Source organism: Penicillium taxi (assembly GCF_028828555.1).
Source record: "Penicillium taxi strain IBT 34144 chromosome Unknown utg000006l_segment0_segment0, whole genome shotgun sequence".
Lineage (NCBI taxonomy): Eukaryota > Fungi > Ascomycota > Eurotiomycetes > Eurotiales > Aspergillaceae > Penicillium > Penicillium taxi.
This window is the reverse complement of record NW_026643208.1, coordinates 138,423-1,133,648: the sequence shown is the minus strand read 5'-3', so window position 1 is coordinate 1,133,648 and position 995,226 is coordinate 138,423. Positions and strand designations below refer to the sequence as shown.

General features: G+C 46.4%; 352 protein-coding genes across 352 annotated transcripts; 177 read left to right on the top strand and 175 right to left on the bottom strand.

The window, feature by feature from the left end:
- Window positions 1-2,015: 2,015 nt before the first annotated feature.
- On the top strand, window positions 2,016-4,307 carry N7495_009539 (ankyrin repeat domain-containing protein; the record flags this gene model as incomplete). The annotated part of the gene is made up of 1 exon (XM_057212190.1): window positions 2,016-4,307. One exon carries the CDS (start codon window positions 2,016-2,018, stop codon window positions 4,305-4,307), a length of 2,292 nt encoding a protein of 763 aa, XP_057059053.1.
- A 4,289-nt stretch (window positions 4,308-8,596) lies between these two features.
- Window positions 8,597-9,106, top strand: N7495_009538 (Nonribosomal peptide synthetases (NRPS); the record flags this gene model as incomplete). Its single annotated transcript, XM_057212189.1, has 1 exon — window positions 8,597-9,106. The coding sequence occupies one exon, from the start codon at window positions 8,597-8,599 to the stop codon at window positions 9,104-9,106; it is 510 nt and encodes a 169-aa protein (XP_057059052.1).
- A 4,688-nt stretch (window positions 9,107-13,794) lies between these two features.
- Window positions 13,795-14,400, top strand: N7495_009537 (uncharacterized protein; the record flags this gene model as incomplete). Its single annotated transcript, XM_057212188.1, has 1 exon — window positions 13,795-14,400. One exon carries the CDS (start codon window positions 13,795-13,797, stop codon window positions 14,398-14,400), a length of 606 nt encoding a protein of 201 aa, XP_057059051.1.
- Window positions 14,401-15,163: 763 nt separating this feature from the next.
- On the bottom strand, window positions 15,164-16,030 carry N7495_009536 (uncharacterized protein; the record flags this gene model as incomplete). The annotated part of the gene is made up of 2 exons (XM_057212187.1): window positions 15,164-15,840; window positions 15,979-16,030. The coding sequence occupies 2 exons, from the start codon at window positions 16,028-16,030 to the stop codon at window positions 15,164-15,166; spliced, it is 729 nt and encodes a 242-aa protein (XP_057059050.1).
- A 2,587-nt stretch (window positions 16,031-18,617) lies between these two features.
- N7495_009535 (uncharacterized protein) lies at window positions 18,618-19,702 on the top strand (the record flags this gene model as incomplete). Its single annotated transcript, XM_057212186.1, has 3 exons — window positions 18,618-18,922; window positions 18,977-19,140; window positions 19,191-19,702. The coding sequence occupies 3 exons, from the start codon at window positions 18,618-18,620 to the stop codon at window positions 19,700-19,702; spliced, it is 981 nt and encodes a 326-aa protein (XP_057059049.1).
- An 819-nt stretch (window positions 19,703-20,521) lies between these two features.
- On the bottom strand, window positions 20,522-22,166 carry N7495_009534 (RTA1 domain-containing protein; the record flags this gene model as incomplete). Its single annotated transcript, XM_057212185.1, has 6 exons — window positions 20,522-20,650; window positions 20,718-21,002; window positions 21,186-21,550; window positions 21,616-21,784; window positions 21,813-21,841; window positions 22,007-22,166. 6 exons carry the CDS (start codon window positions 22,164-22,166, stop codon window positions 20,522-20,524), a joined length of 1,137 nt encoding a protein of 378 aa, XP_057059048.1.
- Window positions 22,167-23,638: 1,472 nt separating this feature from the next.
- On the top strand, window positions 23,639-26,495 carry dapB (dipeptidyl aminopeptidase dapB; the record flags this gene model as incomplete). Its single annotated transcript, XM_057212184.1, has 3 exons — window positions 23,639-25,997; window positions 26,057-26,326; window positions 26,386-26,495. The coding sequence occupies 3 exons, from the start codon at window positions 23,639-23,641 to the stop codon at window positions 26,493-26,495; spliced, it is 2,739 nt and encodes a 912-aa protein (XP_057059047.1).
- A 462-nt stretch (window positions 26,496-26,957) lies between these two features.
- Window positions 26,958-35,736, bottom strand: gtb3 (glycosyltransferase family 4 protein; the record flags this gene model as incomplete). Its single annotated transcript, XM_057212183.1, has 3 exons — window positions 26,958-35,441; window positions 35,497-35,586; window positions 35,668-35,736. The coding sequence occupies 3 exons, from the start codon at window positions 35,734-35,736 to the stop codon at window positions 26,958-26,960; spliced, it is 8,643 nt and encodes a 2,880-aa protein (XP_057059046.1).
- A 1,677-nt stretch (window positions 35,737-37,413) lies between these two features.
- On the top strand, window positions 37,414-39,825 carry agd3 (putative extracellular serine-rich protein; the record flags this gene model as incomplete). The annotated part of the gene is made up of 1 exon (XM_057212182.1): window positions 37,414-39,825. The coding sequence occupies one exon, from the start codon at window positions 37,414-37,416 to the stop codon at window positions 39,823-39,825; it is 2,412 nt and encodes an 803-aa protein (XP_057059045.1).
- A 2,300-nt stretch (window positions 39,826-42,125) lies between these two features.
- N7495_009530 (endo alpha-1,4 polygalactosaminidase) lies at window positions 42,126-43,079 on the top strand (the record flags this gene model as incomplete). Its single annotated transcript, XM_057212181.1, has 1 exon — window positions 42,126-43,079. One exon carries the CDS (start codon window positions 42,126-42,128, stop codon window positions 43,077-43,079), a length of 954 nt encoding a protein of 317 aa, XP_057059044.1.
- A 2,579-nt stretch (window positions 43,080-45,658) lies between these two features.
- N7495_009529 (spherulation-specific family 4 protein) lies at window positions 45,659-46,960 on the bottom strand (the record flags this gene model as incomplete). The annotated part of the gene is made up of 3 exons (XM_057212180.1): window positions 45,659-45,979; window positions 46,209-46,566; window positions 46,746-46,960. The coding sequence occupies 3 exons, from the start codon at window positions 46,958-46,960 to the stop codon at window positions 45,659-45,661; spliced, it is 894 nt and encodes a 297-aa protein (XP_057059043.1).
- Window positions 46,961-47,737: 777 nt separating this feature from the next.
- On the top strand, window positions 47,738-49,018 carry N7495_009528 (NAD-dependent epimerase/dehydratase family protein; the record flags this gene model as incomplete). The annotated part of the gene is made up of 1 exon (XM_057212179.1): window positions 47,738-49,018. The coding sequence occupies one exon, from the start codon at window positions 47,738-47,740 to the stop codon at window positions 49,016-49,018; it is 1,281 nt and encodes a 426-aa protein (XP_057059042.1).
- A 3,152-nt stretch (window positions 49,019-52,170) lies between these two features.
- N7495_009527 (transposase) lies at window positions 52,171-52,610 on the bottom strand (the record flags this gene model as incomplete). Its single annotated transcript, XM_057212178.1, has 2 exons — window positions 52,171-52,184; window positions 52,235-52,610. The coding sequence occupies 2 exons, from the start codon at window positions 52,608-52,610 to the stop codon at window positions 52,171-52,173; spliced, it is 390 nt and encodes a 129-aa protein (XP_057059041.1).
- A 401-nt stretch (window positions 52,611-53,011) lies between these two features.
- On the top strand, window positions 53,012-53,785 carry N7495_009526 (mitochondrial 54S ribosomal protein mL54; the record flags this gene model as incomplete). The annotated part of the gene is made up of 2 exons (XM_057212177.1): window positions 53,012-53,474; window positions 53,535-53,785. The coding sequence occupies 2 exons, from the start codon at window positions 53,012-53,014 to the stop codon at window positions 53,783-53,785; spliced, it is 714 nt and encodes a 237-aa protein (XP_057059040.1).
- Window positions 53,786-54,002: 217 nt separating this feature from the next.
- N7495_009525 (glutathione S-transferase family protein) lies at window positions 54,003-54,862 on the bottom strand (the record flags this gene model as incomplete). Its single annotated transcript, XM_057212176.1, has 2 exons — window positions 54,003-54,760; window positions 54,811-54,862. 2 exons carry the CDS (start codon window positions 54,860-54,862, stop codon window positions 54,003-54,005), a joined length of 810 nt encoding a protein of 269 aa, XP_057059039.1.
- A 1,597-nt stretch (window positions 54,863-56,459) lies between these two features.
- On the top strand, window positions 56,460-58,660 carry N7495_009524 (putative phosphoinositide-specific phospholipase C; the record flags this gene model as incomplete). The annotated part of the gene is made up of 4 exons (XM_057212175.1): window positions 56,460-56,816; window positions 56,871-57,630; window positions 57,683-58,280; window positions 58,495-58,660. 4 exons carry the CDS (start codon window positions 56,460-56,462, stop codon window positions 58,658-58,660), a joined length of 1,881 nt encoding a protein of 626 aa, XP_057059038.1.
- Window positions 58,661-62,088: 3,428 nt separating this feature from the next.
- N7495_009523 (putative transporter) lies at window positions 62,089-64,071 on the bottom strand (the record flags this gene model as incomplete). The annotated part of the gene is made up of 6 exons (XM_057212174.1): window positions 62,089-62,113; window positions 62,178-62,261; window positions 62,320-62,438; window positions 62,504-63,344; window positions 63,402-63,730; window positions 63,811-64,071. The coding sequence occupies 6 exons, from the start codon at window positions 64,069-64,071 to the stop codon at window positions 62,089-62,091; spliced, it is 1,659 nt and encodes a 552-aa protein (XP_057059037.1).
- A 1,212-nt stretch (window positions 64,072-65,283) lies between these two features.
- Window positions 65,284-66,526, top strand: N7495_009522 (TauD/TfdA dioxygenase family protein; the record flags this gene model as incomplete). The annotated part of the gene is made up of 3 exons (XM_057212173.1): window positions 65,284-65,483; window positions 65,534-66,228; window positions 66,279-66,526. The coding sequence occupies 3 exons, from the start codon at window positions 65,284-65,286 to the stop codon at window positions 66,524-66,526; spliced, it is 1,143 nt and encodes a 380-aa protein (XP_057059036.1).
- A 2,232-nt stretch (window positions 66,527-68,758) lies between these two features.
- N7495_009521 (GABA permease GabA) lies at window positions 68,759-70,481 on the top strand (the record flags this gene model as incomplete). Its single annotated transcript, XM_057212172.1, has 4 exons — window positions 68,759-68,850; window positions 68,898-68,931; window positions 68,984-69,053; window positions 69,130-70,481. 4 exons carry the CDS (start codon window positions 68,759-68,761, stop codon window positions 70,479-70,481), a joined length of 1,548 nt encoding a protein of 515 aa, XP_057059035.1.
- Window positions 70,482-70,870: 389 nt separating this feature from the next.
- N7495_009520 (Glycosyl transferase family 25) lies at window positions 70,871-72,322 on the top strand (the record flags this gene model as incomplete). Its single annotated transcript, XM_057212171.1, has 6 exons — window positions 70,871-71,041; window positions 71,105-71,248; window positions 71,298-71,365; window positions 71,418-71,994; window positions 72,057-72,166; window positions 72,283-72,322. The coding sequence occupies 6 exons, from the start codon at window positions 70,871-70,873 to the stop codon at window positions 72,320-72,322; spliced, it is 1,110 nt and encodes a 369-aa protein (XP_057059034.1).
- A 94-nt stretch (window positions 72,323-72,416) lies between these two features.
- On the bottom strand, window positions 72,417-75,791 carry N7495_009519 (putative ubiquitin conjugating enzyme; the record flags this gene model as incomplete). The annotated part of the gene is made up of 2 exons (XM_057212170.1): window positions 72,417-75,577; window positions 75,632-75,791. 2 exons carry the CDS (start codon window positions 75,789-75,791, stop codon window positions 72,417-72,419), a joined length of 3,321 nt encoding a protein of 1,106 aa, XP_057059033.1.
- Window positions 75,792-76,393: 602 nt separating this feature from the next.
- Window positions 76,394-78,552, bottom strand: sC (sulfate adenylyltransferase; the record flags this gene model as incomplete). The annotated part of the gene is made up of 4 exons (XM_057212169.1): window positions 76,394-77,738; window positions 77,937-78,119; window positions 78,199-78,226; window positions 78,384-78,552. The coding sequence occupies 4 exons, from the start codon at window positions 78,550-78,552 to the stop codon at window positions 76,394-76,396; spliced, it is 1,725 nt and encodes a 574-aa protein (XP_057059032.1).
- Window positions 78,553-79,265: 713 nt separating this feature from the next.
- N7495_009517 (uncharacterized protein) lies at window positions 79,266-81,646 on the bottom strand (the record flags this gene model as incomplete). The annotated part of the gene is made up of 2 exons (XM_057212168.1): window positions 79,266-80,296; window positions 80,362-81,646. 2 exons carry the CDS (start codon window positions 81,644-81,646, stop codon window positions 79,266-79,268), a joined length of 2,316 nt encoding a protein of 771 aa, XP_057059031.1.
- Window positions 81,647-83,486: 1,840 nt separating this feature from the next.
- N7495_009516 (uncharacterized protein) lies at window positions 83,487-84,385 on the bottom strand (the record flags this gene model as incomplete). Its single annotated transcript, XM_057212167.1, has 2 exons — window positions 83,487-84,122; window positions 84,197-84,385. 2 exons carry the CDS (start codon window positions 84,383-84,385, stop codon window positions 83,487-83,489), a joined length of 825 nt encoding a protein of 274 aa, XP_057059030.1.
- Window positions 84,386-84,943: 558 nt separating this feature from the next.
- On the top strand, window positions 84,944-87,945 carry N7495_009515 (uncharacterized protein; the record flags this gene model as incomplete). The annotated part of the gene is made up of 4 exons (XM_057212166.1): window positions 84,944-84,994; window positions 85,098-85,262; window positions 85,403-85,515; window positions 86,127-87,945. 4 exons carry the CDS (start codon window positions 84,944-84,946, stop codon window positions 87,943-87,945), a joined length of 2,148 nt encoding a protein of 715 aa, XP_057059029.1.
- Window positions 87,946-89,444: 1,499 nt separating this feature from the next.
- N7495_009514 (putative histone-lysine N-methyltransferase (Ash1)) lies at window positions 89,445-91,947 on the bottom strand (the record flags this gene model as incomplete). Its single annotated transcript, XM_057212165.1, has 4 exons — window positions 89,445-90,132; window positions 90,184-90,383; window positions 90,434-90,807; window positions 90,879-91,947. The coding sequence occupies 4 exons, from the start codon at window positions 91,945-91,947 to the stop codon at window positions 89,445-89,447; spliced, it is 2,331 nt and encodes a 776-aa protein (XP_057059028.1).
- A 704-nt stretch (window positions 91,948-92,651) lies between these two features.
- On the bottom strand, window positions 92,652-94,445 carry erf2 (palmitoyltransferase ERF2; the record flags this gene model as incomplete). Its single annotated transcript, XM_057212164.1, has 1 exon — window positions 92,652-94,445. One exon carries the CDS (start codon window positions 94,443-94,445, stop codon window positions 92,652-92,654), a length of 1,794 nt encoding a protein of 597 aa, XP_057059027.1.
- A 599-nt stretch (window positions 94,446-95,044) lies between these two features.
- Window positions 95,045-95,752, top strand: N7495_009512 (uncharacterized protein; the record flags this gene model as incomplete). The annotated part of the gene is made up of 4 exons (XM_057212163.1): window positions 95,045-95,185; window positions 95,250-95,293; window positions 95,411-95,612; window positions 95,702-95,752. The coding sequence occupies 4 exons, from the start codon at window positions 95,045-95,047 to the stop codon at window positions 95,750-95,752; spliced, it is 438 nt and encodes a 145-aa protein (XP_057059026.1).
- Window positions 95,753-96,139: 387 nt separating this feature from the next.
- pmt1 (protein mannosyltransferase 1) lies at window positions 96,140-99,080 on the bottom strand (the record flags this gene model as incomplete). The annotated part of the gene is made up of 3 exons (XM_057212162.1): window positions 96,140-96,655; window positions 96,738-98,488; window positions 98,540-99,080. 3 exons carry the CDS (start codon window positions 99,078-99,080, stop codon window positions 96,140-96,142), a joined length of 2,808 nt encoding a protein of 935 aa, XP_057059025.1.
- Window positions 99,081-99,856: 776 nt separating this feature from the next.
- N7495_009510 (SURP domain-containing protein) lies at window positions 99,857-101,392 on the top strand (the record flags this gene model as incomplete). Its single annotated transcript, XM_057212161.1, has 3 exons — window positions 99,857-99,929; window positions 99,978-100,031; window positions 100,092-101,392. 3 exons carry the CDS (start codon window positions 99,857-99,859, stop codon window positions 101,390-101,392), a joined length of 1,428 nt encoding a protein of 475 aa, XP_057059024.1.
- A 1,619-nt stretch (window positions 101,393-103,011) lies between these two features.
- N7495_009509 (guanine nucleotide exchange factor SEC2) lies at window positions 103,012-105,166 on the bottom strand (the record flags this gene model as incomplete). The annotated part of the gene is made up of 3 exons (XM_057212160.1): window positions 103,012-104,433; window positions 104,486-105,095; window positions 105,156-105,166. The coding sequence occupies 3 exons, from the start codon at window positions 105,164-105,166 to the stop codon at window positions 103,012-103,014; spliced, it is 2,043 nt and encodes a 680-aa protein (XP_057059023.1).
- On the top strand, window positions 105,165-105,389 carry N7495_009508 (uncharacterized protein; the record flags this gene model as incomplete). The annotated part of the gene is made up of 1 exon (XM_057212159.1): window positions 105,165-105,389. One exon carries the CDS (start codon window positions 105,165-105,167, stop codon window positions 105,387-105,389), a length of 225 nt encoding a protein of 74 aa, XP_057059022.1.
- Window positions 105,390-108,091: 2,702 nt separating this feature from the next.
- On the top strand, window positions 108,092-108,679 carry N7495_009507 (DNA-binding protein; the record flags this gene model as incomplete). Its single annotated transcript, XM_057212158.1, has 4 exons — window positions 108,092-108,115; window positions 108,168-108,247; window positions 108,306-108,316; window positions 108,393-108,679. 4 exons carry the CDS (start codon window positions 108,092-108,094, stop codon window positions 108,677-108,679), a joined length of 402 nt encoding a protein of 133 aa, XP_057059021.1.
- Window positions 108,680-108,829: 150 nt separating this feature from the next.
- Window positions 108,830-109,743, bottom strand: coq4 (ubiquinone biosynthesis protein COQ4; the record flags this gene model as incomplete). Its single annotated transcript, XM_057212157.1, has 2 exons — window positions 108,830-109,476; window positions 109,536-109,743. The coding sequence occupies 2 exons, from the start codon at window positions 109,741-109,743 to the stop codon at window positions 108,830-108,832; spliced, it is 855 nt and encodes a 284-aa protein (XP_057059020.1).
- A 366-nt stretch (window positions 109,744-110,109) lies between these two features.
- On the top strand, window positions 110,110-111,616 carry N7495_009505 (uncharacterized protein; the record flags this gene model as incomplete). Its single annotated transcript, XM_057212156.1, has 5 exons — window positions 110,110-110,259; window positions 110,310-110,894; window positions 110,944-111,061; window positions 111,116-111,230; window positions 111,295-111,616. 5 exons carry the CDS (start codon window positions 110,110-110,112, stop codon window positions 111,614-111,616), a joined length of 1,290 nt encoding a protein of 429 aa, XP_057059019.1.
- A 64-nt stretch (window positions 111,617-111,680) lies between these two features.
- On the bottom strand, window positions 111,681-112,895 carry N7495_009504 (ketopantoate reductase family protein; the record flags this gene model as incomplete). The annotated part of the gene is made up of 1 exon (XM_057212155.1): window positions 111,681-112,895. One exon carries the CDS (start codon window positions 112,893-112,895, stop codon window positions 111,681-111,683), a length of 1,215 nt encoding a protein of 404 aa, XP_057059018.1.
- A 398-nt stretch (window positions 112,896-113,293) lies between these two features.
- On the top strand, window positions 113,294-114,069 carry N7495_009503 (Sas10/Utp3/C1D family protein; the record flags this gene model as incomplete). The annotated part of the gene is made up of 3 exons (XM_057212154.1): window positions 113,294-113,474; window positions 113,526-113,689; window positions 113,743-114,069. 3 exons carry the CDS (start codon window positions 113,294-113,296, stop codon window positions 114,067-114,069), a joined length of 672 nt encoding a protein of 223 aa, XP_057059017.1.
- Window positions 114,070-114,373: 304 nt separating this feature from the next.
- On the top strand, window positions 114,374-115,029 carry N7495_009502 (uncharacterized protein; the record flags this gene model as incomplete). The annotated part of the gene is made up of 3 exons (XM_057212153.1): window positions 114,374-114,588; window positions 114,686-114,938; window positions 114,997-115,029. 3 exons carry the CDS (start codon window positions 114,374-114,376, stop codon window positions 115,027-115,029), a joined length of 501 nt encoding a protein of 166 aa, XP_057059016.1.
- A 329-nt stretch (window positions 115,030-115,358) lies between these two features.
- On the bottom strand, window positions 115,359-116,899 carry N7495_009501 (UBX domain-containing protein; the record flags this gene model as incomplete). The annotated part of the gene is made up of 5 exons (XM_057212152.1): window positions 115,359-115,400; window positions 115,454-116,471; window positions 116,532-116,650; window positions 116,708-116,760; window positions 116,815-116,899. The coding sequence occupies 5 exons, from the start codon at window positions 116,897-116,899 to the stop codon at window positions 115,359-115,361; spliced, it is 1,317 nt and encodes a 438-aa protein (XP_057059015.1).
- Window positions 116,900-117,118: 219 nt separating this feature from the next.
- Window positions 117,119-118,249, top strand: N7495_009500 (cytochrome oxidase assembly protein SHY1; the record flags this gene model as incomplete). The annotated part of the gene is made up of 4 exons (XM_057212151.1): window positions 117,119-117,350; window positions 117,410-117,922; window positions 117,979-118,084; window positions 118,150-118,249. The coding sequence occupies 4 exons, from the start codon at window positions 117,119-117,121 to the stop codon at window positions 118,247-118,249; spliced, it is 951 nt and encodes a 316-aa protein (XP_057059014.1).
- A 75-nt stretch (window positions 118,250-118,324) lies between these two features.
- N7495_009499 (uncharacterized protein) lies at window positions 118,325-119,910 on the bottom strand (the record flags this gene model as incomplete). Its single annotated transcript, XM_057212150.1, has 5 exons — window positions 118,325-118,424; window positions 118,472-119,002; window positions 119,066-119,480; window positions 119,538-119,778; window positions 119,836-119,910. 5 exons carry the CDS (start codon window positions 119,908-119,910, stop codon window positions 118,325-118,327), a joined length of 1,362 nt encoding a protein of 453 aa, XP_057059013.1.
- Window positions 119,911-120,209: 299 nt separating this feature from the next.
- N7495_009498 (uncharacterized protein) lies at window positions 120,210-121,274 on the top strand (the record flags this gene model as incomplete). The annotated part of the gene is made up of 5 exons (XM_057212149.1): window positions 120,210-120,537; window positions 120,589-120,766; window positions 120,822-120,920; window positions 120,979-121,031; window positions 121,096-121,274. 5 exons carry the CDS (start codon window positions 120,210-120,212, stop codon window positions 121,272-121,274), a joined length of 837 nt encoding a protein of 278 aa, XP_057059012.1.
- A 333-nt stretch (window positions 121,275-121,607) lies between these two features.
- Window positions 121,608-122,652, top strand: N7495_009497 (RNA-binding protein; the record flags this gene model as incomplete). The annotated part of the gene is made up of 3 exons (XM_057212148.1): window positions 121,608-122,100; window positions 122,161-122,392; window positions 122,448-122,652. 3 exons carry the CDS (start codon window positions 121,608-121,610, stop codon window positions 122,650-122,652), a joined length of 930 nt encoding a protein of 309 aa, XP_057059011.1.
- A 609-nt stretch (window positions 122,653-123,261) lies between these two features.
- On the bottom strand, window positions 123,262-124,095 carry racA (putative Rho GTPase Rac; the record flags this gene model as incomplete). The annotated part of the gene is made up of 5 exons (XM_057212147.1): window positions 123,262-123,531; window positions 123,615-123,795; window positions 123,849-123,907; window positions 123,974-124,006; window positions 124,063-124,095. The coding sequence occupies 5 exons, from the start codon at window positions 124,093-124,095 to the stop codon at window positions 123,262-123,264; spliced, it is 576 nt and encodes a 191-aa protein (XP_057059010.1).
- A 453-nt stretch (window positions 124,096-124,548) lies between these two features.
- On the bottom strand, window positions 124,549-125,014 carry N7495_009495 (putative quinol monooxygenase; the record flags this gene model as incomplete). The annotated part of the gene is made up of 3 exons (XM_057212146.1): window positions 124,549-124,693; window positions 124,797-124,909; window positions 124,958-125,014. The coding sequence occupies 3 exons, from the start codon at window positions 125,012-125,014 to the stop codon at window positions 124,549-124,551; spliced, it is 315 nt and encodes a 104-aa protein (XP_057059009.1).
- Window positions 125,015-126,028: 1,014 nt separating this feature from the next.
- On the top strand, window positions 126,029-128,423 carry rgd1 (putative Rho GTPase activator (Rgd1); the record flags this gene model as incomplete). The annotated part of the gene is made up of 9 exons (XM_057212145.1): window positions 126,029-126,166; window positions 126,229-126,282; window positions 126,340-126,946; window positions 126,997-127,202; window positions 127,259-127,784; window positions 127,842-127,985; window positions 128,041-128,135; window positions 128,190-128,260; window positions 128,312-128,423. The coding sequence occupies 9 exons, from the start codon at window positions 126,029-126,031 to the stop codon at window positions 128,421-128,423; spliced, it is 1,953 nt and encodes a 650-aa protein (XP_057059008.1).
- Window positions 128,424-129,085: 662 nt separating this feature from the next.
- Window positions 129,086-130,241, bottom strand: N7495_009493 (uncharacterized protein; the record flags this gene model as incomplete). The annotated part of the gene is made up of 3 exons (XM_057212144.1): window positions 129,086-129,575; window positions 129,635-129,739; window positions 129,877-130,241. 3 exons carry the CDS (start codon window positions 130,239-130,241, stop codon window positions 129,086-129,088), a joined length of 960 nt encoding a protein of 319 aa, XP_057059007.1.
- A 443-nt stretch (window positions 130,242-130,684) lies between these two features.
- N7495_009492 (uncharacterized protein) lies at window positions 130,685-131,809 on the top strand (the record flags this gene model as incomplete). Its single annotated transcript, XM_057212143.1, has 5 exons — window positions 130,685-130,756; window positions 130,795-131,163; window positions 131,231-131,286; window positions 131,343-131,490; window positions 131,558-131,809. The coding sequence occupies 5 exons, from the start codon at window positions 130,685-130,687 to the stop codon at window positions 131,807-131,809; spliced, it is 897 nt and encodes a 298-aa protein (XP_057059006.1).
- A 795-nt stretch (window positions 131,810-132,604) lies between these two features.
- N7495_009491 (translation initiation factor eIF1) lies at window positions 132,605-133,388 on the bottom strand (the record flags this gene model as incomplete). Its single annotated transcript, XM_057212142.1, has 5 exons — window positions 132,605-132,619; window positions 132,672-132,811; window positions 132,867-132,959; window positions 133,063-133,140; window positions 133,361-133,388. 5 exons carry the CDS (start codon window positions 133,386-133,388, stop codon window positions 132,605-132,607), a joined length of 354 nt encoding a protein of 117 aa, XP_057059005.1.
- Window positions 133,389-133,906: 518 nt separating this feature from the next.
- Window positions 133,907-134,656, bottom strand: N7495_009490 (uncharacterized protein; the record flags this gene model as incomplete). Its single annotated transcript, XM_057212141.1, has 7 exons — window positions 133,907-133,987; window positions 134,038-134,054; window positions 134,114-134,211; window positions 134,342-134,358; window positions 134,414-134,445; window positions 134,513-134,563; window positions 134,620-134,656. The coding sequence occupies 7 exons, from the start codon at window positions 134,654-134,656 to the stop codon at window positions 133,907-133,909; spliced, it is 333 nt and encodes a 110-aa protein (XP_057059004.1).
- A 2,464-nt stretch (window positions 134,657-137,120) lies between these two features.
- N7495_009489 (mediator of RNA polymerase II transcription subunit 12) lies at window positions 137,121-142,023 on the top strand (the record flags this gene model as incomplete). The annotated part of the gene is made up of 4 exons (XM_057212140.1): window positions 137,121-138,301; window positions 138,366-138,570; window positions 138,629-139,264; window positions 139,318-142,023. 4 exons carry the CDS (start codon window positions 137,121-137,123, stop codon window positions 142,021-142,023), a joined length of 4,728 nt encoding a protein of 1,575 aa, XP_057059003.1.
- Window positions 142,024-142,552: 529 nt separating this feature from the next.
- N7495_009488 (putative anaphase-promoting complex subunit Apc5) lies at window positions 142,553-145,606 on the bottom strand (the record flags this gene model as incomplete). The annotated part of the gene is made up of 9 exons (XM_057212139.1): window positions 142,553-142,712; window positions 142,780-142,808; window positions 143,024-143,741; window positions 143,799-143,935; window positions 143,996-144,102; window positions 144,152-144,275; window positions 144,338-144,752; window positions 144,803-144,896; window positions 144,946-145,606. 9 exons carry the CDS (start codon window positions 145,604-145,606, stop codon window positions 142,553-142,555), a joined length of 2,445 nt encoding a protein of 814 aa, XP_057059002.1.
- Window positions 145,607-145,850: 244 nt separating this feature from the next.
- Window positions 145,851-146,874, top strand: N7495_009487 (phosphoribosylaminoimidazolesuccinocarboxamide synthase; the record flags this gene model as incomplete). The annotated part of the gene is made up of 3 exons (XM_057212138.1): window positions 145,851-146,000; window positions 146,063-146,438; window positions 146,501-146,874. The coding sequence occupies 3 exons, from the start codon at window positions 145,851-145,853 to the stop codon at window positions 146,872-146,874; spliced, it is 900 nt and encodes a 299-aa protein (XP_057059001.1).
- Window positions 146,875-147,043: 169 nt separating this feature from the next.
- N7495_009486 (CIA30 family protein) lies at window positions 147,044-148,196 on the bottom strand (the record flags this gene model as incomplete). The annotated part of the gene is made up of 3 exons (XM_057212137.1): window positions 147,044-147,759; window positions 147,825-148,058; window positions 148,115-148,196. The coding sequence occupies 3 exons, from the start codon at window positions 148,194-148,196 to the stop codon at window positions 147,044-147,046; spliced, it is 1,032 nt and encodes a 343-aa protein (XP_057059000.1).
- A 331-nt stretch (window positions 148,197-148,527) lies between these two features.
- N7495_009485 (uncharacterized protein) lies at window positions 148,528-148,991 on the top strand (the record flags this gene model as incomplete). The annotated part of the gene is made up of 2 exons (XM_057212136.1): window positions 148,528-148,594; window positions 148,669-148,991. 2 exons carry the CDS (start codon window positions 148,528-148,530, stop codon window positions 148,989-148,991), a joined length of 390 nt encoding a protein of 129 aa, XP_057058999.1.
- Window positions 148,992-151,741: 2,750 nt separating this feature from the next.
- On the top strand, window positions 151,742-153,763 carry N7495_009484 (uncharacterized protein; the record flags this gene model as incomplete). The annotated part of the gene is made up of 5 exons (XM_057212135.1): window positions 151,742-151,872; window positions 151,933-152,065; window positions 152,121-152,208; window positions 152,466-152,656; window positions 152,711-153,763. 5 exons carry the CDS (start codon window positions 151,742-151,744, stop codon window positions 153,761-153,763), a joined length of 1,596 nt encoding a protein of 531 aa, XP_057058998.1.
- A 2,101-nt stretch (window positions 153,764-155,864) lies between these two features.
- Window positions 155,865-156,677, bottom strand: N7495_009483 (cytochrome c oxidase subunit VIa; the record flags this gene model as incomplete). The annotated part of the gene is made up of 5 exons (XM_057212134.1): window positions 155,865-155,910; window positions 156,078-156,085; window positions 156,149-156,308; window positions 156,387-156,408; window positions 156,515-156,677. The coding sequence occupies 5 exons, from the start codon at window positions 156,675-156,677 to the stop codon at window positions 155,865-155,867; spliced, it is 399 nt and encodes a 132-aa protein (XP_057058997.1).
- Window positions 156,678-156,965: 288 nt separating this feature from the next.
- Window positions 156,966-159,192, top strand: N7495_009482 (DNA-(apurinic or apyrimidinic site) lyase APN2; the record flags this gene model as incomplete). The annotated part of the gene is made up of 5 exons (XM_057212133.1): window positions 156,966-156,993; window positions 157,107-157,171; window positions 157,227-157,359; window positions 157,410-158,179; window positions 158,233-159,192. 5 exons carry the CDS (start codon window positions 156,966-156,968, stop codon window positions 159,190-159,192), a joined length of 1,956 nt encoding a protein of 651 aa, XP_057058996.1.
- Window positions 159,193-160,409: 1,217 nt separating this feature from the next.
- On the top strand, window positions 160,410-161,530 carry N7495_009481 (uncharacterized protein; the record flags this gene model as incomplete). Its single annotated transcript, XM_057212132.1, has 2 exons — window positions 160,410-160,791; window positions 160,845-161,530. The coding sequence occupies 2 exons, from the start codon at window positions 160,410-160,412 to the stop codon at window positions 161,528-161,530; spliced, it is 1,068 nt and encodes a 355-aa protein (XP_057058995.1).
- An 835-nt stretch (window positions 161,531-162,365) lies between these two features.
- N7495_009480 (putative cytoskeleton assembly control protein Sla2) lies at window positions 162,366-166,229 on the bottom strand (the record flags this gene model as incomplete). Its single annotated transcript, XM_057212131.1, has 12 exons — window positions 162,366-162,452; window positions 162,511-163,725; window positions 163,789-163,938; window positions 163,993-165,038; window positions 165,097-165,281; window positions 165,335-165,392; window positions 165,445-165,525; window positions 165,618-165,778; window positions 165,848-165,923; window positions 166,009-166,026; window positions 166,118-166,164; window positions 166,222-166,229. 12 exons carry the CDS (start codon window positions 166,227-166,229, stop codon window positions 162,366-162,368), a joined length of 3,132 nt encoding a protein of 1,043 aa, XP_057058994.1.
- Window positions 166,230-166,803: 574 nt separating this feature from the next.
- On the bottom strand, window positions 166,804-169,673 carry N7495_009479 (SMP domain-containing protein; the record flags this gene model as incomplete). The annotated part of the gene is made up of 2 exons (XM_057212130.1): window positions 166,804-169,126; window positions 169,207-169,673. The coding sequence occupies 2 exons, from the start codon at window positions 169,671-169,673 to the stop codon at window positions 166,804-166,806; spliced, it is 2,790 nt and encodes a 929-aa protein (XP_057058993.1).
- A 609-nt stretch (window positions 169,674-170,282) lies between these two features.
- Window positions 170,283-171,680, bottom strand: N7495_009478 (trans-hexaprenyltranstransferase; the record flags this gene model as incomplete). Its single annotated transcript, XM_057212129.1, has 2 exons — window positions 170,283-170,444; window positions 170,496-171,680. The coding sequence occupies 2 exons, from the start codon at window positions 171,678-171,680 to the stop codon at window positions 170,283-170,285; spliced, it is 1,347 nt and encodes a 448-aa protein (XP_057058992.1).
- Window positions 171,681-172,271: 591 nt separating this feature from the next.
- N7495_009477 (proteasome regulatory particle lid subunit RPN3) lies at window positions 172,272-174,332 on the bottom strand (the record flags this gene model as incomplete). The annotated part of the gene is made up of 3 exons (XM_057212128.1): window positions 172,272-172,415; window positions 172,469-173,763; window positions 173,843-174,332. 3 exons carry the CDS (start codon window positions 174,330-174,332, stop codon window positions 172,272-172,274), a joined length of 1,929 nt encoding a protein of 642 aa, XP_057058991.1.
- A 489-nt stretch (window positions 174,333-174,821) lies between these two features.
- N7495_009476 (uncharacterized protein) lies at window positions 174,822-175,659 on the top strand (the record flags this gene model as incomplete). Its single annotated transcript, XM_057212127.1, has 3 exons — window positions 174,822-174,886; window positions 174,938-175,303; window positions 175,353-175,659. 3 exons carry the CDS (start codon window positions 174,822-174,824, stop codon window positions 175,657-175,659), a joined length of 738 nt encoding a protein of 245 aa, XP_057058990.1.
- Window positions 175,660-176,660: 1,001 nt separating this feature from the next.
- On the top strand, window positions 176,661-178,509 carry N7495_009475 (putative transcription initiation factor TFIID subunit 12; the record flags this gene model as incomplete). The annotated part of the gene is made up of 2 exons (XM_057212126.1): window positions 176,661-178,196; window positions 178,255-178,509. 2 exons carry the CDS (start codon window positions 176,661-176,663, stop codon window positions 178,507-178,509), a joined length of 1,791 nt encoding a protein of 596 aa, XP_057058989.1.
- Window positions 178,510-179,992: 1,483 nt separating this feature from the next.
- Window positions 179,993-182,595, bottom strand: N7495_009474 (1-phosphatidylinositol-4-phosphate 5-kinase; the record flags this gene model as incomplete). Its single annotated transcript, XM_057212125.1, has 3 exons — window positions 179,993-181,406; window positions 181,461-182,044; window positions 182,107-182,595. The coding sequence occupies 3 exons, from the start codon at window positions 182,593-182,595 to the stop codon at window positions 179,993-179,995; spliced, it is 2,487 nt and encodes an 828-aa protein (XP_057058988.1).
- A 1,556-nt stretch (window positions 182,596-184,151) lies between these two features.
- On the bottom strand, window positions 184,152-185,298 carry N7495_009473 (histone H1/H5 family protein; the record flags this gene model as incomplete). The annotated part of the gene is made up of 7 exons (XM_057212124.1): window positions 184,152-184,274; window positions 184,323-184,490; window positions 184,548-184,648; window positions 184,707-184,837; window positions 184,941-184,963; window positions 185,111-185,136; window positions 185,232-185,298. 7 exons carry the CDS (start codon window positions 185,296-185,298, stop codon window positions 184,152-184,154), a joined length of 639 nt encoding a protein of 212 aa, XP_057058987.1.
- Window positions 185,299-187,594: 2,296 nt separating this feature from the next.
- Window positions 187,595-189,010, bottom strand: fen1 (multifunctional nuclease RAD27; the record flags this gene model as incomplete). The annotated part of the gene is made up of 5 exons (XM_057212123.1): window positions 187,595-188,116; window positions 188,178-188,739; window positions 188,791-188,795; window positions 188,858-188,943; window positions 188,998-189,010. 5 exons carry the CDS (start codon window positions 189,008-189,010, stop codon window positions 187,595-187,597), a joined length of 1,188 nt encoding a protein of 395 aa, XP_057058986.1.
- Window positions 189,011-189,253: 243 nt separating this feature from the next.
- N7495_009471 (uncharacterized protein) lies at window positions 189,254-191,617 on the top strand (the record flags this gene model as incomplete). The annotated part of the gene is made up of 4 exons (XM_057212122.1): window positions 189,254-189,528; window positions 189,583-190,414; window positions 190,470-190,746; window positions 190,800-191,617. The coding sequence occupies 4 exons, from the start codon at window positions 189,254-189,256 to the stop codon at window positions 191,615-191,617; spliced, it is 2,202 nt and encodes a 733-aa protein (XP_057058985.1).
- A 401-nt stretch (window positions 191,618-192,018) lies between these two features.
- Window positions 192,019-193,475, top strand: N7495_009470 (acyl-CoA dehydrogenase; the record flags this gene model as incomplete). The annotated part of the gene is made up of 4 exons (XM_057212121.1): window positions 192,019-192,217; window positions 192,288-193,203; window positions 193,253-193,362; window positions 193,429-193,475. 4 exons carry the CDS (start codon window positions 192,019-192,021, stop codon window positions 193,473-193,475), a joined length of 1,272 nt encoding a protein of 423 aa, XP_057058984.1.
- A 546-nt stretch (window positions 193,476-194,021) lies between these two features.
- Window positions 194,022-194,825, top strand: N7495_009469 (putative ubiquitin conjugating enzyme (UbcD); the record flags this gene model as incomplete). Its single annotated transcript, XM_057212120.1, has 5 exons — window positions 194,022-194,065; window positions 194,123-194,168; window positions 194,312-194,341; window positions 194,449-194,632; window positions 194,686-194,825. The coding sequence occupies 5 exons, from the start codon at window positions 194,022-194,024 to the stop codon at window positions 194,823-194,825; spliced, it is 444 nt and encodes a 147-aa protein (XP_057058983.1).
- Window positions 194,826-197,730: 2,905 nt separating this feature from the next.
- N7495_009468 (S1/P1 nuclease) lies at window positions 197,731-198,819 on the top strand (the record flags this gene model as incomplete). The annotated part of the gene is made up of 2 exons (XM_057212119.1): window positions 197,731-197,858; window positions 197,922-198,819. The coding sequence occupies 2 exons, from the start codon at window positions 197,731-197,733 to the stop codon at window positions 198,817-198,819; spliced, it is 1,026 nt and encodes a 341-aa protein (XP_057058982.1).
- A 318-nt stretch (window positions 198,820-199,137) lies between these two features.
- Window positions 199,138-200,787, bottom strand: N7495_009467 (VOC family protein; the record flags this gene model as incomplete). Its single annotated transcript, XM_057212118.1, has 2 exons — window positions 199,138-200,560; window positions 200,612-200,787. The coding sequence occupies 2 exons, from the start codon at window positions 200,785-200,787 to the stop codon at window positions 199,138-199,140; spliced, it is 1,599 nt and encodes a 532-aa protein (XP_057058981.1).
- A 1,563-nt stretch (window positions 200,788-202,350) lies between these two features.
- On the bottom strand, window positions 202,351-203,416 carry N7495_009466 (18S rRNA pseudouridine methyltransferase; the record flags this gene model as incomplete). Its single annotated transcript, XM_057212117.1, has 3 exons — window positions 202,351-202,827; window positions 202,893-203,149; window positions 203,374-203,416. The coding sequence occupies 3 exons, from the start codon at window positions 203,414-203,416 to the stop codon at window positions 202,351-202,353; spliced, it is 777 nt and encodes a 258-aa protein (XP_057058980.1).
- Window positions 203,417-205,343: 1,927 nt separating this feature from the next.
- N7495_009465 (ESCO family N-acetyltransferase) lies at window positions 205,344-206,525 on the top strand (the record flags this gene model as incomplete). Its single annotated transcript, XM_057212116.1, has 1 exon — window positions 205,344-206,525. One exon carries the CDS (start codon window positions 205,344-205,346, stop codon window positions 206,523-206,525), a length of 1,182 nt encoding a protein of 393 aa, XP_057058979.1.
- Window positions 206,526-206,866: 341 nt separating this feature from the next.
- On the top strand, window positions 206,867-208,303 carry N7495_009464 (uncharacterized protein; the record flags this gene model as incomplete). The annotated part of the gene is made up of 2 exons (XM_057212115.1): window positions 206,867-206,906; window positions 207,042-208,303. 2 exons carry the CDS (start codon window positions 206,867-206,869, stop codon window positions 208,301-208,303), a joined length of 1,302 nt encoding a protein of 433 aa, XP_057058978.1.
- A 998-nt stretch (window positions 208,304-209,301) lies between these two features.
- N7495_009463 (LysM peptidoglycan-binding domain-containing protein) lies at window positions 209,302-210,257 on the top strand (the record flags this gene model as incomplete). The annotated part of the gene is made up of 2 exons (XM_057212114.1): window positions 209,302-209,685; window positions 209,739-210,257. 2 exons carry the CDS (start codon window positions 209,302-209,304, stop codon window positions 210,255-210,257), a joined length of 903 nt encoding a protein of 300 aa, XP_057058977.1.
- A 490-nt stretch (window positions 210,258-210,747) lies between these two features.
- N7495_009462 (uncharacterized protein) lies at window positions 210,748-211,685 on the top strand (the record flags this gene model as incomplete). The annotated part of the gene is made up of 2 exons (XM_057212113.1): window positions 210,748-210,824; window positions 210,902-211,685. The coding sequence occupies 2 exons, from the start codon at window positions 210,748-210,750 to the stop codon at window positions 211,683-211,685; spliced, it is 861 nt and encodes a 286-aa protein (XP_057058976.1).
- Window positions 211,686-212,700: 1,015 nt separating this feature from the next.
- N7495_009461 (translation initiation factor 2A) lies at window positions 212,701-215,006 on the top strand (the record flags this gene model as incomplete). The annotated part of the gene is made up of 7 exons (XM_057212112.1): window positions 212,701-212,725; window positions 212,820-212,889; window positions 212,953-213,024; window positions 213,089-213,497; window positions 213,554-213,782; window positions 213,836-214,572; window positions 214,638-215,006. The coding sequence occupies 7 exons, from the start codon at window positions 212,701-212,703 to the stop codon at window positions 215,004-215,006; spliced, it is 1,911 nt and encodes a 636-aa protein (XP_057058975.1).
- Window positions 215,007-216,197: 1,191 nt separating this feature from the next.
- Window positions 216,198-216,449, bottom strand: N7495_009460 (uncharacterized protein; the record flags this gene model as incomplete). The annotated part of the gene is made up of 1 exon (XM_057212111.1): window positions 216,198-216,449. One exon carries the CDS (start codon window positions 216,447-216,449, stop codon window positions 216,198-216,200), a length of 252 nt encoding a protein of 83 aa, XP_057058974.1.
- Window positions 216,450-216,618: 169 nt separating this feature from the next.
- N7495_009459 (karyopherin MSN5) lies at window positions 216,619-220,414 on the top strand (the record flags this gene model as incomplete). The annotated part of the gene is made up of 3 exons (XM_057212110.1): window positions 216,619-217,437; window positions 217,505-217,693; window positions 217,742-220,414. The coding sequence occupies 3 exons, from the start codon at window positions 216,619-216,621 to the stop codon at window positions 220,412-220,414; spliced, it is 3,681 nt and encodes a 1,226-aa protein (XP_057058973.1).
- A 776-nt stretch (window positions 220,415-221,190) lies between these two features.
- Window positions 221,191-221,839, bottom strand: N7495_009458 (putative NADH-ubiquinone oxidoreductase subunit GRIM-19; the record flags this gene model as incomplete). Its single annotated transcript, XM_057212109.1, has 4 exons — window positions 221,191-221,239; window positions 221,308-221,460; window positions 221,588-221,694; window positions 221,789-221,839. 4 exons carry the CDS (start codon window positions 221,837-221,839, stop codon window positions 221,191-221,193), a joined length of 360 nt encoding a protein of 119 aa, XP_057058972.1.
- Window positions 221,840-222,060: 221 nt separating this feature from the next.
- On the top strand, window positions 222,061-223,278 carry trm10 (tRNA (guanine(9)-N(1))-methyltransferase; the record flags this gene model as incomplete). Its single annotated transcript, XM_057212108.1, has 1 exon — window positions 222,061-223,278. The coding sequence occupies one exon, from the start codon at window positions 222,061-222,063 to the stop codon at window positions 223,276-223,278; it is 1,218 nt and encodes a 405-aa protein (XP_057058971.1).
- A 346-nt stretch (window positions 223,279-223,624) lies between these two features.
- N7495_009456 (uncharacterized protein) lies at window positions 223,625-226,164 on the top strand (the record flags this gene model as incomplete). Its single annotated transcript, XM_057212107.1, has 3 exons — window positions 223,625-223,643; window positions 223,729-225,281; window positions 225,343-226,164. The coding sequence occupies 3 exons, from the start codon at window positions 223,625-223,627 to the stop codon at window positions 226,162-226,164; spliced, it is 2,394 nt and encodes a 797-aa protein (XP_057058970.1).
- Window positions 226,165-227,610: 1,446 nt separating this feature from the next.
- N7495_009455 (acetylornithine aminotransferase) lies at window positions 227,611-228,945 on the bottom strand (the record flags this gene model as incomplete). The annotated part of the gene is made up of 2 exons (XM_057212106.1): window positions 227,611-228,426; window positions 228,490-228,945. 2 exons carry the CDS (start codon window positions 228,943-228,945, stop codon window positions 227,611-227,613), a joined length of 1,272 nt encoding a protein of 423 aa, XP_057058969.1.
- A 329-nt stretch (window positions 228,946-229,274) lies between these two features.
- N7495_009454 (putative endosome-associated ubiquitin isopeptidase (AmsH)) lies at window positions 229,275-230,921 on the bottom strand (the record flags this gene model as incomplete). Its single annotated transcript, XM_057212105.1, has 2 exons — window positions 229,275-230,705; window positions 230,775-230,921. 2 exons carry the CDS (start codon window positions 230,919-230,921, stop codon window positions 229,275-229,277), a joined length of 1,578 nt encoding a protein of 525 aa, XP_057058968.1.
- Window positions 230,922-231,288: 367 nt separating this feature from the next.
- On the top strand, window positions 231,289-233,227 carry N7495_009453 (uncharacterized protein; the record flags this gene model as incomplete). The annotated part of the gene is made up of 2 exons (XM_057212104.1): window positions 231,289-231,439; window positions 231,489-233,227. The coding sequence occupies 2 exons, from the start codon at window positions 231,289-231,291 to the stop codon at window positions 233,225-233,227; spliced, it is 1,890 nt and encodes a 629-aa protein (XP_057058967.1).
- A 721-nt stretch (window positions 233,228-233,948) lies between these two features.
- N7495_009452 (protein kinase domain-containing protein) lies at window positions 233,949-235,085 on the top strand (the record flags this gene model as incomplete). The annotated part of the gene is made up of 1 exon (XM_057212103.1): window positions 233,949-235,085. One exon carries the CDS (start codon window positions 233,949-233,951, stop codon window positions 235,083-235,085), a length of 1,137 nt encoding a protein of 378 aa, XP_057058966.1.
- A 702-nt stretch (window positions 235,086-235,787) lies between these two features.
- N7495_009451 (SRPBCC domain-containing protein) lies at window positions 235,788-236,402 on the bottom strand (the record flags this gene model as incomplete). The annotated part of the gene is made up of 1 exon (XM_057212102.1): window positions 235,788-236,402. The coding sequence occupies one exon, from the start codon at window positions 236,400-236,402 to the stop codon at window positions 235,788-235,790; it is 615 nt and encodes a 204-aa protein (XP_057058965.1).
- Window positions 236,403-236,729: 327 nt separating this feature from the next.
- On the bottom strand, window positions 236,730-238,214 carry N7495_009450 (uncharacterized protein; the record flags this gene model as incomplete). Its single annotated transcript, XM_057212101.1, has 1 exon — window positions 236,730-238,214. One exon carries the CDS (start codon window positions 238,212-238,214, stop codon window positions 236,730-236,732), a length of 1,485 nt encoding a protein of 494 aa, XP_057058964.1.
- A 524-nt stretch (window positions 238,215-238,738) lies between these two features.
- N7495_009449 (Zn(II)2Cys6 transcription factor) lies at window positions 238,739-239,974 on the bottom strand (the record flags this gene model as incomplete). Its single annotated transcript, XM_057212100.1, has 1 exon — window positions 238,739-239,974. One exon carries the CDS (start codon window positions 239,972-239,974, stop codon window positions 238,739-238,741), a length of 1,236 nt encoding a protein of 411 aa, XP_057058963.1.
- Window positions 239,975-240,550: 576 nt separating this feature from the next.
- N7495_009448 (uncharacterized protein) lies at window positions 240,551-242,435 on the top strand (the record flags this gene model as incomplete). The annotated part of the gene is made up of 6 exons (XM_057212099.1): window positions 240,551-240,983; window positions 241,039-241,375; window positions 241,434-241,705; window positions 241,755-241,930; window positions 241,989-242,271; window positions 242,323-242,435. 6 exons carry the CDS (start codon window positions 240,551-240,553, stop codon window positions 242,433-242,435), a joined length of 1,614 nt encoding a protein of 537 aa, XP_057058962.1.
- A 648-nt stretch (window positions 242,436-243,083) lies between these two features.
- N7495_009447 (uncharacterized protein) lies at window positions 243,084-243,523 on the bottom strand (the record flags this gene model as incomplete). The annotated part of the gene is made up of 4 exons (XM_057212098.1): window positions 243,084-243,153; window positions 243,239-243,309; window positions 243,371-243,442; window positions 243,515-243,523. The coding sequence occupies 4 exons, from the start codon at window positions 243,521-243,523 to the stop codon at window positions 243,084-243,086; spliced, it is 222 nt and encodes a 73-aa protein (XP_057058961.1).
- A 296-nt stretch (window positions 243,524-243,819) lies between these two features.
- Window positions 243,820-245,885, bottom strand: N7495_009446 (putative MFS multidrug transporter; the record flags this gene model as incomplete). The annotated part of the gene is made up of 7 exons (XM_057212097.1): window positions 243,820-244,157; window positions 244,218-244,585; window positions 244,645-245,001; window positions 245,055-245,261; window positions 245,322-245,445; window positions 245,532-245,665; window positions 245,728-245,885. The coding sequence occupies 7 exons, from the start codon at window positions 245,883-245,885 to the stop codon at window positions 243,820-243,822; spliced, it is 1,686 nt and encodes a 561-aa protein (XP_057058960.1).
- Window positions 245,886-246,624: 739 nt separating this feature from the next.
- N7495_009445 (uncharacterized protein) lies at window positions 246,625-248,171 on the bottom strand (the record flags this gene model as incomplete). The annotated part of the gene is made up of 6 exons (XM_057212096.1): window positions 246,625-247,166; window positions 247,224-247,291; window positions 247,349-247,737; window positions 247,803-247,870; window positions 247,925-247,961; window positions 248,043-248,171. 6 exons carry the CDS (start codon window positions 248,169-248,171, stop codon window positions 246,625-246,627), a joined length of 1,233 nt encoding a protein of 410 aa, XP_057058959.1.
- A 1,203-nt stretch (window positions 248,172-249,374) lies between these two features.
- On the bottom strand, window positions 249,375-251,305 carry N7495_009444 (NADP-dependent isocitrate dehydrogenase; the record flags this gene model as incomplete). The annotated part of the gene is made up of 4 exons (XM_057212095.1): window positions 249,375-249,802; window positions 249,860-250,356; window positions 250,420-250,642; window positions 250,831-251,305. 4 exons carry the CDS (start codon window positions 251,303-251,305, stop codon window positions 249,375-249,377), a joined length of 1,623 nt encoding a protein of 540 aa, XP_057058958.1.
- Window positions 251,306-252,162: 857 nt separating this feature from the next.
- On the bottom strand, window positions 252,163-255,222 carry N7495_009443 (C-1-tetrahydrofolate synthase; the record flags this gene model as incomplete). Its single annotated transcript, XM_057212094.1, has 5 exons — window positions 252,163-252,271; window positions 252,330-254,857; window positions 254,917-254,954; window positions 255,006-255,026; window positions 255,102-255,222. 5 exons carry the CDS (start codon window positions 255,220-255,222, stop codon window positions 252,163-252,165), a joined length of 2,817 nt encoding a protein of 938 aa, XP_057058957.1.
- A 747-nt stretch (window positions 255,223-255,969) lies between these two features.
- Window positions 255,970-257,189, top strand: tif34 (translation initiation factor eIF3 subunit i; the record flags this gene model as incomplete). Its single annotated transcript, XM_057212093.1, has 4 exons — window positions 255,970-255,996; window positions 256,068-256,586; window positions 256,646-256,762; window positions 256,821-257,189. 4 exons carry the CDS (start codon window positions 255,970-255,972, stop codon window positions 257,187-257,189), a joined length of 1,032 nt encoding a protein of 343 aa, XP_057058956.1.
- A 1,069-nt stretch (window positions 257,190-258,258) lies between these two features.
- mbf1 (multiprotein-bridging factor 1) lies at window positions 258,259-258,800 on the bottom strand (the record flags this gene model as incomplete). Its single annotated transcript, XM_057212092.1, has 2 exons — window positions 258,259-258,567; window positions 258,642-258,800. The coding sequence occupies 2 exons, from the start codon at window positions 258,798-258,800 to the stop codon at window positions 258,259-258,261; spliced, it is 468 nt and encodes a 155-aa protein (XP_057058955.1).
- Window positions 258,801-260,798: 1,998 nt separating this feature from the next.
- Window positions 260,799-262,322, bottom strand: N7495_009440 (alpha/beta fold hydrolase; the record flags this gene model as incomplete). The annotated part of the gene is made up of 2 exons (XM_057212091.1): window positions 260,799-261,999; window positions 262,063-262,322. The coding sequence occupies 2 exons, from the start codon at window positions 262,320-262,322 to the stop codon at window positions 260,799-260,801; spliced, it is 1,461 nt and encodes a 486-aa protein (XP_057058954.1).
- A 229-nt stretch (window positions 262,323-262,551) lies between these two features.
- Window positions 262,552-265,371, top strand: N7495_009439 (putative sterol glucosyltransferase; the record flags this gene model as incomplete). Its single annotated transcript, XM_057212090.1, has 7 exons — window positions 262,552-262,657; window positions 262,711-263,395; window positions 263,448-263,605; window positions 263,653-264,016; window positions 264,082-264,432; window positions 264,489-265,111; window positions 265,169-265,371. The coding sequence occupies 7 exons, from the start codon at window positions 262,552-262,554 to the stop codon at window positions 265,369-265,371; spliced, it is 2,490 nt and encodes an 829-aa protein (XP_057058953.1).
- A 1,324-nt stretch (window positions 265,372-266,695) lies between these two features.
- On the top strand, window positions 266,696-270,252 carry N7495_009438 (ankyrin repeat domain-containing protein; the record flags this gene model as incomplete). Its single annotated transcript, XM_057212089.1, has 3 exons — window positions 266,696-266,758; window positions 266,826-267,363; window positions 267,431-270,252. 3 exons carry the CDS (start codon window positions 266,696-266,698, stop codon window positions 270,250-270,252), a joined length of 3,423 nt encoding a protein of 1,140 aa, XP_057058952.1.
- Window positions 270,253-270,975: 723 nt separating this feature from the next.
- On the top strand, window positions 270,976-272,351 carry N7495_009437 (AIM24 family protein; the record flags this gene model as incomplete). Its single annotated transcript, XM_057212088.1, has 4 exons — window positions 270,976-271,012; window positions 271,148-271,639; window positions 271,716-272,068; window positions 272,130-272,351. 4 exons carry the CDS (start codon window positions 270,976-270,978, stop codon window positions 272,349-272,351), a joined length of 1,104 nt encoding a protein of 367 aa, XP_057058951.1.
- Window positions 272,352-272,963: 612 nt separating this feature from the next.
- Window positions 272,964-280,323, bottom strand: N7495_009436 (uncharacterized protein; the record flags this gene model as incomplete). Its single annotated transcript, XM_057212087.1, has 7 exons — window positions 272,964-273,880; window positions 273,938-274,672; window positions 274,756-279,325; window positions 279,387-279,624; window positions 279,686-279,801; window positions 279,852-279,911; window positions 279,979-280,323. 7 exons carry the CDS (start codon window positions 280,321-280,323, stop codon window positions 272,964-272,966), a joined length of 6,981 nt encoding a protein of 2,326 aa, XP_057058950.1.
- A 3,414-nt stretch (window positions 280,324-283,737) lies between these two features.
- Window positions 283,738-284,972, bottom strand: N7495_009435 (translation initiation factor eIF2 subunit beta; the record flags this gene model as incomplete). The annotated part of the gene is made up of 4 exons (XM_057212086.1): window positions 283,738-283,904; window positions 283,981-284,574; window positions 284,658-284,757; window positions 284,961-284,972. The coding sequence occupies 4 exons, from the start codon at window positions 284,970-284,972 to the stop codon at window positions 283,738-283,740; spliced, it is 873 nt and encodes a 290-aa protein (XP_057058949.1).
- A 373-nt stretch (window positions 284,973-285,345) lies between these two features.
- N7495_009434 (uncharacterized protein) lies at window positions 285,346-285,788 on the top strand (the record flags this gene model as incomplete). Its single annotated transcript, XM_057212085.1, has 2 exons — window positions 285,346-285,625; window positions 285,685-285,788. The coding sequence occupies 2 exons, from the start codon at window positions 285,346-285,348 to the stop codon at window positions 285,786-285,788; spliced, it is 384 nt and encodes a 127-aa protein (XP_057058948.1).
- A 738-nt stretch (window positions 285,789-286,526) lies between these two features.
- N7495_009433 (alpha/beta hydrolase) lies at window positions 286,527-287,520 on the bottom strand (the record flags this gene model as incomplete). Its single annotated transcript, XM_057212084.1, has 2 exons — window positions 286,527-287,018; window positions 287,101-287,520. The coding sequence occupies 2 exons, from the start codon at window positions 287,518-287,520 to the stop codon at window positions 286,527-286,529; spliced, it is 912 nt and encodes a 303-aa protein (XP_057058947.1).
- A 456-nt stretch (window positions 287,521-287,976) lies between these two features.
- Window positions 287,977-289,832, bottom strand: N7495_009432 (uncharacterized protein; the record flags this gene model as incomplete). The annotated part of the gene is made up of 2 exons (XM_057212083.1): window positions 287,977-289,314; window positions 289,371-289,832. 2 exons carry the CDS (start codon window positions 289,830-289,832, stop codon window positions 287,977-287,979), a joined length of 1,800 nt encoding a protein of 599 aa, XP_057058946.1.
- A 1,096-nt stretch (window positions 289,833-290,928) lies between these two features.
- On the top strand, window positions 290,929-291,789 carry N7495_009431 (RNA recognition motif domain-containing protein; the record flags this gene model as incomplete). Its single annotated transcript, XM_057212082.1, has 5 exons — window positions 290,929-290,948; window positions 291,050-291,122; window positions 291,183-291,289; window positions 291,360-291,610; window positions 291,668-291,789. 5 exons carry the CDS (start codon window positions 290,929-290,931, stop codon window positions 291,787-291,789), a joined length of 573 nt encoding a protein of 190 aa, XP_057058945.1.
- A 413-nt stretch (window positions 291,790-292,202) lies between these two features.
- Window positions 292,203-293,560, bottom strand: N7495_009430 (gamma-glutamylcyclotransferase; the record flags this gene model as incomplete). The annotated part of the gene is made up of 4 exons (XM_057212081.1): window positions 292,203-292,736; window positions 292,904-292,988; window positions 293,217-293,320; window positions 293,480-293,560. The coding sequence occupies 4 exons, from the start codon at window positions 293,558-293,560 to the stop codon at window positions 292,203-292,205; spliced, it is 804 nt and encodes a 267-aa protein (XP_057058944.1).
- Window positions 293,561-294,293: 733 nt separating this feature from the next.
- N7495_009429 (putative short-chain dehydrogenase/reductase family protein) lies at window positions 294,294-295,344 on the top strand (the record flags this gene model as incomplete). Its single annotated transcript, XM_057212080.1, has 2 exons — window positions 294,294-295,174; window positions 295,224-295,344. Coding segments are annotated over 2 exons (1,002 nt in total), but the record flags the coding sequence as incomplete, so codon positions are not given.
- Window positions 295,345-295,799: 455 nt separating this feature from the next.
- Window positions 295,800-296,936, top strand: N7495_009428 (EF-hand domain-containing protein; the record flags this gene model as incomplete). Its single annotated transcript, XM_057212079.1, has 4 exons — window positions 295,800-295,840; window positions 295,896-295,914; window positions 295,978-296,860; window positions 296,914-296,936. 4 exons carry the CDS (start codon window positions 295,800-295,802, stop codon window positions 296,934-296,936), a joined length of 966 nt encoding a protein of 321 aa, XP_057058942.1.
- Window positions 296,937-297,798: 862 nt separating this feature from the next.
- On the top strand, window positions 297,799-299,747 carry N7495_009427 (MDR family MFS transporter; the record flags this gene model as incomplete). The annotated part of the gene is made up of 3 exons (XM_057212078.1): window positions 297,799-298,071; window positions 298,127-298,589; window positions 298,642-299,747. 3 exons carry the CDS (start codon window positions 297,799-297,801, stop codon window positions 299,745-299,747), a joined length of 1,842 nt encoding a protein of 613 aa, XP_057058941.1.
- Window positions 299,748-301,422: 1,675 nt separating this feature from the next.
- Window positions 301,423-303,202, top strand: N7495_009426 (MFS transporter; the record flags this gene model as incomplete). Its single annotated transcript, XM_057212077.1, has 2 exons — window positions 301,423-301,885; window positions 301,938-303,202. 2 exons carry the CDS (start codon window positions 301,423-301,425, stop codon window positions 303,200-303,202), a joined length of 1,728 nt encoding a protein of 575 aa, XP_057058940.1.
- Window positions 303,203-305,078: 1,876 nt separating this feature from the next.
- On the bottom strand, window positions 305,079-306,977 carry rlmA (SRF-type transcription factor RlmA; the record flags this gene model as incomplete). The annotated part of the gene is made up of 2 exons (XM_057212076.1): window positions 305,079-306,864; window positions 306,922-306,977. 2 exons carry the CDS (start codon window positions 306,975-306,977, stop codon window positions 305,079-305,081), a joined length of 1,842 nt encoding a protein of 613 aa, XP_057058939.1.
- A 1,730-nt stretch (window positions 306,978-308,707) lies between these two features.
- N7495_009424 (DUF1708 domain-containing protein) lies at window positions 308,708-312,029 on the top strand (the record flags this gene model as incomplete). The annotated part of the gene is made up of 6 exons (XM_057212075.1): window positions 308,708-308,894; window positions 308,978-309,135; window positions 309,188-309,281; window positions 309,342-309,570; window positions 309,627-311,884; window positions 311,956-312,029. The coding sequence occupies 6 exons, from the start codon at window positions 308,708-308,710 to the stop codon at window positions 312,027-312,029; spliced, it is 3,000 nt and encodes a 999-aa protein (XP_057058938.1).
- A 610-nt stretch (window positions 312,030-312,639) lies between these two features.
- On the bottom strand, window positions 312,640-313,503 carry N7495_009423 (ThiJ/PfpI family protein; the record flags this gene model as incomplete). The annotated part of the gene is made up of 3 exons (XM_057212074.1): window positions 312,640-313,031; window positions 313,096-313,333; window positions 313,429-313,503. 3 exons carry the CDS (start codon window positions 313,501-313,503, stop codon window positions 312,640-312,642), a joined length of 705 nt encoding a protein of 234 aa, XP_057058937.1.
- Window positions 313,504-316,171: 2,668 nt separating this feature from the next.
- N7495_009422 (putative sucrose transporter) lies at window positions 316,172-318,339 on the bottom strand (the record flags this gene model as incomplete). The annotated part of the gene is made up of 8 exons (XM_057212073.1): window positions 316,172-317,097; window positions 317,146-317,261; window positions 317,315-317,504; window positions 317,563-317,634; window positions 317,689-317,755; window positions 317,813-318,057; window positions 318,124-318,149; window positions 318,242-318,339. The coding sequence occupies 8 exons, from the start codon at window positions 318,337-318,339 to the stop codon at window positions 316,172-316,174; spliced, it is 1,740 nt and encodes a 579-aa protein (XP_057058936.1).
- A 1,116-nt stretch (window positions 318,340-319,455) lies between these two features.
- N7495_009421 (glucose-6-phosphate dehydrogenase) lies at window positions 319,456-321,372 on the bottom strand (the record flags this gene model as incomplete). The annotated part of the gene is made up of 8 exons (XM_057212072.1): window positions 319,456-319,568; window positions 319,622-319,993; window positions 320,052-320,336; window positions 320,389-320,473; window positions 320,527-320,724; window positions 320,800-321,144; window positions 321,201-321,221; window positions 321,283-321,372. 8 exons carry the CDS (start codon window positions 321,370-321,372, stop codon window positions 319,456-319,458), a joined length of 1,509 nt encoding a protein of 502 aa, XP_057058935.1.
- Window positions 321,373-323,629: 2,257 nt separating this feature from the next.
- On the top strand, window positions 323,630-324,573 carry N7495_009420 (60S ribosomal eL33 domain-containing protein; the record flags this gene model as incomplete). The annotated part of the gene is made up of 6 exons (XM_057212071.1): window positions 323,630-323,654; window positions 323,787-323,796; window positions 323,979-324,032; window positions 324,094-324,236; window positions 324,290-324,345; window positions 324,406-324,573. 6 exons carry the CDS (start codon window positions 323,630-323,632, stop codon window positions 324,571-324,573), a joined length of 456 nt encoding a protein of 151 aa, XP_057058934.1.
- A 5,809-nt stretch (window positions 324,574-330,382) lies between these two features.
- On the top strand, window positions 330,383-331,539 carry N7495_009419 (DUF2406 domain-containing protein; the record flags this gene model as incomplete). The annotated part of the gene is made up of 5 exons (XM_057212070.1): window positions 330,383-330,569; window positions 330,634-330,711; window positions 330,762-330,887; window positions 330,948-330,998; window positions 331,058-331,539. The coding sequence occupies 5 exons, from the start codon at window positions 330,383-330,385 to the stop codon at window positions 331,537-331,539; spliced, it is 924 nt and encodes a 307-aa protein (XP_057058933.1).
- An 808-nt stretch (window positions 331,540-332,347) lies between these two features.
- N7495_009418 (DUF3602 domain-containing protein) lies at window positions 332,348-332,987 on the bottom strand (the record flags this gene model as incomplete). The annotated part of the gene is made up of 5 exons (XM_057212069.1): window positions 332,348-332,494; window positions 332,560-332,682; window positions 332,739-332,808; window positions 332,865-332,895; window positions 332,948-332,987. 5 exons carry the CDS (start codon window positions 332,985-332,987, stop codon window positions 332,348-332,350), a joined length of 411 nt encoding a protein of 136 aa, XP_057058932.1.
- A 625-nt stretch (window positions 332,988-333,612) lies between these two features.
- N7495_009417 (putative mitochondrial phosphate carrier protein) lies at window positions 333,613-335,047 on the bottom strand (the record flags this gene model as incomplete). The annotated part of the gene is made up of 6 exons (XM_057212068.1): window positions 333,613-333,676; window positions 333,723-333,742; window positions 333,804-334,149; window positions 334,234-334,487; window positions 334,541-334,705; window positions 334,772-335,047. 6 exons carry the CDS (start codon window positions 335,045-335,047, stop codon window positions 333,613-333,615), a joined length of 1,125 nt encoding a protein of 374 aa, XP_057058931.1.
- Window positions 335,048-335,843: 796 nt separating this feature from the next.
- Window positions 335,844-336,462, top strand: N7495_009416 (putative cystathionine beta-synthase (beta-thionase); the record flags this gene model as incomplete). Its single annotated transcript, XM_057212067.1, has 2 exons — window positions 335,844-335,948; window positions 336,028-336,462. 2 exons carry the CDS (start codon window positions 335,844-335,846, stop codon window positions 336,460-336,462), a joined length of 540 nt encoding a protein of 179 aa, XP_057058930.1.
- A 1,047-nt stretch (window positions 336,463-337,509) lies between these two features.
- On the bottom strand, window positions 337,510-337,952 carry N7495_009415 (vacuolar ATPase assembly integral membrane protein VMA21; the record flags this gene model as incomplete). The annotated part of the gene is made up of 3 exons (XM_057212066.1): window positions 337,510-337,646; window positions 337,710-337,801; window positions 337,858-337,952. The coding sequence occupies 3 exons, from the start codon at window positions 337,950-337,952 to the stop codon at window positions 337,510-337,512; spliced, it is 324 nt and encodes a 107-aa protein (XP_057058929.1).
- A 609-nt stretch (window positions 337,953-338,561) lies between these two features.
- Window positions 338,562-341,852, top strand: N7495_009414 (DEAD/DEAH box helicase; the record flags this gene model as incomplete). Its single annotated transcript, XM_057212065.1, has 1 exon — window positions 338,562-341,852. One exon carries the CDS (start codon window positions 338,562-338,564, stop codon window positions 341,850-341,852), a length of 3,291 nt encoding a protein of 1,096 aa, XP_057058928.1.
- A 1,217-nt stretch (window positions 341,853-343,069) lies between these two features.
- N7495_009413 (tRNA-dihydrouridine(20) synthase (NAD(+))) lies at window positions 343,070-344,425 on the bottom strand (the record flags this gene model as incomplete). The annotated part of the gene is made up of 1 exon (XM_057212064.1): window positions 343,070-344,425. One exon carries the CDS (start codon window positions 344,423-344,425, stop codon window positions 343,070-343,072), a length of 1,356 nt encoding a protein of 451 aa, XP_057058927.1.
- Window positions 344,426-345,052: 627 nt separating this feature from the next.
- On the top strand, window positions 345,053-346,256 carry ipp1 (inorganic diphosphatase IPP1; the record flags this gene model as incomplete). Its single annotated transcript, XM_057212063.1, has 3 exons — window positions 345,053-345,424; window positions 345,501-345,620; window positions 345,687-346,256. The coding sequence occupies 3 exons, from the start codon at window positions 345,053-345,055 to the stop codon at window positions 346,254-346,256; spliced, it is 1,062 nt and encodes a 353-aa protein (XP_057058926.1).
- Window positions 346,257-346,672: 416 nt separating this feature from the next.
- N7495_009411 (mitochondrial 54S ribosomal mL53 protein) lies at window positions 346,673-346,984 on the bottom strand (the record flags this gene model as incomplete). Its single annotated transcript, XM_057212062.1, has 1 exon — window positions 346,673-346,984. One exon carries the CDS (start codon window positions 346,982-346,984, stop codon window positions 346,673-346,675), a length of 312 nt encoding a protein of 103 aa, XP_057058925.1.
- Window positions 346,985-347,529: 545 nt separating this feature from the next.
- Window positions 347,530-348,786, top strand: N7495_009410 (putative protein transport membrane glycoprotein Sec20; the record flags this gene model as incomplete). Its single annotated transcript, XM_057212061.1, has 3 exons — window positions 347,530-347,849; window positions 347,900-348,150; window positions 348,212-348,786. The coding sequence occupies 3 exons, from the start codon at window positions 347,530-347,532 to the stop codon at window positions 348,784-348,786; spliced, it is 1,146 nt and encodes a 381-aa protein (XP_057058924.1).
- A 303-nt stretch (window positions 348,787-349,089) lies between these two features.
- Window positions 349,090-350,440, top strand: N7495_009409 (replication factor C subunit 2; the record flags this gene model as incomplete). Its single annotated transcript, XM_057212060.1, has 4 exons — window positions 349,090-349,214; window positions 349,265-349,343; window positions 349,401-350,219; window positions 350,279-350,440. The coding sequence occupies 4 exons, from the start codon at window positions 349,090-349,092 to the stop codon at window positions 350,438-350,440; spliced, it is 1,185 nt and encodes a 394-aa protein (XP_057058923.1).
- Window positions 350,441-351,122: 682 nt separating this feature from the next.
- On the top strand, window positions 351,123-351,963 carry N7495_009408 (uncharacterized protein; the record flags this gene model as incomplete). Its single annotated transcript, XM_057212059.1, has 4 exons — window positions 351,123-351,408; window positions 351,466-351,534; window positions 351,594-351,746; window positions 351,809-351,963. 4 exons carry the CDS (start codon window positions 351,123-351,125, stop codon window positions 351,961-351,963), a joined length of 663 nt encoding a protein of 220 aa, XP_057058922.1.
- A 239-nt stretch (window positions 351,964-352,202) lies between these two features.
- N7495_009407 (uncharacterized protein) lies at window positions 352,203-353,374 on the top strand (the record flags this gene model as incomplete). The annotated part of the gene is made up of 5 exons (XM_057212058.1): window positions 352,203-352,274; window positions 352,340-352,361; window positions 352,432-352,500; window positions 352,554-352,645; window positions 352,703-353,374. 5 exons carry the CDS (start codon window positions 352,203-352,205, stop codon window positions 353,372-353,374), a joined length of 927 nt encoding a protein of 308 aa, XP_057058921.1.
- Window positions 353,375-354,111: 737 nt separating this feature from the next.
- On the top strand, window positions 354,112-355,056 carry N7495_009406 (ATP-dependent Clp protease proteolytic subunit; the record flags this gene model as incomplete). Its single annotated transcript, XM_057212057.1, has 4 exons — window positions 354,112-354,279; window positions 354,346-354,364; window positions 354,434-354,601; window positions 354,671-355,056. The coding sequence occupies 4 exons, from the start codon at window positions 354,112-354,114 to the stop codon at window positions 355,054-355,056; spliced, it is 741 nt and encodes a 246-aa protein (XP_057058920.1).
- Window positions 355,057-355,540: 484 nt separating this feature from the next.
- On the bottom strand, window positions 355,541-356,643 carry N7495_009405 (DSC4 family protein; the record flags this gene model as incomplete). Its single annotated transcript, XM_057212056.1, has 2 exons — window positions 355,541-356,321; window positions 356,423-356,643. 2 exons carry the CDS (start codon window positions 356,641-356,643, stop codon window positions 355,541-355,543), a joined length of 1,002 nt encoding a protein of 333 aa, XP_057058919.1.
- A 452-nt stretch (window positions 356,644-357,095) lies between these two features.
- Window positions 357,096-358,840, bottom strand: N7495_009404 (M18 family aminopeptidase; the record flags this gene model as incomplete). The annotated part of the gene is made up of 6 exons (XM_057212055.1): window positions 357,096-358,087; window positions 358,151-358,243; window positions 358,297-358,432; window positions 358,489-358,590; window positions 358,665-358,726; window positions 358,777-358,840. The coding sequence occupies 6 exons, from the start codon at window positions 358,838-358,840 to the stop codon at window positions 357,096-357,098; spliced, it is 1,449 nt and encodes a 482-aa protein (XP_057058918.1).
- A 935-nt stretch (window positions 358,841-359,775) lies between these two features.
- On the top strand, window positions 359,776-361,714 carry N7495_009403 (WD40 repeat domain-containing protein; the record flags this gene model as incomplete). The annotated part of the gene is made up of 3 exons (XM_057212054.1): window positions 359,776-360,116; window positions 360,225-360,355; window positions 360,411-361,714. The coding sequence occupies 3 exons, from the start codon at window positions 359,776-359,778 to the stop codon at window positions 361,712-361,714; spliced, it is 1,776 nt and encodes a 591-aa protein (XP_057058917.1).
- A 4,273-nt stretch (window positions 361,715-365,987) lies between these two features.
- Window positions 365,988-367,134, top strand: N7495_009402 (uncharacterized protein; the record flags this gene model as incomplete). The annotated part of the gene is made up of 3 exons (XM_057212053.1): window positions 365,988-366,280; window positions 366,339-367,051; window positions 367,106-367,134. The coding sequence occupies 3 exons, from the start codon at window positions 365,988-365,990 to the stop codon at window positions 367,132-367,134; spliced, it is 1,035 nt and encodes a 344-aa protein (XP_057058916.1).
- A 729-nt stretch (window positions 367,135-367,863) lies between these two features.
- Window positions 367,864-384,867, top strand: N7495_009401 (uncharacterized protein; the record flags this gene model as incomplete). The annotated part of the gene is made up of 1 exon (XM_057212052.1): window positions 367,864-384,867. One exon carries the CDS (start codon window positions 367,864-367,866, stop codon window positions 384,865-384,867), a length of 17,004 nt encoding a protein of 5,667 aa, XP_057058915.1.
- A 621-nt stretch (window positions 384,868-385,488) lies between these two features.
- Window positions 385,489-386,340, bottom strand: N7495_009400 (Short-chain dehydrogenase/reductase SDR; the record flags this gene model as incomplete). The annotated part of the gene is made up of 1 exon (XM_057212051.1): window positions 385,489-386,340. One exon carries the CDS (start codon window positions 386,338-386,340, stop codon window positions 385,489-385,491), a length of 852 nt encoding a protein of 283 aa, XP_057058914.1.
- Window positions 386,341-389,415: 3,075 nt separating this feature from the next.
- On the top strand, window positions 389,416-390,456 carry N7495_009399 (uncharacterized protein; the record flags this gene model as incomplete). The annotated part of the gene is given in 3 exon segments (XM_057212050.1): window positions 389,416-389,428; window positions 389,491-389,767; window positions 389,784-390,456. The coding sequence occupies 3 exon segments, from the start codon at window positions 389,416-389,418 to the stop codon at window positions 390,454-390,456; spliced, it is 963 nt and encodes a 320-aa protein (XP_057058913.1).
- An 800-nt stretch (window positions 390,457-391,256) lies between these two features.
- On the bottom strand, window positions 391,257-391,889 carry N7495_009398 (uncharacterized protein; the record flags this gene model as incomplete). Its single annotated transcript, XM_057212049.1, has 2 exons — window positions 391,257-391,436; window positions 391,497-391,889. 2 exons carry the CDS (start codon window positions 391,887-391,889, stop codon window positions 391,257-391,259), a joined length of 573 nt encoding a protein of 190 aa, XP_057058912.1.
- A 1,481-nt stretch (window positions 391,890-393,370) lies between these two features.
- On the bottom strand, window positions 393,371-394,228 carry N7495_009397 (uncharacterized protein; the record flags this gene model as incomplete). Its single annotated transcript, XM_057212048.1, has 1 exon — window positions 393,371-394,228. One exon carries the CDS (start codon window positions 394,226-394,228, stop codon window positions 393,371-393,373), a length of 858 nt encoding a protein of 285 aa, XP_057058911.1.
- Window positions 394,229-394,431: 203 nt separating this feature from the next.
- Window positions 394,432-395,671, top strand: pdx1 (uncharacterized protein; the record flags this gene model as incomplete). Its single annotated transcript, XM_057212047.1, has 2 exons — window positions 394,432-394,753; window positions 394,875-395,671. The coding sequence occupies 2 exons, from the start codon at window positions 394,432-394,434 to the stop codon at window positions 395,669-395,671; spliced, it is 1,119 nt and encodes a 372-aa protein (XP_057058910.1).
- A 1,662-nt stretch (window positions 395,672-397,333) lies between these two features.
- On the bottom strand, window positions 397,334-397,905 carry N7495_009395 (uncharacterized protein; the record flags this gene model as incomplete). The annotated part of the gene is made up of 2 exons (XM_057212046.1): window positions 397,334-397,436; window positions 397,553-397,905. 2 exons carry the CDS (start codon window positions 397,903-397,905, stop codon window positions 397,334-397,336), a joined length of 456 nt encoding a protein of 151 aa, XP_057058909.1.
- Window positions 397,906-400,239: 2,334 nt separating this feature from the next.
- Window positions 400,240-404,422, top strand: N7495_009394 (tetratricopeptide repeat protein; the record flags this gene model as incomplete). The annotated part of the gene is made up of 7 exons (XM_057212045.1): window positions 400,240-400,595; window positions 400,656-400,881; window positions 400,949-401,008; window positions 401,066-401,359; window positions 401,416-401,644; window positions 401,701-401,860; window positions 401,917-404,422. The coding sequence occupies 7 exons, from the start codon at window positions 400,240-400,242 to the stop codon at window positions 404,420-404,422; spliced, it is 3,831 nt and encodes a 1,276-aa protein (XP_057058908.1).
- Window positions 404,423-405,404: 982 nt separating this feature from the next.
- Window positions 405,405-406,529, bottom strand: N7495_009393 (uncharacterized protein; the record flags this gene model as incomplete). Its single annotated transcript, XM_057212044.1, has 3 exons — window positions 405,405-405,526; window positions 405,577-406,078; window positions 406,266-406,529. 3 exons carry the CDS (start codon window positions 406,527-406,529, stop codon window positions 405,405-405,407), a joined length of 888 nt encoding a protein of 295 aa, XP_057058907.1.
- A 1,139-nt stretch (window positions 406,530-407,668) lies between these two features.
- On the bottom strand, window positions 407,669-409,143 carry tif1 (putative eukaryotic translation initiation factor 4; the record flags this gene model as incomplete). Its single annotated transcript, XM_057212043.1, has 4 exons — window positions 407,669-408,681; window positions 408,742-408,810; window positions 408,887-408,961; window positions 409,107-409,143. The coding sequence occupies 4 exons, from the start codon at window positions 409,141-409,143 to the stop codon at window positions 407,669-407,671; spliced, it is 1,194 nt and encodes a 397-aa protein (XP_057058906.1).
- Window positions 409,144-409,669: 526 nt separating this feature from the next.
- N7495_009391 (putative F-box and JmjC domain protein) lies at window positions 409,670-411,276 on the top strand (the record flags this gene model as incomplete). Its single annotated transcript, XM_057212042.1, has 3 exons — window positions 409,670-409,953; window positions 410,052-410,630; window positions 410,685-411,276. The coding sequence occupies 3 exons, from the start codon at window positions 409,670-409,672 to the stop codon at window positions 411,274-411,276; spliced, it is 1,455 nt and encodes a 484-aa protein (XP_057058905.1).
- Window positions 411,277-411,442: 166 nt separating this feature from the next.
- N7495_009390 (low-affinity Cu transporter) lies at window positions 411,443-412,283 on the bottom strand (the record flags this gene model as incomplete). Its single annotated transcript, XM_057212041.1, has 4 exons — window positions 411,443-411,560; window positions 411,620-411,791; window positions 411,928-412,129; window positions 412,182-412,283. The coding sequence occupies 4 exons, from the start codon at window positions 412,281-412,283 to the stop codon at window positions 411,443-411,445; spliced, it is 594 nt and encodes a 197-aa protein (XP_057058904.1).
- Window positions 412,284-412,573: 290 nt separating this feature from the next.
- Window positions 412,574-413,465, top strand: N7495_009389 (chromatin modification-related protein EAF6/MEAF6; the record flags this gene model as incomplete). Its single annotated transcript, XM_057212040.1, has 3 exons — window positions 412,574-412,765; window positions 412,917-413,141; window positions 413,226-413,465. The coding sequence occupies 3 exons, from the start codon at window positions 412,574-412,576 to the stop codon at window positions 413,463-413,465; spliced, it is 657 nt and encodes a 218-aa protein (XP_057058903.1).
- A 207-nt stretch (window positions 413,466-413,672) lies between these two features.
- On the bottom strand, window positions 413,673-417,028 carry ams1 (alpha-mannosidase; the record flags this gene model as incomplete). Its single annotated transcript, XM_057212039.1, has 2 exons — window positions 413,673-414,297; window positions 414,354-417,028. The coding sequence occupies 2 exons, from the start codon at window positions 417,026-417,028 to the stop codon at window positions 413,673-413,675; spliced, it is 3,300 nt and encodes a 1,099-aa protein (XP_057058902.1).
- A 1,182-nt stretch (window positions 417,029-418,210) lies between these two features.
- Window positions 418,211-420,257, bottom strand: N7495_009387 (FAD-binding oxidoreductase; the record flags this gene model as incomplete). Its single annotated transcript, XM_057212038.1, has 8 exons — window positions 418,211-418,497; window positions 418,563-418,884; window positions 418,942-419,060; window positions 419,108-419,159; window positions 419,213-419,311; window positions 419,365-419,594; window positions 419,645-419,717; window positions 419,772-420,257. The coding sequence occupies 8 exons, from the start codon at window positions 420,255-420,257 to the stop codon at window positions 418,211-418,213; spliced, it is 1,668 nt and encodes a 555-aa protein (XP_057058901.1).
- Window positions 420,258-421,072: 815 nt separating this feature from the next.
- N7495_009386 (Zinc finger C2H2 type domain containing protein) lies at window positions 421,073-422,928 on the top strand (the record flags this gene model as incomplete). Its single annotated transcript, XM_057212037.1, has 2 exons — window positions 421,073-422,008; window positions 422,560-422,928. The coding sequence occupies 2 exons, from the start codon at window positions 421,073-421,075 to the stop codon at window positions 422,926-422,928; spliced, it is 1,305 nt and encodes a 434-aa protein (XP_057058900.1).
- A 971-nt stretch (window positions 422,929-423,899) lies between these two features.
- On the top strand, window positions 423,900-425,616 carry N7495_009385 (MRS7 family protein; the record flags this gene model as incomplete). The annotated part of the gene is made up of 3 exons (XM_057212036.1): window positions 423,900-423,966; window positions 424,043-424,539; window positions 424,600-425,616. 3 exons carry the CDS (start codon window positions 423,900-423,902, stop codon window positions 425,614-425,616), a joined length of 1,581 nt encoding a protein of 526 aa, XP_057058899.1.
- Window positions 425,617-427,895: 2,279 nt separating this feature from the next.
- Window positions 427,896-429,047, top strand: N7495_009384 (uncharacterized protein; the record flags this gene model as incomplete). Its single annotated transcript, XM_057212035.1, has 1 exon — window positions 427,896-429,047. The coding sequence occupies one exon, from the start codon at window positions 427,896-427,898 to the stop codon at window positions 429,045-429,047; it is 1,152 nt and encodes a 383-aa protein (XP_057058898.1).
- A 2,614-nt stretch (window positions 429,048-431,661) lies between these two features.
- N7495_009383 (uncharacterized protein) lies at window positions 431,662-432,082 on the bottom strand (the record flags this gene model as incomplete). Its single annotated transcript, XM_057212034.1, has 2 exons — window positions 431,662-431,859; window positions 431,942-432,082. The coding sequence occupies 2 exons, from the start codon at window positions 432,080-432,082 to the stop codon at window positions 431,662-431,664; spliced, it is 339 nt and encodes a 112-aa protein (XP_057058897.1).
- A 1,742-nt stretch (window positions 432,083-433,824) lies between these two features.
- N7495_009382 (DUF2841 domain-containing protein) lies at window positions 433,825-435,438 on the bottom strand (the record flags this gene model as incomplete). Its single annotated transcript, XM_057212033.1, has 5 exons — window positions 433,825-434,252; window positions 434,307-434,492; window positions 434,546-435,040; window positions 435,103-435,283; window positions 435,343-435,438. The coding sequence occupies 5 exons, from the start codon at window positions 435,436-435,438 to the stop codon at window positions 433,825-433,827; spliced, it is 1,386 nt and encodes a 461-aa protein (XP_057058896.1).
- A 3,915-nt stretch (window positions 435,439-439,353) lies between these two features.
- On the bottom strand, window positions 439,354-443,382 carry N7495_009381 (cohesin subunit SMC1; the record flags this gene model as incomplete). Its single annotated transcript, XM_057212032.1, has 6 exons — window positions 439,354-439,371; window positions 439,425-439,791; window positions 439,844-440,151; window positions 440,205-443,154; window positions 443,206-443,299; window positions 443,352-443,382. 6 exons carry the CDS (start codon window positions 443,380-443,382, stop codon window positions 439,354-439,356), a joined length of 3,768 nt encoding a protein of 1,255 aa, XP_057058895.1.
- A 525-nt stretch (window positions 443,383-443,907) lies between these two features.
- On the bottom strand, window positions 443,908-445,257 carry N7495_009380 (uncharacterized protein; the record flags this gene model as incomplete). Its single annotated transcript, XM_057212031.1, has 2 exons — window positions 443,908-444,787; window positions 444,842-445,257. 2 exons carry the CDS (start codon window positions 445,255-445,257, stop codon window positions 443,908-443,910), a joined length of 1,296 nt encoding a protein of 431 aa, XP_057058894.1.
- Window positions 445,258-446,180: 923 nt separating this feature from the next.
- Window positions 446,181-446,454, top strand: N7495_009379 (uncharacterized protein; the record flags this gene model as incomplete). Its single annotated transcript, XM_057212030.1, has 2 exons — window positions 446,181-446,396; window positions 446,422-446,454. The coding sequence occupies 2 exons, from the start codon at window positions 446,181-446,183 to the stop codon at window positions 446,452-446,454; spliced, it is 249 nt and encodes an 82-aa protein (XP_057058893.1).
- Window positions 446,455-446,877: 423 nt separating this feature from the next.
- On the top strand, window positions 446,878-448,032 carry N7495_009378 (aromatic alcohol reductase; the record flags this gene model as incomplete). The annotated part of the gene is made up of 4 exons (XM_057212029.1): window positions 446,878-446,919; window positions 446,989-447,325; window positions 447,389-447,567; window positions 447,631-448,032. 4 exons carry the CDS (start codon window positions 446,878-446,880, stop codon window positions 448,030-448,032), a joined length of 960 nt encoding a protein of 319 aa, XP_057058892.1.
- Window positions 448,033-448,513: 481 nt separating this feature from the next.
- N7495_009377 (PWI domain-containing protein) lies at window positions 448,514-449,317 on the top strand (the record flags this gene model as incomplete). Its single annotated transcript, XM_057212028.1, has 4 exons — window positions 448,514-448,614; window positions 448,671-448,761; window positions 448,819-448,983; window positions 449,045-449,317. The coding sequence occupies 4 exons, from the start codon at window positions 448,514-448,516 to the stop codon at window positions 449,315-449,317; spliced, it is 630 nt and encodes a 209-aa protein (XP_057058891.1).
- Window positions 449,318-451,132: 1,815 nt separating this feature from the next.
- On the top strand, window positions 451,133-452,719 carry N7495_009376 (CRAL-TRIO domain-containing protein; the record flags this gene model as incomplete). Its single annotated transcript, XM_057212027.1, has 4 exons — window positions 451,133-451,903; window positions 451,955-451,996; window positions 452,053-452,152; window positions 452,220-452,719. 4 exons carry the CDS (start codon window positions 451,133-451,135, stop codon window positions 452,717-452,719), a joined length of 1,413 nt encoding a protein of 470 aa, XP_057058890.1.
- A 216-nt stretch (window positions 452,720-452,935) lies between these two features.
- N7495_009375 (LURP-one-related/scramblase family protein) lies at window positions 452,936-453,629 on the bottom strand (the record flags this gene model as incomplete). The annotated part of the gene is made up of 2 exons (XM_057212026.1): window positions 452,936-453,213; window positions 453,299-453,629. 2 exons carry the CDS (start codon window positions 453,627-453,629, stop codon window positions 452,936-452,938), a joined length of 609 nt encoding a protein of 202 aa, XP_057058889.1.
- A 1,091-nt stretch (window positions 453,630-454,720) lies between these two features.
- Window positions 454,721-456,877, bottom strand: N7495_009374 (putative cell wall protein; the record flags this gene model as incomplete). The annotated part of the gene is made up of 1 exon (XM_057212025.1): window positions 454,721-456,877. One exon carries the CDS (start codon window positions 456,875-456,877, stop codon window positions 454,721-454,723), a length of 2,157 nt encoding a protein of 718 aa, XP_057058888.1.
- A 5,181-nt stretch (window positions 456,878-462,058) lies between these two features.
- On the top strand, window positions 462,059-464,482 carry N7495_009373 (serine/threonine/tyrosine protein kinase MPS1; the record flags this gene model as incomplete). The annotated part of the gene is made up of 1 exon (XM_057212024.1): window positions 462,059-464,482. The coding sequence occupies one exon, from the start codon at window positions 462,059-462,061 to the stop codon at window positions 464,480-464,482; it is 2,424 nt and encodes an 807-aa protein (XP_057058887.1).
- Window positions 464,483-465,205: 723 nt separating this feature from the next.
- On the bottom strand, window positions 465,206-466,263 carry N7495_009372 (rRNA-processing protein NSA2; the record flags this gene model as incomplete). Its single annotated transcript, XM_057212023.1, has 5 exons — window positions 465,206-465,248; window positions 465,306-465,491; window positions 465,558-466,100; window positions 466,172-466,182; window positions 466,261-466,263. The coding sequence occupies 5 exons, from the start codon at window positions 466,261-466,263 to the stop codon at window positions 465,206-465,208; spliced, it is 786 nt and encodes a 261-aa protein (XP_057058886.1).
- A 447-nt stretch (window positions 466,264-466,710) lies between these two features.
- On the top strand, window positions 466,711-467,484 carry N7495_009371 (mitochondrial 54S ribosomal protein bL21m; the record flags this gene model as incomplete). Its single annotated transcript, XM_057212022.1, has 1 exon — window positions 466,711-467,484. The coding sequence occupies one exon, from the start codon at window positions 466,711-466,713 to the stop codon at window positions 467,482-467,484; it is 774 nt and encodes a 257-aa protein (XP_057058885.1).
- A 1,062-nt stretch (window positions 467,485-468,546) lies between these two features.
- Window positions 468,547-468,947, bottom strand: N7495_009370 (uncharacterized protein; the record flags this gene model as incomplete). Its single annotated transcript, XM_057212021.1, has 2 exons — window positions 468,547-468,594; window positions 468,651-468,947. The coding sequence occupies 2 exons, from the start codon at window positions 468,945-468,947 to the stop codon at window positions 468,547-468,549; spliced, it is 345 nt and encodes a 114-aa protein (XP_057058884.1).
- Window positions 468,948-470,252: 1,305 nt separating this feature from the next.
- Window positions 470,253-470,756, bottom strand: N7495_009369 (uncharacterized protein; the record flags this gene model as incomplete). Its single annotated transcript, XM_057212020.1, has 1 exon — window positions 470,253-470,756. The coding sequence occupies one exon, from the start codon at window positions 470,754-470,756 to the stop codon at window positions 470,253-470,255; it is 504 nt and encodes a 167-aa protein (XP_057058883.1).
- A 1,022-nt stretch (window positions 470,757-471,778) lies between these two features.
- On the top strand, window positions 471,779-472,755 carry N7495_009368 (oxidoreductase, short-chain dehydrogenase/reductase family; the record flags this gene model as incomplete). The annotated part of the gene is made up of 2 exons (XM_057212019.1): window positions 471,779-471,848; window positions 471,908-472,755. The coding sequence occupies 2 exons, from the start codon at window positions 471,779-471,781 to the stop codon at window positions 472,753-472,755; spliced, it is 918 nt and encodes a 305-aa protein (XP_057058882.1).
- A 763-nt stretch (window positions 472,756-473,518) lies between these two features.
- N7495_009367 (peptidase family M28) lies at window positions 473,519-475,128 on the bottom strand (the record flags this gene model as incomplete). Its single annotated transcript, XM_057212018.1, has 6 exons — window positions 473,519-473,593; window positions 473,648-473,819; window positions 473,876-474,018; window positions 474,093-474,470; window positions 474,530-474,696; window positions 474,759-475,128. 6 exons carry the CDS (start codon window positions 475,126-475,128, stop codon window positions 473,519-473,521), a joined length of 1,305 nt encoding a protein of 434 aa, XP_057058881.1.
- A 1,187-nt stretch (window positions 475,129-476,315) lies between these two features.
- Window positions 476,316-478,455, bottom strand: N7495_009366 (putative C6 transcription factor (OTam); the record flags this gene model as incomplete). The annotated part of the gene is made up of 2 exons (XM_057212017.1): window positions 476,316-478,062; window positions 478,115-478,455. 2 exons carry the CDS (start codon window positions 478,453-478,455, stop codon window positions 476,316-476,318), a joined length of 2,088 nt encoding a protein of 695 aa, XP_057058880.1.
- Window positions 478,456-482,589: 4,134 nt separating this feature from the next.
- On the bottom strand, window positions 482,590-485,588 carry N7495_009365 (uncharacterized protein; the record flags this gene model as incomplete). The annotated part of the gene is made up of 8 exons (XM_057212016.1): window positions 482,590-482,817; window positions 482,873-484,016; window positions 484,065-484,161; window positions 484,217-484,708; window positions 484,801-484,819; window positions 484,874-485,182; window positions 485,237-485,466; window positions 485,528-485,588. The coding sequence occupies 8 exons, from the start codon at window positions 485,586-485,588 to the stop codon at window positions 482,590-482,592; spliced, it is 2,580 nt and encodes an 859-aa protein (XP_057058879.1).
- Window positions 485,589-486,788: 1,200 nt separating this feature from the next.
- Window positions 486,789-489,520, bottom strand: ace1 (putative C2H2 transcription factor (Ace1); the record flags this gene model as incomplete). The annotated part of the gene is made up of 4 exons (XM_057212015.1): window positions 486,789-488,052; window positions 488,127-488,401; window positions 488,565-488,815; window positions 489,076-489,520. 4 exons carry the CDS (start codon window positions 489,518-489,520, stop codon window positions 486,789-486,791), a joined length of 2,235 nt encoding a protein of 744 aa, XP_057058878.1.
- A 1,807-nt stretch (window positions 489,521-491,327) lies between these two features.
- On the top strand, window positions 491,328-495,774 carry pex6 (AAA family ATPase peroxin 6; the record flags this gene model as incomplete). Its single annotated transcript, XM_057212014.1, has 3 exons — window positions 491,328-491,529; window positions 491,589-495,327; window positions 495,381-495,774. 3 exons carry the CDS (start codon window positions 491,328-491,330, stop codon window positions 495,772-495,774), a joined length of 4,335 nt encoding a protein of 1,444 aa, XP_057058877.1.
- Window positions 495,775-496,174: 400 nt separating this feature from the next.
- Window positions 496,175-497,467, top strand: N7495_009362 (F-box protein; the record flags this gene model as incomplete). Its single annotated transcript, XM_057212013.1, has 1 exon — window positions 496,175-497,467. One exon carries the CDS (start codon window positions 496,175-496,177, stop codon window positions 497,465-497,467), a length of 1,293 nt encoding a protein of 430 aa, XP_057058876.1.
- Window positions 497,468-498,425: 958 nt separating this feature from the next.
- On the bottom strand, window positions 498,426-499,413 carry N7495_009361 (uncharacterized protein; the record flags this gene model as incomplete). The annotated part of the gene is made up of 2 exons (XM_057212012.1): window positions 498,426-498,714; window positions 498,770-499,413. The coding sequence occupies 2 exons, from the start codon at window positions 499,411-499,413 to the stop codon at window positions 498,426-498,428; spliced, it is 933 nt and encodes a 310-aa protein (XP_057058875.1).
- A 2,433-nt stretch (window positions 499,414-501,846) lies between these two features.
- N7495_009360 (sugar porter family MFS transporter) lies at window positions 501,847-503,668 on the top strand (the record flags this gene model as incomplete). Its single annotated transcript, XM_057212011.1, has 3 exons — window positions 501,847-502,320; window positions 502,379-502,912; window positions 503,057-503,668. The coding sequence occupies 3 exons, from the start codon at window positions 501,847-501,849 to the stop codon at window positions 503,666-503,668; spliced, it is 1,620 nt and encodes a 539-aa protein (XP_057058874.1).
- A 436-nt stretch (window positions 503,669-504,104) lies between these two features.
- On the top strand, window positions 504,105-505,798 carry N7495_009359 (uncharacterized protein; the record flags this gene model as incomplete). The annotated part of the gene is made up of 2 exons (XM_057212010.1): window positions 504,105-504,325; window positions 504,379-505,798. 2 exons carry the CDS (start codon window positions 504,105-504,107, stop codon window positions 505,796-505,798), a joined length of 1,641 nt encoding a protein of 546 aa, XP_057058873.1.
- An 859-nt stretch (window positions 505,799-506,657) lies between these two features.
- On the top strand, window positions 506,658-507,688 carry N7495_009358 (putative short-chain dehydrogenase/reductase; the record flags this gene model as incomplete). The annotated part of the gene is made up of 3 exons (XM_057212009.1): window positions 506,658-506,775; window positions 506,848-507,569; window positions 507,626-507,688. Coding segments are annotated over 3 exons (903 nt in total), but the record flags the coding sequence as incomplete, so codon positions are not given.
- A 1,390-nt stretch (window positions 507,689-509,078) lies between these two features.
- Window positions 509,079-509,357, bottom strand: N7495_009357 (uncharacterized protein; the record flags this gene model as incomplete). Its single annotated transcript, XM_057212008.1, has 1 exon — window positions 509,079-509,357. The coding sequence occupies one exon, from the start codon at window positions 509,355-509,357 to the stop codon at window positions 509,079-509,081; it is 279 nt and encodes a 92-aa protein (XP_057058871.1).
- Window positions 509,358-509,912: 555 nt separating this feature from the next.
- On the top strand, window positions 509,913-511,447 carry N7495_009356 (arylsulfotransferase family protein; the record flags this gene model as incomplete). Its single annotated transcript, XM_057212007.1, has 2 exons — window positions 509,913-510,782; window positions 510,839-511,447. Coding segments are annotated over 2 exons (1,479 nt in total), but the record flags the coding sequence as incomplete, so codon positions are not given.
- A 902-nt stretch (window positions 511,448-512,349) lies between these two features.
- Window positions 512,350-513,858, top strand: N7495_009355 (glycoside hydrolase family 30 protein; the record flags this gene model as incomplete). The annotated part of the gene is made up of 2 exons (XM_057212006.1): window positions 512,350-513,187; window positions 513,251-513,858. The coding sequence occupies 2 exons, from the start codon at window positions 512,350-512,352 to the stop codon at window positions 513,856-513,858; spliced, it is 1,446 nt and encodes a 481-aa protein (XP_057058869.1).
- A 4,073-nt stretch (window positions 513,859-517,931) lies between these two features.
- met16 (phosphoadenylyl-sulfate reductase (thioredoxin)) lies at window positions 517,932-518,912 on the bottom strand (the record flags this gene model as incomplete). The annotated part of the gene is made up of 2 exons (XM_057212005.1): window positions 517,932-518,680; window positions 518,744-518,912. 2 exons carry the CDS (start codon window positions 518,910-518,912, stop codon window positions 517,932-517,934), a joined length of 918 nt encoding a protein of 305 aa, XP_057058868.1.
- A 1,394-nt stretch (window positions 518,913-520,306) lies between these two features.
- N7495_009353 (uncharacterized protein) lies at window positions 520,307-521,011 on the top strand (the record flags this gene model as incomplete). The annotated part of the gene is given in 3 exon segments (XM_057212004.1): window positions 520,307-520,456; window positions 520,485-520,677; window positions 520,695-521,011. The coding sequence occupies 3 exon segments, from the start codon at window positions 520,307-520,309 to the stop codon at window positions 521,009-521,011; spliced, it is 660 nt and encodes a 219-aa protein (XP_057058867.1).
- A 1,924-nt stretch (window positions 521,012-522,935) lies between these two features.
- On the top strand, window positions 522,936-526,406 carry N7495_009352 (Tetratricopeptide-like helical; the record flags this gene model as incomplete). The annotated part of the gene is made up of 4 exons (XM_057212003.1): window positions 522,936-523,029; window positions 523,084-523,234; window positions 523,283-524,239; window positions 524,474-526,406. The coding sequence occupies 4 exons, from the start codon at window positions 522,936-522,938 to the stop codon at window positions 526,404-526,406; spliced, it is 3,135 nt and encodes a 1,044-aa protein (XP_057058866.1).
- A 416-nt stretch (window positions 526,407-526,822) lies between these two features.
- On the top strand, window positions 526,823-528,338 carry N7495_009351 (phosphoserine phosphatase SerB; the record flags this gene model as incomplete). Its single annotated transcript, XM_057212002.1, has 3 exons — window positions 526,823-527,626; window positions 527,680-527,937; window positions 528,015-528,338. 3 exons carry the CDS (start codon window positions 526,823-526,825, stop codon window positions 528,336-528,338), a joined length of 1,386 nt encoding a protein of 461 aa, XP_057058865.1.
- Window positions 528,339-529,074: 736 nt separating this feature from the next.
- On the bottom strand, window positions 529,075-530,331 carry N7495_009350 (lipoate synthase; the record flags this gene model as incomplete). The annotated part of the gene is made up of 1 exon (XM_057212001.1): window positions 529,075-530,331. The coding sequence occupies one exon, from the start codon at window positions 530,329-530,331 to the stop codon at window positions 529,075-529,077; it is 1,257 nt and encodes a 418-aa protein (XP_057058864.1).
- An 802-nt stretch (window positions 530,332-531,133) lies between these two features.
- Window positions 531,134-533,220, bottom strand: N7495_009349 (uncharacterized protein; the record flags this gene model as incomplete). The annotated part of the gene is made up of 2 exons (XM_057212000.1): window positions 531,134-532,087; window positions 532,150-533,220. The coding sequence occupies 2 exons, from the start codon at window positions 533,218-533,220 to the stop codon at window positions 531,134-531,136; spliced, it is 2,025 nt and encodes a 674-aa protein (XP_057058863.1).
- Window positions 533,221-534,450: 1,230 nt separating this feature from the next.
- N7495_009348 (putative ribosomal assembly complex component Ipi3) lies at window positions 534,451-536,229 on the top strand (the record flags this gene model as incomplete). The annotated part of the gene is given in 3 exon segments (XM_057211999.1): window positions 534,451-534,795; window positions 534,869-535,294; window positions 535,312-536,229. The coding sequence occupies 3 exon segments, from the start codon at window positions 534,451-534,453 to the stop codon at window positions 536,227-536,229; spliced, it is 1,689 nt and encodes a 562-aa protein (XP_057058862.1).
- A 931-nt stretch (window positions 536,230-537,160) lies between these two features.
- On the bottom strand, window positions 537,161-538,540 carry N7495_009347 (putative sulfate/molybdate transporter; the record flags this gene model as incomplete). Its single annotated transcript, XM_057211998.1, has 1 exon — window positions 537,161-538,540. One exon carries the CDS (start codon window positions 538,538-538,540, stop codon window positions 537,161-537,163), a length of 1,380 nt encoding a protein of 459 aa, XP_057058861.1.
- A 135-nt stretch (window positions 538,541-538,675) lies between these two features.
- On the bottom strand, window positions 538,676-539,605 carry N7495_009346 (phytanoyl-CoA dioxygenase family protein; the record flags this gene model as incomplete). Its single annotated transcript, XM_057211997.1, has 1 exon — window positions 538,676-539,605. The coding sequence occupies one exon, from the start codon at window positions 539,603-539,605 to the stop codon at window positions 538,676-538,678; it is 930 nt and encodes a 309-aa protein (XP_057058860.1).
- Window positions 539,606-541,645: 2,040 nt separating this feature from the next.
- N7495_009345 (uncharacterized protein) lies at window positions 541,646-543,067 on the bottom strand (the record flags this gene model as incomplete). The annotated part of the gene is made up of 1 exon (XM_057211996.1): window positions 541,646-543,067. One exon carries the CDS (start codon window positions 543,065-543,067, stop codon window positions 541,646-541,648), a length of 1,422 nt encoding a protein of 473 aa, XP_057058859.1.
- Window positions 543,068-543,107: 40 nt separating this feature from the next.
- On the bottom strand, window positions 543,108-543,782 carry N7495_009344 (uncharacterized protein; the record flags this gene model as incomplete). Its single annotated transcript, XM_057211995.1, has 1 exon — window positions 543,108-543,782. One exon carries the CDS (start codon window positions 543,780-543,782, stop codon window positions 543,108-543,110), a length of 675 nt encoding a protein of 224 aa, XP_057058858.1.
- A 20-nt stretch (window positions 543,783-543,802) lies between these two features.
- N7495_009343 (uncharacterized protein) lies at window positions 543,803-544,030 on the bottom strand (the record flags this gene model as incomplete). The annotated part of the gene is made up of 1 exon (XM_057211994.1): window positions 543,803-544,030. The coding sequence occupies one exon, from the start codon at window positions 544,028-544,030 to the stop codon at window positions 543,803-543,805; it is 228 nt and encodes a 75-aa protein (XP_057058857.1).
- Window positions 544,031-545,762: 1,732 nt separating this feature from the next.
- Window positions 545,763-547,385, top strand: N7495_009342 (snoRNA-binding rRNA-processing protein UTP15; the record flags this gene model as incomplete). Its single annotated transcript, XM_057211993.1, has 1 exon — window positions 545,763-547,385. One exon carries the CDS (start codon window positions 545,763-545,765, stop codon window positions 547,383-547,385), a length of 1,623 nt encoding a protein of 540 aa, XP_057058856.1.
- Window positions 547,386-548,014: 629 nt separating this feature from the next.
- Window positions 548,015-550,517, top strand: N7495_009341 (SNF1 family serine/threonine-protein kinase; the record flags this gene model as incomplete). Its single annotated transcript, XM_057211992.1, has 4 exons — window positions 548,015-548,397; window positions 548,468-549,303; window positions 549,359-549,919; window positions 549,973-550,517. The coding sequence occupies 4 exons, from the start codon at window positions 548,015-548,017 to the stop codon at window positions 550,515-550,517; spliced, it is 2,325 nt and encodes a 774-aa protein (XP_057058855.1).
- Window positions 550,518-552,034: 1,517 nt separating this feature from the next.
- On the bottom strand, window positions 552,035-553,297 carry N7495_009340 (putative pathogenicity factor; the record flags this gene model as incomplete). Its single annotated transcript, XM_057211991.1, has 2 exons — window positions 552,035-553,014; window positions 553,072-553,297. 2 exons carry the CDS (start codon window positions 553,295-553,297, stop codon window positions 552,035-552,037), a joined length of 1,206 nt encoding a protein of 401 aa, XP_057058854.1.
- Window positions 553,298-554,440: 1,143 nt separating this feature from the next.
- On the top strand, window positions 554,441-555,425 carry N7495_009339 (DUF218 domain protein; the record flags this gene model as incomplete). The annotated part of the gene is made up of 3 exons (XM_057211990.1): window positions 554,441-554,535; window positions 554,586-554,694; window positions 554,871-555,425. 3 exons carry the CDS (start codon window positions 554,441-554,443, stop codon window positions 555,423-555,425), a joined length of 759 nt encoding a protein of 252 aa, XP_057058853.1.
- A 229-nt stretch (window positions 555,426-555,654) lies between these two features.
- N7495_009338 (spindle checkpoint protein MAD2) lies at window positions 555,655-556,752 on the bottom strand (the record flags this gene model as incomplete). The annotated part of the gene is made up of 8 exons (XM_057211989.1): window positions 555,655-555,940; window positions 556,007-556,083; window positions 556,142-556,287; window positions 556,359-556,387; window positions 556,437-556,475; window positions 556,528-556,553; window positions 556,604-556,629; window positions 556,704-556,752. The coding sequence occupies 8 exons, from the start codon at window positions 556,750-556,752 to the stop codon at window positions 555,655-555,657; spliced, it is 678 nt and encodes a 225-aa protein (XP_057058852.1).
- Window positions 556,753-556,989: 237 nt separating this feature from the next.
- N7495_009337 (GTPase GUF1) lies at window positions 556,990-559,052 on the top strand (the record flags this gene model as incomplete). Its single annotated transcript, XM_057211988.1, has 2 exons — window positions 556,990-557,738; window positions 557,801-559,052. 2 exons carry the CDS (start codon window positions 556,990-556,992, stop codon window positions 559,050-559,052), a joined length of 2,001 nt encoding a protein of 666 aa, XP_057058851.1.
- Window positions 559,053-559,571: 519 nt separating this feature from the next.
- N7495_009336 (DNA-directed RNA polymerase III core subunit RPO31) lies at window positions 559,572-563,988 on the top strand (the record flags this gene model as incomplete). The annotated part of the gene is made up of 3 exons (XM_057211987.1): window positions 559,572-559,666; window positions 559,740-559,852; window positions 559,904-563,988. 3 exons carry the CDS (start codon window positions 559,572-559,574, stop codon window positions 563,986-563,988), a joined length of 4,293 nt encoding a protein of 1,430 aa, XP_057058850.1.
- Window positions 563,989-564,966: 978 nt separating this feature from the next.
- On the top strand, window positions 564,967-567,265 carry N7495_009335 (uncharacterized protein; the record flags this gene model as incomplete). Its single annotated transcript, XM_057211986.1, has 5 exons — window positions 564,967-565,247; window positions 565,331-565,871; window positions 565,932-566,299; window positions 566,351-566,665; window positions 566,749-567,265. The coding sequence occupies 5 exons, from the start codon at window positions 564,967-564,969 to the stop codon at window positions 567,263-567,265; spliced, it is 2,022 nt and encodes a 673-aa protein (XP_057058849.1).
- A 622-nt stretch (window positions 567,266-567,887) lies between these two features.
- Window positions 567,888-571,753, bottom strand: N7495_009334 (uncharacterized protein; the record flags this gene model as incomplete). The annotated part of the gene is made up of 7 exons (XM_057211985.1): window positions 567,888-567,974; window positions 568,030-568,578; window positions 568,648-568,877; window positions 568,925-569,309; window positions 569,378-569,923; window positions 569,979-570,081; window positions 570,456-571,753. 7 exons carry the CDS (start codon window positions 571,751-571,753, stop codon window positions 567,888-567,890), a joined length of 3,198 nt encoding a protein of 1,065 aa, XP_057058848.1.
- A 1,125-nt stretch (window positions 571,754-572,878) lies between these two features.
- sly1 (syntaxin-binding protein) lies at window positions 572,879-575,156 on the top strand (the record flags this gene model as incomplete). Its single annotated transcript, XM_057211984.1, has 4 exons — window positions 572,879-572,915; window positions 572,978-573,203; window positions 573,275-573,657; window positions 573,706-575,156. The coding sequence occupies 4 exons, from the start codon at window positions 572,879-572,881 to the stop codon at window positions 575,154-575,156; spliced, it is 2,097 nt and encodes a 698-aa protein (XP_057058847.1).
- A 2,712-nt stretch (window positions 575,157-577,868) lies between these two features.
- N7495_009332 (uncharacterized protein) lies at window positions 577,869-578,171 on the top strand (the record flags this gene model as incomplete). The annotated part of the gene is made up of 1 exon (XM_057211983.1): window positions 577,869-578,171. The coding sequence occupies one exon, from the start codon at window positions 577,869-577,871 to the stop codon at window positions 578,169-578,171; it is 303 nt and encodes a 100-aa protein (XP_057058846.1).
- A 1,012-nt stretch (window positions 578,172-579,183) lies between these two features.
- N7495_009331 (uncharacterized protein) lies at window positions 579,184-581,461 on the bottom strand (the record flags this gene model as incomplete). Its single annotated transcript, XM_057211982.1, has 6 exons — window positions 579,184-579,826; window positions 579,880-580,093; window positions 580,149-580,523; window positions 580,573-581,051; window positions 581,118-581,140; window positions 581,195-581,461. The coding sequence occupies 6 exons, from the start codon at window positions 581,459-581,461 to the stop codon at window positions 579,184-579,186; spliced, it is 2,001 nt and encodes a 666-aa protein (XP_057058845.1).
- A 1,413-nt stretch (window positions 581,462-582,874) lies between these two features.
- On the bottom strand, window positions 582,875-584,381 carry N7495_009330 (uncharacterized protein; the record flags this gene model as incomplete). Its single annotated transcript, XM_057211981.1, has 4 exons — window positions 582,875-582,974; window positions 583,021-583,426; window positions 583,616-584,012; window positions 584,229-584,381. 4 exons carry the CDS (start codon window positions 584,379-584,381, stop codon window positions 582,875-582,877), a joined length of 1,056 nt encoding a protein of 351 aa, XP_057058844.1.
- A 2,663-nt stretch (window positions 584,382-587,044) lies between these two features.
- Window positions 587,045-587,856, bottom strand: N7495_009329 (GLTP domain-containing protein; the record flags this gene model as incomplete). Its single annotated transcript, XM_057211980.1, has 4 exons — window positions 587,045-587,342; window positions 587,418-587,536; window positions 587,595-587,653; window positions 587,712-587,856. The coding sequence occupies 4 exons, from the start codon at window positions 587,854-587,856 to the stop codon at window positions 587,045-587,047; spliced, it is 621 nt and encodes a 206-aa protein (XP_057058843.1).
- A 348-nt stretch (window positions 587,857-588,204) lies between these two features.
- On the top strand, window positions 588,205-591,661 carry N7495_009328 (sporulation-specific 71 family protein; the record flags this gene model as incomplete). The annotated part of the gene is made up of 3 exons (XM_057211979.1): window positions 588,205-588,315; window positions 588,395-591,055; window positions 591,107-591,661. 3 exons carry the CDS (start codon window positions 588,205-588,207, stop codon window positions 591,659-591,661), a joined length of 3,327 nt encoding a protein of 1,108 aa, XP_057058842.1.
- A 199-nt stretch (window positions 591,662-591,860) lies between these two features.
- N7495_009327 (putative mitochondrial inner membrane protease subunit Imp2) lies at window positions 591,861-592,818 on the bottom strand (the record flags this gene model as incomplete). Its single annotated transcript, XM_057211978.1, has 2 exons — window positions 591,861-592,218; window positions 592,325-592,818. The coding sequence occupies 2 exons, from the start codon at window positions 592,816-592,818 to the stop codon at window positions 591,861-591,863; spliced, it is 852 nt and encodes a 283-aa protein (XP_057058841.1).
- A 1,681-nt stretch (window positions 592,819-594,499) lies between these two features.
- On the bottom strand, window positions 594,500-595,132 carry N7495_009326 (macro domain-containing protein; the record flags this gene model as incomplete). The annotated part of the gene is made up of 1 exon (XM_057211977.1): window positions 594,500-595,132. The coding sequence occupies one exon, from the start codon at window positions 595,130-595,132 to the stop codon at window positions 594,500-594,502; it is 633 nt and encodes a 210-aa protein (XP_057058840.1).
- Window positions 595,133-595,927: 795 nt separating this feature from the next.
- N7495_009325 (uncharacterized protein) lies at window positions 595,928-596,233 on the top strand (the record flags this gene model as incomplete). Its single annotated transcript, XM_057211976.1, has 1 exon — window positions 595,928-596,233. The coding sequence occupies one exon, from the start codon at window positions 595,928-595,930 to the stop codon at window positions 596,231-596,233; it is 306 nt and encodes a 101-aa protein (XP_057058839.1).
- An 8,291-nt stretch (window positions 596,234-604,524) lies between these two features.
- Window positions 604,525-606,258, top strand: nsdD (GATA-type sexual development transcription factor NsdD; the record flags this gene model as incomplete). The annotated part of the gene is made up of 4 exons (XM_057211975.1): window positions 604,525-604,556; window positions 604,617-605,457; window positions 605,651-605,908; window positions 606,046-606,258. The coding sequence occupies 4 exons, from the start codon at window positions 604,525-604,527 to the stop codon at window positions 606,256-606,258; spliced, it is 1,344 nt and encodes a 447-aa protein (XP_057058838.1).
- A 7,709-nt stretch (window positions 606,259-613,967) lies between these two features.
- On the bottom strand, window positions 613,968-616,258 carry N7495_009323 (glutamate--cysteine ligase; the record flags this gene model as incomplete). The annotated part of the gene is made up of 7 exons (XM_057211974.1): window positions 613,968-614,948; window positions 615,000-615,582; window positions 615,633-615,758; window positions 615,805-615,944; window positions 616,002-616,067; window positions 616,118-616,190; window positions 616,248-616,258. 7 exons carry the CDS (start codon window positions 616,256-616,258, stop codon window positions 613,968-613,970), a joined length of 1,980 nt encoding a protein of 659 aa, XP_057058837.1.
- A 928-nt stretch (window positions 616,259-617,186) lies between these two features.
- On the bottom strand, window positions 617,187-617,604 carry N7495_009322 (NADH dehydrogenase [ubiquinone] 1 beta subcomplex subunit 7; the record flags this gene model as incomplete). The annotated part of the gene is made up of 3 exons (XM_057211973.1): window positions 617,187-617,291; window positions 617,368-617,489; window positions 617,553-617,604. 3 exons carry the CDS (start codon window positions 617,602-617,604, stop codon window positions 617,187-617,189), a joined length of 279 nt encoding a protein of 92 aa, XP_057058836.1.
- Window positions 617,605-618,035: 431 nt separating this feature from the next.
- Window positions 618,036-620,220, top strand: N7495_009321 (putative APSES transcription factor; the record flags this gene model as incomplete). Its single annotated transcript, XM_057211972.1, has 3 exons — window positions 618,036-618,068; window positions 618,153-618,339; window positions 618,395-620,220. The coding sequence occupies 3 exons, from the start codon at window positions 618,036-618,038 to the stop codon at window positions 620,218-620,220; spliced, it is 2,046 nt and encodes a 681-aa protein (XP_057058835.1).
- Window positions 620,221-622,292: 2,072 nt separating this feature from the next.
- On the top strand, window positions 622,293-624,011 carry N7495_009320 (uncharacterized protein; the record flags this gene model as incomplete). Its single annotated transcript, XM_057211971.1, has 1 exon — window positions 622,293-624,011. The coding sequence occupies one exon, from the start codon at window positions 622,293-622,295 to the stop codon at window positions 624,009-624,011; it is 1,719 nt and encodes a 572-aa protein (XP_057058834.1).
- A 4,100-nt stretch (window positions 624,012-628,111) lies between these two features.
- N7495_009319 (threonine/serine exporter family protein) lies at window positions 628,112-630,730 on the top strand (the record flags this gene model as incomplete). The annotated part of the gene is made up of 1 exon (XM_057211970.1): window positions 628,112-630,730. One exon carries the CDS (start codon window positions 628,112-628,114, stop codon window positions 630,728-630,730), a length of 2,619 nt encoding a protein of 872 aa, XP_057058833.1.
- Window positions 630,731-631,949: 1,219 nt separating this feature from the next.
- Window positions 631,950-632,332, top strand: N7495_009318 (uncharacterized protein; the record flags this gene model as incomplete). Its single annotated transcript, XM_057211969.1, has 2 exons — window positions 631,950-632,120; window positions 632,165-632,332. The coding sequence occupies 2 exons, from the start codon at window positions 631,950-631,952 to the stop codon at window positions 632,330-632,332; spliced, it is 339 nt and encodes a 112-aa protein (XP_057058832.1).
- Window positions 632,333-633,620: 1,288 nt separating this feature from the next.
- N7495_009317 (putative MFS glucose transporter) lies at window positions 633,621-635,123 on the top strand (the record flags this gene model as incomplete). Its single annotated transcript, XM_057211968.1, has 2 exons — window positions 633,621-633,716; window positions 633,765-635,123. 2 exons carry the CDS (start codon window positions 633,621-633,623, stop codon window positions 635,121-635,123), a joined length of 1,455 nt encoding a protein of 484 aa, XP_057058831.1.
- A 629-nt stretch (window positions 635,124-635,752) lies between these two features.
- On the top strand, window positions 635,753-639,505 carry N7495_009316 (putative phosphatidylserine decarboxylase Psd2; the record flags this gene model as incomplete). Its single annotated transcript, XM_057211967.1, has 7 exons — window positions 635,753-635,902; window positions 636,009-636,053; window positions 636,122-636,337; window positions 636,403-636,820; window positions 636,894-638,474; window positions 638,528-639,279; window positions 639,335-639,505. The coding sequence occupies 7 exons, from the start codon at window positions 635,753-635,755 to the stop codon at window positions 639,503-639,505; spliced, it is 3,333 nt and encodes a 1,110-aa protein (XP_057058830.1).
- A 756-nt stretch (window positions 639,506-640,261) lies between these two features.
- Window positions 640,262-642,109, top strand: N7495_009315 (Mis12-Mtw1 family protein; the record flags this gene model as incomplete). The annotated part of the gene is made up of 5 exons (XM_057211966.1): window positions 640,262-640,457; window positions 640,536-641,075; window positions 641,136-641,303; window positions 641,356-641,524; window positions 641,581-642,109. 5 exons carry the CDS (start codon window positions 640,262-640,264, stop codon window positions 642,107-642,109), a joined length of 1,602 nt encoding a protein of 533 aa, XP_057058829.1.
- Window positions 642,110-642,663: 554 nt separating this feature from the next.
- N7495_009314 (uncharacterized protein) lies at window positions 642,664-643,510 on the bottom strand (the record flags this gene model as incomplete). The annotated part of the gene is made up of 2 exons (XM_057211965.1): window positions 642,664-642,950; window positions 643,036-643,510. The coding sequence occupies 2 exons, from the start codon at window positions 643,508-643,510 to the stop codon at window positions 642,664-642,666; spliced, it is 762 nt and encodes a 253-aa protein (XP_057058828.1).
- Window positions 643,511-643,836: 326 nt separating this feature from the next.
- Window positions 643,837-645,965, bottom strand: N7495_009313 (uncharacterized protein; the record flags this gene model as incomplete). Its single annotated transcript, XM_057211964.1, has 4 exons — window positions 643,837-644,717; window positions 644,780-645,224; window positions 645,482-645,714; window positions 645,833-645,965. The coding sequence occupies 4 exons, from the start codon at window positions 645,963-645,965 to the stop codon at window positions 643,837-643,839; spliced, it is 1,692 nt and encodes a 563-aa protein (XP_057058827.1).
- A 1,298-nt stretch (window positions 645,966-647,263) lies between these two features.
- N7495_009312 (ATP-binding protein) lies at window positions 647,264-650,480 on the top strand (the record flags this gene model as incomplete). Its single annotated transcript, XM_057211963.1, has 8 exons — window positions 647,264-647,324; window positions 647,379-647,662; window positions 647,713-648,945; window positions 649,015-649,315; window positions 649,376-649,600; window positions 649,657-649,860; window positions 649,924-650,208; window positions 650,263-650,480. 8 exons carry the CDS (start codon window positions 647,264-647,266, stop codon window positions 650,478-650,480), a joined length of 2,811 nt encoding a protein of 936 aa, XP_057058826.1.
- Window positions 650,481-651,828: 1,348 nt separating this feature from the next.
- N7495_009311 (uncharacterized protein) lies at window positions 651,829-654,565 on the bottom strand (the record flags this gene model as incomplete). Its single annotated transcript, XM_057211962.1, has 2 exons — window positions 651,829-651,836; window positions 651,883-654,565. The coding sequence occupies 2 exons, from the start codon at window positions 654,563-654,565 to the stop codon at window positions 651,829-651,831; spliced, it is 2,691 nt and encodes an 896-aa protein (XP_057058825.1).
- Window positions 654,566-655,690: 1,125 nt separating this feature from the next.
- Window positions 655,691-657,034, bottom strand: N7495_009310 (uncharacterized protein; the record flags this gene model as incomplete). The annotated part of the gene is made up of 4 exons (XM_057211961.1): window positions 655,691-656,235; window positions 656,310-656,408; window positions 656,528-656,927; window positions 656,987-657,034. The coding sequence occupies 4 exons, from the start codon at window positions 657,032-657,034 to the stop codon at window positions 655,691-655,693; spliced, it is 1,092 nt and encodes a 363-aa protein (XP_057058824.1).
- A 3,004-nt stretch (window positions 657,035-660,038) lies between these two features.
- N7495_009309 (MCM DNA helicase complex subunit MCM2) lies at window positions 660,039-662,898 on the bottom strand (the record flags this gene model as incomplete). Its single annotated transcript, XM_057211960.1, has 4 exons — window positions 660,039-660,305; window positions 660,360-662,662; window positions 662,722-662,834; window positions 662,894-662,898. 4 exons carry the CDS (start codon window positions 662,896-662,898, stop codon window positions 660,039-660,041), a joined length of 2,688 nt encoding a protein of 895 aa, XP_057058823.1.
- Window positions 662,899-663,779: 881 nt separating this feature from the next.
- On the top strand, window positions 663,780-665,474 carry N7495_009308 (putative metaphase-anaphase transition protein (Mlo2); the record flags this gene model as incomplete). The annotated part of the gene is made up of 4 exons (XM_057211959.1): window positions 663,780-663,862; window positions 663,923-663,977; window positions 664,027-664,631; window positions 664,652-665,474. The coding sequence occupies 4 exons, from the start codon at window positions 663,780-663,782 to the stop codon at window positions 665,472-665,474; spliced, it is 1,566 nt and encodes a 521-aa protein (XP_057058822.1).
- An 830-nt stretch (window positions 665,475-666,304) lies between these two features.
- On the bottom strand, window positions 666,305-668,106 carry N7495_009307 (Pal1 family protein; the record flags this gene model as incomplete). Its single annotated transcript, XM_057211958.1, has 4 exons — window positions 666,305-667,080; window positions 667,132-667,639; window positions 667,695-667,924; window positions 668,052-668,106. 4 exons carry the CDS (start codon window positions 668,104-668,106, stop codon window positions 666,305-666,307), a joined length of 1,569 nt encoding a protein of 522 aa, XP_057058821.1.
- A 1,744-nt stretch (window positions 668,107-669,850) lies between these two features.
- On the top strand, window positions 669,851-670,288 carry N7495_009306 (mediator of RNA polymerase II transcription subunit 31; the record flags this gene model as incomplete). Its single annotated transcript, XM_057211957.1, has 1 exon — window positions 669,851-670,288. The coding sequence occupies one exon, from the start codon at window positions 669,851-669,853 to the stop codon at window positions 670,286-670,288; it is 438 nt and encodes a 145-aa protein (XP_057058820.1).
- An 868-nt stretch (window positions 670,289-671,156) lies between these two features.
- N7495_009305 (uncharacterized protein) lies at window positions 671,157-674,605 on the top strand (the record flags this gene model as incomplete). Its single annotated transcript, XM_057211956.1, has 2 exons — window positions 671,157-671,371; window positions 671,461-674,605. 2 exons carry the CDS (start codon window positions 671,157-671,159, stop codon window positions 674,603-674,605), a joined length of 3,360 nt encoding a protein of 1,119 aa, XP_057058819.1.
- A 2,076-nt stretch (window positions 674,606-676,681) lies between these two features.
- On the bottom strand, window positions 676,682-677,656 carry N7495_009304 (palmitoyl-protein thioesterase family protein; the record flags this gene model as incomplete). Its single annotated transcript, XM_057211955.1, has 1 exon — window positions 676,682-677,656. One exon carries the CDS (start codon window positions 677,654-677,656, stop codon window positions 676,682-676,684), a length of 975 nt encoding a protein of 324 aa, XP_057058818.1.
- A 1,130-nt stretch (window positions 677,657-678,786) lies between these two features.
- On the bottom strand, window positions 678,787-679,968 carry N7495_009303 (uncharacterized protein; the record flags this gene model as incomplete). Its single annotated transcript, XM_057211954.1, has 1 exon — window positions 678,787-679,968. One exon carries the CDS (start codon window positions 679,966-679,968, stop codon window positions 678,787-678,789), a length of 1,182 nt encoding a protein of 393 aa, XP_057058817.1.
- Window positions 679,969-682,381: 2,413 nt separating this feature from the next.
- Window positions 682,382-684,099, top strand: N7495_009302 (putative C2H2 finger domain protein; the record flags this gene model as incomplete). Its single annotated transcript, XM_057211953.1, has 3 exons — window positions 682,382-683,206; window positions 683,260-683,408; window positions 683,469-684,099. 3 exons carry the CDS (start codon window positions 682,382-682,384, stop codon window positions 684,097-684,099), a joined length of 1,605 nt encoding a protein of 534 aa, XP_057058816.1.
- An 87-nt stretch (window positions 684,100-684,186) lies between these two features.
- N7495_009301 (uncharacterized protein) lies at window positions 684,187-684,489 on the top strand (the record flags this gene model as incomplete). The annotated part of the gene is made up of 1 exon (XM_057211952.1): window positions 684,187-684,489. The coding sequence occupies one exon, from the start codon at window positions 684,187-684,189 to the stop codon at window positions 684,487-684,489; it is 303 nt and encodes a 100-aa protein (XP_057058815.1).
- A 740-nt stretch (window positions 684,490-685,229) lies between these two features.
- On the top strand, window positions 685,230-686,318 carry N7495_009300 (uncharacterized protein; the record flags this gene model as incomplete). Its single annotated transcript, XM_057211951.1, has 1 exon — window positions 685,230-686,318. One exon carries the CDS (start codon window positions 685,230-685,232, stop codon window positions 686,316-686,318), a length of 1,089 nt encoding a protein of 362 aa, XP_057058814.1.
- Window positions 686,319-686,360: 42 nt separating this feature from the next.
- Window positions 686,361-686,930, top strand: N7495_009299 (DDE-domain-containing protein; the record flags this gene model as incomplete). Its single annotated transcript, XM_057211950.1, has 1 exon — window positions 686,361-686,930. One exon carries the CDS (start codon window positions 686,361-686,363, stop codon window positions 686,928-686,930), a length of 570 nt encoding a protein of 189 aa, XP_057058813.1.
- Window positions 686,931-687,355: 425 nt separating this feature from the next.
- On the bottom strand, window positions 687,356-689,171 carry N7495_009298 (uncharacterized protein; the record flags this gene model as incomplete). The annotated part of the gene is made up of 4 exons (XM_057211949.1): window positions 687,356-687,945; window positions 687,994-688,614; window positions 688,670-688,856; window positions 688,908-689,171. The coding sequence occupies 4 exons, from the start codon at window positions 689,169-689,171 to the stop codon at window positions 687,356-687,358; spliced, it is 1,662 nt and encodes a 553-aa protein (XP_057058812.1).
- Window positions 689,172-690,999: 1,828 nt separating this feature from the next.
- N7495_009297 (aldo/keto reductase) lies at window positions 691,000-692,120 on the bottom strand (the record flags this gene model as incomplete). Its single annotated transcript, XM_057211948.1, has 4 exons — window positions 691,000-691,202; window positions 691,256-691,583; window positions 691,646-691,910; window positions 691,969-692,120. 4 exons carry the CDS (start codon window positions 692,118-692,120, stop codon window positions 691,000-691,002), a joined length of 948 nt encoding a protein of 315 aa, XP_057058811.1.
- Window positions 692,121-694,183: 2,063 nt separating this feature from the next.
- N7495_009296 (transaldolase) lies at window positions 694,184-695,349 on the top strand (the record flags this gene model as incomplete). The annotated part of the gene is made up of 4 exons (XM_057211947.1): window positions 694,184-694,241; window positions 694,307-694,318; window positions 694,389-694,672; window positions 694,729-695,349. The coding sequence occupies 4 exons, from the start codon at window positions 694,184-694,186 to the stop codon at window positions 695,347-695,349; spliced, it is 975 nt and encodes a 324-aa protein (XP_057058810.1).
- Window positions 695,350-695,883: 534 nt separating this feature from the next.
- N7495_009295 (SDR family NAD(P)-dependent oxidoreductase) lies at window positions 695,884-696,828 on the top strand (the record flags this gene model as incomplete). The annotated part of the gene is made up of 3 exons (XM_057211946.1): window positions 695,884-695,947; window positions 696,003-696,595; window positions 696,646-696,828. 3 exons carry the CDS (start codon window positions 695,884-695,886, stop codon window positions 696,826-696,828), a joined length of 840 nt encoding a protein of 279 aa, XP_057058809.1.
- An 870-nt stretch (window positions 696,829-697,698) lies between these two features.
- N7495_009294 (ABC transporter ATP-binding protein) lies at window positions 697,699-701,749 on the bottom strand (the record flags this gene model as incomplete). Its single annotated transcript, XM_057211945.1, has 6 exons — window positions 697,699-697,942; window positions 698,006-698,121; window positions 698,199-700,124; window positions 700,195-700,749; window positions 700,807-701,381; window positions 701,422-701,749. The coding sequence occupies 6 exons, from the start codon at window positions 701,747-701,749 to the stop codon at window positions 697,699-697,701; spliced, it is 3,744 nt and encodes a 1,247-aa protein (XP_057058808.1).
- A 1,838-nt stretch (window positions 701,750-703,587) lies between these two features.
- On the bottom strand, window positions 703,588-705,588 carry N7495_009293 (terpene cyclase/mutase family protein; the record flags this gene model as incomplete). The annotated part of the gene is made up of 1 exon (XM_057211944.1): window positions 703,588-705,588. The coding sequence occupies one exon, from the start codon at window positions 705,586-705,588 to the stop codon at window positions 703,588-703,590; it is 2,001 nt and encodes a 666-aa protein (XP_057058807.1).
- Window positions 705,589-706,011: 423 nt separating this feature from the next.
- N7495_009292 (cytochrome P450) lies at window positions 706,012-707,022 on the top strand (the record flags this gene model as incomplete). Its single annotated transcript, XM_057211943.1, has 1 exon — window positions 706,012-707,022. The coding sequence occupies one exon, from the start codon at window positions 706,012-706,014 to the stop codon at window positions 707,020-707,022; it is 1,011 nt and encodes a 336-aa protein (XP_057058806.1).
- Window positions 707,023-707,027: 5 nt separating this feature from the next.
- Window positions 707,028-707,354, top strand: N7495_009291 (Cytochrome P450; the record flags this gene model as incomplete). Its single annotated transcript, XM_057211942.1, has 1 exon — window positions 707,028-707,354. One exon carries the CDS (start codon window positions 707,028-707,030, stop codon window positions 707,352-707,354), a length of 327 nt encoding a protein of 108 aa, XP_057058805.1.
- Window positions 707,355-708,362: 1,008 nt separating this feature from the next.
- Window positions 708,363-710,903, bottom strand: N7495_009290 (RNA polymerase II Elongator complex associated protein Kti12; the record flags this gene model as incomplete). Its single annotated transcript, XM_057211941.1, has 6 exons — window positions 708,363-709,247; window positions 709,303-709,656; window positions 709,707-709,780; window positions 710,012-710,072; window positions 710,123-710,704; window positions 710,757-710,903. 6 exons carry the CDS (start codon window positions 710,901-710,903, stop codon window positions 708,363-708,365), a joined length of 2,103 nt encoding a protein of 700 aa, XP_057058804.1.
- A 1,126-nt stretch (window positions 710,904-712,029) lies between these two features.
- Window positions 712,030-712,530, top strand: N7495_009289 (uncharacterized protein; the record flags this gene model as incomplete). The annotated part of the gene is made up of 1 exon (XM_057211940.1): window positions 712,030-712,530. The coding sequence occupies one exon, from the start codon at window positions 712,030-712,032 to the stop codon at window positions 712,528-712,530; it is 501 nt and encodes a 166-aa protein (XP_057058803.1).
- Window positions 712,531-713,085: 555 nt separating this feature from the next.
- N7495_009288 (uncharacterized protein) lies at window positions 713,086-714,815 on the bottom strand (the record flags this gene model as incomplete). The annotated part of the gene is made up of 2 exons (XM_057211939.1): window positions 713,086-713,448; window positions 713,535-714,815. 2 exons carry the CDS (start codon window positions 714,813-714,815, stop codon window positions 713,086-713,088), a joined length of 1,644 nt encoding a protein of 547 aa, XP_057058802.1.
- Window positions 714,816-715,886: 1,071 nt separating this feature from the next.
- Window positions 715,887-717,672, bottom strand: fbx15 (F-box domain protein; the record flags this gene model as incomplete). Its single annotated transcript, XM_057211938.1, has 2 exons — window positions 715,887-717,473; window positions 717,520-717,672. 2 exons carry the CDS (start codon window positions 717,670-717,672, stop codon window positions 715,887-715,889), a joined length of 1,740 nt encoding a protein of 579 aa, XP_057058801.1.
- A 1,127-nt stretch (window positions 717,673-718,799) lies between these two features.
- On the top strand, window positions 718,800-720,002 carry N7495_009286 (caspase family protein; the record flags this gene model as incomplete). The annotated part of the gene is made up of 2 exons (XM_057211937.1): window positions 718,800-719,142; window positions 719,194-720,002. 2 exons carry the CDS (start codon window positions 718,800-718,802, stop codon window positions 720,000-720,002), a joined length of 1,152 nt encoding a protein of 383 aa, XP_057058800.1.
- Window positions 720,003-721,723: 1,721 nt separating this feature from the next.
- On the top strand, window positions 721,724-722,179 carry N7495_009285 (uncharacterized protein; the record flags this gene model as incomplete). Its single annotated transcript, XM_057211936.1, has 1 exon — window positions 721,724-722,179. The coding sequence occupies one exon, from the start codon at window positions 721,724-721,726 to the stop codon at window positions 722,177-722,179; it is 456 nt and encodes a 151-aa protein (XP_057058799.1).
- A 3,849-nt stretch (window positions 722,180-726,028) lies between these two features.
- On the top strand, window positions 726,029-727,524 carry N7495_009284 (indoleamine 2,3-dioxygenase; the record flags this gene model as incomplete). Its single annotated transcript, XM_057211935.1, has 2 exons — window positions 726,029-726,319; window positions 726,373-727,524. 2 exons carry the CDS (start codon window positions 726,029-726,031, stop codon window positions 727,522-727,524), a joined length of 1,443 nt encoding a protein of 480 aa, XP_057058798.1.
- A 563-nt stretch (window positions 727,525-728,087) lies between these two features.
- N7495_009283 (mismatched base pair and cruciform DNA recognition protein) lies at window positions 728,088-728,664 on the top strand (the record flags this gene model as incomplete). The annotated part of the gene is made up of 2 exons (XM_057211934.1): window positions 728,088-728,186; window positions 728,242-728,664. 2 exons carry the CDS (start codon window positions 728,088-728,090, stop codon window positions 728,662-728,664), a joined length of 522 nt encoding a protein of 173 aa, XP_057058797.1.
- A 1,913-nt stretch (window positions 728,665-730,577) lies between these two features.
- N7495_009282 (ankyrin repeat domain-containing protein) lies at window positions 730,578-732,713 on the bottom strand (the record flags this gene model as incomplete). Its single annotated transcript, XM_057211933.1, has 4 exons — window positions 730,578-730,934; window positions 730,987-732,317; window positions 732,502-732,576; window positions 732,662-732,713. 4 exons carry the CDS (start codon window positions 732,711-732,713, stop codon window positions 730,578-730,580), a joined length of 1,815 nt encoding a protein of 604 aa, XP_057058796.1.
- Window positions 732,714-733,301: 588 nt separating this feature from the next.
- N7495_009281 (uncharacterized protein) lies at window positions 733,302-733,865 on the bottom strand (the record flags this gene model as incomplete). The annotated part of the gene is made up of 2 exons (XM_057211932.1): window positions 733,302-733,406; window positions 733,458-733,865. The coding sequence occupies 2 exons, from the start codon at window positions 733,863-733,865 to the stop codon at window positions 733,302-733,304; spliced, it is 513 nt and encodes a 170-aa protein (XP_057058795.1).
- Window positions 733,866-734,644: 779 nt separating this feature from the next.
- On the bottom strand, window positions 734,645-736,555 carry N7495_009280 (uncharacterized protein; the record flags this gene model as incomplete). Its single annotated transcript, XM_057211931.1, has 1 exon — window positions 734,645-736,555. One exon carries the CDS (start codon window positions 736,553-736,555, stop codon window positions 734,645-734,647), a length of 1,911 nt encoding a protein of 636 aa, XP_057058794.1.
- A 2,791-nt stretch (window positions 736,556-739,346) lies between these two features.
- Window positions 739,347-741,129, bottom strand: N7495_009279 (uncharacterized protein; the record flags this gene model as incomplete). The annotated part of the gene is made up of 5 exons (XM_057211930.1): window positions 739,347-739,799; window positions 739,859-740,501; window positions 740,557-740,651; window positions 740,706-740,900; window positions 740,965-741,129. 5 exons carry the CDS (start codon window positions 741,127-741,129, stop codon window positions 739,347-739,349), a joined length of 1,551 nt encoding a protein of 516 aa, XP_057058793.1.
- A 2,021-nt stretch (window positions 741,130-743,150) lies between these two features.
- N7495_009278 (IscS subfamily cysteine desulfurase) lies at window positions 743,151-744,728 on the bottom strand (the record flags this gene model as incomplete). The annotated part of the gene is made up of 2 exons (XM_057211929.1): window positions 743,151-743,573; window positions 743,631-744,728. 2 exons carry the CDS (start codon window positions 744,726-744,728, stop codon window positions 743,151-743,153), a joined length of 1,521 nt encoding a protein of 506 aa, XP_057058792.1.
- A 1,134-nt stretch (window positions 744,729-745,862) lies between these two features.
- N7495_009277 (amphiphysin) lies at window positions 745,863-747,193 on the top strand (the record flags this gene model as incomplete). Its single annotated transcript, XM_057211928.1, has 3 exons — window positions 745,863-746,046; window positions 746,103-747,116; window positions 747,171-747,193. 3 exons carry the CDS (start codon window positions 745,863-745,865, stop codon window positions 747,191-747,193), a joined length of 1,221 nt encoding a protein of 406 aa, XP_057058791.1.
- Window positions 747,194-747,746: 553 nt separating this feature from the next.
- Window positions 747,747-748,871, bottom strand: preB (alpha-factor pheromone receptor STE2; the record flags this gene model as incomplete). The annotated part of the gene is made up of 1 exon (XM_057211927.1): window positions 747,747-748,871. The coding sequence occupies one exon, from the start codon at window positions 748,869-748,871 to the stop codon at window positions 747,747-747,749; it is 1,125 nt and encodes a 374-aa protein (XP_057058790.1).
- Window positions 748,872-749,921: 1,050 nt separating this feature from the next.
- On the top strand, window positions 749,922-751,245 carry N7495_009275 (NADH:flavin oxidoreductase/NADH oxidase; the record flags this gene model as incomplete). The annotated part of the gene is made up of 2 exons (XM_057211926.1): window positions 749,922-750,092; window positions 750,148-751,245. The coding sequence occupies 2 exons, from the start codon at window positions 749,922-749,924 to the stop codon at window positions 751,243-751,245; spliced, it is 1,269 nt and encodes a 422-aa protein (XP_057058789.1).
- Window positions 751,246-751,945: 700 nt separating this feature from the next.
- Window positions 751,946-753,570, bottom strand: N7495_009274 (uncharacterized protein; the record flags this gene model as incomplete). Its single annotated transcript, XM_057211925.1, has 6 exons — window positions 751,946-752,327; window positions 752,387-752,769; window positions 752,820-752,890; window positions 753,036-753,224; window positions 753,283-753,415; window positions 753,469-753,570. The coding sequence occupies 6 exons, from the start codon at window positions 753,568-753,570 to the stop codon at window positions 751,946-751,948; spliced, it is 1,260 nt and encodes a 419-aa protein (XP_057058788.1).
- A 1,483-nt stretch (window positions 753,571-755,053) lies between these two features.
- Window positions 755,054-756,948, top strand: N7495_009273 (uncharacterized protein; the record flags this gene model as incomplete). Its single annotated transcript, XM_057211924.1, has 4 exons — window positions 755,054-755,104; window positions 755,152-755,260; window positions 755,318-755,556; window positions 755,620-756,948. 4 exons carry the CDS (start codon window positions 755,054-755,056, stop codon window positions 756,946-756,948), a joined length of 1,728 nt encoding a protein of 575 aa, XP_057058787.1.
- Window positions 756,949-757,756: 808 nt separating this feature from the next.
- On the bottom strand, window positions 757,757-758,884 carry N7495_009272 (uncharacterized protein; the record flags this gene model as incomplete). Its single annotated transcript, XM_057211923.1, has 1 exon — window positions 757,757-758,884. One exon carries the CDS (start codon window positions 758,882-758,884, stop codon window positions 757,757-757,759), a length of 1,128 nt encoding a protein of 375 aa, XP_057058786.1.
- A 2,107-nt stretch (window positions 758,885-760,991) lies between these two features.
- chsG (chitin synthase class III) lies at window positions 760,992-763,983 on the top strand (the record flags this gene model as incomplete). The annotated part of the gene is made up of 5 exons (XM_057211922.1): window positions 760,992-761,057; window positions 761,137-761,617; window positions 761,695-762,056; window positions 762,110-763,789; window positions 763,846-763,983. The coding sequence occupies 5 exons, from the start codon at window positions 760,992-760,994 to the stop codon at window positions 763,981-763,983; spliced, it is 2,727 nt and encodes a 908-aa protein (XP_057058785.1).
- A 538-nt stretch (window positions 763,984-764,521) lies between these two features.
- On the top strand, window positions 764,522-765,303 carry N7495_009270 (NEDD8-conjugating protein UBC12; the record flags this gene model as incomplete). Its single annotated transcript, XM_057211921.1, has 4 exons — window positions 764,522-764,542; window positions 764,594-764,642; window positions 764,785-765,074; window positions 765,151-765,303. The coding sequence occupies 4 exons, from the start codon at window positions 764,522-764,524 to the stop codon at window positions 765,301-765,303; spliced, it is 513 nt and encodes a 170-aa protein (XP_057058784.1).
- Window positions 765,304-765,853: 550 nt separating this feature from the next.
- On the bottom strand, window positions 765,854-766,337 carry N7495_009269 (cytochrome c oxidase subunit VIIa; the record flags this gene model as incomplete). Its single annotated transcript, XM_057211920.1, has 4 exons — window positions 765,854-765,933; window positions 765,991-766,026; window positions 766,171-766,213; window positions 766,308-766,337. 4 exons carry the CDS (start codon window positions 766,335-766,337, stop codon window positions 765,854-765,856), a joined length of 189 nt encoding a protein of 62 aa, XP_057058783.1.
- Window positions 766,338-766,796: 459 nt separating this feature from the next.
- Window positions 766,797-767,849, top strand: N7495_009268 (TBP-associated factor 8 family protein; the record flags this gene model as incomplete). The annotated part of the gene is made up of 2 exons (XM_057211919.1): window positions 766,797-767,073; window positions 767,128-767,849. The coding sequence occupies 2 exons, from the start codon at window positions 766,797-766,799 to the stop codon at window positions 767,847-767,849; spliced, it is 999 nt and encodes a 332-aa protein (XP_057058782.1).
- Window positions 767,850-768,088: 239 nt separating this feature from the next.
- Window positions 768,089-768,441, bottom strand: N7495_009267 (uncharacterized protein; the record flags this gene model as incomplete). Its single annotated transcript, XM_057211918.1, has 2 exons — window positions 768,089-768,170; window positions 768,224-768,441. 2 exons carry the CDS (start codon window positions 768,439-768,441, stop codon window positions 768,089-768,091), a joined length of 300 nt encoding a protein of 99 aa, XP_057058781.1.
- A 275-nt stretch (window positions 768,442-768,716) lies between these two features.
- Window positions 768,717-770,117, top strand: N7495_009266 (putative Rad51 family DNA repair protein; the record flags this gene model as incomplete). The annotated part of the gene is made up of 2 exons (XM_057211917.1): window positions 768,717-768,776; window positions 768,834-770,117. The coding sequence occupies 2 exons, from the start codon at window positions 768,717-768,719 to the stop codon at window positions 770,115-770,117; spliced, it is 1,344 nt and encodes a 447-aa protein (XP_057058780.1).
- A 70-nt stretch (window positions 770,118-770,187) lies between these two features.
- N7495_009265 (threonine/serine dehydratase) lies at window positions 770,188-771,370 on the bottom strand (the record flags this gene model as incomplete). The annotated part of the gene is made up of 2 exons (XM_057211916.1): window positions 770,188-770,957; window positions 771,034-771,370. 2 exons carry the CDS (start codon window positions 771,368-771,370, stop codon window positions 770,188-770,190), a joined length of 1,107 nt encoding a protein of 368 aa, XP_057058779.1.
- A 754-nt stretch (window positions 771,371-772,124) lies between these two features.
- On the bottom strand, window positions 772,125-773,312 carry N7495_009264 (Ketol-acid reductoisomerase; the record flags this gene model as incomplete). The annotated part of the gene is made up of 1 exon (XM_057211915.1): window positions 772,125-773,312. The coding sequence occupies one exon, from the start codon at window positions 773,310-773,312 to the stop codon at window positions 772,125-772,127; it is 1,188 nt and encodes a 395-aa protein (XP_057058778.1).
- A 607-nt stretch (window positions 773,313-773,919) lies between these two features.
- Window positions 773,920-776,304, top strand: N7495_009263 (isochorismatase family protein family; the record flags this gene model as incomplete). Its single annotated transcript, XM_057211914.1, has 1 exon — window positions 773,920-776,304. The coding sequence occupies one exon, from the start codon at window positions 773,920-773,922 to the stop codon at window positions 776,302-776,304; it is 2,385 nt and encodes a 794-aa protein (XP_057058777.1).
- A 2,720-nt stretch (window positions 776,305-779,024) lies between these two features.
- Window positions 779,025-779,722, top strand: N7495_009262 (Oxidoreductase short-chain dehydrogenase/reductase family; the record flags this gene model as incomplete). Its single annotated transcript, XM_057211913.1, has 2 exons — window positions 779,025-779,091; window positions 779,151-779,722. The coding sequence occupies 2 exons, from the start codon at window positions 779,025-779,027 to the stop codon at window positions 779,720-779,722; spliced, it is 639 nt and encodes a 212-aa protein (XP_057058776.1).
- An 826-nt stretch (window positions 779,723-780,548) lies between these two features.
- On the top strand, window positions 780,549-780,881 carry N7495_009261 (uncharacterized protein; the record flags this gene model as incomplete). The annotated part of the gene is made up of 1 exon (XM_057211912.1): window positions 780,549-780,881. One exon carries the CDS (start codon window positions 780,549-780,551, stop codon window positions 780,879-780,881), a length of 333 nt encoding a protein of 110 aa, XP_057058775.1.
- A 1,186-nt stretch (window positions 780,882-782,067) lies between these two features.
- N7495_009260 (uncharacterized protein) lies at window positions 782,068-782,633 on the bottom strand (the record flags this gene model as incomplete). Its single annotated transcript, XM_057211911.1, has 2 exons — window positions 782,068-782,426; window positions 782,546-782,633. The coding sequence occupies 2 exons, from the start codon at window positions 782,631-782,633 to the stop codon at window positions 782,068-782,070; spliced, it is 447 nt and encodes a 148-aa protein (XP_057058774.1).
- A 4,443-nt stretch (window positions 782,634-787,076) lies between these two features.
- On the top strand, window positions 787,077-789,164 carry N7495_009259 (uncharacterized protein; the record flags this gene model as incomplete). The annotated part of the gene is made up of 3 exons (XM_057211910.1): window positions 787,077-787,940; window positions 788,153-788,440; window positions 788,970-789,164. The coding sequence occupies 3 exons, from the start codon at window positions 787,077-787,079 to the stop codon at window positions 789,162-789,164; spliced, it is 1,347 nt and encodes a 448-aa protein (XP_057058773.1).
- An 823-nt stretch (window positions 789,165-789,987) lies between these two features.
- On the bottom strand, window positions 789,988-790,318 carry tfb5 (TFIIH complex subunit TFB5; the record flags this gene model as incomplete). Its single annotated transcript, XM_057211909.1, has 3 exons — window positions 789,988-790,035; window positions 790,087-790,238; window positions 790,300-790,318. The coding sequence occupies 3 exons, from the start codon at window positions 790,316-790,318 to the stop codon at window positions 789,988-789,990; spliced, it is 219 nt and encodes a 72-aa protein (XP_057058772.1).
- A 1,035-nt stretch (window positions 790,319-791,353) lies between these two features.
- Window positions 791,354-793,210, bottom strand: N7495_009257 (putative MFS multidrug transporter; the record flags this gene model as incomplete). Its single annotated transcript, XM_057211908.1, has 5 exons — window positions 791,354-791,897; window positions 791,950-792,317; window positions 792,372-792,527; window positions 792,585-792,908; window positions 792,974-793,210. 5 exons carry the CDS (start codon window positions 793,208-793,210, stop codon window positions 791,354-791,356), a joined length of 1,629 nt encoding a protein of 542 aa, XP_057058771.1.
- Window positions 793,211-793,577: 367 nt separating this feature from the next.
- N7495_009256 (alpha-N-acetylglucosaminidase) lies at window positions 793,578-796,129 on the bottom strand (the record flags this gene model as incomplete). Its single annotated transcript, XM_057211907.1, has 6 exons — window positions 793,578-793,797; window positions 793,849-794,662; window positions 794,720-794,905; window positions 794,966-795,616; window positions 795,666-795,814; window positions 795,891-796,129. 6 exons carry the CDS (start codon window positions 796,127-796,129, stop codon window positions 793,578-793,580), a joined length of 2,259 nt encoding a protein of 752 aa, XP_057058770.1.
- A 2,255-nt stretch (window positions 796,130-798,384) lies between these two features.
- N7495_009255 (isopenicillin N synthase family dioxygenase) lies at window positions 798,385-799,667 on the bottom strand (the record flags this gene model as incomplete). Its single annotated transcript, XM_057211906.1, has 4 exons — window positions 798,385-799,122; window positions 799,179-799,247; window positions 799,296-799,604; window positions 799,665-799,667. 4 exons carry the CDS (start codon window positions 799,665-799,667, stop codon window positions 798,385-798,387), a joined length of 1,119 nt encoding a protein of 372 aa, XP_057058769.1.
- Window positions 799,668-800,736: 1,069 nt separating this feature from the next.
- N7495_009254 (enoyl-CoA hydratase/isomerase family protein) lies at window positions 800,737-801,639 on the top strand (the record flags this gene model as incomplete). The annotated part of the gene is made up of 2 exons (XM_057211905.1): window positions 800,737-800,849; window positions 800,907-801,639. The coding sequence occupies 2 exons, from the start codon at window positions 800,737-800,739 to the stop codon at window positions 801,637-801,639; spliced, it is 846 nt and encodes a 281-aa protein (XP_057058768.1).
- A 684-nt stretch (window positions 801,640-802,323) lies between these two features.
- On the bottom strand, window positions 802,324-808,160 carry sidD (nonribosomal peptide synthase SidD; the record flags this gene model as incomplete). The annotated part of the gene is made up of 3 exons (XM_057211904.1): window positions 802,324-805,563; window positions 805,610-807,194; window positions 807,352-808,160. The coding sequence occupies 3 exons, from the start codon at window positions 808,158-808,160 to the stop codon at window positions 802,324-802,326; spliced, it is 5,634 nt and encodes a 1,877-aa protein (XP_057058767.1).
- A 1,417-nt stretch (window positions 808,161-809,577) lies between these two features.
- sidJ (putative siderophore biosynthesis lipase/esterase) lies at window positions 809,578-810,690 on the top strand (the record flags this gene model as incomplete). The annotated part of the gene is made up of 1 exon (XM_057211903.1): window positions 809,578-810,690. The coding sequence occupies one exon, from the start codon at window positions 809,578-809,580 to the stop codon at window positions 810,688-810,690; it is 1,113 nt and encodes a 370-aa protein (XP_057058766.1).
- A 242-nt stretch (window positions 810,691-810,932) lies between these two features.
- On the bottom strand, window positions 810,933-812,390 carry N7495_009251 (histidine phosphatase family protein; the record flags this gene model as incomplete). The annotated part of the gene is made up of 3 exons (XM_057211902.1): window positions 810,933-811,089; window positions 811,138-812,039; window positions 812,088-812,390. 3 exons carry the CDS (start codon window positions 812,388-812,390, stop codon window positions 810,933-810,935), a joined length of 1,362 nt encoding a protein of 453 aa, XP_057058765.1.
- Window positions 812,391-813,674: 1,284 nt separating this feature from the next.
- abnA (putative extracellular endo-1,5-alpha-L-arabinase) lies at window positions 813,675-814,816 on the top strand (the record flags this gene model as incomplete). The annotated part of the gene is made up of 4 exons (XM_057211901.1): window positions 813,675-813,938; window positions 814,002-814,478; window positions 814,531-814,616; window positions 814,672-814,816. The coding sequence occupies 4 exons, from the start codon at window positions 813,675-813,677 to the stop codon at window positions 814,814-814,816; spliced, it is 972 nt and encodes a 323-aa protein (XP_057058764.1).
- A 759-nt stretch (window positions 814,817-815,575) lies between these two features.
- Window positions 815,576-815,961, bottom strand: N7495_009249 (uncharacterized protein; the record flags this gene model as incomplete). Its single annotated transcript, XM_057211900.1, has 3 exons — window positions 815,576-815,606; window positions 815,680-815,779; window positions 815,841-815,961. The coding sequence occupies 3 exons, from the start codon at window positions 815,959-815,961 to the stop codon at window positions 815,576-815,578; spliced, it is 252 nt and encodes an 83-aa protein (XP_057058763.1).
- Window positions 815,962-816,794: 833 nt separating this feature from the next.
- N7495_009248 (ABC transporter ATP-binding protein) lies at window positions 816,795-820,785 on the bottom strand (the record flags this gene model as incomplete). Its single annotated transcript, XM_057211899.1, has 2 exons — window positions 816,795-819,793; window positions 819,843-820,785. The coding sequence occupies 2 exons, from the start codon at window positions 820,783-820,785 to the stop codon at window positions 816,795-816,797; spliced, it is 3,942 nt and encodes a 1,313-aa protein (XP_057058762.1).
- Window positions 820,786-821,512: 727 nt separating this feature from the next.
- On the top strand, window positions 821,513-823,444 carry mirD (putative MFS siderophore iron transporter; the record flags this gene model as incomplete). Its single annotated transcript, XM_057211898.1, has 4 exons — window positions 821,513-821,724; window positions 821,783-822,053; window positions 822,108-822,456; window positions 822,513-823,444. The coding sequence occupies 4 exons, from the start codon at window positions 821,513-821,515 to the stop codon at window positions 823,442-823,444; spliced, it is 1,764 nt and encodes a 587-aa protein (XP_057058761.1).
- Window positions 823,445-823,712: 268 nt separating this feature from the next.
- N7495_009246 (GNAT family N-acetyltransferase) lies at window positions 823,713-825,075 on the bottom strand (the record flags this gene model as incomplete). Its single annotated transcript, XM_057211897.1, has 2 exons — window positions 823,713-824,084; window positions 824,137-825,075. 2 exons carry the CDS (start codon window positions 825,073-825,075, stop codon window positions 823,713-823,715), a joined length of 1,311 nt encoding a protein of 436 aa, XP_057058760.1.
- Window positions 825,076-825,312: 237 nt separating this feature from the next.
- Window positions 825,313-826,192, top strand: sidH (enoyl-CoA hydratase/isomerase family protein; the record flags this gene model as incomplete). The annotated part of the gene is made up of 2 exons (XM_057211896.1): window positions 825,313-825,541; window positions 825,603-826,192. The coding sequence occupies 2 exons, from the start codon at window positions 825,313-825,315 to the stop codon at window positions 826,190-826,192; spliced, it is 819 nt and encodes a 272-aa protein (XP_057058759.1).
- Window positions 826,193-829,456: 3,264 nt separating this feature from the next.
- On the top strand, window positions 829,457-830,868 carry N7495_009244 (carbon-nitrogen hydrolase family protein; the record flags this gene model as incomplete). Its single annotated transcript, XM_057211895.1, has 2 exons — window positions 829,457-829,466; window positions 830,015-830,868. The coding sequence occupies 2 exons, from the start codon at window positions 829,457-829,459 to the stop codon at window positions 830,866-830,868; spliced, it is 864 nt and encodes a 287-aa protein (XP_057058758.1).
- Window positions 830,869-831,232: 364 nt separating this feature from the next.
- N7495_009243 (60S ribosomal protein eL31) lies at window positions 831,233-832,093 on the top strand (the record flags this gene model as incomplete). The annotated part of the gene is made up of 3 exons (XM_057211894.1): window positions 831,233-831,322; window positions 831,752-831,826; window positions 831,887-832,093. 3 exons carry the CDS (start codon window positions 831,233-831,235, stop codon window positions 832,091-832,093), a joined length of 372 nt encoding a protein of 123 aa, XP_057058757.1.
- Window positions 832,094-832,765: 672 nt separating this feature from the next.
- Window positions 832,766-837,345, bottom strand: N7495_009242 (uncharacterized protein; the record flags this gene model as incomplete). Its single annotated transcript, XM_057211893.1, has 3 exons — window positions 832,766-834,871; window positions 834,913-836,926; window positions 837,224-837,345. 3 exons carry the CDS (start codon window positions 837,343-837,345, stop codon window positions 832,766-832,768), a joined length of 4,242 nt encoding a protein of 1,413 aa, XP_057058756.1.
- A 1,482-nt stretch (window positions 837,346-838,827) lies between these two features.
- Window positions 838,828-841,478, top strand: N7495_009241 (glycoside hydrolase family 55 protein; the record flags this gene model as incomplete). Its single annotated transcript, XM_057211892.1, has 5 exons — window positions 838,828-839,143; window positions 839,209-839,667; window positions 839,720-840,899; window positions 840,953-841,045; window positions 841,103-841,478. Coding segments are annotated over 5 exons (2,424 nt in total), but the record flags the coding sequence as incomplete, so codon positions are not given.
- Window positions 841,479-841,855: 377 nt separating this feature from the next.
- Window positions 841,856-842,602, top strand: N7495_009240 (uncharacterized protein; the record flags this gene model as incomplete). Its single annotated transcript, XM_057211891.1, has 1 exon — window positions 841,856-842,602. One exon carries the CDS (start codon window positions 841,856-841,858, stop codon window positions 842,600-842,602), a length of 747 nt encoding a protein of 248 aa, XP_057058754.1.
- Window positions 842,603-843,056: 454 nt separating this feature from the next.
- N7495_009239 (uncharacterized protein) lies at window positions 843,057-844,191 on the top strand (the record flags this gene model as incomplete). Its single annotated transcript, XM_057211890.1, has 4 exons — window positions 843,057-843,390; window positions 843,454-843,531; window positions 843,581-844,095; window positions 844,144-844,191. 4 exons carry the CDS (start codon window positions 843,057-843,059, stop codon window positions 844,189-844,191), a joined length of 975 nt encoding a protein of 324 aa, XP_057058753.1.
- Window positions 844,192-844,463: 272 nt separating this feature from the next.
- N7495_009238 (uncharacterized protein) lies at window positions 844,464-849,037 on the top strand (the record flags this gene model as incomplete). Its single annotated transcript, XM_057211889.1, has 4 exons — window positions 844,464-844,517; window positions 844,566-844,874; window positions 844,925-845,438; window positions 845,487-849,037. The coding sequence occupies 4 exons, from the start codon at window positions 844,464-844,466 to the stop codon at window positions 849,035-849,037; spliced, it is 4,428 nt and encodes a 1,475-aa protein (XP_057058752.1).
- Window positions 849,038-850,122: 1,085 nt separating this feature from the next.
- On the top strand, window positions 850,123-853,446 carry N7495_009237 (DEAD/DEAH box helicase; the record flags this gene model as incomplete). Its single annotated transcript, XM_057211888.1, has 4 exons — window positions 850,123-851,216; window positions 851,281-852,040; window positions 852,093-853,358; window positions 853,423-853,446. 4 exons carry the CDS (start codon window positions 850,123-850,125, stop codon window positions 853,444-853,446), a joined length of 3,144 nt encoding a protein of 1,047 aa, XP_057058751.1.
- Window positions 853,447-854,173: 727 nt separating this feature from the next.
- Window positions 854,174-855,246, bottom strand: N7495_009236 (Ran family GTP-binding nuclear protein; the record flags this gene model as incomplete). Its single annotated transcript, XM_057211887.1, has 5 exons — window positions 854,174-854,305; window positions 854,360-854,565; window positions 854,640-854,793; window positions 854,870-854,962; window positions 855,193-855,246. The coding sequence occupies 5 exons, from the start codon at window positions 855,244-855,246 to the stop codon at window positions 854,174-854,176; spliced, it is 639 nt and encodes a 212-aa protein (XP_057058750.1).
- Window positions 855,247-855,706: 460 nt separating this feature from the next.
- On the bottom strand, window positions 855,707-856,613 carry N7495_009235 (putative 26S proteasome non-ATPase regulatory subunit Nas2; the record flags this gene model as incomplete). Its single annotated transcript, XM_057211886.1, has 4 exons — window positions 855,707-855,838; window positions 855,902-856,272; window positions 856,330-856,402; window positions 856,461-856,613. 4 exons carry the CDS (start codon window positions 856,611-856,613, stop codon window positions 855,707-855,709), a joined length of 729 nt encoding a protein of 242 aa, XP_057058749.1.
- A 637-nt stretch (window positions 856,614-857,250) lies between these two features.
- Window positions 857,251-859,989, top strand: N7495_009234 (putative Rho guanyl nucleotide exchange factor; the record flags this gene model as incomplete). The annotated part of the gene is made up of 6 exons (XM_057211885.1): window positions 857,251-857,778; window positions 857,844-858,143; window positions 858,196-858,396; window positions 858,441-858,665; window positions 858,732-858,957; window positions 859,007-859,989. The coding sequence occupies 6 exons, from the start codon at window positions 857,251-857,253 to the stop codon at window positions 859,987-859,989; spliced, it is 2,463 nt and encodes an 820-aa protein (XP_057058748.1).
- A 330-nt stretch (window positions 859,990-860,319) lies between these two features.
- N7495_009233 (SBDS family protein) lies at window positions 860,320-860,777 on the top strand (the record flags this gene model as incomplete). Its single annotated transcript, XM_057211884.1, has 3 exons — window positions 860,320-860,487; window positions 860,550-860,672; window positions 860,718-860,777. 3 exons carry the CDS (start codon window positions 860,320-860,322, stop codon window positions 860,775-860,777), a joined length of 351 nt encoding a protein of 116 aa, XP_057058747.1.
- A 354-nt stretch (window positions 860,778-861,131) lies between these two features.
- On the bottom strand, window positions 861,132-862,014 carry N7495_009232 (mismatch-specific DNA-glycosylase; the record flags this gene model as incomplete). Its single annotated transcript, XM_057211883.1, has 2 exons — window positions 861,132-861,754; window positions 861,837-862,014. The coding sequence occupies 2 exons, from the start codon at window positions 862,012-862,014 to the stop codon at window positions 861,132-861,134; spliced, it is 801 nt and encodes a 266-aa protein (XP_057058746.1).
- Window positions 862,015-862,446: 432 nt separating this feature from the next.
- Window positions 862,447-862,981, bottom strand: N7495_009231 (uncharacterized protein; the record flags this gene model as incomplete). Its single annotated transcript, XM_057211882.1, has 3 exons — window positions 862,447-862,503; window positions 862,553-862,872; window positions 862,924-862,981. The coding sequence occupies 3 exons, from the start codon at window positions 862,979-862,981 to the stop codon at window positions 862,447-862,449; spliced, it is 435 nt and encodes a 144-aa protein (XP_057058745.1).
- Window positions 862,982-865,052: 2,071 nt separating this feature from the next.
- Window positions 865,053-866,870, top strand: N7495_009230 (putative NADPH oxidase (NoxA); the record flags this gene model as incomplete). Its single annotated transcript, XM_057211881.1, has 4 exons — window positions 865,053-865,168; window positions 865,218-865,472; window positions 865,521-865,930; window positions 865,981-866,870. 4 exons carry the CDS (start codon window positions 865,053-865,055, stop codon window positions 866,868-866,870), a joined length of 1,671 nt encoding a protein of 556 aa, XP_057058744.1.
- Window positions 866,871-867,439: 569 nt separating this feature from the next.
- N7495_009229 (uncharacterized protein) lies at window positions 867,440-870,641 on the bottom strand (the record flags this gene model as incomplete). Its single annotated transcript, XM_057211880.1, has 3 exons — window positions 867,440-868,354; window positions 868,408-870,567; window positions 870,633-870,641. The coding sequence occupies 3 exons, from the start codon at window positions 870,639-870,641 to the stop codon at window positions 867,440-867,442; spliced, it is 3,084 nt and encodes a 1,027-aa protein (XP_057058743.1).
- A 250-nt stretch (window positions 870,642-870,891) lies between these two features.
- On the top strand, window positions 870,892-876,425 carry utp10 (snoRNA-binding rRNA-processing protein UTP10; the record flags this gene model as incomplete). Its single annotated transcript, XM_057211879.1, has 3 exons — window positions 870,892-871,268; window positions 871,321-875,782; window positions 875,841-876,425. The coding sequence occupies 3 exons, from the start codon at window positions 870,892-870,894 to the stop codon at window positions 876,423-876,425; spliced, it is 5,424 nt and encodes a 1,807-aa protein (XP_057058742.1).
- Window positions 876,426-876,561: 136 nt separating this feature from the next.
- Window positions 876,562-878,425, bottom strand: N7495_009227 (LLM class flavin-dependent oxidoreductase; the record flags this gene model as incomplete). Its single annotated transcript, XM_057211878.1, has 8 exons — window positions 876,562-876,789; window positions 876,844-877,021; window positions 877,089-877,645; window positions 877,695-877,754; window positions 877,806-877,818; window positions 877,879-878,089; window positions 878,161-878,301; window positions 878,350-878,425. The coding sequence occupies 8 exons, from the start codon at window positions 878,423-878,425 to the stop codon at window positions 876,562-876,564; spliced, it is 1,464 nt and encodes a 487-aa protein (XP_057058741.1).
- A 661-nt stretch (window positions 878,426-879,086) lies between these two features.
- Window positions 879,087-880,669, bottom strand: N7495_009226 (glycoside hydrolase family 18 protein; the record flags this gene model as incomplete). Its single annotated transcript, XM_057211877.1, has 5 exons — window positions 879,087-879,194; window positions 879,255-879,923; window positions 879,978-880,037; window positions 880,093-880,491; window positions 880,532-880,669. 5 exons carry the CDS (start codon window positions 880,667-880,669, stop codon window positions 879,087-879,089), a joined length of 1,374 nt encoding a protein of 457 aa, XP_057058740.1.
- Window positions 880,670-883,913: 3,244 nt separating this feature from the next.
- On the bottom strand, window positions 883,914-884,909 carry N7495_009225 (SMP-30/gluconolactonase/LRE family protein; the record flags this gene model as incomplete). The annotated part of the gene is made up of 1 exon (XM_057211876.1): window positions 883,914-884,909. The coding sequence occupies one exon, from the start codon at window positions 884,907-884,909 to the stop codon at window positions 883,914-883,916; it is 996 nt and encodes a 331-aa protein (XP_057058739.1).
- Window positions 884,910-885,519: 610 nt separating this feature from the next.
- arp1 (scytalone dehydratase arp1) lies at window positions 885,520-886,216 on the top strand (the record flags this gene model as incomplete). The annotated part of the gene is made up of 4 exons (XM_057211875.1): window positions 885,520-885,541; window positions 885,604-885,659; window positions 885,714-885,755; window positions 885,848-886,216. 4 exons carry the CDS (start codon window positions 885,520-885,522, stop codon window positions 886,214-886,216), a joined length of 489 nt encoding a protein of 162 aa, XP_057058738.1.
- A 646-nt stretch (window positions 886,217-886,862) lies between these two features.
- N7495_009223 (conidial pigment biosynthesis oxidase Abr1/brown 1) lies at window positions 886,863-888,604 on the top strand (the record flags this gene model as incomplete). Its single annotated transcript, XM_057211874.1, has 3 exons — window positions 886,863-887,198; window positions 887,256-888,303; window positions 888,399-888,604. The coding sequence occupies 3 exons, from the start codon at window positions 886,863-886,865 to the stop codon at window positions 888,602-888,604; spliced, it is 1,590 nt and encodes a 529-aa protein (XP_057058737.1).
- Window positions 888,605-889,157: 553 nt separating this feature from the next.
- Window positions 889,158-889,568, bottom strand: N7495_009222 (uncharacterized protein; the record flags this gene model as incomplete). The annotated part of the gene is made up of 1 exon (XM_057211873.1): window positions 889,158-889,568. One exon carries the CDS (start codon window positions 889,566-889,568, stop codon window positions 889,158-889,160), a length of 411 nt encoding a protein of 136 aa, XP_057058736.1.
- Window positions 889,569-889,919: 351 nt separating this feature from the next.
- Window positions 889,920-890,315, bottom strand: N7495_009221 (uncharacterized protein; the record flags this gene model as incomplete). Its single annotated transcript, XM_057211872.1, has 1 exon — window positions 889,920-890,315. The coding sequence occupies one exon, from the start codon at window positions 890,313-890,315 to the stop codon at window positions 889,920-889,922; it is 396 nt and encodes a 131-aa protein (XP_057058735.1).
- A 368-nt stretch (window positions 890,316-890,683) lies between these two features.
- N7495_009220 (uncharacterized protein) lies at window positions 890,684-891,448 on the bottom strand (the record flags this gene model as incomplete). Its single annotated transcript, XM_057211871.1, has 1 exon — window positions 890,684-891,448. One exon carries the CDS (start codon window positions 891,446-891,448, stop codon window positions 890,684-890,686), a length of 765 nt encoding a protein of 254 aa, XP_057058734.1.
- Window positions 891,449-892,571: 1,123 nt separating this feature from the next.
- N7495_009219 (uncharacterized protein) lies at window positions 892,572-892,793 on the top strand (the record flags this gene model as incomplete). Its single annotated transcript, XM_057211870.1, has 1 exon — window positions 892,572-892,793. The coding sequence occupies one exon, from the start codon at window positions 892,572-892,574 to the stop codon at window positions 892,791-892,793; it is 222 nt and encodes a 73-aa protein (XP_057058733.1).
- A 752-nt stretch (window positions 892,794-893,545) lies between these two features.
- On the top strand, window positions 893,546-899,842 carry N7495_009218 (type I polyketide synthase; the record flags this gene model as incomplete). Its single annotated transcript, XM_057211869.1, is given in 5 exon segments — window positions 893,546-893,832; window positions 893,897-894,200; window positions 894,262-897,456; window positions 897,468-899,741; window positions 899,801-899,842. The coding sequence occupies 5 exon segments, from the start codon at window positions 893,546-893,548 to the stop codon at window positions 899,840-899,842; spliced, it is 6,102 nt and encodes a 2,033-aa protein (XP_057058732.1).
- Window positions 899,843-900,408: 566 nt separating this feature from the next.
- On the bottom strand, window positions 900,409-901,935 carry N7495_009217 (arrestin (or S-antigen), N-terminal domain protein; the record flags this gene model as incomplete). Its single annotated transcript, XM_057211868.1, has 1 exon — window positions 900,409-901,935. One exon carries the CDS (start codon window positions 901,933-901,935, stop codon window positions 900,409-900,411), a length of 1,527 nt encoding a protein of 508 aa, XP_057058731.1.
- Window positions 901,936-903,542: 1,607 nt separating this feature from the next.
- N7495_009216 (uncharacterized protein) lies at window positions 903,543-904,638 on the bottom strand (the record flags this gene model as incomplete). Its single annotated transcript, XM_057211867.1, has 2 exons — window positions 903,543-904,321; window positions 904,599-904,638. The coding sequence occupies 2 exons, from the start codon at window positions 904,636-904,638 to the stop codon at window positions 903,543-903,545; spliced, it is 819 nt and encodes a 272-aa protein (XP_057058730.1).
- A 916-nt stretch (window positions 904,639-905,554) lies between these two features.
- Window positions 905,555-909,641, bottom strand: N7495_009215 (Pre-mRNA-splicing factor rse1; the record flags this gene model as incomplete). The annotated part of the gene is made up of 4 exons (XM_057211866.1): window positions 905,555-905,581; window positions 905,636-906,926; window positions 907,124-909,209; window positions 909,398-909,641. 4 exons carry the CDS (start codon window positions 909,639-909,641, stop codon window positions 905,555-905,557), a joined length of 3,648 nt encoding a protein of 1,215 aa, XP_057058729.1.
- A 493-nt stretch (window positions 909,642-910,134) lies between these two features.
- Window positions 910,135-911,530, top strand: N7495_009214 (ubiquitin domain-containing protein DSK2; the record flags this gene model as incomplete). Its single annotated transcript, XM_057211865.1, has 2 exons — window positions 910,135-910,599; window positions 910,700-911,530. 2 exons carry the CDS (start codon window positions 910,135-910,137, stop codon window positions 911,528-911,530), a joined length of 1,296 nt encoding a protein of 431 aa, XP_057058728.1.
- A 735-nt stretch (window positions 911,531-912,265) lies between these two features.
- N7495_009213 (transmembrane 9 family protein) lies at window positions 912,266-914,465 on the top strand (the record flags this gene model as incomplete). Its single annotated transcript, XM_057211864.1, has 3 exons — window positions 912,266-912,359; window positions 912,425-913,396; window positions 913,447-914,465. The coding sequence occupies 3 exons, from the start codon at window positions 912,266-912,268 to the stop codon at window positions 914,463-914,465; spliced, it is 2,085 nt and encodes a 694-aa protein (XP_057058727.1).
- A 1,097-nt stretch (window positions 914,466-915,562) lies between these two features.
- N7495_009212 (DNA topoisomerase 2) lies at window positions 915,563-920,832 on the bottom strand (the record flags this gene model as incomplete). The annotated part of the gene is made up of 3 exons (XM_057211863.1): window positions 915,563-920,299; window positions 920,358-920,681; window positions 920,743-920,832. 3 exons carry the CDS (start codon window positions 920,830-920,832, stop codon window positions 915,563-915,565), a joined length of 5,151 nt encoding a protein of 1,716 aa, XP_057058726.1.
- A 1,991-nt stretch (window positions 920,833-922,823) lies between these two features.
- N7495_009211 (putative GTPase activating protein (Evi5)) lies at window positions 922,824-925,701 on the top strand (the record flags this gene model as incomplete). The annotated part of the gene is made up of 4 exons (XM_057211862.1): window positions 922,824-923,192; window positions 923,255-923,856; window positions 923,912-924,268; window positions 924,360-925,701. The coding sequence occupies 4 exons, from the start codon at window positions 922,824-922,826 to the stop codon at window positions 925,699-925,701; spliced, it is 2,670 nt and encodes an 889-aa protein (XP_057058725.1).
- A 442-nt stretch (window positions 925,702-926,143) lies between these two features.
- N7495_009210 (serine hydrolase domain-containing protein) lies at window positions 926,144-928,009 on the bottom strand (the record flags this gene model as incomplete). The annotated part of the gene is made up of 4 exons (XM_057211861.1): window positions 926,144-926,918; window positions 926,972-927,233; window positions 927,301-927,423; window positions 927,484-928,009. The coding sequence occupies 4 exons, from the start codon at window positions 928,007-928,009 to the stop codon at window positions 926,144-926,146; spliced, it is 1,686 nt and encodes a 561-aa protein (XP_057058724.1).
- A 601-nt stretch (window positions 928,010-928,610) lies between these two features.
- N7495_009209 (glycoside hydrolase family 92 protein) lies at window positions 928,611-931,232 on the bottom strand (the record flags this gene model as incomplete). Its single annotated transcript, XM_057211860.1, has 6 exons — window positions 928,611-929,190; window positions 929,242-929,925; window positions 929,977-930,797; window positions 930,847-930,956; window positions 931,005-931,037; window positions 931,091-931,232. The coding sequence occupies 6 exons, from the start codon at window positions 931,230-931,232 to the stop codon at window positions 928,611-928,613; spliced, it is 2,370 nt and encodes a 789-aa protein (XP_057058723.1).
- An 824-nt stretch (window positions 931,233-932,056) lies between these two features.
- Window positions 932,057-932,449, bottom strand: N7495_009208 (PHD finger protein; the record flags this gene model as incomplete). Its single annotated transcript, XM_057211859.1, has 1 exon — window positions 932,057-932,449. The coding sequence occupies one exon, from the start codon at window positions 932,447-932,449 to the stop codon at window positions 932,057-932,059; it is 393 nt and encodes a 130-aa protein (XP_057058722.1).
- Window positions 932,450-933,339: 890 nt separating this feature from the next.
- On the top strand, window positions 933,340-935,753 carry N7495_009207 (Zn(II)2Cys6 transcription factor domain-containing protein; the record flags this gene model as incomplete). Its single annotated transcript, XM_057211858.1, has 5 exons — window positions 933,340-933,396; window positions 933,445-933,612; window positions 933,686-934,203; window positions 934,268-934,732; window positions 934,781-935,753. The coding sequence occupies 5 exons, from the start codon at window positions 933,340-933,342 to the stop codon at window positions 935,751-935,753; spliced, it is 2,181 nt and encodes a 726-aa protein (XP_057058721.1).
- A 1,255-nt stretch (window positions 935,754-937,008) lies between these two features.
- On the top strand, window positions 937,009-938,953 carry N7495_009206 (putative MFS transporter; the record flags this gene model as incomplete). Its single annotated transcript, XM_057211857.1, has 6 exons — window positions 937,009-937,032; window positions 937,086-937,238; window positions 937,295-937,485; window positions 937,542-937,695; window positions 937,754-938,578; window positions 938,639-938,953. The coding sequence occupies 6 exons, from the start codon at window positions 937,009-937,011 to the stop codon at window positions 938,951-938,953; spliced, it is 1,662 nt and encodes a 553-aa protein (XP_057058720.1).
- A 136-nt stretch (window positions 938,954-939,089) lies between these two features.
- N7495_009205 (uncharacterized protein) lies at window positions 939,090-940,031 on the bottom strand (the record flags this gene model as incomplete). The annotated part of the gene is made up of 1 exon (XM_057211856.1): window positions 939,090-940,031. The coding sequence occupies one exon, from the start codon at window positions 940,029-940,031 to the stop codon at window positions 939,090-939,092; it is 942 nt and encodes a 313-aa protein (XP_057058719.1).
- Window positions 940,032-940,138: 107 nt separating this feature from the next.
- On the bottom strand, window positions 940,139-940,816 carry N7495_009204 (YdeI/OmpD-associated family protein; the record flags this gene model as incomplete). Its single annotated transcript, XM_057211855.1, has 1 exon — window positions 940,139-940,816. The coding sequence occupies one exon, from the start codon at window positions 940,814-940,816 to the stop codon at window positions 940,139-940,141; it is 678 nt and encodes a 225-aa protein (XP_057058718.1).
- A 275-nt stretch (window positions 940,817-941,091) lies between these two features.
- N7495_009203 (glutamate decarboxylase) lies at window positions 941,092-942,724 on the bottom strand (the record flags this gene model as incomplete). The annotated part of the gene is made up of 3 exons (XM_057211854.1): window positions 941,092-941,203; window positions 941,260-942,453; window positions 942,504-942,724. The coding sequence occupies 3 exons, from the start codon at window positions 942,722-942,724 to the stop codon at window positions 941,092-941,094; spliced, it is 1,527 nt and encodes a 508-aa protein (XP_057058717.1).
- Window positions 942,725-944,096: 1,372 nt separating this feature from the next.
- N7495_009202 (MBL fold metallo-hydrolase) lies at window positions 944,097-947,519 on the top strand (the record flags this gene model as incomplete). The annotated part of the gene is made up of 7 exons (XM_057211853.1): window positions 944,097-944,254; window positions 944,301-944,331; window positions 944,390-944,520; window positions 944,568-944,829; window positions 944,890-945,302; window positions 945,526-946,412; window positions 946,465-947,519. 7 exons carry the CDS (start codon window positions 944,097-944,099, stop codon window positions 947,517-947,519), a joined length of 2,937 nt encoding a protein of 978 aa, XP_057058716.1.
- A 561-nt stretch (window positions 947,520-948,080) lies between these two features.
- N7495_009201 (putative choline sulfatase) lies at window positions 948,081-949,900 on the bottom strand (the record flags this gene model as incomplete). Its single annotated transcript, XM_057211852.1, has 2 exons — window positions 948,081-949,430; window positions 949,490-949,900. The coding sequence occupies 2 exons, from the start codon at window positions 949,898-949,900 to the stop codon at window positions 948,081-948,083; spliced, it is 1,761 nt and encodes a 586-aa protein (XP_057058715.1).
- A 1,570-nt stretch (window positions 949,901-951,470) lies between these two features.
- Window positions 951,471-951,807, bottom strand: N7495_009200 (uncharacterized protein; the record flags this gene model as incomplete). The annotated part of the gene is made up of 2 exons (XM_057211851.1): window positions 951,471-951,632; window positions 951,664-951,807. 2 exons carry the CDS (start codon window positions 951,805-951,807, stop codon window positions 951,471-951,473), a joined length of 306 nt encoding a protein of 101 aa, XP_057058714.1.
- A 342-nt stretch (window positions 951,808-952,149) lies between these two features.
- N7495_009199 (uncharacterized protein) lies at window positions 952,150-952,353 on the top strand (the record flags this gene model as incomplete). The annotated part of the gene is made up of 1 exon (XM_057211850.1): window positions 952,150-952,353. The coding sequence occupies one exon, from the start codon at window positions 952,150-952,152 to the stop codon at window positions 952,351-952,353; it is 204 nt and encodes a 67-aa protein (XP_057058713.1).
- Window positions 952,354-953,304: 951 nt separating this feature from the next.
- On the bottom strand, window positions 953,305-953,574 carry N7495_009198 (ankyrin; the record flags this gene model as incomplete). The annotated part of the gene is made up of 1 exon (XM_057211849.1): window positions 953,305-953,574. One exon carries the CDS (start codon window positions 953,572-953,574, stop codon window positions 953,305-953,307), a length of 270 nt encoding a protein of 89 aa, XP_057058712.1.
- Window positions 953,575-959,209: 5,635 nt separating this feature from the next.
- N7495_009197 (uncharacterized protein) lies at window positions 959,210-960,958 on the bottom strand (the record flags this gene model as incomplete). Its single annotated transcript, XM_057211848.1, has 4 exons — window positions 959,210-960,249; window positions 960,302-960,386; window positions 960,442-960,569; window positions 960,634-960,958. 4 exons carry the CDS (start codon window positions 960,956-960,958, stop codon window positions 959,210-959,212), a joined length of 1,578 nt encoding a protein of 525 aa, XP_057058711.1.
- Window positions 960,959-964,259: 3,301 nt separating this feature from the next.
- Window positions 964,260-965,727, bottom strand: N7495_009196 (uncharacterized protein; the record flags this gene model as incomplete). The annotated part of the gene is made up of 6 exons (XM_057211847.1): window positions 964,260-964,745; window positions 964,796-964,992; window positions 965,059-965,176; window positions 965,252-965,283; window positions 965,347-965,463; window positions 965,694-965,727. The coding sequence occupies 6 exons, from the start codon at window positions 965,725-965,727 to the stop codon at window positions 964,260-964,262; spliced, it is 984 nt and encodes a 327-aa protein (XP_057058710.1).
- A 1,323-nt stretch (window positions 965,728-967,050) lies between these two features.
- On the top strand, window positions 967,051-970,850 carry N7495_009195 (uncharacterized protein; the record flags this gene model as incomplete). Its single annotated transcript, XM_057211846.1, has 4 exons — window positions 967,051-967,226; window positions 967,282-967,372; window positions 967,426-970,224; window positions 970,287-970,850. The coding sequence occupies 4 exons, from the start codon at window positions 967,051-967,053 to the stop codon at window positions 970,848-970,850; spliced, it is 3,630 nt and encodes a 1,209-aa protein (XP_057058709.1).
- Window positions 970,851-972,523: 1,673 nt separating this feature from the next.
- Window positions 972,524-975,697, bottom strand: N7495_009194 (putative nuclear serine protease HtrA2/Nma111; the record flags this gene model as incomplete). The annotated part of the gene is made up of 4 exons (XM_057211845.1): window positions 972,524-972,592; window positions 972,650-972,847; window positions 972,914-975,214; window positions 975,284-975,697. The coding sequence occupies 4 exons, from the start codon at window positions 975,695-975,697 to the stop codon at window positions 972,524-972,526; spliced, it is 2,982 nt and encodes a 993-aa protein (XP_057058708.1).
- Window positions 975,698-976,459: 762 nt separating this feature from the next.
- On the bottom strand, window positions 976,460-977,639 carry N7495_009193 (uncharacterized protein; the record flags this gene model as incomplete). Its single annotated transcript, XM_057211844.1, has 2 exons — window positions 976,460-977,109; window positions 977,450-977,639. 2 exons carry the CDS (start codon window positions 977,637-977,639, stop codon window positions 976,460-976,462), a joined length of 840 nt encoding a protein of 279 aa, XP_057058707.1.
- A 4,985-nt stretch (window positions 977,640-982,624) lies between these two features.
- Window positions 982,625-984,175, top strand: N7495_009192 (DUF2841 domain-containing protein; the record flags this gene model as incomplete). Its single annotated transcript, XM_057211843.1, has 4 exons — window positions 982,625-982,814; window positions 982,877-983,362; window positions 983,424-983,609; window positions 983,667-984,175. 4 exons carry the CDS (start codon window positions 982,625-982,627, stop codon window positions 984,173-984,175), a joined length of 1,371 nt encoding a protein of 456 aa, XP_057058706.1.
- Window positions 984,176-985,578: 1,403 nt separating this feature from the next.
- Window positions 985,579-987,412, top strand: N7495_009191 (uncharacterized protein; the record flags this gene model as incomplete). The annotated part of the gene is made up of 10 exons (XM_057211842.1): window positions 985,579-985,727; window positions 985,785-985,798; window positions 985,850-985,922; window positions 985,984-986,315; window positions 986,367-986,510; window positions 986,561-986,775; window positions 986,825-987,022; window positions 987,078-987,105; window positions 987,166-987,281; window positions 987,335-987,412. 10 exons carry the CDS (start codon window positions 985,579-985,581, stop codon window positions 987,410-987,412), a joined length of 1,347 nt encoding a protein of 448 aa, XP_057058705.1.
- A 330-nt stretch (window positions 987,413-987,742) lies between these two features.
- On the top strand, window positions 987,743-988,228 carry N7495_009190 (uncharacterized protein; the record flags this gene model as incomplete). Its single annotated transcript, XM_057211841.1, has 1 exon — window positions 987,743-988,228. One exon carries the CDS (start codon window positions 987,743-987,745, stop codon window positions 988,226-988,228), a length of 486 nt encoding a protein of 161 aa, XP_057058704.1.
- A 2,480-nt stretch (window positions 988,229-990,708) lies between these two features.
- N7495_009189 (peroxidase) lies at window positions 990,709-991,786 on the top strand (the record flags this gene model as incomplete). Its single annotated transcript, XM_057211840.1, has 2 exons — window positions 990,709-990,818; window positions 990,964-991,786. 2 exons carry the CDS (start codon window positions 990,709-990,711, stop codon window positions 991,784-991,786), a joined length of 933 nt encoding a protein of 310 aa, XP_057058703.1.
- A 371-nt stretch (window positions 991,787-992,157) lies between these two features.
- Window positions 992,158-994,875, bottom strand: N7495_009188 (uncharacterized protein; the record flags this gene model as incomplete). The annotated part of the gene is made up of 1 exon (XM_057211839.1): window positions 992,158-994,875. The coding sequence occupies one exon, from the start codon at window positions 994,873-994,875 to the stop codon at window positions 992,158-992,160; it is 2,718 nt and encodes a 905-aa protein (XP_057058702.1).
- Window positions 994,876-995,226: the final 351 nt, after the last annotated feature.

Below are 995,226 nucleotides of genomic sequence, written 5' to 3'. Positions count from 1 at the left end.
TACCCATACTAATATTGAATATTTTTTTCAGCTAGAACAGTCATTGGTAGCCTTTATTTTCTTCATTCGGGTATGCTACTTGTTCATAATTTGTAAAGGCTGACTCTCTACATATATATCTTACGTACCGTACTCATGTACCGATGGAAAGGAATAGTCACTAGTTGCCAAGGTCGAGAAATAAAAAGAAGATATCATTCACTCGAGAGGATTGAATACGACATGTATTCTGACTGCTCATTTCACCCACTGAGAAGCTGGATGAATGGGTACGCATCGCCCAATTCGTTGACAACTGTCACACGGACCCCCAGCTGAACTCAGGGTTCGATGAGACGATCAGTGCGCTCCCATGCGAACGTCAAGGGTAGGCTGAGGTTATGAACTAAACCGGGCGAACTCACTGCGGTGCAGATTAGAAGTCAGATTAGAAATCAACAACAAACTTACCTCCCCACAAAACTACATAGTACATGGGGAGTATGAGGCTTTGTACTTGTCGTCTCATTGGTTGATTGATTTGTATATTCAATGAGGCGCCAATACATGTCAGTCTGCTGTGTCCAGGTGATAGCGATTTGCTCAGTGGCGCTCTCAAGCGTAACTCATAATTGGCTTGCTCTGACTACCTATGTAATCAACTAGCCATTTTTTGAACATCATTCACAAAAACCACTTACTAACATTGGGGCTGTACCTGGAACAAATATATTTAATCTACTGCTAAAGTAAGAACCCTTAGCATGTTCTCTAGCGGCAACGGACAGGAGAATGGGCAGCTAACATGTCTTTACTCATACCTATTGCTGCTATCACTGCAATACTCGTAATATCTCCCAGCGCGATCATAAGTGCTTTATCGCTTTGCTGTCTCCTTTATTTCGCATATACGTCGGGCGTGATTCGATTCAACCTTGCTTTGGGACCCTCTATATGGCGACGAGTCACCAGCAGTCCGCCCGCTGCTGGATATCCGATACAGATTCTACATGACCACGAAAATGCAGATTTAGAGTATGTTGATATTATTTGAGCAAATATCTAACTTCTGACATCATTCTAGTATCGTGGCGGTACATGGACTCGCCGCAAATCCAGATTATGCTTGGGTTTGGCAACCAATTAATAACCCTCCAGGAGCCTCTAAGTACCCGCAACAGCACTACAACTGGCTTAAAGAGCTGCTACCGATAAAGCTTTCGTCTGCTGGAATCTTTTGTCGAGTCATGACTTTCAATTACGACTCAAAATGGTTCATGAACGCCCCTCAGCAAAGACTTTCCAACATATCGGATAGTTTGTTGGATAGTTTGAGAAACAAGCGTGAGAAGGTAAGCGCATTGAGTTTGATTAATCATAAGCTATTGCATCTGAACAACTGGTTTTAATTAATAGACCCGGGAAAGACCATTGATCTTTATCGGCCATAGTTTCGGAGGCAATCTCATTGAGCAGGTTGGTAGGCCTCGGAAACCCGCAATTATCTTCTGCTAATGACTCATAGGCTATTGTCTCATCATTTCGTAGCCCATCGCATCATGAAATCGCTGAATCTTGTGCCGGTGTTGTCTTCTTGGGTACGCCTCATCGAGGTAGTGCCGCCGCCGCTTGGGGTTCAATTATTGCCAGTTTAGCACCTGCTGGATTCCACTCCGAAAAGAGAATCTTACAGAACCTAGAAGAGCACTCGGAAACTCTGATAGATCGGCTACATGAGTTCTCATCTTGGCTCTTCTCCGAGTCAGTGCCCGTTGTGTGCTGCTTCGAGCAGCTCAAGACAGACTTTTCATCGAGGATAGGATATGTTGGGAAGCTGGTATCCCACAAGGAGATGGTACGTACTTTTTACACACTCTTTGCTACCTTCTCCTTACAAACTTCAGCTTGTGCCCGAGACCAGCGCTTGCATCGATGGACATCACAAGATATCTCTCAATACAGACCATCTAAAGATAAATAAATTTTATGGCCCTGATGATCCATCGTTTAAGAGTGTCTATCCGGAAATTGAACGAATGGTCCGGAATGCTAGGGAGATGATTCGACGCCGTCGCAATCCAAAAGCTCTTCCGTTCAACCAAAACACTACATTTGGCGACCTTCAGAAGTGCTTGCAAGAAATGAGAGTTCCAAATCCGCGCGATATCCTCTTAGGTGTTCAGTCTCATAAAGGGAAAAGGGTAGGACGTACCTGCAAGTGGATATTAAGACGAGAGGAATTCTCTGATTGGTGTGTCGCTAACCAGTCGCGGCTTTTGCGCCTTACTGGGCCCCCTGGAATTGGGAAGACAATGATGTCTATATTTCTCATTGAACTTCTCAAAGGAAAAGTTGAAAAATCTGACGATCAAGTCTTGGCGTACTTTTTTTGTGATGACAAGATTCAAGATCGCAAGATGCCGACTGCAATCGTCAGGAGCCTGGTTTGGCAGCTGCTGTTACAAAAAAATGAACTGTTCGAGCACCTGCGACATGATTATGAGAAACATAAAGAAGGCCGAATTTTTATTGACCTCTTTGACAACTTCACTACCCTCTGGCGAATCTTTGAAGATATGTTGAAAGATGAGCGTGCTGGCGACGTCTTCATCGTCATTGATGCTTTTGACGAGTGTGACAAGTCCACACGCAACCATCTCCTTTCTGCTCTGAGGGAGATTTTCCAATCACCGGGGCAATACAGAAACAAAGTCAAGTTTTTGATCACTAGCCGACAGGAAATCAGTGATATCGAATATGAGCTCTATGGAGTTGGAAAGATTCTAGAATTTGATTCAGCAGAGGTCAGTGGAGATCTTTCCGAGTATGTTGATTTCAAAGTTGCAGAACTGGCGATGAGAAGAAACTACAGCTCGACGTTGAAATATGATGTTGCAAAGGCTCTCAAGAGTCGGGCTGGAGGGACTTTTTTGTGGGTCTCTCTGATGCTCAGCGAGCTGAAAAACACACCGAACTACGACGTGCCGGACAAACTCAACACTCTACCAGAAGGGCTCGAGGAGACATACATCAAAATTTTGAACGAGAATATTCCTCGTGAAAGGTGGGAGGAAGCTCGATTTCTCTTGCTCAGCATGGCTACCGCCCAGCGTCCCTTGAAAAAAAGAGAGATAGCGACGTCTTTTGCTCTTTGGAAGGACGGCCTTGTGATTACAAGAGTAGATGTTCATAAATACATGGATATTCTTTCTTTATGTAGCTCCATTATCTATCAAGATGCTGCGAGCAACCCTGAGGAAAGCACGATCACCTTCTGCCACCAATCATTAAAGGATTTTCTTCTTGGAGGCAAGAGAGGGTCTTATGATGTATGGTATCGCACATCCCCGGATACAGCAAATCTTGTCATGTTTCAGGTGTGCTGGCGCTATTTGAGTAGCAATGAGTTTCACAGCGGCCATTCAATCAACCTTTACCAGGCTCATGCATTCCAAATTGATTCCTCAGATCTAGATACTATCTTTCAGGAGCACTGCTTTCTCGAATACGCATCTAGCATGTGGGAGAGCCATGCGATCGCGAGTTATCCGGCAGTGTTAGGTGGATTAAACATCGATGTCTCGGAGGTGCCATCACTGCGTGATGCGTGGTTAGTACGAGCGGCGGGAGAAGGCCAGCTAGAAGTCTTTGAGCTTCTATATAACAAAAACGCCAATCCTAACTCAGTGGATGCACATAACCAGACGCCTCTATTGTGGGCTGCAAAATATGGGCACAAGGATGTTGTCCGTCTCATACTCGCCAAAGAGGACGTCAGTATCGATACAAAAAATGAGTGGGGTCGCACACCATTTTCATGGGCAGCTCATAACGGACACAGTGAAATAGTCGAGATGCTGCTCGCGACTGAAAAGATCGAGGTAAACTCGAGGGATAGTCTAGGTCGCACACCACTGTGTCGTGCCACCAGAAACGGACAGGAAGCTATTGTGGCTCGACTTCTTCAAATTAAGCAAATTGAGGTCGACACAATGGATAGTCTGGGCCGAACACCACTATCTTTTGCCGCCCAGTGTGGCTACGAGGGTATCGTGAGGTATTTTCTTGCAATAGACAGCGTTGAGGTAGATTCAAGAGATCAGCTCGGTCGGACACCGCTTTCTTGGGCGGCTGAGAACGGTCAATTTAGTGTCGTTGAGTTGCTGCTTTCGACAGCGAGAGCTGACCCCAACATTAAGGACAAATTTGGCCAGATGCCCTCATGGTGGGCCGCCGAGAGCGGACACATATCAGTGGTCCAGCTGCTCCAGGGCCGGTATAGAACTGGCTCTATCTCAGATCTAGTATTATCTCAATCACAATACTAGAGCCAATACTAGAGCGAAGGCGAAGCTGTAACCATATGATCTAAGTTTTCCTTTCACTCGTGGACTCACACTTTGGCATATTCAAGTATCTAGTGTGGTGACGGTCCTTTGAATGTTACGTTCCAAGGTTGGTAGTATTACTGTGACCTCAATTTCACTCAACTATATCTGGTGTTTATCTGAATCCATGGGTCCGATATTAGATTGTCAATTTGGAGTCTTGGAGCCGAGAGTGAGATGGTTTGGTTTCTTCCTGATGCGAAGTAACTGTGAGGTTTTCCTATCACCTTACTGTCGCCTCATTATCATTAACATCGAGTGGAGGATAGGCTGGCATTGAGTAATTCAGACATTTCTGTGGCTGTTGGATCACGGAATTGGTTGGTGTCTTTCTCTTTCTCCGTAGGTGGGTTTGTCAGTACTGTATTCTTGAATTTGAATTCAAATATTATTGAATGCACTCGCTGATGTCTGGAATCAAATTTTCATTGAATTTGCCCATAATTTGCATTATTGCAAAAGCATATGCACAGACCAAAGCCGTATATCTATTTGATCTCTGTAGAGTTAAATTTATAAATTCTTTATCATAGGTTGTCGACGAGGTTTGGTCAGTTCGAAGTTGGTAAGACGAGATTCTGGCTGGATTGTAAACATTCTAGGATAGCCTAATTAAAATGAAGATGAGTCAATCGTTTTGGGAGACTCGCAGCTTTCAATTTTGTTCCGATAGATCACTGCCTATTAGCTATATAACCTTTGGAAGACCGTATTCTGAAGTTGTGATTGCGGTGAAAATTCCCCAAAAATTATGGCCTTCTAAAGGGACTATTATTGATCTCAGCTTCCCCTACTTTCTCGACATGGCTATGACAAAATGTTGGAATATGGAACACAGCAGTCATGTGACCCAATCGTTACTTTATAATAGATAGCAAACTAAGAATGAAACTCAGACTTTACAACCACTTCAAGAAGACACACAGATATCATAGGGGCGTAAAGCATTACCTGTAATAGGTGTCAGAAGTGGGCGTTAACCTCTTCTTTACCATTTCGGATAGATATTCAACACTTGGTACTGATGTACCGGCACAAAACATTACAGATGCTGTTTATTGACCATATAGATAATGAATGACACCCTGTTCCAGTCGACCGAGCTTAAACTCTATGGGAACTCCATACAGCGACTGTAGCATATTCTTAGCCATAACAAGCTTATAAGCCATGAGAACTATCAAGCAGTACTGTCACATCAACTGGTAGAAGCCCTGTACACTTATTTTCAGCAGTTATAGTATAAGATTGCCGAATGCCAGCCTCCGACAATATTGCTATTTGTGCAACTTGAGAGCCATCCACTCGCAATACCAATAGATTGGTAGGTACCTGAACAGCCGGGACCGCTGAATAACGATGCCGTCGGCTTCGGATTGCTGCTGTATTGCTGCTCTAGCTCCGCACTGACCGCTGCCCCGGGCCAAATAACGCATGTGCCGCAGTAAAAGTTGCTCACATAGCATCTGACTACTCCTCCACAGTTATAATTCCCCCAAAATGCGATTTCGCGTGTGCCGCTACGCTTGCTGAGCGTATTGTTATTGAACGTGTATTTCACTCCTGGCTTCAGCTCTAATGCTTCAAATTTTTGGGTAGGATAGTAAACACCAGTGGCACCCTCAGTTGAATTGAGGAGTGTAAGATCCTCTGTAGGAATCAGGTGTTTATGGGGATCAACATGGATTGTTTTCACGGCATCTTCAAGGTGCTTGGGAGCTTAATCTATGGAGTGTATAGCTCCAAACCAAACAAAAGTGGTAAGAAGAATCAATAAGAGGCTCTGCATTTTGATTCTAGCGGCTGTAGTTAGTGTAACGTATCAGCTTTATTCATTATTTATCTACTAGGATGTACTAGTATCAACAAATCTTAATCTTCAACATACCTGGATGATTGGAAGCGTTAATAAGGTAATGTGATCTGTAGAGAGACCTTAGAACAAAACTTTCTAATATCTATAGGAAGAATAAACTCGCTCTTATATACTGAGATGATGAATCATTACTAATTCTACTCTAAAAAACTATTTTATAACTGTTGCGACAGCCGAGAAACAAGGCCATCAACAGACGGAAAGTATTTCGGCCGAAAAAGCTTCTGCCGAGACAGCGACTCCGGAACTGGATTAGTATATCACGGCATCCTTGAACGATATGCATTCATCGCAAACGACACCCTTGAGCGATGCGCATTCGCGACAGTAATGTCCCGTCTTCACCGTCTCTTCTGTCTCGGAAGAATGTTGACATTCGTCCAGAGCAGAGGGGCGCCCATGTACTATAAGTAGCTAGTTCTTTCATCAATGAAAAAGCAGACTTCACAACAACTGCAATATTCAACTAGTAGGAATCCACTACCAGATCGGTGGATTGTCTACGGTGTTGAGTAGCGGTTCGTTGGAGCTCACTGTTCTCAGTAACGAGCGATTAGCTAGCTACGCTCGCTAAGCGAGCGACAATAACACTTGTATAGGAGATACGTCATAGGTTGGTAGGAGGGTCGTATCGGAAGTCGCAGGACAGGAGACAGAATTTAACTCGATTAAGCTAACTGGTAGACAGAAGACGAATACGGAACAGAGATAGGACTAGATACAGGTGTCAATGTTCCAAGAAGGTAGTCAAAAGCATAGGAAATGAGGGAACTGATGATTGGTGAATGCGTGTAAAAAGAATATGCTAAGGATCAAATTTTAATCTAGACTAGTAGTGAGAGACCCTTGATGTCTTTACATATTGATACGAGACCCGCTCAGAGCTGGCACTGTGACAAGATCTGAAAGCGAACATACAACCCTTTCGCTGCAATTTACTTTCTATGCTATGATCATTTTATAGGCTAGATCTTGTGACAAAGTTTATACGAATATGCGGGGCATAGCATTTGTATCCTTATGTGTATGGCCAGTAGGTTTTTTGAGTCTTAAAGTATAGGATCGGAATCAAAGGAACGGATCTAGCTTTGCTGCACTTTCTTGCCACGCAGCAAGATATATGTGCGTCTACTATATGAACATGTGGGGTGACCATTAAATTCAAGCTTAATCAAACTAGGACTAGGTACTTATTTTGTTATCCAGTGCCTAACTAGTTACATGATAGTTAGAGGCATTTCGTGCGTCAAGGACCAGAATTTAGTATCCCAATGCCGTTCTAGCACAGAATAATAAAATTTGGAAGCCACTGAATCTCTCTATGATGGTACTCATTCAATGAGTTATACTTTAGAGAATAAGAAGACGTTTGAAGTCTTGAAAACGCGTACATTTTCCTTTGCACCGAGAACATATTACTGTCACGAGTCAGGCTTGTGATATTCGTAAACGCATAGGTGATGCCCTTGCTTGGCCAGAGAAACATTTTCATCAGCGGTCTTGAACGACGTTAAATAAGTTAGAACGAAGAGAGAAATTCCGTAAAGAATGAATTCTTCTTCCGTATTTTCCTCTCTATCTTGAAAGTCCAGATCTCTGTTAAAGGGAATTAGAATCTAACTCATTATTGGTTAAGAATACGAGCTTCATCCATCCACATTTAATATCAAGTTGGTCATAAGGCCCACGATATTTTTATGTAACGAATAATGCTTAGAGCGAAAGTACCTAGGTATTCGGTACTCTGAATAGTGAATCTCGATGAATCTTGTCAAGTTGAACACATGACGATTTCTATGGATGGTAGATTTCTGTTAATTCAGATCCTGTCATCCTATTCCTAGGTATTTCAAAGTAGAGATAGCCACAAGGTTTCATTGAGGCGATTTACAGATAAGCGAGATACAACTAGTATCATCATCTTGTTGGATAATCGAATGAGTTTCTGGTCGGTCTCTAGGAGAGCTAGGGAAAATCTGAATGAACCTTAGAACCTAGCACGAGAAGCTTACGAAATTTGTGCCCTAGATGTGCGGCAAGGTCGCGAATACCAAGTGGCGCTTTATGTTAAGAATCTTGCAAGAGTATATATAGCACACTAAGGAAATCGGAAAAGAATATAGCCACTAGATATGCAAAGGCACTTAATCTCCATAAATAGTTGTCTTTCTACTAGCTTCAAAAGAGAGGAGTGGAATCTGAAATCATTGTACCCTTATGCTTGGAGAAATCGGCATTGACGATCGTGGCAATATTGGCGACTATCAAATCCGGGGGCGCATTTGTGCTTCTTGGTGCAAACCAGCCCGAAACCCGTCTTCGAGACATTTTTTCTCTCAAAAACGCCAAATTTATGGTTGCCTCCCCTGGACAGCAGAATTTGGCATCCAAAATATCGCCACAGATCATGCTGGTTTCCCATGGCATCCTCATTTCCATGCCAGCTGCTCCAAGCTCTGTTTTCACATTTGACCCAGAGTTAACTCTCTTTATTGTATTTAATTCTGGAAGTACGGGGCTACCCAAGGGTGTAATGAGCTCCCACCGAAGTTTCATATCGGGGGTACACTATCGACGGTCCATTCTGGAGGAGCCATCATCTCGCGTATTTGACTTTGCTTCGTATAGCTTTGACATCAGTACGGATATCATTCTCTCCACACTGATTATTGGGGAATGTGTGTGCGTACCACGGGAGCGGGGACTTCAAAATGATATTGTTGGTGCCATCAACCATCCCGAAGTCACTTCGGCCGATCTCACCCCTTCTGTGGCGCGTTTGATGAATCCAGACTCTGTTCCCAGCCTAAAAACCCTCAAGTTTAGTGGAGAACTTAGCAGCGTCACAGATGTTGCACAATGAGCCCCGAAGTTAAAGTTGGTCAATGTTTACGGGCCATTTGAGTGTTTGCTTGTGGCTATCAATGTCTTGACCATAAACAGTGACCCCCGGAACATCGGACGAGGTCATAGCGCGGCCACTTGGGTTGTGAATCCCAACAATCACAATAAGCTGGCTCTAGTAGGAGAAGTAGGAGAGCTTAGGTCGCCCTCATGACTCCGACCGAACTGTATCTGTCTTTATTGACGCTCCTGACTGGCTTCGAGCGGGGCTCCGCCCCGACAGATCCTCCAATCAACTGTACAAGGCTGGTGACCTTGTTTATTACAATCCAGATGGTACGCTTAACTTTGTGGGTCGTAGGGACACCCAGGTCAAATTGCGTGGACAAAGAGTTGAGCTGAGTGAAGTTGAACACCACATTCAACATCTGTTATTCGCAAGCAAGGAAACGAGTTAATCCATTATGGATTTATTCATGGCTGGGGGCAATCAAAGCTTAGAGGTTGACCTACTTTTGTTTTCTTACTATGAGTCAAGTCGAGTCCGTGAAGCTCGAGGATGCATAGCAACTGCGATAAGGCATATAGAATTTAACCAAGGATCTGAACAAATCCCTCTTAAAGACCATCCCACAGTATATGGTTCCTTCAATGTACATACCTGTCTGGCAGTTCCTGTTAAATTTATCTGGAAAGACAGATTGGCGGCAGTTCTAAATTATCGGCCCAGCACTTTCACTCTAAGAGTTAGCTAGTTTGCGCACACCTCCAGCAACATTCAACGGCGGCATAATCAAGCTAGAAAACGACGGGGCATCGAATTTGCTCAAAAGGTACAATGCAGAAAGATCTCCCTGGTCAACACAAAGGCAGCACCGGCCGCCCTTAAGGGCGCATATGTAGTTGAATATGCCAGAGGTGTATACATCGCCTCCACTTTCCAACCAGGATCGCAGAAAATGAAAATGTAGCCACGGAAAACGCAGCTCTTCGTCCACATTCCAGCCATAACGCTCGGCTAAAATTTGCAGCTGAGGCTCAATTGGCAAAGAATAGAGGACACAGCCTAATTTGTATTGTTAGCCTGGTTCCTTCTAGAATTTTGATTGATAGGAAAATTGCCATGTTACTCCTCTCGATTCTTTCTCCACTGCATGATTCGCATAATTAACTCTGCTTTAGAAATCGGTCTCTTCAACAACAGGCACCTGAATCTCGTCTAAGTCCCTTTAACTACCTAAATAAGCCAACTACTTTTCCATAAATTTCTTCTTTTTTCGTCAGTTTCTTGTTCGCCTTCTCTGAATGGCCACAGCGATCATGTAGAAAAATGTGATGGTGGACCGTCCAGGTAGTGCGATCATAGAACGTCTTCCACCCCTTTTAATAGGAAATGGAATAAGAGAAGAAGAAGATTCCAGCTTAGAATCGATGCGAAATCTAGATTCTTAAGCCGTTTTAAGCTCCAAATAGCATTATCGTCGCTATTAGAGCCAGAAGACGTCGGACGATCAGAAGGTAATTCTAAATCTAGCAGACACTCAAGCTGAAGATTTAGATTGTCAAGCACTTCTGATGGGTTTAATGGCACTAAACCAGTAACTTTGAAGCTATTAATTATATTATTTACCTTAAAAGCTTTTAGATGTGCATCAGGAAAGATCCCAAGGAATTCATCTTTATTGATTGAGTTGATTCCATATCGCATTAACCCCGCAACCTCACCACCATAATATTTATCTAATAGCGCAAAACGGCTCACATCTAGAGGCTGTACAAGATTTGATGCATGCGGAGGCATACATAAAGCAATGATATCATGATTCTTAAAAATATCGTCGAAAATTAGTGTTAAATGAGACGAGTGGCCATCTAGGATTAGAAAACAATTTTCATCCCTTCTATTCAAGATATTAGGGATAAATGCTTTTCATGTCAATCGATACCAATCGGATCGCTCTTCCAGCCATTGCAGCTCTTATTTAAGCTCTAACTAGGCCCCCTTTTCTTCAAACCAATGCTCCATAAACACCTTTCCTTTAAAGATAAAGTAACGTGGATGAGACTCTCCAGTTGACCTTATAGACTCAATTACCGTCACTCATTCACGGTTTCCAGGCTATAAAACAGCTCTCCGACCATGATATTCAGCGGACGTAATGATATTCTCAGTCGTATTTACCCCCATCGCGAAACCTAACTCGTCAAAGTTGAAAATATCGGCTGAATCTGTAACAAGCTGAAGCCTGGTGATGGAAGCTCGAATTTCGTTGACGAAACTTAATTCTCTATCCAGGGGTGAAAAGCCACTACTAAATACACGCCCGTTATGGATCTTACAAGCAGTACAAACAACACCCCCTCTTTTCTAGGTTGACAACTGTAGTAAAAAGAGAGAGAGAAGGGCACTATGCTCCCATCATCGGTCTCGGTTCCTTGCAGTTCTTTTTCGGCCAAAATTTTCACGTTCGAACTTGGAGAAGGGGCACCGAGATCCTTCAACCTCGGTCTTGGGACTTTCGCAAACCTAGGCTCTAGATGCTAAATTCGGGTATATCATTAGCCGATTATCTACTGTGGTCGCGTTAGTGTGGTACTTTGCCATACAAGTGGATCATATACCGCCTACCTAATATAGATTGGTGTAATACACCACTATTTCAGTGTTATTGGCCCCGAGAGCTCGGGCTCCTGCATCACGCGATGAGCGTCTTAATGCGCGGTTATTACGTCTGCAAGGCTACAGCTATGCAGAGATCTCTGATTAGATAGGTATAACCTATCGTCAGGTGCAGCTAGCCTGCAGTGACTCCCGTCCGACGCCCCGTCGACGTCGTGGACAGCTTCCTAAGCTGTCTGAAGCGGAGTTAGATGATATTGAGTCATTCATCTGTTCTTCTGCAGTAGCAAGACGGATGATCTGGAAAGAGATTGTCCGTCATCTATCCCTTGATGTCCACTGGACTACCCTCCGGTATTCTATGAAAAAAAGAGGCTATACTAGATGTGTAGCACTCCGGAAGCCTCCTCTTTCCGAACCTACTCGCCGGGCTCGACTTAAATGGGCTCTCGAGCATCTACACTGGACCCCTGAGGAGTGGAAGGAGGTCTTATGGTCCGATGAAACCTGGGTTACAGCAGTGTTTCACAGGCGAATCTGGGTTACAAGGAGGCCTGGAGAGGAATTAGATGACTCCTGTCTCCGAGTACGACATCAACAGGCACAAGGATGGTTGTTCTGGGGATCCTTTTATGGCTCTGAAAAGGGACCTTGTGTGTTTTGGGAGAAAGAATGGGGTACAATTGATGCTGTGAGATACCGTGAGAGGATTATGCCTCTTATAGATGGGATGGTAAAGTTGGCTAGCATGGATGGTATTGATTTTTCTTTTATGCATGATAACGCTCCTGGTCATAAAGCTATAGCGACAATAAACGAACTGCTTATTGAAGCGGCCTGCATTTCCCCCTGATCTGAATCCCATCGAACAGATATGGAACTGAATGAAGGACTGGATTGGAGATCACTACCTCCAAGTTGATACAAAGATCTCATATGATAAGCTACGTGGAGTGGTAAAGGAGGCGTGGGAGGCGGCAGAGGCGTTCCTAGAGCGTCAGATTGGTCTGATGAAGGAGAGGTGTGAAGCTGTCATCGCAGCTAATAGTGGCCATACCAAGTTTTAGTTCTAGTTCTAGGGTGGTTGAGTTGAATTGAATAAATGGTGTTGAATCAAATAAATGGTGTTGGATCAAATAAGTGGTGTTGAATTGAATAGAATAGTATGTAATTTATTATATTTTGTGTGTAATATTAGTGCTTAAATACACTACACAGTATTTAAAAGTGGCAGAAAACTAGCTCTATAGTGGGGCTTGGAAGTACCACACTAACGCGACCACACTGCCATACCACAGTACACTCACTACTGAACCCCTTTCAGGGTCACCGAAGGAACGGGCACCTTGAGTGGGTCTGTCTTCTTAAACCCGAAATACGAATTTCAACGGATTGAGCACTTCACCCAGCCTCACTACCACTTCAGCACCTCTGATCGCACCTCTGATCGCACCTCTAATCACATGAATTTAGTAAAATCAATCTACGTGTTACTGAAGTCTAATGTCCAAGAGTTGGACCTAGTATTATCTGAACGAGACTTTAGAGGCTCTTTCAAAGTTGGATCCGCACTAGTTCAGCCTGGTTGCCTGGTTAAGTTTTATTAAGCGTAGTAGAGTGACATCGTTGCGTTTTTTTTGTTCTACTATTGTCCGGCATCAAAGCCTTTGGCTCCGACTCAAAGTGGTCGTTTGAGTCTTTCGAGGTTTCTTTGTAGTTTACCATCTGAGTGACTTATACCCATATCGGTAGTCTGTTGAATGGTTTAACTTAATTCATCTCAGAGCAATTAAAGACTTTGTTGCTCGGAACTATGGAGTAGATAGAGGTACTACCTCGGTATCCATCCGTCCTTACCCGTACGCTAGTGAAATCATTTATCATACTAGTATTCAGCTAAGTTTAACGAAGTGACTCAAGGAAATACACTCTGGTGGCGTGCAACTCATTTAAAAGGAGTACCCATCCGGCGTGGCCATATAAAGTGTTCTGTATCCATAGGTCTTACTTTATAGGTTTCTACCTCTCTCACGATCGTGGACCTATTAATTTCAAAAGACCGATCCTTGAACCTTTCAGTCATCAATATGCGTCTCTCCATTTTCCTCGCAGCAGCACTTGCTACGCTTGTCAAAGCCGATGATAAATCCAGCACCGAGATTGTTGGCTACTTCTCTCCTTCCTGGGATGTCGGAATGCTTGAGTATGGCGGCTGGACAAGCACTGCTGCCAGTCTCGCCAGTCTCAATACCAAGGCTGCCACGTACCATGTCGGCTGCTCAAAAGATGCCCCCAAGACAGATTGCAATATGAAGAATTCATACACGATCATACAGGGTCCTGAGACCGTGAATGTCGATATGATCTACACCGCTTCTACTTCGAACAAAGAAAGTTCATACGATCTCACTGTTACCGAGTCCTGGGACTGCTCTATGAAGCAATCCACCTTGTCACTCAAGTGTACAATGAGTATCGGCGTTACTGGCACCCAGGATGGTGCCTCTTATGTATCCTCCACATCTACCAAGAAAGATTATCCCACGGTGACAGTTGCCACTGACTATTATCAGTTGACGGTCACTGCAGGGTTGGCTTCTGCGACTCAGACTGCTGGTGCTGCTGCTGGTCCTGCGGCTGCTTTGATTACAGCTGCTCCAATTTTTGCTGCTGCAGTGGCTGCTATGCTGTGATGATTTTTTAAAAAAATTTAAGTTTTGTTGTACCTGACTATGGAAGTGATGGATTATTGAAAGTGCACGGCTAGGCCTTGGGGAGTAAAGCGGCGTCTGCTATACATCGCGATGTGTATTTCTGAATCTCGGCTTGTAGGATCGTTTGAGAACGGTTCCTAATTTTTTTGTTTAGGTATGTGAGGGCTCCGCAGTCAGTCGGAACGCCATTTGGATGTGGTGGTGCCCTCCATTTATCTATACACAATTTTTGAGCCATTCACGGGTTAATCTGGGCGGACAGTAACACTCTGAGTGTAAAAGAACTAGTTCCTTGCGGGTAGTTATTTTCATACTAAGTAATGAAGCGTTCGTATTCGCCTATTTAAGGCGAGGTTTCGGCAAGAAGGGAAGCTCTAAGTGAGTGGAGTTAATGTGGATCCCATTACCGCTTCCTTCTCCGCTCTCCATTCTGCCCGTCCTACCATTGCGGGTGCAACTCGCTAACAAGCCTACAGTATTTTCTCTTAGTTGAAGATAAACGAGGCTAAAAATAGCAAAAACAAAACATACAACAGTCAGGATTCGCATGTGGTCACCCACCATACTACTAACTAACCGGCGTGTGGCTTAAGTACGGCTGAGCGGACGGGAAGCCCTGTTCTCCACACCCTATGGTCGTATGTGCTATACAGTTCTATACTTGAGATAATATAGGTCAGTACGCAATAAACAGGGTGAGATTTGGGACAATGGATAATAAAAAAACAAAAACATACAACAGTCAGGATTCGCATGTGGTCACCCACCATACTACTAACTGACCGGCGTGTGGCTTAAACGCAGAAAATAGTCGGGTGTCGCCAGGGTGAGTAATGGGTGAGCGCTGCTTTAGCGTCGCGCGACCGGGGGTGAGCAAGGTGAGTACACAATAAACAGGGTGAGATTGGGCCCTGCCCTTACCTTGCTTCACAAATCCTCTGAGCACATTGTCAGTCATCTTGGCTACATTATTACTAAATCCATCCCATGATAGACTGCTGTAGCAGTTGATACTGCCAACAGAAAAGATTCCTCCTCCTCCCACTGTCTCGTTAAAGATGATATCACTTCTGACACGGTCACACTGTGATCCTAAAGTGTTCACTAGCGGGAACATTGAGTCTTCGTTGAAAAGTTCAAAGGTATCGTCGTGGCGCTGACTGGTAGCTAGCATGATTGTACCAGTCGGCGAGCCTAGTTTAAAGTCTACACGGTCGATTTCGTCGCCGCTGGCACCGCCACTAAAGCCATTTCCACCGATAAGCATATTAGGGCCAATGCCATCAAAAATCCAGGAGTAGAGAGGATCCACGGCGAGTTTATAATCGGGGACATATGCTTTCCCTAAGCCAGTACCGAAAGCACATGGGCCGATACCGAAGAGGTAGTTTGCAGCGCGCCCGCGGCTACGCCAGAGCCCTCTAAGGTTTCCTATTAGACCATGCGTGCGTTCACCAGCGGGGAAAGTCAAAGATCGGCAACCTTGATCGCCCTTCCGTATTTCGAGACGATGAGAGCGTGCAGGGTCAATGTCAGCAACCTAGTAGAACCCATTACCTCCTAGATACATCAAGTTACCGCCTCGCTTCGTAAAGCCACTGAAACCCATGACTCAAAGATGTGTGGACACCCAGGACGAGATAACACTAGCCAGATAATAAGCCGACAATACTTCTGGCCCGGAATGCATCAGGATATACGACGATTCGTACGAAATTGCGATGTTTGTGGGAGGAATACTACCTGGCGCGATAGGAGGCAAGGATTCCTGAAACCATTACCTATCCCTGACCAGATCTGGCAAGAAATTTCGATCGACTTTATAGTTGATCTCCCTGAGAGCCAAGGTTGTACGAATATGGTGGTGATCACAGATCGTTTAGGAAAAGGAGTTATGGTTGATGGGTTACCTGATATTACTGCGGAGACGCTCGCAAAATGGTTTATAAGAGTCTACTACCGCCAACACCACCTCCCACGTGCTATCGTCTCTGATAGAGGCCCACAATTCGTAGGGAAGCTCTGGACGAGGGTATGCCAGTTACTAGGCATCGTACGACGCCTATCCACAGCTTTCCATCCTGAAACTGATGGGTCTACGGAGCGAATGAACCAGACAATCGAGACCTACCTAAATATGTTTGTGGACTACGCACAGGACAACTGGAACGAATTACTGCCCTCGGCCGAGATTGCTATCAATGGTAGAGACGCAGCCGCGACTGGTGTGAGCCCATTCTTCCTATCCCATGGCTACCATATACGACCTCTGGACCTCCATCATAACCTAACAGAAAACACAAGCCACCACTCTCCAATCTCACAGGCAGACGCCATCGTACGACAGCTGAAACAAGCTAGAGAGTGGGCCCAAATGTCGATGGTATCAGCTCAACAGCGGATGAAAGAAACAACAAACCGCCACCGCCAACAGTCCCCAAATTTCCGTGTAGGAGACAAAGTATGGCTGAACCTCAAGAATATACGCACCGACAGGCCGACAAAGAAATTAGACGCCAGACACGCCAAGTTCACAGTGACAAAGGTAATAGGATCTCACTCGTACGATCTGAATACACCACCTGGGATCCATAATGTGTTCCATAGCCAACTATTGCGCCTAGCGTCAGACGACCCTCTACCAAGTCAACAGCAAGACGATTCTCAACCCCCGCCGAAGTTGGTCGGGAATGACAGACAGGAGGAAGAATACGAGGTCGACTACATTATGAAGGAGAAACTTGTACGAGGCAGGAGAAAAGTGCTGGTGAAGTGGACAGGGTACAAACGGCCGACATGGGAACCCGAGAACGCCTTCGCGGACACTGAAGCGCTACGCATATGGGATAGTAACGCGGAACAACGACAACCCCCGGCACGTCGTACGAGACGCCGGAGAGGAGGAGGGGAGTAATGTAACGGGTTGATACCCGATGAAATGCTCAGTCTCTGGAGAGACTGCGCTCCTGGCATCTGTGCGGAGCCGAACGAGCTATAAGAACACCCGGTCCCCAGGACCCATTTCCCCCCTAGTTAATTCTTCTTGTTTACCAATCGGATCTTTACAGCGTACAAATTCCTGCATTCATCCCGTAACAGCCATCTAGAATCAATAGCCTATATCGCCCCTTCGTACGTGTTATGGTAGAGGGGATGAATAGCTTTTGTAGCCAACGAAGGCCTATTTGGTCTGATGTCCAGCCATTAGGGCTTACTTCAAAGCGCATATTAGGTGGTAAATCGACATCGTGAAACCAACGTTGCATCATGTTTTTGCCCTTGAATATGATACATGGTGGAGGCGCCCAGCCAGTTGAATTTAGACATTCAATAGCCGTAACCCATTCGCGATTCCCGGGTTGTATCTTTTCTCGTCGGCCATAATAGCTAGCTCTAGTAACGATTTTGGCAGTAGCGGTTTGTCCCATCGCGAAACCAGTTTCATCAAAGTTGTAAATGTCGTCTTCATGAATCCCATTCTCGCGAATAGCCTTTTCAACTAAGATAAACCAATCGCGAATAATCTTAGGGTCTTCTTGTTTTGCGCGCTCAAAATTGTAACGTTTTGAATAGCGAGTTTCGATTTCAGATGTACGCTTGATGAAGTTTGAAACCCAATTTCGTCCGATTGTAAGAGGTGGGTCGATTCCGCGGTCGGCGAGTAGAATATTGGCGATTTGAGCGACATAATGAGGTCTAGGGGCAGATCCACGGTCATCTAAAGAGAAAATCCATTTGAGAAGAGTTTTCTCTTCAGATTCAGTCAATTCATGACCATTTGCGCGCTTCTCGACGCGATATTTAACACCAGATAGGCGATCGTGGAGGGTTGAGCGGGGTACATTAAAGGTAGATGCAGCTTGGGTTGTATTGGTAATTTCGCAATTATTTATAGCTTTAATAGCTAATAAGATCCTACCCTCCTGTTCAACCCGTTTCTGAGCTATTTGAGCATTCTTAGGTGGCATGGTGGGTGGTTGAAAAAGTAAGACACGTAAATGACGCGTTAAAAAAATGAAATTCACGGGTCGTATGTAATCACGGGTCGTATGTGATTTACTTTAAACTATTATTGATTGTAGGTGAAGCGCTAGTCCGTTTCAGGTCTAGTCGGTCTCCCTTTTTGATAATCAGACCCACTTTCGTAGTTACTCCAATCTAGCGACACTTTCCTCTCTTATTAACTTCAAAACGCAATGACAGATATTGAGCAACATACCATTCACTTACCCAATCGATCAGCTACTACCAAGTCTACTGCTGTGGAAGATACCGAGGCTTTATCGTCTGAGCAAAGTCCACCTGGTGCTGATGATGCGTATGAAGAATTGGCAGCAGTAGTCGTAATTTCTGCCGGCAAATTCTCTCGTCGCTTCAAGCTTGAGAAATATATCTTCTCTCAGATTGATGATTATTCTGAGAGTAAAGTTCTCATAGTAGAGGGCGTGAAGCCTTCATGGGGACGAAGAATCCTTGATACCTTGGAGGAACATCGGACACGGTAAGAACAAAACTGATCTTTGATGTCATCTCCTCTGAATACTGAAACATATAGATCGACATGGAACGCGGTTAGTAGAAAGTTGACGATCAAAATTAGGCCTCGTTGGATCCACGATTGCATCCAGCAATGGTGGGCAGAAACCGTGACTCAGATGAGCGTCAATGGACTGATGACAGATATGGAGCGAAGCCAGATTGGTTCCTTCGTCGGGACGAGTAAGCCATTCTTGGATTATCAAGATTCACCTGTCACTAACTCATTTCAGCCCTGAAGTTCGAGTCCGGCCCATACCAGAATTCCCGAAAAGAACCCGACCTCTTTGTGATTCCGAAGCTGGCCACAGACAATTTGCTGACCATAGTATTTGAAGTTGGATGGTTAGAGTCATTCAAAGACCTCAAAGAAGACATAGATTTGCTGCTTAAGGGCGGAGAAGGCTCTACTAATGCCGTCGTTGTTGTTAAGTGGACCAAGCACAGGTTCACTAAGCGAATTCGTGGGTTCGCGGACGTATATGTTAGAAACATATACGGGGACCCTGCGCTCCGACAGCACGAAGCTATATTCCCTGTTTCTCTTGTTCCCTCTGTCCCTGTCTTGCATTTCCCTGTTGCCCATGTTCCCGCCCCCCTTGTGCCCACAGGATCAACCCACCAAATGGCCACACGCCGTGGCAAGCGTCCTCCGGCACCTTTACGTACTCCTCACCAGCGACCTCCTCCGCCTCCTCCACCTCTCCCCACTGGGGGGTCCGCAACGCCTAATTTTGACTCATGAGGAGGTCTTCGGACCAATATTCCGGCAAGACCCGGCTCGTAATGGGCCTCCTGTGGCAGTGGACATCAACCTCAATCTCCTGCGTCAGAAGGCTCTACGATCTCTGAACCGAATGAAGCTCCACCCGGCGGTCTAAGTTTTTACTTTCGCTCAATATATTTCTTACTGTTATGCGGCCCTCTGTAAGGATTGAGTTTGTGTGCCTTTCTTCTTTCTTTTTTTCGACCTCTGTGAGGTTCAGTATCTCTTTTCGCTCTTCTATCTAATGAAACCCATGCTCAGGCAAATATTTTCCAACACCAATTATCTTTCCTTCTCTACCATTGAGTTCTGTTTCGAATTGCACCAATAATTTCTAGTGGCAAAACAAGATTATAGGTTCGCTAAATTGTAGGCTCGTTATAATTTGTGAGGATGGTGGGGATCTCGGGGATGAAGGGGGAGGGGGTGATGAAGTTGATGATCTTGACACGTATTGTGATGGTGGTGAGATTGGTGATCGAGGTAATAGTAAATCCACAATATTCCTTCAGCTTTGCTCATGACTTTGCAAGAATCTGAGAAGGTTACAAGATTGAAAACCATTTGCCTGACCCCTAGTCCATCGGCAGACCCTTTTCACGAAGACTATCAATAGCTTTGCCGATTTCAACTCCCGTCAGAGTAAATTCCGGCTCGACAGCCGCAAAGACATCAGCAAGCTCCTCTCACAAATCACAAACGAAATCACCACCGCCCCTCTCTGTATCGAATGAATAAATTGCAAATGTTTTTTGTGTTGTTAGTTCTGAGGCGGTTTTCACCAGACATTGTAGTAATTCACAGCAGCAAATGCTTCCGTGTTACAAACTGTTGCGGTGTTCGATTCGGCATAAGGATGGTCTTATGAATCTCTTCTCTTAATCCCTTCCACATCATAAGTAGTGCTACTTCCTGCACTGTACATAGCTGTTAAAGCTGCAGTTTTAATCATAGCATCCCGTAATGAAGTCTCATTATACTAGCTATCGAGGACCGTAACATAAAGTGAGCCATAAGACATGAGGCCAGCATCGATATAAGGGAGTTTCTCAACCATAGCAAGCTCGGCCGCACAATTTGTCCATTCTGTTGTCTGCATGACCGTAGGACAAATTGTTCCAAGGGCCTGAGAGATTCCTGTATAGAGCTCTGAGCCAGTCATAGTTCCAACATCGACTGTAGCGTTACCAGCTTTAACAGACACTGATGCTGTAGCCTGAGGGACACAATTCGTGATAGTGGTACTGTCGGAACCAAGTGAATCGTTGGTGTTGAGGATCTACTGCAGTAAACAGGTGAATGGACTGAGCACTAAAAAGAAGGGGAAAGCCAAGAATTGGGAAGGTTAATTAGAAACTTATTCAAAGCGAATGAACACTGGAACGACTCAAATCTTCGGTCAAAGTCGAGCAAATCCAATCGACCCCTCTAATTTATCTGACATATCCTTCCTCTGCTGCACCATCTGACCGATTTCATTGGGGTAAACCAAGCTGAACGTCATCATCACCAGCACCATGAGAGCAGCATCGAAGATATAGCTATAGTATTCATGTTGAAGTAGCGTACTGCCATCTCCAGCCTCGTATTCTATAAGTCGAAAAATGCAACGGACGAAGATAAGGCCACTGCCGAAGTATAGGACCAACTGATGTTTCCTCAAGGGAAAGAAGTGTTGGTATGATGCGCCATTCCTATTCATACGGACATGAAAGATGATGCTTGTGACGACGAAGAGAGCAAAGAAGACGATTTGAATGATCAAACCGATTTTGATGATGTTTCCACCATTATTTGCGGTGCTGACTTTGACGAGCATACTGGCACCTAGAGTCTGATACTCGTTAGATATCTGCTTGGAGGTGTATATCAACGGAGCTGCTACCACTTACCGGCAGCTTGGACTAAAAAAGAAAAGGCATCCCCCACGACAAATATCTTGGTGAGCCATGAGCGTCGAATAATCGAGTATCTTTCTCCGCCAGTAGCGAGCATGATGCGTCCCAGCTCCATGTAGATACTGGCGGCAAAGAGTGACGGTGCAACGAGAATGAGAACTGCCTGTACAGCTAAAGCTGGTGCCCCATACCTCGGATACTGACTTGAGGAGATTGCACGCTAAATGGGATGAGTTTCGGGTCAATATGAAAGATGGAGAAGGGGAGTTCATACAGCAATGTATCCTCCAATCTCAACTATACAAAAGACGGGTCAGCTTTGAACCATGAAGATGGATGGATCATGACTGTCTACCTAAGTAGATATTTATGTGCGAGAACGTACAAATTCCTCCAATGGCAAATGGAATAAAGAACCATGTCCGAGTTCGGGTAACTTGCCAGAAATGTGTGATAGTCGTGATTATGAAAATTGCTATAAAGACTGCTGCAGCGGGAATAGAAGGAATGTAGTTATACGTTCCCATATACAGTGCTTTCAACATGAGGAAGATGATGATCCTCTGGTGAAGCTTAAAGAGCGTTACCTTGGGATTCTCTTGAAATTGAATCGACCAGAAAAGAATAGATGAGGCCTCAATTGATAAACTATGTACTTATCGAGCCTATAAGTACCTGGTTATACACATTGACAGCAATAATATCTATTTGCTCAGCCTCCAATGACACGCGTGTATCCAACGTAGAGTTTCCAGACTATTGGACGTTTCCTAAAAGGGGTCTAAAAGGGGCAGCTCTGGAGGTATTCGTTGCACAAACGAGATGACGTGGAGCGACTTCGAAGATATTGACGAATTACAGTTATGAACGGTAAATAATCGAAATCTGATTATGAATCTGAAATGAGATCTCAGCAAGCAATGTTCTCCGATAGTCCGATCCTCCGATTCACTATTATTTCTCCGCTACTTCAATCCATCATGGTAGATGCTATTGTCAACCTTGGAAGTCTGGGGTGTTGAATCTTTGCATCTAACCTCGGGAGCTCAAAACACCATTCTAGTTATTACCTTCAGTAATAGTCACCTCTCTGTCTCGACTATATTTCAGCAATGGCTGCCTAGATGACTCGGCCTCATAAAATCTCGGTCCTCGGTCTGAACTAAATATACTCAGAATCTATGCCTTCGGGTAATGGGGGCTCGTATGTACAAAATAGCTCAAAAACAGATATAGTGGATCCCGAAGTTCTTCCGTTGCCCTTTTTAGAGGAAATTGACGTTGAACTGATGTGTTAGCCATTGTCCTCAAGAAAGCTGAAGAGTTAAAAAAAGTGAATACAGGCTAGCGAGCGTCTATTTGTGTTACAGATCATCTAGGAGAAAAAAACAAAACCAAGTGGATCCTAGGTAAGCTGTGGAGCTGACGCCTGTTTCCAAGACTCCTGTTAAGAGATCATCTGGAGATTCAAAGTAGTAACATTGAAAGAGAAAGGTATATCGTATGAACTGCCTATGACCAAAAAGGCTCTCGATAAGGCTGAAGTAGACGTTAAGAGGAGTTACAATCCTTGGGGTCTAGGAGAGCGGTTGGAGTAAGAGTGCGGTTACATTAACAATCAACCACTCAGAACTATCATCTTGACCTATGTAGCCCTACTAAGGTAGCAACCCCCTAGCATTTTCCTTTTTCAATGTTGGAATATGTGAGGAGTTATAAACCCATTCAAGCATGTATTAGATAAAGCACAGACTGTTCCACCACTATGATTGGAGAATGGCAGTCGCCACTGATCTAAAATAGGGCTCAATAACCGCCCAACTCGATACTGAATAGGAGTCAGGACAAAGCAAACATTCCCTAAGAAAAGTAAACTTCGATTTCTCTCATTTGGTTCAATTCGGACAGAATTTCTATCCTTGTCTTGAAGGTGAAGATTGCGTTATCTGAACGTGTGGAGGCTCCACGATAAGAACAAGCCGTCTCCGCAACTTCCCACTCGTCACTACCATCAATCATGGGGAAGCTGGACAAGGAAGGCAGCTCTGGCTCTGTCTCCGTGCCCCTTGCTCATCGACGGACAATATCATTGGCATCTCAAACCTCCTCGGATTCTGGTTTATCGGTAGCCTCAACAGCCTTCCTCAATGCATTCCATAAAGGAGAGATGGGAACAGACGAGACACAACCATACCGCGATATCGAAGATGGTGCCGAACCAGGCTCGGACGAATCGTTCATCGCTGCTAAGACTAAGAAGCCCGCCTCGGGGACTCGCATCCGCCGTATCCTCTGGCTATTCGGCATACTTTGCGTCGGGGGTTGGGCTCTAGCCTTCATACTCTTCCTAACATCGACACGGCCCAGCGCAGAAGCCCTTTCATCCTCAACCGTCAACATCCACGATCCGGAATCCGCGACCGGCGGCACGAGCTATGGGAAGCCAGTCACATTAGATCAAGTCCTAGGAGGGGATTGGTCACCACAATCGCATGCGATCTCCTGGATTGCGGGTCCAAGCGGTGAAGACGGACTTTTAGTCGAGCGCGGGGAGAGTGGAGAGGGATATTTACGCGTGGAAGATATCAGAAATCGCAAGAATGGCGCCAATAAGCTTGATGCTCGGGTGTTGATGAAGGATAGCCATGTCAGAGTCGAGGGTGAACTGGTCACTCCGGTAAAGACGTGGCCGAGTCCAAATCTGGAGAAGGTGCTGCTTGTATCAAACACGCATTCTAACTGGCGACATTCGTTCTATGGAAAGTATTGGATCTTTGATGTTGCGACACAGACGGCGGAGCCGCTGGATGCCAGTAACCCGAGCGATCGCGTGCAGCTTGCTGTCTGGTCCCCTCAATCTGACGCTGTTGTCTTTGTTCGGGACAACAATGTTTTCCTGAGAAAGTTGAGCTCTTCCGAGGTCATTCCCATCACCAAAGATGGCGGGGAGCAGCTTTTCTATGGCGTTCCTGACTGGGTGTATGAAGAGGAAGTGTTCGCAGGCAACAGTGGCACTTGGTGGTCTGAAGATGGCAAGTTCCTCGCCTTCCTGCGGACCGAAGAGGCGGAAGTACCCGAATATCCCGTTCAGTACTTCCTCTCCCGCCCCTCTGGCAAGAAGCCTCGCCCCGGATTGGAGAATTACCCTGAAGTCAGACAGATCAAGTACCCCAAAGCCGGAAGCCCGAACCCTGTGGTGCGCTTGCAATTCTATGATACGGTCAAGAGCGAGGTCTTTTCAATCGACATACCAGAGGACTTCAAGGACGATGATCGAATCATTATCGAGGTCGTTTGGGCATCTGGCGGAAAAGTTCTTCTTCGCGAGACCAACCGTGAGAGTGACGTTGTCAAGGTATTCTTGATGGACACTAGTGCTAGAACTGGAAAGCTCGTCCGCTCAGAGGATATCGCAGCCCTAGATGGCGGCTGGGTTGAACCCTCGCAGTCAACACGGTTTATTCCTGCCGATCCAGCAAATGGTCGTCCACAAGATGGATATATTGATACCGTGATTCACGAAGGCTATGACCACCTGGCTTACTTTAGTCCTCTCGATTCTTCGGAACCTGTAATGATCACCAAGGGAAACTGGGAAGTCGTTGCCGCACCCTCCGCCGTTGACCTGAAGAGGAATATCGTGTATTTCGTGGCCACAAAGGAAGCACCCACTCAGCGTCATGTGTATCAAGTCAAACTCGACGGCTCAGGTCTTCGTTCACTTACCGATACCTCAAAGGCCGGATATTATGGAATCTCGTTCTCACAGGGATCCGGATACGCATTGCTCAGCTCCAAGGGCCCCGCAGTCCCCTGGCAGTCTGTTATCAGCACGCAAGGTGACAAGATTGAAAACGTGGCTGTAATCGAAGAAAACTCTAAGCTCAAAGATATGGTCGAAGAGTTTGCTCTTCCGGCTGAGATCTACTCTAACGTGACCGTTGACGGCAACATCCTCCAAGTTGTCGAGCGCCGACCTCCCCACTTCAACCCAGCCAAAAAGTATCCGGTTCTTTTCTACATGTATCAGGGACCAGGCTCTCAAACTGTCGATCGCAAGTTCACAGTCGACTTCCAATCCTACATCGCCTCTAACCTGGGCTACATTGTTGTCACCGTCGATGGTCGAGGCACAGGATTTGTCGGACGTAAAGCACGGTGCATCGTTCGCGGCAATATGGGCCACTACGAAGCACGAGACCAGATTGAGTCGGCAAAGATCTGGGCATCTAAACAATACGTGGATGAAACTCGGATGGCTATCTGGGGCTGGAGCTTCGGCGGCTTCATGACACTCAAGGTTCTGGAGCAGGATGCGGGAGAGACATTCCAATACGGAATGGCTGTGGCGCCAGTAACGGACTGGAGATTCTACGGTAAGTCGCAAACTAATATCGGCGTCCAACGGTCTTTTTCACTAACGAGGATTTTGCAGACTCCATCTATACAGAACGTTACATGCACACTCCCCAGCATAATCCCTCGGGATACGACAATTCCAGTATCAGTAACGCCGAAGCCTTGGGTAAGAACGTTCGATTCATGATCATGCATGGCATTGCCGATGACAATGTTCATCTCCAAAATACTCTGGTTCTATTAGACAAGTTGGACCTGGCAAACGTGGCGAATTATGATATGCAGGTCTTCCCGGATTCCGACCACAGCATCTACTTCCACAATGGACATACCCTTGTATATGAACGTAGGCTAATCTTGCCCTCCATCTTCTCTTTTCTCAAGATACTGATATCTTACCAACAGGTCTTTCGAGCTGGCTCATCAACGCGTTCAATGGTGAGTGGCATCGCATTGCGAACCCGAAACCAGAGGAAGCGTGGACCAAGGCCAAACGCTCTTTTTCATTCTTTTAGCCTAAGTGTTGGCTTGTCAATTCCAGTATCAAATCGGCTTACAAGGCTTATATAACTCATATATGTACTTTTCTGCAAATAATATACATTTACGCGAGTAGAAGGTTGTTTCTTCAGTGATTATACACATAAATTCTATTACTATCTCTATTTGCAATTATGAAGTAAATGCTAGGCAAAAAATCTGAAGTAAAAGTTAAGAAATGTCTTTTTGGTCGGGACGCTTTGCGCTCCTCGACAGAACCAGAAAATCACGCTCCCAGGAAATGAATATCAGAATGGGAAAATATGGAAGAAAGAATGAATGATGAATGATGCAAGATAGGTAATGTGGCTGCGAGGTTGCAGAATGGGGGAATAACTTATTGGGGAAAGGAGATGAGATGAAAAGGGAAGGAAGATAAATAGAGAGAGAGAGAGAGAGAGAGAGAGAGAGAGAGAGAGGTAGCAATTGAGGGGTGTCTAGTCGCTCCAAAGAATACCCGATCGCAAGAAGTCTTCTCGCATAATAGTGCTAACGTCAGAATTCCGGTACTGCATCGTATCATCCTCCTCGTCGCGCACTAGACCGCGCAGCTGTTCGCGACCAGCAGTGGAAATTGAGCGTGCATAAGAGTACGTTCGTGAACGAGATCGCGACCGACGCTGTCCATGCAATGGCGTACCAGGTGGCGCGAGCGTGGGCCCAAGCCCCGGTGATTTGCTACCAGGACTAGCACCTCCATTTGACAGATACGAAAGCATAGAGCTGCGAGGCGCAAACACAGGGAGACGAGCAGTGGACTCGTCGAAGTCGCTGTTCAGCGTCAGGGCAGAGACGCTGGAACCAGCCCTTTGGTGGCCGTGTTTCTGGAGGGGGTGGTAGGCTGAAGTATTGCTGTACAATGTCGACATGGCAGAGGCAGCAGATGAGCGCCATGAGTGGACAGCGCTGCGGGGGATAGTGATGATCTCCTCATCGATTGTCGCGGTCATTTCGATTGCTTGTTCGATCTCCATCGGATCGAGCTCTTCGCCAGCGGCTCGGCTCGCCATCATCTTGATCGACTTGCCGATCCACAGCATTTGCTCGTGCTCCCGTAGGTAGCGATCACCGCTGAAGGACTTTTGAACAATCTGACGAGTCTTCATGCCAAGTTCGCGGCGTTGGTCACTCTTCTCATACATACGGCGAGTGATGGCGGCTACTTCGTCGGCAGTGGGCGCGGAAGTGAGGACTGGGGCTGGAGTTGTGTCGCCGCAGTACTCAGCCCATTCGCCGATCATACCGAGCATGGAGATTTGTGCCTTTGCCAGAGCGAGAGCATCGTTTGGTGCCACCACTGCGCTGAAGCGCGAGAAGTCGTCTGGGTCACTAAGCACGCGGAGGGAAGCACCGACGTCAGTACAGACGACCGGTGCGCCGGTTAGAGCTGCTTCACCTAGGGCGAGGGGCAGACCCTCCGATAGTGATGAGTTCAGGAAGAGCCAGGTGTTTTCTAGCACTTTCATGGGGTCGGCGGTTCCGCACAGAGTCACTCTGCCGCGTAGACCCTTGGATGCAATGATTTCCTGACATTCGGTGGAGTAAGTCGGGGCTTTGTCGATGGCACCATAGATGTCTAGGTGGTATTCGTCGAACTTCCATTGGTTGATGATGATATCGGCGGCGAGCAGGGCGATCTTGATGTCTTTGGCGTACCAGACGTGGGAAAGCATGGTCACAGTGGGTTTCTTTGATTTAATCTCCTTGACGGGGGAGAACTTCTGCATGTCGGTGATACCGTTGACGACGGGGTCGATCTTGCGGCGGAAAGTGTTGCGGTGCTCAATTGTGCCCTGGCAGGTACCGATTTCGACTTCCCAGCCTGGGTTGAAGAAATCGGCACAAGGAAGCAGGACATCCGCGTGGTGAAGAGTCAGAACGGAGGTAATTCGCATCAGACCCAGAAGGCAATTGCGGACGAATGGCGAGAGTTTGCAAAGGGCAGATGAGAGACACAGGTTAGTTTCTCGCCAAGCGATGGCGTGGTCCCAAATTTGCAGAGTGACATTTCTCTTCATTTTACAGACTACGCCGTATGAAGCACTGACACTGTGATGAGAAGCTTGGAAGATGCTCGGGATCTTGTCAGGCACTGGAATCGAGAAGATGAAGAGGTAGCGGTACCACAGCTCCATGGCGATGTCCATAGATTCCAGCGTGGGTAGCTCAGTGTCGAACCACTCCGATGAAGGAATAGTATTTGGCATCTCCTGGGTAAGCCACAGATCGCGCCAACTCGACTTCACTATCTCGCTGCTCCAGACTTGACCCCAGTGACGAGATTCCTGGAAGTAGGTATTCAGGTTTACCAAGGCTCGAGTAGCTTGCTGGATGTCTGCCTTTGAAAGATCAACGGTTCGTGCGCCCTTCACCAATGCCGTCAAGATAGGAATAAAGTTCATCTTGATGTCAAAATCGCTAGCTGAGGTAACGTTTTCCACCTCCGAATCTAGTTTGTTCGAGAACAGACCATGGGTGGGTGTGAGGAAATCCATACCCCAGAGCGGGATGACCTTGAGAGACTGGACGTTCTGCTCTGTCTGATGCTTAGGAACACCAAAGTCATTTGCAGACTCGCAGATCATGTGCCATTTGATACTGTTCAGAGAATTGATCATGTCTCGTCGACAGGCAGAGACACCACCACCTTCGTTGGGCCAGGTTCCATTGTCAGCGGCCATGACATGCAGAGTCTTGTCGGTATCAGAAGAAATATCCTTAGAACGGGTGGTAACGACGGCGTCACCTCCAGGACCAAAGTTGAACAGATCACTGATCTTAACAGCCAATGGTGTCCAACTAGAAATGTTATCGTCGAGGTCGGCACTGGCCATAATTGCATCGGCGCGAAGGTCCATGTACTTCTTGGCAAAGCTCAGGTTACCCCAGTCACGATGGCGCCAGTAGGGAGCCAGAACGTGATCTCTGCGTAGAATCAAATCATCCATCCAGCGAACAATAATACCGTCGAAGTCTACACGTTCTTTCCAAGCCTTCCACAAAAGGGAGCGAGCGTGAGACGTGGAGACAGGGAAGCGCTTCTTAGTCAGTCCAAGGTACCGAGAGATAGGATTCGTATCAAGACTGTCGAGGTAGAAGAATGGGTTGTCGTATACAAAGCTTGTGTTCTTTGGCTTAGAAAGAACACCCAAGTAATCGTGCTCGATCATAGGGGGTGTTTGGATTTTTCTTCCATTGACAGTGGTAAAAATGGTGGGATGGAACTTGTGATCATAAGACCAGCGACTTTCAAAGACATCAGCACCTTGTACAAAGGTAGCCTCGGTAATCTTAGAATGCGGAATCCATCGATCAACCTTCTCAGGACGCCGGCGTGGAGGCGCACACCAAGAAACAGTGCAGCTGATATGGCTCATTACGAACTCGGCTCGGAGAAGCTCATCGCCGAACCGGGGGTTCTTGCGATAGCGGTACTGGAAGCGAACGATATTGCCATCTTTCATGTAAGAACCAGCCTCGATGAGACCTTTTTGGTTATACTGTACACTCTGGAGATGATTCACACCCTGTACGCAACGTCGTCCAAGGGGAATTCGTGCAGAGGTAGCCTTGCCTAGCTTGAAACCCTTCTTTGGCGCACGGTAATCGTAGTGGTACTCGTTAAGAACCTTTCCATCCTTGTACTCCTCCTTAACGTGAAGCAGCATTTCGCGAGAGTAAGTGCTAATAGAAATGAGCTTCTTGGTCTCCTCTGGTTCGTCCTTGTGTTCACCGGTGTATTGGTAAATCTTGAAACTACCATCACTTTCAGAATGACGGAAGGCTGTGAATGTTCCCGCAAGACTTTGAATGTGAACTCTGCTCTTCTTGATGTGGATTGTCATGCCCTTGGTCTCATCCCACAGCCGCTTGACGTTCTTGCGGCCGTAAAACAGGAAAAAGGAAAGACCCCAGTCCTGCATGAATTTGCCGTAGATCCAGAGCGCATTGAGTATGTACCTGAACATCAAACGAAGTACTGTCGGCAAACGCTCAGAGACATGATTAAATTCTCTCTGGAATTCAGGATCGGCAACCAAGGCAATAACAATGAATTTGACAATTGTGCCCAGTGTGTGATAGCAGTAGCTGAGTGGATATCGGAACACAGCGAACATTTTGGGCAATTTCTGAGGATTATACGGGATGGAGTCTGCAGTCTCACGCTCCTTGGGAACGGGGCATTCACCAGTTCCGTCAAGGGAGTATTCGAGAATACTGATTGCTGTGGCAGCACCAAGATTGCATCGCGAGACATGGGTGTCGAGACTATCAGTGTCGAACTGGCACAGCTTTTTCTGTAGCCACTGACGCTGATCCTCGGGTAGACTACAAGAATGTCCGAGACAGCGGTTAATAAGCACATTTCGGACTCCATCGGGTAGCTTATCCCAATGGATATCGGCTTCAAATCCTAAGCAGAGCTGACGAAGAAGCTCTTTCTTGGCCCATCGCACCACACGAGTTGTGTTGGGCTCCTCGCGGAGTTGGCGAGCTATGGTGTAGGAAACTCCGCCAGAAACAATTGTTTCGGTCAGAGCGGCATATTCATGGGGAATACCCATCATCATCTCCGCGACAGAGTGGAGGAGGGACTCCGCGATAATCTGGCAGTTGACAGATACATCGAAATCGTAATTTTGCAGGTTTCTGATACCAATAGCCAGTCTGAGCTTGCCATCCTCGCTGCAACTCAGTGCCCGAATTCCTGGGCCCATGGATCCATGGGGCAGAAGCTCAACATAAACGTCACCCTTTTTCCAGGAAGATATTGCCAGATCAACAATGTCATTGGAGTTGGGGAATGCTTCTTGGACACGGAACTGTTGTCGGTGGTTGCGGAGAATGGCCTCAACCTGGAGTCCAGGGTGAGCAGTAGGGTCGAGCTTGAATCGAGACTCGACCGGAACTATTGCGAGATTTTCATAAAAGGATTGCAGCTCCTGTTGGGACCATTCGGGGTCTTCCCAGGGTGTAGTGAAGGCATGGAAGGTCTTGCCCAGTTCAACCGGGCTCGGTACCTTGGATGGCATGCTCATCTTCGAGTTCATGAATGAAAGAATGGCAACGATCCATGTTGCAGTTCCAAGACCAATCACAGCCGAGTAAATGAATTCCGGGAGACAGGCTTTAAGGGCAATTCCCAGAGGCAGTCCAATGCAAATACCGACAAGGAGCGGCTTTAATGCATGGGGGCCGGTGAATATTTTGGTGTATTGGTACCAAATCAGACCAGTGTAAGAGAGAATATAGGAGAAGAAGACACCCATGCCATCAATTGACCCCTGGAACATCCAGAAGAGAGCTGTAGAAAGTGCAAGACTCCAAACGTGCCATAAAAGGAATCTGCCCAGAGTCCTCCAGTAAACCTTTCGTCGAAACTGTACATGCTCTTTGAGAGAATTGCGGATTTCGCTGGCTTTCTTCACTGCAGTGGGCTCTTTTCCACCGATGGATTGGTGAAGTTCTTGAGCTTTGGTATCAATGAGCACGGATCCAATGAGGTAGTATACAAGGGCAAATCCAACAGCCATGCGGTTGGCATCAGAAGAGAAAGAGCCCAATAAATCGATCACCCTATCTCCACTGAGCATCTGGGCCCATTTATCGAGAAGTGCAAGAATGAAATAGAGAATGCCACATCCAATCTCCCTGTTGGACTCGCGCCAGTGAATGAAAGAGTTGTGCAGCTTGAGACCCTTCTGGTTATTTTTCAAAACATCAAGCCCAACCTTTGTCTGGATGTTCCAGCCAGAGCTGTAGGGGATCGGCCTTGGAACATCGGCATATCGGCAGTACCAGTCTAGCAAGAAATTTGTCGAATCCCAATCACGAGCCAGCTCCCTGACCATCTTGTCGGATGTCTCTTTGGAGAAATAACCGCGATTCTTCTCAGCCATGACATCAGCATACAAAGCCTCTCGACCCAGTTTAGCAGCAGCAGGGTCGCTCATATTAGCAAAGACCTTTTCATCATTGTTTCCATAAGTGGAGAGGTACCATTTACGGATCTCAGTGTCGTCTGTACGTCTGATCGCCTGGTACCAGGTTACCCATTTTGAGAGGACAGAGCGCAGAAAAAATAGAAGCACAGCGATGAAAATGTAGATGACAGCAAGGTAGATAGCAGAATCGTGGCCGGAGAAGGTGGTGATAATAGGCGAAATGAACAGGATCGGAATTGAGTAAATGATGGCTTTGCGACCTGACAGGAATGCTGTTCCGGGGTAACTGAAACTTGCGAGAGCAGCAAAGGCGGAGAAGTAAATGGTTAATGCGATCAGGTATAGGTAGAAAATTATACCAGCTTGAGGAGATCTGACAGCAGAGATAGCGACAAATCCAATCAAGCCTCCAGCCACAGTGAAGGCAATACCAGCAATGAGACGGATGAGAACGAACATGTTTGCTGCAGCGAAGGCCATAGAAATAAGATAATATGGACCACCAACTGCAATCCATGTGCCAATGGCACCTGAAAGCAACAGAGAAATCATCAATGCTATTGTCGCACTGTTCAATTCGTCGCTTGTCATTTGGGAAGACAGGTATAAGCCGCGGCCAATGATTGTTAAAAGAATGATATCGATCAGAGCAGGAATAGCAAAGACACTCATGAAGGTGAAACGTTGATAGCTACGCATGGGTTTGACCTTGTCATCGGGATTGACATCAATTTGAGCACCAGCATAGGAAGTCGCCATCTGACCACCATTAATCCAGTTTGGTGGCTGATGTACGTTGTAGTGCTTTCGGAATCGACCAGAGAGAATTTTGCCGAAAATACTGGGTGGCATGTCAAAGTAAGCCTCGCACCGCGATCCAAGGGCAAATGATTCAGCGAATGCGGCGGCTTGATCAGTGAAGCTGTTGAACAAAGGGTTTCGGTCGGTAACCTCTGCGTAGATCTCATCGAAAGCACCCTTTCTGGCTGCACAGAAAATAGACAGGGTAATCATATCAACATAGGCATTCATATGGCCCTCTTTAACCAGCTCACAGAGTCCTGCTGTGATATCCGCGAGATCAGACTCCCGGTGCTCTCTGCAGACTTGAGAATAGACTTCGTCAACCTGGCGGAAAAGTGTCAAAGAAGCGGCAGTTGAGGGATGCCTGCATCCTTGGCCTTCGTACCAATCAATGCGACTCTTGACCAACTCCATGAAAGAGGTAGTCTGTTCTAGGTAGCCGACAGTGTTGAGTTCCTTTAGTTGGATAAAGGATGGTGCATCAATGAGCTGCTTGCGGATGTACATGCAAATCTTCTGTGATATGTCGCTTTGGGAGTCGGTAAGTGAAAGGTGCTGGAATAGAAGAAGTCGTTCTTCTGGGCTGAGAACATCAATATCCTGGATGAATCGGCGAGGGAGGCCGGTATCTGGCGCAAGGTCTTGAGACCAGCTGGCCAACGCAAATTCTGCCTCGAAACATTCATGACGAGGGAATCCTTTTCCAGATAGGAAGGTGTGCAGCACCGTGCCGACGAGACCTTTGGCGTTCTTGGAAACGAAGATATCGGTTCCATCCTCCTCCATTTGGTAAACAGCCCAAAAGCGCATGTCTGTACTCTTGCTTAAACCAGAGTCCAGCACAAGGTGCACACGTAGCTGTTCATTTGTTGCTAGATCAGCAAGCTCCTTTATAGCAGGGGCAAGCTCATTTCCAATGAAGGAGGACATGCCCAGAGTCTCTTGGAAACTTTGGAGAAGTACACCAATATTCTTGATCTGCTCTGAAGGAACGGGGTGGAGGAGTGAAAGAGATTTGAGGCGCTGCTGACACTGTAGAAGCTCAGCGAATGCCAATAATGAAGGGTCTGATCCCAAGGGGAAACAGCCGAGATTGTTGTATTCTTGACCGGCCATAGATACAGACAACGGATTTCCCGCAGTCTTCATTTGAGGAACCCATTCTGGAGGATCGCGGAGGCGCATTTCTGGGATTTTAGAAAAATCTGTCAAGACTTCATCCGATTCGAGTAAAGCATTGATTGCCGGGAAATGTGATCGTAGTTTATCCCACCCTGACTGAGATCCAGGAGCTGGTGCAATTTTCAGGTTCGTGCGCCAGACATCGTGAGCTTTCATGACATTGGATTCCTTCAACCATCCAAAAGCGGATAGAGGCTCGATCGTTGGACCATTCAAATCGGCATTTGTTAAGGAGGATTCCGAACCAATCCAAGGAATGGCACTGTAAAAGTTGCACCACGAAAGAGCTCTTCGAATGACGGCGTTTGAGAGAGTGACATCGTCATCAACGGTTTCCCAAGCTAGGACAACAAAGTCTCTCATACAGGCTTCTGAGACGAAAGCTTTGATCGTGGAATGCATGTCGATCATCTGAAAATAGTCGCGCTTCTCGCCATTAGGCATAATACTTGCATTTCGAATCACCAAGCCAGACACAGCCTCGCTTTGCAGAGCCTTTCTATTTTTCAAGAATTTTGGTGGTGCCACTTCCAGGAAGACATCAAGACCAAGGCTTTGGATAGTTTGAAACAGCAATTCATGAGTGTTCGGAGAAAGCATATCCTCCCAACTGGCGAAGAGGATGCCAGAAAATGCGGAACCATTGAAGCTGTTGTTGATCACGTCCTCAACCGCGTCAATGACTGCGATAGGTGACTTATTTGAAGCGACCAAGTGTTCAAGATTAATTCTACCCAGGACCTGGCTGTGCTGGCAGCTGAAAAGAGCCCTAGAAACTCCAACTTGAAGTGGATCCACAACGAGAATATCCCATTGCCCGAGCAGTAGTTTTTGTGATGGAGTTGGAGGCTCAGTAAAGCTTCCTAGATATGTACCAAATGAAGTTGGCTTGACTTTGCTCAAGCGGGGGATCAATTTCAATTCTCGACCAGCCAACCTGTTGATTCTTTGAGAAACAGTCAAAGACACTACATCCGGGGCTTGCTTCATCTAACAAAGTGTTAGTATTTCCTATTTAACCATTTTAATCTTGTTCACGTTTTACCTTATAATATTTAATAATTCTTTTGCCAGATGACCAGATGATACTGACGCTGCCAATAGTTATGCAAGCCAAGAGAACTGCAATCATGAACTATTAAAAAAGTCAGTCTCGATGTTCATGCATAGAGTCAAGCCAAAATCTAGTTGCAAAGAGGACTGGGGAAATACATACAAATTGCGACCAATTCTCCTTCATGCGAGCCCACCCCAGCACAGAAACGGGGAGAATGTTAGCACCCATATTGATAAATTTGTTGCCGCGTGCGGACTTAGTTCAAATGGTTGTTGTTCTCCAGTCTTAATAAAAAATGAACGGACTGAACAAGGCTAAAACGAAAGAGCCTGCTTGAAACCACGATTGCTATTCTAAGCAACTGTCATGGCATAATTAAGTTTATGAGCGAGAGTGTTGAAAAATAAAATAGAGATGATAGGTAAAAGGGAGGAATCGGCCTCATCTGCACCTAAGAGAGAGAAAGAATAGTAAAGAGTAAAGGGGAAAGGCAGGAATTGAAATCTTGAAGGTCGACAAAACCTTGGGAAGCCAGCAGCAGTAGTGCTTGTTCGCCTCTCGCCAAGGATTAGAAGTGGCTTATACGGCTGTTCACCCTTTTAGGACTCCTTAGCTGGGTCCGTGGTCCGTTTGAATATGATTAAAGCCTCTTGAAACGAATAACAAAAATAGGACTTGAAAAAACTTTCAAACTATAGGGTAAAAAGCACTAAAGACATGGCCCAAGGTTGACCGAGACACGAAGTGGAGTACAAATGGTGGAGTTCCATACAGCTGTTAAATGTACAATAGGTGCCAGCTGGTTTACCTCTATATGTTACCGATCTAATTGGCTATGATTTAAATGCACACATTTCTTTCCATATACTAAGTAGACCGCTGATTTCCGATCCAATCAATGATATAATTTTGAGCGTCCATGGGTGAATTTCGGCTTCATCTAGATTCAATCTCGCCGGAACACTACTCCTAATGGTAAAAAACAAAGTTAATTTTCTGGCTTGGAATTGGTTTAATATTTTTTGAATAAAAACTAATTATGGGGAAAATCATGCCCTAACCTTGGATGTAAAAGTGGAACGATGTGGGGCGATCGTGGAAATGTGCTGGTCTGTATTGTCATTACGGATACGGGCAATACGATACAGAGTAAATTTAAATAACATAGCTACTTCCCAAAATGGTTAGCTCTTCCCGTAACTATATACCATACTCCATAACGTCGGATAATGAAGTACTGCCAAGATAGATGCAGGTACTAACGGTTGTCCTACTCAGGGGAAGTAATCTTAACTCTCACTACCATACTCGATGTCTCGGATATCCCGCGTTTTGGTTCTTTGCTCTTTAGTCTGTGAATTATTTTGATATGCGAAGATATTACTTGGATCTGATCGATTCATCATTCAACCATGGCTCGTAGGATCAGTCAATCTTGAAATAGATATTAGAAGAAATTTTAACCGCCGATCTTGAGCCAATCTCGATCTGCACATACTCCGGACTCAAATTCCGTCGGATCGTAACTCCACCTGCGCACAGGTAATCCATAGAGATCCATAACCTCGAACTTTCAGGAACATACCCCACTCGTACCTTTTAGATAGAACCTAATTAGGTTTTCATAGGATGGGAATTTTCAGCAGTTTTTTCCCTTTGAACTCAGTCACAGAAGCCGATAGGTTTGGTAAAAGAACTGGGCTCTAACTGTGCTCCGCTCTTACTGTATAAAGTAGTTCCGACTGCCATGCAATGTCTTTGATTTCAGACTTCTGCGTTGTCCCTTGAAAAACCTGCATTAGGGTCATTTCCTTTTTGGAATTCGTTTCACTCATTCGTTAATTCCCGCATTTTGCGTGGAGTCCTTTCGTTCTTCCCTGTTTCAGATCCCCGAGCCCTATCAAAATGGTCGCCATTCCATCCTGGGCCGTTAAGGCAGGCTGCTACTTGGGCCTTTTAACTTGTAGCACTGCCCCAGGTGTTTTCCCACAGACAGAGCCTTCTATCATTGCTTACAGTCCCCCGAGACTAGCCGTGACCAAGACTACTGCTCTTCCTACTACCATCAAGTCTACTTCTACGACTTCTACCATCAAGTCAACTTCCACCACTTCTACTTCTACCACCAAGTCTACCTCTACTTCGACTTCTACTACCAAGTCCACTACTAGTACTTCTACTTCTACTTCTACTTCTACTTCTACGTCGACTACCACCACCGTGCCTACGGTCATTACAGTGTCCACTTCTTCTTCCACCATGTCTACTTCTATTTCAACTACTGCGGCTACTGCCACGGCGTCTGCTGCGGCAACCGCACAGGCCATTGCAGCCAACATCCTGGTCATTGCTAAGGACAGCACCTCTGCTGGCACTGCCACATCTGGTCTGAATGCCTACGGTATTCCATTTACCACTCTAATAGTTCCCCAGGCTGGTGTTGCCCTCCCTGCCCTCAACAGCAGCTCCGGTGGTAACTTCGGTGGTATCGTCATTGCCTCTGAAGTCAGCTATGACTATGGTACTGCTGGATACCAGAGTGCTCTGACTACTGACCAATGGAACCAGCTGTACGCTTACCAGCTTTCTTATGGTGTCCGTATGGTCCAGTACGATGTCTACCCCGGCCCCAACTTCGGCGCTACTGTTGTCGGCACTGGCTGCTGCGCAACTGGTGTTGAACAGGATATTTACTTTACCGATGTTAGTGACTTCCCCACTGCTGGCCTGCGAACCGGTGCCAGTGCTGGTGTCAGTACTTCTGGTTTGTGGCACTACTCGGCAACTGTTGCCAACACTACCTCCACCAAGGCCATTGCTTCCTTTGCTGCCAACAGCGTTGTTGATAGCATCTCTGTTGCTGCTGTCATCAGCAACTTTGATGGTCGTCAGCAGATGGCTTTCTTCATTGGCTTTGATACCACTTGGAGTGCTACCTCCAGCTACTTGCAGCACGCATGGATCAACTGGATTACTCATGGTCTTCACGCTGGATGGCGTCGTGTCAACCTCAACACCCAGATCGATGATATGATGCTGGAGACTGATATCTACTATCCTAGTGGCAACACCTTCCGTATTACCGTCGATGATATGAGCGGAGTCCGTGATTGGATCCCTGTCATTACCAAGAAGATGAACCCCGGCAGCTTGTACTTCCCCGAGGTTGGCTTCAACGGAAACGGTAACATTGAGAACTCTTCCAACACCGATGCTGGCTACACTGCTTGCAACAACGGCGGTATTGAATACGATGGTCCTGCCGACACTGCCCTTGAGTTCCAGAAGCCCCTTGGCACCGGTTCCAACCTTTGGCCTGCCACCCCGACTGCCTTCAACTGGGCTGCTAAGTGCTTGAACCTCGACCCTCTCCTCAACTGGTGGACTACCGTTTCCAACCGCGATGTCTTCGGTCTTATCTCCCATACCTTTACCCATGAGGAGCAAGACAATGCTACTTACTTCGATATCAACCGTGAGATCAGCTTCAACCAGCAGTGGTTCAAACAAGTTGGTCTTGACCAGGCCAAGTACTGGACTTCCAATGGTATCATTCCTCCTGCCATTACTGGTCTGCACAACGGAGACGCTCTCCAGGCCTGGTGGGACAATGGTATCAAGAACTGCGTCGGTGACAACACTCGTCCCGTTCTCCTCAACACCGAGAACGCCATGTGGCCCTACTTCACCAAGAAGTCCACTGATGGATTTGACGGTATGCAAGTCAACCCTCGCTGGGCCACTCGCATTTACTACAACTGCGACACCCCTGCCTGCACTCTCACTGAGTGGATTGCTACCTCCGCTGGTACTGGTGATTTTGACAACCTGCTCGCTACTGAGAAGGCTGACACAATGCGCCACTTCTTCGGCCTCTACCACGACCCCTACATGTTTCACCAAGCCAACCTGCGCAACTTCGGTCTTCCCCTTGTCACTATCAACGGTATTTCTGGCCAGTACTCCATCTTCCAGGCTTGGGTCGAGACCCAGGTCCAGGAGTTCGTTCGTCTTGCTACCTGGCCTTTGGTTACCATAACCCAACAGCAAATGTCCGCCCAGTTCTTGGCCCGTTACACTCGTGATGCTTGTGGCTACACCCTGACCTGGCAAACAAACGGCAAGCAGATCACCGGTGTCACTGTTGGCGCTACTGGCAACACCTGCAGCACTCCCATCCCCGTTACATTCCCCGGTACTGTTACAAACACCCAGGGTTTCACCACTGAGCAGCTTGGTAGCGACCCCCTTACTATCTGGGTCACCCTCTCCGGTTCTCCCGTTTCCTTCACTCTCACTACCCCTATCACTTTGTAAACTCATCTATGATGAATTTGTTACAGCTGAAATAGCTCTACCTACATCATGACTGCTGGTCTATCTCTTACTAATTGTTTTTTTTTTGTTCAATGGGGAGATAACCATATCGTGACCAATGTATCATTACTATCTACTCTATATCATTATTACTATCTACTCTATATCATTATTACTATCTACTCTATATCATTATTACTATCTATTCTATATCATTATTACTATATACTCTATATCATTATTACTATCCACTCTATATAATTTTTACTAACTACTCTATATCATTTTTACTATCTACTCTATATCATAATTGATCCATTCGGGGCAAAACCCTCTCCATGATAATTTGATTTCCTCGCGGGACAACTCGACACACCGCACCTTTCCTATCTACTACACCCCATGTTTCACCTTTCCCTATTCTGCTTCTGAAGCGAAGAGTGAAAAGTCAGTTCTATAAACAATGTCCTTTGTAGAAGGATGTTTCATCTTAAGCGAATCTCTGACTAACGCTTCCAATAATTTTTTTCACAAAATATATCCTACCCCACGGGACACCTCAATCCATTTTCGAATGATTTTTGAGTATGCACTATTCTTATTATTTACCCAAATCTGTTATTTGAGGGACATAGAATTTATCCAACTGGCTGTACCCTGCATTGAATGACTCGTGTGTACGGCTGAGATTTTCTATACATCCATTGTCTCAATTGCCGTAACTCGTGCTCATGCAGGTCCATTGCATGACCTGTAGGAAGGTAGCATTGCACAATTAGCAGACTCCGTAATTATTACGTATTCTAAGCTTGGGTAATTGTTTCGCCTTTAGCTAGGTTCCCTAATTATGGATGAACCAATCTGAGACTCTAAGTATCTGGGTACCTACAGAGTAGCTAGTAAGTACTACTTAGATTAAAATGTACCAAATGTATGTGAGAACATGGTACATTTCGTCTCAGTCCAGAGGCCCTGGCGCAAGAGGTACTACCCAATGATATGGTGCTGACTATACGCGAGATGCAGTACGAATACGCAATATAGGTCTCCTGACCAGAAATCCTTACCAAGCTATATCTCAATTTTGAATGTTGTGTTTTTCTTAGTTTATTTTAGCCGGGGTCAATCTTCGCGAGGCTTGGCACACGCCACAGCCGCCCACTTGAAACTGCACATACGACGGTATGCTACTCCGTAATAAATCCTGAAAAATAGGAATCTTAACTTTATGCTAGGTAATTTATAGTGGGGTTGAAATACCATTGATACTGCTGGTAACTTACACAGTAAGTATTTTTCAATACTTTCGGCGCCGATTGAGATCCAGATCTTTTCAGTGCATGATTGTTACAATTTCACGAGAGCTTTGGGGTTTTGATGTTTTGTATTGATCTGTTATTTTTACCTATAGATGTTAGAAGAACTCTTCAGTTCTCAATAATATATATTTCTGACCTGCAGCTTGTAAGGTGAGGTTGCATTTTCTATTCTTACACATTAGTTCATTACAATCAGTAGTTCTATATCGCGTATCGGAATAGCCGGACAAGTGGGACAGAACCAGGGCTCGGCTAACAAGTCCCTCTTGGCGAACAGGGGTCATATGGTAGCCAAATTGAAAACTTCTCATGTTTGATCGTTCTGTTCGTCTTGATGTTTACTTTACCGAAGATATCCGATTTTCTCTCAGATCACCTGTGCATCTGATATCAATCTGACTGACTTAAATGCCAAGTTTATATTCAGAACTAAAACGAGAGGATGATCTACTACTCTGTGGTAAACTTAGTCGATCAACAACCTTAGAAATCGGTTCCACCTCTCATAACCATGGAATGTCTCTCTTTTATCCTCTCTTTCACAAGTTTCAGCCAATGATATTCCCCAACTGGGCTCTTTGTCAGCCAATTGTCTCTTTTCCCCATTTTTCTGAATGTTGCCATTTTCTCTCTTTTTATCTTTTTGCTTGTGTTCAATTATATATACCTCGAGTCTAATTGCCGGCCACATTGTCAATCCTCACAAGAACAAGCTGCAGGGTGACATCCGGCGGTAGTTATAGTGACTGCCTAAAGGGCTTAGCCACAGTTTCAGCCCACCCATTTTCCCTTCCCAAGAAACTTTCTTTAAGCTTAAAAGGGCCTAACTGCCTTTTTCTTCACTCTTTCCCCAATATTTTTCCCGAATTCTTGATATAATATGCATTACAGCTGACCCACTCTTTTCTATTTATTTTATTATATTGAATGCCTTCTCCTGGGCAAAATCGTCTCTCTTTCTCAAGTCAAAATTACACCAACATGTCTAAGCGAGGCGGTTGTTTCGCCTGGTCCACCAGTAAGAAGATACTTATCTTCGGTGGTATCACTTTTATTATTGTTGCACTCGGTGTCGGACTTGGAGCTGGTCTGGGTGTTGGCCTAAATCACGGCAACGATGACGATGACAGTGGCAGCGGCAGCAGTGGGAACGGCACCGACACTGGAAACGGAACTACCAGTACAAACACAACTGTTAAATGGCAACCGGCTGCTGGAGTGAAATGGCAGATTGAGCTGCTCTACCCTCTGAATGACACATCAGTCGATGCGCACGTCTACGACATCGACCTGTTCGATAACCCCAAGTCTATGATCTCTGAACTGCAAACACTCGGCCGCAAAGTAATCTGCTATTTCTCTGCTGGAACCTACGAACAATGGCGCGAGGATGCTGGAAATTTCAGCAAGTCCGACTTGGGCGATAACCTCGATGACTGGCCAGGCGAGAAGTGGCTCAACACCAATTCGGCAAATGTTCGCAAAATCATGCAAACACGCCTTGATCTGGCTGTCACCAAGGGTTGCGACGGCGTTGATCCTGACAATATCGATGGCTATGACAACACAAATGGCTTGAAATTGACTGAAGATGATGCTATCAACTATGTCAACTGGCTCGCTGGTCAGGCGCATAGCCGTGGTCTCTCTGTTGGACTTAAAAACGGTGGAGACATCATCGATTCTGTCATTGATAACATGCAATGGTCTGTCAACGAACAGTGCGCCGAATATAATGAGTGCGACACTTATGCTGCCTTTACTGACGCTGGAAAACCCGTGTTCCACATTGAGTACCCCAAGGGTGACAGCACCAACAACGATGATTCCGTCACGACGAGTGAAAAGAACTCCGCCTGCAATGCTGCCAGCTCAACTGATTTTTCCACTGTGATCAAGAACATGGACCTTGATGTCTGGGTGGAATACTGTTAATTTCATTTACCCACTGTTAGCCTACGTTCATTTGTACTATTATCATCACTTTCAAATTGTGTCATGATTATTTCAAAATTTAAGATTCCACAATTCCTTGCCTTTCATCCATCGTAACTATTTACGTAGTGTGTGCGTAGTTCAATAAATCTGATTGAAAGTCTACTAGCTCGCCACGGCCCAACCTTGGGAGAGTTCCAATGTTCAATCACGTGGGCTTTGCTCCAGACGTTCCTCTAGACTTTAGTCGGCTTCGTATACAGCACTGACTTTACCTCAGACAGAGCTATTACCAAAGACTTCGAGCATCCCGAAGTGATCAACAGGTGTCATACCCAGGCGAATATGTGGAGGCAAATTACCGTCAAGGGCTTCAGGGTCCAGATCCATTCTGCCTGTGTAAATATAGATGCCAAGTGTAGAAACAAACGCAAAGTCCGTGTCTAGCCCGTACACCCTTAAGTTGAGGCAATACTTGCTAGGAGTAAGATTCTGCGGGCCCGTAGACTCTATGAGAACTTACTCCGTAGCATCGCTAAAATAGTCCTTTCAAACATTGGCGTGCCAGATAACTACTTTAGTATATTTAGCCGTTATCCTTGGTCAAAGGTCCGGCCAGGCTGTGCCTAGGTATTGACACTATATAGAGTTGTAATGTCCGTAATTTTCAACTCAAAAGAACGACTAGTTGGTTTATGATATATGGTCAAATATACTATTCGATCGATCGATCATCCAGCTATTCAAAGAATCTTAGCGGAGGAATGTACCAGACTTCGGGTTTTAGTTCTGCAGCTACTGGGTATAGACTTTAATAGCGTGAAGTTGTCGTGACTGAATCCATAATATGACTTTTACCCCAGACAGGCTATCCAAACTGCATCACTATTAGGAAGGATCGGCAATAAGAAAACGCCACTTCAGGAGTAATAGCCAGATTCAGCATCGTGGATACATTCATGGATCTGGATCCTGAAGACCCACACACCCATGTAAAAAAAAAAAGCAAAAGATCAAAATTGAGATCTCAGATCGAGCGCTAGGATCTATGAGGCTCTCGGGCAGATCTCGGGTGAACCATATGGGTACTTCGCCACGATCACTAAGCAGCTCTCCTCTCAACTCTTCTCCTAATATCAGTTTACGACTATAACTATAACTTAAATTTAATCTATAATGGAGAGAATTGACTATTACACGCAAGATATATGTTTACTTTGTAGTGTACCTATGAAACAGCCCTGTTCTAGCGAACGTATTCACACATGTCCAATTTGCAATGCTTCCACGCTTTGCAACAAACCATTTGGGAAGCTAGAAGTGGAATAGACTCGAGTTTTTTTCCCTGATATCTGCACAGAACATGGTTTGCGCCATGTGGGAACTATAGTCTTTCTCAAACTTCGGACGTTGTACCTTAACCACGTCACCGGTAAATATTTGTCCACAGCTTCTCAAAAATGGCTATGGCTTCAATCCTAATCTATAAATACAGGTCGAATAGAGCTGTCCGTACCAAGGTACGGAGTAGTATGGATACTATCTATTAACTCAAAAGTTAGCTTGAGTAAGTAATAGCGACAGCCATAACTCTCCGAAGTGTGGGTCGAGAAAAAAACCATTATTTTGCAGGTAATACTGTATCATCGTATGTAATATATTCTAAGCTAGTAACGTTAGAGTTTATTTATCCAGGGACGGACCGTAACCTGAGTGTTTATTTTGAAAATAATTCCGTCTGTTTCACTTGGTACCTTATTCTCGCTATCCCCCGTACTCCAAACGCCAAGCCTACAGAAAACACTTTAATCCCTCCGCTGTTTCAACTTCAAACGCGCTTGCGCTCTTACTACAGGTTGTCTGAAAATAGAACCCACCTTTCCAGCCTATGTCTCACTGTCATATGCTGTCAGAACTGGTACCATTCGCAGAATTTGGACCATAATTGACGCAACGAGAAACACCACCTGGATAGTATTATACATCAGGTTTCCAAGGTTATGCACCTCGGTGGAAATGATATAATCGCCATTTAAACCGGTTTATTTCCGAATAACACCAAAAACTCTGTACCCAGAGAAGGAAGGTGCTCCAAGTATAGATTCGTATCCAAATCGTGGGTCGATCGATCGCTCGTGCTGGAAGGGGAATCGATGAGATGCATAGTAATGGGATTCTGGGATTCTATTGTTCCTGGAACCACTAGTGTCACAAATACTACGCTAGGAATTGAAAATTACTGGTTATTTTCCTAATTAGTAGGTTTATTTTCAGGGTTCCATGGTTCTCCACTATGTCCGAACGACTCCGTTACTGCGTGGCATCTATCACAAGCCTTTTTTAGTGTGTTTTCGATGATCATAGTTACGACGGAATCTAGCGGTGAAAAATTTTCACTGTTTTATGCCCTGGTAGATCAAGTCCAGCCAAATGGGAAAAGAAGCTTGACTGATCAATTAAACTGAGATCATTGACCAATAATATAATATCAATTCGCTGATGCTTGAAACGATATATACAATGAATATAAAATGCATACAACATTGGCATAAATTCCATAAGCCCTAGTATTCGATCCATCAAGCCGCCATCTGATCAACAAACTCAGCCCACTGTGGCCCAAAGCTAGCATAGTAATCATCACTGAGATGTGTCATGAAAATCTCATCAGATACTCCGCGGACCTGCTTTACTAAGCTGCGCAGCTGAGATCCAGTCACATCGCTAGGGATGGAATGTAGGACTGCGCATAACTCGGTGCGATTACTGTCGGGGATCGCCGTGAATATTTTTGCCCCGAGCCTTTCTTGGAAGGTGCTGTATGTACCTTCGAAGACGACTGTTGAATCTGCTGATGTGAGGTACCGGGAGTCAGGTACAGCACCAGGGTTGTGCACAATCTGTGATTTGTTAGTGGTTGGAAATAGTCGCTTGGGAATCCCATTTGGGTAACAAGTCTCCGAGGGGTTTGAATAATACTGAAGTTTAGAACCGAACCATGCAACCAGAGATATTTCCAGCCGCACATCCATGCTGGAAGGGGAATTGATAAGATGGATAGCAATGACAGGGGTATGTTGTGTCATAGCTGTGAAAATAAACCAAGAACAAGCAAGGATGATAACTTACAAATGGATCCGAACCAAGCCCGTTTAGACCCTTGGTCAGTTCAGTCAGATTTTGCAAATAATCCAACGCATGATCACTGTACGCCTGAGGTGTTTCGTCGAAGAATATACCCCGGACAGCCAGGTTGGGGTTGGAAGACTTGGTAGGCCAAGCCGCATATGTCTCAATATCTCTATGGAGCAGGGATATATTACGAGTGGCATAAGTCGTATGAACGTACCCCAAAAGCCGTACATTAGCGTACGACGCGAGAATGGGAACTTCACGGGTATAATTAGCATCAGGCAATGCGTCAGGCCCCGGCCCATTTCCTGGGTTGATTACAACCGTAAAGTTCACATGGGGGTGAGCAGAGATCCTGTTTGAGACTCAGTAATGGTCTTATCATAAATTTGCAGTAAAGGAGGGGTTAAGAAGTTTATTTTTAGGAAGACCATGGCCTTGGAAATGGTTGACATGCAACTGGCTCAAATCATTGTATGTGGAGAGCCTGCGGGAATAGCACGATCTGGGCTGGATTGAAATGGGAGAACATACACTTTTTCTAGAGGGCTCCAGGCTCCAGGATCGGGGTACACGTAGAGCGGAATGAAGACCTTTGATTTTGGGCCCATGTTGTGCTTTTTGTGTAGTGTTGTGACAACAGCAGCAGGGATCACAGCGGCGCAGACGATGATGAATGTGCCTAGAGCCAAAAGGAAGACTCGAGTCCGAGAGCGAAGGCAGCTCACGTGTTGTTTACTTTCCTCCATTGTGGGTTCACTCCGTGCCTAGAGTAAAATCTGAAATAAAAAGGCGGCTGGCGTTTTTTTCAAGTACAAAAACTAAGCTCATTCCTATTTGGGCATATAAATGGATTAATTATAGGAAAATTTGTACCATGGTACCATTTTTCCATCATGGTAAACTAGGTACCAAAGTCAAATAGGAAAAGGGTGGGTCAACCTAAGTATACAGATAGTATATCGATCTTCTTAGATGAGACTTACATATGACACAATGTTCAATGCATATTGATTTTAAAAAAATGAAATAAAAATACCTAGACATGGCCAGACCCAAAGGCACATCCAGTGGCGCCGACCCACTGCCATGAGAGTCCTACCCAACAGTTCTTTAGCCTGTGGATTCCTTGGGACCCTCGATCCTCTCTATTTTTTTTTATTTTTTTATTTGCAATTGGCATCTGCTTCCTCCCCAGAGGATCCAGTTTTTCCAGGAGTGGGCTTGTCCCCATTTTATCAAGCTAAAACCTAGAACCTTGGAACTCAAACGAGTCCTCTGTTTTGAGAGGCGACGAGGCGACCACCCATTTGCCGCAGACTACTATATAGCTTCTGCTTCGATCTTCTGTAGCCTCCAAAAGCTTTTTCAACCATCATTACAATCTATACTTCCAAAGTTCCTTTCCACTAAGGCAAGGTTGTTCATTTTACCTTTCTTCGAACTATAAAATCTTGGCTTCAGCCTTGGAAGTTCATCATCACATATCTTTATACGGACATTCATTCCGTCTAAACTTTATCAACATGCATAGCCCTCATCATTCAGATGCAAGCACACCGGCGGAGAGCGAGTCCAACTTTGTTGACACTCCAGCCACAGTCAACTCAGTCTCGCTGGAGAACCTAGACGAACTGCTGCGGTTCCCTGTCGAGAGCTCTTATATCCTTGTCACCGGTGGCCTTGGCTTCATCGGCAGTCACACAACCCTTGAATTGCTCAAGGCGAATTACAATGTCGTTGTGGTCGACAACCTCAGCAATGCTTTCGAAAACGTCTTCGACCGCATCACTACTCTGGCACATAAATACCACAATGAGAATGGCACTAAGATGCCCGATCTCAGATTACATGCACACGACTATAGAGACACAGCTGCCCTCCGGCCTCTTCTTGAAGAGTACCGAGTTCAAACACGATGGAACATTCCCAAGTCAAAGATTGCCGGTGTTATTCACTTTGCTGCATATAAGGCAGTTGAGGAGAGCATCAAGAGTCCACTCAAGTATTACTCAAACAACGTCAGCGGCTTGATCGACTTTGCCTCAATTCTTGGCGAATTTGGCATCAAGACTTTTATCTTCTCTTCCTCTGCTACCGTCTATGGCACACTTGCAAACAGTGGTCTCCCATTGAAAGAGGAGCTATGTGTGCATAGGGAAGAAAAATATACCAATGCCACCGGCGATATCCAGACATTGCAGCCCGGCTGCACTGGTATCACCAACCCCTACGGCCGCACAAAATGGATGTGTGAGACCATTCTGGCAGATCTTGCTGCCTCAGATCCAGAATGGACAGTTGTTGCTCTTCGTTATTTCAACCCTGTCGGATGTGATACCTCTGGTCTCCTCGGCGAGGACCCAAGACAAATTCCCACCAACTTGCTCCCAGTCGTCGTCAAGGTCATGACTGGCCAGTACGCCGAGCTGCAGATGTTTGGCTCAGACTGGGAAACCGAGGACGGAACCGCTGTCCGGGATTACATCCACGTCACTGATCTCGCATGTGGTCACATTGCCGCCCTGAACACTGCCGTCGAAGGAAAGCTGATCGAAAACTTCCGTACCTTCAACTTGGGCACTGGATCTGGCAATTCTGTCTTGGATGTCGTCAACACCATGGAAGCTGTGATAAATAAGTCTATTCCCCGCAAGGCCGCAGACCGCCGTGCTGGAGATGTTGGCTCATGCGTCGCTGTTGCCGATCGGTCAAGGGAAGAGCTGAACTGGAAGACTGTCAAGTCACTCAAAAATGCTTGCGAGGATATATGCAACTTTTTGGTAGTCAGTGGCCTTTCTACGTAAGACGATCTCATTTTCATTTTGTTTTCATCGTTTATTTTTGATACCTATGCCACTTGAGCGGCTTTAATTACTTCTTCTCGGGTGAAATCGAAGATTTAGATTGTATTTACTCTTTCTGTTTTGTTTTGAATCGCGTTTGGGACTGGAAATACATGGTTTGCCGGGATAAATTGCTGTTGGTTCGTCCGGTTTACTTATGATGTCTCCATTGGGATAAATGAAACAAAAGTTCACTTTTTCATCAATTCTATTAAAGCACTTACATTGTCCAGCTACTATTATTTCCAATAGTTAGTCCTTAGGTCTTCAAACTGTCCACCCCGGCAGGTGGCCATGTACGTCAATGGTGCGCTACTTGCCACTTGCCACTTGCTACCGACCCTAAGGTACCTTCAAAGCTCCCAAGATTGATAGCCAAGATACCACTGGACGTAGGTCGAGGGCCCGGCCGGCCTTTCGAAATCAAAAGAACCTTGGTATCAATGTTGGAATATAGCCTGGGCCTAACTTTGGTTTTAAGACTCCGACACGGGCATCAACCTTGGGATATATGAGTCTGAATGCAATTGAAAACTTGGAACTTCGTGACTACCTAGATACTAGTAAACTATATACGTGTAGAATTAGCTCGAATACATACTTAGGTAGGTATATAAGTAGTTCTGAAAGTGCTTGCAATGTTTGAAAGCAACCCTTGAACAATTTCATTCAAAAACGAGAAAAATAGGAACAGGGGAGAGAAAGATCATGCCGGCTGCGAGAGCGATGACTCGTACAACCAGTAGTAACAACCAATTTTCGCAAAAACAGCAACTTCCATCCTGGCCTGGCCTTTTAATGAAGAGAAAGAAAAAAGAATAGCTTCTCTTTGAATGAACGCGTCATCCTTATATGCAGGGGCCATGTTAATCTTATCTGTAGATCTTATTCGTTGTCCTAGTTATAGATTGTTGGCCCAAGCATGGGATAATATACTGTCGATACCACTAGACCAAAGTGGGGCACAGGACCAATGGTTCCGATGCTGTTGGTTCGACATGAAGTGAATCTAGCGAGTTTTGTCTATTTAGTTACAGCGAGGATAAGATTGAATAACACACATCTTACAACTTCGCATCGACGCACCTAGATCTATTCCATCAAGAATACTAGTTGCATATGCACCGTAAGAACGTCACCGTTCCGACATATACCCTAATTGAGATACTGCCCACCTTTACCAGTACCTCTTTGTAACTTTGAACTTGTAATATGATTTCTACTGCTATTATAGCTGTGTATTTATCTAGGGGAAAAGGTTCAGATAAAGGTACATGGAAAGGATTCTGATACGAGCAATGTAGAATACTCATTACAGATAATCTCAATTACTCGAACCTGGGAAGACCTGAATGCCCACATGGGCAGGTTCCAAGGTAAGAACATACCTACATACCTCTCCTTATATAGGTACGGTTTACATCGGAGTAGCCCTGTCTCGGGATGAATCTCAAATCTTAGAAGTGGTATGATATGACAGAATCATAGGTATCTTTTAATCTAGATAGTTAGGTAAGACTGGCATATAATTACCTGGGTAATTGAAGATCTGGGCAACATTGAATGATATTAAAGGTAGCTGTGCATGATTTAAGTGCAAATACGTAGTGGGTATTTCCACCCTTGTAGCCTTGGAGGGAAGCTAAGGTCCACACAAACTTCAAGGTAGGACTCATGGCTGTAGATTCAGATCGTGTCTAGTTTTTTGTTTTTATTTCCGAAATCCAAAATTAAAATAGAAAATTGATAGCAGTGCCAAAGGATCTTGGTCTATCTTCCTGCTCCTGAACCTGTTTTTTCTTCTCTTTTGTCTGCTTCTTCTGTTTTGCAGCATATTCGTCTGCTTTCCTGGCTATAATTGAGCGATTTGCATCATGTATAGTCAATATACCAGTATCCTGAAGCGGTGGAATCTGTCGTTCACTTTTTGGGCGACGGAGTGGTTCTTGCGCAGCCCTAGCCTGCTGAAATGCATCTTTATACAATTTAAGCTCTTCATAGAGTAATTTAGAATGATGGAAGATACGTATAATGTCTGTTTGATGCTTTAGCGTCTAAAGATCCTTATTAAGTAGCTTCTCTTGGTTCATCTGAAACTTCATCGCGGGTTTCGGAGTATTTTCAACACTAGACGATAATAGTGGCAGAGTTGGTGTCCGATCGTCATGGTGTTTAGCAAGGCCACCTTCAGTAACAACAAAATCAGGTAACATATCTTATGTGTTAGGAAGCTTATATAATATTTTTTTACTATCCATAGGGATAGATTCCGCGCTCTTTAAAAGTGTCAGCGGGTTGTACCCGCATCAGAAGAGAAGGGCAGAAGGAGAAGGGCAGAAGGAGAAGGCGGTGGAGGGGACCCGTATATAGGAATCCATATTCCCCACCTCACTTAGTTCCTCAAGTAATTCAATGATATTCATCGAGACCTACCTTCATCGTTAGATGCGTACAAGTCCCCTTACAAAAAGCATCTCGAATGATTCGTGGAACAAAGGTTTTCTGTCGTATAGGGTAGTGTCGGTTGACTAGGTTATTACCGAAGCAGACAGCTATTGATATCGTTTCTGTACGTATATAATAGGTGTATGCATATTGGGTAAAAGTGAAGTGTCATTCTAAAATGCTCAGATGAAAGAAGATATAGTAGCTGCCATGCCAAGATCACATGATCTTGGTATGTCAGCTGATATTCGTTCCAACAGGTAGATTACCCTTAAAAACTCAGACTCCGCCATAGCCGCGCCAGTCCAGTAAGAGATATCATTATTATGCCTTCTAAAATGTTGTTTGTAGGCTAAAAACGGCTTCTCATCAAGTGGGGTTGGCAAAGATGCGTCGAATATGGCAAGAAACCAAAAGGTATGATCTCATGATCTTCACATTTTTGTAGGAATTCAAGAGTAAAATGCGAGCTATAGTCATCAAAGATAAGGACACGCTTCTCTCCTATATGTAAAGAATAAGAGTAAGGATAAGAGTAAAATATACCTTTCTTTAGTCGATCAGGTGTATTAGTAGCCTTAATAAAGGAATCTAGCCAATCAATAGCTAATTTATCAGATATCCAGCCATTCAGGTACACCCCAACCATTATATTTGGTGGTAGATCTTCATAAAACCAAGACTCCTTAAAGTCAGTGCCTTTAAAGATAAAAAGCGGATCCATTACCCAACCATCAGCAGCAATACACTCAACAGCAGTGATATTTTCACCTCTTTCAGTCTCAGCAAGATCAGGAACATTTCCTCTACTAACCGCCTTCTGATTTCTACCTTCAACAGGTCGAAAACCACACTCATCAAAGTTATAGATCAACCGCGAAGGCACACTGCGAAGGACGCATTCAAGTAGATCATAATAATGACCTAGCTTAGCTGGATCTTCAGCCTTAATTCGCTTTAATTCCTTGATATTCTGCTTCTTAAGAGCTAGTTTTAGCTCTTCAGGAAGACGCTTCATGAAGTGATATACCCACATCGGACCAACAGGGCTAGCATCTCCAAGCAAGCGATTTGCCCATGCCTCAATTAGCTTTGGTGTTGGCGGCATGCTCCAATTATTTAACTGAATGATCCAGCGTACTAAATCTTCCTCCTGGACATCATTCAAAGACTTATTAACTGGTTTTTGTAGATTCGTCGATTCTAGGCATGGTGGATGGAGGATATTGCTTTGAATAGGGTGGTGTTCAGAATTGGCGGTTACGGTGAGGCACATCTAAACACTTTCCCGTGTTTAGGTGCGCTCTTGGCACTGCTAATGTTTTAGCATTAGTTATCTATATCACGTGATGTGGTTCTGTCTTGGCATTCCATTCCGCAGTTTTTTGTCTCGTGTCTTGCGACAGCAAATTAGCTATTATATCACCGGGTCCACCAAGACTTTAAGGCCTGTGTGGGATAAAACTCTTGATACAAATCAATTGCCAAAAATACACCACTCCGCCCATTATGATCTGCAGAAGCTGCCGAACAGGCATGCTAGCCCGGCTAAACCAACAACAGTCGATGACCTGGACTACAGCAGCTGTGCGCCAACTGCCAATTGCCCGTCCTCAATTGCGATCATACAGTGACATTATTCCTCCTCCTCCCTCTGCACCACGCCAACCGACCGCTGGTGATAAGTCAACTCCATCCGCCATCTCCTCCGCCACCCCCGGCGTTTCTCAGCCCTTGAGCACACCTGAAGGCATTCACACTGATGCAAAGCCTGCTGCTCCCTCCAAACCTGTCATTGAGCGTCCACCAAGTAGCTGTCCGGCCGGAACCAAGATGAACGGTTTGAACTATTTCAAAAACAAGCCAGACGTCTTCGCCAAGGAAGACTCGGAGTACCCAGATTGGCTATGGGATCTTTTGGCCGATCCAAGCAAGCAGTCCAAGTCTGACAATGGTGGTGTCGACGTGAGCAGTATGTTTCAACCTCGATCTCCCTTTTGCGCTATCTTCCAGGTCTAACTTTATATCACAGCACTGAACAAAAAGCAACGGAAGCGCTACGAGAAAAAGCTGGCTGCTCGTACTGGCCATGTTGCACCAACGATCCCTGCCCACCACCACGCTGACGATATTACACCTGCTTCGTATAACCGCGACGTACTCCCAGAGGACGCACTGGCCGAGGCTGCTGCGGGATTCGAAAAGCGTGAAGAGGTTATCAAGAGTGCCCGCCAAGCTCGGCGGAAATCTATCAAGGAAGCCAACTTCCTGCGCGGTCTGTAAATTCCTTGGGCTGTTATTTTTGTGGTCAATTGGCCCAGACCCCAATACTGAATATCGGATAAATGGCCTCTTCGGGCTTCCGGCATGTATTATTACGTCGATTTGTTTTTTTCTCCATTGTCCTATATATTGAAATGCTACTTGATAAGATCTACATAATCCACGGTCACTTTAACTACAGACAAATTATGACTAGCTGATAATTGGCAGATAACAATTAATTGGTCTGCCCAGGAATCGGCCACTCCTTCTCCTCACCCTGTCCCTCCAACCACGGCCGGCAGGCGTCCCAAAGCACCTGAAACTCAACAGCATACCCGATAAACTTCTTGAACAGTTCCGGATCAGCACGATCGAACCACGCAAAGTGGCACGCCAAAATCAGATCCGCATATCCTGCCTTATCACCCTCAAAGAAAGGACCCTTCTTTCCCTCGCGGCCGCGAAGTATCTCCAACACGGGCTTTAAACCAGCCTCAAAAGCCTTCCATTCCTCCGCCACAACTTTAGGATCGGTCGGCCGCATCTCAGCCAATGGCTTTCCAAAAGACTCAGTGCGTGTCCGCACGAAATATTCATGTCCGCGCGGGTCCAGTTTGTCTGCAATGTTCGGGATAATGTACTTGACATAAAACCCACGCATCTCAACACTTATAATCCTGTTGACGGCTAGCGCGAGGGCGTAGCTGGCGTCACCGGAGGGGAAGAGCGACGTGGTCGGAAACACTTTGTCTAGGTGCAGGACTATCGGGAGAGAGTCTATCATTGCGCCATGCGGGTTGGAGGATATGGAGCTCTTGTGAATAATCGCGGGGAGGGTGTACGGAGTACCGATTTTGTTGGGTTCGACGTCGAGGCTCTCGAGCAGCGGGGCGATATCGGGGTATGAAATGAAGCTTTGGGTGTAGGGGATACCCTTGAAGTTAAGTGCTGCGCGGACCTTGAGGGTATTTGGGGACCATGATTTTGAAGAGCCTAGATCTTGTAAGTATTTATGACATTCTGTTCTACTTTTGTAAACCGACCTGGCAGGATAGAGGCGATGTCGAAGAAATGGACGGGTTCTGAATTGGCCATTTTGATGCAGGAGTCAATGCAACTGTATCTAAAGTATTTTGTGAACATAAGAAGAGTGAATATTTGAAATGTTGCGGGGAAGCGGTTCTTATGAGGTGGAGTCTTGATTTCTCAGCAAAGAATGAGTCACCTTGAAGGAATCCTTCGATGATATTTACTTTGTACTGTTAGTTAAACAGAATGTTGAATTAGCAGTTAGGCTGCCTAAGTAGAGCATATAACTAACCTTGAGTACATAGCCCTAGAGTGTAGGATACTATAGGATACTCTCGCTGAGTTTATACCAATCAATCTTCCTCTCTCAGACTACTAGAGAGTGACTTAGAAGTCCCTCTACCAACTTTGGATCATTTGAAGATAACCTGCCTAGTTATATGTTGGCATTCTTCGTTCATATGGTACTCATAAACATCAGCAAAGTTGATCCAATGAGCTTGCTTTTCGCAGTCTCATCCATAAATGGGAAGTTGAAAGTGATCTGCGTGTTACCGAGGATAGGTTGACCTTCAGAAGGGGTGAGTGTGCAACCTTGGTGTGTGCATCGCCCTTGGTCTCCTTGAGGATATCCAATGTTGGCTGCAGAGCTCCATCAACAACGCAGTGTGTGCTGTGTGCGGCTAACACCATCCTTCTTCACGGCACCAAAAATCTGGTAGGTGACACCGCTTACCCTGTAGTCGAAAATAGCATAGGCTCCAAGCTTCTTGACGGCTTCAGGTTGTGCCGAAGTGTACTCTCTTCACTCTCATCTCATCTTTCACTGTCTTTCTCCTCATCCCAACGAGAATAGAACTACGCTCTTGAATACCCATACTAATACTGATTCTAGTCATTAGCTAAAGTTTCGATTCCTCTTCCTGCCTCTCTACTACACCTCTCTCTCTCTCCCTCGGCAGCCTCGGCAGCCCAGGTCCACGGGTATCTACCTTTATGGATATACGGAGATTCTTCATTTTCTCTAAAGAATTTTGAAAATGGACCAGTGCACCCTCTATGCGAAGGACTTTTGCTCTCTGGCTCCCTTTGCCACTATCTCCATCCACAGTGCAAAGTCCCCGTCCCAAAGATATTACATCCATCACCACCTCTAGTAGCTCTTGGAAAAACGTGAATATGGTAGATCCTCTGTATATTATAATTGATAGATTCTGTAATATACATAAGAAATGAATTCAAATAGCCATTGTTGTGTAGCTATTAATGCACTACATCTCCAGTGTGTTTTGATGTACGATTTAGAGGTAGATAATAATAGACCAAAACACGCAAAACTCATTGGCGCCACGCAAGCATAAAGTGGATAATATCTCACGTGTGAGCTTAATGAAACTTTGTTGCCTGCACTCCTTTAATACTTCGCTTTCAATCTTATATCTCGATTTTCTAAAACTCCGATCATCTATACATAAATCCTCATACTTCTTATCAATTTATTCGCCAATTGGACTCGTGCAGTGAGAAGCACGGTGGTACATACCTACACCGCAGAATACCCCACTGCAGCACAAACATCCGAAAATCGCCTTGTACTCGTCACTTTTTCGAGTTGACAAAATCTAATAACTTGGATAAATCGACACTGCAATAACATCCAAAAATGAATACAGTTGAAAGTCTTGTGGATCGGGCACGTCATATATCGTTGAACCCAGTGGATAAATTCCACGCAACGCTTGATTCACACCTCCAAAATATCTACGAATCTCTCACAAAGTCTCCAGACAAAAAAGCGGAGTTTTTAAAAACTGCCGATGTCCTTCCAACTACAGATCCTCTGGTTTCGCTGGATGCATTCCGTGCTTACATGAAAGATGCGGCTTCGTGTGCCCAAGCACCAGCCAAGCAGCTGGATGTCTCAGCGCCCATCTCGGATTATTACATTTCGTCCAGTCACAACACTTATTTGACGGGTAATCAACTGTATAGTGATGCTGCTGCTAGTGCATATACGTCGGTGAGTATTCTTCTAGTGATATGTCTGCTGAGCGAGCTGTTAATGATGTCCAAGGTATTACTGCGGGGCTGCCGTTCTGTCGAGATTGATGTTTGGGATGGAGAAACTGAAGACTCAGATTCTAGCGATTCAGAATCATCTAGTGATGATGCCAAAGAAAAAAGTGGAAGCTTGAAAAGCAAGGTCAAAGGAAAACTCAAGTCCAAACTCCACTCCGAAGCAAGTTCTGGTGCGGGATTGAAGCATGCTGTTTCTTCTAGGTTGGAAGAGGCGTTGCAGCGCCGCGAAGCCACCCGGAATGAGAATCGTACTGCCAATTCTGCTTCGAACCAGCAGCTCAAACTGGTGGAGCCTCGCGTTCTGCATGGATATACATTGACCAAAGGCACTACCTTCCGCGAGATTTGCCATGCTATTCGTGATAGTGCCTTTGTGGTGAGTGATCTACCCGTTATCGTCAGCCTAGAAATTCATGCTTGCTTAGAGCAGCAGCAAATGATGGTTGATATCATGAAAGATATTTGGAAGGGGCTGCTTGTTGAGGTTCCGGAGGGTCAGGTTAATGAATTGCCAACACTGGGACAGTTGAGAAGGAAAATCCTGGTCAAGACGAAATCACTGCCTCTTCCTGGAACGGTGGAAAAGCCCGAAGTTCCAAAAACCAATGCCCCTGAACTCACAGAAAATGTCGCCAGTACTCAGCTTGCTGAGGACGAAACTCAAAAACCAGCTAAGCCTTCCAAGGTTCTCGAAGCCCTGGCCCAAATGGCGGTATACACTCAAGCGTATCATTTTAGTCAGTTCGAACAACCAGGTAACGTTCCCCGAGGCCAGAGATTTGATGGCGAATACTAACAATTGCACAGAGGCAAAAATCCCAGTGCACATATTTTCACTATCTGAAAATGCAGCTCGCGAGGCCCATGAGAATCAACGCGCGGCGTTATTCGAACATAACCGTGTATCAATGATGCGGATTTTTCCCTACGCATTCCGCGTCACATCCTCTAATCTTGACCCATCTTTCTTCTGGCGCAGAGGTGCGCAGATCGTAGCGTTGAATTGGCAAAAGTTCGACAAAGGCATGATGCTGAATGAGGGCATGTTCTGCGACACACCGGGTTGGGAACTCAAGCCTCCAGGCTACCGAAGCTCCGAGTCCTCCTCAGACATCATTGCTCGTAGGTCACTTGATTTGACAATTGAGATTTTCGCTGCACAAGATTTGTCACTGCCACAAGGCGATCATGGGAAATGGTTTAATCCCTATGTCAACTGTCAGCTGCATGTCGAGGAGCCAGACAGTCCAGTTGCGACTGGACGTGACGACGCAAGTTCCGACGAGGAAAAAAGCAGTTACAGGCGTTGCACGAAAAAGTCAGCGGGCACGAACCCTGATTTCAAGGGGCAAAAGCTAGAGTTCCCGACTGTGGCTGGAGTGATAGAAGAGTTGAGTTTCGTTCGGTATGTTTTTTCCCTTTTTTTTCCATTCAAGCTCTCTGCAGGATACCTTGCATGATCTCGTCCGACGTCAATGCGGGGTGTGCACATTGCATCTAAACCTGTCGAAAGCACCAAATAACGGCACATTGAGATATACATGTTGCACCGCATGATGAGCCGTTCTGTCCCGCATTACTCGATCAGATGAATTTCATAAGCTGACGTTGGTTAACAGGCTCAAAATTAAGGATGAGGAGATAGGTCGTGATTCCTTGGCTGCGTGGGCGTGTATTCGGCTTGACCGGTTACGAGAAGGATATCGACTCCTCCATCTTCGTGATCGTACTGGAGCAAAAGCAGGGGGAGTTTTATTGGTTCATGTCACAAAGCGTATTTCCTGAGCAAGCGATAAACTGGAACAGCAAAGGATTTAATACTAAATATTATACCTCAAGGGTATCTCATGAGTCAGTCATTATAGCTTCGGAAAGATCACCGACAGAATATTGATAGTAGCAAACATCCCAAGCTCCGTCTCTTTGAAAACAGAATAGACTAGTTCCACTAGAATACAAGCAACCTTGACATCATAAATTGCGGCATCGTGCATAATTGTTTAGTCTCATCTATACATAAGCAGTATGATCACAGGAGTAGTTGCGAGAATAAATCCAGATGCATGCCATTAGAAATGGTTTTATGTACTCAGGAGTCCCGATCTAGGTGATTTCAAATCTCCCTCGATCAACCGGATACTGGCATATATTGCTGCCCAAGCCAAAGTGATCTGCGATCAAGCATCAGAAGCAAGCCTATTAGATCTCAAGACAATAGAAAGAAAAAAAAAGGAAAAAGAGGACTGTATTGCTTGTACAGTGTGCCCCGTGCGACACTCCCTGCAAAGATCCACGGCGAACTGCAGGAAAGCATGGCGAACCTTGCCTGCCACGACAAGGCAAACAAGGGCACAGCTCGCTGATCGACTTCGGACTCGCAACCCGGCGTATGCACTGGCCATCAAGCGAGTTCCGAAGTTGTCGCGGCATCCGCGGGTAATGTTTTCACATTGACAGCAAAGTGCCACAGTACGATCCACAGTGGATTCAATAATGTGCGTTAGGAGTATTCCGAGCTCCGTATCTAAGAGTCAAAACGGCTCAGTCTTGGTCGTATGGATCCTTCTGTGTCATGGACCCAGTGACTAAGTACCGTTCAAGCCCGTGTCTAAAACAAAATGAAGGAAGAAACGTGTATAGGAAGGCGTGGCTGGTGGCTTGGGGCGTTTCTCCCGAACGAGGCTCCATTTTTGACACCATTTTAAACAATCAAGTAAGTTTTCCTGCATAATGCGCGCCATCGAGCCATCTAGGGGCTCCACAGCTTATTTACTTCCATCTTGCGGTGTACTTAGTACAGTATACACAGAGACTAAAAGTCTGGACAGGTGGGATAGTGCGATTAGTGGGCGTAGATACTCTTCGGTGAACACCTTTTCCGTTGTCGCTACACAGTATACTATGCTAATTCCAGTTAGTGCCCTCCGTATTTCTATCGTACTCCCATGATCATGACTAGAAAACCAGACCCCTGTCGTCGGTAGTACACATCTTGCCAGCCACACTGGCCAATCAGGATATAGATCACCGTGCCAAGTGATATACATCAGATTTGATTCAAGGCCCCTCCGAGTGGCCAACTGTTACGAAATAGCTAAAAATTGTTCGGATAAGCGGTAGAACGAGGAAAAGACGCATCATGAGACTTCATTCCCCTCTGTTCTAGTTCTTTAAACCTTCTAGTTAATCGGGAAAGGGGGGCCAAAGGGCTGGATTTTGGATTCTGGATTCCGTCCATCTCGCCAGACCCATACCATTGGTAACTATTGTAGATCCCCAGAAAGCGATTATGGCATCCTGGAGGTACTAAGGTATCCGGAGATTCAAGAGATAGAACAATTGAATATTTCGGCCGTTTCAACAACATGGACCGAAGATGGAACAGAAGATGGACCTGACAGTTTAAGGTCGCATGCCTAGGTCCTCTCCGATATAGCTGATGGCCAGTCTCATTGGACGATCGACTACATACTGACAGGACAAACGTTTGTGAGGAGTCGAAACCAGGTCCTGTCAGAATACAGCACATTGGTCGTATCCAAATCCGAGGATGACCGAGCGGGTCCCGATCTGCGATCTGCTTCTGGGGACTCGGGGGAGCGATACATCATTTTTTCGTCTTTGTGGAAGTTTTTTGAGTCTTTGATACGGATTGTCCAAATTGATCATTCCGATGGGATGGAAGTGGAAAAGACCAGGTTCCCTTGTCCTCTATTCAGATCCGGGTCAAAGCTGAGTGATTTATATCAATATTGACTAAATAGTTGTTGATGTATTGATGTAGCAGAGACCGTAGGGCAGAAGAAACAGCCAATTAGGAAAGGGGCTCAGTGGCGCGATAAACAGTGGGGTTGCTTCACGTCACCCCTGATCCCGGTAACAACAAAGCCCATACAATAAAGTGATGCAGCAGATTTTTAGTCGATCGACAGCAGGGAGAAGCTCTCTAAGGATGGTTTGGTGGGTTCGGTCGGTGGTTCTATCCAACAACGGGAACTTCCGAGTCCATGGGCCGTGGGTGACTTAGTTCGATGAGGGTTGCGCTTTTTTTTTTTTTGCCTTGTAATTAATTTTACTTTGTTGCTGGGAGTTCGAACTATTTGATGTCTTTAAATAGGACTGATATCCAACCTCGTGTGAACCATTTCAGACAATTCAATTCGCCTTTACAATCTACATCTATCGATCAACCTTGGATATCACTTGAGCCATGTGTCACTCCATCTCTACTTCAAGAACAAATGGCGCCTCATGCTTGAGCTCCCCCACCATTAACAAGGTTTGTCCGATATCACCGAGTACTTCATACTTTAGTACTTATACGGCGAGTCTAATCTAACAACCTTGAACTAAACAGATGCCCGGTGTCCGGTGTCCCAATTGCATCAAGCAAGGCCAAGAAATCTGGGTCATTCCAGGAAAAAACTGTCACATCTGCCACACTCCCTGCTTATAATGTCCCTCAAAAATACGAATCGGAACTGGAAAACAAAAATGCGCTCCTAATACCTGGGTTTAATTGAAAGGTTGAGCGATTGTCTCTCCTGATGAAATGCATTAATATCGTGGAATCTCGTTTGCTTTGTGGAGTCTTTTCGGATCTTGGTGAATAGATCTATACCATGATTTATTCGTTATGATTTATTCGTTATGAAGGGCTTGGTCTTGGCCCAGGTCTCTCGGGCCCTATTATGACATGCTTGTTATGACCTCCTCGTTTGTGTGATATTGAGAGATGCACTTTTATTTCTCTTCGAAGATTTCTTATGTCGCCTTATCATGATAATCATCAACTTTTTCTTCTATTTTCTTCTATATGGTACCTTTGAACCTCGAAAAAAAACCCTATTTTAAGATCTACGTTCAATAAACGGTTTTAGTGGTCTACTACCTACTCTAAATCTTCTCGTTTGTACTTTGTTTGGTACTTTTTGAATTTTATACTTCGCACCCCACTTTCCATTCTGCCAGGACCCGGGTTTTATAGCTAATAAATGGACCGGTCCACTTCCAAGATTGTCGGTTATATAAGTTCAGTCACTTAAGTCAGTGGCCTTACCTATGTAATGGTCACTTCTCATGGTGATCAATGGACAGTGGTCATCTTCCAAGGTTCATGAAATGAATATCCCATTGAAAATACTATTTGATATGTCTATGTAACTTCCAGAGCCACTCTTTTTTATATCAAACGCCTGGATATCCTCCTAAGTCTAATGCAAGAACCGGAAATCAACTCTGCGGGGCAGGACAAAGTCAGAACATGATTTCCCAATTTCAAGGTTATTTGAGAGCAACTTACCTCTTGTTTCCAAGATTCGGGTTCTCAGCCACATATCTCGTTTTCTCCTCGCTGCTCATACTGTCCCAAATCGCAGCATTTTGTCTAGAGAGCAACTATCAGCACAATACTCATCAAAAAAGAGTGCTTTGGTAGAACCTACTTGTTTCGCCGGACGTAGTAAATTTTGGCCGCAATGAATAACACCAAACTGTATGCAGCAATACCGATCAGAACCTTGTTGCCGGTACGGTACAGTGGTTTATCGTTGGTGCGGTAGATCTAATAGTCAATCAGTATGAAGTTCATTTTTCCATTTCCAACCTCGGAAGATGTGGGTTACTCACGTTGGCACCAATGATATTGCTCACTTGCACAGCCATGTTGTACAGTGCTGTCGCGACAGTCCTAGTGCGGACGCTGCCAGCGTTTCGAGATGTAATTGCCACGATAATTGCGTGGATATAGGGCATGCCAATCAGCAGAGTAATCAGCACCCAGCGTACCCAGGCACTTTTATCCTCAGGTAGTGTCTCGAGAGCAATTAGGAGGACTAATGCCCATACTTCGGTGACGACGCCGAGAAGTAGACGTTGGTTAAAGCGCTCAGAGATCCAAGTCCAGAAGAGCAGGTTGAGGATAAAGATGACATAGGCAGGAATAGTAAGGAGATTTGTGTGGAAAGTGGTGAATCCAAGAGATTTCAGTTCCAGACTGATGTAGTTAGTGGCAGGAGTGTTGGGAATCATCCAGGACAGCCCAATCAGGTAGATGATCCACATATCATAATCCTTCAGCGCCTCCCAGAGGAGCTTAGGAGTGACTGGCTGGCGGTTGTGCATGCCACCCTTACTAGGGTCGTCGCGGAGGACCCGATTCACCATAATCTTTTCCTCGTGCTCGTTGAACCAGCCATCTTTGCCACGGAAAAGACCCTTGGTCTGCGTTGGAGACGCAGGCATCCAGAAGGCAGCAATGATACCAATTATACCAGTGATAAGTCCTTCAAAGGCGAACAGATAGCGCCAGCCTCCTCCACCACTCGAGTTATGGATGTGCAAGAATCCGAATGCCAGGAAGGCACTCACAATCGCAGTAGCTTCATATGCAACCCAAAACCAAGCCAGTCGGATTGGCAGTTCCTTTGATTTGTACCAGAAGGAGAGGAAGAGGATCGTATCGGGAATGCTGTTCAGGTCAGTCTATGAGAGCAGAGCAAGACAAAAGTAAATTAAGTAAACTTACAAGCCTCCCTCCAAAAGACCAAGCATAGCTCTACAAGCAAAGTATCCACTTTTACCCTTGATAAATGCTTGACAGGCCGCGATTATACTCCAGATAACCATCTGACAAGGGATCCAGCGATCCGGTCCGACCCACTTAGATAGTAGCTGTGAAGGAAGTTCTGCTGCCAGGAAAGTGCAAAGGAAAATAGTCTGACCAGTGTTGTAGTCATTGGTGGTCATACCCAGGTCTTCAAGCATGTTATCGGAGTTTGCTTGAACCACGTTTCCACGATCTAATTGAAGGGCGAAAAAGGTAAAACACGCAAACGTGCAAATTCTCCAGTCGATCTAAAGAGGCAATAAAGTGAGTATAGTATTTCATAGGGAACTGATTCCCCGGCGAATTGGCGATATCAAGTAGACCATACCTTTCGAACAATGGTCTTCTCTTCTGCCTCGGTCCAATCAAACTCGGGATCCCAGCGATGAAAACCCTCATATTCGGGGATAGGTTTATAGTAACGAGGGTCTTCAGTAGTGTCAAATGCAGAAGCATCGTTCCCGACGTATCCTCGACGATGCTCCAATGAAGAGGAGTATGAAGAGTCACTACCTGTTGCTAAGACTTTTGATTCATCTTTGGAATCATGTTCCTGACCATAGCCAGGATTGGTCTCTTCAATTGCCATATTTGATTGGCCTTGAATCGGAACCTTGGATAGGAGGTTGAAATCTCAAGTTTCACGAAGATAAAATCCAGGAAAGTACACACTATAAGGCACAACTGGGGCAAAGCCTGGTGGGTATTTACGCGTCATTGTGTAGTAGTTTTTAGGTAAAATTGAAGACCAAGTTGAGAAGATAATACTGCCTCCTATGGGGCCTGAAACTTGACAAGGGTGAAGAGGGGCGCGCATTTGTAACCTGTTTCTTAGTGTCTCTGATCTAACGGAATCGGAAGGTGTTTAGTGTTTAGTTTTAGCCTTTTTAGTTGTCTAGTCCTTTTTGCGCCTACGACGTATATAAAAACCAAGCAGTAACCTTTCTTCAGCTTCTAAATCAAGATCAAGAGGACGGCAATGCCGGTATGGCTGAATTAGTTCCCGAGTAATATGCAGATCGCAGGTCACGCAAAAGTAGATAAAGTGACGGAAGGATGGGCGAGTCGTTAGAGGCTCCGCTTGGCCCCACTGCATAACCTTGTATAGTCAGCATAATTGAACCCTTAATGATCCAACATCTACTCCGTACAGCAAGACCGTACCAACTCAACAGCATGCAAAATGAATCATTTAATTTGAATCATTGACTTGACCGGTTCTACTGATGAAAGTGAGACTTAAATAAGAGTTCGGAGTAACCCAGGCGAGAAATGTAAAAGTGTTGCGCAACATGAGTGTTCCATGGCGCAATAAACACATAAGCTGACAACAGCAGTATGAGAATTTCTCAACAATGAATCTACCAAACAATTAAGCGAGAGCCGATATCTCTTCTGCGTATTCTGGGCTCCAAAACCGGCCAAATTACTACTAAATCGCGTGTCGATCAACGCACGCAATCCCAGCACGCCATAGTAAACCAGTATTTCGCTACCGAATAGGTACTTTGGGCCCCTTCAATTTGCTTCTTGTATTCATATATTAAAAATGCGCCCACCAGTACCTCGCCTATCGTCTAACTGGATTATTAATTCATACTATATTTGACGAAAGACTTAAATCTTGGACTGAACCCCGCACTCTATTCATTGCGCAATAGTGTACCATTGTAGTAACAATTCCCAGAAACTTATATAGTTGACACAAGGCCTCATTCCAATACTCAAGTGTTTTTTAGTCGTATCAGAATTGCGCCTTTTATCCGTCTCTTCTATAAAATATAAGAAAAGCTCTTCCAAGATGACTACTATCACTGAGGCCACATTCGTTCCGCTGCGATCAGCGGCATTTACCGTTCCCCTTAAGACTGAATCTGGACACAATAAAGAGAACTTAATCGGATACGACATTGAAAAGGACGCGGAGCTCAAGGGAACATCAAAGCTTCCCCCAGCATCCTACCCCAACTATCTTCCCGTCTGGGACAATGAGACACAGAGGTTCGCACTCACTTCAGATGACAGTATAGGTCAAAACTCACGCTTCATAGACAACCCCCTCTGACCCCATTCGAGCATTATGACCACGGTAAAGATGCCGATCCAACTTTCCCCGACCTTCTCTCCAAGGGCGTGGAAACCGACGATATCACTCCCTTCATCGGCACTGAAGTCAAGGGCGTGCAACTGAGCAAGTTGTCCAATGCAGGCAAGGACCAACTAGCACTCCTTGTCGCTCAGCGCCGAGTCGTTGCCTTCCGTGACCAAGACTTCGCCTCCCTCCCCATCCAAGAGGTAGTCGACTATGCTGGCTACTTCGGCCGCCACCACTCGCACCAAACATCAGGTGCGCCAAAGGGCTTCCCAGAGATCCATCTCGTCTTCCGTGGTGCGGATGACAAGACAGGCCAAAAGTTCCTCGAGCAGCGCACCAATACTGTTACATGGCACTCAGATGTTACCTTTGAGAAGCAGCCCCCAGGAACAACATTCCTCTATCTTCTAGATGGCCCTACCACTGGCGGCGACACCATTTTCGCCGACATGGTCCAGGCTTATAAGCGACTCTCGCCCGAATTCAAAAAGCGACTGCATGGACTCAAGGCTGTCCACTCTGGTATTGAGCAGGTGAATGCCAGTTTGAACGGTGGTGGTATTGCGCGTCGCGACCCGATTACCTCAGAGCATCCTATTGTTCGGACACACCCCGTGACTGGAGAGAAGGCACTTTTCGTGAACCCTCAGTGTGAGTACTTACCAAGATTTTCCTGCTTTTCGTATACTGATGTTTTGCAGTCACTCGCCACATTGTCGGATACAAGAAGGAAGAGTCAGAGTATCTTCTCAAATTCCTGTACGATCACATCGGTCTTTCGCAGGACTTGCAAGCCCGTGTTCGCTGGAAGGCCGGTACTGTAGTGGTGTGGGATAACCGCTTGGCCTGCCACTCTGCTTTGTTTGATTGGGAAGATGGTCAAAGACGTCACCTTGCCCGTCTTACACCACAAGCTGAGGCTCCTTATGAGACACCGTTCGAAAGCTAGGGTCTTTGCCTTTGTGATGATGCCTGCATGAGATCAACTATTGAATTTATAATGAAGATGACCTAAATGGACCTGATAACGAAGAAAAGGATATTGATGAAGCCGTGAACATTAAACGAGTACCCACTACCTTGGCAACATAAGCCAAGCTTTACCAAGGCTGTTGAACGGAATACTCCGTATTTAATGATGTCTGCCTGAGGCTAGTAAACGTAATTTCTATCTATTCAATGTCGTACTTCCTAACTTGGATAATTTAACAATTAAAATTTCAAACTCGACCCATGAAATCGACAATGGACGAGGGCCTCCATTTAAAAAGAAGAGATAACTTCCTAGTAACTACTTAGAGTACGGAGTACTAATATCAGGAATCCGAGACCGCCTTACACCCCACATGTCAAGTCAGAATAACCTGTCTAAGAAAAGACATCCTTATTTGGCGAGCTTATATTGTGAATGATCGATTACTAGTGGTACCATTGACTAATATCCAGTCAGGTGTAGTGAGGTCAATCAATAGAATTACTGCTACGACTCCATGGTTAAATACTTACTACTACTATTACTACTTCAACATCTTGATGTGAAGGTGACCTCATCCACTGAAGAGCCTCGAAATCAATTAATAGTTCGTAATTAGTCGTCGGAAATTGCCAATATTAGTAAAGATTTTGAATGAAGCGAATTTTAGCGAAGTTATAACACATGTGCATGTTGGCATGAATTGAGTGTCTTCTACATCCAGACAGTTTTAATCGTGAAATCTGGATGTAATTCAGCTCTTAATATTCATAAATTAGTATCTAGGTAAGTTTTTCCAATTATAATTTCGATTTTCGTGTGATGCGCCTCAAGTCAATAACCGCAATCGATGTTCATACTTCCGCATTAGTCCAATGATCACGCTAAAGTCGGGCGCACAACAGCCAACAGCGACATAGATCGACAACGTCTTACATAAGGCAGGACTGTGGCGATGTCATGCGAGAACTTAAGTTCCAGGCAAAATCAGAGAGAGATAATACAGCGATTCACTTATGAAATTCATAATCTTGTTATCGCTATCAGTTTACCGCGTCTGCATGTTGCGCGGCTGCAGTCCTTGTGCTAGCGGTACTAATGAGACATCATGTGCCTTGCAGTAAGTGGTATGAGGAGTGGGATAGCTTCAGGGGATTGCAGGGGTAATGGTGGCGGCTTATCTGAAACTGCAGCCTTGTGATAAGAGACACAGAGCGACTGATGCTAGTAGAAAGATTAATTTTGTCGGTAAAGATGGAAAACACTTTGTATGATGGACTGCTATGGGGCAATTGCGGCGTTGGCCGTTAACAATCCTGGGATAAGTTCGTTGACCAATGAGTGTAGTACTTTGTTCGTAGATGTAGACGACTATGATTGGATAGCCTTAATCAAGTCAGCCATGATTCATGAAAGAAAAGTTCTAGAAAAGACGGTTGTTTTATCGATTCATAACTCTAGACGTGGCCTTGAACAGACAGAGGTTTAGATCTCGAATTCCCATTCCTAGCGCCGATTATCCGAAGAGGCGTTCCTGGCTCAAATGCAAATCTCGGATCTATCTCGATATCTCTTACATGGTGGTATTTGTTTGATTGTCTATCAGTGAGAATGGACCCACGTATCCACATCAAACCATGCTGATGAGATAGGAGCAGTTGCCAATTGGGACATTAGACCGATCTAGGGAGAAGTCTAGATCTAATATGCTTACAGGGGCTCAAGCAGTAGATGATACCTAGATCCATGATGGATTCAGATCAGTAGATTCTATTGTACCTCGTGTGTATTCTGTACTACTAAATGTATTGTATCATTTACTCTTCAATGCTAGAAACGGGCATAGTGTATACCTTAATTAGTAAGACCCATAACTTCCCTGGCTTTAGACCAATCAAACCACATTAGATCAGGTTAAGCTCTTGTAGATCCCGCCTCCTTAATTATTTTCATTGGCTCATATTCCCGAATCGGTGCGCCGAGCCAATCACTTCCATCTCGACCGCTATCAGTAAATGATATCTAATCGATTAGTTCATTACCCCAAATCAATTACTCAGAGCATTTGATACCTGTTCCCCGCATTAATCGGCGGAGATTTCGTCTACTCCGTAAAGCATTATTTGAAACTCTATCTCCCTCTTTCCCTTCTCTTTTCTTTTAACACAAATTACCAATTCCCCGGTGATTTGAACTACACACATCACCATGGATGACACAATAGAAAAAGCTGCCGGCGATGATGCCCATTTAGCCCAGATGGGCTACGCGCCTGAATTGAAACGGAATTTCTCTATGCTGTATGTTTTCTTCAATGTTCGTCCGACCACGAGACTAACTGCCCTAGGTCTATGCTGGGTCTTGCTTTTGCTATTTTGAACGTAATGGTTTCCCAAAAATCTTCTCTCCGATTTATACTAAACAATCTGATAGTCATGGACTGCTTTGTCGACAAGTTTATCTCTCAGTCTGCCTTCTGGAGGTAGTACAAGTGTGATCTGGGGTATGTAATTCTACTAAGTAGCCTAAATAGCTCGTGGCTTGCGTATGTTCAACGGCATATGCTAACAATGCTTCAGGTCTGGTCACTGCCGGTATCTGTAATCTCTGCATGTCCGCATCCCTCGCTGAGTTCCTTTCTGCCTATCCCACTGCAGGAGGTCAATATCACTGGGTGGCGGTCATTTCATGGACAAAGTGGATGCCAGTTCTGTCCTGGATCACTGGATGGATCAACTGTGCTGGCTGGGTCGCTCTGGTAGCTACCGGCGGTCTTCTCGGTAGCCAGCTGGTTATCGGAGTCATCTCCTTGATGCACCCCGACTACGTTTCCCAGCGCTGGCACCAATTTTTGATCTACATCGGATACAACATTGCTGCCTTCCTCATCAACGCTCTCACCAACCACATTCTCCCCTACTTCAACAAGGCTGCCTTCATCTGGTCCATCTCTGGTTTTGTCATCATCTGCATCACCGTGCTGTCATGCGCGTCGCCCAACTACAATTCCGGAAAGTTCGTCTTTACAGAGTTCCTCAATGAGACTGGATGGCCCGATGGAATTGCCTGGCTGCTTGGTCTTCTACAAGGAGGACTTGGTGTCACTGGCTTTGACGGTGTCGCCCACATGATTGAAGAAATCCCCAACCCCTCTGTAGAAGGTCCCAAGATCATGATCTATTGTGTCGCAATCGGCACAGTAACTGGTTGGATCTTCCTTGTCTGTCTACTCTTCGTCGCTGGCAGCATTGACAATATCATCAGCTCCTCAGCCGGCCCCCTTCTCGCTATCCTGAAGAACGCAACCCAGAGTAACGCCGGTGCCATCTGCCTGCTCATCTTCCCGCTCGTGTGCATGCTCTTCGCCACAACCGCTATCATGACCACGAGCAGTCGTATGTGCTACGCGTTTGCAAGAGATGGCGGCCTTCCAGCGTCGAAATTCTTCTCAAAGATCCACCCCAAGTTGAACGTTCCTCTGAACTCGCTCTACCTCAACCTTTTCCTCGTTGTCGTCTTCGGATGCATCTTCCTCGGTTCATCAAGTGCTTTCAACGCCATCATTTCCTGCTCTGTCGTGTTCCTCGACCTTGCATACGGCATGCCCATTGCCGTCAACGTCATGCGTGGACGCAAGACACTACCCGATCGAGCCTTTACTCTTCCCAACTGGTTTGGCTGGATCATTAACATCATCTCTCTGGTCTATATCGTCCTCACAACTGTTCTCTTCCTCTTTCCTCCTGACCTTCCCGTTACCGGTAGCAACATGAACTACTGTGTTGTTGTGCTGGCTATTGTCGTTATCATTTCTTCGCTCACTTGGGTCTTTGATGGTCGTAAGAATTACAGTGGACCTACGCTTGAGATTGAGGGACAGATTGGGGATATACAAATTGCTTACTCAGAAGACCCCAGCAAGAAGCAGTAAGAGCTACTGGATAGCTTCATTTACTTGCTGTATACTCTTCAAGAAAAACGTTTTCATAATCAACTCTTTTACTCCGATCTTTCAAGTTTTTCTCCCGACTTCTATAAAAACAGCATCATTGCCTAGATATGCAAAATCTGATGCTCAATCTAGCCAAGAAGTATGGGAAGTAAATGAAATGTATCCATCTAATATCTAGACCTCCTCGCCATAAGATTTCGTACAGGTCCCCACAAGTTATATTGAAAAGTGGATCCGAGTCAACCAACCAGCATCGCATAGAAACAAGACGCGCCTAAGCCAACCTAATATCATATCTGCCTTAAAAAAAGGCTTTGAGATCTGTTTTAAGAACTGACCGTAGTCATCCAAACGTCAAGTGAGGAGCCATGTTACTTTCAATATTCCAATCCCGCTTCCTACGACAAGCTATCCTCCTTATAGGAATCATTCTCATCACTTTAAAATTATGGCCTGCTTCCCGTAAAGCTGTCTTCGTGTTCGGAGGTAGCTCCGAGATCCGGGAAAGCTTCCAGAAGGCTAGGAATGAGACATTAGGGGTAAATCAACCCCTCAGATAGGTAAAAACTTGGTTGATGTCTGGCGCTAACAGTCACTTCTAGGTTGAGAAGGTCTTTGCCATCAATTTACCCGGAAGACCTGATAAACGGGATAATCTCGTGCTAGGCTCTTCGGTGACTGGGTTTCGCGTTGACTGGATCGCCGGTGTAAACTCGGATGAGATCAACCCTAAAACATTCCCTTATGTAAAAAAGATCCTCTTCTCTCATTTCAACCTAGTACTGACTAGCCTAGAATTGGAATAATGACCATTCAGCATCCGAATATGCCTGTCGACGCGCCCATGTAAACGGAATGCAACGGTATGCGCAAAATGATATCCATACCTCAACCCAAATCTAACATTCGCTACAGCATCGTCGAAGAGAGAATAAGCAGCGCAATAATAATGGAAGATGACGCAGACTGGGACGTTTCCCTAAAAGCCCAACTCGAGAGCCTAGCGCGCGCGGTCCGCGCCCTCCAAGGCACAAGCGCCACAAAAACCCACTCGCCCTACGGCGACGACTGGGATATCCTCTGGTTAGGCCACTGCGGGGTTGAATGCAAAACAGACCGCCCATACTACCTAACGCCAGCCGACCCAACCGTGCCTCTACCCCGGCACTTCCTGCCCTACTGGCGCGAATCGCCGCCAATAGAGCGGGCAGACGACACGCGGCTAATTTGTGCTGCACAAGACGTTGCCTGTTCGAGTTTCTACGCTGTCAGCTTTCGCGGCGCACAGCGGATTCTTGCCGCGCTGTCCGTGAATCCTGTTGGTATTGCAGAGGAGATTGATATCGGTGCGCAGATTGATGTTGCGTTGGGGCGGATGTGTGGGAATGGGTATTTGACGTGTTTTACGGCTTTTCCAGCTTTCACCGGCATTTATCGTCCTGCTGGATCTTCGGCTAAGGTTTCGGATATTCATGAAGAAGAAGGGCATGTGGTTGGTGTCGCTAGCTGGGGGCTTTTATATAGCACTATGCTTAATGTTAATCGGTTGTTGAGGGGGAGAAGACGGTTCATTCTACTTGGGAGGATGTCGAGGTCCCGGATATCAATCCCCTGGATGTTGTCATGGGGGAGGGGGAAGTTTATTGTCAGCGTGGGGTTCGGGGGTATGATTGTAAATATGCTTGATGTGTGCATTTACATATCCCATTTATAGATTTACAGGGGGTTTGTTCAATGTCAATATGATTTCAGGCTACATATCCGACTATCGCATAGGTAGGTCGGGGATCAACACCCTTGGGAAAGCAACTCCAAAATAAAAGATACAAGAAATAAGAACACGGTAATCCTCGGGTGCGTCCTCCAATAGCAACCTATCCCCAGCCATGTGAGTAGATAACGTCTCAGTTCCGTCTACTTCATGTTTTTGATCCAACTCATATCACCAGGAATATTCCATCCATGGGCATGGGCAACTCGCTGATAACCAGCAATTGCATTCGCAACATCATACTGATTCAAAGGATTTTTACCGAGCCGTGCCGGCTGTGGCTCTGTGTTACATAGGGCCATGCGAATCTGAATCAGGACATTCTCAATTGAAAATGTGGGCAGCCATCCCGAGCTGGTGAGCAGCTCCAAGCACATGGAGCCTCCAGTTGTGACGTGTCCGCCACCTCCATTCGCAAATTCGAGGAGCTTTGGGGTAATGACTCGCACAAAGGGCGGGTCCATAGGATATGAAGCCGGAAAGCGCATTTCAAGCACGATGCTCTTGATTTCGGCCTTCTTCATGTCTTTAGCTAGGGGCAGCTCGGGGTCAAAACTGTGCAGTTCCACAATCCATTGGTATGGAGTTATGATGAGCTCGGGGTCGATGTACCAGCCCAGATCGTGGGACTTTTCTTTCTTCTGAACCTTGAGGGTTGTCTGAAGTTGCCTTTGAAGGAGTCTGGTTGCGACGGGGTTTGCAAATTTAGGACTTTCGAGCAAAGACAACGACTTGTTTCTGAGAGTTCCTGGAACGAAATTGTTCTCGGTATCAGTCGTAATGATTCCGTTTTCAGACCTCTTCTTTCCAGCATTCAGTGACAGGTCAGAAAATCCATTGCCTTTGCTGCTCTCGTTGTCGGAAAGCAGAATCATCCGGTCTTCATCATCAGTGGCGATACTCTTGCTATCAATCATAACATCCGGACTGGGAGAACGAATCATATTTTTCGAACCGGGAGGACGGCCGCCCCAAATCTTAGACTTCTTTGGCGACTTGCTTTTCTCATGAAGATCTTTTCGGCGAGTTTGAGCAATTGCCGATATGGGTATCTGGACAGGTCCCGCTGTCCCCTGGGTCACATGGTTTGGATCTTGATTGTAGATGTGCGAGGGCTCAGGTGTGATACGCCGGTCAGTCATCACCTGGAAGAATAGATACCTCGGTTGGATCCAGTTCAGTTGATTGACAACGAGGTGCGGCCTAGTAGAGACAAAATCCTTAGTAGAGTTGACAATCTCATTCAGAGACATAACAATCCCTCCACTAGAATCGGCGGCGATCCAATCTTCCGGGTATAGAGTTGTGGGTATTATCAACGCCTTCTTTGTCACATAAGTTAGGGAAGTACGCATGTGATCCGAGAAGTAAACACCGTCGCCAAAGGAGCGACCATTCGAAATCCTTTGGAAATTAAGCCCCTCTCGCAAAATGGCATGCCAGTTATGGACCGGGCTGCCATGCCAGGCAAAGATCGTGGGAAATTGTTTATTCCCGTGGAGCTGAACGTTCTGAGCAAAGCTTAGTTCCTTCTCGGGGGTACCGATGATTCGAAACTGCCTCCAGAAGTACATGTCAGACACCAGGTTTTTCGGGTCTTCGTCTAGCATGATGCATGATCGATTTGAGGCAACGATCCATCGCAAAAGGGTAAAAGCGGATGGGCTGATGCGATTCCTCCAAGAGGACAGGGAAACAGAGAAACAGTCCTTGAGATAATTCTTCATCGAGTCGACACTTGGAAGGGTGTTGAGCAGGGTCATGACTGAAAGTAATTTTGCTTCTCTTGGCAAGTCGTCAAATAATTGACTGTAGACCTGGTAACGGACATGTGTGCCAAAGTCAGTATTAGCTGGCTTCGGCCTATCCCAGATGAAGCTCGAGAGACTGGCATGGGTGCGGGATGGGTCAATTTCTTCAACTCGACAATGTATGTTTGGGGATTTTTCATCGTGGAAGATAATGATCCAGTCACCTACGGAGAGTTTGAGATCTTCTCCGACAAGTACCCTTTCAGTTTTATCCAACTCAGCTATGCACTTGTCACTGTCCTCAGGCTTCCCATATTTAACAAGCGTCATATCTGGAACCATCAGGCCCAATCCAATTGGGAAATCGTCAAGAAGGCAGCGTCTCGCCCTGCCATATGCCAAGTATATAAGTAGATCGACTACTTTAGGCTGGGACATGACCTCGTGGTCAATGCTGAGACCCATGTTGAGCGTCATGTACTGGTAAAGACACAGCTGATTCGCGCAAACAAAGGGCTTGACGGCATCTAGTTCATTGGAAACCTTGCAGTGACAAACAGCGCAAAATCCGTTGCACTTGACAAGATGTCGCAGAGTAAACTGCATTGCCACGAGAGGAAATGAAGCCTCACCCAAGTCTTTCTCCGTCAAAGGGAAATGGTCAAACACCAGAGGGGGTGGAGCTGGGGTATCCCATGTGTCGGCCACATAGGGGGGTCTTCCGTCTTTATCAGAATCAACCGTTGCTTTGCCCATCACTGAGTGGTAATAAAGCTCAGCGGCAGTCCACGTCAAATTATATTTTACCCGATACCTAGCAATTGGCACCAGTCGATCATTCAAAAGCTTGTTCAGTGATGTCCCGATGAAAAGATGTTTCAGTGGGGTGCCCTGAACCGCGGGTGGTGGATGGCGCGTAGTCTTGAATACTTGTTCAGCGTGCTCTAGAGTTGGTTTGTAGGAGTCGCAGAGCCCGACGCGCATCTGGATAACTGAACCCTGATATCCACTAGAAGCGGGAGTATCCAAAATATACCCCATGCCTTTGTAATGTACTGGATAGAGCATGAGTAGAACCAAATACTCATCTCGGTGCACATTCCATGCCTGCATGACTTCATCGGAAATATTGAGTCGGGAAATACGACAGGAGATGCACAGAAGCGTAACTCCTTGGCTTGATCCATGTACATTCGGGTAGAATCCGGTCCTGAACCCAGCAGCCTTAGCCGCACGAAGATCACGGCGAATCAGCTTCTGCACAGCTTCATTCTCTGGTGGGCTTTCCCATGTCCATTCAAAACCATCGTTATACTCTTCACTGTCATCATCTTGCTCGTATGTATCAAATTCATTATCTCCAGATGGAGAATCACGAATGACTCTATCGTGGACGAGGGCTTCGAACAGAACTTGATCAACAGTTTTCAAAAACTGGTTGACGGTGGCACTTTTAAAGAAAGGTGTTTCCAACTTCAGCGCCTTGTTGACCATTGGATTGTCGGACGTAGTGATGACTAATAAAGTATGGGAGGCTGGGTATTGGGTAGTGTCTGAACAAGCGTGTCAATAATGGGTTTAAGCTAGGTTGATGTGATGGATCACACCAGATACTATCGCTTCAAGACTGATATTGGGTCCATTAGGGGCGTTGAAGGTAAATGCGACAGAGGCATCGTATTCACCAGCCTTGATGCCGCTCAAGTGCGGATACCGACCTGGAGTCGCGGCATCTTTCAGATCCTTCTTGAAGTCCTTGTACGGCATAATGTTCCAACAGATTGGAAAATAATGTGAGAAATCTCAGCGGGGTGAGATGGAAAGGTTAATACTGAAGGAAAGTGCGGTTTTGTTTCTGCCTAAGAACTGGCGGAGATGGAAAAGAGATTAATGAAACGAGTGAGTTAAGGTGGTTGTGTTGGAAAGGAATGAAGGGTGACGAGGGAAGATAAGAGATGGAAGAAGTGAAGAGAAGAAACTAATGAATCCCCGACTCACACTCAAACAGAGATTCTAAACGTCCAAATTCTGTTTGTTGCGCTTTGACTATGACGAGTATTCTTGACACTAGTGCCCGACTTCTTGGTTCATACACAACCGTGGTATTGCATTTGATGCCTTAATCAACAAGACATTGATGTTCCATCTTCAACCTCGAGAACCTAGGAAGAGATGTGATGGATCTTCTTCCTCCATGACTTCATCACATTCATCTACAGAGAATACATTATTAACACAAGACATTCATTGTAAGAATCTAAGGGGAATCCAATCGCGATTATAAAAAGCCGGTGCATATATCTCTATGGGACCAAGAACGACAGCCCAGAACAAAACAGAAACGGAAACATTTTTAGCATAATAGGCACTTACTGGCCCTTCTCGAAGAAGCCCTCGCTCTCAAGTACAAGGATGATCTCGTGGACAATAGAGCGGACAGACTGCTTGGAGAAGTCAACAACAAGGTCAGCCTTCTCAGGAGTCTCATAGGGGTCATCGACACCAGTGAAACCCTTGATCTCGCCACGGCGGGCACTGGCGTAGATACCACGCTTGTCAGTAGCCTCGCAGTACTCCAGAGGAGTGGCGACGTGGACCAGGAAGAAGGAGCCGGCTTGGGAGATTTGGTCGCGAGCATACTTGCGGGAGCATTCGTAGGGAGCGATGGGGGAAGCGATGACGGCGGCACCGGCGCGGGTCAGCTCGGTTGCGACAAAGGCGATGCGCTGGATGTTGGTGTGGCGGTCTTCGGCGGTGAAGCCGAGTTCGGAAGAGAGCTCGTGGCGGACAGTATCACCGAGCAGCAGTGAGACGGAGCGGCCGCTCTGCTGGTTCAGGGTCACCTGGAGAGCACGGGCAATGGCGTCCTTGCCGGAGTTTTGGTAACCGGTCAAGAAGATAGTGAAACCCTGGCTGTTACGGGGAGGGTTGGACTCGCGCAGGATCTTGACAACCTCGGGGTAGGAGAACCACTCGGGGATGTGGGCGCCGGTCTTGAGACGGCGGCGGAGCTCGGTACCGGAGATGTTCAGGGTCTTGACACCAGCGGGGACCTGGTCGACGGGGCGGTACTCGTCGGTATCGGGTAGGTAGGTGACCATCTGGAACTCGACGACCTCGATGCCGAGCTCATCCTTGTACTTCTCGACGGCGTGCTGAGCGTCGTAGGGACCGTAGAAGTCCTCGCCCTTGGAGTTGCTACCGGGACCGGCGTGGTCACGACCGACGATGAAGTGGGTGGCACCGTGGTTCTTGCGGATGATAGCGTGCCAAATGGCCTCGCGGGGACCACCCATACGCATGGCGAGACCGAGCAGACCCAGGACGGCCATGCCATTGGGGTAGCGGGGCAGGAGAGCCTCATATGCACGGACACGAGTGAAGTGGTCAATGTCACCGGGCTTAGTCAGACCGACGACGGGGTGGATCAGGACATTGGCTTGGCGAGAGCGGGCAGCGCGGACAGTCAGCTCACGGTGAGCGCGATGCATGGGGTTACGAGTCTGGAAAGCGACGACGCGGGACCAGCCCAGTTTGTCGAAGTGAATGCGCAGCTCGGCGGGTGTGTAGCGGAGAGCGACATAGTCGTAGTGGTTCAGCTTGTGGATAGCCTCGATCTTACCACCAATGTAGAATTCCTGGACGGTCTCGTTCAAGTACTTGATGGCCGGATGTTCCGGGTCGCCGCCGAACACGAGCTTGCCCTCACGGGTCCTTGAGTGAAAGCATGTTAGCCTTTACTTCAGAATTGGCCAAGAAAAGTCCAAGAAAAGTCCAAGAAAGGTCCAAGTATAAAACTTGAGGCCTGAGGCCGGAACCAAACAAACGATATCCATGTCGATTGCGCCATCGCGGGGTTTGCAGGATCCAGAGCCTCAAGCCCCACACCCAAAGAAAAAAATAGGCACTCACTTATCGGGGCGGTAGATGTCGTCAATGGTAAGAATAGCAAGGTTGCGGTCATCACGGAAATCACGCAGAGTGATACGGGAACCGGCCTTCAGCTTGTTCTTAGTAATAATCTCCTGGCTGGCATCGAGTGTAATGGGCATAGAGAAGACATTGCCATCGGTAAGGCGGTTGTTCTCGCAGACGCTAGGCACATGTCAGTATGGTATTCGTGATTAGTCGTGATTAAGAGGCCCCTTGCTGGGCACATCGTAGTAGGACATACCCATCATAGTCGGCCTGGTTCATGAATCCTATGCGAAACGAGCGTTAACAATTGATCTTGGAATCTCCGCCCCTCAGTCCAGCGTTGCCCCCACGTTAGCCCTCGTAGGACTTCCCTCTCTTTTCTCTCTTTTTTCCCTCACAGGACAAGGAATTGCATAGAATTAGGATTGGTAAATTGCTTACCCTCAAGAGGAGAGAAACCACCATTCATGATAAGTTCCAAATCACACAGCTGGCGCTCAGTGAGAACAATGGCGGGGAGGGTATCGGCCTCAGCGCTGAGTTCGATCTGGCGGGGAGCATCGCGGGCGAGCAAGTCCTTGAGGACACCACCGTGAGGAGAGTTGGCCATTGTGTATAGATATTAAGGAAGAAATAAAAAGTGAGAAATGGCCGTAAAAATAAGAAAGAAAGAAAGAAAGGGAGGAGGGTGGAAAAGAAAAGAAGAGAAGAAAAAGCATGACGAAGTACTGATCAACCAATTTCCAAGGGTTACGAGGCCTTTCAGTGTCTGGTCTTCTATCCAGTCAACTGTGGGGCTTTTAGTCTTGGCCTCATCACTTAAAAAGCCAGTGTTTCGTCTTGAATTCGTAAAAAGATACTTATACACGCTAGAAGCCCAATTGACTACATGTTCAGTTCCACCTGTGTGACATTGGACCTATATTATACCTAATAGTACCTCGTGGGACTTTGAGGCGATAGATATTCCAACCTTTTGGGGATATCCGCCAATGTACACAGTAGTTCTCCACAGGATCGTAATGGAATACGTACTACAAATATATTATATGATAGGGGCTGAATCCTCACCTAAACATAGACAGTCACTTTATTTATTAACCATCCATTCCAAAGTTCCTTCTTCTATTTTGTAACTAGATATCTCCATACTACCGTGTACTAAGTATAGAAATGTATTTGGAGTTCACGTGATCGATAACGCAACCTCCGCGATCAATGTCGTGATCACTGACTAATTAGGGCTAGACTCGGCAAGTGGATTAGTGCATTACATAACTATAACCCTTCTAAACTGAAATTATGTACAATTGCATTTCTTTCTCAAGTCTTCGTAATGCTGGTCTTCTCAAAGTCCAATTTAAAGCTCCCCACATTCAACGATGGGTGAGTCACATTGTTGTATGAATCAACCAGATATGTTTGGATCGAAGACTCGGAGGACTGCGCCGTATCAAAGGACCCCGTTTCCTGGAAGATGTACAACACCGCCACCTTGGAAAACTCCACTATATTTGATGGAACCGAGGAGCTCTTGTTGGTGCTGCTGGTGGTTGTCGTATTTGTACCTGCATCTCCATCATACAGAATCCCATCCTTAGTGGCGTAAGATCGAACCTCTCTCACCACGTTCGGATCATGTAAATCTGGAGTAGAGGAAGCTTCAATTCCAACATTGATTTCCAGTGGCAGCTCAATTGAGCGCTTGGTTCTGCTGCCAATGCTTTGAACGTCGCTAAATGCTACAAGCGCATTCTCCGTCTGGCAGGAAAGATTGTTCATGCTAAACATAGCCATGATTGTGATGGTGTCCAGGCTGATGCCAAATTCAGAGTCAGACTGTGAGAACAAGTCCGGAAGCGAGCTTCCCATTGTTGCAGATCTGCTGCTCGTGCTATTGTTCACTTGGGATGTCACACAGCTACTATCACCAGCAGTGGTGCACTGAGAGCCAGTATAGCCGTTCGAACAAACACACGCACATATAGTCCCGCTGGACACACTGAAACCCCCATTATGACAGGGATTCTTAGTAGCGCATGAGCTTTCATTTGCTTTTTGGTGCGGAACGGCAATTAAAAAGACAGGGAGCAGAACGGCAAGAACGATTATGACGAAGAGAAGGATGCTGAGGAAAATGAACCATTTTTTAGGGATTCCACAACATTTTCGCTCTTTCTTTGAATTGGGTCCATCCTCATGCGAGTACAAGGGCTCGACATTGTACTGGTTGGGACCTCGTCCAAAGAATATGGGCCAAGATCCATTTCGAGCGGGCATTGTCAGTACTGGGTTGGGGAATGAAGCAAGGATATCAGAAATAGATCCAGAGCTTCGAGCATAGCTAATTCGTGCTAATTTTCACAATTCATGGTCAGCTGCTCGTGGCCGGGCATGAAGGGTATGCGGAAACACTTACTAATTCCGTCTCTATCTGGATCAATCCGACTGGCTGTCTTCCCACGATCTAAGTTGGAGGCAAGTTTGGTGGCGCGTCGAATCAGATCAGTCAAACTAGAAAGACTGCCACGCGACTCTGCAGTGCGCACGGCATCCAAATCAAGTCGTGGGGGTCGACGACTTCCAGGTCTCATGTCACTCAGTGTAGGTGCAGCCTTGGGCAACTCTAAACTCTTCACAATATATGGGTTTTCCTCATCTTTGGCGATACGAGGCTTCTCGGGATCAATGGCGGATTCCAAGGATGTGCTCGAGCGGTGGAAACCAGGGTTGGATTGATCCAGCGAGGGTCCATTTTGGGTTCCAATGGCTAGGCCGACCAATTCTTTTTCTCGGGGGTCATATGCCTTTGCTGGTAGTGATGGCAGATCTGGTATATTCGGTATGGCTGGAAGTACTTCAGAACTGTGGTTAGACCTTGATATCGTACGCACAGTTGGTTTCCCTCTCTTTCCAACACTGGCAGATCTAACATGTGTGAATTCTTCACTGATGCTTTCTGGAGATTCGTCACTCCCCGGTAGTTTTGGTTGGTTTTGTTGTTTTTCCATGTATATCCCGACGACTTCGGAGCCTGGGGGTCCTGATCCCCAGCTTACTGGCATAGCGTGGCTGGAAGCCATTGATGCCAAGTTTTGGCGCGAGGTATTGCGTTCCTCTTGAATTGGTGACACTATGCCCGGGTGTCGTCGTGCATGGGGAGGGACAAGCCCTACCGATTGTTGACGAGGATGGGGTTCAGGTAGCTCTATCGTATAATCTGTTCGTACGGTGCTTGTAGGGCTAATGGGGACACTGTCACCTGCTTGTCGTGGTGCGCGTGCTTGTTGGTACTTTGGTTGAGAAAAAGATGGTGTTGTTCGTGCAGAATTCCTAGAGGTATTCACAAACTTCCTCTCTGATTCTTGTCTGTTTACGGAGTAAACTGAAGACGATAGTAGCTCTAAACCACTATGCTCCCCAGGTCTTGGCGGCAGAGGACCTGTAGGCGGCGGACTGCGGGTTGGCAGTAGTTTAGGATGCGGCTTCACCTGCAAGCCAGAGGCTGGAAGAGGCCATTGCATTTGAGAAGGCCCAGCTCCAGTGGTGGCAGTGGGATTGGCTGGAGCTGGTTGTGGTGACCTTTCTGGACGGACACCAGCCGCCAGCAACTCCCTCGCCCTCTTGACTGATCCGCTTCTGCTTGGCACATTGCCAGATGGATGTGAGCTTGGCTCCGGGCTGGCCGAAGACTGTGGATACATTTGATTCAGTAATTGTGATGAGTGAATCTATCAATATGGAGTGACGATCGTCGGTTGTCCAAGGCTCCAAGGTTATGATAGGGCTTTCTGTAGCATGGAGTTCCAAGGTTATCTGAAATGAATCTCAGGTTACGATGATCAATAAGGTCAATACTGTGATCGAAAAGAAAAGAATGTAGTAGTGGCGCGAGAATGAACGTCTGATGTCGATAGAGCAATGGATGTAGTATTCCGATATTCCGCCAGTATACACGTCGAATCCGGGAGGGCTGCTGGATTGATGGTTTGAAATACGGGCTCAAGCTGCGACAAAGATCAAAAAGGAATGGAAGGGCATTCAATGCCTAGTCAATGTTAGATTGGGCCCTTGTGCATATCTTTTCAAGCGGTGTTATTCCAGGTATTCCCTGGACTTGGGCCGTCAAAAGGACTTACCGATGAAAGATGACTGGGTTAAGTAAAAGAGTGGATAAGAGAACAAGAGAGAAATGAATAAAAAAAGATCACTCAGGTATCAAACCGACTATGTTTCAAAGACAAAGATATCAGATCTGTGCTTTTACTAAAGATATTGGAACGGATAACTCCCTTGATACTCACAAGTAATGCGATATAAAGAGCGAGCCTCCAGCTCACTAACGAAATAGAGAGTGGCAAGGAAATGTAGAGGAGAAAAAAATCGCCTTGCAATGAAGAAAATACAGAAAATACTACGAATAGCGTGACGCGAACACACTAATACAATTTTTAGATTAAAAACTTCGTTCCAGTCATTCCGGAAGTATTAATTAATTGTAAAATTTGCCGATGTCAGAGCGTTTGCAATCTAAACAAGTACGTACTCTGAACCGAGCATCCGATATGCCAAAGACTAGTTCAGCTTGATATGAGCCAATAGGCTATCATATCTAGTATCATAAGTGGCTGGACAATAGGCTGTCCTATAAACCCATCAGATGGATCAGGTTTCAGCTCGGATCACGAAAGGAAAACTAGTCAACAAAAGGACTGAGAACTGAAAAACAAGCAGGGGCTCAACCCGTTAGAAATGGGTCTAGACCTAATTCAGTATATTAATCGGATCTAATCAACGAATAATTCTCGATCTTTTATTATTGTGGGGTTAGATCCAGGAGTTAGTCTCTAACGCTACGTCTCAGATTGGCCGCCACTAAGGGAGAGAATACCCAACGTGAGACGGCTTTTCAACGAGTCAACTTGTCATCTGCTGTTATATGATTCTATCTTGGAATCTATCATATGTATAGAAGTAATGGAAACCTGCACCATGAAGTCATTGATCAAAGTTTATTTTTATAGTAGCATATATATACATATATATATAGTGCTGCTCCCGTCTCTGTAAGTATGAAACATGCTTACACTATTGTCCAAGTAGTTATCAATTCAGTGTTTAGTTAGGGTAGTACTCCGTGCCGCATTAGCTGATAATATGCCCTAGTAACATCACGTACCATCACTTGGTCTGTACTTTTACGGGTCTTCTCCAAGTCTCAAAAAAGAGATCAGTTTCGGTCGTTCTTCTCGGAAGAGAAAAATCCAAGATTCGATTCTGCCGTTGGAGATTCTGCCGTTGGAGATTCTGCCGTTAGAGATTCTGCTGTGGATCAGATCATCTACTAAGTATATGGGTCCCGGTACCATTCCAAACTGTCATGAAGAATCTTGGAAGTTCTAAACTATTCCAAAATAAGGGGTAAATGCAATGATGTGATGTTAATCTATTCATGACCTCCAGCAGAAGGTACTATATATAGATAGTAGTAGAGTCATAAGGCTTGCTGCTTCCAAGGTCTTGAATCTTAATAGAGGGGTCTCGTCAGAGCTTGGTCCGTATCTCTGTAATTTTCTTTTCTAATGCACGCATCTCAAGGACTGCCCCGGCTAGTTCAGACACGTGGCTTTGCACTGCATCTGTAAATGATTTTTGTGCCGTGCGGAGTGATTGTGGCACCAGAATTCCGTACCAGTGGATAGGGTCGTCAGACAGAAACTTCCGGCTTTTCTTGTTGTTTTTCTGGCTTTTCGATGAAGGATCGGGGTCAGTTCCCTGGGGAACTAAAGAATCCTTCTCAATTTCGATCTCGATTTCCGTAGTTGCGGGGTTATTCGCTTTTTGTGCATCCTCAGCCTGATTGGTGGTCTGTTCTGAGTCTTCTTGGTCTGCCTCTTCCGATCGTGGTTTCGAGATGGACTCTACTCGGAATGCGTACTCGTAGCCTTCCTCATCTTTATCAGATTTTACGGCTTCATCCTGTTTGTCGCACTCTCCATCATCCAGGTAGTGTGAGTGTTGGATTATTCTATGGAACTTGAGGTTAGTCGTTGTTGAGACGTGCCATCGAGGAGTACCATACATCTGCCTAGTGGCTTTCATCCGTTCATCGTAGTAGTCCGCTCCATACCGTCTACCGGGAGGACAGGTATAGTTTGCGTGGGCGAGGGAAAGGAACCCCTAATCCAAAATATGAGCATGAGCATGAGCAATCAAGTAAATTCGAGCCCCAGAAAATCATCAAAGAGTCATACCGAGGACAGCTGCTTTGCTAGTCCAGCCTGGAGTTGCTGCTGCCGATCAAGCAGATGTAAATACTGCTCAAGAAGCGTGTCCAAAGACTGGAGTAGCTCCGAAGCTTCGGATTCCGTGGTCTCGGTCTTCCGCTCACCCTCAGGAGGCGAGCCTGATCGCGACTCCGGTGGTGTTGGAATTTGAGGCATTTTGAAAAGACTAAAAACGCCTAAATATGGGGTAGTCGTGGATAGTGAATATTGGCAGCGCTAGCAAGAGGAAATAGAGAGGAATCGTGGAGCTCGGCCCCGGTAGCTCCGTCATTGTCTCCGAACACAAGAATTTCCCGCCCTTTGTCCGAGATCGCATCTCTTAACACTGCACAACTCCCTCATCACCCTTGGCTTCTATAGAAGTTCATCTGCACTGCGATTACAACTGTCAGATTTGATAGCACTCCTGTGGCCAGACATTGCTCATTTCGCCATATCGCGCTGTATCATCGTGATATCTTGAACCGCCACCGCTGTCAACGCCATTCCATCGGTTACCCTCAACCACTCGTGAAATAGACTTGAGTTGGAGCTTTGGGTTATCGCATATAATCAAACTTATCTTTCTCCTTTTTGAGTGACTCTGGTCTGACATCAAAGTCAAGGTAGCAGAGAAATTATCTTTTCATAAAGAGTTGCGCACTAGTTCCATTCGGTGAACTTGTTAGCTTACGACCATTCTCAAATCCCCTCTTATCTTCCTTTACATTGATCATGTCCGTGTCGGCAGTACAGCGTCCGACCAGCTTCCAGGTGCGGTCATTGGTAAGTCATATCCGATTCTGCTACTCCGAGATATATCCCCTCAATTGCTGGAAATCCCTCCCACTATGCCACATTTAACTGATATTATTTTCAAATTTTCCAGTTCCGTTCCTTGTTGCGCCAATCTTCCCAGTTCTCCAACTACAATTTCCGCGAATATGCCCGCCGGAAGACCATAGACTCGTTCCGCGAACACCAACAAAAGTCGGAGGAGCGCCAGATACAAGAGCTGATCCAGGATGGCCTGCAAAACCTTCGCTTGCTTAAGGTCAGTACATTTTCTGTCAAGAGGCCAGGTTGGGACTTCTCCAGGAATGGCTATCTCAGTCTATAACCCCACCTTTGAAAGAGACCCGTCAACCTACTCTATATTCTTCTAGGAGAGCAATTACTAACGATTATTTTCAGAGGCAAACAATCATCAGTCAGTTCTATCAGCTGGATAAGTTGGTGGTGGAGGGCCAGAAGACTGGAAAGGAAACTGGACAAGAAGGCGGGATTGTTCGCCAGAAAGATAATGGGTATGTTGATTAGTTTGGTCCCATATGACCTCGACTCAGGACTATAGCATAAGTACTAATATTTCTTTCACTCCTAGCTGGAATTGATCGGGCATCTCAAAATCAAAATGACTGCTATTCTTCATCAGGTGAACAACCACCGCAAGACTGCATTTGATTTTTATGTGTTTTCTGTAGCATAGTGAGCCCAGAATGAGAGCTGAGAGCTCTATGTGAAAATCTATATATCTGGCATTCTGATGGAATAGAAAAACTCCCTTTTTATCTGTAAATTGAATCGCATCCATAATCATTGATCTAGATTCGTGACTGATTGATTATAATATCACGTGACTCTATTCACGGTACTGCACAACGCGACCAGCGATTAAGCACCCATACAAGCTCCCCCACGATCTCCACATTCACCGCTGAGGCTAAGTAAAACATTAGTCGCAATTTACTGAGCTCTTGTGCGACTTGTTTTCTACTATGCCAGCCAGTGTAAGTCTCCATTACACACTCACAATCTCCTTACCTGTTTCCAACACGTTTGTCGCTGCGAGGAATCAATTCACCCTCAATCAAGTGAGAGTTAAGTAAAATCATTACTGATGTGACACACAGTTCAGATCCTCCCGCTCAGGGCGCCACCTTGATGGTAACCGGAGATCAGGTCATATTGACCATGATATTTTTGAAGGATTGCCTGTCCGCCGCTGGTCGCGCCAACAGCACACCTTCTCCCAAGCACCTAAAACCGAAGACTCTGGATTCTCGACACAAGGTCCCGGTGGAAGTGGAGGCCTCCCGGAGCTGGCAATGCCACGCGACAGCAACATCTTGCCACCACTCAGTCGCGCCCTGCTACGTGCAGCTCGTGCAGGTTGCATCTATGTTCGCTCGAATGGCCGGGCTGCAGAGGAGGAAGAGAAAAAGGAGACAACTACAGATGCAGATGGAGATTTGTCGGTTGACCGTAGCTTCACGAGTCGCAGGTGGACCACACTTCCCAAGCAGTTGGAGCCAGCCGATGTAGAATTCTTGGCCAAGAGACGCCCTGGTTTACAGTCGCTGTATGGCGGTAGTGCTGCGGATGGAAACTCAGCTGCTACACCTGGCCCAATGCGGAGAACTAAGTTCAAGAAGACTGACCCGGACACGGGTGTTACCTCGATTTATGAAGCTTGGGTGCCAGAGGGCCATCGCATCGAAGGGGAAATTACTGGGGATGCTCAGACTCTTGCTCAGCAAGCTGATGCAAATGCTAAGCCGGAGATGCCCGCTCCTGGAACTATTGTGGAAGGTGTTGGTCGGGTAAATTCAGAGGGCGTGGTCGTTGCAGAGGCTGGTTCAGCCTCTGTATTGACTCCACCCAAGAGACGACCGCCTCCACCCAAGCGAAAGGGTAAGGGCATTGGCAAGGGCAGAAAGAAGAAGGTCATGTTTGCTCCAGGGGAGGGTGCAGATGCTGCAACAGTACATGGCGTTCCGGGTACATTTGGAGGTGCCAAGCAGGAAGATGGCTCCCACATTTCCATCGACCAAGCAGGCCAAGATGATGATGAAGATGACGATGGTGAAGAGGATGATAGTGACGATGGAGATGACGGAGACGAGTCCGTTATGGATGCGAAGACTCCGGATCAGTCGGCTGTGGACTCCACAGACCAGGTCGACTTGACGGCTGATCAATCAAACGATGTCGAGATGACTGACGCTGGCTCTGAGGTGCAGCCCCCTGTTGATGAACACCTCACCACCCCTGGATCATATGTGCCGTCACCACAAACAGCGATTTCGCCCGAGAAAACTGAACCCCCACTGGGCGAAGTTGATATTTCAGCCTCAATCACAGCACCTGCCGCTCAGAGCGAAGAAATAAAGCCCACTGAGATACCAGGCGAACTGAATGCACCAGAAACTGAGCCCGCCGCAGATGAAGTTTTTGAAGACAAGCCTCAAGCAGAGGCCATTGCTGTTGTTGATGTAGATATTGTGATGGAGGAATCTATCCCCGCTGAAAAGTCGACTTATGAAGAGACTGATATAACAGCAAGCGAGGTCCAACCCAATGAACCCGTCGAAGAAACCCCTACAATTGAACCCACACCTGACGTCGAGCAGCCTTCTCAAGAGCCAGTCCCTGTACCAATTGAAAACGAAGAACCGGAATCCAAGTCTCCAGTTCCTGCCACTTCTGAAGAGCTAAATGAAGATACGGAAATAGGCAATACCACCTTAGCAGAGCCACAGCCCGTGTCTATCCAGGACTCTGAGCCCCCTATCAAACCAGAATCGCCCGCCCCGGAGCCGGTAGTCGCAGAGCCCACAGAAGAAGGCCTGATAACCGACACCAAACCCGAGGAGGCTTTTGAGTCGGTGCCAGTGGAGACCGCATCTGAGGATATCAAAGACGAACCGTCTGCCCCTAGCGCGGAGTCTATTTAGTTTCCTCGACTAACAGACTCGCCACGCATATTATTATTTTCTTTTCATTATCACGTTTCCCCTTTGGCCCAGGGTTTTCTTTCTTTATATTTTATATATTTTTTTTTAAAAATCTTTTGGGTTCTTACGGATTGAATGGAGTCTTATGGTAGGAGTTCAGTCTTCTATCTATACCTTTTCGAACTTTTGTATCAATAGCAAGTTGAACTTGGCCGAGACAATCTCTTCAAATAATCCACCTGGGCATCTTCTAGGGGTTCACAATAGGAAATATCGTCTAGAGCTGGGTACTGTAGGAAACACATTAAGTGAATCTATCATTGGTGAGGGAAAAAACCTCATCACTGATGATTGATCATGAAGGTTAAGGAAGCGAAAAGAATCAAAGGTCCCCAGTACGCACACTAACTAACTAACGTGAGTAATCAGTCATGTTTGGTCTGTTCATTGACTATAATCAGTGAATACCTAGACCTGGAGATGAAATTCAGGAGGATTTTTTCCACGAATGACCCTGAATCTACCCGGCTGGAACTCCACGCGCTATAAGATCTCGATCAATGATATCCACCGACGATACCTAGGTAATTGGTGTGGGGGTGCCTTTGGCAGCCACTGTTCAAGGATGGATTCAGGATAATGAATACCTAATACACACCACTTTCCAACTTACCTAGGCGACACCTTGGATCAACCTTCCAATCTTGGAAGGCAGCTCACCTATGCATGAGAAGCTCCATTTCATGGGTAGGAAGTGGTGTGATTTGATATCCAGAGATCTAGGGCTTGAAAGGGGAGGTCCTCCGGGGCTTCATTTCCATATATATCCATGGCAGATAACTCTCCCAACTGGTAAAGCTGAAGAGACAAAGAACATCAATCACATCCAAGTTTGTTGCAGACCGGAGTCCTTCTATGGTTGAAAAGGAAATAGCCAAGGCCCAGAGGCTATATATTCCTAGCTAAAGCATAGAGCTGTAATTTCATATCCCCCTACTCCATTTCACGTACCATCGAAACCACCTAGGAGCCAAAGTCAACCACACCTGGGCACACCTATTAACCATCCCAACGACCCAATTGATAGGAACTTGCGTGTTTATGAAACCAAAAGAACCCGGAAGAAGGTAAGAAAAGAAAGTATGAGTTTCGGGCATCAAAATGCGTAACTCAAATCCACGAAGTAAAGACGGATGCTGGGGATTCAGGGCAAAATGGATAACACCATTTCAGATTTCAGGTAACAAATGCACCTGCAGTATCGAGAAAAAGAGATTAAAATAATCAGCAAGAGAAGAGGAAGGGACTATAACGGTAACGATAACGGGGAATATAGGGAGGAGAAAGGAGGATGGTAAGATCGTGAGGGACTGCGATCATTCAATAAAATGTGGAGTGAGGCATAAGGTAGTAATTGAAAGAACATTGAAACAAATCTTCAGGTTGAAGCCGGCCTTAGCATTCGCTGCCGTCTTGGCTTGAAAAGGCTTCAAACATGACTATTTCTGGGTAACTCGCACCGTCCGCGCAACCTTGCCAGCCGCATTTTTCAGGCTTTTGCCCAAATCCTTAGCCTTGGAAAGGCTCTTTGAAGCAGTATTGTTCTTGACCTGAGACTTTCCAGCCTTTGCGGGGGAGTTTTTTGCGGCTGATTTCGGAGTTGAGGCCTTGCGTGTCGAGCCCTTCGCAGCAGCGAGAATTTTTCGCCTGGTCTCAGCTGATGGGCGCTTGAGCCGAGATGTTTTCTTACTCGGAGAGACTGGAACTGCCTTAGTAGCCTTGACCATGCTTGTCTTCCGCTGTACAGCAGCTTTAACTCTGCCGGCGGCCTTAACTGCTGGCAGTTTGACTGTCTTCTTGGTAACAACTTTGACTTTTGAAGTCGCGGCTACCTTTCTAGACAGTGCCTTTCCGCGTGCAGTGGTGGCCTTGACGACAGCCTTCTCAACACCAGCCTTGATAGATTTTGTTGTGAGCAACTTGCGTTTCTTATCCGGAGTCGAGGCAGTAGTTTCTCCAGCACGCTTGCGCTTCACGCCGCTAGCTTTCTTTGCGTTGTTGACAGCGTCCACCTTGATAGCTTCTGCCTTGACTCGTTGTTCCTTTTCCTTGGGCCGGGGACCAAGGAATCCGCGGCAGTTCTCCGCACCACAGCGACACTCCTGCACACTCTTGTTGGAGTAGGGGCTAAAAAACTGTCAAACAAAACACTTACAACAACGCTTTCTGGATGCTTACTTAAAGTTGTAATCATAGCTCAGCTCTTCACCAGTCATGATTCCCCTGTCTCCGGCAAAAAGAGCCATGCGCGGCTTTCCTGCAACAGTCCATTTCTCCATTCGACAATTGGGCTCACATGAATGGTTGATAAAGCGAGCAATCGATCCTCGCGTAGCATCGATAATCATGTTTTGATCAAAGTACATCAAGTAATAGCACTGAGCGAAAAGGTCAGTGACCGCAAAACAGATCAAAGATGGTTTCTTACCTCGTTGTTTTTATACGCTGTGCGCATTCGCTTCTCACACTCAAACTGCGTGAGGATCTCTCCAGTGTACTCCACAATAATCTGATTGGCATCAAAGCTGCGGTTGCTACGTACTCCATAGCCGCGATCTGAAGTTTTGATGACCTCAACACCGATATTGTACTTGCCGCCAGCCTTTGTGCGCGCTTTCAGCTCGTTAAAATTGCGATTGCCGCACTCTATACCCAGTCGGCAGTTGCTATTGTCGCACTCGTAGAACATGTAGCGATTCTGACAATTCTCATCACAGCCGGTTTCTTCCTCGCACATGCAAGTCGACAACTCTAGCTTCTTGTTTGATCTCCATTCACTGGCAGCATCTCCCACGAAGACATCTAATCCTGTTGTTAGCGATAGTAATAGGCCAGGTGGTGGGTAGGGAGGGGGATGGTCAACTATAACATACTTTTGTTTGTCTTGCGCCATTCATTTGGCTTAGGTTGTCCTGGTGGAAGTGGAGAGAAAATATCGAATGGTAGCTCATAATTTTTGCCTATGGCGATAAGACGAGATCCAGCGAATATGGGCATGGGAAGAAGACGTCGGTTCGAAGGACCTGTGTTGGTTTTTGCTGAATTTTTGCTGTTGCGTTGCTTGGGGCGCTTGTCAGTAGGCTCTTGACCGGAATATAGTCCATGAGCCAACCATATCTTCTTTGGCTTCAATTTCAGTGGAGAAGCTTGTTCCTTAGAAGATGAGGGCTCTTCAGATTGTAGTTTCGATAAGTCACTTTCAGAAAGCCGACGTTTCTTGGATGTAGGCTCCAATGACGAAATAGCTGGCTCTTCTTTCGGCGCAACATTTCTAGGTCTAAGACTGGCACGTCGACCGATCTCTTTACCTTCTCGCGATCGTTTGCCTAAAGAACTGCTGGCTCGATCTAAAATATTTGATGCCGTACCAACAATACTCAGGCGAGTTGAACGTCGGACAGATGGCTTAGAACGGCTTTTTGACGTTGCTTTGGGTTGCGGCTTTTTACCCTTCATGATAGAACTATCCTCATCCTGCTGATCAGGCAAAGTGTTCAGATCTGGTTCCTGGGAAGACTTCGAGATAGGCGTGGCGGGGGCCATTGAGAGATCACCAGCATCCGAGCCATTCAATAACGTTGATTCCATCACAGCAATACTATGCCGGAGTTTCGAGCGAGACCGCTTAGATTTAACAAGGTCGTCAACATACGCCTGACTTGAAGAGGCTGTGGTCTGATCATCATTGACTGGAGTATCCTCGAGGAACTCAGCCGATCGCAGCGATGCGCGTTTCACTCGCGTTGATCTACGTCGAGCAGCGGGCTTATCTTCGGTTGACACGTTTTCATAATTGCTTGAAGTTTCAGAGCGACTCATCTCGGGAGTCAGAAGCTGTTCAGGAACGTCTAGGCTCATAGTGTCGTCGGGGTTAACGTGTACAGGGACATCAGCGAGGACGGGAGACGCGGCCGCGGAGAGGCGGGTTGTTCGGCGCGCCATAATGGGGGAAGGAGCACAACTGGTATATAGAAAGGCAGTCCCCCAGGTTGAGCGTGGACTAGTCTCTCCAGTAGTGGGAAGTGAGTTTGTGGAAGTCGGAGAGTATCAGGAGTGGGAAAGGTTGGAGGATCAGCCGCGCGCCTCTTATCAATTATCAATTTAGGGATGTCTGACGCGTGCGACACCAACACTAACTATTAGTGCAGACTTCTGGAAGTGGAAGTATCTGATTTAATCAAGGGAGAAAGGGGGGAAGTGTATGACATGTCAATCGGAATGTCAATTAACTCTTGCCCCTCCATGATTATACGCATTAATTATTCGAGTTTGAATGTAATTGATATCTATCTAGTTTGATATGGGGTATTGGGTGTTTAATTGCCTCAAATATAGAACGAACTGAAGGGAAATTTCACAAGATTGGATGAACAAATGCGACAGAGATAGGAAAGTGGTATTATGGGCAGGATACGGATATCCGTAATTGGTCAGAGACAGTCGAGAGAAGAAAATGACTATGTCTTCAATAAGAGGCAGAAAGATATGTGTAGAGAATATTAAAAGAAGTAAATAGTGACCGTCTTGAGAATAAAGGGTAAAAAATAGTGTGGATGCCAGCACAAAATGAATACAAAGTCGTATCGTCTTCACAGGTCGTTAGGAGGGTATTGAGATGAACAGTTGCCGCTGTTTGAGGTTCGGAACTATTGATGAACATGTTGCATCTCAATCCCCGCCTGAGACTCGACGTCATGGACGAGATACTTGCGCTTCTGCATGGCGTAGCGTTGATCACCATCTTCATAAGGCTGTTTGAACTGCATATATGTGGGTGGTCGGGGCCGGCCCAAAACTGCAATCCAATTCTTCAGCATGTTACCCTGGGTGAAGGGCCGATGGCGATCTGTCTTGGCAAACTTATGAGAGTTGAGGTACTCTCGTGTAGTTTCACCTCGACCGGTCAGGAACAGATGGTAAATCCAGAGGGATAGTGGGTAAGGCGCCGCAATGACCCCATATATCGCCATGGCGAAAGGCACTCGTAATTTCGAGATAGAAGCCCCGAACGAGATATTCTCCTGGTTCATATAGACCAAGATATGGGCGAGGCTGGCGCCAATCAGGAAAAGGGCAAGGATGGTAGATGAGCTGACAAAGGCGAAGAAGTAACGATAATTGCGGCGACCAACGCAGTTATTGAGCCAGACACAGTGATGATCGAGGGTCTCAACACAATTGTCACAGACACGGCAGTGATAACAGCGAGGAGGTCGCCAAATGTTGCAAGTCTTGCAGTATTTCACAGGCACGTCCATGGCAGCAACGTCGGAAGTAGCAAGCTTAACCATGACCCAGTCATTGGTCGCAGGACCGACCGCCAGTGGATCTTCTGAAGGAATGATGGGAGGCATAGAATGGACGTTTCGAGGCATGATCCCAGGATCGACGACGGACGCATGCACAAAAGACGAAAAGCACACATAGAAGACATATGCAAACAAAATGGGAATGGCAGGAGAGATGTTGTGCCAAAGCCAGGGAGCAGAGAATCCAAAGAACAGAGCAGCTGGAACTGCTACTAAGAAACCAGTAGCAATGTTGATAGGCTTGTCTCTTGAGTTCTGAAGCCGACCACCACCGCAAAATAGCGTGTTGCCAACAAAGTACTCATAATTCTTGCCAAGGTTAACACTAGGTAGTTGTTCGCTCTTGTTATATGGGTTCGGAGAAGAACCGGCAGAAGAAGGTATCTCAAGTCCCCGGGGATCGTTGCTATTGTGCGAGCCCCTGTTTTGCAACGACAAGAATGATAGCGCAGACTTCGGTGGCGTGTCCAACGTATTGTGTGTACTATAATTCAAACTGAGATCCAGTTGACCAGGACGCTGCTTTTCACCTTGATTCCGGTCTCGGAGAATACGGACATTTTCGCCCAGACTGCGTAATGTGGTATTTCCATTGGAAACGTTTCGATCAGGAACTACAGGGTCTGTAAACTCCGTGCCTCGTGATGGTGGAGGTTCAGTATCAGCTGGCTGTGATTCCTGTTGCAAAGTGCTGTTTGATATCACACTCTTCCGATGTTGACCCGCATAATCAGACCATTCGTCGTTTGAAGAGACCGTTCCCTTCGTCACAGGCCGCCCTCCTCGATGCGCCTGCAGTCTTTGGGAACTCATTGGTCGAAAAAAGCCTTGGGCTGCCAGAGACGGAACATGCGATCTACTCAACCTACTGCCTGAGCTCTCAGGCCTACTAGATGCACCTATGGAGTTCCTGACAGGAGGAGGAGCGCGGCTGGAAACTGAGGGGCGCGGGTGAAGCGATGGTGCTGGCGATGCGAAGGCAGATGATCTTTCACCATCCTCGGAGGCCACATCAGTAACTCGGGATGAAATTCCTCCTACTGATGGAGGTCGAGGAATGCCAAGGACATATTGAGGTGCTGGGAAGTTGTTCCTCTCGCCAGAGTTAGGGCGATCCGACGGATTGCCCATGATGTGTATATGGATATAGTCTTGACTTTGCTAGTAGGTTGCGCGCGCTCTCATGGTTGTGTCCAACGGCAAAGACAGGCGTTCAAGTGAATTTAGGGACAAACTCCGGATGAGTAAGATAAGAAATACTACTCTACGGAGTAGAGTAATGGAGTAAAGGAGCGGCGGGACTGGAAGATACAAATGTAAAGAAGGACTGAGTGAAAGTTCGAGAGGCTTTGTAGATCGGTTAGCTTAAAAATCTCCGAGTGAGGCGTATTCCACGCGTGAAGAACTGATAGACCCCTGATGCAATAAAGAAATGATATGTAGAGGCTCCATAGCTTACCTTTGATATGAATGATATACGGATTTGGTAGCAAAACCAGTCAAGAATTTCAATTGATGGTGTCAAACAACAAAGGATAAATCCAGAAAAGTCGAGCCCGAAGTCGAAAGTGAAATGACCAGGAGGCCGCGCATGAAGCTTGAAGGCGGCACTGACTAATCAATAAATATCACATGACCTAGAAACATCATTCGATGCTCACGATTTCTCCCGCTCACTCCGTGAACAGTCTCTCCGCAAATTCCCCATTCACGCAAGACCCGCTTCAATCATGTCTTCAATTGCTGCTATGGCTTCTCGCCGGATTCTGGCTCGCCAGACCATCGTCCGCGCCCCTGCTCGTCGCTTCATATCCTCCAAGCTAGACGAGGCCAACCTCAAGAAGGGCCCCAAGCAGGACCCCGAGCTTTACGTACGTCTCCCCGACTTCGATTGACTCCCATATGATATGGTAAACTAATTGATTCATGATACAGGTTCTCCTCGGTGTCATGGCCGGTGCTCTTGGCCTTGCTGGCTGGTGAATATCCCCCTCTCCACTCCTATACATACTACTACCTCCAATCCCTCTGCGCCGACCAACTGACCGTCATGCAAAAACTCAAAATAACTGACTAAATGTTTTATGAACGAACAGGTACTTCGGAAGCAAGCCCACATCCGTGACCTCCGAGAGCAATGTCCGCATTGCTGAGAGTGCCATGCCCTGGAACTCTGAGTCCGAGGATGGCAAGGTCTACAAGTACCAGTACCACCCCAACGGTGATCTGAGCAAGCCCCTACAAGCCGCTCCTAGCGCTATGAACACGGTCATTGTGCCCAATGTCACCCTGCCCGCGGTACGGCCCCATAACTCGTTCGGCTTATGCCGAGCACTTCCGATCGTGATACAAGTTGCTATAGATTTACTGACTGTATTCACTATTAGGAACTCCACGAGCGCTTCAACAAGTACGGCAAGGAGGAGTGGGACTACTAAATTGCTTATATAAGCCTTTTAAGAGCTGATACAGGAGGGTTGAAAGCTGTATACTAAGACCACGATGTAGGAGAAGAGTTGTGGACTTTTCGATTAACAGGGATTTGTGCATAGTTTGAGTATTCTATTCGAGAATGTTATATTTTGAGATGTCTATGACATTGTGTGGTCTGATTTCCACTGTTAGTTTGTGGGGGTTAAAAGTGGCATGACCTCAGACCAATGAATTTGGAAGTAATTGAAATCAAGAAAACACTCATATTACAACCGAATAATCATGAACACCAGCTTTAAGAAATGATATTGAAGATGTAAAAGAAAAGTAAAAACTATCTAGCTTTCATGATACATGGATAAGTTTTCTATTAGAGGCTCAACTTAAAGCCACTATTGGGTAGCCTCATTAGCCTCACTGGCAGGTTTGGCCTCCTGTGTCTTGACTTGCTCTACAGAAGGCTCATTACCTTCGACAACAGAGGCAGGTCGCTCAGGAGGAACAGAATCCTCAGGACTGGTGCCAGTCTCGGGATTTTGACCTTCAACGTCCGGGTGAGGAGGCGCAAGTTGACCGTCGACGATAGGAATTTCATGTGCATTTTGAAGACGCGACTGAGACTCATACCGGGTTTCGAACTTGACCTTACCTTCCGCTCGAAGAGATGCGACTAAAGTCTCCGGGAGAATGTTGCCGTCCTGGTCACGGTATTCAACGCGGGCAACGGAGCCAGCCAGACTAGGTTTGGTAACATCGGGCTTTTCCGACACCTGGGGCTGTTCAGGCTCTGGCTCTTGAACCGGGACCTGAGCCTGAGGGATTGCCTGCTGAGGAGGCGGTGGAGGAGGAACGTGTGACTGAGTTGGGAGAGCCGCGGGTGTCCCAATCTGAGTGACGTATTGGCTCAGCTAATGTGCATCGTGTCAGCCATGAGTGCGTCGATTATCTTGAAGCCCCCCGGAGCGGAGGCTTCCATTTCGGAACACTTACGTCACTGTGAAAGAGGTTACAGTCGAAATCCCAGCCTGGAAGGAGTTTGGCTCGCTGGCAGGCGCCTTGTGTCCATGGGTTACCGTAGATTAAAGGAGAGTAAATAGTGAAGACCGCAATGCTGAGGCCCAAGAACACGGTTATCAGGATCTTGCCAATTGCAGGTCGCGAGGCGAGGCCAAGGCTCTGGATGCGGCTGGTGATGAAGTCGAATTGTTGGCAAAGTACCATAATGGCGAAGTACAAGGCGGGCAAATAGTGATGGAGGAAAAGCTGACGAGCCATGAGGAAGAATGGGAAGTAGTGGAAGGCCCATCCCAGAACAGTTGTGCCCACTTCATAGTCGAAGCGCTTGAAAGAAACATGTTGATAGTCATTGCAGCTCCGCTGCCATCGAAGAAGGGCAATACCCTTAAAGATGAAATAGATACCAATAGCGGCAGTGGATGACCACCAGATAAGTGGGTTACCCAGCAAATACACCTGTCGGTGGTCCTTGCCCCAGAAGTTGATACCGCGGAGAAGGGTGGGCCATGATGGAGGGCGAGAATCCCAGGCATGTGACTCGATCAGACCAGCATTTGTCGTCCACATCACCTTCTGCAATTCCCAGAACTTACCGAGGAGGCCAGGGTTGCGGTAGTTGACTTTTTCGGCATCTGCGGGCATCATAGGGTGGACATTGGACTCAATATACCAGACGCTGTTGGGCAGAGTTCCGCCTTTAGCGCAGGTAACTTCCTGTTGTTCATAGCCCCATTCCGGAAGCTTGACCTTATGAGAGAACAATACACAACCAGTCATGATATGCACCAGCCTGAACTTGGTTTGGATGGTACGAAGGCGAGACTTGGCCTCAGCACCCTCCGACAAGGACTTGACAATTTCAACCTTGAAGAAGTCATTGGCATCGCCACCGAAACCTTCATAGCCATAGGCTGAAACCTCGAATTGCCAATCAGCTTCGGTCACGGGCGGGCGCTCATCGTGAGAGTGGATTCGGCGGTGGGTGAGCTCGTGATAGAGCTTGATAACAGCTCCATCTTCAATAAAGTTGTCCGTAAATTTAAGATTATCCCAAGCAGACGGGCCCTCAATTTCTCCAAGGGGGCCCAGGGGTTGAGTCTGGTTCTCCAAGAGGAAAACGTTATTCTCATCTTTGTGAGGGTAGAGGGTGATCTGTTGCTGCTTGCTACCAGTCGGGTACATGTGAGGGTGAGAGTGCAGATATCCACCCTGAGTGTTGTGGTGACGAATGCTGACTCGCGATCCAAAAGCCACATCTGCGGGAACATCTTGCATCGACTTCGAGTTCAAGGTGGCCTGGAACTCGGACGACATGAAACCATCGCCATCGCCGGTGTTGACCAAGCAACTAAAGTGTATGGCGAACATAGCAAGATAGAAACCAAGAGGAATGACAATCAAGCAGAAGACTCGAGAAAACAGGTGCTTAAACCACAGTCGTGGGGTAACAGTCTTCGCGTCACCAAGAACAACCCACAGCTGGAGCGCAGTGAGAGATCCAACCCAGGCCATGGTGAAAAGACCGACCCATTTTACACTCAGCGTAGCTCCCAAGGAAAGACCAGTAGCAGTCAACCAAAACCACCATGGTCCCTTAAAGGCATGAGACGGACCGAGTTCTTGTTGATTAGAGAAACAGCTGAACGACAACGCAGTCAGAGCAGTGAAAAAGATCAGAGGAGAGTCCAAAAGGATCAAACGTGACTGAGTGGTAAGAGCATTATCTAGAGCGTTGTTAGCTTGGCCCATGAGATGTCAGCTGATTGAGAACCTACCGAAGATGACAGCGCCAGCACCCATAACTGCCGTTGAAGTTCGACATCCAGTGGCCTTAAGGGTAAGAAACATCAGGGAAACCGTAAAAACGCCCATAATGGCTGGTAGCAATCGCATGGCAACATAAGGAACGCCCGGTTCGGTGTAGTCCTTGCCAATGTCCTTGAAGTCAAATTGGCCATCGAAGCCGGCGAGCCAGCCTGCGAGGGTGAGTAGCATCTTGGCAAGCGGTGGGTGAACGTCCATGAAAAAGGTCCCCTTAATGTATTTGGATGCGAATCCTCCGAAGTGAACTTCGTCAAAGACAACGCTGGTGGGTTGGTAGATGCGGAACAGACGGACAGCGCCAGCAATTAGGGTCACCAACGCCAGCAGCTTGTAGTCGGACAAGGGTAGGTTAAAAATGTTGTGGTCTTTGACACCATCGGAGGCATAGCTTGCAATTTGGACGGCTTTGCGGTTCTTGGGCTTGCGACTTGGAGACCGACGCCCGCGGCTCTCAGGTCGAACCGCCAAATTGGCATTCGCCTTCTGACCCATCGTAGATGAGATTATGGCGATGAAGCGATTGTAGAAGAGGTTGGATTGTAGAGAAAATTGTGTATAGCCACAGATGAAAAAAGAAAGCTAGAATGGAACAGTGATTCAATTGCGAAACTCAGACGGGTTGCTTGTTGTTGAGCTTGAAGTTAGAGCTCTCAACAGCCGACGCAACTAAATGGTGGCCGATTAATGATCGTAGATGGTCAAAAGAAAAGACCCCATGCCAGGGCCGAAGAAGAAAAAGAAAAGGATAGGGTGAGGGAATGGACGAAAACGTGCGTTAAGGGGAGTTTAGTTTAACCTTAGACTCGGAAGGCCAGATCAGCCAAGGTCCAACGTAATACAACGTGTACTCCGCGGTAGGGGTAGGGGCCATTTTGGCCCTACGTAGTTACAGGCTTTGCTTTAAGATCAATACTTGAATATAAATATAGAATTATAACAATTTTTACACATCTTTTATGACGATTAAATAATTCAAATTGTCTTTAAATCTCTTCTAAAATAAGACAATATCGAGTATGAAAGCGTCGCTTACTTGTCAAAAGAAAAACAATTCGCCGCAATTGGAGGTACAGCCACGATTATATAACCCACTAACATGTGGCTGTGTATATGGCTGGTGCAAGTGGCAGATCTGATCATGTGATTAAGATAAGATGATAACGATCATGTGACGTTGAATCGTAGCTTCTTCACCACAAAGATAGTTTCTTCTCTGTTGCAAACCATTCTTCAACGCACATATCTGCCTCTCATCTTGTAGCTTCAATATGGAGCCAGGAGACAAAGAGGATTTGAGCAAGGCCCCCGAAGGTCTTGTTCTTCCACCTAAGGATATCCGAGGTAGGTCTGAATTCCGGCGCAAGTGACAACTGTACTAACAACGCATAGTAATCGTTGAAAAGACTGCCGGCTATGTCGCACGAAATGGAATTATCTTTGAAGGTATGGCTAATATGGTCTAAATTGAAAAATGACTACTACTCACACTCTTTCTACCTACAGAGCGCATTCGTGACAAGGAGAAGAGTAACCCAAAATTCTCTTTCCTAATCGACAACGATCCTTACGCACCCTTTTATCAATGGCGTGTAGCAGAGATCAGGGGTGGCCGTGGTACAGCGGTGTCAGCAGGTCGAGCTGGCGAAGCAGCTCCCGCCGTTGAAGCCGAAAAGCCCACCGGCCCTATTGAACCCCCGCCATTCCATTTCTCTGCACGCATGCCCAACATTAATGCGAAGGACTTCGAGGTGGTCAAACTGGTAGCTCTCTGGACTGCTCAGCGAGGCAAGTCCTGGTTGAATGCCCTCGCACTGAAAGAAAGCAGGAACTCCCAATTTGATTTCCTGCGGCCGCAGCACTCCCTATACCAATTCTTCACTCGTCTTATCGACCAATACACCATCGTGATACGTCCAGAGGGAATCGACGATGCCACTACTGAGCAGAAGCGCATTGCAGAATTGAAGGAGAATGTGAAGAACAAGTGGCATATCTTGGAACGTGCTAAGCAGCGGTCCGAATGGACAAAGCACCAGATTGCTCAAAAGGAAAAGAAGGATGAGCAGGCAGAACAGGAGCGTATCGAATACGCCCAGATCGATTGGCACGACTTCGTGTTAGTTGAGACTGTGACGTTTACCGCGGCCGATGACGCGGGAGAGCTTCCACCACCGACATCTCTCAACGATCTGCAGTGCGCTTCCCTCGAGCAGAAAGCCGCCTTGTCTCTTAACCTCTTCCGCATCGAGGAGGCTATGCCCACCGACCTCGACAATCCCACCTACTACAATGCGACCGAATCTGCTCCTGTCACGCAGCCTCCTGCCCCGGTATCCTACCCTGCGCAACCTGCCGCTATGGACTACAACGTGCCGTATCCAAATGCCCCACAAGCTGCAGTCCAAGTGCATACCGAGTCGCCAGTGGCTGCTATTCCAGGCCAGCCTGCGATACGCATTCGCACCGATTACGTTCCTCAGGGCCGCCGGCCTCAAGCCCCTCTTACAGCACCCTGTCCCAATTGTAAACAACAGATTCTCATCTCAGAGATGGAGCAACACATGCGGATCGAACTTCTTGATCCCCGCTGGCGACGAGAGCAGGACAAACTCCTTGCTGAAACCCACACTACTAACCTGTCCACCGTTGATGCCGTCAATAACCTTAAGCGTCTGGCCAGTCAGCGCACTGACCTTTTCAATGAATCTCCGCTCACTCTGCCCCCAGATACTGAGGAAGAGGCTCGTCGTAAGCGAGTGACTGGTACGAATCCTTCAGGGTGGGTTGCACCCAGTCGGAAATAATTCAACATTTCTTTCAACGTAGCCTGGGAATACCATTAGCCGTGTTTTTGAAAAGGATATCCACAATCGAATGGGTTTTGGGAGGGGCGTTTTGGTGTGTTCCGTGGCAGTTCAAGTGCTAGCTCACTGTGGTCTGCCACTATCTATCTGTATTTTTATAAATGCACTATGGCCTTTGAAAAATGATTTTCATACTTCCAAGCATAGCTTAAAGAAGCACATAGCCCGACTCTTGAGTACATAATATCTTTGCTTTTAATCCACCGGTAGTCCAATACCTACCCAAGTAGTAGATATCTCCAGCATATATCATTAGCACTTCCAGATATCGTAGAACACCAACCTACCCTTCAAATATAATACTACTACTGAGTTGCAATATGGATGCCATCAAATCGGTAATCTCGTCCAGTCTCCCAATACAACCTTGGAAGAATCGTCTATCACCGGCTTTTATCTGTCCTTTAGTCGTTCACATGTTGTTTTTCGTAGGAAGGACCATTCACCAGCTTCCGAAGCTACCATATTCTGGGTAAATCTTAGAAGCTTTCCATGGCAATTGTCGCAGTAACATGTTTTCAATGTTGAGCGAGGATACCGGCGAAGGTCGGCAGTATCTCAATTGGGGTATATCAACCCATGTTTGGGCCAACCATCCATAACTGCAAACAAGAAAAAGATCTACAGAGAAGATTAGCATGGCCCCTGCATATAAGGATGACACGCTCAATCAAAGAGAAGCAACTCTTTTTTTTTTGTTAACAGGCCAAAATGAAGAAGTTGCCGTTTTTGTAGAAATTGGAGGTTGCCATGGTTGGGCGTACGAGTCGTAGCTCTCGCATCCGACGTAATCTTCTTTTTCCCTTCATTTTTGTTTATTTTTGTGGCACCAGAACTATTACAGAGACAAATAATTATATGAATTTGAGATGAGTCTCCAGGACTCTATGGTTTCGATTTCTGATATCCTCCAAGTTTAGGTACATCAATCCCTCTGATAAAATGGATTAGAATCACTAAAATAGGAGTAGAAAGATCTCGAGGCGTTATTCTGTGAATCAAATGCATTGTATATATTTATCGAAGGAATTTACCTAGCTAATCTATTCCAATTTTCCAAACACCGCGATCCTTCTGCTCGTGCTTGTACATATATCCATGGACCAAGAATGCAAGAAAGCAAAATCGACTCGACACGAAGCCGTTCGAGTCATCAGATATGCAAAAAAGACTCCATCAAAAAAGAAGCAAAAGGGCGCCCAAATTAGTCTCAGCAAACAATGAAGTAACAAGTCCAAGGGGGAAAAAAAGGTGGAAAAAGAACAAGGGATTATGTACCCATAACCCATGAGAACGGAAAAGAAAAGAACCTTGGAAGGATTAATAATAATAATACATCAGACAGGCTGCTTGAAATCAAAGAGGGATATCAACGAAGAGGATAAATGCAAGGTAGGCCCATTGGGCAGATGAAAGTGGGTGATTAAAGATATAGGCAGCATGGACGTGGAAGGAAAAGGGGACTCGTCAAACGTCTTCTCGATACAAGGTGCTAGGGTCGAGAGAAAGCTGTGTAAGAGCAGGTCATGAAACACTGGCCGGCCATGTCATCAACATGTTTAGGAACTGGATGGGTCCTTGGCTTCAGTGTGATCGTCATTTTCGGGGGTGGGTTCTGAGTGGTCGACGACAAGTTTAGGAGTGTCAGTCTCGACATCAGTACTGGCTTCTTCGTAGACGCTGACTTCGGATTCAACAGAGTACGTAGAATCAGTGGAGTTTCGCTTTTGCGGCACGTCAGATGCATATTCCCCGTCTCCACTCTCTACGATGTCAGGAGTTACGGGCCGGGGCGCATCAGAATCGAGATTATGGGGTTCAATCTCAGCAAACTCAAGCTCGTCTGCAGTTGCCTCTTCGACTGATGGCAATTTAGATTCAATGGCAGTGCTATTCGAAGGCTGAAGATGTTTGCCATCGCAATCCTCCATTTCATTGGAGTTGGATACAGTGTTGTCTGAATCTTCTTCAAAATCAGCTGGTCGAGTAACCAGGGGAACAATGCCTCCTGCAATACGAGACCAGAACATCCGCTCTCTTAGACGAACGGTTTCCTCCCAAATTTCCTTCTCTTCTTCGGAATCCCCGGCGCGGAGATGTCCATCAAGGATGAGGCGTAAGTAGCCCGTGAATTCACAACAAGAACGGATTCGTTCCAAGCACTGAATGCACAGCGAGTACCGCTGAGCGTTTTCATTCTCAGACGTTCGGAAGCGGTGGGTTCGTTCGTTGTGAGAACCCGGTCTGCGTTCACCACACACCGAGCACGGTAGTTCATATTTCTTTACCATTGCTGGTACAGGTTCCACGACAAGGCTACCTTCACAAATGCTGCTTAGCACAGTGCGACGGGCGAGCCATGAAACACCAGGAGCCAAGTCAAGTCGCAAGGTTGGTTCGATATCTTCCAACATCACCCGCTTATAAAACCGGGTTTCTTTGAGTGGAATATGCGAGCCGGTTTGCGAGGAAAGACTGCCACTTGGAGAGTTGGCGAAGACCTTTGTAGGAGAAGATGTGGCAGATCCAGATCCAAAACCAGCTAGACTCATAACATTCAAGCCGCCATATGACCCACTTCCTGCGCGACTCGGAGGCTTGGAGTTTCGTGAAAGTGACAAAAGCTCCCGGAAGTCATCGTAGGCTTGCAAATCAGTGCGGCATATCATGCGGAGAATATTGGGGAAATTGCAAGATGGACCAGGCGTCAGCTCTTCGGGGTCGCATGGAGCAAAGTCAAGCCCTCGATTGGCAGACCCAGGTGCCTGTGGAAGTCTTGCTGGGGAAGGAGGTGCAGTAGAAGCGATTGTGCGAGTATCTGTGTCATCTTTGGAAAAGTCCATCCCTTGCATATGCGACTTAAGCTCCGCTAGCTGATCCTGATTTGAGGCGAGGAGTAACTCGGTGTCTTTTACTTGCGATCGCAATTGTTCGTTCTTTTTTTCCACCGCTTCCCGTTCAATTTTAGCGGCCGCAACCATCTAAAACATATCAGTATGAGAGCAAAATAAGAATGTTTGGAAGAAGTCTTACCTTATTGGCTTCCACGAAGAGGTCCGCGGTAAGGGTCTCCAGCTCCTGCTCCATGGTCCGCGTTCCAGTTTCGGCGGCGGTACGCTGTGCCTTCTCCTGCGCGAGCTGAGCCTTCAATTGCGCAATTTCGAGGTCGACATCGGCCTTTTTTACATAGACCTTGTTTTCAAGGTCTCTTCGGTATTTCTCATTCTGGAATTCTAGAGCTTGTATTTTGCCTTGGGCTAGCTCCAGCTCCTGACGTGTAGCGGCCAAATCGTCATCCAAGGAGGTCTGGTTGTTGATCGCCTGTATCAATTTCACACTTAGGGCTGCGACCTCGTTGCTCAAGTCAGGGTGATGAGTCGTCGAGGAGGGTGACGGTGAAATCTCCGCGCCAATAGCCAATCGTGGATCCTGCAGGGTGTTGAAATCACTCTCCTGAAACCTTGGGTGAGAGTCGGAGGGGTAAGAAAGGGTGTCGGAGAGATCGGTAGTTGACTTGGCCTTCATGACAGTCTTGTCGGCAAATAGGGTTCGATGATCGGACAACGATCGCTTGTGAGACGATCGCGGAATCATGTTGGAGGGGATGAAATTACTGTAGCGATACGTTTGGAAGGCAATTAAACTACCCAGGGCTTTAGTGGTAATTCTTCAATCTGGGAGATCTGGGAGATCTGGGACTCACTCCGCCATCATGGGTGACGTAAAGGGCGCCAAAAGAATGTCAGTTGATAAAGGGATTCTTGGATATCTCAACAAGCTCCTAGCCCAATATCATACTCTAGTACGCGCTGAACAGTTGTACTACCGAGTCCATTCACAGGTGTTGGGAGGGGAAAGAGGCAGTAGTTATTGGTGGCTGGAGATCCCCGCAAGCAATCGGAATGTCGGTCGAACCGGAACAGAGAAGGCCGGATAGGATTTGGGGAATAGGTAGAGATAGAGGCTAATGATATATATATAGAGAGAGAGATATATATATATATAGAGAGAGATAGAGAGTAAAGGATGTAGGGAGAAATTAGAGAAGAGAATTAGAATGGTTGTTTTCTAACACTAAGGAGGATAAGTTCAAGCGCTGGGCGTTTGAGAGGGCTTAGTCATTAGATCACGAGCACTGCCTCAGCCGGACAAGCTCAGATTGAATCTGATCTATATCAATAATGCTATGAGAATGGGGGGACTCATCTCTAAATGTTTTACGTGAGACAAATCACAAACAGAAAAAAAAGGAAAGAATAGGCTAATTAATTAATAACTTAGTTGTTTAAATGTAGTAAATAGCTACGTAGCAACTCGGCCCGCTAAACCCGATTTCCGTTCGATCGGCACCTGTTCCATTGACTCGGGTATATGAAAGAGATCTGGATTTCCTATTTTGGCTACTTTGGTCTCTGGATGCCATGTTTTATTATCACAAGGTTTCGGATTTCTTCAATTTCAATTTCAACTTTTGGCATTTGTATGTGATACATTTTTCGTGTTATCGCGTACTTTGACCCCACGACTAGCTTCACTCGAGTTACGCTAATTGCGCCTTGGATTACAATTTAATTTTAATCCTTTATCACTAAAGACACTAGTCAACACTATTCATAATATGACAAAAGTTAGCGTTAGATACGAAGATACGAATCTACGTAATCTAATGAGTATTGACATAGTTTGTATGACTTTGACACCGCGCACGGTTCAACTCCTAATCATCCTATCCATATCCAGGGCTTATCTCAGTTTCTGTCTATTTTCTATCTGGGAAAATTCACAGGACCATGATAGACATCACCCTGGACAGCTCCATGGCTCAAGATGTTGGGTTTGATGACGAGCTAGCATCGGCTTTAGTAGTCAGACCTAGAATGGTCTTATTGCGTGATCCTAGCAGGCCATTATACCAAGGCTGTGTACCCGGTTCAAACATCTGAATGTGGAACGGGAGCCTTTGATAAATCCTCCATATGATCATCGGCATCACACAAAAAGGAAAGATCTAACTCCTCATGAATGATCGCAACGTATATTCACATGCACAGGTTGAACAGCAAGTGTTTTGACGTGCATTTCGGGCGATTCTGCTATGTATGGCCGCAAGTGTGACTGGGACTCCATTGATAGCACGGAGTTCGGCTATGAGCGTGGCCGTGAAACAGTCGTTCAGGTCTTCTCCTGTTATTTGCCCCCAGCTGGCAGCCGCTCGAAGCTCGACACCCTTGTTGGCCCTGGTGGGAAAATACATGACATAATGTGATCAGACCAGCCAAGATGTAATAGCCATGGCCCATATATTAGCCAGCTAGTAGCATTCCTCATAATGATGAAATATGTCATGTTGACAACAAGACCATCGCGAAATTGTTCCTCGTCAGTTATATTGAGACCAAGGATGGTGATAAGCCTGGTTTTAGATGCCGTTTTGATTATTATGCTCCCAGTTTGAGACAACTTCAGTGCGATCTTCAAAATATCAGAGCTGCAGAACGCACTTCCAGCATGCCCGCAGGCAATTTATGGTTCCAACCACCTCCAGAATTGATATGTTCAAACTCACCCAGTGTGCGCTTTTGCAGAAGGGTTGAAGGCTTCCATCATATTTCAAGTTAAGCACCGAAGATCTAAAACTGCACGGTCCATATGGAAGAGTAGGTAGATGTATGAAGAATAAATGGCGGAAGAGGTTTTTGTCAATTAGTATATATACCAGTTGGGCTGGCAGTAGATGTCGTATCCAGTACCACCAGTGGAACATGATAAATCGAAAGTGAGGTCAAAGTGAGGTGAAAGTCAGGCGTACAGCGTTCTGTATCGAACGCCTGTTTTGAACTTACTATGGAGGCTTCATTCCATGTAAAAAGTAGGTAACGCACGTCCGGGAGACTGTTTTTCCAGATTGTAGCCAAGGCAGTAGGTTGAATCTATCATGTCTAGAGCCCAAAGACTTCATGGATGAAGAATCAATGATTGAGGCAAACCCCATTAAGAAGGTTAAGATGGAAGATGTAGACCTCAGGAGAATGAAATAGTAAGAAATAGGAGAAGCCCAATTCTTATTTCATAACCCCAGAAATTTCAAATGGAAAGAACCTTGGAAGTAGTTGAAGTAAATCAATTAGGCGTGCGTTTTCACTTTCAATTTCACTCTCACTTCCAAGGTTCCATATTCATTTCACTGTTATAAGGAACTTGAGCTGGAGTTGAGGTGTTTTTGCTCGAAGTTCTCAAGAGAGAAAGGTAGAATAGCTCAGGAGTCGGCCTTAAGCCTCTAGTCTTCTGTATTTCATGTTTGCTGCGCGCAAGCAATGGTAATTTGACTGTCCCCTTTCTATAGAAGAGAGAAGGTCCATAGCGACTACATAACAAACCCCAAAACGCCAAAAATACTCTGAGTAATATTGGAAAATAATAATTTAAAATGAACCTCACCATCAACAGAGAAAGACACATCAATAAAATAGTAAATTCCAATTGCCAATTCTTTCTATGTTAAAGAAGTAGATGAATAGAAGTATTTAATTAGCCCTAGTATAGAGTGCTCCCCACCAGGCAAAGGCGGAAGCAAGTGGGGTCATTTTTGACGCTTCAACACTTCAAACACCTTACAACATTTGATTCCTGCAATACATTATGGCTGATGCAGAGCTGGAGGAGGTCAGTTTGTCTCCAATACGTGGGATTGTGCCAATGCTCAAACATGAAATAGATCAGGCGAGCTCGCCTTGCCCAGCTTCAGCAGGGTGGTTCGAGAGGAGGTGGCCAGGGCCCTAGCCAAGAGGAAAAGAGGTGAGTCTCGACTAGATTATCTAGTGTAAAGACAAGACTAACGTTTTTATCTGCGCAGACAAGCTGAATGTAGGTCTTGATGACACTTCCACTGCCTCGTCTCCGACAAGACCAACCCAGACACTAACACACTTGATCTATCCAGCCGACCAACGTTCTTCTATCATGAGCCAAATCTTGGATCCCGCTGCCGCTGACCGTCTCGGACGAATTCGCCTGGTTAAAGAATCGCGCGCAGTTGACATCGAAAACCGCCTTATCATGCTCGCCCAGTCCGGACAACTGCGCCAGAAGGTGACTGAGGACCAACTTAAGGATCTTTTGAACGCTGTGGCCGAGAACACACGCAAGGAGGAAGAAGAACAAAAAATCGTGATTAGTCGGCGCAAAGGCGGCTGGGATGATGACGATGACGATCTGTTCGACCTATGATCAATGCGTGCGATGACTTGATATTTTTACCCTGGCCGCTCTGTCTTTCATGATAATCCATTCTCCTTCAAAAGGAGATTTTCTGATCTTTCTTGCGCATGTTGTGGATATTCTTTACACCAACTATCGTACAAAATCCTAAAACAACAACTATTGTTGCTGCTCTTTTCTCTCCTTCTCGCGCTTCTGTTGCTGCTTAATCATCTTCCGAATATCTCTCAGATCCGGCGGCCGTTCAAGATGTAGCTCAGCTCGCAGTTCATCCACATCCTTCTCCAATATCTCCTCCCAATAGACATTAATAAACTCCTTACTAGCTAGTCCATTTTTCACCGCCCAAGGCAAATGTAACTTAAGGAACCGCTCTTTTTCAGCAGGCTTCATGCGCACATACGCAAAGAGACTCAGTCCCGTCATGGGAATAAGTGTGTTCAGGAACTCCAGCGCTTTCAACGCCAGCTCCCCCTCTACAAAGATCGGGAGTCCGGTTATAGCATGGTAGAAGTCGTGGCACTCGCGGTACCGCTGCATAACGTATGCGCACTCCGGGTCGTCGATATATTGGACGCTGGTGCGCGTGTCTGGGGAGACACCTTCGCGATCGAGCCATTTGACGTAAGCACGACCGACGGAGTTCTCGGGTAGTGAGCGGAGGTAGGGAAGATTGAGACTTTCGGAAGTGATACGAGGTCGGTCGCGGAGGATGCGGCGACCTGTTGGGTCATGAAGCATGGCATTTCGTAGTCTGTATATGAAGTATGGGGTTGCAGTTGCCTCGCCGAGGGTTGCAATGAGATCTGGAGTTTATGTTAATGACTTAAGTGTAGTAAATGGCTGGGCAAAATATATAACACACCTCCTCTGTAAGGGTTCAGTACTGCACCTATAGCTGAGCCCACGGCGAGAACTCCGCGCTCAATGGTTGTCAATGGCACATGGCCAGGATAATTTGGTGGTGGGCGGTTGAGAACGGAGAAAGGCCGCAATGGACAGGCAGTGTATTTAGAGCTAGTTAGAGCTAGATTTCGGAGCTCTTGAGCTCTACGCCTTGCTAGAGCCGACATTTTTGAGACTCAATTCCAGTGTAGCTTGTGGTATAAACAGTCGTTAAGTCTGGAGAATCGTACGATAAGAAGGACTTTAGTGTCAGGTGATTGCATCTTGCCGTAGTTGAAGATAAGCGATAAGCGGCTTATCGATAAAAAACAATCGGAGCTCCACATGCAAGATCGGTTTGATATCAAAGAAAAAACGGCATTAATGACTGGCCGTATGATACTGCATCTATGATCTCACCGGCAATATCATCTAACCTACTCTTCTTGTACCAAATCAACCCAACTTACTTGGAAAAGGCCCATTCTACTAACCTCAATTCATCAAACCATTTGGCCTTCTAGATCTGGAGTCTACTTTGCTCGGGAAACGCCATGTCAGACGTCAAACCAGAATGGTGGCCGGGTGAGAACCATGAAGCCTTTGCTAAATGGGCCCTTACTCAAGGTGTGGTCGCCAATGGTGTCACCCCAGCACGGTTTCCAGGCCGTGGGCTCGGAATGATAGCAACTAAGAGAATCAAGGTATGCCAATCCAATCCCTGCTACAATTGCCAAACTAACGTTCCAACCAGAAAGGAGATGCAGTGGTAAAAGTTCCAACCTCTGCGATTTTGACCATCAACAATCTCCCCGAATCATTCAGGGAGCAATTCCCTGAAGGCACTGCCGTGCAAGCCATTATGGCAGCATACCTCATTCACGGAAGCGAAGAGGAGCTGGAGAAATACAAGCTATGGTTCCAAGCCTGGCCAACACGTCAGGATTTTGTAGACAGCTTGCCAATGCTATGGCCAAGAGAATTAGGCGGGCCAATATGGCTAGACAGCGAGTCTACCGGATCTGCCGAGGTGTCCAATGTTCTTACCCCGTGCATCTCCGGCATGTGGACAACGATTGAGAAGGGACCGAGAACGAAAAAATATGACAGTGACCACCAAAATATGCTCTCTGGGCAGGAGCATCGAATTCGCAAGGCATGGAATGATGTTCTATCTGTCTTTCCGGAGACAGAATGGCGGTCTTTCTCTTATAGCTGGCTCATACTTAATACGCGGTGCTTCTACTGGGTCGAACCTGGACAGGAGCCTCCAGAAGATCGGAACGATGCTATGGCTTTGTTGCCATTTGCAGACTATTTCAATCACTCGGACGTGGAGGTTTGTGTTTTCAAGGATCAAATGGCGTGAATATGACTGACCGAAACAGTGCGACGTCAAATTCAGTGACACTGAGTATACCCTGACCGTGACAGAAGACTACGAAGAAGGCGACGAGGTATACATGAGTTATGGGAATCACCCAAATGACTTCCTGTTGACTGAATGTAAGTACCCGGATAAAGTATATCTTCTGAGTTCATTGTGCTAAATGTGTTTAGATGGGTTCTTCCTCGAGAAGAACAACTCAGACTGCATTTACCTCGACGACATTGTCTTCCGTGACCTCAATAGCCCAGATAAACAGGAGGAATTGCGATTGAATCAATACTATGGGTACGTGCTAATCCCACACGATATATCAGGTATGAATTGATCTTGCTGATACATAATTATGAAGTGAATATCAAGTCACTTCGACAGGCGTCTGCTATCGTACAGAGGTGGCAGCATGTCTCAAGTACATGAAAGAGGAGGACTGGCGAAACCATATTCTCGAGGGATCAGATGATGGCGTTGATGAGACAAAATCAGAGGCCATCATCAAGAGTTGGCTCCAAACGTATGTCACGGAAGCAGATGCAACCATGGACGCAATAAGAGAGACTCTCAAGTCTGATGCGGTGGTTCAGGCAAACCGCCAAAAGCTGGAGACACTGTTACGACGGTGGTCTCAGATTAAGGAGATCTGTGAGAGTGCGTCTCAGGCGATTTCTCTTTGAGTCAATCATGAGAGGGAAGAGCTTTCGTCCAGCTTGTGTCTGCAAAAATCCAAGTCTCCGAGATTTAAACCCATTCCTTACTAAATTTCACCTGCATTTTGGAATCGTCATCCACTCCCTCAACATCCTTGCTATTGTCAATTGGGACTTCACCAGCAATATTGCGTGTATTGACGGCAAGTTTCGATTTAACCAAATGCATTAGCATATAGTTTAGGGCACATTTAATGCCCAGCTCCTCGCCGCGATCCACAATCCAACCATTTATAAAATGAACCTCAGTTTGCTTGCCGGAACGAACATCGGACAGCATTGAGCTGGTGTTGGCGGCGGTGGTGGTGGCAAGTCCTGTCACCAGCCGACGGAGACGTTCTGGGGAAAAGCGATCCTGAATGCCCGGAACGCCTTGTAATTCTGGAAGAGCGCAAATAACACTTGAGATTTCAAATAGAAGCAATCGCATGACACGAGTGCAGCTAAAGTTGTAAAGAAGCTCGCCATTCTTGCAGTCATTGATCGCAGTTAGCGGATTTATGATACAATTTATGGCAAGCTTTTCAAGTCGGATTTGTAGCATTCCAGCGGGCGTTTCAGTGGTCGCGACTAGAGATGGAGTGAGAGTGAGGAGGCGTAGCAGATATTTTGTTGACGGCGCCCAGTGGGTGTCGATATCCGCGTCGACTAAATGAGTCTTGCTGTTGACCTCTGGACTGAGAGACATTGTACCAACGGCATTGTAGTTGATACTGAAATTCTGAAGCCTGGTAAGAGCATGACTGTTGACACAGTGAATGTAATGGGGGCGGTTATTCGGGTCTGGAAACACCCTCTCGTTAAGTGTTTCGATAATTCCCATTCCGTTTTGCATCAGGACAACACTTGAATCTGAATTCAAGCGGTGGCTCACTTGTTGGATAGCCTTTGTTGCCTTTGTTGCCTTGGAACATAAAATTAAACACTCGATTGGCCCATCCGTTTGTGTGTCTTCGTCCACCCGATCTGATTGCCATACACCATTGCTGAGGAACTCGACATCAAATCCTTTCTGGGTATTCTCCAGACCGTTGTACGTTATAGATAGACTTTTCTTCTTCTTGCGGAATTCCTCATAGAACCCAGAGTGGTGAAAGAGTAATGTTATAGGCGGCGGATTCTGTCGGGAAGCTAGGGCATGCGCAACGAATGTTCCAACATTACCAACACCAAGGACGTGCACTCGCCCGGTCAACTTTGGCGTTTTGTCGGGAGTATCCCTCCAATTTTGAGTCCATGATGACATGGAGGATTTTCCACTAAGCTGACACTGAGAATAGCTTAAGATATCCACGATTCCGCTTCGCCATAGCGGGCGGCGGCTGATTAGTTGTAACACTTTGAATGGAGCTTCGGGGTTAAAAGTCCCCCGAGAGAAAGCCGGAAGGAAAGGGTGAGGTTTCGAGTCTCGACCCTGATTGATTTGAAGTTTTGAAGAGGGCTATCGATTACTCAAGCCTGTGTGACAATTAACATCAGACTCGAAATTAGGCTATGTTGTTAAAGAACTCGGACAGCTTGGCGAAATAAATCACGGCTTGGAGGAAATACATCTTCACCGCCTGTAATCACCGCCTAATTTGCACCGGTCTTATTCTTAATTTTTCTGACAACTAACTTTCACTTCCACACTCAACCCTCAATATGAACACAGACGCCTTGTTGCCGCTGCTTGAGCAGCTTGATGACCAATTGGATGACTTGGAGGAGATCCTTGAGCCCTTATTGGGCAAGTCCCTGGTCAACAACTCGCAAAATCTGCCTTTAATGGACAAAGCGAAGCTCCATGTTCTGGTCACTTACACTCTTGAGTCACTAATATTCTGTAATTCCTTTACACTCCCTTCTGTCAGAATACTTTCTTATTAATCTCTAGCTTATCTAAGACTTCATGGTGCCAATGCGCAAGAACATGCGGTATATCGGGAGTTGACCCGTGTGAAGCAATATTTCGCGAAGATTAAAGCGCTGGAAGAGCCTGAGAAGCGGACTTTGACACTCGATAAGGAAGCTGCATCGCGTTTCATTAAACACGGCCTTGTATTTACCAATGCGCTATTTCCTTGGCAGAACCATGAACTAACCTTTCCCAGGCGGGTAATAAGAAGATCGACTTCGAACGAGCGGAAAGAGAGGCAAAGGAACGGGCACAAGCCGAAATCAAGGCTGCCATTATTGCTAAGAAGATGGCATTAGAACAAAAAGAATCCTCAACATCTGACTCCTCTTCTGATTCGAGTTCGGACGAAGTTGAGGAGGTGAGGGCAGATGAAAAAATGGATACCAATCTTGAGATTTTGCCTAAGAATTCGGAGAAGAGGAAGAAGGCATCGGAAAGTCAAGCTAAGGCTTTGAGCGATGCTAGCAAGGGACAGCGAAAGAACAAAAACAAGAAGCGACGCACCAACAAATCGAAATGAATTTCCTATGAAACGACTCAACTTCACTTCCCGGTTGAGTCGGAGAAGAAGGCCTGTCGATGACTCGAATCGACCTCTTTGCCAAAAACGTACCATATCAGATACCCAAGAACTCTTCTTTAAAAATGCAATTGAATCTCCTCCAATACCCTTAAGCACGTGAAGTATATACGCCAGCCAATCAAAACGCCGATAAATCTAGAAGCTTAGTCATCCGGGACAAAGGCAAACTACGGGATTCAGCGATCTTTCTTCTCCATCTGTCTGAATTAGCCAAGTTCTATTCAATAAAATACATCACAAAATGCCTCGCCAACAACGCCGTGCCGCTCCCGCTCCTATGCGCAGTGCTCCCTCGCGCCCTACTGTCGCCCCCGCCCGGCCCGCGGCCCCTGCCCAGCACCAGGCTCCTCACTCTACTGCTGCCCACCCACAGCAGTACCAGCAGGCTCCTCCCATGCAGGCTCCCCAGCAGAGCGCTGGACCTGGTCTTTTCGGCCAAATGGCCTCGACCGCTGCGTAAGTTCGCCTGAAATACGGCTCAATTCGATCACTAGGGAAATCCGGGGTCGAGCCTTTTGTTGAGAACCTGTCACTTACATTTCTTCTCGTCTAGTGGAGTCGCTATCGGTTCCTCTGTTGGCCACGCTATCGGTGGTCTATTCAGTGGTGGTAGCTCCAGCGCCCCTGCTGAGCCCCAGGCTGCTCCCGTCCAGTCGCAGGGCGTCGACAACGGTCTCTGGCAGAGCAGCGCTACCAACCAGTCCTGGGAGACTCCTGCTTGCGAGGCAGATGTGCGCAACTTCCGCAAGTGCATGGATGAGAACGGAGGCAACATGAGCATCTGCGGTTGGTACATGGACCAGCTGGTACGTTTTTGTCTTTCCCTTTTACCTCGGTTTATATTCAATGCTAATGCCCTAATAGAAGGCTTGCCAGGCTGCTGCCAAGCCGTACTAGGTTATCTAAACGGTTGCTGCATTTTCCTTTCTACAACAGTGTATCTCTCCGCATCGCGACTCCAGAATCGCGCTCTTGTACTCTATATCATCTGTCTCTACTACTGAAAATTAAGCATCAGAATTGCACTCGATATAAATTAGGTCCCTTCCGAAAATACTGAAGTATAGCAATAGTGATAAAACTGCTTGACGCCCACTATTTGGCTCTGCAATTACCTAAAAAATTTCCAATCCACCCAGAAACACCATAGAAGTTAATTATCAAGACATATTCGTCAAGCGTGTCCGTATATCAACGCCATGTGAAAATGAAATCGGTCATCGTAATCAATCATTCTTGCTATCTTGGCTCCGAGGTTCGAAATTCAGCTATGAAATCATGTTAGTCGAAGAGGGCAATATGGTTATTATGATCGATCTACCTGGTTCCCATTGTAAAACTGTCTGTCATCCCGGTCATTCTGCTGGTCTCTGAGCGTCCGAATATTAAGCCCGCTGGGTCGAGTTCGCTGAGTAGTCGCAGGCGATGGTGCAGGCGCAGTATCAGAAGCATTCGACTCATTCGGCGCTGGATTCGAGCCATACCCCAAGAGCGAGCCCACAAGGCCGGTGGCTGCTCCCGCAGCGGAAGAGACCATATTATAGACAGCGGACACACCGCGCACAGGTAAGCTACCTGCTGAAGCATATGCACTCGTGTATGTTTGTACTGGTACCATGGCCAGGTTTGCAGTTGAACCGATACCCAGATCTCGGAGTGCCTGGGATTCTTCGCTGAATGATAGTGTTCGGCTGGGAAGAGGAGTCAAGATATGTTTTAGGTTATATGGGCGTTGCTCATCGGCCATTTGTTCATCAAGCCAACGTCGCACGTCACTCCCAATTGTTTGAGTGGGTGAGAAGTTGGATCGAACTGAGCTGCCATCGAATAGTCGCACTTGAAGTCTGTATTGCGTTGGCGGTCCTCGAGGAGCTGAAAATTGAGGCTTCTCCTTCTCGTGAGGGGGCACAATAGCTCTACTAGATTCGGCTTTTACAGGCCTTTGAGGTGCTTTGCCTTTATTTTGGTTTTTAGTGACGGGCTTCTGGGGCTGGTCTTCTTTTGGTGGCTGTTGCTTGACCGTGGGAGGTTTTTCGGATTCATCTTTCTTTGAAACGTGCTTATTTACACTGTCTCGAAGTTCGTGCGCCGTAGGGATTGACGGTCGACTATTTTGAGGCGACTGATATTGTCCTGGCGAACTGGATATCACAGGAGGAGCACTGGATATGACGGGTGGAGCACTCGAGGTAGAAGTAGGTTCGATACTTTCAGCTGCAGCGGTATCCAGCGGGTTTTCAGATAGAGGCAGATTGTTTCCACAAGTAGCCGCTAGCAGGCGTATACGAAAGAGAGGCTTGGGGGTCCCTACTGTTATGTATTCATACAAGGTGCCATGACTATGATTCAGCGAGTCAGCTCACACGACACAGCCAGACCTAGACACTGTGCAAACATACTTGATAACCACGACAGTGGGAAAAGATTCGACTGGACAGAACGACGTCAGGAACCCAGCTTCTGGGCTACCTGCTTGTAGGCGCAATACAACCGCCTGGGTGCTGAGGGCTTGCGCAAACTATACCAAGGACGTATGAGCAGACATTTGAAGTATTCTGTATGAGAGTCGTTTTACCTCATTATCGTTAAAATATTCATTCTCCCATGTCGTGCTCAGCTCTCCGTCATCTGCCCAAGACAAGGTTAGATGGCCATATCTCTAAATGCGGGGAGATTACCAACCTCGGACAAAGCAGACGACAGCTTTAGATTCTCTCATGGCGAGAGCAATTCCATCCTGTAGGGTTCCTTGATAGAAAAGATCCATTATCTTGAGGCGAAATTTTGAATAGTGTACAAGTTACAATTGGCAACTCTAGCTAGTTTGTTTGTATTGCGAAGGCAGCTCGGGGGAAGCCGCGTGACCGCCCTAAGGCGAGAACTCCCGCTCCAAAACCAGTGCGGCTCTTTTTTCCTTTAATTCCAGTCTAATTGACAACTGGGGGAATTTTTAATTATACAACCTCGTCTTGTTGTCTTCTCCACAATGCGTTCACTATTCTCCGTTCTCCAGAGGTCTTCTCCGACCTGGTCATTGCCGGGCCGCACCGTCCGAAAGCCTATCGCTGCAACGAATGTCGAGTTCATCTACGCTAGATGTCGCATACAGCAGCAGCGACCATTCAGCTACTCGCGCCAATTGAAAGACTTCAATGTGGACCACCCGGCCACACTCGTACGAGTGGGCCAGAAGCATGGACCCGGGCTGATTATTCTTGGTACGTTTTCTACAACTATGAGTACATCAAAGTGAAAACTAACACACTCATTCCCGCAGCTTCAATTCCAATAATCGCATTTGTATTGGGGTGCTGGCAAGTCCAGCGCCTGGGTTGGAAAACTAATCTCATTGCCAAATTCGAGGACCGTCTGGTCAAAGCTCCTCTTCCTCTTCCACCTCGAATTGATCCTGATGCTATTACCGAATTTGACTACCGCCGTGTCATTGCCACTGGCCATTTTGATCACGAGCATGAGATGCTTATTGGACCCCGTATGTTGGAGGGTGAGGACGGGTTCATGGTTGTGACACCTCTCAAGCGTGATGACGGCGAAAGCACTGTGCTCGTGAACCGGGGGTGGATCTCTAAGAAGTTGGCAAACCAGAAAGATCGTCCTCTGGGATTACCTCTGGAAGAAGTCACTGTTGAGGGATTGCTACGCGAGCCCTGGAAGAAGAATATGTTTACACCAGACAATAAACCTGAGGAGGGCAAGTTTTATTTTCCTGACATTAAGCAAATGGCAGAGTATAGTGGGAGTCAGCCCGTTTGGATTGAGGAGACTATGGGTAAGATATTCTACTTCGTCTGTCAACATGAAGCTGAGACTGACTGTTCCATCAAGTGCCTGATCTCCTTGTGACATACGATCGTACAGCCAAAGGCATCCCGATTGGCCGTGCTGCAGAAGTCAACTTGAAAAACAATCACGCCCAGTACATCTTCACGTGGTAAGTCTGACCACTCAATTCCAGAATAAATGATGTTCTTTCAACGTTTTTCTCACCAATCACAGGTTTAGCTTGTCTCTAGCCACGTCCATCATGATGTGGATGGTCGTACGCAAGAATCCCAACGAGGCTCTGCGCCGCGTTCGCCAGAACCGGAACTGGTAGATCCGTCACTCTTGTATAGTATATCGGCATTGGTGTTTGGAGTTTTATGCATGTGTAAATGTTTATTTGGGTCATTCACGGGGGCATTGCAACTCTCATGTCCTGTTGGAGTTCCTTGGGCAAATGCTTTTGAGCCAAGGAGAAAACAGTTGTGGATTTGTTGATATGACGTTGCCTAGAGAGGGTCAGCAATCTTTCGATTTTTAAGCGCAACAAACATACCTTCTCATAAGAGTAATAACGTCGGATTCGTCAATGGTCTTCCGACCAGCGTGCTTTGAGTATGCAGCCAAGTCCTGACTTGCCTGTTCGAAGAACCACGAAGACGCTTGCTCGATTGCGGCCATTGCAGCTTTGTTAAGCTTCGGTTTAGAACCAGCTTTGTTGCGTGCGAATCGAGTGGCTAGATTCTTGACAACGCCAACAGGCAGGTTTGGAATGGGTATTCCATACCGGGAAAGCTTCTTTAGCTTGCCCTTTACTGGATGATCCTCTTCTCGCAATCCTCCGCCAACTATGCCAGGGCTCTGGCTTGGAGAGTCTGCTTGTGGGAAATCAAATCCATAGTCGAACCCACCACCAGCGTCATCATCATCGTCTGAGGGCGATCTTGGAACCTGCTCTATATCACCCGCAGAGAGTTCAAACCCATCCATCTCGCCCTCATGCTCGTCCATTGGATCTTCAGCCACTGCAGTTGGAGAAGGGAAGTTAAGGTCGAAATGGAACCGGCCCAGGTCCTCAGTCTCTCCTCTATTTGTAACATAGTTTTAGCCCATAATGTACCACCACAAAGTGAAATATTGTTCAACTTACCCTCGATCAAAATCGCTGATCATAGTGTCCTCTCCTGCATCATCCTCGTACACTATGCCCGTTTCATCCCCAGCATCTGAATCGCTTTCGAGTTGAGCTCCAAAAGTCTCGCTCATTCTTCCCGCAAGGCGATCCATTATGGAAAGTCGATTCTGGTCTCGAGCACTCATGTCACGAGGATATTCGACGGATCTGTACGTAATATCGTCGTCGTCAAAGGCGATAGACATGCGAGGAGGCATGGGAGGACTAGTCTCATCGCTTTCGTCGTCAACTTCTTGCAATGGCAAAGACATCCGCGGCGGTTCGATTGGCGATTCATTATCCAGCTCGTCTATCTCGTATTGCAATTCTTCTATTATCTCAGGCTCCTCTTGGGGTGATGACTGAATAGGCTGAGAAATAGGGGCAAGCGCTAATATCATGTCAGTAGGGGGACTATTATCTATATATCAGATCCGCATGAGCACACCTCTACCCAGATTTCGCAGAATATCAAATGTAGTCTCCCGTTGTACTCGAACGCTGCGTCGCCTGTCGCGACCAGGCGTTTGATTTGCTGCTCGTTGCTGAAGCGCACGTAGTCCATATGGCGTAGCAGGAGGTCGAGCCCGTGGTGTGTACCGAGATGCTGAGCGTTGGGATGGAGTCGAAACGGTGACCAGGCGACTGGGTGTAAGTGGATAGCGTGTGTGACTGGGAAGACGTTGAAGCTGGAAAATATTTAGTATAAATTATCAAATCACAACCATATCAAAATATTGACTTACTCCTCGTGAAGGCGTACTGGTTCCAGCACCCGAATTACGCTGTGACTGGTGGTCACGCGGGTTTGGAGTCGACATCTCCTCAATCAGGCGGTAAGTAGTATCGCTAGTTATACCGCCAGAGCAAATCAGCGGGATTAGAATCAAAAAGTACTTGGTGACCAACGCAGACGAATGTTAAAGCGCGTTTATTCTCCAAAACAATGCGGGTCTGGATGTGAGAGTGATTGGCCAAAGTTAATTATCTTATCGATAAGTATCGATGACTAAGTGGTGGTTTTTCCATGGACTTTTTTGCGACAACTTGATTTGGATTTACTCGATCGCCAATTAAGTCTACGAATTTCAATCGTGCAAACTAGCAAGCTTCACTAAAAATGAGTGAAGCTCCAGCCCAGAAAGGGCTTGCAGGTAAGCTGGACAAGAAGCGCAAGCGCCAAACCGAGGATTCTACCAAGCAAGACAAGCCCGAAGCAGCATCCGCAGCAGCTCCTGCAGATGGTTCGAAGAAAAAGAAGCGCAAGAAGGCCCAGAAGAACAAGGGTCAAGACGACCAAGATGTGGAGGATGATGACCGCAAGGATGGCATCGACGAGTCGATTGGAAAGATGGATGGAGGGCTTCTGGCCGACTACTTGGCCAAGCGGGCCCAGAAGCTGGATAAAGAGCTTTCTGCAGTTGAATTAGACGATCTGTCGGTTCCAGGTAGGCAAATTAAACGTCCCCGTGACAAACGACGCATACTGATCAGCTCAGGCTCCGCTTTCCTTGATACAACTTCGTTCGCCGAGCCCCGATCATTAGACAAGCTTCCTGAGTTCCTCAAGGCTTTCAGCCCTAAGAATGCCGATCTCTCCAAGGCCTCAGAACATAATGGCACTCCGCATACATTAGTGATCTCTGCTGCTGCGCTTCGAGCGGCAGATGTTGTTAGGTACGAGCAACTCCTTTGGTCATTACGGTATATATTCTGACATAATATGATTCAGGGCACTCCGACCTTTCCATACCAAGACATCAATTGTTGGAAAGCTGTTTGCAAAGCACATCAAGCTAGCAGAGGCAAAGCAGTTCCTCGAACGCGCACGGTATGAAATCTTGATGTCTATTCTAGCGACTGTTCGGACAAGCTGACAACCTTCACAGTACTGGTATTAGTGCCGGAACTCCTCAACGGGTGTTTGATCTAATTGAATCTGGTAAGTAGGCTTGATATATACGATGCTTCCCACTGGACATTGCTAAGTTGTTGGTATTTTAAAGGAGCACTGAAAGTGAATGAGCTACAACGTATTGTTATTGATGGCTCGTACATCGATACAAAAAAGCGCGGAATATTCGACATGAAGGAGGTGCACTTCCCTCTTCTCAAGCTCCTCAATCGTCCCGAGCTTAGTGATCGCTACAGTGGAAAAGACAAGGTGCAAATCTTGGTGTTCTGATGCTTTTGTATCAAAAGTTTAATGCTCATCGGGCTGGCGTTGAAAATCATATAGATGAACAATTTTATTTTGATATCTTCCAGACGTGAATTGTACTTCCTCAATAGAGTAAGCAGACTTTGATAGCGAGGCTCTTATCTTCCGACCGCCCTAAAATAAAACGGCAGAAACTATTTTTCTCTTCCGTCTCCGCCCAATTTTTTCGGAGAACTCAAGCGTATTTTCATTCTGATTCTTCGAATCTTCCGACGAACTAGCTCTTCTGAGCATATTGGAGCAGCATTATTCCATTCACTTCAACCTCTCATCTGTTGATCTATTTTCAATTTCGAAATGGGTGCTGACAAGAAGCGTAAGCTCGAGGAGGATGTCCCAGTTGAGGCGATTGCGCCGGAGGGCAAGAAGCTAAAGAAGGAAAAGAAGGACAAAAAGGAGAAGAAGGAGAAGAAGGAAAAGAAGGAAAAGAAGGAGAAGAAGGAGAAGAAGGAGAAGACAGAGGAGAATACAGAGGAGGAGAAGAAGGAAAAGAAGGACAAGAAGGACAAGAAAGAGAAGAAAGACAAGAAGAAGGAAAAGAAAGAAAAGGAGACAGATGCTGAAACCACCATCGAAGCCGAAGCCGAGGCTGAAGCCGAAGTTGCACCTGTCGACGAAGACGCTGCAGCCGCCGCCAGAAAGGCAGCCAGGAAAGTAAAGAAAGACAAGCAAAAGGCCAAGAAGCTCGCAGCAAAGTCTGAAGAACAAGCCAACACTGAAGAGCAGCCAGCCGGCGAAAACGGTGATGAGACAGAAGGCAGCAAGAAGAACCGATTCATCTGCTTTGTCGGTACGTGAAGCCCTAGCTCCTACGTATGCAAAGACGCGAAATTAATCATACCCATTCTAGGAAACTTGCCGTACTCTGCAAGCCAAGAGTCCCTCGCAAAACACTTCGAGAAGAACCCGCCTGCCTCGATCCGCGTTGCTACAAAGCCAGATGACCCGAAGAACAAATGCCGCGGCTTTGCATTCATCGAGTTTGATAACTACGATCGTATGAAGACCTGTCTTAAGCTTTACCATCACTCTATGTTCGATGATGGAAAGTACCCACCTCGACGGATGAATGTTGAACTGACGTGAGTTTTCCTATCTTACACTTACATTAATGTTCATTCACTGACAAAATTACAGTGCCGGTGGTGGTGGTGGCAAGTCTGAGAACCGCAGAGCTAAGATCCAGGCTAAGAACGAGAAGCTCAATGATGAGCGTCAGCGTTCTGCCAAGGATATACAAAAGGACAAGAATAAGCTCACCAAGGCTGCACCGGCTGCTGCTGCTACTGATGATGACCCATACGCTGGCGTGCACCCCAGTCGTCGGCCGCAATTGCGGTAGACTCAAATTTGACGCACTCATAGACTTGAATTACGCTTCATTATTTTGCTAGAGCCTTGGAAGCCTTGAAAATTTCGTTTCCCTTTCTTTTGTATATCGCGGGGTCCTGGATTTGAAACAAGTGAGATGTTTTTATGGAGGGTTATTTCCCATCTTCTGTGCATATCTTGAATGAATTGAACAATCCCATCAAACTATCATCCCTCTCAACTCCGAATAGAGGGCATTGGAACACTGAAACATTGGAAAGTATTTCACATTTGAAACTTGGAAATTAAGTAACTATAGATTTGGGTCTTAAATGAATAAAGCACGGATCAAAGCTCGACACTGCCTGGGCCTTCTATCGAACAAACATATATCTTGCAGTCAGTTCCCCAGTGAAAAGAAGAGGGTCAATGGATTCATCAAGAAGAGGGCCCAAGAAGCCTCTGGCTACCCAGACGCCGTATTAACTATATATTATTCATTATAGCATACGAAAAAAAGAAAGGAAGGACAGGAACCCAACAGCTTTACAAGATCATGCATTTGTTCTTGCGCCCAGATTTAGCAGCAGGGCGAGGATTCAGAACAGCGCTGGGAAGAAAGAAAAAAAAACAAGTTAGCTTATTTCGTTGGCGGTTGTTCCGTCAGGGGGTCGTACCGAATGGCCTCGTCAAATACACTCTTCAAGTTGCGCTGCGTCAGTGCAGAGCATTCGAGGTATTTATGTGCGCGGATCTCTTTGGCTACATTCAGGGCCTGTTCGTACGAGACTGGCTCCATCTTTCGAGCTCGGAGGGCATCAGTGGTGTGGCGATCGTCTCGCAGGTCGAGTTTAGTGCCGACCAAAATGATAGGGACGCTAGGGGCGTGGTGATCGATTTCAGGATACCACTAATATGTTCACGGTCAGTGGATTCTTGGAATGGCGGACTAGCGGGACGAGACACAGGGGGGTGTGTGGCAGGTTGCCGTACCTTGGCTTTCACGTTATCGAATGATGGCGGGCTAACAATGGAGAAGCAGATCAGGAAGACGTCGGTTTGTGGGTAGGAAAGTGGTCGGAGACGGTCGTAATCTTCTTGTCCGGCTGTATCCCACAGTCCCAAGCTGATCGGCCGGCCGTCGACCATCACGCTAGCGGTGTAATTGTCGAAGCTGTAGTTGGAATCAGCATGAGCTGATCGGATAAAAGTGAGAAAATAACGTACACAGTCGGGATGTATTCTCCTGGAAAGGCATTCGTTGTGTAGGAGATGAGAAGACATGTCTAGAGGACATAGGAGATCCCAGTCAGTCTTCGGTTCATCGCCAAATATGGAGAGGGGATACTGACTTTACCCACAGCACCATCACCTGTCACCACGCACTATATATCCGAGTCTGGTTAGAGGCGCGTCATTTGAAATGAGCAGAGGATCGAACCTTTAGCGATTGGGTGGCTGGACCGCTCGCCATGATGTGAAATATGTACACGGAAAGGAAAGGGGAGTAGGATCAGAGGGTCGCGATAAGGGGGGGGGGGGGATGACGATAACGAGGGGGGAAAAGGAAGTTAATAGTGAAAGATGTGAAGGTAGGGGAAGAGGGGAAAGGAAAAGACAGGTGGAGACAGAACGTAAAGGGTTATAGGAGGGGCTCCAGTTAGTAAAAGAGATGAGCTTAGAGAAAAGTAAAAAAAAAAAAGGTTTCAAAAGGGTTTGGCTTTCGTCCCCACATTGAGTAATACATCTTTTATATAAAATCCATCCAGCCCCCTCTATCTACTAGAAAATGTGATAGGGTTGAATTTCCAGTTCAAATTAGTTCTAGTCAGTAACTGCACCGCATCTCACTTCAATCACGGGGATTTTAACCGCTCAATCAGTCGCCACGCATGAACTTCGCTATTTATAACCCTTCTTTTTCTTCCTATAGCCGTGAGACTAGTGGACCACTCAGAACACCTCCTACTCTCACCTCAGAAGGTTTAGCCAACCACCCAGACAGTTGAGCGGCAAACTCCTGGAAATAGGGGGTCTTCAGGTGAGTTTGAACTGCAGTTTGGTTTTTATATCTGAGATTGGTTTAGGATTGGTTCTTTTGTTATCTCTGAATTCTCTGGTATTTTGTATTTGGCCGCTCCAAAATACCAAAGCACGGATGTGATGGAGCCATACCTTTCCACGACTACTATCTCCTTATTTGCTTCAACATGGAATGCATAGTATAGTAGAGTGTCAGGTTCTTGGTCTTGCACTTTTCTGATAAAGCCAGTGAGAAGTGTTGCAACCTGTTGATATTAGAGACTGATATGATAAGCACACCGTGCTTAGGATACCTCTTGGAAGTGCTCTGGCTTGGGATATATGACAGCGATAACGTTGATTTCAGACATGGAGAGGTAGGTATAAGTGGACTTCTCAGAGAGTGAAGAAGGTAGTACCTAGAGGTATAAATAGAAGGCTGATATGTAGAGCAATGGAATCCTCTGCGGAGAACACAAGTCAACAAACCTCGGCATCAGGTGGCATGTGGGTCGGTAATTATCAGATCGGCGTCTCCACTGAATCCATAATTACCAAGTACAGTACACACACTACTTCCATTACTTATGTATATATGGAATGCGATGTGGTATGCCTATCTTACTCAGTTATACCTAGGTATGGTATCTCAGATCATCTGCCACAGTTCTAATGTAGCTCTAACTAATGGAGCATAATTATGAAAAACACCGGATCAATGTGAACTTTGAAGATATTGAATTGGATTTTGATAGTCAAACTATACAAGGCCGATAGACCTAGTCAGCATCCAAATATGAGTGTTCTCTGTGCCACAAACTTTGAAAGTTGGAACTGTCAAATGGTGAGAGATATTAGACTTGTCAATTTCAAAGTTCAGTTAGTACAGGTATAGTTTGATGTAGTGAGACCTGTTCCATTAGTGGAGCCGGCCAATTATATATAGGTATGAATGTCTGATATGGGAAAAAAGTACCCTATGAGAAGGTCTAAGGCATTGGGCAATCAGCCAATGTGTCAGCATATAATCAGCCAAGATGATCTGATCTATCATCTCAGTAGTTGTTCAGGCGGAATATTCTAGTTGTAGGTCGTATCTAGGTAGTAGTTATGAACAACAACCTGATTCAGAAGGATCTGACCATTGAGGTGTGCCAGTGACAAGGAAGGCATTGAGGGATTAGGTAGCTACAATAAAATGTGGCTGTACAGCGTACGTAAGCAGCGTACCTGAATGGTGACCTCATCGACCCAAACTCCCGCCTTCCCCACCGCCAAGCCCTCTCTGGTGCCATCGGTAACTACATTTGTGGCTTGTGCTTATGCTTATGCTTATGCTTATGTTCCCCCCCTCTCCTGTATTCTCTTAACACTCTGCATGCACAATGGCAGAACTTACAAACTCTGATGCCCTACCTGCATCAGATGCCCCATCCAGTACCGTTCGCTCGTTTGCAGCTCCTGTCGACCAGCCCATTTCCGATGAGCTCAAGGCTCGCTTGAATAAGGTCATCTACTCAGAGGTAAAGAATCTACAAAGTGATGCCTATGAATATGCTAATTAAATCCCTGTCAACTCACCCAGATCGGCATCACTACCCTCCTATCTCGCTTAAAACAAAGTGTGGCATCTGCCAAGGTTCGACACCATACATGACTAAAGGAGGTGTTGAGATGCGCTAATACAGCCTGTCAGGATTTCTCAACTTTTTTGAAGAAGCGAGGAGTACTGGAAGAAGAACATGCACAGGGTCTACGAAAGCTGTCCCGCGCCATTAGCGATGCCGCCCAACGGACCGAAAACAGACAGGGAACATACAGTGCTAGCTACAAAGATATCCACAATCTTCAGGAGCGCATGGCCAAACATGGCCAGCAATTCTCAGCATCCCTACAACAGATGTCCGAGGACCTGACGGAGCTCGCCTCTGAGATGGAACGGAGTCGTAAGCAATGGAAACAGACCGGATTGGCTGCTGAAAAGAAAGTTGTGGATGCTGAAGTTTTGGCCGAGAAGGCAAAGGTTAAGTATGATACCTTGGCTGAACAGTACGATCGCGCCCGTACCGGAGACAAGCAGAGCGGAAAGTTTGGTTTGAAGGGACACAAGTCCGCTGCGCAGCATGAGGAGGAACTCCTTCGCAAGGTGCAGCATGCGGATAGCGACTATTCAGCGAAGGTCACAGCTGCACAGAGTGCTCGCCGGGAATTGATCTCCACTCATCGTCCAGAGGCCGTGGATAAGCTCCAGCAATTGATTTCAGAGTGTGACTCGGGCTTGACTTTGCAACAACAGAAGTTTGGTACGTGTAATATATGAAAGATCCATGTGCTCTTGACTGACATTTCACAGCTACCTTCAGCGAGAAACTACTTGTAGGTCAAGGTCTATGTGTCAGCCCAATAACGGGTGAAAACAGTGGACAAAGCGCACCTAAGAGTCTGGCAGAAGTGGTCCGCCAAGTGGACAACCAGAAGGATCTCCACGATTTCATCCTGACCTATGAGGGAAATCCGGGTGCCATTGCAGGGAAGGAAGTCAAATACGAGCGTCATCCTGTAAGTTTTCCGCAATCCACACGTTCTTTAAAGTTCAATGCTAACACATTTAATAGACTCTCAGTGGACCACCACCTGGCCTGCAAACAAGCAATGTACAAGCCCAGCGCCAACCTTCCGTGCCCATATCTTCCCCACCACCCCAAACTTCCCTGCCAGCGTCCTCCATGGCTCCACCTCCATCCTTCTCTCATACTCCCTCTGCTCCAGTGAGCCAATCGAGCATTGAGAAGTTCCATCCACCTTACCCAACGGATCCTGTCCCACCACCGGCAGCGAGTCAAGCCCCATATCCACTTTCCGCAACACCCGTTCACGAAGCTCCTAATCACGGCCCATTATCTGGTCCACCTCCAGTGGAGAGGGGATTCCAGCCTAGCCTTACTGAGAATCTACCTCCTCTGAAACCCGTTTTCGGTGTGTCGCTAGAAGATCTCTATCACAGAGATGGAACGGCGGTACCCCTCCTTGTTTACAAATGTTTCCAAGCCATTGAGCTGTTTGGACTGGATTTGGAGGGTGTTTATCGAATTCCCGGCAGTGCTAACCACATCAACCACCTGAAAGCATTATTCGACAACGGTAAGCTTGAGCCTTACCAGAATATTAGCTGTGTACTAAATCATGTTGAATGCCTAGACCCAAATGCAGTTGATCTTGCAAACCCAGAGAACTTCTTCCATGATGTCAACAGTGTCGCAGGACTTGCGAAGCAGTTCTTCAGGGATCTGCCTGATCCCCTATTCACATCTCAGTTCTATGCACAATTTGTTGAAGCTGCCCGTAAGTGCTATCTCCGTATGTACTCATCTGGCCTCCGCGCTGACCTGAATAAAAGGCATTGATGATGATATCCAACGCCGAGACTCTCTCCACGCCCTTATCAATAATCTTCCCGATGCCCACTATGCCACCCTCAGGGCCGTCATTCTGGTATGTTCCTTTACGCTTCTGAACTCCTCCAAGCAATATACTAACCGGTAAAAGCATCTGAACAAGATTCAAGAGCATTACACCGAGAACCGTATGAACGCAGGCAACCTGGCTATCTGCTTTGGGTAAGCTCTTTCCATCTTGATAAACACCGAACATCTGCTGATGATACACAGGCCAACCTTGATGGGCGCCAACTCCGGAGGCAACATTGCCGACGCCGGCTGGCAAGTTCGTGTCATTGAAACGATCTTGAACAACACCTTCCAAATCTTTGATGACGACTAGTCTCGTGCGTCCAAGCTTATTGCTTATTTAATCTGACATCGGATTTTAGTCTAATCGTGATCTGTACTTCTTTGAGCTCTTAATAAGATTTCATACCCTTGATTCAATCCCGAGCTTGTCTTATTTCTAAACCTGATGTTATGCTCTTTATAGCTACATAGACTAGTACACATGATCTCGAGGTCGTGTCTTCCATTCGTACATGGCAGTTTCTTTGTGGTTCTTCTTTAAAGGTCAAAAGTTAATGTAACAAAACGATTTTAACATTATCATCATTGTACAGATTGAGGACTACATTCGGGTTTCAGGCCCGGGGAACAGGATCAGACCGCAAAGAGGAAACTTGACATGTGGCTATGATACATGAGGGTAGATGCTCCGGTGTCTATATATCTGGGAGAGTCAACAGATACCAGATATGGATGCCGGGGATGAACTGCTGCAGAATAAGAGCGAAGGGAGATCGGATAGATAAGAAATTGAGACTGTTAAAAAAAAGTGGGAGAAATGAAATCTGTGATAGTTCAAATGCTCCTTTTTATACATTGAAACTGGGAGGGGATGAGACGATAGGCACCAGATATGAGACCCAGGATGGAACTTTATGACCATAGCGTCTTCTTCAAGAGAATAGGCACAATGATCTGATCCTCTCACATCGTTTATTTTATATTCGCCATTTCCTTCAGTGCCTGCAGCCGCTCCGTAGCCGACAAACCAGGCGCAAATGCAGGATCTGAGTAGATCTGCTCCATGTCAGTGGGCTTGACATATCCCCAGATCTTCCAACCATCACTCTGGCCCCGAACAATGAGGTCTTGAATAACAATGTACTCCTCACAGTCTTGCTCTACCGCAGGTTCAGTGAAGACAGGCTCGGCATCTCTGGCAGATTTTTTGCCTTTTCTGATAGACTGGCGGGATGTCACGCGGAGAACAATTTGACGAACACCGCTATTTTTCCCGGATTCGTCCGTTTGGGTTGCGCGGTCCATGACGACTGAAACTCCGGTGAAATTGGTTTGCGGTGTGCGGCGCCATTTAATCAGTTTCCAGTCCAATGCTTGATCCTTGGGGCGGTTATGGATCTGCATGGCGAGTTTGGAGTACAGACCGGTGCATGTGAGTCGTTGAAGGGCAGGGATGTCACCTCTAGAAATCAAAAGATTAGCCTGGCGATTTCATAGATATGGCATGATCTGTATACTCACAGGGCAAGGGCAGTGTACATGTCCGTGTACAACAGGCGCGCAATACGCTTTCTTGAAAAAAAATTGATAGGCAGCGACATTTGATACTTGCAGTAGACAATCAAACTATGAGAAGTTAGCCCTCGCCTTCTTTTTGCCGGGTCTGCATTTCTAGGTTCATAGGCTCGCCTTCCTCTACCAAACACAGTCTATAGCGATTTGATGTAGACACAGGTACTTATGAATTGAAGGCAAGAACTTACTTCAAGGTATTTTGAACAGAAGCCTTTAGCCAATTCCATTCCAGCAGGAGCCGGTCCCTCGGCGCCTGGAAGATTGAAGGCAATTCAGCCCATTTCGGTCGCACAAAAGTTCCTGGCAATAATCCTATATCATTCATGTACTTCATCTGGCTTTGAAGCGCTTCCTTCTGTCGCAACTTCATTGAAGGCTGCGATGTGCCGCGGCCACCAGTCTTGATGTTGACATTCCGTTTAGCCCATAGTTGCGAAGACTGAGAAAAGGACCGGCATTGGGAGGGATTTTGGACGAGTAATTGGGCAATTATTGGAGTAGGACGAGCTTGGGTGGTAAGACTGCCCACAGACAGACGGAGGGAGGACGTCATGGCGAGCTTTGCAACTCGATGCGAATGTCCGGGGTTTGAATCTTGAAGGCCAACAAAGTTGAAAATCCGCAGATCACGTGTTCATCCTCCGCGGTGTCCAAGTATAAGCTCGTCCGCAACTAGATCCTCACGAATAATGATTATATATCTGCTTCCCTTTTTTTTTTAAGAGGATAATTATAGAGTCGTCCAGTCTCAGATTTTTGCACATTTTACTCCTGCAGAGCAAACAGCCACAGCAAAAAAAAAACACACCGCCCAGCCTTATTTTTTAGGGGATCGGTCCATCCCTCAAACGACCACGCGGACTCTTAGACCCACACGCTAATATTCTTTATCTTTAAAGATCTTACTTGCTATATTCCTCATCGAACCCTTTTTTATTTCTTTGCTCGACGGCGGCATACGCCGCGATTGTGGGTAAAGTCTGGCTCCTCGACGTAATGCCTCTCCTCCACCCTACTCACCTCCTACTCAATCGCCTCACGAGATCGCGCGGTCCACAATTCCTCCAGGTCTTTTACGCCATTCTGTAACTTCTTCGTCGACCCAGTACATCAAGGAGGTGGCGCCTGCTGCCTCGACCGTTGTCCCTCTCTCCCCTCCCTCTTCCGCCTCTCATACACCACTCGACAGCGATGATGGTCAGGCCGTTCCTTCAGCACTACATCCGCGAGTTGCCGTCATTTTGGGAGTCGACCGTATTTGGCATATTCCTCTGCTAGTCTGTCGGGCGTCAAGTACGCTACCAGCTGCATGGTGGGGGCTGCGATGTGCATTCACGTTCTTGGCCGAATTGCTGCACATTCGGCCAGGCATGGGAGGGGAAGGGTGGGCTGCAGCGATTATCGGGAGTGTGGGACAGGATTGGGATGTTGAGAGGAGATTCAGAGTGACTGAGGTAGCATTGGCTATCATGTGGGTATGTATAGGCCTTATGGTTTTCTGTCTGCTATATACTAGCATTTGGACTAACTAGATCTCCTAAGTGTTGCGCATCCGCATATCTTTCCTATTTCTTTGCAGACTGTATGATGTCTCGATGGTCAGTTTTCCCGTGTCCTATCAGTGTTTCATTCACTTGCTAAGTGGTCATTTTAGGCTTTTAAATTACACTCCTCCTGCTGTTCTGATCCGCCTCCTGACTACAAATGGGCTTATTGCGTACATTACTTCTTGGGTTCTACATCTATCAGGTGCATCCTCAGACCCTCGACTACTCTTACCAGCTTGGATATCCATCACTACCGTAAGTCAAGCTTCATGCTGGCAATGCTATTCTCTGAGGGTATATAATTTGCTGATCTTCAACACAGAGCTTAACTTTTGTTTATCACGCAACGCATGGACATGCAACTATCAAGCGCGAAACAGCCGCATCCCTCTTGGTTGTATCACTAGCTAGCTTCCTGAGCATGTCCTCACTGCTACTACAGCTGCATCTGACTCGCGAGAACGAACCGGAAGTTCCCGTATTCGTGATTACTCGCAAGTTATGGGACTGGGCCGTTACAATCTTTCTCCGTATGCGAATCTCTGATGACCGTCACATGAATGCAGAACTGTAGCTTGGAGTTTTTTTTTTGGAGTTCATCTTGGGCTTGATGTTACACAGATTTCTGGATTTTTACTTGTTCTTTTCCATCTTAGACTTTCTTTTCTTTTATCAGCGATATTTGATACATCTCAACCATTTCGTTTTTTCTATCTGATCCTTTCCAGTCTAGCGACTTGATATCCTCTAGTATACGAGATTAGTGTACTATCTAGTTGGTTGTTTTCGAAGTAGATGTGACGAGTTTATATTCCTTGTTTCCAAGAGATAATAATGATATAAATGCAAGAGACAGGGATGATCGGGAGTAATGATAAGTGATGCAAAGCACGCCAATCCATTTACAGTGTCCACGACCGTATCAAGAGACTGACAATACGAGAGACGAGCAATCTGTGCAACATCAACAGCTCGTGTTGCACAGCTCTTGCTCCCCTTAAAACAAATGACCAAGGAATGAAATCGAAAAGCCGAGAACAATAACATGTGTCTGTCTGTGCAGATAGGGTATCTCTACCAACGCCTCGTTCCGTCATAATCCCACTTCAAGGAAAAAAGGTCAGTCAAAAACACGCTTCCGTCAATCATACTGAAGACCGATGAAAAGACGTAAGTGATAGCGTGTAGAGTCGACCAAAGCCCATGTCCAACACACCAGATGAAATGGTGGAGACAACAAGCAATGTATCACGTTCATGAAACGGCCAGCATAACATAGGGCCGGCGAAAGAGACACATGGCGGGCTTTCTAACCCATCGTCGTAATGTGACTAATGGGAAAGGATCGGAACGAGGTACATTGATGGGATTAGAACCCGTGGACCTAGTTTTAACAAGGTTAGCAATGAGCAGTAACAAGGAGTATGGTGACAAACCTTGATCTTGGCCGCGGGAATTCCGACTCCACCCTGCTTAGGGTTCAGAGATAGGAACTCCAGAGAGTGTTTGCGCTGATCACCCTGCAGCTGAATCACCTCGCCCATTTCGGCGTCGGTAACAACAGTGCCATTGCAAGCTGTGACCTCAGGTTAGATCCACTCACATTGTATAAGGGGCGGCGATAAACATACCGAAGTTCTTGCGCATAGCCTTAAGAACCTTCTTGGGGTCAACAGAGGTGTTCAGACCCTGGATAGTAGTCAGGGTCTTGCGTCCATTGCGTTCTATGAAATACACGAGGTTAGCACGGGTGGCCGTAAACCTTAATTGGTGCCCCGATCCCGACAAAGGGAGAGCGACAACAGGGGGTGGATGAGGGAAACATACGCTGAATCCGGATATGGGTGTAGCCTTCGGATTTCGAAGTGTCGCCGCCTGTGGCTTCCTCAGCCTCGGCGAAGGGGTCTGTGGGAAATGTGCGTCAGCCTCAGTTCAGTCCCGAATCTTTACCCCGCTGTAGTGATGTGCCCGAACGATAAGCAGACTCCAAAGCACAGCCAGTATCAGACGTTATCGGAATAGGAGTGATAATGACTGCACGTGGGGGCTGGAATGTTGGGTTGACCCGATCGCAATAAGCGCTCACGGAGACGAGGGGCAGGTGGCAGGTGGCGAGATGACTTACCCTTGTCCTTGAAGTTTTCGATGGACATAAACTCGGTCGTTTAAAAGTAGGTTGGGAGGGGTTTGGTAAAGAGTCAAGAAGGTGAGATGGAATATCTCTGAAAGAACGATCGAAAGGTGTGGGGAGAAGTGAAGGTTGGATTGATGGGCCGAAGGGGAAGAGGAGGGAAGAGCCTTTTGAGAAGGTCACGTTGAGGAGTAAGGCGGTGAGTCGCACACCGCTTCACTATCTCACTTTCTACCCTAAGTACTTTCTACCTAAAGGTACACACTTGATACATAGACGAAGATTGGAATAGATTAAATGTTTTTATTATTACAAGTTTCGAACAGAAGATATATCGAGCTTCAGATCTCATAACTGCTTGCGAAAGACAATACAGTACTTATAAGTCAGTCGCGTGATTGAGCGAGAGAGAGAGAGAGAGAAAGAGCAGGGGGTTGTCCTCTAGCAGTTGGCCAAATATATCCAATTTTTCAGAATGTTCATATCTAGCTAATTGCCACTCGTCGGTTCTGGCAAAAGGTATTATGAAGGTATGGACGTTCAGGCCAAGGGCAAGGGAGAGGGAGTAGCTGCCGCTACACCTGCGGCTGTTGGAGGGGGCATGAAAAGAGGGAGGTAGGTCTGCGAAGGTTAATAGGGGGTCAGGATGCACAGTTTAGAGGATAACGTACGACACCAAGCGCCATTGCTGGAAGAGAACGATCAGGTTAGCTCGATTGTCAGAGGTAGGAGGGATAAAGCACGCACCAGCCATGCCGACAGACATGTAGCCCGGGGTAGAAGCGGAATTCTTCTGGTCGGGAGACTCAGCGAGCCAGGTCTGAAGTGAGAAGACAAATGACACCCTGCAGATGGGGGTTAGAGGGACTGAGAGAAGCTTCAAGTGTTGTTATCGATTATCACCATCCAATCATTCTGAACCACAATTGCCGTTAATAAGAGTGTCTTGTTTCTGAGAAGTGGATGGAATCTCACCTGTTGCGAGTGAACATCTAGGTAAAGTCAGAGTCCAGTGCTTGAGTGTACAGTACCACCTGTGGAACTTACCGCAGCCATTGGCATCATACTCGACATGGTGCCTATATCATAGCCCTGTCAGACTTGGTTCCTCATACTAGATGGCATGAGTATAGATGCGCAACATACTGTTCATATCAACGTCGCCACTGTTGCTGGGAGGGTCGACATAGGGGATGACTGTTGTATCAATTAGTCACAGAGATGAAGACTTTGCGATATTGAAAGAGACTCACCGAGATCTGCCCTTCGCATATCCTTGTTTGACGACATCTTGTGGTTGAGGTGATGTTGGTTGTTAAGGCCAGAAAGTCTGCGGGCGACGTCCCCGCCAAGAAGCTAGAACCGGGGATATCCAGACTAGGCCAAATAGAGTGAATTTACAGTCGAACAGCTTTTTATTCTAGATTGGAATCATATTTTCCTTTTCTATTTCAAATTTCCAATTTTGGAATTTATTATTTCAAGAAGACCAATTGGTGGGCAGTTGTATAATTCATTTGAAGGGAAGAGAAGCTATCTAGGAAAGATAAGAAAACTAATCGGTTCAGAATCTCTTTCGAAGGAGACTATTAGGAAAGCTCCGAGGTCTCAGTGATAATTGAAGAAATCCTTTCCAAAGTTGGATTTTGGGACCAGAATATAAGACGTCCAAGATGAGGCTGCGATCTCGGCTTCTAACTATCTCAGCTTCTAAATATCTCGGCCGAGGTGTTCGATAGATGATATATGATGCCTGAGAGAATAGGCAAAGTCAACACCCTCGTCATATTATAGATATCATTATCACATGCATACAAGAGATTGTTAGTTTGAGGCTCATCAGCGCCACTTTCAACTTACTTTCCTCCATAACAATCTAGCGGGGTCTTCAATCTTGGAATCATACGGTGCGGCAATTCAAAGACAGACTACTCCGTGCCATGAAATATGCCGCATCACTACACCGTCTCTTTCATCGTCTGATTCTCTTCAGAACTGGACAACAGTGGCCTGATAGTGCTTTACTGCGACGTGGACGTGTCGACCATCTGGATGACATTACTCGATGTTAACTACGGAGTACTGATTACTGCATATATGAGGTACCAAGTGAGTACAGGAGACACGAGCATCTGATCTATTATGGAAACAAATCATCACATGCAGATCACTTTGAGCTGTGACATCTATGACATCTATATACGATAGGACCGGATGAATCCCGGTCATTTGTTTGATCGGGAATGTTATTGGACATGGGAACCTTGTAGCCTTTGTTGGAGTATAGCTACAAGGATCTAGTCAATAGATACGGTATTTAGACATGTCAGAAGCCACATCGACTCGAGCATACTGCGGTGAGGTATCAGATTGTATAATTCCGAGGCTGAACGTGCTGGAAACTCTAATTGGTCCTTGAATGTTCCAAGTTTTGCAAGATATAATACTTTATATTTATATATTTATATATTTATATATTTATATATTTATATACTCACGTAGATATATCTAGGTAGGAAAGCAACTAGGGATAGATGTTAAATGTGTCTAAACCGGCAAACCTTTCTAGGTAAATGAATACGGCCCTGGAAGACCAATATGGATACTCCGTACTCCGTACTCCGTACTGAACTTTAAACTATGCCCCGGAGCGAGGAGTACGGATAATAGATAATGGATAATGGAGTATGAAGTACCCATACTGCAGGTACATACGAGGATTCCCTGTAGGTCGATCTGAAACTTGCCCGGTATGTTTCCAAATCATGCCCAGGTGAGGAGCTATGGTGCCACACCGTACGATGAACAGTCAAGAGTGCCGCTGTAACCATCCGTGGTAGTGGGCCCCGGATTTGCTCCTCGGGCGAGATAAGGCGCCATGGATCCATTTCATGAAGAGGAGTAACTTTGGAACAAATATATCCAAATATATCCAAATATATCCAGATATATCTAGATATATCGAAGAGCGCGTGAATAGTTGCCGTAAGTTCTGGATATTTTATGGGTAAATATTATCCCTGTGCATATGTGACAGATGGGCTGATCGTGATCTGATTCAGGCAATGCGATCAACGCACGATCAACGTACAAGTGGCTACCCTATGATCTCCCGTCACAGTGCATAGGGATCATAGCAACCGTGAAGCCTTTGAAATAAATTAGTGTACTCGGCCAAGACTCGGCCTGGAAGCGAAAGGGGCGAATGAACGCGCCCTAATCCCGAGGAATCATCCGACTTTGGTATTCCCCCGGATTGAATAGAGGTTTCGATTTCGATTTCGATTTCTAGTTAAAGAGAAATAGTAGACTTGGGCGTGAATATCCATACCTATGTAAGAAGTAAAGAGATCTAATAGTGAGTGCTTAGTACGTAGCATAGAAGTGTGTATCTACACAGGTAGGTGACAAAAATGTGGATCCTCTCAAGCCGGCAAGGACGGATTGCTTTTGGTCCGGCACTTACGTTATCTCGTAAGTATTCAGAAACATCTTCCGATAGACAACTTACTATTTCCCCATCTTCACACTTCACCTCCAGAGCTTTTCTCTCCTTTATTGTGGTTCGAGCATCTTTCCCCGCTTGGACCCCCTTTCCCCCGATTCCCCGTTCCACCGTTATCAAGATCGTATATATTTTATTCCATCTCGAATATATCCAATCCCTCTCCGATCCCTTGTTAAATATTGTATAATTTTACCGTTCGGATGATTTACATGATTTACGCCGTCCACGGTACACCATGAACCAAAGATGATACCTCATTCCTCTGGTGGCCAACCCTGGGGCCACCCTATGCCAGCGCACAATGGTGGCCCTACACGAGCTGATAGAGCACCGCCTGTTCAGTATGATACCTCGTCGGCATCGAAATCGAATCATTCCCTTCAGCCGCCATCACAATCACAACAGATTCGCCAACAGCCTACTGTGGTGGACTTGACCACTGGGCCCGATTCTCAAGAACCTCCCCCGAAACGACCCAGATTGGACATATCAGGTAGCTCCAAGATGAGCGAGTCTGGTCCGAACAGTGGCGAAGCGAAAAGTACTCCGAGTAGTGCGGCCGCACGGCCTCCGATGTTGTGGCGCGGCCGGCCGATGTGGTCTTTCCAAGCTGTTATGTCGGATATACCTAGTAGCGAGAATAGAGGTGATAATGCGACGGGATCAAGGTCTTTATCACCACCTCCACTCCCAGTTCAGCCTTGGAAAAGTGCCTTACCCGAGCGATTACAACCCGTGAGGACGAGAGAACCCTCTCCGGTCAAGCAGGTCCAGACCACTCCGTATCGCATCGAGGTTCCTTCAGCCGCACCAATTATCAAAGGTGAAAACGTTGCTGACTTCACACCTTGGACGGGCAGCCAACCAGAAGATGTCTTGAACGAGCAGACAGCTAAGTTGGGATATTCTGATCGCACACAGTATGCTCAGAACGAGTCGAGTACCGCCCGCCCAGCACTTTACGCTCAACTCAAGCATCGCACTGGACTGCAGATGCTTTCAACTGTCTTTGCTGCGGCGCTGGAGAAGCGACAGACTCATACTGTCATTCGCGCACCCTCGACTTTTAAGCCGCCGCCACGTGTTACCCTGACCGATAACAAACGCGAGGCCTGGCTGCGTGATCTTGCCAACCCCACTGTACCGCTACGCCGCCTCAGTCGCACCATTCCACATGGCATCAGAGGTAAAGTTCTACTAGATCAATGCCTTGGCAAATGGATTCCAGTGGCGCGTGCCGTCTGGCTAGCGAAGTGTGTCGGTGCCAATGAGATCCGCGCATTCAAGCGCAAAGGAACCAATGGAAATTTGGCTGTTGGACTGGAGGTGAAATGGGTGCGAGACTGGACAAACAATGTCCAACAGTTTGTAGAGGGTGTGCTAAGTGGCCCCAAGTCGTCAGACTGGAAAGCCAAAATGTCTTATGCGTGAGTGTATCTTTGATATTTTAACGAGATTTTTTTGTCACCCCGATAAACTAACATTTGCCAGTGTCGGATTGACTGCGCGCTTGTTCTTCGATAATCTTCTTGACCACGATCATTACCTCGAATGGTTTATGTCGTCCTTCGATTCGGCGTCCATCGCCACTGTTCCTGTTTGGTTGTTAATGCTTGGGATATACTGGAATAATATTATGCGCTATCGACGACGAGGACGTCGGCTGGCTGAGCTGCTGCTTGAAAAACTGCGCCAGGTATGTTGTGATTCTCTTTTCTTTTTGTGTCTTGTAGATGCTGATACTGTGGTTTTAGGCTACTGGGGCAAAATTAGAGGCTTTACAACCATTGATTGAACGACTGTCTCGCTTCGTGCGAAAATTAATCCAAGAAAACACCTCTTCGGTGATTTTACCTAATTCATGGGGCATATACAAATCTCAGGTATCGTCATGTCTTGATCTCACAGACAAAGCGCATCGTGCTTTGTTTCAGACCCTTGCGGAACGTAATGCGCGAGTTCAGCGTCCCCGACAATCCAAACAGATGAACCAACGTTCTCCTCATCAACGAATCATCCGTCTTCTCGACTCTATTCATTCCGCACAAGACCTTTCGTCCATTTCATCTTCTTGTTTAGAAGCCATTGAGGATCGAAATGTTTTGGTATCAAAGTTGCTGGAGTGGATTGCCACTCCCTTCCGCCACGGTATCTGCCGTGTATACGCTGGAGTTCGACTATTACGAAAGTGGAAAGCCTCCGGCATCGATACAGACGATCACCTTATGCGCTTCCTCACCCGCGCCAATCATAGCAAAAAGCTCAACATGGACAATATCTATCACGTCATCTCTGAGCTTGTCAGGTCACAGACTTTCTCGGTTGGGCGATACCTTCAGTGGTTGATGGCCAAAGGTGTTACAAGTCGTTCTCCAGAAGAACAACATACGGTGAGTTTGTAGAAATTGGACCGTCTTTCTTATAGAAATGCTAATTGCGACAGGCTCCCGATCTCGCTGGTGATGTTGGCTTGATAGCACAATTACCAACTGGTCGTCTCCCAGAACATGTACGCAACCTGCGCCGCACATTATTGACACGAACTGGACTCGCTGCTCAGGATGAGGTCGCTATTATTGCCAGCGTCAAGGAGTCGATTAGTTGCCGTCTGCCACAAATATTTGGTGTGAAATTTCATATGGAAATCTGTGATGTCTTGCCAGGGAATTTGACATGGGCTGTTAAAGCCGAGATTGGCCAATGGCTGCGGCGTGGTGTAGCTGAATATACTCGCGATATCACCAGCTCAGTTCTTCGTGCCACCATCCCTAGCGAGGTCTCTCCCTTCATCTCTGCGCTCACACCGGATGAGTTCTATTCGATCCGGGACATTCTGGAGACTTTTGGTGATATTTCTATATTGGCAGATGTGCTGATGTCTGCTGCGGGCTCTGACGACAGCATTGTCCTTGCATCTGTTGCCGATACTACCAACTGTCACTTCGATTCTCTGAGTGTGATTGGTGCCAGTACGGATCTTTTCCGGAAATTGGTGGATGCGTATGCTGGGATGAGACGGTTTGCCACGCCAAGTCTTGATTTGATCTTTTCACTGATAGAGCTTGGCTTGCGAATTCCTAGTGAACTCAACGCAGTTATTATTCTCCGTCAGGATCTTTCTCGCATGGAGAACAAGGCTGCCTTGGCTGCATCATCTCCTGTTTCTGATCACATTCCCGACTACTTTGGCGACGAAGATCCACTATTCCGTGAGAAGTTGGATCAGGTTCTTCTGTCTGGGAATGTCATGGATGAAGCTACTCTTGATACAATCTTCAACACATTGACCAAGCATCTAGAGTCTGAAGTCAGTAAGGTACATATGTCCCTCAATGACACCTGCAGGTACTTAGCACAGTTACGGTCCTTCCGGCCGAAGCATTTCGATAGAATTTTGGCTCGTTGGGTCTGTGAACACCTGCGCTCCCCAGATCGTGTAGCCTTGTTCCGTGCCCTTCCATCACTGATCGGAGTCGGGTGTGTTACAATCAAGTCTTTTTTGTCTCTTGTGAAAAGGCTTAGCTGTTCTTCGACCGCAATTTCAAACGTGACGAGCCTGCCGGAAGACCTCGTGGAGCTTCTTGTCTCCCGTCCACGAGAGACCAAGTATCTTGACCTGGTTTCTTATCGCTTCAAATTGGCGCAGCAGGAGTTTCTAGCCAAGAACTTTGACGATATCTTTGAGATAATCTGTGACGCTGCAAAATCACTCGACTCAGACGACTCAAAGACTTCAGCCAAACATCTCAAGTTGGAAAATTCAATAGTAATCTTGCTACGTGAACTTATTGTGAGAAATCCTGAATGCCCGCATAATCAATGCATGCGAAGGCTCGTCGATCAATATCCTGCTGCCATGGGTGGTCTTCAGAAAGCTCTTGACCTTTTGCTTGGTGTCGATTCTTTCAAATCTAGTAACTCCGTTATCTCAGAAGTTGAGAAACTTGCCAGCACGACTGACGACTTTTCCCTGCCATTTTGTCAATTGAAGTTGCAAGCCCTTTTCCATGGGGACTCTGTGGGCGAAGACCAGAACAGCCTCGTCGATGCAATGTTCAAAACAGTTGTCGCAGATTCTCGCGCTGGGAAGCTCCACTGGGTTGATCTTGTTGCACTCATGAGCCCGGCTGCAGTGTGCCAGATCCGTGAACGTGCCGAGAATGCATTCTTCGCCATTCCACTCCTAGAGGTGCAGACCAATACTTCTTCAAACGCTCCACAAAATATGGGGTCTCTGGAGACAGCAAAGCTGTATCTCACTATCATCGAGGAATTCGATAACACCATTCCCGACTCTGGAAGTCCAGCAGTTGCCTCAATCCTAGTGGAGAAAATGGAATCCCTCCTTCAGAAGATCATCGCTTTACCACCCGGCTTCGGTAAACGCGGTGCCAAATCCGAATCTCCTGCTAGCCAGGTGCGGCCCGACTTCGAGAGATCTCTTGCCTTCTGGTTCTCGGCACTGTTGAGGATGGTCATCATACACCGTGCTTCTTTCATGCAGCCGCCTCCTTCATCTAAGACTAACGCCTTGCATGAGCAGGCACGTCTTTTGATTTCCATATTTTGCATTGCACTCTCCCGTCTTCCTGGTGATGTCCTCCGACTCTTCCCGGGGGCTGATTATTTTCCCCATCCTTGTGCTTCCGTGGATTATCGACCTTGCCCCGGGATCTTGTTACAAACTCACGCGCTGGATGTCGCCGCTTCATTGATAGATGTGTTCCCCGATGAGATTCGCCACCAGTGTTCCAGATTCCTGAAGGAGAAATGCCCACAGTTCGCCCCTCTTCAGAATGATGCTCGGTTCCTGTATCTCCTCGGTCCACTAGGAGACTTTTCCACTAGCATACCAGCTTCAATCTCTTCTCCAGCCGGGTCAACTTCTACTCCTACTTCGATGAATGCCAATTTCCCTGGCAGTAATGTTGCTGCTCAACAGGCAACTGTATCATCGACATCAATCGTTAGTTCGATCGAAGGCTCGAACTCCTTGTCAAACCGACTCCGCATTCAACAACGCGGTCGGACTATTGGTTCATACCCACTCCGCCCTTGGGAGTTGTTAGCAGACGCTGCACCCTTTGTTGGAATAAATGACACGGCTGTTAATCTAGGTTACTTCGATGCCAGGCGCGTCCGAGTCTGAGATTTCTCATCTTATCCCCCCTTCCATCTTTGATCCTCCTGTTCATTCTCCCCCATCCTCCTTCATAATTTGCCTCGTCCCTTACATACCCACCATAGCTTTATGACATATTCACCTCCATCATTTTCACAATCATTGCATTATTTACTACCGATATCCAAGCATTCCGGGCCGTGTTAAGCATAATTCACTCGCATCCGCAACCATACCTTATACCTTATTCATCGTGGATTATTGCTGTCGATTGTTTTTTTCGAGCATTCTTTTATATATGACCCGGTGTCTCTCGTTTTCCACATCCATGCAAAACAGCCTTGTCTTCCATTGTCGTTGTCTCTCTGGTTTGGAGTTTATATATACATTTATTCGTTCATCTATATCCATATCCTGGCGTTGGAGTTGGCTGGGTTCAACTCAGGGATATCATGGGCCTTTTTGAGGGGGTTGTCAAAATATCCATTACTTAAGGTATACTTTACATGAGATAGGTTCTTACTCGGCTGAGACTTACATCTTCAGCTCAGTCATCTTAAATCTGCAATCCTCGCGTAATTATCTTCCTTTCTCCAGCATCGGAGGCCTTGCTGTCGTCGTTGGCGAATACATGTGCATGCTCCACTACTCCAAAGTTGTAGAAATTGACCTCAGCATCCGAGGTCTCGGTGCCAGCCCTGGAGATATGGTTGTACCTATATAGGTAAATAGCACGGGAAGATAGGTACTCTAGCTGGTCCCGATAGATAGTACCTATGCTACCAAAGTAGGTAGACGGCATAGCTGGGCACCTGGCATGTCTTAAAAGTACCAGAAACCCAGGATGCAAGTTTCAAGAATGGGCACTGAAAGACAGATATCATTTGAATATCCTATCTCATTTTCTCTAACCATTCTTCGTCATTGAAAGATCTAGAAGAAGAAAAAACCCCGTATGAGCAAGCTGCTCTATGCTCACAGTTCCTTAATACTAATCATACAAACATTTCGAATCTATGCATCATACCTCCATGCCTCGACGCTTCCTCAAGTCCAGGTACTTGGCTGCACAGTCATTAGCCAGCACCAGATCACCAGTGAGATGCATAACAGTAGCCTTCTTGGCCATCATCTCCGTCTGCCCAAGAAGATCCTCAATCTTCTCAAAAGCGTCGTACGCACAGTCGATGTACCCGAGCGCAAGGTTGATATACTCCTTTCGCACGGGAATGCTATCTTGACCAAGTTGTGTCCACAACTCACTTGCAATTCCCATATTCGCATCCACGAGAAGCGAGTACGCGCGCGCAATGAGTACCGATTTCTCTGACTCGAGAATCTGAGGTAGGACGCTTTCAACTAATTTGAGTGCAGGATTGAACTCGCGAAGCCCGATCAGGACTGCGGCGAGGGTACAGCTTGATTCCCAGAGGCAGGAAAGGACTTTGGTCCTGTGGGAGATGTTGGCAGCGCGCATAGCAAGTGAGAAGCCACGTTCTGGGTGGCCGGATTTCTCGAGAATGAGCGCTTTGAGACAGAGGAGTTTGATTTGCGCGTAGACATCGAAGTTTTCGGGCTGTATTGAGTGAGCGGCTTCGTCGACCAAGCGCATAGCGCGGCCGTAGTCGCCTTGACGGATTTTGAATTCGATTGTGAAGAGGGCGAGGTGGATGCGGAGGTCGGCGTCAAGGAGCTGCACTGCTTGGAGTTGGGCAAGGATGTGCTCTACCGCTACCTGATCGTGTCTGCTAGGTTGTTAGTACTTGTATTTTGGACATGTGTGGTATTGAATGAATTCTTACCTGCAGATTTGACGTTGCAGCTGTAGCAAACCTGAGTAGTAGATCCAGGCGTTGTTGTACTTGACGGCTCGAACCTTTTCTGGCTCAACCTTGTTCATGCGTGCAAAGGCTTCTTTGTAGTTGCCTTTTTGCAATAACTGTTATATATTCATTAGCATTCATGGTCAAGGGAGATGTGTTTAGTCATTCTGGCGTACAACTTGAGAATTGATGAATGTGACTTTGAGGAAATCATCATATGGCTGTGCTTCTGTGTAGCATTCGCGGAAAACCTCAGTAGTCAGCCAAGCAAGATGAGCAGCCCCTAGTTGTAGCAATCAGCACTGTAAGTTCAACGATTCGTGAAGACCTACCTATCCGGCCATACAAGGTGCTTTGAAGCAACATGTGCGAGCCTGTTGGCGCAGCTAAGTTTTTAGTGAGGTTGATATGGGCAGATCGTACAAGCGCCTCAAGGATAGAGGCTAGGCTCTCTCCCTATAGTAGTGATATTAGCATCTTTCAGCCTTTGGAATTCTAGTAAACTCTGCAATATTTACCTGGTGCATTTCCAACTTGGCTTCACTCAGCAAGGTGGTGCTCATGAGGGGCCACGAATTAGTCTCCTTAGCCTTAGCTTTGAGAAAAGCGAAGCCTTCTTTCTCATTGCCTAAATTACCGGTGCTCTGCACCTCCCGCATTTGCTCCGGGAAAGCCTTGCCGAAATGATACATCCAGCTCAGACAGAAATTGAGACAAATCGAGTCGTGAGACTCGCGGGCGATGGCCACAGCCTCTTGTATAGCTGAAATGGCCTCGTCGAAACACTCAAAGTCGGCATGGAGAATGGCCAGGTTCAGCAGAGCAAACTGGTATGAGCTTCTTTCGGGGATACTATGCATGGTGTGATCAAAGTATCTATGGAGATTGTCGAATGCTGACGTGTAGTCCCCAGCGCGCCAGGCGTCTAGAAAACTGATTTTACGTTAACAACGTATTCAACTCGGAGAAGTTTCATAGCTTACTTGAGGTAATACATCTGCACTGGAACAGAGACTTCAGCTGCAATGATGTTTTGGATCTGAGCTCTAATTGCACCTGGGATTCTACCTCCCAGTCCTGTGAACGTCAGCTTGAACGCAGGGGTACAGAAAAGTTTAAAGCATACTTTGAAGCTCTGTAACTTGAAACTCAATGAGGCGTTCGGCGTCCTTCACACTGACGCCCCGATTCTCCTCCTCGTCATCGGATTCGACGTCACCATACACTACCTGATAAAGAGCGCTACCAGAGTCTACTCCATACGTCAAGTGATTGACATCAATAGGGCCATGATCTTCTGAGGGGTTCTTGCGAGCCCACTTTGGGTACGTCGGCAGGCGGTATTTGACAAATCCGGTCCACAAAGTAATTAAATCGTCAAACTTCAACCTAGTGAACTCGAGATGAGATCTTCGGACAAACGCTCCAAGCGGCGAGGTGTGTGACAATCGCATGGCATCATTGTCAGGGGCGATGCCATTATCCCGCTCTTCGATTAATTCTTGTCGCGTTTTGACCTGCAGGGATAGAAGGCCTTTGTCTAAGAACGTCTCGAGAGCACATAGCGAATCAATGTGCCACATCTTCTTGAGAAACAAGTCCCACAGTGTGCGGCCCGGTACTGACGATTCATGACCCGACAGTAACTTCTCGAGCTCGGTGATGGTCGGTACATAATGTTGCTCCCATTGCTTATCGGCGGGATCTAGAGCGAACAAGCTTGCAGTCAAGAAAGAGAGGATGTGGAGGGCAGAGGAGTTAGGCACGGTGCCATCTGTGTATACCATTGTCAGGCACAATAAGGAGACCCTCCATGGTGTGAGGTAGCGCGCCATCTTCGTAGCCCATTCTCTGGGGGTTCAACAAAGTTGTTCCTGGACGCGTTTAATCGTCTGTTGTCTGCGATAAGGATCTCGATAAGAGTGATTGTGGCCTGAGGCATATATATCATATGCCCCGCCGCGGGAAAAAAAGACTCGAATGACGCATCTACTTATTTCCATTTTTTTTTTTCAATTGACCTCTTTCAAAATGGCTGAAGCTCTGACAACTACTGATCTGCAAGGCGCTCTACCCCTTATTGCCCGGGGTAAGGTACGAGACCTGTACGAAGTCGATGAAAAGACCCTACTTTTCGTTGCAACTGATCGCATCTCCGCGTATGATGTGATCATGGAGAATGTACATGAATTCTGTACTTATCTTTAATTATTCAAAAATTGATAGCTGACAGTTTATTATAGGGAATTCCTAATAAGGGAGTTCTTCTCACCCTTTGCACTCGCACGTGGTTTAAGATCCTGTCCGAAGCCATTCCCTCGTTGCGCACTCACTTCATCACGCTGGATCTCCCTCCCCAGATCCCTGCTTCTCTTCGTCCAGTGTTGCAGAACCGATCTATGCAGGTGCGCAAGCTCCGCATTCTCCCCATCGAGGCAATTGTTCGTGGCTATATCACTGGCTCCGCCTGGAATGAATACAAGAAGTCGGGAACCGTACACGGCATCCAGGTTGCTGCCGGTCTGCAGGAGAGCGAGGCCTTCCCTGATGGTCCTATCTATACTCCTAGCACCAAGGCCGAGCTAGGTGAGCACGATGAGAACATCCACCCTGACCAGGGTAAGTATTATAATCCATTGTAATATTGTGCAGGCCGCAAAATCTCACCAAAGGACCTATAGCTGTTGCCATTCTCGGTGAGCCTTACGCCTCGAAGGTCGCCGCACTTGCTGTGCAACTATACAAGGCGGCGCATGCGTATGCACTAGAGCGAGGTGTTATCATTGCTGACACCAAGTTTGAGTTTGGTGTTGATGAAGATGACCAGGTTGTGCTAGCCGATGAGGTTTTGACGCCCGATTCATCCAGATTCTGGCCCAAGGAATCCTATGCCATTGGTCGGGGACAGGCAAGCTTTGACAAGCAGTTCCTCCGTGACTGGTTGGTCTCGCAGGGCTACAAGGGCAAGGAAGGTGTGCGCATGACCGATGAGATTGCGCTGCAGACTGCTGCCAAGTACAAGGAGGCTTGGGAGAAGATCACTGGCGGCAACTAGATACTACTGTATACTACGAGTATATATGTCAAGATGAGTTTATATTTTTATGAGAAATAATAAAAAAACAGAGAATCATGTTTGACTTTTACTAAGCGCCGGCTTTGATAAAGGCCAAGTAGAGGAAGTAGGTATCATGAAGTCTTTTCAATATTGCGGGTAGATCAAATCACTCCTCCCATTCCGATCGAAGACCTTTCAGTCCCGTTTTCTCTGTGTTGGAAATTTTCTCACTATGAACGTCTTTTGACTGCTGCTCTTTCTCGATCCAGGCTGATCGAACTCCTTCATCAAGCGGCAAAGCATCAGCGCCACAAATTCGCCGTTCTTCTTCAATATCCGCCTCGCCCATACCATTAGTGGCCCAGATCTTATGGATGCGCAAGTCATACGGGCCTTCGATACGATCAGTGAGACCGATACCAATACTCTTCACGCGCTGACGTATAAGAGAAGTCTGCGGTTCAACTGGAAAGCCATGATTCGTACGGACAAACGAGTTAAAAGGCAAAAGAACAGTCTCCCAACCTGTTGATCCGGAAGTAGTGGTGCTAGAAGATGTAGAGATGATAGTAGATTGAGGAGGGATGTCAGAGAGGGCCGGCGGCAAACCGGACGAATATAGCTCTTCAATGTCCTCGCCTCCTTCAGACTCGGAATTCATGGCTTCCTTCAGGATCGGGGATTTGTGTACACGGTGGTGCCGGGTATATAATCTGTGCTGGTGAATATCCGTCTCGATGATAGAATCGCTCTGGATGTTTACGGTGTATCGACGGCCATCGGACTTGATGCGAAGCGCAAGGTAGGCGTAGGGGTCGACATCCCAGTAAAGTCGACCGAAAAGCCAAAGGCCGCGGTCCTTATTCCGAAATGCGGCGTATCCTGTTTCGAAGTTCCGATAAGATTAGTTTGTGTAGATTGTCAATGCAACGCAAATTGAGCCGTACCAGTTCTCTCGATACGCCAGTTCTCTGGGAGCTTGGTAGAGATATTGCCGTGGAATCGAACGTGGGAGGGTGTGTTTGTAGAGGCGTCGCCTGGTTCAAAGTCGAGGCTGGCGGTGCTGTAACCGCCTACGGCACGGTCGGCAAAGGTCTTGCAGTCTGCAGCAGTGGCCTCATCTTCGAAATCAAGTAGTACATGGGGCTTGGTGGGTGTGTGAAGAGCTTCGGAGTTCCAGGCTGCGTTGCGGTAAGTACGTACTCGGCATGGCGGGAAAACATCAGGGCAGCCATACCAATCTTGGACAAACGGCCGAATTCCTCTGCACTGCGTTTGAGGAAGCTGCCTTGAGCAGCCAAGCTCCGAGTTGGAATCATAGCTCTGAAGTAGCCGAAAGCTGAAGAGATCCAAGGTTGAGAGAAGCTTGAGAATGATGTTTGAGGTGGCGTTAAAAGTTGCCGGCTGATCGGCGATAAGGCTATTTCCACATCTGTAATTACTCTACTTGCGCATCTCATGTAATATTGGAACCTGTGAATTACTGCATGAGGTTAGTTTTACCATTTATGGTTTAGTAGTAAGCTTCTGAACTCCCTTGTGGGGGAGATTGGTCTGCACAAGAAGTCTGCCATATTCCGTTTAGCAGCAAGCTCCAGTTCTCTGGCAGGGAGCATGAGGCTGTCGACTGCAGCCCTGCTACACAGAACAATGCCAATTCCACCGCTGACGCTAGCGCAGATACTGGCCCACGCCGAGCAGATTCAAAGCTTGAGAAGTAATTAGCACGGCTACTAAATTGGGCTGATATCTCTTACCTCACCTTACTTTGGTCGCATTATTGGTATAAAGAGTGTAATCGTCGCGGTGCTCGCGATCCTAGCATACAGCTCTTCCCCACCTACCCCCATGCTAGCAATTACTATGCCCGTGTGAAGCTTATGCTAAATCGCCCCTTCCGCAGTGAGGCAGAGCTACTAGATGTGAACGGCCACCAGTTTAGCACGCACACTGATGCCTACCAGTACTGTCTTGCTAACCATCAGCATCCACGTGACGCGAATGGAGAGACCTTTCAGCCGGAGGAGCCTGATCAATCCCTTGATGATGAGCCTATAGAGTACATGCTACTATTATTTCGCCGCCTGTCGTGCCTTGCCGTTGTCCAGCTATAGCAGCAGCAGCACCACCACCACCACCACCACCAGGAGTCGGACTACATGTACCACCTGGTGCCATGGGTGCTATGCGTGCTAGGGCCTAGCAGACCCGGCAAGCCCTATAATTCCTCTCCCTTTCCATTTTCCAGAGGCTACATTATCTCTATTGGTGCTATACCCAGCGATCCTAGCATCTACCGTGCCAGCGCTAGAACGGCGCTAGGAGACCCTGCATGGTATGTACGCCAACAGGTGTATTACCGGTGTATCTATCTCAAATTTACACGCCTCTCGCATCGTTTCAATGACTTAATGCTTGCCTGGTAGAATGCCGTGTCATTGGGGAGGTTTAACGCACTGCTAGGCTGACAGGCTAGCCAGCGTACAGATTCTTACGCAGGGGAACACAGAAATTACCGCCATGGAGCTTCAGCTTGTGTTTATTGCTCGCAGTTTACGTATTTGTCTGATGAGGTTAGATTCTGTTTTAGGCTATATGGGTGCGGACTTAGGGCCTTAACAACGTATATCTTTGATAATTTTACATATTCATAATTCTATCTAGTACCTCTGCCTAGTATATCTGCCTATAATCTCTTCTTAGCATCCTCGCTGTCTAAAATTACTCCTTTATGCTATAAAATCTTACTAAATCATTCCTAGGTCCCCTAGGTAAATAATGAGTACTAGTATTTAAGGATCAGTGTAGTAGTTATGTATTAGCTTCGTCTCACCCAATCTCACTCTACCTCAGCCTAACAGAACTCCATAACAATACAACCATCGTACACACTACATTCCAGTTGATGGACCAGAGATATAGGGAAAAAGTGGTGAGTGCATTCCACGAAACTTCTCGACTGCGTTCTAAAGAAACTTTTTAAAGAAATATTTGGTGACACATGCCCTTTAAAATTTTACAAGCCCTAGGTAATAGTACAACATATCTCCAATCTTGATTTTAGATCTAGTACCATTGAGATATTATGTGGTGGCCGATTGAAACTTCCCAATATTTTTTTTTCCTAGGGCTTAGCTGAGGGTGCCTAAGGCTGCCGCATAGACTAACGTAATATAGGGCAAACATGGTGAAAAATGACACGCGAGCAAACATGTACACAACAAAGGATAATCGAACATGTCAAATATGTCAATTGGAACCGGCTATTTTTGACACAGCACTAAAAAGCTTGGTAAAAAGCACGTGAGCCCTGGCGCATGTCAAAGGCCCGATTCCTGTTTTAGTTTAGTGCATTTTAGTCAGCTTGGAATGGCCAACTTAGGCCGTTCCACCTTGTAGGTTTACACACACACATACATAATTTGACTACAATTTGCTCCATTCCTATTTGCCTATTCGTATCCACCTTAATTGGTTTGTCAGACCTCCATCCGACAGCGCACATAATAGGCCAGCTTCTTGCCGTCTAGAACTACGGAAAGGCAGCCGTTTCTCATTTTAGGCGTTATATTCTATGTGTAAATGTCGTATTTTAACCAGGGTATCTTTCTCATTCTCTCTAATGGTCATCATTCTCGTATCAGTTCATTCCTGTATTGATCAATGACTAATTAATCTTTTAACATGCAAAATCTTCGATTATACATTGTTGACTATTACTAGGTACCTAGGTATTGAGCTCTGCTCCTCCTGGGAAGATGTCTGCTGCTTTTTACCGATCGTCATTCGAAAACCGGCACTGGCTGTGCTGCTAATATTCAACCACTCTTGAGTCCTGATTCGTCCTGAAACCAGCTTCGTGATTTCAACATTGAAAGGTACGCATATTGTAACTTGTCTTTCTATTATACCTAGGTTGCCGAGTTGATTAGATAGAAGAAGCTATCCAACGCTAGCCACCCTTGATCATATAATTACTTCTTTACTCCTAGACAGCCTACAAGAAGGAAATGGTGACTGCTGACTTTCACAAAGATAAATTCATGTCAGGTGACCTAACCCTTTACCTCACCATGACTAGTGCATCTTCCACCGTAACAAAAAAACATTTTGAATGGCTATTTTTGGGAGCTGCAGCCTAGCAAGCTGTAGAAGATCTGTTCAAATACAGAGATGGAGGTTCAAATGCTCAGGTTCTAACTGCCAACCAGGGACTTCAGATATCTATCTTTTAGGGCCGAAACTTTACCATTTGATTTGCTCTGGTCAATAGATTGATGCCTCAGAATGAGCCTGGAAAAAAGATAGTGTAATCAATCCGTAATCTGTGTAGAGGGAGGCATGGCTTCGCCTTTTCTATACAGTCACTTTTAGGACTAGTTCAAACTTTTAGACGTCTAGTCTTGAAATACTCTACGCACAACATTCGTAATGGCTGAAATTGATCAAAAGCAGGCAAACTATCTCTTAGTACTAAGCCCCAGGATTCATGTTTCAAGATAAAAGTCAAGAAGGTTCCATGGTCAGAGCCTGATTGTGATAACTATAGACTGTGGCACCTGCAAAAAGGGCTACTCACATGAGACTTTGTAGTGAAAATAGCGGGAACATTCCTTTCTAGATAGAAATAGTAAACTTTTCCTAAACTTAACCATAGTAAACATCTTCTTATCTTTCCACTAGAGAGATTTGGGCCACAAACAGAGCTTAGTATGATTTTAAGCTTGGAGTCTTGAGAGAGAAAAAAATCAACTGAGCAGACATGACCTCTTTCCTCATCAACTTATACTCATCCAAAGCCCCTGTCCATACTGTGGCTTTGATCTTAACATAATTTGTCTCACTTTAACGAATATACTCCAAAATGGCCCAAATGGGTACTTCTAATGGCGGGAAGGACAAATATCCTCGACGTGAGGACCGCTTACTTGAGGTGCCGTCGGCTAAGAATGCCCAGGGTCTCTTCTCTCCCGATGCCTGTATCTTTGCTGGAAAGTAAATACTCTTTTATAGCCTCAAGTTGATGATACTTGGCAGTGACTGACCTTGATACAGTCTGTCAACCAAAATCTCTATAGATAAATTAGCCGAGGATCTCAAGTCGACTTTTGAAAAGTTTGGAGCTTGCCATGTTAAGATTAAGCAAGACAAGAAAAAAGGCTTGCCTGGAGCCTTTGTACAATTTGAGGTAAGCTATATCCCTTGATGATATCCAGAGTGAATATGCTGCTAACATGCTGTAGAGCGCGGAAGATGCCAAATCAGCGTTGGAAAGTGGTCCTACTTCTCTGCACGGTCGTTGCTTAAGAATTGAGAGGGCAAGAGGAAGAAGTAAGTTGTTCTCTTATTTCCACTTTCACTTCCACTTTTACTTCGAAATGGGACAGGGGTTATCTCACTTCGAAGTAATTCACTTCCCCATTTCTTTTCACCTTTCCTTTCCTATCTTTCTTTCTCCCTCAAATTTCTCTTTTGGTTTTACTTCACAGCCTCTTTTGTTACTTCTTGCCTTGCAACTTCTTCTGATACACTTTGCCTTATGATTTCTTTTACTTCAAGATCTTCTCTGTTCTATAATTCTTACACAGTTCTAGGAACCGCCTGCCTTGGTCTCCGTTCTTACGGAAATATCACAATTCAAGAAGTGCAATTTGCACTAAAAGAGCGAGGACCTGTTGAGGTGTACTGCATTCAGCCCTATCTTACGACTTTTAACACCCTCACCTCAATTTGCAAGGTCACCTTTGCGTACGTCGACGACTGCAGAGACGCAATCAAAGTAAACCATTGTTCATCTCATTATATCACTGATCATCACTGACGCTCTCATCAGTTCTTCCAAAAGGATACAAAATTCTTCATGTCTCTCCTCGACATGGACGGTAGTCCTCTGACTGCAACTTGGCCAACTCGTGGCAACTATGGTTTCCGCAAGCCATTCGGCCATCGCGCCAACTACAGCACCAATGCCAATATCAATGGCAACTTGACCAAGCAGAAGATCTCCCAGCAGCAGCTCATGAACCTGGACCAGCAGCGCTTGGCCTACTTGAACCAACAGCTTTCTGTCCCTCACTATGAGGCTTACGCTCCCGGTCCTGTTAATCTCATGGCCGCACACGCCCAGGATCTCTACCTTAAGCAACAGGTGGCTTACAGCCATGGCGCGGCACCTTTTTACGGTGGCCCTCTGCCCCCCATCCTCTCAAACTGGCTGCCCCAAGGCTCGATCTTCCACACCTTCGACCCCCGTTACCCTCCTGGCTGCCCTCCTGGATTCCCTCCCGGACTTGTGGAGCCTATGCACAGCAACGGTAGCCCATATATGGGCCATGACTATTATAGCCCTCCCCCTCCCCCTCCATATATCGACAACTTCTACCAGGGATACCACCAGGACCCTGCACGATTCACTCCTCCCGATAGCTGTCATAGTAGAAGTGGAGTTCCTCAGCAGCTCAGCGATGCCATGCCCGCTGCCAACACCATGGCCATGACCCCTTCATCTACTATCAGCGGCAAAAGCTATCATAGTGCTTCTGACTCCTCCTCAGATGGAGCACTTCCTAGCACCTCAGAACAAGTTGAAACTAAGGCATTTCACAAGCTTATGATGAAACTCCTTGATCTGAAGGTGCCTGAAAAGGCACCTAAGCTTGTTCCTATGGTGGTGGAATCGGACACGGCTCCTGGCCCTGTCTCAATTATGGGTAAACGTACCCCCAAGTACGTGCTGGCCAGCGGAAAGACGGTTGAGGAGTATGTTCGGGATTTAATTGGAGACTTTGAGTTGGAGGGGGAGGAGACTGTGTTGTCTCTCACTGACGAGTTGGAGGAGGAGTACCTCCATCTTATGAAGCGGACAGCTACCTCTGTCTCCATTTAGAGGGTCCATCAGCGGTGGTTTCGGCTCGTTCTGGGTTAGTTTGGGTTGTATTTGGATTTGCCTTGGAGTTGGTTCAATTTGGATCAGTTTTTATTTCTGGATCAGTTTTGTTTTAGGTTGATTTCCTTTTGAGTTGGGTTCATTTGGGTTTTTAGATATCAATATTTTTAATCTTACCTCAGAGGTTGAAATAAGTATTCTTCTCAGCGAAACTCCAGTAGCGAGTAAAGCAATGCAAGTATCTCACTTCTTTATCGGCTTAGAACTTTTAAGTTGGCAATAAAAACGTGCTTCTTCTCATAATCAGATCCCAGTTTAAATATTGAATACGTGGACTTCAATATGATTATATTTATTCTTTTTCCAGCTTACCCAGGTAGTTTGTTGCCAAATTTCACATTGGCTAGATCTCACTTCACTATTTTTAAGGGCTCACTTTTTTCTCTTTACACTTTCTTCTCCTTGCACTTCCCTCCTTAAATATCTTTGATGGATACATAGGTACCTTACGATTATATTGTACCAATAATATACTTCATGGACTTTATAGCGCGAACCAGCCCCTTATCTGCATCTATCTCTGGCAAGTTGAAACCAAATGATATGTAGTGGGCAGCCTCCGCTTCTGTCACAGCTTCCTCGTCTGAGAGCGTGGTCCAGCGCACTTCTTAAGAAAAGGCTACCGTTGAGGCCAACTGGAACAAGCTCATGACCAAGCTACTCGACTTAAGACCTTCTACTGCCACCTAGATCTCTCTTTAGAGAGTTCGTGGTTCCTGATTTCGGTTTGTTTTCGGCTCTGTTTCTTCTTGGCTCGGTGTTGGTTTGGTTTAGTTTCTTTGAATAATGTTGCGAAAATAAGCCACAATGATACGATCCATCTGGAAGGTAACAAAATCTTCGAAGACGACTCCGAAGAGAACCCTGCAGATTACTGTGGAAGCTGCTGTCAACACGGCTGGAACAACCTAATGACAAAGTAATCAAGCCTCTCGACCTGAGGGTGTCCGAAAAGGTACCCTTCTTGATCTCTGGCACATCAAACCTCAGCACGTACTCAACCCGGCTGATGTGCCCTTCGACAGGATTCTCATGCGCGTGCAATTTATTGCTCTTGACCTAGGTATGCACCAATAGCTAAAAGAAGCGCTCTTACATCGCTCCTCAAGCTGATTCCTCTGAGACTGCGTTGTTGGTGCCCAGTTATTAATCCCAAGATGACTGGTACTTAGTAGAGGTTGATGACCGTTAGGCTGGAAGGATACATTCCCGAACCGCCAACGATAAGGACTACGAAATTGATATCTAAACGTGGTACTTCATCACCCTTGCCTCTCTCACGACCTATTCCTATGCCGCAACTACTTGTCTGACTAGCTTCTTAAAATACAGACAGCTTTGCCGGCCTGACAGCGTAAGCTCGCCTGTGCAGCTATTCAGCACTCGGCATTTTAACCACAGAAATCCACAAGTCACCAATCTCATTGCCGCATGATTATTCAACTCTAGTAGTGTTTGTCTCGTGTTTAAGTTTTCTGTGGGTGTGCCTAGCTATAGGCAAGCGAGTTCTTCATCCAAACTCGAATTCTATCATGAACGAGTAGCTGACATGTATATAGACGTAAGTGTGAAAATTTGAAGCAATCGACTTATAAAGCATTATAAACTCGCCTTCGTTAACATCGACATAGATACATAGGTCGATGTTGCATGAATGACATTTCGTAGGCTTGAAACCCATCCAACTCCACATTTCTGGGAAAGAAGTATGAATCTAGATTTGCGATAGTTCAAAGATTATCAAGTAATGGCCTTTTACTGGAACTACCAAGTGATTTGGCTCTACATGTGAAATTTGAACTGACAAAATAAAATTGCGCAAAAGACAGTTGGTAATACGAAGAATTCACTTCATTCGGTCAACAAACCCCAATTCAACACGTCTTCAAAGCTTCCTAGAAAGCCATGACTCTCTGCTTCTGCGGAACAACACTGCGGTAGATATACATAACTATACAACCATATATTCTCTCCCAAGCTTGTATCTGAAGCTTTGATATTGAGCTTCTGGAGCTGGTTCTTGGTTTGGTGGGCGAGCCGCTTAGGTAGCCTTGTCCTTGTTGTGGTAGTTGACGCTGGAGTTCCAGCTATATGGACATGTTAGTATTTTTTCGGATGAGGGGATATGAGCATAGGTTCAGAAGAACGTGTGTGATTCAAGACGTGTGCGAGTTCGCTCGCAATAGAGGTGAGGGGGTTGGTGGAAATTTTCTGGCGTAAAGTTGTGCCGCAAAGGGTGCAAATCGAAACTTACAAAATGGTCTTCACGAATAGGTTAGCAGGCTGTAATCAAGAGTAAAAGGAGATATCATAGTCAGGACTGACCTTATCACCGTCACCGAAGGGGAAGTTCTTGGTGCGGCAGTTCTGGTAAGGGTACTCGGTGCGCTCCTCGAGAGGAGGCATGTGGGCCCAGTGCTCCCAGTGCTCGTTCCAGAGGGAGTAGGCGTTGATGCTACCACCGATCAGGACAGGGATAACGCAGCTTCACAGTATCACTGGTTAGCAATGTTATACAAGACTCCGTCCGCATGGAGCGGATTTTCAAACCGAGAAAACATACAGTGAGAGCTTGAACCACAAGCCTAGAGCCATTGAGTCAGTATAAAAAGCCAAAGTACCTTTAAACCCCCCTGGAATATTACAAGACTCCAAGGACTTCCGTCATAGGGGCGATTGGGGGTCACGCACCGCTAGTGGAGGAAGCATGGTGCTTGACAGCAGCACGCTCACGGTTGAATTCGTTGTCGGCGATCCAAGAGGGCTTGGCCTCGACGCTGTTAAAGCGACGCTGAGCAGCCGAGCGCAGAGGAGCGGCGCGCTGAGACAGACGAGCAATGTTGCGGGTGAACATCTTGGTGGTGGTCGATATGGAGAGGAGATGGTTCAAAAGGTCATACGGTTTGAAATCCAAGCGCTTTAATGGTGGTTAGATCCCGTGATGCCCCGGCTTATGTAACCCTATGTCACTCCATCCTCACGTGACACCATCATCAACCTCTATACTGCTTGATATCGTCCTCATTCTTCAGAATTGATTCGACTATTGCTGCGGTGCACTTGAGTGGTAAGGATCGTAAGGTGTTCGGAGTAGGACTGTGTCGCTGGGCATGAGGTTCTTGTGTGCGTAATCAAGCTGATCATGGGGTTTCGTATCACTACTTGGAATGGTAAGCTTCCTCATTCGTCTTAGTGTCCAGCCCTTTGTTGGAAGATGATAGCTAAAATTATGCCACAGTGAACGGGATCCGGTATGAAGCTTCAAGTCATTCAATGGAATGAGGGTTAATTGATTATAAAAGGAACCCATTCTCATATGAACCATGGAGGGGAACTCGGACATTCGAGGTCAGCTCTTATTTAGATCTGTTTGTAAGTAACTAATCGGCTAACTTGTCTTCAGGCCATGTTCGATATACTTGAGGCAGATATCGTGGTCTTTCAAGAAGCCAAGATCCAGCGTAAAGACCTTCGCGATGATATGGTTCTTGTTCCAGGATGGGACTGTTATTTCAGCCTGCCCAAAGCTAAGAAAGGTAATTTGAACAGCTGCACTGCTTCATCGGCCTGCTCTTACTGTGAATAGGATATTCCGGTGTGGTGGTTTATACGCGTAATTCCACTTGTGCTCCTATCCGTTTCGAAGAAGGCATAACTGGGGTACTTTCCCCGCCGAACTCATCAGTTCGCTTCCGGGACTTGCCAGAGGATCAACAGATTGGCGGGTACCCTACATTGAAGCAACTCAGAAGAACTTCCTCTAATTCTGATGGAAGTGATCAGGAGACTCCTTGTGAGAATTCATCACCTGACGATCAGGTCGATGCAGCAACTCTGGACTCCGAAGGACGATGTGTCATTCTGGAGTTTCCAGCCTTCGTTCTCATTGGAGTCTACTCTCCTGCATTTCGGGATGAAGCCCGTGATATATTTCGTATGGACTTCCTTAATGCTTTAGATGCTCGGGTCCGAAACCTTGTGGCTATGGGAAAGCGAGTGTTTTTGACTGGCGATATTAACATCGCAAAGGGGGCGTGTGACTCAGCGCATGCAATGGAAAGCATTCGAAAATGCGTAACGACTGCAGAAGAATATATATCTAGCCCGCCTAGAAAATTATTTCATTCTCTGCTGTCCGATGGAGTAGTCATTGGACAACGGGATAAGGGCAGAGAACAACCTGTCCTGCATGATATCTGTAGGTCATTTCATCCAGAGCGCTCAGGCATGTATACATGCTGGGATACAAAACTCAACACCCGACCTGGAAATTTCGGCTCTAGAATCGACTATGTCCTGTGTAGCCTGGACATGCAGGATTGGTTCTCGGACTCAAACATTCAGGAAGGATTAATGGTTTGTTTCATGTTGATTTATTGAAGGTTCACCCGCTAATAATTCCTCTACAGGGTTCAGATCACTGTCCTGTCTTTGCAGTTTTCAAGGATCAGGTTCAGCATGACCAGGCCATAATTCATATCCGCGACATCATGAACCCACCGGGGATATTCAAGTGTGGTGAGAGGCAACAGGAGTACTCTTCTCGATACATGCTTCCAACATCGGCACGTCTACTCCCAGAATTTGACGTCGACAAACGGAGAAGCATCAAGGATATGTTTGCTCGCAAGCCACCCAAAATTCTCTCCCAATCCACATCAACTACCAATACCACAGAGAAATTAGATATATCATCAAGCAGTATAACAGCAGAACCAGCAACGTTTCATCCCAATTATTCTGCCTCTACCTTGCCAACCCCCTTCGCGGGGACACCTCTCCAAGCTCTGCCTCGCAAACGACCTCAAACAACGTCTGTCGTGCCTGTCAAGCGTCAAAAGTCTGTCATGAATTCATCCAATTCCGCTGGGTCGGGCCAGAAGACTCTGAAGGGATTCTTCAAACCGAAAGCGGCTGAATGTGATGCGCCCAGTCAACCGGATACCCAAATGCCAGCCAACACAAGCTCTTTCAATCTCGACAAAGCCCCCAACAACGCCAAACTCCTTTCGAACTCCTCCCAACGTCCCTATTCCATAGCTAATGACCTCCATTCAAACGACGCAGACGCATTCATGCAATCCTCACCGCACAGATTTCAGGCCGACACAATCATCGATCCGATTGTCAGCAAGGAAGACTGGACGAAGCTATTCACAAAGAAACCAATTCCCCGTTGCGAGGAACACCAAGAGCCGTGTATCAGTATGACCACGAAGAAACCGGGCATCAATCGCGGAAGAGCATTCTGGGTATGTTCTAGACCCCTCGGCCCCAGCGGGGAGAAGGAGAAGGGAACCGAATGGCGATGTGCAACGTTTATCTGGGCCAGTGACTGGAATTCGCCAATGCAGCAGGCAGAGCCGTGATGAAGGACCTGCAAGGCTCGGGATGAGGTGTTACAACTTGTTCTTCAGATACCACACTCGAAGCCGCGCGGGCAATATATTTTATTAAATCTAGGAAGCTTTAACTTTATCATCATATTACAATTGGGAAAGCTGTATGCTTCCATGAATGCTACTGTTCCCAGTCATCCAGGGATGCTACTAAATCTCCATGCCTGTCTTCAGAGATCTCTAATTAGGAATACATGTACCAACAATTTTCAGATGTTGGAACTTGTCATCCATGCATAGCTCTCACAGTTTTTGTAGATCAACTTCGCAGCCTTGGAATGATTGTACTTGCTACTCGTAGATCTAAGTAGTGAGGTTATATATTCGTGCATTGGCTAGGTAGCTTATACACCCCGGGAAGTTATCTAGATGAGTAGACTTTAGATATAATCGAGGATACAATTTTATCTTTTCAATTTCAAAAATTACCTAAATAGGTAATTTTAATCCAACGGGGCTCACGTGTGGATCGTGCACGGATACATTTTGCGGGTGGGTCATGGAGATCTCCATCTCCACGTGTATCCGAACTATGTTTGCATGATCATTGAATCAGTATAGGATTAAAGGCTAGGATTCTATTTGGTGTAAATTGATTATGGAATTGGAGGACATGATTTTGTTGTTAATTAATCATAGAATGAAAAGAAGGCTGCGGGAATAACACACAATTTGACATAACTGGACATTTTGAATTAAAAGCATTTTAAAGGCTGGGTATAGGCAGTCAATTGGTTGAAAATCAGAATACTGGAATTCCCAACAAGTTCATGAAAGAGAATTCAGTTCACTGAAATCGAGTCACCGCGGTAACAAAGAAGTTGAGTCGAAGCCATGGGTCATATTGCCACATGTTATGGTCCAAATAGATTAGTTCTTTAAGTGGTTTAAAGAGCCACTACTCAGTTTCTTTCAATAAGACAAGAAGTAAATATTGCAGTGGATTTAAGGGATTTGAGAGACAATGACTCATTGATACGACTCAGGCAAATTGAAAGTAGAAGTCAGTAGTTGATAGACCATTGTATTGACAGTAGTTGAAGTGATGTCACTAAGTTCATCTGAGTTTGGAAGTCGAAGTAAAAAAGTGGATCTCCCCATTAAATAAATACCTCTGTTTATCCATCTTCTGTTTCCTTTCTTCCTCCTCATCCTCATCCTCCGCTTTTTCACCTGTCTTTACTATCATGGCCACAAAATTCTCAGCTGCATGGCCAGCTGAGTCGGCCTTGATGTTTGCTTACCTCACGACAATGAAATTTGAGCGAGCTTCACACATTCTCGGCCTCTGGAACAAGGAGGAGCAGACTATGAATGAATATGCTTCGAGCCTGATTGAGGGTATCCCAGCTGCATTTTTTCTTCGTCCCCTTCCTGTCCCTTCCGGACCTCACTTCGAAATCTCAGATGGAAGGTTGATTTATGACCCTTTGTGTGATAAGTCGCACGTCATCAATCATGAAGAGCTGAAGCCTTTCGTTGATTTGTGGGATCGGTCGAACAACGTCCCCCTTCGGCCTTCTGCTCTTCGCAAGACCCGACCTCTGAATAGCTTCATGGCATTTCGCAGTAAGTCAAAACTTCCACCGTTAGGCCTAAATCTTTTGCTAATAATAAGATAGCTTGGTTGGCGCCCGTGTTTGACGGCCTCACTCAGAAGCATAAATCGCAATGTATCGCCCAATTGTGGGCAGAAGACCCCCTGAAGTCTCATTGGGAGGTGCTAGCCAAGACCTACAATGAGCTCCGTGACCGTTATGATCTCGAGGACGGCTCTCTTACCGGCTTTCTTCGACGTATCAGCCGTTTCGTCAACTTTCCAATTCCTAGCAAATATGTGACGATGTGCGGATGGACTGTTGAGAAAACGAAAGCTGGCGTGGAGCTCAACCGAGCAGCATGGGTCGATGATGTCCGTATGAGCCTTATCCGTACCCCACTCGATATCTTCGAGATTATCGAGTTTGTCACCCTCCACATACGTGGCTACGCAATCCTGAAGCCTGTGCCATTGTGCTCTTCGTTGAACGACTCCGCTATTGCTATTCTCAATGGTCGAACCCTTGATCCCGTGGAGTGGGATTTTGATCTTGCAAGCGGCGAATTTCTGACCGCAGAAGACCCTTATCTGACGTTGCGCGATATGTTCTACGTCCCCGACGAGGGAATGCACCCTATCAACGACCTCATTCACTATGCTCCGAACGTGGATCCTCCAGAATTTTCTGTTGCTACAGCTCGTCTCCTAAACACGAAGGCAATGACTCAAGCAAACATCTATGCCCGCCACGCACCCAACCCCAATTAGTCTACGGGGTTCGATATCTTGTCAGCTTGTGATCTCTACGTGTGCGATCGCCACTTTCTCATATTTTTCAACTTCTTTTACAACTCTGCACATAGCAACACCACTCTTACAACTTTTACATCGAAAACCCAAAAACATCGACCTTGAATTTAAAGTCCAACAATATGATTTCGAAGGACAACAACAATGATCACGAAGCGCGATAACTACATGACAACGAAGCGTATCTGAGATTCCGAACTTTTCCCCAAAAAACATAGCCAAGAAGTGGCAGACGAACTTCCATAGTCCTTGACCGTTAAGAGGGCCCTTTTGTTTGAAAAAAAAAAAAAAAAAAAAAAGAAAAAACAATAAAGAAAATTGTACATAAAGATTTCCTTTCCTGATTAGTCTCCCTTGCAATTGTAGGAACTTTGATCTGGATCTTGAGCTGGATCTGTGTCGCGGAACATACTTTTAGTCGCTGATACCGTTTCGGTTTCTTTGTTAAGGCTGCATATTGCCAAGACTATTGACCCACTGATCTGCAACTTAAATCCCCACATGTTCAGCCTCTTTCTTTGTGACAGTTTGTGTTCTAACCTGATTAGGTAATTTTCTTTTGTACGGAGATGACCGTTTGCGGAACATGTCTCGGGTCTAGGGTATATGTACAGCGTATACTGAGTACATGGATTCATTAAGGGGAGCTGAAAATAGCCAAAGTAATATTTCGCTAAGTACTTGCAGAGCTACTACCTAGGTTCCTAGGATGAGAACAGAACTGAAATGGCACGGCTGTGGAATATACAATTGTCTCAGAGGAGCTACACACTGGTGAGATGTGATAGGGGGTTTACTCTTCCTGGTATGATATCTTGCGCATCTCTCCGAGACGTTGGCGGGCACGAGCGAGGCCGTTCTCGAGTTGGAGAATTTCGACCTGTAGCAAAAAAAAGAATTAATATAACACTTGGAACTAGAATGGACAATGGACTTACCTGTTGCTCCATCTCCCGCACTTTGAACTCGTGGCCGCTGAGTTTGCCGTAGTCTTCTGCTTCGGTGTCGTCGCGGTTCTTCTCCTTGATGATATCCTGGACCTGTCGCACAAGTGCCCGACAGGCCGCACCAACGGCCTTGCTGGCAGTTTCCAAGCGGTCTTGGGACTTGCTCATGAAAGTGGCCTTGACACGACTGGCAGCCACTAGCTGTGCTGTGCTAGCAGCAACATCGTTGGATGCAACGATGAGCTGCTCGGGAGAGTTGCGGCCTGAAATGACACCGTCGGCAGTCTCAATCAGGGTGTTAGTAGAAGAAGCCACGGCTTTGGCGGCAGAAATCAATCCTTCCGTCCAACGGTTGTTCTTCTTGTAAAAGGCTGTCCGGGATGAACTGCCACGACCCTCGCGCACAATTTCTTGCTGGGTATCAGTTGCTGCCTTGATCAGCTCAGCAATCGCGTTGGTAACGGCAATGGCTGCTGCCAGGATGATGTCGTTGATGCGCAGCTCATAGGTCGAGTAACCGTCACGAGGCTTGTTCTTCAGCTTGGCTAGGCGCTGAGCAGCAGCGTCAATGGCATCAGCTGCCTTCAGCAACTCTTGGTCCACAAGATCACCCAGGTCACCCTTGGTGTTGATGTGGCTGCTCTTCGGCGTGAAGGACTCAACCATCTTCGACAGTGCTTGCAGGTCCCGCTGGACTTCAAGGTTGTTGTTGATGACCACATCTGTCTTCTGGAGAGCCTCCAGGCCCTCGAGGCGGAAGGATTGCAGACCGCGGAAGAAACGCACGGTCGCCTGGGCTGATTTACGAGCCGCATTGAACAGTTGATCGGAGCTCTTGTCATCGTTGGCAAAACGAGAAAGACCCTTGGTGTTGCTCAAAGTATCCGCAACTGAACCTGAAAAGACAGAAACGGTGCGAATGATCTCGGCATGGGGGCTGCTGGGACCGTCGGCAATGAAGTTATTAAAGGCTGTGGAGAACTCGGTAGCTGAAGCGGATGCCTTTTCGATCTGCGACAACACGTAGGCCGGTGAGGCATTCTGGTTTCCGGCTTGCATGGATGAATCCAGCTCGTACAGGGCATCATCCACACGCTGCACACCAGTCTGCAACACAGAGTCAATGATATCGTTGATCTTGGCCACAGTTCCGTGAAGCACACTATCAATCTGGGTGTCCAACTCATTGTCGGCATCGCCTTGGTGCTAGAAAATGATGCTAAATTAGTACCACCATAACATGCATTGGGTGAATGAATTTTGACTTACCATCTTCAACTCCTCCAATTCCATCAAAGCCTGCTCCATGCCAGACTTGTAAACTTCAATCTCCTCATCTTTCTCACGAAGAGAGAGCTCATGATCGCCTTGCCATTCGGACTTGCGGCTGGAGACATCTTCAAGAGCTCTTGATTTATTCTGTATTTGTCAGCGGATACATCACTAACAGTCGACACTTCTGGCAAGACTTACTCTAAGAGCCTCTTCCAAATCAGCCATTTCGCGATTGTATTTGGAAAGCATGGAGGAAATCTCTGTGCCCTTCGACCGTTCGGCATTCTCAGCCCGGTCGATAGCCATGCGGAGCTCTCGCTTGAGCTTCTCAATATCATCCTTGTTGGTACCTGTCAAGCGATCTCTGTCATGCAGAGCACGATCTCGCTCGCGGATCATGTCGGCCAACTCTAGATTCTTGGTCTTGAGCTCACGCTCCAACTTCTCGCGCCGTTCGATGGCTTCCTGTGCCGAAGCAGCCTTAAGCTTCAAGCTCTTGGTGGTTTGCAGGAGATCCAAGTGCTCTTGTCGCAGCTGCGAGTAAAGCTTGGCGAGGGCCTCGTACTTGGTCCGCCAGGTGTTCACCTGCTCCTGCAAAGCCCTGATCTGGTCGTCCTTGGAGGCATTCTGCAAGTTAATATTCGAATTCAATTGGTTCATCTGCTCCTCCAGGTCCTTGACACGGCGGTCATACTGTTGCAGCATCAATTGATCACGCTCGTACTGGGCACGGGCATTGAGATTCTCTTGCTCCAACTCTGCAAGTCGACCATGTGTTTGTGTCTGATACTGGTCGCGGAGAAGCTGCTCTTGTGCCAATCTTTGTTGTTCAGCCTGCTGTCTCTGCTGTTCCTCGAAGTCACGCTGAGCCTGCTGCTGCGCAAGCATTTGCTGTCGCTGCTGGTCCTCCCAAAGGCCTTGCAGACGGGCTTGCTCAGCGTCATACTCTTCTTGCTGTCTCTTGGCCTCATTAGTCCAGAAATCGTTGATTGGCTCAGGTTCGGCGGCGACCTTGGGCGGAGGTGAAGGCTGACGTTCAACTTCGTTAGCCGGTCGTCGCGGTAGAGCTGGACGGTCACCATCTTCGCTGAGCAGATTTGGCGGATCCTGAGGCAGCTTGGGAATAGTGATGAGACTGGTCAGATAGCGCAAGTTGGAACATTCGTAGTAGAATCGAACGAGTCGGTGGTGCTGGGAATCGTAACGGTTACGCAGTCCCTCGAGGGCCTCGTCATCTCCGGTTGCTTGCAGAATCAAACCCGTTAGAAAAAAAATGATTTCTACAGTTCTCAGAGTACATACTTGTGTGCATTGCTCGCAACATGCTGGTGATGAACTTGTAAATTCCATAACTCTCCTGCACCAGAGGAACGAGCGCAGAGATACGGCACTCGTTGTTAGTTCCAGATTGGAAATGAGAGAAAACAAGCTTCTGGAAAGCATCGATCTGATCCTGTAGGACCATAAGATCCATGATAGTCTCATAGCTAGTAGACCCGTCAGCATTTGTAAGAAAGCCCATTGCCCGAATGAAACGTACCCTTCATTTGGATCATTGATAGTCTTCAAACTGATGTATTCCTCGTATTCAAACAATCCTAGGCATGTTAAAAATTGTCCATCGCAGGCCTCAGTCCGTCAACGACCTACCATTGAATTCAGGGTGATTGCGGTGGAAGGCCAGCTTCGCCTCAAGGAAGTAGACGTATGTGGAGATAAGGGTCGCATATCCTGTTCAACGCTGTCAATATCCATGTCTGCTCCATGCGCCACTTCTCCTTAGCGAAGAGCCAATGCACCGTTTGCAGGTCTGTTTGCCATACCTCGAACACCTTCGCCTCCACCGAATCCTCTCATCAAGCTATCGATCCAGTCGGTGTGTTGCTGGGCCTCCCGCACGACCACGGGGTGACCCTCTTGGAGAACTTTGTGGATGGTAATGAGGGCCTTGAACGTCTGGACCTCGTCTGCAAGGACGGGCTGACTGCAACGGATGAATTCAGGTCAGCCAGGTCACTAATAACTCTTCCATTATTCACGTAGTACCACGTACACTTTCATGCCCGCCCAAAAGGCCGACGACGACTTATGGTCCCACGTATAAACAATACAACTTCGAACATGTTTTCCTGCGCATAAGGGGTCAGTCGAGTCGATTTGAGGGGTGTTTCAGAAACGATCGCAAGGGATATAGTAAGGCAGTGTAGAACATACGTTTCGGCGCAGTTTCCTCTATCGTAGCAATCAACACATTAGCATCTCTCTTCTCCTTTTGCCGTCCCCGGGTATTGGGGTACATCAGCTCGTAACTAAGATCACATACCAATACTTGTGGCCTTTCGGATATTAATGGCCAAGTCGGCCTCCGTCCTGCACAATTGAAGGTATTAGCGTCTTCCTTCAATATGAGGGGGGTCCTGGTCGTACCGAGACATCTTGAGGCGCGGGCAATGCGGATTCAGGGGAAAGAAAGGATAGGAACAAGATTTCACGGCAAGTCCTGAGTCCGGACAGCGCTATTAGGGCAAAAGTGTGCGCTGACCGGCGAAGATGAAGGATAGGTTCGAGACAACTGCACGTGGAGCGCAATGACGTTGAAGAAAGCTGGCAGCCTGTCGGGTCTTGGCGACGCCTAAGCCTGGCTCCATCCCTTACTATATTGCCGCATGGGATTACGCGTAGTTCTAGGCAACACTGCAATAGTTCTTTAAATTTGTTATATAATACATCAATATTTGCTTCTGAAAAGCCTCTCTATGTTGCTACCTAGCACTGAATAGCAAAAAAAGGATATTCTGAGTTGCTTGAATTCGGCATGCCTAAAACACCAAGTACCCTTTAATTTCTATACAAACTTCTGTTGCCCCACAACTCAACTGGAATAGAAACAATTTCTACCCTACAAATGCAATCACAAACCCGCCTGAAAGAACGCCCTGGTTGAATCTCATAACCAAGCATAAGAATTAAGGAAGAGAAGTTCTAGTAAGTAGAGCCTTGAACTGGACATCAAGCTGATGGAACTTGGAGCACTTCAGGAGGCAACAAATTCTCGCTTTCAGGTGAAGAAGATATCGTACGGTCCAATGATTTAGGTGATTCCAGAGGTTTAGTGTCTTGTTCATCTCCATCATTCCATTTGGAATCTGTCCCAGTAAGATCAGTCTTGGATGAAGTCTCACTGTCAGGGAGAATCGGTACTGCGGAATTGTCTTCCAAGTCCACATCACCCACAGCTGGGCTGTTCGGTGTAGAGTCAAAAGGTGCCTCAACCACGAGGAGCTCGTCGGTGCCGATATTAGTTCGCAAGTGAGGGGGGATCGGCTTCCGGCGAGGTAATGTATGGGAAGAAGCAGGAATTTGGTCGAGTGAGTCGGCCAGCTCTGAATGTACCACGGGTTTCCGCTTGGGCAAGGTGTTCGAGGTAGCATTTCTCTTGAGGGCATATTTGTCCGGGCGTGGCAAGGGTGCCCCAGGGGGAAGATGGGGATGTCCACGACCAATCGGCTGATCGAGGTTGCCAGGAGCAGGGCTGGGGGCTTGTTGGTCTGTATTCGAGTCTCCTTTCCTAAAAACGCTCATACTCCATTTCTTCGCAGCGGCAGTTGCTGAGCCCACTGTAAGGCTACCATTCGGTTTGTCATCGGAAGATGAAGACCCGAATGACTTAGCCAAGATCTCCATGGTACTGCGCCGCCGGGGCTTGCTATCTTCGGTGAGAGATGCAGAAGAACTACCACGAGACATTCGTGGACTAGAGATAGAGTTGCCGTCAAAACGAGCAGACATAGGGCTTGTTATGATATGGTCATTGAAGGTGCTGAGCCCATCGACGGATTCCGTAAAGGAAGATTGACGGCTGTGAACTGCTGCACTTTCGGGTACCATGAGGCCACCAGTGGGCGGCGAGCTACTCGGAGTGGGTGCTGGAGAAATAGGTGGCGAACGATTTGATATTTCAATCAGACCTGAAGCTGCGCCGCTCTTCTCCTCGCCCTTTGTTTTAGCCTCTGAGAGAACCTTATCAACCTTAGCATTGTCCGGTGTTACCACTGGATCTGCTGCGCTGGAAAAAGCTTGTGACCGCATGCCACGAGGATATACAGGTCTCTCAACTCCGGTAGAGGTCGCTGTTGGCACATTTTTCTGCAATTCCCCGGATGACGACTTCAAACCCCGACGAGATGTCACTTTAGATGAAACAGAATCAGAAAGAACGGGCATGCTCTTCGTTCGATCATCCTTGGACTTCAAAGCATCAAGATTGTCCCCAGGGACACTCTGGGGTGTTGTGGGAGCGTCACCAGACTCGTCAGGTATTTCCGTCTGTTCAGAAGTTTCTGTCGTATCTTGTCGCCATAAGCCACCACGGAAGGGTTGACCCATAGTATCAAGAAATGGAATATCATCCCAGAACGGCAAAACAATACTCTCAGCCACAACCTCACGAATCTTACTCTCGATCGTGCGTAGGATGAGACTGAAAGTAATTTGTTTCGAGCTGACAATAGGTTCAATGTCCATCTCCATCTTCGGCATTGTTTCAAATGCCATCCAAATCCTATTGCTAGGTGCAGGCTTGAAGCGGACCAGCAAATGACCTTCCAGCTTCTTCAGTACTACAGCCAATACGATGTCAACCTCTCTCGCTTTGAACCGGGGACCGAGATCAATGCGCACAGTGGCCGAAACTTCAACTCGAAAGTTTCCCGTGTATTGAAGGTCTGCCTCGACACAGCAGTTGCCGTCAGCAGTCAGGTCTTTTAGTCTGGGGTTAGTAATGAAGGGAGCTCCTTCTCCCAAATCAATCTTTTGCAGTCCAATCTTGCTGATGAAGTTGGGCTTGTTCACGCGTGCGATCTTCTTGCTGATCTTATTTCGAATCTGCTGCTCCAACTCTGACGTTTTGTAAAGAGCCAGAAACAATCGTCCGAGGAAAGCATTGATCCATCTAGTCTGCAACTGCTCTTCAGATGAATGAAGGCGCTGGACTAGCGTAACGATGTTTTTGATATCAAACTCCCGTGGCTTGGGGGGACGATCGGCAAATTCCCATAATTTGGATTGGTTCTGGAGCATGGCGAAGTAGAAGTCCTCTTTCTCAGACAGATTTTCAGAAAACAGGTAAAAGGGCGGCGTTGGTCCTCCCAGGTCTCCAAGCGAATTCAATCGCCGCGACAGGCAGATGGCGTTTCTCTTGATCCACAGCTCGCCCTCTGGGATCTCCCCTTCACCATCGGCACCATGTATACTCACGTCGTGATGGGCGAGGGAGATGACATATCGCACCTCGACTTGACTTTCATCATCATAGAGCATAAGATGGCCATGTCTGGGTGGCCCCGCTTATCGTTAGCATATTTGTATACCGCCAAGGATCTGCCGATCTCCTGAGAGTGTCCCATCACATACCGAAGAACGATGTAAAAGATATTTCGCGCCCGCTTAGTATTTTTCCCATTGGACTTCGTCGGCTCAATGCTGGGCGTTTGTTTCCGATCGAATAAACTCCGGTACATAGTCTGGTAGACGCTGGGACTCTCAGCCGCAACGACCTCACCAGCCGGGGTTGTTCTCTCTGGTGGTTTCCCATTTACTCCACCGGGAACGTATTCTCGACAAACAGCAAAGTATCCTGCGGCAACATCGGAGTCATGGGTACGGTGGAACTGTTCAGCCAGCTCATCGGTGCCGGACTTCAAGCTATTCTCATCGTCGGTGGGCCGACGAACCTCAGAAGCTTGCTTGTATGTCTGCTGTGACGAGGCGACATCGGGAAGAGTAAGGTATGCGTAGAGGAGGATCAAGGATATGACCAACGGGATGAAGGTGAGGCCACCGAGAACATATATAAAGAGGAAGCTGCCGAACGAACCCATCAGGAACCAGTTCGATCAGTGCGGGAGGACCGAAAGCTCCATAGTTTGGGAAACGTGTAGACTAGAGAGTATGCGATTACTAAGATTAGATCGAGTTATTGGTTGCGATTTGAATTTCAAAACTATGAACGAATGCCTGAGAGGAGAAGTGGAGTAGTAAGCTTCAACAGTATTTATTGACTTGACGGGATAATGACGATGTCATGTCATATTCATGTATTATAATACCGTTGCTATAGTGAGAGACTCGCAGTGGCTGTATTTATTACGGTATGTAATTAACGACGTTGACAATATAACCAATCAGGACTGCAAGATTGCGACCTGTCAAGATTGAGTCTAGAGTCTTTCAAGTTTTGTGTCTGTATGTCACCAGTTTACCTGTATACCTTTGCACATCTATGGATTATTCCATTGAGCAATTTGTCCTGAGGTCGTCTTGAAGGATTCCTCACCCATCTATATTCAAAATCATTATACAACCAAGTTGATTTTTGTTGGTCTAAATTCAACGCGTCTAGTCATACACCTACTACTTTCAAAGCGAAAGAAGTCGAAAATATATATGTTCACAAATGGTACAAGGGTCTTCCATCTTTACTTTCTTTCTTACTTCCTTCGGCGCATGGTCTTCTCACACATGTCGATCAGTCCCTGCTTGGCTTCGCTGTCAGGGAATCCGCTGATAGCAGCCACAGCCTTGTCAGCGTAATCCTGGGCCAGCTGACGGGTCTGCTCAACACCATCACTGTGGTATACGATCTCACGGGCCTGGTAACAATGTTAGCGTGGACAATTATGATAAAGCAAGCATCAACTTACTCGCTGCACGTCGCCCTCCTTGCTGAACTTGCGACCAACCAAAGGCCCAAGCTCAGCGTTGCCCTTCCAAGCAAACAGTAATGGAGCGGTGGCCAGACCAAGCTCCAAATCAGCACCTGCTGGCTTACCTAGCTCAGCTTCGGTGACAGTGTAATCCAACATATCATCCACCAGCTGGAATGCCAGACCCAGGTTACGGCCATAGAGATACGAAGCCTCGATAACCTCCGGGGAACTCCGACCGAGCACAGCAGCAGACCGACAGGACTTGCTAATCAAGCTGGCGGTTTTCAAGTAGGTCTTCTGAAGATAGTATTCCAGGGTTTCGTCCGTGTAGGCGGGGTTAGGCTCGTCCCGGGCTGTGTTCTTCAACTGCATGAACTCGCCCTCGACGAGGTTTGCAATCACAGTTGCCATCAGCTCAGTAACCTCGGGGTCTCTAAGTCGGGCCAAAGCCACTGATGCTCGTCCCAACAGGAAGTCTCCTGCAAGCACGGCCATTTTGTTACCGAAAGCCATGTTAGCCGAGCTGTTAGCTCGACGGCTCACCGCGCTATCAATGACATCGTCGTGGAGGAGGGATGCGGTATGGATAAGTTCAGTAATTTCAGCCAGGCGGCGCTGCGATGGGAGAATTTTGTCGTCGCCAGTAAAGTCGTACTTGGCCTCGGCGGATTTATCAACTAGCGGGTTCATATCGGGGTTGCTATCATCAAGGATTGAAGGAGCACTGAAAGGATTATCGACAGGGCTTGGGTTGGAGGGATTGGAAGCTTCCTTGTGAGGATCTAAAGCTGTCGCTTGGGACATAAGCAGAACCAGCATTGGCCGCATGTGCTTGCCCTCGCTGTGTGTATAGTATTTAGCAACCTTGTCAAGCGCAGGATGACCAGACCCAAGCAGCTGGCGAATGTTCTTCGTCAAGAATTTCAGCTCCTTGCCGACAATTCGCAACGGGTCGACTGAAATTCCTGGAGGAGCCTTCGGCAGACCCTTGAGGATGGTCTGGGCCGCTGACACTGCGGCCCCAATCGGAGAGATATCCCGTCGGCGAGTAGGATGATATTTTCGAGATTGAGCTGTGATGTGTGTAGAAAGCAAGTCGTCAAGGAGGCATTGCGAACACACCGACGTTGAGGGTGTTCGTGTGAGAGCCAGCCCAGCTGAAACGGTTCGAGCCCGCATGGCTCAATGCAGGGCTTTTACAAAGAAAATCCGGTGATATAGTAGATTAGTAGCTGGGGCTTGAATATTCTGTTGAGCTGGCTCAATGCGAAATATGATATTGTGTTTGGGGAGGACTGGAAATAAACCTGCGGAAAGATTTCGAGCTTTCGTTTCGGGACGGCACGGACCAACGCGGTAACGCCTAGACATGCCTTCTGGGCTCCAGGCACTTCGTGATATCAACGTTGGACTAAAAAGACACAACCAATCTTGTTGAATAATAGATGCAGAAATAAAATATCTATTTCGATATGACTGGTAATCTTGACATCCCCTACTACATTACTTTTCTATGAGGCACAGGAAGAACAACTACCTCTTCAAGGCGATACCCAAGATCGTATGCAAGGAAATAATTTGTAAGAGACACGAATATTTGCGCCGGTCATCTTAATCCTGCATATTCCCCTTCATACAACCCTCCACGAAAGAAAAAGCGAAACTGAACACAATTAACACATAAGTTGAAGGTCACTACAAGAGGGACCCATGGATAGAGCCGGCGCAGAAGTGGATGTGCTGTGACAACTTCGATGAACTAACTATAAATTAGATAGCGTCGAAGTCACCGCCGGCATCCTCATCATCCAGATCCCCCTCCTGGATCTCCTTGGCGAGCTCCCTCTCACGCTCCCGTGCCTCCTGGGCGCTCTTCAGCTCTAGGCGGTGCTGGTTCATCGGGAACCGCATAGCCTGTTACATTATGTTAGAAACCGATACTATCAGAGTTCTTAGAAGTCACATACCTTAACATTCTCATCATGAAGAGCCAGACAGGCGCGGATACGCTCATGGAACGCCTCGCCAGGTTCCCGTGTAGCGTAGATGTCCCCAACCTCCTTGCTCTTCATAAATCCATGCTCATGATCCAGGGTTGCCTCAATGACACCGTCACGGATAGCCTTTGCCACAATGTACTCTGCCGACTCCTCACTGTCCAGCTTCAGGCGAAGACAAATTTCCCGAAGGGAAATGCGGGAGTAAGACAGCGACATCATGCGGATTCCGGTCTTGATGACATTTTGTCGCAGACGGAGAACCAAAGTGTATGTACCATCTTTACGGAAAGTCGAGCTGTGGGTGTTGACGATATTCAAGAAGCCATCCAAATCACCAGCGCTGACAGCCTGCGCAAGTAGCAAGTATGGGTGCATGGTCTTTTCCAAAGCGGGTTGGCGGAACACTGCACGGTCTGGGATATCACCCATCAACAGCTCCACCACAACGAGCAGCTTGTGAGAGGCTTGGTAGAATCCACGTGCACACTGGCTGGTAGGAGACTTGCGAGTGGCACCAATCAGGTGGCTATGGGCCTCGGTGTACTGCAGTTGAATGGCACGGATACGACCGAGGTAAAATAGATAGCGGGCAATCTGGTTGTTGGAGGCAGCGGCGGGAAAGCTGTTGTGCGAGATCAAAAGATCTGCCTGAGTGATATGGGAGGTGGACAGATAATTGCGGAGCAGTAGGGTCATCACGGTCGCTTGCGTATCAACATCCTTGCGGAGGACGGCAGTCCGCAACGCAGCAAGCAACGGTTGACGAATGTTGGTCACAGCAGCTGCGGGGGACGGAGCAAGAGGAGCAATTTGCTCAAAGAAGAGGGAGTAGTAAAAGTACACGCGAGCAGCGAGAGAATCCAGCGTACGGCGGTTGAGGGTTCGTAGGCGCTCAATCAGGTTAGTCGAGAACTCGGCACCCTTCTGGATTTGTTGTTGGTCGAAAAGGTAGATTTGCACCAGAACAGAAAGATATGCATCCACCTCAGGTAGGGTCTCCTTGGGAGATACCTTCTTCTCTGAATCTACCTCCATCTCCGAGCTTGCCTCAACATTCTCAAAGGCACCGGCTTGGTCGATACCCTCGAGCAAGAAAGACGCTGTCTGGCTCGACTCCGGGTAGGTTTCCACAATCACCTTGGATAGAACCTGCGGGGTAATATGTTTCCGCATCGACGAAATGGACCGTAGGACACGTAGAGTAAATCGGGGATCGAAGTGGGCGACAGCCCGCTCGAGCAGGGTAAAGTTGGTTTTGATGTCTGTAATCATTGAATAGATGGCGGTTTTTCTGTTAGAAAAAAGCGTTCTGCGGACTGGATGATATGGAGATATATATACCTTGAATGGCCTTGGTCGTAGGGTCGACCTCGGTATCGGTCTTTGCACCCTCGCCGTCCTCTGCACCTTCCATCGTCACATCCTCCTCATTATCCTGGGTGGTCTTGCCAGATGATCTGGAACCCTTAGTCGGAGGCACTACAACTGTCATCTCGTTACCATTCCGGTCCTTATCGGAGTTGAAGGAGGATGTAGGCGCACCTGTCGTGTCCTCGCCCATCTCAACGTCCTCAGAACCATTCACACCATTGTCGGTCGACTTAGATCCATTGGTCTGCGACTGGTCATTCTTCTCCATGCTGCTGTTCGATGTGCCCTTGGCACCTTTCTTTGCTGGAGCTGACTTGGCCTTAGCAGCGGCGCGAGTCGTAGGCGCGGCCTTGTCTTTGGCACCCGGGCTCTGAGAGTTTGAGCTTGCCTTTTCACCGTTAGCAGATGAAGAGGTATCGGATTTGTTGTTTGATCGTAGAGAACGCCTCTCGGCCGGCATATTTCGCAAGCTGTTGAGCTCGGCTGAGCAAGCACCCAAGCTAAGAGAGTAAGGGAAGGGAAGGGCTATAGGAATCACGGAACGTAAGCAAGAATCAGACGAGCAAATTCAATGCCAAGCTAGTAATGACCAAGAAAACGATGGGGGAAAGTTGACAGGGGATAGATGAAATGGATGAATGATGTGATGTCAAGAGACGAGGACGGGTGCAAGACGGGCCTGAGGAGTGCTTAGTCAGGGTAGAGCTTACTGGGCTAAGTCAGATAGCGCAATATTACTCCGAGTTCCTAGATATTAGAAAGTGATGTAATAAAGCGACTTATTTCAGAGATAAGAAAAACGATTTAAGAAGGAAATATTAGATTTGTTGCCTATCAAAATCATATTTACTGCTTCATAGCCGACTTTGGATTTCACGCCTGAGGCAACACAAACCACAGCTCCGAATCAACCAAAACAATCAGCGATTTGAAAGTTCAACACACCAACATGGCTCTCCTTGAATCCCATCTGGAGCAAATTTCTCTCTCCTCGAATGCTATCGCTAATCTACCGTGAGTGCTTATCGTCTTGCTCATGTGTCGCCTTTACTTACACTTCACTAGGTTCCCTCCTCCCCGAATCTTCACAAACGCGCTACTAGGCTCTCACGACATCACTTCCTTGATCCGTGATACTGAATCTCATGAACGAGCTTTGTTTCAAGTTGACCCAGCCGCCAAACCCCATGGATCGCAACGGCGTGCCACCCGACGCGGAACTATGTTTCCCACAGAGCCCGAGAACGAGACCATGGCCAGTCGAATCTACTCTGCAAGAAACAAGAGCAACCAGTCTGCAGTAGCCCGTGTGCTTGGATCAGACATGATGGAAGAAATAAAGCGGTCGACTGGCACGTCTACTCGCGGTCCCCGCGGTGAAGTCAACATCGAAGTCTTGCTCCGTGGCGCGGAAAAGCTATGCAAAGTCTAGTAGGTTGCCAGCCACTTCATTTATCTTCCATTCCTAATGAATATATAGCCCGGTTGCTGGTGCACAAGAAAAGATTGCCACATTGCGCTATCGTCACGAAATAGCTACCGAATCTATTGCTCAGCTAGAAGATCGTGTCGCGACCAACACTGCAGAGTTAGAGAACATGAGGCAATCATACGAAGACGATGATCAATATGCACCTGCTACTGTACCGCGGTCAGACATTCCCGAAGTTACTGACGAAGATATCGAGCAGGAATTGGCTGAAATCAGACATCTGGAACGGAGAAAGCGAGAATTGGAAGCTCGAGCCACTGGCATGGAGCGTGATCTTGGTGGGCTCGTCGGTTGATAACATGAAAGTTGCATACGTACAAAAAAGATGTCTATTCTTGTCATAACTGATAAAGTGCATCCCTTATCCTTGGGAACGACCACTAGTGCTGCCCCAGGTCTGAAGAACATCCCAGATGGTTGACTCGTTGAATCATTTGAATCATTTGGTCCTTTCATTGACAAAATTCCTTGCCTTGATGCAGTCTAGCGGTCCCCTCTCTGACTGTTGACTATGTTCTACTTCATTGTGGAGCACAGGATGTCTACAAAGTGATGTCAAAGTGAATTTAAAGGAATGATAAGAGGAACAGGCCCCAGAACTAGTGGAGTGATCAATAGACTCCGGAAACTCTTCTGTTTGAGCCTGTTTCTATTTGTCAAGCAAACAAGTTCACAGCTATAAGGGGACTTTGACAATATTGATAGGAAGTGTCCTGCAGCTTTACAGACGACATACACCTTGAAAGTCTTCCACCTTGTGATTGAATAAAATACCCTCAGGCCTCTTAAGAGTCTATTGACCTTTAACGTTCAGATCTATATCACTCCAAACATGATTTCTCCCATAGTAGACCTCCAAGGCTTATTACAAATGTATAGGTAGAAAGCGGTGAGCCCTGTAAACCAACCGTGGATAACCCCATTCACCCTTTAGAAGGTCCAAGAGTTGTAACGATATTATATTTCAGAGTTTCTATTGCAAAGTATCTCTACCGAAGTATCTATTCCGAAGTATCTCATCAGTCAATCTAGCCGCGTGCCAAGATTAACATCCCAGCTTCACTTCTTCGGTCTCATACCGCTTACAGTGTAGATAAATCCGGCATTTCCTCACCGAACGCGCTGAATTCACTGACCTCACGTGTGGTCTAACATCTTGAATCTTTTTCTCCCATATTTCTCTTCTCTCACTTCCTTCACTGCGCCTTCAGACCTCCTTCCACTCCAGTTTCTCTTGAACCTCTTCCGATCGCGCGATTTCCATCACCCAAGAGCACAGCCATCCAGCCATCCAAGATGGACGGAACAGGTCAATCGGGCCCAATGGTCCCTCCTCAGCAGCAAAACTCGAACCTGATTCGCACTGATCAAGTTCAGAAGCTGCCTCATCTCACAGAGCAACAGAAATTGCAGCATACCCAGCTTGTCCGGACTCTCTGGGACACACTTAACACACGCGACCCATCGACCAATGAGTACAATACTGCACACATGAAACTGTCGCAGCTATCTCAGAGTCTCATGAAGGGCATGAGGATGTATCAGCAGAACCGCACAATGCAGGCGCATCAGCAACAGGCTCAGGCACAAGCCGCTCAAGCTCAGGCTCATGCTCAGGCACAAGCCCAGAATGTTGCGCCGCAAGGACAACCTGTTCAACGAACTCAGTCAAGCAACCCACAGTCTTTGAACCAGCTGCTACCACAAATCCAAGCCAAAGTTAGCGCCCTCAACTTCTACCTCCCACCAAATGTCACCCAGGAACAACTTCAGACATGGATCCCCGAGGCCCGGTTGCGATATGGAATTGCGCTCCAGAAACAGGAGGTTGGTAGAGTTCGGATGACCGAGTTGCGTCAGCAATATGCAGCACGCACGGCGCAAGGCAATATTACTTCGGAGGAGGTGCCAGACTTCAAAAACCGCCAGCTAGCTGCTGAGAAGCTGTATCGGGAGGGTAGTGACTTCTTAGCCAAGTTCAAGGAACAGCAGGAAGGGTTCAAAATGCAGGCATCAGGATCGAATGGCCCAATAGCCATGAGTCAACCAGCAGCTGCCCAGTCGCAGCCTGTTCTCGCAGCAGCAACTCCAGTCCAAACACCGAGCAATCAAACACCCAACGCGGGACAATCCCAGGCTCCAGCTCCTCATACCATAAACTCAGCTGTGAATGCAGCACGTCAGAATTCTGTTATGTCGCCTTCTGTTTCTCAGGCAGGACAGCCACCTTCAGGCTCTCCGGTTGGCACAACTCCTGCCTCGGCCACGCAGCCACTCACACAACGCTCACAAGCTCCTTCCCAACCGGGAGCATCAGGCGCTCAAGTCACCTTCAGTCAAACTCCCAACTTGGAAGGTGCGACACCTACATCAACCGGACCTGCACAGATCCACCAAGGCCCTCCTCGTCCTTTATCTGCGTCTGCAGCTCTGCATCAATCAGCACAAAGTTATAGTAACCCAAATACTTCCCAGCAACCACAACAGCAAAACATGAATCAGGCAGTCAATAATCAACAGGCGCAGCCTCAGGGCTACCTGGGAAATCGTGCTACTGACACTTCTGCGCGCAACAATAACATGGCCATTCCTAAAACTCTCAACGTTCCAACTCCTGAACCTGTCTCCATGCCAGCTGTCCGTCCTACTCTTTCTGGTGGTCCCAATCACGCCTCGATGGGAATGTCTTCCCAACCCGCTATCCAGAAGCACCCTGGCTACGTCCTTGAGGGCGAAGGTCAGCACGTCCTCAGCAAGAAGATGCTAGATATCCTCGTCCGCCAGGTCACCGGTGGCGGCGAGAACGAAATGTTGACACCCGATGCTGAAGAGGTTAGTTAGAGCTTTCTTCCTTCCATCTCTTTAACTTTCTAATCTTTCCCGGTCGCAGTTCATGCTCCAGATGGCTGATGATTTCGTTGACGATCTCGTCGTCCAAGCCTGCCGCCTGGCCAAGCTTCGCCCATCGGCCACCCTGGAAATTCGCGACATCCAGCTTGTCCTCGAGAAGAACTACAACATGCGTATTTCCGGTTTCTCTTCCGATGACCTTCGCACCGTCAAGAAGCCCCAGCCTGCCCAGGGCTGGCTGCAGAAGATGTCTGCCGTCCAGGCTGCCAAGGTCACTCAGGGACGCACCGAGTAAATCGCTTCGTTCACTTCTGCTCGCATCTACTCATTCCAGGTGCACACTCCAATACCCCCCACCTATTTTTTAAAAAATCTTCACTTTTTTGAATTTTGGATTTTCGCGGTCTCGAACCGCTTCCAAATATGACTTTGCAAGATACCTTATTTCTTTTCTTCATGTTCCCCATTCCGACTGCCTCCCCGATGTTTTCATCTTTTGCTCGGACGTCTACCATTTCGGTGAGACTTACATATTTTATTTAAAATGAAATGAATTCTGTCTTCAAATTTCCGGTTGAAGCTTTTGAATGTTCTTCCTCTTTACCAGTCCTTAACTACTCCAATTTTCTACATTCAATTCCGTTGATTCTTTAGTGTAATTGTGTAATTGTAAACCCACTTATGATCTCTTGATTCTTGTTAAGCACGTAGAATTCAGGTTAATCATGCAACATTAGTAGAACTAAGCTACCTACCTATTACACCACTTATGGACAAGTTGTCTTTATAGAACATATACTCGCCTTCTGAGGCTAAGTAAACCAAAATACTACGAAGTCTCGAAAGAAATTATGAGCTAGAAGAAAAGCAATTCAGGAAAGAAAAGTAGTTGAGGTATAAATGGGCCAGACCCAAACAATAATCTGCTAATCTATATTGTGGAAACAGAAACGAAAGAGAAGGCAAGTGGTATAGTGATTGATACAGGGTATGAAGTAGGCGCAAAAGCAAAAGAGCAAAAGGAATAAAGTATAAGAAATCAGAGACAAGGAAACACAAAAGGAAACACGAAGGAGTAACGGTTGAAGGAGTAACGGTTGAAGAAGAAACAGAAGATATTAGGATCCGCATAACAAGGTGCGGTTTTGTTGTGATCTGGAGTTGATATCCTGTTGTGTTGTTGTCTGGGGGATCATTTGTTTTTCAGGACATGGCCAAGCTTGATATTTGGGGGTGGGTTGGAGGTTGATGTAATATGCGGACGTGGCATAAGGGTGACAAGACATGTAAGGAAATGAGAAGGGAAAGCAAAGCAGTTGTGACAATGATTGGGGTGGGAAGGGAGTGTGAAAGGTGATTGGTAGATAGGATAGACTGGTCAAGCAAAGGAGAAAATTCTTGTAGTAATGCAGCGTAGATCGCCTTTGTAGCGACGAAAGATTGCAGGAATTGGGAATTTCTTCAAGGCAGAGCCACAGAGTAATGATCGTCAGGACAATGCTGGAGATGCAAGGCAGAGGAAACGGGACACTCAAGAACCGGTAGAGAATAATGCGCACGTCAGTCATGACCATCAAACAACTTCTTGAGAGAAATGGTGAGAGGCAGCAAGAAAAGAAAGTTGAATCAGAGCATAATTCTCTCGCAGCGTATAACTAGTAAGAAACAAATGGCCTGTCAATCGACAACAGGAAATATGGCTGAACATCACAGGATCAAAGAGAAAAACGCCATGCAGAAAGCGCTGCAGGAGTCAGGGACAAGAGTAGTAGATCAACTTATCCCCGATCAGCCGCTTTGCCTTTTTCAGGAGTCTGTGGTGGCAGGGGTGGAAGGTCCTTATCAGTATCAGCTCGGCTAGCACGGCTGTGTGAGCTACGGCCTCCAATACTGCTCGCCTCGCCGGCCTCGTCGACGATTGGAAGGGTCGAGGTTGGGCCAGATCCAGCGGCGTCTGAAGGGTCCCTCACGGTAGCCAGAGTGCGAGAATGTACCTCCTTGGCTGCATCCTTCTCGGCTGCCTGTTCATCGGATGATAGTGGGGGTTCTCCGTGCTCGCCTGCTAACTCAGCCTCTGTCTTCTGGCGCTCGGCCTCTTCCCCAGACATGGTGATACTCTTGACGAAATTGATAAAGCGATCTCCGTAATTCTCCGGTGGAATGGGCGAGATCTGTGTCTTTTCATGCGACATGCCCTTGAAAAAGTTCTCGACTCGCTTGATGAATCCATAGTGAGTCAAACAATCGATAATTCCTAGATAGTAGATTTCATCTCCTGGTTGACCGTTCTCATGCGTGGCTCGGAAACCTCCATCGTCCGCATAGAATATATGGTATTGCCGTTCGTCGAGGATTTCGTCTGGCATTTTTGCAGTTGCTTTATCCAAAGGCACAGGACGCTCACGTTTGATAAGCATCCGGAGCTCCCGGGCCTTGCGATCATTTTCTAATTTAGAAGGTGTCCGCATCAGCATGTTTGGGCTGGCATCCTCCTCGCGTCCACCACCCGGTTGAAACACCTGCAACGTTTTGTCACGTAACTTCTCATCATTACCTCGCTCCGCATCGTGTATCCCCACGAGCAGAGAATAGTCCATTATCTTCAACTTTTTCAGTAATTCGACATCTCGTTTCAATTGCTCAATGAAGAATTCTCGTTTGGCAGGTCCGCAAAGGATGTGTCGATTCCGCCGAGCCCAGTTTAAATCTTTCATGGTCGCCCGTGGGTTTTTCTCAAGATCAGACTCCTGAAGATCTCGGCCAATTGTGGAGCCCTTCAAGTCGAACGTTTGATGGATATCCCGGTGCGGTGGAAACAGGTTGTTCATCACAACGAAGTGAATCTTGCGGCCATATGCCATCTTCACACGATGTAATCCGTAGAATTGAGAGATGAGGGTGTTCGGGTTCTTCTCCACATGTCGGTAGTATTCCGGCAGTATCTTTCGCAGGAGCTTGTGCTCGGCGTGGTGGATAGTTTTGATGATGTACTTATAGTCGCGGGAGAAGTAAAAGAAACTGCCGCTCTTTCCAGGGGAGCCTAGTTCGGACAGAATATATTTGCTGGTCAGGGACATGAGGTAATCGGCAGGGTCAAGGCGGAACTTTGCTCGAAGATGTCGAAACACCCAGGGTGCGTAATCTTTGAACTTGAAATCGTACTTGGCTGAGGGGATCAGTTCATTTCCAGTACTATGAGGTTGTCAGTCAGATAATCCCAATGCATTCAGAGTAAAAGCGCCATACATATCAAAGGAGAACTTGTGTTTGGCGTCGAAATCTGCCTCAGTGAGGATCCTGTCCATCTTGGCGTTGATCCTCGAGACTGTGAAACGGATACCCGTCAACATGTTATATGCTGTCACATAGTTGACGTGGTTCTGATCCACTTTTGTGCCGACGATGACACGTTCGTCATCATCGTCCTCGCGCCGTCGACGTGTTGCCCTCTTCTGTTTGATTGCTTCTGCCCACCGAGCTGCATCTTCATCCGGGGGCGTACCATCTACGGGCAAATCCGGGTTTACCTTGGACCGCCGCATCAGACTGAATGACGTTCGCCGTGGTCCGCCGGCAGTTGGTGACATACGGCCGCTGGTGTACGCAGTGTCCTCACCGAGGTCACGGCTATTTCGTCGGCCATTTGACGCTTGCGGAACCTGTGATGAGTGGCGTTGTCGCATGCTCGACTGTTGAGATTCATTAATACCGTTTGTATCGATCGCAGAGACGGGTATGGCAGGGGATGAGTGGCGGTGGCCACCCAATTTCGAGACCGATAACCGATCGCGGTCGAAGGATTGACGACTAACGTCATCTGGGTTTGGAATCTGTAATAGCGAGGTAGACGGGCTGGTTGTACGGTCGGATGATGAACGATCAACCGAGGGACGACGATGATCTCCATTAGTCGTTGGCTTCCCTGGACAGGCCGATAGTTGCTCCATGACGACGTTCCATTGACCTGATTGCCATTAGGAGTCGAGGCTACCACGGAGCCAGCTCCGGGGCCCGCGTCTGATGGTTTCCGATCGAGCATAGCCGATGGCCGGGCAGCAGCATCTCGGGGATCTCTCGCGATGCCATTGCTCATTGGGTGCATGCTGTCGTCCTTGGAGTAAGATGTTTCGCGTGTGTAGGAGCTGGCGCTAGAGCGAGGACCATTCAAGGAGTATGCACTGCCGTTCTTAATGTCTGTGAGAAATTGCCTATCATTCTGGTGGGCGTCGTGGTTCGCGTTCTCCTCGGGCCAGTTGGTCCACAGGAAGGTGTTACCAACGGAGTTCTTCTCATGAGATTTGTGGTGTGTAGAATCGAACGAGTGGGGGTGTACGGGCGTCGCCGTCGCAGTTTGGAAGCTGTCGTGGGCAAAGGACGGCATTGTTTTCTTTGGAATATCAGGAAATGAGAATGACGTGAGGTGTGCGTGGGCCGGCGATCCGACGGGCAGTCACCTCTATTGACACAGGGGTCAAAGTTGAGAATCGGGCTGTGAAGAGCGAGATATGTGTGGTTGAAGGGAGAGAAAAGCGAGGAATCTATCTTTGAAGGTCTAAATTTTCAAGATACAGAGCTGGCCAGCCAGGACAGGGCGGGATTTGGGGGGAAGGAGAAGATTTCAACCGAAAACCATCATTCGAGATCAGACCCCAAATCAGAAGTGGATAGAAGTGGGGATGGAAAGCAGAACGTAGAATCAAGAAAAGAGGAAGTCTATGTAAAGTAAGTAAACGAGGGAGAAGATGGAGGAGGGAACAGTGACAGTGCCAGTGTCGTAATTCCTGTTACTGTTTCTGCCGGGCTCCGCCAACTCCCACTGACCAATCCTAGTCACAGACGAACATGTACATAAAAACCTGGCACCAATTATCAATTCCCCTCCTATCATTGTTTTATTATTTTATTATGTTTTATGCAGCGGAATTCAATCTATCCGCTTAGTAACTTAGTCTACTGCAAGGAGATATGAACAAACTGATTTTATAATACTGTTTTGTTATAGCTGAGTATGAGTATACCTGAGACTACTCTAATATTACTTTAATTATATGCTTGTCCTGGATCCTCACCAGCCCTCTAATTAGTACTTAGTAGATTTATCGACCTGATTTCCCCCTGACTAGCGAAACTAGAATCTATACAGCCAATCCCCGTTCCAAAAATAGTCGGCTCCACCGTGAAATCTCTCCTTTTTTGTATGAAGTAATATATTAGTATTCATTAGACTGTTTTTATTCAATCTTGGCACTGTTAGGCTCTTACATTATGGCAGGTGCCTGGTACTGAAAGGGTAGTCTGTATTGATGAGTAAATAAAACATCCTGTTTACTTCTACCCATGTAGTAATATGTAATAAATAAATATTTACCAACTACCAGCCGTGGAACTACTTCTACAGAAGCCTTTGCAATTACTCCACGCAAATACGCAATATTCCCCCAAGCCAAGACACAGCTGAAAAATCAATATTACTGTATTCCAAGCATTCCCCTCGGCGAAACCCGCCCTCATTTCAGCTTTTCGCCACCGGGAGCCTTATCACTAGCCCTATACTCCACTGTGTCCGTTCCAAAATACATGATCAGCATCTACTATTACAACGACAGATATAACACTTTGGTATCAAACGGATCAGAATCTTATTCCAGAACAATTCACTTATAATCCAAAGTGTAAAGAGACAAAACAATTCCCCCAGAACCCACCATCGGACGCCATTCCTTCGACTTAGGAGTAAAAAGAGAAACCACGAAACCACGCAAGAAGCCATCGTAATGGAGATATCCAAGCAAACCCAGTACCATCACAGCCAAATCAACGTGTCGAATGAAAGAAATTACATCAGAAGGGAATACAAAACAATCAGAGCTCCTCCCGGGAAAAGCACACGTAACAATGGGAGGGTCTCATCAAGACAAATTGAAGAGGGAATATCCTCTACTTCTTCGCAGCACGCTTCTTGGGAGCGGCTTTAGTGGGCTGGGGTGCGCTGGTGCTCTTGGTGATACGACCAGACTTGGTCTTGCCGAGGACAGTGGGGTGGTTCACGATGGCGGGGGCCTGAAAAGTCAGTTTGATGTCTGAGAAGAGAGAAGAGAGGGTACTTACCGAAGCAGCAACCTTGACCTTGCGAGTCTTTCCAGTGTTAGCCTTGGCCGCAGTCTTCTTGGGAGCAGCCTTCTTAGTAACCTTGGTTACCTTGGTGGCAGTCTTCTTTGGTGCGGCCTTCTTAGCGGCAGCCTTGGGTGCAGCCTTGGTGACCTTAGTGGCAGTCTTCTATTAAGATTGTGAGCTTGGATTATTATCATTTGGATTCTTGAATTCAGAGCCTACCTTGACAACAGGCTTAGCAGCGGCCTTAGCAGTAGGCTTAGCGACGGGCTTAGCGGCGGGCTTAGCTTCCTTCTTGGCAAGCTTCAGGGGTCCCGATGGGCCTAGAAAACACATCAGCAAGATTACGACAAGATGGTGGGAGGAAAGTCATTTACTCACCTTTAGGTTGGACAAATTCCTCTTTATCAACACCGGCCTTGATAGCCTTGTTGAACTGGGAGTCAAAAGCACCCTGAGAGGCAAAGGTGATCTTGTTATTGGCAATGACATACTTCTTGATAGCCTGGCGACTATAATAGAGAAGGACTATTAGTCTCAAAGTTTAAACTCAAATGACGCGACGATGAGGACCCAACCGCCGTGCAACAACGAGTGAAGATTATCAGAACATACCTGCTGCCATTGCGCTCTTTGAGCTATAAGGTGGAAGATCAGTCAGTAATGTTGATTAAGAAAGAAAAGGAATAAGTCTTGCAGCGTGGGTGGACGTTGAGGCGCCAGACGTGTCACGGTCGGACGCGACCCGATCACAACAAGAGTAGCATCTGCGGTGATCTACTCACGTTGACAATGGCATCGCGGATCATATCTATATGACTAGAATCAGCAAGAGTTCGCGACTCTGCGAATAGTCTTTTCATCTTTATGCGATGGTGTGGTAGACCAGGATCAGGAAATACATACCACGGTAAGAGGTGTGAGGAGCGGGAACGGCCTTCTTGGTAGCGGCGGTAGCCTTCTTGGGAGGCATGGTGTAGTTGATGTAGGGGGGTTAGAAGATGAGAAGAGGTATAAGATGCTGAAGAGTGAGGAAAGTATTCCAGAGTCGAAGTTGGTGGAAATAAAAAGGTGGAAGGACGAGGAAACGGAAGGGGTGGGAAAGACTGGCGGGGCATCCGTGATTTATAGGTAGAGCGGTTGACACAAGATCACTCCGGGCTAATCCAAATAGCTTTGGGTCGTTTTTCGTTTCTTTTTTTTTTCGTCTTTTTCTCCTGATTTACTATCTGTTTTCTTTATTTCATTTTCTAAGCTTCTTGTATTAGCCTTATGTGGGGTTTTATTTAGATCTACTTCTTGCTTCTACTTCAACTCTTTCACAACTCCCTCTCTCTCCCTGAAGAATGATTAGCCACTCGCATTCCCTCGAAAGGCAGAAAGTCCATAAATCGGTTCTTGTATGCTTCTTCTACCATACTTGATTCTTCTGTAGTATCTTGTAGCTCTAACTAATTATTTGATTGAGCTATCTAGGACTGACGCGTAGTTCTAATTCCTCTAATGCCTCTGATCCCCTCCACGAGGGATTTAATTCTGACATTCCAGATGTACAGTTGATCATCCCCTTCATGTACTTCTTCTGATAGCTGAGTCCAGTCAGAGTCCTGTGCTATGGAATCCGACACCCTTTCTCTATCGCTTTCCTTTCTCCCGTCGCGTTCTGTAACCTAAATTGAAACAAGTCTGCAAACAGAACCAGATAGATCTGAGAGGGGTAATCTCCCTATTCAGGGTAAGGGTAGATCAGACTGCTTACCTTGTTACTACCTACTCTGATCTGCTATCAAAGTATCTTCAGGACCTGCAGGTCACGAGGGCCACATGTGTTGTCATGCAGTGAAAGGTCTGGCCATATCCATGGTACAAGTTTGGATCTTCCGAGGTCGATGATGTTGAGACTCTTGGCTTTGCTCGCGAGGTTTTTTCCCTTCTTCTTTTGGTTCTTTTTTGTGTTCTGTCGAATTTTATCTCTGGTCTGCCCCAGTGGTGCAGGACATCTGATTTCCACAGCCCTAACTCCAGTCCTCCCCTCCCATCCCCTCTCACCACGCACTAGACGGTTAAACTAGTAGTTCGATTTAGAATCATCTACGAAACAGTATTTTAGTTTTTATCTACTTTTATATGGATATTGTTACCTGGCATTAGGGTTACGTAGTAGCCAACCCTGGAGTAGGGCAGCTTTACTGAGGGGTTGGGTGGCAAGTCCTCATTCAACTATATATCTTATTGTACCACTTCTTGGTATATCAATCCCTGGCCCTCAACCTGGAAGTTGAAGTTGAGTCTAATTTTCTACCCTTTGATCTTCCTCCGTGAACTTAACCAATAGAATAATTATTAAATGATAGTTATACAGAGTATCCACTGTTTTAGCCTTGATGAGGTGTTCGGAGTGTTGAGTTGCGGGAGACTTGGATTTAGTACCAGGTGACCGCTAGGTAGAAAGAGTTATTTAGGGCTAAATAACTTACCTACGCAGCAGGTACCAGAATAACTAGGCAGCCAGACCGCTTTATGTAAACTCAATGACTGATAGATAATCTTACCTATCAGGTGATCATCGAATCACTCATCCAACAATATCCTGATCCCACGCTACAAAAACATCTCCAACTTATCAAAACCTGGGTGTTGACTTTTAGAAATAGCATACTATCAACTAATACTTCAGATCTAAAGGTCTACTTCGTTCTCGTGAGAGATCATCACCAAACGCGTCCTCGCTTATCCCGGGCCGATCTATAAATTTGGAAGCATCGGGAATGTGACACTGCCCAATAACTCCACTAAATGTCTTGGTTTAGAGTATTTATATGCTTTAATGGGTAAACTACGGTGAATTAAACCGATATCAGTAACTCTGGATGTGATGAAGGCCGCGTGGTTGCGAGGATCAGAGAAAAAGAGCCGGTTCTCAGGTCCCTCGCTTCGTCTGTTTTCGCTGATCCCCAGCCACCTCGACCTGATATTCACTTCCAAACAACGCAGAACAGAAAGAAAACATGGGTATTCATTATATTCCTTCAGAAATAAATAATTTTTGCATATGATATGCTGGGATTCATGCTCATGGGCCAAGGAAAAGGCGTGACCCCACTTGTAACTGGTTGACCGAAAGATACGGGAAAAAGAAAGGAAGATAAAGAAAAGAAAAGACCCAATGAAAACGCCAGGTCCAACTAAGATTGAACGTTTTGGTGCAAAAGAAAAGAAAACAAACGTGCATTGACTGATCTGTCATATGCACTCCAAGCTTTCATGTCTCAATTCGCTCCACGCGGCTTGGACTTAAGATCCTTCTTGGCCTTGGCTTCTTCCTTCTTGCGCTTCTTCTGATCTTGGATTTTAGATTCATTCTTGCGCTTGAGATTGGCCTTCTCCTCGGCCGTTTTTGCAACAGGCTTGAAGAATCCCTCAAGTCGAGATTGTTGTGCGCTCTTGAGGTTCTTCTGTAGTCGGGCCGCGCCGTTGCGAACGCGATCTTCGTTAAATCCCTTGTCGGTAACTAGGAACTCAACCAGTTTCTCGACGTCAGGAGCCTCCCACTTAAAGTCGCATTCGGGGTCATCTGCTGGTCGGACATCGGGCGACATGAATAGCTCTCGCGCGTCCTGGTACGGCCAGTTGTCGGGAATAACGTATTTCTTTTTCGGGTCCTTTTCCATAAATTCAACAACCTTTTCCAGACTTCCGTGTTCGCGAATCAGATTGAGAGCTGTCGTGGGACCGACTTTTGGGATGGGCTCAAGGTAATCACAGCCCAATAGAATGCAAAGATCAATGAACTATAAACGTAGTAAGTAAATAAATAGCTTTGGTGGATTACCAAAAGCAAAGTAGACTGACCTTGTTACGATCCATATCAAGCCCCTCCAACACCCGATTCACATGAATCTCCAGAATTGGTTCCTTTCTCTGCTCACTGAATGTCAAGTGTCGCAGCAGAATTGGTGAGTCAAAGCAGAGGGTATCCATATCCTCCGAGGCAGCAGCGTACACCTTGCCAGCACGCGCCAAAACAGCGCACTGAGCCTCAGCCTCAGTTGGCGCAGTGATGTAGGGGATACCCATCAGCTTTAGCAGCTTCTTGCACTCCTCGTTATGCTCACGAGTGACCCGGACAGTTCGTCGCGAGAACTTCTCGACATCCTCAGCGGTACCAGTTTCCTTAGCCTCCTCGATAGCTTCATATGCTTCCGCCTTGCGCGCTCCACGCTTAGCCAATTCGCCGGACTTAAGCTTGGGTGGAGCTCCGTCGAAGACGTATAGAGGTTTAATGCCATTATCGACCATTCGTAGAGTGCGGTAAAACATGCCCATCAAGTGTGATGTTGTTTCTCCCGAGTCACTCGTCAACTGCTGGCCCTCTGATCGCACGGCGATTAGAAAACTGTAAAGACTCATGGACCTATACTCTGTTAGTATGAAGCTGGCTAGGCTAGGTCATCTGTAGACATACGCATCCTATGTGTCAAGTTTCATTAGCTATGGATAAAGATTGGAGTGATGGAAGGAATGTCACGTACAATGGCGACTTTGCGACCAAAGTGATTTTTGATCTCGCCCGTCTTGACTGCATCGGGAGCATTCTCAGTGATAATCTGATATAGATCTTTTGATAAGGTTAGAGAAACATGCTCAGAAGATTGGAAGATTCATTACTCACGCTTAATACCCATCTTGATGATAAGATGCTTGTAATAAGGAAGTTGCTAATGAAAAGTTCAAGACCGCCACAATCACGAGAAAACGCGCTGACGCGCGATCAATTGACCACCAAGTCACATGACGATAAGAGCTTATCACGTGAATAATTCATTCTCCCCACTTAATGCCTCAGGCCTAAACTGATCAAGAACCGAACCATATACCGGAACCCCGCTTTGATTCCCCGGAGTTGGCCATGCGGAGGATGAGCCCAGCTGCCTAGTATGAAGCGGAATCGCATTCAATTTGAAGCCAATGGCGATCACTCGCCAACATCCTTGCAGGATGGCTTCACTCTGGAGGACAATGGGAGGTCTACCCAGCATGTTCCTAAGATCTCGCGAAAGATAAGAGCATGTACCGAGTGTAAGCGGCACAAGGTGCGCTGCGATATGAAGATTGGTGAGTCGGTATGTTCGCGATGTCGACGCATGGGGTTGGAGTGCGTTGTAAACAAGAGTCTTCAAACTTTACTCGAGGACGAGGCCGAGTAAGTACCACTCACTGGGTTACACATAGGCTGAATGCTGACGGCGCTATCAAGTTGGAAATCTATGATCGAGTTGGCAATGACGGACTTGCTTAGGAAATCTCAACTGCCGGAGTTATCTTACTATCAATCCGGCGGCGGGTCGATCGAGACATCAAAGAAACGGGGCCGACAAGAGTCAACAGCGTCAGTAGATGATGAGCATAATGGCAGGCACGAATCTATAGATAAAGCAGCTGGTCTTGGAACTGGGTCTAGGGCAAATTTCAATTTTTCTCAGCAGCCGCAACAACAGCCACAATATTCCATCGATACTGAGGAAACATCCGCAACCTCTTTGGTGACGGCTCCTATGGGCAGTCTATACGAGGTGACGCAGCTGAGTGAAAACCGCGAAAGCTCCCCGGGGCAAGCATATTCGCCAGATGTCGCATTAGTGACGGATTTCATCTCTCGGGGCGTGGTAGATCTACAAGAAGCGGAAGAATTGTTCTATCACTTTGACCAGGTGCTGAACCGCTATCTATGGGATGGAGTACTTTTAGCACACAAGGATCTGACTTCGGTTCGGCGATCATCATCTATGCTACTGGCTGCTATATTAGCTGTGACAGCGCTTCATATGCCCACAAAGGAGCGCACGTTCGACACGTGCTATACAGAGTTCGCAAAACTAGCATCCGAATCAATGCTGGGAAATCATCATAACATGGACGATATTCGCGCCCTATGTATCGGAGCGTTTTGGCTTGCAGATGTCAGTTGGAAATTGTCTGGATATGCCGTGCGCATTGCTACCGAACGTAACCTGCACCAATTCTTTCGCAAAGCCATACAGGGCTCACCTGAGCACCAGGAACAGGCAAGGCTATGGTATCTGCTATATGTATGTCTTGTTTTCGATTCGCGTTTTAGGTGTAAGTGCTACTAACTTGCGCCAGACCCTTGATCATCATTTTTCTATTGCATATGGTCGGCCACCGATCATTCACGAGGACGCCAGTATTCAACAACACAATATGTTCACGCAAACACCATCTGTATCCCAAGGAGATCTTAGACTACATAGTCAAGTGGATTTGTTTATCATTCTTACCCAAAGCTACTTCGCATTTGGTCCAGATGTCGACCTCGAGGTTCCCGAAAGCGCATTTCCAAAGATAGATGCGTTTGATGAGGACCTAAAGGATTGGAAATCAACATGGCTGCCTCGTCTTGGTGAGCCAAACCGTATATTTGGGAATGTTTTCATGCTGATTTGTGATTCTTAGCTGGGAGCCGACACGTCGGTGCGTATCCCTATAAAGCTGTCAACATGCATTATCATTTCTCTCGGTTGCAATTGCACTCAGTAGCTTTGCGTACCTACCACTCCTCGACCTCATCACGTGTAATGTCACCCGAGCGCAGGAAAAGAGCGAATATCGCCATCGAATCAGCAATCGCGACTCTCCAGGTTGTTCTAGATGAGCGAGATATTCAGCGAGCATTGGTCGGCGTCCCACTATATCTCCACAGTATGATAGCATTTGCGGCAGTATTCCTGCTGAAGATCGCAGCCAAGTCATGCTCGAACAGATCGAGCACTGGAGACCAGGGTCAAAAAACATCAATTGCCTCCGCGGGTTTAATAGTCGACATACACTACGTAAGTATTCTAGTCGGACAAATTGCCGAGATGATGGAATCATGTAGCCAGCGGGCAAGCAAGCGTCATCTCAGCCATCACATTGCCCGTGGTCTACGAAGGATGCTGACCGGGCTGGAGGAGTGGGAGAAGCGGAACTGTACACAGCACGCCATCGGCTCGAGCCCGCAAGAATATAATTCGATTTTCAAGCCTATCATCATCCCTGGAGCTCAGATCTTGGGGGAGCGTGACACTATCCTTAACCATCCGCCGCCATTACTCGGGGTAGCGCCGCTGTCTGCTGAACGCAGCAATGGCTTTGAGAATACAGCAGGCAAACATGAGCCAGGACTGCCGGAGGATTCAATAGACCCGTTGATGACAGACCTGTGGCGATTTGACGATGATTTCTTTCCCACGGGCGTGTTTGATTTCCTTCAAAGCCAGATGCCGGCATAAAATGCGCTGGTCGGCACTGCTTTTCTTTTATGGACGTTCATAATACCCATATTTTACATAGAATGACGGCAAATGAATAAAACAGAACAAATTAGTCATTTCGATTGCCCGTATACTCCATCCAGGGCTCTGAAGTCATACCACCGAAAAACACCGAGATGGAACAGACTACAGTGGACCACTTAGCATCCATGTCTCGATAATTAATTAAATCGCGTCAATCTGTTATCCTTAACAGGCGCACTCGATACGAAGATTAATTAACTATACGCGTTCGGAACTTGATAGCCAACCAAAATTGCCGAGGCTCTCCGTGATTAGCGCATACTTGAAGCTCCCCCGCAACAACTACTTCATAGGTCCCTTCACATAGATCTCTCCCATCTCCTCTCAAATCAACAATGAACCGCTCAATTCTACGTGCTGCTGCACGATCAATCCAGGCTGGTCGTTCCGTCGCTAGCCGGCGGCATGCTTCTTCGGCCGTTTTCGATTGGGAAGATCCTCTTGCCGCCGCGGAGCTATACACAGAGGAGGAGCTGGCCATTCAGGACACAGCCCGACAATACTGCCAGGAAAAGTTAATGCCAAGAGTTCTTGGTGAGTCCGTTTGTTACCTCTTTCTGTTTATTTTGGATCAAGTGGACTAACACGTACTCGGAATACCTAGAGGCCTACCGCAATGAAAATTATGATCGTCGCATCCTCGAAGAAATGGGCGAATTAGGCCTTCTAGGTGCTTCAATTGAGGGCTACGGATGCGCCGGTGTGAGTACTGTCGCCTCAGGCCTAATAACTAAGGAAGTGGAGCGTGTGGACAGTGGCTATCGATCGGGAATGTCGGTGCAGAGCTCTCTCGCTATGACAGGAATCTACGAATTTGGCACAGAAGAGCAGAAGCAGCGGTTTCTTCCAGGTCTGGCCAAGGGCCAACTAGCTGGGTGCTTTGGACTGACAGAACCGAATCACGGCTCCGATCCAGGATCTATGGAGACGGTTGCGCGCGAGCACCCGACACAGAAGGGCATGTACTTGCTGAGTGGCAGCAAGACGTGGATCACCAACTCGCCCATCTCAGACTTGGCTCTCGTGTGGGCAAAGCTCGAGTCAACGGGTAAAATCCGGGGCTTTGTGGTTGAGCGCTCGCGATGCCCACCAGGCACTTTTGAGACGCCTGCTATCAAGAACAAGTCTGCTTTGCGCGCTTCAATTACGGGTATGATTCAGATGGACGATTGCCCTGTCCCGGCAGAGAATATGTTCCCGGATGTCGAGGGCCTGAAGGGTCCATTTACTTGCTTGAATAGTGCGCGCTTAGGCATTGCATTTGGTAGTATGGGCGCATTGGAGGACTGTCTGTCTCGTGCTCGAGAATACAGTCTCCAGCGAAAACAGTTCAAGGGTAATCCATTAGCTAAGTACCAACTCATTCAAAAGAAGCTGGCTGATGCAGCGACCGATGCTGCATACGGTACATTAGCTGCAGTACAGGTGGCTCGTCTCAAGGATTCTGGGAAGGCTACCCCGGAAATGATATCTATGATCAAGCGCCAAAACTGTGATAGAGCATTGGTCAATTCACGAATGTTAGTTCCCCTGCCTTAGATGTGATATCTCATACTGACATATCAACAGTCTGCAAGAGGTATTTGGCGGCAATGCCGCGAGCGACGAGTATCATATCGCGCGCCATGTAGCCAACTTGTTTGTTGTGCAAACCTACGAAGGCCAGAGCGATATTCATGGTAAGAATGCCCAATGTCGGGCTGGATATATTAGGCCGAAATGTCCGTACTGACTTTTTGTTTTAGCATTGATTCTAGGCCGGGCTATTACCGGCGTACAGGCATTTGTTTAGCTTGCAGGTTTTTCTTATTTTTTTTAGAAACACTTTGAATAAGACAAAAAGGACATTGCTATTATCTGTATCCATTAGATGACTGTCGTCAAGGGATAAACCCGGAGGAGCGTCAATCGGGATGAACGCCTCTCCCGCACGTGACATCATGGGGCACAATTGATCAATTCCATGGTATTTCATTGTATTTCAATTCCGAATGGAAATAGAAGATATAAGAAATGGTTTTCATTGTAATCTAGTCAACAGATATCAACAATAACTAGTAACAATGATGTTTCTGCGTATTCGAAATTCGACCAAAATGACAACGTACAAGACATTACTCGTTTTTAAGGCTGAGTTGAAGATGTGTCATCTGTGGCGCGTATTGGTAATACCGTCTGCAAACCCAGCTGCCCACTTTTCTTTCCCCTCTTTCTTCTTTCACTCTTCCTTCTTTTCCACACAAAGGCAATACGTACGAGGATCACTAATACCCCCAAGCTTTTTACTTGCTAATCTTCCACCCTCCAGTCTCTCTTCCTCCTACAACCGTCACTCATCATGGCTCTCAAGCGCATTAACAAGGAACTCAGCGACCTCGGACGGTAAGCAACTCATCGACTATTTCCCCATCTCGAACATTTGACTGATTCTTATTACAGGGATCCCCCCTCATCTTGCTCCGCTGGTCCCGTTGGTGATGACTTGGTATGTTATCCCCTCTTCCTCGACGATCTCGATCGCGGAATGCACACTGTCCTTATCGTGCGGCGGGGTTGAGAAACCCCTCCATGCAGATCATCATAACCAAACAAATGATGTTCTTTACTGACAATTCATTTCTCAAATAGTTCCACTGGCAGGCAACTATTATGGGTCCCGTAAGTCGATATTCCGATTCCCCCAGAATCACCCCCTGCAATGGTCACGAGGCCCCCTCCAACCATTCAGATTTTATATCACATCATATTCTAACTTTCTTCCACAGGGTGACTCGCCTTACTCGGGAGGCGTCTTCTTCCTCACTATCCACTTCCCTACCGACTACCCCTTCAAGCCCCCCAAGGTCAACTTTACCACTCGCATTTACCATCCCAACATCAACTCCAATGGAAGTATTTGCTTGGATATCCTGCGTGACCAATGGAGCCCGGCTCTGACCATTTCCAAAGGTATGCCATTCTCTGCAAGGCTAAAATGAATGACGTTAACGGTGTTCTTCTAGTGCTGCTCTCTATCTGCTCGATGCTCACAGACCCCAACCCGGATGATCCCCTCGTGCCCGAGATCGCGCACGTCTACAAGACCGATCGCCCCCGTTACGAGGCTACTGCACGTGAGTGGACTCGCAAGTATGCCATTTAAACGGTATTTGGCTTCAATCAATCTGCAATGGTCCCCGGTGTTCTTTTCCGCCTGGCTTTCATAGCCCCGTCACCTGCATCTTTTTTCACTCCGTTAGATTCAGATCTGCGAAGTTTGGCGTACCGTGGTCGTAGAAACTCGTTTCTGTGCCGATTTCAACCTTTTTTTTTTCGTGATGTTCCCTTTTCCCCTTGCCACTTCCCTTCCCCCTTTCCCATCAATCCTTTTGCTTCACTCCATAGGTTTCATTTTCTGGGATTAGTTTCTGGGAAATTCCAACATCCGTTTTTCATGACCAAATCTGTGCATTCGGTAATTAAAGGGAACACACGAGATCAAAAAAGTACCTGCTTTTTTCTAGGTTCCCCACTCTGGGCACCTTGCTTGTCGAGTCGGTGACATGGAAGAATCGAACTGGAGGGGAAATGAAGTTGCAGAGTCGGGGTTAGGTCGTATGTGGTTGTGGATGGTCGAAGGGCTTTAATGGCTTTTATTTCATGATGTCGCATATAGCACAATCCAGGCAGGCCCGTCTCTGTGTTGAACATGATAATCGTAGTTCATTTCTACTTGGTACCTAGGTAGTTGACAAGTACTCAAGACCGTCAAGGCGAAGGTATTCGGGACTTCCCATTTGACTACGCAGATGGATGGTTGAAGCATCGTAATCCGTATGCCCAGATAACCTACTTGAATTTTATGCCTACCTATGAGTACCCGTGGAGACGCAGGTCAACATCTCATTCTTGAAGACTGTCAATTTCTCCAAAGATAACGATGCAGATTTACACGCCTTGAATCCATGGATCTCTCCTCTCATGCATACATACCCTTCAAGTTTCGATCAGGATTCGGGATATAATAGTACACGCAGCAATGCAGTGAAACAGACCATTACTGTAATAGCGAAAGAACTCTCCAAGGTTGGCATGAACTTATTCAGAGATGAAGGCTCCAGGTTTTCTGATTTACTCCTTTCAAAGCCCGATATTCCCTGGTCCATCGGCATAACTTGAAGATGCCCAGGTGAATATCCATGGGTTATTTGAATTCGAGTCTGAAGGAAAAGGTAAATCCACATAGCCCTAGAGGTATTCAGAGTCCTCTTCCGAGGTTACCTTGGCAGCCCTGCCCAGGAGGTCTGTAATTTGTCCCAACCTCATAACTTCTGACACAATATTTTGTTGCCTAGATTTGAATTATATGGATTTGAAGAGATCTGAGTTATTATCAGTACATAATGATATTTTCTGATCTGCCTAAACAGCCCTGGAGGTAAAAGAAAAATAAATCACCTGGTTATTGTGTTGACTTGTAATTGAGGATGGTAGATGTTCCCTGAGGCAAAATGGTGCAGGATATATATATGAAGCATATCATAACATTAAATCTTTTAAAACTGGTATCATAGGACAAATTAGATAACAAAAGGTGGTAAATTTATAGAATATGCTAAACAAATGAACTTTAATCACTATAAGACTTACAAAATGTGTTATTGAGCCTTGAGAATTTGATATTTATTGTTTTGAAAAGCGGCAATATCAAGTTGATCCCTGTTTATGGCGTCAACTCTCACCGCCTGAACACAGTCACAAGTCAGGTACGAGGGTTAGTCAGTTATACAGATTAAGTAACTAACTATAACATTTAGAGCAGTACAGGTTTGTCTTAGTCACTGCCATATAAAGAACCGCAGTGTCTAACTGATAAACAATAAAATGAGCAATAATTCTGACTTATAGTACCGTACATCCAAAAAGAAACGAAAGAAAGAAAAGCGCTCAGGTTCCAATACACAGTGTCGTATTTCCATGAAAACGGAAATAACCCTCACAACGTCCTAATTAAGGCCGTTGAGTGAATAAAAATAATAATTGGTGGTTTCTCTTTGATTGAGTGTGTCATCCTTAGTACAGGGGCCATGTTAATCTTCTCTGTATTTGCTCATCTGACTTTTCACATAAATTGAGTTGACATTATGGACCCTCATACGTCCTCCACGGCCTTGTCTATATTATGTCCACTAATGCCTTATGCGGTTTTCAATCTCTAACTTGCATAGGGAGTAAATAATATATACTCTCCCCTGGTCAGCGGCTCAAACTCAGCGGAAGCCCTTCTTTAAATTAATTTTCTACCCCAGATGATTATCAATTAAATTTTACATGCATTCGATTAGGGGGTGTACAAAATACAAGAAAGTGGTGATACCGGAACAACTATTTTGTCACGGAATAATATTAAGCCGGGATATACTTGATAAAATGGGTGAATTATTTCGTAACGAGTTCCTGTGGTTCAAAGCGAAAACATCCCCATGCACGAGGTTGGAAATCCATGGACATACTCATTTTTTGCCGGAACCGCAGGTTCAAATCCAGCGAGCACCGTACTTTTTTCTATATCTCTATTTAATAATCTAGATGCTGTATTCGACTGCGAGAGTCTTCAATATTCAAATATCTGGATCATATTCAGACATCGAAAGCTCAGTTTGCATTGATGGGATTTGCAGTTGTTCTGAAATGCTACCAGGTCTACGGGGACGCATCATAGGGCGTCAGGTTCTCAGTATCAAGTACAAGTGTAACTTGCTGGAAGAAGGATCTATATCTGAATACTCAATCCTACTATGGTAGACATGAGCAACCTCTTCAATGTCTCAATTGTCGCAAATGATAGGCAGGGGCTATCTTATATCACACTGCAATAGACTCAATTTGCTTTTTCTGTCTCTCCTTACATTGTACTTGACCATTGGCCTGGAGATCAAGTCGCACACCGCTTCCAAGTGATAGGGCTACTTATTGGCAGAATTACCCCAATGTTTTGATTCATATTACTCCGCAGTTACATTCCATTACCCTCACACCAATCACTAGCCAAATAATTATCATTCGATATGGTACAACTTTCCAGATTTGCCCTCATAGTCAGTGCTATCAAGGGTGCAAATGCATGGGGTCAACTAGGCCATGCAACCGTCGCTTATGTAGCCCAACACTACGTTACTCCCTCGACAGCAACATGGTAAGTCGGGAGCATGAGCTGCCAATCTCAACCTTAATTACATGTCAAAGTAACATTCGTCAGGGCCCAAGATATTCTCAATGATCCTTCAAGCTCATACCTAGCAAATATCGCCTCATGGGCTGATAGCTACCGCAAAACAAGCGCGGGCAGATGGTCAGCAAAGCTGCATTTCATCGACGTTGAGGATAACCCTCCACATAACTGCAATGTAGACTACGAGCGCGACTGCACAAGTGCAGGGTGTTCCATTTCCGCCGTTGCGAACTATACCCAGCGCGCAGGAAATCACCGCCTCTCAAAGGCGCATAAAGCCGAAGCGCTCAAGTTCCTGGTTCATATCATCGGGGACATAGTACAGCCTTTGCACGACGAAGCGTACAAAGTCGGCGGGAATGGCATTAATGTCACGTTCAACGGGCACGAAACCAACCTACATGCTGATTGGGATGACTATATTCCCGAGAAACTGATTGGCGGACATGCGCTCGAGGACGCGGCGGCTTGGGCGGAGATGTTGGTTGGAAATATTACTTCGGGGAGTTTTGAGATGCAGGCTGCGGGGTGGATTCGGGGCGACAATATTAGTGAGGCTGTTACATCTGCTACGCGGTGGGTGTCTGATTCTAATGCGCTTGTTTGCTCGGTTGTTATGCCTGATGGAGCGAATGCGTTGCAGGGTGCGGATCTTTATCCTGCTTATTATGATTCCGTTGTTGGGACTGTTGAGATGCAGATTGCTAAGGGTGGGTATCGGTTGGGTCACTGGCTTAACTTGATTCATGAGGCGGTGGTTGCTGAGGATCAGGGTTTAGCGGCGTATAGGGATACTGCCGTTGAACTAGTTCTTCAGGGTCGTGAGTTTCTTCCGAAGCCTCGTCCTATGAGTCGGGCAAAGATGGCTAGAGATGCCATGGGTGGATCGTGTTGCGGCTCAGAGAAGCGTGAGCATAGTCATTGATCAGATAATATCACTGCCCAGGTGGTACTTGGATCGAAAGGAACTAATAGTGGGAATCAACGAAAAGTTGTGTTACTGGATCATGTTATCATCAATCATCATAATTCCCGTTGTATTTTCCAATTTCCATGCTATATTAAATTTTAACTCATTTCTGTCGTATGCAAGAACCACCAAGACGAATGACCCCATTCAAGTCAAAATGCAGATAACCAAGACAAACAATGCACTGAAAGGAAAAAAAAAAAAAAAAAAAAAACAGAACAGATTCTGTTGAAAGCGTACATAAAAGTCAGTTGTACGTACTACACACCTTCGTCAACGTCGACTGCCCGACGTCGACGGAGCCTTACTACCAGCCTTAGCAGTGCGTCGCGAAACGTGGCTCGAATTATCACTCGGCTTGGCGCCGTCATCGTGCTTTGACCGGGAAGAGTGCTTCGAGGCCCGCGAGCCAGACTTCGAGTGTCTGGAATGACGTGAGTGCGAACGAGAGTGGGAGTGTGAGTGTGTAGATTTTCCAGAATGAGACTGGGCACCAACCTGGCTGATCGAGTCATCTGGCGTAACGTCCGATCTCACATCAAGGTCAGCCACGCTAGCAGGCAGGGGCACGCCCCCTGCAGAAAGATATGAATAGCCTTGATGGGTTGGGGCTGCAGAGTAATACGTGGCTTCGGACCCGGCTGGCAAGGGAACTTTGTGCGCGGTGTGAGCAGAAGAGGCGATGCTACCTGGGGCCAGGGACTTTGAGTGGTGACTGCTTGGTGTGGAGTATACACTCCGGTCGTCATGGCTGCGGCGGCGTTGGAGGCTTTTCTGCGCAGCTTTGATGGTGGAGTTTGAAAGCACGCTGCCTGCTACGAAGGCTCGCGGCTTGTCAGCAGCGTAGCTGCTAATAAATGTGCTGGGGCTGCATGGGTAGTGCCGAGGTGGATATTCAATTGTCCGAATTGGCAGGTCTTCGAGGTATGAGGCAACAGTGCCCTCTGAGGCCCGTCGGCCTTTTTGATCAAGAGCGAACTCGGTCGGTTCATAGACGGTACTGGCTCGTGGGTTCTTGGAGGCCGCACTGCGACTAACCGTCGACCGTGGGGCAGCCGAGTATGTACTCTTGGCGGGAGGAGCTTCAATAGCCCGCATGCCTGCCTCAGATCTGGATGCTTGCGATGGTGGCGGTGGGGCCATGATTTGGAGGAGATCGGGTGCATGTTTCATCATAGCAATACTTTTAGTCTCTGACGAGGACTGCTCGTCACCCTTCACCATGGCATAAGCAATAGCTGCACCGGCAGCTGCGCCGAGGAGCGTGCCGACAATAGTCTTTACTGCTTTGCTGCCATCGTCTGCCTGAACAGTTTGGACAGTGTACGACGGTTGAGAAACGACCGTTGCAGCACGCTCGATGACTGTGGGGGCTTTGGACTGGGGAGGAGCAATGCTCTCTGCCTTCACCGACTTGGCCTTGTTGCTTCTGGAAACGACGGATCCATTGTCTAGCATAGCTATTGTGGGTCCACCAGCCTCCGATGCAACAACTGATCCGCCCGGCCGGTACACCGCTTCGATGCTGTTACCGTCAAAGTCGATTACAGCCGCACTGTAATAGCCTGATTGCGAGTCCCGTGTCTTAGGCTCACCGTGGATCTGGCCACCGGCCTTCAAGGCACAGATGAAGAATTGACCCACGGCATCTCTGGACGGGGCTGGGAATGCAATATGTACTGCACTAGGACCTATACTATCCATACTGTTAGCGCCGATATACCATGATCTTCAATCAGATACATACCCTGGTCTTCGCTCCGTGACCCAGAAATCAGCAGGCTCTCCTTGCTTCTGACCGAAGCCGATGTACTCATCTTGCCGACCAATGAATTGGTAACCAAGAGGCTGGAGACATGATAGGAAGAAGGAAGTAGAGGTTGGGAGATGAGTAACTGTCAGAGTCATATGGGAGACAGGCATGTCTATAGATCAAGGGGAGTCGACGTGCAGGTTATCCAGCACGTTGACTTGGAACAAATTTAGAGAGAATTCCAAGGAAAGTAGACAGATGACGAGAAAGATTTCAAAGCAAGGATGATTGCATATATACTGGGGAGAGAGCAAGTCTATAAATCCAGGAACTATGACATAAAACGACAGCCGAACTCATCTGTCAGTATGACAAAGTACCAATACAAGGCGAAAAGAGGGGCTTCTCTGATCCACTCGCAGAAATAGACTTATGTGCCCAAGTACTCCGTAAAAAGGTCATGGTCACCACGCAGCAAGCCCACCGCAGTCGTCCGAGAAAGGCAAGCCCCAGCCTGACACGGCGCCCCCTGGACCGAAAGCTACGCACGGCACATCCCTCATACATTAGATCCGATAAGCCTATCACCAGTGCAGAAGTGTAGAAAGGCTTGGAGATTGAGAGTGAGTGGAATAGCGGGTCTATACACATCTGGGCCAGATCGTATTCCATCCTTCCCGATTGGGAGGGCGCGATCTGCGCATGATGGGAAAGGTGAAACCCTGGACCCTTTCTTTCTCAGTGATAGAAGCAAGAGTGAGGCGGGCTGCGTCAATCGATAGTCGCCTATAGGTTAAAAGAGGGCTTCGTTTGGAGATTGGCCTAGACTCGAAGCGCCCAAGAACCTCTCGAATCATGTTTGTAGCTGAACACAGCTTAGGCCAGTACTTTCCGATTGAAATGAAATAGGCTCCGTAACCCTTGAATTTTTAAGCATTCAAAGTTCGAATGGCGTTGTTCGTTGTTTGGATCCCCTGAGGGCCTGAAAAATGGCAGATGGGGCGTGCATTGATCGTGTATGGAGCCGAGTGGGTGCATTACTAGTGTTCCGCTGGTCCAATGGTTGCTTAAGGTGAGATTGTCTTGGATCTTTTTGGGCATTACTGCTGACCGCCATTATCATCGGAAATCACAGGTTTCTTTTTGGACTGAAATGTCAAGTCTGGATTCGATTCCGATTAGAGAATTGAAGCCCGCGGTTGCCCACAAAAATAATACCCTAACTGTACTAGGTATAGAAATGAGACGAAAATGTCTCTATTACGTAGTGGACTATGTTGCAGGAATTAGGAAGGAATCAGGATTCAATAGGAAAATTAAATCCAGAATATATCCTAGGTACAAATATACCTAATACATGATTGTTCACTTTTCTAATCACACCACTGTGGATGGAAGAGCTCGTTGGCTCAAGGACTGGGGCGAAAAGGAACCAAATACCAGCCAGTCCGAATGTCTCTAGTCGAAATGGGGAACCATTGTTCAGCAGGTTTCATCCCTAAAGAATGAATATGAACATGAACATGATGCAGGCTGTCCCCCAAGTAATAATAATAATAATAATAATAACGAGAAGAGTGGGCGAGGATCTGAAATGGAAATTCGAAGCAAGTCCTTTGGATCAACTCAAGCCCTAAAAGCCAATGAAAGGATTTCATGGCTTCAAATAGCGATCTGGAAACACTGCCGGAAAGCTAACGGCGGAGGCGCATGGCGCATTGTACCTGCCCCACTCAAAGAATATCCCACACCTCCTCGGCAGCGTGGCAGAACTTGCTACAGGCGACACTGGCACTAAGACTGTAGTTGCTGATACTGATAGCATCATCTTTGAACGAATCGGCAAAGTCATCAGTACCCTTGGCCATGGCACCGACAAAGATGGCCACGCTTTCCTTGGGTTTCAGAGACTCAATGTAGTCCTTAGTGCGAACAACCGGTGCCTCGAAACTAAGAGTCACCTTGCGGCAATTGGGGGGCAGATGGTCGGTGATAGGGTTCTTGATGACCTTCAACAGCTTCTCCTGCGAGTTGGTCGAGCGAATTGAAAGACGGTGGAGGAGTTGCACCATCAGACCGGCGAATCGCTTAAAGGTTCGAGGAATGCGGACTGAGGGGTTGACCTCGATAAGCACACCCTTAGCAGTGTGAATAAAAATTTGTAGCCGACCAGCCTTGTTAACAGGAGAATCCAGAAGGGTGAGAAGACACTGGAAAAAAATAAAAATAGAACGTGAGCTAGTAGTCCATCCGAGAAAAAGTATTCCTGAATTACCTGGTGAGTAATATCTGGACGAGCTTCGCTGATATCACGGTTCATTTTTCGCATGATACCGATGTGCTCATCACTGTTCAGCAACGAGTACTTCTCATCCTTTGCGCCAGGCTTGCCACTAGAAGCCCGATAAGTCTCTAGACTAGCATTGGAGAGAATTACAATCAAGCGCTGAGTGTCATTGTCATGTGTGGGGATAGCGACATGCTGCTCTGCGACGAGATTAGGCAGCTCCGGCGGAGGGCACGATTGGGTCCCTGAAAGTAGCTTAATGTCAGTCATATTGTGATGGAAAATTGAAGTGTCAACCAAAGGAGGGACGAAAAGAAGAAAGAAGATGGAGAAATCGAAGTTGTAAATTTGGCTAACAGCCAATATGGGGATTTGCGGAGTCGAAGTTCGCTCACGCCACCAACAACTACCCCAGTGCAACCAATGCAAAGTAGAAACCTGAAGAGAAAAGGAAATGGGGGAAACATACTCGCACGCTTTCTCTTGCCTGCAACTTGTGCTGCGTCAGACATGGTGAATATGAATTAAAAGGTGAAAAAATGAGGATAGACAAAAGTAAGAGATTTTTGCAGAGAGAAAAGAGGATCCACAAGACGTCCGATCCGCGGGACAAAAAGCGGGACTAAACGACTTCTACTTTATTTGACTTGGAAATATTACGACCTTATATACGTCTATTTTTTTCATTTCGGAGCGCCGGAGACTTTTTATTACTCCTCATTTCTGCAGTTTCTCAAGTGGATACTATACGGAGTTTGGGAGCTCTTGGAGTGGTGAGATCCCCTCGGTTTACGTACGTTTGAACCCTAACCTGTATGAGTATGGTCAATATCTTGATTCTTCAACGGGTAGATAATGTGCTAGTAAAGAAGTGAAAGGAGCCATCTGTGCTGTCACTGCTGTGCTTTATATCTGAATAGTATTACCGGATGAAGGGAAACAGGAATAGACTCAAGAGTCAAGAGTGCTCCGTCCAAGAGTACCGGAGCTTGTGATATGTTTGTGTGACCAAGCTGCATATAGTAGCATGTAGGACTCATAGCTTCTGCCAATTAGTACAGAGTATTCGTATCATGCATGGAGATGGAGATGGATATATCGCGGGCCGGTGCTAGAGGAGTCCGTAAGATTCAAGAGAGCAACCGAACTCCGAGGTCTGAGGTGAGATAAGATGATTGATAGTAGAACAGAACAGATTGGAAGCATTGATAGAGACACTCCACACTCCACTTCCTTTGCTGACATCTTTGTTCTTGCGACCTGTTCGGCTGTTCCTGGTATATAGAAGGTCGCTGTGTAAACCCTGGACCCCCGCCATCCTGTCAGGCTTCTGTTTCGGGTCTGGAACAGCTACAATATCACTGGTTGAATCAGAAGGACAAGCTCGCCACCGAGTCCACTTGACCAGGCCAGGTTACACAAGCCCGTAAAAGGCCATGTAAAATCCGGGGCAAGTGGACGCGATAAAGGGCTTTGTAGCCGCTCGTAATGCTTCGCCAATCAGTTAGTCAGATCTGTTGCTGCAACAAGACATTCAGTCAGCACAAAACGAAGGCGCGCCCGACTCTGTGGAAATAACTGCATTGGTAGTGGGGATCTCAGCGAAGGGAGGGCGGTCTGAGATGATGAAAAGTTTCATGCTTGCTGCCTGCTTCCTTACTCGATGCATATAGAGCTTGAACTCTGAAGGGGCTAACGGAGTAGATCCATCATAGTACAAGGCTGAGAGAGGCTGGCAGCTTAGAGCCAAGAGCTGAGAGCGAAGAGTTATAGCCCCAGAGAGTCGTCAGCCGGGGCCTAACTTGTAATTGGGGGTGAAAAGCTCAACTGGGCAACCTATTGATATGTACTGCGATTGGCCAAGAGAAGAGGTGATGAAATTAGCTGATTGACTGGTGCGTTGGAATTATCTAGAAGAGGAAATAAAAAAGAATGCAGCCTGGAACGAGTTTCTGTCCCACAAAGTCATAAAAGGCAGGGAATACCAGATAATCAGCACTCCAGGAGCTTAGGAATCTTCAATAAGGAAAGGCGACCAAACAGCGTAACCTAGAGTGCTTTTGGTGGCGACTCTTGGATTCTGTTTATTAACCCAACCTCCTGTTGATCATCATATCATCATTTCTCATCCCCTCCTCAGGCTTCCCTGCCATCTCTAACCATCTGAGTGCTACATATATTCATTTCTGAAAAAGAAACCAACCTCATCTCCAAGGGATAAAGTAAGTTTCGTTACTTCTGACTATTCGAACAATATGACCTAAACAAGTTAGCGCCACCTACGCGTGCTGTGGAACCAGTCGATCCGCCTATGTAAATTGCAATTCCCCCCGTGTTCGACACAACAAACCTCCTCCCCCGCTACCCTAAGCTTCCAGGGGATATGCCGTGGACAGTGACCAATTCATACAAGCGGTATATCAACCCCTTCTTTATCTGATGCGCGCCCTTACTGACCCCTCAAGCAGCGGCCTAGGCATGAAGACATACGGACGACCAACATGGCGCGTCTACGATGACGAGCGGGTCGCAAAGAAAAGACGCGTCCAGGACGAGTCTGATGAGGCAGAGAACAATCTACAGTATGCAATTCGCGAGTCGTCTTCCGTCGTTCTATCAAGCCCGTCGCGTCGCAACTCGGTCGTGTTGTCCGAAACTACATTGGACGATGACCTTGACAGTCTCACTACTCCACCCTCGTCACCACCTCCTCGATTAACTCCCCCACCTGTCAACGCACGAAAACCAACCTTCAGCTTCATTAAGAAGCGCAAACTCAAGGACATCTCCGCCGGGTCACCCCTAGCCGAGGTCAACTCCAATAGCTTGCGCTCCTCCGCAGATCCACCTAAGAAGTTACAAAAGCAGACTACATTGCGCCAGATGCAAATTGACTTAGGTACTGAGGTCCGCAAGACATGCGCGACCTGTGGCATGGAATATATTCCATCGAACACAGAGGATGCGGCCTTACATAAGAAGTTCCACGAAATGAACTCAACTGGGGTTGACTTGGGAAAAGCTTTTATGCGTGCTAATGCCTCACGCTGGGTTTACGAGGCGACGCGATTTGATGAAGGATACGTGGTCATTGTAGATCGCAAGGCATCTCCCAGCGCAAAGAGTCAGGCCAAGCGAGTTCTTGAAGTGGTTAATAAAGAGTTGTCGTCACCGGAAATCCCGGATGAGGTGCTATGGAGCCAGGTAGAACCACCCAAGCACCTTCAGCAGGATACCGCGGAGGAGAAAGTAGATCGATACCGGGTGTTCCTACACATGAAAGACAGTCGGTGTGTTGGGCTCTGCTTGACCGAGCGCATCTGGGAATCACGACCGGTCGCACAGGCAGAACAGAATGGCGCAACCAACAGCTCATCAGTCACCGTGAAGGACGAGATACAGCCAGCTGTGGTGGGAGTGTCGCGCATCTGGACATCCGGAACTTCTCGCCGGAAGGGAATTGCACTTGATCTCCTCGATTGTGTGGTGATCAATTTCATTTACGGCATGGAGATCCCAAAGGACCAGATCGCATTCAGCCAACCCACAGAAAGTGGAAACCGGCTGGCGAACAAGTTTTTCGCAGACGAAAAGACATGGCACGTCTATAACGAGCAGTGATACAGGATGAGATTGCGAACTACGCCTTTATATTGCATTTTATATGCAGCTGCGTTTTATTCAAATATGGGCACGATTGGGGGATCTGGTCGAACGCTGTTTACGCCTTTGCGTAGTTTATGAGCACTGTATTATATAGCCTATTTTTATTTATTAGCAATTAGCCAAAGATTGTATCTCAGATCGAAGTTTAACATCGTTGTAGAGCTCGGAGCTTCCGGACTTCATTGATCGGAAAGCGGCGCGTAGGAGAAAGTGATGGATAAGAAAGGCGGGGATCTTTCTTCCCCTCATCCATTCCTCTCTCTGAGAGAACTCCTTGATTACACAGATGTATCAAGATGTCCAGTTTCAATCCCTTCCGTGCTAAATCCCTGGATGGTGAGTCTTTCCTCCAAGTCTCGAATCTCAGAAGACATACGTTTTGAAACAATTACCGCCATCATCCGATGACACAACGGGCCATCTAGAGCTTCACTGTGGTATAGTAAATGCTAATGGATGTATATCAAACAGGCAGCTCTGCCACAGCTACTGTCTCTGCTCCCCAAACTGTAGATGTGCCGGACTTGTTCACCAAACCCATTCAGCCAATTTCCTACCCCAGAAAAGCCGCGTTATCACTGGAGATCGAGTCGGAAGACTCGACATCGTCAGATGAACAGACGACGAACCCTTTCAATCCCGATTCAGCTGGCAATGAGGACTTGGATAATATGATAAGCCCTAGGAGTTCGGATTCCCTTGATGGTCTCCCGCGACGTGCTTTGGCCGCTCCACCAGCTCCATCCATGGAGGGATCGTCCACACCGTCAACGGCTTCAACTGTACAAATCGAACAAAGGCCATCGATTGCGAGACCACCCAGCATAAGAGAAAATATCCACTCGTCGAAACCTCGACAAATATCATCAGAGTCTACAAAAGGCACCAGCCCATCAGGTCGTTCAATTAAAGACAAGAAACCACCACCACCGCCCCGGAGTCATCATGGTAAACCCATCAGTGTCGCAGGAAATATAGATCCTCCTTCCCGTCCTTCTTCTAGCCGTCTTTCATTCCATGCATCATCTCCAGAGATCCTGACTTCGCGAACACCAAACACCGCATATACAAGCTCCCAGGCAGATTATTTCTCAGTCTCTACAGAGAATCCCGCATTAGACTCGACCGAGTCTCTCTCTCGCAGTCGATCCCAACATAAGCGGCCCCCAACACCACCTCTCAGCAGAAGATATAGTCAGATGCATCGATCAAAGTCCACACAATCCAAATCGAGCGTCACTCGATTACCATATGCCTCGCAAGACTCAGAAAGCAATTATAGCTCTCAACCCCCGAGTCCAGGACTATCGACCAGGTCTGTCGGATCTACCTATTCTCAAAAGCACAAACATCTCAGTCTGCCCCCGCTCTCGCTGGGTGATACGGTCACATCGTCACCAGCAAGCTATGTAGACACAATCTCTCCTCCAATTATAAGAAAACCAGTCCACACGCGGCGGACTTCTTCTCACGGAAGTTTATTGAATGGCTCGTCTGGGGCACCGCCACCACCTCCACCACCACCCCGTCGGGCTCGGGATTCCAATTCCCGTAATGGCGGTGATGGCGATTCCGTACCCCAGAAGGGCGCAGGCGCAGGTGTAAGTGCAGAGATGCCCTCGCCCTTGTCCAAGGCGTCTAATGCAAATGATATATTGGCGGATCTTTCCAGGTTACAGAAAGAGGTGGATGATCTTCGCGGTCACTATGAGAACCGCAAGCTCAGTGAATAAGAGGCTTTTTTCTTCTGCTTCTGTGGGCCAGTTCTTTCAATGTTTGAGATGACTTGTATGAATGAACGCAAATTGTTTCCGTATGTAGCCAAGTGCAACCCATTTTCACCACTTTACTCTCTGGGTTTACACAAATTGAAAGGGAGTTTTATGGAGCCTCTAGCCTGGATTATGATTTTCTGATTTTTACTTGCTTTCGACACACTTGAGGCCCCATATGATGTGACTGAGCAAACCTCCAGCTGCACCCCATGCTCTATTAACAATCTACTCGTCTCCTTAGAGAGACCAGCAGGAAGAGTTTTAAGGCAGTATACCTAGGTGACATTGGCAAAGGTTAGTAAAAATAGAGATCCAGCTACAAAACCACCCGAGGAAATTCTAAGGGTTGACTGCTCAGGTCTATACCAAATGCAGCAAATTGCATATCCCCTGTCATACTAGACAAAGGGAATTTCGGGGATCTGACTGTTCAGGTGCAGTATCAGCCTTTGTCCCTGGCTATTATAAGTCAATAAACCTCCCAAAACACACATTTCGAGTTTCAGATAGTCGATCTAAGGCAATGATATTGTCTCCATATTAGCTTAACATTGTTCCTCAATTTCTTGGTACAGTGAATGTGTACCTTTGACATTGTCTCGTAGTATGGAAATCTCGTCGGTAGACACCGCTGAAAATGCATAAGAAGGGCCGAGAGACACTACTTTGCGAGCCTTGGAAAACTGCCCAAGGATAAGGTAAGATGGATCTCAAAATCTACACCATTCTGACCTTGACCAGTCTGTTGGTACTCCCGGCGGCAACAGCATCATCCGGGCTTGCCACTTTAATGGTTTGTCTTCATACTCCTACCTACTTTAGATCCAAAACTCACTAACCTCTTCAAGAGCTTGATACTCCATCGTGACCCCTGCTCCACGATTCTCGTTGATTACGGCGACTCCGAGCAATCGTTAGCAGCCAGGTGTAGTCCTGGTATTACAGTAGATCAGTTCATGGAATTTAACCCAGACACTATCTTCACCCCCAGCAAACCTGTCTGCTGCTCATGGGGTCCAATGCCACATTTCCCACCTAAGGTTGAAAACAACGGCATCTGCTACAAATACACCATTGAAGGGACTGGTGATACCTGTCAGCGGATTGCCGACGTATATGGTATTACCGTGGACGAAATCCAGCAATACAATGACAAGTCCTACGGCTGGGCTGGATGTGATAATCTTGTTCAGGGTGATTTCATTTGCTTGAGCCCTGGAGAGCCCATGATGCCCGTCGCTCTTCCTCAGGCAACATGTGGTCCTCAAGTGCCACAGGCAATACGACCGAGCAATTGGGGTGATGTTAGCTCCATGTTTCCATGTGCATTAGGTAAAACGGTAAGTTGACTTCGGATACAACCCGTTGGATACCGTTCACTTGACTGACTCAGGATACAAAGTGCTCGTCAGGAAAATGCATCCAGCCAACTGCAACCACTACAGCTACGAAACGAGCGACTACCTTGACCAAGGCAACAAAGGTAGCAGCAATTACAACAGCAAGTGCTCCCAAGCCAACATTCTCTCTGTCCTCGATCTCTGACTCCTGGATGATCCGCATCTTTGACTCAACGGACTGTACTGGAGATTTCTATTTCGTCGAGGGACGTAACAATCACATTGACGAAAGCAAATGCCTCAACCTACATGGAGGTTTGAGCCCTAACGCGGGCGACGATGTTTCGTGTACATGGTGGACTAAGGATGGAACCGAGTCTACATATTGCGATGCCAGCTCGCTGAACTCTCCAGGTTCGTTTTATTTGAGCCAAGCTCACTGTAATGTATTCAAGAAAGCGGATTGCTCGGATAGAGTTCTTATAGGCTATGATTACACCATCCAGAAAGGCTGTCACAGTGCTGAGCAGGTCAATGCTTGGTCTGCATTGATGTGTGGAATCAAGGCATAAGATAAAGAGTGCTCAGAGGGCAATATTGGAGAAGATCAGACTGAAAAGGACGTCGGAGAGAAAGGCCGAATCAATTTTATAGCGTACAGTACAATATTATACAACATTATCAATGGGAATAACATAGTTCAGGCTCCTATCCCGATTCCCCATAAGGCAGGACAGGTATGACATGAAACATTAAATGCCCAATTATGGAGTACTGGCGGAGTACAGTCTTCCAATCATCAAGATTTAATAGTATATCAAAGTGAACACAGAGAGGTACCTAAGTAATATAGTCAATCAACGAGTGAATTGAAAAAGTGAAGAAATAAAGGGATTTTAGCCCGATGTATGTAGTGGGAATATGACGTCGCTTTGATACCAAAATACAAAGTAAAATGATCGCTTCGATATCCCGCGATGAACCGTTTATCCCCGCATTACTTCTCACTTCACTTCTGCTCTTTCCTTCTCCAAGTTTCTTACATTTCTTCAAATTCTGAAAATGACTACCCATACTCCCACCTTTATCAACCTGCCTCCTCCTCCCTCGGACCCTGTTACTCCATCGGAACTGGGACCGTAAGCACTCAGCCTAGACTCCATTTGTTGACTGCTGCCGGGACTAAAAGGTTGACTAACACTCTCTGCATGTGCAGGGGAACTCCCAATTCAGGCACTACTTCCCTCTCCGCCCTATCTACGACTGCCATTAAAGACGGTCATCAGGGACAGGCATGGCCTCATGGTCGCCACCACGCACACCACACCTCATCCGCTTCTATCTCTTCGACTAATACCTTGGAGGCTGAGCGCGCGGATCGCATCTCCCGCCTGGCCGGTCTCGAGCGTGTCGCTACTGCGCGATCGGGTGGCCAGACATCCTCCAACGCCGCCTACGCCGCCTCGCACGCACCAGGCTACTTCGATAGCAATGCCCAGCTAAAGGAGCGCAGCACAGTTGGCAGTGCTAGTGCTACCGGCAGCTACGGCGGCAACACAACCTGGAGCGATGCTTTTGATGCCGATAAGATGAGCGAGGACGACAGCGTCAGCAACGTTAGCGACGAGGGCAATGCTAGCTTGGTCGGCTTTGGCGAGGGTGCCAACAGTACCATCAGTGGCCCAACATCTGCCCGTCCATCCGGTATGAACTATGTTCCATCCGGTGGCTTTGGCGGTCGTCCTACCTCCATGAGCTCCAACGTCGGTCGCGCCAACCCTCTCGCTTCATACATTCAGCAGCAGCAACAGGAGCAGGCAGATGACAGCCATGTTATGGCGCATTCGCCGGCTGGCTCTGCTACCCCTGAGCCTATGACTGAGGATCCACGTTACGTCAACGGTATGACCTTCGATTCGGATACTGTGGATACGACTGTTCGTACTCCTCGACTGGTTATGTCTCCTAGCAGTGGGTCTGAGGACAAGACCCGTAAGTAGATGGGTATCCGATGGCAAGCCTAGCAAATAGGTACGATAAGACAATTGGGATGGCGTTGAATTTTGGTCTTTTAACATGGGTCTACGGGTCTAAGAATTCCCTTTCTTTTCTATGCTTTTCTTCTTATTTCCTTACTTGATGGACGCGTTCCCTGTATTTTTATGCGAGGCAGAGCCTGGAAAATTCACGATCGATGATATGAAATAACGTTCATGGGATAAAACACATTTCTTCTAACATGTTTTGTTTTCTTTTGAGTAGAATATGGTTTTGGGTGGTGTTTTGTTTTTGAGTTTTACTCGGATTAAGAATTATGTGACAGAATTTTATCCAATTGATTAGTCTATGTGAACCCTGAGATTAGAGTATAGAACATCAAATACCGTTAAACCACCGAGATGAGTGGCGTATAGTCCTTCGGGAGACTATTAGGCCCAATGACGGCATGCCGTCTCTAAGCAGAAGCCGCAGCGCAACGCGGCCGAGTTTTCTCTTTCACTCTACATCCTCCCCGCTCCCACCACCTCCCCCCCCTCCTCGTCTGCCCCTCCTGCTGGCATTGACTTGTCTAGCATTCAAGATCGAAGAACCCGACGCTATCTCACTTTTCCTCCGTGACTCAATTGAGTTTTGCCCGTTTTGATTTGCCTCGTTTCGACCCAAGCACAACAAGAACTCGGCAAACCCATCTGCCACGCCCTGAACTGATCCACACCGCGAACACTTGATCGAAGTCTTTTTAAATCTCGCCTTCCGACGAGTTATTTGATAGACCACTCGGTTTTTTTCCCGCCAGTCTCACCTTCGCCTCGACTTTCGCCTCTTTTAGACGCGCAGTCTCGTTGCGACGAATACCATTGGATACATAATCTTTTACCCCGGCTTTGTTTTGTTTTTCGTCGTCTGCAAAGCAGGACCGAAGAACAGAATATTCTGACGTATTCTGCTTCCATTGAGAAACAGATCAGACTGAAGAATACCTCTCGTGACCTTTACAAGCATTCTAAACTCAAAATGGCGGCCTCTACACAGCTCGCTTGTGAGTTCTCCTTTCCACGGTGATTCCTTGGTAGATCAGGAATCACTGGTAGATCGCGTTGACTCAAGTGGCTTTTCGCTAACCTTGTTTTCAGACCGAACTCTCAAAGGGATTGGCATCATGGATGCCGCCCCTGTTTATGAGCCTCTGTCGGGCTTTGTCAGGTAGGATTGATTGTGTAGATCCTTGTTGTTTAAATTAATCTTACCAATACATACATCTTGCAGACCTGAGGGGAATCTTCGCTGCAGCGCTTACTCTCCATGTGGCCGTTACTTCGCATGGGCATCTCCTGAAAGGTAGGTCAACTTGTGCTCCTATTCTGTCATCTCTCTTACATTGTGACTAATTGTCTCTCCATAGAGTCACGATTATTGATCCCTCAGTCGGTAATGTCATCGCTACTATCGACGCTGAGAACGTATTCGAGCTGGGCTTTTCCCCGCTTGGTACCTATGTGATCACCTGGCAACGGGCTACCAAGGACGCTAATGGCGATGCTACAAAGAACCTTAAGGTTTGGCGTGCTATTGAGAGTGGAGATGAGCACTCGATCGTGGGTCAGTTCGTCCAGAAGTCGCAGACAGGCTGGAACCTGCAATACACTCCTGACGAGAAGCTTTGCGCCCGTGTTGTGACCAATGAGGTCCAGTTCTACCAGAGCGACAACCTGTCAACTGTCTGGAACAAGCTACGTGTGGAGGGAGTGACAGACTTTGCTCTTTCGCCTGGACAGACCCATTCGATTGCGGTGTTTGTTCCGGAGCGCAAGGTGAGATCTGACGTGATATGAATTTTTGAAGACTCAACTAATTCTTATTACAACAGGGCCAACCCGCTCAAGTGAAGGTGTTCATTGTGCCACAGTTCAGTTCCCCAGTCTCTCAGAAGAACTTCTTCAAAGGCGACAAGGTCCAACTCAAGTGGAACTCCTCTGGAACCACTGTGATTGTGCTTGCGCAGACTGAGGTTGACCGCTCTGGTAAGAGTTACTACGGCGAGACCACGCTGTACTTGCTCAGTTCCAGTGGTGCTTTTGATTCCCGCATCGATCTTGGTATGTGTTCTCAATATAAGTAAATCTTTTGCTAGAGTCTAACGTCCCAGCAGATAAGGAAGGACCCATTCACGATGTGACCTGGAACCCTAACTCCAAGGAGTTCGGTGTTGTTTACGGTTACATGCCAGCCAAGACGACTATTTTTAACGCACGTGGTGTCCCTACTCACAACTTCCCTCTGAGCCCTCGGAACACTATTCTGTTCTCCCCTCACGGCCGCTTCGTTCTGGTTGCCGGTTTCGGTAACCTGGCAGGCCAGATGGATATCTACGATATGGAAAGAAACTTCCACAAGATTGCCACCGTCGAGGCATCCAACGCCAGTCTCTGCAACTGGTCGCCAGATGGACAGTACATTCTGACCGCTACCACTAGCCCACGTCTGCGTGTTGACAACGGCATCCGGATCTGGCACGTTGCCGGTGGCCTTATCTACAGCGAGGAAATGACCGAGTTGTACGATGTTACCTGGCGGCCCCAGGGCATCAACCAGCACCCCCTGGGTGATCCATTCACCAAGCTGCCCGTTCCCCACGCCTCAGCCACTGCGTACCTGAGTACAAAGAAGGCACCTGTCAAGCCTGCTGGCGCTTACCGCCCTCCTGGTGCTCGCGGGCAGTTGACTCCCCTTGCCTTCAAGCGCGAAGACCAAGGCGGTGCCGCCTATGTTCGCGATGGCGCCCCCGGCGCTGGCATGAACGGCTTCGGAAAGCCCCGCCGTCGTGAGGTTCCTGGTGCCGAACCTGTTGAGGAGTACCTGCCGCCTGGCGCAGCTCCTGGCGGAGGTGTCGCCCTGCCCCCTGGTGCTGACAACGAGAAGCTGTCAAAGTCCGCCGCTAAGAACAAAAAAAGCGCGAGGCCAAGAAGGCACGTGAAGACGGCACCGATAACCAGCCGCCCCCGAACGCTCCCACTGGTCCTAGCCCTGATCGCAACCGTTCTCGTGGCAAGAACAACGGCGGAGCCGTGAATGGAAACGGTGCTGCTCCCAAGCAGGTTGCCCCTACTTCTCCCCCATCCCCTCCCCCCGCCCCTGTCGCCCCTGTCGACCAGTCAGCCCAGGATAAGAAGGTCCGTGGTCTGCTGAAGAAGATTCGCGCCATAGACGAGCTTAAGATGCGTCTTGCTGGCGGTGAGAAGCTTGAAGATACTCAGATGAAGAAGATTCAGACTGAGGATGCAGTCCGCAAGGACCTGGAGGCCGTTGGGTACAGCGGTTAATTGCCTTTCCCTCTTGTTGTTCTCCCAATCTGCAGTCGTGTGCTTTCTACTATGTTTCACACTCTATTGTCTGGTTGGAGTTCAGCGGGTCGATGTTGTTGGTTGTGTGAGTTGTACGGATTACTTCGTGTAGACTATTCGCACCCACCCATTGCAGCCCTGTCTTGGGTGGAATACGTAGTGAAGAGAAAACTAGAAATCTCAATCCGTTGAAGTTTTTTTATAAAAAAAATATCTTTGTACAGAAAGCAGTAGGAAAATCCACAAGATTTACTCCTGGTGGGTTGCTCTATGCAGTCCTGTTTCATAGGCTTTCTTACTAGCTCTCGCTCACTTTTTGTTACTTTTCCCAGGTTACTTGCTCGCTTTCACTTGGACTCTCACTTCTAATGTTTTGCTTATCAATTTCCTACACCTTATTTCCTTAGATTTCTCTTCCTCTCTTCCTCTCTAGGCCTGTGCAAATGTCCATCACTCAACCTGTTCAGGTTTATTTTCCTACCAAACCAGGAATTCGAGGCCGACCAATGAAGACCATAAAGCTGGTGATAATATAACCCAGCCCTCATTACTAGTGCTATCAATGGCGTCAATGCATGTTGGTTTCTTCTTCCGTACGAAGAAGAGACTTGCCAAGGTTGATTGCATATGCTTAACTCCACGCATATCGTTAGGGTATAGTCCACATCACAAGAAACTTGTTCAACTCCAGAAATTCATCGCTCATGATAGGCGGTCTTAACGGGACTCGGGGGATAATGAATCCATCGGCCTGTAGATCTGATTTCGCCTAGTGATGGTTGTCAATATCAGAAACATCGTTTCCATGAAGAGAAGCCATCGATGGCTTGCGCGAAGGTAAGAGTTATGGATGAATGCCATGTGAAAATATAATATATCAGCCGACTAACGCTATCGTCGCTATGAGACTCGGTCGTGTCCACTGCTGGGCTTTCTGCAGAGACTGCGAGGATTCAGTATAAAACACTTATAGATCAAGATTGCGCTAGAAATGTACTAAGAAAGAGGGTTGAGTGAGATAAGATAAACAACCGCTGACGATTGAGGGGCAGTGAGCAAAACAATAAACAATAAACAATAAAAGATATAACAATGTTGTAAGACTAGCTATGAGATCTATCTAGATGTGAGGAGTATGTGAGTGATAAAGAAAAGGTGGCGGTGTGGCTATCAGTGATCATGTCGCGGTCCTGGAAAAACCATCTTAGTCCGACGTTTCCTAACTTTCTTTCTCCAACTTTCCCACCTCATATTCTCTTTTGCTCGTAGCTCCTCCCACACGAACAATACCTCAAATCCCTCACAATCACGCGCATAGCCTATCTGGTCCTTCTTGTCTGTTCCGCGGAAACAATTGAATTTCTTGAGAGGCCGTTGCTGCCGTGTCCGACTAATCACCCCACGGACAGCATCAACGGCCATAACAATCTTCACAGATAACCCCTACCCTTAATGTGCACGCACGTCTTCGTCTACACCAGCGGAACTAAACTTCAGTGTGCGTCCGACGCCAAAACAATACCACTCGAACTCGCTTCGCATCACAACTCCCTTCATCCTTTTTTACGGCCCTTTGAGGTGAGCCAACGAAATGGCTGCCGAGGAACTGTCGGAGAACGGCGTAGCTGATATCATTCGCGCACTTGAAGCTATCCATAGCACTACATCTTCAAATGATCTTCGGAAAGAGGCGACACAATTCGTTGAATCTTTGAAAGAGAGCGATGCAGCTGCCCGCAATGGCTTCCTGCTGGCATCCCGCGCGGATCATGCATATGTTGTACGATATTTTGGATTGAGCTTATTAGACCATGCTTTGCGTCGTCTTTCGTTTGATAACCCCGAAGAAGCTACAAATCTACGTTCGATGGTCTTGCAGCTTGCAGAGAATGCTCGAGCCGAAGACCCTGCTTATTTTCGTAATAAAATCCCTCAGCTCTGGTGTGAAGCTGCCAAGAAGACATGGGGCATGGAGTGGATGGATATGGACGAAACACTGCTGAAGTTCTGGGGTACGTCCTTCGTGCACAATGAGCTCGTTCTAGCCGTTTTGGAAACTCTCTCAGAGGACGTGTTTTGGCGGGACGATCCCATTCGTGGCCCGGAACTTAAAAAGGCACTCGTTCAAATCTTTACTCCATCCGCTGTTCTCGATCAGATCATCACCTCAAAGAGTGGAAATGTGATATATCGATATGGCCAAGAGGGATGGCTAGTTCGCATCTGTGAGTTCTTGAACAGCTGCATTCAGAACATTTCGACTTCTGAGGAAGCCCGAGATGCAGCTGTCAAAGCTCTCAAAACCCTGAGATCCGCCCTATCTTGGTGTGTTTACAACGCCGTTTCTGCTTCGCAGGTCGTCTCCAGCATTTTCAGGTCTTTAACCTGCAGGGATGAGCAGGTGCTCCTGGTAAGATCCCTCGTTTGATGTTTTCCGTATTGGTCATTCAATGCTGACTACTTTTTTCCCTTACTAGGCTGCAATCGAGGCATTGCATCAACTTTATGGAAGGAACGATATGGGCTGTCCAGATACTCATGGACTGATCTGCCTAATCTTTGAACCGGATTATCTCACCACCCTGCAGAACCTGTATGAATGGTCGATCGTGGGTCCAGAAGATGCCGATGAACCTAAGTATCTGATTTCAAAGAAACTCTCTGAGGTACATGTGATCCGAACTTCTCAAAAGAATACTAGCTTACTTGTTTAGATGATATCTTACGTTGCCGGTTGCTTGGAAATTGAACTATTCACCCGCGCTAGCTTGACCAGCTTAGACCTCCCGCCTTTCTTCAACTTTATGATTGTGATCATGCAACACCAGAGCTTGACAGTGTCCATACCTGTTTTGCACTTATGGTCTAAACTATTGACTCATAAACAGATTGGTAGCTCAGATTTTGTGGTTTCCCAGACCCCAAGGTTCTTGAACATCTGTACTCAACGGTTGATACAGTGGGAGTCACTTTCTCCCAGTTCAGATGACCCTACAGTGCAGTTTCTTCTCGAAGATATCGACACGACCCCGGAGCGTCATGCATTTGTCGGTAATTATCGCCGTTACTGTTCGTCAATCATCGAGACCATTACATTGAAGCGACCCCAAGAGGCGATTAACGAGATCCTTGCCCAAGTGGACAGCAACTTGGATAATTTATATAATGGACTCCCACCCTACAACATGCAAACTTTCAGCAAATCTTCTGTTCCTCTTTTGCGGGCAGACGCTCAGTTTGCGGTGGTCGAGGCTGTAATCAAGGGCTACTCTAAATGGGTCGACACCCATGGAAAGGCCCCGCAAGAAGTGGAACAGGAACGAGGCAGCTTGGAATTTGCTGTGGAAAGTTGGGCGACTAGTTTGATGCAAAGACCATTTGAAGATCCGGTCTTGAAACAGCGAGTCATCAAGCTGGTGGTTGATATCTCTACCCGAGCTTTAAGCAATCATTCGGCCTACGCCCTCAAGGTGCTGGAGCATATTCTCATGACCCGGCTTCCGGATCTTGAGATTTACCCGGCCTACTCCGAGGCAGTGAAAGAGTTACATGGACTGGCAAGTCATGAACTTCGGCGCCTTGCGATCCGGTATGCCGACTATTTCTCTACTTTCTATGATCTGCTTGCGCCAAAGATTCAAGAGATTTCTATGGCGAATCAGGTCGATGACAAGCTCAAAATGGAGCTTACTTCAATCCTTCTCATCATTATGCAACGAGCAAACAATGTTGACCCGACTATACGCCAAGAGCGTCTGGCTTATTTCCTTGAGCCCATTCGAGTTGCATGGGGTGACGAACAGTTCCGTAATATGTCCTCATCGCTCGAGGCATTCTGCGTGGGGCTTGGAATAGAGAACGTTGGGTCATTTATGCAAGCTAAGCAAGCACATCTGATCTCAGATTGGTCTTTGGTTGCCCTGGATGATGAGGGGAAGCTTGTCCAGGAGCAGATGACTCGGAAATTCCAAATGCTTCCTCTCCGTGGAACCAAAACCATGTTAGCGGTCTCTACGGATAAGTTGAAGCGCACATCTGAAGCGTATTCGGTTGCCTGTGATATGTGGCATGACCTGATTCCCAAGATTCTTCCGACTCTCCTCCAACTTGTGAGCCATGCACACGCCTTCCACAACCCGACTAATTGGGCTGTCAGCAATGAAGTGCGGGCCGTGGTTGAGCGCATCTTAACTGATCGGTTCTGGCAAGCTGGTATCTCCAATGGCAGCCGTGAGGATTTCTATGCCAAAATCACCGCCTCCAAGGCCACTCTGGAAGGATTTGCGTCCTCTGTCCGTGGTAAAGTTAGAGCTGTTCGCGAATCGGGCTATTCTATGCTGTTCAGCATGAGCAGACTGCGTCATCAATTCTATGGATACACAGAGCTCCCGGGGCCTCTATCTGAGGCTCTTTTCAAAGACGCTGAGCATCTTTCGTCCCACCAATATTCCGTTCTGCTTAATGTCTCCCGCTGCCTGATTGATGACTGCCCGGCGGAGTATCGTCCACAATTTCTTCCCCCCATGCTCTCCACTCTCTTCAGAAGTCTCGACCGAAAGATTACAGCTGAATGGGAGATCATCGAGCAGCGAAAGGATGGATTAGCCGATGATAACCTGGCGGATGAAATGAAGTCCGAGAGTGTCCTTCGTCAATTAACTTACTCGGCCGTAATTATGGTGGCCAGTTTGCTCGACCCCCAACGAGGAGATCCGGACAAAGCAGAACTTGGCCGGAAATTATTCACTACAGGAACTCCCGATATTGCAGATTCTCTCCGTACCTTCGTCCTCTCGTCACCGGAGATCTTCGAACCCTTGATGCTCTTTTGCACACACGCTCTTCGTATGCGCGATACCAGGTGCTGCAGTATCATTACTCGCGTTATTCGGTCGATTCTAACGGAGTTTGCACCTCCCTTGAATACTCCCACAATCTTGACCATTCGTGAGTTCATTTGTTCAGATGTGCTGAAGGCGTGCATCACCTCCGTGCATGAACCGTATTTTGTCGACATGCAGAAGGACTTGGCACAGCTTATTGCATCGATTTGGGGGTTGTACTGCACCGCCAGTCTCACGCCTCGTTCTATCTTCCTTACACTGCCAGGTATGACAGAGGAGAAAGTTATCCGAACAGAGATGCAACTTCAGGGATGTACCAGTCCCCGACAGCAGCGTGCTTTGGTACTGGAGCTCTTGGACTCTCTTCGAGGTGTAAGCATTGCCGAACAAGGAAAGATTCTTGGCTCGCTTGATCGTCGCAAAGCCCGCAGCGTTCTCCAGCAGAGATACATGGTCAACGAGATGGAGACTCAACAGGAGGTGGCTCGGGTTGATATCAATGATGGACCTGACCTTTCCGGCGTTGCGGATATGTTTGGCTAGTCTGGTCAATTGTACGCAGCCATATGCGAAGACGAAAAAGGAGAAGGATCTCATCTTACCACTCCCATTTCATTTTGAATCGTCTTTTTTCCTTCTCCTTCCCAACGAAAAAGAATTATCGGCTTTTCTTGATATCGATACCCTCATGCCCTGAATAACTCATTATAACGTTGCTAGTCCAGCATCATATGCTGTGCTGAAATTTCAATTCAATCTCGCCACAATCGGCTGAGTTGAGGCCATTTCAGTCGGCATCTTCGGATGTTGCTCTTGTTTTGATGACAGGATACCGAGGCGTTTCAGCTTGCATTCTGGGCGCACTTAATCGATACATTTTTCTACTGTTCCTCTTGTACTACTCATATATTTTAGCTGGATTACCATGGCGGTAGTATTGAGTATATGTTCTTCATAGACGGGCTTCTATACCTTTTAAAATGGCAAAATCATAAAGTATATGTAATTTTAATCTTGGAAGATCTATTTTATCATTAGACAAATAACTGTGGAGAGCAGCGGTGAACGCGAAAAAAAGACAATTTATGGAAAACTAAGCCCTTCTGAAATAATATATCTACAAGGTTTCTCCCGAAGAGATTCGGGAGAAGGCACCTCTTGTCGCCATGGTTCTTCCATCACATTCCACCTCACCCATCAAGTCGAAACTTCAATCCCTCCAAGTTGGGGATATATTGAACATCTCTACACCATACTGAGCCATGAGTAGGAAACCAAAGGCGACAGATGACGATGAAAAGCTAAACGCGACTTATGGCTTATTGGGTAACCTTGGACGGGGTATAGACGAAAGTAGGGCGGATGAAGCTATAGAGTGTAAGCAATTCCGCAACGACAAAAGTCAAGAGCAGCAGTGAAATTTAGTCGTAACATACCGGTCAGAATTGTAGACCTTGCTCTCAGTACCCAAAAGCTCCTTCTCGCGAGCCTTGTCGGCGTAGTGCCGACGGACCTGATCACGGTCCTCCTCAGCCTGGAGGAGAGGGGCCAGATACAAACGAGACCACATCTTCTCACGAGCAAGCTCACTACACAAAAAATGAAGATATTAGTCTCTGGTCGAAATTTCCAGGCTGTTGCCGCATGACCGATTTTCAATTGCGGTGTTTCGGAATGATCGGAGGAAGGGAGTTCGCAGGACTGCGCGACACGTACCGTTGCTCGCGGACACCGTGGAAGTATTTGTAGAAGCCGTATGCCATGATAGCGTGCATACCGATCATGTAAACAACGGGCTTGAAGCCACGGGCTGGGAGGTTACGCTAGAGACATAATATTTAGTGATGGGGCCCTGATTTGAGCTGTGCGATGACGGAAAGGGCCATCGAACGGCTTGGAATCGGCGCTGAGATTTACCTTGTACTGGACTTGAGCGTAGCCCCCAGCGGGGGGCATATCCTGAGGCATTGTGGCGAGTAAGGGCTGTTTGGGCTTTAATTGAACCTCGAGGATGTTTCTGGAGAAGTTGGAGACTGGTATCACGTGATTATGTACAGTAATGAGGGCTACGGCGGATGTGATTGGCTTGTGGTTTTTAAATCCGGTGCTGGATCTACACATTTGACAGCCCACTTACTCTTTTAGACAACACTTCCAATCCACCATCCCATTGTCCCTTCTCCGAAACGATGGAGGCGGAGGAAAGACCGAGGAAACTAGCCAAGATTGGGCATGATCAGGGTACCATCCAAGACGCAGCTGGCCCTGTTAATACAATGACCTCCGCTGAACCGGTGCAGACTGACACAGCTGCCCACCCCGATTTGAACCCCGAGCCATCAGAGCATCCCAGCACGGAGACAGAAATTAAAACGACTGAACCTGCATCTGCTACGAATGAGGCTACTGAAGATGGTGCACCGAAAATGTCCAAGAACCAGCTGAAGAAGCTCCGTCGGAGAGAGAAATGGGAAGAGCAACGCGGACTGCGCAAGGAAAGGCGCAAAGAACGGATAGGAGAGAAGCGTGAACGACGTGGGAAATTGATAGATGAAGCACGGGAAAAGGGCGGCGAAGAAGCTGTGGAAGCGTTGCGCAAGACTTGGGAATCGACAAGATCTAGAAAGATGCGATCGACACTGCTACCTCTTGCGATTATCATCGACTGTAGCTATGATGACTTGATGAACCCCAAAGAGCGCGTTTCACTTGCCTCGCAGATGACGCGGTCGTATTCACAGAACACTCGCGCACCCTGGCGCTCGAACTTGATGTTTAGCTCCTTTGACAAGCTACTCAAGGAACGGTTCGACACCGTGCTTGCACCACACAAGAACTGGAAGGGTATCGAGATCATTCAGGAGGACTTTGTTCATGCGGCTGAACTAGCCAAGCAACGCATGATCACCCCACGCGGAGGCCAGCTTGTTGGCCCGTTTGCTGGGATGAAAGATGCCAAACCAGAGGATGGTGAGGTAATCTACCTCAGCAGCGACAGTGACAATGTCCTGACCGAGTTGAAGCCATACGATACTTATATCATCGGTGGATTAGTGGACAAAAACCGATACAAGGCTGTCTGCTACAAAAAAGCCGTGGAAAAGGGTATCAAAACAGCTAGGCTTCCTATTGGTGATTACATCCAGATGTCGTCGCGCTCGGTGATGACTACAAACCATGTGGTTGATATCATGCTTAATTGGCTAGAGCTGGGTGATTGGGGAGAAGCCTTCATGAAAGTTATGCCCCCAAGAAAGGGTGGCAAACTGAGATCTCAGTCAACGGAAGAGGGAGAGGGAGAGGAAGAAGAAGAAGCCGATGAAGGTAATATCGAAGAGGAAGCCGATGATATTGCGGAAATTGAAAAGCTCGCGGCAGAGGAAGAAGGCAACGAGGATGAGCATTAATCCCGTCTCAATACCATAGACTATACCTCATTCAATTACTATCTCGTAGACATTCGGTGTACTTGGGCATAGTATAGTAGTTATGGGTGGCGCATGTGATTATATAATTAATTAGCCACAAAACGCCACAAATGACGGAGGCGATTGTATGCGTTATCTTTCCCTTTTGTTTTTTTTTACCCCACGGTGGCCAAACCCTTCAATCACAGGGTTCTTAAAGTTATTTTGTACTCCATAATCTCATTTGTCTTTCACTTTACTATCGCAAGGTTCTTCCTTTCTCCTCTTCCCTCCACTTCCATCATCGATTCTACTTCTCTCTCTGGTAGTTGATCCCCTTGCAACCATGTTTATGCTCCGTAACGGTACGATACCCCGCCAAACCCCCTCCATTCCATTGTCCATTTTTGCCAACAACATATGCTAATACCTAATTTGAAATTAATTTAGTGGGCAAATTCATCTTCGGTGACACCTCTAAAGAGTCTATCATTGAAATTTCCCAGGGCCAGCTGTATCTAGTCCGACCCCTATCGCCAAAGGGCTATTCAGAGCTCATCTTTAAAGACGCCGCAGCAACTATCCGTCGTACTGGTCAAGAATTCCAATACCAGCTGGTAGTTCAGAGAGCATACGAAGAAGGTGAGGAGGAGCTTGCTGACGAGGACGATCAAGGTTCTGCGGATAACCTGGACAAGGATGAGAAGGTGTTTTTACTAGACCAAAGTCTGCATTTCCGCTCCGAAGTTCGTGAAGGCGGAATCAAGATACTCGCTTGGGACGATCTGAGCGGCGACGAAGGTGATCTATTCGAGTTTGTTTGCGACGCTTCAGTTCCGTCAGAAAAACTTGCTACTTTTGAGCTCGCTGCTCTGCAGTGCCAGTACGAGCGCAAGTTCCGTAGCAGTGCCCAGAAGGCGACTGACGAGGATCTACAAGAGTTTTCATTCAAGGAGGAGAAGCCCATCCCACCTGCCAGCCCGGTTTCTTCTTCCCCTCTTAAGTCGCGTGGACCTTCTTTGACTTCGGAAGACACGGCCACTCTGATGGCGGAAGACGTGAAATATGCCCAGTCTAAGGGCCAATTGAAGCCTAATGCACCTGAAGATGAATCAACAACAGCCCCTGCCGCGGCTGCTCAACCCGAGGTGACGGAGGTTCTCGCAAAGGAGACAGCTGAGCTGCACCTGTTCGACTTTGCTACTGGAACATTCGTGATGCAGGAGTCGGTTGTGACTGCAACTGTGTCAGAAATAGGTAACTGGCAGTACTGGTTGCAACTTAGCGGCAGCGATAAGGAATGGTTGGGACAGGCCGTAGTGGCAGATATCAATCCCGTCTTCAACTTTGAATATCTTTCTTTTATCTTCAACCACTATGCTGAAGATGGCTCGGCTTACTCGTGGCTTCTTCGATTCAAAGATCAACCTTCGGAAGAGCGATTCCAGGAAGGTCTGATGCAGGCTCTATGGGAACAGCTTAATGAGATGAAATGGGCCAAGGTCAAGGAGAATGACCGAGAATATGTTCTCGATGCATTCAATGATCTTACTCTAGAAGAAAAACCTGAAGAGGAGGCTGAAGAAGAAGAGGAAGAGGAAGAAAGTGACCATGATGACGGCCAGCGAAGTGAACACTACGACAGCGATGAAGAAGAAGAAGATGTTATCACGCGCGACCAAGATGGAAACGTGAACTCTCAATTGGCAGTGGGCTACAAGCATGACCGTTCATTTGTCGTTCGCGGTTCCAAAATTGGTGTTTTCAAGCACACAAATAACAACAATCTCGAGTTTTCGACCACCATTTCAAAGGTGGAGACACCCGGTGGCAAGCTATTTAGCCCGAAGAAGGTTATGCTGCACGCCGAGGACAGCAATATGATTCTTCAGAACTCCGACGATCCCAACTCCCTCTATCGCATGGATTTGGAGTACGGTAAGGTTGTTGATGAGTGGAAAATTCACGATGATATCACTGTCGATACCTTCGCCCCTGAGAACGTGAGTTTCACCCTAACCGAAATATTCCTTAGTGTAATGGTCTGGCTAACAAATTCCCTAGAAATTCTCCCAAATGACCTCTGCTCAGTCGTTCGTGGGTGCTTCCAGGAATGCGCTGTACCGTATCGATCCCCGTCTTGCTGGCAACAAGCTAGTAGATAGCGATCTGAAGCAATACGTCAGCAAGAACGATTTTTCGGCCCTTGCTACAACTGAGAAGGGTTATATTGCCGTTGCGTCGAACAAGGGCGATATCCGCATGTTTGATCGCCTAGGAATCAACGCTAAGACCCATATCCCTGCTCTTGGTGAACCCATCATCGGTTTGGATGTTTCTGCCGATGGTCGCTGGGTGCTTGCAACCTGCCGGACTTACCTGCTCTTGATCGACAATTTGCAGAAGGATGGCAAGAATGAGGGCAAGCTCGGATTCGAGAAGTCCTTTGCTAAGGACTCGAAGCCTCAACCTCGTCGTCTCGGCTTGCAGCCCGCACACGTTGCTCAGTTCCAACACGAGACTAAACAGCCTCTCGCATTTACAACTGCCCGCTTTAACACCGGCGTTGATTCCGAAGAAACCTCGGTCGTTAGTTCAACCGGTCCCTTCATTGTCACCTGGAGCTTGAAGAAGATTCTTGCTGGTCGTAAGGATCCGTACACAATCAAGCGGTACTCTGAGAATGTCATGGCGGATGACTTCCGTTTTGGTTCGGATAAGAACGTGATTGTGGCTCTGCCTAACGAGGTCAACATGGTAGCTAAGCGCAGCTTCCAGAAGGCTACTCGTGAGAGCATCGCTGGACCTATCACCCCTATACGTGCTCGCGCTGGCAGGTTCAGCAGCCATCTTGGACGAAACGATATCGTAAACTCGCCTTACTAGTGTTTTAGTTATCGCCCATTGGTGCTGAAATACCTTGCCCAGTTTCTATCTTCTTATTTCCTGTAATATTACCCATACCCCCTTTGTTGATGACTTTTTCTCTTTCCATCCTTTTCATATTGCTTTCGTTCCTTGTTGGTAGTTCTGATTATTTTCAATGCCATGATTCTTCCAAGGTTCTCGAGTTAATCTACCATTCTATAATCCAAAATAAAGAGTACTTACGTATATTCATGACATCGTCAATACATTGATATTGATCTCTTAATCATACAACCCTAGATGGAGGCAGTTCGGGTAAATATTGCAGTTGAGACTCCTGTTCTCAGTACTCCAGTGCGGACCTTGGAAATTCAATCTCTCCAGGAATTTGTAAATGGTGCTGGAGGGCGCCAACATGAGACGATTCACCTCTTCCCAGCTGCCTTAATACGCTTTTACGAAGTTTCCTACTTGGAAACAATCTTCATGGTACGTGTCAGAGGAAGATCCCAAGAAGTTGTAGCTCCCAGTCTGTAGTGCCGACTTCTGCACCCCAACACCCCATATGCATATATTGCGGCGAGCCAAATCGAATGAGAACTTAGCTGACTTCCCAGGCTCGATCTTGACTTTCTCAATAATCCCGCTCGAGTACCGTTAAACACAGCCCGGAAATAGGAAGGCAGCTCGGTAGACCTGGCAGCAAAGACTTCGACCAGTTTATAAGCAGGCGATTCAAAGCCTAATCAGAAACGATTGCTGGACTTGTTCTAGCTACAGATACTTCAAAGGTTAAAACTTAGATATTGATAGATAAAGGGCTAGGCTGAAGCCACCCACCTCGCACCCACGTGAATACCACTTAGGTAGACATTAACGAAATCGGTGTTGCGAATACCAGTTTCAGATTCTGGAGGCATATTCCAGTAGAACTGACAAGAGGGATTGCCGGGATCAGTCCGGCACAGCAATTGACAGTTGTATCGATTCCATATGTTAGATCTTTTCCGAGAGACCTGTTAGCTTGACCGGAATGGTTGCAGTTGATCTATTCTAGCAGCGGACCCTCTCATTTAGTCATATGTCCAATCGCTGTGGCATTCTTGTAGGATTAGGCCTAATTTATATTTCTTTTTCCTTTGTGTGTCTGTCAATCCCATATCACGTATTCAGGAGAATGAAATATGATGGATGAACAGGCTCGAACTGGCCATAGAACTATGATAGAAGAACGTATCAGAAGTAATGTTGCTTTCCGTATGGCCAATTTCACATTGGATGTCAACTAAGTGGGCATACATAGATGAACAGAAACACCCAACAAGCAATGGAGCCGCGTCTTTTCTCTTGTTCTTCGCCTTCGTAATCGCTTCTGATGCTAGACCCACATCGTATGTTATCGAGGCTTGGAGATGAATTTGTGACTTTTTGGAGTGTAGGTAAAATCCATGTCTTTGCTATAATTCAAGCAGTGACCCCTGTGATATCGTCCAAAAACCCCTTCACAGCACCAAGAAGGCGATCGACAGAAGCCTCCGTATGAATAAGATTCATCGACACAAACCCACGTCTCCCGACAGAAATTCTCTTAGCAAGAAGAAAGAAATAGAAACAATCCCCCAAGACCGCAGCATCCGGCCCACTAAAGTGAATCCCAACAGCACTACCATACCCAGTCAATTCCATAGACGGGAACCCTGACGCCCGAATCAACTCAATCCCCTGTTCCCTAAACCGATCACCCATCCGATTCAACCTCTGCAGCTCAGCCTCGGTAATGAGATTTGACGCAGCAACAGCCGCAGACATGGTAAAGATATTATTATTGAACGTGCCTGAATGATGTAACGCCACAGAAGGATCTGGCGAATCAAATAGATCCATTATCTGCGATGAGCCGCCGAAGGCTCCGAATGGGAATCCGCCGCCGATGTACTTGCCTAGTGTTGTCATATCTGGTATTATGCCCCAATAGCCTTGCAAACCGTGGTAGTGGAGGCGAGAGGTGACGACCTCGTCGAATATCAGTACTGCGCCTGTGGCTGTAGCTACTTCGCGGAGGTAGGCTAGGAACTCGCGGGAGGCAGGGTGCATGCCGCCTGCTGCTTGCATTGGTTCTACTAGGATTGCGGCAAGGTCATTGCTTAGCAAGGCCTTTGTTGTAGGGATGTCATTGTATTTTGCGAATATGAAGTCGTGTGGTAGGTTCATTGGATTGGTCTCATGCTTTGAGCCGAAACTGAGTGTGCCTCCATGGTATCCGTTCTCAAAGACTAGGATCTGGGTAGAAGCTGATCAGCCATAATCGCTTTGAACAATAGCTATTAGCCATGAACTACATACCTTCTTCCGTTTCGTATATGCCATAGCAGTAGCCAGCGCAAATGTATTCGCCTCCGTACCTGAATTACAGAAACGAACCTTCTCAATAGAAGGAATGCGCTCCGTCACGATCTCTGCCAATTGCGCTTCTTTCTGGGTGATGCCACCGAGGCTAAACCCCGACGCCAAAGCATTCTGGACCGCATCCCTAATAACAGGATGAGAATGTCCGTATATAGCAGCCGAATAGTCAGAGACAAAGTCTTCAAATGTTACGCCGTCAATAGTCGTGAAGCTGGTTCCATCTGCAGACTCGACTATCAAGGGAAAGGGCCTGGAGACAAGAACTGATCGTGTACTTCCGGCTGGTAGCACTTTCTGGGCTCTTTCGAAGTGGTTCTTTGACAGAGGGTGTGTTGCTTCATATTGGTTGATGAGGGTTTGAAGTTTGAAGTTGATTGTGTTAGCCCCAGTCATTTTAATTGCTTATCTACAGGAAAGTACACGAATTTAGGGAGGGTTTGAGGATATGAGGAGATTCGGAGATTCACTGATAAGGATCGGGAAAGCGGCAGTCCGGTATCGCTCTTCATATCATGAAGTGGTATTTGATATTGACTATTTTATTTTAATCTTATCTATTCTGGACTAAGTTAGCTTCTAATGCATGAAGCTATCACACGCTAATCCAATATCAGGAAGCTGCTGGCTGATCTTTTGGCCAACCTTGGATCACTTGAATTTCGACAGAATTGGAGTTTCAAGGGTATCATATTCATTTAAATGCAAAGTTGTAATCAATTCTGTCACTTGGGACGCAAATCAACTGTCTCATATTCAAGTCCATTGACTTCGAAGACATGTCCGGGTTTAAGAGCACCCGTGTAGATATTGTCTTCGCCATGAGGATGGAACAAGCCGGGCTTGTTGCAGTTGAGTACAGTCTTCAGGCCAGGCGGGTCGGTGAGACGAAAGACGCCCCAGTCGGGGTCCTTGCTCGGTGCACACACAATGGCAATACTCTCAGAGAGCATTACCTGGTACCCGGAATGGGTGTGCAAGTCACGCGAGCTCATAAAACAGGTCTGTGAAGGGTGTGTGTGGATCCATCCGAGCATGATCAAGTCTTCAGAGTCGCAGTAGTCGAAGATAGCAGACTCGTTAGTCGTCTCACATGTATCCGATGTGGATATTTGCTCTGGAATCAAGAGTCTAGAGATAAATAGGGCGTTCGAGACCAAGGTACCGCAAAGGATTCCACATGTCTCGAGATTGCGAGACGTGTTGGAAGCTGCCAAGTCCAGAAACCGGGATCGAAGGGTCGAAGGGAGGAAGACGGATCGCAATGGTGATCCATTTTCCAAGTAGGCGGAGGGTTTGAAGGTGTAACTGGATGGGTCCAGAGAGTCAGACGGTCTTACTTTCTCTGGCAGCGCAGGCGCTGCTGGGATCTTTGATGGACGGCGAGGTGGTAGAAGCGAGTGTCCTGATCCGTCCAGGGATCTGCTGGGTGCAATTCGTTCCTTCGGTGGCAATATTGGAGGCGAGTACCGCTCTGTGTTCAAGTCACGAATGGGAACATGTTCTGGAGAGATGGAGGGGTCCAATGCTTTCTGGTGGGGCACAGACGGGTATTTATACGCGGAGGATATTGAATAAGACGTCTCGTGAGAGAAGGGTTGCCGGACATTGGAAGGATGGCTAATGGGCTGTGCGTGATCGATGTTGGCCCGGATATCTTGAATCCGTTGACTCAGATCTTGATCGCCTGGTCGATGGTCCGTCTTTGATGCTGTTTCCCAGTTGCCCCACACTCCAGCAGATCGACGACCGTCTCTAACAGTAGCTCGGCGTGTGAGCTCTGATTGCGCCAAACGAACAGCAAGATCTCGGTTCTCCGCCGCTTCCAAAGGTTCTGCAACACCTGAGAGGGCGGGATCAACAGGTCGCTCTCGGGATTCAGCGCGTACGTGGGATTCAGAGGATAGCTTCCGCGACTGGCGCTCGCGCATAAGCTGGGTGTAGCGCTCGTATCGCTTGTTTATGCGGGGTTTGAGGATCTCCAACTTGGCGAGGTTCTTCGAAACTTCTTTCTCCGCCACAACTAGTGCCTGTCGGACTTTTTCATCTTTAGTAGCGTCCGGGTGCTTTGACAGGTGTACCAGGACCAGCTGGGCATGTCGAAATAGGAGAAGATATGCTTGTTCATCGTGGCCTTCACGTTCGTAGATTTGTGCCTATCATATATATCACCATGATGTAAGTACTGGGCGAGATATTGGAGCTGAAGGGGCGATCTCGCTGACCTCTCGAATAAGCGTGGCAGCAGTCCTAAGCCAATAACGCAGGGGAACCGCTGAGTTGTACTCGTAGTCTTGAGCGATCCGGGTAATCTTTTCCACACTCTGCGGGGCACTACCCCCAGAGCTGGGTGCAGGAATGTGAGATGCCATGATAAGCTAAAGAATGGTGCTTGGGTAAACAAATCGGGAGACGAAAGGGCCTCTCACAACAGAGTCCCAAGTCGCATGGCTGAAACAAGTTGAATTACGCGATCTCCGACAAGTTGTAAGAGGTCCAGAATGCGTAAGATGGGAAGGAAAGAAAGAAGGTGCCTGAAAGATGGAGGGGCAATTTGTCTGGCGCCGGAAGCCGCAACGTCTCCGCCCAAAACTCCAAAACCCCCCAAAAAAATATTGGAGCTTCTCACTGCTTATTCCTCGACTTCTCATGTCATCTACTCACCAATCCTAGCCTCTTCGGCACGGCTTGCATGGCTCTTCAAACCTACTATACTCAGGAATTGTGAATGCCTGAAAAATGTCTTATTCGCGGAATGTCTCGACTACGCTTCGGTTCGCTCCAACCCCGAGCTACCCATTGAGCGGTCAAATCCACGACCTAGTGTTCAGGGGACACATGAAGAACAGACAGTCTCTTCAATCAGGCATTGTTAGCCCAGAACTATGTGGTATGTCATCTTGGCTTCGATTGACGCAATCCGCTGACTTGCGACACAGATGACATTCTCAATCGACTATCTCCCTTCCTTCACAGAAACAAACCTCTTGATATCCTCGATCTATGGCCAGGGTGTGGACTTCTCTCCACGAAAGTCAACGAATACCTTCAACCTCGCCGCCACGTACTCATTGAGCAGGACTACAATGAGTACAAACCCTTGCTCGGGCCCTTAGCCAAAAGCAAGCCATGCTACAAGCTCCTATCTATGAATCCATATCTCATCACAAATTGGGCCGAACTCTTCGCTGAGCATTTACCAGAACAAAAGTTGCCTGATCAAGTAGATGGTCAGCTACCGCGAAATGACACGCTTCTTGTGTTAGCCAATCCTCCCGAGCCCTACTCTGTCAAGGACCATTACACTCCGGCACGGTGGTGGAGCGTCACGATGGAAAATTGCCTGGCCCAGAAAGGGTTACACTGTTACGGCAGTGTGCGGATAATGGCTTCTATTAGCTTATCGGACTCTGAACGCATCGTCCCTCGTACTATAGTCGAGCGCAAGAGACCAGCCATCGTGACAGAAAATGTGGCAGCGCATATGTTTGAGGTTGCCAAAACTAGAGAGATTGAATCTTGGGTGGCTTATAAGTCCACTGATTTGATCAAGCGGAATTTTGAGCGGGTGACGGAGAGAGAGAAGGCGCAGGGCATAATCACTCCTCCCTCGCGAACACAACCTCCGTATCAAATGGCTATCAAAAGCCCCCGACCCGGCAGGGCGGCAATTGCCCACCAACCCCGACTTGCAACGGAATATCTTCAGAGGCTGTACAAAATCATAGCTGGACATACCAGAAACATCCTCAGACCTGTAACTGCGACTGAATTATCCGACGCGACCAAACCAACTGACAAGGCCAAATACCTCAAGTGGAATAGAGCCTTTGCTGAGCTGAACCGGGATAATTTATTTTTCTTTACCCGCGCCACCATTTCCGAGAAGCAGGCTGATCTGGAGAGAAAAGTTCGGTGTCTGTCACAGGCGGCCGCTGACCCCAGTGTCGATCTCAAGCAATTAGAAGCATATGACCAGGAAGTGGCGGCATCCCAGAATGATTTGACGGAATATATGGCCAATTTACACTATCGGCTCTATCGCTGCTACGACCACACGGTTGATGACGACCGCAATGATGTGCGGTCGAACAACTTTGACGACTCCTGCCTATTATATGACCGACGACCATTCGAACCACTACATACATCACAAGATGAAATATACCCACACTTAGATCGAGCAGTGGTATACTTTGAAGCAGGCACAACGCCTATTGCATTCCAAAAGATACAGCAGGTTCCGGCTGAAAAGCGCGAACAGCTCTTGGAACTCTTCCAAGCCTACACCATGATCCTCGGCACTCGAAGTGAGATGTCAGTGACAGACTTTCTAGTATCAATATTTCCCGAGACCAGTATCAATGATATAGTCAGTGCTATCCCGGGACTAGCTTCGTATGCAACAAAGCGACTCAAGACTGGTAGTGGACCAATACCGCTTGCAGATGGAATGGACCCGCATTCAAGCTTCCAAGAGAACCTGGATTATGACCTGAGTGGTACTCGGATAAGGCTTCTTCCAGTCGGGATACTCTGGGACATCATTATCGAGTACCAGAAAAGGGCAGTAGATGAGATTTCGGCTCGTCGCTTAACGAGGTTACTTGGTGGTACACTGACAGCTTTCCGAGCGGGAGAATCAGTAGGACAGCCCGGTAAAAAGAGTGTGAAATAGGTAAATAAGGGGGAAATAGATTAAATAGACAAAATAGTGAAAATAGTGAAAGTAGTGAAAGTAGTGAAAATGATTGGTTCTACTCAACATTCATATCTTGAACCCTGGTAGTGTAATATATGGAATGAACCAAGAAAAGAAGCTTACAGCCGTTAAGATAACCAGTGGATCCAGAGTAATCTTACTTTGTACTATCATTTGTACTATCATTTGTACTATCATTTGTACTATTTTGTAGTCAGTATAGTTAAATACCAGCTTATCTATTAAGTGAATTCCCTATAGGTTTCATGGTTGCTACCGTCGTATCTTCGTCCATCATTTCTTTCTTCCACTTAGTTCGAGACCGTCGATCGACCCCCTTTAGTGTGGAGGCTTTTTTTTTTTTTTTTTTTTGCTTTTTTCTCTTTGCTTTTTCCCTTTATTAACAAGCCTCCCATGCCCCAAGCCCTATCCGTACTTTTTCTCTCTCATAAAATGGACTATAAAATCACTACTCAAAACCGGATATTCTCTATGAAATAACCAATTACTTCCCGTTTATTTCCGGTCCCAGAACATTCGCCTGTTTTGCGCCAACACGTCATCTGTTGCCCTATAACCCTGGGATAGTATGTATTGACGCGGATTCAATTGACGTCGTTGATATAAGATCTTCTACTGCCTCTCTTTACGGAAGACTTTTCCAACATTTATATATTTCCCGTGTGGATTTACCGCAATGGCCACAATCTCTACATTGTCGATCGACACCGGTCACAAAGATAAAGCCATTTCCCCACAAACACCCACTTCGCAAACGAGTCTCACTCCACCGGTGACTCCCATTGCCGGAGAGAATTCAATACAAACCGCTCGGAAAGTCCCGCTATACTTCACCGACGACTTGCAAATATGCTACGACAATGAAAAACCTGTCGAATTTGGTCGCGGCGCATGGAGTACCGTCTACAAAGCAAAAGCCACTTTAACCGCGCCAACGCCAGTGTCAGCCCCGAGAATATTAACTCCACCAAGTTCACCACTCAGCTCGCCTGTCGCAGCCAGTAGCGTTTTCGCCGTCAAAGTTCCCACGCGCCGCGATGCGCGCGCAGTTCTCCAGGCCGAGGCAATAACCCTAACGCACCTGAACCTGACACTGGGCCACGAGCGATATGTAGTACCATTCTTCGGGTATCACTCTGACTCCGGTGCCCTCGTCATGGCTGCAGTTCCGCGGCCCCTATCAACCTACATCGAAGACGAAGCCGACCTCATACGCAAACGCCAAGTAACAACGTCGACGATGTTCGACCCAATCCTAGGCCCAGAGTCCTGGAAAGATCTAGCGCGCAAGTTGATTAGCGGCCTATCCTGGCTACATCACACAGCCGGCATCATTCACGGCGATATAAAGCCGCATAACATCCTCCTTCGCCCAATCCAGGCCACCATGGACGCAGGCGCATTTCCATTCGACCCAGTCTTTGCCGACTTTTCCTCCGCCATGGAAATTCCTTCCAAAGGAACGGATCAGGATACCAGCCGCTCAGCCATGGCTGCCTCAACTCCACCTTTCACTGCGCCTGAACTGCTTTCGCTCAGCGAGGAGCTGCCAACCCCTGCTTCGGATGTGTTTTCTCTCGCTGCTACACTGCTTGCTGCAGCTACTGGTGATCTACTTCTCTATCCCGGATCGAGTAATATGCAACGTCTTGCCATGGCGCGCGACGGACATCAGATTATTGAGTTCGTGCGTGCTGGCGCTAATGGTGTGCGTGTGCCTCGGGGTGGATTTGTAGAGAAATTAATTCGGCAGGCTGTCTGTAAAGATCCGGCGAAGAGGATTGATGCGAAGGAGTGGCTTCTTGCCGCTTGATATATTGACATTTACTCTTGACATATATTTCCTTTATTTCGGGTCTTATCTTACCTATCCATTGGTATTCTTTGCATGGTTTGCGATATTTTGCATGGATATTTGGAGTATTTTACATTTTTCCTTTTCTTTCTTTTCCCTCTTTTTTTTCCCCTATGTTTTTTACGCTGTCACTACATATATAGATGAGATACCCGGATAGAGAATTGTCTTGAATATAGCCCTAGAAATTACCTTAGAATGCATTAATTGGCCAATAAACTTTAGTCCCTTACTTGAATAGTACTTAGTTGATATTGGAACTGTTTATACTACTTTAGTCTTGCGTTAGTGTAAGCAAATCCACACCCCAGCCTCCAATACCAAAACAAAACAGCGTATTTTTCGACCTCGACGTCGCATAATATTACTTTCGAGGCCTTAACTCCAACCTACCAAATCGCCAATGCAAGGATCAAAATAGATTTGTAGTTTCGCCCTAAACAGCACTAGAATACATTTTGAAGACCCAGTCTCTTTCACCTAGGGAAAACCCCTCTCCAACTGAACAGCCTAAATATCAAATTCATCTGCGTCTTGTACGGATAATAGATAGTCACTTTTGAGGCCTTACTTCCCAGCCTCTTCAACAGCTCTTCAAATCAGCACCTCGAACTCACTCGAATAAAACCCACATAATCTCACCTTTTGCGATAACAGCACTTAATTCCCAGCCTCAACAAACCCCTTCAAATCATTGACCCAATGCTCAAAGTTCACCTGCAGCTTCGTCCCAAAAAGCGCCTTAACAATATAAACCAACCACCCGACCTGTGCCTCCCAATTCCTCACCTCAGTCCCACTAACACCCTCACTAATCGCATCGGTAAGTTCATGGACCCGTTCAGCTGTAAGCAGTGACGGGCCCATGGCGCCGGGAACCTCGAAATCAGATATCCACACGATCGTTCCGACTGTGTTGTTCACGACGGATGGCTTGACACATTCTGTCACGACGAGGTGGACGTCCCGTGCGGCTTGGGCTTTTGTAGATGTTGGATCCATGCGGACGTGGAAAGTCACTTTTGTTCCTGGTTGGAGGATGGGTGAGAGCGAGTTGCCTTCTGTTTCCTCGGTGCTGGTTTTGGGCTGGGAGCGGATTGTCACGCGCGGGACAAATGAGTTCCAGTTTGGCCAGGTTGATGTATCTGTTAATGTGGCCCAGACGCGGTGGGATGGGGCTGCGATGAATGTTGAGCTGCCGATGTGGAGGGTTGCCTTTGTGGTTGGGATGTTGGGGGTAGAGCGAGTTGAATTTTGGGAGTCGGATAAAGCCATGATGTATTTCGTATATTTGATGAATGTAGGATATGAACAGATGCGGCAAGGAAGTTGGAGATGAGATCATTGATGATGCGATAAGGATAAGGTTGTTATCAGCTGGAGTGCGGAGTGTATTTCTACAAGGAAGCATCTCGGATGGCAATAATTGCATTCATAACAGTTTAACTCGCAATCGCAATGACATCAAGGAATGTCGTACATATATAAAAGCAAACCGCGAAAACATTCAAACCAATGCCAAAGGAGTGACAACTATAAATGAAATGAAGACATGCAACCAAGCAAAACAGCAGAGCACAAAAACACAATTTCATCGGACGTTTAACGATGTGGCTTTGGTGAATGCGAGCCATGAACCATCACCATGTGGTGGTATTGGCCATGAGAATTCGTCCCCTTCTTCCCTTGGATTCTTCTCTCCCGTCGATCACGTCTCCTGGTATATGAATTCAGCTGTTCCGGCTTGGACTCTGCTTCTTCCACCGAGACCATAGTGCCGACAATGTTCGCGCGACGACGGCAACGACCGCCGTGGACATGGTGATGGGCCATCGAATGGGTCTTGTGAACCATTGACCTGATGTTGGAGCGTTTGGACTTGGATTTCATGTGAAGGTGCGCGCATGTGCTGGTTTCTTCCTCCAGTGCAAATTCTCCAAAGTCGGCCACATCTTCCAAGTCACTGAAGATCGCAGTATCCATTTTGGCGGCAAGAGAATTGTCGAAGTCCTTCAGACTTTCTAGTTCTGGCTGATATTCGTCGCTCACGATTGGCTCTCCACGGGACACGAAGCATAATGAATCCAGGTCTGCCTGAAGAATCGCAGGGAATCCATCGATTTCGTCATCAATTTGAGCTGATCGTGCTGGAGAATGGCAGCTATCTTCGGAATCATCGGAATCATAATCGTCCGTCAAGTCAACGGAGGACGGTAGAGTTGAAGTCTCTGAGTGCGATCCAAGCACAGGAGCCTCAGATGAAACAGAGGCGTTGGAACTGGAATTATCTGCAAAATACAAAGAGGATGCTGGAGTTTCTGGGAGCGGTCCAAGCAAGGGAGAGTCCCTCAACGCGACCATATAAATCTCAGCCTCAGATATAATGGAGATGTCAGAACCGGGATTATCTGCAGAGTGCACAGAGGATGCGGGTGTATCTGGGTGTGATCCAAGCACAGGAGAGTCGCTTAATGTCATCAAGAACATTTCGGCCTCAGACTGAATGGAGAGTTTCGAACTAGAATCATCTGCCGAGTGCACAGAGGATGCTGGAGTATCTGACTTGCGTTGAAGGCACTTCGCAGGAATGGGAGATCGTCTCGATCCTTCCAGTACCTCTTCATCAGTAGAGCGGGTAGAGAAGTATCTGCTGAAAGAGATGGCTTGAGTCTGCAGTACCTCTGGAGCCGACATGGGGGTGTCCGGAACTACCTCCGAATCTGTTTCGTCCGTTGCAGTGAATACATGTTCATTAGACAAGAAGGGTTTTCCCCTGGGAATAACGAGGCATTCAGCTGGTTCAGGAAACAGTCCTCGACGGCTTTTAGTCGCTGAAGAAGAACTAAATGTTTGGTCAGACAAGTATCCCACACTGTTTGCACAATTATGACAAATGACATGGTATTCGTCGTTCCGCTGGATGGAGCGATTGGAAACTGGCTCCAGACCCAGGAGTATGTCCGAGGGCCAGTTGAATATTTGCAGCCATCCAGGCAGCTCATCTATCGGGATCATAGGTGCAATCATGCCATTTGGGCGAACGACGCAGTAGCGGGGACGGGGAGTAGAAGGGAAGTTGTACGACATGGTGACGGTTGGAAAAGGATGAAAAAGGTTCAAATACCAGGTGGGTGATATCAAATTAGTGATACCTAATGAGTGATGTAGAATGAATGAATCGCTCTCTGGATGGAGGGCGAAGGAAAGAATGTGAAAATGGAAGCATATGAGGAGAAGAAAAAGAAGGAGAAAGAAAATTGGGGGGAGAATAGGATGATGGGTATATGCCCATCCCGTACCTTCCCAAAGAGGAAACGGCAGGCACGGTTGTAAGACTGGTGACTCTTCAGTGAATGAAGTAGGTACCATCCATGGATCTCAAGGGAAGTCCGAAGCATACTTGGGCCGTTAATTCTTCGACATTGATGTTTGAGATATCAGCAATTGATGACTCAGATTAAAGGCAGGATACAGAATCTTTACCCATATTATCACCAGTAAACAGTTAGTGGAACTGGTGGCCAAAATGCGCTGTTTCGATGTAATTATCTGTGGTGTCAAATTACCAGAATCTATAAGAGCTGCTGTTTACCCTTGAATGATATAGTTGGCTATATCCTCCTCCACATTTGCTCGCATTGTTCCTGGCCATCTGGGTATCTTGGAAACTCGCATTCTCGACAATTGCGCCAAAAAGTCCGTAGGACTTCGCATTGTGTAGTAGCAGTGGCATGCACTCCAGCCAGGTAAATCGGCGTGGCCAAGTGCACGTAGTAGCGTGAATAATAGGGTAGCTTAGACACGGCATCACATACTCGATCCACCAAAGACGAAATAACTTTTTCATAAGAAACCGATGTCGGCGCAGGTACTGAGGGATCCGGACTAGTATGGCTTTCTCTCGCTCGTCTAAATGCCACCATTGCCCCTGTACATCGATACACAGTAGCTGCAAGTCGGCGATCTGGTTCTGATAAGTCATCCGAGTCAAGATGTAGGACCTGACACATTGCCTGAGAACAAATATCCAAAGTATCTAGATCGGTGCGTTTTGTAACATGGACAAAAAGCTCAAATGCATCTGGTGGACAGCCAACCGAGTCAAGAAAGCTTGGACTAAGGATTCTGCGGTGCCACTCATCGAATATTAGAGAGCCTTCTCTAACAAGAGCGCCTGTCACATCAAACCAAACTAGATAAGATAGCACGTCCGCAAGACCTGGTATTTGCGCCAAGAGGTGATCAAGTTCGGTTTTGTCGCTGCAGTGGAGATCTAGTAGAGAGCGAGCACCTTGCAGATGGCGATGCCATCGTCCGAAGGACCCGCAGCAAACTTCAAAAATGGCAAATGTTGCTATTCCGAATAGGGCTACCGGGTGAGCTGACTCGATAACCTGTCTTAGATTTGTCAATGCCGATAGATGTGACTGAATCGAGTTCTTGTCATCTGTCCCAACTAGTTGTGAGCGAGCAAAGCTTAAGGTCTGAGAAATGAGCTCGATGGTTTCTTTGGGTATCTCTTTCTTGCTGAACTGAATCTCTTGGTAAAAGCGAGAAAGAAGGTCGATGAAACCGTATAGATTGATGGTGATATCTTTGGAATCTTTTCCATTAATTGGATCTGCTCCATTTCCAGCTGATGGGGGCGATGAGGACTTTGACGATGATTTTGTCTTTTGTCTCTTCTCTTCAATCCAAACAACTCTCTGTGGATAGTGACACGGTAGTCCGGTCTGCAGACAAGATTGACATTGCGGACGGTTGAGGTCACACTTGATGCTCTTGATGCGACATCGATGACAATGACGATCATGTCGGATTCCGCGTGGCTTCTTGACGCCGGCCATACCTACGGTAATCTAATTAGGTAGGTACTTTATGTCTGTTGGAGGTCTGCTCGATCAGGAGATAAGAGTGCGGGGAAAGTCGAATTCCCATTTTAGTTCATATTACCTTGCCATGTACTGAGCAGATGTACTTCCAAGATTTCCATATCCCTAGTCTTACTTCAAACAGGGCCATAAGGTTATGAGTGACCTCCAGGGCTCTTCCAAGGTTGGTTTAGGGATATCCATAACTAATCTTATATGATAAGAGCCATATACCAACAACTATTAAATTATCCTTTTTAGAAGGGCTTGTATCTAGGCAGCTGAAAGGTCTTATTTGAGGCAACTAAGGTATATGAACACGTTGTTTTTCTACCATAAGACGCTATTTAGTTCCCCTCTATGATTATTATCAAATACGCATATCTCCGATTTAGGTTCCCTTCCCGATTAGGAAATCTTTGAGTGCTATACTTTCCCCCGCATTCTTATCTATGAGCAGAACATAAATATGATCAAAATGTCTCCTAATATTCATCAAATTGATACTTCCACATGGATTTACACCATTAACATCTAATCACGATATCTATTATGACAATCACCTCATACCAAGAGCGCGCCGCTGAAAAGCGTGCTCAGCAATACGCCCTGATTCCACCTGAATGGCGCTTATCGCCAATCCCCTCGATCGATACCGAGCGAGATGCACTATCATATTTGCGACGAATTCTCAGTCCTTCAGACCTGGCCCTTACAGAAGAGACAGATATCAACATCTTACTAGACAAGCTTTCCTCCGGAGAATTGACATCGCTGGAACTGACGCAGGCATTTGCCAAGCGTACAGCACTTGCACACCAGCTTACAACATGCTGTACAGAGATATTCTTTGAGGAAGCCTTTGCCGTTGCGAAAGAAATGGATGAGCATCTTGCTAAGACGGGCAAGACTGTTGGGCCTTTACATGGACTTCCGGTTTCGATTAAGGATTTATTCTCTGTGAAAGGCGTAGATACATCTATCGGTATGAACCTTGACAAAAGGCAAATGATGCAGAGCTCCATGTTGATATATCACAGGCTGGGTCGGTCTTACAAATAGCCCTGTACCGACTGATAAGTCCGTCGCCAGAACCCTGCGCAGACTTGGTGCTGTTCTTTACGTCAAGACAAACCTGCCGCAGTCAATGATGATGTCCGACTCCTACAACCATGTCTTCGGCCAGTGCGTTCACCCGCTTAACCGACACTTGATTTCGGGTGGTAGCTCTGGGGGTGAGGGGTCTCTTGTTGCAGCTCGGGGCAGTGCTCTAGGGATTGGAACTGATCTTGGTGGATCGATTCGGATTCCAGCTAGTCTGTGTGGAATCTATGGGCTGTCGCCGAGCCCAGGAAGGCATCCTTATGAGCGGGGAAGGTAAGATTCCATCTACTTGAATCAAAATATCGATGCATTTTCTAACACTATAATTTAGTCCTGGTCAGGATATTGTTCGTTCGGTTGCTGGTCCGATGAGTGTAAGTCTGGCGAGCATTGAGAAGTATATGGAAGCTCTGCCGAGTGCATCACCTTGGGAACTTGACCAGCACTGTGCACCACTACCGTGGAGGAGCAATCTTGCATCTCTGCCAGACAGGCCCCTCCGGATTGGATTCTTGATCGATGACGGTGTCGTCAAGGTCCAGCCACCTATTGCACGAGCTGTGAAGGAAGTTGTCGCTGCATTGAGGGCTGCGGGACACAAAGGTATGTTTTATCAACTTCCATGAACGGGACATGTTCTGATCTGGATTAGTGTTTGAGTGGGATTCATCTTCGCACAAAAATGCCTACGAGATCTGGGAAAAGGCCATTCTATCAGATGGTGGTGAGGGAGTGCGGAAGAAAACCGAATTAACCGGCGAACCTTTGATTGAGGGGATGTTGGTTGGATCAAAGAAAGATATATTAACAACTTCGCAAACACATCAGGTGAGATGGAGCATCACTATCTTATCAGGTGGAAATAGCTAACTGGATCTTGCTCTAGCTTAACGCGGATAAATACATATACGAGGCGGAATATCTTGATCGTTGGGTTTCCTCTAACATCGACGCATTGATCATGCCAAACATGCCCTGGGTGGGATATAAGCCCTGGACATGGGTCAAATCAAGCGCATATGTGGGCTACACCAGTATCTGGAATCTACTCGGATATGCTGCTCTGACGGTACCTGTGACGAATGTGTCTAGAGAGCTGGATGTTCCCGACCAAGAATGGTTGGATTATGTCCCGAAGAGTACGAGTAACAAGTTTAATAAGGAGCAGTGTGAGTGTCTCAGTCAGTTTGCTACTAGTAACCCGGGACTAACTAGTGTAGATGATATCGATTTAGTGGATGGTATGCCTGTTGGTGTGCAGGTCATTGGTGGACGGTTTGGAGAGGAGAAATGTGTTGCTGTTGCTAAGGCAATTGAGCAAGCGATGCGATAGACTGTACATATAACAGGTTCTTGGGGGCCTTGTGATTATCAGATATTAGACATTATCTCAATCTTGTATACTGCAAAGCTGAATAAGTGTGGATTTTCTTGCTAAATACTCGTTGATATACACTAAAATAGTGACTTCTGTTCTATCCAACTTGAAATTAGCTCCAAGTTTGGGAAATGTCGGAGCTTAAGTCTTTTTAACAGATGGGCTCAGATGGTCGATCGTCCTTTTACTGAATGGCCCGAAAGAGTCTAAATTATGAACTAAACGACGTCATTCTTGAAAAAGAAGATAGGATCAAAACTCTACTAATAATGGATTCTAGGCAAATTGCAAATTGGTATTCCAAATATTGAAAGTGAAGAAGGAAAGAAAACTAATAAGAAGTGGGCTGAAACACCTGCCCAATCACGAGCCACTTTCGGCTGATTCTCCTTTCTACACTCTGATATCGATAAGGCTGATACTTGCGTTCAGGGTCACAATGCGCAGTAAAAGGACAAATTAGAAAAGTTAACGATTCGTATGCGATTTCGTATGCGATAGCGCATTTCAGTAAGTGCAAATACAGCTCCCCGTCAAAGGCCACTGTAATTCAACTGCATGCGCTAATTTTGATTCGTGAAGCATGATAAAAAGGCGCATTATTTATGCGGTCACACCAGGGAAGCAGTCAGCAAGAGTCTTCTTGTGCTTATTATCAGCATGCTCAAGGAGACTAAGTCCAAGCAATATTAGTAAGCAATACAGCAAAGTCTAAAAACGCATAAAAACAACACATAACCGATGGGTTGAGAACGTACGCAGGAGCTTTGGTAGTCTGCAAGAAGGTCTGCTTGCAAACAGTGCACTGGATGCTCATGGCTTTCTCATTCTAGGAGAACATCAGTAAAAATGCACAGTTAGATGGTGGATTTGACATATTTCAAACATACGGTCTTGGTTTGCGACTTTGCGGTTTTCGAGTCCTTCGCGTTGCGCTCACGCTTCATCGATGCTTTGGCTCCCTGGATTTCATCGTTAGCTTGGTGATCTGGGACCTCTTCTGCAAGGTTGGTCTTGCACGGAAATCCTCTTACGTTACCCATTTTTGCAGTATCAAATTCAGAATTTAAGGTGCGGCTTGGGGAGAAAATTTGCTCCGCTTGTAGATTTCTAGTTATCGGGGCAGATTGGTGACTAAGCAAATTCAAGGTTCGTCGATCCACGTGGATCAAATGGAACTGTTTTGATTGGTTCAGCTATCTAGTACAGGATCCTACATAGAAAAATTGTTTGTTTTGAGAAATGATCGTACAGTTGGTGGATACCTTTTGGAGGGAGGATAATCCCAGGTGGAGAACTTGAAAACAAGTGTAAAGAAATAAAGAAAAGAGAGACACTTTCAACCCGAAGAAATTGCTGAATGCTTCTTGTGGGCGGCGAGCTGACGGCCAGGTTTCAAGAGGAGCAGAGTTGCCGGTAGTTGAGCAGCTGCGAATCCAATCATGACCTTCAACTGTGTGCTAAAGCTGATTGCAAAAACATCCCTAACGACCTGTTGTAGACGAGGAGATAGAAGTGTTATCCGAGTCGCATTCTCGAGAAGGAGATGTATGTCGTGCCTCGATATAACACCATGCAGATGGTGCTTCAGGCTGCCGTTGAGAATATTTGAAGCAATAGCAAGACCAATAGCACCACCGAGGAATCGGAGCTGGACTATTGCACCAGTGGCGATAGCTGCAGTTAAAAAGGATTAGTTAGTCTCTTCACTCCACAATATAGCTTTTTCGCACATACTGATATCTCTATCCTCGACCATGTATGGTGTTACCATCAATAAGACACCCATTATCATTCCAATTCCTGCTCCGGCGATTGCTGAGTAGACGATGTCTGTTGCATGGAAGCCCTTTGATATTGCAACGGTCGACAGGAGTCCAAGACCGACAGTGTGGACTACACATCCCACAAGCAGAGAATATATGAATGGAATGCGTCCCTTGGCACTTGCAATACTGACCATTGCCGCAGTAAAAACGGCAACTGCAGAGTATCCGATTAAGTAGATACCTGCATCCAGAGGCGACTTTCCTAAGAGGAGCTGGGTTTGCTGTGGGACGTAGACCAAAACGACATTGAATGGTGCACCAGTAACGAACGAAGAGCTATAGTTTCTCTGTCAGACGTAACAGATCAATAGGTTTTACTTGTATATTGAACTCACATCAGTATGCCCATCCATGAGCGATCGAACAGCCAACGCTTGGGAAAAATTGGCTCTTTTCCTGGAATTCCTGAGATATACCACTCCCAAGCAAAGAACCCAATCCAAATGAGGGCCATAACCACAAGAAGCGCGATTGCAGCCCCTGATGACCATGAGAATGCTAGATTTGTTTCATTCAAGATGGCAACGATCAAAAACGAGCCAGCCATTAAAAGGAATGATCCCATTAGGTCAAGATTCGCAAACGAGTGATATGAAGCCCTTGTTCTAAATGAGGGAATATGTTGGTCAAGGCCAAAGTTTTGAGGCATTGCCACGATGATAATAATGATCGCAATAGCGCACAAGGGAGCACTAAAACGTTTGGTCAGTAAGGTCTTTCAAAATCGAAGCCAATGATAGCTTACTTTATCAGAAACACCCATTTCCAGGCCTGATCTTGCGCAAGAGCGCCTCCAATTATCGGGCCAAGAAGAGATGCAAGAGCCACACAAGTTGACATTATGCCACTGTAGGTCGGCAGCTTCGCTTTAGGAGCTATCTCATAGATACATAATATTGTAAGTGCATATGCGCCAGCACCGCCTACCCCTTGGAGTGCTCGAAATATGATACTAAGTTCGTAAGGTTAGTATTTGAACAGATGATGTGTATGAAGTTAGATTGAATCTCACAGTTGATTGACTGTCTTGGCGCAGCCACATCCAATAGAAAAAGCGAGCAGAATAACGAGTGCGGCAATTGTGGTTTGTTTCCTTCCGATGATATCGCTGATTTTTGTCCATAATGCCATAGAACCTAGAGGTAGTTTTGACATCAGTCACGGAACCCTTGGTGGTGGTATGTAGGAAATGATGCTCAAGGCCAATATTGGAGAAACATACCAGTATATGTAGCCAAATACCCAGTAACGATCCAGCTTCTCTTTTCGAACCCATCTAAGCTATCCGTTATACTGGTCAGAGACGAGCTCACGATGGTAACATCCAAGTTAGACAGAAAGAACGCAATCAGAAGCCTATCACCAATCCATCGGTCAATCTTTGCCATTAATAGAAAACTGCCGGTGTATAAACCCACCCTATGATAGTAAGAATCAACCTCCATCCTGTTGGGTAAACAATTTCATTACCAGGAGAAAGTGATCTTTGAGTCGACCCCTTTTCACAGTTATCCCTCCGACAGCGTTCATCCTCCTTCCTCGAGATTGGCTCAGCAAACTTGATCTGGCTAGGCATGGCGTTTAGGAATTCCCGTGACGATCGATACCGGGGTGTTTTAACAAAGGAGTGTGATTGAAACGGCCATGGCAGCAAATGGGGGAAAATTGGGAACAGGACCACTCCGTAGGACCAGGCCCCGCGTATGTTTACCCCAGGGGCTTCAGGTGGAACGCGGGAGACGCGCGATGACAGAATGTGGAATGAGGGTTAAGGAAGGGTGATCGTCGCTGATCATTGAACCTAGACCTGGATTTAGATTGCTTGGCAAACATAGGTCTGCATAGGCTATTTATTATTTATGCGCCACTAGAGACATCACGGCTGATAGATCCTTCAAGTGAGTGTTCCCAAAATACTCCCACTCTTGTAATCATTGAAGATTTGGCGAAAAGGAGTGAAATGTTGTGTCGACTTTGTATAGATTGTGCTGCTATTCTGACTCAGCCTCTCCTTGCTCTACCCCTAGAGTCGACATTCGATTAATCTGAGACTAGTTCTCTGTATGTTTAACAGATTATAACAGACTGCCGGGGTTAGTTGTTCTCCACTGCAATAATCCTATGGCTTCAAACACCCTATTTGGTCCATCTCCGCCGTCTGTATCATTACACTGCAGTCCAAATTATTTCACCTATTGTATGGCTATTTCCTTCATGAGAAAAATAAGTCTCGATTCTATTATTTACGAAGAAGAGCTAAAAAATTTTAATATACATTAGCAGGCCACTCAACTACCTGACGCTAAATAGCCGAACTAAAAAATAGAAGCATTCATACGCTCCTTATAATCCGGAAACTCAAAGTCTTCCAAATCCCACTCAATACTAGAAAGTCGTCGACTAGTATCATTTGTGCTACTACTCACACTACCCCCACTCTCCAGATCATTTTTCTGGAGCTCGTTCAGCGCGATGGGCTTCGCATCAGAAAACATTCTAAGTTCTCGCACGACCCTAATACCATTTCCCTCGTGGATATTGGACTCATCGTCCTTGGGATTGACTTTTGTAATACTGGCCGAATAGCTGGCCGGGCCGGCGAAGAAGAAGTTGTTGAAGAAGACTCCACCGTCGGGTGACTTGTTCATAGCACGGCTGTATATTGAAGGTTTGTGCATTGTGGTCAAGGGGGTTGTCGTTGTTTGGCCTGTTGAGGGCGGACTTGAGTGTATTGGTTGTGGGCGGAAACAGAAAGATAATATGCGAGAGAGAAGTGGATGTAGTGGTGGTAGACATGCGCAGATGATGGAGACATTAGTTTCTAGTGAAGACCAGAGGGCAGCAGCGGCATTTTCCTCTGCTTTGAATTAGTACCGATTCGGATTTTCTATAGGATATTCGGTATAAGACTTACTTGTAGGATCAGTTCCTGATACTCTTAGCCATATTTCGTATAGTCGAACTGAGCCGGTGACAAAGACACTTTCAAAATCATTAGTACATCTTAATGATCCACCGTAGACAAGAAAGTGGACTTACAAGATTCCGAGAGCAAACATTAATATGACTCCTGCCTTCTCTCGTCGTGGAAGATGCAGCTTCGATAATAGAGGCATGGGAAGAATGAGAATGAAAACATCTGAAAACATCTGCAGTGCAGAATCGGAATACCACATAGCCCCTAGAGGCAAGCAGTAATGATGCTTTTCGGACATTGGGATTTCCTTACTCCAAAATACGCTGATGGGGAGACAAAAGACAAAAGCAGTTGCTATCATCCATATTCCTGTAATGATGAGGTATCCCATGAGAAAGTATGCGGCAATCATGAAGGAACTTGATCGGAATATACGGGTGTATAGGAATGTAGCTGATAGTTTGGTGAGGGCAAGGGAAAGATTGTAGAAGGGAGCTGATAGCCATAGATACTAAAATCAGGGTTAAGATGTGATCAAATGTAATATTTGTTTTTGTCTTCTGGAGTAGGTCTTACGAATAGTTGTGTTTCAATTGTCTTTTTGGGTAAGTCTGTTTCAGCGATACCGAGACCATACTTGTTCTCTGATGAAGAGTTTTAGCATGAAATTGGAGTTAATCAATGGAAACTTAACATACCACATAGCACAAATGCGTAGAACAATATTGAGGATATCTGAGAGAAGTCTTAGTGTCGATTTCTGGAAAAGCGTGTGTTGTGTTCAGCCGCAATAGCCAGAAAGTCATCATGACATACCAAGGCGAGCCCAATAAGAATGTCGTCTTTCCCTGGAGTCTTTACCAAGAAGACCCGAGTCCATAGCCGAAGAGCAACAATGACTATTGACAGACAGGTAAAAACTGTCGTGATAGCCACGATTTGCATCTTCAGTCAAAATGCCTCGTTTCCCCAGTATCAAACATGAATCACTGGCAGTCTTTGAAGGGTGGATGTGCGCAATATAGACAAGTAAATTTCGGACAGCAATGTATAAAATATCGGATCAAAGCCACCATCGCATATGATTGAGAAAACCAGACTACGTTCAGAATCTTCAGAAACTAGATTTGACAGCCTGACAGCAACCTTGCAGACTGGATTTGAGTTAATATGTAAGTTCCTCAGATCTGCCATGGCTGACAAGACATGCTGTTTTATCCGATGATTGGATGAACCAGAGCTAGGTTGGCCGCGTCAGGAAGTTCTATGTTGGTCGATTGCGTCAAAGACCCTTGGCTGTCTTTGGCACCCTCGATTGCGTAGTGTGATTGGTGGAAAATAAGGTTTTGCGGGGCCAAGTGGATCTCATCGAGACTTCACTCTCTTTTTCTCCCTGACTCGTGTTCTTTACGACCTATATCTCTCTCTCTACCATAGTTGAGTACCCCAATTTGTCTTTGTGATCCTCGTTTAACCCGAACCTACTGATACTGGGCCGTTCAATCACTGGTCTTGAAATATGCCTCGTTCCAGGGCTCGACAAATCTTGGATTACTTCTTCGGAGCCGACTCTGAGTCAAATGTACTGTCCATTACAGAGTGGAATCAGTATGGAGATCGCTTAGACGTGCTTGCCGAGGTTTTCCAATGATTTCTGTTCGGAGTGTCCGATTCTGACGTGGTAAATTGCAGGCTAATTGACAGGGTAAAAATTATTTTCTTCTGAGATACCAAACTTTTCGGTCCGCGGAAGAGTATGACTTCGGAGAAAAAAGTGGTTTCCGTGAATGGCAGCTGATCGGTGTACCATGTCACACTCGATTTAGCCACCAAAGCCACCAAAGCCACCGAAGCCAAATCGAAGAAGTCTTTCAGGCTATTTTGGGTAGTGTCAAATAAATTTCCTGTTGCGGTGCGACATTTCCCAAAATCGTACAAATTGCTTTTATCTCGCGTTATCATAGCTTTTGCGAGGTGACAGCTTAAAGGTTTAATTTTAGAGCTACAGGTACAATGAAGAGTAAAGAGCAGATTTGATTCAATGTTTTGATTGATACGTTTACATTTCAAGCTTAAAGTCTCTTGAGGACTGTCTCATTCGAATGATTTCATGGCAACATTCGGCAGTAAATGGACATTATAAATGATTTACAAGTTGACGGACTTGAGGTTAGCCTTGAGTCTCCGCTCAACGGCAGCCATGTACTCGGAGGTGGTGACCCAGGCCTCACGGTCCTTGCGACCACAGGCCAGGGCAAGATCCTTGGTCATGATCTTTTCCTCGTTGACAACGTCAATGCAGGCACGCTCGAGCTGCTCAGCGAAGGTGACAACTTCAGGGGTGTTGTCGAGCTGGCCACGCTGGATCAGACCACGGGTCCAGGCGAAGATGGAGGCAATGGGGTTGGTAGAGGTCTCTTTGCCCTTCTGGTGCTCGCGGTAGTGGCGAGTGACTGTGCCGTGGGCGGCCTCGGCCTCGAAGGCCTCGCCGTCAGGGGTGACCAGGGTGGATGTCATCAGACCGAGGGAGCCGAAACCCTGGGCGACAATGTCGGACTGGACATCACCGTCGTAGTCTGGAGGAGGCATGTTAGATTTAGTAATTCTTGCGAAAAGTATCAGGAACTACTCACTCTTCAGGGCCATAACAAAGCCGCCCTCGCTCTTAATCATCTGAGCGACCATATCGTCGATCAGGCGGTGCTCGTACCAGATGTTCTTGGCATCGAACTCCTTCTTATACTCTTTGTCGAAGATCTCCTGGAAGATATCCTTGAAGCGGCCATCGTAGCGCTTAAGGATGGTGTTCTTAGTGCTCATGTACAGAGGCAGACCCTTGAGGAGAGCCATCTTGAAAGAAGCGTGAGCGAATCCACGGATTGACTCATCAGTATTGTACTGGCACTGAGTAACACCGCCACCTTCGAAGTCATAGACCTGAATACGCTCGGGCTCACCACCAACGGGGGTGTAGACGAGCTCCAGCTTACCGGGGCCAGGGATGACACGGTCTTGGGCACGGTATTGATCACCGAAGGCGTGACGACCAATAACAATGGGCTTGTTCCAGCCGGGAACAAGACGGGGAACTGTGGGAATAATGATAGGTTCACGGAAAACGGTTCCGCCACTGGAGAGAAATTATTAGGGAATCAAAGCTGCATGAAAATTCCACAAGCTCGACAACACTTACAGGATGTTACGGATAGTTCCGTTGGGAGAGAGCCACATCTTCTTCAACTTGAACTCCTTCACACGGGCCTCATCGGGAGTGATGGTGGCGCACTTGACACCGACACCGTACTTCTTAATAGCCTCGGCGGAGTCAATGGTGACCTGGTCATTGGTCTCATCACGGTACTCAAGACCCAAATCATAGTACTTGAGGTCAATATCGAGGAAGCTAATTTGGTGGTCTTAGCAGCTTTCCGAGCAAATCATTGCCAATTTTTTTTAAACTTACGGCAGGATCAACTATAAATGCACGGTTAGTCTCAAATAAGATGACAGGTCCAGCCTCATGCATGTAGCTACCTGCAAGATGTGGAGCGGGGCCGATCTTGCAGGAAGTACCCGAAGTAAGTAAAGGAATGGTCTGGCTTACCTTTTCTCTGATAACTTGCCAGATGATACGGGTCATCTAAAATTTCCAAGATCACCATATTAGCAATGTTAAATGTTACAGTGATAAGCATTGGCATGTGCATCGACCTCGGGCCGTTAAGGTCTAGGTTCACCGGCGAGTTCAATCTATATAAAGGGGAGAAAGATCGTACCTCATCACCATCCAGTTCCACAACAGGGTTTTTAACCTTGATCTTGGTGCTTTCGGAAGCCATGGTGCGAGATTTGTTAAGGTACAACGAAGTCGATCCGGACCAGCGGGAAGGTGAAGCAGAAGTGATTCTGTTAGTACGCGGGAGGATAGAGTTCGAGGAGAGGGATCTCTTGGAAGTGGAAGAGAAAGAAGTGAAGGTTTGAGAAGAGAGAAGACGAGAAGAAGAGGGAGAGAGAGGAGGGGTCACCAGGGACCGGCGAGCGAAAGCGGAACCAGACCGAAGAGCATTCATATTGAGCAGCTACTCGGGAAACGTCAGCGATCAATATCTCTATGGTTTCCGGCGACAGTATCGGCCCTTTACTGGCTGTCACGAACAACCGAGGGAACGATATTCGGCAGAAAGGAAAGGCGGCAGTGGAGATCGGGGCTTTCCCCAGTTAGACCACTGGGATGCCGAGATTGGAAATTCCTGGGGATCAAGGGCCGGGGCAAAACGGGACCACTCGGAAGGATGACCAAGCAAAGGTAAATAGCAAATTAAAACTGGGGAAATTACCGGAGAAGTGACGGATGGCCAAGGGCGAAAGGGATGGAGGAAAAAGCCTTGTCCGGATGCTACAGGACCAAAAGTGTTTTGGAGTAAAAGACAGAAGAAGAAGCGCCGAAGTCGGAAAAAGTCACGAGACAAGGATTTTTGTTTTCCCTTTGAAGTTTTATTTAGGAAATGGAATTTGAATGGGAAATTACGAAATTGGGTCTATTTATCTCTAGATTCTCTCAATGATTCACCGAAGTCACAATCTCTGCTTCTATCCACTCGTAAGAACGGGTTGATGGGGCGGGGAGTTTGGAGCAAACTCCGCGGGTTATACTCGGATTTCCACCGGGAAACCATCGGAGAACGAAAGAGATATAGTCATTGAAGTAGGAGAGAAAATATAGAAATATAGAAAAAAGTCATAGAATATTCAAATCTTAAATCAAACGACTATGTGTTGAAGTTTTCGCTCCTCCTTATATCCCCAGATGTCCATGGACGCCGGATTAAATCGTCTTAATCGTCTTAAATATGTTGAAAAAAATAGGACTGGCTTCCCATCAAAAGCTTCATGTCGGGGTATTAAATAAACGTGATCATCTCTACTCTATCGGAATCTAGAACAGACCGTCAATCTCACCAGTCTCGGGGTCTATATCCACATTGATATAACCCGGTGCAGTGGGCAGACCGGGAATTGTCTGAATGTCGGCAGCCAAAGCGTAACTACGTTTTCAAATTAGCAAATGCTTCAAAGTCATGATAGAATAGGGAAAGATCTTACAGGTATCCAGCACCCACGGCCAATCTGACATCCCGAATGGGCACAGTGAACCCGGTGGGGGCACCCTTCAGGGCTGGGTCGTGACTGAGCGAGTACTGCGTCTTGGCAATACAGATGGGCAGGTTGGAGAAACCTTGCTTGGTGTAGGTGTCAACCTTCTTTTGAGCTAGCTCGCTAAACTCAACCTTATCGGCACCGTACATAGCAGTACCGATACGCTCAATGCGTTCTTGAATGGTGCCATTCAGGTCGTACAGCAACTTGAAGTCCTTGGGCTTGGAGCTAGCCGCGAGAACACCCTTAGCCAAGTCAATGGCACCAGCTCCTCCTTCGGCCCAGTGGTTGGCCGGAATGGCATCCTCTGCACCAGCAGCAAGAGCCTCCTCCTTGATAACAGCAATCTCTGCATCGGTGTCGGTCTCAAACTTGTTGATCGCGACGACGACGGGGATACCGTACTGTTTGGCATTGGAGATGTGCTTACGCAGGTTAACACATCCCTTGCGGAGAACCTCAACGTTCTCAGTGCGGTAAACCTCAGGCAGAGCAGCGCCAGGCTTGATCTCAGGACCACCACCGTGCACCTTCAATGCACGGACCGTAGCTACGATAACAACGGTATCGGGAGACAAGCCCGATGATCGGCACTTAATGTTGAAGAATCGCTCACCGCCCATCGTAAAGTCAAACCCAGCCTCAGTGACTACAAAACCGGTCTTGTCATCGTGGTCCTCATCGGGCTCAGTACCAGCCAGCTTCAGAGCTAGCTTATCAGCAATAGCGGAGCTAGCACCGATACTAATGTTGGCGAAAGGACCAGCGTGGACCAGAACGGGAGTTCCCTCCAAGCTCTGCATCAGATTTGGCTTGATTGCATCCTTCATAAGAGCAGCGAGAGCACCACCAGCGCCAATGTCGTCGCAAGTAACAGGGTCACCGCCCTTGGAAGTAGCAACGACCATGCGGCCCAGGCGCTCACGCATATCCGCAAGATCGTTACTCAGAGCAAGAATGGCCATACATTCACTAGCAACGGAGATATCAAATCCGGTCTCGCGCGAGAGACCCTTCTCAGTAGGCGCTTGGCCAACAGTGATACCACGCAAGTGACGGTCATTAACATCAAGAACCCGACGCCATGTGATAGTTTCAGGATCGATATCAAGGCGAGCAAATCGGGTAATCTCCTCTGGGGTAAGGTCATCAGGGTGGGTCTTCTCAATGCCCAACTTCTTGAGTCTCCGGAAAAAGATAGGCTGGAACTCTCGCTTGCCCTTCTTCGAAGGAACGAGTCGCTTGTAGAGAGCACCATCACTTTGGGTGGCTTCGTGGAACATGCGGGTCTCAATCGCTGCCGCAAGCAGGTTGTTTGCGGCGGTGATAGCGTGAATGTCACCGGTCAAGTGTAGGTTGAACTCATCCATAGGGATAACTTGACTATAGCCACCACCAGCAGCACCTCCCTTGATACCAAAAGTAGGACCCTGGCTGGGCTGTCGGACGTTGGCAAACGTAATACGGTTCAGGTGGGCACCCAGTGCCTGTGTGAGGCCAAGAGTAGTGGTAGATTTGCCCTCGCCCAGAGGGGTAGGGGTGATACCGCAGACCAAAATGTATCGTCCATTGCGGCGGTGTGAGAGCCGGCTCAGAACATCAAGACTGACCTTAGCCTTGGTGTGACCATATGGCTCCAGCTCGTGAGGAGCGATGCCAATCTCGGAAGCAACCTGGGTGATGGGCTTCGGGTATTGAGCGCGAGAAATAGCGATATCAGAGGGGACGGGAGACTCCAAGCGAAGAGGCAATGGGGTAATTCGACGGTCCTTCTGCTTCTCAAAATAGGCTTTGGTAGAGTTGACTACGTTCTTCAGGAGCATAGCAACAGTCATAGGGCCAACACCACCGGGAACTGGGGTGATCTGGGAAGCCACCTCGACAGCAGACGCAAAGTCGACATCCCCAACCAGGCGCTCACCAGACTTTCTGGTCGCATCAGGCTTGTAGTTAATACCAACGTCAATGACAACAGCGCCGGGCTTCAGCCACTCTCCTTTCACGAACTCGGTCTTTCCAATAGCCGCGACAACGATGTCTGCGTTCTTCACGAGGCGGGCGATATCGGGAGTCTTGGAGTGACATACAGTAACAGTGGCGTCGGCGTTCTTGAGGAGGTAACTGACTGGGCTTCCAACGATATCGCTGCGACCCAGGACCACGGCCTCCTTGCCTGCGGGGTCAACCCCACTCGCCTTCAACAGTTCCATTACCGCAAGCGGGGTGCAGGGAGTGAATAATGGACGTCCGCCACGCTTGGCCAGCTCACCAATGTTGATAGCACCAAATCCGTCCACATCTTTCTCATCTGCAACGGCTGAGGTGACAGTGTGTTCGGACATGTGACTGGGGATGGGCAATTGGACTAGGATACCGTGGACAGCGGGGTCATTGTTGGCCTTGGTGATCTCCTGGATGAGCTCCAACTCGGTGCTCGACTCAGGGACATTAATCAGAGTACATATAATGTTGGCCTAGAGAGATCTGGGTGAGTAACAATCACATATTTAGAATTTTGAGATAAGAGTCATACTTCTTGAGCGGCCTTCAGCTTCATGCGCACATAGGTGCCTATGAGCCATTAGTATTATGCAGTCAATCATTGCCCTATGAGGAACTGACTGGAATCTGATCGATTTCCAACTGTAAACAACAAGCATTGTTAGTTCTTTGGCCTCTTTTTTTTTTTTCAATCGGTGTTTCCCGCGGGGAACTTACCTTGGAAAATAACGAGGTTTGGCTTGAACCGGGGGTTGGTGACTTGGGTCTTCTCGATTTCAGCCTTGAGACCCTCGCGAATGCTCTTAGCAATAGCAGTGCCGTCGATCTTGGAGGCCATGATTGCGGAGCTGCAGATGGTGCGAGAAGAAGTGGCGGTCGACGGGAAAGTAGATGTCGGTGGAGACTTATCGGACAAGCTTATAGTAGAGCCGCTAACCCCTCGTGCGGAGGAAGAGCGAGAAGACCACAAAGAAAAAGCACGGGGATGGAGCCTGTGCGCTTGGATGGACAAGCGACAGCGAGGGACTCTGGCGGGGAAGTGCATGAATATTATTGCTTCTTTAGGCTCGAGCACCCTCGGAGTTTCGTTATCTCCAACCAAGATCGTAAGGTGCTGCACTACAACCGCAGAAAATAATTAGGAGCAATGCTGATCAACAATTAACTTATTTTCGGCCCCAATTATGTCCCATCAGACTCTGTACTCCTGTGATCCTCGCGCAATTGCTGAATTTCCCTGTTCAGCTCTCAAGGGGAGGCAAAAATGATATCTGCTGCCTGAGGCATCAAAGTACCAAAGCCCGGACAGGGAGTAACTATTACTCCGCTCAGTAAGATAGGGCTAGGGCTAGAGGGGTAAGTCACGTGTAGATATCGGAACAATAGATCAGCCGGAAAGCGGGATTCGATACGGCCAAAGTCTTGGCATTGAGGCCGAGTGTGCGATGAAATTCACTGGTCAAAGAAAGTGACGGTTACGAGACTGACCTCCCGATATACCCGCCTTTCAGCAACTCCTCTTCTGAGCCGCTAGTCTCAGATCTCTAATCGGTCACCGTCCTTTCCTTCGGTTGAACCGTTCAATATGCGCCCTATTTTGTTGTCGGGACATGTGTGTTTAATTTCCCTGCCGAATCAGACCTACGAAGAAACTGACCGCGGCCCCGTTATGGCTTTTTTTAGGAACGTTCCCTGAACCAAATTCGATTCAACCGCGATGGCGATCTTCTTTTTTCCGTTGCGAAGGATAAAATTGTTTGCGCATGGTGGTCGGCAAATGGCGAGCGTCTTGGAACGTACTCTGGTCACCAGGGTGCCGTCTGGACTGTTGATGTGAGCCCTAACACCGTTCTTCTCGCGACTGGCTCCGCAGACAACACCGTACGGTTATGGAATATCAAGACTGGCGAGTGCGTGAAAGTATGGGACTTCCCGACAGCCGTGAAGCGGGTGGCATTCTCTCCCGATGGAAGCCAGTTGCTGGCCGTCACAGAAAAGCGTATGGGTTTCCTGGGTACAATCGCAATCCTCGACATCGCCTACGGTGATGGTGAGGGAAACAACCTAGACCAGCAGGCTGATGAGCCGACCCTGCGCATTACCTGTGATGAGAGCAAGGCTACTGTGGCAGGGTGGAGCTACTTGAGCAAGTACATCATCGCAGGACACGAGGATGGCAGCGTCAGCCAATATGACCCCAAGGTAATTTCACTTCGAATCGACTTTGCATCCAACCAAAATACTAATACTCTTCAAACTAGACTGGTGATCAGTTGGAGAACGTCCAGGTCCACGAGTTCGATATGCAGATCACCGATATCCAATTCTCCAGTGACCGCACCCACTTCATCACTGCCTCCAAGGACAAGTCCGCCAAGGTAGGCATACAAAACCCAACATCCTCCAATGTTTTAAACAAGCACTAACAGTTTCCAGCTCATGTCCTCCCGTGACCTCGCCATCTTCAAGACCTACACCTCCGACACTCCCCTCAACTCAGCCGCCATAACCCCTAAAAAGGACTACGTGATTCTGGGTGGTGGACAGGCTGCCATGGATGTCACCACCACATCTGCCCGCCAGGGTAAATTTGAGGCTCGTTTCTACCACAAGATCTTCGAAGACGAGATTGGCCGTGTCCGTGGTCACTTCGGTCCCCTTAACACTATCGACGTGCACCCCGCCGGTACCGCATATGCCTCCGGTGGTGAGGACGGTTACGTCCGTATCCACCACTTCGACAAGTCTTACTTTGACTTCATGTATGAGGTTGAGCGGGAGCAGCAGCGGAAGGGAGGAGATTAATTTTGTCGCTCGGTTTCTTAAAAAGCTTTCGTAATGCATAACGTTCTCGCATTCCAACTTTGTGTTTTGAAGTGGCCTTTGAACTATAGTCAGAAAATAGAGCCCTGGAGGGTAAGAATACAATTTTATGATATCTACTCAGGGTCAGATTCGTCAGAATTTGAGTCAACCTTCATTTTGGCTGCCAAAAGTCCATCTCGATATAAGAAGACAGTGATCCAAAACATGCCCGGCTACACTAAAAGATTTCTCTTTTTTTTTTTTTTTTTTTTTTTTTCATATCATTTCTCTCTCCCTCTCTCATCTTAATTTGCGAATCATTCAGACTCAGCTTCGCCTACCTTCACTTCTTATACATTGATGTATATTTTGACTTGAATCGTCTCTAGCCTTGGAAGGATTCAACCTGTTTCTTCGCTCACATGTATGTGCATGGATATTCATACCAGCTCTCCCTCCAGACCTCTTTCTACACTTCCCGGTCTTCGACTTGAGTCCTCTCCTGAGACCGTGTGTTTGGTTTATCATTTATACAAATCAGTGAGTATGTCTATCCAGCTTATGTAGCTCTGGAGACTCGAGATAGGATCAACTAGAGTTAAGCGTTAATCCACCCATGGACGTGGGGTTACTTAGTTATATGCGGGGTAGTAGATACACGTGTCTTAGAGGTACTGAGGTACTTACACCTACTAATGATCGAGATATCCAGGACGTACCACTCACGGGCCTATCACTCTGGAATGCATACTTTCAGTATTTACGAGACTTAAAACATTAGTACTATAGTGGCGATTTGAATGGAAATAAAAGTGTGATGTATTTGTGGTATCTTTCGTGAAGGTTTTTCTCCGTTCAAAACTTCCTTGGGCCCATCTTCATGCAAGGCCAGCGCTAATCCGACCGAGAGAGAAAGAAACCCGTGAAAAGCAGACATGTAATCGCAAAGGGGTCATGGGTGGACATGACGATCATCAGAAGCTTGTAAATCGCCAAAAAAAAGTCAGAACGTTCATTTATCCTGATGTCGTCCCATAGAAAATAAATGCCGCAGGCTCGCGGATCAAGTTTACTTCTTCTTGGGGAACTTCTCGGCACCGATATCAGAGCCACGGAGCTTGATGTTTAGCACACGCTCCATTGAGCTGAGAACCTTCTGGTCTGGTGTGGCGGATCCACGCTCGAAGTCCTGGACGATGGTAATGGTGGTGTTGCACTTGGTAGCAAGTTCCTTCTGGGTCATCTTGTAGCCCTCCTCAGTTCGGCGGCGCTTGATAGCATCACCGACGGCAGTACCGACAGTCTTAGGCTTGATAATATCGTCGCTGCGGTCGACCTTGGTGAGGTGCTGGCCTTCGGGGGCACCAGACTTGGCGGCCTAATGGGGTTATAGTTAGACAATGAAAACGGACTCGATTTGCGCTTGAGACATGGACTTGGAACTAAACTCACAAGGTTACCAGTTGTGTACTTCTTCTCAGTTGCGAGAATGCCACCTGAGCGCTGAGCGGCGTTCAAGGCGCTCTTGCCCTTAATAACGGTCTCGCGGGGAGCGGCGCCAGCTCCACGGAACTTGCCGCCGATCTTGGTAACAGAATCCCAGTCGCTCATTTTGATGGTTGATGATTTAAAGTGTTTTTGTTGGTGTAGAGTGGATGTGGGTAGTGTAGATGTGATGTTTGGGTATTGAAAATGTGAGGTCAATATCTCGTCCACAGAAGCTTCTCGATAAGTGGGATGAGGGGAGTCACGCACTAGTCCTATTTAGGATAGCGCCACTTAGCGGATTTCTTCCTTATTGCCTTAACTCCGACACTCAATATCAAAATTTGTATTCTATTTCATTCTTCATGCGGATTATTTTCATTTTCGATTAAATAGTGCAGTAATCTCTTCAATGACTCTTTCTTGATCACTTTGAGTCAACTATGCAACTCAGCAACCCAGAATCATCGCCACATCTTGAATGTGATCAGAGTATCGGACTCCCAATTAGGTCTAGTTTCGTTGATGTCATGCATGAAGCTGATATAAAATTTGACTGGAGCTATTATCGCAATTCTACCGTCTTCACTGTTCAAAACTTGAACTTGAATGATAAGGAAACCGTAAAGAAAGGGGAGTGGTTTGTGGCGATATTTAGCAATAGACAACTGAAAGGAAAGAAAGCAACTGAGTGCGGAAGAATCTGCAAAAATTTTCAAGAGGAAGGTTATGTTGATAAGAATAGGGCACTATTTCTACCTAGATATTCCATTATACTCCTACCCTCCCAACGTTCGACCTTACTTTCCAATTTGAGATTCTGAATTGGGACTGAGTTCATGTTGACGATTTCTTCGGTACCTAGCCAGAGATTGAACGCATCGCATACATCAAAAAAAATAGATAATTAGCGAGTCTAAACACCGATTATTAGATGAATCAAAGAAAAAAACATACACAATCAAGAAGAGTAGTTCACGAACTATACAAATAATCAAAGAGCAAAAAAAAAAAAGAAGACTCGAAGGTTCGTAGTAGGAATAGCCGAACGGGGGGGTCGAACCCCCAACCTTGTGATTAAGAGTCACACGCTCTACCGATTGAGCTAGCCCGGCAGGGCTTGTATAGCGGATGGTCGAGTTATGGCATTATATAGCAGCATAAGGGAAATAATTGTAGTTAGAGCTTTTTATGCATAAAATGTTAATTTATCGACATGTTTTTGTAAATGAATATTCTTTCCAAAGTTCCCCCACGAAAATACCTTTGAGCCACCAAAATGAAAAGCGAAATGGACGCAGAGTCACGCTTATCTACAGATGTCTGGTGCTCTCAGCACCTACGTATATATCAGGTAGTCACGGTATATCTTCCGCCCTAGTAACATTGAAGCCATCCATAACATCAATCCCACTTAACAGAAATTGAAAGACAAAGGGCCCCCGAGCAAAGTTGCGATTGAGAAGCAATTCTCAGAGTTTTTGGTCCGGCTGCTGCTTGAATAAACGACTCAGTTACCCAGTGTAATGCAGCCGACTTCGTAGTCATTGATTTCCCACTGAATCACTTTAGGGCTGAATGCACCAGAGCTCTTCACTGGCCCACCGGGTGACTTCCTCACTCACTACCGTGGCCCCGATTGTAACGTTCTCGGACATCTAAGTTGTAATGTTGCTAGGGTTTGTATCGAATGGAGGCGAGTAATCTTGTCTGGCCAAGAAGTGTTCCTAGTGAATTTGATGAGACTTCCTTTCGACTCGGTAGGTAGATATTTTGGAGTAACAACTTCGCGATATGCAATGGCTATGACAGAGATTGATGATATAGCGCCGAACCTTAGGCACAAGTGTTTGAAAGTGGCGAAAAGGCGGAGTTGAAAGTTCAGAATCAAGATGAGCTGTGTCTAACCTAAGTGAGTTTTTTGCAGGATGTCTCGAAGGATCTAGTAACTGATGTCTAAGATACAAGCAGGAATTGACACGCCATTTCTTAGTCTAGTGGTCTAACAATTCTATTGTTTACGTGAAAATATGGATAATGATAATTGAAATAAGATATTTACGAAGACGGGGCATTGAGGAGAGTTCTTCCATCAGACACCTCGTATAATATATCAGAATCCCTTCAATCAAGGCTTTCCTGGAGTAGCTGCCGGCTAAGGTCATCCTGGACCCATCGCTCAACCAAGGCTACAGTTTCACCAACAAGAATCTCATAATTTGCTCCAAGTGGAATGAACATAGATTGATGTGCTGTTACCTCGTCCATGTCCTCCATCAAAACTGGTATCCAGTGAGCGTTGTCATTATGTCTCCAATGATGGGAGGGCAAAAGAATAAATTTGCGAAGCTTCTTCTCTTTTGTAGTCTCTGAGATGAGGCTAGCATCGGAGTTTGCGACGCTCTCCGATAGATTTTGGCTCAGATGTTGGTCAAGTGAGGTAGACGAGGTGGTGCTTGCGATATCAATTTGTGGGAATTCTTTCGCGGAGCTGGCCTCGTCAGGTGTTATTGTGATGTCAGACCCCACAGTTTGATCTTCAAGTGATAAACTTCTCATTTTTGACAAATTTTCTGCTTCCTGGGTGGGATCCGTCTCAGAATATTCCGGCGGGGGAGTCGCTGCATCCTTGAGCTCTTCTCTTTCTGACGATGTGAGCGTGTCATTATTTGTATCAGCTGGATTCTCACTTCCTCCTTGCAAAGGGGATGTGGCGGTTTGATCTATATCTTTTGATCCTTTTTTCGACTTAACCTTTGGCTTCCGTGGTATGCGACCAGTACTGTTGGTGTAGTAATTGACGAATCGTACTCTCCAGGGACTGTATTCTGCACCCTCTAATTCTATTAAGTATCGGTATCGCTGACGAAGTTCCGAGTAATTATTGACGCAATTGGCAAATTTGAAAGACGATAGGGCACGGTCGATAATCGACCGTGAGAGATTGTCTGTGTTCTTGTTGACGAAGTGCATGATACCTTTGAAAAAGCCCCGTTCGACAGAGCGCACATCATTGATGAATGGGGGATCAAAGTTGGGACTCGGAGTGGCGGGCTTATAGGCCGGGTTCAAGCCCATTGATTCTTGTTCGCCTACTATTTTGTCTTCAGCTGCCACATCCTTCCTTGGCATGGAGCTCCCAATTCCAGTTGGGATCACACGGGGGTGCAGTCCTAGAAGGGGCACGTCGAAGTTGACGAGTCCCAGAATGCGATGCTTTGGATGCCCATTTGATCGCAGCAAAGCCACATCTGCAGCCAAGATGCCGCCAAGGCTATGTCCTAGCAGAATAATATCCAGATCATCGGCTTCATGAGGTGAGAGCCTAAGAGAAACTGTGCATCAGTGCCCAAGTCCACATCCCGACAGCATGGGTTGCTTCACATACCAGGCACTGAATTGGTCAACTGCTACTGACAGGTCCCCATGAGACTTGTAACGCGGATAAATACGGGTATAAACCGCGTGTGACTCGCTCAGTAACTCTGTCAACAGGTCGTGGACGTGAGCTGGGAGGTCATGAAAACTGGCTTCTGAGCCCATGAAACCATGGATGTAAATCAGCAGAAGCCGTCTATTCGTAGCCTGGACATTGGGCCGAGGCAATGACAGACTAGTTTGGGAGCGATTGGCATAATCGCCTTCCATCGCCACAGGTGAAGGGAAATGTGGAGGAAAGTTGAGATAAATCGAGAGACTGAGAGAGACTCCGCCCCGGGATCGACTTAAGCTTAATAACGTGGCCTGTTAAAGCGGGAAATAAACAAAATAAAAACCACCTCTTGTTACCTATTTTAGGAACGAGCTAAACGACTAGAATTTGATCAGGAGTACTTTAGTTCTTTCGACTTTACTTTTATTGCTCTTTTGTTCGGATATGGGAAACCCTCCAACCCCCGACCGTGAGGGGGCGGATGCCAGTCCCCCGCCTTATTCCCCATATGTCGATCCCCAGTTGACTGCAGAGTCGGGCAATGTTCACGGTATGTGCTTACTATGAACTGCCATGAATACTACTATTGACACTCGTATACAGCTGATGGTCGTATTGATGTGAATCTGGAATCTAAGCTCGCCAAATCACTTGCTCGTATTGCCGACCAGCTAGAAGACCTTTATTATCCATTGGATTTTACAGATGCTCAAATCACACAGCCTGCCTCCTGTGACTTGAAGCTAAATATCGTTATCCAGATCGTGGGCAGTCGTGGAGATGTTCAGCCATTCATTGCACTGGGCAACGCCCTACAAAGCCATGGCCACCGAGTCCGCATCGCAACTCACGACGTCTTCGAGAATTTTGTCAAGGAGTCATATTTGGAATTCTTTCCTATTGGCGGGGATCCAGCACAGCTCATGGCATATATGGTCAAAAACCCAGGCCTTATCCCTCAACTACAAACATTGCGGGACGGGGAAATTAAGAAGAAGCAGAACATGGTAGCAGAAATGTTGGACGGCTGCTGGAGATCATGCATTGAAGATGATCCTACCACTCAGGAGCCATTTGTTGCAGATGCGATCATTGCAAACCCTCCTAGTTTTGCACATATCCATTGTGCACAGGCATTAGGAATCCCTGTCCATCTGATGTTTACCATGCCGTGGACTAGTACCAAAGCTTTCCCTCACCCCTTGGCAGATCTTCATTCTGAATCCATGGAAGCGAGCACGGCAAATTGGGTTTCATACGGGGTGGTTGAGTGGCTAACATGGCAAGGGTAGGTGAATTCTTGGCTCCAGGTGAACAAACGACTTACACTATGCTTGTAGGCTCGGAGATGTGATAAATAAGTTCAGATCCAAGATCGATCTATCGCCTGTGCCTGCAACGGAAGGGCCCTGTCTTTCCGAGGCCTTGAAAATCCCCTTCACATACTGTTGGTCCCCGGCCTTGGTTCCAAGGCCGCGGGACTGGCCAGCTTACATCGGTAAGGATGAAAGTTAATAGATTGGGCAAGATGACTGATTTGCATAGATGTTTGTGGATTCTTCTTCCAAGACCCGCCATCGTACACACCAACGCCTGAATTGGCCGATTTCTTACAATCTGGATCACCTCCTGTCTACATTGGTTTTGGTAGTATTGTCGTTGATGACCCCCAGAAACTGATTGACGCCGTGATTATGGCAGTCGAGATCGCTGGTGTACGTGCAATAATTTCTAAAGGCTGGAGTGGTCTCGCTGGGCCTCCAAACCCAAATATCTTTTATATTGGCGATTGTCCACACGGGTGGCTCTTCCAACATGTTGCCGCTGTCGTCCACCACGGAGGCGCTGGAACTACTGCATGTGGTCTTTTGAATGCCAAACCTACTGCTGTCGTCCCATTCTTCGGCGAGTATGGCTATCCTTGCTTAAATTACACATCATTCTGTTTTATTATACTAATCAAATCCATCACAGTCAACCTTTCTGGGGCAACATGATCGCCAAGGCCGGTGCTGGTCCTTACCCAATCCCATACACTTCACTCAATCCTGAAAACTTAGCGTCTGCAATCCAATTTTGCCTCAGACCAGAGGCAGAAGTTGCCGCTCATGAGATTTCCATCAAAATGAAAACCGAGTCTGGCGTGGAGGCAGCCGTCAACTCCTTTTATCGCAACTTGCCATTGGATCGAATGCGATGCAGTGTCATGCCTGGTCACCCAGCAGTATGGGCCTATACCAAAGGAAAGATATCTCTGCCATTGTCGAAAACTGCTGTCAGTATTCTACTTCAGCACGAACGAATAAATGCACAAAATATTAAATGGTCTGTTTCATTCCGCTGCAATGCGCGAGGGATTTCAATACTAATTTCTGCGAAAGCTATGTTGTCAACCCGATACTTATTGAGAATCGTCGCTGGGATCCTTTGACCGGTGTGTTGTCTGCTGCCACGGGTACTGGAACAGGTATGTTACGATCGACTGGAGAGATGATTTACAACCCATACAAGGAATTTAAGCGTGGCCGTGCTATACAATCCCCAGAGGGTAGTTCTCGATCAGCAAGCAATGCAGGTTCGTCCTTGGGCGCAATAAATTCATTTTCCGACGGAAAAGGTTCCCGGCCCGGAGCGAAAAGAACTAGCAGTGGTCGACAGGACCCATTCGAAACGGCTGGTAACATGGCCGAGGCGGGACTACAGGGCTTTGGTAAGTTCTGTGGCACATATTTCAGAGGTGTGATAGTCGACATCCCACATGCAGCCGCAGAAGGCTTTCGAAGAGCTCCTCAGCTCTATGGAGAAAAGCCAAAGGATTATGGAACTGTGACAGATTGGAAATCTGGATTAGAAGTTGGCGGGAAGAACTTCGTCGGTGGAATGGCTAGTGGCATTGCAGGCCTCTTCACAGAGCCACTCAAAGGGGCATTGGAGAATGGAAAGGACGGCGCACTGAAGGGTCTTCAACGAGCGGCCTTAGGGATGGCTACGAAGATGCCTTCCGGTAAGTTATTCTGTTGAGGATGAATTCTCGTGAGCAAATACTGATGATTCTTTGCAGCTGGAATTGGATTGTATGCTTATCCGTTCCAAGGTATTTCAAAAAGTATAGAAGCTGCTTTTAGGACTCAAACGCCCAAGGCTATTGTAAGTGCACGACTCAGAGATGGGTATGCGCACACGAGCGGAATGCAGCTGTCTCAAGAAGAAGAGGCCGAAGTCCTCCAGATTTTCGATGTACTTCTGAATTCAATGAGGGCCTAGTTTGATATTTATCTCTATCATTTAACGAGTATCGGTTAAAACGAAACACTTAGCAGTCGAAGAGACAAGTACCTGAATCTTAACATCACTAGTCGGTATGGGCAGTTAGGCTCGATATGGTGGACATTTTCTTTGCATTCATTTGTGCCAGCGGCTTCCCGTTTAATCTTATATGTGCTGTGGTATAGGGGCTAGGAGCAGCCTCGGACACATATTTTCCTCAGAATTCAGAATAATCGCTAGAAGTATTGCGGTGAGGGTCTAAGCCTAGGCTCTACCATTAGGTATTTGAGGCCGAAACACAAGCCCTTAAAGCCTTGTAGCTCTAATTATCGAGCTGACTTAGATATTGGCAGAACTGGGCCTACTGTTACCGCTATGGGAACCCTAATTCCAAGTGTTGTGACTAGCATGTCTAACTGTTAGAGGCTGTTAGATTTGTGTTGAATAAATATTACAAGTAATTTATAGACTCTTATATCACGTGTTATCTTTCAATACAATTCAATTTTTAGAGCTGAGCTAAGTCAAGAATAGATAACTAAGCGTATTACAGAGTAGGGCTCGACAAAGATTCTATGAGAGCAAAGCGGTGAACCTGATTTCGATCCATCCTGTAACCTGGCACGACAACGCTAGCTGTTACTGTACACTGTACAGGCACGTAGTATCCATATCTCTCTATATTGTTCAACTTACGGAGAGAAAATGTAAGGAGCGCACGAGCCGATTTATCTTCCTCGAGTCATACTCCGCTGCCTTAGACAGATGAAGCAATCCCCGTATCTCCATTTTAGGATGGAGATTTTCAAGCGACCCAGATTTTGAGGCAATAGGGACAAGAGTCAGGCAGTTCTTCTCTTAGCGCTAACCAGGCCTCGGGGCTATCTGATATTGTCGTGATTCTAGAGCGCCCTCGCAGTAATAAGCCACATTCCCCCATCCAAAGCAAGGGCTCCTATTTTTTAACTATGGGAAAAGTGGTCCGATTACCTCCTGATTGGTTACTTATGCACACATCTGGGCATGTTGTAGTGACCCAACTTAGCGAAGAGCGATAATTAAAATGATCTCTCAGCTGCTACATGTGACTGTGTTATGTATACCCCATTACGCTAACTATTTTTAGCGGTTTGAAGATGATGCAGGGATAGAACACCGCCCCATCGGGCGCTTCGCCAGACAAATGTTTAGCAATGATCCACGTTCCACAAGAAATAAAATGAATTTGTGGATTTTAAAAAGAGGCAGAGAGGCTGGAGAGCCTTGATATAGAGAATAGGAAAGTTGAGCGCTTAGCTTGACTCCGGTATTATGAATGAACATGAGTTCTACTATGAGTTCTGATGACTGGGAAAACTTCTCAAACAATCTAGCCACAGACTTGGTAGGTTAAATCATACATCCGAGCCTTGGACGAAATTGAACAAGCAAATAACCATTGTGAATGAAAGGCTCCCTTGATCACTCTGTTTGGCGAGCAGATCACCAAGCAATTTCTTTCCGAGTCGATCAGCCTCCTCGACAACATCATCTTCGCACTCTCCCCACTTGGAGTCTTGACTGCTGTTGTATCTGTGATAAGGGTATGCGGTAGCTCTTCTTTACGAGCATTCATTGGCAGAGCACAGGAGGGCCCAGCAGAAGCCGAGAATGAACTTCTGCCATGCGTATCAGAGTCCACGGCTGAACTTTTCAACGATGGTGGTATCTCTCGAGTCTTTGGCCGGCCAAAGATCGTGGAGATTGTGGCTTGGGAATCTAAAGATGAGAATACTGGTCACATTTCCGTCAAAATCGGGACCTTGAGGGATGCACTGAATTGTGGCGCTTGGTCTGCGGAGGGATCAGGTCTTTCGCGCGATGCTATAAGTGATCCTACCATGCTTCCAGAACTGGATATCCCAAATCTTTCTTTGAATAAAGGTATAAAAAGAAGGAACCAAATCTGGTTCTATTGTACTGCCGTCATTGGCGCTGCTTTGCAAGTCGGTATGTTATTTTATAGAACCATGAAAGATCGAAGGCTTGGGTGATGTGAGGCTAATATCAACTGCAGGAGTTATAATTTTTGCAGCAATCACAGTCTTTGTGTTTCCTGAGTCTTTTCAGACAGATAAAAAAGCCGTACCAAGCTATGCTTTTCCACTGTATCTCATCGGAACAGTTTTCCTGTTCATGGGAATGCTTTACTGCGCAATCATCATCGAGCGCTCGTCAAAAGAATACAAGTTCAAGCCAACTTGTCCAAGCAAGCTGTTATGGCTTCAATCAGGTAACCAGGATGTGGGAGACCAGGTTTTTAATTCATTCTTGGCCGTCAAAGAAGGTCCTAAATCCTGCATGACAACAAGACTCCAGTATATCAAGTCTGTTCGAGTGCCGAAGTACAATGGAAGATACTTGGAAATTTACTCAACTTTATTTTTCACAATGGTTGGCTTCATCTTCCAATTCATCGGTGAAAGAGGACTCCATGCCTCGGTTATTCTCTCACAGTTAGGATGTACATTACTGATGTCTATCTTGAGAACATGCCTACGAACAGAGAGGATGAAGTCAGATGAAAACAAGATCAGAGGCGAGCGAGAGCTTTTGTCCCAAAGGAACCAAGAGCTGGAATCCTTTGCATTCTATCTTGAAAATGTGACTTCCTTTACACTGGTCTCGCCTATGCAATCGACTCAAAGCAGCTACATCCCTGTGCCTAGAGATGGATCAAAAGCGAAAGCATTGATCGAAACAAGAGTCCGGCTGGCCGAAATTACCTCTAATACTAAGAACAGCCCAAGCATGCCCTGGGACCACATTCCAATCCGCCGTGTCGCTCAAAACCTCGCCAGTGCGCTCCAAGAAACAATAGAACTGGTATCAAGTTGGGGAGCCAACTTTGGAGAAGCCTTCACGTTCCACTTGCAAGTAGATTGTGACTGGGAGACCGAAAACAGACCCTGTCATTCCCGAGAAAAATATCCAATAGAAATCTCTCGGGGTAGTGATACGCTACAATGGAAGATGAATGTTAACCAGTTAGAAGCCGTCCTTGGTTTGTGGATCTGGTCGCTATGCAAGTCAAGCCAGGAATGGCATCGCTCAAAGCTCAACAGACTTGTTGGGCTGACTCATGAGGAAGCAAGCAAGGAAGAAACAGATGCTTATTTCTACAAGTGGATTTTCCGTCAAACCGAGGCCAAAATGGCTGCATCGAGCAGCCTCAATTCACCATCTCAGCTTTTTGGTCCTGATTCGGACAAATTACCCTGTGACCTTCTCATGGTCCAGACAGACAACAGTCTGGAAGTCATGGCGGCCCAAGACCTCTACAGTCATTTCCTCGGGGATATTCTGAATCGACTGAAAGGGCTCAATGACGAGGTACGGGTTGTCATAGGGGCACAAAACTCATTCATGACCCAGAGCGATAGAATCGATGATCTTGTGCGTTTGTTTGAGACAAACAAACTAGGGTCTCGAGAAGATGCCCTGCTTTGCATCGTTCCAAATATGAAACTTAACGGCCACCTTCCTGAGTTAGCAGCAAACTCTACCAACGTTAAGAAGTGCATTGATGACCACATCAAGAAGAATGAGTGGAAAGAAGCTCTTCTTCTCGCACGTTGGATTAGTGAGCGCTCGGTGGGGTCGGAATTTGAACACTCTGTGTATGAGCTGGGCAATATATGCCGACGGGCTATGTTAGAAGGCAATCGCAGTGCCCAGGAAGTAGCTCTTGAACAGTGCAAAGATCTTCTCTCATCAGACGTCAGAGCAAAGTTCTTTGCCTCCCCAAGACGTCAGCGTCCCAGTGGCTGGATGCAGTCTGATGAATCCGAGAAATGGTGGCGCAATTTCTCGATGCAGCTAGGCTGGGTGCTATGGGGAATTTCCCAGAATGCACCACAAGCACGGTGGTTAGAATCATCCCTTGAGGCTCTTAGTGTGCCCAGGAAATTGGAGTCTACAAAAGACACTGAACAAGACACTGAAATTTGCGAACACATTCTACAGAGATGGTTAACCTATACCGAGGATGATATTAAGTTTGACCATGAGCCTCTAGGCGATGAAGACCAGCATATTTACAAATGGGCTTTGGAAAGCGAGAGATATGCGATACTGTACTTCTTTTTAACCAAGTGGGCACAATTAAGTTCCGGAGCATCAACAGCCGCTCAGCTTGGCTATTTGATTGCCTCTGAAAATCGTTCCGAATGGGTCATGAAGGTATTGATACGCTATCACGTGGACATCGACGCGAGGGACTTTTATGGCCTTTCGGCGCTCCTGAACCGAGCCAGGGCCAATGATACAGAAGGAGTTCGACTTCTTCTCGCAAATGGTGCCGCTATCAACGGTTTTAATCAGTCTGCAAGGCCGATTGATGTAGCAGCCTATGAAGGGCACAATGATATGATTGAGCTTCTACTTGACAAAGGGGCAGAGATCGAGAACTCAATACCAGGTACCAGTTCAGCATTGGACTGGGCTTGTGATAATGGGCAGATCCATACTGTACAGTGGCTTCTAGATCATGGAGCATATGTGAACTCACTTGGAATAGGTGGACGGGCACCACTTCACTCTGCTGTGCAAAGCCAAAGTCTGGAATTGGTCAAAGTACTTATAAAAGCAGGGGCCAAGCTCAATTTAATAGATAATAGCAGCAATACTCCATTGTCCTTGGCAGCGGCATTGACTGATATGGAGATCCTACGGTTTTTGGTTGCTTCAGGTGCTGACCTAGAGCTAGCAACTCACTTCGAGAGGAACGAGTTGGAGATGGCTCGGCAATGGGGAAGGTTAGATGCAGCTGCCATAATGGAAGAAGAGCTGCAACGCAGACAAGATGAACCAGCCTTACCGGCTCTTCATGAAGATTAGTACTAAGCTTCTTGGAATGAGACTTCCAATGAACAGAGGTCAATCAAAATGAATTCACTGTACAGCCACAGGTATTCATGAACTAGTCTATAGAAGTGATGTAGATGCCACCATAATAGCCAGAGGCAACCTTTTTTATTCCCTTTAGAAAAGTAAGTCTCTGAATGCTCAAATCCCGTTTGTCCTTTAATTTGCCCGCCTAAAGTACATTATAGCCCCACCTATCACATTTAAGCGCCCGGAAACGCACTACTGACTAGTGATACGTGATACATCTACAGGCGATAGGGCATTGTTCACTTTGATTGGATTTCGCTGAGTGTATGCGCTCACGCTGTCAGCTAATCGTAGCCCCAAGGCCATAAAGTCCTAGGTGTGGAGTTCGCTTTTACGGAGTCTGGAGGATAGAGCTGTGACTTTAAAGCAATCAACAGGCACAACTTATTCAACTGTTACATTTCAATTTAAATTCGCATTTTCCTCCAAGGTGCACGCAGATAGATGAGATAAGCATCTTTAAAGGAAATTTGAAATATACTAGTGGGATTGGACTACCTCACCAGGTGCACGTTACACTACCCCTCAGTGAGCTAGTAATTACTTCGCCGTAAGTCCTGCTCTCAACTATGAAATCAACTTTGCTCAACTTTGGAAACTCAATAACAGTGCCGAAACACTTGAGATCAATTCAAATAACGCTTTAATAATTGATCTTTTATCGTCATGTCGCAACACCAGTACCCAGCCCCCCCCATGTCCGGTACGGTGATCATTCCAAATTTCTGTTGAAATTTACCATTAAATATCTAACAAACTGAAAATTAGCCCCTGCACATATCACAAGTAACTATTGACTGGAAAACTGGAAGCTGTATGGGATTCTAACTTCTATAAGCATTTGGCCCTCCAAAATCCGCAACCCCAAACTTTAGCTATCCACCACCCCCAAGCCAGCCTCCCCCTTCAAATGGAGCTTACCCTGGGCCCCCGTCAATCTCACCAGTGCCAACTCCACCCTCTTCTATTCCTTCATTCCAACCTCAGCCTCACTCGTTGGCTCAACAGCAGATGTTTGCTCCACCTCCCACCATCCCTTTAGATAAACACTCGCAACAAGATTCACCTTACTACCAGCAGAATGCTGCTCCGTTTCAGCACAACGCCTCATTATCGACTTCATCCACTCCTCAGCCACCTTCGACGATGGCAAAAATGACCCAGGTACCTGGAGGAGCTCCACCAGTAGGGCAATTTACTGGGGCACAAGCAGTAGATGAAGATCTTGTTGGAACCTTTAATGGTGGAAGTTATCGTATAAGCCACCGGCATACAAACTCAATTTTGACTATCCAACTTGCGATGGGTGCTCCACTGGAGGCAAGACCAGGTAAGAAGTCATTACAGCAACTCCCTGTTATTGAGACTTTTGCTGCCAAGACGAATCGGTTCTCACAATGAAGCAGGCGCTATGATTGCTATGTCTACTACCATGACGCTTAAAGGACACATTTCCTTGAAAATCGTAAAGGTCATAACTGGTGGAGAAATTGCTAGGTCCGAGTACACAGGTCCCGGAGAGCTTCTTCTTGCTCCATCAGTTTTGGGTGACATCATAGTTCTCAAGCTTGAGGAGGGGATAGAGTGGAAAGTTGGACGGGATGCCTACTTGGCATCAACGGAAGGTGTCAAAAGTAAATATAAGGGGCAGGGTTCCCTATCGAAGGCCTTCTTTTCTGGCGAAGGTCTTTTCGTTTACAACGTTACTGGTAGGGGGCTTCTATGGATTCAAAGCTTCGGAGCAATCATCAAGAAAGACGTGAGTACATTTGTTTTTTTTCGAACTATACATTCAAAGACTAAATTCATTGGTATTACAGCTGAAAGACGGCGAAAAGTACTACATCGACAATGGTCATCTAGTGGCATGGAATTGCGAATACAAGATCGAGAGGGTCACCTCTGGTGGTATCATTTCTAACATTGCCTCCAAGGAAGGCCTTGCCTGCAAGTTTATAGGCCCCGGAACAGTGTATCTGCAAACCAGAAACGTGAACGCCTTCGCCCTCCAGATGAAGATCAGCACTGCTAGTGGTGCTTAAAATTCTTCGGCTATATTATTTTGGATTTAAGTTGGAGTTGATCAAGTATGGATATTCTTTTGTCAGTAAGGACCCCGGGAACTTGTTGCAGAATTGATGAATACCCGTACAGCACCTTCGCTCGTGAAATATGATTGAACTGTTGAATTCTATATCAATTTGTCTAATAAATAACGATTCCAAGGCTTTTGGATGCGCAGCTAGGCAAGCAAAAATAATAACGGCCTAACTTGTATTATTTTCTTTATTTGCTAATATTGTTGGAGAATTTGAGTGATTTCCTTTCGCTTTTTAAATGTTGTAATTTGTACGTTCACTTCTTGTTTTCGGACGTGAGCGTATATCACCTCATAAGCCTAAATTCCGCTCTGTAACGATGACACCAACTATTTGGTACCAAGTTCGTTTCTTTCTATTATTTTCAACGTACTCTTCGCGATATTCGACTATATAATACAAATATTGTTCGTACGATGTAGTCCCGTTGTTGATAGTCCTGCTTATGAAACCCTAGAGTCTGAAAAGCAAATTGATTCCCTATCTTATATACATTGACTCCAAAGAGAAAAAAAAGATCCAAACTGACCATTAAGTGAAAATATGCTGACTTGATCAAGGCTTGGTCAGCTGCTCCTTGCGGAAAAACATGAAGAATCCAACAGGGATGGCTAACTGGCAGCTCAATGCAATCCAAAACCATGGTTTTGAGATTCCTTCGATGATACCTGCCGAAAAATCAGGGAAAACATCGCCAGGTCCATCACGATTCGGCGCACTAGCGCGAGCGATCAATGTTGTCGCAGTGCCAATTAACTGCGCCCCGCACAGAGCCACCGCAATATGGATCCGTGTTAGTGTCTGCAACAGCATCATGCCAAATCCAACCCCCTGTATGGAATCCAGAACGCCCAGCCACAGCCAGAGTATTCGACCGCCGATAGCACTGCCGCGTGAACCCCCCACGACCCACGGTACCCACAGTCCGATACCAGACGTGCCCCAGAGCATCTGTGCCCATCTCGGGGCACCGAGTCCAATAGCAAATATAGGCAAGATCCAAGAATGAGTCTTTGATCTCCAAGCTAATAGTGCAAGGATTATGTACCAGACCCCGATGAAAAAGAACAAGGCCAGTAAGATGACCATCCAAGGAGGTGCGTACTTAGACCCCCAGAGGTATTGCCAGTTTCGCTCGTAGCTCATGCTAAGGAAGTAGTTCTGCAATATTACTGCCACTGAAAACCAGATGATGATTTTTCTTCGAAAGATGCTCTTGTAGAAAGCTGGGATCTTGCCTGGAGTTTGGCGATAGTAGCTTGGCAGACCAGCAAAGAGCGCTCCTGCTATGGCAAATAGCAAAACAGCAATAGGCATTGTAATGCCTGCGGCAACACTTGGAGAAGCAAAGGGGCCAGTACGGCTTCCTGTACTCATCTCAGTGCCCCAGAAAAAGAGTGCAGCAACATAGATGTTCTGCGTTCCCTGAATAAGGCATGCACGATACACCCAAGATTCCATCTTTGAGCCTCCTATAGGAAATTTAGCATCGTGTATTAGTAAAAGCATTTCAAATGTCAGATACATACCGTCGTCGCCAAAATTGAGCGAAAAGAACAGATACCCACTGGAAGAGCCGATGATATAGAGAGCAGTGGCAACATAGAACGCCCCGGTTTGGCCTGAAGTACTGGGAATAAAAGCCGCAATACCAATGATGAAGAATGCAAGGCCATAGAGAATAAATGGCAACGAAAGTAAGTAAAAAGACTGGATGCGTCGAAATGCAAGCCACCAGCCACAAGTTGTGACAATGTACAAGCTTCCCATAATGTAGAGAGCCGAGGAGCCACCCCATGATCCTGGAGTGAGGAGCGTAATTTGAGATGAATTAGCAGCCATTATCTGGCCCAAAGCGAGAAAAATCGAGTAGATTGGCCAATCAAATATGCGAGTCGATAACCAGCGCTGGAATGCAGGTGGACGTTGGATTCTGTCAGGCAGCAAAAATCCCTGCGCGGATAAGTCTTCCGAAGCAGATCCATCGCCATCGAGTTCATCGTCAAAATCATCGTTGAGGGAAGGTGAAATTCGAGATCTAACCATCGGTGAAGGGCTGCGGGATACACGACCCATCTTGACTTGTCGCATGTCGTCGGACCATTCTTTCTCGCTTGACACAATGAAATCCTCAATACAAAGATCGTTTTCAGAGTTCTTGCCATTAAGTCGCTGCAGCATGCCTTGAAAATAGCGTGAATACTTCCCAGTTTCGTCTTTGAATGTGGGGTCTGCATTTTCCAGAGAAAAACTCTTGCGTGTTCCTTTGATCTGGCTCAGACTCAAAATAGAGGATCGCCTTATCCTGCTCCTCCCCCTGGTGAGTAAGCACGGTCTATTCCTAAACCTGTGATAGAGCTCAGTGAAGCTTCTGAAACAGAACGACCTCGTTGACCCTCCTGTTGCACGTTGTCGTCGAGAGAAGGCTCTCCGTTGACAATAGCCTCGGCTTCTTCCGCCGATATAGAAATCTCATCGACATCGTGAACCTCCTCCAATCTGGGTGTGAGCGCGGTACCCTCATGCAAAATGGTTCGTCGTGGCTGGTGCCCAGGACCAGAGCGGACACCCAATGATAACGTCCGACTTGGGACCCCATCCGAAGACCTAGGGATAGGATTTATCTCATCGATGTGCAGATTTGGGGTCTGCATCATGACTAGTGATGTTTGGCTAAATTCGGGGCCACCAGATCGTGAAAAACGATGATGCTTGCGCCCAGCCGGGTCGCCTTCCTGTTCATGCATGCGGATCGACCGTAGTTGCAAGTAATCAAGATCCTCCACCCATCGAGCTACTGGGAAGCGTTGTTTTGCCGAGTTTGCCCGCATCATGGCACGATCTGCCTGCTTTGATCCGATTGCGCTCTCAATCGCCGATTTAAACTGCTTCTGGAGATGCTTCACTGTCATTGACTCGACGGGGAACCACCAGCCTGGCATTTGTCCAAGTCCACCAACCAAAGCCCCGACTCCTAAGGCTCCCTTTCGGCCAAATTCTACTGCCACGAGGCCAAATGGCTCATCACGCGATGGTATAAGAGCAAATTCAGCGCCCGTAAAGATGTAAGGTGGCAAAGCAGTGAACTCGGGCTTAGAGAATACTCGTCCTGGGTAGACCGTCATCATTTCCTGCAGCTTGAGGGCGGCAAATTTTCCGTACATATCTATGACAGGACCGACGCAAATCAGCTGCACGTTTGAATACTTCTCCAAAACTGCAGGAAAGACGTCGGCTATGAGATCGACACCTTTTTGAACTGACCACCGGCCGACGAATACGAATAACTCAGCAGTTGGGTCTACTTTTAACCCTGCCCATTTCTGCGCTTCACGGCGGTCGTTGCCTCGGGAGCTTTCATACGCAGGATCAACCTGAATAACCTGACGGGCTTCTGCTTCGGGATCCCAGGGTTCTGTGTCGGACGGGTCTGGGTTAGGAAGCTTGCCGATCTCTTTCAGGCCCCAGAAAATAGGGTACCGTGCATAAGAGCGATCTCCATATTTATTAGACACGCCCACTGCACCAAAGCCGCGCTGATGGACTCGAAGATAGCTAGCTCCGGCATGAAGAAGGTTGAAGACTTCACCAAATTGCACATATTTCCGAATAACGGGAATTTTAAGGTTGAATACCTCACTGATTTCATCGAGCTCTTTTTGATCGCGGAGAGGCCAAAGACCTTGAAACTCGGCATTGTGCAATGATAAGCAGCAGGGAACGGTGCGTGGGAGTAGGTAAAGCGGGGCAATCGCGCCATGGTAGTCGTTGATATGATAGATGTCGATAGGAAACCGCTTCACTGTCTCGGCTATACAGCTATTCCACGCGCTGTAGTATATTGCGCTGCGAAGATCATCCATCCTGGGTGGATATGGTTCTGACTTGGTTTGTTCGCGGAAAATAGGGGCATCGAGAAGGACGTATGTAATGTTCCGTAGCTTGTGGTATTGGACTTGGACATCATAGACGGTGCCGGCGATGGCGATGGACATAGGCTCAGCTGTAGTGTCAATAGGATAATCGACTCCCCCAACACAGGGAACCACCCATATAATGTCGTGGTGTGGAAGATTCTTTCCCATCAGTTGAGCCATCACACCGAGCCCACCGATTTTGATTTTTATGCTCCAATCTTCTATATCATATTCCAAGGTGGCCAACAATACTGTTCGCTTTGGCTTCAGATTTGCCGGTACGGCCAGCGGGAGAACTCCAGAGACAGCCGTACCTCCCAGTTGCACCATTTGGGTTTCTTGACCTTCTTCACCACTAAGCTTTTTAAAGCCTTTATGGGGACGGATGAAGGCCGGAAGAAAGGAGAGTGGAAGACGAATTCCAACACCAGTACGGTTGAAAGTGATATTGTAAAATGCGCCCATGTAGATCCAGACACTGAGGGCAGCAGTGACAATTGGCAGAACCCATAACAAGAGATAGATAATCTGTTGGTGAAGGCGTTGCCCGACTGGGACAAGCTCAAATTTCAAGTTGCCGTCATTTAATTCCATTCGGTAGGCCATGTATGGTGCAGGGGGAAATTGGGAAAAATTGACGATGTTGTCCATAACAGATAACGAGTCTGGTTGTAATCGGTTGAGCCGACTACTATTTAGGGTATCGCCGAGCTGAAAGGTCCTGTCGAGCTTCTTGTCTGGATTGACTCCCCAAACATTCACCTGGAATTGAGAAGGCCATTCAGCCGACAAGTGGAATTTCCATTTGCCATCATTACCATCATGAGAGAAGGTGTTTGACAGGCCGATATCCTGTCCGTGGCGATTGAAGTCTCCAAAGGCAAACAAGTGAGGGAATCTCCTCGGGGCCTTTTTTGTTCCTTCCACATCCATGTGTTGAATATGCTGGCTACTCCCAGCCGCCTTGCTCCAGTATTGAAGAATAACATGTCCTCCATCCCATTGTTGTCGTTCGGTGCCAGACCATGGTAGGTTTTTGATATTGGTTGAGACTCCATCATAGACAATCCAGGGGCTCCAAGAGCTGCCCCAATTGCTTGAATAACGCCATTTGTCTGCACCTGGAGCTTTGTGCTCCACAAGAAAACCATTCTTGTCTGAGAATTCAGTGAGTCCAGAGGTTGTATAATTTGCAGTCATTGGAAAAACTACTGGGTTGTCTTTGCGTCCGATTCGAAAAATCAACCGATCGACAGAGTTTGTGAACCTGGATTTTGTTGCTGTGGAGGCATTTTTGACCGTCAAGGTATGGATCCCATGAGTGACATCTTCTAGTGTAGCCTTCCAGGACCATGCGGAAGGAATCTGGCCAATGTATTCTGTGGGCTCTGATTGAATTGTTTCACATGATACGCTATCTTCAAGGATTTTGGGAACTCTCCCACCATCGGTGGTGGATGATATGGTGACACTATTAGTGATCGTGTCACAATCCAGCTTTTCTGAGAACTGTATCTCTATATCCACCTTCTGCTGTTCGTTGATCGTAGTGTTAGATTCAATTCGAGCGTCGTGACCAGGAGCAAACTTGGTCATCACCACGGGAGGAGCGATCCATTGCTCTGATGGAACATAGGCTCTGAAATCAAAAGCTCCGAAATTACTTGAGCCTAAACAGCCATTATATTCCTCGGAGCCATGTATCCCCAGTCTGACCTGACTTGATTGCAACGAGATCTCGTCGTAGGGTGCCAGCAGGTTCCTGACTTTGACTCCTCCACTGAAGGGCGCTAGGAAGCTCTTGAAAGGCGAGGTGCAGTCAAAGTCATATTCCACTGAGCTGTTTTCGTTATGATAGACGAGCCATACTGCAGTATTGTTGCTTGGATCGACGTCATTTACGCCGGGATATTGATCACGAACAACACCCCAAAGTCCGAGTTCTGTTGGTGTACCGTTGGATCCTGGAAGAGTTATATTGTGGGTTTTCTTAGATAAATTCTCCAGGTAGAAGCCATCCCTGAGGGAAGGGAATTTTTCTCGTAGATAGTAAAACGACTTTATGATATTGCGCACTGGATGAGAGGAATCCCGGTGATCAAGACCCACCTGAGGGTCATAACACCCGGTCAACGCAGATTCGACTGGAAATCCATTATAGAGACTCGAACCAAGCTCGTAGCATCCTTGGGTCTGCCATGATGGCGACGAACTCATTGGCTGTCGACCAAAAACGCCGAGGGGACTAGTGCTGTCAAGAAGGTAGAAATTTTGTTCTTCACCCCAGAGCAGAAGAGGAATCCCAGGCAAATGTAGTGAGGTGATGAATTGCCCTAACAGCATCTTGGCTGTGCCTTGTCTGATAGATGGCCATCGAAAAGTATCTTGGTTGGCGGTTCCCATCATATGTCTCGGGTCGAACTCCCCGGTATTAGCATTGATGAGGTCATTTGATATTAGGATGTCATTCCAGGCGTCAGCAAAGTTGACGCTTATGTCCCATGGTGCCGTGTAGTTGCCATCCATACCCAAAAACCTGGTAAGCGCTCGATATATGCTGTAGTGGAACACTGCCCCATCTGCTGCATGCTTCTCTGGTTCTCGAAGAAAGTAACGGTCATTCGAGGCATTTGTGAGAAGAATAGCCTCTGTCTGGTTTATTGGCCTCATGTCTGGCTCACGTCCACGGCCGAGATAAATCGACGCGTAAGAGTTGCCGCTTGTAAACTCGCCGCCGATGAAGAAATTATCCTTGCCTAAGAGAGACGCACATTCACGGATTGCCTGAGATGTGCTTGCAAATGCATCGACGGTAATCTGTCCGGCTTTATCAAAACGAAGAGCGTCGATATCCAATGATGTTATCAACATGCATGTGAAGTGCTCGATCTTCTCTCTTACGGATGGAACCCATTCTCGAAGTCGATCCTGAACCAAGCCAGCTTTGGCGAGAGACTTCTTCCAGTCGGGTGCTAGGTCAACTGAATCAATGGCCCCATACTGTTGATCAATTAGTGACTGTCATGGTCCATTGGTATTAAAGCGAGAGAAAGAAACTGACCTGATCAAAATCACTGTCGTAACAACCCTTCAGCTGGTCAAAGAATGAGTCGGAACCATGTTTGATTGGCTTTCCTTCCTCAGAAAAGAAAGCAGGATATTGACATTCCTCGTTGTATCTATCACTTGGCATGAAGTCGAAGTATCTCTGATCTCCCTTCCAAACTGTTTGGTATTCGAGCGGGTTTAACGGCGCAGAACTGTTGAGAAATCCTTTGAATCCGAGCAAATCTGCCATACTGATCACAATTTCATCAGTCTAGGTCTTGAGTCTCCAGGCTTTTTGTCAAGTAAACTTACGTGCCGTATGTGCTGTCTGCCATGACATACATACCTCTTCGGTGAATCTCATCGATGGTGGATCTCCATTGCTGAATAGTGCCGTAATGTTTGTCCAGAAGACTCAAGTCGAGTGGCTAGCTCTAGTCAGATAGTAACAAACGTTCATATTTCGGTCTGTACATACTGAGTAACTATCAGATTTCCAAGGGAAATTCTCGAACGGCGTCCCGGCGATATAAATTCCCTAGAGTAGCCATTCCACTGTCAGTATTTATTCCATCCTGAGAACAAAAATCTTAGACCACACTCACTTTCACCCCAATGCCTTGTATGTAATCAAGTGTCTCATTCAGACCAGCCAAGTCACCTCCAAACCGAAACTGGTTTGAAAGATTGTCGGTTTCGAACACCGTGCCGTTAATATCATTGTTTGAAGGATCGCCGTCAACGAAGCGATCGAGGAAGAGTGTGTAAAATGGAAATCGCCAGTTAGTGGGGGAGGGTTTGTACTCATGCCCTGGCCATCTGCTCCAGTAATCAAGAACAGTCCTTGCGGTTTTGTTCTCGTTGAGATTCCACTCAGAGAATTGTGGATCATAACGAAGAGCCAATGCTACCTGGCCCAGGATGAGTATGAACAGGCCAAGGGTCTTCATAGTCCAAACAATGAGGCTTCTTTCTTAGTTGAGAAAGCCTGCCAAGAAAAATCCGATACCTCTAAATTCAGATGCAAAACGAGAATTATGGCGGATTGCGGCCAGATATAACAGGGTATTATAGACAGTCAAGTAGGCACATAGACTGGGTCTGGCCGACCCCAGACCCAGCGAAAATACCCAGCCCACTTTTACTAATTATCACTATGTCCCATAAGGCCACCATTCCATAGAAGCCACAGGGCTGGAAATGCGCGGACAACCCCATATTTTTCACTTTTACTGGGATGACTTCGCCCCAGGCTGGTGCATTGGGATATGACAGGCGTCTCCGCAGCAGAGCCTCTTCAACCCACCAAAAAAACCTCATAAGGCTTTTGCTACTACCAATCACTGTCAGTGATAAGGTATATATGTAACGTGTTACGGGCATACAGCTTTTCCAGCATTAGCTAGGCATCTCAGTCTCACCCAACATTCGGTACAGACATTGATACCATAATGCACCCAACTTCCAGCCCCTCTGGTAGCGGTGAGACTCAACCGTGAAGGCAGCCACAAGGCATAGCCTTAACGTCTGCTGCAATTGCAAAATAGAGAATATCTAGGTCTTGGGTAGCCTGATATGTGTGGATCCTGTCCCGATGAATCCATTGGTCTTAAGCTCAGCTTGGTCAACATATACGAACACGAAGAGCTGCATTTACGGAGATGCCAGCGCACACCTGATCTTATTCAGCACGGACTCCATTTTTTTAGTTAGGATAATGCTGATAGAAAATATACATCCAATTTATAAGTCAATGTCTTCTCATCTGAACATCTTGACTATCGTAATGCTTGTATAATGACTTTTGACATAGATTACAAAAAGTTTAAACGTCTATAAAAATCAAAGTAATTCTAGAATAAGTCCTGTCGTAATCTGTAAGTGTACCGAGGGTCGGGCTGATAGATGACGCTAGCTAAGAAGTGTCTCCATAATACTTTAAAGTTAAAAAAAGTAATTACCTTAATGGTGACACTAACTTCCCTAAGGCCCCCTACACACCTTTTTTATCTAATAATTCCTAGAAAGCTCCGATAGACACCAGAGCTTTTGCAAACAGTTCAAATAGTTTGACCCTTACAGCAGCTATCATGTGACTTAGCCTAAAAAAATTATCAGTGACTTTGCGACCCACACACACGGGAACGAGTGTGGGTCGCCCTTTAAACTTATATCACGTGAAAAACATGCACGTCGTATAATTATCCTTATTATCAAACCAATGGTCCCGAGGTCAACATCAACATCAAACATTATCATGACTGCACGCCGTAGCTTGTAGCATCGCTATAATGGACAAGCGTTGGTGAATAAATTGGTAAAGTAGCTCACATTGATTCTAGAACCAAATATAACATTCCAACCTTGGAAGGCTCAAGCAATATGCTTTGTGGCATGAGTTATATAGTGCGACCTGGGCAATCTTGAAAGAAGCTCGTAGGTTATGAGACCTTTGTTTTTAAACAGTTTTTTGTAAAAACAGTTGTCTTCAGAGCCAATAGATAAGCACCGACTCCACATGAGCATTAGATTTGCTGTCCACAGGTGTCATTCTTTTCTTTTTTGGAAATTACCTACTGATTCCCGTAGCCTGGTCCTACTCAGTAGTGCGGTACTGAGAAGCCATGAAATAAATCTGCCACGGAAGAAATAACCGCCTCAGATGTATAAATTCGTCTTAGAGTTCTGTGACTTTCTGCAATTTTCTTTTGCTATTCTCTAATTCCACGGACCTTACAGCGTGGAGACTCAAGTCCCACTATTTGATGCTGTACCCACCGTCACACGTACTACAACATTTAGTTTCAAATGCTAATTACTTGTATCAATAAGAACGAGCCAAGTGATGAAGATCTACATCCCTGGAATAAGGTGAATAACTATAAAATAAGACTTATTCAGATCTAAAATTGTTAATTGAATCTTTGAAGCTACAACGCATTCATCCACTCTTCTTGTTTCGGCCACCTTAGCAGCTTCAAAATTGCGGATGATCCTCACAAGCTGTATACCAGAGCAGGATTCGCTCGCAAGGAGTTTCTACCAGGTAGTTGCTCGGAGCATGTTGCCATCTTCAATAAAGACGCTTGAAGTGTAATCTTTCTACTCAGCTCCAAGGAAAACACTTCTGTTTGTAATGTGGTCTAAAATGATATCTGTCTATACTCTTTGCATTAGCTGACTTTGCTCAGCTTTTCAAGGCAGAATCGTATAAAAAATGCCCGTACTATGACTATCAGAGACGTTCAAAGAACCCAACTATCTAAGTAGGTTAAAGATTACAACAAATACCAAGATTTCCCTGTCATAAGGCCAAAATCATAGTCCATATGGTATTCTATTTAAATCCAGAGGGAATACACTTATAAAAGTACTATTCCTTTTTACATTTTTGTTGACTGAATCATCATCGCTACCTCGACCCTACAGGGCCAAATTTAGATGATGGCATCCATTCGTTTCTTCACCTGCTCGAGGAGTGTATCGCGACAATTATCTGGATGACCATATCGGCATCCCGAACACCAGCAACATTAAAGGCCATAGTGGACCCAAATCAAGCTTTAGTAGTACCCACGGAGAAATCCATGATAGAAATGGACCACAGTATTCTAGAACTTGGCGAACCAGGGTCAAATTTTCCTAGATTGGATAAAGCCCACATTTGGTCCTATATGCAGAGAGGAAAGTAGAGACAAAGTCCTCATCATCCCTACCATCTTGATAGCCATACAGAATTTTACGCATGTAGATGTCTTCCTGCTAAGATTTTTGACCATGCGGGCATGTAATTCTTCTACCAGGCTCCACAGCAGACGGCCATTATCACCCAGTGACTGACCTGCTTGGTGAAATCTTGACAGCCATTCAAAGTTCGAAATTGTGGCAATTGCTTAAAGTCTTTTCTCTTTATTGTTGGGGAAGAAAACGTCAGCCATCAACGACAATTTGAGAATGACTGATTTTGGCGTTGGGGTAGCAGTCTATCGCTAGTGTCACCTGTATCAGCGTATATAGAACCCGGTCTCCATGTGTGAGATATCTGAAGCACACTTTTATATTCGAGTTTCAAGGTTTCTTTTGGGTAAAAGCAAAGGAAAGGGAGTATAAATAGCCATTTACATTCACTTCATCTACTATTTTATAAAGTGATGCTATCACCTTCAAGGATGGTTCGTAACATAGAGAAGCTCTTTCATAATTCAACCATAATCACATGATATCGGCTTCAGTCTCCTGCCTCGTGGCTATCAACTTTTAATGTCGCTAGGTTCGTGTGGCTTTTACCACATAGACCCACGCCACAAAGAAGAGATAAAAAAGAAACTCCCTCCGCAACATGCAGAGCCCATGTGGCCATCCACTTAACCAGTACGCTTTCGGCGACCAACTTGTCCACGGAAACCAGTCTTGATAGCGGCGACGGAACGACGCGATCCACAAGAGTTGCAAGTAACGAAGTACAGACGGTTCTCACCCTTGTTTAACTCGGTATCGGGGCTGCGGCAGGTCTTGCAGGTGACGTATTCAACTGTAGACGTATTAGAACATAATATCCAACAAAATATACAATCGAGCAAGTAGTGATTAGTAAAAGAGGAACGTACCGATATACCGCCGCAAAACGTTCTCGATCTGCTTCTGCTGGAAACGACCCTTGATGACGAGACGTCGGCTACCGTCCACACTACCGCTAGTACCTAATTCAGCGAACAGGAACTGCATGACGTGGTCATCAGAACGCTTCATGCGCTTGCAGATATCGGCGATGTTGGCGAAAATGGTACGACGGTTTCCTTCACGCAGACACTGGGGCGGGGGAATCTTGTAGGACTTGGTGCCGCTGGAGAGCATGTCGGGGTGGTGGCTCTGGATGAGGGAGAAGAATCGGGAGACGAGGAGAGAGTAGGGAATGGCCTGAGTAGCGTCATGTTGCCAGATACCGGTACCAGCCTCGAGGTCACCTTCGGGGATGACCTCCTCAGCAGCCTCCTCACCACCCTCTTCAACGCCAGCTTCGGCAAGCTTGGCCTCGAAGTCGTCCTTCTTGGGCTTCTTCTTCTTCTTCTTCAGAGAGGAGGGATCGAACTCGCCGTCAGCGGCGGGTGTCTCTTCATCGCCATCGGTATCCTTGGACTTCTTGGACTTCTTCTTTTTTGAAAGACCCTTGAACATCTCAGTAACCTCGTCGACATCCTTATCTATTTTTTTTAAACAAAAAACTTGTTAGCGGGTCTGGCACCCATGCGAGCTGGGGTAAAATGGCGAGGGAATCGATGCGTACCGGCTGGCTTCTCGGCAGCGGGAGCCTCTGTAACTTGGCCGTTGGTATCCATGATGACCGAACCTTCGCTGAAAGCAACTGACTTGCGATGCTTTTGTTCCTATACAGATAAAGCGAACAACGGTCAGCGGTGCAGAAATTAAAAGTGAAGATGAGATATGGTCAATCCAGGAAGTAAAGAAATTAATCAGCCCTCCAACACAGCAGAGAGGTTTTTGCGCAGAGTGGTGATTGATCGAGGGGTATTGTGGCAGACTCCAAGAAAATGTGGGATCGGTAAAAAGAAAGCAGGGTGCGACGTACCACGTCCGCCATATTCTGGGGGTTCAAGGCGCAATCAATATCACCACCGAGTGGTAATAACAACTGTTAAGGGTAACGACAAGTGTAAATAGTCGAAATAGGTCTAGATTGACGAATTTGTTTAAAATCTGATAGTCGTCTGCTGAGCAGGCGAGTGCCTGTTATCGCGGGACAATCACGTGATGCTGAGTCACAGTTCACAGTTCGTTCAAGGTCACGTGTTGATATCACGGGATGAGGAGCAATCAACACCATTGCCTTTGGTGAACTAAAAGCTCAAGAAAGAGCTAATGCTTTGATAATTTCCAAAGCAGCAGGCTGGATACTGCTTTACTGGTACTAATCTAGTGCTTCCGTTCTACTTTTCCAAAATATATCTCCCATCATGGCTACCCCTTCTCCGCCCGAGTCCAATCCCTCGTTCTCCATGTCAGCATACATGGTCCCATCAGCTCATAACTCCTATCACTCAGACTCTGAAGATGAGATCGCCTCTCTGCCTTCAGAATCTACCACAGCCTCCGACCTTGAGACCTTGTCCGATGACGAATACTCCGATGCGGAGGCGGAATGGCGGGAAAGCATCGAGCAATTGGAGCTACTTCTGACCATGGTTTTGGTACCATTCATTGGGAAATATCTAGGCCGGAAATGTGCATACTGGAGTACGTTATACAATTGAATATCTCAAATAAACCTCCAGCTAACAGCTTTATTGCTTTAGGTTGGACCAGACTTATGCAATGGAAGTATCCAGTCGAGATATCTATAAAGAACCCTGCCCTCTTCAAAGGAGCTGGTGCTGTTGAAGCTTTTGCAACTCTTTAAATCCGGCAAAACTCCCTGCGATATCTCTTTTCTCCAAGCTTTAATCCCCATTTCGCCGTCACACAACGTGCAATAACGGATTCTCAATATACCACCCTCTTCTCCTCAATCCGACACTAGATACTGCATTATCGTCGTTGGAAATGGCCCTAGGCGTTTTCCCAGTGAACAAAAAAATAATTTTAACTTGCTTTATATTGGCTGCCGTCTAACAACGCGTCAAGTAAATCAAAAAAAAAAAAAAAAAAAGCTTTACTGTGGTTATAAAATAGCTTGCCATAGTTGGAATCAATTTGGCTGCTGTTTTGTGACTCCCTACTTTCTAGATTATACTCAACAATTCATTTACTTCATGAAAAGTAACAAACATGCTTCGGCAGGATGGGGGACGTCTGGAAAACTTCGTCGATATTGTTGGTGTCAATGCATCGCACCAGGAGTTTAAAAGTGTCGAGGATCCTGAGAACAGATACAGGGATATCCAGTTGAAAATTCTACAACTCAATCTGGTTCAAAGAAACATCCAAGTCCTCGAGCGGTATTTTCGCTTCTTCCTTTCCAATGTTTTCAACTTTCACAAGGTCCAAGGAGCGATTCCCATCGTCGTTAACATTTGCTCTTTTTTCCGTACCAGTATGTCGTTGTAATGAAACTTGCGATACTCTATCCACTCATGATTATTTTGCTACGATGACAATAATCAAACCCCAACCCACGCACGCACCCTACATTGCACGCCTAGTAAAGCAGCCAGCGCAATCCCGGATCGATATGCCCAGCTCGACATCTAGCATGTTCAATGTCGAGCGGCTGTGGAATAGTCGTACCCTGTACACCATCCTCCAACTCAAGGTTTCCGAGAAAGGGATACGAAGAGGTAGCATTCGAGAACTCCATAATGTTCTTCATGATGCTGTCATGGATCACAAATGCCACTCCTTCCGGCATACTTAGCATAGGGAAATGCCCAGCCGAACATCTATACATCCGGGTAAAGCCTCTCCCAGGCAGAGCAGCCATAGCGCGTTGCGTGTCAACAGGAAGACACTCGTCATTATCGCAAAACAAGTATGTGGACGGCACATCACGATAGGCCTCGTAGGTGAGGGGCGTCTTGAGGCTAGCAATGGTATGATAAGTCAGAGCGTCAGCATACCTCCGGGAATATTCCTCGCTGATGCTATTGAAGAACTTTGCTTTCTGCTCATCCTTCAGGTGCACCACATCGCCCTGCCAAAATCATCAGGCGTTAGTCCGATCTGAAAGTCGTGTTGTTCTGAGATAATTGTTTTTCTATCTTTCAGACTCTTACATCTATCCTCATGTGGGACTCCAATCCACCCGGCAAACTTGATTCAACGGTTTCACCCGCTGCAAGAAGGTAGGCCGTGATATACACTAGACCCACAACACCACCCTTCTTGTCCTCAGATGCGAGCTCTTTACGTGAGAAGCCCTGGACACACTGTGTACCAGGGAGTCCACTATACGAGTGCATGGCTATAACAACCTCCTTGCCCTCGTCGATAAGGTCATTCAGATAGTTTTGTTGGATGTAATTCACGTCGTCAATTGCAGTGCTGGATGGAGGTCCCCCAGCAGACGGCAATGTTATAGTTCTGGCGTCATAACCTTGATTTCGTAGAATAGCCGCCACAGGCTCATAGGTTCGGGCTCTGCTCCAACCTCCGGCTATAAGAAGGATGGTCGGTTTGGGTGAAATGGGTATCATTGCAACAATAGAATAAGAAATTAATTCAAGTGATTTGGAATTTGAAAAAGCTTAGAACTCAGAAAAGATAAAAATCGTAGGGCAAGTGGCACTTAAATGGGTATTGACTATTAGATGTATCTTAGTGAATCAGGCAGGTGCCAAGTGGATCATGCCCCACTTATCGATCCATTCAAGCACTGTGGGCGCTAAGGGCGAGTATAGAAATTCAGAAAAAGAATAAAAGAAAAAACAAATAAGACAAAAGGTACGAGCTTATGCATACTACTGCGCTAATATGATCATACATGTTTTACCGCTAAAACCAATCTAGTTCTCCAAGGCTGGATCGTAATCGATGAAAATGGGTTGCATGCTGTCAAGTTCGTAATTGTCATGTTCTAACTAAAAACAAGGGCGAGTCATAAGTTTACAGAGCTCATTGGACAGAATTTTGAAGGTAATAGACAGAACATATCAATACAGCCTATTCTGTCGCCAGAAACCAGGCGGAAGGGTTGCTTCACCCACATCATTCTTCGTTGTCAGACCCCAGGATCTCCCCAATGGGTTGAAGGTAGAAGAATTACCAAATGAACCAGTTTGTTCCTCTTGCCTAATTGGGTCTTCACTCATATATCCGTATAGATCTTGTGCATCTAGACCATACCGGATGTCAATTCCTGGATGCCATGGCTTCTCATATGCATTCTGTCCATGCAAGTGTCCATCAACAGATGCATGATCAAGTGGCTCACATATCGATACAGACTTACATTGGCCTTCTGAACACAGCCAAGATGGCTGCAGACTGTGTAACTCGCAATTCTGCTGAGTAGGCTCGTATCCTTGATCTTCCGAGTTGACAATTGCCCGAAACCTTTCATCCAATGTTTCAAGGCAGCTTTCGTGTTTCAGGTTGAAATTTCTCACGCTCAACTCTTCGACTAGCTGCTGCTCCATGCACAAGTCTTGCCCAAACGTGCTATTTGTTTTAACTGACAGAGACTGTCTGAGTGTCCTATCATGTGGAGGTGCTGCTCCACGAATAGGACAGGGCACTAACTTCTCCTCCCTGGGATATTTGAAAGATCCAACTGGTATAGATACTGACTCCTGAGGACAGCTGATCTGTGAGGGAGATGTCATGTTTTGGTGGGCTTCATCGTTGCTCTTTCCCCAATATGTTCTCCGGTCTTTCAAAAGACCTTTTAAGTCTTGGAGGTTACAGTAATTCTTCAAATTTTCAATCGGACGTTGACAAGATCCTTGCCGTGATAATCCCACATGGAGAAGATTCAACAAAAGAACTTCTATTGCACAGTCCAGATCGGTCTCATCAGGCTCGGTATCAGGCCAGAAGTGAGGATTAGCAGCCAGCGAGTGATGAAAACCTAGGTCTAGATTTATGCCTGTGCTATGTTCATCTTGCTTCTTCATCTGAGTGTTCTTACTCGGAGTATGGCTTGAAGACGGTGGATGTTTGTTACTCCTCAAGATAATGACTGCAGAACTAGCTGTCTTGTGGTTTGATGTCGGAGCAGCTTCATTTGTTTCAGCAAGCTTGCTATAGATGAGCAAGTTTTGATGTCGCATATTTTTCCTCTGCTGATCTGTCATCTTTTTACCAGGAGTCGAAGCGCTGCCCGCGGACTTCAATCTCTTTCGCAACATAAATCCTTTCTCTGAGAATGCAAAATTGGGATTTTTCGAAAGACGGCTGTTCTCCAACGGGCTGATATTCTTGTCACGAGGGTTGACCGGTGAGGAGGCTTTACCCTTCTTGAAGATTCCCTGGTTTGCATTGGATAGTAGCTGCTCGTTTTATTAGTATAGGAATCAAAAATGAGGAGTTGAGTAGTGAGTATTACCGTCAGTCTGCTCCGAGGAACATTAGATGCATGAAAGCTATCATTCATAGTGTGTTTTCGCCCTTGGCGAGCTCTTTTTTTCTTGGCCTTTTGATTGTGCGAGTTCTGTTTCTCCATTTTAGGCCTCTTGTACTCATAACGATTGTCCTTTATCTTGTGTCGTGGCTTTCTCTCATACTGATTGTCGACCGTGCGCTTCAGGCTTTGCTCTGGAGATTGACCCATCACAGCCTCCTTGTGCTGGAATTTTCTGCTCTCATTGATATCTGGAAGAGTATCGGATATTTCTAATGCATCTGGGAGCTTGAACGAGTACGGCGCTCTCAGATTATCTGTATCGGGCATCAGTGACAGGCTGACAATTACAGTGGCGGACAATATACAATTTGGATTGTACAAAGAGCTAGTTTCTGGAACTCTTGCAAGCCACTGCAATATTGGACCTCGTTCTGTGGTCTCCATGGCTGAAAAGTGACATTATTACAGAAGGGAAGTTCGAGGTCACGGGGAAAAAGCGGGTACAAATGACAGCGGAAGGTACGAACAACCTTATTACCCTGAACTTTAAAGAAGTATAGGAGTATAACCTCACCACCATCCATGGATCACAATTGAGGCTCAACCACCGATATTTAACCCAAACTGATAAGGATTTGGTACTTTCTTCCGATCTCTTATCAAAGGCTATTATCTTATCCCTGATACATCTCAATGATCTAGCTCTGGACTCTGAAGTGCCGATGCACGGCCATGCGGCATGTGGGTCTTCCAAGGTATAACCCCTCTTGTATCGAGTCTATGGCTGAATGGATCAGTGCGGTCGGGATACTCCGTCTGACGGGATTGAAATATGTGAGAACCCAAAGCTTCTAGTTCTCCCTGTTCTAGGGTCTAGCCGAGGTACACAATACATCGAATATTACCGAGATACCACGGACAGCCCTAGAGGAAGCTCTAACCAACTTGCTATTTGCTGCATCATATTAGATATTAGGTTTGAAAGAATCCAGAAAAGATCTATTTCATGAACTATGATAAATATGCTCTTATTAAAGTGAGGGGCATCAGCCGATACACGGGGCCATTCTAGATTCAGCCTCGGGTGACATCTGATTGAACAGAAAATCAAATCAATTCAAGGTTTAGGCTGGTGGGACTCTCTTTTCTTGTAAACGCCTTTTGTATCTATTTTAGATTCGGATTTAGACCCCACCTTTTTATTACTCCCTCTTCTCTAATAGTGCTGGTTTGATACTATAATATCACAAGGTAATCAGCTAATCTACCTCTAAGCACTACCATTGGTGCTAGTCCGACCCCGAATCCCAAAGAATCCCAAGGACTTGGAAGCCCTAAGGCAGTGTGATTGTTACACGCGTTTGACTGCTGACTCGTTTCGCAACCACTAGGATCTCCCCTGCCACTTGTCGCGATTCTCACCATCGCTCTCCTCCACATCTCTTGCGATTTTCGTGTGTATCGCTCCCATCCAGTTTTAATCATCAGAGGACTAAATATCCTTTTATCATTGACTCTGCACTAGCTGATTCATCTCATCATGTCCAAGCTCTTTGTACAGTGCGTTCCATCTCTTTCTCATAATCTCACTCGATGGTGTTTTCATCGATCGGCATTTGCAGTCTCTGAATAGCGAAAATACTGACAGTCATCAACCCCAGCGGCCTCTCATGGCACACTACCGATGACACTTTGCGTGAAGGATTCCAGCAGTTCGGCGAAATCCAAGAGGCTGTGGGTCTTGGATTTGACCAGTTTAATCACCTCAAGTCTCTCAACTGACCTGAATTCTAGATTGTTGTCAAAGATCGCTCGACTCTGCGCAGTCGTGGATTTGGATTTGTTCGCTTCGCCACAGATGCTGAGGCTGACGCTGCCATGAGCGCGATGAATAACCAAGAGTGAGCATAAACTAGACATCCCCACCTACAATAACTACATCTTCCCCGCGCTTGATGCTGACTGTACAAGATTCGATGGCCGGGTTATTCGCGTTGACCGCGCCTATGACCGTCCTCAACGCGAGAACGGCTTCCAAGGCCGAGGCGGCTACAACCAGCAGCCTGGCTACCAGGCCCAGAGCAACGGTGGCTACCAGGGCGGATACCCCGGTGGTAATGGTGGCGGCTACAACCGCGATGCTGGCTACAATTCATACCCTAATGCTGGAACTCAAGGTGGTTATGGTTCTGGTGCTCCTCCAGCTTACGGCGGAGGTTACGGTGAGCGCTTTTTTGTCATCTTACATATGTTGAAATGACCGACTAACAAATCAATAGGTGGTGGTGCTAATGCCGGATACGGCGGTGGTGGCGGTGAGTTTCCTTCAGTTTCTCGTATCTACGTTCCCATGACTCAGTTTGATTTTTTTGGCTTACTTGGAGTTGGAAGGCTGGCGTAACAATCAGGGTCAGGGTAATTACCCTGAAGGCAATTAAGGCCCTAGTCGAATACCCTCTCCCGTCGATATCGCATTTCGAGTCAAATTACCACTCTTGATCAATCATTTTAGTAAGTATGGACGATATCGGTGTATGAGGATTGGAAGGAGCGGCTTTCTTGGTTTATTTGTCTGCTTTTCTTTCGTTATGTCGTCCCTTAAACGGACCTCTGAAGATTTTGAAGTAGATGAAATCTACTATGAGAAGACATGAAGTTTTGTGCCCAAACGGATAACACTTGGGTTTTGAAAATGTTTCCAAGTTAGAGTCTTGTGATTCCAGAGCTTGACTGGAGTTCTTCGATCTTGCTAAGATTTACTTCCATAATCTATTGTCTCTTCAGTTCAATCAAAAGTCAACGATAGCTATGGACTCATTCAATTGTGTTCCTGTTCCCATCTAACTCATCGTGAGTAGAAGCTAAAGATTTCTTGATCTCCAGCTCCGCCTTGTATTCCTCAGCCTCCACCTGGTCACCAGTCTCAATGGCTTTCACCCGACGCACCAAATCAGTGACGTGAATATCAGCCGTTCCAAGCCCAATGCCCTCAAGTGCCTGTTCCAACATGAACAAATACTCTGCATTCTTCCCGCTCAGACCATGTCCAGCACTGATTACCTGAGCCACATCCTGGGGATCCCGACGGGCTGGATCACGCAAAAATTGCGGGTTAGACGGCTGGCCAATATAAACCATACAAATGATCGGAGTCGGCCCATTCTCCCCGCGAGATGTAGGTGTAGATATCGCATTTGACACAGGATGGAAGGGAGTGTAGTGAGCGCTGTAACCGTCAATCTCACGTTCATCCAGATAATCATGGACTTCCTCGGCATGTGAGGCAGGAATGTGATACGCTGCACCCCAAACTGTAGATGCTGCCTCTGTCTCGGATCCAAGAGCAAGCTGTGTTTCAGATAGTCGTTAGTGAATGTGTTAAGGTCATTTGCTTGGGATATATCGAGGCTGAGACTGCAAGGAGTAGGAAATGTGACAAGTAAAGTTTTCTTGCTTTTTAGAATTCTTTTTTTCTTCCACTTTCAGCCCCATGCATCGGCAAATGAGACACATACCGGATCGTCTAGCGTTTCCCAGAATTTGCGTTCGATAACTGTCACTACCCGCCCTGGGCGCTCGGGTGTACCTCGGTGATCAGTACTATGGTGAGGTTAGCTGTTTCCTCTTTTTTTTTTTTTTGCGTTCACTCATTCATGCTGCAATCAGGAAAGAAATATGATGCCTCAGTCCATCCCACGACGTCCACACAAACGGACCACATACCTAGCCTAAAAGAGAAAGCGCAGCGGTTCAAATTAGTTTTTCGAACGCTCTAGAACTCGAAATATGCAAGCCAAAGAGAGACGATCAGCGTTTGCATTTGCATACCTGCCAAAATCGTCGTACGTAGCCACTAATGTATCCTGGTACCCGCTGATCTGGGGATTGGGAATGTTTGTTAGAGACCCATCATCCTGGAAGAGTGCCCAAATCTAGTCTATTGATTCAGATTTGCAGTTTTCCTTTTTCCCGACGTACCGTAGTGTGGTGGAGGTTTCCAAATCAAACTCCTTTTTGGTATAAATCAGCTTTTCCGCTGCAGAGGGATGATAGATACGAGGTGACTCGTTCACTTACCCATACCCAAATACCCAGAGATCTCCATTGGGGAAGTGACTTTTCCAAGTTCGACCCTCAGGATGCACCTGGTGGCCTTGCAGTACGGCAGCCATGCTAGCAGTCAACGTACCTAAGTACCTGGGCAGTCGTGAGCCAAGGAGTTAAATCTGGAATATTTTGGTGGGGAACCCTGCGAAATGAGATCAGTGGTTCAGAGAGATGCTCAAAAAAAGAGGACCGAATTGCACCGAGATCTAGATCTCACTTTGTTTCGATTTATACTACCCGACAGGACACGGGTTCGGATGTTCTGTTTGCAGTGTTTGTTCTGGTTCGCCATTATAACGCGAGATGAGATATTTGATCAAAATTTGTAGATTGATTTGTAAGGGAGATCGAAACTGATTATTAATTTTGATAAAAGTGCATTGATAACGGTGCATTGATGCCAGTCAGTTCACAAATCATGATAGTGTAGACTGATACAGTATGATACCTAGTGAATACCGAGTAAATACAAAGTCCATAGAAGTTTATCCGGAGTTTAGAGAGCAACATTCACCCACCAATCTAATACTTCATTGATCATTGATTACTTGATGCCTTGATAGCTATTTTACCCTTGACCTTTTCCTTCGAACATCCATGGATGTCACAGGAACTTATCATGGATGTTCGAAGGAAAATGTCAAGGTGAAGAATGTGCAGCTTACACTTTGATTGGCCAAAGAGATGGATATCTATTAGTCATCATCTCTGATCCGACATGTCAAGCTGCTGATTGAGCTATCTCCCAGGACTAGAAATTCTAATATCTAGATTCTCAGAATCTACGATACCCTCACAATGGCAGGTCTACTTCGACTTCTCAGAATGCAATACACTCCACCCACAGATCCTATTGGCACCTCATTTGTTGGTAAAACAGTCGTGTTGACAGGTGCAACTTCAGGTTTAGGTTATGAGGCTGCGATAAAATTTCTCGACCTAGGGGTTTCATCACTGGTAATTGGCAGTCGCAACCTAGAGCGGGGCCATCGGACCAAAGACAAACTTGAGAAATGCACGAATCGACCCGGTGTTGTGCAAGTATGGGAGCTGGAGATGAACAGCTTCCAAAGTGTGAAGACCTTTGCTGGTCGTGTAAATAGTGAGCTGAAGAGTTTGGACATTGCTCTGCTTAATGCCGGCCTTTGGAATCGAGAATATACCGTTTCTCCTGATGGGTGGGAGGAGGACATCCAGGTCAATGCATTGTCGACATCACTTCTCGCTCTGCTGCTTCTTCCGAAGCTGAAAGAATCTTCTTCGCCATCGGATCCAACTCACCTAAGTGTTGTGTCTAGCCAGCAGTTTGTTCGTGTCAAGGCGGAAAGTATCCAGACGGATGGTTCCTTGTTGGAACATCTAAACTCTCCAGACAGATTCAGGGGTGCGAAGCAATACGGTATCTCCAAACTGCTTCTGGAATATGTCATCAAGAATATTGCCAGTCTCATTCGCAATGACGACGGTACACTACCAGTCATTGTCAACACCATCAGCCCAGGGCTCTGCCAGTCATTCCTTGGACGTCAGTATAACAGATTCTATGAACGCTTGCTCGCATGGATAGCGTATAAACTATTTGCGCGCACGACCGAACAAGGTAGTCGGTCCTTGGTGAGCGCAACGATGCAAGGAGTTGAGTCACAGGGCAAATGCTGGCGAAGTGATGGTTACCTTGAGTATGACTCCGTAGATTCTTCTCTATACAGACTTACTGATCGTGTCTAGTGAAACCATGGCATTGACCAATGCTGACAGCAAACAGTTCCAGACCAAAGCCTTGGATGAGATATTGGCATTGCTAGAAGAACAAGCCCCAGAAATACGTCACATAATTCCCGAGGCTTTACTGTGAGAATTAGCGTTGTTGATCTTCGCGTATTTCGTATTGGTGGAGCCTCACGATAGTCAACTAGTACTAGGCAGCAAGCATTTTTTCCACTTTTATAGTAAATCAATACCCCGCCAGTTACTGTTAGTTTACCGTAGTAAAGCTAGCAAATTAGTTAATTTTAATGACTCACAAGGATCATTGAATAACTACCAAGTAGACATCACATTAGTAGGGCTGAGTTTTGTGCCAAGAAATCCATTACACGGGAGGAGACTCTAAGCCTCCTCACAAGGAGAAATTCATAAACGCCCCCCACGACTACGCTTCAATCAAACAACTCTCGCCATCCTCTCATATCTTATATAGTCTGTCCTCTCTCTTCCTACACATCTTCTTCTTCAAGAGCCCCTTAGGACGCATCCCCTACTTCAACCTACCGTCTTCACTGCCTCCGGCAGAGCTCCGTGACCATGGCTTACAACAGCGGTTATAATCCTGATGCGCTGCCAGCGTAAGTCGCAGATCTCGTCATATCTAACTACTGTCAGTTTCTAATTGAATTACAGACACGCCGAGCCAGAACAGGTAAATCAATCGCGTCGCCAATCGCGCATTCCCATTTGAACCCCGCTAAAATCGAGCCGCCAGGTCGCGCAGATGCTCGGATCGATGCAGATGTCGGGCAACCACAATCCATCCCACAAACCTCTTCCTGGACGTCCAACATCAAGCTCCCATATTTCTCCTCACCCCCATCCCCAGCGCATCTCTGTATCGGGGTCTCCGCATAACTCACACCCTTCGAATGCCCCGCACCATGCTCCGCAATCCCAGAACCATAACGCTCGCCCCTTATCAAGTCACAATCATAACCGTCCGCATCCATTGCACCCCTCTCCGCCTCCTCAGAACTATGGCTTTGGTCCCCCGCCATCTCAACCTTCCCGCAATCGGCCCCCGGCGCCTCACCCGCAGTCCCCCGTCCCGCCGCCATTGTCTGCTCCCAGTGATGACCCGCAGCAACTGTTTCCTCTCTTCCGCGCAGCCAACCTGTCTCATTCTGGCTCGCTGACTGAAATGGAACTGGGATCCGCCCTTGTGAATGGAGACTACACCTCCTTCCACCCGCGTACGGTGAAAGTGATGGTCCGCATGTTCGACCGGAATGGCAACGGCACTATCAACTTCGACGAATTCGTGTCCTTGTGGCGTTATCTGGCAGCATGGCGCGAACTGTTTGATCGGTTCGATGAAGACCGCAGTGGTCGCATTAGTCTGCATGAATTCGAAAATGCGCTGGTTGCCTTTGGGTACCGCCTCAGTCCGAAATTCATCTCGATCATTTTCAAGACATTCGAGAGCAAGACTCGTCAACGGAATTTGCCGCAGAAAAGCACTCCACAGAATGGCATGAGCTTCGATCTCTTTGTCCAGGCGTGTATCAGCCTGAAGCGCATGACGGATGTGTTCAAGCGTTACGACGATGATCGCGACGGCTACATTACCGTTAGCTTTGAAGAGTTCCTGACTGGTAGGCTTTACATGAGATTTGATTTGAACTTCGAACTGACAACTCTTCTCTAGAATTTATTCTGCTCCAGGATTGATTGATTGATACGTGCCACCGGCAATTTCCAACTTATACCCCGTCTTTCTCCTATTATTTGCTCTCATAAATTATATTAAATACATTCTTTGGCTTCACGTGGCCTATCTTTTAAGTTCCTCGGACTGATCCTTCCGCAACTAGTACACATAAGCTGTTCTAGCTCAGGTACAACATCTGGCATAATGGCGCCATGTTACCCGGAGTAGTAACTATTAAAGGACTAGTTATTTACTGTATAGTTAGTGCAGCCGAGCAGCATATCACCGTCAGGGTTCAAGGAATCTTCTAGTCTTATGTGATTAGGCTTATTAATTGTACTTCGTTCAAATAGCCAACTAGTTAGATACGGGTGTTACGTAAATATGACTGTCATTTTGAAGCCGAACAACACTGAATATAGTAAAAAAGAAGATCATCCTAGAGTTAACTAGCCACGTAGCCCTCAATTACTATCGGATTCATAAAAAAGAGTGTTTCCCGATGGATATAAATTTCGATTGGGTTAGTATCCGAAAAGGACTTACTATATCGGGCGACGCTACCGGAACTCGGTCTTTCGGTTTTCCTAATTTCCGCAGGAACTATTTAAGGGTGACGAGTTTAAGTTTTCATTTTCAAGGTACGATATAAGTATCAGTCATGTCCGAGAAATATCTCATCAATACTTGCCATTTACTGTAATAGGATATCACCTTGACGTTTTGATTCAGCTGTTACGGACCAAACAAGCTTGGCCTCGGCAATTGCTGTCGAATTTCCTGCAGACTTTTCTGCACAACTTCCCCGCTGAATACAAATTACTTCTCAGATCTCTTCCCTGGACTGCTCCAGGTGATCTGTTAGTCTTCATGGCGAACGAAATGACTAGTGATATGAAGCACCACGGTACAGCTAGTGATGCCAGCGGCGTTACTGCCGTCTCCCAGGATGGCGCATCACATAAATCTTTCGATGTTGAACATGAGAACGAGATCGAACGCCAAAAGACGCAAAAGCAGGATCTCGATGTCCCCCTTGGCGAAAAGGTTCAAACGATTGAGGAAAAATCGGCTGTTCCCGAACTAGATCGTACTCCATCCCAGGCCGCAAAGATGGGGAACAAAAAGATTGTTGTGGTCATTCTGGCTCTTTGTGTAAGTACTAACTACCTCTTGATTTCGCAAGCAGAGTGCTGATTTTCGTTTTTAGATGGCTTTGTTCTTGGCAGCTTTGGATATGACTATCGTTTCGACTGCGCTGCCCACTATCGCAACAGACTTTAATGCTTCTGAGGGTGGTTACTCATGGATCGCTTCTTCTTATCTTTTAGCAAATGCAGCTTGCATTCCTCTGTGGGGAAAAATCAGTGACATCTGGGGAAGAAAGTACATTATCCTGTTGGCTAATGTGGTCTTCCTCGTCGGTAGTCTGATTTGTGCTCTGGCCAAGAACATGGCAATGATTCTTGCTGGTCGTGCAGTTCAAGGTTCTGGTGGCGGTGGAATTGTTATTCTTGCCAATATCAGTGTATCTGACTTGTTCAGCTTGAGAGATCGTCCTATGTATTACGGCATCTTTGGAGCCGTTTGGGCCGTTGCTGGAGCTTTAGGTCCTATAATCGGTGGTGCTTTCACAACAGACGCTACCTGGAGATGGTGTTTCTGGATTAACTGTTCGTATAGCCTTCTCCTGTTTGTCATAATTCAACTAACACTTCTGTATAGTGCCTATCGGCGGTGTCTCTCTTGTCATCTTGACCTTTTTCTTGCACATTGAGTCGCCTAAGACTCCTTTTCTAGAGGGCCTGCGCAGCATAGACTGGACAGGTACCTTCCTCATCGTTGGCGGCACTCTCATGTTCCTCTTCGGACTGGAGTTCGGAGGTAGTAGCTACCCTTGGGCTTCGGCGACTGTCATCTGCCTCATCATTTTTGGCGTGGTGACCTGGGTCATAGCCATGTTGGTGGAATGGAAGTTTGCCAAGTACCCAGTTATTCCGCCGCGTCTCTTCGACTCATGGTACAACAAGTTGATCCTTTTGATCTGCTACTGCCACGGATTCGTCTTCATCTCCGGAACCTACTATCTCCCACTTTACTTCCAAACCGTCCTTCTCGCATCCCCGATCATGAGTGGTGTATATGTCTTGCCACTTGTGATAGCCCTTTCAGTCGGTTCTGCCGCTACTGGTGTCATCATCAAGAAGACTGGTCGGTACCGCGAGCTTATTATCGTCGGAATGGCCGTGTTGACTCTTGGCTGGGGGCTGTTCATCGATCTGAAGCCTTATGCCTCATGGCCCCGTATCATCATTTACCAGCTCATCGCCGGTGCCGGTATTGGCCCCAACTTCCAGTCTCCTCTGGTAGCCTTCCAAGCCAACATCCGGCCTGCCGATATGGCTACCGCGACGGCAATATTTGGATTTGTCCGCCAGCTGTCTATGTCCATGTCCGTTGTCCTCGGCACAGTCATATACCAAAACGTAATGAGCCAACAATCCGCCACTCTCACAGCTGCCATCGGCCCCAAACTTACCGCCGAGATCTCTTCATCCTTTGCTGGCTCTTCCAAGAGTCTTATCCAAGGCCTTACCCATTCTCAGCGTACGGTTGTTCTAGATGCCTTCACTAAATCCTTGGACCGCATGTGGATCTTCTACACATGCATGGCAGCTGTTGGTTTCATTTTCTCTCTATTCATTCGACCCCGCGAATTGACCACAACTCACACCGTTCAAAAGACGGGTCTTGCTGAGCAAGAACGTGCCCGCCAGGAGCGACTGGACTCTGAACGCAAGACCGAGGGAACTCCCAATCTTGACGTTTAAGGTTGATATCACTACGCTTAAAGAAACTCTTCTATTCTTTGCATATTCTTACATGTAATTTGATATCCACTATTTTTAGTATCTAATATATATATATCACCTTCACTCCTCAAAATAAATAACCTCAAGCCGAAACTATACAGAACCAGGAAGTCGACTCAGATGTTAGATAAGCTTTTCATGATGAGAAGGGGAGCACAATATAATCGACTTTCACCATACGCTTGTTCCTCCGAACTTGTTTTCCTTAGTCAACAATACCAGAAGATTATTGGTCATTTAGCCCATTACTTGCTCTCATGCTATAAGCTTGGCATCCTAGTATATCAGGACCAAAGGAGCTGAAATGCCATGAACAAAGCAATAAACGCAATATTACTGGTCCTCCATCCATAGCCCAGCACATCAGAAATCGTGTGAGCAAAGAGAGGGAATAGTAGTGCAGTCAGACTGGGTATAAACTGTAAAACAGCCGCCGCTGCTCATCCGCCCTGGTTAAGCCTCTATGGCGTACGTTTAAATCGGCATACTGGTCATTTGCATTCCGAGTAAAGCAAAAAATATACCAACATTGACTACAGCCTAATAAGCACGGTAATAAGCGGCCTAGCTGTAGGGATTAAGTCTTAGTGACGCAATAGCTACTCCGGGAAAAGATGGATACTCTCTCTGTCAGCGCGAGATTTTTGTCGCTAACATCCATTAGCAATCCAGATAGCCAAGAACCAAATATTTCGCCTCAAAACTATAACGATATGATTTAAGCCCGCTAATCTCAAGCGGCTCATGATACTACTTAGTCTATAGGTTGGAGAACTTTAAGAGAATGGGATAAAGTAAAATATTAAACTTAAGCGTAGCTTGGTCAATATTGGCTAGCTGGTAAGATCTTACACTTCTGAATAGTGGCATGGTGATAAGGAAACACGTCTATGACGTAAATACTTACGGGATTAACTAGTTAGTGAAATGGGGGCAGCACGGTCAGAACGTGCAGGTCGATTCAGCTAGGAAAAACCAACCACAACCGCAAAGAAAAGCTCAGTGAGGGTAGGGAGTCAAAAAGTGAAGAGGTGTGTAAAGGTGTTCAATCTGTAACTATCACAACTTCTAGATAAATGGTACCAGATGGTTCAGCCGTCGCAGACCGCTTTCTCCTTCATACTGTATAGGGCTCCCCACTACATTAGTTATTCAGTTGTATTTATTTCTTACATAAAAATCACGTATTCACTATCATTGGTGGTTAAATTAAGCCGGAACGAGAAATAATTTTCCATTTGGGTAATCCTTTCCATTTGGCTCTCGTCTCATCGAGGGCCTGTACGGAGTAACAAAGCGTAATTTATGTAATGTATGTAAGGACCCGGCTACACCGTACTTTTGATAGAAACAACGTAGTTTGATACAAGGGTTATGCCTAAGCGAGGGTCAATAAGTCAGCCGATAGTGAACTAGTTATTGGGTTAGTAGATGCTTGATTTCTCAGCAAAGTGGAGAAAGATCTTCAATGACTCGTAATAGACCATTATTTCTTTTTCACTTCAACCTTTAACTACCCTATGCACATACCTGTGCACATACATGCTATACACGGATTGATGGTTAAATAATGAGAAAATAAGTCAGGAAGGGTTCAAAACCGCACTTCTAATCTTAATTTCCGACATCCATCATGCAGTCTTATCTGCAATATCGTCAATTTGGAAATGTCGCTCGAAAACGGCTAGTATCAACATCAAATTCCAGGCAGTATGGCCCATCACCCACTCTAGATGGACGCCAGAGTCCAGTGGGCAGATCGGAAGAAACCGAAGTTGGATCTCCGACAACAGAACAGAAATTCGACTCGGAAGCTCTAACTACGACTAACTCTCACGACCAGCCGGGTGAGTCTGCGGCTAAAAAGGAGATTGATTTATCAGATCAGCCTGATGGCCTTATTCTCGTTGATTGGGACGACGCGTATGATCCTCAGATGCCTAAGAACTACAGCTACTCTAAAAGACTTATGGCTACCATAAACGTTTCGCTTTTGGGATGGGTTGTTGGTGCTGCTTCTTCTATCAACTCAGGCGTTTCAGCTCAGACTGTAGAGGCCTACCACGTCAGCAATGTGGTAGGAGCCTTAGTGACTGGTAATCTCACCTGAAGCCGCTTTATTTCCATGGAACTAATGACTTTCTACAGGGCTCTACCTGCTCGGCTTCGCAGCTGGCTCACTCGTCAGTGGGCCGTTGTCTGAGATCCTTGGCCGCAACTTCGTGTACGTTGGCTCCCTGTCTCTATTTATGATATTTGTCATGGCCACAGCACTGGCACCAAACATCGGTGCCCAACTAGCATTCCGCTTCTTGACTGGCGTCTTCGGCTGCCCGCCACTAACATGTGCCGGAGGCACAATAGCCGATCTATGGAATCCACTCGAGAAAACGCTCTACTTCCCAATGTATTCCGTCATCTCATTCGGTGGCCCTGTGCTAGGTCCAGTCGTCGCAAGTTACATTGGCCAAACTGGTGGTCTGTCCTGGCGCTGGACGTCCTGGCTCATCCTCATCGTATCCGGCGCAGTTCTCATCTTACTACTCCTATTCCAACCAGAGACATACTCGCCGCTCCTCCTAAAATGGAAGGGTCAACAATTTCGCAAAATTACCGGTGACTCAAGATACCGCTCGGAAATGGACACTGAGAAAATCGCCCTGTTCCACCGTATTGGCGGCGCGATGAAGCGCCAGATAATGATCACAATACACGAGCCTATCATTTTGCTCATCTCGCTGTACATGACTATCTTATACATCGTTCTATTCACTTTTTTCGACGGCTACACCTTCATCTTTAGGGACACGTATGGCATGTCTCAGGGTCTGACAAATATCATCTGGGTCGCTATGTTCGTCGGCATAGTCCTAGCCACACTAGTCATAATACCAAACTACTACATCACGAAGAAGAAATTCACTCAAGCAGCAATGGAAGCCAAAGGCGCCGACCCGGCAACTGACTCCCACGCCCTCGACGGCGTACACACAGCACCCGAGATCAGACTTTTGTTTGCCATGATCGGCGCGCCATTCATTCCAATAAGTCTCTTCTGGATGGGCTGGACAGACTACGCCTCTATATCAGTGTGGTCGCCCATCGTTGCATCGATGTGTTTTGGCTTCGGAACTATTTGCATCTTTATCAGCTCTTACATGTACGTTATTGACTCTTATGAGATCTATGCTGCTTCTGCGCTTGGTTTCATGACTGTGTCTCGGTATTGCGCTGCTGGTATCATGGCTATTGTTGGCATTCCATTTTATCAGAATGTTGGTGTTCATTACACTTTGACTATTCTGGGATGTATCAGTGCTGTTATGGTTCCTGTGCCGTATGTTTTCTATAAATATGGCCCTGTTATTCGGAGATGGAGTCGATATGCTATGACTGAGGATGTCAAGGTCTGAGGTTTTTATAGACGTTTGATGTCTTTATAAACGGGTTCCAATGTTGTTTGGATAGACTTATGGGTATAGCCAGGACTGGTGCTTGCTTGTATCTAGATACATTAGATGCCTTGGAAAAAACTGAGTACTTTCGCTTTCAAAGTTTATCTTCACTTTCAATTTTGCTTTACTTCACTTTTGGAAGTGAGAATGAGGTTAATATGACTATGGATCACGCTCAGATCATCTGGCATGTGTTCACGGAACAACCTGGATATTTAACTCATCCTTCCCTCACATAGAGCTACCTAGATATGATATCTCTTTTCTTACTTCAACACTACCTATCATCCAACAGGCGCTTCATGCTTCAGAAGCTACTTAACTCGCCAACCTTTCAGACTTGGTTGAAACTTGCTGCATGAGTTGAATATTCCACCGCGAGGATCTACTAAAATGGATCAAGTCAACTACCTGTACTGCTGTAATGTATTATATGGAGGTTTTATGAGGGTATGTCACAATAATGTGCGGTATGAATCCACAAATTTAATTTGTTCATAACAAATACTATCTTTGCCCTCCCAAAACACTAGAAGCATTCACGCTATTCTATTTCCATTTAGTTTTCTCATATAAGTCGCCAGGTAGTGACATCACATCCATCATATAATAATCTTCATATTCTATCATTATATGATCATTTTCTCGATGAGCTTCCTAATTAATGGAGTAAAGTGGATTGGCATGAAGCAGAGTCCCACTCCGCCCCGCTCCGCTCACTTTCGGCTCCACTCTGAGTACCCACCTCAATGACTTATGTAAACAAGCTGCTCGACCTTCCTTCACCTACTACTCCTTTTTCCACGGTTCATGTCAAAGCCTTGCTCTACAACCTAAACTATCTACCTTGCTAGGAAAAATTAAAGTTCACCTACTGCTAGGCCTTCTTTTAAGACGCCAGGTGAGCGGAGATCAGCAAAGCTTGCATTAACACATCGGGCTTATCTAATTTATACACACGACAGACATTTTTTCTGAACTAACACAAGACGAGCCCATTATAAAGAGCCTCGTTGGCGCGTCTAGCGTTTTATCCAGGATGTCGCATCCCACATTCCCTCGTGAAACAGAGTAGTGGACACAGCATGAAAATGAATTGGGCGATCTCGGGGAAAAGGGAATAAAAGCTGGAAAACAAGCTATCAGAAACGAGGTGGCGAAGTTGATAAAACTCTAATGTTACATCAATGCTAAGAAATAGAGCTTGTGGACAAGAGAGATGAGCTGGCAAAGGTGCGAATTGACATTCATGAATCAGACCAATACCGACTTATGATCATCATTGAGCTATACATTCATACCTATGTATGGTATTTACGATATAAGCTCCAGGGTTGTACTGCATCAATTCCGAGGTCGTCGAATTACGAATAACATCACAAAATAGGCATAAAATTTGACATTGCTGTCTGTAACCTTTAGATATGTACTAATCGTCCAAAAGACTCGTCACCATATCCAGAGACCAGAAAAACCAAGAAAAAAAATACAATCAAATCATAGACAAAAAGAAATAAGGAGAAACGGAGGGACAGATCAAGTGGAAATTCCATCATATAAAGACAATCGTCAACGAATGAGATAATAGAATCAATATAGAAATCAAAGTCAAAATCAACAGAGAAACCAAGGAAAAGGTATAGAGCTGGGTTGGGTATAGAGAGCACGAGGAATTCTGCACTGAAGCAAATCAGATAGAAGTCAAGGTTAAAAGGGCAGGATATAGAGGAAAGGATATCGGCCGGCATATCCAAAATTTAGTGTCAAGAATATAAGCCAAGTCTGGCCATTTCGTGAAAAAGATTGAAAGCGCATGGGGGGATTCAAGATTCTCCTAGGTCTTTGTTTTTTTATTTGCTCCTTCTACAGGGGCCCCGCTGTCTGGGCTTTTGCGCTTTTTATCTTCGTCATCGCGCGCAAAACTCAGTCCACTCTGTACCGCTGGTGTTGGGAAGGTGAGAGGACTAGGCAGCAAGCTGGAGTCTGGGCCGGACCGGCCAAAACCCCACTCGGGGAAGAAACTAGATGGTGATGGAAGGAGAGCATCTGATACAAATCGGCTTGGGAGCCCAGATATGGGAGTCTCGATGTTGGTAGAGTTACTGCCGCTGTTTGAAATGCCATTATTGCCATACGAATTTGTCGGTGGTTGTGGACGGGCGAAGGGATTTGGTGGTCCTTGCGCGCCAGCGCTCAAGATCGCACCGGCAGATGGTGAAGGGGGTGGCAGAACCACGCCAGTTGTAGGATTGTTACTGTCCTTAGCAGGTGTTGCGGTTTTGTTTCCAGCAGAGTCCCGAGAAGACGATTCAGCCGTCGCGCTACCATGGTCTGAGTTTTCACTAGGAATCTGGACTTTGAGTTGCGGTCGTTTTGACGGGGGTAGGCCACTGTTAGTTCGGGATAGTTTCGGGTCTGGCGTTGATTTAGAGCGGGGAGGTTCTTTCACCGCGGTGATCGCTGTTCGACTCGGTGAGTCTTCACGCACTGCTTCCTGCTTCACGACATTTTTTCCGCGAGGTGATTCGTACACTGGTGCACCTGCACCAAAATGACGGGCTAGTACAGAGCCGCGGTCATCGATCGGAGTGAAAATACTACGCGACTTTGACAGAGCCTTGGGCTGCGGAGGCGATTGGCTAGTTTCTACCTTTAAAAGACCAGAAGAGTGATCTGAATTTTGTGAAATAGGGGGTGGGCGCTCCTGCTGTTGAGGTTCTGGCACAAACGTTGGAGGCATTGAGCCCCGGCCCTGATTTGCATACGCTTGTTGGACCTGTTGTACGGTAGCATGCGATACAGGAGGCATTCCCATCTGTTGCGGATGTTGCTGCTGCTGCTGTTGCTGTTGCTGTTGCGTTTGCGCATGTTGATGAGGATGGGGTTGATTGGGATGTTGAAAGTGCGGTGGACCTGGCATTCCTGGAGGCAACCCGTGAGGATGATGCATCCCCTGAGGCGGCGGTCCTTGTCCTGGATGGGCGTAGTATGGTCCTGGGCGCGGCTGATTCATGGGATGAACATTGGGGTTGTACATTGATGGATTTGGCATGTACGCGAAACCATTCTGGGGTATATGAGGCGGCGGCGGAGTGGCATGTTGATGCGGACCAAGGTTAGAACTCGCCCGGCGGATATGATTTCTTGAGGACGGGCGCGAAAGGCTCTGCTGAGGGGTACCATGGCGCGTTATCGGTATACCATTTGAAATGGGAGGAGAAGCAGAAGGATGATTAACGTGCTGGAAACCACCAGGCTGTTGCATATGAGGCGGAACGGCGGGATGGGAATGTTGTGAATGTTGCGCTTGCAATTCCTCGGGTCCCGGGGTCATGTCATCCTCGTCGTCGTCGTCGTCGCGCTTTCCAGTGAAATCATCTGGGCCTTTATGTTCATGAGGGGGGCCAAACTGCGGGCGATCAATTAGCATCCACTTGACCAGCAGCAGAGAGGCGCAACAAACATATTGGTAGCGACCAAGAGCCTCATGCATATCACAGGAAGAATACTCATATAACTTTTTATTATGACCGAAGATAATCACCGCGACATCGACTGAACACAACACGGCCAATTCATGCGCCTTCTTAAACAAACCTCCCTTTCGTTTCAAAAATGTGCTGCGCGGTGAGACATGTTAAGTATTTGGCCAGATGATGAGGTAAGTTTCAACTTACACCGAGCGATTCCGATCATCTTTGATCGCTTTGATTTCAATCTTTCGGCGACCCATTTTGAACGGTCACGGACGTAACGAGCGACTAAACTTGGGGATTCTTTTTTTTCGTGGATCTAGCGCAATAGTCTTGAAAGACCGATTACTCGGACTCGGACTCAGACTCGAGTCCTATAAGTACGGGTAAAAACTTGACAGAACGTTTGCTCTGAATGTCGCGCGATCAGGGACGGATCAGGGTGAGAAGCCAAGAAGGGGAAGTAGAGAGAGAGAGAGAGAGAGAGAGAGAGAAGAGACAAAATGGAAGAATCAAGTCCTACAAAAAAAGGAAAGCAAAGGGTGACAAAGAATAGGGCAACATGAATCAGCGGATAAACCGATAGTGGAAGCTGATTGATGATGCAGAAAAGGTTGATTCTAAAGATAGAATCACGAGGGAGAAAAGAGGGACGGTGTTGATGAGTAAGCTGTGGCCTAAGGCGGCTACTTCTATTTATAGATCATTAAACTGCATACACTTACATAATACCATTGGCTGATCTATGCACTCTTATGTTGGCATACAAAGTAGATGCTTATTTATGCATACTCAATAATAGAGACACATCACAGTATACTCATCCATTCTGCATCCTTATCTTCCATTTCTGTAAGGAGTTATCGGTTTACACTTGCCATTTCTAATACTATTGCATATTTACCTACCTGCACTCCGCAAGTAGACCTGAAACACAACCCCTATTCATCTATACTCCGGAATCATCCATTATTTTCCATTCTCATGGGCATTTAACTATTAATATATTCATATACGTTAACATTAACAATTTTACATAGTTAAGGTTCTGACTAGTAAAGTGAAATACTCTACTAAGGTTGGCGGATAAGTCTGAACTATCATTATTATCGATCATCCACAACAGTTGTCTCCACCTTGATCAATCCAGTTCAAATGATAGGTAACCACCATACTCTATTGATATAATTCAACAAACCCCTCTATCCATGGATTATTTAAAAGACTTGAGCCTAAACCTTCGATATCGGATGAAAGTCAATTGGACGATGATAGGGTATCATTTTATTCTCCAAAGCACCCACCACATTCTGCCCATTCCTATGTATCGCTTATATGATCAGTTTCGTATACACAGGTCCAATTCCTTTCTCATTACAATCTCTTTTCTTTTGCTTTTTATTCTATTTCAGCATTTCATAGGTTCAAAGTAATTGTCCAGATCCTAGTGGGCGGTCGTGGTTTTAGTGTAAGTTACCCGGACTTTTTACCCCTGAACATCGTGACTTTAGAAAGGTTTTGCTTTTTTGTTTCTTCTCACTTCAAACGTTTTCTGTTTCTATCTCTCTCCCTCTCTCTGTTCCCTCCTTCCTTCTTCTGGTCTAATCTTCTCTTCTTTTTGTCATTTTACTCTTCAACTCTATGAATTGACCTCTCCGTCAGCACAGACTCCACAATCTAGACCAGGGGTCCCTTTCTTATCTTTTTTTTTTTTGCCCTGAGTCTGTTTCGGGCTGCAGGACACCCGGCCTGGTTCACTTTTAATCTTGATCGCCTCTCTCTCTTCTTTTTTTTCCCAGTCGTTTAATCTATCTGTTGGTCTCCTGCACTCTAGCCCAGGGCGCAATCATCGCTAATCATGGATTTGTTGACGTATAGACGGAAGCCTGATACCCAACCACCTCCCAAAACCACCCGAGTGCGCTTCAGCGCGTGTTCGGATACCCATCCCACGGTTGAATCGACGCCATCCTGCAAACTCTGCCAAAAAATGTCGTTCATTTCGCGCGTCTTTCGGGGTAAAGACGCCAGTTCCACCAAGAAGCATACAAAACCAGCCAACGCGAATCCGATACCTGCTAAGCCCAAGTGGACCGATGCCTGGCTGAGAACAGAGGTCGCACCTGAGGAGGTTCAAGATCTGATTCGTGGTTGTGCACAAGAATTGAAAGGCAGAGGTGGGTTAAGATTCCTATCTCAACCATGTGGCGGTGTTACCCACGCGCATACTTCGGATCGCTGATCATTCGTCTTAATTTAGCTCTGGACGCCCCCTTCCTGCTCCTTCCTTTCCGCCCGAGTTCCGATCCTAGTGCGGCCCGCACGTTCATCCGCAACTACTTTAATCAGTCTTTCGATAAGGGCTCCCCAGTCAATGGAGATTTCCTGATGCAGGAGCTGCGGCTCAATGAGCCTATGGTGAGTAGGGCTCCACAAACGCGACACGATATGATGCTAATATCACATTTAGGTTCTGTGCAGTGTGATGAAGTGGTGCTGGAGCAGATTACCTGGGGGTGTCGTAACCTGGGAGGCATATGAGTTGTTCAAGGTTGGCGAATCAGGTATGTGCCAGCAAGAGTTGAACTTTTGGGGAATTTAGTGAACTGAGACAATTGACATAGACTCCGATCTCGCTCGCGACGCCTTCTCCACCTTTATCCCCATCAGTGTCGACTCAGACGCTCGCAGCAAGATTATTTTTGACTTCTTCGACCTGCTCGCCGCAATCGCAGCACATGGCAAATCCAACGGGCTGGGAGGCCGTAAGCTCTCGAGATATGCGGGATGGTGGGCGTTCGAACACCATGACACTGGCAATGGCTTTGAGGCCTCATATAGAAATTGGGAAGCGTAAGGGACTCCCTGCTCTTGGTCATTAATTTAGATAACTAACTTTATGATAACAGCGCTGCCGATGCCACAAGCCACTTGTTCTTCGCTTATTTGCGATCGCTTTCGCCCGATGTCCCACGCGGTGTTACAGGCATTTCCTCGCTCCCACTCTCGCTTCAAACCCTCGTGGAGGGAACCGAGTACCCTCCGGAGACCCCGACTCTGCTTCAGGTTACAACGACTAAAGTTGTCATGATTGTTGATACAGTATCCCCTACACCTTTTGCTTTGCTACGCCGCGCAAAGAATTTCGAATATCGCGATGAACATTGGCACTTACAAGAATTTGCCGAATATGAAGACCCCATCCAGGCACTCACTGACGAATGTCAGCGAGTTTTGAAATGTATTTCGTCCGCGAATGAGTCAAGCGTGTCAACTACAAAGCACTCTGTCGGTTTGAAGGATGCATCCTGGTCTCGCTTCGAGGATATTGGATTTAGTGCTTCCATTGAGTCGGATGGAGAGGATGACAAAATCAATTCCAACACCTCTCTGAAGGCTACCTCTGCGGGTGGTTTGAGCTCTGTGCCTCTATCACGCAACGGTCACTTGGGACGTCCCACAACTCCGTCCTGGGCCGATTTTATGTCTTCTGGCTTCTCCGATGAGAGAAACCCAAAATACTCCAGTCCTATGCTACTGCCACCAGACAAGGTTTTACCTCCAATCGTTTCTTACCAGCGCGGCCAGAGTTCCCAGTCGCACAAGCGTAATATGATAGACAGCGAGACAGCGCTTGAGCCAGCTGAGCTGGCTAGCATCAACACTTTGGATCTGGATGACTCCTTCTGGTGGGTCTGGATCACCAGTCTATCTGCGGATGAGCCTGCAGCGCGCAAGGCAGTATTTGGTCGGTGCACTCTGGTGGAGACTGTGATCCGCCAAACAAAATGGTTGGTTCTTGAGGAACAGATCAAGGGTGCTGCTCCTGAGCCCGAGGCCGGAGCCCATATTGTTGAAAAGAAGCACTTCTTCAGCTTCGGTTCACGCAAGGCAAAGATTAACCGAAGCAAATCGACAGCCCGCAAGGCATCCTCCATTGGAGAGACTTATCAGCGCTCTGATAACCCGGGTCCTCAAAGCAAGGTTAGCATTGGCGCTGACCAGCACAAGCGCATTCAACAGGCTGCCGCTGCTCTCCAGCAGAAGCATCGTGAGCAGGAAGCGGAGGCTAACCAATCCAACGCCAATCTCGACGACGAGACTTTCTCCACCAAGACTAACTCGGTCATGACGCTTCAGCCGGGTATCGTGAACGAGGCCTCCTCGGCCATGAAGTGGGCCAGGAATTACGATAAAGATGCAATCCGTGCCGCTTATCTCGATAATAGCCAGCTAGGAACTCGTGGCATTACCGAGTCCATGAACAATGATTCGACCGTTACTGCCACAGCGGCACAAGGTCCCAGTTCCCCTGTTGCTCAGCCGCAATCTCCCAGCTCATCCAAGACCGGACCTCCACCAATTTTGAAGGATGCCTCTGCAGCACCATTGCCGCCCTCTCCTTCACCAGTCAATGAGCAGGCTGAAGAAACCAAGGAGAACGCTAAGACTGCCAAGACTGTTGTCATTGAGACACCCCCTTTGCTGGAGCCTCATCCATCAGAAGATTCACAAAAGAAGTTGAAAAAGAAAAATGGCAACGCCGGATTTAAGAGCATGTTCAGTAGTACAAAGAAGAAGGGTGGTGACCAGCCTCCCATGAAGAGCACTGGTGCTGGGGAAACATCGGTAGCAGCTGCCCGTGCTGCTCTCGAAGCCAAGGCCAATGCTGCCCAGGGGCCTGGCGCGCCCAAGCCCGTGTTGAGAAAGAATGTACCCATCAGTGCGACACCAGTTGCAACCGGGGCTACTTCTCCTTCCCCAGAGAAGCCTTCCACTCCCAAGGATGAGGTGATACCTGCGGCTGTACCCCGGATGCGAGTGCAGCGGGTTGGCAACGGCAGTCCTCCTCAAACCCGCCATGCCATTGATAGTGATGCGCTATCCCGTGTCGATACTGACGAGCGTGCCGCTGCCGATCACGAGTTCTCCAAGTTCGACCAGGGACCACTGGACGATCAACCTGCCTTTGTCCCTGAGGATGACGACTTGACCCCTGTTCCCGAAGACGAGTCCCCCCAACCCAGCCGAAGTAACGGCCATACTGCCACCCAGGGCCGGTGGGCACAGATTCGCAAAAATGCTGCCGAGCGAGCGGCTGACGAGTCGGCGCCAAGGTTAAGCCAGTCTGAACGCACAGACGATGGTGAAACCAGCGGCGAAGAGAGTGAGTTCATTAGTTCTCCCAACCCAGTTCATCTGACTTGAGCCTGCATTACTGACTATTTTTTTTTTTAGCAATTGAGTCACGAGTAGCCCGTATCAAGGCACGCGTTGCTGAACTCACTGGCGACATGGAGGCAGCACGCTAAAAAAATCAGTTCAATTGTGTCAAACATTCACTTACCACTTCATCTTCTATCATACCCATATCCTCAAGACGGATGCAAATCCCTTCCATATCTACTCATAATATCGATCAGACGAGCTCTATTCTTCGTGTTTGCTAGTTGAGCCCTCTTTCGAACCTTCCCAGCAACGGGGAACTGACGAATACTGCGAAACGAAATGAATTATGGACCACATTTGATTATTCTTGTTATGCGTCGCCTTAGCAACTGATATCCTGTTTATTCTTCTCTTCGAAGCCATTTTATTACCCTTATATCGTTATTATATTCTTTCCGATTTCAATTTCGTCTGCTTTTGATATTGCCCTATTCCCCTTTTGCTATTGAGTTTCAAGCCGGCACTTGCCAACCCTACAATTTGCTTTGTTCCGACTAGTTAAGTAGATTCAATCCGAAAATATTTATCGAAAAGGCCAAGCAATGATAGATTCAAAACCTATGAAGTGCTACCGAACTTAGATCTAACCACCTCGTAACCTGTAAAGTTCAAAATATTAATCATAATCTTTAATTTTAGAACGTTTCTCAAGTGAACTATTGTATATACAATCCAGTCTACCTAGGTAGACACTTAAAGACCCAAAGCCTTAAGAATAGCCTCGCCAACACCAGTAGCCGAAGCAGGGTTTTGGCCAGTAATCAAAGGCGCACCAGACCCAGCAGCCTTGGCAACAACAACCTTAGCACCCCAGGGCTCAGCAGCCTTAACATACTTGCCACCTGTAAGCTTCTGCAGCTCAGTCTCCAGCATGAAAGGCATATATTGCGAAAGGTTCATCTGGTCCTCTTCCAAGTTCGAGAATCCAGTTGCCTCGGCACCGGACAGGATTGACTCGCCGGAGGAAGCCTTGGCCTTGAGGAAGACGCAGGGCCCGTGGCAGACGGCTGCGACTGGCTTCTTTGCGTTGGCGAAGGTTTCGATTAGGGCGATGGAGGTTGTGTCATTGACGAGGTCGAACATGGCTGAAAGGGTCTAGGGTTAGCATTGTGTTGGAGTTTTTAGGTAGGTTGGAACATTGATACGTACGTCCGTGACCACCGACGTAGAAAATGGCATCGAACTCGTCGGCGCGCTTGGCGACTTCGGAGAGCTTCTCGGTCTTCTTCCACAAATCTGTTTGCTCCTTCAGGAAGGATACTGAGACTGGATCAGCCTCGGTAGCTGCTACTGAGGAAGGGTCGAGAGGAGATTCGCCACCCTTTGGCGAGGCGATGGTGAGCTCGGTCTTCTTGTGGAGGACCTCCCAGGGGTGAGCGAATTCAGGCTGTGAATTAGAGGTTAGCGTCGACTCAATTGCCATGCTATTCCCCCTGCATAGGGTAGGATCTATAGCTCCGGGTTAAATTGCGGGGTGCATACCAAGTACCATCCAGTGGGACCATGGCCAGGCATGGTGTCATGGGAAGTGAGAACGACAAGAACCTTGGGAGCCATTGTGAATGATTAATATTATTGAGTATAGGAATTTTGAGTATAGGAATTGAAATTGAAGGTGGAGGTGAGGGCAGCTTTCTACTTTGTATATTTTGGAGTTTGAGTGATTGAATCATTATTCCGTCACTCTGGGGCTGCCCCACTATCCTTCCCTTCCAATCACGGCTTTTTTCATATTTACGGGCTTGTCAGCACGGCTTTAACGGCATTAAACTACAGGGCTGACATTCCAGAAGCTTCATCTTCACTGTGGATAGAGTGGGCTGCTTGAACACTGGTGCAAACTTAGTTATGTCTCATTTTATCAATCTAAGGAGCGGCATTCTTTAGTGGAGCACTGAGGTACCTGAATCGTCACGGAGTCCCGGAGTTCATATTCTGGAATAATAAACAATATTCCTAATTTGGTACAGAATCAATTGACAATTCCATTGCATGACAAATGCCTAGGATTAAATGGTTAGATCATGTCATATGGTGGCTAGATACCTTGGACTCCATAGAATGTTCTACATACGAGCCCGGGAAGCCCGCCCAAACAGCCTTTTTGTATAATACTTGAGATGTATCTCTTTGGTCGTGATGGAGGTCAATTATTTTCTCTGTTTGAAGCTTTTGCTTTTCAAACAGGAAGAGAAATAGAGAGAACCATAATCTTGAGAGGATACAGAGGCAAGTATTCTGAAAATTTTATAACTAACAGGTTCGGAAAGCAAAGGCTCAGGCAAACTCTCAGGCAAACTCCAAGGCAATTTCGAACGTGTTGAGGCTGAAAGGCCTACAAGGCTATATTGGGTCATTTCCATGTCATACGGCAGTCTCTGGGAAAGAAGGATATAAATACTACCTTGGTAGATAACAAATACTAAGCCTGTTTTGGATTAGCTACTGTGTGGTAGGCCGCGTAACTTCTATTTTACCAAGGCGCTAATTTGCGCAGCTACTGCCAGACGAGGGGTAGGTAGGGTTGAGGCTGAGATATACAGATATCATCAGCGCCTATATTTTGTTGGGCATTCATACATTGGTGTGAGGCAAGCGGGGGACAACATTGGAAGCTTCCAAGGTTATATAAAAGGGCGAATAAATCGCGAAATGACAGCTCTTCATTCAAGACGAGCTACTCTTAAGAAAACTCAGGCATCGTCCTTGCCACTGCTCTCAGTACATTATGGAAAATTCCGATTACTTCCTCCGTTTCCCGGCTTTTAAAAGGTCCCCTACGATGTCTGTAAACTCCGAATTCGGTCTCCTCGCACGTCAAATGAATTGGAAAAGAGATTCTAAAAAATATAAGCGGGAAAGATCACTTTTCCTTGCTTCCGAATTCGACATTCATTACGGTTCCGATGCTACGAAGTTAGAAAACTGGCAGGCACTATGTATAGAGCTGGATATCTGTCATTCAATCGGAAGCATTTCCAATTGCCGGAAGGTATTGAATCTAGTGGCTCGCATCCCGTCAAATTTCTGCGCTTCACAACACTAACTACAAAAGGCACTTGCCAAAGTACACGTCAATTTAGTTGACTTAGTTGACTCCCGGCGAACTGGCAAAACAATCGAGCATTTCCCGGGTGTCGCGGCGCTTCGAAAATATACTAGGGAAACAGACAAGATATTCCCTAGATCAGCTGCAAAAGCAGATGGGTTTCTTAAGGCTTTACTACGTGTGATATACTAGGTAATCATCGGCTTTTGAACAGACCGCTAGGGCGGCGAGGTGCGAATTATATGACATACCACGGTGAATATACCCATAGTGAACCGCGGACACTGGTATGTGGTACGCCGTCAATATCAGATTTGATTTTACAATATAGTAGACTTCGAAACAAGATTACTCCATAGAAACTCACGCTTTGTTTCTCGGCCTGTACTTGTGCCATGAACCATTCTATATTTAGCTAAAGCGTGATAATAAGACAATAATTATAGATGGGCACCACTGCGTGCCCAGGTGCAGAAGCTCCGGAACGTTTGTGAACTTCTAAGGTTAGGACTAATACTGTAGATCCTCGGAGTTTTAGATGGAAATATAGCTATCACCAAATTGGATCCTCTCAAAATTTGCATCTTAGATTCCATGGGTACAGTGGTCTCTGTTTCTCTCCTGTGCCGCTTTTTTGCTTAAGTGGGTCGTCATCTCTCCAGGTTCATGCGTCCGAGTGGATGATCTGTTGTTGGACGGTCCCAAACAGGGCTTGGCACAGTATAAGGAACTACTTTGTAGGAGTAGAACTCAAACTCCAACATAAATCCCTGTTTCCCAGTTCCCAGCCAGCTCCAGTTGGGATCAGCTCTTACCTAGCTCAATATACTCTTGCTTTGCCCCACATGCCGTCTGAACTACCTTCGTCATATTTATGTTTTTGGGGAAAGATTTGCAGGCGATATGCAAGTCTAGTGATGATTGCAGCGCCACTCGGTTATTACAATGTCAATTAAAATTACTACACTTCATAAACCTAGGAATACCTAGGATTTTATATATACACATAGAAGGTAGAACCCTTGAAAATGCTGAATATAAAAGCATTTGAGAGCCTCCAGCCGAAAAAAGGAAAAGGATAAAAAGGGCACAAAACGCTCTATTTCCATGCCGATCACTTCACTTCATATACCATACGCATTTCATCTTTCACACGTGACCCCAGAACCTCCCAACTCACGGAACATACTTAAGCCGCCTCGTTGCCTCAGCCGCAACAAGTGCACTGATAGCACCGATGAACAGACAAACAGCGATAGCATTAGGCTTGTCTTTATCAAGATTCATCCACTGCGTATCCGACGGCTCTCCACCCTCTTTAGCCGGCTGAGCACCAGGCTCAAGAATGCTGAAGACAATCCAGCTAATGAACGTGCCGACAAACTGCGGAAGAGTTGTGTATACGTTCAGCACACCGAGGTAGATACCTGCTAGTTCACCCGTAGATGGGATGTTTGAGGCCTGGGCCTCTTCGTCCGTATCGCTGTCGGAGTCACGGTGGTGAAGCCGTAGAACCTCTAGTTCCGAATCAGCCGCAACGCTGCTACTATTGCGCATGCTAGCTGACGTGATCATTGTTACCCCGGACCTCGTTGATGAAGCGGGTATGCCGACGCCATTGCTGGCCGCGTTGATCATGGTTAGTTTGTTGATTTCTACGCCCATGAAAGCGAAGGGTGCCCAGCCGCTTATTGCCCATGGTATACCGCAGATAGCAACGAGGGACGTTGCGAAAGCGCGCGAGTGAGCGAGTGGTGCGAAGACCATTGTTGCTGCGAACATAATCTGCGCTATGAACCATGCTGTGTGAAGGTCTGGGCGGACGGATTCGAGTTTCTTTTGGATTCTGGCTATGCTGGCCATGCCGCGTGGTGGGCGGGGCGTGAAACGTGTTCGCTTTGTGTCGGGGGTTTGCACGCAAAAGGGGAGGAGCACGGAGCTGAAGAATGTTATGGAAGAAAATACTACTAGCGATAGACTGCCCACGCGGCCTACTTCGCCTAGCATGTCGGTTGATTTTGTTGCTTGGTCTTTTGGTACTTCGTATCTGAAGTAGGTCTCACTCACCCAGGTTGTACTGTAGAAGAGGAACGGGAACCAGCCTGGTTTGAGTTAGCAATGTTACTTCAATGAGAGATGGTGGTTCGTACCGATCCATGCCCAGAACTGCGCCCAGCAAATTGCCTGGATGCGCGGCGGTAGCTCCATGGTGGTTTTGTACAGCTGTGTGATGACTTGAATCGCACCTGCGTGGCCATCAGAGTCCCTATCGATGACGTTAATTTGTATCTAGAGTTGACTCAAGTTTCGTACACATACCTCGCCGAGATCAAAACTCGCTCTTTCACGCTGTATGAAGTGACTGATACTGCAGCAATTAGAGAAATTGCCGCGATGACTGTCATTTGCTTGAATTGCGTGTCGCCAAAAAGGCTACCAAAGATACTGACGGTGTCGATCGAGCCAACAGCATAACTAATCAACTGACCGATAGCACACATTCTACCAGCTATTGCGGTATTAGTATATGATCACAAGAAAAAAAAAAAGAAAAATAAAGAACATACCCCAAGCAGATCCAGATTGCTGCTGAGTTATTGGCAATGTGTCCACGATCAGACTGCGACAGCAGGCTTGCACTGTACATAATATGTGAGTAATCCCATATTGAAACTACACAGGCCTATACGTACCAACATTGATCGAGAAATCGACAGCATAGATACTGGAAACTGCCAGCGCAATCGTGACATTCTTAGCCTAGAATAAGAAGAAGTTAGTATCAAGTATACGAGCGAGAGTATTCTCCAGCGTTACCTTCTCAGGGTCCTTGACGAACATGCTAACAATCTCAGCCGTCCATCCCAGCACAACCAGACAAAAGCCCACAACAAAAGAACCAAAAATCATAAATGGTCTCCTTCGACCCCATTTTGACCGTGATCGATCAGCAATGACGCCAATCAAGGGCTGGATAATCAGACCAGATAAGGGCCCAGCAATCCACACGAGCGAAGTTTTCGATTTCGTTAAGCCGAGTTGGAGAAGGTAGGGTGTACAATCTGCCACGAGTTAGTTACAAGCTTATAGGTATATTTCCAATTCATCATGGCATATAGATAACTCACAAGTCATCTCAGTACCCCAAGTAAACCTATCACAAAACAAAACAAAGTCAGCCTGAACCAATGCGCCACCTCTATTCTCTTGTTCTCTTTCTTTCTCCATGCGCAGATTTTTACGCACTGTAATCCAACAAGACTAAACGTCAACAGCGCCATGCGCGTTGCCTCCGACCGTCCCTTGATAGAGGGTGTGCCCGCCCATCGTGCAGCCTGCGGCATCTTTCTTAAGCGCGTACTCGCATGCACTCCACGTCCTCCACTCAATCACCGGCTGAATCGTGTGTACAGGATTGGAGATTCGGTAGGACACGTGCGCAGTTGTAGGATGCGCGGCTAGTCAACACTGCGCCGAGGGATCCTGGGATTGCGATTCGGATCGCGGCTCGTTTTAAAGGGGATATTCGTGAGATGGTGATGAGCTGGAGTGATATTTGCAACCTTCGCGGGGTGTATCTGAGATTTCTATTAAGTATGGGGTGACTGGGAGATTGAAGGGGGGTTGAAATCGGGAAGTCGGGAAATCGGGATCGGAATTGGGGTCGTAAGTCGCGTTTGTTGTGCCGGATAGCTTCTTTTCTTTTTTTTTTTTTTTTTTTTTTTTTTGCGAAGATGAGAGCGAGGTTTGAGTATGATTCCCGTACTTGGAAGAAGGGGATAAATGCTAGGTTTCCAGCTGGGTGTATAGCTGGATCAATGGAGGAAATAAATTGATAGTCTAATAATGTTCTATATCAAGACTCGGTTTGAGCCAAGTCTGAGCTTGCGGGCCGCTAATGCTAATCAACTACAAACTACAAGATGTAAGAAGACACGCTACGAAACAACGAAGATTGTGGCAGATTAAGAGCGAGAAATAGAATTTAAGATTAAAACGAAGGGGTAATTTTGAAGTAAGGAACAGGAGGTAGTAGAGCCATCCTTTAGGTAATGTTCTACTGTAGTACGGGGAACCTGGTATTCTATATGTATCCGTACTACAGTCTATAACAATGGCGTTGCTTCTATACTCGCTAATACAGCAGTCTACAATTATCAAAGCCAATAGTAAGGTTCATTACCCCGAAAATACACGATTCCACCTGCATGCAAAAAGAAAAAAAAAAAAAAAAAAGGCAAAGAACAGTTAAAGCCAACAGGCTCTTCAAGACATGCAAGATGTTCGCGTAAAACGGTCTTTCATTTCTCAGCCACGTCTAGCATCATGAGCTGAGAGTTCCTATTGCGCCACTTCAGTCAGCCCAGCCAACAGAAGTGAAACAAAAATAATCGTAGATTTTGGTCGCCATCATATCTCGCCCATATCGTCGTAAACAACTTGAAAATACTACTAACCATCTACAGACGGTTGGGAGTGGTGTTGGTAACCGGCCACTGGTAGCCAGCGGCGTCACTGAACTTGTAACCGTAGGAGGAGGTGAAGTCGTCAAGAACAGCGGGGCCACGAGAACCTAAGGAAGGTTAGCAAGATTTTCAACGGGAAATTGTATTAAAGATAACTCACCGTAGGGGTATTCCATGGGGATAATCTCCTTGTTGTCATCCAGGTAGTGCAGGAGAGGGGTGAACATGCGCCAGCTAGCGTCCAACTCATCGTCACGCACGAAGTTGGAGTGGTCGCCCTTGAGGGAGTCCAGAATCAGGGACTCGTAAGCCTCGGGGATCTTGAGGTCAGAGAAGCGACGGCGGTAAGTCAAGTCCAGCTCGGTCACCACTGTCTGCATGGACAGACCCGGCAGCTTGGAGTTCATCTTAATGTAGACAGACTCGTTGGGCTGGACTCGGATGACAAGCTCGTTACGGGGGATGTCCTTGAAGATACCGGAGGTGACGTCCTTGAACTGGATACGGACCTCGGTCTTCTGCTCGTTCAGGGCTGTGAAAGAAGTGAGTTAGAATCATATCAATTGAAAAGAGAAAATGGCTGTAGATACCTTTACCGGCCTTCAGGATGAAGGGAACACCATCCCATCGCTCGTTCTTAATGTAGGCAACCAGGGCGCAGAAGGTAGGGCAACGCGATCCCTTGGGCACAGTGTCATCCTCGAGGTAACCGGGCTTGCTGCCGTCGAGAGAGCGTCCATACTGTCCAATGATCACGTTCTTGGGCTCAATGGGGTCCATAGCACGCAGAACACGGACCTTCTCGTCACGAATATCCTCGGCGGAGAAAGAAATGGGGCGCTCCATGGCGAGCAAGGTCAGCACCTGCAACAAGTCTGAGCCAAATGTTAGTCCAAAATAATTTCAAAAAGTAGTCAGGGTACATACGGTTCTGCATGACATCACGGATGATACCGAACTCGTCGAAGTAGCCTCCACGACCCTCGGTACCAAAGGGCTCCTTAAATGTGATCTGCAACAAGATATCAGAATCCAATCGATCAATAACATTTTTCCACGACATACCTGGACGTTATCGATGTGGTGACGGTTCCATGTGGCGTTGAAGAACTCGTTGCCGAACCGCAGGATGAGGATATTCTTGACCATCTCCTTACCGAGATAATGGTCGATACGGAAAATCTCCTCCTCCTTCCAGTTGGGCTCCAGAGCCTTCTGCAGGGCGCGCGAACTCGGGAGATCCTTACCGAAGGGCTTCTCAACCTATTTCAGTGGGGGGTGGAATATTAGTACTGATTCAACAAGCTCGTAACAAGACAAAAAAAGCTCAAAACTCACAATAATACGAGCGAGACCGTTCTTGGGGTAGCAGTTGCGCTTCAATTGCTCAGAGACAGTAGTGAAGACACTGGGGGGCAGTGCCATGTAGAACACGCGGTTCTGCTCCTTACGACCTCCCTCGACCTCCTCGATGTGCTTGTTGAGGGCAATGAACGAATCATCTTGGTCGTATTGGCCAGAGACGTAGGTGCAGTGGCTACAGAATTCATCTAATTGTTCCTCAATTTCCTTTGTCGGGAGCTTAATATGGGAGCGCACGCGCTTCAAGAACTCATCGTGGTCCATTTTCGTCCGTGCATACCCGACGATGTGAATGTCCTTGGGGAGGAACTTGTTGCGGAACTAGATCTGGCATTAGCTTGAAGTCGGTTAGTTGTTCAGGTGAGCATATCACGTACGAGGCCGAAAAGTGCGGGGAACTATTTTCGAGCATGTTAGCAGGCGTAGCACCAGAATAAGCTGGAGTCGGGGAGCACAAACAGTCTTCTTTTTTGCGAGATCCCCGGAGGCACCAAGCACCACGATGACAGTGTCATCCTTCAATTCGATGGTGCTGCGTTGAGAAGCCATTGTTAGTTGAGGAACAGAGGTTTGAGAGCGGGAAAATTGAGATGGATGGTGCCAACGGAGGGGTTGAAATAAGTGGTTCGAGGCAAAAAAACGATTCAATGCTGACAACAAGATGGAGGTGTGTAAAAGTGTGAAAAAGGGATTGGTAGGGTTCGGAAGAAGATCAAGGTATGCGCTTGGTCAAATTGGCGGATTGGGAACAGGTTGAGGTTCAATAGAGGGCTGTTCCGTTGCCGGAGGGAAGAAAGGGAGGTGATGTCAGAGATAAAACGTAGTCATTTTTACTCACCCAGCACTTTGGCGATCATCGGACTTGGAGATTATGCTGGTCATTCTTGCGAGACTATATGAATATAGAGAACTGGAGAGGAGAGTTGGGGAGAAAAAAAAATTAGAAGAGATGGGGGAACCAGATGACTATAATAGGTTCCGGAAGGCTTTTAACGGAAGTAGATTTCGCAGCTTCTGGTGGGGCTGTCCTGGAGGGGTTTAACTGGGTAATTTATGTTTTATAACTTCATGTTATTTACCTGACTTTTTTTTTAGCTCGAACTGGATTTTACCGCTTTTTAGAAGATATGATATCAAGGATCTAGGCCTGAAATTATCCGCTCCTTGAGTATATAGCATATACACCCCAAACTATAACTATCTACAATTCACTCTTTCTTCCTATTTCATCTTGAGACTGCCTTCTCTTACCTTCTATGATACCATGTGGATCTCAGCTCTTCTCTTCAACTTGACGCATGACCCCGCGTGATGTCGGCTTACTATATTGTTCTCCAATAAACATCCCGGTTCTTTTGGAATGAGAAGGATAAAACGCATCAAGTCATCAGATAATTTAAACATTACACAACATTCATTTAAATTTATGAAGAGGGTGTAATTCCCAAAGAAACATGGAGTAAAAAATATCAAGTATACGTACCTACAGGTTACAGTCAGCGGTGCTCCGGCAAGTAGAGTGCTTTGCGACTCTTAACACAATACATTACAGAGTACGAAGTACAAAGGACGAGTACAATCTTGCAGAAACGACCCTGTGGCACAGGGCAGATGTTATAAGAGTATGTCACACAGCTCCACCGACTTGAGAGCTTAAGACCTATCAAAGCTATTTTACCGAGCTTGCATGAACCTTCCCCCCGAGATATTGTCATACAAAACTATGTACTTAGCAGTTTTGAGTGCTGTCAGCTCTACTCCATTGTACAGGTGTTGATACTAGTAGTTCTTTCTATCTATAGAGGTGTTTGTATATGATCAATCGGAGTACCGGTGACCGCAATCGTGGAGATCGACACGTTTGTCATCTTCCATACAAGAACGGATTCAAGTATTTACCGGTCCGGGGCATCGTCCCGATCTAAAATGCCCCAGTCCAGGATGCCGGATTCGGAGGATATTAACCGGGGTCCCCAGAGCTATGAGTAACTTGATGTTCTATGGCTGTTGGGATATCAATGGGTTAAAAAGGTACGGGGAGCTGGAAATGGCGATATCGATGTCAATACCGATAGATCACACAAGAATACAGAAATACCACAATACTATGGACCTGACAGTAAAGTTTGGTATGTATTCAATCATGCCGAAGTTGCCAGCATTGTGGGGTGCCGTATCTGGATTTCCCAATCAGTGATTTCGGTCTGTCCACGCCGGAGGACTACAATCCGTTATCGATAGCTTAAAGCCATGCACGACAGAGTAAGCCAACTGAAGATTTGATGGATTTGGATATATGGGAATACAAAAGAACAATGGAACAGAATAACAAACCAAATGACCAAGCTACCCAATCTCAAGTCGAGGATAAACAAAGTGAGGGAGTGTACTTTTATGCTTCGTAACAATAAAAAAGCCAGTGTCGTCATTGAGGTACATCGTCCCGCTCTAGAAAATCGGATCACAGAATCCCGGACAGATTGATAATCAGGGCGGTGAGAGTTTGTTGATTATATCATCAAAAATAATTCGGAGAATGGATAATTAGATTATCCGGAGACTTCTAGATTGTCCATAACCAGACTAGCGTAATTCCACAGTGGGACTAGCTCGGTAGTCACGGGACCTCGCTTACCCTGTCGCTAAATTCCCGATTTGGTTAGGGCGAAAGCGGCCACACCTCGCAAATTGATTGTGCGCTCACTGATCACCGAAGCGACGACAACCACGACAACCGGGAACGACTTCTGATCTCTTGCGGGTCATTCCTTCGACTTTTTTCCACTCAGATAAAAAAGCCGACATAATGCCTTCGGAACAAGGTCACCGCCGTGAGTGCACCCTGGAGAGAGCCCGATACTGTTACTTGGGGAAGGGGAACGAATTCAAGATGTCCACTGGCGCATCGGGTTCTGCAACTTGAAAAATATCACAGGTTATGCTAACATTTTGCTTCACTACAGTCTACGTTAAGTAAGTTACCACACTCTGCCGTCGCGTTTCAACAAATATATGGGTTCTATGAGAGAATGGAGATGGAATCGGACAAAACACCTCGAATCACACACATCCACAAATCCACATACAAAATACACTGCAAACTTCACACAATATCGACTGTTCAGAACAGAGGATTAACATACGTTTCTTTACAGGGGTCGCCACCTTAGCTACCAGCGTGGAAAGCGCAACACCAACCCCAACACCAGGTACTTATCACCCGCCTGTGCAGATCATGATGAAGATGGGGAAATCTAACAAACCATGCAGCTTGGTCAAGATTGAGGGTGTTGATGATTCCAAGGCTGCCACCTTCTACCTCGGCAAGAAGGTCGCTTTCGTTTACCGTGCTAAGCGTGAGGTCCGCGGTTCCCACATTCGGGTGATCTGGGGCAAGGTCACCCGGCCGCACGGTATGTTATCACCTTATCACTCTTCATTATGGTCTCTCTGACTGATTGTACAGGAAACTCCGGCGTTGTTCGCGCCAAGTTCCGCAACAACCTCCCCCCAAGTCCTTCGGTGCCACCGTCCGTGTCATGCTCTACCCCTCCAACATCTAAATGGCATCTCTGTATCTAGTGGGCGGATTACCTCTTCTTCGCGCAGACGGATCTGCAGATGGAACACCCAATGGGAGGAAAACTGTTGGATTCTGGGATCAATGATTCTGACGACTTGGAGAGGAAGGGAAAGGCCTTCGGGGATGGAGTGAGAGATGTCGGGTGGTGTATCCTGTTAAATCGGTGAACCATCCACAACAAAATATTATCAAGCCGATTCTTTTTCCTTGGTGTTCTTTTCTGACATTAGTGGCACTGGCATACAGTCTAGTGCCTTGTGCTTCACTATCTCCCACTGTGTATCTGACGCTCTTGCACGACCAATTCCATGCCTTTCAACAGACGATTCCACCCCGCCATCTCTATCTGCTAGAGGAATGTGTTTTTCTACTCTACCATGAAATATTTATTTGCTGGAACCAAAAAAGTTATACCCTTTGCGACATGTCAAAATTTTGAGGTGGCTCCAAATGTCATATGTAGAGTCATCCTGCAACACGGAGTAGTCAACTGGTAAATGCTACCCACTCAGGTAGTATGTGTAGCCCGTTCTCTATTTTCTACAGGACCTCTGAACTTACCCGATGTTACTCAGGTATGGGGTGATGTTAACCTTGGTCTATCGTACAGCAGTTGACCATTTGAATGACCCTGGAAGCTTCCTTTACCTCGATTGATATAACATCTCCAATCGAATCAAATATAGCCGCAGACTGGACACCACACTTAGGTATCTTTCACAACTAAAACTTAAAACGAGATGAACAGATTTCATCGATAAGATTAACTGCTGCCTGTGTACATCCACACGAGCATTGATATCCAGCACTGCAAGCACCAAAGTTATGGATGGCCCACACTCCACTAATCTCTCTGTTTCAATGCCATTCCTCTCAGACAGGTCGCCATCCCACCGAGTGCCCAACAACATCCAATCCTTCATTCTCTTTACCATCCGTCAAAACAGGCTTCGATTCCGCTACCCGTTTGGTAATGTGAATACCAAAATTGGAATCGGCCAAGAATCCCAATTTCCCTGTTGATAACAAGCGCCAAGAATCGATCCTCCACCAGCGCGTGTAATCATATAGTAGGTTTTATCATCAGCTTTTCCTGGCATTGTTTCTCACTAGACGATTTGGGCTCGTATGGAGACTATCATCGTATCTTCTTACAGCCGCCATTTGGCAAGTCTGAAGCCATCAATACAGAATATTTCGCTCATAAGAAAACATACTTTACCATATTCGTAGAAATTAATCATCAAAACATCAACGATACCTACTTATGTACGTTCTATCAATCTTGGAATTCATTTTCCAAGGTTTGAAAACGACATCTGCTGATGCTTAGGTCTCCAGGGCTAGGTAAACAAGGACTGGCAAACGAGCCAATGAGTGTTTCAAGGAGTGTTTCAAGGAGCATTCCAAGGTTCACACCTGTCCAGGTGGGCACAATAGTGACCTCGAGAATCTCATATGGATTCGTACTTATTCACCTTATTTCACTGAATATGCAAGGGGAAAAGACCTTCCAAGGTTGCAACGAATATATTTATACTACATAAGTATGTTAGAAACGAACGCCTGCCTCTCTAGGGCTGGGGTAGCTTGAATTTTCCGAGGTTGTGTCCTACTCAGCCGCATTGGTTCCGCCAAAATGCCATCATACTCGTGGACTTCATGTTGAGTCTGCTGATCTATGTAACCTCTGTAGTTTAATTTAAATAAGCATATAGTATCCCGCCCTTAAAGTGGGTCGTCTATGAAAGCTCCGATTGGCGACATTCTCATTTCTGGTCTACATCATCTCCACACAATATCTAGTCCAGACTAGTCTAATATTCATTCCAATGTCCACTCCTCTGCCTTTCCCATCCTTATAAGGCTCTGACACGATGCCTAAGCAAAACAAGCGTTCATCCTTTACAAGATATCCTGCCACAGACAGTAAGATATCGGTTGATGCTATGACAATTCAAGCTAACTTGGAAGAAATAGGTCTGGATATCCCCATCTCACTCTTCAATTCGAAGGTGTCGACATCAATCTTAGAGCGCCTTTTTCTATCACTATCACTCACTATCAGTCGGGACACAGATGATTTCGAAAGACAATAGTGTATCATTCACTGCAGGCTCATTATACTTATATCTTTTCAAATAAATAGCGTTTCAAGGTTGATCCTTTATAGCAATATTATGGCCCTTCATCCTCAGCTCTCGAACGCTGGGCGATTGATCTAAAGCATGCTCTAAATGCTGCTCTGTCTCACTTCCAGGGCTCTATAATGGCTTCTCTCGAAGACGAGCGATACAAGGCCAACAATAATTTAATCAACTTTATGGACAATTTTTGCTTAGTTAACCTATAAGCAAGATTCATATGAAGAAAAAGTGATCTAAATCATATGCCTAGAGGTGAATTGGGTAACCTTCTGAGAAGTGAAGGTATTCGGGTCATACTGTCTGAGTACAGTATTCGTTCGAACTTCACTTTTACTTTCACTTTCACTTTAAGGTACCTTCCTAGAACCATCATCTTGGGGTATACATACCAATACCTTCACATATCTATCTCATACCGCCCTCTCTCTTTATCCATTCCGCATCGAGCAGTTTTCAAGGACAGATGAGCCATCCATGAATCCGTTCCTGAGCCATATACAAAGCTGGCTGCCAACTTGGAATCTCAGTGTGCTCAGCTTTTGACCGGCCACATCGCTGTCATCTGAAGATGTGCTCTGGTCAATGAAAGATATAAATCTTTTGCTGAATATTATGATTCCAACACCTTCCATCGAGACTAGATACTCGGAGTCAGGTCAGTGAGTAACTGAGGCACCCTCTCAACTGGGAAAAGATGGACCTACTTGGAAGTGACACCATACTTTTTATCAAATGATACAAGAATTTCCCAACTGACGTGTTTGGCTGGTTACAATATTACAATTAATACCAGGAACATAACGCCATGGCCCAAAGTAACAAGTCCTGGGCCTCATTTTGTCTCCATTCCCACTTTTGAGAGAGCCCTTCTCTGATCAGAAGATCCAACAAGAGTTTCCCACCACAAAATCCAACCTATCCTTCAGAATTCTCGCCCGGGCCATTCTTGATATTCGGCAAAGCATCCAGGCAAGGTGAAACTGGGAACGAGACATCCTCTGACAAGGTTTACCAAGACAGTTGGTAGCCTTCAATGAAATCAATTAGGTGAAGATTACGGTGGAGAGGTATATGTTGACCTCCAGTTCCACGAGGAATGTATGTTCCGATTTCGAGAGCACTATAGTGTTGCAGTGTTAATTGCCAAAACAAAGCTGGACGAGGGAAATATATACACCAAAGGCAACTGAAGAAGTTAGGGCTCATATTGTGAGAGACCCAGAATGTCATCGAAGTTGAAAAGGGTAAGGCTCCACCCAAAAAGTGACCTTCGAAATTGAAGAGTCGAAGCATGGTGATTAACCATCAGCCTCTTTCCCCAATCGTCACCAATCTGAAGCGCAGACATCATTTTGAAAATTCCAGCCAACATCGCGAAAACCGCGACGACTCATTCCCTAATGCACATCAGCCTCTTTCCCGATCATGATCACGACATTAACATTTGACATCGCGAAAATCCGGTTGATCTCGACCATTCTTAGTCAAAATGGCTGAAGTTACTCAATAGCTCATCCTTGCCAAGATGAAGTTGATAAAACTTGGGCTAAACTTCCAAAATGCGATTAACGAGATCGTAGATGTTATCGGCGACTTCATCCAAGCTTGGCAATTACATACCGAAAATGGCAAAATCAAGCAAGCCAATGGTACTTGCTTGATAAGAGCCCAGCCGATTTGTGACAAGATCAGCATCAAAAATGGACCATCGAACTTACATGGCATTGACTGCCATTGAAGATTCCAGCAAGATATGTGGGCTTCTTGAGTTGGACGGGAGTGTGGGAAACCGGCTTTAGGAGGTCTCTGCCTTGTTCAAGCTTTTGCGACACCATCTTCAACTGGCCCTCTTCTTATGGGTTTGGAGAAACCCGATTGCTGTTGACCATTTCGTTTTGTCTTTTTGCGCCAGCAGGTGATATATCGCAGAATATATCCTGCCTGATGCCGATGCTGCACTGATGATTTCAGGAGACGAACAAATGAATCGACCCTCGGCAGCCTGGACATCCACCAATTTGCTTCCATGTATGGAATGCCTACGTCTCGAGCTGCTCAATTTCCCAATCTCTGATTTTTGGCGTCATGTGTGGGTGAATATTGAGTCGACAGGCCAGGCAGTGGATGTGGTCTAAGAAACAGGAGCAGCAGAGGCGTAAGAGGGATGAAAGCCAGGCAGAATATGAGCGCGAAAAGGACGAGCGAACGTCACATTAAAATGAATTGTATGAACTCGACAAGAAAAAATGGAGTGGGAGAAGACTCGTGTTGAACTGGGAGAAACTAAGGAGGATTGGCGGGTTTTTTCATCTTCCTAATGCAACCCTCAGTTTGAGTGCTTGCCTGTCAAAGTTGTCCCTCATCCCAACACCCTGGCAAGTAGCAGTGGATGAACCATTGTCAAAGAGTTGATCGCCATGACGCTAAAGCTCAGAGATCAATTTCTGAGAGGGGAACCATGATTCAGGGAAGGCTAACAGTTGGTTACCCATCTACGATAAGGATCTCTCTCTCTCTCTCTCTCACACACACAAGTGTCAGAACGGTCCTGAGTTACCCCTGGAATATGTCCATAAAACGATTGACTATGAAGTGTATATCCATTATAAACTGGGCAGGGGAACTATGTCTTTTTCACAATCAGAACACGTCCATTTGTTACATCATTCAAAGGAGCTAATGTGGGGCTCTAGATAAGCTCGCCTTCAAATAGTCAATGACATGATATTTTCGCCATTGTGTAAGCACTGTATTTGCAATTCAAGGCTTCTTGTTATCCTTTGAGATTTAAGGGGTTCCTTCGAACTAAGACCAAGCCCTGTCTCTTTTCAAGGATTGTAAATATATCAAATTCTTTTTTCTAAGAGAGATCAAGAAGGTTGAAAATTCGAGGAAAGCTAGTGGGGTGATCAGTATAAAAACCAGCGCTATCCTTAATCCAGTTAGAGGCCAAGAACCTTGTAGCCTTGAGAGTTATAATATGATAATCCATTGTTACCGAAGTCAAGATAAAAATAGATATGCGTTTACGGTTACACGGCCCTTGATATGTCGTTTCATGTCTCAGTATTCTCGCACAACATATAAGGTAAATGAATATGAAGTTTGGCTAAAAATATCCGAGACTAAAAAGTGGGACTTTATAATCTACCAGCCCAATTGGATTATACCGGATACTTACGACGTTGTACTCTGTGCTCTGTAGCGAATACCTTAATATACGGGTCTAAACTCAAAGAGACTAAGTTGATATACCCTAAATGTACGAGGTATCAGGTATCAGGTATCAGGTATCAGGTATCAGGTATCATACTAGTAGTGAGTCATGTGGTTATAACTCCGAAAGTAGTAAGTAATGGACGTGTACCATGGAAACATCAAGGAACAAGGTCCAAAATTCAATGGGAAATCTCTGTTTAGGAATAATAATAAAATGGCTAAGCCTGGTTCGGCTCGCCTACAGCAAACGCCACCATATAGGAAGAGCCGGCATGTGGATGATTCTTCTCTTAATAACAGTCTCTGCTCATTGCGTGGCACGTCGTAAGCAGGATTTTCTATTTTCTTCTATAAATTGATCCGCCATTAGTTCTTCCGCTTCTCTCTACTCTTTTTGTTTTCCTCTCTCAATTCAACCTCCCAAAGTAGAATTACATTTTATTGTTTTTAACGAACTCACAAGCTAGTACAAGAAGGTGGTCTACGCTTCGGAAATCATCTTGGCAGAGTCCACCCTAACCTTCCTGCGCTCCACCAGCGAAAGAAGATCACCGTTTCACATAATCTCAAGTCTAATATTACGCGCTAAAAACGGCCCCCCTTCTTAAACATGGCCGACCCCCAGCAATTTCCTCACCCCGGCAGGAATCGTGGTTTCAGTATCAAATCTGAAAAATCAAGACGTTCAGACACCTCTGGTCACAAAAGTCAGCTCTCCGAGTCATCGCAGGATAAGGCAAGGCGCAATCTACACACAAAAGCAGACCCGCTCGTCGCCATGAACGAACTACAACCCAGTACGTCACTCAAGTAATCCAAAATGCACGGTCGCACTTGAACAACATTGACTCCTTTCTCCAGTGGCCGTCGCCTTGGAAAAGTCCAATCTGGGTTCCTTGAGAGAAATGCAGCATAAGGATCAATTCGGAAATATTATCAGTTCGTCACATTCCTCGGGTTCTCCACATTCCTTGCTGATAGCATGACAGCTGATCCCGACTGGTCAAACCCCACACGACCGCGCTTCGAACGTCCTCTGGATACAATTCGATCCTTTGAAAACGCCATCTACGGCACATACAGTGCGACCCGCCGGGCATCTTATGCCCGAACTGGTGCGTGCCACACCTTCCAAAGTTCGGGTTGTTAGAACTTACACTGACTATTTCGAGCAGATGACGCTGCCTCACAAATGGGCGATTATAGCAGACGAACAAGCTATTACGGTACGTTTTCCACCTGCAATATACCCCGATCACCGATCACCTTCTAACATACCCAATAGGTCCCAATAACGGACAACAGGTCAACCGAGGCCAATTCACCGACCATTACGGTCGCAGCAACCCTTCGCGACCTGACAGTTTCGTCGACGGGTATGCGGGCGGCCAAGAGAACCAGGCCCGCCGACCACGTCCCCAGCGTAGACCGGTCGAGCAGAGTCCGTACGGCCATCAACAGCGATCGCAGGATAATGTCGCCGCTTTGAACGGCGCTTCAGGCTCCAACAATCCCTATGATAGCTCTATGGACAAGTTGCAGCAACACGCCATGCAGCAGAGTCGCATGGATGAGCACAACCAGACTGAATATGGAGTCAACGATTTCAGCGCCGGCCCCAACATGAGCGAGGGAATTCGTTCACCGGCGCCAAGTGGACCGCCTAAATTCGGCGCCCCGGCTACAAACAACCTGCTCAAAAAGGGCGGGGGTAAAGAAGACAAGAAGAGCAAGAGCTGGCTGAAGCGCCGGTTCAGCAAGAACTAGAACGACAAAAAAGCGGCCTTCTTTTGATTCTTTGAATTCAACTTTGTCTTGCATCGAGCTCTTCTTTTTTTTCCTTATTCCCCACGTCTCATTTTCATTTGTTTTGGAGTTTGGGGGGACATCTATCCATCTCCCAGGCGTTTTTGGGTTCTTGCTATCTACACAGATGTACCATTGCCCCTGCTCTTTTCTCTTCTCTCTTTTCTCTTTTCTCTTTTCTCTTTTCTCTTTTCTCTTTTCTCTCTTTTCGCCTTTCAGCATTGGGTCTTTATGACATGTTTTGCTTCGCCTTCGTACGCTAACGCTGACATGATACATGGGTTTATGGGGTACGGATATTTTTAGTTTGATTTGATTTTTATGGTTCTTTCCTGTCTGAATAGGCTCTTATTCTGCACACTTGAATAGTCTTGGGCAGCCTCATTTCGAACTTTCAATGACTGATTTCATATTGATTGCTCGAGAGATACAAGTGTTCGACTTCGTAGATATCTACTGATATGACAAGACCCCGAAATCCAATCCCTATCTCATCTAAACTTCCTGAAAGATACTCGTACAAATCACGGGACGCTGGTATAAACAGTAAGCATTGGCCAAAACCACAACCATATATCCAAAAAAAAGCACAATATAACACATTCAATTAGATATCCACGTGCCAATAAATCAAAACTAGGAAAAGGGTAATCAACTGGGAATCACAATTTAACTGAAATCTCCCATTACAACGCATTCACTCTTCCCACCCAAGACATGTCTCCTTCGGTAACCTGGGAGATCAATCCAGCAAAAAGAGCGCAGTAAGTTACTTGCGTCCAAGCAGCTTGTGCTTCAACTTATCAGCCAATCCAAGCGGCTCCCCCTTCGCCTTCTTCGCCTTCTCCGCCTTCTCCGCCTTCTCCTTCTCCTTGAGGTGTTCCTCGTCTAGTTGGACATTACCCTGTCCACCACGCTGTAGAAAGTTAGTGCTGAGCTGAACTGAGAGCTAAGTGCGTATGCGTGTGGGGTGATCCTTACTCCGACGTGGAAAGCCTCATCAGTCGAGTTGCGCACTGCCAGCTCGGGAATCATCTCTACATCGCCGGGTGCCTTGGCGGTAGGGTAGACGTGAGGAGAACCGATGTTACCGGCTCCGCCGCGCTGAGATACGTTAGCTTATTGAATACGCGATGCGCCGCGAGGTGGGGGACCCTTACACCGGCCGAGTAAGCGCCATCGCCCTGGTCGCCGTAGGCACCTTCACGGACGATCTCGCCGTCAACATATCTAGACTGTGTTAGGGATGCGATTGTGGAATTGTAGCTGCGGGGACTGCGACATACTCCGTGTCATCGTGGCCGATGTTTCCCTGGCCTGATAGGACATGTTAGGTGGGTTACTAGGATATCTGATCAATTCCGCTTACCGCCGCGGCCGTGGGAGACCATGCGCTCTTCTTCGGGCATTGCTGTAGATTTCTGGGTGATGTGTGACAGAGGAGTGAGTGAGGGGTTCTCAAAGTACCGGGGGCGGTAGTCCTTATCTTGCGTTCCGAATTCGGGACTGAGATAAGGGTGGATGCAGGTACCGCGTTTACTGCTTTCTCTTACCTTTGGAATTTCTGGAATCGATACTGCAGATGGGATTTGGGAATGTAATTTCAACTTGCGATGTTCAAAATTGGAAGGTGGGGTTGGTGTAAGATGCTTTGTGCAGAGTAGATGTGGGTTCTAGAAGCACGTTCGGCTGGAGATCTTGAATGTATCTTGATCCTGCGCGATGACTTCACTTTATGTACTTAATCGATCCATTGTCTTACTTTCGATTAATCCTTGTCTATCACTGGCTTTTTACTATTTACTGTTCAATCCTTGTTCCTAGGTAATTCCCAGTCCCTATCTTATTCTTTGTTTTCTTTCCTGCCAAGTCTTCATTTCCGATCTAACGATGTTAAGATAAGCCGCGATAAGTTATATAGAATACGTAAGAGAATTGGCCCTGAGTTATACTAGTGTCGTTATATTGTGTACTATACTAAATGAGAGAATGTACAATCTCATTGAAGAGAGGACCTCCAAAGCATCCTTGACTCTATTTCTTCTCCTCGCCTCCACCGGTCGTAGGAAGGCCCATAAAGATCTTGAAAGAGTCGTAGCTGCAACAGTTAGTGCTGAAAACAAGACAAGTCAAAGACCACATACATCATCCATTGAAGGCCAGTCTGTAAGGACAGTTAAAAAAAAAAGTCCACGATTTCGAATGTTCACATATCAGTCACTTACCAAAGTACCAACCATAACAATCCTCACTGGCAATCCATTCCACAATCCCCCGAATCCAATATCCCCATAGATACGACTCATAGCCGCACCAAAGGCCTCACCAGCCAGACGATTAGCATTCAACTTACTTACCATCACATCAGCAGGATGCGATACAATGGCGCAGAGAATACCAGCAAGGTAACCACCTGTAAACGCAACAGTCGTCTGCGCACCCTTGTTATAGTCCGACTTCTGTCCAGGAAGCTTGTGGTAGATCATTTCGACGATGGTCTCAAACGACGCAAACTTCATCATCGTGTACGGGATCTGACGACCCCAGAGTGGATACAGACCCTTGTAAAGCCTAGGTGGGGAATGAATGGACACGTCAATGCTTCTCGCTCCGAAACAACTCTATTTCGACATGGTGCCTAGCAGGTCCACTTACCCGGATACTCCCTCCTTTGAAACTACGGTCGAGATGCCGTTGAATGTACTGCGGATGTCGGGTGGGATGGTCGTTTGCATTCTTACTTTTACTGATTCGAAGGGGCAGAGGGCTACGTCGGCGATGAACTCGGCCGAGGCACTGCCTGCCAGGTAGATGGATGTTTTCCATTTCTTGGCATTCTCTTGTCCGACGAGGTCACTGTAGAATTTCTTGAAGAATTCGTAGCCGCCGTATTTGAATGCTCCTTGGGCCTGTTGGTGTCAGTGTCATTGTTTGTCGGTTCGATGTTCTGTGGCTTGCTCACGCTGTATCCGAAGAATGTAGGACTCCAGCCAGTGAATACACCGCGTATACCCTCCACTGTCCGGATCTTAGTAAATGCCTGTATGTTGCTCTTGTAGAGCTTGGAGTCAACTTGGAGACGGCATTTGATCAGATCTAGTGGAGTCACTGCGGTATGAGTAAGTCCCTAGATAGATCAATAAATAATTAGACCTATATGATATACGGTGCTTAGAATCAGAGTGTCACTGACACAGGCCAGCATTCCACCAACTGTACAAGCCACATAGTACTTGGGTGTCCATGGCTCGATGTGGCCCGCCTTTGCCTGTACCTTGTGACTGGCGATGTTATACTCGTGCGCAGCTTCTTTGGCAATAGAATCAGCGGTCTTTTTGGCCTCGTCGATCGCACTCCAGGCAGGGAAGGGTTCACGGCGCTTAGCCGGCGCGGTATCCTCCTGGCGCAGTCCCAGTTCACCCAGAGGGTGTTGAGCTGCCAGCGTAGAGATGATCAAATCCGAGATCATGCTATCCCCAGATGTTAGTGTGGGCCAAAGTGGATTGGGCACTCGGTGGATGTGGTGGATTAAGTGGATCAGTGGGTTGAAGTCCGCGAACTGACGAACCTTTCTTGTTAACACCAGATCTTGATGTTTGATTTTGGTATCCTTTGAAATTCAATCTGAACAAAGTGACTTGGAGGCTCCAGTACAGTCAGGGGAAGACTTGCTGTTACTCTGCATCAGATGACGTGGCAGTCTAGCCTAACACGGTAAGGTCTACAAAGTTCCAGTATGATAACAGACTGTACAGACTGTGTTGTTGAGGTTGAATTGCAAAAGATATTTATCAGACCTAGAAGGCGCTCACTCTAATTTCAATTCAAAGTTGGTATCTACCTCATAGTATAGAAAGGAATAGTGTATAATATCGTATCCTTTGGTGTACTTCACAATACCTAGGTAGCTCTTTCAAGTCCGTTACAACGAGAGAACGGAGGTCGGGGTCCTTTCCTCCGACATCTTCAACTATTAGTCCATTAAAATTGAAGTGTGTACTTTGTAGAATCACGCCCGGCCTAGACTTTGTCATAATTTCCGAATTAGGAATAGGGTAGGTCCACTCTGACCCGATGCTAACCTGCGTCATGGAGAAGCTCACTCATCAACGTTGAACACGCTACTTGTGCTGAACAAGATAGAGATACTTTGAACCGTCAATTGGAGACTTGCACCGTCTCAAATCTCCCGCAAGACCTTCCGCATATCTTTATCCACTCTCCGCATTCAAGCCCACCTTCAATTCACCCTTCATCCAACCACGATGGCCTCATACTCAACCGGCAGCGAGGCCTTCGCCCGCGAAAACCAGCCATCAGTCACTTCAACTACACTTCCACAAAGCGCTTGGGCCGACAAATACCGCGGCGTGAGTCTAGATTGCGAAATCGAATCTGAGGCTCGGGCGAAGAACCTTGAACACTCATGACATGAATTTATTCCTACAGGCAACTATCGAAGACCTTGACCCACCACCCGCCCTATCCGTCTTCCCAAACGACCCCGTCTCATCAGCTCTCATGAGCGCCTATGAACGCGACTACACCCACCTCACCGTCATCTCCTCTACCAAGCGCTCTCTCCTCGGCTACCTCAGCATTCCTAGACTCAAGGAATTGATCCAATCCGGTGTAGTTAAGGAAAGCGACTCCGTCGACTCGGCTATGCAGCGCTTTAACCGCAAGAGAGGCATTTACCATGTTATTACTATGGAGACGCCGCTGGAGGAGCTGGAGAAGTTCTTTGAGAGCGATACCGGCGCTAATGGCGAGCAGCGCGAGAAGCACCAATTTGCAGTTGTTACAGATGCTACTCGTAAGTTTGTTCTTGGTGTTGCGACTAAGGCCGACCTTGAGGAGTTTGTCAAGCGGAGACCTACTTAGGCTCGATGAAGTTTGTGCTTTTGCAGAGCATGTTGGCATCTTGGTTTTATGACCATGGTGCTTTTTTTACTTTCTTGAAGCTTGTGTCTTGGTTTCAATTCTCGAAATGGGGATTGAATCGTGATACCATCAATATATCCTTATATTCAAGAAGGCAAGAATGATGAATGTCGACATTGCTTTCACATCATCTCCCTGAGGAGAGACTGCTCGACGACTGCTCGATGGTGTCACCAGTAATAATGATTTGATAAAATCGAAGTAATTTGTGAAGAGTCTCCGTAATACACAGTGATCATAGTAGCCAGGTCTGGTGACTGAGCGCCTGTTTCCTAAAAACAGAAAAAAAAAAAGAAAAAAAAAACAATAATGAATAGCTGAATTCTACTCGTAGATGGTAGCAATGCCTAATCCAGATAATTGAATCAAATGAGATCTAAGGAATTCAGCAAAAATTCAGTCTCTAGTCGTACATCAGATCTGGGGCTGATCTTGGGGGGCAATGCTTTTGGACTAGAGACTTATAAAACTTGTATGACAGTTTTGATTTTACCGAGCACCTGTCTCGAACCGTCACTAGTTAATGACTGGCAGATTTGCTGCCTTAACCACTAGACTATAGTGTCTTGGGATATAATAGTACCTACTTTTCGTTCTTATAAGTTTGATCAACGCACTGCCCCACTTGTTTACTTGAACAACGAATCCAGGTCTCTCAATTCTGCTACCCTACACCGCCCCATAGTGTGTGGGGGTATCTCATTGCTAATTCAGCACGAATCCATGATCTAATGATATTTTTCTCATTGTGGTTTTCATTCAAAATTTTCTAGAATATCACGGCATAAGTGTCTACTATTTTGATCCATCATTCCATAATGGGCTACGGTGTCGGTACCAAGGTTTGTATATCGAAATCAACACCACCAGTTACCGCCTTGAATTCTGCCGGCCCAACAGCATATCACACCTTAAAACGCCAGCTGAATTGATAATATAGGATACATAAACTTGGTTTTTCCAGTCGCACTTGGTGATGAGGCTCTATCATTGGGCTTTCTTGGATTTGGCCTTTTCGGCTTCTTCCCTGTCACCTTGATCTTCTTTCCAGGCCACATAGATGTAGGCGAAAAGGACCACGTTGGCTGTAATAGCCGCAGTGATTCCAGAGTATGTCGCGTTGCCTGGAGTGATAGTTAGCTTCAGTTAGGATCTTTGAGATTATGGATGTGGGGATTTTATCGTACCTGCAAATATTGAGTCCACAGTAAGGAAATACATGCCAATAGGCCCGACGACCATAGCGGCTGTGAATCCCAGTAGCTTGTAGATAACATCACTGTTTCAAATTAGATGTTAGAGTTCTCATTGTTCCCTCAGTAATAATTGACTTACGTTGGAACAGCTGGGGAGACGTCAGAATTGCTTTCTGGTGCTGGCTTTGCAGCCGCATCGGCGAAGCTCTGGCTCTGAGGGCGACGAGCAGACATTGTTGGATTTGAGATTTGGGCTCGAGAGCACTGTTGGCAGATTCCTCAAACTTTTAAAATTAGGGATTTCAGAAGTTCCACGGCGGTGGCTTTGGAGGGGAGGTGTGTAGAAATGGAGCTACATGATATTGCGGAGAACGTCACCCGGAGTCGGTGGAGATTGACAATACTTTTTCAGTCTGATGTTTTTATTAACAGCTGGACTGATTTTGACTCACTATGCGCAGCTTTCCAAAGATGTTTGAAGCTCAAAATTAAAAATTTATTATGTAGAAAGCTAGAAAGACTTCTGCGTTCAATTAATTAACTACACTGAATGCGCTTTATTTTCTACGTCTACAACAGAATGAATAGACTTAAACATATGGTTCTTTCACCTTGTTACTTACATTCTAAATTCTCCTAGTAAAGTGAAATGTACGTGAAAGTGGTAAAAATCCGATATAATACATCTATTTGACATTTATCATCTAATTTGTAGTACAGACCGCTCTGACTTCATGTCCCTTAAAAGCCATTAAGTTGGGGCACGTGATTTTCGCGCATCGCGTTTCCCTGGCAGAAAAAAATACGCCTCCTAGATTCGATAGCCCTGGTGGAACTACCACTATGGAGCATTTAACTGATACTTCTCATAAAAAGATTACGAGTCCTAAATCGGACGGGGATGTGGAAGTGGAAGTAGACGACTATGACACAATCGCCACACTTCCAACGAGAGCCCTATTGACCCCGACTCAGCCATTAACCCAACCAACCCAATTAGTTGACTTTCCACTTCCAAATCCCTCCCATATTGTTCAAGTGGCGGCATCCTCTCCTCCTGCTCCCTCCAATTCCCCACCTCGTCGCGGCGGTTTGCTTTCCTCACTTCTCGCTCCTTCTGGTACACAATTCCGTTCTCCAGCAACAACTTCTATGTTTCCCAGCGAAGGTCCCACCTACCGGGGAGGATCTTCGGACGACGAGTTTCAAAGTATTCGCAACGTTGATATCCAAAAGTCCACTTTCGAAAAGATGAAGAGCCCGGAGAAGATTGCGGAATCGCCTGTCCGCACCGAATCCAGCGCAATGGATGCCTTTAAGAAGATCACTGCGGCTGCAGTCTATGACCCTTCATTTAGTGGGTTTAAACGTTCGGCGGACCACCTGAGCCCAATCGCAGCTTCCAGTAACGCCAAAAAGGCTAAACAGGGACCTTATCGCCAATTTTCGTCTCTGGAGGCCATCGAGGACACTCGAGTTCGCATTCAAACTGAGCGCATTCAAAAGGTCATGCCAACCAAGTCTATCAGCGAAATCGCCCACGCAGTCATGATCGCAAAGGGTAACTACGATAACGCATTGGACTATCTCGCAGGTCCCGATGAACCCAATAACATTATCTCTATCAACTCGTCTGATGACGAGCTGACCATGTCAACTGCCTCTATGCCAATTGCAAAGCAGCAGAAGATCAAGGCTCTCGGTTCCATTCGCGCCAAGTGGGCAGCAAAAGCAACTGCGATTACGACTGTCTCGCAGGACCACCGCCCCTCGGAAGAAGTCAAACCTCGAGGCCGTCTCATTCGTGGCGCCAGATCGCGTGCCGCTATTGTCATCGACGACGATGAAGATGATATTCCCACTAAGTCAAAGCCCATAAACGTGCCTTCACCAAGATCAGAGAGCTCCGAAGCTCCTATGTCAGACTCCGAGGATTCGGACGTTCAGTACCAGGGATCCACCGCGGGCGGCCTGGACCAGAAAGTTTTGAAGTTCTTCAACACCTGCAATGTTCTCGATCTCGTTGACACTGCCACTATCCCCGAAGAAAGTGCGAGTGTCATCATCGCACAGCGTCCCTTTTTCTCGCTTGATGAAGTCCGTGCTGTTCGGGCCCCAGTCGATGAATCCAAAACGGCCAAGGGCAAAAAGCCACGCAAGGCTCCCAAGCCTATTGGTGACAAAATTGTCGACAAATGCATAGATATGTGGACCGGTTATCTCGCGATCGATTCTCTCGTCGCACAGTGTGAGGCCATGGGCAAGCCAGTAGCACAGGCAATGGAAAAGTGGGGAGTCAATGTTTTCGGTAAACCAGATGGTGATTTTGAGCTCGCATCATTGGGTGGTTCCGGCTCGCACGACTCCGGAATCGCAACTCCATCATCGAACCGTCAGTCTCTCGATGACAGCGACTCGGACCATGATGGCCCTGTGACCGGTTCGCGCAAGCAAAACACCCAATCTCGTTTCATCGGACAACCTGCCATTATGTCCAACGATCTTGTCATGAAAGATTACCAGATTGTCGGCCTCAATTGGCTGTCTCTCTTGTTTGAGAACGACATGAGCTGCATTCTTGCCGATGACATGGGCCTCGGCAAGACCTGCCAGGTCATTTCATTCCTCGCACACCTATATGAGAAGGATGTTAAAGGCCCGCATCTAGTTGTGGTGCCTGCCTCGACAATCGAGAATTGGCTTCGGGAATTCGAGAAATTCTGCCCGGCGTTGACCGTGATCCCATACTACGGCACGCAGAACGAACGCTTGGAGATTCAAGAAGATTTCCGTCAGAGCCGAGAGAACGTCGATGTGGTTATCACCACATATGCCACTTGCAGAGGCAAGTACGACCACAAGTTCCTCCGCAGTGTGGGCTTTTGTGCCTGTGTTTACGATGAGGGCCACGTTCTCAAGAATGCCAATTCCCAAGTCTACGAGAAGCTGATTCGGATTCCCGCAAAGTTCCGTCTCCTGCTTACTGGTACGCCCCTTCAGAACAACCTGCAGGAGCTGGCATCTCTACTGGGCTTCATTCTCCCGAAGGTTTTTAATGAGCACAAGGAGGATCTGAACGCAATCTTTGCCAATAAGGCTAAAACAACTGACGAGACCTCTACTCTTTTGTCAGCTCAGCGTGTTGACCGTGCCAAGTCTATGCTGAAACCATTCGTGCTACGCCGCAAGAAGCATCAGGTCATCGATCTTCCGGCTAAAATCTCTCGCGTCCAGTACTGCAAGATGAGCGAATCTCAGCTCAGCATCTACAACCATGCGAAGGAAGGAGTGCGCCAGCTGCTGTCAGACCGTGCTGCCGGTATCAAGACTGGTAACAAGTCCGCTAACATCATGATGAGACTGCGCCAGGCTTCGATCCACCCTCTCCTTGCTCGCAAGATCTACAATGAAGAACTCACTGCTAAGATCGCAAAGGCATGCCTCAAGATCGAAACAATGACCGACTCCATCCCAGCTATCATTGTGGAAGATATGCTTCCATACAACGACTTCGACGTCCATGCCATGTGTGTCAAGTACAAGCCTCTGAACAAGTTCGCGCTTAAGAACCAAGAGTGGATGGACTCGGGCAAGGTCGAGATGCTCGCCGAACTCCTCAAGAAATTCGTTGCGAATGGCGATCGCACCCTTATTTTCTCCCAGTTCACCATGCTTATGGACATTCTGGAGGTTGTTCTTGACACTCTTGATATGAAGTATGTCCGCCTGGACGGCAAGACCAACGTCCAAGATCGTCAGGCAATTATGGATCACTTCCACGAGCAGGTCGATATCCCCGTTTTCCTCCTGTCCACCAAGGCTGGCGGTGCCGGAATCAACCTGGCTTGCGCCAACAAGGTTATCATCTTTGATTCCTCCTTCAACCCCCAGGAGGATGTACAGGCTGAGAACCGCGCTCACCGTGTCGGCCAGACTCGTGAGGTCGAGGTTATCCGCTTCGTTTCTTCGGACACTATTGATGAGCAGATTCACAAACTCGGTCAAACTAAGTTGGCCCTTGACCAGGCTGTTGCAGGTGAAGACGAGGCTTCTTCCAAGAAGAGCGATGATGCTGGGTTCAAGGCTGTGGAGAGTATGATTTTTGCAGAGATCGAGAAGGAGGTTACCCACTAGTCAAGGAATCTAATTTATCAAGTACAAGTTAACATCTCACTTGTATGTCCACTGTAATCTTGGAGTAGATCTATAGCATCTAGGTAGTCTCTCATGGTCAGAGCAAATTAACATCAGAAGGAAATGAAGAGTAAACAATGGCCTCGGGGTTGAAATCATCCTAGAAGCACTAAAGGGAAGTGCCCAGGTGAACCTTGACCTACGGATGGTTCAAGACGAAGTGAAGAAACCGAATATCAGCAAGGCTTTCACCTTCTCAAGTTCAATCTTTTTACATTCACTTTTGACTTCTATGCAATTTATAGAAGACACCTCAGTAAAGACACATTCATGTTTTTCTTCTACCCGTGGACCTTTCTCTTCTCTTCATCCACATACCACAACTCCCAGATTTATGACACGATACGAGCTCCAAGAAATTCAGAAACAGACAAGCTTTTGGACGTGTACTCTATCGATACATATCTAGGTAAAAACCTCATCCTGAAAGGGATGTATGCCGCAACCTTGGAAGCGTCGCTGGATATTCTACCTGATTATCTTCTGCTTCTACCACGAAGGTCCCCACACTTGATATGTTCATTGCTGAGACTCCCAAGGTTCTTGGTTGACGGATAATGTTGGAATAACCAGTAAATATCTATATATGAGAAGTTCTCTCATATAATATACCAGTCTAGACTGTTGATCGATATCACAAGGGATATCTGGTGGGGAAGTATTAAAGCTTGCCCTACTCATGTCTACCTCTTAATTTCTTCACTCTGGTTTGATCATCGAAAGTAACTCAAGATCCACTTCGAACCTGTTATTCTCGTAATATTTCAATTCCAATTATTACCTTCGTCCGGGAGTAGCTTATTCCTTGAAATCTAATTACTTCGTACTCCTCCCAATGTCAGCAAGATCATAAAATTAACAGCTCTGGTGCTGTTGTTGATAAAAAAAAGTGTGGTTGATGTCGAGTAATGAGGGATGCAGGCTGTCATTAACGTAAAGGCGTTTTTACTGACACAAGTAGATGCTGAATTGAACTTGATTGTAAAACCAATGTATTAACGATGTGTATTTTTGGGGAATCTAATATATTGAGGAAATCACGCCTTCTCATGCAGAAAATACACGACCGAGTCCGGTAACCAAGCTATGCAGAATATCAAAGAGTCAGTGGCAAATCTGGGCCAATATATGGAACAGACGTAGTTGCACTATGCAAATTATGCCATCACCCCTGGCTTCTGAGTCAGATCGGCAGCAGGTATGGAGACATCGACCGATTTTTCGATCTCAACCTCGGCCTTCGCGGTCTTAACAGGCTCGGGAATAGAAGAGGTGCGGATAGGGCCACCGCTGTGAGAAGCGGAGGAAGTCGACTTGGAACGTGTACCACTGCCGCCGGCAGCACGGGCAGACTCGTTATTCTTAGCTTTCTCAACAGCAGCTGATCGAGGATGGTCACCACCAGGACCCAACTCCCACTTATTGGTCAGGTCGAGGATCTCGTCGATTCGAATGGCACCAGGGATGAGATCGTCGAATTTCATATGCCGACAAACATCAGTATAAGTCTTGGCCAGCTTTGCATCTGCAAACTCTTTGTTCTTGCCGGGAATGAGCATGTTGAGCAGGTACTTTGTGTTGCCGTAGCGGTTTTCAGACTCAATACAGTACTTCATGTACTCGTAAACTACGTCCTTCCATGGTGCAAGACCACCATTTGCTTCACTGCGGAAACACGAGGAGTTGGCCTCGGCAGATGTGGCAATCATGGCGCCGTCAACGCCAAATTCGGCCATGAGCTTCATGGCATTGTCGCGCGAGGTCACATCACCATTCATCAGACATGCTACGCCGGCGTCGTGGCAGATTTCGCGGATCATAGATAGCTGGTCACGGATTGCACGTTCACGTGGTCGCATGGGTGTTGTGCGGCAGTGGACTGTCAAACCTGTGATACCGGTTCGCACAAGGCGCGTGACCAGAGCTTTGGTAAGTTCTGGGGTCTCTAGAATACGGATCTTGACAGAGATACCGATCTTGAAGGGTTCGCCAACTTCCTTGACTAGTGCCTCCAGGATAGACACTAGTTTATCTGGGGTGCGCAGTAGCGCCGCGCCCATACCGCCGCTTGTACTAAACGGCTTGGGGCATCCGGAGTTGACATCGATACCCCAGACGTCCCCGGCCACGATACGTGCGGCTTGGACCGCCAGATTTGGATCCGCAGTACCAAGTTGGAAAATGAGGCGACCCTTCTCGCGCTCAGGATTGAGCCGGTAGATGACTGATTCTTTGGCGGCCTTATCGGTTCGACCACCGTTGGAGGGTGTACGAGTGAATTCAATAGTTCCGTTTCGAGGGTTAACCCGACGGTCGGCACCGATCAAGGAGCGATCGATCGTTTCCGGGCCCCAGACAAGGTCGGCGCCGTAGTGCAGGGCTAGCAGGCGCGAGGGCAGTTCGCCGGAGCGAACCATCGGGGCCAAAACAACCTTGCCACGGTAGTCGATACCATTGGCGGGGATGGGCACGTGCGGCACCTGCGCCGACTTAGACGCAGTGATAGAAGACATGACGGATCGGAGAATTCTTGCAATCATAGCATGTTGTGGAGGGGTAGATTAAACGCAGATCGATCATCTCACAAATCTGATATTCTATGTCACGTGAAGATAGAGGATTTTAACTTTTTAAGTGATCTTGCTGATGCCTGAATGCCTGAATCTCGATCTTCAATATTCTCCATCTTGCTTTTGCATCATAAGCTTAAACTATCCCGATGTCGGCTTAGCATTGAATTCACGGATGATCACGGGTATCGTGTACTATACATGCATCGTACTATGCATGCGTCTTGGGGTGGGCATCGGTATGGAGTACTCCGTAATCTTATACTTAGTACGCCACTTTTTGGGCCAGGAACAGCGCATAATTGAGAGATTTCATCAATAAACCGTGTTTATATTTTATAGAATCAAGTTATACATATTTAGATATAGTTTACATGAATATATCTTCATTTTTGGCATCGCAATGGATACGGTTATCCCCGTTCTTCAGTGCCGAGGCACCGGGAACCAGAAGCGAACCAAGGGGTGAAGGACCCAGATCATCCACCAAGGGTATACCCAGACACGATACATATAGGTCGACCGTGAATCTCAACGCGTCGTCAAAATAATAGGATTGCCAACACAACGATGACTCTGGTTCGTCCTCCCTTGGTCCGACTTGGATTCTGTGCCTCCACCGCCTCCCGCCGTGTCTCGCGCACATCAGCAGTGTTGGCGCCCCCCACTTCCAAAGCCAAAGCCCCTCCATCTTCTTTTTCTCCCCCCACTACTTCTTCTTCCTTCGCTCTCCTTTCCAGACAGTTCTCTACCACTTCGCCCACCATGTCTTACACTATCCGTAAGATTGCTCAGCCTTACACGCTTGAGCACCGTGTCTACATTGAGAAAGATGGCGTGCCCGTCTCTCCTTTCCACGATATTCCTCTCTACGCCAATGCTGAGAAGACCGTCCTGAACATGGTCGTTGAGATCCCTCGCTGGACCAACGCTAAGCAGGAGGTACGAAATTCGCCCCGCATCATCACACAAATATATTTATCCTATTCCATACTGATCTTTCAATCGCCATTCACAGATCTCCAAGGAGGAATTCCTCAACCCCATCAAGCAGGACACCAAGAAGGGCAAGCTGCGCTTCGTCCGCAACTGCTTCCCCCACAAGGGCTACCTGTGGAACTACGGTGCCTTCCCCCAGGTCAGATCCATCCGGCAGTATTGAAAACGTAGAAAGACGAAAATTAACTAACTGCAAATAATCCAGACCTGGGAGGACCCCAACTCCATTCACCCCGAGACCAAGGCCAAGGGTGACGACGACCCGCTCGATGTTTGCGAGATCGGTGAGCTTGTCGGTTACCCCGGACAGGTCAAGCAGGTCAAGGTCCTCGGTGTCATGGCTCTGATTGACGAGGAGGAGACTGACTGGAAGGTCATCGTCGTTGACATCAACGACCCCCTCGCTCCCAAGCTCAATGACATTGAGGATGTTGAGCGTCACCTGCCCGGTCTTCTCCGCGCCACCAACGAGTGGTTCCGCATCTACAAGATCCCCGACGGAAAGCCCGAGAACCAGTTCGCCTTCTCCGGCGAGTGCAAAAACAAGAAGTACGCTCTGGACGTCATCCACGAGTGTGCTGATGCTTGGGACAAGCTCATCAGCGGCAAGAGCGCTCCTGGTGAGATCAGCCTCGCCAACTCCCAGATCGAGGGTTCCGCTGGCTTTGCCGACCAGGCCAAGCTTGCTGCCATTCCCCGCCACGAGGAGCTCCCTGCTGCTCCTGTTGATGGAACCATTGACAAGTGGTTCTTCATCTCCGGTGCCGCTGTTTAAGTCCCTGTTTGAACTTTTATACCAACAATTCAAAACCAATATGTTTGAGTATCTGCCTAGGGTGGTGCTTATAATTTTATCAATATATTTCCATCTATATAGGTTCCTGTAGGGATTGTTCAAATATCTGTGATCGACAATGTAGGACGACGACCTGGGATCAATTCTTTACTCGGAAGAATTTCGTAATTCGTAGACTCCCAAGTTTCCATGGTTTGCTCAAGGTATTCATACAACTGGGCACTTGATCACATCTATAGATTCCATGGTCTACTGCGTATCATCTCACAGAGTTCCAGTTCGCAAGTGTTGCCAGTGATAAAACAGCTCAAATGATATAGTACAAGAAAATGGTCAAACGCTATGTCTCCCCATGGGAAGTTGAGGAGAGCCATATATAGATACAGATAGAGAACCTAACCCTTCAAGCTAGCCTCACGCTCCAGGGCTCTGCCCACACGCGAGACCTCCTCAATGCAGTCATCAATCTTCATTCCACGCTTACCAACTTCCAAGACAACCTCCTTGCCACCCTTGAAGCCGACGGTCATGATGGGCTGTTGTGTCGAGGTGCGCGGCAACTGGGTCACCTGGATGTCAATGCTGCCAGTGGATGTTGTGGTGGGAGTGCGCAACAACGAGAGGAAGAGGCGGCATGGTCGGGAAGCAGCAGAGAAAGGGTTGAAGGTTGTTCGGAAGGTGGTGATTGTGCTAATTGGGATAGGCATGATGTGCGGTTGTATTTGGAGTTAAAAATTCCTTGGTTTTGACTGATGTGGGTATAGGCTGTGATATATTTGGAGACTCCTTCAAAAGTCAATCAATTGAGCGATAGAATATGTGCGACGTCTGTTGTCTTGCGGCGTACCTGATCAGATTCGATTTACGGTTGTTCGGGAAGTTTTTTTGCGATGGTTTTGTCTGTTTGCTAGAGCGCAGGAAAGATGATTGCAGCGGATATTTGTTTGGAAGAAATTAAGAATCAAAACGAAGCAGAGTCTTGGACTGGTATATACTCTGGCAGGCTTCTTGGAATTGATCAATCGACAGTCCGAACAATGCCGTTGGCTGACTCGCGCGGGCTTGCAACCAAGTCCGATGTTTGCTGCAGATGCAAACAGATCAGATCAATACTAACAAGTGCCACCTCAGCGATCTTCAAGCCTTCCATTTACAACGATCTTACAATAACGATAAATTTTAATACTGGATACGATTCTTGTAGCCTACTTGCGCTTCTATCTACACTCATAGTCTGCACCACTATCCTAAAATGTCAAATCCGGCGGCCCTTCAAGCCCGCTTGAAGGAGCTCTCAACAACTATAAGCCATATCCACCCTCTTGTCGAACAGCTTCGAAATTTCACTTCTTCTGCAGAGCAGAGCGATGAGGTACGAGTTGAGCTTGGAGTGGAAATCCATGCCGGCTTGAAAGATGCCGAGGGAGAGCTGGAGCTCCTCCGCGGGGAAGTTGAGGCGCTGGAGTTGGCTCCGGAAAACAAGAGGAAGACTTCGGTAGCAAGCGAGGAGAAAGGGGCTGAAAAGGAGCGTGTGATTGCGGCGGCAGGGAGACTGGCGGAAGACCTTAAAAGGTGCGTTTTATCGTCTCGGTTATTTGGAGCAGCTCTAACCTATTGATCAGAACTCGGGGAGACTTTAGGAATGCCCAATTACAGGCTAAGCGCAATGCAGAACTTGCCAAACGAAAGGAGCGAGAGTTATTATTGTCAAGAGCGCAAACTTCTCCTACACGCCAGCGCCCACCCTCGGAGAAGTTTACCCAGGATGATCTTATCTTGAATGCATCGAATGACGTTACTGCTGCTCTGCGCAGAACGCATCACTTGATGCAAGCCGAGCTCTCTCGTAGCCAATTTGCGCAAGAAACTCTGGGTGAGTTCTATCTGAATGATCACATAGCCATTCTTGGGACTGTACTGACTGTATTGACTAGAACAATCCACTGTCGCCATATCCTCTTTATCCGAATCTTACGGTAGTCTCGACACCCTCCTCACCTCATCCCGCAGCCTCGCAAATTCCCTTCTTCGCTCCCAGAAATCCGATACCTGGTATCTTGAAACCGCATTCTATATCCTCATCGGAACAATTGGTTGGCTTCTGTTTCGCCGTATATTGTACGGGCCTCTCTGGTGGCTGGTTTGGCTTCCGCTCCAATTTTCCCTCAAAGCCCTTCTTGCCGTCATTGGTGTTGTCGGTATCACAGGTCAAAAATCCGTACAGGTCTCATCAAGCCCAGTCGCCGATGGTGTATATGGAACTATCCAGACCACATCCACAACTGTCACAGTGAGTAGCGTGCCCACTAACAAGGCCGTTTGGGAAGATCAGCCATCGGATCAGCCATCAGATCAGCCAGCAGATGACGAGGAAGATCGCTTGATTGACAAAATTGGGCATGCAATTGATGATATTCTCCCCGATGAGAAAGAGAGTCAGGATCAAAACCCTCGGAATCCCATGAAAAGGATGTATGAGGCCGAAGAGCCAGTAAATGATGAGCTTTAGACAGAAAAACCTGTAACGATATTCAACACCTATCGCTGATGCGACCGAAAAATCCACCATTGTACTTATATCCCCATTCATATCAAGTTCTATTAACTTGCATTGTACATTTTACGGAGGTTTCTTGTCGAGGTATAGTTGTGGGTTTTGATTGGCCAAGATTTAAGTGCTGCGCGTGTCACGTGTAGACGCGTCTCTTCACCGCGGCGAGACTTGCCTGTCAGCTCCCACTTCGAAAGTAATCGCAATTGCAGTCGAGCTCTCGAATCCCCTTGTCTTGTTTTAATAGAGCTTTAAATAACTATGGCTTCTTCATTCTTCGACAACAAGGCTCGCGCCGCCGCTGTTGCCGCATCCAGCAGCTCCAAGCCCAAGGCTAGTGATAATAAAGAAGATACAACTCGGCTACAACCCTGGGTTGAAAAATAGTATGCCACCTACAAACTGATTAATAGCTTCTTTTTCTTACATTCAATAGCCGACCCAAGACCTTGGACGACGTGGCCGCACAAGACCACACCACGAAAGTGCTCCAGCGCACCTTGCAAGCTTCCAACGTACGCAGCTCTGCCATCCCAGTCCCATTCAGACTACTGATTCTAATGCTATACTAGCTCCCTCACATGCTATTCTACGGGCCTCCCGGGACCGGCAAAACTTCTACAATCCTCGCCCTCGCGAAATCTCTTTTCGGCCCTGCGCTCTACCGCTCCCGCATTCTCGAGCTCAACGCCTCTGATGAGCGGGGTATAGGCATTGTTCGTGTCAAAGTGAAGAACTTTGCCCGGGCCCAACTATCGCAGCCTACAGGATTAGACGCCGAATACCGCGCAAAATACCCATGCCCACCATTCAAGATCATCATCCTCGATGAGGCTGACAGCATGACGCAAGATGCACAGGCCGCGCTTCGTCGTACAATGGAGCAGTACAGTCGCATTACCCGATTCTGTATGGTTTGCAATTACGTGACGCGCATTATTGAGCCTCTGGCCAGTCGATGCAGCAAGTTCCGATTCAAGTCTCTGGATAACAGTGCTGCAGGCGACCGCTTGCAAAATATTGCGCAGGCTGAGAACTTGAAGCTGGAGGATGGCGTGATTGATACTCTTCTTCGGTGTGGTGAGGGTGATTTGCGTCGTGCTATTACTTACTTACAGAGTGCGGCGCGGTTGGCGGGTGCGATGGGGGCACCTGCTGCGAAGGACGACGATGAGGACTCTGAAATGAATGATGCTGATAGTGGTGTTGGCCAGGGATTAATTACTACCAGAAGCATTGAGGAGATTGCAGGTGTGGTTCCGGACGGGGTCTTGGACGGTCTTTTGCAGGCCATGCAGCCTAAGAGCTCGGGCTCAGCGTACGAGGCTGTCTCGGCGGTCGTCACGGACCTCGTTGCTGACGGGTGGAGTGCCACTCAAGTTATTGGACAGGTCAGTACTTTTATTTCACTTTCGTCTCCCGCTGTCATTGTTAATCTAATATGTCGCAGTTATACCGATTGGTTATCTACAATGAGACAATCCCGGACTTGCAGAAGAATAAAATTGTCATGGTATTTTCCGAGGTGGACAAGCGACTTGTTGATGGCGCTGATGAGCATCTGTCTGTTCTTGACCTGGTGCTCCGCATCGCGGGCATTCTACGCGCATAGTTCGAAGAAGAAGAAGAAGAAGAAGAAGAAGTCAAAATTACTCGTCGATCTTCAAGCAGGGGTAGTGCTTGGATTGAGGGGTTGGCGTTTAGGAATCACTTTACTCGATATACGGAGGCGTTTTGTATCTACTTAGCTGATCAAGAATGATGATAGTTATGATACCCACAAATCCATCTACTCCGTTTATGGATGTATGTTTATTATACTATGGTTCATCTTCAAAGGATGGATATTTCCGATGAAAGCTCTTTAAATAACAAATTTCACGATAGAAATAGAAAAATAAGCAAAGGAAGTGGAGTAAATCCTGAGACAAGGGGATATACCTGTTTCATCTTTTCCCCATAAATCCTGTCACAGAACATAAAGACTTTTTACTCGAAACCTACTAGTAAATAGTACATAGTACTAGGTATGCCTAGTTTCGACTTTGTCAGATACATCATTTTATATAGAAATTAAAACCGTTCCTCAAACGTTCCTTCTACAAATTGACTGGTTCGCCCCCCGTCGGATTCCACAGTGTAGCGGAGTAGTGGAGTAAACAAAGTATGGAGTATCATATTGAATGCCATTAGGAAAATAATAAGAATGTTCTTTTAAGGTCTGCATATCATAATTTGATCGATCCTTCAAATAACCAATCTTTCCCTCCGTCCGTCGTCATTTCAGTCTCATAATGCATTTCTCAAGACGGATTTTTTCTGCGCTCGCTATATTGACTGTTGGCGTACATGCTAACTTTGGCCCTTATTTCAGTACTGGCCCTGTTACCTCGGAGTCTTTCGTTCTTGAATCTACTTCGACTCTGATTCTACCAAGGACTCCAACCGATTCTAATGAAGATGTTTCTATCTGGGTTGGTATGAGCACGTCTCATGGTGATTTGATCCGTGCCTCTGCGGTTAATACCCTGTCCAGAGATCACTGGAAGGTTTCTGCTTGTACTGTTCTATCAGCAAATGGTTAGTTGCTTGATGCTTTAATCTGTTGCGTGATGGAATCTGATCGAGAACTCTTAGAAACACAGCAAACACATGTCTTTGGCCGGTCCAAAAATGCCAGCCCAAGGGACGAAATGACAGTACATTGTAAATGGCACCGCATATACATGGATTTGATATTGACAGCTAACCTTTCCCTGTCATAGACAAATACAACGAGTCCACTGGCAACTACACACAGACTGTACTCCTCAACGGCCGGCGCGTCTCAGGTCTAACTACTCGTAACGGAAAGGCTAAGAGCTGGGCTAGTGCTGTGGAGTGCAATGGGTCCAATTGTGGGACTCTTCGTTCTCATGGTAAGTGCAGGTGTGGCGTTCGAATTTCACGAGCAGCAGACTAATATTGCTTCATCCTTTAGCTTGGTATAATACCACGATTGTCCTCGATACCGCCGAGCCAGGGTATATTGACACAATCAATGGCAGCCCCGGAGTCAGTGTCGATATGACGACTGGTGACGGGGGGAAGACCTGGAAGATTGGGATGATTGTTATTCCGGAGTATACCTTCTGAATCATGACTCAGATCAGTTGAAACGGTTGAATTATGTATAATATTATGAAGCATTGAGCATTGAACATAACATGGAGTTTGGGAATTTGATAAGGGAAGGGTTGGGCCCACCGGATCGTCACCGGCAACTCACTTCGGGTTGTACGGAGTCCATGGAATTACATGATCAGGCATTCTATTTAGCATCGCTGACTCTTTAAATTTGATTCCTTCATTTCACTCTTTACAGACATTCCATCATGAGCACACACACTCCCATCTATTTAACTGGCGACAAGGCTGGTCTCCAGGAATTTCTGGCCAAGTTCGATGTTGGTGCCCCGCTAAGCACGGAGATAGATCATACAAACATGACTGACAATTTCTGCTTTTATAGGTCTTTCTTTTCGACTGCGATGGTATGTAACAGTCTCCAATATTCTCCGCGTATCCCATAATCTATTTGAGCAACAATTAATCATGATCCAGGCGTCCTATGGTCCGGCGACCACACCTTCCCCGGAACTGTCGAAACCTTAGAACTACTACGAAATAATGGTGCGCAGGAACATGGCTACAATCAGACGACAGGAAATTGACTTGTCCAATAGGCAAACAAGTCGTTTTCGTGACAAACAACAGCACCAAGTCCCGCGCAGACTACCGCAAGAAACTAGAGGGCCTCGGCATTCCAAGCACAGTGGTTCGTTTGGACATAATACTGGCCATTCTGAAGTACATGAACTCACATCCATAACAGGAAGAGATCTTCTCGTCTTCGTACAGCGCCTCGATATACATCTCGCGCATTCTCCAGCTCCCAGAAAACAAGCGTAAAGTATTCGTAGTCGGCGAGACCGGCATTGAGCAGGAACTGCGCTCTGAGAACGTACCTTTCATTGGCGGCACAGACCCAGCCTACCGTCGCGACATCACACCAGAAGACTACAAGCTGCTAGCAACGGGCGATGAATCAGCCCTTGACCCCGAAGTTGGCGTCGTGCTTGTCGGCCTGGACTTCCACTTTAACTACTTGAAGATGGCAACCGCGTTCCAATACATCCGTCGCGGCGCGATCTTCCTCGCGACTAATATTGATTCGACGCTCCCGAGCGCTGGTGATTTCTTCCCCGGTGCTGGGTCCATTAGTGCGCCTTTGATTATGATGCTTGGTAAGGATCCTGTTGCGCTGGGAAAACCTAGCCAGGCTATGATGGATGCTATTGAGGGCAAGTTTCATTTCGATCGGAGTCGTGCTTGCATGGTTGGTGATCGTGCTAACACCGATATTCGTTTCGGGCTTGAGGGTAAGCTTGGTGGTACCCTTGGTGTTCTTTCCGGTATTAGTTCCAAGGAGGACTTTGTTTCTGGTGAGGTTCGTCCGCATGCGTACTTGGATACGCTTGCAGATCTGTTGGAATCGGGCCTGTAGTGCTCTAACTAGATGTGATCTATAATTGAAACCATACATTATATAGAGGATTCAATATTGGAATTGTGCCTTACTCATTCTTTTTTAAATTTTTAAATTTCAGATCGCCTGGTAAATCACTGTGACTTCCAAAGGTATAAGATATTGACTCTTCGCTCGCAAGAAGATATTGAGTCTATTTGTATAAAGAAACCCAAAAACCTCAGCCTCAGGCTTGGCAGTATCAACTTAGATAGTCCTGGCATTAGGGTAAGCAGAGCCCTTATAGACTTCTCCGACTCAGACGCCATTTCTACATCTCTGTCTAGGTGGCAGGAGATGATTCAATTGCAGCTACAGCCTTGGAAATATATGGATAGTAATATTATGGAGCTTGTCCATGGGCTTTTCATTAGCCTAATTCTTTCTTAGTAAAATGCAACTGATAGTCTCCTAATTAAATCTTGGTGATAATATCAGTGAGTGGTCAAATCAGGGTTATAGGGCCAGAAATTATAATTTTCACTCATTTTATCCTCATTCTCCAACTATTTCCAAGTTCACCGGATGAATTTTGGAATATGCTAAATCAACTTTTATGAAGTTATTCCTGTACTTCTTAGGACCCACTATACAAAGTGATGATTGGCTGGAGGGGAATAGAAGGCAGTTGGTGCGAGCGTCTGTTTAGCTCCGATAAAGTTATCGTCCCGATAGCTCAACGTCCTATTCCCCTCCATACATTACTTTTCGATAAGATGCTGCGCATAACATTAACTAAGACATTGGCGAGGGGACGTATTATCCCCCGTACCAATCCTACAATTCTTACACGCGCCTTGTCCCGGCCTTTTTCAAGCCGTTCTTGGACCCCGAATAGTGGTCCTCAGGCCTGGACACCAACACCATTTGTGACCGAGACAGTGGTATGTCTTCTTCTTGGATTCCTCACACTTATTTATTGATGATATGTCTGACTATCTGAATCTTAGGCTGGTGGTTGGCAAACCTGTAAGTTGCGCGATAGCTTCCAAGACCCATCCGGTAACAGACAAGCCTAACACAATTTCCCAACCATAGCCGATATATTCTCCCGTCTGCTCAAAGAGCGCATTGTCTGTCTAAATGGAGAAGTAAACGAAGCCATGTCCGCCACAATCGTCGCCCAGCTTCTCTTCCTCGAGTCGCAAGACCCCAAGAAAACAATTCATCTCTACATTAACTCACCCGGTGGCTCCGTCACCGCAGGTATGCCTCACCCGCGCTGCACCTCCCACATCTCTGCATTTGTTTTCTAACAATGATGACTTGATCAAGGTCTCGCGATATACGACACAATGACATACATCCGATGCCCCGTCAGCACAATCTGTATCGGCCAAGCCGCCTCAATGGGCTCCCTCCTCCTCTCCGGCGGACAAGCAGGCATGCGCTACTGTCTTCCCCATAGTTCCATAATGATCCACCAGCCCTCCGGTGGCTACATCGGCCAAGCTAGTGATATTGCGATCCATGCAAAGGAAATTCTGCGTGTGCGCAACGAGTTGAACAAGATTTATCAGTCACACCTTACTGGCAAGAATAAATTGTCGCTTGATGAGATTGAGAAGCTTATGGAGCGCGACTACTTCATGAGTGCGCAGGAAGCGTTGGAGTTGGGTATTGTGGATGAGATTCTGGATCGTCGGACGCAGGTTGATTAGGCTGAGTTGTTGGTAGAGGTTACTTTTATATATGAAGGTTGAAATTTGTATGCTCTGTATCTCTATTTATTTTGAACTCACGGCTTTGAGGGCTCAGGGGCGTCTTGGGGTTTTCTTTTGTGGTTTTTTATCATTATTTCTCGCATACCCCCAGATTATTCCTTGGTTTATTCCAGTTTACATGCTACCTGTGTAGCACCGATGAAAGAACTGAGCTTATCTCGGAGGCTATGCAGTATGCAATCAAAAGATTCAGTCGTTATCGTCGATATTTGAACTTGGTAGTACATTATTCTGGAGGATATGTCAGTCAGGTATCGGTGTATGTACTAGTATGGATGTTTGATTTTTCAAAGTCATGCCAGCAACCAGCACCAAACACGACTGCCACAAGTTTCATAACCCCAGAGGTGGATAAATCGCAGTAAATTACATGTTCTCGGCGATAGATCATATGAGCCTTCCAAGATTGGTTTTAATGTCATTATGTTTCTGTCACTCGGACAGGTTGGCCCTCAGCATCGATCTGCAGTCCCAAGCGCCGACGAAGAAAAGTCGCCATCTGGGGCGAGGGACTGTAGTTCGCCGGCCGTTGCATCGAGTACAGCCACTGGGACCGTATGATAGTAAAAAGTCCCGCATCTACAAGAACCGCCTGGCCAGAAATAAACGAGTCTAACGGGTGTCCGTCACGACCAGAGTTGTCTTCGCCCGGATCAGCCAGTAGTGTTGTCCGTTCCTCATTGACATCATAGTCGATTGCCGAGATGAGTGGTGTGGAGTCGTTAGGAGTGTTCGCGTCCGCGTCTTCATGGCCGCGAATGACGCCTCGTTCCTCCGCGTCGTGGTCTTGTGGATTAGACTGCGCGCTATTTGGATCTGAGTCTGTTTGGATATTTGAAGATGAGGTGTTTATGTTCGGAGATGTCAAGCTTCTAGGCCCGACTGTATTTACTCGCTCAACAATTAGGGCTAGCATGAGGAAGTCGATTAGGAGTATGAGTGTGTCGAAGCATAGAAGCCTCGCGATTGGAGCTGGTTTTTGTCCGATGAAGTCGATGAATAAGCCACCGTGAAGATAGCCTCGTGTCGCTTCGCCGGCTTCGGGACGGATGAGAAATATGTGAAAGATCATGCAGAATAGATTGCTGAAGAAGATTGCGCCGATGAAAGCCTGGTTACGGGTTGGTTCAAAAGGTGGTGCTTTTGGCGTAAAGAATATGAATTGCGTCACTGCTCGAAGTATGAAGAGTACTATGGAGCAGCTAGAAGAAAAGAGGGTTAGCTCTGAAGGCTTGCGGGGTGTTAATCACCGTTGTGGCTGGAACCCCCTCATGTTAGAAGGTTAAGGTCGGGGTAAACTTACTCCATGTAGTATAATGCCGAAAGTTGGCAGTAAATAAAAATATCTAGGTCCTTCATTACCTGGTCGAGGTAGGCAATCTTTGCAGCAGCCCGGACTTTCTTGATGTGGCTGCTGTCTGCGCCGACTACGGGCGTCCCTGGCTCTGCATCTTCATCTTCGAAGGCAATGCCAGACACGTCACCGATGAACTCGGCATCTCGAAAGGCATCGACGTCGCTCATAGAGGATCATGGGGGCATGGATGCCGTCGATCAGGGAGGATGGTTGAGAGAGGTAACGTATTTCGGGTAGAGCACGAGAGGCTCTAGCATAGCATCCAATGAGCTAGCATTGTGATTGATCTCTCGGTGGAGAACATACAATACTGCCATCTTAAATAGGCGGTGTATTACATAAATGATTCACCGCCTATTATTTACCATCACGTGATGATAGGGACGATAAGGTAGTATGGAGTTATTACGGTCTGAGAAACAAGGCAGCAAATAAACAAAATTTTTCGGATTTTCTATTCAAAGAAAAAAAATAAGAGTTTTTAATGCCGCTCGGAAGAGAGCAAGGGCACAAATCTTCAAATCGTCATCTAATAATTCTCTCTACTATTTGTGGATTTATAATGTCACTAATCAAGTAATACAATTTCCTGTCCCATTGGCGCACGCACAATCAAGACCTAGTCCACAAAGATTTTCGAGGACAAGTCTGAGTAATGCTGGAAGAATCCAGTAAAGAGACGGATAGCATGGGCGACATCATAAGTACCACCAGTCTCACGAATACTGTGCATGCTGAGCTGGGGGTTACCCAAATCCAATGTCCGAGTGCCCAGTGCGGCAGAGAGCATCGGGCCAATAGTGCTACCACAGCTTGAATCATTGCGAACAACAAACAGCTGCAGAGGAACGTGCACAGACAATGATTCAGCAGTCTTGCGTGCCACTTCCTGAAGCAAAACAATTCCTGGAGAGTTGGTGGCATAACGGGCATTAGCATTGATTTTGATGACGGGGCCCTTGTTCATTTCGGGCTTGTGGTCTGACTCGTATTTGCCGGCGTAGTTGGGGTTGACGGAGTGGGCCATATCGGCAGAGACAAGGAAGGAGGTGGCAAGGGTTTGCTCATAGGCAGTAGAAATATCCTCTGAAGTAGCAGAAGATGAGGGGAGCACTGATAGACGTCGGAGGATCGATGGAAGGATATTGGAGTCAGCACCCTGAGCAGTACGGCTGCCAATCTCTTCGTGATCGAACAGGGCAATGAGACGGATGGCGCCTTCATTAGCAAGGTCTGCATCGTTTACAGACGAGTCAATCAGACTCTTCACGGCACAGTAGGTGCTATTCAAGTTGTCCAGACGAGGTGAGAAAATGAACTCCTCATGCAAGCCACCAAGACAAGATTTTTGAGTGTCAAAGAGGGTCAATTCAAAGTCCAGGATCTCCTCTGGCTTGACTCCGGCCTCGGAAGCAACGAGGGCGACAAAGTCGGAGTGGTGACGCTCAGTGATGGCCTTCAAGGGAGAAAACTGGTCGTTGACATTAGGCTCGCTGACTTTGTTGAGCTCACTGGCAATAAGACCAGCAATGGGGAATAGCTGAGTCTCCTTGTTGAAGGAGAAGGTCTCTTGGCGATCTAGATGGATAGCCAGAGTGGGAACGCGAAGAACTAGGCTCGGATATTAGTACCCAAACGACCTTGGGAGCCTTGATAATTTGAGATGGCACATACTGGGACGATCAACCTTGACCAGCTTCTGTATGATAGATCCATCGCTTGAACGAACCATCACCCGGCCAGCAATACCCAGATCACGGTCAAACCCTGAAGATATTTATATTAGCTAACGATCGATGACAATGGAGATTGATACATACAGGTGTGCCAGAGACCACCACCATACATCTCCACACCGACCTGAATGAAGCCTTCACCCTGCTTCTTGCTCACGGGCTTAACCCGAAGCACGGGAGAATCTGTGTGAGCACCAATCATGGCAATGGAGTTTCCAGGCTATATACGTTAGGTGCTGACCTGACTTTGGTAACTTGATTCCGAGGGTTACTTACATTCCATTTAGACCCAATAGCAAAAGCAATGAGGGTGGTCGTGTTGCGGGTCAAATAGTATCGACCGCCAGGCTTACAGATGGTGGCCCATGAATCTTTTTCCTAACAAAATGGATGATTAAGTGAGTATGCCATTCAAATGCAATGAGTTCTAGTTAGTTTTCTGAGATGTTTACCTTGATTTCCCGGTATCCAGCCTTGTGTAACAGATCCTTGGCAGACTGGACAGCATGGAAAGCTAGAATCAGTTAGCAACATAATTGCGGGGATAAATAAGAGTAGACATACGAGTGGGGGAAGCATTGACAAAGTCAAGGAAGTCCCGGGCAGGCTGCTTAGAAAGTTGATCCATGGCTAAGGATGAATAAGTGCGAAATGAATTACGACTCAATAAGACCAGAGGAGTTTCAGACAAGGTCGTGAAGCGCATAGTAGATTGATGAGGTCAAAGCGGAGAAGAGCTGCTCAAAGTGGCAATATTGTCCATTTGGCGGTGACGAGAAATATACTAATTACGATACATTCTCAGACACACTTGTTGATGCTCGTATAGAATAGAGAGTCAAGAGTCATGATTTAATACTGTAATACATTCCAAGGTTCTAAGGTCAACCTTGTTCAGATCTGAAACTGGAATTTTTTTTCTAGTTAGCAACTAGTTAACTAAGGACTGAAATCATTGGTAATGTGATGCTGACTACTAAATGGTCCAAGCTCTACGCGTCCAAGGCGCGTAAGTTAGATAGTGAACGCGTCGATTACCCCCAATCCCAATCCCTCCAGTCTCCGGCCCCAGTCCCTCACAACACCATTGTGGATAGTAAACAATAGATAGCAACATTGAAAATATAGATGAGGTCTTCACACCATGTTTCAAAGTACAATATGAAGTATTATATTGTGATTATGATTTAGTTCTGATTTGGCTCTAAGCTTAGGTCTAATTGCACTTATATCTTTACTGAAACAAGAAGTACTATTTAACTCCTGCATAGTTCAAAATACAATACTCCGTGGTGGAGCAATCCATGTTATGAAAATCAAAAGTTGTTCGATGAATCTTAGAGCCCGTCCTAATTGGGACTAGCGCTCCCGCGTGACTTCAGCGTGAGAGGGATGAGGGTGTACTCTCTCCCTTGTCATCCATCCTACCCATTCCATTCTTTGAATGACATTCTCTTCCTTTTCTACTTTTTTTCCCTTGTTGTGTTTTTGGCCTTGCCTAAGCACTGCTATACCTCGTCGATCCCACGACCAAGGTGGTCACCCGCTGGTGGCTCCAGTCACATGGGACATCAACATGTGGATGCACGTCTAAATGGCGGCGCAACCACTCGCCAGACTCGGTCGCAGTCGAAACTCCCCACGCCTAAACCCTCAACTACTCCCCCTTCAATGCGCCCCATGCCCGCCAAAAAAACAGTTGTTTACCATGAATTGGATTTCAGCCAGGCTCGCCAGAGTGATGCCACCGTGCGCAATGACAATCCTCCTCGAGAAGACACACATCAAACCAACAAATCAGAGCCAGTTGATTCCAGAAAGCTGGCTAAGGCTCTTGGTGATTTTGAGCAATCGCAGGCTGTGACATCATCGCTCCGAAAGAGGCAGCGTGTTTATGCTGATCGGTAGGTCGTAGACACAACAAAACCCCCTCGACGTGGCAATCGACATGGCAATAAACATGGTGATCCACATAGAAATCACCATTGATTCCGAACTGACCGCAAATCCAGTTTTATTCCAAACCGTGGCGACGGACAGGATATGACGGCCACATTTAACATGCTCCCGGAAGATGCATCTCCGTCGACTCCTACCCGTAGTAAGAAACGGCCGACTCACGGAGAGTTGAACTTTCAGAAGAGTGAGTCTTGTCACTTCACAGTAGGGGGAAAACTGTTATTGATGTGAATTAACAGCCGAGCGAGCCAATCGGGACTTCTCACAACTTTTGCGCATGGAAATGTTCGATACACAAATTCCTCAACCTGAGATGAATTCTACCTCCCCGGATACAGTCCTTCATATCGACGAAGGTCGATCGCACACGCCGCCTGCGCACCTCCAAACGTCTAATCTCACACCCTCTACTCCCAGCAAGAACCTTTTCAATTACAGCACACCTCCCACCTTGACTCCTTTTCGCACTCCTCGGAGCCAGCACACGGTCAATTTCAATGCCCGCTCTGACGTTTACAGCATCTCACCTATTCGATATGACAGTCAGAGATTGCTTGAAATGGGTCAAAAAAAGCCTCGCAGCATTCCGAGGACCCCCTCCAAGGTTCTTGACGCTCCCGAGCTTCAGGATGACTTTTATCTGAATCTAGTTGATTGGAGTAGCACTAACGTGCTTGGTGTAGGACTAGCAAACTCGGTTTACATGTGGAACGCTGATCAAGGACGTGTGACGAAGCTTTGCGAGCTCAAAGATGATACCGTGACCAGCGTTAACTGGATCCAGAGGGGTACACATCTTGCAATTGGCACACACAAAGGCCTAGTCCAGATTTGGGATGTAGAAAGCTGTCGTCGACTCCGAACCATGCTTGGGCACACAAACCGTGTTGGGGCTCTGGCTTGGAATGATCATATTCTAACATCGGGTTCTCGGGATCGAATCATATTTCACCGGGATGTTCGCTCGCCGGACCAGTATGTGCGCAGACTGTCGGGTCACAAGCAGGAAATCTGTGGCTTGAAGTGGAATTCAAAGGATGGACAACTTGCGTCCGGTGGAAATGACAACATGCTCATGGTGTGGGATAAACTTAATGAAACCCCCGTTCATCGTTTTTCTGAACATACGGCGGCCGTGAAGGCTATTGCCTGGTCCCCCCACGCTAGCCATTTGCTTGCTTCGGGTGGAGGTACGGCGGATCGGACTATCAAGTTTTGGAACACTTCCACAGGCGCCTTCATCAAAGAAGTGGATACAGGAAGCCAGGTTTGCAACCTGAGCTGGTCAACAGTTCAGGATGAGCTCGTCAGCACACACGGGTATTCCCAAAACCAGATCATGATCTGGAAATACCCCAAGTTGGAGCAAATCGCCTGTTTGACTGGGCACACATTTAGGGTCCTCTATCTGGCCATGAGCCCTGACGGTCAGACTGTTGTGACAGGTGCAGGCGATGAGACCCTCAGATTTTGGAAAATCTTCGAGCGCCCACCCCCCGCCCAGGGCCACGATGACAGCAAGCTCGTCGAATTCCTTCGCTAAGGGAAAATCCTGTGCGTAAATCTTTTTGGCATTTGAAACGGAGTTTTGTTTTTAGGTTGCAGGGAATGAGGGAAAGGGAACATCTTTTATTTGGTAGCGTCCTAGCGTGGCGTTTGTAACATCATGTTCTCCAGGGATGGAGTCAATCTGGAGTCAATTTGTCTGTCATTGGATGGAGTTTGGTCTGATTCTTTTGCATATACGTGAACATGTCCAGATTTTTATTTTGAGTGGACTATCAAATCACGTCAACAGACTTAGCATATCAAATACTACAATTTGGAGTGAGGGTAATATGAGAGTTTAAGTAAGAGCGAAATGACAGTGAGAATAAGAAATGCCTATAAGCATTTGAAGAAAGAGCCTTGGAGGCCTCAATGGCTAATATTTGAAGTCTTCATTTCTTCGGTTGCCATGAAAACACCTACCTAGGTACTTACGTAGTCAGTTGGTTTCCTCTCCCATTTCTTCACTTACCATTTTCTGTTTTTGGTGCTCATCTGGGCAGTCCTTGCAGATTTTTGCTCACTGGTCTCACTGAGTGTCGCAGCCCTAGGTATTTGGATGTAACTTTGATGATGATCTCCCGAGGTCGGGAATATCTCAACAGTCAGAGTTCTGGATGTACTCGAGGCCTGAAGGAATAAATGTCCTTATGTAATAAAAGTAGCTAAGTAGGCAGGTGTTACTTTAAGTCTATATCTCCAAGTATCAAAGTAGTCATACTTTCAAGGCTGCATAATAATAGGTCTTGTGAGGGTTTGAAATCAACGCTTTTACATACGATGGGAGTCAATCAATAATGCAAATGATCTCCATGGCTTTAAAACAACCTTGGAATGCTTGATTGATCTTTGCAACTTGCCCCAAGGTAATTATCTCAAAGTGTAAATGGACCAGTACCTTTGTGGGATATAGGTTCAACCTTTTTTTTTTGCTACCATTGAACCTGGTTATACTTCAAGTATCAGATATACAGAGCATCAATAATTATATGTAGAGATCCAGTAAGAAGCTATGTTCCAGAAAATTCATGGCCTCTTGCCCGAACATAACTAGCCACTTTGTTGAGAACGCCTCCGCTATCAGCGTATTAGTGTGTTGCGTCGTAAAATCTACCCTCAGCCTGGACATGAAGAAGGTGAGCTCACCAGCGAGAGGAGATGCAGCTAAGATATCCATAAAGCCATAGATAAAAGAGAGCCTATTCGAAAAATGCATGTAATACCAGAGTCATCGAGATAAACAGATAAACAGTAGCCTGAAGACCTCTCTTAATGTCGGTACACAAGTACCAAGTGTAGAATAGCTATTCGAAATGGTAGACAAGAGGCTTACGCCCACTTCTGACGCCTACCACAGGTAACTTTTTACGCCCCTATGATATCTGTGTGTTCTTTGTCAAGTCTGGTTTTCATTCTTGTTCTTGGTTTGCTAGCTATTATAAAGTAACGATTTGATCACATGACTGCTTTGTTCCATATTCCAACATTAGTATATATGTTGTGTAAGGTGGTGTGAAATGTGTTCGATTCATCTAGCTACTTAAATTGCTAATATAGTGATTCCCCTATGACTTAGGGGTCTACTTCTTCCGTTCTGGGCTATGGTATTGTGGGATTATAATATCTTTATTTTGATACTAGAGTAACTTTATAATCTCAAGTCACTATATATACTTATATATGAATTAATAAATAAGTAAATGAAGGCGGGTAGCTGCATAATGTGAAGGGCTAAAGCTAATCTTATTCAGAACTGGCTAGGCACGAACTGTGTACAAAATGCTTAAAGGGACGTAAAGGAATCGTCGTAGAGTTGAGGATGAGAAGTTCTCGTGATATTTTAACCCAAAAGGATATTGGTCCTATGTTCACGCTTAGACTTGAATAATGGGCATCATGATCCATCACTGGACTTCAGCCCCTTACAATACACCATCCTCTTCTCCTCTCTTCCGCTTTCGTGATCCATTCGATGTCGTAATTGGTCCGTAATGTAGCTCAAAAGTGTCAAGGGCAGTGCGGTTTTCCACAGAATCGACTGGTTCCCATGTTAATTCTGCGTATCCGCGCCATTTTACTAAAGCTTTACGTTGTCGGCCACGTCCAATTCTGTGTGTCCGGGCTTGTAGAGCCTCCTCGATATCGTGTCCCAGTTCTCCTCAAATACCAGTGGTGGCGGTTGCGAATCGTCCACGATTTGCGATGGTAATGGGTTCGTTGCTGCAGGTCGTATCAGGTCGACATGAAAGGCTGGGTGTATGCCGCTTAGCACATCTACTCTCATAGTATACGACGAGGGCACTTCTAAAACAGTGTATTTAGTATGGAGCCAATCTAGCTTCTTTGAAGGTCTTGTATTCTGTACGTTTCGTAAATCTAACCATACTTTGTCGTTGACATAGTAGGTAGGCGCTAGCTCATCTGCCTCCCCGTCCGATATAAGCTGCACAAACATCGACCTAACACTCCCGACGATTACAGCTCTCCACGACAAATTGCTGAGCTAAAATAAATCTTCCATTAGTTACATTCTTTTCGGTTGAGATGATCAATCATTCATGCGGGCTAATCTTTCTTACCCACTTCTACCCACCTTTCAACCTTAAGCCAACTACAACACACCGCTGTCTAAGAGGCTTGCAAGTTCATCAACCTCAAAACGCAGAATATGAATATGATAGCAGTCATACACAAATACGTACAAGCGGTGTATGCCCGTCGCTTGGCCTTAGGTTACAGTATGTGTGTGTGTAATTTACCCTGACCCCTCGCAATAAAGATTGATATGCAGGCTACATCATGGACTATAGCCCGCGACACGCTGCCTGGTTTACCTCTCTACCCTGTTTTTGAGCCTCCTAGAAGACTCAAAATGCTGGTAAATGCATCGCCAACCTCTTTCCTTCACTCTATTCGAAGCTCCCTTGAGTTCGCACAGTGCACTAGCAAGTGGGTGGCTGTTTCTTGCGTGCCACACGCGCATTGATCGCCGTCGCTCGTACAAAGATACATCATGAAACCTTGAAAAGTTCAGTTTTTATCTACTCGTTTGCACACCAAATACTGTTGAATATCATATTTTACTGGATAAATAAGATTGTCAGGCCAGACTGGTTGAATTACTGGAAAGTGATCCTTTGCCTAGAAGTTGATTGACCTGTCGAATCGCCACCTCTGTCTCTCTCCCGTGCGATCTTGCTTATTCAATACGTCGTTTTTCTTCAAGGGATGGGCTGAAATGATTCTTTCTGCAAAGTTGGACATGTCCAGGTATAGGATGATACACGTGAATCAAAGTGAACACAAATTGGAGAACAAGGCCTACTTTGTTTGACCAATCGTATCTAAAAAGTAGATATATCACTCGGATTACTACTTGGTCTTTTTGACAGACCGTCAGACATGATGTCGTCTGATCCTTATCCATCGGTCTACCTCGCTGCGATGGCTTTCCAAGGTCAGATCGACCCGGGAGTAAGCAGCCACTTAATTATGTACCACCTTGCAGATCAGCGCGGTTTGTATTGATGACATTTTTGTCTCATCAATTCCGCGAATCCCCTACTTCCTTCTGACAACACTCGGTCAAGGATTCTACTTGTTGGAAATCAGATGACTAAAAGGTTGTCTGATTGATCAAATAGGACCAAAGTGGGGACTCGAGTTTACTGAGTTGTAGTTCACTTCAAGAATGATACACACACCTCTTAAAACCTTGCAACCACGTATTTATCACAGAATAGATGCATATGCATTCGTAGGAAACGTCAGTTTTCCGACACTACTTCAAGTAATATTCTCAATTGCTTGTCCAGTATGTCGATATGTATCTAATGGGTGCTATATAATTTGTTCCTAGTCATGTGATGATTAGTGCTTTTGTGGCAATTGAGACATAATTACTATTGATCGAGCTTTTTTATTGCAAAATAAAAGATAGTAGGGGTCTGTAGATAGCCAGTTCATCCTAAGACCATAGCAGCAGTGCAGGAGATGTCATTTTTGCGCTAAGACGTTCAGCTTTCCGGGGGTTTTTGCATGGAACTTATTGTAGAAGAGTCAGAATCATGTCTTGCCTTCAACACTAGCCCACCTCCCAGCTGTACTAGTCTTGGCTAGACATACTCCTCGTAAGTACAACAATCAGAGATTTGAAATAATAAAAGTTCACGGTTTCCCAATGTAAGAAACCAAGTTACACCAAGAGCATCAGTGTAAAATAGTCGATTGTCCCAATACTAAAATCAAGGTGCAATTATTTCTGCAAAATGCGTTACCTAACTCAACCCCAACATTCGGAGACCCTAGAAGTGTCGAACATACAAAAGCAAGAAGATCTGGCCGATCTCCAGCAGCAGATTTCGGATGGGATTCTATCGAGCTCTCCGCAGCTGCCCTCGCTCCTGTTATGGAACGATGAAGGCATTGCACTCTTCGATCAATTTGCTCAATCCCCGCCATACTATTTGAACAAGAAAGAGCTAGAGATCCTTGCTCATCAAGGCGATGATATTGTTAGCCGGATCCCTCCTGATGGCGTACTGATTGAACTTGGGTGTGGGTAAGTCATCTTACAGCATTATTATCGGGTTCAAAAGGTGATTGTTCAACCGGATTAGAAATCTGCATAAAACAAGCCTCATCCTCTCCGCCTGCGAGCGACAACAGCGGTCAGTGCTGTACTACGCACTCGATGTCTCGATCGGAGAGCTCACTGAAAATATTAAAGATCTAATCAAGAGAATGGGACCGACCCAATATGTGAAGGTCAGGGGGCTACTAGGGACATATGACGACTGTGTGGCCTGGCTGGCCAGTGATCCTAAGATGGTAGTCCAAAGTTCCGTCACCTTTCTTTGGATGGGCAACAGCATAGCCAATCTTCGGCCTGATGATGCTAGTTTGCTCTTATCTCAATTTTCTCATATTTGTGCAAAGCAGGGCGTCCGCTGTCAATTCATAGTCGCGGCTGACGCTTGCACCCACAAGCCTACGATCATGGCCGCCTACGATACAACGAAAAGGCCTCTACATGATTTTGTGCTGAATGGTCTTCGAAACGCGAATACGGTTATGGGACAGGATGTCTTCCATGTCAGCGATTGGACGTGCGCGGTGGAATTTAACGATCGCGAGAACGTACTCAATACATACTACATTCCGCGTCGCGATTTGCAGCTTGACATTGATGGAATCGCTGCAGAGTTTCGCAAAGGAGACAAGGTCTTGGCCATCACCAGCGGCAAATGGATCGAGAAAGATGTTCATGCAGTCAGCGTAAAAGCTGGTCTCCATGTCGTTGATACCTGGAGAGACACGAGCAGTATCTATTGTAATAATGTGTCAAATCACGCTCCGCGCTGCCTGCTAACCGTGATATATGCAGGTTTTTACCGACTCCAATCTCTCATATAGAGCCCGATCTCACTGTTGGGTGCTATTGAGGGGAAGTAGCTCAATGAATGTATTGAGGGAGGATTGGTCGGGGTTTGAACCATTTTGCCCCATTTCGGGTGGTGAATTTGGCGTAGCCACCCCAGAAGGGTTGACGGGCATCCGAGAGGCCATGTTTATCAATAAGCTAGCTTTATTTTTAAGTGCAGAAAGAATTCGATAAATTACTGAAGAACTAAAGTATACCAGTAAGTCCCATGGCGGAAGCGTTGAACCCCTCATTTTCATTGAGGCAGACAGGCTACAGGGTTGCACATCATCTAGAATGCTAAAATTCTGCTTCTAGGCTTATGAGTGGAAGCCGAAATACTGTGAAGGTGACACTCCGGACAGTCAGTGAAGCCTCAGATGAGAAACATACTTCTCTTTCCTTCAGTGCTGCGTGCTTTACAGTTGTACTGCCCAGAGTTGACAAGGATCAGGGTTTTCTCGATTGCTCAACTCAGTACGAATATGCAGTCAGAAAAGTAAGCTGTAGTGTAAGCAGCAATATGGGCCTCTATTGGGAGAGTTGGGGAGACTGGGAATGACCAGTGGCATGTATGTAGTAACGTGTTTATAATCAGTGTATTCCATGGCAAGAAGACAGGGTAAGCCAGTTAAAGCCATTTTGATCAAATTGCAAGTGCAAATTTAATTTTATTTAAGTTCTTTTGCATCGATTGGGGCTGTCACCGTCCATAAGTGAATATGGATCAGACCAAGGTCCAACGACACAGCACTATCATGCAATACATTTCTTCCGAGACGTGGTCGGAGATTCTCGCATTTTGTGGAGATCAACATTCATTGTCCACGTTTTTCAAGGCCGTGTGGTCCATTAGTCTTCATAGATACTTGGAAAAAGAAGAGCTGCACTTTGCCGTGAAGAGTGATTGGGAACAACCTTCTGGGTTGAATGGCGACGATCAAGTAAAGATGTGGCGCGTGAGAATCACCCCACATATGGCGATACGAGACATCTTTGAGAATCCAGCAGTGATGGAACTCATCACTGGAGAGTCGGAGATCGAATCGGAAACGACGAACGCTTTATGGTTGACAGTGAGGCAGAGTCACGCGGGAGAGAATTTGTCCCAGCTGATCGCCAGTGGCAATGGGTTCTCTAACTATGACTTTTTACTGTGTATTTCAGTCGCAGGTGAGGCTCCAACATTCGTGATTCATCACCCAGAATCGCCTCGATTGGAACACCAAGCGCAACATCTCGCATCCACCGTCCGGCAAGTCTCACAAAGCCTGATCAGAACTCTGAGCGCTAGCGTGAAAGATGTGGTTATAGTAGACCAGGATGACATTTTCACCATCTCGCAGGGCAATGGAAGAAGCGACTTTGAGCCCGGAAATGTGACGATCGCAGATGTCATCCACCAGCAAGCCCTGAACCGTCCAGATGATTTGGCGGTTGGTGCCTGGGACGGGAAGCTGACATACCGTCAGCTTGACAACCTTACTAACTGCATTGCGGTATATCTGCGACAGAAGGGGGTCAGAGCTGAGGTCATGGTGCCTGCATGCTTTGAGAAGTCCGTTTGGGCGATTGTCGGGGAACTTGCCATTGCGAAGGCGGGCGGTGCTTTTGTGCCAATGGACCCGGCGCAGCCCCGACACCGCTTACAAGACACTGTTGAACAGACTAACGCCGTTCTGATTGTGACCTCTGCGTGGCACACTACACGTATGTCTGATTATGGATTACCAGTTGTTACAATTTCCTCACAGCTTTGGCCAATTGATGACTCTATTCAGACCAGCCCGCCTCCACGGACAGGCGGAGCCCACAGCGCTGCATATGTCTTCTTCACCTCTGGGAGCACGGGAGCTTCCAAAGGGTGTGTCGTCAGCCAATATGCGCTGGGGGACATTGCAAGTCATTGTGAAGCACTACATCTCTTACCGCAGAGTCGAGTGCTTCAATTCGCCTCATACACTTTTGGCGTATCTTTGATTGAGATTTTCTGTGCCCTCTCCAGCGGAGCCTCAATTTTTATCCCATCTGAACAGGATCGCCTGAGCAATCTCATGGGCTATATGCGCGAGATGAAAATCAATTGGGCGTTTCTGACACCGTCGACGGTGAATGCCATCGATGATCCAACTCTAGTGCCGCAGTTGGAAACACTGATCCTCGCCGGGGAACCCATGGGCCAACACCATATTGATAAATGGGCATCTCAAGTCCACCTGTATCAAGCCTATGGACTCACAGAATGGGCAGGTATCTGCGCTGTCTCAGCGCGCATCAAAGATGGATCCAATGTAGAGCACATCGGATTATCGTCCCCGACAGCCGATCTGTGGTTAGCAGATCCGCTGGACCACAACAAATTGATGCCTGTCGGTGCTGTTGCTGAGTTGCTGATTGCAGGACCTAGTTTAGCACGGGGGTATCTCAACAACTCAAGCAAGACCGCAGAGACCTTCATCGACAATCCGAGTTGGTTGCACCAGATCCAATCCAGCCGAGATCGCCTTGCATACAAAACTGGAGACCTAGTGCAGTACCAGCCTGATGGGACCTTTCGCTATATTGCGAGAAAGGATACACAGGTTAAAATCCGAGGAAAGAGGCTGGAGCTCAGTGAGGTCGAGTACTGCGTCGCGCGGCTGTGTCCAACGGTTACTCGAGCCATAGCTGAAGCTGTTGTTCCTGATCGTAGTGGAGATATGCCCATTCTAGTCGTCTTTCTCTTCTATCCGAGCCTTTTGAACACCCAAGAAGATGGCGTTGGTCGGCTATTGGCTCAAGACAACAGCACATCCTACCCTCAGTTCCGAAAGGATGTCGCTCACCTGAAGGCGAAGACTCCACAGTTCTTGCAAGAGTACATGGTCCCAGCTCTCTATCTCCCACTGGGTTATCTGCCCCTCACGATCACAGGAAAAATTGATCGACGCCACCTGCGTGAGACGATGCGCCAGTATACTCGAGAAAGTCTGGAATCTTATAGCTCCGAAAGATTGGAGATTATACTACCCAGTACGGATACTGAGATAATTCTTCATCGACTTTTTGCCAAGACACTGAATGTTTCATTGCATACATTTGGTATACACGACAGCTTCCTACAATTAGGAGGGGACTCGATCAAAGCAATGCGTCTGGCCAGTTTCTGCCGCAACCATAGCCTGTCTCTAACAGTGACCGATATTATGTCAGATCAGACAATCCACAATATCCTGACCGAGTCCAAAAACCGAGCACCGCCGCGGCTTAACGAGGTCATTGTAAAATCAGACACGGTACCAGACCCGGCTACTGATAAGAATGAATTAAAACTGCCTGACAGCGAAACGAATCACGTTCTACCCACATCGTCTACTTACTTTTCACTTATAAACATTGGATCACAAAACCTAGAGCTGTTGAAAAAGTCCCTCTCTCTGCTAGGAATCCCCGGCGAAGATGTTGAAGAAGCCTTTCCCTGCTCCTTTGTTCAAGAGGGCATCTTGCTAAGCCAGGCTCGGCGGCCAGCACATTACGAGATGCGATTCATATGGGAAATTACGTCTACCACCCCCGAGTCCGTCGATGTGGACCAGCTGCAGTGGGCATGGTCGAAGCTGATAAAACTTCATCCCATGCTACGAAGCATCTTTGTTGAAGGGATGACCACCAGTGGTCTTGCGACTCAGGTCACTTTGATTGAGGGATCATCTGAGGTGATTGTGGCTCCATGCAAAGCTGTTACGCCAACAGAGTTGTCTTGTCCAAATCGACCGCTGGGCCAACGGGGCCGACAATCATTACCACAACTAACTCTTTACCCGTCAACAACTGGTCAGGTCTTTGCTCTTCTCGATATAAATCATGCAGTGACCGACGCAACTTCCATGTCAATCATGATGCGTGATCTAGCGAGGTTATACAGTAGTCCCAAAGACACGCCAGTCCCGAGGCTGAGGTACTCCGACTACATTTCCTATCTGCGCAATGCATCAACATGCTCCACCTTGGACTTCTGGAAACTATATTTAGCAGATGCTAGTCCCTGTATATTCCCCAGGCGCAACCTCGAAGGAACGAAGGGAGGTGACTCATCCTGGAGATCTGTATCTGTCGAGCTCGGCGACATCGCTCGATATCGACGGTTCTGTGCGGCCACCGGGATCACCATCGCCAATTTATTCAAGATAGCCTGGAGTCTTGTACTATCTGCTTTCACGGCTTCTGGAAAAGTGTGTTTTGGTTATATGACTTCCGGACGGGATTTATCTCTGATGGGAATCGAAGATGCCGTGGGCCCGTTCATCAACATGCTAGTTTGTTATCTGGAGATCCACCCGGAGAGGACCTTGCTGGAGACACTGCAGATATTGCAATCGGAGTTTATCAAGGCGCTGCCACACCAAAGAGTATCACTTGCAGAGATTCGCCATGCCCTCAACCTAGCCAACGATGATCCTCTGTTCAACACTACCATGACTTTCCCGCCGCAGGCGGAAGAAGAAGAGGAAAGGATGATTAACATTACAGAAGTAGATCGACAGGACCCTGGAGAATTCGCTGTTGTTGTTGAGGTGATGGTAACAGATAGTGAGATCCATGCCACTATAAAGTACTGGAGCGAATTTCTTTCGGTGTCACAGTCTCGTTCATTAGCCAGCACGTTCAACCACCTTGTTTTCCAAATAATCGAACGTCCAGAGCAGAAAGTCCGAGAAATCCTGTTTCTGAGTGCAAATGACGAAGAATGGATCCTACAACGGAACCAAGATGTACCGAAAGTCAGCTCTGTATGTGTGAATGAGCTCATAGACAAACAGAGTAACACGCAACCGATGTCTACAGCCATTCACGCTTGGGATGGAAGCCTTACCTACCAAAAGCTACAAGAGCTGTCGAATAATCTCGCCTTACACTTGGTGAGTATTGGGGTGACAACTGGTTCATATGTACCGCTGTGCCTGTCCAGAAGCTATTGGACTCCGGTCGCAATGCTCGCTGTGATTAAGGCAGGGGCTGCATTCTGCCTTTTTGATCCATCTTACCCACTCCAGCGGCTACAAGAGATCTGTAATGTTTTGAGACAGCCTCAGACTATCATCACATCAACTGAACACCGCGAACTAGCGGCAGAGCTGGCCGCCAATCTCGTGGTAATTGAAAAGCCTCTACCTCCTTCAAAGTGCCACGAACTCCCAGAAATTACCCCAACGGATCCTTTGTATATCGTTTTTACTTCTGGGTCGACTGGCCAGCCCAAGGGGGTTGTTGTTGAGCACCAGTCTTATTCAACCAATGCACAGGCACATGTTCAATCATTTCATATATCTCGCCATTCACGAGTGCTGCAATTTTCTGGCTATTCATTTGACGTTAGCATATTCGAACAGTTGACAGTGCTCATTGCTGGAGGCTGTATTTGTATCCCCTCCGAGGCAGATCGCTTTAACAACCTTGCTGATATAACAATTCAGATGGCGGTGGATTGCATGTTCCTTACACCCTCTGTCGCGAGGCTGCTGCGCCCTGAACAGGTGCCCAGTCTGAAGACGCTGGTCTTGCTTGGTGAACCGATGAGCAGCGCAGACGTTGACCAATGGGCATCATCAGTGCATCTTATAAACGGTTACGGGCCGGCAGAAGCCACTGTCCTCTGTAGTACTCAGCCGAGCATGCATGGCTCTGATCCGCAAAATATCGGATGGCCCATTTCTTGTGTCTTTTGGGTCACTAGCCCTGAAAATCCGCATCAGCTACTCCCGGTGGGTGCAGTGGGTGAGCTTCTTGTGGAGGGACCGATCCTTGCGAGATGCTATTTCAATGATCCAGCAAAAACTGCATCTTCGTTTATTCAAGCCCCTATGTGGCTCCAGAAGTTTCGGGGCACCAGGGTTGACGCAAGTGCACAACGGGTCTATCGCACAGGTGATTTGGTGCAATATAGCCCCGATGGATCAATCCGATATGTTGGTCGCATGGATACGCAAGCAAAGCTGCGAGGACAACTCCTCGACCTGATTGATATCGAACATCATGTGAAGCTGCTGTACCCGGATGCTCATGAGGTTATTGCCGATGTTTTACGTTCAGGGCCAAATGATAATTCTCAAATGCTCATCGCCTTCGTTGCCCATTCACCTTTACCTCACAAGCTAAATTCTCCAGATGGTCAGATACTAGGTTCCCCAGACGATACTGGGTTCCGGAGAGCGATAGTCTCTATCCGCCCACGTCTCCAGGATGTGCTACCCAATTACATGGTGCCCACCGTGCTCTTCCCTCTGAAAGATGTGCCCTTGACAAAAACTGGGAAAACTGATCGAAAGCGCCTCCGGCAATTGGTGACAGCTTTATCGAGCAGCGACATAGATCAGTTTACAAGAGACCAGACAACTAAACGACCTCCAGTGACTGCCATGGAGCGAAGGTTGCAGGTACTATTTGCCGACGCACTGGCCCTAGAACCAATCCAAATATGTGCCAACGACCATTTCTTTCAGCTCCGTGGTGACTCCATCTCGGCCATGATATTGGCTTCCAAGGGGCGGCAATCGGGCCTTGCTTTCGTGGTAGCGGATGTCTTCGCCTATCCGATATTGTCTGACCTAGCACGGGTTGTCCAGGAGGTAGATCAAACGTCAGAATCAGATTTTGTACCTCCATTTGCTCTACTTCCAGAGCCCTGGGAGCGAGCGAACGCAATATTGCAAGAGGCAATTCAACAATGTCATCTTACTTCAGATCAGGTGGAGGATATGTACCCCTGCACAGCCCTGCAAGCTGGCATGATAATCCTCAGCTCACGGAAAACTGGGATGTATATCGGGCAGTTCGTTTTTGATCTCATTTCCAATGCGGATCTAAATTGCGTACAGACAGCCTGGCAGGCAATTTTTGATGCCAATCCAATCCTGCGTACCCGGATCATTCAATCTGAGTCAGAAGGTCTCTGGCAAGTGGTTGAGAGGGGGCATCAAATAGCCTGGCACCAAGCATCGTCTATTGATAAGTGGCTGGCAGAGGATCTCATGCAGCCAATGAAACTCGGACAACCACTCGTCCGGTTTTCTTTAATCGGCGACCCTGAACCAGGATACACCGTATCCAACATGGTCCTCACCATGCACCACGCCATCTATGATCATTGGAGCTTGGCCCTTCTACTACATCAGCTCGACGCTGCCCTCCAGGGAAATTGTCTTCCCACCCAACACTTTAGCCCATTCATCAAACACTTGACTACGCAGGACCCCACGTCTGCTAAGGAGTTCTGGTCCTCTGAATTCGCGGGTGTAGAGTCCTGTCCATTTCCTACGCCATGCGCCACAACCGTCGAAGATGTGGAGGTCAGAAGCACCCTCGATCGCTCCATATCTGTGTCTATGCCAGACAATTCGAGAGTTACGCTATCTAATATTATCCTGTTGGCATGGGCCGTAGTTGTCTCTGCGCATACTGACTGCGAAGATGTCACCTTCGGCCTCACCGTGGCCGGCCGGAGTGCTCCCGTTCCCGGGCTGGACAAGATGACCGGCCCTACTATCGCCGTGATCCCTTTTCGAATCCGCGTCGAACCAGCCCAGATGATTGAGGCAGCTATAGCTGCAATCCAGCTGCATCTTTCTCGCAACATTGAATTTGAACAGACCGGGCTACAGAATATCCGAAAAATAAGCCCGGAAGCAGCCACGGCATGCGAATTTAAAACTCACATTGGCATTCAACCTGCCTTGGAGATAAATGCTGCTACCCCAAACATGCGCCTACGTCCTTTTCAGACGGACTATTCTGCATTTGCTAGCTACCCATTGGTGCTCGTCTGTGGATTAAATGCTGACAATTCTACTATCGATATCCATGCCAATTTTTGCCCCTCAGTTATCTCACGCCATGAGATGGCCACCGTGCTCGATCAGTTTATCAGCTTGTTGCATCAGATAGCAAACCAACCAAGCCATAACATTGGTGGCCTTGACCTGGTTACTCAAAATGACATGAAGACATTGCGGTGCTGGAATGATGTCATACCTGCTCCATCCACGTCGAATGTTCATGATATGGTCTTAAATCAAGTTAAAGAGTGGCCCGATAAACCGGCCATCATTACAACTCAGACCACGGTCACATTTCAAAAACTAGACCTGCTGTCCGAGGAGCTCGCACGGCAACTACAAGGCTTGGGGCTCCAACCCAACTCGATGGTGCCATTGTACTTTGAAAAGTCAACATGGCCAATTATTGCCATGATTGCTGTTCTCAGAACTGGGGCCACCTGTGTGAATATTGACACCGCGTTGCCTGCTAGTCGTGTCCGCGATATCTTGCAAGAGACTAATCCATCCATCGCCTTAGTTTCGCCATCCCAAAAGGACTTTCTTACAGCTCATACACCCCGCTCATTGAAAATCATTGCAGTTCCATTGGAGAATAAAGATGCTTTGAAGAGGGACACAGCCTGGATCCCGCCCGTTGTGAGTCCCTCAGCAGCGGCATTTATCATATTTACCTCCGGCAGTACTGGCAAACCGAAAGGCATTGTCATGGAGCATGGAAATTTGACAACCAGCATTCGCCACCATAGCACTGCTATGGAGATCAGCTCCACTACCCGATCATTGCATTTTGCCGGATATGCCTTTGATGCTAGTATCTACGAAATATTTACCACTCTAGCAAATGGCGGTACGGTATACGTAGCGTCGGAGCACGAACGCATCAACGAGTTAGCGGGTTTCATCCATCGTCATCAGATATCCTGGGTAGCAGTGACACCTTCTGTAATCAATCTTCTTCGACCTGAGGACGTGCCTAGTCTCCGTACAGTTGTACTGGGTGGCGAAGCAGTTACGCATCATCATGTCAATGTCTGGGCTGGCCGAGAGAACCTACGGCTCATCAATGGCTATGGGCCGGCCGAAGCTACAATCTGCGCCGCAGGTGTTATTCCCGCAGTTGGCTGGCGAATGGGAACTATAGGGCCTATCCTTGGTGCTGTTGGGTGGGTAACGGTTCCCTCAGACCCTGAGAGGTTGTCGCCACTAGGAGCTGTGGGCGAGCTTCTCATTGAAGGCCCAGTAGTCACGAGGGGGTATCTGTACCATCCGGAGCATGCCCCTACGGGATTTATATCGCCACCACCATGGCTTCAACGGTTTCGATTCCCTAATCAACCAGGACGGTTGTACCGATCCGGAGATCTGGTCCAGTACACAGCAGATGGATGGATCCGGTTTGCGGGCCGCAGAGACACGCAAGTTAAGCTCCGTGGTCAGAGAATTGAGCTAGGCGAGGTTGAACATCATGTTAGGTCGTGCATTTCCGATGCTTTCCAGGTTGTTGCCGAGGTAATACCCCGCGGGTATGACGGGCAGTCGGCATTACTGTTTGCGTTTCTCTTGCATGAAGATATCCGCAACCAAGATGATCCTAATAGTGAGAATGTATTCGCAATACCTGGAAAAAGGCTGCGGTCACAGATTTCACAAGCTCGCCGCCAGCTGCTTGAAGTCTTGCCGTCGTTTATGGTGCCTGCGGCCATGGTCCCTGTCTCGGAAATGCCCTACACCAAAACCGGCAAGCTCGACCGGAAAAGATTGCGAGGAGAGGCTGCTCGTTTGTCAAGTAGTCAATTGCAGCAACTAGAAGGAACTCAAAGCCCGAAAGAGACTCCATCAACGGATCTGGAACTCCGCATCCGCCAGGTCTGGGCGCACGTCCTGGTAATTAACCCTGAGGAAATTGGCATCCATGACAATTTTTTCTCCATTGGAGGAGAGTCCATTTCTGCCATGCAAGTCGTGACCCAGAGCTGGTCTACTGGATTACTTCTGACCGTCGCGGACCTTTTTCAGTTTCAAACTATCGCGGCATTGGCAACTCACATCCACATCCAAGACCAGAGTCGGGAAGTTTTTGCCACCGTTCCGTTTTCTCTCATAAATAGTTCTGATAGACTTGAAGATATCTTGGCTCTTCTTCAATCGACACGTGGTGTTGAGAACGACGTGGTAGAAGATATATATCCTTGCACAGCTCTACAGGAAGGCTTGATAGCACTCACAGCCAAAAATGGGAGTGCTTATGTCAACGAGCTCAAGTATCAATTACCAGGCGATGTTGATCTGACTCGTCTGGAAGCAGCATGGCATGCTACGATGGCAGCAAATCCAGTTTTGCGCACGCGGATTATCCAGCTAGACGCGCGACGGTGTTATCAAGTCGTTCTATCAGAAGACTCCCACTGGCAGCTTTACCCGGATATGCAAACCTACCGTCAGGAGTCAAGGGCTTATTTCGGATTAGGTAGACCTTTGGTTGACTTGGTGGCAGTGAAGCAATCCCTACCGGTCAAAGGATACATTTTGATGCTTCGGATTCATCATGCCATCTATGATGGCTGGTCTCTGCCGATTATCTTGAACCAGATTCAAAGGGCCTATGATGGCCACAAATTGAGCGTCAAACCCTATGCCCCGTTCATCAATTATTTAGAAGCACAGAAAACAGCAGGAGCTGAGTTCTGGCAAGGAGAGCTTGCGTCTGCCGACACAGCTACGTTCCCAGAGATGCCTTCCCCGTGTTACCAGCCCACCTCACAGGCCACCATTACGCAGACTGTCCCTATACAGCAACAACCCAATGATGGAATCACTCTAGCTGTCAGGTTACATCTAGCATGGGCACTTGTTGAATCTCAATACACTGGTTGTAGCGACGTCGTATTTGGCGTCACAACTACCGGTCGAGCTGCCCCAGTACCGGGAATTGAGCAGATGACGGGCCCAACTCAGGCGACAATACCCATGCGAGTACAGATTGATTCCAACCAGACGATAATTGGGGCATTAAATCAATGCCAAAGCAAGATCATGAGCGTCATTCCGTATGAACAATTCGGACTGCAGAACATCATGCAGTTGGGGGACTCCCATGCAGCGGCCTGTCAGTTCCAGACGCTACTGATCATTCAACCTGCAGGGAAGCCGCGAACGGAAATTTTATTCTGTGAGGAGGAGATACTATCGGAACTGTACGGATTCAACCCGTACGCTTTGATGCTGATATGTCAGTTGACGACCGATGCGGTCGAGGTGCGGGCTATATTTGACGCCAATGTCATACCTAAGGCGCAAATTGATCGGATCCTTAGACACTTCGGCCACATACTCCAGAAACTGGGCGTACTGGAGTCGGACGTTCCGATTTCCCATTTAGAACAACTTAGTGCGGAGGATTTGGCAGACCTGGCATCCTGGAATCATCTAGAATCAGCTCCTCTGGAGCTCTGCATTCATGATGCTATCCAGGAGCGTTGCGATTCCCAGCCCGGTTACCCTGCAGTTTGTGCTTGGGATGGTGATCTTTCTTATCGAGAACTTGACACCTTGTCATCCACATTGGCCCTGCATCTCCGAAGCCTAGGGGTTGGGTACGAAATCATTATTCCTATATATCTTGAAAGGTCGTGTTGGGTCCCCGTGGCTATGCTTGGGGTTATCAAGGCAGGAGGCGCCTTTGTCCTGCTCGAACCGGCCCATCCTGTTGAACGGCTGCAGCAAATATGCCGGAGCATCAAGGCCGAAGTAATTGTCACATCAAGCCAATATAAATTGGCTACTGCCGCACTTGGGGTGCATAAGGTTGTGACTCTGAGTGATGACGAAACTGAATGGCGAGCGAATGACGCTGGAGATCGACGCTTTTTGGCGACTTCTTTTAGTCCTCGTAACACCCTCTACATTGTCTTCACTTCAGGCTCGACTGGACAACCCAAGGGAGTTGTCGTTGAGCACCGATCTTTTTATCTAAACGCCATAAGCTACATCCCCTTGATCAAGCTGAATCGTGATTCTCGTGTCTTTCAATTCTCTGGCTTCGCATTTGATCTCATTGTTATGGAGGTTTTCAGTACACTTATAGCCGGTGGATGCATCTGCATACCCTCGGAGTATGATAGGAGCAGTCGAATTACGCAGGTTTTGTCCGCTATGAAAGTCAACTGGATGCTTCTGACGCCATCGGTGGCTCGCACAATGTTCACTCCAAGTGATATTCCAACCCTTCAGACTCTTGTTCTCGGTGGCGAAGCCATGAGAAAAAAGGATATCGCCACTTGGTCTCCCACAAAGCACTTAATGAATGCCTACGGTCCTGCTGAATGTAGTGTGATCACCACTGTGCATACATCTGTCACTGAACAGTCGCACGCACAAAATATTGGCCGACCATCGAGTTCAGCCATCTGGATTACTCACCCCCAAAATAGTGATCAACTGCTGCCGGTAGGTGCTGTCGGCGAAATTTTGATTGAAGGTCCCATCGTTGCCCGAGGTTACTTGAATGATTCAGCCAGGACGGACGCTTCATTTATACCAGCACCGCATTGGCTGCATCATTTCCGTAATATATCGGCACCACAAAGTCGGCTTTACCGAACGGGAGACATGGGTCAGTACCAAGCTGATGGTTCGATCCTGTTTCTCGGACGCCGAGACGGCCAAGTCAAACTGCGTGGGCAACGCATCGAATTGGCGGAGGTGGAACACCATGTCCAGCACCTTTTCCCCAAAAGTCGTGAAGTGATTGCTGATATCATTCAACGTGATCTGTCCAGTGGGCCTGTACTAGTTGCATTAGTTGCCTGTGGCTCTCGTGTCGAGGAGGTCTCGCAGAGAACTGACAGCCTGTTGAGCGAGCCTGGAGAGGAACTTTTCTTAAAGTTGGTCGATTCTGCACGCTCGAAGCTGGCACGTACACTACCTCACCACATGGTGCCAACTTTCTTTCTGCCACTGAATCGGGTGCCGCTATCAAGCACGGGAAAAGCTGATCGGCGCCTGCTACACCATCATCTATTAAGCCTCTCCTCGGAGGCGTTCGTTGCCTTTAATGGAGGCAAATCTCGCAAGGCCACAACATGTGCAGAGGAAAGGACGCTACAAACGCTTTTCTATCGAGTATTGAGCTTAGCTCCCACCGACATCAGCCCTGACGCCAACTTCTTCCAGATAGGAGGCGACTCCATTGTCGCCATGAAACTTGTGAGCGAAGCGAGACTGGCCAATGTGGAGTTCACTGTAGCAGACGTTTTCACCTACCCCGTGCTTTCAGATTTGGCCAAAGTCATGCGCCATATCACACTCCAGCCTGTTGCTCTCGTTCCCTTTGCCCTTCTCCCTGAGGAGAACCAGCGAACTCGCATACTGCAAATGGCGGCAGAGTCGTGCGGGATGGAGGTGGACAAAGTGGCAGATATATATGCGTGTACACCACTGCAGGAAGGACTAATGGCGCTCACTGCACAAAATTCAAGCATGTATATCGGCCAGCTCGCATTTATGCTGGCTGAAGGTATTGATATCCTTCGGTTACAAGCTGCTTGGCAGAACATCGTCGATGTGAATCCCATCCTACGAACTCGCATAGTTCAAAGCGAGGCCGATGGGTTCCTTCAAGTGGTTGCCAAACCAAGCCAAATTAACTGGCGAACACACCACTCTATCAAGGCATATCTCAATGAGGACTTGATTCAACCTATGATGATTGGACAGACACTGGCACGGTTTGCCATCATTCAACCGCAACTATACCATGATCAGGATTCCGTGTACATGGTGTTGACACTACACCATGCACTCTACGATGGATGGTCACTGCCCTTATTGTTACGCCAGGTTGACATGGCCTACCATAACGAGTCGCCCCAAGCATACCCCTTTACCCCATTCATCCAATATGTGATCACTAATGGAAGGGGTCCGGCAGCCCAAGCTTTTTGGAATGCCGAATTCGCTGCCCTTGAGGCACCTCCATTCCCAGCATTGCGTCAGTCAGCCTTTGCACCCCAGATACCTTCCAGACGGGGGAGTGTTGAAACCACCGTTCCCATTGATTTCCAAGCCAATGCAACCGTCACTCTCTCCAATATCATCCGCCTAGCCTGGGCTATAGTAGTATCCGCATACACTGATAGTGAAGATGTTTTGTATGGGGTGACCGTGACTGGTCGCAATGCGCCAGTTCCCCATATTGAAGACATGGCAAGCCCGACCTTTGCAACTGTCCCATTTCGGGTTCGACTGCTGGCTGGTACCACTGTTTATACTGCGCTCGATGAAATCCAGAAGCATGCTACTAACATGATTCCCTTTGAGCAAAATGGATTACAATATATTCGTAAGATGGGCCCAGAGGCTGCGGCAGCTTGCAATTTTCGGAGCCAATTGGGTGTTCAGCTTGCTACAGAAATAATCGACGACTCAAGCTCGCTGATGAAGATACAAAATCCTTTAGGCACGGGATTCGACCGCTTTGCCAGCTATCCTCTAGTGTTGATTTGTAACCTGAGCGCGCAGAACGACATTGTTCGCATTCAAGCGAATTTCGACCTGGACGTAACTTCTGCCGAAGATGCCGAAATAATGCTGGCTCAATTAGCCCACGTCTTGCAGCAGTTGTGCAAGGTAGACAATTCCACCCAGCTTCTGGCCGACATCGAACTTGTCAGTCCGGATGATTGCATAAAGCTTCAGCGCTGGAATGGTCATCTTCCTGATCCTAACCAATCTACGCTTCATGACCTTGTGCTAAAACAGGCTCGAGAAAGACCGACAGCAGTAGCGGTCTCCACAACTTCCCAAAAAATGACGTTTGAGGAGCTAGATACTCTTTCCAGTCATTTGGCTCACCATTTGGTCTCTCATGGTGTTAAGCCAGGCGACTTTGTTCCAATCTGCTTTGAAAAGTCAATATGGCCAGTTGTTGGAATGCTGGCCGTTCTCCGCGCGGGGGCAGCGTGTTTTAACGTGGATCCGGCCCTACCACCTGGTAGAGTACGTAAGATGCTTCGGAGCATCGGCCCTCACGTCGCCTTGAGCTCTCATTCAAAGAAAACGCACCTGGAGGGGTGCGCTCAAAGTCCTCTTCTGGTATTCACAGTACCATGGGGTTCTCTGCCTATCTCAGAAACACCTTGGATACCGCCGATAGTCGAATCGAATGATGCTGCATTTCTAATTTTCACATCAGGCAGTACAGGCACTCCAAAGGGGATCATACTAGAGCACATGAACCTCTCAACCAGCATCTACCATCACAGCAGTGCACTTCAGGTGGATCAGAACAGTCGATCTCTACACTTTGCAGGTTACGCGTGGGATGCTAGTGTCTACGAAATTTTTACCACTCTTGTTAATGGCGGATGTGTTTGTATTCCCTCCGAAAAGGAAAGAATAAACGACCTGGCAGGCTTCATTCGTCGAAGTGAGATCACATGGGCCACACTAACTCCATCTGTTATGGCTCTCCTTGATCCCGACGAAGTGCCAAACTTGCGTGCAGTCTCTTTAGGTGGCGAGGCGATCAGCTATGAAATTGTCAGTATCTGGGCCGACCGTATTTACCTGATCAACGGATATGGTCCTGCAGAAGCAACAATTTGCGCTGCGGGACGTATTCCCGCCCAAGACTGGGAGATAGGCACCATTGGCCCGATGTTGGGCTCTGTGGGATGGGTGACCATGCCATCCGATCCCAGCCGGTTAGCCCCATTGGGGGCCGTGGGAGAGCTCCTGATCGAAGGCCCTGTGGTGGCCCGTGGCTACTTGAACCAAGAACAGAAAACGAGAGCGGGTTTCATTGAGCCGCCGGCTTGGATTTCTCGCTTCCGTCCCCAAGCCACCGGGCGGATCTATCGATCTGGTGACCTAGTCCAGCTTACCAAGAATGGTTGGATCCGCTATGTCGGTAGAAAGGATACACAAGTCAAGTTACGCGGCCAACGTATTGAGCTCGGCGAAGTAGAACACCATATCCGTTCTCATACTGACACTCGCGAGGTCGTAGCTGAGGTCATCATTCGAGGGGCGGGACCGCCGGTGCTGGTCGCCTTTGTCCTGTATGATTTCCACGGAAAGAAGGATGACAATGTGTTTGCGTTGCCAAGTGATGCTTTTTGCAGGCAAGCTAAGATGATTCGTGCGCGGATACAAGACCATCTACCCTCTTATATGGTGCCCACCGCAATCATACCGCTCCAATTTTTACCCTCAACGCCAACTGGGAAGACAGATCGCAAACGCCTATGTGAAGCGGCATCTCAGCTGTCAAACAGTGATTTTGCGCGCTATGTAGATGGGTTGGAGAGTTCTAAACGATCTCCATCCACGGATATGGAGGTTCTGCTGCAAAGCCTCTGGGCGCGAATCCTCAGGCTACCGGTAGTAGATATCGGAGCAGACGACAGCTTCTTCCGTCTCGGGGGAAATTCGATTGACGTGATGATGTTGGTCACCATGGTAAGAAAAGTGGGAATCGACTTGTCTGTGACCAGTGTCTTTAAACATCCAAAACTTTGTGATCTCGCCATCGCCGCCAAACTCGGCTCTCCTCGGCGGACCGGTTCTATCGAATCTTATCAGCCCTTCTCATTGCTCAATCTGACTGACTCCGAAACATTCATTCTGGATCAAGTAGCTAACGGTCGGCCTTTCGAACAAATCGATGTTATCGACGCTCTTCCCACAACACAGTTCCAAAGAGAGCAGATACATCGCGACCTGCGTCACTACTTCATGGTCCACATCCCTGGACCAGTGGATGTACCACATCTGGAGACTGCGATTCAAAGGGTTATCGAAAAGTATGAGATACTACGCACCGTTTTTGTACCGCTCCATAATACTCTGACCCAAGTTACCCTGCGCCGCATTGTCAGTTCCTTAAACATTATCAAAATCAAGAGCGATGTGAAGGTCGCGGCCAAGGCTCTCAGTCAGGAAGATTGTCTCGCCTCTCTTACGATTGGGACTCCATACTTTAAGCCAACATTAGTCACTGGACCCGAACAGTCCGTATTAGTCATTCGGATATCTCACGCGCAATACGACGGAGTCTCATTTCCCTTTCTATACTCGGATTTGACCCGTGCCTACCAAGGCCATAGTTTGGCTCCCGCGAGACAGTTTTCTGACTACATGCGATATCGGGTAAAGTGCCGTTCGCCACAAGCATGGAATTTTTGGAGAGAGCTTTTGCAAGGTTCCTCGATGACCCAGCTAGATCCATATTCCCTTGGGGGTCATGCTTCGCCAGGTTTGAAAATTCTCATCCATCGACGCACCAAAATCAGTTCGCCTACCTTGCCTGAAGATATCACAATCGCAACGGTCTTCAAAGCCGCATGGGGCCTAACTCTTGCACGGCTTACAGGCCTAAACGATATCGTATTTGGCCAAGTCGTCCACGGTCGCAGTGTACCTTTAGACGGAGTTGAAAACATCCTCGGGCCCTGCGTCAACATTATCCCCGTTCGGGTGCCCCTGCAGCGGAAATGGCGCTCAATAGACCTCTTGTATTACCTCCAGGATCAGCATGCATGTACTCAAGCCTTTGATACAGTCGATTTTGAAGATATTGTTAGCCAAAGTACCTCATGGTCAACCCAGACACGATTTGGAAGTATCGCCCAACATCAAAATATGTCGGTCACTTCTCAAGTGACTTTTGATAGTCTCGAATGTACGACCGAAACGCACTCATCAACTGACATCCCAGATACATGCTATGCCATCTCTACTCCTCAGGGATCTGGTTTGATGATTGAGATTGTTGCTTCTAGTCACATGCTCAGCACAGAGACTGCTGATCGTCTCCTTGCTGGGCTGTCCCAGATGGTCTTAGATCTTTCCTTGCATTCGATATCACTGGTTGCCAACCTTCTAGGTGATCAGGACCTAGCTGCCAGCTGAGGATGAGACAAGGCAAGTCCCATTTTGCTTCTCAGGTATCATACATAATAATTCTTATTTTTAATTCTCATCATATCTCTAGCATATCATGAATTAGTACCCTCTCGGAAGAATTCCCGATGGACGTTTACGTCACGAAGGAAATTTTTCACTTGTTACATTGAAGGCTGTAAAATGTTTTTAATATCTTAAGCTTAAAATCAGAAGCATAATAGAGTGAAAAGAAAGAGCCGATTTGTTTTAATTGTAATTTTCCTGTGGAGTTTTTGGGGATTCACCCAGTTCTCATATTCAAAAATCGTCCTGTAATCCGCCACTCTTAACACTTTGTAAACGAAGCGGCGGCAGCCAAGATAGGAACGCCTCGGTAGAGAAGATACACTACGTAGAAGCACCTATTTATCGACTCTTCTAGCTATATTATTTTTTTTATTCGGGCACAAGAATTTGAAAAACTCGACACGGTCATTTATAGATACCACACTATTAAAACCAATCAGAGACAGTCAGTATTCAGTCAGTCAGGCTCAAAGACTGCCCAGGTGTCCGCTGTCAGTGTATGTTCCCCAATGGTCAAATCAGGTTTGCTCCTGATATCGATAGCTCTTTTCTGACAAATCCTCATGCTCCAAGCTTCATGATCTTCTCCACGATATCCAACCCACCCATCTTCTTCAGCATTCCATCAAATATTCCGAGAGGTAGAAGACAAATCAGCCTCGCAAGCCAAGCCTGCTCTCCCCTCCAGATCAAGGGGGGTGGCTTCTTCTTGAGCAAATCACCCACCACCGCTGTCGCCCATTGCATATTTGGCATCCCATATTCGGCAGGGCCATCCTGATTCATGGTCTTTTCCACTATCTCGCGTGCTGGATAATATATCGACGTTGCTGGAAGAATTGCTGGCTTTGCCTCCACTTGATTCTTAATTAGATTGGAGCACACCATTCCAGTCTTTAGGTCGACAACAGTGATTCCCATGACGCTTAACTCGAGCCGTAGAGTGTCGGACAACATAGCAATAGCCGCCTTAGAGGCAGTGTACACGCCTTGGAAAGGTAGTACGGTTACAGAGGCCGCAGATGACTGATTAACGATTAAAGCGCCATGGGGGCTTTTGAGAAGCAGAGGTAAGAACGCCTGTGTAACCTCGATATAACTCCAGACATTCAGGTCGAACAGGCGTTTAGCTTCAGCAATGTCCACGTCAGTTACAGGCATGAGATATTCGGCGCCGGCATTGTTGACCAATATATCGAGATTTGGAATCTTCATCACGGCGTTCTTGATCGACTCGCTGGATAGCACATCGAGAACGAGGGTCTCGATCCCGGCGGCTGATACCTGGCCTAATTTGGAAGAATTACGCGCTGTAGCATAGACCTTTAGGCCTACAGCATGGAAGGCGAGAGCGAGGGAGGCTCCGAGGCCGCCGTCGGAACAGCCCGTGATAAGAACAGTTCGTGGTGTCATTTTTGGGTTTAAAGGCCTCAATGTTGAGTGATGGAGCTTTTATAAGCTAAAGCAGAAGTTCAAGACAACCTGGAAGATAATCTTACGATTTATATGTGAATCTTGGAATCTATATGTACAGATCTCACGAGATATCTAAAAATAGGGTACATACTTCGTAATGTACATATATGTGCTTCCAAGGTTCAAAACTTGGAAGGGTTTATTATGTGTCTGTATCTTATTGACTAATTCTTGCAGGTTCACCTTGGTCCTAAAAATAGTAATTATTTACTACTTAACTTCCCCGCCTCCGATCCAGAAGCAAAGGCTATCGAGTCGGGACTTGAATATCCAATAGATCTCTCCAATCAAATGTATAACTAGCACAGACGCAGGCGGCCTGAACGCACTCCGCCATTCCGGCAACCCTGGTGGCCGCGGAAAAGTACGAATCCGAAATCATTGCAGCTTGCTCCGCTGTATTTGGCCACTGTGGGATTTCATATACAGGGCCGGGTCTATTATTAAATATTGAAAAATTCGAGTGCTAACTAAGTAATTGGGGAGCTATGTCATATTGTCAACGGGTTTTACCCGTAATTACGGCAGAACAAAGGCGGAAGAAAACACGGTAAAGGGACCCACTTTAAGCATCTTAGCTCTTCAAGTAATTCAATGATTTGCATCCGTACCTGTTCCCTAACACCTATTACAGGTTGCGCTTTACGCCTCTATAATATCTTTGTGTTCTCTTGAAGTGGTTGTAAAATCTGAGTTTCATTCTTAGTTTGCTATCTATCATAAAGTAACGATTTGATCACAAGACTGTTTTGTTCCATATTCCAACAATAACAAAGACGATGTAAAGGAGGGTAGTTGTCGATCAACTACATTGAAAGGACAGGGTTCACACGTTGCACTATATATACTGGAATAGGGAATGGGTCGTCCTAGATTCTTAGTATATACGTTGTGCAAGGTGTGAAATGTATTCGATTCATCTAGCTACTCGAGTTGCTAATATAGTGTCAAATGGAGGTCTGACTATGGTAGGAATCCCATGGTGGGATTCCATGCTGACTAAAAATAGACTAACTGTAAATGGAATCGGGCCTTTGACATAGTGGTTTACCCGTGACTCGGGGGTCTGCTTGTTCCGCTCCGGGCTGTGGTATTGCAATCCACGTTCCGACAACTTCATTTCGTCTGATCACCGGAGATCTTTCGAAATGATATTACCCAGAGTTGTGTTATTTGAAGCATTATCAGTAGATATTGTGAAAAGCCTATCATTTATCCCGTATTCTTCAAGAGTCTGCATCGATCTATACTTGTTGTCTGATTCGACAAACATATACTATAAGTAGCTAGTTCTTTCATCAATGAAAAAAGCAAACTTCACAACAACCGCGATATTCAGTACTGTAGAGACCACTACACTCGGTGGTTTGTCTACGGTGTTGAGTAGTGGTTCGTTGAAGCTCACCAACTCCTCGCTTACTGCAGTAGGCTTCAATTCCCTTTTACTGCAGTAAGAACTCGAACGCTATTCTCAGTTAGATATTCGAATATCGCCCTTTCGAGCGACAAAGAACCAACATCTTTCAATTGAATATTGGGAATCATATTGATTACGAGAGCATCTCAATGATCTCAGGTTAAAAAATGGTTCGCTTTGGAAAGCCACCGACACCGTGCCGCTTCTGTGCCTTCGCAGCGAATCTTTGGTGACAAGGTGGATCCTGATATATTCGCTTTGACTGATCTGGCTTGTGTCATTAATTGCTACCATTGGATCGAAATTGGGGAACTTGCAATAAATTCTCATCTCTTAGGTAGTGAGTGGATCTCACTCAACCCCACAACCTCGGGTATTTGACCCAAAATTGAGCGAGAACTTCAAAGTCCAGTCTTACATAGTGGAGTTACAAGCCGCAGATAGTGAGTACTATTCACATCTTATTCAGGACTCCGTACGATTTTCTGAGTGTTCAGCTCGGAGTAAAAGCCGGATCGTAGAGGAGATAGTGCATAGAACAGCTGGCGGAGCCAGTCAGTGAATATGAGCGAATGAAAAGAGAGGAATAGGAGGACAGTGCATGATCTCAAAGATGATGTTTTTATTTGAAAGGAATTGTGGGTCCGTACCTAGCAAAAACGGCTACTAATGTCTTAGGTGGAATTGACCTCGGAGATATCCGCACGGTATGTAGTTGGGCATGACACGGGTGTAGATTCGAATTGGGTAGCTTAAGTCATAGTACCTAGATATCATTCCACAATATCTCATAGTCGATACGTAGTCTTGACCTTGGGAGGAAACAACCTTAGAACCTTGGTCGCTTTAGTGCTCAACACTTGCAAATGTTCAGGGTAGTAATTCGATTTTTGTATTTATCATCTTGAGATTATAGCAGTAACTTCTAGGCTTCGGCTCCATAAGGATTTCGAATTGAGTCTCGATGAACAACAAAGAGGCGACTATCCGATTTGTGCTATTGAGGAGCCAGCCACAGCAAGTATACTAGTGACAATTACCATTCAAGCAAGAATATTAAAATGGACACCGACCATCTGCATAGACTGCGTATCGTGAGTTATCTAGTTGATGTTGACGCTCGAACGTGGCGATATGGACTGCGCCACTCCGGACCCGCGGTTTGATGAATTATATCTTGAAAAAAAATAATAATCGAGGAAATACAGATAGGAATACTGTAGTACGAAAAGAAGAGGCCCAAACTTACCGGGCTGGAAAAATGGTTCGTGGCTAGCTGGATTAGATCCACATCTACGTGGCATCCAAAGGCCTTATTTAGATCCAGTTAAGCAAAGATATCCACTACTCGGTATGGCCCATATGGAGTATACTGTGTATCGCTTGATTTATCCCAAATTGAAACCTAGTCTCCGGATGTTTTCGGCTACCTAGGAGAACTAGCTGAGTATGCTTCTAGATAATTCTGTGTTTCTGTTATAAAAGCTTGAACCTGGCGAGGAAATTCCTCTTCATTCCATCTGTGTTAATCTTTCAAGTCTTTGAAGCATTCTTTTTAACTTTCAGGTTTTTTCAAAGCCATCTAAGCAGCAACAATGAGTGCTAAAGGTTAGCAAGTGCACAGCATCACTTCTTTGATGAAACTTAAAGCATTAACGTGAAACAAATAGGTTCAATCTCGAAATCGGAGCACGGCCATCTTGTAGCCATTGAGGCTGGTTCAGGAAGCATCACCCGCTACCAGGATGGGAGATCAACGAGGTTCACTTTCAAAAGACCCTTCAAGCATGTGCCACATGTTCAGCTTACTCAAGACCACGGCAACGATCCTGATACCCCGTTTCACCAATCCTCGATCTACCTCTTGGGCCAGAAGGCCCAAGCTGTTGACCTTACAGGATTCAATGTGGGAACCTTTGCCGATGTTGGCATAACGACTCATTTCCGGTATATGGCTATTGAGATCTCGGAGGCCGCTATCAAACCTATCCGAGGCCACAGCCGTGACAGAAGAGATAGCCTTGACCGACGAGGACATAGTCGGACCCGAGGAGAAAGCCGAACCCGTGGATGGGGCCACACCCGTGGAGAAAGAAGCCGCAGCCGAGACCGAAGAGAAACCTACGACGTCAGAGAGACTTACGGAAGCCACACCCGAAAAGAAAGCCCAAGACGAAGCCGCAGCCGAGATCGTAGAGAAACCTACGACGTTAGAGAAATCTACGACACCAGAGAGAGCCACGGCGGCAGACCCCGGAAAGAAAGCCCAAGACGAAGCCACAGCCGAGACCGCAGAGAAACGTACGATGTCAGAGAAATCCACGACACCAGAGAGAGTCACGGAGCCAGAACCCGGAAAGAAAGCCCAAGACGAAGCCACAGCCGAGACCGAAGAGAAACCTACGATATCAGAGAGACCTACGGCACCAGAGAAACCAACGGACGAAGCCTTAGCAAGGACCGAGAGGGATGCACAAAAGACTGCAGATGTCGATGCGGAAGTCCAAGCCGAGACCGAAGAGGCTACAGAAAATGAAGCCGGAGCTAATGGTGAAGTATATAACCTTCAAAAGCAAAGTTTTCATGAGGAGGTTTCCTGGCAGTGGGTATGGGGCTTCTTCGGGAAAGGAAGATGAAGAAGATGTCATCCAGAGAGTTGAAGAGGAAGATTGATATGTATATTTTAAGTTGCAGATAAATTTCTTATGGATCTTTGGTTGATGGATATTCTATTAGGTTAGCAGTATTCGTACAGATTGAATAGCCGAAATAGCCGAAAGACTAGAAAATTTGAGATGAGTTCATGCGTGCAAAGCCTACCTAACGTATAGAATTACACCCAGCAAGCTGTTCAGTGATACTTTCAGCCACTCATGAATTTCCTAAACCAACCTCCAGGTCTCTCGCAAGAAACTACCTCAATGTCTTCTAGTATTCCTGGGCTGGTAGACATGTAAATAAGATGAGATGGTTGTGAGTTCCCAGGGCATAAGTTCCTTCAGGTGAGCCACAAAATCAGCGTCGTAGTCATGTCTGCTTACCGACAGTATTTGCTTACAATATTCTTTCGAAAAGTCAAGATTCATCTCACGTTGTATCAATTCGGTTTCTTTAGGTTCTCAAGTGCTTAGCACCTCGAGAGTCATCTCAAATTTCTCGTGGTAGAACCACACCATGCCTGGCTTCCATGCATCTGATTATTATTTTGCGGCGTGCAAAACGTCTTTTCAGCCTTCAATTGGGACACCTATATGACTATTCTGGATCCTCTATGATATTTTTACAAGCATCGGGTCTCAATCCTATGCAATATTGGAAATATTTTGAGTGAGAAAGTCAGCTGGTTCTTCGAGTATCAATCTTGATCCACGATGGGATCATCTGCTCCAGCCATCGACCCTGTAAATCATACAACAGAAAACGAATGGGAGACTGCTTAGGTATGTGTCAATCCCATGATATCCAGCCTATCCGCAGCAAAACTTCGCAAGTCATCCAATTGTAGGGGAAGAATATCGCTGGGATTGCGTCCAGGCAAGATAGACCAGCAAAAAACTTCACCGCGAGTTAGATCGATGACGTCTAGATGGCCATTCGCAGGCCGAGGAAAGATAATCTGTATAATTTGAGATCATTAGTATCTTGCTTCAATGGAATTTTGTAGACTTTCACATACCATCTCGAGCGAGTTAGCTTGCCCCCATCGCCATACCTTCAGACTTCCCGAAACCTGGTTGCGGGTATTCTTTCTCCATTTAATCGTGATAACCACCTGGGTGTCTCCCTGAGCACCATTCAAGAGGAGATCTTTATCGTGAATAAGGCGAGAGGCAGACTCCGACCAGCCTGCTTCGATAGCAAATGTCGGATACATTTGTCGATCTACGACAAAAAGCAAATCAGGTTCCTTTTTTGATCCCATCAACGGCCCCGATGAATACTCAATGGTTGTACCAACATTAGGAGAACAGAGGCGGTTTTCCGCTAGCGTGAAAAAATTCAGTGCCGTCCAATTTTGCATTGAACAAGCAATCCACCCATGATGGGCGTCATGCACCTGAACAGGCATCGTCTTGATTCTCAGGGTAAGATTAACACTATCCCACGTTTTCCTTTACTTCATTAGATCAAAGATACATAATTCAAAGGTCGTGTTCGACTTACCGGCAGGAGTACAGCTCATCTATCTCTTCAAAGCACTTGAGTCCCCACTGAGGAGGCACATGGGTATATAGATGATCGCCTGGAGTGTTGCTTGTGACTACCCGAACCACATCTGCTTTAAATTGTTCGATTGTATCAAACGTGTTAACGGAGGTAGTAGTGAGGTAGCTTGATGGGATGTCAGAGGGAGTACAATCGATAGTACGATGAGGCTTAATATTATGTTGAGACATCATACTGAAATTTGAGAGAAAAATTGTTAGAGTCAAAAGTAAGTAAGCACTTATGGAAGGTGCGAAGCTGTGTAAGTGAAAGTGGAAGTGGAGGTGGAAGTAGAAGTGAAAGTGTGGGTGAAAAATGTTGAAGAGGAACGAAAAGGAATAGATGATGCTCATGACGGTAATCATTCTGTCATAAACGCTCTCATCGAAATTAGTGTGATTGATAGCAACGAGTTTGGGTAGATTAGTGGGGCTTATATATTATGGTTATAATTGCAAGATTAGAGTGATATTGTATTCCCAAGGTCCTTTAGTGCAGTATTATAGCAGTCACAACAAACCTAGTTAAAGCTATACTTATTGATCTCAAAGGTTGGAAGTTTGAGACTCAGTCAAATGACTTTTAGAATCTATTGAATAGCTTTACAATAACAGCGACGTTTCACCAGATAGCACGAAGATCACATTATGCTCTGCCAGCTGGGATAAAGAATAAGTCTTGAGATCGATTAAGAGACTTAAAGGCCGACTCTTGGTATTGGAATTGGACCGAGCCAACCTTCTCTCGGTAGAGTTTTTATCATACCAAGTGCGTTTGCTATACCTTCGAAGGGCTTCAGTTCTTCAACTTCCACGGTCCATTGGTAAATAATAGGCCTCCTAACCGAACAAAACTTCGTCGTAATTCTAGCTAAATACCTAGACTCTCACAGCCAGAGTGAGTGGTTATGGCGAACTCCAATGACTCCGATGTTAGAAACCATTCTAAATCACCATGTTTTGTCAGATTCTAGGCTCTCCAGCTGCTTCTCTACAGATTTCATATATTCTATAGTCGTTTTGTGGCCCATAGTCAGGAAAAATCATCACAGTAGAAGAAGATCCATGGATGACGATTCCTTTATCTGAATACTCAGTAAGCATTCATTAGGTCTCGAATAATCACGTGATGAGATTGAGCCCGGACTGAAATTTACTCAGTGAGATCATCTATGCATGTACAGTCCACTGATGAGAAATTATGATCAACACAGAAAAGGTAATGGGATTTGAGACAATTGGTGTTACATAGACTATATTTACACTTATGCTAATAAGTTTCCCTTAAAGAGAAACATGGGAACTACTAGACACATCATGATCTCCCCGCATACACGGAGTATGCTCAAACCTTGCGCTTGAATTGTACAGGGCTCCCTAAGGCCCAGAAATCATCAGAAACAAAGCCATTAGCGTCCATGCGAAAAGAGTTTTTGTGACCGGCAATATGCAGAAGAATAAAATCCTCGCCGGTGAAGAGCTGGCGCGATGAGAGGAAAGATCTCCAAAGACCATAGCTCAGCGCCTTGACAGGAGCCTTCAGGAAACTGGTCGCAGTTTTCTCGGTCGAACCAGTCCTCCTAGCCTCAAGATCAAACTTCTTCGCCCCTTCCTTCGAGACAGCCAGCCGGCGAGTGAAAGTTATACTCGTAGGCGGCACATCAAATTGCAAGGGCTTCATGAATGGGATCGCACGACGAACCTTGAAACGGATGTTGAGCTGGCCTTGAGACTTGACAGCCGACATACTACGAATCAAATTCGTCGTCCGTGACAGGAACAGAGTGCCCATGAGACTCATAACCACGCAGATACCACCGAATAGGGTTTTTTGCCATATCGGGCGTGGAGCGATTGGGTCGTTGAACACTTCATTAGAGTTGTAGACTGCATAGGCGAAGCAGAAGCCCGAAATACCGTACGCGCTAATAATATACGCCCTATGCGAAGGGCCCTTGAAGAGCAAAATTTCTCCTTGCCGTGCCACCTTCAGCGCTAATCGTCCAACGGCTCCAATGGCTCCGGGCTTCGGCCTCAAGTGTGCGGGCGAAGCGGGTTTGGATTGAGGATTTTTAGTTGCTCGAGCGATGCTCGATGAGAAAGACCTCCATGATGAGGGGGATTGAATCTGAAGTCCAGACCGTAATGAAGGGCTGTTGCAATAGGACCAGAATACTCGGAAGGTAGGTGGTCTGACGGACATTATTGCGCGCCTGACATCAAGGTTAGTATGGTCACAGAAGATGATATATTGCTGCAATCTGGATATAAATCATTCCAAATTGGAAGCAACATGCCCCATTAGCTATAAAATAAAACAGGTGACCTACTGAGTTCAATGATCAATCCACTTGTCGTCTTCTCGGAAAGATTTCCGTCGCGGAGAAAGCACGTCGCGGCAGAAAAATGTTCCCGTCCCGGCCGCCGGTGAAGCTCTCCGATGCCCTCAACATTAGCTTCTCCCCAGTTTCGCAATTACGCCAATCTTTCGGATCAAAATTTATACAACGCAGCGCGGTTAGACGCGGTGGTGGGCACTTTGTCGATTCCTTCGCCTTCGCCAATTCAGCCCGCAAGCCGCCTTGCACTATTGAGCATCTCTGGCAGTATCTCAGCATTTCACGTACTCCGTCGCATCGCATATTCAAAATGGCAGCCCGCATCCCCATGAGCCAGGTCCCGGCCATGTTCGCTCGCCGACAGCCCCGAGTGCACCAAATCGCCAGGCGTGAGTCTCCCATGAGTCTCCAATACGTGCAAGCGCAGCGAATAAACGCCATCGATTCCAGCGGACCATCCAACATCAAATGAACCTCTCTCCTCTCATACTAACTTTTAAACTCTTATAGGTCTCCAATCCTCCTCCGCTCCTCAATTCCAGAACCCCGCCTATCCGCTCTACCCTTCGGTTCAACAGCTCCTGCACGAGAAGCATGTCCCTGAATCAGAAGTGTCCAAGATCCCTGCCTCCGGCCCCAAGGGCCGTTTACTGAAGGGAGATGTGCTCGCATATCTGGGCCAAATTAGCTCAGATTACCCGGCCACCCAGGCCGCAACCCTCGCCAAGCTCGCACACCTAGACTTGAGCAACATCAAGATCGCAGCTCCCCCTGCACCCAAGCCCGCTGCGCCGGTCGTAGAGGAGGTCATCGCTAAGCCGACTCCTCTAGTATCCGTTGCTATCTCAGTCTCATTGGCTGCCGTATTGTCTGCACAGAAGAAGCTCCAGGATAGCCTGAACGTGACAGTGCCATTGTCCCGCTTCCTTGCTGTGGCAACGGACCTGGCTAATGACGACCTCCCGCGTTCCAAGAATGATAAGCCATCTGCTGACGAGCTCTTCGATGAGCTACTCGGCGCAGAGCCCATCCAATCTTCCCGTGGCGACTTTATCCCCGAATTGAATGTTTTCGATACTGTCCAGAGTGCCCGCCAGCCGGCCCCTGTGAAGGAAGATCTCATTGACTTCCTTAGCGCCAAGCCTGGCAAGCGCGCTACTGCCCCGGCACCTGTTGCCGAGGATGTCGGTGTTGCCTTGAACACCTTTAGTCTGACTGTCCCCGTTGGCGAGGAAGTGCGCGCGCAGGAGTTTCTGGAGCGCATTAAGACTCTCCTCCAAGTTGAGCCTGCGCGATTGGTGCTGTGAAATTATCATACGGTCATATAATTTTTTGTCTTTGGAGCTATTTTTTTATATCTTGTTCCATGTCAATCTCCATCTCGCGTTCTTGGAGAATTCATGGCTGTTTTTCGTACTGAATTGTAGCATAAACAATTGAATTTCACATTGAGCAACGATCACTTATCACAGTGCGTTCCAAGCTGTCACCCAGGTTGTCTAGGCTTATAGCTGAAAAGAAGTTTCTATCTCTACTTCTGAAAATAGCTAGAAATGACCCAGCATCAACGAGCTCTGCGGCGCTCATGGCTGGGGCGGAGAGGAAGAGGTCAAAGTTTTCCCAAGAGTAGACATGGAAGAATTCCAAGTCTAAGTTCGAGACTGATGACCGAGTCAAAGTCTCAACCGATTTGATCAGCCGGAAAAGCGCGATAATCCAATGTTTGAGCGAAGTTGCGGCCAGAAATACCTGCCTCTGTTTATTTCGGTCAGTTTTTTATTCTTATATTTTTTTTGATCATCTTTTACTAACTATATCAGGGCGATTGTTCACGCCAGAAGCAAGTACTTCGGCATGATTGCATGGAACTTTTCGAAAAAGCGCTTGGAGTTTAACGCCCGACATCACGGAATTAAAGCAACAAAAGGCTTTGATTACATGGTCTCAAAAGAAACCAGGAAACAAATAAATTGAAAATGAATTTATTGATTACCTCCAATCATTCATTGCAACTTTTAGTGGGCCTCATGGAAGTCGTCAATTTATCGACAGTGGGGTTGAAAATATTAACTTGTATGGTCTGCTACACAGCTTTATGGAATGCCTCAACTCTCATATCCTGAGGACGAACCCTCGCGAGCGTGAGAAGATACACCACACATGATGCCTAGGTTTAAGCCTAGCTAAGACAAGTCATTCTTTTATCTTTTTAGCTTCTTGTGATTTTTGGTATACCTATCCGAATCGGCTTTTATTCCGTGCTCGTTACGGACTGATTCCCTCACCGATACTTCCGCCGATATCATTTCACACATTGGCAATTGACTTCGTCTCAGGCCTACCCCTTTCTAAGAAGACAAAGATGAATGCCTTTGCACTGTTCACAGGCAAGTTCACCAAGCGCATCTATGTCTTAAGTCGGGACGATTATTCATCCTGGGATTGGGCGCTGTCCGTCTGAAGTATTGTTTTCTATTAATTATTGACTATACGAAAACACCACCATTTTAGAGATTCCGTTGTCTTCCCCCGAGTTAAACCATGTGTACCCACTATCCGATCAAATAGGTCTTTATCATTCTTATCGATCCCGTGCTCATTACGACTTTATTCTCTTATGCCTACTTGTCGGTTTCTAAGGCCAGTGACTTTTCTGGAGGCCGAGAACACTTCTTAATGTTCAGGGTGTTTTCAGGGTATTTCCATCAGTCTAGGTCCATCAATTAAGTACATTCTCTTCAATTAAAAGGATAGGCATCTAAGTTTACCAGCGAAGAACTGGACTCTAACTATAAAAGAAGATGGAATACTTCAGCCTAGCGTGGATCTGGAATTCTCCAGTTGTATATTATGTAAAGCCAACCGAATAGCATAGGAATAAAATGAATTTGTAGTTGACAAAAGATATCAATCACTGGTTCGAATCAGAGAAGCATTTCATATTGCTTATCTAAAAAGCAAATTCTAAACTATTCATCATCTTCATCATCATCATCTTCATCATCTTCATCATCTTCATCATCTTCATCATCATCATCTTCATCATCTTCATCATCTTCATCATCTTCAGGGCTAAACATAATCTCATCGGTAGTTCGTTGAGCCTCTACAGGAGAACAGCCGACGGAGCGTTCTATGAGAAAATTTAGTTGATTGGTTTAGATGAGAGGCTCCTTGAGTAGACATACGTGGGTATTTTTTTCCTGTACTCCTCAGGTGGCATCTTATTCAGAAGGGCGAGCCGGGCGTCAAAAAGGCTTTGATAATAATCAACGTCCTTAACGACGCTGCTGTCATTGTCGCTGCTGTTATTATCGCTGCTGTTATTATCGCTGCTGTTATTATCGCTGCTGTTATTATCGCTGCTGTTATTATCGCTGCTGTTATTATCGCTGCTGTTATTATCGCTGCTGTTATTATCGCTGCTGTTATTATCGCTGCTGTTATTATCGCTGCTGTTATTATCGCTGCTGTTATTATCGTTTCTGCTCTTATCGCTGCTAGTACAGCCCTGAGTCTTGGTAGGAGAGGCGTGAGACATTCTCGTGAATGTGTATGAGAGATTGTTTTTGTATTTCTGAATAGGAAGGCTGAACGAAATTGATAAAGCCTAGAGTTGTAGTGGAGAGAGTTAGCGGAGCAGAAAAACTAAGACTGGGGGGAACTACAGACTTATGACGCTAAACTCTAATTAGGTATAGTGGCATCGCTATCATGGCGCTAAACCGGAACTGATAACCCTAAACTAATTTCGTTTTTCATAATATCTATTCTATATGGTGTAACTCAGAGACACTGTGGAATCGCTATGATTATGTGTGGCATTTTTGTAGAGTATCGTGGTATTTGTTGCGACAGCCGAGAAACAAGGCCATCAACAGACGGAAAGTATTTCGGCCGAAAAAGCTTCTGCCGAGACAGCGACTCCGGAACTGGATTAGTATATCACGGCATCCTTGAACGATATGCATTCATCGCAAACGACACCCTTGAGCGATGCGCATTCGCGACAGTAATGTCCCGTCTTCACCGTCTCTTCTGTCTCGGACGAATGTTGACATTCGTCCAGAGCAGAGGGGCGCCCATGTACTATAAGTAGCTAGTTCTTTCATCAATGAAAAAGCAGACTTCACAACAACCACAATATTCAGTACTGTAGAGACCACTACACTTGGTGGTTTGTCTACGGTGTTGAGTAGTGGTTCGTTGGAGCTCACCGTTCTCAGTAACGAGCGATTAGCTAGCTACGCTCGCTAAGCGAGCGACAGTATTTTCACGCAGTCAAGATGATACTCTGTATAGATCGCAGAATGATTAATCTTTCCTAATTGGGAATAGCGTATAATTATCTACTTCCATCGGTGGGGCTCTCATAGAACATATCTTTTCGAATGATATCCATAAATATTGACCTTATTTACCATTTTAGCATCGATATCATCTATTAACATTAGTTCTTCATAGGTATGGTAACGGATCTCAAATCCGTCAATTCGTTACCCTCACCACCCTTTATAACCAAGGTTTTTGAAAGCCGCACAACTATCATCCTAGCAACCTTATAGCGAATAGGAGCAGATTTCAGAAGAGTTACCAGGACCTCACCTGTGAATAAATCAAGATCCTTTCCATCCAGTGGGAAAGATCCATCGGGCTTACGACTATAGGGCTAGGCGTAAAGACGTCAGCAAAGGTGAATTAATGTGATTTATCAGATTGGGAATAAACATACATGAGTAGGAATTTATTATTATCTCCAAGAACGTCATTATAGTGTGTACCAATGTGGAATTTAATATATACTATGATTGTTTAATAATCGTTGAAACCCAGACTGGGTCTCCTCAGGCCTTAGTGTTCTTTCCAGACCTAGTCTCTCTAGGCCTAGTGGTCTCTCCAGACCTCAGCTCTCGAATCTTGTAATTTATGATCTTAACTAGCTTCAGATTCTCTTAATATGTCATAGTGGAAAGAAATGTTCAAGGGTATTACTCACTCTTCTTTCTCCACCTTTGAATTCTATCAATTTCCGCCAAGGTTCCTTTCCATCTCTAGGCTACTTCTGCGCGCCGTGCGAGCGGCGTAACTACCACTGGAGGAGCTGGGGTAGAGTCCTGTACCATGACCATGGCCACTTGTGCCGGTGATTCATCCTTGTTGTAGTCAGAATCATCTTCCTGGATCTCTTCCATAGTGGTTCGTGGTCGCTCCAGAATCAGCTGTAACACTCCCGACGATTACATCTCTCCAACAAGCTGCTTAGCTAACAAGAAGTTTTCTATTAGTTAGTAGTTCAGTTTCTGTCTTTTACCTTACATTATTTTCGGCTGAAGTGATCAATTATTCATTCACGTTTCTAATTAGTCACCTTAACCTATAAAATTCATCAGGCAAGGCTGGTATAAGGAGGTTATAATAGTTAGTTGAGTTAACCTAGTGGATCTTGTGGAACCTCCCCGCGGAATAATAAATTAGGCCATGATTAATCCCCACTTAAAGCCCTGGGTTTCCTAGAAAGGTTGCCAAAGACATCACCAGGATACTGTGGAATTAGAATGTTTTTATTAAGGGTGCTAGATAACAGTGATAATCAGAGTTTGTAAGAAACTAGCCTTTACTGTAGAAGGTAACGAAACATTGATATAGTATATGTCGCTGAAGCATTTTCTCCATAAATAAATGATTTAGGAGTGACTTACATTTATTGTAGTGTATAGTCGTATATACGAAGTGATAATAGTAATGACTGGAGGTGCATGCTCGATACCCCGCACCTGTCAATGGATTCAGCTTCACTGGAAGGCTGAGGTATCCATCAGTAAACGACATAAAGTCCACCCTCATCTGATATACCACTGTAACGAAGACAGTCCCGATGACTAGCCAGAAAAAGTCGCACGTCTTCCGGGTGACAGGCCTGTCGAGGGCACTGCCCGATGGGGATCTTAAAACCGTATTACAAGAGACACTTAACGACAACTTCACCGACGACGAGAGATCACATATCAAGGCTGAGATCATAATAGTCCCTTCATGCTACGAAAATGACACACAGAGGGTGGCGCTGGTGCAGTTCCGCGGCGGGGTGCCTCAGTTCCTTCATGAGCTGAGAGTTGATCCACTCGGAGACTGGCAGATCGAGATGGAAGATGATGATATCAACTTTGACTGCAACTTCTTTGGATTTACCCAGCTCTACGCGTCGGACGAAAATAAGCCAGTGGCTATAGAGTAAGAACTACGCCTTTATCTATGTCTAGCAGATTTTAATTAACTAATACCGCAATATAGCATCATCGCCATCACCGGACTAGATGGACATGCGTATGGGTCGTGGCAGGGCAGAGGAAATCTCGGTCGGATGTGGCTCCGTGACTTCCTGTCGAAGGATCTTCCGCAGTGCCGCACCATGATCTACGGATATAACTCTAAGCTGTCGAGCCCCGGTATCGATACGATTCTTGACTACGGGCGGGGGCTGATGGAGGAAATCAAGAAAATTCGGAACACGACAGAGGTATGAGACGCGATCTGACTTGGTTATTGATCGCAACTTCGCAAGTGTGGGCTGATTCTTTGACTAGCTCTATCAGAGACCTTTGATTTTCATCGCGCATAGCTTTGGAGGCATTATCGTGGCTCACGTAAGACCGCCACCCAATTTAAGATATAATATATAATATACTAATATTAACTTATAGTGTCTAGTAAGGGCTATTCAGACAATGGAGGATGACCATCCGGCGATCAAGTCGCTACATCGAGCCACATACGGCATGATCCTCTTTGCCATCCCACATAAAGGATTAGTGATGGATGATATCCAGCAGATGCTAGTAGGGGATCGGAGCAACTATCCGCGAGAGCAATTACTACAACAGATCTCCAGAAACTCGGATGTCCTGATCCATCAACTAGCCGATTTCAAAAATCTGATCCGGGACCGGAAGGTGGTCAGCTTCTATGAGATGGAGCAGACTAGGCGGCTGGTACTGGTCTGTGTTGGTCTTTATCTAAAACAGGCTATAACATATGTTGACGATTGTAATAGGACTCGGAAAGTGGACGATGGAAACGCACCGGGGAGTTTATGACGACGGTTGGCGCAGACTCGGCTCTTCTCCAACTTCCCGACCATATAGAAGATAAGGTGCCGCTATATGCAGACCACTCAATGACGGTTAAATTCGACACGCGCAACGCGACCGGGTATCGAACGGCGCTCGATAAACTGCGGCAGTTCGCCAAAGACGCGCCATCAGTAGTTGCGGGTCGGTTTGGTAGGTGACTTACTTTAGTGTCTTTCTATAAGATAAGCTAACGACGACTGTTTTAGCGCAGACGCGCCCGAAGCCCCAGCCGTGCTCCACAGTGCCTTTTAAGAAGGACCCGATGTTTATAGGCCGTGAGAGTGTGATCAGTATGATTAAGGGAAAACATGGGGTGATCGGTCAGCGTCACGCGCGGGTTGTATTAGTAGGGTTAGCCGGCGTTGGGTGAGCTATCCTATAAGAAAACTTATTAGATTATAACTAACAAAACTACTATTCAGAAAAACTCAGACAGCTATTGAGTACTCTTATCGCGTGCGAGAATTCACACCGTACATATGGGTTTTTTGGATCCACGCTAGTAATACGGCGCGGTTAGAACAGAGCTACCAGCAGATTGCTATAGTAGCGGAGATTCCGGGACGGGACAATCCAAAGACGAACATCCTCCAGCTCGTGTATCAGTGGTTATGTGATCCGCAAAATGGGCGCTGGCTGATGGTGCTAGATAACGCAGATGACGATGGTATCTTTTTTAGGGGTGATCTATCTAATGAACAAGTGCCATTGGTGAACTTCCTGCCCCAGGCTGCCCATGGATCAATGCTGATCACATCGCGAAATCGTCTCGCAGCACAGAATCTGGTAGGGAGCGACGGCCATGTGATTGATGTTCAGCCAATGAATGAGGAAGATTCCCTCGTCCTATTAAGAGGAAGGGCTCTGGCCCCTTACTCTAGAGAGTCTGAAGATGACGAGAAGGCATTGGTCCAGGCACTAGAGTATATCCCACTCGCTATCACGCAGGCTGCGGCGTATATTGCCAATCGGTTGCCCTTTATTACTGTCTCTATATATCTTCAACTTTTCAATGAAAGCGAGTCGAAGCAGATGCGGCTTCTCCAGAATGAGGATTCTGCGGATCTCCGGCGCGATCCCACCATTCGATATGCGGTGATCACAACGTGGCAGCTATCGTTCGAGCAGATCCGCCAGGAGCGGCCCGCAGCGATAAATCTCCTGGCGTTGATGAGTATGTTCGATCGGCAGGGGATCCCGGAAGATCTGGTGCGCGACTACGAGCAAGATATCCTAGAATTCCACGATGCATTAGCGCCGCTACTCAGTTATTCTCTGGTCCGACTAGAAATTAACGAAAAGTTGTTTAACATGCACCGCCTAGTACAACTATCAGTCCGGGCGTGGCTCAACATGCACCAGCAGCTCTATAGATGGCAGGCCAAATCCCGAGGGATTATGGCAAGGGTGTTTCCGGATGGCCAATTCGAAAGCTGGACAAAATGTCGATCGCTCCTTGCGCACGCCAAAAGTGTGCTGAAGTCTATATATGACGAAGATGATGAAGATAGAGTAAATGTCGCCACTCTCTTATCTAAATGTGGTTGGTTTCTATATCTTCAAGGAGCTTATAAAGAAGCAGAAGCGATGCATCGACGGGCGTTAGAAGCAAGAGAGAAGGTGCTTGGACGCGAGCATCCTCACACGCTCACCAGTGTCAATAACCTTGGTTTAGTGCTTGATAGTCAAGGAAAATATGAAGAGGCGGAAGCGATGTATCGACGAGACCTGGAAGGAAGTGAGAAGGTGCTTGGACGCGAGCATCCTAACACACTCACCAGTATTAACAACCTTGGCTCAGTGCTTGATAGCCAAGGGAAATATGAAGAGGCAGAAGTGATGCATCGACGGGCGTTAGAAGCAAGAGAGAAGGTGCTTGGACGCGACCATCCTGACACGCCCACCAGTGTCAATAATCTTAGCTTAGTGCTTAATAGTCAAGGGAAATATGAAGAGGCGGAATTGATGCATCGACGGGCATTAGAAGCAAGAGAGAAGTTGCTTGGACGCGAGCATCCTGACACGCTTACCAGTATTAATAACCTTGGCTCAGTGCTTGATAACCAAGGGAAATATGAAGAGGCGGAAGTGATGCATCGACGGGCGTTAGAAGCAAGAGAGAAGGTGCTTGGACGCGAGCATCCTCACACGCTCACCAGTGTCAATAACCTTGGCTTAGTGCTTGATAGCCAAGGGAAATATGAAGAGGCGGAATTGATGCATCGACGGGCATTAGAAGCAAGAGAGAAGGTGCTTGGACGCGACCATCCTGACACGCTCACCAGTGTCAATAATCTTGGCTTAGTGCTTAATAGTCAAGGAAAATATGAAGAGGCAGAAGCGATGTATCGACGAGACCTGGAAGGAAGTGAGAAGGTGCTTGGACGCGAGCATCCTAACACACTCACCAGTATTAACAACCTTGGCTTAGTGCTTAATAGCCAAGGGAAATATGAAGAGGCAGAAGTGATGCATCGACGGGCATTAGAAGCAAGAGAGAAGTTGCTTGGACGCGAGCATCCTCACACGCTTACTAGTGTCAATAACCTTGGCTCAGTGTTTTATAGCCAAGGGAAATATGAAGAGGCGGAAGCGATGTATCGACGAGATCTGGAAGGAAGTGAGAAAGTGCTTGGACGCGAGCATCCTGACACGCTTACCAGTATTAATAACCTTGGCTCAGTGCTTGATAGCCAAGGGAAATATGAAGAGGCAGAAGTGATGCATCGACAGGTGTTGGAAACACTAGAGAAGGTGCTTGGACGCGAGCATCCTGACACGCTCACCAGTGTCAATAACCTTGGCTCAGTGCTTGATAGCCAAGGAAAATATGAAGAGGCGGAAGCGATGTATCGACGGACGTTAGAAGCACGAGAGAAGGTGCTTAGACGCGACCATCCTGAAAGCAGGCCATCTCCTACTTGCTGACAGGGTTGTGAGGCAGCAGGTCCGTTTAGTTATTGTGCAGGTAGTCGGGTCTGAACAGAGTTACTTTGTGTGTATTGGTCAAGCCGATTTCGAGAATGACTGTATATTTAAATAGCAAACCAGGCTACGGGCCCTTATATTTGTCCTTATTTCTCTTCAACCTTGTAGTGAACAGCGATATCTAGCTGAACTCGCCAGCGATTAATTTCAGCCTTCTTGGCCAATTTATGAAGTAGATCTGACTTGTTCCGTTGATACTTCTCGCCGGACGATTATTCTAACTGACCGGCGTGTGGCTTAAACGCGGCCAGCAGTTGGGTGAGCATCAGGGTGAGACTAAGCTAATGCATGAATACCGTACTGATCCTTGAATATTTAAAAACTAATATTGGATAGGGTAATCCCTCCTGAAACAGTGCTGCCTTCGCATTTGCACAAAGCCATATAGTAAATCTAGCTAATGCATTATTACTGCATCAACCCATTACACTGGAGACGTAAGTGTTCGTGCCAAGGGTATTCTTGCTCTCTATAGCAAATATGGACCGGCTAGGCGTCTATTTAGATAACCTCAAATACGCTCTTATTCATATAGAAACCGAAAGAAAGATCTCAATTAATCGTCGATAGCTTTAGAGTACACTTAACAAGGTTCTGCCATTATTGCTAGATCCACAAATACCTTGGCCGATTCTAATTCAAAATCCAAGACGACGCAGAGTTTAACTACTGCATTATTGTGGACGTCGTCTATTTGGACGGAAAATCTGTCTTGCACACGGTAGACGAAGAAAAAGGAAATCATATATTCATATGGATTTAAACTAGTCAAGGGATGTCTGTATCCACCATAGCTATTACCACCCTACCCCTGTCTCCCTCTATATAGAGGCTTCAACAGCGGCTTCAGTAGCCTGAATAGAGAGAAGATATTTTGCTGCAATATCCTCCGCCCCATCGTAGTTATTAGCCCAAAGGCACGTCACGTCACAAGGGCATCTCGCTTTTCATGAGGGCCCGCGGAAAGTTGCTGGGAGTTTTTGTTTAGAAGAGCGGACGCCATTCGATCAAGCGCTTTAGTTGACTCCACACATTTCTTGGGATCTAAGAGTTATAAGCAATAAGAAGACAATTTAGGAAATCATAGGAAATACAAAATTCTTGAGTCTCCGTTGCTGACAGGCCGTATAGCAGAGGAAAGTGCTTTGTTTCGAGCTGCTTGGAGAAAACCTCTAGCACCATCCGGGAGTCGATCGTAATATCGCCCCCATGCATAAGCTTATTGGTTTCGCGGATTGCTGCGATGTGAGCAGCGCTGTCTTTGGAAAAGGCGTACTGGATCCAAGATGAGATCGTGCGCTGTCTAACATTGTAGTAGCTGTGTTGCATAGCCAAAAGACCTTTCTGCGAGACCAAAAAACCTTCCTGCGAGGTCAACATGTCTTGCATCTGCTGCTCTATAAGATCTATTCGTGCATGGAGGTTGCTGTTTTTGCCACCCTTGCTGGTGACCTGCTCCTCAAGCTGCTTGATCTCTTCATCCCGGTCTGTTAATTGACGCGTAATGTCGAGGCCGTCTTTGTTTGCGATGATATTTTGCATCATTCTCTGTTCGAAGAGACACATCCACTCCCCATCCTTACCCCTCCAGCGCACCTGGCAGCGTTCATTCGGTAGAATGAGGCCCCCAGGAAAGCCCGAAAGAACGCGGCCTCATCGAATCTACGGCGGTACTGCTGCCAGAAGAGAATCACCCTGGCGGTTTGGAAGTGTCTGTTGATGTGGGTAGTCTTCCTCTGCTTCAGAAGACTCCACAGTTCCACTTCGCCAAGGGCAGCCTCACGCCGGTGAAGATGTTAGACCGGAGAACAAAGGCCGGCATCTTGGCATTTTGGGAGTCGTCGTCAGACTCCGAACTTTCTTCATCGGTCTCCTCATCCTCCGAATCCACGATCAGGATCGGGTTTGTGGACGTGCTACCGACTTCCATAGGTCCGTCGTAGTTGTATAGGTTCATGATACGACCCAGGTCCCAGTGGAGGATTCTGACCTTCCCCAGAAAGTTGTAGTGCTGGACGCTAACGTAAACGAGCTTTACAGCACTCATGGCCAGGGTGGGGAGGGTAGAATAGGCCAGAATTTCCCCCAGCTGGTTGTGGAGAAGGTCGGTATTAAGATGTCTTGGTGGAACGGGTTGGCATGTTGGACCAGAGCATTGCCAACAATGATAGTTGTGGTGAAGAGCTTGCCCAGTCGCTGGACAAGCCCTGCGGCGTTGCACTTGCAACTCTCGCAGGGTGTTACCCCAGGTGTATGGGGCGTACCGCATTTCCTATGCGGGACAAGACAGGAAAAAGGCGCAGGCGCGAAAGGACTGGTTTCCGGGAAATCAGTGGCGGGGAAGAATATCCAAGGAAGAAGAAATGAAAGAGCGTGAAAAGGGCATTATAAATGCCGATTTCCAACAGAAAACTCGAATAATAATTAGAAGTCGAAGTCGAAGTGGCAGGATATTTGAGTCGGAGTGGTGGACGTGGCTGTAAGTAGCTGAATCGAAGTCAAAGTGAGCCCTAAAAAGTCGAAGTCACTTCGAACTAAAAACAAAAGCAAGGTAATTTTAGAACGATTATTTACGTATTATTTTCACCTTTAGCATCAATGAGTCTCTTGTAAGTCGAAGTGAAACCGAGAAAGATCACTTCGATAAAGTAAGGTAAGATGAGAGCGCTGCTTCAAGAAGTTGAAGTCATTTCGAATATCAGAACCAATGAAAAGTAATGTTAGAACATGCTGGTTGTCTTACCTTCCTTTACCTTTAGCATTAATTTGACATGGATTAATGAAATACAATGGAAATAGAGAAATCCTGTAAGGACGAAGTCACATTTTGGCCCGATCTATTTGATTAAGTACGACGACAGCGTGATGAAATCCTTAACCAAACCGGAGCGAGCTAGATACGGAGGGAAAATAAACGGTAAATGCGGGGAAAAGGAAAGACATGACAGCAACAAAACGCAAGGAAACGTGTCACATCTCCGTAAGTGCAGAACATAGGAAACCATAGCCGTTGCTCCAAAGATCTGGGGGCTCAGCCCTCAACTAAACTCGTAAAGAATGGGCTCAGACCAGAATCAAAGGAGCCAACTGCGTAGCGGATATGGGTTGAAAACACAGAAAGCCACTTTTGACGCAGGTTCTGCGATCATAATCCGCCATCAAGACATAAAAAGAGGAGTAAGGAGTTTAGATGAGGTCGGCAACGTTCATGGGCATCTCCTCAATCTGGGTGCTGTAGAACTGCTCGATCTCGCGGAGCATGCGAACATCGTCGGCGGTGACGAAGTTGATGGCAACACCCTTACGACCGAAACGACCACCACGACCGATACGGTGGATGTAGTTCTCACGGTTGGCGGGGAGATCGTAGTTGATGACCAGGGAGACCTGCTGAACATCGATACCACGGGCCAAAAGGTCAGTGGCGATCAGAACACGGGAAGATCCGGAACGGAACTCCTTCATGATAACATCACGCTGGCCCTGCTCCATGTCACCGTGCATGGCGGAGACAGTGAAGTCACGAGCAGTCAGCTTGTCGGTGAGCCAGTCGACCTTTCGGCGGGTGTTGCAGAAGATGACAGCCTGGGTAATAGTGACGGTCTCGTAGAGATCGGACAGGGTGTCAAGCTTCCAGTCCTCCTTCTCAACGGCGATGTAGAACTGCTTGATACCCTCAAGGGTGAGTTCCTGCTTCTTGACCAGGATACGGACGGGGTCGCGCATGAACTTGGTGGTCACCTCGAGGACATCCTGGGGCATGGTGGCGGACAGGAGAGTAACCTGGGTGGACTGGGGCAAAAGCTGGAAGATGTCGTAGATCTGCTCGGTGAAACCACGGGACAGCATCTCATCGGCCTCGTCGAGGATGAACAGCTTCATGTGGTCGGTACGGAGGACACGACGCTGGATCATGTCGTGGACACGACCGGGGGTACCGACAACGACCTGGGGGCCGTCACGGAGGGCGTTCATGTCCTCACGAACGTTGGTACCACCGATACAGGCGTGGCACTCAATGCTCATGAAGTCACCGATGGCAACAACGACCTTCTGGATCTGCTGAGCCAACTCACGGGTGGGAGCGAGGATCAAGGCCTGGCAGGACTTGAGGTTGGAGTCGATCTTCTGGAGAGCGGAAATGGAGAAAGTGGCAGTCTTTCCAGTACCGGACTGGGCCTGGGCGATAACATCGCTACCTTAATCCCAACAGTTCAGCATATGATTTAAAAAGGAGATTTGATTTCGAAGGAACTTACCCTTGATGATGGGCATGATAGCGCGCTGCTGGATAGCAGAGGGGCGCTCGAAACCGTAGGCGTAGACACCTATTTACCAAGTTAGGAAATGAATTTTCTGCATACCCCACCACAAAGGGGGAGGGGTGGGTTCTGAATAACATACCGCGGAGAAGCTCAGGCTTCAGATCCATGGAGTCGAAAGAATCGGTGATCTCGTCATAGTTAGACTCGATAGCTCCTGAAAAGTGCGCAGAAGATGTCAGTTCCAATAAGTTTGTTTTTTTTTCCCTGCCGTTTTATCCGGCGACCGCCAGTCGCATTCCAAAAACTCATCGAGCAATAAGAATGAAATGCGACCAGGAATAAAAGGAGATATCACATACCCTCGGGAAGATCCTCGAGGCCCTTGTCGTTCGACATATTGGCGGTCGTAAAGTGGTGATCACAGGCGACGGTCGCTGTGATCGGGTGGGGTGAAATGAAACGAACTTGCCCTGTGGAGGTAGTTCGTAAAGAAGTTGAAGGTAGTATCAAGGCTCTTCAATAGAAGAGCGTATTGATACTGATGGAGTTGAAGAAAGTGGGTTGATGTGAGGTCACAAAAGTGGTGGGAAGAGAGAAAAGAGAGAAAAAATCAACGACGGACGCCATTTGCTGCACACGCTTTTTTTTTTTTCCAGGGTGGGTTAGGTTCTTACCGCTTACCTAAATGGGAAGGTCCCGTGACCCCGCCCGGCCCAAGCGAGTATGCGATGAAAAGTAATCAGTCTTGTTTTTTTTTAATCTTAGGATTGTTCCCATTTGATTGTGGAATTGGGCCTGTGCCTTTTTTTCTTTCTTCAAACTTAGTTCGATTGATTTTCCATTCAGTCTCGCTGGTTGTTAGAAGTTGATCGGACCGGCAGAAAAAAAATAGTGAAGCCCTAAGCCTACTTATCACGGAACAATGCCTGACATTACAACGCTACCCGGTTATACACCAACACAAGATGGAGAAGAAGTTGAAGCCATTCCCAGCCATCCACTGGGAGTGAAACCTAGTGGAAATTCTCTTCTAGCCGCATGGAGTCTGCGGGATGCAATCGGTCTTTTCCAACGACTACCGGATGAATTAATTCTACTTGTCTTGGAACAACTAGATGGGTCTAGCCTCCTTCAGATTGGGCGCACATCTAAGGCATTCTATGCATTCACAAAAGCAGAAGAATTATGGAAGACTCTCTTCGTTCGGTAAGTTTAAAGGTTTTTACGGGGGTTGGAACATGGAACATGGCGAACATGGCTCGAGAAGCGGGAAGGGAAGTCTTTGACTAATCAACTTCTTATAGATCTCCCTTGGATGGTTTTACATGGCGTGGTACTTGGCGATCAACATATCTGAATCTGCCAGCTTCCAAAGTCCCGTCAATAGACTGCTCACATCTCTACTCAGATGTTCTATACCGACCTTTCAACTGTGCTCATATCAAGCTAGACCCATACGTCGCCAAGATCCCTCCTCGAAACCAGATTCCTCGCTTCCCAGACCTCACATTAGATGAATTCCACTCAAAATGGGCTGACCAACCATTCATATTGACCGAACCAGTCAAGACATGGCCAGTCTACAAGAAGTGGTCGTTTGGAACCTTGCTATCCCAGTATGGACAAGGTAAATTCCGCGCCGAAGCAGTGGATTGGCCTCTACGAACTTACGGTGAGTATATGGCCGATAATTCAGATGAAAGTCCGTTGTACCTGTTCGATCGTTCCTTTGTCTCCAAGATGGGCTTGACAGTGGGTCCACCCAATGAGACCCCAGACGCATCTTACTGGCCACCAGAATGTTTTTCGGAAGATCTATTCTCGGTGTTGGGTAATGATCGGCCGGATCATCAGTGGTTGATTGTTGGACCGAAGAATTCTGGGTAAGATATTTGCTCAAAATTGTGTCTCATTATATATTAACAACTGTTGTGCAGAAGCCGACCTCATACTGACCCTAATGCGACTAGCGCTTGGAACGCAGTCGTTCGTGGTGCTAAGTACTGGATCATGTCTCCAGGTGAAAACCCTCCACCTGGTGTCTTTGTTTCTGAAGACCAGAGCGAGGTGACATCACCTCTCAGTATAGCCGAATGGCTCCTCACCTTCCATGCTGAGGCTCGACGGGCGCCTGGCTGTTTAGAAGGCATCTGTAGTGAGGGAGAAATCTTGCATGTTCCATCAGGGTGGTGGCATGTTGTCGTTAACCTGGAGCCGTCTATTGCCATTACTCAGAACTTTGTTCCTCGTGCTCAACTGGGAGCTGCCCTGGACTTCCTCTCCAATAAAGCTGACCAGGTCTCTGGTTTCAGGAAAGAAATCGCGAATCCATATGAGAAATTTATCAACGGGATGCACAAAGCCTACCCGGAGCTTTTAGCCGAAGCACAGCTAGAGTTGCAGAAGAAAGCAGAGGGAAAGAAACGAAAATGGGATGATATTGTTCATGGCAAGTCAGAGGGAGACTCAGAAGCTGCAGGTGGATTCAGCTTTGGATTCGGAGACGACAGTGATGCTGAAGTCCCGTAAAAATATGCATACATATATCTGAAAGTATATGGAAATCCGCAAATTGGATTTATTCACAGCTCAGCATGATACGCGAAATGAAATCTACGAAGTTCCTATGCACTATGGCTTGATATCGCATAAAATGTGAACGCTAGAGTAAGGCGTCGCTCAGACAGGACGACTGTTAATGGCAAGCGATCGTCTTCGAAGCAGGCGCGTCATCGGCGAACGCAATATAGCCAACGAAAGCGCCCACTGCCACTGCGATCATGACCGCACCATTGTAGGTCATGAACAGAAGCCTGTATATTGAAGTCAGGAATCCATTCAAGTGGGTAGAGATATGCCCAAGAAAACTCACATGATGAAGAAGCTATAGAAGACTTGAATCGCATACAACGCTGCAAGAGTGAATTTGCCCTTGCGAGCAACAGCGGCCCTGTTATCCCTTCCTACAACCAGTGGTGAGCGCTCGCTACTTCCAGGAAGAAGTCCATCTTCGGCGGCGTTGGTCAGAATTAGGTTTGGGTTATCTGCAGAGCAAGACATCAATGAGAGCTCGCTCAAGCAGTGGGAAAACAAGGGCCTTCCCGTTACACCAATAGATCCAGTTCCTTCATGCCAACGCCATCCCAGTAGTCAAAGGTGACAAGAAAAAAAGTGACCTACCTCCTGTAGATGAAGTTGTTGCGAACGCACTCAGACGTTGGGCATGGGCTGCCTCGTACTTTCGAGTTACTTGTCTGACACCTTCGTAGCCTGCAGTGAGGAGGACGATGAGGATGAGTGAGAGGATGAAAGAGAGGGGGCCAGTGATGTGCCACTGGCGGAAGATAATGCAGAGGTTATCGGAAGACCATGTAAATATCATCTAAATATAGTTAGAACATGGATACCGAAAAACATTCGTATAATGGCCATACGTTCATACTGCACTTGGCTCCCATATCCATATCGCCATGTCCCATATCGCCATGGCCCATATGCTCATGATCCGTATGTTGCATGTGCATCGAGTGGTCCATGTTGACGAGTAGGAAGCACTAGATATCAAGAAAGATAATATTGAATCAAACGGAGGAAATCAGCAATAATGGACAGTTGGGGAAGTAAACATGAGTCGAGGTGACATGACCAATTGCAAACTGCGCAAACTCGCGCAAACACCCGCATTGATATCGCTCGATAAGGAATTACACTCAGAACAGCCTCACATTGGCACATACTCGCCACACAAAATCTACAATCAACTCTATTGCGCTTCGGAATAACACACTTTTGATACCCAAATATTCATCCGCTATTTTCATCCGTGATGGCCGAAACAGCTCCCGCGCCCGCGGCAACACCCGCTACTGTGCCTGCTGCGCCAGCCAACGCAGCCGCAGGGGCACCGAATGCGCCGACTGAGCAGAATGCTGCGAACAGAGGACTACCATACTATGAGAGGTTGCGGAGAGAATTGAGGGATACGATCACGCGAAAGCGATTGATGGATAAGAGCATGGTGAGTTGCACCTTCTCATCTCTCGGTCAAAAACGCCTCAAAACGCAGATCACGAGAATACATTTTCTGCTCCATCTTCTGCTGCTTAGATCTCTATACAATATCCGTATTATAATGGCTGTTGGCTAACTCATTGAACCTCTCTCCACAGGCCCAACTCGAAGACCAAATTTCCCGTTTTGAACAATCCTACCTCGAAGAGACAACGGCTGGAAACATCATAAGAGGCTTCGACAACTACATCAAAGGCTCAGCAAATGGCTCAAGTCTCGGCGCTTCCGGTCTGAGTCTTGGTTCAGGAGTTGGCGGGCGTCGCAAGGCTCAGGTCACAGATTCAGATCGAGTTTTCTCGCACAGCTCAGCAAGTTACATGATGGTATGCGTGAGCAGAAGTGCATGAAGAAAGCCGAGTAGGATAGTATTTATCAGTTGATACTGACTTTTTCACTTGTTTCTTTAGGATTCACCAGCTCCTTCGTCTGCGATGACAACTCCCTCTCACGCTGCGACTCCTACGTCTGTTTCCGGTGGCAATATCTCCTCGATGAAAAGTGCTGCTGATATTGCAGCAGCAGCTAAGGCTACGGCTGCATTGAAGAATAAAAAGAAGTCTGGTGGTTCGAAGAATACCAAGGTTGAAGATCTTTCCGATGAGGATAAACCTGCGAAGCGCTTGAAAATTAGCTATGGGAGGGACTGAGTTGGTCCTACGGAAGTTTCATTGCATTTTCGTTTGGCTGGAGTTTCAAGGGCTACTGAATATTTTATTGGAGTTGGTGAAGACGAAATCATAGGCGCATAGGGAATACTGCGCATTTTATCTACAGAATTCAGGACAGTAAAATGAATGTTCATTCTCTTGAGATACATATTGAATTTAATCATATACCGAAAGACCATACCAATCTCACAGCTGTAGTCTGAAAGTAACAACCTCAAATGCCCGAAGTTCAATACTGACGGACGAAGTCCCATTAGTCTTGACAATCTCCAACTCATTTTCATCATCCTCAAGAACGTTACACTTCCAAACCCGCTTGACAGGCAAGGTACTTTCGATATATCCTCGAGCCTTACCGCCGAGGGACTCATAAGCACGCAAAATTACGCTCTTACCCTTACGAACGGCAATTCCATCAACGGAGACATCTTCGTCATCCTCGCCGCGTTTGATAGTGTCGAGGATAACAGATGGCGCACCCTTGATCGACACTGCCTTGAACGCGGCATTGCAGTCTGTAGTAGTTGGACTGGCATTCTCTATGACCAGTGGGTGGTTGAAATTGTACCCAGCACGAATTGTTCGGTCATTGAGCGCACCGGAGTGAGGAAGGATGGCGTACCGAATGCGATGACGGCCCATGTCGGCGTGGGCATCTGGGGCCTTAGGGGCCCGCAGAAGGGACAAGCGCATCAGGTTTCCGCAGGTGGCAAAGCCGTACTTTGAGTCATTGAGGATGGAGACTCCGTATCCGTTCTCTGACAGGTCAGCCCACTTGTGGCAGCAGACTTCGAATTTAGCCATGTCCCAGCTAAGAAGAGGTTAGTTTGAAAGATCAGGTCCATATGGAAGAGCTCTTTAACTTACCTTGTGTTGTAGTGAGTTGGGCGTCGGACAATGCCATACTGAGTCTCGTAGGATGCCTCGGTATTGCTGACATCTACAGGGAACTCAACCTTCAGGAACTTCATTGTCTCCTTCCATTCGACCTCGCTTTCAAACTCCACGTAGGAAGGCTCAGAGGAGACAGATGCAGAGAGACTAATGGTAGTCTTGATCCAACTCTTGTCACTAATCTGGGTCTTAGTCACAAGACTGGCTCGGTGCGGATCCCTTTCTGCGATGATGGTCTTGCCACTCTGAAGCTCTTTTCGAGATTCTAAGTGGAAGACTTCTACATCCCACGCCTGCCAGTATAGAGGCTTATCATCAAAGATGACTAGCTGTCCAGCCTTTCCGCCCTTTGCAATGACTTCTCTCCGCGCCTCGAGATCGAACAAGGAGGTTATAGTGCCATCTTTGACATCTACCCGGAGCTTGCCATTCTGAAGACGGAAAACACCCGGTGCAGTTTCAGCCACGGTAACTGCAGCCGTAGTTTTGAAGTCCACCTCCTGGCACGAGATTACTCCAGTAGGCCCATTGATAAGGGCGTACTTACTCTGCCTGTTTGACGTAAAGGGAAGAGTTTCTGGAACTCTTGCAACTTCCGAACGAGGCCAAGGCAAGGTATTGAGAGCCACGAGTTCCGTGAAGGCAGTCTTTCTAGTGATTCCTAGAGCGACAAGGGCGTCTTTGCGCAGTTTGGCGCCAATTTCAAACACTTTAGCATAAAGTTTGTCAGAGTCGTCATAGCACATTTCGATGGAGCTGCCGGGCAAGCAGTCGTGGAATTGGCAAAGAAGTACGCTCTCCCACATCTGATCAATCTCAGCCTTTGGGTACTTGTACTCTTTCTCCGAACCACGGATAGTAGCCAATGTAGCAAGGAATTCAATTTCCCGTAGAAGGACCTCAGACTTGCGGTTGTTACGTTTATTATTTGCTTGAGTGGTATAAGTACCCCGGTGTAGTTCGAAATAGAGCTCACCATACCATGTCGCAAAGTCAGTGCCACTGGTAGCATTCGCCTCGAGCTTGTCAAAGAAGTCCTCGACTGAGTCGCCCATCTTGACACGCGGAAGTGTTCCAATCTTATCACTAAGACCGCGGCAGCGACGTAGCTTCTCCAAGTGTCCGAAGGTCGGGCCACCACCACCGTCTCCTTTACCGAAGACTAGCAGGGACGACTTGTCCTTATCCATTGATTTGTGCTGTGTTACGCTGCGCTTGACGTCGCCAAAATGGGCTTCAGCTGTATAGGTCTCCGCAGGAGCCATATGGCACAAGACTTGGCTGCCATCGAGCGCAACCCACTGGAATGTTGTATGAGGAAAATTGTTGATGTTGTTCCAGCTCAACTTCTGGGTGAAGAATCTACTCATGCCTGCAAGGCGGCAGATCTGTGGGATTTGAGTAGAATAGCCGAATGTATCTGGTAGCCAGAAAGTGGTGCATCGCTTTCCAAAGTGACTCTCGAAAAATCTCTGGCCATAAAGGAATTGTCTCACAAGAGATTCTCCGCTAGGCATGTTTGTATCGTGCTCGACCCAGCTGCCACCTATCGGTTGGAAGGTGCCTTTCTTCACCCAGCGCTTGACGCGATCAAAAACGTCAGGGTAATATTGTTGGAGCCACTTGAACTGCTGTGCCTGAGAGCAGGCAAATCGATGTTCAGGATACCGCTCCATCAAGTCGCACTGGTTTGACCAGGAGCGAGCTACCTTACGCTTCGTCTCTGCCCAGGGCCAGAGCCAGCAGGTGTCAATGTGACAATGGCCAATGGCGTAAACGAACGGGTTTGTATCAGAAGCATAGACATCCGACGAGTCTACCTTGTCTCCTAAATACTTCCGTGCAATGTCACGTCCTTTTCGTATAGCATCGTTGCTCCCATTGCCAGCAATGAAGGCATCAATTATGGCATTTCCTGTCACATTTGCTTCATGGGCCTCCCATGAGTCTCCAGGGAACTCCCGAGCAGCGTCTCCAATGATCCAGAAATCATAGAAGAGAGCACGTGCTTCTAAGTTCACCGCAGTAATCTGTGCCTTGCTTAGTGTATAGAATTTGTCCGGGCGAGGGGGTTGAATCGAGTCGCCTCCAGGAGCGTTTCCAAACATCCCATTGCATGCCATCTCAATGTAGAATAGATGTTCCTTTCCATCGCGCCACTTATCAGGGATAATCCATTCTATTCGTTCACCACCACCAGTCAATCCCTGTAGAGGCCGACCGTCTTCTGACCAAATCAGACCCTCATTGTTGGCGTCCCAGTGGAATTCCAGTCGTTCCTTGTGAAGCATGTGCTTTGGGATGGTAAGAAGGATTCGGAACCAGTGGGTCGACCAGCTTGGGCCAAACGATTCGCCGATATGGGTAGTTTTGAATTCGTGTGATGTCGCTTCCTGGAAGGTGGGCCGCTGCAGATCGGGAACCGAGTATACTGACAGCTTCACATGGTCTTCATCGGAATTGACTGCTTCTTGCAACTTTGAGATCAGGTTTTGCTCCTTATATTGACCGGCATCTGTGAACTGCTTCAATCGATCGGTGTAGATCTTGGTGATTCGTTGACCGACTGGGCGCTCAGCAAGGACAGGCAACGTCTTCGAAGCTGGGATAGGTGTGAGCCGTGTGACAGCCGGAGAATCTCCACCCATTGTGAATCGGTAATTTGACTTCAGGCTTGATTTTGAAGCAATAGAGGTAATGAATTGAAATGGTATGAGGTGTTTGTGTCAACCTCGAAAGCGGGGGAAAGTATGAGACGATGACACAGCTGAAAGCGGAGGCTGCGGAGTGACGGAATGCGGAGCACTTGGCGATCAGTGGGGACAGCTTAGGGTACCGAGTACAGCAAGATAACTAGCACACCTTTGAAGACTTAAAAAACCAGAAAAATCCTGATACGGCTGGTATATACAGGGCTTCAAAAGAGCTTGTGAGAGGCCAATGAAATGTAATCGAGTAAATAAAGGCTTGAAATTACCTTTTATCAGCTGTCTTGGTACTTAGTAATGAAGCATAGGATATTTATCGATGTTCCAAGGTTACTGAGTAGCCCATATATAAGTTATCTTCTAACTAGGCATTTAAGTACCTAGAAATATCCCGAAAACATTTTATCCTTTAACGATTGATGCCCTGCTTCGGCCTATACCTAGTACCTTGGCTAACCGTACCTAGGCATATGATTGTTCCTTCTTGATGCCTTAGTATATGTTGAAGGTCCAAGGAAATGTGGCTAAGTAATAGACTTTAGGAACTATAGAGCGATTATATTAGCCATAAGAGTGTAGATTGCACTCAAAGGGCTGCAGCAAATTACTGCTGGAACACATCTAGGCCCGTGTTCCCAGACGAGAAGAAATCCTTGGTATGGTTTTTCAGACTTTCCAAAAACTCACTCCATAATTCGGTATGCCTTTGGCAAATGGGACAATTTGAAGGGTTTTGAGGTTGATGAAATTGGGAATTCCCACGGGCTGAGGTCCCATCCGTTCTCTGTAAGCAATGAGCTTTTGCCCAGTCAAGTCTGTAGAACTGGCTCGTACAAGATGGTTCGGCGCAATAATAACTGAAGGGATAGTGCTGATGCTTTACATGCCTTCTGAATGTTTCATACCAGCCAAGGATGTGGTTCAGAGCTATCAACGAAGCCGGCGGCAGTTCTCCCATGATGTTGTGATACACTAGGGAGGTTCTGATGAACAATGAAAATGGAGTTAAATAGATCTTTGATAGTGAGTATTTGAATGGTTGCAGAAGAAAGCTTGAAAATTTTCCAATTTAGAAGACCTCCTGATGTTCCAATACAGGCTATTCCCTTTCTTCTCCGACACTTATAATTTGTACAAACTTCTCTTAAAGTTCTTAGGCCAGATACCATTCTTTCCGGGTGCCATGATTCCATTAGGATCAAGGGCATTTTTCACAGTCTCATTGAACCTCATCAGGATATTATCATTCCAATTATAAGTTCCCGCAATCTGATCCATGATAGCCAAATGAGTCCGGTATTCACCCCAACCATGGGCCGCGCAGTCATCAATGAGGGTTTTGATAAGCTGATGGAGTCGCTTTTTCTCCTCGGCGTTCGTGCGGTCAAAGACGAGGCACACAATGTGATCTGGATCGAAGAAAAAATATCAGCTGGAAGAGCGAAGTGTATGCAGGGATGAGCTCAATACGTACGCATTTCTCTCATGCCAATACAGAAGTCACCAATGTAGTCAAATCCTGCCTCGATCACTCTCTTCTTGGTGATGTTAGTCTGAAGCATGGCATCATCGCCTGAGACTTTGCTGATGGGTGAGAAGAACAGGTGTGCACCATTTGGAACCCAGTCAATCCATTTCAGCTCATCGAAAGTTGGGATTCCGCGTAGAGTCTTGTCTCTGGTGTGTAGCACGCAGTTTTCTTTGATGTCCTCCGGGAAGAAGAAATTTGCCCCTTCAATCGCGGAGAATTCCTTCTTGATGATACCCCACAGAGCGTCACGAGTGGCCTTGGGGCCCTGTAAATAATTCTTAGAGCAAGTCTAATAAACCTCGGGAGGTATATTTAAACTTACGTAGAGTGCACCGTAGAAGTTCCATCTTCCAAGGTTGAGCTTCTTGGCAATTTGATCCAGCTCTACATCTCCAAGAGGGCCGGTGGTTTTTGTATATGAAGCCTTCGTCCCCATAACACCTATAGCTATTAGAAATTGACACTTGAAATAAACCTTTACAACCTACCTGCATCCATCAGAATGTGGCGGATTGTTGGGACATTCTGAAGAACCATTTGCTGCAATCAGTGTTATTACAGAGCTCAAGATCTATAAATGATATCAGACTTACCAATCTGAGGGGCCGAATAATATCAACAGCCTTGTGAAGGTCCTCATCTTTTGGGAAGGTAATGAGATAAGACTGATACCCTCCAGGGTTTGGCATGAGCTGCGAGGTGTCAGTCAAGGTCATTACCTTTTTGTGATATACCCAGATCTTACCCAGACTCCCATTTTGGTGACTATCCCTAGGTTGCTTTGAGAGAAGAGACCATCATTGTATGGTCCAAATCCATACTGGAACAGTTGCCAGCACTTGTTACCAGGTTCTTCGTGTAGAGGAACTTCTGGTGCACCTGGCTTCTTTGGCTCCGGTAAAGCTCCCATACCAGTACGCATTATCTCTCCAGTGGGAAGTATCACCTCCATACCGCAATGCATCATCCAATGATCTAAGAAGTGATCAACATCTGAAATCCCAAGAATAGTGGACTTAACTCACCGCCATAAGGAGTATAACCGACCCCCCGCTCGACAGTATTACCAATCACAGAGCCACCTCCTAGATCAGGAACCTGCAACTGTTAGTACTCATTCAATTCTATCAATTGCTTCAGACGCAAAATTACATCGATCCAAAGCTTGTCATCCAACTTATTATCAACCAAGTATTGATAAAGGTCAGAGAATGTCACTCCGGGCTCCACAACGGCATAAGCACCGTTGATATTGACCTCCAAGACTCGGTTCATATGCTTTCCCAGATCCAACACAATACTTCCACGAAGACGAGGAGCGGCTCCTCCATATCCAGAGTTACGACCGATGGAAGTTGGCCAGAGGGGAATTTGATAATCGTTGGCTGCTCTCACCAAAGACTGGATCTCTGGTACATTACGTGGACAGACAACAGCAGATGCTACAAAGTAGTCTTGGTCCAGGATATGATGGGGATCGTGGGTTCGTGGTTGTTCGAGGTAGGATCCATCCTGTAGCTCGTCGGCCGATTGAACTACTTTGATATTCTCAGGACCAACGGTCGTTGATACTTCGGTCAAGAAACGAGAGAATGCATCCTGAGTAGTATTTGGAGGGAGGGCTAGAGGGACAACCATACTTGAAGATTGAATGAGGCTAGTATTTGATAGATTTAAATTGGTATCAGAATAGAATGGTACTTTTGGTCTGTCTAATACCCTTGTATTTATACATAGAGCTGTGAAAAGCAGGTATGTGCTGTACACGATCTACAAAGAAAGAGGAAAAGAGGAGGCGGTGGAAATCCCGCTGATATTGACCTCTCAAAGCGGTATGAATCTCGCTTACATACTTTCTTAAGACTGGCGTAGTCTCCATCCTGTGGAGTTTCCCCGCATTTCCATCCTTCAGGTTACAATAATAATTCAGAACTCGGTCCGAGGAACCCTGATCAATTGGAATGAATGACTCGAAATACCGTTTACAGTGCTCGCTATGTTCTGCGAGGTTCCGACGTGCTGAGCATCTGGACAGACATCTGTCATCTCGTAAGTCTGAAAATTACATGGGAGGTCTGCGAGCTAGTCTGAGATGCGATTTTTTAGATGAAGGCGGGCGCCCATATTTTTGTCTTTTCTGTAGCGCGGCATTTACTCGGAGGTATATTTTAGCTTATTATGCAAGATACGTAAGCTGACTATGACGCAGGGATAGCCTGAGCCGTCATTGGAGGACATGCAATATAAGAATCTCCAATGGAGCAAGTATTCCTTCTCTCCCAGTTCGAGCTAGGGGAAAGAAGAAGAAAGCTTGTGACCGATGCTCTAGATTGAAGCGGGCATGTAATGCTCAGCATCCATGTGGTACCTGTGTTTCAAAGGAGCAGGACTGTTCATATGTGGAATTCCAAAACAGCAAGTCTATCTCAAATACTGTCATGGGAGATAGAGCAATGCCAACTGCCGGGTCTCAAGGCCCAGCTGAATTTGACATGTTACCTGATGTTCGAATTGAGGGAAACTGTCATCCTCCTGTCTTGCTTGATGGGGAGATTATCGAAGATTGGGCGGAATTCTCTTTATACCATTCTCTTCTCGATCTGCCACCGGAGAACTTCTCAGGGCCACTGTATCAGGATATGAAAGTCTCATGCAGCAGGTTTGATTTCTTGACGAGATTCACAAGTGCATCCGGGCTGGACAAATCATTCAACTCTGGAACGGTGGTGAAGCTTCCTAGAAGATTTGATTCACATTCACAGTCTAGAAGCTCTCTTAACGAAGAAATTTCCTGGTTTGATGTTTTTGGAGATATTAATCTGGCTCCGACATGTCAGAGTGAATTTATTTCACCTTTAGGACATCAATGGGAAACTCACCCTTTGGTATTGAAGACGCTCGAGATAGTGACTAGATTGAAAGAGACAGTTGACAACAAGCCAAGGCGGAGTCTGATTGCTTTCACCTGGTCACCACGAATTGAAACAATGTGCTTCGATTTTTTCTCTCCAGAGAATCTTTCCAGATATCTGGGTGATTTCTGGACCTATTGGTATCCGAACTGCCCTATCATTCACAGGCCCTCGTTTGATGCCATAAATGCGTCACCTGTTTTGCTGGCCTCAATGGCAATCCTCGGTTCATGCTTTTCTTCCTCCACGGACAGCCAGAGCGCGAAGCTGTGGTTTGATTGTGTTGAAGAAATGGTCTTTGACGATGAATCAATGCAAGAGGAGCACTTGAATATAATAGCAGGTGGGGATACATGTGATCAAATGAGCTTTGAAATGTTAAAAGCAGCATACTTCGTCTGTCTATTCCAAAATTGGGAGGGCTCAGGCAATGCTAAACGACGGATCAGACGCCATAGATTCAGCACGGTCGTTGCAGTGAGTTTGAGCTCCATATGACGAGGCATCATCCGTTGACACCGAAAAAATTCCAGGTATCAAGAGATCTAGCGATAGCTCAATCAGTACACCAAGACTTCCAAATTAAGGAATCTCAATTCGACTGGAAGCACTATATCAAGATTGAGGAAAGGATTCGGTGAGTCTGACAAGAGTTTATAGTGACTAGAAAACATACTGAGAGCATGCCAGAACATTGAGCTACGTTTTCTTGCTGGATACAGCATTTGTGATTTTTAACAATGCACCCCCTCGAATGTTTGTCGCAGAACTGGATATGGGTGTCAACTGTCCTGAAGTATGTTTTCAGGTAGAGTCGGCAAGTGGCTGTTTCAGCGAGTTGAAGAGATGGACAACGGCCAATCATGACCACCCTCGCACACTAAAATTGTCCATCGAGGGAATCTGTCAAACAGATATGACCCTTAGGATGCAAGAGGCATACCCTCACCTAGGAATGCTGAACTTATTCGTGATAGTTTCCGGTAAGGCGAAGCCACTTAAATCCCAGATTGATTCCCAGCTTATAGTATTTAGCAATGTGCATGTCAATATACCAACTTCAAAACTCCCTGGTTCCTCCCGCCGCGTTTCTAAATATTGAACGTGGGATGGATCGTTGGAAAGTGGCATGGGACACAATGCAAGCCCTCCGTGGTCCCGTTGAGCAACCGGGCGAGAAATCGATCCTTGATGGAATGTGGAGACGGGATGGATTCATGAAATGTGCACCTGAATATTGGTTGCTGGGTCGTGTCATCTTGGAGAAGATACGATCAAGTCCTTCTACGGAAGGTAGCGGGGCTATGCGTATGCTGGACAAGTATGATCAGACTGATATGGGACAAGTGCATCACTTGATTGCGCAGTTTAACGGGATGTTAATACAATTCAAATGAAGGGGAGCTATGTAATTAAATCATTCTCTTGTTTCTTGCTGGCGACTTTGGCCGATAGGCTAACGTGAGGCTCTTCAAACCTGATTCTAAGCTGAAAAGAAATTAGGCACTAGACCTCTTCCGAAGGCTCGATTCTCCCTAAGATCCTTAGAAGTTTAATGATTGTCGAAATACCTAGCTACTATCTACCCATTGGACTGATATTTTTGAAGTCATTTATCATCGATGCATTAATAGTACGAAACAAGATTTCATCAAATCCACATGATTAGTAACCTTTGAAAGGGTCGAAACTAGACGCCTAAATATAGGCCGAGATGTTCCGGGGTTGTCTTCGGCCTGAAGCATTAGCAGGTCGATCAAGTCAATATTCGAATACGGAGTTCTCCGTACAGAATTTAGAAATAATAAATGTTTCGACAACACGTCACGAAATTATGACACGTCACAAACAATTCTGAGTTGTCACTGTATGAATTCTTTTCAGTTCTATAGATTACGCAAAGTGGGGAAACATTAGATTACTTAAATTCTAGAACGTTTAGATCCTAATCATTCCCTATTCAGACTCAGAAATATGAAGTCCAGAACCACTGTACTTCACCGGCTCATTATGTGTAATGGATAATATTAGATCTATTCAACGACAAATAGTAATTGTAGGTTTCAAACAATCAAAGCATGGAAATTGCCTAGTGGGAATTCTGCCGTTCCGCCCCGACCGCCTTAACTCCGCGGCCGCGGACCGAATTCCCAACGCCGGATACGGTCACGTGGTGTAACGTGATGAGCATTGTAACAACAACTTTTCAGGCTCATCAAACTTGCATTAACACCATTCATTAATACCGCTGAATAAGTTAATTCATCTCGATATTTATATTGTCAACAATTTACCATAGATTGTTGTACTTCCCATTCCCTGCTCGACCTATCGGGCTTACTCCCTTTTTCTCCTAAGCTTTTCGCAAATGTCCACCACAATGAGATCGGCTCAACTAGTGCGCAACACATCTGCTTTGCGACCTTCTCTGGCCGGTAAGATCGCTCTCAATAAAGGAGCAGCTTGCGACAAGATTCTCTGACTTTTTCCTCTCATCTTCCGGATAAACAGCTCGCACTCGTGTCGGTACATCCCCATTGTCTGTGGCCAACATTCTCCGAAATGGACGCGGTCTTCCATCACAAGTATCGGCTCTCGCAATCCTCAACCCTTCTTACCGGAGCTATGCCACTGAACAATCCACATCCAACACTTCCTCTCATCAGTCATACCCTCCTCCCGGTTTCAACGCCGAGCAAGCAAAGAAGCCACTCCCCGTAGAGCAAGAAGCGCCATCGTCACAAGACGTTGCTCAGTCCGCAAAGGCTGAGTCTGCCAGTACCAATGTCACCAAGGCAACAGCTACAAAGGATCTGTCTACCGAGGTGCAAAAGCCCACCTCTGAGGAGAAGGATGCTAAAAAATTGACGATCGGCCAGAAGATCAAGAAGGAGGTCCAGCATTATTGGGATGGTACTAAGCTGCTGGCGACAGAGGTCAAGATCAGTACCCGACTAGCAGTGAAGATGGCAGCTGGATATGAGCTCACTCGGAGAGAGTACCGCCAGGTTTGTCTTTGAAGACTCTCTTTTTAGGGGTCTAGGCTAACTCGAAATTCGTAATCGCAGCTTCAACGTACCGTCAAGGATCTGGGCCGCTTGGTTCCCTTCTCGATGTTCGTCATCGTTCCATTTGCCGAACTGCTGCTTCCCATCGCCCTGAAGCTTTTCCCCAATCTTTTGCCCAGCACCTACGAAGGCAAGAGCTCCCGCGAGAAGAAGGCTTCGAATCTGAGCTCTACCCGCAAGGAGGTCTCCGGCTTTTTGCGCAACACTTTGCGTGAGACTGGTCTGCGATTCAATGCGGCCACAGTCAAGAACGAGGAGTTTGCTGAATTCTTCCGCAAGATCCGGACCACCGGTGAATCGCCCTCCACCGACGACATTATCAAGGTCTGCAAGATATTCAAGGATGACTTGACCCTGGACAATCTGTCACGGCCCCAGCTTGTGGCCATCTGCCGCTACATGAATCTCAACTCGTTCGGTACCGATGCCATGCTCCGTTACAACATTCGCCATCGCATGCGCCAGATCAAGCGTGACGACCGGGCTATTTTCTACGAAGGTGTTGACTCACTGTCCGTGCCCGAGTTGCAGATGGCTAGTGCATCTCGCGGTATTCGTACCCACGGTGTGTCCCCCGCTCGTCTGCGCGAGGACCTCACCATGTGGCTTGACCTCCGTCTCCAGAAGGGTGTGCCTTCCACCCTGCTGGTCCTGAGCAATGCCTACAGCTATACTCAGGGTGGCAAGGAGTCTGAGATGGAGTCGCAGATTGATGCCCTCAAGTCTGTGCTGTCCAGCATCCCCGAGGAGCTGTTCCATGAGATCGAGCTCGAGGTCCACAATGCCGAGGGCGCAGCTACTAACAAGCAGCGTCTCGAGGTGATCAAGGAGCAGGAAGATCTCATTCATGAGGAGACCAAGCAGAACAGCGATACTCCTGCACCCAAAGACATCGATGACATTGATGAGAAAGAGGAAGCCAAGGCTGAGGCCGCCTCTAGCGACAAGCAGTCTTCGGAAGCCGCCGAGGCTGTGGAGGATTCAGCCCAGGCTGACAAGAAGAACAACAGCTCGTAGATCGTCCACTAAATGGCATTCTTACTATTTCCCCCTTCACCCTTTCCCTTTGTGCTTTTATGGTGTCCCTGGTCGGTTGATAGATTCCTTCTCTCCCCTTTCCTTTCTTACCCTGTGTTACTTTCCACTTTTCACTATGGAGTTCTATGTTGATAGAATCCTGAACATCCCTTCCATTTTACTTTACTCGTCCCTGGCTTGCAATTTCCGTGCACACGGGCAAGACCGAAACAAGGGGGACATGTGGGACCAGTGATTGGATTTTTAACGGCAAAAAACGCCATGTACTGATAGATCAAATCGATGAGATAATTGTTGGATTTTCTTTTTCCGCATAATACTGCATAGTATTAAGTACTCCGTGATCCGTACTCCGTATATCGTGGGGGTATTCTCGCATTAGTCACCAAATCGAATATTAAACTTCAATAGCCGACCCGATAGAACGACGACTAATCATCACTACTCATATACTCCGTATCTACGTATCATCAATTCTCCTCGCGGAATTTGGACCGAGCCCATTCCAGCAAAAACCACACCCCCTGTCTCCAATGTGCTCCTATGTCTGTACCCGTTCGCGTGTGCAGGCCCAAACCAGTCCACTCCACTTTGTAGTCAGCCACATTATCTGTACTTTCGTGGGGGAAACAAAAAGTGCTCCATATGGGGTACTATGCAGCAAAGTATAATTATTCAAAATTGCTTTTGCGTGATAATGCATACAAAATGTAAAATGCAGAATGCTCTACAGAGTATACGGATATTGAGAGATTGGGACTACTTGAGACTTGATTATTATCCCGTGGGTGTTTCCATCCCTGGCCATGGATGGCACTGAGACTAGACTGAGACTAAGACCCATCATGCCCTCACGTGGCATGAGGAACTAAGGAACAGCTTGGAACATTGATGGAATGTGGAGTATCTACTCCGTACCTACTCCGAATCTCCGTACTTACGCCGTATCTCCGTATTCGAGATGTACTTCGACATAGTACCTATTAATGCGTTGCCTTCTTACTAGATGAATGTCTCGCTTATCATCGGACCTAACCTTAGAACGTCGATCAAAACACCTGGAGATTAGAGAGTAGAGCTACTATTACGATCCGGCCCAAGGCAGTATTGCTTTTTCCTTCCATTTTTCTCTTTTCCCTCACATTTATATCTAAACCAGCCCTGTTTTTAGCTACTGCATGACATGCGCTGACTCCCCTTGTAACCAGTTCGGGCGAGATGCATTTCAGATGCAGGTGCCTTCATGTGTGTGGTAATTGCGCAATGGAGGGGCAGATTAGAGAAGGGATACGAAATAATGAAATGACTATCTAGAGCTGTTCCGAGCCTGAGAATCCCAAGATTTGGAGGCAACTCCGACATTCCAGAGTATCGAACGAATATCTGCGAGTTACCGGCAAATGTTGTCAACAGTTGTCTAGTCCGACCCTGCGTGGTTCTCCTTTATTCGTCCAATTCGGAAGGTACAGTTGGTCAGTATTTCTTCTCTAATATTCTCTAAAATTTAGGATTTACTTTTACGCCGTTTCCCACTGCATAACCCTTCAGCTGCAGTAGGTCCGTGTTTAAATTGAGCGAGACAAGCCCCCCTATTTTGGCAATAAACTACTATTCTTATTCACTAAACGAACTAAAATATACTAAAATATACTAAAATATACAGGCATCCACATGGAAGGTTTGACAGCCCCATTTCCACTTTAATATTTGCTCCACTGTGGATATAGGTATGTTTGATATCTTGCCTTATGGGCGAACTAGTAGGAACTGTCAGACTTACTATGTACATAAGTACCTACGTCGTACTGTCTCTAGCTTATGACAGCATGCAGTTCAACGTGCATATGATGCGGAATATGAGATACCTAGATAGACCAAGTACCAGGTACGGATGAGCTGAGCCGAATACATACTAGTACAAATGAGCCGATTCTGCTTGGGGGCAGGATTCGGCTGTGTTTTGAATCTTGATATTTTACGTGCTATTTTATTTTAATCTTAATTTTAATTTTTAGTTTCTATTTACATCGCGTTTTCCTATTTCGTTTCTAGACACTTCACATCCTCCCCTTGCAGCCCCTCGCGTTTGGTCTGTGCGTTACAATGCAGATCGCCTCTGATTACTCGGAGTAGATAATCAACACTGAATCCTCTCTTTGTTCTTTCGATCCCAACCTTCCCTTTGAACTCGCTTATATATTGAATGCTTCCCTTTGTTTCATCTTTCATCTTTTTTTATCCTGGGGATAATTCCGAAGATGTTTTCCCACACTTCTTATTCAAGGGCTCCCCCAGTCCGACCTTCTCGTTCTCTTGAAGGACTGGAGCAAGTCGTCCCTCCAAAAGCTCTCTACTCACCTCGATCAATGCTTTTCTTGAATAAGCCACTACCAGCCAAACCAATACCCGACAACTCGACCGAATACTCGGTAATGTGGAGTGATTCCGACAGTGACAGCGAAAGCGAAAGCCATAGCACCGTCGACAGCTTTGCCAGCCCAAGTGAACCCCGGGACTCAACCGAGAGCTATCCTATCTTCGTAAGCTCCGACTCCGACGACTTCATGGATCATTCAGCCCCCGATCTCAGTTTGGGTCCGATCCATACTTCTCCACAACATTTTTCAAATGTGGATGCGCTCGAGTGCACGGACTTGATAGATCCTCCCAAGTCAGCCGCTTCAACGCTCAGTGCGCAATCAGACCCCATACACGGCCGTCCTCCCCACTGGAACCGCTCCGCCACAAACCACTACTTCCGGGAGAAGAAGTGGGATTTCTTCCCTGAGCTCGCCACTCCCTCCGCCCTGCAGGCCAGTGGCCGGGATAGCGCCAGTCTACAGAAGAAACAAAAAGATGGTAGACTGAATGTGCCACGGACCCGCTACAAATGGCACTCGCTCGATCGGAGCTTGGGCCTTGGTTTGGCCTCCAATGTACGCGACTCCATCAAGACATATGTTCATCGCACACTATCCCGAGATTCAAACGATACGAGCACTCCACTACAACGACCCTCAACAGCCCCAGGGGATGCAGATACACTCACTTTACAACAAACCACATTCCAACACTCGTCGACCGACATCAGTCAACTACGAAGAGACTCCGTCATCTCTGTCGTAAGTGAAGTCAACGTTTGCCCATCACCAACAACCCGACCAAAACAACTAGCAGTCCCCATGTCCCCATATCAAAAATACGGTCCTTCAATCTGGGAAACCCCTAAACCCAAAAAGCGCAGCATCCGTTTCCCCAGTTACCGCAAAGACTCCCTGGTAACCAGCTCCTCGGCTCCAGAGTTCACAGTAAACCCAACAGCCCCCATCTCCTCCCCACCGCTGAAGTTTCAATTCCAGCAAAACACTCGGGAGGCAGTTCGTGCTTTCCAGGGGGCAAAAAAAAGATGACTGAATCGAAACAAGATCGCCGGCGTGAACATTTGAAATCTCAAATCAAACTTGTTGGCCCTGTCAACCCACACACCTATACTCAATCAGACCCATGGCTTTAAATGAGATCAATCTTTACTATTTTCCTTACTATTTGTCGATGACTTCATGACCGCATGTGTTTTTTTTTTTTTTTCTCCCTCATGTTCAGAATTGGAAACACTCCCTACTTTTCCTTAGCGAATCCTTTTAGCATTGCGCCCCCACTTTTGGATCGGACTCTTTGATTACTTGCATAGGGACCCGCAGGCGTTATTATATTTATAGGTCCTTATTTTAGAGTACTATTTGTTATTTAATCCAGTCTTGACTTTTACGTACCACACTTCCTCTGAGTACTGCTTCTAATGCTGATAGAATAAGGTAGGTATCTACTTATTTGACTGCAACTAGACCATTATACTAATCTACAAAACACCTTAATTACACGCTCGGACAGTCTTCCAAGGTTGTCTACCAGCCTCATGCATCAAAACTCCGACTTTACCTCCGAACCAATAATCACTAATAAACCCAGCCACCAAAAACCCTTCCTGCGAGTAGGCCTAAGTGGCAAAAACAAGTCAACGGCGGACGTGGCCCATTGTCTATAAATGGAAAGTAGCGGTGTCTATTTCATGCATACGACGTATGTATGTTTGGTTTTGACCTTGCTCTTTACCTTGGCTTTGACCTGGACCTTGATCTTCTACGGACTAGAACCCCGACCTGCAGTAGCCAGTCCTAATATAAATGTAGCTCCTTTACACGTGCTCCTGTCCTATCGAATAGCTGTACCTTTCTCATCCTGGTCTGTTTCGAGCTGTTTAGCGCCACGAGGGCCCGGTTGGCGAGCCGGTCCAATAGAAGGTCTTTTATGTGTGAAGGATTCTTACGCGCGTGGCAATCAAACCAACGCTGCAATTGACGTGTCTGTTCGGAGATTAAGTATGAGGATGTTTGTTTGATTGCAAGTGTGCTTGATGATATGTTTCTGATGGATGAATTGCCTGGAATAGTGAGTGATGTCAGAAGAAGAGTTAGGCCTGTGTTCATGATCTATCTCATATAATCACCAGATCACTGGCGCTAATGATTGTGATATTGAAATAGGTTCTCTCATCCAAAACTTGCAACTACTTCTCGCTACTCTCCACCTTGAAACTAGCAAAGGTCTCGATGTCATATCTTCATCCTTCGTTCACGTTAAGCGGTCTAGATATTTGAAGCGATGGAGATCTTAGCTTCTCTCCTTTTCTCTTTCGGCATAATTTTTACCTCCGTAATCCAATCGCCTCCATACTGAACAAATCTCAAAGTGAGAGGGGTTTTTGTATTGAACATTACCACTATATGACCATGTCATACCTAAGCAAGTATTCAATATCCAAATAAGTATAGTAGCCACTCAATATCTCCGTAAATCCCAAGTATAGTAGTCAATTAAGTGTAGGTTAGCGTCAAAAGGAAACTGCCATCTGTATGAGCACACAATATATCAATTTCGCTATCTTGCCTTCGGCTACCAAAACTCCACCTGGGCAGCTTCTTTCCAGTGACAGCTAACAATGGATATCTTCAATTACCATATCTTCAAGCCTCCCGTCATATCATATTTGTTTTTCAGATATAGTATATTCTCCAAAAAACTCATTTGGAAGGTCTCCTGTCATGTAGAAGAGAAGGGGTTCTTTGGCTTTAGATAGCTTAAAACCTAGTCCAGAAGACGATCGATAAACCATACTCCTTGCTAGAATCTCTAGCATCAGAGCTTTCATCACTAGTACCATCACGGCTAGACTCTGAAATATCGCCCGAGTGATGCAAAATATCAATTGATTATGGCATACCATTTACCAGTTCATGCCGCCAATAATCCTAGAGACGAAAATCACCTGGGGATATAATACTGCAATGGGAGCGGGATACGGCTGATAAAGCTCATCCCTGAGACGCATGCGATCATTAAACGAACTATAGCCAAATTGACTATAAAATCCCTGACCGGCGTCCCAGGCCAAGAAAGAAAAAACTAACTGCCCACAAAACACAAGCTAAGTGCAAGTAACTAGATGAAGCATTCAAGCCTCTAGCCCGTCACATGCAGTAGTAAATCGGGAGCCAGCAATGGCCAAGCCTTGCTATCAAAACCGAAGGTTCGGACTCTCTGGAGAACTTTCGCCATCATAAGGACTAGTGGGTTAAAAATAGTCTTGGCGATAGAAAGACCGCGCTTGTGATCTATACGAAGGCGGAAGAAGTCTATTTTGAGAACTGGGAGCTTGTTCCGGACAAAACTACGCATGAACAAAATTTGATCAGTTACCAGTCTTACTGCTCTCAGCATGTCTTTGTTAGCCGATCTGGATGTGTGGGGAATTCGCTTGTCATTTCGTTCTTTGCTCTTATGAATCGGGCTCCTCAAGATGGAGATGGCAATGTCGTAAACGCTGCAAAAGATCTTGTGAATCCTTGCAAAGAGTATACCTGGGTACCAAGTATGTACATTAGTAGATCTTCTGGGCTATCTTCCAGTTGCTCTTGGTTAAACTCCAATTCAAACCCACTAGAAACTGCATAGGTATCAAGATGATCAGAACCCTTTACTCTGAATGAACTTGAGTAGCGTTATAGCAATGAGAGCGGGTAAGGTGTCTGGTCGCTCAACAGCTATGTGCTGAAGCCACGTATTACTGTCACCTGCAAGACCATAGTGCTCCTGGAATTGAAACATACACCCGTCGCGGAACTCGACTTCCAGTTCCCCATACTTGAGGAACTGGAGGTCAACCTATATCTCTCCATCGTGTGCCACGTCGCTTCGGAATTTATTGAGTGAGGGCTCCAAATCCACCCCCATCCATGTGTGGAACACTATCGCGAATGGCAAAATTAGCAGTTCGCATATGCTTCCTTTCAAGCCCTAAAGCCGATGTGCGGGTGTCTTGTGCGGCTGGGCTTTTAGCGCGGCTAAGCGCCAAAATAGTGAAATCCACGCGGGTTGCCGATGTCATTCATTGCCATTGGTCACAATTTTAACGCGCTCAAATATGCTTTCCGTCACGTCTGCCATTAAGCTGTGCTCGATCTGATTGCTGATTAATGTACTTTTGACCTTATGGAGGACATCTCGGAGTGGAGAGAGCTAAACCTAAACTGTAAATAAAATACGTCATACCCATTATTAGGCTGTCGAATTTGACCAAATTAGCGCCTTGGTAGGATATAAGTTTATGATTGGTTATAACAGATGACTACGCTCTCCATAATAAAGAACACGCATATGACGATTATTTACACTCTCTTCTCTACTTTCACTCTATTTACGTGTTTTTTTGGCACATTTTTCATCTTTAGCTCCTTTATAGCTGAATTGCCTATTCAATCACCGAAAGCAGAACCAGAGCTAGAGCTAACTAAATCACTGGCTAATTTGCTTCCTGAAAACGTGTTTGAGGTTCTTGAAATGCCTTCAGAACCCTCTTCACCTGGTATTCATATAAATGGTTACCAAATTACTACCCCTTTTTTTCCTTTTTGTCTTTTACCGATGCTTTATTTAACTTATTATCTCTAAATACTAATAAATATATGAATCTAAAGGGTGCTGAGTATTTTGACAGGCTTTGGTCTGACACTACACCTTGAGTTTAAGCTATTTATTGCGATTTGGATATATGATCATCTATCAAGGTTCACAAGAAGAGATGTTATTGGTCAACTACCTCATCGCCATTCTGATCACCTCAAAAATATATCAGCTTAGGTCGTTTTCAACAAACTATTTTCCATGTTTCTGACCCTAATCCTGAGGCTACTACTCAAAAGGCTTTACGGCTATATTTAACGCCAAATAAGACATAGTAATATACTTTGCTTAGGATTTGAGAGGCACGTTTGTAAAATATTGGGAGCCATCAAATACATTTGCCGTCGACGAATCTATGATTCTTGGTTTTGGGCGTTCTCAACATATATTTAAGATTCCTAATAAACCAATTCTCCAGGGTCATCATCTATTTAATATAGCTGATCAGGGATACACATTATATTGGGCTTGGGCAAGCCGGCAGATGTCTTTAGTGGAGATTAAAAAAAAAACTTGGAAACCTGTCTATGACAGGCTCTGTGGTAAGGTATCTCTCTCTCTCTCTCTCTCTCTCTCTCTCTCTCTCTCTCTCTCTAGTCAGAAAAGGTGAGCGCTACTTTAGTGAGTCGGCTCTTTTTATTCCTTAAGTATTATTTTTTATCTCGGAGTTCTTCTTCAATGTTCAAATGGAAGAGGTTTTGTACCTTCATGCCCAGCGTATATCAATAGATGAGCGAGAATCCATGTTTATGCACATCTGCCTGCACATATGGGCAAGAACGATACTATTCCGGGGTTCCAAGGTTCTCATAAAGAGACCTCAGGAGTTTCATAAACAGCCACATGGGCATGCTTCACATTCGAGATTCTAGTTCGAGAAAAATCTTCAAGTATTTAGAGAATACTATTAGTCATAATGATCTGAACTTGTCGTACATGTAATATAGCTCAGGAAAAGAAAAAGCAACCCTCAACATACCCAGCCAGGGTGATGAAACTGAGTGCTTGATATGTAATTAGATACCTAGGTATGTGCCTGAAATCCAAAATGTGTCAATGTGTCCTTGAATCCTTATTTTCAATACATGTTTTCCCGTCGCAATGCCCCAATAAAGATATGTTCAGCCCAAAGAAAATGAAAAGCCCAGAAATAGATAAACAAAATTTTCAGTATCCGTAGTGATGGGCCTGCGGCATATAGGCCATGCCAGGCCAGTATCCCATATCTCTTGCAGCAGGGGGATATGGCTGAGGGAAATAGCTAGGCAGGAGGCTCGGGTCCGTGAGCACTGGTTTTGGTGACCCATTTGGAACAAAGGACTGTGTCATACCAGATGGATGCGTTCCAAACCCGATCGTCGGAGTATGTGGTTCACTCGAGTCACTGGTGGGAGAAGGAGGCAAAGCATTGTGGTGGAAATGCGGTGCACGATCTCCATCTTCTGAGCGAGGGCTTTGGTAACCATGATCGTAATTGTCAAATTCCATATCCGAGATGGTGAGGGGAGCCTCAGGGAACCTCGATGATATCTCATCTTCCATGAAGATGGCTTCGGGGAGGTGTGTTTTGGACACCTGCAGTCTCGTGTTTCCATCTAGGCCATGTTAACGAACTATCCTCATCCTCTGCTTGACAGTTACGTTCTTACCAAGTTCTCCGTTTAGGTATCTCTCCTCCATGTGTCGCACAAAATAAATTTCATCCAGCACTTGAAGTCTGTGCTGTGGGTTGATCTGGCGTCGTACATCCTGACTCGCCTCGCGAAGTCTTTCTGAAGTAATTCCATGGCTATCCTTCAGCTCGCAAAGGATATGAACTAGGAGCCGGAGGCGATCTAACCCCTCATTAGTATCATATCCGAGGTCACTTCACGAAAATATCTCTTACCACGCATGAGGAGGTGGTCAGGTTCCTTGTGCAAGACACCAGCTGGCCACCATGCAGGCTTAGTCAATTCAGGGTCAACGCGTTTCGATTCACCGGAGACGACCTTGCGTCCGTTATAAGGGAAATGAACCTGCTTTCTCGGTTCCACTAGTTTGATGTATGACTTGGCAATCACGCGACAGTTCAATTGCTGGAAATCTTCGAATGCTTTCTCATAGTACCTTCGTAGAAGGTCGCGGTCTCCAACACGAAGGATGGTGTGCCCGATGCTTGGGCTAGGTGCTGGTGATTTAGAGTTGGATCTTGACTTAGGGTTTAATTTGCGCTTAGTATCGCGAGTGGAGGTCTTTCTTCGCTTTCCGTCACGTCTTTTCCGTCGGCCTTGAAGTGACTGCCACTCGCAGGGTATCATATCAGCTGGTGCTGTGGAAATCCATTCAGCTTGTGGTGGTTGTGGTTGCATGTCCCATGGTGAAGGGGGTGCCTGGATCGAGTCTACAAGTAGGGGACGTCAGGCTCGAACTTTGTCGTATTTTCGGAAATATTTCCCCACTTACTGTTGAACCTCATAGCTTCGTTATCGGTAATAGCCACTTCCATGAACCGGTCTGTCACGTCCGGTGTGAATATGGCACCGCCACATCCAGCAATTGATGGCGAGGACTCCACCTTAATGCGGCCATCATGATCAAGAAAGATGATAGCAAAATGTGGATGTTGATAACCAGGATGAGGGATCTAGCTCGACATTTACCGGTTAATGAAATGGTCGTCTCGAGATCTTGGAGCCAAGTTACCATATGATGTTGAGGCTGGAGCATTGAGGTATCCGAATGCCTTCTTTCCAAGACATCTCCTGTCTCAACATCTAGATGAGATCGACTTATATCCATGAGATTTAATGGATGATGGTTTTATAGGTTGCGTATGGGGGTAATGGGGCTTGTAACGCAATTGATAATGAGCACCGAAGGGCTAAAAGGCCGAAAGAGTAGAAAACAAGAGTTTGTCACGCTGAAGATACGAATGTTTCTCGTAGAATAAAAATTCCCCGGATATGAAATTCGAGACTAACGAGACAAGATTGGAAACTCGAAGTAATTATACATGAAGATCAGGGCTTCAAACCGAGGTCAAACCACCTGATTCTCATGCAAGGAAAAAAGGAAATCTGGCTGAGCTGAAGTGGCAATAGGAAGACTTTCCGATCTTGTGCATTCACATTTAGGATCGGATGCATATTTCATTCCTTTTTTTCCCTTTTTCTTTTTTTTTTCCCTTTTTTCACTTGGGATGAGTCGAGTGGGATCCAGGCCAAACGCACTGACCCGAGTAGAGCTTATTAACCCGGATTGATTTGTGCAAACATCTCAAGGGCTCGAGGTCTAAGTCTACTACTACCTAGGTCTAGGTCAGGGGAAACACATTCTAACACCTGGACAGAACAAACAAACTCTCCCACCAAGTAGCGTCAGTGACATACTAGTCACGCTCCATATACCTAATACGCCTCTTATATCATAGTCCTGCAGTAGTTACAAGTCTTAAGTAAGAAGATGTAGGACAAAGGTTCTACCAGGATCGAAGGAGTACCCTTTTTAGCGGGGTGCAGAATGCCGTGTTCCCTCCGGATGGAAGTCTAGCACAGATCTAATCTCAAACGGGCGTTCGGTTAACTGAACTATTGAGGGTCCAAGCTTGGTTCCACAACCTTGGAAGGATCAACAACCTTGAGGCTTGGACGATCGAATGCTGTAACTGCTGCCTTCATGTTTCTCCTTTTTTCTTTTCTTTTTTTATTATCGAACTATTGACTCTAGTTAATAAAGTTTCTCATTCCAAATCCCGGTTATCCATCTTCCTGCATACGTGGACAGCGGGAGTTAAAAGCTACGGAGTAGTCCGTATAGTTCGTATAGCTAACTATAGTAGTTAATAGGGGCTAAGCTGACATCCACTAGGATCGACTCCTTCTTTCCGGATCGACTTAAGCGGGGACCTGCGGATCCCAGGATTACCTATAACGTCCAGGCTTCAAGAGAGTGCTTAACCTGAAACTATTCCCAGTCGGACTGGCTCCACGCACCGGAAAATATAACCAGAAGAGCCTGGTTGGGCAATATAATCTATAGAGAAGCTCCGATTATAATAATAATCAAAAACAGAAATGCAAAAGAGGACAAGAACCTTGGAAGAAAATAAGTAGTTGAGAAGAGCCACCCTATTTCCTAATCAAGATAGTGCAGCCCTTTCTACCAAAGTCTATACTAATTACCCTCTCTACTTACGAACTTGGCGAAAGGCTAAAGTGTTATTCTTACTCTTCAGCCGCATTGACCATGACTCGGAAGCTCCCCAGAGTTCGATTTCCAAAGTGGCGTGGAGGCGTAACACCCCGCCCCTTGCGTGGTTTCTAGCCTAGTTTGTTCTCACGCACTTCTACTTTCCACTTTCTTCTCTTCGGCTACCTACTTCCATTTGGTCAAGTTGGAAATACAAGATCCACACCATTACAGTTGTGCAGATTGTAGTCCTAGGGCAATCAATGCATAAGCCTCAGTAGTTCAACTCGAGTCAGGTCTGTACAAGTTGCACACTATGTACGGCTCTAGATACAGGCTTCCGATGATGCATACAGCAGAGAACTGAATTTGAAATTAGGAGTAGATGCTTTCGATGCATCCTCTTTACTAAAGACACAAGAGGGGTAGTTTTCTTGCATGTTTGCTTGGTTGAAGTGCGGAGATAAGTAGTAAGAACTCCGTGCTCGGATTGGGATATAACTCCGTTTCCGGCTCTGAAGACAGATCTGGACATACTTTATGACTGGTAACCAGTTCTCAACCCTCGATGAAACCATCTCTTAACCTGAGCAAACACTGAGTTGCCTCGCAGAGCCGACCCATCCAAAATTCGTTGCAAAATACAACAGAGAATGACTCCCCACCATGGCAATCTCATCCCACAAACCGACACCCCATTCAGCACAAATCAAACACAACCCATGGGTAACCAGTATATTATCCCCTCCTATTGGCCGGAAGGAGGTGAGCTGCATAGATAGGGGCTTTTTCCGTCACCAAGAGATAAATAAGTGGAAGAATTACTTCACCGTCAAGCAGCAGGACCAAGGCGCCTGGATAACCAAACTCCTGCATATTCCCAAGTCTATTACGGCTCTAAGGCTATCCGAACTCCGTACCAAGTGACCTGTCCAGGCTTTGGAGTCACTCCGTATACCAACGCAAATAGATGCCGGTCTTGCCCGGCGTCAAAAGTCAGGCTTAATCATTGGTATCCTCGCTTTCACTCTCGCCATCTCACACTTCTCAGCTTGATCTGGACTTTCTAGTCTCCACTACGCAGCATCACCGCCACAATCACACCCTAGGACCTCAAAATCCTGGCTTGTTGTCTAAACCAGTTATCCTAAGCGCTTCTGGAATATAAATGCATACGCCTCGGCGTAAAAAGGTATCAAATTCATTCGATAGACCCGATTTTTCTGGAACAGAGCCTGTTTCCTAAGGATGTAAGGGATGGGAGATGCGCATAGCGACTCCTCGAGCCGGAGCCCAAACCCACGAGTGGATTCACACGCTGTACACAGATGACGGAGTACTACGTACATAGTATGCCGCAGTACAAATTTCATGTCCTGAGCGTGAGATTTTCGTCAGGTTCCCGACTTCTACCCAGGTACTTCTCTACCCCTGGTTAATCTGCACGTACGGAGTCCTGCTAGAATTGGCCTGCTCCAGACCTCGTACGATCGCCGTTTTTTTTGCATGACTTTAAGTCTTGATATCCGATATTTGCCGACTCGATATTCTCCGTACTTATAGCCCTTCCCGGGATCGTCTTTAATTCGGATTCCGCCCATCAGGCATCGTGATTTTAAACAGAGCTCAATCACATAGAACTTTCATATAGTTGCGGGGTAAATGGATAGAGGACGGAAGAAACCTCGGAACTTGATTGGATTCACAGCAGGTAGCTCAGATCTTGAAAAAACTCGAAGATTACCCTGTATCTTGAAATAGCAAAGAATGAGTCAAGAAAAGGAACAGGCGTGGTATTATGCCGCCTCGCTAAATCCATTCTGATCCACCACTGCCGCTACTATAAACGACCTGGAGGTTCATTGAACGGCTGGCAAATTTGCAGCTACCATAGCATCAAAAACCAACTTGAAATGAGCAACTGCAGCCCTGAATTTGAACTTGGTATGCTCCTTTTGAAAAGAAGGTCTATATATTTTACCGCCTTCATTTGTGCGACCCATGAATGCTTACTTTATATGCAAGTGACGACATCATTTCGAGATTACCTTTCCAAGGTTCAATGTTGATTGAGCTTTGGGCCGCATATCTCATCGGAACCTGCCTGCAACGTCCTACCGAGAAGCTGCAAATGTCTTGGAAAGTGGCATCTGGGCTTTTCATAGGAACGAAATTTCCCGAAATTTATATTTAGTATAGCTCATCTCGTTGTCGATATGAGAGTTCGGTTCACCTCCATGCTAGTTCTTTAGATTCGGCGATGTATGCACTGACGAATCTGAGAACGTTGAAATAGGTTAATGAAAGTTCTGACAGCTACAGTGGAAGGCATGAAAGTGTGTGACTCGCGCTAAAGGTATCGATTAACAAAATTGGTAATAGACATACGTTGATAACAGGTCAACGGCATTCAACCGGCAACATCTCTGAAGCGAATGATACTACAAAAGTAAGCCGCCAAACGAATAATTTACACAATTGAAAGGAGTAAGAAAAGTGTCATCATGACTTCCATTTCAGAGGGCATCAGGTGTATTTGCGGAGCTAGGAGAAAAAGTCAGCAGGGTTCGTAGAAGATGTCTGTTGGAAATACTCACATCAAGCGTCAAAGATTTGCTGCTGTTCTCCACCTGGTCTCGGTAGATTCCAACCAATGCCTCACTGTTCTGGAAGAGTCCGGCCTTCAAACTGATGACAATGAACTGCATTCCAGGTGCGGCGTGGTCCTGGATGTAGTTTGCAATTCGGGCCACATTGGTGTTATCAAGAGCAGCATCGACCTCATCTAGCACGAAGAAGGGAGACGGCTGGTATGAGTGGATTGCAAACAGCAGAGCGAGGGCTGCCATGGTCTTTTCACCACCTGACAAGTGCTCCATGTCACGGAATCGTTTCAGCGGCGGCATAGCGTGATACTTAATGCCGTCAAGGTAGGGCTCATCTGAATCTTCAATATCCAGATATCTTCATACTTTTTTTAGTTCATGTAGTCTTCAGGGGGCAGGTAGAAACTTACGCTTGTCCACCCAGGGGATAATTGGCACTACGTGTGAGTTCACGGTAGATCGGGCCAATTTGCTCGGAAATGTGCGAGAAAGCCTTATTGAAAATATCGGAGCGCCGTTTCATCACAGCCTCAAAGCCTTCCTTGGCCTTCCGAGAATGCTTACGTGCATCTTCGAAGTCCTTTTCAGTACTGCGAAGCTTGTTCTCGACAGTTTCCAGACGCTCCAGTGCCCGAGTATTTGGTGCCATCTTGTCAAGCTCGTTGTTAAGAATACGAACCTTCTCCAACAATTCTTCTTCGAGCTTGTCATCAGCCTCCTGTAGGTAAGTGGTTAGATATGAATTCTCGAAAAAAGTTGCATTCAACATACCTCTTTAAGAGTTTCACCGAGAGAATCGAAATCGACCTCAATTCCATAGTCCTGCACCATAGGACTTTGATCCATTTCATCAGCTTCATCTACATCCATCGCATCCGGATCGGCCTGCATCAAATCATCGATCGGAAGTTTATCGAGGGAGTTAGAAGCTTCAGTCAACGGAAGATCAACGTCCTCAAGCTTGCAACGCCGCAGGAGCGCATACCGACTTGACGAATTCCGCTGAATTTCGGCTTCAAGAGCATTAATATTTTTCAAGTCGGTTTCAACCTGTCTGCTGCGCTTCTGAAGCTCTCTTCGTTGCTCAGCCAAATTATCAGCAGACTGTGCATAGAGTTCCTTCTGTTCCGCAAGCTTTTCGTGCAAAAGTTCAAGCTTGGCACTGCAGTGGTCCAACTTCTCCCTGATCTCCTGCTGTTCGCCCTTCAGCTCTTCGACCAAGCTCATGTCACGCTCGTATTGAGCCTTGAGACTTTGGATTCGGTCATCCGTTGCCTGGATTCGCTGCTTTTCAAAGCTCAGCTGGTTCTCGATACGACTCTTCTGGGTTGTGAACTCGAGTTTCTTCTGCGCAGCTTCTTCCTGCAATGAACCTTGCTGGGCTTCGTATTCACGAATGTTTTCATATCCGAGTCGCTCGCAGAACTTGCGATAAATATCATCTTCTACGGTACTGACTGAGATCTGAGTATTTTCGATGGTCTCGTCTAGCTCATCGAGGTTCTCTTTCCGCTCAGTGTATTTGGGGCGCAGGTCTTCCATCTGGTTCTTGACAAAGTCCAGCTCGCTACGCTTGCTCTGGAGGTTTCTTTCAAGCGCCTTCAGCTCCTCTCGAGAGTAGTTGAGTCTTTGCTCGAGACCGACCAACTCGCCCTGTAGAGTCTCCTCCTCGGAGCCCCGATGATGACTCTTCGGGAGTTTGGACAAATCGGACATCAGCTTATCCTTAAGCTTATAAAGATTCTCGACTTCGGAGTCTTCCCAGCGCTTGGAGTTGTTCTGAGCGCCTCGTCCACCAGTCATCAGACCACCCTTATGAATAACAGTACCGTCCAATGTGACTGCCTTTGCATCCACATTTCTCTCGTAGCAGAGATACCTGGCTGTGGCTAAATCGTCACAGACAATGGAGTTTCCACAGGCATAACTGATGGCTCGTGCAACAGAGTCATCGTAGTCTATTGTCTCGATCGCAGGACGCATACCGCGGTGCATACCCTTCAGGTTTGAGTTGAAGGCTTTGACCTGAATTGTTTCGAGGGGAATGAAAGTGGCTTGGCCTGCACGCTGGTCACGAAGATGCTGAATGCATTCCTTGGCGGTTTTTTCATTGTCGACGACGATTGCATCAAAGTGGCGGCCCAAAACGGTGCTAACTGCCTCGGCGTATTTGCGCTGTTTAGGCTTGCAGAGATCACTGACACGGCCTTTAACACCAGGGAAGATCCGCTTCAGGGTAGAGATCAGCTCCTTGGCGCGAATTTGCCGCTCGTTTTGCTTCTTGCCGTCATCTGCTTCGAGTAGTTTCCGTAACACAACCTGGAGCTTCTCTTCGAACTCCGTTCTCATCTGCGAGACCTTCAAACGCTCCGAAGTCAGAGCATTCAGTTCCTTCTTCTTGCTATCAATTTCCTTCGAGGTGGTCTTGATAGTGTCGTTGAGAGATACCTTTCGCTCTTTCATGTTTTGGGCGTCAGTCTCGAGAGTTTTGAGCTGCCATTCGGTAGTTTCAAATTTGCCCTTTAGGCTATTCACAGCTTCGGCTTCAGTCTTCCTTTGTCGCCGAAGATTGTCGAGATTGAGCTGATCCGCCGATGAACGCTTGCTGACCTCTTCTCTGAGCTTGTGGTATTCCTGCTGATCAGCTTCGCCGAGCTGCCCACCCTTCTTGTTCATGGTCTTTTGCCATTCTGTTTCCCATTGAGTCTGTGCCTTCTCCACAAGTTTCAGGTTTTTCTCGAGCTGCTTGGCGTTGCTTGACTGCGAAGAACGCTCTTTGTCGATCTCAGCGATCTTCGAAGAATAGCGCTCAACTTTTTTCTGGGTGATGGCGACCTTTTCGTCGATGGGTACCAGGGAAGTTTCGAGCTCTTCGATTTCCTTCTCCATTTTCACAATGTTCTTTTCTGCCTTGCTAACATCGCGGCCAACACGGGCGTACTCCTTCTTTGCATCTTCAGTATTCTGCTCAAACTCCTCCACGCCACGGCGATACTCCTTGAGCTCATCCTGATACTTTTGGATGTCCGCACTAGATGCATCAATCAAACGCTGGAAGTGGAAAAGTTTCCATAAGATATGAGTAATAATGGCTTGGTCGCGTTCTTCGGCCTTTTTCGTGTAGTGTTCGGCTTCCCGCTTTTGCTCCTGGTATTGCTTCACCTCAGAATTTATTCCACGTCGACGATTGAGCTGGACAGTCTGCTGATCTGCAGCCTCCTCCGCCTCTGCTTTCAGCTTTTCGTAGTCTGCCTTGTATTCCAAGCTGCCCGAGATCTGTTCAATCAATCGAGTGAGATCTTTCGGGGACTGTGACGCAATCGCCTCGACGTCTCCCTGGAACACGAGGAAATTGCGTGCGCGGATCAAGATGTTCTCTTCTTCCAATGCCTCGTTATACTGCTGGGCGGTTACGATCTGGTTATTAATACGGTACTCGCTGACACCCGCGCTGGTGATGGAGCGACGCCATTGCTGCTCCTCGCCAGCATCATCTTCGTAGACAGCCATGACCCAGGCGGTCTTGGGATCGTTCTGAGTCGCATCCTGTGTATCCATATTATCATCCTCATCCTCTTCTTGGCCACTCTCTCCGTTAATAGCAGGTTCTCCATCCACCTTGGATGTTCGCAGCACACGGCCACGGTAAACAAGATCGCGGAGGTTGGTTGATCGTAGGTGTGACGATTTAATTCCTAGCACGAAGGATATAGCATCCATCCTGGGATATGTCAGAAACAGAAGGTAACAAAGCAAGCGCGACTTAACGTACGAATTGGATTTTCCAGACCCGTTGGGTCCGATTATTGACGTAAAATACGCATCTCCGAATAGGAGGACATGGTGTGCTTTGTAAGACTTGAAATCTATGGGCAGATTAGCACATTGGAGCGGCGCATTTTTAGACATTGTTCTTACTGAAAAGCTCCAGCCGAATGAGTTTCCCCATGATGCGACGAAGCTGCTTCCTGAGGAAGCCACGCTCAAAATACTCAAGTTATAGACTGTGTGTGGGCTGAGGTGAAAAGATTAATCGCGTTGACTGTCGAGAGACACAAGAGGGGCGCATGGAGTCGCGTCAACCCGACGCGCATTGGTTAGAATCACGTGGTCCGCCGATTGCCAAAACTACAAAATATTCAACCTCACTTAACAATGAGTGTTTACTTTCATATGGCCTTGGTCTTAAGACCTTTCTTCCGAATCAACGATCATTGATATAAAAATCCTAGTATTATTCTATCTCACTCACCAGGTATCAATCTAATCACGTTGCATCCAAAGTTCCAATTCCTTAAGATTTCGATCTTCCTTATCCTTCCGATGTTTTCAAGATATCATTATTTATCATCTTCAACTATTTACTTGGCGTTTAATATTAGGGAACTTTATCTTAGACACAGACCGATACGTAGACTTCACAAGGGGTATCCAGAAAGAAACCCTCAAAAATCCCTTGGAACAGCTAATGTTCTCACTTAAGAGGAGTCGTGGGAGAGAAGCGGGACGCAGAATGTGCAGCTTTCAGCTTAAATCCTTCACCATAACGCTCTTTGAATCCCGACAAAGATTGACTTTCAATCTCCTCATCCTGTACAGGGGTGTTATTGCCGTCTGAAGGGGAAGTCCTGTAATCGAGGTCTGTGACATTCATTTGTACCATATCCTTTGACAACTGTTGAACGGAAGCATCACTCAAGTGACCACCAACCTGCCTCGTTCTCCATCCTAAACCACGATTTCTGCCATGTATGGTTTTCTCACTTGTAGAGACCAGAAACTGAACAGCGTCCCCAGTAGCGTAGTTATCGACACTACTCACATTTGCACCCAGGCGGGTTCCAGCCTTAGAGCATATATGCATAGATTGACGAGTTGTCTCCCATTCTTCTTGTAATCTGATCAGATCTGCAACGTCCTCTTGAGAGGTTATGCTGGACTTTGACTTTGCCACAATTCGATCCATCAAAGTCTTGAGATGAATCTCTAGCTTGGTGGCAGCATTGAAGAGGCTCTCTCTGCATTCCTGCAAGCCATCGTTCATGAGTTTTTCGGGCAGATTATTTGAGCTCACGGAGGCACTGGGGTCGTCACAAGATACTTGAAATTCTTGAATCTGCTCAATGTGACGGGATAATTGAGCACATATTTCTAGGCATTTGCGGGTGCTTATGCGCTCCTCCTCCATTAGCTTAATGTTATCAGCGTCTGGAGTTGAGGCATCGGTGCTTCTGGCTATGACTCGTTCAAGCTTTTCATCAATACTCTCTAAATGAGCCTGAAGATCATCAGTGGTTGTCTCAATCATTTCCTTGTAGCTCTCGATGCTATCAACTGCGATGGAAGATTGACGTCTATATAGAAATTATTAGGTCAAGTTTTAACAAGATTCATCAAGATTAACTGACAGATTCGCATCTGTAAGTGCGACCACAATTGTGGATTTGTAGCCAGCTAACATGCGCCTGAAACCATCTAGGTCTTCATCCATGTACTTCAATTTAGCCCAATCTCGAAAGCTTGATTTTCCAGCGCTGGATCGAAAGGATAGCTTTTGAATCTCATTTTCAAAGTCACGACAGGCATTTCCACACCTAAGAAGTGGATGTTCAAGACCAGCGAACGTGGCAGCGGAGCTAATTCGAATCGTCTCTCCTAGGCCGCCAAGGACCTCCTTGAGAGTCTCTAACTCTTCAACCAGGTCGCGAACACGTTTTGGAACTGATTGGTAACTTTTGATGGTTTTGTAGAGCGCAATGCTGGACTGGAACGCAAACGTTGTCAACGCCACGACGCCAGAGGCCAGACCAATAGGTTCTACCATTATAAGTTGATCAGTGCTATACTAACATTGCTAGGAACTTAGAGATCGATAAGCAAGAGAGTGTAAGGAGAAGAACGCAATCAATACCATAGATAGTGGGTATTTCCTTCTTTTAAGCAATGTGATAGAGCATGCCTTGCAAGAAACGAGGGGTTACGGTGGGGTCATTAACCGCTTGCCTCTGACCTAATCGACTCACACAAGCCAATTTAAGCCAATGGCCTTGTCAACCTTAGCGCCGAATATTAGCTGCTTCCGGGGTGATGCGTAAGTCAGTCACACCAACTCTGCTTAAAATCCGATATAAGGATGTTCTTTCGCATCTAATTGATCAGAAATACGCGCCTTGCTGTTTTGTAGAAAGCACGAATTCCAGGTGCTCTTCTTTTTTAGCCCCTCCCTTCCCACACTTCCAGCGTTTTCCATCTATAAAAAAAATTAAGGAAATTTTCACCAGTCAATTCCATTAGTTGGCCGTTTTTCTACTATCATTGGTCAGGCAGCATTCCATCCTACCTCCGCTATAATAGCGATAAGCCAGTGGATGACTTCGAACTCGCCACTCGCGGCTGGTGACACTTTTCACATGCACAATGGACAGCCGGCGATGATGAAGATCAAACAACAACAAATTTCTATTTAAAATGGGCAACTGCCAGACTTAGACGATAGCTATCAAATCCGAGGCCAGAGAATGAGCCGCGTTTCAACACTATTGTATCATATTCTCTATAAAAGATTAACTAAATATACTACCATTATTTTTATAGAGCCCTGGCGCTATGTATCCTGGCTGGATTGGCGATGTCTGCATTTATATTTCAGAATGAACTCCAATGGATGAAGCTCTCCTTGCTAAATGGCTTTGCCTATTTTGCTGGATTGATTCGCCTGAATAACTCACTGGAGCTTTATCAGTCCTCATGCTTATTGATGATAGCCCGTCCAAATCGGAACTCTTTGATAACTTCTCATTCCTCGCAAATGTTGCCCAGCCTACCTTTCTTATTATGCACATGGCACAAGATGGGACTTTGTTCTCCGAAGACTATCTTCCAGTGTTGATCATTGATGATCGTACTTTTGCGACCGGACTGGCTTTATGGGCTGGGTTTGAGAATAATAGCGTTGCAGATCAAGTTAACCGGGCGCAATTATTTATAGATAAATTTCGCGTTTTTCCGTGGATCCAATTAATGCCGTGCTGTTATATATGGAAGCGGATGAGCGGTTTAAGACTCCAAAGGACATCCTATCCATTATGGAATGGAGGGATGATTCCTTTCCTCAATATATCCATATCCCTTCAAATTTAAGCCCCTCATTTTCTCTGATAAATATTCAACAGTAATCTTATGGACCCATAGAAAACCCGGTATCTAGTCTAGGAATCGTCATTTGTCGGGTTTTATGGTGATTAACTCCGTATGCCTCCAGTGCCCTAGACCATATATCCGGTATAAAACCCGATAACTTAGGTATAAATAATGTTGGTATAATAATCATTAATACCTACGTATTGATACAGGTAGGAGAATATCTACTTTGTGACCAGCCTTGGAAGTTGCAACTCACCGGAAAACCTATAAAGTTGAGCATTAGACCATCCTCCAATTCGCAATGGGCTCAACAAACTACATTTCTTCAGTTGCAATCGTGGGAGTAAGCTATATCCACCCAAGTGCTCGCATCTAGCTTCTGTTTCTTTTCTTTATGCTGATCAGACAATAGGCTACAGGGCACAGTGGCAGTTTCATGGTCGATTTCTTGCTGAAAACTGGCAAACATACTATCACAGCATTAACAAGAGGCAATAGCTCGAACAAGCTACCCGATGGTGTCATCACAAAGAAAATTGATTACGACAGTCCAGAGACCCTGGTAGAAGCCCTCAAGGGTCAAGATGCCTTGGTAATAATACTCAGTAGCCATGCTCCCGATGGAACAGAATTAAAATTGGTCAACGCGGCCGGCGAGGCTGGAGTGAAATGGATCCTACCCAATGACTGGTCTCCTGACTCCACCAACGAAGGGTTGTTGAAGGATGTATTTGTTTTCCCTCCCAAATGTGAGCTTTATTACGTCCACAGCCACTACAAAGTTTGATAAATTCAGATCATCGGATTTCCAGCTGCTATTAGAAAGGCAATCACCGATATTGGCAAGAGTCATTACATTGGGGTATCAACTGGCTTTTGGTACGAGTGGAGTCTTGCCATTGAACCAGCATTCGGAATCGATCTTCTCAACCACAAAGCTACCTTTTTCGACGATGGTGAGATCAAGATCTCAACTTCCACATGGCCTCAGGTATGTTTCCTGTAAAAAAAACAAAGCTGCTCTCAATTTCTTTCTAGCCACTAACTATACTAGGTTGGTCGAGCTGTTGCCAGTCTTCTCAGCTTACCCATCAAGTCTGAAGATCAAGCTTGTCTTGAGAACTTTAAGGACCAGGTGATTTATATCAAGTCTTTCACTGTAAGCCAGAAGGATATGTGGGCTTCTGCTCTTCGTATGACAGACACCAACGAAGAGGACTGGACTATTACCACAGAGCCATCTCAAGAACGCTTCATGGGTGGCGTCCAGGATGCAAAGGAAGGTAATCGCTTTGGATTTGCAAAGATGCTATACACACGTGTTTTCTACCCAGACGGATGTGGTAATATTGAGAGAAAGGGGCCTCTCAACAAGTTACTCGGATTACCAGAGGAAGACATTGATGAAGCCACTAAAGTTGCCATTCATCGCGCAAAGGTATCACCTTGGAGCTGAAATGTTACCACAACAGGTTGAAAATGGAGCAACAATAGTGCAGTCACTCAGTGTGAACAATTATCAATTTGGATTAGTAAATACTACTTTCAGATTAACTATGGAATAAAAGGCTTTGTCACAGCGCTAACTCATTGTAGGACATACTAGTCCAATGGCTAAGGCTCCAAGGCGAGGTTAGCGAAACTACCTGTCCGGGTGGGCAAGGCCAATTGCCTCGGGAGTATCGAAGTTCACAAGTAAACGTAACTTTCATTTTCTACAGGTTCATGATGAGCCTGGGACAAACATGTGCCTATCCTATCAATACACTAGGCGGTATAGAGTGCCTCCCATATTGCGGCAGTAAAGAGCGGTCTCATATGGCATTATAAGGCGGTCAATCAAATGTTTCCAAGTCTTATCCCGCATTGACACCATTGAAGCTCCTCCATGCGCGTCTTTGTTTCTTCAAAACAGATCCCATTTCAAACCGCACAAAATGACTTCATATGATGCTAAAGCGAAGATGCGGACCAAGTTCCCCCCTGAATTCAATAAAAAGGTTGACATGAAGAAAGTCAGCATCGAAGTCATCAAGAAGTAGGTCCGTTCCCAATTCCAACTGTGGAGCTGGAACTAACATGATTTCCCTACAGATGGATCGCAGGTCAAATCTTTGAGATTCTTCGCTCGGAAGATGACGTCGTTACTGAATTGTGCTTTGGACTTTTGGAGGGCTCGCGTTTTGTAGGAACTCTTTGCATCCACTGCCCGCACTGTCCTAACCTCTTGACTTGCAAATAGCCCGACATCAAAGCTCTGCAAATCCAGCTCACTGGTTTCCTCGATAAAGATACTCCGAAATTTTGCCAAGAACTTTGGCAGCTTTGTCTGGATGCGCAAGAAACGCCTACCGGTGTTCCTAAAAAGCTCCTAGAGGCAAAGAAGCTTGAGCTTCTTCAAGAGAAGGTAGCTTTGACCCTACTTATATACCACAAATACAAGTATTTCTAACTATTTTTGATCACAGCTCGAAGCATCGCGAGTCGAGGCAGCAAGAATTGAAGCATCACGCATTGAAGGGGAGAAGGCAAACCGCTCAGACAGCTATCGTCGCCGATCCCGTTCCCCTCGACGAGACCGACGAGACCGACGAGACCGAAGCCGGGATCGCTACCGTTCTCGTCGCACTGAACGCGATTCCTACGTACCCAGCAACAGCGGTCGTGGGGACAATTCAAACAGAAAAGAGCCGTTCAGATCAAGTCGTACCCGCTCTCCCCAGCGCGACCAATCACCGTAAATTTCCATTGGCTCGCCAAACTTGCAAAGGTCATCCCCATAAAGCATTTGATGGCTGCCCAGTTTGGATTTACAATAGCACAGGTTCTCCTCCTCCCAACACTACTTCTTCTCCCACTACGGCTCCTCCTCCAACCTCCAAACTTCCTCTTTTATCTTCTCCCACATCAGCACCTTACTCTTTTATCTTTTATCTGATATGACTCAAATGCCCAATGCTCTCAAAATTATTGACTCAAAGTTGACCAGTCCGCACGAATAGCATCACAATTAATATTTTATGTAACGATTCTCTATCTCCCCGTGTACAGCCAATTGCTATATCCAATTTTGGTACGTAATAATCTCTGTTTAACCGTACAGTGTCTATTGAGCAGTCGCAGCGAAATACATTATCGCATACGGATTCAAGCTATGCGGTTGTCTTTTAGACTATCTTTCCAAAGTTTCCATCATGTGTCTTTTCAAAGTCAGGCAGTTTCTAGCTCCAACTGCGATTGCTGCAGCACTCGAACGCCACACGCTTTCATAGCTAAAAGGGTTCCAAGGTTACTAGCAATGAAATACATCTGACCGCTGCGGGGTGTCGTGTCCGTTGGGATGAAACTATTCTATTCCCTTGGGCAAATTGAGTGTTACTGAATGCCTTGGTTGCTCTTTAACAATGCAGCCAATTCTGCGACATCTTGTCACACTGAATTTAGTGCTTTCTCCCATCAGAAGACCTTTGACACCTCTACCAGGGTGTCATGCTGACGGGTCCTAGCCTTGATCATGAGCTTCAAAGTCTCCGGTATATTCAGTCCACGGAGAAAATAGCAATAAATAGGGATAGCCCCGCTTTATATCACCAAGAACACGAAAACTCAACAAGATATAACTCATGTCTCTTTGATAACGAAGTCACTGGTTCAATATCGCTTCAAGTAGAATGACTGTTCATGCGTATGTCGATGTTCAAGGCCAGAGAAACCGTGAAAGCGGCATCCTATGACGAATTCCACCTTTGTACCGTGGACTGACAAGACACCGATTGCTAAGGAATAGACTCACCTCTAACCCCGTCGCACTGCCACTTCATTAGTAGATGATTCACATTGAGCAAAAGCTGGAAACACTGGGAATAATATGAGATCATTGCACAAGTCTCAATATCAGGGCGGTGGTTTTCATCACGACCGGTGCGGACCGTCGTATTCTCTAATAGAGATGTCGCGATAACTGCATAATCCTCCCGAGGTGTTTCTGACTGTGTTTAATCAGTTCCGTATCATGTGATGCTCTAAAATTCTCCACAGGGTCCACTGTTGTCTCGCGGTTTGAAATTCTGATTATCCCCCTATTGTACTTCCATGTTGTTTCATCTTTCCACGTGAAATTGGAACGGCTCGCTCCGTGATATTGCCATCGATTCCGATTTAGATCCCAGCAAACTCCCGAATGTCGATCTAAATCTTGAGCTTAATGTTTATTCCGATGTCTTGTGAGATCAACTCTCCATTCAAACAGAACCGATAAACCGCTCAGCCAAGGTTCTCGAACTTTATCGAAAGTCAAAAAGCGACCTAGTGTTCCATATCGGCTTCCTATTTTCTCGTTGTGGGGCTAATGCCATTTATCCTGAAAACAGGTTCCAATTGATTGGATCTATTATGAGCTGACTTGAATCTCGAAATAAATACCCACCACGCTCGCTATTTCGACCAAAAAAGAAAAGACTTTCGGGCGAGGATTTAGTCTTCTTCTCTTCATATTCTTCCATATCTCTAGCTCGAAAACTGGAATCTGGAATATTAATGATTACTCCTACTCGATAATGGCAGCCACAACAGCCACGCCTTCGGGTCACATTGGAAACCTCAACATGAGGCAAGAACAAAGTTTACGAGAATTATGGAATGTGGTCATGCTGGCCTGGGAGCCAGATCCGGAAATTCCAAAGGCCGATAGTATCGATGATTCTTTCTTGGAGACAGATTGTTTTTCACCTACAAAGGCACGCCGAAGGTTATTTTCATTCTCTCGACCGCCATCCGAGGAACCACCCGTTAAGAAAACAAGATACAATATCTCGGACAACCTATGCCTTGCATTAAAAAACTTAGGCGCCGGTACTTATGAAATTAAAGCCGTTCGCACGCAGCTCTTCAAGATACGAGGCGATAAGCTCCGCACGGCGTTTTTGTCTCTTCTCAAACAAGATCACCCTGACGCTCTTCTTTTGCGGTTTCTCCGTTCAGAAAAATGGGATGTTCCTAAGACTCTGATCAAGCTTATCGCGGCTCTGAACTGGCGCACCTATGAATATAATGTAGATAATGAAATTCTACTCAAGGGTGAAGAATATCGCCTTGGAAAGGCTCAACAGATTGACTCCAAGGAACAGAAGCATAGCGAGGAATTTATGCATCATCTCAAAGTGAATAGAGGTTCTCTCCACGGTGTTGATAGACGCGGTCGTCCTATCTTCATAATTTGGGCCGAGAATCATAATTCAGATATGTCGAATCAAAAAGCTTTGCGTGACTATTGTATTCAGTGCATGGAGACGGTGCATATTCTTATGGTTGAACCTGTGGAGACAATGGTACGTATCATGTTTATCGGTACTTTTGTTTCCAATCTAACTTGAGTCTAGACTGTCATCTTCGACTTGACCTTATTTAGTCTTTCAAATTGGGTAAGCTAAATATTACGTCTGTCCACTGGATAACTAAGCTAAATCATACAATGAAGGATCCCAATACCGCTAAATTTCTCATCGAAACTTGCAAAAAGAATTATCCCGAAAGCTTGGGCGCAATGATCTTCTACAATGCACCCTGGTTCTTCAGTGGTAGGCTTACTCTTCTACCAATCTATCAATTTCCCAATTCAAAGATTAAACAACTCTCTCAATACAGGAATTGGCAAAATGATAAATGGTCTCCTCAACCCATCCGTCACCGAAATCCACTTCTTAAGCGGCGTCAAAGAACTCGAAACAATGATACCCCGAGAACATATTCTCCGAGAACTAGGCGGCGATGAAGACTGGGACTGGGAATACATAGACCCTCTACCGCATGAAAACGACAAACTTCATAATACAGCCGAACGAATCACCATCTTGGCCGAGAGAAAAGAGCTTGGAAATGAATTGTTCAGTTTGACAAATGAAGCCATCTTGGGCGAGGAAACTTACGCTGTGCATGAACAACGAAATAAAGTTATCAGACAACTACGTGAGAATTATTGGAGACTTGACCCTTATGTACGGTCTCGTACGATTCTGGATCGAACTGGCATTATCAAGGCTGGGGGTGAGATTGATTTCTATCCTAAATCTGAGATTCATGACGATGATTCTAAGATTTCGACTGAGCAGCTGTGTCTGCAGGAAGTACTCCGTGTTACTGTTTGATTTGGGCCGTATCGGGTTCGTGGTTTAATTCTAATCTATAGATGTTTTGATTGGCTTGGGTGAAAAGTTTTGGGATGCCATTTATGTTTTTAATATCTAATTGTGCTTGGTGCGGGGATTTCGAGAGATTATGCACTACCTTGGTATAAGACTGCTGGATCACAGCGACTTTTCTTTTGTCTTTAATATATTACCAGAATGCTAAGCGAAAGCTTTCTACTCGCCGCGTTCCTCGTTGTTCTTCTCGTCAAAACAAATACATAAGGCGGCAATCAGCGCTGCGTCCACACCAGGTGCCACAACAACAGCGTATGTCTGCTGGCCAAAAATAAGGTCACGACCACTAAGTAGCTTCCGGTCAATGCGAGCCACTGTCTGGCCGGTTTTTTGGTTGACAATATCAGCAGTATGATCGAACCAGCCTCCTTTCATATGTAAGGTGTACGCATGGTCGTTACGATCAGTGAAAGTGGCTGTGGCTTTGGAGCCGAGCACTATAAGTTCAGTGAGTAATGTGTATGATACGGAGTGTTTGCTCTGTCAGAATGGGCTGGAATGAAGACAGGAGTGATTACCTACATGAAAGATTACTCTTAACTTCACAAACCTTGTTGCGATGAGGATCTTCGATAGCATAAGTCGCATGAAGATGCAGATGCTCCTTGACAATATCAAAGAGGTGCTTGCCATTAGCATCATCGACCTTCTTGCGGCCAGAAAGTGATATCCAAGCTCCATGCACTTTCAGCACCGTTGTACCACTAGCGTTCTTGACTTCGAAGCTGTCTCCAGTGACTGAGAGCACCTTTTCTCTCAGGACTAATGTCTGTGGGTCCGTTGAGACAAATTGGTCGAATACAGCAATAGGCTGAACGACAGGCTCGAGATTGTGGGGCCCAAATAGACCCATTATGACGTTTGGATTAACTTCAAGCTTCTTGAAAGATTAAGATTGTATATCACTAGATTGTAAGTTAGCTCCTTTACAGTTTGTCAAGGAAGCGCGGGGTCAAATCGATCGGCGATCTCCTCACGTGATTCAATATCTCCTGTTGAACTAAATGCTGAATAAGCCGACGAAATAAATTGACTCAACTGATTGATTGGTGGGAATTCATAAAGGAAAGAGAAAGTTAAACTAGTTAATACAAACTAAACAAATATGAATGACCAATGAATTAGTCTGACATCTCCAAATTGAACTGCCCAGTCAGATGTTGACGTATCTAGATACACGCTCATTGCAAACAGTACACACAACGCCCCTCTTTTCCAGATTGACATTTGCTGTCAAATTTTAGATCTCATAGAAAATTAGAAATCAATGAATGAATTAACTACATGTGTGCGTGAGTACTTCTACAAAGTGGAATGCTGATTAACACCGAACCAATTGCAGTATATTGTTTGGCATTTGCTTGGGACTCATGTGTCATTGTGGTGTCCAATCAAAGATGGAAGCTCGAATCTCGATATAAAGCTTAAAAGGGATTTCTGGATTGAATGAATGTATTTGGTGGGATACTATGGGATATTGTGGAGGTCAATAGAGTAGAAATAGCCAACTATAAAATCAGCAGTCAAGATGGACTAGAACTAAGAGAACAAGTTAAAATTTTTCTGAGATAAATCAGACTGAAAAACAATTCTTATTCTTAAATTGATGACCAGCACTATGCACAAGAAGGAATGTATGCCAATAAGGGAATGAAGGGCAGCTAGTAAAATAAAAAGCATAAACTCGCCAAGAAGCCTGGAATACCAAAGGAGTCCCAGCAAGACCCGATTTCCCTGGAGCAGATTTAAATTACAATTAAAAAATATCTACAAACAGGACAAAGCCAACGAAGATACCGTTGGCTAACTTGGGAGAGGGTTTTTGAAACCCCCGCTGTGGACAACAGGTCGGGGATTCGTTCAGTATCAGATCATGAGCAAAGAAAAACAAGATGGAAGGACTTGAGAGTCGCTTCAAACGATTGCACGCGGTTCAGAATGAATCTAGAAGTCGCAGCCACAGACGGTGGTGGTGACCCAGACGATCTCGGTGGTGACGCTGCCGCTGCCGACGATGACAGTGGAGGATGAAGTGGGAGCAGGGGCACTGCCGTAGGTAATAGTGGCCGAGCCAGTGGGGGAGGCGCCGCTAGGAACGGAGCCGGAGCCACTGGGAACGGAGCCGGAGCCGGAGCCGGAGCCGGAGCCAGAGCCAGAGCCGGAGCCAGAGCCAGAGCCAGAGCCAGAGCCGGAGCCGGAGCCAGAGCCGGAGCCGGAGCCAGAGCCAGAGCCAGAGCCAGAGCCAGAGCCAGTAGGGGTGGCGCCGCTAGGAACAGAGCCAGAGCCGCTGGGAAGGGAGCCAGTAGGGGAAGCGCCGCTGGGAACAGAGCCGGAGCCGGAGCCACTAGGGGTTGAGCCAGTAGGAGAAGCGCCGCTAGGAACGGAAGCAGAGCCGCTGGGAACGGAGCCAGAGCCGGAGCCACCAGGGGTGGAGCCAGTAGGAGAAGCGCCGCTAGGAACGGAAGCAGAGCCGCTGGGAACGGAGCCAGAGCCAGAGCCACCAGGGGTGGAGCCAGTAGGAGAAGCGCCGCTAGGAACGGAAGCAGAGCCGCTGGGAACGGAGCCAGAGCCGGAGCCACCGGGGGTGGAGCCAGTAGGGGAGGAGCCGCTGGGAACAGAGCCAGAGCCGCTGGGAACGGAGCCAGAGCCAGAGCCACCGGGGGTGGAGCCAGTAGGAGAAGTGCCGCTGGGAACGGAAGCAGAGCCACTGGGAAGAGAGATTGAGCCAGTAGCGCTGGGCAGAGAGGCAGTGGCGGATGCAGAGGCAGCGGGAGCACCGGGAATGCTGCAGCCGGTGAACCACTCAAAGATGATCAGCTGAATGCTAACATCAATCTCGATACTAGTGGAGCCACCAAGGAAGGCAGCAAGCTCGCAGCGAGAACTCCAGGAGGAGACGGAAAGGGACTCGCCACCGATGATGAGGCCAAGAGCACCACGGAGGTTGATGCTAAGCTCGCCGATGATCTCCTCAGTCAACCAGCCGTGAACGTGAGAGCCGAGACCGCTGACGAGGCCGACGGAGACATCGGAGGAAACAGAGACAGACAACCAGAGGAGGACAACAGCCTTGAGCTCGACTCCCAGAGTGCAGCTGGATCCAGACAACCAAACAGCAAGGGAAGTGCGGACATCGACATCGAGGCTGGAGGCAAGAGCACCGGAACCACAAGCCTTGAGAGCAGTGCGGACGTTAACATCAATGTCAGCGGAGACATCGATATCAAGGAAAGCAGTAATAGCGGCCTGGCCGCTGGCGGTGAGGACACCGCTCTCTCCAACGGAAGCACCGACGGAAGCACCGACGGAGACACCGGCGAGAGCACTCTCACCAAGGGTGCCAACGGAAACGAGGTTAAGGCCAGCACGACCCTCAACCCAAGCAAGGACGGAGATCTTAAGGGAAGAAGAAAGGGTGCAGTGACCACCGTTCAACCAAGCCAAAAGGGAAGCTTTAACATCGGCAGACAAGCTGCCAATGACACTGCCGGCAGCACAGGCGCTAAGACCAGCCTTAACGTGGGCATTAAGACCGACGGAAGCATCGATCCAGGCACCAAGGGAAGCCTGGGCAGAGGCGCTGAGGACCAAGTCGCCGGCAATGGCACTAGCACCGAAGATACCATCAACGGTGACGTAGAGAGACTCCTTAGCAGCAATGCTGGCACAGGCGGGGATATAGACCTTGAGGGCGGCGAGAATGTCGGCCTCAAGAGTCAGAGAGCCGGAACCCTCACACCATCCGATCAAAGAGGTCTTCAGGCTTCCGGTGATGTGGGTCTGGCTAGACAACCAGGACTTCAAGACAAGACGATCGCTGATGCTGATAGTGCCAGCACTGCATCCAAGGGCACCACCGTTAAAGGCAGCAGCACCACGAGCGCTCAGACCAACGAAGATGGAAGCAGAAGCCGAGACAGAGGCAGAAGAGCCACCGCTGAGAACGCCCTTCAGGATGGTACCGACATCAACGGAAGCACCCTGGAGGACTTCAGCACCCAAGCCGAAGATGTTGGTACGGCGGTCGACAGTAACATCGGCGGCGGGATAAGCGAGAGTAGTACCCGCCAGGCCGGCGAGAATGGCGATAGTAGAACGCATATTGAATAACGTTCTTGTAACGAGAGTGTAGCGCGTTGGCTAAGAGGATAGTATACTGAAAAAGGATATAGAAGGATAATAAATGTAATAAAAAAGAAGGCAATCAACGGACCAGATGCCGCTGATGTCAAAAGATAGTGAAAATATGAAAAGAAAACGAAAGATGATAAACAGTTAGATGAGGCCATGATGTTGACGTTTATATACCCCTGATGATCGGCCACGGGAGTGCAGGCCAAAGTTACAGGCCCAGTCTGATGATTCGAATAGTTCTCCACTCTAAACTGGCACTAATTTAATCGGAGAGATGCTACCCCGGTCTCGAAGCCGAAGCCCATGTCCATAATTTCAGCCGAGTCAAAATGGATCTCTTGACCAGTGATATCTCACGATGTATTTGAGACGAAACACCCGTCATCCACATCGTGCCGTGTATCTGTGGCAAAACTGTTAGAGAAGGTTTAGGTTAAGAGATCTGGTTTGAATACTGCCCAGCGTAATAGGTACTATTGGATGGTAATCGGATACACACAGGTTCAGGGGATATAAAAAAAAAAGGGGGGAGTGAAGGCAAACCGACACAATCGATTCAACGAACTCCACGCACTGCAGGTACGCATTTACGAACATAACAAACAATCAATTCAAACATGAGATAGATAGCCAGGGGTAATGTAGGTCAAGACCCACCAACGGCTTTGACGGGCTCCCGAAATAACTTGTTTATCCCTTTTTCCGATTTACAAAGCAGTTAACTAACGTTGAAATCCTTGAAATCCTTGAAAACTAAAGAATTAGGGTCTTTAGTGGAGACCTGTTCTTCTTCTAGTTTAGATCCCAATTGGGAAAATAGACATATCAAAATATCAAAATATCAAAACACGCAAACTGTTAACTAGTTACGGTACGAATTAATATGGAGATTCAGTAAGTACTTACGGACTATAATAAGAATAGAACCCATAAATCATTACTGTAGCCTTTGATATTACCATTAATTGATGATGTTCTGATATTAGCTAAGTAACTTATGTGTTCTGTCATTCTCGATATTTCCCCTCGTGTGCAATCCCTACCATGCGATAAATCAAATGAAGAACTAATAAAACGGAAAGCTGCAGACTGCAGTTGAGAGATTCCATGGACCTTCTATTCTCCACGATGGAGATACTAAGTACTGTTTTACAGCATTTTACTTCGTAACTACATTCCACAGATAAGTCTCGAAAGACTCAGATTCGTTAGTTTTAGAATAGTCTAGATGCTACTACGTACTTGGATCAACATGGAGGCACAGACTCAGAGTTATTCAACTTTGGAACAATATTTGACGTCCCTCATGCAGCTCAGACTGCGATCTCCACTTGGGGTATTCTATCCGAACGTACGAGGTGCTTGAAATCCGTCCCTGACACTAATCATTAGCGTGTTCCAATGTCTACTTAGTATTTTCCTTGGCCTCAGGGGCAGGTTTCCCGAAATCTAACATCTATTGTTTTACAGATTCCGGCACAGTGTGACTCGGAGTAAAGGATTGAATATACCGTTCTCTTCTAACAGTTCTAGTGGCCCCCTCTTTGTTTACTGTGTGCTATTACGGACTAGTTACCTGAAACAAGTATAGTCTCTCCGCAAATTATGGAGAACCTGGAAGTAACTTTGACCCTTTTCTCAGTGGTTCGCCCTAAATCGGTGATACCTGTTTTGGGTGATCTAAGTTTCAGGGCTCGGCCATTTCAACGTGCTATTAAAGCATTTCACGTTTCAGGATCTTTGCTAAGCTTCTCAGGGTAATGAACAATCCATAACATTGTTGAATATGTCTCAGCCACTGAAGTTTCGTCAGTTCCCCTCAAAAAATATAGAAAACACCAGCCTTTTGCCGAGACTTCCGAACTTTGATCCTCTCGAGTCAAAATTGCGAGGAGTCTGATTTGCAATTCTGTACGAACCCAAGTGGATAACCCCAGCTCCTTTAGTCCATGTTTGATGTTTTTTTCTTTTTCTCTCCATATCCTTCTACAGCATCCGACGGAAGATCCCGTCTGCACTGATCATACTCCGTACTAATCTCTAACCCGTCAACAATGCATTCAAACAACTTGGCTATTTAAAGAAACGGAGCTTCTTGTCAAGTGTATGAATCTGTTTCACTTGTAGTCACGTCAGAGGATTTTAGATCTTTGGTTATACACATTAATTCTTGATTCTCAAACTTGAAAGATTCAAAGCTCAAAGCTCAAAGCTCAGTGGAACTACTTGTTTAGGTTATACATCCGAAAATTCGATCACATCGGCGATTTTCTTGTCGATCATTTGAGTTTTCAAAATACGGAGAACACTTTATCAGCTCGTCTATTATTTCCAGTCCTATCACTATACGGGTCTCATAATGTGCTCTCTCCATTACATACTGCTAGCCTGCATTGAATACAACTCAAATTTTCAGCCTTTATGTATAAACGCAGGGGGCACACCTTCCAGCCTTGTTTGTTGCCCCTGATTACACACAGGAAGACTAGAATGGAATGGGCTGATGCGGGGCCTCTTAAAGTGGGTCGCACCAATTACTACTCCCGGCCTTGTTTTTGTACCTGCAGCTTCCCATTTATTGGGATCTGGCAACGACGTAGGAGAAAATAGATTAAAAACGACCAAAGATTGGAGAGCCGGTTTTACATTTCAACCATAAATAGCTTATGGTTATTAGTAGAATAGCTTATAAGTCTATTCCAGTATTGCGAAGGAACTTGAAACGACTAATAGTAGTCAGAACCCTGGTACATCTAGATAATGCATGAATGTTAGCCCGAGCTTGACACAAAGAAGCCACATGACTGTCGACTATCTTTCCTTGACGTATTCGTACCTAGTAGAATTCGAGCTCATATCCTGCCGTCTTTTTCACCGATATCAGTATAGTTCTCCAGGCGGTCTAGAAGAAAACGTTAATACCAGTACGCTAAGCGAAAGCCATCCATGGGTATTAATTCAGCCCTGTATTTTGAGTTCACTAATGCCCAGTTACGACGTAGGTGAAGACCGAGAAAGAAACCTTGAAGGCCCTTGGAATCAGCCTCAAAACCCTAATTTACATAGTACTTGAATGTTGAAAAATCGGGTATCTGGGCGGACAAGGCTGTGGAAGAGTATGCGGCTGCCTCCATGATGGGGGGTAGCTTTTAATAGATCATTAAAGTCAATCTAGAGATCTCGTGACTTCTAAGGTTCGCTTAGAGCCGTTCAAGGTTCGAAGAATTTAACTCCGTGGGTGTACTCCGAGGTACTATTGGTACCTATACGATAAAGGTACGAAGAAGCTAACAATGAACCAGTGTGGACAGTTTAAAAGTTTGAATATTTAGGTCTAGAACCTTTGAAGGCCGTCATAGCACTCGGAAATTCTCTCAGGTACCCAAATGATTATAAATAAAAGTGGTCAGATGTGCTGGAATCAGACCATCTGTCCAGATCTTCAGCACCAGTGAGCCTAATGTCAGGGCTACTTCATACATATTTGTAATAAGCCCTAGAGTCACCTTGAAATGTTTCTTTCCAGGTCGAGGTTCCATAGGTAAGGACTTAGTTAGCTCCGGGGTTCTCCGAATGTTTTTCTGTTTAACTTCCGGAAACTTGTATACTACACGGCTTGGATAACCTTAGACCCCGAGGTCGGTAGAAAGTTTTCGTACCTAGCCCTGGCGGTATGCTCTATCTAGTCTTAATCAACTTTGACAGCTCATATTAAACTAATCCATTAATCGATTGGTTCCCATATAATTTCAAACATCATTTGGTTTAAAAAGTTGAATTGAATAGAAGTCCAAGATGTAGTCTGCCGTAAATGTGAAGGGCAGCTACCTCGAAGGCGGTAGCGGTCCGGCTACGTAGTGTCAGGCACTAGCATTTAAACGAACCCATGTACCACTTCCAAGGTTCCAAATTATCGAAGTTGATTAGTTTCAAGACTGTGCATGCATCTCTTACGTAGTATCTCCCGATGCCGTCCTATCCGTAGACTCTATGGATAAAGCCCGGCCAATGCCCATTCAAAATACTTACAAATGAACCCTAAGAGGTTCCAAGTTTCAAATGACTACTAAATAAGTATTTATTCATTTACCTATGTAGTGAAATGGGGAACGGGGCCACCGTATTGCATTGGTCTGCGAAACCAGATACTCCCCAGATGGGCGCAGGGATCGGAGGGGTAGTGGGAGACGAAGAAGGAGACTTGGGAGCTCAGAGGAGAAGAAGTCTGATGGTCTGATCTCTAAAACATAACTATTACTTATATACACATCCTGCTTAGTCAGGCCACACTGCCACTTGTCTGCCTCCCCACTACAGTAGGTAGATAGGTACTACTCGGGTGATGTAATAAATTTCTATGGCTGCAGTTGGGATGAATGCCGGGCACCTGGGTATATAATACCTAAGTAAGGGCAACCCTTCCCGAGTAAACCATGTGCACTACCAGAGTACTAGAGCTCATACGCCTGGGCATGTGGGTTTTTTACTGTTCATGATGCCCAGGTGGATGGATTGTGGGTTTCGAAGGTTGTTCGTTCCACCTGGGCAGATACCAAACATTATATATAGCCGGAGCGATCAAAAATTACCATCTGTTGAATATTCCAACCCTGCCTAGGTGGCACCTCCAGGGCTGCACTACCTAGGTATTGTCGAGTCTCTTAACGGCCGCTCATTTTGGTTCTAATAATTCAATGAAATCGCTACTTAGATACTTAGGTATGCGGAGCTATGGAGGCAGGGATATGTGAAGGGTATTGCTAAGATCTAACCCTAGAGGCAATGATGAAGGTAGTCAGCTCTCTCAAGAAGGTAACTATCTGCCAAGATTGATACATGTTTATTATTGATTGCAAATATGAGCCATCAATAATATCTTGGAATGACTGAAATGTTAATGAAGGGGTCAGGTATTCTTTGTTGTGGCCATTGCTGTGGCAACCGACAAAAACACGTGATCAATATAGCGCGCTCTGGAACTTCCAGATCAATGGACCTTCCCACATTAAAAACAACAAAGTTCGACAACATCGAGTTGCCAAGGGCCTCATTGATCCTCAGCTTCAATGTAGTGCACCAATCGACATGGCATCCCCGAATACGATTTATCCAGCCTACCACAGTCATCTTAACCAGCATTCGCGACCAATGTCCCGATCTGCGGTTTCACGTTCGGGTTCCAGACGGGCTTCCCCAATCTTCCAACAAGCAGATTCCAAAATATCAACCTCCCGACACTATTCTCCTGGTGACAGCTCTGATGATGAAGTACCAGAGCCCAAGTTTAGTGCATCAGTAAAAGCGCTTTTGGATGGCGACGGTCTGGGTTCTTCGTCTCATCTTCAGAGGGGACATGCCGCATATGAGAGACGAGCTGCGGCCGGATTCAGAAGACAGAGCCAATCGCCGCGCAATTCGTCGCCACATGACAGCTCTAGTGGCAGCCCTGCGCCACGAGTCGTCCGAATTGGAGCGCTATCATCCAACTCAAGGTCCTCGCGCGAGTCTTCCCCACTCTCCAACAGCCAGAGTGCCGAATACGAGCCCCAGGATCGCCCTAATGACTTTATTACCCCTGCCCCCCGGCCCCGAAGTGTTCGGATCAGCACGTCGCATAGCCATTCACGATCGCCACCAGCTTCAGTCTCGCCCTCTGCAAAGCGGTCGTCTGAGCGGAACTCTGGAGATGAGTACGGGAGCGGCGACCGATCTGGTAGTGATCACAAATTGCATTACGAAGACGACCCAGCGTCTCGAATTGGCACATCCTCCGTTTTACGAGGTCGAAACGGGGATGACTTTGGCCCCCAAAGCTCGCTGCGAATCAAGCGCGTTGGACGACTCACTGGCACATTTTTGAATGGACCTGCTCGGAGGGGGGTCCTGCGCAGACAGAGTGAGGAAAATAACGAAGAGGACTTTCTCCACGAGGGTAGAGACAACGTGGATGGGGAAGGTGAAGATGGAAACATTGACTATCAACCTCATGGATTGTCAAAACCTTCTACATATAAGGTATCGTGGGCAGACCCCAGTCCGGTGCAGGAGAAAGAATCCCGCCGGTACGATCAAGCCGCAAGAAGTTCTAGGGGCGAAGGTCTGTTTTCACGCTCTTCATCTCCAAAATCATACGGATCCCAATCCAAATCAACACCCGCCTCCTCAGAACATTCTCCACGGCCATCAAGTGCAAGAGAACAACCGCTATTCAAGGTGCCATCTATACCATCGCTACCGTCAGCCAAAGACCAAGAAAATGACCTGCCATCAACATCCAGGCGAACTAAGCCACAAGCGTTGAATTTCTTGGATAAGCCCGAGAAGATGTCATCCATGTACGATACTCACAAAAATGAACCCGTAGAGACTCCGTCAGGGACTTCACGAAAGGCTCTTGCGGCTCGAAGTAATAACACGCCTCATAGGCCAGCTCCTCCACCACCGAAAATGTCCGTTCTTGAAACTGCCACTGCAACTGCTGGCGCATCAACCTCGCAGTCCCGCAAGAAGCGAACACAAGTCACCATCAATCACAAACATTTTACCCGCCTTGATTGCATCGGCCGTGGTGGCAGCTCCCGTGTTTATCGCGTCATGGCAGAAAACTACAAGATCTTTGCCCTCAAGCGAGTGAATTTGGAAGACGTGGACCCAGTAACATTGGCTGGCTATAAAGGTGAAATTGATCTTTTGAAAAAGCTTGAAAATGTCGACCGCGTGGTGCGACTGTTTGATTGGGAGCTCAACATGGAAAAACACTGCCTGAGTGTTCTCATGGAGATTGGCGAGTCTGATCTGGAGAAAATACTCACATACCGTCTCAACGCCGAAGACGCTATCTTTGATATCAACTTCACTCGCTTTTATTGGAAGGAGATGCTTGAGTGTGTTCAAGCTGTACACAACTTCAATATTGTACACTCTGATTTGAAACCTGCCAACTTCCTCATGGTTCAAGGGCGGCTGAAGCTGATCGACTTTGGAATCGCGAATGCGATCCAAGATAATACTGTCAATGTTCATCGAGAACAACAAGTTGGAACCCCCAACTACATGTCTCCTGAAGCTCTGGTCGACTCGAATGCCTCACTTGGCCTGCCGTCCAGTGTTGGTAAAGTTATGAAGCTGGGTAAGCCCAGCGATGTGTGGAGTTTGGGCTGCATATTGTATAAAATGGTGTATGGCCAACCTCCATTTGCAAAAATCGCCAAATATTACGAACGAATTATGGCAATCCCCAACCCCCGCGTGCAGATCGACTTCCCAGCCTTTGGTGTCGGCGGATTCCCTGTCCCTCCTGGGTTGATCCGGACCTTGAAACGTTGCCTTCAGCGTGACCAGACTCTTCGTCCAACCATTGAAGAAATGCTCGGCCCAAGAGATCCCTTCCTGCACCCTGATGCCCAGCTCGAGGGCGCCGTTCCTGTCACACAAGATATGCTCGGTCGCATCCTTGCCAACGTTATCCACCACTGCAAGGTCCGCGGTATTCCAAAGGAAGAAGAGCTGACGGCTTGGCCTGCTGGATTCTTTGCCAAAATCAAAGCCGCATTGGAAGAAGAAAATTCCTAACATTCCTGTCCGGTCTTTACTACTTTAGTTTCCATTTTGTTTGAACCCTTTATTTCCTGTAAGAATGAATTGATGACTGGTTGGTTGGTGTTGGATGGACTTTCTTTCTTTTTATATCTTTTCTTTATTCTTTTTTGGACGCACTGGTGGTTGATCTGTCTGATCTAATCACTTTTCTTTACTCTTTCATTCTTATCCTTGCTCCAAATGGGCAATTGGCCACTTCTGCTTACCAGGAGGTGGATTTTTATTCTGTATATGACTTGAACATGATGATATTGATATTTCATCGCAATGAATTAAAAGAGGACTCTTAAAGCTTCTTGGACTTGGCTTTAGGTTTAGTTTGGTTAAATATCAATTTTTGAATGATCAATTCGTCTCATAACACACAAGGACTCCTTGTTATATCTCAGATTTTACAGCCTTGTACATTTTCAAAAACAAGAAGATCTTTTTCTTTGAGTCATGGTTGATATGCATTTATGTAATATCTTTTAACTATGCCCTTCAAGGGGCCTAAACTTGGGATACTTTTTCACCTGAAAACCAAACACTTGAACATGAAAATGCGCCAGGAACACCGAAGGAATAACTAGGTCTAAATTGACCAAAAGAACCCCGAGAAAGACATTCACAGTTGTGTCCGGGACACGGTGGTATCGAAGACAGACATGTTGTCTGACAGAGGGGCGATGAACAGAGGAATGGCGTGTAATGATTCTAAACGAGCAGAACGGCATTGACACATCCGTCATTCTCGGGACTTTGAAAGTTGTCAGAACCTCGAATGGTTTATTGAAGAATTTGAGGGACAACTTACACATTTGTAATCTGGGCCCATTTACCCCAAACAACCTTACCGGTTGTGGTGACAAGACCCAACTCGGATACGTTCACTTCCATGATGGTACCCTTGGTCAAAACACCCAGCTGAGTATATAGGGGGTTCTGGGGGTTCTTCTTGACGGAAAGGATGGGCAGTTGGACAGTGACACCAAGTTCAGGGCTAGAAAAGGTATGTATGTTAGTTTCCCGTTCACTTGACGCAGAAAAAAGGTAGAGGTAAGCATACTGGGTGACATTGGCCTTCTTGTAACGTAAACCCATGGGACGAATAAATCGCTCGTATTTGACGGGGCGACGAGTGAAATCACCACCGACGAAAGTAGGCTTGGTGATCATTCGCTTCCAGGACTTCTGGTGAGTCTTCTTTCCGGTGTTGACCACCTTGAACATCTCCTCTTCACTAATACCCTTAACTTTAGGCAAGGGAACGGCGAATTTGGCCGCCTTCTCTTTACGCTTATCCTTAATAGCACTTGACAAGGCCTTGGCGTTGGTGGCCTGGGATCGGTCGAGCAAGTACTGGGGCAGAGGGGTCTTGGATGGCTCGTCGGGAGCGGCAGACTTGACGTTCTTCTCTTCCTGCTCCTTGATACGCTTCTTCATCTGGATCTTCTCCTTGTGTCGCTTCTGCTGGTACAGCTTGGCCCTCAGACCGCGCAGGTTCTGAGCATCGTAGGATGCCTTGTGTCCCTCACGGGCCTGGCGCTTGCGGACTCGCTCATCGTGGTCCAGCCGCTTACCGTGCTGCTTCTGCCAGCGCTCGATGTACCTGGTTGGGGTGAATGTCAGTTTTTCGTGGATCGAAGATTTCACCAGAGTGGTTGGCGGGGAGAAGCATACTCGTTCTGAGGCTGTAGGCGGAGAAATCTGTTAGTAAGTCTGATATATTGCAGCAACTGGGATTTTCAATTTGGAATTTGAAGACTTACCATGATTATTAACTACACAAAGAGTGTAGAGGGTGAGATGATAGAGACGGGGTTTGTCTGCAGATCTAATCGCAGTGAAAAAAGTTGTTTCTGCGGCAAAGATAGCGATTCACGTGACCCTCTTATCAACTAGATCGAGTCGGGCGATTCTAGAGAAGTGATAGGTTGAAATTCCTACAGAATAGGGTGTAATTTTGATAAAGATTCTCCTCTTTGTTCAAATCTGAAAATCTCTATGCTTTGAATGATTCTTTTTTTCCTAATGCCCAAATTCTTGGCTTGCAATCCTCGAACGCTCTAATGCGTTTTTGGTCACGTGAACCTACGGGTGACAAAGCGGCCACAAGCGGATTTTCTCGAAGAAACATAGAACCGCTTCTGCATCTCAAGCATCAAGGCACCCTTTCATTCCTCCAATTGCTCTCGGTCAACAAGGAGGATTAATCCACCATGTTCTCACGCTCCGTATTGCGGAGTCTCGTCTCCGACCTCCGATGGACTGCTCCGTCAATTTCGTCTGCAGCTCCCCTTCCGCAACGAGCCTGCCTGCACCAAACTGCTTTCCTTCGGACACCGCTCCAAGAATCTCAGACTCAATCACCTTTACCAATCTCAGAGACACCATTGAATGCTACATCGCAAGCACAAACCTCTGACGCGGCCAAGGCGCTCTCATACGACTCAACCATCTTTAACAACATTACTCAAACAGACGACATCCCAATTTCCAAGCAACCCGTTGCGCCTACATTTGACTCTCCCATTCAAGTGACTAAGTCTCTCATGTCGCAACTTCCCCACCTCGTCGGCCAGACACCACATTATGTTGTCGCTGAGCTGCACGCCCGGCCTTACCTTTTGACGGAAGGTGATCATCTTCGCTTGCCATTCCTTATGCCCAAGGTTAAGACCGGAGATATCTTGCGGCTCAATCGGGCTACCGCTCTCGGATCCCGTGATTTTACTCTCAAGGGCGCATCTCACATTGATGAGCGCCTATTCGAGTGCCGGGTCCGAGTGATCGGTACCGAATCAGAGCCCCTGCGCATCAAGGAGAAGACCAAGCGGAGACAGAGACACACAAAACAGGCCCGGAGCAAACACCGTTATACAATCATGCGGGTAATGGAAGTGCGGGTGAAGTCTCCCGAGGAGTTGTTGGAGGAGGGCGCGGTAGTGACTGAGGATGCAGAGGACACCCCTCAAGTTGAGGCTCGGTCATAATGAGAGTGACGAATAGTCAAAAAGCGCCTCCCATATATCAAGCCGAGGGCTGTGAACTGTCTTGCCGAGGCAGCATATCATGTACAGATACTAAATGGACTTTCGATAATCCTTTGTGTGCATTGTATTCTATATTTACTTTTCAAAATCATTTATGGAAAATGGAATTTTACGCCGGAGTTGTATCATGATATTAATGGACAGTTGATCCAGTCATTAATATGTTATTTGGAAGTCAGAAGCTGGGATATCAAATTTTCGCCAATCGCCAGTATTAGGACTTTTGTTTAAGCAAGTGACTTAGGTCGTGGAGTATATCTCTCGGAGTCACTTTTTTGAAATATTTCAGGAATGGAAGTCCTCGTCTCCTGTTCTATTGATAAATTGCTATTTTGAAGTTGAAAGTCTCCTCGCGCCTCGGAAAAAGGTCCTTTCATCTGATCTTGAACAAAACCATCTTCGGGTCCAATTGTCTTCTCATCTCCATTCAATATTTGAATATATGAGAAAACGACTCATTATAGGAATAATCGAGGAAACACTGGCTCTTGAGTTATTCCTCTATTTGTAGTGTAGCCACCAAAAGAGAGATCGCAAAGTAGGTAGACAAGCACAACTAATTCCAACTGACTGATCATCAGAAGATCAGGCCGATGGCTCAATACAGCCATAAGTGAAGTCATCAAGGCTATTAAAGTCGAAGCTTTTAACCCAGAGAATGGAAATCATGCAAACGCTGTACAAGTCCATGGTTCATGGCAAGGATATTCAGAGTATACTCACAGGCTTCCCAAAAGATATAGACCAGACATCACGCCTTTTCTTCAGAGCTACCTGCAATTGCCAGGCCATATATATCGGAAGACTCAAGTCTATTCGGTTGAAAGACGTGGTGTACATGAGTACCACGAAAGGTCATATTCTGCTATTCTATGACATTGAATATTGAATGTCAACCCATCTGGCGATAACTGTAAGGGAACAATGAAGAAACAGCTCTTCTGGCCACCCTCACAACTTGGCATCTGATAAAAATACACAAATGGCTCTTGCCACCCTAATTCAGGTTCGCCTCGTTATGGGGGGTTGCGGCCGCTGGGGAAGAGGGTCCTATTTATATATTACATTAGTACTATTTTGGCAAAAGAATAATCAGGATAGCTCACCACTCTGGCCAGCGCCAGCACCAGTGCCAGCGACTGGAGCACCGCTGCGATCACCAAGGCCTCCACGGCCACTGTAGGGAGCTCCAAGGCCTCCACGACGTCCAAGGTCACGACGATAATCAAGGCGTCCACGGAGTTCACGATCACTACGGCGACGACGACGGTGAGTAGGACGGCGGGGACGGTAGGGAGCTTCCCGGCTTCTACGTCCAACTGAACCGCCAGCTTGGATAGCTCCAAAGCTTCCACCACCACCAAGAGCAGCAGAAGTCCGGGAGAAACTGGCAGGAGTAGCATCGATTGAGATGTTATAAGAACCTGGAGAATTCTGAGAAACAGGAGCAGGAGTAACAGTGGTGGTACCAAATTCTGTAGCTGCGGTCTGTCGAGCACGATCAACGCGACGTCGTCTGGGGCGCGGAGGGTGTCGCCCACCGGGCTGGATCATCACATTTCGGATATAGAAAGCAGTCAGCTGTCCAAGAGAAGAGTCCTGGGTACCAGGTTGAATCAAGACGTTCCTAAGATAGAACAGATTGAGATTGGCCTGGGGGCACTGCTCCACAGCGTGCCCATGGAGGCGGCATTGTAAACAGAATACCTATTTCTTCAGTCAGTCGAAATTGACAAGTCTTGTGGCAGTCAATCAAATTTGACAGGAAGATTGGTAGATTATATTAGAAGGCAACACCTGGACTTACCATTCGATAGCCTTGTAGAGATGAAAAGTTCAAGAGTAGAAAATGGGGGATGGAATAGATGGTTGAAGAGGAGAGGGAGGTAGAAGGGAATAAACAGACTTAAGTAGATAAGGCAGGCACTACTAGCATGCAACTGGCTCAAATCACACCAAAGAAATCTACCATGTGAAAATATACGTGAATATTTACATTTTCCAGGCACTCCTCAAATCTTACTACCTCGAATCCATCCATTCCCATTGGGTTTCTCAAATCAGATACACTACTAAGAAGACTCGACAGGGCAAAAAGGGCATTTTCCGCGTTATTTGAATGTGACAGAATGATTGCATTCAGACTCTCGGTATGGAACTGTTAAGCTGAATATACAATCTCCGTCTCAGAGTCCTCGATATTTGGCAAGAAATATGCATGGAACTGATGAATATGTTATTGGGCATGGTGTTATTATACCTTTTGCAATAGTGATTTAAACAAAGAGTGGGCTTTTCCAGCTGTCTCATTGACATTATTTCGTTACATGTTTAATAGGAAGTGGAATATAATAGCCATAATGTCAATTGCGTAGCCTTCGCCACTGGAGTTTATATTAGAAAGAACAAATCAGGTACATAGAGGAGCTATAGTTAGCTCAAAAAGCATTCTGAACTACTCCATTGGCTTGCGTTCAAAGACCTGCAAGATATGCTCCTTGCAACAAGCAGCTGCAGCATCCAAAATTATGTGCAGCTGCGCATCCTCAGCCATTGGATTGAGACCCAGCTACACCAAGAATATAAAACAATCTGTCAAAGCCCTCTAGCCCCCTCACCACCAATCAACAGATTCACATTGATGCCAGCCAGTGAATGAAGATTTGTGTCCCCGTTTGAATCCCGCTTGAGAAAATTAGACCCATTTACTAGAAGAATTTCGACGTATGCGAACAAACCACGTAGTGTAGGGGTGCTTCAACAGCTTTCTCACTGAGGAGCAATGTCAGGGTTCTTACAAAGATATCTTGAATAGCTTCAGTGTATGGGCTTTTGAGATGATGAGGAATTGTTCTTCCTTTTGCCGTCACATTGGTCCCACTATCGATAAGGTCATGTAATGCATTCTTTATAGCTTTTTGATATTGCCGGCTTTCAACTGTGGTCTGATTGATCGAGTAGCTTTTAGATGCAGCTAAAAGTAAGGTGCAATAATCTGCGTCACGGGCCTCCAAATCCAACGATGGAAGGCCGAATATCGGTTTGGCACAGAGCGACCTAGACATAATCTCATGGGAACCAGTGGTGCTTCGTGTTATCCATCTTTCCTCCGCTTCTTCATCATTTAGCATGTCTCCTGAAACTTGAATGTGCTTGGAAAAAGTGGAATACAGGTTTGCACCATGGCTAAGAAGTCGCTCCATCACGCGCATTTCATGGCCTTGAAATTCAGGCTTGTATTAGGGTCACTATCCTGACATATAGCAATGTAGACATCTCGGAGTCCTCGATTGGCTGCCTTTTCAACTTGTTGGAGGCCTTGGTTTGCGCATATTAGAAGTATCATCATGAGACAGAAGAACTTCTAAGGTTTCAGGTTGCATCGGCGCAATAACACGAAAGACAGCCGCTGCGCTGACAGCGCTATAAGCTATGAGTTGTTTGATTGACAACCTCGATAAACAAGTCTTACCCCCATCATCCGCAGAATTCACATCAGCTCCTCTGTCAATCAAGAGGTCGACAACTTCTCTCCAGAATTCTCTAAAACCTGACGAGTCTAATGCAACTTGCAACGGGGTCTTCCATGGTTCTCCCGAAGCTCGAGGTTGGCGCCTTTTCCTATCAGATACGGCAGGGCTTCTACCGCATACCACCAGTAGAAGGAAGCTTAATCTGACTGGATTCTGGCAAAAATAAAATATCCACTACAAAAGCAACATTCGCCGAGCTATCGAGTGAAACGGGGAACGCTCTAGGCAGCAAGGGACGTGCAGGTCGATTCAGCCAAGAAAACCAACCAAAACCACAAAAGAAAGCTCAATGAAAGTAGGGAGTCAAAAAGTGAAGAGGTGTGTAAAGGTGTCCATTCTGTAAGTATCACAACTTCTAGATAAATGGTATAACTCGCCTTTGCAACGCAGAACGCTTTCCTGAATACTACGTATTGCTGCATAGGGCTCCCTACTACACGAGGTAACAAACTTTTGCAATTCATTAGCATGTTTGATTTGGATGAAAAGGTTCCTCTCCGCTGGTAATAAGCCGTCGGCCCGTCCCGCCGTCGCAACACCTCCACCGCAGGGAACGTTGAAGTTCATCCGAAATACAGCGAGTATTATCATATGATAATATTCGCTCATAGCATAAATAATCCTATTCCCATATTTGGAATTCTTGGAATCATTCTTTTATGCAGATGAAAACTCAGTCATTGATTCAGTGCACCGGCATGATGTGTAATCGTAACTTCAGCCCTAACCAGATCCCAAATCTTGCTGGAAAGGTTATCTTTATCACCGGAGGTAATTTAAACTAATCATCCATGAATACCGCCAACATAGAGAACTAACAGCATGAATAGGAACAAATGGCCTGGGAGCACAATCAGCTTTACAGCTGGCAAGACACGATGCCGCCCATATCTACATCAGTGGACGTAATGAGAAAGGCGCAGAGAAAGTCATCGAACAGATCAAGGAAACCGGGACCAAAACAGAGGTTTCATTCATTAAATGTGATCTGGCATCCCTTTCATCCGTCAAAGAAGCAGCCGAGCGATTCATTTCTCAAGTCCCACGACTCGACATTCTCATGTGTAATGCCGGCATCATGGCCACGCCACCCGGTCTTACATCCGACGGTTACGAAGTGCAGTTTGGCACAAACTACGTGGGCCACGCACTCCTGATCAAAAAGTTCCTTCCATTGCTACAGAAAACAGCAAAGGAAGTTGGCGATGTTCGCATTTTGCTCCTTACCTCCGAAGCGCTGAAGATGCACCCACGGGGTGGTATCATCTTTAGCGACCTTAAAACAGTCCAATCTTTTGCTGTTGGAGGTTCTTGGCAGAGGTATGGACAGAGTAAGCTGGCTGTTGCTCTCTATGCACGCGAGCTAGCCCGTCGATACCCTAGCATTCTGTCGGTGTCTATCCACCCCGGCATCGTGGGTACAGATCTAGTTGGCAATTGTGGCGTTTTCAACAGGGTCTTTCTCTATATGCTGGCGGGTGGGAAGCTTCTTGCGCCAGAGCATGGTGCATATACCCAAATTTGGGCAGCTACGGTTCCTCGGGAAGATATAGAGAATGGCCACTGGTATGAACCTGTGGGTAAGTTGGCTGATCATAAGCTAGGTGGCAACAAGAAGAATGATGTACTTTCTGAGAGGCTGTGGAATTGGACTAAGGAGGAATTGGAGAGATATTAGTTTCATGTGCGCACGGTCGTGATCAATGTTGTGCCTGCATCATACGACAGTTCTTCTAGTGTGTTGTTAGTACCAGCTTTAGTCTAATATTAAGATGATTTAACGTTTTCTAATATCTTAGGTATGTATATATTTAACTAGCAGTAGTAATAATTAGTATACCTGCCCACATTTTGATCTATACAATTTCTCTCCTGAAGTATCCCAATACATTCGAACAAAGGGTGTGGCAACAGGGTTTCTCGTCCGTTCAGTCGTACTTAAGCCCACTTGGTATATAACGCGGCCAAAACCAGGGAAGTTCTTAGCACTCACTTCGCCCAAAAGCAGCAACAAAACCTTATGGTAAGGATTCAGGTGAGCAGTATTGAGAATATGGTGAAACAGATGGGGTTGAATAAGGACGGGTGAGCCCGCTGAGATTTTTAGTACTCATTGCTTTATACACCGAAATGCAGATCCCAAGAAAAGCCAGTCTCCTCCAGTATAGAGGCAAAACTTATAGTCTTCAGTTTTTTACAGTTATAAGCTTCTTAGGGGCCAGTCGCCTAAGATTGAATCTCTGTCAAAACACAAATACTGAAATTTCTTGATATTCAACACTTCCCTTCCAAGTAGAATACACTATTCACACTATCCATAGCGGGACCCCCATATAGCAGAATCTATGGTCTTTAGATAGTGGGGGCTCCAAATTTATTCCAAGCGACAACCCATTGGGGCTTGACCTCTATGCTGTACATATCTTGGGCCCTGATTTGATTTACCGCCATCCATTGTTCCAACCAGCCTGTTCCACCACAAATGCAATCGCTAGTTCGGTGAATCGTGCCATGTGCTGTCGCTGAACGTCAATAGTTTATTCCCAATCCACAAGTGGAAGATGACTTACATCAATAGAGAAATAGCCCGTTTCATCATTCACCCACATGGTGTCGCGACTCCCGTGAATATAGGGATCATACTCACCAGGGAAATTGCCCCCCGCTAAGGGATTTCCTTCCGAGGCAATAGCAGCCGGGTAGTTGAGTAGGGTATATGACATGTAATCGGAGCCAGCGGACCTTATTCTGTCAATATTCGGAACCCCCAAGCCAAAAAAGAAGAAAGGTCAACCTACGGTCCGAGATCATATATCTCCGCGGGAATTGAGATGTACTTCTCGCTCAAACTCACGGTCCAGTTGGTAAGAGCCGCGTCAGCCTGGGTCGATATAAATCCGATAGTCTCGGTCGCGTTGCGGGCAACAAAGGCTGTCATGTCCTGTACGTGAAGAAATATTCGCATTAACAAATACTACTTGCAGGCTGGTGAGCGAGTTCCACAGCACAACTTACAAATTCCATCATCGCACCGATTCGCGTGCCTTGCTCCTTCTTGTAGCGGGCAATACGCTGGCTGCCCAATAAACCACCCTCTTCGGCTGCATACCAGTGGAACTCGACAGGGCCATTCTTAGGCGTGTATCCACTCTCGGCCAAAAGATGGAAGGCCTCCAGGATACTCACCGTACCCGAGCAGTCGTCATCCGCACCAGGGGCTGGCAGGAGGGGGAAGAGATAGTTGGCTGAGTCCTGGTGTGCACCGATGATGGTCAATGGGGCAGAAGCATTGCGGACCTTGGGTTCGAACCGAGCAATGATCGATGACTGAGGGAAGGGATGGGTGAAATACTCGAGCGAGATATGGGTACGGAATGGAGATTTGGCGATAATCTTGGTTTTCAATCCGCGTCAGTTCATCCTGTATTCAGGCAGGTGTTGAGGTGAGATACCTCAGCAATGTGCTCATGAAGCCATTCGGAGCTCAATTCGCCATGGATATCTCCATAGTACCGGTTGTAGTACCCAGTCATGTGGTAGAGAACATCAGCCATACGCTGTTGGTCAATCTTTGGGAAGAGAGGCCGGATAAGGCTTTCATGGACCAGGTCGGGGAGGTCTAGTACTCATGGTCAGTCAAACATAAGTTGATCGAGGATCACACAGATAGAGGAAACCCACGAGGCTTGCCAGCCGTCAAGTCATGTACCTGCTCAGCATAGAACTCTTCATGATCGGTAATGTCTAAGAACTTCTTTCCGTGTCTACGGAGGCGCAGCTTGTCTCCTTCTGTCATCCATTGTGCCTTGGAGTCATCGCCCAGGACATGCAAGAGACGCGGTTGAGTAAGGAGCAATTCGGTTTCAGGTTTCAAAGAGACAAGTGCCGCGACTGGATCCGAATGCGCTTTCAAAGCTGCAGTAATGGCCTCGTCAACTTTGTGCTCGTGCGCACTCGGAGTCTTGGACGCAGGAGCGAAAACCACTTGCGCGTCAGCCGCTCTGGCAACATGGGTTGTACCCACGAGAAGGATTAGAATAAATTTCAGCATTGGGGTGGGTGATGGTGGCCGCAGCGACTTTTTCTAGATCTTTACAAAAAAGAGCGAAGCGATCATGAAATTCAATCGGCTTAACTCGATTTCGCCAGTACAATTCCGTTGGCAACCACTTCGAGGCTCTCGAATCGATTACAGGCTCAATATTAGTAACAAAAATAGTTCTTGGGGTAATTGAATTCGTGATAGCGGTGGAATCAAAAGGAGATCAGCAACATTCGAATGTTACAGTTATCGTGAGGGGAAATCATCAGCACGCGATACGGAGATAAGTTGTGTAGGTAAGAAACCAATCAAATGGCGACTTTATGTTGCCAGGGCAAAGCATATCTATTTTTTTTGAAAGAGCTGAATGAGAGAAACACCATTACTCCAAATTCACGAGCCTATGAAGAATAGTGGGCAACGTGTACTGGGAAACGCCAGCATCATAGAGGTCATTGTGCAGTCGTGTTAAGGAATCATCATCTTCTCCAATGATGGGCTTCCTCTACTTCAATGGCATAGACCTTGAAGCCCGCCCACTGAATCACTGCAGGAGTTAGTTTTAGAGCTTTTCACTTATTGAATCCGATTACAGATGATTTAACTTGTAATCCATGCCTACCTAGATACTGCTGAATAGGAATACTTTAAGATATCATCTCCCAATATCCACCTAGATCATGAGATTTACAAAGCCCACGCTAACCGTATTCAGGTTAGCATTCTCATGATTGTCCTTATTGATAACCTGACCGCACCCTATTACACTGTTAAATACCTTTGAATGGTACCAGTTGTTTTCAGTCGTCCATCTCAATCCCTATCAAGAGCCAGGTACACGTGCCATTATAGACCAACGGCAGGATACGTAAAAGAAAGATTCAGAGAATGATCATTGAAACGAACGAACGACATTCGAAGGTTCAAGATGTGCTTGATTGAAAAAGGTAACTTAGATATTCATCATTCATACGCGGTCTCCAGACCGGTCCTGTACATAAAAATAATAAAATAGAAAAAAACACCAACAGAATCATGCGCTTCAAACAAATTTTGGGAGCTATTCCACTCCATGAAAACGCCATGCAGAAGTGTCATGCAGCACATCAGAAGATAAAAATGAGGAAGAATAAGGGGGGAATCAAAGGGGCTGAAGGGAGGATAGATATGATGGGAGGAATGGGGAAAGAGATGTATTAGATAAGGGCTGGTGTATCATTCTCGTCCATTTCACTCATCGACGTGGCTGGAGAAGCTAGGCCAGAGATGACAGAAGACGAAGCGGATATTCCGGCAATGACGCCAACTACATCACCCATGACCTCCTCGTAGGAGGCTGCAGTTGTGGTTGGGAGACGGGAGACGGGCTGTTTGGCTGCTGTTGCCATTAACTCCTCGATACCTGGTTTCTGGGGAACGTGTTGGTTGAGGGTTGTGGCGTTGTCCAGACTTTCCAAGGCAAAGCCCATGAACTCAGCATTCTTGTGGCTAACACCTAGAGTCCAGCGGTATTCGCAGAGTCGGATACGGTAGAACTCAGCTTCTTCGTTTGTTGGTGCAGAGATGCGCAGCAGCATGCCAAATGAGCCGATCAGTGAGAAGTTGGTGCGGGCGGACGCGGGCCAAAAGGATCGTAAATGTACAGGTCGGAGTCTGTTGACAAAATCCATAGCGGAGATTAGGCGGGTCTTCGCTGCTGATCGACAGATGTGACCGAGGTACGAGTCTGTTCCGTCTGTAGCGAGAGAGCGGACGATGCATCGGTGCAGGGTGATCTCGGTGGCGAAATAAGCGAGGTGGAGGGCACCGTTGCGGGCATTTTCGTCGGTGATGGTCTCGATCAGATCGTCGTTTGAGGACTCCATTTTGAGCGATGCTGGCAGGGATGAGAACCACTCCTTCAGGCAGATCTGTGCTGGTTTGGCCTTTTCCAGTATCAAGCGTGTTCGCTGGTTTCCAGCAGCGGCAAAGTCTTCAATGGCTCGTAATGTGTAAAAGCGGTCCAGAATATCCGACAGAATGGTCGTTAGAGCCACCATGTGGCAGAAGAGAAGGGGGCCATGACCAACAGTTTCATCGTCATGAGAAGAGTCGGTGCCAGACGCGAAGGCGTTCGAGAAGTCCTGTTCCACGAGGTCCTTTACGGTCCAATTAAATGCAAATATATGTGAAGGGCGACCATGAACAAGCGAAGACCACTTGTCCTGTAGATACAAAGCCCAGGCCAGACGTTTCCGCAGACCCTTTTCCCAAGTCTTCATCCGCCAGTTGGTACAATCCTGATGTAGACCAAGTTCAAAGCCAGCCGTGACTAATTGACCATTCAGCGATGCGGTTGCCAGTGTCGACTTTTGCGTCAACAACAAACCGGCTTGAATGGTGGAGATGCTGGGGAAGGGAAGAGATTCAATGAGCAATTTCAGCGCCAAACTCTCCAAGCGGGCAGCATCTGGTCGTCTAGCGGTCTGCGAAGTGGTGCTAAAATCCACAAACTTCAAGGTCAACAGATACACAGCAGCCAAAAGCATAGGTAATAGTTGACGACGTTCGCGATATGACTGACGGAAAGCATCTTCCATCAATATAGGAAAGGAAGGGTGCACGTGCTCAAAGAACTTCTCGATCAAAGTGGAGCCATATGGAGCAACCAGGCTCTCGATAGCATCCAGTGACATTGCGTGCGAGTCTCCGATCGATACGGTATCCATAACACGCATAAAACTGAAATCGTCGTCTGCGCACTTTCGGATGCGGGAGTTCGATACTGTACATTCGTCGTATTCGTCCAATGGCAGATATTCTAGTAGTTTTGGTTCCAGTTCGGTGGTCAGACCAATATTCTGGGTGGTTTGATTAAAGAAACCTGGACGGATCATAGCACTGGTCTGTTTTGGTCGAGTGATATGGTTTTCAGGAATGGGATAGGAGGGTGCAATGTAGGGACTAGGGCAAGGGTCAGTATGCCAACGTACCAATGCTAAAAGTCTAAACTAACCGTTTTACAGAATCCACATCCTGTGAATCTTCCAGTTTCCTCTTCTTTTCCGCTACCTCGTAGCCTGTAAATGTGCAATCCTGGCGGTGGAAGTCACACGAGTAACATTTATTGACAGATTCCTTCATAGCGCAACGGCTCTTTCTACGTAGACAGGCGTCGCAGCTGGGTTCATTCCGATGCAAAACGTGGGGAAGAGTGGAATTGACGGAGATAGGGGATGGAGAGAGATTAGGAGTGGATGTCGACTGGGCCAGGAGTTGGTCTGATGGGGAATGGGATTGAGTATAGGCCGGTGAGGTAACGGGACCGGAGGGCTGGATCGTGATAACGGTAGCCATGACAGAGATAGGCAATCGAGAGAGAGGGAGATAGTGTAAAAATAATAATGGATTGCAATTCGTAAATATCGCCGACTAGTTGGGTCAAGGGGCGTCTACGATTTGACACCTCCACGCTCCTACTGTAAGTGGCAGCCATAGTTAGCGGTCATTCGTTCAAAGGGCGGATCTGGCAAGGAATAGATAGGAAGAGGAACGCACGAGATATGCTTATCAGGGTATCTGAGGATTATCTCCGAGACTAGCAAGTATGAAGTATAAGATATAAGAAAAGTAAACGGAACGGAATGAAAAATGAAAAATGAAATGAGAAATGAAGATAAATTAGGCTCCTGCTAAAGACTGAAGCAAGATGAGATACCGAATAGATCTCTCCGTCATTGAGTAAGTGAAGAATTAAAGAAGGGTAATGACATCGAGTATAAAGACATAGTTCCAAGACGATCAATGGTTTTCGTCTCGTAACAGAATTCCTCAAAGGAAGCACAATTATGATTTGCAAATTGTCAAACTTGATAAGCCACGTTACCCTGATTGGAGGAACCAGTGAGCCTCCATTATATTACGTACTGTAATTGATTCTTCCCGCGTTATTCCTGCCTCTTATTAATGGAAACTGTTAGCTAAAATAGAGTCTCATTGTGATTGTCTGATTTACCTCCTACTACAGAGCACATTTAAATAAATGGAATACATGGAATACTTGAATACTTGAATATAAAACATTCACTAGTGAGGTTGATGTTAAAGAATACTCTAAGTTGGAACCAATCAAATGACATAGATAAGGGTGGTGAGAGTTCAGCAAATCAAGATAGCCTGAATTCAGGATCTCGGGGGAATTTGTGGGGTTGATCAACCTCATTACTCATCACTTCTTAATTAGGTCTAGTGATGTTATTACACTCCACACTCGGAGAATGAATCATTATTCCCGATTCAAGGACTACAACATACTTCGGAACTTTCGGTAGCGTCACTCAAATCTTCACGGAGGATTGTTGGCCGGTTAGTCATTGAAACTTGATGGTTCACCACGTGCGCCAACCCGTCTCTTCTGCGGCTCTCCCGATAAACAATATAGCAATAGCTTCTCCATAATGATATGGCGAGCGCGTTGAAAATCAATTTGGTTTTTCGCTAGTCGATATGATCCATACTACTGCTAGCTATTCCTCAATTGGCGGCATTGATGTTGGCAATCGGGAGGGACTTTTTCCCCACTGGTATAAAACATGAGGTATGAAACTCCCCATTCTCAAGACTCAAGAAGCAAACTCCGAGTATGGGCCGCAGACTTCGGTCGTCCAGTTTGTGTGCGGCAGTTTCGCTTCAAAGTTTGCCAAGATGTTTTGTCAACAGGTCGTCCTAAATAAACACTAGGGACCTTAATCAAGTGCATTACTTTTTAGCTTCCTCGGAATTGAAGTTGGACTTTTACCCTGCTGTGGAGGCTCCTTCTGAGTAAACATGTTCATGGGTTGGGTTTTGTGATGCCTTGGTGCCTGATTTTTGCCTCATGCTAAACTTCACTAGGTAATATACGGAGTACATTACGATAAAAAATGGGTTTTTGGGTTGGGTTTGGGTTTACTCCGTACCCTCCGAACCGATGCCCAACCCATATGGTTTTGGGTTGAGAAGCTTGACCCAAACCCAAACCATTTCAAATGAGTTGGGTTGAGTTGGGTTGGGTAAACCCAACCCAGATGAACACGTCTACTTCTGAGCCTCTTCTCGTGGATGACGGTGGGTCGGTTCTACACACTCATCTCATCAGCACCATATCTCACTTGGAAGTATCGTGATTGACTTACCGTGCATAGACATACAAGTGACCTCGGAGTGGTAAATATTCTCTACGTCGTAAAGCTGAACATTGACCGATCGAATTATAACAATATACTACTAGCTTTCTATATCATACTACAGAACATTCAGAGAATCTTTACAAGCTCCGATTGGTCTAGAGATGAGGTTTTACGCCTTTGAATAGGCAATTTCATGTTTTCGTATCATACATATGCAGTGACTTGTCTACATTATTCGCGCGTAAATCGACCTTGTTTTTCCATTTATCAAGTACCACGGACCAAATCCATAGTGGTTATAATTTGTGAATTCATCGGTCTAATGTTCCATTCGGCCAATAATATATTGGAGCTTTGCTCTCGTACTGATTGATAATATTGATCCAAAAAAAACGAAATGAATGATGATGGTTGGTTGAGATAAATTATGTATATATAAAAAATTTCAGAAGGCCCGAGCCGCGGATCGAACGCGGGACCTCGCGCAGGAGTGCTTAGGAGTTGCTGCCCTAAGCGCGAATCATACCACTAGACCACCCGGGCTTCTTGATAAAGTTGATGCTGAATACAACCGTTATAAAGCACTTCACAGTCCTTGAGAGACCAAGGGGATGTCAATAAACCCTCCGAGCTCTTGATCAGGGAATATTCTTTTCAGAAGAAGGAAGACACTGCTCATTATTTAGGTTGGGTTCTCGGTTTCTTGATCTTGCCTTGCCACATGGAGTTATTCTCTACGGCACTTTTCCACGTCGACTATGTATACCGTATGATATAATCCTTTTGAGCCTAGCTCATCAGTTAGGTATATGGTCCGTGCGTATCATAAGATCGATATCATGAACTATTAACACAGGAGATGTTAGACAGGTTTTATTAAGGAGACTAGACTTTTGAACCACTATCTAATAGTATCTGTCGGTACACCTGTACCAAGTGTGGAATAGCTATTCGATAAAGGTGATGAGGCTAACGCCCACTTCTGACACCTATCACAGGTAACGCTTTACGCCCCTATGATATCTTTGTGTCCTCTTGAAGTGGTTGTAAAGTCTGGTTTTCATTCTTAGTTTGCTATCTATTATAAAGTAACAATTTGATCACATGACTACTTTGTTCCATATTCCAACAGTATCTATGTACCTTTGAACAAAATTTAATGGCAGCTTATCTACTCAATACTTATCAACTCAAGTAGGGAGTTCATCGTAAGTTGTTCGCTAATATACATATTTGCGAATAGATCGTAATTCGTAGTGTCAGGGCGTCCCGACTCCCCCAGTGGCTTGAGACTCGAGATATGAATAATTATTGAGGGAAGGTCACCACTATCATTGCTAGCATCGTTATTTAGTCCCAGACGCTCTATATTGATTAATCAATGATACATAAATCGCTAACTTCCAAAACAATTTCATCCATTGTGAGCCATAATACACAGAGGAAAATAGGAGAAGGTAAGGTATGTGAAATGTTTTTCGTACAGCTAAACTTAAACGGATTTGAACCCTTAGCTCTTCACACTAGCCGTATTAAGACTGAGGGCGATCCTTTAACTCAAATTTAGTCACGTGTTATTACAAAAAAGGTAGGCGGTGACTTGTACAAGCGCTAAGTCCGCGAAAGTTCATTCTGATCCACATACTAAAAATAAGAAACCAAAAAATATTGCAAGGAGGGGGATTCGAACCCCCGCACCTTTCGATACTTGAATACTCTTCGGGTTATCCAGAAGAAGTATGATTACTTGAGTCAAGCGCCTTAACCACTCGGCCATCCTTGCTATTTGATGTTTGATCCACCCGTTTTCAAACTTATAGCCTTAACGTGACGACTGAATTATCTTCAACCTCTTTCCACGCCATACTTCCAAGAATGTGTCGGTGGTCCAGCCGCTGAACTTCAGTATCATTACTTCCAAGGTTCTTCTTGTTAACCAAAAGAATATCCAAGTAACTAGGTAGGTATTTCAGATGTCATGTGAACATCCATCCATGGATGAATATATATATGACAATGTAGCTGGGTAACCCTTGATCTACACTACCAAATACAAGTGCAGGCGACTCTAGGTAATTACCTAGGTATTGTTTTTCTATCTGGGCACTCATCTGGGAAATTTGATGTAATGGGCAGTCCTGCCAGGTGGAAATTTCAAGGTATAATTTTTTTTTTTTCAAATGACATCCCAGGTGCCCGAGTGTTTTCATTACCCCAATTTCCCATTAATCTTGAACAGTAAGCAATTAAGACATATAGAGGGAATTTTATTCTCAAAACAATGACGTGAAGTGAATGTGGCTAAGTTAGCATCCATAAATCTTCAGTCAGCCAAAACATGGCGTAACATAATCACGAATGGCTCGCCAAGTTTAAGGATCTCAACAACCTCGGGCTTAACAGGTTCTCCAGATGTACGGCGCAGCTGATCTTGCTTCTTAATCCGACGACGTCGCTCAGACTCGGTCGGATCATCTAGTGCGTCAACCTCTTCGGCTTCATCTTCTGAGTCGGATGCTTCGTCGGATATGGTAAGGTCTTCCAGATCGGCCTGGAAAGAGAAAATGTTAGTCAATTGTATTAGGAAAGGGGTACTGAACATATACCTCATCGAGACCGAAGTCGCTACTCCGGAAGTTGGCAGTTCCCGGCATAACTTCATTTGTTGTGCCTTCGGCAGCCATCTTTTGACGGGTCTTGTTCAAGTGCCAGCGCTTACGGTCCTCATGCCACTTGATCAACCCGTTGATTTCGGCCAGAGCTACTTCTCTGTTTATTTGATTGACTCCCACGGCACCCTGGAATAACGCGTTAATGTCTAGCTTCCCGCCCTTAGGGCCCTTGCGCAGGAATTCGAGGATCTCTTCAATCCATGTCATGAGAGACTGGAACAGGCCATTATCGTGCAGGTGCACCTCGTGAATAAACTTGTAGAAATTATGTTGATGGCGAGCGCACAGATCTATGAAGGATTGTACTGTTTGGTTTGGGTCTGCAGATGCGTCTTGACGCTGGGCACTTTCAATCACGGCAATTGCATCGTCGGCGAATTGCGCGAAATCTGTGATACTGCTGTACACGTTGGCGGACTTGTATACTCGAACTAACGGTTCGTAGAAGATCGTGAAGAGGTCACGGAACAGTTGTAGGGTGACTGGTTCTTCGACAATGCTGAGCATCATTGCCTTGTCGCGCTGTCGAGTGTAGAGCTTGAGGAGCTGCTTCATATTCGCAAACCATTTTGCTCCTTGCTGCATCTCTAGATCCACATTATCTACAGCATGGTTCCAAGCTACCCAGGCGTTAAATACCTTGCCGATCTGCTCGGGCGTAAGCTCTGGTGACAAGAGTTCTGAGCGGAGGATGGCCACGATAATGTCAATGTCTTCATTCTCGGCCTCTAACCGAATCTCATTTTTGATTGATTCATCGGCCTCCACAAAGTACTTGAGTTTCTGCGCGAGTATCGGGTCTTCAATCTTGGCGCTGAGCGCAGTGATCGACTTCTGGTAATTTTTAATTCCATCATTGAGGGTCATGGAGAAAATGCGCTGAAGGAGAGATCGGGATCCAAATGGCTGGGCTAGGAACAAGTCTAGAACACCGGTCATAACTGCAGCGGGATTGGCAATGCGAATGACGTTCTTGAGTAGTGTGTAAGGAACAAGGGAATGTATACGCTTGGCTTGGGCAAACATCTCAGGTGAGTTGTCCTCGGCCAGGAAAATATGGTATATCGTTGCAGCAACCCTGGAAATGGTTAGTTGGTATCAACAATGGATATCCGATCTGACATACTCAATACGGAGCCATTCGGCAAACTTCTGGTATTGCGGACTGAGCTCTTCAATGGTTGGTTTCTCGCGGATCTCAGAGAAAAGCTTGGTCAATCCATCTAAAAGAGTCAGCATCATAAATAACGAAGAATTCCACTATGTTGCAAGACTTACTGCTTTCAACGATATCCTTTCGGAAATTCTCCATGTAAACATCCAGCTCTGCAGCGCGCTCTCTTGCAATCTCATAGAATCGTTGTTGCTCCTCAATTCGGATCGCGTCCATGTCCTTCCGCCTCTCCACATCCAGCAACTCCTCCTCGTTCAAGGTTATCGGTTGTGCGGTCAGAAATTCATCTACCGACTTGGATTCAGCGATGCGTGGGTTTTGCAAAATAGTGCGGAGGAATGCCCGCAATGAGACTCGCTGCTCCTCACGATAAAGTACAGCTTCTCGGGTATTGTCAGATGATGCGCGCGGTGACCTGGAATCGCGCGAGATGGTGCGCTGATGGCTCCCTGGGGCCAATGTTCGACCAGTGAATGCTTCATCACGAGAGATAGGATCTTGTGTTGAATTTGAAGAGATGGAGGAATTGTCGTCGTCTGCAGAGCCAAACCAGCTCGACATGGACGACTTGTTCTTGCGCGGAAGGGGGGAAGATGCTTGCCCGGAAACTCAGTACGTAGTCTCCGATGAAGCTTGGCGAACTCTCCATATCTCCTGCCAACATAAATGTCCTTATTGCCATCTTTACTGACCCGGATGAGGAATTCCTATACAGGATATTGTCAGTAGCTGTTCAATCAAGCAGGAGGGAAGTGACATACCGCATGGGGATGGTATCGAACAGTCCGCTTTATAGAGGTCACTCGAACCGCCGCAACGTTCACATCCCAGCTGTTGATAGCGTGGCCTTCTGGCATATTGACCAAAAGTCCATTATCGTTGGCCCCACGATCAACAACCTCCATTTCCGAGAATTGAATACGTTCCTCATATCCAGACGCTGTCGGTACGCCGGAAACCATCATAAGCTCCACGAGCTTTTCACTTTTTCGGGCCAATTTCCGTCGCTTTGTCTCCTCCAGGCGATCTTCCGAGGACGAAACATGTTTATTGGCGAATGACTCTAGAAACTATCTCGACTTATCAGTATCTAATGCCTCCGAAGCGTAAACGCGCCAACATACCACTTGTAGCTTATCCTGCCAGAACTCCTTCTCCCGAGCCTTGTCTAGAAAGGGGAAGTTGCGAACATGATGCACGAAAATGTAACGAAGAATCGGAAGATCTGAATCGACCGGGGCGACTTCTCCAAACTCGGATCGGAAGGGGGCGCCAAATCGCTTCAGCGCGGTGGGGGAATTCAACTCGGAGATTTCATGGCGAACCTGGCGGGCAACGAGCTCGCGCTTGAGATCTAGACGGAAGACCGTTAGAAGGTGGCCCAGTAGTCCCAATTGTAGGCCTAGGTGACGTACAATGTTCCTGCTTTCCCGTCAAGATTTCGCCTGTCGGCGGGGTCGCAGACGGGTCAGGCATGTCTCCGCCTTGACCGCCGTTAAAAAAGTGGTGTGTATGGTCGCAAGAGGCTTGTTGCTTTTTCCGTCAAGCAGCTAGCAGTCGATGAAGCGGAATCTCACACCCTGACCCTTCTTAAGTATGTTGTGGGGCGAAATCTGTCTGCCTTGGCCTCTGATCGCCGAGGTTCAAGCCGTGGAACTGTGATCGGACTGACTAAGGGTGATACAGCGGGTGTATCCTCAAATGAGATAAATCATGAGAGTACCTTGCGTAGAATCTGCGATCAAATTGAAATCAAATCCCAAAAAAGGAAGGGACGAGATAAAAATAGGAGCTGGCGAGAGCAAGAGTGATGTCGTCACCCGTTTAAGCTAAAGTCAAAAAAAGTTGTCAAGGTTTGTTCAGCCCGCAAACACGTGTCTAAATTTATATTGATTACAGATCTAGGCTACAGATGATGTCTACTTATTTGGGACTATAGGAGCTGAATTGAATTGGCTGCTACAGAACGCAGATTGTAGATCCTTCAAGGATTGCTCTCTCTGGCCCCTATAGGAATCTATAATGCATGTCGCCTGTCAAATATTGTCGCCACAAATTACGAACATTTGAAACGAAATACAAGAACCTTGAAAACTGGTGCCCAGTGGATCAGACGCGGCCTGTACGGCTGCAGTCCCGTGGACCAGTCATCCTCGTGGGGCATCAAGAAGGTTAATAGGTCGTTATAAGGCATCCATGTCAAATCAGAGGTAATTGGTATGTCAGGTGTGATTTACTACGTCCATGTAGAAGTGAGAAACCACGGGGTCCGAGAGAGATATTATAGCCACATTACGTACCAATGTGTAGATAATGAATGATATGACGTCTTGGAGGCGGAAACTACAAGTCACTATTTATACTTTGGGGGCATTTAACCCTTTGTACTTACAAAGTAGGTATTTAATATTGTAAAGAGGTGCAGATCTGGAGCTAACTAGTTTTGGAGTCTCGATAGTCTCTATATGCAAAGATGGAAGGCGGCTGACTTTAGCGCAGTGCCAAGGTATTCTGGTTTTCTACATTATGTAAAGACGAAAGGAAAATAGAGAATGAAAAACCTGGAACGTGAATTTAATATCCTAAAGTAAAGCCGACTAAGTAATACCACAAAAAGATTATTCCGTTGCAAGAAAGTCGAAAAATTCATCATGCCACATGGGAGTAAACAGAAATCTACTCGTCCTGGTCGAAAAAGCGGGCAAGGACGTCGGGTGCGAGGAAGGGATTAGCAGAGTTCAACTGAGGAAACATGGCCTGACCGGACTGAGCAAACTGAGGACCAGCAGGTTGCTGCATGGCATAGTCCATGCCAGTTGCCATACCGAGCTGAGGGCCGCCACCATATAGAGTGAAATCACGGCACTGCATCTCATACTCATAGTTCTCCAACAGTTGCTGCTCACTCATTAGATTGGGAGTGAATAGGGTGGCATCGCCCTGAGCGCCGGGCGAGAGGCCTGTGGAGAGTTTTGACGGGGCGTCGAAAAATTCTGCGCCGGTCATTTGGGTGTCCATTGGGGGCATAGCAGGCATAGCTGGCATGGCGTAACCGTCCATGTAGGGTGCACCTGTGCTGCTGTAAGTGCTAGAATCCACAGGTGGCTCGAGGTTCTGGTCCAGGTGGCTCCAGTCAAAGTCAAAGCTGACGCCAGTGCCGTGGGCCATGACAGGAGCATTGAAGTTGAATCCATAGTCCGACATGGGAAGCTCTCCGAGGGGGCTTGTATCTGAATCTCCACTAAGAGGCGAGAACTCCAAGGGCTTGGAAGCCATGGTCGACACGCTGCCGGGAGTAGCGAAGTCCACGGGCTTGGAAGACGGCGTCGACATACTATCAACGACGCTGGGAGTAGCAGGGGTGCCCGGGGTGCGTGGGAGAGAACCGGCCTTGCTACCAGTGCGAGCATTGCTCTTCGAGCGAACGTAGCACCAGCCATGGGCCTTCTCCATGTGCTGCTTGCAGTTGCTTTGGCGTTTCGAGGCGTAGGGGCAAGGGGGAAACTCGCACTTGAACAAGGGCGGAGCATTGGAGTGCTTGTCGTTCAAGTGGCGGTCACATTCCTTTTCAGTGGGCCAGCCAATCTCAAAATACTTGCAAGTAGAGACCGGGCACTTCCAGGGGCGGGAATGAGTCTTCTCATGCTTGGTGAGATCGCAAGGACGCTTGAACACCTTGTCGCAGTGGTCACATTTTTGATTGATGTCCATAGGCGGCGCATTCTTCTTACGACGGGCCATGGAACGTTCGACACCCTCTTCCTCCACAAAGTCGACGCTGGAAAAGCTGACACCGCGCTTGAAAGCCAGCGGGGGAGAAATCGGATCATACAAATCTCCAGTGGCCATCGAGATAGACTTGCCCTCGTGAACCACCACAAGCTCAGCAGGGCGGCCATCCTTGGACAGGCCACCTTCGAGGGTGGCAATGGGAGGAGCCCTTTTTATTATTAGTATGTTTGCAATGGATGCGGGTGCATGACCAAGTTTTGATCTACACCTATAATAGCTTACATTGTGGTAGTCATCTCGACGTCTTTGACTTCAATCTCTCGACCCTTGACTTGGTCTTTTACCTCGGGAGTCTCCACAACTCGTTCACGAACGGAACGAATCATGGATGCGTATCGTCGAACTTGAGAAACAAGATCGAGGAAATAGCCGTTGGTGTAGGGACGATCAGCTGGTAGTCGCTGATCACGATCATTGAGGTGGGATGTTGCCGTATGAATTGTCTGAATGGTAAATTCACAGAAGTTGAGATATGAAGAAGGAGAGGGAGCATATTTCTGAAGATATTCATTAGTGATAATTCTCAAAATTTCTCAAAATTGGAAGTGGAAGTAACTCTGATGCCTGGATGCATCGTCGAAAATAGAAATAAAATGAATGGGGGACGCTTAACCAAAAATGGGCGAAACTTGGAAGGAGGGGGATAGATAGTTAACGTACCGGTGATAGCCCTAATAAGATCTTCTCCAGATCTCGAAGGCAGACAATCTGCTTTTTGACAATACGAGATGGAATACCTTGCACCAGAGTATGATAAGGTTGCAGCTTGGTTTCCTTAAGCAGTGGTACAAGGACATATCGTTCAATTTGTTTGCATGTAGGCAGTCCTAGCTGGCGTCTTGGAGTAGATCCAGTCTCAAAGGCTGAGATATAACCAGTGATGGCAGATTGATGATCTACATTGTCCTTATCTGCTTTATTGTTAGTGATTGTAAAATCAAAATTTGACAATATGAATGGAAAAGAGATGGAACTTGGAAGTCAATAGACTCAGATATCAAGCAGCATTGTTGATTAGTGAGCAACTCCGAGTGGTTTTATGACTTCCACTTTTATAAGAACGATAAATAGAATGCTGGTAACCCGAAATGATGGAAAAAAAAGGTACTTGGACGACAAGAGAAGACTTGACTGTGGAATATTTTCAAAAATGCAAGTAGTACAAACTTACCGGGGCTTTCATTAATTATTGAAGTGGCATCTCCACTACTGACTGATGATCCCAAGCCACTATCAGACTCATGGCTATGGTCAATTTGGGGTTTATCAAGATTACCATAGGATGAACTTCGTGAGCGTGTAGAGCATTCTGGCTCAGTACCAGCTGAGGGAATGTTGCATTTGGGAGGCTCCTTCTCAGATGTTGATGGTTCCTGTTCCTCTGAAGGATCCAAAGTCAATCGCTCAAAGATAGAATCTAGAGTTGTGGGGCATCGTTGTGGTAGAGAGCGTATGTTTAGGACGGGGTGATCATTTGTAGGCGCGGAGGTGGGTGTATGAAATGTTTCGCCTTTTTTCAGCTGCATTATGGATTCATCTGAGTCTACCGAAGCGGACTTTACTGCGGGTCGTCGTCGCAGATTTATCCGACTAGGCTGAACCGGAGAAGCAGTCATCAGGAATCTGCTCGGGGAAAGGCTTAGTATTAGTATATTCCAGGCAGCAAGTGTTGCCTTGGACAAGTCTGACTCACTTTGGGGTCGTATAACAGTCAGTGATTTGAAAATAAATATAAGTACTAGTGTCTTTCAACACCAGTGGAGACCAAAATTCTTGCACCCAAAAGGCAGGTGCCCCAGAGGAGAGTAAATGGAAGTTCCGATGAGTTGTTTATAATGTCGGGATTCTCTAAGTAGACTCGCAGATGAATAAAAGATTTCAGAGCAAACTGGGTTGTAGTGGATTTGGCGCAGAAAAAATCTGGAAATCAGAAATCAAAAATTAACAAAGGAGACAAGGCAGCAATGAGAGGATAATGGATAAGGGGGAGAATAATAATCAATGCCGGATGACGGAGAGAAGTTGCGTTGCGACGTCTGCCTGATTTAACGAAGCCACTATACCCGAACAGGTATGAGGCACAGTGGCTGAGCATTTTGTCACCTTTTGATTGGTTGAATTTTACTACTATGGACCTCATCTTACTTTTGTACTTGACCTCTTTGTATTGTAATTACAGGGATGGAAATTTAAAGGGGGGCATTGTTATCATGTTTAAATGGGAGACTTAAATTAATGACAGACCCTTCTGTATTGACAGGAAACTTTGACATTGGATTTAATACAGTAGACCTTCCCCTAACTACTGAGTACATTGGGAAGGAACGTACGATCTACCTAAATCCTTTCATATCAGTGGGGCTTGGAATTTGAGCCTCCGGATGGCTCGGCGTTTTTGACGGCGTTTTTCAATGTCTGCCTGATTTCCCACTTTCCACTGTGGCGCAGTACATGCCAGGGTCCAAGTCTTGAGTCCTTGAGTCTTTGAGTTCTTTGCCTTACATCTCACCAGGGCAGACACTGGATGACTTTAATGAATTCTATTTGACACTGAGACTAGTGACAGACACTGAAAATATGGAAGTTTACACTTCTATGCTTCTCAGAGACTGCTGTCAGCAAGGCCTATCAGTCATTAAAACTACCTGACGAATTGGAGGCTGCCTGTTGGCCAATCTATGATCTCGAGACGCATCATTGCGACACGTAGTCGATTACTGCATAATAACGCCAAACATGGGATACAGCCAAATCTCACATCCATGGATCGTTTAGGCAGCTTCAATACACTATTAGTGCTTTGAGTTTGTTGTGGTGACATCTCTAAAGCCCTAAATAGGTAAGATAAGACCATAGTCTGTCCTCAAGCTTGAGCACTTACAGTCCCAAGGCTGAAGCAATAATTTAATCCCCGGTCTAGACCTGAGGCTCCAGAATTGAGTCCTTTCACAATAGAAACATCCAGAGCTTCTAACCCCGCAAGACCCCCCCCACACATACGGGAGTCTTTAGGTACCCCGTAGACTAGAGCTCATATTGACATATATATGTTGGCTAAATAACACCCGGTGTTACCTCCAAACTCCAAACCTGGATATCTGCACCAGTAATTATCTGATCCCGCCAATTTGAACATGTGCTTCGGGCTTCATTTCAGCCTCCATGCCCTTGCTCCGGAGATTTATAGCTGTTGAACCTCGGCTTTCATTGTGGCAGAATAAGGCGGTGAAATGTTGCCCGCATGTTGACTGTTCTTGTGGCTTCTCCGCTTCCAGTTGAATCTTTATTAAGAAAGATTCTGGGTCTGTCTGGTGTGTGGAATTTAGACCGCCGGAATATTTGGAAAATTGCCCTTATCACCTAATATCCCACCTCTTTAGCTAATCCCAAACCCGCTCTATTTTCGGCAATTGACCGTCCGCAATGGATCTCGAGCCTTATGGCCAAAGCTCCGGGCAAAGCTCCCAGCAGCCCAAACAACGACAGAAACGAGTAGGCAAACGTCGACCACGTTATAAACCTCCAGTCACAGCATTGTTGTCCTCAGACCCTCAATTGCGTGGAAACGTCGGAGTGATATCGGAGGATCTAGCACATCGCCTTTTTGCTCCGCAGACACTACAGAGTAAATTTGCCTTGTGCTTGAGTAATTGATTGATATGGGCTAAATTGGATTGAAATCAGATGCTGTAGCTGGTGACGGCGCTCTTTACGTTGCAGTCTCGCCGCATACGCCTTCTTTATCGTTAATAGAAGACCGGGCTTGGACAATTCTCCCAGTTCGGATTCAACCCACAGTACGGTCTCAGGCCCCGATACCTCATTCGACTGTTCGCTTCCCTGAGTCTGCCGACTCTTTCCAAACCCTTTTTCAAACTCTCGGAAAACTTGACTCCTCACGTCAATCGCTGCAAAATATCCGGAGTATAGAAATTCATATCCTTGATGTTGCTCCACTCCATCTGGATACCATATTTGTTACAGTAGAGCGGCATCTACTCCGTAACCATGATGATGTACAGAACAAGTTTGGTGGTGGCTTCACATCGAACAACACCAATGGAACATGGCCAAAGAACGGAAAGGCGCCGGAAAGCAAACGCTACTCAAAGAAAGATGCGGCTGAATTTGAGCAGCGCCTAACAGCCGCAGTTCGTGAGGCTTTGACCACTCAGCGTATTATTCACGCCGGCGATGTGTTACCTCTTCCACTTCCCCCTCATCCCATAACGTATGCACCACCTTCACCAGCACATATCTCCTTCTGCGAACCAGTATCTCAGGGTCTTTTGATGCCCACAACCAAGATTGTTCTTGTTCAAGCTCGTTCTCAGGCCCACCGGCCACAACAGTCAATTTCTACCCGAGCTGCACTTCTCCATCAAGTCGCCGAAGATGAGGCTGATGATACCTCAAATGAACAGTTCTTTTCTGCTGCCGAGGACAAACCCAGTGAAGTTGGCACAGATATGGAATCAACCTCAGCTGCTGATGAATCAGGAACTGAAGGTTCAGTTGGTTCTGCTAGTGACTCATCTGATGACTCTCTAGAAGATATGATCTCTCTCTCAGCCCCTGAACTGCCACAAACTCCTTCTGGAATCATGTCTTCCATCACTTCTGCAACCCCTCGTGCTGGTGGACGCCGAGCGGATGGTATTCACACCCCTGGCTCTGTTGCTTCGAACTTCACAGCAGCAACATTGCGTCCTGGTCGCGGCGGAGGCAAGGTCTTCAAAGTGGAAGGACTTTTGCAGAAAGTCCCCAATGAAGTGTTACATCCCCAGCCACGAGATGATGAGGATGTCGATTCCTTTGTTTTTGTCGATATCAGTACCCTTGCCAAGATTGGTTGCTTCTCGGGCGACTGGGTGCGTATCGAAGCAGCCGAGGAACCTCAGTTGAATATGTTCGCCTCCCTCAAGCTTGGAAGTTTCACCGACTCTCCAGAAGATGCTGGAGACTGGAGACCTGTGAAAATTTTCGGTCTGCCAGGACTTCCATCACCAAAGCCCCGATATGCCATCAACTCATCTGGAGACCGTCGCTTAAGCTTCTCGCAGCGGGCACCCACACGCCTGACACCTTCAATATTCGTCCCGCCCCTACTATTGAACAATATTGAAAATCCAAAGTACTTGCGCATCTCACCTTTAACATTTGCCAGTCCTAACGGGGTATCGAAGCCTGGTCTTTTGCACCACATGAAAAACGCTGCTGGAAGAAACCCACCTTTGGCGAAGGAGGTCACCCTTCTCAAGGTCTCTACTCCTCTTTCAATGGAAAGAGTACTTCAGCCTGCACTCTTTGCTGGTCTCAAGCAGTATTTTGAGTCTCATCGGCGTATCTTGAAAAGTGGTGATCTGGTTGGTATCAGCGTGGACGAAGGACTTGGCCGAGCTATTTTCTCAGGAACCGCCAGTGCCGAAGGTGCCAACCTAGAGGACGATCTTACTGCCAAGCTCGGACACGCTCCGAAACATTCAAGTTCTCAGGCTCGCAAGGTCGTCGTGGCATGGTTCAGAGTTGGTCATGTGGTTCCGATAAAGGTCGAAGAGCTGGAGGAGACGGGCGACGATCAATGGGGTGGTGTTGCAGTCATTGACCCGACAAGTACCCGTATGGTACAGGCTGGCAGCGACGTCAGCCGAGTTCCTGGTGTCATTGGAAACGGTTGGGAGTATTGGCTAGGTATAAAGGCCGTTCCCAAGGCCGTTGGCGATGTATCGACACCCCATGGCATCGGTGCAGACCCTCAGCAGCCCTTTATAGCGCCCTTGCAACATAGGCTACGCGATTTGATATCTGCGGCAACGAGTCCGCGCGCAATCCAGTTGGGCATGAAGCCCGTTGTGATCCTCCTGCAATCCCAGCAACGACATATCGGCAAAGCAACTCTTGCGACTCGGGCATGCGCAGATATCGGCCTCCACACGTTCCCAATTGATGCTTACGATATTCTGACAGAAGGTGGCGCCAATGGTGGCGATGTCAAAACCGAAGCGTATCTCAAAGCGAGGGCTGATCGGGCCTTCCAATGCGGACCTAATTGCACAGCTTTGCTTATTCGACATATTGAGGTCTTGACGGCAGACCGTATGGTCACCGCGATGGCCGATGTTGTGAGTGAGGCCCGGGTCATCATCGCGACTACCAGCGACGTAGAGCAGATCCCTGAGGGTATCCGCAGCATGTTCACACACGAATTCGAGATGGGTACACCCGAAGAAAAGGAGCGTGAAGGCATTTTGCGCAATGCCGTGGTAGATCGTGGTATCAAGCTTTCTTCCGACGTCGATCTTGGTACTGTTGCGCTAAAGACAGCAGCGCTGGTTGCTGGCGATTTGGTTGACGTTGTGGAGCGAGCTGCCAGCGCCAGAACTTCTCGCCTCGAGGACCTGGCGGAGGTCGCAAGCAAGCGACTCATTGACTCGGAAGTGTGTGTGAGGGATGTTCTACTCGCTGGGGGAGAGAGCGCACGAGGCGTCACGAAGGCTGATTTCGATGCTGCGGTTGAGGCTGCCCGTAAGAACTTTGCCGACTCTATCGGCGCACCTAAGATTCCTAATGTCAGCTGGGATGACGTTGGTGGTCTGAGTAATGTCAAGGATGCATTGGTTGAGACTATTCAGCTGCCACTCGAACGGCCTGAATTGTTCGCAAAGGGAATGAAGAAACGTAGCGGTATCCTGTTCTATGGACCACCAGGTACTGGTAAAACTCTGCTTGCCAAGGCTATTGCTACCGAGTTCTCCCTAAATTTCTTCTCCGTCAAAGGTCCCGAGCTGCTGAATATGTACATTGGTGAATCTGAAGCAAACGTGCGGCGTGTGTTCCAGCGTGCACGGGATGCTCGTCCGTGTGTTGTGTTCTTCGACGAGCTAGACTCGGTAGCACCCAAGCGAGGTAATCAAGGAGACAGTGGCGGTGTTATGGATCGTATCGTGAGTCAGTTGCTTGCGGAGCTGGATGGTATGAATGGCGGAGAGGAGAACAGTGGTGGCGTCTTCGTGATTGGAGCTACCAATCGTCCAGACTTGCTGGACACTGCTCTTCTCCGGCCTGGACGATTTGACAAGATGCTTTACCTAGGCGTGTCAGATACGCATAGAAAGCAGGCGACTATTCTGGAGGCTCTTACCAGGAAATTCGCCCTAAGCCCGGATGTGTCGCTTGATCAGGTGGCGGAACAGCTTCCGCTGACCTATACCGGTGCCGATTTGTATGCCCTTTGCTCTGATGCCATGCTCAAAGCTATCACGCGCAAGTCCACGGCCGTGGACGAGAAGATCAAACAGCTTCCGGGTGCTCCGGTTACTACGGCGTACTTCTTCGATCACCTTGCGACACCAGAGGATGTGAATGTCATGGTCACGGAAGATGACTTCGTTTCGGCTCAAAAGGAACTTGTTCCTAGCGTCAGGTAAGTTGCCTCCTAACTCCAAAGAACAGGTTTAGATACTCACAATTACGCAGTGCAAAGGAACTGGAACACTTTGAGAGGATCCGGCAGACGTTTGAATCTGTTGACAAGCAAAAGCAGGATCCTGCCGCTGCTCCACAGACTATCGCAGAGGCCATGGAGGCTTTCAACCTGGGAGGCGCCCAAACCCCGGAGATAACCAGCAATGGCGACTATTCCATCGGTGGGAGTATCCATGGCCGTCTCAAAGGCTTGAAGAAATGGTCTGGAGGTGCTCGCAGCGCAAGTGGTCAATCAGCCTCAAGTGGTAAGGGAAAAGGTAGGATTGATGCAGACGATTCGCTCGAAGGTGGCAGTGATGAGGGTAATGTGAATGGTGCAGTGGATGAAGGTGACAACATTGCACATATTGATCATCTCATGAATCCCATGGAAGAGGTGGAATAACTCACGGAATAATAGGGCGCAACACCTTTCAAGGGATCGATATGCAATGTACACAACCATATGCTTATGATATTATGCTAGCATGAATCTTTACTTGTTCGTTGACTAAGATTCCTGTTTACGCTGAAAGCCCAGGTAGCAACAACGGTTTGGGCGTGTTTCACTTACCTAGTGTTGTGATATTGTTGCTTATTGATCGACGTCCAAACGCCCACGCAAAATCTTCTAACGCGTTACTTTGGATCACCTTTTAAATTCACCCCTCTTGGTCCCAGTACTCTTCTCTTCTCCGTCCCTCTCATCACTCACAAAATCTCACCGACAACACCACTTTGACATCTCATCTTGATAATCTTATCAGTTCCTACAAGTTCTATTTCAAACACGTCAATCTGCGACTATGGCCCGTCCCAATACGCCCCCCGAAATGCTGGAGTTGGAAACAGCTGAAATAAACGAATTTATGACATCTGACAACTGGAGTTACCTCACGGATCCATACATCTGGCATCAAGATCTGCTCCAATTTCTTGTAGGAATGGATTCTGCTCCCCATTTTGATTGCATTACCCTGCCAATCAATCGGGGTCGAGGCTTTGAGACCCCTGGTGAGTACGTTCCGCCTGAGAATGATGGAATGCTATTTGGCAATCTCTCGCCTTTGTGCAACGATGTGCTATTCCGGATTTTCGACGAGCTTGATCCCGTTTCTTACCATGAGATCCGCCGGACCTGCCGCCGGGCTCGCTCGGTTGGTGAACAAAACCCGACTTATCAAGTCATCAAGCGCCTGGTTCCAGGCTACGCTCGTGAGATCAACAAGATGAAACTCACCAACGTTTACCCCATCATCCGGATTAGAGAGGAGATGGCTTTTCCAAACTGCCGCGAATGTGGGGAGTTGGGTCCCCTCATTCATCTGCCTACCTGCGATCGTCTTTGCTGGAGGTGCTATTACCTCGACCGCTCCCACTGGGCTATCGATCTCCAGCTGGCGTTGGACGCCTTTTACCTGACTCAAAAGGACATTGAAAAGTTTAGTAACTTTGTTAAGCCGCAGGGTATCGTGTTGTGTGCCGAAGACGAGAAACCTATTAAGGCCATGATCACCGTTAAGTGCGCAAGACAGGCAGGTCTTGAAAAGCACGGCTCAATGCTTGAGTGTGAGATGTTGGCGTTGGATGCACTAGTTCACCACAATTACAATGACAACGACCAAGTCCATAGACAATACGACAGGATGTGCATGGCACTCTATGAGACTGACACGGCCTCAGATGATTTCCTCGCCGATCCAGAAAACCTGGATAAGACACTAATCAATAACCCGAACAAAGGCATCGGCATCGCAAACTTCCCATACTTGCCGTGGAAGGTAAAGACTCCATCGAAGGACTGTTGGTACTGCAGAGGCTGCCACTATATGAGTGTGTTCCCGTTTCGAATGCAGACCATGCACCTAGAGCACTTGAGACTTGAAGATTTGCACCCACGCGCCTACCGTCCAATTATCACGGCCCGTTCATACATGGCCTACACCTGGGATGAGTTTATTGAGCACCTTGACAACTGCCTTGGATCAGCCCTGATTATGTACGATCACGCTGCCCTTTGTCCTGATAAAAGCTGGTCTGTATTCGGCGATGCGGACTCCAATGAGCGATTTCGCCGATGGAACGATCCGGACTATTGAATCTCTCTCCCTTCGCTCGGCTGTCCCTGGTTCGGGTTTCGATTTTCTTCCTTTGATTCATGGCAAGCTCATTATTACTCTAAAATCAAAAACTCAAAAAAAAATTGCTCTTTTAAACATGTTTGGTCACGTTCCTGCGTCATATGTTTTTTGCCATTCGACTGATCAGTTTTACACCCTTTGAAGAAAACCCAGAAACCCTGTTGTTTGCTCATTTAACGTGGTTGGCCATTGATGGATTGCGAGCTCATCATTACTCATGTTCGACAAAAATCAAAAATATTGCCTTTTTGAACGCGCTCGGCCATGGTTTAGCATCGCCTATTTGTGATTTTGAAGAATCACAGCATATGAATCAAAAACAATCTTTACTTTTCGATCTTAACTCTTCGCCTGGCTCTTCACTCGCTTTCTGTTGATGACGCGATCAGACCTTCATGGCCTGACATCACCTTTCTTTTAACAATTCCTATGCACTGAGCATTGCGTGACATCTTGAATCTTTCATTTCAAAAAAATCCCAAAATTATCTCGTGGTTGATTGATCAGGGTTGAAGATGCAAATCCATCGTCACCCCTATTCTTTTTGACGGTTGGGCTTCAAGACTTGACAGGCTGTTGGTTGAACGTTGTTACATTGGGATCTCTGATTCAACATGGCTTTTTGAACACAGTTGAAGTCTCATGATTTCAGAACTTACTATTTCTTCGGATTTAGTTCACAATTCGTGGTTAACTGCAAGGATTTTCTAAAATCTCTTTTTTCGCCCTTCAGGACAGGCAAAGTTCTTTGCTGATTTGTATCTTATCTTGTTCTTTCGAACAACTTTTCATCAAACTCTTCAAATTTGTAGAAACTTCCCAATTTAAACACCTGGATGTATCAACAGCTAAGCAGCATGGGTGGCACCTTCTCATCAAATATGATAGAAGAAACATCCCGTAGCATGGTGCAGCATCATGTAACAAAGGCCTTAGAATCAACAGACCGCACCTTTGCTACTTGATATACAATACTGGAAACGAAAGACCGTACTACCTCCTGCATCCAGAGCGGCAAGGCCTTCAGCGAGCTTGACACCGATATCATTTTGGGTAAGATGATGTTACCGCTCTTCCCTGAGATAATCTGCTCAACCACCTTCTGCGAGACTAAATCTGGGCTCATGACCGGCTGACCAAACACAGATTGATAATCAGTGAAGCCTTTTATCATCGGGGTATCGACCCAAAGAGGGTGAATGATGCTGAGGACTATCAGTAAGGTATTTTGGAAAATTTCTAAATCTACAGTGTACTAACCTAGTTCGCACATTGGGAGCATTGTACCAATATTTGAGTTCTTGCTTCAGACCTTCGTGAAATGTAAGAGCACTGGCTTTGGAACAGCAATAATCCACCATCTCGCCAACAGCAACGAAGCTTGCAACGCTTGCCACTGTGACAATATGTCCCCTGTTCTTCTGAATCATAGACGGAAGGAATTCTTTCAGTAAGAGGAAGTGAGCAATGGTGTTCACTTCAAATGTTTGTCGTATCTCTTGTTCTGACTTCTCGAGAATAGTGCCATGCTGAAAGACACCGGCGTTGTTCACAAGAACAGCTGGATTTCCGTATGATTCTCGGATCAGCAATGCTACTTCGGCAATCGACTTGGCTGATGTGATATCTGCTTGGTAGAACACTGCATTTTTTGGGAGTTCAAATGTAGGACTTTTGATGTCTAGGATCAGAACTCGCGCTTTGAGGAGAGCCAGATCTTCCACTATTTGTTTTCCGATGCCTCTACTCCCACCAGTGACTATGATCACTTCATTTTCCAAGTTCCATACCTTCTGGGCCTGAAAATTGTTCATAATTCGCTCTGAGATTGTCAAGTGTAGGTAGTAGAAAAGCAAGGAGCCAGCCAACGTGCTCAAAATTGTTATGAAAATGAGGTTCGACATTGTTGGCTGATTTTGTGCTAGATTCTGTGGGTGAAAAGAAAATATCGTGGCAAAATGGGTATCTTAATAGCCGACAAAAGTTGAGTCTTCAGAACTAAAATAACAAAAATAATTGGCCATCCTCAATAAAGCTGCCCAAAACAAGCCTTTTATTCTCTCGCCGCTCCTGCCGATGATCATCTGGTGTGAAGAGTTCATGCGTATTTAGACGCCAAATTAGGACGAACTCGGGGGCTAGACTTACTTTAATTGGCGCATACTTTAACCCGGTGACTTGATATTGAATCACAATATTGTTAGCTGCATAGTTACTGCCCGAGGCTCGACGTATATTGGTTCTTCGGCTGAAAAACTCCCAAGGATATAAAAACGTCAAATACGATGTTGATCGCTACTCAAATTTCATCTCACATGCATATTCCGTGATCCAACAAGAAGGGAATCGCGTAAGCTTCCCTCTAAGGTTGCATAACGTCTATTAGTGATGATGGAAGCTTCTTTTTGTGTATAATTTAAACATTTTATCAAGTACTACGAGAAGCCTTAATTGAAACTTATTACTATCATGAAAGTAAATAAAATTGGTCGCACGAGAAAAAGCCTTGAGAATATCTAGAATATATAAGTAATTGCGCATGTGTACGCTCGGGTTCGGGTAAAAATGCCATGTAAGTAGACTAATTAGCTATCTGCATATGCAGGTATGAAGTGCAATGACGGCTCTGGAAGAGGCAACTTATCCGACAGGCAAGATAAGACCATAAAGGAAGTTGAACCTTGTACACGTTACGATTGCCATAATATTTGATCTTTTTTGTGCTTTCGATGACCTTGATAATTATTTTTGAAAAGCCACAAGAATAGATTGAAAAAGAGCTCCTTCTATGAACATGGAACCTGTGGCGCACCTGTTTTGTGGCCATTATGGGCATCACAACTTCTTCTCTGCGGTTGAAGCCTGCATTCACTTTTCCATGCCTTACCACAGTTATCAGAACTGAAACTTGAGCAGGAGTATTACTCTACCATTTCTTGCAGTCCTTTTAAAATTCAAATCTACCTTCCTTTGGTACTGATAAAATATGCATAGATATGCAAACCTGGAATTTTAAATCTTTCTCGTCTTCATTCATTGATTCTCCATGGATGCCAAACTTTTTAACGCTGTCAAAGTATGCCCCCTGTACTCACACCGGAAAAACCTTTAACCCCTATCATAGTAATCTATGTTCAATTTAGGGACCTGCAGAATACGGCATATTTTCTCGAAGTTTGCATCAATTAATCTTTGTCTGAGGCAATATATGGGTATTCCTATACCCGAGCAAGGTTCAATGCTGACAGTATATAAAGTATCTGAGCTCTCATTCGTGACTTCTCTCATGTTGAAGACTTCGGTGAAAATCGGCAAGCCAAAGATCTGGTGATAATTCCAAGGTTGAGAAGAGCTGAACATGGACGCGTGCGTGTACTCGAATGGAGAAATTGACGTGAATTTCCCTTTAATAACTCACCGCGTCATCTCAACTTACGATTCTTTCTTCCGCTTCAAGAACTTCAGCCTATGAAGATATTTGGATTTGCGGACCCTCCTGCCTTAAGGGATCAGCCCGCTCAACGTTCGCCGGACTGTTGGGATTCAGATGCGATTATTGAGCCTTTTTTCCTATCAGTATGGGATGCCATTGAAGGCGTATATACGAATATCCTGAAATATCCCGACGTCGAACTTGAAATCCAGTTCAAAGCCCAACGAGTGGTGTGACCACTGTGGCTCAGCCAGTCACTCAGTTTCAAGTTTTGGCTCAAATCTGACTAACTCGATCAACGGCTTTATTACTGTGATTCTAATGGTCATGAAATCCGATCATCCCGGTAAATGACTAAAAAATTCCATCAATGCCGGTCGAGGGAAAATTCAACAGGAAAAGAAAAGAGAGGACAGAAGTAAAGTAGGAGTTTGTCCAATCAACGCCTGCAGCTAATACCCCAGACCCCGGCCTAAAGCACGTGAGTCCTTACATTAGCAGTGACATCATTTCGTCTTTATATCAAATCTCAGCTGATCTGGCTCAAGGAGAGAGGAATGAAAAGACGAAGAAACCGAATGTCTGATGCTCCAGAAATTGATTTGAATGCAGTGATTATGAAGCTTCAGATCCAATTTTTGTTTACTGATAATGATGCTAATCTTCTTCGGGGGCAGTTGCCCCGTTTCTAAATGAGAAATATAATGCTCTATGAAGTAGGTTCCGGCGCCCCGGATTCGTATTACCCCGCAAAAGTATTGTATATCGGAGATGTGGATTCAAGCTCATGGCTTTATGTAAGAAAGACGTTGCTTAGTATACGATATACTATAAAGGCCGCCACAACAATGCGAAATTTGATATCGATCATTTCTTCTTCTATGCAGATCTTCGTCTTACCATCATGGCTGATGACAAAATTGAACCAGAGGCCAAGTTTGGCTCAACCGAACACGACGAACACATTTTTCAGCCTGCTGTTGTGGTAGAATCCTATGGCAGCAATGGAATTCAAGGTATCCTGTACTCTCCATTTGTTTTTGGTGCAGCGGTCCTCGCGTCTTTGGGTGGATTCTCTATGGGTTACGACATGGGTGTGATTTCTGTCATTAATGATATGGATCAATTCCATGCCAAATATCCTTTTGCAAAGACTTCATTCGGAACAGAGTTTATGACGGCTATGCTATTGTTGGGCGCCTTTTTTGGTTGCCTTTTCATGCCATACATGGCGGATCGATATTCACGAAAATGGGCCTTGACTGTTGTGGTTGTTATCTTTGATATTGGGGCTATAATCCAGACTGCGTCTCCAAATTACGCCGCTCTCGTCGTTGGAAGATTTATTGGTGGGATTGGTGTTGGTACTCTTGCGATGGTATGGTCAATCTTCCAAGGCTTCTTTCAATTTTCAGGACGCTCACTTACCTTCTTAGGGTGCGCCGCTTTACATTTCTGAGATATCTCCGCCAAATCTGCGTGGAACTCTGCTGGTGCTTGAATCGATTTCCATCACCAGTGGTGTTGCCATTGCCTTCTGGATCTCTTATGGCACCAGGAATTTAGCCGGCGACACATCTTTTCGGCTGCCCTTTGGCTTACAGATGGTCACTGCTACTGCTCTAGGCATCGGAATACACTTCTTCCCCTATTCACCTCGATGGTTGGCCTTGGTCCATCGCAATGAGGATTGTATGCACAGTTTGACAAAACTCCGACGTCTTCCTGCTACAGATCCGAGATTACAGGCCGAGTATCAAGGAATAATTGCTGAGGTCAAAATTCAAAAGCTTGCTCAGCAAAAAAGACACCCTAACTCAACTGCAATCAAGCTCGAAATATTACTGTGGACTGACCTCTTCCGGGCAAAGTGCTGGAGACGAACTGCTGTGGGCGTGGGGGTTGCTTTCTTTCAACAGTTTATAGGAATAAACGCCTTCATATATTATGCGCCTAAGCTATTTGCTTCGGTGAGTCCTCTTTTGAAACCGCTATGAGAAAAGAAGAATATGGAGCGGGTGTTCTGAAATGGTTGAAAATCCATTATTGCTCACATACTCCTCATTCTCTATATATACCTTCTACAGTTTACATTTTTCTCACTATCACAATAGCTCGGACAAACCTCAGAAAAATCTCTGATACTTTCGGGTGTCTTCAACGTCCTACAACTCGTCGCAGCCCTTGGATGCTTTTTTATTGTTGACAGGGTGGGTCGACGCCAGTTAGCAATCTGGGGCGGTTTTGGCACTGCTGCAACTTACGCTATCATTGCCATACTATCTGGTCTCTACTCAAAGGACTGGCAAGACCACACAGCTGCCGGTTGGGCCTGTGTAGCAATGGCGTTCCTTTTCATTCTGACCTACGGTGTCTCTTACTCTCCACTCGGATGGGCTCTCCCTTCAGAGGTCTTCTCGACAGCTGATCGATCCAAGGGTGTCGCATTATCCGCCTGTACAATTTGGCTTTGCGACTTTATTGTGGGCATTTCTGTCCCTAGTATGATGGACAATATCGGCTACGGCGCGTACATTTTCTTTGCAGTGATGTGTTTCTTCGCAGGAATATGGGCGTTCCTGTTGGTTCCAGAGACAAGTGGCAAAACCTTGGAGGAATTGGATGAAGTCTTTGGAGATAAAAGTGGACAGGAAGAAAGAGAACTTGTGATGGAAGCGATGCGCGCTGATGGACATATATATGACCATCAAGAGATTCTCTCTTGATTTGAGAACGTAAATACTAGGTAACTTTGAAATCTCATTAACCTCTCTTTAATTTCAATCAAGCCAGTGTTTATCCAGGTGGTGGTGATGTTGGAAACGGCAGAAATAAAAAAAATAGAAGCATCAAAAAACGACACCTGCAGGATTCGAACCTGCGCTCACGAATGAACACCCTTAGCAGGGGCGCGCCTTAACCACTCGGCCAAAGTGTCTTATCCATGAAATGATGTAAGAATCATCAACTAATACTTGATAAATGCAGGTCTAGGTAGTCGTACGGAGTAAGGAACTCCGTTCACCATCTGATCTACGCACGTGATCTACTCAACAAAGTTTTTGATTTTTACGAATTACCTTTTTGTACTTTTCTTATTCAAGTCCACCATTACAGTCAAAAAGAGATTCACTGAGCCTTACTGAGTCAATTCATTTCAAAATGGGGTTCGAAATATCTCCTGCCATTGAAGCAGGCAAGAATAGCCAAGACACTCTCAATGAGGACGATCGTGAGCTGCTAGAGCTGGGCTATCGTTCTGTCCTAGAGCGTGGATGGGGCATGTTTGACAATTTTGCCTGCTCTTTCTCCGCTCTATATGTGGTTGGAGGAATTCGGGTGCTGTTCTACATCGCATTGAGTGGCGGCGGCCCGGCGGCGATGTATGTATACACGATATCTATACCTCCGTTGAAGTTTGCTAACAATTCAAAAGGTGGAGCTCTTACGTCTCAGGTAGCATTCTATCGATCATAACTGCGGCTTGTCTTGCTGAAGCCTGCTCCAGCTATCCCGCAGCGGGGTCAATCTACTACTGGGCATTCCGATCATTCGGTGGTGGGCGCATAGGTCGTTTCGTCTCATTCATGGTAGCTGCATGGACCCTTGTTGCGTGGACTTCTTTTCTGGCCAGTGATGCGTTCGGAGTTGCCAACTATCTCGTGTCAGAGATTGTTCTGTTCAATCCGCAGACAAGCTTTCCCTACGAGACTTCTGAGGTGCGCGCACGCGCCATTTCCTGGGCCTTCTCATTACTTTTCTTGGCTATAGCTACCTCATTGAACTTCCTTCCCTCACGCATGTATTCGTGGGTGTTTCGTGTGGGAGTCGCCGTCATCATCCTTGATATGCTGCTCAACTTCATCTGGCTCCCCATCGGTGTATCGAAAACGTACGGATTTCAATCCGCTGAGTATGTTTTCACCTCGACGTATAATGGCGGCGATACCACCCCTAGCCTAAACTGGGTGCTGTCCTGGTTCTTGCCTGCTAGCACTCTCGTCGGTCAAGATGCGTCAGGTCATGTTGCCGAAGAGACCATATCGGCCAAAAAGGTTGCTTCAAGGGGAATATTCTGGGCAACCGTTGCCTCAGCAGTGTGTGGCTTCCCAATCATCATTCTTTTTCTGTTCTGCATGCCACCTATTGAGACATTCTACGACACCACCGTACCCCAGCCATTCGTTAACATGTACGCCATAGCGTTGGGACCACATGCTCATGTTGTCATGACAATCATCTGTATGATTGGCAGCATAGTGAATACCTCCATATCTCTGGTCGCTGTGTCGCGACTTGTCTTTGCTGTGGCACGTGACGGTGTATTCCCGTTTAGCAATTGGCTCTCTCAGGTCTCAAAATCAAAGCAGCCTCATAATGCGATCATCTTCATCTCAACGATCTCTGCGCTTCTGTTATGCACCCAGCTGCCGTCTCAGGTAGCATTTTCCAGTCTGATCTCTACCTCGGCAGCTGGTTCCATTGCTGCATATGGCCTTGTTGGTTTTGGCCGCGCATTTATCACACGCAAGACCTTCCGCCCCGGTTTCTGGGACATAGGACGGTTTGGTGTTGTGGCAGCTGTCATCACATTTGTGTGGAATGGCTTTGCGTTTTCTGTGCTCTGCGCTCCTGAGTACTCTGATAGCGAGATCGACAAAGATGCAAGTCTGTTCAATTATGCAATTGTCATTGTTGGTGGTGTCACAATAATTGCCGTTGAAGAGTATTGGCGCAAATCGAACAGCAACTGGTTCCAACACCTAGAATCCAACAAATTCGGCACTAAGTCTGTGACTGAATCTTCGACTGCACAAACCGAGAGAGAAATTTACTCTGGTCCGACAGCCTTGTAAATCCCGACACATTCTCTTGGGGAAAAAATTGGGCAAGCTTGCTAATTATAGGACGTGGATATATGACGGGGGAGATGAGATAGAACGGACGATGTGTCTGGTTCATGAGGGGGAAAAGGTACGTATGCTCTGCAGCACGCATGACGGGTGTTCGAGGCTTCACTTGAAAAAGTGAACCTCGTTCTGAGAAATTACCGTTAGAACTTGATCTGGACAATACCAGCGAAAGGACATGCTTGCTTTATTTTCCTCCTTTATGGAGTCTTACTGCCCAGTCTCGATCTGGTAGTAGACGCTACTATTAACTTTCATGTAGATGCGGTTTGCTGGCAGGAGGCTAAATCCTTTCAAGGAATGTCTCAAGTTATATATTCATGACCGTCGGGGTCTATGGGTGATAACAGGGACCGGTCACCACCATCAGAGTCAGTCGGATCAGCGCGGTCAGATCATTCTGGCATGCTCCCATTTATGTTGGCGCGTGTGAGGCCCATCGGAGAGACCGGATGTTCCGTTTTTCTTTCTGTTACTCTGTTGGCTGACTGTCCTCCAACAGTTTACAGCAAACCGCCATTGTAGTCTCGTAGTGAACCCTGTAGAACTGACGCTATAAAGTAGAATCATTAAGCTCCCCGATGGTGGAGGTAAACGATGCCCTGGCATAATTGAGCATTAGGGCATGTTGCAGTCTCAAAGTTATAAGTAATGTCTCTAGAGTTCCCTGTACGGCAATCTTCCAATAATTTACATGCAATATCTATATTCAAAGTCGGGTGTCCGTCCTTCGGAAGGATTCCGAAGTGATAACCCCCGCATTTGGGTCAAAGCGCAATGCTATGAAATTGTTATAGTCTAGTAGACCCCACTAGACTCCAAATCTTCTAAGATTACATTACAACTATTTCCAACAACAGATTATCTATTGATAGAAGCGATGGCATTCGCTCGTCGTTTAGCCATTCTTCCTGGAGGTCTAGGTAGGGATAATGTGACAATCCCATATCCTTGACGGTGAAGACAGGGTTAACTAAGATTCTGTTTTGATTCAGGCGGTCTTGGATCGAGCATAGGCCAGAAGCTGAGAGAGCAGGGAGCTCATCTTGCCATTCTTTATGCTCCATTTGAAGCTGCTCGTCGGGAGGAATTGCTTGAATTAGGGTACGGTAGTAGTCATAGTTCAGACTTGAAGAATATCCGCACCTATGAATGCGATATCACGTCTCCCCAGTCTGTGCAGTCGGCATTTGATACTCTAGGAAAGGAAATGGTATCGCCAGAATCCTCCGAGCTGGTCAAGGGGGCCTTCCCTAGCATTCTGATAAATACCGCTGGCTATGTTTCTCTTAGTGACATGGCCCTTACTCCTCCCGAAGAGACTATGAGGCATCTAACCACCAACCTCTTCGGGCCAATGCTTTGCTCACAGACCTTTGCCCGATTTTATTTTGCGTCAAAAGCGCAGACACCTACTAGTTCTCCACCCGGTAGGATTGTCAGCTTGGCATCTCAGGCGGCGCATGTAGCTTTACACCGACATGGTGCTTACTGTGCTTCCAAAGCTGGACTTTTAGGCTTGACACGTAGTATGGCTTCTGAGTGGGGATCTCAGGGTATCACCGCGAATACTGTATCCCCTACTGTGGCTTGGACGACGCTTGGACAGAAAGCGTGGGGGGAAAAATCGACCAGGGAGGAATTTTTGAAGACTATCCCCACTGGAAGATTTGCATTGCCTGAGGAGGTGGCAGAGGCTGTGCTGTTTCTTTGTCAGGTAAGCTTGATTGAAACGGGCATTGGGCAAGATTCCTTGCTGATGAGACCAAACAGGATTCCAGCGGTATGGTCAACGGTGCAGATATTCGAGTTGATGGAGGAGTTACCATTCGTTAAAAGCCAACTCCATTCATCGTATCCAAAGATTCCAAGACCCTAATGGCCAGTGGGCTTTAGAGACCACCATCATGTCAAAACAGATAGTCTTACTAAAAATGAGGAACAAAGCTGTTTCTTCATCCCTCGTCAGGAAATATCAAGAAGTTCTTCCAAAAGTTGTCGGATAGCTCCTGGAATGTTATCTATGATCGAGAACACTCCATCCTCTGTACCTTATTGAGGCATTGAAGTCTCGCGCTCTGACAGAGTCCTGACACCTAAGTGGGTCTAATTGGTACCCGTTACGGGCCGGATCCCTCCAGGCTTTATGTCTACTCCTGTACGGAGGTCGAGTTCAAAAAGTCATGCGTCGAAACTAATCCCAATTAGCTAGTAGTATTTAAAAGCTTGTATCAACTCTGTATTCGACCATTTCCCTCCTTATATTCATTACTACCTTCTAATGCAATGATTTGCTCAATATGCCTAGGGATACGTTTAATCCATGTCTGAATCTCCTCCTGGGGTAGCTCAATCTAGGCCTTATTACATGCAGAAAACGCCTCCTGTCTCGATTTAGGTGCACCTTTCTTAGTAGTCCTTCTCTTCATCCAAGGCCACACCGGCTCAATAGCATTCAAATCAGGTGAATTTCCATACTATAAAGACGTTTCACATTCGCTATATTAAGGTCTCGATCTTGGATATGATGGTTATGCGCAGGCGCTTTATCTTCTTGGACAACAGTATCTAGCCGTAAAATTGCATACTCCTAAGCGAATAAAAAGAAGCTTTGGTAAAAGAATAATCTTCTGATAACGATACTAATCAATTCTACCACGAGCACTTCGCGAGAGCTTCCCTGGTGCAGAATTCTATTTCCAAGAAGGCTTTTTACCACCAGGTTTCCTTCGAAGGTTTATATGACGAATCAAGGTTACTAGCACCCATTCTTCTTTAGCTATAGGCTCAAGCTCAGTGTTTGATTCATCAACTTTAGAAGCAAATACTCGTTTCTCGGCAATAGTATTATGACAAGACCCCTTTTTATCGTACAAAAAACAGCCCTAAAACACAAACTCGGATGATCCCTTCTATCGTTCACGTATATATGATCGGACAAAAGCCTTATCAGGCTTACGCTAAATCCGGCATCCCCCCTATGATGAAGAAGGATGACAGAAGTCTCATCCAAGAATATAAGATTTTCCCAATCCTCAAGAGTTCAGTGACGGTAAGCAAGGCACCAATTAAGGCGATCAACTCTCATCTTCTTCGTCAGTCCAGGCTTCCGAGTCAGCTTCGCCTTTCGAAAGCCCGCCTCTTTTAGCATCCACCATATTGTTGTCGCCGATATATTGATACCTAGTTCGCTTAATTTGCCCGCAAGATCAGCACATGACTTTTCTCAGTCATATCGATTAAGGCGAACCTTAGAGATAATGATATCATTATTCTCAGTAGTCTGCTTCTTTGGTCGTCCGGATCGTGGCGCGTCTTCAACGTATGCGTCTTCAATATGGAGAGGGCGTTGATTTTCATTAAATCCGCGTTTGATTGCACTCGCGTAGATACGATTTACCTGCGATTGAGATATACCGAGAATAGCAGATATCTCAGCAGATGTCAGTTTAGAAACAGCACGTAAAATTAGGACTGAGGCCCGTGTAGCAATATCGTAAGGCATATATGCGTAGGTAATAAGAGAGAGAGAGAGGGGTAAAGGGCTACTGTGTGTAATCCTAGTGGTATTAGAATACTCGCTAGTAAAATAAATTAAGTGGGTCAACGCATGACTTTTGAAATCGACCTCCGTACAGCTTATCTTGTACCAATAATAGCGATAACGATCTCCCTTCCAAAATAGGAAGTCTGAATCTGATCTCAGCCGCTTTTTAAATTAGTCGACATGTCTTGTAGTTAAGGCGCCCAGGTGAATACTTTAAGCATTTCATACAAAATCTAGGCTTTTCCAGGAAAAGGAATCATCATGTACTTGGCTCGTGCGTTTGACTGAACCTCTCTCAAAACACACTGATACCGTTGGGAAGGAAATTGAGGTCCTCCAGCTCAGATGTTTTATTGGTTACACGAATGGCTTTCTTCATGAAGTATAGTGCGACTTGTGGAAGGCCAAACCTATTTCAAGATGTTTTTCCCATTCCGAAGGTTTTCTTTTCCAACTCGACAGTATAGATTCACAGAACCAGTGTTCCCGATATTCTTCATTTGATTTTTCCACATGATTGGTCTTGCTTTGTTGGCTTTGGCCCCAGCTAATACTCTTGCTGAATATTGGCCATATCAAACCTTCGTGACGGAGCCGACTTTCCACCCTCCAGTGCTAGACATCCAGAAGTCTGGACAGCCACTTGCCGATGGACTGATCTTCTTCACTCCTGCAAATGAGGACACCTCCAACCTCAACGCAAAGGAGCTTGCTAGTGGTATGATTATGACTGATGAAGGCGAGTTGGTGTGGAACGGTCCAGTCGCTGAGCCCCAAACAAACTTGTTCGTTCAGGAGCTTGATGGTCGATCTGTCTTGTCTCATTGGAACGGTGTCGGCTCCAACACTGGACATGGCTACGGAAAAGTGACAATCGTTGATGAGAGCTACAGCACAATCTACGAAGTTTGCCCCGAACTTGGTTTCACTACTCCCAATGGAATCAAGTTCCCCTGCTATGCTGACCTTCACGAGTCCCTCATCACGGAGGAAGGCACCATCATAGTCTCTGCAGTGAATACTACCCAGGTTGACCTCTCTTCTGTCGGAGGACCGGTCGATGGATGGATCTATGATGACTGGTTCTATGAGATTGATATCAAGACAAATGAGGTTCTGTTTCGCTGGAGTGCTCTAGAGGCAGGTGTCTCTCTGGGTCTGTCAAAGGTCGACCTCGCCTCTGACAATGCTGGAAATGGAACTTTTCAAACAAACCCATGGGATTGGTTCCATTTGAACGCCGTCCAGCGGATTGGCGATAAATATCTCGTCAACAGTAGACACTGCTGGACTACATTTTTGATTGATAATAATGGGAAAGTTAAGTGGCAGCTCGATGGAAGCAACGGAGGAGATTTCAAATTGCCTTACTCGGATCTTTTTGTAACTCTTCTTATTCTGCAATTGAAGCAGTATATACTGACTCGGAAAAACCATAGAAATGGCAACACCATGCGCGCGTCCATCATGTCACCGAGAGCTCCCTCCAGATCAGCTACTTCAACAATGATAACTGTGGCTGGGACAATGACACAAACCAGCCATCAGCGGGTCTTAATCTACAAATTGATCTCCACTCCAAGATCGTCACTATTCTTCAAAATCTCGAAGATCCGAATGACAAGCTCTATACTGATTCCCAGGGCACATTCTGGTCTCTGGACAATGGTAACACTCTTCTCGGATATGGTTCCAATCCGGTGATCAAGGAATTTGGAATAGATGGGAACACCAGAATGAGAATTCAATTTGGAGAGCTGGGTCTCGTACAGTCTTATAGATCCTACCGCCAAGAGTGGCATGCAATTCCCCGTCACAAGCCCAAGGCCACTGTCAAGGATAATGTTGTCTATATGAGCTGGAATGGTGCGACAGAAGTTTCCCACTGGGAAGTCTTCGCTGGTAAATCGCGCCAGAGCCTTCAGAGCGTGGGAAGAATTCCGAAGCAGGGATTTGAGACTTCTTTCAACTTGACTCAGTCAGCCTCAGTCATCCAAGTGACAGCTTTTCAGGGAGCCAAATTCCTGGACAGGTCCGTGATTGTCAACGGTTTGTAAAGTCCGGGAACCTAACTTGGAATCAATTGATTGACGGAATGGAAGTTCCAGCGGAAGTATGTACTCTGACTATGTGGATGAAATGTGGCCCATTATAATTACTCGGAAATGCGGAATGCAGAAGTAAATCTGCAAGCTATTTTAATAAATTTTCACGCTCTGGAAGATAATGCGTCAGCAAATGTAGAGCAGGTCGGCTTTCGGATGAGGGGAAGACAGGGATTAGGATCCATCTCGTTTCAAAAGGACGTAGTCGGAATAGCGTGAAAGCCTTGCCGTATTTCACCCATTTCTATCTTGCATAAAGCGTTATAGTTTTCTTCAGGGCCCAAATGATATGAGCCCATCACTAGTTAGTTTAGGTCTAGCTCAGCTCGGGATTAAATTGACCCTTAACTACTAATCTAGATCTTTAAATCCTGCAGCTGGCAATTTCAAAGCATTTTTTCATGTCCCACTCTTGTTATCCCTCGAAAATTTAGTACTTACCTCTCATATCATGGATGTACGGAGAAAGCTCATCCTTGATTTGACTTTGAAACTTGGCAATGCAACCTTCTACGGAGTAGGTACAATATCCGATCTAGGAAAAGATCTTCAGTATTTATGTGGGCGTTAAATTGTGATGAGACTCGGTCCATTGGCCTTCCCCCGGCCTTATACCGGACGTGCCGGTTGATATGCAATGGACAGTCGTAAGATTATAGGTGGAAATTATGCCAGGCACAAGGCGTTTTTTGTCAGATGAGACCTCATATTGTATCCATCACTTTGACAAATGTCTCATGTCCGGATAAGCCCGTACTGGTCAGATATAAGAAGAAACATCGCACCATGTTTACTTATTCCAATCTTTGAAGTATTGAATCCTTCGCTCACTTTATAGCGACGTGATGCGATCTCTTTTCGTTCTCGTGGGCTTAGCTGCTCTAAGCTCTGCAACACCGTCAGCATACTGCTCTAACTCAGATGGCACATACAAGCTCTCGTCAATTGATGCCCCTGTTCAAGGTACAGGCTCTCCGGGCTCCGAGTCGACCTGGCAGTTGACTGTCGACGATACAAGCTCTGGATATAAACAGACTATTGTTGGTTTCGGTGCCGCCGTGACAGATGCCACCGTCACATCTTTCAACACTTTGTCCAGTTCGAACCTCGAAACACTGTTGGAAACTCTCATGACCAGCTCTGGGGCGGATTTTTCTTTGATGCGACACACTATTGGTGCCTCAGATCTCTCCGGCGATCCCGCATATACCTACGATGACAATTCAAACAATGTTGACTCTACACTGTCAGCTTTTAACCTCGGTGATCGTGGAACTGCTATGGCCGAGCTGCTGGCATCGATGACGTCTCTAAAGTCTAGCCTGAAGATCTTCGGTTCTCCTTGGAGTGCTCCCGGATGGATGAAGCTGAATGGTGTCATCGATGGAAACACAGACGACAACAATCTCAATGATGGATATTTGACTAGCGGGGGCACTGGGAGTACCGGCTATGCTAGTGCATTTGCTCAGTACTTTGTGAGTTATATTGAAGCATTCAAGAACCTTGGTGCTACAATCCACGCCATCACTATTCAAAATGAGCCTTTGTACAGTGCTTCTGGCTATCCGACGATGTACGTTTATGACTATGAATCGGCGCAGTTGATTCAGGACTACGTTGGTCCTGCTCTTGCAGCTGCTGGCCTTGATACTGCCATTTGGGCATATGACCACAACACCGGTATGTCTCTCAATCTTTTTTACTTCTTGGCTTTTCCAACTAGAAGCTAACTTCGGCTTTCAGATAACGTCGACTACCCGCAGGTTGTTGTTGATAATGCTGGTTCATATGTGGACTCGGTAGCCTGGCACTGTTACGCAAGCTCAGTCGATTGGACTGTTCTAACAACATTCCATGAATCCAACCCATCAATAGCACAATACATGACTGAATGCTGGACACCATCAACAGGAGATTGGAACCAGGCAGTAGACTTTACAATGGGTCCCCTTCAAAACTGGGCCGCCGGAGTTACTGCATGGACCTTGGGCACCAATTCTGACGACGGTCCGTATCTTAGCAGTGGTGGATGTGAAACTTGTACCGGCCTGGTCACTATCGGCGATGATAGCTATACTCTGAACACTGCCTATTACATGATAGCGCAGTTCAGCAAGTTCATTCCTACTGGCGCTATCATTCTGGATGGCTCTGGTAGCTACACTTACACTGACTCTGGCGGTATTCAGTCTGTGGCCTCGTTGAACCCGGATGGAACGCGCTCTGTCGTTATTGAGAACACTTTCAGCAACGACGTCTATGTGACCGTTTCCACTCAGAGCGGAGAGGAGTGGAGTGGAAATATTCCCACCAAGTCAGTTGTTACCTGGGTGCTCCCTGCATCGTCTTAAGGGACATTATGCAGGGCGGTAGAGTCGAAGTACTTCAATTTGTATACATTACCTACCCTTTTCTCAACTCTTATATGAGACACTAATCTATGGGCAAACCTTTTATTTATCCAGATAGTCAGAATCAAGCAGTGAGCAGAATCTAATAGTAGCTATGTATCATCGGATTAAGCCATACCTTGAGATATCTAGGTATTTTGTTCATACGGTCGGCTACTTTAACCTTCATATGTTAAGTGAAAACTTCATTCGAATTTTTAGATACGCCGTAGCTAGGTATTTAGCTGTCTAAAGCAAATAATATACTAGCATAAATTACACAAATTTAACAACTAAAGGAACCTACCTCATTCACTGGGGCTTTCGCCTCCTGGACTTTAGCACCTTGGATCTGCGTAGGCGCGATTCGATACCCGAAAAAATCAGATTGTACGAAGGTGTTGTGTACGACTGGATGGTATAAGAAGAAAAAATCAACAGTCCTATCATGCTGCTTTATATCCTAAGGTTCCATAGGTAGTAGTGGTCCAGTGACCCGGGCCTTCTATTCCCGATGTTACTTTTAGTTCTACTCTCACTTTCACGTCCAAGGCTTCAACCTTATTCTATGTTTCACTTTCGATCTTTTATCTAATTGCTGCTCGTTATTGTAAAGGGTTAAGCCCTGCTCAATAGCTCCATCCCATATCGAATTAATCGTTCAGGTACGTATATCAGTCGTCGCAGAGATTATAAGCGGCTTCATCCAAGCAATTTCGAATGAATAACAGCTGCACACATACTGATATCGTATTGAACCATTTTGATAAAGGTTAAAGGCTGATGCATAGATGTAGAGTAAACTGAGGGGTGGAAGAGTGTGTATACTAAAACAGCACTAGTAATGTTCAATAATACCAAAAAGCAAAACTGCAAAGACTTTTGAAACCGTTTATGGTCGAGAGAGAAATTCAAGTTAAATTGTAAAACTAGTAGTCATAATTCTCTTGATATGAATTTCCCCTTTGACTTGAATTAGGGGTTGTTAACCAAAAAAGAAAAAAACGACACCTGCAGGATTCGAACCTGCGCTCACGAATGAACACCCTTAGCAGGGGCGCGCCTTAACCACTCGGCCAAAGTGTCTTATCGATACAAATACTGTATATCAACAGCTTCAAATAGATGGTATTCTGTTTCTACACAGGGTGAAGATGGCCGCTGGAAAATGAAAATCCTTGAAATTCAACATTTGAAATTGATCAAACTTTAATGCTGAATCCATATCATGTGTGTACTAGTTACGTACACCTGGTTTAAGATAGGGACACCTAGGTACTACCTATGGCAAGCCAGTTATCGATAAATATACCAGCCAAAATACATGAACGGTCGGCTACTTTAACTCTCATCTGTTGAGTGAAAACTTCAATTTCGAATTTTCAGATACTCTGTAGCTAGGTATCTACCTAGGTAGTAAATCCTCCCATGAATGCTGAACGATCCTAAGATCAATTCCTTCACAGATCTGGGGCGATCCTTTTCATTCAATAAGCTTTCCGGTGGTCAAAGTAAGTAGTTGAAGGGAAAATATCAAATTTCTACAGAACCGATGATAGTGAAGCCGAGAGAGCCTATAAAAGTCAATAGCCGTATGTTGGAATCTTCCCAGATAGTTTGAAATTGTGAGTTTCTAGGCAGAATCTTTCCTCTGATTGCCATCGGAAACAGCACTACTAGCACCCCCCCCCCCCCCCCCCCCCCCCCCAGTACCTGATCCCTCCTTATGTGCATTTTGAACAGAGGCAGTATGGAAAATACAGCAAGGATATCATTCTTCGTGATTTTTCTCATCTCCATTCAATGGTTTCGGATCCTTCAAGTGCCTTACCTACTTTTCCACTGGATCTATTTAAGCCATTAAAGCATGATAAACACAGCAAAACTAGTTTTCCTTCTGGTAACCTTCCCTGGCATTCTTTAAAGCCCAATTCTCTGATGGCTCTGAAAGATGCTGGGGATCAAGCTTCAATTATCTATTTTCCTCGCCCTCCATCCTCAAGAAGCAACAAAAATAGGAAAGACCGTGTGCTTCCTTCAACACCTTGATATTATTCTACTGATTTTCGGGGCATTGACTCGGGCTCCAGGTATATCTCTTCCTACCTATCAAGTTTATCCTATCTGACTGGTATTTCATAGTGAAGCGTTCTGGATTGGGAATGAAATATCTAGGTACTACTTAAGGGTTTCCGAGGCAATCAGCGGATAGAGCTACCGTTAGGACATTTGAGCTTTCTGCATTTCCGTAACTGTAGATTCTGCATTTTTCCCATTTTAGCTGTCCGCAACATTCACTTACTGCCTTTTCTGCCTTCTCAGCCGCCGAATTCACTACCAGGCTCAAACAAGCCATTCAACTTGATGCTTTTCTGATATTAGAAATTGAAGATCACCAAACAAACTCTCCCATCCAAGCCACTGATGGCACATGCGATGAATACTCCGCCCGCCCTCTGGAAAGAAAGCTGCTCTTTCCCAATCAACCACCCCTGAAACTGCATCCATATTTGGATGCAATACAATATTTGAAAGATCCCAATCCATGTGCGAAAGTACTGGTAGACTGGAAGGATCGATTTGTTGGATAAGAGGTACGTCATCATGTTCGTATGATTGGAGAAAATCCCTTGTGGACGCGAAAGGTCCACGATGAGGAAGTTGATCGTGAAACAATTCTCCGGAAGCAAGTAAAGATCGAACACCCCCAGTGTCATTAGGAACTCTCGCAAGCTCATTAATGTATTTCTGGACTTGGAGCTTGATTCCTTCCTGTTGGCGCGGGGAGACTTTATCCCATAGCCAAGCTCACCAGGATTGAGAGTTTTCTTCATAACAAAGCCTTCGAGCATATAGATATATCGGTCAAATGGTGGAATAGACAGAGCCTCGGGTTTACATTCCTCTAGCCACTCTTTATCAGTGGAAGATACCATTGCGGTCGGGATGGGTGGCGGGAAATTGATATTCGATCTAGAATGACCGGTGGAGAGAAAATGGTCTGTGACTCTATACGAATGAAAGTAAGCCTCGGCGCTAGACTTGCTATGATTCGTTAGTGGTATGCGCAAGTCTTGATGTAAACTACTAGTAAGGCCAATATTTGGCCAAGGTTTACTATAAAACAGCAGAAGCTGCTAGAGTTAGTATGCCATGTTTGGTGCTATCAGTGTCTTAGCGCGGGATAACGGGTATTGAAAATGCAGATAGCCAAAATGGAAAGCTTAGGGAGCAGATGCAGTACTAATAATGGGCCTGATGCCAGGGAGTCCTGTGCGAAAAAGGCACCAAGTTAGGCCTGTGCGCTCAAAATTCAGCCTCAGATCTAGACTTTTCAAGAAATTCGTTAACTAATTGGCTAGATTTAAGTCTCGAAAGCGTGACATTCAGCAGAAAAGGCGAATATAATATTTACTGCTCGTACTACCGGCATCACCTCACTTGGGAGATCAACTCGATTCTAATCTCTACACATATCGTCTAGGTACAGTAAGATTCAAACATGGCTGCCTTTTTTTACGCAGACAATTTTTTTTTTAACCCTCATGCCAAGCCTATACTGGTGAATGCTAATACACCCGGAACGAAAGCCTTCAGTTAGGGTTTATTGATCACGTGATGGTATTCAACAAAATGGTCGAAGTAGGCTCCGCAACCTCATGAGTTTACATCGAGATATAGGTAGGTTCTTATTTAAAGGGGTGAAGAATTATGTATATAGTAAATTGTATTTTATGCCTTTGACTCTAATATCATAAGGCTATCATTATCGTATCTTCGCCGACTCCACTTGAGGGTCCACAGAAAGAATAAATCCATCTCCATAAGTACAGAAAAGGGTAGATTTGACAGTGGTACGGGATAAACTTTGTACCACAAGTTGTCTTTTTGGGAAATTATCCCGAGAAAATCAAAGATATGCGCCGTCTAAACAGAGGAACTGGATCGCTGAAGGAACATAGCCCAGAAGGTATCATCAAAGAACGCCAGGAGTGATGCAATAGAGTAGGAAAGGAAAGCACATGACATAAGTATTACTGCGCAGCGGTAGACAGTTGCGAGTTCAATACCTGTGTAACGGCTTCTTCCTGACGCTTGCGTTCCATCTCCATCAGGTACTGGGCGTACTTGGATCGGGGGTTGTGGATTCCACACTCAGTCTTTTGTTGTCCCTTCCAGCGGCCAGATCGCTCATCTTCGTTTTCAGCAACGGGCTGAGTGGAGTGCCAGTCACCAACGCTCTTGTAGCCACGGTCGAGAAGCTCGTTGTAGGGGACGTTGTGTTCCTTGGTGTATTGCTTGACCTGATCGAAAGACCAGTTGGCCAGGGGGTTGATCTTGATTAGACCCGCCTCATCGACTTCGATGATGTCGAGGTCACCACGCTTGTTGCCCTGGCTACGGCGGCGACCAGTAAGCACGGCGTGGACATTGAGTTCACGGTAAGCACGCTGGGCGGGCTCAACCTTGGCAACCCAGTCGTAGAGTTGGTCATCAGTTTCCCAAAGTTTAGCACCATACTTGGATTCGAATTCAGCGGCAGTCTCGGCGCCAGCAGGCTTATATACGTTAATATTGTTGTGAGGGTAGCGTTCCCGGATACGGTCAACCAGAGCCAGGGTCTCGTCGAAATGGTACAATGTGTCGAGGAAGATGAGATCGACCATCTGGGGTCGGGGCACTTCCAACTTAGAGAGCATGTCCAGAGTCACCAGGCCAGTCAGGCCGAAGGCAGTTGTCTGGAAGAGATTGGGAAGAGATGTGATGCACCATCTCAAGATATCTAATATTGAAGTCAGTCCTGGGACTTTTGGCACAAGCGGGGTATATAGGGAATGCAACATACCCTGAGGCTCAAGGAATTGCAACTGGCGGTTAAGGAACTTAAGATGGGGCTTGGTGAAGACAATCTCAGGAGTATAGTCGACACTGGAGCCACTGCTGGCGTAGCCAGATTCAGTCATAGAGTCAATACCCTCGTTCTCAGAGGGGTACTGAGATGTTTTGGCAGGCATTGTGAATTTTGTGTGGTGAAGTATTGTTCAAAAAGGCAGATATAAGAAAGGATGAATGCCTGGTAAGCTAAAGTAGATATAACACTTCAAAGGATAATATGGGGAAGCCTGTAAGGGTTTGAAGATGGACTTTTAGGTGTCAATGGTAGGAATATAAGGAAGAACAGGAAATCACGACATCTATTCGGGGTTCGGTGCCCTGGCAGCGCTTCCGGTCTTCCATGAGGGTCCATTTTGCCGTATTTGCAATCACATCATTGCAAGTTACCGCCTTCCATATTTGGACGGTTGCTGAAAAATTTGATGGCTTCATGATCCGGGGGAATCACGCAATACCTGCGTCAATGGTCCGTATGGGTAACCGGATAAAGGCATTTTGGCGTGGATTCACCAGGCATCAACGGATTTATTGGCCTGAGCACGCTGATAAATCATCTTTTGACTCTGGTTCCCACCTGGAAAATGGTGGAACGAGCTCATTCCCAACTTGATTTGACGCTGCGTGCTGACCAATTCACGAGTGACGACAAGTGATCAAGAGTCCTGGTCATGTCTAATCATGATGTTAGAGTTATATCATAATTTAGATGGGAATCTGGATTTGACCTTATCTCTTAATGATCTGCATCTAGTGAAGCAGACCATACCAACATTAAAACTCTCTGTTGCCGTTGTTAGTATGATGCTACTGGGATCACGACATTATGAAATTTGCCGGGCGGCGAGTCAGTATGTCACGTGATCAGACATAACGACGAGCTCCCGGACCTCAGAATAGAGAGATTCAACACTAAAAAGAATCAATACAGATATCGACCTTAGAGAGAGATAACATCAGAAGCCAGCATTTCAATGAACTCAGAGTGCTCATCACTGTCCCTCGTGATGGATATATCCCAAGGTTACTCGTATTCTGACCAAGAAAATGTTTCCAATGTTCAATCAAGTTCAATTGGAAGGGAAATCTGAAAACATGGAAATCACAGAGGACTTGAATTCAAGAAGCCCGAGACTCTTTCCCGAACCCTCTTTTGAAACACTATCCCTATTACAGCTACTCTGCCCTGGTCCCTGTTCGTGGATGTATTCCAGTACGATTGTAAATTACACAATAAAAATCTCTTTTATATTGGACTTGTATTGTTTTGAAGCCATTTTGAATGCTGATTCTGCAAACAAGGCAAATAGAAGTGAGCTGGCCGTCCTTCTTTACGCTAGTCAAAATATGGTATTTCTGTCGATCTCCAGGTTTTTAGAATAGAACCTATTTTACATGACCCTTTGTAAATTACAGGAGATTGCTTTACATACGATACCACTACCCTTTCTCTCTCTCCCTTACGCAACAGACTTGTCAATAAACTTTAAGCCATATCCTCTACTAGGCTTGCACTATGGGCCCAAGACTTTCCCTCAAAAAGCTGTATTTCATCCGAGACATGATAGAGAGCCGATCACTAACGACAACTCAAATAGCTGAAGAAGCCGAATGCAGCAAGGTTACAATCACTAATATTCGCAGGAACTTGCGGCAGTTCGGAAGCGTATATGCACTATGATTACAACTTCCAGCATCAGAAGAGCCCTTTCGCCAAATGTTGGTCTAAGAAGACGGCCCGTCAACATGCTAAGGAGCAAAATGCCCATTTGCGAGAGCTTTATCTCCATAATTTGTCGGATTTTCAATCGTATCATTTAATTTACGTTGATGAATCTGGATGTGACAAGAGGGCTGGATTCAGGCGCACAGGCTGGTCACCACTCGGTGTGGCCCCCTTGCAGATATCACAGTTCCATCGGGAGCAGCGATATCAGATACTACCTATGCCCAGGACGGGATCATCCTTTCGCGTGTATTCTGTGGCGTGACCGATAACACTGCTTTTGAAGACTTTTTATCTCAGCTTCTTCATCACTGTGGACGATGGCCCGAGCTTAAGTCCGTAGTGGTCATGGATAATGCATCGTTTCATCATTCAGAACGGATCTTGCAGATGTGTGCGGACACGGGGGTGAAAGTTGACGAATGTGATTATCCGATGTGTGACCTGAGCTTTGAGCTCAAATATCGCGTCCGGAATATAAGGGCGGTGTACTAATCGTCTTGTCGTGACTTCATTCAACGTAGGACAATTCGAGCAGACTTTTGACAGGCAGAGATAGCTGTGCCACTGTCAAAGTAGCGTCAAACGTTATATGCGTGGTTCTTCCTTTTATGAATGAAGAAGAGAGGAGCAGTGTATCTACTTAGAATATCACAATACATCACCTGAGGCTGGACCGCCAAACTGATTACCACTAGTGATCGTGGATGCTCGAACATAAATTGTCGTGCTAGAGGCGCTCTTAGGATAATGATGATTGGGGCTATTTCGTCGTAGTTGTCCCTCACCCATGAGACAAAAATATATCCCGTGATGAGATTACTCGGCGATTCGCTAAGTATTACCTTGATTTCTGGACTTTTCATCTATGTCTAGTAGGATTTTTCAGAACGAAATTTCTCGAGTTCAGCTGGGCGGCGCCATCATAGGCGTACCGGGGGATCGTCGCTGTTGGATATGTCTCAGGTTCGGATTTTTCTTGAAGGAGTCTTTTTCGTAGTAATCTATCCGTGAAATATGATTAGGGCACAACTGGAATTAGAATTCTACTAACTCGCCCGAGACTACTGCGTATGGTTAAGTACTGGACCACTTGTCCAGTGCATTTCACTGATGAGGAGTCGTATGAGTTTTCTGAACAAGAGCAATTATGGATTAGCTTGAATAAAATGGTGAATCACTGGCGAGAGCAGATTGGAGTAAGTGAGGACGCTTGGGTCAGCAAGGAGCTTTTCGAAGAGGCTGTTCGGAAATCTTCCGAGCTTAAGGTCTCTCTTATAGCTATTGCACAGGGCGACCAAGAGGACATTAATTTTTTGTAGAAAGGATGGCTATTCAGAGATCGTGAAGAGACTTCTTGATTTTTTGCTCTCAATATCCCGCTCAACCCATAAACGATCAGCTCTATAGATACAGTCTAGGCAATTTACAAGAATGACGAGGGGAGGTATAGTTCCATGAGCTCTGACATAAATATACTACCGTATATAGAGCGGCGCACCATCCTATGCATCAGAGCTCCTACTAGTCCACAGGTATTTCCACTTCTATTTTCACCACTACTACTCTCTTACCGTAATTTTCTCTTTTCTCTTTTCCTCATCACTATGCAGGGAGACCAGAAAGACCACTTGGATTTTCTTACGGCGTGAATCCAATGTCTATATTTTTAACGAAATCTTGTGGACTCTCTTCGCAAGTCTGCTTTTATCGGCGTGGCTTTTTACAGGGGAGATTGAGGCAATGACTCCTATCCATGGTCTGATAACCGGCGTATGACATAGGATGAGAACGAGAATCGAAGTTTTGAAAGAGAATCGAGCTTCAAGGCGTCAGACAGGTCTCCCTTAATAATTGGCAGCAATCCACCAAAGGTTTCTAGGCATATCCACTGAATTCTTGTTCAAATCGTGTTAAATTACGTAGTAAGATCGGCTCAACTATTGATCGGCGCTAAGGACTTGGCGGGGGCTAAAGAGAGTCACTCTGTGTGGATTAGTTGAGCCGATTCCGAGAATGATAGTGGGCTTTAAGATATCTATGGCAGGTTTGAATGGTCTAACATTACTTGGCTTTGCTACGATATGGCTTGGATTTTGGAAGGATGGAGGGCAGAAGATTCTGCAACTTTGGGTCTATAGTGGCAGCTATCATCGATACTCGGAGATTGAAGCTCTAAGGCCTGGCTGAAAGTCAGAGTTTAATGCTGAGTAGATCTGATGGGTATCATGATCATTCAGAAATTTTGCTTAGAACGTCCGCGCAAACAAGACCATTTGCTAAGAGAGATAGTCTAAGACAGTAGAGGTAAATGCTATGGATTAGTGCCAGTCACCTGATGGTCAGCCTGACCCCTCTTTCAGCTGACAGACAATAGGCCTTCTCATGAGAGCTACAAGCGACACACGTTAATTTGATAATGGCATCAATATCGTTCCAGGGTAATGATAATCATGGGCTCCAGATTGGAGTAAGCCATGGCCCGATCAACGCCGAAATCCATATGCTTCCAGGTAAATTAGAGGGAATCGAACAAGGTTAAGGTGACTTGACTAATGACTGTCTAGAGCGACCGGAAACTCCACCAAGCCCGTTATCGACAGTCCCATTCCCACGCGATCCAGATTTTGTTGGTCGTGATGCTCTCCTTGATCAGATTCGTGAGAAAAACTCAGTTCCGGGGTCGAGAATAGCGCTGGTTGGGCTCGGCGGTGCTGGGTAAGTGCTGATCAGCTCTTCTGTGATCTCTTACTCATAAATCAAAAGAAAATCGAAACTCGCAATCGAATACTCCCATCAAGTCCGATCTGATTCGCCGGCAACATGGGTCTTCTGGGTGCATGCGAGCAACGAAGCCCGGTTCGAGCAAAGTTTCCGCGATATTGCGGACCAGGTCAAAATCCCAGGTCGCCAGGATCCCAAAAATAACATCTTCAAACTGGTTGAGAACTGGCTCCGAGATGAGAAGAGAGGGAAATGGGTTTGCATCCTTGATAACGTCGACGATGACAAGTTCCTTTGCTCGATTCCACTTACGAAGTCCTCGACAAAGCCACTACTGGAATATGTTCCAAGAACTCGAAATGGGTCTATTCTCATCACAAGCCGGGCGAAAGAAATAGCGTTGAAGATGGTCGATCACAAAGACCTAATAAAGGTTGAGCCCATGGAAAGGTCTGAAGCGCTAGATCTTCTCCAGAGAAAGCTTGATGACCCAGGAGAAAGCCAAAACAGCCAAACCTTAGAGAATCAACAGCTAGTGGATACACTAGAGCATATGCCTCTAGCGATCGTCCAGGCAGCTTGCCTGATTCGGAATCGAGGGTCTCGCTATTCAGTGTCACAATACCTAAGAGATTTCCAAGAGAGCGACCATAAAGCAATCAAACTTCTCGAGAAAGAAGCCGGTTACCTCCACCGGGACTGGACGGCAAAGAATTCAATTCTGGTGACATGGCAACTATCTTTCGATTATATCCGCCAAACAAAGCCATCTGCAGCAGAGCTACTTTCTCTTATGAGTTTTTTCGATCGGCAAGGGATACCAGAAGATCTTATTCGGCATCAATCTCAGGCCGACTATATATCAAGCTCAGGCTACTCAGACCTTTCAGATAACTCTAGTAATGGAGAGACTTCTGATTCTGATATAGAGCCTGACTTTGAGGACGATATCACGACACTACAGGATTATTCATTTATATCCTCTAGCAAAAATAATAGGTTCTTTACAATGCATCGGATAGTGCAACTAACTACACACGAGTGGCTAAAATCTCATAGACAAAGAGACCAGTGGAGAGACAAATTTATTACTATCCTTTATAAAGAGTGTCCGACTGGTGAATACAAGAACTGGGATAGATGTAGGGAATTTTTCCCTCATATCAGATACGCAATATCGCAACAGCCAGAATCAACCAAGTATCCACAAAGATGGGCTACATTACTTTATAGAGGTGCATGGTATGCATCTGAAATCGGTAATATCATAGATGCAAGAGAAATGGCATTGAAATCAAGAGATCAAAGAGTGAGGTTATTCGATGATGAAAATGAAGATGTCCTTGATAGTATAAGTATGCTGGCAACAGTATTTTGTCTTGAAGGCCGGTGGGAGGAGGCTGAGCGGCTCGAGGTGCAGGTGATGGAGACTCGCAAGACGAAGCTCGGCGAGGACCATCCCGACACGCTGACCAGTATGGCCAACCTGGCGTCAACATACAGGAATCAGGGCCGATGGGAGGAGGCCGAGCGGCTCTTTGTGCAGGTGATGGAGACTCGCAAGACGAAGCTCGGCGAGGACCATCCCTCCACGCTGACCAGTATGGCCAACCTGGCGTCAACATACAGGAATCAGGGCCGATGGGAGGAGGCCGAGCGGCTCGAGGTGCAGGTGATGGAGACTCGCAAGACGAAGCTCGGCGAGGACCATCCCGACACGCTGACCAGTATGGCCAACCTGGCGTCAACATTTTGGAATCAGGGCCGATGGGAGGAGGCCGAGCGGCTCGAGGTGCAGGTGATGGAGACAAGCAAGACGAAGCTCGGCGAGGACCATCCCTCCACGCTGACCAGTATGGCCAACCTGGCGTCAACATTTTGGAATCAGGGCCGATGGGAGGAGGCCGAGCGGCTCGATGTGCAGGTGATGGAGACAAGCAAGACGAAGCTCGGCGAGGACCATCCCGACACGCTGACCAGTATGGCCAACCTGGCGTCAACATACAGGAATCAGGGCCGATGGGAGGAGGCCGAGCGGCTCTTTGTGCAGGTGATGGAGACGAGCAAGACGAAGCTCGGCGAGGACCATCCCGACACGCTGACCAGTATGGCCAACCTGGCGTCAACATACAGGAATCAGGGCCGATGGGAGGAGGCCGAGCGGCTCTTTGTGCAGGTGATGGAGACAAGCAAGACGAAGCTCGGCGAGGACCATCCCGACACGCTGACCAGTATGGCCAACCTGGCGTCAACATACAGGAATCAGGGCCGATGGGAGGAGGCCGAGCGGCTCGAGGTGCAGGTGATGGAGACAAGCAAGACGAAGCTCGGCGAGGACCATCCCGACACGCTGACCAGTATGGCCAACCTGGCGTCAACATTTTGGAATCAGGGCCGATGGGAGGAGGCCGAGCGGCTCGAGGTGCAGGTGATGGAGACAAGCAAGACGAAGCTCGGCGAGGACCATCCCGACACGCTGACCAGTATGGCCAACCTGGCGTCAACATACAGGAATCAGGGCCGATGGGAGGAGGCCGAGCGGCTCGAGGTGCAGGTGATGGAGACAAGCAAGACGAAGCTCGGCGAGGACCATCCCGACACGCTGACCAGTATGGCCAACCTGGCGTCAACATTTTGGAATCAGGGCCGATGGGAGGAGGCCGAGCGGCTCGAGGTGCAGGTGATGGAGACAAGCAAGACGAAGCTCGGCGAGGACCATCCCGACACGCTGACCAGTATGGCCAACCTGGCGTCAACATACAGGAATCAGGGCCGATGGGAGGAGGCCGAGCGGCTCTTTGTGCAGGTGATGGAGACTCGCAAGACGAAGCTCGGCGAGGACCATCCCGACACGCTGACCAGTATGGCCAACCTGGCGTCAACATACAGGAATCAGGGCCGATGGGAGGAGGCCGAGCGGCTCGATGTGCAGGTGATGGACACGAGCAAGACGAAGCTCGGCGAGGACCATCCCTCCACGCTGACCAGTATGGCCAATCTCGCTTTTACCTGGGAAACTTCAGGTCATGATGCCAAAGCCATTAATTTGCTAAAAAACTGCTTAGTCAAGCAGAAACAAGTACTCGGACTGAGCCATCCAGAGACTCTGTCTAATTCTCAAACACTGCTTGAGTGGGAAACGAAAGACTCACATCTGGATGCCTAAATAAGCTAGATACCTGAATATCAATTTTTCGTTATTTCCTGCTTCAAATGTTTACTTTTTTCAAGATCTTCCAATCATGATTTGACGTAGTACTCGCGAAAAAAGGTTCACATTAAACAGCTTAAGTAAAATTGTTGCCAAGAGGTAGATGCATATAGGAAAGGAAGTCCTCTAGCTAAGAGGTTGTTGGATTTCTGTTATTACGCTCTAGCTATCTAACCAGACTATACCCAATAGAGCTACCTCTAACAGCCACATCTACAAGTACAATTAAGTCCTAGTTAGGTCATCCCGTTGTACCAGGAAAGTGGGGCCCAATCGACGGCTTTTTTTCCTAGTGAGACTTCAACAACTGCCACTTCTGCTTGATACCCTTAGAGAACATCAGAGAATATCAACCCTTTTTTTGAGTCACAATGGCCGATGCCAACGCCTCTCGCCAGCGTCCCTCGCTTGGCCAAATGCGCAGCAGTTCCTTCCTGCAAGATCACCAACAATATAAGCCCCCAGTTCCCATCAGTCAGACCATCGGTGAGGTCCTGGATGCCCATGATGAAAGGTCCTCATTAGTCAACCCGATCAGTCCAGACCCAGAGAGAGTCACAGACAGCGGTGTCATCCACAGCATCTTCAATCACCACCATAACCCCCTTCCCACCGGCACCCCCCGCATCGTCGCGACCATATTCTACAAATCATCCAACCCTGTTCACCCCAACTTCCACCCCGATGTCGCCCAGTCCACTGGCAGCAAGCTGCCTTCCCCCCATGTACCCGAGGGGTCTGCTCCGACCGACGACATGGAAAAGATCCCTCGCGAACCGCCGGCCCCAGAGCCTGAACCTCTGGACCACCTGTACGGCCCATTTGTGTCGCAGCTGTGCTTAACAAACTTCCTCCAGACACTTGAATCTCTTCCAACTCCGTATCAGCGCATGATTACCTCGCACCGCTGTCTGGACCGCGACTCTCAGCCCCGCATTGTAGAGGTCACTTTCTCCCCACCCCCAGACCCGGAGTATCTCCCCTTCGCGGATCTGCGCAAGCACGAGAGTATCTGGCGGTTTGAGCGCGAGTGGAACGTCGAGGTCGTTCTTCAAGAGGAGACCGTGTTCCGCCGGCATAAGCGATTGGCCGTGTTCGACATGGATAGCACCCTTATCGAAAATGAAGTGATCGACGAGATTGCCAAGTTCATCGGGGTGGAGAAGCAGGTTTCTGTAGGTTTTTTTATTCCCTCACTATTTAGCTGCTAGGTTCTGACCTTATGTAGGAAATAACCGAGCGCGCGATGAACGGCGAGCTGGACTTCTCCGCATCCCTGAAAGAGCGCGTCGCTCTTCTCAAGGGCGTCCCCGCAGACGTTTTCGACAAGCTCAAGTCCGTCATTACCATTGCACAGGGCGCTCGGGAGCTTTGCCGTGCGCTGAAGGCGCTAGGATATAAGATGGCCGTTCTGAGCGGTGGATTCCAGCCTCTTGCAGAGTGGCTTGCAGGTCAACTTGGACTGGACTACGCGTTCGCGAACCACGTAAGAACACCCGTATCCCACGAGTAGTATCAGTCAACGAAGCACAGGAATCGTAGCATACTAAAAATCATTCTTAGCTCGCAATCGACCCTGAAACTCAAACGCTGACTGGTGAGCTGGTTCCAACATTCCCCATCATCGACGCCGCCCAGAAACGCACGCTATTGAAAAAAATTGCTGCAGACAACGGTATCCCTATCGCTCAGACACTGGCTGTCGGCGACGGGGCCAATGACCTCCTTATGCTTCACGCGGCTGGCCTCGGCGTCGCCTGGCGCGCTAAGTCTAAGGTCCAGCTTGAGGCACCGACTCGAATTAACGGTCAGAGTTTGACCGATATCCTCCACCTGCTCAGTCTAGACAAGGAAGATATTGCCGAGTTGACGAGCGAGAATAATTAAATATACATTTGACCCAGACTCGCGGGAAAGAGTCAATATAGCTGTACCTCACCAGTGTATATGCATTATAATACCCATTTTGCCGGAGTCCTGAGACAGTATTAAACCACTTGCAATTTCAGGCTTTTTTCGGTTCTTTCCTTACGATATATGCCGACTACTTTCTTTTCAACGACAGGGTACACTAAATACGGTATAATACCTGTGGTGCGACACAGCATCCATGGAGATTGGAAGTGTCTTGCTCTTTCCCCCCCTTTTGGCGTCAATTTATTCCTTCAAGGTTCTTTTAAAGCTTGCTGCTTAGAATAGAACATTCCTATCAACGTGTAACCACACAAATAACCCAGATAACCTTGGAAATAATAGCGTAAATTCAGGTTGAATGGTATGGCGAAATAGCCAAGGCTCCACGTTTATCTAGCAAGAGTATCTGGGTTAACAGGGTATAGGTACTCTTCGGTTTCGGGCAATGTGGGCGAAATTGCGCGAGTTTAAACACGATTTGGTATACCAGAAGGGTACATACCTGTGTGTGAATGTAGATCAATTCGAAAATAATAATGTACAGCATGAAAAAAGGATGATACAAAACGACTAGAATTGAAAGACCCTAACTCCCATTAAGCCCAGAAACAATGCGAACTCTCAGCGCCAAGGGTGCATAAAACCCCCATTTTGTACCAAGATCAGTCCATTTGCCATGCATATACTTTCTAAATAGAGACAGGAAACATTAGCGGGTTGCCTCGGCCGAAGTAACAGTCTGTGCGACTGTGCTTTCGGCGGATCCAGAACCAGCACGGCGCTTCTTCAAAACATTCTCGATGAACGCCTCTCCAGCCTTGTAACTGCTGCGCACCAAAGGACCCGAGGCACAGTACAAGAAGCCCATATCAAGGGCGCGCTGACGCCACGCCTCGAACCGATCTGGAGTCACGTATTCGTGAACAGCCATGTGGCGCTTGGTAGGACGCATGTACTGACCAAATGTCACGACGTCAACGTTGACGGCACGGAGTTGGCGGAGGGCATCCCAGAGTTGCTCATCTGTTTCGCCCAGACCGAGCATGAGAGATGTCTTGGTGATAAGGTCGGGCACAGCAGCCTTAGCAGCCTCAAGGACTCGGATTGACTGCTGGAAAGTGGCGCGGCGGTCACGAACAAATGGCGTCAGAGCCTCGACTGTCTCGACGTTGTGCGCGTAGACGTCCAGCCCGGATCGCGCGACCAAAGCCGCCATCTCCAGGTCGCCACGGAAGTCACCCGTCAAGCACTCGACCAATATACTCGGTGCTTTCTGTTTGATTTTAATCACCGTCTCGGCAAAGTGTCGTGCTCCTCCGTCTGCGAGGTCATCCCGATCCACGGAAGTCATTACTACATATCCAAGTCCCCAGCGGGAGATAGCCTCCGCGGTATTCTCCGGCTCGTGGGGATCGAGTGGACCCGGGTTGCGAGATGTCTTTACACTGCAGAAACGGCATCCGCGCGTGCAGGTGTCGCCCATGAGCATGATAGTTGCGGTGGCGGCGGATTTGTCGCTACCACCCCAGCAGTCGGAGATGTTGGGACAGCGAGCCTCTTCGCAGACAGTATTGAGCTTCAATCCGCGCAAATCTTTTTTCAAACGCTGGTAGTTCTTGGAGTCTGGGATTGGCGTCTTGAGCCATGAGGGCAATCGAGTCATTTCCTTCTTGCGGCCGGCGGGGCCGACAAGAGCTGTTTTGAGGGCGTAGGCTTCTGCGGGGTCGACAATGGCATCTTCATTGCCCCCTGATACAAAGTCCGAGAACGAAGGGCCGGCGTTTAGCTTATCTTGGAAAACTGTTTTGCGCCGCCGGGTAACGCCCGTTGTATTGTTAGAGGTGGCTGAGGAAGCATCAGTTGTGGCGTAGGTGCGGTAGCCGAGGGGTGTGAGGGCTGATGCTGCTGGAGAGATAGTCGCTCTTAGAGACGACAGGTGTCGTAGACTTCGTGTAGGTGCTGCCATTGTGTATGTGTATGGATGAAAGTCAACGTTCCATGTCCGCAGGGAAAGATATCGCCCGGCGCGAATCCCGCGGGAAAGAATATGACTAAGCCGATGATACACCTACTTTTGTAGTCATGTGATACTGAGATTTAAGGTTAACCCTGGGGCGGATTAATAGCGGATCAGTAATGATCCGACTCCACTTAGCTTAACCCCCACATTATGTATAGAGTAGAACTACTACTGCGACCATGTCTCAATGTTCATTTCCTTTCCTCCTTACCTATCAATCTTCCGTAGATCTAAGGTTCTCAAAGACCCAATTGACTGATATGCGGAATAAAGTTTCTTTGTTGATTCATCCCGGCTATTGAAGATTCCCAAGTTCGACTTGTAAATGAATTAAAATAGTAAACTTCCTATAATGGACAGCCAGAGTTCCCAGGTGACAAAACAATATTACGATGACAGTCCTATAAAATTAACTTGCTATGGACTGCCATGGACTTCAATTGAGATAACAATAATTATGATTAAGTTTTCTTGTGGTACGGGCACACTATCTAATCTAATTATACATGACCAATAAAGGGTGGTAAAATAGAGACATGTTCAAGGAGTGAATACGGTGGAAGGGTATGAATAGGAAAAATCAAGAGAATGGGGACATGATTAAATAGAATTAATCGAGTCAAAGAAATCGTTGCATAGGGTGAAGAGGAGGAAATGGTGGTGAGTTCGAATACAGGTAAAGAAATGATCCAGGAGTGGAGGGTGGTAATGAAAGATGCGGAAGACATAGATGAGTAGAACGAGTGTATCAAGACTTCACTGCATTGGTTTCTAGCACTTGAACTAGAACCTCAACGGCGGCTTTGATAGTGTCGTCAGATCGACCGCAGATGGCAAACATCAGGTTGTCGACAATTCTTTCAATATCTCGACGAAGATCTGTGCTACGTGAGGTGAAAAGGCGGTCTTTAATGCGCCCCGGGGCACCTGTAGGAAGTTGGATGCCCAGGGTGCTGTAGGCTTTTGTTGGAACGGAATCAACAGCGTAAATATCGCTGCGAGGTGGTAAAGAAGGTTTGTGGCGATGAAGATTGGATAAGGAAATAAGGTAGTTGCGGGCCACTAAAGCCGCACAAAGGCAGTCAAGGAGGTTGTCGGCAACTTCAGGGAAGATGGTCCTAAAATGGCGGAGAAGAACTTGTTCATCGCTGCCGCGAATAAATACAATAACTGGTGATGTGAGGCGAAGCATGTGACGAGGGAAATCATTGACAGAGTGGGCGAGCTCGTCCAAAGTCCACTCCCTGTCCCACGTTCGCTGTTTGTCTTCTTCATGCTTTTGAGGTGAGTTTGATCTATGCCCCGAAGAGAGTGTTTTGGGGGATGACGCTTTCGGACTGACACTGCCAGATCGAATTTCGGGCTGTGGTGAGGTGGCGCGCTTTCCCTGCGCAGACTCCGGCCTTTCATATACCACTGTTGAAGTGACGCTGTCCGAAGTCAATGACCCAGGGTCAGTGTATGTATCATCATCCTTGCTATCTTCGTAGCTGCTGAAAGAGAACGCAGATTGCAAAGGTTCATAGTCGTTGTTTGGGATTTCCATTGGTGTATCCGGGCTGAAAGCGGATACTTCTTCTTGCCGCTGGGCTGGTGTCATAGGAAGTGAAGGTTGTAGCCTAGGAGGTACTGGATGCGGCAAATTAGGGGAAGATTGTTTAGCAATATTGACCAGTTTTGGCCTGCTTGCAACAGCAAACCTCTGTAATACCTAAGAAGAGTGAGTGAAGTTGTACTAGTCGACTAATGTGATGTTAAACTTACCACAGGTGCCTCAAGAGCCTTCGGGGTGGGTAGATCGCTCAGCACTGGCATTGGGGGACCTTGTTCGACAATCTGAACTTTTCGACGGTTTGTGAATTCTTTGGGCTGTTGTTCTTTATCATCCAGTGGATCATAGGGAACGTTCTGCAGCCATGTTTCACAGTACGCTAGGTTGCTGGGTATCCAGCTGGCTTCGCTTGAGACAGTAGCTGTTCTCGGCCGTTGAATTGTCGGGGAGTTGGCTGATAACCTAGGCTTGGTATTGGAAGCAGAGACGGGAGATGACATGGAAGCTGGTTGCCTGGCATGAGTGGTGTGCGGAGAAGAGGGCATTTTGCCTTCGTAATGCCGGAACAGATTTGAGTGAGGTTCCGGCATATTGATAAAATCTGCTTTTGGAGATTGATGTTCCCACTCTGTCTGACAATGGCCTCCATAGTGAATCATCACGTTTGCAACATGTTCAGCATGTTCCTTTGTTGGTGAGAGTGTGGCGGCCTGCTTTTCCTTTCTCAAGTCATTTCTATGCTCAAAATATGATCCGCCTACACTCGCAGGTCTTGATTCTGAGATGGGTGGACTGGGCATAAGACCACCACACTTTAAGTTCTGATCTGAGCGCCAAGTCCGTAGGGTATGACCACCCGGTGGCTTTGAGAGCCGCATTGGCTTGGTTGAAGGGAATACCTGGCCACCGTCGCATGATACTGGCGAAGATGGTAGGACTAGTTGGAATGGTTCTTTCATTCTTCTGACTGATCGAAAGGGCGAAATTGGGACTTGTGCTCGATCAGCGGGCCGTCTAGGTAGTGATGATGTCGAGTCATGGCCGTCAGGACTGGTTATTACTGTAGACGGAACGAATGACAAAGACGTCGGAAATTGCCTGCTCCTTCGCCGGGGTTGATATGTAGGCGACCATCGGCGTGGCGATGGGAGCGGTTCGCTATTTGGCATAACATCGTGGCTCAGCGACGAATTGGATCCTTGGTTCTTAAAATGTGTTTGAATCCGGGCTGGAAAACATGCATTGTGAGGCATTTTGGCAACACCGCAGTCCATGGCGGACATGGTGTGTCCTTTTCGCGAAGCCGCCCTAGTTCCAATTTGATGGAAGAAGAAGCAATATAGTTGCACAAGAGTTACCCAGATGAGAATGCAATACAATAAGAGGGAAAATAGAACAGAATAGGGAATTTGCCAGCTATGCAGGGGCTCAAAACGTCCTTATACATTCATAATGGCGCTAGTCGGGTAATTCAAGGTGGATATAGGGTCACCAGGGACACGAGAACTGAGTATCCCTTGACGGAATTTAGAATGACTCTATGACGAAAGTCCAGGAATGTTCAACTGAATTCCCCTTTCAAGGTTTTGGGGTTTCTGGCACGAACTCATCTCAGCTATCAACCGGCACGGGCCAACAATATAATATTTCAGAATTAGTTTGTGCTGTCCTTACATTCCCGAGGAAAGTAGAATCTAAGTAGATAGCGGGCCATGATTGGTGATTTGTTATTGATCAGTCGCACTGAATGACTGCCTAAACGTGGATAGGCCTTCTTTTGTCGCCTTGAAGCGTCATACTTCGACGGCAAGGTGGGTACAAGGAATGAAACAAATTGAATGATACAGGGGGAGGACGAATCATAGCCCTTGGGAAGGGCAACATGATCATCCACAGCTGCATAGAAGCGGGCCGCCATTGGATGTAATGTCTCGTTGCAATAGCAATGAGATGCCCCTTCTTGGACTTGTTAGCATCCCTTGCGTCGGGGTGGCTCCTGCCTGGCCGTGTCTAAAACTTGAACATAAAATGCTTCGCCACGGCTGACAATTCTTCCCATTGCCTGGTATCTGGTGTATCGTGCATTAGAGATGATGCTCAAAAGGTAAGTTGGATTGAATCATTATGATCTATCGTATGGATATTGATATCCGTTCTCATTTTGCTGGTTCACGCCGCTGTTTCGGTATAAATTGATAGATCAATTCCGAGCATATGGTCCACTTGGTTCAAACACGAACTGCGTAAGATCTTATGCGACGTCCACTAGCCTGTAGAGATAACGAAATCTAAAAATTAAAGTAGATGCAGCAGAAGCGTGTTAGATTGGAGCTGAAGTAGAGTTTGGGATTAATCACTTAACTCGTGGGAAGGGAAATCGGACATTTCTTAGTCAAACAGTGCAAACACCCCTTATCAATCAGTCTTATCGCAAAGAGAAAAAAAATGCGGCGACGCGAATGCAGTTTCTTGAGTTGCTCCCCCATATTTCATGCAAGATTGCACCATTCTCCATGCTCTCCGAATCATTTGTCGTTTCGACGCTGTCATCCGCTAAGACTCCGAACTCCACACTTCGGGATGTCGGTATTAGCGTGCATGAATTCCAGCCATCGCCTCAGCTGCGATCTACCTTCAAGAAGAGCTCAACTACACCCAATTGCTTGGCTGTGAGCCCGTCACATATTTTCTCCGCCCAGGCTGACAAGGCTGTGGTTCATGTTTACAGTCGAGAAAAAGGGAACCAAGAGGCTTTGGTGCCTTTTCCGGAACGCATCCGTAGCATCGCAGTCGCTGGAGCCAAGTACGGCGATGTACTAATTTTGGGAACCGAGGGCGGTCGTTTAATTTTGTGGGAGGTATGATCTATCAATTCTGCCTACTTGGATATGTTCTAGTGCGACAAACTAACTTCCGCGTCTTATATTCCAGACATGTACGGGACGTCAAGTAGCTACCACAGCTTCTCACCTTCAGCCGGTCACATCCCTCGTCGTCGACCCCACTTCCAACTTTATTCTATCGGGCTCCTCTGATGCTAGTATACACGTCTGGTCCTTACCCGGAATTCTATCTTTTTCAAAACCTGCACTCAGCCGTGATAGACAACCACCAAATTCACCTATCCGAACCTTCTCCAACCACCGTGCTGCCATCACATCCTTGGCTCTGGGGCATAGCCATGGTCGCCACAACATCGTTGTATCCACTGCGAAAGATAACACTGCAATTGCATGGGATTATCACACTGGAAATATTTTGCGAACCTTCTTGCTTCCTTCCTCTGCGACCTGTGTCGCCTTGGATCCAGTCGACCGGGCTTGCTACGTTGGTTATGAAGACGGTAGCGTGCAATCGGTAGAGTTTTACCGTAGCCAATCCCCTCAACATCCTCTCCACAACTCCTCCTTGCAATCAACGCCAGCTCAGGTATCTGCCGAAGATCGATGGCTCCCCCCTCTGCCGACTCGGGTGCTGCCAATGCCCTTGCTCTGTCGTATGACGGCACAATATTATTTTCCGCACACGAAGGCGGCAAGGTCCTATCATGGAACATTGCACGCCGAAAGTTTGCGTCTTCAATCGCGGACACTACTCATCCGGCGACCAACCTGGTGGTGCTGCCTCCCAATGGTCTACCCCACCGCTCTCAGGAACTGAAACGTACTAGCCATGCTATCGTGAAACCACGTCATGATAACTCATTTGCGGATCCTTTGCATGCGCCTGGTGCTGTTCCAGCAGCGTATTCATTCCACGCGCACATCATTGCCCCTTTAGATGTCAGCTCTCGCCAACCAACTCAGTTCTCTCAAGCCCTCACCCATGCATACTTTCCCGATTCTATGATTGAAGAAGGTCTTGCTGAACTCGCCACCTTTGGCCAGACTGGGGTGGCTGATATCTCTCGAGTCGCTCACACTACCGACATCTCAATGGACACAACTACTCACGACAGTCAGGTTGCCGACTTGGAGGCAGAGATTGACCTGCTGAAGAAGAAATCGGCATTAAACGATACAGCTCGGCATGTCACTACTGATGAGGTGGTGCAGCTTCGTTCAGATGTTGCTCGTCTACAGGATTACATCAACGAGCTACATGAGAAACAGGAGGCAGCTCAGCGTGACAAGGTCTTGCGGCAGGCGAGGAAAGAAGAACGTGAAACCAAGAAACGAGAAGCCTGGTTTGCTGCAGAGAAGAAGGGGCGCAATGGCGATAAATTGGTGCAAAAGATGGATGTTGATGACGGTGCACTGACTAGCGACTCGGACGATCAGGACTCAGAGTGATGAATGAAGTCTTTGATCAAGATCGAGGATAATTCTATAATTAGTTTTTGGCTGATCGATACATTCGAGATTTGTTAAGGTTTTGAAGCAAAAAATAGATATGGATACCCAGTCAACTGGATCAAACTCACTCCTGGTATAACTTCATCGGCGCCGAAGAGACAAAATACAGACAACCTTGGATAATGTCAATGTAATCACACAAGGATAATATCTATAAAAAAAATTAAAAAATTAAAACTTGATAGTCGAAGACTTAGGTAACAGGTAATTGACAATAGTTAATCATCAGATACTTCAGAATGAACCATCCCAAGGTCATCATCAAAAAATACCAAAATTCTCGACTCATACAACAGCTCTTCATACTATTTCAACTCTTCCAAATCACCCAACGGCAAAACCTGCAGCGGGTACCGCTACTCAGCAACCTCACACACCGACACGGAGGGTAATAGCATCGTGCGCACAGCCAGTCAAGGCCTCGGCCAGCCCCCAGTCATCGAACAGCATCGCTACGACAGCTCAGGCCATCAACGGCTAGGTATACTAGGTCCACCGGGCCATTCTGCCAGCGAGATTTGTCGAATCGTCGACCTTGATAGCCCTTATAGAACACCGACTCCGGCGCCGATTCGTACTGGCGCCACTTTTGAGCTGAACAGGAAGGCTTTTCAGCCTAACTCATATGACCCTTCTATTGGGATTTTTGGTGAGAATATCGGTGGAGTAGCCTCTCGAAGGGCAAAATATGAGTAAACACAGCGGGCATTGCGATCCCGTCAAAAATTGTGTCGTAGCGTATATAGTAATCTAATAAAGCTGTTTATATCAAAGTTCCCATCTGGTAAACCAGAATGGATAAATCTGTATGGATTAAGAGCTAAATAACAGACTGATATTTCAAGTTATCGCATTCAAGGGAGATTGATCAAGGCAAACGAAGGCGACTAGGGAACCACCGCCTATGTGCCTTATCCAACCACCCGGGAAGCTCGTAGGCATAGTGACATAGCATACCAGCAATGAAGCCAACTGCGTCATTTTTGAACCCAACCAATAGGCCAACGGTAACCATCATAACTGTCCAGCGACGCTTCCGTTCTTCTTCCGTGAGCAGAAGACCGATACGCTCTTCCGCACGCCCCAAGATACCTTCTCCAGAATGAGCTAGATCACGAGCACCAGAAGTGTTAAGACTTTCTCCCACGCTAACTAGTTCAAGTCCAGCCGCGATGACCAGGACACCCAAGAATGCGGCAGGGAAGCGTTTCAGCAGATCAACCAGAGTCTCCCCAAACAAGAAGCCGATGATGAGCTTCAACACTCCTAAAAATATGACACTAGCACCTGATCGTGCACCGAAACGGTACTGCGCTGCCAGACCGCCAGAGCCATGGCATACAGGCATGGCACCAAACCAGCAGCCCAGAATGTTCATACCAGCAACACTGAGACCGATGTGCGTGATAGACGGGGTATGCACGCTCGGCAGTAGGTCCTGGGACAAGTGAACAACAGCAACAATAGAGTTAAGTGTCGTGAGAGGGATCTGACCGATACCAGCATCAACAGCACCAACACGCCATTGATGCGGCGTCGGGAGAACAATGTATGGATGCCAAACCGCAAAACGTGGCAGATGGCCCGCCAGCGCGGTACAGATGATGGCGAATACAAGGCCTAGTGCAAATAGTGCCAATGCATAGGGAACTCGGCGGTAAACATTGTTTATTACCAGAGCAATAAAGGCTGCCAGTGCCCAGATCCGATTGTCTGCCCAGGACGGGCTGATCCAGCCTAAGGAGCCGAGCACGCTGCCGCCGGCTGAAATGACTAGTGACAGACCTGCGCCGACTTGGATGCCCTTGATGACAGGGACTGGGATGACTTTTGTAAACCAGTTCAGTAGTCCCGTTATGCTGAAAACGAGGACGCAGGCACCTACGAAGATGCCTGCTGCGGCGATTGAACCGTTGGAAAAGTTCCGGGCGATAGCAACGGCGGCGATAGCTTTCATGGGCTGTACTGGGAGTGGAATACCGAAATATAGACCGGTTAGGATATTGTATACTCCTGAGAAAATCAGAGTGCTTGCCAGCGACACAGTTCCATTTACGGCCAGTGCAATGGCGATGGGCAAGAATGTGCCGAGGTCGCCCAGCGACCCTGATATCTCGGATACATAGTGGTTTTTGAAGGTGTTTAGGTTATGAGCGTTGATCTCTCGCAGGGACTGAGCCGTCATCGTCAATATGAGAAGAGCTTGGGTTTCCAAGGTTGGTTCAACGTTGGTTGCGGGGAAGATCATCGGACCCGCAACGGTCGGACTACGACTAATAAACAAATATTTAGTAGCCTCACTTTCAAGCCCTGATAAGAGCGGTAATTCTTATCATGCGGTGCACTATATTGACATCTAAATCCCCGAGTATATCCATGAATATCATTGTAACTTCGAGAATCCACCTTCAGGCGGCTGCAACCAATTCCGCTCATCATATTCCCACCCCTCACCTCCTTCAATAACATGGAAGGTATACGCATACCGACTTCTCGAGCTAGTATTCTTCTCGCTCTTGTGCAGCACATTGCCATGAATAAGCACCAATGAGCCAGCCTTAACCTGCAAGATCTCCAAATCCTCATCACTCGGCTCACTCACCTTCTCCTCATCCATACCCTTAGGCAATCGAGGCCCAGGATTCTCAATAAACTCCGTGCCAGACCCAACGCTCTTCCTCACAAAACGACGAGCAATATGGCCTCCCTTCTTTCCGCGATGCGATCCCTTCCACATTCCCAAGGTCCCGTTTCCAGGTCCTGCATCCTGGAGCGCATACCACCATCCAACCGCTGATGGAGGGTCTGTATACAAGAACTCCGAGTCGCGATGCGAGGGGACCGCGCCGCCGATAGAGGGCTGTTTGCATATAACCATGCTCTGTAAGACGCGAGGGTCAACAAAGCCAATAGAGCGCGCGATAGCTGCATTGCGTGCAGTCAGAGAAATGGCTTTGAAGGGTGAAGAGAGAGTGTGTAGCGAGTGGCCGATCTTATTCACGGCCAGATTCTTGGGTTTGATCAATGCGGGGCCGCCAGTCAGTGGGTCGGGCTCGGAGCTGAAAGCATCGGGCTCGAAGAAGAAGCGAATTTTGTCGCCGGAATTGAGGAAGTATTCGTCTCCTACGTGTTCGGCTTTCTTGTCATCGCCGGTCGTGAATTGAGTCAGTGGGTGGGTTTCGAGCGGGAAGTCGTTCAGGAGGGTGTTGGTTTCGGTGAGGACGGAGGTTATTTCTTCTGGAGTAAGGTAGTCGGGGATCACAAGGTATCCATTTTCCTGGAAAGATGCTAGTTGAGCATCTGTGAGGGACATCTTGGTTGAATGTTTGAGGTGTTGAAAGTGTTTTGCGCGCTGATTTTGAAGGCGGGGAAATAAGATAAGAGATACGAGATAAGCTGTTATCAAGTCAGACCATGGCCCCATGCTCCTCTACCTACTCTACTCTGTATACGGATAAGAAATAGTACATTTCTAGACTATAAGTCTAAACAGTGAAGCAGTTTGAAAGGTGTCGAATTTCCTTTCTGAATGGATTTCATCACAGTACGTCCCGAACTGGTGCTACACTTTTTAAATTGATATATTTACCTCAATGCCAAAATTAGTTTATCGGGATTGCCAGGCTTAGTTCTGGAGTATCAGTACTCCTGTATCGGTCTCAATATATTGGCTTAAGTCAAATAAGATACACTGCTCTGTCTCGGAATTGTATTGGCGATCTAAGGAAACTGGAATTTTCAATGCAAGCAAGACAGATACCAGAACTGGAGCTAGGGTGCCTCGAGAATCTGGTGAGGTGTCATCTCCCTCTGCCATTCCCATATACAAGTGACAGGGTGTTTGCTCGGTATTGAATATTGCAAAAAGTGTTTATATTATGTTACTTACCTGCGGATCACATGAACCTGCTTAACACCATAACTCAGCCGGTCAGCCATAGGTCTCTCCACTTGACTCTCTATAGAACCTTTTAGACTAGTGTTGATTGCATCGCGGTCGAGAATTATCTACTAGATTGTTCCAATTTGCTCTTCTGTGAAAAGAAGATCTGTCATACTTTAAGAGCTACTTAAACCGAGTTGATGGTGGAAGTCGCCCGTGGAGATTACCATGTTGGAATTGGATATTCTGATTTTCATTTGAAGGATTTCAATATCCAGATTATTGATTTGTTACACCAATTCTGTATGTTGCAAATAAGGTAGCTGGAACCATGATATCTCAAAGTGGGATAAGCAGGATGTTGGCTACGTTACGGACCTAAGCTGTGAATTGGTTCTATGACAAACTATGACCAGGAAGTCATCCTTCGCCAGCGCAAATATGTTAATAGTTCTCTCACACATATGTGTTCAAATGAGCCCAGGGGCTATAATTACCGCTCCACTACTCGAGACAGTCGGAATATAATCTCTTAAGTTAGTTCGATTGCGCCAATCTAAGACAGCCTTCGAAATTTCCATCTAGAGCTAGCTCTATTGTGTACAGACAGGAGCTGGACGATTGTCCTGAGAAAGGGGTGTTCAGGTTCCTGCATACTGACGATATGCCTTTCAGCCTTTAATTCTCGACTTGTTAATGAGACCAAAACAAAGGCACTGAGAAGGCCTTTGAAAAGTAGAGACTGGTAATTTCGGCTTATAATGACCAGGGAAAGGAGCTCGCCCTAACTCGATCACCAACCCTCCCAAGAGTCAGGAGTCAGCCATTTTCTGTGTTGTCGCTAGTATACAACTGGTCCATTCCCATTATCGAGCGTTGAAGGGGAAGCTTGTTTAGTCAAATTACCTGAAGACTGGTGGAGAGTAGTCATTGCCGCTACTCTCAGACATCGAGGAATCTCAAGTGCGAGATCTTCCACTAGATAATACTCTTCAACTTGATTTTGAGTGACGCCAACTCCGAGAGTTCAAACCTAGGGGAGCCATTGGGCGAGAGGAGGCGCCCAGCCAAGCGCACCTTGACATTGAACCGATCGATCTCATAATATCTCCTCCTCGCTAAGTGAATACCAGGTCCATTATATAAGATACCACTCCGGTCTGGATGAAAATAGATGGAAAACAGCCACACTCTCGTTACGCCTAGATGTGACGTGTTTGGGAGATGTGATAGGTTTAAGCAGAGATTTAGTAGTCAAGATATATATTCATATCGATGGATGTAATGCCGTATTCATTCAATATCAATTTAAATCATTCTTCGTCTATGCGTACACCCATGCGACACATCCCAAAAGCAAATAACGCCACTAGTGCTGGATATTCTTAAGACCATGAAATATGAGAAGTATGAAACCAAATTATGTACGCCACTGATTATATGCGAATGCATCTCTTTTTTTTTTTTTTTTTAGCTGGCGTATCCCATTGTTGCCGAAGCTCTGGCTGGTGCAAATTTCCGAACTGCCCGGCTTGGGCTGCAACCTACAGAACCAAGGTCGATGGTCTTGAGTTCTCGGCTTAATGCGTCCATGCCTGGATTCTCCGCGTGTGCGACGGGGTAGCTTGGTCCTTGGTTGATTGGGACTTTGGAAGGGACTGGTGGGCCATTGCTGTATTCATACAGAGGTGAGCGAGCGCTTGGAGAGGGAGATACTGAGCCGCGGGATGAGCGTGGTCGGTCGGTTGAAATTGGAGTGCCGTAGCCCCGCGTATAGATGTCTTGTCCACGTGGTGTTCGCTCTACGGGGTCTCCAGCATAACTGGCAGCGTATCGCACGCGATCCGAACCGTAAGGGACTGTTTCCGATCGAAATCCAACGCGAGGCAGGTTGCGGGGCGTTGCATCATTGCCCCGAGAAGTAGGTCTGCTATCACTACCGCGTGAAGTAGGCCTGGTTGAGTGCTTGAAGCGAATGATCACCTCTGGCTTACGGTTTTTTCTCTCCGGCTCTGGTGCCCATGTATCTGTAGGGAGATGATCTGAAGGATCAATTTCGCGGCCATCATCGCCAATGATGGGTTGGTCTAGGTTTCGAACTGGCTCGATTTCTGCACGTATCGCTGCATCCCTCGCCTGGCCTGGTGAATCGTACATTGGTGTAGGGTCCCTGTTTATGGCCGATCGCGAGGCGTTAGGATTCAGTGAGTTATAAGAGTCAGGAGAAAACGGAGTCGCAGAGCTTCCATGTTCACTCGAAATTGAGGGTCGTGGACTGACCGACTTGCGGGTCACGACCCGGTTATCGAAACTGACTGATCCTCCGCGCGGTCGATCATCCATTGACTGTGGGGATATTCTTAATGGATAGATCGCAGACTCATAGGGCGAAGGGGCCGATGACTCTTGGGGATAAGATGGTGCTATACGGGGCGATGGAGGAATCATCATTTCATCCTCGTAATGACTGCTGGCACTGCGTGGTCGCCGACTCTCAAGCACAGAACGGTCGTTCATATCTTGATCGTTTTCGTAGCCCGCAACAAGACTTGCAGGCACAGAAGGCTTGTTGTTGTGATATCCAGGAATATATGGTTGGTATGGGGAGGGTGGCTGTGCCACCGGTGATTGAGCGGCCTGAACCGGCTGTGTCCAAGATCGATGAACCGGCGGCGGAGGAGGAGGCCCATCTTCATCTTCATCCTCGACACGTGCCTGCATTGATGCATATTCCGGATGATAGTTGTCACGTCGGGAAGTTTGCAGTGGTCTTACATGGTGAGGCTCGTACCGATCATCATCACCATGTCCAGATGGAGGGTATTCCAAGGATAGGGGTTCCTCTGGGTGGTGAGATCGTGGTGTGAACGCAGAGACATGCCCAAATGTCATAGGATTTGTATTATACTGCGGTGACAGTGGGCTATAAATGTCATGTGGCTGAGGGAGCGCGTCGTATTGGGCTCTCCCTTTGTCCGTCAGTCTGATACTGAGATGCAGGATGGTAGTCACGCTGTGGAGGGCGGTCAGAGTCAGAGTGGGCGCGTGGTTGTAGCGGACGCGAGTCAAAGTCTTGCCCAGTGGTTGACACTTGAACAGGAGGCACGGTGTTGGCATGATCACGCGTCGGTGGTCGCGCAGACATGGGGTGATGCAATGGAGAAGGTTGTGGAGGGGTAGCCCCTGAAGGGTCAGTGGGTAGTGGTCGTCTCTTGACTGCATTTAATTGCCTCGGACCAGAAAGACTAGACAATACTGACGGGCTCGAGTTGGACGATGCATGAGTCTTTCCTTGAACCCTCTCTGCAGCTTCCTTTCGTCGACCGATCAACGCTTCATCCTGTTCTCGGGTATCATAATAAGTCATTTCGAGTCGAATATCGCCAGCGTACTTTCCTCGCGACTGCAGCGGGTGCCAATGATCATTTTGACTTCCGCCAGGGATAATCAGGTTCTGTAGATCAATCCAGGTCTCTCCAATCAAATCGGTCTTTTTGTCGTCGTTGAACACCGACACTTTCAGCTTGAAGTAATCTGGAGATTCATGGACTGTAAATCGAAGTTCGTGATCCCTAAGACAATTTGCATCAGTTTCGGTCACCGGCATCAACACAGTATATCGTAAGCTTACCATCGGGGGGTTTGACCGCCTCGCATATCAGTTTGGGTCTTCTTAGCTTCCTTTCCTAATCTGGCAGCACAATAGGGATTCTGCTTGCTCATAGTCTTGCGATTGGGGAGGTTCTTCGCCCTGTCAACAATGATGACGAGAGTTCCGATAGCAGGGCCATCGACCGACATATCGGCGTAAATGCCGGCAGCATGGTTGATGTTCATCTTAGAGAGTTTTGACATGACAGCAGTTCAATCTAGAATGTCTAGAATCTGCTTTCCCTCCAGAAAGGCGATGAATCATCAGTTGGGAGAAAATTAAAAGGTTAGCCCGAATGAGGGGAGTGCAAGAATAAAAGCACCTACTATGGAATGTTAGATGCGGTATTGAAGGTGGCTGGGGAAAGTTAATCATACGTATTGATTGGCTAGAACCCCTGATTCAGCAGTTTCTACTGGCGTCGATCCCACCGATGTGACAATACGTGACGGTAATAATACGTTATCCAGATAAAAAACGACCTTCTTTCTAACAACAGACAACATCCATCTTTTGTACTTTGCTACTTTTCTGCCTTTCTCCTTTATCATATGTCATTTCCAGACTTATTCTTCCAGCCCGAAACAAATTTTGATACCCAAGTGGATCAGGAGCGCCAACTTGATCTTGACACACTCAGGATGGACTAGGAATTACTGGGACGATCTCCCCAGCCACCGCTACACCCGATTAATCGATACATTCCGGACATTACTAGCGAACAAGGCTGCCGATTGGACTAATGAAAAAACAATGATTGGCGATTGGTCTAGATGATCATCTTACTAGCTTGGGTTTCCGAATCCTGTTTCAACCTAGCACTTCTTTCTACTTCTAGTATCCAGAGCTTTTGCAGGAGGCCCCCACTTTGTAGGGTTGGCCAAATGCTATAGACGGCCAAAATATCAGCTAACGGTGTTTCAGTGCAAAAGATAGACTTGAAATATGGTTATTATGCCCACGATATATTACATCTCGTATAACCTTAATCCTTGCTGCAATTATTAGACAATCATGTTGCCTAGGCACTGCCTGAATAATTAGCCTTGGTATAGTCCCACTTGAAGTTCTATTATTATGAGTGAGCCTACTTGGAGAATAAATACGCATCGCTCTCGTGTATCCATGTAACTAGCATCTGTAGCTAGTGGCTAGTAGGCTGTACCTAGGTAATCTACATGACACGTATATTCTTCATGAACTTGCAACGTATTCGATGTCTCGGTTGCTACTCCGTATTTAGATCACTTATCCCAACATAGAAGTTTGCCTAGTTCCAAGTTCTCAGATTCGGATGGCTCAACAGGCGACAAGGATTTTCAATTGAAATTGCCCACGTCAATGGTGAAAAAAATCGCATACGTAGATACCCACCATGTCATAGCCTCGTAGGTGACGTCTCTTCAATGATCCACAGCTAGTCAATAGTCGCCCCGAGGCCGCTTCTTGATCCACTATCGCGATGTCATCTCACCCACTTAAACGGCCTTAAGCTGCTACCTAGGTATCGGTCGTAGCGGTTTGTTAACTCTGGCGCCTCAGCAGTAATTGAGCGTACATATGCTCCGTAGTTCATGTACTTTAAAACTTTCAAAGGTTGATGACGATAGCGAAAACCCGAGAACCCATGACTTGCCGCTTATGGCAGAACTTCCTCTAAATTGGTGAGGTAATCATCTTGTGCTTATTCTGCCCCCTGATACCGCTTTTCAACCGATAAGCGATAAGAAACTTGATTATGTTGTTGCCTCAGGTGTAAAGCCCTTCGCCGCCATTCCTATTCAGGCAGCGCGAACTTTTTTGATCGGCAGAAAAAAAGATCCTCAACTTTCAAGATCAAACGCTACACACTAAATTCTAGCAAAGTTCTCGAAGCCTTCAATCTTCAATCCTGCACTTTCAATCCGGCAACTGATATCCTTTTAATTCCTCACCATGGCGGCTCCCGTCCTGCCTATGCAGCAGGTGAAGCTTGCCTCGCTTCCTTCAACCCGCCTCACACCAGAGCAGCAATACTGGCGCACCTTCAAGAATCCCCTCCTGATTCCCTCCCCGGCCAATGGTCCTGTCAACCTCATCACACAGCCCGCTGTTCCATCTTCTGCCGCGGCCTTTCCTTCCTTGACACAGCCACCGGATATCTTCACTGTGACAACTGGCGCCAGAATCCAGATCTACTCAATTCGCACACGGAAGCTCCTGCGCACCATCACCCGCTTCGATGATACAGTGCGCGGCACAGACGTCCGACCGGATGGACGTGTGGTAGTAACGGGTGATGATACGGGTGCCGTGCAAGTATTCGACGTCAAGTCGCGCGCCATTCTCAAGACATGGAAGGACCATAAGCAGCCCGTATGGGTCAGCAAGTTCTCTCCCAGCGATCCCACTTCAGTCTTCACGGCCAGTGATGACCGGACCGTTCGTCTGTGGGATCTGCCTGCGGAGACTAGCTTGCGCACATTTGTCGGCCATACTGACTACGCTCGTAGTGGTTCGTTCATGCCCGGATCCATGGCCTCATCTGGCTTGTTAGTTTCCGGTTCCTACGATCGCACTGTTCGCATTTGGGACCCCCGAGTGGAAGGTCGTGCCGCTATGACTTTCAAGATGGCTGCCCCGATTGAATGCGTTCTGCCCATGCCCGCAGGAACTACAGTTCTGGCTGCCGCCGACAACAAGATCGCAGTTCTGGATATTGTGGCTGGCAAACCTCTACACATTATTCAAAACCACCAGAAGACTGTGACATCGCTTGCATTGGCATCTAACGGAGAGCGATTACTCAGTGGTGCGTTGGATGGACACATGAAGGTCTTTGAGACTACAGGGTGGAACGCGGTCTCTGGGTCCAAGTACCCGTCACCAATTCTGTCACTCAATGTCATCACTTCTGGTATTGCCTACGAGGACAAGCACATCGCTGTTGGTATGCAGTCGGGTCTTTTGTCAGTGAAGACCCGTCTGTCTGGACAACAAAAAGTCAAGGAGCGTGAGCGCCGGAAGGAGATGGAGGCTCTCCTCGAGGGAAAACTCGAGGAGTACGACAAAAAGGTGGCGAAGCAAAAGCGAGGAGCTGGATGGGAGAAGCGATTCCGTGGACGTGACTTCATCGGTGAAGATGTGGACATAGTGATTGAAGGCCAAGACCCCAAGCGAAGAAAGAAGCAAGCACCATGGGAGAATGATCTTCATAAAGGCCGATACTCAGTTGCTTTGGACCAGGTCCTCGCAACAAGCGATAAAACCGCCCAACTCACTCTCCTGACAGCCCTCCGCCACCGCTCGGCTCTGCGCGATTCGCTCAAAGATCGCGACGAGCTCACTCTTCAACCGATCTTGACCTGGATTGACAAGCATATTCGTGAACCCCGTCTGGTTGATCTCAGCGTGGAGGTTGCCATGAACTTACTTGATGTATACTCTAGCAATATGGGTCAGTCTGCCCAGATTGATAAGATGGTGGAGCGACTGCACCGTCGGGTGCGCGACGAAGTTGAGATGGCCCAGCATGCCTACCAGACCAAGGGAATGTTGGATATGTTGAAGGTGAACTAACATCCTGCTTCAAATATCATCTGGCTGGCGTTTGGAAAGGTGTCTGGGATTTATTTATGGAGGGGGATTCATTTGTACAGAGTTGCATAGAAAATAAAAATCGAAGCATTTCCCTATTAATTGGTTGATCAGATAAATGGTGAACGAAGTGAAGTATAGCAGACTGAGTATTTAAGGTAAAGAGTAGAGAGAGTGAGAGAGCTAAGAAAAATAAAATAAAAATAAATAAATAAATTGGAAATTGGACTCTTCGAGGCTCTTGAACCCCCCCTTTTTGTTTCTAGGCCAAGATTGATTTTCCCCTCTCCACAGGATCTGATTCCTTCGACATCATCACTGTGTCTTCATTCATTCATTCTTGGAAATCAACACTAGGACGTGTTATCCCTTAACCCTGCTCAGTATAACAATTCCCCACTACCCCTGGAGCCTCCCGATCCATCTCACCCCGCCCCTCCTTACTCGAAGTTGAGCTCCACCTCCCCGAGGTCGGCTCTGTGGGGAGATCAATAACGCATGATTGGCGATGCTCTGACCAGGGAAAAAAATAGAAGAAACCCCGGCTCAGTCAGCAAGCTGAACCACTGGGCCGACCCAGAAAATCAATCACGTCACGTTTCCTTCCCATCATGGCCGCCGCCTTTGACGAGGAAGAGCTTTCAATTCCCCTACCCCATTCCGACCGTCCCCGTGAACGAGCTAGCCATCCCGTCATCTCCAGTTCATCCGCCATGGCTGTGCCATCAGCACGCACGACCGGGAAGACAGAGAGTTCCACTCAGTCCCCCGCGACCACGCGAGATATGCAACGCCTGGACCAGTACAAGACAATCAAGATTCTTGGTGAGGGGTCTTTTGGAAAGGTGAAGCTTGCTATCCACCAGCCGAGTGGTCGTCAGGTCGCTCTCAAGATCATTTCTCGCCGCAAGTTACTCTCCCGTGACATGGTTGGTCGTGTTGAGCGAGAGATTCAGTACCTTCAATTGCTGCGACATCCTCATATTATCAAGCTGTAGGTCGTAGAAATTGTGTGTGTATGCGCAGATGAATGATTGATTGACCTAGTGCCCCTGTTCTGATAGGTACACCGTTATTGCCACTAAGTCCGACATTGTGATGGTCCTCGAATACGCCGAGCGAGAATTGTTCGATTACCTCGTTCGAAAGGGAAAGTGCCAAGATGACGAGGCCCGCAAGTTCTTCCAGCAGATCATCTGCGCTGTTGAATATTGCCATCGACACAAGATTGTCCACCGTGACTTGAAACCGGAGAACCTGCTCATCGACAGCAACAAGAACGTCAAGATCGCTGATTTCGGACTGAGCAACATCATGACAGATGGCAACTTCTTGAAGACCAGCTGTGGTAGTCCGAATTACGCTGCCCCGGAGGTTATTTCTGGAAAGCTTTACGCTGGTCCGGAGGTCGATGTTTGGAGTTGCGGTGTGATTCTTTACGTCCTGCTTGTGGGCAGACTGCCCTTTGACGATGACTACATTCCTGCTCTCTTCAAGAAGATCGCTGCAGGCAATTTCCACATGCCCTCATACATCTCCTCCGGCGCTGCACGATTGATTCGCGCCATGCTCCAGGTTCATCCAGTTCACAGAATCACAATCCCCGAGATTCGACAGGACCCATGGTTCAACAAGAATACTCCCGAGTATCTACTTCCTCCAGCAGAGGAAGTCTACGCTCCTGGTATCGACCCAAACAAGGCGATTGATCCTGATAAGATTGCCCCAGGCAAGCCGCTTCCTGTTCAGCACAAGATCCACGAGATTGCCGTATCGAAGCTCGAACGAAGCATGGGATATGATCGCGATGATATTGAAGATGCCTTGCGACAAAAAGAGCCTAGCGCAATTAAGGATGCATTTTCCATTGTCGTTGAGAACGAGATGATGCAGACCAACTGTGAGTCTTAGATCTCTTTACTGGTATTTTCCGAGCTCTACTAATTTGACAAAAGCCCCCACGGAAGACAATTTGTTGGCTCAAACTGTTCCCTCTCAGACAAAGGGACCTTCTTCTCCATCGACTGACCGAGCTCCCACTCTGCCCAAGTCGCGTAGCCAGGCCCCTCCTACTCAGACCCCTGTTCGTTATGACACCGTGGATGAGGATTTGGAGCAGGACCGCGTCAGTCAGGTCCGAATCTTACCGACTAGTCTTCCCTACGTCCATGACCAGCTCATGGAGCAACGTGAGCGAGAGCACAAAGCTCGAGTTGAGGCGCGCCGGCAGAAAGAAGCTGCTCAGGCAGGACAAGGAGATGAATCCAGTGGATTGGACCCTGAAGAACAGGCTCTCACGGCTCAGGCTCTCAAACCTCATTCGCGAAGTATTGTGGATCTCCATAGCCTGCGATTTGAACCACCAACCGGTCAACCCCTGACACAACAGCCCAAAAGATCTCGAAAGTGGCAATTCGGTATCCGCTCCAGGAACCAGCCTTACGAAGCTATGCTGTACCTGTATCGGGCAATTGCGGCTCTAGACGGAGAATGGGATATCCAACCCATTGAATCAGGTATTTATTCTTTAATTCCATCGATCTGAGTAATACATACTGATGTTTACTAGGAACAAACATTGGCCCACAACCGACACAGTCGCCTGACAAACCCAAGCCTCTACAGAATAAGTACCCGGATCTCCCGTCGGACTACTACATTCCCAAGGAGCCGTGGTTCATCCGTGCGCGAATCTTGAAAGAAGGTGTCAAAGCACCGGGGACCTCGACCAGCGGTTACAACAGCCGAAGCGATCTCGAGGAGCTGCGTCGTCGCTTCCACATTTCGGGTATCAATACCCCAGTCGAAGATAAGGAGAAAGACGGAGATCAGTCTACTCCTGCATCGGCAACAAAGGACAGCGGCACCCTTAAGATCTTGCACGGCGTGTGGGTATTTATCGACATTCAGCTCTACCAACTCGATGAGAGCAGCTACATGGTCGACTTCAAATGCGACGGCTACCAGAACGTCATCCGCGCCGGAGGCGACGGAAGCAATGAATGGCACCCCATAAGCAAACGCTTCAAGAACAAGGAGAAAGAAGTAAACAGCCCGTACCCGTTCCTCGACGTGGCATCCGACCTTGTTGCTCAGTTGGCTGTTGCCAGCTAGGTGCGAATTTCATTATCTTGCCCGGGTGTCTCGTATGCACCATTCTTTCGATCTTATCTTTCTAATTCATGATTATTTCCTTGAACTGTTCTCCCCGCTTGTTGTGGGTCGTCGTTGTACGGAGACTTTTATTTGAGAGCATTGGTATGGCGGTTTACCGAGCGTGTTTGTCTGTACGGAGTTAGATTTTTGTTTCTTTTACTGCATGAATAAAATATATTATTAGAATCCATACTGTACTGACTCCTTTAAAATGTTACCTAGGTATCTAGATATCTAGGTACCAGGGGAATTTCGTAAATGCATGAAGATTATCGATTACTATACAGGTTAGAAACTTGAAAATAACGAAAAGAAATGCCAGTCACCAGAAGACAAGAGAGAAAAAAACCCATACAAAACGACAAAACCTTAGAATTAAAGGAGAATGTAGGCTTTCCTGAAAAGTAAAGACTATGTCACGAAGCCGTGGAGATCAACTAAGCCAAATTGATAGGTGCTACACCACCATTCCTTTCTGCCCCCGCGCGAAGAGGTGACGAAAATATACAAGTATCATGTCCACAATCGCATACAAGCCTGACTTGAGATGGAGAAGAACTAGTTCACTATCCCTAACTAGGAAGCTCAATTGGAGTCATCAATTGGATTAGTGGGACACTCAGTGGCATTTCAATCTCTTCGACACTTGTAGAACATTCCATGTCCGCTGGAGATTCGGGCCTACTCTCGATGTGCTATGCATTTTTGGAGTAGCCATTCGTACCAACTACTAAGTAATTGTTCCTCGGTGGACTTTTTGCGATAGAGGGTGGCCCTGATTTTGTATAGACTTCGTTCGATTTTGATGGATTGGCTTGATTTCAATTGATATCACTTTCGGTTTCAATCAACTTCCAATTGATCTAGCAATGGTGAGCCATTAGCCTTGAGCCTTTCTGGCTGGGAAATAGAAAGGAAGAAGGGTATCAGGAGTAGATTAAAGATCTCTGAGCTAGTCAGCATCAATGCTATTTGATATTGGAATCTTGAACCTCATAATCACACCTCTGTGACGGACCCTCCATGATGAAATAATATTTATCGCCATTAGTAAGTTGAACAAAGTTCACCTGTCAGTGATGTGTTGCGCTGGAGTATTGTTGCGAGCGAAGTGGTCTGCACTTGTTCTATGCGCAGTAACGGAACGGGTATCACTTTCAACCTTCTCACAATTTAAAGCATGAGTGAATATTTGGAAACTATGATTGAGTAAAGTCAGATACCTGGATACTTGAAGACGACCGTTCGCAATTTGAACTTTTCTCATTCTCTGAGCTCTTGTCGCACCATTCTTGCTCAGCCTTCACCCTGACAGCAACTTCCAAGCAACTGAATAATCTCGCAACAGAACAACAGAACAGAACCTTGCAAAAATGTCTACATTTTATGATTCTTAGTTTTCTCAGCGACTCTTCATATCTAGTCTTTCAGCCCTCTCATACAGCCACCAGGGATCTGACTCGATCTTTCGACAACTAATTCTTCTTCGCCTTTGGCTTTTGAACTGCGCCACGGGAGGAGACTCGTGGAATCGACTTCTTCTTCTGTCGACCCAAAGGTGAGCATCGCTTCGTCTCGGTTCCCCGAGCACCTCTAACATTGTTGTCCGATTCGTAGTCTTCGTCGTAACCGAAATAGTTGGAGCTATGGTGGAAACGTCCACGTGAGCTATTGCAAGCACTGACAGGTGTGATCTTTCCCTTATCCTTTCCCTTATCCTTTTGCTGCGTCGCATCCTCCTTCACCCACGACTTGAAAATGGGCAAGATCTCAATATCCGGGAACCTAATCAGGCTAACTTCTTGTCGAAACTGCTTTGCATCGCGTTTCTGGTTTGCTCGGCAGGGGGTGAATGACATCTGAGCAGTTTCTTTGGCAGCCTTATGACCCTCCTTCTCAGCCTCAAGTAGGTTGGTCATATGAGAGTTGATTCTGCGAATGATGCTACGGATCTGATCAAAGGTTTTGTCGCATCCAACCTCCTGCTTCAGCCACTCGGGAACAGGGGCGTTGACAGGCTTGGGGTTCTTGCGTCCCCGGTTCCTCTTCTGCGAAGAAGCAGCAGTGTTGTTACCATCGAGACAATCCTTGTCACCCTGGCGAAGTCTCTCACGGCGGCGAAGACTAAGCTCAAAGCCTTCAACACCTCCCCAATCTTCAATACGTTGCAGAGATTCGAGAAGAAGCTCACACTGGGTGAATGGCCATTTGTCGGCACGGTATCGGGCTCGCTGGTAGTGCTTTCGGCAGTAGTGAACCCAGATATGCATGGGAAACAGCTTTGTAGAGGACTTGTTGCGTCCAAAGACATGGGATACAACCTTCCGGAAGTGCATGCCGTCTGGGGAAGGTCCCATTGCACAGGGATTCGAAAACTCGCATTTAATCATGCTGTCGTCTTCTTCGTGAAGCTCGCCGGAGTAGACTCGAGGATCTTCCTCGGCATGAAAGTCATCTATAGATATCACTATTAGATAGATCGATCTCGGTATTAGCCACCCTGTAAGTTCACCTTGGCTGGCTTCATGATTGTAAGAGTAGGAAAGATCAAGGTCTGGAATATCCCCATGATAAACATGGTCATAGTTCCTCTCGCGATACTCCTTTCTCAATCGACATTTGTGTATACTATCCAGTCGCTCCAGTTCATCCCGTGTGTCTTCAGCTCGCGGACAGTTGTTAAGTGTTTCACGTAGTGCAGAGAGGGGATAGTCAGAAGAGTTGAATGTTTCCTCCATTCTGATGATGATGTCTGAGGTTGCCAAACTTGACAAAGCGGAAATGGGAAATGGGGAATGGGGAGTGAGAAAAGTGGAAAGGTAATGGGATGCGAGGGACGTGTAGGATGATTCAAACTAAGAGGACAAGATGGTTATGATTAATTTTGAACGAAAAGTAGGATTGGGGTGGTGGGAAAGTGTGCACATGAAATTTGCTACTCAACTTATAGGATGTCCGGAGAAAGCCCGTCAAATTAACTAATCACTCTCAGCTCCTTCTCACAAACAAACAAAGCTCGATATTTTTACTATCTCGAGGAATTGGAGCTCTTGAAATAACTTTTGAACCCGTTTATCCTTCAATCCCGAATCCCAGAGTCTTTCCTTTCAACTATTCTGTCACGACAGTGTAGCTGTACTCCCATGTTCGATGCTGACTTTACTTGAATCATTGCTTAGCTTACTCAGGGAAATCTGATTGAATGAACGTTGATCTGAACCGTGTTTTCTTGTCAAGCTCTCGTGCTTCATTCACTTTCTCCTTCGCTTTCTTCTCTCGGCTATAATGAGTGAACGTCCGAAGCAGGGTGAATCGGAATAATGGAAATCTCCGGTCAAATTGAGCTGCTGAGCTTCTGAAAATCTGAGAATTTGGTGCCCAAGTGAGTTGGTATGTGTGTAAAGGTGCAAAGAAGAATATTTCATCAAGTATTTTGGCGTTTACACTGAACTATGTTTTTTTATTTCATTTGTCTACCTAAGATACTCAAATCATTCTATATCTTCTCTTGCGATCACTAGACTACAGTGTGGAGATGACTGGAATTCTTGGTCTACTTTGCGCCGAGATTGAGGACTCATGTCAACAAATCTATCTATTTCCAATGCAATGCATGTAGCTTTTTATTCTTTATATATCTCATTCAGAAGCATCATGTTCCTTGGCCATGAACTTCAGTTTCATTATTTAATCATTTCCAAGGCTTATCTGTCAATATAAGACTTTATAAGGTCGAAAAGGTCGAGAAATAGCTGAGATCCTCCATGTCACTCACTATACTAATGCACGGACCAGTCTGCATATCTGGTCTTTGCTTACATCCATGGATCCAATCACTGACCGTCATCCATTCGATACATCCATTCAACTACTCATCAGAAATGGCAGTAAATGACCCAATGTATCATCTTATTATTGTCTGTTGTCATGCAATTTATCTTGGAGGACCACAGAATGGTGATGATGAGGGGGAATGGTCAGACATCCTCAACTGATGACTTCTAGCTACTAACAACTGTTGTATAGGATGATTGAATCTTTTCAAAAGGGGGGAGACATCAACCTTCGTGAAGCACGTCAAGGCTGGATTGAAAGTGCTAGCTGCAGATCCTCACGCACTGCTCATATTCTCTGGGTAGGCCACTACCTAACAAGCCCCATGCACTCCAAGTCTTACTATCTATGAACTTCGCTAATCTTCATCCAAGAGCACCAACAAAAAGACCAAGAACAGAACTTAGTGAAGGACAATCATATTTGGTATAAGCCTGTTATACCCAGCATACATACATAGAAACCAACATTCTACAGAATCTCTGCAAAGACAATGGTTATTTCCAGAATTCGCTAGACTTGAAGATTGACTCGTCAAAAGTCCTCACAGAGGAACATGCAACAGATTCTTATCAGAATGTCCTATTTTCATTACTTTGCTTCCGACTCCATACAGGTGTCTACCCTCGAAGTGTCACTGTAGTGACACATGAGTTCAAGAGGGCTCGATTTATGGAATGTCATTTCCCCGCTGTAGGACTTCTCCCTCATGATGAACAGTCTACAGATAATCGGAATATTTCTGTGATCGGTATCAACCCTCCTGAGGAGGTAACTCCTCAGGAGACGTTGATCCAAGGTGAGACATCAAAAGGTATTGGACTCTGGAGACATGATTTATATGGAGTTGGTCGGAAACTGGCTGCAAAAAGGTCCCAACGGGGCTGGAAGTCAGGGATGGAGCTTGGTATCTTTGTCAACAATGGACTTGAAGAGGTTGTGGAGCAGTTAGTGTGCTGGCATAGTGATAAAGGCGATGAATGGTTCCCGAGGATGAAGGAATTGCCCTGGTTCTGTGAAGACACAGCATAGAATTAATTTCAAGGTTGTCTATTTCAAGGGATCATGCACGCGATCAAATTGCACATTTATCAAACAAGACACGTCTTGAATTAAAACAAACACCATTAACGCGATTAAACCATTTTCAAACGCCAAGGAACTCCTCATATTCAGTCGTAAAATACAGCGTTGTGCTTAGTTGGCCATGCGCTTAGTCGCCCATTCGCTTAATCGTTCATTTGCTTAATCGTCCATTTTCTTAATCGTCCATTCGGTAGCTGACAACAGTGCCCACACGGTGATTGTTCGTGCTGAAGCTTCGGAGCTGGACCTTCTCGGCGTTCTTGATCTCCTTGGCATCACTGTCACCCCATTCCACAGGGACATCAGAGTCAGCATCGGCATAGACGAGTACATTGAATGTACAATCACCATCCAAGACAGGAAGGAATGTGACCGAGGCAGTAATTTGCCGGAAGATAGCCTGAATCTCGTCTTGGATTTCCTTTTGCGTTCTTTCGGCGGGCTGAGCAGAGTTGGCTTCCCTACGTTGCAAGATAGTCAGTAAATTGAACATGATATATGTTTGCTGAAAGAACAGGGTAGCTCACTCTGCGGCTGCATTCTCTTTGTCGCCTGATTTTTCAGATGAACTCTTGCTCTTCGAGGTTTTTGAGAAGATATCAACCTGTAGTAGTCATATGATTAGACGGGGACTAAGGGAATGAACAGTCCAGTAAACATACGTCAAACTGCCATCTTTCCACATGTTCACCTGTCTCTCTGTCGGTAATAACGACCACCAGCTTCGAGATCTTTCCACCCAACATCCACTTGTTCAATTGCGACATGATCTTTTTGATATAGGCTTTGACCTGGTCGTCGGCGGACACTATCCAAGACATTAGATTGGAACGACACCAGCGATATGTAGGTAAGTGATCACGGCGTAGATAAACGAACCTAGCATGTTAAGGCCATATTTCTTGACACTGCTTCAAGTCAGCGACTGTTTCCATTGATCTTAAATACTGCACTCACGTTATGAAATCTTCGGGAGGGTAGACACCACGTTGAAAGCTGTAAATGAGAATTAGACTCTGGCATCAATTGACGGCTACTCAGAACTCACAGCACAGTGTTGATCGAGTATTCAAACTAGACCTGAGTTAGTATTGACTGACATTGCAAGCTGAGCACCTACTCACAAATTCAGCCACAAGCTTAGCCGACCCTGTTGTCTTGTAAGCTTCATGCGCAATGATACATAATGAGGAAGGACTTAGTGCCAGTCACGATTTAATGTACCTTTCAGGGACAGCTTGTGCACCTTGGATTTATCCTTCGTTTCAGACATGGTGTGTGCTGTAGACTCGTGTGGAAAATAATTGTAGAAGATGGCGCATGCCTTGTTTATATGGCGATAGTTGGCGCAGTGATCAATCGTTGTCACCGCCTGCCGAGTCCATTTTTTCTCCACAAATTATGCCGGTCCGAGTGAGCTTCAAGTCTCGAGACTATATTCCCATTGGGTTCAATTGACTGCAATCAGAGAAAAGCATTTGTGCTCTTCCATGTCATTGCAGAAACCCTGATGCGAGGATGTCTGCAGTTCGTCGGAAGGCTGAGCGCAGCGCCGAAACCTCCGGCGAGCCTCAAGTCGCTTGCGGGCTTTCTATACAGCCGTAGCTCCCTAAGACCATTTACAACATCCGCAGTATGGAATGCGGCCCGATCACGATCACCTCCTGGCTCGCCTGATACGGAACTTGAACGGAGAATCGCCGCGATTCCAATCGACCGATACCGCAATTTCTGCATAGTCGCACACGTCGATCATGGCAAGAGTACGCTCTCTGATCGGTTACTTGAGCTTACGGGCACGATTAAGGCCGGATCTAATAAACAGGTGCTGGACAAGCTTGATGTTGAGCGAGAACGTGGAATCACAGTCAAGGCACAAACATGTACAATGCTATACAACCACCAAGGCGAAGACTATCTACTGCATTTGGTGGATACACCCGGACATGTGGATTTTCGCGCAGAGGTATCACGCAGTTATGCCAGCTGTGGAGGTGCTTTACTTCTGGTTGATGCCAGCCAGGGAGTTCAAGCACAAACTGTGGCCAACTTTTACTTGGCTTTTGCTCAAAACCTTGAATTGATTCCTATCCTCAACAAGGTAGATTTGCCATCGGCAGATCCAGAGCGGGCTCTGGAGCAACTGAGAAATACATTCGAGTTAGACACTGAAAATACAGTAATGGTTTCGGCCAAGACTGGTTTGAATGTGGAGGCCATTCTTCCGGCAGTTGTTGAGAAGATCCCTGCGTATGTAATGTGCTGCTCCTATATATTTTGAAGCAATCTGGACTAATAATTGCAAACAGACCTGTCGGTAGTACCCAAAACCCACTTCGCATACTGCTGGTCGACTCTTGGTACGACTCCTACAAAGGTGTCATTCTTCTGGTGCGCGTTTTCGACGGCGAAGTACGTGCAGGTCAACAACTTGTGTCGTTTGCAACAGGTCTCAAATACTATGTTGGCGAAGTGGGCATCATGTATCCCCTTGAAACCCCACAAACAGTTCTTCGCGCCGGCCAAGTCGGATACATTTACTTTAACCCAGGCATGAAGCGAAGTAAAGAAGCCAAAATTGGCGACACATTCACCAGAGTAGGCTTCGAAAAACTTGTCGAACCCTTGCCAGGATTTGAAGAACCCAAGTCAATGGTCTTTGTGGCTGTTTATCCCGTGAACCAGGACCTTTTCGAGCATCTAGAGGACAGCATCAATCAACTTGTCTTAAACGATCGAAGTATCACTCTTCAAAAAGAGTCCTCTGAGGCTCTTGGAGCAGGTTTCCGGATGGGTTTCTTGGGTACACTTCACTGCTCGGTGTTTGAAGATCGTCTGCGGCAGGAGCACGGTGCAAGCATTATTATTACCCCGCCCTCCGTTCCGGTGAAGGTCATATGGAAAGACGGAACTGAAGATATAATCACAAATCCAGCCAAGTTTCCCGAGGACGACACCCTGCGCCTGAAGGTTGCTGAGGTCCAGGAGCCGTATGTATTGGCCACCTTGACCTTCCCGGATGAGTATCTAGGAAAGGTTATTGAGCTCTGCGAAGCCAACCGAGGTGAACAGGAGAGTATCGAGTATTTTACAACGAGCCAGGTCATCATGAAGTACCAGCTGCCACTGGCACATCTGGTTGACGACTTCTTTGGCAAATTGAAAGGTGGCACCAAGGGCTACGCCAGTCTTGACTACGAAGAATCTGCCTGGCGAGCAGGCAACATTGTCAAGCTTCAGCTTCTTGTCAACAAGGTTCCTGTAGATGCCGTGTCGCGACTCATGCACATGAGTCAAGTGAGCCGACAGGGCAGAATATGGGTGACTAAGTTTAAAGAGCATGTTGATCGACAGCTCTTCGAGATCATTATCCAGGCTGCAGTGGGCAAGAAGATTATTGCTCGTGAAACCATCAAACCCTATCGGAAAGATGTGTTGGCCAAGTTGCATGCTAGTGATGTGAGTCGACGACGAAAGCTGCTGGAGAAGCAGAAAGAAGGTCGCAAGAGGCTCCGGGCTGTTGGAAATGTGATTATCGAACATAAGGCATTCCAAGCATTCTTAGCCAAATAAATGTACTATAAAACAATTGTATAATAGAATTCCAAAACATCAAAAAGAACAGCAAATATGATGCTCTGTACTCCGTACTCCGTACAGCTTTAGAAAATATAGATAGTATCATTATATAAGCGATTTTATCTAGTCCCAAGGTTATTAAACCAACTATCTAGTTAGTCCAATATTTTGTATTTATCTAGCTATTTAAAATAAATAAATATTTATTTAGAGCTTTATTTAGTTAACTGGTATATACTCTGAGCGGTGAAAGCTTCACCGGCAGAAAAAAAAAAAATTATGACCGACCCCGCCGTCCATTTCCCTTCACTCTGACTCCCAATCACAATCTTTCTTACTCTTCTCTTTTTTTTCTTCCAATTCTCTTTTATTCTTGATCTTTCTGGTTCTGCTAGGCACTTAGGGCTGAAATACGTTCACCTTGCCACCTCAACTTCGATACCCCCTTCTACTTCACTTCAACAAAGTTAATTGGTATTGAGTCATCTGCCATGGGTCTTTGACTCCTGCGTCATGCAGCCTCCAGAGGGTATTCAGATCGACCTGGGCAAGGCCCAGGTCATTGACCGCCGCCCAAAAGTCATTAAGGAATTGAAATTCGGTGTTCTGTACGTAACAAATTTAATGACTTGAAAGTCATCTCTTCCAAGTGTATCCACTAACAGATACTTTTCTTCTCAGAACAAATGATGACATTGTTGGCCAAGCTGTAGTGGAAGTTTCTGACCGAAAGTTTTTTGATCTTGAGCATGGCCGTACAGTTGTTCCCCATGGTCCCCTCGATTCGCGCATGGGTATTTCAAACAAATCATCAACTTGCGGGACTTGTGGACTTCGTTTGCTAGAATGTAACGGTCACTTTGGTTATGTGCGATTGGTTCTACCTGCCTTCCATGTCGGTTATTTCAAGCGAGTCATCGGTATTCTCCAGGAAATTTGCAAAGAGTGCTCTCGGATCCTCCTCCCCGAAGCAGAACGTCGTTCCTTTTTGCGCGAGATGCGCCGCCCTGGTCTCGACAATCTGCGCCGACTGCAAATCGGGAAGCGCGTCAATCAGCGTTGCCGGAAGACTCGAGTATGCGATCACTGCCAAGCTGTCAACGGAGTGGTGAAAAAGGCCGGTACCAGTGCTCTGAAGATCACCCATGACAAGTTCCGTGCGTTCAACATTTCGACTTCTGCTAAGAAGCAGCCCCCGATCAGCAAGGCCGTCTTTGACGACTCTTTTACCGAATCACGAAAATCGAATGCCGATGTCGAAAAACATTTCAAGAAGGCGCAGGACGATATGAATCCCCTACGTGTGCTCAAGCTGTTTAAGAAAATCTCCGATACTGACTGTGAGCTCCTGGGCTTGGACCCTCTGGAGGCACGCCCCGAGATGTTTCTCTGGCAATTCATCCCGGCCCCTCCCGTCTGTATCCGACCTTCTGTTGGACAGGATGGCGCATCGACAGAAGATGATTTGACTGCAAAACTGGGTGATATTGTTCAAAGCAACATCAACCTCAAGAATGCATTACTGAAGGGTGCTCCAGTGATGACTATCATGGAATGCTGGGACTACATGCAACTTCAAATTGCTGTCTATATCAATAGCGATGTACCGGGTCTGAACAAAGCGGATTTGGGAAAACCTATCCGAGGTTTTGTTCAGCGACTCAAGGGAAAGCAAGGTCGATTCCGTGGTAACCTTTCGGGAAAACGTGTTGATTTCTCCGGTCGAACAGTTATTTCCCCAGATCCTAATCTTCGCGTGGATGAGGTTGCAGTCCCCGAACTGGTGGCTATGAACATGACCTATCCAGAGGTTGTAACCCGATACAACAAAGAGAAACTACAGGGTCGAATTTTGAACAGCACGAAGAAATGGCCAGGAGCGAATTTCTTGCTAAAGAAAGGCTCTACTATGAAAATGTCTCTGAAATTCGGTAACCCAAGGCAGATGGCCAACAATCTTCAAGAGGGTGATATGGTTGAACGTCACATTGAAGACGGCGACATCGTTTTGTTCAACCGACAGCCGTCCCTTCACAAACTCAGTATTCTTTCTCATTTTGCCAAAGTCCGACCGCATCGAACCTTCCGTCTGAACGAGTGTGTCTGCAATCCCTACAACGCAGATTTCGATGGCGATGAGATGAACTTGCATGTCCCACAAACAGAAGAGGCAAGAGCAGAAGCTATGGAATTGATGGGTGTGAAGAACAACTTGGTTACTCCCAAGAACGGTGAACCCATTATTTCAGCCATTCAGGATTTCATCAGTGCCGCCTACGTGCTGAGCAGCAAAGACAATTTCTTTGATCGCGCCAGCTTCTGTCAAATCTGTCTGTATATGCTTGGCCCAGAGACCCGTTTCGATCTCCCACCGCCCTCAATTGTCAAGCCGCAGATGTTGTGGACTGGTAAACAAGTATTCAATATTATGATGCACCCTAACAAGGACGACCCTGTCCTGGTTAATATCGACGCTGCATGCCGTGAGTTCAAAGCCCCCAAGGATGGCCGAGCCAAAGACTTGGATCCAAATGATGGCTGGCTTATAATCCGTAACTCGGAAATCATGTGTGGTGTGATGGACAAGTCAACAATTGGTTCTGGAAAAAAGGAGAATGTGTTTTACGTTATGCTACGTGATTTTGGACCTCCTGCAGCCGCCGAGGGCATGAACCGTCTATCAAAACTGTCAGCACGGTGGTTCACCAACATGGGTTTCTCCATTGGTATCGGTGACGTTTACCCCAGTGAAGGGCTTGTCCAGTCGAAGAACTACTTGGTCGAAACAGCCTACGCAAAGTGTGACGAGGTCATTGCTCAATTCAAAGCTGGAACACTTGAGAAATACCCTGGATGTGACGAGCTGCAGACAATGGAGAACCAAATCTCCGGTATTCTCAGTAAGGTTCGTCAGCAAGCTGGTGACGAGTGTATTCAGCAGCTCAGCAAATACAACTCGCCCCTGATCATGGCCACATCTGGATCCAAGGGTTCCAGCATCAACGTGTCTCAGATGGTTGCACTTGTCGGACAGCAGATTATTGGTGGTGAGCGTGTTCTGAATGGCTTCCAAGATCGTACTCTGCCTCATTTTCCGAAGAACGCACGACAGCCTCCATCAAAGGGTTTCGTGCGGAACAGTTTCTTCTCGGGTCTTCTTCCTACCGAGTTCATTTTCCACGCCATGTCTGGTCGTGAAGGTCTAGTTGATACTGCTGTTAAAACTGCAGAAACCGGTTACATGTCTCGCCGTCTGATGAAATCGCTTGAAGATCTATCAACAATGTATGACGACACCGTACGTAACTCTTCCGCTGCTATTGTGCAATTCCAGTATGGTGACGACAAGCTGGATCCCGTGGATATGGAGGGCAAAGCGAAGCCTGTTCATTTCGACCGAACCTTCAACCACTGCGAGGCTACTACCTACAATAATAATGAAAAGAGCTTGTCGTCGACAGAGCTTATGCGGGTTTGCAATGATATGCTGGACAAAGAACGTGCGAAACTCAGTCGGGAGGATCTTCTGGGCAATAGGATGGGCTACATGGATCGCTCTGACACCGGCATTGATCAGTTTGAGAGTGCCCGTGATTTCCTCGACTCCATTGAGAGTTATATCCAAGTCCGAGCTGATAAGTTGACCCCGCGCAGAGGTGACTCTGAGGAAAGCAACCGACAAGCCTTGGAGCATACCGGAAAGTTGACAGAGACAACACTGCGTGTCTTCATTACCACCTGTCTGTTGAAATACAAGAGAGCACAAGTTGAACCTGGTCACGCAGTGGGAGCAGTCGGTGCTCAGTCTATCGGTGAGCCAGGTACTCAGATGACACTGAAGACTTTCCATTTCGCTGGTGTCGCCGGTATGAGTATCACGCAGGGTGTCCCTCGTATTAAGGAAATTATCAATGCATCGAAGAATATCAGTACACCAGTTATCACCTGCGAGTTGGTCAACAAGGAAAGCATTTATTCGGCTCGCATCGTCAAAGGTCGTATCGAGAAGACCTTCCTTCGGGATGTTCTTCGCTCCCTTACTGAAAACTGGACCCAACATGAGGCTTATGTGACAATTAAGATCAATCTCCAGACGATATCCCAGTTGCAACTTGAACTTACCATCCCCAATATCATGGAAGCAATCAAGACCAACAAACGTTTCAAGGGTGGTGATCTCAGGTGGCGCGCTGGCCGTAGCTCCATTCGACTCTACATGGATATGGACCCAGCCACCAAGTCGGGTCTGTCGAAGACTGAGATCACCCACACGAGTATTGATCCATTCTTGCGTATCAAGCATTTGAAACGCATGCTACCCGACATCCAAATCACCGGCCACGCTGGTGCTGCCCGTGCCATCCTCCGAACTGACGAGACTTCGACTTTCAATACCTTGCTGGTAGAAGGCTACGGCCTGCGAGATTGTATGACCACCGCCGGTGTGGACGGTCTGCGCACCAAGAGCAACAATATCATGGAAGCTCGCGAAGTTCTTGGAATCGAAGCTGCTCGCAGCACGATTGTCACTGAAATCAGTGAAGTCATGAAGGACATGGACATTGATCCTCGTCACATGCAGCTTCTCGCAGATGTGATGACCTACAAGGGAGAGGTGCTAGGTATCACTCGATTTGGTCTGGCCAAAATGCGTGACTCGGTTCTTCAGCTTGCTTCCTTCGAAAAGACTGCGGACCATCTGTTCGATGCCGGTGGTGCTGGACGCACAGATCTGATCGAGGGTGTTTCTGAGTGCATTATCATGGGCAAAACGATGGGGTTGGGTACCGGTGCCATGGAAATGGTGCGCAAGCTCGACTTCTACGACAAAGAGCTTGACACCCTTGAGAATGACTTTGAAGACAATTGGGATGAGACTGAACCCAAAGTGGTGAAGAAGGTTAAGAAGGTTAAGAAAACAGTCCGTTAGTGGCAAGGTTTGTCCCAGGAAGGGCTCATAACTCTTAGAACCTCTTAGCAACTAAAGAATTGGGACAAACTATTACCTTTGTCTCTGCTTCTTCCACTGTATACAGATTGACTGCATTGTAGATGCATTTCTTTCTCTTTTAGTCGCATTTTTCTCGGCATCGGACGTCATTTCCTGGTTTTCTGTTTCTTGGGCACAATCCTGTACATATATCTATTTATCCCCCTAGAAGCCGATTGGTAACTGTCTATACAAGTGATGATATGAGGTGGACGAATACATCCAGTTACCTTAAAAGGGAACACTGTGCTCGAATGCCTAGAGGTGGGTGGCATCTTTTTAGGGCTGGCTTATCACCTGGGCACCGGCACAAACTAGGCAACTTGCAATCTCTCTAAGGATTACTTGTCTAGGACTCCTTTTACCTCGGTATTCCGATCTAGTCAGATTCCCACCTATTACAGCCTCTTCCCCGGGATACCCCTGACCGCTGATTACTTCGGATTCTCAACTTATCCCTGGACATACATCATATTGTGGCTCTCATTCGCTCGCGGTGCCACTCAAGGTGCTGCAAGAAGCCTAAAAGTGGGGTGATGGAGGTCCCCGATTCATTGGTTATGTCTCTGTTAATCAAGAGTGACAAACTTGGAGTCCCCATCCATCCCCGCGGTTCGAAGTGGATGTCAAAGCTCTTTACCAGAACTATCAAGTTGACGATCTACTCCAATCAGGAAGCTAAATATCCCCACTTTAGTCATGGAGGCATTTCAGAAGTGGGATCAGAGCCTTGGACTTTGACTTTCAAGTTCTTTGTTCAGAAGAACCATTCTTGCTTAATCCGGCGATTCTCCACTCGGCTTGACTCGATGAACCAGAATCATCAACCAACTTTCTTTGTTTCCGATATTAGACTAGTCTGTGCCTATTACATGGGTACTGATTTCATTTCGCCTCTAAGTACGTGCCTTACCGTCCATGGGCCGCCGCACTTTACTCTTCAAACTTCCAGGAATTCTCCCCGATGCTCCCCGAATCAAGACCTTGTCTCCTCAGGGTAATTGCTGTACACCAAGAACCATGGACTTTGCCGAACAGAGACTATCTAGGAAGCGTGATAGTCGGACGCGAGCACCTACAGCTTGTCAAACGTGCCGTCTGCGAAAAACCCGGTGTGATAATGTCAGGCCCATATGTAGCTACTGTGCGCATCAAGGGGTCGATTGCTCCTATCCTGAATCATCACCTCGATCTAGTCAGTAAGTTGTGGCTTGTCTTGTTTCGGCAAAATCTTTAAGCTTTCTGTCTCAGTTTGGAAGGTGGACTAAAATAGACCGTGTAGGCCTAGCTATGACTTTGCTAATCAGGAGATTATACAACGTCTGGGTCATATCGCTTCTCTGTTGGAAGACATCAAACAAGACAATGGGGCATCAACTGTTTCTTCCACCCGCTCTCTCAAAACCTCTTTCTTTGAGCTTGCTGTGAACTCCACCAGCCCACAGGGAGATACGCTTTCCGGGAGCACTCTCCCCGGCAGTAATATCAGTATTGAAAACGGTCCTTCGGAGCATGACCCCCTAACTTTATACACAGCCAATTCTCCGGAGTGCATGCTCCGCTGGCCAATTTATAATCAGGTTATTACGAATGCGGAGAGAATAGCCCGTTCCTACCTCCTTGACTCTCTGGATGCCCAAGATGAACAGTACATGCCATCTCCCCGACAAACCCCACTTCTCGATAATATACAGGATTTGTGTCAGAAGTATTTCCTATTGGTACATATGAGAAACCCTATAGTTGATACGGAGAAATTGACGCGGTACGCCCGCGAAGTGACGATACGGGGACTGGGGTGGGACGGACCATCGTGCCAAGTGGTGCGTCGTGAACTATTATTCCAGAAAAAGCTCTATAGATATCACTAACTCCGTGTGTAGCTTCTTGCATGTGCCCTGGCCGCTTGCGCGTCATCATTCCCTCCACATGAAGTTCCAGAAGATCTGGATCGCATGAATCCGCCTCCAATATTTGACGCTAGTCTCGAGAGGGCCGAGGCTTACTTTCATGCTGCTAAACAACGCTTCGGGTTCTTGCATACCTCCCCGACGGATATCCAATGCTTTCTCCTTGCTGGCGCCTACCATAGACACGCCCTTCGACCCTTACAGGCTTGGTTCTGTTTCCAACAAGCCTCCTGTAGACTAGAGGTTCGTCTGCGGTCATCATGCAGAGATCAATGGACTGCAGATGTGAACTATCACAATCTTGAGTCGAGATTATACTGGTCATGTATTCAAGCAGAGCAGTAAGTCACATGATGCTTGAGGTATAGACCTTGTTATTGACTTAGCAAAAGCGAAATGCAAAGCGAGCTTCCTCTGTGGAGCAGCGGTCTCGAGAGCCTAGGGTATTCAGATCCATTTCCAACCTTTTCAAAGAGTTCACCTACTACTCCAGATAATATGGATGGGTTCAATGAATCTTTCCTTAATCAAATTACTGGCTCCAATGAAGAAAAAAGCTGGAGATTCTACATAGGCTCTATCTGCAATCGTCGAACAGTGAACGAGATGCTCATTGATATATGGCGAGAAGGCGAACGAGGCTGGGTATCCAACATCGGCGGTACCTTGGAAAGAACCTCTGGCGCAGTGAAAGTCGTAGCCTCATGGTACGTACCCATTTCTTTGCCCCATATATATATATGCAGTTTTGCATTATATATGTAATATAATCTAACCAGAACGAAACTAGGCTACAAACTTGCCTTGCTGGAGTGTCCTCCGCAGGCACAGTTGATCCAGACATTGAACACTTCCTCCGAGGTCGATACCACATCTCTCTAGAAAAGATTTACCGCCCCGCTCTCTATCTTGCCCTGCACTATACCTCACTACCAAGCTATGTGCATAACAACATGGAACTCTCCCGCGAAATATTCGATCAAGGCCAGAAAGCCATCAATAACTGTGCCCAACTTATCCCGAGGCTATTCTACCAATTTCGGCACGAGTGGATCTGGAACGTTCTGCGGTGCACCTTCGCTGCAGCTATTCAAATATTGGGTGCTGTTTTGAGCAACGTGCATTGTGTCCGGGGACATAGTGGACTGATGCTTTATCCGCCGTTGAACTGGCCAGCACTCGTACGAGTTTCTATTCGGACACTGAAGCTCTGGTCGACTAATACGGCTGATGTCACAATTATGGCATCGACTCTGGAGAGACTGTATAATGGCACTTGTCAATTAGCTGGTATTAGGACAACTTAGTCTTAGAATGGAGGCTTGGCAATAATAGACGCAATTCATCTAATAAATGCTTGAGTGTTCTTTCGAATATGATTTTAATCATGCTTCCACCTATCCAGGCCACTTCTAGAAAGTGAAAATGAAAATGAAAATGAAAGTGAACAGATTATTGGAGAAATTAATTTATTGTTAATTTTGCTCCTGCAGCATTGCTATGGATACGTCAATCAATAATGTACATTTATGCGAACAGATATGCGCCGTAAGATGATGCTCCCAGCACAAGAGAGTAAAACCGGGTAGCACGAAAAGTAGAAAGGACGTGAACGCCTTCTGCCGCTGGGGCTTCAATGCAGGAAATCGAGAAATAATGAAAGAAGAAAACTAGCTCACTGAGCTTGCAGGGACCGATGCGAATGGAACTCAAACTGCCATCACTTTTAACGCCTTGGAAATCCTCGACTGAAGCTCTAGTGCAAAGGCATCACGGGGTAATTGGAAAAAAGCATACAAGAACAAATGAGGGGGATAAGAATGAAAAGAGTCAGCTGGCTGTCGATGGCAACGCAAGATTGCCAGGGGTATCAATCCGAATGAACAGCTGGCGAAGTGGAGGTTTTTGAAAAGTGAAGGGGTAGAGATTTTACACGTCGTGGCGGTAAGTACAGTTCTCTCCCTTTTTGCACCTGCCCTCGTTGTAGAACATGCAAGGAAGACGCTTAGTTCGGTACTAAACTCGAAGTCAGTATTGATTTTCAACAAAACAGTATTGATATAAGTCTTACAGGTTGAGGAGCCGATGGGTCATTTAATCTGGTGCGTGTCTGGCGGGACCAGTGGCTCTCCTTTTCGTATTCGTTATCGTAATAGGTATTCTCGCGCACCCGCTTGCGAGACGTGTCATCATAGGATGAATTATGATGCATTGACTGAGAAGCCCCGTTTTGCTGAGGCTGGCCAGCAAACTGAGAAAATATAGCCCCAAGATTTGGTGTCACGCCAGACTGGATCGGTTGCTGGGGGAATGCAGCACCTGGCTGTTGAAATTGTTTCATAATATTCAAAATTCCCTGGAAGTCCATAGCAGGCGCGGCTGCAGGCTGAGCTGGAATCTGCGGAGCCTGGGTGAATTGATTTTGTCGGAGCATGTTGACTGTCTGTTCTAGTGTTGATACGGGTTGTGGAGGGGGTGCCGATTGCTGTCCAGTTTGCATGATTTTTAGGAAATTTGAGAGATCGAAGCCACCTGCCGCTGGAGTAGCTTGGGATTGGGCTGGAGGTTGAACTATCGTGGTCTTTGAGCTCATGTAAGCAAAGTAGCGTTCCTGTCGAGCCTGTAGTATTTCCAGTTAATGCCTGTACTCTCATTTGAAGTTGCTTAAGTTCCAGACTGTGGCACATACCTTGATGGTATCTGGTAATTCTCCGAATGGAAGCTCGTCCAAAACAATTTCCTCAATAGCAGGAGCAGTAGGTTCCTTGGGTGTTGAGGGAACATCCGCTGGAGAAGCGTAAAAGACCATGAGGCTATTCAACTCTCGATGCTCCTGGGCTTCTTTCTCTGGGCTTGTGGGCATATGAGTGCCACCACGCTTAATGAAGTTGCCTTCCATAACTTCGTCTAAGATTATGTCTATCACGGGGTTAGCTAATGTTTGGTGCTTAGAATGTCTGGCTTACCTGAAAGCGGGCGATAATCTTCAAAGATTGTCTCTCTGTCATCTTCTTCCAGCTCTTCCATATCTTTATGAAGCTTAAGAACACTGCCTTCTCCCTTGACATCTCCTGCGCCGCGCCCATCTGTGGGGCCCAGTTCTTCATCAGGGTCATGGGTGAAAAGTCTAACTTCCTCAAGGCAGTCATCTGGTCTCCAAGTGACACGTAGTTTCCGCCGCTCCTCCTTACGTAGCCGCTTCTTTCGCTCTTCTTCGGTTTCTGGCGGCTTATCCTCGGCTACCTTGGCGATGACTTTTTCTTTGGGCTTGTCAAGATCTGCTAGGAGATCCCCGAACGAAAACGAAGACTGTGTTTGAGGCTGAGGCTGAGGCACCGCGGATTTCTCTTTCTTTACGGCTGCGGGTCTGGTCAAGAGTTAGTCTTTATTATTTGCGTAGAGAAAATATTATGGATGACATACGCAGATTTTGAAGTTGCTGCAACTGCAGCGGCAGCTGCTGCGGCCGCTGCCCGCTCAGCATTACTTGTACCCGGTTTCTTGTTAACAGCCAAAACACCGAAAGCACTCAAAGGCTTGGGAGCAACAATCTGGGGTCTAGGGCGAGGGATGGCTGCGGCGGCAGGCTTGCCGTTCTGGGTGCCATGAATGGTGCGCTTGGCCAAGCCATTCACTAAAGATGTCTTGCTTGCATCTTTCGGGTTTGAATTAAGAACAGCTCGCTTCGTGGCAGGTTGAGTAATGCTCTCTCCATCGCGTGGACGCTTAAGACCAACAGTGTCGGCCTTGACTGAGTCTCCCGATGATCCAACTGTCGGCGAATCATCATTACCAGATTTGACGCCAGATAGCTTACGCTTAGTTGATGCCTCAGCATTGTCAATGATTTTCTGGGCGAGATCCTTGCTGACCAATCCGCCTTTCTTAGCAAAACGAGGTAATAACTTGGAAAGGTTGGTTTTCTGAAGTAGTTCCTGATCCACAGAGACGAATCGCGCGAGAAGCTGGCTAGAGGTCAGCGCCTTCATAATTGAAATTAGAATAAAACATTAATCGTACCTTGAGAATGTTCAATGACAAAGAACCGTCGTAATCGGCAGCCTGGAATCGATCTGCCAGAAACGAATAGACTGCTGCAAGGGCCATAGGATGTTCGCCCAGCCTACATAGGAATTGAAAATCAGTAATCTGATACAAGCAGCAACATGGAATGTCAAAATGATCTGGGTTGGAATATTTGGAAAAGGGACCACCGAAGGGTATCCCAAATTTGGGTATCACGTATTGCTTCTGGGCACTTCAATTTGGAAAATGACATGTTTCTAATGTCATCGCACCAATATTTGAAAGGAAGCTTCTTCCCTCTATAGTGGACTTAATGGCAACTCAATTCATGTCCAAAGTAATGGGTTTACACGGTGTAATGCTCTCAATTCGCTTTGGAATTCTATAGCCATGACCGCCGTCATGCAAAGAGGAAAATGGAGGCAGATAAAGGGGAAGGGGGAAAAGAAATTGAGACTGGGAAGGACTTACTTCTCAACAATGATAGGGTGGCCCATTTCCAAAGTGGTGGTCATGATTTTATTCATGATGGAGCGCTGAAGAGATACAGTTTGCTTAAGTGTAGCTGCCTTATCATTATCTCCTTGGTTCTCTGCTGTCTTCATCAATTGAACTTGATCCTTCCAGTTATCACGTAGAGTTTTGATGATATCCTTGAAGGCAACAAGTGCACTTTTGAATTTATCTGCCGGAACGCGTTTATTTCGTGGAGACCATACGATGTGAAATGTGTCGTTTTCGGCTGCTGCCACAGGCTCGGTTGGACGAGGAGTGCCTACTGGGATAGGAGGTAGTTCATCGGGGGCTTCGATATCCGAGTCGGAGTAATCAGAATCGTCACTCTCAACTTCTATTTTGGGGTTCATTGCCTTCTTGGGGTCAATCTTTTTTGCTGCGGGCTTCTTCTTGGTAGCTGGAGTTGATCTGATAACCACATGGGGTACTGGAAGTGGCTTTCTAATCATGAGGTCCTGCGCACCGTCTAGCCGAGGCTGAAGAGAGATATTATTTTGAAAATAGTCAAACATCCTTCCGTTTGGCTGCCTTTCGTATTCCGTCGATCCATACAATGGGTTGGGATTGATGAAGTGGGGATCGATGGTATGACTTGATCCAGGCGCTGGGAAATCCTCGGTGAGGTCAATTGTAGTACTCAACATTCCGGGAGGAAATCCAGAAGAGCTGTCAAAACGAGCAGTCTGTAACTGGATTGCCTGTTGTGGTGTCAATTGACCTGTGAATGAACTCTGTGGCGCGAGTTGCTGCGGGAAGTATTGCTGTTGTTGGAAGGGGTATTGTGGGAACGCAGAGCTCTCTGAAGGTGCTAGCACGCGTGAATCGAAAGGCATTTGTTCCTGTTCGTATTGTTGATGGGGTGGATATGATGGGGTCACGGCATAGTTACGACCAGCAACATGGTGAGCTGGCTGGTGGGCTGGCTGAGGCTGGTGCAGCGGGTTTGCATGCCAGGAATCATTCATAGAAGAATAAATTATATGGGGTTGTTCCGTTGCAATTCCCTGTTGTTGTTGTTGTTGCTGCTGGGTCTGTTGCTGTTGGAAAATGGGGTGGTTCCAGGTAATTCCTTGCGGTGCCTGCTGTGAGGACTGGCCTTGTTGTTGTTGCTGGAGTTGAGTTTGGGATTGGACGAGGGACTGCTGGGGTTGTTGAAGCTGAGCATAGTCTAGGTTACCCCAATACTCAGGGGTTTGAGGACCATGAGTAGAATGAGGTAGACCAGCCATGGAGTTTGGCGTGGACTGCTCCATGATTTCTCCAACTCGAAAAGAGAAGAAGTTAAGCTACTGTCCGTCACGTGACGTGTGACCAAGCTTATATCACACCGCCTTCCTAATTGGTATTTTGTAAGGTTGAAATTGGGGATCAGTGGGGAATGCGCGTTATTGGATCTTCTGATTGGTTGGAAGAGCTTCGAAACTGCAGAAGACCTGATAAGAATGAGTTTCAAAAATTCAGGGTTTCAAATGGTACATCTAGGCTTTGGAACTGAAGCTGAGGTACTGAGTACGAGCCGTACCTTTTGGTTTAAAGTTGTAAGTGAAAGAGAAAGAAAGTTGAGAGAAAGTTGAAAGTGAAGAAAAGGTAAATAGGAAAGACCGTTTTTCCGTTTAGAAATTTGGATCCTCAGGCGCCCGTTTCTTCACTTGGAAACTCAACGTTGATTCAACGCTGTTGTAAACCTCTTTCTTAGCACTTTTAAAATGGGCGATCACGCGACGAATTGTTGATGAATACACTGGTCCAGATCCTTTCCAGTATCCAGTTTTCTCTCTTCCTGAAGCTTGTATCTTGAATGAACCCTGCAGCTTCCTAGAGAGCTTTGCGCCTCTCTGCTAAAAAAAAAAAAAGCTTGCCTCCAAACACAAGGACAAGAGAAGAGAATGGGTTCTTATACAAGGAGCCACTCTAAGATGCCATTCACTTTACAAAAAAGGGAGGGAAGGGGGAATGAGGAAAGGGGAAGGGGAAATTGTGGGCGATAGGATAGTTGATGGAGAAGAAGGTGAGGTGGGAAGGGGAACGGAACAACTTACGCGGTTTGATTGGTATTGTCATTTACCAATGTTTCGGGTACATTAACCTTCCATTGGCTCAATTTGTGGTAAATTACAGTATTTATATTTCTAATTGATCATCTCCATCATTCATGTGATGACGCCCGGCGTTGTTTGTTTGGTTTGTAGCTGTTTGTATGGCTTACCTCAGCCCCGCAGTTCGGCCACCTCCGTTGTAATACAACAAACATAATAGCGATCGAAGACTTCGTTTCGCCTTCTCTTGTTAGAATCGCCTTATCTGCTCAATTTTCAGACAGTGGAGCTGCTCCTATCTCTGACTTTGTCCTTGACTAAGCCCGTGGTGCCTATTTTGTCATGGCGCATCCACTGTCCCTCCGAGACCGACAGGTCGGTAGGTCAATGCAAGAAATCATTAAGATCAACAATTACAGGGCCATTGACCACTTAATCTAGCATCGATACAAAAGCTTCTCAACTTGAACCATGACACACAACCTACAGATGATAACACTCTTGATCAAGCTGGTCATGGAGGCCTCGTCTCCCACTCTACCCCGATATTAAATGAAGATGGCGACCCAATCTGGAAAGTCCTGGTCTTTGACACCATGGGACGTGATGTCATTAGCAGTGTTCTGAGGGTGAACGATCTTCGAGCTTGGGGTGTCACCATCCATCTGTATGACTCTCTAACCCTGGAGCCCCTTGGCACTCAAGAAACGCTGATAGCTAATAATGATCAACTTCTAGAGGTATCAATTCCCAGAGATATCCTATTCCCGACGTCCCTGTCGTCTATCTAGTGGAACCAAATGCTGCAAACATCGAGGCGATCACCCATGATCTCTCCCATGGGCTCTACTCCCCCGCCTACGTTAACTTCCTATCCTCTGTCCCTCGGCCACTACTTGAGGATTTCGCCTCCCAAATAGTCTCATCTGGTGCCTCGGAGAATATCGCACAGGTCTTCGATCAGTACTTGAACTTCATTGTCGCCGAGCCAGACCTCTTCAGTTTGGGTCTGGGAAACGATGCATACTACAAAATCAACAGCGCCAAAACTAGTGATGAAGATCTCGATGCCATTGTCGATAAGGTGGTCAGCGGTCTCTTCAGTGTGAGTGTGACAATGGGTAAGTTCCTGTTGTGACTTGTCAATTTGGTTTTGACTGACGGATTAGGCTCAATCCCTATCATTAGATGCCCCAAGGGCGGCGCTGCCGAATTGATCGCAACAAAGCTGGACCGCAAACTTCGAGATCACATCCTCAACTCTAAGGATAACCTGTTTTCAGGTGGCCAGCGAGCTCTTCCCGGCGTACCCTCCAGTCGACCCGTATTAATTATCATGGACCGTAATGTCGACTTGGTGCCTATGCTTTCACACTCCTGGACATATCAATCCCTAGTGCAAGATGTGCTGCAAATGCGCTTGAATCGGATTACTCTCGATGTAGAGGGGGGCGGTAAAAAGGCCTACGATCTGAACAGCACCGACTTTTTCTGGCAACGAAACGCCGGAGCACCATTTCCCCAGGTTGCCGAGGATATCGATGCCGAGTTAACACGATACAAGGAGGATGCCAATGATATCACCAAAAAGACCGGAGCTTCTTCAATCGAGGATCTTCAGAACGATACTAGCGCATCGGCGCAACACCTCAAGGCTGCCATCACCCTACTCCCTGAGTTGCGGGAGCGCAAAGCTGTTCTTGATATGCACATGAACATTGCTACTGCCCTGCTCAAGGGTATTAAAGATCGTCAACTGGACAACTTCTTTGAAATGGAGGAGAATGTTACCAAACAGTCGAAGACACAAATCTTGGAGCTGATTAATGATCCGGTGAAAGGTAGCAACCCGCAGGACAAGCTTCGTATTTTCATCATCTGGTTCCTTAGCACCGAGACGGAACTCAACCGCTCGGAAATGACGCAGTTTGAAGAGGCTCTCACAAATTCCGGCGTGTCAGATGTTACATCTCTCTCTTATGTCCGCCAAGTTCGTGAAATTACCCGGATGACTATGATGGCCACGGCGGCCCCAGAGCAGCAATCCTCCGACTTGTTCCGTGGATTCTCCTCACTCTCCAACCGTCTCACAGATCGTATCACCTCTGGTGCCCTGGGTGCGAACTTCGATTCACTAATCTCCGGTGTCAAGAATTTCCTTCCCGCCAACAAGGATCTTACCGTGACCAAGATCACTGAGTCGATCATGGACCCGGCCTCTGCTTCCAGCTCAGCAATCGCCAAGACAGAAAACTATCTTTACTTTGACCCCCGTAGTGCTAATGCACGAGGTGCTATGCCTCCAGCCTCCGCGTCGCGAAACCAACAGGTGCCTGGCGCAATGGGTGTTGTGGGTCCTGGCACACAAGCAACCTTTGGCCAACGCCGCCAGGCCTTCAATGAGGCCATTGTCTTCACAGTCGGTGGTGGCAGTATGGACGAGTATGGTAACTTGCAGGATTGGGTCAACCGAACCAGTGGCCAACCCGGCGCTGATGGTTCACAGTCAGCCAATCGTTCACCTGGACTTCGACGCAGAGTGGTTTATGGAAGTACGGACTTAATGAATGCCAGTGAATTCTTGTCGGATTCGTTGAACCCGTTGGGTCGTGAAGGCTAAATAACAGCTTTCTTGGCGAGAAGACAAATGAGAGCGGTGATGACGCAAAGCTTGATACATGACTGTAAAACATAATAATTCAAATCTTGCATACTTCAAGCGTATTATTATAACTATTATAGAAGCCGAAAAGAACCCTTGAACGCCGAAGAAATTTATTTTTCTATGTAGCATGGTAGCACGCCCAGCCAGTATTTGACCCAATTCACCATCGCTCCTTTGCGGTATTTATAGAATGTGTCGTCATTTTCAAAGCCAGCTAAACCGCTCGCGGATTTCTCTAGCTTTTCCGCCTGTTTGTACTTCATAGATAGCACGGGATCCATAACAATTCCGTGTTCATTGTCTCGTATTGTTCGTCTCAGGATACAGACTTCCCCGAGGCTTTTTTTTTAAAATGGATCGGAGTGCTAAGGCGATGCTCTGGAACATCCGTGAAACGCCAGAGATCCCTAGGAGATTTGATATATGGACTGTCAAAGGTGTCATCGTAGAATGCAAAGGTAAGTATGTCCTGGATGGCACAAAAACCAAGAATGATCAAGATTAAAAACTAGACCAGATATACTTGGCCTTTTGTATTATATTTCTTTGTATAATATAAGCGCTGCCACGACTCTACAGGTAATATATCGAGATGCCACGACCAATCGCATTTTCCTGACGTTCGCGCTGGTGTTACTGAATTAGTCTGGTGTCGACGCTAGTGACACGCTAAGTTGACCATAGTGGTATTTATGTTTGATTCAGTAAATTATAGGCAGTATTTAGAGCTCAAAATTGGAAATTTGAGATCAAATAAGCTACCGGAGTCATTTTTTGACATAAAAATGATTGATCCGGTAGACAGCTGTCTATCAATCACCAACCCGTACAAAAAGGTGAATGGGATAATACCTCAAGACCTTGGCTCCATAAGGCTTGCTTGTCAGAGTCATCAAGCATGTATAAGTGCCAAACACTTGGGAGCTCCTAAAATCTCAATGTTACCTCTCAAGGTTTTGTATCCTTCCAGAGGAAATCAAAATTTCAGATACTCATATTAGTAATTAGATAGAATTCGGGCAGAATGCTTTAACACTTTTTTCGAAACTCAAATAATCCGAATTTTAACCATTTTTATCCCTATATCTAGTTCTATTTTCACTAATTAGATTATTCATATTAAACTCTTAGCTGTACTACGTACTTTCAAGCCGACTGGGCGAGACCAGATCAGCTTATAGAGTATGAAGTACGGAGTATGATTATCAACAACTCGCATAGAAGATATCACGTGTGAGTTAGTAGTATGGTGGGTGACCACATGCGAATCCTGACTGATGTATGTTTTCTTCTTTTGGGTGTTTTTTGTATTTCGGATAGCAGGGATGGAGTATGAGCTTAGGTGAGAAATAAGGAGTTCCATTGATGGTATGAAGAACAGGGTGAAAATACGTACTTCGATGGCAACCCAGCAGGGGATTCTATTCTAAGGGAGCCTGGTACGTTTATCTGAATAAATAACTTTCAAAGGTGATCTCAAGTTACGATTAGTTATGATCATAAGTGATTCGTTAACCCGTAAATTTCCAGGTGGAATTCGAGTCTCCACAAACCTTCCAAGGTTGAATCTGCCTTTTCAAGCAAATTTACGGATTGGGTTCTGATATGCAAAAAAGTTCAACAAGAATACCACCGAAGAGATCATGGCAGACACTGATAGAGCCGTCAAAGTATGTAGTATCTGTGATCGGCACCTCGACCTGCCAGGTGGCTGCAAGGCCATTGGCTGTGCCTGTGTTCACTAACCTCCTGCTCAGTATAAAATACTCGACTAAAAATAATAATACTTGTAACTTCCAAGGCTGTACATACTATTGGACCTCGAGAGTGACAAACTGCTGACAAGTATGATACGATAACTTAGAGCTTTTGGTGTACTCTGGAATACCCCTGACGCCAGACTAATGCAAGACTGATGCAAGTTAGTAAGTAACCTTGAATTGCATGAAGCAGATTCATGCAGTGCAGTGTAACCTGTACCTCATGATACACCAGGACTCAAGGCAAACGCGGCTATTCCTGCAGATATTTGTCTAAATAGTATACATTACGGTAATATTACAGAATTGTACAATAAAATACAGGTCTCGGTTTTATTAGACTTTTATGCAGCCAAAAAGGATGATTTTTCAGCTTAAAAATAAAGGCATTGTTTTTAAATCCGACCAAACAGATCTGAAGCAAAAATTAAAAAAGAAGGACTCGAAGGTTCGTAGTAGGAATAGCCGAACGGGGGGTCGAACCCCCAACCTTGTGATTAAGAGTCACACGCTCTACCGATTGAGCTAGCCCGGCAGGGCTTGTATGATAGCCGGTCCGTATATGATCATATAAGCCAGAAAAAGGTAATCATGGAATTCAATATCATGTCCAATTTATAAGCTTTCGATGGAATAGTTATCGACGATATCTACTACTTTGCAGTTACTGAAGTGTCCAATTTTCACATCATATTCAAGGACTGATGCATGAAATTAAATGTTTTTCTATCTGTTTTCCCCTCCTTTCTCCCCCTCTCGATAATCTAGATCTGGGCTTAGCCTTCCAATGCTGGGACTACTGGAATGATCTCCGTCATGCAGAACGTTGAACATCCGAAAGCTCTATGCCAATCCAGCCTCCGTGTGCTTCATCTATGGATATCCATGGATATGCATACTCTTTCTTATGCCAACGGAATCACTGGATTCTCAGTCATTGAGCATCTTGTCCGCCAGCCAAAAAATAATAGTATCTCCCGATGCCTCTTCAGGTTCGCGTAAACGACTGGTCAAGAACGGGACCGAGATTGTTGTGATTTCTAGAAACCCTTTTCCCAATGCCTGGATTAAACCAAGAGTCAAGGTTTTAGCCATTGGCTTCCTGGACCCAGTCGAGAGCATCACTGCCATGCCGAAGGAGTACTGTTCCGATGTAACATATGCGTTTTCTTCACATGTTACATCCACAACGACAACTTCAAGGTCCTGAAAGAAAAGACCTTTCCTTTGTTTAGGAACTTCCTAGATGCTTTCAATGCAGCGTGTCCCAAGTTGCAGTGCGTGTTTCTCCAGACAGGCGGCAAGGTGAGTCAGATTCCAACCAGTCAAGATTAACCAGACTGAATCATGAGATCAACGAGCCAGCACAGTTCCTGGAAATGAATATCTATAGAACAGCATAGACGACAACTCGTATGCACAAAGTCTTACACACTTCACATTGTGGGCTATGTCTAACAACAACTGCAAAAAATGAAGATCTCCTCCACTTGAACGGAGATGTGTTTGCGTGGAAGCACATTTGGCAGAATTTCGCCGCGTACTTCGGTCTGGAGGTGCGAAGCCATTCCTAATAGTGGTTATTCATGATGCTATATGCAAGCTTTAGGTTCCATAAACTACTTCCTATAAGCCTGCTGGACAGTCAAACATGTCAGATAACGAGATTGACATGGTGAAATGGGCTAATGATAAGGGTGAGGCTTGGGAAAAGCTTGTGAGAAAGTATGGTGGTGGTGGTAAGGCAGAGTTCTTCGATTTTGCCACCTGGGCTTTTTCAATTGGGTCGCTGGCAAATATTGGATGAGTATCTGGTCTTTTATAAGACGAGGAAATTTGGCTGGACCCGGAACGATTCCACTTGGAATACTTGGGTTGAAATTTATCGTTCATACGAGAATAGTTACCGGGGTTCTTCACTTGATGACTAAGCTCAAGCTTCATAGCTTTGTACAAGCATAGGCACAGCTCTTTCTTTGAGAGCTGCACCTTATATCCTCAATTACGAAATGAAGACAATGGATAGCAACAAGGAAATCAATTACTTAAGGGACAATAACCACTCACTAAATAGTTACTTAACACCCGGTGCTATGCACGTACTATCATAAGATGCCCAAAAACGCCTCTCAGCCCACAAAACGACAAAAGAAATAAACAAGGGCGCCATGCATTTGTGCACAATGTATTTCAATCAATATAAACTCGCTCATCTGAAAAATTTAACTGTTAATATGCAAATTGCCGGTATAGACGCCCTCAAAGTCCAAATTAGACAGCATGCCGTTGACTCGGTCGATCTCGCGACTTAAATCTTCAACGTTCATTGCAAGACTGCTCACTTCGTCAAACTTGCGTCGGCGGTTGGCATCCGCGATCATCTCGGATACAAAAAATTTCTGCTCTTCTAACACCATCAGTCGCTCACGGAGTGACTTTTCTTCGGCTTCTAGCGCCGAAACGGCACTACTCGCGTCGCTGACCAGACTGCTGGTACTGTCATAAGTAGAAATGCGGTTATTAGATTTTATGGTGGTGAGTGCAGAATTTTGTGGCCGGTCGCCAGGTATAGACCCGCTAAGGGATGTGATTGGAGTAGAGGTGCGACTGGGTTGAAGACCTCCTGTGGGAGATGTATGTTTGAGAATTTGAGGGAGAGATTTCAGGGGCAGCATGTGGAGATGGAGGAAATTGCTGGCTTGTTGATATATAGCTTTTTGCAATCGCTTTTGAGTGGGAGAGTCGGTGGGGAAGTCACGGACTCGTCGAGCTGCAACATCATACTTGGCAAAAGAATCAATGAGTCGTTTGCGGACCTTGGATGCATCTGAAATTTGCGCCGAAGTTGGAGGTCGCCTTGGATCTCTGCGATGTCATTAGATGGATTTCAATTAAACAAGAAAAATCAATATGCATACTGTAATGCGGCAAGAAGCTTCTGAAACTTCGGTAGATGTAGACGAATGCCTTTCTCGAATTGGACTAGATTTTCGTAAGCCCTGACATCGGCCGGCTTTCGTGTGATGTCTGCTTCGAAGTCTCGTCGGTCAAACAAGGTATGCTTGCATTCCTTGCATAGTCTCACGTCTATATTGATCATCTGACGGGTCATGGCTTTCTCAGTCTTCGACACTGTTGACTGAAATTAGAGATGGGGCGATTCAACATGAAATGCAGTGATACTCACGAGGAGCAATACTAAGTCCTACTTCACTGGAACATCCCGTGTTAGGATCACCACATACGACCCGCCCGCAAGTCCTGCAATGATGTCTTCGAAAAGAATACCCAGAGAAATCCTGTTGACAAAAAGGACACCGCGAGACGCTAGCATCATCCTGCCAAGTAACAATAGTTTGCTCCAAGGCCTTTCGCTGATCATTTTGCCATGTAAGAGAAAATAGCTTAGTAGCACTGGGCTGAATCTGGTCAGGCGGTAGATTGGCCAAAAGCTGTGTGAGACGTGTTAATCGTTTTTCAAGTCGAGAAATTTCAAGAACGTCCTTATCAACAGTCGGTTTCCGGATACTTTTGAATACACTCAATTGGTCTCTCGTTACCCCTATTCTTTATAAGCATGGGCATAACCCAAGGGTATTTGATATGCGTACCATTGTGATCGTTGTAGCCATCTCTTGATTTGTAGCAAGTCTCACATACTCGGGCCCAAATTCCTCTCACTGGTTCATGCTGCGCTGATCGAGATAACTTCATCTGATACATTGTATGTTCTTCGCAAAAGAGGTTCCCGCATTTTCGGCAGTTCACGCATCCGTTGGTAGAATTTAGTCGTTTCCCGCAAGAAGGTTCCAGACAGTTATCGTAGAGAGATGTGGTTTGCCAGTGTTCTTTGGTAATGAGGTCCTCGGGATCTACTAGCCTAGGTGGGTCGGGTGTTCCGGTATGGGTTGCAGGGCGGACAGGGATGGACGTGGTTTCATTTGATTCAAATACATCCAGTCCCTTTAGCTTTTGATTCAGCACGGCGAGTGGTTGGAATCGCTTTGCTTTTTCCATTTGCAACTTGAACCAGTCCTTAACCTCATCCTGCCGGTCGTCTTCTAAGTTCTGGTGAATGTCGTCAAGGTGTCTGTCGGGAAATGTTAACCACTGTTGTATTCAAGGTTCCGGCGTTGATTCAAAGGGACATTAGTACCTATTAAGTTGTAAAAGAGTTAACTAGTAAGATTTATAGATCAGCTTTTGCCCTTCACGCATTGGGGCCAAACATACCATCTCCTCACTGCATATTGGACATGACAGCTGAGCTCCCGGGGCAGCTGGAGCTGCAGATATAGAAGTGTCCCCATTTTCCAGGGATATCCGTGAGGTGAGGTCTTGAGTTGTTGATGAAAACTGAGAAGCTGAAGTCTGTGAACTGAGGGACAAGCTGCTCGCGGTCGGTGAGAGCACTCTCCTTTGCGGGGAGGGAGACGGGATAGATGAAAGTGCAGTTGGAGTGCCTAGAACACGACCTCCACCCAGTGTCCTCCTGGACATGATTACAGGGACATGAGAAGAGGTATCTTCTTTAACCCAACATCGAGTTGTTAAAAGATTAGCCCGTGCGTAGCAGCAGTTGGTGTGAGGATGGGGGCTAGTGACGATGAGGTGGAGCCTTGCATGAACCGCCTAAGGCAGCAACCACCCGATAACATTCAACCCAATCCAATCAAACTTTCTATAATAATCCCGTATATATTGCAGTATCATTTATTTGTAACATTTTATAAAGTAGAGTATACATAGGTAAGCAGTATTGATAATTGTTCAGGCAGTTCAGCTAGTCTCTTTTTCCACTTGTCAATACTTTACAAGACGTGGCTTATTATGAGATATTTTAGTGAAGATGTGAATCGTCACAGTTCCAAAGTTGAAGTTAATGATCCAAAAAGAAAAAAAAAATTGGAAAGAAATCATATTAATTATGGGATTTAGCAAAATTAGACAAATTTGGATGACCTTTACTTTCACCATGAATGTCCCCTTCACCGATTATACTCCTGGAGATAGATGATGCCGTTATTAGGATTTTCATATTCTTTACGAGTATGAGTAGTTCCATCATCACTATAGTCCACATCCTGGTGCTTATGGACACCATTTGGACCAGTATTCTCATGGTGATACCGACGAGAATTCAGGGTCATATAGTCGAAATGTTGATCGTAGGTATCAAGCCAGAGATGTTGGCCAGGTGGCCAGTGCGTGAGGGGCGAGGAGCTTTATTGCACGGAGGGCTTCCATATGAAGAGTTCATCGTGAGGTTCAAGCATGTGCCATCGTGACGTATAGCTCTGCCGATCTTCAGTTGTGATTGATAAACAGCAAGATATTTCAAGGTAATCTACAAACGATTGGGCCAATTAAATGACAAAATAGTAATTCGACAATATAATTTTTAGAATATTATCTTTTTTTCGAAGTGGGATGGAAGAGGGAGAAAATAGAGCTGAAAATACCTTCTTGTATCTTAGAGAAACTAACGCGAGTTGCTAGAAACAATACTGGATTCAAGGAAGTGAGTGATGACGCTTTTAGGCGACTCCGTATGTGACTCCGTAAGCCCGCCCATACACTGTTACAAATTCCGAAAATCTCTCAATCGTCCATGAAATCCTTTCCTCCAAACCTATATCCATTACGAACCTTCGATTCTCTCCCAACAATGATTCCATCATACTGATGAGAAGCTCCTCTCAACAAATCTACCTTCCAATCGCTTCCGACATAATTGCCGTTTTCACCTTTGCTTTTATCTCCAATGTTAATCTTTTCATATCGGTGGCCCTGTAGGCTTTACAGGTTTTCTTTTGCAACGGCATGAAGCATAGGATCCACGTCTTCGGAGGCATTTGAATTGATAAAAGCTCTTGTTCATCGCGGACTTGCGCAAGCTCCTCCTTTCTGCATCTAGCACCGGATCGTTATCACCGTGCCTTGCTCCCCCGGGCGAGGATCCTCTAAGCGACAACCAATCCCGCATCTCATGACCTTTTCACGGACCTTGGAACTTTATCGAGATAGATCAAAATATAAATTCATTTAATTAGGTATACCTAGATGCCTCAGCCCGGGAAGGTAGCTCCGAAATAGAGAAGTTCCTCTGAATGCTGACATCTCTATTGATCTGAAGGGAGCCACATCTTGACTCCATATTACCCTGGCTATTAACACGACTGCCGTGATTCACAGTATGGATGGTCGTAATAATGGCGTGTGTTTCCTCAGGTCCAATATCCGGCCGCCAGTATTGTGGGTGTTGCTGTCCCTTTGTATTGCATTCAACAACATTCAAGTGAGATAGCGGTAAGCTGCCGCCCATCAAGGAGGATCTGCTTTCCGGTCCCGAGTAGTTAGGGTCGAACATCCAGCGGAAGAGAGGGCGAAGGGTGACTAGGCTGCCGGCAGCGATTCCTAGGCTTGCTTCGACGTTGGACCAGATGGAGATTTGGGTTGTTGCATCTATAAATTTCAGAATTTGTATAACTTTCGTATGAAAATAACCTGTACTCACATAGGAAATCTGTGCTCTTATAGTAATGCAAGAATGGAATACGAACGATAACTGCTGCGCTGGCTCTGAATTGGAAGAAGATGTTAGCTCAAGGCACCATGTCCAGAGAATGTGTTTTACTTACATGCCTCCCATACCTAAGATAGCGGCTAAGGATGCTTTGGTTGTGAACCCCATCTTCAGCTTCCACACAAGGAAAAAGGGTAAGATTCCTAGAGTCATATCGCAGCACGTAGCGGCTCCACTATAAACATAGGCAATGATGATAAGACGATCGAGGTTCATGCAGGTTCCATGAATATCAGCGGTAGGATGTGAAATGAGGAGAGCTCGCTGCCAAAAATAAAAAACCGGTTGACATTGGAAGGTTATCATAGCCCAGAACACCAGACCGACAGCAGAATTCACCGCAATGACGCTGTATAAAATGACTTTATGAGTCTGAAAGACGGTCAGACGTAATAAGGTGAGTGCAATCGAGATCTTTGCTAATGCACAGGCCCAGACATAAGCAGCCTGGCCCAGCCACCACCACTAAGAAATGTTAGCTACAGTTATAATTCAAAGGATCGGGTGAAAACGAACAAACATGGCAGTTTCCATCGTGCCTCGCTCTATGAGTACTTCGGTTTTCTGGCCCATTCCATATAGAGGGCCAATTATACCGCATATACCAAATAATATATTCACGAGCTAGAGGTTGGTATATGAGTTGAGTTCTTAGTTATATGGAGATGTAAAGATACTGACCATTGCAAATATCATAAACAAATCATCCCATCCGAACGCCCTAACAATTCGGATTCTGACCAAACATCGCAGACAGACGACAACGAAGGATATACCCAGGAAAACAGCTGTCACGATGAAGATTATCAAACTACGGCCTTCCAACTCAAGCATTATGACAGATCACAAAAGAATAGAATTTTGTCATGTATGGAGCATGATTATTGGGGAAAAGAAAGAATAGTAAAAAGTCGCGGACTGTACTTCCTCGGGACTTCCTAACCAGAGGCTTGTCCACAGGAACTTCTAGAGAAAGAAAAGAAAGAGCCTTGAGAGCAATTGAGAAACAAACAGTTTTCACGGCCTAGGCGTGATCCCAGGTATATGTAAATAGCGTAACGGTAATAGGAAAGTGCCCCGAGCGTTACTCCGTGTTTAAACTCGAAACAACCAGACCAAAAACGCCTCAGGGTTCCAAAGCTCTAAATAATGGAGAAGACACGCTAGAGCTGATCATGAATATAGGAAAATTCAAGACCCGCTTTCACGAGGTAGTCTGATTGATTTGAAACATTGAAAATAGAGATTAGTAGGGAGAACAAAGTATGGGGAGACGAGTTTTGCAGAACCTTGAAAGTCTATAATCTGTTTCGCAGCAAATGCAGACAAAAGTCCGGACCACGAGAATCTCCACAAATCAATTTACTTCAAGCTTTCCTAAGGAATAAGAAAGACAGTTTTAATTTTCAATTTAGGAGTGTTAAGGCGCGGAAATAATTTAACTTTACGTTTCACGTTTTTACCTTATACCAAAACAATCCTCAAACTAGATAACATTAAGCTTGCCACTCCAAACTGGTCCAAAAATAAAGGGATCCAAAGATCTTTGGCGGAGTCTGTCGGAATGCATATCAGCCAACGATGTTTTGAGTGGACAAGTTCCTTTATCCGCTGCAGAAACCAATGCCGCTATGTCTCAATTAAGCTATTTTGGAGAAATAAAAAGGGAAACAATGTAAAACTAACTTGCTCTGACTCCATGATATTTCGGAAGAATTCGCCATAACTGTCATAGTCATATCGGATCAAAGATCTCGATTTGAGACATTCTATACTTGAATTCTCGATTCTAGTCGGACTAAAGAACTACTAGGTTTCCTAATAGTTCGGCACGTGGTCTACGTTTCCCCTATATTTCAATAATTAATTTACACTTCAAAGAGTACATCTGATATCTAGGCGCGTATTGTGCTAAAATGAGCGTCGAGAGAAATGCTTCACTATGAGGAATAGGTAAGATAATAGTCAGCTTAGCGAGAGTTGGGGAAATTAGCATCTACAAATCGGCTCCACAGTGGATCATAAAAACGGCTGAGATCGTGGACTATCAAACCATGCAGAAAAAAGAGTCTACTAGTATCTTTGCATTTTATGACTTGCATACCTATTAATTAATAGGTCTATCTTTGTCTGGTACATTACCCGTGGACGGCTATCTATCTGATAGCGAAATAATAATACATTGTTGTTGAATCAATCGATTGACTCGAATTTGGGGAAAATGAAGCTAGATCTATTATTAACCTGAGACTGGAAAACTTCCAAGGTTCCAAGGTTATATGGCTTGTGGATCTCCAGCCTTGCTCATATTAAATTGCTATCAGTACTGAGGTAGCTGGTATAGTCAGTTAACTACACTCGCACTGGTTTCTTAACTAGCTATCTATTCTAACCACAATGAGGACCCTACAAAAATATTTATTTGGTAAACTTCTTTTTTGGGGTGGATGTGAGGGTGTGCATTGGACAACATCCTTCTTACATCTTGAATTCTGTCTCTAATTTACGGGCAAGACCATCCGCCATGGATTGCATGGCTCTTCATTTTAGAACCCAGTGTACTGCTGTGCAGCTAGCCGATGCAACGAACTGATCTGTTGATGACGGGGAGAACTTAAGTATTATCTTTGTTGGCTCTGTTGAATTAAGGCTATTTTGTCGTAGTTTATCATAGCCCCCAATTCGCAGCCTTGGTTCACCTTGTAGTCGATAGCCTGTTTGCTCTAACTTAACATGTCAGGCTGAGGGCTCTTAGCCAGATCAGCTTCAGAATACGGATGATTCCAGCTTCATTTGTCACCTAATACCAATTTGTTTGGGTGGAATTATAGGCCCCTAATTTAAATAGTCTAGGGTTTTAAAGGTGGATCTTGGAAAATCATGGCTTGACATACATTGCTGGCTTCATTAAGTCGGGATAGAAGAGTCATCTGTCGGAACCCATTATGTTTTTTTCTTTCTTTCATACTTATCATCGAGGTTGTTCCATAGCCGTGGTCCAGGCAGCAGCTCCTCATGGCACTGTTTCATCGACTCTGCAATATTCGACGGAGATATATATGCAGGTGTGATAATGCAAATAGTTTGTATTCGGAGGATTCTTGAGATTATGAGCCATTACAAAAGATATCCCGAAATTTATTGAAGGATTCCTAAACTATATCGTTCAAGCCGCATTAGAATAGTTCACTGCTATGGCTGGGCATCATATTTTGAACTGTACGCAGTAGGTAGTAAATAGCTATACGAGTTGTTCAGGTTAACAGCTACCTAGATAGGTGCATATTCCTACTTGTATGTTCGCTAAAATAGTGTAATTTAACAACACAGCGTACTCATGTACTTAATTTATAAACAGTATATTCAATGCCAATCGCAGATTCGCTATATGAATGAAGCTAACGTGCTCGCAGAGCCACGGAATCCAACATGTACATATTAAATTCACACCAAGAGTATAGCTGACATTTAGCCAGGTGTTCCATGAGGGGAAAAGATTACTTCCACTGAGCTTCCTTGCGGGCCTGGAATTTCTTCAGAATATCCAACAACTTCTCCAAGGCCGCAACCTCCTTCGACATGGCAGTGTCGACGTTAACCTGGCTGTCACCTAATTTGGCAATAAAATCCTTCCGGTATGGGGTTGCGGACATGGCAGCGCTGAAGAGGGGCTTAACGATGAAGCTGTGGTGAGGCTTGAGGGTGCCACCGTAGGCATTGCGGAAGGAGTCTGAAAGCTCACTGGAGGGGTTGTCAAGGTTGTGGCGGAGAGCCTGGGCAGTGAAATCAAGACCACTAATGAGACAAAAGTCAGTACATTCCACTAAAGGCAGAGTGATCGTCACAAAGCTACTTGGTATTAGTACTCACCGGACCAGCCAGAGCAAACCCTCGGTAGCGGTGTGCTTCTTAGTCTTCAATTCATTCAGAACAAGTGCCTGTAGAGTCTCAGACTCGGCAGGGGCTTCGAGTCTGCGGTCCCGAATTTTCTATACAGTATATTAGTATAGGGTCTATAGCTTATGCAGGGAGAGGGAGTAAACGGACCTTGATGTTGCCCAGCAAATCACTCTTGACGGGATTGAAAGCGACAGAGCCGAGGACATCTAGACAAATTATTCTTATGAGTTTGAGATCTGATAGCAGTGAGACTGGCGTATCTACCGAAGAGAGAGACTAGAGCTTCGGCAGCTTGGAGGAAATCGTCTGTGGAGATAGCATCGTCGTTGGCAGCGTCAATGGGAACATCGGCGAAGGACTTGGTCAAGGTATCGAACCAAGTACCACCAGGAGGGAAAGTAGCAGCCATAACTGTGATTTAGTAAAGTAGATTAATCAATTGAAGGAAGAGATGAAAGAGCTGGGGAGAAGCAATATCCAGACACCTGTCTACTCCCTACACCGCCACTGTGTAAACATTGCAAACACGGAAGGCATACTGCTTATATAATGAACTTTGTATCCCTATTACATAATTTCGCTGTACGGAGTACCGACGTCATCACTGGTAGTGCATCGAGATTCAATCGATCCATCTTGTAATTGGCTCCTCGCGTTCCTGGTCGATCGCTTCCTGATTTCATGGGTCTCATTTTCTTGACATGCAGCTCATTCTTCTCCATCTCACCCCCTTAAGGGTAAATGCATCATCGGTATCATGAGTGATCCGAATCAGGCCAGCACCTCAGCACAGTCTGAAACTACTAACCCGGCACACCATGAGCATTATCATGGTTTACCCGTCGGCTCTTTCACCGATCAAAAACTAGTATGTTAACCCCAGATCTCTGATCCATTATCCCCACACGTTCGTACCCGCCCCTAGCTCACATATTCCCAATTAATAGCGACATGCCTCCGCCCATCACTTGCATATGACAAATCGTCGCTTCTTCATAGGGCCAATTCCAGAGGGTTGGCTTCATGACCATCGAAAGTCGTGGTACAAATCAAGGCTTCGGTTCAAGAATTATACCTCGAAGAAGGTTTCGTTCTCAGTTGACCCCGTGACTCGTCACTACACCCAACTAGATATTAGCCAGAGCCAGGGCAACAGCGAACCAACGGCTCAACCCTTGAATGAGAATATCACTCTCACATTCACGCGCACAAACAACGACTCTGAGTTGGAAGATGAATCTGGTTTATCTGAACAAGAAATAGTCGAAGGAAGCACCGGGGATCTCCGTACAGTCTTCTTTTCTGCACTTGGGGAGGAGGAAGAGGCAAATGGGAATGAAAATGGGCTTGGGATTGACATCGGAGCTGAAAGTGCCGCTTCAATTGACAGCTTGCCCTCAGACTCTGATAGTACACCCCGGCCGAGTCGAGCAGGCGAAAGAGAACAAAATGATGTGTACGATAACGGCGCCGCTTCGTCTTCGTTCGTTACAGCAAGGGAGAACGCATTCAGTCCACCAGATACAGATCAGATATCGGTGTCAACAATACGTGCTAACCAAACACTTTCCGTCCCCGGAGCTCAACCAAAATCGAAAGCAGAGCGGAGCATAAGAATCGCAGATCCTCGCGCCACAAGTCCGTTGAGTTCTGTTGCTTCTGCAGGAGTGAGCGAAGCCGATTCCACTACCCAATTGCTGAAAGGAAAACAAAAAGAGCAGAAGTTGAAATCTAAAACTTCGGGAATTTCTCGGATGACACTGGAGCACCAGGAACCGCAGGACGAAGGAGATAGCCAGGAAGACAAATCAGATCATGAGGGACGAATTACGAAGAAAATGGCTAGATTCAACATTGATGATAAGGTAATGCACAGGCAACAGAGGTTGCGTAACCGCATTGCTAAGACTCAGGATACAATTTCTGCGAATCGACCCCGGAGGCGAAAAGTACAAAATGGGGAGATTGTCAAGGCTGAGAAAATGCTAGTTCTCGTTGAAGAGACGATGCAAGACACTCTGCCTGACAACTACACCGAGAATGATAGCCTTCGCATGGAGACTCGGACTGCGGATAAATGGCGGGAGTTCCTGGTTGTTTGTCGGAAAAGCTCTGCAGAGCATGTGCCGTTTTCCCTGCAAATGTACCGCACGCGCGTGATACCAGACATGCAAAGTAAGAATAACAAAACCCCGCCTTATCACGAAATAGGGCTCAACCATAAGACCACTGGGGTCAACTTCTACTCGACACTTGATAAGACTCTTGTGCTTTGGCGTCCTAGCAAACACGGCACAAAGATATACATTCTCCGTCCCAAGTCGTCAGCGCATGCGGCTGAATGGTATACTTTCATCCGCCAGCTTTTAGGCTGGCGCCGCCCAAACAAACTGCCCATCAATGTGCCTGACCTTGGAGTGTCGTTGATCTTCAAGAATCCATTTCAGAAGTTGGAGGCTGAATTAGGAATCTCGCCAAATGATGCTCAGCATACCACCATTCTAAGTCGATCCGCCGCTGGTAATTTAGCTGCCGAGTCCATCATTAGAACCTGCATCAAGATGCTCGAGGGCCAGCCTGAGTGGGCTGAGGTCTTGAAGACTTGGTCCAAAACAGAGAAGATGGGTCTTGCCTGGAAACGGTATGACCGTCTCGAATGGGTGTTTGGCGTCAACGAAGAGAACATGTATGGCACGATAGCGATGCAGTCATCACATGAGCTTGAACTTCGGCCGCGGCACCACTACTCCACAACAGTCAACACTGAAGACAAGAAAGAAGAGGAGCCGCCGCCAGTCGAGGGATTCTTGATTCGGCTGACATCTCAAAAAGGTGTGCATCAGTGGAGGAACAAGATTTTTTTCAAAAGACTGTACTTTTTCACAGAAGACCACCACTTGTTATTCTGCAGGCCAGCCAAGGCATACCCTCCTGCACCACCAAAACTATCACCAACTGACGAAACGACCATACCCTCCCCTCGTGAAATCCTGAATGAGGCACCTATCTCTTGGGACATCGATCCGTACCCAGTACAAGATGGGGATGTTGCATGGCTCACCAGTGGAAACCCTGAATATGTTCAACGGCATGACGAGGAAGCCTACGCTCAGATGAAGAGGAACGCACACAACATGATCAATTCAGATGGATATATCGATCTTTGCAAGGTTCGTGAGGTGCGTCATATCCACCGTGGAAGTTCTCCAGCCGATGCGAACATACAAGATGGGCCTGCTGTGGACTTCAATCCCGAAGCCGCGGACTCTCGGCAAGAGGACGGTGCAACCAAACAATTTGAGGACGATCGAATTTTTGAAATGGTTTTGGAGAATGATCTGATTGTCCGTCTTCAGGCATATGACGTTGACACTTGTAATGAATGGGTCAATAGACTGGACGCCTTGGTGAAGTATTGGAGAGCGCGCACCGCAGATGATACCGCAGAGTTCCAGGCTGTACGCCAACGTAACCTTAAGCTTTTGGATATCGACGAGGAGACGGAATCAATCATGGGACAGTTTGCTGATAAGTGGGAGGTTAAAAAAGCTGAGGCTTCGCCTCACTTGCATAACATGTGTTCTCTCTCAGGTTGTCGGATCATCAGGGTAAGTTGTGATTTAGACTCGAAAACAGCTTTAATTACTGAAAAGGATTAGATGTCCGGTCAGCTCTACCGGAAACCCCGTCGCCGTGGCACCTTTGCCAGATGCCACGTTCTTCTTACAGATGGGAAATTACTTATCTTCCGCAGCACCCTCCGCAAGCAGAACGGTGTTCAAATCCCACACATTCACCAAGATCTCGAAACAACCATTGACCTCAGCGATTGCTACATCTACTCCGGACTTGTCACTGAGAGCGATTTGCTATATGCCAACCAGACTTTTGACAGTAATAACCCAGGTGTTCACGCCTTACCTCGAATATATTTAGCTTCCGACGGTTTCACTAGCCGTGACGAAGACGCAGCTATCACATTCGTTATTTGGCAACCTCTCAAGAAAAGCTACTTCCGTGCCCAAGAGCAGGATGCACAAGGGGAAGCTAAACGGTCCCTAAGACATGTCTCAACGTTGGGAAAATATGGCCGCACTATTGTGTTCAAGGCCCGTAGTCGTGTTGAGAAGGACAGATGGGTGTTGAGTATCTCTTCTGAGATCGATCGTCTCCAGGAGGAGAATCATGAAGACATTCGCATTGTTTCTCAGTAACTCGGGTTCCATACGAGCGCCTTGGATTTTGATTTCTTTCTCGGGGCTCGGATAATACTTAATATTGGCTCTTTTAAACAAGGGCACCTCATAGTCTTAATAATACAATGATATAATGGTACAAGGCCCCAAGGGACCCTAATCCTAGTCTTAACAAATTCCCGCCGCGGGAATCTTGACAAGATGTTCAAATCTTTAGTTAGAATTTTCTACCCAGCTCAGGTTCCCCCAGAACCACAGCATTCTTGACAACCCGATCCCGAACACTCTTCCGATAAGTATACTCAGGCTTATCTTCGTCCCAGTCCCTCCAATTCAACCACCGCCAGCGAGGCCCCAGAACCGCAAGCACTCGCCCCGAAATCAGAGAAATACTGACAGGTCCGTATGTATTGCTATCTATCGTCGTTTTCGGATCCTCGGCATCACCCTCCAGCCAAACATGATTGAATGGCACGATCTGCGAAGGCTTAAGGCACGGTTCACGAGTGTGAATGCGGTCTCCCGGAAGTCCGACAACGCGCTTCACAGCAATCTTAGTAGGGTCAGACGGTGAACTAGACAAAGAGACAGAATTAGTACAAAATGATAGAGCAGCGTAGTATTAAAGCATCTCTGTAGAAACGAGATATCAGACCGAGGATGTCTGGATTTTCTCCATACCGGAATGTTACGACCATGCCCCGTTCTAACACTCTCTGGGACCAAAGTCCCCATGACCACTGGTTGACAAGCACAAAGTCGGATTTAGTATGGTCCTGATCATAGTTTTCGTTCAGATAGGGAGTCATCGAGGGACCGCGTATCCACATTAGCTGCGCGACATTTTGAGTGAAGAAGCCAGAGATTGGTATGAGCGGAACGAGGATTTTGACAAAGCGAGGCAGGCGGGTATAGCTAAGCCGTAGCCGAGAGAAGATGGAAGAGTCGAAGAGTCTTTTAGATAGTGATTTGGGATCTAGGAGTTTGACTTTGGGTTTTTGGGCGAGGATCTTGGCTTGGTATTCCAGGGAGGCGTATTTTTGTTGTGGTTGAGCTGGAGCTTTGGGGGCGAGCTTTTGCGCGAGCTTTTTAGCTGATTTGGGATTGAGGAAGTGTGCAGTGGATTTTTCTTGCGCTGATTTCGGAGATCGTGATTCGGAAGTTTGGGGTGGCATTTTGATTGGATGTTAACTGTATCTGTACAGCGTCGTCTCTTGAACAGTTGAAGTAGGGTAATTAATTGTGCATGGTTAAAGAGTGGAGAGTGAATTTGATAGCTTCGATTGTTTAAGTTGTGGATGATAGGGACATGATCGGCCGAGTCTCAATGCAAACAGTGTAAACATTTCTCAACGGCAACAACCGATCTTCTCTATGAAAGAACAATGTTTACATCGGTAGAGAACCAGTGCTATGAGTCGTCGAGTCCCGACTTCCTGTTCCTTGACTCCATACGGTTTAGGCTTCTGAATTTCACCCTCTCACCATATAAATATTTAAAAATGGGCTCGATCTTCAGTCGTACCTAGGCATTCGATCGTGAGTTACTTCGAATCATAATCATTTTCTAAAAAGCTATCAATGGGTATTTGATTCTGATCTTTAAGACCAAAGTGAATCAGTTTCGATTTCACGACACATTTAGTTGGAGAAGAGAGTGTGTCCACGGATACTGTACACTGTAAGGGTATCAAAATCTTGATATCCAAAGACTTTGTCGAAGAGCGAAGAGCGTGCAAGTGTCCTCTTTTTAAAGATAGATGGATAAGTCTTAGACCTCTCGAGTTCAGGATAGAAGCTCAATTGGATGTGAGAATCTTGGATGCCCCGGAGTACTTGAAATCTCCTAGAATGGATCTGAATTAAATTCAGCAGCATGGTAAATATGACAATGAGGGTTTCGCCGCTCTCCTTTGAGTCCCTGGAGGCCTTGGGATTTAGACGGTCTCCATCTGCCTTATCACGCACTATATGGTTCAACAAGGAACACGTCTCACATTCATATTAGGCCTGAGGTCACTTATACCTAGGTATATCCCCACATCTCCCGGTCAAATCTTATCGAGCGGGATGAAAGACTATCTCGTTTGAAGGTTCCAATCCTGAACCCTTCCAAGGTTGATGTGGATCCCTGAAAACGCCATCCAGATATCTCGGATCCGAGATGAAGCATATCGCCCAATTTGAGTATCGAGACGGAGGTAAAAGCAGTTTGGTACTACCTGCACTCGTTTCGTCTCTCAGAATCGAAATCTACCTGTAGTAATCATCATATCATCTCTGCAGGTTGTCAGATCTCAACTTCAAGTGTGTAACATAGTGGCCTAGAACCAGAATGGAATAGGACATTTAGATACAGGCCGATGTAGATTTGTCAGAGAGGGGATCAAACGCCAAGTATCGATGAAGTGCGGGGTTACAAAATCAATTCACAATTTATGAAAGAGAAAAGAGACAGAGATGTAGAGAGAGCTGAATCATATGTTGTACCCTCTCGGGTCAGAACGCTTGGGGAAATTTTTCTTTAGAGTACATGGGTCACGTAAAGTCGTGAAAATCGTTATGCGATTAGATGGTGAAGAAAGGTCCAGTCTGGACTTTCAATTACAGCCACCGAAGGGAATCCGGCCTCATGCAGCTAGGCTACCCTTAGGATCTTTCGCCTATGCGGGAGGAAATATTTTTCTGATAGTTGTTAGCTTTCTGTAGCCGAATTGCGAAGATCAAGCAGGAACAAGAAAGATATAAAGCTGGATAAAAATGGAAAAATGAGAAAGAAAAAAGCTGAAAACAGGATAAAATGGGGGAAAATGGAAAAATGGAAAAATGAAAAAACTGGAACTGGGAAAGGATCACTTACGGGAGCGCCTCGTCGTAAGCGGCCACATCCTCTGGCTGAAATAGGCAAAAGATAACGCGGGTTATTTTGCCGATATTTTCGGGCTCCTCGAGGAATTTTCGGACTTCATCCGCAGCAATAAAGGCAGCCTTGTCGTGGGGAAATCCATAGATACCAGTGCTGATACAAGAAAAAGCAATGCTACGAATACCTTTTTCCACAGCAACTTCGAGAGAGCGACGGTAGCATGATCGCAACAGAACAAAGGGACGACTGGGATCTCGGTTGTATTCAAGTCGGAAGACAGGTCCAACAGTGTGAATCACTCGTTCGCAGGGGAGGTAATAAGCTGGAGTAATTTTCGCATCACCAGGTTCACAGCCATCCAGACGGGAACATTCTTGCAATAGCTGTGGGCCAGCTGCGCGGTGAATAGCACCATCAACACCTCCACCGCCGAGAAGGGAGCGATTAGCAGCATTCACGATGGCGTCCACTTCAAGTTGAGTAATGTCATAGCGAAATGGAGAGACGATGTCATTTAGTACTTGCGACGGCGATTCGTTGGAGGAAAAAGACTCTTGCATTATGCCATCTCGGTAGAGGTCAGATAAAGTTGGGATATCTGTGAGTCTCCTGAGGGATGCCATCTTGATAGAGAAGATGGGCAAACACGCACACACGGTGAAGTGAAAGAGATCGTTCGGGTCTAAGTCTTAACGCGGGGGAAGTTTGAAGATCCCCCGCGCTTGATGAAGAACGCGTAGTCACGTGATCAGTGGTTAAGAAAAAAGCAAACTGTGGGAAGCGGCTGAAGGCGAATGTAGTGGTGATGGGGATTTTTACATGAGTGGTCGGGTCTAGAATTAACTCGAGCCAATTTGTGGCTTTTTTTCTTCCATGATTTTTTTGGAATTCTTGGTGGTCTTGTTGGTTTTTTTGAAACCCTGAAATTAGGGCAAGAAGTATACGAGTATCTCCAACAAACTCGGAAAGTACAACTCCAGCAGCGACTATGACTGACAATATACAGTTAATTTAAGGTCATCCAAATGAGGCACTAAGAGCCAACAATTCTATTTGCGAAGTCAACTTTGGAGATAATCATTCTGTCTGCCAATAATCAAATCTAGACCAGCCTTCTCAGTATTGAATAGACTTGAATCAATTTCCTGCTTTCCTGCAAAACATCTCTCACCTACGAGTCATATCTTATGATCAAAGATTCCAGCTCTATGTACCCCTTAATAAAGGCAAGATGTCACAAGATGAAGTCAAAATAGTGGCATAGGACATGAGATCAAAGAGGGGAGGGAAAAATCATACGATGCGTACAGGGTCAAATTCAAGGATAGCCTGGTCCTTCTCCACGATAAGCATAAGGCATAGTACACAGGCAGGTTACAATAATCATACTGCGGGATCGATCGCGCACGGCACTTGATATGGAAACCCACACTACATATGAAATCTGCACAGCATCTAATGCGACACACTTTGACGAGTGGTCAGTGACTTCCTCCTACCCCCTTGGTGACCGGTCCAAGCCAAAAGTACGAGGCTTGCCCACCGTAGGAGTCCAGCCCCAATCATTTTTACAGTCAGGATCGGGATTTGCTGGATTCACTGTGTTGCCCCCCTTCCTCTCAAGGTCCAGTTGGGAATGGGTAGCGGCTTGGGCGCTGAGTAGAGTGCAAACCTTGCGTGGCGGCTGCACCAATTTTCTCGTTGGTCCTGTTGTTCTGGTCTAGATGAATAAGGGATTCGGGGGAATGAGATGCATCGCCACCATCTTCGGGGGAATGAGATGGTACTTCGAGAAAGGTACAAGTCACGAAGATGGACTTTATCGAGTAGCGCTAAAGTAGGAGTAAGCCTGAATGCAGGCAGATCCAGAATCGTATTGAGGATTCCCACTTCTCCCAATTGAGAGAAGGTTGATTTTGCCCTCTCTCTCCTTCTTTTGTACTAGATCATTCGATCAGCATCCACACAGGTTTCCGCCACTTGGAAAAACTTGAAATGGAGATGCCGTGAAAATAAAATAGGAAATAAAAATGAAAATGAAAATGTAATTTCGGACCTACTTCCCCATAAAATCCTGCAAACAAACTTGTAATACCTGAATGCTGAGTCTTTCGTCCGAGGCAACAGTAGCCAGACTCACAAACCTAGGTAGAAGCAAACATGGCAATTTCAAAGTAATCCCCTCACGGTGGAGCCAACGACAGAATCATATCTGGCTCTTTTTTCCTTTTTTTTCCCTCGGTGGAGTAAGAAAACAAAAGCAACGAGGATGGCGGCCGTTTTCCTGTCAGAGTGACACTCCCGAGGACCCATCGAAATTCAGAGTGAGACCCTCACTTCTCACTGGCTGATTTCGATTGCAGATCCTCTAAATGGCTATGCTGTCACCTTTAATCACACGGATCTATTTCACCAAGCGTAAACCTCCACTATCTCAGCCCGTCACCCTCCTGTTGGAGCAAGAGATTTCACACCGCTATGTTTATTGGTCGATGTCTGTTCCAAGATTACGCACTACGAGAAATACCAAGATTTTATTGAGTTAGCTTCGAATGGTATTTGGAATCTGGTCACTCGAACGAACATGTTCCTGTTTTCGGTCCCATTCCGAATATCTTATTTCTTGTGTGACCCTACAGGTTGGTAGGGGACTGAAAAATTCCAAGTGTCTCAATTACGGAGCACCGCTACAATCTTGGAAGTGGCACTAGTTTATCCACTGCCACAGAAAATATCTACGTCCTCCCGGATCTAGATTGGTTGCTAATGCAGACCCCATGCCGCTAGCAGCTGTCATATACCTAAATAGATTGCACCTGCAGCTTGCATATATCAAATCTTCATGATGACGGTACTTCCAACCTTGGAGCGGTTGACTGAATTTTGTCAGGTATTGGTCATATATTTGTCAGATATGCTCTACTCGACGTGTACACCTACACAGTACACAAGAAATCTCCAGATTTCAAAAAGCGTTCCTGGTGCCAAAGCGAAGGATCCGGACGGCATGTAGCTCGCTTCACCGTATCTCTTGGTAAATCCATTGGCATAGTGGTTTCATAATTCCCCGCAAGCTCATCCACTAAGTTGCAGAAAACCGTCAGTGAGCGCAAGCTTAAATCTGTCTAATGTCTATCTTGTTCGGTATGGAATACATAGCTTCCAAACCGAAACCAAAAAAACTGAGCGAGACACGGCTTTCTTCCATCAACCACAGAGCACACATTCAGGACTTTTCCAGCGATAGCGCTGTACTAATGTGCACTAACATCGACACACCGAACGACCCGATCCGCCCCCAAATTGGAGCCATCGACGCCAAAATCCATGTTTATGATGCATGAACTTGCATAAGATCCCAAGGCTAGTAACGGTATCGGAAGGCTTCCGCTGCATTAGTTTTGACTAGGTATGGAGTGGCTCGAAACTAGCACACGGAATCTGAGACGCGAGTCGATCAGATTCGGCCGAAGCATCTGGCATAGCCCGGTAAAAGCAACATCCCCGTGGGCTAGACCAAGACAAATTCTACCAAAAACTCTGTCCAATATTGATAGACATATGACTCGCTTGGGCCTGAACCTTGGTTAATCAGCTTGGATCAGCTTGGGTCAGCCTCTAAATTGATTGATTTTTTTTTAATTTGCTTTATGTTTATTATTCCCGAAGCTCTCCAGACCCCAGAATCTCATATCGAGATGCTCAAATCCCGCGGACTCGATTTCCAAATCCCGTTATGAGGCCTGTGCGGGCGATCGATTGCAACGACCTGGGGTACATTCCTCCATACTGAAAAGTACTTGCTCTCTATTTAGATGTTTGCCTTGATCTCCAGTGATTTCCGCTAGACCGAGCAAAAGGACTCCATGACACGTCCCTTGCCACTGACCGATAAACCAGTTCAAAGCAGCGGTCAAGTCTTGATTCGTGTTCAGGAGACGGTAGACGAAGCTTGGACTTGACCTGTGGAAAGGAAGATTCCATACGGGTACCTGACCCAGACTAAGGCTAGATGACGCAGCTCCAGCGTACTCCGTACTTAGATCCATGATCACCCTTGATTCAGGATGAACCCACAGCTCCATCTAGATACGGCAACAAGAATATTTGGAATAACTCACTACCATCTAGAGAGTGGGTCATCCTAAACAAAGCAAAGTACCTGATTCCGTACGGGCTCATTACTGTACGTATATTTCATATGAATAGGGTAAACTTCGGCAGTGTTCAAGTGTCCTCACTGACCGGTCGACATGATCGACAAGCTCTCCCCATTTTGTCATAGAATTCCCTCCTTTTTTCAGTTCTTGATTTTGTAATCGATTCTGATCTTGTGGAAACCCGGTCCATAGGAAAACCTGGAGCAAATAGTGCATCCACTACAGAAATCAGACTCCACTGAGGCTGATCTTAACAAGGAAGAATATTGGCCCATCGTCGTGGCTGGCTCGAAATCGAACTCGGCTGGTTCGATATACGCTGTCGTATCTCTGTCAGTCCAATTGTCTCAAAGTTCCTGTGTCGATCTAGGATCCTTGTGCCGAAGCCCTGTAGCGCTTTTAGTTTCTCCATGTTGAGATTGGGTGTGGATCTGTGTTTCGGGTACCTGAAGTCTTCGTTCAAGGGTTCACGTTTATATTGATATGCCCGTGTATCGTCAAACCATAAGGCACAAATCTATGAATCACCTCATTTCCACCTTGGAAGGTTTGTGAAGTGCTCCGTGCTTTGTATTTTGTACCATGTATGATAGTACATCTGTACGATCCATTCCAAACTAGGAAGGATGGTTAATTCCAGCGCCTTGGGTACCATGATTATTATAATCGATAGTTTGTCAGGATCGTGGCATTCTTGACTTTTGATGGTGGAGAAAGGTCACCAAAAGGGAGAATTCTCCGGGACGCCCTGTGAATTAAAGAAATAAATTACCGGAAAAAGAGCGGTTCAACTTGTAGTTGGCTCTAAGTGGATCTTCAAAGCGGGAGACTTCTTCGGATCCATTCCAGATAAGTTAGCGTTAGAACCATCAGGGTAATAACGGTCAGCCCACTTAGGTTATTTATTTTTTTTTCCATTCCAATCTTGCGGGATCTCGCTCCAGGCATGGGATCGACTGATTTCTTGTGGAGTTAGTGTCCTCTATCTCCTTTGCTGAGTTTAACCGGACAGCCCATGCCTAGTGGCCCACTGGAGTCTTCCACTCTTCAATTTTACTCCGTGCTTTCTACTCCATAAGCTATCAACAATGACCTCCACCTCTTCTGCTTTGGGCGTCAATGACTACTAACCGTTTTTCTTCGTTTCTTTTTTCGTTAGCGCCTGCCGATCAAGGCGGGTCTGAGAACGGGCTGGGCGTGGTTTAATTTTGGGACCCTAGTCTATTAGTCTACCCCCTGTCGAGAATATGTACTATGGGATTCCAGAACGGTTTCCACTGATCCATACAACTAGCTCATACTCGGAATAGATGTCGTACGTCTTTGACGATCTTCCAAGTCAGTGTCTGTATTTGGAGGCAAGAATCCAAGACGGGTGAAACTTTCTCAGCCGTGTTGATGGGACGTGCAGAAGAGCTGAAGCCTGAAAAGCCGTTGAATCACAATGCAGGCAGAACACAATGCCCACGTGTAAACTTTGATGTTTTCCTTTCTGGGTTTAGTGTCGTAGGAAGAGAAGATAGAGTTGAAAGCAAAAAAAAAAGTACGGAATTACCATAAACGGCCCTTGATACATTACGTTCTATACCCAACAAGATTGGGACTTCATGACTGCCATGACATAACTATTTCATCACATTGTAAGGAGTGCATTATACTGCCTCTTCATGACTATGGAGTAGTTTTGTCGGTAAACTCTGTGATATCATGGCCAAAGCCGAACCGTTGTCAATACTTGTCCGAACTAGTAACACCGCTCACCCCTGTCGGAGCTAGTAATAAGGAATGGCTCATTATCACAAGATCTGACACTCCGATGGAAAGTTCGAAGAAAGAGGGGCTTTTATCGAGGCGTAATTCAAGACAGTTTCACTCATTTTCATCCATATTCCATCAATTATTATTCTATACTATCTTTAGCGTGGCACTGGGCAGACACAGATACAAGGATGTGCTTGTAGGTGAACTCCGTAGCGGGGAGTACGCTGTAGATACTTGTCCGTGTTGACAGTACAAGATGAAAAACCTGATAGCGAGATCCACATGATGTACCAACTCTGTGGGAATCTGTCATCAATCCCTTTATGGCACAATGCAGATTTCCGCCCCTTGCTAGTTCAATTTCATTTGTCACTAACGCTGTCAGACCTGTCAGAGATAGCCTGCAGATTATAGTGTCCTAGGTACATATAGAAAGTTGACTACGAAGTAGTACTTTTGAGGATTAAACATAACCCCCAATTTCAAAAGGTCCAAGGCATCTAGGTAATAAAAGACAGGACCGAACTCTCCATCTGTCAATTAAACTACTTAACCTATTTGAGGCTAGAGATCGGGCTAATTACCGCTTGAAATCTCCACAGCTCGGAGAGTTTATCTTCCCCCTATTTTTCCTAGTGCCACGGTGGTCCAAGGTCTAAGGTCTAAAAGTACTGATCGGGGAATTCTAAAGCGCCAATCCTTAACCTTTGAGGGGAAGGTTAGATCACTGGCATTTGGTGGCGTCACGGAAACGATCCTCACACGGAGGTTTGACTACGTAGGGTCGTGAACCGTGCTGTCGTTTTGTTACCTTGTGGAGACCCATGCTTTCTGAATTTATTATTCCTTTTTGTTTTAAGCCGTGTAGGATTTGGGATTTAGATTAAGATTTAGATTTCCAGTCATAGCGTTACCCACTTCTATTTTATTCGATCCTAATTTAATTCTACTTAGATTAGTAGAAAGGTTGACAGGATCCGAGGATTTGGGTACTCTGGTCCTAGGGGATGAACTAGTGAAAGGACAGAAGGGGAGGATGGAGGACGGAGCAGAGAGGAGTACGGAGTACGGAGTATAGAAATAAAAAGGGAGAGAAAAAGGAAAATAGGGAAAATAGGGAAAAAGTGGGATCGGATCTTCATCTCCAACCTGTCTTTTTTTCCCTTATTCTGGTTCGGGATTATCTGATCGTCCTTAGCGTATATGCTTTTAGCTCATCATCATCAGTCTTATCTTACTATTAAGAGCGGGGACAGGAAAACAAGTCTTAACGGTTCTCCTCGGTCGATCATCGAAGATTGAGCAAATTTGCCCTGAGTCGTTTTCTGAAAGGATCTGAGTCTCCATTTTATTTGTTCTTTCTGAGTCCATTGTGGACCAGTAGACTCCGTATTACTCCTATTGGCACATCACTGTTCAATATCCTGCAATTGAGATTTGATATCCTAATATTCGATATACGGCCACACTTCCTGCTTCCTCTCCATTTTTGTTTGATGAAGTACGGAAGTACTTGGTACTTTTATACTTGAAACTGAAAATCAACTGTGACGTAAATATTGGAATCTGTATCACATTACGGAGTCTTTAGTGCACGGTCATACACAGCCGATCTGTTTTGCTTATGTACAAGCGGCTCTTTTATTTTTCATGCATTCCCGGATCGAACCTCCAGTATCAGTATCCAATGAACGTTGATTAATCTGATCTTACAGCTACTATTGAACCTTGAAATCATGATATTCTTGGAATCGATGTAATACCATACCATTCATTGATGGATTGATTGTCCCGGTCGTGTCTGAAACAATAGTCTTCTATGCTTCCAAGTTCTCTCACGAGGAGAGACAGTCAAGCCTGCATCTGAGTTCTGAGGTCTGAAAAGTGACCTACCGCACTATACTAAATCTCAAGTGCACGGGACACCCGTGTGGCTGAGATGGTGCAATCCGGGTGTGGTCCAAGAAAGGATGTTGTTAGATCGATAGATGTGTCGCATCTGATCTTGAAAAAAAAAACGACGTTTCATCCTTCAAAACTTTGACCTGAAGAAGTCATAGCGGACTATGGATTCCATTTCTATTGATCCATTTCACGTTTACATGCCGACCGCATCTATGTTTTAATAGAAGTAAAAAAAGAAAAGACGAAAAAAAAAAAAAAAAAGAAAATCGGATGTATACAACGGGAGTATATTTGGATGAGTCGACGTTTGGGCCCTTGACCGTTGCGCCATGCATTCCATCCAAAAACAAGATACATGCTTATTACCGAAGACCAGGTACCTGTACTATGTATGTTTAGGGCTCTGAGGCTGTAGAGATGCCCTTGTCATAGGATGATCTCCAGGTAAGTTCAATATGGGGCGAGAAACAGAGAGCACTGGGCAACGGCCGAAGCGGGGTCGGGGTCAAAGCAGTACATACCTAGGTAATAGAGATGGATGTGTCGTGTACGGAATACTTCTATATGGATCATGGCCCCGATGGTCAACTAAATAAGATGAGGACTGAAATAAGCATACCCCTCTACAAAGCAAACATCACATGATCAGTGGAAATGAAAAACAGTACGATAAAAAGGGAAATACGATCTCACCAATCGCGCTCCTGTGGTCCGATCTCGATCTCAAAGCTTATTGAGCAACGTTGAAAAGTGAAACGGCTCGGAGGGAATACTGAAGGAGGCAATGAGACCGAGGGATCAAACAATAGGATCTGAGTTCTATCAGCGGAAAGACCCGAGATCGAAAGAATAAGGAATAAAGAATACGGGACTTAGTATTTTTGCTAGAATTGTACTACCGGAAAGAAAAGAGTGATTGGTTGTTAGAATCGATCCAGTTGCGATTTAAAGGGATTAAGGGAACTGTGTGACGTCTTATCTGAAGTGAGTACACAGTAGAAAAGTTGAGAGGTAAATAAAAATACGAGGTAGTATACAAGAGTATATCAAAAGGTAAAAAAAGGTAAAAAAGGTGAAAAAAGGTAAAATAATAGGTAAAATTAGTAAGAAGATATGAATAAAATACCAGATCCGCAGTTCGTGTAATCTACGGTTATTTCAATGCTGCTGTATTTTATCGTTATATATTACTTTATTATTATTATTATAATAATTATTATTTTATTATTATTATTATTTGCTACTCCACATTGATTCCTCCGATGGAGAAATAACGCTTTTCTTTTATTTTCTATAATTCTATAATTCTACATTTTTATTTAATTTTATATAAATTTTATAATTATCTAATTATATAATTATTTTTGAGTACTCCTTTCCTCCCCCGTTCATACTAATCTAAGACCCGAAATGAAGTAGCCTCGATCCCCTGATTATTTTGGCTTTTTCCTCCCCTCTTCTATCGATCGGATCGAAATCTTACTTTAACTCGCTTCCATTCCACCTCGTGCAAGAATACTTGGATTGACATTCTCCCTTCCTAAACCACGCGACTTCTTGTTTTCATCCCTTGCGATCGATCTTAATTTATTACTGTACTGTTCTGGTTTACTTTACTTCACTGTTTTACTGTTTTATTGTTTTGCTTTTACTTCTTCTCCCCCCCACCCTGTTACCTCTCTACATCTATCACCATCACATATACTCAAGATCATTCCTGGCAGGCTCCAGGATTTCTTTCCCTCCTACCAAAGTTCTATTCCCCGATCTAATCGGGCTTCATTGCCTGGTACACTTTCCCATCTGGGATCTATCTGCGAATCTTGGCTATTCTTGGTTCCTTGGGAATACGTTCGATATTGCCGTCACCCGAACCCTTTCGAAATAAGTGGACACGAACCGGTGGAATTCCCTGTACTGTCACACGAGCTTCCAAAGATTCAGAACCGTTATTTGGGCCATATCAATTTCTTCTTTTCAACAAATACTTCGTGTACCCCGGATCATCTTGAAACGCGATCGGACTTCCGCGTTGAATCTACGACCAAAACACATCTCCCCCATACTCCAGTCCCATACCCCAGTCTTGTTGATGAGGTTAGGATAACAGTGAAATACTGCCCATTCTACCATCCAGACTACTGCAACTTCTTACTTTTTCCCCCTCTTTAATCTTACTATCATTCATGATGGGGTCTTTGGAAGCCGCATCTAGGCACAGGTTAGTTTGGCCTCCTTGACATTCAGGAACTCAATCGCTGACTAGATCTTCTCAATGCAGAGACCCTTTGCCTGCCATCGGTTTCTTGGGCAAGGACGGCTTAGGATATTCCTCCCACTCTGCGCATACCCCCATTCTCAGTCCTAACAACATGTACTCCGGTCAACCGTTACCCTACTCTTACGCGCCAGCTACCACCAGTGGCCCATCCCAACCAGGTTATATCTCACCACCAGATTCACGTCGCGCTCTGGATGATGATAAAGAAAAGGGTCGCCAATCATTACCTTCAATCCACGAGGCTTTGGGCAAAGACAACCACCTCCCTTACCCTGCGCCGACCTCTGCTCCTCCCACACAACCTGGATCAGCGCCTCCATCACATCTCATCGGACGCTCCAGCGCAGAAGGACCACCCGGTCCTCCAAATCCTTTCTCCAACGGCCCGGCCTCAGGGTCACTGATGCGCGAACCAGGCTTTCCCCATCAACCCCAGCTCCAGGCAGAGGCCTCGCGCACTAGTCTCGCCTCCATCAGCACACAGGAGTCGCGTTCATCACTCCATTCTCTCAGTACCGGCAAGTCGCCGACTCAAAGCGCCAAAACTGGCATCACTTCGGTTTCCGGTTCTCAAAACTCCTCCGCTTACGACTACAGCGCACCGCCCTCCGCCGGCAGTGTTGCTTCTCCCAATTATAGCCATTTCCCTCCCAATTACTCCTTTCCTCCTCAGCAGAGTGGCCCGTCATACCACCCTACTGGACCTTACGATAGCCGGTATATGAATGCGCCTCGCGTGGAAGAAGTTAAGGGCTTCGGTCGTCCAATGCCTGGCCAACTGCATAGCGATGCAGTGAAACGACATCTAGATATTTACGATGTGGAGTCATCTCTCAATGAGGTATGAGGATTTTTCCCTTTTATTCTGCTATGGTGGGCACACATGGGAGATTAAATCTCCCCGCTGATCCGCCGATTGCCCGCCTGTGACTATCAAATCAGAACTGCGCTAACATGCCCCACGGAATAGATCTCCGATATGAGCAACCGAACATTGGACTTTTCTAGGCACTATGCCGCGAGGGCCTCATCAGACTCAGCGGTCTGGGCCGATCATGGGATCTCTCCCTACACTGGGTGAAGTGGAGGAGATGCTCCATATGCAGCGTCGGAACCAAGATGCCCTGATACGCATCAGGACAGCAGTGGTGAACCAAGAAGCGGCATTAGCCGAGCAGATTGCCCAAAGAAAGGCCTACAAGCCTGGCGAAGACGAGCACATGGCCATGTACCAAGAAGAGTACAAGGGCAACGGTGGATTTGCTGGTGCTGATTCAAAGAAACGGCGTGGAGTAAGTTTTTTTTTCCCCTACTCGCTCATTGCTTTCCGCCATGCCGTCACTGGTGCGGTTGGACCCCTTTGCAATCTATTATGCTATTTCTATCTATCAATTCTGAATTATGTTTGGCTAACCACCGTTATTTGCAGAAGGCAGCCCCTCCTGGTCGTTGCCACAGTTGTAACCGAGCCGAAACACCGGAATGGCGTCGGGGTCCAGATGGAGCCCGAACGCTGTGTAACGCGTGTGGCTTGCACTACGCCAAGCTGACTCGCAAAATGGGTGCCAACAAAGCCGCAACCCTGGGATCAAATCTAAAGCCCAAAACGACGCTAGGATCTGCATCTCCTCCAAGTCATTAAGCTTGTTTTTTTATCATCATTACTATTATTCATTATACTATTTTTCTCATGTGGCGTTTCATTCAAAGGCAGGAATAGAAAGGGACGGGGCAAAAAGGAGTTGGAGTTCAATGGCCATTTTTCTGTTTCTATTTTGCCGGTCTTTTCTTTTTTATTTTTCGGGGATTTGGATCTTATGAAACATAACTTATCCCCCCCCCCTTTCCCCCAATTTTCCTTTTCTTTTTTGAGGCTGTCCTGTTCATCTACCTTCTTAATTGGTGATCTTATATAATACCCTTGGAGCGTTCAAGGTTGTGACGGTTTCAAAGCATAGAATACCCATTACCCATTCATTATACATGTCATCTCTTTCTGTTTATAATAGGATATGATTTGATCTCGGATGCAGTGCAGTGCAGCAGTACAGCAGTGGAAAGGATATCTTTTCCGTCAACACCAACTGCATTTGACCTTCAATACGTTTACTTTTGTCTTGAGTATTGTCAAATTGATGTGTATGATCGAGCCAAGCATCTATTCTTGCATGGATTATACATATTAAAATTCCTTTGGATGAGGACATTTGCTGTACCTTCCTTCCTCGTTACTGCAATCTTCATTTTTTTTTCTTACAGTAGCCCTAAACACTATTTATTGACCTACCTAGATAAATAGAGGCGTCTGGGGATTTTTCACAGTGGCAATCCAATTTCAGTCCTGTATAGTACAGTCCTGCAAGCAACTTCCTAAGTAAGTCACAGAGTAAAGTCGGAGTCCGCCGCGAGTTCTAATGTAGACGCCACAAGTGATTCTGTACTCCGTAAATAGCAAGGACATATCTCGGTTGACGGGATCCACCATTTAAAAAACGTGGTTCTATCGGCCGGATGAAGTCACAGATGGTAAAAGTAAAGCATTTGATTCTCTCGTTCCAGGGTTCAATCCAGGCGGTCAGTTAGATTCTGGCAATTCTGACAGTTTTGGAAGCTTCTAATCTATGGCTAGTTCTTTGATCCATGGATGGAGTGGGTTTAGAACGCGGAACTTGGAACTTTCTCGATGTTCGCTTAGGGCACTCTGGTGGCTTAGGTGTGGCGTTTTGAAGCTATAGTTACATTCAAGTGTGTCCAAGTGAACAGTAAACTTGATGGCGATGTTTACCACAGATTCTGGATATGATTTGTGTTCTTGGCTTCCAGAGTTTGACTTTGTTCATTCCCGATGTAGGGCTATTCCGTTATTTACCACGTATAGAACTCTGTCGTCGGTAATAAATAGTACGGGGTACGCAACTAGTTCTAACTAAATTTAATCAAAGTTCAGTAGTGCAGGAGATGCAGAACTCCGTAAAAACCCGCGTGGAAAAGGCTTTGATCTCAGGTTCAATCGTAGATGGCCCCGGGGATTGACATGGGGTTATGTTCCCCCAGCGGGCCCTCTCATCTAACATCTAAATTACCTCTTTTAAGATCCAGTCCGATCCGATTAATTCTACGTATGCATCAGAGCGGGTAATTAAACTGTTTATACATGCAATGTCAGCTGCTTGATTAAATAGTACGGCGTTGGTAAATAACAAACCATCTAGAATTTGTCAGTGGGTTTGCTGTTGATGTTGATGACTGGCTAGTTCGTTGTTGGGAGGAGCACCCCTGTTCGGAGGCGCTGTGGGCCGAACTGCTGGAAGGCAAAGTCTTAGTATTTCTTTAGAATCCTCATGCAAGATGCAAGTAAGAAGGAATTTCTAAGTTCAAGGAATGTACGTAGTATATGATATGATATGGTGCACTGCAAAAGAACGGTGTGTTTGTTGCTAAGTTAAGTGATTAGCGATGATCTATGGCTGAATCGATCGAGATCTGCGATCGTCCTATTTTAGATCCGTGGCTCGGACACTTTTTTGTGCATTAGTACGGCTATGAAACGTTTGTCTTCCTTTCTTTTTCCAGGGCTCCTCTTTTTTGTATGGAGTAAGATGTATGAAGTAAGAAGAAATGTGAAATTGAAAAAATGAAGTCTGTCGGTTTCGGAATATAGTATGATACATGGACAGATCTCTTGCCCCCTTACACATTCCGATCTTAGAACTAGATGTATTATATGCTTAGATGCATCATTTACATGTGACACTGAATTCTGATGACTTGATGATACCTAAGAGATGTGGATTTGGAAATAAAGTGACCATACATAGTGCAAACAGGCGGAATACATTAGTCTGGTAGATCTCATTTTACCAACCTAATCGATAAATATGGTCTTGGTATTAAAGGACTTCCCATGCTGCTCTTTATCCCTCAATTCATTCCAAGTACTACTAGTACTTATCGTGTCTCATCTTACTGTTTACTAAGTAGCTTGATCAAAGCCACTTTGATCGAAAATCTATTCGTCGAATCCGCCATCTCCGCCGGCCGAAACTAGAAACGTCAGCCACGCGACCCCGTGCTAAACAAAGTTTCCTTGACTCGATTCAGAAAGTGTGAAAACACAAACACGACCTTGGGTGTGGACTCTGTTAGGTCTCACCCAGGGACTCGGGTTCGCAGACATCCATGATAGGTATCACTAACTTTGGAACTGTAGTAACCAAGGCGTACTTGGGTGAAATTTGCCGAACAAATGCTACCTCGGGGAAAGCATGTGAAAAGATGCGCCAAGATTTACCTAGTAATTTCTTCAAGGATAGATCAGTTTAGGGCCTGTGCCGTGCGGCAGAGACCAAAGCACCAAAAAGAAAAAAAAAGTATATCTGAAACTATCTTAAGAAGGTATCTAAGTAAATCGTACTTGTATCAGATGATTCAAATGGGGTTGACCCCTGTTTTGTCTGACGTCCCTGATCTACAGTTATAGCTGGGGAGATCCTAAGCTAATCTTAATTTTTTTTTAAAAAAAATCAAACGCTTATTAAGGCTGTAATACTATAGTAATGTAAAATTACATGGAAAAGGGCGTTGTCTATGGCCTAGAAAACCTTACTAGGCCTTTTCTATTAGTTGCTGTAAACCTCCAGGTTAAAGTTCAGCAACTTTGATATATGCATATCTAAGTATCTTATTTTCAGTCATAGACTTCCATACCTGGACCAAAAAGAACATCCTCATTTAAACAGACAAAGGCCTTTTCGTACCATCCATAAACGACTGGATTGGTTTATGGCTGCGATTCAAACTAATGTAGATAAATAGAATTTGCCCGTCTACCTACATATGTCACTCTTGCCTATCAAAGGTATAAGTTCAGTAATAGATTAAATAGGAACCTTAGAACCTTAGAACCTTGGATACTATGATCTATCTACTCGTGAAGTGAATCAGTGCTCAGTATTTACCAGGTTCCTGGGCTTTACTATACTATTCTAGGGTAAAATGTGGAGTTCAAGGTTCTGGCTGACCTTCTAAGGGCCTTCTCTGCGTATCAGTGATGCTGTGATTCGTCAGGAATCGTATGAACTGTGGGATCGGCGAACACAATTTACCGGATCTACCCGTTTGATTTTGGACCTCGGGACTTGGCTATAGGTGATGGAGATGGAATTGACTGAACAGGCATAAATTACAAAGAACCTTCGAAAGTAGTATGGCTCAATATTGAAAATTCATCTTCCACTACATTTCCATGGAAGATAAATAATCTTCGAAGGTACTCATCATGTTCTGAGAAAATGTCCATGAAGCGGAAAGGTCGGATAAGGATCTGATACATTAGACTGCGATATTAATTGAAAATCAAATTTCTTAGGCAATGGATTACCATGGGGTTGGAACGTAGTAAAGTAGGCAACCAGTGGGAAGGTTGTCTTGCCAACCGTGTTACGGAGTTTCTTTGATCGGTACGGCTTCTGTACGGCCCCGTTGCATACCGTATCGTTTCATTCCAAGCTGAACAAAGTTTGATATATGCATATGCATACTTCAATCTCCACAAAATGAACTGGTTCAGCCCCGGAATCGAGCAACTTGCATATCGGATTGCCATGGGTTGAGTGAGGATCTGTTTACGGATCGCGATTCGTGCACTGAGATCTCCCATGGCTTGAATGAATCTTGCATGAATCCATACATGATCTTCGGATCTTCAGATCTTCGCCCAGCTTGCTTGTTTCCCGATGGAATTTACAACATGTCACTTAACTGGGTCATCTAGGTGATCTTTACTTTATCGAGGGTGATGCCTAACATGCTCACAGCTCGATCGGGTACCTGTCTGGTGGTGAGGTACGGAGTTATTGTAGTTATTTGCTATAATCCTTTGCTCTTTGTTCACATAGTGGCTTCAGGCCGCGTCACTAGCGTGGTGAATATCACATGAATTCCCTATATAGTTAGTCAATATAGTATAACCTTGGTATGCCTCATCTTGGTGACTTTTTAGCTTTGCGAATGAACCGAGCCCTAGTCTCAGAGCCTCTAGTACTAATTCAGGGCTGATTCACCTATCTTAAACCTCCATCAAAGCTAATATAGCGATACGATGCTTAGTGCTAGAATCGAGATCCATCCCGAATGATCCACTTAGTGTTTCAGATCTGCGGGTCGTAGGTTAAGCCTTCCGGAGCATTTTACTTCTTTTTTGTTCTTTACGTCGAATAGGTTCAAGTGGGTAAAAGATGTGTTAAACTCTTTCCCAAATCGAATTTGTAACGCGGCTTTATAGAGTTTCACAATGTTTTAAGGTCATTAAATACCCCACTTTCAAGATGAGATTGAGATTAAGATTGAGATGAAGATCTCGATCGATCTGCATTTTGGACTTTCAATGTTTTCCACTGAAATTTGCCCGAAATTAGACTGCCCGTGATACCTAACCGTGTCATTCTTATTTTTGCGAGCCTTGCCGCCTTTTCTTTCTTTCCCGTTGCGGACACATTATGACCGTTGTGGAGTTTGTTCGGTCGTTCGGACCCGACAAGCTTTTATGGGTATTTCGACCTGACTTCGGGCTTTTCAGATTATGCCCGATCGTATATGGAGTAAAGCTTTATAAGTAAATTAGTAATATGACAAATTCCAGCTTCCTTACTCCGCTGTAATTTCCGTAGCTAGGGATAAAGCTTACTGCGTACTGTACGTCAGAGGAAATTGCCAGATGAGAAGAAAATCCTCTTTATTCTATTAAAAGTTGCATAACAGCTTTAACTTAATCGACTTGTTGCTTCCTCCACGCATATGGCTTCATTTTTTGTACTATATAGTATAAGTATGAGGAAATGGGTCTTCCTTCTAGTGAAGCCCTACAGTATGCAGCAGAATTAGAATCCAGCCTACATACTTGTCATTGTTCTACTGATCCATGTGTAACTGTATATCGGCGATTCTCGTTGTAAGACCTAATCTCAGCCCGGCATGGAATGTTATGGAACTAAGAAACCTCTTTGGGATTAGTGGTACTAGTGCTACACATGCTAAATACTCATTGGAATGGTAGTTAATAATGCTGTGATAGTGCTGGGTCGTTAGCTTAACGAAGAACCTCGTCGATAGAGACATTGGAAACTGAATCTGCCATTCAATACCAAGTTTGTTAATCTGCACCTTGATATTCACTTTCATTACTCTGGAAGGATTGCTCTCCTGGGTTTAAGTCGGACACGGCTTACCAAAAGTGACTAGCGAACTGAAGAGAAGGACATGTCGCTTGCACAGAATAGATAAACACTCTACAAACTAAAGACATTAATTAATGGAAATAAGTTTCGCCCATGGCATTCAGCGCTCGAACATGAGCACTTCTTCCAATTCCTGCGATCGAACTGAACTTCCTGTTCGTCGCCATCTAAAATTCCTCGATTCAGCTCTGACAACTTCGCTGACTGAGCGGAAATCGCTGAATACGCCCAATTACATTCGAAAGCTCCGAAATGAAGGAGAGCGGAAGGGACCTGCTAGGACTCTACTTTCACCTAAGATGCTCAAGGACAAGCTTTCGCCGAAAAGTGGACGGACTTTGAAGATTATGAAAGTGCTATATTTCCCTACGATGTTCCGAAATCCTATAACGCATGCTGGATTGTTTCTGCCATGGAAATGAGTGTTCTACTAGACATTCTCAAAAGAAAAGCCGATTCGGTATCGTATGATTATTGATTCTAGCGGCGAAAGGCTTTTCTCCAAGATACAAAGCAGTCCTAGAGATGAAAGACCCCTACGCGGTCATATACAAAAGATTTCAAGTCTGGCCAATGCATACATCAGTGAATAGTGTGGTAGTGTGATGCCCAGATACAAACCAATGAATCAGTTTTAGAAGCATGACGCCCTTCGAACTAAGTCAAATATGAGGGGAGTTTAGAGCTGAGGTAAAAGGTTCCTTCTAATGCTAATGACAACGAATGTAGGATGTATAAAGTCTGGCTTTAAAAGTATGGTTTTCCTTAGAAATTAGAACTACGATGTACTTCGGAGTAAGACTATGGATGGGGAAAGCCTGAGCTAAATAACACGGCTTCTTTTAGGGCTAGACGTTTGGCTAGAATGCACGATGTGAAGCCAGCGATCCCCCTTCCAAAGAAAAATTCATAGACGAGCGAAAAAAAATACTTTTGATAGTATTTTTATCCGCATATCCAAAGTGATACGTTTTATCCATCCGGCCAGGGTGAGTCAAAGCAGTATTGAGCTCGTCTAGGTGATTAGTTGTCATGTAAAAAGCCGACTCTCGGTCCGACACCATCTAGACAATTCAAAAGGGCCAATAGAGAGGTATCACTATGGATGGCATGTTGATTCTCTGAGAAGCCCATCACTTCATGGCTTTTACTGACTTCACGGTGAAGAGGTTAACAATCCCTGCGTTGTCAACATCCTCCAGGAGTATTTAATTTTGATGCTTTCATTATCAGATTTGAGACCTTCCAGATGTGTTAGTTGGCCACACTTTCTTGTTAATGTTTTGTTTACTTGATCTTCGAGGGAACGACCATTATTGAGAAGGATTTGATAGTATTATCGAAATGTGGTAGTATATACGCAGGCTTTGTGAGACGTAAAGGGTGGTTGATAGGAGCAGGGAAGCAAAAAACACCCAGGCAAGCAGAAAGAACGAATTGGCGGCAAAAGCGTGAAAAGTGTGTAGCTCGAAGAAATCTTCTAGTCATTCTAGGTATGAAGGTTTCTGGTTTTTCCTTAGGAGATGACGTGGAAGAGGTAGGAGTGGGAATTAGGAAGTTGGGCATGGTTCAGGGGCAAGCAGGATACAACGTTATATGGTTTCGAAGTGGGATCTAATTCTTCTCTCAAACGCTCTAGTCCCTCGAACCTGCAGGGAAGTGGAGGAGCTAGTCACATCAATGTGCTACATACAGGTACTTAGGTATTGTTAAAAGGGTGCAGGGCATTTCAAGAAAAAGCGGATAAGGAATATTCAGCAGGCAATCAGAGAAAGGGAATCTGCCCTCGGCCAGTGTATCTAAATAATTCGTCGTGATAGTTCAAACATGATGGATCGATCATATTGCATTTATCCTGCTCTATTTCACTATATGGCTCAAGTACGTACCATCCATCATCTCGATTTGCGTGGTACAAAGACGGCATGAACATTAGCTTACAGTAAGAAATTTAAATAACGACCATTTCAACCAATAAACGAGATCTACGAAGCGCAGAAGAGAAAGAGGACCAATATAATCCCGAATTATGACCGGAGATCCAACTCTCTCGGTAGAAATTATGGGCAGATTCAAGAAATATCTATCAACAACACGTGAAATGCTTCCGAAGAGCTTAGTTCTTTTTTCCCCGGAGCATTTCCCATCCGACACTGCCATCCCGACCTTCCTTGGCTGTTATCTCCTCGACTGCCTTGACGAGGTCGTAGTTTATTTCGTCGGAGACCACGCTATCTTGCTTGTACGCTGGATGTTTTGCTACAAACTCGCGGATCCAGCGTGCGCCAGTCCAAAGGGTGCCGTCTGCTCGCTTGCGGATGAGATCGAGGTAGCTGGCTAAGGAGCAGCGCGTCTCAACGTCTACGTTGAGACTGTTGAGGTAGGATTCCACCAGTGGTATCAGACCGGGGAATGATCCGTCGGTGGAGCCATTCATGATATCTGAGATGGTCATCAACTCGTACTCCGTTTCAACTGGGTTGAGGGGAGGGGATGGAGGAGGCGTGTTGGCGCCCGATGATGCGCCATTCCCGTTGGACCTGTGGACCCGACGAGGAAAGGGGTCCTTTCGGAAGTAGAACTTGCTGTCAAGAACGGCGTTGCGCTTGTGGGCGGTCTCCATGTTTTCTGTGGTTCGCTGAATGGGGATGTAGAAATTGAGATCGAAGCTGAGGATCGCTCGGGTGATAAGAACAAGGAAAATGCAGAATGCGGCATTTTCAAAATCAGTTATTTGAATTTCCATCGGCCGGAATTCAACTCGCCAGCCAATGTCATCTTTGTCGGACGGCGGGGGCTTGAACCGCATGTGTTGCCAATTGGTCGACTGCAGATTCTCGAAGTGGTCTCCTTGGTTCAGATCGAGCTTTTCAAGATCTTCGGAGAAGATGACCAAGGGGTCGCGAATGAAGAGATGCGCAAAATGTGTGGCGAGGAGGTCATCCATACCACCATCCATTAGTCGTTTCTTGATGTCCTCGTCGATCACCAGGTCAGGATCTAGATATTCCTTCCGTAGACGAGGGTCTTGCGAGATATAAGTAGAGTTCGATGCATATCGAGACTTGGGAATACTCCACCGATCATTTGCGAGGGGCTATCTAACTATTAGTAGACTGGTAGGCTAATTATCAGTTGAAAAACTTACAGCTTCGCCAAGTTCTTCACGGGTCCTGTCGTCCACCGAATTTCCAATCTGGTTCCATCGAACATCCGTGTCGACGAGGAATCCCTTGTAGATAGGCGTTGCAGCCGTGAGAGCCAGCAATATAGGTCCGAGCGGGCTCAATTGATCGTACATCATTCGGCCCTCAGTCATATTTTTAGCCTGGAAGGTTATCTGCAAGCAACAACTGCCCATACCAAAAGCCATGGCATCCATATAGACATGGTCGTCCTTGGCGGCGCCATTACGAACGTCGTCGTCCTCTGGCCATAGATGAAGGTCGTAATTGACGGTGGGATCCTTAAATGGAACTGGTGTATTCACATCCTTGAAGATAGGCACATTCAATTCAACCTTGCGCCCTCTCCGAGATCGAATGTTGGCTGCCAGCGTAGGGAATCTAATATGAGGGTTGGCAATCTGATCGGGGACGAACTGCGAGCGAAAAGCCGTTCCCGATGGAGGATAATACGGCTGGGTGTAGTCATTTGTTCCCAGGCGTGGATAAGTCGTCATAGTGATAGGAGATTCGTTGGGCGCCATGTGTGCTTTCGCAACCTCTCGTCTAATGATATAATGAGTCAAGTTCCATGACATTCGTGAACAGGAACATACCGCCACTTCATATTAGACTCCACCTTCAATAGATCCTTAAATCCGATACCCCATGGACTTCCTGGTGTGGCCTCGAGCATAAATCGTCCGAACTCGGGGTGAAAATGAGGAGGTTGTTCGCCAGCACTAATCGGTCAGAACCTTGAATTCCAGACCTAGCGACAGAACTTACTGTTCTCCCTTATCGTTCGCACTCGAACCGGCTTGCCACAAAGCTTCATCCCGAGCAAGAGACTCGAGGATATCGGCCTGCGCCAGTGATAGCCGGGCCTTCTTAGCCGCGTCATCGAGAGCGACTACCAGATATTCGACCTAAAGATTCCACAAAAGATCAGACAATAGTCAGAAAGCTTGGATAGATGATCTGACCTCGTCTCCCCATAGAAGGGCATCTCGCTCCTTACCCTTGCATCGCTGCCAGTTTGCCAAAAGTTGCTGCATCTCTTATCAGATTTCATTCAGGCTGTCATAATTTCGTCGCATACCTCAATTCCCCATTGTCGCACCTGGTCGGCTTTCTTCTTTGCTTCGGGCCAATCGAGGGGAGTTCCGAGCGCACTATAACATCAAATTAATGTCCGTTAATCTCCGACGATTTTCAATGGGATTGCCTACAGCAGACCCATAGTAGCGATTCCTTCGGGATTCAGTATGCGCAAGAAAAACACCGGGCGGATAAAGAGACAGATAAATTAAGACACCACGCAGTTAAGAGAGAACGAATCGTACGATCGATGATCAGATCCAGAATATGCTAGAGAAGACCACGCATATCCCCTTTAAGGATCCTGCACGGTTCTTTTAAGTTGAGGGGAATTTTCGCCGCAACAATTCTCGGCGGGGCAGAATGAGCGATAACGGGCCCAGATTTCTAAGCAGCCTCAGTCATCGTTAGTATAGAGTAGTTAACTAACCTGACTAGTCAAGTTCGGTGAGGTTTGCTCTTCATATTTATGATTTTTTATATATTCTATCCCTTATTCAATGGACCTCTTGTCGACCTTTGAGATTAAGGTGTCAAAGATATTAGCAATTTATATCCTGGTCTCACGACTTACGTACTAAGTAGTATCTTTATGACAGGCTGCATGGTATGCCGATCCTGGTCTTACTGCATTTGCAGATTCATAAGGGTCAGCTTGCATTTTAAATCCCAATTGATTGGCTCATTTGATTACTAGTTCAAGAATCTCCACTGCAGAATAAGACGTTGCTGACAAATACATTATCGCAGCCGCCAAAGCCGCCAAAGCATAGGCATTCGCCCATTTGTACTTCCGAGGTCGTACTCCGAAGCCTTGGAAGCTTGGTCCCATGAATCTGGCTGCAAGATCAAGATCGACAGTCAACTTACTCAGTATTGCAGGTTCCAGGAAGTAGGACCAGATAGGACTAGGGTGGTCGAGGATGATTGAGGAAAGAAAAGATCCCAACGCCAAAAAGGCAGTCCATGAGCAGTCTCGGTATATCTTATATGTACATAACCTGCTGCTTGACAGCAGTCCTGACCGCACAAACATTCAACGCGCAAAATGCCCAATGAGCTGAACGAGCTTAGTTGCTGCGGGCTCCGTCTTTTGCGGCTCGGAGCTCGTCCATCTTGGCCACGCGCTTCTTGAATTCCACGTATTGGCACTTCTCGTAGGAGTGTCGCTCATCCTGAAACCCATTGAATTTTTTTAGTATGTGTCTGATTGTCGAGTCTTGCAATTTCGGGGCCGGGGAAGATTCATACCTCGCACTTCCAGGGAAGGTAGTACTCTTCCCGCCGACACCGGTTCAGCGGGATCAAAAGGTGTGCACACGAGTCTCTGTATTGCATGGGAAGTCGAGCTTCCGACATCTCCTGTCGGGTAGCTGGAGCAGTCTAGTTAGCTTCCTATTTGAGATGTTTGGAGGTTGCGTGTCGAGATATCGTACCGGAGGTCTCTGAGAGACCTACTGCATTCTTAACTGACTCAATGATAGTCATTTTGGCAGAAGTTGGGAGTGCAATTGCAGATTATAGAGGGGAGAAGGCGAGACACGACGACGAAATGTACGGGTTGGCCTGGTTGCGCTATGTTCATTTGCTTCCGAGGGTCATGTGATGCCACGTGACCTTTGATCTATAGATTACGTTATCTTGTTCCAAAGTAGGTTAGCGTCTAGATTGGCACTTTACGCGGTTTCGCGTCGGTCGTGTTACCGAGAGCTACAAAGACACTCTTTCTACAAATCAGATTGTCTCCCCATATTCACGGCCTGATTTTGCATATATGCAATGTATCAGATTCTGTATCATTAAACACACTCATTAACCTCACCCCTCCTTGAGGGCTTTCGAGGCCCTGCGTGTGGGTCACCATACTCGTTCTTCCTGCAGAATCGCGCACTTGTTGCTGCTGCAACACATAGGCAGATATGGATACCATCTATTCTGCCACTTATAGCAGTGTATGAAACTCTCTCATCTATTCATAGACTCCAATTCGTTGTATAGCTTTTGGAAATCCCCAATTCTGACACTATTACCACCAGGTCCCGGTTTACGAGTTTAAGATCGAGAATGAGAGTGTTATGAGGCGAAGAAATGATGACTGGGTCAATGCAACACACATACTGAAAGCTGCAGGCTTTGATAAGCCTGCCAGAACTCGAATTCTTGAGCGTGAAGTGCAGAAGGGCGTTCATGAAAAGGTTCAGGGTGGTTATGGCAAATATCAGGGTAGACATGCATCTAAAGATCTGATCATCTCTAAGTTTGCTAACTTGTTTTTCAGGAACATGGATTCCTCTGCCAGAAGGCCGCATGCTCGCAGAACGCAATAACATTCTCACTAAGCTTCTTCCAATCTTCGACTACGTCGCCGGAGATCGTAGTCCTCCACCCGCCCCAAAACACACCTCGGCGTCTTCCAAACCGAGACAGCCACGAAAGTCCACGACTAAATCAACACCCACTGCTATCAAGACAAAGCGAAGCATGGGACCTCCTATCATTCCTCAGGAGCAATATGAAATGAGTACTGGATTTGATGATAGCGAGTCAATTGAGCATGCTACCATTGAATCATCTTCGATGATTGCAGACGAAGATATGATGCAACTGTCCCAGAATTCAGGCATGAAGCGCAAGCGCGGAGCTGAAGAGTCCTCACTTATCTCCGCCTCTAACCAGGAGCACACCATGTATGGGGATCAGCTTCTCGACTACTTCATGACCGTCGGTGATGATCCACAGGCGACACGCGTGAATCCTCCTCAACCCCCGACGCGATTCCAGATCGACCGCCCTATTGATGACTCTGGGAACACTGCTTTGCATTGGGCTTGCGCAATGGGTGACCTCGAAATCGTGCAAGACATGCTTCGCCGAGGTGCCGATATGAAAACATTGTCTGTTCACGAAGAGACGCCGCTAGTCCGAGCCGTCTTGTTCACCAACAACTACGAAAAGCGAACATTCCCTGCATTATTGGAGCTGCTGTTGGATACTGTCTCGTTCCGCGACTGGTTCGGTGCCACTCTGTTTCATCATATCGCGGAAACTGCCCGAAGCAAAGGAAAATGGAATAGCTCATTGTACTACTGCGAGGTTATTCTTCAAAAGCTTTGCCAGGCCTATCAACCGGTCGAGATTGACATTCTTCTTGCATGCCAAGATGACAACGGCGACACGGCTGCTCTCGTGGCTGCGCGCAACGGAGCTTTCCGATTGGTAAACATGCTTCTCCCACACTGTCCGCGCTCTGGGGACCTCGTAAATAAACGAGGAGATACAGCCAATATGATCCTTGAACGGGCTCAGTACAACAACGACATGCAAATGTCGTCCATCACTATGACCAATGATCATGTCGACGTTGAAGCGAATGGGATTGTCCCAGCAGACTGCCAATCTGTAGTTGCTGCCGTAGACCCTACAGCCACCTCGGATCTGCTCGCCAGGGTCGGCGCCGTCATGACGGAGGCTAACAAGAAACTTGCCGTGCTGTATAGCAACAAATCGAAGCCTAGTCACCGAAAGCCCGATGACAGTGATGTTGATAACCCAGAAGCCCTGTACGAACACATCGAGGCAGATCGCGCGAAAATCCGAGCGGAGACGATCGCCTTGAAAACGAAGTTAGCGGGATGTGGACTCCTTGAGGAAAAGCAAGCAGAGTATGAGAGTCTATATGGTGATTACCAGTCACTGGTGGAACAACTGCATACCACCCGTCTTGCTACGGAAATTTCTAGCGTGGAAGAGATTCCTGAGGTCTCGGGCTTATCCAAAAATAGCCAAGATGATCTCTTGCACATTTATCAACTTGCACGCGAATTATTCGATGCCCAGTTAAGCCGTCGTGACGCCGTCAGAGAGCTCACCCAACAATCGGCAGACGCTGGTGGCAGCACCACACTCGAACACCGCAAATTAGTTGCTCTTGCTACTGGACTGAAAGAGGAGGATCTTGATCCGATGGTTGCTGAGCTGGCTGAGACTCTCGAATTCGATAGGGAGAACTCTTCGCCTGTTCCCGAACGACGTCCATCCATCTCGCGTCCTGATCAACTCACATCAATTCCGGAGTCTCGTCCTGGTGGTCCGGTCGACGTTTAACTTCTCTTATGGCTGGCAAATTTATTTTGTTGTATCTTTCTTTCTGTGGCAGGCCTTTGGCCAACAGATACCCCAACGCTTTACCCTCACATTCTTCTTTATATTCTCTCTGTGCATTCTTTACCCCTGCAAGCTTCTTGTCTATGCTTTATCTACATTTTCTCCTTCTCATATCATATTTTCTCTCGTGGCTTTTACCTCAACTATCGCCGATCGAAGTTTTCGATTTCCGAGATTTAAGTGATTGGACATCGATACATAGCTGGCAACTTACTGCCGATTTCTGGCATGGTACTTGAAGGTATTATGTATAGCTGGCAACTAAATGCTGATTTCAGAAATGAAACTCGAAAGTACTATCTATGGAGGTTTTCCTTGTAGGATTGAAACTGTAACGGAAGGATCGACTAGCTCTGTGATCAAAATCCACTAGAACTTGAAACTTCCATAGGGAGAATCCTATAGTGGGGCTCTACAGTGCAATAGTACGAGTAGGTACTAAGGCACGAGTTTTGAGTTGTCCCCGGGACCTCTAATCCCGACTTGAAAATTAGGGATAAAGGTAAATAAATTACTACTTCTTGTATAATTTAATATATGGATACATGATGTGCACAGACCAAGCTCCATGGTTGCTCAAAGCTTCAATATGATGGAGGCAAACAATCAGATACTTGGTAGTATAAATAGCCCAGATCAGCATAGACCATCGTAGATCATAATCTACAATCTATTTTTGCCACTGCTTCTAAAGTTTGTTCTCGAACGCCTGATCCGAGTTCTGGGACCCGTTTATACTGTGTTGATAATTAGTAACATATGTCGACAACATCTAACTCTGAGCATGGATCGCCACAGAGCCCAAGTCCGAGTCCAAGTTCGAGTCTAAGTAAAAAATGGTTGGATGGTAGGCTTGGCGAAGACGCCCAGCGGCTCCAGGGGCGAAGTGAGACGAGGTAATCACACTGGGGGCGCTAGTAATAATACTCAACCAATCAATAGATGGATTGATGTGATGAATACTGCACACAGCAAAGTAGAAGCACGCAAAGCATTTTGTTTAGAAGCATGGAGTAGGGTAGAAGTAGGGAATAAACGGTCAAAGACTCAAAGTATAGTGAACTAGTCTATCCTCGAATGTGGAATGAAATAAGATGGATAGGAAAAGACCAGCAATCTATACAGATGACTAATGTGTACCTTTCTGCCTAAGGCCAATAAATCAATTCCCCACATCCGCACGACTTCTTTCAATCTCCCTTTTCACCTTCCTTTCTCTCATTCTTTTCTTTCTCTCTGCACGCGTTGGTTGGAATCCCAGAAGCAAAAAAAAAAAACAACTAATAATCAACCAGAAAAAAAATAATTCCCCTTCCTGCAAATACTTTCTCCCCCTGAAGAAAAAAAAAAAAGAGAAAGACTTCGTGTTTTGACCGACTGTTCCGTTGACTACCCCATCTCCATTGGGGCTCTTTGTGTTTCGCCTTTATCAACTTGCATTTCCCGGTATTGCCGGTTCTGCGGAGTGTCGTTGCTGCCTTTTTCAACTCTATTTTCTTGGGATTTGCAGAGCATCTCCCCTGCTTCTATTGTTCTTCTTGAGAGATCTTCTTTTCGATATTCCCGATAATTTCTCACCTTACACTTCGATTACGACTTGTTTTTTCTTCCACTTCATCAGGAACAAAACCAACAGTTTCTGTTAAGCTCGATAATCTTCCTCCTATCAACATTGAGCCATTCATTAACTCCCATCCTCTTCCTTCGCTTCTGGTACGCGATCGCCAAACTTACGAATTTCCATATCTGAATCGAACTTGCGCTGATGGTTGCTCTCATTTTAGAAATCGCGCGATTACAGTCCCTCTTTCCTCGCCATTCTTCGATTATTTCACTTCGAAATCTCTCAAAGTCTGCTCATACACCTCATAATCATCTAATCTCTCGGGAAACGCTCGAAGCTTTGTGGTTGATCCCAAACGCTCGCCAACCCGTACCGGTCCGAACGCAAACGCATCCTTCCACTTCGCCTTTCTTGCACATAACTTCGCCCTTTTGACTTGATTTAGAGTATGGACGCTGGCGGTCTTACTCAAATGACTTACAACAACTCTTTCAATAATGGTTCCCTCGGTGTGGCTGGCTCCGGCTTCGCTTCTCGGGGGAAGGGTTCACACATCAAGCGCTTGAGTGTAACTCCACAGGTGGCCACCATTGATGAATCTCAGTCGTCCGCATCAATTTCCACTCCTCGCACTAGTCGCTCGCATCTCTTGGCCGGGCTCCGCACTGCTCCCAGGTCAGCTACTATCCCTTCTCAGCATCAACAGCACAATAGTATGGAAGGTGGTCGATTCCCAGGCGCATATCGAGGCTCTGATCGGGTTCCGCAAACTGCCACGGGGGCTGGATTCCCACAGCAGACGTTCTCTTCGAACCAGGGCATGGGCAACCGCCACCAGAGTCAGCAGCATAATCAGCACCAAAGTCAGAACCACAATCAGAACCGTCCGATGTACACCCTGCCGGAGCAAGTGCTTGCACCTCCGACACTTGAAATGGGCGGCCACGAGGTCATTGACGAGAATCTGTACGCAGAGCTGATGTCGACAAATCTGTTTCTGGCAGCTCAGCAGCAGCGTCTGCAACAGCAATTGATCAGCGTTACTGCTGCAGCCCAGCAGTTCCAGGGCCTCAGCTTGGGCGTTCAGCAGCAACAGCAACAACAGCACCAGCACCAGAACCAGCAGCACATGGGTTTCTACCAGCAACAACTTCAGCAGGGTGTGCAGCCAATTGTACAGCCTGTGCCTGGCCAACCGGGCTTGTTCTCCGTTTACAACCCTTTGACTGGCCAACAAAGTTACGTTATGGACAACAGCTACCAAGAGGAGCCGCCTCAGCAGTACTATGAACATTCCTCTAGCTCACAGGTGCCCCAGTTCCGTGCTGAGATCTCCCCTCCTGACTCGGTTCCATCGCCAATGCATTACTCTCATCCTGGCACCCCTTCCAATGGCACCCCTTCTCCTTCTCCACCCCTAGAGTCCTCTGCAAGCACTCTCCGTCGCAATCACCGCAAGAACCCCTCGTTCAACCCCGTTCTGCGAAACACCATTGATACAGCCAAGGCAAATGTTGGAGCTGGTCCCCGCTCAGCTGTCCTGCCTCCTACACCTTCTACTGGAACTTTTGGCCCTGGTCAAGCTCGCGCTGGCGAGCACCCGATCCGGCAGCCTCGTGGCCCGCCTTCTTTGGAGGATCTCATTGCCAGGCCCACATCAAAGCACGAAGGAAGCAAGAACTTTGCTACCCGTCAAAGGCGCCGCGCCGTTCACAATCTAGTTCGTGCTGGAATCGAGCGCCGTGGTGACTCCCGTAGCTTTGGTTACAACAGCAGTGGTGGTACCAACACTCCAGCAAGTGAACATGAGTTCGCCTTCTCCGACGGCGACGATGCGACCGTTCGTAGTGGCAGTCTTTCTAGCAAGCCTAGTTTGGGTAGTCTGCGCGCAGCTGCAAATGGTGCTATCGGATCCGAGCGCAAAGAGAAGTCTAGCCGCAAGAGCCCAGACAGTCCATTTACTAGTGTTACGCCGACAAGCGAGGATGGGTACTTTTCATCCAACTTCTCCGATGTCCGTGCTGGCCAAACCTCGAGTGAGGCCTCGTCTCCCTCGGTGGCATCAGTTGTTGCAGGCCAAGGTCAAACATCACAAGCACCAGATCGTCGCAAGATGCCGATGCTTGTGCTGTCAAGCGCCGAGAAACGCAAAACCCCTCTCATGTAATGCCGAACATCATGTGACAGCGACGTATGACTTTTATATCTTTCTTCTTTCCAGAGTCAATGGTATTTGCTGCTTGCTCTAAATATGCCCTACCTCTTCTACTCAGTGAGATCTTCAGGATTATCACTCTTGATTGCCCTTCTTTGTTGTGCGCGTGATGAAAGACCTCAAATTGGTCTGCAACGACTTTGTTATTGCCTTCATTCAAATTCCTTTTTCTCTTCTCACGTCCATCTTTTAACCTGTCGTTTTATTTTATTTTCTTTCCCTGTGCCGTTTTTTGCCCAACTCGTCGCCCTTTGCACCGGTTGCTTTTCACCTTTTACCTATCCCCGAGGCGAGGATCGTTTGCTTGAGATCGGAATAGAAACGAGGGCTTGACCATCGTCCCTTTTTTTTTCTTCTCATCTTTCGGGTTCCTGACGTACATCCGGTTATGTACATGCAGTTCTACCTAGGTACCCCATCTGGGTCCTACGGCTTTAAGCCCTTTTTAAGTACAATAGCTTTACAGCTCATTCTTTGCATGTCACTTCGTAGTGTATTTGTTTTCCAACTTGTAGGAGTCTCTACCTTGTTCATGAAATGACCTCCGGATTCAAATAGCTGCACGAGCCTATTTATACCTATCTAGTTATGTTCTTCGTTCGGTATCTGCACCAGTTGTACTTGAATAGGATGCATACATCGGTTCCTTGCATGCTCGGGGCAGAGCTCCAACAATATTTTCACTTGGGCCGGATCCACCTATGGACTGCATCAAGATAAAAAAGAATCTGAACACGAATTACAGTTATGAGAAATAAGCATCTGTAAGTGATGGATCTGAGAGTACCTGGGAATCTCTATCTCCATCAATGTTGGAATCTGATAGAAAGCGCCTCATGTCTTACAAGAACCTCGTTTCTACATATACGTTGCTCTATAGTTTTAAGGATAACTATGTAACCTTCTAAGGTTGACGGCGGGATTTGATATCTGTTGACATTTTTGGTTCTCATACTAATCCTGAGGTCTAGCCCTAGCAAGAGGTACAACTTCAGTCACCTGGGCACCTCTACTTCCATGGCGCCATATGTACCCACTATCATCCGACTTTAAATCTTTATCTATAGACATTTTACCTATGGATCAATCGGGCGAACCTTGGTATGGATACCTGTATATCGATATCTCAGATGACCCAAGAATCTACTTCAAGAAGGACCTCTAAAGGGAAGAAAATACCTAGGTATAAGACGCTCATTATTTTCGATCTAAATTGTAAAACTTTCCGAAATTTCTGTTTCAAATATCCTTAGACTTCCACTATCCATAGATCCAGGATACTCAAGGGAGGAGGACTATAGTGGTGTTATGCAAATGGTAAAAGATGTGTGTATTCCAAATTATAACTGCCCGGTGTACATTTTCTGCTCCAATGATCACTGCATAGTAGTAATAACGTTAGGTATCAAACTGAGGTCAGAAGTTTACCTTGAGACTTCAATCTTAAAGTCTGATAAGAATTCACACGATACATCACGTTTTCTGGATTCGGCAGTCAATCTAACTCTGCTGTCAGCTGAGCAGCGACTCAAATTATACAAAGCCTTTAGGGGTATATGGGCAAAAGTATATGATAGTTTTTCCAAGATTTAGCAAACTATTGTGAACAGACTAAGTACTGCTTAGGTTAGATTAGCCTCTCGGAACGGTTTGTGAACCCCTGACCCATCATTCAGAACCTATTACCGCAACTGGCAATAAGTAAACTTCGGTAGATCGGAATGATCATTGTTAGATCTCAGACTGTCACCCAACATCATCCTTGACATGCTTATGATTCAAAATCGCTTCTGTGCCCCTGTGACTATGTGAGAGAAGTATCAAATCCAACCACGATAAGCCCATCCAGCTTGAACAGCTAATTGGTTGGGCTTTTTTCTCTATTGAAAATTAGGCGTTGGTTTGTTCCTGCATCTTTACAGGTTGGACGACCATCCTCGGCAGGGCTAGCTTGAGAGGGGCTGTGTAACGGTAGAAAGGGGAGGGTAACACGATCACTGGCGCAGTCACACCTCTGCAACAGAAGAAGGGGAGTAATCTCAGTGTAAGAAAACTTGGATATGGAAAGCCTACAACGTAGAGGATACTTGGAAGATAACATTTCATGCCTTGAATTGTCGGCATCCCGAATTTACCTTACAAAAATATCGGGATCTACAGACGCCTCCCCCTTCCCGTTCATGCCGATGAAGGGACCGATATTGCATACTGACACGTAAGTTTGTGGGGCATTGATCGTCGGGGGGGGGGGGATTCATGTACTCTAAGTTAGTAACGGGGAAGCTTAATCACAGCCCGGGGCCTCATACATATGGGATCCAGCCCTTACTGCGGGTTCTCTGTGATACAATGACGCGTAATGAGACCAAGAGCCCCTCCGAGGTCTTTGAGACACTAACTGAAATCATGGACAACCCAGGGGAATAAATCATAGATACTGTTCAAAATATGGAAGTGATGAGATACAGCCGACGAGACTATGAGGTCGTAGGCATTAATCAAGGAAAGACTTCGGGGAAGGATAGGAACATGGAAAGGTGGAGAATTGACGGGAATATGGTTGACATCCCGACTCCAAGGCCAGATTATCCTTGTCATGCAGATACCAATTCAACTCAAAGAATAGCAGCACCATGCTGGTTTGTACATACGTTATCTTGATTGCTTATAGAGCAAGGGCGAGATTCTTTCCATATGATCTACCGACATACAAGGAGATGGTACGTACCTCCTGTCGATCAGGGACAATCTTGTATATACTTTCTCAAGCACGAAAAGGGGTTGTTTGGGATGGTATCTGATAGTTTCACTTGTCTATCCACAATATGATTCTCAATAATATGATTTTATAGTGGCTTTTTGATGGCGGCCCGGGTCCACTTGAGCCTGTGCTTCCAGAACCCGCGATCCTTTGAACCTTTTCTTGACAATTATGAACTATCTAGCAGTTCCTTTTCATGACAAACATCTATGGAAAAGAAGTTTGTGACCTGTGATACCTACCTCATAGTCTCCGTGGAACTGGAACTACCATTCTAGTTCCTTTGGTAATGAGCTCGGCCCTCTTGCGAGTCTTGTCTCTATACTTTCTTTTTTTTTTCATGCTCATCTTCATTTTACTCCATGGACTGGGCTGATCCAAAATAGAAACTTAGATAAGCCACAATCCTGACCGTAGATCTATGTGGCGATCCAACCCGAGTTTTCACTGTAGATAGATCGAATCTTGGAGCATACTCAAAGAGAGACTTCAGACTCATAGGACAATCCATCCAATTTCTAATGGTTCGTGACCTGTTTTTTCTTTCTTTTTTACCAAGTCAAGCACCGAAGTCTTTCCATCCCGGTGATTTATCATAGTGGCAAAAACACAAATCTATGGGAACCCGGCTTCGGAAGTCCCTTTCCTTCCCCCCCTAACGGCTACACGCCCCTCCCCCATGATGGATTACGTAGACAAAAATAAATGGAAAGGCCTTGCCTTCTGTGGTCCGTGTGTATCTTCGTGCCTTTTGTGCCTGTCTGTAGCCGCAGAATAAAAGAAAAACGTCACTGGAGCTGCTGATGAGCTTTTATATTCGCCTCAATTCGCTTCCCGTTCTGCCAATTCCTTCATTTACCTTGTCAATTTCATACTTATTATGAGGTGACATAATAACATTCTTTACAGCGGGTCTTCCCTTCGATCTACACTCCCTTTCATCATAAGCTCCTGACGCTGGACGGACGGATTCAGCCCTGGGGCCAGCGTCTTCTATTTTGGCGGTACATGGAACAAGGTGAGTGCTGATTCATTCTCTCAAATTCTACATATATGAGTGATGAAAAATTTATCTGAACCCTGGAGGTAATTAAGATATATAATTTCAAATAGCTGAATGTTGTCAGGTACAGGTCTTATCACGAACTATATACTCTTCACATATCTAGTTATCAACTAGATAGCTCCTAGCCCACCACCTGGGCAGTGTTGAACCTGTGAAACATTTGAACATTGCTGTTTATAGTACAAGTGAAGAAATACTCCAGAAAAAATTACATTCTGCCAAAAAATGGCGGGGGGCTACTTTGATCTCCCTGGCTCCGGTCGATCAAGCGTTTCTGATATTGGAGGAACAAACAAAATATCTCTCGTGCCGCGTTCTTCGCCATTACCCCTTTCGACTGATGATCCAAATGGTCAACAAACGTATCATAATGGGAGGAAATGTGATGCTGGGTCCCAGGGCAAGCATCGGAATGCAGGAATTCTGGAAATCACAAATCCCGTTGAATTCTCCGTGGACAAGCTCAACCCAAATGATCCCACTGGATCCACCCTCAAACCTCAACTGGATCGAAGGGGTACGGCGTTACCTCAAAGACCGTTGCCCACGGCCAACATTCCATTCATGCAGGAAAGAGGGCCAGTGGATCCTCTACCTGGATCCTCAGTGGAGGATGGAATCTCCAGCGCGTCAGCAGGCGTTGCAGGATTGACGATCAACCACCAAAACACCTCTATAAGGACTGAGAGGGACTATGATATCAGTCTGACTGTGAATGACAAGGGGCGGGCTATATCCTGCGCTCAAGAGAGGGCCCAGCGACTTGCATCCCTTCTCAGTCGTTCTTCTAAATCTCCGAAGCCAAGCCCACGGTCCAGTCTAGCATCTTCTATCGCTTCCACCCCCACTGAGGCTGAGGTGGTATTTCCCTTGGAAGATGGCGATGAGATTTCTATGATCAGCTTCCATGAGAAACAACAACTCTTCGACAATTCAACTGATGAGAATGAAACGAGCTTCACAGACGGGCAATCAACCAAAGAATCAAAAGCACAACCAAAACGTCCAATGTCCCGCCGCAATCTCGACCTTCTGAGTCGCCTTCGTGCGCCTCTGGATTCGGGCTCTATTTCTGACCAGTCCAGTGAAGAGCGAGACTCCTCCGAAACATGTGTCGAGCGACCACATAACGCCCGTGGAGGTGTTCTATCCTCCATCCTCAAGCTCTATGACCAGCAGCCATACCAGAGCCATGACCAATATGGTCAATCCAGCGAAAAGAGCTCTGAGTTCAGTGAGACTGGGTCCGCAGAACCGATTTGGAAACCACACGGCCCACAACGGACCAAGAAATGGTACCACAAACCATCCAGTCAATCAACCCTCGCCTTAAATGGACCGGGCTCCAAGGCTACAAGACCGGTTGACATGCTCAAGCGGTCCCACAGCAGTAGTACAGTCGAGAGGGAGAGGCCTCACCGCTGGGGAAAACCACAGCTGGAAGACGAAATTCGAATCACAATTAACATTGCAGCTCTCCTATCCCGCCAGAAGTATTTGATACGGCTCTGTCGGGCTCTGATGCGATACGGTGCTCCAACTCACCGTCTCGAGGAATACATGCGCATGACTGCGCGTGTGCTAGAGATTGATAGCCAGTTCTTGTATATCCCCGGCTGCATGATCATTTCCTTTGACGACGTATCTACACATACGACTGAGGTAAAGGTTGTCCGCTCTGCCCAGGGTATTGACCTGGGCAAGCTGGCCGATGTTCACGAGATCTACAAAGAAGTGATCCACGATGTGATAGGAGTTGAGGAAGCCATTCGGCGACTCGACTCGACGTCCAAGCGGCCCGGCAAATTCCACATACTCTTTCTGATCTTTGCCCATGGCTGTGCAAGCGCATGTGTGGGCCCATTTGCCTTCAATGCCCGGCCAATCGACATGCCGATTGCCTTCTTACTAGGTTGTTTGCTCGGCATTCTGCAACTCATCCTCTCACCCAAATCAAGCCTCTACTCAAACGTCTTCGAGATTTCGGCCGCCGTGCTGACTTCCTTCCTGGCACGTGCCTTTGGAAGCATTCGATATGAAGGCGAGCCACTATTTTGTTTCTCAGCTCTAGCACAATCTGCCATCGCACTTATTCTCCCGGGGTATACAGTACTTTGCGCCAGTCTGGAACTCCAATCCCGCAGCATCATCTCTGGGTCAGTACGCATGGTGTACGCGATTATATACTCTCTTTTCCTCGGCTTCGGCATCACAGTCGGCACTGCAGTATACGGAATACTGGACACGCAAGCTTCAACAGCATATACCTGTCCCGCCAGCCCGATAACCAATGAATACATCCAAACGTTCCCCTTCGTCCTTCTCTTCACAGCCTGTCTGGCTATAGTCAACCAAGCAAAATGGAGGCAGATCCCAGTCATGATGGTCATCTCTCTAGCCGGGTACGCAGTAAGCTACTTCAGCTCCAAGCGATTCTCCTCAAACACCCAGGTCTCGAACGCACTAGGTGCCTTCGTCATCGGTCTCATGGGCAATTTTTACAGCCGCCTACGACACGGCCTTGCAGCCGCCGCAATGTTACCTGCAATCTGGGTCCTTGTGCCCTCCGGCCTTGCGGCTAGCGGCTCTCTCATTTCGGGGATCACGTCCGCTGAGGAAATGACTCATTCGCCTTATGCTGTTGTGCGCAATGGGACTCAGGGCTTTGTCGATGCGGCGAAGAATCTTTCTGAGGCCAATACCCATGATCAGAGCTATGGCGTTGTCTTTGATATTGGCTATGGAATGGTTCAAGTGGCTATTGGTACGACTGTTGGTCTTTTCCTTGCGGCCTTGGTGGTTTACCCATTGGGTAAGAAGCGCAGTGGACTGTTCAGCTTCTAGTATTTTCAACAAAATATCATATATGATCTTGTGTTTTTTTCCGATGGACTTCTAAATATCAATTTGCATTCGTGTCTGTCATTCCCCTTTTTCAACAATTGTGAGATTTGGCACGGTTTTCCATCTAGGATGGGATTCTTGTTTTCTTGCTTATCGTCGACAAATCTATACCGACTTTGACTTACGGACTGGCTTCGTCTGGACATAAATAGACGCTACGATTCTCACGAGTCACGACTAAAATCATCGAGGCCCTATTTTTTAGGTTTGCGCGAGCTTATTAAATTGTCCTTTATTTTGAAATTCCTTCTCTGATATGGCTTGACAGCTCTTCATGTGCTGGCGCAGTGGTACCTGTCTTGTCTTTTGCTGCATGTCTGTTGGCTGTTTGTTTTTCTCGGCGTAAGTTGGTTTTATGCATGAATGGGCTACTGTTTACTTTTGAATGCTTGATTTGCTTCAGTCCCTTTTCTTCTTTTGAACAGCGAAAGGATATAGATTATACACTTCATTGGCTTCTTTTTATAGTTTCGTAAATAAGTACCTTCACACTAGATTTCCCATGCCAATTCTTGGCGTTCTTCTTCCGTATGACTGCTCATCCCCTCGCTGCTTTTGCTCACTGAGTAGGACTGAGCACACCTCTTGAGCATTATATAAGCTCACTGAGTGAAATAGTTATGAGCGCCCTGATTAGCTCCATGAGCGAGATGAGCATGTACCTCAATAAAATACAACACGCTAGTCTCGTCCCTTCCCATAGGTTGTTTACATTATCCCATCAATAAATGTCGGGTTTCACTAGAATGGTCGTTCATCCTCGGAGCCACACTCCTGTTCATGGGGTAATCTTACAATGTTTCGAAGTTGGAAGCTCCGGCTACTGTTACCGAGAGTACAACTATCATTTCCATTTCCTACTTATTTCTGTAGCTGGGGTGCCAATTCCAAATTGCAATCTAGACCAAATATAGTTTAGCTTATTACCTAATTTGAGCTAGCGTGACAAGTAAATATGAGGTCTCACTTAAATTAGATAGACCATAAGAGCTTAGATTCTCTCTCTCTCTCTCTTTTCCTTCCTCAATCACCACCATTTGAATTTCCTTTTCTATTCCTCCATTAGGAGATCTTGAGCTTCTTCTTTAGGGCTGCTTAAGATTACAACCCTACCAGATAGCACCTATTCCTCCGCAAACGAGTCAAACGGTCATCAATTATGGCAACTTCCAGTCTTAAACCAGTAGCCGCCTTCCAGTCTAAGAAGGCTACAAAGTATCTCAGCGGTTTTAAGGCCGATCTTGAGGCATTGCTTCATCAGGCTATGAAATACACATCATACCGCAAAACTTCAGTCTTTGCACTGCATTGGTCCAACGATGATATGGGCGTGGCACCTCTAGAAAGACAACTACTCCAAGAGTTTAAAATAAGTATGGGTTCGAGACCACCGCCTTTGAAATCCCACACCTCGCGCAATCACCGGAGTATGAACTCCTAACGAAACTTATGGACTGGTCCAAGAAGAACGGTGGAGAGAACACACTCCGCATAATCATCTACTCCGGACTTGCCGATGATGCTGAACAAGTGCTGGGTTAATGGTATTTTAGGTATACTATAAATTTTAACCTCATACTGATACTTTGACTAATATATTAGAGCAAATAGTGGGACAGAAAACCAAAACACTAGTGAACTCACAGGAATTTCCTTCGACTGGTATTTGATCAGTGGTTATATTGACCGGTGCCCCGGAGAAGTCTGCTATATTCTTGACTGCTGCTCTAGGGGAGCAAGAGCAGTCCATAATACTAATGCGAACATTGGTGGAGAGCTCATTGCAGCCTTTAACTGGGGCCAGGCAGCGGCTGCTAACTTGAATACTTCTTTTACCTCGGCTCTCGTTAATGAGCTCCAGAAAATCAACGGAGCTCCCTTTACTCTTGCCGAAGTATATGCTAGAATCTTTCGAAACGCGCTCTTGAACAACATCGAGGTAATGCCTATTCACTTTCCAAAGATTGGTGTGCCTAGCGTTACTATTGGTCTAAACCATAACCGGTTTCCAATAAGGTCTAATCTACATTGATCGTCGAAGGTTTGGGTTGGTCGTCTTTGCTTTATGTTGAGCATCTCTGCTTTGGTGCATTATTCCCCTTTTATAATTAAATAATTATTTGATCAAATGTGGAGTAGTTTCTACAAATTTGGATTACTTATGAAAAGAAAACGAATTATTCCAACCACTTTCAACGAAGAGATAATACTATGCTTTGAGTACCGGGCCTGGAAAGTTATAGGCATCTCGTTTTTTCGTAGATAAGCAGAAAGACATTTTTTAGTAGGCTATGGTCTAATCTATAGAAACTGTCCCTTAAATTTTTGAGGAGAGAGGGGTGGAGTTGATGGAACCTCAGAAAAGTACTCCGTCATAACCGCATTATGGGGCCGAGTAACTACCGATGAGTGCTCAATAGATGCCCTTAGTAATCGGTGAGCAGCAAATCACAATTACTAAGTGCTCACTGAGTGTTGATTGGATATCACTCATATCACGTGATAATAATAAGCAGCCTGACCCTGATCGCCTTCATAAAAGCGGCGGCACCTGAAATAGGAAATCCTCACCCGTCACAAGAAAAACAGTACGTAAAGCTACCTAAGTACCTTAATTTGAGCAGTATATAAAGCGAGGAATGAAGTTGGAAGGAGGTCGTTGAATGCCTCCTCAGTACAGTATTTCGGAGTTGATACATCAGAACTCGTTTAGTTGTAACTGCATAGTCCTTTGCCTTAAGTATGGCTGACTACGCTCATCTGAGCTTCCCGCCCCAACGTCATTCTTCATCCCTTCCTCACTTCACCTTGAGGTACCTAGGTAGGCATCATGGCTACAGACTCGTCCCAATTTCGAGTTACGCCATATCTCATCTACCTTGTTTTTGTCACTACACTTGGTCCACTCCAGTTTGGTTATCACTTGGTATGGTAGTTTCCCTGACTTGACTGACTGACTGACTGACATCCATAGTCCGAGCTCAATGCACCCCAGGCAGTTGTAACTTGTGACAAGAAAAGTATTCATTCATCCAGCATTCACGGTCTCCCACAATGTATCCGCATGAATCCCTCCCAGTTCGGCCTTGTTTCGTCAATTTATACTCTTGGAGGTCTTTTGGGAGCTCTACTAGCAGGGCCCGTTTCAACCAAGTATGGACGTCTATTCGCATTAAGAGTGACTACCATCTTCTTCATCCTGGGACCAGTGGCTGAAACTCTCGCACCATCCATACCGATCCTTCTCCTCGGTCGGGTTCTTTCTGGTATTGCGTCGGGCGCAGCGATCGTAGTTGGTCCTATTTATGTGTCCGAGATTGCTCCTCCCCAGTCTCGGGGCTTCTTTGGTGCCTTTACCCAGGTCATGACCAATGTTGGTATTTTGCTGACGCAAAGCCTGGGGTATTTCTGGAGCCGTGATAGCCTGTGGCGGTTGATTCTCGCCGTGGCTGGCTTGATTGGAGGCCTAGAGCTGTTGGGTTTGTTGATGGTGCCTGAGAGCCCTGCATGGCTGATAGAGCACGGTCGGACAAGCCAAGCTCGGCGTGTATTACAGCGCATTCGCGGCCGAGATGCTGACATTGATGCGGAAATCAAAAGTTGGGGGCATTCGGATACTGTATCTACTCCAAGTGAAGAAGAGTCACTCCTTAACCCATCTACGGGAGATCAGCCTCCGAATAAGCCATCTGTCACCCTCTGGCAAGCTATACGGGACCCAGAATACCGACCGGCGATCATAGCCGTCGTCGGAGTGATGATTGCCCAGCAGTTCACCGGAGTCAACAGTATCGTGATGTACAGTGTATCTCTGCTACAGAGCATCATTCCCAGCGGTGCCGCATCACTCACTATACTGATATCTGCCATCAATCTTGTTATTACCCTGGCTTGCACGCCTTTACCCGACCGGATTGGTCGCAAAACCTGTCTATTGCTGAGCATCGGCGGCATGGGCTGTAGCTCGATTTTACTGGCGGTCAGTATCTACTTGAATCAACAAATAGCCTCCGCCATTGGGGCACTGCTATTTGTGGCTAGTTTTGCCATTGGATTAGGACCAGTTCCTTTTATTTTGGCTTCCGAATTGGTGGGACCTGAGGCAGTTGGTGCGGCCCAGAGTTGCGCGTTGGCAGCCAACTGGACCGCGACATTTTTTGTAGCTCAATTTTTCCCCATTCTCAATGAAGCTCTCGGTCGTGGGAAAGTGTATTGGGTATTTGCAGCAATGGCGGGACTCCTAGGCGCATTCATTTACCGGTGGGTGCCCGAGACCAAAGGAAAAGCCAATGCGGACGAGGTTTGGGGTCGAGTGGATCGCCGGCGAGACTGAGAATTTATTAGTGATATAGCGTAGCCATTTCTTTTTTATCTGCTACACAATTTAATTCTGTTGAGGGTCAATTTGCTGTTTTAGGATGCGGGGCGTATTTTGGTGGAGTCTCTTGAAAAGGAGTAATAGAGTAGACAAGGCTATTCTGGTCAAAATAGACCTGTCTTATTGGGTGGACATGGAAGCAGGGCAGGGCAAATGGAAAAGGGAAAAGGGAAAAGGGAAAAGTGGAAAGTGTGGAGTTCAATGCAACTGACGTCTTATGAAGAAGAAGCTCCAATACGACAACTTTCCTTTTTACTTCCCTTTTACTTCCCTTTGACTTCCCCCTTATAGCTTCCTCTCTTTAAACCCAAGAAGAGAACAAGGCTCATCCCCTGACTTCATTCCGTGGCAACTTCCTCCAAATACACGGTACCTGGTACATTGTGAGGATCAATTTGAGGATCGTCCCGAAGATTCACCAAGATCTCAGATCGAACTCTGGGGTCCTTAAGCCACAGTCGATCAACGACTAGGGCATGTAAAGCCACTCTCGATCTCCTGACTTGTTTTTTTTGCTCTCTCAAGGTCCTTGTCCCCCTCTTCTCTATCGCCACTTTCAACCTCACTAGGCTCCAGCTTCCGTCATGGTCCGATTGCCCATACCACAGCGACTCAACTCGCGCCTGTCTACAAGAAGCGCGTCATCAACACCAGGACAGAGCAGAAGTGTCAGTCCCATTAGATCCATGGATCCTAATTTTAAGCCTCTACTGCTTAAGGTCACTGTGATTCGGGTATGCTGTTGGAAAATACCTCCCCCCCCCCCCACTTCTAGGCAACCATCAATTCCGTCCATCCATCCCAACAACCATCAGCTAATTGGAGCGTGCTTTTGAATAGGGAAGAAATCTTGCTGCAAAGGATAGGAGTGGCACCAGTGATCCGGTAAGCAATCCTCTGAACAGGGACCTTCCCCGAAAACCAACCAAGCTCGCTGAGACAATGGACTATAGTACTTGGTGGTCACATTGGGGGACTCGAGACAGTCGACGCCGACAATATCCAAAACCTTAAACCCGGAATGGAAGGTGTCGTTCGAAATGCCCGTCGGGGGTGTACCTCTGTTGGAATGTATTTGTTGGGACCATGATCGGTTTGGCAAGGACTATATGGGTGAGTTCGACATTCCACTGGAAGATATCTTCGAGGATGGCAAGGTGGAGCAAGAAGTAAGTCTTTTATTCCTGCAAGACTGGCTGGGAATGGAATGGCTGACTCGAGAATAATCACACAGCCACAATGGTATACCCTGAAATCGAAACGTGCCTCAAATCGGACCAAGAAGAAGAAAGACAACAATGTCTCGGGCGAGATTTTACTGCAATTCTCGCTCTCAGACTCTTCAAACCCTACCGCTTCGCCAGCAGACACCTACCTCAAATTCAAAAACTTGGTATGCGCGAGCGAGGAGGATGAGGAACAAATCAGAAATATGGACATGGATGATCTCGTCGATGAAGAGACATCGGACGAGACTGATGACCTGTCGAAGCCCGAGATTGTTGAAAAACGTCGTCGCCGGCTTCGTCTAGCTCGTCTGCGACGCAAATCCCTAGCAGCTCGAGCGTATCAGTTTTCCGGTGGCACGAGTGTGCAGGGTATTGTGTTCATGGAGGTTGTGAAAGTGATTGACCTTCCTCCTGAGCGAAATGGTATGTTTCTTAAAATCTGATGAATTGTTCTTCTCGGATCATCAGCCAGCTTCGACCCACTAACCTACAACAGTGACACGTACATCATTTGATATGGACCCTTTCGTTGTAACTTCCCTCGGAAGGAAAACACTCAGAACACCAGTTATCCGTCACAACTTGAACCCAGTATTTAACGAGAAGATGGTGTTCCAGGTGATGCGGCACGAGCAGTTCTACTCGATCGGTTTCACAGTAATGGACCGCGACAAGTTCTCGGGTAATGACTTTGTCGCATCCGCCAACTTTCCTCTACAGACTCTCATTCAATCTGCCCCAAAGACAGATCCAGAGACGGGTTTGTACCAGTTCATAGAGACTGACGAACCGGGCCCCGGTGCCAAGTACAGTCCTCGCATTGCTCTCAGCCCCTCGCTGTCGACATCAAGTCTCCCCAAGTTGGCCCGTCCAGCACTAGATTCACGAAATAACTCTGCTGCTTCTATCACCACTCGATCAACACTGGATCCGCGAAACGCTTCTATCCCCCCTCGGCCAACGTTAGACTCGCAGAATTCTGCCGCTTCTCTCTCCAGTCACCCCACCAACCCTCCGCCTACCTCTGCGCCAGAAGAAGCTGGCCTAGGACTGGATAGTGGTTCTACTCTAACAATTCCAGCCATATCCGCTGTGTCGTACGATGATGATGAGCAGCTCCCACCCGCGGACGATGAAGGATTGCGAGAATATCCAATTCCTCTCACAATGAAGAATCGGGAGCGTTGGGAAGACAAGCACTCACCCGTACTCTATGTCAGAGCCAAATACCTACCTTACCGTGCCCTTCGCCAGCAGTTCTGGAGATTGATGCTGAAGCAATATGACGCGGACGAAAGCGGCCGGATTGATAAGGTGGAAATGACCACTATGCTCGATACGCTTGGCTCCACTCTGAAGGAGTCAACGATCGACTCTTTCTTCAAGCGATTCAGTGCTGAAAATCAACCCAGCGAGACTGCTGACCTGACCTTTGACCAGGCTTTGATATGCCTGGAAGATCTTCTACTCGCACTACACAAGAAGAACGATGCTCGTCCCAAGAGATCGGCATTCGAACCGTCGTCTGTTGGAAGCCAAGAAAGCCAGGAAAGCCAAGAAAGTGAGGAACAATCAGGCAGCGATGACCTCGCTTTAGACCCCCGCACCATTCAGCAGTCTTATGCTGACCCGAACATGATAGCGACCTCGACTATATCTAGTGGTGACTCGAACTCCGACGAACTGCGGCCCGACGACCTCAGAGATGGAGGGGGTGAGGAACATGTTGTGGAAATCCGCGAATGTCCTCTCTGCCACCAGCCTCGGCTTTCAAAGCGGTCAGATGCCGATATCATCACTCATATTGCAACCTGTGCTAGCCGTGACTGGCGACAGGTCGACAATCTGGTGATGGGTGGCTTTGTGACCTCGAGCCAGGCGCAGCGTAAATGGTACTCTAAGGTGATCACCAAGATCTCATATGGTGGCTACAAACTTGGAGCAAACTCTGCAAACATCCTCGTCCAAGATCGGATCACAGGCCAGATCAATGAAGAGCGTATGAGCGTCTATGTTCGACTCGGAATTCGCTTACTCTATAAGGGTCTCAAGAGTCGGGATATGGAGAAGAAGAGAAGTAGGTTCTGAAATTGGGAAAGTTGATGTTATGCTAACAAATGTCGTATTTAGTTCGTCGTGTATTGCGCTCTCTCAGTATTAAACAAGGCCGAAAGTATGATGACCCTGCGTCGGCCACTCAGATTCGAGATTTCATCAATTTCCATCAGCTGAATATGGACGAGGTTTTGCTTCCCATTGAGCAATTCCGTACATTCAACGAATTCTTCTACCGTGCTCTTAAACCCAGCGCCCGGCCTTGTGCAGCTCCAGAAGAGCCTAGAATTGTTGTATCCCCGGCCGACTGCCGCTCCGTGGTCTTTGATAAACTCGAAGATGCGACCAGCATCTGGGTGAAGGGCCGAGAATTCTCGATCGCGAGGTTACTGGGCAACGCCTACCCAGATGACGTTTCGCGGTATAAGAACGGTGCCGTCGGAGTCTTCCGCCTGGCACCGCAGGATTACCACCGTTTCCACATTCCCGTTGATGGTATCATGGGAGAGCCTAAGACCATAGAGGGCGAGTACTACACCGTGAATCCGATGGCTATTCGCTCAGCCTTGGATGTTTACGGTGAGAACGTGCGCGTTCTCGTTCCGATTGACTCCGTTGCGCATGGCCGCGTCATGGTCATCTGCGTGGGAGCCATGATGGTCGGCAGTACAGTCATCACCCGCAAAGCAGGCGAAAAGGTCAGCCGAGCAGAGGAACTAGGCTACTTCAAGTTCGGTGGCAGCACTCTCCTTGTACTATTTGAGGAGGGTGTTTGCAAGTTCGACAAGGATCTCGTGGACAACTCCAAGGGCCCATTAGAAACTTTGGTAGGCACCTTTCTTCGATACGCATTGTAAGTATATACGGCTAACCGAATAATAGATCCGAGTAGGCATGTCCGTGGGCCACCACCCTGACATCCCTGAATTCGAACCAGACATGTCCAAAGAAGCAGACCAAATCACAGCGGAAGACATACAAGATGCCAACCGACGTATCGCAGGTAGCACAGGCGGACCCACAACACATGATCCAACGTTACTTTCTCCATGATCAGCATCAATCTAGAGTCCATCGCTCACCTCTCGCTGTCTATGTAGACAACTTGTTTTGAGCGGATCGCACTCCGTATGGCTCCTTAATCGTTTCATGCCACACCCATAGCGAATTTCATCTGCATCTGCTGCCCAAGTGCTCTCTCTGGGGAGAGTATCTGTCTCTGGTGGCTTTTATACACCTAAAATGCTTTCTAATTATTAAAATATTTTCAGTGGTTTCAATATTATTTATCTCCTGGGACCATGCATATCAGTGCACCTTGAAATAGTCAATCTGAAAGCCTCATAGGCTAACATACTAGTAAATAAGAAGGCTCACCTAGTAGCTAGATGTGTATGTTGAGAACTGGCGGTAGCTATGCAGGAGAGATTCCATCTTTCAACCTTGGGTAGCGAAACTTTTACTTGATCCATCTTCGATTCGCATCATCTACCAGAATGTCGCGTTCGAGAAGAAACCAGGAGCATAACAATATCGCAGTCCACTTTCTCCCTCTTAGTAAGCAAATCTGACCAACCACAAATCTTGAAACACCCAAAGCGGATAGTGCCCGCCAACCAAAACAACCGCGTGCTCGAATCTCTCCAACCCACCTTCTGCGCTCCCTTGCCGCCCGCAGCTCGAAACTCATCGCGGGCGAAACTGACTAAGGCGCATGTGCAAATCAATCTCCAATATTCAGCCTGATCCGGGCCCAGTTCCAACCAGCTCGAGCAGGCATCCTCCATCTGTCCGTCACGTACTCTTGACATGACCGCTGTCACGGCTGTGACCAAAACAAAGCGCCGCGAATCGCTTGTGACAATTGGCATGCCGGCATACTCACAGTCGCGTCCTCTGCCCGCATCCGGGCGAGGAAGTAAGAAGGAAGGACGAACGACGCGACTTAGTGCGACGCAGCAGGGGCTGGAAGAGATTACAAGTAACGATAGTAAACGCAAAGCTGGTGAGTGGCACAGATCATTGGCCTCGCTAGGGAGAGCATAACTTCGTAAGAAAAGAAACTAATGAGTCCTCCCTTCAGATTACGATGAGGATTCCGATGGGTTCCTATTCACTCGAGTACCGCAAAAAAAGTCGAAGCCGTCAGTGGATCCAGCGCTAGAAAAACTACAATCAGAATCGGAAAATGCACCTCCAAAATCAACACCACGGCGAGGTCGGCCGAAGAAACAGAAAGTTGGAGACTCTGCGACACCTTCGACGGAGACAGTGCGTGGACTTCCGACCAGATCGACGAAGGGAGCTGGAAATACGGGAAATGCCGAATCAGTATCGAAATCAGCTAATACGGCGCGCTCATTACCAACTCACGACACGACTCCAGATGCTCCTCCAAAAAATAAGAGCAAGAGAGGACGACCTCATAAGAGACCGAGCGACGCGAACGGGGTCACTCCACAAAGACCTGAGGGGACGAAGATTGCCTTACCACCAGCTGATACCCCTGTCATCGAGCGGAATAAAGAGTTAAGAGGAGCTAAAGGAAAAGGACGACGGCGAAGCAGTGTAGCGATGCGAGGACGGAGAGCTAGTTCTCTGATTGACTCGGGGACTTCAAATGGTAGGGATTTACGCAAAAGCATTCGACGCGACAAACGCTAACTGGGACTTGGTTTGATAGCTTTACCACATCGAGAAGTTGGCACAGCTGATTTCTATAAACACATTGCCGATGAGGGTCTCCCTGAACCGCGAAGGATGCGTCAGCTTCTTATATGGTGCGCAACACGCGCATTGGGCAACAAGCCGGCAGTGGCTGATGCTGAAGATCAGAGCTCGCGTCTAGCAGGTAATTCCCCTATTCAGCTTTGTGAACTAGTTTGGTACTGACAAGGTCATAGCTCGTGTCATTCAAGAGGAGTTGCTAAATGAATTCTCGTCCAATGCCGATCTTTCCAACTGGTTCAATCGTGAAGATGTCAACCCCCCGAAAGTGGTCGTGAAAAAACCGAATCCAAGAAATGTACAGAACACTGATAAAATCAAACAACTGGAAGAGCAAATACAAAAGTGCGTCAATACATGGTTCTTTCTTGAAGGACTCGAAGCTAACATGATTTGGACAGACTCCAAAAGGAGAAACAGTCTCTGAACGCACTTCTTAAACAACCAGCAATTCCTCCCATCACCGAACCGGACCTCCAAGATTCAACAAAATCAAAACAACCACGCAAATCATCACCCGACCATATAAATCCCTCTCTCCTTGATCCTTCTCAACATCATATTCTCGCATCCCTTCAACCTTCAGCATCGATATCAGAAGGAGACTCTTCAATACGACCACCCATGAGCCCATCTACAGTTTCCGCACGTCTATCTAAAACAACGTCTAAACTTGCTCCAACGCTAGACACATTCGCTGACGGCATCCACGACATCGAGCTATATCGATCAACCGCGGATGCCGTGTCATCACGAATACTACGCATATGCGCCGAGCGTCTTGAAGAGCGCGACGCTCAAAGACAACTACAGCTCCTGTCGATGGAAAGCGAAGACAGTGACCAGCAAGTAAGGACAATACGAAAAGAGCGGCCTCGAGAAGACATAGGCTTGATTCTAGGGGCACTAAGTCGAGTCGAGAGACGATAGTGACAAAGCTCCGCGTATTCAATCATTCCGAGTTTCAATTCTTTTTTCTCTAGCGAGTTTTTCATTTTATCCAACTCTTTCTTGTTCTTTTATTTTTTTTCTCTATATTCTCCTCCCCTGAAACCCACGGCGGGATATGTATGGCCACAGGCTGGCTTTGATTTGATGACGATCTGACGAACCTGCCTTTTTCTTCGACTGAGATGGACTATGGTTCTAGGCAATTAGCAGGTATGGTCTTGCAATTGGCAAGCAATGGAGTTTGAGGCGTTTTGTCTGATATACCGAGGAGGAAAGAATCTGGGAGGCTTTCTTTTTCTTCATTTCTTAGCTAGCATCTTTAATAGATCAGCCTGTACTTAGTGGAAATGGCACTGTCCAAGCGGACTTGAACTTAGTAAATACATTAATCATAAACTGTAATATGGAAACAGGTAACAGAAGTATTATGTACAGTGCCCGGTATCAAGTCTAGCGCAATATGTTCAGTAGCCGCTCTTTTAAGCAGCTTATACTTACAAGATTATTAGACAAATCAAAGCCATTATACACACTTAATGAAGAAGCATTAAAAGCAACGGTAGCGCGACAACGAGGGACTGTCGCAAGCTCAGGGAGTGGACTGCAGCGCTCTTCTTCGTGCGTTCAGCTTCATAGGTGTAGTAAAGACTAGCAGCGGTCTGCGTACCCAAGATATCGCTAGCAGTAGTGGTGGGCACACTAGCCTTGTTCGAAACCGAGTACTCATGAGCAACGGCATAAAACCCCGTCGTTTGGGGATTGGCATTACAGTAAGTGCTCGAGACGGCGGAGAGATAAGTCTCCGGAAACCAATGATAGCCTATGGAAAGTGTTAGCATTAGAAACTGAATTTACAGATCTAGTTCCATGACTCAATGTCTAAGAAACATTGAAATGATAGTTACCTTCAATACCACCATGATCCCGGAAACACTCCTGACAACCAGTCGCCGAATCAAAGAAAGGATAGATTTCACAAAAGCACTTTTGCTGAGCATCCCAGTCGCCCGAATAAGTCTGTAGACCTGAGAGCTTCCCGTTCGTGTTCTGGTAGTAGCAGTTCGCATTTATCGCCGCCTGCCGTTTACACGGGGCCTGATCGATCTGGTACGTTGGTTGCGCGATTGTAGGGTTTTGACCAATAGAAAGATCTGTGTCCCTGCGTGCATTCTGACTATGGTGCGGGAGATTTCTATAAGGTAGGTAGCATTCGTTGTATAGGTCTATGTCGAGGTTTGTGAGGCCACTATTTTGGGAGACGAAGAATTTCTGCACGTAGTCTGGATTGGGAAATACAGGGTAGTTGGTGGAAGTGGCTGATGAGGAGGTTGCGCTTGTTCCTAGATTGTATGTTGCGGTTAAAGCTGTTGAGGTGGCCATTTTTGAGCTGTCTTTTGCTTGGAGATGTCTAGGTATGCGTCCATGGTTATAAAGGGGAATGTTTGGGTCAAGATAAGATTTTATTGTTTGGCAGCGGATTTGCTGATTGGGTGGTGTTTTCAGCCCCATATGGACCCGTGGACCCCTTATTGTTGATTCGTATATAAAGGGCTTCGTTGGCCAATCAGAAAACTCGGAAAAACGGGACGAGTACATTCTTCTTCTTTTGAGTTATATTTTAGTAACTATTATTGCCGTTTGAACATATCTATACTTTTCTTCATTGGTATCGTAGAAGAGTGGAGTGTGAATTAAAGTTTAGCGTTTTATCCGGACATTTGAATATTGCGATTATGCATCCTCCCCTTCGTCTGGTGAAAAGTCTTATTAGAAAGAACCTTGCTTTCCATGCTAACGGTTTCCGAAAGCGGCCTCGACTGCCCTGGTGTAGTGAAAAGTACCCGCAAAGGCCACTTGGAGTTCTTCACACGAGAAAATACCACGTCGACAAACTCTCTGCACATTTCACACGCACCACCTTCAAGAAGGTTGATCCCAGAGATAATAAAGTATCCCAGTGAAGATGTTTCCTCTAACAAATAACTCAGAAGTTCTAAACTGGAGCTCCAGCGCTCCTCGGACTTCGTAATTCGATCAAGCATATCCCGGCGGAGAATTAACTCATCGTTCGGATGCTGAAATTGTAGCAGCTGCCATATCAAACTATAGGCCATCGCCAGAACAGCAGCTTTGTCCTCGAAGCCTTCGAACCCGGGCACTTTATTGGGACAAGGTCTTTGGCAGATGTATGAGATGAATTGGGCCTTGGCTTGTATAGCAGACCAGATTACCCCGTACGCCACGAGGTCTGCGCTGTTTTGTGGACCAGGCTCATACGGGCTGATAACCCAGAGTATGAGGTCGTTGCCAGATGTTGCGGTTGCCCATTTACCAAGTATGCGGATGATAAGTGGCTCGGCGACAAGTCGTCCTGCTTGAAGCGCCAGTCGGATTCCGTCACTACCTCCTACTTGGTCAATTAGTATTTGGAGATGCTGACATAGTTGCTCGGCCTCGGCTCTAGTTATCACTTTGGGGACAGTAGTAGTCTCTGTGAATTCCGTTGCTTCTATCGTCAGGACCTCGCTAGATATAGTTTCAATAGTCCCTGAAGCTGCTTGGAGCTGTGCACGCTCGATTCGATCCACTAGTCACCACATAGATGTTAAAAACGGAGTGGGCTTGGTGTTGTGGAAAGGAATTCCATACCACGATCCCCCATCTGCAAGAGGAATTCGTACATCTTCCTTCCAACCTCATTATTCTCCTTTCGACTCTGTAGCACTTGTGCTATAATCAAATCCGCCGAATCAGTAATCGCTGGTAGTAGGCTTTTCGTTTCCCGTGCATTCTCAATTGAGGCCTGGTTGTCAAGGAGTTGAATAGAACGTTGAACTTTATTCATTGTTCCTTGGAAAGTTGATGTGAATTTGGAATTGAAAGAGTCTAGTATCTTAGATCCTTTCGATTTCAGATACCAGCAGGCCACTTCGATAAAAAAATCGAAGTATTGCTCATATATCTCAGACAATCGCTCTTTCATAGCTATATTTGTGTACAAATCAAGCCAGCTCGTGCAGATAGCGATACGCTCGGATAGGTCCGCAATGTATGATGAAAGCTGTTCTGCGATGGTTGAGTAGTTGACCGAGGCCTTGAGATAGAAAGTTAGATGGGTTAGTGGGTTTACGGTTTGTGGGAGTTCACCTGGATGATCATCGAGACAGCACCACAAAGGGTAGATATGTAGTCAGATTGATTGGAGAAACATTGGAAGATTTGTCTATGCAAGTCGAGTTTCTGACAAATTTTGATAAAGTTTGTCGCTGCCTAGGATATTCTTTGTCAATAGCCAACTCTAAATTCATATTTCTCTTCCCAGGCTGTCTATAGGAAATATGGATAGCTCACCTTGCTATTTGATTTTTTCCATTTCTCCTCTAGATCATTTGTGATTGAACTGACTTGATTCACTGTCATTCCCTGACTATTGCCAATTTCCTGGACTAGTTGCTTCTCAGCATCATTTTGATTGAATCTTCCCCAAATCCTCAATTTCTTCTTCTCAGACTCCTCTTTCTGTTCGACGGACTTGAAAAACTCGTTGCATTTGTCTTGAAGGGTTTGACGGGCAATCTCAACTCCTGTAAATAAGCTAGATGAAGGCTATCAGTCTCTTCCATGATACTTCTTCCAAGGTTATCCGTCGGCAGTACCTTTCGATTGGCTGTTGATAGTAAGTGCGGTACATGCGTACCCTACCTTGCATCTCCATCTCCATGTCTAAGTCTTCTTGGTATGACTTTGTCTGGACCGCTAGATCCGAATCCGGCTTAAGCTCGGAAGTGAACCGACGCACAACTATGGGCCGTGGTGAGTCCTGTTCGGTGCTCATGATCTTTTCTTGCCAAGTTATTCCTGAAATCTCAAGTGCAGTGTCAAAGAAATGCTAGGACTGACGAAGACTTGATCAAATTGACGAGTCCCTTGATAAGGTAACCTTGGATGCCTGCTCTATTAAGAGATATGAGCCGTCAACAGACCTATTCAGGCCCACTCACACTGATACTGAGTTCGGCTACACCGATGAATTGGATTTTAGATATTTGAAATTGCTATATTTGTTACTTGACCGTGACTAATGGTGGTCAGGTGCGTCACAGGGGGGCTTATAATCTGGTGCGTTGTAACCTCCGCTAATACTTTAGGCTAACTGTGGCTGTCAGATAATCAGCACTAAAATCGCACTTATAGTAGTGTATATGCTTATTGGACAGAAGTATTTGGGAATCCGTGTACTGAATCCGCCCAGAGACATCCCTGTATACTCTACGGAGTCAAAATTACTGGATATATAAAGATAAACAAGATAGAGCACCTAGGCAGCAATCAATAACTCTAAGACTGGAAATATGTCGATAGTACTCCAGCCCTAGAGGCATCGTCCATTACCTCGGCATAAGTCCATAAACCAAAACCAAAAAGAGTCTGCATAAAAATTGACTTAGGTACAGTTGCCCCTTTACAGATCGGTTACAATGATACTGAAGCCCCTCCCGAGTTCTGTGATGAAATTACTTATCGATATCAAAAGAAAATATGCAACTTCAGCGAACCGAGACCAAACCCCGCTTCACTGTAAACGCCCCGGGTCAGCTGAAACGCAAAGGAAGAAAAGGTCACCCAGTCACTTGATGGGATACAGTTTCTAGATTTCTGAGGAATAGAAATGCTAATGAACCTAATAAATGATAGACAGCCTTCTTTACCCTTTTGAGCCAATGCCACATGAACTACTGAAAGAAGTCCAATGTTACAATATCAAGCGGCTTACCCACATAATACCCAGGTGGCATTGGGCTGAGATGCATAGGCCAAAATAGCTCACAATAAAGCATATACGAACTACATTGTGGTATTGAGCCTCTTTCGGACTATACACTATCTTCGGGATATGTGACCGCATCATGCATCCAATTATCATCAGATATTGAAGGGTGGGATTTTGAGATGTAGCCCATTGAGTTCAATCTTATCAGAAATTTGAAATATCAAGCTATAAATATTTAGAACAACTTCCTTGAAACACTGTTAAATACTTTCTGATATTCCACCTGCTGCAGTTCCAAGAACAGGCCCGTTCCCTGGAGAGCTCATAATAAACTTTTCTTCATTTTTGAAGGGACGGTACTGATGGAAGATACTGTATTGATCAATACTTTAATTGGAAGTACGAGTGACAACACACTGAAATGTAAGCATGAAAAGACAGATATGAATGCTGCAGAATTTCTAACAGCCGACTTAGTGATTGCGAGAAAAGACGACTGGGCTTCTACCGATATGGTCAGTTCAAGCGAGAAGCTGGATCATGGGGAGAACTCTGGTAATTTAGACGTTCCCGACGTTAATAGAGACAATAAGATGAAGGAGCAGCCTCTTGAAGGAGGTAATAATGAGAGTGAAACTCAGTCTAGCGGATGTGGTAGTGCAGCTCTACCACAGTATACGGAAGATCAACCACAAATTGTATTCATCGACCCAGTCGGTACTCGCTGGACTTTTCCATACGAGGCGGCTAAGACCTGGAGTGTTTGTCTTACGCAATACTCATTTTCTCGTTGATTATTAACTATTGGCAGGGTGTCAAGAAACTGATCAAATCCGTTTTTCTCGATATATATGTCCCCAATAGAGTCTCAGATCTACTTGACATGGAGACAAAGGGCCCCACTGATAATTTCTCAATTATTCAAATCAAACCTGGATCCTCCAAGGTCTTGCGCAGTCACTGGGAAAGTTTGGTGTTACCAGGCTGGGAATTCAAGATTGAGTTTACTAGGGTCGACATTTTGGATTGTATCCGCGAAGAAAAAGAGGATATGGAGAGAGACAGTGATAAGGAATCTGTCGCACCAGCCGAGGATATAAACAAGATAGTCTATGTGGCACATTATTTGACCCCAGACGAGGACGGTGACTATAGAAGCAGCAGCACTCGGCGCAAAGAAGAAAGGGTTAAACCTACAGAAGGTTCTGAAATTCAGATTCGCAAATCCGTTCTTGAAGAGTACAGAGAGGTGTACTTTAGCAACCCACATGCCATCAACTTGGATGAAATGGTAGATACAATCGGTATCCCTGTTCTCTACATTCACTCGCCAATTCTTCTGGATGCTCTTCGAGCTATCATTGATTTCCAATCAATCCCGGATAAGTTTACGCCAAAGGAATTTCGAGCGAAATCTACTATCAGCGATCTTGGCCTGGGGCGTTTTGTGTACCCTTTCGTCGACCTTCATCACTATCAAGAGAAACTTCTTGGATACCGGAAGGTGGTAAAAGAAAGCCATGATGACGAATACCATGTAGTTTGTGTGGAGCATATTAATATCTTGAATGAATATCTAGAAGGACTGACAGAGCTTGGCTTGAAAGATGCCGAGCGTCTTGCTAGTGGCTCGGTTCCAAAAACAACTTTTACGACTCTGTGGCTCCTGCTCAAGCCTGGTTCAGATGTTTACGTTCGTGAAAAGGGGAAGCTGAATGCATATGTGATTGAATCATTTGAAGGTGGAATCAAATGGGATTCTCCATCAGAGCGTTCGGACCCATACACTGTCGACGTCTGGAATCTCAACTTTGATGGGCAGTATTTGACCCGATCTGTCAAGACTATCACTATTCCTGTGTTTGATAACGATCGTGAGATAAACTCATTGCCTATATTCCCAGTTCGGTTCCACGTCGATGAAGACCCTCAGAACCCTCTATATCAGCAGTTGGTGGATAGAGGGAAACGATTTGTGGAAGTGATGAGAAAGCCTTCATTTCAAGAGTACAATGGACCAAGTAAGCTGCAAGGTATCCGCACCGTGAGTTGAATTCCATGAATGACTTCGTCCCTTTTCAAGAATTTTCATCCGGGTCTCACAACGGCATAGTTTAATCAAGCGAGAGTCGTTATCGACCATCAGAGTCTGCCATGGAACTCTATTGATGATCCAAATGCTCACACACCATGTGAAAACTTCGTCGGTTATGAGCTGGGTGAACGAACAAGAACTGCACGATGCCCATGTCAATCATGCGAGACCAAGAACCCACGCAAAAATGGTGTAGAGCGTCGCGTATTCGACGACTATGATGATATTGATCTTAGCTCAAGAGAAACCTTAGATGATCACCAATATCTCCTTTGCTGGTCACATGTTTATGGGTTTGTGTTAAAGGACCGTGTCTGGGGTAAGTGGAGCCAACCTTCCCACTTGGTATGATATCAAGTAGCTGATATTTATGAGCTAGATGTCCTGGAGGTCTCTGGCTTGAGAGATCCGAAGATAGACAAGGACATTATCGATTCGCTAGTACTGAAGCCGGACAGCAACAAATACTTGATCAAAGCAGTCTGTGAGATATTTGGGGGAACATACCCTCAAACATTCTCTGCAGATTTTGTTCGGGGAAAAGGAGAAGGACAGATATTGTTGCTTCATGGCCCCCCAGGGACAGGGAAAACTCTGACGGCTGGTATAGAAAATATTGAAGAAACAAAGATATAAAAAGTCTAAGCTAACTTTTCGCAGAGTCTGTCGCAGAGTATACAGGTCGCCCTCTGCTGAGTATTACTGCTGCTGATCTGGGCCATGAGCCAGAGCGACTGGAGAGCAACTTGCTTCGATTCTTCAGAAACGCAAGGAAATGGAACGCGATAGTGCTTCTTGACGAAGCTGACGTGTATCTTGAGACACGCTCTTCTCAAGACCTTCGGCGGAACAGCATTGTATCCAGTAAGTCATTCCAGCCCTGCTGCAATAACATTACGCACAGAAATCATTCTTACCTCTAATTAGTTTTTCTCCGGGCTCTTGATTATTTTGAGGGCCTTCTTTTTCTCACAACTAACCGCGTCGGAAGCTTTGATGAAGCGTTCATGTCACGAATCCATGTGCAGATCGGATACGACCCTCTCGATGATGACTCGAGGAGAAAGATCTGGGAAGGTTATTTCAAAAAGCTAAGCAAAAACCATGAAGATGGAGGCCAGCTCATTCGCTACAATTACGATGCCAAGGAGTATGTTCGTCGAGAGAGGGATCTTCGAGTCCTCAAATGGAATGGTCGCGAGATACGGAACGGTAAGTAGTTATCGACCCATTTAGTTGTCAACTTGACGCTAATACAGCCTAAAGCCTTCCAAACAGCCGTTGCGCTGGCGTGCTTCCAGGCAAAACATGAAGGTAATTCCGTTCCTGAGCTGACGGAAGATCATCTTCGCCAAGTGGTCACCATGTCACACAACTTCAAGAGTTATCTTAAGGCAGTTCGTGGGGCCGAAGAGGAAAATGCTTATCTTACGCGAGTAAGAAATGACACGACCAAAGCTTCAGAGGGAAAGGTTCTAAGCTAGTTGATAATAGAGGCTGAAATTACATTTGTAGGTTGATTTTACTGAAATCTTTTGGTTTCTAGGTGAAGATAAAATATAAAATAAAAAAAGATGTTCGTGAGAATAGCATGGGTTACCATGAAAGAGATCCCAACCGGGGATTTGATATATTCCTCGAATAGTGTATCAATGCAGTGGGTACAAAAGAAGAGTGCTCAGGGGTATTTTCGCCATGCAGGCCTGAAATAGAGGTTTGTTATGCATAACTAAGACCCGTCCCTTGCAGGAACGCCTTGGCCGCTTAGGAACAACAGTTTTAGACCCCTAATTAACAATCCTAGCCATACCTTCTAGAGTAGCACAGTACTGAAATTCATTAGATCAACTAAAGAGGCGCCGAGTTTAGGTTGTATTTAACCAAAGCCTGAAGCTTGACCTGTACTACAGGATAGGAGTGTGTTCTTTAGCATCATCAAAAGTGAGGGCTGAAACAATACATATATCTCAATGTATGATTAGCATAATAAAACGAGACCTATACAAGTATACTGAAGAATTTTTTCAAAAAAAGAATTAAAATTCTACAAAACTATTGAAGAAGTGATTTTCAGATAGTGCTGTGAAATTCATGTCGTCTATTGGAATGGCATCTTCAGCGCCTCATTTATCTGATCAAATTTCCAAATGAGTTTTAAAAGAGCAATCCGTTCTCCTCTCAAAGCTCCTTGCCAGATCTTGCGTATTTCGTCATTCTTATCATTATCGCTGGCCAGGAATTTGCCCAGTTTTGAAGAATAACTCATAAGCCAAACTTTGCGTGTCAGATAAGCCCAGCGCAAGTGAGCCCATAGGGTCAAAGGAAACAACAGGATTTGAAAAGCTGCAACACCAATAAAAGCCCTATCGATTGTTCCCCAACCGGTATACTTTGCTTTCCAGCCGATGAGAAAAAGAACTTCACATATTGGAAAGACAAAACAACTGCAAACAAACCCAAGGAAAGTAGACAAGAATCCACTAGACTCGTGCATGTAATTAGGTTTCGTGCTTTGGGTGTTCTTTTCCTTCTGGAGAAATAGTCTTGCACATAGACGAAGACCCCAGTCACCAAGAGGAAAGGCTCCAAACCATACACCGATAAGGAGAAGGGAAGTCACAATGTCGGAAGGTGCCAAAACCCCTGCTGCCACACGTGACACATGAGAAACATCCTCACCAACCAGTGCCATGAAAAGTCCTATCCTAGCGAGGCATAGTAAGAGATGAAGAATAGAAGGGATAACTGTGAATGCTTCTCGAAAACCCAATAACTCTTCTTTCGTCAGTAAATATTGACGATTGATATATGTAACACTGGAATTCGGGGGCTCTAAGATACTGTTAACACAACGAAAGCAAAACGTATCTGGGGGTGATCTCCTACCGCAAAGTAAGATAATCTTTGACCAATCCAAATCCCTGTCGCTATTGATATCCATAGTAGACACCGATATCACTGGCAACTGGGAGCAAAGCTCTCTTATTCTTTCATCATTGGCCTTTCCAGGTTGCGACACTGAGATAGAAGATAAGTATGTCGCATGGATCTTCTTTGGGAGCTGCCTGCTAGAGAACCAACGCCTATGATTGGGCTCTTCGTTGGGAGCTTGGTTGACTTCAAGGCAACATCCTGCAAACCATTTACCATCCAACTTTGGATTCCCTGGTGCCGGCTTGTCATTCTCCCACGTGAGAGTATGAGTATCAATAATTAAAATGGCTTGTCCACTCGTTTTATGAGATGGGGCAGAATGGATGCGAATAATCCATACCTCTTTATTATGAACCACTCTCAGCCACTGGGTTTGTGCCTGTATATGTGGAATCACCATCACAGCTGGGTTCTGCTGCCCCACAGGGAGCTCAAAAGTTATTTGATCTTTACTGGGGGATAATTTACCACGAAATTCCGGTTTCAGAGGATAGATAGGACCAGAATCGAAGTCTTTAGCACTTCTTTGGATCCACTTGTCTGGTCCATTTTGAATGAAAGAGCCAGTGGAAAGATTCTTTTTGCAGGGATCGAAGAGTAGCGATAACGGAACATCAGAAAAGCTCCAAAGTATAGCCTTCAATCTCTCATCAGAATCAATCTTAAAGACGTCATCTGGCGACATCTGTAAAGACATTGCAAGTATATACATCCGGTCCTTGTCATTTGAGCATGATCGCCGAAGTAACTCATTCCAGACCGATATAAAAGGCTTAGAGCTTGCGAAGAAAGCTGGCGGATGGAGATCTGGCTTGTCGTATAGCTGATTTATAGTTCTCTGAATTGAAGACCCGACAGAAGCTTCCGGCAAATCATCCCAGTGTAGCGGAAAGAACCAGGATTGGTGAATCAGGCGCTGTAAGTCGTGGCAGAGCCATCGCTCAATCATCCCCGAAAACGTTGTCTCTGAATAAGGATCAATTACTGAGGCAGATACTATTTTCTGCAGAGTACGTCCATCTCGACGGATAAATTGGCTCCAATCTCTCGAATCAAGGACTATATCTCGAGGATTGAAGAATCCATTCTGAAGTTTCACGTAGCATAGTGAGCCCTGACCCTCTTTGTAGGTCCAAGCCCTACTTGCCCAGTTGCAGCCTTGAAATAGAGCTAGAATCTCTGGCATCTGACATGTGTCACGCCTCAGACGCTGCATTTCTCTATCTAGTATCATGACTTGCATCGCACCTGCGAAGACGGCCGAGATTTGGCTGACTGTGGTAGACCGAAGATCTTCAGGGATGTCAACAAGACCACATAGCGCATGCTTAGCTGGGATACAGAGAATATCCAGCCAAAATAGATCATAAGGCTCATTCCTGGAGTAAATACCTGGTATACTCCATGGTGACAGGGTTTCCCGTCTATTAAAAGCCAAATGTGACATTGTCTCCCCACGATGATTCGGAAGATTGGAAATGCTTTCAATAATCGAATCTAGCTGGCACTGCCAGATGCTATTGTCGTGAGAGTTTCCTAGGCCGTCGGACCAGACGTGAGAGACAGCAACGTATCTGCTATCCACTCTTGCGGGAACAATTTTCAATTTCGCATGGCCATCATGTTCATTTTTCTCGAATTTGACAAGCGGAATTTTCCCATCCTTAAGGATGTCTATCACATCTTGAATTGGAGGAGCCACCTTGGAGCAACTTTCGTTCTTGTGTGATGTGTGTTGTGGATTAAATATAATTTCATCTTCCTTTAGTGAACAACATTTTGCCGGATTGCTGCATTGCGGAGGGGTTTGTGGACCCTCCACACAATTCTTTGCCGCCATACATATTAAATCGGTGCAGGATCCATGGTCTAGCTTGGGAACACGAGTACGATTTATCTGGGACATGTAGTAGAGGGTCAAATACCCAACGCTTCTCGCAGTGGCCTGGATAGTCGAAGGACACCACCCGTTTTTTTCAAGACGGTCGATGATGAGGAGTAGTGAACCCTGTACCCCATCCTTTATGTTTGACTTGTTGCTCACATTTTCCAATGAAGCAACCCATGGCCACTTCTTATGTTGATAGGGTTTCTGTAAAGGATTGTTGTAAATCAATTCCCTTCCGGTGTTTCTGGGGTACCATTGTCTTTCTTGATCATCAATAATCAGAGCAAGTAAAGCATCGCAAAGAACCAGTGTAGACAAAGCGACCTCTGGCACAGGGCTGCAATTTCCATTGGGAAGACCCTCCAGCTTCAAAACTTGTAACCTTGTGCGTGCTAAGACTTGTTCACTCCGGCGAAAACAGCAGCGCAGATGGTACCGTTCATAGTCACCATAAATGCTATTAGCGACCATATCAAGACAGACGAACTGGTGGCCTTTGATTTCCTTTGCAAAACTGTTGACTTGAATCTCCTCGTCTAGGTAATTGGCCAATAGTCCGAAGAAAAACCGCGACTGAATATAAAAGGCAATTTCCTTCGCGGATGAAAAGGTGGGAAGCTTCTTCTCGGCTTCTAAGAGACGTTTCTCAAGATTGCCGGGCTGTGATATCTCGTACGGCATATCAACTAGGAGAGGAACGTTCACCGGGTCTGGCTTTGAATGGTTGGGCTGTGGCACTAAGTCCATTATGGGAAATTTCTGAACTGACGATGGTTTGAATCCTACAAAATTCTAGAAGAAAAAAAAACGGAAACATAAAATCAAGAGCCCAGTACACCATAATAAATAAATCTTAGATTCCAAGCATCTATGACAAACAATTCTAAGATGCCTAGTAACTTATCAGCTCCATGTACCTCTTACATAACAACTTGTTGAGATAGTCACTTCCAGAGATCCCTATTGGTCGATTTGTTTCACCCCTGCTTGCGTGGTCGATGGTAAGTGGCTATGCCCAGTCACAAGGCGATCTTTTCCATGATTTGGAAGAACGTAGGCAAATTTGGGCAGACAATGCCTAACCTGTTTTCGTTACAAACTTCCTTTAAGTCTAGCCATATAATGAAGGTCGGTGCAGACTACTAGACGAAATTGACCTTCAATTTTCTATTACGGGAAAAAAGAATAGATTAGCAAAAGTACCTAGGTAGACTAAATAATTTTTGAAAGGAGACTGCACTTTTTTCCATACGATCACGCTGCAAGAGTACAAGTCCATTGGGTGAAGTAATTACCGAAAGCAGACACTGCTAGCTGGAAAGACTACGTAAGCAGATGAGTGTAGAATGTGGTGTGGAAAGGAGAAAAAGAACTAAAACTGATCTCTCATCCTCAGATACTATTAGTCCTAATCGTGACTACAAACAAGACCTGAAAATGTATCGCCCTGGAGCTGATGTAACTCCAAGTCCCTTTCCTAAGGCATCGAGTTTGACTTGATACATATTGTAGGAGCCATAGGGTAAATATACTAGCTGAACTTCAAATGATAACAATCTCACTCATAGACCGGCTTTCTTCTAGATCCGGAACTGTTTAGTCATTTTTATTATTGACAGCTCTATTTCCTAGATTCTATTGGGCCACTTTTGACAGATATAAGTTCCTCCCGCGATTCTTCTTCTTTTGAGTTATATTTTAGTAACCATTATTGCCCTTACAAAGTTGAGAGACTAGGAGGTTCTAAATTCGTATGTTATTCAGATATTCAATATAATCAGACGTTTCAGTGAGTAAACCAATCCCCACTTTCTATTCAGACTAATCGGAGTTTATTGGTCAGACCTTGCAACCAACAGTAAATTCGGTATATTAGGTCGACCGTGGCAGGACTGCAACGCGTTCGACTTTTTTCAGATAGGCAGAATTTTGAGCAGCATCGTGGCTACTCTCGTATTCAGCAGAGATAGTAAAGGACGACATAGCATGCCATTCTGGGTCATCGTGCCGGCGATCCAAATCGTTTGCGTTCTCGGGCAGATGCTCGAAGCCTGGGTTGGTAGAAGTATGTCTAGGCCAAGTACCTGAGACGTTATGACCTCGGCCTGACCGGATCGGTAGCTTCTTGGAAAAGCTCTTGAGCTTTTTGCGATAGATAGGAATGTAGGGTTTGCTTTGCTTTCGGAAGAAGGATCGAAAGGCACTCACGGCCGCGAGGAAGACGCCCACATTTGCGCTCATAGTGAACCAGAACAATCCCCAAGTGTTATTTTTTACATTAGGGTGTGAACTAGCAATAAACCGAGCGATTGAAAGGGCAACCAGAAGGATCGTAAGACAAAGGGAACTCCCTAGAGCCATTTTTTGAGTCCATTTCATGCGAACATTCCAGAGAATTCCAATAGGAATCACCAGGACTAAAGATTAGAAAAATTAGCTTATACTAGAATATTGACAAGTTCAGTGTTTTATAGGAGGTTGAAGGACATACTTAAAAGATCTCCCGTAATATCTAAAGAGATTTGAGCTATTATATTGCGAATAGCCTTATCCAAAGACCTATCCATAGACCGTCCGATAGGACAATGAGCTAAAATATCTATTAGTATCACCTATTCCGAAAAAAGAAGGATAGGAATGATTATTCACATGCTGAGCTCTCCCAATAAAGACAACTAGAATAAAATATCGCTATAGTAAATATTATACCAACGACGTTGATGACGAAAGCAATCCACCAGTAGATTTGCCATCCATGTAAGCGATCGATCAATCTCCAGAAAAGTGCGAGGAAGAAGAATTTCACGGTAGAGATCGAGCACCAACTAAGCGTTATAGAGGCCAGAGTCCATTTGGGTACTACCTGCGATATTTCCACAAGATTTGCAGGCAGATCGACGCCCTTTACCCCACTTTGAATACTTGCCTTCAAGAACATTGGGGTAATCACCTTACTATACATGATTGTCAGAGCTGCTAGTAGGAAAATAGTGGCCAATATAAGTAGTGTATCCTCGATCTGGAACCGGCGCTTCTGCACATGGAACCGGACTATAAAGCGGACAAATACTCCGATAAGAGCGAGTCCTAAGAAAAAGCTGTTTGAGATCTAAGGAGCCGCATTAGGATACCATTTATTTTTCGGGAAAGGTAGGTGGGGATACATACAAGGAAGGGTTCCTTCTGGATTCGGCCCACATAATCTTGTAGCGCCATCTTGAAATATCCCCTATTTTCTTACTAGAAGAATAAAATGGTAGGACAATGCCCTTTTAAGAAAAGGCTTTAGTAGAAAGCAAAACATGCCGAGGTCTAAATCATCATGCAGGCCTAAGCCTGAAGATTAGGGGCCTCTATCGTCACGGACCTAAAATTAACTTTCTTTACATGGATTTTGTCTCAAAAGGTATCACGTGTATAACATGTCTCGCTCCATATCTCTCACGATTTTCTATCCTCCCTTTCTCCCTAGGCTTTTTATGCTACCGAAAAGAGTTCATTTTATACGTCGCTGGTTGCCTAGCCTTGGCGTATCACTCTATCTGTATGATGAATAGGTGGTGAGCTCAGTGCTAGGATTTTTCTGACAGCTATTGTAGCTATTGTTGGACTCAAGGTGGGAGGGGTAAGACTGCGGTAATTGTCGCTATAAGCTAGCTGAGGTTGTGCTGAGGTTGTTGTAACTGTCGCTCGCTTAGCGAGCGTAGCTAGCTAGTCGCCGATAACTGAGAACGGTGCTCGAGTCCTTACTGCAGTAAAAGGGAATTGGAGTTTACTGCAGTAGAAAGGAGTTGGTGAGCTTCAACAAACCACTACTCAACACCGTAGACAAACCACCAAGTGTAGTGGTCTCTACAGTACTGAATATTGTGGTTGTTGTGAAGTCTGCTTTTTCATTGACGAAAGAACTAGCTACTTATAGTATATGGGCGCCCCTCTGCTCTGGACGAATGTCAACATTCGTCCGAGACAGAAGAGACGGTGAAGACGGGACATTACTGTCGCGAATGCGCATCGCTCAAGGGTGTCGTTTGCGATGAATGCATATCGTTCAAGGATGCCGTGATATACTAATCCAGTTCCGGAGTCGCTGTCTCGGCAGAAGCTTTTTCGGCCGAAATACTTTCCGTCTGTTGATGGCCTTGTTTCTCGGCTGTCGCAACAGTAACCTTACGAACCCATACTCACCACTAGGAGGTAATGCTACTATGTAGATTCCTACAAGGTGAATATTGGGGTAGTTGTAAAGTCTGTTTTTCCATTCATGTCAAGGACTAGCTACTTATAAAACAGAAGAGACGGGACATCACTGTTGTAAATGCAGACTGCTCAAAGGTATTGTTTGCGATGCACATTGAACAAGGATGTCGCGATGCAGTCTATACCGGGGTGCTGTTTGCTCTGATAGTTAGCCTAGTCCTCCGAGTTGTGTTAGTGTCGGTTCACAGGGATCTCGATGCACTATTACTACTACGTTGTACGTGTAATAAGTTATGCGATAAGATGTGTGTTCATTCTAAGTTCCCGCGATGGAATCGGATATGCCCCGATTCCACTGGTTTCATTCACTTCCCGAGCTCATTCACTTCCCGAGTTCATTTACTTCAGCAAACCAGATTCCATTGGTTCCAACAGTTTAGCATTGTTTCTCAGGCGGCTATCGCAACAGTAATACCAAAATCCCGTTATAAAACTTTCTAGCGTTTAGCTCTCTCGAGGTCTGCATCATCATATAGACTTGAAGATGGGGGCAGTTATCTCACTATTTTGCTGTAGTGGTGGACCATATAGGACAAGGGTAATAGTTGGTCTCATTACAGTTAATCTACGCACAAGACGACTAGAACGAATTACTGCACTCGGCCGACATTACTATTAATAGTAGGGACGCAACCGTGATAGGCGTAAGCCTATTCTTTCTATCACAACTTCTAGACCTCCACCATGACTTCACAAAAAGCATAAGCCACCACTCTCTAATTTTATAGGTAGATACTGTCGTATAACAGCTAAGATAATCCAGAGAGTGGGCTTAAGCGTTAATGGTATTATCTCAACAGCGGATAGAGGAAACAATAAACCACTACGGCCACCGAGGACGCCTTACTCTTATGGGACGGTAACGCAGAACAACGGCAGCCCACGGCACGTCGTACGAGACGCCGGAGAGGATTAGGGTAATGTAACGGGTCGATACTCGATGATATGCCCAGTCTCTCTCTGGATAAGAGCATTCGGCCTTCCCTTCCTTAGCTAATTCTTCTTGTTTAACAATCGGATCTTTACAGCGTGCAAATTCCTGAATTCATTCCATAACCTACTATTCTGCTATGTGGTCTTCGTTTTCACAGAAATTGCTGTCTTTATCGTTGACTTCCTCCGGCGATATGAATGGGAAATCTGGATTGGATGAGTATCTCTCGCCGTCAGCTGTGATATTCTCTCACTATAGGACCAATCCTCCTCCCTAGCTATGACTGTTGGCTTTTCGATTTTTAGGGCTCTTTTGGTCTTGCCGTTGGTTCCACTACATTCAGCAGTATTTTTACCGACAGCATTGACGGAATCGCTTTGCTTGCTTCTGTGGCATTGTTGAAAAATCCTAGGGCGACTGTGGGATTTATTCCTAATCTGTGAGGTTTCGACATCTCCCCTGCTCTGCGGGGCCTTCTTCGAGAGGCATACAAGGACGCCATGCAGACTATCTGGTATGAACTGGCTGCGCTTTGAGTTTTAGGATTTTTGAGTTCTCTATTCGTGAAGGAATTGACTATGGAGACGGAAGAGCTAGGTCGGCAGCAACAACCAGAATGAATATATAAGTCAAGCCCATCCTGTGATAAGATCGATTCAAGCCGGAGCAGATCAAGCGCAGCAACCTTGAAAGCGATTGAACCAGCCAGGTACCTCCGTATAGTTAAGACCACATATGCGGGCACTTTACAATTGTCAGCGATTAGCCCCAGATGTATTTACCGCTGCTAGGATAGTAGCTATATCTATGATTCAAAAATTGTATCGTTCTAGGGCTTGGAATTTACGAGTCGCTGAGTCTGGATGCAGCAAAATTGTAGAAATTATTGTTCATTTCATTAAATCATGGCCCAACGAGAGGCAGCCCGAGAAAACAAAAAATATACTCAGTAAACGCCACACACCACAAGACAAGATGGTATTTTAACATGAAACAAACCAAAAGACTTAAACCATGGCGAAATGCTTAATGCGCCGTGGACACAGTACGCGGCACATTGCCGTCTGGCCTGGCGACACCAGCTCGACGCTTGGATTGCGCCTTGGGTCGGGCGAGGGTGTACTTAGCAAATGCACGAGACAACGCCTTCTTGCAGCTGATCTTCTGGCTACCGATGAAAGATTCCACAGTCACGGCGATGGCACGGTCGATATCCTGCGAGGAAACATACTCTGATAGACGCATCTTGCAGAAGGACTCAGAAATACGCATGATGGCTTCGAGATGACGGACCTAATAGGAAATTAGTATGGGTATACTTGACGGAGAGATCAGAGTTGGACTTACAGTGATGGGGTAGGCTCCAGTAGCGAGAGACTCGCGACGCATATCCGCGAATAGACGGGCGATCTTGTCCTGGTCGATCTGGTACAGCTTTGGGTGGCATCGTTCGCGGGCGTACAGGATGTACTTGCGCAGCAACTCTTGCGGAATCTCGCCTTCCCTCTCATCTTCAGCCTTCTTCTTCTCAGCGGCACGATGGGCCAGCTCATCTTGCGAAAGAGGCAAGCGGCCGTTCTGGTCGATGCGATAGCCCTCTTCATCGACGAGGTGACCCTCAGTGTTAACCAGATCACCCAAGTCATTGCGCAGAGGTCGGAGTGGGTTAGAACGGTGATGAGACTCAATCACGAAATTGGCCAAGCGCTCGTCTTCGGTCGGATCAACCAAGTCGCGCACCACGCACAGAATGTCGAAACGGGAAAGGATAGGCTCGGTCAATTCCACGTTTTGTGAGAAGGGCTTGGTGGCGTTGTATCGACCACCTGTGGGATTGGCAGCGGCGACGACTGAGCAGCGAGCCTGAAGGGTGGTGACAATACCAGCCTTGGAGATGGAAATGGTCTGTTGTTCCATAGCTTCATGGATAGAAGTTCGATCTTGGTCATTCATCTTGTCAAACTCGTCAATCAAACATGTACCGCGATCGGCCAACACCAGCGCACCACCCTCCAGAGTCCACTCGCTGGTCAGAGGGTCGCGGCGAACACTAGCTGTCAAACCGACGGCACTAGCACCCTGACCCGTTGCAAAGACGGCTCGGTGGGCTGTTTTCTCCACGAACTTGAGCACCTGTGACTTGGCAGTACCGGGGTCACCAAGCAGCAGAACGTTGATGTCACCACGAATGTTCATCTTACCCTGGGCCTGTTTGCTCACACCGCCAAAGAGTGAGAGTGCGACAGCGGTCTTCACATCCAGGTGACCGTAGATACTGGGAGCCATAGAGCGAACAATCTTGTCCACAATCTCAGGGTCGCGGGAGAGAGCTCGAATCTCACGCTCATCCTCCTCAGTCAAGTTAAATCCAGCCAGCTGGTCGTGTGATTTGACTACGTGATTCGCCTCAATAATGGTGGCAAACACAGGGAAGCCATTTTTGTTGTTCAACTGCGCATCATAGCTGTTGCGGTAGATACCAGTGATTTCGATCTCGTCACCGGGCTTAGCCGAGTCGATCAGATCAGCCAGCAGAATGATTTCACGCTGACGGGGAAGACGACCAGCGGGGACAGAGCCGGGAGACTCCTGCAGAGTCAACTTCTGGTAGTTGCGGTAGACGGTCTTCTCAGTGTTCACGGTGAAGGGACCACGACTCTGGCAGTTTTGGCAGAAAGAGATCTTCACCTCGGCGCTAGCTTCTTGCTGGAACGGACCAAGGGTGATACCACACTTCTGGCACTTGAACATCACGTACTTCAGCTGGGGGAACACGCCTGTGCGGCGGGTAACTACTCCACCAACGCGGACAAGACAGTTGAGGTGAGACTGGCGAAGCTGACGGAGAGTGTAGATGATGGGCACATCGGTAATGCGGACGTGGATTTCGTTGTGAATGTCGTGGTATTGAGGGTAGTGGAAGAGTGTTACGTCAAGAGCAACCTGATCAAAAACCTTCAAGATCTCGGTGGGTTCATTGGCCAAAAAGTAGGACAGAGCAGCCTTAGTCTCGCTCAAATGGGCGTAAGACACCTCCAGGGAAGCCGAATTAACCTCGCCAAGAGTCTTGATTCGGTTACCGTAGACAGAGTGGCCGCTAGGGTCGATAAACTCAGTCAAGAAGGCTTTGAACTCGCGGTAGATTGAGCGAAGGACCTGGGGCTGAGTGACCCAGTCTGTGATATTGGCTGCCTTTACATCGGCCAACTCTTCCAGCGACAGCTCTTCCATGCCCTCATCGGCCATATCCATATCATCATTATCCTCATCGTAGTGGTGACGCCGACGACGCGGCTGACGCGAGAGATCAAGCGACATTTCATCATCATCCTGCAAGAAAGCGGCCGGCATGCGACGTCGACGGGCAAATTCACGATCTCTGATATTTAACCGAGCATCCAATTGTCGGCGAGCGGCGGCATCCAGCTCTTGGTGATCTCCATCGTCATCAATGTATGCCTCGTTCTCGTACCGATCTTCCTGGCCATCGCGATAATCCCGCTCAAAACTGTCGCCGAACAGGTCAATGCCATCCTCATCTTCGGCCAGCTCATCCATATCATCAATATCAGGCACTAGCTCAGGATCTTCTTCTTCCTCCTCATCGTCATCAAATGGCATCGGGGGAGGAGATGAGCCGAGTGCAGTAGCTGCAAATATTGTCAGTAAGGAACTTGACCCCGCAGACTTTTACATCTCTGTTACATACGACTAGAGGGGGGCAATGGAGCCGGAGAGGACATATCATCTGGCTCTCTGGAACGCTTGCGAGTATTTGATCTCGGACCACGGTTTGCGGCCGATTCGCTAGGCCGGAGGGGACTGTAGAGAGCAACATTAGCTTGTCGGTGTTTAAAAGAGGGCAAAAAAGAATAACTTACTCCATGTTGTGTGCCTTTATTATGTCAAGATTTCAATATGGCTTAATTATGCTATGAAAAGGGAGACCCAAATTAATGGAGACACAAAAGGGTATAATTTTGCCGGAGGCGTCGAAGGTGTGGTTGATAGGAGGTTGTTAGGGAAGGGAGAAATAAAGGCGGGAGGTGGAAATTAAACTCGAGAAAACACGCGAAACACGGAACGCGTAACGCGTCACTTTGCACCGGTAGTATACATTTCCATTATGACATTGAATATTTGGAACATAATCATGAAATATCGTCCCAGTGATCTCTTATTGATGTCATGATACCGACATATTAATGAATATGTTCTATTAAATATAGCAAGAAAAAGCAATCGCTCTTAAGAGGGAAGTTCAATTTAACCTAATTAGGATGACACGTGATGATAGCGTGAAAGAGAAATTTAGAGTAAAATCTAAAGTCAGGTTCAAGTGACAGGGGACTGAGGTTCAAATAAATATCGAGCCATCAATTGAAAAGTAAGTGAGGCCAAAGTAAAATGTCTAGTTCATGGAAGTGAAGTTGAAGTGAGGTAAAAGTGGTTAGTCACGTGAGAACTGATGTTTCCGTTTTGGAATTAATCTGCAAACTAAACAAACATCGTGTAATCGCAACGCGGGCTTCAAAATCCCAAGGGTATATTATCGTGTCACGTCCCAACTCGAACCCTACATCTTCTTACTTTCCCACGGAGCGAATCATTCTCAGTATACGGGACTACATTAGCCTCCAAAGCCTTCGTGTGAGAACGCCTTCTTACTATCGGAGCGTACCCAAGGGTGGCTAAACCATCGTCACACTCCAGCTCGAACCCTATTACATCTAACATCCGTCCTTGACAGCACAAACAATTGCTAAAATGGACCCTCCTAGTACTGCTGCACATCAGCTCGGTTCTCGGCGCGATAGCTTTGCGTCACAGGACTCTCAGACTGCCAAAGAGTGCGCATCATCAGATGAAATCCTACGCTATCTGAACGTTTTCAATTAACCGGCTGCCAGATTCATCGACGATCAGACCCGTCTGGAGGCTGATGCCCGTGAGATTCTGCCATATGTAGGCCATGGCTGATTTATTCCCTAAGCGCATTACTGACAGGACTCAGTCGTTCGATTCCTGTACCCATGATCTCGGTCCGCTGCGTCAGAGCCTCTTCTCATGTCTGACTTGCAACCCTCCTCCTGCCAACGCCGATGATCCATACTCTGCTGCCGCGGTCTGCTACTCTTGCTCCATTGTCTGCCATGGCGAACACACCCTAGTTGAGCTTTTCCAAAAGCGCAACTTTGTCTGTGATTGTGGAACTTCTCGTCTGCCTTCCACCTCCCCATGCAGTCTGCGCGTCGACCCCAAAACTGGTCGCAAAGGCGTCCACTCCCAGGAAGCAGCATCTACCAACACATACAACGATAACTTTCGCAACAAGTTTTGTGGCTGTGGCGAATCGTATGATCCAAACTCGGAGAAAGGAACTATGTTTCAATGCTTGGGTCTTGGTTCTGTCGCGACTGGCGGCTGTGGGGAAGACTGGTGGCACCCAGAATGTCTTATCGGCATTTCAAAAGACTGGTACGAGGAGAGTCTGAAGAAACCGAGTCTTGTTGATGAAGCTGTCGAGGAATTGGACGAGGATCCGCCTATGCCCCCTGGTTTCCCCGAACAGGATGATTGGGCAGTCCTTATCTGCTACAAATGTGTCGAATCTAACCCGTGGATTAAGCGATATGCAGGAACACCTGGATTTTTTCCCCCGTTTATCAGAATGGTGGCATGAAAGAGGAGTTACCTTGCGAAACTCAAACGCACACACGAGCCCCTGAGAGCTCAAAGGAAGAGACAGATAACCCGAAGAAACGCAAAGCAGAAGACAAAGAATCTGACCAGGAAGAGGCCCCCACAAAGCGTACCAAGGAAGCATGCGAGGCATCGACCCTTGCCACCATCGAGGAAGAGCCCAAGAAGTCGATCCTTGCCACCATTGCAGAACAGTCATCCACAACTGCCACCTCAGAGATGGTCAGCTCAGAGCCGGTCGCCTCAGAAAAGGTCACCGAAGATAAGGTCGCTTCAGAGAATCAAGCAACTCCCGAAAACACCGAACCAAAACACGCCTCTCTCCCCAGCAAAGGCCCAACCGAATCATTCTCCCTCTTCTTAAAAGAGAACTTCTATGACAAACTCTGCCACTGCACAGAATGCTTCCCCAACCTCCTTTCTCACCCACAGCTGCGCGAAGAAGAAGACACTTACGAGCCCCCTCTCTCCGAAAACGGCGACGCAAGCATCTCAGGTACAGGTAGTCTCCTCGAACGCGGCGAGGCAGCACTCAGCACTGTCGATCGAGTCCGCGCCATTGAAGGCGCTATGGTTTACACCCATCTCCGAGATAAGGTGAAGACGTTCTTGAAGCCTTATGCCGAGAGTGGGCAGGCTGTTAGCGCTGAGGACGTTAAGGCTTATTTTGAGAAGTTGCGCGGTGATGAGCAAGGGATTCGAGATGCTGCCGGTCAGGCTGGGACTGGTGGTGATGTTCGACGTGAACAGAGTGGTTAGTTTAGTTAGTGGACTTGTCACTGACTGGCTGTTTGCTAACCTTCTTCACCAGGATACTGATGGGATCTATCATTTCGACATGGTGTTTTCATACTGTCTTGGTGGTAGTATCCGTCTCTTACTTGGATTTTGACTTTCTATGACTTGGGACTAGGACAGGGATTGGGACTGAGATTGGGACTGGATTGGGATTGAGATTGGGATTGTGGTTAGGGCTAACTATCATGGATGGGAATGGATTTCAGTCAGAGAATGACTAAGGCGCAATATCATCTGACGAAGCTATCGTGATCAATATCAATTTAATATGAATATCTATCAAAAGCTACGTAGCAACCTATAATCTGCTTGGTTCAAGGTAAGGATTCATGCCCGTTGTCTACGAATCGTCCGAATCAATGGATGTACGCTGATTTGCTTACCATAGTAGGCTAAACACTATTCATGTTGACGTCTAATTTTTTTTCTCTTGCAGGGGCGTGATTCAACAGCTGAGTTACAGTGATTACTCCAGGTATAGCCTTCTAAAGATTGATCTAATCTGAATGATATGGATTGAAAGACGAGCTAAGTAATACGAAAAAGGAAAGCAACTGATTCAAATACGAAAAAGCCAAGGAAGCCATATCAACAAATTCCCAGGTTAACGCCTTCGGCCCCAATGGCTGGTGGCGCGCAATGTTGGGGGTATTACATAAAGAATTCATCAACCCTAAACTTTTGAGGAACCGGGTCGACAGGTAACGATAGGATAGTGCCTGCATCATTCTAAGATCATAAATCTGACCGGTCCTCAGCCTTGCAGTCATTTCCTTCGATCAATGACCAGCTTATTGATCACTGCTGGTGCGGCGCGGGCGCTCCGGGCGCGGCTTGCGTAAGCTCTTCATACGGTTCAAAAATCCACCGCCACCTGAGTTGAGCTTTGGCTCTTCAAAAATCGGGTCATTGGTAGGCTTGCGCTCCAGCCCTGTTGCCTGCTTGGGGCTGCTGGATGAGCGCATTCGACCACCTCCCTCGAAACGTGACTCCTCAATCCGGGATCCTTTCTTGTCCCACTCCTCGTCGTAGTCCTGGAAGAACGGATTGCCCTCATTACCACGAGAAGATGCTGAGTGGCTTGAGCCCATAGGGGCATGGTGTGCAACAAAGTTCCCTTCAGTCGGGGAGTGCATACGGCCGGTACCAGCTCGTCCACGCAGTCGCTGTGCCAGACTCTTCTTGCGAGCAAGACCTCCGTTCTGAGCGTTCGACGCCTCATTCTCACTCTGGCGACGTGCGGCCGAGCGACTGGCGGGAGCACCGTCGAGAAAAGTGCTGGTACCTAAACCAACTGTCTCACCACCGTGGATAGGGTCGATACGAGCGGTGGCATCGAATGTGACTGTGTCGGGTTGGCGCTGAATGGCTCCTCCAGAGAAGTCATTATAGCCTTCTTCAGTTCGGCCGTGAAAGAGGTTAAGGTCGATGTTCGAGTTGAGTGGACCGGAACCACCCAGAGCCATGTTGGCAGATCCTTTGGGGAACGCTTGCATTGGTGCAGCACGCAAGCCCTTGCGGTTGCGATGAGGGTTACATGCGTCAAAGGGGCCGTCATGATGGAACACTGAATTGATAGATCAGTACATACAATATTCAAACAGGGTGGAAGACGTACTGCCAGTGCCATAGATGCTTGTCACATCAAGTTTATCAATAATGTCGAGTTGACGGTTCTTGCGAGAAGAGCGAGGTTTACCATCCCGCTCACGATGGCGGGCTTCGCGCTCACGGCGTCGGCGCTCTCGTCGTCGTTGCTCATCATCATCATCGAAAATTCTAGATGAGCGATCCATCACCGATGACTCGGAATTGCGGCGGGGTCGGCGAGAAGAAGACTTATCACGAGGTCTCACGCCACTCGATGGCTTTCTAGGGGGGTCGGCAAAAATGTCGAAGGGATCCTTTGGATCCTTTGGTCGTCCAGACGGGCGCTCTCTTCGATCTCCACGTTCCCGGTCACCACGCTCACGGTCTCCACCCTCTTGATCCCTTCTCTCTCGCGGTGGACGGGAGAGACTAGGCGGTCCTCGAGGGGGATTATTATTACTGGGAGGGGGGCGAGATGCACTTGATCGAGGTGCCGGTGCAGCAGATGTGGGTGCACCTTGAAGAGAAAGATTCTCCTGTCATCAGAAAATCAGTAACAATCCATTCTATTATCCAAAGAAAGAGACATACAAATAAATCACGAGTGTTGCTAGTCATGTCTTGCTGGTCGACAGGTGAGAAAAGGCTGCCGCCCGTAGACATTCCTGGAGCTGATTGCGGAGAAATAACGTCTACGTCGTCTAAAAAGGGATTTGTCGATCGAGGACGTTCCGTACCAGTAGAGGGAGCTGCAGGAGACAAAGCACGGTTTCTAAAAGGGTTGTTGGAGCCAAAGCTACCTCCAGTTGGAGAGAATGGGTCTATTTGAGTCAGTGTTAGCAAGGTGCATGAAGAAGGCGCTTATTTGCATATATAAGGCAATTGCTCTTATTTCCTCTCAAATTTGGATCCAAAGAGATCACCGGGGGGCAGAGATAAGCAACATACCTGCTGGCGAAAGCGAAACGCCGGGCGCTTGCCCGAACGCTGGAGGGGCAGTCATGGTAAGATGAAACGGATTGAGTGGGGGAGAAAGATGAGAAGTCAATAGGATAAGAAATTAGATGTGCTGTGACACGAATAAGAAAGGAGGAAGGTGTGATAGTGATGAAACACAGAAAAGGTGTGACTGGAAGGAAGAGAGAGAGATGGAGAAGAAGAAAGCCGAAAGGGAGGACGGGATCAACGGGGAAAGTAAAGAACGAGATCGACCACAAGGAGGCAACTTGACTTTTCTAATTAATAATACTATTAATATCCCCTTTATTTTCTAGTAGCATGATGTGAAAAGTCTTCAAAGCGGATACTCTTTTTTTTTAATTTTAACCTTGCATCTTTAAAGCAAACGCCCTAGACTATGGGCTTCCTTCACTTATTCCCATCCCAGGGGGGAAAGACCGACGACGATCAACCTATAGGTATACTCCACTTCTTGGACTTCCCACTCGCACTTCCGTTTCCCCTGAACATACTGTGTAATGAGGAAGATTCAACTTTAACACAATATGTTGGAACTTCCAACTTCAAGGATTCCCTGAGACTTCCAGTATTAAAATAGCCCCAGGAATGACGTTAGCATTCCAGACTCGGTTGATGTCATCCTTGAATGTGGATTTGTGGCTGCAAAAGATAAGGAAAGATGCATATGCGGCTTTTCACCCACGATGCTCCTTGATGGGAAACTTTACGATCCATCATGTCGAAGGCTAACGACGACTCATGTTCTTTCTGGGCCAAATCCACACATCATACATCATATCTACTACCTACTAGCAGTGCCTACCCTGATTCAATACTGACGGGATGTGATATACTTCATTTATGTGATGACTCGTTCGTTTCAAAATTATCACATTTCATCATCCTATCAACTTTCAACGAATCAGGTCGATATCCTGTAGATCTGGTTAGACTTGGCTGGCCCTGGGCCGAACCGACCTGTATCTAGCCACAGTCGAGCTTTGTTGTCGATAGCCGTTGAGATCCCGATGTGTAAGGCACATACGGAGTATAGCCGTGTTATTCTCTGGTCGAGGAAGGACCTTGATACAGCACTGTTGACCAAATTACGATCCGTGTTATCAGCTCCAATTCTTATGTGAACTTCCTTCTTTCCCACCGGCGTCAACTTTCATGTTAGCTCGGACGGATACGTAATCCGATATGTCTTCTCCATAGCGTTGGGTCAACCCAGGCCATTCAAGTCTCCATAGCTGGGCTTGAAGTATCTTGTAGGATCTATACTTCATAATTAATGCTTGCTGAGAGTCACCTACTGGAATGTCAGGAATGACATGACCCAATTGTAGCTACCCTGAGCTCGATTCTTGTCAATCAACATATATATATATATACGTCGACTAGCTGCTTTATGTCCCCACATCTCTAAGCCTATGCCAATGTACTACTTCATAGGCTCATTGGCTTAATGAGAATTGAATGAAGGCCTACCTAAGTCATCTTCCAAAGTTGAGATTAGCAGGTAATAAGAGACAGCGAAGTGAGTACATACTTCGCTCTCATTAATTTCCTCTTCTGACATCATTTTCCCTCCAAGCTCCATCATATGGTCAATTGTAAAGTACTCAATACTAGATCAATTTAATTTTCACTTCTTCAAGATTAGCTGATGAGCCGTAATGTTTACTGCGAATGGAAATTAAAGTAGTTCCAGGCGGTGAACCCAAGCTTCAGCTTCTTCCATTTCCAAATCTCCGAATCTCAACTCCCTCAACTCTTTCCCAGCTATGGACAACTCAGCGCAGCCTCCGGCTCCTACTCTAACCAATCCTCGCTTCACCCTCGAGCTTGAATTTGTCTCGTCCCTGGCAAACCCTTACTACTTGTCTCACCTGGCTGTGAACTACCAAAATCTGCTGGGTATTCGCGCCGATGACAATGACAATGAATCCGATTCTTCTCCCGATGCCCAAGCATTCGTTGCATACCTAGCCTACCTTTACTCCTACTGGAAGACGCCCGAGTACTCGCAATTCCTGACCCACCCCGGTCCAACTCTGCGCGCCCTACGACTTCTTCAAGAAAAAACCTTTCGACATGCTATCATTCAGCCACAGGTTATTGATGGACTTGCTGGGTTTAGCGGGCCGGTAAAGCCTTCTGATGCTGAAGCGAAAGCGGAAGGTCCTGCAGAGAAGGACCAGCAGAACGGGTCTAAAACTTGAAATCACACAGGAATTCATTGAGCGAACCGTGGAATTTCCCAAACCGTCACTGGGGACATTGTCAAAGAACTCTCTCTATCAAATGCGTATCAAATGGCCCAGAGAATGGATATACTGTATCCGCTATTTCACCTGAAGTGATCATCGCGGAGCACATCAACAATTCCAGGTACAAGGCTGGCCCCGGACTCCAGCCGTATTCTTGAACGACCATGGAATAAGTTCAGGGGACAACTCCAGAACAAATAAAATGGGCTACTATCAATATACGGAGTGTCTTCCTATGATATCTTCAGAAAAGGCTTCAAAGGACACAATCACATAGTGTCTTGTGTCTTCTACCTTGGTAGATACTAATACATTTCCTCTTCTGGCTGCTATTATGTCCGGAGTAACTAAGCAGTTTCAGTGACAATATAAAGTCTCTCGATCTCAATCGTCCAAGTAGATCTAGGCCGTAGAATTTCTAGAAAAAAAAAAAAAAAAAAAAAAAAATAGGAGTCTTGGCGTCATACCCCAGTTTCTTGGAGAACTTACACATTTGCCCATATTTCTTCCTTCTCTATCATCCTTCTTCACACTTCATAATTCACCCTGGATTTGCTTCTTATCCTGGCATCGCATTTATCGTGATTATTGCAAAAAGGTGGTGGTTGAATCAGCCCCACTTCCCCCTGGTGATCGGCCTAAAACTACCTCATCACTCTCAGCCGTTTCCGTCTTAACGTGGCTTCGAACGTCACCCCTCAATAGTTCCCCTATGCGCTAAACTACGCTTTCGAACCAATCATCCCGGAAATCTCTCCTTCTCCCCTGAAGTTCCTCTGAACTCACCGCACATCTCCGGCGGGGGTACGCATTACCTCCAATGGAATCAGTTCGCCAATCGTGTCGGCCCAAGCATCAGGTCTTGACGCTCAAGTGCTATCCCAAATACCAGAAAGGTGTTTCGGAAGTGAAGCCGAACCCCAGTGAACTTTCCTATCTGCTGTACTATGCCAGTACACGTCGCAGTAAGCTGACCAAGGTCGGCGCTTTCTTGGAAAAAAGAGTTGCCAAAGATGTCTGGAGGCGCAGGTTGGGGTGAGTGTAACAGAATCCAACATAACTGCCTACACTATGGCATTACATAAAAAGGAGAGAAAAAAGTACTGATAATAACATTTGCTTAGAAATGTCCAGGTTGCGCTTCACATCCTGACTGCGCTCATCGAGAAAGTCCCTCGCGATCTACCCATCTATGCGCAATCCGTCTTAACCATCATCGAAACCGTTCTTGGATCGAATGAAATTTCCATGGTAGAGGAGTCCATTGAGACTTTTGAGACTTTCTGCCGGCACCAGGACATTGCAACTATCGCTGCCGAACAAGGAATCATTAATAAATACCGAGATGTCGTACAGACATATGCTAGTTTCGCCGATCCTTCCTCTGAAAACTACTCGCCTGTCAAGCTCAGCCCCCCAGTTGCGATACGGTGGAGAAATGCTGGACTTCGTGCGATTAAAAGCGTGATTGGCTCTGAAAGTCTAGCCATTGATGGTGGAAACTGCTTAAAGATCATTTTGCCCGTCATTCTGGAAAATTTGTACTCTCCAGATGAAGATGTGATTATTCCCTTGACGGAACGGCTTGCTGAGATTGAAAAAGAAGAGCGAGAGGTAGCACCTGTCAATGTTAACCGGCGAACGAGCATTGTGACGGTTGATATTCCAGAGGGTGATCCTACTTTGGCGGCTCAGCCGACAGCCGCTGTGGATCATCAAGCAGAGATTGATGCGCGGTTACTGGCTCTTCGCTGTCTCGAGCATATTATCATTTCCGGGAGTAACCGTGGCCAGATTCGAATTGCGGCATCGACTATCGTGCGGTTCGTCTCCAGCAAGCGTCTTCCAACAACGAGTCGCGAGAACGGTGAGAACTGGGCTACCTCATTGATTGGACTCATTGCGAACTGGTGCCCAGTTCAGGTCCGTTTCATCATCTTGGTGACGGCAATCGATATCTTGCTCGAAACAAGTCCCAAGGAAGATGCTTTGGATCCGGCCTTTACCATTCTCACGGTGGCGGACTGGCTCCTGAAGTCTTCTGTTAATATGATTGGATTGAGTGTTATGGACATTCTGCTTGGTCTGATGAACTACGTTGCGAATATATTGTCCCCCGACTCTGAAAAGCAGTCTGGTAGTGGGGCCTCTGTTAAACGGAAGATGTTACTGAGTCTTCTAGAACAGTGTATTGGGAACCTAGCAACCCATACATATTATGGAGACCAAGTCTTTGACATGATGCGAGCCATTTTGCGACATTTCAAGCCAGCGGTCAATCTTGATAGCGCTGCGCCCTCTACTTTGGCCACCGTCCATGAAACCAAGGCTGTCCCTGTCACCCCGGTCCAATCCAATGCAGACAGTCCATGGGGTAAATTCCACGTGGAGGCCTTTTCCTCAACGACTGCTAAACTGACTTTTCTCCGGGCTGTGAAAGCAATTCTCATCGTGGCGAATTCGAAAAAGTCTGCCACATCGGAGGACCCCGAAACTAAGAATCCAGTGGGCATTCAAGTGTGGGAAGGCACACAGGATCTTGTCCGAGACGCTGACCGAGAGGTCCGCTTCGCTTACGTTGACGCATTCCTGGTATGGCTGCAACTAGAGACACACAAACGTGACCTCAAGGTCCAAGTGGGAGCTCCAAAGTACATCAAGCCGTCATCGAAGCGTGACTCGGAGCAGCAGGAGCGACAGGGCCGACGAACCATCTCGGCCCCAGGAAACCAGCAAGAGAAGGTTATTATGGTTGCACAATCTAGATTCCTTCGTCTCTTGCATCTAGCTATTTACGACTCTGTTCTTGAGACAGCTGCCAGTGAATCTGATGTACTCTTGTTTCATCTCCTGTTGACAAGCCTGGTCGACAACCTTGGCGTCAACGCACTTCAATTTGGCCTTCCCATGGTCTTGAAGCTGCAGGAAGATCTCTCTACTTCGTTCGACTTGGGATATACAGCTCGCGTGAACGTGGGAAGCCTGGTCCATGGATATCTTCTGGCAGTTTCAGAAATTTTCCATCTTGTGTCCACCAACGCTGGCATTGAAATTCAAAAAGAAATTGAGAAGCGTCAGAGCAATGGCCAGTGGTTAACCAAGATTCATTCGCCCCCAACCCCGGTTGATGGCATCGCCATAGATGATAACAACTCTTCCCGCTATAATTCAAATCAGTCGATATTGACACCCTTCCAGAATGCGGAGGGCTTGGTGAATGGAATCGACGAGTCCTATAGCCAGACCGTCACATCGCCACCACAAAGCCCCACAACTGCGCTGGCGCAAGGCTTCAGTTTCCCAGTTCTGATAAACTCTATGGCGGAGTTCCAACCACAAGCTGAGAGCGGTCTCCCATCAACCGTCAAGGAACAGATGCTGTCTTCTTGGTCTCGAGAGGCCTGCATTGCCGCTGTCGAGAAGGAAAGCTTCAAAGCTCTTTCTATCAATGGCTCCCGTGCCGGCACTGTGGCTCGCAACAGTAATACCAACGGTGCTCCGACCGTTTCCCCTACTAGCTCCGACAAGAACCGCCGTATGAGTGTTCCCGAGGCTTCGCAGACCTCAGAGAACAATAGCACTAGAGGATCTCCAGTGCGTGTCACCGAGCTCCGACGGGTGCTCTCTGTGAACACCGAGAACCCAAACCGACGACTAAGCCCACTGAGAGGTCGCGTTGACGCATCAAACATGAGCATTATTTCTTCTGGTAGTGATAGCATGGTCAGCGGTTATTCTGCCTCTGAAATGGACCCAGACGCCGCCTCGATCAGACCCCAGGAAAATGAACAGTCGATTAATGGCGAGAATGTGCGTGCCTCAGATGTTGCTCTCTCCGGCGAGAGGAACTCGCTGTACCTAACAGAGGAAATCCCTCCCGTACCGCCTATCCCTGCTGGTTTGGCCATTCCCGGTAGCTTCCCGGTCGATTCCCAGCGGTCTTTGCTCATCGACCGACCATCTACCGCTCCTGATAATTCCTTCCAAACTACACCGTCGGATCTCTCACAACACTCTCGAAAGAAGTCTCTTAACCGTACAAAGAGCCGCAGCAGCAACACCCTCGCTGCCGATGCTCATCAAATCGGAGAGGCTAACGGAGACTCCTTCGAATCCAGCCAGCGCGATGAACTGAAGAAGTTCCTGAATGGATACCGAAGCAGCAGCAGTCCCCTGGCCTACGTAAGCCGTCCCACCACATCAGCCTCCTCGAAATCCGGATTTCCTTCCGGCCGACGTGCGAGTGGAATCGGTCGTCCTCCATACTAATAAGTCTATCTTTCTATTTTTCTTTCACCCCCTCATTATTTTTGGCATCTTTTTTTTGTGCACCCGAGTCGCCCTTCCAGCGAACATATTCTCCCGGATATACTATTTCGTTTTTCTTTTCTCATTTACCCTCGTCATTACACGGTCTCCGTTGTACATTCTAGTTTTTTTTTTTGTTCTTTTCTTGCATCTCTTTCTGTATGGACTTTTTGTACATTGCCTGTACTTAGATTCTAGTTCCAAGGTTTTTGCCCTTACGGACTTTTTCTCACACTTGAGCCGTCGAGTTGATACATAGGTAATTTCGTTCCTACCTTGTTCCTACTTTCCTCTTATATCAGTGCCTTTGCGCCACCGTAACTACCAATTCTGAACACCAGCCTATTCAAAGCAATATCCTCCACCCACCATGTAATTACAACCAGGAAAGCTGAGGAAGCTGCTATAAAAGAGAGAAGTTGGCAAAAGAACATAAAAAAAGATATGGTATTAAGCCTCAGCCGCCGCCATAGGAAATTGAGATAGATATGGAGGATGAAAAAGGGGAGGAAAAAGAGGGGGACTCAAGAGAATCTGACTTGGTTGCGGTGATAGAGAGATATGCTCTATTCTGAACAAATGCGGCGTCAAAGTATATGTCAAATGGAGGTCCGACTACCAAGGAATAGTGGATTCTAGTGGGCAAATGAGAGTGCAGTATGCGTATGAAAAGTGTATGTGTGTGTGTAGCTATGGTAGGAATCCCATGGTGGGATTCCAATGCTGACTAAAAATAGACTAATTGTAAATGGAATCGGGCCTTTGACAGTATATAATATGGGGAATTGGAAGTTACGGTGTGGCTCACCTACTCAGGAAGAGAGAGAAAAGGTGAGGAGATATGGGAGTGGAAAGTTAGGGCTCAGTGATAGTAGCAAATCCCATATTATTTAATTATTTGAATAGAGATGTTAAACTGCAAATGACCGCAAATTTTAGGACTTGCGGTTGCGGTTGCGGTTGCGGTCACTGACTAATTTGCGGTCAGATCGCAATTTTAGGACTTGTGGTTGTGGTCGCGGTCACTGGCTAATTTGCGGACGGATCGCAAATCTCAGGACTTGCGGTCGCGCGGTCATTTGCGATTTTGCGATTTTGCGATTTTGCGATTTTTTGCGATTTTTTGCGATCTGCAGTCAATGACCGCAGATCGCTTAACATCTCTTTGAATATAGATCCTTAAGTAGTCGTATTGAAGAGAAAAGTCAAGCGAGAGAGGATGAGTCGGAAGGCTTCGATATTAATCACTGAATCAGAATCAAAATTAGAATCAGAATCTTAGAGATGTTAAGCGATCTGCGGTCCATTGATCGCAAAAAATCGCAAAATCGCAAATGATCGCAACCGCAAGTCTTTAAATTTGCGATCCGTCCGCAAATTAGTCAGTGACCGCAACCACAACCGCAACCGCAAGTCCTAAAATTTGCGGTCATTTGCATTTTAACATCTCTATCACCGATCTATGAATATAATTACCTAGGTAGCTTAACAGCACCACAAGGACCGTATGTTTGTTCTGCTTACGAAATTGAAACAGCTAGTCCACTTCTTGTCAAGTCAGCTATGCGTATCATCAACCCGGTCAGTAGCACACAAATTTAGAGAGTGATTCAGTTCTTGCGGCGATATACTGAACCCATAGAGAGCTCACCAAGGATCAATATCCACGAGGTAGGTAGATTAGGTTCAAATCCTTGGAACAACATTGGAACTTTGGAAACCTATATCCATGGTTGTATTTACATATATGTTGCGAGGACAGTGCATTATTTAGAGCATAGAGGAAGTAATGCAAGTTGCTTGAACTCAGAAAGCCTGAGGCTAATAAGCAGTTGACCTCTTTCCATGTTCTAAGATTTCAATGTTTCAAGGTTATAGGAAATGCGTGACTCCAAAGCTTGAAAATATCTAGGTGTGCACACTAGAGTCTTGGATGTATATTGAAAGTGATATAAGCATGACAAGTCAGCCGAAAGACAAGCTATTCGAATATAGATACAGCCGTTATATAATGAAATAACATACATGAAGTACATCTTAAACAACGGGTTCTTGCATCAACAGGCCCGGAGAATGAGAAACAATCACACTATCAACAGGAGAAAAGAACTCTTTGAAGGTGCTCTTCAACTGATCGTCTTCCAATCGCATATGCTCACCAGGGACAGTGCGGAAATCAAGCTTGCCCCGCTCATCGAGGCTCTTCAGTCCTAGCCAATCCTCCTTGTAGATTAGCCTGTCCTTCAATGGCGTAACGGATCCCTCGGTGGCATTGATCTCGGCAAAGTGAGCACTCTCCTTCGGCACAGCGACGGTGTCATTCTCAAACATGTACATGACAAACTTGTTCAGCGACGCTAGCCGCTTCTTATACGCTTCATTCTTGATCGCTCGCTCATTGTTGATGTCAGCTAGGAAATTGCTATGCTCCAAATATTGGTCCAGCTCCTCCGGGTCACGGAAGTACTGCGCAGGCACAATGTGCGACTGCACAAAATCGGCCCACGTGCCTGACCGCAGCAGGGCCTCAGCGGAGTTGCAGAACCAGTCGCCAAGTTTGCAGGATTGGAACTCGGAGATACCGTTATGCTGGCTACCGTACGTGACGAGGTTGTAAACTGGTGGGTTATTGCAACGCTCGATATAGCCGCGGAGAAACTGGCCGCCTTGTGAGAATCCTAGCGCGTTGACGGCTGGTGCAGTGCTGAGGATCGGGTCTGCGGCTAGCTGGCCACAGACATTTTCCATTTGCTCGGTTACATTACCGAAGAAAGTCTGTTGGCGATCAGAACTGCCTGTGTCGGCGAGGTGGATGAGATGCACGTATGTGCCTGGATTGGTGGTTTCTACTAGCTCGACTAGCTCTTGTAGGCCATCGCGCTGGAAGTCGTCACCGAGGCCGTGCCAGATCACGAGTGGGAGCTGTATTTGATCTGCATTGTTGTGGGTGGGAATGGATGCGGAAACGGCAGTCGCGGTAATGCATGCCAATATCGGGATGAAACACAGCATTTTTGTGAGGTTAGAACGTGAATCTGAAGTTGGCTGTCATGAAATGACGATCGAATGGATCTCGGATAATCGCTATCTTCACGTGATGCTTTAATTATGTCAAATGGAGGTCGACTACCAAGGAATAGTGGATTCTAGTGGGCAAATGAGAACGCAGTATGCGTACCAAAGAGTGTATGTGTATAGATTGTAGAATGGAGGAATCCCATTGTGGGATTCCAATGCTGACTAAAATAGACTAACTATAAATGGAATCGGGCCTTTGACAAATTATTATGTACACCTCTTACCTATGAAATGACTGGATTTGAACAGGTTCTAGAAGCAAATCATCTAACAACCATGAGAGAAGAGCTGACCGCATTCCAAGCAACAAGAGAGAAAGGATGGCCGTATTCCAAGCTACCATGATAGTGTCGGGGAGACACGGAAGGACGGTCCACATTGGCTGGACATGTGTTGAAGTCAGATATTTTCAAAATGTACAACAATGCCGAAATATTCTAAATCATGTCTACACCTTCATCAACTAACTACGGGAAATGGTACCGCTGACTAAAGACGTAGTCGAGTGATCATCTCTTTACACCTTAGGAGACTGAGCTTCTCATCTATACAATAGTGAGTTATCCGAAGATGAACGCCTGGCGCTTAACGAACAGAGACTTGAGGAGGGACGGTTTCACAAGCTCGAGAAACAGTCAGAACTCAAGCATAGAGCCGGCTGTTCGTGGGCGAGGCGACCTTCGGTTAGGCAGATCTATTTGTCCGGAAGTCGGTCATTAATTTGGCACAGACACTGCTACTAGACTGTCGCGCAGCCGGTATCAACGATGTGGTCAGGTTTAGACACCATGCTGCGAGAAGAAGTCAAACAGCCGATCACTGGAGCTACAGTGGAGGCTTTTATGAAAAATCTGGTAGAGCAGAATGAGCTGTGCAAAGTTATAGCGGATTCCATGAATGACGCCAAAGAAAGCGCAATCACTGATATAATTGGAAGCACTGAAAATCGTATGATGATTATACATTATTAATTTGTATTCAGAGGCCCATCAATCAATATCATAGCTTAGTGTATGGGCCATAATGCAAACCAATCTATCACTATTGAATATCATCCAGGGATCTCAACTGAGAATCTGACTAAAGATTTTGACAGCTGCATGACTGGGTGGGCGTGCAATTGCTGTCTTGTTCAAAAGTGAGCTGAATGGACTCGGATAAATGGGCTCGTCAGACGAGAGGCCCCGAGGCCCATCTTGAACACAGGTATGAAGACTGCTCAAAGGTTGGCGCTGCTGTGGTTGTGGAAGCCAGCTAGTAGGTTCTAAGTAAGACATCGTCTCGAAATTGAGTGTTGTGGGTGATTCAAGTAGCAGTGTTTCTCGGTCAGGTGACACAGATTTCAGAGTGTCGGGTTCTGTTTGCTCTTCAGGATTCTGTTCGTCAATTTGAAAGTACCAGGAGTTTGGCTGTGATGCATCGGCCATGGATGAAGAGTCAAGGGCTGAAGACACAAACTGGCCTGATTTCATTTGGTGGTTATGGGAAGGGCTGTTTGACATTAATCTTGTTGAACAGTCGGTTTGAGAAAGGTACTGAGCGACTGCATCGGGTTTTTCTGCTGCAGATGGTTGGGCTTGGATTCTTAGTAGGTTTTGCAAGCTAAGTGGTGCATGACTGTAATTTAGTTGGAGTGAAAGGCGGTTAGTGCGCTGTGTCCATGGATCTTGCGTTTTGCTTTTGTCACTACCCCGACGCGGTGTACAAGGCATGGAAGATTCCTCATGATCAAGAAGCATTGTCTGGGAAGATGGATGGGTAGTTATTTCTGGACTGTCCTCCGAGTGTGGCTTGGTAAGATGTCCGTTGATACGTATTTTGATGTGGTTGGTATTAGCGATCCTCTCCTCGGAGAAATTCGTTCTCTGTCGAGACTGGAAGAGACCTGATATGGGCTGATTATCATGTGTCACTGCCAGGCGTTTTCGATCAATGGCATTCAATCTTCTTCGCTTCCCAAATTGCTCTAATTCCTCTTCCTGGGCGAACGAAATATCTAGTGGATGAGCAGCGGAGACAGATGCCCAATCAGGGGTTTGGAGAAGTCGGCGCTTCAAAACAACCATATCGCCATGATCTTGTTCTTGTTCCAAGGAAATTTCAGGAAGTTGGGATGGCCTGTGAAACGGAGTGGATAGTCTCTCATAGACCGACCTCCGAGATTTCGCAAAGTTCTGACGTTGATATTTGGACAATGTATCTTGTGGGCCGGAGTGACGACGTAATTGCCCTCCAGTCCAGTTCATGGTGTCTTGTTTTGCTGTCCTCAGTACGAAGTATTCCTGTTGATCATCATCGTAAATAGATAAGGTGGAGACGGCGGATAGAACAAACAGGGCAAATAAATCACATGACCTTCCACACAAAATCCACCTCTTAATTTAATTTTCTTTTCCAACTCTTCTCCCTTGTTCATTTTACAACTCACCAACCACTTCCAATTTACCATTTTCTTACTTATTTTTACCACGATTATCAACTCAACTAACCATATCCAGCAGGTAAGCAGCCCCGTTCCAAATATCCTTTTTGCCCTCGACTTCTCATCAAGTCATCTTCCCTGATGAATAAACCTACCAAAAGCATAGTTCAACTGAAGATCTTCGGATTGCTGAACGACAAAATTTACCATCTTACTCTTTTCTGAATTTTTCCAATTTTGATTTACTTTGATCCAATTTTGAGACAAGGATTATGGGCTGACCTCAGTTCTAGGAATGTATGCCCAACGGCTGCCCAACGTGGGTCTTGCTCCGGCCCGTACCCTCGTCAAATAGAAAATGAAAATGAAATGCTTCTCTTATTTTGTTTTGAATTCCAAACCCTTGTAGTTTTCTAGTTCGTAGACTCGTCTCGACTGAGCTGGACCTCAACTCCTTGTACATTATCTGCTGTTGCTCTGTGTTGTCCTGTCCCCTCTTCTCTCAGGTGCATATGGTCATGTTCCGCAGCTCTCCGACGTGGGCTCATATCCACCATTCAATGGTCGTCAGCACACGAAGATGAATGCCGATCGTCCGAAATCGACATCATTCTACAGGATCAGCCTTGATTAGTCCACCAATTATAATGATTAATATGCCGTGCCAAGGTCAACAGACGCTGACCCGTCTCACCGCTACTAATCTATACTAATTTGACCACTCAGGAGTGTCCACTCTCAGACCGTGTCCGAATACGATATCACCTCCAGTCTCAAGCACTGGCCATCGATGGTGCCAACAGGGCAACTTATTCCTGCACTATTTGAATATGCCACACACCATTGTTTTAGTTTAGAGCATGCCCCTCTTCCCTGAGCGCACTCTTCCTTTTCCCCCTAAAAAGGCCGCTGATCCCCCCCCCCTCCTTCCGATTACTTTCTTTCCTCTTCTACACCATCTAAACCACAGCCACTTCTTACTCCTTTCTCCTCTTATCATATACAAATTGCTCTTCATACCCAAACGACAGGATTTCAAGACAACGTTTTGTCTCAGCAAGATATTACTTCCCTGGTTATCTTATTTCCCAAGGATTTCTGCCATATACTTTATTCCCCATTCCCGGGACAGGATTTGCTTTGTTGTTTTCCAGGCTTTTCTTTAGTCTGCTTATACTTCGGCACTCACCAGGTAGCCCTTCCCATTTTTTCTTTTTGTTGTCTCCTATGCGTTCTTCTCTTGCCCTACCGGACCTGTACTTTGAATCTTTCCCTGGATCTTTCGACATATCAACAAGCCTATCCCAGGCCTAATGGACGCCTGGAGCACACCTCACCGTAATGGCAACCTTGTCACGACAGTAAGAATTGATTGATGCTTGCTTTTCTTACTGCCTGGAAACTTACTCAGTGCCGGTCACTAAGTAAATGGACTCTTCGGAGTGCTGTTTATGTTGCACACTCTGAATAATGCCGCTGGATGACTTTTCCTGGATTTGCTTTACTGTCCCTGGATTCCCACTCTTCAAACCTGGGAGTCGCGGATGGATTCATTCCCTGGAACCCCTTCATGGTACCTTAATTAACTCGGCCTTATGCAAACCTTGGACAAATGATGAAGTCTTCCTGGAATATACAACTTGTGGCCATTTCTTTTACTTTTTCCGTTACGTGGATTCATTATGAGGAACACATTCCCAGGAACAAGGAACAATTTTGAGTTTATGCTGCTCATTTACCGGCCTGGAATCCGAAGCAATCCTGCTGGAACCACTTTTACTCGAAACTGCCATATAGGATCTGCGTATACACAATGGCCTTGAATTTTACATCTGTCTCGATCCTAAGGACTGTCTGCTTTCCCCTCACCTGGACCCTCGATGGATGACCTATGGTCGTCTTGTAGCTTTCTGATCTTTCTTCCGTCGTACTCACCTGGCTCCCTTTCGACACGAACTACACCCGCAATAGGATTATCACTGCACCCCAGGAAATACAACTCACAACTCTTTGACCCCGGGACTCCTTTCTCGTCGACCTTGGATTATTATAACTCTAGAAAGCTTTTCGGTTCGTTCAGCAGATCCCACAAATACATATGGTTGACGGGCTAACATGACACAGGTCTGGAACTTATGGATCTTGGAGCTTGATTTATTTGCTTTTTCAATTATCATTTGCAAGATGTAGATTAACTAACCTGACAATGCTTTACAGACTCTTCACACCAACACACAATGTCTCCCAGGATCAGCAATGAGCCCGAGCGGATAGCTCTTTCTTATTCTCAGCCTAGACATATTTCCATGATGCAAGGAATGTCAAATATGGCTTCAAGATCTCTCCAGGATGATGAATTGTCAAACCATGACGCTTTATCTTTATGCTCAACCCTTTCCCATGGAACTCCACAGGATATTAAAGACTGGAACATGAACACAACAGATTCACTTGAGCAGGCCATTTCCAAGGATTCTCCCCAGGTGCACATGCTCTCTTTCTCAATGTCTCAACCAATGATGGCCTCCACGGTCGGACCAAATGATGTTATGTACACAGGTGTGGACTTCCCAGCAGTCCCTGACATGCATGATCATAATGAATTGCCCCGGGACTTTTATTCTTTTGTGGATCTATCCTCCATGGATAATGATGTGTGTGGAGTGCAAGCAACAACACCCGATGATTGTCTTTCTGTCGCACACAGTTCACATACTGAAGATGGTCAGTTGATGGCTTCCCACGAGCCCTGGAATACCATGATGCCTGATGGCCACTACCCCGGAACTACTTTGGATCAACTCTCATCAAGCATTTTCCAGACCGTTCCGGTCTCACCACCTCTGACTGAAGCCAGCAATGACATGTCCGTTACTTCTTCTTGCTCTCACGCAGGTTTCCCTTCGTTCATGGCATCCGATGACTCTTACCTCACCTCGCCAATCGGACTTAACCCAGCGGAACCTATGTTCCCTAGCACACCTTTGAGCGAGAAGGATGTCAACAGAACTATTAGACCCTCTAAGCCATCTCGTCGAGCAGCTGTGCAGAATGTGTCCCATGTCAAGGCAGAGGAGTTTTTCCCCCTCTTCCAGTCCGGGATAACTCTCGCCAGAAATCCAAAGACGGGGCGGAGGCTCGCAACCCGCGAGAGCACCACTACTACTCCCTGTCAACGCACAGCGATGGTAAATACTACTGTCCTTATGCCAATGGAGAGAAGCCATGCAGTCACCCACCCACTACGCAAAAATGCGCTTACCAGTAAGTTCCTGCACATATCAACAAATCAGCAAAATAGAAGAAATCTAACCCACTCGGTAGCAAATATCTGGATTCCCACCTGAAGCCCTACCGCTGCAAGGTTCCAGTCTGCATGGATGCCCAGCTACGTTTCTCATCTAACGCATGTCTCTTCCGTCACGAGCGTGAAGCCCATGGTTTGCATGGTCACGGCGACAACCCTCACCTCTGCCTCTGGGAGGGATGTGAACGATCTGTCCCTGGATATGGATTCCCGCGTAGATGGAACCTGTACGACCACATGCGTCGCGTGCACGATTATGCCTCATCCGAGCGCCACAGCTCACCGGAGGCCTCGCCGACCAGCGTTGCTCCAAAGAGAAAGGAGTCCGGTCGCCGTAGAAAGGGAGGAGTCACCGGCCCTACCCCGGCTCCAGTCATGAAGCGCACTGGCTCCGTCCATTCCCGGTCCGGATCATCCGTCAAGTCGCCCATCGCCCAGCACGGCCAGCGTCTGCAGAATGCCGAGCAGAACTACTACAAGTGCCGCTCGCGCCTGCTTGAAGATCTTGCCCGCATCAGCCCCCAGGACATCACCATGCACGAGAAAGTCAATGCCAGTCTTCAAGAGCTCTACACCCTCGGCTTGACATACCGTCATCTCGAGGCCGGCCAGGCTATTTCCCACATGCCCAATGGACTTCCTGCGTAAATGATCTTTTGCCGAAGATCTGTCATTCCGTTCCATCGTAAATGGATTACAGTTCTGGATTTTCTTTTTCTCTCTTTTGCCCCGGCGATGCTTTCGCTCGTCAAACGCCCTGGATACTTGAGCTCTTGTGCTCACCGCAACCCCGCGCCGCCATTTATGGCACATTTTAGAATTGACTCGACGGTAGCGAGTGCAAAACATCGCATCTCTTTCATAGCCAAGGAGATCAGTCTTTCAACCCAAATCAAGCTACTGCCACCTGGCATCTTACCCATGGACACAACCCAGAAGGAGCCCATATGGATATCCCACGCACTGGAGCCGGGCACTCTAGCTGCAATCGGAATCACAAATCCCTTGGAAAATTCAAGTGCTACCGCACGGAACTGAATCCCCGGGCAATCAGTCCATGGATATCGCTTGACCCTCCACACTCCCTCATGGGAATGTGGAGGAAGGAGGAATATGAGATATGGCATTGAGCCAAGAATCTCAAGGGAAATTTTTGGAATCACAACGACAGTAGAATTTATCTTATGCTTTTTGTTTTAAATAGTCGTTCTTGTTTAGTTTTGAATTATGATTTGAACAGAAATTTCTTGAAAAACCTATTTCTCAGTAGGACTAATTACCTATGTACCGGATTCCCCATGCTAATTTATGGCATTCCTCTTCTGTATTAGTGCTCACCCCCTGGCTGCTTTTGCTCGTGGAACTGTTAGAATATGGAACAAAGCAGTCATGTGATCAAATTGATACTTTATAATAGATAGCAAACTAAGAATGAAACTCAGACTTTACAACTACTTCAAAGGACACATAGATATCATAGGGGCGTAAAGCGTTTCCTGTGATAGGTGTCAGAAGTGGGAGTTAGCCTCTTATCAACTTTATCGAGTTGCTATACCCACCGGTGTACCGACAAATATCTAGATAGAGATTGATACAGTCAACTCTCATGGCCTGCACACCCGTGAGTTGCACACATTTGTCAGCGACACACTTTTTTCCTGTCTAGACTAGTTTTGCCCCACTCTTACATATAAAACTCTCGTGGGCTGCACCATCTATGGTCTGCACACTTTTTTTTCCCCTTCTGTTCGCTTACTCAGCATATCTGTCCAATCACAATGCAGGATTCTACCTCGCCGTCGCCGTCGCTCCCCTCCACCCCTTCGATCCGATCTTCGGTCGCCCTTTCAGCGAAATTACCCTATCCAAAACGATCAAATGCGACTATATCTGATGCTCAGAGAAAAGCCTTACGTATCTTTGCATTTGATACACGTCCTAAGCCTACCCAGAAAGCTTGTGCTGCATGGTTTCAAGAGAAATTCGGCCGAATAGTCGATCGTACGACAGTTTCTCGAACCCTTTCATCTCAATATAACTACCTAGATAATAGCGAAGCTGGGACTAAATCAAGAAAGTCTACCGCACACTGGCCGCTGTTAGATGAGGCTTTATTTCAGTGGCAACGACGTCATACAGAGAAGGGGTTTCCTATGACTGGACCTCTGATTCGGCTTAAAGCTGCAGAATATTGGAAGAAGATGCCGATGTACAAAGATCAGACTATGCCTGCATTTAGTGATGGCTGGTTGACTGGCTTTAAACGTCGATATTCAATCAGATGGCATACCTTCCATGGTGAAGCTGCCTCGGTCCCAGACTCGATACATCATGAGATGAAAGCGATCCAGATTATCTGTGATGAATATGCACCTGAAGATATCTATAATATGGATGAGACTGGTCTTTACTGGCGTCGTATGCCTAATGGTGGGCTTGCATCTGAAGGTCGACCTGGCCAGAAAAGAGACAAGACTAGGATAACTATTGTCGTAGCATCGAATGCGACTGGTTCGGATCGATTACCTCTCTGGATTATTGGAACTGCAAAGACACCTCATGCATTAAGGGGTGTTAATATGGCTTCTATTGGATGTAAGTGGCGTCACAATAAGAAGGCTTGGATGCGACACGAAATTATGGAACAATGGTTACATACTTTTTACCTACGGATCGGTAGGCAAAGACGTGTACTTCTGTTAATAGATAATTTCAGTGCACATCTTGTAGCTCTTGAAAAGGCGCCACCGCCGTCTAATATAAGGATAGTCTTCTTCCCAGCGAACGCTACATCTATCTACCAGCCCCTTGATCAGGGTATTATCCAAAACCTCAAGCATTATTATCGCAAGAGCTGGATATATTAGATGATAGGTATGCTAGACCGTGGTATCGATCCACGTGAACGCATGAGTCTAAACTACACAGTACGGTGGTTAACACAAGCGTGGCGAACAAAGGTCAGTAATGAGACTATTCAGAACTACTATATCAAGAGTACTGTTGTTCCCGGGTGCCGACCATCTAATCAAGATCTGACTGATCACGATCAGATAGAAAGTAACCCACTGGATCTTGAATTAAAGCCTCTTTATAATCAGGTTGTTGAAAAGCTTGCATTTCAACCAGATGCGGATGAAATATTACCATTTAATGAGTTTCTCAGCCTATCAGATGAAAATATTGATACCGCAGAGCCAGAATTAGAAGATATTATGTTTGACTTCAGTGGTGAGGATATCGACGATGATCTACCTGATCCTGACGAGGAATATATATTTGGGCCAAGACCAGAGATTCCTTCTGATGCGGTAATTCTACGACATCTATCAGATCTATCACTATGGGCTGCTCATAGAGAGGGATGCACAGAGGAGAATATGTCATCAATTGAGGCTTTAACCAAAGCTTTCAAGAAGCTTGAGGTAGATGGGAAGAGACAGAAGACATTGATGGAGATGGGATTTAAACCCAAATAGGAAAAGCTTCATGTATATATTATATAATCATCTCACGAGCTGCACACATTGGGTGTGTGCAAGAAAAAATCCAAGCCTCAGAGGGTGTGCAGCCCACGAGAGTTGACTGTAACACATGGTCATACTACTTATGTCCCCAGAGGGCGCCTCCCCTCAAAGTCTGCTAGTCACATCGCCCGTAATGGGTGAGACTATGGCTTGGTCTATATTGAACCGATACATTTAGGTCATTTCAAGTTTAGCACTAGCTATTCCAGTTTAGCGTCATGTATCTTTGTAGCTCCCCGTGCATGGTTCTATAATAGTCCTCATTTCCTCTCCTAATTTCCTCTCACTCGTTTGGGGCATTGCTGCTGTTGAACCAGATCACAGTACACAGATACCTAGGTAATGGATTAATTCTCTATACACAGAGAGAAATCCAGCTATTGCCAAAATGCCAACGCAGCAGAATTGATATAATCAATCCCCTCCTTCCGCCACGTATCAGCCTCCATACGACTCGTAGTATTAGCATCAAATAAAAGATCACGAGGCTTCTCTTTCTCATAAGCCTCCCATATCACTGAGTGATTTGCCGCAGAATTAGGGTCCAAATCATGGATAAAAGATGCCCACATACTAGTCATCATCTCACTAAGGTCGATATACGACTGCGGTACGCCATCAAACGGCTTCCCGTAGTGATATCCCAGACCGTCAATGTTGTGAAATACAAAGGCCACATCTTCAAAATGTGTCGCCCCATTAATAATCGGCGTGTCAGCTGAGTGCACGTTGAACCGGTAACAGTAGGCTGGCGTGGATGTTTCTGACCATACTTCGCATTGGCGTCGTCGATTTGCATGCATATAGAAGTCGCCTGCAAAGGCAGATGTGCGCCGCCATTGGTAGCCTTTGGAGGGCACTCGTGCGGACCCTAGGAATTTTGGAATTCCTTGGGATGGGTCATCGGGGTATAGCTGGAGGATCTTCTCCGCCACAAATGGCGGCATTAGGAAGTTAAATCCTCCACCTAGTCAAGTCAGTACCAGAAGAGAAGATTGTGAGGAGGCTACCATACCAGTGAGCCATTTGTACCACTGCTCAGTGGTATTAATCCCTACCGGACCAAAAGATGTCCCCTCATCCGTGTTGCTACCAGCGATGATGGGAACCTTGACAAACTCATGGTTGTTAAGCTGTATGCTCCCATATTTCTGCACCAAGTCACCGTCCACAACAGGCAAAAATTTATAGTCGGGCGAACCATCGGTTCCATTCAGAACAGAATTGAGAGTTTGAAACGGCACCTCACGTAAACACTGTAGAGTGTCGATGACATTTGTACAGCCAACGTTTGACACGAGCTCATCATACATCGACTGGAAAGTGATATAGTTAGATGTGGATTCATAGGTAGAGCTCCCTGATTGCATGATAGCAGCTCGGAATAGCTTATCGTCGCGACCTCCGTATGCTGTCAAGTGATAGCCGACTGATATTGCACCCGCCGACTCGCCCCAGATGGTAACTTTTTCAGGATCGCCGCCGAAGAAGGCAATATTCTCTTGAATCCATTGCAGTGCTAGTCGCTGGTCTCTTAAGCCTAGGTTTGTGTTTCCACTCCCGGACACTTCATTTGAGCTTATGAATCCCCAGGCTGAGAGTCTATAATTGAGAGTGACAGCAATGAATGGCTTGCCTGGTTGATTCATGGATGTCAGATTGGTACCTTCGGACTTGATCAATGAACTAACCGATTCTGTACGAGTTTTCCACTATCGCAGACATGTTATAGCGCTTGTCTGCGCCAGACCCCTCGTAGAACCCACCTGGATTAATCCACACGCCGACAGGAAGCTTGTCGCCCTTCTTAACAGACGAGCCTCGGATAACATTCAAGGTCAGACATGCTTCCGATTGTGGGTACCATATTTGATCCGTCTATGACATCAAAATCAGGTCGTATTCCGAAGTATGAACGAGAATACTCACTCCATATCCAACACAAATATCCGAGTACGCCTTCGCATCGCGCGCCCCATTCCAAGTCTTATTCAAAGACTGCGGCACTGTGAATCTGAGGTTCCCAACCGGCTGCTGCGCATATGGCATACCTAGGAAGAAATCCTGGTCATATGTCGTGCTATACACACCGACATAGGTTCCGTTGCGGATAGTCACTGTCGGAGATGATGCCGTTGGAATGGCTTGTACCGTCGCCCCTAGGGCGAGGAGGCTTAGTAGGTACAGCAGCATGGCAGTGAGACTACCTAGTAATTTTTTGTTTGTAATATCGTGAATTACTGTCGGGGTATTTGAAGTTCTATTTATTCTGTACCGGCTGTACTACGGCTTAAAGACTTGGCCCGGGTAAATATTCACATCAGAAAATCTCCAGGAGTAACCTGTCTCGGACTTGATGCCGATATTTTTATTGCTAGGCCCGGAGAAGTTCGAAAATATGTTCATTTCTACGCTAGGCTCTTACGGGACCTCGAAGAGTTGTAGCATGATGCTCAGGAAGCCCTTTCAATGACGAAAAAAGGCCCAATATAATCATTATGAAACCAAATTTGTAAAGATTGAATGTGCATACAATAAAATGTGAGCCAAAGGAAAGGTAAACGGATAGGCGAAAAAATTAGAGCACCGAGGTACTCGGGGACAGAAAGAGGGGAAGAGTAGGAGACAAAATACCCTGGATACGGATAAGTAGCCTCAATCATATGAGAAATGGCTAGAGAGTTCCCCAAAGTGGACTAATATTATCATAGGCTAAATACGATGTACATTTTTCATTGACACTCTCATTACTCTTAGCCCGAAAAGCCACTTATGTCCACAACACCGGGATCGGTGTTTATATTCAAGTCGATGGGGGTTCAGACCTTAATATTAGTATAGACTTGATAAGCAGTTTCTGTTTGGGCGCAAGGCTATCAAAAGTACGTTGCCTCAGATCTGGCTTTTTGGGAGACGTGGATGCATGGCGAGACAAATCATTCACAGATTGATCAATTTGCCTAGACTGGATATTCTCTGTGGTGATGGCTTCTCTTTATGGAAGAATCGTCTGATTTTGGGAAGAACTTGCTCTACAAAAAGTTAAGAGGAGCAGGAATCCAAGGAAATGGCGTTAGGCGCTCCTAAGGTACCCCGCACCATCTGGCAGATGTCTGCAACTTGTGATTGAATATATTTTGGCGCTAATAAGATTTCAGTATAGGGTAGTGTCTTGGTAAGACAGGTCTGTCATGGCTGAATAATTGCAGAAGGCTAGTTGCAGTTTATTGGCTTAGATGAATTTTCCTTAGAAAATATGTCCCATCTTTATTTCCCACTTCCTTTGCTCCCCTTGCCCCCTTCGTAGAATCCTCCTCTCGTTTCAGTCCTATTAATCCGCGCCTTCTCGGTAAGCCGTGGTTTTGTGATTCCTATTACCCATCGTCTTCACTACGCTGCGCCGTTGCTATCTTGTAGCTAGTCGTTGTCGTAGTCCTCTCTGTCCGACTCATATTCCTTTAGAATCTGAATCAGCGTTGATATTCCTGAGCTGACCAAGAGTATCTGTTGGAAGTTGGCCACGTAGCGGGTGGCCTCCATGCATGTTGGAGATGGTAGCCATTGCTGACAAAATCTGTAGCTTGAATGTTACGTTCCAAATAATGACATCAAAACAACCATCGTATCTAATGTATGTAACAACAGCCAGATCAAGTATTAGATATGAGGTACGTGTGTTGACTCACACCCAATCAGACTTATGTCTTTCTTGGACCCGGGGGCTTGTAATAAACTCGGGGGCCCATCTTGATATGGTTGATATTAATTTTCTACTTCCCGTTTAATATTGGAACAAAAGTGTGAATAGAATATTGTCCAAGATAACCGCACTGGAGGTAGCTTTGCATTGAATTTACAAGTTTGATCACTCAGTACTAAAGTAGCAATTTTTCCGAATGTTAACTCTGTAGATTCCGATATTGTATGGTAGAACTAATCACCAATAAGGTAGAATCTTATTGGTAATCAATTATCGTATCTTTCTCCTACGAACCGCTTTGAAACGTCTGCTGGTGCACTATTATTTTTTCTTACCCTCAAGGTCTGCGAAGAGCTCATATCCAAAGTCCTTGCTCGAATCGTTGAAACGAAGACTCTTATCAATCTTGTCAATCGCTCTGACATCACTCTCGTCAAGCTCGAATTCAATGTCAAAGTTTTGAGTGATTCTCTGTGGATTCTTCGATTTGGGAATGACTGAGCGTCCATGGTAGATTCCCCAGGCTGAAGTATGTCAGTAATTGCTGTATAGAATCTTTCGAGAAAGGCCACCTTACCCAAAGCGACCTGGTTTGGAGTTTTGCCTTGCTTCTTTCCGATTTCCACCAGGGTTGCATCATCCAATAGCTTTCCATGGCCTTCACTGGAACCATAAATCTCATTTTGGTTACCGAAGGGCGAGTACTGAGTGACGTGAATACCCCTCTCCTTGTGAAACTTCACAAAGTCCCGCTGTTGCAACCAAGGATGTAACTCCATCTGGTGAACGGTTGGAACAACCGAGGATTTCTCGAGAAGACGCTCAACTTCCTTTTGAGAAAAGTTGCATATCCCAATACCCTTGGTTTTTCCGGACTTTTGAAGGGCTTCCATCGCTTTGTAAGTCTATTTCGGTCAGAAAATCATTTTACTCCGTCCAAGATCTCAGAGGGTAAAAGAAAACTCACGTCAACATAATCAATTTCCTCGGTGATCAAGTTACCGTCCTTATCCGAAGGAAATAGATCATCCCCACGTTTAAAGGCGACAGGCCAGTGCATTAGGAAAAGATCAAGATACTCGAGGCCGAGGTTGCTCAATGTTTCCTCCAATGCTAAACGAACATCATCGGGATGGTGCCTGTTGTTCCATAGCTTGCTGGTAACAAAGATTTCGCTCCTCGGCACACCACTCTTCCTAATGGCCTCTCCAACGGCCTCCTCAGTTCCATAGCTATATATTGAGTTAGATCAATGTTTAAAACGATTTCATAGGAGAATCTCAAAGTTACCATCTCGCGGTATCTATGTGGCGATAGCCAGCCTTTAGGGCTGCAAATACAGCAGCCTCTTGTGCTTCTTCATCCTGCCACGTTCCTAGGCCGATAGCAGGAATATGGGCGCCATTATTGAGCTTGAACGTTTTTCGATTCTGAAATGACATTTTGCAAAGCTGGGAGGCTATGCAGCAAATGTAGTCTGTTATTAAAATCGAATGAATTGAAGGCTTGCGATCAGTGACCAGCTACCATCTATCAAGGTGCCTAATGGCTTATATAGCGGATCTCGTTCCAAGCTAGTAGTATAGTACATCCGGTTTTTGAATTTCGCCCCTTATGACTTAATTCTGATATCAAGGCTTCCCAGTTCATCTTACGCCACTCTTTGGACCACATTCCTCTTATCACTGTTCTAGTTCTAAAGTGACTACATATAGTATGACAAGCATTAGCAATTCGATAGATCCATTTTTATGTAGTTAAGAACCAAAATAAATTAAAATTGATAATACAATTAAAGTATGATGTAAGAATATTATTCTAGATGACAGAAGTTGTGGTTTCGTGCACAGATGGAATGGAATGCCTTTCACACCCTTCAAGTAAAATTTGTCGACAGGAAGTTAAACCTCATAGATATATGGCATTTATAAGTCGGATTTGTGGACCATGATACGCGGAATCCATCGAAAAACGAATGTTCGACTTGGGTATTGCTGATTTCATAGACTTTGGCACCTAGTCTGGCTAAATTCACCAGCTCTATAGCCAGAAGCTTATCATCGCGCTGGTATGCTTCACTAGAGCCGCGCTCTTCTTCCATAATCTCTAGGGGTGCTTAGGTCTAATTTGTTACGCTTCCTTATCGAATGAAATGTGCACGAATGTTTGGTACCTGAATCTAGAGATAAGACTGAGTAAGTATCTAGCATGATGAAATGAATCTGTCAAGTCAATTTTCACTCACTTCTCACTCTTTCACTCTTTGCATCATCTATATCCCTTGCGCTTAAAGGGGGGGGGGGATTGTAGAAGTCGTCATACCATAGACAATGAAGGTTCAGTAAGCTCAAACGAAGGATTTCTGGATTCATCCATATCTGTAAGACTTAAATCACAAATAACAAACGCACCCGGTGTGAGTATCATCTGCTGATCTTGTGGTTCTGTAATTGGTATATCATTTATATAAGATACTGCTAATTGAAATTTCCAATCGCAAAGGGTGTGTGCCGTGGGAATGCCAGAGTTCTGGATTTAATAGGGAGTAGCCGTAGGTAGGTATATAGGTCGTCTGTTTGATTGTGCATGATTGCGCTAAACCCACTGGCACGAGGTGTAGAATCTAGCGTTCTGTCCTGTAGATTATGTCGTAGCCATTGATTGAGAGTTCATCCACGAAGGCGAAAAATTGAAGTTTAGTAGGTTCTGTTGAGTGCGCCCGGTCAAGTTATCCGTAGATGGATCTCGTTCAGACTTGTATTTGTCGCGGGAGAGCCGAGGAAAGCCTTGTTGCAAAATAAAGATAAGCTCACCATTGGGCTTTTCAGGGATTTTACCATTTTACTATTAAAAGTCACTCTATTAGCTTTCGATCACTTATCATTCTGAAGCGACAATTTTTTTTTTTTTTCAAGATCCATCGTTTGCTCAACATTGCGATAGTACTTGAGGGGTTTATTAGCTAGCAGAGATTAGGTTGAATTTCTCAAATCTCAGGTGCAATTTTTGAATTGGAGTGCCGCGAAATGCAATCGTGAGCCGACGGAGATATTATGCTTTTTCTCAAGGTCGTAATAGTCAAAAGCTGAAGATTGCAAATGTTTTGACTATTACACTGATTAATTATATGAATACATTTGCGCAATTCAGCGAGAAAGAAAAGAATTACACGGGATCTTTGAACAGACACTACGTGAAAAGACATCCTCAGTTTCACTGGGTAAAATGTCAGTGTGGCAATTTCTTTCAATCTATGACGTAGTCAAGATCATATTGCTATATGGACTGATAAGAGCTACATACTACCGTCAATGGCCATTACGTGAATCTTGACATAATTTAGTACTGAGTGACGAATTGCATATCATCATGTAAAATCTTGATTCTGAAACCTGTTTAAACAGGTGACTTGTTTCCTATTCGGAGACTTCTAGCTTATAAAACCATTGCGATTCTAAATTTCTGCACTATATCCATTTCAAGGTTAACAAATCCCTACTTTATCATGTCATCCTCCCTTGAACAGCTCAAGGCAACTGGCTCCATCGTGGTCTGCGATTCTGGTAAGCTTATGGTTTCGATATCTACAATTTTGGAGATCAGTTCGTTAACTGCTAACCTATATTAGGCGACTTTGCTAGTATGTGCTCATACCAGTTCTTTCTTCACTCATTAAATGCACTTTCTGGTGCTAATATGTGATTCAATAGCTATCGACAGATATAAGCCGCAGGATGCTACAACAAATCCCTCTTTGATCCTTGCTGCTTCTAAGAAAGCCGAATATGCTAAGCTTATTGAGTCTGCCGTTGAATACGGCAAAACCCACGGAAAATCACTCGACGAGCAGGTTGATTCAGCTCTTGATCGCCTTTTAGTTGAGTTTGGTAAAGAAATTTTAAAAATCATACCTGGTAAAGTTTCTACGGAGGTCGATGCGCGCTTTTCATTTGATACGGAAGCCTCAGTCAACAAGGCCCTGCATATTTTGAAGGTTTGTCTCTAGGACCACAGAGTTGTTACTCCGCAGCAGCTTACTCAAAATTACAGCTTTATGAGGATATTGGAATCCACAAAGATCGTATCCTGATCAAGATCGCCTCCACCTGGGAAGGCATACAGGCCGCTCGCATCCTTCAGTCGAAGCATGGGGTCAATTGCAATCTGACCCTCATGTTTTCATTGGTCCAAGCTATTGCTGCCGCTGAAGCTGGTTCTTATTTAGTTTCACCTTTTGTGGGCCGTATCTTGGATTGGTACAAAGCTGCTCATAAGCGAGACTATACTGCCGCAGAAGACCCCGGTGTCAAGTCGGTCCAGGGAATCTTCAATTATTACAAAAAACATAACTACAAGACAATCGTCATGGGCGCTTCCTTCCGCACTACCGGCGAGATTACCGAGCTAGCTGGATGCGACTACCTGACAATCTCGCCCAGTCTACTGGAAGAGTTATACAACTCCACCGATCCGGTACCCAAGAAACTTGACTCTCAGGCCGCAGCTAGTCTTGATATACCTAAGCGGAGCTATCTCAACGACGAATCAAGCTTTCGTTTCGACTTGAATGAGGATGCCATGAGTGTTGAAAAACTGCGTGAAAGTATTTCCAAATTTGCGGCTGATGCCGACTCTCTGAAGGAACTGTTGAAGCAAAAGGTCAAAGCTTAGCTCTATGCTGAACGTCGAGGTTAAACTAAAATGATAGAATTTTGTTATCTTTTTGTCAGCAGCGTAGCTCCTAGACAGTTACTGAACCAGTGACGTATCTCCAGGTTAACATACTGCGCTCTATGTAATGAAATCCAGGCAACAAACCCTTACACTTTACCTGACGTAGATTAGACTAGTTATTACATCTATCATTATGTAATCTGAAATAACAAGTGTACTGCTGTCTCATAGAAATCTGTGATGCAAAGGATCAAAAACTGGATTTCGAAATAAAACCGGTTATCTTTATCAAAATTCCTACAACAATGGCCTTGATTCAAATTCGAGGTTTTACGTCAATTTCTAAGCTTAAGGTTGCACAATACACTGATTTGCCCTTATAAGACTGAATGGCCTTCACTGGCAATCTTGCTATTCTTTATTTTTTAAATCACCTGCCTTTACATTACAGACCTTCAAAACGATCAATACGCGCATACAAACTTTGTACTACTGCCTACTGAAAGAACACTTGCATCCGATAATATCATCATGGATGCAAATGAAAGCAACCAGCACTTCAAGTTGGATTCTCTTTTCAACGTAAAGGGCAAAGGTATTAACGCCTAGATCATCACCCCTCCATGAAACAAAATACTAACAGAACATAGTGGCCCTAGTCACGGGCGGCGGTTCTGGAATTGGCCTAATGGCCGCCCAAGCCCTCGCCGTCAATGGAGCAAAAGTGTATATTACAGGCCGCACCAAGGAAAAGCTCGAGCGAGTCGCTCAGTTATACAGCGCCGACATTCCCGGGGAAATAATCCCCATAACAGGGGATGTCACTTCAAAAGAATCAATCGACAACCTAGTCCAAACAATCTCTGAACGTGAGAAATTTCTCTCAATATTGATCAACAATGCTGGAATCTCTAGTACAGCCCAAAAAACAGAACAATATGACCCCAAGGAGCTCCGCAAATCCCTCTTCGAAGGCGCAGGCGCGGATATGGAAGAATGGGATAACGTGTTCCGAACAAATGCTTCCCAGCTGTTCTTCATGACAACCGCTTTCCTCCCCCTACTCTCGCAGGGCTCAGAGCAGGAACATGGTTGGTCTAGTACCGTTATCAACATCACGTCTATTTCGGGTATCGTCAAGGTCTCACAGCACCATTTTGCGTACAATGCATCCAAGGCAGCGGCAATTCATTTGATGAAGATGTTGGCGCATGAGGTCATGTCATCAAATTTGAAGATTCGGGTCAATAGTATCGCGCCGGGTGTTTTTCCTCTGAAATGACTACTTCTGAGAGCGACGAGAAGCAGAAGAGTGCTATTGCAAAGGAAAAATATGAAGAGAAAATTCCAGCAGCAAGACCGGGCAAGGAGGAGGACATGGCAAGTACTGTACTTTTTGCCGCGGTCAATCAGTATTTGAATGGACAGACTATTGTTGTTGATGGGGGGTATGTGCTAGCCGCTGGAACCGTTTGAATGGATGGGTTTACTCCAGGAATTTAAGCCACTCAAGTGTATGAGATTATTTCATTAAACGTGTACTGCAGTCCAAGTACCTTATCTCTAGCATTGAAGAAAGATATCGCATTGAAAGAGATAGGGGACCAAAAATGGGCGCCTTAAGTCACAACATTTGGAAGGGGAAAATGAGAATTAACTCTCAAACGAATTACACCATATTTTCGCTTCTCTGTATCTTGTCTATTAAACAAGAATCCTTCTTGGACTCATCTTGTGTAGCACGCCATAGATAACCTTGGTGATGCTCAATGGGGGTGAATGTATGTTTACCTGGAATGTGAGTGAGACTTCTATAGATTACGTAGTGTATTGGAGCATTAAACCCCAAAGACAAAACCAACTTTGAAAGGAAACTCATCCATGGTAAAATTTAAAAAAAGAATGGTCTCATTTCATTGAACCTCCTAAGATGTTTTCCCAAGTGCTGTGGCTCATGTATTTTGAATGTTATTCTAAAAAGGATAGGAGTGGAACACTACACACGCGTAGCTTCGCTAATAGAGGTTCACTACTGTTGATACCTTTTACAGTAAGTAGGAATTTATCCTCCTGTCCAACTAGCTTTTGACGGTATTGAGAATTGTTGGTAGTATCTTGGATAAAATCAAAGCGAATCAGGGCGCTCACTGAATAATAACCGAGTTATGAGTGAATTACAATGCTCCCTAACTATCACCTGATACTGAGTTTATATAAAGCTCAGAGGTGTGTTCAGTTCTCAGTGAGTAAAAGCAGCGAGAGGGTGAGCACTAATACGGAAGGGTACATTGGTAGGGCTGCTCATCGACCGTATGTCCACAGAGATGCCTTCTTACGGCTTTATGATTACAAACACGTCTGCAAGCTGGCCATCTGCCAGTACTTTCCTTCCATCCTTATCAGCTCATCATGGGATCCTCTTTCAATGATCCTACCATGGTCAAAGACAAGAATTTCATCAGCGTCCATAATTGTCTTTAACCGATGAGCGATTGAAATTGTGGTGCGGCCCCTCATAATATCTCTCACTGCCTGTTGAACCAGCTGCTCTGTTGAAGTGTCGAGGGCAGATGTCGCCTCATCCATCAGACTAGCAATTATGTGTCAGAAAGTTGCACTCGGAGTATATGGAGATTCAAAGCCAATGACCTACAGGATGTTCGGCCGTAGTAGAAGGGCCTTCGCGATCGCCATGCGCTGGCGCTGCCCACCGGAAAGCGTGGAGCCGTTACCTAAGACGGAGGTGTTTAATCCTTGTGGAAGAGATGACTAGAAGGAAAGAGATTTATGGTGAGATCCTCGAGGCTTAATCAATCTCAATCCACAGCAAGTAGGCAATCACTTACCACAAAGTCTTCTAATCCAACAGACTCCAATATTGCCTGTATCTCTTCATCAGAGAAATCTCGCTCGCCACTTTGCAGACATTCTCGCAAGTCATCTCCAACCAAGCAGGGGTTCTGATCAACAAGTGCGAGATACCCACGATAGCTATCGGGAAAGTATTGCTCAATAGATGTATGGGCAAGTTTTATCGCACCACTGTCGGCAGTATAGAACTGCTCTATCAAGTTTATTACAGAGCTCTTACCACTACCAGTACTTCCCACAAGTGCGACAAAAGACCCAGCAGGGACTTCGAAGCTGACTTCATCCAAGACGAGCTGAGTTGGACGAGTTGGATATTTGAAGCTCACTTGGTTTATGGACAGCTCTTCTTGTGTACTTGGTACAGGTTGAGAACCAAAACTTTGTATAGGTTGAATTTCAATCAGGTCCCTTACTCTCCGAGCAGCAGCGTGAGCACCCGCAATATCTGGAGCGTACGAGAAGAGTGTCGCTGCTGACAGCGTTCCCCATACTGTCGCAGCAAAGCAAATGAAAAACTGCTTAACATTATATTCGCCCGTTGCGATGAGGTGAGTACCTCCGTACCAGAACACAAATGCTATGCCTAAGATGCGCAAAGATGTCGTGCATGCATACATGATGGCCGAGAATACCCAATATTTAGCTCTCCTGTCCCGCTCACCTGCCTCTTGGAATAAATTCATGAACGATTCCTGCAGGCCGAGCACCGTCACAGTTCGAATTGTGGTGAATGCTTCATGTGCAACAGCTACGGCACTGGTATCACGTCTGAGGAATTTCTCAACTTGAGTGACAATGTAGTACTGTAGAAATCCAGAGGCTGCCACAGCAGGAACAGTTGCGCTTGCAGCAAGTCCGATCTTCCAGCCAAAGATGCATCCAATGGCAATTCCAGTTACCATCATCATTGTGCTTTCCGCCACGAGACCGAGAGATGTACCTGATAGACCTACCAATTTGGTAGCATCAGAAGAGAGAATACTAACCAGCGCTCCTGTTGAATGGTCTTTTTCTTCAAAGAATGAAAGAGGTTTTAGCAGGAATGCCTTGAAAAGCTCTGATCGAACTCGAATGTTCAGGCGGGATGCTGACACAGCGAAGAAATATCCTCGGCAACAATATATCAGAAGCACAATGCAAGCGTGAATCAAGTACATCCTTGCCCAGAAATGGGTATGATGCCCGCCTGTACTCAAGGAGGAATCCAAAATCGATATTATTCCATTCCCAAAGAAAATTGCTTGAATGGGATACGTTGCCCCAGCTAGCACGCTGAAGAAGACGCCTGCGGATATGTACAGCGCTTCTGGCCGATTCAAAGCCCAGACTGTCTTTATACTGCTTTTTGGTTGGGCTGTAGATGAAGAGCTGTCTTCAACTAGTACAGCGTCGATACTGATAGATACGCGGCCTTCCTGCTTCTTCGTGCGGACTTCCTGCCTGATAGAATATTCTTCTTGCCAACTGTCCGAGCTGAGCTCTTGTTTACGGACCAGCTCTTCGTACAGTGGGCATTTTTGCATCAATTCAGTATGACTTCCCTCACTCAATATTTTACCATGGTCCATGACAATGATCCTGTCTGCCTTTCGAATTGTGGAAAGACGATGAGCTACTATTATAGTTGTCCTCTTGAAAACAGCTGCATTGAGAGCCTCCTGTACTTCATTCTCGATTTGGCTATCGAGTGCGGCTGTAGCCTCGTCTAGCAATAAAATTGCTGGCTGTGATATAATTGCGCGCGCAATCACGAGTCGCTGTCTTTGACCACCCGATAATTGTAATCCATTTGTCCCAATAACTGTGTTATAGCCGTGAGGGAGGTCAGTGATGAATGAATGGATGCGAGCAGTTTCAGCAGCTTGAACCACTAGTTTTTGGATGCCTATTGCATCCAGATTCTGTGATTGGAGACGAGTGAATATAACTTCCAAAAATTAAGCATGTAATGGTGCGTTTCTCGGAACATACCTCTTGAATATGTCGTGGAAGTCCATGAGCAATATTGCTATGAATCGATGAATTGAATAAGGTCACTTCTTGACTGACGTAACCAATCCGAGATCTGAGCCAATTTATATTCAACTCTGTAATCGGCGTGTCATCAATCGTTATTTGACCACTCATTGGGTGATACATTCGCTCCAATAGAGTGAGAATCGTTGTTTTTCCAGAACCAGAAGGCCCAACTAACGCCACAGTATCTCCTGCGAGTATCTCAAAACTGACATTGTCGAGGACCGTTTGCCCCAAACGTGAGGGATAAGCAAAGCTAATCGCCTCGAAGCGAATGACTCCAGTCATGATATGGGGTTTTGCACCTGTCTCATCCAAGGGATTTATTGCAGAGACTCGGTCAATTACTGAGAAGACCCGAGATGCTGCTTCATTGGCCGCCATGATGTTCACAACAAACGGCAAGGCTTGACAAAGCATACCCCCAGCAACGGCTGTTGCATACAGGATAGTCAACACGTCTGAGATGGTACACTGGCCTAAGCGGATTAACCGCTCCCCTTGCCAAAACTGTGAATTTTATCAGAAGTGATCATTGATTCGCATCCTAGCGTGTAGTGAACATACCCCGAGACCGTTGCCCAGATGCAGAATGGCAAATGAACCTGCAACTATCACACCAAAGATCAAGCGCTCCCGAAATTCCAAGACAGACGGATACTGTAGCGTCTCATGATACTTTTTAGCGTATCTTTCTTGGCAGCGATAGGCTATTACGTTTCTCATAGCACCAAGGACCTCTTGAGCCAGGTTGCTCGCCCTGACACTATGGATCAGCCCCTTTCGCTGCGTTTTGCTTAACCAGAACCCCATTGTTCCTACCAGTAGAATGAGAGATATTGGCTGAATGATCATAATAGATGCAAATTGCCGGTTGCTGATGAAAGCACAGATTAAGGCGACCACGAATCCAGATATCCCGGAGATAATTTCGCCTACTTTCTGAGAAATACCGTCTTGTATCAAGTTAATGTCTTGATTAAGGTTCATTATCAATTCGCCTGCTCCAATGATGTCAAAATATGCTATGTTCTGCTGCAGAACGGAAGACATCAGTTTTTGTTGGAATTGACGAGCGAGTTGCTCTCCAGTCGCATTGAAGCCCCATGTGCTGATCAAAGTAGTCGCAAAGGACCCAATAGCTGGCTCATTGTTAGCTTGACTCTTATTAGAGGGAGATACCTTTACCGATAGCCACTAGCATGACAGTAAAATGCTGAGTCCTGTCAATGATATACTGCGAAGATTTCCCTTCTCCGTTGATGAATTCATCTGCCAGTGCTCCAAACACTACAGTAACCAAAGGCATTGCTGCACCGGCTATCATTGAGCATAGTGTTGATACAATAAGTATGAATAACTGTGATACCGTTGCATATTGGTATAGAGACAAGAAATTGGCCTCGCTAGGCTCGATATGAACCTGGGATCTTATAGCCTCCACGTTGACGTGGGATCTAGATCTCGGCTCGATATCCTGGAGCAGAATATTCTCAACAGATACAGACATGCTTTAGTTTGTCACTTCGAAGATACTGCTCCAGCCCGTTGAATCTGCTTTGATCGATCTGGTGTGGACAATGGGCGCATACCAGTGGCGTAGTCGATCAAGTATGTGACATACGTACCACGCAATGACTGTAGAATCAGGAAAAGAATATGCCTGATCAATAAGATTGGATTTAAATCACAATGTGGGCTTTCAATTGTTGATTGTTGATGTGATGGAAGCCTAGTTGAGAGTAGAATACAACAACTAATTGACACTCCTGCCAATGGCGTTGTTTACTGATTCTTGAGTCGAGTTGAGATATCTCCTGCCTTTTACACTTGACTTCTATAGAGAAGTTTCAGTATTTTGCTAATCTTTACGCTGCATATTCAATTCTAAAGCAAGATCTATGGATGGAGAGTCGCAGGTTTCTTATTGCTTTTCCTGCGATGTTACTTCCATCGCATCCTTTGTAATTTTAGTATGCTCCAGCTTGATTTAATAAACTATTTGTTCCTTTGACCCCCATACTACCTGAGAATCCAACTACCATTTTTCCTTGGCTAGAATCGATATCAGGGTATCAAATGTTTGATCTGTTCGCATTGATTCCAGTCTATAGTATCGTCATGATTGGCCAGCTCCATTTAAGTGGATCAACACATAAACTCTAGTCCCCACTTTTGACTATGAGGGGACAAGCCCATTTTGATTTCTCGCACTTCTTACCGTTCTATGGAAGAGCAGTCCTATGCATAATTTCTCTGATTGATTCTGAAAATATAGGATTGGACCCTATAAAATAGAACCATGCTCTTTTCTATCCTTGCTTTTGACTTTCCTTTTGTTTTTGTCCTGCAGGAACGAATCAGTGCTGTTCCTACTACACCGACTTCCGGAGTAGTTCTCACATCACACCCTCTTCGCGCATGAATAGGTCCACCTCGCTCTCAATTATTTCTGGTCAAACTCAGACTATTGATATTTGATTGCTAGTTCGAACAAATTCAAAACAAAAGAGATATCAAGGTGGTTTGTGTTGCGACAGCTGAGAAACAAGGCCATCAACAGACGGAAAGTATTTCGGCCGAAAAAGCTTCTGCCGAGACAGCGACTCCGGAACTGGATTAGTATATCACGGCATCCTTGAACGATATGCATTCATCGCAAACGACACCCTTGAGCGATGCGCATTCGCGACAGTAATGTCCCGTCTTCACCGTCTCTTCTGTCTCGGACGAATGTTGACATTCGTCCAGAGCAGAGGGGCGCCCATATACTATAAGTAGCTAGTTCTTTCATCAATGAAAAAGCAGACTTCACAACAACCACAATATTCAGTACTGTAGAGACCACTACACTTGGTGGTTTGTCTACGGTGTTGAGTAGTGGTTTGTTGAAGCTCACCAACTCCTTTCTACTACAGTAAACTCCAATTCCCTTTTACTGTAGTAAGAACTCGAGCACCGTTCTCAGTAATAAGCGACTAGCTAGCTACTCTCGCTAAGCGAGCGACAGTTTGAGTGAAATTGAAACCTAATCCTGCAGCTAAAGTAAATCCTATATGAGTGGCGCACCCAGAACACCATAGTAAAATAAAAAAATTTAATGTCATATTTCAGCAAAAATGACACTGATAAGATTTAAATATAAATTCAGATATAACGATAAGGCTCCTCATAAAGAATCAACTAGAAATAATCCAAATTCAGGATTTGAAATTAATTTAACTGGTGGTTGTTGAGATATGACATTAAAATTTTTCGATTTTAATATGGTGTTCTGCGTGCGCCACGCCACTCATATGTGTGAACCACTCATATAGGATTTACTTTATCACTATCACATCTAACTACCTAGGTACGTACCGCTTGTAAATAGCGCCCAAGAGCCATCATAGGAAAATAGTGACGATAGTAGTCATACCCAAGAAAAAAATGATTGGGGAATCCAGTGCCAGTAAACACAGTCTCAGGCCAAGAAGATCCGATACCCTTTTCTGGTTGAAGAGTTCTTACAAGGCATTGAATTCCACGCTCAATAGCAGGATCAGTTGGAGGGAGATGTGCCAGTAATCCCATCAAAGCCCATGCTGTTTGAGACGGGGTTGAGCGCTGCTGAGCTTGGCTTGGCGACCTGTATGAAAGTAGTGATTCGCCCCAACCCCCATCAGCCTGCTGTGCAGATCTCAGCCACTGTAAACCCTGCTCAACCATCTGGGAAACTCGCATATCATCAGAAAAGTATGCAAGACCGCACAGTGCATGACTTGTGCCATAGACATAATTACAACCCCATCGTCCGAACCAGGCCCCACTAGACTCCTGTGTGGACGCCAAGTATTGGATACCACTAGTGCAGGCCGTGCGCAGTGCAGGAAAATAGTGGCTTGCGTGGGTCTTCTCCGGTGCAGCCTTCATCATCAACCCGAAAGCTTCCAATATGCGTCCGGTGATGTCCGCACACGATGTATCGCATAGACTATCCATGTCACTGAAGGGAATCTTATTGAGAAACAGCTTGTTGTTCTCCACGTCAAAGGCAGCCCAGCCTCCATCGGAATTCTGCATCCCTCGAATCCAAGTTGCTGCTGATATCACGGAGTTGGATCCAATGGATCCTACATCATGTTTGATTTGCGCCAGGATTATTGCAGCCGTGTCGTCAACATCGGGATACCAAGTATTCTGATATTCGAAGCTGAAGCCACCGGGTGGAAGTGTAGGTCGGTAAACACACCAATCCCCGTGAGGCACAATCAATTGTCGATTTCTGATCCATGTAATGGCTTTGTCAAGAACGTGTCGATCGGGCGTCATGGCATCCGCAAGCCCTATCGACATGAGGGCGGTATCCCACACGGGCGAAACACAGGCTTGAATTCTTTTTCCTCGCTCATCTTCCCAGGCAAAGTCTTCTATGGCTTTGATGCCCAACCGGATAGGGTCATCGTCGATTTTGTAGCCTTCGAGGAAGAAGGCAAAAACACTGCCATGCATGGGTGGGAAGATGCCTGCCCAGTCCCCGGTTGCTTCTTGTCGATCAAGGATCCACTCAAGACATTTGCGTCTAGCATAGGACCGGATGAACGGAATGGAACGCAGTCCATTTAGTTGATAGAGCAGTTTGTCCACACATGTGAATGCAACACCGGGAAGATCGCCTTGAAACAGCAAATCTAAAAGGGGCAGACCGTACGAAACATTCTTGTTTGCCGCATCCTGCCATAATTCATCTAGGTAGTCATTTGTTGATGACTTGCCATTCGGCAATGCGAAGACAGGTCGGTGGTGGCAAATGAGCAATAGAGGAGCGATGGTTCCGCGAGCCCAAGAAGCAAACGTGTAGATATTGATCGGACAACTTGATGGAAGTAGAATAAGCTCCACAGGTAGCTGGGGCACTGCTTCCCACGGGAACAAGCCAAAAGTTGCTAGAAAGATACGTGTGAAAACACGGACTTTCGCAATACCTCCATATTTGAGAACAAATTGCCGAGCACGTTGCATCACTCCATCGCTGGAATTGAGGCCAAGGATCTTGAGAGTTAAGTATGCCTCTGTAGTTGTGGAAACGTCACCGGGGTACTCAGGAGCCAGTCCCCATGAACCATCTTCATTTTGCTCAGATAAAATGTGTCGACGGTATGCTGCATTGTCCGTTTGTATCTCGAGCCCCAAAACCTGTCGAAGAAAGATGTATTCCGCAGTTATTGTAACATTAGATCTAAGTTCGCCGCACCAGTGCCCGTCTGAGCGAATTGAGCCATTGGCATAATCTGTGGAAAGCTTCAAAGCATGTTCAACCTGAGAAGCCAAATGGTTTGTATCTCTCACAACTTCATTTTCAAGGTTCATCTTGGACATTTGAAGATAATACTGATTAGATAACTCTGATACACTTTTCATAATTTGCGTAGGACGACATTCTTATACAAGTCGGTGTGATAGATCGATGCAATGTTGTCGTATTTGGCTGTACCTTGCCGAATATTGGAGGCCCGCGTCATCTCATAGCTTCAGCCGCGAATATTACTTTAATGAAGAAGAAATTATTTATCAGTCCGGAACTGATGTGATTGATCGGGCGAGTCATTTACAGGAGCCGGTTGAAACCTCAATTTATTTATGTTGACTCTGTATTTGTATTAATTGGCGACTTTCCTTGATGAATATGGATATCAGCCAGCTGAAACTCTCACAATGACGCTTCTCTCGGTCTTACAAATTGCTATATCCTTGGGGGTTGTGATAGTTATCGTTGTTCATCAGTTCACTCACATGCGAAAGGTGAGAAGATTGGAACAATCTCTTGGTTGCGAGAAGCCGCGAGACGAAAGTGACAGATTTCGATACGATATCTTTGGTATTGTCAAAGCCCTAGAGTTGGCTTACCACTTTCATCGCAAAAGTTCACTTTCTTACACCAATAACTTGTTCCGCCGATATGGAGAAACTTACACTTCGCATGTAATAGGGCAACAGATGGTGTTTACCTGTAATACTGAGAATACAAAGCATTTGCTATCTACCGCATTTGCCGACTTCGATAGCTCGCCTTTGAGGAAACCGTTGTTCGAGCCGATCACCCCACATGGAATTTTTACCCTCGATGGCGCAGGTTGGAAAAAAAGTCGAGACAAAATACGCGAGCAATTGGCAAACCTCCGAAAAGCTATCAACCTGGACCAGTGTGAAGAACATTTCCAAGCATTCCGTAAGCATGTGCCAACATATGGAGCCGCTTTTGACATTCAAGCCGCTGGATTTGCTTTGACTTTGGATATCCAAACTCTCTTCTCGCTGGGTGAGTCTGTCAATGCTCTTAGCTTCACACAGTCTCCAGAGAAGAAGCAATTTGTTGATGACTTGCTCCTCGTGAAGAGTCGTATTGTAGACGACGGTTTTAGAGGACCACTGCGCCATTTATTTCTCAAGGGCCAATTCCTTCGCGCGTGCACGAGAGTTCGATCGTTTGTATCGGCACACGCAACTCGCGAGGTTCGAAAGAGAAGAGGGCTAGACGAGAAGGAAGACACAAACATGGAACGTGAAGAGATCTCAAAGCTCTCAGATCAGGCTTTAAGTTTCTTACTTGCAAATGACAGTATGAGTACTGCATTATCAGGCATATTCTACTGTCTCTCCAAGAACCCACGCGTCGTGCGCAAGCTTCGTGAAAGTGTTGTTGATACTGTTGGCCTTGATCCTCCAACATGGAATCAGCTAGGATCTCTCTATTACGTTCGTTGGGTCATATTTGAAGGTGAGACCCCTTTTCACAAGATATAGAACACATGGGCATGTATTTGACTAATATTGTGGAAGCCCTGAGACTTTACCCAGCTGTTGTACTCAATGCAAGAGTCGCGAACAAAAATTCTACCCTCCCTAGTGGTGGTGGGATCCATGGAACGTCGCCTATTCTCATCCAAGCGGGTGAGATAGTGGTGTTTTCCACCTGGGCTAGACATCGCCTGGGAGAGGAATTTGGAGCTGCGCCAGAGGATTTTCACCCAGAGCGATGGGAACACCTGTCAGTAGATATGCCCGGCTTCGTTCCGTTCAACAAAGGTCCTCGAATATGTCCTGGCCGTAGGTGCTCATCTTTCTATGTCCAATAGATATTCTTCATTTAGCTAATCGTTTGCAGAGCACTACGCCATGATCGTTCTGACTTACATCGTTGCCCGAGTATTTCAAACTTTCTCAACAGTGTCAGATCATAATGTGAAGCCATGGACCGAAAGAATCGCAATGACTTTTGAAAACGAGAATGGGGTTATGATCGGATTAGCATAAGAGGTTGACATCCATTGGATTTTGACTAATCATAGACGCGATCTGCAGACCGGATTACTTGAAACCATGTTCAATAGATTGGCATGAGATTGAACAATGGACTGTAAAGACGTTCATCTGTATCAATAATTTGAATGTCGAAGAGGAATTGAGAACATAGACTGCTTGCCAGTGAGCAATACTAAAGAGGTTCTCATTCCAAGTCAGCAAATACCTGTAGATACCTATGGACAATCGAAGCAAGAAAAATTCCAATAGAAAATGCGTCCGAATAGGCCTCGGGAGACAAGGCTTCTATCATAATGTCCTAATTTCCCACATGAATCCCTAGCCTTGGGAATTGAGAACAGTAAGTCCCTTCCTTAATTTTTATGAAGGGACATCGGCATAGACTGATATTTGAACGACGGTACAGAGTCCAGCCATACGTCCTTCCTATTTGATCATATTGGGAATCTCTTTCCTAGGCTTTGCACTTGTCTAAGATGAAAATCCTTGTAAATATGGCAACGACATTGGATACTTCTGTTCCTATAGATCTACCGATGGAACTGAGCGGCTGTCCGGTAACGGCGTTGAAAATGCCGTCTATTATTGCACGGATCTAGAAGCTACACCTTCGATTACAGGGCAATGTTCCCAGTGTCTCGCGGGTCAGGGCTTTGGCCAGGATTTTTGCTCCACCTCCCGATATCTTTCTTAGAAAACTGTATAGTACGTCTGTTATGTATCAGTATGGTGCAACTCAATATGAAAAACTATTAGCGTTAGGGAGAGGATGAGAGTTTGTTGCTTCTTGTGAATATGTTTTTTTCCCCATATTGTAACAACTAAACATTCTCTTTATCATCCAATGCAGAATTCAGAAATCGCACAAACGCATCTCCAATCTGGTCTGCTGCTAATCCACCGTTCCCAGCACCATGGCCATGTCCAATATAAGTCCGATTCAAACTAATCCACTGTCGCCGTAATCGCTGTAACTTTGGAAGTGCCAAAACACCACCCGCACCAGCCAGCTCATCCGTAGTTCCGGCCATAGCAACATGTACTGGGACAAAGATCGGAATTGATGCATCAGGGACGGCGATGACTATGCCATTGAGATCAGAGCTCTGGGCTAAGGCAACTTCCGCTGATGGGTTCGCTTGTGTGAAGGCCCGAATCGCAGAGACAATGGCTGATGTCCGCTTTTCCATGCCGTACAGCGCACTCGGGTCTGTAGGTGCAGATTGTACAGTGGCTTGGTGCGGGACGATTCTTGGGCGGATTGAGCCGCCACTGGCACCACCGCGAGTGAATGTTCTTGCTGATGTTGCTACGCTTGCTGCTGAGGAGATAGTTGATGAGGCTAGGGTGGAGGTGAGCATGGAGATGGGTGTTTCGGTTTCTGTTTCTTCGGGGCGCAGATCGACGCCTGTTAGTGCGTGGAAAATGTCTGCTACTGGCGGCTCAGTATCGGACCAGGGTACTGTGAATAGAGGCTTATCCCAGCGACTATGGGTGCTTGGTTCTTCGTAACGAAAGATGAGATTGTTTAGAAGGTCAGATGGGTAGGGCTCTTCTGTGTCGGTAGATATAGTTGAATCAGGGGTCTTGTCTGCTGAAATATCTTGTGTTTCGGGGGATTCAGATGTTCCTTGAAGCGCAGCTTGTCGCTTTAGTCGGGCATCGTTGTTAGCTACACACTGATCAACGGGTGTGCCGACATGCACCTGAAGAGTTGTGAGCCATTGCGCCTTACGCTTTATATTGCAGTTGAAATCATACCACACAGCACGTTGTACCTGCAGCTTTTGCTTCGCACCAAAGCTGGTACCTCCAGCCTTTAATATAGTTCATTCCATCGAGAATAACAATGCTATCCCGGGTCAACACGCGCTTGGCACGGGCATACGCCACACCTCGCGCCTCCTTCTCTGTGCGCGCATGATCATATACTATGCGCGGGTGGGAGCTATCATGTGAGGTGACAACATGGACTTTGAATCGGGATTTGAGAGGTATTGTGCTGCCAGTTTCGGCGGTTGCGAAGAGCCCGTCCTGCGACTTCTCAATGAGGGAGGCTAATTGGTTTGCGCGGTACGTAAGACCCGAGCAAGGGTACCCTGTGAGAATGACGAGCTGATTGTAACTCAGTAAAGGTCTTAAATGGCATTTGTAGCTTGACTTACTGGCATCGTGTGGTTTGGGAATTTGTTCGGTGCGGCGAACTTTTTTTTCTCCCGCGGGGTTCGGGCATGTGACTCTGAGCGGGGAGTAAACACATTATTATCTACGTACGTCGTACAATTGCCTTGGTATTCATACATTTGAGCTTAAATTACTTTAAATTTATGCAAAGCGTATTCTATTGATTCTTTAGTTTGCAATTTCAATTCGTCATTCCAAGTTGCAGTTGACATTGAATTCTATATACTTTTATAAAAAAATGCCAGGGTATCAAGTCTAATTTAAGTCGATTTGGAAGCATTCTCACCCAATTGTTCCGGGGCCCATCGAAGCTCATATCCAAACACTGTCCTCCGGAGTCTCTCATCCTGCATTCGAGTCAGCAAGTACCAAGTAAAAACTTTATGAAGTGACTTACACCTGGGTCATTCTCGAAGAGAACCTCGCCCATCAGCTTTTCAAAGATCTTGGTCACGGTAAACCCACCCGCCTCAGCCAGTGGGAAGAATCGTTCAGTCTGCGGCAGCAACCACGGCTGATATGGCGTGAAGATGACTAGCGCAACAGAAGCCGGGTCTTTCTTAAGTGTCTCCTGCATTGTCTTGACCAGATTGCCATGCTCACGCCAGCTATATACCACATCCGCCATGATGAGTAGGTCAAACCCGGACGGCTTGCCCTCCTCAGCTGGGGGAATATGCGCCAACAATGGTTCCACCGGGTTTCCCCATTTATAACCCTCGACAGAAAGCCGCTGGTGTGCGGGACTGGCAGGGATCATATCAGCCGCCAGATCGGCATTATATTGCATGTTCGACACGAGATCAGGATCATGGTAATCGGTCATCACAACGGTACGAGCACCTAAGATTGCGCTCACAATACTGGGGACGCCGGCTGCGGCACCGATTTCGAGGACATCCCTGTCGCGAAGGAGAGAGTCGCTGTGCTCTTCAATATAGTGTGAGCTGGTTCGACCGGCGTTCCAAAGAAGATTTCCCTATCCAAGAGTAAGTCCTGATTTATTCTCAGCTTATGCGATTAGGGCGTACATAGAGAGGGTGGCTGCCCACCAGACGCACGCGCACTGTTTTGCCTGAGAGCATTTGGTGTTCGGCGAAAGTGGGCTTTTCTTCCTCTGGGTAGAAACCCTCGGGATCTTGGAAGAGATCACCCGTCTCGAAATCGTCGTCAGCCATGGTGGTGAATGGATAAGCGTAATTGTCAATTGCCCTCACTGTATGGAGAAAAAAAAGATCGTTTATCGTCTTATCGCTGTGGGGTAGTGAGGCCTGAGGCGGAAATTTGAGCCACGGCTTGAACTGGCAAGTTACCTGACAGAACACTCATTTCTATTTGCAAGTTTCAAATACTGTGACACCTAAGACTGATGTTTTATTGGTCTGATTTTAAGTAAGAAAGGACATCATGAGCATTGGGTAGTAGCTCATAATCGATACTAGATCCAGAGATACATAGGTAATACCTACCTAGGTAGATATTTACTGCTCGCATAAATGAGCGACTTCAAATCCTACGGACTCTACGGAGTACTTCGAGCCATCCTATGTCGATGCTTGACACGTGGTATCTTCGTTGCACATACCTATGCCGAGGTTCTGCCTAACAATGCACTCATCTGCATCCGGTAATAAGCCTATCGACCTGAAGGCAATCTACACATATAGTGATAATTCAACGATTCAAAAGTCTAGACCTTGGTCCTTAGTCCTTTTGATGGAGTATATTGCCATACCTATACTCAATATCTTCAATGATTCTTTCCAATGGGTTTACGATCAATTTCTCCGGGATTTCTTCGGGTTTTCATACGTCTATCTTGCATCACTGTGATGCACACATAGCGCATCCTTCGACAATCTATATCGCTAGTGGCACCACTTAAACATTTCTGTTACTCTACGCCCCGCTGAACAGGCCGAGGACATGTATCGTGTAATCCTGTACCGTAATTATCGAGTTCAGTGTGTGGAGATTGGTGGGCGAATAGTACGGGTAATCATCGGAACCAGACGAACTGGTCTCCGACGGTCACGCCAGTTACTTTTTGATCTTCTCGTCTCTTTCGTCCCTTCATTCTTGACTTTCTCCACATCCAGCCTTCACCTCAACTCCAGGGAATTCCTCCTTCCGCACTTTTCCGGAACATTGGACGTGCCTTCGAATTACCTCACTTTCTCCACTTCCCCGGACCGTCATTCATAGATCAGTGACGCCGTCTTATACCCTCTTTCAAGGGGTCATCACTTGCACCATCTCGAAAGCACTAGCCTTTCCGTCCAAGTAGCTCCTCTATCTACCGCAATGGATCCCACCAAATCAGTTCATCCTCCTCACTCGACTCAACCGCACTCCTTCGCCCCCGTAACAAGTCCCCTCAACTCCAACAATTTCACGAGTACCGTAGCCCAAGCTTCAAACCAATTTGGTATACAGACCAACCCAGCAGTACCAACAACTCAGGCAATTTCGGCGCCCTCGCAACCTAATCCTACTTTTCCCTCGCAACACACCATGGCCCCAAGTCAGTCCTTTACCCAGGTGCTGAATGGATCTTCTCATACTGCGGGGATTCAAACTACCGGAATACAAGCCGCCCAGGGAATTATTTCCGACGTTTTCCCTCGCTCCGAACCGGCACCCGCCCAACAAGCGGGAACAAATAATTATCCCCACCAGGTCAGTGGCCTTGGGGGTCCTGCAGCTACCACGCCCTTTCTGCAGGACTTCAGTCTCGTAGCCGAGGCAGCTAAGCGCGCTCAGTTGTCAATTGTCATACGTGACCTAGAAAGCGTGACCCTTTAAATGAGACATCAGTAGCGGCGACTGAGTCTGGGCAGGTCCCTATAAAAGACTGACGAGTTAATATTTTCGCGTCTACCCGAATTAACATGGCTGGGTCCGTGTTCAATGGATTTTCTTTTGATTTTTCGGGTAGCTTACGGAACTCTCCAATTGGGATTACACTACGCCGGGATGAGAGCAATTTCTCATCCGTTCGTCTGATTATCCTCTGCTTGGCGTTTTGTCTGGAGTTTGGTTTGTGATTTACTTTTTTTCCGTGGATCTTATACCAATATACAGTTAGCCTTAACAATCCATAACCTTTAGTTCTTATATCTATCCCGATTACAACTTCTTACCTACTGACAAGCCGTTCATATTCCTAGGTGTCTTTCTAATGAGCGACAGGGTACCTTTCTACACTGCCAGGTGCACAACACCGAGGAGAATGGAAGCTCTCTAAAAGGAGACATGTTTTAACCTTATCGCCATCAAAGCACTTGCTTCAATCTTCATTATCAAACATTCTGCTATCTAAATTATAGCATCGACGATGGAATCCTCAGCTCGTTGCATCTAAGAGCTGATCGAAACACCAGCAGCCTCAATCAAGAATTGAGCCGCCTCCTTCGCATCACTACCATAAGTGATATGCGCAAGGACATTGTCTCCATTCTCACAGACAGGGTCACCACTAGCGCAGAACTCCTTCACCTTGGCACTAGCCAGCTTGCCAACAGATTCAGCCTTTAAAGGGTCGCCGAAGAGGACGGCAGCTGCTACCTCGCCGGAAGAGAGGCTGTTCGCCGCGTTGTGCACGACCATTGCACCTTGTGAGTATCCGCCCAAGACGACCTTGGTGCTGGGGCATTGAGCTAAGGCGTCTTTGACTAGCTTGGCCATGATCGGGCCGCCGTTTGCGCCGGCTTGGGCGTTGCCCTGTTCGCATTAAATTAGTCACAAGCAGCGGGACAACCTTAAATTGAATCAAATTGGCTGGGGACGGTTGGGAGGTGATTTCTTACGCTGATAGAAGCGTCATAAGTGACCCCCTGGACAACAACCCTGTTATTCGTCAACGAGGCCAGCTGCGTTGCAACAGGTGGTCCAACAACTGTGCCCATATTACCTGTCTCCGTACTTCCACGGGCAAAGATAAAGGTAAGAGGCTGACAGGCCGACTTATCAGTCACGCCGTTCTCCGTGCTAGAGCCCACACCTGTTTCTCGTTTAGCGAGACCACTAGTGACGCCAAGGGGCAAGGTCGTACCACTTTTACTGTCACTGCTGCCAGTCAGGCTAGTCAGGCTAGGAATTCCGCTAAAGCTGGGAATGCCGAAGTTTGAGCCTGTCGAAGAGCCGCTGGTACCGGAGCCGCTGATACCGGAGCCGAAAGTTGGAATTCCAGATGATAGAGCTGTCTCTGTGGCAGTTTCTGAGCTTGAAGTACTGGCTGAGACGCTTGCTCCCGATGTCAGGCTTGGGATCAGGGAGCCAAGCTCTGGTTTTGCTTTCTTGAGAAACCCGCTATCCTTGTTTTTGCTCTCGCCGTCGGTTTTACTGCCGCCACCGATCAAGCTGCCGAGGCTGGGGATGTTGCTGAAGCTGGGTAGATGGAATCCTGAACCGATGGAAGAGCCTGAGCCTGAGCCTGAACCCAGACTGGGGGTTCCAGAACTTAGATTAGGAATCTCAGATTCCAAACTAGAGTTCGAACCCTTAGACCCTGCTAGACTGGGAATCCCAGAGCTTAGACTAGAAATCTCAGATTCTGAACTAGAGTTCGAACCCTTAGAGCCTGTTAGACTGGGGATCAAAGAGCTTAGACTAGAAATCTCAGATTCTGAACTAGAGTTCGAGCCCTTGGACCCTGTCAGACTGGGAATCCCAGAGCCTAGACTAGGAATCTCAGATTCTGAACTAGAGTTCGAACCCTTAGAGCCTGTTAGACTGGGGATCAAAGAGCTTAGACTAGAAATCTCAGATTCTGAACTAGAGTTCGAGCCCTTGGACCCTGTCAGACTGGGAATCCCAGAGCTTAGACTAGGAATCTCAGATTCTGAACTAGAGTTCGAGCCCTTGGACCCTGTCAGACTGGGAATCCCAGAGCCTAGACTAGGAATCTCAGATTCTGAACTAGAGTTCGAACCCTTAGACCCTGCTAGACTGGGGATCAGAGAGGCAAGGGCACCGAGACCAATGCCGCCGCCAGAGCCGCCCAAAGAGCGGAGTTGAAGATTCTCAATTGTTTTGGTGGGTGCCGCCAGGGCAGTTCCGAGGAGAAAAAAAGTGAAAGAATACTTCATGATAGAAAGCACAGTGTATAAAGATATCAAATCTTTTATGCAAATGACGGGACAAGAGACCAGCTCTGTAGTTTTAAATAAACGAGTGAATTGATGGTCAGAGATGAAGAGGTCTTCAGAAACTGTCTACCCGTGGACCTTTATACTTATCTATGTAGGGTACTTGTCCAAGTTGTTAGTTACAGACGTCGGAACTTAGTACCTACCTAGGTAGGTAGTACTGCACATCATGCAAGAACTAAGGGGGCTGTGACGCTTCATGATCTACTCCATACATACACATGTGCTGCCTATACCTGCCTGGGCATGATAGCCGTTGACCCGTGCTTGTAGAGCCGTTGAAACGGAGGACCCTGTTTCATGGCACGTCCCTGTTTCACGGGCACGTGTCGCTGAAGGGTCTGCACCATTTAACTGGCCAATAAATTCATCGATATCTACAAAACTACAAAACTGAATATCACCCAAGAAAAGGAAGTCTCATGATTTCTGAAATTATCTTTGAGTTAGATTATGCCAAGTGCCGGAACCATAGAATGCATCAATCTTGAAGGGGAATTTTGTCTTGAATACACATTACGATCATTAGAGATTTTGTGGATTCTTAGGTGGTAGAACTTGCTACTTGATACAGAGAGGGGTTTCTACTAGATCGATGTCGCAGGGTTTTATAGAAACGTAGGAACCCTTTTGTCCTGGTCACCGGATCTGGAAAGCCGTCCGAACTCAAACAGGATATCAAGCCTCGGCTATCTCTTTTTACTCTGATAGGCTGATCTCTGCTTCTGTTAAATCTGTAGAGCACTAACACCGATTCAAATCTTGGAAGCAGATCAGCCACTTCTACGGTCATCAAACAATTACCGAGCCGGGCTAATTTTATTTGAAAATGTACCGGTGGTGTTTACCGAGGTATAGGTATAACCGAAGTAGTGGAACAGCTGAGTGAGATATTGTATGCCTAAAATTGGCTGTGTTCATTAATTCAATAGTTTTACTGGGCTTTTATTCCTAGGTAATTCCACCTTGGAGTCCTGGAACGGGAAGACATGAATGTTCTATCATGATCCTTCAACGCAGCCAGTATCCCCAGTTAATAGCTTCATAAAGAGGTGGACAGGTTATAACACCAGATTCAAATTCATCTGGCCAGCTCACTTGGACAGGAAAGACTTTGTTTGGGGCAGGTGGTTCCTCTTTATGAAGAGAGCCCATTGTTGGAAATCGAATTTTCGGGTCAAAGCTAATGAGGACTATTGCGGAGTGGCCGTCGCAATCTACCGAGTACACAATCGATCTCTCATCGTCGTAGACACTCACCTCGGAAGAGTTTTCGTCAGGACATACGATATCAAGCAATGCTCTGGGCGCGTCTTCTGGCGGCCAGAAATGCACGCCGCGCGTGTAGAAGTGGTCTTGTGCAATTGAATAGTGACGCTTCCTGGTGGGACATGTTCGTAATAGAAGACGGCTGGAGTTGTGCGTGCTCACAACATCTAGAAATGTCGAGGATGCTAGATGATAGCCGCGATGCCTAGTACGTGCGAGGATAAATTTATCACTAATAGGCTCGTACTCTTCATGGCGGCGTTGCCTCTTAGCCGGGCGTTCATCGTATTCATCATCAGCTACAGGATCCTCCTGTTCGTCCTGCGCCCATGTTTGCGGAACCGGTTCTTCGGGTGCTCGTATGGCCTCCTCTGGGATTGGCAGTGGTTCAACGTAGTAGCTGCGGTGGTTCTCGCTATTGCCGTGAAGCCATTCCCGACGACATTCAACTATCATTGGTCGGTTGGTTGTCTCATCCCTTTCGAGTGTGAACATCGTCCAGAGCTCATTCACTGGCCCTTCATTGTGCTTCCGGCGCCAGATGCGCCCCTCTGCTTTCTTTTCGCTATCACTGGGTCCAAGGCACTGCCAGTAGTAAAATGAAGAATGCACCTCATCATGCTGGCCAAAGTAACTCGTTGACACTACGTAGAGGTGCTCATCGAATATCTCAAAACAAATTGATGATCCTATGTCAGTCTCCCAGTCTGGAGCCCATTCAGCATCTAACACGAAGCAAACGTCCTCATGAGGCTGAGTCGGGTCGAGGTTTGTTGCAGTTATATCCCAAGCCATACCAACTGAATGCACTTCATGATAAACGCCAAGCCAAATGAATGATCGACTATTTCGTATAAAGAAATCATCGACATCAAGTTGTGAAAAGTAAACTATCCGATCGCGAAGCGTGGATTCCGGCTTGAAAGAGTCGGTGAGTGGTTGCATATCAATGGCGATAAGGTATTGGTGTGCCAAGCCCTTTATCTTGACGGATACAATATCCTCACTGTAATGGACAATACGTATCCGGTCTTCGGTCGTTATGTGTGGTTCCATCTGACCGAGGGTTTCTTTGAGCTGTTTCAAATTAAGCACTCGCTCCTCTCGAGCACTGCCATGCACATCTAGTAATCGTATTTGATCTTCCACTTGGTAGCATAGTACTCCTTGGTGGTACGTAAACTGATCTGCATGTGCTAATACCGCCACTGAGAATGGCGATGCAGTGGCGATCGCTTCGTGAATATCTGCCCGATGCCCCATGGCACGGCGATAAGTGGAATCGCCATTTGTGGCGGCCTGACCTTCTTTGCTGAAGAGTAGGAAATTCTGATGAGTGTCAGTGGGTCCAAGACATTTTTGGCGTAAGATCTACCTTGACCGCTTTACGAGCAATCTGCTCACTTTCCAGTGTCTGACGGAGAGCTTTATTGACACGACTTAAGCTAATCAGGTCATTATCATCCAGATATTTGGATATTTCATAGAAAGAGTCGTAGGGAAGGGAATCGAGGTTGATGGGAGACATGATGGAATTCAGGATCTGAGTATTGATGGTATGCAAGCATAATATTCAGAGCTGAGAAGAGGGATTGGAAATGAGAAAAGTGAAATTGAGAAGGAAAGAATGTGTTAAGTTACTAAGACTGATGCGAGTGCTGTTTAGAGCCTCAAATTTAGTGTGAGTACGCGATTAGAATTTAGTTGATCATTTTGCCCCACTTCTGTCTATCCCTTGCCTTTCCCAACAGAGCCTCATTAAGAAGATCGGTACGCCTTGCTTACGTAAGTCAATTCTGATTGGCTGAAACTTTACGAGCCTCATGTCTCGGGTTTCGTCAATAGTTACTGCGAGGCATTATCATTGCAATATACAAAAATCTCTTATTATTTTATACATTCTCGTAAAGGAATGAGTTTCGAGTCCATCGAAACTAGACTTTATAGAGCTTACACGGCTGCACGTGACCTCTACATCTGATGAACTAGAGGGGCACTCTTTCTCCCTTTCTTTATCCATTATACTCTTGTTGTACATAGTATACACCTATCTCATCTTATTCCAGACAATTGAAGCTCTATTTTTGCCAGCTATCATTTGACATCTTCGTCAAGTTCATGAGCATGAGCATGAGCATGTCCTTAAGGGGAAATTCTACATCAGCAAGCCCGCCAGGACTGCCCCGCCTCGGGCAGTAAGAATGCTCATACCATCGAGGCATTGACCCAAGCAAGGAACAAGGAAAATCCACAGCTGTCATCATCTCTTGTCATCATACACAGAGAGGGTTTAAGAAGCCGATCAGCTGATGTTGCACATGACCGCACGTGATATGACAAATGCTGGTGCCTGCAGCCCTACCGAGCGTGGGGAAGACACAGGATCGACTTTCTTGGTTCTTCGGTCCTTCGCTTCCATGGATCAAGGATCAAAAACTTATTGGACTACGTAGCTTCCGTAGATAAACTCGTTACTCTTTCATTTCTGGTACTCATACTATGTTTAAGTTTTTCCCGTTCTTATAAAACATTCCCCACTAGCCAGCCATCTCAAGTCCGATACTATCTAGAAGGCTGGGAAAAGAGGACTCCCATTTCTCCCGACTTTCCGACTCTTATTTTCCCTCTTCAATAGCCTTTTGTCGCATCGTGTCAATGTCCTATTATCGTGAAGGGCCACCTCCAGGGCCTCCAGGGCCACCTCCGCAATGGGATGGATATCAATCCCAATGGAATCAACCCCCGCACTTCCCGCCTCAGCCCTACCAACAGCCACGACCAAATTATGGACATCGATATTCTCAGTCTTACTCGGGACCTCCAGGCGCTTATCCTCCATCTCCGCAACCATATGGAAGGCCAACTCCGCCTCCACGACCGCAATCTCAATTACAGCCCTATGGATCTCTACTCTTCTCCTCACCACAGCCTGGATATGGGGGTCGACCCTCCCAAACACCACCACAGCATCGGCATAGTTTAAGTGTCCCTCGTGATAGTAAGTGAGGAAGATACACCAAGCCAATCCCCTGACTCACCATCTATCTAGGACTTCAGCGGGCTAGTTCTCCTAAGCTACCCCCACGACCTCCGCAGGGTGCTCAACGTTTTGGCCCAGGTGCCCCATCAAACTACAGCTTTCAGTATTCCTTATGTACAGGGCGCCGTAAGGCCCTCCTGATTGGAATTAACTACTTTGGTCAACCCAATGCCTTGCACGGGTGCATTAACGATGTCACTAACATGTCTACCTTCTTGCATGAGCGGTTCGGATATCGTCGCGAGGATATGGTCATTCTAACTGACGACCAGCGCAATTATATGAGTATCCCAACCAAGGCTAATATCATCCGCGCCATGCATTGGCTGGTGAAAGATGCCCAGCCGAATGACTCTCTCTTTATTCATTTCTCGGGTCACGGAGGTCGCACTCCCGATCTTGACGGCGACGAGGATGACGGATATGACGATGTCATCTACCCGGTCGACTACCGTAGCGTTGGCCATATTGTGGACGACGAGATGCATGCCATTATGGTGCGCCCGCTGCGAGCGGGTGTACGACTGACCGCCATATTCGACTCGTGCCATTCCGGTACTGCATTGGACCTGCCTTATATCTATTCCACGCAGGGTATACTCAAGGAGCCTAACCTAGCTAAGGAGGCAGCCCAGGATCTATTCAGCGTCCTGAACTCTTATGGCCAAGGTGACCTTTCCAGTGTCGCATCGACTGCCATCAACTTTTTCAAGAAAGCGACCAACGGAGGCCAGGCGCGCGAGCGTACACTCCGCACCAAAACCTCACCAGCCGACGTGGTCATGTTCTCGGGATCTAAGGATACACAAACATCGTAAGTGGATATCTTAGTGGGCGGTAGCTAATCTTAATCTGAAACGCCATCCGGACTAACCGAAGATATTTTTTGGCCCCCTTTTAGAGCAGACACTTTCCAAGACGGACAGGCACGCGGTGCATTGAGCTGGGCATTTATAAAATCATTGAGGCAGTGGCCTCAACAGAGTTACTTGCAGTTGTTGAATAGCATTCGGGCGGAGCTTGAGGGGAAGTATACACAGAAACCTCAGCTGAGCTGCAGCCATCCACTTGGTAAGTGGGCTGTGTCACACCGCAGGAACCCCCAAACCCTGAATCTGGAACTAGAGATTGACTTTGAGACTGACTCCTTTGGTAGATGTCAACATACGCTTTGTCATGTAAATCTTTTAGTTGCCTATAAATGTGCCACGATATCATGCATCTTCCTTATTCCCATATTCCTGTGCCCTACAGACCCATTCAAGGAGCAATCAGGTTTTTCACTAAGCCGCTTTTGTGGATCTCGGTCATCGAACCTCTTCAAGGACCAGTAATTTAAGCAATTTCATCAATTTCAGAAAATTCCATGATGTATTCAAGGGGTTGTTAGGCTTGACTCCTTTTTCACTACTCCGAGCTTTAACCCCACCGTCGTGCTCCAATACATCAATATGGTTTGTTAGGTCTCTCTTCATCCCCACTTCCCCTAGCTCTCATGGTTTACTTTGTATGAAAAAGTAAAGAAAGTTCTTGATATTTATTGTATCGTAGTATGCAGCACTCCTAATAATCCACGTTGATCCTTCTTTTTACAGTGTTTAAAGCCCAGATCTGTTTTGATGTGTATTGGTCCAATCACATAACAGTGGGTGGTGATCCGGTGGGAACAAGTGGAGAACTTATTAAACTCGCAAACTGCCCTTTTTCCTAAATCACCGGAGATTTCTTGACATTTCTCATCCTTCAAGCTAAAGAATGGATATAAGGCTTGAGAGTTAGATAGCTCTAGACTTTGAACTAAGTAAGTTCCGTTTGTTGTTTTGTCTCACGTAAGAGGGGAGAAGATGGAGAACGTACCGAAGCTATAGAAAATATGAGGATCTGATTACGGAGTAAATCCGGAGCTTACAACCATTTCAAGCTAGTTCAAGAGGTCGTACAATGGAATAGTAAATACTGTGTAGGTTGCCAAGGTTGCGTCAAGCATTATGCAAGGAGCCATACAATAAAGAGGTGAAACATAAAATATCCGAGCTTTAGGCTCAAGTAGCCTCCAATTACTCTACAGATCCATCAGAGGCCGTCCGAAGCCTTCCCTTGATCCACTTTTTCAATTTTTGCGTTTTTTTAGTCTAGTTTAGAATACAGAAATTGTAAGAGCTTGTAATGGAGAAAAATGGCGAAATGGTGAAATGGCGAAATGGAAAGAAATGGCGAAATGGGGCTTATTGTTTTCTTTTTTATCTCTTGAGCAGTGAAGTATATAAATCTGTTGTTCGCCCTAGCCCGGACTTTGAAAAAGGCTTCGAACTCGAACCTTGGAATTTAAAATACAAAATTTAATTATACCAGTCTGCCCACCATGTCGAATACATCCGCTGCAAGCAGCTACTATTCCACAAGTAGTGCCTCGTCGCGCACTAACATCCCTTACATCCACCCATACATCCATCCGATCCCATCATCAAGTCAATATATACCCTCCCAACAAGGCCACCGCAAACTGTGCCATAAATACCACCGCTTCTATGCCACACCCATGGCAGAGATCCAAACTCAAGCTGAGAATGCTGCGAAATCATCCACCCCAGTCGAAATATACGGCTACGAGTCGCGCGAACCCTCAATCGCTGAACGACCAAAAGTCTTCCGCCGCTTTTCAAGAGCTCTAGAGAATGCCACAGATGACTTCTCAGCCGATCCACTTGTCATCAGGAACAAGCGCACTTCTGCCCTCTTTTTTGATGACAGTGTCCCTATTGTTCGTCCCCGGACTACTGGTGGTCCCGGCCATCGCCCTCGGCCCGTTTCTATGGCTTCTTTCCAGCCTCCTTTTGTTCCTTCCATTTCACCTGCTCCTGAGAAGAACTTTAGTCGCCACTTTACAAGGCCCTTCTCTGTCTTTGGCCGCAAGTCTTCTGCGTCGGCTTCTACCTTGCCGCCTAACTTGATTAGCTCGACTAATCAGTATGAGGGTCAAGGTAATTTCATTTAAAAGCACAATCTGCTTTCCTTTATGCGCTCATGCCGAAACATTAATATGAATGGAGATCATATATTTTGGATTCGTTGGTGTTCTGGTGCTCTCATTTTCTCTCTTTCTCCTTTCCATGTTGCATTTGCATTCATACGTTCTATCTTGGGAGGCTCATTGTCCTTGTGCTATTTGCCTCTTAATACTTGCTATACCCAACGAATAGCTAAGCTGGGTTTAGCGCATAGCTTGGTGTTTTTGATTTAGCATCTGATAAAAGCAATTATATTTGTGTCGGTATTGAAAATTAAGATACGGTAAAATAGAAAAAAGAAGATGACTTGACTTGCGTTACTTTGAAAATAAGCTCGTCAGCTTCGCTATTTAAGACCTTGGAACCTGGGAGTATTGGCTCTTTCTATGTTGGGAGGTATATGGGTGCATTGCGTTATCATAATCTGATTCCATGGTTCCGGAACAAACATAACTCCATTGGTGGCTATTATTCCTTATTTATGGAGTTAACTCAAGTCAAAGCTTTATCAGCTAAGAAACATTGAACTTCATCTACGACCTTGGAAAGCTACCTAGGTACCCCTTTAAGTCTGATGTTCTAACTCCTCTCTTCCCGCTGTCATACAATTAACCGTTAATAGCTATTAAGAATCTGAGAAATCCATAAAACATCTGCTGGCACAGATAAGATACTGACAAATACAGAATTTCAATACTAATTCTGACAGATGATTCATAGCTCTAAAACACGTAATGTAACAATACTTGAAACGCTGATCTTCAATTTCCCCAGTTTTCAGTATGTGTTGTTGGCGGGACGCATCATCAGACTTGCGTTGACAGTGGGGGCAGCGGTGCACAGCCATGAACCACTCCTCGTTGCGGAGAGTAGCTTCTCATGTTTTTATATAGAGAATTTTCATGGATTGTCCTTTTCGTAGGCTCCTTTTTCCCGAGAATGAATAAAATTGCTATCGTGAGATGAATGCGATTAGAAGGAGTGTTTGCGATAGCATTCAATTAGATGAAAGCTGATTAGATGCTCGACCTCACCGCGCAACCCCATATGTACCCGCAACACTAACAGACTAAATCGGCGTAGTACGCAGGAAGATAGACGCTGATGGTCTTCGCCTTTGTGGCCCCCCAAAAGAGATAGCAGCAGATTGCAGCCAAACATGCAGACTGAGTTCAAGCGAAGTTTCAGTCCAAGTTCAAGTTCAAGTGATAAAACTCCCATTTGCCATCTGACTGGCAATCTTTTAATGTTCTGTCTGTTCTGAAGCACTTTCAAGTTTGACAACTTCGTGTATATTTAGAGGGGTAACGCTATTATCGACAGGCCCAGACCCTTGGAACCAATAGGTCACCAATGTTGATGTGCAGGTTGTATTGCATAAATTTCCACAAATCTCATTCGCAAGCAGCATTGAGTACTGTGAACCCCAAACATCGTCGGAGGTGCCGATCACGGTCCAGATCTTGGCCTGAAACATAAAAAAGTGTGGGTGGTTGATCCAAGTTTCAATTGAAGGAACTGCACTTCTCCCGCAGTTTGCCCGTTCGGAATGGATACTGACTTGCAATATTGCCATATTCACAAAGTGCGCACGTCCTGGCAACGTTGTATCATTGAAAAAATCGCTTTTTCTGTCTATTATAGGCTGGCTAGTTGGCTGCGAGCATAATATTGAAAAAACATGTCTTGATGACGGTTTCTATGCTGTGTGACAGTTGGTGGGTGGTTGAAGACAGAAATAAATTGGCTGTTACTTCTGACTTACATAGGTAGATAGTGGGAGATGAAAAGCTCAAGTGAGGTCAAATTAACCGTGCGCATCGACTGAATAAAAGTGAAAGTGAAGGGAAAGTGGTAAAATCACACTCATCGCCTGGTGGGCTATCTACCGGGTATATTAAGTATCTGATTTCACTCTAACTTAGGTAACATGTCCGGTATTGCTTCTGGTCAAAGAAGCCCTCAAGTGTGCCCGAGCAAAAATTGTTGCTAAATGGGCCAGGCTTTCACCTAGCAGATGAGGGTGGGAATTGCTGGGTTCATAAGTGGCGTATCACTTGGAGAAACTTCATTTTTCATGGTATTCCCCATTAAGGGTATGATTTTCCTGATTTGATCTCGTCCAGGAACGGAAGCATAACACCGTAGTCATTTAGGCCATGTTTTGTCGACAAGTTCAAGTCCAGCTTAGATCTGGCCGAATTTGGCTATAAATTATTCTGTGTGGACACACTCTGGATTTTTTTGAGTGCTGAAAGAAAATTGATCTCCTTGTCAACATCTCTGAGTAGTTACGCGCAAGCTATAGTAAAAATACCTATGGCAATGTTGTGCCACTGTTCCAGGAAGACCATTTCACGGAACTGCAGGAAGTAAGAATTGAATGTAGGTTAATTGCCAGCGCAATATTGCAATATGCGCAGGTCCTGGTATAGGTAACGTTGTGCCATTCCAAGGTTGGCTGACTGTAAACAGAACACTGAAACAAGATGTCCTTAAGACTAGTTCCTATGTTGATAGCTATAGATTCTGCCTTATACAGACTGACTGGCCGCTGGCAGTAGACTGAAAAGTTTCTGTGAAGTATCAATCGCTGATAGATACTGGGGCAGGAATTCGAACATGAAAGTGAAAGTGAAAGTGAGAGCGAGAGTGCCTGAATTCAAAACTGAGTTGAAAGTGCAAATGAAGTGGAAGCGCGCCTTCATGTTACTATGAAATAAAAGTTGAAGTAGAAAAATAAAGCGCGCACTCGGTCTCGAACGCCCAACGTCGTACTATTATCAAACCGGAAATAACCTCATGATTCCCTAATTGGGACCGTTTAGTAAAAAAGAAAAATGGGTGGTCGGTTTAGACATTCATGTCGTCCTTAGTGCAGGGGGCATGCTAATGTCTCTCTTGGTTTTGCTCTGACCATTGTTCCCTTTATGGATATATTGGCCCATTTTATGGTTTATACCTCTTTACGTTCTGTTCATACCCGTGCTTAAATAAGCAGTGACGTTGTTATATAATCCGGGGATAACCGCCGCTTCCACTTCGTTTGACCCAAAGGGCTTTAGCGTGAGTACGGGCGATTGCGCTGGGGATCTCGCTTAAGTCACCGAAATCGGGGTGAGCACACTTAAACCCACTCAATGTAAGGCTCCGGTTCATTCTCTAGCACCCACGCTAGTGCAGAATAAAGGGGAACCCATATCGCCAACACCCAGCCTAACACCGTGTCCCACCAGGGTGCAGATGCAACATCTATACGGAGGCCCGTTCTTTAGCCCCAATATAAATTCATTGATCTAGTTAACTAAGAAGTGATAATTGTTTTTTTTATATTTTGATTTTGATTTTCCCTCTTCCTTTCTTTTTGAAAGGCTATGAACTAGTCCCTCTCCTAATGTTCCGCTTAGGCCTCTAAAATGTCTACTTCTACATCCTATATCGGACCCCCGAGCCGCCTTGGAGGATCTGCTTGGAGAGAATTGCCGATTTATGCTTAGAAATATTGATTACTTTCTCGGTTATCCCCGCTCAATAAAATTCTGTTGAGAAGGACAGGCATTATCTTCCGACACCTCGTACTATTCTACCCCCGCAATGCGGAGTTTCAATACTTGTTAACCTGTTTGTCTTCCGCATTTCATTATCGCGTCATTCCTAGGTCCACCTGAGAATACGATTACTTGATTCTGGTCTTGACTCCTCACTCCGCATATCCAACATTCAAGTGTTACGGTTGTTGGAGGTCAATCTTAGTAGTAACAGTCAACCGGGTGTTGCCATTTGCCACAGAACAGTGGCGACAGCCCATCTTTTCCCCTGATCTCGCCTCCATCACAATGCTACCACCAGTACCATCACCAGCGGACTATGGCATCTCGCCAGAGAATGGATTTCTCCCGACAGAGCCTCCAATCGAGATCCTGCCGAATACTTACTACGCCAAGTGGGAAGCCGTCGTGGCCAGTCTTCAACCACTTTTGCTAAGCAAGCGCCTGCGATCGGTAATTGACCGTCTGCCTGTTCTCTCCACCACATATCTACGCACAGATGCCGAATGGCGCAGAGCATACGTTGTGCTAGTGTTCTTGCTACACGGCTATGTATGGGGCGGTGATCGTCCTGTCGATGTAGGTCTGAACTAGAATTAATATCGAGAACTTATACTGATCGCGGATGGAAGAAAATCCCTCCCCAGCTCACGATTCCATTGTTTGAAGTCTGTGAACGACTCGAGGTTCCCCCGGTAGCCACTTATGCCGGCGTCTGTCTGTGGAATTACAAGCCCATCTTCCCCGACGAGCCAGCTGATGATGTGCACAACCTCGCTAGTATACAGACCTTCACCGGCTCGCTGGACGAACAGTGGTTTTACCTCCTCTCAGTAGCCATCGAGGCCCGCGGCGCACCCTCTATCCCACTCATGCTCGAGGCGATCACAGCAGCACGTGTGGGCAAGGTCCGCGTGGTGACAGAGTGCCTGCAACGCCTAGCTGAAATCATCGACGAGACTAGCAGCCTGATGCAGCGCATGTTTGAAAACTGCGACCCGTATGTCTTCTACAACTGCGTTCGACCCTACCTGGCTGGCAGCAAGAACATGGGCGATGCAGGGCTCCCAAACGGCCTGCTGTACGACGACGGCACTGGAACCACCGAGTACCGCCAATACGGCGGTGGCAGCAATGCGCAAAGTTCTCTCATTCAATTCTTCGACATTGTCCTCGGAGTAGAGCACAGACCCACCGGCGTGTCTCGCAAGGAGCACGATGCCACCGAGGACAGTGCCAAATCTCGAAACAGCTTTATACATGAGATGCGCGCGTACATGCCTGGTCCGCACCGACGGTTTCTAGAGAAGATTGACTCGATTGCCAATATCCGTGAATTTGTTGGCTCTCATCGCTCGGACCCTGCTTTGCGACTTGCATATGATGCATGCTTGTCTATGCTGCGCAGTTTGCGCGACAAGCATATCCAGATGGTGTCGCGGTATATTATTATCCCGTCTCGTGCGGTGCGTCGCTCACAGATTGCTGGACAGAGTGATCAGACTGCTGGTTTGAACCTCGCAACTGCTGTTCCGACTGATAATAAGAATATTCGAGGCACGGGAGGTACAGCGCTCATCCCGTTTCTGAAACAGGCCCGTGATGAGACTGGTGAACCGTCTATCAATTTATGGGCTCGAAGACTGCTCACTGATGGCTCTGCAGTTGTGGGCTCTGCTGCCCTGAGCAAGGTTGGCGAGCAACCGGATGGCCATCTGGAGGTAGTGGGTCTTTGTGGGACCTGGACTGCTGACGACAGTGAAGGTGGAATCTGCCACTGGTGATGAAATGAATATGTATACCCTGATTTGACTTACGAGCGTCTGCATTTGCATTATGGAACTCTAGAGGATTCCATCCTTGTTCTTGACTTGATCTTGATCTTGATCTTGTTCTTCGGCGCTCAATAAACCTTATTACAGCAAAATTGAAGCTTTTCGAATGGCCGATCTGACCCGATTTGTGTTTAACTGCTTCTCGTGACTCCACATTGAAGTTGGATCTTCCAGATTAGAATAGTTCCTCGCAATGACGCACTGGACTGTAACTCAAACAACTGAGGTAGTCACGTGATATGACATCAGATCATGACATCATCTATCTACTTATCCTGGATGTGGCTGTAAATAGATGTAGATGGCGTTCTCAAGTTACTGGTCGACCTGCACAGAAGAAAGGGGGAATACACTGCATTGACGTAAGTTGTTTGATAATTGTTTACAAATTTAATATTTAAAGAGAGGAGAAGCCGCGTCAAGTAAAGTCAAGTAATCCATCAATTCTAAACTTTCAACTCTCTCTCCGCAACCATCTATCACTCCACTCAATTTTTTCTTTTCAAACCAAAATGTCTGACAACTCTTCCACCATTGGTTCCTACGTGAACGCTGCCACTGGCATTGCCCAGCGAGCTGTCGGTGCCGTCACCGGCGACTCCTCCGCCCAGGTAAGTCATTCCTTTGATGGAATTCATCAACAAATCATCCCTAACAACAACACAGGTCAAGGGTGATATCAACCAGGAGAAGGCTCAGGCCGAGCACGATGCCTCCCACACTACCGCTAAGCTGGGACCCATCTCCGCTGACCCCAACACCGGCGCCGTCGCCAAGGACGACTCTAACCGCACCACCGGCTCGTGGGACCAGACCATCGGCTCTGCCAAGGAGTCCATCGGCAACCTGATCGGCAATGACGATCTCCGCCGCTCTGGTGCTGAGCAGAACGCTGCTGGAAAGGCTGATGAAGCTAAGGGCCAGCTGAAGGATCTTGGCTCCGGTATTTCGGACCGTGTTACTGGTGCTGTTGGCTCCGTTGGTGCCGCTATCGCTGGCGACCGTACTGAGGAGGAGAATTTCCGTGACCAGCATGACGAGGGCAAGGTTCGCCAGCGTGGTGCTGAGGCTGACATTTCCAAGGCTTAAATTCGTTGCCTGTTTGGACTTGAATTTGCGCTCTTCGTTTGGGTGGCAGTTCTGTTCTTTTAGCCTCTTTTAGGCTACTTCGTTTGATGATGATCACGATAAACTTGAGATATCCAATTCTATGCCTACTTCAATGATTTTCACTACTGGTATTTTGTAAGAGATACACCTTGGAGTTCAATATCTTGTAGGATTAGACCAGTAACCTGTAGGTATGTGACAATGGATATTCATCAATTTATTTCAAGAAGAAATCTCGGCTTTCTCAACATTCTCCACAGCAGGCAACATATGCCTATTTCCAAACACCATAAACTCCTTCTACAACGCCTCATGCTCTCGACACCACAAATCCCATCTTAATAAGCTGTTTAATCCCCAAGCCAAAAACGATAAGTAACTTCAGGAATACCGTTACGGTCCTCCATGACATCTGAACTAGCTGATAGGGCATATCTTCACTCGATTATTTCAAAATCAGTCTCTAGCTATCAAATCTCTTGTAGAAACCACTGAAAATGATCCATTTACAGACACCACCATCGCCACAACGAGATATAATTCATACACATTTGTTGGGATAATGATTGATACTGGAGCATCAAGCAAGTTTACAGTCAGATATGGCTAACTTCAAGCCCTCCAGAAGCTCATCGATATCAACCTTAACACGTCCTCAGCTGGCCAAGTTTCTGTACAATTTGGAATTGGAGCGATCTCTTCGATTGGCACAGTCTTTATTTATACCCCGATTGGCGAAATCCAATTCCATGTGGTTCATGCAGACACGCCTTTCCTGCTCTGTCTTGCAGACATGGATCGACTTGAAGTTTATTATGATAATCTTCGGAATGTCATTATCTCTTCAAATAGCTCGAAACCAGTCTCAAAAACCCTTGAGATCCCAATTGTCCGTCGATTCGGCCACCCATTTCTACTCTAGAAAGTAGTTGCAGGCTATATTACATCATCATTCAGGACCAAATGCCTTCTTACAGACATAGTGCTTCGCCGCCTGATAGTCTTGGTATAAGACGCTCCGTCCCTGACCTCATTATCAGGCCCTTCAAAAAGAACCTTCAAAATGGGGAGTGAAAGGGAAATCAGGAGTGATAAACAAAAAGAAATTCAGAGGGAAATGGGTGACTTTCATAGAACTACGCACAGGGAGCTATAGAGACTCATGTCACTACTTCCTCATATATCAAGTCAAAAAGGAGCTATTTAAGTATCCAACATCCGATATGGTGTTACTATGAGGGACAGTGAAATCGCCATGATTATGCATAGCATTACTGTAAATAGTCTTTCCACCTAGCGAGAAAAAATCAGTTTAAAAGAAATCAGCTTATCGTAAAGTTATCAATTGCGCTCGATCTTCAGTCACACTCAATCAAGAATCTGGTTCTACTTTGAAGCTTTTGCCAATATGCCATCCAAAAATTAAACTATAAGAGCCTTATTTGACTGGAATGTTCGTCTGTCATCTGGATAAATAGGTAACTAGTGACTTTGTCTTAGTAAAACATGAATACTTTATAATATACTGGCGAGAAGAGATAGGCCATAAGTTTCTGATTGACTTATGGCGGAAATTAATAGATATAGTTAGTTCTTGAAATATACGATAACCGATTTTGCTGATTCTTGCTAATATCGTATCTTTGACAGCCCTACCCAATATCTATCTCGACATTGTTCCTCATTGGCTTTTTGTAGATAGTGATTCATGCTGATTTTCAAGGTCTATACTACTTTATGGCCAGATTTACAGGAGAAATAATACTCTCTAAGCGTCATCCTATTTCCTATCGTGTCATCATTAAACCGATGGACTTAGCAGCTGCAGTCAGTTTTAGGTTTCGGCCTGGAGCAAAGCAATATATGCAATTAATGATAAATCTATTGGTGTCCTAAGAATGTATACCAATAGAGTCAGGATCAATGAATGTGCGAAAACGTTGAATGATCTCCTCTCGGTCAATTATCTCCGACCGGCTCTCCGCCAGATTGATTTTCTTGATTTCCTTTTCAATTTCTTGGGCTGGCACTTTCATTATGTCAATCATCTCGACAAACCAAGAGATTCGCTTTTCGTACCAGCCATCCCTCACTGGAAGTTTCCCCTGATGCATCGCAGTCCGAGAACACTCATGCTGAAGCCAAAAGGCGTACTCCGCCATCGAACGGGCAAGGTTGAATGAAAAATCATGTCCGACGTAAATAACATCATAATATTTATCATTCTTATAATCAATCTCCAATCTGGACTGTTTGCTTTGTTAGGTGAAATATTTGAGAAGTCAAATGCTGTAGGCTCACCCTTTGATTCTTATATCCTCTCCTCTCTTTTTCAAGTTTCTTCAAACTCTCGTCATAACTCTGTTTGAGCAGGACCATCCACTCAGATCTTAGTACACTCAAACTTTTTGAGTTGTATCCTTGCATCTCCTTCTCTAGTATGTCGATAAATTCCTGCTCCTCGTCCAATATTTCCTCAACGTCTTCTGGGGTTAATTTTGACTGACACATAATACTAAATTTCGATTTTATACCCTTTCCTCTGTGGCAGCAGGTGTGAGTTATCTCAAGCATGTCTGAAAGTGTTCTGCGAAGGAATGACAGAAGTATCACTTTCGCCGCATCATGGCCACGATATTCTTCCACAAGCGAGAGCCATTCAAAAGCCCAAACAAATTTTGGCAGGTTGGTAAAGATACTTGGCTTAAACTGGATATCAAATGCCGCAGTACTATTGCAGCCATCGGTGCTACATGCACATTTGCAACAGTCTGAGATGAAAACATCAAGATTCCAAGCTAGACAGAGCTTGATTGAGTCATGAGTATCCCAAGTAGTATAGGCCAATTGCGTCAATTGCGGCACAATCTGAAAAAAAATACTGCGTCCATCATGGTCAATATGGTTGACATCTGTTCCATTCTCGAGACACAACCGAGTGAGATCAGCATTTGAGACACGACTCGTGATGGAAAAATTTGCCAGTTTGCCTTCACTGTTTGGCTTATTGAGATACCGGAAGCCGCGACGAGTAAGCGCCTCAAATTCCTTCTGGTCTCTTACGTAGTGCAGTAAGTTGTTGCAATCTGTCCTTTCATGATCATCCCGAAATTCGAAATTCACATCATCACAGAGTTCAACAAGATATTCAAAGTGTGAGCTCCTTGAAACCATCGATATGGTATCGTTGTATAATGTATTGAGAAGCGCGTTGCAAACATAGTGTTGAAAAACCTGTCGACCATAGGATTTCTGAATTGTGTCCAGAGCTTGACAGACAACATTCCAGTGGCCACGTGAAAAAGCATATTTCAAAAAGTCCCGATTCCAGTGTGTATCACAGGTCAGTATGTTTGCGCCTTTTTTGATGAGCAAATCTACCGCATTTGTATCTCCCATTGCAGAGGCGTACATAAGAGGCGTGATACCCCAATTATCAATGACGTCCAATTGGTGGTCAGTATCCAAGATGAGAAGGAATACCTCTGGGTCAACAAGAGCAAGATGTAACGGCGTCTGGCCAAGAAAATTGCGATGTTTGTGTAATTCATGCAGATTTGGCAGCAGCTGACGCACTCTTTTGGCCGACTTACTCAAAATAGCGTCTTGAAGATATGTAGATCCACCAAACCCTAACAATTATTAGATGCACCTGATACCGAATCTCTCTCACACTCACCAGGAGAAGCTTTGACTAAGGCTGTAAGATATTCAAGGAAGAATGGATCAGGGGTCAGTTCTTCAGAGATCCAATCCGGTGAACATGACTTTGGCCATTTCTGAAACAGCGGGGAATCTGTACCACTAGGCTCAAACCCCGCTTGGAGAATGGCATCAAGCAAACCAAGATGACTACCCTCTCCAATCCACTTTGCGCATTCAATGAGGAAGCTGTTATTAGTCAGTAAATTCACTAATACATCGCATTTCTTGTGAATATAAGGCTACCTTTGGTCTTCGTTTTCAAGACTCATACCAAGCTCGCCTACAAATAGCATAAGCAGAGCAAACTGGTCACGTTGAGCCATCCAAGGACCATAGCAGACAAGCTCCTTGATATTTTTTAGCTTGGGTTCATTTCGATAGTTAAACGATAAGTATTCACCCGGATATAGCTATCTCCCTTCGGATTGATATGGTGCCTAAGAGTTGAATCCGATCTGCTCAATGCTATAAATTGATCTCGAGCTTCGGAGATTGAGATGCGATGAGATCTGCACTTGTACAAAATCTCAAATCCCGGAGATGTATATTTTACCACTTGCTGTAGTATGAGCGCTGGTCGCAATGTATATGAGCCAGCGCTTGAGATCAATTCGAATCTGAGAAGTGCAGCCCAGGGTATACCCCATTTGTTGAAGGCATATCGTAGTTTCCAGCGAGTTACCCTCGAATTGCATAGCTTGTTGTCACACTGTCTGAAAATCGCTGCTAGGGGCGTGTATTCCAGACCCCAGTAGTATCCTACCCAATTCTCTGTGACATGGCATGAGCAATGACAATGTCGTATACTGCACGATAGCCGCTGAGCTCGAGTTTTTCCTTGGGTCATACAAGTAGCGAAGCCTTCATCTGCTATGTTGAAATCTTTGAGGGTAATAATTTCATCTCCACTACTATCGGTCACATTCTCTGTAGTAGCACTTGGCAAAGGCGTACTTGGTGCGGTCTGATTGCCGACATTCGGTATCATGTGCTGTGAAAGACGCAATATCATTGATCTAGACAAGCATTCAATATTAGGGGAGATCCATGACATTTTAATATCTTACGAACGTGCTTAGGGTGTTGTTCAAACTATCAAGTTTGGATCCAATTTCTTGGATTTGATCCCGAATATCCTCTGAAAGGTTTTGCCTTAATGACTTCCAGCCTTTCATTTTCGTCCCCGGTTTCTTGCCCAGCTTTTCTAAAAGCTTTTCCAGGGTGTGATCAATCTCACGGTACGTCGACTGACAGTTACAAACGACGATATCAACAATAGGATGTCCTTCAAATTCCTGAATAGTTTCCAAAGTCGTCTTGAAAACCTCGAATCGACCTATCAAATATTTGAGCTCACTCGGCGCTTTCTTTTTGTTGTACTCATATTGAGTTTTTAACGCGTTGGTACTGCTTATTACTTGAACTGCAAAAGATGCAATACCAACAGCAGCAGATGCGATCCCGAGCTCTGCCATCCTGAGCCAACTAACAGTATCTTGAAGGTTTTAGTGAACGAAAAGGGAAGTTGAAGGTCGTTTTCTAGGACCACATAAACAAATTGGCAAAGTAGATTAGAAAAAGTGGAAAGGAGGAAGGGCGAGGTATTGCCAATCTGAATTGTGCTTGCATTATCATGTTATCATAGTCAGCTGCACTGCCTCTTTTACTGTCCAATAAAAAGAAGCATGATTCTTGTAAACTTGCGATTCAAGGCTAAAACTTTAGTTATCTCATACTTCTGATTATTCGCCAATAATTATTCGCCAACTCTCGCGCTCAGGGTCAAGAATCTTCTAACAGAGCCGAAAGTGGCTCGCCAACCATGTGGGCCAAAGAGGCATAAAGCCGCCTTAGCTCTACCGCTCATTCCGCTTACAGAGAGTATGATTATTTATCAATTAATTCTCCAAGGCGGACTAGCTCACTGAGCACTCAGTGACTGCTCATTGGACCTGGCCTGTCACGTGGTGCGACTGCTGAGCCTGAACCCGGACTGAAATTTACTCGCTGAGCCTCTAAGCGCCCTCATTAAAGCGGCAGTCGCTGATTCTGGGAAGCACCACTAGGGGAAGGAAATAGTAAAACTAATTGAGGATGTTAAAATAAAATGAGCAGTTGATGCAAAACTGTATCTACTACATAGAACATACCTAGGTAGCAATTACTGAACCATTTCAATACATGACTTTGGAATTTATATATGATATTATTAATCAATGGATATATTCACAGAATCCTGAGAATAACGTTGAAATTAACAAACATTCTCAAGCCAATTCTCCACTCTCTTTATCTTCGGAGTACAATCCTTTTCAACACCCGACACTGGAGCTTGATTCACCTCGCCGTCATACTCACCCCAATCATATGCAAACCATGAAGACTGGTAGATGGGTCTTTCATTGACAGGATAGCCTGTTGATCGCAACCAACTAAAGATTTCCACAGTGGCCCCTTCAGATATTTCTTGGGAGAATAGCTGATGGTTATAATTGCCAAGCCCAAGTGATGTATTAGCGGATTGCTTTGTTTGGCCAGTCTCGCTGGCATCCTTTCCAATATCTTGAATTGAGTCTTGGACCGACTCTTGAATGGAGCGGTCATTGGCCAACAACCACTCCCAAGATTCGTATTCTAAGCAATGATCTCCGCATTGAGCATGGAGTCGGACAGGCGGCTCTGTATCGCAGAGCTGTGTTTCACCAAATGGCTTCCAACAGCAGGCAGGTAATCTATCCTGCCCGTTTTCTTGGCCGTGAAGGCTCGTGATAAATGATAATCGACACTCATCGTCCCGAGATATTGACGTGTTGCTGCGGCCAGAGGTGATTGTGGAGGCTGTCAAGAATGTCTGTGTCGTCCCTGTCCAGACAGACGCTGAAATATCTAAAGCCGTCCTTCCGTTTCGTGTCGCGCTCAAAACGGAATCTGCAACATCAGTGATTATGGCTCCCAGCCAGAGAATTCCTAGTCGGGGCTGTCGCTTAGCTAAGAATGTGGCTAGTGAGCCACCGGTTGATTGAATCGAGTCGATCACTGCAAATGCTGGGTTTAACCAGGCACTGGCTAGATTGCACTCAATTTCAGGGTTGAAGAATGTGCTGACTAGCAGAGAACGCAGGCCCCAAACATTCGAGCTCAGTGTCATGTACTTGGGAAGGAGATCTCGATGCTCTTTCAGGAGTTCGGGGATAGACACGGATGGGCTGCCATTTCTATCTGCTAAGTCCACTTTTGCCTTTTCCAGCTGTGAACACTTCTTGGGAAAGGGTAGGAACAACTCCCTACCACCCAGGAAAGGGATGTATAGAACTCCGGCTAGAGCAGCCGAGCACTGGCCATAAAGGCAGTGGTGTATACAAAATCTTGAAAGGTACTTAAGAGCAGTTGTAGACGATGGAGGCTTGAGCTTGGCTTCTGGAGAAGAGGGTCTCTTAGACAGAGTAAAGCCAATATCCTTAGATGACGCAGACCATGGCGAGACATAGAGGTGGTCGTTATACTTGGTGGTTGCATTCCAGCCATACTCAGGACATAGGATAGCGCGCCACCAAAGACATTCTTCTTCGGGGATATCACCGACATCAACCGCGAGATGTTCATCCAACTGTGGCAGTATGTCATTAACTCCGGCCGTAGTGTATTTCAATTGACATTCGTGGCCGGTAGATCTATTAAGCAGCTCAACCCATCGCGCAGACAGTATATATGACCAAGCGAAGAAAAGAACCGATAGGTAATTTCCTTTGTCGTATTTCGACAGTCCCTGGACTCCAGGCCAGTTTGATAGAGGAGAGTTCTTGGACAGTCTCACGCTTAATTGGCGGCTCACTGCTAATTGAAGTTGTTTGGGAAGGACCTTCGGCTGTAGGTCACATTGCCCTTTGGAAGTCTTCCATGTTGATCTTCCTTTAATCAGTAGAGAATTATTCCTCTCCTCGCAGCTGAAAGATATTGTTTCGCCGGAAGAGCCAACACCATGACCGAGATAAGAAGGAGTGTTGCGAACAAGAGGCTTTAGGTCTATGGCCTGCCGTGGCAGTAGTTGAGCATTTTCACTTTCGTCGCCAACGTACGAAGACCATGTCGTGAGGCTCTTTTGAAGAAGATGCCAAAACTCATCATCACTCGGTAGCGGGCCAGAGCTCATCGTAATATCGCTCATTTTGAAAATTCATTCACAGGGACTTCCAAGAGTGGAATATAAGATGGTCTGAAAGGCTTCAAATGTTGTATTCTGACACGTGCTGTATGTGACTGGGCACAGTGTGTTACCTTCTCAGTTTGAATGGCAAATTTCCGTGTTAGAGAGAAATGAAGCTTCGTGGAGCAAGTGGGTAGGTGGTTATATCGAAAGATCAAAGCACAAAGTTAATCAAATACAAATGCGTTGTCAATTTTGCCTCATTGTGACATCGCCAGTCTTGATTCCAACGCTTTGAATATTGAAACTCGATGGATTGCCACTTTGAAACATTTTGAAGCCATTCAATTTTGTTGAAATATGCCTTTTATGTAGTATACCATCTCATCCTAATTTGCTACCCTATGTCATGCCCAACCCCTGAGTGGATGTCGGGGTGCAGATCGTGTTTCATATAGTCCTGGAGCCCAAACGCATCTGGAAGAATCTCCATGATCCACTTCGCGTCACTATATAAGTTGTTGGGTACATTGATACCCAACCAATTTCACACCGTCAGATGTTTATCAGGTGAATCTTAGCTGACAGACCATTTTTCTGATGATCCCACAGATGACAGTACATTGGGTCAAAACTCCGATTGCATGATTTGCATTATTCGCAAACAGTGGGTATCAACATTCAAAAAGCCATAAATGACATGTGAGTAACGAGTTGAATACTGCAAGATTTTACAGAGTAATCAATTAATATTAAGAAAAAGTTCTGCGGTAAGCCCTACCAAATGAGGCTCAACAGGAACTAAACCTTGTCAGGGGGCAATAACCGTGGGGTTCTCCCGGGCTTAATGGATACGCAAGCCCTTCAATCCCAAAGGGCATCAAATATCATTACCTACCTATATAATAAATTTCTTCCTCATTTCTTCCACATTTCTTCCCCACTTCTTGGCTTTTTACTTTCGTTTTAGTGCTCAGTGCCTGCCACTTTTTGCTCACTGAGTAGAACTGAGCACTCCCTGATCCTACTCTTTGTGGTGTCATGTTGATAAGCTTGCTACCACTAAGTGTTATGTATTGAAAAATTAAACTCTTCTCCCAGGCAGAGAGTGCGTGCACCTAACTACAAGCATACATTTCCTTCAGCATAGGAAGTTACTCAGTACTATACCTCCCCATGGCCTATGCAGTGAAATATAGCTTGTAATTTGGATATCCGATCATGCTTTATTGCAGGAATCAATTCAGTCAGTGATACCTGAGTATTCAGAATGATAATGCCAAACTTGCCATTTGTTATTAAAAACGCCTTCCACGCCTTCCTGGAACCACTCTCCATTGGTCTGCTGCCGACTCATAATCAAATATAGTAAAGCTTTCAATTCATGTGCCATTCCACTCAGAGAGATGCCGTACTTTGAGCCCTTTCTCAATGGTTTCTTTATACGGATAACATGCATGCGTCAGTGCTAAGCATGCCCACGCAGTATTCACCATCTGGCTTCTCTCATGTTGGACATATTCTTCCACCTCGCAAGAAGTATAATTCTCTCCCCAGCCTTCATCATTCTTCTGCTTTTTCTTCTTTGGCCAAAATCTGGCGATTGGGGCATATTTGCCGGATCATCTGCGAGATGAAGAAGTTCAAGGATGAAGAGACAGAAACTGTGCCCGTCAATTCCAGGAGCTAGCAACGTCGTGTCTGGGGTCTCCACCCTAGCTCCTGAGGCCGGAGACAACTCAGCTTCCGGGAATGAATAGCGCTGATTCTGGGGACTAACAAGGCAAGTTTGTTTGCTACATTTTCTAGGCCACGACTAGAATACCATTTCTCCGGCCCGTAAGACATGCATATTTTTTTTCCTTTCCCGGGTTCCAAAGATGAATTTCCGGGCGTCATCTTTCTCGCTCTTACGAGTCAGTGACGGCCATCAAGAGACTTATAGTTTTGAAAATGGGGCAACATGAGCTCCGGGAGCAAGGGCTACGTTACTGATGCGATTACTGGAAAAGGGCAAATTAAAGTCCTTGAAGCAAGCGATTGTGCTAAGATCGCTCTGACTTTCAAACTCTTTATTCCACTCGTCAGAAATGCTTTTCACCAATAGATATTTTGCATGATTGTACTATGAACATGTTTGAAAATTTCTTCCTAAACTCCATCTTAGTGAGAGTTTATGATACGTTAAATAATTGATTTTATAAATTAGACATGTTCATTTGTGTTGGGTTTGGATCAAACTTCTTAACCCGAAACCCATTTGGGTTGGGCATAAAGCCCACATAGACATACATTTAGGGGGGCTGAGGTCCGGGCCGAAACTTTGACCAGGCCCACCTGGGCTTTTGAATGCCTTAGTGCCTGGATTTAGGCCTTTATGTGATATATAGGTCTTGGCAAAGATCTGGACTCTGGTCATAAGCTATTCAACCGTACTTCCTTATCTTCTCTGCCTAGCCTATTATACAATTCCTCTCCTGGTATACAGATCTATGTATATCAGAACTCAACCTTTCTGAGTAAGCAGGGAGCAACCAATCACGCTCACTGAGCAGTCACTGAGCCTGTTGATTTAGGAAAGCCCAGCCTATCTAGGTAAGGTACCTGGGTACCTTACAATGGATCTAACCATCCACCCAATGACCTGTGGGGATATCACAGGATTGAGAGGGCTTCTGAAATCTAGAGTTCAACCTGGAGTTGTAACTATTCATGTGATTATTTTACTGCTAACGACTTATTGTCGTTAGTCTAAATAAAGATAATATAATTATCAAAGGCATCCTTTGGGAAAAAAGGTTCATTACTCTCCCTAGCTCAATCTGGATGATGCCTCGGTAGCTTGTGTCCGAGGAACCTTTGTATCAGGATCAAGGCTCTCGACACTGTCAGGAGCGGAAATCTGGGATACTTCATCAGATCTCTTTTTGCGCTTGTCCCACCAGAGCCCGAACTGAATACCAATAGTCAGGACAATTGATAGAGCTTGCAAGATGATACTCCAAAGATATCCCTCTTTCGCAGCTGGGAATGCAGTTGTCTTCCACACGAAGTTGGGGGCCACTGCCTGTACAATATAAGCAAAGTCATTTGCAAAGGCGACGAGCAATGCTCGCTTTTCAGTGTCGTCTGAACAGATCTCATTGATCCAGCTGAGAATCAGAGGTCCTGCTCCGAGTCCAATATTGCTGAGCCAGTACACTACTTTGCGGCCGTGGATGTTGGTGTACAGGGGCATCTGGCGCAAGAGCACACAGAACACAATCTGAGCAAAAAGGTTAGCCACGTCTAAAATAAATGAAGAATAAGTTGAATCAAACTTACAGTGATGACTGCGCCAATGTAAATAAATGGCCATCGTGATCCACGCAACGGACCATCAGATAGGAATCCCCAGATGAGAGCAACCACAATGAAGATACCCGTAGTAACAAGAGGAAGATCATTAATCTGAGGCACGGTAAATGAGACCCCGGGAACAGGTGCGGGTGTCTTGTTGAAACTCTTCAGCCAATAACCCATGCCTGCTTGAGGCCATCCGTTGTTCCAGACAATGTAGAGCAACGGCAAAGCATAGGTATGCCAGCTCAACATAAGCCTCTTCACCTTGGCCATTGTCCAAGGCTGCTTGCCAGCTCGGCCGATAGCCTTCATGCGCTTTTGTGAGATATCCAGTTCTTCTTCCGTGATCCACCAGGTCTTGTTTCCACTTTCAGGCAGATTAGGGAAGAAGACAAATCCTGCAATAGCAAGTGGCAGTGTGATGATGCCGTCAATGATGAAAAGCCATCTCCATCCTTCAAATCCGTTGACGCCGTCCAGGTTCTGATAGGCCGCTGCTTGTAGGAAACCACTGAATAGTGTTCCTATGGAGCCGGCGACCCAGAAAATCATAGCGCGTTTTCCGATTTCTTGAGGTGTGTACCATGATCCAAGCATGTAGTGGATGCCAGGGTAGAAGCCAGATCTGCAGAATGTATTAGCCTGATAGAGGAGCTTGTGTGTTGGGAGTAATGTCTTACTCAAAGAGGCCGACGAAGAATCGAACAGCATAAAGACTGTGGTATGACTTGATGGATGATGTACAGATAGTGGCAATGCCCCATCCAACTTCGAGCTTTTATCCAATATTAGTACAAGTACGGTAATAACTAAATGAGATCGTACTTACTGCTGGGATAACCCATCGAGGCGAAACGCGAGTCAATAACAAGTTGGAAGGTATTTGACCGATCACGTAGCCGACTGTATAGATTGATGTACTGGTCACCAGCTGGTTGCCATACATGCCAAGGTCCTCTTCCATGCCACTAAGATAGGCATTTTGGACATTAGTCAAGTCAATATTCTTGAGGAAGTAGCCGATCTGCACCAATATTGTTAGAAATTAATTTCCATTTATCTGGTTCAATCTAACAGTATTAACTCACAGATGCAAATGTCAGGACGAAAGCGTCAAGCTTAAACAGCAACCAGCGCTGATCCTTGGGAAGCTCCCATGTGTCCCAGATATAGCCCTTCCACGTTTTGAGGGGCTTTACAATCTGCTCGTCCTCCTCACGATAGCTAACTCCGGCTTCAGTGTCCCTTGTCATCGCGATCGGAATTGCTCTATCAACATTCAAAACACTACAGCGATACTACCTAGATAGATAAATACTTTCCAAGGTAGTGGACTCATCACAGCGGGATATCACGTCATGTTTTTAACTAGGGTAATTATCGGTCTTACTCCGTAAAGGAAACTTGCCAAGGTTGCAGATTTTCTCGCATTCTTCCAATGCTTAGCCTTAAACAAAGCTTAGCCCGTACCGCAGATAAAGTATGCAAAGACCATTCCATCCCTATATCTTCTCACTCTTAAATTATCAAATTTCAAGAGTCAAAGAAGTCATAGACAGAACTGAGCTATGTCTGTATTTACATTTCGGTCTTCCCCGCAAAACATTGCTGATGGCTTGAATGTAGCTAATATTACGCAATAGAAGCCGAGTATTATACCTTTATCAGCGTGCATGATGACACCTGGATTTGATCAAAGGCACCAACAGTGGAGAAAACTAATTCGCCATTCCTACTAACTAGATCTAATTAGATCCATTAAAGAATGGACATATTGACGTGTCGTCGAAGATAGCTTATAAAAGTACAATCACTCATAGTCCCATACTCGGGATCCTTAAAGCTTAATATGGCCTCTTGATCTCGTTGTATAGACTGAACACATGTATATCTCCTTTGTCTTCTTGGATTTTTGGATTTTGCAAGCCACTTGGGCATTGATCGTATTGACTTGGATTCCTCGGAAATAATCGCTTCCAATGATTTGGGATTATCCCGTACGACCTTGCCACCATCGATCCAGATATGGAATCCACTCCGCCGCGGCAACTGGGACTGTAGTGAATAAAATATATGGTTGGTCGCAATTCTTTCTGATCGGATCATTGCTTGTAGCGTCTACGTCGTACTTCGTGTGCATATGCAATGCGATAACTACGACGTACATAGAAGGAAGTGGATACATAGGTAGATCAGAGTCATGATATTTGGGGCCATAACTGACTTGAAAGGTCACATTTAGATTAATAGCTCGGCAAAAGTTAACTATTAACTAGTCAACATAACGATATTGATAGTCTCGACGCTATTTTAGTATTTATACATAGTACTAAGTACTGAGAGGAGGATGGGGCTAAAACTTGGGCTACGACTCGGGTTAACACTCTAGACGCATCGGAACAGCTACCTTCAAATCTCAATCTTTTCTGATTGAGATTTGTCTTCAAATATAGTCGTAAGCACCGAAACTCGAGTCCCCACGCAGCCACTCTACCGCGCATGCCGCTTGCAAGCCACTATCTGACATCCTGTATAAGCTCGAACCTCCTAAAACCCGTGGACTGTTTAACTAAATCTTCGAGAGCATTGAGACATCTTCCATGACGATGAAAAGCCGCCGGTCAGAACATAGAATAGTCTCCAGAGATTGGATCCAGGTACTAAGAGCGGCAAAGTAAAGTCCGGTCTATTTATTTACTACTGGACATTTTCACTCTAAAATAGTAGTGAGATGATCTTGCTTGCATTGGCGGGCTTTTTCCCATGTTGAGCTTGCACCGGTAGCACCGATAGGCTATGATTGACGTGATTTAAAGTAAAAGGTATGTGAGTGGGTCAAATTCTTTAAGGTGGTGAGGTTCTTTGATTCTGCCATTCTGCTTCGCGATGACGTGCATATCCATGTCTGTATGGATACAGTATTGTATCTTACCTGCGCAGCTAATTGCTGCAAATATCTTACCGAGCCCTATAATACCTGCGATATCCATCTTTATATCCGTCTCCATTTCCCTCTCTCTCTCTCTCTCTCTCTCTCTCTCTCTCTATTTTTCTGTCTGTATTTCTCTCTCTTGAAAGTAATTGGGGGTCTTGAGATACATTCCAGACACTGGAAAAATTATTTGCGACAAAAGTACCTAGTAATTCCATTCTGCACTTGTTACACTAAGCTGTTACACTAAACCAGAACGCCATCCTAGCTAGAGAGGATTATAAATTTTGTTCCGCCTCCAATAACCATTGGAATGAATGTAAATTGAAAGATTGGAATGGATCAGTGCTGGCTCCACTCAATTGTGTTCAGGTCAATTCCATCCTGAACCAGCTCCCACAAGGGGCTCAGCTCACGAAGGAAGTCCACACGTTCCTGAACTGCCTTGATTACGTAGTCGATCTCCGCATCAGAGGTGAAACGGCCAATTCCAAAGCGAATACTGCTGTGGGCACTCTCATCGCTGCTACCCAGAGCTCGCAAAACGTAGCTGGGCTCAAGAGAGGCTGAGGTACAGGCACTTCCGGAGGACAATGCAATGTCTTTCAGGGCCATCAGGAGGGACTCGCCCTCGACGTAGGCGAAGGAGATGTTGACGCAACCGGGGTAGTGGTGATCGGGGGAACCATTCAGAGTGGTGTGCTCCATGCCAAGCAGGGCATCGGACAGGCGCTTAGACAGACGGTCAATGTGCTTTCGGTCGTACTATATTGTGATAGATGTTAGTATTTTAATATCTCCAAGCAAGTGTATATATCCTACGTCAAAATCCTGTGCTGCCAATCGGCATGCCTCACCGAATCCCACGATCAAGTGGGGAGCAAGGGTTCCACTGCGCAGACCACGCTCCTGGCCACCACCGGTGATGATTGGGTCCAGACGGACACGGGGACGGCGACGAACGTAACAGGCACCAATACCCTTCGGGCCGTAGATCTTGTGACTGGAGATAGACATCAAGTCAATGTTCAGCTTGTTGACATCAAGTGGGATCTTTCCAACAGCCTGAGCAGCATCAGTGTGGAAGAAGATCTTCTTCGACCGGCAGAGACGACCGATGTCCTCCATGGGTTGGATCACACCGATCTCATTGTTTACAGCCATGATACTGACGATGGCAGTATCCGGGCGCATTGCTGCTTCGAGATCCTCCATGCGAACCAACCCGTTGTTCTGAACGGGCAGGTATGTGACGTCGAATCCCTCATCCTGCAAATGGCGACAGCTGTCCAACACACACTTGTGCTCGGTCTGGGTGGTGATAATGTGCTTCTTCTTGCCGGACCTTCCAAAGAACCGCGCCACACCCTTCAAGCTCATATTGTTACTCTCGGTCGCACCGCTGGTGAAAATGATTTCCTTGGGGTCGGCGCCGATCAGTTTGGCGATGTTCTCACGGGCCTGCTCCACGGCTTTCTCCGACTCCCAACCATATGCGTGCGTGCGCGAGTGTGGGTTTCCGTAAATTCCAGTGAGGTATGGGAGCATGGCGTCGAGAACACGGGGGTCCAGGGGGGTGGTCGCCTGCATATCGAGGTAGATAGGACGGGTGCCCTGGTCCATGACAGTAGCCTGCTTGAGGATTCCGGCCGTCGGGCTTAAAGCTGCATCAGCAGAGGCCGATGAGCTGGGAAGTATGACATTTTGCGCAGAGACACCAGTCTGCTTCGTGAAAGACTGTTGTTCTCCCTTGATGGCGGTGTCCAATTTGATCTGGGCTCGGGCGGCCTTGGTCTCGGTGGTATATGATCGAGCACTGCGAATAGCTAGAGCACGAGGGGCTGTCCAAGCGCCCGAGGATAAATGCCTCGAATAGGCGCGGGATGCATGTCTCCAAGCAACGGGGGCAGCAGATGACATTATTGTGGTGATGTGGGGGACATGAAGATGAAAACAAGCTTTAGGGATATTTTTCCCTTATCTCGGGGTTCTCGGTCATGCGGCGTTAGTCATGTTCTCCGAATAAGCCGTTGACACCTAAGACCTCAGGCATAAATTATTCAATTAAGAATAAATTATATTCTAGATTACTAAATGAGATCACAAACAATACGTCGGTACATAATGGTAGAGAGCTAGGTATAGTTTTACATTTGTTCAATCTCTTAATGTCTTCTGGCTATTAGAAAGCAGTAGCGAAACCGTGGTAGAGCCGTTGAGTATATCATTAGATTTTTGAAACATTGGGAGCCACTTGAGGTCCGCTGTCATAGAATTGAGAATAGGATTGAGAATAGAATTGAGTATAAAATTGAATATAGAATGGGGTATAGAATAGGGTATGGAATAGGGTATGGAACTAACCCCGGAAAGATAGAATAGGGAATACAACTAAGCATGGAATTTAGTATAGAATTGACATGATTCTATATTGACCTCCGCAGCAGTGGCTGCCAACAGAGCAGCATTTTAAAAATGCTAGAGGGCTCAACAACCTAAAGCACCATAGCCTGCAGTGTGAGAAAGACTAGTAAGACAAATAGTCTAATAGGTTGTCAAAACTTATTTCCTCTGGTCCTTTAAATAACAGTTGCTCGTAGTTACGTGGGAGATCATGTGATTTTATGCTACTACGTCAAGGAACATAAATAACCCTTCTATGCACGGACTATAATAGTGATTTAAGTAAGGAGTTCTTAGTATGCGTAGTACGTACAATTAGGGTTATCTCGGTCTCTTAGTAGCCATAGAAAGTACAGGGAAGTTCCGGTAGGGCTGGAAATACTGGTGCCTGCAACTTTGGAATAATAGGAGAACTAAGTACGGAGTATTTACTAGTCAGTTTTCACACGTCATTATACGCCACAAAATGATGCCGAAAAAGGGCTTATTCATACTAAGCCACACTGTTCTTCATAGAAATCGGAAAGTCTTATGTCATAGTTTAGCATTGGCGGAAAGCCCGATCGCCCCGCCTCAAGCCCACTAATCCTTCTCTCGAAGACTCTTCTTCAATATACTTAGTATCCCCCTTTCACCTTCTACACAGTCAATATGAGTTTCAAAGGCTTTACTAAAAGTCTCGCTCGTGCGCCACAACAGTTCAAAGTCAAGTTCAATCTTGGTGAACATACCAAAGATGCGGTGTACTTGGATGCCGAACGCCGATTTCAGGAGCTCGAGAGGGAGACAAAGAAGTTGCACGATGAATCATCAAAATATGCTATTGCAATTAACGGTATGGAAATCGGCTTGAAGCCTTCTTCAACAGCGGGAAACTGACCGCTTATACAGGCATGATGAGCCACCAGATTGAATTCGCTCAAGCTGTCGAGGAAATCTACAAGCCCATCTCCGGACGTGCCTCCGATCCAAACTCCTTCCAATTTGAGGGAAATGCAGAGGGTATTCAGGCCTGTGAGGATTATCAGGCCATCGTCCGTGAACTACAGGAGGCGCTGGGTCCAGAGCTAGAAATGATCGAGAGTCGAGTGATCAGCCCCGCCGATCAGTTGTTGGAGGTGATCAAGGTGATTCGCAAGGTTGCCACCAAACGAGACCATAAGCAGTTGGACTACGATCGTCACCGTGCCACGCTAAAGAAGCTGGAAGAGAAAAAGGACAAATCGCTCAAGGATGAAAAGGCTCTCTACAAGGCCGAGGCGGATGTCGAGTCAGCCACTCAGGAATTCAACTACTACAACGATCTGCTTAAGGACGAGCTACCCAAGCTATTTACCCTCGAAGCCGAGTTTATCCGCCCACTATTCCAATCCTTCTACTATATGCAACTCAACGTCTTTTATACTCTTCACGAGAAGATGAATGGCATGAATATCAGCTACTTCAACCTCGATCTGGATATTGAAGAGGCCTTTGATATGAAGCGCGGCGATGTACAGGAGCAAGCCGAGGCTTTGAAGATTGTGCATTTTAGAACACAGGCTGCAAAGCGTTCCAATTCCTCCCGGTTGAATCCGCTAGGAAAGGGAGAAGATGGCAAGTTTGGTGGGCGAAGCCGGGCTTCTTCCAATGTCGATGAGAACCCCCCGCCGCCATACACCTCTGACGGCGCCACTCCTGATCTAGCTGAAGCTGCAAAGGGCAAGGGACCCCCACCAATCCCACGAGGAAAGCCTGCTCACCTGAAACCGGTTGAGGTAGCCACCGCGCTTTATGATTATGAGGCTCAGGCCCACGGTGATCTTGGATTCTCTGCTGGCGATTTGATAGCAATCACTCACCGTACTAATAACACGAATGAGTGGTGGTCTGGAAAGATCAACGGCCGTGAAGGTCAATTCCCAGGTAAGTTTGTCATATTCAGTGTAGTTCCAGGTCTGTACTAATATCTACGTCTAGCCAACTATGTCCAGCTGAATTAGTTTGGAGTTACTTATATGTCCCATCTGACTCTACCCAGAAGTGTCCCGTGTGTAAATAACTTATGATTCTTATCTTAATTTCTCGCTCGTTTCAGCCTCATGCAGTTTGGAGTGTCAAGCCATTAGCTTGCCGTGTGAATTACAAGTATAATAGAGCCGTTATTGGTGGTTGTCGTGGTCTTAGTAAGATATTTCATCCTTAGTAAATGTGTGCTTAGTCAAATTATCCCGGGTTGAGTTCAGCTGTGGCTTAGCTCTAGGCTTCAGCTCGGGCTGTTTAAGTGGGGAAGCAGGCAGATGCGTTTCCCAGGCGTGTTATGTTTTAAAAGCTTTTTTGCCTACTGCTTACTATTACCTTTTAATCCGTACTATCAATTGTTTCTCTTTGGAATTTCAGATATTGAACTAAGGAGATCAAGATTATGGATTAGTAAGGCATATGTAGCCTCGTCAGACTTAAACCCTCAATACGTCGAATAGATGAACATAGGGAAAAGAAGGGATTGCAAGTGTTCGCGATAAACGCTGAACCAGGTGAATCTGCAAAAGGTCTCTAAACCATCGAAGAAATACTGCGTCGGGCACTGTTGATAGAGATATCATGGGCGACAGAGATCTCCAGTGGAGACTGTGAGTCCTGCGACTTGGTGTGGACACCCGAGTAATTACGCAAGGTTGCTGATTGCGAAGTGATCTGACTAGACATTTCCTTCGAATGTAGAGTCGATCTGTCGGCACCAAAGGCAAGAGCCTGCCACAGGTTACGGCGGCTAGAAGGGCGTGCGGATGAGGCGCTCCGGGAGTTCTCGAGGGTAGCACCGGCCCATATGGATGACAAGGGAAGCGAGAGGGCCACCAGGGTCAAGACATTAGAAGCCAGTTCAGGTACGGTGGTGACGTATTGGAGAATACAGAACAGGGCTGGGATGGTCAGGGTCTGGCATCCACAGGCGAAAATGACCTTCATGGGACCGAAATCGTGAACACCGAGGTGACGACGCTGGCGAATGGCGATGCCAAGCTTAGTGACAAACACAGTGCAGAAGTAGCAGACGCTAGTGGTTATGGCGATGTTGAGGCCGCTCTCAAATGCCCAGATTACGCGCATGGAGTCGAGAGTGACGATGAAAATGATGTTCTCCACTGTCCATCCGATGCGGACTCCAATCGGGACTAGGGCCATCAGGATTGATAGAGCTAGGATAGGGTGGCGGTAGCGTCGACGCAGTGTCATGCATACCACATGCACCTGTAGCACTAGGGAGATCATAATGCAGATCACGAGGAAGGTCTCGAAGATGACACCTGCAATTGAAATTCCATATGCACTGGGTGGAACTGAAGAGTAGTCATAGGAGAAGTACGGGTACACATTCTCAAATTCGGTGGTGAAGTGAATGACTTGGAACAGCAGACGAATGATGTTGAAAAGCAAAGCAAGAACATTGAGAATGAAGACGGCCGAGGTGCGTTTCTCACGTCGAGTCAAGAGAAGAAGAATCACGAAGAGCACGATTGAGGCCCCAAGCTGGCATCCATAGTTGATGCAGATACGAACATTGTACTGGACGAACGAGTCCAACTGATCTACGGAAACGACGAAGGGCTCGCTCTGAGCGTTCTGGAATGTGACATTCTGAGTGAAAGGATCAAAGGATGACTCTGACGAGGAATACATTGCATAGAGTGCAATTTTGAAGCCTTTGAAGCTGCTTTAATCGAAAAATTGACTGGTAAAGTTGAGCAAGAAGATGAAGAAGGTTGTAGAAGAGATGAAGACTCAGGATCTAAGATGAGTATTTGGCTTTGAACCAGCACAGCTTTGGAAGTAATTCATCTTGAGACTTGAAGTCCAAGACAGACAAAGGATTGAGGCAGTTACATCAATGGTTGGTGAATTCAATGGTTGAGGTTGAAGTTGAAGTTCAATGGAAGGAAGAACAATACTAAGTGGAGCCGGGAACAATACTAACAAACAGACAAAGGACAAGATAAAACAGTATTTAGTTACCATCTATCGGCCTGATTGCTGCCAATTTGTTAATTATTATTCGATTCTAGACTGCTACTGTCTCATGACGAGTACATTTAAGAAGTAAGGCTGAAATGGTTCAGAATACTAGGTCTGTGGCGTTGTGGAGTTGTGGCGTTATGCACATATAATTACATAATCACAATACGGAGACAAACCGAATTTATAGTATTAAGCCTTCAGTAATTTTTGATGTTACTTCAATGCCCTAACTTGCCATTAACCCCTGTTGTCTAAGTCACCAATGCTACGGAGAGATAAGAAATCAAGTTGAATAAAGTGGAATCGATGGGAAAACATTAGACCGATCGGATCAAATTAGACCGATAGACCCAGACACCACGGAGACTTTCTTTTCTTCTACTCCAACCTCAACAACGTCAAAATGGTACTTTGGTCAAAATTACAGACATATTCCAAGTTTTAGCTTCCCAATTAGATTGATTGCATGATTTATCCTTCAAAACCATGCCAGAACGCCCAAAATTCCCTCCAAATAAGAACTTACTGGATCTCGGCATTCAAGGATGGATACTGTGGGACAGTGGGCTCGGCGGCTCAGTGCCCCATATTGCGTTGTCTTCATCAGATAGATTAGAAATCAATGTCCCTATATATAGTCTAATGGGAGGGCTGTTCAAAGCTTCAATTCCATCTTGAGTCTGTTCTTGCAAAAGTTATACCTAGGTATTTACAATGTCTTGGCCTGATGTTCCCACCCCAGCCGCTCAAGGAGTGTCCTTCTACACTCCAGCTCAGAGCCCTGCAGCTGGAACTGCTCGCAATCCTCAATCGAGTGGAAAGCCCATCCCGACTCTCTTCAAGCCCCTGACTATCCGAGGGCTGACCTTCCAAAACCGCATCGGTGTAAGTCGTATTCATGTTTCATTCTCTGAGACCATGTGCTCACTGTACCCCCTAGGTTGCACCTATGTGTCAATATAGTGCTGATAATGGCCACATAACTCACTGGCATATGGCCCACTACGGTGGTATTGCCATGCGTGGTCCCGGTATGATCATCATGGAGGCCATTGCTGTCCTTCCCGAAGGCCGTATCACCCCCGGTGACGTCGGCTTGTGGCAAGACTCGCAGATTGCTCCTTTGAAGCAGGTAATCGAGTTCGCCCACAGCCAAGGCCAGAAGATTGGTATTCAGCTAGCCCATGCTGGTCGTAAGGCCTCGTCCACTCCCCCTTGGTTGGGCGGCGGCGTTGCCACAAATGCCGTCGGCGGATGGACCGACAACGTCAAGGGCCCTAGTGCTATTCCCTTCTCTGAGAACGATATTGTCCCCAAGGAAATGACCAAGGAGGATATCCAGGAGTTCAAGGACGCTTGGGTCGCCGCTGCTCGTCGTGCCGTCGAAGCCGGTGTTGACTTCATTGAGATCCACAATGCTCACGGATACCTGCTCAACGCTTTCATCTCACCATCGTCCAACAAGCGCACTGACGAGTACGGCGGCAGCTTCGACAACCGCATTCGTCTCTCTATGGAGATTTCCCAGCTGACCCGTGACGTCCTCGGCCCTAACAAGCCCGTTTTCCTGCGTGTCTCGGCCACCGACTGGCTCGAGAAGAGCATGCCTGAGGAGGAGGGCTGGAAGCTTGAGCACACAGTCGAGTTCGCCCGCCGTCTCGCTGAGCAGGGTGCCATCGATCTGATCGATATCAGTACTGGTGGTGTTCACGTTAAGCAGAAGGTTGAGTCCGCTGTTGCCTTCCAGGTCCCCCATGCCACTGCTGTGAAGAAGGCTGTCGGTGACAAGCTGCTTGTTGCCGCCGTCGGTATGATCAACAACGGCCAACTGGCCGAGAAGGTCCTCAATGAGGAGCACATTGATGTCATCTTGGTTGGTCGTGGCTTCCAGCGTGACAATGGTCTCGTCTGGGCCTTTGCGAAGGATTTAGATGTGGAGATTGCCATGCCTGGACAGATCCGCTGGGGATTCACCCCATTCCGTGCTGCATCGGATTACATCATGCCTAACTCGATGAAGGCATCCCTCTTTGATTAGAGTATTTTAGTTGCATAGTATAGTGTATATAGAACCTTAGAGATGATTCATGAAGAACAGCAATTTACTTTCTACAAAAATCACTAGTTATTCAATTTGGAGACAAGGGCCATGGATGTGGCGTAGAGCCTCACGATGGGCTATGTTGGCGAGTGGAAACAAAATTCGGTCAGGTAACTAGCGCATACCGTTGAATGTCTCGTTTGAATCTTTTTCTTGAATATATACTCTAGTTATGTCTTTTGCTTTTCTACATTCTCATATTCTTTCTTTAATAATGATAACACTCTCTGTCTCGATCAATCGAGGCAGAATGTGATGAGTATCAATCGAGAATATGGAAAAGAATCATTTATTGGCAAGTGTGGCCGAGCTTTGGGAAGGTACACTGAAGCCTCGCATCATTGATAAGTGATTTGAGTTGAATCCAAACCACCACGTAAATTCACATGGCAAAGATGTATGTATCCAAAAGCATACTGATAGGGCTGCTGTCCCTTCGGCCTAGTGTGGGCCATTGGATCGAAGCAGCTACACAATACACAACCTCCGGGATTCTCTCCCCTATGTCAAGTTAGGCAAGAAAACTTGGAGAATCAGAATAATGTCGGGAGTGAGTTTACCCTGAGCTGGCCGTATCTATTGGTATAAACTTGCCCAGAACTATATATACGGCTATAGAGAAATAAGAAATGAGAAATTAAAAAAAGCTAGGTCTTGGACGCTTAGCCAACTCCACATCAAACAATTCCACGGAAATTTCATCCTCCGAGTGTGAAGAATAGCTGACGGAATAAGTAATAGACTTGTTGATATCGACGTTAGTCCCGGGTGCAGTCCTACTAGTACTACCCGAGTACTCCACTCCGTGAGAGGGATAGGTAGGTTTCGAGGTGCCACCGATTGAGGCAGGGAAATACCGACCAGCGATAGCGCGGGAAGAAGGCAGACAGGCGCAGAGGACCGCGATTTGGGTTTCAATGATGGACCATTGGACTACTGGGTATAACCCGAAAGTTTGGTTATAGCCCCAGCGGTTATTCCAGAAGACCACGACTCGTATGATGGCGATGACGGTGAGACTGTAAGTTTCATCAGTATCCGAACATAAAATACTTTTGCTAGAAGGGGATATGCTTACACTGAAGCTACAATGAACATCAGTGCGACAGCAAGCTTCTTCCGCATAGGCAACTTTAACCGAACGACTTCGTATACAGGCATTATGACCATGATCGAATCGACAATGATGTTGACTATACAATTCACGAGTATCGAGTCGATGAAGTTGATGCATGTCCCTGGTACCTCGTCTGTCCAGCCAAGCCAAGTCAATTTGATAGGTATGCAGCGGAAGGAGTCGACAAAGGCCCAGGCGATACCAGTGAGGGCGTTGACAGTGATCAGGACGTATGAAATTCGACAAAAATAGGTGGTTTGGAAGATTCGGAGCAGGAAGAGACAGACAGAGATTTTGGCTAGAGAAATCTGGATCTTGTAGGTTATAGCAACGACTTGGAAACCCTGTAGTTTGTGTTAGTTTGGAACGTGCGCGAGGGAAGAGTCAATCGAACCTTGTAGAATTCTGTGATAGTCTCAAATGGAATGTCCCAGATGTTTTGACCGAATCCCAAGGAGGCAATCACTAGGTCTTGTTAGTTCCAGGCTTCCTGGCAGTGAGGTGTGTTCTGTGTCGCCTTACTATATGTGTTCGTAGCAAACAAGATGACTCCTAGGATCTATGAATAGGTTGGTACATAGGCAGCATTCCAATATTCAGCATTATATACTCACAAATGAGACTATGATGGTATAATCATCCCATCCCCAGCCACCAGCTAGACCGCTGCTCTTGGCGAAGATTCTTCCAATGAAGAAGACTGTCGCGAGGATTAACGGCACCAGCGTTGAGCCCTGTACAGCCGAAGGTCCTTTCAGAATTGGGATATCACATCCTTTCTCCCATAGTCTTCTTGTAGCTTGAAGCTGTTAGCTCAATGAAACCCTGAAGCCCTTACCAGTCAACTTGTAACTTACTGAAGATGTCTTTGGAAAGACACTCTGTCTGAACACAGTCCAATAACTCGGTAGCCCATGAGCTAGGCGAACAGACACATGTAGTGTTATTGCTCAATACACAATCTGTAAACAATTTCTGGCTACAATTGACCTGGAAGATGATCAGCTGCGCGCAAGTGGAGTCTTCTGTTTTCCTGTACATACTGCGCATTCAGGAAACTCTGTAGCTTCAAAGGTGGCGGCTTGCAACTCCACAACTATTAGGGCCAAGAGAATACATTGGAACAGCCTCATGTTGACAGCCATGGTCAGTTTCAAGCGAGGTAAATCGCTTTTCAAGCAGAGGAGGGTTTTGTTTTAATTTTGGGATGAATAGCCGTTTCTTTCCTTTGAATCCATCACTTTTCTTGCAGAGTAAAAAGTCTCTGCCGAAGCCCTATTGAGCCTAGAGTGCATGGATCATAGATCCGGACACAAAAGTTGGTTCGAGCTGATAACGCCACCAGGCGAGTCCAAATCAAGAAATCCCGCCCAAAATCTTTTTTTTTTGAGATTTAGAAGCCATGGTAGAGAGCCGGCATTTAAGTCAGTGACCCCGAAGATAGTTCATGGGTTTGTCTTTGACTCTTTGGATATGTGTAATGACTATTTGCAAATCAGGATTTCAGTTACTTCATGTAGTGGAGATAATAGGTCGGCTCCGAGACCCGTAACCACAGATATGCGTCAATTCGGCACAACGGGATCTGATATGGGGTATATACTAGCAGCTGACTACTGAGAACTGCAGAGGCGGACTAAGTTATACTCACCTGACAGGATCCACAGATCCACGGATCCACGGATCCACTAGCTAACCATAACCATAACTTTTCACACGTTTAGTGTCTCTTTGTACAGTTCCAAGGTTATCAACCTGTGTGAAGAAGAATACATATGCAATCTAGGTGGTATCAAGTGCAGTATCTGTCAACAACATTTCTAATCACCGACGCTTTCCAGTTATGGAATATGCGAGCTGAACTTTAGCGCGTGCGTTGCATTATGAGTGCTTACACCCAGGTATGAGGCCTATCCTCGATTTTTAGACTATTCGTCCAGTGTATCATTTTCTGGGACGGTTTCAATTCATTTACCAATAACAATTGTCGATACACCTGTAAGTCAGGCTGTATGAGGCTGTATGAGGCTCAGCTACATAAATCTGACAACCTTGGAAATATCACCCGATTCAGGAGTCTAAAGCCTCTAGACCCTTAGAACCAGCAATATATCTGATCGTATTCCGGGGAAGGCGAGTTCCAAGTTTTCTGAGTTCTTAACCCACTTAAGGGAGAATTTTCCGAATCCTCGTTGCAACCATGGCACCCTCTTATAAATGTATTGCTCGCCCACCTAGATAGGTGGATCCGTGGATGATTTGTGCTCAATGGGCAGGTGGGTAATAGGGAACTATTCGAAGTGCTGAGTCCTCCCTGAGGTCCCGGCCAGGCCCCGAGCTTCCAAGGTTGTTGACTTCCGGGGATCTATATCCATATGTCAAGTGAATGTAAACACTTACACTAATCTTGGAATTTTGGAATTTTGGATATTTCAAAGAAAATATCAAAATCATTTAACCTCAAACCTCATTTTAAGTCAGATATAATCATTTTCTCAGTACTTTGTTATAAACCCCAAAAATATGAATACGATTGTAAATTCAGTAACGAAGCCAAGGCTGCGGGGAAGGTGCGGAGGCCAACATCGCAACCTCAATCTTTAATGTCCATCCCACTTCCCTCACAAAATGGCGGTCCCCCAGCGGACGCTCAACTGGTTATACTCAATTCTGACTACAGTATGTACTCTTTGATTATCGAAGACACTAGTCTGACCCATTTCCAGGATCACCACGACCCTAAACAGACCTACCACGATCCCAATCGTGCCTACCACGACGTGGTCAATGCGCTAGCCAAGTACCCTTCGCTCTCACCTCGAACCGATGTCTACAGTGAGTATCAGCACCAATACATCACTAGCCACTGATCTAACAGTTCGCGCGCATTAGCCTACGAAAATGGCTCCTCGGCGCTACTCCTCCAGGTGGTTGGCACGCTACCTGTCGTCTTCCGAGGCTCAACATACCGCTTCCCTGTGACGCTTTGGATTCCTAATACTTACTCACGCGAAGCTCCAATGGTATATGTAACACCACCGCAAGATATGGTGGTCCGCGTAGGGCAACATGTCACGTTGGAAGGGCGGGTATATCATCACTATCTGGCACATTGGGCCGAGACGTGGGATGTCAGTTATCCACCAGAAAAGATCTGTTGATATCCAACTGACAATCTCGTACATAAAATACAGAAATCGAACATCGCCGATTTCCTTTCTATCCTTCGTGATGTCTTCGCCAAGGAACCTCCAGTCCGATATCGACAGCCACCTCAACTGCGGGCACAAATACCCCCGCCATTGCCTCCTCTACCACCTGGTATGGGACATTCACCGGCTCAGAACAATGTGCAGTCCCCGGTATTGATCAGCCAAGCACCTCCACAGCTGCCTCCAAAGCTTGAAGCAGGGTCATCGCAGCCTCGTCCCCAGCCCCAGCCCCAGCCGCCGACGCAGATAGCGGAACGATACCAGTCACCTCCCCCGCGTCCACCACTACCTCCGCACCTATCAAATGAACATAGACAAGCCTCCCCGTCAAGTTATATGCATGAGGACAATAGAGGCAGTTGGCCCAGTCAACAATATGCGCATGCGCAAGCTCCGTTGCCGCATCCCATGCCACAAGGCGTTCAGCCTCCAGCAATGTACAACAGATCTAACACTGGACCAGTTGGCCCCATCAACAGTCCCCAGCACACACCCCATGGATTGGGATCCGGACCAGTGTCCGTACAACACCAGCGAACCTCGTCTCAATACCTCGGATATCAACCGCAACCAGGACCCCCATACCAGCAATCACCTTATCCACAAAACTACCAGGACTCAGCAGCAGCAGCAGCACCCAAACCGAAGACAGAGACGCCCGACCTCCTCACATCACCCTTCGAGCTTGAGCTTCCCTCATTCACACCCTCGGGACCAGCACCACCAATCCCACCAAATCCAGAAAAGGACGCTCTTCTCCGCGCAGTCTCCAAAGCCTTAGCCGAGAATCTACAAACGCAAGCTTCGCAATCCGAAATAGCAGCCCAGTCCCTCATCTCCCAGTCCCATTCTCTTCATGCCGCAATGGCAACCCTCCAAGGCGAAATCGCCATCCTAAACAATCTAAACGCAACCCTGCAATCCAACACAGCAACCCTCCAACACTCCATCCAACGCGCAGACGCAACAATAGCAGACGCCCAGACCCGCTCAGCATCAGGCTCAGCATCAGCATCTGCCCCTTCCTCAACAGTAACATCTTCAGCAGACATCTCATCCGGCCTCCCTCCAATCGATGAGGTCCTCGTCGCCCCAACCGTTGTAGGCAAACAACTCTACGACCTCGTCGCCGAGGAACAGGGCCTGCAACATGCTTTGTACGCTCTACAGTCTGCGCTGGTCCGCGGCGTTATCGGTGTTGACTCCTGGTCAAGACATACGCGCGGTTTGGCCCGTGAATCATTTCTGAAACGCGCGCTTATCCGAAAGATTGGGCGTGGCATGGGTCTTGAGGAGTCTGGGCAGGCTTAGATATTTGCAATGTTGACTACTTGACTTGATGGTTGTGGTTGTATGTACATACCCTTTTGTATCGAAGTATATATTGTTGGGGTGGCTTTGATGTGATTTAGAATCGATTAAGCAATTTGCCTAGGCTTCACTTACATTCTAACATTAAAAGATTCAGCCATTTATTTTCATGTTCCAAGGGCTAGATCTCTCAGTATGAATTACGTTTTGTGAATACCTAAGTAATGTCCCAAGGTTAACTAGTACTGATTGCAGTATTTTTAATGAAAGATTGACAATTGCCTCACTTTCTTTTTTTTTTCTTCTTTTTCTGTAAAATTGAGGAAGATGAAGGGGCAAAGGATATTAATATTGATTCTTTATTGTCAGACAATTTAGTTCGCTGATGATAGAAAACGGTCCGAATAAATTGAAGTGAGTCCTAGAGGTCGAGATATATATAGTCCGGAATGACATGTTTTCCGCAAATACCTTGAAGGTTCCAAGGTTAGAAGTAATCTTATAATCAAGAGTATCGCAATTCCAACTACACAGGGACCTGAGCAAGTCATTTTCCAAAGTTATGTTATATAAGATCTACTAGGTAGACTTCGATAAAAATTGCCAATTTGGATTTGATTGACTGCCCCACTTTCGGTGCGCTGTACATAACGGGCCAAGATGTATATATATATAAGGACGAAACTGTAGGGGAATCCGTAGATACAAGAAGAGAAAGGGTGCAAAATGAAATACATGAGAAATCAAAAATCACAGGGAAATTTAAGAAAAAAAAATAAACAAGTCCGATTCTTTCTTTTTCGCTCAGCTATCCCTTTACCTCGTGTTCATCCGCGAAAGGACTTTGCACACGTGGGGGCGGTGTCTGATTTGAGAGACGGTTCGAAGACACGACTGAAGGCGCATTGTCTTCTTCTGAGGAAACTCCTTCAAAGGCGGATTTTTGGCCGTCGAATACACCACTGTTGGGAGATGATAGTGCTGATACGGGCGTTTCTGCCTGTGCTGCGGGTGCGACAGCCTTCTTTTGCTCGTCCTTCTTCTTTAGTGAGGGGCCGCGGACCATGACGGGCTTGGCCATTACTGTTCGGGCCACGATGGATGAGCCACTGTTCGTCATTGCGTCTGCCTTGGCTAATTGGGATGGCGTAATGGCTGGTACGGCTGGTGCGTCCCGAGGCGTGATGAGGACTGGGACGGGGCCTGTTGGGGTGCTGGGGGTGCTTTGGCCACTGTGCACGCTGACGATGTTTGCACGGGAGCGTTGGATCTGCTGGGCTGGGGTTTCGCTGACGATTGCATCGCTACGGTATATGGTTGTTGCGACGCTGCTTCGTAGTGTGGGTGAGAAGCTCTGGTGTCCGCCTGCTGTGCTGGTGGTCCATGTGGAGTCTCGCAGGTCACCGGGCATGAAGAAGTGCTGGTCTGGGTGGGCACCTGGGAGTGGGGGCACTGGTGGGACAAGCGTGTTTGGACTGTGCGGAGGGGTTCGATTGGTGACGCCGGGAATGTAGGCGATCTGAATGACGTTTGAGGCACGAGTGAGGACGGTTGACGCAATGGAGTGTGTTGATTTGCGCTCTTCCCGGGCAGCTGTGAATTGGCTACTCTTCTCTGCTTGGGCCGCGCGTTCCTGCCGCTTCTTGCGAATGAGGAACCAATATACTAGGAAGACGATGAGAGCGATGCCGGCGACTCCTCCCACGACACCACCGGCGATGGCGGGTGTTTCAGACTTGGATTTTGCGGGTGCTGAACTAGATTCACCGGTTGATACACACTTGGTGGTAGCACATTCATTGCAGCTCTGGGCGGTCATGGTACATGTCTGGCCTGAGGGGCAGGACGGACAGACCGGGGAAGAGGATCCACATGATACGCATCGCTTGAAGAGGGAATGTGCAGGGGGAAAGATCGGAGAAGTGGGTTCAGACATGATGGGCGAAAAGGGGGGTGGGGTTGAAATATGAACAATCCGATCAACGGGGATGAACAAGGAAAGAATGTGATGACCTTGGAAGGTGTGTGGGTGTGTGTGAAAGAGAGAGAGAGAGAGAGATAGAGGGGATAGAAAGAGTGAAAGAGTAAAGCTCAGTCGGCGTCAAGTCGTGTCAGCGCTAGGTCATGAATGTAAAGTAAGCCCGGGCGTTGAAGGAGTGTATTAAGAACAAAGGAATAGCATTGCTCAAAGTAAGTGAAAAATCAGCGAAACAGGAGAACGGTTGGCCCGTGTCTCAAGATCGAAGGTTGAAAGAGAAGGAAAGTTAGAGAGGAAGAATAGAGATGAAATGGGATAACGGGGATTTGGGAAATGAGAGTCGGGGCTAGAAGTCAGGTGGTCTGAGCACTCCAATGATCTTAGTATTTCTCCATATATACCCTATAAGAGTCAAGGATTATCTAGGATTACAGCCAGGATTGTAGGTTTTTTCTCCCAGGCAGAAAGATAGATAGATATATAGATAAATAAATAAATCAAGGATACAGAATAGAAATTAACGTTGTCAAACCACAATTAAGTTGTTTCATCCCATGTTCACCTTGCAGTATAACGGAGTATATTAATCATGATTAGACGGAGTTTTGAAGGAATAAAGGAACAGTCTGGACTCGGATTAAATATAACCCGAAATTAGGATGAAATGGAAGTATTTAGTAGCACTTCTTCCCAAGGTAGAAAATGATAATTTTAATTTGGTGAAGGAGGACGTTGAACGTTGGAAATATAGTAAGATGGAGGATAGAATTTAGAATGAAATTGGTTAAATAGTGGACGGTCTATTAATAACTAGGTACCAATAGTTAGCCCTAACTAGCGTATGGAATCGGTGGAAATAAGACGAAGTACTCTGAGACACGCACCGCCCCCTCGGGCAGATGAGCCACACCTGCCGCACAGTAGGTAAGTATTATCCTTAGGGGTTCTGGTTCTCGCATTGGCCATTAGACTGTCCGTGTGTTACTCGAACATGGGTGTCACTTATTTTTTTTTCTGAATTTTCATTATCTAGGTATCTTCCGAGAGATTTCCCTACTACTACGTACATCCATAATGATATCAGATCTTAGACTCTTATCTTCAACTACCGAGGTCAAATATCTCGGAACTTGAAATAGTACGAAGAATGCTGGAATGTTGTACTTCATGAAACTACCTAGTGGAGCCTGTTCATTCGGGGTTCGGCTTCTTGATGATCCACTTCCTAATAAAGAATAGTAGGAATAGTGGAGGAAGCATGGAGAAGGAGGTAATCAGTGAGTTAGTTTTGCAGTCGTAGATGCTAGGTATGAGATAGGTCAGATCTAGATACTTCACTTTAAACCTCAAACCTCAAACGTTTTTACCAGGATATCAATAGTGAGTGATGCATATAAGATCAGATGTCAGCGAATAGTCTGTCTTTATTCCCCTGATTTGACCAAGTGATCATTGACCCTTGACCCTTGACCCTAGATAGCCCCTGATTGTGTACTCAGTACTTAATACTCCATACCGATCTTGAGATACCTCTGTTTTTCAAGGGATACGGTATGTATCCGTTGCATAGTGGTAAAAAAGTAAATAATCAATTAATGAAGCAATCAAGTCCATTGAATACACAGTGTGGGGAGCTAAGCCCATTCTAATTGAGGAAGCGGTTAATAGTCAATTTTTTTTTAATGTTAGTAGGACCAGGTAGTGGTTGGGTCAGCAATACGATTTAGTTTTCACTCAAGTTGTGTCTCCTTTTTTTTTTCCCCTTCTTTCTTGTGAGGTCACCACTTTTTGTCTCCCCTTTTCTTACTCCTCACCTTATTTCCCTTATTTCTTTTTCCCCCCTCCCTTTCTCTTCCTATTCCCCCTCTATACCTTGAGATATTTCTTGGGAGATCAGTGATTATACCTCCTGATCACTCCCTTTATTCTCCCTGTTAGACTGATTACAACGCCCTGGTGGCTTCCATCTGACCTGTCACGCGCTTACTGGTCGCCATTCTCTCCCTTGAGATAACCGTCTATTTCGACTCTCTACATTTAAGCCTCACTTTGGGTATCCAGTACCATGGCTTACCAAAGACCGGGAGCGCATTCGCCCAGCAACTACGATCAGCCTCACGGGAACCTTGAAGTACGCGTTCAATAACCTCTATTTGCATTTTCATTCATTTTTGGATGAGTTGAATGGACACCACTGACCTTGAATTTAGTATCGCGAGGGTGATGATGCTTCGAGTGGATTGCTCTCTCACGAACAGGGCCCATTCGCGACTCCTTTTGACGACCCTCATTCGCGGGGCGCTTCCCCGGTTCGACCCACGTCCGGTTACAGTTTGACCGAGACTTACGCAACAGAGACTTCTCCTGCCTACCACGACCCATACAGTACTGGCCACACTTACCAGGGTGGTACAAACCCCGCGACTGAGTTTGGTGTTCCTGGTCGTGTTCCCTCACCCTACGCTCGCAGTGAGACCTCTTCCACCGAGGCATGGCGCCAGCGACAAGCCCCGGGCGGTGGTCCTGCTCCCGGCGGTAATCTTCGACGATATGCCACCCGTAAGGTTAAGCTAGTCCAGGGTTCCGTCCTGAGTGTCGATTACCCCGTACCGAGTGCCATTCAAAATGCCATTCAGGCCAAGTACCGCAATGATTTGGAGGGTGGTAGTGAAGAATTCACTCACATGAGATGTATGTGCCTTCTGATGTCGCCTTCTACCATAAGTGATAACTACCAGCACAATTGCTAATATTCGCTTGCTTTCCAGATACTGCTGCCACTTGCGATCCCAACGAGTTCACCTTGCACAATGGTTACAACCTCCGTCCCGCCATGTACAATCGGCATACTGAGTTGTTGATTGCCATCACCTATTACAACGAAGATAAGACCTTGACGTCGCGTACTTTGCACGGTGTGATGCAGAACATCCGTGACATTGTGAATCTTAAGAAGTCCGAGTTCTGGAACAAGGGAGGTCCTGCTTGGCAAAAGATCGTGGTCGCCCTCGTTTTCGACGGTATCGACCCCTGCGATAAAGATACTTTGGATGTTTTGGCCACAATTGGTATCTACCAGGATGGTGTCATGAAGCGTGATGTTGACGGAAAGGAGACCGTAGCTCATATTGTAGGTTTTTCTTCTGACTGAAAATATGGGCTTTCAACTAACCCGATTGATAGTTCGAGTACACCACTCAATTATCGGTGACTCCTAACCAACAGCTTATCCGCCCCACGGAGGATGGCCCCAGCACCCTACCACCCGTGCAAATGATGTTTTGCTTGAAGCAGAAGAACAGCAAGAAAATTAATTCTCACCGTTGGCTCTTTAACGCATTCGGTCGTATTCTGAACCCTGAGATCTGTATCTTGCTCGATGCAGGAACCAAGCCCGGCCCCAAATCCCTGCTTTCCCTCTGGGAGGCCTTCTACAACGATAAGGACCTTGGAGGTGCTTGTGGTGAAATCCACGCCATGTTGGGTAAGGGTTGGCGCAACCTGGTGAACCCGCTTGTCGCGGCACAGAACTTTGAGTACAAGATCAGTAACATTTTGGATAAGCCCCTTGAAAGTTCATTCGGTTATGTCAGTGTGTTGCCTGGTGCTTTCTCTGCATACCGATTCCGTGCCATCATGGGCCGTCCGCTAGAGCAGTACTTCCACGGAGATCACACCCTCTCTAAGCAGCTCGGTAAGAAGGGTATTGAGGGCATGAACATTTTCAAGAAGAATATGTTCTTGGCCGAGGATCGTATCCTGTGTTTCGAGCTGGTCGCAAAAGCTGGTTCGAAATGGCACTTGTCATACGTCAAGGCCTCGAAGGGTGAGACTGACGTTCCCGAAGCCGCCGACGAGTTCATCTCTCAGCGTCGTCGTTGGCTGAACGGTTCATTCGCTGCTGGTATTTACTCACTGATGCACTTCGGCCGTATGTATAAGAGTGGCCACAACTTGATCCGCATGTTCTTCTTGCACATTCAGATGTTGTACAACATCTTTAACACAATTCTCACCTGGTTCTCTCTCGCCTCCTATTGGCTGACCACAACCGTCATCGTTGACTTGGTCGGTACTCCAAGCTCAAGCAATAAGGAGACTGCTTTCCCCTTCGGCAAAACCGCGACCCCTATAATCAACACCATCATTAAATACATCTATCTAGCATTTGTGTTGCTGCAGTTCATCCTCGCTCTTGGTAACAGACCAAAGGGCTCCAAGTTCTCATACTTGTGTTCCTTCATCGTCTTTGGTCTTATTCAACTCTACATTGTTGTTGATTCCTTGTACCTGGTTATCCGTGCCTTCACGGGTGGCGCTCCTATGGACTTTGTCACCGACAAGGGTGTTTCTGCTTTCCTCCAGTCATTCTTCGGTTCATCCGGTGCTGGTATCATTATTATTGCTCTGGCTGCTACCTTCGGTCTCTACTTCGTTGCGTCCTTCATGTATGCCGATCCATGGCACATGTTTACCTCGTTCCCAGCCTACATGGTTCTGCAGTCATCATACATCAACATCCTCAACGTCTATGCTTTCAGCAACTGGCACGATGTGTCCTGGGGTACCAAGGGATCTGACAAAGCTGATGCACTTCCTTCCGCGAAGACTACGAAAGACGATGGTAGTAAAGAAGCGGTCATAGAGGAAATTGACAAACCGCAGGCCGACATCGACAGCCAGTTTGAAGCAACTGTCAAGCGTGCTCTTACTCCATATGTGGCACCGGTAGAACGCGAGGAAAAGAGCTTGGAAGATTCTTACAAGTCTTTCCGTACTCGCCTTGTGACTTTCTGGATTTTCAGCAATGCTTTCCTCGCCGTCTGCATTACTAGTGAAGCCGTCGACAAGTTTGGTTTCACGGTATGTTCTTTCTCCCCTTTCCTCCTTTCTGATGACCGTCCACTAACTCCTCACAGAACACCGCTACCGTCCGTACTGCCCGTTTCTTCCAGGCCCTTCTATGGTCCAACGCTGCCATGGCCCTGTTCCGTTTCATCGGTTGCTGTTGGTTCTTGGGCCGCACTGGAATTAAGTGCTGCTTCGCTCGTCGGTAAACTTCAAATTCCGTCTCTTCTGAACCACCTTGTGGCACCCGAGTTCATCTTTCATCCTTCATTTTATTCTCTCTAACCACTATGTGATATGTACTTTAACCTAGAGATGCCCTTTTCGAGTTCTTAGTTACGCAGCATGTTCTGTCCACGAAGGTTGATTAGCAGCCTTTGTTTCGTCGGATGCATTGATATGGATGGTGGCGTAAACCAATTCCCAGAAATTCAAGTTTTTCAACCCATGTACTCATTACTGTACTTCATGTTCAACTAATCAGTGTTCGTAGAGCCTATGGTTGTGTCCTAAGGCACACCCAAGGTAGGCCTGGCGATAGGCACAACTAAGCAAAACCCCACTCAGATTAATGCCTTATCCCGCCGCCCTAATCCTTTCCTTCCCCCCTCATAACATACTCATTACACACACCTGCCTCACAATACTCAACCTCTCATCTGTTTCACCTCCTCTCAGCGCCTCCCCTTCTAAACAACCACCACCTTTCTATAACCATTCCACCCGGTAGGCTGGATCTCTTGCAAAATGCTCAAGATCTGGACCATGGTACGTTAATTCCAACGACTGCACCCAAATGACTAACTAACAACCACGCAGAAACAACAGCAGGAAAAGGCTGAAAATGCTGAAGCCGCAGCAGCAGGGGGTAAGAAAAAGAAGAAGGTCACTGCAGCACAACTACGCGTCCAAAGAGGTCAGCCACTTCAACTTCCAGTCTAGGTCCAGTTCCAGGACACGACCTATCCTCAAATTTTCCCCCTCCTTTTTCTAACCTACTTTCTGTACAGATATGGCAGACCTGACACTCCCCGATACGATGCGAATGGACTTTGCGGACCCTGACGACATGCTCAATTTCACTCTTATCATCGAGCCCGACGAGGGCATGTATACTGGCGGCGCTTTCAACTTCAGCTTTGCTATCAATCAGAACTTTCCTCATGACCCGCCTAAGGTTAAATGCTTGCAGAAGATTTATCATCCTAATATCGATCTGGACGGGAATGTTTGCCTTAACATCTTGCGCGAGGACTGGAAGCCTGTGTTGAATTTGAATGCCGTTGTTGTCGGGATGCAGGTATGGTTGCTTACTTTCCATACTGACTGCGCTTTTAGGGGTGGTGTGTTGACTGACTCTTTTTCACCTGATCCAGTTTCTTTTCTTAGAACCGAACGCCTCTGATCCACTCAATAAGGACGCTGCTAAGGAACTTCGCGAAACTCGTGACCTCTTCAAGCGCAATGTGCGGTTGGCAATGGCTGGCCAGACTGTTCACCGGGTTTCTTATGACCGCGTGCTAAAATAGATTTATCTAAGCATTTTAGAACAAGCAGCTGGTTAGGACGTCGTCCAAGGTAGAGGCTGAATACTAGATGCGAAGGTGTGGTATGATCACTGGTTACATCTGGAAGCGGCTCTTCTTGGCAGGCCGGTGGATCCAAACTTGTGGCATTTTTAGCGTTTTCATTGCAATAAATTCACCTTCATCATGATCAATTACGAGTCCTAGACAGATGGGCATTAGTCTAGACATGGGTCTGGACCAGACCGGACCTGGGCCTGCAAGGAATTCCCGACGGGCGTTTGAGTTTGAAGAAAACGGTGGATAATAAAGAAAGGCTCTTTGGCCTAAAACAATTTGCAAAACACATTGACACAGGCGTATATGTACAACCGGATCCCACGCCAATCATCCACGCTTGTAGGCCCGCCAACACGAATTAACCCTGAGACAACGGGTTCAATATGAAGAAAAAGTCAATTGCGGGATTGTATCTTGGTAATTCATATCTTGACAAGGAAATGCCGACGGGCGGAGGGGAACGATCGAGAGAAGGCGACTAGTATTGGTCGATTTATGCGCGCTCGGCGTCGCGCTGGGCCTCGAGGCGAGAGTAGAAGACATCACGCTCACGGACGCGGCGGAGGTGGAAGCCTGGGTAGATATAATTAGGCCGGGCTCGTTTAGTGGAGAGTGATGTTTGTTACTTACCGTACCACCAGACGTAGCCAGCAGTGGTACCAAAACCTGAAAGAGGTTGGTTAGTGTGAGTTTCTTCCTGAATGTTTTCTTTATATTGGGTCTGATCATTGCGGTCGTTGATGTTCGAATCCCGTTATCACGCTTGTCCACCCGATCATGCCACCCAATATTGAAGTCGAGGTAACTTACCGATAGCACTGGCGACATCCAGAACGAGACCACGGCGGAGAGTCTATAGTTCAAAATGATATATTAGCTTATTGTCCGGTCGCTCCGTCGGTCCGATCAGCCCGTGGTTGATTCGGCTTATCGAAGGGGGCACATACGCCGACGATGGGGGGAACAGCAGCGGGCATTGTGGCGAGTAGAAAGTATGAATTGATACTCAATATAACTTTCTGGTCGGTGGAGGCAGATAGGGTCCTGCCTTTTGGTTGGGTGGAGAGGAGAGAAAGAAAGGTGAGTTGACGGAGTGAAGTGGAAGTGAAAGTGAAGTTGAAGCTTTCGGGCGGTAAGCGAGGCCCCGGATTGGTCGGCGGGATTACTGGGGTCTTCTCATGCAATTCGACGTGGGCTGATTTGGTAAGGGGAAAAAAACCGATTACTTCGACTTAGCACTATTCAGAAACAGGATTAGTTCAACTGCACGACCCATTTCTCCTCCTATGAACTCATTCTCAGACCATGGAGAATAACGTCTTTGCATGACTGCCTGAGGCCTTGACACGTGACCTTTGCGTCCTGGTTTACAACTGGAGCTATCTTCCATCTCGGCACTCCCAACTTGCTTTTGCAGCTACCAACGCAGCTACAATATGGCCATGGAGTCATCAGGCCTCTTATTTAAACGGTCATCTTCTTCTGCAGCTCTAGACGAGGAAATTAGCAATAAACGGCCAAAGCACCACTACAATCACCATCATATTCTGAAAGAACCAGTTACCATCCCGCTTGCGTCCGAGCTCGCAGTACACGATGATGCCCATGTGGATTTCCTGATCGACCGATCGCTAGGCCAGCTGATCAAGAATGCTGGCTTCGATATCGCTGAGCCATGTGCGCTAGCCAGCCTTCGCAGCGCGGCGGAGGAGTGTAGGTGTTTACATTGCGGCAAACCAGGACCAAAACTAATGCGCTTACTATCAGATCTGCTTAAAATCTCCACTTTCGTCCGTCAATCAATGCTTTCAGCTCGTCGTCTTCAACCACTTCCCCAGGACTTCGAACACGGTCTGCATCGGGTGCGCCTTTCCTTAGACGAGCTGGCTCCTTACATAAAAGCACCTCAAATCGTCGCCCCTATACCCACACTTCTTCCATCACCACCACCAGACGAAGAAACCGCGCAGAAAATCCCATTCTTGAATACTTTGCGACAGGATGACCATGTCAACCCCTCCTACGTCCCGAGATCCTTCCCCGAATTCCCTAGCCGACACACCTACTCTGCAACTTCTGTTTTCACCGAGCGCGATAATGACCCCCGTCGCATTCGAGAACGTGCCGCTGAAGACGGCCGTCATGGTGAAGAGGCACTGCGCAAACTGGCAAGTGCTGCGTTCCGTGATAATCCTACCACATCCAGCGGTAAAGACAAGAAGCTGTGGGGTCGACGCACGGATAGCATGGAAACGATGTTCGAGAAGACGGTCAAGGAAGCTATGAAAAAGTCAAAGAACGACCCGCCTGTCATGACCAGCTCCGCTATGGAGATTGACTCGGTGCCGCTAAAAGTTCAGTGGAATCAGGACTTGGGGCCTATCGTCAACTGCGAGCGCGATTATTGGCGCCGGACAACAGCTACAGGTTCGCGAGCCATGGAAGAGAAAAAGCTCAAGCGTACTCCTAGCGTCGAGCCGGCAGGATGAGCCAAGAGAGTTATAAATATTAACATGGGCTGGGTTCTTTCTTTTACGGTGGCGTTTTTTTGTTTCCAGCTTCATGGACATGGTGTTTTCTTCTTTATTTTTCGGTGTTGATTCAGGAGATACCCCATTGCAAAATTCATAATGATCCTTATCATTTTATCATTTCTCGATCCTCTTGTAAAACGTAAATGTGAATTCCCGAACTCCAGCCAATGCGAATTTGATATTCTCCCTTCCACCTATTTCTTACTCGCCTCCATTTCTTTCGCTTCTCTGATCCGCTCCCACGACGTCGTTTCGACCGTCAATCCGCCGGCACAGCTGTATCATGGTCAGCCGTTGTATGAACAATTCTCCATGTAATCAGCTCTTACCGTCGAAATAGCCGCACGACAGGATCGCAGAGAACAACACCCGCCTCAGGCCCAGGCTTATTTGGAGGATTGCAGGAGTACTGAACCATCTCAAAAAGCGGACACTCTTTCAGATTGATCTGGTCGCCTTTGCGCCGCTTCTCCACAAAGTTCCGCTGGACAGTGTTGACATGGTCGGGGAGGGTTTCGACGGAGAAGACGGGGACGAGGGGTGCCATTGTGTATTGAGGGCTAACTTGGTCTGCTATGCTGTAATGTGTGCGAGTAGACGAGTCGAGTAGCTCGGGGTTGTTGTGCGGAGTGAAGTGCGGATATGGCCTGAGTTAGTTTCTCTTCCTGAACTTCCCGTTCGAGGTCAAGCTCGAGCTCCCCCGATTCTAACCTACTTTCTCCAGACCCACATATCTCGCACGCATTCTGCGCTGATTTTAATTCGCTATTTGACTGAGATATGCATGATCTAATTCCATGATCTTGCGGACTTTTGCCCGTAATGGCTGCCAGCTTTGGCGCGACCTCATTGGGTGAGGTACATCACGAGGGACTAGACGAGGTAAATCTGATATGACTGCGTATAACTCATAGCTTTAATTGCTAATACGTCAACCAGATTCTGCATGACCTGGGCAATGTCTATCCTGTCAACACCGAACATGAATCACAACGACTCGGTGTCCCGGTGCTTGACGCATTGCTTGAGGTCTTTATGCTGAGGGCGATTCCAACTGATCCACAACATCAGCAAATGCGGACTCCTGCCCAGTTATCATTCCTACGGGAGCAAAACCGAGCGTATGATGAGGAAATGCTTTTCGACGAGGATGAGCTACCCGTCCTCCCGGCTGATCAGCCTAATGCGTTCTTCTCGGACTCGGCCCATAGGACCAAACGGCCTGATCCCGTTGTGGAAATCTCAAGCAGTGTTTCCGCTGCTGGTAAATCCCAGCTACTGTATTATCTGGCCGCGCGGGCAATCTTGCCTCCGAAATATGGCAATGTTCCACTTGGAGGACAGCACGCGGCTGTGGTGTGGATTGATACAGATGATCGGTTTGACGCCAATAGGCTGCGAACTATATCTCGAGGCATTATCAAGCAAGCTGGAATATCCTTTGACTTGGAGGTGCAAGACGTGGATAGGGGCATCGATGATGAAGAAGATCTTAATGCCATTGTAGCCTCTGCGTTAAAGCACGTTCATGTATTTCGCCCACAGTCGTCTTATTCTCTTCTTGCCACGTTGTCCACATTGCATACATACCTCTACGATCTATCACGACACTATTCTGCCTCACGTCCTTTGAAGATGCTTGCCATTGACAGTGCGACAGCTTTTTTCTGGCAAGACCGATTCCGAGACGAAGTTTCTCGAACGGAGGAAATCGGCCTTTCAAAAGCGGATATCGACAAAGGTCGCGAGCAGAAGGACAGTTTTTATCTTTCTGATCTTTACACGGAGCTGGTTCAGGAGTTGAAGCAACTTCAGGGTAGGTTCGGTTGTACAGTCGTCTTTACCACGACGGTCCCTGGTGCCCGCCAATCTACTTATACCAGTGGTCAGTCTGGTCCCTTTGGCTCTTATGATAGACCTAATCGACCCTCACTTCGCCCTGCTCTCCCGGCGCCGTGGGGAATTTTCCCTGTTCTTCGTCTCATTGTTCACCGGGACGTGGTTCGCCCATTCCCACCTACTATGAGTGCGAGCGAAGCTAGGAATGACGCATCTATGCGACAGGAAATGGTATGCAAGGGCAAGTTCTCTGCTTGGGTCAATTCATGGGGACGGGAGGATTGGCCCCGTAGCGTGGTGGACAGCATTGATGCACTCAATAGTGGGAGTTTCGCATTCTACATACGCGAAACTGGAGTTGAGATACCCTTATTCGGCAGATAACATGACCAGAATCAATGTATCTATTTTATGTAGTCACTAGTAACAAGAATCTTGAATCCTGTGTATGAACCTATCCAAATAACTTCCCAATAGCCTCAACGGTTGTATTACCACCACTGAAAACAATAGCAATATCCCAACCCTCCTCACGCCCCTCCTTCTCAACACGACTGCGCAACTCCTCATTGAACAGAAAAGCCGCCAGTCCAACAACAGCACTAGGCTCAACAACGACCTTCATCCTCTCAAGCACAAGTCGCAGCGCAGCCTTGATCTGCTCCTCGCTAACGGCAAATACGCCCTCAACTTTCTTCTCATCAGAAATAACCGCCCAATTCAACAACCCCACAGGCGTACGCAATCCATCAGCAATAGTCAGCGTAGAAACAGTCTCAACCCGCTGTCTGGCCTGCAGACCGCGCCGACAATCATCTGCGCCTTCAAAGCTAGGCTCTGCGCCAAAGACCCGCGTAGTTTTATCGGAGAAATAGGTCGCTACGCCGGCGTTGAGCCCGCCGCCACCGATAGGCGTGATTACTGCGTCGAGCGCTTTCGTGCTGTACTGCTCGCTGTACTGCTCATCAAGCTCTAACGCTGTTGTCCCCTGTCCGGCTATGACATCGAAGTAGTCGTATGGCGGGATGAGAATCGCATTTGTCTTTGCTTGGATCTCGGCGACGACAGCTTCACGCTCAACGCTTGTCGAGCCACTGAAAATCACTTCGGCCCCGTGCGAGCGTGTCCCGGAGATCTTGGATGGCGTGCTTATCCGTGGCATGACGATGTAGGCAGGGACATTGAGCGTTGAAGCTGCGAGAGCTAGTGCTTGGGCATGGTTTCCTGATAAAGAAGATGTTAGGAAACCAATCTCAACCCCAATCTCAATCTTGACTCTTAATATCACCAAGAGACATACCGGAACTATGCGTGATCACTCCACGCCGCTTGACCTCCTCCTCCCCGCGCTCCTCTATCAACCGCAGCAACGCATGAAATGCGCCTCGTGCTTTGAAGGCGCCGATACGCTGCAGGTTTTCACATTTGAAGTAGAATCGGATGCGCGGCTTCGCCGGTGTTTGGCCTTCGTATTGTGTGCCAACGAGGGCGTCTGGTGATTGCGGGGTTGAGGCGATTGTGTCCAGGGTCTTGCAGGTTAGCAGTGGGGTGCGATGAACGTAGGGTTTTATGAGGCTGTACGCGGCTTGTACGGCTGCTGGCGTTAGCAATCGAGCTTCCTCTGCTGGCGTGGACATCTTTGAGAGACGTGGTATACTGTAGGAGGTGGTTGAACGTGCTGTGGGTGAATTGTCCAATGATGCCATACTTCGGGCTATGTTCACCTGCGGGGTCATTTAGACCAACTATTAGATATCTATATCGCACATTTTACTATACTCATAAGCTCTTCTGATTGAACTTGTCTTGCATCGACATTGTTTTTGGCGAACCAGCTTTCTTTTTGAGGAGTGACCAGACCGAGATATGTTTAATGAAGTCATTATTAGTAGTTACCCTGATAAGAGGATTATGGATTTATTAGACTTATAGGGAAAATTTGAAGGAACACATGAAGGGAGCGGTCGATCTTTTAAAGTGTATAGGGTTACAGTATTCTAGTACTGCAGCCTCAAAACATGCGTAGGCTTTTTTGCTGCGTTAGCAAATTTTACTTAGAAAAGTAGTTAGGGTTAGCATGTATTTAGCCACATTACTATTAGCTGGCTGATATGTGGCTTACAATTTCGAAACAGAAATTACGACAATAAAAAAGTATGCAAACTCGTGTCTATTAAACCTTTACAACCATAATTCTAGGCGCATTGACCGAAACCATGCAGCCTCGGAAGTAAACAGCGATAGAATACAGGTTCTTATGTTCTATTTTCAAAAAATGGCATTTGCCGAACATGATATTGAAAACTACCCGAACCCCAAAATATAACTAACTTGTTTCATAGTACATCGTAACTTTTGTCCAAACCCTCGCCGGTAGGTATAACAATAAATTTATTTCTGGTTCTCGGGGCGGAGAGAGCGGACAGCCTTGCCGGCGCGCCAGATCTCAAGGTCACGGATCTCCTGCAGCTCCTTCTCGAACTTCTCACGGTAATCCTTCTGGCTGTTGAAGTCGAGGGAGCGCTGGGTCTCAGAGCCGTCACGGACACTGTCGTAGAGCTCGTTGAAGAGGGGCTTCAGGTTGTCCTTGAAGCGGCTGGACCAGTCAAGGGCACCACGGCGAGCGGTGGTGGAGCAGGCATCATACATCCAGTCCATACCGTAGTTACCAATGAGAGGGTAGAGGGACTGGGTGGCCTCCTCAACGGTCTCGTTGAAGGCCTCGGAGGGGCTGTGGCCACGCTCACGGAGAACCTCGTACTGAGCAAGGAACATACCGTGGATACCTCCCATCAGGCAACCACGCTCACCGTAGAGGTCAGAGTAGACCTCCTTCTCGAAGGTGGTCTCGTAAAGGTAGCCGGAGCCGACAGCGACACCCATGGCAATAGCCTTCTCCTTAGCCTGGCCGGTGACGTCCTGGAAGACGGCAATGGAAGAGTTGATACCACGGCCCTCACGGAAGAGGGAGCGGACAGTGCGGCCGGAACCCTTGGGGGCGACGAGGATGACATCGACATCGGTGGGGACATCGACGTTAGTGCGGTCCTTGAAGACAGGGGAGAAACCGTGGGAGAAGTAAAGAGTCTTGCCCTTGGTGATGAGGGGCTTAAGAGTGGGCCAAGTCTCGGACTGGGCGGCATCAGACAACAGGTTCATGATGATGGTACCCTTCTCAATGGCAGTGTTGACATCGAACAGGTTCTTGCCGGGGACCCAGCCGTCGGCAATAGCCTCTTTCCAGGATACACCATCCTTCCGGACACCGACAATGACGGGGAGACCCTGGTCACGCATGTTCAGACCCTGGCCGTGACCCTGGGAGCCATAGCCGATGAGGGCAAGGGTGTCATTCTTGAAGAACTCGTGGAGCTTCTCCTTGGGCCAATCGGCACGCTCGTAGACAGTCTCCTTGACACCGGCGAAGTCAACGGTCTTGATGCCACGGATGGCGGAGACCTGGGTGACACGGGAGGTGATCTTGGCAAGAGCAGGCCGGGGGAGGGCGGCGGTAACGACCGAGCGAGGAGCGGCCACACGGGCGAGGCGGAGAGCACGAGAAAGACCACGGGCAGCCATTGTGTAAAATGTGAAGAGTTTGAAAAGACTGAAGAGAAGAAGGAGGAAGGGAGGAATGTGCGGGTTTTTAAAAAGTTTGGGGAAGCTACCAGACTTCGAGCCACCTCACGTGACTCCGGAGTTGAACTATTGCTCCCCGTCCGACACCGGCCTCGATTATTGAATCGTCATTGGTGTTTCAACTTCGAAGTGGATCTGCTCCTGATGCATCCAACTGTTTCCGGGGGACAAGGGCTGAAGGAAGCTGTGATGAATATATATCTAGATGATAGCATTCTGTTCATATCCAGGTTACCCCTTCTCTTTCCTGAACCCGAAAACAACCGCCAACTTCCGATCATCAGTCGCTGGTCACGTTTGTGAACCAATGGTACCCACCTAACTGACCCGACACGGTGGGAGACATGCTTGTTGGCACCCTTTGTCACTTCGCTACTGAAGTTGATCTGTAAGACAGCTCGGACTTATAATGCAGAAGCTCGCACCTTGCAAAAGGACTTCTTACTCCCTTTTTGCTGCCTGAGGTGTCTCCGCCCCCACCAAGACCAGAAGTGCAACCCCAAACATTCGACTGATCCCTGAACCTGCTACGTGCCATGTCTAAACGATGAGCTTCTTCAAAATCGATGCCCTTCCTATAGTCAAGACTAGAAGGGCCCTGTTGATGCTGGACTTCCAGAACGACTTCGTCCGTCCATCCGGGGCCCTTCATGTTCCCAATACTCCAGACATACTCGAGACATTACCCTCACTAGCTGCCGCATTTCGCAAAGTTGGTGATGTGGTTTGGGTCCGCTCACAATATGAATCTCCAGTGCCGTTCTATGATTGGAATTCTGGGGACCGTATTGTCTTGGATAGGGAGGCCACAAAACCACCCTCACCTCCACCCCCCTCGGATGTGATCGAGGTGGGTTCGGATCGCGATTCCCCTGAGCCTGTTGATATGGAGGCCTTTCTCTCCGGACAAACTGCTGTTTGCTGCGCTGCGCAGAGCCCTGGATTTCAATTTCCGGCCCCGATACTTGCCGCAATCGATCAAGAACAAGACATACTGTTGGTAAAAACAAGGTATTCCGCATTAGAGTCAAGGGATTTGATGCAATACTTTCGGACTCGTTTTGTGACCGAACTGTACCTATGTGGCTCGCTTTCTAACGTGTCCGTGTACGCTACCGCGTTGGATGCCGGGCCAAATTGCTTCACGGTGACACTGATCGAGGACTGCTTGGGGTACCGTGACTGGGACCGCCACAAAGAAGCAATGCGACGCATGGCAGATCAGTTCGGCGCAACTGGTCTCACGGCAGATGAGCTCCTGCAGGAACTTGACTGGCACATGACAGATGTCATTGCTGAGGCTCCACAGGCGGCCAGACGGCCACCGGATTCCTCATTGGGCTTGGAGAATATAATTGAGATGATGGACGTTCAGACGGAGAACTCGCCAGTTCAGACAGATAAATCGCCAGAATCACCAGGTAGAGACGATGAAATCAGCATTTCGGCCCTCGCCTCTCAATTTCGAGCCCAGTATAGCAGTGCTGGTGGCAAGCGAGCTCCTGTAAAAATAAAAGCCAGAGTGCATGGCCGAAAACGCCGGCCTGACGCTGAAAAAGAAGCAGCTCGTCCTCGTGGTATTGGCGAAGGTGACTCGCGACTCGTGAACGAAATTGATATATCCACTGACGCGTTTCAGCGCATCCGCCAGGAGGTGTCATGGCAGAAAATGTATCACCTGTCAGGCGCAGTGCCGAGATTGGTAGCAGTGCAAGGCCACGTGAAATCTGATGGTACCATTCCTATTTACCGACACCCAGCGGATGAGTCTCCGCCGCTGAAGGACTTTACCACTACCGTTGATCAAGTACGTTCGGTGATCGAACGGGTTGTAGGTCATCCACTGAACCACGCCCTTATCCAATTGTACCGTGATGGACAGGATTCCATCTCTGAACACTCGGACAAAACTTTGGATATTGTACGGGGCTCTTTCATTTGTAATGTGAGCCTGGGTGCTCAACGTATAATGACCCTTCGCACAAAGAAGTCTGCCTCCGAGCAACGCGAGGACACGGAATCAAGCCGTACTACACAGCACATCCCTCTGCCCCATCAATCTCTTTTCATTCTCGGCGAGAAAACCAATATGCGCTGGCTGCATTCTATTCGTCCCGACAAACGCCCAAACTCCCAAAAATCTCCGGAAGAACTAGCATTCGGCGGTGAACGTATTTCCCTCACTTTTAGGCACATTGGTACCTATCTGAATACGCAAGCAGGTACCATCTGGGGCCAAGGTGCAGTAGGAAAGACGCAAGGCATGGCCCGACCAGTGATTCATGGAGAACCAACTGCGACCGAACAGTTGATTCTCGCATTTGGTCAGGAAAACAAGGCCAGTGAATTTGATCGGAATGCAGTATATGGCGGAGGATTTGATGTAGTGAATTTTGTCACTGCATCCACGGCTCGACTGGTACTCAGTGGAGATCCTCTGGCGAATCTACGAGTTCGCCTTGCCCTGGGGGAAAATGGTCTTCGATATGATATTCTCACACCTTATGATGACATTCGGCCTCAGCTGCCAGTATACATCGACTCTGATGGAACTTCCACTACCGGGGATGTGGCTATCCTGATGCATCTGGCTCAACGACGTGCCGAAACTACAAGACCAGGTGTCTATCTCTTGCAAGGCGTTAGCTATCTCTCACTGATCGAGGACCTGTTCACATGCTGGCGCAAACATCTCGCTCATACCCCGAGTGTACCGTTTGAGTATGGATTCAGTCAATTTGAGAATGGCCTGGAGGGACAGCATTATCTTGGAGGAACGGCACTAAGCATTGATGACTGTGCTCTTTGGCCAGTCCTGCATGAAATAATGCAGGTCCAAGGGGCCGTGCATGCTCAATTCGTGAATTTGAACCAGTATTACCACCGAGTTGAGAATCGAGGCATTGTCCGTGCCGTCTTGGAAGATTCTTAATGATGTTATATTTGTTTCTTGCCAAAGCCGTCTGATGCGGCAACTGATACCCTTATGCTTTACACATCTAGTTTTAGCCCTGAACATATAATGAAATGCTACGAATCTACTGGCCATCAACTCATGCACTACCTTGCATTTATTCTCACGGGTATCACTTCCGAATACTTTTAAATGCCAAAGTTAGGTGCCCGTAGACGGATATGATATTTGCATTGTTCAATGCTGGCTTGGGTCCTCGGTATGGCCAAGTTGGATTAAAACTTCGGAGGTCGTTAGTCAAATCACGACAAAGGGTTGAAACTAATGGTGTTTCGCATGTTCAGTTCCTGTTTTACTCGAGACATTAATGTTGCTAGGCAAAGGCAATTCTAAAGACAATTTAACTTGGACCTACGTCGGCACTTGAAACGCGCTACCGGAGCACAGCGGTAGAGCGGCGAGTTTCCTTTGGGAAGAAGGTACCGTCCTATGCTGTATCCTTCTCAAGCTGTGGTCGAATATCCTTTCTGAGAGATGATATGAGAGTATGAGTATGCTCATAAGTTGGTATGAGGATAACTATATAAGTACTCTATCTTATCGAATTTACTGAAGGCTACTGCATTCCGAATAACCGTGTGCACCTCTAGCGCGTTTCAGCGACAATCTCTTCGACTGTAGTTGTCTTTACGTCCACGACTGGGACTACTGGGATTGATTAGGTAGCCATTATGGAGACCTTGGAATCTGTTTAAAGTGTTGTGTTTGGATAGAGATGAAATCTTACGTGGGTGAGACTTCTACTTGTATGCTTGAGCTCATCATCGTTCATGAGTCTGTCTATGATCTTTGAGATAGATATTCAAACGATGGAAGCCCACAGCGAGTCCTACATGAATACAACAGATTTTAACGTGCTCCAATGTGTACATCAAAAGATAGAGAGGCCAGGAAAGGTTCTTAATACGTTTGCCAGATCGAGTATCAAAGCAAAACGGCGATAGGAAGATAAGATCGAGATTTAACCTAGATTATAATATGCGGGGTAACCCGCCCCACATATAAAAGTTATACTCATGAGTTAAGAACACAGAGAGGGCTAGTGAGTCAAGATTTTAGAATACTATGCAGCCAATTCTCTGTGCCATATGTAAGTTATTTCAAAGTAGCGACGGACCTTGCCATTAGTGCCGGTGATCTGGGTAAGCAATGGGCTGAGAACATTCTTGCCTGGTTATCTGCAGTGGAATAATTATTCAGTATGAGGCCTAAGCGGTTGGTTAGATTAGGTAAAATTGATTCCAAAATTCGTCAGTACCTCACATCTGCTAGTTAACACTATAGATATAAATCACGCTGATAGGAGCAACTGGGCATCAGTCAAAGAACGTTATTTTGTCGGCCAAGTATGCTGCTGAGCTGGCGTAGGAGGGGAAATTCTCGACATCCACAACCAGCAAAGAAGTGCTTAAGATCGCTGCGCCAAAGAATAAACCCGCTGATGTACTTGAGGCTTTGTTGAGTATTTAGCTTATGGACCTACTATAGTATCCAGTTTACCCAGTTTCCTTTCTGCAACATTTGAGTCTAAGTTGATTGATATTACGGTAATAGGAAAATTAGGGGAAATGGGCAACACATTTTGTTGATAATCTACGAGAGATAGAGGTCTACGATATATAGGAAATTGAGATCAGTAGACGCAGGGTAGAGTTCCAGAAGAGGAGATGAGCTAGCTGTCAGATAGTCACGGCCCTACTTCTGGCTCTGATAAGCGAGGTCTCTAACGAGACTCTACCTGTTGCTATGATCTACGACCCGCTTTATGTAAATGATAATTTTAGTTTTAACAATACATATTCTGTCGTCAACTTGGAAAGACCGTTTTTCGAACGAGGCAAATACAAAGGTATATATGATGCTTAGTGATATGCAAGGCCATGGGATCCCAAGATACTATGATTTCTATTTCTTTAGTCTTTCAGTGGACAATACACAAGCAGGCTCAGGAATTATACCAGAATGGATACCTAGGTAGTGTACATAATCTTGATGAGGTATATTGTGAGGACTACAATGTTGCAGGCTGGGCTAGAGAAACCTTCTCAGTCAGCTCATTGAGGTTTTATAAAGTCGATTATTGAGCCTAAAACTCGTTTTCGGGAAAAAAGACATGAAGTCAAGGACCTTGCGCCTCGGATAATCATTATAAGCTCTCCTGATGCTAGTGATAATCAAAATTGCGTATTTATTGATTTCGACTATACGTCATTCCATAGCATTTTGGAACTCGGGGTATTTTGGGACAATCATCAGACCGACTAGGACCAGGAATATGTAAGACTTAAAACCTTCAAACAACTTGAAATTCGATGTTTTCGGTATTATTCCTTGACAAAGCGGCTAAAAGCCTTTGCTCTGCTGTATTATCATCAACAACCTAATTCAAACACTAAACCCTCGTCTCAAAACTGTCCCATCATGTTGCGAATCATCAATCCTGAAGACTTGGCCCACATGTCTGGAAAAGTCATACTCATTACCGGCGGTGAATTTGTCTTTTTCTCAATGACAAAATATAATACTCATGTGCGCAAATCTGGGCAGGTACCGCTGGCATCGGGGCTGAAAGTGCTAGGAGAATAGGCAATCGCCGGCGCATATCTATATAAGCGGGCGGAATGCTGCCACCGCAGACGAGGTAATTCAGTAGATCCGACAAGCAGACAACAACACCTATGACTTTCCTCGAATGCAACCTTGCCTCATTGGCCTCCATGAAGCAGGCCGCAGAAACATTTATTAGTCAATAGTCGCGCCCGGATCTTTTGATTTGTAATGCAGGCATTATGGCTTCAAACTAGGGCTCTCTGAGGACGATTACGAGATCCAATTCGGCACCAATCATCTAGGCCACGCGCTGTTGATCTGTAAGCTGCTACCACTGATCCAGGCCACGGCAGCAAATGCGGACGTGCGTATCATTCTGGTAACCTCTTTGGGGTTTAAATTTGCCCGAGGGATTGCCTTCGCCACTTTTTGCACCCACCAGGAAGCCATCATGGGCAAATGGCTCCGCTATGGCCAGAGGAAATTGGCAAGCCTGCTGTATGCGCGTGAGTTGGCGCGCCACTACTCAGACCTGATGAGCATCTCCCTGACACCAAGAGTGGTCAACACAGGCCTAGTTGGGAACCTCAGCCGCTTCAGCCGCGCCTTTGTCTGGGTGACGAACCTCAGCCAGGTGCTGAAGCCCGAGGAAGGCGTCTATAACCATATTTGGGTAGCGAACATCCCGAAAGACTGCTTGCAGAATGGCAAATTCTATGAACCTGCTGGAGTTCTCTCCAGCAACCTGGGCAAAGCAGCCAAGGATGAGGCGCTGGCTAAACAGCTGTGGAAATCGACCGATGAGGCCCTGGAGCTACACATGTAAATCCTATTAGCTCGCGAGACGAACCCGAATCTTGGAAGGACTTCAACATAAATACAGCCTGAAACTTTAAAGCGTGCTCACTTTCGAGGTGCGGCTCCTGAGATCCCTTCTCAAAGGCATAATACCATAAAATCCCTCTAGATACTATTCGCCTCTTTCGAGAGTCAAATTCTGCGGTCAATGGAGAATTAATTATTCAAATACCATTTCTTATTGGTGATTTATTATTACTATATGATTTATTTTACAATACTAGCTAGAAATTCTCTTTCTTACTATGAATTTATTGCATTATAATGAGAGTAGAAAGCATGCACTGAGTGGATGACCAGGTAATTGATAAGGAAATGGATCCAACCTAGTACAGTAGTTGTCGAAATCAGCTTTACCAAGAACTCTTTTGATTTCTCGGAAATAGATTCGAAATACACTAATCTCTTTTACGTCACCGCTAGTGCCAGGGCTAGTGTAATATTACTGTCGAATTCTAAGGTTCAATCTCGTTTCCCGAAGGATGTCTTAGCAAGCGGGGTCGTCTATAAGTCCTTCAACCCCGAATGTCCTTCAGGCAACACCGACTATCCTTTAATGCCCGACGCTCGATTATTTGATTCAAGTCGACCCCCAGCTCCAGATCAATCATCCAATATATTAGTCCTACTACCAGCCTTTCGAATATCAATGTCTCATATCTATATCCCTCCTCCCGTGGCCGCGGAGAGTTTAGAGCTAGTGCAACATTTGGTAGACCTAATTAACGAAACTTGGGTCAAAAATGATATACCACCAAACAACATTCATAAGCCGGGCTTCCAACGAGTGACAAATGCGAAAATCGAACGTCTTCTACGTGCCTGCCACCCCGCCGCCTGTATACTCGGAAACTGTCCCGCGACCCGAGCACGTGTTGGGGAGTGTGGTATTGATCCCACTAACCTCCACGTCATGGGAGATAGGAATGCTTGTATGTGATAGCAGAAAACAATCCGGCGGTATTGGTCGACAGTTGTTACAGTTTGGTGAAAACAGCGCTCGCAAAGCAGGCATGGTGACAGCGGTAGTCACGCTTTTAGTTGCACGAGACTGGGTGCACCCTAGTAAGAAGCGGCTGAATGAGTGGTATGAAAGGGCTGGTTATACTTGCATTCGGGTTGAATAAATAGAGACCAAGTATAAATATCTACCAGCCCTGCTTACTTGTCCATGTCAAATGAAAGTTTTTGAGAAAGTCCTTTGATACAAGTCATGAGGCTCAAAGCTTGAGGTCGGTAGCTCAAATACAATCGTACTACTTGGGTTCACCTCGTCTGTAGAGAGCTGACTAGAGCCACCTAAGTGACCCAATTAGCTGGAATATATGTCGTTTTTGATACATCTTTCAAATTTCCACTAGACCTCAGCCTCGATTCCGGCGGGATGCTATCTATGAGCCTGCATCTGACCTAATGTGATCAGACTAAGACAGTTAAATAGCCGATTAGTCAAGCAACGAACAATTATTGTGGACAGAGGAGGACGAGGAATAATTTACACATAGAATAAAAGGACCTGTGAAAATGACGCCGAACATGACAGCTTATGGTGCCAGAAACGGCCTTTCAACTCGACATTTTGAGCACACAGGTCATCTCTCTAGCCCCTGCGACCTCCTAAGCTCTCGGCCTTGTCAGCCAATAAAGCACCATAGAGGGATTTTTTTCTTGTTGATGAGATATATCACTAAAAGCTCGCGGGGACGCTTAAAAGAGAACTCATGGGGTGCTGGGAATTAGTAGTAATTGGTACGTAATAATGATATGTAGTAGATTGTCTAGTGTACTGAAGCCCCGCGACCTTTTTTCCTTTGCCTTATTACTACTATTTCTTACGTTCTAACACTAGTTACTAACTCTGATTTTTTTTTTCATTCAGTAATAAACAGGCCACAACGCATACCGTCCTTTTCGCAGGCCATACAGCAGGTATATCAAAAGAAAGACAGTTTTCATTCATCTGTGACATTTGAATGATTGGTCAGTTCGATTAGACAAGTCGAAAAGTAGGCCATTGATATAGACCGAGCAGCTATCATTTAAAATTCACCCATCTTTTACCACTCGCATATGAATACTTTAGTCGACTGTCTGTTTAGTAAAACCATCACCTGACATTATTCGTTGGCTAACTCTGGAGCTCTACTGTGCCCTTATTCCTAAAAGTTCAGACTTTTAGAATATTGCCTGGTGTACCTCTAGGGCATTGGATCTTGTCTAGCTTATTAGTTCAAATTAGGACAAATCTTGATATTTGAATAGAAGGTTTCTAATTATGTTATAATTTCATAACAAGAAATAAAATTTGAGAATTCACAGTGTTTTGATCACAGTATATAACTTGTTAACAAAGTCTCTACAGTTGTTGGTGAGAATGTTGTATCCTTTCTTGTTCATGTTAGCCGCAATTATCTTTCCGGCACTTTGAATCATAGGTTCTGTCGCTCTCTCGCTGATTTCACCCAAGAATGTATACTTGTCATTTTCCCAATCAGCCCAATTTAGGCCCGAATCTCCACGGTCGACAAAGTAGATGTGTCTTCCATCTGCCTTTACGTCATAGATGGTGGCCAGGAAATCTAGGTGGACTTGAATGAGCACATGTGTGAGTTCACAAGTGTTCTCATCAGTCTCCCAATCCTCTGAAATGAGAAACCTGGTTCTCCCTGCCGCTAAGAAATAGTGCTTTGGAATTTTGAGTAATGAAGATCGAACCTCTAATCGTAAGTAGAAAGTGAATTGTTAGTTGCGGTTTATCTGAATTGCTAAACTTTTAGGACTATAAACTTACTGATTTTGAGAGCGTACCCGGACATCTTGAGCCACTCGAACAGAATATTGCTGTTTTTGTTCGACTTTTTGTATTTGTTATAGGCCATCTCTAGCTTCTCATATCGAGCCGTTTTATGAAAGGTTGTGGTGGTTGGAATATTAAAGTCTCGTTTGACTATCCCATCAGGTGAATTTCTCGTTATTGAAGGCGTATGTTCTGGTAAATAGCTCGGGTCCCCATTCTCTGAAACTATTATAGCAGGGAATAATGTTGAGAACTCCGGGGAGAATGGCTGATACACTCCTGGCTCTTCAATTCCAAGCAGGGCCCATCCATTTGTACTATTATTCGTATTTGCTTTTTCCTCAAAGCAGAACTGAGAATTATTCCAATGATTAGAGCTTGCAAACTAAACTTGAAAGGTGGGTTGATAACTAACCCAACATTGAGGTCCGCCTACAACTGGTACTATAGTCTCTTTGCTGTCCGTTCCGGTAATAGAGATGTGAGTATTTTGTGCAACATTGTCCACTAATGAAGGTGTAACCTCAACAGATATTGGCGTGATGATCGTTGGTTCTTGGGGAACGTTCACTGGAGATGCCGAGCTTCCGAATATGAAATAGGATGCAAGAGTCAATCCAGGAAGAGATGTATAGCGCATCCTAACAGCGTGACTTTGTGGCGGTGGTGGGAAGTGAGGTAGGCGTATTGGTAGCACTCAATTCATATGTGATCTTGAGTGGGTAAGTGCGAACCTTATGAGTAAATCAGAAAAGTACACGGTAGTGGGTTAGAATATTTGCGATAAAATCCACTCTTTATTCCTGCAGGATTACGACTTCCAACCTTGGAAGCTTGTTACTTTCCGCCTCACCCGAGCTTTTCTATACATCCTTGGCGGGGATGATGAGTGTTATTCCTGGCAGTCTAATTTCACGCCCCATTGTTTCAGTCCGCTTATCATTACGTATAATAGGGTTACTGCGGCTCCGATTTTTCGAGAAGGTCTCCATCACCCAACAAATTCTTCCGTTATAATGGGTCAGAGCTTGTCAGCGACCAAGATTTGGCCCCCAGTGGGCAACAGAAATATTTTCTGCTAAGTCTCCCAACTTGGCAGGGCACATCGGCAGCCTTACCGATGCAACCATGATGCCACCCAGTAGTACCTAGAAGCAGCACTTTACTGAACTCGCTATACCTAGCCCTTAAGGCACTTTAAGATTTCGAAATAGCACCCACAGATCCGGGAAGCTTGAGAATAACATTTAAGTTTCTATGGTCAAGTAACTAACTAAATAACTTGTTCTGAGATATTTTGCATTAACACAAATTTGATAGTTGGCATTTTTCCGTTTTGATTTTCCAGACTCTATTCTATCTATGGAATAGATTGCCGGGTGGCAGTGGAATACCGATTAGCGGAATGCTTGGCAGTGGAATGTTGGACACCTCAGCGGAGTAACTGGGAGTCAATTGAGCGGCATATCCATAGCTCCAGTAAATTACGACCATATTGTGCGCAAATTCTCAATAAAGCCCTAACAAGAACGAGAAAATACACCTGGGCAACGCGATATTGATCTTTCATGATCGATACAGAAAGTAGAAGACAGAGACTAAGGTGGTAATAAAGGCAATATACAGCAAGATTCGTCCGTCCCCTTAGGTAGGAGTGATACGAAATAAAAATACAACACGAAGTCTTCGAATGGAGTTGAGTCGTCCTAAATTGGAGTTGAAGTATTCAGTTTCGTAGAATTCTATCAGCAGCAAGATATGGCTAAGACAATTCAGGAGTAACAGTAGAACCAGACTGGACGCAATGGTGTTAGACGCATCCGCTATTTATCATTGGTTTTCTGTTCCATTGAAAGTTTCAATATGACAATTGTCATAAAAGCCACAAGTTTCCCAGTCCAAAAACAATTCTATCGCTTTGACACCAAAAAACTATGACTTCCAAGGCTTAGCTGTCCATTGTCTGTCTTTAAATCTCTTTTGGAAACTGTAGCTCAGAATGTAAATCTGTCCAGTAAAATTAGTTGATATTTCCAAGGCTAAGTAAATGCAGTATACCTCCTTTGGACTTTGCATTTCTGGGTTCAATTCAAAGACTTGAGCTAGGATCAGCATTTTTGTAGATTTTCTACCCAAATGGCTTTCTATTGTCAAAGGACTTCTAGTCTTGGAAGTGTTCATTTTAGTATCGCGATTTTCTACGTAGAGTAGGTTTTTCTGGCTAATTTCTGACTTTTCGTTATTGATTTCTTCCTCATCATCCACAAATGATATCCTGGCTAAACGAATAAGAGCAAGCATACGCCCAATTGTGACTCATGCGCGATGCAGCCGAAGCCGATGATGCCACCTCCGCAGCCTCAGAGACGTCCTATCATTAGTATTTTCTGATAAGAGTATTTGAATGGCCATCATCTCCCCACTACTTCCCTTCTCTCTCTCTCCAGAACTTTTAGTACGTCTGATTGGCTGTAGCACAAATGCGGAGGTACAACTACGTTGAAACGCTGCTAATTGCTGTACCTGTATAGAATACTACTAGCTTTAAAAGCTATCGCATGCGCATCAGGGAAGATAGTAAGGAACTGTCGATCAACTACGTTGAAAGGACAGAGTTCACACGTTGCACTATATACACTGGAAAATGGCATGGTTCGTCCTAGATTCTTAGTATATACGGTGTGCAAGGTGGTGTGAAATGTGTTCGATTCATCTAGCTACTCAAGTTCCTAATATAGTCGTTCCACAGTGAATCGGGGGTCTGTTTTTTCCGTTCCGGATTGTGGAATTTCAGGATTGCAATATCCGTGTTCCCACAGGAAATCTTCTTTTTCGATCGAGTTCACTTCTAACCGCATCTGCTCCGCAACCCTAGCACCATAATACTTCTTTAGAGGCCTAAAACAACCTACATCTAGAGGATGTAAAATATATGATACATATATAGGCATACATAAAGCGATGATATTATTCTGATCACATATTTCATCAAAAATAGGTGTTAGATGAGAGGAATACTCATCTAATATCAATAAGCAAATCTACCCCTATTAGGAATAAAGTGCATCTGAAGCCAATTGACACCGATCGCATCGCTAGTAGATCCATTAGAGCTCTTATTTAAGCTCTAATTGGGCTCCTTTCTATCGAACAATCGCTTCATAAAGACCTTTCCTTTAAAGATAAGGTAAGTGGAAGAGTTTCTCCAGTAGCCCTAGTACACTTGATAGTAGTCACCCACTCGCGATTTATAGGCTATAAAACTGCCCTACGACCATGATATTCTATAGAAGTAATGATATTCTTAGATTTATTCATCTCCATCGCAAATCCTGATTCATCAAAGTTGAAAATATCAGCCGAATCGATACTATACTTCGCGATCGTTTTTTCAACCAAATCAAACTAAGCTATAATAATCATAGGATCTTCAGCTTTAGCTCTTTTATAATCATATCGATATTATCGACGTATATTCAGATCAGAGTGTCGTTTAATAAACCTAGTAACCCAATATTTACCCACAGAACAGAGGTGTCGGTGGTAGTCGATAATCGCGATCGGAGTAAAAGATTAGCCATATTTCGACACATCGCGCAGGTAAGAGCTGCTCCTCTAGAATCCATAAAGAGGATCCATTTACTTAGTGACTTCTCTTCAGCTCCAGAGAATTTATGGCGAGAATGGCGCTTCTCAATCACACTTTCAACAAACTTCATTCGATATGGCAAGGTTGATATTGGCACATTGAATGACTTAGAAGCAGCTAGAACAGAGGAAAATCGTGCATCTTTAATAGCTCGAATAGCTAATAAGATCCTTCCCTCCTGCTGTACCAACTTCTGCTTTTTTAAGTAAGAATTGGGGACATAGTGTGTGTTTAAAAATAGTGTGTTGAAAATAGACTAAATATTTTGTTTAGGCGGCAACCCGGAACCACGTTACCGAGCTTACGCTCATAAGAGTGTGCTTAGTGAACTACCCCTCTACCCCTCTATTACGCTCACCCACCATCCTATCTAGTGGAACCTTGGAAAGAAACCACGTCGCATAATGGAGTCCTCACCAATAAGCAAGATGCTAATCTTACCCTCCGAGATTTGGCTCAAAATTATCAAGCTAGTGAGTAAACGTTGATATACACGGTTTACTGGTCACTCACCTCATTCAAGCTTCACTGGGATAGTCCCTCATCAGTGAAAATGGTAGCTTTGGTTGACCGCCGGCTACATGAGATTGCCGCTTCCATTTTATTCCGATTCTTTTGCCTGACTATTGATTCAGGGTTGCCTAAAAAGTGGGAGTATTACAGCAATGTTCCATGGCGCTATGTCAAAGTGATTGTTATAACAGGTGAATCAGGGCTTGGCTCTGTTGGAAACTGGCTGCATTTTGGCTTATTAAAGATGATCGAGTCAGCAAAATATCTCCAAGAATTCTAGTAAGTTCTATTATAGGACCTATTATATGGGCTACTGACATATGTCTATCTATGCACCCCTATAGCTGGAAAAACATATCATATATGCCAGGTTTTATCCTATATACTATTAATCGGCTTTACCCTCATGTTCTAGTACATATCACTGGAAAAAATGTGTGTCTATCACAGCGGAGACGACCACATCAACCCGTTGAGCTGTCCGTCCCTCACCTTCGGTGCCTTCGCTACCTTTCCTCGTATTGGGATGGCGAGTGGGATGAGTTGTCTAAAACTTTCACGAGTACAAGCTATCAAGCTCGCCTAAAAGATATCATATGCTCTAGCCCAAATCTAGAGACTTTGAATCTCTTTCAGACCACGGAACCATCAACTACCTATAGAGGAATCATTTCATTACAGAAGGGCGATACTATGCCGCAATTGAAACATCTAAATCTCTCGAATATGCACTTCAATGTGTCTCAAAGTCTTCTGTGGGCAGAAAGTCTACAATGGGAACTATTACATTCGTTATCGTTACTCAACGGTAATTGGAGTAACTTAGCTCCCCTTATCACTGGTCGTCTAAGAAACCTTAAGTCATTAGAGGTGTCGATCTCTTGTTATAATCCTAGAATGATTGATTGGCCTCATTACAAACATACTAGAATTTTTGAGCCGCTACCTATCTACTGGGAACGAGCGACCCAAGTTCGTCTTCTTCTAGAGTCGTTCTCTTCCCTCGAGACCTTTTCTGGTTATTACCTTCCACAATACATCCTTGACACCCTATCAAGCCATCATGCACTACTCAGGCATTTACGATTCCGCAGCGCCAATCTTCAGCGTAATTCTCGCACACAGCTTCCTTTCCCTCCAAGCATTGAGGACCTGGTCAGCCTACCTGATAGGTTCCCAAAACTTCAGTCTCTAGGCATTGACCTTGACTGGGAAAATGATGAATGGGTATGTTTAAACCTTTATAATATATTTACTAGTCTGAGTACTAACCGAAGCACTGTTAGCCATATGATATAATGGTTGACATACGCAGAATGAAACACCTCCAGCACTTAGAAATCAATCTTCCTGGTGTAGATCCAGATCAAACAAGACCAACACTTGGCATCTTACCTATCAATTCCATCGATGAATCAGCGTGCTTACGACTCCTTCAGTTCCTTGAATCAGACTCTGGCTGCGAGCCACTTTCTCTCAGGTCGTTACATATCAAGATGGGTGAATGGGAAAGTATTAAGTGGAGCCCGCGATCGTTTTACCACACAATGGGTCCGCTAATTATTGGGGAACGTCAACTATCCAAAAAAATGCACTTTTATCGATTTGCTCCACACCTACCGCGCCCGAATGGGTTTCTTATGTCGCATTTACCTCCTAAAGACGACTATCGAATCATTTTGGAGCTTCAGAATCTGGATTCGCCATTTATGAGAGACAGCGGCCCAGTCTCCTATGTTCCATACAACTCAGAGTGGGCTTCATATGCATGAGTTTACGACAATGACATTTCAAGAATGGTTCTAGTGACCAGAGAAGACCATATCTAGGTCGAGGGTTATGGGGAACCGGTTTTGCATTGCGCATTAGCGTGCGCGCGAGCCAATAAGACAATATAGCAATTGCAAAGGAGTTGACTTTAACGGAGTCCAGGTTTCATTTTGTGGTGACTATTCTATTATGGTATTTTGGGGTCTGACCTCAGAATAGAGCATAGTGCTTTAATTGAGGCCAAATTCGAACCAGTGTATGTATAAAGAAGATGGTAAATCTGATGTGTAAGGGGCAGAAGGTGCAGCGTTTCATGGAATTGCTTTGATATGAACACAATCCGGATGATCCCGAATAGCCTCTCACGGCATACATAAGAAATAAGCTAGCGGAGCCATTGAAGCTTGGCTGACGAAGTATATTCTAAGTTTTGATAGGGCGCGAAGCGCTACGCGCCGAGCGAAAGTTGTATAATCATGCTCGCAGGGTGGCGAAGACGTTTGGGCTGTGGCAGACGTCTTCGTTGACACAAAATTCCCTGATTATAGACGACATTGCGCCATTCGAACCCTAGATGGTGGTTGTATGCTGATTCCTCGCAAGGATGAGGGACTCAAAATATTCCAACCAGTGGATGAAAAGAACCAGGAGATCCTCGATGCAGATAGACATCGTGCATAAGATGCTCTTTATGAACACAGCGCTTTGAAGCTCACCGAGACAGTCAAATCGCATATCAGCAAAGTCATTCATCCTTACCAAATGAATGGTTAACTAGTTACTTTACAACGAATAATAGATTGATCTGACGCTGTTGATTTTCAAGTAATCTAAAAAATCTGCATAAATTAGTGAATATTTGCAGTTCATTGATAGCGACTAGCAGCATCCATGAAACAATATAGCATCTTCAGGAAACTGCTAGTCATTTGCTGACATAACCGGAAGTTTCCACAATCAAGTGTCCGTACATGATAATAGTAGTAGAAGAAAAGACAGAGGTATTCCTTGTTGGATATCGATGAATGCTTATTAAGGCTTTGATTTCCAGAGCCTCTATTCAGTCGTCAAACTTCCAGGCAAGCCCCCACGTCAAGTAAGAGTGACATTTATTTAAGTCAGATCATATTGTGAATGGCGAATGTGAAAAGTTTGTGTTTGACATGTGACAAGGGATTCCACGACGAATCCCAACAGTGCTTACAGAGTCAGCAAATAAATTGTTCATCCTTGAATATCCAGTTCATCCTCATTTGTTAGCCTCGGCATTGACAGGTCATTTGTCTCATTCAGCACAAGTGCCATGGTTTGTAAAATCGAATGCGGGAAAATGTGGCGACATATAGGTACTATCCCAGTAAAGTTAGGTGACGTACTTGGTAATCCATGGAGACAATGATGCTGAAAGCCCCATTAAAACAGGGTACGAGAATCAGGTCACGCACAGCCGGGGAAGCAATCACTTCGGAAGAGTCGTATAAAGGGCTTCGTTAATAAGGCCAGTTTACTCCGATTCAGATTCATCAAGTTGCATGATTTTTTGATCGAGGTCCTGATGGCATGTCAGCAAGTAGTTGTATATTAAACATCAAATATGCCGTACCTGGTCCAGGCGAGTTTTCAGGTTTTGCAGTTGGCTCTCCTTGATAACCAGATGACTCTCATCTTCCAAGTCTTCCACAACGTAGTCGTGTCGCTCCTCATCATACTTCAAGATCATAGCCTTGATCGAGGGGTCGCATTCTATGAGTAGACCTGGACAGTCGTGATTAGCTCTAACTGAAGAGTAGAGCTTTCAGATTTGAATATATCATACCTCGGACTGCACGCGGCATGATAGGTATAGCGTGATTTTGTTGCAGAAAGGATCGTTCTATAACGGAGTAATGCCGGGAGACGAAGCTTGAAAGGCGGACCAGGGCGAGACTTGGCATTGTTAATCACATCACGTGATATATTTGCTACCAAATTCTTTTTCCTTGCGTTGTGAGAGCTTAGATGAGTGAGGCATCGCAAGAATCTTGTAAATGATCTATCAACTACGGTAATGTCTACCTAGGAGATGGGCGCTGCAAGATTGTAAAACATGGATTTCAAGCACACTAAATATTGAAACATTAAAAAAGATTCGCTAGAATCCTTATGTTCTCTCATCCGCTTTCAAAGATATTCGGTTCAAGTCTATAATTAACAAGGCCAAGCCAGGAAGTAGGCTTTGAGTCCTCTGAGATTCAGTCTAGGCCTGAAATCCATACGGTTCCTTCACTTCATACAACCCTCGGTGTTTGTATTGAGGATGACTAACGCATTAAACTAAATGGCAAAAAGGCTATATGGCTTCCTAATGAGCTTTGGCCTTCCAGTTTCGTGATGAAATGTAGCGTGCGATGAAGAAAGGTCCACGTTAAAACCTACGACGTGCTGCCTTCTTCTATTCAGGATGTCTAAACCTAGAAGGGCTTAGCCTGATTAATTTCTTGCCTTAGAATTCAGGATTAGAGGTTTTGAGAATCAAAATTTATCCACCACTAAACCCTTTGAGGAAATTCGCACTTTTGAAGGACATGCACCTTGTTGTTTTAGACAAGTCGTAGAGAGTGATTCTAACAGAGTTGGGGTCAAGTTATCTAAAATAGCTTAAATCTCATTTCACGATTACTTTGCACCTGAGCAAAAGAATTCCGTGAGCTAAAAAATTGACCTACGCAGGGATCGAACCTGCAATCTCTTGATTCGTAGTCAAGCGCCTTGCCATTGGGCCAGCAGGCCAATTGATGGAAACTTTTGAAATTGAACTCTACAGGTAGAACAAGTTCGTATCGAAGTATAGGTAAATCCAAAGATCCGAAGACTCAGGTAAGTGACCAAGTCTATTCATCCTGTTCAACAAGAGCTTCTTGCAACTTATCATCAGTATCAGGCTCAGGAGTCCACCCAACTCCTGCCGTAATAATGGTAGACAACATTGCGATCCCACTACCAGCCAAGAATAACATTCGGACAGCGTGCTCATAGCTTTCTACAGCAACCAGCCGCTCCAGTCCGTCAAGTTTCACGACTGTAGCAGGGCTGCCAAGGAGAGTGCGAACCAAGTCAGGTCGTGCCAAACCGTAATGAGCGAATCCGGATTCCAATCTGCTCTTCAGAATTCGAGTGAAAAATCCACCCCCGGCAGCTGATCCGAAACTGCCTGCAAACCCGCGAGACATGGCTACCAGAGAGGTGACAATGAAATGTGTATGGATGTTGGTCAGGTGTAGGATATGCGACAAGCTGTAGTTCATTAAAGAGCCGGCGAACAGGCCATTGAAGAAGAGACCAGCTACATAGATAAATGTCGATGAATATGGCGTTGAAAGCACTGAGAGCGACAGAGTAGAGAGTGTGAAAAGAGTATAAATCACCAAACACGAACTGTGGAATGTGAGAAAAAGGCATGTTCATATTGTCGAGATGGAAAACTGACACATAGTAGCTTGTTGCTTTTCGGATGTGAATCCATCCTACGAGTAGTCCACCCAATCCGAAGCCAAGGTTCGTTGGGATTAAAATCAGACCGGCCATAGCGGGGGACCAAAGCCTAACTGACAGAGCGTAGACTGGTGCGAAAAACAGGATCGCCCAGCGAGACATCATCAAGCCTAGACCGGCTATGCATGTCAGAAATACACTGCGTGTGCTCAGCACTTTGATAGGAAGGATAGGCTCGCGTGCCCAGCGTGATTCAATCAGAATGAAGAGGCCCAACGAAGCGAAGGAAAGAGGAATAGGCCAGATGAGGATCGTTGGGGATGCGAAACTAGATAATAATAGCACTACGAAGAGTGTCTTAATCTGTAAGCACTTATCCATATGACAAAACAATACAAAAAACAAGAAGGACCATACCAATGTCAGAGCGCCTGCATAATCTACCCGTGTAAGACTATGCCCCAAGGACTTTTTCTTAAGCGGATGTTTATCGTGGGGTGGTGCTGGAATAGCAAAGAAAAGGATGGGACCTATAACAAGCGCAGTCGGGGCTTGGACCCAGAAGATAAGACGCTGGAAATAAGATAAGTATGCTTATAGTGGTAGGATAGAATAAAGGGCTCGACAAACCCAACCAAAAGTGGGGACAATCAAGCCTGCCAAAACAGCACCCAAGGAGAGGCCTGTTGTATAGCATGCACTAATCATTCCTATACAAAGTCCCCGTCGTTTTGAACTAGATAGTTGCAAGGCTAATATGATGGCGGTAGTCATTAAACCACCACTACCACAACCTGAGACCACACGGCCAAGCAGGAAAATGGCGAGTGTTGGGGCAGAGCCTGTTATGAACAACCCTAAAGCCATGACCGAGCTCGTGAAAACCACATATTTTCGTGGGGTGAATATCTCCGAAAGTCGTCCCGCCAGGGGAGTCATACTTGACATGGCAATCTTCCAAGGTATTATAAAATCAGATACCAGTGACATGATGGAATTTCATTGCTAGATAGCCTTACCATGTGAGCTGAAGTGAACCATATAGCTTCAGTATATGCATCAAGATCAGCCGATATATATGACTGGCTTGTGGTCATAAGCGAGAGGTTGCTGGTCTGGATAAATATTAAAAATGCCATAGAAATGAAGATGAGCAGTCCTCGTGGGACACTTAAAGCCGAGCTTTCATGTTCCTGGACCGTGGCTGTCTCAAGGAGCGGGGTTTGCTCGGATGGTGGTGTATGTGTCTCAGCCATTTTGAAGTGGCATGAATATAGCTTTGGAATCAGATAAAGGAAGAGAAGAATAAAACGCCATCATGAAACAGCAACAGACGTGGCATATGGGGACTCCAGATTGCATTTCTAATCATGAAATCATCAGATAAGAACTAGATAAGCGATAAAAGGTACGATAACGCAATCGATAGAGAAAATGGGGAAAAGCAAACATCATTGGAGACCAATGCGGGGTTGACAAGTGGTTAGCATTTGACTGAAAAGAGGACTAGATTGTCTAGATTCTAGAATCCTAGTACTCGTCCATGTCAATTTGACAGGGATAGCAACTTCTATCTCATGCCGATATACAAGTTTGATACATGGGCTTTCAGCAAGCTTTGAACTATTTGAGACCGAAAACAGAAGACCATCGAAGGGACACTTTGGTGACCACTTTTTTCAAATCGATTGCTTCACCTGAAGGCTCAGGAGCTGACCATGTCTGCTGCTGCCAATCAAGCTCAAATTTCAAAAGTTCCTCTTTGAGCGCTGTATCATTGTACGACGCAACAGGGGTTTCCTTAACGTACTCGACAAAGAGCTTCCAGCGTGGCACGTAGTATCTACAGAGAATATTAGCAAATTTTTCCACATTTAGAATAATAGGTTCTTACGATGACAGCAGTCCTCCCCACTGCTTGGAGGCGTAGTCGGTAACTTCACCATCAGGTCCCCACAATGTAACCTGGTTACGTGCTTCATACTCATAGAATGCCGCCAAGGTCTTGTTTCTATGTGCCCAGGCCCTTGCTGAAGAAATCCATTTGGAAAGACGGAAATTCTCGTTTGTAAGAAGGACCGAGTCAAGGTCTTCCAGCAGCTGAACCATGTTGTCGCCGTCTTGTGAAATGGTTTTGGAGTTGGGGCTCGAACTGTTGTAGGTTGAGATGAGGTTCGAGTATAATGGTATGAAAGCGTTGGCCAATACCTGTCGAGTCACGTCGACCATGTCCTGTTGATAGCTTGGGTTGGTCCATAGTGCTGGCTTGGAGCCTGCCGCACTGTACATCAAATTCCAGACCTTGACCACTACCGAAGGGTCATAAGTGAGTGCAGTGCCATGAGTTCCGGTCTTATCAACAAGACCCTCGGTGTTGGGACGAAGTTCAAAAATAGACTTTGTAACAGCAGGGAGTGTGAGGTTAGTATTGTCGTACACAGTTGTTCGCATTAGCTCCCACGCCTTGTAGAGACTGTTTGGAATGGACCCAGAGCCGGCATATCTACTGGTGACCCAGCTGTGGAAGTATCCCTTGGTTTCGATTGGCTTAAGCGACCATGCCTGGTCTAGCAGCAGGTCGTAAACAATTTCATTACCCTCTTGGCCTTCCATAGATAGCCCAAATCCAACCATCGACGAGGATTCATTTCGGGCTTGCGAAGCGTTCTCAGTGATATTGTGAATCTGTCCGTGTAGACCCTGGTTTCCTAGTCGAATGTCTCAGATTCCAGTACAGTAGCATAGGGGGAGGGGACAGTACATACCACCATAATCGTGCAGTTGACACCAAATCCATGGCTTTCCGTAATAAGAATTCGTTCGACTCCACTGAGGCTTCGATTCAGAAAACAAATCTAAAATCAAAAGATCTTGATCATTCTCAACGCCAGAGAGGTATGCTTCTATGCGTTCGTCGGTCCAGAACGAAGAACTTGAGTAGAAGAGCCAACCTTTATCCGATTAGAACTATTGTTGGTGTCATCAAAGACTGAACTTGAAAAGGCTCTTACCTTGCATCATCCAGATAGCATCTGGATCAACACTTTTGAGACTTCCCAACGTGTTGCGAGTAACATTTTTAAGATAATCGGAGTCTCCATTGGATGGAGTATTTTCGTTAAACTGATCAATGGTGTAAATGTGGCTCACATTCCCATATGCCGCTTGCTGTTTGCTGATAAAGCTCTGCTGAAGCTCTGAAAAAAGGTCATCACTCGGCTCGAGGAAGGAATCATTTGTGTATTGAGAAGAGAAGCGCTCCCAAGCTGATCCACGGATGACATCTGCATCGGGAAAAACACGGCTGATGTTAGCAGGTACAAAACCCGTGAATGCTGGTAAAACAGGGGTCATTCCCAGCTCGACCATGCGACGGATAATTTTCTTCTGGAGGTCGAACTGCCCGTCAATCCAGTCCCGCGGTAATTCACCTCCCCAGGAGCCCTGGATATTTCCAAACCGGTTCCAGGCTTGGAAGGCTGGGCCGCTCAAAAATGGAGAAATCTCAGCATCGGTGAGTCCAATTTCTTGGAACACTTCTATAAGGATCTTCTCCTGACCGACCCAGGCGAGAGGTAGGTTAATGCCTCGAAGGGCCATCCAGTCTAGCTGTAGCTCCCAGTCCTCCCAGGTCCAGAAAGCCATGGTATAAGAAAAAGTGACTGGGATCGTCAGTCAAAGAGTCATGATGACATATAATGTTGGGCCTACCAGTATTGAAGTGATATCTCCAGGGAACAGAGCTAGAACCGTAGATTGGAGAGGAGATACGGGGGAGATCCTTTGGTGCTTCTTCCAGGCGACTGCCAATGTACCAATAGATGTCAACATGAGCGTAGTCAGCTAGATAGCGATGAAGGCTAGATTGTGTGGTAAGTAAGTGAGAAGTAAACATGTAGAGATATGGTTGTGAAACCTAGGAATAATTTTCCATACCCCGAAGAAAGAGCGCTGAGGGAATGACCCTTTACCAAGACCTTGCCATTGGGAGCACTCTCTACCTTGAATTGATCATGCCCATCGTCAGTAGTAATATTAGAGACGATCTCGAATTGAAATTGATCGACATGTTGCGGTAGTCGTCGCTTTACCAGTTCATAGACTCCACTAGGGAATGAGCTGGCGGCAGCCAATAAGACAGATGTCCAGAGTAGTAACGAACGATTCCACCGCATATCTACTACTTTTGTGACATGGACATGGACAGCCTCTTCAAAATAAAGGCCGTGCTAGCCTATTAGTATTAAATACTATTAATACTGTACCTCTGGGCTCTGTTACTGGGCGTATATTGAATTCAAACAGGGGTAGTGGTAGCCTGTCTTGTCTACCCCTGCGACCTCGTGCGCGCTAGCGCGCCCGGCGCTAATCTCATGAGTGGATATCGAAGACCAGTCAATTCACCGATTAGGAAACCGCTTTACGACAATTATTTCATAAAGTATTTCACCACTGAACGGGTCACACTACTGAACGGGTCACCCCACCAATTTTACGCGTCAGTCTGGTGTTTCCATTTTCAACTACCCACCATGCCCCCCCCTAAATGCTCTATATGTCCAAGACAAACAGGATCAGGAGAATAGGGTCTTATTAGCTTACCAAGCTTACAAGAATGGCGATATATCATCAATGCGTAAAGCTGCAGCTATGTTTAATATACCATTTTCAACCCTCCAACGCCGCCATTCTGGTGTCCAATTTCGTCTTGAAACACACCCACCGCAGTCTAAACTGACTGAATCTGAAGAGGATTCATTACTTCAATGGGTCGTCTCTCTAGATGATCGCGGCTGTGCTCCTAGAACTAAAGATGTTGGTAGAATGGCTAATATCCTACTCGCCGACCGCGGAACCAACCCTCCTCTTACGATCGGTAAAAACTGGGTTACTAGGTTTGCGACGCGTTTACCTGAACTTAAGACGACCTATTCAACACCGCGCGATTTTACACGTGCGCGTCAAGAGGACTATAATGTGATCAATAATTGGTTCAAACTGGTTGAAAACACGATCGCAAAATATGGTATCACCACCGACGATATCTATAATTTTGACGAGACTGGGTTTGCGATGGGACGATGTGCGACCGCGAGAGTGGTTACTAGAGCTGGTTATTATGGTAAACGCGCAAAAAAACAGCCTGGTAACCGGGAATGGGTTACTGTGATAGAGTGTTTAGGCGCGTCTGGTTACGCACCTCCACCCTGTATTATCTTTAAGGGTAAGGTGATGATGCAGAGCTGGTTTGCTCCTGATCTAGGTTTACCACCTAATTGGCGTCTTGAGATTAGTCCTAATGGCTGGACATCAAATCAAATAGGGCTCCGTTGGCTTGAAAAGCTCTTTATACCTGCTACTGCTCGTACTAAAGGACGGTATCGCCTTCTAATCTTAGATGGCCATGGTAGCCATTTAACACCTGATTTCGACAAAATCTGCCAGGAGCATGATATTATACCATTATGTATGCCTGCGCATGCGTCTCATCTTCTTCAACCTCTTGATGTTGGGTGTTTTGCGGTGTTAAAACGCTCTTATTCTCGGCTGGTTGAGTCTAGAGTAGAGCTTGGTTTTTCCCACATTAGTAAAGGAGATTTCCTAGAGATATATCCTACTGCGCGTATTGAAGCATTTGCATCTGCTTCTAATGCGTTTGCTGCAACTGGAATCGTGCCACTTGACCCTACTAGGGTGTTAAAAAAGCTTACTATGCGCGTCGATACACCACCACCACCACCCTCTATAGGAAGCGATTCAAGTCGAAATTGGACACCTAAGACGCCTAGGACGCAGAAAGATTTACGACGTCAACACCAAGCTATATTACGCACTGTATCTCGAACGCCACCAACACCATCTAAGAGAGCATTAGACCAGATAGTAAAGGGTGCAAATTACCTATATCAAGAGAATGCTCTCTTACGCCTGGAAAACAGAGATTTACGCGCCGCCCATGAGAAAAAGAAAAAACAAAAAGAACGTCCGAATCGTCAATTAACAGTAGTAGGGGGTCTTACAATTCAGGAGGGATTAGACCTGGTTGACGCGTCGAATGGTGGCCCTAAACTTAATGATGCCAATTTACAAGAGGGCCAGGCGCCTGTAAGGGCGCCTGTAACCCAACGCCGGTGTGGGATATGTAAGACACCTGGACATAGGAGGGAAACCTGTCCTAGTAGGCCCATTCAGTAGTTTTTTTTTACTATATTACATAGTAAATAATGGAGTTATTGGGATTCATAAAAATAAGTGGGTCAAACTGACCCGTTCAGTAGTGTGACCCGTTCAGTGGTGAAATACTTTAAAATACAACTAGTTATTATGCCGGCAGAACTATGCTTAATCAGCAGGATCCAACCAATCAAGAGATTTGATAATTGGGGCAATCCCTTACAACGCGAGATCCAAGATAAACGATTCGATTCTATTACCGGGCAATGAAATCCTTCTGGCCCTTGAGAGCATTAGCCAACACTTCAGGATACCATCGCTTTCCCACGTCTTGATGGCTAGTCACCCGGGCGACAAAAGTCCCTTGACCAATACTTGTGCGGAACATGTCATTGAATGTTGCTTCGGCATCTGATTTTACCTTAGCATCTTTGACCAGGTCACGGATGTGCTCTGGAATTTTAATAGAGATCTTCTCGGACGAAAGATCAGGACTCACACCCTGGAAGACAGGGAAACTAAGTCGAGGTCCAAGGGAGGCGCCATTAGAGTCTATAAAGTTGCTCTGTCGCATGCTAACACGATGCGTAGTGGCCATGCATATACCTCCGGTCAGTGCTTCAAGAGCTCGACCAATATTGACCACAAACGTATCTGGGAGCGGAGGAGCTGGAATCCAATCCCCAGCTTTATTTTGAACTTCCAGGCCGTGATGAGGAGTTCCTTGAAGGAGAAAGGTAAGAAATCCAGAGTCTTTATGAGCGCCGACTCCCTGGAAGCCTGTTTTATTATCCGCCGTTGCTGGTGGCTGTGGGTACTTGATCAACTTCAATTTATGTTGCTGTGGGTTATCAAAGGCTTTATCAAAAGCAGTTGGAGGAAGATCGAGAGCTTCTGCGATGAGTGGTGTGAAGGATTCAGCTAGAATTCGCACTTCATCCAAGTACCTTTCGAGCGCCTGGCGGAAATCAGGCAATGCCGTCTCATCCGGCCACTATATCACAAAGAAATGAGTCGAGGTAGTTGATATGATCCGGATAGCTGACCCACCTGATTTGGACCGCGGATATTTCTATACAAAGGCTCGTCCGGCCCTGGAGCTGGAAGCTCGGTTGCAAACTAAATTCGTGTTAAGTATGAGATTTGGTCGCGTTGCCTCAAGCTTACATCAAACTGCTCACGGTAGTCAGACTTATAAGCGGTAATTTCAGCTCCAAGTCGTGAATATCCGAGGAAGTGCGGACTATTGACCATCTCGATGTCTATCTTCTTCTCCAACGATAAATCGAAAAGGGCTAAAGCATTTCGGGTGATATCACTCTGAATATCAGATGAAATGGGTGGGTTCTGAATATAGAAGAACCCGACATTTATAAGTGCCTCTCGAAGGGAGGCGATGAATGCAGTCTTTGTTGAAGATGACTGGGTTTGCGAGAAATCCAGAACAGGAATTGAAGTAAATGAAGATGCCTCAGTCTGGGAGGTCGGATTTCAATATTGATCCGAAGCATCTTTGACGAGGGGGTCGAAGCTTACCATGCTTGAGATTAAATATCGTGACTCGTGAGAGACAATCCCAGTTTATAGAGTTAAGCTGCTTTCTAGGTGTATTTGTAGTTGTGTTCTCAACGACTCCTTATTTAGTGCGCTCCGAAGACAGGACGGTAATAATTCTAATTGGGCGGCGATGACGAGCGAACACCTTTACTTCCTAAGGAAAGTGGAGTAGACACCCGATTCATAAGGCATGAGGAGTAAGATTAGCAAGGAATGAATGATGCCAAGGTTGGTACCTTAAACCCCTTAAAAATAAGGCAGGAGCCGTCAACGTATTAGTTAGCACCCTCATTTAACTACACAAGCGGCTCTATCCCCGCGGCTATTGGGCTACAGACGATAATTGACGATGGAGAGGACAAACCAACCATGATTAGGGTTTATTTGGTCCAACGAGCAACGAGAACATGCTTTATGATCGCATATACAACATACACAGCTAGACAGAATGTCCAGAGTAAAGAAAACTTTACATAGTAATTATACGTGCTCCTACCGCTACAACCTTTACTACTATTTACCACTACATATTTTACTACTACCACTACAATGCCTTATATTTCAGGCATTTATTAAGAATTTTGTTCTTGTAGTGGGGGACCAGGTCACCTGACACGAGTGGAGATTGTGTATTTAAACATTCAGTTGAGAGATTAGACCATCAGACTACCTTGAACTTCTTGAGCTACCCCTTGGTTCTCCTTCCTTTCTCCCACACAGCTCCTAGATGACGGACTCTGACTGCATCTACCATGCTCCATAATTTAGCTAGGTTCGCAGACTAGCTAGGACGTCCATGTTCCCCATATCAATAGTTACTAGTTAATTGCTGAGTCATTAGTCATTTGTCCCTGCAATCCTGCCGAGGCATGTTTGCAGCTCGGCTCTCTTCATCTGAATTCTGACAAATAGTCTAGTACTGGCATTAGTTTATTCAGTCCAATTTCTATAATTCCTCCAGGCTCTAGCCAAGAAATATCAATCAATTTGCGGGGAGTTTGAGCTTCCAACTGACCTCCTTGTTCGCTGTTTACCAGCTTCCATCTTCACCATGGCATCAAGCACCTCGTATAAGTACTTCACAGTTGAGTTTCCAGCCAAACACCAATATGTTGCGCATGTGGAGATAAACCGACCAGAAAAGATGAACGCCTTCTTCGAAACGTAAGTTCACCGCGAAGACTCAGTCCACCTAGTTAAACGCTAGCTAAGAAGAAATAGCATGTGGCTCGAAATGGGCCAAATATTCAACAAACTCTCGGAAGATTCGTCAATCCGAGCCATAGTTCTCAGCGGTGCTGGCGATAAAGCATTCACTGCTGGCCTTGACGTGAGTACCGCGTCCCAAGGGCTGTTGGCAGAAGGCACAGCAGTCGATCCCGCCCGCAAAGCACTTCGACTCCGCCGCCATATCGCCGAGTTCCAAGACTGTATCACCGCTTTAGAGCGATGTGAGAAACCTGTCATTGTCGCTTTGCATGGCTACTCGCTCGGCTTAGCCATCGATATATCCTCAGCAGCAGACATACGTCTCTGTTCGCGTGATGTCAAGTTCGCCGTGAAAGAAGTTGATATTGGCCTCGCGGCAGATATTGGCACGTTGACTAGATTGCCTAAGATAGTTGGATCTTTCGGCTGGGTGAAGGACGTTGCGATGACCGCGCGGGTTTTTGGAGCTGAGGAGGCACTGCGTGTTGGCTTTGTTAATTCTGTACATGACTCGCGTGCGGAAACTATCTCGGCGGCGCTGAGCTTGGCTGCATTGTTGGCGACTAAAAGTCCTGTTGCTGTGCAGGGAACAAAGGAGATTTTGAATTATTCGCGCGATCATTCCGTGCAGGAGGGACTTCGCTATACTGGAGTTTGGAACAGCGCTTCTGTGCAGACGAAGGATGTGACGGCAGCGCTTATGTCGGGAATCCAGAAGCGCAAGCCAACTTTTGAGAAGCTGTAAGACTTTTCAAGATATGGGCTTGAACTTGACATTGATTTACCTGACCTAGTGTCAGTCCTCAGCTTGTGACTTCCAAGTTTCTGAGCTCTTATGAGGTATTTATGTGTGAGAACAACAAATATATCCTGATATCATCAAAAAAATGCGTATGGTTGTGTTGGAACCAATGGAATCTGGCCTACTGCAGTGAATGGACTCAGGAAGTGAATAGAACTAGTGGAATCGGGGCATATCCAATTCCATCGCGGGAACTTAGAATGAACACACATCCTGCAGCATAATTACTCCACGTATCAACGTAGTAGTAATAGTGCATCGAGACCCTGTGAACCGACAGGCTGGGATACTTAGTTGGGGCTTATCGTTTCTTCATTTTTTCAGGAGATCTTTCAATGCACCTGAGCCTTTAAGAATTCTTGAACGACACGAATTCACGTCGGAGAAATTGTGAGAGGAAAGAATTGAGAGGCTCGTACATTAGCTGATAGACAGATTGGCCACCAATAGGGGTAAGAGTGTTTTTAGTGTTGGTAATGCAGAACATGCATGTCAATACCGAAAGGTCTCTCTCAAGCTTAAAACTCAACTGTATCAAATACTTGTAGATGTTCCAAGCTGGAATGTTTCTATTCAAGGTCGAAGATGACCCTACTCAAAAGTACATTTGAAAAATCAAAACTGTAATCACTCCTGTAAGATCTGTTCAAGAGATCCCTCAGACCGACGAAGAACCAATTTCTTTACGGTAGCAGCCAATTCAGCTAGTGCTCCTTCGACAAAAATCGAGTCGTTTTCACTCCCAACCACACCCACATGCAACTGGCCGTCCTTCACGAATGAAACAGTCTTTGTAGGGTACGCTCCATCACCGTCCGGGTTCAGGATATCCACCTTACAATTTCCCCCTGCAAAAGGCATGGTATCGAAATCATCCCAGTCCTGATGATGAACGAGAGAATCGAATGATTCCAAGTCCGATGACCATTGCACGCAGTTCTTGGAGATTTTATTGAAACCCAGGAAATCATGAGCGGCTGACTCGGCACCTTGCTTCTGTACAAACTCGAATAGATCCATTGGTGTCCAGTGTGACTCAAAGACCACTCGAATGGGGGTGAGCTGATAACATGGGCCAACCACGTCCTCCGCATTGGACATTGTAATCATTCGACCAGAGGTGACGCCTCCAAATGTCACATCTGATGTGTTTAAACGGCGAGCCAGCACAACAGCCCATGCTGCTGTAAGCAAAGTGGCTGTCGTGATGTGCTCGACGGACGGGGAGATGCCGACGGACGTTGTACGGAAGATCGCCTTGTCCGTAGGCTGCGCCGAAGTCTCAAGGACAGATAATGAAGAGCCTCTGAGAAGATGGCTCCAATAGCTAATTGCCTTTTTCTGGAGGGTTTCGTCCTGGATACATGCCATGTACGAAGTGAATGTCTTAAAATCGGCAATGTGATCTCCACTGTAGAAAGTCTCCAGATCTTGAAGCATTCTGGGCAAACTGACCCCATCATATTGGGCATGAGATAGTCCTAAAGCAAGACATTCACGGCCTTCGTTGCTCTCTATATGCATCAGCTTCAGGAATGGTGATCCCAAATTAAAATCGGACTCAGCTGAGCAGATCTGAGCTACCGAGTCCTCAAGAGGTTCGTCAACCTGATGAAGAGTCACCGCAATATTGACTTTTTCTAAGACAACCTGATAGAATGATGCTTCATGGTTGATAAAAACAGTGCGAAGTATCTCATGAGTTTCAACAAGTTGTTTGCATGCGTGAAGCAATTGATCTCTGTTGATTCCCTTTTCGAAGAAGAGCATGGTATATTGAATGGAAGTCCTTGGGGCTTGAATTGTTCCCTTGATATCAAGGGCCTGGGAATCTGTGACCGGGTATACATCTTGAATGGACCAGTGAGGGTCGACAAGCTTCGGTCGGACAACATTAGACAAGAACTGGCCAACATCTATTTGACTCAACATTGAGAAAGGTTTGTAAGCACGGTCATTCTCCTTTAATGTCTGTTCTGTCTTCAGAACTCTCGCGGCATCGCTTAGACGCATGTGCTGGAAAATATCGGCCACAGATAATTTATGTCCCTGTGCACGAAGATTCGATACCAGCTTCATGGCTAAAACGGAGTCGCCCCCGAGACGGAAAAAGTTGTCGTCAATATCAATCTTTTCTTCCTCAATTCGTAGGATCTTAGCCCAGGCTGAGCGAAGGATATACTCTGATGCAGTCAATATAGACTGAGATGAGGTTTTTGACCACGTCTCCTGGAAACCCTTACGAAGCTGGATGAGAATTTCCTGCGGAATTCCACTCGCGAGCTGATTGAGCTCAGCCTGATAATCGATATCTTCTGATTCAGTGGGCAGTTCATTGATCACAATATATGCAGAAGGGACCATGTATGAGGGGAGAGAGTCGTGGACGAATTTGTCGAACTTCTTCAAAGATGCGGAAAGACTGCTGGGAATCAAGGCACGGATGACCGCCTTGATATTTGTACTGCTTGTAATCTCGTAATCTGCAGGAATCACTTGCACAGTAGCTTCCGCTGAAGACAGTTGCTGCAAGAAGACAATCAGCTCAGGTTGGAGCTCTTGGCTGTGAATAACAGCTGCAGTTGCACGAACTTCCAACGAGAGATATGTTGAGAAGTGAGCTTCAAGGTCGGTAATATTCACAGCGTGTCCTTGTACCGGAAGATGATGCTCTTTTCGACCAACAAACTCCAAGCTACCATCTTCTCGTAACTTGACAACGTCACCAGTAGATTGGACCTTTCCAGATCTCCCTGTGTATTTTGAGCTTCCACTAACCAACCACGCTGGTGACTCAACAACTTCTCCTGAAAAGAATGCCCCCTCGAGCCAAAGCTCACCAGCACAGCCGATTGGCGATAAAAGAGATGGATTTTGGAGATTGCACACCCATGGGACTACTGCACCAGGATAAGTTGACCCCTGCTTCGCATTCGCATTTGCTCGGAGCTTCTTTGAAGATTGATCCCAAGATAGAGGAGGATTCTTGTTGCGCTCCCAGATGTGATCCAACTCTGTTTCAGGCATATAAGAAATGTCACCAAGCCGTCTAGAAAGGTTGCGCGTCAGCTGAGAGCAAGCCATCTCCATTTGTGCAAGAACACGTTCCATTTGAGAGACTTGAATCAACCTGCTGTCAAAATTGGCACAAATTCTGAAACCACCCTTGCGAATCCCACAACCGATCATCAGCGGATATGGATTAAAATGGAGGGCTTCTTTCACAACATCGCCGACCTCAAATCCCAGTTCACTGCCAACATACTCTGGGTCTGGCTGAATAACCAATCCTGTAGGGGCTTCGCACGCATGCTGCGCATCCTGGCTGACCTTTCTGATGTTCTGCATTCCCATATGCTGGTATGAAGTCCGGGCCAATACACCCTGCTGCATGGCCTGGAGGTAATTTTCGATTGTGTCCTTCCGGTCGATGTGAATCCGAACAGGAACGGTTGCGATCAGTGGACCTACAATACCCTCGACTCCTGGAAGTGCAATATCACGGCCGGTAAGAGTCTCACCAAAAACGACATCATCACTCCCGGAGTATTGAGATGCCACCAGTGCCCATGCTCCGCGAATTAAGGTAGCCATTGTAAATGGAGAGCCTGAATTTGTCTCAACAGATATTTGTCGCTCAATCATTGAATCGGGATTTGGCAAGAAGTCTCGTGACGGCGTGTGTGGAAACTGGGGTCCTACAGCATTTTTCAATTCCCGACGCCAAAACTCTTGCATTGCCTCTTCGTCTGTGTTGGCCTCCCATTTGACAAATTGTCGCATCTGTGTTTGGACCTCAATGGGTTTTTTCTGCAAAACATTGCTGACTTGTTGGAGAACCAAAGGCTCGCTCCATCCATCGTATAGCTATAGAAGTGTTAATGGCGATTTTCTTATAATCCAATACTTCGACGGCACTTACAACATGATGAATTGTCCAGACCATGTATCTCTTTCCATCATTGGCATCATGGACAATGGCATATCGGGCGAGTTTATCTCCAAGGTCCATTCTCTCGTTTCTGTCACTCTCTAGATAACTCTGGAGGTCTGTGGAAGTTCTCCAGGAAATTTGTTCCTTTAATACAACCTGTTGAAGACCAGGTTCTTGAAGCTGGGCCAGTCGAGTGCGTAAAATGGGAAGAGCCTCCACAACTGCTCCCCATGCTTTTTTCAAAATATCGATGTCCATATCAGAAGGAATAGATGCTATTCTCTGGGCAATATACGGCTCGACAGATTTGAGTGAGAAGGTGATCAGTGACTCTTGAGTCGCTGTGCAAGGATAAATGTCCTGAATGTCAGACTGGATGAATCCATAAGTCTGCGACGCTTCAAGACAGGCACTGTCGGAGGCTTGGGAGATCATTGAGAACGCGGCAATTTCTGTCTGAGACTCTATATTGTATGGTGAAGCTGCACCAGCCATAGCCGAGAGTGTAGGGTTGTTAAATGTACTCATGACAGATAGATCAAGGCCTTGCGCCCTGCATATTGAAACTAATCGCATTGCTGCCAGGGATTCTCCGCCCAATGCGAAGAAATTGTCTCCAGGTTGGATACTCTCCTCTTCCAACTTCAGCGTCTGGGCCCATGACTGCCTCAATCGTCGCTCGAACTCACTTAGCTCTCTGGCAGCTGGTTTTTCCGTGCATCCATCTACCTGGCGCAAGTCGATAGTGGTGCCAAATTGGCGCAGCCGCTTGCGATCGGTCTTACCAGATATCAAAACTGGAATGTTGTTCACAGGGATATAAACTGTGGGTATCATATATCTAGGTAAGACTTTTGCGATTTCATCATTGGTTTTGGACACAATTCCGCGTAAATCATTTTGAAACTGTACTGATGTCAACTCGTCATTTTCGACAGTCTTCATCGATGGCGAGGTTATGAATGCTACCAGAGTCGGTTGACCTCCAGATCCTTGGGGAACAATGACTTCGACAATCACATTTGCATCCGAAGGCAGGCGATCTCTGAGTTGACTCTCAATTTCACCGAGCTCAACACGCTGTCCGCGCAATTTGACCTGGGTATCCTTTCTTCCAGAGAACACAATTCCACCAGAGCCGTCTGGATCATATCGTCCCAAGTCACCAGTTTTGTACAGACGTCCCAGGCGGCCAGTGAACTTTTTGTAACCCTCTACAAGCCAAGGAGGATCTCTAACGAAAGCAGACGCTGTCTTTTCAGGGTCATTCAAGTAGCCCTGTCCAACGATCGGACCTTCGACAAGCAACTCGCCAACAGCACCTATCGGCATGAGAATGTTGTGGTCGTTCGGGTCAACAATCCATATAGCCGCTCCATTTCCTGGACCGATAGAGATGTAATCTCGGCCCGTCGCTGCGCTACTATTCACAGTACATCCGATCGTGCATTCGCAGGGACCATATCCAATAATGATCCTAGCTGATTTTCCCCAGAGGGTAGCATCTCTAGCAGAGACGGCTTCCCCCCAAGCCCAAGACCATGCGATAGAGATAAAATAACATCTGGGTCCAGAATTCGGGCAACTGATGGGGTCAATCCGGCATAGTTGATCTTCATCTTTCGGATCACCTCATTTATATCGTTCAATCGATCTTCATCGGAGGGAATACAAAGACAGCCACCGTTTCCGACTGTCAAAAACATGCTGTCAATGCTGACGTCGAAAGCATATGAAGCGAAGTCCTATAGAATTGGTGAGTTAGGATCGGGAATGGGGATAGATCTTGATTTACCAGCACTCTAGAATCTTCGTCATAGCCAACGGCTGCTGCGCGAGGGATAGCGCTGCTTGTGTATGATTGATGTGAAATAGTTACTCCCTTTGGAGTCCCCGTAGAGCCACTTGTGAAAATAATGTACATTAACGTTGATGATGGTACCGATGCCGGTGTGGAAACTGCTTTGGCGGAAACGTTTGAAAAGGTTTGTTCCTCGACAACAAGAAGCTTTTCACTCGGCAAGATTGATGTCGAAAAATCATACTCTTTGCGAGAACACACCATTCTCTTTGCACCAATCTGCTCCGCCATATTCTGCAGTCGGGCAAGGGGGAGTGTGGGGTCCATTAGAGCAAATGTCGCTCCGGCTTTCATCACACCGAGTACTGCGACAATCGTCCACCTTGATTTCTCAAAGCAAACAGGCAGAACGTCGTCCGGTTCAACACCTGATTCTCTTAACAGAGCTTCCACGATCGAGGAGTACTGGTCAACTTCGCCGTACGTTAAATCACCATCCCAAGAATGGATTGCGACTTTGTCGGGGTGTTTTTGGGCTCGTTCAGAAACCATTTCATGCATGCAAAAACTGTAAGTTGGTGGTAATTCGTGATTGATTCTCCAGATCTCGTTCATATCACTTTCAGTTGGTCGCATACACTGTTCGACAGACCATGCAGAATTGAATATGCATAGCTTAATGATGTCAATGAATGCTTCAATTTGGTGGTTGATCGTATATTGCAGCATGTTATCCGAGTTCCACACCGGGTAAACCTGGAGATGATCATCATTGAATCTCAACTCGATATGAAAGTATCCCTTTTGTACTTGTAAGTCAACTGATAGTACAATTGCATAGTTGGGGGGGGGGGGAATTCATCTTACTTCAGCTTCCTTGTTACTTTGTGAAAGAGAGCTGGTACTCAGAAGCAGTGACGTCCGTCCAGAAAAATCTCCTTGACCAGCTGAACATGTCTTGATATACACTGAAAATGCTGCCGCAATATCTCCGACAGTACTTTGCAGTCCCGGCATGACTTTCTCTGTGGGCAAGCGATGTATCACCTCCGAATCCAAATCATTATCTTGAGATTTGTAGGCCCACTCATAATTGACAAGGCCTTCGTGTGTTCTCAAAAGACAAGTAAGCCAAGCCAAGAGCACAACCTCCTCCCTCATTCCTGTAGGAGTAGTGATTTCTTTAGACGAAAGGCCCGGGATATTGAATAATTGGACAGCATCATGAGGGGCTTCATGTTTATCATAAACCGAGCCGATTGAGCCCATCTTGAAAATCGGCCAGTTTATTGCTATATTGCAGTTCTGACTTGCGACTTGGGTAAAATCTTCGATTTGACGGTGATCGGGAGAGCAGTTCTTTTCATAACAATTCACGCAGTTTCTTTCGGCACAAACTTACCATGGAACCGGAAGTATTTGATAATATTAACATATGGAGCGAGACCGGCATGAAAAGTGGGCTTTTTATCCCAAACGTTCGCATCATTTTGCCAAGTTGCCCAAGTAATAGCCCAATTACGGAGTCAAAACTAGCGCAGTGAAACATCGGAACACTTGACCCCACTCGGCGGATCTGATAAAAACTTATCTGTTTTTATCAATCTTACAGACGAATGGGACATACAATGTACATCAGTATTCAGATACTACTTTCAAGCTTATATGGTGAGTTTCTGCAGGGGTCTCAAGTGTATTTTTATGGTTCTCTTTCAATAAATCCTTCCGAAAAAAGTATGATCCAATCTCAGTCTTTGCTTGCGTTCTGTTTTGTAGAAAGCTAGTGTAATGATGCTGATACAAAAAATACATCTCGCTGTAATATTACCACATTACGTCCATAGTTAAATACCAATACCAGCTTATTTTATTTTATTTTTGCGGCATTTTTCACTTTCTCCACAAACCCCGGGGGCTATTCTAGCTTATTGGATGCTTGATATAATTTTACCCACGACAAATCTTGTCGAGCCGATCTCGGAAATTAATACGATCTGATAACAGAAAAGTCTGTGGGTCTACTATCTCTAGCACGGCATAGTAGAGCATCCCACTGACACGAGCTTCCATTTGGCCCCGGGGCTCTCAATTAGTTATTCGCTGAAATTTTCAAATTTCCCAACATTGCCTTTATTTTCCAACGACTATGTATTCCAAATTTTGGCCTAAAGGAGGCCTTCCTGGCATTTTGCATCACTATGTTCGTCTCTATCTTAGATCTCACCATCGTCTTCGGACTTTACTGACAATATTCTTGAAGACTGAGACGCTCACCGCATTTGAGTTCACCTCCACTCTCGCTCCTCAACCTCACAGCGTTCTTTTTATCGGCGGTCTCGGAGATGGCCTTGCCACAACATCCTACATGGCTGACCTTGCTCGCACATTGCTGCCGACAGGGTGGTCCCTCTTCACCTTGAACGTCACCTCATCATACACATCATGGGGCTGCGGACATCTGGATAGAGACACAAATGAGATTGCTCGATGTATCGAGTATATTAAAGAATACAAAACCGAGAAGTTCGGCAGTAGCAAGCTCGTTCTTATGGGTCATTCTACCGGCAGTCAATGTGTTCTGCACTACCTTTCTCAATCCAATCCGCATACCAGTGTTCCTGCATTTGATGCCGATCTTGAACATGTTCAGCGCCCTGCTCTCGATGGTGCAATCATGCAAGCTCCTGTATCAGACAGGGAAGCTATCAAGCTTTGCATTGAACATGGGTTCATGGGAAACTCTCCAGCTCAGATGAAGGCTATATGTGATGAGATGGAAGCTATCTCGAAAGAGGCTGTTGCTGGGAATAGCAAGCATGACACAATACTTCCTCTTGCGTTAACTACTGCAATCTACCCAGCTAATACGCCTATCAGCTGTCGCAGATTCTTGAGTCTCTATAGTCCAGATAGTCCTGCTTCACCTGGGGAAGACGACTTGTTCAGCGCGGATTTGAGCAATGGGCAGCTGGCAAAAACATTCGGCATGATCCAGCAGCGTGGACTGCTGCGACATAAGCTAATGGTCCTCTATTCAGGAGCTGATCAGGCAGTCCCAGCGTGGGTTGATAAAGAAAATAACTTGGCTAGGTGGCAGAATGCTACTGATCATGGCGGAAAGTATCAAATTTGGGATGAAGTGCATTCAGCCATTATTCCAAATGCTTCCCATGCTTTAAGCAATGATGACCAGGCTGAGCCACGGAAGTTTCTGTGTGAGAAAGTATTGGGATATTTGCAGACAGCCCTTGAGATATGAGGAAAATGTAGATAATTCAATGCCTTAATTTGTGGCACCCGGACGGAATTAAAACCCTTGACACTGATGCATTTGTCTGCATCTTCATATAGTGAGTTGATCACAACTGGTCATTGAAGCTCTGTAGATTGTCATTGATATCATAGGCATTAGCATATTCTTTGGAATTCCGATGCATGGACCTGCATTCTCTATCACGATTTCTCTATCCAGATTCAGTCCCTGACAGATTATATCATGATTCAGGAGTTACACATTGAAATAATGTCCTCCGGAACATAAGCTTTCAGTCGATCTGTCAACACTGACAAGTCGACCCACTCCAAAGAGCCATCAGCTGTTCTTAGCGCATGTCCGCTATATAAGACGCGGGCAAAGAACCTTTCCTTGGTAGTTTTCCTGAATCGTGAATAAACATTTCTCCAATAAAAGTTTTAGAGGACTTACCAGATCTCAAAGGCGATGTTGGAAGCCATGCCAGGCCACCTTATCTGCTGCGCGCCCAAAGCACCAAGTATGGGTCCAATATCACCATCGTGAATAAAGTTGTGGGTATAGACTCTGTTAAGAGTGCCGTGAGAAACTGCTTCTAGTCGTCTCACAATCTCACCAATGAATAGCCCCTCTATTATTTGAATGTATTTCAAGGCATCCGCGTTACGGTGCCACCAGTAATTCCACTCCCAGTCACCAGCCCGAAATACCTCATATGCCTCATTCTCTGTGACACATATGGAGGGGTCCTTGAGGCTACAAGGTAAACGGTAGCCATTACATAATCTCCCTTGGAAATTGTCGGCAAAGTGGTCAAACGATGACATCCAGTCTGACTTGTCTGCACTGAAGATGGTTGCAAGCCTGTCGCGTAACGTCTTAGTCTCAGTGAGGTGACGGCTCCATTCGCTAGAGGATTGGATCTTTGAAAGCAATCTCGAACGTGCCGGACATGGAAAGCCGCGATTTACCGTATCTATCTCGGGAGACTGTTGGTGCAATGGCAGCGTTCCGTCATGGTCAGGCCAAATACCACGCAGAACAGCCCCTGCCGACTGCTGTGTCAGAGGCGAGTGACTGGATCTGAACCACACCTTTTGACTTTCTGGGCTGGATGGCAGAAGACCCAGCTTGTCTCCATAGACGGCCCAAAGGTCACGCCCATGTTGATAGCCGTCCAGAAATCCACCAATAGTCAATTGTGGATATTGACAGGTGCCATTGACATAGCCTTTAGCATATGGATTGGTGAGATCTGTGTATGTTTGGCCATACATTGGTATCGGTGATGAGCTGTTGCTATCAGGTGCCGTATATAGATATGGACGAACATCGTCACAGTTATATGTCTGATCCTATTTACGGGTGAGATTTGGCGTGTGGTTGCAATTGGTTCAACACACCTCGCCTACTGGCAGGATATTATAAGGTGTACGACGCTGATGTCGTTGCATGTACTCCACATACACTAATTGTGCCTCAACAGAGCGATTCCGAATCGAAAATGGTAGTTGGTAATGGTCTGGCTGTGGATGAGGCATGCTGCAGTAGTGGTAAGATCCATCACCTGAATCTTGTGCTTGATCTTTAGGCGCGGTGTAAATCCCACCGAATGTGCCATATGCAGAATTGGTGATGTATGACATCAGCTCCAGAGGCGGGTAAAATGAATCCACTGGCCCTTTCGTTGGGCCTAAAGGTTCCATCATGGGCAAAATTATAGAAAATATATTCATCGGATTCACTAGGGCTACCCAAATGGGCGACGCAAACAAATAACTCATCATTGAAAATTTAAAATGTGCCCTCGTGAAGCCGGGTAAGTCACATCATCATCATATCATGCTGAACAAGGGATGATTAAGGCAGTAAGGCAGCACAGCAATAGCCACGTGATTGATCCAGTTATTATTCACGCTTTACCTGATTTGGAATTTATCGTTCTCGCATCTCTTCTTTCAGATTATATCTGAGAAGCTACTCCCATGGAAGACTATTCTTCTCTGACCATTCAGACCTTCCAAAACCATATCTCCGACTTCCTTTGAATCAAATGCTTGCCTGTTTGCGTGCTGCACGTGCCACCTTGGTTGGCTTCCTGTTGTCTGATCGTACATTTGTTGATACCCTGTAGTAGATTGGCTTCAATGACCGCAACGGCTGCATATCTCGCTTGTCGCATCACGATTCTGCTTCAAAGTTGCAGGCTCTGTTATAATTATTGATTCCAACACCAGTTAATAAATCACCTGATTTGAGGTTGTTATGGATAACAACAATCTCGCTGTCGGGACACCCTCGGACTTCCGAAAGAAGGATGGAACTTTGTCATCCTTCCAAGACTTCAACTCAGTACATTTGGCCACTAACACCTAGCAAGGAAGCAAAACCGAACCTAAGAACTGACAACCCCTCTATGGCCTTTGAAGATTGAAATTGCACGTGTGCAGGTGGCCCACCTGAATATGGGGCAGTTGTCTCGTTTCGAAAGCGGGCGCCGCCCTAATAAGTTAGGCGGTTTCATGCATAGTGCAGGTCTTAGTCTTCATCATGATGGATTATTCTCTTGGATCTGGACCTGGAGACTGAGCGTCACAATTGTGTTCAAACTTCGGTTGATTGACGGTTTCTTTTGCGGAGAATAGGTAGAATATGCCTATTAACCGCGCTGAAGAAACTCCCCACAAATTCAGCCACGCTAGTATCAAAAAGTTCCACTAGTGAACCTGTCAGCAGCTACCATGTTCCTGACATTGCCGGCATTTTGTCTCTTCAAGCCCTTCTGGGATAGTGCGTTCCACATTCAATTTATCCTAGTCCATTCATTTCTCTACAGTACTCTTTCTGGCAATGATGCCGGCCACCTGTGGAGACTTATCTACCCAGAATAGCTGCTCTCCTCTTTCCACATCCAATATAAATATTCGCTTGTCGTCAATGGTCTAGTCTGATCGTTATCTACATTCCCTCTTCTTTATCGACCTGCAAGAATGGTTCTCCAGTATTATGCGATCACTATTGCTCTTGCAGCTTTGGCGCAAGGATATGCTGACCCCGGAAGTTGTTCGGGTGCTTGTATCGTTTCTGATCCATCCGTGATCCGGAGAGTCTCTGATGGCACGTACTTCCGATTCTCGACTGGAGATGAGATCCTCTATGCCAGTGCCAGTTCCCTCGCCGGCCCCTGGACGACCCTCGGATCCTTGTTGCCTGATGGATCATCGATTGACCTGGACGGAAACACTGACTTGTGGGTAAGTTGTCCATATTAATTGAATTCAAATCTATATGCCCTCATTAACATTCTTTCACTTCAGGCTCCTGACGCTCAGAGAATCAACTCACAGTACTATGTCTACTATGCAGTCTCAACCTTCGGATCGCAAGACTCTGCCATTGGTCTTGCGACCTCCGACACAATGGAGTTAGACTCTTGGACCGACCACGGCTCCATCGGCGTCCAATCCAGCTCTTCAAAGGACTACAATGCCATTGATCCCAACGTCATTGTCGTCGATAGTACCGGCTACCTGAACTTCGGTTCATTCTGGGGGGACATCTTCCAAGTCGAACTGAAGTCTAGCGCAAAGAAGGCCACTGGTACTTCGTACAACATTGCTTTCGACTCATCTGGCACTCATGCCGTTGAAGGCTCGTACATGTATCAGGATGGAGATTATTACTACCTCTTCTACTCTGCCGGAACTTGCTGCAACTATGATACTGACCTACCTTCTTCTGGCTCTGAGTACAAGATTAAGGTCTGCCGTTCAAAGTCGTTCACTGGCAATTTTGTAAGTCTTGACTTTTTTTCTAGGAAGCTATTACTAATTTATCGTCATTTAGGTTGACAAGGATGGTACTTCTTGCACTGATGGCGGTGGCACTATTGTTCTAGAAAGTCATGGAACAACTTATGGACCTGGTGGACAGTACGTTATCATGCGAGATTCCTTTCATGGTGTTAATTTGACTAACTTGCCTTAGGGGTGTCTTTGATGACCCTACTTATGGACCTGTCCTTTACTACCATTATATCAATACTGATATTGGCTATGCCGATGCTGACAAGCAGTTTGGATGGAACCCAATTTCCTTTTCGTCTGGCTGGCCTGTCGTTCAGTCTGCTTAGTTTAGTGTTGGCTATTGCTTTGGGCTTTGATCAGCTTTGCTTTTCCTTCGGTGCTCTTTACTGTTAGATCTACAATTTCAAATTATCATTTGGAATGTGATTCCATAATGGGAATATCTCTGAATATCTTGTTTTACTATTAGGCTTTTGTGTACCTCAACATCTACACGGTGACACCTAAATACCTCCAGGGCTATTAGTGGCGTTCATGCATTGATGGCCCCGTAAAAGCCAAACCGAGTTTAAATAGATCATGACCACTGGCATCATCTGAGAGAGAGGGTTATTTGGATGTCAAAGTACCTAGGTAGTGTTCCAAGGAATAAACATGAAATTATCTCGTCTGGGTCATCGTGAATATCGGATGGTGATTTCTAAGGGATGTTGCAATCAAGATCTAATCCACTAGCAATTCCATAGTTCAGGTCCTATCTAAGCTGATTCAAATGTTAATGAATAATTCTGGTACTGACACATGGGCGGGGAAGCTAGGCACTCTTTTACATGAGAACCTGCTTCAGAGTGGGTCAACTTAAAGATGAGACATCCATGTCATCGATCACCGTATCAAAGCACGTTCCAGCCTCGACGTCACAAGAATAGTTCCTTTCCCCTTGAAAACACTACCTAGGTACGATCTACATACTACACGGGACAAGAGATGCGTAAATATTATGCATACATTGAGTTCGTTCAATCTGCTTGTAAGAATTTGTCATGCGGATATATCTATGTCATGAACGTATGCCATGAAGTAATCTAGTTGGAGAACTTTTCAGGGACTTTCTTGCTATATGTTGCCACACCTGTTAGTAACTTGTTCAACACGTTCAAATTATTACTGTTTTCAAATCAAAACTTACCCAGAGAACTTCTCGAACTGCTCGCGGGCACCGTCGGTGATTTTCTCGTTGGTGTCACGGCCAAAAGAGTGACCGGTCTTCTTCTCAGCGAAGTCAAGAGCTAGTGTAAAAAATATTAGCGAAATGTTTGATAATTGATGGCTGAAGCAAGGCTGGCGTACCCTTGTCAAGGTAGTCCTCCTGACCAGACTGGTTGGTGTTGGTGTTGGTGTTGGTGTTTTTGTCACCGGAGCTGGAGCTACCACCACCGAACTTGGCAGCGAGACCCGAAAGCTGATCCATTTTGATAGAGTTTGAATGGAATGTGAGATGTGAAGTTGATGTAGCCAAGAGAAAAAGAAAAGACGAGAGGAGTTGGGATTTTCCTTCTTATAGGGGGAGGGGCAAAAGTTACCCCTCTTGCCATCTACATTAAGCCGGGTCAACCCCAGTAACTACCGGGTTCCATGGTCCATTCATCTAGATGCGTTTAGATCGACAAAGATAGAGGGGCAGTGCTCTCCATGTGTGTTCATTTGGAAGAGTTATGTGGCTAGCTCACAGCCACATAGGCAACTAGTGTGGACATCAATCTGTGGTCCTCGAAGCCGATCGATGATATTCGATCGACAATGTCATTGGCTCGTACCAAATCATGTTCAAAAAGGGAAACCTTGTTTATACTTGGCGTACGTAATTTGTGCCCCGGTTATCAGGCATTAATCTACGGTCACGTAAAATGGCTCACCTTCAACTCATCCCTACTATAAGAATAGAAGGTGGACGTTGACTAAAATGACCAAATAGTATTCACCAGAAGAAGGAAGGTGTTGTCATGCCTGAGGGTTGAAGTCTTCCCTAAGTTGATCTCAGAAAGAAGGTCATCTCAGCTTCAATAATCCTGGATGTGGATGTAATTGTTTATGCCTCAGGCTTAAAATTGGTGCCCTCGGCAAAAAGCATACCATATTACACGTGACTTTATCGGATACCTTTAGGTTCCAAGCTTTTGAAGCTCCACGACAACTTTTTGAATCGGAAAATAGTAGGTTATTAAATTTGGGACTAATTTAAGTTAGGGAAATAGGAATATGAATATGAAAACACTCTATGCTCGATATGGCCGAACTGATTTATCAGGTCGCCACAGTTTGATGCATCACGTTAGCCCGATAGCTCTCTGACCTTTCAAGCAACTGTGCATGCGTGCCAAAATCCACACATTGACCTGACTCAATCAAGAAGATAACATCAGCCTTGACAATAGTGCGAAGACGATGAGCAATCGCAATGACTGTAATCCCACGGGCAGCCTTCTCCAGCCCGTCTTGCAGTAATTTCTCAGACTCTGCGTCTAAAGCACTGGTAGACTCGTCCAGAATCAGCAGCTTCGGCTTGCGGACAAGAGCTCGAGCAATCGACAATCGCTGCTTCTGGCCTCCTGAGAATTGGTTCCCATTCGGCCCACAGAGCGTTTGGTACCCCTCTGGCAACGCCTCAATCGTGTCGTGAATATTGGCGAGCTTGCATGCTTCAATTATATCCTCGATCGTCGCGTCCTGACCTGGTATAGCTCCGAGTCCTATGTTGAACTCTACCGATCCCTCGAATAACACGCTTTCTTGTGGAACTAACGCGATGGAGTCACGGAATCTCACATCACGTGTCTTGGTCACGTCAACGTCGTCGATGATAATTGAGCCGGACTCTGGGATGTAAAGCCGCTCTGCTAGTGAAATTATAGTGGACTTTCCGGCGCCACTTGGACCGACAAGTGCGCAGAATTGACCAGGTCGAATGTTAATACTGAGTCCATTCAATACCTTCATGTCCGGGCGTGCAGGATATGCAAAATGGACATCAGAAAGCTTGACACTCGAAGCCTTGCCGGTAAATTGCATAGACTTTGACTCAGCTACCATTTCAAGGTCTTCCTGTACATCTCTGTCAGGCGCGTGGTCGGGGACACGGCCTTGCATCTTGTCTGATCCCATCTCAATAAGGCCGAGGATTCGTGCCATGGCTGCCCGCGCCTGAGAAATCTCGGGGGCAAGCGCGAACATCTGACTCCAGAGGAGTGCACTGACTAAAAGAGAAAACACAACAATCAAGAACTGTGTCTGTGTGTAGTTGCCTGAGATGATTTGCTTAGATCCCCACCAATATGCCAGCGCATTGACTAGGTTTCCCAGGAAGTAGGTAATTGCTTGCCAAAGACTTGCTTGCACGGTGACCTGGAGCGTTTCCTTTTGCGGCCCTTTCAATGACTCGCGATAAGCCCGCAGTGTTTCTCCCTCAAGGGAGAGTGATGCAATTGTCCTGATGGATGTGACTGCTTCAACACCTATCTCGACCGAATTGGCGTACGCATTTTCATGGCGCTCTTCGAATTTGCCAAGCACTCGAAGCTCCATCAAGCCTGCTCCGAGTAGAAGCGGGACCAAAGCCAAACAAACCAGCGCAATCCTCCAAGCGATGATGTGTGTCAAGATAATTGCAGCGACAAGGTTGACAGATATGGAGAACAGGGTGCCAATGATGGAACCGCTCAATCCAGCCAGTGCATTTCCATCTCTCGTGATATAAGAGAGAAGCAACGGGGGTGTTCGACCCTTGGACTGGTGCCATTGAAGGTCTTGCTCGAAAAGAGAACGGAATGACAAGACTCGGACGGTGTATACTATTCTTTCCGATGTCCATCCAAACCCAGTCCAGCTGACGATGTTGGCAAAGAACTCAATAATGGCAAGGACAAAGAACATCAGACCGTAGAAGTTACCCTGTGAGCGAATATAATCTGCTGCATTGCAGGGATCGAGACTACCGACTGTATTTCCGAAAATCACAGCTTCGCCTGAGAATGCACCACCGACAATGATCGATCCGATCAGTGCTAGAGCAATAACCAAAAGGTGTGGGCGTAGAGTGGGTGTATAACCCTTTATAAGGGCCCAGACAGACTTTGCAGGTGTCTCTGGCTCTTCCTCTTCTTCTGTGGGAACTTTAGTCGACTCAATCGAAGGGAGCTTTTCTTCAGTGATGTCAGCACTCATCTCTTCTAGGTCGTTTTCGACCAGGGAGCTTCTTTCAGAGATGCTATCAGCACTGGCCAGCGCTTCGCTCTTTTCAGGGGACAAAGTTTGGAGCTTGACAAGCTCGGCATACGATCCATCTCTATCCATCAAAGTTCGATGATCTCCCTGCTCAATAATATGCCCCTTGTGCATAACAATGATGTTGTCTGCGTTGGCTATGGTTGACAAACGGTGAGCAATTGTAAGAACAGTCCGACCAGCTGAAATATTGGCAATCGCATTCTGAATACGGTGCTCACTGTGAGAGTCAAGAGAAGCAGTGGCCTCATCAAGGATGAGAACAGCCGGATCTCTAACTAGGGCACGAGCAAGAGAAATTCGCTGCTTCTGGCCACCACTGATCAATCTTCCACTAGAGCCCACATTCGTTCCTAGTCCGTATTGCAGCCTGGAAATGAAGCCATCTGCATCGGCAAGCTCTGTGGCTCGCTTTACCAAGTTAACGATTTTGACGACATCAGAACCACGCTTTTCAGCTTCTGTCATGAGATCCTTGCCATCTCTCAGATCCTTGGCTAGCTCTTCGAGGTCTGGACGGAGGAAAACATCCTTCAAATCCTTATGACTCGGGTTACTAGAATTGATTAGGCCGTATGCAATATTCTCCAAAAGCGATCGGTCAAGAAGGGATGGCTCCTGCTGTACAAGACCGAGGAAACTTCTCAAGTCCCGCACATTAACGTCGCGAATATCGTGTCCTCCAAAGGTGACTCTTCCAATTGTTGGATCGTACAGTCTTGTCACCAAGCCAGCAATAGTCGACTTTCCACTTCCAGAAAGCCCGACTAGAGCAGTGTGTTTGTTTGCTGGGATGCTAAAGCTGACCTGGTCAAGCACAGTGATCTCTGGTCGGGAAGGATATGTAAAGGAGACATTCTCGAAACCGAAGCCACCTTCCACCTGAGATAGACGAATTCCAGCGGTGCTAGTAGCATCAATCAAGGGCTCTCGCTCAATATCCTCTTGGAGTTTTGAGTATGATGCGACGGCTTGAACGAATAGATGCAAAAATGGTGCGACTTGACTGAGAAGTAGAGTAGCTGGGATATCGTTAGTATGTTCACGGATGTCCTTGGATCAAGAACTTACCTTCAACTAAGATGAAAATGACCGTGAATGTAGCGCCTACTGTGACTCCTGCAGTGCCTGTCTCCACCGAGTGGGCGACAGTATGACTTCCTTGCCAAAAGGCCAAGCCATTTGCACCATAAGCTACAAAGTACAGGACACCAGCTTGAATACCGACAGCTAATGCCTTCTTCAAACCTTCGGTTTCAGACGACTTCAGCGCTGTGGAGAACTTTTGCTCCAACCGAGTGTTTGCACCAAAAGCTTGCACCACAACAATATTGGAGAGCGCTTCCGAAGCAATCGAAGCAGCACTGGCAGCAAAATCGGACATGCGGCCAGCATGTTTCTCAATATAATAGCTTCCAACAAAAGACATAATAAAGTAAGCTGGGACCAATGAGAGGAGCTCTGCAGCAAGCTTCCAATCCTTGATAAAAGCAACAATATAGGCCGTCACAAAAAATGCGATACTCGAGAGGACGATTCCCACTTTCTCAGACGAGCCGGATCGAATTGTTTGGATATCGCTATTTAGTCGAGAGGCGACCTCACCAGCTGGCAGGTTGTCAAAATAAGTTGGTTCCTGTCGAAGCAGACTCTTCAAGTAAGTCTCTCGCAGTCTCTGCGCCAAGCGCGCACCACTCATGGTCCAGCATGTGAGGTGTATGTAGATTGTGACAAACTGTGCAATGGCCAGATACACAATCAACAGGATGTTTTTGTTGATTTCATGCTGAGACTCGGAGTTGGAGCTCGTTGTAGCGGATCCATCCCGCGCATTGCAAGTCACAGAGTTGAATTCATCGAGTAGTTTACCGAAGACAATTCCGATAATTGGGAACGGGACGCCAGATGCGATTGCACTGACTATGCCTACTCCCAACATGCAAAGCTCTGATTTGGACGGGTTTGCGGCAACGAGCATGCGGAAGTAGGCCGTGAACCGCTTGAGGCCCTTCATGGTGAAATTGAGGGTCCTCAGGGACAATTAACGTATCAATGTATTAGAAAGTGCGATTGCAACGTCTCAATTCATTAATCTAACAGACAGGGAGAAAGCCTTCACCAGGAGGATCAACTTCGGTTACGAAAGCAAAGCTCCCCGAACTTCGGACGGAAGATGGAAATCTTATCAATCAGGGCTATACCTGAAGGGGAAGCTGCCAAGTTCCACAACAATTTTCTTTTTCCATTCAAAAAGCCACTTTGCATGATCTGCTCGGCTCACCCCCAAAATCTGACTCGCTAAATTCAAAATTTTACTTCATCGCCCATGGGGCATCTTAGGCCGAAATCGGTGTCTGCCGGATCAAAATCATGAGATCAAACGGATCAAACGACTCAACCGGCCACGTATGGCTCCACTATGCGTATTACGGTATCGACTATGTATTACAAAACCATACAACAAACAAATCCATTCTGCGAGTTGATTCTTGAAACTGCTCGCCTAGATACACAATGGGTGGGCCGATGGGTTTTTTTATGTTTGAGGCGTTCCTTAAGCTGCATCTCGCTACGAAATATTAGGTATATTAGCCGATCTCGCTGCTTTTATCAATCTTTTATCAATCAGTGGATCATATGGCTTAAGTAGGCAGGGTTTTATTAATCTTAATGATTCCTTTACTTTGTTAATTGTGATATCTCATACTTCTCAAGACTTCTGAGTATTCCCTGTTGTAACCATGGGACTACGGAATATATTTCGCCGTCAAGAGACCGACGATTCGGTTGCTCAGGTCAACACGACTACAGTCGAGAAGGGCCAACTGGATACCCCCGAGGGAGTCGCTGGCGATGATGTTCAAGATAATGAAAATCTGCAGCAGGGTGTTCGAGATATAGAGGCCGTTACTCAAGCCTGGTCAAAGTGGTCGCTCATCGCCATCTTCGTCAAGTACGTCTTACCCTACCGACTCGAGACAGAAAGTGTCATATCTAACCTGAGTTCTTAGTATTTGGTTCCTCTACTTCACCAATTCTTTCCAATCTAATATTTTGTCCAGCTTGGTCCCCTATATTACTAGTGAATGGGAGGCTCACTCGTTGTTGAACACTATTTATATTGTCTCGGACGCGATCACCGCTGCTTGCTACATTCCCCTTTCGAAGGTTATGGATCTCTGGGGTCGAGCAGAGGGTTTCCTGTTCATGACAGTTCTGGCCACCGTTGGATTGATCATGATGGCTGCTTGCAACAACCTAGCCACCTTCTGTGCTGCATACGTAAGATTCCCCAGCGCTTCTTCAGAGGGCTACATATTCTAACTTAAAATACAGGTGTTTTATACCCTCGGATTTTCAGGCATGACATACGTCGTGGATGTGATCACAGCAGATTCAACTATGCTGAAATCTCGAGCTTTGGCATATGCCTTTACCTCCTCCCCCTATATCATCACTGCTTTCGCTGGGCCCAAAGCCGCAGATGATGCAGTGAGTGATAATGGCATCGGTCTGCGCTGGCCTTTCGGCATCTTTGCCATCATCTTCCCCATTGTTGCCGCCCCTCTTTATGGTGTACTAAAGTGGAATCTGGTAAAGGCGCGGAAGGCAAGTGGCTATGTTCCAGAAAATAGTGGACGTACAGTTTTGCAAAGCATCTGGTTTTACATCATAGAGTTCGATGGTGAGAAGTATTCCGATCCTATAACTGAACAGTTCGCTAACTCCCATCCGTTCTAGCCCTTGGTGTCCTTCTCTTTTCCGCTGGTCTTGTCCTTTTCTTTTTACCCTTCGATATTGCCGGTAGTGCCCCCAGTAGCTGGGATACGCCCTATATCATTGCAATGATCTGTGTTGGTGTCGCTTTGCTTATAATCTTCATCCTTTACGAGTGGCTCCTGGCTCCGAAGCGCCTGTTCGCTTTCCAATTTTTGTGGAATCGCACTGTCATCGGCGCCTGCTTGCTTGATGCTACATACCAGCTCTGCTACTACTGCTGGGACAACTATTTCACCTCTTTCCTGCAGGTTGTCAATGACCTGAGTGTGGCCAATGCTGGGTACATCGGCAACACATTCGATGTAGTATCAGGTGTTTTGCTGCTTCTTGTTGGTTTCTTGATCCGCCGCACCGGTCGCTTCAAGTGGCTGCTCTGGATTGGCGTTCCCCTCTACATCTTTACTCAGGGTCTTATGATCTACTTCCGCCGCCCTGACCAGTCTGTCGGCTACCTTGTCATGTGCCAAGTCTTTATCTCAATTGGTGGCTCTGTGTTCATCATCGTTGAACAGCTCTCCATCTTGGCTGCTGTCGATCACCAGCACTTTGCTACTGTGCTCGCCCTTCTGAATGTCGTCGGTACTGTCGGTGATGCTATGGGTGCTACAATTTCCTCTGCTATCTGGCAAAACACTTATCCCAACGCTTTGATGAAGTATCTTCCGGAATCAGCTATGGATAATTTCGATATGATCTATGAGGATCTTGACACACAGCTCAGCTATGCTGTTGGGTCTCCTACTAGACTCGCTATCCAGAAAGCCTATGGCTATGCTCAAACAAGAATGCTTGCTGTTGGAACTGGTGTTATGGGTTTGGCCCTAATTTGGGTCATGATGATTCGGAACATTGACTTGAGAAAGTCTCCCCAGGTTAAGGGTACGGTCTGGTAAAGAAGAGTCTAAAGAAAGACTTATGTTATCTACACTTATATAGCTGAATTCTCTTTCATATTCTACTCAGAATTTTGATTAAGGATGAAAGACTAAGGTCTCTAAAATTTAATGCTGTTGGTTCTCGGCCACGTTAACTTAACCAGTTCCATTTGTATACCTTACTCGAAACTATCTAATCGAGGTATATACAAGCCTTGGGAAACCAGGCTACTTAGTAAAAGCTCTTTGATATAATTATGAAAATAAACTGGTTGGTTACATCGATTTACAGCTTCGCGTTCCAGGCCGCACGATCAGCCGACTCCAAGGGCCGATCTCGTCCATCCCAGAAAACCGGACACAACTGGAACCACTTCTCTCGACTACAGATCGAGTGCACTGATCTTTTGTGGCCCAAGTCAACATACTTGCCAATGGTAAGACCCTGAGAATTCTCATAAGATAAGATAATCTCGCCCGTAGCTTTGGGCTCGCCCACAACATTTGCAGTGCGTGGCTCGTCTAAGAAGCAGTAATGAATGCAGCTTGAATACCAAGCATTTACCCGCCGAGCACCACGGAACGACGAATCTCCAACTAGGGAATGTCGGCCACGGTCATAGTCTCCGGCATTGTAGTGAGCACCGTAATGATCCTCCTGTGAACAAATCAGCATTAATTTTGACAACACAGACGATACAGAAACTTACCTTAGCCCAGTACAACTCGTAGTATGAAAAACGGGTCTCATTAAATCGGCCGAACAGGCATAAGACATGGGGGTCGAAGTGCAACTTTCGCAGGTATTCACGGTGCTGATCCAAAGTACCAGTCTCATTCCACCCCTTCGCAACACGTGGATCATTCTGCCATTTATTGAAGAGCTTCAAGTGCTCTGCATCCTCCCAGTTCACCACCTCGAGCGAAAAGTGCTCGTCGATCTCGGGAATATACCTGCTGTAAGCAATTGAGCCTGGGTGTGGCTTGGGTCGACGAATTGGATGACGAGTATATACAGGCTCCTCAGGGAACTTGTTGGTAATTTGAAAGTTTTCTGGCCAAACCGGGTAACGCGATAGGGATTCTGATGGTCCATCTGTCCCGTCGCCGACTACCCAAATCGGACGAGGGCCGGTTGGTGAGGCGGCGCCTTGCCAAAATGAGCTACGTAGAACAAGGAGCTCATTCTCTTCCTCAGACTTTTGCTTGGAGCCCCATTGCTTAGGATGCTCAATCGCTAGGCCAGTTGTGAGCAGCTCACGTCGAATAGTCTCCTTCCCTGAACCAACAAGTGACACTCGGAAGTATTCGGTTGTCGGGTAACCCAGGTAAATAGCGTGAATCACATTCCAAATTTGACCCAGGGAAGGCTTGCTTTCTCCTGTCCATTGGAAGACGGTCTCGGGGCTTCGACGTGCTCGTGCCCATGCCGTGTTATTGTTATCCGGTGGAAGTTCGGCTTCCGAAGTCTTCAAATCAAGCCATGAGAGAGATTCGTGATGTAGTTGCTCAGGCAATGATCTTCCAGTGGTGGGCTGATTGTCTAGAAGCAGAGCGCGCTTGGCAGGGAATGCCTCTGTGAGAGTATGCACTCGATATGCCGTAAGGAAAGGATGAGGAAGCTTGATAGGCGGATAACTGTGAGCCATTTTGAAAGACTTTGAATTCCGTATATGAAGAAAAGAACTTGAGGCGGGACCTTGAGGGATCAAGTTGAAGTGACTTGCAAAAGAGGCCGAGGTATTCTAATTTTGAATATAAGCAGACCAAATCTCAGTTTCTTACCAGTTACAACCCCGATATCGCGTTGCCCCACGACCCATAAAAATCAGCTCTATTCAATCCTCCGCCCAGACCTTCCCTTCATCTTATCTGATTAAATCCTCATGTCTCTTAAGGTGCAGCCCCATAACTATGCGCATTTCACTGTGTCCTTCCCGCATGAGCGGGTGGTGCAAGTCACACTGAACAGACCCGAGAAACTCAATTCCATTACAAATTCTATGAGCCGTGAGATCCAAGGGATCTGGGAACTCTTTGATAAAGATGAGAGCTTATGGGTTGGAATTATTACCGGCAATGGGCGAGCTTTTTGCACTGGTGCTGATCTTCACGGTATCATCAATAACATCAACACTTACGCGTCATCTTTCACCACTAACAAACACCCTACTAGAATGGAACACCTTTAACAAGAACGGCCAGATCAATGATATGGCCGCACCCGGTCTAGCCGGATTGCCCCGTCGTAGCGGGAAGAAGCCGATAATCGGGGCCGTGAATGGCATATGCATGGGCGGAGGATTCGAAATGGTGGCGAATTGCGATCTCGTAATAGCATCTACTTCCGCAACTTTTGCTCTTCCCGAGGTCAAAAGGGGAATCGTTCCGGTAGCAGGTTGCTTGCCAAGGCTTACTCGGACCATGGGTCTTCAACGGACTATGGACCTTGTCCTCACTGGGCGCACGGTCAGTGCGGCTACGCTTTACGACTGGGGTCTTATTACTCGGTTGGTGGAAACCGGCAGAGATGTCGCTGAGGCGGCAGTGGAGCTAGCGTCTCAATTGTGCCAAAACAGCCCAGACGCCCTCGTTGTGGGTCGGCTCGGGGTTCGGTTGAGCTGGGAAGCTGGCAGTGCGGAAGATGCCGTTACTACCCTTGCGGACGAGTGGTATCCTCGTTTGTATAAGGGTGCTAACTTTTCAGAGGGAATCAAGGCATTTGTGGAGAAGAGATCACCGATTTGGATCGATTCTAAACTGTGATTTCTGAAAGTCTATTGATTATTATCTGTTTATCAGATTCCCTATTTTCAGGTTTGATCAGATAAAGTCGTATTTTAATCAGATCCGAAATGTGTGGGTCTGTGGGTCTACTCCTCTTTTGAAAAATACTTGGTACTCCCCTTATCTTATTGAACTTTCCACGAAGGAAACCTAGTTGGAAATAAAATGATATCAACTTTATACTAATTATGACAACGAAATTCTCTCTTGTTCAAGGCTACCAGTGGTACAGCCTCCAGGACTAGTGAATCAACATCATTCCATCTTAGTCCTGCTACATGTTATAATACGCGTAATGTAATAAAACCACGTTAGTGTTATTTACAAGTACGGTACGGACCCCGGGATATGCTTCATGCGGTTTAGCCGAGCCCTAAGGGTCACTAGCCGCACCAAACCTGTTATTCAGGCCTATCATTTAGTCAACATGTACCCGAATTCGGGAATAGGGGAAGACTTGCAGATCATGTCTATGTTCGGTTGCCAGGTAGATGTGTTGGGAGTAAGTGTGTACAAAGTAGAGCTGAAAGGATGCTTAATGGGAATTAGTGCCATTTGGAAGAGAAAACAAGCAGAATACATCTATCTCCTCACTCCTCCAGATTCTCCCTGAGAAAAAAGGGCCATTGATGGATCATGTGTTGTTGTTTATGGCTATGTCATTTTTCATTGTTAGGACACCAACCTTGAGAAAGGCCGTTCGATTGGGACTGAGACAGGTCTCCCAGAAGAGAAATTTCACTCGGATTCCCTCGGATTCCCCTCGGACTGGATTGCTGCCAAGCACTTCCCGAGAACCACAATGGTCGCAGGAGCTAACCGGCCCTGTCATAAATTAACAATTTATGTTAGCGCGGGTCCCGCACCCATATGAAAACATTCAACTTCTCCATCTTCATATCCAAATTTATTAACTTTTACCTATAAATATAATATTACTAGTATCAGTTTTTATCTCTCAATTTATAATGATCACATGTTGACGACAGGCTTTATGTAGGATGCCCTGGTGCGCCTGGTGCGCTGTAAATGACCCCCTAATATTATTGAGCTCCTATCGGGAAGCTTGTAATTCATGGTAAAGACTACGAGCGCCTTTTGTAAGCATTCCAGCAAGAAGGGCTTGCTTCGTAAAATTATGATTAGCTTTTAAACGCGCTCAACAGTCTTTAGGCTGCTGAATTTAGTTGAATAACTCTGATCAGATGGGGGCCGATGGTTATAAGAGTAATTAGCATATACCAAAGATAGATCAATAGGTCGATTCCCTGATAATCAGAAGCTCTCTGTCGATTAAAATAAAGTGCAGCTATGAGATCATCCTGAGTAAATCGTGTTATTCCAGACTCTATCGTATCGTCAACAGTCCCAAGGTCTTTGAATGCTAGTGTTTACCTAAGTATAGACATTCAATACACTAAAATCTAAAGGCTGGTGTCAGTAGGTTAAATAAGGAAGAATAAAAATAAGATAGTGTTATGATGTTTTTCACAAAGTTCAGGAAATTCTATCATAAGATGGGATCCCAAGTTGGTATATACAATGATCTTTTGATGGATTTCTTTAATACACGACTCCAGACTATGTACCATTTTTTAAATTGCTGAATCCATAGAAATGCGAATGAATCAGTTATATAACAATTTCCAATGCTAATCTCAATATCATCATTATTGAGGTTATTAAACCAATGTAGAAGCATTTGTTTAGTAGAGAGAATGACTATTAACGAGATACTAAAACCAACTGTTAAAATAGCTTCAAACACAATAACAAACTCTCAAATTGTGTTTATTCGAACCTTGGAAAGATCCATGAATGTTTTTTTTCCGTAGCTCTCTTGTAGTTATCTATTCGTCTTTCCAAGCTCTTAACTTATAAACCAGTTTTATCAAAATTTTAGATATCTGAGGCTTCTATACCAGTATCTTCAATAACATTCTGATAACTTTCAAACGAATCTTCAATGACTGATTCATCAAAGCCCGCTGGCTCTCAATATCAGAGCTTTCGGCGTCAGTTGTGATAATTAATGTGAAGGGCTAAAGCTAATCTTAGATTCAGAACTAGCTAGACACATGCTGTGTACAAAATCCTTAAGGGGTGTAAGAAGGTCGACGTGGAGTCGAGGATGAAGGACCTTCGAGTCGCGTGATCTTACCGCAGTAAAAATGGATGATGGGCACCAAAATCCCTATGGCGGGCATCAGCCCGTTACAATCAAGGTATGTTTGAGGAAACATTTGACCCGATCTTGGCTCAAGGGCTTTGTAAAAGGAGTAGGGATGTAAAAAATGTTTTTAACAGCTACATAAAACTATTTGAAATTTAAAGGCATACCAATCTTATCACAATAATCAATCCAGTTCTTTAGAGAGCTCTAAGCTTCATCATCCATACACCTATTTAGGGGCCTCTCAAATAATGATATACCCCCTAGACGCGTCTTCAAAGCCGCTGATAATTGAGTCAAAGGCTCGCGCATATGATAATAATGAAAAATAGTCTCCATCTTTAAATATGCTGAGAGCCCCAAAATTTCCTTTCAGGTGGTGGTTGGTGATCAATCAAATATCGGTGGGAAAATCTTTCAACTACTAATATTCCAATCTCCTATGGGCCGCAAAGGCTATGTAATCCTGTATATGTGCTTGAGTGGCTGTCTTCTCTCTCAGTTGTAATATAGTTATAGCTGATCTAGTCACTTGAAACAATGTGACAACAACTTTTCAGCTTCAAGCTTTTGTGACTTTGTTTCTTTGCACGGCGCTATGCTGATCGATGTAGCTCACACTGATTTCGAGCGGCTCTTTAGAAGTAGCTGTCTTAGGTTCTTGGTATGTTTATAAGAGTCATGATTGTATTGGATGTATTGGTAAGAATTTGGTATCGACTGCTAGCTCTCAGCCAACTTCCCGTCAATTTATATAGTAATAGCTGTTAAGGCAGTGCGAGAATGAGCCTTGAGACTCCGCAATCCTCACCCTCGATTTCTACCATAGCCTAGGGACCTTTTCGAGCATCTTTCTGACCAGTTTAAGTGGCTCAGGTATGAGACTCCAGTGACTTGCCGTGATAACATCAAGGTAGATATGATGGAAAGCTCGGCTTTGATTCAACCATAATCATGAAGTCTATCAATTAATAATCGGAGGTAATAATTCCAATCAGTAGACAACAAACCTGAGGTTGGGCCAGTTATAACCTCAAAGGACTTCAATGAGGTTATAAAGGACCATATGAATGTGTACAGGTTGTGGCACTTGAATTGGTCATCCTGCGAGGTAATACTAGAAAGCTTGTCGTAATAAGCAATCTTGAAAACTTTCAAAACTTGTAAGAAAGAGTCGGGATTTGCTCCAAATTATTCAATAAGAGGTAGAAAAACGCAGAGACTCTATTAGGATACCTAGGTAGCTCTGGAGGTACAAAAGAAGGAGATCGCGATGAGCTCCGACGGGTACCTATAGATTCAAGAGTCAAGAGTCAAGAGGCTAAAAATTACAGTATTCCCAGGAACAGGTGTGTATACTGTGTAGTACATTTGATTTCCGTCAACTGTTAGTATAGAGCGTCACTTCGTTGAATAATGACACAAGTGTTCTTATCAGTGGGGCCCGCAGTTCTGCTCCGATGCTGACCTTACCCCCTCCCCACATTCATAAGATGAGGTGATCCCTTTACACATTTCAAACTTGTTAGCACCCCGGTTCATTGCGATGAGTACATTTTTGAAGAAGCCCCTCAAATTGGCCTTGGTGCAGCTTGCATCCGGTACGTCATCCTCAGGTTCTCACTGAGATTTACCCACTGACGCACATCTAGGCGCGGACAAGGCCGTTAACCTCTCACACGCTCGAACAAAGATTCTCGAGGCCGCACAAGCTGGCGCAGGCCTCATCGTTCTCCCTGAATGCTTTAACTCTCCCTACGGCACAGGGTATTTCCCCAAATACGCTGAAACCCTCCTCCCCTCCCCGCCGACGAAGGAACAGTCGCCGTCCTTCCATGCGCTATCAGCCATTGCTGCTGAGGCAAATGCATACCTTGTCGGTGGTAGTATCCCAGAACTGGAGCCGACTACCCAGAAATACTATAACACCTCTCTGGTCTTTTCGCCCTCGGGTTCCCTGATCGGTACTCACCGCAAGACCCACTTGTTCGACATAGATATCCCGGGGAAGATCAAGTTCAAGGAGAGCGATGTCCTGTCACCTGGTAACCAACTAACAGTCATTGACCTCCCTGAATATGGCAAGATTGGATTGGCCATCTGCTATGATATTCGTTTCCCGGAAGCGGCCATGATCGCTGCGCGCAAGGGCGCCTTCTTGCTTGTCTACCCCGGCGCATTCAATACCACTACTGGTCCTCTACACTGGTCACTTCTGGGACGTGCTCGTGCCGTTGATAACCAGGCTTATGTGGCTCTCTGTAGCCCGGCGCGGGATTTGAATGCGGATTACCACGCCTACGGGCACAGTCTGGTTAGTGACCCGAGTGCGAGTATCTTGGCTGAGGCCGAGGAGAATGAGGCAACCATATATGCAGATTTGGATAATGAAACCATTGTGAGCACTCGTAAGGGTATTCCAATTTCTACTCAGCGGCGGTTTGATCTATACCCCGACGTGAGCGGCGAGGGTTCAGGATGATTTAGTGAATTTAACATTAGCAAATATGAAGGTAGTGAATAAACAGGATACAATTTCATAAGTAGATGATCATACTGGTGATTCAGCTCAACTAACAGTTAATGATATTTAAGTGCAGGTCAAATCTACAATTATGTAAGCAATTAACACCTGAGGCATTACAAAGATCTGAGAGTGGGTCATCATGTGACATTATACCAATCATAGTGGAGCTGCGGGATAAGCGAGTTCACACTTGAAATTTGCGGCACAAATCGAGATTCTGAACTCATCGACAACTCCCCGCCCACAGTCGCCCACCCCCAAACAGTCAGTCTATCTACATCACTGTCTGCCTAATATCTCTCTCTAACATCACCTAGAGATGTCTAACGTCCAGACCGGCAAGAAGACCCAGCGTTCGGCTATTGCCGACGTGGTGTCGCGCGAGTACACCATCAACCTCCACAAGCGCGTATGTTGAAAAATCCCCGAACCCCCCCCCCCCCCGTTTCGACCCTGACCTGCGATTCAATGTGAATCCGTGGAGGCAAAATTGGACAGAGAACACACTTCTCCTGAAATATGGAACTTTTTCTTTCCAGAGGAATAAGATGTGTGTGGTGAAAAATCAGTCGTGGGTGCGAACTAAGATGTCAAATCTCTTTCGTCTACCTCCCGACCACAACGCCAAAAACAAGCTTGTTCTCGCAACAACTTGACACCTGCAGGAGTCTTCGGAATCTTTGCAGGTGCCACTCTTTTCCTCCTGAATCGACAGAAAGAAGAAGAATTAGTTTGATGAAGTCCACCTCTATGGCCGAAACAGAATATCGCAGAGCTTGATCTCTACCAGATGGCATTTGGACGGAAGACTGATTACAACTTCTTTCGGTAAATACAGGTCTTCGGTGTCAGCTTCAAGAAGCGTGCTCCCCGTGCTATCAAGGAGATCCGCGCCTTTGCCGAGAAGGCTATGGTAAGTGTTTCAATCCAAATAACCTTGATGTCAAAATCGGTCTCCTGACATTCTGAACAGGGCACCAAGGACGTCCGTCTCGACCCCGCCCTCAACAAGAAGGTCTGGGAAGCCGGTATCAAGGGTGTTCCCTTCCGTCTCCGTGTTCGCATCTCCCGCAAGCGTAACGATGAGGAGGGTGCCAAGGAGCGTCTGTACTCCCACGTCCAGGCTGTCAACGTCAAGAGCGCCAAGGGTCTGCACACCGCTACCGTCGATGACGAGTAAATGGGCTGACTAGGGGCTTCTAAAATCAAAATACTTTTTTTATACCACTATGCATTTTCTTTTCCATCTGTTCAGGTTTTTACTTAATAGCTTGGAGTAATACATTTGAAGGTATCTCATAAATGGCTATAATCATTTTGACATCGACGATTCAGAAGGAGACCTCAACCATATCTTGTACTAAATTTGACATCCCGAAAAAATGGATAAGTTCGTTGGTCAGCGCGTAGATCCATGACATTAGAATTTCTGACAGTTTGGGATACGGGAAAGATGCGGAGGTGGAAATGGAGCCTGTTGAAGAGCTGATTTGGTGGAATGAAGCGATCACGTTTGTTCGCAGGATCTTGCTTATGGCTGTGGTGTAGGCTTCGTCGTCTTTTTCGATCTGGACTCGTGTCTTTCCATGGATAGACATTTCAAGTTCAATGTTTTGAAACATTGCCCATGGATCTAGGCATGCATGGACTCCACATCCATGGATGAATTAAGATCTAATCCTGACTGAACGCAAGAGTGGATGTTGCAAAGCTATACAGCTAATAATATCTTCAACATCAAGTCGCTACAAAGCTACACTACAAGAAAAAGAACGTAAAATAAAAAAAGGTATTCTCTACCTAAAAAAAAATACATCATGCTATGCTCGGCAACGGCATGGGCTTCATTGAATCACCGTTGAATCACCTCCAACAATTTCGAGTGAAATTCCTCAACCACCTCGGCTTTGACCCGGATGGCCCATTGTTCCGCTCCTCCGTCAGGTCGCAACACTGGGAGTTGCACATGGTTTTTAGTGCGTGGGTATTTGAGCTCCTTGTTCAGCAGTGCGTTGAGGATAACATTACCGCTAGGTTCAGCGCGGAGAAGAAGGCGAGAACGTCCACTGGGATGCTTCAGCACTCGAACGATGCCGGTGCCCTGAGAAACCCAACCTTGAGACACTTTGAATGCTCGGCCACGGCATTCAAACACAACCTCTTCCTCCTCTTCGCCGGCTGTTGCACGAGACAAGTCAAATACCGAGCCAGAAGCCTGCTCCTCATCATTGGTTGTCTCTTGGCTAACGGATGATGTGGGTGCCGGGTCTTTGACTCCCTCTTGACTGACGGGTGTCGGTGCCGGGTCGACTGGCTTAGAGACTTGCGGCGGGCTCGTTTTGACTCTCTTCAGACGTTGCCCTTCAGCATCTCGTCGTACGCTCTCCGCATCACCATCATTATCATGGTCGAATTTTGCAGACTTGCGTTTGGTGTTCTCCTGGGACTTCAGAAGGTTTTCGTCAAGATTAAAGTTGGTTTCCGCTTCGGCTTCCGAACGGCGCTTGTCATCTTCCAGCTGTTTTTTCTCCCTGGCATGTTCCAAGCTCGTCCTTTCTTCCTCATCCCTGGCATCGGAAACGTGCTGCTCTTCTTCCTTTTGTTCATTATACCGTTTTTCGGCAGCCATATTAGATAGCTTCTCTTCACTAAGGGCAGTGTGGTACGATCGATGCTCTTCTTCGGCAGCGTGCTGCAACCGTTTTTTTTCTTCAACATCGGCGGCGCGCTTCAACCGTTGTTCTTCATCGCGTTGTGCGCACTCCTCTTCATCGGAGTCGGAGTCGGAGAAATCTGCAGAATACCCTCGCACTTTGGGGCGCTTTGGTCGCTGCTTTTCGGCATCGCGTCGTGCAGATTCTTCTTCGTCATTATCGCGGTCAATTTCTGTGGCTTTACGTTTTCCTGTCCCTCTCGTTTCTTGAGTCTCAGCTTCAGCAGCCTTGTGCCGAGCTTCAGTGGGCTCAGTCTGAAGTCGCGCAGTTTTGCCTTTACCCTCAAACAAGCTTTGATCTCCACGCCATCTGAGTGGGGCGCCCATGCTCATACGTACCTTTGTGTACATCATGATAGCATTGTCGAAGTAGTGATCATCAGGTGAGAGGGATATCAGGTGTTGTCTGAAGCTGCCATTGAGAGACCGAACCGCCCATTGCAACTTAAACTTATCCCGCTCCTCATTGGTCATTTCAAGGTCTTCAATAAAGTCAGGGAAAGGATATGCCGGGATATGGATATCTTTGCCATCGGGGGGTGGTGGATACTTTTCCGTGAGACTGGGCGAGAAACCACGGATGCGAGGAGCGGAAGAAACGAAATTAGGGTCGTGAATTTTCTCAGAGGCCTTTCTAGCAGTAGCAGCAAAGAAGCCATGCGAGCTGCTGGAGGAACCCTCATTGGCTTGTTTAGCCTCGACGGGGTTGGTGACTGTAACGGAGGACGCATTCCCAGACTTTGCGGAAGAAGCGGGAGTGATTGGGGGAGCATTAGTGGTTTGTTTTTCTTCGACAAAATCGGTCACTGTAGCGAAGAGCCCATTTGAAGGAGACGCATTGGCTGACGCACTAAATGTAGTTGAAGGTTGTGGGAATGAAACACGAGAAGTGAGGGAAGGGGGTTGTGGGTTGCCCGATGCATTATCAGTTGCAGCTGATGTACCACTCGAGGAAGACGTACTGGCTTGCGTAGTCGACGATTGTGAAAAGGCGCCTCCAGAACCAGAAGAGAGGGGTTGCGGAATACCCGAAAAAGACTGAGAAAATGTACCGTTTGAGGAAGACATATTGACCGACGCACCAAACGCAGTTGACGATTGTGAAAAGACCCCAGAATCAAAGGGTGAAGGTTTCGGGCTGCCTGAGGAAGACGTATTCTGCTTTGCCTCCATGGATTTATCAGATGTAGTGATAGCACCAAACCCAAAGGCGGGGGGCTTCGGGCTTCCCGAGACAGCCTCATCCTGTTTTGCCTCAGCAGGTTCATCAGCTATAGTGGTAGAACCAAGCCCAAAGGAGGGGGCTTTGGGTTGCCCAAGGGAGTCTCGTCTTGCTTTGCCTCCGCGGGTTTATCAGCTGTAGTACCATTCGAAGAAGACACACTGGTCTGCGCAGAAGACACGTTGGCTGGCGCACTAAACGTAGTCGACGATTGTGAAAAGACACCAGAGCCAAAGGAGGGCGGTTTCGGGCTGCCCGAGAGAGCCTCATCTTCCTTTTCCTCAGCTGCAGGGGTAGAACCAAACTTAAAGGAGAGTGGCTTTGGTGTGCCCGAGATAGCCGCATTATGTTTTGCCTCGGTAGGTTCATCAGCTGTAGTTGTGGAACCAAACCCAGAGGAGAATGGCTTCGGGGTGCCCGAGACAGCCTCATCTTGCTTTCCCTCGGCGGGTTTATCCGCTGTAGGGGTAGAGCCAAAGGCAAAAGAGAAGGGTTTTGGAGTGCTCGAGAGAGTCTCAGCGGGTTTATCAGATGCAGGGGTAGAACCAAAGGCAAAGGAAAAGGGTTTCGGAGTGCTCGAGAGAGCCTCGGTAGGTTTATCCGCTGTAGGGGTAGAGCCAAAGGCAAAGGAGAAGGGTTTCGGAGTGCTCGAGAGAGCCTCGGCGGGTTTATCAGCCGCAGGGGTAGAACCGAAGGCAAAGGAGAAGGGCTTTGGGGTGCTCGAGAGAGCCTCAGCGGGTTTATCGGTTGTAGGGGTAGAACCAAACGCAAATGAGAAGGGCTTCGGGGTGCCCGAGATAACCTCATCTTTCTTTCCCTCGGCGGGTTTATCAGCTGTAGGGGTAGAACCAAACTTGAAGGAGAATGGCTTCTGGCCGCCTGAGGGAGTATCATTTTGCTGTATTTCAGCAGGTTTATCAACTGTAATACCATTCGAAAAAGTCGTGACTGGTGCAGAGGAAGCATTGGCCGGCGCACCAGACAAAGGCGAAGACTGTGAGAATGAGACTGTAGTTCCAAAAGAGGAAGGTTGTTTGTTGCCTGAGGCATTGTCATTTGTAGCGAATGTACCATTCAAAGACGCATTGCCTGGCGCAGCAAACAAATTCGAAGATTGTTGGGAGAAAGAGCTGGGTGTTGGGTTGCCCGAGGCATTGTCATTTGTAGCGAATGTACCATTCGAAGACGCACTGGCCGGCGCACCAAATTGAGCGTTCAGTTGCTGAGGTGGGGGTTCATTATTGCCCCATTGAGAAGTCCCAGAGGAAAATTGCTGATTCGGTTGGGCAGAGCCAAAAAGGGATGACCCTGACCCAGTGTTCGTGCGGACTGGAGGCTTGAATACGCCACCCGAACCAGCAGCGGGATTGGTTCCGAACATACCGCCTGGTGTGGAAAAAAACTTGTTGGGTGGTGCAGACATATCAGGTGCAAAAGGATTTGAGGCAGGAGATTCAGCGGATCCCGAAAAGTTGAAAGACGTCTGGGCAGTCGATGTACCGAATGAGAAAGGTTGGCTCGAAGCTGAATTATCGGTTGAAGAAGTAGTACCACCGAACGAGAAAGGTTGGCTCGGAGCTGCAGTAGCTGCAGTGGCTCCAAAAGGATTGTTGGAAACTGAGCTTTCGCTTGAAGGTGCAGTAACACCGAACGAGAAAGGTTGACTCGGAGGCGCAGTAGCTCCAGACGAGAAAGAGTTGGTGGGAGCTGAGATATTACTTGAAGGTGCAGTAGCACCGAACGAGAAAGGTTGACTCGGAGGCGCAGTAGCTCCTGACGAGAAGGAGTTGGTGGGAGCTGAGATATTACTTGAAGGTGCAGTAGCACCGAACGAGAAAGGTTGGCTCGGAGGCGCAGTAGCTCCAGACGAGAAAGAGTTGGTGGGAGCTGAGATATTACTTGAAGGTGCAGTGGCACCGAACGAGAAAGGCTGAGGAGCTGCAGGAGCTGCAGGAGCTCCAGATGAGAAAGGTTGGCTCGGAGCTGCAGATGCCGCAAATGCGAAAGGGTTGCTTGAAGCTGGATTTCCAGCTAATGGGGTTGTTGAACGTGATGAACGCTTGCGGACGTCCTTAATTCTGTAATCCTTGTCAGAGTCAACTGTTATGAGTTTGTAATTGCTTGACACAATTCGTACGAACTGGAAGGAAGAATTTCGAAGCTGAGTATGGGAGAGGGAAAGAAGAGAATGTGGTAAAGATAGAAGGTGGGAAAGAAAAGAAGGTGTAGGAAGAAGAGGGATAGTGGAAGTGAAAGTAGTGTGGAAGTGGAAGTGAAAATGCCAAAAGTAGACACGACAAGCGGAAGTAACAATTGGAAGTCAGATTTCTCAGATAGAGCTTCGTCTACAACCGCAAGTTATTATTGCAACTTACTTTCTGTTCGCCAGCTGGGCAGCAGTCGCCCGTACAGCTACATCCGTTGGCCCCGTGTACCTCTCTGAATCAAGCCCCGTGAATTTATCTCCTTCAGGACCCTCTGCATCGCGTTTCGACATGATGGTAAGTTTACTTCGTCGAGAAGTAAACAAAGACTCGATTCGCCAATTTTTCTATTACCCGCGACGGCCGTGACGCGACTCGGATTGCGATCCGTCGGCTTGCGAGTGCCTGGGAGATTTACCAGAGTTTAATATGAATTTGATCATAAATTTAAACTCAGCCAGGGAAAGGAACAGACTCTATGTCTGGAATTAATCGGGGGATGGAAATAAGGAGGGGGAGCTTTTTTTTTTTGGTAGAGAGGTTTAGAGGTTCAGAGGTTGTTCGGCAGAGAAGATCTTATCGACAGTCACGTGACTGCCTATCATCCCAGAGCCCAGAGTAAGGAGTATCCAGGTATCGTTCTTAGTTTCATGCAGTTGAAAAAGGAGTATTCTAGGAACATTGGAAAAGTGGAGGTTTTACTTTGACAATGTATTGAAGTGAATAAAAGATGTCTACATTAGAATGATACCCAAGTAGACACATGACGCGGGAAGAAAAGTCCGTCTTAAACCCGGAGATGCAAGCTACCGCTGCCAAATGTACAATAGACATGATACATATACCCGAGGTCATCTGGATATTCGATGATTCAACCTACATGGGATCTTCAATCTTGGATTGATCAAAGCTCTACCTAGGTATTGATACCCGTGGACCCAGTATGCAGGTACCGGGCCACAGGTCAACACATGATATATATTTGTGCAAGTACCATCAGTTCCTCAGAACCTTGAAGTAATGAATGGGGGGCTACTCACCTGAGCATTAAATTCACTGCTTACGAGTACGGAGGAATGAAAGTTGTTGTAGCAAATCCCTTCACTTCGTTCCACATTAAAAAATTAATTCCATTAGTGCGCAGAGCTTTAAACATGATGGATCTTATACTTCCAAGGTTCCTAGGTATATTGGAAATATCAAGGTCTAATAAAAAGGGTTATAGGTAGGTAACTGTAGAATGATTAATGAGACTACGTAATAAAATTGAAATATCGATAATTGATTTTCCAGAGGGAACTACCTAATTACGGATAAAAATCAATAAAAGCCACGAGCCTTGTGCGTCTGTGTACGTAGTCTTTACGGAGCACATAGTACGGAGTAGTTTATGTGATATATCCTCGGACCCTTGATTGGTAGTAACCATCTCCACCCGATCTGCATGATGTTCTGATCACACAACTGGTCGGCGTGATATGTTGGAACTCACGAAGGATTCCCTCATCACCGCACAGGCCTGTCTTCCATTACAATGACTTGACTAAGTGGTCATCTGAAACCTCTTCTCCGTTCAAAGTGGTATTGCGGGGTGGGATTGCACGGAGAGATCTATAGAGGATTTAGATGCAGATACCCCTTTTGCCATGCACATCTTATGCAGAACTCAGGAACAGGGTACGGAGTACCCCGTAACGACTTTCTACAGACCCACAATATGAATTCAATATAAAGAGGATGTGCGTTGGCCCTCCTTTTCTTTTGTTCATTCCAATATGCATTTTGCTTTGATTACCTGCTTTTCTTTGCTGGCATATACCCATGCTGAATTGCATGGCCATATACATGCAAATAGGGATGAAATCTGGAGGTCTTCAAAGCCATCGCATGCCAATCCAACCTTTAGCTCATCGAGCAAAGCTTCCTCTCAGTGGATATTACCAAGCTTATCGGTGGATATAGAGATCACTGAAGCCACTACTGATACCTCATACTGGCTTGCTGATATTACCCATCAAGGCCTTGCCGCCTTTAACTCGGCACCTTCATCTTACGTTGTCTTTCGCAACGTCAAAGACTATGGCGCGAAAGGTAGCAAAACCAATTGATCTGTTTATTTTACATACCAGACATTAACTCATTCAAATATTATATAGGTGACGGCGTGACAGATGATACTGCTGCGATAAACTCCGCCATCAGCGCTGGTAGTCGCTTTGGTCCATCAGGGCGAGAGACCTCCACCACCACACCCGCAATTGTATACTTCCCTGCTGGAACTTACCTCATCTCTACTTCCATCATCGACTACTACTTTACCCAATTGATTGGTAACCCCAACGATATTCCAGTCATCAAGGCAACTTCTGGTTTTACAGGGTTGGGTTTGATTGACGGGGATCAATACCAGAGTGACGGCAACCAGGGCTGGACCTCTACAAATGTTTTCTTCCGCCAGATTCGTAACCTCAAGCTGGACCTGACGTCTATTGCCGCGGGAACTTCTGCAACAGGTATTCACTGGCCAGTAGGCCAAGCAACTAGCATTCAGAATGTTGAGATTGTCATGAGCTCGGCGTCAGGAACGCAGCACCAGGGTATTTTCATTGAAAACGGTGAGATTATGTCGAATTTTTGATCTGAAAAGTGTGATACTGATCTTGAAAGGATCTGGTGGCTTCTTGACTGACATCACGACGACTGGTGGGCTGTACGGAGCAAATATCGGCAACCAGCAATTCACCATGCATAACTTGCAAATCTCTGATGCTGTGACTGGTATCTCCCAGATATGGGACTGGGGTTGGACATATCAAGGTCTCACCTTGACAAATTGTACTACAGCTATCTCGATCAGCAATGGTGGTGTTGGTGCTCAGCTAGTGGGCTCTGTCAACATTATTGACAGCACTATCAAAAACTCCGGTACGTTCGTGGCTACTAACTGGGAGAGCTCAACCTTCTCAAACGGCAGTCTCATCCTCGAGAACATTGTTCTTGAGGATGTTCCTGTCGCAGTCCAGGGACCGAGTGGTACCGTGCTCGCTGGGGGCACCACGACCATTACCGCTTGGGGACAGGGTCACAAGTACTCCCCAAGTGGACCTACAAATTTCCAGAGCACTTTCACGCCACCTACCAGACCAAGCGCCCTGCTCACCAGTGGCTCTTCCAATTACTACACCAAGACAAAACCCCAGTATGAGGCATCACCCGTCGCATCGTTTGTAAGTATTAGGAGTGCAGGTGCCAAGGGAGACGGTTCAACTGATGACACCTCCGCCATCCAAACTGCACTGAAGTCTGCTGCATCTTCTGGCCAAATCGTTTTCTTTGACCAGGGAACTTACAAGGTGACCAACACCCTTTACTTCCCTCCCGGCCTGCGCGTTGTTGGAGAGGCATTCCCCGTGCTCATGGCTAGCGGAAGTGTCTTCGCAGATATCTCGAGTCCTGCTCCGTTGGTCAAGATCGGAAACGCTGGAGATTCTGGATCGATCGAATGGTCAGACATGATCCTCAGTACCCAGGGCTCAACTCCTGGTGCTGTACTGATTGAGTGGAACCTAGCTGCGAGTTCAGGGTCTGGGATTTGGGATGTCCATACTCGTATCGGAGGATTTTACGGGTCCAGCCAGCAAGTTGCACAGTGTCCAACCTCTGCTGCGGTCTCTGCAAGCTGTGAAGTGGCATATCTGTCTATGCATATTACCTCGAGTGCCAGTAGTGTCTATTTGGAGAATGTCTGGCTGTGGACGGCAGATCATGACTTGGATAGCGCAGATAACACCCAGATCTCTGTCTACTCCGGTCGGGGATTGTTGGTTGAGGGAAAGAACATCTGGCTGTAAGTGCAAATCAGATTACATGGTTTACGACTACTCGCTAACGTGCTTTCAGGTATGGAACGGCAGTTGAGCACCATGCACTGTACCAATATCAATTCTCGGGGTCATCTTCGGTCGTGGCAGGATACATTCAAACCGAGACACCGTGAGTGCTTTTCGGTGATTGAGCTTTGCTTTGCGAATGCGCTAACTCCCTTCTTAGCTACTACCAACCAAGCCCGGACGCAGCCAATGGTCCATTTCCCACAAATTCAACGCTCAAAGACCCTGACTATAGCAGTTGTTTATCCGGAAACTGCGACGCCCTTGGCCTTCGCATACTCGATAGCTCTGATATCACAATATACGGAGCCGGTCTGTACAGTTTCTTCAACTCTTACAGCACGTCATGCTCGACATTCCCCACTCCCGAGGATTGTCAGAGCGAGATATTCAGTATCGAGGGCACCACGTCTGATCTAGTGGTGTATGGATTGAACACTGTGGGTGTGACCAACATGATTGTCAAGGATGGCAGCTCGCTGGCGCTCTGGAGTGATAATTTGGCAACTTTTGCGGCCACTGTTGCGTACTTCGCCTTGTAGGTCATCTTCCTTTTCTTCGTGTGATGTTACCTTGGCATGTACATATTTTTAGTCAAATTTTTGGATGCATTAAATATTTTGTTTTGATTATGATGAGTAAGATTCAGCCTGACTTCGATCTTCGAAACATGAGTGGAGGCCATGACGCCACCTTATTCCACCTCAATGACCTTATACTCGACGTTGATTGGCCCAAGTATCTCGAGCGGCGCATCGATCCATAAATGGAAAAGATCGACAGTAATAAATCTCAGCCATGAACAAAGCCAAGAAGCGCTTCGCCTCGACGGTTAGAATATAAAGAGAGAGAGAGTCATGACCGTCAGACAATAACAAAAATTTCAGTTATCAAAATCACAACAACCTTCATCATGGAAAATCTCGAAATACCATCATCTCAGCCACAACCTGCTGAAACAAACCAACACAGAACACTTAACCTGGACTACACATGGCGCAAATTTAAAACACTCATTTCCGATGAAAAAAACCCCGACAAACCCCTCTATATAATCGATTACAAGATCATCCCAAAGCCCAAGTTCACATTCAGATCTGTTGGAAATATCACCGACGATATCAACATCGATTCCAAAGACGTCAAAATCGATGCCATAGAAGCAGCAAGCGAAATCATTGGCAAAAGCTCTCTACACACATTCAAGATCGACGCTGACTATGAATGTAACGGTCACAAAGACACTCTGATTGCACAGAAGCGCTTTAAAACTTCGTACACACATCGCTCTGCTGTCCTCACGAAAAAAGGCAAGCCCGCTGTTCTGTCATGGACTGGAGAATGTGGTATCACTACTTGGGAGTTTGTTTGCGTCGATGAGGACCAGTCGCCTCTTGGGAAATTCACTGTCAATATGTGGGGGTTGAAGAAGGTCGGCAAGATTGAGTTGATGGGTCCTTTGGCTGATAGTCAGGCATTGGTAGACGAGATCGTTGTTACTGGTGTTACTTTGGGATATCTTATGATTTGGAGGGCCAATAACTGTCTTTCTTTGGTTGGTGCTCTGTTTAATTCGCCTGGTCGTGATAATAAGTTCATTTCGAATAATGTGAAGGATGGTCGGACTGCGGAGGAGCCTGCTTTGCATGCGCATATCTGAGTTTTTTTATACAGTCAGTACAGTCAGTATCCATGATAATACCCTGGTGTTTCAAACAGCATTATTTGCAATCTGATTTTCATAGAGACTTATATTCTATCATGATCTTCATCCCGAGGTTCATTTGAGGGCTAGAATCCGATAAACGAGCACACCTGGATAGAGAATTTACTCCTAATTAACGACATCGATCGCCAAATAGAAACCTCTTTTCCCTCTCAGTTCTGCGGCTCTTGAAATCTTGGATAGTATTTGCTGCCCTTCATTTGAGACGCCATTTTTTATTCGTAGAGTCCCGAGAGAATGTCCGTCGGAGATGTATCCGAATCTTGAATATCCGAGGGTTGAGAAGGGGTGGGGTAGTAGGTACCTTGGTAAATCAAAAAGGCCTCGAGTCTCGTTCTCACACCTTCACTGTCAGATAGCCTTGAACTCTACAGCTCACTCCACGACAATGGAAGGGAGAACAGACGATCCGATTCCATTTGAAGCTCTCCCGCTGGACCCTACTGGACCCCAAGGAAATGCCTGGGGTCGTTTCGGACTAAATGATGAGCTCGGCACATTGAATTTCCTTACCCCAGAGGCGATTGTTGAGGCTTCCAAAGAGATCAAGACAGGTGTGCGCATAAGCCTTGACTGGCCTCTCAGCATGCCATCACATCCCAGCTTTAATCGCAATCCGTTCAAACAAGAGCTAGTTCTTCGAAGTCATAATGGAATTTATGACGATATCTTAACTTTCAACACCCAAGGCTCCAGTCAGTGGGATGGCTTCAGACATTATGGTAAATAGTCTTGGAAGGATCTTACCGAAACGCACTGTGGTGGAACTGACTAGGTGAATTCAGCATATCAAGGACTACGAAAGTTCTACAACGGCCATACTATAGAGGACATTGAGAGCTCTGATGTTATTGGTCTTCATAGTATGAATGTCTCCAATTTGATATTTGACTGCAACTAACTCAGTCACAGCTGTGGCTGAGCACGGCGGCATTACAGGACGAGGCGTGCTGCTTGACTTCGCCGATTGGGCTTCATCAAATTCGGTTTCTGTATCGTCTTTCTCTTCTGAGCCAGTAACACTCGACAATCTGAAGCGCATAATCAAGGACTATCAGTTGGAATTCCGCAAAGGTGATATCTTGTTTATCCGCAGTGGTTTTACTGCTGCATACAATCAGTTGAATGACCAAGAGAGAAAAGATCTAGCGCATCGATCATCTCCGAACTTTCAAGGAGTTGAAGCAACTGAAAGTATGCTACGCTGGTTATGGGATCACCAGTTTGCCGCTGTCGCTGGCGATGCACCAAGTTTCGAGCGAGCTCCTATTCGAGGCAGCCATAGCGATCCAAATTTTGTTCTTCATGAATGGCTATTGGCTGGATGGGGTACTCCTATTGGTGAGATGTTTGATCTTGAGAGATTGTCTGCGTATTGCAAGGCTACTCGAAGATATAGCTTCTTCTTGTCTAGCATGCCACTCAAGGTTTGTCACTCCTTTCAGACCTCACGGCCAATATTGATATGCTAGTAGGTTGTTGGAGGGGTAGCTAGCCCGCCGAATGCATTTGCGATTTTCTAATGATCTTTACCCTAGTTATTGAGATTAGGAGGCCTCAATTGTTCTGAAATTTGTCACTTTGTGTAGAATCAAAAGATAGCAAATGTTAACTTGTCATTATTCCTAAGAAGTTGATAGTGAATCGTGAGGGTCGGGTTAGAACTCACGGCCCTTCGGCCCCATCTTCCACCGGATGAATAATATTCCAACCTCCGCATCTAACCAAACATCTAAATACAGAGTTTCGCGATCAGTGAATATTGGGAATTGTTCAAATTTCTAGAGGGAGAACAATGACGCAGGCTCTTTTCTTCCATGAAGCTGAGCATAGTTGTCGTCATTTCTGGGTACGTGGCTTCCTTGCTTTGAAGGCGCAGAGCTAACCTGACCTGCAGGACTCAGATAATGCACAGTTGTCGCCTTGTGCACTGTCTTATGTTGTAATTGCCCCCGCTCTAATTATACTGCTTATTTCTTTGTGCTCTCTATCAAACCCATTGTTGCAGCGATGGCGTCCCAAATGGACCTATTCATTTATCACAGAACAAGAGGATTGTCAAGATATCCCTCTCGAAGAGACGAAAGAACCTCTTCACTGGACAATCGCTCTTCTGGCCTTCTCAGTAGTTGGCTTATTGACGCAGGTTGTTCATCTCTTGCTAATCAGATTTGATCGTCCTGCGATCGTCCTACTTGCTTCATGGGTAATAACTAGCAGTGCTGTTGTAACGGCTGTGACTGACTTTGAACGTAGGCTGCAGCATGCATATTTGTTGCTGCCACACGGCCAAGATCATGTCCAATTTCAATGCTTGTTTTCTTCATTCTGACCTTTGGTGTCGAGGTAACCCTGGCAACCAGATTCAGTACATACACAGACCCGGATACGATCGCGCATTATATTGCTGCAGCTGCAGCTTTGGCAGCCTGTGTCACAATTCTGCTTATGCCATTTAGAAAGCCGTCTTTGGCAGCCTCTGATATAAGTGCCGTGGGAAAAACGCCATCCAGCGACTTCCGAAGCCCAGAGGACAATCTACGGCTATGGCAATTCCTCACTGTATCATGGATGGCACCGCTCATATCCTTAGGTCGCCAGAGGCAACTGAATGAACCTGACGTATGGTATCTGGGATATGAATTCCAGCATCGCCGGCTACATGAATCGTTCCATCGCCTTCGAGGATCTGTTCTCGTTCGTATCTTGAAAGCAAACGGTGTCGACGTGCTTATCATTTCCTTGATTTCACTAGTTGATATGGTCTCCGGTAAGCAGTTTGCATCAATTAATGGAAAAGAGTTTCTGACAAATTTAGAATTTGCTTCACCTATCCTTCTTCAACAGCTACTGAAATCCATGCAAGATCCCACAAAATCAACGCGTGTGCCAATGACATATGCGGCTCTTTCTGTGCTTTTCCGCTTAGTTGCTGCACAGTCTACAGTCTTGAATCTATGGTACGGTCGACGATGCTATGAGAGGGTCAGGGGTGAGCTGGTGATGATGGTCTATGCAAAGGCATTATCTCGCAAGAATATCATCGGTTTGAACAACGAGTCCTCCAATGACGGCCACAGCATAATCGATGGTGATGAGGCTGCAAACGAAGCGGATTCGCCACAAAAGTCGAGCTTCTGGAAATTCTTCCTCTTTGGACGACAAACGAAAACACAACCCAAAAGCAAAAAGGGCAAAGAGGCTGCGTCCTTAGGCAAGATCTTGAATCTTCTTCGCGGTGATGTTTATGATGTTGCCCAGCGGTTCTGGGAGATTAATGATCTCATCGATAAACCTTTAGGCTTGGTTATTGCCGTTGTATTGGTCTGGAATTTGTTCGGCCCGTCCTGCCTTCTCGGAATTCTTGCCGTTGTAGCATCTCAAACAGTGAACTTGGTTATTTCCAGGTTTGTTCTTCGATGGGAGCGCGTCAAAAGAGCCGCCACAGATGCTCGCTTGCAAATCACCTCCCAATTTGTTGAAGCGATTCGCCATTTGCGATGGTACGGTTGGCAGGACCATTGGCTGCGACAGGTTATGGAAGCCCGGCAACATGAACTGAACCTGCGGATAGTCACTAGCTTGTGGAACATTCTCATCCGTTTCATCAACGCCTTTGCAATTGGCGCATTTCCAGTTGTTGCTCTTTATGCTTACACCATTCTGGCAGGCCATGAGCTGCGTATTGATATCATCTTCCCCGCATTGGAGCTCTTTAGCATGTTGGAGTCGCGCTTACGTGACATCCCTGGACTGATCACATCACTTATCAATGCCTCTATTGCACTTGGTAGAATTGAGGACTTCGTATCTGAGCCTGATAAAGAGGCATCTCCACAAGCTGATTCTTCTGATGACATTGCATACAAATTGCGGTCGTCATCATTTGCCTGGCCTGGAAAATTAAACCCAGTGCTAGTTGAAATCAATGTGGTCATTCAAAAAGGACTAACGGTCGTGAGTGGGAAAGTAGGATCAGGCAAGACGGCATTCCTGCAAGCTCTTTTGGGAGAGCTTGATCAGTTGAGTGGCTCTTCCCATCTTTCAAATGAGATGGTAGGGTACTGTGCACAGACTCCTTGGCTGCAAAGTATGAGCATCCGCGACAATATCTTGTTCTCGTCTCCTTATGAAGAGCAACGCTACAAGAAGACCATAGAGGCATGTGCTCTCCTTCCAGACCTGTCGCTATTCAAGCACGGTGACCTAACCTTTGTGGGCGAGAATGGTGTCGGTCTCTCTGGAGGGCAGAAGGCACGGGTTGCTCTCGCACGTGCAGTGTATAGTCATTCTCGTGTCCTCTTGCTGGATGATCCCCTGTCAGCGCTGGATCATAACACCGCTGAGTTTGTGGTCCAGAAGTGCTTCACTGGTCCTCTGATGAAAGATCGTACCACCGTCCTGGTCACTCACCGTACTGCGCTGGTACATGGAATTGCCGAGCAGATTGTTGAAATCAATGAGGGACGTGCCACAGTCTACGATACACCCTCTAATTTCAATATCACGCAGCAGTCGTCATTACATTTGCAGGAACCTGCAACGGAGACTGATGGCAAAGTCGGCGAAGACGAAGAAGACGTAGTGCCGGACAAATTCATGGAAGAAGAGTATCGTGCAGAATGGGGTGTTAAGGCACGAGTCTACTGGACCTATATCAAGGCAGGAAAATACCGCTGGTGGCTTGCACTTATTCTTGTCCTAGCAGTGCACCGACTTTCGTCTGTGGGACAATCATGGTTTCTCAAAGGATGGGGTGAAGCGTACGGTCGGACGGAATCTACCTTTATCAGTCTTTCAAGTCTGGCATCAAACATTGAATCATATTTCGTGCCTTCAAATCCAATGGAAAACCTGCCTTCTCCACGAGAAGATGTTCGTCCATGGCTATGGGCCTTCTTTGCAATCGTCATATTCCAGGCTATGGCACTTCTTGTCACACAGATACTGTTGTTGGTCATTGTGTACTGCGCTGGAAAGATTCTCTTCCACCAGTTGATGGTCCGAGTCAGCCATGCAACTTTCCGGTTCTTTGATGTCACTCCCATGGGTCGATTGATGAACAGGCTTACATCAGACATCAGCGTCGTTGATGGAAATATCAGTGAACAATTCCAAGCCATCGCCTTTTCCGCCATTTCCTGGATCGCCTCACTGCTCGTGATTGCCACTGCAACTCCGGCGTTCCTCATGTTCTCTTCGATTCTCACAGCTGCCTTTGTCTCCATATTTCTACGCTTTCTACCAACATCCCAAAGCTTAAGACGACTTGAAATGGTCTCTCTCACCCCTTTGCTATCCAACTTTGGGGAGCTTCTGCATGGGCTGACCACTGTCCGAGCCTTTCATGCCGAAGAGCGGTTTCAGAGCCGCGTTATTTCAGTCGTAGACAAGTTTCAGGGAATGGACCACTTCTACTGGTCTTTGCAGTCGTGGCTGATGTATCGTTTTGAGATTTTATCAGCTTGTTCAACATTCTGTTTGACTGCTCTCGCGCTATACACGAAGACAACACCTGGCCTGGTGGCGTTTGTCCTCATTGCCGCCAGTAACTTTGTCGACTCGACCCATCTCTTATGTAGACAGTACGGTTCGCTTCAGATGAATTTCGTTTCAGTCGAACGAATATACGAGCTCCTCCATATCGAGGAAGAGTTCTCGGGAAGTGTTGATCCCCCAGCTGCGTGGCCAGCGTATAGCAGTGATATCATCTTTGAAAATGTCACCCTTCGCTACGCACCTCACCTCGATCCATCTCTTACCGATGTCTCCCTCCGTATTCCTGGCGGATCCACTACCGCCATCATCGGCCGTACAGGCAGCGGCAAGTCGACATTAGCAGTATCGCTTTTATCTGTCATTCGACCTGAGACTGGTCGCATTTTGATCAATGGTATCAACATCGCAGAAGTCAATAAACAAGCCCTGCGAACTCGAGTGACGTTTGTTGCACAAGATCCCGTTCTATTTCCTGGAAGCATTCGTCTGAATCTCGACCCTACGGAGGAGTTCTCTGACCAGCAGTGTGCAGATGTTCTGGATCGCCTGTGCGGTCGACATGGCTGGAATCTAGAAACACATCTCGAGACTGGAGGGCGTAATCTGAGCCAGGGACAACGACAGCTCATTGCTCTTACTCGTGCCGTTCTTCGACGTAGCCCTGTTGTCATTTTTGACGAGGCTACAGCATCCATTGACCAGGAAACCTCTCTTGAAATTCAGCAGATTATCAGAGAGGAGCTGCATCTTTCTACTGTCATAACCATTGCGCACCGAGTGGAGGCTGTGAAGGATGCTGACTATGTCGTAGTCTTAGACCAGGGCCGAGTGTCTCGGCAGGGGCAGGTTGATATTATCGAGGCATCCTAAGTCACTGACTTCTTTAACAGTTGGTATTTTCACCTGTAAATCAATCTGTTTCGTTTGATATTTGGCTACACTGAATAGACTAATCAAAACCCCATTCAATCTGGGTTGGTTTGAGAAGTACTTGAGTGGATCTAACTGGTGCTTAGGGAGTAATTGTAGTAGCAATTATAGTAGCTTTCCTCAGCCTCATGCCTAAGCCTACTTTTCATTCCTTCTTATATGGTTGAAAAAGCAGGATCATTAAGTATCGAATGGGACGGAAAAAAGGAAAAGAAAGGTCGCAAACATGACGGGTTCTACGTGCGCGGGTGGTATTATTGATGTCTAATGACACTCAAATTTCAACTTTGACGAGAAGGGAATCCTTTTAGATATCGAGAATCACTCTAGAAAGTGAGCGCCAGGCAGAAGTAGACTCGAAGTATAGAGGAGTCTAAGTATGAGTATGAAGCAATAATATATCAAACCTAATCTGCGACCCTTATCATATTATCTCCCTTATCGCCTATCAATTTCCTAACGTGTCGCGCGTACATGGCAATGATCAATATGGTTTCTGATCTCTCTTCCACTTCTTTATTCTTCTGCTGCGTCTTACACTCACTTTCTCATTCATTTCACAATTTAATCCCTTTCCATTCTCTTCACCCTCCATCCTTCCCATCCTTCCCATCACCCATCGAAGGTCGGTCCGATTTATTGGCCTGTCTCCACGTCTTCATCATTCTTCTTCTGCGTCTTCTACACGCTCTCTCTTCCTCATCCTTTTCGCTATTTCTTCCTCGCCCCTTTCACCCCACACCCTTCCCCTCACCTGTCTCAGGTCAATACCATCGAGAAAAGTCCTTCATAGGTAAGCAACACACACCCCTTCTGCTGTCAGACATGAAAACATACTCAGATCAAGAGGAATCCATCATTTTATGGTGTACTCGACCCCACTATGATTGGCCGTGCACGTCCCCATCTCTCTGTCATTGCTGGCTCTGATCTCTCCTTGCATGACGCACGTATCCAACTAACTTTACCTCTAGATTTACAGCTTTCCAATCCGGTCACGCCGGTGTGTGCGCTTGCCGATCAGGATGTCGGGCCCCCGCGAGGATCGCATCCGAGACCTCTGTGACGATCTAGATCTTCGAAAATTTATTCATAATGATCTTGTTCTAAATAGACCAGATGACAAGCAGGGGATCAAAGAAGCTGCGGATTCGATCAAAGAGACCGAAACCGAACTTGCCAGCCTACTCGCTCCCACCCCTCCGACACTCACCACTTCTCCCACAGCTGAACCTAAGTCTGCCTTCGCATCATACACGTCCTTCAACGGTGCCGGCGATACTCCTCGTTCCAATACTACAGAGTCGTCTCACTCTTCCAAAACCCAAGACCCGTCAACTTTGTCTCCACAGCAGTCACCTTTCCACATTCCCAATGAAAAACTCGAGGAAGGAAATCACGTCTCTCGTAAGAGAGCTCGTGAAGATACAACGAGTCCAATGCCTCAAACACAGCGAACCAGGTTGAATAACGGCATGTCGGACTGGACATCTTACCGTGAGAGACGTGAGTCTTTGAGTCTCACACCTCAACCAGAGCAAATGAAATGGGATGATGACTATGAATCCCATCCCGCGATCCGGAAGCTGGAGAAGGAACTCAAGACAAGTCTAGTCGAACTCCGTGCCAATTTCTCCGATTTGAGAGAGCCCGAAAACGTTGCTTTGACCATGGAAATAGAGAACCAGTCCGAAGAACAGGTTTTGCAAGCTATCCGTGAGGAACAGTCGGAGAATGAGCAAGTTATTAAGGCTAAATTCCAAATTGCAAAGGATCTCGCCATCGCACGTATCCTCCAAGAGAGGCCCGACAGTGAAGATGAACAGGAATCACCTCAGCCATATGCAAGACCGCAAAATTTAATGCGGTCAACTCCACCTATTCGGCAAAATTGGATGGACCCTACCAGTGCTAATATTCCTTGGACCGCGTTTAGTACTCCCGCCACTGGGTACACTACTCCTGGGTATCCTGTTACACCGTATATGTCGAATACAGTGGATCTTACCGGAGAACAAACATCTCCATATGTGTCAAATACTGCGAATCTCACTGAAGAACAAGCTTTCAAACGTCTCGTACAAGCTATGGAAAATGATGATGGAGATGATGATGTGCGGTAAGTTCACTCAATACTTTTTCGCCATTTGATGATTATATCCTAACATAACATGCCCGTAAAGCCAGTACGAATCACAGCATTTCCCGAAAGATATCAAGACACTTCTTGAGGGAATCACAGATATCAGGAAAGCCATGGAACACGATCATGAAATCCCGCCCACGCTCGAGGTTAAGTTAATGAAACATCAAAGAATCGGTCTCGCTTGGATGAAAGCAAAGGAGCACTCGAGTCACCGTGGGGGAGTTCTAGGCGACGATATGGGTCTTGGAAAAACCATTCAGGCGATCGCGCTGATGGCTGCGCTTCCGGCTACTAAACCAGATGAGCATCCGTCTTTGATCGTTTGCCCCAAGGCTCTGATGGACCAGTGGCGTCTTGAGCTTGCGAGACATATGAAGACCGGATATAAGTTCAGCGTGCTCATATTCCATGATAAGACACGGAACACACCTTGGGATGAGCTCAAACGATATGATATTGTCATAACTACCTTCGGCACTCTTGTGGCCCATTACAAGGCGATCGAGAAGGCAGACGAGATGCGGTTAAAATTGATGAGACCGTCATCCGAATGGAAGAAAGTGCAGGACCAAGCCTATATGTATGGTCCCAAAGCCAAGTGGCACCGTATAATCATTGATGAGGCTCAGAACATCAAGAACTCTTCGACAAAAGCAGCGAAGGCTTGCCGACGGATACAGGCTAGATATCGATGGTGTTTGACAGGAACACCGATGATGAACGGCCTGAAAGATTATGGGTCGCTAATTCAGTTTCTTAAAATTCGCCCATATTGTTACACAGACGTCTTCAAGGAGGTAAATCCACAATTCCCCCCAAGAACCATATAGATACTGATAAATGTCTTAGAACTTTATCAAGAAAGCTGCAAATGAGAACGTCATGAAGCAAATGCGAATTCTGATCAAGTCGACATGTCTACGACGTACTAAAGCATCGAAGCTTGATGGCCAGCCTATCCTTGTACTTCCGGAAAAGCTTATCGAAACACACTTTGCGGTGCCAGTTGGAGCTGAGAAGGAATTTTATCAAAAATTGAGCGACAAGAGCACACGGGAGGTCGAAAAACTTATGGAGCGAGGAATTCTAGGAAAGAACTTCTCCTACGTCCTCGTACTGATTCTTCGCCTTCGGCAAGCATGTTGCCATCCGCTCCTGATTGAAGGTTACGAACCCGAAGCACATGTTTTGGGACTCGACGAAGATGATCTGATGAAAAACGCAAATCTTCTGAGCCCAACGGTCGTAAGCCGAATTCTGGATAACGAAGATACGACTTTTACGTGTCCCGTTTGCATGGACACCGCGACTAACTACATCATCTACATCCCATGTGGGCATTCGGTGTGCTCAGAATGCTACGTGCAAATTTCCGATCCTGCGTTGTTGGCCCGGCTTTCAGAAGATGGCGCGGAAGTGATGAAGTGCCAGAATTGCAGAGGTCCTGTTGATCCCACAAAAATCACAGATGCCGACTCTTTCAAACATATCCACGTTAATGGCGGCGGGAAAATCGAAAGGGTTGTCAAAGAAGCCAGCAAGGATGAGAAGAAGGATGCAAAGAAGCGTATCAAGGATTTGGAAGAAGTTTGGGTTACCAGCGCCAAAACTGATAAGACCCTGGAAATCATACAGAACATCGAGAGAGATGGCAAGGGAGAGAAAACTCTTGTGTTTAGCCAGTTCACCTCCATGTTGGATCTGCTCGAGATTCCGATCAAACGAGAGGGCCTTAAATACGTCCGCTTCGATGGAACCATGAATAACGAGGCACGTAATAGGGCCATTCAAACCTTCACTGATGACCCAGACTGCCGCATCTTTCTAATTTCAATGAAAGCTGGTAATGCCGGCCTCAACTTGACAATGGCGAACCATGTAATCATGTTTGATCCTTTCTGGAATCCATATGTGGAGCTGCAGGCAATCGACCGTTGCTACCGAATCGGTCAGACCAAGAAGGTCTTTGTGCATCGAATTTTGATCCAGAACTCAATTGAAGACCGTATCATCGAACTTCAGGAAAACAAGATGGAGCTCATTGAAGGAGCACTTAACGAGGGTGGCAAATACGAAGTCTCCAGCCTATCCACCAGGGAGATGGCGGGCCTCTTTGTAAGGGTTTCTCACAGTTCTCGCTTTCAAGGATATGACCACTAATTTCTACTTCGAATTACAGGGAATCAAAAGCTTCAATTTCTGAATCATGAACATGCTCAATCGTATTATACCCTTACGCCCTTACGCCCTTACGCCCTTACGAACGGATGCCTTCCAATTGCTTATCTTTTGCTTTTTCATATATTTTTTTTATTCTTGAGTGTCTAGATTGAGTTATTGTTGAGCTATCTTAGCTCCTCTATCATAGATGAACGAACTTTTTTCTTCTTGATTGATACTTTGTAGCTCTTGCTGTCTTTCGTTGCTAATTGTAGATTGAGCTATCTCTTTTTTTTTTTGGAAAGCAACGATTGATTGCTTTTTTTTTTTTTTTCTTTTCTTTTGCTGAAAGTCATCAATAAAGATGTACAAAAGGAAAAAAAAGTTATCTGCTCTTGATGCCACATAATTTTGAAAATTGTCTTCGTATTGATTGAGCATCAGATGGATTATTCTTTAGATAATGTTCATTTTTGGAAGAAAGGGCTGCTTTTGTACAGCGTGTTCTTTTCAGTCATAGGGGAAAAAGGCATTTAGATGGTAAAGAGTCTAAGCTACTAAACGTTGGGGGGAAAACAAAACAAAAGAAATGCATAATCGTGCTGTCCCTCTAAGACCGCCACTAGATCTTGCTTTTGAGGCGCAAGACTTTCAGTCATCAAGAGAATATCCTCTCGTTCCTCCTTCTATCAAGGTGCAGAGAGAGAGAGAGAGAGGTCGCGAGAAATCCAGCTTCCAATTGGAAGCATCATGAAAGATTAGCGACCAATTTACAGGTCGGCGTCGTCCTCATCGGGCAGGGGCTGCTCGGCAGCAGCCTCCATCTCGAGGCGGTACTGCTCGAGCTGAGCCTGGTCGACGGTAACCTCGGGGGGAGCGAGAGCAGCCTGGGCAACGAACTCCTATAGAGGGGGTTAGGCAAGGCGGATGGAGATAAATGGAAAATATATGCGTACCAGCTGGGCGTTTCCGACCAACTTGCGAGCGAGCCAAAGGAAGGGCTTCTCGAAGTTGTAGTTGGACTTAGCGGAGATGTCGTAGTACTGCAAGTTCTTCTTGCGGTGGAAGGTGATGGTCTTGGCCTTAACCTTACGCTCCTTCACGTCGACCTTGTTACCGCACAGAACAATGGGGATGGTCTCGCAGACACGGACGAGATCACCTGGAAGAAAATATTAGTGAGTGCTAAGGATTTGGGACGGGCGACAATGTCGATGATCGACAATAGAGACTTACGGTGCCAGTTGGGCACGTTCTTGTAGGTGATACGGGAGGTAACATCGAACATGATGATACCAGCCTGTCCGTTGATGTAGTATCCATCACGGAGACCACCAAACTTCTCCTGACCAGCGGTATCCCAGACGTCAAACTGGATTTGACCCAGGTTCTGTCAATGGTATTCAGGTCAGTATATCATACCATAGTAAAGTTGCCGAGGTGGGGTTCGGCGGGGTAGGGCATACGGTAGTAAAGGCGAGAGGGTGGACTTCGACACCAAGGGTGGCAATGTACTTCTTCTCGAACTCACCAGTAAGGTGGCGCTTGACAAAAGTAGTCTGATGGGAGTAGTGACGTTAGCAATGGTGATGTGGAAGGCGCAAGCGTTGGGCAGATATTTTTGTTCTTTGTTGACAATGGCGGGGCAAGGGGGAAATACGATAGCAACAAGGCCGTCAAGAAAGTATATTGTCGAAGCTTGATAATAGGGACTTTTGATAAAGATTCCCCTCATTTTTGGCGACAGTCTGAAGCGCAAAGGCTGTGGAATTCAAGGAATTATGCTTACCTTTCCGGTACCACCGTCACCAACCAACACAAGCTTGAAAGTGGGTGTAGTCATGATGAACGTAAAATCCAAATTCTATTTAATAAAGAACGAGGACTTCGTGATTCACAAAACCTGATGTCTTGGGTTTTGGGGAAGTTGGAGATGAAGAGAAGGGGTGGAGGAAGGAAGGGGAAAGTCTGAATAATGTGTTGATGGAAATTTTGCCCCAGTGGTTGGCCGATCACGTGATTATGTGCCTGAAAAGGCCTGACGTAGTTTCTTTACTTTTTCAAAAACACTCGCTTTTTCTCAACATAGAACGTCGCTGATTCTAGGGTTTCAAACTGTAAGGATTTATTATTTATTTGTACCATTAAAGCTTCAAATAGCACAAAGAATACTTTTTTTTGAAGTCAATAAACCGTGGCTCGTTAATCATGAGGACAAACACAGAAAGGTGAAGGTTGCTCCTGTATCCACAGCAACAACACTCCGTAAGGGGATATCAGAAATCCATCCAGTAGTGGATTTATTACAATGGAACTAGAAGACAGCCTAGCATGCCCCGACCACCCCAATTGCGCCGAGGTGTAAGCTGCAATTGCAATTCTATAGTACCGGACCCACTCTCCTCCTTGCGCGACACTTTGACTAAAATTGGACGCTGAATCAATTGTTAGGTTCACAGGTTTGGAAATGATAGATCATTGGGAATATTTAAACTTACCCCTTCGTTCTCTTGCACAGTCTCGGCAATCTTTGACAGAAGCCCAGGGTTCAGCCAATGTATGCTCCCAAAGCCTAGAATCAAGTCTCCAACCTTCAGACCCGCTTGGTAAGCTGGACTACCTGGTTCAACAGCATTGATCTTGGCGAATGGTGCTCCAAAGGCTCTGGTACGGGGATTGATGTTGTCTGGGTTCGCGGTGGGTGCAGAGGAAGATACACTGGTACCATTGGTCGTCGCGGTGGCACCAGTGTTGTTACCGGTGCTGTTACGTAGCTGGGCAAAGTGCGCATGGACACCCTGCTCCATATACTTCATAACCTCCTTGTGGTCATTTCGAAGGTGGATAATGCGCACGCGCGCCATTCGAACTATACTATAGTGTCAGTGGCGATTGACAATTGACACATGGGTGATTCATGTCGTACCTTGCGGAACGTCAATATCGCTGCGTGGAAAGCCATCGAAGGTCGTTAGAGTAGAGGTCATACTCACAGCGTACTATGCGATGGATTGTCAGTTAGATGCTTGCCAACAGGAGGAGTTGAAATGAACTCACCGAGCTGAGAACGGCGCTGTTTTCTTTTAACTCCTGCTCAATACGCTGCTTCTCCTGTCCCAGCTCGGTCAGTGAGAGCTGCGAAAAATCGCGCTCGGCACCAGCAGACGTAGAACCCGCAGTAACCGTGGCAGCATGGATGTTGTTGGCCATATTTGAAGCTCTTGGAAAGTTGGAAGGTAGTAAATCATGAGGGCCGGTGGGACCTCGGGAGTGACATTTATAAGCGCGTGTGGGCGTGCCCAACTTTGGAACTAACTAATATGGAGTCCTTCACTTCAATGTTGACTCTTCCACAACTCATCCCCTAAAACGGGCACATTCTATCAACACTGAATCCATGTCATTTAAAGATCAAAATCTGCTCGTCTGAGCCGTAAATCTAATTAATCTTTACGAATTTGAAAGTGCAATTTAAATTCCACCTACGAACCGCCTCACATCATGACGTACATGGATCATATTCAAATTATGGGTTTCTCAGCAGCGCGTTGCCTGGAGGCGACGCGTTTTGAACCTTCTCTATGGCGCAACCTACCTCATTTGTGGACGATAGTATAGGGACTTTTACGAGCCGGAGGTTGAGAGTCCTTTCCAGTTTGTGCGCAGCAGCTACACTCTCCTACACAGCATCAAGTCCCTCGCTACTTCCTAAATATGCAGGGTGCGATTTCGGGTCTTGCCATTAATCAGTTATGACTGCGGCAATTGATCTTTATGATCCTCATGACACTCGCATCTAAAGCCCCGTTAACAACTCAGCTGGCTCTTGCCGCATTGATGTACGATCATGGAGAATAGACCCTTGGATCAGAACGAGCTGTCATCAGCGCCGACGGTAGAGGAGGATGAAAAGGACGCGACGTCCACTGACAAGCTATCCACAGCTCAACAGAAGGATGTTACTCCTCCTTTCCAGAAATGGATAAATAGCTTTCGAGTTCGACACCGTGGACCTTCCACGATAGCGGAACGAAATGTCGATGGATGGGAAAATCCTCCGTCGGACTCTTATGCTGATAACCAGACCTTTGAAAGTTCATCACAGAATTCGTCGCAGCTCGGGACCGTCAAAACAATTTCATTGAGCGTTGCAAGCCAGAGCATGGCAATGTCAAGGTCACGATCGCGAGGTGCGGCCAGCGCATTTTCATCGGATATGCGAGGTTCAGGCGACTCGGAAGCCAGCTCTCGTCCAACCTTGAGTGATTATGTGGATGAAGCGGCAGATACGAGAGCGGAGAAGAGACGACAAGTGCTGAGAGAGCTGGTCACAACTGAAACTGACTACGTTACTGGTCTCAAAGCTTTGTCAGGAGTAAGTTATCATGTTTATTGTCACAACTTCAACCATATTTGCATATTTGAACTCACGAACTCCAGGTTCTCTCTATACTTGACATACGAGCTCAGATCCAGCGAAATATCGCGCGAATTTGTGTGATCCACGAAGAATTTTTGGCTCGGCTCCACGAAGTAACACCCGACTCAGCCTCGAAGATAGCAACAGACATGCCTGGTACTCTTTCTCGACTAGCGGCCGGTGATATTCCTGGGCTGAAGAACCTTTCGACTCGATCCGTGCAGAATCACAACTTCAAAGTTTCAATTAAAGAACGTCTTCGGGTCCTGAGGGCGGAAGCTGTCGAGTGCTTCAAAGTTGCTCGTGAAATAGAGGGCTTGGTAAGTTTCAGATGTCAGACTTCAGACGCAAAGACTGACTCGTAAACTATAGTCTACCCTTTTCTCTGAATACGCTGAATTTTGCACCAACTATGACCTTTTGGCTGAGGACGTCGCTATGGTGCGCCGATCGGTTTCAGATTGGGCAATATATGATAAGGGTATTGAAGCGTTATCGAAGTCTGTTGCTTCGATCGAGAGCCGGAAAAACGAAGAGAACAAAGCAATGTCGTTGAATGATCTAATGATTAAGGTGCGTTGGTCCGCTCTGGGACACCGTTTATACTAAGAACCGAGATGCAGCCAATACAACGTTTATGTAAATACTCCCTTCTCCTCCAGGACCTCCTACGAAACACACCAATCAGTGACTGCCCAACTTCTCATGGCGGCATACGAGAGATACTGGAAAGTCTACGTGTTTTAACTTCACAAATCAATGCAGCAACTGGGAACCCAGTCAAAAAGGATTTCATTCAAAAGACTGTACGCCTACAACAGAAGATTGATCTATCTGATTCAGTGAGTACTAAAGTATCCTCTCTCCGCCACTACAAAGCTCACAACAGTCTATTTTTTTGCAACAAGTTACCGCTTCGTGATATTTACAAAGAACTTGGCCCAATGTCCTTGTGTGGTGTGCTCCATGTCACTTACCAGGCACAGAACGGAGCTGATGGGGAATTCATGGTATGCGTTTTGTTTAGCTGCTATCTCCTTTTTGCCAGACGTTCCAAAGACTCCAATCGATTGAGTGTAGTGGCCTGTATTTATATTGCTGACTTGAGAACGGATACTCAGCGAAACGGACGAGGTGAGTCAATCTGCGCCTCAACTCTGGCCGACAGTTTCTGACTTTTTAGGGCTCGATTGTTACGATTCCTTGTTCACATGGAAGCTTTTATTCCAAGATCATAAGGAAAGCTGTGAGTTGGTGCTCAGTGCATCCTGTGCAGCTGAAGAAAGACTATGGAAGATGGAGACCTTGAAAGCGTCCGCTGCTCTGACTGCGACGCCCGCCAAACCAGGAGCAACACAGAACCCGAGAAGATACTCGTTCAACACCCTTAATCTTATGCAGCTAGACCGAGTTCATTATACAGTGGCGTCTGTGGCCCGGCGACAGTCCATGGATTCTGTGGCAATCACGAAAAGATCACATGTTCAACGTGTTATCATCAAGAAAACGCACAAGCCACGCAAAAACGTGACCATCCAAGACGTCACTGAAGAGGTTAATGAGGCGACTCCCAAGGAGCCTGAGAGTGAGATTGAACGGCCAAAGACACCAGTTTCACCGAAAATTATGACAGTGACTGGCAAACGGGCGAGCCGAATTTATCTTGAAAAAATGATCGCAGATATATACACGAAAGATGTTCTCCCATATCCGGGAATGGTCCTTGGCCGGAGTGACCTTTTCGATCGTTCAACCATTATGAGACGCCTCAGCTTGCACACTGGAAAGCAGTTCAGCTCCATCAGTATGTCCCTTTCCAGGTCTGCGCCTGTTGACTCACGCCCGAGTGCGAGTTACAGCGGCGAGGAAAAGACAAATATAGCGAGTCAAGACGGTTGTAATGATCAACGTGACTCTGTTGAGGAGTCACCAAAGACACCCACATCCTCACTTAGACGATCGATGACCTTGAGAATCCAAGAAACATCCAGGAGGTCTATTGGAGCACTATCTCTCTCTTCTCCTCGGGGTGAGAAGAGCCACAGTCAAGAAATTGAACCTGTTGCAACACCAGTTCCAAGTCCAACACGAAAGAAGTGGTCGAAGAATTTGTTCAGCGGGTTTTCAAAAAATCTCCGTCGTACGGAAGCAGGGAATGAGGGTTAGTGTGGTATCATTATCAGCGGGGGAGATTGAAGCCAGTGTATTATTATTCTCATCAATAAAGCTGTGTAATTATTAAATTATAACAAAGAAGTAATGAAGCTTTCTCCACAAAATTTCCACATATGACGTTGTGTAGCAAGGAGGAAGTTATGACATACACAAGTGCGAGCTATCACCAAGTGACGTCACTCATCATCATTACTTTAAAGCCTCCGACTTTTATTCCCTCAGCTTCTTTACTTTCACTCTCTTCATCAATTTGATTCAATCTTGGATTTTCATCTCCAACTTCAAGACACATTCAAAACTCAATCCAATAACATTTACAAGATGACTCGTGCCAACGATACTACCTCCAAGGTCGTCTACAAGGGCCGCACTGAAGACTTCATTGTCTTCGTCGACGACGCTGATATCCTTCAGAAGTGGAAGGGTGACAAGAGCATTGCTCTGTCAGATGTCCTGAATGGCTGGAAGATCTTCATCTCTCATGGGCAAGTCTTGAGTTACACCAATCCCAATGCCGATAATCACTAACATTCCATAGTCATGGTGCCCAGGGTATTTTGGACGGTGCCAGCAAGGCTACTCTCGAGAACGAGTTCGGCACCTCAAATGAAGATGAGGTCATGGTCAAGATCTTGGAGGGTGGCGATTTCCAGTCCAACACCGTTCGTGCTCCTGTACCTTGAAAAAGTTGGAAATTTATACTAACTGTTCCCGTCCAGGCTCGTGAGCGTGACGGTAGTAAGAACGATTCCAAGGGCGCTATGGGTACTACCCGTTAAGCTTAAGTCTTTAATATCTTGTCGCTCTCTGTCCTACATTTTCATCAATTGTTTGGACTTCAGTAACCTTGGGTCAGATTGAACTTGACCGGTCATTTGATGCGAGGGAGCTTTTTGGGGAGTTACTTGGTTTCTTTGGGTTGTAATGCATCTGAGCATAGGCAGGCTTCTTTACCTGATATTATGAAATAACGAGCGGCGAGTAGTGATCTCGTCTAATCAACAACACTTGATTCAAAGTTAATCAGCATCGTGAATTAGATAGGGATCATACTAGTAGCAATCTAGCAAATATAATGTTGTAGCAAGTGCAACCGTATCCCGTTGTGAAAGTTGATTGTGTGATACAGCGACTTATTCAGAACCAGCAAGTTCTCTTTCTGTCCTCCTACGAACCACCCAGCTCCCCAGCTCAGCCCATACAGCCTGCTTATCTGCAAATGTCATACTAGCCGCCAGACCGCTTGTTGTAGTCGCTACGAAAACAGGTGCACCAGCCCAATCTGAATCAGGCGAACAGCCCATATTCTCGGAGACATCTTGCCACCCATATCGAAACTCCTCTTTACGAATCCCCCGTCCATGCCGCACCCTCCATATAGACTCCCAGATACTTTTCCCAACCAGCGCAACAGCCTCGGGTCGCTTGGCCGCCACCTTGGCTTCTAGCACAGGTACGCCCGCGTCCATCTCGGCCTTGCTGAGCATACTTGCGTCTCTGGTTGGTCGCTCCACGATATTCGTGTTTCCCACGCTGTAGAGCTCTGGTAGCTTATATGTGTCTGAGGGGGGATGTCGGATGCGAGTGATACCGGACAAGTGGAGGAGTTTCCAGAATAGGTTGGAAGGGTGGCAGTAGGAATGGCCGGTTTTTCCGGTCAGGAGTCCCGGGTTTACACCGACGAGGAGGAGGAGGAGGTTTGCGGGTATCGTGTCACGAAGGAGTGATGACGATGCTGGAGGGCTGTGGTATGGTTCTGGGGGGTTTTCGCTTGCGTTTGGCGGAGGGTTTAGTTGTGGTCATCAGTGTAATTGGCTCTCTTTTTACTCGCTTGGTACCTGTTGTCATATCATCTGGCAGCTCTCGTTTCAACCCTGTCGTTGTAGCAAAGTTTCCGGTATGAATGAATTTTTGCAGCTTGCCGCCGAAGCTGGGCATTCTGCTTACAGGCAGATCATCTAACCTGTCAGAAACACTCTGAAGCTCTGAATCGTCGTCCTGGATGGATAGAGGCATGCCTTGCAAAGTACTGGCCAGGCATTGACTTATATAAGTGAAATAAGCAGATGTTGTATCCACTTCAGGGGTGTGATCCTACACACTCCTCGGTTGATCAAGTGAACTGCTTTCCACAAATGAGATCAAAGGATGGTCGATTGCTCTTGATGAATGAATGGTGATATAACCTCAAATCCAGGTGGAGATTACAGGACGATTATTTGGTCACGTGCCTCGAACTTGTTCAGCAATTGTCCAAGTCGACAATACTTTCCAGGACTGCGGCTCTGGTATTTACGTGAACTACGGAATAGCATGAAGTGAGTTCTAGATGTTTCATTAATGGCCTAGTATAAATGGCCGGTCGTGAACCATTACATCGTTAGTATTACATGATGATCCTGTGTCACTCAGATCATGATTCATAATTTCGTAAGTCCAGTACCAGATCTATGTCTTCAGTAATGCCGACCGTTTTGGTAATGTCCAAGGTTTAGCACAAACGATCTAGAAAATGTTAGACAATAGACTTCAACAAAGGCAATGCTCAGCATACCTCTCCCTCACTGTAGGCCCAGAAGTAAACCCCAATCCCAATCATATAGTATAAGGCAGGATCTGTCCCTTGATAAAGCAAGGCGGCAAATAAAGCACTCAGTGGATAAACCACCAGTCGCATTTCAATGCTTCGATGTAAATATGAGCCTGCAAAGACTCCTTTCAAAGGCCATTCCCAGGCTAGACCTATGAGACCCATTATCAGGTTCAGAATCTGCAGGACAGGTACTGGTGAGACTGCAGCGTCGAGATTTTTTGATATGAAGTCCCAGAAGACTTTTGGCCAGATGAAGCCTTCTATGGCACTGACTATTTGATCTATTGATGTGATTAGTGTATGCTTTATAGGTGGATTGATACTGCACATACATGCTGAAGCAGTCATTATGATCAATCGAGCCCAATGGTTTTTGATGAGCCTGCCCATTTTGAATTTTTGGTATATTGGATAGCAATGTGGGGAGATACAGTGAATGTATACGTAGCCGATGGCCGATAACTAATACCATGCGGAGTGAATGCACTAATACCAATGTGCTCCATAACAAAATGCCCAGTGGGCGCTAAAATCAACCACCAGTCACCGATCACTCCTGAGATGCAGACTTCAAGTTGAACTATTCATCTTGTAATACCCAAGCTTTGTGAACCAATCATTTCCACTGATATGCTAAACCCCTCTTTGCCTGGTCTTTCTTGTATATCTTCAGGCAGGGGCAGAATTTGATTGGAAGCACAATGTGATAGAGCGGGGCTTGGCGTGATAAGTTGCAACTTCAGCACGCGCTTGTCATTAATGAGGTTGGGGTTTTGTCTTAGTTATGAAAGTGTGATTTGAACTGATTTGCATATTGTCATGGCTTTCATAAATCCATTTTTAGGATATGGTTGTTCCTAGTCAGATGATCATACAAGCCCTGATTCTTCCTCACCGTCACACCAGTTTGTTGCACAACCAGCCCACACTGTGAATCTTGAAGTGATCAAGGGTGGTCGGATATGTGATAAGTGGAGTCTGAGGCAGGTGATTATGCCCTCGGCCCCCCCCTTTCTAAGTGGAAGAAATAACCGAGAAAGCGACAGCATATCGATATAAGTTCCTTTACTTCATATTCAAAGGCCTATGATTCCCCCAACGAACTATTATAACCTAAATTTAGAGAATAAGAGTAAAGATAGAAAGCCTAAGCTGATTGGTATTCTCGAGTTCTTTTGCCCCAGGAGTCCTCGTGTGATGGAATAAGGCGCTTGCAGGATACATTTTATAGGCGGATTAGTGAGTACTCCACGTTCTTCCTTGCTTCACTGCATATGCAGGCGACCAGTAAGCAACCTGCCCTCAGATGCTTTCTCGGGTCCTTTTCCCCATGTTATTTGAGATTGTTTTTTCCTGATGTGGCGTCCCCAGGAGAAGGAATTCATCCACGCACAGGCTCATGGGAAACGCATGATCTTGGATTTATGGTGAGATCAGAACTTGAGATTGTTAGATCAAATGCTACCGATAAGAATTGACTGTATGCTCTTCATGACTCAAATCGGATACCTAGGTATGATTTGATAATGCACTGGCAAGAGGTCTCTCATTTGCTATTGTGAGGACAGTAATTCGAGTAAATATATTTATAGGAGCTAACAATGAGTCAACAGGATACAGTATGGAAAGATGCACTACCGTGGATATAATGGCAGAGTTATTGTAGATGTAGAAGCGTAAGGCTATAGAGAGGTTGCCAAGTATCGAGGCCACTCAATGCATATCACATAGCCAAGGCAAGCACCTTTTGATGAATTTGACCAATCAATTAATAGAGCTGAGCTGACTGGGCAAGAATTCACTGGTTTTCATTCTCAGTGGCTTTAGACGCTAAGTTGTGGCGAACTAATTATAGATGAATCCTCCCCCTCACCCCTGCAGCTAAAACCACAACGCTGGGATTCTCAGGCTTCTTACCACGTTCGGTTTCTTTTTTGCTCCATCACCACAATTTACCTAAACTATGATCTCAATATTATTGCGATCTCTTGAAATTACCCTGGGCATCTAGTCACCTCACTGTGTTCAGGGGAATTCCTACTAGTTGCAGATATCTACACAGCGCATCCGGAAGACATCACTTTTCAAAACTCTCCAACTCAAGTTCATCGACGTTGTGACGCTGTCACGTCATATCATTCACTGAGAATTAGTATTAAGAGCAGCTGCATTTGCAAAAGCATCTCCAGAAATCTCTCAATTTCTCTCAAGGCGACAAATCTACTCCATAGTTGGTGGGTTGTCATCGTGGGGTTGATGGACGTCGGCGATCTTTCCATTTTTTTCAACCTAAAGATTCAACGCCCTAGAAGAGATCTTTGTCCAGCCTTATATTGGCTCTCACCCGGAGTCACTGGTTGCTGGCCAATTTATTACTTGTCGCTCCTTCAACAGCTACATTTTGTCAGCCGCACTCTGAAAATATCACTAAATTCTCAAATTTCCAATTTAAGACTTTACGATGGTTGAGGCTGCACGAAAGGAGACCTGGTTCCAAAGGCTTGACTTGACATGGTCTAAGATCATATTCCTCTTTTGTTTCTGGGTATTTCACTGGGGAATCTTTGCGCTCGGATGGTGAGTATTCATGTGCAGTCGGAAGCCCTGATCACTAATATCATTCCAGGTATTCACAACAATCAAATACAAAACTAGCAGGACTCAATACCCTTGAATATTCTGTTTGGATATCTAGAGGTGCTGCTCTGGTACTCACAGTGGATGCAACGCTAATCCTTCTCCCTATGTGTCGGATTCTACTACGTTTGATCAGACCGCAAATCAGATGGCGACCTCTTGACGAGTCAGCCTGGTTCCACCGCCAAATTGCTTACGCATTATTGGTTTTTACCGTGGTACATGTAGCTGCTCACTATGTGAAGTAAGTTCATCAGTCTCTAGCTAATTAATCCATGCTGATCAATTCTAGTTTCTATAATATTGAAAAGGACAAGATTCGTCCTGAGTCGGCTGTTGACATGCACTTCAAGACAGCAGCTGGTATTACAGGACATGTCATGCTGCTGTGCATGATGCTGATGTATACAACTGCCCATGCTCGTATTCGCCAACAAGCATACGAAACTTTCTGGTATACGCATCACCTCTTCATTCCATTCATGCTAGCCTTGTATACTCATTCTACGGGCTGTTTTGTGCGTGATACTACGGATGCTATCTCTCCATTTGCTGGAAAGGAGTATTGGGATCATTGTCTGGGTTACGAGGGTTGGAGATGGGAACTCGTAGCAGCCACTTTATACCTGTTCGAACGACTTTACCGCGAGATCCGGTCAAGACGCTATACGGTCATCACCAAGGTCATTCGACATCCATATGGTGAGTCTATTATGTTTTGCTAGATATGACCCTATCGCTAAACATAACAGCTGCCGTCGAGGTACAGTTTTACAAACCCAGCATGAAATACAAACCTGGACAATGGATCTTCATTCAGGTGCCTGAGGTCTCCAATACACAATGGCATCCCTTCACCATCACCTCATGTCCCTTCGATCCCTACATCAGCGTCCACGTTCGACAAGTTGGTGATTTCACACGCGCACTCGGAGATGCACTCGGATGTGGTCCTGCACAGGCCCGTGACCTAGAAGGCCTCGACCCCATGGGTATGTACGAGGTGGCCTTACAAAACGGACAAACAATGCCGAAACTCCTCATCGATGGACCCTACGGAGCTCCAGCAGAAGATGTGTTTGAAAATGAAATTGCTATACTTATCGGAACCGGCATCGGTGTCACGCCCTGGGCATCGATTTTGAAAAATATCTGGCATCTACGTTCCAGCCCAAATCCACCCCGCCGCTTACGCCGTGTGGAGTTCATTTGGATATGCAAAGACACCTCTTCTTTTGAATGGTTCCAAGCTCTTTTATCTTCCTTGGAGTCGCAATCCGTCAGCACAGCTGCCTCAGAAGGTGGCGTGGAATTCTTGCGTATCCATACTTACCTCACACAGCGACTGGACGATGATACTACTGCAAATATCTATCTGAATTCTGTTGGTCAGGCACTTGACCCTCTCACTGAGCTGCGAAGCAGAACAAACTTTGGTCGTCCAGACTTCAAGCGCTTGTTTACGGCCATGCGTATCGGCTTGCTAGATCATACCTATATGCGTGGACTTGAAAATTCATCCACGACAGAAGTCGGTGTCTACTTTTGTGGGCCCAATACTGCGGCTAGGGAGATAGATGATGCATCGAGAGCATCTTCTACAAAGGATGTGCGGTTCAAGTTCTGGAAAGAGCACTTTTAAGTTATCTATTCACAGTCTTTTTACTATTTATGATTTTTTTTTAGTTCTCTTCGCTTTCCCTGCCGATGCTACAAAGTTCATCGCATACGATATTATGAATGACGAGTTTCTCTATCTTTGCTCTGTGTCCGCTCGTTATGCAGTGCAATTGCGTCGGACCCAAGCCCCTGTATTATATTTACGACAGCTCGATTCTGTGCATTTGGATAGAATAAACTATTTCTTCTTCCAAATGGTTGTACTTTTTGATTCAACGTGGTGATTGGGTGTAATGGTATCAATTGAGCATTGCGAATGACAGAACTTGCTACATTTATGACAAGACTGATTTGAAAGCTTTCAGTGCTCTTTCAATGTAAAGAAAAATTAAAAATATCTCATGTTATTGTTCTCTAGCACGCTACAACACAGCATTTTCATCTGTATCTAGGCCCAAGTAACGAATATAGCCATATTTGATGAGGAACCTTGGGAAGCACCGAGGTAGCAAAATACCGGATCCACAGCATCAAACCGATCATCTCAGATATCTCCATCATAGTTATGCCCATTCTCTCCGAGGCAACCCCTCAAATTGCACCGGAAGTTGCATTTTCTGCCTGTTTGTCGAGATCCATGAAATTTGGGCTATCAACATGCACGCGCAGCTGTCGATCGTGGAGGAGTGTATAGATCTTTTGAAGGTCTTCCAAGCTGAGGCCCTTTCCATTGAACCTGCCTCTCTCAAAGTTATATAAGTCATCTCGCAGGTGCTCAAAGCCAAGCATCACAAGCTCCTTCGACCAGGGACAGGCACTGATCGCTCGGTAGAAAACTGCCTTGGCTGCCTTGAGATCCTTAGTTGAATACAGCTCAAAGAGTACATAGAGCTTCCAAATAGTAAGACATGATCTGGCGTTGCGATTGGCGTAGGTGAGATTCTTGTCACTGTCGGCGGTTGCGAACTGTCCGAATTCTGGATGCTCATCGAGAACCTTTTCGAATACCTCCCTAGTACGGTGAGAAGGCGAGCGAAAAAGATCAACGTAAATGGCAAACAAGGAGGTGGAGTGGGAACGATACATGTCATGTGAGCTGATAGCAGCCCACGGGTCAAATATCCGCTCCTTGAAGGAAACTTTCGACTCATTCCACAACATCAAAGACAAGAACATTGTGTTCTGCGGGAACAAGACCAGACTCTCTTTCAACAAGTTACGAAACTCGAGCGGGCTGAATTGTTTGCGCGACATCATATGATTGCGGGCCTCGGAGGGGTTTTTCATAAAATGAAAGACAAGTTTTGAGCGAGACTGATGTATCAGTTCCTTCGCCTCTGCTATGTCGGTCTTGCAATACCATTCCAGTTCGGAAACGGCCTTGCTGTAAAAGCTCAGTGCTTCCGCCCCTGCGAAATATGAGCTGATTGCTAAACAATCAGTGTAGATGACGAAGGTTCGCCAATCTGATTTGCTCAATGCTTCCAGCTGGAGTGCATGAATACCCTAGAGTATATCGTTGGACTTTGATCTTTTTTTCTTATAATGAAGGTACTTACATTCTCCAGTATTTTGAAAGTTATAGCTGACATCACCTCCTCATCACTTGCGGAAATCTGTGTCACATCCCAAGAGCAATCTGACATTCCGCCGATAACTTTGGGCAAGCGATTAATAAGGTAGATTGCTTGCCTGAGGTCTTTTTGAGCGATAAAGGACCAAATCCACGAGTGCCAAAAAAGAGCCCATTCCGAAGTATTAACATCCCTAGACTGTTTCAGGTGTTCACAGACCCTCATTCGTACAGAGTTGGCAGACTCGTGTTCGCCATTCTGTGATAGCATAAGAGCGTATGCGTTCCATATACGGAGACGTGACTGACCGCGGCTGAGGACCTTTTTTGCGAGTGATTTCGCTTTCACGGGAGAGCACGCGAATTCAAAGGCCAAAATGTGCTCCGCGAGGGCATCATTCGAAGAATAGCGTTCCATCAAAGCCCGCAACGCTCTACGGACCCAGGCACAACGACTGACCCAACTAGAAAAATCGTCTTTACTCCATGCGTAGAAGAATGAGAACCAATTCTTAGAGGGGAACAATGTTTCCGTTGTTATAACAAAGTTCGAGATTGGAAAGACGGTAGGTAAAGCTGGAGATTGGTCTTTAGGAGGCATCCAAGCAGAGAGGCCCAGTCGATAGTCGTCCACAAACTCATTGTGAGTGAGATTATCTTGGATCCAGCCTCGGGTTGGAGAAAGAGGCGGGAGATAGCAGAAATTGTGAAATGCATCTATCAGTGTATTTAACGAGTTCAACCCCCAAAAGAAGTCCAAGGATTCAACGACGTCGTCAGCTAGCAGAGTGTGAAAGGCAGCGTTAGAAGAAGGATCGAGCACGTCAAACGCACGCGACGGCATTTGATTCTTAGAGATATTGTCCCTCTCTGCCTCGACCCAGCTGCGCAGAGGATCGGAAGAGTTGAAGGTAGCGGTGTGCTGGGTGACAGGAATCACTTTCGTCGTGGTGGTGCTTCGCCAGCCAGCTGCGCCGGAATCCCCAATTCTGGCTGATTCGGATGTCCAGAATCGATGAAATGACGAGAGTGCTTGTGTCTTGTCTCCAACGGTGTGATCAGCAAACTCTGTCGGTGCAAAGCAACAGAATTCGAGAACCGCTTGCCAGAGACCAACTGCATACTCAACATAGCCCGCCTCTCGTAGAAAGAGAGTCATTCGCAGAAAGATATAGCAAAGGTTGACCCACTTTTGATCTCCACTGGTCACAGAGGCATTCATTCGTAGGCACTCCTGATACAGCATGAGGCAATCGACAAATGTGAATGATGGATAGTCAGTGTGCCGAAAGTCAATGTATTTCATCCATAGAGCAATGAACTGGGGGTTGTTGGCCAATGCTGATTGCCACTGCTCCAACAACTTAGACCTATCCCACAGACATGCTCCTTCCTGCAACCAGCCAATGATCAATATGTCTTTGCGGGGCGAATTTCCGACTTTCGAAATGGCATCCTCATACAGAGATATTCTGCTGCTGGCCAGAGTTTGCTGCGTGGCAGTGTTTAGTGGTTTTGATGATGCCTCACGATCTCGCAGCAAGAGATCCTGATGTTGAATCAGGGCTAACCACGCATCAACACTTTTGGGATCCTCTTTCGTTGCGCGCCACAGCTCCTGGTTGCGAGCCAGTATTTCCTTTTCAGCTTTGATACTAGAGGTGATGCTCTCATGTTCTGTTTCTACATTAGGGCTCGCGTCACGTAGAATCTCTTCACTATCGTCATTGTCAAAATGGATGAGGTCATTCGTCCCATCAAGATCAGAATCTGGAAGACCTCGAGAGCTCACAAAAGCGACACGCTCGGGCGTATTTGTGCGCTTATGGGGGGTACTCAGGAGGCCCTTGTTCGAATTACCTGCATCCACAGGTACATGACCGCGGTTAGACAATCCTCCACCGATGTAAGCATTCTTCAGGATTGAGGGATCACCCTTAGTATCAATACAGAAGAGGTCACCATCAGATAGTTGACGCGGGTCAGTCTGTGTTTCCCAGCCAACAGAATGACCCCCTTGACTTTGACGGACTCGGCTGTGTTTTTTGGTATCAGTTGATTTCAACTGATGAGCACTATCAGCCGGTGGTCGAAAAGGTTGAGCAGGAGGTTTGTAACTTCCAAAACTCGGGATGGGTCTCTTGCGCTATAGTACATGTGTTAAATGTGCCAATGAAAAGATAATGGAGATTAAATTTGAGAGAAGCATACCTTTGTCATAGTTAAGGCCGATGAAAGGTATCAATATGGAAAGAGATTCGGATTAACGGCGGAATATTTATCCGGTAAGGGTTGGAAGAGAGAAAGAGTGGGCGGTAAGCATGTGGCAGAAAAAAAAATTGCGCGCAACCAGATACTAGATCTCGTCGCCCTACACATATCTCAATTACTTAATACCACTTCACTAATTTGGTAATAAGAGATGGATTATAGCAATTTCGTCTAAGAAATACCACCAAGTCCTTCCACTATGGCCTCCTCTCTTGCAGCACAGCTGTCGCAAATTGCGGCAAAGTCGTCGCACGAGCTTGACCTAAAGTCGCAGCGGATCTCTCACTCGCAGTCATTGATCTTTGACGCTAAAGTTGCAGGCGTACAAGATTTTGACACAATTTATGAGATCTGTCATGAAGGATTCCGGGAGCTGTGTTCTTTGGACAGTCGGTTCGAGGAGTTTGAGCGATCAATTTTCAGTGAACAGAGCAAGTCTGAAGATCGCACTCAGATGAACACCACTCAAAACAATGAACTCGATACAGTGATCCAGTCTTTCTTGGTGCTTGTTGGGGGCAGATTGCAGTTGAGTCCAGCGGTAAAAGCAGTGGACTGGTTAGTGAGGCGATTCAGGTATGTTGTTTGAGGCTTTGTTTTGACAGAATACAACTAACCACAATGATAGATCTCATGAGTACAACCTGGCTCCTATGATACTGACGTTCCTACCCTATCACACAACACCCCTCTTTTTGAATCTTCTCTCGATTTTGCCCAAGGATCTCACGCCAACTTTCAAAGTCCTTCACCCGTACAAAGCTAGCCTAGTGAACCCACCCCGTCACCCGCTTGTGCATAGCGCAACTACAAACAAATTGTTTTTTTCCTCTTTCAACGATTATGTCTTGAAATCTTGCCGACAGGGTGCCCAGAACCATGCACTACTCTCCTTTTGGGCCGGTCTCATTACAGAGGCAGTAGCAGGCATGCTAGATGGTGCTCGTGCTGGCAGACGAGAAGCTGAGAAACAAAAACATGAGGATATCATCCTTCGAGTCCTACCAGTGCTCAGCAGCGCATTCACAATGAAGAAGGTTCCGGAGTTGATCATCAGCTGCTATATGATTTCTGTTGTCTTGGCTCAAAAAGCCTTGCTTGCAGACGATCTTCTCGATGGCTTGATGGAGAGCGTGGCTATTTCCTGGACTAAGGAAACCGTAAGTTCAGGTATTATCTGTTTGTCTGTCCTCGCAGAACAAAGACCCTCCGTCAGCCTGCCCAAGAAGGTCTTCAAAGCGATTCTACGTTTGGAAACCCCTCTCCACAAGTTGTCAGAACTCACAAGCCAATATAAAACCTCCAAGCTCTTCCTGGGCATCATTTCTGGCTGTCTATGCGAGTTGAACCAGCAAAAGGACAACAGCCGCCTGATTTTGCTAACCTCTATCTTCGAGGCTGCGGTCTTGAAGGAAGACGACCTCAAAGAAGCAATCACCATGGTTCTCAAGGCTGGAAGTAACATCGAAAAAACCCGTGGCATGTCTTTGGACACTCAGACTTACCTTGCTGAATTGGTTCAGAGCTTTAGCCGCTCCAGCGCTATCCAGCACGTCTTTCAACAAACTATCGCTGAAGCATCTTTCAATATCCCAGCTCTCGAACATAACTTGCAAACTGTTATAGATGGGCCGGTTCCCGACAAGGCGATTGAGGATGTGATTATGGAGGACGCGGACAATGCTCAGATTGTGGATACGTTCACGCCTGCTCTCGAATCCCTGACCAAAGAACCCCAGTTCTCATCGTCATTCCTCGGCGTGCAATCCTCCTCCGTATTCGACAATCTCGTACAAGTATTTGCCATGGCTATTGAGTCTGAAACCAAACTCTCCCAGTTCATCAATTTACCAATCCTTGGTAAAGCAGACGCGATTACGAGCCCTCAGTATCTGTCTTTTTTCACTCGGGTGTTTTCCGGATCTTACCCCATTGGAACTAAAGTGGCTGCTCTGAATGCTATCTCTTCTACTCTTTCATCGACATCTTCTGAAGTCGACTTCCAGGCACTTTTACCCTTTATCCTCGTTGCCCTCGCCGATCCGTCAGAGCGGATTCGCCGACAAGCTACTGGTATCTTGGCAATTCTTGGCTCTCACTTCAAGAATGCCAAGAACACTGATGATACCACCGTCAATAAATGGGCTCAAGACACGATCTACGGCAAGGGTGAGAAATCCACAGGCCTTTCTTGGCTTTCTAGCCGAGATATGCACAAGGTGATGGATGACGCCTTCCTCCCTGGCATGGAGGAGTACATCCTTGACCCAGATCATATTGGCAAGGTTATTGACTCAGCCATGCGTGGATCGGTTTTGTCAGAAGACTCTGGAGCCTCAGAGCTGAAGAAGTCTGTTCGCACTGGTCTTTTCACTTTCCTCTGCTCCCATGCCATTCAAATCCCTGTCTTTGGACCCAAACTTGGCTTACTACGACTACTCAATACTGTCCAAAAGGTCCCGGGAACGACTCGCACGAAGGCACTTCTCCCTCTTCTCGAGAATTGGCGTGACCTGACTCAGAAAGAGGTCGACGATATTTGTGCCAAGGAACGCTTGTCTACTTCTGTAGTAGAGCAAGAGGTCGTCGCAATCGTTTCTGCTAAGGAGATTGAAGCTATCCAGATCTTTGTGTCTAACATTACTTCTCAGTCCGTGCGACCATCGTTCATGACAGCTGTTTTCCTGCGTATGAAAGAAATTTGGTCAAAGACCCCCGAAGAAGGTCAATCGAAGGCGTCAGAGAAACTTCTTGACATTTCACTTGAACTTTTCGGAGAGGATAGCGCGGTGGCAGAAAACTGTCGCGATGTTCTACGCAGTGTTGAACTCTCCGGCGCTGTTCTTGTGAACTTTGTCAAGAAGATTCCAGTTTCCCTGACTGATATGGAGTCTGTCGGTCCGGCACCAAAGCGTAGACGTACCAGTCAGAATAATATGGTTGCCATGAATATTAAGAGCGAGGCAGAACTCAGCAAGCTCATGGAGAAAATGACGTTCATTTTGGAGATTGTTGATAGTTCTCGCCCAGATCTCCATCCAGAATTAGCAGATGGCTTATTCCAGACTCTTGCTGCTCTTCACCATTTCAAGGCACAAATTCAATCTGGAATGAGCTACCTCTTGAGCTTGACTTTGGGTAGCCTTCTAGCTATTGTCAACAAGTCCAAGGGCTTGCCTAAACCGCTCTTTGATACTTCAGTCATCCGCGCCGATCTGGTGGTTGACTGTGTGCGCACAACTGAGAGCCCTCAAGTCCAAAATGCCGCCCTTCTTCTTGTTTCTGGATTATCTGTCATTGCTCCTGAGCTCGTACTACACAGCGTGATGCCAATCTTTACGTTCATGGGATCCAGCGTTCTCCGAAAGGACGACGACTATTCAGTCTCTGTTATCGATCAAACCATTGAACAAGTTGTCCCAGCGCTTATACAGTCTCTGCGAAACCAGAAGCGAGACATCGTCTCAGGCACTTCGGAGCTGCTTCTAAGCTTCACGGCTGCATTCGAACACATTCCATCTCACCGTCGTCTGCGTCTCTTCCACGCACTGATCAGCAAGCTAGGCACGCAAGATTTCCTCTTTGCTGTTCTCGCCATGCTCGCCAATAGATACTCAACTGACAAGGATGTGCTCACTCTGATGAGCGGTCTAGTCTCTGACACTTCTCCTGTCGTCGAACTCACGACATACAGTAAATATCTCAACCTTGTCATCGATTCGCTCAAAACTAAACCTGGAATCTCCCGGGTTCTACTTGGTATTGGTAGCGATGACGGTCGCGATCCTCAAAAGGTTGCCATCGACTTGCTTCGGGACCTTGCTCACTTGTTCAAGCACTCTACTCTCAAATCGAAATTGGAAGTCGCATTCGAGATCCAGAACGAGGTCGCAGATCAAGTCCGCGCTTGCTTCTCTCGGGTCTTGGAACAGGTCCTAGCCATCGGCGAATCTGTACAGAACATGAAACCTGTTAACCAGGCATGTGGTGAGGTTCTGGGCTCCTTGTTTGGTACATTGTCCCTTGTCGACTTCCTTGATACCATTGAAGTGTTGCTACAAGGCCCCGACAACAACCTACGCCGCAAGGTCCTCAGACTACTAGAGAACCGCCTGCGCCAAACCCCTGAACGTGACAATGAGTCGCAAAACCGTGTCCTTGACTTCTTGCCCATCCTCGTCGGCATCATTGAATCATCGCCCGATACTATGCTCAAGCACGCCGCTGTCACCTGCATTGATCGCATCACCGAGAAATACGGTCGCAAGGATCCATCGAAGGTCATCAGTGCTGCCAAGGTTGTCGCCAGTCCCTCTTGCTTGGGCCAAGAAGATGAGCGTATCCGCATCATGGGCGTGCTGTGTCTTGCCTCTATGGCTGAGGTTCTTGGTCAAGCAATGATTCCTGCGCTTCCCGATACACTGAGCCAATCCTTGAAATTGTTGGAGATCAGCCTGATCCCTGGAAAAGGGAACGTGCGTCTACACGATGCAGTATTCTCGCTATTCTCTGCACTACTTGTTCACCTGCCGTTTATGATCTCGGCCGTTCACCTCGACAAAATTATGCTGCTTTCTTTCAAGTCCACTAATTCAGATCTTGAGGAGAGCTCTGATGAGGCTCGTCTGGAAGCTCTTAGGTTGATGGCATCGCGCAAGATGGATCTCACAGTCACTCTTGGCACAATTGATCGTAATTGGCAACAAGCCGTCAAAGCCGGCCCCACGGCCACCAACGAGGTTTTGGAAGTCCTCAATCTCGCCGTTGAGAAGAACCCTAAATCTGTAATTGCGAAGAATGTCGAAATTCTCTCCAAGATTCTTTTCAAGGCATTTGATCTGCGGCGCGAGCAGACAGCCCTCGGCGAGCAGGCTGACTTTGATGCCGGGGACCTAGATGAGGCGGAGAGCGCTCTGAACGATATCACCATCAAAATGATTTACAAGCTTAATGACAGCACATTCCGTCCGCTATTTGTCAAGTTCGTGGAATGGGCCACAACTGGTGCATCTAAACAGGACGAACAGAGTCAGTTGTCTCGACTTACAACCTTCTACAAGTTCCTCCAAGTCTTCTTTGGCACACTCCAGGTATGTTGGGTTTGACTGCTTCAATTTTTGTATCCACTCTTTCTAACCACCTTTGTAGTCTATCGTTACCGGATATTCCAGCTACATTATGGATAATGTTGTCGAAACTTTGAGCACTATCGGTCCGGCGAAGAGCACCAAGCTATTGTGGCTGGCAACCCTGCGCATGCTCCGCAACTCATTCGAACATGATCAGGATGAATTCTGGCAGTCGCCTTCGCACCTCACTAGCATCTCTGGTCCCTTGATTGCACAGCTGCGACATGCAGTTACTTCCAAAACCACTGAACTTGTGATTGAAGAGGTCATTCCTACGATTACAGAATTAGCCATTGCAGCTGATGGTACCGACAACCACAAGGAACTGAATAAGCAATTGATGAGGTATCTCCGCCCATCAACTGCGCCCAATGCTAAGGCGGCTGGCGGTGATAACCCCCTTACTCGTCTTGCAGCCCTGAAGGCAGAGCAGGCTCTCACCGAGAACCTTGGAGAGGAGTGGCTCGCACTTCTTCCAGAGATGCTGCCATATATCAGTGAATTGATGGAAGATGAGGATGAGAGTGTTGAGAGAGAAGTGCGCAAATGGGTGAAGCAAATAGAAGGTGTGCTGGGTGAGCGACTTGATGATATGCTGACCTGATCTTTTATGTACTGTGATTTATACAACTTCCGCATATGGGCTGGCGTTATTAAAAATAGAGCCATGGGCATGCGCTACATCTGCGAAAAAAAAAATAGTCATATTCATGTTAAAAGTGTTACTTCATGTTTCCCCTTTAGTTCTCAGGAATTTTGTGACTTGCGGCGTCAATACCGGCCTTCCAGCGGTATTTCGCTGCTGGATGATCTTCGCGAGGACCCGATTGACCGGCTTTCGCATACAAATTCTCGCGGAAAGTTCCCTTAGGCACCGCGTAGTCATCCCAAAAGAGACCCCGGCGACGAAGTTCGGGGATCAAAAGCTCGATTATATCCTTGAATGAGCCCGGCATCACCGCGTATGCCTTGGAAAAGCTTGTTAGACAAATTTTGTGTAGGCAAGACAATCAGCAACTGACCAGGTTGAATCCATCTACATCGGCTTCTTCCACCCACCGCTCCATTTCATCAGCGACTTGGGCTGGTGTGCCAACAGGAGTGGAACCGAGTCCACCGACAGTGATATGCTGACCTACTGTCTGTTTCGTCCATTTGGCAACTCCTGGGGATGCTTTAGACCAGCCCTCGACAGCTGACCTGAACAAGACACACGAGATAAAACATTAGCTGTTAGAAATGTTTTCAAAAAAGGCATGCCGCTTACCGGATAGCATTGCTTTCAACATGTCGCAATTCCTCATCATCGCCGTATTTACTGAGGTCAATCCCCGTCCAGCCTCCAAACAATGCCAACGCTCCATCAATCGATCCCAGGCTGCGGTAAGACTCAAACTTCTTCACGGCCTCTTCCTCTGTCCGACCGAGAACAGGGCAAAGTAGAGACAGGAACTTGATGCTCTGTGGATCCCGGCCGTACTCAGTCTTCGCCAGCTGTCTAATTTCTGTGATATTCTTCGCAACCACGGATGGGCTATGTCCAGCTACGAAAATGGCTTCGGCATGCTGGGCCGCAAAGGCCTTTCCAGCCTTGGATGTGCCGGCCTGGAGAATTACCGGTGTTCGCTGCGGACTAGGCTGGCAGATATGAGGGCCGGGCACGTTATAGTACTTCCCGGCATGATTGATCTCGCGAACGCGGGCTGGATCTGTGTAGATTCCTCGCTCGCGGTCAAGAACAACCGCATCTTGGCGCCAAGATGACTCCCAAAGCTTGTATGTGACCTTGATATATTCCTCAGCCAAAGAATATCTTTGATCGTGCTATTAAAGTGTTAATATGGGAACATGGCAGCTGCTAATCGAGACCTACTAGTGGCTGTTCAGCTTCGCCCAAATTACGAGCAGCTGAGTCAAGATATCCGGTCACAACCTATACGAAATGTCAGCTCATAGCTCGACGTTTTGAAAACAAATTTCTCACATTCCAGCCCAGACTGTTCAAGTTCAATTAGTTACTATCAAAACAAAAGTCAAAAAGTTTTCAGATTACATACCGTCCCTTGGTGAGATGGTCTATCGTCGATAGACGCCTCGCGAGGTGGTATGGCTGTTCATATGTCGTTGTGACTGTCACGCCGAAACTAATATTATTTGTTGCGGATGCCATAGCTGGTACATAAGCCAAAGGCTCATTGACAGGCCACTGCGCACCGGAAGTAATAGCCGGTTCCAGGTTTCGTGGTCCTTTATACACATCATAGCCTCCTAAAAGTTCCAAGTTGGCCCAAATTAGCGCGAGTCTACATGATCTTCGACTTACTTATAATTGGACTTACCAAGGACATCGGCAATGAAAATTGCATGGAACTTCGCTGACTCGAGAAGCTTCGCCAGCTCAATCCAATGATCAATATCGTTGAACCGATGAGATTCATCTTCTGGGTGGCGCCAGAGTCCTGGCGACTGGTGTCCACTGCCTTGGTATGGTCAGAGCTATTATTCAGGCAAGATAGTACATAACTTACACATTTCAACGAAGGCATTGAGAATTAATGACTTTCGGGGACGAAAATCTCCAGTGGCATTTATGTTTTCGGTCATAATTTCAATTTGAACTTCCAAGGTTGCTTCTAAAGTCGAACAGGATATTCGGACACACCAAGTTAGAGACGATTAGAATGTCTCTCTCAGGTAATCTCTTTTATTTGTGAATTGATATCAAGATTTTGATTGAGTACGCCATTTCGTAGATGCTGTCGTGCGGAAGCGTATCTATAGCATCAATGTGGGCTGAGATTGCGCCATATGGGGATCTCATAGTACACCACAAGGAAAAAAGACATCATAACTGGACAGATTCAACTTACGCTTAATCAGATGCACCACTCAAACCTTACCACTGTTTCCTTTGATATTTTTATGGATTTCTTCCGGCCGAGAGATTTCGGATGATGTCAAGATTCTTTATCTGTAAGTCAGCTACTAACTACGGCGGAGTAAGTTATTATCAAATTCATTAGGTAAGATCTCACATCTAAATATGGATGGACTAACTAACTGATTTAATCTACCAGGACGTAGAAATCTTCAAAATGGCGGCATATCTATTAAAAGCTAGAGCCAATCAGGTATTTCTTACATGGGTAACAAATCTTCAATATCCGATCCTCAGCAAATGATCCAAATAGATTCCCCTCGTAGCCAATACTCTCTTCATATGAAGCAGCGAACCTCCAAACCCAGAAAGGTATATACCACTTACCTAGCTAGCAGGGAATCCAGCTCTAAGATTAGCATACTCAGAAGCAGGATAGCTCAACTCATTCTGGCTCTGATCTAAAGCACTGGTTCCGCCCAGGGCATTAACAACCTGTTCGCAAGTCCGTGTTAGTTATCTTCTTCGACAAACAACGAGTAAAATGTCGCTTACCGTCGCGATCAAACTGTCTGACCCAGTCTTATCAGCACTGCTCTCCCACCACATACTGCCACCAAGACCCTGTGATTCAATGTATGCCGCCTTCATCTGAACAACTGCAGGGGTATCATAGCTAACCATCATCCGTTGGGATGAATCGTAGCTGTAACTTGCAACTGGCTGGTCCAGCTCGAAGACATCTGCTCCGGTCAGAGGTAGGGCTTTGTAGTCCCATACACCATTTTCCCAGCTTCCACTTCCAATTCCGCTGTAGTTAGTACCTGGCCCGTCGGTTTCCATAAATGATCGGCCATATAATGGCATCCCCAAGACTATGTTTTTAGCAGCTACGCCTTGGGAGATATAGTAAGAAATGGCTTGATCAGTGTTGAACGGCGTGCTGGCCACGTTACTGGTGGATGCGTATACATTTGCATCATGGCCGGCGACTGTGTCCCAACTTCCAGAGTAGTCGTATGCCATAAGGTTCCAGAAATCAATATATTGGCTCATTCCTGTGATATCAAGCTGCTGGTAGTGTGTAGGACCTGGCCGATGTGTTAGCAGAGTTTCTATAAGGTTCCAATAGGGCTTATTTGGGTTAGTTTTACCGGCGGGACATGCAACAGAAATCAAGAAATGATAACCGCTCGAATTAGCGGTGCTGTAACTATCCAGCTCCTATTATTATATTCAGTTCACGGCTCTCATGCATAATATTTTTGATGGACTTACCGATCGGAGTAACTGCAGCGTCGCTACAAAGTTACTAGCCTCCGTGGCATCACTGGGATACTGTATTCTGCGTTAATTTGAATTACGAATGGATTTCTCAAAGATTCAAACTTACTTCCCAGTCAATATCAACACCGTCAAAGCCAAGATTAGTCACCAAGCTGACGGCAGTCGAGGCAAATAGTTCCCTGCCAGCCGCAGTACTCAAAGCACCAGCGAAATTACCAGAATATGACCAGCCACCGATAGATAGAAGTGTCTTCAGGTTTCGATTACTCTGTTTCAACAAGAATAACTGTTTGGCGCAGCCATAGACATTAGTGCCGACATCATTCCATGAGTCACCTGTGTAGTGTTTGTCGATGTCGGCCCATGAGTCTGAGAGGTAGACCTCTCCTGTAGTTTGAATGTTGGCAAAAGCATACAGAACGTGTGTCAACGTACTGGCAGTCAGATTCTGAGGATTGAAGTCGCGTCCGTAGATGGCCTTATTCAAGTCAACATTAATCTTTTCCTATAACAAGAATCAAAAGGACAATGTCTGACGAACTCACCCAGTTCACGAAGTATGCCACTGAACGATATCCAGTGATATCATCACGAGTATCGAGCTCAGTATTATCGCGTGAAAAAGATGGAAAGGCATTTGCAACCAGTGCAAGGCCAATTACTAAAGAACTTAGCAGAAGCATATTGAGACCTTAAAATCCACGTTCTTGTTCGTGGGAAATCTGTGCAATACGGATGAATAAATTTCAAGAGGCCCAACGTCATTATTTGTAGTTCAACAAACAACATCATATTTTTCCTGGCCTTTTCATTTTCGACAATGAGGATTCTCCAATTGCCTAATTTGGTATAGGGTTCAAATGTTCACGCGACCAAAAGGTACGGTCTCTTCAGAGTTACCATGCTAACGCTTCTTCATAGTTTCGGTAGCATCATATAGATTGGAGGCGGAATCCAACAGCCAATGTAAATACTGCAACTTCGGGAGGATCTGCACATCTGAATAGGCACATGAGCAACGTGTCCAGGAGACATCATCGAGAGGAAGCTTTAGGAGCTTAGCAAAATGGCTCGAGGACGCCACAATCCTCAAAGGGCAATGGGACCATTCGGAAGCCCTTATTTAGCACTTTTGTGGATATTAACTGGTGACTTCGCCGCATAATGTCGCATTCAAGTGGAAAGCAATATCTAAGTCGTCGAATCGTAAGCAACAATAAACTCCAGGGCGGAAATACCTCGTGGTTGAACTCAACCTCAGCCAATCGGTGGTTTGATCTCATGCCGAGGACTGGGTGACGGATGCACAGTCATACTTTTCTATGTTGATTTCATAATCTGAAAAGATCGGAGTGTATCTCAGCGGTCATGCAATGATGTAAATGAGTAAGAAGTTGAATTCGTTATCGCTTCCCTAATCTGGGATAGCCTCAAATTGATATCAATGTCCATGATTTGGGTCACAGTTTCATCAAGTATGATTAGCTCTTATCATATCTGGGGTTGATGGCGGACGAATGAAAAGGCCAGTTAAAGGTAAAGAGCGCCATTTGCTGCAGGGGCTCAGCAGATAAGCCAATGTAACCAGCCATGCGACCATCAAATTGACACTAATACTGATTGAGTGTTTCTTCAGCCCGGTAAATTGATAAGTATGAAGCATAACTGCCATAAAATTTCATGGTCTCTCCGAGCTCTTAGAGCTTGGGGTCCAAATGTTGAGGTGTAGTGCATCTAGTACTACTCGGGTACAGCTTATGACCACATCGACATGCCCCATACCTATTTAAGTTGAATTATAGATAAATGCGACTACCATGTGCAGATGACCCACATGGGCATATTGATAAGACCTATTGAAGTGTAACGGTAAAGGGAAGGGAAAATGGAAACTTCAAAGTACGTATAGATAAATTAGGAATCATCTATAAGTTTGAAACTACCTTTCCAGTTAAAAACAAGAAAAGTAGATTCAAACTTGTTAAGTCAAAGTTTTAGACTGCTAATCTAGTCATGATACAGTAAAGAGCGTTTCAAACTTGATTAATTCATTTCGTTCAGCTAAGTTTGTTTAGGTTCTTCGAATATCCATTTGGCCTCGACATTATCTGGATAAAAACTTCCCTATTTGCACATAGATTAAAGGGCGCACAGCGTAAATTACTATCGCCGTGGTGCCCAGATGATCTCACCTAAGTCCACTATTATCATATTTATGGATGGTATACTAGATACTATCCCGATATCTGGGTAGTTATTGTTGGAATATGGAACAAAGCAGTCATGTGATCAAATTGTTACTTTATAATAGATAGCAAACTAAGAATGAAAACGAGACTTTACAACCACTTCAAGAGGACACAAAGATATCATAGGGGCGTAAAGCGTTACCTGTGATAGGTGTCAGAAGTGGGCGTTAGCCTCATCACCTTTATCGAATAGCTATTCCACACTTGGTACAGGTGTACCGACAGTTATATTTGATATTGTCGGTACAACGGTGGGTATAGCAAGGTTGGTGAGAGGCTAACGCCCACTTCTGACACCTATCACAGGTAACGCTTTACGCCCCTATGATATCTGTGTGTCCTTTGAAGTGGTTGTAAAGTCTGGTTTTCATTCTTAGTTTGCCATCTATTATATAGTAACAAATTGATCACATGAATGTTTTGTTCCATATTCCAACAGATATACCTCTCTGAAATATATATCATGCTGACGAGTATTTGTGACGCACCCTGATATCTTATACCACCTCACTCTAGTCATTCTACACCTTCAACAAGTTTGCTAAAGCCAGTAAATATTACCAAAATAATTGCCTACATAGGCCCAAGTCAAGTATGCCTAACTGGGTAGCCCTGAAGGTAAGAAAAAGAGAGAACCTTGGAAGTCGAGGTTTTAAAATTCAATGGGGATACTAATTATCATTTTTTGCGTGAGGCAGGATATTTATTGATCTAACAGAACGCGAAGATCCAAACCCACCATTATTCTATCTATTTTAGATTGAATTATGCGTTAGAGGCTATTCAGTATCAAATTTAGGCACTCAATAATACCTAAAGACTATTTTTGCTCAGATGCCGAGGCTTGAAAGTATGCCAGGTTATTTTGACAGGCAGTATAGGTATGACTTTCACCGCCTAAAGTTAACCGGAGTCATGGGCGCCACCGCCTTCCGCCTCACTTTTAACTAATTATTTACACAGTAGCTACGTACCTTGCATTCACGGATGTCTCAGGCATACAAGGTCAAGAAGAGAGTGGAACAAAATCCAACAGGAATCAACAAATGAAAATGCGTGTGGTCTCGTTTAATGACTAAAGGATCAAAACAACACAGTAGGGGAATGCTGACTAACTGAAGCTAAATCAAATGCAGAACCAATTGCAATCTATTCCTTGACAAGATTATAGATAGCTCACATTTTCACTTATTCCCACTTTATTCCACATTTGAAGTGACATTTCCCATAAAAATCAAGACTCTGAACGTTGAATCAGATACCATCCTATACATAATATATCCTACACCGATAGCCTTCGACACTCACCTTTAGGGCTTCCAGCACCGAAGAATACCCTTTGACTTGTCCATATTCGACATGAATATCGTCGATGCAAGGCTATTCGTAAGCCTCCTGTCTCTGACCTGGAAAAAGCAGAGAGCGCTTATCTTGGGCTATATATCATTATACCTAAATATTCGATAGGATTGAAATATATTGAACACTTGGGCACGTTTTCATATCAGCAGCTCATATTGAAATCCCATATTTTCAGAAAAAACAAGCATGTATTGATATCTGGAAGTTTGAAATAGATTACACAATCTCCCAAACTGTACTACTATGAAAGATTAACTCATAAATACACGAACTCTAAAAAGGAGCCGATACTACCCAGGTGGGCATCAAATAATGCTTAACAAGCCCCAATCATCACAACTTTTGCAGGCTCAGTGAAAGTACCATTCACTGGACTACTGAGTGCGCCATTTGTTGTGACATACAACACCTGCTTTTTCTTATAAGTACCGAACTGGGCATCTGTCGACCCAGCAACGGCAGTGGAATTCAGGCTTCCGGCAAATACAGTCGCGTTTCCATCGGGAGTGACCTTGATAACGGTGTTTTGGATATGAGTTGTGATGTAGGCATTTCCTTTATCGGTGATTGCAAGGCCATCTTGGAAGAACCCGCTTGCAATGACTTGAATCGCACTCGCCGCAGAGGCATCGGAGTTCAGTTTGACGCTGCAGTATTCCTGCTGAGTGCTGCTTGTATAGTAGAGCGTATTTCCGAGGAGCCTAATTCCGTTGATGCCAATTGGGGGGCCGTAGGGCGCAGGCAGCATACTGGCATCGGAGATAGCGATTGAGTATGCCCCTGTCTTAGGATTCAGGCGCCAGATGGCACCCAACGCTGTGTCGGCAATGAGAATCAAGGAAGTGTTTTTCGATTTGCTGTTCGATCCCTCAAAATAGGCCATACCACTGAGGGATGTTGCGGCTGGGATGGAGTTGATGACGCTGACACTAGGCGTCCTGCCCCGCAAGTCAACCTTCCAAACGACAAAAGTTCCAGCCGTGGCTGCGAATGTAGATTGATTGACAACGCCAGCTCCTACTGCATAGACGTCATTCCCAATCGGGGTAATACCGATGACACTAGTAGCATTGGGAAAGGTATGGACCGAGTATGCGGTCTGAGTTGTGGGGTCGACCGACCATATCTCGGGCGTATCAAGTCTAGTCACTAGGAGCTGCCCGTTGGGACGAACAGCGATACCCTCAATCCATGACCCGAGGTTGGGAAATTGAAAAATTGTTGAAACTTTCGGGGACTGAGCGGAGACTGTGGTTGGAGAATTGATAAGGAGACCAAGCAGTAAGCTGGAAACTATAGTATAAGCCCACATGGCGGATGGGGAATATAGAAACTCTTTTACTTAAAATGGAACAAGAGATGGAGATCATAAAACTCGATTAGCCTGACCACCCCTCTTATATAAAATGCCCTCGCGTGAAATAAGAGCTACCATAAACTATATTTTGCCTTCACTTCCGCCACAGGAAATTACTGGTTGATGTTGTAGATGCAAGCAGACAGAATAAGGAAAACTGTTTGCCAAGAACGACAAGAATGACAAGAATGTCCGGAAATACCCGTCTGTTAACATCGAAAGTGATGAGTGAGCTGTACTGCATTCAGTGCATTAATAGAACATGGCTTAGGCTCGTATAGAATGTCGGTTTCAGTAAAAAAAAAAAAAAAAGAAAAAAAAGCAAATATGACTTGTCTCTCGCATATCCGTATTCCAGCAATCTCATGCATCCCAGCCTACTCACCCTCTTCGGACTTCTCTCTCTCTCTCTCAAGGTAACAACATTTCTAACCCAGCACGTACGTCAGTCAGTAGCTCTATGATATCTATTTAAAACTATTTGATTTTCCTGCAGCGCAACGCAAAATCTCTCCCCAGACTTCAATCTCACTTTTAGAGCTTTTCCATACTTCCAAGGTTCTCAATGGAGCAGATCAAGTTTGAAGGCAAGAATCCTTACAATGCAAGGCAAACATGAAACAGATCTAACTCTACTATTTCCCCATAGATTACCTGTCCATCACTAGTGTCACTTTTGAATGGGCGGACAGCTATGACAATAAGGCAAGTTCCTCTCCCGGCGCCACAACACAATTGCTTCTTCTGACTGATTAGTAGGACTGGGACCGACTTCGTAAAATTTTGGCGTCGACTTTGCTGGTAATATGCCACATCTTATGCGATGCACATTGCACATTGCACATTGCACATTTCACCCATGTTTGTAGGCTAACCGAACTGCCCGTTTTTAGATTGATTACAGTATTGTTGGGCATCAATGCTTCCCTGAGATGCCCCAGGATGAATTTGTCGCGATGATGAGCGCCCCCACCTTCCTTGGTGACCCGCTTGTGCGTACGCAGCATCTTATGGGAGCCACGAGATATGAAGTTATTTCCGACACGGAAATCGTTGGACATCACCAAATTCGTGCAGCTCACCAGCGATACAAGGACCTGGATAGTAAAGAGGTGGAGTATAGAGGTCATGGTCATTCTAAGGTGAAACACTGGTACCGGAAGGAGGGTGGGGTATGGAAACTTTCTGGGGTCTGTCCACAAGTATACTGGAACGAGTATGACTTTGATAAAATCTTTCCTCAATTGTCGGCTGCTCATTGAGCTCCAAGAAAGTCAGAGCTCGGATTTCAGGGCATCCAAGAAGCTGCGATGCCAGGTACATCGCGGGTATACGGGGCTATTTTCTTATTTCCTCGCGGGGCTTTATTGATCTGCGCCAAAGCCCTGGAAAATTGCGGTCAGACTTGCTGTCGCATGGATGGTTGGATGTTTGGACCTTCATAGATGAGACAGACCTTGCATATTGCATTGATTATTTATGTTCAATCGATAGGATGAATCGCAAAGATCGCAAGATCACCCTGTCTTGTTCTAATTTCTTATTTGTTTTTATTTTTCTATTTTTGGGATGGTTCTTTGATATCAACGTATCGAAACTTTTTTTTTAAAAAAAAAAAAAAAAAAAGAAAATACTAGTGTGATAATGTACCTATGGCTTAGAACGTCTCGTAAAAAGTGAAGTCTAATTTCAATATGCAGGTTCCAACATGGTTATGCCAATTGCTCCGAGGAATAAGAAAAGTACGAGATCGGAGATAGCTGTGAGCCTTGCTATCATACCCCTTAGCCCTGGAGCCCGGTCATGCTATAAGAACTCGAATATCTTTGTGATATTCCTGTTCTCCAAGGTTTGTCTTTTCTTTCTAGTTTTTCTATACTATAATATCGTTCCGACACATTTCGCAACATGTGGTTCGGGATAGTCACTCTTTTGGCGGGCATCTTGCTCGATCACGCATTCGCTAAAGATGTTTACTTTGATTGGCATATCACTTGGGTGAATGTCGCCCCTGACGGATACGAAAGAGCGGTAATTGGAATCAATGGAGAATGGCCCTGTCCACAGATCGACTTAGATCTAGGGGACAGACTCATTGTTGACGTTACCAATGATCTCGGAAACCAAACGACTGGCATCCATTGGCATGGATTGCACCAATATATGACTGGCTATATGGACGGAGCTCCTGGAGTGACGCAATGCCCTATTCCTCCAGGCAAAAAGATGCGCTATGAAGTCAATGTAATTGCCCGCATCTCAGACTTCTATATACGAAGATGGCTTACAGATAGAAAATAGGTGAATCAAACTGGCACATACTGGTACCATTCCCACAAGATGGGTCAATATCCAGATGGCCTCCGTGGACCGCTCGTCGTTAAGGAACCTAACCCCGGCTTCGAATATGACGATGAGTTCACCATCACGCTCTCAGATTGGTATCATCAGCAGATGACTCCATTGTTGGACGAATACTATGCCGACAATAGCCCTGCCACCGGAGGCTTAGAGCCGCTCCCTGATAACCAGCTGATCAACGATGCTGTGAATACGACCTTTCCGGTGCAGCCGGGTAAGACTTACCTCGTTCATCTTATCGCTCTTGGAAACTGGCCCGGCTTTGCAGTGGTATTCGATCAGCATGAGATGACAGTCGTCGAAGTGGACGGTGTCTTTGTCGACCCATTCCCTCTCGGTGACCGAAATCTTCGGCTCGCAACCGGCCAACGCACTAGCGTTTTGATTACAACGAAGAACGATACGAGCCAGAACTATGCTTTCTTGTCCATCTTGGATGTCAACATGATGTTCATATACGAGAACCGGACCGTCCCTGATGGATACATCACCAACTCTACTGCGTGGTTGGTCTATGACGAAACCAAACCACTGCCTATTGCTCCAGTGATTCCCGAATTTGATTTTGTTGATGATTTGGAGTTCGTGCCTGCTGATCACGAGCCACTGCTTGAGCCCGTGGATCACCAAATCATCATGGACTTCAACTCTGCCTCCGTGGCTGGTGGTCTTGTACGATTCGTGGTCAACAACCACACCTATTATGAGCAGGACACCCCCACCCTGTACACTGCCCTGATGGAACAATCATATGGGAAAGACAATGTGTCCGCATATGGAGAGGTCAACCCATACGTGGTCAACTATGGCGATGTGGTTGAGATCGTGCTCAATGACCACCACAACAATATCCACCCATGGCATCTTCACGGTCACCAATTCCAGGTCCTTCAGCGGACAGTACCATATGGCGGCTATTTCGATGGGTACTTCGCCAATGTCTCAGCCACACCAGTGAAACGCGACACGTTGATGGTGCAGCAACAAGGTCATTTTGTAATCCGCTTCCGAGCTACCAATCCAGATAAGTCTCCCCTGCTCACTGCATGATGTATTCTTCTAAGCTAACTGGATATTTACGAGTTTGGCTGTTCCATTGCCATATTGAATGGCATGTGGCCAAGGGCATGGTCACCACCATCATCGAAGCCCCTGACCGCTTGCAGGATCTTCATATCCCCTCGGACAACCAGCAGATCTGTGGAAACTACCCCTTGTCTCAGAAGAAGTCCAAGTCCAAGCGGAAGTCTATGTCCCCGGTCAAGTCCACAAAATCCAAGAAGCCTTGAGTGGTCTCACTGGTGTCTCAAAGGGGCAGAAGAGATCAAGGGGAAGAAGGGGGTGACGTGATGTGACGTACGGAGTACATGAGTAGGAAATAATAATGATGTTTATACGCAGTTGCTTTTTCCTAGAGGACTCAATCTTATTTGTTCGTCGTCCGGATCAATATCTAAAACTAGTCTCTAGAATCGAGTGGGGTAGGGCTGAAAATGGTGACCCAAGAAGTTTGGGGTGTAGAGCTATCCATAGATGGTTAGATCCAAATTTTGTCCAATCTAACCCTGTCCACCCTAGATAGCTTCTAGGGTTGCGACGAAGATCAGTTCTAAGACTGAAAAACCTACCCCCGATATTCATGGATGTCATCTTCTATACGGGTGAGTAAAGTCTGAAATAGAACATGATAAGTACCGTTTCATATATTTGCCTATATTTACTGTCAAATAGATATTGCAGTTTCAACTGAAGGCCGAGCAAATCCGGATGACTATCTGGTTACGGGACAACAAAGGACATAGACAACAAAAAGTCCAAATTCAAACCGATCAATGCCTCGAGCTAAGCCATCATGCCGATAAGCACCAAGAGGCCGACGATCAAAGCCCCCTTACTGTGGCGTGTCCGAGCACTGCTAGCACCACTGGTAGTAGTGGTCTCAGTGGCCAATGCCCCTGTAGCCGTGGCTGTCGAATCGGCAGCGACAGCTAAGAGGACCTCGGAGGTGATCGTCGAGAGTGCAGTACCGGAGGAAGTCTCGGTGACGGTGGTTTCGGTTGTGGTGCATGAAGCCCAAGAAGTCCAAGTGGTCCAGGTTCCAGTGCCCCAATGACCATCCTTCCAATGGCCGTCAGTCTTCCAATCCCCAGTCTTCCATCCAGTAGTCCAGTCGGCAGTCCATGTCTTATTTTCCCAATTAGAGCAAAAGGCTACCCGGTTGTCGCCATCAGGCCAATAACCTCCAAATCCCATTTTGCCGATAGTAAATCGAAATAGGTGTTTTTTGTTGTTTTGTTTTTTTCTGTCGTAGACCGTGGACCTTGTTGCAGTAGTGCGTTCTCAGGTCGAGACAAGCGAGCTAGTGCAGTCTTTGTGCAGGAAGGCGGAGCTAGTAGCTGGTAGTGAGACAAATCCCGGATAATGTGTGGGGATTTTGACAAGAGAAGACCCGCTAAACAAGATCTTGTGGAGGGGAGCCACACTTCTTTAAAAGTTCCATGATTATGAAAAACGGTTGAAGGACGCGCAAGCTCCTGCACTTGTTCTCTTCCCGTCTGGAGTGATTGCGCGGACGTTTCTCATTTTCCCTCGTGTTTTCCACGTTTAGTCATATTCTGACTGACGCGGCGATATCCCAAGTGCATTGCAGACTACCTTACAGAGGTACGTAATGTACATCTGACTTGTCAACGGGAGAAGGGGGTGGTCAGGGCCCTGCGACGCCAGGTCTTTTCTAACTGGCGGGTGAGGTACTGATAAACAGCTGCAGGGAGACCTAAGTAAGTTTAGTGGCGCCGAGACATTAGACGGATATTTCAAGGTACTAGTGATGTCGGGATTTGGAAAGGGCAAACAGGGATAAACCTGGATGTGGATGTAGAGTGGAGGTATAATGGAGATAGGACTAGGAGAGTAAGGGTCCAGATCATCGAAAGTAAGCGGGGGGACGCCAAGGCGGATCTTGTACGCCCCGCCGCCACGCCTAATCCTATTTGGCATCAGATCCACCTTGAAGGCTACTTGGAATGGACTTAAGAGACAATAAACAGAAGAACAGTGCATCTGACCTCACTTCTGCATATAGCTAAGGAATGGAGGGGATGGAACCCCTTCTCGGAGTTGTCCATTACAGCTACGTGGTACATGACAACGCATTTCTAAGGTGAGAATGAAACGAGAATAAAACCAGAATAATCCAGAATAAAACCAAAATATGTTCATTGCATGAAGCTGCTATCTGGATTGAATACACGATGTCTCAGATATTGGCACCACCATTGCAAGGAAGAATTTGACCTAGAAAAAAAGAAATAAGATGTGATGTCAGTACAAGTTGATTGCCGTGGTGGGAAGGTAGATGTTAGTGCTTATTGCTTACCGTTAATCCACTCACTAGCAGGGCTAGCTAGGAATGACACAACACGCCCAATATCACTAGGCTCACCGCATCTTTTCAATGGGCTTCCGTTGGCGAGGGCAGCCTCAATATCTTCGAGGGAGGAGTCCTTGGTGCAACCCGGGGCATAGCGCCATGAGTTAGACAACCACATGTCACTTTTAACTCCGGCGGGAGCAATAGCATTGACCGTGCATCTTTTAATACCAAAGTCTGCAGCGAAGCAGCGCGTGAACCCTTCCACAGCCGACTTACTTCCTGCATAAAGCGCGTGGCCGGCAACTCCGAGTCCAGCTGCGATTGACGACATGAGTACAACCCGGCCCCCGGGCTGGAGATGCTCAAGTGCGTTCTTGGCAACAAAGAATTGAGCTCGAGTGTTGAGGTTGAAGACTTGATCGAAATCCTCGAGGGTAGTATCCTCTAGTTTTGCAAATTTCTCCATTCCGGAGTTGGAGACAACAATATCCAATCGGCCAAACTTGGCAATCGCGGCAGAGAAGAGGTCTGAGATCTCTTCAAGCTTGGTGATATCGGCCTTGAAAGCGGCAGCCGAACCACCAATGCCTTCGATCTCTTTCACCAGTCCATCGGCGGCCTCTGAACTTGTGGCATAATTAATCGCGACAGATGCGCCACTTTTAACCAGCTCCAGGCAGATGCCCCGACCGATTCCTCGGGCACCTCCTGTCACTAAGGCCACCTTTCCGACCAGGGTCTGCGGTGTAGAGTCCATTGTTTCGGATATTTATGTATGTAGTCAAAGAGGCCAGAGCGCGATTGGCTGTATCAGGATGAGTGAGAGTAAGGAATATTTCTTGAATGTACTATGTATAAGCCGGGGAGAAAGTTCATTTGGTAGAATTTATAGGAAGATGGTCGGGGTCTAGTCCGATCCTTTCAGTACGTCTTGTAAAAGTAAATGCATGGGCCTCTCGAGGTTTTCGATATTCTACCCAATTCCCTCGTCCTCGTCACCAATTTGACCCATAATAGTTGCGTGGCATCTTCTACTTCGTAGCTCCACTCAGGGCTGAGGGATGACAAGTCTAATCCCTGCTCGATCAATATCAACTTCGTAGGCTCACTACTGTTATTTTTAACATTTGCATACATTATTCTCCTCTTTTGGTCTGATTATTTCTTGTGAAACTCTATTGCTTCTATCTTTTCGTTTTTATAGTTGTCAAGTTACTATTTTAAAATGCATGTTGATCTTATCCCTGTTCCTGCCCACCCCTTCCCTCCCCCTTTTTTTTTCCTTTTACTATCTTTTCTTTCAATGACTGAAATGGTTCCACGCAGAAGATACTATTGAAATTTTAATTTATTTACTTTCTTGCTTATTGTTGCTTGTTTCAAGGTTGATTCAAACCCCTTCATGATCTCAATGTCATAATATCTGCAAGGATGCAGCTCAATGAAAGTTGTTCGGTATGTCTTGGCCAACATAGCTACTGCGTGAATCTTGCAGTCCAGATTTCCAAATTTACTCTTTACGAGGTCTACATTGTATGTACAATTCTATACTTGGATGTTGTTCGGCTCATCATACGATTAATGACTGATGTTGTTGTCTCGGAATAGACCCTTAATTCCATGTTTGCTTTGCCTGCCTTTCCCAGTATAGACCAATATAGTGTATTACTCCATAAGCTGATCATTAATTATCTAGATTCAGTCGTGATAGCACATGTACCTAGTTAATTGCCGCCATAAGCTTGATATTGACCCGGAATTCTAAACTTCCTGTCTCATTCGCTCTCCGTGTAGCATATCTCTTACCCGATTTCCAGGGCTAGTACTACCATGACTTCAAGATTCCAAGATTCCGGCTGCTCACATGAGGATTCATCAAGATGCCCAATTCGCCACGGACTTCCCGGAACATTGGGAATCGGTGTACGGAGTCAAGCTGGATCGGATTCATAGTTTACGTGAACATCGTGGCGTTGAAGAATCGGGTCTGGATTCAGCTGAATGATCTTTGTGATGCGCTGGCATCCAAGATAACAGATTTTGAAGCTCTGAATCTTGCATCTACGAAATACGAGATTCAGGATTGGGAGAGTATGGCTTAGGGCTATTCGAATATTTCCAAAAGTGGAACTCTGCAGGGGGCCTCTTTTCTAATGTGAGGAGAGGATAGATTATTGATTGATTTGTAATTGATAACACAGACCGTTAGGGCATTATGGTCAGGATAGCTTGAGTCAATGCATAGACTGGTATGTATGCCCCCTTAGCATGAACTAAGCGGATCTCGCTGGCGCAGGGCTAATGCATCCATGGCGTTTCTGTACCTCCTAGGATGTATGGACGCCCCTTTTCAAGGGATCTCGTGTTTTTTTATCCCATCCCTTGTCAATTTGATGCCCATCGCTATATCTCTCTGACCCACCTAAGCGCTCGAGCCTCACTAGACATTGTGAATCAGCGTATCGAATGCATGCATATTCTATTTTCCCTGCCGCAGCAAGCCTAGAAAGACCATTTGGTCAATCATGTTTGAACATCTGGAGAAATTTCCGCAGATACGAAGCTATCTGACCTACGTAGTGCATATGATTAGTCGATGCTCATCAGGAATAGAAGTTTCCTTGGGTCGATAAGGGTTATAGTGTGTGAGACACGATGACATCCTGCTATGCGCATGAAACTCACTTGCTGGCATGGGGCCGAATAGACATATGACTTGTAGACAAGGCTGATCGGCCTATCAATTACCCTTTGGGCTACTCTTGCAGCTCCTGGATTAAATACTTAAACAGCTCCCTGTTCTGGTCAAGCCATTCTGGAGCAATTTACAACCCGCGAAGTGGCATATGCAATAATGGATGTTTTACTCTTTGGCGATCAATCCCCATCCGAGATTGCATCTTATCTCCATGGCATTCTCTTTGACCAGCCGAAGTCTCCTCTTGTTGCGTGCTTCTTGAATGCTGCTGGATGCAGACTTCGAGATGTCATTGCCGAGTTGCCCGCATTACAACGACGGAAAGTTCCTCCTTTCGCTACTTTAGAGGAATTCCTCGCTCGATACACCTCTGGCAAAGATGAGTTGAATCCTGTTGTGGAAGCCACATTTCAATGCCTGGTGCAGCTAGCAGACTATCTCTCGTAAGTTCTTGCCTTGATTTCTCTGCTTTCTCTGCTCAAGTGAGCACATCTGACATACCTGCAGGTTCTCTGAAAATGAGACTGAGAGCACTGAGGAAGTAGCCGCCATCGGTCTTTCAACGGGATTGATTCCTGCTATCACGGCATCATTCATTCCTAAAGGCCTTGCCGGTGTCAAAGTTGCAGTTTACGCAGTTGAGCTCGCATTTCGTCTCGCTCTCTACATTGATGAAGTGTCAGATCGTCTACAGACCACCAAGCCAGGCGTTGATCGCAGCTTCTGGGCAATTCACGCCAAAGGTCTAAACAGTGATGATGCTGAGTCCGCCATTAAGAAGGCGCTTGGCACAGAAGAGGCGGAATCACAGGTGAGTAGCGATGCTCTACAACATCAATCAAATTCAATAACTAACAATTTCGGCTGGAAAGTCCACACCATTGCATAATATTCCTTACATCAGCGCTATTTGGCCGTCAGGAACCACCATCAGTGGCCCTCCCTTGATGCTTGAATGGCTCCAAGATCGCTGGAATGTTGAAAACACTGTCAGCACGGTCCCGGCCCGGGTTCTAGGCCCTTACCATGCTCCACATCTCATCAGTACTGCCGAGGCTCTTGACGAGATTCTTGATGAAGCTGCACTTCAAGAATTCGAAGGACTTGTGCCAAGCAACCTCCACGTTTTGTCAATTCAAACTGGTGAAGCTTATAACGCTTCATCCCTGCCGGAGCTATACAGGCTGGTCATTACAGAAATAATAAGCGAATGCCAAAATGTCTCCGCATTTTTGGAGCGCCACCAGCTCGGCGGCCGTTTGTTTGCCATGGGTCCAATCGATCAACAGAGCCCTCTGGTTGTTGCGATCAAGGGGCGAAATTCTATTCTCGAATGGACGCGTCCGGTTGCCTCCGGCCCAGAGCCCGGTCTCGAATCGAAAAAGGAACGGATCGCCATTGTTGGCATGTCTGGAAGATTCCCTGGTGCCCAGAATCTTGATGAGTTCTGGAAAGTTCTCTTCGATGGAATGGACATGCACAAAGAGGTGCCCTCCGATCGGTTTGATGCAGAAAAGCATGTCGACCCCTCAGGTAAAGGCAAGAACAAGAGTCACACTCCATTCGGGTGCTTTGTGGACAATGCTGGCCTCTTTGACCCGCGATTCTTTAACATGTCTCCTCGGGAGGCTACTCAGACAGACCCCATGCAGAGACTGTCTTTACTTACCGCATACGAAGCGCTTGAAATGTCAGGCTACGTGCCGAACCGAACGCCCTCGACACAGCTTGACCGTATTGGTACTTTCTACGGTCAGACTAGTGATGACTGGCGTGAAATTAACGAAGCCCAAGACATTGACACATACTTCATCACCGGCGGTGTCCGAGCTTTCGGTCCTGGCCGTATCAACTACCACTTCGGATTCAGTGGACCTAGCTTGAGTATTGATACCGCATGCTCATCTAGTATGGCGGCCATTCACACAGCTTGCAATGCGCTATGGCTACGGGATTGTGACACCGCCATCACTGGTGGTGTCAACATTATGACCAACCCTGATATCTTTGCTGGACTTAGCAAGGGTCAATTCCTCTCCAAGACCGGCCCCTGCCAGACATTCGACAATGACGCCGATGGCTACTGCCGAGGAGACGCAGTCGCCTCACTGATCCTGAAGCGACTGTCTGATGCCGAAGCTGATAATGACAACATTCTAGGTGTCATCCTTTCAGCTGCTACCAATCACTCTGCTGATGCGATCTCGATCACCCATCCCCATGCTGGTACCCAGGAGATTCTCTACCGCCGGGTTTTGAACCAGGCTGCAGTCAACCCCAAGGATATATCCTATGTTGAGATGCATGGAACAGGTACCCAGGCTGGTGATGACACCGAAATGCGCTCTGTGTCCACTGTCTTCGCCCCTGCTGTCTCTCCTCGCCGACCAGACCAAAAACTCTATGTCGGCTCTGTTAAGGCCAATGTTGGACACGGCGAGGCCTCTTCCGGAGTCACTGCGATTGTGAAGGTTCTTTTGATGATGCGTCACAATATGATCCCTCCCCACGTTGGAATCAAGGGTGAAATTAACCGCGGCTTCCCAGACTTGGCCGCCAGGAATGCGCATATTGCTCGGCAGGCTGTTGAGTTACCCCGGCCTAAGACGCACAGCCGCAAGATTTTCATCAACAATTTCAGCGCGGCCGGTGGAAACACTGCCATTGTGATGGAGGAGGGCTTCAAGCGTCAGATCAAGGGAACGGACCCCCGCCCGACGCACGTTATTGCAGTTTCGGCATGCGCCTTGGGTTCTCTGAAGAAGAACGTCAACAACCTGATTTCATACCTAGACGCCAACCCCAATGTATCGCTGGCCAGTCTCTCATACACTACAACTGCCCGCAGAATCCAGTACAGCTACCGATACTCAGTTGCCGCCTCTGACATCTCTGGCCTGAAGGCTAGCCTTGCTCGCGTTGCTGACTCGAACTTGCTGCCAGTTCCCAAGCCACCTAAGGTTGCATTCACTTTCACCGGACAGGGATCTATGTACCCCGGCGTGGCTGCGGATCTGTTCAAAACATCCACCCTTTACCGGAAGAGCATGCTTGAATTTGATGCCCTGGCTACTTCGTTCGGCTTCCCCAGCATTGTTTCCATTGCGGATGGAACCGAGGAACAGTCCACTGTTACCCTGGACCCTGTTATGGTCCAGGTTGCCCAGGTTTGCATCCAAATGGCTATCACCCGCTTTTGGAAGTCTCTGGGAATTACGCCAGATGTTGTTGTTGGCCACAGCTTGGGAGAATATGCTGCTCTTTTTGCAGCTGGAGTCCTTTCCGCTAGCGACACTATCTTCCTTGTCGGATCTCGGGCTCAGCTCCTCGTCGCCCGCTGCACTGCTGGAAGCCATGCTATGCTCGCCGTTCAAGGTGATGCTGCCTTCGTGAAGAGAATCATTCCAGAAAATGTCGAGGTCGCTTGCATCAATAGCAGCAACGAGATTGTGCTCAGCGGTCTGGTAGCCGATATCGAAGCTGCTGGTGGTCTCCTCGAAGGTCAGAGAATGCGGGTCACTAAACTCAGTGTGCCTTACGCCTTCCACTCATCTCAAGTTGAGCCTATTCTTGAGACATTTGCACAGATTGCATCTTCAGTGGCTTTCCGCGCTCCCAACTGCGAATACCTTTCACCCTTGTTGGGTCGACCTCTTGAACAATCGACCATCGATGCAAACTATCTCTGTCGTCACGCCCGAGAGGCTGTTAACTTCGGCCAGGCAGTTGGAGCTGCCAAACTTTCTCACGTCATTGATGATGAGACTGTCTTCCTGGAAATTGGTCCTCACCCTGTTTCGACTAATTTCGTCAAAGCCACATTGGGCTCTTCCATCCCGACCTGCCACTCCCTCAACCGCAAATCTGGTGCATGGGAGTCTATGGCTACCGCCTTGACTGTCCTGAACAACAAGGGTCTCAACGTCAACTGGGGCGAATACCACCGCGAGTTTGAAGGTGCCCTGGAGCTTCTCGAGTTGCCTTCTTACGGCTGGGCCTTGGCCAACTACTGGATCGACTACAAGGGCGATTGGTGCTTAACAAAGGGCCAGTCTCTCATCAGCGCTGTTCCAGAAAGTGCAGTTCCCCCCTGAAGACCACTTCCGTGCAGCGCGTCGTCGAGGAGAAATTCTCCGACAAATCTTGCATGCTTGTCGCCGAATCAGATCTTTCACGTCCTGATCTTAAGGAAGTTCTGCACGGTCACATGGTCAACGGCGTGGCCCTTTGCCCCTCCACGCTTTATGGAGATATGGGTATCACCATTGGTGAGTACATGTACCGCCGCATGTTCCCAGGTTCTGCAGAAGCAGACATTCCCCGCATGAATGTGTGCAAGATGGAGGTTGGCAAGACCCTTATCTTCCGAGGCGCCGAGTCACAGGTCATCAAGATCTCTGCCGAGGCCTCCAAGTCAAAGGAAACCATTGGTATCACGATCTCTTCTGTCGAAGGCCAGCACGCCACATTCTCGGTCGAGTTTGGTACTAGCGCTGCATGGTTGGAGGAGTGGAAGCGCACTGGCTATCTGGTTGACGCCAGAATCCGCATGTTGCGCGATGAAGAGGATGAAGATATTCACACCTTGAACAGGAAGATGGCCTACAAGCTATTCGGCTCGTTTGTCGAGTACGAGAAGCCTTTCCAGGGAATGAAGAAGGTCTATCTCAAGCCGGACGAGTTTGAGGCCACTGCGGATATTGTTCTCCAAACTTACAATTCCGAGCAGAACTTTGTGGTCCCTCCTTACTGGATCGACAGTGTCGGCCATTTGTCTGGCTTCGTGGTGAACTGTCAAACTGCTCCTGGCTCGGAGAAGAATGTCTATGTTTCACACGGCTGGGATTCCCTTCGCCTTGCAAGAACCTTGATGCCCGGCGGAACTTACCGAACATATGTTCGCATGGCACCGGTTGAAGGTACTCCCAACATGGTCTCTGGTGACGTCTACTGTTTAGAAGGCACTGAAGTCATCGCTCTCTACGGTGGTGTTAAGTTCATGCGCATTCCGCGAAATGTCCTTGACCAGGTTTTGCCTCGCCCTCGATCTGGTACTGCTCTCGCCGCCGCCCCAGTTGCGGCAGTTGCCGATGCCCCCAAGAAAGATAGCCGACCAAGCTTCATCGCGATTCCTACTGCAGCTCCCCGCATAAATGTCACATCTCTCACCTCCAAAGTCATGGCCATCATTGCAGAGGAAGTTGGAGTAGATGAGAGTGAGCTTGCCGATCCCAACGGCTTCGCCGATCTTGGAGTCGACTCTCTCATGCAGCTTAGTATCAATTCACGTATGCGAGAGGATCTCGAACTGGACATTCCTTCCTCCTTGTTCATCGACAACCCAACTGTCGGCGACTTGAAGGTATGGCTTCGCGGTCTGGAGCCAGATACTGCCGATACACAGGATACCCAGACTACTGCGTCTACCTATATCTCAAACCTGAAAGACGACTCAAGTACCGACAATTCTCAGCCCAGCAGTACTCCATTGTCGCATGATTCCGGCGTCCACATCTTGGCTAGCGATATCTCCGAATACAAGACTGGTAAAGTTGCGGAGTCAGTCGATGGAGCCCCAGTCGTTCAGCCATTAGAAGCCGAGCCGCTGCTTCCCAACAAACGTGCCACTTCCATGTTGCTGCAGGGTAACATCAAGACAGCCACAACTCTGTTCTTCATGTTCCCAGACGGGGGCGGTGCGGCTGCTTCATACGCACCCATTCCGGCCCTATCTCCCGACATTGCTGTCTTCGGGTTAAACTCTCCCTTCATGACTACTCCCGAAGAGTACACTTGTGGAGTCTCCGGAGTCGCCCGGTACTATGTTGAAGAGATGAAACGCCGACAGCCTGTGGGACCTTACAATGTTGGCGGCTGGTCTGCTGGCGGAGTGATTGCCTTTGAGGGTGCTCAGCAACTGATCCGGGCTGGAGACAAGGTGGATAGATTGATCCTCATTGACTCCCCTTGCCCACTGACCATTGAGCCTCTTCCCATCTCGCTTCACAGATGGTTCAACACTCTGGGTCTGTTAGGTGATGGTGAGCCATCTAAGATTCCTTCGTGGCTCCTCCCTCACTTCCAAGCTTCCATCAATGCGCTTTCCACTTATCACGCTCGGTCAATTGACCCAGCTAAGGCGCCAACCACATACATCATCTGGTGTGAGGATGGAGTGTGCAAAAACCCCGAGGACCCCCGCCCTGATCCTTACCCCTACGGTCATGCACAATTCCTGCTCGAGAACAAAACGGACCTTGGACCTCAGCTTTGGGATGCAATGGTCGGCAGAGATAATCTCCGAATTTCCCATATTCCCGGTAATCACTTCACAATGATGAGAGCGCCATTTGTAAGTTTTGACTTCTCCCACCCATCAACTACTCTCAAATACTGATCCCTATTTATCAGGTTGCCAATCTTGGAGACAAGATTCGTGATGCATTCAATTAATTGAAGAGGCTTTACCTGCTGAAGACTTTTTGACCTTGCATCTTGCGATCATTCTTGCGACATTTTGCCACTTTTTCGGTTTCGTATTAATGCATGGTGTTTTTTCGAATATAACGAGAATGATAAACATTAGATTTGATGATTTTTATGATTTGTTTTTAGTTACCAGACACATAGTGCTATTTTGCGATAATCTATACTCTTTGCAGCTCTACCTCATCTCCAAGATTTAGGCTAACCCAATCAATATTCACAGCAATAAAACTTGCACTCTGTATATTAGCTAACTAAGATACGTAGGAAGTATTGAATAATCAAAGCTGGATTTTTCCTGACTAATGAATTAAAATAATGATATATATGCGCTCGGCAGAAGAGAAAGAGAATCTTGGAAAGAGAACTGAGATCCGGGCATAAGGAAAGTCAATTAAGTTCGACCCCCTTAAGGGACATGGGAACACATAGAAAGACGAAGAAAACTTTTTCTTAACGATAAGAATAATGGTATGAGGTAAATTCAAAAAGATCACAAGCCAAGCTCAGTTGCTACGAACAGGCCGAGCAATTTATGTTGTATTTGTTTCCGAGTAAACCGGAGGAGCCAAGCTGATATCAACAACCGAGTTCCTCGTGGGCTGTGACACATATCTAGGGGCGAAAAACGATTCTAGTTGTTCCTGTGTGACAAAAACATCTGTAGTACTCTCGACTGAATCAGCGTATTTGGATCGGCTTGTTATTTGAACAGGCAGTCGCAAAGAGACGGTTGGTTCAAGCACATTTGTGTTTGGGGTGTGGTAGGACAATGATAGTTCCAGTGAGTATGTGCGAGATATCAGACAGGAGTGGAAAGTTGGAACAAAGGCCTTTGACTTGGGGAGAGTGACGGGGATGACGAGGGAAGTTGTGTAGTAGACGCCGCCGCAGAATGCGGATGGTGGACTGGTTGAGTCTGCGGAGGAGGTTGACTGTAGAGAATCACATCGCGAGTCGGAGTCTGACAGTGATGTGTGTTTTTCCCACTGTGCCGATTCTACGCACATGGTAGAAAGAAAGATTGATTCGTTAAAGACGCTCTTTCCAACCTGCTGAAAGCCCCCCACCTCCCTCTGGCGTGGGAAGTCGTCCCATCCGGATGAGCCGAAGAAAGTGCTCGCATTGAGTCTGCTGACTATCGAGCCAAGACGAGGTGGGCTTTCCTTCCCCATTGGGTCAAATCGGAGCTGGACCGTTACGGATGTGCTGACAGTGTCTTTCACCTCACAGTATGGGGGAAGTAGTTCAATTGCTTTGGGCTGTGAGGATGAAGCAACAATCCGACCGAGCTTCCCGCGCAAGAAGCCTCGTCTGACGGTCTTTTCTTTGCGGAGGCAGTAGAATTGATTGCCGGTCACGTCAATAGGTGGCTCCTCTGCTATGTTGGGAATGATGCGAACTTTCTTGGCCACATGAGCCAGTGTGGTGAGTTTCCGCTCTGTTTGCGATCGCTGTAGCACAGCCACTCGGATCGTATATGAAATCTGGCTCATCTGAGGAGCCAGATCATCCAGAAGAGTCTTTCCATCGCTGGAGAGCATTGGATCTCCCAGTGTTGGCGGGAGCAAAGTGTGAGAGTGGGCGACGTGTATGTTCTTTTTTGTGTGTGAGCAGACTTGCGGCAATAGATGATCGGGAACAACGAATGTAAAGTCGAATTTGTATTGTCGGCCTACTTCCAATACTCGTGGAGTTGGATAATATGTATCTTCAATTGGCTGGCGGAGCTTGAGGAATGTCTGCCGTGAGCCTAATTGGCCAGGGCTGTTGACGCGGTCCATTAATGTGGACGAATTACCTGTCTTGATGTCAGTTATGTTGATGCATTGAACATTGAATTGCATTATCCTACCTTGAAGGACGATTTCCACTTCATCAAAACGTGTTTCATATTCGACAGTTATAGTAGCTGTGCCCTCAATATGGTCTCCTGTAGTATATGAATTGACGAGGTTTGGCCTTTGTTCCACAAAGCTGATATCAACTTTGGGCTTTGAGCGCTGAGCCCAAATATTTAGTGAGCTAGTGCCACGTGTGATGGTGGAACTTGTAGTCATTTTGTCTGAAGGCCGAACCTGGGCAGATGATGAAACGGAAAGATAGGCGAGAGCAAGAATATTACAGACGAGTAGAACTGGATATAAATAGAGGTTGAGTAGAAAGTGGAGACTGATGTATGAAGCTCATAAAGTATCTAGGTAGGGGCCTTTTCACATTTTTATAGAACAGAGCTAAACTTCGGGCCCCTTCTATGCGTCACATTAGTGACTCTAGTGTTGATTATTGATCTCGTGAGTCACTTGACAGTAGAGTTTAAGCCGGTTCGTCAAACTCGTCAAGCTCGGCGCCGATTTTCGTTTAAAGATGCAGTTAGGGGATGAGAATCAACACTATTGGTTGGAGGTTAACAACATTGGTCCATACTCGCGCCCTAGAATTGACATTCCCCGTCAAAGCACTCATGTACAATTAAGAATAAGCCGTAGAAATTGATAGGACACGACCGGGATATAGTTTTAATTCGTCATTTGGAATGTGTGACGCAATAACTTCTATAGTTGCTAGATTTACTACATAGTACTCCGTAGAGTCCTTGGTATTAAAGCCCTCGTATAGAATGAATCCAACCTTGGGAGTGAAAAGGAAATCGGGAAAAGTGGATTTCACGCCTTACGAGAACAGCATCAAAATGTCCTAACTCACGCCCTTCGTGTCTCCACTTCAGACACGAACTTCCAATAGTCGGAGATATAACCGTGACTACCAATTATAATAAGAAAAAATAGTGTTTGGATGATTTCAAAGCACGGTACATGATACACATAATCACGTTATTCATATACTTAGGTACTACAGAGTATCTAGATAAATATAGAACTATACAGTTCTTGGTTCCATTATCTTCTCTTTAATCCAGTAACCCCTTACACGTGCTCAGTTCTACTCAGCAAGCAAAAGCAGCGAGGGGTGAGCACTAATACGGAACGCGAACGCCAAGAACTGGCATAGAAAAAAGGTACATACGTATTGTACGGAGTACTGTAGCTCTGGAAGCCGTCAAGATATGCCGAGGATTTACTGGTGGATGTTCAGATCCCGAAATCGGTCCAGAGCGGAAAAACATGGAATCTGGAATCTCCGACTTTCGGGATAAATTTGGGGAAATTGGCATCGGGTTTGAACCGGCAGGATTGGCTGCTTTACCCCGTAATTGACTCTTATGCTATGGGCTAGTCCCGTTTCGGAAGACGGCGCCAATAACTTAGTAGAAAAGAATGTGTCTTATATCCGCGCTATCTATATAAGATCCCAATTGATTTGAGCAGAAAAAGACTTGTGCGATTTGCTAATCACCTATTCTTAAGCATTTAACCTATTTTTATTAAGCTTTCCAATTAGGGGCTGTGGAATAATAAGATAGATCGACAGACGGAATAATATTATCAAGACTCATTCTTGAAAGAATTAAAAATAACCAGCGCTTAGGGAAGAGTCATGGTCCATGGAGCTTAAGTATCATGAATGTCTCCATTGCAATCAATGAAAGAATAAATGTCGATGTCGCCCCAGTACTTCTCGTCAATATACTGTCGACGAGCTTTGATGATGGCTCGTGGGGTAGACATATACTGCATGTTGTTTATGCACTGTCGCTGTCCAAGAATTACGCCAGGTCTCCGGTTTGGAATGCGATCGACCGGCACGACGGATGCAATAGCCTCAACTTCCAAGATGGCGTTCGAAAACTGCAAATGCCCACCTGGACATCTGTCATGCGGAATACTTTCGGGTCACACGCCTCATCTGGCAATCGGAGGACGTTCGGGTCACCCACTCTTACTTCTTTCCTGTATTCGGAGTGGATCGGGTCATAGTGAAAGTAGTTCTTTAACTCTTCCGAAAGGATGTCATCAGTAATATATGTTCGAGCTGCACCTGTATCCCACAACATTGGGAAGTTCGTCAAAAAGAAATTCGGCAATCCATCATCCCAATCAACTGCAGCGATTAACATGTGCCCCGTAATTATAGGGAGTGTGTCGTCCAGGGTAGGTGATACTTCCAGCACATATGGGTCTTCATGCCGTTCATTTTGAGGACGGGCATTTTCGGCGCCATAGAAGTTTTTCTTCAGAAGGGCACGCTGAGCGGGTGTGAGAGTCCGCCTAGCTAGTGATATTGAGTCAAGGGTTTCGGCTGTGCGGATTGGGAGATTACCCGATAATTTATTCCGGGCTCCTTCTGGTGCAGGCCCACCTCGCATCTCCAGTGCAGCTTGTCGTAAGCTGTTACGAGCAGCTGGGTGTGTTGGTGGCATCGCAATCTGGCCAGGTAGATCACGAACACAGATTGATGTAGCAAGTAAAGCATCCTCGTATGTTGGAAGAAGCGATAGGATGTATGCTTGAACTTTTCCATGGTTTTCGTCGAGGCTTTGTGCGACTTCCCTGAGGACATAGCTGGCGGAGTGAGGGTGGGCTTTTTGGTCTTTTAAGTCCTGAAATGTAAGGGGTAGTGGGTTTAATTTAACTGTTTTTGAAAAAGCCGTGTCTATGGAAGAAGTGGGAGTTGAATGTTTTGGTATTGTATGATTGATTGATGGAAAGAAGATCAACGAGAGAACTAACTACACACCAATCATGACGCTTACTAAAGTCTAGTCTAACTTAATTAGATTAGTGCACGACTAATCAGGCTTAGCTTAAAAACCGAGCTGGACCAGCCGCGATCTCATTGGATGAGACATGGGACCATAACATTTATGTAGTCCTATTGATCGAGAGAATGGAACTACACATCATCATCAATATTTACAACTGCAGTTTAATACGACGCGCATAAAGGTCTCATATCTTATGACACTGATAATTTTAGTACAGATCAGGAGATAATATAAATAAGATTAAAAGTTGAGAAAGCAGTTAGCGGGTTGTACCCTCAATAGTTGGAAGAGAATATGGGCAGAATAAAAGGCGGAGAAGGAAACGGTGAAAGACCCGCAGATAGATCCCACCTAGAGCTTCCCTGACGTTTACCCAGACAATGCCCATGATGATCATGAGCAGGTCCGTGAGCCTAAGCCTAGACTAAAATTTACTCAGTGAGCCTGACCCTAAGCGCCCTTACAAAGCAGCGGCATCTGAAATAGGAAAGCCCCACCTGGCATAGAAAAAACGGTACCTAGATATTATTACTAAAACCATGCAAGGTTGTACCTATCAGCTCTGAGAATGTCTATTCCGTCTATGTAGCTCGATGAATTGAAAATTTTATGACTCAGGAAACCTCGGAAACTCTTCAATTGTTGTTTTACTATTCTCTTTCTTTGGGGTTACAGAATGTCCCGACAACTAAATTACGGCACTTATCCGTGGTGAAATGCAGATAAGACCGTACTCAAAGAGTGTCGGAGGTGTGTAAACACCTTCTTCTTGTCTTATACTAACCAAACACAAAAGTGTACGGATAGCATCCAGCTCAAGATTAGCCGATGAAAGCGGTAGACCGAGCGAGGCAAAAGACGACATGGGAAAACAATAACAGAAAAGGAAGACTGAAAAAAAGTCGCCACGTGGGATATCAATTAGCAGGTAAACCTACGGAGTGCTGGAAAAGTCCAAAGAAAATAAAAGACGAGAGCAAACGCCAATACCCGACGCCAAAAGTGCCCATTCATTAATAAGCCACCCGAGTTCGCATGTCCTATAGTTTAGTTGGTTAGCATTCAAACTTATATCTGGAGAGGTTTTAACCTACAGAGATCTTTCGTTCAATCTCTCGGACAGATCTGTCGAGTTCACCTGCAATCATCATCTTTTGATCGTTCGACAGGAGGAAGTACATCTCGCAGAGGTCACCATCAATAATACCTTTGACAGGTGCATAGTATCCGCGGTACATCAGATGATCCCGGCCAGCGAGAGGAGGGTGCTGTGCAGCCAGCTGCATCTCGAGGCTCTGGAAGAAATCGACATCTTCCCGACTGATGATGGGCACAAATATGCCAATCGTGCCTTGTACGCCGGTCCAGACGATGACATCGCGGCCACCAGCTACCAGCGACGCTTTGTGCACGCTAGTGGGAATGTCTTGCGCATAATAGTGAAGCATAAGCTCGAGGCGGTTGGGTGTACCTTGCAGGTAACTCTTCGCGTGGATGAGATGAGCCCCAGATCCATCCTCGTCTGATGCCTCGGAGATCTTGCTTGGGCACCGCAGCAGCCACAAGTTACCAAATTTATCACCACCAGCGACAGTTTCGTAATCCACCATGGTAGTACACGTGGTCCATCGAGCAATAGAATCATCCGCGAAGGGAATCATGACGTTTTCTTCATACTTGTACACCACATAGGTGACACTCTCACGGACATCGCTAACCACAATACGGCTTCCTTGGGTTTTGAGACCAACAATGGTCGATGGAACAACAGGCGCCTGGCATTTGCGGAGCATTTTTTTGATGCCAAGGTCAAACATATGAAGAACCGGGCCCACTCCGACAAGAAGTCTTCCTTGGAAGGGAAGGATAGCAAGGGGTGGTTCATCAATGTCGGTCTTATGAAGAAATTCCAATTCACGACCATTGTTGAGCATTCGATAGATATGGATAAATCCACCGCCAGAGGAAGGTGGGCTAGTCGACATGTTCTTGCCAGTTCCCACCACCAGGAATTGCTCGTTGCCCTGGGAAGGGAAAGGCGCAATGGTCACGCTGACTGCCGCCTCATTATCTTCGAGATTGATAGTGTAAATTACCTCCTTGGAGGTGAGAGGATCCACAACTTCAATGCAAGAGGCCCAGTGATTATTTCCGCGTGGATAGCCAAAATCGGCTGGGTTCAATTGAGGGACCTCGTCCTCACCATTGCGGGCTTGAGAGTCTTCAATAAGGCTCTGTCGAGTTGCAGGGGATAGAACGTTGATGTCTGACTCAATGACGTAGAATATTGGATTGGTGTGGTGTTGGACAAAGCGTCGAGGGGTGTGTGCGAGTGGGATTGACTCCTGGATCATGTTACTATCCAGGTTTTGGATAGAGAAAATTCTGTCACAGTTTTCGTTAGCGAAAATGCTCTCTCTCCTGTCAGGTAAAGCTGGAATAAGAGAGAATGGAGTTGATCTCAGTAGGAACAATTGGAAATAGTAAAAAAAAGTTTGTCCACATAAATACGTTCGGATCCCTTGGGTTCATCATATGATCAAATGGGGGAGAATTTAGGCAAGCAATTGTTAATAACGTACCGTAAGTTTCGACCTTCAATGCCAACCATACCCTCCACACCACACTCCAGGAACTCACTTGAAAGGTTCCAGGCATACTCCAGATAAGAGTAATCCAGGGGAGTGAGTGTGAAGGTCTTGGTTTGAACGTCAGAATATCCAAGCCACGGACGTGAACTGAGAGCTAGCACAGCGGTTTGACCCTGAACAGAGACCTGGGACAGCTTGACAGGTCGGGAACCCAAGAACCGTGTTCGAGTATCCGAGAGCTCGCCAGTCACTTCGTCCAGCACAGTGCGAAGGTAGACACCTGAGTAAAGTCCAATATGCAAATACTGAGTGTTACCACCTGATGTAGAGTCCATCATGGCCATAATGTTAAGGGCTGTCGGTGCGGCAGACAGAGCCTGAATAGATTTTTGTTCCAGCATTGTAGCTGGATCCGTACTCAGGATGCGCACAGTACAGTCATCACAACCAACAGCCAAGAAAGAGCTGCGAATTCGACCCTCAGGAACCTGACCGAGGCTGAGCGACGTCACGCTACCTGACACTTGCTCACGATCTGTGAACTCTTGCAGCACCTCATTACCATCGATTTCAAAGTAGACAATCTCGCCCGAGCTGAGTGCCACCACTACTTGATGTTGATTGGTAGTAGCAGAAATGATAGTTCGATGTTTGGGAGCGGGCCATTCATGTAAATCGTCGTTTGAGCGCATTTGGCGAACACCATGGGGGTGCACCTGGACCAGTGAATCCTCACCCATCTGTTGCACGGCGAGCGTGGTCACATCGTCTTTGAATTTGGACTCCTGCGTGCTCTCTTCTACAACCTCGCCGATGGACAAAACGACTGTACCGTTGAGGAAGGAAAGGACAATGTACTTGTCAAATTCATCGGATCTTACCAACTTGGTGGCCCAGACGGCTATTGGAGGCCCTTGCAGCTCCGAATCCACCAGCTCGGAGACTTTCAGCCCATGCTTGAGAGTTCGGAAGGTACTGCGAGCACCAGTGCCAGAGACAGTATAAATTTGAGGAGCATCATCGTCAGTAATGTTGGCAATTTTGCTATCAATCAACGGATTAAGAGAATCCACAGCTTCCATGAGGTACAGATTCTCCGCGGTTCGTGGCTGGAAGAATATCGGGTCGTAGGGAGCGAAAGGATCGGAGGGGAATGAATCACTTGTGAACTCTTGCTCCCAGTCATCGTCTCCGAGCTTCATGAATTGGTAGAAATGATGGTTGCCGGCTTCACAGGCAACATAGAGAAAACCACTCTTGAGAATGAGGAGGTTGGAAGCGACAGGAACGGTATCGAAATACTTAATCCTGAGTTTTTGGACCTCACCGGTCGGAAGTCCATTGTCAGGAGCGGCCACATCAAGACTGACCTTAAAGATATCACCGTCTTCCGTCTGAAGGAGGAAAAAGAAAGCACCTCGCATCTTGTGCATCACACCGGCAACAATGGTTCGCTTTCGCTCGGGGTTTTCAGTAGGTCCTTTGCGACGGGGGATAGCCACCCGGAATGCGTCCTGATTAGAGTGTCGGTAGGTAATGTTGTCTTCCGCACACACCAAAACACCACTAGGCCCATCCGCTCCACCAGGTACTGGGAATAGCATGGTCGCAGTACGGTCTACTGGATCGGACCACTTGCGAACGACATGGTTAAGACCCATGTCAAGTTCATAGTAAACCAGAACCTTGTCAATGTCTTCATAAGCACGGCCAGTTGGATCCGAATCAGCCTCCGAATAGTCCACTTCGAGGGCAGCAAAGATAGGGTTATCGTAGCCCGTATCTAGAGCAATCATGGCAAACACGAGTGTCTTCGGCTTGTGTGCCTCCAATGGAGAGGATATTGTGAGGTTGGTTGCAGAGTCACGGTTAAAAACATAGACCAGCTTATTCTTCTCCACAGATGCGATCAAGCATGCGCGTCCTTTTGGGTCAACAGCAAGATATTGGCCAGGAATAACACGACGAACTCCAGACTTGCCGAATGTTTCCAAGTGGATGCGGTTGAACCGATTTTCAGAGGCAACATACTCGACGATTGCGATGCGACCCGAATCGGAGGCAATGATCAGGAAATCTGAAAGAAAACGAAAAACTTAGCAAAGCTCTTGGAAATTTCTACAAGCGTCCACGTTGCTGACCGGGGCAGGGTCCTCACCCGTCAAGGGGTCGGTTCTGAAAACCAGCACCGTGCTACCCGGAAAGCTTTGAAGAATCACTAAGTTGAACTCGTAAATTCAGACTTGGAATTAGGATAAAACACACCTTTTGTACCGCCAGATACTCTGAACACCGCCAATCCTCGGATGATGCCAAATATATCTGTTGAGAATATTGGCACGATTTTCCCGAGTGCTCCATCAGGTCGGTGGATGGTGAGTTTGGAACCAGAAGCAGTGATGATCTGCTGCTCTTTAGTTCCAGAAAATTGACCAAGTACAGCCTGTGTAATCGCAGTTGGAGGCTGGATAGTCAGGGAGTACATGAACATATGCGACGTGGTAGCCATTATGAAAGTAGTAGCTCAAGGGTCACCCCCGACGCCCACACGAAAAGGAAAATTTGCAAACAATTGCAGTAGGATTTGAAGTTTAAGAAAATCCCATGTCTGCCTGGAAAAGGCACTTGAAGAGAGAATTCTCCCTCTGCTGACACAATTGAGCTTTTGGAGACTCAGACTCGGGGAGTGGGAGCTGGAAGAAGTTGCAAAATTCGAAGTGTGGGAAGAAAGCAAAGCTGTTGGGTGGAAGTCACGTGCAGTACCATCAGTTTCGACCGCCTTCTTCCGCCTTTGGTTGATGGAGAGAGTGGGACTGATTGTTCAAAGCGTCAAAGCATCTATTGCCTCCGCATACCCTACCACTTCCTTTTTCGTCTCCCCTCAGATCATTTGATCGTATCTGACTTGTTGAATCATTTATTCGGTTTTTCATCTTAACTCCCCATTTCTTCCACCTTAGTCCAACCTCCTCATCCCACTCACTTACTCCCTTTTGCCAACCATGGCTGATGACACCAGTGTTCCAGAGGATTCCTCTATTGCCTTCATTGTTAAGTCTTCTACCGATGCCAGGTTTCCCATGACCCTCCCGTTGTCAACTCCCATCTCAGAGCTCAAGCAGAAGCTCTCGAGCTCTGAATATGCTGATACTCCGGTTGAACGTCAGCGTCTTATATACTCGGGGCGGGTTCTCAAAGACAACGAGACTCTAGAAACTTACAAGGTCAAGGAGGGACACACCATTCATTTGGTGAAAAGCGCCGCAAGCAACCAACGTGCGACCCCAACTACGCAGGCTAGCTCGACAACGCCATCGGCTGCTGCCACTCCGAGTCAGCCTGCTTCGGGCGTCCCTGCCAATCTCGCCGCTGGCACTGGTAACAACCCTCTCGCTGGTTTAACTGGCGCCAGATATGCTGGATTTGCTCAGCTTCCTGGTGCGGGTCTCTTTGGACCTGATGGCGGAGTAGGTCCCTTTCCTTGGAATATCCACAATCGTCGTCTTTACTCGCTATTCTTAATCCTATTATCCCTCTTATTGACTAACATTTTTTTACCAAATGCAGATGGGCCCTCCTCCAGACGCCGATGCCATGTTGAACATGTTGGACAACCCTCAATTCCAATCCTCACTCAATGAGGCTCTACAGAATCCCGCAGTGATCGACATGATGATGCAACAAAATCCTCAGATGCGGGAGATGGGACCAGGCATGCGACAGATGCTGCAGAGCCCCGAGTTCCGCCGTATGTTAACCGATCCTAACCAAATTCGCCAGATGTTGCAAATGCAGCGGGCATTGGGATTGGGTGCAGGGGGCATGGGTGAAAGTGCTTTCCCAGCACCAGGTGTAACCAACACGACACTCGAAGGTCAGAATGCTCAGCAGCCCAGCGCACAGGAAACCCCCTTCGGCCAACTGCCGGCGAACCCGTTTGCTTCGCTTTTTAATGTGAACCCTGGAGCTGCCCAGACTGGAGGTACTCAAGATAGCAGCACTACAACCTCCGAGGGACAAGGAAACGCCACTGCTCAGAGTCCATTGTTTTCTCTTCTTGGTGGTCTCAATGGTAATCAGGCCCAGGGCCAGGCTACGAACCCGTTTCAGAGTTCTCTTATGCGTAACCCAGAGTTGATGGCACAAATGATGCAGGCCATGGGTGGGGGTGCGGAGGGCGGCGCTGCTGGAACAAACCCAATGGCGTCTTTGTTTGGTGGTGGTCGTTTTGGATCTCCACAGCCGCCAGCTGATACTCGACCACCAGAGGAGAGATATGCCGACCAACTTCGCCAATTGAACGACATGGGCTTTTACGAATTCGAACGCAACATTGAAGCCCTGCGGCGAAGTGGTGGGAGTGTGCAGGGAGCTGTGGAGTATCTACTGACCCACTAATAATATTTCCTGTTTTACTTGCCTCAACTTCTAATCAATATCTCTTCCCGATGCGATCTCTCTCTACAGCCCTAACGTGTTCTGACGGTAACGACCGGCCTCCCAGCCCTTTTCCCCATGCTTTACTCTCAATATGGACCCCATTTTTTCTCTTATCACTGGATAAGCCTGTCTCTCAACGTATCCCTTATGTTGACTCTCCATTTCATATTAAATCACTATCGAAATCCATATTCACTACTCAAGTACAGGTAAACGAATTTACGTAGGTAGACTGAGATATTAATTATGGACATGCAGATCTGGTACTCCGTACCGTGCATCAATGGATAGAGCCACCACTTAAGCTAATTATGTAAGCCGTGTTGACGTGGTCCATAAAGTGGAGACAATGTCACCCCCTTCAAGCCCTTAGACTTGAACCAATTCCAGAGTCCAGCTCCGGCATTTGCTGCCAATTACATTCGTTTCGGACTCTATCTACTATTCTGGATTCTCTCGAATTCCAACACACTAACCTACCAGATCTTGCCCTGTCGATTCGGACCAAGAATACGCTAATCTACCGTTATCATCTAGTTGCGCCGCAATCTACTTAAAATAGCTTGCTCGCACTAGATTGCTAACCCAAAATCAAAGGGATTTTCTCCCTTGATTTTTGATTTTGGCTTTCACTGCTGTGTTTGTCGGTGTATAGCATTTTGCGCTCTGTGGAATCACTAATCGTCACTTGCGATGCTTATGGGACTCTCCAGCCCACTGGGACTCGGTGTATGGACAATCTGGCTACTGTCGCTCGTTTCTTCTTCCTGGGCATTCTACATCCCTGGTGAGATTTCCAGCATCGATTGGCTCCATTAATGTGACACTGACAATTGCTTTCCTCCTGACAAGGCTATTCGGTCACTCGGTACAACGACAATGAACCGATTCCACTCCTCGTAAACAAGATCTTCTCCGACCACACACAGTTACAATATGCCTACTTTGACCTCCCATTTGTCTGTCCCCCGAGTGGTAAAACACATGGTGGTTCTCCGTTCGGATCTGGCAAGAGCATTTCACTCAATCTGGGTGAGGTGCTGCGTGGTGATCGCATCATGACATCCGATTTCGAGCTTGCTATGGGAAAGGATGTTGAGTGCCAGTCGCTCTGCACGCGCGAAGTCAGTCGTTCTAATGTGAAATGGGCTCGTCAACTTATCAAGGAGAACTATGTGATTGAATGGATCGTGGATAACCTGCCTGGCGCAACAAGCTTTGTTACCGTCGATCGAAGCCGCAAATACTACGCCTCTGGATTTAAGCTCGGCTACCGCGATATATCCCCAGCCACTGGCCAGTCCCGCTATTTTATCAATAACCACTTCACGATCATCATCCGCTACCGTCGCGCACCGGAGGGAGGCAAGGTCATTGTTGGCTTTGAGGTCTATCCTAAAAGTATTACGGCTGATGACCGCAAAGAAAACGGATGCCCCACGGACGTGCACAAAGATCATTCCGGACTTGGCTTGTACATTGCTCCGGATATGTCGCGGCTGCAGGAGAAGTATGGTGGTCTGTCTTACATCCCAGAAGAAGATGACGAAGAAGAAGACGATGGAACCACCTTGAAAATTCCATACACCTACTCCGTTTACTTCCGCGAAGAGAATAAGGTTGACTGGTCTAATCGCTGGGACCTTTACTTCACCAACCAAGAGGATGGCTCAATGACCCACTGGCTAGCCATCATCAACTCTCTTATAATCTCCACCGTTCTTGGAGTAACTGTCTTTGTTATCTGGAGTCGCACAGTACAAGGCGATATTAAGGGCCGAGGCGATGGAGCTGCCGATGACCGCAAGCAGAAGAGTCTGACCCGTCGGAAGAGATCCGGGGAGAAGAAAAAGAAGGGCTTCTGGACAACGCAGATGTGGAAAACGATGCGGACATGTCCTCTGAGGATGAGTCGTTTGAAGATTCCACCGGATGGAAACTCCTTCATGGTGATGTCTTCCGTATCCCAGCGTACAGCGGACTCTTGGCCCCGCTTGTTGGCTCTGGTATGCAGCTTCTATTTATGACGACAGGACTGCTCCTCCTAAGCTGCTTGGGAATCTTGAACCCCAGCTTCCGTGGCGGATTCGTCAGTGTCGGCATGGGCCTCTTTGTATTCGCTGGATTATTTTCTGGATATTTCTCTGGGCGGCTCTACAAGACTTTCAGTGGGACTTCTTGGCGTAAGAATACATTGATTACGGCCCTGCTCTTCCCTGGATTGACATTCTTTCTCATGTTGATATTAAACCTCTTTGTCTGGGCTCAGGCCTCCAGCACGGCAATGCCCTTCAGCACTTTGATTGGCCTGCTTGCCTTATGGCTACTTATTCAAGTTCCTCTAGTATACATTGGCAGCTGGTTTGGGTATGTGCGGGCCAGTCCTTGGGAGCATCCTCTGAAGACCAACGCCATCCCTCGCCAAATTCCCATCCAGCCATGGTACCTGCGCAGCCCGACTGGTCCTCTGCTGACCGGTCTCATCCCATTCGCCGTGCTCTTCATCGAGCTGCTATTTGTTTTCAAGAATCTTTGGCAGGATAAGACCGGCTACTATTATGTCTTTGGATTTCTGAGTGCTGTCTCAGCTGTGCTCATGGTCACCGTAATTGAAGTGACAGTGATTGCAACATACAGTCAACTCTGCGCCGAAAACTACCATTGGTGGTGGTACAGTTTCTTGACTGGAGGAAGCAGCGCTTTTTGGATATTCATCTACTGCATATGGTACTATATTTTCAAGCTACACGTCACAGGATTTGTGTCCAGTCTGCTGTTCTTTAGCTACAGCTTCCTCTCCTGTGCTGTGTACGGCCTTTTGACAGGAACAGTCGGGTTCCTGACTGCCTACGCCTTTGTCCGGCGTGTCTACGGTGCAATCAAAGTCGATTGAAGTTCTTTTTTCTCTCGCAATTGCGCACCTGTCTCTTCTCAATCATTCCATTGCCCCTTCACGAAATAATTTGTCCGTTAAGCGTTGATTGACCACCATGATATGGCGTACACTGTTTCTGTTCTATCTGTTGACATGATGCCCAAATGCTTTCAGATCTCGTCGAGAGAAGCAGGCCTACCCTACTGATCTCTAACTGCCCCTTTCGCCTCTTTCCTTCATTTTTTTTTCTTTCTTTTTAAACTGGGTTAGCATCCTAGAAACCAAAGAGAACTACTCCGTAAGCGTGACATCGTGGGTGGCTGGCCAACCCATGTTAGATTGTTCTCAGCTATGCATTATATAATATCAACTCAATTAATATTTCTTTCCTCTAGATTACCTTATAGGCCTTGGTAATCGAATAGGTTTACATATATACTGTTTACTTCCATCTTTTCCCAGGTATTCGTATGCTCCAAACATCCATGAATCATAAGACGAATATCATTATCATATTGGGTGTTATTCGTCAATTGCGGACATTTCTGAAATGTCGGTTAATAACACGAACTTGGGCATCCCACCACTCATTACTTACCTAGGTATGGCTTACTACGGTCGTAGATTCCATTACCAGCCTTCCAAGATTGTTTATGGCTGCCCAGGTGCTCTGAGCAATACTCAAGGCCTTCCTTTTATTAGGAGCATTCATGGATGGCTTCGAGTGGCCTGAAGAAGTCTGCAGGGGAAAACTAGAGCACAATAAATAATGCATAGAAGAGAAATTATCATACTGGTAGGGCTGGGCTCCACTACCGATCTCATCTACAATTTCCTCCCAGGCTCGAAAGAATAAAATAAAATAATCAAATAATGAAATAACACAAGAATTTAATCTGCATCCACGTCAACAACCGGCTCTGCCGCTTCATCCCAAGCATAAGCGGATGGAATTATAAAGCAATATGATGTGGAAAACCAAAAGACGAAATATAAACCCAAATTTCGAGGGCATACTCCATGACACCCTACCCACTCCGGTTATTTGACGCATGTTAGCCCCAATCTACCCCCAACTCCCTCCAAACGCCCTCCCGTATCATATCTACTATCTTCTACTCGCTCTCGGCATCATCAAAGACATCTTCCGAATCCGAGGCTTCCTCGTCGTCACTTTCGTCTTCAATGATGTATTTGGTGGGTTTAGTCGCGCGGCGAGCAGGACGGGCAGCGGCTGCACGGCGAGGAGCAGGGGCAGGATCGTCATCCGAAACGTCCACCTTGCCAGCCGGAGAATCCAAGATATCGTTGGCCATGGCATCGATATCATCCTCCGAGAAGTCATCCACAATCTTCTTGGACTTTGCTTGCTTAGCGGCGTAGCCCTTGGCTGCAGGAGAGAGGGCCACCGGAGCGGCATCCTTCTTTGGTCGGCCTCGCGCTTTCGATGCGGTAGTAGCCTTTGCAGCAGTCGCCCTGGGAGCTGCCTTGGCCTTGGGGGCAGCCTTCGGCTTAGGAGCGGGCTTGACTGGCGAGTCTTCATCCTCCTCGTCATCATCTTCGATCCGGGAGACTTCCTTGGGCTTGACTTGCAATGTGCGTCGTGGAGAGTTCTGAGGCACAAGCTTGCTGTAGTCTGTCTCATCTGGGTCAAAGTCGCTGCCCACCTTGGGTGCCTTAGTGGGTGCCATCAAACTAGCGCTGCTTTCAGCATGAGATCGCTCAGAGAAAAGTTTACGGGATTCCGAATCGCCGCTGCCAATGCCTTTAACCATCATACTGACATCCCCGAGAAGGTCGTCGCCGTTGTCACTGTCAGAGTCGCTTATAGCAGTGTAATTGACAGGCTTGCGTGTGCGGCTAGGCGCTGGCTTGGGGGCTTCGCTCTTAGCGATATCGAGGAAGTCGTCATCCGAACCTGAATCATCAATTGGGCTAGCCACCTTTGGCTTAGCTTTGGGGGCACGTTTGGTAGTCTTTGCTTTCACTGGCGCTTTTTCAGGTTCGTCGTCTATTTCGAAAATGTCAGGCGCGGGCTGAACTGGGGCACTGGGTGCTTGTAATGGAATTTCATCGATGTCCATGAGATCGACTTCATCCTTGACTTCCGGCTCTGTCTTCGCCTTCGCCTTTGCCGGGGCTCGGCTCTTCTTGGGCAACACCTCCATGTTGAAGTCGAACTCATCGTCAGAGCCTGGACTTTTCTCTGTAGGCTTGGATTGAAGGAAATTAGCGAGACTATTTGTCTGCTTCTCTTTCTTCTTGGACGCTGCCGTCGCCTTCTTCGACTTGGGAGCTGCGAAATCATCATCATCAGGATCCTCTCCAGCTGCAATTGCCGCCTTTCGCTTACGCGATGCCGGAGCCTTGCCAATGCCCGTCATGAGCTTGGAGGAAGCACGGCGACCCATGTTGGCCACCTTTTTCAGGCGACGATCTTCCTCCGCAAGCTGGAAGCGCCACTCGTTGATGAAATCGTCAAGATCCTGCTTCCAGATATCCTCCTTGGACAATTTGATCAAGGTATCGACCTCGGTTTCCCGATCGCCGATCTGGCGGCGAAGTTTCTCCACACGCTCCTGGGTCAGTGACCACATGGGCATGCCGAGCAAGTAGTCGTAGGAGCTCGACATAGTTTCAATGTTCGTATCCTCCGGCTCCTCACCTTCTTCGACCACAGGCTCCGACTCACCTAATTTGGCAGCATCAGCCACTTTGACGATCGGTTTGAAGCCCTTGTCTTTCAGCTCAGTGACGAGGACTAGCTTCTTCTTTTTGGAAATAACCAGCTTGCCATCAATGATCATCTGCACGAAGCGAGCCTGGTTGCTCAATTTCTCGAGTACCCGTTGAAGTTCCGACAGCTGATATTGCTTACGTTTCTCATAGTACTTGAGACGAACGGTGAAGAATTCCTTCAGAATGTCATCAACGGTGGCGTACTTGGTGATGCGGCCTTCCGGATCGAAGGCAACAAGATTGGTCGTGGAGATTTGCTTGGATAGCTTGAACTTCTCCTCCAGGCCTTCAGTCCCGCCTTCGGGAAGACGCTTCGCAAAGCTATCTTCAAGCTGAATCACAAAGTGCACCTTGTTGTGCGTATTGTAGTCCCTGTAGTCTTTGATGAAAGAGGGAAGCTTCTCGGCTTTGATGATATCTTCGAGCTTGTCTTTGAAATCTTGCGTCCAGGTACGAATAGGCAATTCAGTGATTTCAACTTCGCTATCTCCAGTGTTCTTAATGATACCATTGAATTTGTATCTGTCACCACCTAAATCAACAACTTCACCAGTGAAGCCACGGAACCAGGGCTGCATTGGTTCGGTGGGTTGGCCTTCCATCAGGAGTTTGAGGTTCTTCACAATGTCCTCGGGGTTGTAGTTAGGAATAGAAGAACTCCAGCCGGTTCCAATACCGTCGGCACCGTTAATCAAGATGAGGGGTACCACAGGTATGTAGTTCTCGGGTTCAATCGTTTCGCCGTCGTCCTTGTTATAAGTCAGGATAGGCTCGTCAGCCGAGTGGAAAACTCTCCGTGCAAAGGGCGACAGGCGAGTGTAGATGTAACGAGCACTAGCACAATCACTGCCACCTTGAAGTCGACTACCAAAGTTTCCACTGGGTTCGAGGCAGTTGATGTTGTTGGAGCCAACAAAAGTCTGCGCTAAACCAACGATTGTCTGTTGAAGTGACGTATCACCGTGTTGATAAGCCGTCGCTCCAGAGACAAGACCTGCCAGCTCGACAACTTTCATGTCTTTCTTCAAATTGCGGCGGAAGCAGGTATAAAGCACTTTGCGCTGACCGGGCTTCAGTCCATCTACTACGGAAGGAATAGAACGCATGTTGTCTGCCATGCTGAACAGGATAAGCTCCTTGTTAATGAAGTCCGTGTAGGAAATCTTAGCCTGTGAATGGTCAAGAAACGTGCCAGGCTTGTACTGGCGCAGCCACTCCTTTCGCTCATCGGCCTTCTTCTTCGAGAATGCCAGTTCGATGAGTGATTCTTCATTTTCCTTCATTGTGTGAAACTCTTTCAAGTGCTTGTCAAGGTCTCGGAAATAGATTTGGGCATCTTCGGTTGAACTGGTTCCCAGACCCTTATAGTACTTGTGCTCCCAGCTACGTTCAGTTTTATGCTCCTCGAGCCATTCCTCATACTCGGGCATTGTGAAGAACGAGCGCGACTTGGACGGGTTCTTTGGATCGCCCTTCCAAATCTTGATGATTGGTGTGATGAATTCGATGAGGAATTCAGGGATCTTCAGCAAGCTAGGGAATTGGGCCTGAAGGAAATTGATCAACAAACCTTTGATATGACTTCCATCATGATCTTGATCAGTCATGATCATGATATGGCCGTATCTCAGGCCCTTGGTTGTGGTATATTCTTTTTTGTGCTGCAGACCAATGAAATTCTTAATGTTCTGGATTTCCGCGTTCTTGGAAATCTGGTCGAAAGATGCATCACGAACATTGAGAAGCTTTCCGCGAAGAGGGAAAACACCAAAGAGATCAGGTCCAACCACCGACCGTCCAGCCATCGCCAGACCCTTGGCGGAGTCACCTTCGGTCAGAATTAGAGTGCAGTGATGGCCATCTCGGGTTCCAGCCTTGTTCGCTTCCACCAATTTTGCGTTATTCATTCGTGTACGACGACCGCCATCGCTTTTTTTCAAGATTTGATCTGCCTTTTGTTCTGCGAAATGCAAAATGTTGGACATTACCTCTGTCTTGAGGACCTTCTTGTAAAAATCTTCGTCCAGGACACATTTGCTGCCAAACTGGCTCACCTTTGTGGTCAATTGCTCTTTGGTCTGCGAATTGAAGGCCGGGTTGACGATCAAAGCGTTCACGAAGATGAAGATGTGGTTCCGAATCTGTGCCGTCTTCAGCGTGGCACCAGTCTTGTTACGTTTCTTACACTGATCAGCGAGACGGTTACAGATCTGATCGGCAATGTAATTGACGTGTGTACCACCAGAAGTTGTAGCAATTGAGTTGACAAATGACACTTGTTGGAAGGCACCGTCAGAAACTGCAAAACCAATCTCCCACCGAGGGTCAGGGCTGCAGGTAATGATCTCATCCTTTGCGCCTGGTCCATCATCGCCGCGCTCTTTACGTATGGCTTTGGTGTACATTTCCATGTATTTTTTGAATGCTCGGACGGGAATACGGCTACCGTTCAATTTGACGGTCACACCTGTTGTACCCGCCAAATCGTAGACACGACGCTTCACAAGCGCCTCAAAGTCATCATCAATACCTTCCATACCGAACTTGGCGAAATCTGGCTTGAAGGTGACTTTGGTGTAGTCTTCACCCTTAGCCGCCGTAATGCTCGCCTTACCAACCTTGGACATGTTGTCTGTCCAGGTCTGTTTGTACTTCTTCTTCACCCGCGAGTCTTGGGTTTCAAGGATGAACTCGTTCGAGAATACGTTGCATAGCTTGGCACCGAAACCGTTTCGACCACCAGTGACCTTCATCTGGGTGTCATCGTAGTTTGAAGAAGTGAGCAGGTGTCCAAAAATCAGCTCCGGTACATAGATCTGTTCCTTGGAATGGATCTCAATGGGAATACCACGACCGTTGTTCCACACACTGATTTCACCTTCCTCACGAGAAATTGTGACCCGAATCTCATTCATGTTTTTGTCATTTTGTCTGTTATCGGCGGCATTGACCACAATTTCATCGAAAATTTTGTAGAGACCGGGCACGTATGAAACTGGACGGAATTCCATCAACTCGGTTTCAGAGTTATAAACCCACATCTGCTGGGTTGTGCGTTCTGTTGAACCGATGTAGGTATCAGGTCGTTTGGTGATGTGTTCAAGTTGGGTGAGCTATTGAGATTGATGTTAGCAAAGAAGTCTAATCAATCCTACCATCATTGCGGCTAACCTTTTGGTACTTGTCCGAGGCATTTTTTTGGTCAGCTGCAGGCTCATCTGCCCCGAAAGACTCATTTTCAACGTCGCCCCGAGGTTTCGATGTTGCTCTTTTTGAAGCCGTAGTTTTCTTTGCCTTGGGAGGGGTGTGAGAGAGTGTTGAAGCATCATCATCGGAGATTTCGATCTCAGATTTTTCGTCCTCGCTGTCCGCTGCCTTTTTTTTCGCTGCAGGCTTGGACTTGGGGGCTGTCTTGGTTTTCAAAGTTGTCTGAGTCGTCTTCTTGGGTGCAGATTTAGCTGCCGCCTTCTTTGGGGCAGGCTTTGCTTTGGGTTTCTGTCGAGCCATTTCTGATTAGCAAAACTCAGCACAACAAGCACTCTAAAGTAGTGCTTACAGATGCAGGTTGGGGTGCGAAATCTGAGCTAGCGTCGCTCTCGATATCAAACACGGAATCATCCATTATTGAGTCGTCCATGATGAGCATGAGTTGAGACTGACTGGGTCAGCACGAGAAAAAATCTAGCCCAATCGATTAAGTGAAAACGAAGGACCGGTAAAATAACGTGAAGTCTAGGTGTGTGATATTTTCGACTTCAGCATATTTGGAAAGAGGAGGGGAAAGATGAGGAGGGGAAGCTCAGAGGAATGCTTGTTTTCTTCCCATGAAACGCGACTGCCAATATCGGGCGGTGAAGGATTCTGGCCAGTCGGACCATTATTTTTCCCCACCGCTTGCTGACAGAGTCCAAAAGAGGCAATTCATAAACAAGCAAGCACGATAACCTTATCCGATAAAACACCTGGTCAATCAACTGCAAGCCCGTGGGTTATTAAAAGAGCTATGAGGAAAACTTAGACTTACTTGATTATGTTACTTCCCCCCTTGAACTCAAATGAATGAAATACATATTATAGACAGGAGGTTTTTTACAGCTACTCGTCATCTTTACCCCTGCAAGCTTGAAACTTTCCAAGGAACATCCATGGATCTATCCATGGAAGGTATCTGGCTTTTTCAATGTTGCATCCCAGAGATTCTAGAAGTGATGGGAATCCAAGGTAGAAGTGCCTCTCGTTCTGGCCTACGTTTGTTTAGAATAGTTGGATCTACCTGAGTAGAAACTTGGAAGTCCCTAAGCCCCTAGGGCCTTGGCCAGCTCTTTTTTATACCTAGGATATTGGTTCCAGATTCCATAAGAAGCCGAGCTAGTCTAAGTAAAACATCATAAGATAACCACGGACATGCTTCCAAAGCCAGGGAACACTTCTTGAAATTCTCAGGTCCATTGAATATCTACCTAGGTACGTAAATGAGTAGTGAAAGAGTTTCCATCCATTTATGTGGCTTCCAAGATTATGTCTTACTGGACCAGAGACGTCTCGGCTACTAAGTTCACTTCAATATTGCCCTGCACGTCAGTAAGCCTCATTAATACCCCTTACATCAACAGAGGTTTGGCAGGTTGCATTCACAACATCAACTCTAAAATTACCGTAATTGATCTCATGTTTGTTGAGCTATTTGATACACCGTACCTATCATCAATTAGTGGAGATTGCCAAGGTTCTGATCATATATTTTATCCGTTGATAGTACATGTCCAGGTGGTCGAAGTATAGACTTTGAGATCCGTAACATTCAAACTTATTCCGTACACATATGCAGGGCTGGTTATGTTCATGAGCTAACTCATACTATATAGTAACAATACCTAGGTGGCATGGAACCACTCATTCAGAATCAACCTTGGAAGCCAGAATACACTGAACCCAGAGCTGCAAAATCCACCGACCTCTTTAAATTTCTCTCGGCATTTATCTAAATGAAACACGGAGTAATTTATAATTTTATACCTAGGGAGATTTGAGCAATGTCGATGCCAGGCATCAAACAAAAAGTGATTTATTTTGATGGATTTAACAAGTCTACTAATATATATGTAAATAGGTGGTAGAGATACCTAGTTACAGTTGAGGCCCGGGAAGCAAGGAAGAGAGAAATCATGCCAGATCGGAATTACGGATACGGACAAGAAAATGCGTTTAAAAGAAAAAAAGAAAAAGAAAAGAAGATGAATTCAAGTCTAAGAATTAGTAGTACGACGTAGTCCAATAGAGTGGATAATGAAAGTCGGTGTATGTGATCGGCCGTGGGCCAGACTCGAGGTGAAAACTAAAGGGGCTAGTAAGAAAACAGTGGCCGGCGTTAATCTCTCCTGACTCCCTTTTTTCTTCTACTTCTAAACTGTGCACCTTTCTAGCTTCTTGTACATATTGGTGCTGGATCACCTGTAAAGTACATTTCAGAGCGCGTATTCTGTCGCAGTTGTGCCGTGATCACTGGCAAATCCCGTGTTTTAGAGAGATGAACTCGTGAAGATTCCTATCCCACTCAGCCTAAGGAACTTCAACACTTGCTCCTGAGGATTCTCTACTTTTTCCCTCCATCCACACATACCGATAGATCTTGCCATCATGGAGACTCCTGAGACCCCCACATCGCCTGAAATGCCGCCTGCACCCCACGATTCCATGGTCACCGTCGCGTTATCTGATATCCAGTCAAGTTCCGAACACACTCAACCAGACTGGCGCACACTCGATATTCCTCAAACACCTGTCCAATCAAGCCATGAAGTCGAGTCCCATCGAAATCATACTACATCTTTTGGTCCAGAGCCCCTCCAAGATGCCGCGAGGACAACCCCTGTCCCGATGGACTCTCCTCAGACCCCGACCATCCCCGAAGAGGCTCACTCGGACGACGATACACCCAGCCAGGTCAATTGGGAGAATCTGGAGAAAACAGAGTTAGAGGAACCTCGAAGCGAGGGCTCAGATGATGTGAGTAGCAGATGCAAATCCTCTCGTCAGATCTGTAGACTAACAGTGGTTATCTCTGATAGTCAACAGCCCTACTTCTGGCTCGCCTAGAACAGGAGAATAATGCCCTGGCTAAGAACCCCAAATCTGCCATCCCTAAAATTAAAAGACACCAACGACAGTCCCGCTCTGAGTCGCTCGTTCAAATTAAGAGATTGATCCAAGATCCCGCACGGCCAGATCTGCGGTATTCACAACTTGCACCACCACCGATGACAGAGCTAGAGTTTTGGGCTGCTTTGGTCGCCGATTACCATCAGACGGCTCAACGCCTCCCGACTCTCACTTCAAACAAGATCAGAGGGGGTGTACCTCCACCGCTTCGTGGTGTGGTATGGCCCAGCTTAGCAGGTGCTCGTGATCCCCATCTCTTTGATGAGTTCGAGCGACTTTCAGGCGAAAGCAGCCCGTATGATGGGCTGATCGGAAAAGATATTGGTCGCAGCTTTCCCAATGTGGAAATGTTCAGAGACCCAAATGGTGAGGGGCAGCGGATGCTGGCCAGGGTATTGAGATGCTTCAGTTTGTATGATTCCAAGATTGGCTATTGTCAAGGACTTGGGTTTGTCGTGGGCCCATTGCTCATGCATATGTCGGATGCTGAAGCTTTTGCCGTTCTCGTTCGGTAAGAACCTCTTAAAGTGTCGCGAATTAATGAATACTGACTCCACACTTCTCAGGCTCATGGACCATTACAACCTTCGGATGTGCTACCTGCCAGATCTTTCAGGTCTTCACTTGCACGTTTACCAATTCCAGAATCTTCTGGCACGGCACCGGCCTGCTCTTTTCGAGCATTTAGAAATATTGCATGTCGAGCCAGTGTATGTGTCACAGTGGTTCTTGTCGTTTTTTGCCGTGACCTGCCCACTGCCTATGTTGCTTCGAGTGTACGACATGATTTTCCTCGAAGGAGCATGCGAAACTCTGATGCGTGTCGCCCTCTCCCTGATGCAAAGAAACGAGAAGAAAATCATGGCTTTCACTGAGTTTGAGGATGTGATGCAATTCCTCCTATCACGAAGCGTTTGGGATATGTAAGTTGTTGTTTTTTTCTTTTTTTTCTTTTTTTTTTCTTTCGAACTCACTACGAGGAAAAGGGATGAGTGCTGACAGAATATAATTCAGATACGCTTTCAACGCGGATGACCTCGTTAACGATTTCTTCTCATTAACTTCTCTTGTTACAAAGGAGAGTCTCCAGACACTGGAGGCTAATTATAATCAGTCCCAGGGCGTACCTACTGGTATTTCCTTCCCACAGATGCAAGCGACCGCCTCTCGATTCCTCGGACGTCTTTGGGCAGGGTCAAATTCACACAACTCTGTTAAGTCACTTAGTCCGAACCCTAGCGTGTCGCGTCCAAATAGCACAATTCGACGCTCAACTTCAAAACAAAGCATGACATCAACCCTCAACTCTATTGAATCTTTATCCGATGCGAGTACTGCTCCCACAGAGCTGTCGCCTTCACCCAGCGTGGAGTCAAAATCTCGCATCAAATCAAGCATGTCTAGCATGTCGATTTCACAAAAGGACCGTGACATGCATACGCAGATTGAAGATCTACTGATGGCATTGACCGATCTCCAACGCCAACACTCAGATTTAACGCTGGAATTACAACAGGAGCGCGAAGAGCGCGAAGAAGATCACGCCGTGGCGAAAGAAATGCTTTGCTCCCTTTTGGAACTCCCGGCTGACCTACATCCCACGCAAACTATCATGAAGGCACAGACCAGATTCTCATCAAATGAGCCAAAAGAAATTACTATTACTCAAACCAAGCATCAGCTGTATAGTGATATGACACGGTGGAAGCATATGTTCGAGGTCGAGTCAGGTCGATGCGGTGACCTTACACGACGCATGGACGAGTTCGAGCAAGAAAACTCGACTTTGAAAGAGCAACTCCGCGAGGCCCGTGGTCGCATTCAAGACAACTTCCGCGATCGAATGCGACTCGAGCGAGCGAATCAGGAGCTCCGCGCTTTCAGATCCTCTACCTCGGAATCTAGTTCTCCATCCGACAGCTATGGGTTTTCGACTGAATCTAATGAGGCCTCTCCCACCACCAATGGCCTTCGCCAGCTCAGGCTGGTGCGCAGCAATTCGGCAAATACCCCTGTATTCAGCAAGAGATCAAGCAGCTTAGGCCTCCAGAGCGTGTTGTCAGCCGAGCAAAATAGGCCAGCTCTTGATGAGTCGCTACTCTTGGAGTTGGTTAACTCAAAGACTGCAGAGGCAGAGGCCAAACAAGAGCTAGAGGAAGTGAAGGGCAAGTTTGAATCCCTCCGAAGAATGGTCAGCTCCCAGTCTGTTGCGAATCTCGAGCACCGCCTTTCCCTCACCAGCCTTTCTAAATCTTCGACCGAGCCTGTCAAACTAGGACCCTCTGGCAATAATGCTGGAGGATTCTTTAGTGGCTGGGGACGCAAAGCTGCAACGATTAATGAATCTCCGCAATAAATCAGTTCTAATTCAGAACAGCCATGGCGGGAGGACTTTTCTAGATTGCCACAGCGTACCGTTCTGCCCGCTTTGTTTCTGTTGCCCATTTCTTTACTTATGATATCCCTCTCGATCTGAGATATGAACACACGTGATTTTCTAGCCTTTTAATTGTCTTGGATGCGGACTTGTTGTGAATATTGGAAGATTTCCTGCTCTTTTATCGTGATATAAGGTAGAACTATACTCTGCGAATGAAAAATATAATCAAAACATTGAATCTATCACAGTAAATTACTCACATATTCCTATGTCTTCTCAGTAGCTAAGTAGGTAAACACACACTTTGTATACCTGGGTGACCCTCTCAGGCAGAAAAGAGGGTCTAATCAATGTTATTATGCTTCCTAAAGAGATGGAAACAACTGAAACCTCCTCCAAGGTCAATTCCAAGTCAAGTTCACAGCTTCGGAAGGAACTGGCGAAATGCTCGTGGCGACAAACTGACCACTTCACCATTCTGGTTCAGATCGAAGAGGAAATCATCCAAACCAATATTTCCATAAACAATTGAGTCCACTGCAGCCCATCGCATACAAGCTTTAGAAAAAGGACCACCAGTTTCAGTAGTCAGAGATTGGATAATAGCCCGGAAGCCAGACTGTCCCGGGTTCTTGAGACCGGTGGGATAGAGTCGGACGCTGATAGACTCTGCATCAGCCGAATCTAGAGCTGCGATCGCTTGGAGCATATCATGGGAATTATAAATCCAGCTTGAAACTTTCAAACCAGGACCACTGTCTGTGGTTATGGTAATGGTGGAGTTATCATTGTCTGAGTGGTATGACCCAGTGAACATGTCCTCCGCTTGGCTCTTTGCAGCTATTTCCAAGGCAGGAATGAGTTTGTCGGTTATGTGATCGGATACTTTGTTGACTGTGTTCGATGTGTCTGTGCCAGCTGCTAGAACCACAAATCCGACGTTGTAGTCCGGGGACAAGGCCAGCATGCTGGAATAGCTTCCTATATCTCCAGCCTTTGTGTAAAGATCAAAGACACGAGGAGTCGATAGAGAGAAAATCTCCCATGGCTGTCCAACAGACTGATCAAGAGTGCCGGTATGTGTCATGGGTTTCATCCATCTTCTGGTAACAGTTGGAGGCAGCAGTGTGTGATTTAGAATGGCGCGGCCAAAAGTAGCCATGTCTTTCGCAGAGGAGTAAATACCACCTGCTCTGGAAATGGATGAGATTATGAATAAGAGCAGTCAAAAATGGTATGGACTTACGGTGTCTCCGCCCCGGTATTGTAATTCCAATAGGTTGACGTCAAATCTCCAGGTATAACGCCGTACTTGTCGTCGGGCTTGCCGTAGCTCGAACGAGTCAAGTTTAGTGGTCCGATAAGGATTTCTTCTAGCAGTCTCTCGTATGATTTTCCAGTAATATGCTCCAGAATGTATCCTATTATCACAAAGCCTGCGTTGGAATAGATTGGGGTTGAGGAGGTAGGTGCAAGAGGATGGGCTTTTAGAATGCCGTTAAAGAATGCTGAAATCCATGTCAGTGATGAGTTTAAAAAAGGGGAGCCATAGATTCAAATACGAATGGTACACACAGTCTTTATCACAGGCGCCGAAACCACCACAGGGTGGAATCTGAGAGCTTTCCAATGCAGGAAACCCTAGTTCTTCAAGCTTCTGTTGCGTCGAGATTTGAGTGGACATGTCAGTAAAGCCATCTATAGGGTAATTAGTATCGATTTCTTCAGAAAAAGCAATTCAGATGGCTCGAATCCTACAATCTCTTGCAACGCCAGATAGATGACTGGCAAGCTCCCCAACGGTCACTTCGTCCCATCGTAAGAAATCTGCTTGATCAGCCTGCATTGTAGCATTTCGACAAAGATGCCTCGACGCAGCCCGTAGATGGGGCACATAGTTGATAACACGTTCGTTCAAGATATGGCCCTGAGTCTCGATCATGAGTAATAACATTGTCCATAACTTTGATCCACTGCCAATGCGGAATACAGTATCTTCGTCCACTTCATTGACGCCATGAGAAGCCTGTTTTGTAACTGAGGAAGTATGCGAGTATTTGTAGGCTGAGAAATGATCGCTCCCGGAAAATATCTGGAAAGAGACTGAGTTTGTCAAGTTGGCTGATGTCAATTCTAGTGAGATGCTGTCTAGAGCGGCCACGAATTCAGCGTTACTTGATATTGACTCTGGAGGTGGAAAGAAGGACCCGAGGAGTGGACAGTATGCAGGCTGAGCTGCTTGAGCTGCAACTGCAATGAGTGGAATTAAAGTTAATGAGCGCATATTTTTCCAAGTCAAACTGTTCAACTTTTTCAAAATCCATGGATGCATAGTAGAACCTCGGTTTATGAGACGAAAATGCGCAGAGTTCATCGGTTTGAGATAGTTTTTATGTGAAACACGCTGCCATTTTTCCTAGCACACACACACGGGTTCTTTCGTTTTAAACAGTTTTGGAAACAAAAAAATACTTAATTGCTGGGATAAAATGGCTTCAGTTAAACAGTTGTATGAAATTATAGCAATCTGAAAGTATCAATTAGAGTTATCGGATCTTTGAAGGAGCATGGCTCTGTTGATTAGCGGGTTTAACCCTAATTTCAATTGAAATTTACTCACTTCTATTAACTGTCTTTTATTACTTTTACGAATTTATAAAGCTCGGGCTCATTCACAGCTAAATTCGATGTCCACTTTTACACCGAAAATATGGCTCTCACCTCGGGAGTATACCGATCTCGGGACCTGACTTGAAACTTTCCACGATTCTGATACATATGGGTACCTAGTAGATACAGGGGTCCAGAATGCAGTGACTAGTCGAAACTTTTTCGGAAATACGGACTTGAAAATGAGCACTAGGCAACCTTGAAATCTCGGATGATCATTGGTAATCACTCATACTAGGAGGCAAGTCCTCCACATGAGTCCCCCATTCACTCTCCTCTTCTCCCAACTCTAGCTCCAGAACACCACCCTCCGTGAAGAAGTCATGAGTGATCCAATTTTTGGTCCACGTCTCACCATTCAACTTGGCGCTCTGAATGTAAATCGCCTTGTAGCTGGGGTCGAAGTTGACATTTCGGATTGTTGCAACATTGCCCGTGGGACTGTTTAGAATACTGATTGTCTTAAAATATGGCGGGGTGATCAGATATACATTCTGACCTGGCACTGGCCAAAGTCCCATCATACTCAGAACAACGAATGATCCCATCGCACCACTATCGTCATTTCCGGCGATCCCTGCAATGGTTGTGTTGAACTGAGACGGGATGTAAAAGTGATTGTACTTGGCGGATAGAGCGGGACGTCCTGAATAGTGGAATTGATACACGGTCAGAAATGCCTGCTCATCGCCGACGTATAGTAGGCCAGACTCATGAAGAAATGTAAGCCGGGATGTGAATAGCTCAGGACCACCGAGGGTTTTGATCAAGCCACCCATGTCGTGTGGGGCGTAACTAATGATTTTTAGTAAGGCGTATAAGCAAGTTCAAAGTAGGCACACATACAAGGTATACAGCCAAGCGCTTCCCTCATACGTCTCGTGGCCATTTGAGTTGAGATAGCAAGAAGTGAAGTTCAACAGCGGGCTACAAAAGGAGGGATCTTGATAACCCCAAGACCCGTTTGTATAGCGAGGCTGCAAAAATCCCGTAAAATTGGTATCGGTTCCCTGGATACTTGACGTCTGATCTGCCTTGAACATACTTGCCCAGTTCTCAGAGCGCTTCGCGTATTTAGTATAGTCGTCATGGTTTCCCATTCCCAGTGCCATCTCAGCAATGCAAAAATCATTGTAAGCATACTCCACCGTTCTGGATATGCTGCGCGTGTGGGTTCCCCTTCCATCTGGGTCGTAGTCGTCAGTTGGAATATACCCAAGGCTTTTCCAACTGCGGAGACCACCTCGACCTTCAACGTCCCAATTGTGAGGCTCAACTTCAGCATCTTTCACAACAGCTTCGTAGGCTGTAGCCCAGTCGATATCAGTGACTTTTTTGAGGTAGGCATCTGCAATGACGACATCTGCATTGGAGCCTCCTTGGGTGTAGCCCTTACATAGTGACATTCGGCAGTCTGGCAAGTAGCCTTCATGGCGGTAGATGTCAACAAGACTCCGCACCATAAGAGACTGAGATAGGGGATCTAACAGTGTCAACAATGGATGGATACTGCGGTAGGAGTCCCAAATGCTAGAGATAGTGTTAGCCCGTGTAATGAATCAACCTATCTGGTTTCGTTACCAGTAGTAGCTGTCATAGTACGGTTCGTCGCTCTTCCAGAGAGGATTTTCGCCCGTATAGTCCTGAGGGCTAATCAAGGCCCGGTATGCTCCGCTCCAGAAAGTTGTTTGCAAGTCAGTCGAGACACCATCAGAGTCCACAGAGATAACGTTAAGTTTCTCTCTCCAAGCCTTCTCAGCTGCAGTAACTGTGCCATCAAAGTCAAAGTCCGGCTGTTCCTTCTCTGCATTCTCACATGCTTGGCTAACACTTATGAAGCTCACACCGACACGAGCTAATACAGTATTGTTCTCGGGAGAATGGAATCGTGCAAAGGTTCCAGAAGAGAGTGATGCGGCCGAATTTGACCCATCGACACTAACAACATCACTGCTAAAATTGGCTTGGTTCTTCGACCAAACACCTGAATCTCGGAGTACGACTCCCTTGAAATCGACGCAAAAGTTGAGGTCATAAGACCCAATGCCGAAGCTGGGGTTGAAAGTACCATTTCCACTCAGTCTCCCCGTATTTGAGTCGACGACAGCAGCTCCCTTGGTTCGGGACTGGGTTAAGTCCGTGATATCCACTAGGATCACCGGGCTCAGCGAATCGGCGGAAGAATTATTAAATGTAAATCTGTACAAGGCCGATCTGTTTGTAGTTGTCATTTCAGCACGAACACCATTTTCCAATTTTATGCCAAAGTAGCCCGGACGAGCCTCTGGAGAGTCACTTATCCAAGGTGTAGCCCGGTCTGACTGCTGCCATTTGCATTGGTTGATATCATCACCAGGACATGCAGGATGGGCAAATATAGGGAAATTTCCCAGAGATGGAGACTGCAGGGCGTCATTAGAGAATTGTCTTTTAAATTGAATGATCACATACACCGCCAGTGCCAGAGTCATGCATATGCGAAAACCCTGTGACTAGGGAAGTATCGTACGCGAACCCAGCCTGATTCTCGCCTCTGGTATCGGCCACTGCCTTTACCATGCCTGTTTGCTGTCAGCATCTCATCTTAGAAAGTATTGAAAGGCGCTCACCAAATGGCAGTGTGGCACCAGCAAAGACATGTCCTATAAAAGTTTTGTTAGACAACAAGTCAAGTCCGACATAGATTCAACAGCACCTCCGTTCGCAGTGCCGATCAAAGGATCGACGTAGTCCAGCACATCAAATGTGTCTACATGGGTAGCAAAAGCAGAGCCATAAAATACCGCCGTAATGGCAGTAAGAGCCTCTGTGCAATGTAGTAGGCGTTGTGAGCGCATTTAGAACCAATAAATAAACAATGTCGCAGTCTCAACACGAAGACAACAAACCAACGACTTCAAAACGAACACATTGAAGAATGAGGAGCTCCTTATCCCTTATTTATAAAGGAAAATCTGCGGGGAAACATTCCGATGGCCCTCGACCGACACACAGACCCCTTTTTAGGAAGGATCTAAGGTGATATACTAAATCTTAATGTAGGAGCCAGAATCTAAGTATCAGATATTCTCCGATTCACGTTTTCCCAGCATGTTTGATGCGACATCTTGCAAGCTACTTCGTCTTGCACTAGTGGAATAATTTGCCGCTCAGACATATTACTGGTAGCAGCAATGCAAGGGATATAAACATTTGTAGGATAAAATCGACTATGAGAAACCCGTTTAAACAGCCGAACACCATAGCGCTGATCAAGATGTGGGTCATTATAACTTGAGGCAAGATTGACGGACTGATTAATCCGAGCTGCGGGGATACGGAAGCTGCGGGGAAAGATTCGTGGGATTACTCGTGTGTATTGTGGAGAAAGGGCAGTACCTGAATACTTGGCCCTCGTCACATGTAACCTTCTTTATTTTGTGACTCGAGACTTCATATTGAGGAGTAGCAAAGCTTGAAGTGGTGATACAGGAGAAATTATACTCCATTGGTGTCGGGCGGCTACCAGCAGATCTTGGGAGATTGGAAACTGAGAAATGTAGATTAAACTGTAACCTTGCTAATTTATCTCGACAGGCTGCTATTCAAAAAAATGTCATGATATGTATGGGATATATGCCCCTGAACTCCGGGGAAAAAAAGCTGTAAACAAGATCCAGACTTAGATAAGATCCAACACAATGCTGTCCCAAGACTTTCCAGTCGTATCTGATGATGGCGCTTGGAGAGCAGAGAAATTTGATGGACCGGAATCAATTAGTCTCGATGGTAATTGAGAGTTAAGATATGTTCGCAGATGCATATTCTCCGTTTGTACGCGGGAGAATTCTTCCAGAAACGTGGCCATCTTGTGTCGATGAGCTTCTACTTCTTTCAACATTGTGTCGAGCTGATGGCGGAACTCCGGTTGGTGAGTCAATTGAGTAGTCGCAGCATCTGTCTGCGACAAATAGGCTAGAACATGCGGATACATATTGGGAACGGGTGGCAAGTCCTGTGATGAGGAGCCGTGTTCAAACGCGCCGGTGAACATTTCCGATGGAAATGCGGACATATTTGGAACTCCAGCAGTAGGGGGCATGGAATTTAATGGAGAATCATGGTTACTGGCAGGAGTACTTCCAGCTGATGATCTCACTATCGGGAATGAGCTACTAGTACCATGTGGCGTGCTCTCATGCGAGGGGTTTGTTGAAGATGATGAGACTGGAACTGGAGGTGGTGCTCGATCCCACGTCTTTTCCCTGCACGACAGACAATAAAAACTTCCATTAGGAATTTGCACCTCTGTATCAAGGCATTGGACGTGGTAGGATCTACAACACGTTTCACAGCCAATTAAATTCTCGGGAAGATAGCACTCCGAGCAAACAATATTACGAGGTTTTCCAGTATCTAAAGGGCATCAGTTCTGACCGACTATCCGTCTTTAAAGGGACGAAATGGAAGATTTAAGACGGTCCAAGTGGCTAAGTCTTCATCTTATCGCACATACAGATCCATTCATGATAGATGCGACTTTGCTCAGCATCTGGTAGAGTTGACCTCTTTCTCGAAAGTGGACGATAAGGCCGTTTCTGGATGCGAGAAGGATAAAAGTCCGATTCAATAGATGACCTTAAAGAATTCAGATTCCCCTGGCTGTTGTCACGTAACATCTTAAGAAATATGAAAAGGGAATGAGGGTCTTAAAATGAAAAAGGATTCAAAGATAATGAAAAGACCGGGGCCGAACCCCATATTTTGCCGGGGCGGTGATCCTCTCTCAGCGAATCACAATTCACCGAACTCGGGAGGCAAGTCCCGGATTAGATAATAAAATTGACCCCTTGAAGAGTTTCATCTGGTTATTGCGGCTAAGTTCAGACAATGTGAAGAAGGCTTACCATTTCTGTGTTTGAACCTTCATAAAATCATTCTTAGATTCTGATTGAATTTTCTACAATGCCAGGAGTTCCTTCCAATAAGGCTTGCGACCGGTGTAAAAAGAGACATCTCAAAGTTAGTGCATCCTTCAAATATGATAAGATTTGATATCAACGTTTGCAGTGTGATGAGACTCGGCCTCACTGTCAGCGATGCATCAGCACAGGTGTTGAATGCCCTGGCTATGTGCAAACTCGCAAATTTATTGATCAAGGCGCCACCGTGAGACGCCGATTTGCTCCATATCAAGAACCTCAGCCGAAGCCAGACACTACGAACAAGACTGGTAGAGTGAGTTTAAGTCCAATATTGAAATTAAACATTCAAACTTATATGCGGAATGAACATTGACACTCTAGTATAGGACACAGAACCTGTGTCTTATCCGGCGCAAAATCAACCTCTAGAAAGTCATGAAAATCAGCCCATGGATCTTTCCAATCAAGGGAAAATAGAACCGCCTTTCCAGATGGAAGAAGCCAGACCTGACCCACAGAGTAATCTTCAACGACCTGACGGGAACAATCCTTTAGGTCAGTCAGATATGGTCACACATACCAAATTTGCGATTCCCGAGACTCCGGGGACTCGTCCTTTTCCAAGGTTGAATCATTTATCAGCATTTGAGGGTAGTCTTTTATCAAAAGGCACCATTAACAGCCCCATTTCACCAAGTATCACGCGTCTGTCAACAGGTCCTGAAAACATACCTAGGCCAGGTTCTACTGGCCGACCCGATTATCACGGACTACTCTCTACTGAAAGTCCATCCCAGCGAAGTGAGCATGAAGAATTTCAAGACATTTTCTCAGAGCTCATGACCGGGACCGAACATGAATATGCATTCCTCGGCCGTCATTATACAGAGATTGTAGGGCCATGGTATGTTTGAAGGCAACCTTGCAGGGAATTGACTGTTCATCCACTGACATCCATGGATATATAGGCTGGATTTATCTGATTCTGGGAAATACTTTTCCGTTCATGTTCCAATCAGAGCTATCAATTGCAATTCACTCAAATATGCCATAGCCTCTATAGCGGCAAAACAGCTAGGTCGAGTGAAAGGAGCCAAATCACACGCAAGTGGCGGAATGTTCACAAGTCCTGCGACTACAGAGATCTACCCTGGAGCAGACCAAGTCGATTGGTTCCTCAAGGCTGCAAATTACTACTACATGGCCGTCTCAGACTTGAACAGCTCTATGTCCGGCGGGTATAATAATGTTTCTACATCAACTGTTCTAGATTCTTCAATTGAAGTGGTCAATCGGTGGCTGAGAGCTCACTCTACTCAAGGGTTGGGATCCAACGATAATTCATTTCTGCGTGAGATTGAAGATATGTTATCAACTGTTACTATTTTGAGCTTGTACAGACTCCTTGATTCAAAAGGAAATCAATGGCACACGTAAGTTCAGCTCGATACCTTATACAGGAACTTTACTGACAGATATAGACATATTTCTGGAATCCATACCCTTTTCAACTCATTATTAAAAATGAGTCAGACAGAATCAGTGTTCTTCTCTCATGGCATCCGAGCGTCTTTCTGGAACTTTGTTCGGCAGGACTATCTCGGCTCCTACTTTAATCGATCCAACACACATCTCAACCCGGCTGATATAGATTTATGGCGGGCTGCAGGCATCGAAATTGACGGACAGGGAAAAGTGCACATCAATAATACAGGATTGATCAATTCTGCCTCTGGGGCATTTATCCATTCCCCACCGGAAGATCAGGCGTCCAACGGTCTGGCGTGGCTTGTCACCAAAGTCATTAATCTCCTATCCCACTCCAAGCAAACCCAGATTGCCCAATGGACTGGATCCACTCCAACCAATCAGAATGGGACCAACCAAGAATCCGGCACAGCCCCCATGGCATCCAGCCCCTCATCCGTCCCTGACCCCAACACCTGGCTAGGTCTATCATTTGAGTTTCAAACCTGGTTTGAGGCTGTTCCAGAGGTCTTCCGCCCGTGTGTGAGGCTGGAGCATCCCAGGGATCTCTCCAAACCAGCCGAAGGGAGCCAGCTGCCATTTCCCGAGATATACTACACTTTGGCGACCTGTGCCGCCACCATGCAACATTATCATTTTGGACGAGTGGCACTGTTGTTAAACCGACCTTCAGATGTAGTCGGTGCGCCTAGTACTGCATTTGACCGGTTGCAGGGTTATCGGGAAGTAACAAAGGAAGTCGAATACCGCTGTCGGGAAATATGCGGCATTGCTCTTGGAAGACCGCAGGGTGAAGTGCGGGCAAATATGATTCCGCTTTTAGTTGCTGCGGGTCAGTGTTTGGAGGGAGCTGAGGAGCATCAGATTATTGTTGATCTCTTGAGGGGAGTTGAGGCTGATTTGGGCTGGAATACTGAACATGCGATTCAAACCCTCCAGACTTCGTGGACTGGGCGGGAATTATGATTTTAGCTATTCTATACATACTGGATTCTGTGTTTATGACTTTTATTGTCAATGTTATACTCAAATACGACGTTCTGACCCCGTGGGGTTGTTAGATTGCCACTTTTGATCCGTCCCGAAACTAGTGCCTATTCTATCCTATAGTTCTATCCAATGGCCATTCATTACAGTTAGTATCTTCTGGTGGACAATGAAATATCCTACAGAGCATGGACATGAGACGCACTTCTGGAGATCTTTGAGCAGATAAATTTAATAGCAGTTATCATATCATTAATATAAATTGAGGACGTTCCGTTCTAAAAACTTCTAAGCCTGTTTTTTCGGGGTATCTTTACACAGTAGTTAATATTTAGTTAATGAAATTGATTTTACCTTTTTTACTAAGTTTTATCTTAATTTTTATTACATGGTAAAAATATCCCGTTTATAAGCGGTATTATAAAAGTAGCGGAAAGATTAGCTTTCAGTGGCGCCAGAAGGTAGCAATTTAATAGGTCCATTTCTACCTTATACTGATATTTAAGCAGGTACCGTGGTTAGCATCGTATTTGATCATATGGCTAAAGGGCAAGTTTCAGGGAAATCCGACTAGAGAAAACGCATTCAAATTCTTCTATGCTTAAACCAGGACGATATCAGTAGGGTCCCACCATCTCAGGCAGTCTTGAAAGTGAAGTGAGACATCTTTTGAATTTTAGTTTCTCTCAAAACTCCATAACTTACGACGTAGGGGCAGCTGGGCTGTTATCTTAAGGATTTTTAAGGTTTACACTAGCCTATAAACAGCGTTAGCGGCGGGCGTTTAAATGCCGCCGCTGATTACCGCCGCTTATACGATGCTAAGCGATCGATAATTGCAATCATTCACCGGGATTAATAGAAACTCGGGAAGAAAATCCGGGGTTCAGAATCTGGGGAAGCTGCGTTCTTGAGTACATTTAGTAAATGTTAGTAATTCGACCCTTCGATTTATTAAACTAAACCTCATTCTCCTTCTTCCTACTGGTTGCTTCGGATGAAAAGACCCGAAAGAGATCCGCCACTTCAAGTGTCTGGCCCTTTTCCGAACTTTCTCTTCTTATCTCGCTTCCACTTATTCACATGGGCAGCCATCATGTGACTTGGTACTGTCCACTATAAGAGGGAGCCATCATGACATTTTTTAGGGATTTATCTCTTGCTATACTTGCTATACTTGCTATGCTTGCTTCACACTTTACTACATACTAGAGCCTGTCGCTCACCCTATATCATGGAGATGAACTACGATGAAAGCGTGAGTGCTCCTTATATCTTTTTATCTCAATCTTGTATCTAACATCTCTATAGACGCTTCATCAGATTGAGGCCGAACTGGGGACAGTCATCTACCCAGGAACAGAGATCATGACCGATACAGGCACACATCACTTCGTGAAGTCCTCGAATAAGTCTCACCGAGTGCTAGTACCACAGCCATCACAAGATCCGCATGATCCCTTGGTATGTATTTATATTCGCCAAGAAAATTAAACGGAGGTATGCTAATCAATCTCCAGAATTGGAGCCGAGGCTGGAAATTCACTACTATGGCTATCGCTACTGCCACTTCTTTCACGCAGGGTTTTGGCCCTCTAGCACTCGCTCCTATGTTTCCTCAATTAATCGAGGCTTTCAATACGGACATTGCTGGTGTTGTGCGGTTCGCTGGTGTCTGTATCTTGATATTGGGATTCAGTAATTTCCTCTGGTAAGCTCAACTTCTTTTTCCTCATACCATTACATCGCTAAAAGAAGGAAAAACAGGATTCCCCTCCAAACTGCTTTTGGTCGACGACCTGTCCTTATCTTCTCTACTATTATCTGCCTCGCTAGTAATATCTGGCGTGCCCTCGCAACCTCATACGGTAGCTACATGGGAGCCTGTATCTTAAATGGACTCGGTGCAGGACCAGCAGAGGTATGAATCACTCTTCCAAATCATTCGGTCCACGGATATGATGCTGACTCTTGTATAGACATCCCAGCCCGAGATCATCGCAGACATCATCTTCCTCCATGATCGTGGCGCTTACAACACAATGTACTTTACCGCATACTTCGGCTCCCTGATGGTCGGCCCTATCATTGCCGGTCCAATGGCCGAACACACTGGCTGGCGCAGCTTCTTCTGGCTGAATGTTGGCATCCTAGGCGTGACATTGCTTCTACAGATCTTTTTCTTCCCCGAGACTAAATGGCACCGCGCTCATCCTGATGAGATTGACGCGCAAGAGATTGATGTGCAAGAATACCAGAACTCTATGGCCAATCCTCTTGAGAAAGAGAAGGCGGGCAAGATATCGCAGGATGAGAGCGTCGTTAAGAGTGTCGTGGATGAAGAGCTCGTGCAGAGTATAACTGGACATGGAACGCCGTCCAAACAGCAGTTTAAGCTGTGGCAACAGTCTGATAATAATTTGAAGACTATTGCTATCGCTTTCATCACACCCTGGAAGCTCCTGACGTTTCCTATTGTCGAGTTCAGCGCGTTCGTTGTATCTTGGTCGGCTAGTTGCTTCTTGACTCTGAATCTTACTCAGAGTCAAGCTTTTACTGCGCCTCCGTATAACTTCGACAGTCAGACTATCGGTTTCTTCAACTTTGCCATTTTCATCGGATCACTTATTGGACTGGCCACAAACGGCCCCCTCTCCGACTGGATTTCTATGAGAGCCACTCGACGGAATGGGGGTGTTCGAGAGCCGGAGATGCGTTTGTCAGCTATGGCTATCTATGTGGTGATTATGATCATTGGCAACATGGTCGTTGCCTTCGGCTACAAGTACAAATGGGACTGGAAGGTGAGTTTTTTTTTTTTTACATCACTACTGCATTCAGAACTGTTACTAATCATCTCCTAGATAATTGTCATCATCGGATACACTGCTATCGGAATTCAAGTCTCTGCCTTGCCAGCTATCACCAGTACTTATGCTGTCGATAGCTACAAGCCTGTCGCTGGTTCAATCTTCGTCGCTATTACTGTCAACAAAAATCTCTGGGGCTATGGTTTCAGCGAGTTCATTACGCCATGGATTATAAAGAGCGGTTTTGTCGATCCTATCATGCTGAACATGTCCTTGACAACCCTCTGGTGCCTATTTGCGATTCCACTCTACTTCTATGGAAAGAAGTTCAGAGGGTGGACGGCCAAGTCATCCGTGCATAAGATGTAAGTCTGGTGTTTATGAATTGTCAACTGTGACGTACTTGTGAATATGTATATGGAGTGTAAATTGGGTATCTTATGAATATAAATGAATGGAAAAAAAATGGAAAAAACAATGAAAAAATCAATCTCAGTAAAGCCGTTTAAAAGTCATCGTCATCCGGATCGTAGAGATCAAGGTCCAAGGTAGCTTTCGGCTTAGGCTTTGACTGTTCTGGCGCTGGTGCAGGTGCACTTGGCTTTGTAGTGGCCATAGACCCAGCCTGGGCAGCAGCCTTTGCAGACTCGTCTTGTATAGTATTCACCGTCGGTGCGGGAGCAGGAGGCTCTGCGGCTCCAAGGCCCTCTGCTTCCCGTAGCAGTCGATCAACCTCCTTGTCCAGGTCTTCACCAGCAACTAGTTGCGCTTGGCCCATCAATCCCATGCGAATCCGTTCTTCGGTCGGATATGGCATCATGTACACCTCGCGCGTGATATTTGCCGAGTCATCTAGCCACTGTGTCGCGCCTTTCGTCACTGATGACACAGGCTCTGCACCCTCTGCAGCTTCCCCATTATCTGTCATCTTCACGTCATTATCAGGTACCTGTTGTGACAGTTTTATCTGTGTCTGTGTCGGAGCACCATTCGCAGCACCGTTCGCAGCATCGGCCGCAGCTTCGTGGTTGTACTTGCTGATGCGTCGTGCAAAGTCCAAAAGCAAGGCATAGTCGATTTCCCTTAGTGTAGCGGGCTTTTTGTCACCGGTCTCCTCGTCGTATTCAGACTCCGCGTCACTGTCACTCTCTTCATCGTCGCCGCAAGCTGTTTTGATCTCTTTGTCAAAGGCTTCAATTTCAAGGACAATTCCTTTCACGCGGTCGTCTAGTTGTTCGGCTTCTTTTCGGAGCTGGAGGATTTTGGCATAGTTCTCTTGGTGCGTTCGCAGCAACTTAATTGTGGTGGAGAGATTGTCGTCTGCTTGGAGGAGGGCGAGCGCGCATGCTGGTGCTACCGCCGCGGCGGGGGAGGTGAGGAGTTCTGTTAGGAGTGCATTGAGCTTGGACTCTACATCAGATAGAGAGTTCTGAATTGCAGTGTTCATAATGAAGGGCGTTGAGGATGGTGTCGAGTTAATCTTCTTCACTAACTACGCAATAGAAACTAAAACGCGCTGCAGGCGGTGTATTATTCTGCCAGGATAGCCCTCGATCAGCTTTTCTTCTTCCTTGCTCTAAGTTTTCTTCCTTGTGGTACAATTCTCTCATCTGGATCCTTCTTGCGCTTATTTGATGACGCAGACATCTCACTCGGTCGCTTACTTTCCGCAAGCGTCTGAACTAATGTCTCAATCCTCTTTGCTCGCGCTGTAGGCGAGGCAGTCTGAACCCGCCACAACACCGAATACCTATCGCTTTTATTCAGCGCTTCAAAAAAAGAAAAGGCAGTAGGTACCTCTGCTAATGCAGTAGCAAAATCATCGGGAACCGTGATAGTGGCCGGTCCAGCATAGGCACGGTCCCAGCGTCCATCAGCCTTTGCGGCATCCATAGCAGCTAGGCCCATCGGGCGCATTCGATTCTGCTCTACTAACTGGCTGATAATATTGACGTTCTTTTGTGACCAGATGCTCTTTGCTCGGCGAGGTGTGTATCGCACTAGCCACCAGTTCTCGTCAAATCCGTTCGCGCGCCCGTCGATCCATCCGAAGCATAGTGCTATTTCTACGGCCTCGGAGGATGATACAGATTTAATTCCAGAGGCCTTTTTGGCTAGCTTGAGGTAGAAACCTGGGGCTATGGAGTGCTCGCGCTCGAGAAAGCCCTCGAGGTCCCTTGCCGTGCGGAAGGAGTAGATTGGAAGGTCTGTCGGAGGTGGTTTGGTAGACATTATGAAATTAAGAAATCCAACTATGTGGCTGAATTTTGGATGTTTGAGATGGAAAGTAGATACATTGAGCATTGAAAGTGTTGATTCATAGTTAAGGTCGACTAAGGAAAGATGTTAGATAAGCGAAGAAAGTCAAAAGAATGAACTGTATATACGGAATAGAAAGAGCGGAAAATCTATTAGTTGACTAAACGTATCTCAATCCAATTCAAGTTCATTCATGAGGATAGCATAAACTAGAGAAAGTTTTAAATCGTGACATCGTAATTAATTACCTAGCACACGCCATGGGACTTGCCAGTCTTGCCCTGCAATGAGTGATCGTCCTTCTTGTAGGCGTGATGGGTATTTTGGTGACGAGGGTGACTGCGATGATTAGCCATGTGTCTATTGATATATTGTTAGCAGTGTCGATGATGATAGAATTTATATTCAGAACTTACGTCTTGTACTTGGCAACCATGACCTGGTCCATCTCGTCAAGAGTCTGCAGAGCAAGGTTGAAATCGGCCAACAGCTGATCGGCTCGGCTCATGCTGAAGTCAGCCCGGACTACAATACGCAAGAGCTTAAGTTTCTCGCTGTGAGGTGCCATGGTGTAGGCAGGAACAACCCAGCCACGCTCACGGAGCTGGTGGGCCAGGGCGAACTCATCGTAAACGCGATCCTTGTTATCGGGCAGGCAGAATGCGACGAGAGGCAATCCCTTGCCCTTGGTCTCGCTCAAGATAACCATGCCCCTCTCTTCAAGCTGGGAGCTCAAATAATCAGAGACGCGAGTGAGATTGGTCATGATGCTCTTGAATCCACGCTTCCCGAGTCTAATCAACTGGTAGTATTGACCAATGACGTGGGAAGCACCCTTGGAGAAGTTCAGGGTGAAACTGGCTTGGTCAGCTCCAAGGTAGTTAATGTTGAACACCAGCTCCTTAGGCAAGTACTCAGGGCTTCTCCACAGCACCCAGCCGACTCCGGGGTAGACAAGACCGTATTTGTGACCGGAGACGTTGATCGAAATGACTTTTTCGAGGCGGAAATCCCACTCGAGATCGGGCTGAGTGAAGGGTACGACGAAGCCTCCTGAAGCAGCGTCGACGTGGATAGGGCAGTCAATCTTTCGCTCAACAAGGAGATCGTTGATGGCCTTGACATCCTCGTACTCGCCAGTGTATGTAGTACCCAAGATAGCACAGATACCAATTGTGTTTTCATCAACAAGGTCGACAGCATCCTTAGGGTCGATGACGAAGCGCTTATCGGTACAGTAGACGTATCGCTCCTCGACATCAAAGTAGCGAGCGGCCTTCTCCCAGCAGACCTGGACAGCACTGTTCATGACAATGTTGGGATGGAAGTAGTCCTTACCCTCGGCCTTGCGCTTGTTTTGCCAGCGCTTCTTCATGGCGAGGACACCGAGCATGATAGCCTCACTGGAACCAATGGTGGAGGTACCCACGGCACCGTCAGAACCTTCTTCAGTTGGGCAGTTGAAAAGACGAGCAATCATGTTCACGCAACGGTTCTGAATCTCGGCAGAATGGGGGTACTCTTCATAGTCGATGAAGTTCTTGCTAAAGGATTCAGTCATGATCTCCTCAACTTCCTTCTCCATGTAGGTAGTGACGAAACTAGCCAAACTGTGAGGTTGTTAGCTGTGTACTTTCAGATAAGCCAATTAGATGCCTACTTCAGTTTGGGGTTGCCGTCGAGGCTTAGCTCATCTCGAATCAAGCGAGCAGCAATCTCTCGTGGCATCTCATTTTCAGGCATCTCATGTTGGTCCATGTGGTCGACAGCAAAGTGGGAGCCATAGACATTGGTGGAATCAGTATCAACAAGAGCGGGGATGGAATCCACCTTCCGCTTTGTGATCTGGTCGTCGGTCTTGACAGCAGTGAGATGAACCATGGTTGCGAAGGAATAAACAAGAGCAAAAAACAGGGGAAATAACAAACAAGTTGGAAGAGAGAAGAGGGGAAGAAGTAGAACTAAATAGGAAAGAAAGAAAGACAAGCGGGGCAGAATGACGTAGTTTCAAGTATCTGCCCTGGCGACTTGATTCTGGCCAGTTCTTTTAACTTAATTTGATTCTTTTTTTTATCGGCTATAGTGTACAATTATACAATTCCTACAATATAATAAAACGATAAAACGATAAAACGATAAAAAGATAAAAAGATAAATAGATAAAATAAAATAATGGTAATATCTAGTGTACGGTATCACCAAGCAAGGGGATGTCTATCAAAGCTTGGTGAAAGCTTGGCCTCGATCTGGATCTTGCCACGTCTTCCGTGGGTCCAACTACTAAAAGTTACCAAATGTTTCACTGAGTATTCGGTTAGAAGAACCTTGATACTCTGAACATGGCAATGCTAAGGACACATTTTAAGTTGAGCTGCACGTGTATCGGTTTATTCCCGAGATCGCTTACGTAGGAAAGTAATTAGCAGACATTATTGAACTCCAAAGTTTGTACTCCCTTAGTCTCCAGCCTCATACCACCTCGATGGAAATACCTAGCGGGGCTTGCCAACTTCCAACAAACTACCTATGCGCTGGCTAGTTTCGATTAACGTCCACTCAAACCAATCGAGCTTCAGCTAAGCCTCCAAAAACCAGATGCCATGTTATCCAGCAAGCGTTTGTCTTGCCGAGACTTCCAGGGTCTCCGAACATACCGGGCTCATTGAAATTTTACAATGAGGAACTTCTTTGAATTTATCACATGGCAGTCAATCGACAAACAACACTCATGTTGAGAGGTATGAAAATACTATGACTTACAAGATCTATGACAGGGCAAAATCGAGAATTAGATGTCCTTATCCAATAGTATAGCCTAACTTCATGAGCAGTTACAAACTAATAATAGTAGGGTCCACATGTCAAGGCGTCAAGGTACTCATGGAAGCTTCCAAGGCTCCAATTGGACCAATTCCACTTAGCAATACTATTAATTAGCATGTAAATCTCCTATCGTGGTCCAATGGGAGGACGCCAGCATCGAACTCTGGATTTTCGATATAACCAGATTTTCTCAAATTTTCCAAGGCTAATTTCAACCCTGAAACGTTTTCGGGCTTCTGGGTTCTGTTATGTTAGAAAGGTTCCGACTTTTTCTAATCTTCATCGTATTTGAATCCAATTTGAGTAATCTCGACGTCACTTTCATGGTCATGTATACGTACCTAGGAGACTGGGTAGTATCCAGGGTAATGTTCTCAGAATATCAAAAGCCCATCTGATCCGCAATTTTTTTCTGTTATTCCTGGGTACAATGCTACCCATTTGCATCAACCCCCAGGGTAACCGGTGCCCGACTGGAGCAGTTGCACCCGAGAAGCTCCCTCCACCCAAGCAAATCATACTCCATCCGTCTGATCCCGGTGGTGAGAATGCATCCCTATTCTACGTGGGCTCTGCAACAACCATCATGTTTGCATCTTCTTGTCTCCAAAGTGTCCAGAGCTAACAAATGTAGAGAATGGGCTGGAATCCGATTGATGACAGATGTGAGCACTTTCAGGGTTAATAAGTGTAGACCCACTGCTCTAACTGTTAGTGTTCTAGCCTGATTTTCGCATTTCTGGTGACCATGCACGTCTGAGCCCTGGTATATCGAGTACTCGGCTCACCAACCCAGCCATTGATCTGAGAGAGCTGCCACGCATTGACATCATACTCTTGTCTCACTACCACGGGTATGCATTGCAGAGTAGTAAGGTAAACCAAAATCTGATTGCAATAGGGACCACTTTGATGAAAAGACAAAAGCCTCCCTCCGGCGGGATATCCCCATCATCACGAATCCACAGGGTAAAACATACCTGACCTCGAAGCATCCTAACCCTTTCAAACGAGTTCACGCGTTGAATCCATTTGATCATATCATGGTTGATATAGAAGGTACAATGAGAACCAGACAGCCACGACTGCGTGTTATAGGAATGCCGGGCAAGCATATCCCATCAAATCCAGTCATAGAGAGTTTGAATGCATTAGCCCAAACTGTTAGTTGAGCCAGGATGACAGTCTAGGATGACGGTCTGTTCAGTACTAACCTAGCACAGATTCCTCCAACTAACGGCTGGATGCTCGAGTTTGGATATGGAACGTCTGACACCAGCTACTTTGAGTGTGGTTACCGAATTTACATAACAGGAGACACTCTGTTTGTGGATGAGCTTCAGGAGATCGCACAGAGATATGAAGGAGAGGTAATTGACCTTATGCTAGCCCATCTAGGCGGCGTCATGATCCCATCTCCATCGATGGATCCCCTTACGGTGATGATAACGATGAATGCGGAAGAAGGTATTGAGCTGATGAAGCTGGTGAAGCCCGACATAACAATACCCATTCATTATGACGATTATGACATATTTGCCAGTCCGCTTGAAGATTTCCGACGGCTTGTTGACGCTAATAAGTTTGAAAACCACACTTTGTTTCTCGAGCGAGGGGATGTACACCATTTCAAGGTGTATAAATTGACAGAAGTAGGACATACCTAGGTAGTTTTTGACTATCTCAAATGTATTTCTCCTTCTAAACCACATACAGCCTAGTACAGTCTTGTAGTTTGAGCCCCCATTCTGTGAAAAAGGAACTTCTCAGCTTACATTCCCTATATATAGAACGCCCAATCATTGTTTGCTAGGATCTCCACCACCAGGCCTTTGCTCTTCCTTCTGTTTTCATCGCAGTAAGAGTATTAATATATTCGCCATGTCGCTGTTTCACGGGAAATCCAAGTCCACTCGGTCCATTCCGAGTAACGATCTTGCCGAACCGCGGGGCAGCAACAACAGCCAACGCGACCGACCGACCGTCAATACGGGCACTAGTGAATCTCACTATCGTCGTCCTAAAAGGAGTTTGTTTACGCGACCTTCATCTGGTATACTCGAGCGCAGTGTCTCTGTCAAAAACCGGCAGATTTCTCAGCCTATCTCGCAACCAGGCTCACCGTGGTTTACTCAAAATTTGGAGGAGCAAGCGCCGAACACCTCCGAAGATCAGGGTACACCGCGCTTGTCCTCGACCTATCAAGAGCATCACCGTCCCTTCCAGCAAGTTTCAGATCAAACGCATCCTGCTTCCAACCGGTCGCAACAGTCTCAGTCGCAGCAGTCACAGTCGCAGTCGCAGCATCAGCAGCAACAGCAGCAACAGCAACAGCAACAGCACCAACCAACCCCCGCACCACCCCCACCACATCAGGGCCAACTCCCCAGACCGCCGCAGTCTATCCAACGCTCTTTCACAGACTTGAGCTTCACGTTTGCAGAGCAATACAAACGCAACTCAACTTCAGCACAGTCCCTATTCAACGAAGTTCAGGACGTGAATTCCCGTCAGCCTGAACCTCCTCTTTCACCGCTTCCCCCGCAAACCCCCGACATGCAGGCATCGCCAGAAAAACCACCAGGCCCAACCGATCGAGCACACCAGGACTCAGGCAGAAGCGGTAGGAGTTCTGCCCAAGAAACTACGGATGGACGCCATACACCCACTAGTAATCGGATACGCGAGGACCCACTGGATAGTACGATTGACGTCCGGGCTTTAGTTCAGAAACACGAGGAACTTCGTATGTCCATATGTCTTCGTTTAGTTCTCCGTACTAACAAATCTCTTCACAGAAGCCAAATATTCCAAGGTCAAGCGCTACTATTTCGAGAAGGAGGCCCAGGTGCAGCATCTTCAAAATACAGTAGCGCACCAGCGTATGGCTGTGTCCCGCACAGTACTAGATGATAACGAGTATGCCAACCGCTTCCAGCGACTAGATGGCGCTATTAAAGACCTTGCGTTCTCGGTACGGAAAGACTGGCGTGTGGTTCCCTCCTGGCTACGTAGTCTTGTTTCCGACGACGCCGTGGCTGTTGGCACTAAAGAGATGACGGCAATAGGTCGGGCTGTGATTAGTCGGTGGTTAGTGGAGGAGGTCTTTCAACGCCACTTTCACCCCGGACTGGATCAAAACCTCAGCTTGCAGCTGAAAAGTATTGAAATGAACCTGCGACGACAGCAGGTCCGCTCGGCCACAGACGAAGATCGCGAGAATCTCATCGCCCGCCTTTCCAACTGGCGCCGTACCACGTTCGACGGGCTAGGTGAGATCCTTACAACCCCTTCTGCCCAGGACCATCGCATAGAGCTGGTCGAGCAGCTGACAGGCCAACTTGCGTCGTTCTTGACTGCCCATCTACACGAGTCAGGCCTGCCAGGACTTGAGCCTGGTGTGGGTATGATCATAACGAACACCGTCAATATCATCGAGAAGATCCCATTAGAGGCTCGAGACGTTTGTGTCGAGTACCCTGCAACCAACATCCTATTCAACGAGTCGAGCATGAAGGTGGAAAGTCAACTTCCACCCTTGAGTCACCCCCCACCTCCACCGATCGAGGAATCCGAAGAGGCGTCAGCTGGAGAGAATGACACCCCATCACCCCCATCAAACCCCGTTGACGTATCTACAACCCCACGAGAGCCGAAGAAGAAATCAGTCTTTGGAGCTTTGATGGGCCGCAAGACTAGTGCTGAACCCAGTCGTCCGGCTGGACATGCAGAGGAAAAGGTGGATTCTTCCGAGCTGGCTCGTATTCGCTTTGCATCTTTCCCTACTGTTGAGGTGCATGGCAAGGGACCGACTACTGTATTGGTGAAATCGCCAGTTTGGCTGGTGGAGTGAATGGTGGAATAAGCTATAATGGCTTGGTTGAATGGGAATAAAACGTAGTACTAGCACATGCAGGCATTGGCCAACTACAGTGGCGTTCAGTACATACTTTTTTTAGGATTTTATTATATTGTTATCCATGGATCTGATACGCAGTATGGACTTCTTTTTGGAACTTAGATCTTTATTGCTATCATTTTTCACCAATTTATTTGACTGTGCGACCTCGGGACTACTGAGAATGGCAAATCCAAAAAAGGCAATCCCTGGGATTCAAATGTCCAAAATGTGTCCAAATGTCCAGCAGATGCAAAAAGTCAGGGTAAATGGAAAGAATATGAAGTGAAAGTTCAAACGAAAGGGATTTCCCGGGTATAGCGCCTCGCTGATAATAATAATGACAATAGAATGAACCCTCCTGAGATGATATGGACGTGAAATTGAAGGAAATACCATGAGCTCAAAATGCAACGTAAAGGCATGAAGAATCAAAAAATCAAGAATCAAGAATCAAGAATCCAGAATCCAGAATCAAGATACTTTTAGACGTAAATTTTGTACTTTTTCCCACGTTTATGTGGATGTGGAAATGCCTTGTGCGTGTGCTGCGGCGGACAGGACACGGGGCCAGCGTGAAATGAACTCGATGTCGTCGAGGACTCCGCGGCCTTGGTTGCGCACGTACTGCTTGCTTGGGTCTACGCGGGGCTCGTGGTCCCACATTGTGGGTGTTCCCTTGATCAAAGCGGAGTACACAAGGCGACGGCGGCGTTGAGAGCGGAGAACATCTTGACGGATCGCCTCCAGGTTCCAGCGCGAGTGGGTTTCTTCTAGGAAGAAGGCCAGTAGTTTGGCCGGTTCGGTTGTCTCGGGGAGAGCAGAACCGTATTTGGAAGGGCTTGGGCTGCGCGGGGGAGTGGGCGAGGGGAAAGGGTATGCGGCAGATCTTTCGGCTGCGCGTCTGGGGACGGGTGAAGCGCGGGGGGTCTCGCCGGGGGTCGGGAGGCCGGATACATTCAGGTTATCACCGGACTGTGTAGAGGGAATGGGAAGGCCGGCAACCAAGTTGTTCAGCTCCTCTGGGTCGGTGGTCAGATCGTACAGCATGGGCGGATCAATGGCCGAGTAGATGAACTTCCAGCGACCACGACGAATCATCACCAGAGGGTCCTGAGTGCCCTCTCCCATATACTCGCCGTAAACTGTATCAGTGCGGAGACCGTCCTCACCAGTCAAATACGGCACGAGGGAAACACCGTCGAGAGGCAGTTCCTTGACAATGGGCGCACCAGCCAGACCGGCAAAAGTGGGAAGAAGGTCCATGGTTGACACGTTTTCCGACACGCGCTTCGCGGCAAACTTCTTGGGGTAGTGGAAAAGGAAAGGCACACGAGCGGAGTTCTCGTACCAGCTCATCTTGTACCACAATCCGCGCTCACCGAGCATGTCGCCATGATCACCAGTGAAGACAATGATCGTGTTCTCATCCAAGCCGGTGTTCTTGAGCACGCGTAAAAGCTTGCCAATGTTGGTATCCACGTATGTGCAAGCAGCAAAGTAGGAGCGACGAGCGGCGCGAATGCGATCATCGGGCATCTCCTTGCCCCACAGGTCAATGCACTTGAGAATGCGCTGGGAATGAGGGTCCAGCTGGTCCTGAGGGATCTTTCCATTCTTGGGGAGCGGAATGTCGACGTCTTCATACATATCCCAGAATTCCTTGGTCATCGCGTAGGGATCGTGGGGGTGGGTCATCGAGACGGTCAGGCAGAAAGGCTGGTCTCCGCGATGGCGCACGTGGTCGTAGAGGTACTGTTCCGAGCGGTAGATAACCTCCTCGTCGAAGTCCAGCTGGTTGGTTCGTACCACGGGGCCTGCATCCATGACCGAAGACATATTGTGGTAATAGTCAAGGCGAACCTCCTACAAGCGCAAAGTATATTAGCATCTGGTAGAACAAATCTCAGGAGGTCGCAACTCACAGGTTCATCCCAATTGACGGACCAGCCGTAATCTCCAGGGTAAATATCACTGGTCAGACGCTGTTCATAACCATGAAGCTGGTCCGGGCCGCAGAAATGCATTTTACCCGCTAAGGCAGTGTGGTAACCCTCATTGCGCAAATAGTGTGCATAAGTCGGGGTATCGGCGGGAAGATCGGAAGCATTATCGTATGCGCCAATCTTAGACGGCAGCTGGCCACTAACCATAACAAATCGCGAAGGGGCACACAGCGGTGCGTTGCAGTATGCCGAGTCAAAGACCACGCCCTCACGTGCTAGATTGTCAATGTTGGGTGTCTTAATTGGGGAATCCTTATCATGCAGAGACAACAAGGGAGCCGCCATCTGGTCAGCCATGATGTAGAGGATGTTGGGCTTCTTCTCAGCCATGATGAATCATATACGATAGAGCTGAGAGGGTAAGGAGAAGGTAAGGAGAAGGGAAGGAGGACGAGGGGAAGGCCTTCAGGTGTGTGAGAAGGGGAAAAAAAAAATTAAAGCCGAACCAAGACTTAGGAGGCGATATATGAAGGTGAAGCCGTATGTGGGGAAGGAATATAATTACAAATAGATAGTGAAAGATAGTAAAATATCGAGAGGTCAAGATAATGTATTCAATACAAGCGTGGTAAAGGAGAGAAGACCAAAGAACTATTACAGCGCGTCGCCCATGGCATCACCCCATACTATATAATGTCCTTGATGCAATGGAGATCAGGGGTGGTCTGACGTACAGCGTAGAAACGTTGGATCGTTTTAAATGGTATAATCTGCGGGTGCGATGGTGTGATCAATGTGGAGGTTCCAGAATATCTTTGTTACGGAGGACTGTATTTTACCGATGTATGTTTTTGAAGAACCATGGACATTTGAAATACTTCCAGTTTTGAGTTGATAAGGTCACAGGGCTTTGTATCCAACTCAAGTTAGATAGTCCATATATAGTCCGACTCAAAAATCAAATCAAATCAGGGGCTAACCAAAGTGAACGAATTATCGACCAGTACTAACTATTGAAGTGGAATTGCCACATCAAAATTACTTGCAGGATGGGCTTTGTTACGGACCCAATACCGTTTAATTACAGGGGCACTGTAAGAATTCCACTGACCTGAACCCATATTCTCACTCGGAACTCGGATTGAACTATCAACTGAACTCATGTCTCATTAACTATGAAATAATCTTGAGTGATTTTACCAACTTCACCCGACCCGGAGTGAAGATGTTGAATTGTAGAGAAGAAGAAGACTCAAGTATAGAATTTGTGACCCGACGAACTCAAGTCTCCACTCGATCGTGTCATTATGACTTCAGCCAATCATAGTATACAGATCCACTTTCTTAATATCACATCCAATCAGGTTAATTTCCAATAGTTCTTGATGAAAACATACGAATATCAAATGTGATACCTGTTGTGAATATGTGATGAGTAATACGATCTATTAATGAGCGATTCATCCTACATAGCGATATACCGACTCTGGAATGATCCATTTCTGGGACCTCGTCATTGTTGCTTGCGCGGCTCTATGATCTTTCCTTAACCCCACATAAGCTAAACAGACTCCACTTGAGCACATGGCGGGACTGTTTAACCAAATCTAGTATGGTGTCAAACCATTACTTCCTTCACGTTACATTTTCAGCTGGTCACATGCTCGAATACTCACAGACCTCGGAGTACATAGTACTACTTGTGTACTCCGCACCTGTATCACTATAGTAGGCTGTTCTTGCTAATTTCACTTCCACCACTCACTTCATCCTGTCTTTATTATCCTCCTATCAACTGCTTTTGTCTAATCTGGTAAGCACTTGGAAGATGTAGAGCTGAGTCTAGACTGTACTATGAAGGAGAAATAATGAACACAAGAATGGAAAGTGTGTTTTCGATGGATATCAAGCCTCGGAATGACACTGGGCTTTCCTCCCCCAGAAATATCCATCATACTCCTTAAGTATGTGATGGGCGAATTGACGATAGTTTCTGAAAGGCTGCAGAGCCACACTTGGGTGCGTAGCGGCTCCGCATAAAGGGATCCTTCAGTATCTTCTTCTTCAGCTCCACAGTGAGGAATAGACAATGCTCACGGTAGAAACAGCCGGCGGCACAAAGCTCTCTACCAGCTGGTTAGAGGCATTCACACCTTCATCACATTTGATGCAAGGATGCACTCGACCTTCTCGAAAAATGTGAGATCGGGGCCCACAGCAGTGGTAATTTGACCAGCAGCAGATTCTACATTCCAAGCCGGCTCTGGTATGAGAACTTGGTGCGCCAGCGATTGCATATTAGTAGCATGTTTCACGACAGGATGAGCAGTCACAGCCACAACCACATGAAAGCAGACAACCCGCAAGAATAACTAGTTTACGTACTTGTCAGATCCAATTTTCTCTCTGTTTATCAATACTCCTTATCTTATTATAGTATAGACTAGTGTATCTTGGCATTGGCGTTCCGGAAACAATGAAAGAGTGTAAATATGTTGGAAATCAGATGACTTATAGTTGTCTGATTGGTCGGATAAAACCAAAGTGGTGACTGGTGTTTAATTAGTTGCGAGTTCTACTCTAGAATGATAGACACTTCTTACAACTTTGCACCTGTATCCCTATTAGACATAGAGAGCATGTGCACCGTAAGTTACGTCAAACTTACCGACAGTGTAGGTGGTGGCACCAGTTTCGAGACTCACTGTAGCGCAGATCGAGCGCAGATGGTCGCTCAGACCCGAAAGCTCTCTTTAGAGAAAAAGAAAGCGTTTATTGAAGCCTCGATTGAAGCCTCGGGATTGGCAAGGGAGGCTTCGCAGCTACAAGAAGACTTTGGCTAGTATATATACCGCTGCCCAAGGTTTTATGGGTCACTTGACGACAGCAATGGACGACAATGAAAATGCACAGCTCTCTAGTGAGCTGCCTGCTTAAGAAGTAGTTCGGGACAAATTAAGTCAAATGGTCCGTTCAATCTACTGAATCAACCGCAAAATGAACAAGATCATATGTTCCTTTCACCTGACGCGCAAGGCCTTTCACAATCCAACTCTTACATTCCCATTGAAATAGTTGATGCTGTTTCTGTTGTTTTGTCACATGAGCTGAATCGACCTATGCATTCTGACTGCACTTCCTAGAGCGTTCCCCATATCAATATGTACACTTCCTTCAATAATATGATTCGTCAGGCTGTGGCGTATTCTGGATGTGGAATTCGTGGCCATACCTATACCTAGTGCCCTACACGTGTTAAACAGCTAGTTTTCATAAATTTTTCATTTTAAATTTGATGTTCAAAATTTCGATTTTTTGATTGTTCGTAGAAAACGGCGGAGCAGTGGTGCAACACGTTATCCAGCTAGTCATATAATATCTTCTTATTGACCCTTGAATCTAATGATGACATCATAAGTCGAGAGCGAGCCTGTGTACTTGGTGAATTAAGCAGCATAGCAGGTGAAAGGCCCTCATTCTGAAGTTCTTTGTTTGCCCCGGCTTCGAGTAATAGGCGAATAATTGTCTTGTTATTTTTTAGTGCAGCAAGTAACAAAGGTGAAAACTTGGACGATAGGTTTGGATCGACTCGCTTGTCTGTAAGCACAATTTGAACTAGGTCCTCTCTGTTAGAAAGAACCGCAAGTTGTAGCGGAGTCTCGTTAGAATAGAGCGCATTAGGATCAACATCTTTCCGATTCACAAGAAGACGGGCTAGTTCGGGCTGTTTATTCTTGATACATGTTTACCGTAGCTAAGTTACCCCTTATAGCTGCGAGTAATAAAGGCGAGTATTAGTGGCGGCCATATAAAGTCGGTAATTCGGCGGGACTCTTGAAATCTGACCATGCCTGGAGGGCTTTCTTCAAGGTAGAACAGTTTCCTGACTGGGCAGCAAGGATAATAGCTGATCCGCCTGACTCTATATTGCGTCGGTAGAGTTGTGAAATGAGTGTTTGATATAAATGACGGTTGACTTGGACTAATGAAGCAAGATCGGACTCGCAGTCCATGCAAGACTCAATCTGAAGGAGCAATTCTGGTGGAAGTTGTACAAATGACATGATGGGATGTCCGTACCCTGAATGTGGACCAGGGCCAAGAGAAAAAATAGATCAAGGTTTCCTCGACCTGAATTTGGGATTCTTGGCACAATTCTCGGAACCTTGGAACGGATTAAATATAGGAGATTCATATACAAGATTTATCCATTAAGCAAAAGCTGATGTTGACTCAGCCCCTACTTGGATAAAATTGCCTGTGAACTCCAAACATAATTCTTTTTTCTATAGTATATGTGGTTTTTGAGTTACAGGTTTTCAAATTTTGCAAGTTCTGGCTGTAATTGATATGGGGTCAAGATTCGGCCTAATTCGGACTACCGCTAAAAATGCAGGTCTAATAGCCGCTGAAACCCTATCCTGTGTAATATACTGCATTCTAGTAACCCTGCCCCCTATATTTGTGTCACGATATGAACTTGCCTTTTGAATATAATTATGCTCGGTCCCATAGATTAGGGTGCCTTGAAATTAGATTATAGGGCTTGAAAGTAGTAAACACCATGACCAAGTAAGATTTTATATTAAAATCAAGGAATATCCAGAATTGGATGACCCCATGTCAATTCATCTGGTTCGCGCGTCCGCGACCACCACCATCTATAGTTTCTTACTCCTTATTGATGAGCTCCCGAAATGAAGATCAGTATACTCAATAATATCTGTTATCCAATCAGCAGTCTGATAATCTTGTCGGAGTCCAATAGTCTTGAACATCATGCAAAGTTGACCATAATTTGCCAGCATTGATCAAGATATTGTAATAAGTCATCCCCTTAAACTACCTAAATAAGCCAACTGCTTTTTAGTAGTTTTCTTCTTTTTTGTCCGTTTCTTATTTTCCTTCTCTAAATGGCCACAGCGATCGTGAAGAAAAATATGGTGGTGGACCGTCCGGGTAGTGCGATCGGAGAACGTCTTCCACCCCCTTTTAATAGGAGATGGGATTGAACTATAGGAGAGCTCTAGAGCAGAATTGAGACGAGATTTGGATTCCTCAAGTCGTTTTAAGCTCCAAATAGCATTATCATCGCTATCAGAGCCAGAAGATATCGGACGATCAGAAGGTAATTCTAGATCTGGTAGACATTCAACCTGAATATTCAGCTTATCGAGCACTTCTGATGGGCTTAAAGGCACTAAACCAGTAGCTTTAGAGCTATCAATTATGGTATCTGCCTTAAAAGCTTTTCGACGTGCATCAGGGAAGATCTGAAGGAAATCATCTTTATCGATCGAGTTGGTTCCATACCGCATCAACTCCGCAACACGACCACCATAATCTTTTTTCAGTGGCTCAAAACAGCCTACATCTAAAGGCTGTAAAACATGCGATGCATGTGGAGGCATACATAAAGCAATGATATCATGTTTCTCACAAAGATCGTCGAAAGTAGGTGTTAGATGAGAGGAGTTCCAACCAATTGGATCACTAGCCCAGCCATTAGAGCTTTTATTTTAGCTCCAATCAGGCTCCTTTTTTCTCAAACCAATGCTCCATAAACACCTTTCCTTTAAAGATAAGGTGAGGTGGAAGAGCTTCTCCAGTTGATCTTATAGTCTCAATTACCGTCACCCATTCGCGATTTCCAGGCTACAAAACAGCTCTCCAACCATGATATTCAGCAGATGTAATAACTTCCTCAGTTGTATTTACCCCCATCGCGAAACCTGACTCATCGAAATTGAAAATATCGGCCGAATCGATACCATATTTGTTAATGGTTTCTTCAACCAACCCAAACCAAGCTAAAATGATCCTAGGATCTTCAGCTAAAGCTCTCTTATAATCGTATCGACTTGATCGACGGGTTTTCAGGTTTGGGTGTCGTTTGATAAACTCAGTAACCCAGTTTTTACCAACAGAAGAAGGTGTATTGGTGGTGGTTGAAATCCGCGATCGGAGGATAATATTGGCCATATTTTGACACATGGCACAGGTAAGAGCTGCTCCTCTAGAATTCATAGATAGTAGCCATTTTTCCATCGATTCATCTTCAAGTTTAGAGAATATATGTTGAGCTGACCATTTAACAGCTAGTTGTTCAACACCATTAAGCCGATCGACAAAAGTTGAACGTGGAACGCCAAATGACCATACAACAGCTGAGATAGTAGGATATTTGCCATCTTTAAAAGCTTTTAGAGTTAGTTCAATACGACCCTCCTGCTCTATCAATTTTTGTTTCTTTTCAGGGCGAATTGGTGGCATGGTGTGTGTTTGAAAACATAGGGTTACTACGGAGACTATTTATTTAGATGGGGTAACGGGTTAACCGGGAAACACGTTATCAAATATTTACTTGCATGGAGCAAAAGCCAGAAGTTATCTGTATAAGGCTGCTTTCTCGCCCAAGACTTTTTCCCAAATCAAAGTTTGGCTCTTTTCTCGAATTCAGCAGTTAAATCGCAAGATTTCGAACATGGCTTGGAACGTTGATGATTCTGTTTCTAAGGTTGAGGCAAGAGTTAGATGGGTTTGCATATGACACGGCTACAAAGTTAAGCTACAAGAAAGCTTCCATCTATCATTCTTATTATTAGAAGAATAAGAAGGGCTATTACGGTAGATGATAACCCACAGCATCTGGTTTCGTACTGAAATTTCATACCTACTTTCTATGGCGGGTGCAAGAACTTTATGGCATATAATGTTCTCTTGTTCTCGTGTATCCTGGTACTCAAGCGTGAAGCCACGCGATGCGGCAAGTTTAGCACGCTTAAAAGCAATTTTCTGCAGATCTTCGATATGTATCCTTCAATTTCAAATCTAGTACACTTTGGTAAAAAAAAAAAAAAAGATCCTAGAGTGAAAGAAAAGCCCCTATTTATAGCAGTAAGTGTTGCTCACTTGTCCTCGCCCGACCTCACCCCGAGCTCACCCAAATCACCAACCCTCACCCTAGGGGAGATTCTGTTACTGCTTTAGGGTGAGCCAGGTGCAAAGGACTCACCCAAGCATTCAGCGCGCTCTACATATGGCTTGTCCACGGCCAATAGTCGGGTGTCGCCCGGGTGAGCAATGAGTGAGCGCCGCTTTAGCGTCGCGCGACCAGGGGTGAGCAGGGTGAGTACACAATAAACAGGGTGAGCATCGAGTATCTCCGCGGAGGTGGAAAATAGCTATTCCAGGCCTTAATACAAACAACGTACTTTATAACATATGTGTATGGAATCCCATAATCAAGACTCGCCCATCTCTAAACCCGAGTGCAAGTGTGGTATTCTCGATAGACTGGCAGAAAGATGAACGATACTCAGCAGGGAGCCATAGTGAATTCTCACTTCTATACTAACCCAGTTACTCGATAATAATATCTAGAAATTTTCAGGGGCTTTTTCAAAAAGCCTAGCAGGATAAGGAGAGAAGACCGATAAGTTCATGCCACTTGAAAAGCCCTCCTCAACTTCCTCTTCAAACTCTCCTTCTTCGCCCTCCTCTCCCTCAATCTTTTCAGATTCCTCTCCCTCCTATTCCCCTTATTCTTCTTCTTCTTCATTATTATTCTCTAGCATCTCCCAGATCTTGATGGTATGGTCCCATGAGCCCGATTCCAGGGTAAGCCTATCAGGAGAGAATGCTACGGATGTAACCGAATTTGAATGGCCCTTTAGCGTCTGCCGCTCTGTGCCAGTCTCTATATCCCAGAGTTTTATAGTTTCATCATGGGAGCCCGATGCTAAGATGAGTCCATCGGGAGAGAAGGCCAATGAATAAACCCAATTTGAATGGCCCTCTAGCGTTTGCTGCTCTGCACTCTTGGAGTATCGAATGTTTTAGGAATGTCTTTCCGAAATTTTCTCGTATATCTGCGCCTGGTAAGAAATTTCAATGCGCTATGACACTACATCTACTTGACTGATCGACCCAAAATTGATAGCTCTACCTTATAACATGTGAGCTTTTCAGCTTCCTGCAAGCTGAAAAAAGGTCACTATGATGTAGAAAATATCTAGAAGGTCAATAGTGCTGAGTACCTGAGTAAGCCTTAACTAGTTAGTTAATCAACAAATCTTTGATAAACTTAATAACTCGAGAAAACGTGATTCGAGGATGGAAGCATCTCGAATAGCTCTTCTAGATAAGGTATGTTTAAGTAGTATAAGTCCGAATTAAGGTCACGCTATTAGATAAAGCTTGGATTATTGGTACTGGTGTATCTTCTGGATGATTGATTTAACCAGTTAGAGATCCTGCTCGTTAGAGAAATTGTTGAATATACGTTTAGATTATTTATGGTGATGTCCCTCGTCGATAAGGCGTCTAATTCACCTAATATTACGGGCCGATAAATATCACGAGCCTAATCAAATATATAATTAATAATTAGAAGTAGCTATAATGCCCTATCTTCGTAGAGAATATTACCACTCCATAAATCAACAATAGGCTAGCAAGTCTTAGCTCAGGAGTCTTCATGATATATAGATTGACTCACATATTTGACTCTGTTCCACCTTGAAGAAAGCCCTCCAGGCATGGTCAGATTTCAAAAGTCCCGCCGAATTACCGAATTTATATGACCGCCACCAATATTCGCCTTTATTACTCGCAGCTATAAGGGATGTGGTGCCAAGAGAAAAAAATATATCAATGTTTCCTCGACCTGAAGTTGGGATTCTTGGCAAAATTCTCGGAACCTTGGAACGGATTAAATATATGAGATTGATAGTTAGTTATTGCAGTCATTATAAATTATGTAAACTATCTTCTTTTAGATGATCAAGCAATCTACATTGAACGCGTTATGGTGAACTCATTTCTACTATGACAATATGAGTTTGTTGCAACGAGACTTATCTGCCGGGAGCATTCTTTCTTTCGTATGTTGAAGGAGGGTTTACCAATTCCACCACCCTGTCTCCAGTATTACAAAGATCTGGGAGATGCACCCGATGAGACAGTCGTTTTAGACGAGGACCATGGACACTCGTCACCACTAGTGTTGGATTACACCATTGGATGTCATGATCTGAAGGAGGGGGAGTCGACTAGATGTGCCTTTGGTTTTGACTTATTTCGTTGCTCTTCTTAACTACGTTAACATGTTTTTCTTATTCGTTTTTGATGTGTTTTGTATATATTTATTTTTTAGATCGACCAGGGGACTGTCGATTTATCAGGCTGGGTGGTATGTGGTGGGAGCCCTATGCAGTACGTAGTGAACCAGGAAGGCGGTTTGCGATGGCAGAAGCAAGTTAGACCATTAATCTAGAAGTTGTGATAGTTACAGAATGGACAACTTTACAAACTTCTCCACTTTTTGACTCCCTACTTTCATTGAGCTTTCTTTCGTGTGGTTGGTTTTTCTTGGCTGAATCGACCTGCACGTCCTGACCGTGCTGCCTAGAGCGTTCCCCATCTCACTAGGTAGTAGTGCCAACTTTTCAGGGTTGTGTGTTAAGTGTCAACGTGAAGGATAACAAGGAAATTCCAGCAATTTTATGTCGAAACTTACTGATGATTAAAATATCCAATTACCTATTCATGGCTCAGATTTGACTCCTGACATACATTGGTTTCTATTACTTCCCATTGCTATATCAGATAATTTATCATGTAGTGGAGCATCAAACCTCCCTTGAACAAATTGATGCTGTCCTCCCAAAACCAACGTCAAGCGTATCTCAAATATCCTCAGAAAGAAGCACACCTTTTCTTCTCCCCTTCCCGAGAAACCATAGATCGTGACCTAAGCGAGCTCCAGACAGGCTCATTCATGGGCTCATCGCCGTCACTATTGCTGGATTTTGCCTCCTGTTTATGCAAATGCAATAAAGCCTGGGCAGCCTTAACCTCGTGCACAAAGTGGCTTGATACTGGTGTGTTTTCTCTGCACTTTGCTCTTGCAGAACGGGATGGGTTTTTCTTGAGTTGACGCTTCTGTCGCAAATCTGGTCTCTTGAGTTCCTTAGAGTTTGGCTCGTACTCTTCTTCGTCTTCTTCCCCTCCATCTTCGTCCATAGAGTCTTCATCATCGGAGCTGCTCATATCAAAGTGTCTCGGAGTTACTCTTTTGTGTCGAGTAGTAGAGCTTTCGTCCATCTTGATATCGCCGTTTCCATCGGATGAATTAGATGATGGGGCTTTTTTAGGCTGAATGACAGTGGTATCAAGCTCATTCTCTGCTCGACTACCATCTGATAGACTCTTCTTGTGCGAGGAACGGGCCCATTCCAGGAAACCCCTAGGAGACTGGAAGTCTTGAAGATATTCGGTTCTTGAGCTTCGAGGTGCATTCACAGGCGTGAAACCGCCATGCATTGGGCTCTGGGGAGAAGCACAGTATGAAGGCTCTGATGATGAGCCCCGCGTACTGCTGATACTGTCGGCGTAGGTACGACGAGACAACTTATTGCTGATGTGTAGAGTAGGACCGTCCCAGAGGCCCGCCTCTGTGTTTGATCTGTTTATGCCGGAGGTGGAAGAACTGGATGAAGGGTTGTCTGAAACAGAGGGAGCTTTCTGTAATTCAAGAGAGCGGAAATGAATGGCTGTTTCTGCTGCTCGTCTGATAATTTCAGGATCAATCACCATGCGTGCGAAGTTGAGTCGGTCTTGCGGATCGACACACATATTGGGAAAGTCGTTTCCAAAAAGCGGTGTCAGAGCATATCGAATCTTCCAGCAGAAAGTAGCAGCTACGGCCTTGGCAGCTTCGTATGGCATCCAATATCCTAGCTCAATACATTAGTCTTTCGTCAAATGCTTCAGACTTTCGTCTCCTACCTTGGGCTGCAAGTGCTCCACCGGTGATGCTGTGGCAGATCTCACGCAATCCTGGATTGGATGCTAATGCTTTCCCTGGTGCAGTCTGGAATAACATTAGTCTTCACATACCCAAAAAACCTAAATAGCGAGAAAGATACCTTTGAATAGTCATTGCACTTGAATAGAGGAGTAGTTCGAACAAGCCCAATGTTGTAGTCCCACATAATTGTCCATGTTGTTTTGGTATCACCCTTATCATCCGGCACTTGGAAAGTATAGTTAAACACTGCTTCGAGTCAGTATTTGACAGTATTTGATAAGAGAAAAGACGAGAGGAAAAGGTACCGTACCATGGAAGCTATCACGTCCCGTTCTCTCTTGGAACGACTTTTTATCACTCGCATAAGGAATCTGTCGAGGATAATCCGCAATCTGGTACATAGGATACAGGTTCCACTTTTGATGGATTTCAATAAGTTCCTCGTCATGTGCCTCGTATGGTGGAAAGCGAATTTCGCCATGAGGATTTCCTGGACGAAACATCGGGCCGTCCTTTGGTGCTCGAGATCTCTTCTCGCGGTACCTAGGGGCCGATGTGGAATTCCTGCTACCTCTTGAGTATCCGACGTGCGAACCCTCGGGTAGCGGATTCAATAAATCCTGGATAGATCCCATGAATGGAATATGTGAAGATGTTACTCTCAATGTTATAGAAATTTATGATAAAGGATAGATCAAAAAGGCAGAAGAATAGGAGTAAAGAATAGGAGTAAAGAATAGGAGTAAAGAATAGGAGTAAAGAATAGAGGGAGAGAAGAGATGGTTATCGAGAAGGAGAGCCAGCAGGGTTAAGGATTTACTTGTGTGGATCAAAAGGCGTTTTCCAGAAACTCTCAGATGCGAAACCTCAATGGAAACTTCTCATCAAGCAAGACACACAACCCCGTATGATGCGGGCTCACACTCAGTGACCTTTGTTTTTGGTTTGTCCCGTACTTACTACAAGGAGGGGTGAGCACAGTGACGTGTGTTTGTCTGATTTTTTGACAAATATAGGAACCCATTCAACTTTGGAACCCTAGTAGGAAGTACCAAGTGTTTTGGGGAAAGAAGACATACCTAGGTAATGTTGTAGCGGTGTACCTAGGTATATCCCCAACTTTCGGGATCAGCCTTGGATGGGCTTCGGGATTTCCTCACCGATTGGCATCACAAGAAAAGTCGGACGAGTCCCCGGGCTTGGGCCTGCTTGTCTCTCTTCGCCATGGAACGAAGCAATGAGGTCCCTTCCTTTCCCATGGATATCTTCAACTTTGGACTGACTGACCATGCAGTGTGCTGTCATCGACTTCCATTTATGCCCCTGGTACACTATGCTGTGAGACTATCTTTCCTCTTGACCTTCGAGGCCTCGTCTGTTTCACCAAAGTAGATGTGGGCATCCAAGACCTGCTAGCGCAAAACCCATAAAACTCATACCCCTTTTGGCACCATGTGGATATCCTGTATCAGATGAGCCAGAAGACAGCATTTGCCCACCGCTTTCTTTCAAAGTATGCAAACAGATTTGCTATGGCCGTATGCATGGCAGAAGAAAAGAAGAAAGAAGTATGAGTCATATCCTTCGTCTTTTTATCTTCAAAGGCAAAATATGTACTCATGGGACCGCTCTGCCCCAAAATGTACTGATGAATTGAAGGTTATCCGCCTACCTAGGTAGAAACAAACCTCCATAGGTAAGACTATCAACATGTCATTGCAAAAGCCGGAGATTTATGATACCTGCCAAGTGACCAATCAGTTATCAGATTAGGTCTTCTGCTGCTCGGCAAGAGACGGCATCAAAGAGGTCTGAGACCCCACGGGCGGCTGCAGAGTAAGTTATTCCTTGTATGACGAGAGGAAGACTGCATAGATAGCTAATTGGTATCTTTAAGCCAGAAGGTGCAATTTGTGAAAGACGTATGTGCTGCAGAGATAAACTTATGACCGTATCAAAGATAGTGACTGCATGGAGGCATGGGAATGGCATGAGAGACGAACTTACACATGACTTAGAGACAAGAAGGGAAATTAACACTCTTTCTTCCCATACGGGCTTGTATCTGGGATATACAGCGTCTCAATGAATGGTCCGGGGGCGCAAAGCTTGCCCATAAAAGAGACCGCCATTTGAGTATCAGACCTGCAGGGGTGTATCTTTCCAGTCACTCCAAAACTCAGAGAAGCTTCCATGCAGGCTTCTTTGCAGACCGACACGTTCCAAGAATCGACTCTATCCAAGCATGTTCCAGATGAGGCAATAGGTATACCTATTCTCTACAATCTTTTATCTTTTATCTTTTATCTTGTCAGTCCATTTCACAATTTTCTCCCCATTGTGCCTACCATGTAGTCCAGATAAATTCTGAGCAGGTACAGGGGTCTTTTTACCTTTCCAAGGGTCATTGAGGGGCATAAAACCTTGCAGCTCAAAGCACGGCATCAACGGTGCAGCTACCTGGATGTTAGGACATATTGCAATTCATATGAATTGAAGCCACATGCCAAGTATGAGCAACATACCCTGTTCAATTATCAATGTTGTCTGAGCCCTATGAGATTTGATCTGCAGCCCAACCGTACGAGTCTGAGACTGGTGAGTCCTAGAAACGAAAAGGTCAGAATCCCAATGTCTAAGACAATCTGAGTGGCTGGTCTCTTGGATTCCCCTTCAAAAGAGCGGTAAACCCGATAATACGTACTTGTCTGTGGTAGGTGAGCATACTTAGTGGTTTCAATGTTCTGGAATTGTGGAAGAAAACTTGAGGTCTAAATGGGAGGTCAAGGTTGCCGTTAGGGCTCGGGCCCATCATCCAACCGTTGGGGAAAACTTCATATTAAATGGAACCTCGGCTTCAGTATTGTGATGACATGTATGACTGGTAGCAGATAAAACCTTGGAATTATTAGAAACATCATTAAACTACCTGAGTAGGTAATTGCGAAATAAATCAGTCCTCAGTTTACCAGCCATACACCCCTGATGATATGCCAGGTCCGGTCCTATTCGTGTTGAAGAGGCCTTAGAACTGCAGTTCAATATCATATCTGCCTTAATCAAAACTGTAACAGCCCCAGCAGCCCAATCACTGCCTTTTGCTTTCTATCATGTAAAAGCACATGACCAAGCGAGTATGCAGTTCAGAGATAAGAATTCAAGAAAGGCTTCCAAGTTTGAGTCCTACCTGGGTCCTGGATATAGCAAGTCATCGAACCACATATCAAAAGATATGGATCCATTCAGCCCAGGCCGAATCACGATGCGGAGAATTTAGGCCTTGTTGGACCGGGATGAAACTCAAGGCCTCGTACGGAACGCGGGGCGTTACTCATGCGCGAGAGCAAGTTGCTTCGCTCGCACCTCTCTATCTATTGCCCATGTCGGTCGAGGTCGAGGCTCATGCGTATTTCAATCTACCGATCTTTCTCCCTCATCCTCGGGGACACAGAAGGGGCTCGAGTATTTACGGACATCCGAATTTCCACAAGTCATTCACTTCCATGATTCGGGACTCCATGAATGAGATACTACAAATACAGACGGAACTAAAGACCTATGATATTAAGGCATCAAGTTCATGACATATGACATGACCTTAGCACACTTTGCATTAAAACAATATGAGCCCGAAACAAGCGAACCAGGGGGCTAGGGTTGAAAACAAACTGCATGAGCAGAAACAAATGAAGAGAAGATGAAACGAAAAGGAGGAAAACTGAACAACATGAAACGTGAAGATCGATTCATCATCCAGGCGTTGCACATAGCGTTTTGTCGTCATCGGTGCAATTATGGAACGTCGGGCCCAATAAATAGATTCCCAATTAGACCTGAAGAGCAAATGGAGGGCCCTGGTATCCAATGCTTTTAAGCAGTATTCATTTCTTCGTCTGAGAGACGTAAGTCCTGGATACAAGCGCATGACCTTGTCATTTAAGCGGCCAGAAGAGGCTCACGCTCAGTCTCGTGGGAGACCGGTGTAGGCTCCTCAACTGATTGCACAATGGGCTCGACCTTAGGGGCTTCCGGGAAGTCCTCAGTCTTAATAACGGGCTCGGGGACGGAATCAACGGGCTTAGCGATAGTCTGGGCAGGGGTCTGTACGGCAGAGGGAGCCTTGGTCATCTCGGGAGAAGCGGAGCGGCGGCCAATGTATTCCTGGGCCTTGTGGCTGTAGTCATCGACGTACTGTTTTACCAAGCCAGTGGCTGCCGAAGTGCGCTCACCGGCCAGATCCTTGAGCTGGTTGGCCTGGGCACCGACGAGTTCCTGCAGCTGAACAATCTGCTCATCAATGATCTCACGGTTGCTGATGTATACGAGAGGGCCAATGTAAACGGTGGTCACGGCGATCACGGACAAGCCCCAAAGAGGAACGAAGCGGATCAGCAAATAACCAAGGAAGGCAGCAGTGAAAGCCTATATATCATCAGAAGGTGAACTAGAACGAATATTTTACTTTGACATACGGCAACAGTGTGAACGACGTTCTCGGCGAAGAGAATGCGCTGGAACTCAATCAGGAAGAAATCCACCAGCTGAGAGACATCTTCCAGGATGGCCTCGTGAGTCTCCTTGGGGATAGTGTAGTATCGGCGAGGGCGGAACGAGCTGGTGATGCCCTGCTTGAAGAGGACTTGACCGACAATTTCAACGGAAGCGGTCACTACGGTGCGGTTAGTTCTTAGTCCACTAAAAAGGGGAATAAACACTGGTCACGCGACCAACTCACATCCAAGCGACACGTAGAGGAACTTGAAGGCCCAACGAAGGAGAGGTAGGTATCGGGCGGCGAAAATGAAAGTAATCACGGATGCGTAGGAAACAGCGGTCGCGCGGGGCTGTTCCCACTGTAGAACGAAAGAAATTCAGTCAGTAAACAAAAGAATTTTCCCAAATAAAAGTTGGAATTCAAAATCACTCACGCTCAAAAGGCTGTACAGCAAGGAGTGGTAGTCTATACATAGATATCCAGAGATTAGTCTGTAGTTCTCGCCCAGGAAACTAAGGTGCGACGTACGAGTCAACGGCTGACCGTTGGTTGTAGTGGTCGAAGGGGTGATACGAGCATTCTTAAGCTCCTGTAGCTCTTCACTGGTCTTAGCAGCCTCCGACTTGATGCTGGTGACCACGGGACCTAGAGTGGAATATTAGACGGATTTCTATAATGGTACCACCCTAGCCCATACAGCTAGCATTTTCCCTTGATCTAAAGATCATTGATGTCTGAACTCAGGGAAGCTGACAGCGTATATGGGTCTTGGAGTTGTGAGGAGAGGGAAATGAAAGGATACTGCAATAGAATGGCACTGGTTAGCTTGATGGAGTCGGTTTCTCGAGGATGGAGTAGAGAAAAGCATACCTTACTGCCCGTGTTAGGGTAGCTTACATTAGAGGCCATGTTGAATAGAAGAAGAGTAAATAAAAAAAAACTCGAAAGTCTAGGAAACAGGAGAAATGGAGATGAAGTTAGTGGGAAAGGGAGAGAAGCGATAAGAGAAATTGTTTTGAGTGATGCAACTGGCCATGTGCACCGCCAAGGTTTCTGCCATCGAGCAAGGTGATGATGTCAATTAGACGCCTATACCTCTCTCTCTCTCCCCTATATATATATATATATATATATATATATTCACTACTCCTGCAATATGCAAGCAGCAATGAAAATCATCTCATTCTATTTCCCCATCTTCGGAGCCCCTTGCCTTATTTCATTTCCCTCGCAACTCTCTCATTTTCCGATAATATCTGATATCTTATACCTAGTGATAACTAGCTTCTTGTCTGCAACCACATATGACTAATGACTAGCAGTGAGTTCGGCATGACTCTCGTGACATTATATCTTGATAAGAGAATACCTAGTTATACTTGAATACTCGAGATGTTCCATGTTCCAAGTTCTGAGATCTGTGGATCGAGGATCCACAGTATAGTCCTGAGGGTCAAGGTAATCTACCTGGATGACACTCTACTCATAATCAGACATTATCTCAATTTGTTGCTTCTTATGAACCTGACACTCCTTTACTCCTTTTTACTCAGTTAGCGGTGTTTATGGTGGGGCTTTTCTAGCTTATAATTGCCACGACAGCACCGCTATTTGAATATGGAGAGTCCTAGGGTCTGGACTCATGATCAGATCATTTGCAGACAGTCAGATATGAAGCTAACCAATGTGCATAAAGTATTAATACGTAAGAGGACTCGAACTTGGTCTTGTGAAACCATGCAAGATTTCGTCAGCAAGTACTTACTACCAATAGATTTCTTGCATTACAAGTTACAATCCGGTTCAAGGGTTGGGCTCCACGCAAAGTTATGACAGAGCTTAGATCCCATTAGAAACGGAAATAAGCTAACTAACAGCTACATCAAATGTATCATGGAAATGGAAAACTAAATCAAAAAAAATTAAAAAAAAATCAAAATCAAGAATAAGAAATGAAATACCATCTACTAATTTCTTTACTGCTTAATACCTTCATAGAATATCATTAGTTACAACAAAGTATTATGATCACGTGACCTTGGCGCGTTTGAATGTCTGTTTTGACCCTCGCTTCATTCTTGATCTCTTCCATTCTTGATTCTAACCAACTGCAACGTGCGCTCCCACAACTTCTCCACTGATGGTTGTCCTTCAATAATATTCTCAGTTGCCATCTTATTCTATCGCGCCTGAATCTAGAATTCACCACTCGTTAAGCGCGTTGTTTACATCATGGCCACCAATGCGCGGGCCCAAAAGGCCGTCGGTTCGTCCGCTTGGATCGCAAAAGAAAAGGAAAATATGATGGAATTGGTTGATCAAGAGATGGAGGAGGTGGAATATCCTGTCCGTCATGAAATGGACTGGCTGAACGAACACATGAACGAGATCTTCTCGAAAGGCCAGGCGTAAGTCGCGACCATGGAGTTGAACATGGAACCTCAGCTCTGACTCTCAAGATAGCCACTTTACGGACGTTTTCAAGACCCCTGGAAAAATGAGGGGCAAGACCCCTCGAACTGCTCGAAAGCGTAACGTTGAGGAAAACCGAGTGGTGAGTCCTGGTGCTTGTTGATCCCGACCGCCGCCAAGCTAATAATCTCCTAGCCATTGAGTGAGATCTTCTCCTCGGCACATAAACCAGGGGAGAACAGGGCCAGTCACAGCCCATTCATTCACCGTATAGTCTCTAAATCAACTGCGCCGACTGCATCGGCTACTCGTCCCAATGATGCAGAAAAACCATCGCAGCCACAGTATCCAGATCTGAGCCAAAACTTGAATTCCTTCCAGAAATACAATACCGACTCGGGCTATCATGGGATGGAGTATGACAATGATACAATCATGTCTGATCCACTGCAAGAAACAGACACACAAGGGTCCACACAGCCATTTGAGGTGCATGAGCCTGTGGAGGAGCATGTCGAAGAGCATGTGGAAGAGCCTGTGAAAAGGAGCCCCCAAGTCGATCTCTCGGTCGACCAGCACACGGTAGAAGAATCATTCCACTCCGCCGAGGAGAACCTACGCGCCCGTGGACAGACTGTTGAGCCAATGAACATGGTGCCAACTGATATACATGAGCAATCACCCCGCCCTGTCGTGGAAACCAAGGAATCAGAAGCGATAATGAGCCCAACACCTGCGACCATGACAGATCCTACTCCCAGAAAGGCCAGTGCCACTCCACCTAAAGAGCGAGACCATTCACCAGCGCCAACACCAAAGGCTGAGAGACAACTATCAAATCATAAATCATCCCCCGAAAAGACACCAGCCCCCCGCTCTCCAGGACAAGAATCCCAAGATTATGATATGCACCTGGAAAATACTGCAAAGAGATACTCCATTATTGATAATTTCGACAACATTGGCTCTCCCTCGGACAATTCCACCCCCGAAAGACCCCTCGTTCGAAAGAGCAGCCTAAGTTTCGCTTCCCTGCCCGCACGAGAGCCTCTCGCCAAGAGCCTAGGAGGTTCCCGGCTCTCTCGTACCAGTCATATTGACCTACCGAAGCTCAGTAATGGCAGTCGTGCCAGCTACTTACAGAGAGTAATACAACCCTCGACCGAGGCAATAGACGTCGATGATGAAAAGGCTAGCAAGAGGCACAACACAAAATCAACCCAGAGTCTTCATGAGAGGATCAGTATGCTCGGCAAGCAGCAACCGACTCGACCCAGGAAGTCAATTCCTACTATCGCAAACTTGTCCTCTGGAGGTCACATTGTCTATCCAGAGCTACCCTCCGCCAAAACGGAAGCACGGCCTGAGCACCCCAGTCAGAAGGCTCGCGAGGCCCCCGATCCCGAACCAACGGCAGCCGGTGAAGACGACTGGATCAAGCCGCTAAGCTCACCACCGCAACGGGTTCAAACCAAGAGCAAGACTCCAGACGTTGTAGACAGGCTTTTTGATACTGAGAGATATCAGCCAACTATCAAGAAGGAGACTTACACTGCCCAGCCAGAGCGTCCCAGATCAGCAGCCTCGTTATTCGCTTCGCCTCGCCCTAAGGGTCATCAGTCAAGCGCTTCAGTCTCTCATATTCCTTCACTTACTACCACTCCTACTGGATCACCTCGACGCTTTGAGGGGCCTCTGAGTGCTTCCAAATTGAGGTTGCAGTCTATCATGAAGACCGCGAAAGGATTGTTCACGAGCACCGGTAGCCCTATTCGGTTTGAGAGCACCTCTCCTGAGCAAACTCGGTCTTATCCCCAGAAATCAAAGGCCAATGTTGATGACAATGATGACGACAATCTGGAAGCCCGGCCCCATAGTCCTCCCCGACAGGAAACCCGCCGTACACGAAGTTCCACAGAAAAGGAAGAGAAACGGCGTCAGAAGGAGCTCGAAGATCGTCAGCAGGAGGATGAAGCACGCCAAGAGGAGGAACGTGAGCAGGAAAAACAGCGACTGCTTCAATTGAAGGCTGCTCAGGACAAATCTTCGATCGAACCAGAAGAGCGACCAGTCACAGCAACACAAAAACCAACACACCTCCGACAACCTTCACGCGAGCCAGAGCACCAAGGATCGAGGCTTGTTCTTCCCCAAAAGCACAATGACCGACGCCCGAAGCCAATACGTGAGCTTTTGCAAAAGCCGCAACCGCAGCCCGTCTCAATCCGAGTCGGAAGCACTCTCTCTCGTCAGATTGCTATGCCCTCTTCTATGTCTTCGAGTGTTCAAGAGAGCAGTGTTGCACCCCCTGTGTCGAAAGCGCCAACACTGAAAAAGAAGGGCAGCAATAACTCTCTGTACGCGTCCTCCAACAGCTTGAAAAGCTCTGTTTCTGGCCAAACGCAAGCGCAGCGCAAACCTCAACTTGCTCACGAGCGAAAGAAAGAGCAGGAAGAACGGGAGGCACGCCGACGGGAAGAACAAAAACGAGAACATGAGCGTAAGCGAGCTGCTATGCAACAGCAGGAAGAGGTCCGCCGTCAAGAGATGCGAAGCCGGTCTGAGGCAGAGCGAGAACGAAAAGAGCGCTCTGCCCAGGAAGATTCTAAGAAAGCTGCCCACATGCAAGCTATTGAAAAGCGGCGTCTGGAAAATGCTCGAAGACACGAGAGACAAGGCAGCCAACCCATCAATGATGCTCCAATGCTACAACATGAGAAGACTGCCTCGCAGTCTTCCCAGCGAAATGACTTGGGGGCAAACCGGCCAGCTTCACGCCTAGGCCTTCTCCAATCTCACGGTCGATCGATCAACCCTCCCGCACCCAATCCTGCCAAACCGCTCAAGAGACCTGTCACGGAAGAAGATGCAGGTACCGCTGGTGGACATTCGGCGGACGATTCCAAGCGACGCAAGACTGAAGATGAACACAACACCCGACAAGCTGTTCGGCCAGCAATGAAGCCGCCTATCCGCAAGCCAAGCATTCGCAACGTAAGTTTCAAAAATCACATTTCAATTATCACGAACAGTTATTAACTAAACCCCATTTATAGCCCTCTTTATTCGGCCAGTCTTCCGTATCTGGATCTTCAATCTTTAAGCCCGGTGGTGGTCAGCCTCAGCGACCTCCCCACCCAATGGACCTCTCTAAATATGCGAACGGCAAGATTCCGTTTGCTGAGCCCAGTCACGCCCCTCCCCCGGCTGCACACAAGCCCACCCTTGGGTCTGCTCAGCGAGCCCCACCCCTGGCTAAACCATCTCCTCAGTACCAAAATGGCGAAAACATCCACCTACCGGAGATCGCAACAGACAGTGAGGACGAAGATGACTCTGACTCGGAGATGTTCCCTGTTCCCAAGTGGGCCCAGCCTAAGGAGCTGGAAGGTCTTTTGCGACAACAGGATGGAATGGAGGTCGATTCGATCTTCGGTCCCATTGCACCTTTCTCCTTGGAAGAAACATTCAAGGCAGACAAGAAGATCAAGAAATACCGTGACCGCACTAGCAGTGCCAATTGGTCTGGTCCGGATGGTCTTACGCAAGAGGAGATTCACAAAGACCGCGCTGGCCGACAACGGCTTCGGATGAACGGCGGTTGGTCTTTCAACACATAGAAGCTGTTTATTCAAATGGAAGCCCTACGTCGATGTAGCTATTGATTTGTCGTTTGGTCGTACAGGGGCAGGCTGGGAATTGTCTTTTCGGTGTTCAGGGTACAAGGCGTTTGGGATTTTGACAAATTTTATTTCCATGGAACACATCATTGAATTCATTTCAGATGGATATTCTATTCATTGTACTTCATTGCTCTAAAACCTACCTGCATATCCATTATCACGGTAGTGTAGCATTTCGCGTGGAGCATAAATTCCTACTTCTCTGCCACTGAAGGCCCTATGAAACAGTAAATCGTGAAAAATTACTTTAGTAGCTTACCAAATCATTCATAACAACAAATAGGAGACCCCCTTACATCGAACTAGCATCATTGGTCTAGTGGTAGAATTCGTCGTTGCCATCGACGAGGCCCGTGTTCGATTCACGGATGATGCATTTCTTTTTTCTCCTTTCGTATTTTTTTGCCGACACTTGTGGTTCATCCCACGGTCAGCTTTTTGTTCTTTTGATTCCTTTTTTCCATCTCCAACCATAGAGAGCTATTGACTTATCCCAGGCGTACCTAAGTATTTGAATAGGGTTTGATGGAACACTTCTGGCCTCTTCCTGGTACCCGGATATATTTTGGAATTTCTTCCCACCGAGGCAGCAGCTGGAGAACTTCAGACAGAATTCGTCGATGTTCCATAGATAATTTGAAATAATATGAATATGTCGTTGGATTTTTCAACTTTTTTTTACATCACTCGATACATAAACCAATGTTAGTGTAAAAAGAGGCCATCACTAGGGTTACAGTTTCCATGGCGGGTAAAAAAAAGCCTTGCATGTTATGTAAAAGAGAGACGTATCTAGATAGACCTGAAGGTTTCTTCTCTCTTCTCTTTTAGCGTTTCTTAGTGCTTCTGACTTATATATTTTTACGAAATTTGAAAAAAAAGTGCGTTCAAGTAATCTAAGTGGAATAACTTTATAGAGGTTGTCTTGTGGATTCTGTTGTATCAAATGGGACCGAATAAGCTACCTCATTAACTATATACGCCTAAGCAGGTAAGCTTCAACCTTATCTCGACTATTCACATAAATATTTAGTCTATGCAGAATTTTACAACCCAATCTATTATCACACCGGGCCTCATCAATTGTTGGAAATGAGCTCTGGCGCAGCTATATAAATTTAGTAGCTCTCGGGGGTACGCGAGAACTGTTTGTGAGAGGACTATTAGGTTTTTGGTTCGAGACTTTGATTATTGCGTTTTGTGCTTATTTCTAGGGTGGAGGATAAAACTTCACATACTAGGTGTAATCACCGAATGGCACATTGCTGATTTTCAGATTCTCGTAAGTTGATCGATGCAGGAACATCCTGTGTTATAGGTAAAGGACATTTGGTCTGTACAAAGACTTTCCGTAGCCGTTCTTTTCGCTGGTCGGACATTTCATACAACATATCCACAGCTATTTACGGTGCAGGGTTGGGGGTGAGGACTACTCAATATGGCATCTGAACGGGGTTTGCTCTCAACGGTAAACCCTGGTTCACTCCACAGGATATGCAGTCACTGACTCAGACTGGCTAGTGACGAGCCGGTAGACTGAACCTATTCTGCTCCCTGGTATTCGCTCCCGGTTTTTGACTTGTGGTTTATCCCTCACCTCCCTCCTCTGATCACTCGAGGTGAACCGTGCGCCAGCCAGCGAGGTTGGAGACATCCTGGATGTACTCGGACATAGGGAACTGTTTTGGGATGAAACGTTAGGATTAAGAGAAATAATGGAGGGGCTGGTGACCTACATAGTGGTTGTTCTTCTTCATGGTGACTACCCACGGTACATTGTCGAAGGTCACTGCTCGAAGACGGAAGTAGGTGTTGTCTGGGATCTTGCGTACTTCCTTGACGAAGGAATTGAGATCGGGGGTTGGGACGCCGTTGACGGCTGTGATGAAGTTGGTGGGTGCCAGGCCATAGTGGTAAGCAGGGGAGCCACGACTCTATAAATATGTTCAGTATTGATTTTCAACAAAAAAAAAGGTGGAAATGAAAAAAATTTCACTTACCCTTGCGCAAACATAGACCTCGCTGTGAAGCTTGGAGATTTGCTGCCGCACAGCATGATGGGGTTTCTGGAGGACAGCGCCGCAGAAAACGACAGCACGGTCAGTTTCCAGGTCCTCTGTTGGGATTGTGGGGACTCGTATGCGCATCTCCTGTCCGTCTCGGATGATCAAAGCATCCAGAACTTCCTTTTCATACATGACATCCAGCTCAGACACCCGGGTGATGAGCTGGCCGTCTAACGTGAGAATAATGTCGGCCTCTTGGAAACTGTCGACCTTGGAGGGGAAGGTTGATGGTGGACAGTCAACCTTGCGGATCATGAAGAGCTGATGGCGCGAAGGGTTAGCCTGCGCCACCTTCTGGATCCACTCTTCTGATACACCCATGATGCGGGCCTGGCTCATCTGCACAACATAGCTTTCCATGTTCAGGATACGGAGTTTAGGGATTACACCCTGCTGAATCTTGGTACTGACGGGAAGCAACGATGGTGTGGGGAATCCAAGATGGTACTCGACGTCTTTGTGGGAGCTAGGGGTACGCTCACCAAGGTAGTTGAGCCACAGAGCTTGAACGATACCGTCCTCTCCGATCAAAACACCGTTCATACACTGGCTGCTGAGTCCAGTGTCCACGGTCACGGCATCCAGGTTAATGGCGCGGTACCGGGGAGATGACGCGTTAGCAGGGATTGATACAGTAGTGATGTCGGTGACAACTGTCTTAGCTACGACAATGCGGAAGTTGCCGTTGAAACCGACGAAAATAGTATCCTGCCCTTGCTTGATGTACTCCGTGCTGAGTCGGGCACTTTGCACTGGCGCTTGCACCAGGCTGGGGTCATATTGGATGACAGTGTAGTTTTGAAGAGGGTGTAGGAAGATCACCTTGGCATTGACGATGATGGAATCAGCGACAGTGACAGTGATGTCACAAAGATCGTAAGGCACAATCGCCCGGGAAACGACAACAAGACCCTTCTCAGCATCAATCACCAGACCAAAGCCTGTCTTCTTGGACTGTGGGTAACCATCAAGCTTCAAAGGCATTGTGCATGATACCCGCACGAAACTGCGTACAATTTCTGCGGCAGCAGGCTGGTTTACACCATCTAGCTGGATGAAGTCCGCTTTGCGCGGCACCGGAGCCTCAGCAAGGATGGGATCTGAGATATCGGAAAAGTCCCAGAGTCCAGTTTCGTCATTGCGAACTGCCAAGCGCATCTTCGGATGCCAGTGGCGGTCGATATGGATGATGCTGGTGCCCTTTGTATGTAAATCCCGAATATGGCGATAAGAGATGACCACGCGCGAGCGGTCTGGGATTGTCTTCATGATCTCTACAAACTCATCCAGATTCCGAGTCGGCCGCTTGTCCACCGAATCAATGATCCATCCGGACACGGTATTCTCCAGCTTGAATGAGCCGGCAGCCTCACACACGTACACTCCACGAGTCGCAATAGCATATAGGCGAGCCTGTTGGTACGACAGATCGTGGAATGTACCTCCAGCAACAGTGACAAATCGGCTAGGGGTGATGGCGTGAAGATCACCGACTTCACACTTGACCTCAATGTTTTCGCCTCCTCGTTGCACTAGAAGATCAATGCTCTTACCAACGCTAGAGTCGAGAATATCGTCGAGGCGCACAAACTGGGTCAAAAGTTCGCCATTAACTTTCAAGAGAACGTCACCTTCCTCTAATTTTCCATCCGCGGGACCTTCAGGCAAGATAATCTCAGCGGCAAGCATGTTGGTTTCCATAGGAGCTGCTTTGCGAACTATGGCCTCCCACTCTGGAGTCAAGCCAAGACGACGACACTCGTCAAACGGTTTGAGAATCCATTGAGTTTGGATGGTACCTCGGGTGACAGGGGTTTTCTGTTGAATGCACTCCAAAGCACGCAGCGGCCGATCGAGGGGCAGGAAATAATCTGTTGCAGCACCGTCGGATCGACCACCAGCTTGTAATGCCACAACATGGCCATCGATATTAACGACAGGACTTCCTGAACTGCCCCCACTGGCCGCAGCCGCAGCCTGTATGTAATTTGTGTTGAAATCACAGTAACCCTCGCCATACTCTGGAGCATTGCGGTCCAGTCGACTGATGACACCGGAAAGAATGCTCAGCTTTTCACCTGCATCGTTACCAACCACACGAATTTCGGCGCCTACTTGAGCTGCCTTGGGTTGAAGCTTGAGTTCGCCTAGTTTCATGTATCGAATAGCCGCAGGATCGAATTTGAGGATACCGAAGTCATGGACGGGGTCTCGATAGACTGGACGGACATCACACTATGAGTGAAAACTCATTAGCACTGATATAACTCCATTGATATTACCCATGCACAAAAAAAAGCTTACCTCCTCGTGGTTATCAAAGATACAATAACCCCAGAACGGACCAGCGCATACCACATGCCGGTTGGTCAAGATATATCCTCGTTCAGCATCCACCACGAAGCCAGTGGCCTGACTACTCATGGAAAGGTCCGTATCAAATGAGCAAGTCTGACAAAAATGAATTGACACGACACTTTTCACAACCGTCTCAATTGTTGCCTGCCACTCCGGTGAGTCGGCCTGTGCTACACCCAGAGAAATAATATGACTGGCATCTTCATCGTCCTCCTCGATATCGTAAACAGTTCCATTGACAGGCGTGGAGTCGCTGGGAATCAGGACCGATTCTTCAGGCTTGAGGTGTTTTGCTGGTCGTTCCACCGCGCCGACAGAGCTACGCTTGCGCTTAGCGCCAATATCACCAGATGCATCCATGGTACCAACCGGGAGGGAATGGCGAAGAGTATTAAGGGAGGAACGGACAGATGCAGAAAGTTGGTGAAAAGAGGAAGCTGAAGAGGCCGAGCGAGTACAAGAAGGGAATCGCACAGGTGACCTATCAACGGAGGCGACTAGAACCGGTTTAACAGGAGCTATGCAAGTCGCAGTAGAAGAAGTAGAGGAGGAAAAAGACCAATGCACCACAACAGCAGACCTGTAAATAGCTTGGAAACTCCTGCTAAACAGAGGCATTCGCGCAAAGAGAGATGAGGCGGAGAAGAGGAGGCGCACTGATTGGGTGATAATTTAATCCACAGTCTCGTGTCCGAACCACGCGCCATAACGCGATCGTCATCTACATTCTTCATGGAAGAGTTCCTAGTTGCAACATAATTACGGCTTTATATTCTGGAAGTTACGAGATTCAGAAAGATAGCGTCTCTGAAAAAGGACGATTTTTCTTTTTTTCTTTTCTTTTTTTTTTTTTTTTTTTTTGAGAATGATAGCTTAAACCACTGGCTACTTCTTATTCCAGTGTTCAGGACGAATACTGAAGTCCGAGGACGATGTACCTAGGTACCGCTGATCTGTATCAGACACCGAATGACCCAGCAGGGGTCAAAATTTGAGCACGGTCGGGACTGGAGGCGCCGTCCCCATTGCCGTTGGAATGGGGGGAGGGCATATGTGATTTCAGATAGTCACTCATGGCAGATGTATATTCAAGAAAGAAGGAGGCTTCCAACAGGAAAATGATCAGACTACTGACTCTGATAGAGGTGAAGGGCTGGGCCTTTGTGGAGTAGAACCTCTGCCCGAGTTTGGAAAGAGTTCATTCAGCTTTTGATAGAGATCGATGACGGAGGCTATGTTTCGAGGCGGGGTCATGATGGCCGGTGCTTGTAGGCTGGGACCTTTCTTTGCTCTATCAGTTGTCGTCGCTAGATATGCCAGATTGGCCTGCAATCTTCGCATGCACTCATAATACTCTGGACTTGAACTTTGTTCTGTGGTTCCATTCGCTTCGTTATTAGATGGAGGGCCTGCCTTGCCTGAGTGCTGCAGATTTACAACTTCCTGCAACAATGCGGAGTTGATATCCAGTAGGGTTGAGATGCGAGCTTTGTCGCGTGATATCATCATGGCTTGAGCTTGAGCTTGAGCCGGTGACTGAATCTGGGCGTGTGCTTGACCGGGTGTTTCGGGCTGGGTGCCCTGAGGAGAGCTGATTTGAGGTTTCAGTTGGTTGGTCAACATGTTGTTGGCAGAAAGATTGGCCATATTTTGGTTAAAGGTCTGCGCAACGGTGGATGGGGTATTTGTCGAAGTGTTCGGTTGAGAGAATTGATTCATATTGCCAGGCACAGGAGGCTGAGCGAAAGACGCTGAGAAGGCATCCATCGGTGCTATTGCCACATTAGCTACCAGGTCCACGTCAGATAGAAATTCTCGCTGTCTCTCCTCCTATAACTAGTACTGCAGATCTACCATGGCGCACGAATCATCCGGTTCCAAGTGTGCCAAGCAACTGGATAATGCGCGCTACCAAACGGGTATCCATCGGAGCTGCAGAGAGAGAAGGGAAGCAACACACGAAGGAACCAGTTCCGAGGAGCTAGATCAACCCTGGGTCAAGCCTCCGAATGGGCTGTAAAATGACAGGCCCACAGGGGGGAAAGTGTGACGACAGTAGGGCTGATTATAGGAGAGATGACAGAAAATGGGGTGACGGGAGACCAAACGTACCGGACTGTTGTGGAAAGCTTGAAGGTATCATAGCTCCACCGGGAATACCCTGCATTGTGCCAAAGGACTGTCCTTGGGTAGGTACCTTAGGGGGGAACTGCTGGGGAATAGGACTGGGGTAGAAAGACATTTGGTTTGAGAGGCTCTGTGTCGGGACGGGAAAGCCTGAATATCCAGCATTCGGGTCCATCGTGTAATAGGAATTATTGGTGAGGAATGAAGGCGGGGCGTTTTGGCCTAGCCTCTTAATCCTTCAATTTTTAGAATTTCCGAATTTTCTTTTTCTTTTCTTTTCCCCGTTGGAAGAAAAGAAAAAGAAAAAGAAGCGAATGACGCACACCCGCACGGACGAGAGTGAAAGGGGAAAGGGGCAAAAGATATCCAAGTAGAATAGAGAGATTGAAAGGAATACAAAAAGAAGGGAAATCGGAAGATCTAGGAGGATGATGATTGGCCCTTGGGTGAAAGAGCCCAGGGTGATGCTGGAACACAATTGATTCGGAACTGAAGCAGATTTTGGCCGGATCCAGGGCGATCGGCTAAGGGCGGGCTAATGCAGCGGAGCCTTTTTGTTCTGTTTCGATGAGAAGTCAAGACGTTGGAGATGTTCCGTTAAAAGAACAATTTACAAGTCAGCAGGTCCCGTGACCGATATTACTCAACACGGAGTATATCAAAGAACTTATACCGAGTGTATAAACAACTTCATATAAAATTAGATAAAAAGGAATTGAATTATTGATGAATGAAATCATGAGCTCATAGCTAACTAGTTACCTAAGTGACTTAGCCAGTAAATAAATAGTAGTTATAGTTGTTGTCTCAAAGCTGATTACTAAGTATGATACTGTAACTAACTAACTATTACTATTGATTTAAAGTATTTCACCACTGAACGGGTCACACTACTGAACGGGTCACCCCACCAATTTTACGCGTCAGTCTGGTGTTTCCATTTTCAACTACCCACCATGCCCCCCCTAAATGCTCTATATGTCCAAGACAAACAGGATCAGGAGAATAGGGTCTTATTAGCTTACCAAGCTTACAAGAATGGCGATATATCATCAATGCGTAAAGCTGCAGCTATGTTTAATATACCATTTTCAACCCTCCAACGCCGCCATTCTGGTGTCCAATTTCGTCTTGAAACACACCCACCGCAGTCTAAACTGACTGAATCTGAAGAGGATTCATTACTTCAATGGGTCGTCTCTCTAGATGATCGCGGCTGTGCTCCTAGAACTAAAGATGTTGGTAGAATGGCTAATATCCTACTCGCCGACCGCGGAACCAACCCTCCTCTTACGATCGGTAAAAACTGGGTTACTAGGTTTGCGACGCGTTTACCTGAACTTAAGACGACCTATTCAACACCGCGCGATTTTACACGTGCGCGTCAAGAGGACTATAATGTGATCAATAATTGGTTCAAACTGGTTGAAAACACGATCGCAAAATATGGTATCACCACCGACGATATCTATAATTTTGACGAGACTGGGTTTGCGATGGGACGATGTGCGACCGCGAGAGTGGTTACTAGAGCTGGTTATTATGGTAAACGCGCAAAAAAACAGCCTGGTAACCGGGAATGGGTTACTGTGATAGAGTGTTTAGGCGCGTCTGGTTACGCACCTCCACCCTGTATTATCTTTAAGGGTAAGGTGATGATGCAGAGCTGGTTTGCTCCTGATCTAGGTTTACCACCTAATTGGCGTCTTGAGATTAGTCCTAATGGCTGGACATCAAATCAAATAGGGCTCCGTTGGCTTGAAAAGCTCTTTATACCTGCTACTGCTCGTACTAAAGGACGGTATCGCCTTCTGATCTTAGATGGCCATGGTAGCCATTTAACACCTGATTTCGACAAAATCTGCCAGGAGCATGATATTATACCATTATGTATGCCTGCGCATGCGTCTCATCTTCTTCAACCTCTTGATGTTGGGTGTTTTGCGGTGTTAAAACGCTCTTATTCTCGGCTGGTTGAGTCTAGAGTAGAGCTTGGTTTTTCCCACATTAGTAAAGGAGATTTCCTAGAGATATATCCTACTGCGCGTATTGAAGCATTTGCATCTGCTTCTAATGCGTTTGCTGCAACTGGAATCGTGCCACTTGACCCTACTAGGGTGTTAAAAAAGCTTACTATGCGCGTCGATACACCACCACCACCACCCTCTATAGGAAGCGATTCAAGTCGAAATTGGACACCTAAGACGCCTAGGACGCAGAAAGATTTACGACGTCAACACCAAGCTATATTACGCACTGTATCTCGAACGCCACCAACACCATCTAAGAGAGCATTAGACCAGATAGTAAAGGGTGCAAATTACCTATATCAAGAGAATGCTCTCTTACGCCTGGAAAACAGAGATTTACGCGCCGCCCATGAGAAAAAGAAAAAACAAAAAGAACGTCCGAATCGTCAATTAACAGTAGTAGGGGGTCTTACAATTCAGGAGGGATTAGACCTGGTTGACGCGTCGAATGGTGGCCCTAAACTTAATGATGCCAATTTACAAGAGGGCCAGGCGCCTGTAAGGGCGCCTGTAACCCAACGCCGGTGTGGGATATGTAAGACACCTGGACATAGGAGGGAAACCTGTCCTAGTAGGCCCATTCAGTAGTTTTTTTTTACTATATTACATAGTAAATAATGGAGTTATTGGGATTCATAAAAATAAGTGGGTCAAACTGACCCGTTCAGTAGTGTGACCCGTTCAGTGGTGAAATACTTTAGCTACTCGCCCTAGTATATTAGTTATCAATTGATTTAGCAACCATAGGAGCCTGGGCCTCCAATACATAGCCTTGTGAAAATGGGCTATAAATGGACTTCTCTTTTTCTTGATACGATCAATAGATATGACTGACTGACCATGGTTGAACTTTTGATATGGGAAAATGGAAATTGAAAAACCGTTCCAATGCTCCAAGTTGATTGGGGGAAAGTCAATTGTATCTTCCAACTGTCATGCTCAGTAGACTATCGAAAGGCTTACAGTAGAGAAAACTTTGGAATACTTAAATAGTACCCAGGTATGAATGGATATGCCAAAAGTCAATAGCTGCATCTAGGCCGCATCAGCAAGGGGGTAACTAAACGACACGATTTATCTGGGACTCAGAACTCTCTCAAATAGAAAAAAAAACGCAAAGATTCACCCAGTCAAAATGAGTTATTTAGGTACTTCAGGAGACGGAATTCGTGGTACCCGTTATCCTCCAGGGCTATTGCCCTCAATAAGACCTCACCGATTGGGAGATTTCATGACCAATCTTTACAATTAGATTTCAATATTTGAAACTTGGCCATAGTAGGATACTCCGAGGGATCTCCCGATCCTATGTAGCACAGATCGTTAGGTGATTTAAACTCCCGATCTATAACACGATCTGAGATGTTAAACCTTTCCATGTTTCTCGGGATTTGACATGACCAAGGTGGCTATCTAGATCGGGCACTGTGCATAAAGAGCGGGGATCTAAAGAAAAACTACACCCATTCAACAGACCTCGGGACCTCCAGGGCTACATTTGAAGATGGAAGGTTTTATTTCGTATGCAGGTCGGATCCGAATATCGTTCCCTTCAACCCACAGAAATGGTTGCATGAACTACATCATAGTTCATACATGAATGGAAATGGGACCTCGGCACCGAACGAGATTCTAGCTTGATTCTGTGCGGGCTTCCCAAGCCACCTTTATGCCATAATCTGGTCTAGTCCAAATTTGTAATTTAGCTTTGAGCCACTCATACCTGCCTTAAGCGTAGGTACGTAGAATCAGCCTCCCCAAGCTCTATTATTCTAGTAGGGCCCCTGGAAGCCGTAAGAGAAAGGCAAAGGGTATCAAAGCAAGTCCCAAGGCCCTCCATAAACTTTGTTCTGCATCTCACTATCTGGGCATTTGTCTCGATTTGGAACCGGTATGGGTCTCCTATGAGGGCAATGGTTCTCTTGCATAAAAGGATCTGGGAGAATTAGTTTCAGCCACTCATTCTATTGCATATTGGGGCCTATGATGGCTGGTTTCAGCCACCCATGGCTTCTTTGTTGCTTGGGCCACTGAGGCACATGAAATGCATGATACTCTCTTCATTTTGATTGGTCCAAAAAGGGATGATAGATCGTATTTCGAGGCTGGTAATCGAATATCTTGCATAAATTGGAAATGATGGAATTCTAATGTTATAAAATACACAGTATGATGAAAAAGTTTGGCCCGAGAGAGTTTGGTCAATCATCTACCTAAGTATGCTAACGGTTTGTATCGATGAACGTCACCATAATCGGTATTGACATAGCTCTAGGGCTAGGTAGACGATACTTCTTGGGTAATCATAAGCTGGCATGGCTTTTGAAGCCCCTTTAGCTCTTATATTGTCAGTTGGATAAGTCAGAGAAATATAAACCAAACTTAAACCTGAGCTAAGAACTTTTTGGGAAGGATCAAGTCATGCATTGATTCCAAATATACATGCAGACAGCTCATCTTTATTTAATATCCAGTAGCCACTTGGACAGACAACAACAAGCCCTGGGTAGAGAAGTATTCACTTACATACCTCCAGCCCAGCCCAGCTCCGGGGCCCTGGAGGTGCCCATGTGGTACCCAGGTGGTGCTCAGGTGGGGAGTACCTAATGAAATACAGCATGAACCATTCCAACCTTGAAATGTTGGCTCCAAATTATGACGGATACAATCTGTGTTCTGCAGATCTTATTACACAACAGGAAGGAAACATTAGAAAATGGCTATGGCAAAAATTAACAGCCTATGCATGTCAAGGTGCGCTTAGAGGCCCAACATTATGAATAATCGCACATTATATACCCAAATACCTAGGTATCTCCTGGTGGGCTGTATCGACAATTTCCCCACCTTTCAAATGTTAAGAACCCCTATGGGATCAGCCTGATAAACGCCGAGAGAAATAGACGATAGAATTTTTGGTCATATTCCAAGGTCATTTTCAGGTGGCGCTTATAGATCTCTCCTTTCCGACACAGCGGCTTTGAGCCTTCCAATATTCTCTCTGTAAGCTCTTGCTACTATTGGTCTCTTTTCACGAAGATTTACCTATGGCTTTTAATTATCTCCTGACCATACTGAGCCAGGAAAGAATTAAGATCCCCCTCCTTTAGAGGAAAAGAGACTATCCAACATGGCACAGCGGAGGGACTTGATTTATCCGCACTTTGCCCTCATCTACATTGACCGAGATGGTAATTTGCGACAAGAATCATCACAGTCACTGGCAAATAGCCGGGATTCAATTTTGTCTCCGCGTGTGACTGATATGTTCCTGAGAGCTGTAGCAATGTCAGGAGAAACAGAGTCGCCCCATACTCAGTGTGAGATTCCCATGGCCATCCCCACTATTTAGCCAGAACGGTTTGTTGATCTGAAGTAGCAGGGTCTGGATTGCCGAGCTTGCTGCCACAAAGACTGAGCAATGAAGCCCCTCTTCCAGCACGGATGGGGCATGAGCTTCATGGAATAAACACTCAAGGCACAGAAGACAACGAGAGGACGATATCCTTCCCCCAGGGGTCCTTGGAGCCAGCGACATGGCTAACACCTCGGGAGTCATGGCCTCAAACCTCTCCAAAAGCAAAAGAGCCGCTGAAAGAAGAACAGAAAGTGTTGATTTCCACCCGAGACAAAGATATTCTGCGTCAATATTATGAGAAAGCATTCAAGAACTTACAGCAGACGAACTGCCGCGTGTTGGCCAAGGCCTACATCAAGCTCGTGGAGCCTCGCAAGCAAGTCAACTACCCCTACAATGGACGAAAGATTGTTGCGGGCACGACATGTCAGTTAGAGCCGGATGATACAAAGCCCCCATGGTGGCCGTCTGGAGTGAGCCACCGAGAGCCCGACCATCTTCCTAGAGCTGGTAAGAATTATCCCTCTCGCTAAATGCTGATGCTGATGCTGATGCTGATGCTTTCGAACAGAGCGTATCCGACTTCTAGTTCATCTTCTTTGCGAAATGCACAACAGTCATGGAATCACTGTCCAAAAACTCAAGGAAGCATACCAGCCCATCCGTCGTCAGATCTCTCCAGCTGAGCGGCAGAAAATAATGGATGAGGTTTATGAGGTTCGCGAGGAAGAAGAAAAGTACCTCGAGGGATTGGTTGGTACGCAACCTATCATCTAGAAAGACTCTGATCTCAAACTCACGTAATTGTTTGCAGATGGCAGAACCCACGTATTGATCTCGCGAACGAACCTTCCCAATTCGATCGAGGACCATAATAGTCACCCTGAAAGCAGCCGAAAGAGCAAAACTGCAAAAGTCGAGAAAGATGCAGAGAAAAAACTATCCATACGCACCGCATCTGCTCGAGTAGGAAATACGTCTTTCATCAATCCCGGCAACCCACCTACAAATCCTCACGCTATCCCTAGAACAACTCACGTCAAACAAGACCCTGTAATATTGGAACCGCATGAGCAGGCATCTATACTCGGTCAAGATCAGAGTAGAAAACGCCAGTGTGTCGAAACTGAACTCTTCCCCACAGCTAGTCCGCCTTCGACGGAGTTTTATCCAGTCTTTGTTGGCTCTCAGTCATTCGTCACTGATTCCTTACACTGTTTTCAAGATACTCAAAAGCATGAGATGTCAAATATACAGACTAGTACAGCAAGTTGTGGGAATGCTGGGGATTCCTCCTTATTTCCACATCATTTTGGCGTTTGAAATACTTGATCTATGACAAATCTGATGTTACTCTAGGGTTTTGATATGTCGAATGTTAGTATTATAATTTACTATTCTAGATATTCCGATGACCTACAGACTTTGATAAGACCTGTATTATAAACCTGTAATCGAAGCTGGTCAATTTTAATAGAAAAAAAAGTTGATAACTGGCGTTGCAGTCACGTCAGTAAATAGCAACCATTCAATATTTAATTGGGTAGATCTTGTCAGCAGCTTTTAGTGGTCCAGCTTTGTAATAGTTAATTTAGAAGCCATTACCTATTATGAGTACTCTGCCCAAGTGATATTCAGCTTTAGACTTTGTGAGGCAGATCTCGGATCCACTTTGTAACTACATAATATATCCGGCTACTAAGCCACTTGCGTCTCGGACTAAGTTTAAACCGGCTAAAGTGGATATTTTACTTAAGAGTTTAAGAATTTAATTCAAGTCGGGTTGAGAAAAAGTCTAAGTGGATCATGTGGCGCTCTTGCCCTAACATCTGATGTTGTATACAATTTTTCTTTAGCTTCAATTTCGGGAGGTACAGCTCACAGTTAGTCAAACTTGTTGTGGTACAGATACGTAGATCAATTATCAACTATTCACCAGTCATTGATAGAGCAGCCTGTGTTTTGATGTGAAGCCTCGTATTAGATGAAAGGTTTCAATGGCTTTATCTTGAGCCTAAGAAAGAGATGAGGTTGATTGTTCAATTAGTGCCTATACATAACCTCGGGAGCACTGAAACAGGCATATTTAGATTTAGAGAGACCCTGACAGCCGCTTTAGTACATTCCTCCGGAGTCCCCCACATTTTGAATTCTACGACACCGATAATACTCCAGGAGGTAAATCACCCGTGTCAGAAAATGTGGTCGATAGCCCCTACCAGACTCTGGCACTGAATAGATTAATCATCCATATCATATCAAGTAACAGCTTATGCAACGGACAGTCAAGCGACTTCCAAGGTTGGTAGGTATAGTTGATCGTGGACCGATCTGCACGAACGAAGTATGGTTGACCTACGGAGAGAACTAAATCGTTAATTATGAATGCATAACATGAACAAATCACGAGCAAATAGTTCGTCATAGGTTGATTGAGAAGATCCCTAGGTAAGCAGCATTCCAGCAGAAGTGACTATAATTACGCTGATCAACAAAGTACTGAATTGTTGGCCGGGTTCGGTAATAGCCAAGATGTTAAAATTGCGTAACTAAAATTGAAGCTCCACCTAAGTTCTCCGCGTGTTCAGATTTTTTATTGGTTTTCCGTGGAAAAGCATCGATCGCATGTCATTCAGTGGAAAAATTGATCAAATCATTTTCTATATGTTAATACTGGCATCTGTACTTTGTTTGTGTTCCAAAAGGTGTTTAGAAAATCCTTCATCATGAGTGATGAAGAATCATATATCGATGACAAAGAGGTCATTGAGCGCTCTCAGCAGGGCGACAAGGCGTACAACTTGGTCGCCAAGAACCTGGAGCCCTTTGGCAATGAGGACAAGGCTGAGGTCAAGTATAGAACTATGAAATGGTGGTAAGTATTATGTCTTGTAGCCAGCCTTGATAAGCCCTGGAACTGACTGGTAAATAGGCACTGTGGAATGCGTGAGTCTTGTTTCAGACTGTCTTTGTACAGTAAGTACTAAGGTATATCAGTTATGATTGCAGAGAACGTTTCGGTGGGAATTCTATCCCTGCCATCTGCAGTCGCTACCCTAGGAATGGCTCCGTATGTATTATGAGCAGCCCTGGAGAGACGTCTGTAGAATCTGTTGACTGATTGTATTTAGTGCTGCTATTATGATTGTGTTCATCTCTGCTCTATCATGGTATACTGGCTATGCCCTTGGTCAATTCAAGCTCCGTCACCCTCACATTCACAGCATGGGTGATGCTGGCGAAATCTTGATGGGCCCAATCGGTCGTGAACTGATGGGAATTGGTCAGCTGCTTCTACTAATATTCCTCATGGCGAGTAATATTTTGATGTTCAATATTCTGATGAATGTACTCACTGACCACGGCACCTGCACTCTTGTCTTTGGTGTCGTTGGATTGATCATCTGTTTCTTGGGTGCCTTGCCACGAACGATGGACAAGGTCTATGTGATGTCTGTTGTTTGTAAGTTTTACCCATCACAGAAGAAGACAAGTTTACTAATATATAATTTAGCATTCATCAGTGTTTTCGTTGCAACAATGATCACCATGATCGCTGCGGGAGTTGAGAGTAAAGGCCACATCCAAAATCAAGCTACCACGAATGTCAGCTTCCGTGAGGGCTTCTTGGCAGTCACTAATATCATTTTTGCCTACCGTAAGTGATAACAAGAAAGATTAGTGGGTCAAGAGCTAACGCATGTAAAGTCGCCCATGTTGCCTACTTCGGCTTTATGTCCGAGACCGAAGACCCAAGAACTTTCACCAAGTCACTTGCAATGCTTCAAATTGTTGATACGGTGCTCTACTTGATTAGTGCTTTGATTATCTATCACTATGTCGGCCCCAATGTTGAGTCACCGGCCATCTCATCTTTGAGCCCCTTGATGAGCAAGATTGCCTGGGGACTTGCTATTCCAACGGTAGGTCTATCAGTTAACCTGAATGTCCACTTTAGCTGATCAAGTATAGACCATTCTTTCTGGAGTCGTCCTAGGCCATGTTGCTTGTAAATACATCTACGTGCGCATGTTCCGTGGATCCGATGTTATGAATAGTCGGAGCTTCCTGTCGATTGGGAGCTGGGTCGCTATTTGTCTCGGAGTCTGGGTGATTTCGTGGGTTGTGGCTGAATCTATTCCAGTGTTCAACGACTTGTTGAGTCTTATTGTATGTTCTTATTTGAGATTTTATTGCGGGATACTGGCTAACACTATTCAAATAGAGTGCCCTATTCGGAAGCTGGTTTAGCTGTAAGACCGAATCCCTTCGCTCCAGATTTCTGATGAATAAAATACTAATCTACCTAATAGTCGGTTTCCCTGCTATTTTCTGGCTTCATATGAATCAAGGCCAGTACTTCAAAAACATCAAGAAGTCGTGTTTGACAATTTTGAATATCTTAATCTTGGCTATTGCCTGTGCTATCGTAAGTTCCAAGGTTATCTCTTCATGATATTTCCTATTTCTGACTTGCTTTAGTGTGGCTTGGGCCTTTGGGTATCAGGAGCCGCGATCCACGATGACACTAGCTCGAGCAGCTGGTCTTGTGCTGCATAATGAGTAATGAAAAAGCGCTTGCATTGTACTCCACATAGTCAAAAGAAACCCTTTGAATATAGAAGAAACCACAAAACACAGAATTCTCATAGAACAATGACACAGCTTTCGCTTGAAATGTTTGAAATCAAACATTTGAACTTGTCTTGAAAATTGCCCCATATAATGCAGTCACGAGCTTGTTTGTTCGATCAAAGAGAGCCTTGGAAGGTTTGACACTCTAGCAATAAGTATAAGAAGAACTAGAGCTGGTTCTCATCTCCTAATCTCTTTCCGAAAGAATCGTCTGAGCTCCAAATCATCAGCCACTTTATAACTCAATCTACAGCTATGGAATCTCTGATCAATGTTCCAAAAGAGGTATTACTCGAAACGCCTCGCACTCAATCCAATCACAAGAGGCCATCCCCAGATACCACGCCTCCAGGATTCAGTGTGATACGACTTGAAGGCCTAGAAAGGTGGACTTCAGATAAGAAGACGGAAGTTCTGCAATCGATTTCGGATGATATTCGTGCGACGTTCATGTGTATTACAAACCATATACGTGTCGGCACTTTATCACCAGCACACACCAAACCTCTTGAGGAGGTGATTGACATCATCCGGGACTCGAACATGAATCATCGGCGTAAACTAGAACGAAGAATCAAAAGATTACGGAAGCAAAACCAGTGGATTCAGAAGGAATACCGGAGAGTCGTTCAGACTGCTGATACTGTGGCGCGGACATACAATGGGCGCGTACAGAAATTGAAACAGCGAACATTGTCTCTGCAAGAGCAATTGACACGTTTGACTTCGAAGGAGTTATAATTTCAGGATGAGAAAGAAGAGGATAGCGATGTTTCGGATGAAGCACAAAGCAAAGAACTACCATCTACAGAAAATGGGGCCCTGGAATGTGAATGATTCCAAGCTTGTTCCGATACATTGAAAGATCAAATCTAAAATAGAAAAAACTTTATCTAAATCTTAGTCTAAAGTAAATCACATACGACCCGTGATTACATACGACCCGTGATTACATACGACCCGTGATTACATACGACCCGTGAATTTCATTTTTTTTAACGCGTCATTTACGTGTCTTACTTTTTCAACCACCCACCATGCCACCTAAGAATGCTCAAATAGCTCAGAAACGGGTTGAATAGGAGGGTAGGATCTTATTAGCTATTAAAGCTATAAATAATGGCGAAATTACCAATACAACCCAAGCTGCATCTTCCTTTAATGTACCCCGCTCAACCCTCCACGATCGCCTATCTGGTGTTAAATATCGCGTCGAGAAGCGCGCAAATGGCCATAAATTGACTGAATCTGAAGAGAAAACTCTTCTCAAATGGATTTTCTCTTTGTATGACCGTGGATCTGCCCCTAGACCTCATTATGTCGCTCAAATCGCCAATATTCTACTCGCCGACCGCGGAATCGACCCACCTCTTATAATCGGACGAAATTGGGTTTCAAACTTCATCAAGCGTACACCTGAAATCGAAACTCGCTATTCAAAACGTTACAATTTTGAGCGCGCAAAACAAGAAGACCCTAAGATTATTCGCGATTGGTTTATCTTAGTTGAAAAGACTATTCGCGATAATGGGATTCATGAAGACGACATTTACAACTTTGATGAAACTGGTTTCGCGATGGGACAAACCGCTACTGCCAAAATCGTTACTAGAGCTAGCTATTATGGCCGACGAGAGAAGATACAACCCGGGAATCGCGAATGGGTTACGGCTATTGAATGTCTAAATTCAACTGGCTGGGCGCCTCCACTATGTATCATATTCAAGGGCAAAAACATGATGCAACGTTGGTTTCACGATGTCGATTACCACCTGATACGCGCTTTGAAGTAAGCCCTAATGGCTGGACATCAGACCAAATAGGCCTTCGTTGGCTACAAAAGCTATTCATCCCCTCTACCATAACACGTACGAAGGGGCGATATAGGCTATTGATTCTAGATGGCCATGGTAGCCACCTTACGCCTGATTTTGACCAGGCATGCCAACAGAACAACATTATACCAATATTTATGCCGCCGCATTCATCCCATCTTTTACAGCCTCTCGATGTAGGCTGTTTCGCCATTTTAAAGAGATCATATGGCCGGCTAGTTAGCTCTCAAATGGAGCTAGGATTCAACTCTATCGATAAGAGAGATTTCCTAGCTATTTACCCTATCGCGCGCGAAGAGGCTATTAGATCTGCATCTAATGCGTTCGCTGCTACTGAAATTACACCATTTGATCCAGAAAGGGGGCTTTCAAAGCTTACTATCTCGCTTCGTACACCAACACCACCACCACCACCACCACCATCCCGGGGCAGCGACTCTAGCCAGAACTATACTCCAAAGACACCAATGTCACAGAAGGATATACGTCGCCAACATAAATCTCTATTACTTACAGTGTCACGATCGCCATCTACACAAACAAAGCAGATCTTAGACCAGTTCTTGAAAGGCGCAGTAGCTATACACCAACATGTGGCAATACAAGCTCAGGAAATCGCCGCTCTTCGCAAACCCAACATAAAAGAGAAGAAAAAAAAGGCACGCCCTAACCGCCGAATGGCTATTGAAGGTGGTCTTGCGCTCCATGAAGCACAACAGCTTATCGACGCGTCAATTAATGGTGTTGAAAATAGTGATGGTGTAAACCAACACCAAACCCCGGCTTCTTCTCAACCAGGCCATCGGCCACGTAGGTGTGGGATATGTCGGGAAACCGGGCATAAGAGAGAGACGTGTCCACAGCGCCCGATTCAATAGTTTATTTACATAGTTTTATTGAATTTAATGGAGTTATGGGATAAATAATGTAAAAGATGAAATAAAAGTGGGTCTAATTCACGGGTTGTATGTAATCACGGGTCGTATGTGATTTACTTTATGAAGGATAGCTAAATAGTGCTCTTGACCCCTGAGAGCTAAAAGCCACGGAACTTGAGTGCCTATAATGTCGCATTTACCCAATTACTTTACTACTTAGTCACTGTGGCCTCGAATTCGCCATCTAAAGCAAGAAAATATTCATTTGAAACTGATAGGATTTAGTGCCGACAAGAACCTCGGCATTTGGCCATTCGACAGACCCACTTGGGCTTTTTATATGTAAGAAACATTCTGATAGTAGGATATAACTTTCTATCTTCTTCATCCAAGTCGTTCATCTCTCACAGAGTCTCCGCTGAACCCGAATTGGTCGAAGAAGTGCCCATACTGGCTGTTTCATTGCAGTAAAAAGTCAAATCTATACTCCAGCGACTGTCGGCTGAGAATGAGCACTCCCGGGGACTATGAGGCTGTCCGCAAGGACATCATTGCCCAGTTGCAGAAGCCCGGCTATGATGATGGTAGTGCTGGACCAGTCTTTGTGCGGCTAGCATGGTGAGTTCATCGAAAGTCCCTTTTTCTTGGCGTTGTTCTTGTCAGCTCTTGGCGCTTGCCGCTCTCCTCCCCTCCTGACTCAAGACCTAAAAGACCCAACGATACCTGTGTTGAATTAGATCAGCTAACACAATGTTCTTTGCAGGCACTCCTCAGGTACATACGATCTCGATTCCGACACCGGTGGTTCAAACGGCGCTGGGATGCGGTATGAAGCGGAGGGCGGCGACCCGGCCAACGCGGGTCTGCAACACGGACGGGCTTTCCTAGAGCCTGTCAAGGAGAAACACCCATGGATCACATACTCAGACTTATGGACACTAGCCGGTGTAGTTGCGATCAAGGAGTTGGGTGGACCCGAGGTTCCCTGGCAGGGCGGACGGACAGATCTGGTGGATGACTCCAAGGTACCACCACGGGGTCGATTACCAGATGGTGCACTGGGTGCTGAGCACTTGCGGTTCATCTTCTACCGCATGGGCTTCAACGACCAGGAAATTGTGGCATTGTCTGGGGGACATAACATGGGCCGGTGCCACGGGGACCGCAGCGGATTTGAGGGACCGTGGGTGACGAACCCGACTCGCTTTTCCAATTCGTTCTTCAAATTGTTACTACAGCTTGAGTGGAAGCCTCGTCAGTTGGCATCAGGGATCAACCAGTTTGTATACGAGGACCCGGATGCTGAAGAGGGTGAGGAATCACTCATGATGCTACCCACAGATATGTCTCTGAAGACCGACCCTAGCTTTGCCCCGTGGGTGAAGAAATATGCAGAAGACAAGGACTTGTTCTTTAAGCACTTTTCTCAGGTCTTTGCCAAATTGATCGAGCTAGGTATCAATCGGGATGCTCAAGGTGTGATCACGAATAGCGATAATCGGATGGGTGGTTACATCTCTGCTCCTAAAAAGAGCAATGTTGCCTTGGGCCCAAGCAAGTCCAAGGAGCCCCGAGCTCGGCTGTAGATGGAGGCACTTTCCACCTTCCGTTTTGCATTTTCAATAGGATCTCTCATCGTGTTAGAATAGATATAGATTATAGAAACGTAGTCGGCCCCGAGATTGGAACAGATAATTAGCGACAAGATGGTAACTTTCGATATTCTCAGGACTTCGTAGCCTATGCAGTAGTCTGATATAATAGAAAGCCCCCGAGTCTTGAAAATGCATTCAATCGATTAACATTTTAAGTACGTTGAAAATATCACATCAAAAGTAATAAAAGCAAAAAACAAAGCCGTAAATACTCTCACCAAGGCCGCAACCTGTATCTGTATACTCCGAGGTTCATCAATCAAAATTACATACTCTGTAACGCCATCAAGTAAGCTTTATACTCATCTCTTTTTCTTGGTCACTTTTTTCTTCCCTTTCTTCGGTCCTCGCTTTGCTTTGACCACTTTTTTCGGTGCTTCCGCTGTTGCCTTAGCCACTTTCTTAGCTGCTTTCTTTGCCACCCTCTTGGCAGGCCCATTGAGCGAATTATTAAAACCTATGCTCTTGTCAAGTTTTTCGAGAGCCCGTGGTTGTGCAGGTGTAGACATGTAAGAGCGAGCGGAGGCTCTCACCCTACTGGAGGAGATAGCAAAATCGCCTCTTGAGTTCCTTGAGTCTTTTGACCTACTGTTTGCCAGGGTGGTAACTTGTGAAGCTGTAGGAGTCGGTGTTCGTGGAAGACAAGGGAATTCCAGTGCACCTCTAGCTCCAGCAGGAGGCTGACCCTGAGGCCACATATCCGGATATGGAGTGAATAACGATGGACTCTGGAGCAACGAGTCAAATTCATTGAATGGTTGTTCTGCAGTTGTCCAATCCATTTCATCACCAAATATTCCGATTGATCCAAGCCCTCGATGAAGATCTGATGGAGCTACCGTGGCCAAGTCTCGGATGTTCAAGAAGTTGTGATTTCCGTCGGATGCCCTTGGAATATCATTGCGGTGAGCATCGTAGTAGCGATCTGCAATCACATTTATTGCGCGAGGCAACGGGTGATGCGCCTGAGGTTCCTTTGGCATCCAGCCCTTGTGATTGACAAGGAAATCCCCTCCTTCTCTCACAGTCTTCGCCATATTTTGAACCGTCCTCATAGCTGAGGTTAATGCCTCTGAGGTGGGATTAAGAACACGCTCATAAAACACGAGACAGAAGCCATCTTGGAGATATTCGAAAGGAACCTGTTCAGTTGGATGCTGTGGTGGGACGCCTCCAATGATCACTCCAGAATTTAGCTGGCCATCATAGATGCAAAGGTTGCCTGATTCCCGCTCTCCACGTTTCCCATCTCGCCAAAAAACCCTCACGTGTCCATTACTCTGGTAGACACCTCCGAGCCATCGATATGTGGCAAGTGACTCGTCACCCTTGATATTATAGTATCTGAAAGTCACAGTTTGCGTATGATTTAGGGGCCTTAATGGGGCCTTGTTGTAATTGTTCAATACGAGACGATATGGAAGCTTCTCCACTCTCACTTGTGTTATGTTGCCCAATAGGTTATCACACCGATGACAGGGTTCGATAATTGAACTATGTAGGACGCGCTCAATCAATGTCGAAATTTCCACTCCCGTAGCATCACTCTCCTGGATTGCAACTGAAATACAAGATCCGAACTTTCGACGCCTTTCACAAGGATAATGCATGCATTCACAACCAGTAGTATTTTCTTCAAATATCAGTTGGAATTGAGCAAAGTTCCTCGTGGACTCTGCCCAAACTGCCCATGTGGGTGAGGGTTGGCCCATTTTTATGATAGGCACGGTTGACGAAATCAGATGGAAGTACTGATCACGCAATTGGCAAGATACTATGTCGTCGAGGACATCCCAGTTCATGTTTGTAACTTCGATGAAGGCTCTTTCAAGCTCGGTGTATTGGACAGCTTTATTATCCTTCCGGTCCACCACGGTACATCCCGCATCAAGCAGCATTCCTGCAACGATACATGAGTCAATGGCACAGGAGTTGTTGGCCCAGACAGGACCCCTACCCCGATACTGATAAGGCACACCAAATTCACCCCCAGCCTTTGCTGATTCATGCCACTGAAGTGTGCTGGGATCAAGCATCAGCCCCGCGACAGTTGGATGCGCCGAGATCTGAACGAATTGAAGATCATCTGAAGAGACTGCGAGGGAACTGGAGTGTGGTTTTCGGAGTGGGGCATCATGATGGCGCTCCAGCTCAGAATACGTGAGTTTCATGATGGCTTGCTCTATTTTTTGTTTCACAAGCTCTTGTCCAGGTTCTGGAGGAATTGGGAGAGCAATGTGGGGGATATGCGGAGTAGGAAGATTGGTTGTATAGAGCATAGACTTCATTTCTTGGTCAATCCTATCCAACCAATGCTGTCGTTCGGCAGGGTCTAATACTGGTGCAGGTGGTGCAGGTAGCTGTGTTGGTTGTTTTTTGGTTACATGTTTTCTGGGTGCCTTTTCGGATACATCGTTCCTTTTGACTCTTGGATGTGGCCTAGTCCCAAACTCGGTTGCAGGGTTTCCAGGCTCCCCATCCGTTATAATTGGAACAGGCTCAGTGCCTGGTAGGTACATCGGATATAGATATTGCTCAGCATGGGAATCCGATATCCAATCCGGCACCCATGGGGGGCGCACAAAGCCTTTACTAGCAGGTTGACCTTCAGCAGGCATATTCGGATAATGGCGACTAATAGGAACAGTTTGCTCATATACATTCGCATCCCATTTGATAAAGCGAGGACCGCTGTCGCGATTCAGATCATAGAACTCAGAGAAGCTTTGTGGTCGATATTTTTGAGGCGTATGGTACATGAGTTTCCATAGGTTTTTGATAATTTCGGACTTAGGAGAATATTGCTTCGGTGTCCAGTAGATCCCCCAAAAATAAATCCTTGCCCATGCCTTAACAAGATCAACGCTATAGTCCTTTGTACTAGCAAATTCTTTGGCGGTTTTATTGTTGAGCCATCTCCAATTAGCAGGGGGATCAGGGAGCTTGGTCAGTTCAAAACAGAGCTCTGGCTCATCTGGGAATTCCATTTCATGGACCTTCTTTACAAAACTGGCTGTCATTTTTTTGTCTTCGTAATGGAACCGCTTCGAGGTAATAGAAGAAATTGTTTAATGAGACGGTGTGGTGCTCCAAGGTATTGGAAGGAAAGAAAATAAATTTGAGATGTGAGAGAATGGTCTATACTTGGAAGAGTTGCGAATATTTATGAATTTGAGGACAAGAGACTCGAGAGTTGAATTCTTTCATGATAAACTAGACAGTTGTTGTCGAGCAAAGGACACAAAGAACCCTGGTTTAAACAGTGGCATGGCCATCGGTTAGTGGCCACAGTCATCGACAGTTTAAACAAGATTCTTTGTATGCGCCTTTCATACTTGAGCAGCTGACGTCTTCGACTGGTACATGTTGCC